The following is a 1,153,433-nucleotide window of genomic DNA, read 5'->3' as shown; positions in this document are numbered from 1 at the left end:
CTGGTCTGGTTGCTCCAGACTGGCCCTTGCTCCCTTCCAAGAGAGGAGCACCCCGGACCCTCCTGGTCCACTCCAGACGCCATTTTGAGTCCACCACGTGGGCTTGAATTAGCCAAGACTTGTTGCCCAATCCTGGGTCCAGCGACGTCGACAGCTTCATCCATCGTGGGACAGCTCGCTCCTCCATCCTGGTCGCCGACAACGCCTCCTGGTCCGTGAGATCTGCCGAGCACAGCGTCGCCCACTCACCTAGTCGAGGTGACTACCATCCGGTGCCCTCCTGGTGCCACCTGACTACTGGCTAGTAGTCACAAACTTGGTCCCCGATGCTTTCAGGTGTCATCCATCTTCGATCCAGGCTTGGATCAACTCGAACTCTCTTCACTGGTCGCCTGCCAGCAACTTCTTTCTTCAGGCTCCTGGTCCGTCTATGAGGATTCCCGACGTCTTTTGAGACCTATGCAGCTGCAGCCCCTGGGCTAGGTAACTTCGGCATTTCGGTGCCCCAGCATAGCCTCACTATCCAAGGGTCAGAATCCACTTTCGTTTTCCTCCTACCAGGTCGGGTTCGCCCGAGAACACTAACTTTGTGAAATCTAGCTACCATAGACTTTGTCCCGCATCACGCGTGAGAGTGCACACTCTGCACCCGAGTCCCCTAGGCCTCCTATTAGTAATCTGAAGGTTCAGTAGTCAAGTCCTAGCGATTCCAAAGCCTATTAGTACAGTACTTACCTGCTAGTAATTTCGCATTCCACTTTTGTAGTATATGGTTTCCCGTGCCCCTCGGGCATTTGTGTAAATTGTGCGAACTCAAGTATTTTCGTAAGAGTTTTGTTTTGTGCTTAGTACCCTGTCCTCATAAAGAGTACAGGGCTGTTGTGATTCTAATAAATACATTGTTTATTTTCATAACACTTGTGTGGTGTCCTTTCACTTGGTGTTCAAGGGGTATATATGATGGTATAACAGCTGGCTTAACACGCCCTCTAGAGTTTAGCCCGAAGACTGCTCGTATCCACGCTACTAGGATAGCTGGTCTATAAGGTTGACTTACAACCAATCACCATAAGGGTTGTTTGGACTGATACAAAGTGCTCACTAGAATAGTGAACATTATATATCAGGCCAACTTCTCACATTGGTGAGCAGCGGTTGGGATTTGAGCTTGCTGTTGTTTTACCACACGTATCCTAAGAATATCATCTGAAAGATCACATAAGTACTCCAGGTACATATAACTTAGCTTATAATACTCTGAGTTCTACTGAACCAGCTGTTGTAGCTCCTCAAGGCTTAGCACACCTTGGCTGCAACTCTTAGCAAGGGATCAGTAGGCAAACATATAGTGTAGGTAGGTGCATCACTTACACCACACTAGAATCAGCATGTCAGACAAAGGAGGAAACACTGAGTCTCCCCTTGTGTCAGTTGACCCTCCACAGGTCACTTCCAGATATGCTGCTCTTAGCTTCCAGGAGATAAGACAAGTGTGTACCTCCAGGAAACTAAAACAGGGGTCTAACCCCACAATTCCCTTTCTGATTGGTCTCTTAGAGACTTATGATGCCAGGAGGGCTGGTAACCCAGACCCTTCTAATCCAGATGGGAACATGCCTCCCCTAGAGGGAACCTCAGGTGACCCAGACCTTATCCATCTCTCTGCAGAAGGTGAAGAGGAGGATGAGGATCTGGAGCCATCTGATGATGAGGCAGACAAACGTCCAGAAGTAGTTAGCCAGCTAACTAGGGACAACTTAAGCAGGCATGAGAATGGTACTAGGAGACCCCTGGGACCCCTCTCAGGCCAGCTTAACATTGGGAGTGGACGAGTTAGGTCTCTATCAAGAGGCTCTAACAGATCCATTCAAACGAATGGCTCTCAGGCCTCTGCTCAGAGGAGGATGACATCCCCTCAGAGGAGAGTATATGAAGCCAAAGAAAGGGAAGTCAATCTGAGGATTGAAAGGGAAGAACTTGCCCTGGCCAAAGAAAGACTTGCCTTTGCTAGAGAGCAAGAATTGAGTGGGACAATTCCCACTGGTGGCAGCATTCCCCCAAGGGAAAACAGGAGTTTAGGCACCTGAGTAAGATAGTGCCCCCCTTTAAGCAAGGGGATGACATCCACAAATGGATTACTGCTTTGGAGAGGGCCTGCACTGTACAGTGTTTCCCCCAGAGTCAGTGGGCAGCTATCTTGTGGCTCTCCTTTGAAGGTAAAGGTAGAGATAAGCTCCTCACTACTAGAGTGGAGGATGCTAACAATTACCAAGTCTTGAAAAATACACTGATTGATGGGTTTGGCCTAACCACTGAGCAGTACAGGTTGCTGTTCAGGGATACCCAGAAAACTCAGTCTCAAGATTGGTCTGACTTTGTAGATTGTGCCACTAAGGCTTTGGAGGGCTGGTTGCTGGTCAGTAAGGTTACTGAATACACAGGATTGTATAATTTGATCATGAGAGAACAAATTTTAAACAATTGTCAGAACCAGTTGTTGCATCAGCATCTTGTTGACTCAGATCTGACCTCTCCCCAAGAATTGGGAAAGAAGGCAGACAGATGGGTCAGAACAAGCGTTAAGCAGAACCAGGGCCAGAACCAGGGTGGTCAGAAGAAAGCAGACCAGAAGGGTAAAGATTCTAAGGGTGAACAAAATGACCAGAAGTCTTCAACAGGTCCCCAACAACCCAAAGAGGGTGGGGGTCAGGCTTCCCAGAAAAAGAAGAATCAAGAAGGCCAATCTAAAAGGTGGTGCCAATACTGTAAAAGTAAAACTCACTGGTTTAGTGAGTGCACCAAGAAAGTAGGGCAGACTCCTGCTACTGCAGCCCCTAAGGCGCCTGTGCCCCCTAGTACAGCCAGCAGTAGCAGTGCACCTCCCAAGGGACTAGTTGGGTTAACCTTGGGTTCTGAGGGGTATGACAACTTAGTTGGCACACTCACTCAGGCTGTCCTTGTCTGTACAAGGGATGTGGATATATCCCCTGATGGCAGTCCCAATACTTTGGGCAAATACAGGCAGACACCTTTAATCAATGGAAGAATGGCTCAGGCCTATAGGGACACTTGTGCCAGTGTCACAATGGTGACACCTAACTTTGTGGACCCTGGACAGATCATGCCAGGTACAGATTTCCTGGTGACCAATGCAAGCAATGTCACTACCAGTCATAGTATGGCAATTGTAGCTTTCTCCTAGGGAGGGGTAACTGGCCAAAAGAAGGTTGTAGTTAGTTCAGACCTCCCAGTGGATTGTTTGTTGGGCAATGATTTGGAGTCATCACAATGGTCAGAAGTGGAGCAGAGGACTCACATGGAAATGTTAGGTTTGCCAGCACATGTGTTTGCTGTGACTAGGTCACAGGCCAGAAGATGCCCCACTGAACAGGTGCTGGATCCTGGAACAATGGACCAGACACCTTCCAAGAAGAAGAGCAGTAGGGTTAAGGCATTGCCTTCCCCCTTGCCCCAGGTTGTGGATCAAGTCTCAGAGGAGGCTGACCTACAGGAATTGAGGGAAACTGAGCCTAAAGAGTTCGAACTTGATCAAGTTGAATTTCTGGGTTCAGGTGGCCCCTTAAGGGAAGACCTGGGGAAGGACCAGTTAGACTGCCCTTCCCTTGAACCCCTCAGACAGCAGACTGCTGCTGAGGCTGCTGGGAACGCCACAGGTACCCACAAGGTATACTGGGAAGATGGACTCCTGTACACTGAGGCAAGAGACCCCAAGCCTGGCATGGCCAGGAGGCTGGTTATCCCCTTGTCTCAGAGAGGTTTCCTCCTTACCTTGGCCCATGAGATTCCCTTAGCAGGTCACTTAGGCCAGACAAAGACTTGGGACAGGCTTGTCTCACACTTTCACTGGCCTCACATGAATGAGGATACCAAGGAGTTTTGTCGCTCCTGTGTCACTTGCCAAGCCAGTGGTAAGTCAGGTGGCACCACAAAGGCCCCCCTTATACCAATGCCTGTGGTGGGGGTGCCCTTTGAAAGAGTGGGGATTGACATTGTTGGTCCAATGGAACCCCAGACAGCATCAGGGCACAAGTTTATACTGGTGGTAGTGGATCATGCCACCAGGTATCCTGAAGCTATTCCACTTAGGACCACTACAGCACCTGTAGTGGCAAGGGCCCTAGTTGGAGTGTTCTCCAGGGTGGGCTTCCCTAAGGAGGTTGTCTCTGACAGAGGTGCAAACTTCATGTCAAGCTACTTAACTGCTATGTGGAAGGAATGTGGTGTCAACTACAAGTTCACTACACCCTATCATCCACAATGCAATGGGCTTGTTGAAAGGTTCAACAGGACCCTAAAAGGGATGATTCATGGACTACCTGAAAAGCTCAGGCGTAGATGGGATGTCCTGATTCCCTGCCTTCTGTTTGCTTACAGAGAGGTCCCACAAAAGGGGGTTGGCTACAGCCCTTTTGAACTTTTGTATGGGCATCCTGTGAGAGGCCCCCTGTGTTTGGTGAAGGAAGGATGGGAGAGACCTCTCAAAAAGCCTGCAACCAGCATAGTGGACTATGTACTTGGTCTCCGCTCCAGGATGGCTGAGTACATGGAGAAGGCATCTGAAAACCTTAAGGCCAGTCAAGAACTTCAAAAAGCTTGGCATGACCAAAAGGCTGTCCTGACTGTTTATCAGCCTGGACAGAAGGTGTGGGTGTTGGAGCCAGTGGCCCCAGCAGCACTCAAAGACAAATGGTCTGGGCCCCACACAATCCTTGAGCAAAAGGGAGAGGTCACCTACCTGGTGGACCTTGGAACTCCCAGGAGCCCCCACAGGGTGCTCCATGTTAACAGGCTCAAAGCATATGTCGACAGGAAGGACATGAGCTTGCTCATGGCCATAGATGAGGGACAGGAGGAAGAGAGTGACCCTCTCCCAGACCTGCTCACTCAGAATCCTGATGATGGGTCAGTAGATGGTGTTGTCTTTTGTGGCAGCCTCTCTGAACATCAACAGAAGGATTGTAAACAGGTTTTTCAATCCTTCAGACATATGTTTTCTATAACACCCAGTCAGACCAATTGGTGCACCCATGAGGTTGACACTGGTGACAGCTTGCAAGTTAAGAGTAAAATCTACAGGCAGCCTGATCATGTTAGAGACTGCATAAAAACTGAAGTGCAGAAAATGTTGGAGTTGGGAGTCATTGAACCCTCAGATAGCCCTTGGGCTAGTCCAGTAGTTCTAGTGCCAAAGCCTCACACCCAGGGTGGTAAGAAAGAGATGAGGTTCTGCGTAGACTACAGGGGTCTCAATGCAGTCACTAAGACTGATGCCCACCCAATACCAAGGGCAGATGAACTTATAGATAGATTGGCTTCTGCCAACTACTTAAGTACATTTGACCTGACAGCTGGGTATTGGCAAATCAGGTTAGCTGAGGATGCCAAGCCCAAGACAGCATTTTCAACCCCTGGTGGGCATTATCAGTTTGTGGTAATGCCCTTTGGTCTGAAAAATGCACCTGCCACCTTCCAAAGGTTGGTGAATCATGTTCTCACTGGGCTGGATGACTTCTGTGCAGCATATCTTGATGATATTGCTGTCTTTAGCTCCACCTGGGAGGATCACCTGGTCCACCTGAGGAAAGTGTTAGAGGCACTGCAAGCAGCAGGTCTCACTATCAAGGCCACAAAGTGCCAGATAGGGCAGACACAGGTTGTGTACTTGGGCCACCTTGTAGGTGGAGGCCAAGTTCAACCCCTGGAGAGCAAAATACAGTCAATCAGGGACTGGGCTCCTCCAACCACCCAGACTCAGGTTCGAGCTTTCTTGGGCCTGACTGGTTACTACAGAAAGTTTGTCAGAAACTATGGATCAATTGTGACTCCACTTAATGAACTGACAAGTAAGAAAATGCCAAAAAAGGTTCAGTGGACAGCAGGCTGTCAAAAAGCATTCGATGACCTAAAGCACGCCATGTGCACAGCACCTATCCTCAAGAGTCCAGACTACTCCAAACCATTCATTGTCCAAACAGATGCTTCTGAGTTGGGTGTGGGAGCTGTTCTATCTCAACTGAATTTTGATGGTCAAGACCAGCCATTGCTTTTATAAGCAGAAGGCTGACCCCCAGAGAGAAAAATTGGTCAGCTATTGAGAGGGGGGCCTTTGCTGTGGTTTGGGCCCTGAAGAAACTGAGGCCATACTTGTTTGGCACTCATTTCAAGATTCAGACCGACCATAAGCCCCTCTTGTGGCTAAATCAGATGAAGGGTGAAAACCCCAAACTGCTTAGGTGGTCCATTTCCCTACAGGGGATGGACTTTACAGTGGAACATAGACCTGGTACTGATCATGGCAATGCCGATGGGCTCTCCAGATATTTCCACTTAGAACAAGAAGACTCACCTGGCCAAGGTTAGCTTATTGTCCCAAAGTTTGGGGGGGGTCATGTAGGAGAGTAGGGTCTGCAATCCTATGATCACCTAGATTTTTTGCTTTTGTTTCACTGGTTTACGACTTTCTCTGGCTGTGGGCCTGCCAATCAGACCCACAGCCTAGCTGTTCTCTCACTAAATTGACATGTGTACCTTAGGTGCATTATCCAATTGGAACTGGGCCACCTTATCAGACCCTGTAACTCAGGGCATAGGTGTACCCAGGGCCTACCAGGGGCTGAAGCATGTATTATGCCACCCCTAGATGGCCATCTAAATCTGACACAACTGGCTGCACGACAGCTGGGGCAAGGTGGTGTACTCACCCCTTGCTATAGATATAGTATACCTATATCTAACCCTAAAAATGGACACACAGATTCCTATCAGTCACTCCTATGGCAGGCCTTGACAATCCTGAAGGCAGAGTGCTTGGAATCGTGTGAAATGGTGCTCTGGCATGAGCTGAGCCCGATTGCAGCTTGCGGAACCAAGTCCTAATAGCTGTTCCATGATAACGCATACCATATACTCTTAAGTGCATTATAATCCTCACGGTTAAATGCTATCTTTGGTATTGCTTTATCAAAACATGTCGAGTAAGGTGTCATACAAATTGGAATACTAACCCCTCGCCAATTCTGGCGACGGGGTTAGCATTCCACCCTTCTAGAGGGACACAACATGTAATTAACTGTGAACCCCGGTTAAAGTTAAACGAAGCCTCAGCTCCACAAAATGGATGCTGCCACCACAGACACGAGTCTGACCTCCTGCTGCTGGGAGTCCTTCCAGCGAGGAGAGCTTGGACAAAGGGTTTCCTGTCCGGGGCGGTGCTAGCACCATCCCAGACAGGGTTTTGTGTATCCTGGGTAGGCAGGGCTTTACAGGAAGGTGACTGCTGAGTGGCACCCCGGTGCTCACTACGCATCTGCCGGCTAGAACCAGTTCCAGGGGCACACCAGCCCCTGGCCTGGGGAAAGTCCGGCATGGGAGAGGGGTGTAAACACCCCCCTTCCTGGTCCCACCCCTAGGGCAGGACCTAGTCGCGTACCCACCCCTTTCTTTAGGATAAAGGCAGGAGCGGGGACCCTTCCAAATTAGATCATCTTTGAAATCAAGACACGACTTTCTACGAAAGGACTTCAAGATTTCTTCTTCAAGATTCTCCCTTGTGACTAAGGAGTAGTCACACTGCATCTGCAGGCACCATCTTAAGAACACTGCGGTCTGCTGCAAGTCCTTCCTCCGGAATCCGACTGCCCAGCTCGACGAGAACCGGCTTCCCTGGCACCTCTGACCTCTACCCACCTCTACAGCAAAGCTGAGAACCGTGGGTGCGACGAGACCTCGAGGGACCGGCCATCTTCAAGACTGCACGACTTCTTTCCAGCACGACCGCCTAGGGATCCTCTGGTGAGTGCTTTGGGGTCCGAGAAGCCCCGACCCTGAGCAGCTCCAGCACCGAAGTTCAGCCTCCCAGCATCTCCACGATCTGCGTGGGGCCCTTCTGCTTTTTGCTGCTCACCGCGTTGTTTGGCTAGTAGCCCGCTGGCTTGTGGCCTTCTTAACGACGCCCGACGACATCACTGCTGCTGGTCTGGTTGCTCCAGACTGGCCCTTGCTCCCTTCCACACCACTGGAGTCAAGCTAGCCGGGCTGATGAGAGGTGTTACCTCGAAACCTGTCCGGTCCTCGGATGCTTGATTCCGTTCTGGGAAGGACATGGCTTTTGTAGTTCGGACTGGACTGTTCCCATGGGGCACAGGGTCAGAGCTGATTTGCATATCGCCATTGTCTAACCCAGGGTGGTGTGGAGTGCAAAAAAACGATGGATTTGGGCCCAGATCTTTGGACTGGGGTGAATGTGTGACATTGATCCACATTCTGTCCATCACCTGTTTTGTTTGCAATTGCCGCCACAAGTGCGCTGGGGATGCTCAGACGTGGGTCCCAGGCACTCCACACCACTGGAGTCAAGCTAGCTGGGCAGATGAGAGGTGTTACCTCGAAACCGGTCCGGTCCTCGGATGCTTGATTCGGTTCTGGGAAGGACATGGCTTTTGTAGTTCGGACTGGACTGTTCCCATGGGGCACAGGTTCAGAGCTGATTTGCATATCGCCATTGTCTAACCCAGGGTGGTGTGGAGTGCAAAAGAACGATGGATTTGGGCCCAGATCTTTGGACTGGGGTGAATGTGTGACATTGATCCACATTCTGTCCATCACCTGTTTTGTTTGCAATTGCCGCCATAAGTGCGCTGGGGATGCTCAGACGTGGGTCCCAGGCACTCCACACCACTGGAGTCAAGCTAGCCGGGCTGATGAGAGGTGTTACCTCGAAACCGGTCCGGTCCTCGGATGCTTGATTCCGTTCTGAGAAGGACATGGCTTTTGTAGTTCGGACTGGACTGTTCCCATGGGGCACAGGGTCAGAGCTGATTTGCATATCGCCATTGTCTAACCCAGGGTGGTGTGGAGTGCAAAAAAACGATGGATTTGGGCCCAGATCTTTGGACTGGGGTGAATGTGTGACATTGATCCACATTCTGTCCATCACCTGTTTTGTTTGCAATTGCCGCCATAAGTGCGCTGGGGATGCTCAGACGTGGGTCCCAGGCACTCCACACCACTGGAGTCAAGCTAGCCGGGCTGATGAGAGGTGTTACCTCGAAACCGGTCCGGTCCTCGGATGCTTGATTCCGTTCTGGGAAGGACATGGCTTTTGTAGTTCGGACTGGACTGTTCCCATGGGGCACAGGGTCAGAGCTGATTTGCATATCGCCATTGTCTAACCCAGGGTGGTGTGGAGTGCAAAAAAACGATGGATTTGGGCCCAGATCTTTGGACTGGGGTGAATGTGTGACATTGATCCACATTCTGTCCATCACCTGTTTTGTTTGCAATTGCCGCCATAAGTGCGCTGGGGATGCTCAGACGTGGGTCCCAGGCACTCCACACCACTGGAGTCAAGCTAGCCGGGCTGATGAGAGGTGTTACCTCGAAACCGGTCCGGTCCTCGGATGCTTGATTCCGTTCTGGGAAGGACATGGCTTTTGTAGTTCGGACTGGACTGTTGCCATGGGGCACAGGGTCAGAGCTGATTTGCATATCGCCATTGTCTAACCCAGGGTGGTGTGGAGTGCAAAAAAACGATGGATTTGGGCCCAGATCTTTGGACTTGGGTGAATGTGTGACATTGATCCACATTCTGTCCATCACCTGTTTTGTTTGCAATTGCCGCCATAAGTGCACTGAGGATGCTCAGACGTGGGTCCCAGCCACTCCACACCACTGGAGTCAAGCTAGCCGGGCTGATGAGAGGTGTTACCTCGAACCCGGTCCGGTCCTCGGATGCTTGATTCCGTTCTGGGAAGGACATGGCTTTTGTAGTTCGGACTGGACTGTTCCCATGGGGCACAGGGTCAGAGCTGATTTGCATATCGCCATTGTCTAACCCAGGCTGGTGTGGAGTGCAAATAAACTATGGATTTGGGCCCAGATCTTTGGACTGGGGTGAATGTGTGACATTGATCCACATTCTGTCCATCACCTGTTTTTTTTGCAATTGCTGCCATAAGTGCGCTGGGGATGCTCAGACGTGGGTCCCAGGCACTCCACACCACTGGAGTCAAGCTAGCCGGGCTGATGAGAGGTGTTACCTCGAAACCGGTCCGGTCCTCGGATGCTTGATTCCGTTCTGGGAAGGACATGGCTTTTGTAGTTCGGACTGGACTGTTCCCATGGGGCACAGGGTCAGAGCTGATTTGCATATCGACATTGTCTAACCCAGGGTGGTGTGGAGTGCAAAAAAACGATGGATTTGGGCCCAGATCTTTGGACTGGGGTGAATGTGTGACATTGATCCACATTCTGTTCATCACCTGTTTTGTTTGCAATTGCCGCCATAAGTGCGCTGGGGATTCTCAGGCGTGGGTCCCAGGCACTCCACACCACTGGAGTCAAGCTAGCCGGGCTGATGAGAGGTGTTACCTCGAAACCGGTTCGGTCCTCGGATGCTTGGTTCCGTTCTGGGAAGGACATGGCTTTTGTAGTTCGGACTGGACTGTTTCCATGGGGCACAGGGTCAGAGCTGATTTGCATATCGCCATTGTCTAACCCAGGGTGGTGTGGAGTGCAAAAAAACGATGGATTTGGGCCCAGATCTTTGGACTGGGGTGAATGTGTGACATTGATCCACATTCTGTCCATCACCTGTTTTGTTTGCAATTGCCGCCATAAGTGCGCTGGGGATGCTCAGACGTGGGTCCCAGGCACTCCACACCACTGGAGTCAAGCTAGCCGGGCTGATGAGAGGTGTTACCTCGAACCCGGTCCGGTCCTCGGATGCTTGATTCCGTTCTGGGAAGGACATGGCTTTTGTAGTTCGGACTGGACTGTTCCCATGGGGCACAGGGTCAGAGCTGATTTGCATATCGCCATTGTCTAACCCAGGGTGGTGTGGAGTGCAAATAAACTATGGATTTGGGCCCAGATCTTTGGACTGGGGTGAATGTGTGACATTGATCCACATTCTGTCCATCACCTGTTTTGTTTGCAATTGCTGCCATAAGTGCGCTGGGGATGCTCAGACGTGGGTCCCAGGCACTCCACACCACTGGAGTCAAGCTAGCCGGGCTGATGAGAGGTGTTACCTCGAAACCGGTCCGGTCCTCGGATGCTTGATTCCGTTCTGGGAAGGACATGGCTTTTGTAGTTCGGACTGGACTGTTCCCATGGGGCACAGGGTCAGAGCTGATTTGCATATCGACATTGTCTAACCCAGGGTGGTGTGGAGTGCAAAAAAACGATGGATTTGGGCCCAGCTCTTTGGACTGGGGTGAATGTGTGACATTGATCCACATTCTGTTCATCACCTGTTTTGTTTGCAATTGCCGCCATAAGTGCGCTGGGGATTCTCAGACGTGGGTCCCAGGCACTCCACACCACTAGAGTCAAGCTAGCCGGGCTGATGAGAGGTGTTACCTCGAAACCGGCCCGGTCCTCGGATGCTTGATTCCGTTCTGGGAAGGACATGGCTTTTGTAGTTCGGACTGGACTGTTCCCATGGGGCACAGGGTCAGAGCTGATTTGCATATCGCCATTGTCTAACCCAGGGTGGTGTGGAATGCAAAAAAACGATGGATTTGGGCCCAGATCTTTGGACTGGGGTGAATGTGTGACATTGATCCACATTCTGTCCATCACCTGTTTTGTTTGCAATTGCCGCCATAAGTGCGCTGGGGATGCTCAGACGTGGGTCCCAGGCACTCCACACCACTGGAGTCAAGCTAGCCGGGCTGATGAGAGGTGTTACCTCGAAACCGGTCCGGTCCTCGGATGCTTGGTTCCGTTCTGGGAAGGACATGGCTTTTGTAGTTCGGACTGGACTGTTCCCATGGGGCACAGGGTCAGAGCTGATTTGCATATCGCCATTGTCTAACCCAGGGTGGTGTGGAGTGCAAAAAAACGATGGATTTGGGCCCAGATCTTTGGACTGGGGTGAATGTGTGACATTGATCCACATTCTGTCCATCACCTGTTTTGTTTGCAATTGCCGCCATAAGTGCGCTGGGGATGCTCAGACGTGGGTCCCAGGCACTCCACACCACTGGAGTCAAGCTAGCCGGGCTGATGAGAGGTGTTACCTCGAAACCGGTCCGGTCCTCGGATGCTTGATTCCGTTCTGGGAAGGACATGGCTTTTGTAGTTCGGACTGGACTGTTCCCATGGGGCACAGGGTCAGAGCTGATTCGCATATCGCCATTGTCTAACCCAGGGTGGTGTGGAGTGCAAAAAAACGATGGATTTGGGCCCAGATCTTTGGACTGGGTTGAATGTGTGACATTGATCCACATTCTGTCCATCACCTGTTTTGTTTGCCCTTCCAAGAGAGGAGCACCCCGGACCCTCCTGGTCCACTCCAGACGCCATTTTGAGTCCACTGCGTGGGCTTGAATTAGCCAAGACTTGTTGCCCAATCCTGGGTCCAGCGACGTCGACAGCTTCATCCATCGTGGGACAGCTCGCTCCTCCATCCTGGTCGCCGACAACGCCTCCTGGTCCGTGAGATCTGCCGAGCACAGGTTCGCCCACTCACCTAGCCGAGGTGACTACCATCCGGTGCCCTCCTGGTGCCACCTGACTACTGGCTAGTAGTCACGAACTCGGTCCCCTCTGCTTTCAGGTGTCATCCATCTTCGATCCAGGCTTGGATCAACTCGAACTCTCTTCACTGGTCGCCTGCCAGCAACTTCTTTCTTCAGGCTCCTGGTCCGTCTACGAGGATTCCTGACGTCTATTGAGACCTATGCAGCTGCAGCCCCTGGGCTAGGTAACTTCGGCATTTCGGTGCCCCAGCATAGCCTCACTATCCAAGGGTCAGAATCCACTTTCGTTTTCCTCCTACCGGGTCGGGTTCGCCCGAGAACACTAACTTTGTGAAATCTAGCTACCATAGACTTTGTCCCGCATCACGCGTGAGAGTGCACACTCTGCACCCGAGTCCCCTAGGCCTCCTATTAGTAATCTGAAGGTTCAGTAGTCAAGTCCTAGCGATTCCAAAGCCTATTAGTACAGTACTTACCTGCTAGTAATTTCGCATTCCACTTTTGTAGTATATGGTTTCCCGTGCCCCTCGGGCATTTGTGTAAATTGTGCGAACTCAAGTATTTTCGTAAGAGTTTTGTTTTGTGCTTAGTACCCTGTCCTCATAAAGAGTACAGGGCTGTTGTGATTCTAATAAATACATTGTTTATTTTCATAACACTTGTGTGGTGTCCTTTCACTTGGTGTTCAAGGGGTATATGTGATGGTATAACAGCTGGCTTAAAACGCCCTCTAGAGTTTAGCCCGAAGACTGCTCGTATCCACGCTACTAGGATAGCTGGTCTATAAGGTTGACTTACAACCAATCACCATAAGGGTTGTTTGGACTGATACAAAGTGCTCACTAGAATAGTGAACATTATATATCAGGCCAACTTCTCACACTCACCACTTACCGCATGGACCCCATGTGCCATCAGCAGGTTTGCCTTCCAGTCTGCACCCTTTCCACTGTTTACCTAGGGGTACCCTGCACGAGTTTCAGGACGCTCATCTGCATGTCCATCGTTGCCCCCTGTATTTTGCGAGCATTTGTGCCTGTAGTTGCTCAATATAAACTCACTTGACTGCAGTTTGGTTCACTCTGCGTCTGGGCATTATACTTAGTTCACTGGTTTCCACCGTATTGAATTATTCTCTGGTTCAGGTCTTTCCTGAAGCCACTTTTAATAACCACTAACTCTGTGTTGATACAACCATTGCCAGGCAGTTTTCTGTGTCTCAACCCACTGCCTACTAAGCAAACTAAAATGATCGCCTTATTGTAAATGGTTCCATTTACTCTGTAGCGCCAAGAGGCCTGCATAGTTAATGTGTGCCATCTGACATACATTGATAGTGAAATGAATGTCACAGCGCCCAAGTAAGGACCGGAATCATTCTTACAGCTATGAAGCGGCCACGGGGCCATGTGTTTAGTTCTCCTTACAGTATCCGTTCTCTCTTTATTATACATATTCCTTGCTTTACTTTTTGCTCTCTCGCCTGCCCACCGACCTCTCAATTCTCACTGTAGCCTATCCTTCCATATCCACTCCTTCCTTTCACTTTCCTTTGCCATTGTGTGTTCTCCTTTCCCTCCCTAAATCATATATACAATCTGGAATGTTTCTGAGTTGCATGTATGAACTTTAGATGCCCTAGACGCAAAAATGCAGCTACTCGGCTGTGCGCTGAGCCAGTGCACCTGATCGAGTATGGGCCCAGATGTCTACATAACATAAAAGCATAAGAACTACAGCCCCAGGCTGTCATGGTATTTCTTAAGAACAACACTAATGTGTAGAGTCCTGCTGAAAAAGGTTCGGCTTTCTCTGACAACACACCAAAAGCAACTGTATGTTCGTCAATCTGTGATGTTTTGACACCCCCACCTTCTAGTTTGCCGTACTGTCACTTTTGTAAAGTTTATTTATCTTTTTGTTAAAAATTATGAGAATGAAGGGAAATAAAGCACCATAACACATGGTAAAGAAGACACAAATATACGACACAACAGCATTGATCTCATTAACTACAGTCTGGTACAGCCATATCGTGTTATCAATGCCATAAAGACTAAGGTACAATGAGACCAAAACAATGACGGTTTTTGTTACTTTTATCTCTGCACTGTTGCCCTGATCCAGGGTCCTTACAGCATCCATTTTCTTTTTTATGTTTGTGCAAGATGAGCAAAATGCGACAGCTTGCCAGGGCCATTAGAATGCCAATATGAGATCAAAAGCAAAATCTACATATCCTGTGGCTTCAAATGAAATCTTTTCTGGATAAATCACCAAGCAGAATCGCGGGTTGAACACATACTTGAAGGTCGAAGCATTAAAAGCGTTGGTCGCCATGATGGCCACGTCAGCGTTCACTGCCATGTTAGCTAAATACAGAACAAAAATCATAGGGTTAACAGAACGTTTAATTTGGTCTTTCTCAGTCATGCTGGCCATGGTTCTGCTGAGGATACCTGGCGAGCACTGGAACTTAAGTGTGCCCTGTCATACTGATTAATGTCAGTCGGGCCCAAGCGCGCACTGATACATCCTCAGCACACCAAGGACTCTTTCAGAGCAGAAAATAAACCCATGAAGTCACCATGCCCTGCCCCTCACCCACTCTCTGCTTAATACATTCTGACTCTCCCTACTGTACACACATATCTGGGTTAAAAAAAATGTCTGATGTCGGATACTTCCTTTCTAGAGCGACATAGCGGCATGTAAGACTCAAAAGACAAGGGGGAACACGGACATAAAAGTAACAGAAGACCGTTCTGGATAGGAAAAACAGCAGGGTCAATTGAATCACCACAAGCCAGGCTGTTAAAAGGGAAGCCTGGCTCAGACGGAGAGGTGCAAAATATAGCAAAAAAACATTCTGTGTTTGCAGCAAAACAGGCTGACCGCACCAGAGAGAGACAGAACATTTCCTGATAATTGGATTATTACACGAGATGATTCTCGACTGAAAGAGAGAGAACAGCACACATTATTAATAGGGGGGGGGATACCTCCAGCTCCAATGTTAGTTTACTGCCACTAAGCCATTAATGAAGGAGCCACGCCAGTACACACAAACACGGCTGAAATAACTGCCTGTTATGACTATTTTCTCACAACTTAAAAGAGAAATTGGCCTCAAAACACTTTGCATCATTATCTTTACGCTGAAACACGCACCTTACAGCCGTTATTTAACTAACTCGTAACTGTACGATAAGCATTTATTTTAAGGATTTACTCTTCCAGCATTCGGTGTATTCTTGAGAACACAATTTACATCTACAAGCCCCAACATTTTGGCCACTATGCATGGGTGCTGACGGGTTCCTATATAGGTAGCAGCTACCAGACGGCCTTCTTTACCAACCAAGAAATGGGTTCCAGATGCAACAGCTCTTATTTAGATAGTGGGTTTGAAAGTTAAAGTTTACAGTTGCACAGATTTCTATAAAGGCCGTTCTTATGCTAAATCCATCTCAGAATGTTTAAATTTGGAGGGTGTGCAACTCACGGGGAAGCGTTTGTATTTAGAAGATGTGGAACACACTGGAAAGTCTCACTGATCTTGCTTAATATTGTGAAAGTAAGCCGGCATCCAGCACACAGGCGCGTTCCTTACCTCAGTCAGCGCACGAGGTCCGCGGCCCCCAGCCGGTCTCGGAGGCCCCGCCTGTGAGCCATGGTGTGGGGGCACAATCAGGAAAATATGGGATAAAGCCCCGGGAGCTAAACCCTCCGGCGGTACTCCTGGGTTCAGTGAATCACGCAAAAGCATTCCAGCGCTCCTTGCGTGAGTGACGTTTGGAAGTTGAACGTCATTGACGTCCGGACGCTGACGTTGTACAACAACCTAATAATAATCTTGTCCTGCGGCCGGGTAATGGGTTGGGTGACACCGTCCCAAGGGGGGACACCGTGAGCCTCTGCTTTAATAATCGTATTGCTTTGCTACATATTAGGAGGCGAGGAACAATGGGTTCCTCGCCTCCAGATATGTAGCAAAGCAATAAGATTATTTAAAGCAGAGGCTCATGGTGTCACCCCATGGGACGGTGTCACCCGGTGCAGTCCGCACCCCCTTGTGACGCCACTGAAGCAGTCTTCGTGGTTATGTAGTTTTGGTAAATGATCGATGTGGCTGCAGCTCTCTTTATGATCAAAAAGGTCAAATAGTACCTGAAAAGTCTTCAGAAAAATGTTGATTGTTCTATTACATTTTAAATGCTGTCTTAGGGAGATGAACCACAGATGTTGATGTTACAGACATTTTGTACTGCATGAATTGCTTTAGATTTCCTACAAAATCTTTCAAATATGTAGCAGGGCCTTTTCTTTTGATGTTACATATGCAGTACCCCATGCTAAACTGCCATCCTGAATGCATGCCGCTAATTCAAATTTCAAAAACAACAAGTGATGGACTGAATGTGGATCAATGTCACACACTCCCCCAGTCAAAAGATCTGGGCCCAAATCCATCGTTTTTTTGCACTCCACACCACCCTGGGTTAGACAATGGCGATATGCAAATCAGCTCTGACCCTGTTGCCCCATGGGAACAGTCCAGTCCGAACTACAAAAGCCATGTCCTTCCCAGAACGGAATCAAGCATCCGAGGACCGGACCGGTTTCGAGGTAACACCTCTCATCAGCCCGGCTAGCTTGACTCCAAGTGGTGTGGAGTGCCTGGGACCCACGTCTGGGCATCCCCAGCGCACTTAGGGCGGCAATTGCAAAAACAACAAGTGATGGACTGAATGTGGATCAATGTCACACACTCCCCCAGTCAAAAGATCTGGGCCCAAATCCATCGTTTTTTTGCACTCCACACCACCCTGGGTTAGACAATGGCGATATGCAAATCAGCTCTGACCCTGTTGCCCCATGGTGTTACCTCGAAACCGGTCCAGTCCTCGGATGCTTGATTCCGTTCTGGGAAGGATATGGCTTTTGTAGTTCGGACTGGACTGTTCCCATGGGGCACAGGGTCAGAGCTGATTTGCATATTGCCATTGTCTATCCCAGGGTGGTGTGGAGTGCAAAAAAACGATGGATTTGGGCCCAGATCTTTGGACTGGGGTGAATGTGTGACATTGATCCACATTCTGTCCATCACCTGTTTTGTTTGCAATTGTCGCCATAAGTGCGCTGGGGATGCTCAGACGTGGGTCCCAGGCACTCCACACCACTGGAGTCAAGCTAGCCGGGCTGATGAGAGGTGTTACCTCGAAACCGGTCCGGTCCTCGGATGCTTGATTCCGTTCTGGGAAGGATATGGCTTTTGTAGTTCGGACTGGACTGTTCCCATGGGGCACAGGGTCAGAGCTGATTTGCATATTGCCATTGTCTAACCCAGGGTGGTGTGGAGTGCAAAAAAACGATGGATTTGGGCCCAGATCTTTGGACTGGGGTGAATGTGTGACATTGATCCACATTCTGTCCATCACCTGTTATGTTTGCAATTGTCGCCATAAGTGCGCTGGGGATGCTCAGACGTGGGTCCCAGGCACTCCACACCACTGGAGTCAAGCTAGCCGGGCTGATGAGAGGTGTTACCTCGAAACCGGTCCGGTCCTCGGATGCTTGATTCCGTTCTGGGAAGGATATGGCTTTTGTAGTTCGGACTGGACTGTTCCCATGGGGCACAGGGTCAGAGCTGATTTGCATATTGCCATTGTCTAACCCAGGGTGGTGTGGAGTGCAAAAAAACGATGGATTTGGGCCCAGATCTTTGGACTGGGGTGAATGTGTGACATTGATCCACATTCTGTCCATCACCTGTTTTGTTTGCAATTGTCGCCATAAGTGCGCTGGGGATGCTCAGACGTGGGTCCCAGGCACTCCACACCACTGGAGTCAAGCTAGCTGGGCTGATGAGAGGTGTTACCTCGAAACCGGTCCGGTCCTCGGATGCTTGATTCCGTTCTGGGAAGGATATGGCTTTTGTAGTTCGGACTGGACTGTTCCCATGGGGCACAGGGTCAGAGCTGGTTTGCATATTGCCATTGTCTAACCCAGGGTGGTGTGGAGTGCAAAAAAACGATGGATTTGGGCCCAGATCTTTGGACTGGGGTGAATGTGTGACATTGATCCACATTCTGTCCATCACCTGTTTTGTTTGCAATTGTCCCCATAAGTGCGCTGGGGATGCTCAGACGTGGGTCCCAGGCACTCCACACCACTGGAGTCAAGCTAGCCGGGCTGATGAGAGGTGTTACCTCGAAACCGGTCCGGTCCTCGGATGCTTGATTCCGTTCTGGGAAGGATATGGCTTTTGTAGTTCGGACTGGACTGTTCCCATGGGGCACAGGGTCAGAGCTGGTTTGCATATTGCCATTGTCTAACCCAGGGTGGTGTGGAGTGCAAAAAAACGATGGATTTGGGCCCAGATCTTTGGACTGGGGTGAATGTGTGACATTGATCCACATTCTGTCCATCACCTGTTTTGTTTGCAATTGTCGCCATAAGTGCGCTGGGGATGCTCAGACGTGGGTCCCAGGCACTCCACACCACTGGAGTCAAGCTAGCCGGGCTGATGAGAGGTGTTACCTCGAAACCGGTCCGGTCCTCGGATGCTTGATTCCGTTCTGGGAAGGATATGGCTTTTGTAGTTCGGACTGGACTGTTCCCATGGGGCACAGGGTCAGAGCTGATTTGCATATTGCCATTGTCTAACCCAGGGTGGTGTGGAGTGCAAAAAAACAATGGATTTGGGCCCAGATCTTTGGACTGGGGTGAATGTGTGACATTGATCCACATTCTGTCCATCACCTGTTTTGTTTGCAATTGTCGCCATAAGTGCGCTGGGGATGCTCAGACGTGGGTCCCAGGCACTCCACACCACTGGAGTCAAGCTAGCCGGGCTGATGAGAGGTGTTACCTCGAAACCGGTCCGGTCCTCGGATGCTTGATTCCGTTCTGGGAAGGATATGGCTTTTGTAGTTCGGACTGGACTGTTCCCATGGGGCACAGGGTCAGAGCTGATTTGCATATTGCCATTGTCTAACCCAGGGTGGTGTGGAGTGCAAAAAAACGATGGATTTGGGCCCAGATCTTTGGACTGGGGTGAATGTGTGACATTGATCCACATTCTGTCCATCACCTGTTTTGTTTGCAATTGTCGCCATAAGTGCGCTGGGGATGCTCAGACGTGGGTCCCAGGCACTCCACACTACTGGAGTCAAGCTAGCCGGGCTGATGAGAGGTGTTACCTCGAAACCGGTCCGGTCCTCGGATGCTTGATTCCGTTCTGGGAAGGATATGGCTTTTGTAGTTCGGACTGGACTGTTCCCATGGGGCACAGGGTCAGAGCTGATTTGCATATTGCCATTGTCTAACCCAGGGTGGTGTGGAGTGCAAAAAAACGATGGATCTGGGCCCAGATCTTTGGACTGGGGTGAATGTGTGACATTGATCCACATTCTGTCCATCACCTGTTTTGTTTGCAATTGTCGCCATAAGTGCGCTGGGGATGCTCAGACGTGGGTCCCAGGCACTCCACACCACTGGAGTCAAGCTAGCCGGGCTGATGAGAGGTGTTACCTCGAAACCGGTCCGGTCCTCGGATGCTTGATTCCGTTCTGGGAAGGATATGGCTTTTGTAGTTCGGACTGGACTGTTCCCATGGGGCACAGGGTCAGAGCTGATTTGCATATTGCCATTGTCTAACCCAGGGTGGTGTGGAGTGCAAAAAAACGATGGATTTGGGCCCAGATCTTTGGACTGGGGTGAATGTGTGACATTGATCCACATTCTGTCCATCACCTGTTTTGTTTGCAATTGTCGCCATAAGTGCGCTGGGGATGCTCAGACGTGGGTCCCAGGCACTCCACACCACTGGAGTCAAGCTAGCCGGGCTGATGAGAGGTGTTACCTCGAAACCGGTCCGGTCCTCGGATGCTTGATTCCGTTCTGGGAAGGATATGGCTTTTGTAGTTCGGACTGGACTGTTCCCATGGGGCACAGGGTCAGAGCTGATTTGCATATTGCCATTGTCTAACCCAGGGTGGTGTGGAGTGCAAAAAAACGATGGATTTGGGCCCAGATCTTTGGACTGGGGTGAATGTGTGACATTGATCCACATTCTGTCCATCACCTGTTTTGTTTGCAATTGTCGCCATAAGTGCGCCGGGGATGCTCAGACGTGGGTCCCAGGCACTCCACACCACTGGAGTCAAGCTAGCCGGGCTGATGAGAGGTGTTACCTCGAAACCGGTCTGGTCCTCGGATGCTTGATTCCGTTCTGGGAAGGATATGGCTTTTGTAGTTCGGACTGGACTGTTCCCATGGGGCACAGGGTCAGAGCTGATTTGCATATTGCCATTGTCTAACCCAGGGTGGTGTGGAGTGCAAAAAAACGATGGATTTGGGCCCAGATCTTTGGACTGGGGTGAATGTGTGACATTGATCCACATTCTGTCCATCACCTGTTTTGTTTGCAATTGTCGCCATAAGTGCGCTGGGGATGCTCAGACGTGGGTCCCAGGCACTCCACACCACTGGAGTCAAGCTAGCCGGGCTGATGAGAGGTGTTACCTCGAAACCGGTCCGGTCCTCGGATGCTTGATTCCGTTCTGGGAAGGATATGGCTTTTGTAGTTCGGACTGGACTGTTCCCATGGGGCACAGGGTCAGAGCTGATTTGTATATTGCCATTGTCTAACCCAGGGTGGTGTGGAGTGCAAAAAAACGATGGATTTGGGCCCAGATCTTTGGACTGGGGTGAATGTGTGACATTGATCCACATTCTGTCCATCACCTGTTTTGTTTGCAATTGTCGCCATAAGTGCGCTGGGGATGCTCAGACGTGGGTCCCAGGCACTCCACACCACTGGAGTCAAGCTAGCCGGGCTGATGAGAGGTGTTACCTCGAAACCGGTCCGGTCCTCGGATGCTTGATTCCGTTCTGGGAAGGATATGGCTTTTGTAGTTCGGACTGGACTGTTCCCATGGGGCACAGGGTCAGAGCTGATTTGCATATTGCCATTGTCTAACCCAGGGTGGTGTGGAGTGCAAAAAAACGATGGATTTGGGCCCAGATCTTTGGACTGGGGTGAATGTGTGACATTGATCCACATTCTGTCCATCACCTGTTTTGTTTGCAATTGTCGCCATAAGTGCGCTGGGGATGCTCAGACGTGGGTCCCAGGCACTCCACACCACTGGAGTCAAGCTAGCCGGGCTGATGAGAGGTGTTACCTCGAAACCGGTCCGGTCCTCGGATGCTTGATTCCGTTCTGGGAAGGATATGGCTTTTGTAGTTCGGACTGGACTGTTCCCATGGGGCACAGGGTCAGAGCTGATTTGCATATTGCCATTGTCTAACCCAGGGTGGTGTGGAGTGCAAAAAAACGATGGATTTGGGCCCAGATCTTTGGACTGGGGTGAATGTGTGACATTGATCCACATTCTGTCCATCACCTGTTTTGTTTGCAATTGTCGCCATAAGTGCGCTGGGGATGCTCAGACGTGGGTCCCAGGCACTCCACACCACTGGAGTCAAGCTAGCCGGGCTGATGAGAGGTGTTACCTCGAAACCGGTCCGGTCCTCGGATGCTTGATTCCGTTCTGGGAAGGATATGGCTTTTGTAGTTCGGACTGGACTGTTCCCATGGGGCACAGGGTCAGAGCTGATTTGCATATTGCCATTGTCTAACCCAGGGTGGTGTGGAGTGCAAAAAAACGATGGATTTGGGCCCAGATCTTTGGACTGGGGTGAATGTGTGACATTGATCCACATTCTGTCCATCACCTGTTTTGTTTGCAATTGTCGCCATAAGTGCGCTGGGGATGCTCAGACGTGGGTCCCAGGCACTCCACACCACTGGAGTCAAGCTAGCCGGGCTGATGAGAGGTGTTACCTCGAAACCGGTCCGGTCCTCGGATGCTTGATTCCGTTCTGGGAAGGATATGGCTTTTGTAGTTCGGACTGGACTGTTCCCATGGGGCACAGGGTCAGAGCTGATTTGCATATTGCCATTGTCTAACCCAGGGTGGTGTGGAGTGCAAAAAAACGATGGATTTGGGCCCAGATCTTTGGACTGGGGTGAATGTGTGACATTGATCCACATTCTGTCCATCACCTGTTTTGTTTGCAATTGTCGCCATAAGTGCGCTGGGGATGCTCAGACGTGGGTCCCAGGCACTCCACACCACTGGAGTCAAGCTAGCCGGGCTGATGAGAGGTGTTACCTCGAAACCGGTCCGGTCCTCGGATGCTTGATTCCGTTCTGGGAAGGATATGGCTTTTGTAGTTCGGACTGGACTGTTCCCATGGGGCACAGGGTCAGAGCTGATTTGCATATTGCCATTGTCTAACCCAGGGTGGTGTGGAGTGCAAAAAAACGATGGATTTGGGCCCAGATCTTTGGACTGGGGTGAATGTGTGACATTGATCCACATTCTGTCCATCACCTGTTTTGTTTGCAATTGTCGCCATAAGTGCGCTGGGGATGCTCAGACGTGGGTCCCAGGCACTCCACACCACTGGAGTCAAGCTAGCCGGGCTGATGAGAGGTGTTACCTCGAAACCGGTCCGGTCCTCGGATGCTTGATTCCGTTCTGGGAAGGATATGGCTTTTGTAGTTCGGACTGGACTGTTCCCATGGGGCACAGGGTCAGAGCTGATTTGCATATTGCCATTGTCTAACCCAGGGTGGTGTGGAGTGCAAAAAAACAATGGATTTGGGCCCAGATCTTTGGACTGGGGTGAATGTGTGACATTGATCCACATTCTGTCCATCACCTGTTTTGTTTGCAATTGTCGCCATAAGTGCGCTGGGGATGCTCAGACGTGGGTCCCAGGCACTCCACACCACTGGAGTCAAGCTAGCCGGGCTGATGAGAGGTGTTACCTCGAAACCGGTCCGGTCCTCGGATGCTTGATTCCGTTCTGGGAAGGATATGGCTTTTGTAGTTCGGACTGGACTGTTCCCATGGGGCACAGGGTCAGAGCTGATTTGCATATTGCCATTGTCTAACCCAGGGTGGTGTGGAGTGCAAAAAAACGATGGATTTGGGCCCAGATCTTTGGACTGGGGTGAATGTGTGACATTGATCCACATTCTGTCCATCACCTGTTTTGTTTGCAATTGTCGCCATAAGTGCGCTGGGGATGCTCAGACGTGGGTCCCAGGCACTCCACACCACTGGAGTCAAGCTAGCCGGGCTGATGAGAGGTGCTACCTCGAAACCGGTCCGGTCCTCGGATGCTTGATTCCGTTCTGGGAAGGATATGGCTTTTGTAGTTCGGACTGGACTGTTCCCATGGGGCACAGGGTCAGAGCTGATTTGCATATTGCCATTGTCTAACCCAGGGTGGTGTGGAGTGCAAAAAAACGATGGATTTGGGCCCAGATCTTTGGACTGGGGTGAATGTGTGACATTGATCCACATTCTGTCCATCACCTGTTTTGTTTGCAATTGTCGCCATAAGTGCGCTGGGGATGCTCAGACGTGGGTCCCAGGCACTCCACACCACTGGAGTCAAGCTAGCCGGGCTGATGAGAGGTGTTACCTCGAAACCGGTCCGGTCCTCGGATGCTTGATTCCGTTCTGGGAAGGATATGGCTTTTGTAGTTCGGACTGGACTGTTCCCATGGGGCACAGGGTCAGAGCTGATTTGCATATTGCCATTGTCTAACCCAGGGTGGTGTGGAGTGCAAAAAAACGATGGATTTGGGCCCAGATCTTTGGACTGGGGTGAATGTGTGACATTGATCCACATTCTGTCCATCACCTGTTTTGTTTGCAATTGTCGCCATAAGTGCGCTGGGGATGCTCAGACGTGGGTCCCAGGCACTCCACACCACTGGAGTCAAGCTAGCCGGGCTGATGAGAGGTGTTACCTCGAAACCGGTCCGGTCCTCGGATGCTTGATTCCGTTCTGGGAAGGATATGGATTTTGTAGTTCGGACTGGACTGTTCCCATGGGGCACAGGGTCAGAGCTGATTTGCATATTGCCATTGTCTAACCCAGGGTGGTGTGGAGTGCAAAAAAACGATGGATTTGGGCCCAGATCTTTGGACTGGGGTGAATGTGTGACATTGATCCACATTCTGTCCATCACCTGTTTTGTTTGCAATTGTCGCCATAAGTGCGCTGGGGATGCTCAGACGTGGGTCCCAGGCACTCCACACCACTGGAGTCAAGCTAGCCGGGCTGATGAGAGGTGTTACCTCGAAACCGGTCCGGTCCTCGGATGCTTTATTCCGTTCTGGGAAGGATATGGCTTTTGTAGTTCGGACTGGACTGTTCCCATGGGGCACAGGGTCAGAGCTGATTTGCATATTGCCATTGTCTAACCCAGGGTGGTGTGGAGTGCAAAAAAACGATGGATTTGGGCCCAGATCTTTGGACTGGGGTGAATGTGTGACATTGATCCACATTCTGTCCATCACCTGTTTTGTTTGCAATTGTCGCCATAAGTGCGCTGGGGATGCTCAGACGTGGGTCCCAGGCACTCCACACCACTGGAGTCAAGCTAGCCGGGCTGATGAGAGGTGTTACCTCGAAACCGGTCCGGTCCTCGGATGCTTGATTCCGTTCTGGGAAGGATATGGCTTTTGTAGTTCGGACTGGACTGTTCCCATGGGGCACAGGGTCAGAGCTGATTTGCATATTGCCATTGTCTAACCCAGGGTGGTGTGGAGTGCAAAAAAACGATGGATTTGGGCCCAGATCTTTGGACTGGGGTGAATGTGTGACATTGATCCACATTCTGTCCATCACCTGTTTTGTTTGCAATTGTCGCCATAAGTGCGCTGGGGATGCTCAGACGTGGGTCCCAGGCACTCCACACCACTGGAGTCAAGCTAGCCGGGCTGATGAGAGGTGTTACCTCGAAACCGGTCCGGTCCTCGGATGCTTGATTCCGTTCTGGGAAGGATATGGCTTTTGTAGTTCGGACTGGACTGTTCCCATGGGGCACAGGGTCAGAGCTGATTTGCATATTGCCATTGTCTAACCCAGGGTGGTGTGGAGTGCAAAAAAACGATGGATTTGGGCCCAGATCTTTGGACTGGGGTGAATGTGTGACATTGATCCACATTCTGTCCATCACCTGTTTTGTTTGCAATTGTCGCCATAAGTGCGCTGGGGATGCTCAGACGTGGGTCCCAGGCACTCCACACCACTGGAGTCAAGCTAGCCGGGCTGATGAGAGGTGTTACCTCGAAACCGGTCCGGTCCTCGGATGCTTTATTCCGTTCTGGGAAGGATATGGCTTTTGTAGTTCGGACTGGACTGTTCCCATGGGGCACAGGGTCAGAGCTGATTTGCATATTGCCATTGTCTAACCCAGGGTGGTGTGGAGTGCAAAAAAACGATGGATTTGGGCCCAGATCTTTGGACTGGGGTGAATGTGTGACATTGATCCACATTCTGTCCATCACCTGTTTTGTTTGCAATTGTCGCCATAAGTGCGCTGGGGATGCTCAGACGTGGGTCCCAGGCACTCCACACCACTGGAGTCAAGCTAGCCGGGCTGATGAGAGGTGTTACCTCGAAACCGGTCCGGTCCTCGGATGCTTGATTCCGTTCTGGGAAGGATATGGCTTTTGTAGTTCGGACTGGACTGTTCCCATGGGGCACAGGGTCAGAGCTGATTTGCATATTGCCATTGTCTAACCCAGGGTGGTGTGGAGTGCAAAAAAACGATGGATTTGGGCCCAGATCTTTGGACTGGGGTGAATGTGTGACATTGATCCACATTCTGTCCATCACCTGTTTTGTTTGCAATTGTCGCCATAAGTGCGCTGGGGATGCTCAGACGTGGGTCCCAGGCACTCCACACCACTGGAGTCAAGCTAGCCGGGCTGATGAGAGGTGTTACCTCGAAACCGGTCCGGTCCTCGGATGCTTGATTCCGTTCTGGGAAGGATATGGCTTTTGTAGTTCGGACTGGACTGTTCCCATGGGGCACAGGGTCAGAGCTGATTTGCATATTGCCATTGTCTAACCCAGGGTGGTGTGGAGTGCAAAAAAACGATGGATTTGGGCCCAGATCTTTGGACTGGGGTGAATGTGTGACATTGATCCACATTCTGTCCATCACCTGTTTTGTTTGCAATTGTCGCCATAAGTGCGCTGGGGATGCTCAGACGTGGGTCCCAGGCACTCCACACCACTGGAGTCAAGCTAGCCGGGCTGATGAGAGGTGTTACCTCGAAACCGGTCCGGTCCTCGGATGCTTGATTCCGTTCTGGGAAGGATATGGCTTTTGTAGTTCGGACTGGACTGTTCCCATGGGGCACAGGGTCAGAGCTGATTTGCATATTGCCATTGTCTAACCCAGGGTGGTGTGGAGTGCAAAAAAACGATGGATTTGGGCCCAGATCTTTGGACTGGGGTGAATGTGTGACATTGATCCACATTCTGTCCATCACCTGTTTTGTTTGCAATTGTCGCCATAAGTGCGCTGGGGATGCTCAGACGTGGGTCCCAGGCACTCCACACCACTGGAGTCAAGCTAGCCGGGCTGATGAGAGGTGTTACCTCGAAACCGGTCCGGTCCTCGGATGCTTTATTCCGTTCTGGGAAGGATATGGCTTTTGTAGTTCGGACTGGACTGTTCCCATGGGGCACAGGGTCAGAGCTGATTTGCATATTGCCATTGTCTAACCCAGGGTGGTGTGGAGTGCAAAAAAACGATGGATTTGGGCCCAGATCTTTGGACTGGGGTGAATGTGTGACATTGATCCACATTCTGTCCATCACCTGTTTTGTTTGCAATTGTCGCCATAAGTGCGCTGGGGATGCTCAGACGTGGGTCCCAGGCACTCCACACCACTGGAGTCAAGCTAGCCGGGCTGATGAGAGGTGTTACCTCGAAACCGGTCCGGTCCTCGGATGCTTGATTCCGTTCTGGGAAGGATATGGCTTTTGTAGTTCGGACTGGACTGTTCCCATGGGGCACAGGGTCAGAGCTGATTTGCATATTGCCATTGTCTAACCCAGGGTGGTGTGGAGTGCAAAAAAACGATGGATTTGGGCCCAGATCTTTGGACTGGGGTGAATGTGTGACATTGATCCACATTCTGTCCATCACCTGTTTTGTTTGCAATTGTCGCCATAAGTGCGCTGGGGATGCTCAGACGTGGGTCCCAGGCACTCCACACCACTGGAGTCAAGCTAGCCGGGCTGATGAGAGGTGTTACCTCGAAACCGGTCCGGTCCTCGGATGCTTGATTCCGTTCTGGGAAGGATATGGCTTTTGTAGTTCGGACTGGACTGTTCCCATGGGGCACAGGGTCAGAGCTGATTTGCATATTGCCATTGTCTAACCCAGGGTGGTGTGGAGTGCAAAAAAACGATGGATTTGGGCCCAGATCTTTGGACTGGGGTGAATGTGTGACATTGATCCACATTCTGTCCATCACCTGTTTTGTTTGCAATTGTCGCCATAAGTGCGCTGGGGATGCTCAGACGTGGGTCCCAGGCACTCCACACCACTGGAGTCAAGCTAGCCGGGCTGATGAGAGGTGTTACCTCGAAACCGGTCCGGTCCTCGGATGCTTGATTCCGTTCTGGGAAGGATATGGCTTTTGTAGTTCGGACTGGACTGTTCCCATGGGGCACAGGGTCAGAGCTGATTTGCATATTGCCATTGTCTAACCCAGGGTGGTGTGGAGTGCAAAAAAACGATGGATTTGGGCCCAGATCTTTGGACTGGGGTGAATGTGTGACATTGATCCACATTCTGTCCATCGCCTGTTTTGTTTGCAATTGTCGCCATAAGTGCGCTGGGGATGCTCAGACGTGGGTCCCAGGCACTCCACACCACTGGAGTCAAGCTAGCCGGGCTGATGAGAGGTGTTACCTCGAAACCGGTCCGGTCCTCGGATGCTTGATTCCGTTCTGGGAAGGATATGGCTTTTGTAGTTCGGACTGGACTGTTCCCATGGGGCACAGGGTCAGAGCTGATTTGCATATTGCCATTGTCTAACCCAGGGTGGTGTGGAGTGCAAAAAAACGATGGATTTGGGCCCAGATCTTTGGACTGGGGTGAATGTGTGACATTGATCCACATTCTGTCCATCACCTGTTTTGTTTGCAATTGTCGCCATAAGTGCGCTGGGGATGCTCAGACGTGGGTCCCAGGCACTCCACACCACTGGAGTCAAGCTAGCCGGGCTGATGAGAGGTGTTACCTCGAAACCGGTCCGGTCCTCGGATGCTTGATTCCGTTCTGGGAAGGATATGGCTTTTGTAGTTCGGACTGGACTGTTCCCATGGGGCACAGGGTCAGAGCTGATTTGCATATTGCCATTGTCTAACCCAGGGTGGTGTGGAGTGCAAAAAAACGATGGATTTGGGCCCAGATCTTTGGACTGGGGTGAATGTGTGACATTGATCCACATTCTGTCCATCACCTGTTTTGTTTGCAATTGTCGCCATAAGTGCGCTGGGGATGCTCAGACGTGGGTCCCAGGCACTCCACACCACTGGAGTCAAGCTAGCCGGGCTGATGAGAGGTGTTACCTCGAAACCGGTCCGGTCCTCGGATGCTTGATTCCGTTCTGGGAAGGATATGGCTTTTGTAGTTCGGACTGGACTGTTCCCATGGGGCACAGGGTCAGAGCTGATTTGCATATTGCCATTGTCTAACCCAGGGTGGTGTGGAGTGCAAAAAAACGATGGATTTGGTCCCAGATCTTTGGACTGGGGTGAATGTGTGACATTGATCCACATTCTGTCCATCACCTGTTTTGTTTGCAATTGTCGCCATAAGTGCGCTGGGGATGCTCAGACGTGGGTCCCAGGCACTCCACACCACTGGAGTCAAGCTAGCCGGGCTGATGAGAGGTGTTACCTCGAAACCGGTCCGGTCCTCGGATGCTTGATTCCGTTCTGGGAAGGATATGGCTTTTGTAGTTCGGACTGGACTGTTCCCATGGGGCACAGGGTCAGAGCTGATTTGCATATTGCCATTGTCTAACCCAGGGTGGTGTGGAGTGCAAAAAAACGATGGATTTGGGCCCAGATCTTTGGACTGGGGTGAATGTGTGACATTGATCCACATTCTGTCCATCACCTGTTTTGTTTGCAATTGTCGCCATAAGTGCGCTGGGGATGCTCAGACGTGGGTCCCAGGCACTCCACACCACTGGAGTCAAGCTAGCCGGGCTGATGAGAGGTGTTACCTCGAAACCGGTCCGGTCCTCGGATGCTTGATTCCGTTCTGGGAAGGATATGGCTTTTGTAGTTCGGACTGGACTGTTCCCATGGGGCACAGGGTCAGAGCTGATTTGCATATTGCCATTGTCTAACCCAGGGTGGTGTGGAGTGCAAAAAAACGATGGATTTGGGCCCAGATCTTTGGACTGGGGTGAATGTGTGACATTGATCCACATTCTGTCCATCACCTGTTTTGTTTGCTAATTCAAATTTAGCAGAAGAAAGTGAGACACTGCAGGTTTCAATTAATATTTTAAAACAACTATATAGCAGCAGCAACAGGTGTCAAACATTTGGTTCTCTTAAAGAAACCGTAAAGAAGGATGTGCTTCTACTGCTCTAGAGGGGATCCGGAAGAGGCTTTTGCCCAACCACTGATTAAGATGTGGGAGGAGCGTCAAATAGGCAGACTATTTTTGGTGTCTGGAGGGTGAGCAGTTGCAGCTTTGAAGCTGCAAATAAAATTAAAGCACAGCGGTTGTAAAATGGGCACCGCGCTGAGTTAAAGTTGAGGATTAATAAAAAATGTACTTGGACGAGCATCGCGATGCTGAAAAAAAGTGAAGCACCTGGTATGTACTTGACTGCGAGTGAAGCAGGCATGGTGAAACAAAGCGTCTCACCCATGGTAAAAAATAAATAGTTCCCCCAAAAAATACATATAGAACTACAGTGTCAGGAAACTGTAGTTGTCTGGTGCTCCTGGTCTAAAAAAACGGTACCAGGAGCAACAACTAATGAGGAGCTAGGAAATAAAGGTGACACACGCGTGAACCGATGGTAAGCAGGATTACACTCAGTACTAGTTAAGCATGGGCCAATTTTGCGAATTCGCGATCCGCGAATTTGCGGATTTGCGAATTCGCGATCCGCAAAATTCGCGAATTTGTGGATTTTTTTTTTTTGCGTGTTCGCGGGGTTTTTTGCGTGTTCGCGGGGTTTTTTGCGTGTTCGCGGGGCTTTTTTCGTCTTCGAGAGAAAGAGAGGGAAAGAGAGAGGGAGAGAGAGAACGTGAGAACAGAACATACAGCTTTTTATTTTTAGCAAAATGCATATGAAAATTGTGCTGTAAAGGTCTCTTTTAGTTTAACCCCTCCTGACAACTCAAAATGGGTGTATTTGCCATCCTCTCCCTTCTTCCTGTTTTTTATATCTGTAAGTGCTTCCTGATTAGGTTTAATTCCTTGGACAGGTGCCTCGTTGCCTACTTGTAACTATTCTCTGACCCTGCTTCAAGGGTCAGAGCAGGGTCAGAGAATAGTTGCAAGTAGGCAACGAGGCGCCAGGAAGCAATTAGCAGCAGGTGTCCAAGTTGAAGTTAATTTGTATGTAACCCTTTTGTAAAAGGTTACAAAGAAATTAGGTTCAACTTTTGCACCTGCTGCTGTAACCCTTGCTTGGCTGAAAATTCGTCCCCGCTGATTCGCGGATTTTACCGCGATTTCGCGAGAGTCGCGGATCGTGAAATCGCGGAAAATCCGCAATTTCGCCCGCGAAACGGATTTTACGCCCACCCTCTGTACTAGTGCTTACAGCAGGTCTTGCAGACAGCACAGGCAGGCTTTTGCTCAACCTAAAATATAAAAGCACATAACACCTTCTACAAAGTCCCCCCGTCCAAAAAAATAACAAAAATTCTTAAAACGGCTTGTCTCTACTGCTTTCTAGGCCCTGCTTAGCTACCCACTGCGGGTTTGATTCAGGGCTTTGCAGAAGGCTAGGCCCAGAAGCTCACTCCGTCTGCACATTGCAGAAGGCCCTGCCAAGAGAAGGTTGACTGCCCACAACAGATTGTGCACCAGCCTGACCAGTGGCGAGATCCTGCGGTCAATCCGTCCTGAGTTTGGCCGAAGGTTAAGCACACCTGAGGGTGCCCTCTGGCCCTGGTAAGTTAGGTTCAGGACCTAGAAATAGGCAAGACTCTTTGGCCAGCTGCTGTGGTGCATGAGCAAATGCTGTTCACATCGGGGATTGGCCCCACAGAGTGAGTAGGAGTATGGCCTGGCTGAAGGCCAAACCTTGCAGCCAACTGCTGTTGCATATGGACATAAGTCATGGGGTCATGTACAAAAGAGGTTGGCCCACTGGTGGGTAGGCGATATGGGCAGTTCTCATGCGCGTTGTAGGAGGGATAATTTCAAAGAAGTTGGGTAGTATGTTATACGAAAAATCAGAAATTCACTGAGAAAACGATAGTTACGGTGAAGTTACAGTTAGGATTGGTGATATCACCAAAAAATGTTTTTTAAAAAAACTTAAAAAAACACTACTGAAAGGCAGTAGTTCTGGTTAGCACTACATCCATAACTGACAAAACAGCCATGAAAACAGAGCTTGCACAGCAAATGTAATCAATGTCTATGATATCATCTATGATATCAACGGCACCGAAAAGTATAACCTTAATAACCGCATCCGCGCTCAGAGAATTCCCCTTCTGTGCTGAGATTTTCAAAATCCCATGCTTCATGACGAGCTGGGCTCGGCATCAGCGTGCGAGGAGGCTACGCCATGACGAGCCCAGCTCGTCATGAGCGTGGAAGGGGATAAATAGCAACATATACTCAAAGTAATAGTATATCTAAAGTTCTAAAGTCCTCTCATTCATAGCGTTAATTGTAATGTCAATGCAATCTATCCTGTAAGATCATATATGACATTTGTAATTTTATCTGGTTTATCAAAGGTGAGATCCTGAGCATTGCATTTGGTATGCAAGTTATGGTTTGCATTTGTGAGTTAGGTATCTATCTATCCATCCATCCACCCATCCATCCATCCATCCATCCATCCATCCTTCCATCCATCTATATATCTATCTATCTATCTATCTATCTATCTCACTGCGTGTCCACTGTTAAAGTAAATATTTATTCATGAAAGCCAAACAGTAACAGAACATGTTAATTAAATCCTTGTTCGCTCTACCTTGCAGAGAACACCTTCAAAAATCCTATTTAGTTCTTGATTGCGCAGGAGCACCACTACAAATCAGCCGTGTTCCCACCCGCCAATCTTAAGGCTGCCCTGCTCTATATAGGGTTAGGGGAAGTGCCAGTATCACACCAGAGGATCTCCCACTGTCTCTACTTGCTTGAAACTCTGACCTGGCATCTCGTCCACCGAGTGATCGTCAGATCATAGCGACTGTCACAGTCTTACCCTAGCCCCAGTTTCAAGGAGGGACGACCTTCACTGATGTTACCTGTCTTGGACATTGGCAGAGAAAATACAGAATTCTCCCTATTGCAGAGAAAGAAAACAGTTGTGTTTTGGGCCCGTTTATTTTTTCTTCAGAGAAAACAGACTCCCTGTATAGAAAACAGACTACCTCGTTGGAAGTTAATTTTCTCCCCAAAAAAGAAGTTTTGCTCAATCAGTGCTTTAGACATGGTATCCAACTGTCAAACCTTCATTGTTGTGAAGGGAGCCGCGACTGAGATCCCAGTCGTGATCTTTAAATAGAGCCTGTACCAACCGACGGACCACCCACCAAGTGAGGCTCTGAATCTGTTTTTCTTAAATTCCACATATATAATAAGGTATTTTTATAATCTTTTATTTACAAACAACTAAACAGTATAGGGAAGTGTTTCACTTTCTTTTTGTTTGCATTTCTTTGTTTGAAAAACACCTAACTACCCCAAAATAAATATATAATATTTAATGTCCTCAATGAACAATTTCCTTAGTCACACAGAAAGTAATATATAATGGCATACAGTAATATAATGACTTTTTGTGTGTATGTCTAATGTCTACCATTGCAAAAACTTACATGTGGCTGCATCTGTCTGAGACTTTAGACCTTTACTATGCCTGTTTTAGGGCAGGCTCAAAGGCATGCAAAGGCAAACCTCTGTGTCTCGCCACCTTTTCAGTGCCCCGTACTGATTGAGTATAAAAACTACCATACTGTTGTAATGTAATGTAATGTATGTATACTTGTAAAGCGCACTGTTACCCCGTTATGTGGCGTCCTGGCGCTGTATACCTCTGGGGAACCCGTCCTGGCTTTCCCTGTGAGAGGGCACCCCCAAGGTGAAGCCAGGCTTCCCTGGTGAAGCCAGGCATCCCCGGCGCTGCAAGGGCTGTTGCGGAGATTAAGCAAGCTATTGCCCAGAGTTGCAGAGTGGGACCCATGGTTAGCATAGGCACCTAGGCGAGAATTATCGAGTCCGCGGACATTGACCCAAGACCCCTGCCGCATTGGGAATTGAACCCTGGTCTTGTGCCGACCTCTGCTTCAGGGTCTGCCGCTTCTAACCAGTGAGCCACACTTCTCCACTGTTCTGCCTAGATTTTTTAAATGGAGAGAAGTGCTGCATAGGTTTTTATTCACTAACTGCATAATGTATCAACATAGTGCTAGTATACATACATATAGCTGTCTCTGTTCCCATTACTTCCACCTTCCTTTATGACATCCTTTGCTACATATAATTCACTGCTAGTTCATAGTTTGAATTTTCTAACCACATCATTTACCCACATGATTCCAGTGACCCGGCATATAACTGGCTCGGTCACCAGCACATGCAGACTCTTTTAAGATACAGGTCATATTGTGTTGTCAGTTCCTAATTATAATTATGTAACTTCATGGTTTACCCACATAATTCCAATGGACCTGCATTTTAGTTCTCACAGGCAGATATCTGTAACAGTACACAATTCAGGATACAAATAAAATAGCGTAACTATCCCCTTTACTTAACAGCCATCTGCATTTGGCTAATTAAATCAAAAGAAGTGTGGTTTAATCCATTTTCTAAAGTAAAAAGAGCTGAAATATCATTGAGATCCGTTTAGCCTTCTTGTAAGGCGTAACTCTCTAACCATGCAATGTTTTCTGAATTTGAAAGGCACAATCTGCTACTAAAGTGTATTAGCCACTCCCTTGACAAATTAAGTGCAGTTTGTCTTATGTATACTGGTACTTACATTAGCTGAAACTATGAGAGAATATAATAAGTGTTATTGGTGAACAGACCATTCTCTTGATGATTCTGAGCACAAAAGAGGGGTTATATGTCCCATTGGTTATCAGTTCTAGTTTAATGGGTAATATTCAATATGATCCATATGAGGAAATGGGTAACCCCTAAACCATTAAAGCATGAAACCTGGATTGGGTGCTGGACAAAACTGGATAACTAGATCATCTGACTTCATAGTATTTCCAAGTTGTGTAAATAGATCCGGAGTGGTCAAGAATGTTATACTTTTTTATTATTATTATTGTTCTGATAGTCCAGAATAATTCTTCCAGAGCAAAGCAGAAAAACAGCCAACATGTATTTTGCCCCCTCATGGCGTGCTCAAAGGTCGAGAGAGTCTGTGTCAGGAAATCATGACACGACCGCAGTGAGACGGACTACAGATCGACTGCGCCAATAGATACTACAGTGTTGCAGCATTACAAGCTAGGGATATTTGCGGCCCGCAGTATATTCCCCATTTTGACGGAACTGTGTACTCGCTGCCCCGCTTTCCTGGCACAGACTCTCTCAACTTTAGACCGTGGCAATATTGATTTACCATATTCCATATCTTGAAAAAGCCCCAGGCCTACAGGCTGTGGGGGGGGGGGGGGGCGAAACATGTATTGTCTGTGTTTTTCTGCTTTGCTCTGGAAGAATTATTCTGGAGTATCAGAACAATAATAATACAAATTATAAAGATTCATGACCACTCCGGATCTATTTACCGAACTTGAAATACTATAAAACCAGGTGATCTAGTTATCCAGCTCTATCCTTCACAAAATCCATTCTCCTGATTCTAGTGCCTATCAAAAGTACATACGGTAGCACTATCTCACAAGCAAATATTGTTCAGTCTCTTACAGTTATTTCCTCAATAAACGTGCAATCTCAAAAGCACATCTCCCACTGCTAAAACCTTCATTGAAAATGTGATATTGACTTGAAACATTCGATTGTTCCCTCCATTCTTTCCTTTGAAGGACTCTCTCCTTTTGTGCTGTTGTCTGTGTACCTTCTCTTCCCGAATATGGCCTACTCTAAGTTGCATGCCTATGTGCCTTAATTTCTGCAGATTTTCCACCCAAACATTTTGTAGATCACAATGTCTCCTTCTGTGAAGCCATAACCCTGCAAGCTTACAGTACCTAATTTCCTATAGCCCATCTGTTTATCCAACCAACCATTTTCATGAACTCTGTCAGCTCCCTCTATTAATCACATGTAACATATATTAATTTAATGTACCAGTAAGAAACTGGAGTAAATGCATGGACTGGTTTCTCTAAGAGCACAAGGCTAATCCCAATAACCAAACAGTAACCACTAGAATATTCACTAAACTTAAGTTTCAGAATTGGATGCTGCTTACTGAAGATGGCTGGTTCCTAACCTGTGCTCTTTGTAGCCATGGGGGTCTGTGGCACCTATTCAGTGGGTTTACTGACCCATATGACCTTTAGCCATTATTTTCGGTCAATCATAAGCATTTTGAGTTAAAATAATACATAAAGTTGATTCCTTCTACGGGGATAATAGGGAGAATTACAGTTTTGAGTAACAATACTACTTTCTTGAAGTCTATCTTATTTAATCCCTAATGTTTTTGATATATCTTTAAATAAAATCAGTAGAGATATGTTGTAGAAAATATTAAGTTTTTCAAAATGTTTTAGTCAATACCTGATTTCTATCCCAAGATGGAGCATGTATGAATGCCCAGAATCGCTGTTCGCATGCACACGCTCTGACCTGAAACAGCAGTCAGCTTCTAACTAAAACAATTTTGAACTGCTGATTATTTTCTTAAAAGTCAGATGCATCGGCACACATAAAGAGCTAGAGTTCTAACCATTCAGTTAACTATGCTGATATATGTTATGTTATAGGGGTATTTGCAAAGCGCCTGGCTACTCCTAAGAGTGTCCCGGCGCTAACTTAACCCTATTGACAGAACAACTATGGTGACTCCATTCTCATTGAAACAACCAGGTTTTTAACTTGCTTCTGAAACTAAGGAGAACTTGTTCTTGTCTCAGGAGAGACGGTAGGCTATTCCACAGCTTAGTGGCAGTCACCTGAACAAGCGACTCCCCAACCGAGAACGTGCAAACATCGGCACGACCTACAGCTTCTGAGTTGAGGATCGCAGGGTTCTGATAGGAGCATATGGCTGGATCCTGTTCCTAATGTAGGGGGCTCCGACATTATGAAAGGCTTTGAAGACTAGTACCAGGGCCTTAAAAATCGCCCTTTTTCGCACCGGGAACCAGTGCAGAGACATCAAGAGAGGCATCATATGAGTTCTAAAGTCAACCAACAAGACGTCCTTTGCTGCCGCGTTCTGTACCGCCAGCAATCGACCAAGTAAGTAGTCAGGGAGGCCGAGATACAAAATGTTGGCGTAGTCAAGCCTAGATGTTATCTAAGCTTGAATCATTGTTTTCCCATTGGGAACTGGGAGGAGAGGGAGAAAGTTCCTCATCATTTTCAGTAGTCCGAAACAGGTGGCAGCCACAGATTGAACTTGTGCCTTCATGGACATGTCTGCATCCATTTTTACCCCATGATGTTTTACGGTGGTAACTGGACAGGTTGGGGGGGGGGGGGACATGTCCTGAGGACACCAATTGTGCTATTCAAGACTTGGACTTTGGCAGAAGCAAATCATTTCGGACTTATCTGAGTTACACAATAGTTGGTTTTGCCTGAACCAGGAGAACACCTTGGACAGGCAATTGTTGATATCATCTCCTCTCAACACCGCATTTTTCTCATAGGTAAACAACAGCTGCGTATCATCAGCATAAGATATGACTTTAGCCCCATGGTGCTCTGCCATGAAGAGCCAGGGGAGCCATATATAGATTGAACAAGGTTGGGCTCAGGACCGAGACATGTGGCATTCCAACCCTGCTGAGAGGGATAGGGGCGGTGAAAGGGGTGGACCACACGGTTTGCTGACTTCTTTTGAGAAAGGAGGCAAACCACTTGAAGACCGTGCCCCCGATACCACCGTCCTGAAGCCTGTGCAAAAGTTGATTGTGGAGCACGGTATCAAAAGCCGCTGATGGTCCAGCAGTATCAATACCGCTTTCCCACTGCTATCCAGAGTGGTTTAAATGGTGTCAGAGTCTTCCAGTAACGCTGTCTCCATGCTATAATTAGATCTAAACCCAGATTGGCTGGGGTGCAGTGTAGGAGTAGTCTCAATAAAAGCAGTGAACACAGTGTTCACATACTTCTCCAAAGCCTTGGAGAAGAATTGCAGCAACGTTATTGGCCTACAGTTGCTAACTATAGAGGGGTCTGCCAAAGGTTTTTTGAGAAGTGGTAAGATTCGTCTGTGTTTCCAACATTCAGGCATCAAGCCCTCAGATAGGGACAAATTCAGGACCAGGTTCACTGCTGGATTGATCACATTCGCAATAGAGGAAAGCACTCTGGCTGGGCAAGGATCCAAGGGGGAGCCAGATTCCAATATTTTAAGAGACATAGTCATGGGAATAGGGAGAACTCCATTAAAGTCTTATCTGAATTGGAATGGGTGGAAAAGAGTAGGACAAAAATACCATCGCCAACTTGAGGCCCAGTATACAGAGGAAGACTGCCCAAGATGACTCCAAGCACCTATACTTCTTATATTGGAAAGAGAGCGTATGTGCACCTTTCAGCACAGCTGATATACTTGTACGGGTGGAGTACTTCTTCCCAGTCCAGTAGACAGCATGTACTCTGGCATAATGAGCACCTGGTTTTCTCGCTTTCATGGAGTGGCTGTCTTTGTCACATTTGACACAAAGACCCTGCATGGTCCCCAGCTTTGTCCATATAAAATAGATTCCTGCTTTGTGTCTGTCAGAGGCCTGTCTCACTCCAGGCACTATTTATGTTCCATACATGGCTTGGCAGTTTGGTCTGGACTGTTCCCATGAGGCACAGGGTCAAGACTGATTTACATATGGCCATGTCTGAACTGGGGTGGCTTGGTGAGCAAAATAATGATGGATTAAACCCAGATCTGTGACTGGGGGTGAATGTTTTGCCATTATGCAACATTCCGTCCATCATCTTGTGTGTTTTGCTTTTCACCCTATGTGTTAAGTGTATGCCCAGACGTGGGTCCCGTGCTCACTACGACACTGGATTAACGCTATCCTGGCTAAAGACGGCTGATAGCAAGAAACTGGTCCTAGGATGCTTGATTCTGGTCAAGGGAAGACATGGCTTGGCAGTTTGGTCTGGACTGTTCCCATGAGGCACAGGGTCAAGACTGATTTGCATATGGCCATGTCTGAACTGGGGTGGCTTGGTGAGCAAAATAACAATGGCTTAAACCCAGATCTGTGACTGGGGTGAATGTTTTGCCATTGTGCAACATTCCATCCATCATCTTGTGTGTTTTGCTTTTCACCCTATGTGGGAAGGGTGTGCCCAGAGGTGGGTCCCATGCTCACTACGCCACTGGAGTCAAGCTATCCTGGCTGAAGACGGTTGATAGCCAGAAACCGGTCCTAGGATGCTTGATTCCGGTCCAGGGAAGACATGGCTTGGCAGTTTGGTCTGGACTGTTCCCATGAGGCACAGGGTCAAGACTGAATTGCATATGGCCATGTCTGAACTGGGGTGGCTTGGTGAGCAAAATACAGATGGATTAAACCCAGATCTGTGACTGGGGGTGAATGTTTTGCATTGTGCAACATTCCGTCCATCATCTTGTGGGTTTTACTATTTATGCTCCACCACTTTTGCTAAGAGCTCTGATTTCATGTGATTACCTATTGATTTATGAATGCAACGTGGAACGTATGCTGGTGTGTAATCACTCTATTATATAAATAGGCAGCTTTAGAGGAAATTAGTTGTCTTGAGTTCATGTAATATGCATATTGTTATGCATTATTGTTGAATTTTCAATTGTTGACATGACTTGGAAGTCCCTGGCTCCGAACATGCGCCTTTCGGGCTAAGATTCATTTTAATAAATCAAATAGAATATGATCACAAGTTAGCTTTATTAGCTCTGTGCGCAGGCGCATTTTGCGATTTACTGGCTGTGTGCCCCGCCGTACACGCCACACGTGGCGCTTGAAGCCAGTGCTGTTCTGCCACATCCCCTGAGGGCCATGATTGTTAATGAACATTCGGTGTTTGAGAAGGGGGAGATTGACACTGTAAGGATCACGGCGACTGCCTGGGAAGAATTGGGCAGGCGGGCAGCCAGGTTGCCATTGTATGCGCCGGCTATACCGCTGCTATATCACTCAGGCATTTCGGTGTCTGGTGAGATAGGGGGGTTACAGGCTCTGAGGGAAGCTGGACTTCAGACTATTGGGGACCTTTTCCCTGGTGCATCGTTTCTTCCCCTGCAGGCCATGACGGCCCGATCCACTAACGCCACTATGTCTACCTTTATATATGTTAGGCTTCGGGCTGCGGTACATGCTCTATATCCAGCATACCCGGAGGAGCCGTTGGCACTTGGGGCTTTACAGTTGCTTTACACTGCCACGGATAGGTCTAAGTTGCTATCTAAACTGTATCGCGCTGCACAGGAAGATGAGGGGGGGGGCGCAGTCTTGGCTAGAGCCAGATGGGATAGAAGTCTCCCAGAACCATTGAGTGATGACGAGTGGACTGAATGTTGTGCTATGACAGGGGGGGTACATGATCAATGGTAATTTTCGGCTTCTGCATTATAAATACATACATCAGTGGTACTACACGCCGGTTCAGCTGGTTAGGTTTGGCCTTCGCGAGTCTGCCCAATGTGTCCGATGCGGAGAGGATGACGCTGACTTTGTACACCTGGCCTGGGGCTGTTCACGCGTGTATGACTTCTGGAAGGCGGTGTCTGAGACGCTTACTGCCATGACATCGACCGAAGTTGCGTTGGATGTGCGCCTGTGCCTCCTGGGAATTGCTTCTGGTATATCGGCAAAGTCTAGAAGATTTGTAGTGTTGGCACTCCAACTGGCCAAACGGAGAGTGGCTATGAGTTGGGGAGGGAGGAGAGCGCCTGACGCGCGACTGTGGCTGAATGACATAGCTTATTGTAGAGATCCACTGAATTGTTACTATGAGGGGCTCCCAGAAAAGGCACGACCACGGGATATGTGGACTCCATTTACGCTCTATATGCTCTCCCTAGATGACACTGATAGCGAGAGGAGTGTGAGTGCTGCCTTATCTGAAGGAGGTGCTGAACCCGAATGAGTACTGACTGAGGGAACCTGTGCCGTCTGTCCTACACAATATCTCTGAGCTATGTAGGTACTTAGGGGTCCCACATGCACCATAATTGGACAGCGAGACCTACTGCTTCTAAGGGTACTTGCTGTTGTTTTGAACCACGGTGAATAGGCCTATCAACGATTGCCTGCCCTGGTTAATACCCTCCTACCACCACTGGGGTTGATTACCTTTTGGACACTGTATCTAACAGGTTCGGACTACTCACAAGGACCAGGATCAGGGGGGTTGGGGGTGAATTGGGTTCTATTTTTGCTTGAGTTTGGTTCTTCAAAATGTAAAATGAGACCGAGATACCATCAGGGCGCTACGGCCACAGTCTTATGGTGTACTTTGAACATTTTTACTATGAACACCTGTTGTGCCTTCACGAGTTGTGCCTTACTAAGCTGTAACCTTTTATTAGTGATGTATATTCCTGGGCTCGTCTGTATCGGCTGGTACACTGATTGCGGCCGGCCCTATCAGTGGGTTGTAGGCACACCGCTGTGTATATGTATAATGTGCAATAAAGGTCTACCAAAAAAAAAAAAAAAGAATATGATCACAAGTTAAATTAAGTAAAATCATGTTTGGGATCAGTTTAGTGGGTAAAAATAAAACATCAGTCACTCATAATTTATTCAGATTTGGTTCATAATCTATTGTGTATGCTATATAAATACTTCAACATAGCTCCTTTATCCCAACTTCACCAAATATGTTCCCATGCGATTGTTACTTTCAGTGAGACTAGATACAAAATATACTCCATGGTCTTCTTTTTCAGAAGTGATTTAATTATGTTATCTCTTAAGGAAGGTGTTGCCTTATTTTACAGGTTTTGCACTTTTGTCACACATGCAAAAACTCATTTGCCTGATTTAATCACTACTTGATCTTCATTTTCTGCCTTACACTCCAAAACTAGTATAGTTTTTGAGGAGGCGTTTGTCCCAGTTGGTGGGGGTTGGGGGGTCCCCTAGTGTCCCTGGGTGACAGTTAGATGGTTCCTAAGATCAATGTGCCCTCAAATACTACAAAGTGTAGGCAATGCTTTACCATCAATGGTGTGGAGGTTCTGAGGGATACAGGAGCCAGTAGGACTATGGTGAGGAGTCAGATGGTTTTCCCAGAGCAGGTAATTCCTAATGCATTCCATCAGGTTGTGGTGGCTGGCAACAGAGAGGGTCGCTATCCTGTGGCCCTAGTTAATTTGAGTGGCGTGGAGGGTTCAGGTCTTCTGAAAGTTGCACTGAGCCCTGGAATGGCTGTTGACTGTTTGTTAGGTAATGGCCTGAAGCACACTACTTGGAAGGAAGTGGATCTCCACGCTCATGTGGAGGTGTTAGGTTTACCTCAGTAGATCTGTGCCAAGGTCCATGGCTGCCTGGGAAGGGAGTCAAGAAAAGCTTGAGCCTAGGCACAATGGCCCAGTAAGCTGTTAAGATGGGAAAAGGCAGAGGACATGGTGATACAGGCCCTGAATGTACCTCCAGTGAGATGGATGGGGCACATGCGTTGGCCGCCCCGTAGTCCACTGAGAAGAACATTGCTTCCCTTTGTGACCTGCCTAAGCTTACTGGATTTTTACAAGAAACAACGGTCCTTAGGATCAACAACATGAACAATAGAATGGAATATAGACTGCAATCAGTACTATATCAAACAATTTCAGTACCCAGCCGGGCCTGAAAAGCTTTATTCAAATATAAGCATGGATAAACAAGAACACCAGAGGGGTCAAATTCATTATCTGATAGGGTACAAGCCTGTACCTATCCAGAAAACACTCAAACGAGATTCAAGAGTGAGAAAATAGGAAAAGAAAAAGAAAAAGGCAAGGAATATCAGGCAAGAAGGGCGTGGGAGCCAACTGTCCCTTGCATTATTACAACAATTTTAAGCAAGTTCGGACAAACAATTACTGTAATGGAATAATCACACTGGAAAAGATTACAGAATTGCTAAAAATGTCGACGACGTTTTGATCCCTGGCTCCTAGTGAACTGGCTTGTACCCTATCAGATAATGAATTTGACCCCTCTGGTGGTCTTGTTTATCCATGCTTATATTTGAAGCCACAACGATTTCTTGGAAAACTCGGCTTCAGCATTTGGGGACTACCCCTTGCTTGAATATTGATTTGTCCAAGAACTGCGATTTTTGATGACGTTATTATGTCCAACTGTACGTCAAACTCGGCACCTTCAAGGTATAAATATGCCAGCACTTGCCCTAGCAAACACACAGTGGTTTGGAGCAGTTCGACCATCTACTTGCCCGACACAGCACACTACAGCAAGTGCCAAAGGAAGCCGACCCTCCAGCTGACACACTGAGAGAGACGCTGTCTTTTCTCTTACCGAGAAATCCAGCCCCAGTGTTTCCAAGGTCCCTTTGCGGGGTTTTGGTAAATCGAGTTCTGAGACAGAGAGATACTAGACCTCCTTCATTCTAAACCAAGGTACAGAGCTGATTAGACCCTAAGAGAAATCTTGGATAGATTATTGGCAAAGAATACTAATCTTATGCTACACCTCACTTACTTCTTCCCTCGTCTAGACTTAGGTTAGGTACATCGGGGTAGGCGTATTTTAGAAGTACCAGCTGAGTACCCTTATGTATGTATTTTATGGCTTAGAAACCATACCATTATTTTACAGTATTATTTTATAATACTCTTCTTGCTGTACGCATTATACTTTACAGCCAGTATTGCGATTGTAGCAGTTCATTTCTTCTGCATGAGAAAGAAGACTGTTCAATAAATACTTTTATTGAAAACACCCGTCTCTCTATTTCTCTGCACCTCTGATGAAACGAAGCATGCACGATTGACTGAGTAAAATATCTATCTATTGTTTCCACGACTCTGAAGATACATTTTATCTTGGGGAAACAAAGTTGTCATGTTTATGCGGTTGTCAGAAACTAACCCCTTCTTGTTTATTCAAGAATGCTTCTAGTGACCTCTGAGCTAGCTGGCACTCACAATTAAGTCTAATATATTTGATAGAGACCTAGTAGACCTAAGTCCTAAGTCAAATCTATAGGATATAATATTCCAAAGCGCAGAGCCTATTGGGAATATAGGAACTACACTACATGGCGCCCAACGTTTCGTTAGGCACTAATTTAACGCTAAATACTAGAGTAACTTAGTTGTGCTTTTGACAGAGACCCCTTTTTTCCCGTAAAATACTCCAATAGACATCTGGAGTGGGTAAAAGGATAAAATATCCGCCATAACTGAGTAGGAGAAAAATCCTATGTATTCGTTTTTGGCTTGATTTAACGTTGAAGGATACAGTGTTCCAAACATATTGTGCACCTTATCTTTGTTTCCTTGAAACTTGCTCTGCAAACTTTCAGTCAAGAAAATGACTGAAAATGAGACCGGTGGAGCTGCAGCAGCAGCCCGACCAGGCTTTGACATTACAGGTTTTAATGTGTAGCGGGAATTCCGTTCTCCTACGGACCTGTGCATAGAGACCTGGAACCTCGGTGAATTAGGATGCTATGATTTCATTGGGGGTCCAAGTCAAGTTTTCGTCTCCGTACAGACCTGAGGGTAATAGTGTAGTGGAACGAATGAACCGTGACTTAAAGCAATCTTTGACAGCTCTAGTTATAGGCACTGGCAGAAACTGGTTGACCCATCTCAATGGTGTGCAGCGTGATCTAAATAATCTCACTAGAAGGTCTCTCGGTGGGCGGACCCCGTACAAAATGCTCTCTGGTATCAAGATGTATGTCCCTGACCTCGACGGTCTAGACTGCGTGGCTCAAGCCACGGCCTTTGACGTAGATGAACATTGCAATGTTTTACAGGATCTACAAAAGACCAGAGACAGTCTTGCAAAGGAACATTTGCCCTCCACATCGGATGATGCGTTGCAGATCCCAGTAGTTGGCTGGCTACCCAAAGAAGAACTGGTTCGAGAGAAGATCGATAACAAGAAAGAATTTGGTCCTTCCTATTGAGCACCGGTTCCCGTTCTTGGAGTGAAGGGCACAAGAACAGTCATTTTACCACCACTTCCAGGTCGTAAGGAAAACAGGTTTATCTCTATTGACAATGTCAAGATACACAGGGTGGCTGATTCTTCATAGCATGACACCGGCAGTCTCCTGTCCTTCGATTGTGAGAAATTCTGTTTTGGCCACTACTTCTAATGCTGAGCCAGGAGTGACCCTCGAGATGCCTGCCATTTCCAATCCTTTATTAAATACTTATCACGTTAATAACATTGATGACATAGACTATGCCTATCCTGCTGATTTGTCGATGCCTGATTTACAGACACGTTTGACAACAGAATCCCGATTCTCATTTGACTCTGTTTCAGTGAATTCGAAAAAACCTTCACGTCTAGCAACATATGCCACATTATTTAAAAAACATTTTTTGATCCATCCATGGACATATATTTGGCTGGTGCTTTTTTTCAGTTTATCTTTTTATGTCAATTGGTTTTGTGTTTTATTTTTTCCGTCTGATCGATGGACACTATGTTGAGGAGAGAACATGCATTCGGCATCTTAATGGAACTTTGGCCCCCCTTTGCTCGTCCCATTCTGCACACAGACTGAAGAGAGACTTGAATTTTGTAAACATCACTGCTTGGCCGGTTCTAGATGGGATTGTGTAGGATGCAGTTAAATTTCAGATCCATGGCCCTACTGAAGTGGTTGATGTCCCGAATGTACTCAGAGTGAACATGGGGGATGTGGTGAAACAAAACATACGTTCTGATGATTAGGATGTTCAGGCCGTAGAATCATTGTTTTCTGATTTGAAATATTATGCTGCCTTTGATGCTGAAGATTTGTATTTAGAATCTGCTAATTATGGTGATTTATTTTGCTTTCAACATTTTGGTAACCATTTCCTGCATAAAACGAGTTCCAGAAGGGGTCCTGTAAATTACACACAATGGGAATATTGCCCAGCACCATTACAAGGTAGCTCCAGTACATTTTTAAAAAAGTACATTTATTTTACCAACTTTAATCAGTCAAGTCCTGAGTCCTTTTATTTTAAGATGACTCAAAAGTCCGTGTCCAAAGTTAGACTTACCGATACTAAATTGTAGTACTCGAAGTCCTTTCTAGACAAGTTAGCTGTAGAGGGCTACGAGCTATGGAAGGAAACAATTGACCTTAAATCTGTTTGGGGTTCTAAAAGTTGGCAGGTACAAGGCACTGAGGCTTTGCACCGTGCATGTCTCATCCCGAATTATATGTTGTTTTTAAATTCTACCATTTTCCAGACAACATGCTTTGGATTGGCTACTTCAAAAAAATGAAATACCCCTTCTATTCCTGATTTAGGGGAATATTCCGGTTGGAGTAATTTCACACGGTTTTCCACCCGAGAATTGCAAATATTAATGCACAATTCATCCTTTAATGTTTCCAGTTTGGATCCGAAGGGTTGGCTGATGTGGCACAGAAGCTCAGATTCTTGCCAACGTCGCTTTTTGAGTTTAACTGCAGGTTTTACACAAGTCAGGCCTGATCCACGTTTTGATACTGACCATACTGTCACCACTTACTCAGTTAGCAAATTATGTCAGAATTGGCTACAACATTCTACATTGGCTGCTGTCAAATTACATCTATCCAAGCTGACTGATGATGTGGATTTAAATGATTTCATAAAGGGCCCGGCTAATGGTAGATCTAAAAGATGGATTTATGCAATTTACAATGAAATCTGGAAAACTTCACAAGTTGAGGCTGCTAAGCGCCTAAGGGCAATAGATCAAGCTAATTTAGAAAAGGTGCTTGCAGTTGTCTATAACAGTATTAACATGCTTTCTTCCCACTTTTGTACGTTGAATAATATTGTATCTTCTGTTGTTGACATAGTACATGATGAAGTATCTGTTTTATACCATGGTCAAAATCAATTGCGTTCTATTATGCAGTTTGCATGGACCCTGCAGACGCTTAAGGCTTGTAGAGTGCCTTGGAGTTACATGAACGTTTCCTCCCTTTTTGCCCCATTTAATTTAACTAACAAACAGCGCATGCTTTCTATGCGTGACGCGTCCTTTTCCATGTTACACATTGAGAGGTTGGAGGCTTTACCTTTCTCTGTAGCTGAGGCCACTGCTACAACGTGGCTTATCCACGGATTGATCACGTTACCTTTTGCCTTGTACAAGTTTACTAATTGTATGCGTTACATTGCGATAGGGAGATATGAACCATTAGGGAGCTCATTCCTCCACGAGGCGTGGTCTCTTCCGTTCACTTATAGATGCCTGAAAGACGAGAAAGAAGTGTATCTTAATGGGGAATAATGCACAGAGTCCCCTGACCATTCATTGATATGCAGGCACATCCAGTTACATGGTTCCTGTAATCAGGACCGCCCTAATTTGGCCCGTTTTTTAAAAGGAACTCCGGTTCCCGCAATTGTTCCCACATTCACATTACTGGCGAATGGTAGTTATTTGCTATTGAATAACGAAGAGTGTTGTGGTTTAATTAAAGGTGTCGCATATGTGGTAACTGTATCAGAACGTGTCGTCTGTTGCAAAAACGTTCTGTATCCCCCTACGTATGGGAATTCAGCTGTATCCATCTGGCCGCGCATCCCAACCTTGAAAGCAGAGTTCAATGGTATGAGTAGAGTAAGAGCCCTTTTGTCTCAAAAGGAAGTGGCCCTGAGTTCGGCCCGAGAAACATTCGTCCTTCACATAGCTAACACGTGCACGGAGGTGCAGGCACTTTTGAACACTGATTTGCCGTTACATTTCACCGAGCTGGTTCATCAAATCTTTAATGCCTCCTCCACTTCTGGCCTGGCTCACTTTTTGAAATTAGTTAGCAGTGGTCTCGTGACTTCATTCGAGAAGATATTTGGAGTCATCCCTAGCTTTTTCCATTCTATATTTTCAAGTCTGTATGGTGGCTTCCCGGTTTTGCTGGCATTAGCTGCAGGCGTTTTGGTGATATTTTGTTTTATTAAACATGGATGCCCGTCCTGCGTTAGAAGCTGCAGAGCCCCTCCTACTGCTGTTTCGCAACCGGATGCTTGATTATTATGGCACCCTGCCGCTTGCGACTTTAAGCACGGCATTTGGATTATCGTTTCCATTTTCCTATTTCACATGTGTCCAGCCTGTGTTTCATTGCCTAAGCTGCGATTTCGAATGGGCCCTTGATTTGTGTCTCTGCTTGACGGTGTCTCCTGACGTCGATTTTAATCATCTGATGAGCCCCGTAGTTGCTCACGAGTTGGTTTGTTCTGGCGAAAGGATTATGGCCTTGGCAGCGATGCATGGACTAATGTGTCATTGGGACATACTCGCAGCGGCGCATGAGTTCTTGGCACAGAGCGTTCTTGAAAACCCACCGAGTTGTCCTCTGATGATGCTAGAGGATCCAGTGCTGGAGGAGCACGTATGTTCTTTTCCGCTGTTTAATTGGATGGCTGAACTGTTTTCGGATGATGACAGTGATTTCATGTTGGAGGCTGTTGCTGCATATTTTGCGTATACAGTCCTACCCTGAGATGCCTCGGAGACTTTTTATTATTTAGGCACGTACCCGATGTATTTTTTGAGGGTGCCTTTTTCTTACGATCAATTATTTTTATACGCCCCAGGCCTATTGACTTTAACTTTAGGGGCCTTGTGTTGAAGAGTTTAGACCATTTATTTTTGCCACTATAGGCCATCATGTATGGCTTTTCAAATTAGCTTAGCTCATTATTATTGAACTTTGCTTTCATGTTATGCCCCTGTTCTGTTCTTACCTTGCCTTGATTTTGTTTGTGCTCAGATCATTGGGGGGGGGGGTGTCATATAGCTAATTCTTTTTTATATACTGTGTTAAGTTAGCATGAGCTTATTAAATGTTTAAACGCCATTTTACCTTTCTGCCTCATTTTTCACACAACACATAATTGTTGTTTTAGCTTTCAACCCAGAAGAGCTTTGTGATTTACTTGAGAAATAATATGTTATTGCTCTGATATCAGTTTTGCTTGGTACACTGTCTGCACAGTGAGTGCTGAAGGCTGCAAGGATAACTCGACACAATGTTGTTGTGAGGTCTGATCTTCGCACCTCCATAGACATAACACACATGCTGCTGCCAAAATCTGGCTCTAGGCGGGTTTTATATTGTTTTGCTGAACACACACGTAACACACACTTGATGGTGCTTCGCATGCAGAGAGCTGGTGGAAGATGATGTGATCCTCTGCCACTGAGATTTTGAGGTATGGGCCCTCGCTGCTAAAACCCAAATGAGACCTTCATAGATATAAAATACTATGCTAAATAGGGAGGGTGAGAATTAGGTGTTGTTAATTCCTATTCATTTCAGCATCTTAGTATGCTGTCACCATTCGCCTTTTATGGACTAATAACTATGCTGATAACTTTGTTGCTTATAATATGTTTGCTAGTATTGTACAAGATACTGCGTTTGAAAACCCTGCATTAGTAAATAAATATTTCAAATATGCACGTGTCCTCATTTACTCCACGCTCTGGTTTGCAATGATTATATAACGAAAGAGTGTTCATGTGTTCCACGATACCTGAGGTAATCTAAGTTCATGTTCTGATCTGTCTAAGCATTGGGAGTTTGTTATGACCAATGAGACACTGTAGCTAGCTCGGTAAGGGGATTTTGGGTACTGAGGTGAGTTTTGGGCCATCCTAATTCACCGAGGTTCCAGATCTCTATGCACAGTTCTGTAGGAGAACGGAATTGCCGCTATAAATGAAGATGACGCGGATGCTATAATCATCCCGGAAAATCTAAGAAAAACCATCACTATAAAGCTTATAACAAATGGCCTATCATCGAGCGGTGGTAGGGTGATATTTGTCACAGAGGCAAATGAATATCGGCAAACAGAGGTATTCTATTCATGGATTATCTTCCCAGAAGCTAATCCAACAACACATGTGTTCCACTTCTACAAGATAGAGGAACCTCCAGCGGAATACACTCCTTTCGAGCATATTGAAATTCCATTAACATACCAAGAGCAGGCGCTCTGGTTTAAAGGCGCCCTACAACATCAAAATCACATTACAAGGCTCGGTCCACTAGGTAGACCAGGAGCAACTGGGCCGGTACTAGCCTGCTATACACCACATCCTGACATTGAAAGAATGACAGATGTAGAACTATTAGCTCAGCTAAAACAATTAATTAAAATACATAGACAATTGGTTCAATATGGCATGCGGACTCTAACAGTCCAACCTGCTATAAGGATTCCACAGCACACCCCTCATCAGGGGAACACAAATAAGCATGGGCGAATTTTGCGAATTCGCGATCCGCAAAATTCGCGAACTTGTGCGAATTTGCGGATTTTTGTTTTTTTGCGTGTTCGCGGGTTTTTTTGCGTGTTCGCAGGGTTATTAGCGTCTTCGCGAGCCGCTTGCATAGCGAAGTTACCCATGCAGTCGTTTATGAGAGAGGGAGAGAGAGATAGATAGATAGATAGATAGATTGATAGATAGATAGATAGAAAGAGAGAGAAAGAGAGGGAAAGAGAGAGGGAGAGAGAGAACAAGAGAAAGAAAGAGAGGCCGGATCTCTGAAGGGCCAGATTCCTGAGTTGCCCCTACAGAACATACAGCTTTTTATTTTCAGCAAAATGCATATGAAAATTGTGCTGTAAAGGTCTGTTTTTGTTTAACCCCTCCTGACAACTCAAAATGGGTGTATTTGCCATCCTCTCCCTTCTTCCTGTTTTTTACATCTGTAAGTGCTTCCTGATGAGGTTTAATTCCTTGGACAGGTGCTTCGTTGCCTACTTGTAACTATTCTCTGACCCTGCTTCAAGGGTCAGAGCAGGGTCAGAGAATAGTTGCAAGTAGGCAACGAGGCGCCAGGAAGCAATTAGCAGCAGGTGTCCAAGTTGAAGTTAATTTGTTTGTAACCCTTTTGTAAAAAGTTACAAAGAAATTAGGTTCAACTTTTGCACCTGCTGCTGTAACCCTTGCTTGGCTGAAAATTCGTCCCCGCTGATTCGCGGATTTTACCGCGATTTCGCAAGATTCGGGGATCGCGAAATCGCTGAAAATCCGCAAATTCGCCCGCGAAATGGATTTTACGCCCACCCTTAAACACAAACAAAATTACACCACAGACTATACAATCGGTCACTGGTAAATTACCCGCAAAAAGGGAACAAATTCAATTCTGGTTAGCTCAAAAAATTACTCAAATCGAGGCAGTATTTCCTGATAGTACACCCCATGAGAAACACAGGATTCTAGCAATCTGTTTACCAATGGGGATCGCACCACACCTGAAGGACTGTGACACTTGGGGTACAGTCTTTTCTGCAATCTACGCAAAAACAAATGGTGTTCCGTCTATGGCGGTAATACCAGACGTCCTGAAACAGATTCAAAATGAATACGGGGCAGAGCCTGCTTTAAATCTCAGTATGAAGTCACTGAAGGATTTCAAATTGGTCTTAGCTATAATATTAACTAATATTAAAGGTGAAGCAGCATCCGTGACGATCCGCCAAAATCTAAAAGAACTTGATGTAACTGAGCAGCCCTATGAACTGGCCAGAATAATAAAACAATACTATGAAGAACTAGGTAGAGATAGTTTGGGTGGGAAACCAGTAAAACCCCAACCAACAGAAAATCCTGAAAAGGTTTTTATTAAAAACACTCTCACTACTCCTAAAAAGAAGTGGGAAAACACTAAACAGACACTTCCTAAAGAGAAGCGTTCTCAATCCAGAAGTAGGTCTCCTCAAAAGGAGCCCTCTGAAAAGAGGTATAACCTTAGAAACAGGGATAATTTGAGAAAACCTGATAGATATCAAGATACTGATGCACGTTCTTCTCGTACCTTTCAGACCTCCTCACAGAAATCGGAAAGGAGAGGACGATCAGAACACAAGGAAGAAAGCGTGAAGTCCAAAGACGATCAACACGTTCCAAAAAATAAGAAAACTCAATTCACCAAAAATAAGGTAGCAGGTCTAAAAATCAGACATGCCGAGGATCTGGAGGTCACAACTCAAGAACGGGGAGTGGGCTCAGACAATGCTGGACAGCGCAGCAGAAGTTACCATAGCTCGCAAGATCTTGAAGGATCATCTGGAGACAGTGGACTTGAATGAATACATTCAAGTTGAAACTGCCAATACCAGCGTGATAGATTGTAATTTTCCTGTTACAGAATGTCCTAATGATGTTGTGAATATGTTAGCCTAATGTGTCTAACCAATATGCAGTTACAGCTTATTATTCATGTGCTGCAACCCACTGAGCTATTTGTGTAATATGCAAGCTTCAGCTGGATAGAATTGTTTCTGTAATGTGTAAGCTTTTGTTTTATTATTGCCTTCTAAGTTAGAAAACCTTTTGTAGTACATTGCTTTCCCTTGGTTAAGTTTACAGAATAGACATTTCTGTACACTCTTCTATAAGAGAGAGAAGCTTGTCAATGGCAGAGAGACTTCTGATGCTGACATTTGCTCTGCAGTTCCAATGTCTGTGGTACGGTTTTCCCCCCTCCTTTATGAGCAGAAATGTTTCAATGCTGTGGAGAAGCAGAGTCTCGGCTCCGTGGCCTTGGAGTAAAGATATAATGTTGCCCTTACAGGTGCAGATGCCTGGTGTGTGAGTTCATTGTTCACCCTCTGCTGAGCCCAGTACTTTTCCACTCTGGGCGTGGTTTTACTCTGCCGTGCTATGTTATAATGTATTGCTGTGATGAGATGAGGCAGTCCTCTCGGTGCACTCCCTGGGGTGTAGACCTGACGGGGGGGCCCATCTGCAGATGAATATTATGGCCAAATAAATATATTACTAATAATTCTCCACTGTCCGGCTGGCTTATTATATGGTAATGGTATATGAGTGAGGTAAGTCGCGCAGGTGGATTTGAGCCACGCTTATCAGATGGCGCCCAAACAGGTACATTTGCCCTGCAGTTCCAATGTCTGTGGTACGGTTTTCCCCCCTCCTTTATGAGCGGAAATGTTTCCATGCTCTGGAGAAGCAGAGTCTCGGCTCCGTGGCCTTGGAGTAAAGATAATAATGTTGCCCTTGCAGGTGCAGATGCCTGGTGTGTGAGTTCATTGTTCACCCTCTGCTGAGCCCAGTACTTTTCCACTCTGGGCGTGGTTTTACTCTGCCATGCTATGTTATAATGTATTGCTGTGATGAGATGAGGCAGTCCTCTCGGTGCACTCCCTGGGGTGTAGACCTGACGGGGCCCATCTGCAGATGAATATTATGGCCAAATAAATATATTACTAATTCTTCTCCACTGTCTGGCTGGCTTATTATATGGTAATGGTATATGAGTGAGGTAAGTCCCTCAGGTGGATTTGAGCCAAGCTTATCAGATGGCGCCCGAACAGGGACCCCGCAATAAGGATCTTTCTCACCCGTAAATGGGTAGCAGAAGGCCGGGGACCTTCTGGTCGGCACGGTGGGTCTGGGTACCCACTCTGATGCCGAGCTTGGTTCTCGTAGCGCTGCCCCACCCTGCTGATCAGGAGAGGTCCTGGTTCATGATCCTGCGCCGGGGTCCAGAAGGTGGAACTTTGGAGCTGACTGTGTTGGTCCCAGCAGCTGGCGGTGGAGAACAGTGGATGTCGGGTTCCGCGAACAGGAGGTGAGTGATCCGACTGGAGATTGAAGGAGCTAGGGTGCTCCAGGGACTAGTGGGTCCCCAGTGGTTAAGAGACCAGTGTGTCTCCAAGACCGGTGTGTCTCTAGGGGTTGAAGGAGACGGTGTGCTCCTGGGGCTAGTGTGCTCCGGCGCTCTGACAGACTATTGGTGATGAGGGTTTCGGGTGGATGTCTGTTTTAGAGCATCCGACCGGATGGTACTTGGGCTGGAGTGTGGCTCATCAAGGTTGAATACTGGGAAAGGACCCAAACCCATAGTGTGAGTGGTTTGCTGGAAGAGTCCCAGATCTCCCGTGGTAAAGTGCGCAACGGTCTGTAGTGCCGCCCGGGTGGCGGATGTGTCCTCCAACCTCAGAACAGTTAGTGTACTGTTCGGTCCGCTGTAGGGTCCAGGTTCCCCAGGACTTGGTCGACGGGCCTTGTCCCATTATGGTAACACGTGTTTGCCAGGGACTTAATGCATAGGATGTATGTGCGTGGGCGAATGTAAGTGGTTGTGTGTGGAGATAGTTGCTTGGTTCTTTTGTGTCCGGGTATGTGTGGGTTCTTTGGCGGTGTCTGATTGGGTGAGTTTGGTGGTGTTTGATTGAGTGTGCAAGATGCCGCGTTTCAGTAAGTTGCAATGTTTTGGGTGTTGCTGCAGTTCAACTTATGTCAGATTGGCTGAGAGCCAACACGCTCCTGTAGAAGACTTTTAATTTTTGAGATGTATGTGAATATGGATTTATCCCGATTTTGTTTAATATTTTTGATGCAGCTAAGATAGATTACTTGCAGGAGAGATTGTTTGCTAGGCACAGCTGTCAGAGCATGTTTAATTCCCTAAGGTTGTGGCAGGGGGGCGTGGCCAAGATGGCGGGCTGAGAGGACGCTCTTGCCGTGAGCTCCCGAGTCCCCGGTGACCCTAAGCCCCCTTATACCGCCGATCTCCCCCGGATTGTGCGGATTCAACGCCCAGAACTGTCGACGGTGCAGAGGAGCAGCCTGAAGCCTCCGGAGACCTTGCTGGGGCGGAGGCGCTACACCGGCATCGTCCTGAACTCGAGAGCGGGCCGCAGTAACGACGATGCTCCGGGGAGCCGCCAGCCTCGAACGGAGAGAAGTCCGGCAGGGAGTTGCGGAGACTTAACGTGACTCGACAGCCAGCAGCCACTTCTATTGCTGGCCTCCAGTGAGCTCCAGACACAGAGGCACCCGAAGGCACCCAGCGGAAAGGAGGCGAGCCACCCAGAGTACGGCGGGGCGGGGGCGGAGCCGGCAGACGGCAACTATGCCAGGCCAGGGATCAGGTAGGCCGCAAGGCCTGAAACGCCGAGGTTGCCCCAGGCCACCACCCTGCGTTCTGACCGATCGGCGGTGGACGGGTGGTGACCGAGAAGAATCTAGAAGGGTCCCACTTTTTGCATCTGAGAGTAACTCATCCCCGCCCGACCTCACACTGTGGGTGGACTCCTGTACGGGCCTGTGGCGTGCAATAGGCAACCAGACACGAGGTCCGAGTCGAGAGTGGAACCCTGCCTTCTCGTCCCCCTCTCGTTTGGCGTTGAGCCCTGGGGGTGACGGACCAACCCTGGGTGCGGCTGAGACCGACACGGTGATTGCGGTGACGAGCGGTGACCGGAAGAGGGACTGGCCTTTGGCGCCTTTCGCTGTACATCGAGGTGTGTGGATCCGGTCCAAATAGAGGTGCAGTACCATCGGTCCGGAGTGGGAGTGTGCGCCCTGCCTCCGTAGTGGCTGGGCCCCATAGACGGCGCGGATTACTCCGCCGTCGCAGCGACGAACCACTTATTCCGGCTCTGTGACGCAGTTGGGAAGCCCCAAAATTGGAGACGACCAGCCGGGCCCTCATCTGAATCAACGCCCTTAAGGCCTAGGGAAACCACCAACAGGCCTGCACGGAGGGGCGCCGCTCTCGGGAAGACTGCTGAGCTGGTCCTGGCCCATACACTATCATACCGTGCAATATTTTGTCAGTGCCCCCCTCTTACAACGCTCCCCCACCTCCTCGATGTCGAACGCTATAGGGGGAAAAAAAGGAGACCGGACCTTGCCTGATATGCTGAGACAGGACAGGAGTCAACCAGCCCGAGCCCCCCGACCAGCTCTCGAGGCGCGGAAGGAGGGGAGCCTCCGGTAACCAGATCCTTCTTGGAATCACTGTTTAGCTCACTACGGGAGGACTTCCAGACGCTGAAGCAGGAGGTGGCCGGAGAGGTCCGAGAAATTCGGAGAAAAGTTGACTTCCTGGGGGAAAGGGTGAACACTGTAGAGGAAGCTGGTCACTCCCGAGATGAGGAGATCACACACCTACAGCAGGAGGTCCTGAGACTCAGGGATCAGCAGATTGACCTCCAGGCCCACGCCGAAGACCTTGAAAACAGGTCTAGGCACAACAACATCCGGGTCCGTGGCGTTCCATCCAGGGAAGAAGGGGAGGATGTAGCTGCTTACCTGAAGGACCTATTTCGCGACTACAGGGCGAAAAGGGAGAATTTCCTATCCGGATTGACAGAGCCCATAGGGTAGGCCTGCCGCGGCGGGCCTCGGCGCCAACCCCGGACATCCTGGCCTTTCTGCCGGACTTTCCCCTGAAGGAGCGGATCATCCGAGAAGCCCGGCGACAGCAACCCCTACATTTCAGAGGCCATCAAGTGGCCCTGTATCAAGACTTGTCCACGATAACGCTACAAAAACGCAAAGCCTTTAAAATAGCTACAGACTTTTTACGAGAGCATGAAACGCAATACTCCTGGGGCCATCCCTTTCGGCTTATCTTCCGGTGGAATGGGACTCTGCACCAGCTCCGATCCCTCCAGGACGTCTGTGGAGTGCTGGGACTTACCCGACGGACTAAGACACTCCAGCGCCTTGTCGTAGGCGCAGCACAAGGGACGGCTGGCAGTCGATCAGAGGGTGGCGGTCCCCGCCTCCACCTATGAAGCCCGACTCACCCACAGTCCGGGCTGATATGGACAGCGCTATTCCGGAGGCGTCCAGAAGCACGTCGACTGGTGAAGTGGCCTTGACGGCCTGATTGCACTCCGGGGGGAGATCACAGCAGCCTCATCTTCATTGCAGGTGCATGGGTTCCGGGGAAGGGGGGCGGCGGGAGGGAAGGGATTGTGGCTAGACGTCCACTTACTTAACTTTCCACAGACTTGTCCGTTGAGGACCGGACTGGGACACTTGAGTTCTTTGAACAGTTGGGTGTGCAGGGGGTGGGTGTGGGAGTAGATTTGAGGGTTTGGGGTTCGGGGAGTTGTACGGCGGAGGGGGTGGTGGGGAGGAGTTGGGTTTGGGGGGAAGTTCTTGGAGTGGGGGAGGGGGGAATCGGGGACCGTACTGTGCAGCAGTACCACTTGCTTTCACCGCACTTCACTTTCACACACTGTCGACCATAAGGCTTCCCCTACAAGGCCGAGCCCGCCTTGCTAAGCACTGCCCTTATCCACCGTATTGATGGCCCTTAAGATTCTAACCTTAAATGTGAAGGGGCTAAATAACCCTGTCAAACGAAAGGCAGTATTGGCCCTACTTGATGATGCCCAGGCAGATATCTGTCTCTTACAGGAGACCCACCTACTAGCTAACGATTGCCACAGATTGCGAACACCGAAACTCCCCACGCAGTTCTTCTCCTCCAATACCTCCAAAACGGCAGGGGTTGCAGTTCTGGTGTCCAGGAAGTTTAAAGGGGAGGTTCTACATAGGGTGGCTGAACAGAGAGGGAGGCTCCTAGCTTACAGGGTCAAAGTAGGAGGCCTGGGGTTTACTATCCCCAACGACCGTCAAGAACAGTTTCTGCACAAGGCCCTGGAGGAGGTGGCGACCACTCCGGATAGGCATATTATTCTTGGGGGAGACCTGAATATGGTCTTCGACACGCCCCTAGACAGGTCGACACAGAGGCGCTTACAGGCAGGGGAATTCTCGCAACTGATCAGGTCCCACATGGAAGATCTTGATCTACATGATCTGTGGCGACGCCTCCACCCTACGGCCCGGGCCTATTCATAATACTCACACGCCCATAAATCTTATGCAAGACTGGATCATCTCCTGGTGACGGGTCCAGTCTACGAATTAGCCATGGCCTCTGACATGGGGGTACTCTCCATATCGGATCATGCCCCGGTGGTAGGCACTTTTCGACTGCCCCCTATCTCTCCCTCGCGAGGGGTATGGCGTCTCAGAGACGCTCTGCTGCACAAGCAATCAGTGGTAAAACACATACGAGATTCGATAGCTGACTACCGACAACACAACGATAACGACGACACCACTCGTGCGACGCAATGGGCCGCCTTGAAGGCGGTACTACGCGGAGAATTCATCGCGGTTTCCTCAGCGGAGAATAAGGAACGATAACCAAAGCGGGACGAACTTACGAGCAAAGTGAGGGAATTGGAGCAGGTGCACCAAAGAACAGGAGCCCCCAGAGTCTGGAGGCAACTTAAAGCCGCCCGGAAACTCCTGTCTGCACTGGACATGGACAGAGCAGAATACGCGGTGTTGCTCCTGAAACATAAGTATTATACCGGCGGTGACCGGTGTGGCCGGCTCCTTGCGAATAAGCTTCGCATACAGCACCAGAAACACCGGGTGAAAGAGCTGTCGCTCTCTGAGGATGACCAGATTGCTGACGGCTTCCGTCGATACTACGCCGATCTCTACACGGATGAGCCACCCGCGGCGCAAGCCGAAACTGACTACCTAGAGTCGGTCGATCACCCTTCTCTTACCCCAGAACAGACCCAGCACTTGGAGCGGGAGATCAGGATCGAAGAGGTGATCACGGCTATTTCCAAACTCAAACTTGGGAAGGCCCCGGGACCTGATGGGTACACCCCCCTCTTCTATAAAACATTCTGCCAGGACCTGGCGCCGCTGTTGACCCGCCTCTTTAACTCGTTCTCTGAGCCGGGGGCTATCCCTCCGGACTTACTTCAGGCGACAGTGTCTGTGATCCCCAAGCGAAGCAAGAATCGGACCGAGTGCGGTTCCTACCGCCCGATCTCGCTCCTGAACGTGGACCTCAAGCTATACACGGGGATCCTCGCGGCGCGTCTGGCACTCCGCTTACAGGGGCTGGTTGACCCGGATCAGGCAGGGTTTGTTCCCGGTAGACAGACGATCGACAATACCAAGCGGGTGGTCCACATACTGGAGAAGGCCTCTCGGATCCCCGGAGAATGCATGCTGCTCTCCATAGACGCGGAGAAAGCTTTTGACTGGGTACTCTGTAAACTAGGGGTGGGAGAAAAGTTTTGACACTGGATATTCAACTGCTATAGATTCCCATCTGCAGTGGTGAAAGTGAACGGTTGCAGCTCCCAAAAGTTCATGATAGAGAGAGGCACCAGACAGGGGTGCCCGCTGTCACCGCTCCTTTTTGCCCTCTATATGGAGCCATTTGCTCAGAGGATTCGTCAGAACTCTGAAGTGACGGGCATTCGCATGGGGGAATTTGTTCACACCCTCAGTCTCTATGCGGACGATGTAATTTTAACACTTGTCGATCCTGGAAAGTCACTCCCCGCCTGCATCTCGAGTTGGAGCACTTTGTCTCAGTAGCGGGCTTTAAAGTGAACTTGGGGAAATCGGCGGCCCTAGATATTTCGCTATCTACCACCACGAGAACTGAACTGCTGAGACTCTTCCCCCTAAGCTGGTCTAAGGATCTGGTGCCCTACTTGGGCATCCTTCTGGCACCCTCTATTCCTGCCATGGTAGCGGCCAATTACACGGCCTTAGGCAAGAAAATCAAGGACGAACTAACTCGCTGGGACAAAGGAACGCTATCGCTGCTGGGCAGGATAGCCGCTGTGAAGATGACCCTGCTACCGCAAGTCCTATATCTCTTTCGGGCCCTCCCACTTTCCCCCTAAGGGATGGATTAAACAGGCCCAGTCGGATATCGCACGCTTTGTGTGGCAGGGCCGCAAATCCAGGCTCAAGAGAACCTTGTCCACGCTGTCGCCTGAATCAGGTGGACTCGGCATACCCGACCTGCACAAATATTTTCAAGCGGCGCAGCTCCGATATCTGGTGGAGTGGAGACGGTGGGAATCTGACAAACATTGGTTATTCCAAGATCAGGCGGTAGCGGACAGAACGCTACAGGAGGTCCCCTTCTTGCGAAGACCCCACCGCCCCCCCAATCTTTATGCGTCCTTCGTTACCCGGGTTCCACTTCAGGTTTGGGATGCTGTAAACAGCAAACATGAACTCACCACCTTTCCATCTCCGTTCACCCCGATAGTGGGGAACCCAGACTTTAACCCCGGCATGGAGCCCGGAGCCTTTGTGCTCTGGCGAACGGCTCGGTGCTCCGCACTGTTCCACATGTATGGCCCGGAGGGCGCAATACCCTTCCAGGACCTTCGTCGAGAGTTCAACCTGCCTGAAACGGAGCGTATGCGGTATATGCAGGTGCGTCACTGGGCGCTCCAACCGCAGGTGTGCGACCTGGCGGACCGGAAGCTCACGCCTTATGAGCGGTGGCTGGTGACGCGTTCCTCAGACGCCAAACTCATCTCCGATCTATATAAACTCCTACAACCCCCTCCATTTCACATCTACAACCCTGGACGGGAGCGCTGGGAACGGGAACTTGGGAGGTCACTGAGCCATACTGACTGGGATCACATTTCCTACCGTGCACGACACTCCGCTTACCACACTGGGCTCACTGAAACGTTCACAAAGATTTCCACCTACTGGTATTATACCCCCGCAAGATTGCACGAAATGAATCGAAATATTCCACAGACCTGTTGGCGAGACTGTGGACAGATTGGCACACTTACTCATGTCCTGTGGGAATGCCCTTTATTGAGTCCCTATTGGGAGGAGGTGTTGGAGGAGGTAGACCGCTGCTTTGAAATTGAACTGCCACGCTTCCCTGCCTATATTCTGCTAGGTCTGCCCAACGGCCTAATGTATCCCCTGAAATCTAAGAAAGGCAGACAGATAGCGATCGCCTTGGGTTCTGCAATCCAGAACATACTCATTCACTGGCGCACTACCACGCTTCCCACTGCTGTTGGTTGGTTACACCGATTATGGCATGTCCTGGGAATGGAAAAGATTTCCCTCATGGTGGCGGGAGAGGTAGACACATTTGAGGAGTTGTGGTTGCCATTCCATACACTGTTGCAATCCGAATTCAGGGAGATTACCTGTCCCAGATACCTCAGGCGGCTACGGTTGACATCCCCGGCGACCCCGTCCTCATGAAGTATCCAAGGAGACAGTAGAAGCGAGGGAGTTGGACATATTGTAAAGCTGATGAAGTGAAGCGTCCTTTGCACAGTACGGAGGGTGGGGGTTGGGGTTTGGGGATGGGGGGAAGAGGGGAGTTGGTTTTTTGGAATTGTCTCACCTACATGTGCGCCTGGCATAACGCACTGAGAACTGATGGACTTATCGCACTGTATTCGCAGGGAGCACTTCTATAGCGGACTACTTGCACTACCCTTATCGAGACAACTGTAGTTGTTGGTTTGTGTTGTTCCTCTTTTTCAATGATGCAATAAAATACTTTAAACCTAAGGTTGTGGCAGAAAGAGGTTCAGCAAAGACAGATGAGAGGACTTATGATAGCCCAGAATATGGACAGATCAAAAGTTTAGTTGTAAAAGAAGACAAAATGTGTACATTTGGAATTTACAGGGTGTTCCCATTTAAATTTGCTTGTAATGGCTCAGTGAGCCAATGTGAGCAGTGATTAAGAGGATGGGGTATGTATTTCATGTAATATGTTTGATTTGGTTATAATTGGTTTGGTTTGAGAGCAGTCTGTGGGTTGCCTTTTGTTTGTGTAAATGTTTGTTTGAATGAAGTGAGTGCGTCTTGTTGCATGAGTTAGATTGTCTGGTCCTTCTGAGCTACCTGAGATGGTTATGCCTGGCTCTTAGAAAAGAAAAGAATGAGAAGTGAAAAAAAAGGGAATACACAGATCATTAGAATTTGTTGCCGTGTATTTTTCATGTAGTTTAAAAGTGCATGCAGGGCTGTGCTCTATGGAAAAGAAAAAAAGGAGGGAAAAAGAGAAATGTATTTGTTAAAATAGCGTTAATTATTGCATGTTAGAAAGAGTTCGGAAGGCTTATTTGACAGCTCCGGACCAAGGAGAAAGAGGTGGGCTGTGGAGCACGAAGCGTGAGGCAGATATTGTCCTTGAGGTCTGTATGGTGAGGGGGGGTTAAGAGTGAGTACAACAGATGGAGAAATAACTGCTTGGAAAGCTTCTCCAACTGGGAAGATGTGTAATGCTTGCACATTGAAAAAAAAAGGCTGGCTAGCAGCCCAGAGAGTGAAATGCATTCCTGAACGGCCCTGCTAAAGCGGGCCTCAAGAAGGAGGGAGAGCAGGAGTTGTTTAGTCAGCTTTAAACATGAACTGTTGAGTGGATGTGTTTCAGTCCACAATGAAAAATGTGCAGAGCTCTTGGCTGGGAAGGTTTAGAATAACAGTGTGTGAATTTTATTCAGTTCTGGAAGGGTTAGATAGAAAAGAGAGAATGTGAGCAGGGCTAGTGTGGAAGATTATGTAGAATGGAAAAATAGATGCTTGGAAAGCAGGGCAACTTCCCTACTCCTCCCAATAAGAGAGGGAGAAGGGAGGGGGGATAGACGAGCAGAGCAGCGGTGACCTTGATGTGATAAGAGCATTCGAATGGGTTCGCAGAGCACAGAGAGCAGGAGAAGAGACAAGCAGCAGATTGTGAAGTGGGGGCTAGGAGGCTCAGCTCTTGGCACAGACTAGCAGAGATACACAGGTGGAGCCATGTGAATTGTGAATTTGTAGCGAGTCTGCATGATTATGAGTGCAAACTGCTGCTGGTTTAGACTAAAGTATAATGCAGTTGTTCAGAACACATGTGATTTAGTATTGGGAACAAAATTATGAATAACTTTCAACAGATTATTGCATTTGGACATAGAGAATTACACTTTAAAATGGCCTAGTCTGAGAAAAGAAGGATTGTTTTGAGAAAAATTAATTTACTAAATAAGTTAGTGAGTGTTTCAGATGCAATAGTTTAAGTACATGTTACTCCTATTGTTTGAATTGTATTCAGAATCAGTGATTGATTTGTGTGCAGTTTAAAGGCAAAAAGAAAAAGAAATTTATTGGTTGAATGTTGTGTCCATTTTTGTTGTTGATTTTTTTTGTTTCACTCTTGGTCCATGTCATAGTATAAATGTTTTCTATTTAAATAAATATTGAGTTGGGGGGTCTCTGATTGGCATACGGGATTATAAACTGGCTATTAAGACAAGAAAAAATATAATTAAAAATAACGCCTGGAATGACTTACTTGACGTGGATGTTCTACGTAATAGTTGGAGATTCTGGGACATCATAAATAATCAATTCTTCTCGGGGGAGGTTAACACAATTTCCGATTGTATCATTACTGATGAGAAATGGGTTAACCATTTTAAAAACATATATGGCAGCAATGATACTGTGGAAGAAAATGGCATAGGGCTAGGTCTGGGGTTACCTGCAGTAGAGTTTAACGAGGAGGAGGTGTATAAAGCTATAATGGACTCCACCAAAAACAAGGCTCCGGGACCAGATGGAGTCCAGGTGGACTTTTTTAGATTTGCCCCAACTACCTGGTCCAAAGTCCTCACCAATGTGTTCAGGGCAACAAACGATGGATGTTTTCCAGATACATGGGCAACATCTGTTATAGTGCCCATTTTTAAAAAAGGAGATAGGGAGGATCCGGGGTGCTACCGACCAATCTCTCTAATAGACTCTGACTTTAAGATCTTGGGCAGAGTACTATTAACTAAACTGAGAGCAAACCTGGAGCTCTGTGGGGGTCTCGCAGAGATACAATATGGCTTTAGGGAGAAACGGGGCACCCTGGAGCAATGCTCAAACTTACACCTCCTAATCTCCAAGTACACGGTGGCCGGGCAGGGGTCAGTTTATCTGGCTTTTATGGACCTCTCCTCGGCCTTCGACCTGGTAAATAGGTCCAAGCTTTGGTCCCTACTCTGTGAGCTTGGTATCGAGGATTCCTTGGTGGCACTCATAGCAAGCTTACACCAGGGGCTCTCTGCGAAGGTCCGGGTTTCTAGGGAGGGGCGATGCTCAGACAGCTTCAGGTCAAAGAAAGGGGTGCGCCAAGGTTGCATCTTGGCCCCCCTCTTATTTACTATCTATATAAATGGCTTGGGGAAGTCCCTGGTAGCAGGCAACGCAGACGTCCCTCGGGTAGGCGGGAAGCAGGTCCCGGCTCTCCTATATGCGGATGACGCCGTTCTCATCGCCCGTACGGGCATTGGACTACAGACCCTTTTATAGCTATTTGGTTCTTTTATGGGAAACTTAGACCTAAAGATTAACGTAACCAAATCACACACAATGATTGTGGGCCCACAGAAAAGTAAATCACATACAAAAACATTTACTTGTAAGGGCGAGGTTCTCTCCAGGGTCCCTGTTTTCCCATATCTAGGGATCTTGTTTGATGAGAAAGGCACCTGGGCCCCGCAGATCAAGGCCAAGAATATCTCTCTAGCACGGTCCACAGCAGCCCTGATGGCCTTCACAAAAAGACTAGGGGCCAAACCAATGGAAGCTGTGTCGAAAGTCTACAAAAGCAAGTGTGTTTCCATTGCTTCATATGGTTCAGCACTTTGGGGGTATGTTAACTTGGATAGTCTTCAGAGGGTAGAAAACAAGCTTATCAGACGAATTCTATCGGTCCCAAATTCTACACCCACCTACTCTATACACGAGGAAGTAGGCCTACCCTACATTATAGATGGACTGAAAATGGCTCCTTTACTTTTCTGGGCTAATACCTGGTTAAATACAGAGTTGTCTTTAAATCGCAGTATTCTTAAAGATGTGATTGCAAGGGATGGGCAATGAAAATACTATGGTTGAAATACATAAAGTCATCATTCACTGCCCTTGGGAGACCCGATCTATACACAACACCTTTAAATATCAGGAGGGCAGACATTGTATGGATCAAGCAGGAATTCCAGGGGAGGGCCCGTCTAGAGAGAGAGGAGCTTGAAGTTAACAAACCATCAGTAAGAGCACATTTGGTCTTATCCTCTTCACCCTCTATGGAACCATATTTGCAATTTGTCACTAAACCCTTGCACAGATTTTTATTAACCAGACTCAGAATGAACCTGATTCACTATTCGCTAGGTCGTTTTCCTGTGTGGGAAAAATCAGAGCATGCACCACCTTGTGAGTGTGATCAGTTCTCCAATCAGGACACCCTTCATTCTATGTTCTTTTGTGGGTTATATAATACGGAGAGGGGAAAATATCTAATACCTCTTCTGAAAACCATGGGCTTTACACAAGTGAGACCAGCTTTACTTTTCCTTCAACTGTTACCCAATGCACATGTCACTTTCTGTGTTGCAAGTTTCCTTACAGCTGCTTATAGAGGAAGAAACAAAAGAATCCCTAGAACTGTATTGTTTTAAACTAAAATTGCACTAACATATTAATTTTAACCTAATTTTAAATATTTTATGGCGTCTTAATATTTGACTTTTTTAAGATGTGTAAATAAATGTATTGTGGGTGCCTTTAAAATATTTTAAATGTATGTATTACCTTTGCCTTTTATGATTTTAACAAAAATTGAATAAAGTGTATTTTGACTGACTGACTACTGATTAGTGACTTTGCTAGTGGATCCCTAGTTGAGAGTACTGATCATGCGAGGGTAGGTAAATGCATAGTTCCAAGTAGGTAAAGAATATTGATTGTGTTACTCATAAGAGTGGTCTGGTGGGAATGTATATATGTGTGCATATATATTGGATTTGTATAACAGTCTTTGTATGCAGTTTGTCCATGGGACACCATTGCAGTGGGCCCAGTGCCCCACCCGCTGAGTGGAGGTGCAGAGTGTGTGTTTTGTGCAAATGTCTGCTAGTGTGCACTGGAGTATTTAGTATGTTCTGGGGGTGATAATATACCTTTGGCAACAGGATTAAATGTGTATGATTCATAAGTTTGAAATGTTAACATAACACAGTTAGAGCTGTGATTTTACCCAGAAGTAAGATGCCCCTTTTTATTTAAAGATGAGAAAGTTCATTGGTTATAAAATGGCACATTTAGACAGGGAAAGATGTCTGTGCAGAAATAGATTTGGTACCTTTAATAACAAGAATAAAATGTTTACGCACAATATGGAAATTACTGGTTCATGGCAAGTGAAAGATGTGAAAGTAAATGTATATCTTTTTCCCTTTTTGATGCTGCCTTAAATGTCATTACAAGATTGTCATGTGATTTTCAATGCTGCTAAATGTTTTGTCTTTTTGGCTGAAGGTTAAAAGAGGTTAGGTCTGTTTCTTGTCTAAGACAGCAGACAGGGTTTTTAGAAGAGAACTTGTTTTTTTTTTTTACATTGAAAGGATGTTATTTTTTTCCTTTAGGATTGGGATAAGTATATATAGGGTGATGATAGATAATATAGATGAACTGGTGTGAATGAGCTCTAAGCATAGGTTTTAAAGTAAGTATTTGTAGAAGGTATTTTTACTAAGGAGTTGCCTTTTTGTCCAACATTTTGTGTGTTGTTGTTTTTTTTGTGGTTTGATTTGTTTAGTTTCAGTGCAATGGGAAATATTTTTATCTCTGTGTAATGGTGAGTATTGATGCAACTTTGTGCTAGACAGATTAATTGTGCACTGACACCGCATGATGCATGACATGCATGAGAAAAATATAGTCCTTTGAGTAACTAATATTGTGTTTTCCTTTTTTGTGGCCTTTGTGTTTGGTATATGTATTATTGCGTATTATTTTATGTTATACGCATGTAAATATTGTGTGTTTTATGTTTTCTTTGGCTTATTGTGCATTGTTTGTTCTGTTCTGCGTGGTAGGTATGCTGATCGTCTTAAGCCTGACAAATTAAGGAGTCCAGCATACTGGATTTTGGGCTGCAGTTTCACTGTGCATGAAATGCATGGCATCGTGTTGTGTGTCACAGCTTATTTGCATGTGTTACTGTGATTTGTCTATCCTTTCTGTGCTTAGTACACAGCAAGTATACCTGCTGCCTTGGTATGCTTGTTTTTATTTTATGTATGCTTCTGTTTTGTATTGTTTTGACACTTCTATTTTTGATACTATTACAAGCTCCTCTGTGGGGAATTTGTTCTGGTCCCTAAATTTCACAGACAACACTTCAGCAGTGTATGTCTATTTGGTCAAATGGTATAGAAGAAAAATACAAGAGTTCTACGGTGTACTCATGGTGTTGTGTCACAAGCCTGACCATCACCTAAGTAATTTTTGTTCCTTTATAGATTTCCCTTTTGCTGCCATTTTCCTAATGAATGTCGCATAGTGCCTAGTTATGGGGGACTTTAGCTGTGTCCCAGTCCCATTTCCTATACCGTACTCCATAATGGGAATAAAAGGCCTCAAAAAAAAAATAGTGTGTTTTGTAATAAATACATAATTATAATGAATTTTCCTTAGTTACATTGAATTAGATATTAATAGGCACACACACATCATTTTGTGGCAATGACATTTGTACATGTGCTAAAAGGCTTTCTAGCCCTCTCAAAAGTGCTATGTACCTCTTAGAATTTTGTTTATGGCCAGTGCTATACCCTGGGGTTGATGGTGTTGACTGAAGTGAAATATGTTTCAGATTTCCTCCTGTCAAACTGGGGGAGGAGGCTAGCTCCCCGCTGGAAGCTAGCTCCCCGCTAGCTCTCCTATAAATTAGGACTAGGTAACATGTATATTGCTCCCTCCTCTTCTCAAATTTTTATTAGCCTGTCCTGCTTTGATCTAAAAGGGGAATTAGATGTAGGTGGTTTTGTTCTACAAGTGTTGGGTGATAACACCATTATTGTAGTCTTGCGAGTACATTGCTAGTTCTTTATTAGATAGTCTGTGAAAATAAACTGATAGTCTTTATTAGAGAATTATTTTAATTGGATAGGGATGAAAAGGAAGAAAAGACCCGCCCAGACGCCCCAGACTAGTGTTTCATTATTTGACTTTTGAAGGGAACAATAGGTCTGTACTTTTTTGTTTCACATTCCTATGTAACAACATCATTATTGTGCAGCACTAAGTAAAGGTGCACAGGTATAACAAGTCTCTTATCAGTTAGCCTGTATAGTTGAGCTGACAATCCCTATTAGAGCTGGTGAACAGGTTTTCCCCTAAACAAAATGTTACATGATTTAAATAGTGAGAAAGGTGAAATTAAAAGATGTTCTTAGGGCTAAGAGTATTAGCAAATTAAAGAAATACCAACTTGATCAATATGAAAATGGTGATAAGATTGGTAAACTTCTGGCCTACAAAGTTGCTGAAGATCGATCCCAGAATATGGTTACAGAAATTAAAGGGGATAACAATCAACTATTTTATGACTCTAAATCAATCTTACAACAATTTGCATCTTTTTATCAAGCTCTATATACATCAGAAACTGCAATCTCGGATGACAATATTAAAAATGATATAGAGTTAAATATGGTTAAAGCTTTAGAGCCGGAACAATCTGTACAACTAGCGGTAGATATTACAGCAATAGAAACTAGGGATGCTATCAACTCCCTAGCAATGGGTAAAGCTGTAGGGGAGGATTCTATTCCTTTGGAATTATATAAATGCTGTACCGAAGAATTGATACCATTATTACTTGATGTAATCCATGCTATAGGTAATGGGCAACAAGCACCTAAATCCTGGAATCTAACTCCAATTATTTTCTTTTTTTTAAAAAAGTAAAATACCTCAAGAGAGAGGATCATACAGACCAATCTCGCTAATCAACAGCGATGCCAACATTTGTGCCAAAATATTGGCTACTAGGCTTGCACCAATTATGTCTCAGCTTGTTTCTCCTCAGGAACACGGATTTATTCCTAAACGAGACACTACAGCGCATATTAATATGGCCATTTCTGCTTATGATGCTGCACGGACTCAGTCCGCCCCACTCGGTATGATTTTATTAGATACAGAAAAGGCATTTGACCGAGTGGGGTGGGGCTTTTTATGGGCAGCTTTACAAGCATTTGGCATTAAAGGCCAGCTTTTGAGATGGATTCAGTCGCTTTATGATAACCCTATGGGCAAGGTATCTTATATGGGAAAATGCTCTTCTATGTTCCCAATTAAGAGGGGGACAAGACAGGGGTGTCCTTTATCACCCCTGCTTTTTGCTTTAGGTATGGAACCTTTCTTAATTGCACTTCAACTTCAGGCTCTAATTAGTCCTTTTTTTAATGGGTCAAATAAACTTGATATCCCTGTGTATGCCGATGATGTTTTCTCTTCGGATGTGCCTCAAGCCCTGAAGTGTATTATAATAGAAGCAGGTATATATGGCTCAGTCTCTGGCTATAGACTTAACACCACCAAAACTCAAATTGTTATGAATTATCATTCGCCTGCCCCCATCCCAGGAATTTGTTGTGCTGCAACTTATTTGGTCGTCAAAATTTCTTTGGATATTGATTCAATTGTAGCATTAAATTATGAATCATTACTAAAAGAGACTGCTATGCAATTTAAGAAATGGCATAAATTGCCCCTTAGTATTATTGGCCGAATAAATTTAATTAAGATGAAAATTTTGCCTAAATACTTATACTTATTTCGAGCAATCCCCCTGCGGGTAAATAATTCTTATTTTCTTAGATTAGAGGGAAATATTAGTAGCTTTATATGGGGATATAAAAAAGCCCGGCGGGCTGTCTCCTCACTTAAACTCCCTTTTAGTCAAGGCAGATTGGCTCTCCCGGATTTTAAGCTCTACTATTGGTCGGCTTTCTTGACTCGTTTTCGTAGCCTAGCAGTCTCCGATAAGTGTTTGTACTTTCATAAATTCTTACTTGGACAGGATGCTAATATGTTCCTTTACAGGATAAACGACCCTAACTATTTCAAAAGGGTTACATTTAAGACGGTACGAGATACTGTTAATATCTGGCGTTCTATTATGGCTAAGTGTAATGTTTCTCATCTATATTATAAAACACCTTTGTGGGGTAATCCGGGTTTTCCTTTAATTTTTCAAGATTCAGCTTGCCGATTACTTCTAGATTCCGGCATTAGATTTTTGGGAGATTTATATGATCACCAGGGATTTATGGCTTTTGAAAAAATGAAGCAATGTTATAACTTACCTGAATTGGCTAGGTTTACATGTTATCAGATTAAAGACTATCTAGTGAAGAAATTAGAGTTTACCATGGTATTAGATTCCGAGGTATGGGATTGTATCTATAGAGAAGCAGACAAAGCCATGATTAGCATAGGATGTAAGATCTTTTCTGGCTTTAACACTAGTGACATCACAAAATTAACTGAGAAATGGAACAGAAAATTGGCTTTGATTGTACCATCTGATCTAATTACTCTATCTCTTAAAAGCTTAAATGTATCAGTTCAAACTGTATGTCAACTATACCATACCCCCAAGAGAATTCTTAAATGGGCAATGAATAATAATTATAGTGAGCGTACGAAATGCCCTAAATGTTATCTAAGTGGTGCTGATATTGTTCACATGTTCTTTTCTTGCCCTCATCTTAGTGAATATTGGGATGGAATAACTAAGGTGGTTTCCGATAGACTTGCTCACCCTATTTTATTTTCATCAATTGATGTGTTGGTGGGTATATGCGGGGGTACTAGTGTATTCAGTGATTTGTTGAATATTTTAGTTACCTGTGCAAGACTTACTATTGCCAGAGCGCGGATTCAAAAAAATCCACCAACAGTTATGGAATGGTGGAGCCTGGTAGAGGAAACATATAATATGGAGATTGCCCTTGCTGTTTCAAGGGGCCTACGGGCTAAACGAAAAATTGACAGAATCTGGGGTTTATTTATGTTCCAATAACAGTATATTTTCATTTCTTGATTTTTTTCTTTTCTTATTGTATGACCTCTCTATTGCCTATGATTTATGGAATGTTTAATGTTAATTTTATGCTCCTACTGAAATCTTTGTAGACTAATTTTGTTTATCATGACTTTTCTCTTTTTTTTTACGTCCACTTGATGCAAATAAAAAAATGTTAAAAGAAAAGAAATTATAGCTTTGTAGAAGTTAGTTTCATGCTGCTTCTATAATATGTGAGCATGGTCATGAGCAAAACTATAGTTGTTTTGCGTAAGAAAAAGAATATTAGAAGTGTTTGAAGTTTTGCACAACAGTGAAAGTTCACAAAGTAGACGCTCTGTGCTTGCTATAGGAATAGCGGTTTGAAATTCCCTTTTTGAGGGTTCTCAAGTGAAAATGCGGGAATACAACATGTCTGTTTTGTTTTATTTTTTCTCTTCTCTTAGAATTCAGTAAATGCATACGTCCGTCCACAGGTAATACAGTGGAAAAAGTCAGATGTATAATGTATTACCTCTTGTCAGTTCACACATTTATTGATAGGCCAGAGATATTTTTACCTTCAAAATACCCTTTGTTGACAGATTACCTGTATGCTTTGACTAAAGATCTCCGTTCCGTTCATCAGCAGGTAGCAGACACACTGAAGCCGCAACCGGAGGGGCCTGGACACACCATCCAACACGGGGACTGAGTCGTCGTCTGAAGATATCAACGGAAGTCTTGCTTGGAGCCGAGGTGGAGTGAGCCACGCCAGGTGCTACTGGCCACCCGTACCGCACTCAGGATCCAGGGTCATAAGTCGTGGACGCATGTAAGAAACGGGTCCTGCTTCCATTGCCCTATGATGAGTGGGTGAGAAAGGGCGTCGCTGATGAAAAATATGAGTAGTTCCTCGGTACATACACTTCTCGGATACTTTATTGAGACGTGAGGAGCCAGATCAAAAGGAGAAGAGGCCGGCTCTGATTGCTAGTGGTGAGGCCTCTCTTGATCACAGGGAGCAAACATCAGCGGATAAGTCCCCTGCCATTGAGCCCCCCATTCTGTTCACAGATCCAGAGGTGCGAGGGAGCACTCGCTACAATCTGCGGCCCAGGAAAGGAGAGCAGGGCACCGGAAGAAGGGCTGAGTAAGGGAAGTAGGGAAGGACTAAAGAAAGTGGTAGAGAAGGACTACAGACAAAGGCCCTGGTGCACCGGTCGAGACATTTTCCCAAGAACATTAGGTTGTGCTTGGGCCCAGATTAAGTGCTCCTCTGAGTCGTGAAGCTGTGCGACTCCGTCGTGGGAGTTAGGGAATGAACAATAGAAGCCTGCCTGTGAGGCTTTAACGGACACAGGGAGAAGATCCCTTGAAGGGAGAAGATCCCCTCTGGTTGGCCTCAGTGTGAACTGTTTTTCCCCTAGTTTACTTTGGACTTTTAGCTAGGAAAAGTAGTCCCTTTGAATGTTCCTATTCCCCAAGAGGAGCAGCCTTTGCGGCTCCTTGTCCAGATGTCCCTGATCTCATTTGGTTCTCATGATCTACAAATTTAATATTGTGTTTGTTTGTATCCTAACCATTGCTTTCATATTTCTCTTTAGAGAATTAGTTTCTTGTTGCTTGGCGCATACCCTCATGAGTACTATTCCAACACCACCTGAGAGTGACCCTAGTTCCTCACGAGGAGGAGCACTGGGAAGTTCATTAGGATGTTGTAGTCTTTAAATGTTGCACCAGACACATGTTATTTATAGTACTGCAAATTATTGGGTGTGTGGGTCATTGCCTTCACACACACACAAGGGTGAAAAACTGTTGCTTGTATTCTTGTCCTATGGAAGTAGCTGTGAGGGTTAGTATACTTTGAATAGTTTAGTAAAAAAAATTCTCAGCCCGATAAAGATCTACTTCATGGATGTAAGATATAGGTCCTCGCTGATAATGCAAGTGAACACTCAGGATAGAATTCAATAGGGTGTTTTCCCTGATAATGACGGTTTGATCTTATTTGCATAAATTCCTGCTCATGACTTGAACTGTGATGCATTTTTCAGTAGTCCGATCATGACATGGTGTTATAGAGCAATGGTACACCGAGAACATGTGCTTAGATTAGTCAAAAAGGAGGGTGCCTCACACCCAGAGAATAATTATTGTTTTAGTAGGTATTGCAGGGGTTGTTCTTTTACTTGTTGCCTCTGCATTTCCTGTCCTATAGTATGCTGCACTACTTCTATGATCATGCTCATCCTAGCATTTCATTTCCTGATACCAGATATCTTTTATGATGATATATTATTGGTTATTCTTATTTTCTTTGCTTCCCTTTGGTTGATGAGTGATGCCGTCCCCGTTCTCTCCTTTAGAATTGTACAGTCCCCTCCTTTAAGCAATAAAGGCTGCACTTATGTTAGCCACAATAGGCTAAAAGGAGGGTATGATAGATTGTAATTTTTCTGTTACAGAATGTCCTAATGATGTTGTGAATATGTTAGCCTAATGTGTCTAACCAATATGCAGTTACAGCTTATTATTTATGTGCTGCAACCCACTGAGCTATTTTTGTAATATGCATGCCTCAGCTGGATAGAATTGTTTCTGTAATGTGTAAGCTTTTGTTTTATTATTGCCTTCTAAGTTAGAAAACCTGTTGTAGTACATTGCTTTCCCTTGGTTAAGTTTACAGAATAGACATTTCTGTACACTCTTCTATAAGAGAGAGAAGCTTGTCAATGGCAGAGAGACTTCTGATGCTGACATTTGCTCTGCAGTTCCAATGTCTGTGGTACGGTTTTCCCCCCTCCTTTATGAGCAGAAATGTTTCCATGCTCTGGAGAAGCAGAGTCTCCGCTCCGTGGCCTTGGAGTAAAGATAATAATGTTGCCCTTGCAGGTGCAGATGCCTGGTGTGTGAGTTCATTGTTCACCCTCTGCTGAGCCCAGTACTTTTCCACTCTGGGCGTGGTTTTACTCTGCCATGCTATGTTATAATGTATTGCTGTGATGAGATGAGGCAGTCCTCTCTGTGCACTCCCTGGGGTGTAGACCTGACGGGGCCCATCTGCAGATGAATATTATGGCTAAATAAATATATTACTAATTCTTCTCCACTATCCGGCTGGCTTATTATATGGTAATGGTATATGAGTGAGGTAAGTCGCTCAGGTGGATTTGAGCCACGCTTATCAAGGGTTAGTGAACCCCATAAGTTATATGAAGTAACGCTCAGGATAGAGGGGGACATAACTAGAAAAATAGGAGCACTCTTTTGGGAGAAACTCTCCAAGGGTTCTGACATTCTTCTGGCTGAACAAGACTTGCCACCTGAATTTGTCAGGGAGTACCCACATGGTGAAGAAATCATTATGCCAGCCTACTCAAATCATATTCCTATTCATAAAAAATGCACCTATGTCAGAAAATGAGCTGTAGCCCAGGCTCCAGCATTATATAAAAATCATGTGGGATGAGATGAGGATTCTCCTCACCATAAGATCCAGTTAAAAAATCAACCAACTGCTCACAGACAGTATCCAGTTAAGCAAGAAGCTAAAAAACAGGTCAGGGAGATCTTAGATCAACTTGAATACCAAGGGGTGATTGGAACATGCACCTCGTCCATGAACAATCCTTTGTTTCCTGTCCCCAAACCAGACAATACATATCGTCTAGTTTTGGACTACAGACATTTAAATTCTTGTTGCAAAACCTTTGCAGTACAAAATGCACATAGTGCAGCACTGATGAATAACATTGTGCGCAAAAAATATAAAACCACATTAGATATTTCTAACGGTTTCTTCTGTCAAAACATTACACCTGAAAGCAGGTACTTGACCGCTTTTTCAATTATGGGGACACAGGGTCAGTTCTGTCGTCTCCCCCAGGGATTCAAGAATAGTCCAGGGTTAATTTTAGCCAGAGTAACAGAGTTACAACAAACGTATGATGATGAGGAATTATCCTATGTCGATCACATCTATCTTACAGACGATGACTTGGATAGGCACTTGAATAGAGTGAATACCATAATACTTGGTTTCGCATTTGAAGGCTACAAATTCAACTTCAAGAATTGCCCATCTCAATGTCCTATTCCTAGGATACGAACTTTCAAGTGAAGGCAAAAGCCTGACAGCAAACTTTTTAGAAAAATGTGTGTTGCTCCAACCTCCAAAAATGCTTAAAAACTTACAGTCAATTCTAGGCTTCCTGAATTTCAGAAGAACGTACATTCTAAATTACGTAGAAAGGGTTAAACCTCTCTACAAACTGATCAAACCTGATTTCAAATCAACTATTTGGACTCAAAATCACACAGAAATGTTGCGATCAGTGCAAACAGACATGTTAGCAACAACCCATTCACAGACACGCGTAAACATACGCAACCTTGTAATCCGAATCATCCCAGGAAGATGCGGATTCACGTATTTAACCTTTAATGAAGGTGAAACGTTACCAATAGCTTATAAATCACACTTATACACACAAGCTGAAATGAAATTCACTTCAACAGAAAAAATTCTGACAGCGGTTCAAACTGCAGTAGCAAAGGAGAGAGCCCTTGCACAGGGAAAACGCATAATGGTCGTTACACCTGTACCTGCCTTAGAGGCAGTGACAAAAGCGAGCATTCCGAATGCAAAAGTTTTACATCCGAGGTGGATACAGTGGGTTAATTCTCTTGCTGCAACAGACGTTGAATACGTTTTTGACCCTTACTTGAAAACTCAAGATTTTCTACAACACGAACAAGAATGTTCTCTGCCCATTGAGGTTCTTCCTCTAGAACATTACGGATGTATAATTTATACAGACGGATCAGCACAGCCTGCAATTGGGGGTAAACAGGCTTATAGTGCTGTGTGTGCAATTGTTAAAGGTCGCTGGTGCTATGGTAAGTTCCGACCTATGGTTACAAAAACTCAATCTCTAGGAGATTGTACAGCTCAGCGAGTTGAACTACAGGCTTTCAAGATGGCGCTTGAAAATACTGATCACGAATTCCCCACACTCATAGTGTGCGATTCGTATTACTGCGTCCAATCTTACGATGAATACTTGCAGAACTGTTTTCAAAACGGTTTCAAAGATGCAAAAGGTGGCACAATCAAGCATAAGTTGCTTTGGGAACGAGTAGTTCTATTACAGAAAGAACTACAAAAGACTCACGTGATTCATACACTGAGTCATCAGCGTGATGACGTTCAGGTTGCAGGGAATTTATTGGCTGAAGAAGCCGCAAAGGCAGCTGTGCAAACGGCTTCCGTAGCTGCAATCACTCGTTCAACAACAAAAATAGCGAAATAATGAAAGCTGTCACTGCTTCAATAAAAAAAAAATGGTAAAACACTTCCGAAAGGCTTTCCACTCAAGTACTACTATATAACTGATGCAAATAATGGAACACAGATGAGGACTAATCTTAGCAGCACATGAAGGACTTGCCTCTGCACACGCAGGTGTTTCCGCCACAGTGTCATTATTAAAGCAAAGAAACTGTAGGCCGCGCATGAGGAAACAGACCCAAAACTATGTTTTGGAATGTGAAATATGCCCGAAAATGAAAGTTTCAACAGTGAAACGCCCGGCGCAGACGCCCCTTCTAATTTCAGATAAACCATTAGCATGTGTTTACCTGGACCACTATGGTCCCTTACAGAGGGAGGGTAACTATAAATATATCATGGTCGCAGTGGATTCCTGCTCAAGATTCATTTGGATGTGGCCTCAGCATTCGGCTGACGCCCGAACTGTTATAAAAGATTTGCGAGTCTTTATCAGCACATACGCAGTCGGCTCGCTACATTCTGACCAGGGTCCTGCGTTTAGCTCTCGAGCTTGCAAGGAGGCCATGGCCAATCTTGGCGTTGCACTGCGGTACTCAAGTCCATTCCATCCTGAGGGAAATTCGGTAGTGGAAAGATAAAAACGGGACATAAAGCAATCTATAACAGTGAGGGTATTAGGCTCGGGTGACGGGTGGATCAAACATCTAATAAGTGTCCAACGTAGTTTAAATAATTTGCCAAGAAATTCTCTGGGTGGAATCACTACATATGAAATCCTTTTTGGTATTAGAATCGTCATACTTCAGTGGTAGAACAAAAACCTCTTTCATATCAAAGTCCATTTGGCTGTTTTGCAGGACTTAAATGAAACATGAAGAAGTCTAAGCAACACATTACAGAAGCCAACGACCACTGAAGAAAAACCACCTGTCCCAGCAAGACCTGTCTGGATTCCAAAGATTGGAATTTGGGCCTTCTTACAGAAAACCAGTACCTGTGCTAGCAATTCACGGACCAAGAACAGTGTTACTGCCGCCCTTGCTGAAAGAAAGGAGAACCGGGTTGTGTCCGTCGAACTGGTAAAACCACATCATGTGGCCGATAATAAGTAGTAGGCCCAGTGGACTCCAAAGATGTAGCAGATTCCCAAATCTTGCTACTATCCAAGAGGTTCAAACTGAGAGACTCATCACCTTTGAAGAATCTGCAGTGCGAAAAGAAGGACTATGAAACAAAGCCATGGAACTTGTGCTTCTTGAAACCCAAATACCAGTTCATCAAGACACTCCTGTCTACAATGATATAGCATCTGACTATCCTAATATGACAAGGGATCAAGTAGCTACAGTGATTTCAAGTAATCCTGATGCAATACCAACAATTGACAGAACTGCCTCAGGCTATTTCATCAACTTTGATACGTTTTCTGAAGATCCCAGTGAACCGGAAACAACGCCAGCAAATAAAACTTTCAAGGAACAAGTAACAGAAATTTTTCACCAGCTTGCAGATACATATCTGGTTCCACCATGGGTTAAATTTTGGATTGTGTTAGGTGTACTTTTTCTCCTACTTTGGCTCATTCTTGTTTTAGGTTTGGGAAAGCTGATAGATGGAAAATATAGTAAAATGCACACAGCAAGTAAGAACATCAACTTGCTCCTGAAGCCACACAAATCATCTCATCGTGAACATAGAGACCTGTCATCAGTAAACATCTCTGACGTTCCTCTACCTGGTGGTATAGCATGGGACAGAACTGAATATGACATTTATGGTCCTGTAGAGCTGTTGAAAATTCCACACCAATTTCTTTGAGACTGTTAATAACATGATGGCAGACTTAGAAATGTCAGCAAAATTTACAAAACATGAATACTTAGAAGGTTTATCAGATTATGAACAAATCAATGGGAACATTGTCCAACGCCACCAAAGGGTAGCTCAAAAACATTCTATGAAAAATTTCCATACTTCTCAGGTTTTACTGTCACAAATCAAGAAACATTTTACTTTAAAAATGTTAATAAGACAGGAATGAAAAGTATGTTGACTAATACTAAGCAAATTTATTCTGCGGCCTTTTATGCTCAATTGTCTACATTAGGTTTTTACTTTTGGAAAGACAACATTGAGACAAAAATTGTCTGGGGCACAAAAAACTGGCAGGTGCAAAGTTTAAAAACCTTATTCAGAGCCTGCATCATCCCCGAACAAATCATTTTCTTGAATGACATTGTTCAACAGACATCTTGTCTTGGCTTAGCTAAGATAAAAGATTTAAACAAACCGTCCATACCTAAACCCACACCTGATAGTAATGGAACTACAGATGAGGAGGTAGACTTGAAATATATTTTACAACAAAACAGAACTAATCCTGATTGAAAAAAAGGTTAATCTTGCCCACAGACACGAATAACTGTCAAGATAGATTCCTGAAAAAGACACAAGGGTTTACAGTAACTAGGCCAGATCCAAGATATGTCCAGAGACAACATCCAGGGATAATAACAACATACAGTGTAGGAAAACTGTGCCTTGAGTGGCTACAAAAATCTGCACTACCAGGTATAAAACAACACTTAACTTTACTTGAAGATGGCGTTGATTTGAGAGACTTATTACAATGACCTCGTAAACCACGTCATAAACGTTTCATATATGCCGGGCTATATGCTGCTTATAATGAAGCATGGAAAATCATGCAAATGGAAACTGCAGACGAATACGAGAAATTGATTGTATTCATGTAGAGAAAGCTCTCTCTGTAGTTGATAATGGGTTAACAACTCTGTCATCCAGAATTTATTCTTTGGACAGCATTGTATCCTCTGCCAAAGACATAATGGAACAGGACTTGCTCATGCTACAACATGGACAGTCTCAATTACTTTCTATAATGCTGCTAGGCTGGATGTTACAAAACCTTAGTTCAGGCTATGTGCCTTGGCGTCTAATCAACACCACGTCATTGTTTACTGGATTTAACCTTACAGATAAACAAATCTCTTGGGCACAGAGGGGAGCAGACTATACTGTGCTGAGCATAGAAAAACTGGAAAGATTACCATTGACCGTTTCTGAGAAACCAGCAGTGACGATTTTCCAGTTTCAGTATTGCTTGAAACACATACCAGCAGGCCTGTATAAAAATGTTTGGGTAAAGAATACATAAAATCGCCCTAGGATTTACCAAACACACACAAATGTTGGAGTGAGGCAAGTCCAGTCACCAGTGATACCCAGATTACCATGGAGAACACTCTTCTGACAATGCAGTATCCTGAGCGCATAATACAGATTCTTGGCTTGGCTCGTTTGAGAGATCTGAATATCACGTGGTTCCTGTCATTCAGAGCAATCTGACAAGATTGCATCTTACCTATTCTACGATGCCTGCTTTGTGGAGAGGAATGCGTGTTGGGTATTTGTTTGACACTTCCATCAGCACTGCCAACGGATGTTGACGCTTTGCTTGGATCGGTAATGGCTCATGCATTGTGTTGTCCCCAACGGCTACCAATCCTGATGACGTCATTCATTGAGGTCTCACCAGCAATTCCAGCTGAGGGTGAGACACGTGGACCAACAGGCACACAGGTACCATCTACTGCGAACATTGCGAATGACGTTGACGGCGATGCTTCTCATCTGTGTACGATTGATCTACTTAATGAAGTGGTTGAACTGAGGTAGACGATTTCTTTGCCAGCTTAGAAGATTTAATGTTTTCTCCTGACACAGACTTTTTTCCAAGTTTGAACTTTAGCACAAAGTAATCTGCTTAAACTAGAACTATTCTTAGAGAACAAACTTTCTTTGAATACTTCCTAGAAACAATATTGACCTTATCCACAAACCAAACCAGTTTATATATTCTGCTATGGGATGGTATCAACCTTTTTTCTTCTGTATTTAAGAGCTGCGTTGAGTGAAGCACTTACGACTGAACCCGGTGGCTTCGTATCAGGGAAGCTCAGATTGGTTAGAGTATAGAGATTGCCTTCACGTATCATTTGGACCTTTTCAATCTTCCGAATGGCTTACTACTAGCTATATTCGGGAAGAAAATTCATCAGCGTGAAACCACAAGAAACTATCTTCTGACAACTTTCAAGAAATATACTTTCCGATGAGTGGTTTCATGCAGCATTTACTTGATACTTTTTGGAGCCACTAGCTTCGCTTTCTGATACTGCCTCACCTACTTTCATATATAACAGAACTTATTACGTTCTTCCGGTACGACGTCTATTGGATCGCCTACTTCCCTTGATGTATAGTGTACCTTGAGTTTGAGCTGAGAAGCCCCACAGTTTTTATATTAGCCCTGACGAAGTTCCCGTGGCACCAGGGGGAACGAAACGCGTTAGCTGGGTGCCGTTGTTGTTCATAAAGAAATTCAATAAAAGGATGAACCTTCAATGAAGTTACATTCTCTTGATTTGATGATGTAGTGCACCTTCCTCTTGGTTCTTAATTCTTATTGGTTAAAGGCATCTCTTTAGCAGCAGGTACTGGAAGTTTTTGCACTCAAAACCTACACCTCTGAAATTATATGTTGTGATTGTGCTTGACCTGGGTCTGCTGCTGTGTTCTTTTGATCTTTGGTTGATTCTCTAATTAGTGTTAGGTATTTTAGTATATATTTTAAATGTAACAGAAAAAAGCACAGGTGCACCATAAATCAGAGTTATGAAACAATATCAATATTCATCACAAGGCACAGATAGTGAAGTCTAGAAGTCTTGTTTGTTTGGCAACACCTGTTGATCTGTATAGAAGTTCTATCCTCCAGGATTATTGTGCAGCCGGGCTTGAAGTGTGGCTGAGCTTATGTAACAGACCCCTCAAAGTGGGATATGTGTAGCTTTAAAAAGTTCTTCCTGTAACTCCGCCGGATTCCGCGAGAGAAAGGAGGATGAAGTATCATACGAAACCCGTGTGCTGCCCACCACACTTTCGAGCCCGGCTGCACATCAACCCTGGTGGATTGAAACAATGGATTGAAACAATATATAGACCTCCAACGTTTATACAATTCTATTTCTTGTTTGGAGCTACGAGATTAACTTTCTCCAACGGGTGTTCACCACACGTTCACTCTTGTCGCCAGGAATTTGTCTCTTCATTCTTTGGTAGCCATGAAGAAGTCCCGTCTTGGGACGAAACGCATCGGCTGTTCGTTTTTCTTCTGTTGAAAAATAAAGAATCAAACAAACAAGACTTCTGGACTTCACTATCTGTGCCATGTGATGAATATTGATATTGTTTCATAACTCTGATTTATGGTGCACCTGTGCTTTTTTCTGTTACATGTTTAAGTTCTGTTCAGGACTGACATTGTGAAGGCGGGTGTCTTATCAGTGTGCACATATTCCCTTTGTAAACATTAAGAAAGGGGCAAATTTACTATTGAGGTTATTTCGGATCAGGTGCAACTACATGAAGGTTCCGCCATCTGCCATTTTTTAATATATTTTAAATGTATTTGATGTATTTTCTTAATAAGAATTGCTTATATTTTTTAATATATGTGTACATTTTTAGTAGTTAATTTTATTTTAATTATATTTTGCGTTTTTTAGTTCTGTAGCAGTATGTGGGTGTATAGAGGAATAGGGTGATTTAATTATAATATATTATTGATTATTTTTTATTTATGAATATTTATCCAATTGAGATTTTATAGTGTTAATTGTGTGAAGTAATGTATTAATAATTAATTAATAATTGTATGTTAATTACTATTAATTAATTACTTGTTGATTAATTATGTTAATTTTGTCATTAATTTTAGGTGCAGGTTCAGGGGTTTATGGGGTTAAGTGTGAGAAGTAATGTATTTTTTAATCAGTTGTTAATTGATATTAATTCATTTATTGAAAATTATTTATGGGTATTGTGTAATTACTTTTAGGTTTGGGTTTTGAGGTTTATAGGGGTAAAGTGTGGGAATTAAGTTATGTTTAATTAATTAATAATGAGATGTTAATTAATATTATTTAATTAATTGTACATAAATGTGGAAATTGTTTAATTCATTTTAGGTATTTGTTGTGGGGTTCATAGGGGTAAAGGGTATGAAGTAATTTTTGTTTAATTAATTAATAATGTGTTTGTTAATTAATATTAATTAATTGATAGTTAATGAGGTTAATTATTTTTGTTTGTGTGTGGGTTTTACTTTTATAGGGGTAAAGGGTAGGGATTAAATACATTTTACTTACTTTATAATTAGTTGTTTAATAGTAATTGTTTTTTAATTGAAAATAATTTTTAACAGTTTAATTTTAGCTGTGGGTTGGTGGGATTATAAGGGTAAAGGGCGGGAAGTTAAATAATTTTATGTGTTTTAATATGTATTGTAATTAATAATATTTTTTAATTGATAATTAATTATACAAGTATATTTTTTTATTTTAGATATGGGTTATAGAGTAGGAAATAAAAAGATATGTATGTAATAAAGAATGTTTTTGTTTCTAAATATTTTCTAATCAAAAATATTTATTTGTTTGAAGTTTATTTTTTATTTTATTTTCTATAATATTTGCATGTATTTGTCATACGAATTACCATTATAATATGTTTTTATTTTTCATATTAAATGTCTTTGCATTTTATTTTGTAACTTATTTATTTTGTTTAGAAATGTATTTTTTATTTGTTGTAATATTTTATTTCATTGAATTGACTTTAGTGGGAATAGTAATTTTTACATCTCTAATAGCCAACATTTTCTATACTGTTGTACTCATTGGATTCAGAATAGCTACTTTAATCCTCCGCTATCCAACACTTTCCCTGCTGTTACACTCACTGGAGTGGGAATAGTAATTTTTACCCCTCCTCTATCCAACAGTTTTCCTACTGTTACAGTCACTGGATGCGGAATAGTAATTTTTACCCCTCTGCTATCCAACACTTTCCCTACTGTTGCACTGACTGTAGTGGGAATAGTACATTTTATCCTTCCACTATCCAACATGTTCCCTACTGTTGCACTCACTGGAGTGGCTATAGGAATTTTTACATCTCCGCTATCCAACACTTTCCCTACTGTTGCACTCATTGGTGTTAAATTGTGATTTTTCACCCCTCCGCTATCCAACACTTTCCCTTCTGTTATACTTACTGCAGTGGGAATAGTAATTTTTACCCCTCCACTATCCAACACTTTCCCCACTGTTGCATTCATTGGAATGGAAATAGTAACTATTACCCCTCCAAGATCCAACACTTTCCCCTACTGTTACACTCACTGGAGTTGGAATATTAAATCGTACCCCCCGCTATCCAGCACTTTCCCTACTGTTGCACTCATTGGAGTGGGGAATGTAAGATTAACATTTTTTAGAAAGTTTAATGTTTTAATTTATAATAGTCTTTTTTTCTTCATATTTTATGTTATTGATATATCTATATTTATACTGGAGGGACACAGCAGGGTTTACAGGGAAGTTTCTTTATTTAAGCAGTTTCATTACGCGTTTCGGCTTGTGTGCCTTTCTCAAATGTCGTTCAACAACAGAGGATCCACTCCAAAAGGCTTTTATAATATACATTCGCTCCCGCGTTAATCGCTGTGGTCCAACTGAGCCGAGTTAATTGGGAGAGACTGACTGCCGCCTGCATCGGCGGACCACAGCTCCCAGGAAGCCCCATTCCTGCAGGTCGGGTAAGTGTCTTCCCTCGGTTTTACATCTCATAGTGAGGACTGGAGGATGGAAACAAACGTAGCTTTTCAAAAGTTCCCTATGGTGCAACCACAATGCTGCCACTAAAACAACGAACTCCTCCTTTGTCCCCAGCGTCCAGCTGGATTGCCCAAGTCTTGGATGCCCCGAGGCAACGATACCGTGATCAAGCCTCCCCGTGAATCACGGACTGCGACTGCAGCGGTGCATTCCTGTCCTGCATGTCAGCAGCTCCCTTTGTGGAAAAGTAATGCTGGCTTCGGCGGGTACCATGGGGGCATTGCGGCTATCCCCATGGTCCCTAACCAGGAGGCCAGGTCCTGGGGGATATGGTCCTCACAGCCCAAAATGGCCGGGGAGGGGAATGGCAACCCCCCCTCCTCCGTTTAAAAAAATAATATATATATAACGCATCAAAGACAGAAAGTCTACCAAATTCATAAGAGACCGAATTGATTATGAATCAAGGCGGATTTACACATTTGCCAAAAAGTTTGATATGGCTAGACGCCAGAAAATCTTCAGTGGGCAAACTGTCCAGCAAACACTGATCCAAAGTGATGCAAGCTCAGAAACGGGCTCAGAACAGGAATCTGATGATGGAAGTCGAAAAGGGCCAAATGATGTACGACTACCCGTCACTGATGAATTCAGTTTTATGATCTTGGAGCAACAGTCCGACCATCGCACGGGGAAAGGAAGAGGATGGGGAAGGGGTCGAGGAAAAGAAGACAAAGACGAGGGGGAGAGGGGTACAGGAGGAGCGCAAGGCTGGCAAACAAAAAGATCCTTGCGCTCGAACACCAAGAAATAGCCACAACAACAGACAGGGACTCTACAATCATCAAGTTGAGCTCTTTGACGCTGACTCAAGAGGATGAGACAATCTTAAAACTAGGCCTTTCCTATTGTGACACAAATGAATTTAATTATCCTAACAGTAGGATGGACCTCTACCGGTATATTAGGAAACTCAAATTAACAAAAATGCATGCTGCAAAAATCAGCAGCCCGGGATTGAGTCCTGAAACAGAGTCGGATACCCCTCTGCCTTTCCTCAGTGTCAATGAATTACCAGCCTTAACGGATATGATAGCGTTAATGGATGACACCTCCTGCGCAGAGAATGATGACAATATTGAACAAGAAAATGACTTATTGGTTAGTGACCACACGCCGTTCAGAGCTGCATCAAAGTTTCTTCCACAAACTCTGAAAGACAATACAGATCTGTTTGACGAAAATGTATCTAAAGATCTAAAGAATTTATATTTTCAAGAAAATCAAAGGAAATATAAAATGAATCCATGAAAGCACTTCTCCATAAAACGGTAAAGAAACTACAGACGTAAGATGGCCTCTTAGTGAAACCTTCGGATAAGGGAGGGAACGTAGTTCTTTGGGGGAAAGAACAATACAAAAAAGAAGCAATGAGTCAACTGCTGGACCATAGTTGCTATAAGAGAATAAGCCCCAAAGAATATGAAAATGTGACTGTGGAGTTTCATGGAAGACTGGACCACTGGAAAGAAACTGGGTTGCTTAGCTGGGACGAGCATAAATTCATCAAACAAGATAATCCAGTGGTTCCAGTCTTCTATATGCTACCGAAAATCCATAAAAACTCCACTAGTCCACCAGGGAGGCCCATTATTTCGTCTTGTGGAAGTCTATTTGAGAACGCATCGCGCTATATAGACTATTTCTCGAACCCTATTGTCAGAACGCTCCCCTCCTATTTATAGGATTCTACCGATTTTTTGAAATGTATTTTTGACATATGTTGGGATCCTGCAACTATGGTTCTTTTGACATTAGACATTTCAACCTTATACACAAGTATAAGACATGTAGATGGTCTTAGAGCATGTGAGCATTATCTAAATAGGAGACCGATACGCCTTGCCTCACAAAATAGAATGATCCTTGAAATTATGGAATGGTGTCTAACTAAAAATATTTTTCTCTTTGGTAGTGATCTGTACATCCAGGAGCGGGGTACCGCGATGGGGACCTGCTTTGCCCCCAGTTACGCCAATTTACATCTTGGCTACTGGGAGGAGCAGGTGCTCAGGGGGGGTCCCCTTGATGACTGGTCGGAACATATCCTATTGTGGGTCAGGTATATCGATGATGTCTTCGTGCTGTGGCAGGGCACGGAGACATCAATCGACCTTTTTATTGAGGAGATAAATCAGAATTCTCTAAATTTGGAATTTGTGGGGAATTCAAGTAAAATATCTATAGACTTTCTCGATATTAGGATTACTCCCCTAAACAATAAACTAGAAACTACTGTGTTCCGTAAGAGCATTTCTGGGAACTCAATCCTACATGCCGAGAGTGCCCACCCAACGGCTCTAATAAGAAGTATTCCGTTTGGGGAATATTATAGAGCGAGACGCACTTGCAGTAGTGATGAGCAATACAACGTAATAGAGACTGAGATGACCCAAAGGTTCATACAAAGAGGATACAAGGAGACGGTCCTCAAAGGTGCTTCTAACAAGGGTAGAAGGTTGAGCAGACAGAATATACTTTTTGAACCATCTAGAACTCAGAAACTGAATAAAATGCAGAAAGATCAAGGCACTTCAAGATTCATAACGACATTTAACATCAAGCATAAGGAAATAGGAGCTATCCTTAGAAAACACTGGTATTTGATTAGAAACGATCCAGTGTTAGGCTCGAAGGTAAAAAGGAATCCTGAAATAACCTATAGAAAGTCCAAATCTTTGAAAGATTTAGTTGTGCAAAGTGAGTTCACAGACAAGAAAAGAAGCAATACTGACTGGCTGAAACCTAAACCTGGTTTTAATAGATGTTTTAAATGTAAAGCGTGCCAGCATGGAATGAATCGCACGGATTTTAAAACATCTTTTAATAAGATCGTCAAAGTTAGAAGTGCCATTACTTGTAAGAGTGAATACGTAGTGTACCTACTACAGTGCCCATGTCCTAACATCTATATCGGTAGCACTATTTTACCAGTGCACCAGCGAATCCTTCAGCACAGAAGAGCAATTGTTAATCAGGACAGGTCCTACCCGAGGCTCGACACTTTGAATTACATCATCAAAGTAACCCCGTAGGCCTGCAATACTCATGTATTGCAGAGGTCCCAAAAAAGAGGAGAGGGGGAGATAGGAAAAGCGAATTCAGAAGATTAGAGACCTATTTTATTCTAGAGTTTAATTGCAAAGAGCCACAGATTTGAACGTGGATGAGGACCTTTATACATGCTTAAACTGATTATTTGTAAATATGATGAACTGATTTTTCAACCTCGAGTACGCCGAAACTGTATCTTTGAAATTTTTGTTAATGCTTTTAATTGACAAAGAGTTTAAATTTTAATAGTGCTATTTTTTGCTGCTTCTCTTCTTTTAACTGCATGGACGGTAGTATGTTGTATAAAATTGAAGTGGCTTAGTGAGAAATGAAATGAAATGAGTAATGCTTTTTTAACTATTTTATGCACAGACACTTTAGATAATTTTTTGTTGAAGTGCAATATGAGTGGACTGTGGGCTGTTTACATATTGAGTACGAGGTACTATTGTTGAAATATAAGCCTTAGCACTTTTGGAAAATGAAACACACTTTAGCACTAGCACTTTATTGTCTTCTATTGAACTGTGTGTATTTTATAGAACAATGTTTACAGTAAAAGAGTATTATTGTTTACATAAGCACTTGCACTTTATGATTGATTAATAAGGTCGGTTTGATTAAAATAGCGTTACCAATTGTAAAACTTCCATTTTGGACTAAAACAGACTAGTATAGCCACATAATTAACCAAGTCAAGGTTCAGTCGTTCAAAAGGTCAGATTGTATGGCAATTAATTGTGAAATATGTTGGTAGAGCAAGTTATAATCCCAGAATTTTCAAAAGGTTTCATTTGTTTAAATAGGCACTTGCCTGAATAATTGTGGAACCCCGTTTTGTGTTTGTGACTTGAAAATGTATGCACTTGCACATAATTGGAAAAATGCTTTTTATCGGGTTTTAATATCGTATTAAGCATGTCTTTGGGATTTTAATATTTTTTCACTCTTATACTGGCTTTTATGCAAAATTGTATTTTTGCTATACCAATATCCCATTTACTTAAAAGTGCTAAAATGGCAGCCAGATTTGTAGATAACTGAACTGACCTATGTATGTCCTTTTACAATTTTTACTAACTCATCCATGTACTAAAGAAGGGTTCAATGGCGACGCAAAACATCGTGATCAAGGGAGCTTGACTCCTGAAACGCGTTGATGTAACTGCTGAACCCTAAAAATACCCCTGTACCCCCAAAACCCAAACCAACCCCTGAACCCTAAAAATACCCCTGTACCCCAAAACCCAAAACAACCCCTGAACCCTAAAAATACCCCTGTACCCCATAACCCAAACCCAGCCCTGAACCCTAAAAATACCCCTGTACCCCAAAACAACCCCTGAACCCTAAAAATACCCCTGTACCCCAAAACTCAAACCTACCCCTGAACCCTAAAAATACCCCTGTACCCCTTAACCCTTAAATACCCCTGCACCCCATAACCCAAACCCACCCTTAAAATACCCCTGAACCCAAAAAACATATGCTCCAAAACCCCAAACAAAAAACATATACTTACCTTACAACTTACCTTAGAACATATACTTTTACCAATCATGCTTTTACAACGATTTTCGTTGTAAAAGCATGCGTGATAAGAGCATATAATATATATAGGCATGCGTTGTAAAAAAATGCGGAGTAAAGGTACCTGCGTTATCATGGAATGAGGAGTAAAGGAATGGGGAGTAAAAAAGGCGGAGTGACGGTATTTTACCGATCTGAAAGAGACACGTTAGTGATAGATTCCTTACCTTAGAATATCCCCAGGCGTCAGACTGGATCCGGAAAGTTTTGCGTAGCAGTACCCTTGCGTGTCGGTAGGCGTCGTCTGCGGCTCCGCGTCCGTCGTGGGCGCCGTGATGACGTCGTCGGAGTACTTAGACGCCGCCTCCGCGTGCTGACGTCAGTTCTTCTTTTTTCCGTGCCAGCCAGCGCATATCTGGAAAGAGCAGTTCCCTAGTCACTTTTTGACTAACCTTTGTGATCTTTTTGATCCCTTTTCGAAGTCTTAACGACTCCGACGGTGCCGTGAGGGATGCCCGGCTTCAAGCATTGCGACGAGTGCGACCGTACCATGTCGGTCACGGATCCCCACCGCTTGTGCCTGATGTGTTTGGGCGTCGATCATGACGACAAGGCCTGCTCCGACTGTCGGGCCCTGTCGAGGAAGGTCAGGCGGGAGCGGTCCCGCAGGCGACTCGAGATCCGCCAGTCGGCCCCGCGCCATGTGAGATCCCGGTCCCGGTCCCACGGGAGGTCGAGGGACAGGTCGCGGGGACGGAGCCGTCACAGCTCCGGGAGTCGGCGCCACTCCTCTGGGTCCAAGTCGTCAGGTAAGAAACACAAGAAGTCGAAGAGACATCATCGCTCTTCTGACTCCCCCCGACGCTCGGGCGATGCGGCCGGGGGTTCGGGTGACACCGCCCACGCGGCTCCTCGGGAGTCGCGGGCGCCGCGTTCGGCTCCATACCCCCCGGTCCCCGGGCTGAACGCGACGCCGGAGGAGATTGAGCATTTCCATGAGGTCCCTTTCTTCTCCGACGGGTTCCACGGCGCCTTCGGGCCCAGCAAACCCGTCTGGGGGCCCTAGTGGGTCGGGGGCTACGACCCCGACGCCGTCGGGTGCTTCGGCCTCGACGCCGCCGGCGCCTTCGGGCTCAGCGCCGCAGGGCTCCATGATCCCGACACCGCCGGCGCCCTCGGGCTCGGCGCCGCAGGGTGCAGCGGTCCCGGTGTCGTCGGCGCCTTCGGGCTCGGCGCCGCAGGGCACCGCTGGGCCCTCCTCGGGCGATGGATCGTCACCGGTGGACCTTACGACCCCCCCGGCGTCGGTCCGTATGGTGTCCCCTCCGGCGTCGACCTCGGCCGCCGCCGTCCCCGATGCCTCCTCTCAATCGGTTCCGACGTCGGGATGATGCCTATCGGCGCCGATCTCGACGCCGTTCGGAGATTTTCATTTCTATGAACCATCCTCATTCACTTATGACCCTGAGTCTCAGGAGATGGGGGAAGAGGAGTATTGGGAGGGGTCTGAGGACCCTCTGACAAGGGAGTGTCGGTCTAACATGGACTGGACAGGAGATCTTGGGGAGGCCAGTGGCCTGGAGACCTCTCCAGAGACTGGTTTCGTCTCTCCTCCTACCGTGGCTTCGGAGGAGGGTGCGACTTATGGTGTGGTGCTGATGAGGGCTGCCAAGGCCTTGGGCCTTGAGCTCCCCGTCGCGGCCGTGAGGACTAACCTCCTCACTGAGGTCCTTAAGCCGCAGTCATGCTCCGCGGAGCCTCTGCTGCCGTTTCATGAGGCCTTGACGGACGTTCTTTTGGGCACTTGGTCCAGGCCCGCTACAGGTTCGCCTGTAGATAGGAACGTGGCCAGACGCCACCGCCCGGCTCCGGGCGACCCCAGTTTCTTGTCCACCCACCCCACCCCCGAGAGTCTGGTTATCCAGGCCTCTAACTCCCAGGCGCATTCCCGACGGCTCCCCCCGATTGGGAATCCAAGAGGTACGAGGCCTACGGCAAGAAAGTGTTCTCGTCCCTTAGCCTGGGACTGCGGTCCTCCAACACCGCATGCCTCTTGGGCCGTTACACCCACTCTCTGTGGGAAACGGTGACGGAAGTGCTGCCAGAGTGCCCGTTGGAGGTACGGGCCAAACTCGGCCAAGCCCTAGTGGAGGGCCGGGACGCAGCGAAGTATTCCATCAGGTGCGGACTGGATACTACTGACTCGCTGGGCAGAGCGATGGCTACGACGGTGGCGATACGACGCCACGCCTGGCTGAGATCCGCCAACTTCTCGGCAGACGTCCAGAATACACTCATGGACATGCTGTTTGATGGCCGTCGCCTCTTTGGCGACAAGGCAGACCACGCGCTTGAGCGCTTTAAGGACTCTAGGGCTGCGGCCAAGTCCTTGGGCCTCTCGGCCCCGCGCCAGCAAATGGGTGCCTTTCGCTCCTTTCGTGGCCAAGGAAGGGGCGTCCCCACGCGTGCCGCCAGCCACTCGCCGCAAACTGTCGTCCAGCGCGGCGGCGGCCGTGGGAACCGCCGTGGAGGCGGTCGGGAGAACAAGCGGAGCCAGTCCACACCTGCCCCCGCAGCATCCGCCTCTAAACCCTCCTAGTCCGTGCTTTTCGGCCCATGTGACGCCAGTGGGGGGCAGGGTCCGCCATCACCACTCTCACTGGCGCACAGTCACTTCGGACAGGTGGGTGCTGCAGATCGTCCGAAGGGGCTACTCCCTCCCCTTCGAGACGACCCCTCCAGCCATGCCACCGCAACACCACCGCGTATCGGGGGATCATTTGCGGCTCCTGCAGGAGGAAGTTTTGGCCCTCTTGGCCAAGGGGGCCATCGAGCGCGTTCCTGGGCCAGAAGTAGGTCGTGGTTGCTACTCCCACTACTTCCTGGTACCCAAGAAGGGCAAAGGGGGCCTACGCCCTATCTTGGATCTGAGGAACGTCAACGGCTTCCTCCGGAAGGAGAAGTTCAAAATGCTGACACTGACTCAGGTCTTGGCTGCCCTAGACCCAGGAGACTGGATGGTAGCGTTGGACTTGCAGGACGCGTACTTCCACATCCCCGTCCTGCCGGCCCACCGGCGTTACCTGCGGTTCACGGTAGGCCTCGAGCACTTTCAGTTTACCGTGCTCCCCTTCGGCCTTACCAGCGCCCCACGGGAGTTCACGAAGGTGATGGCGGTGGTCGCAGCTCACCTGCGCAGGTTAGGGGTATCAGTCTTCCCCTACCTCGACGACTGGTTGTTGAAGGCGGGCTCGCCCCAGACAGTCGTCGGCCACCTCCAGACTATGGCGGATCTCCTGCACCAGCTAGGATTTTCCATCAATGTGCCGAAGTCACACCTGTGCCCCTCTCAGAAGCTCCTTTTCATCGGAGCGGTTCTCGACTCGGCGCAGTTTCGGGTTTACCCGCCCGAACAGCGGGTCCGGGATATACAGGCCCTGATTCCGGTCTTCCGGCCGTTATCCCGGGTTTCGGTCAGGTTGACGCTGCGGCTTCTGGGGCTGATGGCCTCCTGCATCCTTCTGGTGCATCACGCACGGTGGCGGATGCAGGCTCTGCAGTGGGAGCTGAAGTTTCAGTGGGCCCAGCACCGGGGCAACCTGTCCGACCATGTCCTGATCTCGGAGGGCACTGCGAGACAGCTGCAGTGGTGGCTCACGGACCGCGATTGGGTCGACGGCAGATCCCTCTCCCTTCCCCAACCGGAGCACGTTGTTGTGACGGACGCGTCCCTCCAGGGCTGGGGAGGCCACTTGGGAGAGGCGGAGATCAGAGGACTCTGGTCTCCGGCGGAGTCCCGGCTCCATATCAACTTGTTGGAGCTGCGGGCGATTCGTCTGGCACTGAAGGCATTCCTCCGGTCTGTCCGAGGGAGTGCAGTGCAAGTGTTCACCGACAACACTACCGCCATGTGGTACTGCAACAAACAGGGCGGAGTGGGGTCATGGACCCTTTGCCAGGAGGCTCTGCGTCTCTGGCAATGGCTGGAACATCAGGGCGTGACTCTGGTGGTTCAACACCTGGCCGGTTCTCTGAACGCCAGGGCGGACGAACTCAGCCGTCGGTGCTCGATGGATCACGAATGGCGTCTGAACTCGGACGTGGCGCAAGGCCTCTTTCTGCGATGGGGAGAGCCTTGGTTAGATCTATTCGCCACCGAAGAGAACGGGCAATGTCATCAGTTCTGCGCGTTGGAATTTCCAAGGCGGCGCTCGCTCGGAGATGCTTTTCGTCGCGAGTGGAGCTGCGGTCTGTTGTACGCCTTTCCGCCTATACCTCTTCTGCCCAGAGTGCTGAAGAAGATCAAGCGCGACCGGGCTCAAGTCATCCTTGTGGCTCCGGACTGGGCTCGAAGGTACTGGTATCCCGAGCTACTCAGCATGTCAGTCGATCCCCCGATTCGTCTGCCTCTTCAGGAGGACCTTCTGTCGCAGCAGCAGGGGACGGTCCTCCACCCGAACCTGTCCAGTCTCCACCTCCATGCTTGGAGATTGAGCGGCGACAGTTGAGGCCATTTGACTTGCCTCCTGAAGTTTGCAGCATCATTCTGGCAGCCAGGCGTCCCTCCACAAAGACGGTATACGCCTGCAGGTGGAACAGATTTGTGGCATGGTGCACAGCAAAGGCTGTGGATCCCCTCAATGCCCCTCTCTCTGAGGTTCTCCTCTTCCTTCTTTCTCTTGCCCAGCAGGGCTCTGCTCTGGGCACTATCAAGGGCTATCTTTCGGCTCTTTCAGCCGTTCTGAGGCTGCCTGATCAACCTTCTTTGTTCAAGTCCCCTATCGTAAATCGATTCCTGAAGGGCATCACTCATACCTTTCCTCCTGTTCCCTTCATGATGCCTCAGTGGGACTTGAACCTGGTTCTAACCTTTCTGATGTGCGCTCCCTTTGAGCCACTTCATAACTCTCCACTTCGCCTTCTTTCTTTGAAGACTGCCTTCCTGGTAGCCATCACCTCTGCCAGGAGAGTGAGTGAGCTCCAGGCCCTCTCTTGTAAGCCTCCTTTCCTGTCAGTCCATCCGGACAAGGTTGTTTTGAGGACTAGGCCCTCCTTCTTGCCAAAGGTGGTCACGGCCTTCCACATTGGGCAGTCCATCACATTGCCCACCTTCTTTCCGCCTCCGCACCCCTCGAGAGAGGAGGAGAGGCTCCACCGTCTGGACCCCAAACGTGCGCTCTCGTTCTATCTGGATCGCACACGCCAGTTCTGGGTGGATGATCAACTCTTTGTTGGGTACGCGGGCGCTAAGAAAGGAAAAGCGGTGCACAAGAGGACCATCTCGTGGAGAAGTGTGGCTCAATGGTTAGAGCGGCAGACCCTGATGCAGAGGTCTGGCCCGGGACCAGGGTTCAATTCCCCGCCTCGGCGGGTCTTGGGCTCAAAATTCCACGGAGCTGATAATTCTCGCCTCGGTGCCTATTCCAATCATGGAGTCCCAATCTGCAACTCTGGGCAATAGCTTGCTTAATCTCCACAACGGCCCCCACAACGCTAAGGATTCCTGGCCTCCACCTTGGGGGTGCCCAGGAGTGGACGCCTCACAGGGAAAGCCAGGATGGGTTCCACAGCGGTATTCGTACAAGCGCCTTGAGACCCTTGCGGGTGAGTAGTGCGCTATACAAGTATCAATGTACATCTCTCGATGGATCATCATGTGCATTCAGGCGTGTTACCCCTTGGCTAAGAAGGAACCACCTGTTGGGCTGCGGGCTCATTCCACTCGAGCCACGGCCACTACAACTGCCTTGGGCCGAGGTGTGCCCTTGCAGGACATTTGCCAGGCAGCTACGTGGGCCTCGTTGCACACGTTTGCTAGGCACTACTGCCTGGACAGTCAAGTCCCTAGAGACGGCTACTTTGGCCGCTCCGTTCTCCAGGACTTTCTGGTGTAAATATTGGTTCGCAGACCCACCACCACGGGGATGGTATTGCTGGGGTATCTATTCTAAGGTAAGGAATCTATCACTAACGTGTCTCTTTCAGATGCACAAGTTACTACTTGTGTAACGATATATCTGTAAGAGACATTAGTTAGTGATAGATTCCTTACCGACCCACCCATCCTCCCTGTTCTGCGAACCGATATCTAGGGTTAAGGTCATCCCCTTTCAGGGCCCTAGTTTCTTGGCACCAGTGTCGGTTTTTGTCATGGCTCTGCGCTTCTGGCGCGGAAAAGCTGTGGCTAAGAACTGACGTCAGCACGCGGAGGCGGCGTCTAAGTACTCCGACGACGTCATCACGGCGCCCACGACGCCGACGACGGACGCGGAGCCGCAGACGACGCCTACCGACGCGCAAGGGTACTGCTACGCAAAACTTTCCGGATCCAGTCTGACGCCTGGGGATATTCTAAGGTAAGGAATCTATCACTAACTAATGTCTCTTACAGATATATCGTTACACAAGTAGTAACTTGTGCTTCCGTTACGCGCCAGGTGCGCGCACCCGGAAGCTCACCGGAGCGTGCTTACAGATATATTTTTTTTTTAACTTAAATTACACAAAATCCACTGGAGCACATATCTTGAGACCTAGCAAAGGCACATCGGGCAAACAGTCCCTACAATTTTGCCAAGTTTCGTAGAAATCCATTCAGCCGTTCGAGCTAAAAGTGAGTCCAACCACCCTATGGAAAACTCAATGTTAAAAACACGTTTTGGGACCCCCCTAATTTCTCGGCCCCCACTTGACGAAACCCCCCCAAACTTTCAGGGGACGGTCGGAGACAAAATGTGCTATTGTCCTGAAAATTTCAGCCAATTCCGTCCATCAACGCCAAAGTTATTCAACATAGAATTTTCCGAAATCCCTATACAAAAAAATCCTAACTATATATACCTACTGGCGACCGCCAGTAGGTAATATATATATATATATATATATATATATATATATAAAAGCTTGCGTGTTTGCAAAAACACACAGCACTCGCGGGAAAGATTTCAAACAGGTTTATTTGTCGAGGACGCGTTTCGGCTTGGTTGCCTTCTTCCAGCTCGTAAAACCCCAGCCAATACACAGTGAGGGTGTTTTAAAGTCCAAAGATGGAATTCTATTGTTCTATTGGCCACACATAGCCCCGGGACAGGATTAGTGAGTTTGTGTTACATCCCATCACTGAATGTGTACTCACAGGTGAATACGCCAGTTTTGTAGTCCCGTGCTGTGCAGAATTTCCCCTCTGCGTGGCTGCTGAACTTCCCTCGTCCTGCCAGGAGGCCTCGTGTTACACGGAGCAGGTTCGACTCCAATGACTACAATGCCTTTTACTGGTGGTGCCAAGCGTTAGTATTTCTAGAACGATGCTCCAAATCCACCAGGACGCGGCACTCTTCTGGACGGGTGCCGTTGTAATGGAGGTGGGTCCATTTGTAATGTAAAAGCTCGCGTGTTTGAAAAAACACACAGCACTCGCTATATTTGGGCAGTCCCCGGGCGATGGGGTCCCTGGGGCGAATGTAAATTAGTGGAAGTTTGTTTTTTATAAAATTTGGAGTTGTGACCCTAGCACGGCACTCATTGCTGCCCCATGGTGTGAATGCGGGGGTGCGCGGTGCTCAGCGCGGCCCCTAGTGTGAACGTGATGGGTGCGCGGCCCCCTAGTGTGAACGTGTTGGTTGCACGGCTCTCAGCTTGGCCCCCTAGTGTGAACGTGATGGGTGCGTGGCACTCAGTGCAGCCTCCTAGTGTGAACGCTATGGGGCGCGGCACTCAGAGTGGCCCCCTAGTGTGAACACGATGGGTGCGCAGCACTCAGCATGGACCCCTAGTGGGAACACGATGGGTGCGTGGCTCCAAGCAAAAATAATTAAGATTTTTTTTTATATAAACCTAGGTTATATGTTGGCAAATTGGATGGCATGAAAAAGAGCCCTTGTGTTTATTATTAGTTTCTTGCAGCTACATGTAAGTGTGGATGCAGCGCTTTAGGTTGTTGAGAAACACTCTATTCCCTTCATCAGTGAAGTGTACTCCATCACTTCTGTAGATGCCCTCCATATGGAACCGTAGATTGTTTTTATACATGGAGCTCATTCTATGGTCTCTGAGGAAAGCAGAAACAGCTTTATTGACATTCTTTCTAGCTTTCTCAATCTGAGGACAACATTGATTGGACTACTTCCATTTCTGTCTCTGGCATATGTTATAGTATACAAAGGCAGTTTGGGGGAAACGCAACATCAATTCTGCAAAGGTGTCCTTTATTAGCATGTACATACCTACTCCAGTCAATGTGCCTAGGTCATTGCCACCACAGTGCACAATCATGAGGTCAGGGGGTTGGAAATGCAAAAAGGTTTTAACCACAGGCATCAATTGGTGCCACTTTAATCTTCTCTGTCCAATCCATTTCATGTCTACATTTTGTAAAGCTATGTCTTTGTCAATACCTCTGCATTCAGCATACCTTTTGCACCAGAAATCATAGCTGTGCCCAAAAATCTTCACTGAAATCATCTTGAAGTGATGCCTGTAGGTAATGAAAAGATGTCTGTAGCTGAGGTAGTCAGTTGGTAGAATGAGAGATATCCAAAATGGTGGACAAGATTCTGTTTTAACCGCATCGCTGCTGCGGCGATTTTTGCGCTGTGCGGCAATTTGCGAAAAGCCGCGTTACATGACGAGCTCAGCTCGTCATCAGCACACGCCACCCGTGGCTGATGACGAGCTGAGCTCGTCATCAGCAGTGAAGGGGTTAAAGAAAGTAGAGATTTGATTGGCCGTTTGAGAACATTGTACATTAAAAAATAGAGTGCATGTTACTTTGTTTAAAAAGCAAGTTTCCTATTGGTTAGTAAACATTTTTTGAAAGGTACAGCACAAAGGATAACGTCATGTTTTGCAATGCCAACCGCACCCGCTGTTCTCATTTGCAACATTGTGTGGTGTACTTGTGACCTGTGAGTTAAGTTGAATGTTGCATAACCTGATGCTATGGAAACTGACATTAAGGAGAAGGGGGTGAGGAAGTCATTTGATAATGGTTATTATCTGTGACCAATGGAATTGTTTTACAATTTGAAAAACTCTGGGTAGCAATGTCATTTGTTGCTTATGTGTATTTGTATGGAAAAAGAGAGGGAAACCCTGCCATTACTGGTTTTACCTTGCAGAGCCTGGTGATTTATACTGGCTGTGTGTAAAAGAAAAAATCCGGTCTGAGTGTGTGAGATTTTTCATTCAACAGATTTATTTGCAAGGTGAGATATATTTTTGAGGTTTATTTAAAAAAGATTTGACATTATTCTAAAACTGTGTTTGAAATATATTATTAAATATAGAGATGTATATTGGAATTAGTTTCATTGTACTTCAAGTTTATTTAAAAATAATCTGCACAATAATATATATATTTTTAAGTCTATTCAAAGGTATAGCTGAATGATGCCTCATATTTTTAGATAGTTGGTTGAAGATGCAGTACAAATGTGTATTTTGAAAGATGTTCATATAAGGTATAGTTTATTAGGCATCATTTTTCTTCTCTCTACAAAGGTATAGTTTAATGATACTGCATAGTTATAGATACTTTGGTAAAGATGCAGCACAACTGTAGTGTTTGAAAGATGATCATTTAAGGTGTTATTAATTAGGTTTTTGTTTTCAGTTTGTACAGAAGGTAAAGTTAAATTATGGCACATAATTAAAGATAGAATGGTAAAATAAGGTGCTGTTAATTAGGTTTCTTGTTGTAGTTTAAGCAAAGGTTTAGTTGAATGATGCCACATAATTTTATAATCATGCAATGACCCAGGCACTTACACATGCAGTGCTACAATCATATGTCACTATCCATGCAGTCCCCTAACCACCTACACACTACTGATTCACTCCTCCAATTACCCAGGTCGTACCCATGCAGTCCAGCAATCACAGTCACTCCCCATGCACTCCTCCAATCACCCAGCAAGTCGCATGTCCTTATCTACTGTTTCCTCCAAAACCCAAGCACTTATAAATTCACCATGCACTCTCCTTGCAGTACTCTAATCAACCAGTCTGTACCCATGTACTCATGCAATTACTCAGGCACTAACTCATGCACTTCTACAATCCTTTGAGTGCTACCTATACCGTTTAGTAATCTCCCTGTTACTACCTATGCACTCCTCCAATTACACAGCCAGTCCCATGTCCTTATCCAATCACTCTGCCAAAACCCAAGGATTTACACATTTACCATGCACTCTCTTTGCAGCACTCTAAGTATCCAGTCACTATCCATGTACTCATGCAATGACCCAGGCACTAACACATGCAGTGCTACAATTACATGTGCACTATCCATGCAGGCCTCTAACCACCTACACACTACTGATTCACTCCCATGCAGTCCAGCAATCACACTGTCACTCCCCGTGCACTCCTCCAATCACCCAGCCAGTACCATGTACTAATCCAATCACTCCACCAATACCCAAGCACTTATACATTCTCCATGCACTCTCCTTGCAGAACTCTAATCATCCAGTCAGTACCCATATACTCATTCAATTACCCAGGCACTAACTCAGGCACTTCAATAATCCTTTGAGTGCTACCTACACAGTTTAGTAATCTCCCTGTTACTACCTATGCACTCCTCCAATTTCCCAGCCAGTCCCATGTCCTTATCCAATCACTCTGCCAAAAACCAAGCACTCACAAATTTACCATGCACTCTCCTTGCAGCACTCTAATTATCCAGTCACTATCTATGTACTCATGCAATGACCCAGGCACTAACACATGTACTGCTACAATCACAAGGCCACTATCCATGCAGTCCTCCAACCACCTACACACAAATGATTCACTCCTCCAATTAACCAGGTAGTATGCATGCAGTCCAGCAAGCACACGGTCACTCCCTGTGCACTCTTCCATTCACCTAGCCAGTACCATGTACTAATCCAATCACTCCGCCAATACCCAAGCACTTATAAATTCACCATGCACTCTCCTTGCAGCACTATAAGTATCAAGTCACTATCCATGTACTCATGCAATGATCCAGGCACTAACGCATGCAGTACTACTGAGGTAATAGAAATTTTTAGGTAGCCAAAGTGTCCCCCAACTCGCACCCTATCCATGCACCCATGTTCCCTGTATGTCGTGTAACTTCCGTTCTGTACATGCTAGAGAGACGCAAATACATTTGCGTCCATCCTTAACATGTTAGCTATCCAACCATGCCAAGAAATCCCGTTAAATATGTCCCTAAGCATACGGTGCCACCGTCTTTATGTGGTGCACTTCTGAAATTCGCACACGTTTTCTCCATGTTTCCTGACTCAGTCAAGCTAGGCCCTTAACGAGGCCTCTCTGCCTCATCCCTCCTGTCTCCGAAAGCTGCACGCATCCCTGACCCCTGCCTTACTCCTGCCAGCGCAGGGGTGCCCGGCTCGGCCTGGACTGCCTGCCAAGTTCATGTTTTTGCCTACAGGTATCTGCTCAGCCTCCTTGAAAACACATTCCAGTCTAGTGAAATGGGTAAACATATTCCCGGCTGCAGAGCAAAGGGCCCGGCCTTCCTGTCCTCCTTGCAAATGATTTACTGAACCCGTTACCATGGTAGGCCCATGGCTCCGCGCATTGCACCAAGACACGTATGCATGCACTAGCATTCGGTATTGAAAAGCCCCTGCCCGAGAGACCTTTGTTTCAGACACTACATCCTCCAAACAACAGATATCAGATATGCTATAGGTACAGGTTGCCCTGACACTCCAGACACCAGTCTCCTCCACTAGTGCTAAAGTCAAAGCCCCAGTCTCACGTCATACTAGCTGCGCGCGCATATAGGCAAAGGGTTTCTGCTGATTCTGCAACTTCTCACTTTGCTTCCACCCACATGTGACGTATCCTGTGACGTTTCTCTGGCATGTACAGTGCACGCCCATGTGTACGCCTCTTTTCACGCCTCCTCTTACGCACATGTGTTCTTATCTCTCTCTTTTCACCTGTTACGCCTCCTGTATTGGATTCATGTGTAACGATTTACTATATATAATGTGTAATGTTAATAAAACGTTGAATGTCCCTTCCTGAACCTGCGTGGTGATGGAACCCGATATCCTTTGCTTCGAAGCATAATATTAAAGCCCCTATGACTCAGATACCACGGACTCTGCCTCTCATTTTAATGAGCTGTCTTGTATTTATAATCATATGGAAAAATTGATCAGGTAAAACTTATTTACCACACTACAATCATATGTGCACTATCGATGCAGTCCTCTAACCACCTACACACTACTGATTCACTCCTCCAATTATCCAGGTAGTACCCATGCAGTTCAGCAAGCTCACTGCCACTCCCAGTGCACTCCTCCAATCTCCCAGCCAGTACCATGTACTTATCCAATCACTCCGCCAATACCCAAGCACTTATAAATTCACCATTCACTCTCCTTGCAGTACTCTAATCATCCAGTCAGTACCCATGGTGTGACCCAGTCAGTTACTCATGCACTTTTACAATCCTTTGAGCACTACCTATACAGTTTAGTAACTTCCCTGTTACTTGTTATGCACTCCTCCAATCACCCAGCTAGAACCAGGTACTAATCCAATCACTTTGCCAAAACCCAAGCACTTATAAATTTACCATGCACTCACCTTGCAGTACTCTAATCATCCAGTCAGTATCCATGTACTAATGCAATAACCAAGGCACAAACACATGCACTTCTAAAATCACCTGTGTACTTCCCATACAGTTCAGTAATTTCCCTGTTACTACCTGTGAAGTCCTCCAATCACCCAGCCGGTCTCATGTCCTTATCTAATCTGTGACAACAGGTACGAACAAGTTCCTAATCAACTTGTAACCCTGGGCACAAGTGTATGCTGAGTAGCCAGCAAGAATTTTTAAGACAGTTTTTCAGATATCCATAAGGATGATTCCATTTATTGATAATCCAAAATGCTTGACAAAATCCATAATGTTACTTCACATCAAACGTCATAGTCAAGTAATTCTCAATCTGATAATCGCGATGTATTAAACATTTCACTGGCCACCCTTGGCCTCCCAATGCATTTCGGCGCGCGTCGGCGCCTTTATCAAGGGATCTGTGGGTTGAAACAATGGAAATTAGTACTACTACTGGAACGCCCACCACAAATATTATTTAAACGGTCATTGCTAGCATATTAAACATAAAACCTTAAACTACATAAATGACATTCTCAAACATTTAAATAATGGTGCATATGAGAACAAACTCAAATTACCCACATATTCGGCTGCTCTATATGGTGCTAACAGCTGAGGAGTGTTAGTAACGCGAAGGGTAGAAGGGAGAGATTCCGTGACTAGCATGAGGTATAAACTACGCAATGGGTGCTAGCATGAGTCATGGACCCTACCGAACTTATGTAGGGAACACAGCGGTATTTAGAAATAAGGTGAAAGAACCGCTAATGATGCTCAAAAGTTAACAGTTAAGCTGGAACGCGCTGCTCGCTGTATTCGCTTACCAGTGAAAAAAGAAAGTGCCGCTCTCTACGAACTCCGCTGCACTCCGTTTGAGTTACCACGGAGTGGCGGAAGGGTGATTCAGGAAATAGGTGGGTGGAGTCTACAGCTACGCTGTGCTATGCGCTGGTAATTGTGGGAATTGTATGCTGTCATGCAGCGAAACTAAAGTGAAAATACAAACAACCAACGGTTTTCATGCAGGGATATGGAAAGTACACATCTGTGACATTACAAGTAACAAAGAAATTCCACTCTTTCATTGAGGCCCCCCGGTTTCAAAGTCTTTAAGCGGTAAATCCAGTGATTTTCTCTCTTAAGGAGTTGATTTTTGTTGTTGACACCTTTGTGTTTTTCTACAACTTCAACTATGCGTGCTTTCAGTTCAGAAATTTCATGTCTGGCTTCCAGGAAATGTGTGGCCACAGTGGACTTCAGCATTTTAGCCCTAATATTGCTCTTATGTTCATTGAGCCGAATTTTCAATTTGCGCTCCGTATGGCCCACATAATGCAAATGACATGGACAACTCAATACATATATAACGTTCATAGTGTCGCATGTACCGTTTACTTTTAAGTTAATGATATCTTTGAACTCAGGAGGAGATAACTTAATGCCTTTGGTGATATTGCCACAGTTATTGCAGTTCATGCATGGCAAGGTTCCTTTATAGATGGTAAACGGACTGATCTTAGATCTAGATTTCAATAATTGTCCAACATTCATAGATCTAGTGTGTGCGAACAATGGTTCTTGTTCAAATGGTCGCTTGAAGTCTGGTTCTACCTGTAATATAGACCAATGTTTTTTGATGATGTTTTTAAAGGATTGGCTTGACGTGGAATATTTACTCACACATGTGATGCGTTGCTCTTTGTTCACTGGTTTATGAGTAAATAGGGTCTCTCTTGACACATTTTTAATCCTTTGATCAAGCATTTTGGATTATCAATAAATGGAATCATCCTTATGGATATCTGAAAAACTGTCTTAAAAATTCTTGCTGGCTACTCAGCATACACTTGTGCCCAGGGTTACAAGTTGATTAGGAACTTGTTCGTACCTGTTGTCACTGTTTCACACCCCAGAGTGGGGGGTGTCCTTGGAGCACAGTCAGCTCACTATCAACTTCGATACAAATACGCAGTGCTCAAATCATCCAATTCTTCTTATCTAATCTGTGCCACAACCCAGGTACTTATAAATTCACCATTGTTGGGCTTGGCCCTTCTGGCAGGTACATCCCTGAACTTTTTGCCTTTTAATCTGTCATTATGGTAGTGATTTCTTGTCTTTGCGCACTTTAACACTGTGTCCCAGTGTAAAGTGTGTGCGCTCTCTAAGTGCGTGGGGTGAGATTGGCCTGCCCTCCCATAGGAATGCATGGGGAATGTGTGTGTCCATGGTAGTTCCTGATGTGTGGGGAGTGCAGGGTCGAGTTTGGTATGTGCGAACTCGTGAGATTAAATGCTGCGCGATGATGTGTGCAGATTTAATGTGTTTAGTGTGGAAGTGCCACTTCTAGAAGTTGGCATGTCTGTGCAGTGAATCTCAATTGACTGTCTGGCTTGTGATTGGCTTGAGCTGGCTGGTGTGCCTGGCTCCAGGAGTCAGGAGGGGTCTGCCGCTGTGGTGAATGGAGAGATCTACATGTTGATGGGAGGGAGGAGTGCACCGGGGACCTGAATAGGGCTGGGCCTTCCCTCCACAATGCTGGCTCCACCCCCTGTGGTGTGTCTGATGTCCCTGACCCATCCTGTAAATAGGCAGAGGGCCTGAGCAAACCAAAGTGCTCCAGAACCAGTTGCATCTGGTACGCTGCTTGCTGCACCTTTGACAACAAAGGATTTCTCTGTATAAAAAGAGGCTGTGACCTCATGTAAAATGTTCTTGTTTCCTGACTTGAATATACCAGGGGTGTGCTGTTGCTGGGGCCCAGGGGAAGGCTTGCTTCCCTGAGCCCTGCCCAGCACCTGGATGCCCTGGGCGCTGGAGGACTTTTTTTTACCCTTCTGCCTGGCCTGAGGATGGCTGGGAGACTTTCTCCTTGCCCTGGAGACCTTTTCCTGGGTTTCCCGGCTTGTTGCTGGGACCCCTTTGCTCTGGGAGTCCTTTCTTGGGGGGTTGATGGTTGTTGTGCCCCAGAGCCTAGTGAGCGCTTTATTTTCCCTGAGTGAGCGCTTTATTTCCGCCCTGCAGCGCTGGGCTGCCTCGTGTGCTGGGGATTCCCCCTGCCTTGTGCTCCTCGCAGGTGTCCACCCTGCATTATGGCCACTTATCTTTAATTATTTATAGCACGGGTGCCCACCCCATGTTAATGAGCCTTAGCCCTCCCCGCTTCTACGTTTTGTTTTAATCTCAAGGGGGCCCACCCCTCATTTTCTGCTGTTTAAGTCACCCCCGCAGCCCTGTTTGGCCGAAAACGGGAGGGCAGGCACCGTAGTGCCTGACGGTGGGCGGGACTTCCAGTTTGGAAAGGAAGTCCTACCCGCCGCTGCGCTGGGATTGGCTGAAGTCCCGCGCCTGCAGAAAGAGAAGAAGAAAGGCCGGCCGAGTCATGGCCTCCCTCGGCCCGGGGCTCCCGTGAGTTAGGGAGAGCCCCGGGGCCCCCAGCAGAAAGCAGCACAAGTGTTGCGGGGTTCCCATGTGCTGGAGGGAGCCCCGGCCGAGGAGGCAGCCTGGAGCCGTGAGGGCTCTACCAAAGTCCCGGTTCCGAAACGGGGGACCGGGTGAAGCGTGGTGCAGCAGCCCATGACTTTATGGACATAGGGCATTTGAGTCCCCCTTATTTGAGTTGGCCAGGGGAGATTGTTACATCCATAGGGCACAGACCCAGATGTGATGTTGTGCTAATGCTTTGGGTGTTAGGAAATGTACTGTGTGTAGTATGTTTTACGCACCCTGTGTTTGATGCCTCTAGATATGATGTATGCCTAGGAGGTTGTTTTACCTGTTTAGGTATGTTAGGGAGATTGTACTTCCCTGTGTGATTTACGCCCCTACTGTAAGGTTTTGTAAGGTTGTGAGGGTCTGATGTAGTTAGACTGATGGGATACTTTGTATGATGGATTTCATGGCGCAGACTGTTGCAAGTGCAGTGATTATCAGTGTTTACTGACTGTACTTTCTATGACCTATTTTCACTTGTATGTTTTAGTTCACCTTTACCAAGTTCACTTTGTGATGATCCTGACAGTGGTCCATGTGGCCCTGTCAGGTGTACATAATCCCTTGTAAATATTGCCCGTGCCAGTTGGCACAGTGTACATAATGTGATTACTATTCTAATGTGTTGTGAGAATACAAAGGCTATTTTTGATATAACCTTGTGTGGAGTTCCTTTTGTGGGGGGCCTTGGATGTTGTTGCTGGTGCGTGTGTGCGCAAATGCTTTACACATTGCCTCCGGGATAAGCCTGACTGCTCGTGCCAAGCTACCAAGGGGGTAAGCAGGGGTTATCTTTGGTGTGTAACTCCCTTGCCCTGCCTAGAGGGTTGGTTTCTGCCTGGCTTTGGTGCAAGCCTTAGCCAACCAGACATCCCATTTCTAACAACCATCCTCTTTCCTTCCTGTACCCTAATCATCCAGTCACTACCCATGTATTTATGCAATGACCCAGGTACTAATACATGCACTATTAAAATCCTCTATCCACTGCCAATGCACTCCACTAAACACCTAAACACTACTAAGTCATTCCTACAATTATTCAGTTAGTACCTGTGTACTGCAGTAAATGCATTGTGATTTCAAATCAAAGCATTTAAATGGTTTTTATGTAGAACGTGTTTGTTTAGTAATAGAATGGTATATTTTTTGATTTATATTAATAATATTACAATTTTTCTTCTTTACAGATATTCTTCATCTTCATTAAAAAAGACTTACCATGATTAAAAAAACAGGAAAGAGGAAACAACAAGAGTATTATTTAAAGAAAAGACAACAGCAAGAATTTCACAATACAGTTGTACTTAATTTATTAAAAGATGGCAAAAAATAGAAAAAAGATCAGCATTTTATAAAAAGAAGAAACAGATTAAAACTGTTGTTTAGAAGGCTTTTGAATTAAAAAAGAAACTATTCATTTTAGTTTTAAACAGAATTCGATCATTAGATAAGCCAATACATTTTTATAAAGGCCAAAAGTAAAAAGAAGAGACTAATTAACAGACCTACAGTAACAAAAGTGTTAAACAAAAACTTAAGATGCGGCAAGGAATAGATCCTTGCAAAGTGAGAGAAAATACTGGTTTGCAAGGTCATTCTCTAGCTTGTCTTTCTAGAAAAGTGTGTCAAAGTGTTTTTCATCATTTCAGAATGTTAGCAGTACATCACTCTCAAATGCCGAAGTTAGTGAGCAGATTGTAGCTCCCCTGAAACGCGTTGCTGTGAAACGTGCCCATAACGTTAATAAATGGTTCACCGATGAACTTAAGGGAAAGAAGTTAGCTGCCCGCCAGGCTGAAAGCGCATGGGGGCGCTCCTACTGCCCAATTTTAAAAAGCTCACTACTCACTTCTGCTCAACGCATACAAAAAGGCAATCCTCTCAGCCTAGACTGATTATTTCTCCGACAAAATACTTTCATCGGGAAACCAGTCTACAGAAATTTTCTCCACCGTTCATGAGCTGGCCCTGTCAGACAGAACCTCCCTAAAACCTTCCCCTTCCCAAGCCCTCTGTGACTCCCTAAATAACTACTTTGTGGAAAAAATCGAAGCCATTAAGGCTAACAGACCCCCACCTTCCCCTCTCCCCCCGGCCCCTGAACCCCCTCCCAATAGGTTTCATCTAGATCACATCCCTCAACTGACTAGAGAGACGCTATCCTCGCTAGCGGTGAAAGTTAAATCTGGCTCCCCTTCAGATGTTTGCCCAGCACCCATCCTGAGGGAAATCTTCCGGGCTTGCCCTTCTCCTCCCTTGGCATTCCTGAACGATTCACTCGACATTGGTACGGTCCCAAAGCTTCACAAATCAGCCATAATTATCCCCTTCTGAAAAAACCCGGTGCTGACCCTGCTTCCCTGACTAACTATCGCCCTATTTCCCTTCTCCCCTACTTGGGAAAAATTCTGGAATGCCACGTCGCCTCTGTCCTCAGTTCCTTTGTGGAGGACAGTGACTACCTGGCCTCCTTTCAGGCTGGATTCCGCCCCCGCCACTCTACCGAGAAGGTTGTGGTCTTGGTCCTGGACAGCCTCAGGGAGGGAATGGATGGGGGCCGTCCTCAGGCCTTGGTCCTCCTAGATTTGTCCGCTGCCTTTGACACGGTTGATCATTCCATCCTTCTTACCCGTGTCAGGGCAATGGGCATCAGGGGCCTCCCCTGGATTGTCTCACCTCCTTCCTGATGGACCGCACCCAGGCCGTCCATCTAGAAGGGTTCTCCTCTCCCTCACGTAAGGTACAGTGTGGTGTTCCCCAAGGCTCTTCCCTCTCTCCTCTTCTATTCAATCTTTATATTTTCCCCCTTATCTCTGCTCTACAACAACTGGAGGTCACTGTCTTCAATTATGCAGACGACCTCCAGTTGATCTTCAACCTCTCACACTCTCCCGAATCTATCTCTAATTTTCAATCAATTATGATTTTCATCAGGGACTGGATGAATTTTAACCACCTCAAACTCAACCCAGACAAAACTGAGTTGGTTTTGACTGGTGGTGCATCCAGTCCCTGGACTCCTATGTTTTGCCCCCCTTCACTTGGTTCCCCCCTTCACCTTCTCATTCTGTCAAAACACTAGGCATCACGTTAAACCAAAATCTTACTCTGCACTCTCAGATCAGTATGGTGGTTTCTTCATGCTTCTTCACTCTTCGTACTATCAGGAAAATCTCTAGATTCTTCACTTTTCCCGCTCTCAAACTCATCATGATGGCAATGGTCTTATCATGGCTGGACTACGGCAATATCTTGTACAATGGCGTTCCGGCTTATGCTCTCCGACGCCTACAGCGGTTTAGAACCAAGCGGCTCGCCTCATTTATGGTCTCCCTAAATTTCATCATGCCACCTCTTTATTGAAGAACTTGCACTGGTTGCCTATTAGGGAGAGGGCCCTTTTCAAACTGGGCTGTACTGCGTTCCAGGCCCGAGCTGGAACTGCCCCAGCATTCATAAATTCGGCAATCTCCAGCTATACACCAGCCAGAGAGCTCCGCTCCTCCTCTCAGTCCCTTCTTCCCGTCCCTCGCTTCAGGAAGATGAGGATGGGGGGGTGAAGTTTGCGGTCCTCGGCCCTACTTTCTGGAACTCCCTTCCCTTTAACGTCTGATCCATCCCACTTTACCCTGATTTTTGTAAGGCCTTAAAAACCCATCTCTTTCTGCAAGCATTCCCAGCCTAGTCCTCCCACAGCTGCCACCCGAGCTCTAAAAGTCCTCAGCGCCAAGAAACCGCTGGGTAAAAGTGCGCTTTATAAGTGTTTTTAAATTCAAATTTTAAATCCAAATTGTATTACGCAAAAAGTCCGGCAATAATTTTAAGTGACTTAAATAGTGCTCTTTTCAGGGCTTGGAAAATTCACTCGACCGCTCGCATTTGCGAGTGGGATTGATTAAGGACGAGCTATTTTTAGGTCCTACTCGCCCTTTCTGGCGAGTAGGAATACAAAGTTGACCCTTGACCTCTGCCTCTGAAAGCAGAGGAAATGTGACAAGATAGCAAGATTTAAAGGTATCTTTATTGCTCACAAAGTAAATGAGCATAAAAATGCTTTTAAATCTTGTTAACTTGTCACATTTGCTCAGTTTTCAGAGTTTGAGGTCAAGTTCTTTTAAGTAAGGTCGAGGAGATTTTGTAGTTTACTAGACCTGCAGGTCTAGAGCATTTTTTATGATTTGTCGAGCCCTGCTTTTTTGCATGGGACAGTATCCGATCTAAAAAAAGTTTCTGATGAAATAGAGTTTTGTTACTTCTGTCCTGAACAAGAGTGTAGACAAAGCGAGACATTGATAGGAGTAGGTGTTGAAGAAGACGTGGTACATAGTAGTACTGAGAAGTTTGAAGAGGAAATTACGAACTTTAAGGTAATTTGTTGTGAAAGACCAAATTATGTTTTTATTTGTTGTTGATGAACTCACAATAAAAATCAGACTGGGAATGTTGATCTAAATTGAAAAAGTGAAAAAGAAATCAATGATAAGTGGAAGGAATCAGCAACTTATTTGTTGGTAGAAGATTGCTTTGATTTGGGTAGTGATCAACGTATTTGTAAATATAGTTATAACAAATTAGAGGACAACAATATGCCAGCTAGAGCTGTACATAATAACCTAGAGTTGGTAGGTATTCCTCCAGAACTGGTAGATTTAAACACGTATGAGTCTTTCTGATTCAATCTGTGTACCTGTTTCAGGCTATTGTTCGTATGGATCCTAAAACAGGTAAGTTGCCTCCCACAGATTTACAGAGAGGATTAAAAAGAAGAGTAGTATATTTACCTTTAGATTTAAAGAAATATATTGAAACTATTGGTGTAGAGAAAGAGGAAACTGAACCAGTAGTTATTCTAGTAATGGTGTTCCTACGAAGAGTCGGAAAATATGGCAAGAATTAGTAGATGTCAGCAAAGTGCAAAAGGTAAAGTTATATCTCATAAAAAAACAATGGTTACTACAAAAATGTGTATGTTGAAAGAAGAAGAAATAGTTTTAGGCGATGATAGCAAAATGTCAAGTAGCCAAATTGAAAAAGTGGACATGTCCAAAAGTGAAGAAATTTATGAACATTATAGTGTACATCCTTTACATTCCAAAGAAGTGATGGGAACTACTATTGAATTATTCCAAATGAAGAAAGCGAAGGAGACTCCCATGAGTGTTTTGAGAAAAAAGTTTGGAAGCTTGTTGTTTTCCACAGCTCTTCCCCACTGGAAAAGGTGGACGATATGACGAACGACCAGTACAGATTCCTGCATCAGAATATCGGACAACAAGATTGTACACAGAAGATCCAAGATTTCGACAATGTATCCCATATATATTTCATCTTTTGTTTGAAAGTGACCTGTCTGGACTTTCATATGCAGTCAACCACATATTAAAAACAGGAGTTCATCTTCAAAATGTTTCTGCAAACGAAGTCATGGACAAAGTGCATGAGAGATATGATCATTTAGAATCTCAATTGATTAATTTGATGGCGTATCAGCGTAGTACTAATAAGTATTGGTATAGTTGTCATGGAGAACTTAATGCACGTTAAGGAACTTAGGAACTCCTACGTGGTTTGTTAAGCTAAGCTGTGCTGAATACACATGGGACGATTTTCTTGAATTTCTTCGAGAAGCAAATTCAAATATTAAAAACATTGCATTCAAGACATCTGGAGAACTGTGTTCCTTGGGTCCTGTAAATGTGTGCAGATATTTTAATCATGGGTTTCAAGCTATGATGTCTTTTATCTGCAATAAAAACAATCCTACTCTTGGAGAAGGTATCAAGCTAGAGGTGCTCTTCATATACGTAAGCTTTTATGGATCAAGGATGCACCCAAATTTGGAACTGATTCCGATGAGACTGTTTTATCTTTTATTGAAGACTATGTTACATGTGTTTTACCAAAAACAAGAGAAGAAAACACCTTAAGGCAACAGGTGTTTTGGTTTTAAACTCATCGATGTGGGAAATACTGTCAACGGAAATATGAGTCAAAGGAAAAGTTTTATACCAAATGCTGTTTTGGATTTCCACGTCCAGTAATATCCAAAAGAAGAGTGAACAGTTTCATGTCAGCAGGGAGACATACCATCGCTAGAAAATTGCCCAAAAATACTTACAATTTAAAAAGAAGTGAACAATCAAAGTATATTAATGATTATAATCCAGTTATTTTGTCGATGTGGAATGCTAATATGGATATCCAGTATGTTGTGGATAATTAGATTGCTGTTGCTGGGTATGTAACGTCATACATAACAAAATCAGAAAAGAAGGAGTTGAAAGAAATGTGCAAAGAAATTTCCTACGAGAAGAATCTTAATAAGAAATTGCACAGCTTTAGTTTGAAGGGTGTGTTTTGGTCTGATGCGGTCATCGCGCAAGGTGCTACCACTGCTCCCCAATCCATCCAGGAAGCTTCTGATTCGTGGTTTAATCTTGTCGAGACTTGACTACGGGAACGCACTGTTCCTTGGCGCTCCGGAAGCGACCCTTAGGACCCTTCAACAGGTGCAGAATGCAGCCGCTAGACTGCTGATGGAGGTTCCTAGAAGACATTCAGTTGCTCCGGCCCTGAAAATGCTTCACTGGCTCCCGGTTAAGGAGCGGGTGAAATTTAAAGCGTTATGCACGGCCCATAAAATCTTGCATGGTAGGGGCCCTTCTATCTTGTCCAATATGGCACGCCCCTATAAACCTACACGGCCACTGTGATCGGACCAAGGACGTCTTCTGCAGTTAACCAGAGTAAAAAGAGCTCGCTCTGGGGGCCGGCGTTTTTCAGTGCAAGTGGCGGCACTGTGGAACTCCCTGCCCTTTAAGATTCGTTCGGAGCCTAACATTCTGCACTTTAGGAAACTCCTGAAGACACATTTGTTTCCTGTGTAGTGACTGAGTCTGAGCTTTCCTTTCTTTGTTCTGTTCAGCGCCGGGATGCCCCTGGGAAACTGAGCGCGCTACAAATTTCATATAATAATAATAATAATAATAATAAGATGCTGTCCCATCGAGAGAATGGATCCTACGAATGTTTGGATCGGTAGTCCTCTGCAAGTTTATATTGAAATTCAAGAGGAATAGTTTGAGTTAGGCTAGGTCTTGCTGCAACACGAAATTGAGTACTTAAATCTACACAAACAATCGGAAAGCACAGATATTGTTCAAACAAAGATGTTTGATACGTATTATCCAAATAGAAGTCCTCATCTTGAAAACGTATGTCTCCATGAAGTGTTGAAATCTTATAGTTTAAGAGAAATATTAGAGAGAACATAAATGAAGAAAAATATGCAGTGATTAGCTCAGAAGGATGTTTGGTGAAACATAGTAAAGGAAATCTGATTAATCATAGGAGTTGCGATACTCCTGATAAAAGGGAATTTTACTATTTAGCACTTCTGCAACTCTTCAAGCCTTGTCGTACGGAACTGGAATTACTTGGAGAATTGAATGCACTGTTTTTCCAAATTATCTCAAAATGTTGAATGAAGAAATTGATCAAGAAGCTACTATTGCAGCTGAGATTGCTAGAGACAGTTCTCAAGATAGTCAAAGTTCTGCTCCACTGAGTCAAGATCCACTAGGACAACCAATTCTTGAAAATGAGGCAGCAATCGCCATGAGTGAAGTGGAAACAGCAATGCATCAAGCTCAACGTGATATTATGGATTTAGGAAACTTGGAAGAAGACGAATTATTATTATTAATACATTTATATGTCATCTCAACAGCTACCCAAAAAGGGTTTCCTGGCGCCGTGAGTGGACAGCAAAAGAGACTGGAGAGAACTACTGGCTGAATAGGCAGGTCTTCAGAGACTTGCGGAACAAAAGGAGGTTGGATTGCGTACGGAGAAATAAAGACGGAGCATTCCATGGGACAGGACCCAAGTAAGCAAAAGAGCGCCGTCCCATACGAGAAAGTTTGATCTTAGGGACGTGGAATTTCATTTGTGTGGAAGACCGGAGAGTGCGCGAGGGGACATAGAGATGGACTAGGCGTTTTAGGTAGCGGGGAGCCATTGAATGCTTAATGCGGAACATGTAGGTAAGGGCCTTGAACACAACCCGTTTCTCTGTCGAAAGCCAGTGGAGGTTCCCCAGCAACTTGGAGGCTGATGCGGTTCTGGGAGCTCGGCAGAGTAATCTGGCAGCAGAGTTTTGAATTCGCTGCAACCTACGCGTTATATCTTTATTGACGCCCTGATAAAGAATGTTCCCGTAGTCCAACCTAGAAGTAACAAGGGCCTGGACTACGGTACGCTGGATATGAGCTGGTAGCATCCACACAATCTTCCTCAACCATTTTAAGATGGTAAAACAGGTAGCGGCAACCTTGGTAACTTGCTGACGCATGGATATGTGACTCGTCGATGATAAAACCAAGGTTGCGTACCTGGATCGAGGGTTGTGGGAGCATACCCATTTCTGAGGGACAGTGTTGGGGGCCCCAGAGAACTTTATCTTTGCCCTGAACCAGGACCTCAGTTTTATCGCCATTCAATTTGAATAGGTTGTCGTTCATCCAGGTCATAACTTTGCTGAGGCGTATGAAAAGAGCGACAGCCCAGAGTCCTCTACCAACACTGCCAAGGGTCTAACATAAATATTGAAAAGCAGGGGGCTGAGAATTGACCCCTGTGGGACCCCATAGGGTGAAGAGTAGGGCTTAGATTTAGCTGTAGATGAAAAAACCTGAAAGGTACCATTGGAAAGAAATGGCAAAAGCCAGTTCAGGGCCATCCCAGTGACCCCAAATGATTGAAGGGCCTTTATAAGTAAGGTATGAGAAACCGTATCAAAGGCCGCGGTGAGATCGAGCTGCATCCAGGTTCTGTCGGAGCATTTCAGTAACACCTAGAAGTGTAGACTCCGTACAATAACCGGTCCTAAAGCCAGATTGGGAAGGATGTAGAAGCTTATTGGTTTCGATGAACCTGGATAGATGTCCATTTATATGTCTCTCCAAAATGTTTGAGAGAACCGGGAGTAGCGAAATTGGACGGTAGTTTGAGGGAAGCGCAGGGTCCAAGTCGGGTTTTTTTAATAATGGGATGACAATTGTATGTTTCCAATCTGGGGGGACAAAAAGGACTCCATAAGAGATATATTAAGAAGATCAAGGATGTGACACAATGATGGTTGTTCAATTTGCTGTAGCACCGTGATGGGAGTAGATCGCAAGGGGATCCCGATTTGATTTTAATAAGGTGTTGTATAAGTGTCACCATGTCCACAACTAAATATTGAACAGAAAGAGATATATCAGCAAGTGAGACAACAGATCGACCATGGTATTTTTCATGAAAAAGAAAGAATGCACATTATTCAAACCTATTCAAATGTATATCAGTGGTCAAGCTGGTACAGGAAAAAGTTCTTAATTAAAGTTTTGACCAGTTTTCTACAGAAAACCACTGAATCACATTTATCTTGTGTTTTAACTGCTCCAACTGGGTTATCAGTACACAACATTAAAGGAATTGGTGATCCCTTCAATAACAGATTTTCCTCACCCCCGCAGGCGCCTTGAATGTCACAATTTTCCAAGAGCCACTTGCCTGCACCAAAGAGCACGACCCGGAGCCCACCGCTACAGCTTCTACCTTGGAACTCCGGTTGGCGTCCTCCGTGTCCTCCGTGCCCGTACTCTGCACCGCCCTCACTCGAGTCGAGGAACCATGGGGATAGAGAGAGGACTCCGCAGCAGCGCCAGCCGCACTGCAAAGAATATCGCATCCCGCGTCTCGGGGAAAAGAACCCGGTGAAAGAGACAAAATTATCGGTAAACTGCGCACTTCTCCTTACTTTCAAGTGACAAAATTCATAGCTGGAAAAAAAACTCTCTTTTTAGCAGAGCGGGTGTCGATCCAGCGGGAGGTCATTCCAGAGCACTGCGGCAAGCTAGGTTGCTGCCGCCATGTTCTTCCGACTCGATCAGAGAGTGGTTGTTGAGCTCCTTCCTCGCCCTTTTCTAAATACCTCCCAGAATCTCCCATCACTCCTAAGCCCAGCCCGAGGATTTGCTCAGCCGCGCTGGAGTTAAGGAGAGGTAAGAAGCTAAGAAGCTTGATCTCCATTCGGGGGCTAGTAAACACAGGGAATGCTACACACATAACTGTTACCTCCTGCTCCAAAGAAAGCTCACAAGAACAGCAGCGGCACCTACAGCATCCCGGCCTCTTTGCCGCAGTGGAGGGGCCCTTGGCTCATGAACTCAGTGATGGGAACTCCACAGATTTGTCTCAAGTAGTTACTAATCCTACTTCCCTACTTTGCACTACCTGTGTTGAGGACAAATTACAGACTTCTCCTATTATAAATACTCCTAATACTCCCGTTACCGCAAAGACTCTTGACACCTCACCTAATACTCCCAGAGGGGGGCTTAAAAAAGGTCGAGGCCGCGGCGAAAAAAGAAAAACGCAATGAGAAAAGTCGGAGTCCCGGAGGGGGGTGCAGAGGTTGGAAAAGGGGTCAATACACCTTTTAATAAAAAATGTTCTTCTTTTTTGAATACAGAACTTAAGTCTAAAAACACTAATGTGAAAAGTAAAACTAAAGTGAAGGCTAAAGTTTCTAAAACAGTGCTCCCTATAGGCTCAAGAATAACTCCTTCACTTCGCTCCTATTTCAAAGTCGTTCCTCAGATTTTACATCTCTCCGAAGAGATTAACGACACAGATATGGCATCGGTCCCAGAGGCTAGTTCCTCCTCTTATTGCCAACCTTTCGACCCAGCAGATACATCGCCGTTGGGCGTGGAAGATGCAGCTGAAAAGAGCTCTAGCCAAATTATTGAAAAGGCTGTAACCACCGCTTTAGTAGGGAACCTGCAAGGTCTGCATGATCTAGAGATAGAACAACAGCCTGTAAAGCCTGTGCAGTCTGTGCAGCGTGCGCAATCTCAGCCACAATCTTCATCTGTGATAGAGCAGAGTTTACCCCTACTCCTGACTACAGAGCTGACCGAGGAGACTGAAGAGTTAGATTTTCTTGACCTTGGAGGTGCATCTGGGGGTGTAAATATGGAAACCTCTTCTGTCCCTGCTCTACTTGATCCCAATTCATTACTGGCCCCTTCTTCTGCTTCTCCTTCTCCGTTGACGGCAGCCTCCATTCTGGTGATGTTTTCAGCCCTTACCTTGGAGATAAGAAAGGGATTCGCGGAATCATCTGCTAACCAATTGGAGTTTAGAAACTACTGTGAAACGCTTGATAATAAAATCGAAGGGCTCACTATAAGAACTGGAGTGCTAGAGGAAACAGTTGGTGCCCACTCAATTTATTTGGACCAAGCTAAAGTGGATATTCAGAAACTCACAAAGGAAGATCTGGCTCTCAGCGAGAGGATGGAGACTCTTGAAAACAATGCGAGACGGGGACTGAGATTTCTGAAGGGTCAGATTGAAGGAATCACTGAATTTAGAGCATACCCTCTCAGAATTGTCTGCTGAAATTCAGAGGATTCACAGGGATCCCTTCAAATTGAATCCCCAGAGGTCTAAACCTCGTAAAATCTTAGTTAATTTTCACACTTACCTTTTAAAGGAGCGCATCCTGAATATGGCTTTGAAACAAAAATCTTTGGCTGGGAAAGGTTTTACTTTTTTGATAAGATCTGACCTTTCTAGAGTAACACTTGAAAAGCAATGGGAATTTGGGAGACGCCTAGATGCTTTTAGAAAGTTAGGTGCAACAGCTCAGCTCATGTTTCCAGCAGCCCTTAAAGTAATGTACAATGACAAGATGTTTAACATCAGGTCCGTACAAGCAGCTGATGAGCTACTAATGGATCTGGGCAAGGGTGCTCGTAAGGTATAACATCAGGTACCAATAACTCCACCTTAAGTACTTAAGGGACCTTCCATTCAATTCTCTATTTTTTGATCTGGAAACCTAGATGTGGATGTAACTTTTTTCTTCTTACTTAAAGGAACTAGTTAATAGCCTCACAGTTTTAGTTATTCTTCTCTTTCTCTGAAATCTTTTTTACTCTTTATTTTGTCACTTGAAAAGAAGGCGGGTGATCTCTTTTTCTGGAGGTCAACCGGTGGGGCACTATCTACTGGACATTGTTCCGGTTAGATATTGCAAGGGTTCTTCACGGGGGGAGGGGCTCTCCCTGGGTGGGTGAGAGCTGAGGGGTGGCAAAAATATAAAAAAAACTCCTCAATAACCTAAATAGTAGTTTGGGGAATGGTAACTTACACATTACACACAATTGTTTTTAAGGAAGTCATGAACGTGATCATAAATATTTTTCTTTTGTATAGTATTTTTAGTCGTCTTGGCTTACTGGATGAGAGATGAGTAGTGTTGCTTTTCTCTCCTGGAACGTCAACGGCTGTCAGGACTAGGGTGGCTTGCGGTCTAGGGCCCGCCCCACCCAGTAACTGTTATGGTTGCAGTCACATACCTTGTCCTAAGTATTTATGTGGTAAGGTGCATTGCTTTCCTTCAAGGGGGCGTTGGTGGTACAATTGTGCAAAACTATAATGTATATCTTGCAATGTAGACTTTTGAATGGAGTTTATTTCCCCCCTGTCCGCCTAATGCGTGAGGTTCGGCAACCTGAACGCGTCCGCGAGATGCGTGAGGTTCGGCAACCTGAACGCGTCCGCGAGATGCGTGAGATATGGCACGATGTCGCATCCGCGAGATGCGTAGGCCTTCTCAATACACGCGCTTACGGGGAAAACACTGGGCGTAGGCACGTCAATGTACGTGACCACGCCCAATTCCTTTTGCTCACTATTCTGGGGATTTTGAAGGTGTGGCAGCTTCCTCCTGATGCTCTGACTTGGAAAAAGAGCTTTGGGAAGCATTTTGGATTTGTTGCACAGGTCGAGCCGATTCCTGCTGAAGGTTCATTTTGGAAAAGCATTTCAAGTTAAAGGTTGCTGAGGAGAAGTTTGTATTGCAGTTCCCAGAAGATTCTTCGAGGATTTGGATCTCAGTAGCCACGCCCTTCCAATTAGTAGAGTAGGTCGTACTCTACAGGTAGGAGCAGTAAAATTAGTGATAAGCACCAGTTTTGGCGTTATTTATGAAAAAGTGAATTGAAAGGTAATTCAATAGTTATAAAAGGTGAAACTGGAATGTTTTTTGTGAAACTTTACATTTCATTGTTTTATGTGAGTTAACTCTTGTGGAGCCTTGGTTAATCCTATTTTGAGTCACTATTTGAATAGTTCAAGTCACTATTCTTTCAGTCGCAATTCAGCTTTAAAGTGAATTAGCAAAAGAGTTTATTTTGTTAAAAAAGATTTGAACACAACTTCCTGAAGTTGAGCAGAGAGCAGTTTTAGTCAAGCATTTAAAGAGATTTACAATATAAAGAGTCATAGAATCTTTGTTTTTAGTTGAAGAAGAAACAAATGTGTCAGTGAATTCACAACCAAGGTCAATATTTTTTCAAATGACTATTTGAGCAAATGTCAAGTCTAAAGTCAATTTAGTCTTTGTTTTTAAGAAACTACTATTGTTTTTTCATTTGTTGTAGAGTTTGTAGAATTATCAGGAAAACTCGTAGCGTTAACTTTTCCTTTTCAGATCTCCGTCCCCTCAGTTCCCTTCCTAACTCCCTTTTCCCCCCGCTTGATCACTTCAATATTCTGTGTATTTATTACAATCAGAATTGGAGGTATCGAGAGGTGGGCCCTTATATCAACTCGACAGATCCTGAGGAAGACTTCGCTTGACAGAATAGTGAGCCCACAAATTTTTTCCTCCCGATCTGTCTGAGTTGCCATAATGGCCACCATTGATGATTTGATGGCAGTTATTGTAAAAATGCAGGCTGATTTAAATGAAACCATGAATGCAACCGCGTTATTGGCCGAAAAGGTGGATAATATTCAACTTCAGAGTACTCCACTTCCTGATGAGGTTCAGGATGATGGTGCTAGGGCGTCCACTCATATTTCAGTCACTGTTCCACCGCAAATTCCATTAGCTTCTCCAGAACGTTTCTCAGGAGACCCTTCTAAAGTGCAAACATTTTTAACTCAAATTGAGTTACATTATTCCTGCAGACCAGCAGCTTTTCCTACCAGTCTGGAGATGCTGCTAACTGGGCGGTCCCATTAGTTAGACAAGATAGCGCTTTATTGTATAACTGGAGACGCTTTGTTGAGGAATTTGAAAAGGTGTTTGATAGACGAACTGTGACACTATCTGCAGATCGAGAATTATTACAGTTAAGACAAGGAAACAGAGATCTCATTTCATATCTATCTCATTTTAATAGACTTGTTGCCGAAACCTCCTGGCCTGAAGAAAAGAGAGCTGCTCTTTTTTATCAGGGCCTGAAAGACGAGCTAAAGGATGTTCTAGCCCAAATAGATCCACAACCAACAGCTTGTTCAGATTTGATAAATTTGACCTTACGTCTAGATCATCGGCTCTCAGAAAGAAGGTCAGATAAGAAAAGGGGTGAGAAACCAAACTGGAAGAATGAACCAAGATCTCGAACTCAATTTACACATTCCGAATCAAGTTCAGAACCAATGGAAATCGGAACCCTTCGACAACCTTTATCTAAAGAAGAAAAAGATAACAGACGCAAAAAGGGTCAGTGCCTTTACTGTGGTCGAAAAGGGCATTTTGTGAAAGATTGCATGATGAAACCGAAAACTAAATCTCCAAGTGTCAACAAGGCGGCAATCATCGAAAAATCAGATCAAACGTCGGAAAACTAATTTGCCCAAGATGTTTAGAAGGGGATCTCTTGGGTACCATCGCTTACCCTTCCATAAACTCTTGTGTGTCCAATTATAAAGCTCATTTCCGATTAGCTGTGCAAATACAAATAACTCTTAAAATTTGGCAAATGGAAGTTTTAATCGATTCTGGAGCCACAGGAAATTTTGTCGATCTAGAAACTGTACAAAGACTAAGTATCATTTGTGAAAAAAAAGAGACACCAGAAATTGTTCAAGCAGTTGATGGGAAAGTTTTGTCTGGAGGGCCAGTAACAATGCAAACTTCCAAGGTGGTTATGATTTGTGAGGATTCAAAAAAACAAAGACATAAGGAAGAAGTGCAATTTGATGTAGTTCAAGCTCCTCAGTATGGGTTTATTCTAGGAATGCCTTGGCTTTGTTTGCATAATCCTTTAATCGACTGGCAAAAAAGAGAACTTGTATTCCTCTCTGATGTTTGTCAGTCATCCTGTCTAAAAACTTTGGAACCAATTGTGAGTCAAATAGCAACTGCGGAAGAAAAGGAAACGATATTACCCAAAGTTTACACAGAATATCAAGAGGTATTCAGCGAAGAAAAAGCAGCAAAACTCCCACCTCATCGTAGTTATGACTGTCAGATTGATCTCATACCAGGATCTTGTGTACCAAATTGCAGAATTTATGCTTTATCGGAAAAGGAAAATCAACATTTGAGAGACTATCTAGATCAGTATTTGGAAAATGGTTTTATCCGCCCTTCTAAGTCACCAGCCGCCTCCCCTTTGTTTTTTATCCCAAAAGCAAATGGGGAATTAAGAACCTGCATCGACTATAGGGCGTTGAATAAAATAACAATCAAGAATAAATACCCTTTGCCGTTAATCCCTGTCCTTTTGGATCAAGTCAAAACAGCAGTAATTTATACCAAACTTGATCTCAGAGGGGCTTATCATCTGGTGCGAATCAGACAAGGAGACGAGTGGAAGACTGCATTCAAAACTCGATATGGCTTATTTGAATATTTGGTAATGCCATTTGGCCTGTTGTAATGCACCAGCAGCCTTTCAATTTTTTCTCAATGATGTTCTACGAGAATTTGTGGACCTGTTTGTAATCGTCTATATAGATGATATTTTAATCTATTCAGACTCTGTGGGAAAAACATGAAGGTCACGTTAAACAAGTTCTAAAAACCCTGCAAACACATAATTTGTATTGTAAGCTAACTAAATGTGACTTCCATGTTTTTGAAGTAGAATTTTTAGGAGTGCTTCTCACACCAAGGGCATGAAAATGACTGATCGAAAAATTCAAGCAGTAGCTGAATGGCCTATCCCAAATTCAGTTCGAGGTGTACAATGTTTTTTGGGTTTTGCAAATTTCTATCGTCGATTTATTGATCACTTTTCAGCGGTTGTTGCTCCTATCACTCGATTACTTAGAAAGAAGGTAAAATTTGAATGGACTTCCGAGGCTAATGATGCCTTTCAGAATTTAACGAAAGCTTTTACAGCAGCCCCAATTTTAATGCATCCAGATGTTAACGAACCCTTCATAATTGAAGCAGATGCTTCAGATGTGGCAATTGTAGCCATTCTTTCTCAAAGACACCCCAAAACTAGCCAAATGCACCCAGTGGCATACATGTCTTGAAAATTGAACTCAGCGGAGCAAAACTATATTATCGCGGAAAAATAATTACTTGCTATTCTAGAAGCGTTCAAGGAATGGAGACACTATATAATGGGAGCGAAATTCACAGTAACTGTATATACGGATCATAGAAATTTGCAATTCATGAGTTCAGCCAGAATGTTGACACCAAGACAGTTAAGATGGATGATGTTCTTTGCAGAATATGATTTTATAGTAACTTACCGTCCTGGACAAGACAATAAAAAAGCAGATGCTCTTTCTAGAAAAGACTCTTCTTTACACAGATTTGAAGGAGCTCCTCAGGCGATAATAGATCCAGACAAGGTACTTTGTTTGTTGTTTGCTGAACAATTCTTAGAAAGTATTCTTTAAATTTTTCCTCCTTCTCAATGGAAAAAATTTGAGAATAAAGAAGAGAATCAAACAATCAAAGAAGGAATACCATTCCACGGAAAACAGATTTATCTTCCTACCGAAGACTTACAAAAAACTGTGTTCAATTGGTTACACTCTCATCCAATGGCAGGACATCCTGGTCCCAAAAAGACAGTAGAAAAAATACAAACTATTCTGGTGGCCAGCTCTTCGGAAAGATGTAACTCAAATGGCTCAAAATTGTGAAACTTGCGCAAGATTTAAAACGGATCACAGTAAACCTAAAGGTTTATTACAAGTTCTACCCACCCAAACCAGACCTTGGGAACATATTTTCGTAGACTTTATCACAAATCTCCCGCAGATCAACCAGCATTCAGTCATCTTAGTTGTTGTAGACAGTCTGACAAAGTACGCACATTTCATTGCTTGTAAACAATTGCCTACGGCAGGACAATTAGCACAAATCTTTCTAAAGAACATAGTGCGACTACATGGTTTGCCTTCAGTACTATTATCAGACCGAGGTTCTCAATTTTCATCCAAATTTGGGAACATTGGTGTCATTGTCTAGAGATTACTTCAAATATGTCTACCAGTTATCATCCACAAACGGATGGTCAAACCGAACGACTAAACCAAACACTGAAACAATATTTGAGATGTTATGTAACGGATTCCAAAAGATCCTGGTTAGATTTGCTTTGGATTGCAGAAATAGCTTATAATTCATCACCTCATTCATCTACAGGATCTTCTCCTTTTGAAGCTCTTTATGGATACTTACCAAAGACAATTCCTTTAACCTTGCCCAAAGAAGAGAGTAATGCACCTGCAGTACAAGACACAGTACAACTCATGCAGACCGTTCATCAGAAAATTCACAAACGATTACTACAAAGTAAGGAAGAATACAAAAAGCAGTATGTTAAACATCATCGATTGGGACCAATGTATGATTCAGGAGATAAAGAGTGGTTGTCCACAAAGAACTTACATTTTAAACAAAAGAACATGTTTCACCCCAAATTCATCGGTCCATATCCAGTCATTCGTCAAGACAATCCAGTGACATACAAATTACAACTTCCCAAGAACTTGCGTATCCATCCTGTGTTTCACACGTCTTTGTTAAAACCAGCTAGGCAAAATGTAATTTCCAGGCCAGCACCAATCTTGATTCATGGTAATTGGGAGTATGAAGTGCAAGACATACTAGACTCCAAACTCAGGGGTACAAAACTGTGGTATCTGGTATCCTGGAAAGGTTATGGATCTGAGAATGATTCCTGGGAACCGGCAGAAAATATTCATGCCTCTCGTTTTTTACGCAGGTTCCACCTCCTCCATCCTTCAAAGCCGGGACCTAGACCGATCTTGAGAGGGGGAAGTACTGTCAGGACTAGGGTGGCTTGCGGTCTAGGGCCCGCCCCACCCAGTAACTGTTATGGTTGCAGTCACGTACCTTGTCCTAAGTATTTATGTGGTAAGGTGCATTGCTTTCCTTCAAGGGGGCGTTGGTGGTACAATTGTGCAAAGCTATAATGTATATCTTGCAATGTAGACTTTTGAATGGAGTTTATTTCCCCCATGTCCGCCTAATGCGTGAGGTTCGGCAACCTGAACGCGTCCGCGAGATGCGTGAGATATGGCACGATGTCGCATCCGCGAGATGCGTAGGCCTTCTCAATACACGCGCTTACGGGGAAAACACTGGGTGTAGGCACGTCAATGTACGCGACCACGCCCAACCCCTTTTGCTCACTATTCTGGGGATTTTGAAGGTGTGGCAGCTTCCTCCTGATGCTCTGACTTGGAAAAAGAGCTTCGGGAAGCATTTTGGATTTGTTGCACAGGTCGAGCCGATTCCTGCTGAAGGTTCGTTTTGGAAAGGCATTTCAAGTTAAAGGTTGCTGAGGAGAAGTTTGTATCGCAGTTCCCAGAAGATTCTTCGAGGATTTGGATCTCAGTAGCCACGCCCTTCCAATTAGTAGAGTAGGTCGTACTCTACAGGTAGGAGCAGTAAAATTATTGATAAGCACCAGTTTTGGCGTTATTTATGAAAAAGTGAATTGAAAGGTAATTTAATAGTTATAAAAGGTGAAATTGGAATGTTTTTTGTGAAACTTTACATTTCATTGTTTTATGTGAGTTAACTCTTGTGGAGCCTTGGTTAATCCTATTTTGAGTCACTATTTGAATAGTTCAAGTCACTATTCTTTCAGTCGCAATTCAGCTTTAAAGTGAATTAGCAAAAGAGCTTATTTTGTTAAAAAAGATTTGAACACAACTTCCTGAAGTTGAGCAGAGAGCAGTTTTAGTCAAGCATTTAAAGAGATATTTACAATATAAAGAGTCATAGAATCTTTGTTTTTAGTTTAAGAAGAAACAAATGTGTCAGTGAATTCACAACCAAGGTCAATATTATTTCAAATGACTATTTGATCAAATGTCAAGTCTAAAGTCAATTTAGTCTTTGTTTTTAAGAAACTACTATGGTTTTTTCATTTGTTGTAGAGTTTGTAGAATTATCAGGAAAACTCGCAGCGTTAACTTTTCCTTTTCAGATCTCCCTCCCCGCAGTTCCCTTCCTAACTCCCTTTTCCCCCCGCTTGATCACTTCAATATTCTGTGTATTTATTACAATCAGAATTGGAGGTATCGAGAGGTGGGCCCTTATATCAACTCGACAGATCCTGAGGAAGACTCCGCTTGACAACGGCCTCCACACCAAGCCTCGAGCCAATAAAATCTTACAATATCTGAAGGACTTGGATGTGCAGGTCGTGGTGTTGCAGGAGACCCATTTAACTCATAGTGAATTGATCGCACTTACTAAGAAGAATAGATGGATTGATTTTGTAGTTTCTACCACTCAAACATCTCATACTAGGGAGGTTGCGATTATCTTTAAAAAAGGAGCTAAAGCCAAGCTGGTATCGCAAGCCGTAGATTCTTCTGGTAGATGGGCCATGGTGTCAGTCCTTATGGTCGGGTTTTCAGTTACAATCGTCGGCTATTATGGTCCAAATCAGGATGACCCTTCTTGTTTGGAAACTGTTTTCTCGCAGTTACTTTCCGTTTCAGGACCTATAATACTAGCCGGTGATTTTAACATTGTGTTGGACAAGTCTCCTAATAATCGATCTATGGTTTTGTCTAAGACTAGATCCGTCCTACTGGACGCTATGAGACAGTATGGTTTTGTTGATGTCTGGCGACATAAGTCAGGACAACAACAAGGGGTTTCTTTTCGGAACCTTAAATACCATCACAAGTCAAGGATCGACTTTATTTTAATAACTCAAAGACTGGTTGATTCTGTTAAAACAATAGATTACCTCCCCTCTCATCTTTCAGACCACTCTGCGGTTAAATTGGAGTTAGGTCTCCGTAATAAGAAACCCCCGAGTACGTGGTCCTTTGATCGCTCTCTCCTTACCAATGAGGATATCTCATACCTTAAGTCGGAGACTCAGAACTTCTTTCTATCAAATAATGGTTCTGCCTTAAATAGAATTATCTGGGACTCGTTTAAGGCTACCTTGAGAGGGCTTATTACAGCTAAAATTGCCTATCAAAGGAAGAAGTATAACGAAAAGTTTTCTTCCATTGAAGCAGAAATGGCTCATGTTCAACAATATATTGATATTAACAGTACAGCTTCAGGGTCTATTTTAATCCTCTTCACAATCAACTGCTGATTCTAAAAGGAAGCCTTGCTTCGATTTTAAATCTGAGGGTTCAACAAAGATGGGAAGCCAGTAAGTTGGCGCATTTCGAATATAGTGAAGGCGCTGGTAAACTACTAGCTTGGAAGACCAAAGTAGATCAGGTCCAGAATAACATAGCATCTATAAAAGTAGGAAACAACAACTTTACCTCAGATGATGAAATTAGGAAGGCTTTCAGGGAATTCTTCCAAGATATATCAAGAAGATAAGGTAATAACGGCTGACGCTATTAAGAGCTGGTTGAGTAACACAACTTTACCCTCTTTTTCTTATGAACAATCGCAACACTTGGATAATCCCATCACAGAGGATGAGGTAAGATCTGCCATTAGGAAGGGTAAGAAGGGGAAGGCGTCCGGACCGGATGGGCTGCCAGCTGATTTATATAAACTCCTGGAGTCAGAAATCGTTCCCTTCCTCACCACTTGTTTAATCAAATCCTTCTAGAAGGAATGTCCCCTCCGACATCATGGGATAATGCCTCTATCACCGTTATTTTAAAACCTGGTAAACCTAAGGAGGCCTGTGGCTCGTATAGACCGATTTCTATTTTGAATGTGGACTATAAAATCTTTACCACAGTTCTATCCACTATATTAGCCTCCATAGCGCCCTCTGTCCTTCATTTGGATCAAAAGGGGTTCCTGAAAGGGAGACAACTTTATGAACTAACCTATGATTTGATCGGTGCCATAGATATGGCAACAACCAACAACCTCCCACTGGCCGCCCTTACGCTGGACGCAACCAAGGCTTTCGATAGGGTTAATTGGGTGTACCTGTCGGAAGCCTTGGCCAAGTTTGGTGTCGGGGAAAGGTTCCGTAGGGTGATAGGCCTGTTATACAGCAATCCACCTGCGTGCCTTCTCTTTAATGGTGACCTCTCGAGCCCTTTTTCCATCTCTAAGGGAACCCGACAGGGATGCCCGCTCTCTCCCTTGCTTTTTGATGTTTATATTGAGCCCTTTGCGCTACATCTAAGGGAGGAGGTCACCATCAAACCTTTTTACTATCAAGGTTGGATGAGGAAGGTAGCATTATACGCCGACGACGTGCTTATCTTAACATCAGAGGTCACCACTGCTCTTCCGGCTATCTTGAAATTGGCCCATGCCTTTGGTCAAGTTTCGGGATATGAGATCTATGCAGCCAAGACTGAAATGCTTGTATGGAATGATGAGAATGCTGTAACAGATCTTCAAGCAGGCATTTCAATGTGATACCTTGGCTTGACGATAGTCAAGGACATTAATAAACTTGTCCAAACCAACCTATCCATAGTTCTTAAAGATTGCCGTAAGCTTCTCCAATCATGGTCGCATTTGCCCCTTTCATTACTAGGTAGAGCCAATCTCATCAAAATGTCTATCCTTCCTAAAATGTCTTTTTTATTTAATACCATTCCTTTATACTTTGATCAAACTACCTTAGCCAAGTTCCAATCTAATATCTCATCCTTTATCTGGAATAATCATCTTCCATGTATCGCTTGGAAAAAAATAAGACGGCGACGTGATAAGGGTGGCTTGGCGGCTCCAGACCTAAAAATCTATGCTTGGGCCTTTCAATTATCCCATTCACGAATGTTGTTGAAGGATCCCTCAGTTTCGCGGGTGGGTCCTATGTATACAGCTATGTTGGATGGGGAAAGAATTAATCGTTCTGGTTTTCTTTTTAAGTTTGGTAATCCTAAGTTTAAAAAAAAAATTAAATTGAAGACTCTACAAGGTCTTGCCAGAACTTGGGCTGAAGTCATGAAATCCATAAAATTCAATTACTTTTGCGAAAAAACTCCGCTGTGGGGGTTGCCTGAAAATCCTGCCTGGCTCGAAGACAGTCTAGCTATCCCTTTGAGAGAGGCAGGCCTGGAAGTTTGGGGTGACCTCTTTTACGAGGGGGATCTACTTTCGTGGGAACATCTGCAAGTTAAAGTTGGCCCCAATCTTTCACGATTTAAATACTTACAGATTCACAGTTGGACTGTAGCCTATAAAACCTCTCCCGCTAACAGGAATAAATTCAAACTTGGAGGGCATAGCCAATTTGTCTCTGATCTAGTAACCTGTGGTCCAGTTAAAAAAGAAATATCTAAATGGTACAACTACATTCTGGAGGAGTCGGATGGAGACTTTGTTCTGCCGGAGTCATTATGGGGTTCTGTTTTGATGGACCAGAATTTACAAGATCTTTGGATAAATTCTTTTGAACTTTTGTGGAACATTGTTAAGCCGTCCTGGCTTCGCAGAAATCATATCTTTACCCTGCATAGGGCATACTATTCCCCTCTTAGGTTATCTAAATTTGCAGGAGGAGAGTCAGTGTCTTGTGCTAAATGCGGGTTGATCTCTGCATCAGATGCACATATGTTTTCTTCGAATGCCCACTGTTAACTACGTTTTGGGAGGATATTAGTAATTCCCTCACAGAATCACTGGAAAGACTCGTCATCATAGATCTGCCCCTAGTAGTATTTGGGGTTTTAGGAGGCGTACAAAATCCAGCCAGGTGTCTAGTCTTTTATGCTATCCTGCTTGCAAGAAGGGAGATCTGCAGAAAGTGGAAAGACTCTTCACCTCCTACATATAGGGATTGGCAATCTTCAGTCTTGCAGACCTCATGTACGGATCTGGCTAGATCTGGTAATCACAGTAAAAGGGCGTTTTGGTATCTACTTTCTTGGCTTCATTGATTCATCCGGGGTTTTTCTTTTTTTTTCCCCCGGGTCCAATGATTGATCTCCTACGGTGCTTCTATATCTGGTACCGGTGGAACAGCCGTTAGCCGGTTCATGCCCGGCCCCACTTGGCTGCTAAACTACCCTAAGGTTTGCCGCAGATTGGTAAATCGCGGACTCTGTGCCTTCCTGGAATGCAGTTGACAGCTGAGGGAAAAATGGCCCCCACAAGATTTGTGTCCCTTCCAGTTTTCTAGATAAACTGAGACAGCTGCTCTACGTAAATTCCTTTTGGTACTTTGTCTATATGGTGGCTATGAGGACAAAAAAAAAAACGTTAAATGAATTACATTACATCACTTACTAATGCTACCTGTTGAACATGAAAACAAATTGGAATATCACAAGCTATCTGTAGAAGCTTGTTATGAAGTTTCAAGAGTACTAAAGAAAATTAAACTTCTGATCATTGATTAGGTGAGCATGATCTCAAACTTAATGCTTGCCTTTCTGCTTTTAAGAATGCAGCACATTTTAAAAACAGAATAGGATGTCTTATTTGGCGGAAAACATGTGATAGTTTTTGGCGATCTACTACAACTTACTCCTGCAAAAGGGCAACCAATATTTATAACACTCTTGCATGAAGATACCAGAAAGTCTTTGGGAAGTATTGGAAACATGAACATTTGTCATATTTTGAATACAAAGAACGTATTAAAAATATGCGACAGGCAAGTGATGAAGACTATGGAAGCATTCTTCAAGAGATATAAGAATTGATGTATTGACAGAAAAATGTAAAGAAGCTTTACAAAGTCGGCTTCTTACAAACTTGTTTCCAAATGAAAATGTTTCTCCTGTAATAATATACAAAAAAATTTGAGAAAATAAATCTATAATCTGCCTAATGCCAATACTGCAAGAGTGTTCTACATTCAAGGAAGAACTTTTAAAGCTGGAAAAACCACAAATAATAAAAATGGAAGCCATTGATAAAATAGAGCACAAAGGAATTACTATTACTTTGATAGAAAAATTAAAAACAAAATTGGATTCATTGCAAAAATCTATATCTAAGACTGATGGTTTAAAAAAGAATTTATATGTATGTGAAAACTGTCGGGTAATTTTATGACGTAATTTAGATGTGGAAAAAGGTTTAGTAAATGGAGCAATGGGAAAAGTTGTTGATTTTGTTGATTATCAAAATAGAGATATAATTGAATTTTTAAATATTAAATTTGATCAGATTGAAGAAGTAAAACAGATTGGACGTCCTGTTAGTTTTTTGCTTGTTAAAGACTTGTAGACTTTCCTCTTTCTTTAGCATAATGGGTGACCATTCATGAATCTCAAGGTTTAAGTGTTGACAGTGCTTTGGTAAACATTGCAAGTACTGTGTTTAAAGGGGGAATGGCATATGTTGAAATGTCCCTAGTCAGAACATTATCTGGATTGTATTTGATTGATATTTCTGCGAGAGAGATTAGTGCAGATGCAAATTGTGTAAGAGAATATAATCGGTTAAGAAGACTGTATGCTTCCAACTTAGGTGAATATCCTGTATATGAAAAGCGCGTAATATATCGAAAAAATACATTTGAGAAACTCTGTAGTGAGGTTGGAAAGAAGAAAAAAATCAAGAGAATGTTTAGCTTCCAAACAAGAAGAAAAAGGACACTGTTGAAGAGATTGTTTGATATCAGTTAGAAAACAGTTCAGGTATCAACTGCTACACTAATGTAGTTGTGAACCTCGTATTTTTTCTAGAAAATCTCCAACAAATTACGGAGAATTGTGAAAAAAAGTTTTGTTCCTTGTTGCATTCTATTTTTTAAAAATTGAGAACTGATAAAACTAAAATCCAATGTGTTTCTGGCATTCGGAATCTTCTGGATATATGTTCTGGTTCTTCACAATTTACACAGAATGTAAATCAAGATGCTCATGTTTATACTTGCAGTATTGGAAGATGAAGGAATACAAATTGAAAATCTGTTTGGACTTCGTTATAGATGGGAACATGAATGTGAAAATTGTACACTTACTTCTACCACTAACATAGACACCGAAAGATTCATATATTTGGCAATACCAGATTGTAAAAGTGTCTTTTAACAAATTAGTTAAATCAGCTAATCAAAATATGGAGTGTAGTCATTGCAAATTAGAAATGTGATCAACATTATTTATAGAAGGGGGCGTAGCTTGCAGCCGATGATAGTGGCCGCCTAAGCGAAGAACTCCGCGATCCAGCCCATATTAATCCTGTCTGATTGCACCTCGGGACCCCCGCCTCATCCACGGCGATAGGGGAAACGGAGGCCCCCCCCCTCATGAGTGCAGATCAAGGGTGGTGGCGGCCCGGAAGTCCTGCAAAAGTGAGCTCACGGGATGGCCGGTGCGCCGCGAGAGATGGCCCCAAAATGGCGCCCGTACTATGCGGCCTGAAGCCCTGAATAACATTGAAGGAAGGGCGGCCCGGGGCACAAGAAATTCCCGTTCATCGGACGCTGGCGATAGGACCCACCCGGAGAGCCACACAGCCAAGCGGAAGAGGAGAGGCGGCAACAGCGCTCCGCCGATCGGGTGAGTGAGGGCAGCTGAAACTCACAGAGGGTTCCGCTGGCTCTCTCTCGGTTATCCCAGACTGCGACCTGCTGAAACCCGGCTGAGCGCAACGAGGAGGAGACACCTGCCTACAACAGCGTTGACCCCCGAGAGGTACTACGTTCACGCCCGGGGAACGCAAGACACGCGAGCGCCACAGCGGGACAGCTGATACTGAAGAGCCGGGGGGGCTGATTGGAAGCGGCCGCTGGAGTGAAGGACGCTTGTTGGGCATTGCAGAGTGGCCCTGCTGGAGGTGAAACCATGGGGCCATCTTGAGGAGTGTGGACACAAGCAGAGCGTGACTGCCCGGTCTCCCAAGGAGCGGCCCAGAAGTGAGGGCGGCTGGGCGTATCGTGGGGCCTACAGAACAGCTGAACCACGGAGGTGGGGCGGATATTAGGGTCTAACACCAGGGGCGACTACCAATGGCAGACGCAGAGCAGGCCTAACTCCCTAGTGAACGGATCAAGATGGCGGCCATCGGACCCACCGGCTGACGGGCCCGAGAGAACTGCAGCTGAGCATTCAGAACAGCGGAAAGTGCAGATCCATGTGGCGATTCCCGCTGATGCAGGCCCACATATAGCCACACCCAGTATCGATCGGACCACGTGCCCCCTGTTTATGCCAACCGGTACCTGTCACTGGACTCTGCTAGATCGCTTGTAGAGTACAGCGGAAGGACGCGCCCGGAGGGAGCGACAACGAGGGGTACCTCCTGGAAAACGATTGGATAGCGTTACCAACAAGAGGGGGTCAGTACCGATTGCGCTGGGTGGGCCAGACGATGGGGAAGTTAAAAGGGAATAAGAGCGGCGCCCAGCCACCGGCGGAGGAGAGCTCACCAGACCGCGAAGAACTGGGGGAGGCTGAGCAGGTGCGGGACCCCCACCTGCAGCATCAACTAGATAAGATTTCGGAGGCAATAACGGACACCCGCACAGCGCTCCAACAAGACATAGCGCAAGAGGCTACGGGACTGGGCCTGTTGAGGGCCGACCATGGCAAGCTGGCCGACAGGGTCGCGTCGGTGGAGGGAAAGCTGCAAGTTATTGAACCGCTACATAAAAAGCCCTCAAAACCTCTCTAAATTACGTGCTGGATCGTGTGGTTGCACTGGAAAAAAGAGCAGAGGACGCTGAAGGGCGCAATCGCCGGAACAACATCCGAGTAGTGGGCCTGCCGGAGAATAGACAGGTGAAAGAGGCAGTGGCAGCAGAGGTTGAACGCTTACGCAGCTTCGACCACAAACCCTATACGGCGAGGGTTCATGCGGAGGGTGATAAGGCAGGGACTTTATTGTCCTGGCTGGCCAATCCTGCCAAAAGAGGCTCCCCCATACTGGCGCTAAGTACAGAAGAGGGGAATATAGTCAATACCCAGAGTGAGATTCTGCAATGCTTTCAGCGCTATTATGAAGAATTATATAAAAGCACAATAATAGCAGGGTTCCCTTTCATTGACACCTTCTTAGAGGAACTGCGCCTGCCCGAAGTAGATAAAGAACAGGCGGAAGAATTGGGAAAGGACATAGAACTAGGTGAAATTCGGAGAGCCATCAAACACATTGCCCATAATAAAACACCGGGCATAGATGGCTTACCTATTGAATTCTATGAGAAATATGTGGACCTTCTTGCCGCTAGACTTCAAGAGCTCCATAGGGAAGCAAAGGAATTAGGACAGTTGCCCCAATCTATGAGAGAAGCGCTGGTGATCCCACTGTTGAAACCAGGTCGAGACGGTACGGGGGCAGCCTCCTATCGGCCGCTACCAATGTTGATCACGGACTACAAAATATTAAGTAGTGTGTTGGCAACCAGACTCCTACATTTTATGACCACATTGATCCATGAGGACCAAGCTGGTTTTATACCGACGAGAAATACCTCTACAAACATCAGGAGGCTAGTGCGACTACTGAAGGATGACCATCCCGAAGCGCAACCAATGATATTATCAGTGGACATAGAGAAGGCAGCCTAGAGTGGGGATATTTATATAGAGTATTGGGACGCTTTGGCATGGGGCCGGACTTCATACAATGGACGAAAGTGTCATACACATCAGCTATGGCTAGGGCAAGAGTGAGCACGCTGATATTGGCACAGTACCCGGTTGAGCGGGGCACGGGATGCTCGCTCTCCCCATTGCTATTCGCATCAGCAGTTGAACCTCTTGCGGTGAAAGCACGGGAAGGGAACTGCTACGGGGCCCTTAGAGGAAGAGACGACCAGCAATATATATCGTTATACGCTGACGATATGCTATTCTTCCTGGAGAATGCTGAAGAGGCACTGATGGGGGCCGATCGCAACGCAGGGCGGGAGTCCTACACCTCTATGCACCTGAAACCCCCCTAGGAATGGCCACATGGCGGCGACTGGTTGCAATTGCAGACCTGGGAAGACGCGGGACTTCAAGTATTAGGAGACCTATACGAAGATGGGGTCTTATTACCATACCGGACGCTGCAGGATAGATTTGACCTCCCTAGGGGAGGGTATTTATTGCATGCAGCCTTGATGCAGACACACTGGAAAGAAGGGCTTATGGAACCTAAGACAACAATGGCTTGCCAATACACCATGATGGCAGCCGGGACGTTCAAAGCTGTCACATGCCTCTATTCCAGAATGCTTCATGAAGGACTAGCGCCACTAGAGATACTAAAGGGAAAATGGGAGATAGACTTAGGAAAAGAAATCCCTGATGCTGCCTGGAAACAAATAGTGCGCAGGGCCTGGAAGAGTACAAGAAATGCTAGATTCCAGCTCGTGTACTTCTACATACTCCACAGAGCGTACTTGACACCAGGTAGGATCCGTAAATATTTTAAGGTAGAGGAGGCTGCATGCCCTAGATGTGCCCGAACTGGAGTAGAATTAGATCATATGCTCTGGTCATGCCCAATGCTCGGACCTTACTGGGAGGAGGTGGGGACCACATGAAATGAAATCACAGAAAGACAGTTGACGTTTGATATGGCCTCTAGCGTGCTACATTGGTTTCCCCACACGTCCAAAAACAAGATAACGAGTAAGTTTGTGGACATGGGCCTCATATTAGCAAAGCGGGAAATTACTAAACTTTGGAAGGCGACAGTAGGACCTAGCAGCAAGAGATGGAGGGGCGAGTTCCTAAAGTGGGCAACCAGTGAAAGTATGCTACGATATCGACAAGCATGTAGGCTAAATAATGATAGAGCACTGGAGGCAGCAACAGCTTGGGAGACACTAACGCAGGCATTGCGGGATTCTGAGACACACAACATTTAGTTGGAACCCTCCATAACACAGGGGAAGACCCGGGGCAGGACAGGCACATCTGGAAGGAAACTACATGGAGACTCCTGAGCACTCTTCAGAGACAGGATTACTAGTGCCCTATGCGTCGATGACGGGATGTGGGGATGGGTGAGGGGGGTAATTGTTTTTTCTGGGAAAAGGGAGTTGAGGATGAACATATGACGTAGATTTGAGATTTCTTTGAATACAATGAATATGTGATACTGATACATCACCATGACCTTAACTTAATATCCCCCCTTGTATATGGCAATTTGCCATATACAAGGGGGGATATTAAGGTAAATTCAGGTTGCCAATGACTTACTGATAGAAATTAATCTTTAATTGTATGTATTGTACAGAAAATCAATAAAGTATGTCTTAAAAAAAGCAATATTTATAGAAAGATTTGAACAATATATTCATTTAATGATACAACGTTGTAGAGCAGATGGAACAAAATTTGAAACTTTAATTAAACATTTTGTAGCAAGTCAACTATCAATATCAGGAAGAACTTTCATAGCAGTAGTAATTATTTACCACGATGGACCTTCTACAACATCTGGACACTACACTATCTATTTAAAGTGCAATAAAGGATGGACACATTGTAATGATACCCATTCGGTTTTCAAATATTGGTTGCCTAATGAATTACCTAATTCATACCTAATATTTATAACACCAAAGTTCTGAGAAGATCATTCGGCCTATTGGGAAGAGTCAATATGAATTAATGAGATTATTTTGGATAATTTAAATACAAAGGATTTTAGGATTATCATTCGGCCTAGTGGGAAGATATTGATATGAATTAAGAAGTGTATTTTGGATATTCCCACTGCAAATATTTTAAAGAACATCATTTAGACTATAAGATAGATATGAAGAATTGCTGATTCAATTATCGTTTCTGTTCTTTGATATCATATTAAAAAATTTGTCTTGGAAAGAAGCATTTCACATGTTTCATAATTGTATTATATGCAATTTTATTGAGGATGTTTATTTTAGGAAAAGTGAACACATAGTTGAGATTGTTGTTAATATTTTGGTTAAAGATTTGTTTTTTTAACAATCTTATTGATTGTATTTTATTGCCCGCTGCTACATGATGAGTAACATTGAAATCACTGTCTATGGTGAAATTCAGTAGATACTGAGAACAGCAAAAAAGGCAAACTGAATATCTTATATAATGGTAAAATTATGTTGTGTAAACTATAATATGTTATAACTGTATTTTTTCTTCTCTTGTACAGACCAAAATTCTAAAGTTTGAAAGTTTTTAAAATTTAAATTATAAAAAACAACTGCAAAAATTGTTTCAAAGACTTTCATATCTACTATCGTAAATGTAAGATTAATCCAAAACACTTTCCATCCACTACTATATTCACCTCTGCACTATCCATACGGTCCTCTAACCACCTAGAAACTACTCATTCACATCTTAAAAGCTCCAGGTACTACCCACGCAGTCCAGCAATCACCCTGTCACTCGTGATGCACTCCTCAAGCCACCCAGCCAGTACCATGTACTAATCCAATCCCTCAGCCAGTACCCAAGCACTTATAAATTCACTCAGGTATTCTCCTTGCAGTACTCTAATCATTCAGTCAGTATCCATGTACTCATTCAATGACCCAGTCACTAACACATGCACTGCTGCAATCCTTTGGGCACTATGTATTCACTCCAGTAATCTCCCTAGTACTATCTATGCACTTGTCCAATCACCCAGCCAGTCCTATGTCCTTAACCAATCACTGCGCCAAAACCGAAGCACTTGTAAATTCACCATGTACTCTCTACGCATTACTCTAATCATCCAGTCACTACCCATGTACTCATGCAATGATATAGGTACTAACACATGCACTGCTACAATCCCTGTGTACAACCCTTGCAGTCCTCTAACCACCTACACACTTTTCATTCGCTCTTTCAATTCCCCTGGTAGTACCCATGCTGTCCAGCAATCACTGTGTCACTCCCCATACACTCCTCCAGTCACCCAGGCAGTGCCATGTACTAATCCAATCACTTCGCAAATACCCAAGCAGTTATAAATTCACCATACAGTCTCCTTACAGAATTCTAAACATCCAGTCACTACCCATATACTCATGCATTGACCCAGACACTAACACGTGCAGTGCTACAATCACATGTGCACTATCCATGCAGTCCTTTAACCACCTACACACTGCTCATTCATACCTTCATTTTCCCTGGTACTAACCATGCACTCCAGCAATCACACTGTCACTTTCCGTGCACTCCTCCAGTTACCCAGCCAGTACCATGAACTAATCCAATCACTCTGTCAATACTCAATCACTTATAAATTCACCATACACTCTCCTTGTAGCACTCTAATCATCCATTTACCACCCTTGTACTCATGCAATGACCCAGACACTAACACATGCAGTGCTACAATCATATGTGCACTACCCATGCAGTCCTACAACCACCTACACACTGTTCATTCACATCTTCATTTTCCCAGGTATAACCATGCACTCCGGCAATCACACTGGCACTCTCCGTGCACTCCTCCAGTTACCAAGCCAGTACCATGTTCTAATACAATCACTCCGTCAATACCCAAGCACTTATAAATTCACCATGCACTCTTTTTGCAGTGCTCTAATCATCCAGTCACTACCCTTGTACTCATACATTGACCCAGACACTAACACATGCAGTGCTACAATCACATGTGCACTACACATGCAGCCCTCTAACCATCTACATAGTGCTCATTCACACCTTCATTTTCCCAGGTAGTACCCATGCAGTCCATCAATCACACTGTTACTCCCTGTGCTCTCCTCCAGTCACCCAGCCAGTACCAAGTACTAATCTAATCACTCCACCAATACCCAAGCACTTATAAATTCTCCATGCAGTCACCTTGCAGCACTCTAATCATGCAGTCACTACCCATGTACTCATGCAATGACCCATGCACTAACACATGCAGTGCTACAATCACATTTGCACTGCCCATGCAGACCTCTAACCACCTATACACTTCTCATTCACTCCTTCAATTCCCCTGGTAGTTCCCATACAGTCCAGCAATGACCCTCTCACTTCCCATTCACTCCTCCAGTCACCCAGCAGCCACAACCATGTACTAATCCAATCTCTCCCCCAATACCCAAGCACTTATAAATTCACCATGCAGTCACCTTGCAGTACTCTAATCATCCAGTCACTACCCATGCACTCATGAAATGATCCAGGTACTAACAAATGCACTGCTACAATCCCTGTGTACTACCCATGCAGTCCTCTAACCACCTACACACTTTTCATTTGCTCCTTCAATTCCCCTAGTAGTATCCATGCAGTCCAGCAATCACTGTGTCACTCCCTGTGTACTCCTCCAGTCAACCAGCCACTACAATGTACTAATCCAATAACTCTGCCAATTCCCAAGCACTTATACATTCACCATACACTCTCCCTGCCGTACTCTAATCATCCAGTCACTACCCATGTACTCATGCAATGACCCTGACACTAACACATGCAGTGCTACGATCACATGTGCACTATCCATGCAGTCCTCTAACCCCCTACACACTGCTCATTCACACCTTCATTTTCCCAGGTACTAACCATTCACTCCAGCAATCACACTCTCACTCCCTGTGCACTCCTCCACTTACCCAGCCAGTACCATGTTCTAATTCAATCACTCTATCAATTCCCAACCACTTATAAATTCACCATATACTCTCCTTGCAGTACTCTAATCATCCAGTCACCACCCTTGTACTCATGCAATGATCCAGGTACTAACACATGCACTGATACAATCCCTGTGACTACCCATGCAGTCCTCTAACCACCTACACACTGCTCATTCACACCTTCATTTTCCCAGGCAGTACCCATGCAGTCCAGCAATCACAGTGTTACTCCGCAAACACTCCTCCAGTCACCCAGCCAGTACCATGTACTAATCCAATCACTCTGCCAATACCCAAGCACTTATACATTCACCATACACTCTCCTTGCAGTACTTTAATCATCCAGTCACCTACCCATGTACTCATGCAATGACCCATACACTAACATATGCAGTGCTACAATCACATGTGCACTATCCATGCAGTCCTCTAACCACCTACACACTGCTCATTCACACCTTCATTTTCCTAAGTACTAACCATGCAGTCCATCAATCACACTGTCACTCCTTGTGCACTCCTCCAATTACCCAGCCAGTACTATGTGCTTATCTAATCACTCCGCCAATACTCAAGCACTTATAAATTCACCATACACTCTCCTTGCAGTACTCTATTTTCCAGTCACTACCCATGTACTCATGCAATGACCCAGAGAATAACACATGCAGTGCTACAATCACATATGCACTACCCATGCAGTCCTCTAAACACCTACACACTGCTCACTCACATCTTCCAGGTAGTACCCATGCAGTCCAGCAATCACATTGTTACTCTCCATACACTACTCCAGTCACCCAGCCAGAACCATGTACTAATCCAATCACTCCCCCAATACCCAAGCACTTACAAATTCACCATGCAGTCACCTAACAGTACTCTAATCATCCAGGCACTGCCCATGTACTCATGCAATGACCCAGGCACTAACCCATGCAGTGCTACAATCAACTGTGCACTACCCATGCAGTCCTCTAATAACCTAGACACTTCTCATTCACTCATTCATTTCCCCTGGTAGTACCCATACAGTCCAGCAATCACCCTCTCACTTCCCATGCCCTCCTCCAGTCACCCAGCCACTACTCATGTACTCATGCAATGACCCAGAGAATAACACATGCAGTGCTACAATCACATATGCACTACCCATGCAGTCCTCTAAACACCTACACACTGCTCACTCACATCTTCCAGGTAGTACCCATGCAGTCCAGCAATCACATTGTTACTCTCCATACACTACTCCAGTCACCCAGCCAGAACCATGTACTAATCCAATCACTCCCCCAATACCCAAGCACTTACAAATTCACCATGCAGTCACCTAACAGTACTCTAATCATCCAGGCACTGCCCATGTACTCATGCAATGACCCAGGCACTAACCCATGCAGTGCTACAATCAACTGTGCACTACCCATGCAGTCCTCTAATAACCTAGACACTTCTCATTCACTCATTCATTTCCCCTGGTAGTACCCATGCAGTCCAGCAATCACATTGTTACTCTCCATACACTACTCCAGTCACCCAGCCAGAACCATGTACTAATCCAATCACTCCCCCAATACCCAAGCACTTACAAATTCACCATGCAGTCACCTAACAGTACTCTAATCATCCAGGCACTGCCCATGTACTCATGCAATGACCCAGGCACTAACCCATGCAGTGCTACAATCAACTGTGCACTACCCATGCAGTCCTCTAATAACCTAGACACTTCTCATTCACTCATTCATTTCCCCTGGTAGTACCCATACAGTCCAGCAATCACCCTCTCACTTCCCATGCCCTCCTCCAGTCACCCAGCCACTAACCCAAACACTCCGCTAATACCCAAGCACTTATAAATTTACAATGCAGTCTCTTTGCAGTACTCTAATCATCCACTCAGTACCCATGTACTCATTCAAAAACCTAGTCACAAACACATGCACTGCTGCAATTCTCTAAGCACTACTCATGCAGTCCTCTAACCACTTACACACTTCTCATTCGCTCCTTCAATTCCCCTGGTAGTACCCATACAGTCCAGCAATCACCCTGTCGCTTCCCGTGCACTCCTCGGGTCACCCAGTACTACCATGTACTAATCCAAACACTCCGTCAATACCCGAGCACTTATAAATTCACCATGCACTCTCTTTGCAGTACTCTAATCATCCACTCAGTACCCATGTGCTCACACAAAGACCCAGTCACAAACATATGCACTACAGCAATCCCCTATGCACTACTCATGCAGTCCTCTAACGACTTAGGACCACATAGCTTTATACGTGAACAATGTCCTTCTATATCTTGCAAACCCTGCCATCAGTGGCCCCTGTTGTCTACGACTGCTGAAGCATTTTGAGGCAGCCTCAGGTATTAGGATCAACCCTGCGAAGTCTGTTCTAGATACCCTGTCTGCATCTAGAGACTGATTTGATTGGCAGACTAATGTTCCTCTTCGTCGGCTCAGCTTCAAATATTTGGGCATAAAGGTCACTTTACACCCAGAACTCATTTGGAACCTCAATCTCCAGCCTCTGGTCCAGAAAGCTAAAGCAGATCTTACTAGATGGCAATCTCTTACCTTGAATATTATACGGCACACTGCTCTATATACAATAATGATCTTCTCACGGTTCATGTACATCTTTCAGAATTTGCCACTTCATTTGTCTCTGACGTGGTTTTGCAATATGGATAGAACAGGAACAACGTTCCTGTGGAATGGATCTCTACCGTGTCCTGCTCTCACACACTGTTAACAAGGCTCACATGCTGGTGGCCTGGGAATGAGTAATCTTTATCTTTATTACCTGGCTTCCCACCTTCTTGTCATTCATGACTGGTTTCATTGGGGGTGTTCAGACCCTCCTTACGGATTAGAACTGTTAAATCGGGTTTTCCTCTCTTACACGCCATGCTTTACGGCTCCCCGGTTCCTACCTCCATGCCCCAGGTAACTAGATTAGTGTTCCTCGCAGGGAAACTGCACTTCGGCATGTGCAATGGGAGGCCAAGCACACACAGCAGAGCAGACCCCACTGATGCTTCAAGGTTTTAGGGCTTATGTCTTTATTGGAATCACACAGTTGGGGGATGTATGGTCTGGGACACAGATGCTCCTTCCAAGACCTGCAACACACCTATACCCATGTAATTACCCAATTCTATCAATATCTTTAGCTCCGACATGCTCGGCTTACTCATGTCTGACATCTGAGACTGTCCCAGAAGTTAACCCCCTGGAAGCCAAACTCCTCATGGGAAACCTGAGAGGGGAAGAATCTCTCAGATCTCAGGTTCAAACACATAACCTTTACTTTGCCTATCTCTCCCCGATCTTCATGTACCAGGTGGGCCTTCGCCCAAACCCCTCCTGCCCCTGATGTGGAATTGACCCTCCACATTTTTACCACATGGTGTGGTCCTGTCCTGTGGTGTAGAACTACTGGACCAGAGTGACCAGGGATTTATCAGATGTCCTTGGGGCGGGAGGTTTCCATTTCCTCCGTGTTGATACTGCTTGGTGCATTGGAGGGCCCTAGGGGAAAGAGGTCTGAGCGAACATTTCTGGGCACTGCTTTCCTGGCCGCAAAGCAAAGTATTGCTCACATTGGTTGCTGCACATTGGCTGTCCCCTGCTCCCCCTACCCTATCAGGATTGGGGGATTGAGACAAGGAGCACGATTGGTGGTCTCTGAGGCTAGGGGCTGTCACCATAAACATGGGCGGGTATGGGGAAGTGGTTGGGTCAACCTATTTGAGGAAGTAGTGGATATAGAATTGTGGACAATGTCTATCCTAATGAAGATGTACTGCTTGTGAGTCGATAGTTTGTACAGTCACAGCCTCTTCTTCTTTATTGTGATTCCTGTGTGTCAACTGTTCAATTTTACCACTTGTCGCCAAATTTCAATAAAATCTGTCTTTCAAAAAAATGACATTTGGACTAATGGTGAAGTCTGATTTTAAATTGCAAATATAAAAATGTACCTTTTAGAAAGTTGGCATTTTCTTCCCTAAGCCATTTGATACCTGCCGCCTGTTCCTGGTCACATGACTGGATGTAGTTGGATGATGGGATTTGTGCATTCCTCCTAGACAGACACACACAATGAGGGCTTACGTGTGTTCAAATGGCCTTTCACTGGCAGGATGGGAGGCAGGACCTGGGCCCAGCCTCACTTACACCTGAATAGGCTGTGTCCTATCTCCATACCGTAGTTAATCTGGAGCCAGGGCAAAGAAGGCAGGACATCTGTGCACTTCAAAGGCATGCCTCTAGAAGCTACTCTCCACTTGAAATGCAGAACTGTGTATATCACAGTGTATATTTATATTTTCACTGAAAAAACCCAAAGGTTGCAGGGACATTCTAGTTAGGCTCAGATTTCCCTAATACACAACCAGTGAAAATTAACAGTTATAGTTAACTGAGCTAACTATAATTTACGCCCCCGCAATGCACTGCTTATGACCTCACATATTACATCACTCATGAATGCTAAATGACCTCTTTCTGCTCATACTGCCTGTTATTGTGCCTCTTTCTGCTCACTCTGGACATTTATTCTGCCGCTTGCTGCTGGTTTGGCCCTTTGCAAAACAAGCGCTGGAGCCCGTTCTTGTTTTTTTCTTTAATTTGTTTGTGATGCCTTTGAAGTGTGGGAGACTTCAAAAAGGGGCTTTGAAGTGCAAAGAGATCCTCCCTTCCTACCCTGCCTCCAGACTCACTACAGGGGGTAAAGCAGAACTTTGTGTGGGAGCAGGACACAGCCCATTCAAGTGTAAGTGTAAGGCTCTGCACAGCACCTCCTTCCCATCCTGCCCAGGATGGCCCATCAGGATTTGGATGGTCTATCAATCATACCTAACCTCCCGTTGTGTGTGGCTGTCTAGAGGGTATGCACAAAGCCCAGCTGTCCCCCACCCCATATGTGTATTGGAGACAGGCAGCAGGCACACAGGACTACGAGCAGAAAAATTCCATCTTTCTAATAGGGGCATTTTTAGAATTGTAATGATAAATAGGACTTTACTTTTAAAGAAGATTTATCGTGTTTCAGTAAGACCCGCCTCAGTAGCAGAGCAGAGAACTTTCCCAGAATTCATTAAAGCTTCAGATGCTGAAATCAAGCAGTATGTGAAATCGCTGCTCGAGGTCTAGATATTTAGTTTATTTTACTTGTTTTACACTTTAGAATGTAGTTTTGTGACCAAGCCCACCTCATTTATTTTACAATTTTTCTTAGAGAAATACTGCTAAATAAAACATAATGTCTCATCAATAACTCTTCTGAGAACTTAAAGGCTCATTACGATGGCGGAGGCAATATTATGATGGTGGGTGACTCGTTGGTTAAGCGTGGTGGTCCTAAAGACTGCCCGACCTGGTTCCGACAGACAGTCCTTTTCCGACTGCCTGTCGGAACAAAAACATTGGCTAATATACCAGTGGTGACTGCGGGGTTAGGATATCCCTTTCCCCGGACAACCTGCCGCAAAACGAATGGTTGAAACGGATATGGGGGCCCGTAGCAGGCCCCCATCAAAGCCAGGTGCAGGGCCTATGGTGCCTCCAAAACCGGCTCAGATGGTGGTGAAGGAGTACCGACGGAGAGAGCGGTGCTTCCCTCGTGTCCTGAGCCGTTGCCAGGCGGGGTGGGGCCATTTGCTCCAACTATAATGTGACAAATACACCTTCTGCGAACAAAAGAATACACCCATGAAACCAGGTGATCTTTTTTCATGTTGCAGCAATGTCAATATTTTGTCACTGTTTTAGTCTATCACCTCACTTTTTGCAGTAGCATTTTGATATAATCCGGTCCTGAAGAAAGCAATGGACTCTACAGTCCCTAGTATATTGCTGAAACATGTTGACCAATTCTACATCTAAGTAGATATTTGTTAAATCTGCTTATGCTGCTCTTTTAATATTGGTGGAACGAGCATAGAACCGAATAAAGTTAGTCTTATTTCTGCTCCCTCACCCAATTTTATACATTTTTTCACTCACTTTTCACACCCTTTCTCACAGCACTGCAAATCAATCACCCACTAATTCAATTGATGGGTAGTTTGTGACACTCTACCACCATTGGCCACTACTAGGTTCTCAGGAGGTTATACCAACTGACCCCCCATCTGAACCAGTGGTGTACCAATTTTTGTGGCCAACAGGCATGCCAAATGATGAAGGGCGGTTCCGAATGATGACTGATGGATATCCTGTTAGTGATCACTGGTATCCACCAATGCTTTTCTACAACTGTTAGATGAGTTGACACTGTTCTGTTAGTTTAATGTACCACACATAGACTTTGTAGACCCTCTGACACTCTTATGTTTTTGCCCCCCTACATATCCCTGCCCATGTGGCAGGCACCGCAGAGTGCCTGCCACGTAATGCTGGGATGTGTCTGCACCCTCTTTTTTGCATTGTGGTGGGTGCCGCCGACTGCATCCCTGCCACAACGCAAAATATAGGTGATGCGACCGCTGTGCTGGCGGTCGCATCATGATTAGGATTGTGTGGAGGCCGTCTCATAGGCGGCCGGTCCCAAATCTGTGTATTTGTCATATACTGATCAGAAGTAACTAACCTTAAAAATGCCGGATACAACAGGAGCGATGTCTGATGCTGGTTTCCGACCTCCCCTGACGTGAAACACCTCTTGCAAGAAAGATATACAACTCCAACAAGTGTATCACAGCCGGGGGAAGGGGAAAAGTTGAGAAAACAACCATAAAGTAGAAGCAGTGTAAATCAGCAATTCTGGGTGTGGAAGATGTTAGGAATCACTCCATCAAACACAGAAACCTGCAAGAACAAGAGAACAGGTCATGCACACATACACCCTATAATATCTATAGAAATCAATTCTTTGTGCAAGGATGCTTACTTTCTAAACACTGCTGCTGCTGCTTATAAGATAAATCACAAAAATAAAATAGGAAAGAAAAGTCGCAAAAGTAATTCTACTTCAGAAGTAGTTTGTGATTACTTCAAGGAGAGGGGATGGCCCTTTTGTCCTTTAATACAGTACTTATCTGAACACGACTCTTCAAGCTGTTTGGCAGCCGGTAATAACAGCTTGACTCCCAATGATTGCAACGTGCTCCGAATATTCAAGTTCCTAATGAGGCAAACAAGCCTAACTAATCCCGCGCGGCATGCGCGTTTCTAACTACAGTCCATATCCTTTGAAAAACAGGCGCCTCGATAACCACACTGTCTACGCGTTTGTAAAGTAACTCCTGTACTCTGAGGGCTTCCGTCTTCTTGCTCGGCTGAGCTCCGAAATCCAGCGTGGCATGCGCTTCAGCACGAAACGAGATAACAATCTCCAAAAATGCCATGAAAATCAAAAACGCGAGTCCCTCTCAGTGTCCAAACAATAATCAGGTGACAAGCACCCGTATCAGGGAAAACAGCGCTTTTGTACGATAGAAAGAGAAGACAGATTGGAGAATACTGACCCTATGACTTCTGGGACATGTAGTCCAACTAGCTTACATCGCACATACAGGACAGAATGTGACAGTCGTAATGAGGCCCTTAGTTATCACTGTTATGTTTTCCTTCCTGCCCTACTGTCCCAGCTGGTCCAAAATATAAAACCACCTTACCATAGGATGTTTAAATTCCTCTTGTGTGGTTAGTTAAGTCATCCTTGAAATATAACTTTTTCCAGTATGACACTATTTTTTAAATACTGACATAAATTATTAAAAAACATGTACACAGTCTGTTTGCAATTTTAACTCACAAGTTATATTGTGCCTGCTTCTTTCTCAGCTGTTTCTTACAATTCCATAGTTGCTAAACATGACAGCTCTGACTACTTCCAATTGGGAATTATAGGTATTAGGTGTAACAAGGAATCCCCAATATTAACCTATGGGAGGGGTAGGCCTCAATGTAGTGAAAAACTAATTTGGGAGTGATTAAGCACCCAGAGTCCTAAATCCAGCAAGAAAATCAGCAACATTGGAGGCAAACATGCAAAAGTTTAAGGCAGACAACCCTAAGGCTGACATATCTAACAAATGTGCTTTTGCTGATTGGTCCAAACCTGGTGCCTGTAGCTGGCCCACATTACATTTTGTTTGGCCTGAAATTTCGATGTTGTCCTTATCCAGCGCGACCAGATATCCCTTGTTGGTGCTTAGTGTTTTTTCAGGCTATTTTCACTTAATTCATCTAAAATCAACATCTTCTCTGGTTCTACTTATTGCATTTATGTTGTTTTGGTGTAAAATAATTCATTACACATTGCCTCTAAGGTAAACCTGGCTGCTTTTTTACCAAGCCCCACAGAATAAAGTACAGATTCACTTAGTGACTTTCAGTGGTTCACCTTGCAAGAGGGATTGTGGTTGTGTCTGACTCAGGTTCACGCAATAGTCAACCAGCAACCTAATTTCTCACAAACTATATATATACATACACACACACACACACAGACGTTTTGTGTGCCTGCTGACCGTCCTTTAGATAAGCTGAATAATTGAACCAATCACTTGGTATGAACAACGTAATTCCAAAGTCACTTTCATCCATGTAATGCACTTTGAATATTCTAAATAAGGACCATTCTCCTGAGCATTGCTTGATGAAAATCTAAAATATATGTATTATGAAGCATTACTAAAACACACCCCTACAGAAAAATAATGGTTTTTTTTCTTTATTTTTTTTTACTTAGGATCGGGATCTTCCAAGACTAATAAGAGGTCGAGTCCACAGATGTATGGGAAATTATGACAACAAAAGAAACCTTTTTAAGTGTGTTTCAGTAAGACCCGCCTCAGTAGCAGAGCAGAGAACGTTCCCAGAATTCATTAAAGCTTCAGATGCTGAAATCAAACAGTATGTGAAATCGCTGCATGAGGTCTAGATATTTAGCTTATTATACTTGTTTTACACTTTAGAATGTAGTATTGTGACCAAGCCCACCTCATTTATTTTACAATTTTTCTTAGAGAAATACTGCTAAATAAAACATAATGTCTCATCAATAACTCTTCTGAGAACTTAAAGGCTCATTACGATGGCAGAGGCAATATTATGATGGTGAGTGACTTGTTGGTTAAGCGTGGCGGTCCGACAGACAGTCCTTTTCCGACTGCCTGTCGGAACAAAAACATTGGCTAATATAGCAGTGGTGCCTGCAGGGTTAGGATATCCCTTTCCCTGGACAACCTGCCGCAAAACAAATGGCGGAAAACGGATATGGGGGCCCGTAGCAGGCCCCCATCAAAGCCAGGTGCAGGATCTATGGTGCCCCCTACATATCCCTGCCCCATGTGGCAGGCACCGCAGGGTGCCTACCACGTAGTGCAGGGATGTGTCTGCACCCTCTTTTTTGCATTGTGGGGGGTGCTGCTGACTGCATCTCTGCCACAATGCAAAATATAGGTGATGCGACCGCCGTGCAGGCGGTCGCATCATGATTAGGATTGTGGGGAGGCCGTCTCATAGGCGGCCGATCCCATATCTGTGTCGGAATGAGGCCCTTAGTTATCACCGTTATGTTTTCCTTCCTGCCCTACTGTCCCAGATGGTCCAACATATAAAACCACCTCACCAATAGGATGTTTAAATTCCTCTTGTATGGTTAGTAAAGTCATCCTTGAAATATAACTTTTTCCAGTATGACACTATTTTTTAATTACTGACATAAGAAATTATAAAAAAACGTACACAATCTGTTTGCAATTTTAACTCACAAGTTATATTGTGCCTGCTTCTTTCTCAGCTGTTACTTCTGAGCTTTTGTTTGGTACTTTGATTGTGGTTTACAAAGCCTATAGATTTGCACAGAGCGTCGATGAAAAAGACATTGCACCATTTTTGCCACTGGCTCCTGCTGAAACTCCTGCAAAGTGATCCATGCTGAGGTATTGCTGTTGATACATTATATTGAGTTACAGCAACTCCTTCCCCTTAGGCCTAGTTACGTTGACTATAATTAAGTTGCATGCATTGCAAAAAGGTGCTGCAGTGTTGCTCAAGGGTGCTGAGTAGCTGGAACTTTCTGCTTTACCATCGAGAACTAACTTATTCCTGGCTCCATGGAAAAGTCATATTTAAGGTCCTGTGGATTTGACAAAGACCGGTGAATAACAAAACTCAATAACTAAATGCAAGCTTTTCCAAAACAATGAATGCTAAGTTACACTGAGCGTGTTGGTTAAGTATGTAGTTTCTTATCCAACTTTGATTTTTTACATTTGTTGCTAAAAGTTTTCCTGTAGGCCCCTTGGTATACTTGGCTCTTTCCCTCAAATAGTCTGTCGTCCCATCCAGAATATTATCTTTTTGTAGAAGTTGGTCTCAAGGTCATGCACGGGGAGTAGACCTAATAGTCTGTGCAGTAAAGAGTGCACCATGTTAGGATTTCTAGTTTGCGTATCGTTTAAAATTTGCTATTAAGATTGGCATTCTCACCTGTCTATTGTTTGCATTTTAACTATTTTAGAATGTTGAACATCACAAATACTTATAAACCTAATGAAAAGAACCTCTTTGGAGCCAATATATAGAAAGGGGTAAGATGTATATTGAATATGATTTCGTAGGGAGGGAGCTGTCAGCTAACTATCGCAATCAGCACTCTCCATATTCCATGGAACAAAATCTTCTCATGGCATTCCATGAGTTCTCCTAAGCCTGAGATGCAACACATCTAAATCATCAACAATTAACCAAACTAAATTGAGATTAACACATATTGTTGAGATGTCTCTAGAATATCATACAAGTCCTTGAACAACAATAAGTATGGAATCTGAGCTAACATTTCTTGACATAATTTGGATAGTTTAATGCCTCGCATAAATCTTAGCCGATCCTGGTGCTTTTATGAACTTTTGGCATAGAGCCCTTGGGATCTAGGAGTGCTACTGCCACTGGTCTATCCGCCTTTCGCACTTTCTACAATCCATCACTCGAGAATAGTGTAGGAATTTACCTTTACCATATGCAGCAGTTGACAAAACTTAGGGAATCCCTTCTTTACCTTCCTTCCTTTCTTCACTTGCACCCAGTCACCCACCCGTTAACTTCCTTTACAAATGACATCCTGCATCTCGTCTTCTTTTTCCTTTATGCAAACTGTCTTTCTTCACATCCTCAGACAATAACACCCTCGGCTTCCTTCCTCTCATTAATTCAAAAGGCACTTTGTCAGTGACACCGTTGAGAGTGATGCAATACGCCCACTCTAACTTGTTTATAGCACTTCTCCATTGACATCCTAGTTGAACAGCCAACTGTAAAACCTCCTTTAAAGTATGTTTCCACCTCTCAACAAGGCCATTACTTTTGGAATAACATACCGAAGAACACCTTCGTAAAAAATCCTTTATTGTCTGAGACACAAATTGCACACCATTGTCCAGCACAATGATCTCTAGAATACCCTCTCTTTGCCACAATTTCTCTAGAAACTTGATTATGTCTGCAGAGGTAAACTGATTATTGAATATGACTCTAGCCATCTGGAAAAATATTCAATTATTATTATAGCACATTTGGGATGTGGACGCAGCACATAGTAAGACCCCGAAATATTGCACCCAATTATTTTCCACAGACAGTCCATTTTATCAGATTCCACAGGAGGGTATACTATGGTCTTTTGTGACTTGCAGTCTCTTATATATCTCTCCACCTCATGGTCAAGACCTGCCCACCATGGAACAACTGAGCAAAAACGGAGACTTTACCTTTCCTGGGCTAGCCTTGTTGCCAGTGAAATGAACCTCCTTGGAGACAATAGATAGAAAGAGGTTTATTGGATATGATGTCACAGGAAAGGGGTGGCGAGCCAACTTTCACAACCTGAACTCACCACATTCTAGATAAAATAATTTTTCTATAGTGTTCCGTGTGTTTTCTCAAGCATGAGATGTAACACCCAGCCTAAGGATTATGGTCTTTCCAAAGGGAAATTGTACACTGTGTCTGTTCGAACCATGTCAAAACCTTGCCTAATGGTCTCCACCAACAAACCTCACTGAAACAAGCAATAAAGGTTTTAGGCGCGCTGGTCACTGATGAAAGCGCTATAAAAATGCCTGAAGATGATGTTACTCTACATTTGGTGGTGTAACTATGCCAGTTTAGCTTAAAAACACCAAATTCAGTTGTTTATAGTCTATCCATATGTTGTTTTCAAGCCACTCATTAAAATTAGCTGAAACACATACTTTGCTGTTTGAAAATGTGAGTCCCATTCTGCTACTCAAATAGTACTGTGATAACAATCTGTGCTCTGTGTCCAAAACATTAAGGGGCCTGATTACGAATATGGTGGTCCAGTTTTGTAGAAGGGTGCAGTCTCCCAGCTTTTGTGTAATATAATAATCTAGCTATACTGAGCTAATGTATAATAAGACATTATTCTCTAACAAAAAAGATTTTGAATTCTTGATATGTTACTGGGTTAACTAAGCACACATTTAGTTTTTTGGGTGAAAGAGTTGTTAGAGAAAACTTATGTGTAAAGTAAGTAATCGATACAGTTGATAGTGCTGTATCTTACAGAGTTGCAGATCTTCGTTCAGAAAGGTGTACATCACTAAGGAAAGGCTAATCAGACTGTTTTAGGATCCTCTTTGATTGCCATTAGATTTGTCACTTTCATATTGGAACATTATATTTCCAACGCACATATCCCTCTTACTGTTAAACATTTAGAGTTTTCTTCAAGCTAATTGATGTCATCATTTTCCATCTTGATGAAAGAGTGAGAATTCAAGGTATAGCCTAAAAATAACAGGCATTAATGGAAGCAAATTCCTAATGTTAAGTGGTTTAAAAATACTATAACATTATTCCACCTTTTATGTTTTCTTATTTCAATTAGTGTTGCTCTGTACCTGTTATAAAATATTTTAAGGCCTAATATTAAATTTCACTTTTGTGATACTTTATATAGTTATTATTTACTTGGTAAAATATATAGGTATTACTTACTTGTAGGCATCCAAATGTTTATAATAAGAGGGGTTTTCTAAGATATTGTTTGCTAGTATTATTTACTAAGATAACTTCTCCTTTAATTGTGTTTCTGGGCAGATGATGAATATTTCTGCACGTATTCACGCATTGTAGGCCTGACGATTTAAAGAAAAATGTATGTTCTCCCTGCAGTGTTCAAATACATCACCATCATTTAAGTAAAATCACATACTAGTGCCTGACCTATTTCAATCTAACAGGGGGTCCTTTACTCAGGGATTTGAAATTAACTTTCTTTTTTAGACCAAGCTCAATATCAGTACATAAATATTGAATTGTTTTTTAAAAGTAATTGTTCATGTAACCTAAACTCCCTGTCATATTTTTACAGTAAAATATGTGTAAGACAGGTGACATTTCAGTGTCATAACAATCCAGGCAATTCTTAAAGCTCTTTGTACAAGACAGTTGCAGATAATAGGATAATTAGCATTTTACATAATGCTTCTATTATTGCTGATATAATTATCCATGTGCTTTTTCTCTTAGCTAAACCTGCATACCCAGCGTACAGTGTAGTGTCATTGGCAGGTTGCACATCTTTTCTTCCTGTAAATAATTCCCCAAATCTGTTCAGTTATATATTTTGAAATAAAGGGGTAATTTGTTGTTTCTTAAAGCAGGTAATCTTTCCTTTAGTTTAGTCCTACAAAATTTTACATAGATTTTGCTCACCATCAGTACCTGTTTTATGCACGGCGAGCAGCAATGGGAGTTCTTTTAAGGCTTCCTAAGTCACACATTGTGATATGAATATTAGTTACTTTGATGTCCTAAGTCTCTTGTATAGTAGGGTCCCATAATCAGTAGGTCTGTACAGACTAACTGAAGAATCAATGTATATTGCTGAATGGTTTTAGAAAATTAATCCAGGTTGGAAAAGAACTGCAATATGCCAATTACACTATACAAATGTAACAGTTTTGCTTATTGGTTCGTCAGTGTTCTTTTGGTCCTTAATGAGAAAGTGCCATAACATGCATTCTTTTCTGTACCATATTTTACAAGTCTTGAAATGACTGTACTTACTTTGATGGCCTAGTTAATATACGTTTGGAGTGTTAAGAGAGCCATATAAATCTATAATATATTATTTATTGCTATACATTTACTTAGCACGCTTTCAAAACAAGAAATTCACAAAAATTGATTTTTTTTTATCATTTAAAGGACATTTGTATGCACTTCAAAAACTGTATTAAATTTTTAATTTCAAAAACTGTATTAAAATGTTAATTTTAGCTACAAGTATCCCTCTTACTTTTGACTGTGAAAACATTTACAGGGCTTTTAGCATTTTATTTCAATACTGCAGTTAGATAGAAAAATCTACCAAACTCGCAGTTCGCCAGCTGTTTATAGAGTTAGGTAAACTGCCCAGCTCCAACAAGAGCATGACGTTTTGCTGGTGGAGCATCAGCTTGTTCCACTGGCGAAAACCTTTGACTGATGACCCAACTGACAATGGGCTATCAGTCAAAGTAGCTCAGAGAGTCCAAACTGTTTTGGTCAGATGTTTTGGTGTGCTTTGTTCCTCGTTTTGACTACCAGGTAAACCCTAATGGTCCCAAAGATGAAAGCTAAAATTTACCCCCACTTACAGGGAGAAAGCTCTGAACATATAGGCAACATTTATTTTCAGATTTTCTTAAATGGACTTCATGTTGTTGTTGTACATTTGTTTCTTAACCTCATGCGTGCTAGCTGAACACCGCTCACACGCTGAGATTTTTTAAATCGCATGTTACGTGACGAGCTGGGCTCGTCACGTGCGTGCGAGGAGGCTACGCCATGACGAGTCCAGCTCGTCATCAGCGTGGAAGGGGTTAAGAACCACAAACATTAAATATAAAAAATGCTCACTGCACTTTCAGTGCCTTTAAAGGAGCCCCCATAATGGCAGCTCTGAAGAAGCTCTGGTGAAGGCGAAGAGATCTGTCTGGTGGAGATCTCTAAGTATTGTGGTTGATCTTCGGTGAAGAAATTGAAGTAAATTAAATCCGTCTGCTGTCCTGGCAGATCGGTGGACCAGACTGTAATCTGTAAATAAGGCTCTTTGTCTCCCACCATGAATTCAGTAAAGGTGCTTGCGCAGCGGTGCTTACTCAGACACCTTCATGTGGTTGTGCACACACTCACACTTTTGTCAGTATTTTGCTTCCAGTTTCATTCTGCTGACCACCAGTCCAAAGTATTACTTTTCCTTCTACTTTAGCTCACAGAATGTTGTACCACTGCAACTGAGAACTATCATCTTGTTGCTTAAGACTTCTACATACACGACTGACATTTTAAGTGGTTAACTGTAAAATATATACACACACACATATATAGGGCAGTAGCTACTCTGTAATTATAGTTAGGCTGACTAGAGATAGGGAATTTTGGAATTTTTGTCCGTTAACAACTGTGCACCTGTTTGACGAATGTGTGCAAAACTTTGCAGACTTGCTGCCCCTGTTTCATTTTGGTAGAACTGAAAGTTTTGCGGTATTTGGTCAGGGATGTGCAAAGTAAAAAAGGAGGGTACCAAAACAGGGTTGAAATACAATGCATTTTCCATAGACTTTTGTATTTCAAGTAGTGTGAAAACTGTCAGCTTCTTTTGTATGACATTTGGCAATATTACATATAAGGGGTGCAGATGATTCTATGGGGTAGTACAGGTAAGTAGAGTAAATATCTTGAAGGTTATAATGTTTTTAAACTTAGTGATATCCTGTAGCACTATACTACTAAAAATACCAAGTAAGCCCAAAAAAGAAACTACACTGCAAATGTTCTCTGGCTCACAAAACAAGCTGGCCCGCCCGACAGGCCAAACAAAAAACATTTTGGTTATGCACCCCTGTGCAACAAAATGAAAATGTACTTACCAATGAGCCACACAAATTACTATTTGGAGAACATGATAATTGGCCACTAGGGAAAAATAATAATCTCAATTTTTATAGCAATACCAATGATTGCCTTTCATTCACTATGGCCTTCATATGTTGCACATTCCTACTAAAAGTAACAAGGCAGCCCAAAAAATAAACTGGGTGGAATATGTGAAGTTTTAGATTTACTACATGAACAACTGAAGGACCCATTTATGGTCACTTGCTAATGGAAACATATAAACAAATGCAGAACAAATAGAATACATCTAATCTACAAACGTTTTCTTTTCACACTCCCTGGCTCACAAAATATAACTTTGCCCAGCAAGCTAAACAAAAACCATCTTCCTCATGTACTCCTGTGCAATGAAATGGAAAAGTGACCTAGCAATTATAATTGCCCATTAGGAAAAAAATTATATTCTCAGTTTTTATGACAATAACAATGACTGTCTTTCATTCACTTTGGTCTTCATATGTAACAGAATCCCGCTAAGCATATTGAGGAAGCCCAAAGAATAAAATAGACTGCATATGTAAAGTTTCAGATTTACCACAGGAACAACTGAAAGTCCTATTTATGGTCATGTGCTAATGGATACCTATGAACAAATACATAACGAATAGAATACATATTAATCTACATAATTTTTCTTTGCATGCTCTCTGGCTCACAAAATAAAACTGTGACCAACAAGCTAAACCAAAAATATCTTCCTTATTTACTCCTCTGCAACAAAATAGAAACGTGACCTAGCAGTGAGCTACACAAACTACTATATGTAGGACATGAAAATTATCCATTAGAGAAAAAAAATACTCTTACTTTTTATAACTACATTGATTGGATTTCATTCAAATGCTTCATATGTAGCACAATCCTACTAAAAGTAGTGAGAAAGCCCAAAAAAACTATACTACGTATGTAAACTTTCAGAATTACTAAATGTATGTAAACCAATAAACAAATCCTATAGATGAAAAGAAAGAAATCACAATACAACTGAATGCCACTCTGTAGTTATAATTTGTGTTCCCAAAGATATGTATTCCTTGGATATTAGCTCTGTTAGAAATGGAATCTACGGTTGGCTGAGGCTTGCGCCAAAGCCAGGCAGAGACCACCACTCAAGTTAGGGCAAGGGAGTTACACTCCAAAGATAACTCCTGCTCACCCCCTTGGTAGCATGGCACGAGCAGTAAGGCTTATCCCGTAGGCAATGTGTAAAGCCTTTGCGCACGCACCCACCAACAACAACATCCCAGGCCCCCCACAAAAGGAACTCCACTCAAGGGTATATCAAAAATAGCCTTTGTATTCTCAAAACACATCAGATAGTAATCACACAATATACATTGTGCCAATTGGCACGGGGAAATACTTACAAGGGATTATTTACACATGACAGGGCCACATAGGCCACTGTCAGAATTATCGCACAGAGAACTTGGTAAAAAAATAGTAAAAGAATATATATGAACTTAGAACACAGCCAGTAATTCATTGGCAGACACTATACTCAGCGTCAACCTGTAATATAAATCATAATAGGCACAGGATCCCACAAGTCTAAATGCATTAGACCCTAACCACCTAAGTAAAAATTACACTAGGGGCTTAAATCACACAGGGAAGTATAATCTCCCTAACACAACCCAAGATAGGTAAAACAACCTCATAGTCATAAACCATATTTTAGAGGCATCAGAATAGGGTGCGCCAAACATTCTATACACAATACATTTCCTAGTACCCAGAAAGCATTAGCACATAAATCACATTAGGGCCTGGCACCCTATAAAAGTAACCATCCCCCTGGCCAACTGGCCTTCTCAAATGGGGGGGGGGGCTCAAATGCCCTATGTCCATAAAGTCAGGGCTGCTGCCTATGCAGCGAAAGGTCCAGGATGTGCCACTTCGCACAACCTAAACGTTGCAGCTGCCCACTATTTGCTGGGCAGCTAAGAACCAGCACATGGGGCCTTACCGATGCAGCTGGCACTAAGTGATGCACAGCTGTGCAGGCCAAGGTAGGGCGAAGGAGTGCGTCTCACTCCTAGATTCAAAAGAACATGTTCCCTGAAAGAAATACCTAAACGGTGCAGCTGCCCACTATTTGCTGGGCAGCTTTAAATAGTCAGAATGCGACATGGGCTGTCACTGGCCCATAGGACAACTGCGCCAAAGGTTGGAGCCATCTAGGCTCAGAAATCAACTAGCCCCAGGGAGCACACAGGCTCCTTAAATAATGAGGCCCCCCAAAGGAAAGAAATTGCCCCTGCATAATGAAGCATGGGGCCCTCAGGGCCCGGGGACACAAGTATGGCCAATTGTGAGAGCGATCTGGCCTCTAAAAATAATGGGGCCAAACTGGGGAGCCATCTGGCTCTGACAATAAACATGTGCCCCCAAAATATGGAAAGAACACAGGCCTTTAAAATATGCATAGCCCATGTTGGAGCCATCTGTGCTCGGGAAATCAAATAGGCAAATGTTGGAGCCACGGAGGCTCTGGAACACTAGGGCCAGTCGTTGGAGAGGACTGACGCTCTGAATCCAAACATGCCCCCTGTTGGAGCGGCCAGCTGCAAGACGGGCCGCTTGTATTAGAACACTGTTCCAGTGCCTCGAACTCTCTTTTTTAGACCAAGCTCAATATCAGTACATAAATATTGAATTGTGTTTTTTAAAGTAATTGTTCAATTAACCTAAACTCCCTGTCATATTTTTACTGTAAAATATGTGTAAGACGGGTGACATTTCAGTGTCATAACAATCCAGGCAATACTTAAAGCTCTTTGTACAAGACAGTTGCAGATAATAGGATAATTAGCATTTTACATAATGCTTCTATTATTGCTGATATAATTATCCATGTGCTTTTTTTCTTAGCTAAACCTGCATACCCAGCGTACAGTGTAGTGTCGTTGGCAGGTTTCACATCTTTTCTTCCTGTAAATATTTCCCCAAATCTGTTCAGTTATATATTTTGAAATAAAGGGGTAATTTGTTATTTCTTAAAGCAGGTAATCCTTTAGTTTAGTCCTGCAACATTTTACATAGATTTTGCTCACCATCAGTACCTGTTTCATGCACGGCGAGCAGCAATGGGAGTTCTTTTAAGGCTTCCTAAGTCACACAATGTGATATGAATATTAGTTACTTTGATGTCCTAAGTCTCTTGTATAGTAGGGTCCCATAATCAGTAGGTCTGTACAGACTAACTGAAGAATCAATGTATATTGCTGAATGGTTTTAGAAAATTAATCCAGGTTGGAAAAGAACTGCAATATGCCAATTACACTATACAAATGTAACAGTTTTGCTTATTGGTTCGTCAGTGTTCTTTTGGTCCTTAATGAGAAAGTGCCATAACATGCATTCTTTTCTGTACCATATTTTACAAGTCTTGAAATGACTGTACTTACTTTGATGGCCTAGTTGATATAAGTTTGGAGTGTTAAGAGAGCCATATAAATCTATAATATATTATTTATTGCTATACATTTACTTAGCACGCTTTCAAAACAAGAAATTCACAAAAATTGATTATTTTTTTATCATTTAAAGGACATTTGTATGCACTTCAAAAACTGTATTAAAATTTTAATTTCAAAAACTGTATTAAAATGTTAATTTTAGCTACAAGTATCCCTCTTACTTTTGACTGTGAAAACATTTACAGGGCTTTTAGCCTTTTATTTCAATACTGCAGTTAGATAGAAAAATGCACAGAAATATGTTAAATCTGATATGTAATTAATCACTTTCAACATTGTTTTTATTCTGCAAATATTAACTGATAAACAATTAACATTTGGAGAGTTTTGGAAATGGGTATGTGGCAGACTACCCTGTCTACCAAACTCGCAGTTCGCCAGCTGTTTATAGAGTTGGGTAAACTGACCAGCTCCAACAAGAGCATGACGTTTCGCTGGTGGAGCATCATCTGGTTCCACTGGCGAAAACCTTTGACTGATGACCCAACTGACAATGGGCCATCAGTCAAAGTAGCTCAGAGAGTCCAAACTGTTTTGGGCAGATGTTTTGGTGTGCTTTGTTCCTCGTTTTGACTACCAGGTAAACCCTAATGGTCCCAAAGATGAAAGCTAAAATTTACCCCCACTTACAGGGAGAAAGCTCTGAACATATAGGCAACATTTATTTTCAGATTTTCTTAAATGAACTTCATGTTGTAAATTTGCTTCTTAAGAACCACAAACATTAAATATAAAAACTACTCACTGCACTTTCAGTGCCTTTAAAGGAGCCCCCATAATGGCAGGTCTGGGGAAGCTCTGGTGAAGGCGAAGAGATCTGTCTGGTGGAGATCTCTAAGTATTGTGGTTGATCTTCGGTGAAGAAATTGAAGTAAATTAAATCCGTCTGCTGTCCTGGCAGATCGGTGGACCAGACTGTAATCTGTAAATAAGGCTCTTTGTCTCCCACCATGAATTCAGTAAAGGTGCTTGCGCAGCGGTGCTTACTCTGACACCTTCATGTGGTTGTGTACACACTCACACTTTTGTCAGTATTTTGCTTCCAGTTTCATTCTGCTGACCACCAGTCCAAAGTATTACTTTTCCTTGTACTTTAGCTCACAGAATGTTGTACCACTGCAACTGAGAACTATCATCTTGTTGCTTAAGACTTCTACATACACGACTGACATTTTAAGTGGTTAACTGTAAAATATATACACACACACATATATAGGGCAGTAGCTACTCTGTAATTATAGTTAGGCTGACTAGAGATAGGGAATTTTGGAATTTTTGTCCATTAACAACTGTGCACCTGTTTGACGAATGTGTGCAAAACTTTGCAGACTTGCTTCCCCTGTTTCATTTTGGTAGAACTGAAAGTTTTGCGGTATTTGGTCAGGGAGGTACAAAGTAAAAAAGGAGGGTACCAAAACAGGGTTGAAATACAATGCATTTTTCATAGACTTTTGTATTTCAAGTAGTGTGAAAACTGTCAGCTTCTTTTGTATGACATTTGGCAATATTACATATAAGGGGGTGCAGATGATTCTATGGGGTAGTACAGGTAAGTAGAGTAAATATCTTGTAAGTTATAATGTTTTTAAACTTAGTGATATCCTGTAGCACTATACTAATAAAAATACCAAGTAAGCCCAAAAAAGAAACTACACTGCAAATGTTCTCTGGCTCACAAAAAAACTGGCCCGCCCAACAGGCCAAACAAAAAACATTTTGGGTATGCACCCCTGTGCAACAAAATGAAAATGTACCTACCAATGAGCCACACAAATTACTATTTGGAGAATATGATAATTGGCCACTAGGGAAAAATAATAATCTCAATTTTTATAGCAATACCAATGATTGCCTTTCATTCACTATGGCCTTCATATGTTGCACATTCCTACTAAAAGTAACAAGGCAGCCCAAAAAATAAACTAGGTGGAATATGTGAAGTTTTAGATTTACTACATGAACAACCGAAGGACCCATTTATGGTCACTTGCTAATGGAAACATATAAACAAATACAGAACAAATAGAATACATCTAATCTACAAACGTTTTCTTTTCACACTCCCTGGCTCACAAAATATAACTTTGCCCAGCAAGCTAAACAAAAACCATCTTCCTTATGTACTCCTGTGCAATGAAATGGACAAGTGCCCTAGCAATTATAATTGCCCATTAGGAAAAAAATTATATTCTCAGTTTTTATGACAATAACAATGATTGTCTTTCATTCACTTTGGCCTTCATATGTAACAGAATCCCGCTAAGCATATCGAGGAAGCCCAAAGAATAAAATAGACTGCATATGTAATGTTTCAGATTTACCACAGGAACAACTGAAAGACCTATTTATGGTCATGTGCTAATGGATACCTATGAACAAATACATAAGGAATAGAACATATATTAATCTACATAATTTTTCTTTGCATGCTCTCTGGCTCACAAAATAAAACTGTGCCCAACAAGCTAAACCAAAACCATCTTCCTTATTTACTCCTCTGCAACAAAATAGAAACGTGACCTAGCAGTGAGCTACACAAACTACTATATGTAGGACATGAAAATTATCCATTAGAGAAAAAAAATACTCTTAATTTTTATAACTACATTGATTGGATTTCATTCAAATGCTTCATATGTAGCACAATCCTACTAAAAGTAGTAAGAAAGCCCAAAAAAACTATACTACCTATGTTTACTTTCAGAATTACTAAATGTATGTAAACCAATAAACAAATCCTATAGATAAAAAGAAAGAAATCACAATACATCTGAATGCCACTCTGTAGTTATGATTAGTGTTCCCAAAGATATGTATTCCTTGGATATTAGCTCTGTTAGAAATGGAATCTACGGTTGGCTGAGGCTTGCGCCAAAGCCAGGCAGAGACCACCACTCTAGTTAGGGCAAGGGAGTTACACTCCTAAGATAACTCCTGCTCACCCCCTTGGTAGCATGGCACGAGCAGTAAGGCTTATCCCGTAGGCAATGTGTAAAGCATTTGCGCACGCACCCACCAACAACAACATCCCAGGCCCCCCACAAAAGGAACTCCACTCAAGGGTATAACAAAAATAGCCTTTGTATTCTCAAAACACATCAGATAGTAATCACACAATATACATTGTGCCAATTGGCACGGGGCAATACTTACAAGGGATTATTTACACATGACAGGGCCACATAGGCCACTGTTAGGATTATCGCAGAGTGAACTTGGTAAAGAAATAGTAAAAGATTATATATGAACTTAGAACACAGCCAGTAATCATTGGCAGACACTATACTCAGCGTCAACCTGTAATATAAATCATAATAGGCACAGGATCCCATATACATTAGACCCTAACCACCTAAGTAAAAATTACACTAGAGGCTTAAATCACACAGGGAAGTATAATCTCCCTAACACAACCCAAGATAGGTAAAACAACCTCATAGTCATAAACCATATTTTAGAGGCATCAGAATAGGGTGCGCCAAACATTCTATACACAATACATTTCCTAGCACCCAGAAAGCATTAGCACATAAATTACATTAGGGCCTGGCACCCTATAAAAGTAACCATCCCCCTGGCCAACTGGCCATCTCAAATAGGGGGGCGGGCTCAAATGCCCTATGTCCATAAAGTCAGGGCTGCTGCCTATGCAGCGAAAGGTCCAGGGTGTGCCACTGCCACAACCTAAACGTTGCAGCTGCCCACTACTTGCTGGGCAGCTGAGAACCAGCACATGGTGCCTTACCGATGCAGCTGGCACTAAGTGCTGCACAGCTGTGCAGGCCAAGGTAGGGCGAAGGAGTACGTCTCACTCCTAGATTCAAAAGAAGATGTCCCCTGAAACAAATACCTAAACTGTGCAGCTGCCCACTACTTGCTGAGCAGCTGTAAATAGTCAGAATGCGACATGGGCTGTCACTGGCCCTTAGGACAACTGCGCCAAAGATTGGAGCCATCTAGGCTCAGAAATCAACTAGCCCCAGGGAGCACACAGGCTTCTTAAATAATGAGGCCCCCCAAGGCAAAGAACTTGCCCCTGCATTATGAAGCATGGGCCCCTCAGGGCCCGGGGAGACATGTATGGTGAATTGTGGGAGCCATCTGAGCTCTAAAAATAATAGGGCCAAACTGGGGAGCCATCTGGCTCTGACAATAAACATGTGTCCCCAAAATGTGGAAAGAACACGGGCCTTTAAAATAAGTATAGCCCATGTTGGAGCCATCTAGGCTCAGGAATTCAAATAGGCAAATATTGGAGCCACGGAGGCTCTGGAACACTGGGGCCAATCGTTGGAGTGGACTGGCGCTCTGAAAACAAACATGCCCCCTGTTGGAGCGGCCCACTCGTCATACAACACTGTCCCTGTGCCTCGAAGGGCACCCACAACATGGAGCCCCACTCACCGGAGCTGCCTGGTGGCTGCGTGCGGCTCTCTCCTCTTCACCGACAGCAGGGGCATGCACCGGCAATATGCCTCGCGCCCCCTCCGCCTTCCCCTCTGCATTCGTTGGTGCCTGCGGGGCTTTCCCTCAGGCATGGGAGCCCCGCACAAGTAGGCACCAGCTTCACCCGGTCGCCTCTCATAGGGACTAGGACTTGGTAGATGGAGCTTCGCTGGGTCTTGGGCGGCGAGTGGGACTTCCTTCCTTCAAGCGGAAGTCCCACCTGCTCCAGACATCTGGCTGCCTGACATCTGGTTTTCGCTGCGGGCCGCGGCGGTGAATTCTTCTTGGGTGAAAAACGAGGGGTAGGCTCCCTCTAGGGCAAAAACAAATTTAGAAGGGGGTGGGCTCCGCGCTAGACGCCAACAAGCAGGGTGGGCACCCGCAGCAATTGCAAGATAAAAACGAAGATGCAGGGTGTGCACCTGCGCACTGGGCATCAAAATATGCGGACATAATGCAGGGTGGCCACCTGCAATGAAGGCATCGTGGGGGAATCCCTCACGCCGGGATTCCTTCCAACAGGACACGCAGCACAGTGCTGCACGAACCCACGCATTCCTCCTCAGCTGGGTAAGTACAAGATAGCGCTTTCAGGCGCTAGAGGAAGCCACAGTACTGGGGCATAAGGCAAAGGAGGAGTAAAAAGGTCCAACAAGGTCCTGGATATCAGGGAGGCAATGTAGGGTCCAGGGGCCAGCACACAGGGAAAGCCAGCAAGGAGACAGCCCCCATGGCGGTCCCTCCTGGGCCCCACCAGCAGCAAGCCCACTCCTGTTAAGATCCAGCAAGAACTCCAGGCATCCGGGGGCAGGGCAGGGCCCAGGGGCCAGCACACAGGGCCCTACAGCAGGGAGGCAGCCCTCATGGCGGTCCCTCCTGGGCCCCACCAGCAGCAGGCCCGTGGTAGATTCAAGTAGCAAACAAGAACATTTTACATGGGGTCACAGCCCCTTTTTATACACACATTTCCTTTGTTTCCAAAGGTGCAGGCAAGGGGAGAACCAGATTCAACTAGTTCTGGAGCACTTTGTTTTGCTCAGCTCCCCTCTCTATTCACAGGACAGGCCAGGGACATCAGACGCACCACAGGAGGTGGAGCCAGCATTGTGGAGGGAAGGCCAACCCTATTCAGGTCCCAGGTGCAACTCCTCCCTCCCATCTACATGCAGATCTCCCCATTCACCACCGGGCAGACCCATCCTGACTCCTGGAGACCAGCAAACCAGCCAGCTCCTGTCAATCACAAGCCAGACAGTCAATTCACATTCACTGCACACAGAAATGCCAACGTCTAAAAGTGGTACTTCTAGACTAGACACATTAAATCTGCGCACACCGCCGCGCAGCATTTAATCTCAGGAGTTTGCACATACCAAACTCGCCCCTGCACTCCCCACTCATCAGGAACTACCATGGACACTCATATCCCCGATGCATTCCTATGGGAGGGCAGGCCAGTCTCTCCACACACACTCAGAGAGCGCTCGCACTTTACACTGAGCCACAGTGCTAAAGTGCATAGAGACCAGAAATCACTTAACATTATTAAAGGGCAAAAAGTTCAGGGGTGAACCTGCCAAAAGGGCCAAGTCCAACACAACCCCCTTCCAGCCAAAACGCAGGGCAGACCAATCACCACTGTGATGGGCTTCCCTGGCTAGGGCGATAGAGCACGGACGCGGGCCCTCACTGCAGGGACAACCTCCGGTTCTACGCCACGTGGTTCTACAAGACACACACAAAGAAAAAAATAAGAAAAAAACCTCAGGTCCAACTAGGCTACCCCACCTGTACTCTCTAGTTGTCCCCGGCTAGGACCAGGCCCTAGGCCACCCAGATACCACTGGTCCTTGCCAATCCACCGAGTGGGGGGTAGTAACCCCTGGCATACAATAGCCATTCACCACTCCCCTTCTCAGTGTAGTTCCAAACTACCACTGATCCTTCAGCCTAGGGTCCGCACCCTCAAGCTCACCAGAGGTCACGGGCAAGGGTGCTCCACCCTACCTCTACTTCTGGGGTTGCGCACTTTCCCAGGAGAAGCATCCTCCAGAACACAACTCTCCCACCAGTTTAGGACCTCTCTCCATCAACTGGTATACCACCTGGGATCCACATTCACTGGATGCACTGGGGTCAGAGGAGAAGTACTCCCTCCCTCTGCACCCCCTTCCAGAGTTCTGTACCCTCCCAGTGGAGAACAGGGTCCCTCTACTTAAGGTATGCCCCACCTGCTCTCAGGATAGTACTACAACACTCAGCCAAGGACCCTAAAGATCCCTGCAAGGCATGTACCACCCCTGCTGGGAAACACAGGGTCTCTTCACTTAAGATGAGACCCACCTGTGTTCACAGGGATACCCCTAGAAGGCAAAACCGGCCAGGACACTGACTGCGGTCGCCCTGCCGTCCAGGACAGGCAAACACCTGAACCTGGTTCCCCAAACTAGGGACGCTACCCTTTGGTCGGAAGCCTGGCAAACCAGGACTTCCAGAGGGTGACACATAACTAATGGGTCGTGTGACAGTCTGCCTGGCGCAGATCTCACAACCTCCTGTCCAACTGACAGTATGTGCAGATCCCTCAGGACAGAAGTGGCACCACCATGACCAATAGTTGGCAACACCGCCCTTCCGGTTGGGCCCTGACCCACTGGTTCTCTCTGGGGACTCTTTCCCCCTCTCACTCCTTTATCTGGACTTCTACACCCTCCCAACTGGAGCGGTACTGCCAGACACCAGAACTACTGGAACCCTGCTTACAGATGTTCCACTTTCTCTAAACACTGGGAGAGCCTCCTCAAATGGTCTACAAGTACAGCCTAGGCTCCCAACCTGGTGTTTCCTGAAGAATCTATCCAGGTCCTGAGAAAGGGTTTCAGGCATATGGAGACACACAGTCCCACCCACTCCTCCTCCTCAGAGACAGGACGTGGGCCCCTACACCGGGGCCTAGCTGGGATACTCTGAACCTCTTCTACCACTCTGGGCTGGAAGACACCTCATCCACTCCTTTTGGAATCAGTCCCCGATGCAAGCTTCTTATTGTAGAGAACTCACACCCAATCAACCAGCAAGCTCCTTATTTCAGAGAACTCTCACCAAAGTATTCAGCAAGCTCCTTATTTCAGAGAACTCACATCAAAGTATTCAGCAAGCTCCTTATTTCAGAGAACTCACACCCACTCATCCAGTGCAACACACCATTCATCCACACACATCCCCCAGACCGGTAAGACAGTATCTACTATCCCTGAATCTCAACCTGCACCCCTTTTACTGAGCACCAGGTACCACACTCTGGGAACGGGACGGGGAACACATGCACTGGAAACACTTTAGCTGCCTCCACTGGATCCCACCCTTACTGGTGAATCCAGAAAACTCACAGTGCACAAGAAACACATTTCCAAAGAAATGACATTTTAGAACCAACTTAGAAACAATATTCCCTTTTCATGTGACTATCTAAAATGCAGAGTTTTGTAAGGAAGCCAGTTGTTGCTGTGGTACTGCGCTAACACAAGTCCTTATCCTCACCGCTGACTTCCAGTGTTAGAAATTGAATCTCTGGTTGGCTGAGGCTTGTGCCAAAGCCAGGCAGAGACCACCACTCTAGTTCGTGCAAGGGAGTTACACTCCTAAAATAACCCCTGCTCACCCCCTTGGTAGGATGGCATGACCAGTAAGGCTTATCCCGGAGGCAATGTGTAAAGCATGTGTGCATGCACCCACCAGCAACAACATTCCTGGCCCCCCACAAAAGGAACTCCACACAAGGTTATATTAAAAATAGACTTTGTATTCTCAAAACACATCAGATAGTAATCACACAATATACATTGTGCCAACTGGCACGGTGCAATATTTACAAGGGATTATTTACACATGACAGGGCCATGTAGGCCACTGTCAGAATTATCACAGAATGAACTTGGTAAAGAAATAGTAAAAGAACATATATGAACTTAGAACACAGCCAGTAATCACTGGCAGACACTATACTCAGCCTCAACCTGTAATATAAATCATAACAGGCACAGGATCCCACAAGTTTAAATACATTAGACCCTAACCACCTAAGTAAAAATTACACTAGGGGCGTAAATCTCACAGGGAAGTATAATCTCTCTAACACAAACCAAGATAGGTAAAACAACCTCATAGTCATAAACCATATTTTAGAGGCATCAGAACATGGAGTACCAAACATAGTATACACAATACTTTTCCTAGCACCCAGGAAGCATTAGCACTTAAATCACATTAGGGCCTTGTGCCCTATAAAAGTAACCATCCCCCTGGCCAACTGGCCTTCTCAAATGGGGGTGGGGGGGGATCAAATGCCCTATGTCCATAAATTCAGGGCTGCTGCCTAAGCAGTGAAGGTCCAGGGTGCGCCACTACGCAAAACCTAAACGTTGCAGCTGCCCACTACTTGCTTGGCAGCTGAGAACCATCTCATGGGGCCTACATGATGCAGCTGGCACTAAGTGCTGCACAGCTGTGCAGGCCAAGGTAGGGCGAAGGAGTGCGTCTCACTCCTATATTCAAAAGAACATGTTCCCTGAAAGAAATACCTAAACGGTGCAGCTGCCCACTATTTGCTGGGCAGCTTTAAATAGTCAGAATGCGAAATGGGCTGTCACTGGCCCATAGGACAACTGCGCCAAAGGTTGGAGCCATCTAGGCTCAGAAATCAACTAGCCCCAGGGAGCACACAGGCTCCTTAAATAATGAGGCCCCCCAAGGGAAAGAAATTGCCCCTGCATAATGAAGCATGGGGCCCTCAGGGCCCGGGGACACAAGTATGGCCAATTGTGGGAGCGATCTGGCCTCTAAAAATAATGGGTCCAAACTGGGGAGCCATCTGGCTCTGACAATAAACATGTGCCCCCAAAATGTGGAAAGAACGGGCCTTTAAAATATGTATAGCCCATGTTTTAGCCATCTATGCTCGGGAAATCAAATAGGCAAATGTTGGAGCCACGGAGGCTCTGGAACACTAGGGCCAGTCGTTGGAGAGGACTGGCGCTCTGAATCTAAACATGCCCCCTGTTGGAGCGGCCAGCTGCATGATGGGGCCGCTTGTATTAGAACACTGTTCCCTTGCCTCGAAGGGCACCCACAACATGGAGCCCCACTCACCAGAGCTTCCTGGTGGCTGTGTGCGGCTCTCTCCTCCTCACCGGCGGTGGGGGCAGGCACCGGCAATGTGCTTTGCGCACCCTCTGCCTTCCCTTTCTGCATTCATTTGTGCCTGCGGGGCTCTCCCTCAGGTATGGGAGCCCGGCACAAGTAGGCACCAGCTTCACTCGGTCCCCTCTCAATAGACCGGGACTTGGTAGATGGAACCCCGCTGGGTCTCGGGCGGCGAGCGGGACTTCCTTCCTTCAAGTGGAAGTCCCGCCCCGCTCCAGGCGTCTGGCTGTCTGATCTCCGGTTTTCGCTGCGGGCCGTGGCGGTGAATTCTTCTTGGGTGAAAAACAAGGTGTAGGCTCCCTCAAGGGCAAAAACAAATGTTTTTAGATGCCAACAAGTGGGGTGGGCACCCGTAGCAATTGCAAGATATAAATGAAGACTCAGGTGGGCACCTGCGCAATGGGCATTAAAATAAGTGCGCATAATGCAGGGTGGGCACCTGCAATGAAGGCATCGTGGGGGAATCCCTCACGCCGGGATTCCCTCCAACAGGACACGCAACACAGTGCTGCAGGAACCCACGCATTCCACCTCAGCTGGGCAAGTAAAAGATAGCGCTTCCAGGCTCTAGAGGAAGCCACAGTACTGGGGCCAAGGCAAAGGAGGAATAAAAAGGTGCAACAAGGTCCTGGACCTCAGGGAGGCAATGTAGGGCCCAGGTGCCAGCACACAGGGGACTCCAGCAACGAGACAGCCCCCATGGCGGTCCCTCCTGTGCCCCACCAGCAGCAAGCCCCCTCCTGTTAGGATCCAGCAAGAACTCCAGGCATCCAGGGGCAGGGCAGGGCCCAGGGGCTAGCACACAGGGCCCTCCAGCAGGGAGGCAGCCCCCATGGCGGTCCCTCCTGGGCCCCACCAGCAGCACGCCCGTGGTAGATTAGCAAACAAGAAAATTTTACATGGCATGGCGTACAGAAGAGGAACTACTTGGTGACTTTGATAGTAATGAAGATTCATTTAACGCATCTAAAAGTAGTATAGAATGTCCTGTTTTTAGTAATTATCTCCAAATGTTGAATGACGAAATAGAGCAAGAAGCAACAATTGCAGCGTAGATTGCCAGAGACAGTTCTCAAGATAGTCAAAGTTCTGCTTCGTTGAGTCAAGATCCACTGGGACAACCAATTATCCAAAATGAAGCAGCCACTGCCATGGATGAGGTGGAAAGAGCAATGGAGCAAGCTCAACAGGATGTAATAAACTTAGAAGAATTGGAGAAGCAACTTAATCTTAAGCAAAAAAAAGATATATGATGAAGTGACAGAGCACATTGAGCATGGTTTTCGTCATGAGAAAAAAGAATGCTCATGTATGTCATTTGAACCTATTCGACTATATGTAAGTGGAGAAGCTGGAACTGGTAAAAGCTTTCTAATTAAAGGAATTACTACATATCTACAGCAAAGAACTCAGTCAACACTGTCTTGTGTTGTTACTGCTCCAACTGGATTGGCAGCACATAATATTAAAGGTATTACTTTACATCGTTTACTGATGCTGGCAGTTGAACATGAAAATACATTACAATATCACAAGCTATCTGGAGAAGCTTGTTGTGAAGTTTCTAGAGTCCTTAAAAAAATGAAACTTCTCATTATTGATGAGGTAAGCGTGGTATCCAATTTAATGCTTGGTTTTGTGCATTTAAGAATGCAACAGATACTTAAAACATAGTATGATGTGTTATTTGGAGGCAAACATGTCATAGTTTTTGGAGATCTACTGCAGCTAACTCCTGTGAAAGGACAACCTGTATTTGAAACTGTTACACATGAAGACACCAGAAAGTGCCTGGGCAGTATTGGAAATGTTAATATATGGTCACATTTCAAATATACTGAACTGATTCAAAATATGCGACAGGCAAAGGATACTAAATATGGAAATATTCTTCAAGATATAAGGATTGGAAAACTAACTGAAGATGCGAAAGAAACTCTACAAACATGATTACTTTCCAAGTTGTTTCCCAATGAAGATAATGTACCTGAGAAAATATATACTAAAGAGGTAGAAGATAAGTCAGTCATATGCTTGATGCCAACTCTAAAAGAATGTTCAGTTTTCAATGAAAAAATGTTGAAGTTAGAAAATCAAGAAATTAAGAAACTGGAAGCTAAAGATAGAATAGAACATGAAGGAAGTACTATTGTTTTGTCTCAAAAGTTGAAGTTAAAATTGGATTCTCTTCAGAAATCTATATCTAAAACTGCTGGCTTAGAAAATAATCTGTATATATGTTTAAATTGTCGGATTATTGTACGGAGAAATTTACATGTAGAAAGAGGTTTGGTGAATGGAGCAATGGGTAATGTTGTTGGTTTTGTGAATTACCCAAATAGAGATGAGATTGAATTGTTAAGAATCAAATTTGATGGAATTGAGAAAGTTCAACAATTCAGTCGCTGTTCAACTGGTTTTTTGCTTGTGAAAGACTTATATGTCCGTCGGAAGCAATTTCCTATTTGTTTGGCATATGCAGTGACTTTTCACAAATCTAAAGGTTTAAGTGTAGATTGTGCTTTGGTAAATATTGGAAGCACTGTATTCAAAGAGGGTATGGCGTATGTTGCTTTATCTCGAGTTAGAACTTTATCTAATTGATTTTGATGAGACAAAGATTAGTGCAGATTTAAATTGTGTGAAGGAGTATAATAGGTTAAGAAGAGAATATGCTCCAAGTTTACCTCAATATCCTTTAATTCAAAAGTGTATGGTTGGTCAAAAAAGGAGAAATGAGGAAAAATGTAGTGAAGTAGTAGAGAAATGTAGAAAAAAAGATGAAGCTGTCATTGGTGGCAGAAAGAAAAAGGTTAGTATTGAATAGATTGTTGGATTTAAATTTGAAAACAGGTCTGGTGTCAACTGCTATGCAAATGTAGTGGTTAATGTTGTTTTTTTTCTAAAAAAATTACAGCAACAGATTGTACAAAATCGGGAGCAAACATTTTGTTGTTCGTTAAATTCTGTCTTTGAAAAATGTAGCAGTGGTAATAGTGAAGTAGCAAGTGTTTCAGAACTAAAGGAATGTTTTAGACATATTTGCAGGACTAAATCAATTTTCTCAGAATATTCAGCAAGATTGTCAGGAATTTATTATGTATATGCTTACAGTTTTGGAAGATGAAGGTGTAGATATTGATAGTCTTTTTGGCCTTTTTTTAAATGGGAACATAATTGCGATAATTGTTCATTTTCAAGTAGTACTGACTTACACACAGAAAGATTTATATATTTAACATTACCAGATTGTAAAGCAGTGTCCTTTAATAAACTAGTTAAAGATGCGTATCAGAACATGGTCTGCTCTCAATGTAACTCAGAAATGTTATCAACATTATTTATCCACAGATATGGACAATATGTAATTTTAATGTTTCAACGATGCAGAGCTGATGGGAGTAAATTGTCAACTTTAATTAAAAATGTTGTGGCTTCTCAAATATCTATTTCTTGAAGAACATTTGTAACTGTAGCAATTATTTTTCATGAAGGGCCTTCAACATCATCAGGACATTACACAGCTTATTTGAAGTCTCCAGCAGGCTGGACGCTCTGCAATGATAGTCAATTGACTTTTAAGAAACGTTTGCCTTTTGACTTAACAAATTCTTATCTGCTATTTTAGCAACCTAAATGTCAGTAAAATTACTTGGTGTAGGAAGATTAATACTGTAAAGATATGAATCTCTGTTGTTTAGAAATATCATGTGACTGAGGGTGTGCAAATCTAGAAATTAAACTTGTATTTGGCATAGTGAAAGTATCAGGTACAGGTTTACTTAATGTTTGATGGTACAGAACAGGTTGGAATTTTTACTCGAAAGGTTGAGAAAAGAATGGATAAGACTACGATTAAGTAATTTGGGAAAATAACGAGTTAACTCATACTATTTGGTTAATAAAACAAATGGTTCTGTCGGGTGAAAACCAAGAGTGATTTATAGAGTACTGTTACTGTATTGGAGGTCCCCCCTCTTAAGACAACACAATTCAGAACCTCACAATTAATGACTCTCAATGGGTCGAAAAACCCAATTTTTTTCCAAAAAATATAGCGGGGTGCGCGCACCCGGTCGCGCACGAAAGTTTAAAAAGGCGTTTTGCTCCATTTACTGAAAAGTTTAAAAACGTTAAAAAGAAGGCAAGGTAGAGACTACCTAATCCTCTAGAGCTTTACAAGGAGTCCCTAAACAACTCCGCCAGTCAAGAAAATTTTTTGGGGGATAAAAACATTTGCCGAAATTCATTGATAAAACTATAGGTTGCAGTCACGATATAGTTAACAATTAGCATTTAAAAAACCTTTGAAATTCACTGAAAAAACCATAGGTTTTAAACACGTTATAGTTAGGAAAAAGCATTTAAAAAACCTATGAAATTCACTGAAAAAACCATAGGTTTTACACACGTTATAGTTAGGAAATAGCATTTACAAAACCTATGAAATTCACTGAAAAAACCATAGGTTTGACACATGTTATAGTTAGCTGGACATTTCACTCATATAAAACCATTGAAATTCCCCCGTTATAGTTACTTCAGCTAACTATAACCCGCGCGCCCGCAATGCACTGCTGATGACTTCACATATTACATCACTCATGACATGGTCAGTGACATCACTCATGACATCACTGATAACATCTAAAATTACATCACGGATGACATCATCCTTGTAGAAGAGTGGCAGACCTTTACTCACCCTAATATAACCTTTATTGCACACACTCAAAAATAGAAAATAACATTTTAAATACAATAAGCATACCAATGCCACTTAGAACACACCTATTTAGTAATTTGAAAATCTATATACACAACCACTTATTCATCAACAGACATATACAGTCACTCATATATTAAGTACAGTGACTCATATATGTATTCAGTCATCATATCTTCTTATACATTGATACATCCAAATCATCCTGTTACACACAGACACTCAACCATAGAGTTACTCACACATAACTTATATGTATTAGTTTAAAACACATGTACTTAGTCAGAAAAACACTATTAAAAACGTAATTTATTCACTTAGACAGTGATATTGGAAAGGGGCGACCATTCGGTCCCCCCGAACGTATGGTTGAGTACCACGAGCCCCCCGGGAAGCCCTTTTTGGGCGGGAAGCGAGCCCCGGCTGGTATGCCCGAAGCGGCGTAGCCGGGGCGCGCTTTTTCCCGCCCTCGAGTGGGCTGGCCTAGACACTGACGCGACCGGCCACGCCCTAGGGGCAGGCAGGGGCGGGTTTACGCCCGCCCTGAAGACGGATAAAAGGAGCAACAAGCCAAGAACGCATCCTCTTGTTCCTGTGCTCTGAAGCTGCACCCCCTCGCTGCACGTGAGCTCGAGACGGAACGAAGAGCCAATTTTGAGTGTGGTAATCTTTCTTGTTTGTCTTACAGATACTCTGTTGGAGAATGCCTAAGAAAGTCGGAAAACGAATGACTACCGACCAGATGCTGCGTGTTCTTATGAAGGAGGTGACCGACCTAAAGAAGCGAATGGCGGAGAAAGATGGGGAAGAAGGGTCGAAACGTCCGTTGGCTGGAGCAGCTCCGGGAGGAAAAGGCAAGAGGCCCAGAAGGGGAGCAGCTGGAGGGGACATCCCGGTTCCCTGTACCCCACTCCAAGAGCCAACTCCGGTGCCGGCGGAGGGGAATCCGATTCCCGTGGTGGTCACCCCCGTGTCCGGTGAGGATATGCCGCCCGAGCTGGCAGCACAATTAGCAGCGTGGTTGGGTAAAAATAACGAGGGCGCCACGGCTGACGACGCACGGGTTTTGATGAGGCAATTGCGTGAAACAAGGGAGGCGGCGAAGGCAGCATCGCCAGTTATCACGCCGGCCGCGGCAGGAGGAAAGCCACCTGGGATAGGCGCAGCCGCAGATACAGCTTCCGGTTCAGGTAAGCAGCCATTGCCGATTGCGAGGGATGAATCTGCCCCGTCACGAAGGGAAAAATTGGGTCAACATGTCCCTCTAGCTATTAAGGAGAAGATATGGGCAGACGAGTATGTGAACATCTTCTCGTTGCTTACCGATCATTATGAGATGGAATATGTTAAGAGCCAAAAGGAGCTCATGCATCCGGGTGTTTGGCGCGCAAAGATGGCCGCCTTCAAGGTAAATGAAAACATTGGCAATTGGGGCAAGGCGTGGGGGATTTTTACATCCATCTTGGGCGAACGTAGGCCCGAATTGCTGTCTGAATTGCCGATTTATCAGTCACGGATCATGGGGTATTCTGTGTCATATGGGGGCAATCAGTGGTTCTGTTACGATAATATTTTCAGAAAAGCGAAAGAGCATGATAAAAACTTAACTTGGGATTGTTACGATTCTGTGTCATGGTCAAAAATGGCGGATACTGGTATGTTGAATTTGCCATTGGTAGGGAGTAGTGTGGGGGAGTCCTCCCGCCAATATTCTGGGACCCCATTTCGATCAGGCGCGAGTAACGAACACCACTCCAGGCCGAACGGCACCACAGGTAAAAAGGGGAGTTGTTGGAATTTTAACAGGGGTAAATGTACGAGGCCCCAGGGGTCATGCAAATTTAGGCACGAATGTAGTGGGTGTGGGCAAGCGTCCCATCCTGAGTCCATGTGCAGAGCCAAAACGGGTGATAACGGGGGTAGAGGAGGCGCCAAACAGGTCTGAAATAGTCCGAGGGGCGCCTTTACCTACTCCGATTGATACCATGGCAATGATTCCTTGGCTCAGCGAATACCCGGATCACGCTTCCGCTGGGGTGTTGCGAAACGGGTTTTCATATGGTTTCCGCATCCCAGTGGGGGAGTTTCAGGGTTTAGCGAAATGTAAAAACCAAATATCAGTCTTGCAGCACGCGACCGTGGTACAAGAGAAGATTGGGAAAGAGGTGGCTCGAGGTCGAGTCGCCGGTCCGTTTAACGTGCCACCGGTTGCTGACTTCGTCTGTTCCCCTTTAGGGGTGGTCCCCAAGAAGGACCCGGGTGAGTTTCGGCTGATACATAATTTGTCGGCCCCACGTGGTCTTTCCGTAAACGATGCGATAGACCCGGCAGTGTGTTCAGTGCGGTATGCATCTTTCGATGAGGCCGTAGCCATATTGAATCGCCTAGGGCCCGGTGCGCTGATGGCGAAATCTGATATCGAGTCAGCGTTCCGGTTGCTCCCGGTACATCCAGACGATCAGCGTCTTCTTGGTTTCATGTTTCAGGGACACTATTACATGGATAGATGTATGCCAATGGGGTGCTCGATATCTTGTTCCTATTTTGAGCAGTTCAGTTGTTTCCTACAATGGGTCTTCACAAGGAAGACAGGGTTTCATCAGGTTATGCATTATCTCGATGACTTTTTGTTTCTAGGGGCAGCCGGGGATCCGGAATGTGGTCAGGCTTTGAATGAATTTTGTGTCTTAATGAATCATTTTGGTGTGCCATTGGCACCCGGTAAGACGGTGGGTCCTTCGACTTGCCTCGAGTTTCTGGGGATCGAGCTCGACTCGGAGGAGGGTTGTTTTCGTTTACCAAGAGAAAAAGTGCTAAGGTTCAGGGCATCCCTGGAGACGTGTATTAGACAGCCCAAGGTTAAGTTGCAGCAATTACAACAATTGGTGGGACAGCTGAATTTCGCCCTGAGAGTAATACCGATGGCCCGCCCCTTTTCCCGCTCGATCGCTCAGGCCATGGTCGGCCTGAAGGAGGGTCACCATCGCACGAGGCTCTCGGCCGAGGTTCGCCAGGACATGCGCATTTGGTTGGCATTTCTGGCGGATTTCAATGGTCGAGTTGTCTGGAACAAACCGGCGGTGTCCTCTGAGGAACTGGGCCTGTGGACAGATTCGGCAGGGAGCATTAGTTTTGGTGCCATATTTGGCACACAATGGTCAGCTCAAAAATGGCCGTCATGGTGGCATGAGGGTGGGCTGACGAGTAACATTGCTTTTCTTGAATTGTTCCCCATTCTGGTGGCCCTGAAAACTTGGCCTGAAGGGTTTAGAGATCACTCTGTGGTATTCTGGTCTGATAACATGACCGTGGTTGAGTGTATCAATAGCCAGGCGGCACGATGCAAATGGATCCTGAGGCTGCTCAAAGAAATTGTCTTGTTGTGTATGCAATTGAATGTCCTATTTAAGGCGAGACATGTGCCGGGGGTGATGAACCAAGCGGCTGATGCGCTTTCTCGTTTCCGTATGCAGGCCTTCTGGGGTTTTCTGCCCACAGCGGACCCGGTGGCGGCACCCTTTCCCGAAGCTCTCTGGTCTCTCGGTGCCCCGAACTACGAAACCTCGTGGGAGAGAGTTTAGCACCCAGGACAAGGAAGGCATATGAAGGGGCGTTCCGTTCCTATTTGGCCTTTTTGGGGACTGCTGGAGGGGAACTTTGGGGCCAGGAGGAGTGGGTGGTAAAACTTTTGCTGTCTTTACATCAGGCAGGCAAATCGGTGGCTACGGCCCAGAGGCATCGGGCAGCCATTTCCTTTGTGGCGAGGGCTTATGGGATCCAGGACCCGACAGCGTCTTTCGTTGTACAAAAAGCGCTACGTGGGTGGCAACGCCTTGAGGGTCGCAGAGTAGATGAAAGGCGCCCGATAGGTCTGGATAGGCTGGCCCTGTTATTATCTGTACTCCCTTCAACGTGTTCATCCCAGTATGAAACAGTGTTATTCCGAGCCGCTTTTGCGCTGGCATTCCATGGGGCTATGCGGGTAAGCGAACTAGTGGCGAGGAACAAGCGGGATGTGACGGGGGGACTGTGCCGAGAGCACGTTCAGGTTAGAGGGGAGACAATGTCCATCTCATTTGTCAGGTCCAAGACCGACCAGGGTGCGGTGGGGGACTGCATAATCATACAAAGGATTCCCGGGTCCTCCATGTGCCCAGTAAGTTGCGTAGAGGAATATTTAGCGCAAAGGGTGGCATCATGGGGGGGAACCTTGTTGAGACACGCTGACACCACCCCATTGACGAGGTTTCAGTTTCAGCGGGTGCTTGCGATGTCAATTTCCGCGGCGGGCTTGAACCCCGGCGACTTTGGGACCCATTCCTTTCGGATAGGGGCTGCTACAGAGGCTACAGCCAGGGGTCTGAATGTAGAACAAGTTAAACGTGTGGGGCGTTGGTCCTCGAACTGTTATAAAAGGTATGTGCGGTTGCACATGTTGTGAAGCTGTAATGATGTACTCACGCTTCTTGTTTTTGTTTGGTTTTCAGTTGCGCAAGCCTACGAGGCGGGGCGGACTGTGCAGTCGACCCAACACCGGGTCAGCGGTCAGACATCACCGGCTGTGAAAAAGGAGGTGTGGGTCGTGGGCCACTCATACGTGAGGCGGGCCGCGGACGTATTCAAAGCAGGTGACATGATTCACGTAGCTGGGGAATACGGGTACAGTGTGTCCTTCTACGGAAAGGGCGGGCTCTGTATTGACCGGTTTCAATCATTTTTTGAGGGTTTGTTAGGGCGGACGAGGTCACCGCCGGCTATAGTCATAGTACATCTTGGGGGCAACGATTTGGTGTCCACTGGTAGACGACTACTTCTTGAGGCAATGCTTTCCACTGTAAGTTGGTTAGCGAGAAGATTTCCAGGGTGCACAATTGCATGGTCCCATTTGATCCCGCGAAAAGTGTGGCGGGGGGCTCTTTCAGTTTCTGCTCTGAATCATTCAGTAAGGAAGATTAATAATAAAGTGAGTCGATTGTTCCGTTCAAATACACTGCATTCTATTTCGCATGGTTGTATTAAAGGGGACAGTATGTATTTGGGTGATGGTGTTCATTTGTCCCGGGTGGGGAACGAGTTACTCATAGGAGACCTGATAGCTTGGCTGGGGACTTTAAGACATGACCTTTAGGTAGGAGTGTGTGGGGGGTCCGGATAGCCGGTCAACTATCCGGCCTGTGGCGGTAAGGTCATGATCGGTGAGCACTAATTGGTAGATCCCTATGAGTGGGCGTCACCCATTACGGATGGGAGCGCTCGAGGGAGGTGGCCATTGGCCCCTCAACGGGTAGGCGGTCCCTTTTAAGGATGGGACGCCGAAAGGAAAGGAAAGGCGGTCAAGGCCCCTTCCTGGGTAGGAGGGGCTACAGCCCCCTCCTGGGGAATTTCCCGGGGCCAGGATATCTGCGACGGCAGATGTGGTAAGTTGTGTGGGGTTTGGGAGGGGGTCTACGCTACCTTCTAGATACCTCACACGAGTCCTCGGACGACCTTTAAGTGGCGTCGAGTTTATTGGGGCCCCCGTCAAGTCAAGGGAAATTGGTAGTTGCACTTGAGGTACACCTCTGTGCGGTCGCCCCTCACAAGTGAGGGGGATATTTCTGGTTTAGGGATCTTGACACCGGTTACGACCTTGCCGTTGGCCCTTAAACGTTAGGATGTACAATTTCAAAATGTCAAGTTAATGTTTTGTAGGATGTTAGTTCGGCTAGGAGAACCTTTGTATTAGAGAATATGTTAAGGTTAGCCAAACATCGCAATGTGGTAATGAAATTGTACATAATATGAAACTGTTATTTTAATGTTTTTAATTTTGTTTCATATTTTAATAAATACGGCCGGGAGGGTCACTCCCTCCCGTCTTCCAAAAGTTCAGAACTGTTTCCGGTTTCCCATCCTTGGGGAGTGTGTTGAGAGGGGGTGGCGGGTATCTCGGCCATATGGAAAGGGGCGACCATTCGGTCCCCCCGAACGTATGGTTGAGTACCACGAGCCCCCCGGGAAGCCCTTTTTGGGCGGGAGGCGAGCCCCGGCTGGTATGCCCGAAGCGGCGTAGCCGGGGCGTGCTTTTTCCCGCCCTCGAGTGGGCTGGCCTAGACACTGACGCGACCGGCCACGCCCTAGGGGCAGGCAGGGGCGGGTTTACGCCCGCCCTGAAGACGGATAAAAGGAGCAACAAGCCAAGAACGCATCCTCTTGTTCCTGTGCTCTGAAGCTGCACCCCCTCGCTGCACGTGAGCTCGAGACGGAACGAAGAGCCAATTTTGACCCACCCACCGGCCCCTGAGGACAGCCAGTTGTTTTGAATAAAGCTTTGATGTGGTAATTCTATTTCTTGCAGGTTGTGGTGATCGTCGTGTTATTTTACATATGCAATAAAGAATGGTCAGCTACAGTATGTTTTTCAAATAAAGTAATTCTGCACTAGTATTGATCAGTAATCACATGTGAAATGGTTATGGTTGTCTTGTAATTGAGTGATTTTAGTTAAATTGTCGTATTTATTTTTTTGGTCGGGCGGTAAGGTCATGATCGGTGAGCACTAATTGGTAGATCCCTATGAGTGGGCGTCACCCATTACGGATGGGAGCGCTCGAGGGAGGTGGCCATTGGCCCCTCAACGGGTAGGCGGTCCCTTCTAAGGATGGGACGCCGAAAGGAAAGGAAAGGCGGTCAAGGCCCCTTCCTGGGTAGGAGGGGCTACAGCCCCCTCCTGGGGAATTTCCCGGGGCCAGGATATCTGCGACGGCAGATGTGGTAAGTTGTGTGGGGTTTGGGAGGGGGTCTACGCTACCTTCTAGATACCTCACACGAGTCCTCGGACGACCTTTAAGTGGCGTCGAGTTTATTGGGGCCCCCGTCAAGTCAAGGGAAATTGGTAGTTGCACTTGAGGTACACCTCTGTGCGGTCGCCCCTCACAAGTGAGGGGGATATTTCTGGTTTAGGGATCTTGACACCGGTTACGACCTTGCCGTTGGCCCTTAAACGTTAGGATGTACAATTTCAAAATGTCAAGTTAATGTTTTGTAGGATGTTAGTTCGGCTAGGAGAACCTTTGTATTAGAGAATATGTTAAGGTTAGCCAAACATCGCAATGTGGTAATGAAATTGTACATAATATGAAACTGTTATTTTAATGTTTTTAATTTTGTTTCATATTTTAATAAATACGGCCGGGAGGGTCACTCCCTCCCGTCTTCCAAAAGTTCAGAACTGTTTCCGGTTTCCCATCCTTGGGGAGTGTGTTGAGAGGGGGTGGCGGGTATCTCGGCCATAATACATTCATACAGAAAAGAAAGAAATAATAACCTATATATCTACTACCCACACACAGTTATTCACCCATACAGTCTAGGACATATGCTGCCTACAACACATAGAAACAGTATGTCACTCATTCATGCATGTATGCACTATGTAAGATCTCCTAATGTAGCATATTGACACTTAGACACTCAGACACTGTAACTAAGAATCAAACAAACAATAACCTATATAGACATAATGTATCACTCATATAGCTACTCACCAACACATGCAGCCACTTACACAGAAACTGACAGACTGACACGGATATGTACATATTTAACCATTACTCACTAACCCATGTACTCATTAAGATATACTTAATCAGTCCGTTATACAATCTATTTTTCATCAAAAAAGCAGCCATTTATATACTTATATACTCAATTCTTCCACCAACCTTCAGATATACATATATAAAATATATTTAATTTTCAGAACTAACCCATTCACTAGATGATGTCATGAGTGATGTCAATGACCATGTCATGAGTGATGTAATATGTGAAGTCATCAGCAGTGCATTGTGGGCGCGCGAGTTATAGTTAGCTGAAGTAACTATAACGGGGGAATTTCATTGGTTTTATATGAGTGAAATGTCCAGCTAACTATAACATGTGTCAAACCTATGGTTTTTTCAGTGAATTTCATAGGTTTTGTAAATGCTATTTCCTAACTATAACGTGTGTAAAACCTATGGTTTTTTCAGTGAATATATATATATATATATATATATATATATATATATATATATATATATATATATATATATATATATATATATATACACATACATATATATATGTATATATTGCCACAAATCCACAGGATAGAACGCATGCTCAGAGGTCAAAGGATGCTGCAACAAAAGGTTTTATTTCTTAGAACCGGTTCTAAGAAATAAAAATAAAACCTTTTTTGCAGCATCCCTTGACCTTTGAGCGTGCGTTCTATCCTGTGGATTTGTGGTAATTGAAACTTTGACCAGCATGGGTCTTGCCGACTAAATGCTCCACCTGACTACGAGAGCCGATCCCGTAAGGACCCTTTCTGTCTGGACTCATTTATATTACCTACTGGCGGTCGCCAGTAGGTAGTTATAGTTAGGACCTAGTTCCATAGGAAAACCGCAACTTTCTATTTGGAATAACTTTAGCGCCGGTCGACAAATGTTTGCGAAATTCTCCAAGAAGATGGCCTGCCCCGCTCCGCTCCTTCCCTGAAAGTTTCGTGGTGATCCGTCAAGCGGGGGCCGAGAAAAAAAGGGGATCCCAAAACATGTTTTCCCCATGCAATTTTCCATAGGGACCTTTAAGACGGGCTACAGCCCTAACTGCTGAACGGAATTACACAAAATTTGGCAAAAAGGTAGAGTTTGGTTCGCAGATGACGCTTTTTGTTAACTGGTGTAAATCTGTGCAGTAGTTCCTGAGAAAATCAAAAGTAAAATCATAGATATATCTGTGGACGAAGTACCGTCCGAGGATTATACGCTTACCTTTACGAGCACGCGCTGCATGCTAATTGGCTGTCAACTGTCTGTCAACACTCCAAACCAGGAAGTGTTGGCAGACATCTTGTGTCTTGGTAGAATGGAGGCACAAGTGAACTGAAAAACAAGTGAGCAAAAGACGCAAAGGGGGCAGGGTAGAAACACTCTGACCCCACACCCTAGGCCTGCTCAGGGGGTCCCACAAGGACCGCCAAGGCCCAAAAATCTTTTTTTTTTTTTATCGCGGGATTATGAGTCGTGCATCCAGGGCGTGCACAACAGGGGTCCGCACTGAGCTGGGTGCGCAATGTTTACTTTTTCCATTAAAGCATAGCCCCTATCAGAACTTTCTAATATTCCTAGGGATCGTATCCCCGGGTCTTATAAAAAATGTTGGGGACCGTGAGGGGAGCCACTATGGCCCCCCCGTCCGGCCGGCTTCCCGCTTTCTTCGGGAGCCTGCATTGCTTTTACACATGGGTAGATGCTAACTTGTTTGTGGAAATGCAATCTTGTTTGGATTTTGAAAGTGAGAACAGATTGCACTGCTCTGTCTTTCAAAATGCAAAGTAAGTTTGCTTCCTGAGAAAATCAAAAGTGAAATCATAGATATATCTATGGACGAAGTACCGTCGGAGGATTATACGCGTACCCTTATGAGCATGAGCTGCATGCTAATTGGCTGTCAAATGTCTGTCAACACTCTAAACCAGGAAGTGTTGGCAGCCATTTTGTGTCTCGGTAGAATCGAGGCACAAGAAAACTTCAAAAAGAAATGCGCATAAGACGCAAAGGGGGCAGAGTAGAAACATCTGACCCCCTAGGCCTGCTCAGGGGGTCCCACAAGGACCCCCAAGGCCCAAAATTGTTTTGGTTTTTTTTTAAATCGCAGGATTATGGGTCGTGCATCCAGGGCGTGCACAACAGGGGTCCGCACTGAGCTGGTTGCACAACTTTTACTTTTTCTGTTAAAAAATAGCACCTATCAGAAATTTCTAAAATTCCTGAACAAATTAAAAAGCGGGAGCCGAGAAAAAAGGGGGGTTCCAAAACGTGTTTTCCCCATGCAATTTTCCAATAGGACCTTTAAGATTGATTTTTATTTTTTTTTAAATAAAAAAAATCTTGTCTTACAAAAAACACATTGAAATTCCCTCGTTATTGTTAGTTCAACTAACTGTAACTCACGCACCCACAATCCACTGCTGATGACATCACTCATGACATCACTGATGACATCTCAAATGACATCACTGATGACATCATCCAGTGAATGTGTGTCTTTCTGAAAAATAAATATTTTTTTTAAATGCATATCTAAAGGTCGATGGAAGAATGAATGGGTAAATAAGTGTCTAAATGGATTTTTTTGTAATATTGATTGTATAACTGACTTATTAAGTATATCTTACTGAATAGATGTATTAGCGAGTTATGTTTAAATATTTAAATATCTGTATCAGTGTCTCACTTTGTGTATAAGTGGCTGCATGGGTTGGTGAGTAGCTACATGAGTGTGTATATGGGTTATTAGTTGGGTTTTTGAGTATCAGTATGACTGCCTGTATGGTTCGGTGGGGGATATTACTTAGCGCATAGATGCATGAATGAGTGACTCACTGTTTGCATGTGTTTTGAAGACAGCATGTGTGCAGGACTGTATGAGTGGATGAGTGTGTGTATGGGTGTGTTAGTGAGTGAATGACTGTCTCAATAGTGTCTTTATGAGTAACTACATATGTTTTAAACTAGTATATGTGAGTATTGATGTATATAAGTGAGTATATATGAGAGTGAAAGATTGGAAGACTTCCTGTATAAATAAGTATGTGTTTCTATAAGTGATTGTTTAAGAGAGTAAGTATGTGTACATTTCTGTAGAAGTAAGTGTAGTGGTGTGTGTATAGCTGTATATGCAATTAAATTGATTTTTGATAGTTTATTTGCATGTGTGAGTATGTGTGTGAGTAACTATGGATGAGTGTCGGTGTGTAACAGGATGTATAGGTGTATGAGTACATATGATGAGTAAGTACATGTATGAGTGACTATATAGAACTTTTGGTGAATGAGTGGATGTGTATGTAGATGTTGGAATTACTGAATATGTTGTTCTAACTGGTATTGGTATCTTCATTGTTTTGAAAATGTTAGTTTCTATTTTTCAATGTGTGTATCAAACGTTATATCAGTGTGAGAGGAGGTCTGCCACTCTTTCACAAGGATGATGTCATCAGTGATGTCATTTGAGATGTCATCAGTGATGTCATGAGTGATGTCAATAACAATGTCATGAATGATGTAATATGTGACGTAATCAGCAGTGGATTGCGGGCGCGCGAGTTATAGTTAGCTGAACTAAGTATAACGGGGGAATTTCAATGGTTTTGTATGAGTGAAATGTCCAGCAGTGGGGGGCATTACTTAGTGCAGAGATGCATGAATGAGTGAGTCACTGTTTGTATGTATTAAAGACAGTATGTGTGCAGGACTGTATGGGGGGATGAGTGTGTGTGTATGGGTGTGCTAGTCACCTCAGGCTCCATCCCCTCCTATCACCACTGTGTAAACGCACCCTGTGGCCGTTTTAATTTGGGAGATTAAGTCCCTTGAATCCTGAGGGTCCCTAGGGTCCAACTAGCCCACTAGATAGCTCCAGTAAGCGCCCCAGAGCTGCTTTGCACAGAGGTGTAAAAAGTGGCACGGCCTGGACCACCTCTCTGCAACACAGCACAGTGGCGGTTAATGGAAGCACCTGGTGGGCTAGTTGGCCCCCATGGGCCCTCAGGATTGAAGGGGAACTATTTCCCTAACTTAAAATGTGCCACAGGGCCTGTTTGCACACATTTCACCTCTGGCCCCCCCCCCTCCCTTCACCACTGTGCAAATGTGCCCCGTGGCACGTTTTAAGTTGGGGGATTAAGTCCCCTTGAATCCCAAGGGTCCCTAGGTTGCCACTACCACTAGCCCACCAGCTACCTCCATTAAGCGCCACAGTGTTGCGTTGCAGAGAGGTGTAAAAAGGGGCGTGGCCTCAGAACATCTCTCTGCAACGCAGCCCCCTTGCGCATACTGGAAGTTCCTGGTAGGCTAGTTGGCCGCCAGGGACTCTCAGTATTCAAGGGGAATTCGTTCCACATGGCGCGTTTGCAGAGTGCTAAAAAGAGGGGGGTGGCCTCCGGTACGATGCCGGTCTTTTATTTTATTTATTTATTTAAGGAGGGGGCTGTGTGGCCCCCCCTTCTTTTTCTTATTTATTGGCCCTGGGGACCCCATCCTCCAGGGCCTGCCCCCTAATTATTATTTATTTATTTTTTTTAAATTGGAAGGGGACTGCGTGGCCCCCCTTCCGAGGCATTAATCGGCCCTGGCCTTTGTTTTTGTATTAATGTTTTTTAAAAATTGGGGAGAGGGGCTGCGTGGCCCTCCTCCTGGGCCACTTGTAGCCCTGGGACCCCATCCCCTTGGGTCTGGCCCTCTCTGTTGGGGACTGTGGGGGGTACCCAATCCCACCACCATCCCGCTGGCTCCCCTCGTCCCTCGGGAGCCGGCATTGCTTTTCCACATGGGGAGCTGCTGAGATGCAGCTCCCCATGTGGAAAAAGCAATTTGCTTTGCATTTTGAAAGAGATAGCAGGTTTCTCTGCTCTCTCTTTCAAAATCCAACCTACAGTGTCCCGGGGTGGGCACCCCTGGCCACTGCAGGAGCCAGCCCTGGGGAGTGGCGGTCCCCAGGGCTACGACAAAGCTCCAGGAGGGGGGCTGAGTGCCTCCCTGCCACAATTTACAAAGCCCCGAGGGGTTGTTTTCCTCGGGACCCCCCCCAATTTTAATATTTAGAGCCCCGGGGAGGTAGCGGTCCCCAGGGCTTGTGGGGGGGGGCTTAAGCCCCCCACACAGGTTATTTTTTTTTTTTTATAAAAGGAAAATCAAAACCCCGGGGTGGCAGTCCCCGGGGCTGCGGGGGTGCAGTGAACCACCGCAAATATATTCTTAACGCCCCAGGGGTGGTGGTCCTCAGGCTTGGGGGGGCATTTGAGCCCCCCACCCATGTTTTTTTTAAGCCCCGGGGGTAGCAGTCCCCGTAGCTGGGAACCCCATCCCCATACTAATATTGCCCCCGGGATTTGTCCCCCCAGGGCCGAATAATAACAAAGCAGGAGACCACGATTAGTTTGTTTTTTCTCGGGCGGGAACCGCAGACCCTGCACGGATTTTTCCGATTTAAAAAAAATACAAATACAAAATTGGGGGCCCTTGGGGGCCCTAAACAGACCTAGGGGGTCAGGGTGTTTCTACCCTGTCCCCTTTTTGCATTTTGCACTTCTTTTTGTGCTTTCTTGTGCCTCAGTTCTACCAAGGCACAAGATGGCTGCCAACACTTCCTGGTTTGGAGTGTTGACAGCCCATTAGCATACAGCTCGTGATCGGGAGGGTGCGCGCAGGGTGCGCACAGGGTGTGCGGATCCCTCGCGGTCATAGATATCACTATATTTATTCCCTAATTTTTCAAAAACTACTGAACGGATTTACACCATGTTTAAAAAGGTAGCTTTCTGAGCCAAGCAGTACCTTTTTGCCAAATTTGGTGTAATTCCGTTCAGTAGTTTGTGCTATAACAGTGACTAAAGTTTCCTATGGGAAAATGATTTTGTCACCACTATTTTTTTAATTTCTCAGGAACTACTGAACGGATTTACACCATTTGAAAAAAGGGGTGCTTTCTGAAACAAGGGCTACCTTTTTGCAAAATTTGGTATAATTCTGTTTACCAGTTCGGGCTATAGCCGTGTCTAAAATTTCCTATGGGAAATAACATGGGGAAAATGCGTTTTGGAACCCCCTTTTTTCTTGGCCCCGCTTGACGAATCACCCTTTCAGGATAGGAGTGGACCGGAGCTGGCCGTAAGTTTTGATAATTTCGCGAAGATTCGTCAACCGGTGCCAAAGTTATTGCAAATAGAATGTTCCAGATTTCCTATGTAAAATAGGTCCTAACTATCGCCAGCAGGTAATGTATGTGTATATATAGGAAAGGCTGTGTGCCGAAACGCAAGGGCGTCTGTCTTGTCTGTTGAAATATAGCAACCTTGGAATTGGCAACCCCGTGAGTGTGGGTAATTCTTTACAGTACGAAGAATTTGAGCACAATATATATATATATATATATATTCTCCAAAAGCTATCAGCCGATAGCGCAAGTCAGCACTCAACAAAGTATATGTTTCCTAAATTATCACGATTTATTTTCAGAAAGCAGCATTCATCGCACAACACCAACGCGTTTCGCAACCCACTGTTGCTTGATCACCGTGATCAAGCAACAGTGGGTTGCGAAACGCGTTGGTGTTGTGCGATGAATGCTGCTTTCTGAAAATAAATCGTGATAATTTGGGAAACATATCCTTTGTTGAGTGCTGACTTGCGCTATCGGCTGATAGCTTTTGGAGATTACATGAAGGCAGGGCTCTGCTTTGTAGTCGGCACCGGTGACAAGAGCGCCATTGGACTACGAGTTTGGAGCCAAGGCTGTGGATATATATATATATATACATATATATACATCTGCATATCTATATAAATACAAATATAAATGCATGCATACATATACATATATGCATACATATGCATGTTATGTACATGTAAATTTGAAAAACACTAATAAAAGCAAAGCTTAAAAGGATCTAATTACAAACAGAATTGTTTTAACTTAAACGAGGGCGAGACCTATTGCATTTTCAAAGCTTGTTTTTAATGAATATTATTAGTAGTTAGAATTCTAATGCAGTGACCCTTAAAATTGAGCAATTGCCATGAAATCTGTCAAAATCGAGAGAAAGAAGTTAGAATTGTCTAGAGAACAATGAATTGGAGCTTGCCCATCAAGTGATCCTTAACAAAATTCACGAATGCTATCTTCGCCTGCTAATGGGATTTTAACGTACATGAATATGTATATCAAAAGTCAGTTTGGAGGTTGTGTAGAACTTGGTGTGATGTACAAAATCTGCCGGAAATTGGTGGATGGCCTATCTTCTTTATGTGCAGTCTAGAGATGATTTAACATTCGCCGTTACGATTTTTCTCTCTTTTTTCCTACGCTTTTAAAAATACATTAAAAACTTCTGACTCAAATTTTAACAGTTAGGTTCTGTGTGTAATGCAGTGCCTAATTTGTGCCAGTGGTTTACAGTGCTCAGCACAGGCACTTATTTCACAGGGCCGGTGCTATAGCTTTTCTTCATGCGGGCAGCGGAGTAATTTTATAAAATAAATAAGCATTTGCGGTGTGCTCTGGTGACTACGTTTAAGTGCGTCTCGCTGTCTGGGACAGCGTCTTGGACACTCTTTTGCTGGGTGTTGAGCTGGACGAGACCGCTGGACTTCAGTGTGAATCTGCCAGTGAGAGGCTCTCTTTCAGTCTCCTCCAGTACCGGGCCTCGTTGGTCATCAAACAAAGCATTTTTCCCAAATGCTTATTGTATGTGGCCAATAGAGACGCAGGGCTGGTAAGGAGAACACTTATTTTTCTCTCCACAGGAGGGACCCTTGAAAAACGTTCTGCGCATTAAAAGGGTGTTGTGTGTTTGTCAGCTATCAAGGACTTTTGAATATTCTATTTTTTGAAAGTGTGCCGGTAGGTATACTTATTCACACACAACGTTTTGGTAAACGCATTGGAGGGAGTGTCTGGTGGTAGATAAATCAAATTTCAACCCCGCATTCGGCAGTACTGGCAACAAAGGGGCATATTACCAAGGCGGGCGATATGTGATTATTGCCGCTTTAGCAGCTGTTTTCGGCCGCTAAGCGGCGAGAATTCTATCACCCTATTAGCAAGCTGTCGCTAACAGCAGTTAGCGACAGCTTGTAGGCGATAGCGAGCGGTTTGTCGCCAGCTTTGCATGTCAGCGATATTTATCGCTAATGACATGCAAAGTGGGCGTACCCAACCTATTAGCGACTGAAAGCAGTCGCTAACGTTGCTATCGCCGATTAGCAAGGCAGGCGTAGAGATGGAAATATTCGCGCTAAGCGCGAATATCTCCAAAAACGAATGCCAGCTCAGACCAGTTCTTAGCCATGGAGGTGGATATAACGGCTAAGACCCTGTTAGTGGTAATGCGTGAATATCGCTGTATCCTCAGCGATATTCAAGGATTTCGCCGATATCGCCGGAAATATTATCGCTTTTGAGATAACCGTTGCTAATAGCACGTTATCTCAGCGATAATATCCGGCGATGCTTGGCGATAAAAAAATTGCCGCTAAGCCTACTTAGCGATAAATATCGCTAGTTGTTGGTAATATGCTCCAAAATTCTGGGATAAAACTGAGCCCCGGCACTCATTTTTTTTTTTACAAATTAAATACTGGTGTCATGAATCAAGCAAGTAGCAGGTGACCTCAAATGAGCATCCCAAACTTCCACAGTAGTTTAAGCCAAGAGCACCAGTCGAGCAGAAGACTGAAGACATAAATAGCTGGATAGACTTTGGAAACCCATAAGGTCTCACACACAACATCTCCAAAGACTCAGAGATGTCACAGTAGGAGGGGAATCGAGGTGCCTGGAGGAATCTGCAAAGGGAGTGACTGTGATAAACAGGTAGTAAGTTATTGCAACCCAAAACATAAGACATACACGCTGGGACTAATTCTGTAGGAGATTTCAGCTTCCTGAGAGTTTTAAAATGAGAAAAGCTGTAAAATAGTCTAAAACCTCTAACAAAGGGGCTCATCATGATCGCGGATGGACTTGAGTCCGTCCGCGACCATAGAGGAGGAGGGAACCTCCGCATGGCCTGCGGAGTTCCCTCCTGTCCAATTAGGATGTGACCACCACCCTGGCAGTCACATCCTCTATTTTTACCATTGCTGCGGGTGCGGCTTCAAGCTGCACCCGCCGCAATGGTAAAAATGCATACATTGCATTTGCATGCAGAAAGCGGCAGGCACCGTGCGGTGCCTGCCGATTTCTGCATACAAATGCAGGGGAGTACCATAGGTACGCCCCATGTGCACCCCCTACTCCCCCTTCACCCAGGGGGCCCGCAACGGGCCCCTGCAGTGAAGTTCCACATGCTTTTCCATGGCAGAAAAGCCGCCGTGGAAAAGCATCTCTATTACACCATCCTAATATGGCTGGCGGTGTCTGATAGACACCTCCAGCCATGGTACAGCTTTTCCGCTGCGGTTGTAAGTCAACCGTGGCGGAAAAGCGGCAGACTGAAACCAGGACCCACCAGCCATCCTAATGTGGCAGTGGGTCTTTGGTGAGTCCGCAGAGGATTTTCCGCATCCTCCGGGCTGGCGGTGGCTTCCGCCGGCCCGGAGGATGCGGAAAATCCTCCATCATAATCAGCCCCTATGTGTTTAGTCTATTGGAAGAGGGCAGTTTCACAATAAAGTCCATCGAGATTTTGGACTGTGTTTGTGTGGTAGTAGAAGAGGCTGAATAAGTTCTACAGTGTTATTATGGGCTGTTCTGACCCTGACACATCTGGAACACTCTTTATGTGCTCTTCTACTCTCTTTGATTATTTGGCCACCACACTAAAACATATGTCAGTAATTTTCTTTTCTTGCTTATTCCTGGATGCCCTTATACTGGTGTGTCATGGGATAACATAACCGGTTTCTCTTGTATCTTTTGTTCTGTAGAAATACCTTCTGATCATGTAAAAGAAATCCTCTCTGACCCTTTATTAAATTAGGGTTTTCTTGCAATCAAAACTTTAGAGTTCATATGTTGTTCAGTCTGACATAACAGAGTTCAGTCCATGACAGTTATGCTTCTAGAATTAATTTCTGTGGAATTCTCTGACCCAGTGATATTATTTGTATTCTTTCAAACACATCCATAGAGCTACAGTGGAATGGTTGTTCCTCTAAGCCCATGCATAACCCATGTATAAGGCAATAGTGTGACTCTGTATGTGTGGCTATTGAAGCACGTAATATTGCAGCAGCCCAAGTGTTGTATTTATAAACACAGGCTGCCTAGCCTAAATATATTCCTAGGTGTATTCTGCTGGTTTATCTCACTTCTAAAACTAACCCAGACCCTTGTGGGATAGAGGTTGTATCAGTTAATCACCTGTAGGATCATTTGTGCCTCTAAGAACGTAGCTGGGTGCTTGTTTCATAAATGAAGCAGTAGTAAGAATTCTGGTGCAGTGACACTTAAAATTGGGCAGTATTACGTGTAAGCATGACATCTGTCAAAATAAGGATAAAGAAATCAAAATTGTCTGGAGCACCAATGAATTGAAACTTGCCAATCTTGTGATCCTTAACAGATTTCACAAACACTATCTCCACCTGCTAATGGCATTCAGGAACACTTTTAGAAAAGTTCTCTCTTTTTAACATCTGATAGATTGTAATTTTCCTGTTACAGAATGTCCTAATGATGTTGTGAATATGTTAGCCTAATGTGTCTAACCAATATGCAGTTACAGCTTATTATTCATGTGCTGCAACCCACTGAGCTATTTTTGTAATATGAAAGCTACAGCTGGATAGAATTGTTTCTGTAATGTGTAAGCTTTTGTCTTATTTTTGCCTTCTAAGTTAGAAGACCTGTTGTAGTACATTGCTTTCCCTTGGTTAAGTTTACAGAATAGACATTTCTGTACACTCTTCCATAAGAGAGAGAAGCTTGTCAATGGCAGAGAGACTTCTGATGCTGACATTTGCTCTGCAGTTCCAATGTCTCATGGTACAGTTTTCCCCCCTCCTTTTTGAGCAGAAATGTTTCCATTCTCTGGAGAAGCAGAGTCTCGGCTCCGTTGCCTTGGAGTAAAGATAATAATGTTGCCCTTGCAGGTGCAGATGCCTGGTGTGTGAGTTCATTGTTCACCCTCTGCTGAGCCCAGTACTTTTCCACTCTGGACGTGGTTTTACTCTTCCATGCTATGTTATAATGTATTGCTGTGATGAGATGAGTCAGTCCTCTCGGTGCACTCCCTGGGGTGTAGACCTGACGGGGCCCATCTGCAGATGAATATTATGGCCAAATAAATATATTACTAATTCTTCTCCACTGTCCAGCTGGCTTATTATATGGTAATAATATATGAGTGAGGTAAGTAGCTCAGGTGGATTTGAGCCACGCTTATCAGATGGCGCCCGAATAGGGACCCCGCAATAAGGATCTTTCTCACCCGTAAGTGGGTAGCAGAAGGCCGGGGACCCTCTGGTCGGCACAGTGGGTCTGGGTACCCACTTTGATGCCGAGCTTGGTTCTCGCAGCGCTGCCCCACCCTGCTGATCAGGAGAGGTCCCGGTTCATGATCCTGCGCCGGGGTCCAGAAGGCAGAACTTTGGAGCTGACCGTGTTGGTCACAGCAGCCGGCGGTGGAGAACAGCGGATGTCGGGTACTGCGAACAGGAGGTGAGTGGTCCGACTGGTGATTGAAGGAGCTAGGGTGCTCCAGAGACCGGTGTGTCTCCAGTGATTAAGAGGCCGGTGTGTCTCCGAGACCAGTGTGTCTCCAGTGGTAAAGGAGCCAGTGCGCTCCTGGGGCTAGTGTGCTCTGGGGAACTCAGAGTGCGAGTGGTGCTCTGACAGACTTAACGGAGGTTGGGAGGATGTTTATTTGTGGTCATCCGACCGGGTGGTACTGTGGTGGAGGCGTGGCTCATTGCGGGTAGGTTCCGGAACTCACCCCGAACCCCTAGGGTGGTGGTTCGGTGGGAGTGGGTCCTAGGTCTCCTGTGGTAAAGTGCGCAGCGATCTGTAGTGCCGCCCGGGTGGCGGATGTGTCCTCCAACCTCAGAACGGTTAGTGTACTGTTCGGTCTGCGGTAGGGTCCAGGTTCTCCAGGACTTGATCGACGGGCCTTGTCCCATTATGGTTACACGTGTTTGGCAGGGACTTAATGCATAGGATGTATGTGCATGGGCGAATGTAGGTGGTTGTGTGTGAAGATAGTTGCTTGGTCTTTTGTGTCCGGGCATGTGTGGGTTCTTTGGCGGTGTCTGATTGGGTGAGTTTGGTGGTGTTTGATTGAGTGTGCAAGATGCCGCGTTTCAGTAAGTTGCAATGTTTTGGGTGATGCTGCAGTTCATCTGATGTCAGATTGGCTGAGAGCCAACCCGCTCCTGTAGAAGACTCTTTTAATTTTTGAGATGTATATGAATATGGATTTATCCTGATTTTGTTTAATAATTTTGATGCAGCTAAGATAGATTACTTGCAGGAGAGATTGTTTGCTAGGCACAGCTGTCAGAGCATGTTTAATTCCCTAAGGTTGTGGCAGAAAGAGGTTCAGCAAATACAGATGAGAGGACTTATGATAGCCCAGAATATGGACAGATCAAAAGTTTAGTTTTAAAAGAAGACAAAATGTGTACATTTGGAATTTGCAGGGTGTTCCCATTTAAATTTGCTTGTAATGGCTCAGTGAGCCAATGTGAGCAGTGATTAAGAGGATGGGGTATGTATTTCATGTAATATGTTTGATTTGGTTATAATTGGTTTGGTTTGAGAGCAGTCTGTGGGTTGCCTTTTGTTTGTGTAAATGTTTGTTTGAATGAGGTGAGTGCATCTTGTTGCATGAGTTAGATTGTCTGGTCCTTGTGAGCTACCTGAGATGGTTGTGCCTGGCTATCAGTGTGTTTCTCATGTAGTTTAAAAGTTCATGCAGGGCTGTGCTCTATGGAAAAGAATTTGGTTTCTTTCATCCCCTTAGTTTGTGAACAGCAGAAGATGAAGAAAAGAATAAGGATTTGATTACCAGTAATTAGAATGTATATTAATAGAATGTAGAAAGAGTGTAAAGTTAGAAAAAAGTTTAAAAAAAAAGAGAAATGTATTTTTTAAAATAGGGTTAATTATTGCATGTTAGAAAGAGTTAGGAAGGCTTATTGGCTTTGTCAGCGCCAGAACGACGAGCGCAGAGTGCGAGGCAGATTTGGCATTGGTGATGAATGCCAGGGGAGCCAGGAAGGCTGGCTAGCAGCCCAGAATTCTTAGCTCTTAGAAGACGGTGAGAGTGAAATGCATTTTTTGAACAGCAAAAGAGGCCTCCAAAGGGGGTGGAGAGCTGGAGTTGTTTAGTTAGTTTTAAACATGACCTGTTGAGTGGATGTGTTTCAGTCCACAATAAAATAAAAAAGGGTTGTAGAGCTCCGGGCTGATAAGGTTTAGAATAACAGTGTGTGAAAGAGCAGAGCAGTTGTGACCTTGGTGTGATAACAGCATTCCAATGGGTTCGCAGAGCACAGACAGAAGATTATGAAGTAGGGGCTAGGAGGCTCAGCTCTTGCCACAGAATTTGGAGCGAGTCTGTATAATTATGAGTGCAAACTGCTGCTGGTTTAGACTAAAGTATAATGCAGTTGTTCAGAACACATGTGATTTAGTATTAGGAACAAAACTATGAATAACTTTCAACAGGTTATTGCATTTGGACATAGAGAATTACATTTTAAAATGGCCTATTCTGAGAAAAGAAGGATTGTTTTGAGAAAAAATTAATTTACTAAATAAGTTAGGGAGAGTTTCAGATGCAATAGTTTAAGTACATGTTACTGCTATTGTTTGAATTGTATTCAGAATAGGTGATTGATTTGTGTGCAGTTTAAAGGCAAGAAGAAAAAGAGATTTATTGGTTGTCTGTTGTGTCCATTTTTGTTGTTGATTTTTTTGTTTCACTGTTGGTCCATGTCATAGTATAAACGTTTTCTATTTAAATAAATATTGAGTTGGGGGGTCTCTGATTGGCATACTGATTAGTGACTTTGCTAGTGGATCCCTAGTGGAGAGTACTGATCATGCGAGGGTAGGTAAATGCATAGCCCCTAGTAGGTAAATAATATTGATTGTGTTGCTAATAACAGTGGTCTGGTGGGAATGTATATATGTGTGTACATATATTGGATTTGTATAACAGTCTTTGTATGCAGTTTGTCCATGGGACACCATTGCAGTGGGCCCAGTGCCCCACCCGCTGAGTGGAGGTGCAGAGTGTGTGTTCTGTGCAAATGTCTGATAGTATGAACTGGAGTATTTAGTATGTTCTGGGGGTGAGAATATACCTTTGGCAACAGGATTAAAATGTGTATGATTCATAAGTTTGAAATGTTAACATAACACAGTTAGAGCTGTGATTTTACCGAGAAGTAAGATGCCCTTTTTGTTTAAAGATGAGAAAGTGCATTGGTTATAAAAAGGCCCATTTAGACAGGGAAAGATGTCTGTGCAGAATTAGATTTGGTACCTTTAATAACAAGAATAAAATGTTTACGCACAATATGGAAATTACTGGCTCATGGCAAGTGAAAGATGTGAAAGTAAATGTATATATTTTTCCCTTTTTGATGCTGCCTTAAATATCATTACAAGATTGTCATGTGATTTTCAATGCTGCAAAATGTTTTGCCTTTTAGCTGAGTGTTTAGCCTGCTTTAAGTTTTTCATAAGGTTATAGATAAATGATAGCTCAGAATTTGCTTAAATTAGTTAAAAACGAAATGCAGGGTTTTGGCTGAAGGTTAAAAGAGGTTAGGTCTGTTTCTTGTCTGAGACAGCAGACAGGGTTTCAGAACGGAAAAAGGACAGTTAGAAGAGAACTTGGTTTTTTTACATTGAAAGGATGCTATTTTTTTCCTTTAGGATTGGGATAAGTATATATATAGGGTGATGATAGATACTATAGATGAACAAGTGTGAATGAGCTCCAAGCATAGGTTTTAAAGTAAGTATTTGTAGAAGGTATTTTTACTAAGTGGTTGCCTTTTTGTCCAAAAATGTGTGTGTTGTTGTTTTTTTTTGTGGTTTGATTTGTTTCGTTTCAGTGCAATGGGAAACATTTTTGTCTCTGTGTTATGGTGAGTATTGATGCAACTTTGTGCTAGACAGATTACGTGTGAACTGACACCGCATGATGCATGACATGCATGAGAAAAATATAGTCCTTTGAGTAACTAATATTGTGTTTTCCTTTTTGTGGCCTTTGTGTTTGGTATATGTATTATTGCGTATTATTTTATGTTATACGCATGTAAGTATAGTGTGTTTTATGTTTTCTTTGGCTTACTGTGCATTGTTTGTTCTGTTCTGCGTGGTAGGTGTGCTGATAAATCTTAAGCCTGACAAATTAAGGAGGCCAGCATACTGGGTTTTGGCCTGCAGTTTCACTGTGCATGAAATGCATGGCATTGTGTCGTGTGTCACAGCTCCTTTGCATGTGTTGCTGGGATTTGTCTATGCTTTCTGTGCTTAGCACAGCAAGTATACCTGCTGGTTTGCTATGCTTGTTTTTATTTTATGTATGTTTCTGTTTTGTATTGTTTTTACAATTCTATTTTTCATACTAGTACAAGCTCCTCTGTGGGGAATTTGTTCTGGTCCCTAAATTTCACAGATAACACTTCAGCAGTGTATGTCCATTTGGTCAAATGATATAGAAGAAAAATACAAGAGTTCTACGGTGTACTCATGGTGTTGTGTCACAAGCCTGACCATCACCTAAGTAATTTTTGTTCTTTTATGGATTTCCCTTTTGCTGCCATTTCCCTAATGAATGTCGCATATGGCCTAGTTATGGAGGATTTTAGCTGTGTCCCAGTCCCATTTCCTTTTCCTTACTCCTTCATGGGAATAAAAGGCCTAAAAAGAAGCAGTGTGTTTTGTAATAGATAAACAATTATAATGAATTCTCCTTAGTTACATTGTATTCGATATTAATAGGCACACACATCATTTTATGGCAATGACATTTGTACATGTGCTAAAAGATGTTCTAGCCCTCTCAAAAGTGCTGTGTATCTCCTAGAATTTTGTTTATGCTCAGTGCTACACCCGGGGGTTGATGGTGTTGACTGAAGTGAAATATGTTTCAGATTTCCTCCTGTCAAACTGGGGGAGGAGGCTAGCTCCCCACTGGAAGCTAGCTCTCCCTCCTCTTCTCAAATTTGTATTAGCCTGTCCTGCTTTGATCTAAAAGGGGAATTAGATGTGGGTGGTTTTGTTCTACAAGTGTTGTGTGATAACACCATTATTGTAGTCTTGCAAGTACATTGCTAGTTCTTCATTAGCTTGTCTGTGAAAATGAACTGATAGTCTTTATTAGAGAATTATTTTAATTGGATAGGGATGAAAGGTATGAAAAGACCCGCCCAGACGCCCCGGACTAGTGTTTCCTTATTTGACCTTTGAAGGGAACAATAGGTCTGTACTTTTTTTGTTTTATATTCCTAGGTAACAGCATCATTATTGTGCAGCACTAAGTAAAGGTGCACAGGTATCACAAGTCTCTTATCAGTTAGCCTGTATAGTTGAGCTGACAATCCCTGTTAGAGCTAATGAACATTTTTTCCCCTAAACAAAATATTACATGGTCTAAGAGCTAATGAACAGGTTTTCCCCTAAACAAAATGTTACATGGTCTAAATAGTGAGAAAGGTGAAAGATGCTTGTGTGATCCTTATCAAAATATTTTTTTTTAGAAATTATAGCTTTGTAGAAGTTTCCTGCTGCTTCTATAATATGTGAGCATGGTCAGGAGCAAAAATATAGTTGTTTTGTGTAAAAAAAAGAATATTAGAAGTGTTTGAAGTTTTGCGCAACAGTGAAGGTTCACAAAGTAGACGCTGTGTGCATGCTATAGGAATAGCGGTTTGAAATTCCCTTTTTGAGGGTTCTCAAGTGAAAATGCGGGAATACAACATGTCAGTTTTGTTTTAAATTTTTCTCTTCTCTTAGAATTCAGTAAATGCATACGTCCGTCCACAGGTAATACAGTGGAAAAAGTCAGATATGTAATGTATTACCTATTGTCAGCACAAATTATTGATAGGCCTGAGATGTTTTCACATTCAAATTCACACCGCCCAGCAAATGTTTGGGGTGTCCCGAGACCAAATTGTTTTGCTGATATTGAATACCCTTTGTTGACAGACTATTTGTATGCTTTGACTAAAGATCTTCGTTCCCTTCATCAGCAGGTAGCAGACACACTAAAGCCGCAACCGGAGGGGCCTGGACACACCATCCAACACGGGGACTGAGTCGTCGTCCGAAGATACCAGCGGAAGTCTTGCTTGGAGCCGAGGTGGAGTGAGCCACGCCAGGTGCTACTGGCCACCCATACCGCACACCCGGATCCAGGGCCACAAAGCGTGGACACATGTGTCGCACATGAAGAGCGTCCCACTAGAACTGCCATATGACGAATGGGTGAGAAAAGGCGTCGCTGATGACAAATACGCTTCTCGGATGCTTTATTGAGAAGTGAGGAGCCTGATCAAAAGGAGAAGAGGCCGGCTCTGATTGCTAGTGGTGAGGCCTCTCTTGATCACAGTGAGCAAACATCAGCGGATAAGCCCCCTGCCATTGATACCCCCATTCCGTTCACAGATCCAGAGGTGCGAGGGAGCACTCGCTAAAATCTGTGGCCCAGGAAAGGAGAGCAGGGCACCGGAATAAGGGCTGAGTAAGGGAAGTAGGGAAGGACTAAAGAAAGTGTTAGGGATGGACTGCTGGAGAGCCCTGGTGCACTGTCGAGACATTGTCAGGTGGGACACTAGGATTGCGCCTGGGCCCAGATTAAGTGCTCCTCTGAGTCGTGAAGCTGTGCGACTCCGTCGTGCGAGTTAGGGAATGAACAATAGAAGCCTGCCTGTGAGGCTTTAACGGACACAGGGAGAAGATCCCTTGAAGGGAGAAGATCCCCTCTGGTTGGCCTCAGTGTGAACTGTTTTTCACCTAGTTTATTTTGGACTTTTAGCTAGGAAAATGAGTCCCTTTGAATGTTCCTATTCCCCAGGAGGAGCGGTCTTTGCGGCTCCTTGTCCAGATGTCCCTGATCTCATTTGGTTCTCATGGTCTAAAAATTTAATATTGTGTTTGTTTGTATCCTAACTATTGCTTTCATATTTCTCTTTAGAGAATTAGTTTCTTGTTGCTTGGCGCATACACTCATGAGTACTATTCCAACACCACATGAGAGTGACCCTAGTTCCTCACGAGGAGGAGCACTGGGAAGTTTATTAGGATGATGTAGTATTCAATTGCTGCAGATTATTGGGTGTGTGGGTCATTGCCTTCATACACACACAAGGGTGAAAAAATGTAGCTTGTATTCTTGCTCTATGGAAGTAGCTGTGAGGGTTAGTAGACTTTGAATAGTTTAGTAAAAAAAATTCTCAGTCCGATAAAGATCTACTTCATGGATGTTAGATATAGGTCCTCCCTGATAGTGCTTGTGAACACTGAGTATGGAATTCAATAGGGTGTTTTTCCTGATAATGACGGTTTGATCTTATTTGTATTAATTCCTGCTCATGACTTGAACTGTGATGCATTTTTCAGTAGTCCGATCATGGCATGGTGTTATAGAGCAATGGTACCCCGAGAACATATGCTTAGATTAGTCAAAAAGGAGGGTGCCTCACACCCAGAGAATAATTATTGTTTTAGTAGGTATTGCAGGGGTTGTTCTTTTACTTGTTGCCTCTGCACTTCCTGTCCTATAGTATGCTACACTACTTCTATGATCATGCTCATCCTAGTATTTCATTTTCCGATACCAGGTATCTTTTATGATGACATATTATTGGTTATTCTTGTTTTCTTTGTTTCCTTTGATTGATGAGTGATGCCGTCCCCGTTCTCTCCTTTAGAATTGTACAGTCCCTCCTATGAGCAATAAAGGCTCCACTTATGTAAGCCACAATAGGCTAAAAGGAGGGACTGATAGATTGTAATTTTCCTGTTACAGAATGTCCTAATGATGTTGTGAATATGTTAGCCCAATGTGTCTAACCAATTTACAGTTACAGCTTATGATTCATGTGCTGCAACCCACTGAGCTATTTTTGTAATATGCAAGCTTCAGCTGGATAGAATTATTTCTGTAATGTGTAAGCTTGTGTCTTATTTTGGCCTTCTAAGTTAGAAGACCTGTTGTAGTACATTGCATTCCCTTGGTTAAGTTTACAGAATAGACATTTCTGTACACTCTTCTATAGGAGAGAGAAGCTTGTCAATGGCAGAGAGACTTCTGATGCTGACATTTGCTCTGCAGCTCCAATGTCTCATGGTACGGTTTTCCCCCCTCCTTTTTGAGCAGAAATGTTTCATGCTCTGGAGAAGCAGACTCTCGGCTCCGTGGCCTTGGAGTAAAGATAATAATGTTGCCCTTGCAGGTGCAGATGCCTGGTGTGTGAGTTCATTGTTCACCCTCTGCTGAGCCCAGTACTTTTCCACTCTGGGCGTGGTTTTACTCGGCCATGCTATGTTATAATGTTTTGCTGTGATGAGATGAGTCAGTCCTCTCGGTGCACTCCCTGGGGTGTAGACCTGACTGGGCCCATCTGCAGATGAATATTATGGCCAAATAAATATATCACTAATTCTTCTCCGCTGGCTTATTATATGGTAATAATATATGAGTGAGGTAAGTCGCTCAGGTGGATTTGAGCCACGCTTATCACATACATGAATATGCCTATCAAAAGGCAGTTTGAGGGTAATATAGTGCTCGATCTGATGTACATCTGTCAAAATTGCTGGATGTCCTGTCTGCCTTATTTGCAGTCTAGAGATGATTATACACTGACCGTTATCTTGTTCCTCTCTTTTATCATATACTTTGAAACATATATCTGAAACTACAGACTTTAATTTTAAGTGGTGCTTGGAAATGGGCATACAGTCAGTTAGGCTCTGTGTGTCATGAATCAAGCGAGTAGTAGGTGAAATCAATTGAGCATCCCAACCTCCACTGTAGTTTAAGCCAAGAGCACAAGGCGAGCAAAAGACTGAAGACCTAGACAGCTGGATAAACTTTGGAAACCCATAATGTCTCACACGCAACATCTCCACAGACTGAGAGATGGCTCAGCAGGAGGGAAACCTAGTTGCGTGGGGAACCAGTGAAGGGAGTGACTGTGATAAAACATACATACAGTAATTATAGGATCCCAAAATGTACGACATAAACACTGCCATGTATCTCTGAGGTCATAACTGGCATTAACAAGCACTAAAGCAACCAGGAACTACCCCGACACATGGAAGAAGTGTGCGCAACCTTATGGGGAGGAGCCAATACAGGTTAGAAAAAGCCCTAAATGGGGGAGCAGGAAAGAAAGCTATTATAGGGGGAACCTGGAAAGGAAAAATAAAATAAACATGGAGGGCCGAGGACTGACTAGCAAAAGCAGGTACTGTTCAACACACCATTGCTATGCAATGTGACTCTACCCATATGGACCATCTGGACCGGATCGGATTCCTAGGACCCTTGGGAGTGCCTGTTCCCAACCTGCAAACGAGCCCCAGCCGATGCAGGAACAGTCTCTACACTCTCCATCGGTATCTTGGGTAACTGACTCTGTGCTTTCTCCTGTCTTGATTCAATTTAACTTGTGGAGCACACTGGCCTTTTCAGGAGATTTCTGACAGTACCCTCTCACCCTTCTTTCTCTCTGACAAACACATTTCAAAGACATGAATGCTCGTGTGGAACTCTGTGACTGGCTGAGGCTAATCTGGGGCCAAGCACAAATGCAGCACATTCCCGGGATCCATATACCACTTCATTTTCCTTCCAACCAATAAGATATTGTTACTGACCACTTCGGATCCTAGACTCTAATATAGCCTCTGGTTCCTTTTCTGGTGCACCCTCAACTATCTGTCTGATCGAAAACAGTTTGTCGCTATTTCTGAGTTTAAATCGATAAACTTTACGCTGCCTTGTCGGGTACCCTAGGGCTCATCATTGACCCCTACCCTTTTTAATATTTATGTGCCCCTTTGGTTCAGCTGATTCGATCTTTGGGTTTCTCAGCAATTTCTTATGCTGACGATACCCACATTATTGTTTTTGTGACAAGTACCCCCTCTGACACAGCTTCACAGTTTCATGCTTGTCTTCTTCAAGGTGGACAGTGGGTTGCCGCTAACTGTTGAAAACTAAACTCCAATAAAACCAAGGTCCTGCTTTTTGGTGGCAAAACTTCTTTTTGGTCTCCTGCTTTTTGGCCACCAGAACTGAGTTCTTTGTCCCTCCTCGTCCCCTCTAACATAGTGAAAAACCTAGGAGTCACCTTTGATTCAAAGCTTAAATTTGAAGGTCATGTGAATAATGTCACCTCTGCATCCTCCTACACATTAAATCTGCTTAGAAAATTCTTTCCGTTTATACCTGCCAATTTTCACAAACTTGTCATCTCAGCCCTGGTATTGTCAAGAGCCGATTACTGTAATGGTCTTTTCAATAACCTAAGGACAAAATGCCTTACAAAACTACAGATTGTAGAAAATGCTGCAGCTTGCCTTCTGCTGGATATTCACAAGCATAAGTCCGCTGCTGCTGCATTAAGACATTTACATTGGCTCCCAGTAAAAAGTTTTAAAGCTCCCTGCATAGCGTTCAAAGCAGTACACGGTATAGGACCCATCTTTTTTAAATAGAAATTTCAATGATATGTTCCCACTCGTCAGCTTCGGTCTGCCCATGCCCATAATTTGGTGAGCCCCATCTTTAGGAAAACCAGCTGGGTTGGCATAGGCTTTTTGGTGGGTACTACCTGACTTTGGAACTCTCTTCCCCCAGCGTTAAAAAGTGAAAGCCAACTGTTAGCCTTCAGGAAAGCTCTAAAAACCTGGCTGTTTAATGTCCGATCCATCTAGACAGGTCTTATGGCTTTGTTGCGCTATGAGCTAGTGCCTAGACACTTTTGGGTAATTGTTTGCGCTGTATAAATCTACTTTTCATTTCATTTCTCCTATGTAGAGGCAGTACTGGCAACGCGTGCGGAACACAGTCAACAGGTGCTCCCAAAGGAATCTAACTATTTCCTATGAAATTCACTCACCCCCAGTCACAGACCTGGGTTGAATCCATGATCGTTCTTTAGCTCACTTCGCCACCTTAGTTCAGACACAGCTATATGCAAATCAGTCTTGACCTTGTGCCTCATGGGAACAGTCCAGCCCGACCTGCCAAGCCATGTCTTCCCTGGACCGGAAACAAGCATGATAGGACTGGTTTCGGGCTAACAGCCCTCATCAGCCAGGCTAGCTTGAATCCAGTGGCAAAGTGAGCAAGCGACCCATGTCTGGGCATATGCTGCCAACATAGGGCAAACAAAGCAAACACAAGGAGATGATGGGTGGAGCACGGAAACTTTTCATACACTCACCCCCAGTCACATATCTGGGTTGAATCCATCATCGTTCATTAGCTCACTTCACCACCCCAGTTAAGACACAGCTATATGCAAATTAGTCTTGACCCTGTGCCTCATGGGAACAGTCCTCATCAGCCAGGCTAGCTTGAATCCAGTGGCAAAGTGAGCAAGGGACCCGCATTTGGGCATACCCAGCCAACTTCGGGTGTACAAAGCAAACACAAGATGGACGGAGCGCTGAAACTTTATATAAAAGACGCACCCAAGCATGAAAATGTGCATCAAACCCCATCTCCTCCAATACCCTCATAAGGTAATGCCCATCTACAATGTTGAAAGCTTTGGTAAAATCAATGGAGACAACTTCCAGTTCCCCATTTCTATCTTTAACCTTGTGGATCACACGCATTAGCCGCCATAAGTTCGTACTTGTGCTACGCCCAGGTATGAGACCGCATTGGCCTACATGAATTAATTATGAAATCACCGGGCACCACCTGAGGTCAGGTGCTTTACAGAGTACCTTCGTATCCATGTTGATCATTGTGAGTGATCGATAGTTGGATTCGATGCATCGGAAGACAACCTTCCCGCATAGACAGGGGGAGCACCCCAGACTCCCTGACCTCCAAGTATACCTCTAGCAATCATTGTGTAAGCATGGAGGCAAAAGGCTGATAACATTTGGAGAGAAAACTGTAACTGCCCGGGCCTTCCCCCTGGGCAGGTGGGCAAGAGCGGTCCCGATCCTGAGTAGCGGCCTCCCCCAGTCGCAATAGCTGTAGGCGGTCAGGAAAGTAGCAATGGGCTTTGGACTGGGGATTTGCAGATTATGGTACACCTGTTCAATAGCTTAAGGATGTCTACTATGCCTCTTTGCGTGTAAACTTCCCACCCACGAAAGGACCTAAGATGAAGAATGGGAAGGTTTGCCAAATCCCACTGAATGATCCAGGCTAACAACCAACCAGAGCTATCCTCCTCCCTATGAAGAAGCTGACACTAAGGGGCTGATTACGATGGCGGGCGGATCGCCACTGCTGGCCAGGCGATGGTAATCTGCCCGCCATCGTAACCTGATTTACCCCCTTCCATATTATAATGGCGGGGTATCGTGGCGGACGCAAAGTGCGTCTGCGGCTTTTTCACCGGTCCGGCAGAGCGGACTTGGGCCACAATATGGTGGCGTTGCCTAGCAGGCACCGCAACCATATTAGAATGTGTGACTTTTAAGGCCTTTTCATGGCGGCGATACCACCATGGAAAGGGTGGCGGGGATTTCCTATGGGGGCCCATTGTGGGCCCTCAGGGGTGGGTGGTGGGAGGTGCACTTGGGGGGTACCCATAGTAGCTCCCTCCATTTCCATGCACAAGGTGGCACCGCGCGGTGCCTGCCACGTTGTGCATGGAAATACACAACATGGCAGCAGTTTGGCATTACACTGCGGAACTCGACCTCCAGGGTGGCAGTCGCATCCTGATTCGCGGAGCCTGATTCGCGGATGTCTGGCGGCTGGTCCCAACACCGCGAGGACTTAAGTCCGCCCGCCATCTTAATCACCCCCTAAGATTGCAGGGTGTATTTCTCCAGGGTATCCCACACAGCTTTAACCTGCCGCTGAGGGGGTACTCCCCTTGCCATCCCTCCGCATTATCCGGGGGTAATGAGACAGGATATCGTGGTAAGAAATTCAAACTACCATAATATCGAGTTACAAATGTCATGGAATTGAGTGCAAGAATATCATTGTCACGAATATCAATTTGAAGGTAAGTAAAATCGATTTTAAAAATAAAAAAGTCATTAATATCGTTTGCAAAAATATATATTTTTTAAATATCAATGTTTTAATTAGTATTATGTTTTTTAGTATATATTTTAAATGTGTGTGATGCATTTTTTGTAAGTATTGTTCATGTTTTTTAAGATATGTGTTACATTTTTAGCAGTTATTCCTTTTATTTTAATCAAGTTTTGCATTTTTCAGTTCTGTAGCGCGTTATGGGTTTATAAGGGAATTTAATTATAATAAATTAATGAATGAATGCTAATTTATAACGCGCGTACTCAGCCCAATGGGCATCAAGGCGCCTAACCAAAATGTTTGCATGACCAGAGAGCTAATTACTAGTAGGCTTTCCTGAAACACCATGTTTTGAGGGCCTTTCTGAAGAGGGGCAGTGAGGATAAGGACTTAAGCTCCAAGGGGAGTGCATTCCAAAGACGAGGGGCAACTGTAGAGAAAGCTCTTCCTCCCCTTGAATGAATATTTTTTATTTATTATTATTTCTTTAATTGAGATTTTATAATGTTAATTGTATATGGGGTGAAGGGTGGGAAATAATATATTAATAATTAATTAATAATTAGCTGTTAATTGATGTTAATTAATGAATTGACAATTACATATGGAAATTGTGCAATTCATTTTAGTTGTGGGATTTTGAGTTTTTTGGGGTAAAGGGTGGGAAATAATTGATCTTTAATTAATTAATAATTAGTGATCATTAATATTAATTAATTAATTGATAATTAATTAGGGTAATTGTTTAATTATTATTTTTGTGTGTGGGTTTTGGGTTTATAAGGGTGAAGGGTGTGGATCAAATTAATTTTAGATACTTTATAATTAGTTGTTAAATACTATTAGTTATTTAATAGAATTTCTTTTTTATTGCGCAATTAATTTTTTTACAGTTTACTTTTAGGTGTGGGTTGTGGGGATTATAGGTGTAAAGGCTGGGAAGTTATTTACATTTTATGTATTTTTTTTAAATGAATAATATACGTTTAATTGAAAATTAGTTATGTTAATTATGCAAATATTTTTGTCAATGTGTGTTGTGAGTTGTGGGGTGTTGTAGGGTATGAAGTAAATAGAATGCATTCATGTAATAATTAATGTTTTTAATGACTCATTTCTAAATAAAAATATTTATTTGTTTAAAATTGTATTTTTTATTTTATTTAATATATTATTTGTAGGTATTTGTCCCCCCACATGGATACACTTCCTGGGGCTGTTCCCACAACCCCCCGCCCCCACCGCATATGTTACTTTCCTTTTGTCTTTTGTTACTCTTGTTGGCAGTTTGGTTTATAAAACAGATTCTTTACATATAGAAGACATGGTTATTCCCTGGTCTAGAGTGGATAGCTGCCTGAAAGAGAGGGGCTGGGGAAAACAAGATTTCCCCTGAAGTGTGAGCAATTGCGAGATGCTGACCTGTTTACAAGGTACGGTTATAATATTGCAATGTGTCCTGACAAAAAAAAACAATAATAAGATTATAGAATCAAGATGGTCTTTGTACAATATTGCCCAATGGTAAAAAAAAGAAAAAGAAAGACATATAATTGGAAAATGTGGTTTATATGCATACAGTACAGTGTTTAAATACAAAATGTCAATAAAGATATGTTTAATAAAAATATTTGTAGGTATTTGTGATGTGATATGTATTTAATATAATAATAAATATTAAAATATTATTATTTTTACAACATTTATATTTTCTTTTTTTATTTTGTTAAAATATATATTTATTATGTTGATGATATTTTGCTTGCTTTCATTTTGAACTGACTGGCGTGAGAATAGTAAATGTTACCCCTCCACAATCCAACACTTTCCCTATTGATGCATTTACTGGAGTGGGAATAGTACATTCTATCACTCTGCTGCCCAACACTTTCACTAATGTTGCACTCACTGGAGTGGGAATTGTAAATTTTATCGCTGCGCTATCCAACACTTTCCCTACTGTTGCACTCACTGGAGTGGGAATAGTAATTTTTACCCCTCCGCTATCCAACACTTTTCCTACTGGTGCACTCATTGGAGTAGTAAAATAAATTTTTACCCCTCTGCTATCCAACACTTTCCCTACTGTTGCACTCATTGGAGTGGGAATAGTAATTTTGACCACTCCGCTATCCAACACTATTTCTACTGTTGCTCTCACTGTTGTGGGAATAGTAATTTTCATCCCTCTGCTATCTAACACTTTCCCTATTGTTGCACTTACTTACGGGAGTAGGAATAGTAATTTTTACCCCTCCGCAATCCGACACTTTCCTTACTGTTGCACTGTCTGGAGTGAGAATTGCTGTTTTCTTTGTTAATAGTACATTTTACTGTTGTGTTAAGTGTAGTGGGAATAGTACATTGTATTATCTTGTAATGTTATATTTTATGTAATTTAATATTTATTGTAGTTAGAATAGTGTGTAGTGTAAAATATTGTGTTACTGTTGTGCTGTGTTAGGTGGGGGTAATTATTTTTATATTTATTTAGTAGAAAAAAAATATTTTTAATGTGGTGGGAAATGTATATGGATTTATTTTAATTTGTAATAATTTATTTTATGATTTAAATTATATAATTAGGTGTTTGATTTGCAATATTTTGTGTTTGTAATATTTCTAATTACATTGTAAAATATTTGTGTTGTTTAATTTTTATTTTAAATTACATTGATTCCCCTTTTTTAATATTTTTTTTTGGTATATTTAAATATGTTTACATATATTTTTGATAATATTATGCTATTTAAGATTTTGTAAATTATATTATTAGTTAAAATATATTATATTTATATATATATATATGTGTGTGTTTACATTTTTAAAAGGAAGTTTATTTGTTGTATTTGTTAAAATATACATTTAATTATAATTTATTTTTTATAAATTAAATTTAGTATTTAATTTATGTTTTTTAATATTTTAAACTATATATTTTTTAACATTGATATTTAATACAACAATAATTTTGTATACAATATTTTTTTCTGATATTTTTGTACTTCCCTGTCTAAGTATAGAAAGTTTATATTTTTGTATCCAAAATTTTTTACTCAATAATTGTTACATTGATATTTTCATTGTCGATGTTCTGTGAGTGAACAATTCGGGGTAAGCGGCTGAATATGTGCCAGTTTGCCCTCCCTATGTATGTGCTCACCCTGCAACGATCTTTACACCCCACAAGAGAGACCACTCAGTAGACCGACTATTCGTAAAGTTAATCTCAAAGAAATCAATCTGGTCCCCCGCCAATGTCTCTCCACTCACAGGGTCCTGCAACATCTCAGGAGGGAATCTCCAAGTTAATGGCGACTGAGTACCACCACCCTCTCAGTCTTACAGCAGGCAGGAGCATGATCAGATAAATAGCGGGACAAATGGGGTAGGAAGCCCACCAAATATCACAAAGGCCCAATTGATCTGTAACCTCCCGTAGTGAAGAGGTTATCCTTGGCTTCGTGTTAGAAGTTGGGGATGTGATTGAGGACACCATCCAGTATGCAGTTAAAGTCACCCGCCCACAGCACCTGAGAGTCTAACAAAGGCAGGAGGACTTCCTGCAACTTCAGATAAAAGGACTCATCATCAATGTTGAGTCCATTGATGTTAACAAAGGCTACCTCACCCCATCAAGTTTGCCCTGCTGCAACAAAGCAGCATATGGGCAAAGTCTAAGCACAGGTCTATAGCAAGCAAGATGCAGCGACCTGAATGTACAAGCACAGATGAGTTGTAGTGAGGTCCAGGCAACAGCCTCCCAGTAGGACGATGGCCCCCCAGTGGAACAGCAGATCAGGGGAAAGTCTTACTGTGCAAAGGATATGTGCAATTCAGGAAGGTGAGGCTGTGGCAAAGAGTTAGTTCCAGGCCTCACCTCCCCCAGCCCCACCTAAAGCCTGAGAGACCCAAGGGGCCCATTAGCATGTCAGACGGATCACCACCGCCCGCATGGCAGTGGCGATCCACCGACATTTGTGCCCGCCCGCATGCCTATACTATGGCGGAGGGACCCCGGTGGATGGAAAGACCGTCCACCGGTTTTCCGCCGGTAGGCAATCCGCCCGATTGCCTACCGGGCGGAAAAGCAGTTAATATGGTGGTGGTGTCTGAGAGACACCTCCATCCAGATTATGATGCATGTGGGATCATGCTGCCACGGAAAGGCAGGCGGTCCTTGCCATTGGGGGCCCCCAGGGATTCTGGGGGGTGTGGGTGCACATGGGGGTACCTATGGTACCCCCCCCCCCGCATTTGCCAGCTCAACTTGGCAAGCACCGTGCGGTGCCTGTCACGTTGTGCTGGCAAATGCACAACTTGCATTTCTGGCATTGCGGCGGGGGGTGCTCAAAGCACCCCCCACCAAAATGTCAGGAATGCGGGCGCATCCTAATGGAATGTTCGGGACCACCACATCCTTTGCAGGCGGTACTATTTCCCAGGAGTGGCCATACTAATGAGCCCCCAAGTGTCTGAATGGATCTCGACAGGTAGGGGCCTAAGCCACATCATGCAGCACAGACATCCAGGCCGGTCCAGGACTCACTCTCCACAAAGGCACATCCACACCTGTCACCCTGAAGATATCAGCTTACTAGGCCAGTGGATCCAGCATGCCCAGTCTATCCATCGTAATCTCCACCTTACTCTGGCTGCCATAGGGTCTCCTCAAAGCGTCCCCTGTGGACCCTATGGTGATTAGGCCCCAGGGCCCACACTGCAGCTGCTCTCCCTGCCGTCGATTGCAGGGCGCCCACAGCCTGTGCCGTCCTCTTCTCCCAGCCTAAACCACGGCGGCAGCTCGATCCTGCTGTTTGAGGGCTCATCGTCCAGCCTCATCCAGCCCGGGCTATGGACCCATAACGTTCCCAGCGCCGCCCCCCCCACAGGACCAAAGGGCATATATATATCAAAATAGCGATTTGTGATACTCAAAACGCGTTTTTCGGAAAATCGTATTTCTAGAATCTCAAACCACAATGTACATAAAAAGTCACAAATAATTTGCAATTCTCAAAAATTCTCAGAATACACTGCAAATCCCGTATTAGTGAATCCTTTTTTTGTAAAATCGCAAATAAAGACTCGCAAAAATTGTGAATCTGCAATTCAGGTGCAGCTTGATGACATCACACCCAGGAATTGGGAGTGCCATGCTGCACCTGATTGCCTGAGGCTGAGTCAGAGGCTGTGAGGAGAGGCAGAGAAGTGAGCACAGCATGTCCAAACACAAACATTGGATCCTCAGGAGAAAGAGAAGGACAAGGAGGGGGCATTGAGAAAGAGAAAGCATAAGTTCAGCGAGAGGGAGCAGGAAGTGCTGATAGAGCAGATGGTAGTCAGCCATGAACTATTATTTGGTAAAAAGGCACTCTGTGTCCCAGAGTCCAAAAAGAGGAGAATCTGGCTCGATATCCAGGCAAAGGTAAATGCTATTGGTGTGACCCAGCGCACTGATGAGGAGCTGAGAAAGAGATGGTACGACATGCGCCAAAGGTCCAAGGAGAAGGTGGCTACCAGGCTGGCGGAGGCTACGAAGACTGGTGGGGGAACACCAACTACAACCGAGTCAACACCCCACGAGGAGTTGGTGGAGTCCACCCTCCTGCCTGAGAGCCTCAGTGGTATGGCTGACATAGACATCTCCAACCCTGCAAGTACCAGCCAAGGTAAGATGCATGCCAAATGCAGCCACACACATCACCATCCCATTCACACACTCGGGAATGACCCAACACAAAGTACTCATGCTACTCCGGTCCACTTTTTCCAGCACACACAGCAATGCATAATTGGAGATGTAGTCAGATGAAACACAGCAGTCTTGAAGCAGTATGAGAAATCCTGTAAAGGCAGAAAGCTATAGATAGCAGTTAGCCAATACAAACTGAGAAAACTTTATTGAGTGAGAAATGCAGACCCTGTCACAAATTCAAAATCTGCCTTCCTTTTCATCCACAGCACAACCTGGGATACAGGATGACAGGGCAGGAGCTGAGGATGTGGAACATAAAGATGAGCAGGCGGGCATGGGGACCCCGACGATACCACAGAGACCACACCTGTCCCACCGAGAAAGCGCACCATTGTGGCCCCACTGCCACTCCTTGAGGCAGAAACACAGTGCACAGGGGAGGATGATGCTCAGGCTGAGTCAGGGCAGCGTGCGACACAGGTCCCGGAACAGCACACACTGCAACATAGAGAGCAAGAATCTGTGATACGCAGGTCAGGGCGAGCACCAGCGCTGCCGCAGATGATGAAGCCAGGGTGTTTGCTGGACTGGAGGGAGGGCAGCATGCTTAAGATACAGCACCTGCAACAAAAATCAATGTGTTCCATTAACCAGCAGCTGGTCTAAGTGAACAACAGCCTACCTTACTTGGGGGAGGGCATCATGGACATGGCAGGTGCTATCTGAAAACTGTGTGCCACATTGAAGAAGGACCAGGCAGCCAGGCGCAGGGTGAGCCAACATTCGGACTGCCATTTGAACACTTACACCAAGGCGGTGAACTGCCTGTGCACTTCCCCGAGCCAGCTGTCACATCGCACTGTGAGCATACAAGTTTAGATGGCTCACTGCAGCCAGGATGTGGCGAAAGGCTTGGTGCAGGTCACCACCGCTGTGGAACAACTGCAGACAGCCAACACAGGTGGCAGCGCACTCCTGGACTCAGGGGAGAGCAAGGGTTGTCCAGCAGAAGCAGCATAACCTCACTAGTACCCGAAACAAGACGGCGTAGTGGGAGACAGGTCGCAACACTTGAGGAGTCAAGGGAGAGCAGTCAGCACCAAGAGCGGGCAGCAGCAGGCCGTTCTAGGAGGAGATGTATTGCCATCACTGAGTCAAGCAAATGGGTGAAGCAACCCATTAAAACTGGACTCCTGACTTGCATACATACCTGCACTGTGGCCGTAACATGTGCTACGTATAGCAACACTCATGGAGTCTGTCAGGCTGTGTGACGAAATTTTATCCTGCAACTTAGGGATTGAATAAACACAGACCTGCAACAAAGTATATTTGGCATCATGTCAATATTACTCACCTAGAAATAGTTCTGTGTGATCTCATTGTCTCTGTCGTCCGGCAGCTGCCCCAACTCCAACTGCTGGACTTCCATGGGGACCTGGGCCCTCATCGTCAGAAGTATCAGTATCAATTAGTTCTACTGGGAGGCCTTTTTTGATAGCTATGTTGTGGAGCATTGCACAGGTAAGCACATTCTTGCAGCAGGTCTCAGGGCTGTATTGGAGTGCTCCTCCGCCTTTTTGCAGGCAGCTGAAACGGCTCTTCAGGATCCCAAATGTCCGCTCTATTACACAGCGCGTAGATTTGGGTGCGTGGTTGAATCTCCTCTCCCTTGTTTTGGCTGGATTGAGGTATTGTGTCAGGATGAAGTCCTGCAGTGCATATGCCTCAATCTGCAGGAAGGTAAACGAGAGGTGAGTCAATGTCCCCCACCCGAGTGATGTACTGTATGTAGGAATGTTTGACATGCATTTACCTAGCAGGTAGCCCTCACCAAACTTGCCAGCATTGAGATGTCTGTATATCCCACTATGTCTAAAGATAAAAGAGTCATGAGTACTGCCTGGGTATACTGCCTGGGTATTTAGCTACAATATCATTGATGATATGTTTGGCATTGCAGATGACCTGCATGTTTAGTGAATAATATGATTCTTAGTTTCTCAATACATATTCATTGTTTGAGGGGGTGTGAGGGCCACACGGGTCTAATCTATGCAACCAATTACGTGGGGGAATTGTGCAATCTGGTAGAAGTCCAGTTTTGTTAGCTGTAATGCCTGTTGTGTGCTTGGGAATTGTATGTGATCTTGTAGCCGCTGTACCATTGCATCTAGGAATGCATGAAAGAATCGCAACAGGTAACTCAGGGAGACCCTACCTGCCACTGCTATCACCCCTTGAAAACTCCCTGAGGCCAGTAAGTGTAGTGAGCACAGAACCTGCACATGGGTTGGAAATGTTTGGGTCATGCGTATTGGGTGTTCAAGATGGGGTTTAAGCTCCTCTATCAGGTCTAAAATGGTATTTGAGTCCAGCCTGTACTTCTCATGGATCTCCTCTTTAGTCTGCTGGAACAGAGTAATGCGCACTCTGAAGATCCGTTCCTGTCACCTCCTCCTCTGTGCTGCTGCCCGAATTTGTAGCCTACTGGCTATCCCATATAGCGCTGCCATTGTCGCAGTCCCTGTTGCATTGTGGGCTTTTTTATATAGCTTGCATCTGGTTACCACCTGCATTGACTTGGTGGTCATTTTGCTGTGCAAAATTGCGAATTTCAAGAATTTGCAATTTGTGAATTCGTCATACATTTCTTTGCGTATCCTCAAACTGCAATTTCTCTATTCGCGATTTTCGCAGGCTGCGTATCGCAGATTGCAAATTCGCAGGAAAAATTCTCAGATTTCGAGCCTTACAGAATAGGAAATCGCTTTTTTTGTGTTGCGAAAATGTGTCATACATAGTGATTGTCTATTTGGCAATCGCAAACAATGTTTTTTTGCGATTCGCAGTGTTTGCGAGCGCAAAATAGTTTCATACATATGCCCCCAAGTCTCTTGATCTCCAGGCCCGCCACCAATGAGGGGGGCAGTCTCTTCACACAGCTGAGCCCCCCAAATGAGGCCCAGTAAACTCTGGTGCCAGCCTCCCCACATGCGTACGGGCCTCCAGAAAGGTCCTGTTCAGGTTTCGGCTCCTCCTAGTGGTTCCTCTCATGTCCCCTGTTTGCAGCAGTAGCACCACTCTGGCTGCAGCGTTGGCTGACAAAGTCAGGATGGGCGGCCCAAAGCTCAGGCATCTTCGGGGCCCTGGCACTGTACTCTTATGGGCCCCCAGTCAGTATCGCTCTGGGGCAGTGTCAGACCACTCTGGGGTCCCTTCCCGGCCTCAGGAAGTGAAGTGTCACAAGGCCCAAGCCGCATGGTCCACTGCGTCTGCTCTGCCTCCTGGCAAACTCCTCCAGCATGGTTGCAAATCAGCAGAACACTCTTCCCACACAAAAAGCAGACGTGGGAAGGGAGAATCATAGCATGGCAGGGCATAATTCAGACAGGTTGAGGCAGGATGGCAAAGGATTCGGTGGCAATGTTATATTCCCGAGATAGGCCCATGTAGGGGAGCAGCCTGCATATATACAAGTGTTTAGCACCATGTCAGAACTAAGGGCCAGATGTAGGTAAAAGTCATTTACCGATTTTTAAATACCGAATTTTACCGATTCGGTAATCAAAAATCGGTAAATGAGATGTAGCAAAAAAATCGGTAAAAAATACTGATTCGGAAAAATTCGGTATCGGATTTCGGTATCAGCGCATGCAGGGTAAATCGATTCAGGCATGCCACCGCCAATTCCGGACCCTCAATCTGCAAATGGGAGAAATTAGCAAGGGTATATGTGAGTTGGTGGAAAGCAACAGGGAGGTAGCTAAAACCAGAAGCGACATTGCTTCTGGAATGGCACGCATGACCACCGCCACCAACCAGCTGTGTGCAAAAATGGAAACCATCGAGCACACAAGGCGCAGGGATGCGCGTGTGCACAACAGGGCAATGAACCGGCTGGCCACGGCAACTTCCCAGCTATGCCGCAGAGGGGTGAACATGCAGGAGAGCCTAACTCAAAACACCGCGGAGGTGACCAGGGGCATGGCCAGGATCACCAGTGCCATGGAGGCCATGATCATCTCAAATACTGCTGTCAATCCTGCCCTGGACGTGGCTGAGGCAGAGGACATCAGTAGCCACAGCAGCCCGGCTAGCGCTGTTTTAGAGCCACGCAGGAGCACCAGGCGCTCAGCAGAGTCTGCAGGCCATGCTGAAGAGAGTGAGCAGCATCCCAGTGGCACTAGGAAGTGCAGCAGAAAATGACTTTGACAGTGTGGGTGAGGCAACCCGGGGCATTACCAGTCCCCACCTTTAAATTAATGTATTCTTTTGTTGCACATCAGTGCATGAACGTTGTGGCAACATTAAATTATTTTTTTCACATTCATAACCTGTCTGTATCTTTACTCACTCAGAAATAGTTTTCAGTAATCTCCTCACGTCTGTATCTGCCATCACTTGGTGTAGACACTCCAGCAGGTTGTGTTTGTGGCACAGCAATGTCCTCGTCATGGTCCTCGTAGTCTGACAACTCTACCTCAGTGCCCTTCTTGACCGCAAGGTTGTGTAACATTGCACAGGCAGCAATGACCTTACAGCAGGTGATGGGGGTATACTGCCTTGCACCTCCACTCTTGTGCAAGCATCTGAATCTGCTTTTCCAGATGCCAAAGGTCCGTTCTACTACATTCCTTGTGCTTTTGTGGGCCCAGTTATACCTCCTTTGGCTGGGTGTTGAGGGGTTGAGGTAGGGGGTGAGTATGAATGAGCGGAGGGCATATGCACTGTCACCTAGAAGGAAAAGGGGTAACATTACTCACATGCATATATGTACTTCACACTGCTATTTTTGTTATGGGGGTCTGACAATGTGTCTCACCTAGAAGGTATCCTTCACCAAATTCCCCTGCCGTCAGCCGTGCATAGATGCCGCTGTTTTGAAATATGTAGGAGTCGTTGGTACTCCCAGGAAATTTTGCCACGAGGTCAGTGATGGCGCACTTTGCAATGCAAATCACCTGCACATTGATGGTGTGCGTTGACTTCCGATTACGGTATATGTATTCTGTGTCAGCAGGGGGGCAAATCGGAATGTGCGTGCCATCAATGCAGCCCATGATGTGGGGGAATCGTGCCATCTGGTAAAAGTCTGCTTTTGTTTGTACCAGTTCCGCATGGGTTGCAGGGAAAGAAATGTATTGGTCCATCCTCTGTATCATGGCGTCAAGGAATTTGTGGAAAAACCTTGACAGGCTGCTCTGGGTAACCCCTCCTACCGCAGCAACTACACTTTGATAGCTGCCAGACGCAAGTAGGTGTAGGCTGCATAGCACCTGCATGTGCGGTGGGATAGCGTGTGCCCTTGGGGTGGTGTGCTCCAACAGTGGTTGGAGGTCCCTGATGAGGTCTAATATGGTATCCGAGTCCAGCCTGTACCTCTGTAGGATCTCTGCCTCTGTGAGCATGAACAGGGTGATCCTCTGTCTGTAGACCTGCTCCTCTCTCTGCCATTCCCTCTCTCCTTCCTGCTATAGCCGTAGCCGTCTTGCAATGACATAAAATGCCGCCATCTTGCAAGTTGCATTGCATTTTGGGTCTTTTTTTATAGGTTGCAGTTGGTTACCACCTGATTCCAATCCATGGTAAATACCGACTCTTAAATACCGATTTTGAGGCTAATTCGGTATTTCTGTGCTTCCCTACATCTCTTTCAACGTTTTTGCCTCTTCATATTTTCCGATTCGGTATTTTACCGATTTGGTAACTCTTCCGAATCGGTAAATTTTCCGAATCTGTATATTTACCGATTCAGTAACTCTTCCAAATCGGTAAATATTCCGATTCGGTATATTTACCGATTCGGTATGTTAGCGAATCAGTAAATTTACAGATTCTGTGTTTTTTCCGATTCGGTATTTTACAGATTCGGTAACTTTACCGTTTCGGTAAATTTACCGATTCGTTCGAATTTCGGACTCCTACATCCCGATGGCGCGATACCGCTCGGTAACGGTCGAAAATCGGTATTTTCGGCCGTTACCGACCGGTATTGGGCCACCTACATCTGACCCTAAATCTACTATTTACGCTGTTGAGGCTTGTAATCACGCTTATCTATTTCTGTCTACTAATCATTGCAGCACACGTATTTTATGCAAGAATAACTTTGGCTCTATAAATATTATTGAAAGCGTTCCACTGTGTATTCTCTGTATATTTTTCTGAGAATAAGTAAGCATGAGTGACTGAGCTAAAGGTTCTGTACTGTTTCCACAATTCCTGAGGAATCAGGGTTGTCATGTTCAGTGGTTGCCAGAAACCATACGCTCCCTGGTAGGTTAGGGGGGCTTAACCTGGCACTGTGAGCTAGCCAGTTCATAGACTATCACATCCTGTGGGGGTGTCTGGAATCAGGCTTGACACCAAACCCTTAGTTCATATTGTCTTAGCAAAGGCGCACAACGTTGCTTAGGCTCTTATTTAATGGTCAAACCTGAGTAGTTCAGTTGTCTTTTCTCAAAGACCCCTACTCACATTTTTACCGGAAACGTGCATAGGGGAAGGGAAACAAATCCACCTCAGCTGAGTAGGTATACCTTATGTATTGGCTGTAGGTGAAATCAAGCTTGGCAGATTAAAAATTCCCACTTTATGCAACGACAATCTCTCTAAAATATCAGTTAAATGCCACTGCTGTGAAAATGACCGAACAAGATGAAAACATTGGAGAACAGATAGGTGAATTAAATATTTCTGACAATTGCAGACAGGCAGTTACAATGACTTTGCTACACTTTGTCCTCATGGTAACCCTTAGAGATGTTACTTTCCTGGTTCAGTATGAAAAAACAAGGGACCCCTACTCAAATGGAACCAGGGTTTTTTACAGTTTTACAGACAACAACGGTTCCTGTGGACAATCAACAAATTATACTTAGTATATAATATCACAATCACAATAATAGAAGGAAAAGAGATTTCTGAAAGAGAAGAGGCATATAACACAAATTTTGTATGAAAAAATTTTGTTTTATATAATGTAATCACATTATTTTAAATCCAGTGCATGGTGTCCCAAGGTTGTGAATTTTTGTGACATAAAAACAAGGTTAGCTATTCACGCCGCCTGCAGACGTCCTGCAAGTCGATTATTCGCTCTATCCATTCAGCGCTTAAGAAAAACTCCCCGGAGGTATATTTTCATTGGTCTCCATCAGTCAACCTTGATGTAATACATTCCTGTACTACGATTAGTCGCCTTCTAATAGTGCATTAGGACATTGGCCGTGCTTCATACTGCTGGGGCTATCGGTACACCTCTTACCTCGCCTTGGATACTTCATTTATAAGCTGTGGCCTTTCACTTACAAGGATCAGGCTTCAGGATCATGATACTTACTGCGACCATGTTGTGCGGTACAAGATAACTGCCTTTATATTTCTGGATTCTAGTGGAACTCACTATGATATTATCATGCTTGATGATTCATTTTCAAGATTGAGCCCCCCTGGTGTTATTTCTATTGTTAATTGATTTTGTAATAATTAAGGAAAGTTACATCAACCAAGAACTTTATTTATTGTGCCCTGACGAAGGAACTGTGGACACGGGTCCTTTTCCGAAACTCGCGTCTGTGCCTTTTTCTTGTTGCTATGTTGTGTGTGTAAATGTATGTATTTTTTCACTGTGATGTTTTGTTTTAATTGATTCACTGTGGTTTAGTTGTGTATGGTAGGTTGGTTGAATGTTAGAATGCTTGGTGTGATCAGATGAATGAATGACATTTATTTGCCAAATTCTTATTTTGGGGGGGTTACTGTATATGTTCAATCTGTAAATTTAAAAAATTGTATTTATAAAATCAGAATATTGATGACACCTTTATTATAACTATATTTTTTATGTCAGAAAATAAAAAAGAATAATGTTTTCTAAATAATCTTTGCTGTGGGACAATGATGATATATACGCAAAGAAGGATATACTACCGATATATTAACCCCTTCCATGCTGATGACGAACCCCAGCCGTCATGCACTACGGTGCTCGTGTGCTGATGACGGATGGGGTTCGTCACGGCCCGCACCTGTTCGTGTTGTTTACAGCACACCAGGGGAATCGTGGCCGCATGGAAAGGGTTAATGTGATACCTAGGAGAGATTTGTTCTTGTTCAATTTTGTTCCCTGCCTCCCTCTCCTGGTATTCTTTGAATTCAGGGACCCTCTTTCGTTTTTGAATTGCTACACTTTGGACTCATGGTAACGGCTAGAGATGTTACTTGCCTGGTTTAGTATGAAAAAGCAAGAGACCCCCTACTCACATGGAACCAGGGTATTTTACATGTTTACAGACAACAACGGTTCCTGTAGACAATCAACAAATTATACTTAGTATATAATATCACAATCACAATAATAGAAGGAAAAGAGATGTCTGAAAGAGAAAAAGCAAATAACACGAATTCTGTATGAAAAAATGTTGTTTTATATAATGTAATCACATTATTTTAAATCCAGTGCATGGTGTCCTAAGGTTGTGACTTTTTGTGACATAAAAACAAGGTTTCATCAAAGATGTTTAAGAGCGACCATTAAATCAATATATAATATGTGCTCGCAGCCCACTAATAGTTTAATAGTGGCTGACAATGGTTTGCTACACTTAGTTGACGACGTTTTGACCCACTTAACAATGTGGGGTCCCATCAGGACTTAGCAATGAAGGGGCACCAAATAAAATGATAACCATACTATCAGTAATGGTTTGGTGGTGAAAAATAAGAGAAAGCTTCAAAAAGGTAGATTTTCAGGTGCGAATCATACCTGGGGTGACTGTCCGATAATTTGGTGTGCACTGTGTTGGGGGTGAAAAAGGAAGAAGAGTACTCACATAGGGTTCAGCCGGGCACTATGGGGAGGAGAAATGAGGAATATTTAAAATACGTAGGGGCACACAGGGTTAACCCTGGAAGTCACCAGCTGTGAATATTTGTTCAACTTACCCTTTAGTGGGGAGGGTACTGACAGTCAGGAAGGCTCAATGTTGAAAGCCGTAATATTTAAAAGAAAGGCGAAAAGCTGTTGTTAGGAATTTCCGAAAGAAGGGTTCAAATACCTGTGTTGCACAGGGGGTCAATATCTATATTAGTCAATTGAAAATGACTCTTACCCATGGTAATTGGCTGAACTCTAAATTGGCCTCAAAGGAAATGACGACACTCCGTCTTTTGGTTACATAAAAATAACAAGTGAAACGAGTAAAGAAACATTCACCCAATTTCCAAACTATAAAACCAGAATTGGGTTCAAAGGTGCTCTTACCCGGTTTAGAGAGGATAATTGAATAAAAAGGAGCTGTCAGGGTCAGCTGTGGTAATTAATCACGCTTGCCTCATGGAGAGAACTGCACTTGTCTGTCTCTCGTCGTGAAATGACAAGACCAATCGGAGGGAATTGGTCTTGTTTAATGCTTACAGGGCGAGCTCTGCTGGTCATAGTTGGAATAGTCGAGCAGACATTACTAAAGTAAACGACAAGGCACAAACAATTCTGTGTCCTCAGGAAAGCATATGAAAAATATCTGGAAAAGGGGCTGAATGGAGGGGAAATGCCCTTAAAAATGAATGGATAAGTTAAGGAAGTAGAGGATGCCATGGGGGATCTGCAGGCCGGGAAGGTGCCGGGACCCAAAGGGTTTCCGGCTGAATCGTTTAGGTGCTTCTCCAGTAGGATAGCGCCGCATGTGCTGCGCATATTCATCGAGGCTAGGCAGGAAGGGAAGCTTCCGAAGGACCTCAGGTCAGTGACGATTGTAGTGATCCATAAGGATGGTAAGCCTCAAGACCTGTGCAGCTCATATAGGTCCATCTCCCTTTTTAATTACGAAACAAAAGTTCTTGGGAAGAGCCTGGCCACGAGACTGGGGGCAGTGGTCCAGTCTCTGATCCATCCGGATCAGTCAGGCTTTAAACCTGCGGTGGCTTTTTGGAGTCCTGCAGGCGGTCTCTGAACATCCTGGAGAGCCGGCGGCTTTACTATCTCTGGGTGCCCATATGGCTTTTGATGGTATAGAGTGGCACTATCTATATGCTGTTCTGGAGAAATTAGGTAAGGCTGTTGTATACTGAGCCACTTGCACGGGTCTGAGTCAATAGGGCTCTGTCGAGGGAGTTCCGCTTGAGCCGAGGTACGCGGCAAGGGTGCCCGCTCTCTCCGACCCTCTGTGCCTTGGCATTAGAACCCTTGGCGTGCTGGGTAAGAAGAGACCCCTTGGTGTAGGGCATAGATATGAAGGGGGGCTGGGAGGAGCGCATATCATTATATGCGGATGACGTTTTGCTGTATGTGCAGCGTCCGGCTGCCTCCATCCAGAGGTTGATGGTTATTTTGCGACACTTTGGCGAGTACTCTGTCTATCGTATTAATTGGGACAAATCCCTTTGCCACGTGCTAACGGGCCCGCGGCCACATTTAACCGAGGACTGCGGGGGTCTGGTCTGGAAGAAGACTTTTCGGTATTTGGGTATTTGGGTGACGAGGTCGGAAGCAGAATTCCTACGTTTGAACATGTCGGCCCAGCTTGAGTGGCTACGTGGGGACGTGGAGCATTGGAAAACCCTTCCGCTCTCCTTGATGGGGCACGCCATTTTATTTAAGATGATGGCCCTGCCACAGCTTCTATATATACTACAGAGCGCGCCCTTCCCAGTCCCTGAACATTTTTTTAAGGTGGTTGAGTCAGAGCAGCCCTCCTTGTTATGGAGTGGGGGTTGCCCAAGAATAGCTCTCACAAAACAACAGCGGGGACCATACGAGGGGGGCCTTGTGGTTCCAGATGTCCGTCTTTACTATTGGGAACACAGCTGATCAACATTAATGGGTGGGTGTTTGCCCCACTGGAGGAGCCGGCATACAGAATGGACCGCATGGCCTTTGGTACAGACACATACTTAGCTGCTCTTTATGTGAGGGGTAGGCGTCACCTTCAGCTGCGGCCCCAAAAGGCGGCGGTAGTGGAGGTGTGGATGCGGGCCACTAAGGTACTAGGCTGGGGGGCGAAGCTCACAACACAAACCCTGTTGTGGCATGGGAACTTCCTTCCGGAGGTTGCGAAACTTCAGGGTCCTCGCAGGTGGAGCCTCATTGGTATCGATGTACTGGGGGATATTTTGAAAAGGGGGGGTATGATGGGATTTGACATCCTGCAGGTGGACTTCCATATGGGGAGAGGGGAGTTTCTACACTATCAGCAGATTCAACATGCTCTACACAAACACCTGAGTCAGGGGGAACAACTGCCACATTATGCCCCACTGGAGGACAGGTTGTTGATGGATCCCGTGATAGAGAAAGCTATCTTCCTTACGTATAGGAAGCTTATTAACAATTTGGCAGACCTACTGGGTCCCCTGAAGGAAAAATGGGAGTCGGGCGTTGGACTGTTAGATGACGATGACTGGGGGGAGGCCCTCCAATGTCCCCGGGAAGTGGCAATACGAGCTAGGTACAGACTGGTCCAGTTACACGTTTTGCATCGCTCATATACCCCACGCACAGTACAGTATAGGATTGGGTATGTTGACTTGTGGTTCTGCCTAAGGGGGTGTGGGCTTCTTCTTTCATACACTGTGGGAGTGCGCCAGAGTCCAGGCTTACTGGTCCAGACTGGCAGACATCATGTCAGAAGTGGTGGGCGCAGAAGTCCCGCTAGAGGCTAGATGGCATGTCCTGGGGGTGACGAGCGATGTCACTTGGCCTAAGTGGGACAAACAATGGTTGGCCCTGGCAAGTATGGTTGCCAAGAGGAATATAGCTAGATTGTGGGGGAGTGATCTCCTGCCAACGGTGGAAGAATGGGAGAGGGACCTGGACTGGTGCCAGCGAGCGGAGAAGGTTATTTACACTAGCCGCGGCTGTCCGAGGAAGTGGGAGAAAATATGGGGGGCGTGGAGGCGATATAGGGGGGAGTTGATGGATACCCATTCTGGGGCTACTCCTGAATAATGTATATTGGTCGTCCCTCAGGTGGGTATTGCTTTTTTTTTGTTGTTGCGCTGGATGGCCCTGCCTCCTTTGACCGGCTGATCGACCACAGCCGATCGACATGGGCACGCCATGAGCCTGGAGGGGGAGGGGGTGAGGTGGACTGCTGAAGGTGTGCTGAGGGTGGCCCCCTTTTGTCGGTGGCCTCAGGGGCGATTCCGTTAATGCATATATGTTTTTCCGGGACTTGAACTCATGTGCACAGGACCTTATGTTTTATCATGATTGTATGCTTGATTTTCTTTGTAAATCCCAATGAACTCCCGAAGTCTACTGATGTGCTACTGTATCGAGCTTGATCTTATAATAAAAAGATTTTTTTTTTAAATGAATGGATAAAAAAACTGAAAGGAAGGGCAGATAAACTAAAAATATGAATACATTTACCACGTGGTTCAGAGAATGGATTTTTACTATGTCTACGAAATTGTGTAACAAGGTGATATTTATAATACGAAAGGCTGTGAATGTGTGAAATATATCCATGTACCACAGAAGCAACAAAAGCATATATGAAGGTCAACTACATATTTTGTGGTATGGGTCAAAAAAATTAATTGAAGGGTCAGATTAGCAGGGTGAGAACCCTTTATGCCTGCTTTATAGTCTGTATTATATCTCATCTGAACGTACTTTAAAAGTTCAATTTGACAGGTTGGAGACAAACTCACGCCATTCCTCAGCCGTGTTTAGTCATTGATCAATGGAGTTAATACGATCCATTGGCACCCCAACCTCTGTAATAAATGCGTCAAATTGCCTGCTTTTTCAGGGATGACAGCTTTTTCAGCCACTTGTCATCTGCTGTGTTTTCTTTTTCATTGTAGTGTGCCACCAATGGAGAATTTAAAATGGAACACTGTATTCTGCTCCGATGTTGGCTTATTCGAGGTTTTATAGGTTGGGAGGTATGTCCAATGTATGGTAGTTGACAGGGACACTATATACAATATAACACATTCCTTGTATTACGATTTGAAAAAACGTTGAGAGAATGTTTCACATGGCCATGTTCAAAAGTATCTGTGTCAAATGTCAAAACACATGCCACACAATTCCCACACTTGCGATGACCTTTGATTTCTGGCAATCCCCAGGCTGATTCTATGGTTCTAGACTTTTGCCTGGTATTGTTTTGAGTTGAGGAATGAACGAGGTGATCGTTTATATTATTCCTAAGTTTGAGGCACACAAAGCATTCAGAACAGAGGTATTCTATTCTTGAGTTAGATTCCCACCTGCAGATGCACACACGGTTATTTTCATGAATACATTGAAGATGCACCACCGTATGAGTATTTCTCATACAAGGACTTAGAAGTCTCAATAACTTACCAAGAGCACATTAATTGGTTTAAAGGCTCCCTGCCCCATACAACAAAACATGTGAGACTCCTGCCAGCTCAGCATTGAAGGAGCGACTTGGCCAGTTTAGCATCATACACATTGCATCCAGACGTTGCTGCCTTAACACCAGCAGGAAAGCACAAACTTTACAGAGATTTAATAACATTTTACAGAAATCTAACACAATACCTAATAAGATTATTGACAGTCCAACCATCGTGGATTCTCAGGATACATAACCACACATGGCTCCCACAGATATTAGACTGCAAACACTAAATTCCATTATAGGAAAGGTTCCTACCAGCCGGGAGAAAATCCCATTCTGGATACAGCAAAGCTTAAAGCGCTTTTTCCCCATATGGACCCCTAGGAAAAACACAGAATACTGATAATTTACCTGCCGATGGGTATGGCTCCCCAGTTAGAAGATTGTGCCACTTGGGCTACAAACTTAACTGCCACATACACCAGAGCACATGGTACCACTTCAATAGCAGTTATACCAGATGCACTGAAACAGATTCAGAATGAGTATGGGGCAGAACCTGCCTTAGATCTGGGGATAAAATTGAAGGGCAATTTTGCCCTAGTATCTCCTAATATGTTGAGTAACATAAAAGGGGAGGCTGCAGCCATGGCTATTCGCCAACGCCTGAGGCATTGTGCTCAGCAGAAGCTCGCATTACCTAAGATTATCAAAGATACATATGCCTCTCTAGGCAGAGATAATCTGGCAGCCAAACCTGGGAAACCAATAGTTAAGAGTAGCTCTGAAAGAGATAACTCTAAGCAAGCACCCAATTATTCAAATAAAAAATGGGATAATAAACAAAAAAAATAAACAAAACAAAACACAGTCAAGGGTGGATCTCCTCCCCATCCCCTCCTTTTCAAGAGCCTACTCAGGTTGAACTGCTGGGTCTTTGTTATGAGCTGGTTTTTGGAATTAGGTGCCTTGACGCCCATTGGGCTAAGTTTGCGCATGACAAGACTCCTTTCATTTCATTTCATTTCAGGGACACTCACCGAACGCAAATCCAATTGCGAAACCGTGAAATATTAGAAAGCCTGATAGGTATCAGGATATTGATACACGTTCATCTCGTTCCTTTCAGGAGACATCCAAAAAGTGTTCAGAGAGAGACGGATGGTCAGAGTACAGATCGGTAGAGCGAGTCAAGACAAAAAGGGAGACACATCGCACTTTGGATTACATCATTAAACAGTGAGACAAGTAAAAGACTTCAAAACCTCAATTCAAAAAGAAGAAGGTAGTCAGGATTAAAATTAGAAATGCCAAGGCTACTGAGTTCTGCTTTTGAACAGGCAGTGACTATACAGGACAGCGTGGCTTAAGTCACCAAAACTCGCCAGAACCTGATGGACTTTCTGGGGGTAGTAGCCCTGACTGAACATATCACGGTGGAAACACCTGATACAAGGGTAAGTGTCCCACATCGTTTATATGAAATAATCCTCTAAATGGAGGGGGAAATACCCAGGAAAGTGAAGACTATATTTTGGGAGAACATGCCCCATGGCTACGGCATACTTTTTGCCAAAAAGGATTGGCACTGAGTTTGTGAAGGATTGCCTAATGGGAGAAGAAGTTATTCCTGCTTTTTTCAACTTTGCATCAGAATCAGTTAAAAAATTCATAAGCGCAGGAGTATTAGCTCCTGCACTTTACCACAATCATGTGGGGTGGGATGATGAGTCACCTCATCACAAAATCCCATTAAAATCAATTTCTCAACCTTAGAGACAATACTCGATTAAACATGAAATAAATAAACAAGTCAGGGAGATCTTAGATCAACTTGAGTATCAGGGTGTGATTAAAAATTGCACCTCAAATATGAACAATCCCTTGTTTCCAGTAATGAAACCTGATAATTCATATTGTCTAGTCTTAGATAACTGACACTTAAATGCATCCACATGCACATTTTCATTATAGAATGCATATAGTTCTGCACTAATAAATAACATCAGTCGGAAGAAATACAAAACATCACTAGACATCTCAAATGGATTTTCTGCCAAAATATAGCACCTGGGAGCATATATTTGATCGCATTCTTGGCATTAGGCTCTCAACGCCTATTTTGGCGATTAACCCAGGGGTTAATCGCCAGGGGTATAAGAACAGCCCAGGGTTGTTTGCAGCTAGGGGCCCTCGCATCCTAAAAAATTAAATCAGATTCTATGCTCCCACGAGGAACCTGCGTTCCTGTACGGCTGCTAGACCAAGCAACACTCGTGTGAAAACAGCTTGGATGGGTGGACGGGCGTTCTCCCACCTGGCGCCAAACCACTGGAACAAGCTGCTGCAGGAACTCAGACTAACAGAATGTTGTTTGTCCTTCAGGAAGCAATTAAAAACATTTCTTTTTCCAAAATCTGACTAAATACAATCCTTACTCTGCTATCTGTTAACTACTCACTACTGTCTGGACAGCGCAGTGATATCCCATTGGGGATGATTGTTTGCGCTCTATAAATACCATTGACATAGGATAACAGAGTAACTTCAAAATATTGTTGAAGAGGCATTGTTCTATGTGGATGATATCTATCTGACGGACAATGAATTAATGGAGATCTTGGCCACAGTGAACCACATACTCCTTGGGTTTGCTCAACTGAGTTACAAATTCACTTTAAAAAAATCAAACATTGCCCACTTCACTGTCCTATTTCTAGCGTGCAAGTTGTCAAGTGAAGGCATTAGCCTGGCAGCACAGTTTTTAAAAAAATGTGCACTGCTCTAACCTTTAATGACTGTGAAAAGAGTACAATCCATTTTAAGATTCTTGAATTATGGCAGGACATACATTTTGGATTACGCAGAATGGGTAAAACCTTTCTATGACTTAATTAAACCTGGTTTTTCAATGCACCATTGGACAAAGGAACATACTGATATCCTACGTTCCATACAAGCTGACATGATAGATCCCAAACATTTATACATACGTGTCAACACAACTAACCTGGTGATCCGCATAGTTGCTGGACCTAGTACACCTACATAACTTTTAATGAAGGCGATACAGTACCTATTGCATATAAATCACATTTGTACATGAATGCTGAAATACGTTTTGCACCAGTAGACAAAATACTCACAGCAGTACCGACTGCTTTAGTGAGAGAGAGAGAAATCACTAGCACAGGGGAAACAGATAAATGTTGTAACCCCGGTATAGACCTTGAAGGCCTTTATGAATGGAAAAATTCCTGCAGTATGACTAGAATATCCTCTACTGAATGAAATAATTCTTCTAGATGGATATGAATGTATCATTTATACTGATGGATCTGCCCAACTGGACATAGGAATGAAACATCCATATTCCGCAATTGTAAAAGGGCACATGCAGGGTGGAAAGTTTCTTCCTGAAAAAACACACACACACTGTCTAGGAGACTGCATAGCGCAGCTGGCTGAACTAAAATTTTGATACTGCCACTACAAAATACAGATCATGAATTCTTCACACTCATAGTGTGAGAACAATTTTATTGTGTCCAGTCCTATAACGAATATTTACCTTATTGGGTCCAAAATGGATTTAGGGATTCCAAAGGTTGCATAGTAAAGCACAAGATGCTCTGGGAACATGTGGCAAAGCTGAAAGAAGGCCTGCCACGGGCTCATGTTATTCATACAGTGAATCATCAACGTGTTGGCGTTCACGTTAAAGGGAATTCAATGGTGGATGAGGCCTCCAAGGTATTGTGTTTTTATCTAGGAACCTAAATCAATATTGCTATTTTATGCCCTTGTATGGCTATAATCAATAATATCCCTATAATGGCATAATAATCAGATCCATATTTAGTAAATAGCCCTTGCAGTCCAAAGCACGGCAAAGCTACTTCCTTAGATTCCTAGAGAGCACAACGAGTTCTTTCGACACACCCAACCTCCAGCAACCTGGGAAATCCCCATTTGCTTTTGTTTTGATTTGTCTTTGAACTCCTGCGAACACTAAAGGAACAGTCAGTTCTTAATGACATCTTTATTGACGTCTTATGTCCAAACCTTACGTCAAACTCGGCACCTTTCAGGTATAAATATACCAATGTTGCCTTAAGCAAACACACGGTGGTGGTTTTGGAGCTGAGCAGCTATTTACTTGCCCGAGAGCCCAGCTGATGCGAGAGCCCACGGACGCTGCCCCTCCTTCTTGACGCACTGAGAGAGACGCTGTCTTTTCTCCTGCCGAGAAATACAGCTCCGGTGTTCTCAGCCGCCTTCGCGGGCTGCAGGGATATCGAGTCCTGAAAGAGAGATACCAGACCTCCTGCATTCTATTTCCAAATACGGAACTGACTAAACCCTTAAAGAGAATTCTTGAGTCAGATTCTTGGCAAAACCAACTTAACTTAAACTGCTACTTACTTATTCCTTCCCACGTATTAGGCTTAGGTCATATACACCGGGGTAGGCGTAGTTAGAAGCACCAGTTGAGTACGATTAGTCAATGTATATATGTATGTATATATTTTATCCATTTTAAAGTATCTTATGGCTAAGAAACCATATCAATGCTTTTATAGTATTATTTCATAATACTCTTTTTACTATACGCACTTTACTTTACATTAAGTATTGCAATTATGGCAATTCATTTCTCTTGCATGAGAAAGAAGACTGCTCAATAAATTACACCTTTTTATTGAAAACGCCCGTCTCTCTTTTCTCTGCACTCTGGTGAAACTAAGTACGCACATTTGACTGAGTAAAATAGCGGTCTATTGTTTTCACACGACTCTAGAGATACACTCTTATTCTGAGGGAGCAAAGTTGTCTTGTTATATGGTTGTCGGAAGCTAATCCCTTCTTGTCTATCCAGGGAGGTTAAACTCCTCCTCGTTTATTCGAGAAAGTTTCTTGTGACCTCTGAGCTAGCTGGCAAACCTTAAGTCTAATATAGTCAGTAGAGACCTAGTCGACCTCAGTCCTACGTCTACACTTCTGAATATATTATTCCAATGCGCAGAGCCTATTGGGAATATAGGAACTACACTACATGGTGCCCAACGTTTGGTAAGGCGATAAAACTAACGCAAGACTTTAGAGTAACTCAGTCGTGCTTTTTCACACAGACCCTTTTTCCCGTAAATACTCCAAAAGTCGTCTGGAGTGGGTAAAAGGCTAAAATCCGCCGGAACTTAGTAGGAAGAGATTCCTATGTATAGTTTTTGGTTTAGTCAACGTTGAAGGATACAGTGTTCCAAAATATTGTGCACCTAATCTTTGTTTCCTTGAAACTTGATCTGCAACAAAAACCTTTCTGCCAGTAAAATTGGGGAAAATGAAGACGAGAGGGAGGCAGCTAGAATAGCAGCTCGACTACTAGAGGAGGACAAGAGTCTCCTACAGACTGACCCGAATGCTATACTCATTCCGGTCAACATAAGAAAAACTATAACTATTAAACATATAGAAAACGGACTGACATCACGAGGTGGTACAGTCATATTTGTGGTAGAGGCCCATGAATATCGGCAGACAGAGGTATTCTATTCATGGATAAACTTTCCAGCAGCAAACGCTGCAACACACGAATTCCACTATTACAAAATAGAGGAACCTCCGGATGAATACACTCCTTTCGAGGACGTTAAAATCCCACTAAATTACCAAGAGCACCTGCTCTGGTTTAAAGGCGCCCTAAAACATAATGATCACATCACCAGGCTCGGTCCACTAGGTAGACCAGGAGTAATGTGGCCGGTTCTACCCAGCTACACGCCACATCCAGACATCGAAAAAATGTCAGACGGGGAACTTTTAGTCCAGCTAAAAGTACTAATTAAAATACATAGACAATTAGTCCAATATGTAATGCGGACTTCAACAGTCCAACCAGCTATTAACATTCCACAGCTAACCCCTCATCAGGGAAAGAGAAACAAAATTACACCACAGAACATACAATCATGTCTTGGTAAAACACCCGCAAAACGGGAACAAATTCCATTCTGGCTAGCACAAAAGATTACTCAAATAGAGGCAGTATTTCCGGATACTACCTCTAGTGAGAAACACAGAATTCTGACTATCTGCCTTCCAATGGGGGTCGCACCACATGTGGAGGATTGTGACACTTGGGGCACAGTCTTTGCTTCCATTTACACAAAAACACATGGTGTTCCGTCCCTGGCGGTAATACCAGATGTACTAAGACAGATTCAAAATGAATACGGTCCAGAACCTGCTTTAACTCTGGGTATGAAATTACTGAAAGAATTCAAGCAGGTCTCGGCTATATTATTAGCCAACATAAAAGGAGAAGCAGCATCTGTGGCAATCCGCCAGAAATTGAAAGAAACAGATATTACAGACCAACCAATTGAACTTGCCAGAATCATAGAAAAATCCTATGAAGAACAGGGTAGAGATAGTTTGGGTGGGAAACCGGTAAAACCCCAACTAACTGAAAATCCTGAAAAGATATTTATTAAAAATAATGTAAACACTCCAAAAAAGAGCTGGGATGGAAATAAACAATCCACTCCCAAAGAAAAAAGATTCCAGTCCAGAGGATGGTCTAATCAGCGGAGAGAAAGATCTCCGGACCAAGGACATAAGTCTCCCCAGAGGGAGCCCTCTGAGAAAAGATACAACCTTAGAAATAGGGATAATTTGAAAAAGCCTGATAGATATCAAGATATTGATACACGTCCCTCTCGATCTTTTCAGACTTCCTCGCAGAAATCGGAAAGAAGAGGACGGTCAGAATACAGGGAAGAGCACGTCAAGTCCAAAGACAAGGAACCTGCTCAAAGTAAAAAATTACAATTTCCAAGAAAGAAGGTAGCCAGTATTAAAATAATCAAACATGCCGAGGATACTGAGGACACAGCTGAAATACGGATAGTGGGCCCAGACAATGCTAGACAGCGCAGCAGAAGTGACAATAGCTCGCAAGATCCTGATGAATCATCTGGAGACAGTGGACATGAATGAATACATTCAGGTGGAAACTGCAGATACCAGAGTTAACGAACCTCATAAAATATACGAAATAACATTGCGTATAGAGGGAGATAAGACTAGGAAAGTAAGGGGTCTGTTTTGGGATAATCTTTCAAAAGGCTATGACATCCTATTAGCTGAGAAAGACTGGCCACCAGAGTTTGTCAGGGAGTGCCCTCATGGCGAAGAAATGATTATGCCTGCCTTCTCAAATCATATTCCAATTCATAGAAAATACATATATGCAAGAAAAAGGGTATTAGCCCAAGCTCCTGCATTATATAAAAATCATGTAGGATGGGATGAGGACTCCCCTCCTCACAAAATCCAGTTAAAATGTCAACCAACTGCACAAAGGCAGTACCCAATTAAGCAAGAAGCTAAAAAACAAGTCGGAGAGATCTTAGATCAACTTGAATACCAAGGGGTGATCGAAACATGCACCTCTCAAATGAACAATCCTTTGTTTTCTGTCTCCAAACCAGACGATTCATATCGTCTAGTCTTGGACTACAGACACCTTAACTCATGTTGCAAAACATTTGCAGTACAAAACTCTCACAGTGCAGCACTAATAAATAACATCATTCTCAAAAAATACAAAACAACATTAGAAATCTCTATTGGATTCTTTTGTCAAAACATTGCACCTGAAAGCAGGTATTTAACCGCTTTCTCAATAATGGGGGTCACAGAAAAATTTCTGTCGACTCCCACAGGGATCCAAGAATAGCCCAGGAATATTCTCTGCAAGGGTAACAGAGTTACTACAAATGTATGATGATGAGGTATTATCCTATGTCGATTACATCTATCTCACAGATGATGACCTGGATACTCACTTGAAAAGAGTGAACGCCATAATACTTGGGTTCGCAGCAGAGGGTTACAAATTCAACTTTAAAAAGTCACGAATTGCCCACCTAACTGTCCTGTTTTTAGGATATGACATATCAAGTGAAGGCAAAAGCCTAGCAGACAACTTCTTAGAGAAGTGCGCTGTACTCCAAGCACCAAAAACGCTGGAGAACTTACAATCAATACTAGGTTTCCTGAATTTCGGAAGAACTTACATTCTAAATTATGCGGAGAGGGTTAAACCTCTCTATGAATTAATACAACCTGATTTTAAACCAATCAATTCAACTCAGAAACACACAGAAATTTTGAGATCATTGCAAACAGACATGTTAGCTAAAGCAAAATTACAAACTCGCGACAACACACGCAACCTTGTAATCCGAGTCATCCCAGGAAGATGCAGATTCACGTACCTGACCTCTAATGAGGGAGAAACGGTACCAATAGCTTACAAATCACATTTGTACACAGAAGCTGAAAAAACATTCAGTCTTACAGAAAATATTTTAAATGCGGTTCAAACTGTTGTAACAAAAGAAAGAGCCCAAGCCCAAGGCAAAAGAATAACAGTTTATACAGCAGAATCAGCCCTTGAGGCGTTATTAAGCCCAGTTAATCTAAAAACTGTGGCATTAGATCCAAAATGGATACAGTGGAAAAATTCTCTTGCTGCAGAAGACGTGAAATACTATTTTGACCTGAAAAAACTGAAAGATCTAAAATATGAAGAAGAATATCCTCTGCCAATCGAAATTCTGCCTCTCCAACAGTACTCTTGTGTGATCATTATGGACAGATTTGCACAACATTATGATGTGGATAATAAATCCTACAATGCAGCGTACGCAATTGTTAACCCCTTCCGCACTGATGACGAGCTGGGCTCGTCATGGCATAGCCTCCTCGCACGCTGATGACGAGCCCAGCTCGTCACGTAAAGTGCGTTTTAAAAAATCTCAGCATACGAGCGGAATTCCGCTCGCACGCATGAGGTTAAAGGTCGCTGGCGCTGTGGTAAATTCAGACCAAAAATAACAAAAACTGAATCACTGAGAAACTGTTTAGCTCAGCGAGCTGAAATCAGATCTTTAAAGATGGCGCTTGAAAATGCTGATCGTGAATTCCCGACACTAATAGTGTGCGATTCACATTTCTGCGTCAAATCTTACAATAATGACTTGCAGAACTGGGTTCAAAACGATTACAAAGATGACACAGGTGCCACAATAAAGCATAAGAAGCTTTGGGAACAGGTAGTTCTTTTGCAGAAAGAACTACGAAAGACTCATGTGATACATACACTGAGTCATCAACGTGATGGCGTTCACGTTGCAGGGAATTCATTGGCTAATACAGCCACAGCAGAAGCAGCTCAACCGGCTTCCTTAGCCACAAAAAAGCGTTCAGAAAAATACATAGACGGGGAAACCATGCTGGCGGTAAAAACGTCTTCAAAAGGCGACTGTGCAGCACTTCCTGTGAACTATCCACTCAATTATACATACATAATTGATGCAAACTCCGTTCCTTTTGTTCGAATCCCTGGAGTGGGGGATAGAGTAATTCCAAACACGAACAGGAGAATCTTCTTAATAGCGGACGCACACATGGGATTGGGTTTAAGGCACCAAGAGATCAAGGAATCTCTGAAAGAATTACAATCAGAATACTGGTGGCCGGGGATGAGCCTGCAACATTACAAATTTGCAAAGAGCTGTCCAAACTGCAACAGAGATCTCAGTAGCGAACCGACCGGAGTATTGCCATGGCCATTCTTGTAGTTAGCATAAGGCTATCTATACGTAAAATCCAGCGTCCCATTAATTTCTTTTTAAGACTAGATTCACTTAAAAATACAGACACCAGCGCTCGGCTGACGCCAGAACTGTTATAAAAGATTTGTTTAGTTTATCGGCACATACGCAATTGGCATGCTACATTCTGACCAGGGTCCTGCTTTTAGCTCTCGAGCTTATAATGAGGCCATGACCAGCATGGACATTGCATTGCGGTACTCTTGTCCCTTCCATCCTGAGGGAAATGGGATTGTGGAAAGAAAAAACCGGGACATAAAGCAATCTATAACAGCGAGGGTATTTAGTTTGGGTGATGGGTGGGTCCAACATTTAACAAGTGTCCAATGTAGTCTTAATAATCTGCCAAGAAATTCTCTAAAAGGTTTCAGTCCGTACGAACTATTGTTGGGTACTAAAATGCATATTCAGGACTTAGATAGTCAGACTTCAGTGGTAGAAAGAAAATGCTTTGATATCAAAGATCGTTTGGCTGTTTTACAGGACTTAAATGAAACAAGAAAAGCCCTGAGCAACATAAAGTTAAAACAACAGCCAACAGCCACTGAAGATAAACCACCTGTCCCAGCAAGGCCTGTCTGGATTCCAAAGATTGGGGATCTGGTCAGAGAGAAGATCGCGATGAAGAAGGAATTTGGGCCTTCTTACAGAAAAGCAGTACCTGTCTTAGTTGTCAGCGGAACAAGATCAGTTGTACTACCACCCCTTGCTGGTAAAAAGGAGAACCGAGTTGTATCCATCGACCTGGTAAAACCACAATCATGTGGCCAATAATAAGTAGTAGGCCCAGTGGACTCCTAAGAAATAGCAGAATACCAAAATTTGCTACAACCCAAGAGCCTATTGGGAATATTGGAACTACACTACAAAGGCAAGTGTGCACTGCTGCCATTGCTGCAATAATTCATTCTAGCATGAGAATAGACGCAACAACTATTATAGCTGTCAATTCCACGTGCATCAGCTAAGCCTTGCCGAAAGGCTTTCCACTCGAATACTCCTACAAATTAGATGAGCAAAACATGCTGTTTGCTCAAATACCAAACACTGATCACAGATTGGGATTAATACTAACTGCACATTAGCATCTGGGTTCAGCACATGCAGGGATCTCTGCTACAGTTTCACTACTAAAGCACTAAAGCAGCAGTATTGGTGGCCAGGTCTAACTAAACAGACCAAGGACTTTGTCCTCAAATGTGACATCTACCAGCAGATGAAGGGCTCCAACGTAGCACGACCACCACAAACACCTTTATTAATCTCAGACAAACCTATCACAAGTGTCTATGTGGATCACTGAAGCCTCCTAAAGTCTGATGGAATTTACAAGTACATGCTTGTGGCACTGGATTTATGCTGAAGATTCCTGTTGGTTTGGCTCCAGCGCTCGGCTGACTTGCCAACTGTTATTAAGGATTTGCAAGTCTTTATCAGGACATACGCAATTGGCACACTACACTCCGACCAAGGCCCGGCGTTTAGCTCTCGGGCTTACAAAGAACCAATGGGACATTTGAGTGTGTACTCCTCTCCCTATCATCCTGATGAAAATCGGTAGTCAAGAGGAAAAACTGGGAACTAAAGCAGTCCTTAACAGCAATGGTATAAGGCATTGGAGGCAGTTGGGTCAAACACCTATTTGGGGTCCAGAGGGTACTTAACAACATGTCAAGAAAATCCCGGCCTCGATAGTGTCAGCACAGTGGAGGCTAAAAACCCATTTGGCTTCAATGATCGTTTGGATGTTTTACAGGACCTAAAAGAATACAGAGCTTTACAAAGCAATGTCCAAGTAAAACACACCACCATTAAGGAAGTGAAAACAGTACCAGCAAGACCTGCCTGAATCTCGCCGATTGGGTACCTGATCAGAGAGAAAAGGGTGGAAAAGAAATGTGGGCCATCTGTACCTGTCCTAGCTGTCGAAGGAACCAGAACTGTCATTTTTCTGCCTCTTGCAAAAGGTTTGTCTCAATTGGTATGATCAAACCACAATATGTGGTAGATTCTCAACAGTAGGCCATGTGGGCTCCTGGGTAGCCCTCACACTCCTCTCGTTACCGTACAGAAAGTTCAGATGTAAGCTTAAATGGCAACTGAAGAGTCCACTTTTCAAAGAGAAGCTGTAAACAAAAATGAGATGATGCTTCTCCCTATTGAAACAACTACGCTGTACAGTCAACAAGTACATTAATTTAAATTAATAAAACTGACGACATTTATGTCAACATGCCACTGATCGAGCAATCTCCCAGTTCTACAAAACCTGCTGAGATGCCAAGACCAGAGGGAGTCTTGCTACTGCATGTATTATGATGATTTCTCATTGGATCCAAGTGAACCTGAGATGCTGACATCACATCTCCCTTTCAAACTTCGAGTTTATGATTTCTATCTTTGGCTGAAAAAGACTTACTTTGTTGTTCCCTGGATATATCCAAGGATTATAATTGGCTCACTTGTCCTGGTACTTTGGATTGGTATAGTAACTGTATTTTTCCTACTTCTGAATGGACACTTTCTCCCAGAATGTTCTGCAGTGCAATTTGTGAACTTGGTTCTTAAGCCACATGCATCATCATACTGTGAACTAAGAGGCTTGTCCCTGGTGAATATTATAGTGTTTCCAGTTCCTGGAGGAATTTTATGGGGTAGGGTATCGTATGATGTATATGGTCTAACTGAATCTTTGAAAATTCCTTATTTGTTCAAAATTTATTTAAATGACATCAACAACTGTGGTACTTTGTCTGATGTTTGGGACATTGAAACTGCATAATTTGCTTTTAGATTTAGAGAAATCAGTTGCATTTTCAAACGAAGAATTGTATGATGGTACAAGTAATTTTGGGAACAAGATTTGTTAGCAGCATTATGCTCACCATTTTTTACAGAAAGCCAGTATCCCACACGCTGTTTATAATTAAACACATTGGGCACACTGCCCAACTCCACCAAAAAGTAGTTCAAAGACTTTGCACAGAAGTTTTTCAGGTTTTGAAACATCAGACCCATCCTCATATATAGGCTTGCACCTACACCTGCAAAGACAAATATGCTAACATACACCAAGCTGATATAATCTGCTTCCTTTATTTCCTAACTGTCTATACAGGGTTTCAACTTCTGGAAAGACACAATAGACACAAAATCTATCTGGGGGACGAAAGATTGGCAGGTTCAGGGGACGGAGACCTTATTTAGAGCATGCCTCATACCACATCAAATGATCGTGATGAACAGGACAGTGCAGCAAACTATATGTCTAGGTATAGTGAAAACAATAGATTTCAATGCACCACGTGTTCCTGCATTCTCACGTTTCGAGATTTGGCAGACTTTACACACTTTAGTGAGGATACACGAGACAACATAATATGGAATGGTTCTTTCAATTCATCAGATCCCAAAGTTTGGTTTGGCCTGTGGACAGAAACAAGTGTCAATCTAGATTCCTGGGTAACACCGAAGGGTGTAGGATCAATAGACTCGATCGATGATATGTACAGACAGAAGACTTGGGGTGGTGACTTCAAATAGTGTTGGAAAGTTATGCCTAGATTGACTTAAATCCTCAACAATCTCCAAGGTGAAACAAAACTTGTCTCTTCTTTCATGGATCTCAGGGATTTTTTACAAGGTCCCTGGAACCCACATCAAATGAGATTTTTGTATGGAATATACAACAAGCTGTGGAACATTTCTCAACAGTAAGCAGTTGAGAGATTGCACAAGATTGATAGCGTTAATCTAGAAAAGGCTTTGGCTGTTGTTGATAATGATATGACCACTTTATCATCCAGAATTTATTCACTGGGCAACATAGTGTCTTCCGCGATTGACATAAGACAACAAGACATGTCTATATTACAACATGGACAGTCACAATTACCGTCAATAGTAATATTGAGCTGGACGTTACAAACGTTACGTTCTGGCCGCGTACTATGGCGTTACTTCAACAGTACAAATCTGTTTTCAGCATATGATCTAGCAGAAAGACAGATGACAATGAAACGCAGAGATGTGAAATATACCATGTTGCACATTGGAAGATTAGACCAATTACCTTTCACCGTGGCTGAGGCACCATCTACTGACTGGATAATCAATAGTTACATCACCCTACCGGTCACGACTTTCGATTCCAATATTGTCTCCAATACCAACAGGTAGGCAGATATGAAGTGCTAGGGGAAGGATATGTACACAAGTATTGGGAATTACCTTTCAAGTTCAGATGCAGGAATGGGGACGTTTTTCTTATTGGTTACGACTTTGACGGCGCCTTAAGTGGTTCCTTGGTTTGCAAGGACATTTCTTTCCATGGAGCATGCATTGCTTCAATGGCAAACTAGTCTTGTTATCTGAAGTGTTCCCCAGCTGCAGTGATTCATCGTGTGTTCAGGCTGCTCTCTAATGGGAGCTATTTGATCAAGAATGATCAAGGTTGCTGCGAAATGGAACTGGGCGTAACTTATCTAGTGACTGTAAATTCCATACTCGTTGAACACAAGTACTGTTTCCACCTGCCCACACAGTTAGGGAGGCAGTGCAATGGCCTTCGATAAATGTTTCCAACATAAGATTTGACTCCCTGAGCAAACTGAAAGCGATGCTTTTACAGAAGGATGTGGCCATATCTTCAGCCAAAGAGATGTTTTATCTCCAGATTGTAAGGTCCTCGTCTGAGATAGACACTACTCCAAACTAACTTCCCGCTGGATTTTGGAGAGCTGGTCCATCCTATCTTCAACATGTCTGATACGTAAGGAATAGTGCACTTTTTAAAATGTATCGGTTTTGGTTTGGTTAGCACTTTTCAGATGATATTTGGAGTTATACCATCTTTCATACACTCTGTGTTGGGAAGCGTTTTGGAGAGCTCCCATTTGTCCTGCTATTTGTGGCAGGAATACTGATTGTATTCTATCTGCTCTGCATGGATGTTCCAGTTCAACTCCGAATGGAGATGGCACTGTTAGTGCTGCATTGCAATGAGCACATGATACACTGCTTTGGCACATCTCGGCTTAAAGAACTAAGGGGCATATTTTCAAGAACAGCGATAAAATTATCGCCGCTTTATCGGCAGGAAACTGCTGCTAAAGCGGAGATAATGGGCTTGATAATATGCCCTTGTGAATTCCCATAGCAGCCCAGGTTACCACCAGAACCTGGGTTGCTATGGGAATTCACAAGGACATATTATCAAGCCTATTATTGCCTCTTTAGCGGCAGTTTCCTGCCGATAAAGCGGCGATAATTTTATCGCCTCTTCTTGATAATATGCCCCCAAATGAGCACTGTTTTTTATCAGTTAGGCCAGTCTGGCTTGACTGCATGCAACCTGTCTTCCACTGCCTGCTTTGCAGCCATGAATGCGTCTTGGATATATGTCTCAGATCAGAATTGGTTTTTCCACCAGATATTGAAGTACAGATGGACCCCTTAAAGGCCCATGCGTATGGCTGTCCCCAGCATATTCCATTGATGATGAACGCATTCTTAGAGCCACACTGGGATGCGTTAGCTCCAAGGGATGTGAACAGCGGCTCTGCGGATAACTTGTAGGACATGACTCCTCCCTCAGCTGCTGCTGTGGGAACTGGATGAAATCACCTTTGTTCATAAACATGCTAAGAGGTGCGCCTCTTGGAATGGCTACGAATGTGGGCAACAACAATGTTACGTCTACAACTCAGAAAACACATAAACAATTGGCATCTTTCCGTGTGGGAACAATTTGGTCTCTATTTTAATCAAAATGTACCAAAACAGCTTTTTCTTTTTCTAGGCACCATGGCTTTCTGAGTGCTTGGGATCTCAAATCATATAATGACTTATAAAAGTTTTTACATATTTTATTGGGATGCCTTCTTTTAGATGCTTTCAAAGAGTAATTTTTTAACGTTTTTAACAAACTGTCTGCTGGCTTTTCATATAGCTTTTTTTTTTAGACTTCCACCCTTAATATGAGGCATGGGTGTTATATTCCCGGGTTAGGCCCATGTAACAAAGCAGCTTATTTGTTACATTGTCCTCACAAATAACATTTCTGTGACCTTTTGCATACATCTGCACTCATGACAATGTTGGATTCATTTCTCTGAAACTAAACTTGGTTTTCATCTAGCTTCGCACAACATTATCATAACGCCCTGAACATCAAGTACAAGGTCTCGTTCCTTACAACGTACAAATGTCATCACTATCCATGGGGCTTCAGGACAATCTACATATCCACAACATCACTTATCTATGCTTACATCGCAAGGCTGCTTTCTATTATAAAAGATGAGCATCCCAATAGATTAGCAGAGGAGGTGCTTCTGCTGACACCGAGGGTCCTTGCATACTGAGAAATCACCTCACAGCAGTACGTTTAGCACCATGGTAGAACTATATCTACGATTTACACTGTTGGTGCTTGTAATCACGTTTATCTGCTTCTTTCTACTAATCATTACAGCCCACGTATTTTATGCAAGGACAATGATGGCTCAATAAATATTATTGAGAATGTCCCACTGTGTATTCTCTGTATATTTCTCTGAGAATAAGTAAGCACGAGTGACTGAGCGAAAAGTTCTGTACTGTTTCCACGATTCCTGAGGAATCAGGTTTGTCTTGTTCAGTAGTTGCCAGAAACTGTTCGCTCCCTGTTAGGTTAGGGGGGCTTAAGGTGGCACTGTGAGCTAGCTGGTCTATAGGCCAACACATCCTGCGGGGGTATCTGGAATCAGTCTTGAAACCAAGCCCTTAGTTTGTGTTGTCCGAACAAGGCACAGGTACTACGGATTGCTAGGAACTACAAGACAGCAGTAGTTTGTGTGGCCTACTCTTGTTGTTGATGTAATGAAGCTGAAATAAATGGAGATTGTTACTTTATGTTGGGGTTCTTATCCATCCTTTCCATGTCTCTTCTGATATCAATATGTAATCTCAGAGTTTAGAGGTAGGAAGAATAAAGCCCATCAAGCATGTCTTAAATTTGAACATTTCTTAGATTTGGGAAAACCTATGTTTTTGTGATCTGTCCATACTGGAACCTTTTGTAGGGCTCCCTCTAAGTCAAGTTTCCAATTTGCAAATTTGCAAATGGGTATTTAATAGCTAGGAGGTTCATATTATAATTATGTAATTTATTTTATTAGATGTAAGAGTTTCGGAGAAAAAGGACACATGGTGAACAGAGTCTGTCTCAGGATGTCTCTCTGAGAGTACAGCTCTGATGTGGAATGAAGAGGCACCTGTTTCCAAAAGGAACTTTTAATTCACACCAGGGTGTCTAAGTATTAGAGCAGTCATTAAATCCTTCTTCAGAATTATAAATGCTTCTTCTTGTTCCGAGCCTTAGACAAATGGAGGTCCTTTCTTAGTAACTTGTGTAATAGGTAAGCGAATGCTAGAAGAATCCTGTATGGAATGTCTATTACAGTTTGGAAAGCCAAGAAACCTCTGAATTTCTTTCATGGTAGAAGTTGGGGCCATTTTATGCCTGCATTAATCTATTCTCTGGAAGAGGAAATCTGGAAAACCTAAAAAGGCATGTTGACTTTTTTGAAACTCAATTTTTCCAGCTTAGCATACAATGAGAGGTAAGACATTCTGTTATGAAAAAAACTCCCTACATGTGTTTTTTGTGTTCCATTAGAGTCTCAGAGAAACCCAAGATACCACCCAGATAGAGTATTTCATATGTGTCAAGAATATCCTCAAATATGTCATTGATAAAATGTTGAAAGGCACATTGCACAAGCCAAATAGCATCACAAGGTAGTTTAAATGTCCATATCTTCTATTAAAATGTGTCTTTCATTCCTCTCCCTCTTGTATCCATACTAATCTGTGTGCATCTCTCAAATTCTACTTGGTGATTACCTAGGCACTTTTCACTTGATACATTAAGACAGAAGTCAAAGGAAGATGATATCTGTTCCTGATAGTAATTTGATTTAATTCTGCATAATTTGTGCAAGGTAGACAACTGCAATCAGGTTTTAGGTATAAAGAAATTTGGTGTCCCGCTGAAGATGTTGAATGACAAATTAATCCTCTTTTAAAATTTTCCACAATGTATCGATTGAGAATTTTGTCCTCCTCCACTGTTAATGGATAGCTCTTCCATAGGGATCTTTGCACCAGGAACTAAATTGATTTGGGTTGTCATAACTTTGGCGAAGGGGAAGCTATTCAGCCTCAGGGGAACAAAACATGTAATCAAACTCTGGCACGTAGGATCTTGAGATTCTGGAGAATGGGCTAGTGGAAACTTTGAAGGGCTGGAAAACTAGACTACTAAACTCATTTCTGACTAACACTACCTTAAGACTATTTCTGGGAACTATTCTGCTTTCAATGAGTCACTTAGTTGCACTATTGTCTGATTTTAACACAGTTCATACTCCTTTGGTGTCTCTGAGTTTTGTTTGTCTCCCTCTTGGTTCCCTAGTTAGTACTTTCAAACATTGTCGTTTGATGTGCTTTCTCTTGTATTGTTCATTTATTTGACCGGTGTGGTTGCTGCCACACCATGGGGCCTTCCTTGGATTCCTGGTTGGCTTACAACTCCTTGCAGCACTGTCTGTCATCACTTATTTACCATCTGTTCTCTATCTATCAGCCGGTCACTGAACTAACCTTTTGATACACATATCATTGTGGCTGACTTCCAGGTGTGAACTCTAGTCACTCGCATGGACTGTATGGGCTGGTTCTATCAGCTTTGGAGTCATTCCTGCTGTAACATACAGCTTTTAAGAGCAGAGAAGTGGATACTTCAAAAGAGCAGACCCTAACATAACATTCAAAGACTCACACTTTAAATTATATTTGGTGTCTGGAGATTGACTATAAGAAAGGAAGCCTAAGACCCCAGAAATAATAATCTGCCAAGCAGTGGGACAGGATGTGTGAGGAAGAGAAACTCTGCAAGACTTCTGCCTTTTACCAGGACTTAGCGCCAAGGCCTTCTAGATGAGAGAACATTACCCAGGGAGTCCAAGACCACCTGCTCTAAAGTCTGGAGCACCAGCATCTGCCTGCTTACCAAGACCAGTGTGCCCTGTGAGTCCGAGAAGTACGTTGTAGGGAGCGAGGCCCAGTTGAGAACCCTGTTGAGTAGACTCCCTTTGCAAGGTGTTAGGAGATGGCTGCGGCATCGATAGGGACACTGCACATGTGGACGACAAAGTTGGTGACTGTCATATGGCAGAGGTTGGACGCCGTGAATTGAGCCATGTGCATCGTTGCGCTGATCAGGCTAGAGCCTGTGCGTAGTGAGGAGCCGGTGAACCCATATGCCAGGAGGGGCTGCCCCAAGAAGATTGTCATGTTGTGAGGTCCTTAGCTCTTGTGTCGTGGTGAACCTCGACCGTGTATGCCAGGAGGGGCTGCAGCTGATGACTTTACTGTTTTGAACAGACCAGAACCCAGGTACAGAGAAGATACAGTGACCCCACTGGGAGCAACAAGACATGCAACCTGATCCACACCCCTATGGGACCACCTGTGCACAGCCATTAGGGCAAGGGTCCTGCTTCAGGAGCATCACATCAAACCTCCCCTCCCCCTCGCCGGGGAGTGGATATCAGACACTTACTCTTCAAGGAGGAGCTGCATAGAACCTCCGGTCGCTTTGGTGAAGCGACCGGCTGTGAGTGTTGAGTGCAGTACCTCTGGGCCACGTATGGTGAAACTCACCTGATTTAGCTGCTGCCACTCCAAGCGCCTGCATATGGGTCACACTCAGGAACTCCGGACGCTTTAAACCTGCAGGTGCAGGTAAGACTGATTTCAAGACAGTCGGCCCTGGGAGAACTTGCTTGCAGTTATTGCTGCGACACCGGAACACTGTTGACATTAAAATACTGCCTTTTTTCTATGGCCCTCCGCCTTATCCCCCACAACAATACCCATACTGGGAACCCACCCCACAAAATGATTACCCACAGATTCCTTTTTTAGGATGAGGGAGAGTCCCACAAAGAAGCAAAATGAAAAGAGGCCAACAAGTACAGTGGGCGCAGCCACTGGAAGCGGCCAGGAGCCACACGAGGAGCATGGGCCCTCCGGAAGAACCGAGCACCAGCAGCCACCGAGTCTAGTGGTCAACCTATCTAGCACAGACTGACAGTCCTGGAAAAAGGTTTAGGCTTCGTGCTCACCCCTAAATTGGAAAAATTCCAACTCAGCTGTGAATTGAACGAATTCAGCCAGAAAGTTAAACTTAGGGTGTTTTTTGAAAATAAAACCAACATGGAGAGAGAGAAAGGAGATACTGGCCTCCACCCAAAACCTACCTTCACCCCACCAACAGCAACCCTCCCAGTAGAAATACTGGCCTTTGAGAAGGCGGTCCAAAGGGGAAGTAGTAGACCTGGATCCGGCCACCTTGAAAGTGTTCCACAATACATCAAGAGAGGAACAAACAGCAATCAGAACATTGGCCAACGACAAAAACATTACCATAAAACCAGCTGACAAAGGTTGAGGCATTGTCATTCAGGACACAGAAGCTTACCGACAAGAATGCCTGAGATTACTTTACGACAAGAGGAATTACAGATGACTCAAGGAAGACCCGACTGAAAGACTGAGGATTGGGATAAGCAGCATGGTGGAGCAAGCACTTGCCCATGATTGGATCACCAGAAAAGAAGGGGATTTCCTTAATGGTAAAAAACCTAGAATTCCCTATTTCGACGCTATCCCAAAGATACATAAGTCTTTAGTGAACCCACCCGGGAGACCTATCGTCTCAGGGATTGGATCAATTCTGGAGCCACTTTCAAAATTCGCAGATGCATTCCTTCGGCAAATAATACAGTCCACCAACATATACTTGAAGGACACAAAAGCAGCATTGTGCTTACTGAGGGATCTAAGGTTTGACCCTAATAACAATATCCTGATAGGGATAGATGTGGAAAGCTTGTATACTAGCTTGCCCCACAAAGAAACATTAGACATCTTAGAAGAAACTCTTTACAATACTACCTGGCCCTATCACACACCACAACATGTGGTACTTGAGTGTTGCAAATGGGCCCTTACAGAAAACTTCTTTCAGTTTGAGGACCTCCTGTTTAAACAACAACATGGCACGAGCAAGGGAAGTACATTTGCTTCAAGTGTGGCGGGACTATACGTCCACCACCTAGAGGAACAAAACATTTTGTGAGAGCAAAACCCACATCGCCAAAAAATTCTGGAATGGAAGAGATACATTGACGATGTTCTGATAATATGGGAAGGAGATGAACCAGAAGCAATCAACTTCATCAACTGGTTAAATCTACAAGACCCATTCCTTAAATTCACCCATCCAATGAGCAGATCAGATCTAGTATTCCTAGACCTTAACATCATGGCAAAAGAAGGCTCTCTAAAAACTACGACGCATGTTAAAACAACGGCAAAGAACTGCCTTTTATTGTTTGACAGTTTCCATCCACGGCACCTCAAAGAAAACCTCCCATTTGGACAATTCTTCAGATTAAGGAGGAATTGCTCAGACACTGCGGACTATGACATACAAGCAAGAGAACTTGGTGACAAACTAAAACATCGAAAATACCCTACAAAAACAATTACAAACGCTAAGAAAAGGGCAAGGAACAATCACAGGGACGCCCTCCTGGAGACCTATGAAAGAAATGAGACAGAGAATGAAAAGAGTCCAATATGTATAACTACATACAGCATTGCAGCTGATCAGGTAGCAAAAATTGTAACATTGGCAAATTGTTAACAGTGGCAATCTGAATATACCGATGCCCATGTTCTCACACAAAAGGGCAAAAAATCGGAGAGACATACTAGTACACACCCGCCCCAGAATAGAGAACAGAAATAATTAACAAGTCATCAGTACCCTACCAACAGGCCACCATCCCTGTGGCAATTGTAGTGTGTATAGTTAATCAAAAGGAGACTAGCTTAAGCATTATGAGTTTAGCAAAAGTTAAGGACTCTAGTATGTTTTGTCATGGGATGGGAGCACCTGGTTAGTGTGCTCATGAAGCCCTCACCCACCAACCTAGTTGGTGGCATGCTTCATCATGGGCCCACCCAGCGACACCTAGCGCGCCCCGGGTGTGCTTCGACGCCTGATTGCAGCGGAGCAGGTATGTCGCTGAGTGTGCGGTGAAGAGTGTTGTGAAGGTGATTTTAAAACGGCTTGGCGGGGGTCCCAGTACCCGAAGGTGAATTAGACTTTAATACCTGGGCCACCGTCAGCGGTTAAAAATAAGGCTGTTGGATGTTAGAGGCGAGTTACGACCTCCCACATCCATTGGTGGGTCAACATGTTTCAACCAGTGCCTTATGAATATGCTGGCTTTCTTCAGGATTAAATAAAACTAAGTGTATGTGATTAAACTAGTGGGTGTGTAATTCAGACTATGTGTATACACGCCCTAAAGTGTTTTTCTATGTGTGAGAGGGGGATTCCCTTCTCAAAACACCTGTACATGTAACATATATGGACAAGGACAAAACATACAAAGGGAAAAGAGAGTCACTTGAATGTATTGCATTATATACATCTGACTGCCGACTCTATAGCGATGGGGGTGCAGGCTATAGGCGGCTATTAGTGTAATGGTATGGGTTGTACCATTAGGGTGAGGTTCGCACTTGTAGTTCGGGGGGTGGAGTGGCTAAAACACGATAATCACAACCATAGTGCATATATGTGAAGAAAGGGCGCAAGACTTGTTTCTTACGCTAGTTTAAGCAGTATTATGCTCCAAGGTTGTGAGGAGGCAAGGGGTTGACCCTGTAGGAAAGAAAGGTTTTGGCCACTTAGATGAGGAGACCTGCAAGGGAGAAAAGGTAGCGCTTACCAGTGGTTGTGGTGGTTGTTCAGTCATACTCACAGCTTTTCTGGGTAGGGCCTGCTCTAGACCTGTAGTGCCTCCTTCGCATACCGGTAGGTAATGACCGTTACCGCCAAGCGTTTTATACTGTGGTTAATTGGGTAATTGCTTGCATCTGCATAGTGGAGGAAAGGGTAGAGAGACTCAAACTGTCGAGTCATGGTGCTTACGGGGGCCCCCGGGCGTGCTCTGCTACACGCGAGCTGCGTTCGCGCATGCTTTGTACCAGCGGAGGTGGTGCGCATGCGCAGGCGGTAGTGTCGCCTCCGCGCATGCGCATATGGAAAAGCGCGCGTGTGTGGTCTAGTGCGCCTGCGTGGGCGGGATGCGCTGAACTATTAGCATATTGGTAGAAATAGGGTGAAGTACCAAGATGATGCACTAAAACGTTGGCGCTGGCAAGTGGCATTTATACCGCTAGCGCGCGAAATAGGATTGAAATTTGCCAATGCGCTGAACTGTTAGCACATTGGTGGAAATAGGGTGAAGTGCCAGGGTGATGAAATAAAACCATTGGCGCTGGCAGGATGTGTATATTCCGCTAGCATGCGAAATTATGGGGGGGTGGGGGCAGGGTCCCTGAGAGATATTATTAACACGGTCATGGGGGGCACCATTGACCCAGTACTGAGAACTGTGGGGCTCTATCTCAGGAGGAGATACGTTACAACGGGGTTCTTGGTAATTCGTGGTAGGCGGAGAACGGCCAGCCCGAGTTGGTTGACAGGGTAGTGCTGTAGGTATAGTCTTTAGAGTCATGGGCATGTCAGGGAATTCCAAGGGATGGCGTCATTAAGGCCCTGGGTAGCTGTTGAAAGGCGATATATCCATCGCTGTTCTTTGCTCAGATGTTTTTTGTCGTTGTCAATTGTGCTTTCTGGAATTTTCTCAATGACCGTCCAGTTTAGGTCGTTGGGTGTGTGGCTGTGGGTGATAAAATGGTTGGTAAGTCTGCTGATGTTTTTCTTGCATCTTATGGTACTGCGATGCTCTGTTATTCTTGTCTTGACTTTGCGTGTTGTCATCCCAACATAGCGGAGACCATACGTGCATGTGAGGAGGTATATCACGTTGCGTGAATTGCAGTTGGTGTGGTTTCGTTGGGTCCAGATCTTATTGGGCTCCAAGTCCAGAGTCTTGGTGTGTGTCGTAAGGTGACACACGCTGCAATCATTGCAGGGGTAGTGTCCTGTGACCGTGGGTAGGCCCCATGCATTCAGGACGGTGTTCATCGGTTGTTTTGGTTGTGTTCTGGGTCGGGTGCTAACCATTTGGTCTCTTAGATTGTTGCCTCGTTTATACGCAAATCTCGGGGTGTCCCATGCCCTCTGTCCAGAGTTGATTATTCTCCAGTGTTTTTTAATGACCTTGGCTACTTCATTGGACGCTGTGTTGTAGGTGGTAACACAGGTGATGGGTTTTTCTTGGTCCTCCTTTATGACGTTCTCAAGTAAGGCATCACGGTTTTGGTTTCTGGCCCTTTTCTGTGTTTTACGGATGATGGCTTTAGGGTAGCCATGGTTTTCCAGTTTGATGGCCAGGCCCGCAGATTGTTGTTTGTAATCTGTGATGCTGGTACAGTTTCTACGTATGCGTAGAAACTGACCGAATGGTAGGTTCTCTCTGAGCGGGGGGGGGGGGGTGGAAGCTCGTGAAGTGGAGCAGTGAATTCCTCGCAGTTGGCTTGTAGTAGGTTGTTGTGACCAAGGTCCCGTCTTTGACTCGGATGTCCAGGTCTAGGAAAGGGAGCTGCTGGTTACTAGCTGTGCTGGTAAGTCTCAGGTATAGGTCCCTGATGTTGAGCCAGGTCATGAATCTGTCTAAGTCAGTCTGGGATCCCTGCCATATGACTAGAATGTCATCTATATATCTGTGCCAGTTCAAGATGTGATGACTGAAGGGGTTGGTGTCAGTGGCAATGTGGGTGCGTTCAAAGTTGTGTACATACAATCCTGCCACGCTTGGGGCGAAAACGCTGCCCATGGATGTTCCGTTCATTTGCAAATAGAAGGTGCCTTCATATTCAAAGTAATTCTCTTTGACAGCCAAGGTTGCACATGCGAGTACAAAGTCCCTCGGGGTGTGGTAAGGCCAGGGAGATTCCATTAGGATGTCGTGAAGGACTGCCAGAGTGGCATCCTGGGGGAGACTGGTGTACAGGCTCTCCACGTCCAACCCTACCAGTAGTTGTGTATCGGTGTTGAAATTCATATTGTTAATCACCTGTAGAAGGTGTTTAGTGTCTTTTATATATGTGGGTGTTCTTTGCACTAAGGGGTTCAAGAAGAAATTGCAGTACCGTGACAGTGGTTCCAACAGGGAGTTTATGCCTGACACGATAGGTCTGCCAGGAGGGGGGGGTTGGCCCTTGTGTACCTTGGGTACTGTGTAAAAGTACGGGGTCCTGGTGTGTTCAGGGCATAGGTAGTCTGCTCCCTGTTTGGAGATATGTTCTGCATCTGCCGCCCTCTTGACTAGTGCATGGATAGTTGCCCGTAGTCCTTCTGTCGGGTCATGTTCCAATCTACGGTAGTTCCTATTGTCACTTAATAGTCTGCAACACTCTGCGTCGTAGTCAGTTTTGTCCTGTAAGACAATGCATCCCCCCTTGTCAGCTGGTTTTATGACAATCGTGGGGTTGTTTTGTAGGCGTTGTATGGTTTTCCTGTCTTCCCAGGACAGGTTGTTGAAGCCGTTGGTAGGGTTGAGGTTCTCAATGTCATTGTACACAGCTTGTTCAAATGTTGTGATTTCAGGAGGGATGGTAGAGGGAGGTGGAACAAACGTGGATTTTGTTCTGAGGCCCGTGATATTGGGATTCTCGTTGGGTTGGTCCGTCTCAGGGGTGGTTTCTCAAAATAAGATTTCAGTTTATGTTTTCTGAAAAATTGCGCCAATTCTACATGTAGTTTGAATTTGTCGAGCCTGGTGGTGGGGACAAAGGACAGGCCTTTCTCCAGGACTGTCTGTTCTTTGTTGGACAGAGGGTGCTAGATAAGTTGAATACCAGTGATGGTTGGTCAGCAGGTCTTAGTGTTTGCTGGGTCCTGGTGTTGCCTCTTTCGCCTTCTGGCGTGTGTTCGAACTCACTGTGTTCTCTTCTTCGGCCCAGTGGACTTGGGGTTGTTGTTGGTATGGTCTTCTTCTGCCTCGAGCTCTTCGGCCCTGTCCTAAAAAAGGAATGTGTGGTCCCTGGTTGCCTGCGAATAGTGGCATGGGTCCTGAAGGGTACATAGGTGGGAAACCGTAGTAGGGATTTTGTATGTGACCAAAATTTGGCGGGAGGCCGTAGAAATGTCCTTGTTGTCCTCCTTGCCAGGTGTTAGGCCAACGTTGTCCACGTCTGCCTCTTCCTCCTCGTTTGTGTGAGCCGGTGCTGGAATCACTGAAGACAGAGTTCTCCAGTATTAGGGGTGTCTTTCATAGATTCACATGCCTGAATCATTCCCCGTCGTCGGAGTGGGAGTCCCACGGTACATAAAATAGCAATAAAATGCCATAAATATGCAGTAAATACCTATTAGAATAAACCAGGAAGTAAAGTAGCCCAGCTACAGTAGGAAAAAAACTTCCACATCTATGACTATCATAGTCATTTTGTATAGTCCAAACTACAGCCAATCAGGCGCCAGCACCCACCAGAATGTTCTCCCCAGAGGCTCAGGCTCTCAGATTTTCTACCGCACGTCGTGTGAAGCGAGTCTCCCTGAGCTCTGCTCAGTTTCTTTTGATATATCTCTACTTTCCAGTTGAAATGTCTTCAAGAAAGTCTCTTTTCAGAGCCTGCGAATCCTGTGGTAAGCTCCGGCTTTTTAAAGAGGATCCTCATGAGAAATGTATATATTGTCTCTACCCAGATCATCTAGTCAAAGACTGTAAGATCTGCAGGAAATTTCCTCCTAAGACCCAGAGAGACAGAGAAGGTCGATTGCTTTTGTGGCGACAAAAGCTAAAGAATTCTGATAAAGCTGTGTCTGATGTTGACAGTATTGCCTCAGGTTCCACTTCAGTGTCTAGGAAGAGGCCTGCGTCTGAACATCAACCATCTTCTGAGGCTAAGGTTGCTAAGAAAAATCAACCACCAAAGGGTTCTGACAAACCTTCATGTTCAAGGGCTGCCTCTTCAGGCAAAGACATGGAGAGTTCGTCTCATAAAAAGCCCGCCAAGAACTTGCCTCAAAAAACTGTCAAGAGTTCTTCTCAGGACTCATCTTTTCAGACGCCTTCCTCTGTCAGCTCGTCGACGAAGACCTCCGCCGATGCGTCATCCACGTCGACGATGACCTTCTCATCGCCTAAATCGTCAATGATTATGACGACGGCTTCGTCTTCCCCAACTATGGTTTACGTGACGGTAAGGCCTATCTCGTCGACGACGGCCGTCGGCGATTCCTCGTCGACATCGAGTCTGAAAGCCTTGCCGTCATCGAAAAGATCGTCAGCGACAATATCGTCGACGGCGCTGCCGCCGACGAAGGTCATTCCGACGACGACTAGCGTTCCGTCGACGAAGGCCTCCACGTCGACGACTAAAATCCCGTTGACGAAGATCAATCCGTCGACGACGGCCACCCAGTCGTCGACGATCATACCGTCGACGAAGAGCATACCGTCGACGAAGAGCATACCGTCGACGGAGACGAGACCGTCGACGAAGGGTATACCGTCGACGAAGGGCGTCCCGTCGACGAAGAGCGCACCGTCGACGAAAGGTGTACCGTCGACGAGGGACGTACCATTGACGAAGGGTATATCATCGGTAAAAGGGGTACCGTCCACGAAGGGCGTACCGTCCTCGAGGGATGTACCGTCGACGAAGTCCATCCAGTCGACGGCAATTTCAACGGCACCTACAATATCGGCCACTGAATTGGAAAACGCACCGTCGACGCCGCAGCTTTCATCCTGTACCGCGTTGCAAGTATGGTCTCCGTCTACAGTTTTCGTAACACCAAGACCGACGACGCAAGTTCCTGACCGTCTTTTGGACTCGGATAGTGAGGAGGAGACAGATCAGAGGTTTGCAGTGGCTACAAGTCCTTCTGAATTGAATATTCAGTTGAAGGAGGATGAACAGGAGGAAGATCATCCAGAAGTGCAGATGCCATCCCAGGTGGATTCCATACCACTCACTCAAGTGCCTATGGCTTTACTGTCCAATCTCCAATACATGTTGGACGATTACTATAGGAGGTTCCCACCTTCAGAACCAGCGGGCTCAGAACCGACTACTCCTACTACTGAGGTGCCGACACCAGCTTTGCAACCAGTACTTCCTGCATCGCCTGCTTCACAGGTACATGCGGAAGGAGCCGAACCTTTGTCTTCGGAGGAGGAGGAACAAAGGGAGGAAGGTGAGGTTCAAGATGAGTCGGAGTGGGATGAATATCAAGAGCACACACCTTCCCCTTCGCGCCAAGCAGTTTCGATTTCTCCACCAGTGGATGTGGTTGGCTTCCATCTCTTAATGGAACGCGCCACTAAACGTTTTCATATCGAAATGGAGCATAAGGAGCAAGATTGTTTTCTTTATGACTTTAAAGACCAACCAAAGCGACAGGTTAAGTCGATTCCCATCATTGATTTCATCTGGCAGGAGGGGATTAAGGTCATGGCGACACCAGCATCCATTCCTCCAGTCCTACCACGTTTGGAGAAGAAGTACAGGGCTCCAGACAAATCTCAAGCGTGCCTTATAGGACAGCCTAAACTGGACTCTGTAATAATTCAAGCGGCACAGAAGAGAGCTAGAAATCCTTCGTCCCAGCTAACGGCCCCTCCTGACAGGGATGGCAAACGCTTGGATTCTATTGGAAAACGTGTCTCTACTATGGCGGCTACGACAGTTAGAGCAGCAAATTCATTGGCCATATTAGGAAGATATGACCGGCAAATGTGGTCTGATATCGCACCATATCTTGATCTTATACCTGAAGCTTCAAAGACTGAGGCACTCAAGATTCTTCATGAAGGCCAAAGAATCTCGGAGGAGATTATCGATTCAGCTGTGGATGTGGCCTCAACAGGTTTTCGGCAGCTGGCAGGAGCTGCAGTTCTTCGCTGGCAGGGGTGGCTGCGTTCTACTTCTTTTAGACAAGAAGTTCAACATAAGGTACTAGATCTACCATATGATGGTGAATATCTGTTTGGACCTCAGGTAGAAGAAGCCTTGCAAACTATAAAGAAGGATTCTGAAACTGCGAAATCCTTAGTGTCTCTTCAGTTCCGAAAGCCGCCCTTTCGAGGAGCGAGAGGACGGGGAGCGTCCTCTACCAGAGGTGGATATGGCCAGCAATCCTCTTACAGGCAAAATAACCAAAGGTACCAGACTCAACGCTATCAGTCTTTTAACCAAAGAAAACCTTCCTATCCCCAAAACAAGGGTAGATCAAGTTACCGAGGAAAGGATAAAAGACAATGAAATTTTTCACCTGCCGCCACCGCCGCCCTATTCAAAAGAAAAAATTGGAGGGCGAATATCCAAATTTTACTCAAGTTGGCAGTCAATAACTTCAGACAAATGGGTCCTGGACTTAGTATCCAAGGGTCATGCCCTAGAATTCGAGAGATTTCCCCCAAACGTTGCTCCAAAAGGACCCCCCCCCAGCTCACCTGAAGGAATTATTTGCTCAAATCAGAATAATGATGCAGAAGGGAGCGATCGAGAGCGTGCCTCAAAAGATGAAAGGAATGGGGTTTTACTCCAGATTCTTTCTGATAAAGAAGAAGAATGGAGAGTGGCGCCCGATTCTAGATCTTCGCGCTCTGAACAAATACCTGAGGAAATTGACATTCAGGATGTTATCGCTCCAGGAAATATTGCATCTTTTGGCAGCAGGGGATCACATGGTCACTTTAGATCTCCAAGATGCGTATTTCCATATCCCAATTCTACCACGTCACAGAAAATTCCTGCGCTTCAGGGTGGCTGGCAGGGATTACCAATTCAAGGTTCTACCTTTTGGACTACGGTCGGCGCCAAGAGTTTTCACCAAGGTTCTGGCTCCAGTGGCGGCGCATCTCCGCCTACAGGGAATCCAAATATTCCCATACTTAGACGACTGCCTTATAAAGGCCAGTTCTCGAGCAGTCGTTCATTCGCATCTGCAACTATGTCTACACCTGTTCAAGTCCCTGGGCCTCTCCATCAACCACGAAAAATCCAAGCTGCAACCGTCACAAAGACAAACCTTCTTGGGAGCAACTTTGGACACTCAGGAACTTCGAGCCTTTGTCACGGAAGAAAGACAACTCAGGATAAGGGACATGGCACAAAAACTGTTGTCAAAAAAGTCAGTTTCTGTTCGGATATTCAAATCCTTTCTGGGGATGGCCTCTTCTTGCATCCCATTGTTACCGAACTGTCGCCTCAGAATGAGGCCTCTACAGGAAGAACTGACCCAGCAGTGGCTGCAGGTCTCAGGAACGTTCGAGGATATGATCAGGATCACTCCGACAATGCAAGAATCTTTCAGATGGTGGATGCAGAAACGACATCTTCAAGAGGGGTGTGCGTTTCTCCAAGAGCCACCAAGCCTCACCATCACGACAGATGCCTCTCTCGAGGGTTGGGGAGCGCACCTTCAAGGCCTCACTATCAGTGGCAAGTGGACTGCCCTGCAACAGCGTTGGCACATAAACCGCTTGGAGCTCAGAGCCATTTTTCTGGCGCTCAAGGCGTTTCATGCAGTCATTCAAGGCTCCAATGTGTTGATAAAGACGGACAACACAACAAGCATGCACTATGTCAACAAGCAAGGGGGAACTCGATCTCTCCTCCTCTCCCAGGAAGCCCAGGAGTTGTGGACGTGGGCTTTGGAACACGATGTACATCTTCAAGCGGTACACGTTCCAGGGATAGAGAATGTCTTGGCAGACTCGCTCAGCAGAACGAAGGTCTCCACTCACGAGTGGGAGCTTCACCAACAGACGGTGGAGCGCATCTTTCGACTATGGGGTCGCCCAGACATAGATCTATTCGCTACAAAGACCAACAGCAAATGCAAGCTCTTCGCAAGCTGGCATCCCCAAAAGGACTCTCAAGGGAATGCGTTTTCTCTGAACTGGTCCCTAAGTTATGCGTATGCATTTCCTCCAATCCCTCTTGTACCCAGAGTTCTGCGGAAGGTAAAGAAGGAACCGTGCAGACTAATCCTAATTGCACCCAGATGGCCGCGCCAATATTGGTTCATGGAACTCCTTCTGCTATCAGACTGCAAACCAATTCAATTAGATCCAGTCCCGAATCTACTCAGTATGCAGGACGGTCAGGTCTGTCACCCAGATCCAGCATCTCTGAAATTAGCAGCCTGGCACCTGAATACCGGGAGTTCGCCCACTTGAACATCCCAGAAGAATGTAAAGAGGTATTGGCCAGGGCGAGGGCACCGTCCACAATAAGGACTTACAGTCTGAAATGGAGACGTTTCTGCATTTGGTGTCAGGCAAATGGGCTTCACCCGTTTTCAGCAACACCGGAAGAGATTCTACCGTTCTTCCTACATTTAGCAAAATTAGGCCTATCTCACGCAACTTTAAAGGTGTTCCTGGCAGCGATATCCAGATATCGGCAAGACGGTTCTACTTCCTTGTACTCGACTAGGGTTGTACAACAATTCTTCAAGGGACTCTTTAGGATGTTTCCTCCAATACGCCGACCTCCACCGATGTGGCATCTCAATGTGGTCTTGGCACAACTTATGCGTCATCCTTTTGAACCCATTCACAAGGCTGACCTCAAATATCTCTCTTGGAAAGTGGCATTGTTACTGGCGTTGACATCCGCCAGAAGAGTCAGTGACCTCCAGGCCTTTACAATCCAACAGCCTTTTCTGCAATTTACAAGCGACTCTGTAGTGCTCCGCACTAATCCAAAATACATTCCCAAGGTACCCTTGGAATTCCACCTCAATGAGCCTATAATTCTGAAAACATATTTTCCTAATCCGCAATCACAAGCAGAAAAAGCATTACATACCTTGGATGTCAAGAGATGTCTTAAATTCTATCTGCAGAGAACAACCTCCTTGCGCTCTTCCAATCAGCTGTTCATCACTTACGGGACTATTCGTAAGGGGCAGGCAGTCTCTAAACAGACAATTGCAAGATGGATTTCGTCTGCCATTGCCTTTTGCCATACGCAAGCGGGACGACCGCTGCAGACAGTTCCTAGAGCGCATTCCACAAGAGCGATGGCTTCATCAACGGCTTTATTTGCTGGAGTCCCAATTCAGCAAATTTGCAGAGCGGCTACTTGGGCTAGCCGCCATACATTCACCAAGCACTACTGTCTGGAGACAGCCAGCGAAGCAGATACGTCTGTGGGTCGAGCAGTCCTGCGGAACCTTTTCAAATAAGGTGAGCCTCTGTTTCCCACCTCCTTTTAGCTGTCAGGCTCTTTTATGCCATGTTTGTTAATTTTGCTTGCAGAACTGTATTCTACTATACGTTAACAAGATGTGTATTTTCAATTATACTGTTTTACATACTATTCACTGGCAAGCTGTCAAACATGCTCATCTGCCTGACAAGGATGTACTGCTAGCTACTCTGATTCAGGCATGTGAATCTATGGACCATGGTCTTGGATCTTGGATCTTGGATCTATGGTCTTGGACCAGGGTCAGCGGACTGATAATTCTCGCATCGGTGCCTACTCCGACCGGGGAGCACACTCGGCAACTCTGGGCATTAGCTTGCCTCATCTCCACAACGGCCCCCCACAGACGCCAGGGATGCCTGGTTTCACCCTGGAGATACCCAGAAAAGGGACCATCTCACAGGGAAAACCAGGACGGGTTCCCCAGCGGTCTACAGCGCCGGGACACTCGGGTAGAGTAACTGTGCGCTATACAAGTATCCCACATTTACATTTACATTTACATTTATGAAAGACACCCCTAATACTGGAGAAGAACAATAGTTACTTACCTGTAATCTGTGGTTCTCCAGTATTGGTGTCTTTCATAGATTCACATGCAACCCGCCCACCTCCCCTCAGAGGCTTATTAGGCTATTTGGGTTACCTTCACTCCTTGCGAGAAAATCTGAGAGCCTGAGCCTCTGGGGAGAACATTCTGGTGGGTGCTGGCGCCTGATTGGCTGTAGTTTGGACTATACAAAATGACTATGATAGTCATAGATGTGGAAGTTTTTTTCCTACTGTAGCTGGGCTACTTTACTTCCTGGTTTATTCTAATAGGTATTTACTGCATATTTATGGCATTTTATTGCTATTTTATGTACCGTGGGACTCCCACTCCGACGACGGGGAATGATTCAGGCATGTGAATCTATGAAAGACACCAATACTGGAGAACCACAGATTACAGGTAAGTAACTATTGTTCCTATCATCGCCTGAGGAGTTGGACATGTTGGTGTCCTTTGTCTGCGGTGTGTAGTCATCTTCTGAATATGGGTACACTTTTGCATAACTGAATTTTTTGAGGTCTTTGTCAAACATTTTGATTTTTGCCTGGGTCAGGTATTCTTTGTATTCATTTATTTCTCTGTTTTGGTCATCTAACTTTTTCTTGTATGAGGTGATGGTGGCTTTGAAATGGCTCTCCGTGGCTTGAATTTCAATCAAAATGGCATCTGATAGTTGTTTCACTGTTTTGATAATGAGTATCATCCAGTCCCTGGTGCAGTGCCAGGCGATCTGGGCCCAGTCCTTCCTGAAGGTGGGGTCATCAAGGAAGATTCTGGGGGCATTGGTTACTAGAAGTCCCCTTGGAGCCGTATTGGTTCTGGGATATTGGGTTAGGATTGTCCCATGAAGGATGGTGCGTATTCTGTTGCGCTTTTTCTCGGTTTGAGTCTCCCAACCGGTGGTTTGTGCGATGATGCTAGCGATGTTGAAGTCTGCTTGGAAGGACGGGTCAGCAAGTATATCTGCCACGTCACTCTCATTAAAGGTCAGGCCATGGTTTTCCGCCATGGTACTAGGAATGCTCTCGCAGCTGTGCGCTGCCAATATGATTGCGTATCAAGAGAGAGAGAGAGGACCAGAAAGTGTATGCCATCTCACTAGTACCACAAAAAAGATTGTATTCAACACAGGCCACTCTTGGGAAATGTGCAAATTCACCAACTGTAACACTGTGGGTTTTGTGTAACTCATCACATGTATGTGTGATTTACACTATGTAGGCATGACCACCAGAAAATTAAGTACCAGAATCTGCGAACACCGAAGTAACATCCGATGCCACAGGGCAAATACCAGAATGACAGCCCACTTTAATGACAAACAGCATACCCCAAACGATCTGAAATGGGTAGTCCTAGAGTACGTAAAACACTGTGACAACTTGGAACAAACCCTCTTCGAAAAAGAACAGAGGTGGGTGTATAAGCTCCACACAAACGCCGTAGGGCTTAATGAGAACATACCATGGGGGCAGTTCGCAAGACAAAGTTTCCCACTATATGAATTTTTACTTCATCAACGGCTCCAAAAACCAGAATAACAACTGTGACTATCAAGTATCGCTGAAGTACTAAAAACCCGTTTTTTACACATGCTTCTATAAGTGTTCATGCCCAACATAATCTGTCGTCAACCTCAAATGGACCAATCAGAGTCCATTAGCTAATGTCGCCCTAACTATACATTAGTTTCTATTCTTACAACCGCCACCTTTTTGATAAAAAATCAGCAGTCTGAAATCCAAATCAAAACTATGGTGTATTATGATAGTCAAACCACCCATAACCAATAAAAAAGTTCCTGTTCTGGGCAAGAACTACCACTGTATTTACTCACCCAAGAAAAGTTTTTTGCTGACAAAACTTTTTGTGCCTACATTCGATTTGTAATGCATCCCGAATAGTACTTGCGAATACATAATTCCTTTTTCCCAAACCAAAATGGCCACCAAGGTCCATTAACCACGTAGGGTTCGATTCCCACCATCAGATCATCAACCTCATTTTCAGATCACTCGCGGAATAATGCTTGAAAAATTAAAAGTACTATGAACAACAATATACATTACAATAAAAGAGGCAGAGTGCCCTAAAAAGCCCCAATATTATGCAGTAGAAGTAACAATGGCGTCCCCTTTTTTCCGCAAATTCAATTGGTAAATGATGCACTAGTAATTTTTGCTCTTTTTCGCGCCACACGCGAGATGACCAGCATTTTAAAACACAGTCCCGGTGCCTCCACATACTAACATTCGGTCGAGCCGGGGAAAATTAGGTCACACAGACGGAAGCAAGCTAGAGTCAAGTAAGTGCTCGTAACCCTTTTCCTTGAAGAACAGGATATATCTGAAAAGAGCGCAATATCGGCATTATCACTTTATTTTTGCCCGTTTTTTCTTTTTTTTTACCATCATGAGTTATTCATTCACGGATTATTTCTCAGGCTCAGTTGTAGACCATCTCTCATGAGATCGAAAAAACTGCGAAAAAAACAGCGATTTATTTATTTATTTATTCTTCTGCTCAAAATTCCTTTTTACCAACAGTGTCACCAGGCCCCTCCACCCAAGCAGACCAAGGGGCATGTCAGATCTCTGTGCATGCGATCATCAGGAAGCACACTGGACACGGTGTAGAGGTTGGTACTCGCTTTATTGGTATATGTATTCCGCTGCTCTAGGCACGTCTGCCCTCGTCCTTGTCCCTTGATGTACTGCCCACTTCCTGTCCGTCCACAGGAAGTCCTGTCCAGTGACCTGGTCACTGCCCTGTGACCCTCAGGGTCCTAGTGCCCTATATCAGTGGTCACTACATCTCCCCCTTTGTCACAAACAAAACGTTTTTGTCACATGTACAAAACTTGGTACATTATTCTCATGTTGATGGAAAGAGAGAGAGAGAGAGAGAGAGGGAGAGAGAGAGAGAGAGAGAGAGAGAGAGAGAGAGAGAGAGATACTCTCTCTACATTTCTTCTAATAGTCTTCTTGTCTTCTTGCACTCTCTTCTTGGTCTTTGTTCTCTGCTCTGTTCTTGTCCTCCGTTTTCCTCGTTCAGTGATATTGTCTCTCTGCTAGTTCTTTGCTCTCTTTCTTCCACCTTTGGTGCTGTTGTCGCTCGTTCCTCTTCTTCCACTTTGAACTCCTTGAAATGGGAACTGTTTCTTGTTATTCTTTTATGGTCTGAAGCTGCAGTCACCATTGACCCTTTTACGTCAGTCACAACCAACGGGTCTTTTGAGAATGGGCTGTCTGACTTCCTTTGCTGTTTTTGTCTCGTTACCACCAGATCTCCTTCATTTAATTGGTGTTCAGATGCATTTCTCCTTTTGTCAGCATATTCTTTCATTTTCTTTTTTGCTCGGTGATCTCTTTCTGCAATTTCTCTTCTATTCGTACTTTCTGTTGCTTCAAGTTGAGGTAGCCTTGTTTTGCTTGATCTTCCTAGCACCAACTCTGCTGGGCATCTACCAGTGGAGCTGTGAGGGGTATTCCTATAGTCCCTTAGCACTTGACAAAGTGCTTGTCCAATTGATATTTGTGTCAGTTTTGCTCGCTGGATGGCTTTCTTGATCGTCCACATGAATCGTTCTGCCATTCCGTTACCCTGTGGCCACAAAGGAGTTATTTTCCGATGCTTGATCCCCAGGTATTCCATGAATCTACGGAATTCGTCTCCCGAAAATGGAGGTCCATTATCTGTTTTCAATGTTTGTGGTGAGCCCCAGGCGGCAAATCCGTCATCTAGCACTGGTAGAGTGGCACTCGCTTATGTCGAAGATACTTCTCTCACGATTGGAAACCTTGAAAACTCGTCGATGACCACGAGTAGATATTTTCCACTCTCTAATGGTCCATAAAAGTCCGCTGCTAGCTCGGTCCACACTGCTGGTGGCAGTTCCGACATTTTCAGTGGTGTCGGCTTGGCAGGCGGTCCTGTTATTTGACAGATCTGACAATGTGATACCTCTTCCTCCACCATATTGTCCAATCCTGGGAACCACACTTTTTCCCTCGACATCTTTTTTGTCGCTACGATGCCTCGATGTGACTCGTGAGCTAGCTCAACTGTTCTCTTTCTCAGTCGACATGGTATTACAATTCTTGAGCCTCTCATCAGGACTCCGCTTTCTGTTTCAGACAGCTCTTCGCTTATCTTTTTAAATGCCAGTAGTTCTTCTTTATTGACTCCTTCCTCTGTCGCAGTGTTGCTGTTGATGTGCCTCCATCTCTGCTGCCGCACCACCGTTCCGATGGCCTTCATTGTCGGGTCTCTTTTTGTTTCTCGCTCTAGTTCTTCACTTGTTATTGATGCCTGAGTGTTCTGTCTCACGATGAAGTTGAGATATTCTTCTGCCATTGTGGTGCCACCTTTTTGAGGGGGAAGCGGGTGTCGTGACATGTAGTCCGCTGGATTTTGGTCTTTTCCAGGTTTATGGACAATCTTGAAGTTGTAATCCATCAGCCTGATTCCCCATCGTTCAATTCGTGGTGGTATCTTGGCGTTTGGATTTCCATAGATGGTCACTAGTGCCTGGTGATCTGTTACTATTGTGAATGGTTTTCCATATATGAACATGTGATAGTGCTCACATGCCCATACTACTCTCAAGCTCTCCTTTTCTGGTTGAGAGTATGCTCTCTGAATGTCCGACAGGCTCTTGCTTCCGTAAGCTACTATCTGCCGAGGTGAGTCTTTTCCTGGCTTGTGTTGGGCTAGTATTGCCCCCAGACCTACCGGGCTGGCGTCTACTGTCAGTTCGGTGCATAGGCTCGGGTCAAAGTATGCTTGGTGGTCTACTGCCGTTACTGACACCCTTATTTCTTCAAATGCCCTTTGGCACTCTGTGGTCCATTCGAACGTTTGGCCCTGCTGCGTTAATTCCCTCAGTGGCGTGCTCACTGTCGCAAAGTCTTTTATGTATCGTGCGCAGTAGCTTGCTAGGCCGAGGAATGAGCGCACGTCAGCGACATCTTTTGGTTCCTTTGTTCTTTCAAGGGTGTCTATTTTGCTGCGATCTGGTCTCATCCCTTTCTTTGAAAAGATGTGTCCGAAAAACACTAGTTCTTCTCTTCCCAGTTCACATTTCTTCTCATTTACTGTCAGGCCCACCTCTACTAGCTGTGAGCACACTTCCCTCAAGGCCTTGTCATGTTCTTCATCAGATTTTCCAAAAACCAGGATATCATCACTGTAGTTCAAACTGTTTTTGATCGGTCTGATGATCTGCCTGATCGTTTCCTGGAATATTTCCGCTGCTGACGATATTCCAAAGCTTAATCTTTTGTAGCGAAACAATCCCAGGTGCGTTGAGAAGGTAGTTATATATCTGGACTGCTGGTCCAGCTCCAGTTGGTGATACCCTTTGCATAGGTCGAGCTTGGAGAACTTTCTCATTCCCGGCAGGCAGCTTATCATGTCATCTAGATGTGGCCCTGGATGTCGTTCTCGTTCAATGGCTGTGTTGGGAATCCTCATGTTCACACATATTCTAATTTGTGCAGTGTCCTTTTTTAGTACAGCCACTATTGGGGACACCCATGGCGTTGGCCCTTCTGCTGGCTCAATGATGTCCTGTTCTAGTAGTGCCTTTATTTCTTCTTCCACCTGAGGTTGCAGATGGATAGGTACCCTTCGGTGATGCTGTGCTATTGGTCTGAATGCTTCGTTTATGTGCAGAGTTATTTGTCTTCCTTTAAGCTTTCCAAGTCCTTTTGTTAGTTTTGGGTATTCTTGCAGTATGTTCTCTTTGTCCGACATGTGATACATCATCTTTAGTAAACCCATTATTTTCGCTGTTACATTACTCAGTAGACATGGTGCGGGAATGTCTCCTCGGAGCACATGTATTTCTTCTGTGACAGTCTTGCCTTTATGTGTCATGGTGTCCGTAAACTTTCCCATATTCGTTACTGGGTTTTGTGCACCCCAGGTAAACACTCTTATATTTGATGGTTGTAGTAGTGGTTTCCTCTTCATCTTGTCGTATTCTGTGGCACACATGATGTTGCACGTGGCCCGACTGTCCAGCACAAATTCTGTTTGGTGAGGTCCTACGTCTATGGTCACCCAATCCGTCTTCTTGATTGACTTCCTATCCACCAATCTGATGTGCTCTTCTACATACCCCTCATCTGTGGACATAAGGTATAGTCGTTCTACCTTTCCAGTTGTTTCTTCTTCTTCTTCCTCTTCTCCCGACTCCAAAGAAGAGCTCCTGTTAGTCGCTTCCATGTGCCGTACATGTCTATTTGCTGTTATTCTTGGTCTCCCTGGTCTTCCTCGTTCATTTTTGAATTGCGTTCCTTGGCACATGGTGGCAAAGTGGTTGCTTCTGTTGCATTTCCTGCATGTTTGACCGAACGCCGGGCATGTTCCTCTGTGTGGAAATTCTAGACCACATCTGTAGCATTGGGTACCTTGTTTCCTTGTCGCTTGTTCCTTTGATCCTCTCTTCCAGTTACTCGTCTTGCTTGTATCTGTCATTCTGTGTACTTGTTTTCCTCTTCGGTCCATCTGCCTTGCTTGTATCGTTGCCCTCGCTTCCGCTCTCGCTAGATCTAAAATCTTTTCTAGGGTGATGGGTTCTTTAAGTAGTCTTGTGCGAAAGTCTGTGTCGCGACAGCCTTCTATCAGTCTTAGGCGAAGGGCCTGTTCATTGTCATATTTGTCGAGTTCGCAATAGGCCACTAGTTTCCTCAGCCTTGTTGCAAAATCGTCCATTGACTCTTCCGGTTGTTGAAATGCCATGTTGAAACTATATCTTTCAAAATCAATGTTTCTTTGAGGGTCGAACTTGGTTGTTAGACATTTTATCAATTTTTCGTATGTCTCTGCTTCGCTCGTTGGCAGTGTTATGAGGAGGTCATCTACCTCGTCCCCCACTAGGTTTAGGAATAATCCTAATTTCTTTTCTTCTAGTACATCAGTTGCCTTCATGTATCGCTCAAACTTTACAATCCACTTCTCCCATCGTATTCCCACTTGTGGTTCTGATACACTGAAAGGCATTGGTCTGCGATATTGCGCACTTTGCTTTGTTTCGGGCTATTTCTTTCTTTTCCTTTTCTCTTTTCCTTTTCTGCCTCTGTATTTATTTGTTTTGGATCCTCTGTTATTTTACTCGTGTTTTCTTCCTCCTTTGTCAAACTAGTTGTGCCAGTATTTCTCCTTCTTTCTTGCTCCTATGTCTTTGTTTATCTTGCCTCTCTGATGGCTGCTCTTTGCTTCCTCTTATTCTTTCATTTGTGGAGCACTTTAGTTTCTATTGCCCTTTTGTTTCCACTCCTGTGTCTATTGCCCTTGTATTTCTTGCTTATTTCTCTCTTTTCCACCTTTTTCTGTGCTTTTATTCTTTAATTTTGCTTGCACTCGAGTCTTCGCCTGTTTTTAAAATGGCCGCTCGTTTTTCCTTGCTTTCTATTGGTCTATACGCCTGACCTTAATATGGCCGCCGAGAATCCCGCGAGATTTCCACTCCAAATCCCCTAGCGCCTGACTTCAAAATGGCCGCTCGATTTTCCTGCTCGCTGATTGGCCCAGACCGCCTGACCCCAAAATGGCCGCCGAGACTCTTGCGAGAGCTCGCGCCAATTTCTTCTCTGTTCGCGCTCTTCAGCACAGCGCTTACCGGGTCAGTCGGTGATCTCGCTGCCAGTCGGGGTGGGCTCCCGCGTCTCCGTGTACGATTTGGGGCCGCTCTTCCTCAATTTTCGCGATGCTGATCCAGGGTGGGCTCCTGGTGTTCTTCGGCTATTTTCCGCGATGTACACGCGTCGACGCTTCAGACACCTTCGTCGCCAGTTGTCAGATATCTGTGCATGCGATCATCAGGAAGCACACTGGACACGGTGTAGAGGTTGGTACTCGCTTTATTGGTAAATGTATTCCGCTGCTCTAGGCACGTCTTGTCCCTCGATGTACTGCCCACTTCCTGTCCGTCCACAGGAAGTCCTGTCCAGTGACCTGGTCACTGACCTGTGACCCACAGGGTCCTAGTGCCCTATATAAGTGGTCACTACAGGGCATAACATTGCTAACCATAAAGTACGTCTTTTTCAGAAAACTAATCTATGTTGCATGTTAAATGTATGTACTGGTATATCTAGTGAATTGAGTGTTGTATGTTTACCTTTCCCTATAAAAGGAACACCTATAACAGCCACAGATGAAACATATGAAACTGTTTATTGCTGTTTTCCTTATTTTTCTAGGAGCACTTATGCACGCTACACTCCTGTTTTTATCTAGGCACTATACTATAAATCACCTAACATGGCATGAAACAAGACCTGCCCACAAGGGCAGGCACTGTATATATCAACCTACAAGTCTTGTTTTTCTCCAACGATACAGATACTGTGGCTACAGCGCTAACCGTATGTATATAGGCACACACATTAGGTGTGTTTCCTTTTGCTAAAATATTGTTACTACCTAAAATTCTTTAGGCTTATACATAGGAGTGGCACACTTGAGGCGGGCCCTCATGCTGTCCTGAAGAAAAGGTGTAGGGGACACCTTGCAACATGTCGACAGAATTTTAGGGATTGTGACTACATACGTTCTTTTTCCTTGTATCTACCCTTTTTTATTGTACCAGCTAGGAGCAAGAATAAAGTTTAAGCTCACTAGTTAGGTAATTTTATTATCACTACTCACCACTCCACCATACACTGCACCACACATAGTCTCACAAAAAAGTGCTCATACGTCTCTTTCGCAAGTTGCAGCACGCCTCAAGCAGTAGATGCTTGGGATGACCCCAATGATGAAGCATGTCACCTAGGGACAACCCTGGGTAAGTGAGGGGACTCAAGAAAAGACATTTTCTTTTCTTATGAGATACACCCAAAATCTGAGATTATCTCAAAAGATCCTTCCCTGCTGTGTTTTCACGATCCATGACACATGGATCTTTACTTTGGACAATAAAATAGAGACAGAGTGGGGTCTTGGGACTCGGACTACTAGTGGGGCTTGCCCTGAATGTAGCCTATAGTGAATGGGGAACAACCACTATTGCTAGGAGCGAGGGGGGTGTGGACACCTGGGACCACCTAAAGGAACACTAGAGCCCTGACCTCTAGGGGACTGTGCAGTTGTTTATGAATGTTGTATTTTTCCTTTTGTTGTTAGAAGAAGAAATAAATTACTTCTCTTTTTTGTTTTGTGGGCCTGCCTTCATCCCCTGTATCCACCTCCTCTTGAAGGAGCCTTAGACTGCTAGGAGCACGAGAGGCAAGTGCTGAAGGTGTACTTGGCCCAGTTACTCAGGATCCATAGTAGGTCGGGCTGGAGACATCAAGAGCAAAATGCCTCAATCCCTATGGTTGGACCCAGAAACCCCTGCTTGCTCCGTGGCCATCTGAAAGGGGTTCTGATAGGTACGCTGTTGTAAACTTGACAGAGTATCCTGTACACCAAACCCTCTAACCACCTCATTTAGGGACAGACCAACCTTAAGTTCCATCAATGAAAAACTTCCCTGACAGAGTGGGGACTGTTTGAGGAAGGACATTACACTGCCCACACTTTTTAAGGTGGATGGTGTGATGTCTTTCTTTCCCTGTCAGTCAACACCTGGTGGTGAGAGGCAGAAAAATAAGCATTGGAAATGCAATTAGTCTCGCATTAGAAAAGTTGGAGCTATTTGTTTTGTAAATGACAATTTTTTTTATGTGTTCTTGAAAATAGTCAAACAAAGATGCAAGCACAGTGTGAGGGTGAGGGGGCAACGCAGGGGGCAGGATTACAAACGCAACGGGAGAGGGGAGCAATTGGAGTGCGGCAGAAGCATCAAAGGGCTGGGAATGCGTGGGCGGAAGGGGCACAACACAGTGACAGGGAGAAAGCTGGCACTGCGCGCGTTCAAGCTTGCAGCCAGGGAAAACAGGGGTAGCAATTTGAAAAGCCCCTGTATAAAATGTTGAGCAAGCTCGACCTAAAAAGATGAGGCAAATTAGTATGCTGCTGCCAGGACTATGAAGCAGGGGCCGCTGCCGCCATGCATGTGCCGGGTGCGGCTGGCTGAGTGGTGGAGAAAATTGATATGGGCGAGCCCCGCAGAACCAAAGAAAGGCACAAGGCTGCCATTGTAAAAGTTAAAACCTGGCATGGCGCTGGGAGGTCGCGGTCACATGATGTTTTTTCTGCACGGCGACTGTTGATACATCTCGGTGTACTGTGTGTGTGCAGCGTTTCTGCTCCTACCTGCCGTAGACACACGCTCCAAGGTCGTGGGGGGAGGGGAGGTGAGGTGAGGAGAGGCACCCAGAATGGCCATCACTTGCGTGCAACAGCTATAAAGAGCGTGCAAGGGATAAATCCTAATCTTAATGGTGGTGAAAGTTGATTTGCGCAATCCGGCCAGAACCAGAGAAAGGCATGCAGCCGCCATTGTAAAAGTTAAAGCCTGGCATGGCGCTGGGAGCTCACAGGTCACATGATATTTTCACTGCATTGCAACTGTTAATGATGAATTAATGAATGAAATTAAATTTGTAGAGCGCAACTGTTGGACTTGGCCCTTCTGGCAGGTTCACCCCTAGACTTTTTGCTTGTAATGGTGACCTGGTGATGGTGATTTTTGGGTTCTGCGCACTTTCACTGTGTCCCAGTGGAAAGTGCGTGCGCACTCTGAGTGCATGTGATGAGATTGGCCTGCCCTCCCATAGGAATGCATGGTGACTGTCTGTGTCCCTCGTAGTTCCTGATGCGTGAGGTGTGCATGCGCAAATTTCATATGTTCGAACTCGTGAGAGTGAATGCTTTGCACTGATGTATGTGGCATGAGTGTGTCTTGTGTACAAATGCCACTTCTAGGTGTTGGCATATTAGTGTAAAATATGCCTGGCGTGTGATTGGCTGGAGCTGGCTGGTGATCCTGGCTCCAGGAAGGCTGGATGGGTCTGCCCGGTGGTGAGTGGGAGATTAGCATGCTGATGGCTGGGGAGGAGTGTACCTGGGTCCTGAATGAGGCTCGGTTTTCCCCAGACAATGCTGGCTCCGCCCCCTGTGGTGCGACTGATGACCCTAGCCCTGCCAGTGAATGAAATGGGTGGTTGAGCTTTCATGGGTACTCCAAAACCAGCTGCGACTGGTTTTACCCCCACCCTGCACCTACAGACAAAGGAATTATGTGTATAAAAATGGGGCTGTGTCCCCACAGAAGTTGTTCTATTCCAGGTAAGCATGGGCGGAAAATCCGTTACGCTCGCGGATTTTGCGGATTTTCGGGAAATCCGCAATCCGCGAGATTTGCGAATTTCCCGCAAAATCCGCAAATTCGCACGCAGCGGATTTTTTGGGCGGCGCGCGGCGTTGGTGATACAATTTTTGCGGCGCGCGGCGTTTATCATCGTTTGCCGAGTTGTTTTTTTCGATAGTTTGCGAGTGCTGCGCCATTTTGGATCTTGCTGTGTGATCCCGCGGGAATTGGCGAGCGCGATTACGTCATCGCGGCTTGCCAGCGATAGTTTGTCAACGCGAGTACGGCGAGATCACGTCTCGCGGTACTTCGCAATTGCGAGATTTGAGATGCGGCGAGCGAAAATATAAATTTGCAATTCTGCACAAGAAATCCACCAGCAAGCAGCATAAACCTTCTAGAAATGATGATTTTTATCTGAATAACTCCTTAGTTTGACATTTGCCTGCACTTTTTTAGCGAGGAGTCCATTTTGGGGAGGGGGTCAGGGGGGTGGGAGGAAGGAAGTGCCCCACAGTCTTCAACTTCCTGTTCCTGTTCAGCAGGCTCCTCCCAGTGCTTTGTCCATCTCCTGGTCACTTTTCATTTGGGTCTGGAGCTGGAAGGATTACTTTTTGTGGATGCTGCTGGATATTTGGATTTGAGGCCTTTTTGACTTTCTTTGGATCACTGTTGGATTAGAAATTTTACAAGTAAGTTTGTTTGGGGCATTACAGTTGCTGCAATTAAAATTTTGGAATTTTCGATTTTTGGGCTGTTTTGGGGCCTTTTGCCCAGGGGTACTCAGTGGTGGGTGGACTGAGTCTTTCTGTGGGGTGTCTTGAATTTAAACATCATGGAGGGGCTGGATGGCTTGGGATTGTGCTTATTTTTCAGTGATTTTCGTTTTTTTGGGCTGTACTTGTGGCCTTTTCACCAGGGGTAGTGAGTGTTGCATGGGCCTAGTCTTTCTGTGGGGTGTCTTGAATTTAAACATCATGGAGGGCATGGATGGAATGGGATTGTGCTGATTTTTCTGTGTTTTTCGATTTTTGACCTGTTGTTGGGGCCTTGACCAGGGGTAGTGAGTGGTGCATGGGCCTAGTCTTTCTGTGGGCTGTCTTGAACTTTAACATCATGGAGGGCATGGATGGAATGGGATTGTGCTGATTTTGCAGTGTTTTTCGATTTTTGGGGGTGTTCATGGGGAGGGACATGCCATGTGGCTGGTGGCCATTTTGAGTGCAGCTACAGGCACTGGCCATGTGCTGGCAGGCAAGTGGCCATTTTGAATGCAGGCTTTGTTGTTAGGCCTCCAACCATTTTGCCTACTTTTCAACCTTTATTTATGCCCAGGGGTAGTGAGTCTTGCATGGGCCTAGTCTTTCTGTGGGTTGTCTTGAATTTAAACATCATGGAGGCCATGGATGGAATGGGATTGTGCTGATTTTGCAGTGTTTTTCGATTTTTGGGGGTGTTCATGGGGAGGGACATGCCATGTGGCTGGTGGCCATTTTGAGTGCAGCTACAGGCACTGGCCATGTGCTGGCAGGCAAGTGGCCATTTTGAATGCAGGCTTTGTTGTTAGGCCTCCAACCATTTTGCCTACTTTTCAACCTTTATTTATGCCCAGGGGTAGTGAGTCTTGCATGGGCCTAGTCTTTCTGTGGGTTGTCTTGAATTTAAACATCATGGAGGCCATGGATGGAATGGGATTGTGCTGATTTTGCAGTGTTTTTCGATTTTTGGGGGTGTTCATGGGGAGGGACATGCCATGTGGCTGGTGGCCATTTTGAGTGCAGCTACAGGCACTGGCCATGTGCTGGCAGGCAAGTGGCCATTTTGAATGCAGGCTTTGTTGTTAGGCCTCCAACCATTTTGCCTACTTTTCAACCTTTATTTATGCCCAGGGGTAGTGAGTCTTGCATGGGCCTAGTCTTTCTGTGGGTTGTCTTGAATTTAAACATCATGGAGGCCATGGATGGAATGGGATTGTGCAGATTTTTCAGTGATTTTCGTTTTTTGGGCCTGTACTTGTGGCCTTTTCACCAGGGGTATTTGAGTCTAGCATGGGCCTAGTCTTTCTGTGGGCTGTCTTGAACTTAAACATCATGGAGGGCATGGATGGAATGGGATTGTGCTGATTTTGCAGTGTTTTTCGATTTTTGGGGGTGTTCATGGGGACAGGCCATGTGGGTGGGGGCCATTTTGAGTGCTGGTACAGGCAGGCCCTGGCCATGTGCTAGGAGGCAAGTGGCCATTTTGAATGCAGGCTTTGTTGTTAGGCCTCCAACCATTTTGCCTACTTTTCAACCTTTATTTATGCCCAGGGGTAGTGAGTCTTGCATGGGCCTAGTCTTTCTGTGGGTTGTCTTGAATTTAAACATAATGGAGGGCATGGATGGAATGGGATTGTGCAGATTTTTCAGTGTTTTTCGATTTTTGGGGGTGTTCATGGGGAGGGACATGCCATGTGGCTGGTGGCCATTTTGAGTGCAGCTACAGGCACTGGCCATGTGCTGGCACTGGCAGGCAAGTGGCCATTTTGAATGCAGGCTTTGTTGTTAGGCCTCCAACCATTTTGCCTACTTTTCAACCTTTATTTATGCCCAGGGGTAGTGAGTCTTGCATGGGCCTAGTCTTTCTGTGGGTTGTCTTGAATTTAAACATCATGGAGGCCATGGATGGAATGGGATTGTGCAGATTTTTCAGTGATTTTCGTTTTTTGGGCCTGTACTTGTGGCCTTTTCACCAGGGGTATTTGAGTCTAGCATGGGCCTAGTCTTTCTGTGGGCTGTCTTGAACTTAAACATCATGGAGGCCATGGATGGAATGGGATTGTGCAGATTTTTCAGTGTTTTTCGATTTTTGGGGGTGTTCATGGGGAGGGACATGCCATGTGGCTGGTGGCCATTTTGAGTGCAGCTACAGGCACTGGCCATGTGCTGGCACTGGCAGGCAAGTGGCCATTTTGAATGCAGGCTTTGTTGTTAGGCCTCCAACCATTTTGCCTACTTTTCAACCTTTATTTATGCCCAGGGGTAGTGAGTCTTGCATGGGCCTAGTCTTTCTGTGGGTTGTCTTGAATTTAAACATCATGGAGGCCATGGATGGAATGGGATTGTGCAGATTTTTCAGTGATTTTCGTTTTTTGGGCCTGTACTTGTGGCCTTTTCACCAGGGGTATTTGAGTCTAGCATGGGCCTAGTCTTTCTGTGGGCTGTCTTGAACTTAAACATCATGGAGGGCATGGATTGAATGGGATTGTGCTGATTTTTCTGTGTTTTTCGATTTTTGACCTGTTGTTGGGGCCTTGACCAGGGGTAGTGAGTGGTGCATGGGCCTAGTCTTTCTGTGGGGTGTCTTGAATTTAAACATCATGGAGGGCATGGATGGAATGGGATTGTGCTGATTTTGCAGTGTTTTTCGATTTTTGGGGGTGTTCATGGGGACAGGCCATGTGGGTGGGGGCCATTTTGAGTGCTGGTACAGGCAGGCCCTGGCCATGTGCTAGGAGGCAAGTGGCCATTTTGAATGCAGGCTTTGTTGTTAGGCCTCCAACCATTTTGCCTACTTTTCAACCTTTATTTATGCCCAGGGGTAGTGAGTCTTGCATGGGCCTAGTCTTTCTGTGGGTTGTCTTGAATTTAAACATTATGGAGGGCATGGATGGATTGGGATTGTGCTGATTTTGCAGTGTTTTTCGATTTCTTTTGTGCTCTATAACTGAACTGATGTTCCTCTGTCTTCCATTTTTTTTAGGTGCACAAGACTCAAGAGAACCACCAGTGCCAGGAAGAAGTCCTGCAGCGGTGTGTGTGTGCAGCATAACGTCACGCGACGTCACGTCTGGCCTCAGACAACTCTACAATTCGTGCAACTGCGGCCTGCTGTCTGACCTGCTCTGAAGAAGATGGCCCCGCCCCCAAAGAAAGTTCTCCGTAGCTCCTCTAGCAAGAAAGTTGCTAGCAAGGAGCAGAAGAAGCAAGTTACCAAGGAGGCTGGTGTGCCACCCGCCACGTTTTTTGGGAGCAAAAAAAAAAAGTACGCCTGCAGCAGCAGGATCTGCTGGGGACCAAGCTGGGAGCAGCACCCCTGCTCCATTGGGTTCAGTGCCTCCACCACCACGCCAACTTAAGTCAAAGCCCTTGAGTGCTTCAGAGGCAGTCAGTGTACTTCTCCAATCACCATCGACCAGTGATGTTGGCTCATCGCAAGAAAGTAGCAGCAATGTCCCTGAATCAACACAGGTTGTTGTAACTCATCTGACAAGTGTTGAACAACCACAGCCGCAAAAACAACACCATGTGCAAGTACACGCCCAAGTACATGTGGAAGGAGAGGCAGCAAAAGGAGATGCGCAAGCAAAGGTGCATGGAGGTTCACAAGTGCCCACAATAGTTGTTCCTCCCGAAGTAGGGGCACATCAGGAAATCGACAATGAACCCGAGGTATCATTGGAAGCCACTCCTCCTGATGATCATTCATTGTCTTCCACATCCCTAGCAAGGAAAAGATCAAGGGGGGTGTCTACATCTTCTTCAAGCCCACCTCGTTCTGATGCAAGTGATCTGTCTTGGGAACCACAACTGCGGTCTGACAGTGAGGCACACCATGATCTGAGACCGGTACCTAAGCGTAAAAGGAAGGTCGTCCAAAAACTCAAACCTATGGAGTGTGATGAGGCTCAACAAGAAGTGACAGATACTGCTGGTGATGAAGCCTCTCACGATGACGACGAGCCAGTCATCACAAAGGTCACTGCAGCCCCACCGGGCATGCAGCAAAGAGACATTTTGACCCTATCCCGAGAAGCTGCTGAGCGTGATGATGATGTCGGCGAGGAGGCAATGGAAATGGAATCATTAGATTTGGAGTTAAGTAGTACACCAAAACCTACCGCTTCCATATTTCTTCCTCGCAAGAAGGTACCCACCTCGTCCTCGACCTCAATTCGTGGTGGTGAAAGTGCAAAACGTACTGAAGTTCGGCAATCCACATCCTCCACTTCATCTGACATTAGCAGCAGGACCACCACCACCACCAGTATCGCCGCCTCCTCCGGCCCCCGAAGACATTTCAAGTCTCCAGTTTGGGACTTCTTTAGTGTTTGCCCAAAAAATGAAAACGTAGCCATTTGTAGCATTTGTAAGCTTCGAGTTAGTCGTGGTAAGTTGGGTTCCAACTATGGTACCGGAGGCCAGAGAGGTCATCTTAGGAGAACGCACGATGTCCAATGGTTTGCGCACCTACACACGATCAAGGAAGCCGGAATTGCACGCAATGAAAACGTTGTTTTTTCATCTGATGATGACGAGGGGGAAGAAGGCGATTCAAACACTTCACTTACACCCAGTTCCCCTGTCAGCAGCACACCCCATGGGAGCCACGCTAAGAGTGTGGGAGAGAGTGAGACATCAATGCGGAAAAGTTCATCAGCGAGCGTAACTGGGTCGAAGAGATCATCATCATCCCGTAAATCCTTGGTCCAGGGCAACATTAAAAAGATGTTGTTTACAGAAGCGCAATATGAACGCAACCACCCAATGACCCGTCTGTATAACACTAAGCTGGCTAAAATGCTAGCTCTGGACCTTCTCCCTTTTTCTTTTGTAGAAGGGGTTGGTTTTCTAGAATTAGTGACAGCGCTCTGCCCTAAATGGAAGGTTCCTAGCCGGTTCTATTTTGCCCGAGTTGCGGTTCCAGCACTACATGAAGATGTTCTGAAGGTGATTGGGGCAGCTTTGCAGAAGAGTGCTGTTCACACTATACATCTGACAACAGACATGTGGACCAGTGGCGCAGGCGCTGATTACATGTGCATCACTGCACACTGGGTCTCTTTTTCAGGGGCTAAATCACAGCTAAACGCAGGTGTTGACACGAACATTGTTTTTAAAGGTGCTCGGAAACATGCAACACTAGCCATGTTTGGTTTGGAGAAACGTCACACAGCAGAAAACATTTTGGATGTCTTTAACACAAAGGTCCTTAACTGGCTGTCCCCACTAAAACGCAAGGTTGGTTATGTTTCCACGGACAATGGCGCCAATATAGTTAAGGCCATGAGGGACGGTTACTATTTCAGAGTGCCGTGTTTGGCGCACTGTATAAACCTGGTTGTCCAAAAATTCTTGGGTAATAAAGGCAGTGCAGCGTACAGTGTATTGGACACCTGCCGAAAAATGTGCAAGCATTTCAGCCATTCTTTTAAGGCCCGGAAGCAGCTGAGGAGCCTGCTATATCAACATCAAATGCCAGTGAAAGCACTCATCCAGGAGGTGGTAACACGTTGGAACTCAACCTTCTACATGCTTGAGCGTCTGTATGAGCAGTATACGGAACTCGATCAATATTTCCTTAAAGAGGGTGCAGAGGAGCTGAGGATGGGTGGGCCGCAATGGAACATAGTTGAAAGCCTGACACGCATGCTTCGTCCTTTTGAGTTCTTCACGCGTGCAGTCAGCAAGGAGGACTCTAATTTGGGAAAAGCTATCCCATTGTTGTACATGCTGGAGGACCAACTGAAGGAGGTGTGTTCTGTGTTTCGAAAAGATAAAAACCAAGACTCTTTGCTTCTGGCTGAGCAATTATTAGAGCTCCTACAAGGTGATGAACGTCTTAAAAAGATCCACTCAGAACAGCATTACATTTGTGCTACTATTCTGGATCCACGCTACAAAAAGGCGCTGGCAGGCCAAGCATTCTTTCCTTTTGATGATGAACATGTTCCAAAGTACAAACGTTGGCTAGCCTTGTCAGCCAAGAAGTTTGAAACAGAACGGCTGGAAATTGAAGGAAATGGCAGTACATCAGCAGGCCATCCCCAGTCAAAACAATCCACTTCTGCACCTGTGGCTGTGGCACAAGTGACCTCTCAGCCGTTAAAGACACCGGCAACCGGATCATCTGCACGAAAGACAACAGAAACATTGGAGGCTGAAGAGGATTGGCTAGCTCTGCGTGGGTTTGGTTCTCAAAAGGTCAGAGGCACAGCAAGAGCTAAGCAAAGTGGAGGAACCTTGGATGAGGACCTTGAGTCGATGGTGAAGGACTATCTGAATGACTCAACAGAGGTCTATGTTAATTCTGACCCATTGGCGTATTGGCATGGGAAAAAAAAATTGTGGCCACAGCTCACCAACCTGGCTTTAAACTACTTGTCTTGCCCACTCGCAAGCGTGTCTTCTGAACGGGTTTTCAGTGCGGCTGGTGGGATTGTAACTCCCAAACGGAGCCGCCTCTCGCCCAAAAATGTGGAGAGGTTAACAATGATCAAGATGAATCAGCACCTCATACCACCAGATTTCAGAGTACGAGAGAGCGTGCCGGATGAAGAGGAGGTGGGCAGCAACATAGATGAGGGAATTTCTACTCTGTCAGGTGACACTGAGCTCACCCTGCCTGAATTCGCAGAGTATGATGACGAAGCCTTATTCTTATTCCTGGACCGTGATACCGAGCCCTGAAAATGAGACAACGAATCAATAACTTTCTTTTTCATCCTTATTCACTTTTATTCCTTTGTGTCTGTCTTTCTTTGTTGTGCACAGTTAATATAATTCAAACTTTAATCAGATAATCACAAAAACAAGCCCATCAGCAGAACTGTCTTCACTTGTTTGCTAATTGATTTGAAGGTGCCGCAGTCTGCATTCCTCAGGTTCACAAGTTCAGAAGAACATGCTCCTCTATCCTCCTCCTCCAGACTCCTATTTCCATCAAAGCAGAGGGCTGGTTTACGCCCAATGAAGAAAGACTCAGCACTTGTGGGGGTGTTGTTCTACCTCTTTGCAGGTGAGTTGACGGGTCTGGGGCCATTGCTGGGAAGCACTAAAAGTGGTTTGGACCAAATCCGAGGCGGAAAATTTTTTGTGTTTTTGATGACTTGCTTGCCTTTGAGGTGCTCTTAGGGGGGGTTCCGTCTGTTTGTGGGTGAGTTTCGTGGTCTGGGAGCATTGCTGGGACACTCTAATCTTGATTGCATTTGCTTTTCAGGAAATCCGTCGTGGCAACCCCGACTTATGGCCTAGCTACGCAGCGCGTTTGGACCGAAGGCCCAGAAATATTGCAAGTATGAGATTTTGCTTTTGGCCTGTTTGGGGGTGTTATGCTTCTTGGCGGGTGGGTTGCCGGGTCTTGGGGCATTCCTGGGAAGGTCTAATACCGGGTAGAAGTGGTTGGGACAAAATCCAGGCCGATTTTTTTTTTGGCTATTTCTGACATTTTGCTCTATGTAGCGTTTTCGGGGGCCTGTTTGGGGGGCTTCCTGGTGTTTGTGGGTGAGTTTCGTGGTCTGGGAGCACTACTGGCTATATATACTTTACTTTGCAAGAGGTTTGAAGCAAATCCATGGTGGCAGAGGGGACTTAGGGCCTAGCTGCAGAGCGCGCGCGGAGTGATTTGGGAAATTTGTGAAAAATTGACTAAGTCCCCATTTTTGTACTTTTGCTCTTTGGCTGTTTGGGGGTCTTCTACTCGTTTTCTCCTGGGTTGACGGCTCTGGGGCCATTGCTGGGAAGCTCTAATACCGGATAAAAGTGTTTTGGACCAAATCCCAGGCGGAATTTTTTTTGTGTTTTTGATGACTTGCTTGCCTTTGAGGTGCTCTTAGGGGGGGTTCCGTCTGTTTGTGGGTGAGTTTCGTGGTCTGGGAGCATTGCTGGGACACTCTAATCTTGATTGCATTTGCTTTTCAGGAAATCCGTCGTGCCAACCCCGACTTATGGCCTAGCTACGCAGCGCGTTTGGACCGAAGGCCCAGAAATATTGCAAGTATGAGATTTTGCTTTTGGCCTGTTTGGGGGTGTTATGCTTCTTGGCGGGTGGGTTGCCGGGTCTTGGGGCATTCCTGGGAAGGTCTAATACCGGGTAGAAGTGGTTGGGACAAAATCCGCGCGGAAAAGCCTTTAGTTTTGGCACTTTTTGTAACTTAGGGTTCGTTAGGGTTAGCCCTAGCAGCAGGATTGCATGTGTTTCGGGGTGTTCTAGATTTTTCCAACTGAGTTCTGGGGTCTTAGAGCACTCGTGAGAATGTGTAATTTTGGTTGCAAGTCATTTGAAGAAAATCCATGGTGGGAAAGGGGGGATTTGGCATAGTTAAAGAAAGCCTTTGCCACTATTCTTAACTTAGGGTTCGTTAGGGTTAGCAGTATTTCTGTTGCATGTGTTTGAGTGGGGGGGATTTCGAGTCTTGGAGCGATGCTGGCTATGGCTACTTTTGCTTGGTTGCTTGCAAGTAGTTTGAATGCAATCCACGGTGGGTAATGGGTAATTAGGAAGGGGGTACTTCGGCCTACTTTTACTTTCAAAGTAAGTTTTGTCACCAGTTTTCTGCTAGGCCTCGTTTTTTGAGATTTGATTGGGGGTCTTCTACATTTTTGCGACTGGCTTTAGTAAGGGTCTGGGTGGGAGCACTGCTAGGAAGATCTAATTTTGTTCTAAAACACAGTTTACAGTACACCTAGCTTGAGGGGCAAGATCCGCTACATTAATTTGCCCATACTTATTTATCCTTCAAAAGGTGACTCAGAGTACGCACTTTCAAAAATATTGTATTGTCTACTAGGAAAATCAAATTGTGACTTTTTGCACTCCACAGCCTACATACCTTATATTTATTTATCAGTGGTGTTGTAATATTATATCACTTCCTGTTTTTCGTTGAATAATTACAGGCCGGGTTTCAGTCTCTGCAATGGGGAAAAAAGGATGGAGTCAGGCTTCACAGTAGCGAGCCACAATTCAGCATCAGGCAGGCAGTGGACAGGGTGTCTTCTGGTGACCAACATCGATGGACGAAGCGTCGGCTGCAATGGAGGAGTGCCGCTAATAGGAGGATTTTTTTTCTGCAGGCAACTTACTTACCACTTCCAACAGGACCACTACAACCACATAGATACAGTATCCCTTGCCTTTTTCTCTGACTGTGACTGCATTTCTTGGCTCTCTCTCGGCTTCTAAATTGATCCCTTAACACATCACTTAGTCCACTCCACTATCACATCTGCACCACACATAGTCATTTGTAAGTGCTCCTACGTAATTCGCAAGTCGCAGCACGCCCCAGGCCGTAGAGGACTGGGATGGCCCCAATGATGAAGCATGTCACCAAGGGGCAACCCTGGTGAGTGAGGGGACACCTAGAAAAAAAGCAATTTCTCCTTTTCTATCTACTATACCTTCCAGACCAACCCCACTGAGTGTTGTTGTGAATGGATTTATAGTGACTAGCAAGGCTCTCGGGTATCTGGCTACAGAGACCTTATGTTGAATATCGTTATCAATAATTTACACATAGGCCCTTTACTGTTGCATTCTTTCTTCCACAGTTGTCGAATGTACTACTTACTTTTCACTGACATGCATGCAGTAGTGCATGCACTTTCAAAGATTGATGGATAGGTTTGTACCCAAAGAATTGTTTATGTTCAATTGTTTGTCTATGCTGTGCTTTTTTTTACAGGGTGTCTTCTGGTGACCAACATCGATGGACGAAGCGTCGGCTGCAATGGAGGAGTGCCGCTAATAGGAGGATTTTTTTTCTGCAGGCAACTTACTTACCACTTCCAACAGGACCACTACAACCACATAGATACAGTATCCCTTGCCTTTTTCTCTGACTGTGACTGCATTTCTTGGCTCTCTCTCGGCTTCTAAATTGATCCCTTAACACATCACTTAGTCCACTCCACTATCACATCTGCACCACACATAGTCATTTGTAAGTGCTCCTACGTAATTCGCAAGTCGCAGCACGCCCCAGGCCGTAGAGGACTGGGATGGCCCCAATGATGAAGCATGTCACCAAGGGGCAACCCTGGTGAGTGAGGGGACACCTAGAAAAAAAGCAATTTCTCCTTTTCTATCTACTATACCTTCTGTCAGGTTACGCAGCCCCTAAGCGCCTACTGTACTATGAAACTACTTTTCCCATGAGTAGGCGGGAGACTTGCAGGAAGTTTATCTGGGGAACAGACGCGCTTCCTGTTGCGCGTTATTCTGGTTTCTGTTCTGCACCGGCATGAGAGCGGACGCTCTGCATGCTTTTCTATCGTGTCTCCTGTGGACTATCACCTTCCCCCCCCCCTGAGGCTCAGTGGGGAGCGCTTCCGTGTTCTGTCCTTGGCGGTAGACGGACTTCACGCGTCTTCAGGTAAAGCCGCTCTAAACTCTTCGGCCGCCCGTGCGGTCAGCTGATTACTGCCTGAACGGATTGTTAAGGGAGGTTCTGTGACTGTTTTCTAACAGAATTCTACCTTTGCTGAATTCCTGTTTGGTTGAATTGTGTGTGGCGGAGCACAGTGGCGGTCTATACCACGTGTTACCGTTCACATCGGGGATCGTTTTTGTACTATTAAAACGGAGCGCGGTAGTAAGGACAACTACGCGTCTCCGTTGTATAACTGTGTATTTCAAAGGACCTCCATAACTGGGCATGTAGTGAGGTAACTACAGGCTACCCCAGTTCTCTTTGTGTAGTGCACCGTGGGGTGTGTTGTTGGCAGAATTCAGTGTCGGTCGCAACTACGTTTTTCTGTTTGACCTTCACCAAAGATTCTCTACTGGGTCATTACTTAGAGAGCGCAGTGTTGTAGTTCTTGCTTCCTACACACTACCGTTTCCCTCTTCCTTTTTGTTGGACCATACATCTTTGCTTTGACTATTTGGAACCCCCTTTGTACATTGAGTCCTCTACCATGTTTGTGGTATGTTGTGAGTAGTGGGTTTGATGTCTTAGTATAACGCGAGTGTGTTTGGTGCGACAGGAGTGTGTTCGTTAACTATATGTTTATGTGTTTCTTAGGCCTTCCTCACAGATTGTGGCAGAAGGGCTATAGTATTTCCTATCCAAGGTCATGTTTTCTTGGTGCTCAGGTACTTGTCTACTTCCTTGGTTATTTAGTGAGACTATATGAGAGTAGCCTTGTATGTTAGGACAGCACTTCACTGATGCCTGTCTTGTCTTCTGTTACAGGTATCCTTTCCCTGCTGACCCTACCTTTACCCATCCCACATTTTTTATTTTAGTTTGTTATTTTTCTCCCCCGCCTAATGGCTCGAACACCCTGTGTTTACACTTCTGGGTGTTGGTGACATTTGGAGGTGGAACCATATTTGCATCGACTGGATCACGGGGAGTAAACCTGACACCTTCCAGACCAACCCCATTGAGTGTTGTTGTGAATGGATTTATAGTGACCAGCAAGGCTCTCGGGTATCTGGCTACAGAGACCTTATGTTGAATATCGTTATCAATAATTCCACACAGGCCCTGTACTGTCGCATTCTTTCTTTCCACAGTTGTCGAATGTACTACTTACTTTTCACTGACATGCATGCAGTAGTGCATGCACTTTCAAAGATTGATGGATAGGTTTGTACCCAAAGAATTGTTTATGTTCAATTGTTTGTCTATGCTGTGCTTTTTTTTACAGGGTGTCTTCTGGTGACCAACATCGATGGACGAAGCGTCGGCTGCAATGGAGGAGTGCCGCTAATAGGAGGATTTTTTTTCTGCAGGCAACTTACTTACCACTTCCAACAGGACCACTACAACCACATAGATACAGTATCCCTTGCCTTTTTCTCTGACTGTGACTGCATTTCTTGGCTCTCTCTCGGCTTCTAAATTGATCCCTTAACACATCACTTAGTCCACTCCACTATCACATCTGCACCACACATAGTCATTTGTAAGTGCTCCTACGTAATTCGCAAGTCGCAGCACGCCCCAGGCCGTAGAGGACTGGGATGGCCCCAATGATGAAGCATGTCACCAAGGGGCAACCCTGGTGAGTGAGGGGACACCTAGAAAAAAAGCAATTTCTCCTTTTCTATCTACTATACCTTCTGTCAGGTTACGCAGCCCCTAAGCGCCTACCGTACTATGAAACTACATTTCCCATGAGTAGGCGGGAGACTTGCAGGAAGTTTATCTGGGGAACAGACGCGCTTCCTGTTGCGCGTTATTCTGGTTTCTGTTCTGCACCGGCATGAGAGCGGACGCTCTGCATGCTTTTCTATCATGTCTCCTGTGGACTATCACCTTCCCCCCCCCCCCTGAGGCTCAGTGGGGAGCGCTTCCGTGTTCTGTCCTTGGCGGTAGACGGACTTCACGCGTCTTCAGGTAAAGCCGCTCTAAACTCTTCGGCCGCCCGTGCGGTCAGCTGATTACTGCCTGAACGGATTGTTAAGGGAGGTTCTGTGACTGTTTTCTAACAGAATTCTACCTTTGCTGAATTCCTGTTTGGTTGAATTGTGTGTGGCGGAGCACAGTGGCGGTCTATACCACGTGTTACCGTTCACATCGGGGATCGTTTTTGTACTATTAAAACGGAGCGCGGTAGTAAGGACAACTACGCGTCTCCGTTGTATAACTGTGTATTTCAAAGGACCTCCATAACTGGGCATGTAGTGAGGTAACTACAGGCTACCCCAGTTCTCTTTGTGTAGTGCACCGTGGGGTGTGTTGTTGGCAGAATTCAGTGGTGGTCGCAACTACGTTTTTCTGTTTGACCTTCACCAAAGATTCTCTACTGGGTCATTACTTAGAGAGCGCAGTGTTGTAGTTCTTGCTTCCTACACACTACCGTTTCCCTCTTCCTTTTTGTTGGACCATACATCTTTGCTTTGACTATTTGGAACCCCCTTTGTACATTGAGTCCTCTACCATGTTTGTGGTATGTTGTGAGTAGTGGGTTTGATGTCTTAGTATAACGCGAGTGTGTTTGGTGCGACAGGAGTGTGTTCGTTAACTATATGTTTATGTGTTTCTTAGGCCTTCCTCACAGATTGTGGCAGAAGGGCTATAGTATTTCCTATCCAAGGTCATGTTTTCTTGGTGCTCAGGTACTTGTCTACTTCCTTGGTTATTTAGTGAGACTATATGAGAGTAGCCTTGTATGTTAGGACAGCACTTCACTGATGCCTGTCTTGTCTTCTGTTACAGGTATCCTTTCCCTGCTGACCCTACCTTTACCCATCCCACATTTTTTATTTTAGTTTGTTATTTTTCTCCCCCGCCTAATTATTATTATTATTATTATTATAGGAGTTTATAGAGCGCCTGGTGACGCCTCCCGGCGTGTCCCCGCGCTTAGGAGAGAGTATTACTTGGGCGGAAGAGAGACAGGCAGCAATCAGAGAAATTAACTGATGAAAAGATGAGTTTTTAGAAGTTTCCTAAAGGATGTTTCGCTTATTTCCTGTCTAATATTCATGGGGAGGGTGTTCCACTCCTTAGCCGCAAGAGTGCGGAAGGATCTGCCTCCAAGTCTGGCTTTTTTTGGGCGTGTGGTTTTAAGTAAGCCTGTTCCCTTAGAACGTAGAGATCTGGAGGGTTCATAAAGTGAAACTAGGTCGGACAGATAGGAGGGTGCTCTCTGGTGAATGATCCTATGGCACCAGAGGAGTGCCTTGAAAGTTAGCCTCTTTCTAATGGGCAGCCAATGCAGAGCATCCAAGGAAGGTTTAGATGGAGCTCTGCACGGGAGTCTGAGCACAAGGCGTGCCGCTGAGTTTTGCAGGACCTGCAACTTCCTAATGTTTTTTTCAGAGGTGCCCAACAAAAGCACACTCCCGTAATCAATGCGGGAAGTGATCAGAGCTTGTGTCATGGTGCGCCTGGAACTCAATGGGAGTAGGTCCATAGTGCGGCTGAGTGTCTTCATAACTCCAAAACATTTTCCAACTGTTTTTCTAACATGACTGTCATATGAGAGTTTGTTGTCAATCCAGACACCTAAATTTTTGGCCTCCTGACTGGGGGTAGGTATTGGTCCCAGACATGTAGGCCACCAGTCCTTGGTCCAATTGGTGTTGTTTCCCCCTATAATGAGCACCTCTGTTTTCGTCCCGTTTAATTTGAGACAGTGCTCATTCATCCATATGGCCAGCTTGCACATACAGGATTTGAAGTTGTCGGCCTCCGAGGAGGGGGATTGGGACAGGGAGATCAGGAGTTGTGTATCGTCGGCGTAGGAGACAAGCTCCACGCCGAACGATTGGACCACCTCTGCCAAAGGTGTCATATATAAGTTGAACAGGGTGGGGCTCAGGGCCGAGCCCTGAGGTACCCCCTGTTCTAAGGTTAAGCTGTCCGAGAGACAGGTTCCACTTTGGACCTGAAAGCTTCTGTTGGTTAAAAAAGCTTTCAGCCATCCTAGAGCCTCCCTTGTGACTCCCGCTCTGTTTAGACACTGTAGCAGTATGGAGTGAGCTACAGTGTCAAACGCGGCACTGAGGTCTAGCATGATCAAGGCCATGGTTTTGCCTGAGTCTGCTCCCTCCCGCAGAGTTTCAGTAGCTCTTAGGAGTGCTGTCTCTGTGGAGAAGCCAGATCTAAAGCCCGATTGTGAGGGATGGAAGGTTTCTTGTGTTTCCAGATGTCTCATGAGTTGGGCGTTAGCTACTTTCTCAGCTAGTTTAGCGAGGTAAGGGAGTAGAGAAATTGGACGTAGATTCTCCAATATATCCTGGCTCAGGTTGGGTTTTTTCTTAATAGGGAATACTATAGCTCTTTTCCAGTCCGCGGGGAGAGTGGCTGTAGAGAATGATATTTGCAGCATATGTCTGAAATGCGGTTCCAGGGCCGGGAGACTGGCCGTTAAAATTTTTGGAGGGGCGGGATCGCGTGGTGAGCCAGACTTAATACTCTTACAGATTTTAGTTAGAGTTTCAGTTGGAGGTACAGAAAAGGTGCTCAGATGGATGGGAGTACTTATATAAGCATCATTCTCTATGAAGTCATTGCCAGATTTTATGTTGCTAGAGAAATTAGCATAGATGATAGTGATTTTGTCTTTGAAATATTTGGCAATTTTGTTGCAAATATCCACTGAATCATTTTGGGGAGTGGGGTTGGACTCAACTATAGAGATCTCCTTATAGATCAGAAAAAGTTCTTTAGAGGAGTTCTCAGCTTCCTGGATCCGCTTATTATAGTAGGAAGCTTTAGATGCACGTACCATTCTGTAGTAATCCTTTTGTGTTGTTTTATATCTAGTTTTTATTTCAGGGCAGAAGTTGACACGCCAATCTCTTTCGAGCTTTTTGCACGCTGTTTTCGCGATCTGGAGCTCCTGACTAAACCAAGGGGCAGTTTTTCTAGTTCTTGTGGCATTGGTGGTGGTACGAATGGGAGCGGTAGCATCCAGTGCTTTAGTGATAATTTCCTGTAAGTGAGCATAGGTTGTCTCACTATCAGATCCTTTTGGGGGGCCAGCATCCTGAATGATATTAGAAAAGGAGTCAATGGAAATTTTTTTCCATCTTCTACGCTTGAAACGTTGTGAGCTTTGTTTGTACTGCTCCGACCTTTCTAGTTGAATGGATAATGGCACTATAAAGTGATCAGACCATGGAATTGGCTGAGGAGCAAAGGTTTGAATTCCCTTCCAATTTCCAAATACCGGGTCTAGTAGATGACCATGGTGGTGGGTAGGGTCGGTATTTTTTAGCTCTAGCTCTAAGGAGAGTAGCTCTGATTTGATATTCGCTGCCTCTTTATTGAGTGGGTCGTCAAAATGGACGTTAAAGTCACCAAGAACCAAAATGCGGGTTTTTTTGAGCGCTAGATGAGTGATGGCTTCTACCAGAGTAGGAGTGAAATCATACAGCTGTCCAGGGGGTCGGTACACCAAAATACCAGAGAGGGAATGATTGGGACCGGTGGTGATGGTGAAAGTGGCCGCTTCACAGTGGTCAATCATGGTAGAAGAGAGGGTACATACTAATGGGATTTTAGTGGCTATCGCAATGCCCCCCCCTCTGGCTCGAACACCCTGTGTTTACACTTCTGGGTGTTGGTGACATTTGGAGGTGGAACCATATTTGCATCGACTGGATCACGGGGAGTAAACCTGACACCTTCCAGACCAACCCCATTGAGTGTTGTTGTGAATGGATTTATAGTGACCAGCAAGGCTCTCGGGTATCTGGCTACAGAGACCTTATGTTGAATATCGTTATCAATAATTCCACACAGGCCCTGTACTGTCGCAGTCTTTCTTTCCACAGTTGTCGAATGTACTACTTACTTTTCACTGACATGCATGCAGTAGTGCATGCACTTTCAAAGATTGATGGATAGGTTTGTACCCAAAGATTTGTTTATGTTCACAATTGTTTGTCTATGCTGTGCTATTTTTTCTTGTCTCCCAAAACCTTTCCCAAAAACCCCCGTACCCATCCATTTTTCAAACCCTAACCCTCTTCCCCCGGGCTGTGTGGTTTTGATTGATGTGTGACTAAATTATTATTACAGCAATAAATCCACACACTTGCTGGGGAGGATAAGGTGATAGCAACAGGCTGGTGAAGAAATCCGAGGATATATTCTTACTCTGCTTGACAAAGAACCATTGCTAATGTGAAAGAACTTCAACCGAATTAGTAGTTATACTTTACCATTTGTTAGGCTACAATGTGGCACTGTTCTACTGTACTTCTGTCACCTGCTATATTCTCAGTTGTACCGTTGAATTGCTCAGGAGGACAAACCAGATTTCATTTTCTTTTTTTTCATAGGCATGCAACTGCCACTGTGTCACACCACTAGTACCACCGCTATGAGGAAATTTTATCCGACCAAGATTGCCAACCTTATTCGGTGTTTCCCGTGGAGCCAGCCCTGGGTCTAGCCCTACTTTCAAACACAAATTACAGGTAAGATAAGCGTTTGGTGGTTTGGGGGTATAATGGAGTATTAGTACGAGAGACGAGAGACTGAAGGTAGTACTACTAAAGTCCTAGGACTCTTGGATTCACTTCACTTAGTCTGTGAGAGGCACTTAGTGTTGAAAACATTTGGGCATTTACACTTAAAGGAAGAAAATGGAACTAAACTTTCAGGAAAACAGTCAACGTTAAACCCCCACCCACCAGGCAAGCAGTAAAAAACAGGTATGCTCAGATAAAGTTTGAAAAAGTATATTTATATCCCTAACAAAATAATCTCCTGCAAGACCCTCCCTAACCCCAACGATTGTCCTTCAAAAGTCCCCAAAAACCCAACTCCCAATTCCCACCCCCCAAAAGTCTCTAAAAAAGGGGCAAGGGACACTATGGGTGGATGCTGTTAACTTTTTGGGCCAGGGCATCATGCTCCTCGCGGAGCAAGGCGAGCTCCTGCTGAAGGCGGGACACCATCAGGGTAGTGCGGCGCAGGCGTGCCTTCACTGCCTTGCAGGTGCAATGCCTGTGAGAGGCAGCTGTTGGCCTTGCTGCTCGGCGGTGGCGTTTGCCTTTGGCAGCCCGGCTCAGTCTGGGTGGACCACTGTGCTGGGTGGCAGCCCGTGGGGCCACGGAGGCCGATGCAGACGACGTTGTTGTTGTTGTCGACTGCACACTTTCCTCGTCCTCCAGGGCCACCAGCCGCCGATATTCCGCAACAGTGGCCTCGATCCTCCGTTGCCGGGCCGCTCTAGCCAGCTCCTTCCTCCTTGTTCGTTTGGAAGGAGCATCTATATGAAGAAAGAAAGACATAGTCTGTAACCAATGCTCTTTAAGATTAACTCAATCATTCAGCAGAAATTTGTGTTGCAGTACAACTAGCAACTTGCAAGCGCATTACATAACTATTGAGGCCAGTATCTATCTAACCTCACACTTCTTCATCCTTGCTCTAACATTAGTGGGAGTTTAAGGAACAAATTCTACGAGCACTGTGGACTTCCATTGGAGTCGACTATGAAAGTACACCAGTCTTATTCTTCTTCTTATCTCTTGTTTTGGAAAATTGGTACGTTATTTTCTGCAATCCGGCATAATGCCAGCGCAGTAAACTTGCACCCGAGAAAAAGAGACGCACGCCATGAGGAGTGACCTAGACTTGCGTTGCGTTACTGTACCCGTCCAGTACATGCAGGTGGTGAAGCTCTTACTTTTCTATTACGGGTGGCACTGAGAATACTCTGTTACAACTCAAGGGCTACTGCTTAATTAATTTAACTTTCACCCTACAGTGGAAATGAGTACTAGAAATGGAAAATTGAAGAAGATAAATAATCTGATTATCTATCACTTCACATGGGATGTTTTTGCTTATATATGGGATGACTTTAGGTGCTTTGCTTTTTATTGAGTGACCAGTGATACATCCACACATGAATGACTGAGTACTACTAAACTTATTATGAGAGGTAGGGAGTGGCCACCGTAATAACCGGATCTATGCAGTGCTTGCAATACAAACTACTGCTACTATTTATGGTAGTATTTGGACAAAATTAAAAGTTCTTTTCCTTGCCTTTCCTACACTGGAACGGACGTGCGGGTGCAGTGTTACATGCTCTTCAAAGTTACACTTAGTTCATCCACTGACCGTCTACTCTCTCTAGATCATGGGTACTCACAAACTTTCTCTCAGGGGCTACATTTACAGTGTAGTTTGGGGCCGAGGGCCGCACTGGTGGGGGCGGAGTCAGAGGGGGCGGGGCTAAAGCAAAACGATAACTTGTGACCATGAGGTTGCACACAGGTCCCTGCAGCAGATGCCCTCATCCACTGAGCCACCAGACCCAGCATTTACATACATCTCTCTCCCTCCTGCTCTCCCTCCTGCCCTCCCTCCATCTCTCTCTCCCTCCTGCCCTCCCTCTCCCTCCCCCTCTGTCATCTCACTGTGTGTGTGTCTATCTGTGTCAGCCTTCAGCCCGGGTTGAGACCGCTTCCTCAACGCGCACACACAGACAACAACACCAAAGTACTTAACAGGTCTTTAAAAGACCATTAACATATTATTGAGGCTTTGTTTGTTGTAGCGCCCCTGCTTCTCCACCCTGACAATCACTGCTTGCCCGGCCCCACAGAGCAGAGGCTTTGTTCTATTTCACCTCTTTGTGGCCTTGCATCTCCACTCTGCTCTGTGGGGGCCGGGGGAGCAGTGATTGTCAGAGTGGAGATGCAGGGGCGCTAACAGGTGAAATACAAAAAAGCCTCTGCTCTGTGGGGGCCGGGGGAGCAGTGATTGTCTGCAAGGTCTGCGCACCGCCAAGGAAGGCTTGCCGGGCCACCACCGGCCCGCGGGCCGTACTATGAGTACCCCTGCTCTAGATACACATATGCTATCTAAGAGTCAGATAGTAGCATGATCCAGGTATATGGACACATACAGTTTCTGTGTCACCCACCCAGGCTGTTGTCCTTCCACCCATCATTGCTTCATCATTCACCCAGCCATGCATCTCATATTCTTGCCTTCCCAGCTAGTCTTCAATCTCAATAAGTAAGGAATATATAAGAGCTTACCTCTGGCCGCCACCACCACCGTCTCAACTCTCACAGCCGCCGCCTCCTCCCCTGAAGAATCGCCCTCCGCCTCCGTGTCGAGCACCACCACCTCCACACTGGCCCCGCCACCAGATGTTCCACCTACAAAGTACATTTAAGAATGTTAGAATAAAGCACTCACTAGTCTTTGGTCTAGGAATGAAGACATGTGAAAACAATGTAATTTGTGACTGTCTACGTTAAAGTTAAAAAAAATGTCCCTTTTTCCAGGGAAGGTTGTCTTGCTGCACTTTGTGGCACAACTGATGAAGGCTGTTTTTTTAACACGCACCATTTTTCTCCACACAGACAGAAGATGGACTTCTAACAACAAGATCAAGTTGAAACCAGGTGAGAGCTCGGCTCGACCACAAGAAATGTCTTCAATTAATCGTCAGCACTAACCACTTTTCCATTATCAGTTAAACGTTTAGTTTTATTATGACTTCATTTTAATAAATGTGTTTACTTTTAATAAAGCTTTTAAACTTAAATACAATCTGTGTTTTTTGGTCCAGACTAGAGTGACTGAGCGAAAGGTTTTGCAATTTTTGCAAGCATGAGTCCAGATAGAACACTTCAAAAGACATTATGGACAATCCCAGAGGACTGCACTAAGTTGATAGAGCTATTGCTGACTAGAATCATGGGAGTTTCGCCAACCGTGCAATCTTAGTTAGCTACACAGACAGACTAATAAGAATAATCTAGTAATACCACAGGGAGTCATAGTAGAGGCAGGATAAGAATTTAGATACAGTCTACAAGAAGAGCAAAGACAATTTTGAAAAAAGTCAAATGAGGAACGCTAGGAAAAATAGGTACTAGTCTAAAATGAAAACTTACTGGGGCCAGCAGAGGAGCCCTCGCCTGCCCGATCCTGGCCCTGTTGAACAGCATCCGCCGCCTGCTGCTCCTGTGTCCTCCTCTCGCCCCTGGGGGGAGCTGACGTACAACATGAAAGAAAGAACAGAAAACATGGATGATTGTTGCTTGTCAATGTCAACCAAATCAAACATTTCAAAAGAACAATAACAAAATATTTCCGCGAAATTATATTGATTATGGTTACTTTTCATTTATTTGCGGACCTGTGACTTCGAAAGTCACGTAACTCACTAAACAAAGTACTGAAACGTTCATCTAGGACTGGCAGGCAGCAGTCCGCAGGCAAGACGCAAAGTGACAGACAAACTCCATTGTGATTTCAGTCAGATCAGTGACAACACTAACAGTTGCCTGCTACATTACCAGTCATTTAAATAGTCAAACTATCAATCCACCGCCACTATTTTTCTTATTGTCAGGGGTACAAAGGAAGGGGCAGATTTAAGCCCTTGCGGCTCTTTTGCGCCGTTCTTGCGTGACTTTTGTGACGCAGCAGCTAAACAAAAAAGGGCGCCATGGTGCGGCGTATAATATTATAACAACGTGACGCATTTGGGAGATGCATCCCGTTATAAAGCCCTGCGCCATCAGGGGGCGTTCCGGCGCAAGGGAGGGCATTCCTGCGCTGGAACACATCCTAATAGTGGCTGAGGGAAATCTACAAAATATCAATCAGTCACCTTTAGGACAATGATGCGTCACACAAACCCTGCACCTGCTTGAAGCAGACGTACGGCTTGACCCAGCATTGGGGAGATAGGGTACCCCAGAGCATTGATGGAGCTGCGCCATCGTTGCGACGCAACTCCAGCAGTAAAGCTTCGGTGACGTTTTGGGCCCATGGTGCGCCGCATTGCAAATACGGCGCACCATGTTTGGTGGTGGTAGCGGGCCGCACAAATAATGGCGCATCCCTGCTACTTTGCAGGAATGCGACGGTAATTGCAATTCTGCCCCTTAGGGGCATACTTACTTACGCGTTCTGGCGCATCTCCAGAGATGCGCCAGATCAAATGGGTCACGCAAAACTACCCTTGCGACACGGCAGATGTGCCTCATTTACAATGCGGCGCGCCCTGGCGCAAGGGTAGGCACTTGCGTGACGCATCTCGTCACGTAAGAGCGGCGCATCGCTGGAGTCACGTCGCCAACGCAATGCAACTCCAGTAATGCTCAGGGCCACCCAATACTTAACATGCTGTGTCAGTCCTTTCGCCTGCTTCGAGCAGACATAAGGAATTGAATTGACGTAGCAGCGTCGCAGAAGTGCCTGCGTTAAATCTTGTAGATTTCACGCAGGCAATTTTGCGAGGCGCACAGCCGCTGGACCGCCCACCCTGCGTACTAGGAACGCACCCATTGTGGTGCAGGCCCATGGCTTTATAACGTGACGCATCTCCCTAGATGCGTCATGCTGTAAATGACTCGCAGGGATGCGGCACGTTTACGCCGCTGTTGCGTCACGCAAGGCAACGTAAACGTGGCGCAAGGGGCTTGTAAATGTAATCTGCCCCCTAGTGTCTAGCATTACGCAGTTCTGTAAAGTACACTCATACATAATAGTTACTCAGGCCAATGAGACCACGAAATAGAAAACAAATAAGCATAGTAGCAACGCCACTGAGAAGGAGAGCAGTGCACCTGAAATGCACAGAAGATTTTGAAATATAATTTAACTACAATGTAATCGTCATCAGCGGCATTATTGGCTTGCTCCATGTAAAAAACAAATATTTGCAATACAACAACACAGAGCAGGAGAAAACATCATAGTAGTGAGTGATTAAATGGCCACTACTACTCACCAAGCCCGGGGATCTCCAAGCCGAGCTGGTCCAGCAGGTCGCGCTCGCGGTCCAGGAGGTCCGTCCAGCGATGGGTGACCTGGCTGTAGGTGCGCTGGACCCCGTAGAGGTGGGATATGGCCCAGCACACCTTCTCCCACCGCTTCCGGCGCTCCCGCATGTTGTAGCCGCCGGCCGCGATCCTGCCGCCTCCCGCGATGGTCCTGGGCAGGCGGCGCTGGACGAAGTAGACCAGCGCGCCCACTTCCTCCGGGCTGAATATCTCCCGTCGCGTCACCTGCTCCCCCCTCAATCTCCCGCATGCTGTCCTGCCACTGGGTCCAGCACTACTCCCCGCCGCCGCTGCGGCCCTCAAGTGCCTGGGCAGCTTCACGGCGCCTGACTTGACCATGGTCTGGGCAGGTAAGGTAGGAAGAAGTAGAAAATTAAGAAAGAATAGGATAGGGAAGAAGAAAAGAAAAGAGTTTAAAAAAGTAGTTTAAAAGTAAAGAAAAATAGCAGAAAAGACAAAAATATACAGCTAGGAAAAGAGAGGGATAGATAAGAAGCAAAATCGTAAAAAAAAAACTGAAAACAAGCAAAGGATGGCAAAGATACCAAGAGGATTAAACACCATGCCCAGACACAGGAAATGAATGAAAAACAAGATGGCCGGCGCCCGTTCACGAGCGTGAAAGTAAGTTCGCGGGAGATTTTCCTCGCGATCTCGTGCGAACCTCTAGATTTCCCGCGCGATCTCGTGCGAACCTCTACTCGCAATGCGCTTACTGCGCGAGATTATACATAGCGGGCGGAAACGGAAATACGTCACGCAAACAAAATGGCCGCGCCCGTACTCGACCTTGGGGTAAATTCGCGTGTTGCGCTGCAAGCGGCTCGCGAATACTGCAAAAAAACTCGCGAAACAACAAGCCGCAAAAAAATAAAATGCTCATTCGCACGAATTGGCGGCTTCCGCGGTCGGTTTCGCACGACGCCGCGCCCCGCGAATAGCGCGAAAAAAACCGAAAAACGATTTCAGCAAAAGCAAAAGCAATGAGCAGGTGCAAAAGGTCAACCTCATGATTTGTAACGATTCTTTGTAGTGCTTCCTGAGGGGGCCCTCCAGAATTCGGTTGCCTGCTTGCAACTATTGTGTGACCCTGCTCTGACCTTAACTGTATGCCACAAAGGTCCTGATTTACAGCTAAAGGAGCAGACAAGCAGGTGCCAGGCTGGAACTTTAAATTCTTTCAGTGACACATTAATTAGCCCCTAATTCATTATTGTCAGTTGGGGCAGGGCAGGTGTTGTTAATAAACTAACCCCAAATTAATTCATGTCAGTTCAAGCAGGGCAGGTGGGCTTGCTTTTCCCCCCCATCTTCTACAGTGATGATGAACCAGAGGGTGGCATTGATGTAACAGAGGGTGGCATGGGTCAAAGAGAGGGTGCCAGTGGTAAAACAGAGGGTGCTGGGAGGCTGTGATGATGAACCAGACGTAGAAACAACATAGTCGCGACCGTTGCGAGCTGACAAGTAAGTTCGCAATTGCGAACTAGTACCAAATCCTCGCGAACTGGCAGAAACAATTGCGAACACACAAAAAAAAAAAATCCGCAAATTCGCGGGAATTCGCGGATTTTGAGTTCGCAAATCCGCAAAATTCGCGAACGCGAGATCCGCAAAATTTGCCCATGCTTAATTCCAGGATCCTGCCTGAGGGGGCTGCTGCTGTTGCTGGGCCAGAGGACCGCCACTTGGATTGTCTCCCTGCCTGGAGACCCAGTGAGCTGGCTCTGGGCCCAGCTTTGCCCCCCCTGCCTACCTGAGGACTTGCTGGAACTCTGTCCTGCTGAGGGCACCTGGGAGCGCTTTGGACTTTCCCTGTAGCGCCTGGAAGCGCTGGATTTCCCCTGTAGCGCTTGGGAGCGCTGTATTCCTTTGCCTAGCGCTGGGAGCGCTTTGTTTGCCCCCTCTAGCGCTGGGAGCGCTGTATTTGCCATTGTAGCGCTTGGGAGCGCTTTTTGGTCCTCAGCCGGTGCCCACCCGGCGTGTGCCCGCTTGATTTGCCGGTTTTGGAGGCCTTTGGCGAGTGCCCACCTCGCCAGGGACCTGGCCACCTGATCGAGTGCCCACCTCGATTTATTATTTCAAACTAGCCGGTGCCCACCCGGCATTTGCTTCCTTTGTCCCCCCCGCCGGGCAGCCGCGCTGCCTGCGACGACCCGGAAGTGATTGTCAGGCCGGCCAATCGCTGTGCGGCCCCGGGGGGGAAGGACCGGAAGTCCCGCCCCACCGCAGCCGCGAGACGGAGGAAGAAAGCTGCCTGCCGGTCCCCCCGGGGATCCCGAGTGTAGGGAGAGCCCCGGAAGTTCTGCTGATCTCCAGGGAGGCCGGGAGCCCGCCCCGCCTCCCAGGACGCCCCCGCCGCAGAGGAGAAGACTCCAGTAAGGCACCGCAGCTCCGGAGAGCCCAGAGGAGCGGGAGCTCTCCCCCCGCAGACAGCCAGTGAGTGACTAGCAGGAGAGGGGGGGCGTCGGGGCACATTGCCGGTGCCCACCCCTCCCCTCCAGTACGAGGCCCTGAGTGGTCGTGAGCCCGTGAGGCTCAAGGCGGCATTACTGCAGAGCCCCGAGAGGCTCAAGGGGCATTTGCGGCATCTCGAGTCCCCCAGAGGGGGGGACTCCCTACAAAGGTGCCGCGACGTGAAGAGTTGTGCCTGAGCAAGGCACCAGTGCAATTGCCCCCCACAGCGGCCCCACTTGGCAGCGGGCCGCTCCCACGTTGTCCAGCAGACATTTCCTGGGGGAATTTATTGTTTTCGAGCCGCGAAGGATCCCCGGGGGCACCGTTGTTGCAGGTGTTCTGTTAGAGCCTAGAAGGCTCTTGTGCCATTATCTTTCTGAGTCCACAGAGAAGCGGGACTCCAACGACCGGCTCTATTTGTTTTAAGAGCCCAGAGAGGCTCTAGGGGGCATGTCCTTGTGGCCAGAGCCTTCAAGGCTTCTCCGTGTTGGCCACATCCTCCTCACAGTTGCCCAGCACTTTGTGGGCAACTGCCACGTTTAGGCCCCTGACTGTGGGACACAGGGCGTCCTAGCCCTAGAGAGGCCAGTTGGCCTAGGGACTGCCACAGGTTGTGGCTAATGTGATTCTGGTGCATTTATGATTTATGTGCCAATGTGATTACTGCGCAATTGTGATTGCTACACCTCTGATTGTTTTTAGACATCATGTGTTTTCCTTCCCTGCACCTCTGAATGTGTTTTTATGCATCATGTGCCTTGTTCCTTACACCTCTGAATGTATGTTATGCATCATGTGTTATATGTTTACACCCCTACAGGTATTGTGATACTTAGGTGGTTGTTCTTGCTAGTACAGGTGGTGCTAGTGAGGTCGTAGTTCCCTGCGTGACCTGTTCCTAGGGTGGTTAGGATTGCGTAGGTGCTACTTAACCTTTACCAGTAGTTACTGGGTGTGTATTTTATGTTCTATTCTGTGCTACAGTGGTTTATATTCTATGTCCTAAGTGCTGATTCCTGACAGTGGTCCATGTGGCCCTGTCTTGTACATATCCCCTGTAAATTCTGCCCGGGGGCACATTGTAAAGTGTGTGTTTTATCTAATGTGTTTTGGTGTAATACAAAGGCTATTTTATATATAACCTTGTGTGGAGTTTCCTTTGTGGTGGGCCTTGGGTGTTGTTGCTGGGGTGCGTGCGCAAATACTTAACTCATATCGCCTCCAAGTTTAGCCTTGCTGCTCGCGCCACGTTACCTAGAGGGTGAGCAGGGGTTATCTTGGCGTGTAACTCCCTTGCCCTGACTTAGGAGTGGTGGTCTCTGACTGACTTTGGCGCAAGCCCTGGCCAGCCAGGGATCCCATTTCTAACAGCAACTAAACCCGAAGGCATCAAGGCGCTTAATGCGTTTGGTCAAAAGAGAACTGGGAACGGGTTATTGGTAAGCTTCCTGAAAGAGCCAGGTCTAGAGTGATTTGTGAAAAAGGGCATGGGAAGCAAGACCCTTAAGGTCCTCAGGGAGGGAGTTCCAAATTCTGGGGGCAAGGGCTCGGAAAGCCCTTCTGCCCCATCTGGCCTTGGATACTCGAGGGACAACGAGCAGATTGTTGTTGGAGGAGCGAAGTGCTCTACCAGGGACATAAGAGGACAAAAGTGACCGAAAGTCGGGAGCAAAACAGCAGTGACCTCGGAAGGGTGGTGGGGGCTTGGAGCAGGATTGTAAAAGTTAAAGCCTGGTATGGCGCAGGGAGGCCACGGCTCACATGATGTTTTTGTCACATAGCAACTGTTAATTATGTTGGGACAAAACAGCAGTCACCGCGGTGGGGATGGAAACATGCTAGAAATGACAAGCAGGGAGAGAATAAAACAGATGTGGAGAAGAGAAGGTGTTTATGCAGGAAGAGGGGAAGTAGGACGAAATAGGAGGTAAAGAAAAACACAAGCTGGGCGCACACAGGGCAAGCGCTTCATTTGACAGACCACAAAGATCACCCAATTAAAAAAAAAAATAAAGCAGCAAATTAGGGTTTCTGGGCCATAAAAGGTTTGAGTTTCCACCAAGGGCCTGTAGCACTGAGGCCATGAAGGACTGCAGGAATGAAAGTCGGCGAATGTAAGAGAACATCTATGGAAAAAGCAGGGCTGCTCTAGGAGGGCGAGGGGAAAGCACACTGCTGCTACAGCTTAGACCCAAAGGAAGAGAGCGAGCTTTCAAAACAAGAGACGGATGGCAGCACGGCACGTAGGAGGGGAGGGCATACGCTGCTCACAGAAAGAATACAAAACAGCAGCCGGCGCAGATACCAGGGGATTTGTTGGGAGGAAGACAGCAATGCCACCAACTTAGATAAGATTACACAATAAGAAAACGGAGAGTATAGATGTCTTCGAGCCGGAGGATGGGGCACAGCGCACTCAGCAACCTCAAAATCTCTGGAAATATAAACACGTATTAAGGAGAGGGAAGCTAATGTATACAGAACTGCACCAAGATGCATGCAATAGGAAACAATGCATTTAGGGCCTCTGGGCATGCCGGAACATTACTCTCAGACGTCCTAAGAAGGGCTGCGACAGTGAACAATGTAAGGATCCCAAACTGAACCACTGGTGTGATTGATCCACAGCAGGTCAGGGGAGGGGGGCTGCACTGAAATCTCATGGGGTGCGCCTTATGAAGGGCTTCATGTGTATTTGGAGGAAGGGTAGATCAAGAACTTGTGCACTGAGGCAAAAAGGAATCATGATGAAAACAAGCCAGCTCTTGGCATTGCTGTGGGGAGGGGGGAAGGGGGGAGGAGAAACGAGAGACATGGCCTGGCGGCCGTGAATAATTAGGGGAGGGGAAATGCCTTTAACAAGAGGCTAATGCGGGGAGAGTGCACGGACAAGCATGAAAAACAAGCTCTTGGCAGCACAAAATGAGACGGAGGGCATTGCTGTGGGGAGGGGGAGGAAAAATGTGACCCGGCCTGGCGGCCGTGAAAAGTACAAAATGATCCCTTTCAAGTGAAGCTGCCGGCGGCAGATGGCTGGCTTTCATGTGCACGCGCTTTTCAGGTCAATGCGCTTGCGCATTGAGCTTGCTTTTCACGGGCACAGCATGAAATCGACGATGATTAAGCTCTTGTTAAGCCCCTATATTCTCACAAGCTCAATGCGCAAGCGCATTGACAGGCGAGACCTAAAAATGAATGCGCCCCACACCCTGTAAGAAACCGTCCAGGGTTTGGGGGGGTCTTTCATTTTTAGTTTTTCTGACTCATACTCCTACTTTGGGAATTAGTTTCAGAAAGCCAAAGCTTTTGAAAAGTTTTCGTCAACGGCCATTAAAACTGACTATGGCATCCACCAAAATATTTGTACATTGAATGGAAGCGCCATCACAGCAGTTCCTTTTAACTTAGAGAGATGACTGTTCGGCCAGCATATATTTCTACATTTGAGGGATGGTAGTTCATCAGGATGTTGAAGGTGATGCTCTCGGCCACAAAATGGACAGAGTACCGAATATCAAAAGCAAAATCTGCCCTCTGTTTTGATTGCAGAAAAGTGGGACATTTGGTGAGAGCTTTCCCACAGCTTCAGGGAAATCAGCCAACTCGTATGACACTAACAGACGCAGAGAAAGCTCACGGATTACTGAAGTGTGCATTGAAAACTAAGCTATTTATTTTCTACAAGGACAGATAACTTCTCAAGGCCTGATCATAGCACATGCCTTGTTAGATATGGGAACATCTGGATGTGGTTAGATAGCAAGTTTCAAACCGCACAACAAATTACCGTCACTGAGAAACCAGTGAAGGAAGAGATTCATAGAAATGATGGAACTGCACTATAATTTGGAACAGTGTGCTATGACTCTTTCTGGGACAACCCAGACTGGACATGTGGAACAAATCACTGAGATATTGTGTGTGAAAATGAAGATAACAGTGGTATATCATGCCATTTTCAGTGCAGAGGATGAAGTTTATGTGGCACCACAGAGAAACAACACCTTTCTTCCCCCTAACATTTATGATTCACACTGATAAACAATACAAGGCAATTTATTGATAAGGTACATCCACTTCTCAAAAGGTCTACTAAAGGTTTTTGATGGGCCACTACTAGTACTTCTCACTACTAGTACTTCTCTGACATATCTTTTTAATACTTCCATGGCAGTTATTGGCATTGCCAACAGAGAGACCGCAGATTAAACAGGTATAATTCTGAACTCTCCTCCTACCCTCCTGAGTAGATATGAAGAATACAAACATTTCACGAACAGCACCTTTCACAATCTAATCTTCTCATATACCTGAATAATGTGGGACACTTGTGCAACCTTTCCCACATTGCAACATAGGCGCTGTAAATAGGGATATGGGTGCTGGAGCACCCCCAAAATAATGCTGGAGTTACAAGGTGAATGAGCAATATAGATGCCTTTACAGTTTGTTTCTATCTTCTCACATTTGCTGTGCATTTTTTTATACTACAGTGTATCGCCCTTAGTGGGAGAGGTATGCCCAAATGTGGGTCCCGTGCACACAGTGCCATTAGAAACAAGCTATACCTGGCTGATGAGCCATACTTAGGGTAAATTCGTTCCTGGGTTGCTTGTGTTATGGTTCAAGGAGGTCCTAGCCTGCCATTTCAGGCTGAACTGTTCCCATTAGAGCAGGGTCAAGACTAAATGGCGTGCGACTGGGTCCAAACTGAGGTGCCATGGAGGCAAAATAACAATGGATTGGGATGCAGTCCAGAGTGATTACCAATGGCTGATATTAATTCAACCATTACATCAACACTTTTTTGTATACTACAGTGACTCTTCCTCAGTCAACCCAGACTGGAAATGTGGTTAAAATCAGTTTTCACCTTATTAGTGCTCCATCTTTTTCCATTGTTCTGGGCACTCCATGGTTGAGGCATCACAACCCTCTAATAAATTAGGAAAAGCCAGAATTTAATGTATTATACTATGCCTTGCATTGCTTTCTAAAACTATCAGCGAAGACGCAACCCTTGACTTGTTCTACTCTTAAACACAACCGGTTGGTGGCTGCTGACGAGCAGGACTGAAGAATTCAATATTCTACACTAGTATAGAGCATTTACAGATGTCTTCAGTGCAAAGGGGGGCTGATTCCCTTCCTCCACTTCAGGAGAATGACTGCCAGATTGACCTGAAGCCTCGATGTATCATCCCACAATGCAAGATCAACCCCTGATTGTGAAGAGGCTGATGTTCTTCTGTAATATTAACAGAAACACTTAGAAAAGGGCTTTATTAATCATTCAACATCACAATTTTCTTAGTGATGACAGCAAATGGAGAACACAGACCAGATCTGGAATCCTGCATCCTATACCAGCCCCTTATCATCAATGGACATGATCCCTACTGTCTTTAAAAATAATTTACCTTCCAGTCAGTGATATATTCCTATTTTGATAGTAACAGACTATTTTAAGAATATGGTGTATGTTATTCCATGAAAATACTTCTCACTGCAGTGGAATTGGCTGGGAGTTTATTATCTAAATTTTCCACCTCCATCGTCTACTTGAGGTCCTCATCAGCGACGCAGAAACACAATTTGCATCTCTATTTTGGACAGATTCGATAGAAAGGGTTGGTTGCAGGCAGTTTAAGTCAACCAGTTATCACTTGCAAACCGATGGAGAAACATCTGTGATGTTTTTGCTTGGATTATGCATGTGCCTGGTACTGATGGATTGTACTAGCTGACTTTGCATACAATATCTCTTTGCACCTGTCTTTGAGAAGATACCTTTCCTTCTGTTCCTATGGTTACCATGCACACATGATTCCCCCAAATATGTCAAATTTAACAGTTCCCTGTGTGGCTAGTCTAGCATGGAGACTAGGGTGCCTATTCACAAACTGCATTTTGTTGTACATGAAGCAATATTACTCAAGTACCACAAAATGCTATTCACTATCTTACATTCAGAGACCACTGCCTCGGCCAGTTCTGTTTTTCCAAGCCGAACTGTCCTACAGATGTGCAGGCACCATAGCCACCTGTCTGTCAGAAAGAACCTGGGGCATATTACTAAGCAATTGCGATAATTATCGCTATTGCTTGGTTAGAGACAAAAATTTACAGCTGAGCTGCGGCGATTTTTATCGCAGATAAACCTTGGTATTACCAAGGTGTATCGCAAATGCGATAGAAATTGTCCGCAATGCATGAATATCGCTGAAAAGTCAGGGATATTCATGCATTATCGAGCTAATGCTCTTAGCCATGTTATCCACCTCCCATTGGATAACATGGCTAAGAACTGCTCCTGGGCAGGTGTTAGCTTTTGGAGATATTTGCGCTTAGCGCAAATATCTCCATAAGTTGGTAAAAGGAGATAGCGATGTTAGCGACTGTTTCCAGTCGCTAACATCTTGGCACGCCCACTTTGCATGTCATTAGTGATAAATATCACTGACATGCAAAGTGGGGCCCAAGATGGTCGCTATCTCCTACTAGCTGTCGCTAACTGGCGTTAGCGACAGCTAGGTAATAGGGAGATAATTTTATCTCAGCTTTCTTGGCTTTTAAAGCCAAAAAAGCGGAGATAAACCCCCTTGATAATATGCCCCCTGGTTTGGTTATCCTCTATCCTCTAAATACTTGATGATTCCTGCATCTCACAATAAGTTTACACCTCGATATGTAGTGCCGATTACGATCACAGGGAGTGCAGGAAAATCTATCTTCTAGTTAGCACTACCTTTCGATTGGCACATGTATCCTGTTTTGAAGTGTCTCTAGTTAAGTCTAAGATTGCTGACACAATAAATAAAACCACCACCAGTGCTCGTCGATTGGTCACCAGAGGGAGAAGATATTGATTCTTGTAGTTTCCGATGCCAGTTAAGAGCATATGTTGTTCTGAAAGGGATATTAATATATATTAATTGTTAAACCTGTTTCTAATGCTCAGCGTCCCCTTGATTTTCGATCTCTATAATTCTTCAAAAAATGCTTATTTGAGTTGCATATTAGATTTATTTCTTTATAAGATTGTTTTTAAGTGATTCTTCACTTTGCAAGCCATCCACATTTTGGTGGAAGCTTAAATTAGATGGCTTAAAAGGAATTAACAATTAGCAGTTGATGTGGTCGTCCAAGCATCCATGAATAAGTATATGTCAGCAGGGTGAAGGGGGGAAACACATAGCACTAGCTTCTCATTACTTCAGTGTTGTCAGCCTCTTTCTTATTTATCGTGTATTAATTTAGTTGGAAGTATGTTTTGCTGTTGGTTCCATTCCATTGTATCCTAAGGGTAACTACCTTCAAATGAATGCTACATATTTCACAATGTGCACTGCTATCTAGAATAGTGAAGAGAAATGTTACTCGTTCTTACTAAATTTCAAATTTGATTTGTTATAAAGCGTAAAATGATGAAATACTAATGATTTACTTCTTTCTAAATATATTCAAAATGCTGCCTTCGACATCAAAATAAATTATAGACAGAAAGAGCTGTTTCAAAGATAATCTGAAAGTTTTATTATTTTAAAAGAGAAACATGTTCTGACATATTAGCCAGCTAAACCTTAAACCTGATCAGTGTTTTCTTTAAGGCAAATGGTGCGTTTTTGTGAGATGTTAGCGCCAATGAAGTTACCATTAACATAGTCTATGACTGGAGTTTACAAATGTCACAAAAAGCATCACATTTATGTTAATATTTTACTACAAGAGAGATTTCTTGTTTTGTAGACACTTTTGATGTATTACATATGAGGAAGGTGGACCATGTATTTTATTAACAAACAGGTGTTCACGAAAGGGTTTACTATTCTCAAATAGGAAACGAAACAATAAATTGTACATAATTAAAAAACATCAAAAAGTGCTCTGCTTAATTAGCTGAAATTCCAAATTTTATATAATTATCCCTACATTTGAATAAATGTTACAGAATGTTCCATGTTTGGATGTCTATATACAAACGTGTAGCAGTTCCTACTCACTTTTTCTGCATTGACGAAGGGAACCTTCAGAAGTAAAATTATAAGTAAATATAAGTGACGAGTAACATTTTACAGGCTTATATTTTGCTTATAGCAAATTGTTCCAAAAGGTGATGTAGGGTACTGCTATTGTTCAGTTATAGCACAGCACATTATCATAAATATTCGCATTTATTGTGACAATTTTTTTTAATCACTTTCATAAATATATATGGCTCAAGTCAACATTATTGAATGTTATCATTGCAATTGGCAGCTCAGCTAGCAACCTCCGAAGAGAGGGGCTGGATTTGATGCCTGTGGAACAGTTTTTCCCAAGCCAGCGTATTAGTCCAGTCTATGTGACATATTCTCTGGCCAGGCCGTTTCCCCACCATGATACCAAACCTGCAAGTTTGACAATTCTGCAATTTAGGAATGTAGTTGTAGATTATTTCAAGGCTTGGAAGAAAAAAATGTTCACATGTTTATTAGTACAGTCATATTGGATAGTGAATCAAAAGAGATCCAAAGCTTGTAAAATGTCTTCCTTATTTTAATCAACCGGGGGTCTATGTAGGAGGTAGAGAGATGCCTCAAGGAGAAACCAATACTGAACAAAGCCACTGAAAACCAGTAGTTTTTCAAATCACTGTTGGAGCTAGCTCTGCAATCCGCATCTTAAGTCATCAGTTTGTCATGCACAAGGAAGATTATGAGTGCACTTGCAGCCTTTGTGGGATTGGTCTTTCTGTTAAGAAGTGCAGTCAAAAGTACAGAATTCCAATACTGTGCGTCCATTGCATTAAGACAAAAAAGTTTGTGAAATAAACATTAAGAGCAGACTATAGAATGGTAGGTATTGCCGTTGTGGATGTGTGCTCTCTCGGTGCATATTTTGCAAAGAATGGCAAAAAGACAGCCAGCATGACTCCAACGATGGCCAGCATGTAACCCCATCCAATCTGACAGTCTCCGGCGTAATAGATGCTTGAATTTTCACAGTACTCCTTTACGGTAGCAGAGTTGAGACCAAAAGGATAAACCAGAAGTCCGGAGGCCATGATGAACACTGTGGAGGGGAAAAAACATGTATTACACATTCAATTTAGGGGAAATCGTTTAAAATGTAGCTGATGTATGGAGTTTATTGTAAAAAGTGCCTTTTAAACAATGTACAATTCATCTTTAATCAATGGTTAAATTTAGTAATCCAGTCTTAACCCATATCTCTACATTTTGGCGTAGTGGTGGTTCAGAGTATCTCTTAAGAATTGGATCACAAAGCGAGAACTAGTTGGATCCTTTATATATGTTTACCAGTTACAGCCCATAATGTGGATGTGCAGTGGGACGTGTATACATGTGCACACTCACTTCCACCCATCTTCTTACAAGCACACGCATACTCACACCCACCCATCCACATGCACACTCGCTCACCCCCATCCATTCCCAAGCGCACACACATACACCCATCGGTCCCAAGCACATACAGTTGTGCACACCCATTTTACAGCACGCATGCACAAATGCATATGCATTCATTCATGCACATATGCACCCAACATTCAACAAATACCTCCCTGGCTGCTGGTGGAGAAGCAGAAAGGCCTCAGTAGTTCCTGCTGGCTTTGAGGAAGGAACTGATGGAAGATCCCTCTGCCTCCTTCCATTGAGTGACCTTGTAAATAGGTCAGCTAATGAGAGCAGGGCCAGATTCGGAACCCAAAGCAGCCTTGGCAATTTGCTCAGCAAAGCCCCTGGGGAGGCACTGCCTGGCTCTGGGAGGCTGAACCTTGCTTGCTGCTTTTGTTACTGGTGCCTGATATTGCAGCACCGCTACGAAACCGACCCCCAGTAACAAAACCGGCTTCTACTACTGTTGCTGACCCCTTCGGACTCTGTGGCGGGGTATCATTGATCGACAATTAGCACCAGGCACTTCAGGGCTCAAAAATGAAGCAGCCAGGTGTATCTATCAGTGATGCTCCCCCTTGTCCCGAGGGGAAGGATCTCACAAGATTCTGCCGGGCAGATGAGGTCACACTGAGGGCTGTGAAATATTCAACCTGGTAAAATATGGCTCAGGCTCCCAGGCTCCTGCGCAGTTTGTATGATTGAACCTGCATGTATGCACCCTGCGGGCCTTTACAACACAGTCACTACCCTAACTGTGACATTACCACACGTGACTTTACCATGCATGTCATTTGTTTGTTTGATAAATCGGTATTCAGCTTAAACAACCATAAAGAAATTCTATAATAATGCAGCTACCAATGAAAACAGCCATAAAAAAATGCAGTAATAATACAGATATCAATAAAAACATTCAATGGATCAATTACGGCAGCATCCAATTACAGCATACATTGACTGGGCACACACTTAAAAGCATCACAAAGAGAGCTAATACCCATATCGCTTCCTAATGTAAAGTGCTTGCCTAGTAAAATGTATAGCAGCTACGCAAGCTTCCGGGGGTCCCAAGTTGGTTAAAAATCTACAGCCTTCAAGATATGAGTTAAAAGAGCAAAAGCATAAAACAGGGACTAAACTTTCTCCTCACAGATTTATAAAGTGCCCAAAAAAGTAAAAAGTGCTTTGACTCGAGGTACTGTCACATGGCATGGTGGAAGGTTATCTTGTCACCCGTCTTGGACTGGAAATGTGCCTATAAAGTGTACAGTACCCAAACGTATCCTTGTCGAAAAATCTGTATTGAGTATTTTCTATAAAACTAAGGGGCATATTACCAACAAGTAGCGATGTTTATCGCTAAATAGGCTTAGCGACGATTTTTTTATCGCTGCCCATCGCTGGATATGTTAGCGGAGAAAACATGCTATTAGCAACGTTTTTCTCCATTGTGCTAAAATATCCAACGATAGCGGCGAAATGCTTGAATATCGCTGAGAATACAGCAATATTCACGCATTAGAGACGAAATGCTCTTAGCCATGTTATCCACCTCCCATTGGTTAACATGGCTAAGAACTGGTCTGGGCAGGTGCTAGTATTTGGAGATATTCGCGCTTAGCGCGAATATTTCCAACGCTGCGCCTGCCTTGCTAATAGGCGATAGCGACGTTAGCGACTGCTTTCAGTCTCTAACTGGTTGGGTACGCCCACTTTGCATGTCATTAGCGATAAACATTGCTGACATGCAAAGCGGGCCCCAAACCGCTCGCTATCGCCTAAATGCTGTCGCTAACATCAGTTATCGACAGCTTGCTAAGAGGGCGATAGAATTATCGCCGCTTAGCGGCTGAAAACGGACGCTAAATCGGCGATAATTACCTATTGCCCCCCTTGGTAATATGCCCCTAAAATAGAATTTCACCTCCTAATTAAAAATCACGTGTTCCAGATTTGCAGAAGGTTTTCATACATGCTTGTCCTGGGCCTGTTCACAGTAGGCAGTCTTAACTAAGGCTTTCGCTGCACATGGTATTTGATTTTATTCTTCAACAGCCCACTGCCCCCCAGCTGCCTAAAACTGCGGCATATATATATGCAAGCCAGGGAATACTATCAGCGTTATCGAGGGCCAAACAATCCAGAAGGATGAGCCTGGAAAAATCCTAATTCTTGTGCATTCCACACCTTTATCCATAGAAGTAACAGGGCCAAACCCACACACTCCTCTAGAAATTGTAGGCCTGCCTCCAAATTACAAAAAAGGTCGATGTTCCCTGAGGTACCATCAATAGTCTCCAAAGAAATTATTTTTTTAAGAAGCTAAAAAAAAAACTCTCACGCCCCCTATGAAGCAATGGAAAGACACTTGGCATTAAAAAGAGCTATCAATTCATTTACAGATCTATGTATAATGTCATTTTTTTAAAGTAGTCCATGTTCATTAAACCATACAGCCAAAGAGGTGCTCTCCTGGACGCAGCGTTTAATTAAAACAACTTGTTTCTGTTCTGCAAAACGCCTCTTGTCTTTTCATTTATTAAGGATGAATGCATATCCCAAAAACATTTTGACGATCCAACAAGGAGATATTGGTTAATCGAGCCCTACTGCTGTTGAAGAAAGATACACATACCGAACGGAGTCATTTGCGCAAAAAAATTGGTGAGCAGAAGCCATAATTGATTAGATGTTCTGCTGAATCCATGGGGCGGAGGTACATCCAGAGGCAGCCGTCATAGGGTAAGAGAACTACATTTGATTCTTAGGGCCTCATTATGATGTTGGTCGGAAAGTATTCTGACCGACTCAGTTTTGGAATGGTTTCCGAGCGTATCGGATTCTAGGAGTCCGACCGACCGATTACGATGTTTCCGACTTCAATGTGAGCCTGTGTTCCGACTGACAACACAGTCTCCCATTGAAAGAAGGGGTGAGTGGGGAAAACCTTGCACCCTGTGCAGAACCCCATGGTGCCTGCCACACTGTGCAGGGTTGGAATAAGGGGACCCATGGGTACCTCCAAAGGCCCCAACCGGAGGTCTCCAAGTGAAGGGGGAGCCTGGTACGGGCCCCCAAAGTCAGATTCCTACAGACGATCCATGTCGGACAGACCAATTCAGAAAGGCTGTTAGAATCTGACATCGTAATCGCTCGGTCGAAACGCGGTCCGTAGAGCCATACGAGTCGGCTCCAACCGACTCGGTTCCTCCGATTGCCATTCGGACTCGAGTCGGAACCGAGTCAGAAAGTCCAAACCGTTTCTGACCATTGTAATCGGCCAGTAATGTTTCCGAGTTGGTCGGAAACAAGGCTTTCAACACGGATTTGGATGAACCGAATGCCGTTCGGATCCTTTCTGACCGACATCGTAATCGGCCCCTATGTCCCAATAAGTGGCGTGTGGCAAAGTAGGACAGGTGCATAGATGACTTTTGTTTTGTTCCTAGTCAGCAAACTAGAAGAAGGTAAAGGTAGCTAAAATGTTGGTTATTTTACCCTGGGCAAGGAGCACAGGGTACGGCTATCCCTGGGTGTCAGTAAGGGATCACTTGTACCTCTTGGTGTGGTTCAGAGGATATGTTTAGTCCCCAGGTGTCAGTAGGGGATAACGTAACTGCTGGGCATGGTGGTAAGTCGGTACTCGTAGGCTCTGGGTGTGATATAGAGCCAACATCTCAAACTTGATTTTTTGTAGTTACAAAAGTACTTAAGGCTATTGATTCTAACACTGATAGTACCTGAAAGAAGTCAGAGGTGTTTCCTTTTTGCTCTCCACTTGGATCACTGGGCATTAATGTAGGGTGTAACTCTGCAGCGAGGAAAACATTTTGGACCTGGGTGAATCAGGTATAGATTGTGTCTGGGATCAGAGGGCGGATAGTTATTCCTTTTTCTCAGCTTAAATTGTTGCAAATATTTGCCGGCCAAACCAGTAGTGACAGACTATCAGGATCACCTAGTTCTGCATACTGCAAAGAAGCATCGTCTTTTCATGGGCAATAAACAATACAAGAGGGCTCCGTGTTATGGACATAGTTACAATTTATTCGGTCAATCTTTTTAGTCTCTATTCGATTTTATTTACATTTTTGTATATTCGTTGATAATGTGGTACTGTTGAACCTTTGCAAATCATGCTGCATGGTTAAATATTATGTCTCATTAATAAGTCTATGCTTTTAGGTGATAATAAATGTTTTTTTTCCGATCAGAAGTTCATGATTGCTAGTTTTATGCTGCAAAACAATCTGCATTGCCCTGAAACAACAATTGCACTTTTGTTACAGGTTCATATTGCTTCATTGCATTATTGTCTCAATTGGTTTGCTAACCAATTTTTGTTGATGCATCAGGTATTTATTTAACTCTCCGAGTAGTCATGTCTGGCAATACTTTTTTACAAGGAAACATAGAAGTCCTGGCTAGTTCGCTTTGCCTACACTTATGGAATATTTCCTACGTTTTTGGAGAGAACCTATAGTTTGCAGAAGGGGGCTGTGGTAAAGCTGACTTTTAAGACAGCACGTTTTCATTTTAGGAATCATTCAGACCTACGTTTGACCTTCAAGTACCCTGAGGTTTGGTGCTAATTGTGCTAATCTTGCGAATTTCTGTAGTACTGGCACTTTGCTCAGCGGCCTTGTTTGAATTGTCTTCAAAGGATCATGCACACCACCTGTTCACTCTCGTGACCTAAAGAAAGGAGAAAGAGGAAAGTTGTTCTCTACACACCTACCGAGGAAGTGATTGAAATTTGTCAGATCAACCACATACATCATCACCTAGTGGTTGTATTTTATAAGACTATTTTGGTCACTGCATGTGTACGTTAATTTCCTTCAGAGTCTAAGTAAAATGTTATGAATTCTTTAGCACAAAAATACTGTTGTGTGGCTTTATTTTGGTTTTCTCTTTAGCCACTTTCTTCTATATTATTTTCCCCCATATTTTCATCACGTTCTAATTTGGGAATAACTTTTAACACTCTTATCCATTTTGCTTCATTTAATTAATACATTGTGATAGTTTATTTAAACATGTTGTTTTAGTGGTTTATTTTGCATACTGCCTATATGTACTTTCTCTGACGTTTGCCTTGTCACTCGAGACTAGTTAATAAACCCAAGCAAAGGTTGACTTCATGGCAACTTGCTTATCTCAGTGGAATAGACTTTGGGGCACTACTGGTAGGCATTTTCTCACAGAGTACATCTCAAGGATCACATCTTAGATGGAGAAGAAAACTCACACTGATGGACCAGCTAACATTGAAATTGCTGAACTCAAGTGTTGCATGGTCTATTACTTTCCAGCAGATGGCGTTGGAGTATAGAATATTTGTCTTTCCTTTTAGTGCCCAGTCCAAACCTAAACATACATTTTGCAAGTAGTGCTGGGACCTGCAGGGAATAATAACAACAGACAAGTGCCAAAGACGATAATACTTGATTGGATAAATTAAAGTATAAGAATTTACTTTGAAGGAACTATAATTAGCAAATGTGTGTTTCATGTCAATGGGGTTCTTTTTATTTCCTAAGTTCCAGGCTCTGAATCCACTCCTGCTGCCCTTCGCCTTTCAATAATAAATAAACGTATACAGAGTTGGCTTCCTTAATCCACTAAGAAATCAGAATTCGAATCAATGTACATTCTTAATAGTTTCCTCTGTGATAATGGTTGTACATTATCCTCTTTAATTTTTTTATTTACTTTTTCGGTATGCCATTTTCTCAGCAGGCGTGCTCTTTTGCCCAGCTTGGTCATTGCCTTTCTTTCTTGCCTTCTCTTCTGCTGCAGCATTCTTGTGCCCTTGGACTAGTGTTCCTACGCTGACCATATGTATCTGTGTAAAATATATTACTCAGCCCTCCACAGTAAGTCACAAAGGCAGTACAACTCCATGGATAATATGAACCAATTGTCCATGTTTCAAAAAGAACACAGTAGAAGAGTCCTATATGTAGTTGTTAACTTATTCAGTTCTTTATTTCTCATCTAAAATATTTTGATTGTAGCCATATTCCACATGTTTCTTCCCCCCTGAGACTTCTTCAGGGCTCCTTCCAATCACATTTTGCGATGTGCTTAGCCCTCCTATGACTAGTATCCCTGACAAGACGCCATTCGGAGATGTGCATCTCGAGGCACCATACTTAACTATTAACATACTTCATTAGAGGACCAAACATATTGGTTTGGCATCATTTTTTATAGCAGTCAACCTCCCTATTTTGACTTGTACATCTTTTTATACGAGTGCTAATGGCTTTGTGCATTGGGCCCTTCCTAAGAAGCACAGAAACTGCTACACAAGAATGTCTTTGGTGTTGTGTTTTGCATTTTGTTTAACCCCTTGCGTGCTTCTGTCGGCCAACAGCTATTGCGCGCAATACCTTCGTAGTGCTGCGCACGTCCGTTGGGCGGCCCCGCCCACTGCGGAATTGCCGCCGCGGTTAACCGGCTAAAGTTAGTCTTATCAGCTCACTCTGGCATGCATTAATTTGTTCAAGCGTATTTTGAGCCAGGTGTTTTGCTCATTAAGTCGACACAAAATAGATAACTGGGCATGATGGAACTCATTATGAATCCCTATGTTAAAAATAGTCCGGTAACTCCACACCACGATTTATTAATATCAACCATGGTCTTCAGTAATTACCACATCGTTACGATTTTGGCCCTCGGCATGGGGAAGAACTGCAGAAATTGGTATTTACAAACTGATCTCCAGATTTTTTTTTCCTCACTTTTCCCCAGATATATTCTGGAATTTTTCCACTGATGAAAGGTGTATGGCAAAAAATTTGAAGGTTTAGATTTTCCTGAAAATCTCATATCCCTGATACGGCAGGCAACTCCGGTTAGTGGCTGAATTAGAATTTGTTAGGGTCTCAAAATGATGGCCAATGTATTTTAAATCATAAAGTGCAGTATAACAAATAGCTGTGTATTTGTATCTTCAGCAAGGTTCAGGAAGAGACACATAGGATGAGTGAAAATACTCTAGTGGTTAAGTTGAAAACTACGGAGGCGTGGGCTACAATCCTTGCTTCCGCAGTTTGCCACATTGTGTGATCTGGCTCCATTTTCATTTCCTCTGCATTCGTTGCCATATTTCTTTAAACTGAATGTGCCTAGATATACACAACATGTCGAAGTGCCTAATAGCTATCTGGACTGGGCGTATTTTAAATGAAAGCTACAACATAATACATTTGTGTATTTTCTCTTCATGAGGTTTCAGCTAGGGAGTTATCAAGTGGATATCTAGGTTTTCAGGCCTTGAATCCCAGCCTTTTCACTTGATCACATTGTGTAATTATGAGCAAATGTCCAATGTATGTGTGCTTCAATTTCCAAATAAAGACAATCTACAAGCCAGTGTTTTTTCAACTGGACTAGACAACTTTTCCTTTAAACTAAAGATATGAACTAATACCTGTGTGTAAATGTTTACCTGCATGTTTAATAGATATGTTGTAAACTATGGATTCAGGAAAATAATCACTTTATTTATTTGTGCTTCGGTACTGTAGCTGTCAAAATGTGTCAGAAATTCACTGTCAGTAAGAAGCACTATGTAGATAATTGCACTGAAGGAAATAGTAAAATTGAATGGTTGAACTGGGTTAAAAGTATCACTGCAGTACTTTAATGAACTGGTAGACTATATGATAGGACATTCAAAGTATATGATAGAGAAGACAGTTGAAAGCTTCATGCCAGCTTCTTAATCGGAACGTGTTTATAACTATGGGGCCAGATTATCAAGGAACGACGATAACATTATCGCCACTTTAGAGGCAGGAAACTGCCGCTAAAGCAGCGATAATGGGCTTAATAGTATGCCCTTGAGAATTCCCATAGAAGCCCAGGTTCACACCAGAGCATGGGCTTCTATGGGAATTCTCAAGGGCATATTATCAAGCCCATTATCGCCGCTTTAGCGGCAGTTTCCTGCCGCTGAAGCAGCGATAATGTTATGGCCCTTGATGTTAACAATATGTCCTTTGTATGTATTAGAATGTATATTTCTTTCACAAACCTTATCAAAGGTCTCCATAGTATACCTTAGAGCCAACCTCCTTTCACCTGGATTGGACGGGTTATATGACTGAGCCCAAACCACCTGGTTCAAGTTTTCTTAGATCCCCCCTGCACGCAGCACTGCAGATCTACGTAAGCCTCACAGTGTTCTTAATGAGCAGTCCCTTTCAGTGTTCCAAACCTTCTACAAAAAAGCACCAATATTAAAGTCTTTCTCTCTGCAAAATTGCCCCAGCTGAGGGCTTTAATAAATCAGAATGGGTTCCAGAAAGCCAGCATATACTGCCCCCTTCTGCTGTAAACCCTGCAAATGGCCTTGTGCCAAAGTGTGGTGAACACACAAGATACAAATGGTAAATAGCCGTATCTTGTTGCTCTCCATTCTATAAGCTTTGCACTTCAAGAAATTGAAAGCTGGAGTATTGTGGGGTCCCTTCATTGAATTAGCAACCTTTACCTTCTATGTATTTTTTTTTAATAGCTGGGGCTCGACCAGGTCAGCGTCTTACATGATAACAGGTTACTTGAGGCATATAAATCCAAAGTAAATTGTAAATGTACAGTTGCAGAGCTGGGGAAAAAGTAATGGCAACTATATAATACATATCATTTTGCGATAATAAAGGTAACTTTCAGAAGAGTTCTTAGGCAGGACAAGTTCTCGAAACAATCTGGACCATTGTTGACACTGGAGCAAGAGAGCCTTTTATTTCTGTTTTGAAGGAGCAATGAAGGCTGTGTCCTGATGTTAGGAGGAGGAATGTTTCAAGCCCTTGGGGCAAAATGTTTTAGTTTTTTGGAATGATCGGATTTCAGGAAAGGCAGTGGTGGTGCTCCTGAGTTGCTATTCACAACTAGAGATTGTCACATTGTTTCTGAATCCAATAATTTGGGGGCTCCTGTTTTTTTTTTAACCTGTTTTTGTAGGATTTTTTTACGACTGCTCACTTTATCACTGCCAACCAGTGCCAAAGTGCTTTGCTCTCTCCTTTAAACATGATTGATTGGATCGGCTTATACCCACCTAGTCAAGCGGCACTACCTGTGCCCAGTGCCTGTAAAGTAAATGCAACTATTAGACCTGCAGCACTGATTGTGCCACCCACTTAAGTAGCCTTTAAACAACATGTCTCATGCTTGCCATTGCAGCCTGTGTGTGCAGTATTAAACTGCTATGTCGATCTGGAAAAATAAACCTTTTGCCAGTCCCAAACCTCCCTTTTTAACTCATATAAGTCACCCCTGGGGCAGACCCTGGACAGTCCAGAGAGCAAGGTGCAGTGTATTTAAAAAGATGGACTTTTAAGTTTTACGTCTTGGCAGTGAAAAACTCTTAAATTCGGTTCTCACTACTGCAGAGGCTTTCTCTGCCATAGGATAATATTATAGTTACCTTAGTACATTTAATAAGTGCTAGCTTGTAAATTGAAACAGGTCATCGGTTCATGTTTGGTGTCTTTGGAATTGTGATGAAAAATCTTCTCCTATGGTGAAATCAGATTTCAAATTTCAATTTTTAAAATGCCACTTTTAGAAATTGGCATATTCCTGCCTCAGTCATTTGGTGCCTGCAGCCTGTCACATGAGTGGATGTAGTTGACGGTTGGGGTTTCTGTATTCAGTAGCGGCTGGTGTGGGGGCAGAGAGGTTAGGCTTGAGTGGGTGGGGGTACTGGGCAGTCGGGAGGAAAACAGACAATACACATATATAAAAAAAAATACAAAGAACTTACCTGCTGCCCAAAGCTAATTTCCATGTCCTGGCAGGCTTGGGATGAAGTATCCCACTTCTTCCTCGCAGCGCTCTCCTGGGCTGATTCAGCAGAAAGGTAAGGACTTCCTCCCTAGATCAATGTGAAACCTGCCAATCTTGTAGCTGGTTGGCTGGAGCAGGCTGACCCGGCGCTCATTTTGAAGCTGGGGGCCTGCGGCTGCAATCCCTTGGCTGTTGACTGATTAGCCCTGTCCCCCGTCATCGCGCTGTAACAGCGTGAGCCTTGGACACATTAATACAATTGTATTTATTACCATTTTATTAATGTGTGTGCCTGCTGCACTCGCAGAAGACAGGGCAACGCTTCTCCACCCTAATGGAGGAGATACCGCTCTGTGTATTCCTGCTAGACAGCAACACTCAATAGGGAGCTTAGATGTGCCATCACTAGCAGGATGGGGTGGAGCTGGGCACAGCCCTACTTACACTTGAATAGGCTATGTTCTCCCTCCACACAAAGGGTAACATAGTCCAGTGTAGTTAGTCTGGATCCAGGACATGGAAGACAGGATGCCTGGGGACTTCAAACTGAAGCCTCTAGAAGCTTCTTTCCACATCAAAGGCAAACCTTGGACCTCAGACACCAACTCTTCACAATACTTCTGGGCCTGTACATACTCTGCCAGGTATAATGACTGCTGTTCTGATGAAAGGACTGCCATTCTGCTGGACTGCTGCCCTGCTGTGCGGGACTACTGCCCGCTTGCCTGAGTGAGAAGGACTGGACCTGTATTTGGTGAACCCAGGACCCCAGAGTGACTCCAAGGGCTAGTTGACTGGCCTCCTGACTTGATCCTCATGGGCACAGTGTCCTACAACCTTGATTCCAGCACTGGGACTCTGCCATCTGTGAGTCTATGCTGCCAAGTGGTGCCACCCCTGCCATGGACCCTAGAACTGTGCCTAAATTGTTCTACCAGCCTCTGTAGAGCCGACGCATCTTCTCTGATGAGTGGCGTAACTCCAGGGAAAACCAATGCATTTTCACCACTCCTTATAGCAAAGACCTGCATCGCAGCCCGCAGCCTCATCGGAACCGCTGCTGTGCAACGAATCATGGGTGCAGGCCCTTGCATCTCTCATCGATGGCCTCCTTGACAACAATGCCGGACTACGCATCGCAGTCTCACAGCTCCTTAGTACCAATGCACCGGCCCAACTGTGCAACGCATGCTCGACCCCAGACTTTGCATTGCAAACCCTCTACTATGACGCCGGACCTCACATAACAGCCTCTCCAAATCTCAGAGCCCCGCATCACTTCGGCTGGGTGACGCAACTTCAACAAGGACTCACACAACGCTCCGCACACAAGGTTTTAAGGTACTTTGTTCAGCGGGCCTAACTCGGTCTCTGTAGCCAGCCCGCGATTCATTGTGGTTGGCCTGAACTTGTGACTTTGCCCCGATCCAGCACGACCAGATATCCACAGTTTTCTCTTTGTGCTTTTTGGTGCTATTTTTTACTGAAATCTTTAAACTTGCATATCTCCGGTTCTACTGGTTGGATTTTTGTTGTTTGGTATTGTGTTATTTATTACAAATAACTCTATTTTTCGCATCTGGTGTGGTAATAATTTTTGTGATGTTTTCACTTCATTAATGTTTGAAATGGTGCACAAATACTTTACACATTGCCTCTGAATTAAGCCTGGCTGCTCTGTGCCAAGCTACCAGAGGATAGAGCACAGGTTAATTTAGGGTTGGTTTGTGTCTCATTCTGACAAGGTTTGTGGTTGCTGCTTGACCAGGCTCACACCCAATCAACAAACAACCCAATTTCTCCCAGGGTTTCTGTGAATATTTATCATTTGTGCATCACCAAGTACATTTTCATTTCTTTTGATTCTCCTAAAATCTCTGTAACCAGCACACTTCAGAATTACAAAAAAGTAATGAATTTTTGCTTCCTTACTGCTGGATGCGTACAGTTGCTTTACAGGTATTTAAATGTTGTTTTATAGTGCAAAAAAATAACATTCTACATTGGCACATAATTCACTTTAAAAACCCTCTAACTTTGCTTTCAGAGAAAGAAAAGTGAACACCAATCCCCATAAAGCAGCACGACAATTGACCTCTGTCTTTGAATCACTGGCAAATGTAACAAGCTAAATGTAGAATTTAAAGGCATCTTTAGTTATTGCTCTAAATTTCGTGAACCACTAAAAATCTGTTCAAGACCCATAAGTGAGTTGCAACTCACAATTTGGGAAACACTGCATTATAGTATTCGCTATAAAAGAAATAGTTCTTGTGATTAGCTAGATACCTTGAAAAGCTTGTGACTCTTCTGAAAATTTATTTACCATCCTCAAACAGATGCAAGGGGAGGCCAGGGCAGAATCGCGTAGAGCAAGACAGGCCACAAAGAAAATACAGAACACTTTGAGGAAAGTTAACAAGCTGTACGAAGGCATAGCAGACAGAGTATCAGAGGTGGAGGAACGTACTGGAAGACTGGAAGACGACATTGGAAGCTGGCAGACATTTAAATCAGAACAGGAGAAGCTAACGGTGGACATGTCCTGGAAAATGGAGGATTTTGAAAACAGGCAGAGGAGGAATAACGTCAGGCTATTGGGTGTGGCAGAAGGGACAGAAGGGCAGGACGTCAGGCAATTCGTGGTTAATTTACTGAAGGGGGCTTTCCCTGAATCCCAGTGGCAGTGGGATAGGGAGATACAGAGGGCACACAGGTTCCCATTTACAGTGAAGAAGACCCATGGCCCGGGCGACGTAGGGGGGGAAGGGGGTGATGGACAGAGGTACCTCCCAAGAGCTATTCTAATAAATGTAGGAAACTTCCTGCTTAGAGAAGAGATCATCAGCAAGGCCAGACCTGATAATAGGAGGACTTTTGAAGGCATAACCTTCTTTGCCAGGCCTGATTTTTGTCATGCCACTATAGAGAGGAGATGGAGGCTACGGCAGATGATCTCCCCCTTCCAGGCCTTAGGGGTGGAGGCATACCTCTTGTTTCCAGCTAGACTTAAGGTGATCGTGAGGGGTAAACCTTGGATGTTCACATCTGAAATTAAAGCACAACTATTTCTGGAAGAGATGAAAAAGAAGAAGGAAGGGTAGAGCTGGGGTTTATATTAACCATTGCAAGCAGATCACTGGTGGAAGGCCAAGGGTGAAGAGCAGTAAAGCATGCAAAGAATGTTCGAGCGAGAGAGGGACGCGACTAGCGCAACCTAAGGCGGGCACGCATAGGTCCTTTGACCTATTTGCCTGTAGAAAGGGGGGGAGGGGGGAGGGGAGTGGAGCGGGGAGGCAAGGGGTGGAGGGGGTGGGCCCAGGGGGTGGGGGAGGGGAAAAAAACAGTAACTACAATTTTTGATTCAATTTATGATTTAACACATTGTCATCAGATTAGATTTAGATTATATGGGACTTTTATATATTGGTTGATGAGCTCAAAAAGAACCGGTCTCAATAGGTACATTCATCCACTTTTCTGCAATGGTGTGTAAAATAGCAACAATTAATGTTTGTGGTCTCAATGATATGAATAAGAGGATGAAAGTGGCGGCATACTTAAAAACCCTGCGTGTTGATTTAATTTGTCTGCAAGAGACGCATATAGAAGGGAGTAAGAATTATCTTCTGGAGCAATTAGGATTTAAGGTTCTTGCAAGTACTAAACAGGGTACCAGGACTAGAGGGGTAGCAATTTTGGGGAAAGGCAGGGACATGATTATTGTGAGGGAGAAGGAAGATAAATGGGGTAGATGGGTGATCGTGGAAATTAAATTTATGGGACAGACAATAACTATGGTTTCAGTTTATGGATCTACAGAAGATGACCCAGATGTATTCCAATATTTAGATACTGAGTTGGCTCAGTGGCCCGAACCTATAGTGTGCTGTGGGGATTTTAATATACATGATCCAGAGAGCTCTTTTTCACATTCTGGGGGGTCATATCGGGGGAGGAAGAAGAAGGTATATAAAGCACTAGTCGCTATGGTGGCCCACAATGCCTTGGTTGATCCATGGATAAAGCTACACCCCCACTTGGATGGGAGTACCTTCTACTCCTCACCACATAAAGTAATGGTCAGACTGGATTACTTTTTAATGTCTACTACCCTACTTCCTGGTCTGAATATAGAAAAACTCCCACGGGTTATCTCGGACCATAGTCCGCTGATCTGTACGCTTAAAATTACCCAAATACAAAGAACACCCTCGCAATGGTCTTTTGAGAGAGCTTTGCTAAAAGATTCTACTTATAGGGAGCATATGGTTCCATGGATACAATCATTCTGGGAGGTTAACAGAGGGACAGCATCCCCAGGGGTGGGGTGGGACACGTTCAAGGCTGGAGTAAGGGGAGAAACTATGAGCTATGTTTTGGCAAGAGAGAAGAGGGAAAGTGAGAAGAGAAAACGAATAGAAAAAGAGTTACTAAGAGAGGAAGACCGCTTGAGCAGGGCTATTGTACAGAAGCTTCCACTGGAAGAACATTTATTTAAAATCATAGCATTGAAAGCTGAAGCTGTTGAAGGTTTGGCCAGGAAAGCTGCAGATAATTATCTTACGAAAAGGGCAACAACATACGAATATAGTGAGAGAATAGGGCAAGTACTAGCAATAAGAACTAGGCAGAAAACAGCAGCAGCAACAATAAAGGAGATAAGGGATGAGCAGGGGAACGTGGTAATAGACTCTAATTCAATAAGGGAAGTTTTTAGAAGATTCTACTTAGATTTATATACCCCAGAGGACATAGCAAATCCGGTAAATATTGAAAATTATTTCACGAATATTCTACCTCCGATTTTGCTCGAAGAAGATCGAGAGATCATGGAGGGCCCTTTCTACCTCGAAGAATTAGAGTCTGCCATCGGAAGCTTACCAGCAGGGAAAGCAGCAGGACCAGACCTAATACCAATCGAATTCTACCAAGTATTTAGGGAGGTGTTACTCGCAGATATGTTCTACACATTGGCGCAAGCACAAATAGGGGTATCTATTCCGGAGTCCTGGGGCGGTGCTAACATTATCGTTATTTTAAAAAAAGGCAAGCCACCAGAAGCACCAGGGTCCTATAGACCCATAACACTGATGAACTCAGACGTAAAAATATATTCAAAAATATTGGCAAAGAGATTGGCAAAAAATATTGAACAACTTGTAACCTCTACTCAACACGGGTTTATACCTGGGAAAGGGACAACCCAACACGTCAGGACTGTAATTACCATCCTCGATGCCGCAGATGTCTTAGGAGACCCTGTCGCAGCGCTTTTTCTGGATGCGGAGAAGGCGTTTGACAGGGTCTCCTGGGATTATCTGTGGTACGTTATGAAGTGGTGTGGTATAGGGGATAGGTTTATAAAAGCTATAAAGGCCTTGTATACCACACCCACTGCTAAAATTAGTGTGAATGGAGGGCTTTCAGCTGCAGTGAGTATTGCTAGGGGGACCAGGCAAGGGTGCCCTTCCTCGCCCTTACTGTTTGCGCTATATTTAGAGCCGTTATTACGGCGTTTTGAATTTAATGTGGATATACAACCAATAAAAGTAAATAATTGTATAGTGAAGACACTAGCATACGCGGATGACGTCGTAATTTTAACATCAAATCCTACCCTAGCGATAAAAGAAGTAGAAGCAGAGGCCCTCATGTTTGGGCAGATATCTGGGTATAGTCTGAACAGAGCCAAAACGCAAATTATAAAGAATGCATATGCTAGGTGCGAGGATAATCGAGTGGTTAGCTCGGCAGTATATCTGGGGGTTTCACTATCTGCGGATTTTAGAGTAATAGTTGAGAGCAACATGGCTCCTTTAATCTTAAAGGTAAAAAATGACTTAGAGAGAATGAATAACCTTCATTTCTCCCTGATGGGATGCTCTAATGTAATTAAAATGCTGATATTGCCCAAATTTCTCTATTTTTTTAGAACTATTCCTTTGACTTTTGATGTTAAATGGTTTAATTTGTTAGAGAAGGTATTGAACAGATTTATTTGGGCGCATGGGAAGACCCGGCGTGCGTACCGGTACATGACCCTCCCAAGGGAAAGAGGGGGGTGGGGGGCCCCTGACTTCAGATTGTATCAAATGGCAACAGCATTGCAGTACATGCAGGGGCTAATCGGGGGTGGTGGAGTCGATGAAAGAGTTACTATCATGTCCACGGAAGTGTATTCTGCAGTCCTAGGGACCGAGACAGAAAATAGTTTTTTAAACTGTGTAGAATTTGGGTACTACAAAAGGACTAAATTTAAGACCGTAGAAGCAGCAGTTAAGGTGTGGAATGCTTTCTTAAAAAAGGCGCACCTAGGAAGATATAACAGGTACATCAGGCTGTATAAGAACAAGTCTTTCCCGGTGGAAGTCTTCTCTGACTTAATAATGGCGGGTTGGGAGCAAAAAGGGATAATACAGATCGGGGATTTAATGGAGGAAGAGGGGTTTGTTCAATTTGAAGTATTAACCCGAAAATATGGTGTTGCAAGTAGGGATTTTTTTAAATTTCTACAGATAAGGAGTTTTCTCTGCAACAAGCAGGGGGGGGCAGCAGGTTTTAGTCGAAATGAAATACTGGAAAAAATAGTATTAAGAGGGGAGTGTACGATAAGATCTTTCTATGCAAGTCTTGCAAAAGGGAAGGTGGATGACTTGGATAAATATAGTAGTAAATGGGTTGAAAAATTGGGGGGAGAAATGGAAAATTTTGGGGAATCACTTGATCTGGGGCGTACCATCTTATGTTCGGGCCCCCTCCAATCTCAACATTATAAAACTTTGTTCTCATTGTATTATACACCGGCTAGAATAGCTAAATGGGGAGGTCCGACTGGTACCACCTGTCCTAGATGCAATGCTGTAGATGCAGATATTGTCCATATGTTTGCCACCTGTCCCCAGTTACACACTTTGATCAAAAACATAGAAGAATTTATGGGTAAATCTTTAAGAATACGAGTTCAATTGACACCGCTGCTAATATTACTGGGAAGGGATATGGGGGAAGATTATATCTATAAAGAATTTATGTTTATTGCCGCAGCAGTATTAAGACTGTCAATAGCAAGAGCATGGCTGGACAAAACCCCTCCAGTAATGCAAACTTGGCTGTCCAATTTATTAAGTATGTATAATTTGGAAAAGGCAATATACTCACGCAGGGGGAAAAGGGGAAGAAAGTTAGGTTTAAAAATTTGGGAGCCAATTGCAAAATGGAAAGAGACCATGGAATTATAGCTATGATTGAGTTTTAAATTTGGGCTAGGAAATATAAATGTTTGTAAATCACAAGTCCAGGTGGATAGTGAGTAATGGAAAGTATTTTTTTTTTTTTTTTACTATTTTTTTGTACTATTCCTTTGTATTTTATAATAAGAGAGGCTCAGTAAACCAGATGTGGTTAAGTATTAATTTAAAATCTATCATTCAACAAATTTATAATGTATGTATTATATATGTGATACAATGTGTAATGAAAGAAAAATAAAAAATATATTTAAAAAAAAAAAAAAAAAAAGAAAAGCTTGTGTCATTGTTTATAAAGATTTTTCACTTCAGAATGAAGACAGACACAAAAAATATGTGTATTAACTCCACCTTTTCTGCTCATTCACTCCAGATTTTTCGCCTTTTGCTGGACCCTATGGGCCTGATTCACAAAAGTAATCTGAGACAATATCCGTACTTAACGACTTTCGGTATTCACAAAAGGCTTTCAGTAGTAGTAAAGTTAGGAATCCTAACTTTACTACTACTAAATGCCTTTTGTGAATACTGAAAGTCGTAAAGTTAGGATTTTGTCTAACATTACTTTTGTGAATCGGGCCCTATATCTTTACTTGCTTTAGAACTCTGTGCACTTTAACCCTGCTAGCCAGTGATGAAATGTGTGTGCTTATCCTTTAAGTGTGGTTGAATTTGCATATACCTAATTAGTATATTTAAGTTTCCTATGAGTCCCTAGTGTATGGTACAAAATGTACCTATGGGCCTGAAAGGTAGATGCCACTAGAGGACTGAAACCACTATTGTGCCATCCTTTACAGTAGCAGTGCAAACATGGCTTCACATCTACTATTATAACCTGATTGTAGCATTGTTCAACCTCTCACATTAAACCCTTACTGACAGGTAAAAACCTTCCTTTGAAATATTAACAAGTCCTCCCTATGCTGGACTTGCTGCCCACAAGGCAGGCATAGTATTTAATAGTAGGACACACATAAATGTAATGTTAACATGTCCTTATCGTGACTAGCACCCGAAACCAGTGTTCACTATGGTAGGCCTAGCTGTCCTATGTAGTACAGAGTAAAAATCCTAAAACTATCTTAGGTATGGCATTAACATAAAAAAAACTATTTTAATAGGTATTAATAATCCATTTCAATGATGAAGTTGGATGTTAACAAGTCACACCTATGTAGGCCTTGCTGCCCACAAGGCAAGGTGCATGATATTTAAAAGTAGGACATGTAGAAATGTAATGTTAATGTAGAAAAAGTTGCTGCTAATATAGCAAACGATACATTCATGTATGAGAACAGAAGTACGTCTTTATTAAGAAATCTCCTGTTGTGAACTCCACATCAACCCCGACTCACAAATAAGTAGTCAGGCAAGCTCAGAGACCTAGGACTGAGGTCACTGATTGATAGGTCACAGGTAAGGTGGCACTTTGCCGGCAGACCTTAGATCAATCCCACACATAGGCGCAGAAACATTACAATGGTCAAGGAATATTGGCCCCTATAAAGCACAGATGGGTGGGGGTATGCGTGCTCCTAAAACACCAAAAAAGTCAGATTTCACATGAGTTAACACATATAGACAATCAGGACACAGCACACACAGTGACCACACACTCCCCATGCCAGACATCTGGACACATTACTGAGAGGCCGCAATGTGCCTATGCAAGTTTGAGGTATTTTCCAATTAATTTATGACTACAAAGCCAGCAACATACATTTCTCATGATATATGGATTCCCAGAAATCTTTATTAACTACGATAAACTGTATAAAAGAAGGCCACAGACTAATTGTAAAATGAGACTGTCGTCAGACCCTGTAACTGTTCTCGTAGCCGCTATGTTTAATTAAACAAACTGTTCCTATTTTATCAAACTCCTCTTGTCTCTTGTTTGTTTCCAGTTATTTCATGTTCAAGTAACATTAACATGTCCTTATAGTGACTAGCACTCGAAAACTATTTTCACTGTGGCATGCTTAGCTGTCCTATATAGTACAGATAGTACAGAGTAGGAATCCTAATACGGTATCTCAGGAATTGGATTTGCTTGAAAAAAAATAAACAACTATCTTTAATAGGTCTTAATAATCCAATTCAATGGTGAACTTGGATTTTTTAATGAAAATTAAAGAAATGTAAGTTTTAGAAAGTCAACTCTCTACCTGCCTGAACTGTCAGACGCATAATCTCCTGCCACTAATCAGCCCTGAATAGATTTGTATAGGTGTGAAATGCCACTTCTCAGCTCAGCAGGATATGCAAGGTGAGACTGTGGGCCTCCTTTTGGCAGCACATCATCAAATCCTGCTTTACAATTCTGCTGAGCCACATGTAAAACTTGAAAGGAAGATAACAGGGATGCCAACACAATTCTTGTGTATTGTTAGACCTGGCACCTTGGCGTGAGTCTCCCTCCCACTTTTTTCTGATATGCCTCAGATGCTTTGCTGGTATTCGCTGCTCAGGGCACTGCGCCACTGCCAATCCGTGCCGCAGTGCAAGGGCTCCCAATGTAAAGTGTATACGTGTAATTGATTTCCATGATTGGCTTATTGGATTTACTGTCAGTCCCCAGTAAAGTGTACCAGGAGTGCCAGGGCGTGTAAATACCGATACGGCTCATGGGCCTGCAGCGCGGGTGGGGCCACCCACCGAAGCCGCCTTGTAAAATGTGTCTAAGGTCTGCCATTGCAGAACCTGTGTGCAGTCTCGTACTGTCATGCCGGCTGGGTAAGTGCACACACTTACCAGCCTCTGACCCTTTCCTTTACTTCATATCAGTCACCCCTTTGGTAGGCCCAGGGGCAGGATGAATTGTAAGCATAAGGTAGGACCAGCCCTGATGTGCGTGGCGTGACCTTATAGTGAATTACAGCCATTCTTGTTTTTCACTATTGCAAGGATACCTGTTCTCGTAGGCCAGAATGGGCTGCTGGATTATTACACTCTATAATCCCAGTAGACTCAGGGAACATGGCAGGAAGTCAAGTTTAGTATGCCTGAACTCAGAATAATAAAATACTTGTTTTAGTAAAGTTTATTTTAATATCCTGTGTTTGCAAATGCTACTTTTAGAAAGTTAGCATTTGCTTGCCTAACCATCTCGGCCTGCCTCTGCTCTTATGTGTATTTGCTGTCTGGTTTGTGTGAGTGACAGGGCTGGGAGAAGACAGGTGGTGAATAGGAAGATTACACCAGGATGGATGGGGGGAGTGCCCCTTGACTCTGATTGGGCCTGTGCTCTGCACCTCAATGCCGGCTCCGCCCCCTGGGGAGCGGCTGACGACTCGGCCCTACACCTTGTAAAGAGAGAGGGGAAGACCGTCAACAGAGTACTCCTGGACTGTACTTGTCTTCACAATGCTGGCTCCACCTCCTTCGGAGCGTCTGCGGGGCCTGCCCTGCTCACTGAAAGGAAACCCCAGACTTCGCAAAACAAAGTACTGAAGAGCTGCGATGGACTATGCAAAGGCAACCCTGGCCGGGAAAGACAAAAGAAACGGTGTATAAAAAGAGAAGCTCCGCTCCTACCAAATCAGATCCAGTTTTGAACACGACGAACCTCTACCTGACTAGAAGGACCAACAAAAGCTGAGGAGAGGAAACCTGCAGTGGTGCCTTGCTGAGAACGGAGTGGAAAAGACCAGAGAGGACTTTGAAAACTTGTGCCTGAAACGATCTCCAAGGGCTTGATCTCGAGCTTGCCCCCTGACCTGAACCCCAGGACCATTGGGTTCAATTCTGCCTGTGCCCTGTTGGGTTCTTAAGTTCTTATTCCCTCGCCGGAGTTGTGACTCGGGTGCCTTCTCCCTCCTAAGGTCGTGACAGCTCGGAGCCTGGTCACCCCGCCGCAGAGAGCCCCGCTCAAGCTTGAGTCGCTCTCCGCTTCAGTGCCGCCCGCTCTCCTGACACTTCGCCTGCTATGGAGCACATTGTGCGCCTCTAATCTCCTCCCGCCGGAATCTGCACGGAGCGCATCTGGTAGCCTTAAACGGTCCGTACGTCGAAACGTACCCGACTGTCTCGCTTTGCCCTCCTGCATACCAAGGCCCGTGCCGCACCTCAAGAAGGCCTTCCGTACATTGGTACCGGAGGCCCGGTGCTGCACCTGTCTGCCCGCGAACGCGAAGACCCACACAGATCCACAGGTACGACCCAGCGTACTAAGAAGAAGTACGTCCCGCAGGCCTGAATGGCGCCTCGCCTCGTGAGTTGCTCCAGACCCCGGATCGCCGCAACCCTCCACCGTCCCGCTCACCCGCCTCGCACCTCGAGGGGGCTTCGAGCTGGATAAACCCCCGGAGAACCGCCGGCCTCAACCTGAGTCCGCCCTCACCTGAGGCTGCGCCTAAATCGCCTCGGACACACGCAACTAGGTACACTTGAGCTTGAACCCGAGTTCACATCGGATCCAGGGTCCGCAACGTTTGTTTTCCCTATCGTCCATCATTCATCAACGTGCCGCCTCACCAGCTGCGGAGCGCATCGACCCACGACGTACCTTGCTGACAAAGAACACCTAAGAGCGTTTTGCCTATTTTAATCTGGTGGCCTCAATCGCTAAATGTTATATGGTCTTGTGATAAATCTGCAACTGAGTATTTTTATATAAAGTCTACGTATTTTTGATACAACCTTACGGCTGGTGTCCGTTTGTGGTGGGTCATTATATTTACTGTGTGTGATCATAGATGCTTAGCTAACTATCGCCCTGAAGATTAGCCTTGTCTGCTCGCGCCACACTTCCTAGAGGGTGAGCAAGGGTTATTTCTGAAAGGAGTGGTTCTCTTACCCTAACTAGCGGATCCCTGTTTGTCACAAGTGCATACCTGGGCCAACCAGAGACCCCCAAGTCTAACATGTATCCACTGTCAAGTTGCTGAAGGATTCTGCTTTTGTACTACCACGTGTCTGTCTCTGGGTTTTACTTACAACACTTAGGGCACACTTGAAAGGAAGGGAACAGGAGACAAAGATCATTCTTGTGTATCCATTATCTGGTTGCTGAAAGAACTCTGCTTTTGTCTTGCCAGCAGCCGCGGCCTGTGTAGGTAAAAGCAGTGGGCGGTGGGGCCGGGTGAGGGGAGATTTCGACAGACGATAACGAGGGAATATTAAATAAATAATTCATTTTCCCTTGTCATCGTCTGTCAAACCCCCCCCCCCCTATGGCCCCACCACTCTTACCTGCACGGGCCGCAGCTGCTTGCCAGAGTTCCCCATGCACAGTCCCAGCCCTCAGAGCCCAAATTTATTTTTATTTTTTTAATCTTCATTCATCAAGAGAAATCACAACCTTTACAATCTTGATGAAATACCATCAGTTGTTAGGACAAAAAAATACATCTCCATACAGCAGTGTTCAAAAACTTCAAACTCTAAAATTATCATGGCACATTTTCATAATTTCATACTTTCGCAAACCATAATAATTTAACATGTAGCTGATATAAGACCATAATAATATAGTGTTTAGAAAAAGATAGGTAAAAACCTAATTACAGCAAATCATGCTTTGTCTAGTTGTACCGGGTCTCAATGCACACAGATTTTCACATTGTTTTACTTTCACCATTTTTGCTTTCCATTGATAGAATGAAGGAATTAGTGTTGTTTTCCATTTCTTGAAATTATGGGAGTGTGCTAAAAGTCTGACTATGTGTAGATGCTTGACTTTTTTTAACCCAACTCAGTTTTTGAAGGAAACCCACAAAATTAATTGAGGGTCATCAGATAAATTAATACATAATGCAGCCTGACAATGTTTTTGGCCAATATTTTTCCAACCTTGTACACAACCATATAATGTGGAACCAATTGCTCTTTGACAGAGATACACATCTATAACCTTTGAACAGGATCTGTGAATTAATTTTATTTTAAAAAGCGGCTGTTTTATATAATAACGACTTTGTAAAAAAACTGCATTCTACAAAGATTTGCTCTTTTAAAAACAGAAATATTGTAACAAATTATGTCATTCCATTTCCGAGTCGAAATGGTCTCGTTCTCGCTTGTTTGCCAATTATTATCCATTCTGTGGAATACACTTGACTCCTTTATGGGTAACCTGGCTTTCCAAAATCCTACTGATCTCATTGTAGTACTTTGTATAAGATACTCAATCAATTCAAACCATATCATTAAGTGTTTTGGATCTATCTAATATAAAACATAAGACATTTGATTATAAGACCACAGCACGGGTGTTTTATGTCATGTTATTGGTGTTTTTATAGTGCGATAATCGCCCAAGAGGGTATCCAGGTGCACTGTAGCTGCGTGTGAGGCAGCCGTGAAGGACTTACTTTAAGATTCAGGTCTTCAACTTTTTGTGAAAGTCAAGAAGAGAGGAAGAGAGAGATTTTCATGATAACTACATTTATCTAAACGTGGATATGCTAAAAATTTGACATGGATCCGGCTCTCCAGGACCGACATTGGAGAACCCTGGTCTAATGTAATATCCTAAAAATGAGTAGATGCATTGAGGCATAGGATAAAGAAATTGCTGTACATCTGATCTTTCCTTTTTAATGTCCATGAAAATGTTTTATAACAAAGATTTTTAGGTGATTTTGTCAAGCACAAAAAGTCTTATATTTCTTAACCATCTGACTAATAAAAACATTATCAAATACGTTATGTGTAAAGGACGTGTTTTGAAAACAAGAGGATGAATGTGCAAAAATATTATTGTTTCACTTCTGCAAGGGCTAATCCACCTTTTTTTGTTGGTTTATGTAGTATGTTAAATGCCAACCCAGGTTCAATCCAAGGAAAAGCACTGGAATGGATCACCTCGTTCCTCACCTGAAGAACCCAGAGAGTCCGCCTTCCACCATTCAAGTCTGAGGCCACTGAGTCATCTGCGGCGTACCACAAGGATCTTCACTCAGCCCCACCCTCTTCAACGTATACATGAGCCCCCTCGCGGTCATCGCACGCCAACACAACCTCAACATCATCTCCTACGCCGACGACACTCAACTGATCCTATCACTCACCAAAGACCCTAACACTGCCAAAACCAACCTGCATGAAGGAATGAAAGAAGTAGCCGAATGGATGAAGCACAGCCGTCTGAAACTGAACTCAGACAAAACAGAAGTCCTCATCCTAGGCACCTCCCCCTCCGCCTGGGATGACTCTTGGTGGCCAGAGGCCCTTGGAAAAGCACCCATCCCGACAGACCACGCACGGAACCTGGGCGTCATCCTGGATTCCTCACTCTCGATGAACAGACAAGTCAACGCCGTTTCTTCATCTTGCTTCAACATTCTTCGCATGCTCAAAAAAACATTTCGCTGGATCCCCACCGAAACTAGAAAAACAGCCGACTGGACTACGGAAACACCCTCTACGCCGGCACCACCGCAAAACTCCAGAAAAAACTCCAACGCATCCAGAACGCTTCAGCCAGGCTCATATTAGACATCCCGCGTAAAGAACACATCTCTGGTCACCTGAAAAACCTCCACTGGCTCCCCGTCAATAAGAGGATTACTTTCCGGCTCCTAACCCACGCACACAAAGCACTCTACGAAATCGGACCAGAATGCCTCAACACACGACTGTCCTTCTACACCCCCTCCCGCCAGCTACGATCCTCCAACCAAGCCCATGCCACTGTACCCCGCATCAACAAAACCACCATGGGAGGTAGATCCTTCTCCTACCTGGCAGCTAAAACCTGGAACTCACTTCCCACTCACCTTCGCCTTTCTCAGAACCACCTAGCATTCAGAAAGCAACTTAAAACGTGGATATTTGACAAGTAATTCCCCACCCTTCTTCAAGCGCCTTGAGACCCTCTGGGTATGTAGCGCGCTATATAAATTTATTGACTTGACTTGACTTGAGGTGTTATAACGGCCCCAATAAATGCAGAAAAAATTCCTCCAATTTCTTTTAAAAAAGTAAGTGCAAAAAAATGGTGAAGAGAATAGAAAATTAAACATTGGTAAAATTGATATTCTAAACAGATTGTTTCTACCTGTGATTGAGAGAATAAGAGGATTCTAGCTTGCAAATAATGCTTTAATTATTTGATCTATTAATTGTATTGTATTGTAATTGTATTTTTATAGCGCTTACTACCCCTGACAAGGCGTCAAAGCGCTTTTTGGTGAGTAGCATGCTACTCCCGGACCCATAGAAGCTTAGTGTTCAATTAGTATAGTGAAACATGCAAGTACATTTTAAGTTGTGGATATGTTAGTCAGCTATTTGGATTCAGAAGGATAGTAGAAGGATAGAAATGAAAAGGTTTGTATTTATGTAGCACTTCTAACCCCTGATGGGGTGTTGAAGCTCTTTTTTTGGCGAGTAGCACGCTACTCTGAAAACCTATAAAGCATTAGTGGTGAATTGGTATGGTGAAAAATGAAAGTTATTTCAGTGGTGAATATTAGTCAGTTATTTGGAGTGAGAAGGATAGCGGAGGGATAGAAGGGAAAGAAAGGTTTGCATTCATATAGTGCCTGTTAGCCCTGATGGGGTGTGGAAGCGGTTTTCTGAAAGTAGCAGGCTACTCCGGAACCCATAAACGATTAGAGTTGAAAATGAGTATAGTGAAATAAGAAGTAATTTGAGTGGTGGATATGTTAGCCAGTTATTTGGATTGAGAAGGATAGTGAATCACCTTCCGTCTCCTCACCCACGCACACAAAGCCCTACACAACCAAGGCCCAGGATACCTCAACAGCCGCCTCAACTTCTACGCTCCCAAACGCCAGCTTCGATCGACCAGCCACGCCCTCGCCGCCGTCCCCCGCATCCGAAGAGCCACCACAGGGGGACGGTCCTTCTCCTACCTCGCCGCCAAGACATGGAACATCCTCCCCACCCACCTCCGCCTGACCCAGGACCACCTCGCCTTCAGGAAGCAACTCAAGACCTGGCTGTTCGAGCAGTAGCGGACCCCCCTCCCCCAGCGCCTTGAGACCCTCTGGGTGAGTAGTGCGCTATATAAATGCGATGATTGATTGATTGATTGATTGAATATAGTTGGGGAGGGGTAAAAAAGGAAAAAGGTTTGCATTTATATAGCGCTTGTAACCCTGATGAGGTTTTGAAAAGCTTTGCTGGCGGGTAGCATGCTACTCTGGAACCCATAAAGGATTAGTGGTGAATTTGTATAGTGGAATATGGAATTAGAGAAGTGAAGATGTTAGTTTGTTATTTTGATTGAAAAGGATAGTGGAGGGAAAGGGTGAAGGATTTCTTTATTAGGTCATAGCAGTAGGAGGAGGCTTTTGGAAGACAATAAATAGTTTTAAGGTCAGAGGGAAGAGTTTAGAAAGGTTTGTTTTGGGGGTTCGGTATAGCAAAATAGGTGACAGATGATGCAAGGAGGGGTAGAGTAGGAGAAAGTCAAGAAAGGGTTATTTTGGGGAACATAGCAGTGGTCTGGGGTTTGGGATAAATGAGAGTGGGTATAGAGTATATAATGATAGGTGTATAGGGTAAGAGATAGGGTTGTGAATTGGAAAGAGTAGTAGAAAGAAGTTTTAGATTAGTAAGAAAGTTGGGCTAGAAGATATAATGAGAGAAGTATAGGCTGAGAAATAGGGTAGTGCATTGGAAATGTTAAATTAGAAGAAAGTGATAAATATATAGATCCATAAGTACATTGAAAGTATATAGATGCATTAAAGGAGGTAAGTATATACAGATTAAAGATGTTGATAGAGGTGCAGGATGAGAAATAGGGTAGTGCATTGGATGTTGCTTTTTCAGGAGAAAAGTAACAGACACACAGATCCAAGTACATGGAGGTACCTAGATGTACATTGGAAGCAAGTACATGTATACCAAAGAGGATTTTTATTTTGTTTTGTTTTTTATAACAACATAATTATTGTACATGTTTATACAAAGCAATACACAAAGATAGGCACATATCTGTAGTGAAAATAAATGATTATATAAAGAGGGACAAATACATAGGGTGGGTATTAATGAATGAGAATATGGGCAGCATTTCTGGCCCTGGTCCCGACCAGTCTCGAACAGGCACTCTCCCTTGTCCACTCCACCCTTAGCTTTGACGCCGGGGCTGAGACGCCCAGAAACCAATCAGAACCCTCAAGTAACCAACCAATGAGGACACTAACCCTAATCCAGTAGAAACTTCAGATAAAACCACCAATAAGTGTACACATGTACCAAACAATGGTTGATAGTTTCATTGAAATAGATCACCTAAATTAGTAGTCTTATATATTCTCAAATAACTATTTGACCCGCTGATAATAAGCTCACATAGTTCTAATACTAAAGTGCCTGTAGTGGATTTTTTCTTTTTTTTTTAAATTGTATTTATTGACATTTTCGAACAGACAATTCCATTACATTCCAACAAGCCAGTTCAATACGGATCAATAAAGGAGCACATACATTCATAGTCATGTTAGTACACAATGCTAATAACAGCTTACAGCATACCCATCTTCCACGAATCTCAGGCATGATAAAATTAAGCAAGGAATAGTACGCACAACTCAGCAAGTATTAACACAAGAGTGATAATGTTGCACCTATCTTCCCTGGAGAAGGCCTTTACTACATTTGTACATTTAGCCACTGGTCAGATATATCTTCTTATGTGCCCTAACATTGGAATTGGGTGTGGGGGGTGAATATATCTCGTTTGCGGTGTAGTCTGCGCATCCTCAGCGTCCACCACTTCAGTCGTTGTTTGTGAACCAGCGCTCCATGTTAAGAACGGTTCCCATATATTGCGGGGTCTAGAGGAGTGTGGAATCAAGTCCCAAACTGTGCTCAATTGTGCGTGCCCATCTGTGATGTCTCTAACCCAATCTTTAATGGAAGGCACTCGCCGTCTGCCCCAGTGGACTGCGACCTGTCTCTTTGCAAACAATAGGAAGAGAGCGTCCAGTCTACGCAACTTGGGCGGTGTGTCCTTTACGTACCCTAATAGGCCAAGTGTAGGGGACGGGGGCAGCGACACCCCCAAGATGTTGTTCACTGACATGAAAATCTGCATTCAGAAGTCGGCTATCTTGGGACAATGCCATGCAATGTGAAGGAACGCAGCTGAGGCATAGCCACCTCTCCAACTATCCTCGTCTCGAATGCCCATTCGGTGGAGGTTCACGGGAGTTCTGTAGTATCTATGCAAATATTTGAAGTGGATTAATCTCAACTTATAATTCGGGGAAAGTTCCGAAAGTTGTCCACAGCAATAGTCCCACTGGGCTTCGGTCAGTGGTGTTTCTAGTTCGTCGTTCCAATGCTTAAATTAAATTAATTTGCATCACTATCGGAGCGGTATCTTGCATGCAGGAGTATAGGCGCGTAATAAGTTTACGAGGAGATGGGAATTTCAGCAAGTTTTCTTATGCAGGCAGGGTCGGCGATGCCCTCGGGAATTCCTCCCAGAGGGAACGGCATGCCGTGCGTTTTTTATGATATAAAAAGATCTCAGCGAACGGTACCACTTAACCCTCGGGTGCCACAGGGAGAGGTCTAAATTAATCTGCAGGGTATAGGTCCTCAACTGTCTGAAGATTCATTTTCTGAGCTAAGGTCTTGCTCATACTGTCCCCTATGCAAGGCATCATTCAGTTTTGAGATAGGGGGATGGAAGGGGCATATAGCAACGGGATCCCCGCTCTTCTGCTCAGTTCATCCCATGACCAGCACAGAGTCCCAGCAGTCTATGTCACCGCGAGGGCGGCGTGCTTTTTGGTATAACGCATATGAGAAGAGGGTCCTCGCAAGGGAAGTGTGTTGTATGCTACACACACTAACACTACTTTAAACTAACAAACAAGAATATCACAAGGGATTCACAGGTATTGTCATTTATTTTTCAACACCAGATATCTACCACTACAGAATTACTTCACATTCAATAAATAGCCCCATACGGGGAAAGGAAAGGAAAGGAGGGGAGGGGTGGTGCTCAAGGGAGTGTAAAGTCAAAGAGAATAAGCACAGTCAAAAGCAATCATGTGATCAATACAATACTCCAAACAAAATCGTAACAAATCAGATACACAAGCCTGAAATCAAGGCATCCATTGATAAACTGTTAGCTAATGACATTCAGCGGTCACATACTAGAATCAGAACTATCAGGGGCATGTGCCGGTAGTCCAAGAAAAGAGCCGTCGACGTTTCGACCCCTATCTGTAGGCTACGTTAAGTCCTTTGGCGGGGTCTTCATCAGGACATATACAGGAAAGAAGTGGAATGGGGCAATCCTATCTGAAAAGTTAAAACAAGGTGTCAAGTTTCTACGTGGTAAAATTAAATTACAACCGTCCTATTAGACAGTGAATAAATTCATAATAATTAATTACCATGGAGTTTAGGCCCAGCTGGGCTCTAATCGTGGGAATTGAGTAAGCCACGCAAAAAGTCGTGGTCGATCTCAGTGATATTGTTTCGCAACTACAGAGGAGAAAAAAGGATAAAACGTACAACCAGTTTAGAGGTGAATTATCATTGAACACTGTCTACTTGAATACAAGGGAGCAAACTTACAAAACCTTCACCCATTCGGCCGAATGGTGAGTTTAGTGTTGCCCCCCAGTCGTCATTTGCCGTGTAAAGGTGTCTGGAAAGACGAGGGTGCAAAAAGGGGTGCACGGACTTTAAATACAAAAGTCAAAAGGACTTAGGGTCTGTGCACTGATGGTTAATCTGCACTGTGTTATAGCCCTAAACACACTGTAGCCTATAATTGCATAAAAAAGCTTACATGACAAATTTTGCATGAAAGACGGCAAGGGCCACGAGCCACTGGCTGTCATTTAAACAAGGGGCCCAATTACTTACATAACTCGGTAACCATTAAGGTCTATGGCCACGGGTCTTTTAAAGCTGAAGATCGCTGTAAGAGATAAAACTGAGACTCCATTGTGGGCTTACTGAAGCTTAATGGATGTACACAAATCGTGTAGAGGGGTCAAGAATACGTTACATACCTCCGGGTTAAAAGCGGGAGAGAGACCTATTTGGGCAGCCGACCTTCATTACAGCACATCAGTGCTCTGTGGTGAAAATCGACGGCAAGCGTCCGTCGATTTTCACCACAGAGCACTGATGTTTTATCTCTTACAGCGATCTTCAGCATTAAAAGACCCGTGGCCATAGACCTTATTGGTTACCGAGTTATGTAAGTAATTGGGCCCCTTGTTTAAATGACAGCCAGTGGCTCGTGGCCCTTGCCGTCTTTCATGCAAAATTTGTCATGTAAGCTTTTTTATGCAATTATAGGCTACAGTGTGGTTCCTTGTTTAGGGCTATAACGCAGTGCAGATTAACCATCAGTGCACAGACCCTAAGTCCTTTTGACTTGTGACTTTTGTCTTTCCAGTCCGTGCACCCCTTTTTGCACCCTCGTCTTTCCAGACACCTTTACACGGCAAATGACGACTGGGGGCAACACTAAACTCACCATTCGGCCGAATGGGTGAAGTTTTTGTAAGTTTGCTCCCTTGTATTCAAGTAGATAGTGTTCAATGATAATTCACCTCTAAACTGGTTGTACGTTTTCTCCTTTTTTCTCCTCTGTAGTTGCGAAAGAATATCGCTGAGATCGACCACAACTTTTTGCGTGGCTTACTCAATTTCCACGATTAGAGCCCAGCTGGGCCTAAACTCCATGGTAATTAATTATTATGAATTTATTCACTGTCTAATAGGACGGTTGTAATTTAATTTTACCACGTAGAAATTTGACACCTTGTTTTAACTTTTCAGATAGGATTGCCCCATTCCACTTCTTTCTTGTATATGTCCTGATGAAGACCCCGCCAAAGGACTTAACGTAGCCTACAGATAGGGGTCGAAACGTTGACGGCTCTTTTCTTGGACTTCCGGCACATGCCCCTGATAGTTCTGATTCTAGTATGTGACCTCTGAATGTCATTAGCTAACAGTTTATCAATGGATGCCTTGATTTCAGGCTTGTGTATCTGATTTGTTACGATTTTGTTTGGAGTATTGTATTTATCACATGATTGCTTTTGACTGTGCTTATTCTCTTTGACTTTACACTCCCTTGAGCACCACCCCTCCCCTCCTTTCCTTTCCTTTCCCTGTATGGGGCTATTTATTGAATGTGAAGTAATTCTGTAGTGGTAGATATCTGGTGTTGAAAAATAAATGACAATACCTGTGAATCCCTTGTGATATCCTTGTTTGTTAGTTTAAAATAGTGTTAGTGTGTGTAGCATACAACACACTTCCCTTGCGGGGACCCTCTTCTCATATGTACCATATAGCGCCCAGGTCCCCGCGACTGCATGGGTTCAACCCCCTTTACTGTAACGTTTTGGTATAACGCGACTTTAAGTGGGATGGGGGCCATAACATCTGTCTCGACCGACATGTGCCGCTGGAAGGAGGTTGGGTGTACCCAGTGATGCAAAAATTGTGCTTAGGCACACAGTGCATAAAGCCACATGTCAGGGGCTCCCAAACCGCCCCGTCTCAACGGGAAAGTCAGTAGATCCAAAGAAGCTCTAACCTGTTTCCCGGCCCACGCCAGCGTGATCAGTTGTGTTTTAAGGGTATTAAAAAATGTTTGGTGAGTGGGATCAGTATATTAACAAACAAATATAAAAATGTTGGCAAAATAACCATTTTGGCTAGTGCTATCCTGCCAGCTGACGACAGTAGCAGCTTAGCCCACACTTTTACCTTTTCTTCCAGCCACACAATAGTACGGCCGTAGTTTAGTCGCCACACCTCCTGTGTATCTCGACTTATCCAGACCCCTAAATATTTAACCTTAGCAGCCTCCCATCACAAGGGGAACTCCGACGTCTCAGGGGGAGGGAGGGAGATACCATCCGTTAACGGGAATATCACAGATGTAGCCCAATTTATAAATACACCTGAAAGACCGCCAAAACGTATGAACTTCCTCAATAACAGATCTAGATTCTCTTCGGGGTTTATAATGTAGAGCGTGACGTTGTTCGCATATAAGGAAATGAGCAAATTTCGAGAGCTGAATCCAATAGGTCGTGCAGTATGGTGTGACCTGATACGGGCAGCCAGGGGCTCGATTGCAATTGCAAAAAGCAATGGGGATAATAGACACCCCTGTCTAGTACCCAGTGAGATTGGGAAGGGATCTGAGAGTAAGCCATTCACCTGAACGCGTGCTGTGGGTGTTCAGCAGCCTAATGTGGTTTATAAAAAGCGGAATGAATCTGATGAACCCACGTGCAGCGTCCACGCGCTACGGCCGCGCCGAAGGTGCACCAAAGGTAAGCCCGTCTACGCCCGTACGCGCCTGGACCGCGCCCAGCGCCATACCCCCTGGCCCCCGTACCACCCACCCCACCGCATTACATACGACGCCTCCACCCTCTTAGCCCTAAACCCCGGCCGACTCCCCAACTGCGCCCAATCCGCTCCTGGACACACCCATGGACCCTTCACATGCAACTCCTGCAAGTATGACAGCACCAAGACCAACTCCTCATCCACTAACACCAAACAGAGATCCGACACCAACCACCTAAAATGCATCCGGCTCAACACCCGCTCAGTCCACAGTCACGCCATCGACCTTTGGAATCTACTAGACACCATCTCTCCGGACGTCGCCTTCTTAACAGAAACATGGATGAACTCTTCTTCAGCTCCGGACATCACCATTGCCATCCCGGAAGGCTACAAGATCATTCGAAAAGACCGCACCCAGCAAACAGGAGGAGGCATCGCTATCGTCCATAAGAATTCCATCCGCATCTCAACCAGCTCCGACGACAACCTCACTAACGCCGAACACCTTCACTTCCAAATCCACATCGACCCCAAGACCACACTCAGAGGCACACTCCTCTACAGGCCACCAGGCTCCCGTGCACAATTCAGTGAAGACATCACTGACTTCATCACCCCACACGCCCTCCCCTCCGAGGACTACATTCTACTGGGAGATTTCAATTTCCACCTGGACAAGAGCAACGACAGCAACACCATCACCCTTATGGACAACCTCGCCAACCTCGGACTCAAACAACTAGTTAACACCCCCACCCACAACGCAGGACACACACTCGACCCTATCTTCACCTCCAGCAAACACATCTCCTTCAATCACACTTCAGTTCTCCATTGGACGGACCACAGCTGCGTTCACTTTGTCTACAATAAGACCACAACCCACAATCACCCTCATCCCACTCTACAAAGAAACTGGAATAAAATCACCATCGACCAGATCTCCTCATCGCTTCTTCAAAACCCCCCGGCCCACTCATCCAACGCCAATCAAGCAGCCATTAACCTCACTCAATGGCTAACCAACAGCGCAGACAACCTAGCACCTCTGAAAAAACGTCAATCCAAACTAGGCAGCAAAAAGGCCCCCTGGTTCAACGATGAGCTTAAGAAATCCAAGAAACTCTGTCGCTCCCTTGAGAAGGCCTGGAAAAAAGACCCAAACGCCAGCACCAAGGACGCCTTCAAAAACGCCACCCGCCTACACCACCAATTGATCCGAACCGCCAAGAAAGCTGCATTCAAAGACCAACTTGACAACAACGCCCACAACAGCAAGGAACTATTCAACATCGTCAAAGAATTTACCAACCCCACTGCCAACTCCAACGACATCACTCCCTCTCAAACCCTTTGCGACTCCCTAGCTTCGTTCTTCCACGACAAAATCGCAGACATCCACAACAGTTTCGACAACCATCCCGAAGACCAACCCACCCAACCTTCTGCCGCACCTCCACCCCCCTTGAACATCCTTAATGACTGGAACCCTATCTCCACTGAGGACACCATTCGACTGATGAACTCCATCCACTCAGGATCCCCCACAGACCCATGTCCTCACCACATCTTCAACAAAGCAGATTCCATCATAGCACCACACCTCCGAGACGTCATCAACTGCTCCCTCAACTCCGCCACCTTCCCGGAAAGCTAGAAACACGCCAAACTCAGCGCCCTCCTGAAAAAACCCACAGCTGATCCCACCGAACTCAAAAACTACCGCCCCATTTCGCTCCTACCATTCCCGGCCAAAGTCATCGAGAAAGCAGTCAACAACCAGCTCGCCGCCTTCCTCGAAGCCAACAAATCCCTCGATCCATCACAATCCAGCTTCCGAGCCAAACACAGCACGGAGACCGCCCTCAACGCAGCAACAGATGACATTCGAACACTACTGGACAATGGAGACACAGTCGCCCTCATCCTCCTTGACCTCTCAGCAGCCTTCGACACAGTCTGCCACAGCACCCTTTTACAACGCCTCAACAACATCGGAATCCAAGGAAAAGCTCTGGACTGGATCACCTCGTTCCTCGCTGGAAGAACTCAGAGAGTCTGCCTCCCACCGTTCAAGTCGGAGTCCACCGAAGTCATCTGCGGCGTGCCACAAGGCTCTTCACTCAGCCCCACCCTCTTCAACGTATACATGAGCCCCCTCGCGGACATCGCACATCAACACAACCTCAACATCATCTCCTACGCTGATGACACTCAGCTGATCCTCTCCCTCACCAAAGATCCAGACACCGCTAAAACCAACCTGCATGAAGGAATGAAAGAAGTAGCCGAGTAGATGAAGCACAGCCGTCTTAAACTTAACTCAGACAAAACAGAAGTCCTCATCTTAGGTACTTCCCCCTCTGCCTGGGACGACTCCTGGTGGCCAGCGGCCCTAGGAAAAGCACCCACTCCAACGCATCACGCACGGAACCTAGGCATCATCCTTGACTCCTCTCTCACGATGACCAGACAAGTCAACGCAGTTTCATCATCTTGCTTCAACATCCTCCGCATGCTCAAAAAAACATTTTGCTGGATCCCCACCGAAACTAGAAAAACGGTCTCCCACGCACTAGTTACAAGCCGCCTGGACTACGGAAACACCCTATACGCCGGTAGCACCGCTAAACTTCAGAGAAAACTCCAACGCATCCAAAACGCATCAGCCAGACTCATACTAGACATCCCGCGTAAAGACCACATTTCAGGTCACCTAAAAGACCTCCACTGGCTCCCTGTTAATAAGAGGATAACGTTCCGCCTCCTCACCCACGCACACAAAGCACTCAACGAACTTGGACCAGAATGCCCCAACACGCGATTATCCTTCTACTCCCCCTCCCGCCAGCTACGTTCCTCCAACCAAGCCTTCGCCGCGGTTCCACGCATCAACAAATCCACCATGGGAGGAAGATCCTTCTCCTACCTAGCGGCTAAAACATGGAACTCTCTCCCCATTCACCTCCGCCTCACTCAAAACCACCCAGCCTTCAGAAAGCAGCTTAAAACCTGGATCTTAAAAATTAATTCCCCACCCTTCCTCAAGCGCCTTGAGACCCTTTGGGTATGTAGTGCGCTATATACATTTTCTGACTTGACTTGACTTGACTAGAATGGAGAAAAGTTAGGACCATTCGAGCGTATCAAACGCCTTAGTGGCGTCCAAAAACACCACCACGGCATTTTCGTCTGGGTGCAAGTAGAGTAGTACTGAGAATATTATTCGTAAATTAGGAGACGTTGATCTCCCTGGGATAAATCCTGACTGATCTGGTAGTGCTATTATTGGCAGGAGTGGCAACATTTCGCTAGGATTTTGACATCCACATTGATCATAGAGAGTGGACGGTAGGAGACCAGATCTACCTACGATTTCCCAGGTTTTAAAAACGTGAGAATCGTCACCTCCCTCATGGACTGAGGTAACACTCCTACCTCCAGCGCCTCCTCATATACCGCTAGGTGCCAATTCCTCGGCAAAGGTTTTATAGAATGACGTAGTCAGGCCATCTGGTCTAGGACCTTTACCTAAGGGCAAGCTTTTAATATCCTGTGCTACATCCTCCACTGTAAATGGGAGGTCCATATATATACTCTATGGGTGTTGTTAAACCAGACCAGTGCCAGTGAGTCGAGGAATGACTGCAACTCCTCTGCACATGCCCCCTGATTAGACATGTACAACCCGGAATAAAATGCGGAGAATTCACCAGACACCCCCATGTGGCCTCTAACCATGTCGCCATGCGGAGCTCGTATCTCATGCACAAATGTCGCTGTTTTAGATGGTCGAATCATGACAGCTACAGTGCGCCCCGGCCTGTCCCCCTCACCATATGGATCATTAGTGGAGTAAAAAGTGTCTTATAGTACCTTAATCTGAGCCTCCAGGGAGGTGAGCGTGCCCCGAATGGCCTTCAGCAACTCCGCCTGCCTTGTAATGCACTGACCTCTGATCACCACTTTAAAAGCCTCCCAAAGTGATGCCTCAGTATCCACAGATCCCATATTGTTACCAAAGTAGTCAATAATGTCCCAACTTATCTCTTCCTTAAAGGCCTCATCCAGCATGGCATGTGGTGGGAGTCACCAGGTAAACGCTCGGGGGAGTGACCCCGGGAGCAGTATCTGCAGCAAATATGGGGCGTGGTCTGACAGTGTGCGTGGTAAGTGCGAGATGTCAGTAGTCCAGGCTGCAACGTCCCTAGAGACCAACCAAAAGTCCACGCACTGTGATGGTCTGATATACATGTACCTTCCCTCACCAGGGGATGTCTGTTGCGCCATATGTCTACTAGCTTCCCATCTGTAGCTATGGATTGCAAAGCAGCACTTGCAGCCGGGTGTAAGGAGCGAGTTACCGCTTTACTGTCTATGGCATCATCTAATATTGCATTAAAATCTCCACCCCACAGTACTGTGTCATATCCTGTCTCCTTGATTCTGGACCATATATCTTGAAATAAATCGGGGGAGTCGGCATTCGGACCATAACCTGCTGCAATCACAAGGGAGACCTCACACATGATTGGATAATGTTTTTACTCCCCTAAGGATCCCTGTATACTTCTCTCTCACGCCAGTCTATCCCCTGCTTAACCAGCACAGCTTCTCCTCTGGCGTAATTAGAGTAAATGGATGAGTACATGTGTCCCCATCTGCAATGGCGCAGTCTCTGAGACGGTGCAGCGTTTAAATGTGTTTCCTGTAACAAACAGACGTCAATGTTTTGTCTGGATAAATATGCATGTACAAGCGTGGACTTTCGACTGTCATTTAACCCTCTACTGTTCCACTTGAGCAAATGTAGTGGTTTTGCATGTGGTTTTGTGTGTGCGTATCTATATGCGTATCTATATGGAACCCTTCAGCGTGGATTAGGCACCCAGTGTGCATAAAAGTCAAATCACAGGGTGTGCACAGTGACCAACATCTAGTATTCGTGCTGGCTTCAAACAACAAGCAATCCCCGCCATCCACCCACCACCCACTCCAACCCCCCCCAAACCAGGTAGCAAAATATCCCCCCCTAACAAACTAAAACTTAACAGTCTTCTTAAAATGAAAGGGAAACTTCCCATGGGGCGTAGTGGCATCAGCAATCACCCCTGTGTTAACAGGGTGGCTGGGAGTACTGCAGTGTGTGCTACAAGCCCTCCCCGACATCCTTAGGCAAGACAACTAACTGGATAAAGTATAACTCAGAAACCCACAGTCATACATATATTAATTACCACACAGTTCTTTGACTCATTGTAGAAGGCACTCAGATCTGAAGATAACAATGTCACAAATCAGTCATTGTCACTTAGTTGGCCTGTCGCCAATGCTGCTACTCCAAGAGGGTCCTTGACTTTCTTCCCCCGATGTGCTTGGCGAATATCAGGGCAGATTTTGCGTCAGTGAAGTAATGTGCGGTACCATCATACGAAACTTTCAACTTGGCAGGCTGGAGCAAGGAATAGGGGATCTGCGCCTGTAGAAGTATTTGCTTGGCCTGTAGAAATTCACGTCTGCCGCCTTTACAGCTGGGGTAAAATCCGGATAGAACGATATGTTGTTACCCTGATAGGACAGTTGACCTTTTTCCCTCGCCATTCTCACTATATTATCCCGGTCTTGATAGTTCAGCAATTTGGCCAATATCGGTCTAGCGGCGCCCCCACCGGAGGTTTCTGACCCAAGGATCTGTGTGCTATTTCCACCACGAAGACAGGGGACAAATGAGGGTCAAATAGCGCATGCAGTTGGTCTGTCACAAAGGTTTCCATCTTGGAAATGGCGGTGGTCTCCGGAATGCCAGTAAAACGTAAGTTGTTTCTCCGTGACCTTGCCTCCAAATCATCATTCTTGGCGCGGATGACCACTAGAAATTTATCCATATGCAAAAACTGTTCTTTGATTTCCACTTGAAATTCGTGAAATTCGGTTTGCCGGTTTTCCAGGACATCCAGGCGAGTTTCATGGACAGTGACTTGAGCCTTCACCGAGTCCAGCTGCCTAGTCAGGGGGTCTAATTTAGAGTCAATGTTTCTCAGGCTGGAGCGCATCTCTAACATGAGGGTGCGCAAATCCTCTCCCTGGTCCTCAGAGTGCATCTCCTGTTGCTCGTCCGTTTGTGTATCAGAAGGCGGCTCAGTTTGGCGCGTGGAGCGTTTATCAAAAGTGAGCTTTTGCTGTTTGGCATCCTGTTTGGCCATGTCGAAGCGACCAGGTGGCGTGCTACAGGTACGTGGTCAGAGGAGATTCCTCGGCCTCAAACAATTCTCCGGGTTCCCCAGCTGCCGATCCTCTCCCTGCGATTATCTGAACTCGAGGCGTGCAGTACAGCTTGTCCCAGCACAGACTCTCCTCAACTCCCCAATGTCGTGTTTCATCTGTGCACACTCGCTCAATTATAAAACTCAACGTCACCAGAACCTACCAGATGTGGCAGGGGAGGCAGGCCAGCATAAGTCTTCTCAGCTCAGGGTTCAAAGGGGGAGCTCCTCCGAGGCCGCGTCAGATACCAGGAGCAGCATCACAGTGAAGCGGACCCAGTGCAAGCATCAGTGGGCAGTCTTGCCCCGAGGCACCACCCAAGCAGCCAGGATATCGCAAATGCACCGAACCGCCTCCAGGGGCTTCACTGTCAAGGCGTCTCAAGGTCTGTATGTTGTGGCCCTTCACCCGCACCAATTATGACCATCGCCCAGTAGCGGAGGAATCAGGCGTTAGGGTAATCACGAAGCCGCCACTTTTTGGACCACGGTGCCTTGGCACCACAAAGCGCTTTTCAAGGCACAGTACGCGAAGGTAATCGCCAAGGGTGCTCAGGTACTCCTCGAGGGGAACGGCTCCTTCCGCCTTACTCCGGCCACAGAAAACGCAAAACGGCTCCACACCCACAGCAGTGTTGACCATCCCCCAGCAATAAGGGGATCAGGTGTAATGACAGATACGCAACCTCCACTGCACGTGCCTCGCTCCTCAAAACACTCCACAAGGCACAGCAGCAAGGAGCAATCACTGAGGGTGCGCCTTCCTCCACCTCCCCTCCGACCTCAGATAGCTTAAAATGGCGGCAGCAGCCTCACTCGTTCACACCGAGTTCACCCCTCTCCGTAACTAAAGTCGTCCGCTAGCGCTGAGTGGGGGCAGACACCACAAAGTTCAATCACTTCCACAACTTACTCTGATCTCACACCCAACCTCAGCAGTGAGGCTAGTCTTCGCAGGGCTCCCGCGCCTCCGCCTCCAGGTCTCGGCCCGTATCCCCACAGCAGCATCGGGCTCGATTTTCAGACGACCGCATTCTTCACTCACAATGGATATTGGCTGCAAAGGCAGCAGGCAGCACCACCTAGTTAAGGTGAGGAATCCATAACTAATTGTCTCTTACAGATGAACAAGTTACTTACCTTCGGTAACAATATATTTGCAAGAGACATAGATTAGTTTTGGATTCCTCACTGCCCCAATCATCCTCTCTGTTCTGTGAACTTACTTCTATGGTAAGGGACTCCCTTTCAGGTCCATAGTTTTTGTGCACAAGTGGTAGGTGTCTTGCATGGCTCTGTGCTTCTGGCGTGGAATGTCGTGTAAAGAACTGACGTCAGCGCGCTAGGGCGGTGTCTAAGTAGATACCGTGATGTCATTCCGGCGACCACTATGCAAACGACGATGGCGGAGGCGACCGATGCCACCTATCAACACGCACTGATACTACACAAAATTCTCCAGATCCAGTCTAATGCCTGGGGGTAATTCTAAGGTGAGGAATCCATAACTAATCAATGCTTCTTACAGGTATGTTGTTACAAAAGGTAAGCAACTTGTTCATTTAGTTTTAAGTCAAGGTTGATCTTTCATGCACACTTTTGTGAATGTAGTGCGAGAAGTCTTGTTTTTGATAGAATACAATTATATGAGGTAAAGCTGTCCAGGGAAACATCATGTGCATGTGAAAAAGTGTTTTGTAACATTTGTACAGCGCCCACTAACCATATGATAGACAATCAAATCCCTATGCAATCAAATAGCACACCACTATTAGTTATGTAAAAGTTTTTAGACAAAAGCCTGCCATGTAATGAAAATTCAAATGTAAACCTGCACAAGGTATCACTTAGGCTTAGAAAGAATGAAGACGTCTTCTTTATTTATGACTAAATAAAGAAGACGCGGGTTGGGTACTGTCTGCTACATGTTCAAAAGTAAAGTTTTATAACTAGCATGAAGATTGCAAAATTTTATGGGTTTTTTCTGAGCACATCATAAACCTAGTTACATAAGAAAGCAGGTCCGGAAAGGCATTTTATTTCAGTTGCCATTTCCCTGGTGGGCTGGGGCCCTCTGAGGCTGGTTTTGAAAGCACAGGGTCACTCCTGGTACCTCTATCACTGCCCCAGCTCCCTAGGGGAAGTGCCATAAAAACACTTCTGTATTGTTTCTTTAAAATGCTATGCAAGGCCCCTCCACAGCCTGACAGACATGGCATGGGAAGGATGATAAAGGCAATGCTGTACTAGCATTTGTCTGAGTGCTCATGCTGCTAAATATTTGTAGTGAGTGCCTCGCCCAGCTTAGGGCTACATGCATGTGTTTTGCATATGATGTAAGTGCTTAGTGACACACTAGAGACACCAAAAGGCACATGATTAGCTGAAACCCTTACCAGCATACATGTAGCGCATCCTCTGAGAAGTCCTAGGGTAAGAGATATGTCACCTGTCTGACACACAAATCATCCTCTTCCTCTCCGAAGATACCACCAATACCCAGACCAACTTCCATACCTGAATGACAGACGTCATCAACTGGATGAAGGACAACTGCCTGAAGCTCAACACGAGCAAGACAGAGATACTGATTTTCAGAAACAAAAGCTTCTCATGGGGCACTTCCTAGTGGGCCTCAGAACTCATAGCTACTCCTGCCCCCGTAGACCATGCTAGGAACCTAGGCATCATTCTGGACAACAAGCTAAACATGACAGCCCAGGTCAACTCCATCTCCTCCTCCTGCTTCTTCATCTGCAGAATGCCTCATAAGATATTCAAATGCCTACCCCAAAGCTCAAGATGCATCATCACCCAGGCCATCATCTCCAGCTGACTGGACTATGGCAACGCTCTCTATGCAAGGATCGAAGCCCACCTTCTACAACTATAGACCATACAGACCACCGCATCCAGACTCGTCCTGGATCTCCCAAAACGAACCCACATCGCCCCATACCTCAGCGAACTCCACTGGCTCCCTGTACAGAAAAGATGCCAGTTCAAGCTCCTGGCACCGTTCCCTTTAGGGCGAACGCGCGCACCTCCCCTGACGTCAGCGTGCACCGCCGGGTGTGGAGCGCCACACAGCAAGGACGCCGAGCGAGAGAGTCGCGCCGCTGGCCGCTTTAAAGAAGCGAGCGGCGCGAACATCAGGCACTTTTGAATGCGGTTATGCCAGAGCAGCAGCGCTCGTGACGAGTACAGGTAAGGTGACCGGCGGGGCTAGTGGGGCTTGTGGTGATGTGGCTATGTGGGAGCGCGGGACCGATTGTGGCCTTTTGTTTAAGTATTGCTGTTAATCAGAGCCCCTTCACGGGCTCTGATTAACATCAATACTTAAACAAAAGGCCACAGTCTGCCCTGAGCTTTACTAACAAAAGCGTAGTCAGTTTCAAAACTCAGCGTGTACTTTAGCACGCGCTGTGTTTTGAAACTGTCTCTACGCTTTTGTTAGTACAGCGCGGGCAGACTGTGGCCTTGTGTTTAGGTATTGATGTTAATTAGAGCCTGTGAAGGGGCTCTGATTAACATCAATACTTAAAATTAGTCTCTGAAGTTACCTGTCTCGACCCGCTGAGGAGAAGCCGCCTGGAAATAGCTAAACTGCCAATCACCGAGCAGGACACTGAAAGCGAAAACAGGAAATGGGTGGAGTTTTCATGCATTACATTTAAAAACAAAGGGGCAGATTTATGAGGCCGTTGCGCCTCTTTGCGCCGCAATTGCGTCACTTTATTTGTCGCAACTGCAGCGCAAACAATGCACCCTATTTACAATGTGACGCATCTAGGAGATGCGTCACGTTGTAAAGCACTGCGCCATAAGGAGGCGTTCCTGCGCAGGGGGGGGCGTTCCTGCGCAGGAACGCCTCCTGAAAGTGGCTGAGTGAAATCTATGAGATTTCACTCAGTCACTTTCAGGGCAATGCTGCGTCAAAACCCTGCGCCTGCTTGAAGCAGGCGTAGGTCTTGACGCAGCATTGTGCACATGGTGTACCCCCGAGCCTTGCTGGAGCTGCATCGCGCTTGCGACGCAACTCCAGCAATGCGCCACATTTCCGGCACAGATGCGTCACGCATCTGTGCCGTTTTTGCACCATGGTGCGCCGCATTATAAATGCGGCGCACCATGGGTGGCGGAGCTGTGGCGCACTGTGGCGCATGTTAACTGGCGCATCCCTGGGGATGCGCCAGTTAACATAAATCTGCCCCAAAGTCTACATTTTAGGTGAGTATGTTGTTGGCTTAGTTAGTACTGAGCTGCTTGCAATCATAATTTGTTTTCTGATTACATACGCTACTAGAACGTTTTACTAAACTTTTGTAAAGTGTTATTGAGTCCTTTGTAACTCTACTTGACCTGTTTTTTCCTTTTCCCAAACTTGTTTTTACTGCTTTTATTGGTCCAAGACTACAGCCGAATAAAGCATGCAGACATTCGCATTTGCTCTTGCGCTTTGAATTCTTATGTTTGCATCAATCATCAACTTGCAACTCTCATTTTCTGTGGCCAGTCTTGTTGCTACATCCTGGACCACAGAGCATGTCTCAAGTTCCTGCTCAGCGCCTGTCACATTCGCCCACAGAGCAATAAATAACCCGAACAAGAGCGGGCCCAAGTGCACAGACAACGAATAACAAGGACAAGGCAAGCTCTAAGTGGGGGGGGGGTTTGGGGGGTTGGGGGTGTACGGAAGAGCATGGAACATTCTGGGAAACCGACCAACGCTCGTGATTTCATCTGAGGTCACACGATTTTGTTTTCTTTACTTGGCTTGCACGCAATTTCAAACGGAAGGCAGAGAATGTTGTATGACTATTTTTATCCCCTAGCTGAAAGTGAAACACAACCTGTTTGTCCTAGGCTGGAATCCCAGGTAATTATTTGGTCATTTTTCCTATTGGGGCCTCTAGACCGGTCCCATGCATAGTTTGTAATTCTTCGAGCGTTTTCTGACTTACTTGTCTTCAATTGTAGGTTTCCAGTCTGTAAGGTATTTGGATTGGAGTGGTCAGGTGCAAGTACCCACAAAGACAAGGTAATTCTGTTTACGTTCCTCGCTGGGTTGGGGGTTGCTGGGTAAATAGATTCACAATCTGCACCCCTTTTTGTTTTGCAGGTTCGTGAGACCGTACTACGAATACAATTGCACAGGCAGAAGTGAGTACAGGCAGAACAAACAGGCAATTATTTGTTAGATTTGAAGTAGTGCATCTTCTGTTGCAGGTTTCGCAAACAGTACCCCACACATTTAAGTAGGCGTACGTGAGTACACGCAGAAGAGGTAATTGTTTGGTTGAGTTAAACTGTGGTGCATCTTGAACATTGTAGTATAATATAATTACCCATGTTTTCTTCTGTTGCAGGTTTCGCACCCAGAACCCCACACACTTAAGCAGGCGTACGTGAGTATACGCAGAAGAGGTAATTGTTTGGTTGAGTTAAACTGTGGTGCATCTTGAACATTGTAGTATAATATACTTACCCATGTTTTCTTCTGTTGCAGGTTTCGCAGCCTTAACCCTATACATTTAAACAGGGGTACGTGAGCTCAAGCAGAAGCGGTAATTGTTTGGTTGAGTTAAACTGTGGTGCATCTTGAACATTGTAGTATAATATACTTACCCATGTTTTCTTCTGTTGCAGGTTTCGCAGCCAGAACCCCATACATTTAAACAGGCGTACGTGAGTTCAAGCAGAAGAGGTATTTGTTTGATTGAGTTAAACTGTGGTGCATCTTGAACATTGTAGTATAATATACTTATCTTCTAATCAAGGGTGAGGGAGGTGGATTCTGGATCCATTCACTTTCCAAAATAGCATGAAATCATCAAAGGGGAATGGATCACTTGTCCTGCTCAGCCATTGGGTATACAGGAAATGAGGATGTCCCAAATGAAAAAAGACCCTCATGCATGTGATGGGTATGGTGGTATCTGAAGCGGTATATGTTGGTTCTCCGCTTTTAGATCACGTCAGTGCATAATCATTGGGTCTGATTTCGATTTATGCAGCCTCCACCAGGAGGTTTTTACCCATGGTTGACGCAGTAGTGAGCCAGTGATAAAAAAGTACTCTTAAAAAGACACAACGACCTAAGTTCTGCTACTTTATTTTACTCAGCTGTTGGTCTAGTAAACTCTATAAGAGTGCATCACTTTGGACTGAGTTACGAGTACTGGATGCACTCAGAGTAGTAAAAAACTTGAGGGGGGGGAAAAATGTGAGGGTAATTTTTAAAAAAAGGTCGACATGTTTCTGCCTTTGTCTGCCTGGGTTTAGGACTTACGGGCATTCATCAGGACCGGTAGTTGGGGAACGTGAGGTTTAACAAAAAATTAAGTGCTCAAATGTGAACGAAAAAGGTATTAACCTGTTTCTTCGTACTGGAGGTCTTATGGTACCTGTAAAGAGTAAGCACATAGTTTCGGCATACATACAGGGCTGGGGGAAGGGGAGGACATACACACCGAGCAGAATGTTGCTGCTTCTATCTATTCATACGTGAATTTATAAACAACTGAAAAATGGCAATACTTTAAAAACCGGTTAACAATCATGGCAATGTCAACTCTCTCTTTTTCTCTCCATACTCATGCAGCGGGTATTTAGTGTGCTATTCGACAGTGGTTATATTGTGTTCAGTGTCGATCAAGAACGCTGATATTGACTACGGTAGTGATGGTGGTGAGCCATTGGTGGGTGGCTATGCGATTAGGACTGTGTTATAAAATGTGAGTGCTCAGCAAATGTTACCTCGCGCATTTACTTAATACGCTCCTGTCGGATCGTAGAGCTCTTGGAAGGGGCTAGAGGGTAGAGAAGGGGTAGTTAGCATGGGTGGTGTGGAATACTTGCGGTTTCTGGAGACACCTTCATCGGTCTCGCTACCTGTTGCACCCAATCCTCAGCTTGCTTCGTCAGTGCGCTGCTCTGCCCTTACTGATCCGGAAACATTAGGTACTGTTTCCGGGTCGTTTTTATAGGATGGGATAGCCCTGTTGGTGATTCCCTATTGGTCGGCTGCAGTTGCTATAGTAACAGGGGGATGTTTATGTTCAAGATAACATAGATTTTATTTATTTGTCAACGCCAGCCAGGGTATATTGTCATTTAGCCCATCGCTGTCAGTTTTGAGCCTATGCACCCATCTTTGTTCTTTTTCGAAAATAATTTTTTCGGCATTGTGGTCTTTGTTCGGCAAGGTTTCTAGGATGACCCACTGTAAGTCTTGGACAGTGTGGCCCTTCTCTAGGTAGTGAGTGGCCATCTTCGTAGTGCTCTTTTTACACTTCACATTACTCCTGTGTTCGCACAGTCTTTGTTTGGCTTTTCTGCAGGTCATTCCTACATATTTCAGGTTGCATGGACACATGATCATGTAAACCACATGTGTTGTATTACAGTTTGTGTGGCTATTCAGGGTCCATTTGAAGTTGGGAAGTAGTTGGAGTTCTTTGGTCGGTTTTATGAGGCTGCAGACTGAACACGAGCCACAAGAGTAGTGTCCTTGAACTTGTGGGTTTCCCCATAAGTTGGTATGGTTTTTTGGTGGTTTAGGTGGTGGTCTCGTGTGCACCAAGATATCTTTAAGGTTTCTGCTCCTTTTGTTTGCAAACCTGGGTTTTTGCCAGGTAAGATTGCCTGACGTAAGTATGCGCCAGTTCTTGTTCACTATTTTCTTGATGTTATTCGTCATGGCACTATATGTGGTAACACATGTGAGGACCTCCTCCGGTTGGTCTTTTGGGGTGCATTCGAGCAGTGCCTCTCTATTTTGGTTCCTGGCACGTTTTTTACATTTGGCAATTACTTTTTTAGGGTAATCGCGAGCCTCCAATTTTGTACATAGCTCTTCAGCTTGTGTTTTGTATTCTTTTGTGTCACTACAATTCCGTCGTAACCTGAGGAACTGGTTGTAAGGTAAGTTCTCTCGTAGGGGTCGAGGGTGGAAGCTGTTAAAGGATAACAGGCTATTTTTTGCTGTAGTCTTAAAGAAGGTACGGGTTTGGAGGGTATTGGCTTCAGCGTAAATCGTGACATCTAGGAAGTCGCACAAAGGACGACTCCCACCACCAGGGAGACCAATCGTGTCAGGAATTGGATCCATCCTAGAACCCCTTTCCCAATTTGCTGACCAGTACCTGAGACCACTTGTACAAAAAACTCCTACATACCTGAAGGATACAAGAGATCTCCTTAACCAAATAAAAGACATCGAATACTCACCCAACACCATGCTTCTGGTTGGATTCGATGTCGAAAGCCTTTATACAAGTCTGCCACAGGAGAAAACCATGGAGACTCTGGAAAGCATTCTGTTCAGCGCATCCTGGACATACAAGACACCCAGACATTTCGTTCTGGAGTGCTGCCGGATGGCACTTATGGAAATTTTTTTCCAATATAAGGACAAACTATACCTCCAATGCCATGGCACCTCGATGGGCAGTACTTTTGCCCCGAGCGTTGCCGGACTGTATGTCAGCACCTTTGAGGACAGACATATCCTGGACGCAACAAACAACCCCTTTCATCAATGTATCCTTTTTTGGAAACGATACATTGATGACATTTTTGTCATCTGGAAGGGAGATCAGGAAAAGTTTACTGAATTCCATAACTGGCTCAATCAAAAAGATGACTGCCTCAAGTTCACCTACTGTGCCAACAACAGGAGCATTGACTTCCTAGATGTCACGATTTACGCTGAAGCCAATACCCTCCAAACCCGTACCTTCTTTAAGACTACAGCAAAAAATAGCCTGTTATCCTTTAACAGCTTCCACCCTCGACCCCTACGAGAGAACTTACCTTACAACCAGTTCCTCAGGTTACAACGGAATTGTAGTGACACAAAAGAATACAAAACACAAGCTGAAGAGCTATGTACAAAATTGGAGGCTCGCGATTACCCTAAAAAAGTAATTGCCAAATGTAAAAAACGTGCCAGGAACCAAAATAGAGAGGCACTGCTCGAATGCACCCCAAAAGACCAACCGGAGGAGGTCCTCACATGTGTTACCACATATAGTGCCATGACGAATAACATCAAGAAAATAGTTATCAAGAACTGGCGCATACTTACGTCAGGCAACCTTACCTGGCAAAAACCCAGGTTTGCAAACAAAAGGAGCAGAAACCTTAAAGATATCTTGGTGCACACGAGACCACCACCTAAACCACCAAAACAACATACCAACTTATGGGGAAACCCACAAGTTCAAGGACACTACCCTTGTGGCTCGTGTTCAGTCTGCAGCCTCACAAAACCGACCAAAGAGCTCCAACTACTTCCCAACTTCAAATGGACCCTGAATAGCCACACAAACTGTAATACAACACATGTGGTTTACATGATCACGTGTCCATGCAACCTGAAATACGTAGGAATGACCTGCAGAAAAGCCAAACAAAGACTGTGCGAACACAGGAGTAATGTGAAGTGTAAAAAGAGCACTACGAAGATGGCCACTCACTACCTAGAGAAGGGCCACACTGTCCAAGACTTACAGTGGGTCATCCTAGAAACCTTGCCGAACAAAGACCACTATGCAGAAAAAATTATTTTCGAAAAAGAACAAAGATGGGTGCATAGGCTCAAAACTGACAGCGATGGGCTAAATGACAATATACCCTGGCTGGCGTTGACAAATAAATAAAATCTATGTTATCTTGAACATAAACATCCCCCTGTTACTATAGCAACTGCAGCCGACCAATAGGGAATCACCATCCTATAAAAACGACCCGGAAACAGTACCTAATGTTTCCGGATCAGTAAGGGCAGAGCAGCGCACTGACGAAGCAAGCTGAGGATTGGGTGCAACAGGTAGCGAGACCGATGAAGGTGTCTCCAGAAACCGCAAGTATTCCACACCACCCATGCTAACTACCCCTTCTCTACCCTCTAGCCCCTTCCAAGAGCTCTACGATCCGAAAGGAGCGTATTAAGTAAATGCGCGAGGTAACATTTGCTGAGCACTCACATTTTATAACACAGTCCTAATCGCATAGCCACCCACCAATGGCTCACCACCATCACTACCGTAGTCAATATCAGCGTTCTTGATCGACACTGAACACAATATAACCACTGTTGAATAGCACGCTAAATACCCGCTGCATGAGTATGAAGAGAAAAAGAGAGAGTTGACATTGCCATGATTGTTAACCGGTTTTTAAAGTATTGCCATTTTTCAGTTGTTTATATATTCACGTATGAATAGATAGAAGCAGCAACGTTCTGCTTGGTGTGTATGTCCCCCCCTTCCCCCAGCCCTGTATGTATGCCGAAACTATGTGCTTACTCTTTACAGGTACCATAAGACCTCCAGTCCGAAGAAACAGGTTAATACCTTTTTCGTTCACATTTGAGCACTTAATTTTTTGTTAAACCTCACGTTCCCCAACCACCGGTCCTGATGAATGCCCGTAAGTCCTAAACCCAGGCAGACAAAGGCAGAAACATGTCGACCTTTTTTTTAAAATTACCCTCACATTTCCCCCCCCCCCCTCAAGTTTTTTACTACTCTGAGTGCATCCAGTACTCGTAACTCAGTCCAAAGTGATGCACTCTTATAGAGTTTACTAGACCAACAGCCGAGTAAAATAAAGTAGCAGAACTTAGGTCGTTGTGTCTTTTTAAGAGTACTTTTTTATCACTGGCTCACTACTGCGTCAACCATGGGTAAAAACCTCCTGGTGGAGGCTGCATAAATCGAAATCAGACCCAATGATTATGCACTGACGTGATCTAAAAGCGGAGAACCAACATATACCGCTTCAGATACCACCATACCCATCACGTGCATGAGGGTCTTTTTTCATCTGGGACATCCTCATTTCCTGTATACCCAATGGCTGAGCAGGACAAGTGATCCATTCCCCTTTGATGATTTCATCGTATAATATACTTACCCATATTTTGTTCTGTTGCAGGTTTCCCAGCCAGAACCCTATACATTTAAACAGGCGTACGTGAGTTCAAGCAGAAGCTGTAATTGTTTGGTTCAGTTAAACTGTGGTGCATCTTGAACATTGTAGTATAATATACTTACCCATGTTTTCTTCTGTTGCAGGTTTCGCAGCCAGAACCCCATACATTCAAACAGGCGTACGTGACTTCAAGCAGAAGAGGTAATTGTTTGGTAGAGTTAAACTGTGGTGCATCTTGTACATTGTAGTATAACAGATTGCATTCATGAGCAAGGCATCAACGTAAGCCATGTTCCCTTATTTTGTAGGTTTTGTGGCACAGCAGGTTCAAACTGGCGGGCACGGAAATGTTCAAGCGCAAAGCTGTAACTTTGGGAGAGTGCAGTGCTTCACCACAAAGGAAGAAATGTTGCCTTGTATTCAAGGAAGAGTGGATGAAGAAAATTGTGGAGGCTGACGCACAGAAGCCACGAAGCAAAGTTCGCATGCAACTCTGGGAACTATTTCAATACAGTCCAGACATGGGCTTGATTTGCAAAGCATATGCCAAAGCCAAGATTGTTGGGGACTTTTCCACAGGGAAGAAATGGAGTGATGGATGGAAACTGGACTACATGAAACGCCATCTACTTAGCAAAGTACACGAGTCTGCCATGGTGATATTGAGAAACAGAAGTGCTGCTGCCAGGTTTGGTTTTGGAGTGCAGGCAATGCTGACAGAAACTGCCACTGACAAAGCAAATAGAATGGAAGTAGTTGAACACCAAAAATCTATGCCTGAAGAGATCAAGATTCTCATCAACAACGTGTTGCTGGCAGTCAAGATGAATACTTCAATGTTATCTGTACAAGACACCCATGACCACCTAGCTTTGTATGTGAAGATACCAGACAGCTGGAGGAGCAAGAACTATGTCTTTGAGTTCCTTGAGGCCATCAATAGTGTGATACACTGTGAAGCTATGGAAGAACTTCGGCAAGCTTTGTATCACACCTTGATAATTGATGAGAGCACGGATATTTCTGTTACAAAAATGCTCATCCTGTACTTCAAGTTCCGACCTGTAACATCAACAGAGCACAAAACGTAGTTTGGGGGCATAGTGAAGCTGACTAGTTGTAGTGTTGAGGATATCACTACTGCTGTGAAAGAATTCTACACTGCCAATGAACTGGACCTCATGAAAATGGTCATGTTCACATCCGATGGTGCATCTGTGATGCGGGGTAAAAATAATGGTGTTGCTACTCGCCTTAAACAATCCATTCCTCATCTAGTTGAGCATCATTGTGTCACCCATCGAGAAGATTTAGGAGTTGATGATGCCTGAAAGAGGGTTCCAATGATTAAAGAGATGGAGACATTATTGAGGACTGTCTACACTGTGTTCTCCAGATCTCCTGAAAGAAAGTCCAAGCTGGATGAAATTGCATCCGTCACAGAATGTGAAGTTGTCTCTTTTCGACCACTGAATGAAGTCTGGTGGCTTTCAAGGCATTTTGCTGTTGGTGCACTAATTCGTAATTACGAGACTGTTCTTAAGTACTTTGATCATGAGAAAGTTGAGGAGAATGATCCAATAGCTAAATATTGTTATAAAAAGCTATTGGACTCCAACTATCATATTTCCCTTGCAGCACTTAATGACATTCTGGGTGAATTTGCATCTTTGTGCAAACTATTCCAAAAAAGTTCTTTGACTACTGGTGAAGCAGTACAGTATGCAAGAGCAAATATTGGTCAAATGAAGCAACAGTATTTGGGGGACACTATCTTTTGGAGCAGAAATGTAAGTGATCTGATGATTTTCTCCAAGGAAAGGCAAGAGTTTGACAGTGGGCCTATTTTGTCTTTTGTTTCCCTTCTATGTGAGCACATGCAAAAAAGGTTCCCTGAAGATGAGCTGAAAGAATGGGCAAGTTTTGAAATCCAGGCAATAGCAAAACAATCACATTTTGATTTTGGGACTGAGAATATTCAAAGACTTGTTGAAAAGTATAAAAATGTCTTGGCCCTGGGTGATTGTGAAACACCAGAAGATGTTGTTCGACAGTAAAGAGACTATAAATATGTGGTGGCAGAACATGTAAAGGGTGGGTATTCACCACCTTTCAAGACATGGTGAATTTCACTGTACGCAATGCTGCTCAGTATAGTGTGGTGTATCAGCTTGTTGATGTCTGCGCAACGTTTCAAGCATCTTGTGCAGATTGTGAACGAGGATTCAGCCTCATGAATACTATCAAGAGTAAATTGAGGAATAGACTAGAGCAGAAGCATTTCAATATGCTGATGAGGACAAAGGCCTACCTCCTGAATGGGAAAGTTGACCTAGGCCGAGTTTATCAGCACTGGAAAAATGGCAAGGATCGCCGTGAGAAGCAAACCAGTCACCCACCTAGTGATGCCACTTGACGTGTCTGAACAGCCCTCTCCCTTCTTGTGTATATGTGATATTGTATAGGCTCACAACATTACTCCACCCAATGAACTGTGCTCCAGTTAAGAATATTTATTAAAATCTTATGATGGTACCACCATTGAAGTCTTGTGCTTTTCTAAACTTGAAGTGTACTTGCCAGTGTAATCAATTCATGTCATGGCGTGCTTATCCAATTTGCAAACTGCCCTTTAGAACCTTATTGTGGCTCTGTATGTGTGAAAATGCACCATCTTTTCACTTTTTAAAGTAAACGTTTTGAGTGCCATTTGGCGCCGCAGACGCGCGCGGTTTGGTTCCTGGCGCACATAGCCATAGTTGCAGCGCACAGAGACCCTCCACTGCCGCACACAGAGGAAAACAATCAGAGGGAACATTGCTCCTGACCCAGCATACAAGGCCCAACACACCTGCAAACCCACCTACTTGAAGCACTACCTGAACTTCCATCAGCCCACCAGACACCTCCTCTGTGCCCCTTTTCTAACCCTCTCAAAGTTGTACTTTCCAATTACAATGTCTGGGACAAATGATAAAAGATTTGTAATAATTACTGCTCCTAATCATTGCAGCTGATTATGCCACTAACAGGTAGATGCATCAAGCATTTTTGCAAGCGCAAGCGCAAACGGTGCGAATCGCAAAATTCGGCTGTTTGCGCCTGCAAAAATCGCATTTGAGATGCATCAAGGGTTCATGCACTCTCAATTTAAGAATTTGCAAATAATTGTGAGTTCCCAAATTGTGATTGCATTTAAGGAATCGTAATTTGCGATTCCTTAAATGCAATGCATGAACCATTCCAAGATTGCAAATTCGCAATCTGGGGTCGCTATTTACCGCAAATCCAAACTACGTAGTAGATAGCAAAAACTTAGAAATATGCACTTTAGTGCATTTTTCTAAGTTGTATATTACACACACATGTCCTTGGGACATGTGTGTGCGCAACACCAGTGAACATTACCATTTCAGGGGTGCAACAGGGTGTCCTTTGGACACCCTGGCACCCTTGAAATTGCGGCACATTTGCGATTCGCTAATTGCTAATCGGATATAAGGAATGGCTTTCCTATTCATTCCTATGGCCCTTAGGCCCATAGGAGTGAATGGGAAAGCCATTCCTTATTTGCAATTAGCAATTAGCGAATCGCAAATAAGGAATCTGTAGGAATCGCAAATAACATTGCGATTCCTACATGCATCCTTTTTGCGAGTCTTTAATAGCGATTCCTTAAAATTCGCTATTAAGGACTCGCAAAAGATAACTTTGATGCATCTGGGGGTAAGTGATTACGAATTCAGTACAGAATGTATCTTTCCATGAGAAGAAATCAGATTAAAATCCGGTTTCCATTTAACAATGAATCATTTATATGTAACTGTATGGACGTGGTGAGGGGCTAGCATGGGACACAGGACATATTTACTCTGTTTACATTAGTATCATGCATCATCTAACAAAATGCCCGTATGCTTGCAAGAATAAGTCCATGAGGTAATGATTAGCGGGTTAAGAGACAATACTTAGAGCAATTGAAATGGTAGTTTTGTGGTATAATGTAATATAGTATGACTGCAGCAATTAGGTTAATGCCGTCTAAAATAAAATAGGATTTTTTTTAGTTTTCCGAAACATGTTTGTCTGCAATACATTGATCAGCCAGTCAGCTTCAGCTGCGCTCCAAAGCTGCAGTCCTTATAGATTCCTAGATTACGCACCGGTGCTCTTCATTACTTCATCGCCTGGCCTTGTAAGCCACAGGCCTTGGCATCAGCTAGATACACCAGCACACTGAAACCCTTGATGTTTCTTTTGTAAAACAAACGTCTCTTTACTCCATTGCTCTCCTAGAAATCGTTACAATCTCCGCGTTAACCATGATCCTTTTAGAGTGTTTTTCCTCTTTCTTGTGTCTCGGAATCTGGTTGCTGTGGTTCTTGCTGGGCTTCAACCTCTAGTCTTTCTTTCCTAGGGTCCCTCTGACCTTCTTCACACCCTGGTCAAGGAGATAATACCTCTGCCTTACCAGTGAGCATTTTTTATCTTAATCATGCCTTATGTGACCGAAGACCTTATGTCACAAACAAGGCAGGATGACTAACCTTGAAAGTCAGAAGCAGCAGGAGCGATGTCGTAGCTTATTTCCTTCCTCCCTAGAAGCGGCCCCCCCAGGCGTGTCCTACATATAACACACTCTAGGTTGACATCCTCCAGGGAAGGGGAAAAAATGGAGAAATAAAATATAATAGGCTGGCAGCCAGAAATCATCTACAGCAGGCGAAGACAGATTAGAAGTCCCTTTTTCACTTCTGTTTGATGAATCTGCATAAATACACAAAAGACACGTGTCAATAATAACCCCCTCCCTTTCATGAAGCCAAAAAAGGCCAAGAGGTATAAGGAGGAAAAAGACTCACTATTTATGCTGCCACTCACATCCAAAAAGACAAAGTCCAATGAAAAGAAAAAGAAAGTAATCCAAGTCTGAAGGAGCACAACTCCAAAGAGAAAGCAAGTCTTAGTTCCAAATGCACATCTAAGAAACTAATGTGCTCTCTTTATATTTCTTCCATGTTGTGAACTGGATTCCCCTTCTCCATTGCAAATCAAAAACTATAAGGGAGCCTTTATCAAATCCACTCGGACAGTAGGCAGGAGTTCATTTCACTCGATCACATGACCTCATAATATCCAGCCATATACGAAGGAACAGGCGGGGGTAAAATACAGTCTTGATACCTCCATAAAAATACTACTTAGGGCGCCCTACTATCTCTAACATGCAAGGAGGCGACACGAAGGAAAAATCAGCATCTCATTACACGAACCGACACTGCCCCAAAATGTTCACTTCCCTGAACTGCAGCGGGGGTCTTCTCCGCGTCTTTCCTCAGTAGCGATCTCTGTATTCCAGCGCGAGCAGCGCGGCACTCCTGCTCTCAGCGCGACTCTCAGCTCTCAGCGCGGTTCCAAGAGGTCAAAGGGGCGTAAACAAGCCGTGCAGCGGAAAAGTCTTCCACACGGCAAAGCTCGGTCTCCGCTAACTCCGAGCATTAAACTCTTCACCAGACGTTCTCCAAGAGCCCAAAAAGGCTTAACCAGGCACAGAGCAGATCGGCTCTCAGGTGACAAGCACCGGATGCAAGGAGAGGAAGAAAGATATAGGTAGCAAGAAGAATGACCACCAACACAAACAACAGACTACACACCAGGCACTCTGGGAGATGCAGTTCTTCCAACATGAGCCTGAATCATGACACCTTACATGAGGCAAGGGCGGGTGCATGGGACCTAAAGATTGTGACAAGAAAGTACTAGACTAAGAGTAATCGTTATTATTAGGTAGTCTAGGTATTACCCCTACAAATGTATTCCTACCAAGAGGAATACCCAAAAAAGTTGATTGAAGAAAAAGCTGTTGAAGAACTATATCGTCAGTTCAACAGATGCTGTACGCAAAGTGGCTTTATTATACAGCTCTGCACAATTCTTAACATCTTCTCCCACAAAGAATGAGAAACGTATTTTTTCCAAACATTTTTGCCAATTGCATGGGAATAGGTCATGCAGGTGACCTGTATATGTCTTCCAAGTGGCCGATCTTCCATTAATTCCTGACAACCTTTGGGAAGTGGTGCTTCTGTCTAGGAATAGGCCCAGGAAATAATTTAATTATTATACCTGCTGATGGCATGAGGGAAAGCATAACAACCTTTCATGAAATCCCAAAGTAACTAAATAGACTGTCAGAAAACCCTCGACCTTTCCAGAAAGACCAGATATATTCTTTCTAAACAGTGCAACTATTACTCAGAGGGCGAAGCATGAATTTGAAAAAGCTAAGAACTATCTCCTGAGAGCAATGTGGTGTGCAAAGCACCTCCAGCCTGTAGCAGGGATTGGACTGCAACCGCACAAATTGCGACACTACAGACAAACAGTCCCTCTACCAAGAAATACAGAATTGTTCACAATATTTTTGCTGAAATTAATGCTCTTAAAATGCTGCTTTCATGGGAGGAAATTTTATGTTAATACTAGAGGTAGAAAGGCAAGAATCTGCTAAATCAACTGTACTAAAGCTGTGACCAAGAGCTTTAGCGTCCTAGCTCATATTGATGGCTGGAATGTCATAGAAGAGAATTATCCCCTTTTCATTTATGTTGCCTAAAGGGCACACAGTGTCTTCCTGTCCTGTGTCACTCCTCAGTGAGAACCAGTGGTGAGTGATTATAGATGATAATACTGATAGGCTAGAAACATCAACTATAAAAAAAAAACATCCTGTGAGCTTGGGACTGGGAGCCTGTGTACATGGACATTGCCTTCTGATGGAGACAGGAACAACGACACACACAGAGCCCCCGTGTTACTCTGGAATTCTAGCAGCTGTCTTGCTGGAACCTAATGAGAGAAGAGTGATAAAGACTGAAGGCTCTATCATCTGGAAGAAATGTTTCACCCATTTTTAGATGCAACCTCGCCCCAAAGAATGTTGTGTGAAATTAAATGAAAAAAAGATTTATAAAGTGCGATACAATTACCCGAAGTTGACAAGGAGCTAGCTCATCTAGTAAAATGTGCTGAAGGGTTTAATTATAGAGTCAGAGATTAAACAGCCCTGTTTTTAGCGCTTTCCCAAACGCCAGCAGGTGAGTTTCGTTTTTTAATCTCTGGGGGAGAGAATGTTCTAGACACTGGCCATACCGACCAAAAAGCTTCTCTCGCCCCAGGAACTTTTCCTGAACCTAGGGATAACCAAATTAGAGGACTCAGCTGAACGTAAATGGCTCGTAGAAATGTACCGATGAGGGTGCTGCTTAAAGAAGGCTGGACATGTGTCATGAGTAGCCTTAAAAGCTATGCAAAGAGCCTTGAACTCGATACGCCTCTTTACTGGTATCCAATGTAATCCTTTTAGCGCTGCAGAAACAGATTTGTGTTAGGGAATATCTAACAGAATGCCTGCAGCAGCGTTTTGCACAATCTGTAGTTTATCCAAGCATTTGGTCCTGAGGTTGATGAAGAGACCGTTGCAATAATCGGCTCTGGACAACACCAGTGCAAAGATTACCAGCTTGCTTAAATTGACTGGAATGAATGTATGGATTTTTATAAGTAGTTTTAATGTATAAAATGATACAGAGGTAACCTGATTTACATGACTTTCAAATGTGAGCTTGGAGTCAAAGATGACACCCAAGTTTTTTACTTTAGTTGTAGGGACTGGCAAGGAGCCCAGTTCCGACAGCCAGAGAGGTTGAGACCAAAAAGTAGTGTTGCTTCCAAAGAGTAGGACTTCAGTTTTGTTAGAATTCAATTTCAGGCAGTTGGTGGCCATCCAGTCACCAACTTGACTGAGGCACGTGAAGAACTGTGAGGCGGTGTCCGAAGGAGAGCCTGTCACTGATACCACAATTTAGGTATTATCAGCATAGGAAATTGCTGAAAAGCCCAAGGACCTAATGAGCTGTGCCAAGGCGTAAAGTAGATGTTAAAAAGGGCCGGGCTCAACGATGAGCCCTGTGGTACCCCACCAGGTAGTGTGAAATTGGGTGAGTTGAATTCAGAGAGAGCTACGAATTGTTCTCTGCCAGACAGAAAAGACCTGATGAAGTTGAGAGCTTTACCTTTTATGCCTATCCTCTCCAAGCATTCCAGTAGTTTTGTATGGCTTACCACATTGAGTACAGCAGAGAGGTCAAGCAGCACAAGTGCAGCATTGCCCCCCTGCATCAATTGTTTGCCTGATCTGTTCTGATGCTGAAATTAATGCCAGTTCTGTGCTGTGGTGCTTTCTAAAGCCAAACGGGGTGGCATCCAAAAAAGCAATTTTCTCTATGTAATCCGATATTGTTACATTCATGGCCTTTTCAACCATTTTGGTGGGCAGGGGGAGTGTAGAAATAGGACGACAGTTGTTAGGATCCGCCCCATCTAGGTTAGCTTTCTTTAAGAGAGGGAGGACTGAGGCTACTTTCCAGTTAGTGGGAAATATGACTGATGAAAACATTTGGTTAAAAATGGGGAATAAATGAGAGGCAATTAATTCAGGTAGAAGATGAAAATTCTTAGGGGGGCATGGGTCTAAAGGGTATTCAGATTTAGTAGACTGAAGTAGGTTGATGATCTGGGACGCTCACGGGCAGCCATGCGCTTTACAAATCTGTAAAATAAATAAATAAATAAAAATCTGATCTAAGGTCAAGTGTGGAAAGGAGAGTAGTTTCTAAGGATTGGTGAATTTTAAAGTGGCTACGGATGCTTCCTCTTCCCTGTTGGAAGTGGGTGGCATACCTTAAGAAGAGGTAGCTTTATGGGACATGGACATAGAGAAGCCACTTTAAACTGATCTGACTTTATCCTGAAAGAAAGTGGCTAAGGTGTTACAGAATGTCTGACTTACTGGTGTGTTGGCTACTTCTGGGGTTTGGCCAGTTTTTTTTTTTACTGTGGCAAATAGTTCTTTTGATGAATTTTTGAGCTGCACTTATTGCTGTGGTGAAATAGTGTGTCTTCTCCTCATGCATTAACTATTTATAATCTAACAAAGCCGCAGTTGCAGTGGACAGTGATCCGATAGGGTGCGTCCGAGATATTCAGCATGTGACACCTTGGCAATAACGTCTCTCGAACAGTACAGTAAGACAATCCTGGTGTGTAGGTCGTGTATCTCTGAATAATATGAATGTTCCCCGGCGTTTGGGTGCAGACCAAGCTGTGCATCCTGTATCTGGATGTTGGTGGACTATGTGTGCAAGTGTTGTGAGAGTGTGATGGATTGGCACCTCGGAAGGTGGGGCTCTATCAAGATCAGGAGTCAGTTAAAGTCCCCACTCCAGTGGGCCAGAATCATAGGATTTTGAAGCAATGCTGGGGTCAGGGACTACAGGAAGGAGGAATGATTAGCTTTAGGTGCATAGATCGACATCAATGACATTGGGAGGCCATCTAAGAGTCCCTCCAGTACCGCATATCGGCTCTCAATATCCACACAAGTATGTAAAACCTATAATGGTGTACCAGGGGCCACCCATATCCCCTGGCGTAGCCAGAGTAATGGTTACCACCCGTGTCCCCCTCTAACACCTGTGCATGGAGTCCAGAGTTCGTGAGGTGAGATGAGTTTCCTGCAGGAGTGCAATAGTAATCCTGCAAAGCTATTGGGAGACTCGGTAGCGCTTAGTGTACCCTGCCAGGCCCCTGACATTCCAAGTTAGTAACAGTATGGGGATCCCCGGTCAGGTGTTGTCGTAGCCATAATATTACAGGGAAAACCGACCCCACATGCAATAACATACCCCACATCTGCCGACAAACTCCATCCACTTGTACAGCATACAAGGTCGCCCTTGTAGGAGACTTGTGATGGTCCCCTCTTTGTGGATAAATAAAAAAGAAGAAAACTGAATAACATAATTTGCCTACTCCCACTTCCAGACCAATACTCCAACAGGCGGTCGGCCATTGGCACCTACATGCAATAATAGTACTTCGAAAAGAAAAAAGTAAGGGACAGATTTACAAGAAACTGACGCATCTACATAGATGCGTCAGTTTCCCTGCGCCTGAGTGAAAAACCCTTGCGCCACCATAGATGCGCCGTATTCATAATACGGCGCACTATTGCGCAAGAATTGACAGATGCTTCAGAAATTCTGACGCATCTGTTAGTGGAAAAGTCAAGCATTGCTGGAGTCATGTCGCAAGCACAACGCAACTCCAGCAATGCGTGTTGTGACCTATTTCCAATAACTGCGTCACTCCTTGCGCCTGCTTCAAGCAGGCGTAAGGTTTTGACGCAGTGGCGTCCTAAAAGTGACACAGTGAAATCTTGTAGATTTCACTGCGTCACTTTTACAAGGCTTTCCTGTGTGGGAACGCCTACCCTGCATACATTATACCTGACGCAGGCATAATGTCACACAGGGCTTTACAACGTGACGCATCTCCCTAGATGCGTAAAGTTGTAAATTTACCGCATTGTTTACGCCGCCGTTGCGTCAGAAAAGTGAGGCAACTACAGTGTAAAAGTGACGCATGAGGCTTGTAAATCTGCCCCTAAATGTCTAGAGCAAAAGTACAATGTCTTCAGGGAAGGAGGCAGGGTCAACGTCTGTGGTAGGCCCACATAGCAGTTAACACCTCCTGTGGCCCAATCTGCTGAGGCAAAAATGGAGCAACACTACTCCCAATATGTACCCTGTTTATCCACCAATTTGTACCCCCCTCCAAACCTATTCGATGAGCATCACATCAGGTCCTCATGTTTGCGGGGTTAAGGCCGGCCTCCTCCCAGCACCGTTGCGATCTGGGAGTTTTGTCATTGGAGTTTTGTAGCACTGGTTCTCCGCCTCTGAGGGAGGAAGTGATGTTGCATGTCTTTCTGCATCTTTTACTTATTGGGCTCTTTCCTTTACCACTTGTTCTTTGAACCCTGTGGTCACCGTCTGGAGCGGGTCCTGCGCTGTCTCTATGTCTTCCATGGAGGGGGGGAGCCAGTAGTGGTGCCCGCATGTTTTTACCAGAGGGTACGTAATTGACAACAATGTCTCAACCGGATTCAAAAAGGAAGACAGATACATATGTATGTACACAACATTACAAGGTAGCGACAAAAAGGAGAGACTCCCTGTATTTTTTCAAAAGTGGTCATGGCATCATAGATTTAAATTCACAGTTTATACAGGACAGTTATAGCAGCACTTTGGGCATAAAATGCGAAGGCAACCCAAGGGAACTTGGTGCACGTTGTGCTCGTGATACAATGAGTGACGGCGCAAGTGAAAAGTGAAAAAACAGCAAAGGACGCGAGGTGATAAAGTCAAGAAAAAATATATATACAAGAATCAATGGTTCTTCTTCAATGATTGGAAGATATATAACTTTTTATCAACCAAGGTTGAGAATGCGTCGTGAGTTGCGTTGTATGATTGATCAAGGGCATTTCGATCCTATTTAGTCAGGATCATCTTCAGGACCGGGTTGCCAAATTTTAGGGTGCTGAGCGGTGACAAGGAGAGACTGGCAAGTGAGTTCAATGCTGGGTCAAGGGATCCATGTGGTCAGGATGTGGCGTGGAAAAGGAATTTCCAAGGAGTGAGGAAGCGGTGTGCAATCACAGGCTGGGGCCAAAATTGGAACGGTTGTGCGGAGGAGTCAAAATATTGGTGCTGAACAAAGTTGCGACCGCTATGAGGAGGCTATAGTCTTGGGGTCCACCGTAGTGGAGGAAGAGGTGGAAAGTAGCAGGGTCGGGTACCCAATCCACTGTATGGGTCCCTGAGAGATAATCTGGAAGGCGGGGGTAATCGGAGGCAGGGTCGGAGCCCCGATCCACTGCCCGGGTCCCTGGGTGGGTACCTGAGAAATGGGGTAAACGATCCACGGAGTCAATCAGAGGCTGTAGAGACGCTGCTGTCAAGTCCTGGCCGCCACGGTCGTGTGCGTTCTGGTCTGGCAAGTCGAGTCGGAGGGTGGCGGGGAACTGCTGGGCATATTTCACGTAGGCATTTCTTCACCTCGAGGAAGTCGTTTTTGCGCCGCTGAACCTCCAGAGTGTAGTCCGGGTAAATATGCACTGGGCGTTCTCAACTGTTGACGGACCCCTTGTTCTCGTTGCCTGTAGGTGGAGAAGTGTGGCTCACTGGTTAGAGGAGGCAGTCCCTGATGCAGAGGTCAGACCCGGGACCAGGGTTCAATCCCCGACGCGGCAGGGCCTTGAGCTCAAAATGTTCACGGACTTGATAATTCTCGCCTCGGTGCCTACTTGAATCGTGGGTTCACACTCTGCAACTCTGGGCAACAGCTTGCTTAATCTCCACTACGGCCCCACCGCGATGGGATGCCTGGTCTTCACCTTGGGGATGCCCAGTAGGGGTAATCTCGCAGGGAAAGGCCAAGACGGGTTCCCAAAGCAGGCGCCTTGAGACCTTACGGTGAAAGGCGCTATATAAGAACGTATGATTTACGATTTATTTATTTATGTGGTTCTGGTTCCTGTCATGGTAGTTAAATAAGCGCACTACCACCAGGCGCTATGGGGTGCCTGGGTGAGGTGGTCCCCCCAGGACCAAATGGGCCCTCTCCACTGATAAGAAGGTGGATTGTTTGCTCTTTAAGAGTGTGTACAAACCTGCCCTCTAAGTAGAGCTCCATGTTCGGACCTTCTGCTCATTTGGGGAGACCTACTATGCGCATGTTATTTCTTCATGATCTCCCTTCCTGATCCTCAACCTGAATCCACAAGTACTGTACCTCCACCCCCATGGCTTGAAGGCACTTGTCAGAGACCAGTACCATGGGTCTGAGAGGGTCTAGTGTAGATTTGGAGTTTTCAACCTGGTCCTTCAGTTTTTTATGGTCCTCACAGAGATGAACCACCTCGATGCACAGAGAGTCCAGCTTTGGCCTCAAGGTTGATTTGATGTCCAAGACCTCCATAAGAATCTCATTGAAGCGTCAGGAATGATGGGACTGCTTGACTGCCAATGACTTGTCCTCTGGCGCACTGACCGTCGGCCGCTGCTCAACCTTCTGTGTGCTGCTGTTCGTAGCCGGAGACCTGTCTGACCTGATCTTCACCATCTCGATGGGAGCGGCCCGATCAGGGTAGCAATAATTAACAGTTGATGAGAGTTATGATACAAGGAGTACAGTCTTGACGGAGTGCCCAGTGGGGGGGGAGCAAACAGTAGAGTGGCGAGTATAAACAACCCAGATCTTGCAGTCCCCCTCGAAGTGATCACACTGGCATGCTCAAGCCCTAGGCACCTGTATGAGGTTCCATATCCGGGGGGTATCGTTTGGTAATCCACCAAGTCTATGGGTGAACAGCGTAATGACAGGAGGACAAACCAGGCCATCAATCAGTGCGTGATTCAAGGAATATAAGTAGCTTCCATGGACTAGCCTGTACTGGGCACAATGCAGTGGTCTGAGTTGGGGAGGTCACAAAAAACAGGCCACTGCCGACTCCCAGGCAGTGTACAAATGGAAGTGCTGCATATGGTAAGGACCCTGTATGCGTGCTGTTGCCTCATTCTATGCCCAAGGGGATTAATGTCAAGGCCTATGCCAACCAAGTCCACTTAATCGCACGCTGCCTAAGCAGTGCATGTGAGGATAGCACCAATCCTAGGACTCTGCACAGGGCATTCACGTTGTGCATTCATGCCAGTAGGCGACTCTGGATAGAAAGGCTGTGGGAGGCCTCATGGTTTCAGCGGAGAGCAGCAAGTGAAGTGATCTGTGGTGTTGGCCATGGCCTCTTGCCCTTCACGCTGCCACGGGATGTGGATTGAACAGTATGGTGCGGATCTCTGCGCAAAGGGGAGTCCACGACTATGGGGGTATCCGCCACTTAGTTCAGGGGCCTCTCCGTGTAAAGTTCAACTCGGTTTTGTCAGTCTGGGCCAGCTCAGAGGTTTAACTCCATTGTGTGGCAGATAGGGGCACGCCTCTGAGTGCATTGCATCTGGCGGGAAGACGGCCCAGTGCCGATGAGATTGCAGGAGCAATAGCCGTCCTGAAGTTCTGGGTCAGTATGCCAAGATGGAGCATCCCGGGTGCATCCACACCCAGTACTGGATGTTGGGGCGGCGCAGGCTCGGAGACGGCCCACCCCACGATCCCACAGATTGGCGGGGAGTGGTAGGAAGTACAGGATTAATAAAGGGCTTCGTCTGGAGCATCCACCTAGGCTGCCATCTTGGCCAGCCCCCATTGCTGCAGGCTTTAACATGTGCAAAAACAAACGACCCTTACAGACCTATTGGTTTCAACATATGTGTTAGACTTGGCATCTTTTGACATTGTTTCCCCTGTCCTTTTGCTTCTAACTTGTTTTTACCGTGTGCTGAACTTTGTTATTGCTGGTTTTAGGACTCTAGGCACTTACATAGCATCTGCTCTGTGTCTTAAATGTAATGGCATTGTTTGGTCTTGTTTTACTCACATAAACATTGGCTATTTTCTATCTGGTGTGGAGTATGTTTGTGATGGTTTCATCGTGTTACTGTGAGTGTGTGCACAAATACTTTGCACATTGCCTCTTTATTTCAAGCCTGACTGCTCTGTGCCAATCTACCAGAGGGTGGACACAGGTAAACTATTAGTGTGTACTACATTTACCCTAAGTAGAGTATGGGCCCCTACATTGACAGGGTGCATACCTCTTCCAACTAGAGACCCCATTTCGAATATTGGTGAGCAGCGGTGAAGATAGGATTTGTATTTGTTGTATTACATGCAGTGATTGGTGTACACTACTTCCATATCTCATACCATTTTGTGCCAATATACTAGTTTTCTTTTTCCTTTTTTTTTGGCAACCCTTGGATTTATGCAACCATGTTTCAGTCTGGAGAGCCTTCAGCTGTACCTGCAGACTAGGAGTTTGATCAAGAGAGGTTGGAAACCTCTGCGATACCTCAGCTACAAAAGTTCTGCAGGGATTTCAAGTGTTCTTTTAAATGCCTTACTAGAACCAAGGAGCTGCAAAAAGTGCTGCGGGCCTGGTTGGCAGCCTGGGATGCTGCTGGACTCTCAGAGGATAGGAATGAGTTTGTTGAAGTGGAGGGGTAGGAGCACAGTATGCAACTTGGTTTGTTGACAAATCAGGATCTGCCTAGGCGGAAGGTGTCCTCCAGGGCAGGGAAACGTTTGCTCCAAAGGCCTGACTGCAGAAAGTTGAAGCGGGAAGAAATGAAGCTTCAGTTAGAGCTGTCAGAACTCAATGGGGATGTGGAAAAACAGAAATTAGAAATGCAAAAAGAGAAGCTGGCCTTGGAGAAGGACAGCAGGTTGGATATCGGGGAGAGAAAAATGCTTTTGGCTCAAGTGCTGAGCTTGATGGAGCTAGATTTAAAAGCCAACAGATGATGGCTGCATATCGTCAGTGCATTCTGAGGGAAAGGTACACATGCTCAAGGGTCTAGAAGCTGAATATCAAGCGAGAGATGATATAGATTGGTGGTTTCAGGGCAATGAGACAGCTTTACACATGCGCATGGTCCCTGGCAGTGATTCGGGGGTTGGGTTGTGGAAGAAGTTTGCAGTGGAGGGGAGGCACACCCTGTTGGCACTTGGACCAGCAAACCATCTGAGGTACCCCACCATGAAGGAACGCCTGATTAGGAGATATGGTCTTACCCCAGAAGCATACAGCAGAAGTTTAGGGCAAGCGAGCAACTTGGTTCCCAGAAATGGCTTGAGTGTGTGTAATCCTTCTGCAGAACACTGGATAGTTGGATGAAGGACAGTGAGGTAACAGAGTATCAGGGACTGTACAATTTGATTGCCCAAGAGCCCATGTTTAGTCTTTATTTTCCAGAGTTGTGCCAGCACTTGATTGATAGTTAGCTGACGGGCCCCAGCATATCTAACTCAGGAGGTTTAGCACCAGGGTCCACAAGAAGTTATATGTGGGAGATTTTTATATGTGGGAGATTCCACCAAGGAAGGGCAGGGTCCCCAACAGAAGAAGGGGGGGGGGGGGCAAAAATAAAAGTAAAGAGTTCTCTAAAGGGCCCCAAACTAGTTTCCCTTCAGGAAAGTCTGCAGGGAAGGGACCTCTGAAGTGTTTTGCACATTATCAATGGGGATCCCAAGCGGGCACAGCAACCCCCGGTAGGGAGTCACTGCGGATGGTGAGCGTAGTACTTGGGAAGGAGTTGATCCAAGTTAGTAGTGGGGAGCCAGTTTAGTTAACCCTAGTATCCCTTGGCAAGATGGTCCAGAGAACCCTCATGCCTGACAACACTAGGAAGTACAGGCAGCGAGTGACCATCAATTGGAGGGGAGGCTCTGAGAGACACAGGAGCCATCATGACAACCGTCAGCTATCATCTGGTGTCTTCAGAGAAGGTAGTCCATAATGTGGTGTGCAAGTGTGTGCTCACCAAGTAGTTGCTGTAGACAACAGTGAGCGCAAATGTTTGGTGGCGCAGGGGCCCTTTGAATGGAGGGGGGTCTCGTGCTCCTTAAGGGTAGCTGTGAGTCCATCCATGCCTGTGGATTATCTGCTAGGCAGTGGAGCACACGTGAGAGTGGTCAGAAGGACCTCAAGCCTGAAAGAGTGGCCCAGGTCTCTGCCAGGAAGGGGAAGGTCGAGGGGTGCAGGAAACCCGCTCCTGAGATTTCCATGGTCCGGTCTCTGTCTGAACCTGAGCAGGATGCCCCGAACTTAGATGGGAAGAAGTTGTCTAACGGGGAACCTGCCTATCTATCCCGGTAGCAGGACAGAGGTACCTCCAGGGAGGAGATCTGCACAGAAAGAGTGCCCTACACTTGTGGGTCTTCGGGAACAGGCCAAGACCACGGCAGCTGGTGGCATCTCTAGAACTCACCTGATCTATTGGGAAAAGGATCTTCTATATAGCGAGCCTAAGGATGCTGAGCCTGGAGCTGCCCATGTTCTGGTGGTACCCCAGCGCTTCAGAGCCTTGCTACTGGGCTTGGCTCATGATGTGCCAGGGCTACAGGTTCATCCTGGTGTTGATGGACCATGCCACCTAGTACCCGGAAGCTATCCCTCTGAAGACAGTGACTGCACCCTAATAGCCAGGGCACTGATGTCTATCTTTTCCCACTGGGTTTTCCCAAAGAGGTGGTATCTAACTGCAGTACCTACTTCATGTCTTTGCACAGGAAGGCCATGTGGAAAATAATGTGTAGTTACCTACAAGTTTTCCACTCATTACCACCCCCATACCAATGGGTTGGTTGGAAGGTTCAACTGGTCTCTCAGAACCCATGAGGCGTTAATGGGATATCCTCTTTATTCGCCTACATGGAGGTACCACAGAAGAGGGTTGGCTTCAGCCCTTTTGAACTTCTGTGTGGGCACCATATGAGAGGACTATTACACTAGTCCAATTTTGAGAGGAGTAGTGCAGTAATCACAATTTTCCTAAGGTTGTCGGGAATGTATGGCAGTACGCTTCTGAGCATTTTTAGGATCTAGTAGGCTGAGGATATTACCGAAGACATTTGGCCTCCCAATTAAATTATGACTCTCAAGTTTTTTGCTTTGGGAACAGGAATTGGAGGTTGAATCCACTGTTCTGGCCACCAGCTAGGGGACCAGGTTGGAGAGGGATTCCCAAATATAATGATCTCGATTTTTCTTGAGTTGAGTTTAAGGCAGTGCCTACTCATCCAACAGCTGACAGCCTTGATACAGTCGCAACATCTTTGTGGGTATGACGAGTCATTATTAACAGCAGTGACTACCAATTGTGTGTCGTCAGAATAGGAACTTAGTTCCATCTTAAACATTTAAAAAGAGGGGCCAACTTTGCCACATAAACATTGAACAGAGTGGGGCTCAATGATGATCCCTGTGGTACCCTACAGGGCAAAGAATAAGGTGTTGATTCATATTTGTCCAGTACTACCATTTGTTTCCTGTCAACAAGAAAGGAGGAGAGTAGAGCCAGGGCCTTGTCCTTAATCCCTATTTCCGCTAAACAGTGGCTAAGAGATTTATGGTCCACTGTTTAAAACGCAGCCGATAACTCCAGTAGGATCAGGACTGCGGAACCCCCTTTATCCAGAGTCATCCTTACCTCTTCCATTGCTTTGACCAAGGCCATTTCAGTACTATGTCCTGGTCTAAATCCAAACTGTTTTGAGTCTAGTAGTTGATTGTCATGAATGCAATTGGATAATTCTATATCCAAGATTTTTTCAATTATTGAAGGAAGTGAAAGGAGTGATATTGGGCGGTAATTGTTAGTGTCAGTGCAGCTCATAGTAGTTTTTTTACCAGAGAAAGAATGGGGGCCAATTTCCAAATTAATGGAAATACGCCCATTGAGAACATGATATTAAAGATATCGGATAGGGTTCTGGATATTAATTCTGGTGTTAGTTTAAGTATCTTAGCCGCACAAGGATCATATGGAGAACCTGATTTGCTTTGCGTTTGGAGAGTTGTCACTTTTTTGGGAGTATTAAATTCATGGAAGGACGAGTCGTTTTGTACTGGCTGTGTTGTCTGTTCGCTATTGGGTTGATTGTTATTGTTATCAAAATATTTAAAAAATGTTGTTAACCTTCTCTTTAAAAGTGGATGCTAAAGTATTACAAAACTGTTGACAGTAATTAGCGTCATTACTTTTAGGAATCGATGTAAGTTTAGTGACTTACCTTTCTCCCCACCACCATGGTCGCCCCTGTTGAGTCAGCGACAACTAGTGGTTCAACAGCACAAAGACCACCACTGTGGCAGTCTTCTGTGTATCGCATGTGCATCTAAAAACGGCTGGTTGAAGACTTATGCGCTCAATGGAGTACTCGGGCCCGCCACCATGACGGGACAGCGGTTGGACCACCAAGATCTAAATCAGGCCCTTAGTCGGGGTCCTCTGGAAGCAGGTAGGACTGTGTAGCAGTTTTCAAGTACGAGGTAGACATAAGCAAGGGGAGTTTAGCCGCCACTCAGGAAGTTCACCCACAGGTCTTAAAATAAAAAGGAGTCACTCAGTCTCTTGACCTGCCTCCGAGCTGTCTCTGGAGCGTTCCTTCAACCCAGTCAATCTTTCTTTCGCTACCAACTGGCACCAAGAATGCTTTCAGGAGGGGCCAGGTGCAGAGAGGGCAGTTGGTCTGCCCCGAGGAGAGTCAAACAGGAACAACTGATGAATGGAAAGTAACACAGGGGGGCATCTTGATAGGAGGAGGTGCCCCGATTGGTATACGATGATCTGGATTGTGCTTAGGCAATCCGGGCCTAGCATCTGGTGCGCATTGGGATAAGTCACACCAGGCACTTCAGATTTCAAACAGGATGAGTTGTAAATTCTGTTCATCCCTGCAAATGAGGCACAATGACCAGTGACGTTGAGATGGGTTGCACCAGGCAATTCTGGTCTCCCACACCCAGCTAAGAGTTGCTATTCCGTACCTCTCTGGAAATGAGGCACAACATTTGGTGCACAATGGTGCAGGTTGGACTAGACCAGTCCTGTCACACACGCACACAGGCACAAATTCAGCAGAGCCATATGAGGTAGAATGAGGCACTACTGCGGGTACACCCTGACCTCGGAGGGTTGCACCCTGTCAATAGGACACTGCATGTAACGAGTACGCAGTCGGTGTGTTATGCAAGGGAGATGTGGCATGATCGACAAAACGGGCCACATGGTAAAGTAAATGCGCTCACCACCAACTAGAGGCTTATGAGAGTCAGGGTCCCCCAGGACTGGAACCAAACACCTTAAATGCAGACAAGAATTCTGGGACTTCGCACTAGACAATCCGGTCTCCAGATGCATGTCGTAGCTCCATCCTCACACCACGCTACCAGTTGGGATTCAATAGCCGATGTGGACACTTGAAAGGGCATCACACTCCAGATGTCATAGGTAGATGGTGTAGGTCCATCACAAGAGATTTCTGATATCCCTAAGATCTCCAGGAGAACAGGAGACCCACAGACGGAACCTTAGAGAACACACTTCAGGGTGCCACACTTCATTAGGTCCTTGGCCCAAGCCAGCCACTACTCAGACAGTTATCCTCCATGTGCACAACAGAATCTTCTGGCAATGTGCACCACGCAGTCCAGGTTCTTCGTTCCCATGTCCCTGCAAATGTATCTCACCTTTGCTGAAGGATGACACCCTTAGTTACACTATTGTGTGTTTTTGAAGTTAGGGGTGGTTTAAGGGGTTTCTTTTTTAACAAAATATGTCTCCCCTAAATTGCAGGCCTGTCAGCCATGGCGCCATGGAATGCAGATCTTAATCTTTAGTGGGGCCATGATCCAGCCCCTAGAGGCTACCTGTCACACCTCTATATCCAATCTATCCCACCACAGCACACAAGACTCTTAGAGCATAGAAATGTCCATATTCTATAAGTGACATTTCTAAGCGAGTTATGCCAAAACCGCCTTTATCAATGGAAAGCGTTTGGCATGGTGAATCCATTGATAGAAAACATCATGAGACTGCTCCACTGCCAATCCACTATTGAAGCCTGAAGTAATGTCAACCACTTCCCCATGTTAACCTATGTGAAGAGAAGGCCTCATAAGTAGTGAAAACACATGTATGTAGGTATTCCTCACTACCTGGGCGCATGTGCACTATTGCGCTCACAGACCTGCATCAGCAGGTTGGACACTGAGACCCCACTACCAGGGGTGCAAGTGCACCCACTAGAGTCTGCACAGCAGACTGGACACAGATTTAACTAATACATGTGCTGTGCTAATGCGCAAGGCTGCAATGGTAAGCAGCACACACAATCACGGCTACCAGAGCGGCCATAATGGCAAGCTGCTCATGAGTTTACTGATGATAGCTGTCAGTGAGCATACACTGGTCTACGATAGCAGACCGGGTCTTGGGCTCACCCAGGCTCTAGCCAGGTGCAAGTGTGTGCTCACCAACCACCCAGGCCAGCTGGACCCCCTTACAGGGGCAATTGTGCACACACAGCCTGCGATATTGGGCTGGGCACCTTGCAGCTAACACCATGAGTGTAGGCGTGCGGACACACGCCTGCATCTGCAGGCCTGATCCGTGTGATCCGGGTGTTAGAACACCGGAGATGCTGGTATGCACTTACCGGCCCACGTTGGCAGAACAGGCATCTATCCAAAATGCCATAGGTGCCAGGTTGCATCCTCTACCTTGCCATATCAGGCTGAACATGTTTTTGAAACAGCATTTTGCAAGGGCACACCCAAGCGCATAGTTATCACCTTGCAGGAACCAGTCAGCACTCTTAGGTTTTGCTGAGGCTTTGGGATGCCAACCTAGGCAGGGGCACAATGGCACCCCATAGGTCTGCAATGACAGGCCCGATACAGTGTTGTCAGGCTATCAGGTGGGTGGTACACTCAGTGCTGCGGCCCACTACTGTGCCGTATCTGCCCCGGCGATGTGGTATACCTGTTGATAGGGCTCACAGAGGTATGACACCTCAACCCATCGCATATGCACCCCCCTACCCAACGCGTGCAAGGTGAGCTTGCTCACCTTCACTCTGCAGTACAGTGGGAAGGTGGCCAGATTCCCAAGGATCGTGTAGAGAGAGTCAGAAAAGACTAGGAGGAAAAAAAATAAAACGTTTGGGTTAAATTCCCTTCAGAAGGCGATGCCTATCAGGTTAGCATTGTGGCTGCCTTGTAACATCTTAGAAGTGTATCGTCCAATTGGGAGCAGATAGAAAATTGGAGTTTTGAGTCTCTGGACTCACAATGTACAAACACATCTTTTAGTAAAGTTGTTTTTTAAATACCAGCTCTGAAAATGCCACTTTTAAGCACTGTGCTTCTGCCTGGCCCTAGATTACAGGTCTGGGTTGGATAACAATTGGGCTTTGTGAACTCACTCTAGACAGTCACATACAAAGGGCACTGCATATCTTGATGGCCCATCACCAGACTGAGCTAGAGTGTTGGGAGGAGCCAACACTTGCACTTGAATAGGGCTGTGCCTGTCCCCACACAAAGAGCTCCATAACCCCATGTAATGTGTCTGGAGTCAGGGTAAAGAAGGGCAGGGTGTTGGGCATTGCGCACTACAAAGTCCTTTCTTTGAAGTCTCCCTACTTCAAAGGCTAAAATGGGTATAAGTTCTGGACCTCTGACAGCATATACTCAGATTACTTTTGGACTGAGGACGTTCTGCCAGGAAAAAGAGCTGTTGTGCTGCCAAGATGTGCTGCTCTTTGCTGCTTGCTTTGCTGGGTTGGTCTGCTACCTAATGCTTCTTGCCTGAGAATTAGAGGGCTGGGATTTACTCTCTGCATCCTGCTTTTTAAGGTTTTCCAAGGGCTTGATTGAGCTTGCCTCCTGTTGCTGAAATCTCAGGGACATCAAAGATTTTACCTGCATCTTGCTATCAGGAACTGAAGTCTAGCACAATCAACTGACACATCACCTCCTCTGCGCTATGCATCACCCCGAGAGGGAAAGCTCAATGATCTTGCACCGCTTTAAGGAACTGATGCAGCACCTGCATCCGCAAAGCCTCACCTCATCTGTGCCACCAATTGTCTAATTTCTGATGCATCAAAGCCACTGTAAGAGGGTCTGTGCGATTCATATATCCGGCCTGAGCTCCATTGTGGTTGGACTGAACTTTTGGATTTGTCCCAGACAAGTGCGAACAGATATCACCAGTTGAATATAGACTTCTAAACACAACATTTTTATTTAATCTTTGAAAATTCATATCTTGACTTGTGTATGTTTTCTTTTTGTTGGCTTGGTCTTGTTTTACTCAGATAAATATTGGCTATTTTTTTAACTGGTGTGGAGTACTTTTGTGGTGTTACTGGCGTGTGTGAGCACAAATACTTTGCACATTTCCTCTTTAGTTTAGCATTACTGGTCTGTGCCAAGATATAGAAGGGTGAGCACAGGTAAACTTTTAGTGTGTACTACATTTACCCTGACTAGAGTGTGTGTCCCTACAGGGACAGGGTGCATACCTCTGCCAACTAGAGACCCCATTTCTCACAATATTTGTTTTATGTTTAAGAAATCCGGTATACTGTCTTTGCTATAACTTTTGATACCATCCACATCCGGCCAATGGCGCCTGAAATAACTTTTCCCAATGAACTAATCAGGCATATAACCTTTATCTTTGGCTGGTCAGAATAACCATTCAGACCTACTGTGTTGAAAGTCAGCATTCCAACAAGGTAACCATCAGGTATACCGTAATAAAATTAGAACTATGTACAAACCTATAACGGTCAAAGCAATATAATTCCCTTCAAAGATCGATTAACAAGGGTTACTATAATGCAAGTTGTAAGAACAAGTGAGTGCATGCTCCTCCTTAGTAGGTTTCCAGTTTGGAGATATTCAAAACGCCCAAAGAAACTGTTTTATTTTCTTTTTATATTCTTCAATTCTGTATCCTGTTTCATAGATGGTCATCATATTCCATACATACAACAGCCACAGCCAACACTGGTTTCACCCCTGAGTGGTCAGTTGAACCAGGGCTTTCTCAAGGCTAGAAATAAACAGTTGTCTTTTGTATTCGAAGTTGTAGGTTTTAGCATACCACATAATGTCGATCAGAGTATATTACATCAAATAAGTCAAGGGAAACAAGGATAGTTTTGAGTCAGAGCACCGCAGATCCTGGGTCTAAGTCTTTGCCTGATCGATTATACCCTACTCGATCATTGAGAAAGCCCTGGTCCAACTGACCACTCCGGGGCTAAACATGTGCCGCCTGTGGCTGTTGTATGTCTAAATATAACAGACCATTGAAATATGAAACATATTTATCCTTGTAAATCTCTGGAATATGATGACCCTCTATGAAACAGGATACAGAATTCAAGAATAAAAAATAAAATAAAAAAGTTTGTTTGGGTGTTTTGAATTTCTACAAACTGGAAATCCACTAAGGAGGAGCATGTACTCACTTGTTCTTACAACTTTCCATATTACGAGGTCAGCAATGTCCAGCACCTCGAGTTAACCTCCTCCCATCATAATTTCGCAACACTACCCGGAAAAGAATCTCTGAACCTTCTTTTTTACTGAGCCTTTACTATAAAGCAAATCTTCTTTCCCCATGGTTTATTCAATTAGGTCACAAACGCTAGAACTTTTGCCTGCTATGGTAATCAGTGAGATTCCTTGTAACAAAATGCCTGTCTATTGGCTTTAGCAAACTGTAATATTAATACACCCTTAAAACGTGTATTGCTTTTAACACATGCTTTTCAACATTTATACGTTAGGCTTAAAGGCCTTGTCATAACTTTTCCTAATAAACGTCTCAAACCTGTGGAATCTAACATAACTGTTCTCAATGAGCAAAAAAGGCTATAACCTTTACCTTTGGCTTGACATGATAACCAAAACAGGCCTACTGATGTGTGCATAAGCTGACAATAGAGCCGGCATAGTTAGTTATGAAATTACAAATATATTCATGATTGCAGCTGATAAAATAATATACAACCCCTCTCACTAGGACCTAAGAAAGATTATCTTCTTCACCCAGGATTTCTAAGAAGGGGGTGACCAAACCCATCACCTTCCACAGTTATCTGTGAGATTCATGTAACAAAATATCTGTCTACATCAGGTAAATCAGTGTGATAACGGCTCATGGATAAAGGCCTATTTCATACTAAATAAACCAAAACAAATGCCTTTTTTATAGCTTTTTATGATAAATAGATCAGACCCATTAAATTGAACATAACTGTTCCCAATTAGCCAGTCGCGCCTATAACCTTTATCATTGGCTTGTCACCCTAGCCAACTCAAGCTTATGGAATTAGGCATAAGCTTTTCCACAAATCAACTGTTGAGCATACAGTCATTAAATTAAAAATGCATACATAATTACAGTTGGAAAGGAAAATACTAGCTTTCTTAAGAGAACTCAGCAGGCATTATCACAGTGCAAATCGTCGATCAATATGGTTCGTCAGGAGTAATCAGCACCAAAAGTCTTGCCTTCCAATGCAATCTGTGACATGCAGTGTGACGGAGGGGCCCGATAGGGGGTGGGGGGTATTTTGACGAACGGTGATGAAGGAAAATTTAATAAATAACTAATTTGCCCTCTTCATCGTCCATTGAAATCCCCCCCCCCCACGCGGCCTCACCGCCCCACCATTCTTTCCGGCACGGGGCGCTTGCAGATAAGAATAAAAACAACCCATCATTAAATGCCTCCTGACTGTAACGTATGTTTTTCACAATAAATATGCATTTAGTGTAACTTTTTATAACAAACAGATCAAGCCTATGGTCTTGATCCTTACTGTAAATAACACAGTCCTGCTATATTGAGCATAATCTTTCCCACTAGAGAAAAAGTGCAAAAGAAGTATTCTTTTACAACAACATGTATGTAATCAATTGCTATACTCAAAAGTCCAACAAGTGGGTGGAACCTAAACACCTCTCTGAGTGACGACGCTAAATGATGGGGTCCCCCTGAAAAATGTGATGAGGCCGCCAGAGTCTCCCAAATCTCACATATACTCATTGGTCTTAGATTGAAGGGAGCCCCCCTTGAAGGGGTTTTGGGCCCTGGAGGGTTGGGGGTACTCTGCGCTGCAGGAGCCTGCGTTTTACCACTGCTCTTAGCACTACTTCTGAAGTCTTTTTCTGTTGATCGCATAAAGTCGACGACAGCTGCTCTATCAAGCTAAAAGTACAAAAGGACTGGCTTAGCATTCACTGGCTGCTTTGCAGAATTTCTGTCAAATAGTACTTGATCAGATAACCTTCTGATTATTTGTCAGCACACACAAGATAAATTAATGTGCTTTGGTGATCCTTACTCACCTTCATTTATTCCTCCATATTCTGGGAAAGCACAAACCATAGTAGCTTGTGTTTACAGAGAATTTGGCAGAGTGAAATAGGGCATATTGGTGTATGAATCATGTCAGGGGCGCAACTAGACACAAACTTCGGGGGGGATAAGACTGCCGGCCAGGGCTGGCTCTAGCACTGCCACGGCTGGCCCTAGCACTGGTCGCACATGGTACAACAGTCTTTTTTGGCGCCCCTCACCCATTACTTCCTTCTCCATGAATTCCTTCACTACCACTCACCAACAATGCACCTCATCTCTCTATAGCCCCTTTCTGAGAAACATCATCTTTTTATAGGGCTACTTCTAATTTCTAATTTAAAACATTTATAAAGCGCAACGTCCACCGAGCGGTTTCTTGGCGCTAACAGAGGTCCGAATTACTGAGGATTGCAGGGATGAGTGTGTTTATGAGGGGAAGGCCTGTCTAAACAGGAACGTTTTGAGGTCTTTTCGAAAAGAGGCATAGTGGGTGGCAAAACGTAGGTGATCAGGCAGAGAATTCCAAAAGGTGGGGGCCAAGGTAGAGAAATTGGCACCACCCCACTTTTTTCGCTTAAAACGTGGGGTTTGGAGGAAAGCTTTGGAAGAAGACCGGAGCTCTCTAGATGGAACATATTCGCTTATCAGCGAGGAAATGAAGGCCGGGGCAGTGCCTTGCCGGGCCTGGAAGGTCATACAGGCGGTCTTGAAAAGGGAACGCTCCCTGATAGGCAGCCAGTGGAGCTCCCTAAGGAGGGGGGAGGAATGATGGTAGCGTGGGAGACCGTAAATAAGCCGGGCCGCGTGGTTCTGCACCACCTGGAGCCTCCGTAAGCTGTATGCCGGAATGCCATTATAGAGGGCATTGGCATAATCCAGCCGCGAGATAACCAATGCGGCCATGATCAGTTTGAGAGCCTGGGGGGAAAAAAAACGGGAAACGGTACGGATTGTTCGAAGGGTGAGGAAGCAAGAGGAGACTACGGAACTGATTTGGGAGTGAAGGGTGAGATGACTGTTGATTTTCACTCCCAGTGTTTTTACTGTGACTGAAGGGGTAGGGGCGGGACCAAGAGTGGGGGGCCAAAAGTGGGGGTTCCAGGGACTGGATGAACCACCAGAGAGAACCAACTCGGTCTTCTCCAGGTTCAATTTAAGATGGTTGTGGTTCATCCAGTCCCTGATGAAAATCATAATGGACTGAAAATTAGAAACAGAGAGAGAGGAGGAAGAAAGATCGAAGATGAGCTGGAGGTCATCTGCATAATTAAATACAGTGACCTCCAGCTGCTGAAGAGCGAAAATAAGAGGGGAAATATAAAGGTTGAATAGTAGAGGAGAGAGGGAAGAGCCCTGGGGGACACCACAGGTGACGGGGAGTGAGGTGGTCGTGAAGGCTCCCAGCCGAACCGCCTGGGTACGGTCCCTCAGAAAGGAGGAAATCCAAACCAGGGCTGTTCCCTGGATTCCGGCCGCCCTGACACGGGACAAGAGGATGTTGTGGTCCACCGTGTCAAAAGCGGCGGAGAGATCCAGGAGCACCAGCGCCTGGTGTTGGTTATTATCCATTCCCTTCCTGAGTTTATCTAGGACCGATACCACGACTGATTCGGTCGAGTGCCTGGGACGAAAGCCAGCCTGGCGGGAAGCCAACCCCCCACTTGCCTCTACGTGGGCGCTGAGTACCGCGGTGACGTGGCGCTCTAGCACCTTGGCCAAGTAGGGCAGTAGGGAAATGGGGCGATAATTGGCTGAGATGGATAGGTCCGCGCCAGGCTTCTTCAGTATGGGCACTATGATGGCAGATTTGAGTGCAGGTGTCACGACTCCCTGGGTCAGAGAGTTATTCAGAAAAGTGACGGGGGGTTCAGGGCAGAAGGAATAGATTTGTTGCAGAATGCGTGCAGGACAGACATCTGTGGGGGAGCCCGATTTAACCTTAGGGAGAATCTCCAAGAAAGCTTCCTGGGTAAGAGGGGGAATAGAGGTAAGACAACATGGGGCGGTCGGAGGGGGGGGGTCGATGAAGGCAGATGAAGGGGGAGGGATGTTAGCCTTGATGGTAACAATCTTGTCTCGGAAATAAGAATTGAGTTGGGCACATAAAGACTGGGATGGAGGAATTTGGGGTGAGGCTCTGTCAGAGAAGGCTAGATCATTCACTATGCTGAAAATCTCCCTGGGCTTATTTTCAGCTGACGTGATTTTGGTAGAGAAATAGGCGGTTTTGGCATCAAGGATTGCCGTTTTATAATTGGCAAGTGCAGAGAGATAGAGGGTTTTTAATGAAGGACAGTAGTCCTTCCTCCAATGTCTCTCTGCTTGTCGGACGGTCAATTTGAGTTTTTTTAAGTTGCCATCAAACCATCTATTTGAATCCTTGGGTCGACGGGTGGAGATACGGCGCAAGGGAGCTTCAGAGTCACAGCCTCTGGCTAGCCAGGCATTAATTGCCTCGGCTTGAGAGTTTGACGAGAGGCCCGCGAGGGTCGGGGTGGAATTCCGGAGCAGGGAGGTCAAAGCGGGAAAGTCAACTCTATTCCAATTTCGGGCCCATGTGTTTTTGGCACGTGGGATTTTAGGAGCTGGTTCAGTAAAGATGAAAAAGGAAATGAGGGCATGATCCGACAGTCACCGGGGAAATTGGGAGGTTAAGCGACCATAGTTAACTCACACTCAGTTCTGTGATCTGCATGGTACACGTAATTTGTAGCAGGTAAATTAACCCTTTGTACTGTGTGGGAGACAGGAGTGCCTGTATGAGTGCACTGTGAGCGATGCAACCGTGTGAGAGTAGGGTGAGAGGAGTAACTGCAGGGTGAGTGAGGTGACCATATGAATTTTGGTGCAGATGTAAGTGCAGAGTGGGACAAATTAATGTATGGTTAGTTTGAGTGAGATTGCAGAGTGAGCAGTGATGGGAACAGGTGAGTAAAGTGTCACATGAGTGCAGGGTGAGGTACAGGGTGAACAGCACAAGGGCATGGTGAGTGCAGAGTGATCACTGTGAGTGCAGAGTCAGCGGTGTGCTCATATAACCAAAGGGTAAGTGGAGGGAGAACGGAGTGAGTTCATGGCGAATGGGATACATGCAGTGTGGTCACTACGAGTGCAGGGTGAATAGTTTGAGTGCATGATGATCCGTGTGAGTGCACGGTGATCAGTGTGAGTGCACTGTGATTGCTGTGGGTGCAGGGTGAATGGTGTGAGGGCATGGTCATCAGTGCAAGTGCATTGTGTTCGCTGTGAGTGAAGGGGGAGTGTGAAAGTGAAGGGTGAGAATGAGGAGTGAGTTGTCTGAATGCGGGGTGCATTCCCAGACACTTGAAGTAATTCAGCATGTTATCGAGGGCTGGCGTAGGGTATCAGATATAAGGTAAAGTATTGCTCGTATGGCATTATTCAGGGTCAGGGCCAGACTGGCCGTAGTGGGCATCAGGAGTTCTCTCAGTGGTCCGGAAGGGTGGGAGCCGGTTTTGGATCAGTGGGGTCTCTTTTGGTACAGGGGGCGGTTTTGCAGCAGTGCTGCAATATCGGCCGCCTGTACCAAAAGCTGCTGCAGTGTTTTCCATGCGCACCCGCCCCCACAGCGGCCGGTCAATTGCCAAGGCCGGTTTGCGTTCCCAGTTCGGCCCTGTTCAGGGATTGAAGGTGGAGGAAATAACTATTGTGCTCATCCTGCAACACACTTCCAGTCTTGTGATTAGGGTTGCTAGCTCATTACATTGATGTCCCATGCTGTACAACAATGAGCAGTTACCTAAAGCCCTTTTTTCAGCACTTATCTGTACATACTTGGAACAGCAAATATGAATAGAAAGCATGTTTAATTGTGTACTATGGCTGCCTGAATGATACATAGTATTTTGTTTGTATCCCTATCATTGTCAAGGCAAAAGGCTGGTATTTTTTTCTGGCTACCGTACTTTATATTCCTTTCCATGAAATGCATTCTCACACTACAGCAGTAAAAATTAAATACAAATGTAAGAAATAGGCAGAGTGGGGCCCCAGGGGGTACTGGAAGCAGAAAAAAGTAAGCCTTGTTTACAAAGGTATGTAAATATGCAAATGGTCTTCAAAGACTGCTGGAGATAAGACTCCAGACACTGCCCAGCTGAGCCCACAGCAGCTCAAGCTGCAGCAGCCCGGGCTGAAACACATGAGAGGGGAGGAGGGGGCGGGGGGGAGTCTGGAACCCTTTCAGCTCTATGGGCGTTGCGCGCCTGTGTCATGTCATCCTTTAATGACAGCTTTTCGAAAGCGAGTATTGTATAAAGCAGTTGAGTATTCACAATGGAAACTGGTGCATTGCTTTCAGGCACACAGTTTGTCAGCGAGCTGCTTCATGCTAAGTTCACTGGATATATGTAGGTGCCTAGTGATCTGCTGCAGCCTCACTATACGAGCATGCTGCCCAGCTTCTAAAAGCACCTTGATTACCCTAAGGGCACCGAAGTGACACTAGGGGAGCCGTACAACACCGCGAGAGCTGCTGTGAACACACAGCAAAACTGGTGGCCCTCAACATTTTGAACAGGTGCAGCACTGGGCCTGGGATTTCAGAGGCCTGGTGTGCGTGCATTCAAAACTTTTTCGGAGAGGTTGGATTTGTCTGCCCGTTTCAATCATGGCTGGTTACGATGTAGCACGGCTCTTCCAGATAACAATGTCATAATAAGTGACATGTACTTCTCAATCCATTGAACACCAAAGAATCACCATGATTAGCGGGTTTCCGATTAACAGCAGCAGGACTTTCAGAATGCTGACTTGGCAAATCACCTGAGTGAGAATATTGTCAAAACGTGCATATTCACTCACTCATCCACCTATACATTCATCCCCCTGATGTAAGCACCCACTCCATAGATCTGTCTATAGCCTATATGTCACTCATCAGTATTGCCTTCAGTTGTAAAGGGATGCTTGCTTTGCTTCTGCCAGTTCCGGTTCTCTAAAGCCTGCACTGTTGCTGCCCAACTTGAACCTATCCCGTGGTGGGAAAGGCTTGTGCTACCATAGCTGTACTCTGAATTTGGGAGCTTGCAGTTTCTAGTCAACGTGTTCCTTACTGTCTTTGAAGAGGGGTGTTACTAATGCTTTAGTGGCATCTTATAAAAATACAAAAGATATTCTAAATGCCCTTGCCTAACACTCCCAACCAGTTAGAAGCTTTTGTTGAGCACAGGGCGAAAACTAGTTGTGGTCTCCTGACTTGGAGACCCTAGTTGCAGTCCCAGCTTCACCAAACTATGATCCTGGGCAATTAATTTTCTTCCTTCTGCCTTCTTTTCCGTGATCATCATATTTGAGAGCACCTTGAAATATTTAAGTTCAGGATATGTACTCTAAACCTCTTTCCTGTATGGTTTAATAGGCCATAGTGTTGCTTCATCTATAACAGCAAAAAAGGCCTTTAATGGGTGGTACAAGACAAATGACTTGCATCTAGGGTCATTAATTGAATTCTCAGTGAAGTAGTGTGGCTCACTGGTTAGAGGCGGCAGACCCGAGAGCAGAGGACGGACTGGGACCAGGGTTCGATTCCCGGCGGGCAGGTTTCTGGACCAGGGTCAGCGGACTCGATAATTCTCTCGCCTCGGTGCCCACTCTGATCAGCGATCACACTCGGCAACTCTGGGCATTAGCTTGCCTCATCTTCACTAACGGCCCCACCAGACCGCCGGGGATGCCTGGTCTCACCCTGGAGATACCCATTAAGGGACCATCTCTCAGGGAAGCCAGGAAGGGTTTCGCAGTGGTCGAAGCGCCTTGGGACCCTACGGGTAAGTAGCGCGCTATATAAATGCCTATACATTTACATACATTTACATTCATCAGGGCAGAATGGGTGAAATGTGATAACCATCCAGGATCATGCACAATGGCTAATCAGGAAACCTGGTTTCAATCCTGTTTTCCAAGCCTGACCACACAGCGTGAGCCTGAGTTATTAACTTTCTTCCCTGCATTTTGAGTCATTAATAAAATTGTCACAACAGAAAGAGTATGTCTCACTAATTCTAATATAGACCATTCAGTGCAGTAATATAGTCCAAGGAGCTAAAGTGAAACAATCCAAAATACACTTTTTATGTGAAAATGTGTACTTCAGCTATTAACAAAGTGGAAGTCAGTGACTATTTCAGCTGGGCATGATGTCGAGGCTGGCTAAGAGCTGTTTCCTCAGCGTCCACTGTGCAGCTTTACAAGACAATATGCAACACAGACAGTTATAGGACCAGGCTGTCACAGCCTAACTCTCACTTCCCTGTTGGTGCTGGTAGCGAAGCTGGAGATGCTTTAGTGTTGGGTGCTTGGTTTGCGGTATCAAGGCCTATATACTCCCCCTACCCAAACCCATTCAGCTGCAAGTATGGCTTGGCAGCATGGGAATGGCCTGTTTCATACACAGGCTACGACTACAGTGACTCACCGTTGAAACATGTTGCATGAGCAGATAGCCCCATCAATAGTATGTTTTGAAGCCTCTTCAAGGAGTGGAACCTGAGTAGCTTTGCTCCATTTCCCTCCCCTCCCTTCCTCCTGAGGCTGCTGAATAGGCATTAGGAGGCACGGACTGTTTCACAATATTTAATGAGAGATACCTATGTTCTAAGAGAGGAGATCTGACCCCCGGGGATAATGTTAGAGTGCCAAAACTCGCAGATGTAAAAAAGATATAGGGTCCATTGCTCAGCTTCCCTGTTAATAATCTTGTGGTAGAAAAACACCAGTAAACACATTTGTTAGCTCATCCCCATAAAATGTTAATATGGATCTGACAATTTAACAAAGGCAGAACATAAATGTTGACATAACTAGGAGACTTTTCAACCTTTGAACAGTACTGCTCTTGAACGCCCCTGGTGAAAGAACCCACTGATGAAGCATGCCACGCTAGGTAAGTGATAGTTTATCATTCTATATGAATACACCATAAGAGGTTTGACTATTTCTTTCAGGACTTTTGTACTTCTTGTATGTTTATGAAAGTCATACAACCGTCATTTATCGCCTCTCACTCATTCATGTGTGTGTTAGCTACCTGTGTACCTGTCCTTTATGTGTGCGAGAATAGTGTTATAATTCCTCTACTACTGGAACCTGTCCTTAACTTATTTGTTTTAGTGAAGGTTGCACTGCTGCTATCTATGTTGTACCGTTATTGTGTTGTGAAGTTTGGTATAAAACTTTGGACTACACGAAAGAAAAAACAATTCACATGGCCACTGCTTGGTTAAATGCATGATGCGAGTGAAAAAGTGAACCCTCTCAAAATATATGAGCAGCCTTTACTTTTCGATTTACATATGAAACAAGCTTTTTGAAATGGTGTCATGACTTTGATAAGTTTCACAACATATCTGATAAGACGACTTTGTAGAATTTTTAAAACATAAATGACAAGTGGCCAATTCTGGCATTTTAGGAGCACTTTGTATGGTGGGGTTTTGAGCCCATGGTAAAACTGTTAAAAGCAAAACAGCAAGCGCCACAATAAATGAAATTAGATGATGGTATCTTGTGTCAAAGTGAAGAGTTGTGAAATGAAAACTAAAATTTAGTTCCCAGTTTTCTTCCTTTTTTAAGTTGAGCCTGTAACAGCACGCATGCGCTGTTCTGGCGACGACTTTATGTAGGGGCTTTTGAAATCTGCCCTCACACTTGCTCGTGCGTGTGCTTTTTATTTTGTCCTACGCTATTGGCCTTTGCGTGCGTCTTTTTAACAAAGACAGCACGCAATTGGCCAAAGGCGGGCGCATTGCTCCGCCCATGGCCTATTGGTGGCGGTTACCCACACGGCCGCCAGGTGGTTTCAAATATTGTGCCCAGACATGGGTGCGATTCTTGAAACCACATGGCTCGCTGTAACACGTATGCGCTCTTGCGCATAGCGTTATTTTTTATCTCCCAGTCAACGTGGAACTTGCTGGCCTCGCTCTCGTGAGCCTTTATTTACTTGTTGTCATTTTGTTTTGCACACTGTTATGGCGTCATCTTTGTTTACATATGGGCGTACAATTCTACTGAATCCTGAAACCAATACATTAGGAAATAGATTTTAAAATAGTGCTTAGAATATGTGCTTTTTCTTCTCTTTATTTTGGATATCGATGTCACATAGTTACAAAAATTTCATTTAATGGGAAAAAAACGTAATTTGTGAACCATGACCAGGGAGCCGGATTGATGGGGGCTCTGTAGCTGGAGCTTGACAGCAGCAGACCACAGAACGAACAAAAGGCATGCAGGCCTTAGAAGACATGTGTGCTGCTGCCTCTGAGCATCTTTGAACTTCCGTAGAAATAAGGCCTGCCTCCTAGCTTTCCATCTAGCCAAGCCCAGAGAAACCGGAACTAGACAAAAGATTGGTCTAGCCTGTATGAAAGCAGCCAAATTTCCAACATGCATGTACCAATGAAATATCCGAAAGGCTGGACACTTCTCTCTGGTAGGCAACAGGTTGAATGCATTATACGACCACCGGCATTTCTTCAGCCCTTCTCCCCCGGTTTTTCCAGTTACAGATCTGTGGTGAATGTGGCAGAGCGTTCCGCATTCGAGAGACACTGGTCTGTAGATAACTCTAATCTAATCCTACTGCGCTTTCAGAGGCACGTGCGGAGACTGACATGACATTTGAAATGCTCTATCCTGGACTTGCCAGACATTTCGGATGCCCGCCCTGAAAAGTCACTTGCAGTTACTAGACAGGTGGCAGGCAAGACAACTCCAACGGCTGTGTAGACTGACTGTCTACCCTTTAGCGCAACAGGAAATGCATGGCATTCCAGTTGACCAGTTGTAATTGTTTTCTATTTAATCAAGTTCATTATATTCCTGTTGTTGGTTACACAACCATATATGACCAACAAGTCGAGTTCTACTGATTAAAATCCCAACAGAATCCAGTAGGAACTAACAAGCACCACGAATCAGTTGCAACATGCCACTGGACTGCTCTTCACATCATTTCACTGTTTCGTCAGGCTCCATATGCAACCAATTGAACCCAACAGGTCTCGCATTTATGCGAGTTTGAGCTATTGACATTGCAAATAACAATGACTTTTATTTTATTTTTAAAACATAAATAAAAGGCATTGTCATTTACAATAGCTTAAATTTACGTAAATGCGCGACCTATTGCATTGCTTGTCCTTCCTGTAGACAAGTGCCTGGTTAACAGTCCAGTGGGTGAGAGGGCAGAGATAGCCTTAAATTAGCAAATGTGAACATCTCAGTGCTAATGGGCTAACATTAGCAGTCTTTAGACAACATGCACCAGTCTAAACGACCCTTATTGATGGTGGTTGTAAAGTCAACCTTATAGACAAGCTATCCTAGTGGTAGCATGGACCAGCAGTCTTAGGTTAAAACTTCAGAGAGCATGTGAAGAAAGCTGTTTTACCAATTATAATCCTTTGAATACCAAATGAAAGGACACCACACAAGGTATATATCAAATATATATGTATTTATTTCTACACAACCCCTCTGCACTCTTTATGAGGTCAGAGATCGAAATACATCAAAAGTTACTCAATTAGCCTACGATAAGTTGCACAAATACAGTTATGCCCTAGGGGCCTCACAAACCATATACTAAGTAAATGGTATAAGGACCACTTCAGAAATAGTGAATAGGCCTAGGGCCTAGGAAATCACTGGGGCTACACTAAACAACCAAAGGTTAAGAAGTAGGAGACCCGCGGGAGACGCGTGCAGTGTCTAAACACAGTCGCGAGTTACCATTGACTTATAATGGAGAATGTAAGAGTTACAAAGTTACTGTTTAAGGGCACTTCCGGATGGACTACGACAAAACCCCTTTAAACTAGGACACTCCGAGAGTCAATACCCACGGGAGCACCGGAGTACTCGTGTTACCTCACCCAGGGAAGCCGGGTGCATAGGTGCCTTTTGGTGTCAGGTTTTGTCGATGTTTTCTATGGAGATCTGCAAAGAAGTGCTGCAGGCGACCAGAGGAAAAGTGTCCGGGTAGATCTAAGGGTGGATCGAAGATGTGAAGAACCTGAAAGCAGAGGGGCCAAAGTCTGAGTCACTAGCTAGTGACCAGGAAGGAACGATGCCGAGTAGATTTCAGGTGAAGAGTTGAAGCTTGTCTCTGCAGCCACGAGGACCAGTAGGCGCCGACGACAACCAGGAGTTGGATTTGAGCTTTCCCACAAAGGATCTAGTTGACTGTAGTGTCGGTATCCGGACTGGACCCAACAATCCTTGGCAAACACAATCCACGCAGGAAGTGAAGATTGGCTTCGGAGCAGACCAGCAAGGTCTGGTGAGCTTCTCCTTTGCAGGGAAGCTGGAACAAGCTTGGAGCAACCAAGAAAGCAGTTTGGCTTTAAAGGAAAGTCTTCAGAGGGCTAACTAGCCAGCGGGCTAGCAACCTGGAAGACGCGTTGAGCTGAAATGCAAGAGCGGACACCACGCGTCACTCGTGGAGTATGGAGGGCTGAGCTTCAGTGCAAATGGCGCTCGGGTCTGGGGCTTCTTGTACCCCAATGCACAAGTGCGAGTTTCCTCAGTAGTCGATGCACTTAGCAAAATGCAGGATGTCCAAGGTGTCCGGTCCCACGTCTCTCGTGTCCGCCACGGGTCTCAGCTTTGCTGTGGATATGGGTCGGAATCAGAGAAGTCTGAGAGTCCAGTTCCTGTGTCGCTGAGTCTTCGGGTTCCGGCAGGAGCGTCGACAAAGCAGACCGGCAAGTTACTGGTGGGGCCTGTTTGCACAGGGTGGTCACTCCTTGACCACAAGGGAGATGTCTTCAGTCTTCTAGTCAGAATGGAACGTCGAAGGTCCAAGAGTTTTGTATCAGAGTTTTGTTCCATGATAATCTAAAGTCCTGGGGACACAGCACCTATCTTCATACTAAGAAAAATGGGCTGGATTACCTGCTAGGTCCCTCCTATGGGTAGACCTGAGAAGGGGGTGGTTACAACCCTTTCCCTTTGTCCAGTTTCATGCCAGAGCGGGGCTGGAGTGCCCCAGCAACTGGTTTGAACCGGACTATGCATGGAGCACCTCGTGTTTGGAGTTTCCCCCAGCAGCAGGAGGTCAGACTCGTGTCTGTGGCAGCAGCGTCCATTTGGTGATGCTGAGGCTCTGTTTAACTTTAACCGGGTAAAGCAGTAACTACATGTGTTCTCCCTCTAGAAGGGCGGAATGCTACCCCCGCCGCCAGAACTGGTGGGGGTAGTATTCCATAGTATTTAGCACCTTACACAACATGTTTTGATAAAGCCAAACCAAAGTTAGAATTAACCGTGAGGATTATAATGCACTTAAGAGTATATGGTATGGCTATATCATAGAACAGCTACAAGGAGATGGTTCCAAAAGCTGCAGAGGGGCTCAGCTCGTGCTAGGGCACCCTCTCACATAAAACCAAGCACTCTGCCTTCAGGCATGTCAAGGCCTGCCATAGAAGTGACTTATAGGTGCATATGTGTCTATATATATGGGTAGATATAGGTATACTATATCTAAGTAAGGGGTGATTACACCACCCTACCCAAGCTGAGTGATCAGCCTGTGGTGTCAGTTTGGATGGCCAGTCAGGGGTGGCATGATACATGCTGCAGCCCCTGGTAGGCCTTGGATGCACCTATGCCCTGAGTACCAATGATACACTATACAAAGGTGACCCAATACCCAATCAGGTATGTACCTAAAGTACATAATATCAATTTAGAGAGAGAACAGCTAGGCTGTGGGTCTGATTAGCAGGCCCATAGCCACACTAAAGTTGAAAAACCAGAAAATCACAGCAAAAAGTGGAGGTGACCATAGGAAGCAGTCTCTACTCTCCTACAGGCGTCATTTACCAGAACAATGTGAGCAGCAACAGTTAACATGTCAGGATTCACTCAAAAAGGAAAAATAATATCTGGTCTCTGCTGTTTCAGAGCACATCTAGAATCTGATGTGATTTCGGAGTGCTGCCCATGCTGCAGGTGATGCCCTGCGAGGGCTGCCAGTGCGCAGCACCCAGTAAGGGGTGGGGCAAATGGCGCCTACACTTACTCTTACTCCAGGATATGCTCTGGATATGTGCATCCTAGTGTTTAGCCCTTTATAACACCATAAACGTACAGTAAGCTATATAATGGGTGCACCAAACAGTCCAGGTTCAAGGACAGTCTCAAGAAGCCCTCGCACTGGCCACAGTCACACATTTGTGGTCTTCAAACACCAAGTGACCCGCAGCAGTGTCATACTGGTATCAACGTTGCCATTGCTTCTGCAGAAACGGGAGCCATCAGCTTACAGCCACATCTCCCCAACTCTTCCTTATATAAATTAAATGATTTGAAAAATGTAACCTACAAGTTGTAGGTTTGAGGCCCATCAGGGTATGCTTAACATTTTATCCTGTGTGTATAAGTCAAGTATGAATTTGGTATTTAATTTGGTACTAGCAAAAGCTACCCCGCACAGCGCTAATAAACGGCAAAACCATAGTATAAATATTATATGTCAACATATTTCAGAAGCTACTATAGAACTTTAGCTTTATAAATGGTGCTTGATTTCATATGAGCCCATGACACAGATTTCTTCTGTTTATAAAGATTATAAAGAGAAAAATCTGCAGCCAGTGGTGCTGGAACTGTTATTACAGTAGGGGTGCCGCCATCAATGTTACATCACCAATGTCATAGGAATTGTTAAAAATCCAAGCATCGCTCAAAGAATAAACCTAGCAAATGAGCCATGCCTATTCGGCAGGAGAATGGTAGGTGTGGGTATGTAGCTGGCAGTGTATTTTATAGCACTCTATCATAAATATATTAATGAAGCATGGGGTTATAGCACACTGTCATTTTGATTAAATGGTCACAAAGTTTGCACAGACATGCAGTTTTACTGATGAATCTATATACCTCACAAAAGATAATGTGTAGCAATCGGGTTTCAATGAATATATGTAATTTGCACTTCAACGAGTAAAGTGTCCTGATTTGTTTTCATCCTATTGAAACCTTTGTTACCATCACACTTCAGAGTTACTAATAATGTGTTTTATTTGTGATTCCCTAACTGCTGATATGTTTTGAAATATTTGTAGTTAATTTGTAGGCATTTAAATGTTGTTGTATTAGAAACATTTGACTTTTTAATGCCTTTCTGTTCACAGTCCCTGTACCCCAGTAAGATTGCCACATTTCACTTAACAAAATCCTCTCATTTTTCTGTCAGAGAAAGAAGAGTACACACCAATCTGCATGTTAAAACAATAAGCAGCAATGTGTCACAAGACATAACCAGACATTTGACCTGTCTTTGAACACACAGCAAATGGGACAAGATGAAAACAAAATGTAAAGGCACCTTCTGAGATCCAGCATGTTTATTTTGAGGGCGCTGCAGCATTCCCCCATACCTCTACGTCCAATGCCTGTGTCTTGCTCTTCTTTATTACACCGCTTATGGACTTGCTTCCACTTAGTGCACCTGTACTGGCGGTGTGAAACATGCTCTTTATCAGGGGCAAGCAAAGGATAACAAAGGGGGTATTCGTATATGAATAAAAGGCTGTTTTTAAGCAACCAATCCAAAAAGGCTCCTGCCTACTAAGAAAACTTTGATATTTGATAAAATATGAGGACCCAGAAGTAACCGGCTAATGCCTCATACACCAGAATAATCCCACAGGTTATACAAACCTGAGGTCTGTGGCTTTAGATAGCACAACCATTCTTCAGGTGACAAAGAATTTGCAAACTAAGGACAAGCGTGCTGCCCATTGGCCCATAGATTTAACTTGGGTTCACTTTAGAGAGAGCTATTCCTAAAGTTACAAAGGTGTTACTGACGATGGCTTCTAGACAGCATAGCTCTTGCACGTGTTTCACAAACAGGCTCGTGCCTCACACAGCATAGATATCCTTCATTTGATACAATCTCTGGCTGTTATCTCTTGGGCTACACAGATTATAGAGGAATGTGTATGCTTTTATAGCATAGTTGTATTGCGCAAAGAGTCAAAGGCAAAAGATGCCGCCAATTAGTAATTAGGGTGTACCTGAGACTTGAGAGGAAATTGCATTGTGATGTGGTGTTCTTTAAATATGTTTGTGCTTTCATCTCTTTTCCAAGTTGAAGATCGGTTTGCAGCATCCATGGTGGGTTTTGGGATTTAGTTCCAGATCATTGGGGGCTTAGATAACATATGCCTGTTGCCCCCCTCTTAAGGAGGGGGGGTTCTTCATCCCCATTCTGAGAGTGTCATGGCTGTTCCTGTTCTAAGAGCCACCAGAGATGGTGAGCTTGTCAGCCAGATAGTTGGGGATGCTGTTGTGATGAGTTTTAGATGAACCAACTGGTTTTAAAGTCACAGTGGGGGTTATGTTTTCATACTTCTTCCAGTCCTTTTAGTGGCATGCTGTGGGATTTAGGATGCCCTTGACAGAGTCCATTATTTAAAACAAACAAAGAAAAAAAATCAACTTAAAAAGCTAAATGTACAATGAAGAGGGTAAAACTTAATGTTAAACTGACACACATTTTAAATGTGCTGATTCGCAATAGGCCGTCATAGTTAACCGTGTAGGCCATGGAAAGGCTATAAACAAAGCTTTCTTTAACTAGACATGGATTTAATATTGTTGAAATGTGCACAGCATGATTTAGGAGCTTGACCTTGAAACAGCATGCTTTGGAATGATTTCATAACTGCAGAATATTCCAGTTTAATAAATGTATTACTATATAAACAACATTTTATTCTTGAATGTCATGAACTTCCTATTTTCTTATGTTTCATATAACGATTGTATAGGAACTTGTACATTTTGAACAATAATGTTTGATGCATATTAAGAATACATTTCATAACTGTGACATTGTTCTTGCAGCGAAGCAAATTAAGATGTAGAAGGTTGATTGGTGTTTAAGGCCTATGGGAATCAAGCCTGATGTTTTCAGAATCTAACTGCACAGGTCCGTCTGTAGCTAAACTTGTGATAAAAAGTATAAGCGGCATGTATTTCCATGAGAATGGGGGAGCTAAACCTGCTTACCGAAGAACTATACTGCCCGATTGGTCCGTGAAGAAAGGAGCCTCTTACAATGTTTTCAACATGATTTCTTGACTTTTATATTAATGTGTATTCCTTGGTAGAGGGGACTTACTGTCTCACTTATTGCGGATTATTTTGAGAATTGCCACAGACCCCGACCCTTGACGGTTGTGGCTACTGTTGCTACTGTTTTCCCTCTTTACATTACTTTGCTGTTTGACTTGATAGATGTAAGAGTAGGAAGACTCGTATGGCTGTTCTGAAGCTCCTTTCTTGGAGGAACGGTGTCATTTTATTTATTAAAGTATGTCTGCATGAGGCCGTCTTGACTTTCTTGGCAATGTGTTCCTTGAGCGTGAAGTGGGTATCCAGATGAATCTCAGTGACTGATCATAAGTGAAACTTGGGGTTTAAAACCATCAAGGTTCCTGTCATTGAGCCAGGTTTGAACTAATTATTTCTTCTTGTTTTTGGCAACTAACAGTAATTTTGGTGGGGTTAAGCTACAGGTAGACACTGTACATCCACATATGGATTGGTGCAGACAGTGCTCGAGGTGTTGAATGCTTGGAGTAGAGCAGACTTTCAAGTAAAGTTTTGTGTTATTGGTTTACTGATGAGATTTGATGTTGTTAATGCTCCATTTTGACGTTTAAGATGACAGGGGACATAATGGAACCTTGGGGAACTTCTGGGACTTGGAGGTGCGTATGTGAATAAATGTCCGTTTGTTAGAAAGGTAGCACGAAGACCAATAAATGACATGTCCAGTGAATCCTGTGTGAGACTTCAGGGTGTAGATGAGGGTGTAATGCACAACGGTGTTGAAAGCAGCTGGGAGGTCGAGAAATATCAGGAGACAGGGGCATCTTTATCTGTGGTCAGGAAAGTGTTGTCTACAATTTGTTAGGTAACTGTTCCTGTGCTGCAGCACAATCTGTAGCTGGATTCATAGTTCTGCAGGAAATGGTAGGTGTTGATGTTATCTTGATATTTTGCTGTTCTTTTTTCATTATCTTTCCACTCAACAGCCGCGGCCCGTGGAGGGAGTTCCGTGGGGCAGGCAGGAGGGGCAGGGGAGGGGCAGGGAAGGAGGTGGTAAACACCGGAATATGGATGATTGCAGGCAAGTAAACAATTAAATTAATAAAACGAATTTCGTAGCGCTCCCTGTATCACATTTTACTTGCCTACTTGAGTAGATTCCTTGTTAAAGTTACCATTCAGAAGATCCAGATCTATGGCTGCATTGTCGATCTTTTGTTCCAGCTCAGCTCTGGAGTCCTACACCACCGGCAAGACCTCTATTATTTTTGCTTTGGCCCCAAATCCTTGCCCGGCTGACCTGAGGACGCAGTGTCCGGGGTTCGGTTCATCTCCACCTGCGCAGGAAAGCAAATGTCCTACATTTTTACTGTTGTTGGGAGCAGGAAGCATGGTGCCATTGCATTCTAGCACCTTTCGTCCAAGTGGCCTGAGCACAAGGGAACAGCCCCACTCAGCAGATCTCTCAGGGGCTGGAATGAAGTTAAAAAGCACAGTCATCCAGATCTCGGCAACACCAGTACAAAGGAAGGTCATTCAGTATCCTGTGAATGCTTCAGGAGAAAACGAATCCTGGATATTGAGGCCCATGTAGGGTTCCCAAGTGTTGTTCATGCAGGTAGATGCACCATATGTTCAAGTATAGGCCAGTCAAGCAGTCCAGTGGTCTACCCACCCCCAACCCCCAGTGCAAGAGAAGCCGTACAGTGCCCCGGAAAGAAACCACAGAAACCTTACAGGTATATAGATCCTCACTATAAGTATTTACCATCTAGCTGTACCTGAAGGAGGCACCTCATTGGGTAAGGAAAGTAAGCACTCAGTGGGGTCCTTGAGCAACACCAATACATTGTGCTCCCCCTTGCAATCCTCCTCGCTCACAGCTCACCAGAACAAAGCCCTTCTTTCGCAGTAGTCACCAGACCCATCACGTTGGTCCATTTCACGCATGGGGGAGTAAAGGGAAGTGCATGTTTTGATCATAGGAGGTGGCTCACCTAGGCCATCTCCCTCTCATATGAGTCTATAGCACCTCCAACCAGGACGCCACAGCACTTCAGTCCTAATTGCTCCCTTGTAGTAATTTTTCTGAAGCCCATAAATGGCAGCCGATATCACCAGCTTGATGCCGCCCACAGCCTTCTTTATCACTCACCCTGCCCAGCACCCGACTCTCCACTCTGGACCTCCCAGGCCCAAGCCCACTCTCCAACTCTCCAAACTATTGGTCCATTCTGTACACCACAGAACCAGCCAATAGCCGTCCGCAGGCCTCTGCTTACATTTCTGGTCCAGAAAATTAGATGTTGCATAACTTGTGAACCTCATCAACAGTTCCTGGCATCTGAGTTTGATCATTTAATTTTGCCACAAAACTTAAAATTTAAAATATAAAAAAAATAAAGAATAATGAGAAAAGTGCAAGCAACAATGAAAAGTCATAGCAAGATAAGCTGGAAAATGGTATCCTATGAGTTAAAAATATTGTATGATGGCTGCTGCAATGAAGAAGGGAGGGAGGGGCACAAAAGCCCCTGAAAAAAAAATGCTGACAACTCGCAATCCACAAGTAGTGGTCAGCAAACTGTGGATTAGGAATACAGAATGAAGGGCAATGCAGACATGTTGAAAAGGCCATGTGGAAGAACACCAGGTGGAGGTGTGAACGAGAAGGCCGAATACACTCTTACTACTGAGTAACATGCCACTTCCTAATGTGTGTAGGAAGGGCGCATGCACTTTCACACTGCATTTACAGTGCAAAAATACCCAGACCCTACGACCACTGAAAAAGACTAAGCAGAACCCATCACAAAAGCAAAACGTTCCGGAAAAGACTACTATAAGTGTGTCAGGTCTAACAGCAATAAAGTCTGTGATCAATTAATGTCTGATACTACCTCTTGGCCAAGAGATGACTCCCATTATAAATGGTATGCCTCAGCAAACGATTAAGCTTCCAATAAAGGTCAGTGGGCTGACACCCTCAGAAGAGAAACACAAGGGACCACCATCTGAGCAGGTGAGTAGCAAAATCACCACAGGGAAAATCTGTTTTTTTTCTGTGGTGATTTTACGTTAGGATTCCTTATACTGTCCATAAAATGCCGAAGCAGGGTACCGAACAAGCTACGTTTGATAGCCTGCACGCTTTCAGATTGGAGTAACTTTTGTTTAGGTGCCTAGGATCCTACAGTACCGACTTCTTCACCTTCTTCTGAAAGTGGAGCAGTTCCAACAGCGTCAATGGAAAAGATGTGTCCTCCCCTGCATCTCCAAGAGTCAAGGGGCCATATTATCAAGCCTGGGCGATAAAATTATCGCCTCTGTATCGGCAGGAAACTGCCGATAAAGTGGTGATAATGGGCTTGATAATATGATCTATGGAATTCCAATCGAAGCGCATGTTAGATGTCCTTCTCATCTAACATGAGCTTCGATTGGAATTCCATAGAGCATATTATCAAGCCCATTATCACTGTTTTAGCAGCAGTTTCCTGCCGGTAAAGCGGCGATAATTTTATCGCTCAGGCTTGATAATATGGCCCAAGATTTCTTCAGTAGTCATTTAAACAATTGTGATTCTCAGTGCCACACGTCCGTTCTTTTCAGCTGGCAGTCTTTAACTAGGGTCGCTCTACCAGAATATATATGATTAGTAGGCATTCACACAGATTCCAACGACTCATGTTCTTGAGAGTTTAAACACATGTATTTCAGACACCATACTACTCTCTGCTGTAAAGAAATTGCACACTCTGTATTATCAGTAGCTCAATGATTTTGTATAGATAACATTGTTCTTCTAATGTAGCGAGTTAGCTCAATAAAAGTTGTATCTGAATTTTACCTTACTAACAATATTCTACTTCCATAATTTTATAAATCTCTTAAACGCCGATGGAAAATGTTAGCATGTCCTCAGTGCCCGAAATGGTCTTTTCTGCGGTACCAATGATTCTAGGACTCCACGCACAAATGATATCTTGATTAAACAAGTTATTTCCAGGTGGCTAGACTACTGGCATTGTGGCAGAGGAAGTGCTAACTAGTCTAATGCCTTTACGCAGCTCATCTAATGGTAAGTAAGGCTGCATCTATGGTACTTTATAACATTTTCCTTCTTAGTATTTGTAAATGAGCCATCTGAAATAGGTACTTCGGGGCCCATTAGGATGGCGGGCGGATTGCCCCTGCCGGGTCAGTGGTAGCCGCCGGGCCAGCGGTAGCCACCGCCGGCCCGGCGGGAGCAATCCGCCCGCCATCCACAACAAAATGACCCCCGCCACATTAGGATGGCTGGGGGTCCGCGGCGGACGGAATGTCTGTCCACCGCATTTCCGCTGGCCGCGAAGTCGACCGGCGGAAAAAGTGCATTCCTTTGAACCTGATTTACCACTGAAAAGAAAGGAGCTGTTTTTAAGTGGACGTGAACAATGTGCACAAGTTTGTGCAGTCACTCAAAGTGAAGGGAGCCAATGGCTAAAGCTGGCTGGTCCATTGTCCCATGCTGTATGCCGTGGTGGGCAAAACCAAAATGTGAATGACAGTTTAACAGGTATATGGATGAAGCATGCTGACCAAACTGCTCAGAACTAGTATGTTATGTATAGGGGTTTTGGGAAAACAATATTATTAATAATAAGACAGCTTAAACAGTTTTAAAAACCAGCACTAAAACAACAATAAAACATTATGTCCCAATGAACCGCTGAAAGAGAAAATATTTGTAAGTTTATCTGCACAGTTCTCAGAACTGCATTTGGGTTGTTGACTGTCTGCCTTCACTATAGAAAAGGACAATGAATTTGCACACTCAAGGGCCAGGGTCAAAAAGGTGCAGCTCTATTTAAATTACTCGACAAATACCGCCCCATTAGAGCTTGCAGTTTAACCTAAGTTTGAATCTGCTGGATTCTCAACAGATCGATGTATTTTCATCCCAGGTAAAGAAAGACATGCAGTAATTTTTGTTTGCAGATGCACTTTAAAAGCAAATGTTCTCCGTCTATTTGTGGGTGTAGCTTAAAACAGTTTTGCTTGTTTCCCTGTGAATCTTGGTAGCACTACAGTAGGCCTTTTGGGCCAGGGCATTGTATGTCTGCAAAAGCATCCAGAGGAGCAGGGCATTTCAACAGCTTGCATCGTGCTTAGAGATAGAAGTGTGAGTGGTAATGGTCAGGTTTTTGAGTGGTGATAGCAAGATCTTGAAATTTGATGAGCCCAGTATTCACGTTTCAAGTGGAATAAAGGGAGCTAACATGATCTAACAGTGTAACTGCATGTTGTTGTTATCCGTATTTTAGAATGCAGTTCCCACCAGCACCTAGCTCGTAGTTTACGATACTGCCATTGTCTAATGATCTGGTAAACTATCATCATGAATGCAGTTTTACTGCAAGAACAGAATTATGAGCAGGACTTTAAATGGAGCGGGTTTCCCTGGGTCTCGGACTCAGCAGCATTTAAAGCCTGACCTTATAATGGGCTCCTCCTGTGTAAGCGATATTGTTCCTGCTAGCGTTTCACAGCCTTTACTTAATCGTGCATTCCTTGAGAGTGTTTATTTTTTCCAGGTTGATGTATTCTGTATTTTTTCTCACTTGCTATATAATTTCCTCTAAGTGCCTGAGCAAGTTCAGGTTGTGGGTGGGTGTTTATAATGGGCCACAATTGAGGCCCTAGGAGTTGAGGCCGAATGCAGCGCCAGCTTCTCAAGGTACTTTGTAGTGGGTAATAATAAAGGTGTTCAGAACCCATGCTCATCTAATCCTTGACCTCTCAGAAGGGTGCGTAGAGCTATAGTCATGTGTGCTAATTGAAATTGTGATTGTATGGGAAAGTATGTGAACAAGGTAACAGGTGATATACACAAGGGCTGATTTAAAAGAAAACAAAGTGCTTACAGATGAATGAGTGTGTTGCATGTGTTTGGGGATGGTGAAGTGAGGACGACACAAGGGAGTAAGAGCAGGAGAGAGTGAAAAAAAGCTGCGATGAGAAAGCAATGAGATGTGAGATATGCAGATAGAGGAATTCAAAAGGATGTGGGGGAAAAGGGTGCAAGTGATTAACAGAGTGAGAGATGCAATGAAAAGTGGTGCGAAGGGAAGAACAGGCGTGATTTAGATAGTCTGTAGATCACTATCACTTCCACAGTCCTTAGTTTTATTTATTTTCCGGCCTCATATTTTCTGAATACAAGCATTTTCAAGTCTAAGTATGCACAATAAAATCACTGTTACAGCTACTAAGCATTGACAAAGACAACAAGTCTGGTTTGTTTTAGGTGTATGACTGTAATTGCGTGATATGTCTGGATGCAATATCAGAAAGCTTACAGAGAGGTACGAGAATACAGGTTGGGTGGCACAGATGCTTAATTTGAATTTGTCGTTTCTGATGCTTAACACCGGAACTTAATTATCAACAACAGCATTTATGACAGTCTGCCACATGGTGGCACTGTCTGTCTAATTTAAAGTTGAGCCCAACAACAGTTCTTTGATAATGAACCATACAATAAAAACAAGCACTGGCGTTGCCAATAGGTTTCGCATTGGAAAGTTGGAGTTATTGGTTTTGTAAATGACATTTTATATTTATATATCGTTATTGGCATTGTTAATAACAATATATAAATATACAATGTCCTTTACAAAGCCAATAGCTCCAACTTTCCAATGCGAAACCTATTGGCAACGCCAGTGCTTGTTTAATTTGTCAGACAGATACCTCGAAACCTGATATGCCATAAGCATTAGAACGGGATTTGATCTTTGTTTCAGCAAGCAAGTACGCCTAATCCATGACAATATTTTAGGACGATGCAATTTACTATTTGTAATATTGATTTACCAGTGCTTATGCACGCAAATACATCTAAACCAAGGCACTAGTTCCAGAAAAATATAGCTTTTACTATTTGTATGCTGTGACTGGTATTTACCTCCCACGTTGGGTGAAGTCGACAACACTCGCTCATTCTGTGCTTTCACAGGCGGTGCTATCTGCTTCTGCACCCCTTATATATAGTCAGAAGTCGAACTGAACGGAATGTATGAAGAACTATGTTTCCAGTCATTTTTAATGTTATGAAAAAAATACCCATACTTCTTGTCAAAAAAGAACTGTTCCGGCAGAGTCAATGGTGACCTTGTGTTACCTCAGGCTGAAAGGAAAGACGTGGGTCTCCTGCACTTTAAAGATTAGCTGCATTATATTGTATATGCAGTTACTCTCTGTGGAAGTCCAACAATGTAGCCTTTTTTAGTAATCTGACCTCTCCTCGACTCTCACGGACGCTGCACCCAGTGTGCTCAGGATCAAAGTCCCCATACTTTCTTATTGGCCTTGAATGCTGTATATACTGTATTTTAACATGCATAAAATATGAGGCGCTCTGACCAACTCGGAAGCCTTGTTCGCGGCGTATAGTTTCCTGAATAAATAAATGTTCAGCCGGATACGATATGCTTTGAAGGCCATTGCTCCGTGGATTCGGTCCACTGGAAGGGTCCCTGTTTAACCTGTAAATCACAGGCACTGAGCCAGAGCCAGCTCGGGTGGCTAATGCACCAGCAGGCGAGAATGGCGCATGGCCCGCAGATCACAGGTGTCAATGTTTGCGTTTTTGCTCACTGAAAGGATGCTGCGGCTGCTAAGATTTGTTTGGGTAACCAGCAGGTCACAGGTTTGAATGCTGACACAATGCAGACTAGCAGGGGCGTGAGAGCCATTTTCCCCCACCCCACCCCACACTTCATCACTGACCTCAAAAGAAGCAGCCGGGCGGGTTGCAAAAAAAGGGGGCAGGGAAGCACTTTACATCTGCTTTTCGCTTCCTGTGTCCCTAGCCCTCCTCCCCCTCCTGCATGGGGGCTCCTCTTGAGAATAGGTGGGTGGGGACAGACAAAGCGAGGAGGGGAGAAAGGAGGGGGCAGCAGGGGGAGTTAGTGGTAAAACTGGATAGGTGAATCGGCGGGGGCAGATGGGGGACAGATGTGGTCAAACTGGAAAAGTGCAGAGGGGTATCAGTGCGTTTCTTTGTGACCTCGGCTCCGTTTTATATTTTGGGGTCCCGTGTCTAAAGCTCCCTTGTACCATTGCCACTGCTTCCGCGTCCTGCCAAGGCTGAATCAAAGTTGCGCCATGAAGCTTCAGAATTGGCGATCAACCAAACAAGGGGTTGGGGTGGGGATTGGAGATTGAGAAAGGGAGTAGCGACGATGTAGAGACAAGCGAAACAGGCAAAGCGATTCATTTCATACAAGAGAAGTGAACAGACAGAGTTACTCACCAGGGTCATGCACATAGAGCGACCTGAAAGCACTCGGGTAGATTCCGGCTAATGTGGTTAGAAACATTCGCCGGGGAAGCCGGGCATCAGTCATGGTAGGGGGGTAGGAGCAGAGGCTCAGAAACTTGAGCTCTTCGTCCACAGGACAGCCAACGCGCCACCTGGGAGTCTGCAGCATGGCACTGGGCAGACATGGTGTGTGGGTTACATCAGTCTATGGGCCGCGTGCACGCTTTAGGAGGTATTGCCATCGCCTCAGAGAAGAGAGAAGGACTCAAGCAAAAACACAGTGGAATGGAACTCCTTTTGTAATGAATGTTGCCAGTTACAACGTGGGAACAGTAATGCATTATGCGATGTGGCATTTAAGTTGAAAACGTCATGTTCCAAATAGAGAGTAAATGGAGTGCTGGGGGGAAGTGAAACGAGCAGTGAGGTGCGGGTGAGGTGAAGCAACAGAGGGCGTGGGTAGGTAGGAGAAGCAATGGGTGAAAGAGCAGTGTAGAGCGGGTGGGGGAGAAGGACGCTGACGACAGAGCAACATGTAAAGTAGATTGGGAGAGAGGGGCACATGAAACAAGAAAACGATGGGAATAGGGGAGAAGTGTGGCAGTCAGATGGCTGCGCGGAGGGAATCCGGATGGGGGCGGGAGAGCCTGGTGGGGGGCGGGAAGGTATAGAATGACGAGAAAACGATGGGAATCGAAAAATAGAAGCTAAAACCGGGAAAGCAAGACTATTCCGCCATGCTCGGCTCGAAAAAGCAAATGGCCGGTTGGGGGCGGGAGAGCCTGGTGGGGGGGCGGGAATGCGTGCGAGGGGAGAAGTGTGATAGGCAGATGGGCCGGATGGGGGCGGGAGAGCCTGGTGGCAGATGGGCCGGATGGGGGCGGGAGAGCCTGGTGGGGGGGCGGGAATGCGTGCGAGGGGAGAAGTGTGATAGGCAGATGCGCGGAGGGAAGCCGGATGGGGGCGGGAGAGCCTGGTGGGGGCAGGCGGATTAGGGAGATGCTCGTGCGTGTGTGGTCACGTGACCCGCTTTTGTGGTCACGTGACCTCACATGCACTGTAAAGAAACCGCAGTGGAAACCGCAGTGGTTTGACTATTCGATCGAGCCCATGAATTTTCGCCATTCCATTCGCAAGCGAATGGTAATAGGCGAAACCTAATGACTACTACGAAGCCATTTTTATAGCTTTGGGGCCTGGAATAGTCTAAATTGTGACACTTGTAAGAGCGTGGTGGTTGGAAGTTGCATTGATTTTGTCATAGGCAGCGCTGGCAGGCGCAGTGTATGGTGCAAGTTGCAGTGGTCTCCTGACAATGACTCTGGCACTCCGGGGCAGATTTATGAGGCCGTTGCGCCTCTTGACGCCGCAATTGCGTCACTTTATTTGACGCAACTGCGGCGCAAACAATGCGCCCTATTTACAACGTGACGCATCTAGGAGATGCGTCACGTTGTAAAGCACTGTGCCATAAGGAGGCGTTCCTGCGCAGGGGGGGGCGTTCCTGCGCAGGAACGCCTCCTGAAAGTGGCTGAGTGAAATCTATGAGATTTCACTCAGTCACTTTCAGGGCAATGCTGCGTCAAAACCCTGCGCCTGCTTGAAGCAGGCGTAGGTCTTGACGCAGCATTGTGCACATGGTGTACCCCGAATATTGCTGGAGCTGCATCGCGCTTGCGACACAACTCCAGCAATGCGCCACATTTCCGGCACAGATGCGTCACGCATCTGTGTCGTTTTTGCACCATGGTGCGCCGCATTATAAATGCGGCGCACCATGGGTGGCGGAGCTGTGGCGCATGTTAACTGGCGCACCCCTGGGGATGCGCCAGTTAACATAAATCTGCCCCTTAATTTTTTGTAAAGTAAGCACTCTGTGGTACGCTATGGCAAGTGTACAATTTTGATGTAAATGTTTAAAGCCACACCATCCTTAACATAGATCATGCCTTTTCTGAAGAATTCCTATTTACACATCTTTGGCCACACACAGTTTAGATACGCCCCATCACTCTACCATTCCATTTAAGGCATTGATTAGGATCAAATAGCAGAATATGCTGAAATCCAGTTACTGCACACTTTGTGTTCATTTGCCTAGCAACATAAATTAGGTTGTCTGTATTAAATCTTGATTTCTGCAATTTTTTATCCTTTTCTGTGACTGACAAACTCCTGATGTACAACACAAGGGATCATTTGTCAGTATCGTAAAGTGTAATTGTTGCAAAGTCATCCTGTGCCCTGGGCACCCCCTAACTTTTTGCTGACTTATACTGGTGGTAACTGACTCTGACTGACCCTGCGCTCTGCCTAACCAGGCCCATGGCTAGTTTATGCTGAAAGAGACACATTAGAATACAGTTAAAACACCTACATACTCTAGGGTACACAATGGTATGATGGGGTACCCCTGTGATTTGCATGGCCTACCCTATAGGGCCCTAGTATATAATAGGGCAGGGGGATGGAAACTACCTAGAAGTCCCTAGTACCCTAGGGCATGGCAGTTTGGAGGCCAGCAGCTCTTTTTGAACTTGCATGTGTGCGCTGCTGAAGCCTGAGGTCAGTTTAAAAGCAGTCCTGGGTACCCTGCTCCAACTAGTCAGAAGTGACCTCTTGCTTGACCCAGAGAACTAGGAATAAGTATTTAAGGAGCAGAGCCCTCCAGATATGCTGCTTGAAACTTACTGAAGCAAGAAGTGCCTTGTTGAGAAGTTTTGCTGTGCAAAGATTTCTAAGGCCTGACCTCTGAAGACGGCACCATCTGAAACTACAGCTCTGTTGATTATCTTGCTGAAAAAGAACTAAAGAGTAGACTCCCTGAAAGCTACAGGTTAAAAGAGCTCATCTGGAACATCACCAACTAAATCTACACCTTGGAGAACTTCCAGTGGATTTGTAAGGGTTTTATACCAGTGGATTGTGGGAACTGACGTCGTCATCTTTCAAGGACCACCTTGGAGCTTCCAGACGCTTGGAGTGAGTTTGAGACACTTTGGGACCCCTTGAGGAAGAAGTTCAAGAATTTTGGAGAACTTAGAAGCAACTTTGAAAAAAAGCTCCATAAAGGGACCGACTCAACCTGGCTAGCCAGGCCCCCTGCCTTCAACCTCGAGATGACAAAGCCAACCAGGTTCATCCCGCTAAAAGCTCCATTGGTCCAACTTCTAGAGTTTGACCGGGACTAGAAGAAAACTAAAGCTGGCGAACCCTCACTGGATCCGGCTACATGAGGAGCATTGAGAGACCCCGCGAGAAAAAGCTCCAGAAAGGTTTCTAAATCCGCTCATAGAAAAGGTGACGGGGAGCAACCGTGACAGCCAAGCCACCTGCCTTCCATCGCATGCCGGCCTGGATTCCTGGGTTGTCCGGCTGAAGCAATCTTGAGAAATTTTCTAAGTCCGCTCCAGAGAAGTTGACCGGGACCTTGTCACAAGTCAATCCGGCGAACCCTCACCGAATCTGGACTGGCTGAGAGCTTTGAGGACCCTCAGGAAGAAAAGCTCCAGAAAAGTTTCTACGTTGGAAGGTTGAAACTGAGACCGGGACCTGCCGTGTGCTGTAGCTGCTCAGGGCTCCATCGTGCCCTGCCTGAAACTTTGACTTTGGCCCGGTCTATCGCGAGCAGGTATCACAATATGGTGCTATAATCTTCTAAGTTCTATATTTTATTTAATCTTTGAAATATCATAACTCCGGTTCCCTACATTGGATTTTTGTTGTTTTGGTGTTGTTAGACGGGGACCCGGAGGGTCGGCCGAGCAAGGGGGAGAGGCCTCCTGGCGAGGGCCCTCTCCTTAGATCGTACGGACGAGCAACTACTCCCCCACAGATGGACGCCACACAAAGATAGGTTCTGTACACTTTTATCGGTATTCTTAGGCAGGTTAAACGTGACGATACAGCAGGACCAGGATACGATGATCCCTTCAATTCTAGTCTCTGGGGGAAAGGGGGTAGCGGGACAGTCTCAGTACCGGTCCGGTACAGGGGTAGCTCCCAATCCTCGAGCTGGAGGGTTCGCAAGTAGGGGCCGCGGCAGCGCCAGCAGGCCTTCAAGGATGGTTTACGAAGATGAGCCGCGGCAGCGCCAGCAGGCCTTCAAGGATTGTTCACGAGGATGAGCGCGGCAGCGCCAGCAGGCCTTCAAAGATGGTTCACGAGGATGAGCCGCGGCAGCACCAGCAGGCCTTCAAAGATGGTTCACGAGGATGAGCCGCGGCAGCGCCAGCAGGCCTTCAAAGATGGTTCACGAAGAGGAGCCGCGGCAGCGCCAGCAGGCCTCCAAGGATGAGTTTGTCTTGGTGTCTCTCGACTCCAGGATACAACTGCCTTCCTGCTCTGGAGCTACCCCAATTATAGGTCTGGCGCCCTTTGATGTCCGGACCCTCGCACTTGGAGGTCGGGGGTCTGGGATGAGGGAGTCCAGACACCCAGCAGGGGGGTGGAGCCAGCGCCCAGGGAGGCTGGGGGCGATCGAAACCAGGCGGAGGGGAGCCATCGACACTCCTTCTTCCATTGACTCGCCAAGTGGCCTCTTTACCCCCTGGGTGGATGGTGGTGCCTCGATGTCGGGGCTTGGCTGGGTCTGAGGCTGAGGTCGACCCGCGGCCACGAGGCCTGGTCGTGGCGGGTCCAAGATGGCGGCTAGGCCGGGGACGGTGGTTCGGGAATGGGCCCGGGCCAGCCGAGAATGTTGTAGTTACGAGTCTGGGTTCCGTCGGGGAAGAGCTGGGGGTTGACCCGGAGGGCTGCAGGTGTGGTTCTTGTCCGGGGAACAGGGGTAGCAGTAGTCCGAGACCCGCCATGCGGGGAGGGGTCGGGCATGCCACGACGCCTGTCCAACAGGTGTCATGTTAAAGATACAATTATTTCCTATTTTTATAAATTGGTATTGGATTTTAATTATGTGTTTTGTCTTAAGTAGTTTTTGAATTGGTGTTTTTAAATGCTTTACATACCTGTCTTTGAAGATAAGCCTATCTGCTTGCAGCCAAGCTACCAAGGGTTGAGCATAGGAATAATTTTCTAAGAGCTATGCTGAGTCCTTCCATGTGTTAGTGTCCTTATTGCCAGTGGCAGACCTACATTTGCCCCTACCAATAATCCACTTTCCAACTGTAATGTAATCAATTTCTGCCACACCCACACATGAACTTTTAAAATGTAAATATAAGATTCACGTTTAAATTTTTTTCGTATTGCATTTTATCAACAGTAAGACAACAGTAAACACACAAATGCTATGAACTGTGTATTATCTACATTTAGTTTTATGTTAGCTAATATGAGCCTGTATTTAAAATGGCTAATATTTGGGTGCCATCATGTTTCATGTCACATGTGTATTTTATTTCTAGGCAAAGCTGGAGGGCAAATTAACAATCGAGATGTGTCTTATGGCTGAGATACCCGCCACCCCCTCTCAACACAATCCCCAAGAATGGGAAACCGGAAACAGTTCTGAACTTTTGGAAGGCGGGAGGGAGTTACCCTCCCGGCCGTATTTATTAAAAATATGAAACAAAATTAAAACATTAAAATAACAGTTTCATATCATGTACAATTTCATTTCCACATTCCGATGCTTTGGCTAACCTTAACACATTTCTAATACAAAGGTTCTCCTAGCCGATACTAACATCCTTACAAATGCATTTCAAATTGAAATTGTACATCCTAACGTTAAGGGCCAACGGCAAGGTCGTAACCGGTGTCAGATCCCTAAACCAGAACTCCCCCCTCACTTGTGAGGGGCGGCCGCACAGAGGACTGCACCTCATGTGCACATACCAATTTCCCTTGTCTTGACGGGGGCCCCTGTTAACTCGACGCCATCTTAGTGGTCGTCCGAGGACTCGTGTGAGGTGTCTAGAAGGTAGCGTAGACCCCCCTCCCCACCCCACACAACTTACCACATCTGCCGTCGCAGATGTCCTGGCCCCGGGAAATTCCCAGGAGGGGCCCGTAGCCCCTCCTATCCAGGGAGGGGCCTTGACCGCCTTCCCTTTCCTTTAGGCGTCCCGTCCTTAGAAGGGACCGCCTCCCCGTTGAGGGGCCAATGGCCACCTCCCCCCGGGCGCTCCCATCCGTAATGGGTGACGCCCCCCCCCTAGGGATCTTCCAATGACTGCTCACCGATCATGACCTTACCGCCCGACCAAACAATAAATACGACAAAACTAATTACTAAAGATGGAAAAGACAATTATACCTTACGCGATTCAAAGTATAAACTCTCTAAAAACATTACTGATCAACTCTGATGCAAGTATTTAATAAAGCATGCTGCAAAGAATTATCCACTTTATTGCAAACCGAATCACAAACTTTATTCACAACAACCTGTAAGAAAAACAACTACCACGTCAAATGACTTTATTTCAAAACAACTTGCTGTCCTCAGGGGCTGGTGGGTGGGTCAAAAATGGCTCTTCGTTCCGTCTCGAGCTCACGTGCAGCGGGGAGGTGCAGCTTCAGAGCACAGGAACAAGAGGATGCTCCCTTGGCTTGTCGCTCCTTTTATTCTTCTTTGGGCGGGCTAAACCCGCCTCCTCCCGCCTCCGGGGGCGTGGCTGACGGCTTCAGTGTCTAGGACAACCCACTCTTGGGCGGGAAAAAGCGCGCCCCGGCTACGCCGCTTTGGGCATACCAGCCGAGACGCGCCTCCCGCCCAAGATGGCTTCCCGGGGGGGTCGGGGCACTCCACCATACGTTCGGGGGGACCGAGTGGTCGCCCCTTTCCATATGGCTGAGATACCCGCCACCCCCTCTCAACACAATCCCCAAGAATGGGAAACCGGAAACAGTTCTGAACTTTTGGAAGGCGGGAGGGAGTTACCCTCCCGGCCGTATTTATTAAAAATATGAAACAAAATTAAAACATTAAAATAACAGTTTCATATCATGTACAATTTCATTTCCACATTCCGATGCTTTGGCTAACCTTAACACATTTCTAATACAAAGGTTCTCCTAGCCGATACTAACATCCTTACAAATGCATTTCAAATTGAAATTGTACATCCTAACGTTAAGGGCCAACGGCAAGGTCGTAACCGGTGTCAGATCCCTAAACCAGAACTCCCCCCTCACTTGTGAGGGGCGACCGCACAGAGGACTGCACCTCATGTGCACATACCAATTTCCCTTGTCTTGACGGGGGCCCCTGTTAACTCGACGCCATCTTAGTGGTCGTCCGAGGACTCGTGTGAGGTGTCTAGAAGGTAGCGTAGACCCCCCTCCCCACCCCACACAACTTACCACATCTGCCGTCGCAGATGTCCTGGCCCCGGGAAATTCCCAGGAGGGGCCCGTAGCCCCTCCTATCCAGGGAGGGGCCTTGACCGCCTTCCCTTTCCTTTAGGCGTCCCGTCCTTAGAAGGGACCGCCTCCCCGTTGAGGGGCCAATGGCCAACTCCCCCCGGGCGCTCCCATCCGTAATGGGTGACGCCCCCCCCCCTAGGGATCTTCCAATGACTGCTCACCGATCATGACCTTACCGCCACAGGCCGGATAGTTGACCGGCTATCCGGACCCCCCACAAAACTCCTACCTAAAGGTCATGCCGTAAACTCTTTAACCAGGCTACGAGGTCTCCTATGAGTAAAGAATTCCCCACCCGGGACAAATGGACCCCATCCTCTAGATACATATTGTCCCCCCTGATACAACCATGAGGAATCGAATGCAATGTACTTGTACGGAACAGTCTACCAAGCTTGTTATTCACCTTTTTCACAGAATGATTTATAGCAGACACTGAATTAGCCCCCCGCCACACCTTTCGTGGAATCATATGGGACCATGCAATCGTGCACCCTGGAACCCTTCTCGCCAACCAACTTACTGTGGATAGTATCGCCTCGAGAAGTAGTCGTCTACCAGTGGTCACCAAATCATTGCCCCCAAGATGCACTATGATTATAGATGGCGGTGACCTTGTCCGCCCTAACAAACCCTCGAAAAAAGGTTGAAACTGGTCAATACAGAGCCCGCCCCTTCCGTAGAAGGTCACCCTGTACCCGTATTCCCCAGCCATGTGAATCATGTCACCTGCTTCGAATACGTCCGCGGCACGCCTCACGTATGAGTGGCCCACGACCCACACCACTTTTTCCTCAGCCGGTGATCTTTGACCGCTGGTTCCCAGGTGTCGGGTCGACTGCACAGTCCGCCCCGCCTCGTAAGCTTGCGAAACTGTAAACCAAACAAAAACAAGAAGCGTGAGTACATGATTTCGGCTTCACAACATGTGCAACCGCACATACCTTTTGTAACAATTCGAGGACCAACGCCCCAATTGTTTCACCTTTTCCACACTCAGACCCCTGGCTGTAGCCTCTGTAGCAGCCCCTATCCGGAAGGAATGGGTCCCAAACTCGCCCGGGTTCAAGCCGGCGGCCGAAATTGCCATTGCAAGCACCCGCTGGAACTGAAACCTCGTCAGTGGGGTGGCATCAGCGTGTCTCAACAAGGTCCCCCCCATGATGCCGCCCTCTGCGCCAAATATTCCTCAACGCATACGACGGGGCACATGGGAGATCCGGGAATCCGATGGACTACAACGCTGTCCCCGATCGCACCCTGATCGGTCTTGGACCTGGCAAATGAGACAATCATCGTCTCCCCCTTAACTTGAATGTGCTCTCGGCACAGTCCCCCCCCCGTAACCTGCTTGTTTTTTGCCACCAGTTCGCTTACCCGCATAGCCCCATGGAATGCTAATGCAAAAGCGGCCCGGAATAATACTGTTTCTGACTGGGATGAACATGTCGCAGGGAGTACGGACAGTAACAGGGCCAACCTTTCCAGACCTATCGGGTGCCTTTCATCTACTCTGCGACCCTCAAGGCGTTGCCACCCACGCAGCGCTTTCTGTACTACGAAAGACGCTGTAGGGTCCTGGATACCATGAGCCCGTGCCATGAAGGAAATGGCGGCCCGATGCCTCTGGGCCGTGGCTACCGATTTGCCTGCCTGATGTAATGACAGCAAAAACTTTACGACAAACTCTTCCTGGCCCCAAAGCTCCCCCCTAGCAGAACCCAAAAAGGACCAATAGGAACGGAACGCCCCTTCATATGCCTTCCTTGTCCTGGGTGCTAAACTCTCTCCCACGAGGTTTTGTAGTTCGGGGCACCGAGAGACCAGAGCGCTTCGGGAAATGGTGCCGCCACCGGGTCCGCTGTGGGCAGAAAACCCCAGAAGGCCTGCATACGGAAACGAGAAAGCGCATCAGCAGCCTGATTCAGCACCCCTGGCACATGTCTCGCCCTAAAGAGCACGTTCAATTGCATACATAGTAAAACAATTTCTTTGAGCAATCTCAGAATCCATTTGCATCGTGCTGCCTGACTATTGATACACTCAACCACGGTCATGTTATCAGACCAGAACACCACAGAGTGATCCCGAAACCCCTCAGGCCATGTTTTCAAGGCCACCAGAATAGGGAACAGTTCGAGAAAAGCAATGTTACTTGTAAGCCCACACTCGTGCCACCATGACGGCCACGTTTGAGCCGACCAGTGATTACCGAATATGGCGCCAAAGCCTATACTCCCCGCCGAATCTGTCCACAGCCCCAACTCCTCGGAGGACACCGCCGGCTTGTTCCAGACAACCCGACCATTGAAATCCGCCAGGAATGCCAACCAAATGCGCATGTCCTGGCGAATCTCCGCCGAGAGCCTCGTGCGGTGGTGCCCCTCTTTAAGACCGACCATGGCTTGTGCAATCGAGCGGGAAAAAGGACGGGCCATTGGCATTACTCTAAGGGCAAAATTCAACTGACCCACCGTCTGCTGCAATTGATGCAAGTTCACCTTAGTCTCCCTAATACATGTTTCAAGCGAGGCCCTGAATTTCCTCACCTTTTCTTTGGGCAACCGGAAGCAACCTTCTTCGGAATCGAGCTCTATTCCAAGAAACTCGAGCGAAGTTGATGGCCCCACAGTCTTACCTGGCGCCAATGGCACACCAAACTGATTCATCAGACCACAAAATTCTTTTAAAGCCTGTGCACATTCTGGGTCCCCTGCTGCCCCCAGGAACAGAAAATCGTCAAGATAATGCATAACATGCTGAAACCCCGTAATTCTTGTGAATGCCCATTGCAGGAAACAACTGAATTTCTCAAAATAAGCACAAGATATGGAGCATCCCATTGGCATACATTTATCCATGTAATAGCGCCCCTGAAACATAAAACCAAGGAGACGCTGATCGTCTGGGTGTACCGGGAGCAACCGGAACGCTGACTCGATGTCTGATTTGGCCATCAGCGCTCCGGGCCCCAAGCGATTCAACATGGCGACGGCATCATCGAAAGATGCAGACCGCACCGAACACACCTCCGGGTCTATCGCATCGTTCACCGAAAGACCTCTCGGGGCTGACAAGTTATGTATCAATCTAAACTCACCCGGGTCCTTCTTGGGTACCACTCCCAAGGGCGAACAAACAAAATTAGCAACTGGTGGCATGTCGAATGGTCCGGCAACCCGACCCCGGGTCACCTCTTTCCCAATCTTCGCTTGTACCACCGCCGTATTCTGCAAGACAGACAGTTGGTTCCTACAATGTGTTTTACCCTGAAAATTCCCCACTGGGATGCGGAAACCATACGAAAAACCGTCTCGTAACACCCCAGCGGAGACATGATCCGGGTATTCGTTGAGCCAAGGAATCATTGCCATGGTATCAACCGGGGTAGGTAAAGGCGCCCCTCGGACTATTTCAGACCTGTTTGGCGCTTCCCCTACTTCCGTTATCACCCGTTTTGGCTCTGCACATGGTCTCGGGATGCGAGGACTGTCCACACCTCCCACAGTCGTGCCTAAACTTGCATGACCCCTGGGGCCTTGTACACTTTCCCCTGTTAAAATTCCAGCAGACCCCTTTTTTACCTGTATTGCCATTTGACCTTGAGTGATGCTCGTTACTTGAACCCGCCCGAAAGGGCGCCCCAGATGAATGGCGGGAAAACTCGCCCCCGTTTCCCCCCAACAATGGCGCCTTTAACATGCCTGATTTCTCCATTTTTTGCCAGGAAATGGAGTCGTAACAATCCCACGTCAGACATGTGTCGAACTCCTTGGCCTTACGAAAAATATTATCATAACAAAACCACTGATTGCCCTCATATGTCTGAGAAAACTCCATAATACGTGTCTGGTACACGGGTAACTCGGCCAACAGTTCAGGCCTCCATTCCCCCATAATTGAAGTGAATATGCCAAATGCTCTGCCCCAATTACCTATCGTCTCATCGACTCTAAAAGCGGCCATCTTGGCGCGCCAAACACTCGGGTGCATAAACTCTTTTTGAACTTTCACGTGCTCAATCTCGTAATGATCAGTTAACAAAGAAAACATGTTGACATATTTCTCAGCCCATATCCTCTCCTTGATTTCTATCGGAATATGCTGAGCCACTTTCTCCCTTCTCGAGGGTACGGACCCCTCCCCCGCAATCGGCAGTAGCTGCTTACCTGAACTAGAAGCTGTAACCGTAGTCGCTGCCGAACTCATGCCCGCTGCGGGTTGACCCACTGGAGCCTGCGGGGGAACAAAAGGACATGGTGCCTTTGCAGCCTCTTTTGATTGCCGCAACCGCCTCATTACTGCCCTGGCGTCATCTGCCGTAGCCCCCTCACTCTCTTTCCCCAACCACGCTGCCAGTTGTGCAGCCAACTCGGGAGGCATATCCTCCCCGTTCACAGGGGTGACTACAACAGGAATTGGTTGCCCCTCCTTCGGGACCGGGATCGGCGCCTCGGTCGGTGTATCAGGGTGCGCCGGCGGCACCTCGGGAACCGGGGCCTCTTCCCCAGTCGCTCCCTTCTTGGCCCTTCTACCTCTCCCGTTAGGGACTACTCCTGGCAATGCTGGTCCGAGGACTCGCTTAGGGCCCCCTACACCGTTCATTGCCGCCATCTGTTTCTTCATCTCGGCCATGTCTTTTACGAGCATGCGGAGCATCTGATCGGTTCCGACCCGCTTTCCGGCCTTCTTGCTCGGCATTCTCCAACGCTGGTTCTCTGGAAGAACAAAGACAAGAATTAAAACGCTCAAAAATGGCTCTTCGTTCCGTCTCGAGCTCACGTGCAGCGGGGAGGTGCAGCTTCAGAGCACAGGAACAAGAGGATGCTCCCTTGGCTTGTCGCTCCTTTTATTCTTCTTTGGGCGGGCGTAAACCCGCCTCCTCCCGCCTCCGGGGGCGTGGCTGACGGCTTCAGTGTCTAGGACAACCCACTCTTGGGCGGGAAAAAGCGCGCCCCGGCTACGCCGCTTTGGGCATACCAGCCGAGACGCGCCTCCCGCCCAAGATGGCTTCCCGGGGGGGTCGGGGCACTCCACCATACGTTCGGGGGACCGAGTGGTCGCCCCTTTCCATTAGTTTCTTTCTCATGGGAAAAGTTTTCCTTTATGTGATAACTGTGGAATATTCTAATTGATTGTAACAGTATACCTGCAGTGTATGGGCTGGTCCAGTGTCTCTTATATTATTGCAGCTAACAGCAAGTTTGAACTAATGCTTAGAGAAGTTGTATTCTGAATGATCACGAGAAACTAATGAGCTGTAGATTGTGGGCATGATTCACCAAAGGCCTCTGCACTGGTGATGGAGGTCCGCACTCATGTGGAAGTCTCCGCACTAGGGGCGCTATCTCTACAGTGAGAATTCTCATTGCGGATATTCCGCTTAGAGTGCGTAGACTTCCCCACAACTGCAGGAGGCCTGATTCATAACTGGCCTCCCCTCACATGGTGGGGGCACTCACTCGTGGGGGAGTCTCCGCACTCGGGCGGAATTTCCATAATAACAATGCTTCTTGCAGAGATTCCACTTGCATGTGTATTTGTAAATGCGTATTTGTAAAGTGCACGTGTATGTGTATTTGTAAAGTGCACGTTCACCCAAGGGTATCTTGGTGTTACCTAGCTCAATAATACTAATTTCATCGACCTCAGAAAGAAGAGAGGCTGAGTGGACCTGGCAGGTTTTAACCTGTGACTAGGAGGTTGAACACAGGTCCCTACCTCGACTGCGGGACCCCCACCACGAGTGTGGAGACCCTTTGTGAATCAAGCCCTGTATCTGTATACTTTGACCTGATCGGAGCGGTTTATGGAAACTGTGCGTAGGTGTACCAATGTTAGAACTGTGTTATTTAAGCTAGCTCACAGTTGGTTACAGTGCATAATCCTTTAGAATACATACTGAGCACAGCAGAGTAGAAGATTTAGGGTAGCGTCTTTATTGGAGAATGATTTTACATAACTGATCCTCTTAAGGCGACTTTATGATAATTCGTCCTCTTGATCATATAACTTTGATTGATTTGAACTTCAGATTTACATATACATTCATGTACTGTTTACAGATTGACACTAAATTGGTGATTTTGAGTCAACCTTTCCACCTTTATCAAACCTTCATGGTGTGAAAGTTAACCATTCCGCCTTCCTTGTGGAGCCCAATGTGCTTCACGTTATTTAAATGTATTGCTGCAGTAAGAGAAGTGCTAAATACGGCCAGAGGCTTAGATCGCCCGCCCAGCCCCTCACTTTGCCCATATTTTATGTTATGTTAAATTTTTATTTATACACACGTACGCCCGTAGGCTTCATGGCGCTACTGAAGTTTTTTGAGAACACAGCATAACACTTAAGTACATTGAGCAAAGGTACGTTTCACATCAATTTATATTAAAAATAAGCTTTTCTGAAAAGCAAGGTTTTAAAGGCCTGTCTGAAGGAAAGAAGATCGTCAAGATGTCAGTTGGGAAACGAGGAGAGTCAAACACCTGCGGTGCTGGTGGAAGCTTCATGCCAACTTTCTGTCAGCACTTTCACATACTCGCCAGTTCCAGCAGCATAGTTTTACCTGGCTGCGCTTCTAAAACTACAAATGCAGGGCATTATTGTGGCACCGTCTAGACAAGGGAGCCACAATTATCGAAGCATCCACGTACCTGGAAACATCTCAGCACAGTCTGTGCAGGTGCAGGAAACTTCAAAAGGAACAATTTATGACTGTGTTCTCCTGCCCCTCTCACCTCTCTCGTGCCAAGGCTGTGTCTGGACGAGGAGTGAGAGATGTGGCCTCACCGGGGGTGGATCTATGGGAAGAATGCAATAGCTGCGTCCCCGAAGGGACGCTGCCTCCTCTGCAGAAAGCAGTAGACTGCACAGCCAGAGACCAGTCATCGCCATCAGTCACTCACTGACAGGCCTGATGCCCAGCAGAGCTGCCCGCTGCTCCCTTTCCAGCGCTGCGTGCCCAACAAGCTTGCTTCGAGGCTACGCATGTGCACATTGTGTGCCAGCTTTATTGTTGACCCTTCAACCACACACCTGGCACTTTGAGAATACAGGAACTGCGCCCAAGTGTAGCTTTCCAGCAAATCAAAATGTAATCTGCCACATTCTCATGGCAGGGACAGAGAATGCCTGCAGTGAGGGTTTACAATGTTAGAACGAGGGGGAACACGGTTTACCCGATATTTAGCCTCATTTTTAATATAACACGCATTGGCAAAACCCACAGGCCGCAGATTGAAACGCAGAGCTATTGACTCCTCACAATGGAACTGTCTAAAAATAAAATGAATTGACTAATGCGCACACGGACATTCAATGTAGTATAATTATTTGCACCGACTGGATTGTATGTGGGAGCGATAGTGATAGCGATGCTCTTGACACTCGTACTCTGGAACCTGTGCCCAGGGTTCTGTATATTTTGGCAACAGGTGTCATGTGAATGCCCGCAGTAAAAAAATAAAATAAAATCTGTAGCTTTTTTGTGTCTGCAAAGGAAAGTGCCCAGCATGAGATAGGACTACATCCGTGTGCAGCTTTGTTGGAGCGTTGCCATTGGCTCGACATGGAAGCAGGTACCATGGAGATGTTTTTATGTTATGTGGCAAGACACTTGATTGCTCAGAAAGGTTACTCACCTGTAGCTCCATTGGGGGGTGGGCGAGGTGATGCTGGAACCAAGGGCGAGGGAGGGGCTGCAGAACCCCCGCATATCATGGACAGAGATGTAGGGAAACTACACAAATCGCTATATTTAAAAAATCTATGCTCAAAAATATTTCTTAAGAAATCAATTGTCAGGCATAATTAAACCTCAACTGGAGAAAATATTTTTTAACTGCTGCTAAATTAATGTGATGATACACGTTTGTGTTTGTGTCTGATAAAAATCTAAGGCTTGTGTAACTTGAAACTAATATCACTCTGACATCAGCGCGTCAAAAGATGAAAGGAGGGGAATTTCAAAAGGTTCTTAAATCTCCCATAATTTTTTTAAAGTCTGCTTCTTTTTTAAAGTGTATACATATTTTTTCAACAAATCTTTTTAAAAGGTCAAATAAGGCGTGCTACCTCTTACTATTGAAGTGTGAGAGGACTAAGATTTTTTTTTAGAAAGGTCCGATGACCATTTGAGTAATGAGCAATGATTAAAACTACCCTGCTGCGTTTTGGCTAGGTTCACACTATAAAAATACCAGGGGCCTCATTAAAGAGGCTGTGCGTCACTTTTACGCCGCCGGTGCATCACTTTTTGTGACGCACCAGTGGCGTAAAAAAATGCACCTTGTTGCGCCATATTTACAAAGTGACGCATCTAGGTATCACTTTGTAAACACCTTCGCCACATTATACCTGCGCCAGGTATAATGTATGCAAGGGGGGCGTATTGACGCAAGGAAGGGTCGTAGAAGTGACGCAGTGAAATCTATGAGCTTTCACTGCGTCATTTTTAGGACGCCGTTGTGTCAAAATCTTGCCCTACCTCACAGCAGGCATAAGACTGACGCAGGCCCTTTCACAGGGGGCTTGCCCCATGTGAAAGGACACATTGCTGGAGTTGCGTCACTTTTGTGACACTCCAGCAATGCGTCACTTTTGCGCTTACAGATAGGTCAGAAATACTGACGTATCTATAACTCCTTGCGACATGATGCGTCATACATTAAATATGACGCATTAGGAATGTCGCAAGGAGTGCGCACTGAGAAGTGATGCATCGCTGCTTTCACGCAGCGATGCGTCATTTCTCATAAATGAGGCCCCATGTACATGCACATACATGCATGTTGTACTATTTAGGTCTTTTTCAGTGGAAATTGACATGATTACAGATCAACAAATCAAGGTGTTTTGCGCCATTATATGTTGAGTCATACCAGCAGGCCCACTTGTACTTGTACTTGTGTACATTATATTATGCATCAAACATTTTTTTACTTTGTCACATTTGAGTAGACTTTCAAATGTGCTGTTGCCAGTTTCCTCTATTAGAGGTTGCGGTATCTACACAGCATGTGCCTGAACCCATTTAACTACTCTAACCTAGCCTACCATTTGAATTATTGTTTGTCAAGTAGAATCTTTCAGGCGTAGCTATAAAAATGTAGATTACAAAAGTACTTTCCTACGCATAGGGTGTGGGAAACAAAGTGTCTCTTTATCAACGCATTTGTAGGTGCTATAAAAATAAAGCAAATTGCTGTCTACAATCAGATACAGAAACATTTGAAAAATATTTTTAATAAGGTGCACTCAAGCCGGAAGCTTAATCACACAAGTAATAGGTGGCTATCGTTTGCAATTGCATCACGAATGGTTAATTGTTATCACCAGCAAAGTAACATACATTTATCATCTAGCTGGTAATACGGCTCTGTGAGTTTTGCAGTTGTCATTTGAATACGGCAGATCATGAAATATGAATCATGGTAAGGCCATCTTAGCCTTTCGGCCTTCTAAGGTCAATTTACTGAGAAACATTCTTTATGGTATTCGATACACATAGTATTTACAGAGATGAGGATCAGCAAAATACAGTATAAAGAGATATATATATACAATGCGCTACTACAAACGCATAAATATTTAACTTATAAGCTGATGCGGGGAGATAGAAGTGTATCCTAGGATGGCATGAGGGAGGCCCAGTTCAGCTTTTCTTCCCAGTAAAAGGGGCCTAACAGTGGCCTATAAACTCTCCCTTGCATAGACAGGCTCTAAATCTAATTAATATGCAGAAGAGCAACTTTGAGGTCTCTGTTCACATGAGCTTTGTAGAATAATCAATAGTGCCTGATAAGGGTGGTCTCTGTCTAATGTGTTACTCGAGCTAAAAAGGATGAACTGTAATGCTGCCTATGAATAATTACCAGAGACCAAAATAATTCAAGCGTTCCATGCATCACTTCTTGTATCTCACAATATTTTCAAGGCCATTAAACGGTAGCTTAGCACTAATATGTGGCATAGTTTTCTAGTAAGCACCCTGTTCCTTCATGGTATGTTGTTCCTTACACAGTGTGAATGCTTGTTATTATATCTGCGGTGGCTCAGTGTATGACTTTGACAGCTTTTCTGCTGTTACACACAAAATCCTATGTTTATTGTTTAGGGTTGTATCTGATCACACAATGTTTTTAACTGACCTATAACGTAAATGAGTCTACATGTTATCAAGGGCAGGAGCATGGATGAATGAATGAATCTAGCTGTTATCAGTAACCTGTCTTTGTGTATTTTGGGTATTTTCAGGAGGGAGTTTGAGTGGGTGTGTCAATTATGAAGATCATGCCATTGAAGCAGTACGTGTATTGTCACTACAGTGGGATTGGCAGGGGGGGGGGGGGGTATTTTAAGGAGCACATTTCTGAGGGGCCAGTGAATCCCGGTGTGAAGAGCACATCACTACACGAACCTGTGCACCCAGGGTTTCAGTTGGGCACAGCAACTTTGAGACCTGTCTTTAAAATAAATGACTTACAGCTAATTTGTACATTAATAAGACTTCGAGTGGGAGTCCCACTGATTGTTTGGGTTGATTTCACAGCATCAACAGCCATTCAAAAAACATGCTCTATAAAAGTGCTTATCATACAATGCTGAATACAAGTTAAGGAGAAATTAAATTTTAAACTGTCATTTATACTCAATTTCTTTCCAAGCATGTCAAAGGGAAGATGATAAAAGAACAGCCACTCTTATTCATAAAGGGTATGCATTTTCTACATTTACTTGCTTGATAACGCCATCATTGTTTAACATTCACATTACTTCAGTGAAGTAATTCCACTGGCAGCACCCCTAATAGTTCCAAAACCACTCTGTGAACAGGCCAAGAACGTATTTTATTTCCAACACGCAGCTTTGTATCACTGCCGCCCTAGCAAGGCCCTTAAGTTACAATTAGTAAGAGATTGTATTTTTTGACTGGACAGAAGCAGGCAATAAATGCATTTCGCAGTGGCAGTTGTATCTGAATGCTTGCACGTTGCTCTTTTTCCCATTCGTCCCTTTTTTTCAATTCCATGTTAATAATTGCTAATAGTAAATCCTTTTGAATTTGTATTGCAAATATTTTTTTACCTTCCTATTAAGAAAAAGAAACAAAGCAAATGACCGCATCCGTGTTTTATTTACCATGAATGGGAGACATTATAAATATATTTAAGTTTAACAGCATGCACTTCTGAAATCAGGGGAATGCAGATCTAAACAGTCTGTACCACTCAAACTTCTTGAACTCCACAGTGTTTGAAGTCGTGGATGCCTACCATCAACTCTACATACATAGGCTCTTACTGAGTTGAATAACTCGGATTAACTCACGCAAACTCAAGTTGAAGAACTTTCCCCAAAAGAAAAGCCCAAGCATCATTTAGCCCTGATTGAGCAAGCAATGAAATCACAATGGATGTAAAGATGTAATCGGCAGAAGGTCCTTCACCACAACAAATCTTACCTCAGACATTTGAAGTGCTTATGTTATGTTATGTTATCGATCTTTAATGTAGCGCACGAACTACCCACTCATTTTTCCAAAAGGATGATTAAACACATAACAAGCCCAAGCGACTGTCTTGTTCTCCCATTAAAGTGCCCTTGTATGTGACTGAAAAACATTCCAAACCGTAATCCTCCATGAATATGTTACAGATCAGAACCAAATATATATCAGAGCTCCACGATGATATGTACTGATAAGAGAACATCTACGAATGAACTACAAGAGCCTATCACAGTGCACAAGCAAACACATGCAATCACGTCCATTCCCACTAATGAATCAAAATAGTGTATGAGCTGTACCACATAGTGATAGAACATCCGTAAGGGTGATACTCCTGCTATGGACCATGTACATGTGCACACGACAAGCACTAGAACCAGTTAGAACAGCTCGTGTGTCATGCATCCCAGAAACAGAGTGCCATTGAAGGCCAAAATTACATTCTGTCATATCAAGATATACAATGTCCCGCATGTACACAAAAATATGAGCAAGTGTGGACAAATACACTACTAAAGTGGTTGCCCAGTTCATACTGACGGAGCGCAGATATCTGAACCCCAATTTCTTATTGAAACCATCAAATATATTTTCCCATTGGTCGTATGAACCTTTATTATTCGACTTGAAGCGGTGTTAGGGGCTAACGTCAGAAATACATTTCCAATTTTGCGAAGCCCCTGTGGCACCACAATGAAGACCACGAATTAGCTATTTCGACCATAAAGGTTTATTTTAGGACATTAATCCAACAAGTATATAGGGAAAGCAGAAACAAATTCAAAACATATAACAATATGGTCTAGAGACCAAAAAGTGTTTGTAAGTTAAGGGGTAATAAAATGAGATACAAATATTAACAGCCACAATGTAAAAGGAAACAAATTGATGCAATCAGGTGTACCATAAAGAAACTTTCCCTTTCTAATCTAAACATAGACCAGGGCCAATTCTAAAGGTTATTTCTAAAGGGGACCCTACAAGGTGTCTGCATAAGATTGAACTTCCGTATCAGTACAAAGAAATAGAAAGTGTGTATAGCATGAAGCTCTGCACTCAGAAAAGCCAAGCAGAGAGAAAGAGATCTGTTCCCTCTTGAAGTCAGGACGAAGTCTGACTAACTAAACATGAAGCACCAATTAAAAATACAGTCAACAGCATTCTAGAACATCCATATCTCATTCCCACCGCTTAGAGCCAATAAGGTAACTTTGCTTTGATATAAGTTTCCCATCTCCAAATAATTAGGTACGCAGCTGTTGTCCTTGATTGTCGCTTCTTTCTGGGACACAGTGAACAGAAGGTCTTCTGTCCTCGTCGGTTGCCAACTTTCACCTCCCAGACCTCAATGTCAGCCATTTAATATATATAATAAACCTATTACTAGCTAACGAGAAGTATAATCCACCTGCAAAAAAGAGAAACGGCCTACTGGCAGGGAGAAGGCAAATATTTTAGTTAAGGCCAGTGCTTTATGTGAGCCAGTGGTTTCCGGTGCTCGGCACCGGCACTTAATCGTTAGCATTGGACCTTATAGCGCAAACTCTATCTAAAGGTATTGGAGCACGTTTCATGAGCACCAGTTATATACATGGGGAGATTAAGTGATTTGCCCATAATCACAGGATGTTGATCCTATGCCGAGACTCAAACCTGGCTCCCCAGCTCCAAAGTCGGCAGTTCTAGGCGTTACGCCACATCCTTTCCCCACTTGTAAGGTATCATGATTAGTAGCTGGCTCTCTTATAGGCAATGTTAATAGGCGCAATGGGCTGGTGCAAGCTGCCTGCTGATGAGAGCCCCAACACTTATTTTCTCACCAACTAACCACTGGTTAAGGCATAGTGTTAGACTAAGCTAACTCCAGAATAAAAATGGATGCACATTGCAATGCTATAAGTCAATAAAAATAAGCAATCATCATTAAACGTAAATATGAAAGGAAACATGATTAGATCATTCTATTGATCAATCTAATACACTTGTTTGTAAATTCTTAGTGTTAACAATCTTACGCACTATTAATTCATGTGTCACACATGTTAATGAGGTTAAATCACACATTGAATAAAATGTTGTATATGAGTGTTTAAATGTATATACATGACATAAATAGGGTAGAGCCTACATTACTCTGCTCCAATTCTCACCACAAGGGCATCAGATACCCGTGACTAAATAAAGAATCAGCCCAAAGCAGAACACACAGAAAAGCTCAAATTGAAGGCAATACCCAACCCAGGAGACAATTATCAAGGGGGTTTATCTCCGCTTTTTTGGCTTTAAAAGCCAAGAAAGCGGAGATAAAATTATCTCCCTATTACCTAGCTGTCACTAACACCAGTTAGCGACAGCTAGTAGGAGATAGCGACCATCTTGGGCCCTGCTTTGCATGTCAGTGATATTTATCACTAATGACATGCAAAGTGGGCGTGCCAAGATGTTAGCGACTGGAAACAGTCGCTAATATCGCTATCTCCTATTACCAACTTTTGGAGATATTCGCGCTAAGCGTGAATATCTCCAAAAGCTAACACCTGCCCCTGAGCAGTTCTTAGCCATGTTATCCAATGGTAGGTGGATAACATGGCTAAGAGCATTAGCTCGGTAATGCATGAATATCACTAACTTTTCAGCGATATTCATGCATTTCGGCCGATTTTTATCGCTTAGGAGATAAACCGTGATAATAGCAAGGCTCCTAAGCGATAAAAATCGGCGCAGCTCGGCGATAAAAATATCGCCGCTAAACCAACATAGCGATAATTATCGCTAGTTGTTGGTAATATGCCCCAAATGAGTCCAATTCCAGAGCTTCATAGAGAAGTTACAGCTGACTAATTAGACCTTTGACACTAAAAACTGCAAACGGCATAAACTTGCTGATCATTAAACTGAACTGCTAACGCTCAGACCCATCAGCCATACAACAGCTTCAGCGACGATAAAGACCTGCGAAGTGTGCCAGAAACTGCATTAGAAATACTGTGTGCGATCTGAATGTCAGAAACTGTATTAGAAATGTTGTGTGGGATTTGAATGTCTGCTTTCTGCCGAATATGACATAGATACTCTGAAGAAAAAAGACATACTTCAAAGGGGAGCAAAAACATCCTCATTTCATTTTTTTAAAACACAACAGTGCAATGTTTGCAGCCTGCCCATGTATGCTGTATCACATTTCTTATGTGAATGTTTCATTTTAATTGTTTGTATTGCAACTAAAACAAAATGAAGGCACACCAAGGGCCACTGGAATGATGTGATTCTGCGGCTGAGGCGTTGTACCATAATTACAGATTTTCCACATTTGCCACATAGTCCAGCATCTGCTACATAATCTGCAGATTTGTATTACGTTATTTCTAGCTGTTAGAAATTGAGGTTTCTGGTTGGCAGAGCATACACCCTGTCCAAGCAGGAGCCACAATCCTAGTCCTGGTAAATACACCATGCTTAAAATACTGGGTACATTCTGAGCATGGTGCAATGACTCATTTATCTAGTATGGAATATTTTCCTGTTTTCTGCAAATATAAATGATGGTTTAAAGTGAGCACAGATTTTGTGGTGCAGTAGGTTGTAGTACGGGTTGGTGAAGGTTTTAATGCAATTACTTTATGGATTGCATATTCTGCATGGTTTTATGGTGTGTTTATGTTCATGTTTATTACACCATTCATGGTTGCTGATGGGTCTCTTTTATACCACAGCTACCCCTGACAAAGGGCTGGTTGCCCAAAATGCATTGGGAGAATGTCTGCACGGTTACCCAGGATGTAAAGTGAATTCTAATGTCTTGCAGAAAAAAGCCTGGATGGGCATTTCTTCAGCATTAAAAGTTTGGAATCATTCTGCCTCTGCGTGAACTATGAAGTATTTTGTAATAAAATGGATAACTTTGATGAAAATTGGATTCTTTGTTCAATTTGGTCGGCCTATGCCTTTGTGACAGAACAGCTTGCATCTGGAGCGCAACTGCGCACTGGTGAATTATGAAATACGTTACCTTGCCAGGTCGGAATGGCAGTTTAAAACTGCACACACAGGCTCTGGCATGGCAGGCCTAAGACATGTTTAAAGGGCTACTAAATGGGTGTCACAATCAGTGCTGCAGGCCCACAAACAGCACTTAATTTACAAGGCCTGGGCACTTATAGTGCACTTAACTAGGGTCTTATAAAGAAAATAAATTTGTCAAATTTGGATAAGCCAATATTAGCATGTTTCGAGTACAGAGCATATGCACTTTAGCTCTGGTTAGCAGTGGTAAAGTGCCCATTACCCTAAAGCCAGCAAAAATGAAGTAGGCAAAACAAGAGGTCAGAAGCCAAATAGTCGGTGAGAACTACACCAATTTCTGTCAGGTCTAACACTAGGTCAAACAGATTAAAAGTTTGTAAAAACTTTCTGACATATATTCCGGAACAGTGGAAGGCCCACTGCAAAAGTTGAGCGGTCATCTTTTAGTTGCTTATTGCTGATTTTAATAGTTAAACTGGTGCTAATGAGGTGGAATTTCCAGACAGTTTTACCATGTGAAGAAATGACAGAATAATAAAGTAATCCTATCAGAAAATATGCTTCATTTGATCCATAATTTGGCTTTTCTTGCTGCATAATTTAGTCAACCCTGCCACATAATTTGGTTCACCTAATGGATAATTCCATTGACCCTGAGTGCATCATGGGGGGTACCAGAGGAATTGCCCAGTTGAATCTCAGCCCTCACCCAGGAAGTGACACCAGTCAAAGGAGTTCCTGAGTCTCACAGTGGGAGCTTGAGAGCTGGGGACCTGCGTCCTTGGCTTTCTGATGAAGTAGAGCAACAGTGGGCAAGGTGATAATGGAGACAAAAGATGGACATGGGTTGCATCATCTTTTGCATACTTATCATTACCCTGCAATCTCTGCTGCCAGACTGGAATGGAAATGTATGTAGTCTCTTATTTACAGACACCCACGGTATTCGTGCGCTTAGTAAATATTTTAACATAACATAAAAAAAATGAATCATCTTTTCTAATATGTAAACTATTATTCTCCAAATGTGTATTTTTTAAAGTGGCAAAACTCTTCATTCAGCTCACTTTATAAATTATATGTTCAATTAGAACATTTCACTACACAGCAAGAGTAGAAAATTACACATTTTTCAGTCTTTTATTCCAGTCTTTCTTCTGTGTTCTCATATTGCGCTGTATTATTCCTTGGGCATGGCAAGAGACAGCGGTAAACCCTGGCCTGTAAGGGACAGTAAACGTTTGTGCTGCAGCGTTAGTGGTGATGGAAGAAGTAGTAGTGCCTCTTCAAGCTAGGCTTTGAGGGGCAGGAGGTCAGTGGGTGACGGCACTGACCCCAAGATGGGCTCACTCCAAGGTGCAAGAAATCTTGTGAGATCACAGCTTTTATTGTTGATTTTAGGATTAGTCTGCCCTAATATGATAGGAAAAAAACAGGTATCGCACCAAAGGCACGGTCAGAATTACACTCAAGAGCTGACAGGAACAATAAAGAAATATGTTTTACAAAAGAGTGAAAAATATATTGTTTGCAATACAGACCGAATGAATGAAATAAATATTTGAATGGGAATAAAACTATGATGATTGAGTGTACTTTTCTGATTTAAAATAGTTCCTCAGCGTGCAGCATTTGTATTTCTTTACTTAATAGGTTCTCTTTACATCCATGTGGAAACCCCGATTAGTGTCCACACTTTTAGGCTTCAATATAGATTGTGACATGTACAAACACATCACCCTGCTGATATTTATGTGCACAATTTGCACGAGTGGAACAGAGTGCAAATTTACTAGCTGATACGTTTTGAGGACTTCAACTTTAGGATGCTGATCAAAACAGGCTGCTAGAGATGCTCCTGCAATGGTAAGAGTCAGCAGAATGAGAGACAGTGGGCATATTTACTAGAAAATGTCAGAGCACGGGGCTATGCCAAATTTGGCAGCACCACACTCCGACATTTTCGAAACACAGGGATGTGCTGTATTTAATACCATACCGCGCATCCCTGTGTTTTTACTGGCGCTAAAATTAGCTGCCTAGCACCAACACAGGCACCCTTACATCATAGTGCAAGGGTGCCTGCATTGCAGGGAATGATTGTTTATGTGCAGGAAGGTGCCCCTTCCTGCACATAAATAATCCAAAATGGCTATTTGTTACTTCTATGGGTCCTGCATTCTACAGCACCCATAGAAGTAGCATATCGTCATTATTTAATGATTGGTTATATACAGGAAGGAACACCGTTTTGTTTATGTGCAGGAAGGTGTCCCTTCCTGCACATAAATAATCATTAATGGCTTTTTGCACTTTCTATGATGATGATGAAGATGATGTATTTATAAAGCCCTCAATACCCTAAGGTGTCTAGGCGCTAGCCTTGAAGCAGACGGATTCAGCTCAAGTAGATTAAGCGTTATGTCCAAACAGCCATGTTTTTAGATCCTTTCTAAATTTTAGCAAATCTGTCTCTTTTTTGAGTGATGTTGGTAAAGAGTTCCACAGTTTGATTGTTGTATTGGTGAAGCTCTTACCACCCCACCTGGCCATTTTTATTTTCGGGCTGACAAGATTCCCATGCTCGGCTAATCTGAGGGATCTAGCTGGGATGTAGGGTTTAACATGGTTAGTCGGTTGTATTGGCCCTAGATTGTTCAATGATTTGAATGCAATGCAGAGAGATTTGAACTGGATCTGTTTAGCTACCGGCAGTCAGTAGGAGATGAACTAGGGCTTTGGTCACAGAGTTAAATTTAGAGATTTCTAGAAGTATTCTTGCTGAAGCATTTTGAACAGTCTGTAGTTTCTGGAAACTGCATTTAGAAGCGCTGGTAAACAGAGCATTGCGGTAGTCCAGCCATGATGATATCAGTACAGATACCACAATTTTCCTTAACTCCATAGGAATCATGGGGAGTATATTCCTGACAATTTTAAGAATGAAGAAACAGACCGAAGTGGTGAAATTGATCAGTGCCTCAAAAGAAAGCTTGGTATCTACAATGACTCCAAGATTATTTGCTTTATGGCCTGGCGTAGGTAAGGAGCCACGTTGGACAGGCCTCCAACTGTAAATCCGATGGAAGGATTATTACCAAATATAAGGACCTCGGTTTTTGAGGAGTTAAGTTTCAGACAGTTGTCTGTCATCCAGCTCCCTATGTGGTTCATATAGTCATGAAATCTGGTGGCTGTAGAGCTGGGTGAACTACTCACTTATCTGAGTATCGTCTGTGTACGAAACATGGGCAAATCCGTAACTTTTTATCAATTTGGCCAGACGAGTTACATAAAGATTAAAAAGCGTTGGGGTCAGGGAAGATCCCTGAGGGTTGCCACAGGGCAATGAGAATGGGGGAGACTGATAGCTGCCCAGCTCAACCCGCTGAGACTGCTCAGACAGAAAGGAGCCCAGTTGGGAGAGCGCTTTATCCCTGATTCCAATGGAGGCTAGGCAGTCCAGCAGCAGCTCATGATTGACCGTATCAAAAGCCACTGACAAATCCAGGAGGATCTGGGCAGCGCTCCCACCTCGATCTATCGTCTGCCTGAGCTCCTCAGTGGCCAAAATAAGCAACAGTTCTCTGTTATAGTGGCAGGGGCATAACACAGGCCCCCGCAGCCCCCGCAGTGGGGGGCCCCTCAAGCTCCAAGGGGCCCCCTAAGCACAGCACTTCGGCCGGGGGCCCCTCCATGTACCTTGCAGGCGGGTGCCCTCTATATTTGTTACGCCACTGTATAGTGGGCACGAAAGCCAAAGTGGGAGGGATCCAAGATTACATTCTGATTAACAGAGAACAGTTTAGTGTTAATGGCCTCTTCAATCACTATCGAAGGGAAAGAAAGTTTGGATATGGGCCTGTAGTTCAAGATATCCTTAGTGTACAGACTGTTTTTTTTAGCAGAGGGAGTATAGAAGCTTTCTTTCACTCTACTGGAAAGCGCCCAGATGAAAACATAGCATTAACAATCATTTGCAATGCAATAGGTCTTGCATTTGCGAGAGTTTGAGCTATTTTTATTGTAAATGACGTTGCCTTTTATTTATGTTTTGGGTTTTAAAACATAAATAAAAGCCATTGTCATTTTCAATGCCAATAGGTCAAACTCGCGTAAATGCAAGACCTATTGCATTGCAAATGCTTCTTGTTACCGAAAATCCCTTTCCACAGCACATACTGGCACTTTTAACGTTACTCAAAAATAAAACAAGTACAGGTGAAGCACGAGATGGCTTCGTCATACCAAAAGCACAATGCTCCAGCACTGGAATTATAATCAACATAGTGGGAGAACTTAAATCCCAATGGCAGGAGTCAGAAGGCCTCACAAGGAACATATTAACCTGTAATAATGTGCTATAATCTGTTGGAGGAATATGGTTAAAGACCAGTGTGCACACTGATGAGAGGCATGTGAGGGGGGCGTGGCTTGAGCGCCGAGGGATATGGCGGCGTGAGCCCGGAGCTCCGCGCCTCTTCCCCACAGGAATCCTGATACAGGGGCCGTGGAGCCCGTGTGTGCCCCGGCGCCGATTGATAGCCCGGCGGTGACTGCTCGGGTGAGATCTGGGCAGCCGGCGACGTCGCAGACCCAAGAACGACCGCCGATCGCGGCGGCCTCTGGAGCGGTGGGGAGAATGGCGCCGAGCAAGATGGCGGCCACGGCGGAGCCTTAAGAGGAGGCGGACTACCAGAGGAACGCACTGCCGGCGTGCATGGTGGAGGCGCGATCGCCGGCAGCGACGGACCCCACACGGCGAAGATTGCTCCTTAGCGACCGGCTGCGGTGTGCGGCGCTATCGGAAGTGGGCGGTGCGGACGTGGCCTCCTAGCGGCCCCTTGCCGTGCAGACGAGAATCGGAGCCCCGACCCGGCCCCAGGCGCCGGCCGACCCAGCAGGTGAGCGGGGGCCGCCCAGAGAGGGGATCCGTGGGAGACGGTGCACGCGGCGGCGCATCCTGGGCCCCCCTCGCCCCCGCAGCAGTGGCCCACACAACCTATGGGGACATAAGGAAGGATCCCAAGTGGCAGAGAAGGGCCTTTGGCGTCCGGCCCACCAAGCCGCCTCGGGGGGGGGAGTGAACGATACCCCACAGTACCCAGGGGCCGGACAACGCGACGGACGCTCACACTGGGGTGCAGTGGACGAACAGCGAGGCCCCGAAGCGCACAGGGGTGGACCACGTGGCCGAGACCCGGGGTCAGCGAGCAGACGAGGAGAGCGAGAGCGGCGGGCCGGCCACGATGGGGAAGCCGAGGACCAAGGCGGAGGAGGCGGCAACATCGAACGCAGTGGAGGGGGGCCCTGCGGAGCAGACAGACCTGCAGCGATTGCAGGACCGAATACTGGACGTCATAACGGCCACCAGGGATGCGCTCCACAACGACATAGCGCAGGTGGCGTCGGGGCTGGGCCTACTCCGGGCGGACCACGACAAACTGAAAGACAGGGTTAAGGAGGCTGAGGTGGTGATCGGGGTCATGGCGCCGGCTCACAAGGCGATGGAGAGTAAGCTGACGGAGGCCTTGGACCGCATAAGCACCCTGGAAAGGCGGGCGGAGGACGCGGAAAATAGAAACCGACGCAGCAACATACGGATCGTAGGTGTGCCGGAGACGGAGGGGACGGGTGACATGATTGCCTACGTGGAGGAATGGCTGAAGACGGTGGTGGCGCCGGAAGGACTCTCGCCATTCTTCACTCTGGAGCGGGCCCACAGGGTCCCCTCAGGACCACCCAAGCCCGGGCTCCCACCCAGACCGATCATAGCCAAGTTGCTACACCACAAGGACAGAGATCTGCTCCTGCGGAGGGCTCGTGAGGATGGCCCCTTCCAGATTGCGAACAGTAGAGTTACACTCTTTCCAGACTTCACCTTCGAAACGCAAAAACAACGAGCCTCCTTCCTCACGATCAAAAGGGAATTGCGGACTGAGGGGATTCCCTACTCCTTGCTTTTCCCAACCAGGCTACGAGTGGTAGTGGACAAGGTGATCTTCTTCGCGACTTCAGCGGAAGCTTGGGACTGGTGGGAGACGTACAAGGCCGGGACTGACGGAGCCAGGGTGAGAGAAGAGCGAGAGAAAGAGCGGGAACGCTCGCCCAAGCGGCTGCGGAAATCGAAGAGACTCTGGAAACGGGGACGGGGGCAGCTGGGCCCATCGGCCTCTCAAACTGAGGCGGAACGACAGGCGGCGCTGCTGGAGGTGGGGAAGCTCGGCCGAGCAGAAGGCCCCGGATCCAGAGGGGCCACAGACTCGGACAATCATGTATCGGCCTCTGGATCGGAGTCGGACTTGTCGGGGATACACCGCACGGAGGGGCCGCTGGTGACACCGCAGACGGCGGACGAGATCCTCAACATATGAACTACTGTCGATGCAGAATGGGTAATGTTTGGGGAACCGGGAGGAGGGATCGCTGCCTCCGCACATAGTAGGGGCCGGGGCACATGGCGGGGCTCAGGGCAGTAGGACCATGAGGAACTGGGGAGGGAGTGTGGAGATGGGCGGCGCAGCCTCCCTCTGGACAAGGCCGTGCTCCGTAGGCCCTTAAGGCACCCACAGCTACGGCTGTGTAGTTGAGACCTGGGTCATCAGGTACGGGAGTTTGGATGGGGACTGGTATTTCGATATTGGGGCCTGTTCTGGGGGAGGGGGGGGTTCCACAGTTGGGGATTGTTTGCTTCTTTTGATATTGTTGACCCTGGGTGTACCATGGGCAGGGCTGTTGGGGAGTTTTGTTTCTTACAGAGGGGGCACCATCACCGCCAACGGGCTGGACCTGGAGGGAGGGTTTCGACCAGATCACTGGGATAATGGCTAATGTAAATGGTTTGACTTGTATTACCTGGAATGTCCGGGGCCTACACACTATGCAGCGCAGACACAAAGTGCATGCCTATTTGGTACGGAGGGGAGTACACATCGCGCTGCTGCAGGAGACGCATCTCACAAAGCAGGAGGGGGAGGCCCTACAAAGGAGATGGCGGGGACAGGTTTATCACACCAGCTATTCGGCCTATGCGCGAGGGGGGCTCATATGGATTAGGGCAGGCACGCCTTTCCAACTCATACGTCAATGGGTTGACCAGGAAGGGAGATATGTGGTGGTGGAGGGGAAGCTTGAAGGTAGAGATGTAGTATTGGCTAGCATCTATGCCCCAAACACGGACCAATTAGCTTTCCTAGCTACACTGTCAGGGACGCTGGCCCACTCCCTTGCGGGCCCGGTCCTGCTGGGGGGTGACTTTAACTCCATTGCCGACCCCTTGCTGGACAGGTCTCACCCCCCCCTTCGTGACTCCCCGGTTCACAGGCTCTCTAGGGGTAGGAGGGATTGGCAGGAGAGCTGGGGACTCATAGACGTTTGGAGAGGGCAACACCCGACTGATCGGGATTACTCATTTTTCTCAGGGCTCCATGACTTGCATGTCCGTTTGGACACCATACTTTGCTCCCGGGAGGTGCTACCATGCGTCACTGGCTCAGAGTACCTATCGAGAACAATCTCAGACCACAACCCGCTCCTGATCCGGCTGGCGTGGGTGGCGGAGAAGCCCAGGGTTCCGCTCTGGAAACTGCGGCCTGAGACACTGGAGGACCCCCTCTTTGGGGAGGCCCTAGCGGAAGGCGTGGCCTCGTATTTCGCGGAGAATGTAGGGACAGCAACATCAAGGGCGACGGAGTGGGATGCCTTCAAGGTAGTGGTGAGGGGTATCTGTATTAGAGATTATGTAGGCGTGCGGAAGATACTGCTGAGCGATTTGGCGAAGGCGGATGTTGGACTGAGGGAGGCGGAGAGGAGGCGGCCTGGACAACCGGAACTTCAGGAATCTCTCTGTTTGGCCAGGGAGGCGGTAGCCGTCGAGGTAGAGAGGCTCCGAGCCTTTGACTACAAGCGCTATGTGTTACGCTCCCATGTTGACGGCGATAAGGTGGGCACCCTCCTAGCGTGGCTCTCGAACCCCTCCAGGCGATGCGCTCCCATACTCCAGCTGCGGGATATGATGGGGGTGGTACAACAAACTCAACTAGGCATAGTCAACGTGTTCCAGAAACATTACGAGGGCCTGTACAAGAGTGCCCCGGGAGACAGGGCGGGACTGGTGGGTCCCTTCCTGGCTGATCTGCCCCTACGCCGGATAGAGGCTGAGCAGGCGAAGGACTTGGGGTCGGACATTGACGTGGGTGAGATACGATCAGCGGTGAGGCGCATGGCGAGGAACAAATCGCCGGGGATAGACGGACTCCCCATAGAGTTCTATAACAAATATCTAGACATACTGGCACCGCGACTCCTGACTGTTTATAAGGAGGCCAAGGCGTCGGGTCGGCTACCGCAGTCGATGAGGGAGGCATTAGTGGTCCCACTGCTGAAGCCCGGCAGGGAGAGTGATGACCCTGCGTCCTATAGACCGCTCTCTATGCTCACCGCAGACTATAAAATCCTGAGCTCCATACTAGCGGCGAGACTCCTGCCTCACATGGCGGGGCTTGTACATGACGACCAAAACGGTTTTATACCGAAACGCAACACCACGGCCAATATCAGACGGCTCATCCGTATCATGGACGGGCTGACCGAGGGGACAGGGACGGAGCTGGTCCTATCGGTTGATATTGAAAAGGCCTTCGACAGCCTCGAGTGGGACTACCTCTATGCTGTCATGGAGCGTTTCGGCCTGGGAGCTGGCTATATTCACTGGACTAAGGTCCTTTACGCGGAAGCGATTGCGAGAGTAAGGGTAGGACCGGCGGTGTCCCTCCGATACCCGGTGGAGCGGGGCACTCGACAGGGCTGCTCCCTATCACCGCTCCTTTTTGCACTGGCTATTGAGCCGCTAGCAGCTGCAGCCCGAACGGGGCGGCACACCCGCGGAGTACGGACCCGTGACGGACATCATTTCATCTCGCTGTATGCCGATGACATATTACTATTCCTCTGCGACGGTGGTGAGGACCTACGGAGGGCGGAAGCTCTACTTGAGAGCTTCGGAGAGATGTCGGGCCTGCGGGTCAACTGGCCCAAGACAAGCTTGTTCCCGCTGCTGGAGGGCACTGCCCAACCGCAACACCAGTCGGAGGCGGCCTGGAACCCTACCTGCATGAAATACCTGGGGGTCCACGTCTACCATAAGCCGGAAGACTTGCTTGAGGGCAACCTGGGACGATGTGTGCGTGGACTGAAGGGCTGTATGTCCTTCTGGTCCACATTACCACTGTCAGTAGCGGGCCGGATTTCCCTACTAAAGATGGTAGCCCTACCGAGATTACTGTACTATTTCCGGACGCTCCCACTCTGGATACCTGGCTCCTTCTTTAAGCTCCTTAAATCTCAAATCACATCGTTCATCTGGGGAGCGGGACGGTGCAGAGTAGCGCTGGCCACGCTCTCTCGCCCGAAGGATGAGGGGGGTTTGGCGGTGCCAGACTTTGAGCTCTATTACCTAGCGGCCCAATTACAGGTCTTCACGCAGGAGGTAGCGAGGGTATTTCGGGGCCCAGAGGACGAAAGTTCGCGGGGAACGCCCAGGCACGTCCTGGCGTACATAACCCTCCAGCAGCGGCTGGACAGTCGGGATTTGTCGCTGGAACAGCGCACGTACCGTCAATGCTGGAACCGGACCCAGAAGAGAGCGGGTACCCAGCGCCCTTACACGCCTGAGATACCACTGGCCATGCTGACGGCACTACCACATGGCGGCGACTGGTCGCACCTGCAGGAATGGGAGGAAGCGGGAATACAGGTAGTTGGGGACCTCTTTGAAAGTGGAGCACTGCTCCCGTTCCAGGAGCTAATAGACCGCTTCGGTATCCCGAGAGGGGGATTTCTGCTGCACGCAGCGGTAACCAGGGCGATGCACGCCCACTGGGGCACGGGGCTTGGGGAACCAGAGACGGCAGCGGCGTGCCAGTACACCATGATGGCGGCGGGCACGATTAAGGCGGTTACGTGCCTGTATAATCGAATGATTAGGGAGAATATCCCTCCTCTCACATCCCTAAAAACCAAATGGGAGGCGGATCTGAATAGGGACATACCGGACACGACCTGGGCACAACTTGTCCGTAGGGCTCGCAACAGCACAAGGAACGCCAGGTTCCAGCTGATCCACTACTATGTATTGCATAGGGCGTACATGACCCCAGGTAGAATTAGACGGTATTTTGGCGATGACACAGCAGCCTGCCCCCGGTGCCCGGAGGAGGGGGCTGAGTTAGTGCACATGCTATGGGCGTGCCCGGCCCTACGGGACTTTTGGCAGGAAGTAGGGGAGGTACTGAATGTGGTGACTGAACGATCGATAGAGTACGGACCGGCCGAATGTCTTTTGCACTGGTTTCCCCATACCCCCAAAAATAAGCTCACGAGTAAGTTCATCGACATGGGACTGATGGTAGCTAAGAGAGAGATCACCAAGAACTGGAAGGCGAGGCTGGGGCCTACTCCACGGAGGTGGCGGCAGGAGTTTCTGAAATGGGCCACGGCTGACAGCACACATAGATACAACTTGCGCGCAGGACCCCTAACCAGACAGCGGCTGACACAGCGACCGCATGGGAAGTAATGGTGCAGGCACTCAGGGATAGCGAAGCTGACGCAGAGGAGGGGACTCCCGGGGTGGAGGGCACGGAGGAGGCGAGTTGAGGCCCCAGGAACAGCAGGAATATGGGGAGCATGAAGCTAGCAACCCAGGGATGGTATTAACGTGGCCTTAGGCGGGTGATGGTGTGCGGGATGGGTTGGGGGGGGGGGGAGTTTTATGGGTTAGCGCAGGGAAGGGGAGTTGGGGGCTAGCGCGTAGTTTAGTAGGACTATAAAAGTAGACATACACTTAATCCGGACACTAACCACTCCACTGTATGGAACGTCAGGCATGGATGAGCAGAGGCTTTAACGCCGCCCAACCCCCGGGTTGTGGGCCAGACGGCTGTGTACTGATTGAAGACATGTATTATATATCTGCTGACACTTATGATGCTACTGCTATGCGTGTATTGGCCTGTACAGGTATGACTACAATAAACATTATTTAAAAAAATAAAAATAAATGAGAGGCATGTGAGTCCAGGACAGGGTCTCCTATGAATAAGTAGTGCAGATCCTGAGTAACAGTCTCTTAATCATGCAGTTTTGCCATCTGCACTAGTCCTGTCATCATCAGTGCTATTCTTATTGTTGTCATTGGCACTAGTCTTGTTGTCATCGGCACTAGACTCGTCATCGGCACTAGTCTCATTGTTATCATCAGCGCTATTTTCGTTGTTGTCATTAGTGTTGTCATCAGCACTAGTCTCATTGTTGTCATCAGCGCTATTCTCACTGTACTCGTTAGCACTAGTCCCACTGTTATCATCAGAGCTATAGTCATCAGTGGTATTTTCATTGTTCTCATGAGCACTAGTCCCATTGTTATCATTAGAGCTATTTTCATTGTTATCGTCACCACTAGTCCTGTTGTTATCATTAGGGCTATTCTCATTTGTTGTCATGGGCACTAGTCCCATGGTTATCAGAGCTATTCTCATTGCTGTCATGAGCACTAGTCCCATTGGTATCATCAGTGCTATTCTCATTGTTGGTATCGGCACTAGTCCCATTGGTATCATCAGTGCTATTCTCATTGTTGGCATCGGATCTAGTCCCATTGGTATCATCAGCGCTCCTCTCATTGTTGTCATTTTCACTAGTCCCATGGTTATCAGTGCTATTCTCATTGTTGGCATCAGCACTAGTCCCATTGTTATCATCAGTGCTATTCTCATTGTTGGCGTCGTCATTAGTCCCATTGTTATCATCAGTGCTATTCTCATTGTTGTCAGGAGCACTAGTCCCATTGGCATCATCAGCGCTATTCTCATTGTTGTCATGGGCACTAGTCATATTGTTAACATCAGTGCTATTCTAATTGTTTGCATCAGCACTATTCTAATTGTTGTCATCAGTGCTATTCTCATTTTTGGCATCAGCATTAGTCCCATTGTTATCATCAGTGCTATTCTCATTGTTGTCTGGAGCACTAGTCCCATTGGTATCATCAGCGCTATTCTCATTGTTGTCATGGGCACTAGTCCCATGGTTTTCAGTGCTATTCTCATTGTTGTCTTGGGCACTATTCCCATTGTTATTATCGGTGCTATTCTCATTGTTGGCATCGGCACTAGTCCCATTGGTATCATCAGCGCTATTCTCATTGTTGTCATGGGCACTAGTCCCATAGTTTTCAGTGCTATTCTCATTGTTGTCATGGGCACTAGTCCCGTTGTTATTATCAGTGCTATTCTCATTGTTGGCATCAGCACTAGTCCCATTGTTATTATCAGTGCTATTCCCAATGTTGGCATCAGCACTAGTCATATTGTTAACATCAGTGCTATTCTCATTGTTGGTATCAGCACTAGTCCCATTGTTATCATCAGTGCTATTCTCATTTTTGGCATCGGTATTAGTCCCATTGTTATCATCAGTGCTATTCTCATTGTTGTCAGGAGCACTGGTCCCATTGGTATCATCAGCGCTATTCTCATTGTTGGCATCAGCACTAGTCCCATGGCTTTCAGTGCTATTCTCATTGTTGTCATGGGCACTAGTCCCATTGTTATCATCAGTGCTATTCTCATTGTTGGCATCAGCACTAGTCCCATTGTTATCATCAGTGCTATTCTCATTGTTGGCATCGGCACTAGTTCCATTGTTATCATCAGTGCTATTCTCATTGTTGCATCGGCACTAGTCCCATGGTTTTCAGTGCTATTCTCATTGTTGTCATGGGCACTAGTCCCATTGTTATTATCAGTGCTATTCTCAATGTTGGCATCAGCACTAGTCCTATTGTTATCATCAGTGCTATTCTCATTGTTGGCATTGGCATTAGTCCCATTGTTATCATCAATGCTATTCTCATTGTTGTCAGGAACACTGGTCCCATTGGTATCATCAGCGCTATTCTCATTGTTGTCATGGGCACTAGTCCCATGGTTATCAGTGCTATTCTGATTGTTGTCATGGGCACTAGTCACATTGTTATCATCAGTGCTATTCTCATTGTTGGCACTGGCACTAGTCCCATTGTTATGATCAGTGCTATTCTCATTGTTGACATCAGCACTAGTGCCATTGTTATGATCAGTGCTATTCTCATTGTTGTCAGGAGCACTAGTCCCTGTAACAGTCACCTGAGTATAAGGTCCGGCCAGCTGCATATCTGATGGTCACTGATTTACATTGGTAAAAGGCTTTGGCTCCAGTCCACCCTGCCTGTAGCATAGCGCCTCACTGTGAGGACAGAGGATGAGGTGTTAAGAATCAGAGAACAGAAAGCGTGCCAGCAAAAAAGTAGATGAGGCACATTCGGGTTAATGAACTGTCCGAGACCAATGGAATAGGAGGCAAAGAAACACTGAAGGCAATGAATCTCCAAAAAGATCAAACAATAGGAACCGGTGTGTCGCACACTTCCAGCTGCACTCACAGTTTTAATTGCATTTACATAGCACTTACTATTTGTGGCGGGGCGTCGAGTCATGCATGACATACTAAATAGCCCACACTCCCTCTCAGAAGTCATGCCACTTACATTTACTGTCATTACCTTCAAACTTGTACAGAGCTCTGCAGTCTTAATATGGCTTGCGCTACTGCACCACGCTTCCCTGTGAAATGTATCAAAAAAAGAAGAACCCCACAAGTGGTGCGTGTCTGGGCACGATAATTGAAACCACATGGCCTTTGGTGCGCGTAATAGACACCATTAGGACATGGGTGGAGCAATGCGCCCACCTTTGGCCTATTGCATGCTGGCTTTGTAAAAAACACGCACGCAAAGGCCAATAACGTGCCACAAAAGGAAAAGCACATGCTTTTACGTGTGCCTTTCCTATGTCAGTCTTCTAAACCCCATTTTTACCTGTGCGGGTAATGCTGCACACTGCAATGCTAGGTGCGAGACCTAAAAATGGCTGCGACGGAAATGCAGCACACTAGAAAAATCAAAAGCAGGGAGAAATAAAGCATTTCTCCTCGTGCACCATTCTAACGTCTGCTATTGCATGGAGTTAGTTTTCGGGACTGCCTCAAATTTACAGATCCTTGTAAATCTGGGCAGCGTTAAAAAGCAATAGGTGTTGCAGTGGAATGCCCACAGCAACACTGATTGGACGCTCACACATATTTACAAGGTGGTGTAAAGCCAACCTAGCTGGCTTAGCGCCACCGTGTGAATATTGAAAATTGCACTACGCCACCGGAGTGTCAAAAAAGGTGATGCTCCGATGGCAGTAGGGGCTTGTAAATATGCCCCCATGTTCACAGGCATGAGTAAAACTAAACTGGGACATTGCGACTAGCCTTGAAAAAGAGGTGGGTCATTTAATTTTTCCTAAAAAGTTTTTACAGTGCCCCAAAGCCGGAGTTCTTGGATGAACAAAGCAAGCAAAGGCTACATCTTTCAGAGCAGACACGAGCTGCTGTGTCCAGCAAATGCAATAAACACATTTAGCGGGCTGAAGATGGCAATCAGAGAGGCTGAAAAAGACATTGTCCAGAACAGCAAATGGCACTTGTTTAGCTACTATCGATTGTTCAAAGCCTCTTGCTAGAGGTGAGGGCAGGAGTAAACACAGTGTCCGGTAGTATCAGTATTTACTGGGAGCTCCATTATCATCCTGGATTGCGGGGGTGATGTAATGAACTATATTGCTTTTCTGTACATGTTACATAGATGTGTGAGTGTGCTTCCACAGTAGTTATCTGGCTCTGTAGTAAGGCATGGCATGTGACCCTGCATTGAACCTTTGCTGAAAAATTGAAGCAATTCCATTTCTAATGCCCTTTAGCCCCTTTCAAGAGCAATGATTATAAAAAAGTGCGAAAAAGCAATTATTTATAGAATAATATTGCCTCTGCTATCCTGTAGAAGCCCCACCCATACCCTATCACAGAGGCGTAACTGTCATTAATGCAGCAGGTGCTGTGGCGCTGGGACCCACTTAGTGGCAGTTTTTTACTGCAATATTTGTCGGTTGGGGCCCCAATTTCCTTGCTTTGATTAGGGACAATGACAACCTGGTTATGTCACTGCTCCATCCCAATTCCTCCTCATTGCGCTATCTAGCGGAACCAGGCTTGTATCAGCTTGCAGCAAGGGGCAGACTGGGAACGCAAACTGGCCCTGGCAATTGAGTCGGACTGGCTGCACGCAGGAAGGGGGCGGGGGGGGGTAGGAGGGGGAATGTGCACCTGGAAAACACTGCAACTGCTTTTGTTACAGTAGGGTGATATTGCAGCTATACTGTAAAACCGACCACTGTAAAAAAAAAAAATGGCCCCAGCTTGGCGGCCCACTGGGGAAACGTCTGGTGCCCACTTCGGCCAGTCTGGCCTGATTGCAGCCATGTAGACTGAGGAGGCTATCGCGACGGAACGGATAGGAGATGTTACCTTAATTCCGGTTGCTCAATGAGGCGGTGCCCTTTTCTGTGTTGTCAGGACTGTGGTAGATTGCAGAGGCAATGACCGGTGTCAGGTAGGCTTAACAGTGAGGAATGAAGCCCTGATCTGCTTGGATGTCTCTGTCACATCGCGCTGATTTTCATTCCAACCATTTACAACCCAAGGATTATTACCTCCTCTGCCCTTCCTGGAAATCACATATTTTACATAAATGGCTGAAGGTGATTAAAGTCCATGACGGAATTGCTTTTTTTTTATCAGGAATGCAGCCATAAAAACAAGTGGCTGTGAATCTCAAATGATCATACATCCTTTCAGAAGTGCTCAGATTAAACCATCCATCTTCCCCAATCTTATGACCTCCTCTCCTCCCTGCTGCTGCCAGTGGCACAGCTTTAACTGAAAGCAGGCTAATAGCAAGAAATCCTGCCTTCTGATAAACACCTGATGGGGTCAAGGCCAGGGTTTCAATCCATCACGTGGCCAGTCCTCACCGAAAGACCCCTTCAGCAAAGACTAGAGTGCAGCCTTCCAGCTTATAAGAAAAGATGTCTACCAGTGCTCTCTTCCCCCCGCTGTCCCAGATGAGTCATGCATCACACACACCAAAGGTAATAAGAGAAAAAAAAAGCTGTACCGCACCCGAAACATATACATACCATGCACACACTTTCACTTTTCGACAAGTGGTGACATCTGCTAATGCTTTTCTTTGCGCAAATTCCATGGCTTATAAAGCGTTATCTGATCAATCAAAATTGATAACTGAGGCTGGTCGACAACAACAACATACATTCTATAAATGTGGAGCACATTAGGCTACAACTACACAACTTTCTCACAAGACGGTCCAATTAGGTTATAACCGAATGATACAGTGATGTGCTCGCTCGCTTCTCAGGACTCTTCACAGTAAAGCTTCTCTCTGTGTCCTTCAAACTTACATAATTTGTAGCAAGAGGAGATACAGTGACCAGCCTCTACCCAACAAGTGTCTTCGTCAATGTGGTACTCATTAAAGCATTCCATGAGTATTACAAATAAAAGAAAACAATTCATATGGGAAGGAAAGCAAAAGAACAGTACATTCGGGAATTAGGACACTAGCGTCAGCTGGAAATAAAAAGTGAATGTGTCACAAAGCAAGATGGCAACCAACGTTAGCCATTTTAACATGCAGGCCTATGTTAACTATCATGAATCTAAATGTGAACAAACATAGTTAATAACATTCATGTGCTCATGAGCTGATCTTGGTTAATCCAAAACATTTAATAATAAAAACGTCAATGCCACTGACAAGCATCGTTATGCTGTCATTGTAAAGGGCATTCTAAAATGTAACACTTTAGATGCCATTCACTGTTTCACTTATCTGCAACTAGATTTTGGTCTAGTTTAACATGACAGATTATGGGGCTTCTTTCTGAAGGAACCTCCTAGGTCGTGCAAAGGTGCACACCGTTAAGCGCTTACACATGAACATTGATTATCAAAATACCGGGGCTAGGGGAAGTGACATCATATGACCTTTGACAGCAGATGACACCACAGGGAGTGACTTCACATGAGCTTTGAGCATGGTGAAATCACAGGACCATGACGACGTTACTAGAGCTGTCTTCACTGGAGTTAAAAAGCTACAACATGAGATAATGACCTAGTCTCCTTCAACCATATGGACCTCAATGTTTAATGTGCGGCTTGCCCCCATCTCATCTATGTGCATGTAGCATAGTGCCCTTCCATGTGTGGGCACACAGAGTTGCTGTGGTCCTTCTCTCACGTTTATGAACTGATTAATCCTACACTTGTTTGCCCACCCCCTTACCTCTTTATATCTCGACTACACTAACCTTGAACACTTTGCCACCTCTCAGAACACTACACATAGCACACACACGTTTTCCTAACATGGTTACAACCACTATTCTTTACACACACAAACAGGCACACATTCTTGACACAACACATGTAACACCTCACAGAAGATTCACAACACACACAGTCAGACACACATTTCTAAAACACACAGTCAAAGATGAACATACCTTAAACAGACAACTAAACACACTGGTCTACACGTACATTTTGGAGACTCACAGCAGGGCACACTTTCCAAATAAACACACATTTGTTACAAACTCAGAGCAGCCAAACATAAATTCCTAATACAAAAAGGCACATGAAAACTCAGATCAAAAATGCACATATTTTTGACACACAAACACACACACACACACACACACATATTCTCTATCGACCTTTAAGTTTCCTCATTCCAGGTGTGAATAGTTCATTCATTCCAAGTGTTTTACTCTTTTCATTCTGTAACTGTAGTCATGGATTTCGACAGGAGTAGCTGGGTGTGTAAAGAATGGCAATAATAAATCCTGGTCTGTATCTGACACACACACATTTTTTACAGCCAAACACAATAACCCTACAGGCATGCCAGACATACACACATCAGCACATATACTAAGCTAACACATTACCTACAAACACTACTAAACATGTCACCTACACTTACTGTCAGACGCATATGAAACATATACACACACACAGACACCCTCTCCCTCTCTCTCTCACACAGTCATACACACAAACAGAAAGGAATTACTTGTATCAGGGCCGTAGCCAGGATCATAGTTTTGTTGGGGCATGCCCGAGTAATGGTCGGAGTTCAAAAGTAGAATCTAGAGGTCTGTCTAGCTCCAGTAAATATTGAGCAACACATTGATATCAGTGGACTACGGCAACTCCCTCTACGCCGGAACCACTGCCAAACTCCAGAAGAGACTCCAGCGAATCCAGAACGCCTCAGCAAGACTCATCCTCCACATCCCCCGACACAGCCACATCTCTGGACACCTGAGAGACCTGCACTGGCTCCCGGTCAACAAGAGAATCACCTTCCGTCTCCTCACGCACGCACACAAAGCCTTACACAACCAAGGCCCAAGATGCCTCAACAGCCGCCTCAACTTCTACAATCCCACACGCCAGCTTCGATCGACCAGCCACGCCCTTGCCGCCGTCCCCCGCATCCGAAGAGCCACCAGAGGAGGAAGGTACTTCTCCTACCTGGCCGCCAAGACTTGGAACTCCCTCCTGACCCACCTCCGCCTGACCACCTCGCCTTCAGGAAGCAGCTCAAGACCTGGCTGTTCGAGAAGTAGCGGACACCCCCTCCCCAAGCGCCTTGAGACCCTCTGGGTGAGTAGTGCGCTATATAAATGCTTTGATTGATTGATTGATTGATTGATTGATTGAGGCATCATTCTGGACAACAAACTGACCATGACAACTCTGGTCAACTCCGTCTCCTCCTGCTTCTTTATTCTCTGCATGCTTTGTAAGATATTCAAATGGCTACCCCAAAGCTCGCGATGCACCATCACCCAGGCCCTCATCTCCAGCCCACTGAACTACAGCAATTCTCAATATGCAGGGATCGCAGCTCACCTCCGATGACCACTACAGACCATACAGAACACAGCAGCCAGACTCGTCCTGGATCTCCCTAGACAAACCCACATCACCCCCTACCTCAGGGAACTCCACTGGCTCCCTGTACAGAGAAGATGCCAATTCAAGCATACAAGGCCTGCCCAACTGCGACCTGCCCCGTAGCAGATGCGGAGGTCGCTCCTTCTCCTACCTAGCAGCGAAGACATGGAACGAGGTACCCTCTCATCTACAAACCTGCCCATCTCTTCCAGAGTTCCGAAATTCCCTGAAGACCTGGCTATTCAACTAATAAACTGGACTCTCCCAGAACCTCGAGTCTCTCATGGGTGACAAGAAGTGCTCTAAAAATCTACTGATTGATTGACTGTCACAGCAAAATAAAATATTGCTCACAATAATGTGGTTCTTTACAAGGTTAGATATTCCTGACTAGGGATATCCCACCACAAATAATGCCCTCTTCCCAGTTCCTATGGGTCCCCCAAGGTCTAGGAATAACAGGACACTGGCAAGAAAGACACTGGCCCAAGTTCACCTAGCAATTTTGGTCTAAGTTAGACTGTTGGTCTAAACTTAGATCAAGACTTTTGCTCTAAACTTAGACCAAAAGGCTAACTTTAGTAGTAGTAAAGTTCGACTTTTGCTCTAAGTAAGACTTTTGGTCTAAACTTAAACCAAAAGTCTAACTTTAGTAGTAGTAAAGTTAGACGTTTGGTCTAAACTTAGACTTCAGGTGTAAACTTAGACTTTTGGTCTAAGTTTACCTTTGTGAATCAGGCCCAATGTGTCCAAATCATCATTAAAATTGCATTTACATTTCAAATAAGAGCCCAAATGGCGCTTGCATGAGCATTGTCTGGGGTGCAATTTCTCCAACTTCTGATGGTTGGATAACTAAATGGAGAAACCTGTGAATGCAGTCAGATGAATGCAGGAGCAGGCTGCTTTTATGTGTTTTTAGGGCTTTGATGTGTTTGCCAGCATCTCAAGGGCTAATTAGCATTCATACCCCTAGAACATTTAACTTAGTTAAATAAAGAGAGTATTTAGAAAAGGCTTTTGTTTCCGGGCATCATCAGTCACAGGATCAGCATGAGTAAAGAGAAGAACATAGCTGAGCAGCAAGGAAATTATTGTAATGTCCGGAGAGCAGGGCTCACAAATGTGCCATTAATAAACACAAAGTAGATACTAGAGTCCTATGACGCTTCTGTACCAGGCTCGTGCCATGCAGTGGTAGCTAGATCTAAGCAAGGGCTAGTTATCCTATCTATTCAAGCCAACAGGGTCTTACTGATTACATTTAGTTATGAAGTGGGGACAGACAAATGTGAGACATCCAGTTATCAAAGGTGGGAGAAGCATTCAGATGGTGGACATGGCTAGTAATAGATCAAACCGGTTTATGCCAAGGCATTCTTTCATGTGTACTTGTGACATCTTTGACCTTCTGATCAGTGAGCAACCAGACGCCATGTTTCTTACTGAAACATGGTTGCACACGAGCTCTGGTCCTGATGTTGCGGGCGCCTTACCATTTAACTATGCCATAGTCAGGAAAGATAGGGGTCTTAAGACAGGTGTGGGTATTGCCATCATTTATAAGAAATCGCTCCTGTGTAAATTTGAAGAACTGTCATTTACGAACTGCGAGGCAGTGTTATTTAAGCTTAGCCTGACTCGCAAGTTCACCTTCTCGGGCATACTAGTGTATCGTCCCCTGGGCCGTCTGGTCCATGTTTTTCATCCTTCTCAGATTTAATAATATCTTTTCTTTTAAATACTGCTAACTTCTTGATTTTGGGCGACCTAAATTTGCACTGGGATGATCCTGCATGTGTGAACAGTACTACCATCACTTCTGATCTGGCGGCATTGAACATCACACTCTGCAACTCTGGTCCCACTCACGTTGTTGGCCATCTACTGGACCCTATCTTTTCCAGTCTGTCCAACATTTAATGCTCACCAGCCCTTCCTTTATACGGGTCTGACCATTTTGCGGTCAGCTTCTACTTTGAGATCTTAGCAAATCTACCTCCAGTTGCACTTAATATTAGCAAACCTACTAGGAACTGGGGAAGACTAGATATTGAAGCCCTCAATAAGCTTTAAACCTCAAAAGTGCCGTTCAAGAGTGGCTTTTAAAGGCCATTGATACCTGTCTTCCTCCCTCAATTAATAAGATGAACAACCATCGTCCTCCTGCACCTTGGTTCACTGAGAACTTAAAATTGGAAAAATCAAAATGCAAAGTTTTGGAAAGACGCGGGAGGAGGAACTATGCGTCTGATACCAAACTTGCATACAAAAAGGCTAAAAAGGACTACCACGCTCTCCTCAAATCGGCTTGTGCTGAATATGTTACTTCGAGTACTTGTAGTGCACTGAATTGTTCTAAGACACTATTTAAAATGGTCAAAGAGCTCTCAGGCTCTGAAACCCAAGCAATGCCTCCTGCCCTAAATGGTCGACAATGTGAAGACTTGGCTATATTTTTTCTCCATAAAGTAGAGAAAAAATATTCTGAAATAAAGGACAGGAAATCAGATAACCACTCCAGCTTACATCTTTATTTTCTCCTGCAGCCAGGGCCATCTCTTACCGAGACATAGAGGCACCTGAATCTAGGGTAACACTTGCATCCTGGTACCCACTAGACATGAACTCCTTCAAACGGATTTTAAATCTGGTTCGCCCCGTGATCCTCTTCCAATCTTGGTGCTTCAACAGCTTGAGATGCCTTCACTCTTGATAATCATGGAACTTCTGAATGCCTCCTTATATAAAGCCACAGTTCCTCCAGAGTGTAAGCACGCAATGGTGTTTTCTCTTTTAAAGAAGGCCAATGCTGATCCGGACAAGCCTTCTAACTACCGGCCTATTGCATTGCTTTCGGCCTTTTCAAAAATCCTTTAAAAGCATATAAATTCTCAACTAGCCCAATTTGTTGAATCACAAAAATGTATACATCCGTCACAGTCAGGCTTAAGAGACGGTTTTTCGACCGAAACAACAATCCTTGAAGTCACGGAAAGGCTGCAACACCATGTAGATTCAGGAGCTACGTTGGCTCCCATATTACTTGACTTAATCGCAGCGTTTGACATGGTCTCTCACACTGTGTTAGTGGAGGTATTACTAGACCAGCCCTTAACTGACTTTTTTCTTTTCTCATTGATCGCACGTTCCAGGTCTTTTCTCCAGCTGCTTGTTCCAATAAGCTTGTCTCCCACTATGGGGTACCTCAAGGCTCCATTTTAAGCCCATTATTGTTCAATGGGTATGTCAGACCTTTAGCCAACATTGCAGAGGAGGCTGGGTTGTCCTTGTTCTCCTTTGCGGATGACACCCAGATTATCTTATCCCTCTCTGTGACATCTGCTCTACAGCTAGGTCTGCGTAATATTGCAACTTGGATGCAGGCTAATTTTCAATGGGGAGAAAACTGAGGCCTTGATCCTGGGGAAGCAAAAAAAAGACCTTTGGGGTCCCCAACATTGGCCCATTGAAAAGGGTGCTTTTCCTCAACCTTTGCCATATTTGCAATCTAGGCTTCATCATAGACGACTTGTTATCTATGAAAAACCAAGCAGTGAAAGTGGCTGCAACTTGCCTTACCATACTGAAATGGCTTAAAAAGATTATCTGAATGCTGCCCAGTTCTACCCAGAGAACCGTGGTCCAAGCTCTTGTTACCTCAAGTCTGGACAACAGCAACAACCTCTATCTGGGGGCAAATAAGGAGGTAACACGCAAGCTACAGGTAGTCCAGAACTCTTCCGCCAGAGTGATCTGTCAGGTTCCCAGAACTGCCTCAATCTCAGGCTCTCTGCGCGACCTTCATTGGCTCAGGGTGAAGAGCCGAATTAAGTTCAAAGCCCTGAGCTACATGTTCAAAATCAAATCTGGAGTGGCCCCTCAATACCTGCAGGCTCTGGTTCACCCCTACTTGCCCTCACGTGCGCTCCGCTCTGCCACTCAGGCAAAGTTCTCTGTACCTAGAATTAGACTGTCACATATGGGTGGTGGATCCTTTCCCTACTTAGGCCCCACTTTGTGGAACTCTCTCCCTGCACCGCTTCGCAATGAATCTGTATATGTGAATTTTCGTAAAAGCCTAAAAACTTGACTGTTTAATCAATAATTGTTCCCTTCCTTCTGGTTCTTCTTAGTTGGTGCCGGGAAGCCCTTTTTGGGTAGCTGTTGTGCCTTACAAATTAAAATTAACATAACATAACATAACTTGCTTTCTCATAAGGTATTTAGCTGAAACCAAGATGCACTGTGTTAAATTTGTGCAGTATCGTAAAATCACATTAAAGAGACCTCATGACTATTAGTAGAGTTGTTTTTGCTGTGTAAAGTAATTGTTTAAGGCAGTAAAATTCGTTTTTCTGGTGTTAATTTTGCTGTGCTTTGGTAATGAACTCGATTTTATTGATTTTGTGGCAAAACAGGATGAAGCGTTTTTGGCTTCACAGGAGCTTTTTTCTCAAAGGCACAAATGTACGGAAAGCAGATTCACAAGCCTCGCTGGTTGTTGGCACCAGTGACGATACAGTTAACCGAAGAGGAGACATGGAGCATGTTATGATCTACTGTTGCCTTTCCCCTTGCCTATGTATCTCTTTTCTACTGCTCAGCCAGAATGAGTGTAGGTGTGCTTGGAGATGTCTGGAATGTTGGATGACTGTTGATGTCGTGGAATGACGGTTCCCTGGTGAGGTTGTGAGTGTCAGTTGGAATGTGCAGGCTGAGCAGGACAGAGGCTGCTCCTGGTGGGGCATCACATGAACTTAACATCTTCCAGTAATGTTAAGTCCATAATGTTAATAACTAAGCTCTAGCCAGATCAACTTTCTTCTGTTGAAGAATCGCTCACATAAAGGATGGTCATCATATCTTTTGAGAAGTCACACCAACGATTGAACAACGGTGACTACGTTTATTATTTTATTTTGTTGTGTTACAGATGTTTTGACCTCTTCTGTTATGCATATTAACTAGGGTGTTTTTACAATACTGTTATGGGGGCATTTTGCAGTTTTGTGAAATTGGTCATTCCTTGGTTTTATGTTTCTGCATATTGAATCCACATGGAATGAGAGGAGGTGAGTGTGTATTGTCTCTGTTTGTATACATAGCATGGTGTTGTTTTCCTTTACGGGTTGTGGTGCATCTGGTCACTCTTTGGTTCTATTTGTCTGCACATTGATTCTGCATGGAATAGAGGAGTTGAGTGTGTTGTGTCCTTGATCACTCTGTACCTAGTGTGCATTGTTGTGTTTTGACTTGAGTAATACCCTGAGTTTAGGGGTAGAGTGCTCATCCCTAGTTTTCGCGTAACCTTGGTTTACCAACCACTTATTTGTGGTTATTGATTCACATTAGTGTGTCACCTGGTTGACATTAGTTTGTCAGTTTTCCTCACTGATTGCATTGTGTGGATGGATGTTTTTTCCTGTTTGGACTGCGTAGAAGAAAACTCCTTCTTATTAAGCTTCTTTGCATGTATTTTGTTGTGCGGCTGTCACCTGCGTGGTGAAAGGTTTTCCTGTTGGACTGTGTTGGGAGAAGACGCCTTCTTACGAAGCTTCTTTCAAAGGTTATCCCAGATGAGACTGTGTTGGAAAAGACACCTTCTTGCGAAGCTTCTTTCGTTTTACTTTTACTGTGCTTCATGCCACGCTGCTGTCCCGACTATCAGACATCGGAGTAAAAGACCATGCTTTGGCGTGGATTAAATCTTTTCTTACGAAAAGATCTTTTCAGATACACTGCCCACCCTTTAAATCATCTTCTCGTGACGTGAGCCATGGGGTTCCACAGGGCTCTAGTTTGAGCCCCACCCTGTTCAATATCTATATGGAGCCCCTGGCACGGGTCGTAGAGAACTTTGGGGTGGGCATTGTTAGCTACGCCGATGACACCCAGCTCATGTTTAAGCTTACTCCTGACACCGAGAAATATGCCTCCAATTTCTCGAATTGCATGGCTGCTGTCGCCATGTGGATGGATAACAACTGCCTCCGGCTGAATGGAGAAAAACCGGGGGGGGGTTGGTGGTAGGAAATAAAGCCTCTTTATGGTCGCAGGCGTGGTGGCCCACTACATTGGGCGAATGCCCTCACCCTGTTGAAAAAGTGAAAAACCTTGGAATTATGATCGACGCCGATTTGTCAGGAAAATCCCAAGTCCATAAAATAATAGGCAAATGCATCGGCACGTTAAAAATCTTAAGAAAAATCATTGAGCTCATTCCCACTGAAGCCAGAAAAACCATCGTACATGCGCTAATCACACCTCATTTGGACTACGGGAACGTTCTCCTATTAGGATTAAACCAAAAACACCTTCATCAGCTTCAATGCTTACAAAATGCGACCGCGCGCATGGTACTGGGTTTACCCAGAAGAACATCCGCCAAGGCAGCTTTGTCCAAATTGCACTGGCTCCCTGTTAGGGAAAGAATCAAATTCAAGGGCCTCTGCTATGCCCATAAGATAGCCCACAACAAAGGTCCCACCTATCTAAGAGATCTTTTGACTATCCACCGCCCTACCAGAAACCTTAGGTCCTCAGGAATGTCACAATTCAAAATCCCCCGTGTCCATAAAGCGAAAATAGGTGGCCGCTCTTTTCGCTACCTTGGAGTAAAACATTGGAATGCTCTGCCTACCCATCTAAGAATGGAACCCTCAGAGACTCTTTTCAAAGCTAAACTTAAAACTCACCTGTTTCCCTAATATTTGTTCTCTCTGACCGTCCCTTTTTCATTTCTCGGTGAGTTTCGTAGGCAATTAGCGCGGGGATACACAGTTGTGCAGCCAGGCGCTTTATAAATCTCTTATTATTATTATTATTATTATTAAATGTTTGACTTGAAGCTTCTCTGTGTTTTACTTTGATATGAGTTTTTCAAAGCTTTTTCTGGTTTTACTTATGTAATGTTTGACTTGAATATTCTAGTACTGTCTAAGCCTAATACTTTTTTTGGAACTCTCTCATTCTGATTCTAGGTGTGTGATTTCATTGGCATTATGAAATGTCATGCATTTAATTTGTTTTATGTGTCCTTGTTTCATTTGCTCAATGTATTTTCATGCATCTTTTACAATATAATGTAATCTCTATGTTGATTGCCTGATGTACTTTTTATTATTCTATTTGTGTTTTGGTTTCCTTAGGAAGGGGGATGTGTTATAATCTACTGTTGCCATTCCCCTTGCCTATGTATCTCTTCTCTACTGCTCAGCCAGAATGAGTGTTGGTGTGCTTGGAGATGCCTGGAATGTTGGATGATTGATGATGTCGTGGAATGATGGGTGCCTGGTGAGGTTGTGAGTGTCAGTTGGAGGGTGCAGGCTGAGCAGGACAGAGGCTGCTCCTGGTGCGGCATCACATGGACTTAACATCTTCCAGTAACTTTCTGATGCTGTTAATTTATCAATAAATCTACAATATGTATCTATACATCACCTGGCTACAGAAGATCCTTTATTTACAACAGAGCACAAATCCTAAAGGCTGGAATACTCTAAATTCCTGCTTGTAGAATGACGAAAGGAAGCCTCCCTTGTGTGAGTTTTGAACCTGTGGACCTACTACATTCTGAACAAGAGAGCACCAAATGCTTCAGTGGGTGCAGAACCAACCATCCTGCATTATAGGCTCTGGTTTATTAATTGTAGAAACAACTGTTATACTGTCTGACCAAAACATGTCATAATAGTGTAAAAACGTGTGCCTCAAACTCAAGCCACAGTTGCATATTACCCGTTTAAATATTCTTTTTTTTTTTTTTTGAAAACCTATATTAGACAGTAAAAGCAAACAAATACGGGCCTACAACCATCCAGCCGGCCTCGGCATCTGTTGAAGCACAAAAGCAAGCGAATAAGCAACTCAGCAGCATATCGGAGCAAGATACAATCAACCTGAATTACACTGGAAATATTTGCGCTACCGAGAAGTAGGAGATATTAAGGTTCATTTTTAAATTTTTAAAGAGTGTGTCCGAAGTAGTAGAATCAGGGAAGGATCAAAGTCCAAACAATACGTACAGGACATAGGTGGGCAAAACCCACTAATGAGATTAAGCAAGCAGTACCAACTAAGCAATAGGCGGCATAGAAATAATGCAGAAGAGCTAACGAGCGGACATTAAAATGCGCGCCAGAAATTTCCCACCACCCACCAATCCTCCCAATGACCCAAAGGAATAGGAAAGAAGAAAGTAAGAGATAAAGAGAAAATAAAAAAAACAAAAAAAATTAAGGCCCATAGAAACTGAAACGGACAAAATAAAACCCCCCCCACCACCCCCCACCCTACACGCATGCAGCGGCTACGGCCTACCCCCCCCCTAGCAGTGTGCCTGTCGCCCAAAAAAGAGTACCCGAAATGCAGAAACAGAAGAAAGAAGGAAAGGAAAAATTCACATAAGGCCGGAGGAGGGCCTGACTTAACTGAACAAATCAATCAACATGTGTTATGACGGCCGCCGCTCCCCGGACCCCAACCCTATATAGAACCAGCGTGTACCTCCCAAAAAACATCCTCAACCTTGTCCCCTCCGATCCAACATAACAACAAGGTCCCGTCGCACAGCAGCCATCTTGGACGGGAGAGGCAAAGTTAATTGCCACAGCAGAACAGGGCACCGTCCGCGATGATCTGTCCAACACACCGCCAGGTGGTCAGCGGCTACTCCAGAAAGGGCAGTACACGGCAATAATCCACGTGAGACAGCCGGCCAGAGCATTAGTAGCCACTCCAGGACAGTACAAACAGAACCACCCGTAGACCACCGAGTAGTTGCAGAGCGTGGCATCCAAAAACGAGGTTCAAAACGGTGCACAGGTCCAGGTATCCCATACCACTGTACCACCTCGACGGGCACTGCTGCGGCAATAGTATCTCTCACCACCGGCACCCCAACGCACTCCTGGACAGGCGATTCATGGCACTCGAGCACAGGACGTGGCGAAGCGCACAGCACATGACAGGCAGCTCGGTTGGATGAGGGCGCTGCGGGCAGAGTGACATCCAGTCGGCCCCCCAGGCTCAGGGCGCCGTCACGCAGAGCAACTCGCAGCTCACTCAGGGCGCCCAGAATATCACTTATCGTAGGGGGCGCTTCGTGAGAGGAGGACGCCGCAGTCTCCTGCTCACGGGGCGCACAGCCATAGCGCAACCCTCGAGACTGTCCGCCGTGATCCATTCCAAAAGCGAGTCACCAGGCACCAGTTTGCGGGGCACAGCCACGTCGGGGGGCACAGGAGCAGCACGGTCCCGACCAACGTTGCACTCTGGGTCAATGCAGCGGCAGCCGTAATAGTCCCACTATGTGAGTGCCTTGTCGTCAGGTCAGAGCCAAGCGCTCGGTGCAATATGGCGCCCACCGCACACTGGAGGACAAGAAAGTTTCCAAAGCCGTCCACGAACTGGAGACGGGATACTATGTATCTCCGGCAGCGATGAAATCGCGCTAGCGAGGAAGGTTGTCGGACTGGGCGGCTCGCATTAGCAGAGAGTTGAGTGCGGCAGCCGCTCCCCGCCTGGCAGCCCCGTCCTGCCTCAAACGTTCGCTGTTGTTGTTAACAAGGGTGGCTGACTCCACAGAACAAAGACCCGGTCACCACCATTTCATGCCGGAATGGGAGCAGGGACGCCGCGTTGATTCTGCTGCAGGGAACCCAGCAAGAAGCACATCGTTAGATGCAGGAGCGCCTACCGGTCCCAAAACACCGAGGCAAACGCAGGATAGCTTACAGGATCAGCAGCAATATGGAAGGAGAACGAAAGGGTCGGCGGAGCCGAGGGATCAGGCGGCCATCATGGTTGCAGGCTAGGCTCCTCCGTTTACATATTCTTAATTGTCTTAAAATCATTTAGATCTGAGCTCAAATAAATGCAAGATCAGTGTGTCTTTCAAAAATTAGCAACAACGAAGTAGACACTATGCATTCATCTGAAAGTGCACATTTTACAATTACTCACATCAGGGAAGGGGGGAGTGTGTTAAAGGGGTCCAGGTGTGCAGGACACCTAAGAGGAACAGGGCCCTGGAGGGCAGTGATGACTCAGGGCCCCATTTGACATGGGAATAATTTGAAAACATTCTTAAAATCTCTCTGTCTGCCAGGGGCACTGGGAGACAAGTTCAGTGTATGCACAAACGATTAGAGCCCCTGCTTCTGATGCTACAACAAATGGACATGCAGCAAGTTCAGTGTATGCACATACGATTAGAGCCCCTGCTTCTGATGCTACAACAAACGGGCATGCAGCAAATGAGGGTCACACAGAATTTCAACATTTAAGATGTACTGGGCCCGCATGTAGGGACTCATGTCAGCACTTAATGCAGCAGCAGGGACCACATGCACGAGCCGAGCCCTGAAAGTATTTTCCATATAAATCATACAACAAACATCACACATAGTATGATAGCCTCTTCAAAATCCAAAAATGTGTATTTCTTTAACATGTGTAAGCTTTGACATGAATATGACACGTTATTACACTGCACTGAGAAGTAGTTATTAAAAGAGATACTTTTTTAACATGAATTTGGAACCATTTCTGCCCCTACCCCAACTCTCGTCACAGTGCCATACGAGAACTAAGATGCTGAAGTCAAGGTGACTTCGTATACGATGGTGAAGAAAAAGGAGGATCGGTAAAAATAAAATATTTGCTTAAAATCACGCAAAGTGTTTAAGGGGAACCCGTTATTAACCCAAGTTTTCTGATTCCACTTTGTACAAATCAGTCACTAAATGGGTATTTATTTGTCTCTCCTATTGTTTTTCATATAAACTTAAAAGGGGAATACATACTGCCTCCTCTCTTTCCTGACTTTTCATTGGTTCCGCTGTTTGCCACTTACTTTTCCTCCATTTCTATTGGCTGTAGCATATTGTCCTGCATTTACCAATGTTTATTACTCGTCTGCATCTCTTATCAGTTTCCAGTAGCAAAAATACTGTTAACATTTGCTTTGGTGGAACTCTTTTTTGATAAAGTTTTGCCTCTTTTTGCTTTTCTCCCCTGCAGCAGATTATATAGCAACTTAGAGAGAGACTAAGTGATTTGCCAAGAATCACAGGATGTTGCGCCGAACCGGGATCCCCGCCTCACGATGCAGCAGCTCTGGCGCTGCGCCACATCCTCTCCACTCCTATATTACTTGTAAAGGAGCTCTTTCCTTGAAAACAGCTTTTTATTCATCACATAGCAGGAAAAAATGCATTACCAATGCTTGTTACTTCAGATGGGGAGAGGAGTTGGCCTAACGGCTAGGGTGGTCGACCTTGAATCTGAGGAACCGGGTACGAGTCTCGGCAATGACGCTGAACATCCTGTAATTCTGAGAAAATCACTTAATCTCCCTGTGCCTAGCAAAAACGAATGTGTCCTCGTGTAACGCAACTGGTGCTATGTAAAGCGCTCCGATACCAGGGCAAGTGTGTGTTACATAAAACTCCGTAAAAAAAATGTAATGCTTTGTTTCTACCTTTTTTTGCCTGATAGTCTCAACGTTCCAACAAGGAGCTCGAGCTGAGCCAGGCTTCAGTCTTAAGTCTGGCTCGAGCTTTCAGTATCTCACCCACCTCTAGTGCAAACACTGCAGAAAGGACACATATCACCTCAAATCCAGCACCTCACAGGCGGGCATTGGTAGTGTCTCATATTTTCTTCCAGCTACAAGGTGGGCCCACAAAGTCCAGCCGGACAGTCTTGGGCTGACAGCATGTGAGTAAACACTGGGCTGCAGCGTCCTCCTAAACCCAATAAACACTTCCCAGCCCTCCACGTTCAAAGAGGAATGGAAGTGGCTCCTTCTAGAGCACATGTCCAGCATAGTGCCCCCCCCCCACCCAGCAAAATGTCATTTTCAGTTTAAATCCATTATTTTAAGTCTAACCTTATTCTGAGGCCTTACGTCATGTGAAATGTGAACAATGACATCCAAGGTGTCACAAAGTAGCAGGGATTGTAACAAGTTGCCTATAGGGTTGCAGTTGCGACAACTGGCGACCCCAATTGACATCCATGGACATTTAGTTGCCACGTAATTTTTTACTCTAGGTCATGGCATCCCCCCAACCTTTACTCACTCCCTTAAATGTCTTAATTTTATTTATTAAATTTTGGAAGGTTTATATACTGTGCATCACCCGCAGTCCCAGAATGCTGAGCAACATAAAGTGCTTGCATGGCTAAAGGAGGAGAAACAGGCCACCCTTAATGCAACAAAATGAATGTATAATTGAGAGATGGAACGAGGCATTATACGAAAAGAAACTAAGACATGCATTGCACTTGTAGCCTACAAGGTCAGTATTGGTGAGAGTGTAACTAGCAATTGGATGGTGCTGTGGTTCAGGTAGGCTGGTAAGCAGGGCTATTTAACAAGGATTTTCTTTTCTTTTTTTGGATGATTATCTAGAGTGCAGGTTACTTTTCAGAGTGTCAAGACTTACTTTCCTCTGGTAATATTGGCAAAGCCTTTTCTTCATGTCTCCTTACCATATGCAGATGAAGTGAGAGATGAAGACGTTCCTGCTTCAGCCGTTGCATCTCAATCATGTCCTACTCAGACAACTCATTTGTATTGTCGGGAGAAGCTGAGATCCGATATGGGTTGATAGATGGTTGTAGTCAATGTGCCTGCCTCACTTTCACCTTTCAGCAGTCCTGAATAGCTGTGGTAATGGCTTTCCCTTATGATACACCTGCTTATCATGATAGACCTCATCATGTTGCCTCAGTGCTCATCCGACAAAGATGAAGAGATTGGCAGCATTAGCTGACTTGACATTGAATATACACCACACACTCCATCGATGCGGCATTTCCTCCTTATCCTTGGGCCTTGGAGGCCCACAATTCTAATTAGTCGGAGCAAAATCAATCTCATGGAAATGCCTATTTCTTCCTCATTCGAAAAATGGTCGGCTGTCGGTTTGATCATGGAGACAACAGTTTGATATTCTTTTTTAACTATGCTAAAATAAATGATGTTGCAACCCTCCCAAAACCCAGGCTGACTTTAAGATCAGACTCTCCTGCCAAAGGCATTATGTACCTCTCCTCTGATTGAGCTGCACTCTTTAATTGTGATATGCATCCCAGACACTAGGAAATCAAGTAGGCCAATCACCGTTGCATTGCATCCCTTGCACAGTTTGAGCTTCCGACTTATGGACTATTCATATTTGAGGATCATCACCTTGAACATGTCAAAGTCTTAAAAATACATACAAATTTGCAGGCCTGGGTGTCGTCTCCGTTCTTTTGTCTTCAAGTTTAAGGGATTCCTCTGTTGAGAATGCTGCACTTGCCTTTCCTCAACTCTTTCCTCAAACCTTTCATCTGGCACCCACTAACCAGGATATTAAGTTCACCCTCCACTGTGCAATATCAATATTCTGACTCGCCTGTGACTGGAAGAGCTCTGGCTTTTCTCCATGAATTTCAGAGTCCTTCAATTTGAGGTACATAATGGCCAATATTTCTTCTCTTTGGGTTGCCACTGGTGTTCTCAACAGTTGAGTTGCATAGGAAAGAGGAAAAGATTCAAAGTTATACCTGCAGGAGGGCTAAAACTACTCTGCAACCTGGTATCGAATTGTACAGTACTTGTATAGAACAGCTTATCACCAGTGAGTGTATCCAGGCGCTGGGCTGTAGGATTCAGTGGAAAAGCCAGGTCTTCAGTTTCTTCCTGAAGTCTGTCAGTGAGGGTGATGTTCGGAGGTGGGGGAGGGTGTTCCAGAACTTGGCAGCGCGGCGGAAGAAGGATCATTCTCTGGAACAACAGCGGCAGATGAGCAGAGTCTGTGCGAGGGTGAGGTGGGCAGAGCATAGGATTCTGGATGGTTGGTGGAAGTACAGACGATGGTTCATGTATGTAGGTCCCTGGTTGCGAGGGCTTTGTAGGCGAGGGCCAGTCGCTTGAACTGGCATCTCTCCTGGGTGGGGATCCAGTGTAGATCTCTCAGGTGCTGGGTGGTGTGGGTCTTTTTGGGAAGGTTTAAGAGCAGTCTGGCTGCACTCTGTATTGTCTGGAGTCTTCTCATGAGTTTGCTGGAGGTGCCTGCATAGAGTGCGTTTCCATATTAAAGACGGCTGGTGATGAGGGCCTACATCACTGATTTTCAGGTGCTGATGGGGAACCATTTGAAGATCCTGTGGAGCATGCAGAGTGTGTGGAAGCATAGTGTTTAATTTAAGATTAAATGTGCAGGTTTATCCGCCTACAGGAGATTTAGTTATCAGATGCATTTTGCACAAACACACATGTAGACCAGGAACATGAGTAAAATAATGGCATCGAGTACTAAATAGCTGTGCCAGTGCCCGGTATTTCTCCAGTGCAAATCCATGCAGGATTGAATATTTGCGATGATGGAGTGAGCACGCAGGTGCAGAAGTGAAACTAGAGTTCTCTCAGGCGGGTAGGATAGTGCCCTTGCTTCAGGAGAGTCTTAAATCTCACAGTATTTTTTATTTATTTAATGCATTTTTATAAAGCGCAGACTTTACCCGAAGGTGTCAGAGCACTGTACAATAGAACCAGTTACTTTACATGAGAGAACTGTTGCAGGAATAGAACAAACAAAAATAGCATGCCATAGAGTCGAAGCAACGCAGGCAAAAGGCACACAATCTCAAGCACAGCATGAACAGACTGTACAAGCAAAAGTAAGAATAAATATGACACATTTTACAATGACTAAAGAACTTCATGGCACACAATAGCAGGCCATAGAATCAAAACAACGCAGGCAACAGGGACACAATTTCAAACGCAGCAATTTTCAGGTGCTGATGGGGAACCATTTGAAGATCCTGTGGAGCATGCAGAGTTTGTGGAAGCATAGTGTTTAATTTAAGATTAAATGTGCAGGTTTATCCGCCTACAGGCGATTTAGTTATCAGATGCATTTTGCACAAACACACATGTAGACCAGGAAAATGAGTAAAATACTGGCATCAAGTACTAAATAGACGTGCCAGTGTCCGGTATTTCACCAGTGCAAAACCACGCAGGATTGAATATTTGCGACAATGGAGTGAGCACGCAGGCGCAGAAGTCAAACTAGAGTTCTCTCAGGGGAGTAGGATAGTGCCCTTGCTTCAGGAGAGTCTTAAATCTCACAGTATTTTTTATTTATTGAATGCATTTTTATAAAGCGCGGACTTTACCAGAAGGTGTCAGAGCACTGTACAATAGAACCAGTTACGTTACATGAGAGAACTGTTGCAGGAATAGAACAAACAAAAATAGCATGCCATAGAGTCGAAGCAACGCAGGCACAAGGCACACAATCTCAAGCACAGCATGAACAGACTGTACAAGCAAAAGGAAGAATAAATATGACAAATTTTACAATGACTAAAGAACTTCATGGCACACAATAGCAGGACATAGAATCAAAACAACGCAGGCAACAGGGACACAATTTCAAACGCAGCAAGCACAGGATGTACAAGCAAAAGTATAAACATATGTGACAAATTTACAATGACTAAAGAACTTCCTGGCGGGGTCTGAGAAGAAGGGAATTAGTTCTGAAAGTGTCTTTGGAATAAAAGAGATTTGAGGTCCGCTTTGAAGATCTGGATGGAAGTGATGGCACGGAGCGTAGGAGGAAGCGAGTTCCAGGTTCTCACCGAATTACCTGAGAACGATTGTGCCAACAATTTTTCTCTTTTGAAGGAGGGGGTATGTTTTAGAGGTGAGAGGCATGCCTGACATTTTAGGAGCCTACACAACAGTCTGCAGCGAATGCAATCATTTTGCGCTACAATACTATCTTTAGTCAACTGCCCTGGCCCAGGACACTGGACTGACACAACGTTCTTGCGGTCCCTGGCTCAGCGGCCAGAAGCTTCTATATGTGACATTTATTAACCTGTCGTTTGGCAAGGTGGTAAATATCACGACAGTGACGCCTCACGTGCACAGCTGTTTTGGGTGACGTGCCCCTGCTGACAGAGCGCAACCTACGCTTTCCACTTCCAGAAACAGCGCTCTTTACTGCTGAGAGAGGCATGTCCGTGCATTCACTCACTTGAAAGCCACCTCTGGCGTGGCTCAATTAATCACCCCTTATCTCTATAGAAGCCCCTTAGCTTTCAAGGTCATCTGCACCCTCTGTCTGATTAATGCTGCTAGCCTACCCATGCCATGGATCTCTGATGCAGGACTGTTTTTTTTTTTGACCCCTTTTCCTCTGAAATTAAGCGATACTGAAGCCAACACTGTACGAGTGGCTGTATGCTGGAATATCATTACCAAAAGCATAGTCCGACAAAAACAGTGTGTCCTAAATATCGTGTGCAAAAATAGGCTCCCGTTGGGTGTAGATTTTACATTATTAACTCTAGTAGGGCAGTATTTTTGTAAACAATATTTAGGGGACACATTTTTGGGCAGGCGTTATTTAGTGCGCCATACGTTACCGAACCGTTACGTCAGCTATCGCCAATGAGATGTGGTTGGACTAAGATGCTGAGCTTAAGGCCATTGTATCAGCATTTCTTTCTACCAATATCTGACTTTAACTTGTGTTTTGATGCACCGTCTGCGTCCTCATACATGCATTGCTAATTGCCTTTGTACTTAAGGTTGTCTGTAATTTTCAGTTCCTTGCATTTCCCTATTTCATTGAAAATTGTCCCTTTTTCTTTCACCCTCTGACGTGCCAGCATTACATTCTCCGTTTTATTTTCTATGGTCTGTCTTGGCTTCAGCTTTTTTAGAAACCCAGTTTCTGCCCCCTCCTAGCAGCAGTACCGCCCCCTGTAGAGTATTTCGTAGGCTTCTTTCTTTTCCTGCTTGCTCTGATATTATTCTATGTCTTTCTCCTGGTTTATTTTTTTTTTCATAGGTGGATCCTACATAGATCTATCATGTGGCACGCTTTTTCTGCTGTATTGCAATCATGCGGTAATGGAGGGCCAAATTATGCAGCAGGGTTGACTGAATTATGTGACAAGAAAGTGCAAATTATGCTGTGTAACACAGCACATTCTGTGGCACTATTATTTGACTATTTTGTCATCTTAACATATAATACCATTACTGGGGAAGGTTTAACCTTATTAATTAGTTTAAAAACTGGCTTCTATGGCAACTAAATGAGACCATTACATGTGTGGAAGTGTGTTCCAATGTACAGAACAACATGTAGTACTTTCTTGTTTCAGTAATTATTGGTCAGATTGAGCTAAGAAAAAAATGTTTTTGCTGGAATCTGCAAATTATGCAGCCAATGGTGTATTACGTGGCAAGGGCAGTACATTCCTATTTTTTGCTAGAAATTTCACAGCAGCAGACTCACATGATTCCAGTGGCCCTGTCTATTTCTTCATCCATCGGCTCAAAATGGTGGGTCTTCAGCAGGATTCGATAGTTTCTTTGGTTGTTATATAACATTAAAACCTCAACCTTAAAACTTTTAAAGACATTTCAGTCTTTGTAAACACCCAGCTTGTGTTTTCAGTATTGGTTTACACTATGGCTGTTTTGCAGATATCAGTTGTCTCGCTACCATGCTGCTCAATCTTCTTAACGAGGACTTGTCATACAACTAGTCAAGAGACAGCAGCATCACTCTGTTTACCCTCTGACTATAATCTACATTGAAAACAAGCTAAATCAGAACTCCACCACTCAAAGAGAACACAATATTGCATATAGTTATAATCGAATCATCCTCAAGTTGGTGGGAAAAAGTTTCTTCTTTATTATTTTGTTCTTTTAAAAGCCACAGCCAACCTGTTTCGTCCTGTAACGCAGGACTTCTTCAGGGCATTTACAAATCGTAGTCGGCGAGTGAAGATTGATAATAACCATATGGAATTGCCTTTGCACGAAGTTGACAGTAATCTTATCTATGGGTATGTACATCCCACCAGATTCAATTGACAATGATGCTGGTAACATCCATGAAAACACGTGATGTAATAATCACGGATTTTAGAACCATGTGCTGAAGAATTAGGAACAACACATATTGGACCTCATAATGCTGGTCAAGCCCGATGTGATCTGAGTCAGCACTGCTCCCGCCAGAGATCAGCATCGCCGACTACGATTGTGAATGCACTGAAGAAGTCCTGCGTTACACACAACTCTTTACTGTAATTATGCATATGATAATATATTTTGTCCCCGTTGTTCTACAGCACAACCCCTGATGCATATTTTACTCTGTTTTTGAGTTCTTTGGGGGAGCATCAAAGCATCAGTTTAAAAGTAGTATAGAGGTCCCAATAAAAACACTTTGGGCTTGATTACAACTCTGATGGTCCTGCACCGGATCTTCGCCGGCACAACACCGACAAAACCACACTAGGACTGCACGCCTGCTTACGAGTTCAACTCATGCCAGTGGACGGTCCTTTTGCCTTTCCCCTGGCAGTGCCCTGAAAAATGGCACCACAATGGGAATGGCAAAAATGTTCCAGCACGGCATGTACTGTGAAGTCAATGCCATGCTGCAACTGGGGGTGCAAGCAGACAGGGGAGCACATATTGTGCCCCCCTGTATGAATCCCGAAGGCTGGGTGGCATGGGGCCCCTGTAGGGCCTCCTTTGTTCCCCCACCACCAGCTTTTTAGTGCAGGCTCACTGCCATGAAAAGGCGAGGCTGTGCCAGTCACGCTCAGCGTATTGCATTGCCCCATCCGCTGCGCCACTGCCAGCAGTCCACCGCCGCAATGAATACGGCAGATGGAAAACCGCCACCGTGAGTCTCGTGGTCCATGGACTTTTCTTTAAGGGAATTTATTCTTATTTTTGTGCTATAAGGCCTCTTAAAAAATAAAATTGACATGCAAAAAAACAAAAGTAGAAAAAACTAAAACAAAATCCAACCAGTCACCACCTGCCTCCAGGAAGAAAAAATCTTTTGCATGAGATTCAGATATGGGTCAATGATAATGAAATTGTAACTCCATACCAAGCTGGTTTTAGAAAAAAGACAGGGACAATTGACCAGGTGTTTCGCCTTTTTCTATTGATTTGGACAACTGTGATCATTGGCCAGGGAAGTCTATATGTCGCTTTTATTGATCTTAAGGCAGCCTTTGATCTTGTCCCTTGAAAGGAACTGTGGCAAACATTCAAAGATTTAGGTCTGTCAAATGAAATTTTAATCCTGTTCATTCGTCTCCAGAAAGATAAGTATGCTAGGTTACAGTGGGGTACCCAGGGGCAACTCACTGCCCCTATCCATGTTAGCAGGGGAGTACGCCAGGGTGCATATTGGCACCCACCCTTTTCTCTCTTTATATGGATAGTGTTGTCCAATTTCGACATTTGGGACCAGCGGATGCTCCTTTCTTAGGAGGGGAGAAAGTAGTGACCTTCCTTTTTGCAGAGGACACCTTATTGGTGTCCAAAAATCCGGTGGGGCTCCAGTTACTCCTTAATCGATTCAAAGACTTATGTGACATGAGGGGTTTAGGAATAAATGAGTCAAAAACGAAATTCATGACAATTAACCAGTATAAGACCGATAGGGGCAGGCCCACCCTTGGAGTAATACCACCTGAGAGGGTCAGCACTTTTGACTTTCTAGACTTTAAACCCCACGTGTCTAAGATGACTTTGAAGCACAAGCAGTTGGTCGGGCCCCAGGGAAAAAACATCAATCCTCACTTAGTAAACCAGTTGCTGCTGCTTTGCAGGTTTACACTCTTAAAGCAGTGAGCTCTGACCTATATGGGTCCGAGTTGTAGGGATTAGAAAGACTGGAAAAGCTCGCTAGATCCGAGCACAAATTTCTAAGTTTCTAAATTTGTAAGTCTGTTAGTTTTTGCGTTAAACTTTTCAGTAGTTTTTGCTGTTGCGCAGAATAAGCAGTAATATGGGGATTTCGTACCCACACACATCCAAAACGGACTTTGGACCCATTGATCAATTTGTGCCAGATTTGGAATACATAAAAAATTAATCAGATCTCTCCCATTCTTGGTGCAAATGTGTCAAATGAGTGAAAGGAAACTTTTCAAAATAAAGACTGAAAATCCCAATATTAAAAAAACACCTTCTCACTAAAAACCTGTTGCTCAACCAGGATCCTTAAGCATTAATGTTCACTCCAGGGATTTATGCCTTTCGCTTTAGTATATACTAGCTCCAGGTAAAGCAATATGGTCCGTATTTCACCTGCTTCTGATAGTGGGTTTATGTTTTTGTTTATCCAGAGTTATGGATAAAAAAGGGGAGTTACCATAGAAAATCAGCAGGAGAGTAATGAGTGGAAATTTCTGGAATCTCTAGATCTAACGAACCAAAACAAGTTTGGAAGTTTATTAATGATCTTGATAATCTAGTTCCAATTGTGTGTCCATAAATTGTTGGGTTCACATATTCACTCATTATATATCATGAAAATGCAGTTGGTCTCTAACCCCTCAGGATATATTTTCATCATCAACATATAGGCACTATGTTCTTTAGAACGTAGGCAATAAGATTTTTCTGAAGAATGAAAGTTCTCTTCTCCTCTTGCCCTAATGGGGTTCTGATGCCTCTCTTTAAACATTACCTCTGATGTTGAGCACCCTTCATAACAATCCTGTATACGATTCTATGGAACACATTAAATATCCTTGACTCTTGGTGTGGCTTTGTTCTTACCTTGTGTGACTATGGTATTATAGCTTGGACAATGAGGAACACATCTGTGTCCTCCTGAAAGATCAGCACGGTTGTGCAAGAAGTCAGGCATTCAGCCAATCTATCAACTTGGGTTTACAGGTGGAAGCGAGACTACAGGCAATGGAATTGAAATCTTTTCATCTCCTATCTTATCATACCTGGTGGGCATGAGTCTCATATCTTCGTGGAGCTCATACCTTTTTTGAAGAGAAACATTACTCCCCTTCCATTTCTGGTAATGTTTGGCCATCTTTGAATAATTACATACATTTATCTTCTCAGGGGTTGGTAGCTCATTATCCTCTTGAGTCTAGTTTTTAAGTTATTTTCTTATAAATACAACAGATATCCCTTCTCTATTTTTCTACTGTTCTCTAATATCCCTTTGTTCTTTTTCTCTTCCCTGGTCCCTCTGCATATTTCAATTATCTTTTCAACAATACAGCCACCAATTTCTAGCTATGTTTGAATATATGTACTTGGTTTTACCTGTTCCATATTTTTGGGATATATGTCATTATTTGATACCTCTATAATATATATTATATGTCATTTTATCTATTCTTCACTATTTTAATGACATTTTTGTCTCTCTTATTATCCCAGCTATTTGGTTCTTGGTGATGAATTCTTTCTCTTTTTAAATGCCACGGTACTAATATATTATATACTTGATTCTGATCTTTTGTATTGTTATTGTATCACAAATATATTTCTTGTTTCAAATAAGAACTAAAGATATAAAAAAAAAACTCAAGCACTGTTTTGCAAAAAGGCGTAGTCTACAAATGTGTCACACTTTATTTTAGGGTGCCCGGCCTATTTTTGATCTCAATGCAACCCTGTGTAGAATCAGGGGCGGCCACCACAATGAAGAGGTGGTGGGGAGGGTTGAGGGGGGGGGCGCAGGGAGCGCAGGAGGGTGCGTGCGCTGGGGGGTTACTAATAATAAAAAAAAACACTTACAAGGGAGCTGCCGCCCGCCTCCCATTTTGTGCCTCGTCTTTTTTGGTCCCAGCAAGCACTGGGGTAGCGTCATGGACGCCCTGTGGAATCCCTGCACTGCTCTCAATGTGTGAGAGCAGCACTGGGATTTGCCTGAACGGGCTGGAAATTCGCACCGCTCAGTTCAGGGAGTCTGTGGGGGTTTCTGCAGCCCGTCTGTTCAATGGAGCTGGGCTGGAGAAACCTAAGTTCTCATTTGTGTTTTGGGCAACCTGAAACAGCCGGCCAAACACATCTGCGCACTGAGGGCACATAGCATTCCTCCTCTCCATGCTCCACCCCTCCCTGCAAAAGCTGGCTCAGAGCCGGCAAATGAAAAATAAAACGATGCTAGAACATTGTTTTATTTTTTATTTTCTGGCTCTGAGCCAGGCAGTGGGACAACGCACCTCCACCATTGCGGAGGAGCCGCCACTGAGTAGAACACCTTCAGTGGCCTCATATTTTTGATAAGGGAGTGCAAATCACATATTCCCATGCTTGTTTTGAACCAAACTAAACAAATTAGCCTGCTGCTGTCACCGAGCCTGATGGATGACATGGAAAAGCAATAACAACCAAGTGCCTACAAAGAGAAGGTGTCAGAAAATGGGATACGCCTGGGGAGATACCGTTCAGCTCTGACAGTTCAAGTACACAGCGGTAATACAGCAGGCCTGAAGACTGACATGCACTCAGTGAAATCACAGGGAGAGACATTTACCAAGAGTTCCCGCTGTTACTATGTGGGAGTAGTGACCCATGTGAATAGATCAGTAAACGCAGGGCAGGCAGCACCATCAACAGCTACACATGAGCAAAATGGCGGCTAATTTCCACAGCCCCACACTGCAGGATGGGCGTTGAGTCTCAGGGTCTCATTAAGGCCTATATTTACTCAAGCTTGTGCACAGGTGATTCCGCAGTTTAAAATGATTAGTAAAGTGCACTGTGCTTCACGTCGTGTGATAACCAGCATACAACTTTAGTAGATAAAGGTTTTAGAGTTGGCTGCAGTCGTAAAATTGTGAGCAATCATATTTTGTCTATATTTTTATTGCTGTGCCCGAGAGGAGTGTAGCAGAGTTATCTCGATTGGATTTAGGGATCTGTTTTATCATCCGCTGTTACCGGGTGTTAAATATAGAGGGGAAAAACGAGAAAAAGGGGTCCATTACTAACCTGTGCCCATTTGTTGTATTGTATGTGTGCATTTATATAGAGCTTACTGTAGCTATTGGGGCTCCAAAGCACTTGCCAACATAGGTCAGCACGCTACACTGTGTATGGTGTGCTGTTGGAAGACTTGAACCTATGAGGGAAGTGTTTCCATGTTATGTGTGATTACTACCAAGGTGCAGTTATAGTGTTAACATACAGAGTGCTTAGCAGTGTGATGGATGAGGAAGTGTGAGAGATAGTCACTAGAGTTTAGGTTTTTCAGTAAGCTGGCAGCTTTGATCAGCTCTGTAGGTTTTTCTTATTCTCACAGGCCACTAAGCTGCTCACTGCACAAAGTTGTTCAGTCTGAGATTTTTGTTTATGAAGCGGACCAGGCATATGTTGGAGGGAGAGATGGCCAAGAGATCTGTTGGGATAGACCTCATTTCAGTCATTCCCTATATGATTGTCAGTAGGAGATGTCAATAAACAGTCATAGTATGTATTTAGTTGGGACCTGCAGTGGTGGACTGAATTAGAGTGCTCCAATGCCCACAGTATATGTCAGATCTCTTCAGTTAGCCTATGTCTGATCAGATGGTGATGTGTGGTTTGTTTGCTGTGAACTGTTGCTGTACTGGGTGATAAACATGACCTGTAGCAGTTCTGTTTTATGTGAGTGTAAGAGATACGAGCAGAACTAGCGAATTATTGGACAGCCTGCTTAAACAACAATTGACTGCACAATCGCTGAGTGTTAAAGTATTAGTGAGGGCCAACAGGGTAACATACGAGTTTACATTAGTATGTGATACATAGACTAGACTAGATCAGCCATTCACAAGTTATCTGGACATAGACAGTTGTTATATTGTTTACAAGCCCGAGGAACGGGCGCTGGTTGGGATGTTCAATATATATGGACAGTAGCTGAATTTGAAGAAGTGGTATTGTTCCTGGATTCCTCCCTGGGTTGTGGGTTGATGTCGTTCTATAGGAAACAGCCATGTTTTTCACCTTTTCTGAACTGTAATTGTTCTTGGTTGCTTTGGATCTTGGTGGTAGTGAGTTCCAAAGCTTTGCGGTTTATACTGAGATATCGGTGGCTCATATGGATTTCTTATAGTAAGGTGAAATGACAATCTGCGGTGTAAACTAGAAGCATAGTTCTCTATTTGGTTTGTATTGCTTCATTTTAATTTGTAGGCTTAGTGGCCCTTTTCCTTTTTAGGCTCTGTGGAAGATACAAAATGCCTTGAACATCGTTCATATAGCTACAGGTAACCAGTGGAGTACTTGCACATGCTCTATGGAACGAAGGCAGAGAAGAAGTTCTACGGCAGTGTTTTGTATTTGTGGTATTTTCCGTTTGATTGAACGGGGGTTGCCGGGATACAGCCTGTTGGCATAATCATGTTTGGGGATCACAAGTGTGAGCATCTATTGTAGCTTTTGTTAGTATCCTAAGTATGAGAAGATGAGCCACAGTGTGTACATTGTGTTGGAGTTGCTCTTTGTGACCTTGCTGACATATGGTATCAAGGATAGATCCTAATCAAGGATAGATCCTAATCCATGCTTACCCCTGGGTTTCCTACCTCTCTTGATGTAGCTGAAGAGGTATCAAATTCCTTAGGCCAAATGGTGGTAGGCAGATGTTTGTGCCATTGTATACCGGCTATGACCTTTCTCTTTGCATTGTTAAGTTTTAGGTGCATGTAAGGTTTTGAGGCAGTCATCAAGTATCCAAGTGAAGAGCAAGACTGAATGTCAAGTTAAAAGAAGCATAAATATATGTCATAAGCAAACTTCTGCAGATCTCAGACTGCTTCTGAACAAACGTTTTGAAATGCTTAACACTCTGGCACTTCAGCACCTGCACTTTCCTTCTCATTCATGATGGGGAAATGGACCAAAATGTCAAATTCTTTCAGTAAAAAAATACTGCCTCCAACTCAACTAATAGAAGACCAACTTCCTTTAATAGTAACTACTAATAACTAGTCCCTTTCTCTACTTGCTCTGCCTTCCAAACTATGGCACACAAAGTCCTCACCAAAGTGATTGCTTCTGTCAGGCTTTAAAGCTATTCAAATGATCCGATCTTGGCTTCACTAACCAAAACACTTCCCAAAGCCCCTGTCTCAGCCTCTACTGTGATTGATATCCATGATATCCATGATATAAAGACTATTTCCTGATTTAGTCAAAAGTGGTGGGGTTAGGTTAAGCCACTCCCAGAAAATCTAACTCTACCCTAATGAGCCAGGAAGGTTCCATTCTTTTATCTATCAAGACTCTTGGAAGTTGCATTTCAGCTGACTTGAATCAGTACCTCATAGAAAATAAAGTTTTAGGCAGACATCAATCTGGATTCAAGGAGAGATGCGGCACCAAAACAGTGATGCTCAAAATCTTTGAAGAAGGACTACGCATATTGGATAAAGCAGACACCTGCTTTCTAGTTCTCCTGGATTTGTTGGGAGCCTTCAACACTGCCAACAATGAAGCGCTCCTTATGACACGGGATGTGTGCATTGGTCTTACACATAAAATATTTGACTGGTTCACCTCCTACTTGAATAACAGCTCAGAAATGTGAAACAATATTATGCATGTTATTACTTTGAACGCATTGGAAGGCAGATGCCAACTGAAAGCTGCTTAGAGCTGTAAAGCAGATAGAAAAATCCTTCCTTCTCCATCCCCCTTCCAGAAATAAATTGATCCTCTCATCTCTACAGAAATCGCCAGTGAAAGTAAAAAATGCAAAGCCCCCAAGATTCTTCCTAGTTGACAAACTATCTTGACCTTCACATCGTGTATATGGTTAAATCAGTGCACCACAAGCCGTGACTTCTTAAAATAGCGAAGCATTTCATACCTGACTCTGATTCAACATAGTTGTTATACATCTACTTTTGACAAAAATGACTCAGGGCCTGATTTAGTATTTGAAGGATGGGTTACTTTGTCACAAATGTGATGATATCCCATCCACTGTGTTACAAGTGTATTATATCCTCTGCGACTTGTAATATGGCGGATGAGATACCTGTCACATTTATGACTAACCTGTCTGTTGAACGTTAAATCAGGCCCTATGTTATTCCCCTTTTTACCTCATGTTCATAAATCTTCAAAGATGTCCTCCATTCAGCAACTAGTGCTACTGGGAGTTCACAATTGAAAGCAGATACATTCTCGTAACTACTTACCTGGTTCATAATACAATTCATAACACAACCAAGAACCTAGGCGAATACATGACAGTTTTAAGGGCATACGGATTGGGAAGAAAAAACACCCCCTGCCTTGAAATGCCCAGCTTCGGGTAATGAAGAACACCCTCCCAGAAAGTTTCTGGTATCCTTGAGATCTGGATGTCACTTCCCATCCCTCTGTTGTAGGTTACATTTATCCGATTCTTCAGAACGTACCTACTGGTCTTTTGGTACCAACTCTTATTTCACAGAGAAGCCCTACCTCTGCCTTTCACATACCAGCATTTTACTAATTCCTCTCCTATTTACTTGCTAATTTCTTTTTGTGATATTTCCTAAAAGCTTGCTTCTCCTTGACATGCTTTTTAATAGTGAATGTATTCACTCCACATTTTTGTGCATCACTCTGACACTCTGCTTGGGCCCGGTGCAAACCTAATAATACTGAAAATAACTTAATAAATAAAATCTCCTTGCTTCATAAATAGAGACACCTTTGCCTCCCTGCATTACTGGGTTTTTCTTCTGTGTACCGCAGTTCAATCGGCACCAGTTCAAATATATGTATCCCCCGCCCAGGTGGGCGTGGCCACCAACCAAGGATATTTTTGATTATACTGACTCTGGCATCGCGACTCACTTGAGGTAAAATGAAACGCTACAGTAACCATCAGGCCACGTTGGTGGCCACGCCCACCTGGACGGGGGATACATATATTTGAACTGGTGCCGATTGAACTGCTTGCCTGTATTCAGCAAAACACCCGCAGCCCATGAGAAAGTGCTTTTTAGTAAGAAACGCGTTGGGCAGGACTGTTACATTTTGTAGTGTAGTTCCTAGTTTCCCACTAGGCCCTGCGCATTGGAATAACATAAACAGTAGTATCGACGTGGAACTGCGGATATTCCAGGCCTCCACTGACTATGCTAAACTTAATTGGGTGTGTTACCAACTAGCTCAGAGGTCACTGGAAACGTTCTTCTCTGCATAGGAAGTGATCAGCTTCCCTGGCACAGACAAGAAGGGATTCAGCTTTCCAACAACCGTGCAACATGACAACTTTGCTCCTCAGATCAAGAGTCAATCTCTAGGGTTGTGTGAAACAATAGACATGTATTTCACTCAGTCAGGTTAGTGCAGTTTACTTTCACAATAAGTAGAGAATAGAGAGACGGGCGTTTGTCAATAAAAGGTTAACATTTATTGAACAGTCTTTCTTCTCGTACAAGAGAAATGTATTGCCACAATTGCAAGACTTGTTATTATAAAAAGTACGTACAGTAAGATAAGGATTGCGAAATAATACTGTAAAAGCATTGATATGGTTTCTTAGCCATACAATGGTTTAAAAGTAATAAAACATATATACAGTCATATATACATTAGGCTAAAATACTCAACTGGTGCTTCTAACTACGCCTACCCCCATGTGCCTGACCTAAGCCTAACACGTGGAAGGGGAGTAAGTAAGTAGCTTTAAGTTAAGTTGGTTTTGCCAAGGTTTGCTTCAAGAATTCTCATCTAAGGGTTTAGTCAACACCATACCTCTGAATAGAATGATGGAAGTCTGGTATTTCCTTCAGGGGGCACTCGGTATCCCAGTCACCCACGAGGGCAGACCGGAAACGCTGGAGCTGGATTTCTCAGCAGAAGAAATGCAGCGTCTCTCTTCAGCGTGTCGAGGAAGGAGGGGGGACAGCGTCCGCGGGCAGCTTGGAATCTGCAGGGCTCTTCGCAGAGGGACGGCTGTTCAGCTCCTAAGCTCACCGCACCATCGTTCGCACTTTAGCAGCGATAATGGTATCAGTAGCTTCACCAACAGCAGCGGGGCAGCAGGCTGCAGCGACATGGTGCTAGCTTCAGACAGCTAGTAACAGGCAGGCAACAACAGCCTACACAACAGCAATTGCTTAAGGCAACATTGGTAATATTTATACCTGACAGGTGCCTGGTTTGACGCAAGTTTGTTGGACATAAGACGTCAATTAAAGATGTCACTAGGAAGTGATAGCTATCAGTTGCTCATTAAAGTTCCATTACTAATCAAAACACAGCAAGCGGGGATTTCCAGGTTTGCTGAGTTTTTATCTTGTTGAAGAACTCGGAGTGTTAATCTAGGAATATCAGATAGTGACTTCTGCTCTGTCATTGCACTAATTGGTCGCAAAGGAAGTGGCAGAGAACTATGCTGGAATGTGGCTCTGTTCGTGTGAGGCCAGAGATGACTTTCTGAATATCGCACTTGAACGGTTATGCCAATATAGGGAATAAATTGATTTATAGCCGAATAGGGGCATAAGGTCACAGTATCGATCAGGAACCTAGATAAACACGCAACAATTTGGCGAGGCATGCCTGCTGTTTTGACATTGCGTTCTTTCATTAATACATTTGGCTCAAGTGATTTACCTGTGTGGGCCCTCTCATTGCAGGTAAAGTTCTGTTTGGAATTGTAGTGGCACAGCCTAAGCCGCGATAGGAGAATCGCTGCACTTCTGCGCTCCTACAGCCAAGCCAATCGACGTGACAGCCTTGGGACAGGTACAAGCCCATGGAGGAAGAAATAGCAAGTCAAGCGGCTGTGTTTGTTTGTCGCAACCCACTGTGGATTTTATGTTTGATTATACTGACCCTAGCATGGCGACTCACTTGAGGTATAATGAAGCACTACAGTAACCATCAGGCCACGCCCACCTGGGCGGGGGATGAATATATTTTGAACTGGTGCTAATTGAACTGCTTGCGGCTATACAGCAAAACGCCCGCAGCCCATGAGGAAGTGCTTTTTAGCACGAAATATGTCGGGCAGGACTGTTACATTTAGCGAGGCACGCCTGCTGTTTTGACATTGCATTCTTCCATGAATAAATTTGTCTAAAGTGATTTACCTGTGTGGGCCCTCTCATTGCAGGCAAACGTTTGTTTGGAATATATATATATATATATATATATATATATATATATATATATATATATATATATATATATATATATATATATATATATATATACACATACATACATACATACATATCGGACATTTCAGCCTAGCTTTGTTGTTACTCGCCAGAATGAATTATGGGAACAGTAGTCCCGTTCACTTATAGGCACGTACTGGGTATGTTGACATTCATGTCTCATAGATCGCCAACTATTTACAGTTAAATCCTGATGCGCAAATGCGAGCATTTGGGCCTCGGTGAACCCTGGTGCAACTTTTTTAGAAACTGCAAGCAGGCGTTAACTGTCCTGTATCAGAGAGGTCCAAAGGTCGTTTACCAGAAGGCCAACAGCAAGTCTAGCAAAACTATCTGAGCTGAAAGTGGTACCATGTCGAGAAAAATGTTTTACATAGCAGGTTCGTTTGTCTTTAACTTTCGTTTTTGTATATATTAAATGTTGGATGAATAGGCGATGCATACGAGTGAGGGGCGCCTCATGTGTTTTATATATACATATATACAAAATGTTTCCACTTAGAGAAAGGTATTTTCAATTTCAATGGGCACTTTGCATCACCCATGCTTTCAATATGTATGGTAAAAACATGCAGACTTTATACAAGTATTTAGACTCGATGTTTTACCTTTGAAACATTCGTACATACTGCATAGGGTACTTAGTGTTGTAAAGTGCTTATACGTATTTCTTTCATGTCTATTTCAACCTAATGTGGGACGGACTATATATACTTGTGTTGTAATGGCGCCTTTCAGATTGACAAAGACTCCTGCGGAGTCGAAACGCGTCTCTCGTGATCCTGGGTTGAGGAGGGTGACCTGATCCATCAAAAAGAAACCTTAATCCTGCACTCCTGCATCCGTGCCTTCTTCGTTGGATTTATTGTCTGAGGAAGCTGGATTGTTGTGTCCATTTAAATACAGCGTTTGGGTCTTAGCGCTGCTCACTGAACACTGGTCGATTTTGTGGCTCTCCCTTGGGACCACATTTGGAGGAGAAGTACGGGAGTGCTATGGGTTGAGCCCCCAGCTGGGTTGCCAGGAAGCGGACTTTGGATGACAGCGGAGGGAGGTCATGACCTAGTAGCGAGGCGGTTTTTTGACTGCCAGCGCTGGGTCTGTATTCCCCTTGCAAGAAATGCCTTGCCCTTGATACTGACGCCCTCTGGTGGCCAGGCACCGCCTACGCTGATGCCGAAGCGGTGAGGAGTGTGTGGCATGATTGGAACTTTTTTATTTGCCGGTCCCCTTCCACCCAGAGCCTGTGCCTGGTTTGAATTTTCATTTGAGGCTGCCCGCTATTACAGACATGGTAATCTTTCTCAGCATAGAGACAATATATGTACTGCTATGAACATTCAGTTCTAGCCTTTGCATTATGGCCTGGTATTCTGTACCAACAAACAGTGACTTTTTTTCCGGACATTTCAGCCTAGCTTTGTTGTTACTCGCCAGAATGAATTATGGGAACAGTAGTCCCGTTCACTTATAGGCACGTACTGGGTATGTTGACGTTCATGCCTCATAGATCGCCAACTATTTACAGTTAAATCCTGATGCGCAAATGCGAGCATTTGGGCCTCGGTGAACCCTGGTGCAACTTTTTTAGCAACTGCAAGCAGGCGTTAACTGTCCTGTATCAGAGAGGTCCAAAGGTCGTTTACCAGAAGGCCAACAGCAAGTCTAGCAAAACTATCTGAGCTGAAAGTGGTGCCATGTCGAAAATAATGTTTTACATAGCAGGGTCGTTTGTTTTAAACTTTCGTTTTTGTACATATTAAATGTTGGATGAATAGGCGATGCATACGAGTGAGGGGCGCCTCATGTGTTTTATATATACATATATACAACATGTTTCCACTTAGAGAAAGGTATTTTCAATTTCAATGGGCACTTTGCATCACCCATGCTTTCAATATGTATGGTAAAAATATGCAGACTTTATACAAGTATTTAGACTCGATGTTTTACCTTTGAAACATTCGTACATACTGCATAGGGTATTTAGGGTTGTAAAGTGCTTATACGTATTTCTTTCATGTCTATTTCAACCTAATGTGGGACGGACTATATATACTTATGTTGTAATGGCGCCTTTCAGATTGACAAAGACTCCTGCAGAGTCTAAATGAAGTTTACCATGTGACTAACTAGACATAGTAAAAAGATTCATGTGAATCCTGCTTGCAATTACTGTAATTAATAAAGTTAGCGTAATACATAGAATAACAATCACAGAAGAAAGGTCCATATCCCTCACCAAAATTCATGTGTCCGTACACAAATAAGGATTCATGGCATATTAACCACAATAGAACCCTGTGAGATATGACATGTCATAAATTAAGTCATCACAACACCAATGAAACTGCACAATGCAGGATCGTATATGCAGGCAATTCATGTCATTAATATACTTGGCGTAGTACAAAGAATAACAATCACAGAAAAAGGTGAATATCTCTCAAGAAAATTAATTGTTTCGTAGATAGATAAGGATTCATGGCATATTAACCACAACAGAACCCTATGAGATATAACGTCGTTATTCAAATCATCACAACACCAATTGAGCTGCAGAGTGAAGGATCATATATGCATATCGGGATGACATGGTTATAAGCAAAATCATGGGAATCACACATCCTACTATACTGATCTATGGTCAGAAGATCAACATTGCATGTGTAAACGGCAACTGTGAGCTTAAGGAATACATTCTAAAATTAAAAGAGGTGAGTGCAGAGTGAAAAAAGGTGAAAGAGTTAAAGTGTTCATAAATATGAATCCATTGTGAGAAAAGAACAGGCGGGCACAAATAAATGCCTCAACAGTGACCATAATCTGGAAAATACTGATTAGATCAAAAATTATATAAGTCAGGAATGTACATATAAAGATAAAAACATATTTAAAGGGCAAGTGCCCCTATAGCAAAAATTGACACACAATCTGACCTCAAAGAATACATGATCTTTGTGCACCCTAAATAGAAATAACTATGTCCACTAACATAAGAAACATAAGAAATTATAAATAATTATTGAGCAGGAAAGAAAGAGAGGAGAAAATTACACAGAAAACCTTTTCAACTTCGTACAATGAAAATATATGTATATATAGTTAAATCCCTATATGTGTAGCCAATTTCTTTTGCTTATTTAATCCAAAGGGCATTCTGGTATTCAAGTCAATAATGTTGCGGGACTCTAAGATACGTAGTTGTTTTTCCAGGCCCCCCATATAATACTTTTCAATACTCTGTTGAGACTTACATATTTGAGGAGTTTGTTGCTGCTGTCATGGACATTATAAAAATGTCTGGCAACTAGATAATTGAAATCCAGATTCGGTATTGCCCATAGATGCTCAAGGATCCGTTTTTAACAGTCAGTTTAGTACTGCCTATTTGGCACAAACTATACAGGCGTTCCAAGGTGTAAATTACAAAATCAGTTGTGCAGGTAATGAATTTGGATATTGTTTTTCCCTTGCCATGTGCTGTTTTGAAAGTCCTGTAACTCTGGCTATTCGTGCATGCCTTACAGGCATTGCATTTGTGTAGCATTGGACATGATTGCATGGTAAACAGAGAGGCAAACTGTTGCACTCTCTTATTCAATGAAAATGTTGACCTAAGCCAACCTATAAGCATTTCTGGAACAGTCACGGGCAGTACAGTTTTAACTGTAAAACATATCAAGACACGATCAAAGTCAAGAAACAGCGTACATTTCTGGGTGACAAGAGGGATTACGCAGAGGGAAGAATCCTAACTTACGCCAAGCGTAAAGTATATGTACAAAACGCAAGAAATGCGCATGCGCTGGCGCGCACACATGCGCAGTTCTCACAAGGATTAGCGAGACGGCGAAGAAGAGGAGGAGGGCAGCCCGGGGATGCCGCATGCATGGTAAGAGGTTTGAATATGTGACGTAATAAGCAGTGCATAGCGGGAGTTATTATTAAGCCAGGTAACTATAACAGCTGAATTTCTCTGGTTTTGTATGAATAAAATCTGACACTAACTATAACGTCCCTTTTACCTTTGTTTTTCGTATATATATGCATGCATTTTGAAATCTTCAATCTTAACGCATTTCAGCTCTATAGCGAGCTATGATCACAGGTGAAGTAAGTTACCTAATCAGATAACCATGTGGCTTAAATATATACGAGTCAATGTAGCGAAATAACTTTTTTGTGCCTGTTTCCCTTGATTGCCATATTTGGGAGCAGCTAGAAGGAATTTACTTTATGGTGTGAAATATAAAACCCAAAACCTTCATTGGTGAGAAGACCATAATTCTGATCCATTTATACTAGCAGAATTGGCGTATGGTCTAGAAAACTTCACACATGGATTGCTACTTGACTAGTTTATGGCAATATCACAGGCGTATTGTGGGGATAGAGGGTTTTCTTTCTTGAGTCCTTGTGAATTTATATTTAAAAATTATTATATTCATACCTTGTCAATAAATTGTGAAATTCAATCCAATGTTGTAATTTGAAACATGGATGGGGAACAGACCAGCTGCGATTGTATGCCTAAATCAAATCATTAAGTGTATTTACCTTTTACAGATGTATAAAAAATTGCCATTTCACATGTATGTATTATTTGGATGTAACATTGATGACACCTCTGTAAATTGGTGGGGTGACTTGTTAACGAAATAAAGTTTTATGATGAAACGGGAGCTGTTTAAAAAGTCGGAACTGGACAGGGTGAGGGTGTTACACATACGATGGGGCATTTAGAAGTACTTTAGTCACCTGTCAGGATCACCCCTGACATCACGTAGATGTCTCAATGCACTAGTTGAGGTGTAACCCCATCAGCCAGTCCTAGCTTGTTAGACAAAAATACTTTACACACCGAGACCTTGGAGCTGACCCTCATAAAAGTAAAAATAAAACCAGACTGCGAGATGCTATAGGCAAAGTGTAGATGTCTAAAAAGCCAGAACTGTACAGGTTGAAGGTGTCACAAATGCCATTGGGTAACACGGCAGCACTTTAGTCACGTTAGGATCACCTGTGAAAGATTCACATAAGGCAACAGAGTCAGTCTCCTAGCGAAGGGCTCAGGAATTGTCAGTCACATGCCAGAATAATCTCTGAAGACATACTTGGCTCTAACTAGAATTGTAGAGGTGGTTCATATTAAGTGAAATGTCAGACAAGTGAGTTAAAGATTAATAGTGTTGGGCACAGTCAGTCACATGTCATGACCACTTCATATATGCCAGCTGGGCAGGCATAGAGTCTGTTATTTTCATTGTGGGATCTGAAAGGAAGTTGAATCCATGCAACCCTCAATCTGCCTGATTCTGCTTCAGCTCTCCAGATCAAAAGTCCATCTAAATAAAACCACCCCTGGTTAAAAATATTAATAAATTGCCTAAAATATATTGTACTCCTACTGTGATAAAAAAAAGGTAACCGTTTTGGGCCTAGTATTAAGATACTCAGCGTGTGAGTCTAGTGATAAGTTATTAAATTTACGATCCCTCTAACTATAAAGGCACAGTGAGAAAAAACGTGATGAAATGTAATACGACTCATAGTAATGATCAGAGATTCTAATCCATGTAAACCTTTCATTCATCACTTTTTGTTTCTCCCACTAATGTTATAATCTCCCAGAATGTAAAACAGCAATATAAATATAATTGGCATATTTGTCTACCATAATTGCTTCTTTTCCCTATGATTTAAGGGAAAATAATCTATAATTTATTGAAGCATATTCCTTTGTTTGTATGAAAAAGTAATGCATAGCAGCCCGAAACCCTGCTTTGCGTTACTTTGCCTTAAGGGAGCGTTACATGGGTGGTACATGGGCGCTCCCATGCAACCACCCATGCTTTTTTACGCTAAACTCTATCTACTAACATTAGTCGACAGGGTTTAGCGCCAAAAAGTAACTCTGCTGGAAAGAAGGCATTATTTCTCCGTTCCTACTTTGCATGCATGCTTTTCTGAGAAGTACACACACAAAGTGGGAAAAGATTTTAAACCTGTCTTGGGGGCGCAACAGCATTGGCTGCAGCGGTGCTAGAATGGGACAACAAAGAGAAGCAGGATGATGGGGACATGGAGAGGGGTAAGAGGAGGGGACAGGAAAAGAGTTGAAGTAAGGCCGCCTCATAGGATATATATGCGACAGGGTACAGAGAGAGGCCCAGTTCTGGTGCGGCGAGAGGGGCACTCCATGGAAGTGGGTCAGGCGAGGGCAGAGGCAATTTCTGTGGCAGGGCGCCAAGCACAGAAGGGCAAGGTAAATGTGGTGAGTCGGCAGGTACAGTGCAGAGGCGACATTGACGTCAGGTAAGGGTGCTGGAGGTTACGGAGCTCAAGCAGTAGACACAAAGAAGGTGTCCATGGGGAAAATGCGGGAGGAGAATGGAGCAGCGAGGAACTACATTTATGGAAAGGTTTGTATGTTATGGATGCCAGAGTAGGTACACAGGCAAAACCTCCTGAGGGTAAGTTCGGGGTCGGCTAAGAGCAGACATAAGGGGTAGTTGGGCAGGCACCACAGGCAGAGACACCTGAGCAAGGGCAAAAGGGAAACAGAGCACACCACAGGCAAAAGGGGAACAGGGCTGATGGACTTGATAAGGTGGGAGCACCACGACATGGTAGTGAAAGACAGAATGGAAATCAAGATTTAGAATTTGCATTGGGGGTGACTAAGCCCCTTGGTGCTGATTTTAAAGCTATAGAAAGGGGAGTACATAGAGATGCTGAAGCTCCTCCGTAAAGAAATTAGGGGACAAGACGGCTCCAAGGAGGAGAAATTGGAGTTGTCAAAATGGCCTAAGGTTCCTATAACTATTGAAAAACGGCATGGAGGTGTTATTAATTCCACGAGTGTATACTACAAAAAATACCCTGAATGGTGTGCGCTGCTCTTCAAATACATGGAAGTGAGCAGAAGAGGGGAGATCTCATATGGGGGGGTTGACTAGGCACAAATAATGATGAATATCTGGCATGGGATCCTGCGGCAAAATGGGGAGAGGTTGGCACTGATCTATACCAGCTGGCGATGGGTTCAATGAAAGTCGGTAAAACTGCATTTACAGCAAGTGGCATACCATTGGTATACCAGCCCTTTCAGTCCTGCTCAACCCGAGGAGGGGTGGGGACAGGGGCCAAGATGCGAGGAGGATCTCTTGGAACATGCTGGGATTTTAACAAAGGCTTATGTACGAGGAAGTAACGTAAATTCCATTACAAATGCTCCAAGTGCGCAGGTAGGCACGCCCTCGTGCAGTGCTATGGGACAAGGGGCTCAGGCAGGCCAATGGAACAAACACCAGGAGTCGAAAAGTGGACAGCAAGGTAATCAGGTGACATGAGACAGGTGGACTCAGGACATATGAAAATCTGGGCTAGGGCTCATACGCCATTTGCCACAGAAAGCTTGGAATTTTGTTTGGCACAATACTATGACAAATTGTTGTGAAAGGCTTTTGGGAAGGGTTTAGCCTGGGGTACACAAGGATACATCGGTGGGCAGAGAACTTTAAATCAACACAGTCACATAAGCAGGTGATAGAGGCCGAGCTACAGAAGGAAGTGCAGGAGGGGCAAAAGGGTGGCTATTCAGTACATTACCAATGTTATGTTATGTTAAAATAGGATTTATAGAACGAACGTACACCGGAGAGATTTCATGGAGCTAATCTGATAGAAATCCAAGCTCTAGAGAAAGATTCAGAAAGCCTGTCGAAAAAGCCAAGTCTTTATAAGACTTCTAAAGCCAAGAAGATTAGTGCAAGAACGGATTTCAGATGGAAGAGAATTCCAAAAAGTGATGGCCAGGGTCGAAAACCTGGCACCACCAGTGCGCTTTAATCTGAAATGAGGGGTAAGTAATACATTTATGTGGACAGAACGAAGATTCTGTGTTGGAAACATATTTGATAAGCATGCTGTTAACAAAATTTGGGCTCCTGCTGTGGAGTGCCTTGAAAATAAGTCGTCCGATCTTAAAAGCACAGCTGAGCAACCGGAAGCCAGTGTAGGTTCTTCAGAAGAGGGGTGATGTGCTGGCACCCAGGAAGATGAACAATCAGGCGAGCAGCCTGATTTTGTATTATTTGCAGGTATTTGGAAAGATAAAGAGGGATCCCAAAGTATAATGAATCCGCATAGTCAACATGGGACATGACCATGACGATGATCACCAGAATACGGGCATCATGAGTGAGGAATCTACAAATCTTTTTTATTTTACGGAGTTGAAAAAAGCAGATGGAGATCACAGAGTTGATCTGGGACTTCAAAGTGAGGTCCTGGCTGATAACCACTCCAAGGCTTTTAGCTGAGCTAGAGGGGACAGGGGGCTGGCCCAGCTCCCTAGGCCAAAAGTCGGGTCCTCATGGGCTCCTATCGATACCCACTGTTAAAACCAGCTCCGTCTTGTCCGGATTAAGTTTTAGGTGATTCTTGTTTATCTATTCACTGATGGACAGCATGGTGGATTGAAAAGCATGACTCGATTCCGGGAAGTTACTGATGGAAAAAATGAGTTGAAAGTCGTCTGCATAATTGAAGGTGCAGACTTTGCGCTCCTTCAAAGCTCGTACAAGAGGGAGGAGGTAAAGATTGAACAACAGGGGAGAGAGAGAAGAGCCCTGAGGGACTCCACATGAGATTTTAACTCTAGGGGCAGTAAACAAGGCAGTGCAAACTGCCTGAGAATGGTTTTCCAGAAAGGAGCTAATCCAACTTAAGGCGAGATTTCCGCCTCCCTCACACAGCGTACCAATCGGGATTGGTCGACCGTGTCAAAGGCAGCGGAAAGGTCGAGCAAAATAGGGGCATGTGAAAAGCCCCTATCAACCTCACTGCACAAGGTATTGAGGACTGTGAGGATTACTGCCTCAGTAGAGTGCGCCGTGCGAAAACCCACCTAGTGGGAGTCAAGGAATTCAGATTCCTCCAAAAAGTCTGTGAGACAGCCTGTGACATAGGCTTCTATAATCTTTGCTTGATAAGGGAGAAGGTAAATGGGGTAATAATTAGTCAAAGTAAGTGGATCGGATCCCACCTTCTTTAGGAGGGGATAACAATTGCCTCTTTGAAGGTTGCCGGGACAATGCCCGGAGACAGAGACTCATTTAAAAGATTGAGAGCAGGACTAGGAAGGATGGTACAGATTTCCTTCAGAATACAGGGGGGGCAACAATCGGTGGGAGACCCCGATTTGATTTTAGAGAGAAGATTTCTGAAAGTGTGTTCACATATTGCAGGAAAATGCGAGAAAGTGCTATGGTTAAGAGTGAGATGAGGGCTAAGATCCGGGGTTTGACAGACCGCAATACTAGATTTGATTTGAAAAAGATTCAGTGCTTTACTGAAAGTTTGTGAGGGGGAGGTTTACACAAAACGTTGTTGGGATTAGAAAGCTCATTCACCATGTGAAAGATCTCCTTTGAGAGATTAGTTGCTGACAAAATTTTGAAAGAAAAGTGCGCCGCTTTGGACTTTTTATATGCCTAATGCACAGTTTGATTGTTTAACCCATTGGGGTCATGCCAAAAATGGGAAAAGATTCAGAAAAGGGGGTGGTGATGAACAGAGTGTCTGAATTAAGCAGACCACTCTTACCCAGTCCAAAGATCAGGGCTTGATCCACCACCGTTATTTATCTCACTGCACCATCCCAGCTCAGAACCTGGCTATATGCAAATCAGTCTGTCCCTGGCCCAGTGCATCATGGGAACAGGGCAGACTAAACTACCAAGCCAATTCTTCACCAGAAAGGAGACAAGCTACCGGGGACCGGTTTCTGGCATTTCAGCCTTCTTCGGCCCGGCTTGCTTGAATCCTGATGGTGCAGTGAGAAAGGGACTCATGTCTGAGTATACCCGGCCACACCTATAGTGGCCAAAAACGATTCAGAAAAGGGGGTGGTGATGAACAGAGTGTCTGAATTAAGCAGACCACTCTTACCCAGTCCAAAGATCAGGGCTTGATCCACCACCGTTATTTATCTCACTGCACCATCCCAGCTCAGAACCTGGCTATATGCAAATCAGTCTGTCCCTGGCCCAGTGCATCATGGGAACAGGGCAGACTAAACTACCAAGCCAATTCTTCACCAGAAAGGAGACAAGCTACCGGGGACCGGTTTCTGGCATTTCAGCCTTCTTCGGCCCGGCTTGCTTGAATCCTGATGGTGCAGTGAGAAAGGGACTCATGTCTGAGTATACCCTGCCACACCTATAGTGGCCAAAAACGATTCAGAAAAGGGGGTGGTGATGAACAGAGTGTCTGAATTAAGCAGACCACTCTTACCCAGTCCAAAGATCAGGGCTTGATCCACCACCGTTATTTATCTCACTGCACCATCCCAGCTCAGAACCTGGCTATATGCAAATCAGTCTGTCCCTGGCCAAGTGCATCATGGGAACAGGGCAGACTAAACTACCAAGCCAATTCTTCACCAGAAAGGAGACAAGCTACCGGGGACCGGTTTCTGGCATTTCAGCCTTCTTCGGCCCGGCTTGCTTGAATCCTGATGGTGCAGTGAGAAAGGGACTCATGTCTGAGTATACCCTGCCACACCTATAGTGGCCAAAAACGATTCAGAAAAGGGGGTGGTGATGAACAGAGTGTCTGAATTAAGCAGACCACTCTTACCCAGTCCAAAGATCAGGGCTTGATCCACCACCGTTATTTATCTCACTGCACCATCCCAGCTCAGAACCTGGCTATATGCAAATCAGTCTGTCCCTGGCCCAGTGCATCATGGGAACAGGGCAGACTAAACTACCAAGCCAATTCTTCACCAGAAAGGAGACAAGCTACCGGGGACCGGTTTCTGGCATTTCAGCCTTCTTCGGCCCGGCTTGCTTGAATCCTGATGGTGCAGTGTGAAAGGGACTCATGTCTGAGTATACCCTGCCACACCTATAGTGGCCAAAAACGATTCAGAAAAGGGGGTGGTGATGAACAGAGTGTCTGAATTAAGCAGACCACTCTTACCCAGTCCAAAGATCAGGGCTTGATCCACCACCGTTATCTATCTCACTGCACCATCCCAGCTCAGAACCTGGCTATATGCAAATCAGTCTGTCCCTGGCCCAGTGCATCATGGGAACAGGGCAGACTAAACTACCAATCCAATTTTTCACCAGAAAGGAGACAAGCTACTGGGGACCGGTTTCTGGCATTTCAGCCTTCTTCGGCCCGGCTTGCTTGAATCCTGATGGTGCAGTGAGAAAGGGACTCATGTCTGAGTATACCCTGCCACACCTATAGTGGCCAAAAACGATTCAGAAAAAGGGGTGGTGATGAACAGAGTGTCTGAATTAAGCAGACCACTCTTACCCAGTCCAAAGATCAGGGCTTGATCCACCACCGTTATTTATCTCACTGCACCATCCCAGCTAAGAACCTGGCTATATGCAAATCAGTCTGTCCCTGGCCAAGTGCATCATGGGAACAGGGCAGACTAAACTACCAAGCCAATTCTTCACCAGAAAGGAGACAAGCTACCGGGGACCGGTTTCTGGCATTTCAGCCTTCTTCGGCCCGGCTTGCTTGAATCCTGATGGTGCAGTGAGAAAGGGACTCATGTCTGAGTATACCCTGCCACACCTATAGTGGCCAAAAACGATTCAGAAAAGGGGGTGGTGATGAACAGAGTGTCTGAATTAAGCAGACCACTCTTACCCAGTCCAAAGATCAGGGCTTGATCCACCACCGTTATTTATCTCACTGCACCATCCCAGCTCAGAACCTGGCTATATGCAAATCAGTCTGTCCCTGGCCAAGTGCATCATGGGAACAGGGCAGACTAAACTACCAAGCCAATTCTTCACCAGAAAGGAGACAAGCTACCGGGGACCGGTTTCTGGCATTTCAGCCTTCTTCGGCCCGGCTTGCTTGAATCCTGATGGTGCAGTGAGAGAGGGACTCATGTCTGAGTATACCCTGCCACACCTATAGTGGCCAAAAACGATTCAGAAAAGGGGGTGGTGATGAACAGAGTGTCTGAATTAAGCAGACCACTCTTACCCAGTCCAAAGATCAGGGCTTGATCCACCACCGTTATTTATCTCACTGCACCATCCCAGCTCAGAACCTGGCTATATGCAAATCAGTCTGTCCCTGGCCCAGTGCATCATGGGAACAGGGCAGACTAAACTACCAAGCCAATTCTTCACCAGAAAGGAGACAAGCTACCGGGGACCGGTTTCTGGCATTTCAGCCTTCTTCGGCCCGGCTTGCTTGAATCCTGATGGTGCAGTGAGAAAGGGACTCATGTCTGAGTATACCCTGCCACACCTATAGTGGCCAAAAACGATTCAGAAAAGGGGGTGGTGATGAACAGAGTGTCTGAATTAAGCAGACCACTCTTACCCAGTCCAAAGATCAGGGCTTGATCCACCACCGTTATTTATCTCACTGCACCATCCCAGCTCAGAACCTGGCTATATGCAAATCAGTCTGTCCCTGGCCCAGTGCATCATGGGAACAGGGCAGACTAAACTACCAAGCCAATTCTTCACCAGAAAGGAGACAAGCTACCGGGGACCGGTTTCTGGCATTTCAGCCTTCTTCGGCCCGGCTTGCTTGAATCCTGATGGTGCAGTGAGAAAGGGACTCATGTCTGAGTATACCCTGCCACACCTATAGTGGCCAAAACGATTCGGAAAACGATGGGAAAAGGTCAGGTTTGTCTCATACAGCACTCATCATGGCCAGAAGGGAGTTCCATCAATGATTTAATTCCAGGGAAGGTAGCATTGGTATCCTATTCATCGGTGTATGTGGCCATGGCTTTGGTGGAAGAGGTGGGAAAGGGTGCGCAGGTGGCTAAGTTTTCAGTTGCTGCCGGTACACCTGGAGGATTTTCAGTTACTGGGTATGCATTTTTACAGGCACTGGTAGGTAAACAAAGTGTTACCCATAGGGTGTTCCATTTTTTGCTTGAGCGGTTCAGCTCCTTTCTACTGTGGTTTTCATGGGACACCTGGGGAAGAGGACGGTGAGGCAGAACCCAGTTCTTTGGATTGTCTACAACAACTGGCAAGTTTTCAAGAGCTCATGGGTAACATTGGGGTGCCGCTGGCTCCAGAAAAGACAATGGGCCGAGCACAGTTATCTCATTTCTGGGTATCAAATTGGACTCAGCGTCTATGGAGGGTTGCCTCCCAGTAGTCAAGAAAGTGCATATGCAACTGTTATTAGACACAATGTCTGTCAAGGAAGAGCAAGTCCTGCTAGGACAGTTGTATTTTGCTTGTCAAGTAGTAAACATGGGGAGGACTAGCTGTAGGCAACTGGGAATGTTCTTAGCTGTCGCTGCCTCATCACCACATATGATTGTCTGTAGGTGCAACAGAAGACCTGAGTATGTGGCGCAGGTTCTTGGAGAATTTTAATGGCATTCCAATGGTGAGCCAAAAGGATTTTGACTGGGATGTACAGAAATATTCAGATGGGGGGTTTAGGTTTCGGGTTGTAATGGAAGTGCAGGTGGTGTATGGAGGAGTGGCCCGCCATGTCGAAGCAGCAGGGCAGGAGCATTACTTTCCTTGAATTCGTCCCCCTAGAGGTAGTGGTGATTCTCTGGGGGAAGGAGCTGGCACACAAGAAGTTGTTGTTCAGAGTTGACAATATGGCAGTAGTACCTGTGGTGAATAGACAGTCTGCTAGGGATGAGCAGGTGCTCAAGCTGCTTTGCGTCTTTGTGGTCGGTTGTTTGAAACATGATGTAGTGTTCAAGGTGAGACATGTGCTGGGGTGGACAAAGACATTGCTGGTGCACTGTCTTGTTCATAGTGAGAGAGGTTCCATGGGCTGGCCACAGAGGCAGATATGTGGGCCATAAGAGAGAAAGGATGCTGGTATTAGGGTCTTTGGCAGACCCACCAGGAAATCGTATTCACAGGCTTGGCAGAATTTTCTATCAGGGCTGAAATGGGGATCAGAGGTTTGGAGTAGGGAGAAAGACTTGGTACAGTTAATCCTGACATAGATTGACAAAGGGTTATCGAGAATCACAATAACGAGGAAACTCGCTGGAATTGCTTTCATGGGCAAGCTTTTCCGGGGCTGTGCGCCTTTGGCCGGGGAGCTGTGACGGAGGATGCTGGAGGGGTGGTCGAGGGAACGGGGTCGCCGCCACAGGTGAGAAGTAGGCCTTTATCATAGCATTTGTTCGGCAAGCTATGGGGGGTACTGCCAATGTTACGCAATGGGGAGGAGGAGACGGTTTTATTCTCAACATTGATTTAGTTTATGTTTTTCAGGGCCTTCAGGGTGTTTGAACTACTATGGATGAAAGACGTTCATGGGTTGAACTGGACGGACATGGGGGACATTAGTGACAGTATAGAACTGTGCATTTGTCATTCTAAGACAGATCAAAGGGCGCCGGGGATGACGGCGGAAAGACCCATGGGATTATGGAACACTTTCTTTTAGGATTGGTGTGGCCAGGGAGACAGCACGGAAGGGATGAGGCAAGATAGAACCATGCAGTTAGGGCATTGGTCCCCAGGAGTGCTTTCATCAGCATGTATAGTTGGGTGAAGGGTTGGTTTATGACATGAGAAATTTCGGTTATATCTCACAAATGTTGTTCTTTTCAGGGTCAGTTGCTGAACAGGAGGCAATCAATTTGTCAATTTGGATCGTATGACATTCCTTTATTAAATGGGTGGAAAGGCACAAACTCAAAAAAGATCCAGGTGCTAATTACGGCCTTGAAGAATGCTTCTTTAAAGTTACTTGGCATGGGAAAGGTGGTATGATATTGCGAGACCTGCTATGATGCTTTAACAAGTTATTGAAGAGGCATAGATGTTCAGATGATTTAGTCCTACACATGGATGAAAATGATTTGGTAGTGTGACTGGCTTTGTTAAAAGAGATGAAGCGGGATATGTTGGAAATTAAGAGATAGTGGTCAGGAACCTTCGACCTGTGGACAAAATTTATTCAGAGGAGACAGTGGAGGGAGGTGACGAAGCCCGCTGCCATTGATAAGACCAGGCGCAAAATAAATAGGAAACTGCAAGTGTTTTGTAGTGATTTTGGGCGGGTAGAGCATCTGGAGTTGAGATATGATTCACCTGAATTTTTTAGGGGGTGTGGTTCATTTGTCTCACTACGGGATGGAGCTCTATTTATTGTAAGTGAATGAACTGCTGGAGAGAACACTGAATGTAAACAGGTATGACAGAGGTTACTAGGGGGAGGAGGGTCAGAAAAAAAGGGGAAGGCCTTTTCTATGTAGCAGTTGCTATGGTTCTAGATTAAGATTATCGTTGTGAACATATGTGAATCAGAACAATGGGGGTGACAACAAAGTTACTCCTGGAGGCAGCAACACATTAAAAGATAAGATTTAGAATACTTAGTTAGATGTTAATAGACGTAGGTTAAAGGGTAAGGGTTACACTGTTGCAAGACAGAAATGTAAAGGGGGCTGTAGTTTTAGGGATGGAGTAAGTGAAAGTAGGTGAATTATGGAATAGTGAGGTTTAGTTTTGTGAGTACGAAGGCCTAGGGTTTTTATTGCTGTGATGAGCACATGTCTTCAATAAAGACCCTTTTTCACACTACAAGTGAGTCTGTGGTCTCTGTTGCTCCCCTTTGGTCCAAGCATGTTTGCCTGCAGACCAACTCGTATGCCATATTTTTGGGCATCATGGTCTCCTGTATCTTCTTGGATTCGGATTTGCTCCTTTAAATGAAATTTGAAATGTCAGTAGAATCAGTTCTGGGAATACTATCAAGTTGATTCTGCGTCATTACTAGTCTCACTGAAGCCCTACTGGTTTAAGCAATTGCAAAAAAATTGCTCCAGGTTGAGCTATTTTATCAATCTAGACTGTGTAAGCTGTTTATGATCAGCTGTTGAACAGTGGATACATCCAAACTCCACATAGACCCTTTAAGTTAAACATGTCCTGTTTCGTTCCTGCTTATCCATGTGATGCATGTTTGAGATCTTAATCGACATCACAGCCAAATGCACCTGGATAAGATGGATGGAGTGTACTCACTTTCCTGGTGCAAAGATGTCATGTGAAACAGCTTCTGGGTTTTGCATCAGAGTATCCTTCTCATGGTTGCCCTTCTGGGAGGCATCTGACAGCCGGCAGCAGGCAATCTCTAATAAGTGGTAATAAGCCATCTTCTGTGAATATTCCCACAGATGGATCTTTTTGCCATATTCGTAAACATGATATGACATTTGTTCTAATTGAAAGGGGTTGCCTCTAATGGTGATTTAGAAAATGTTGTTACTTCCAGCTGTGATGTCCTTTGCATTATGCTTTCCTGCCAGTCGTCCAATTCATTTGATCCTGTGGAAGTTGAAAGTTAAAAGAACAATCAAGATCGTTGTTGCTGCAGGTGGGCGAGTAGGAGAAGAAAGTGTAAATCTTCCACTCTTTACACCATACCACTGCTCGAAGGAGGGTTCTTGTATTGCACATGGGTCAGACACTCCATCCAAGCCTGGCTGGCCTGTACTCAGATTTTTAGATGTTGCTTGGATATGGAGCCCAGACTGCCACAAAACTTTGGACATAGGTTGCTGGAGGAAGCTGACAAGTTGCAGACAGATTAAAGGGGATAACCTGTTAGTTTATTTTCTGGCCACAGTTCAGATTCTCATTACTGTTGGCACATGATAGCCCACATGTTGGAAATATTGAAAGCTATATAGCAGTTTTTGATTTACTTAGAAAAACAACACAACAGATATTGTTTTTTTTAATTTGCAAGATCTTTGAGCTTTCAAGTTCTCAAAGATCTTGCAAATATGTTTCCTCACAAGCGTTGTGATTCGAGCAAGAGATATGAACCTAATTGTGATATTTAGAAGTTCATGCACTCTGGTGCCCTGACATTAACTCCCTTGTAAACAATGTTTCTCATCAATATTGCCACAGCAAGTGAAAGGAAGGTGTTCTGTATTGAAACCTCTTTCTTGGTGTTCTAAAGGATAAGGGGAGTCTGCACCTAAAATCTTCTATCTTATGTGACGTTAATATTCCATCTTAATCAGGATATTATCCTTGTGATTTCTTTTCACCTCCTCACCCTTCGAAAAGGTGAAAAAGTGTAATTGACTAGGCAGAACAAAGCAGTTTAGAATGGGAAACCCACCCTTTGTGGGTTATGTTGATGTCAAGAGTGAGTGGCTATTGGAAGCGGGGCGTCTCCAAAGGGATTATCATGTGCATCATCAACACCTGCTGTGAACCAATAATGAGGCTGACCCTGAAGATACCAGGGCTTACTCAACCGGAGGCAAAGTGCCAACTTCTAGACTGTAGAGAGGTGTTTCTGTTTTTGTACATATGCTTAGCGGCCTTGTATTCTGACAAACCCATAGTGTTGGGGAGACCAACGAGTTTGAAGGCTTGGTTTAGTCGGTGAGTCTGCAGAATATTCAGATTTATGATAACGAAATTCATTGCTTCTTTTACCTATTTTCTGTCAACGTTATATTGCTTTGGTAGTAAGGCAAACAAACAGCAGGAGGACGATATCCATTAGAAGAAAAAGTGACTTGCCTTCGACAATGGTTTTTCTGGTAGATGGATATATATATTCTTCCCAGCACAGATTCCTCATCAACCTTCTTCCTTCACTCTGGGGTGCTACTGAATTGGTGTATGCCCTAAATCTGTCACATTTGTCAGTTCCACCTTTATCTGACCCTCTTGGTGTGAGGAAATTGCATTGGATTGTATGTAAGGCACAAAGGCAGCTCTGTTTATTTATCAAGAATTTCAGGTGATCGTATGTACTGTTTCCATGGAGATAAAGTCGAGGGGCAGTTTTGATGCTCCATGGTGCAAAGCTTTCTGTTTGTCAGTCTCTGCCTGGAGCTATTTCCAAAGCCGGAAAAAGTGCAGGTGAAGAATTTATCCATCAGCTTGGACTTTACCAACGGAAAGTCATGGGGGTATATTAGCCAGAACCTCGTTAAAATTATGGGCTTGCTAATATGTGTTCTAGCATTCCAATAGAAGCCCAGCCCTGTGCTTCGATTGGAATTCTATAACACATATTAGCAAGCCCATTATCGCCGTTTTAGCGGCAGTTTCCTGCCGCTAAAACGAAGATAATTTTAATGAGGTTCTTGCTAATATGCCCCATAGTTTTTAGGTTCTTCCAAATTATAAAAAGGAAAGATGTCCGAAATATTATAACATTTTATCAGAATACTGTAAAGCTGTATGTACATAATTACGAAGTGAGTTACTTCATGTCAATAACCTTAAGGTGCATTCAAAAATTAATAGCACAAGAAAATAAATATTTAACAATCCTAACCATCTTCCATCTAACACCATTACAGAAAAAAATTATGAATTTCAAGCCAAATAGCACCTGCTAGGTAGGGACTTAATATAATAGCTCAGAAAATCAAACAACTTTTGAACATTTCTATGGGCATGTAGGTCACAGGTATGAACCCCAATATTGTTGGTGTGCACCCTGAATATCGAACCCACAATATCACTGGGACAGAATATCTAGGACAAAATATTGAAAAAATATATATCGACATGTGTTGGAGTTGGGCTTTTCTGCAGGGTCATTCCCAAACTTTTGGCCTTCACTCCTATTTTTGGCTGAAATAGTGTTGTGGCCCTTAGGACTCGGTGTATTTTACCACTGATAACCAGTGGTAAAGTGCTTGTTCTCTCTGTTTAAAACATGGCAGCATTGGCTTATACTCAATTGGCATATTTAATTTACTTATACATCCCTAGTAAAGAGGCACTACATGTGACCAGGGCCTGTAAAGTAAATGCTACTAGTAGGCCTGCAGCCCTGGTTGTGCCACCGACGTAAGTAACATTTAAGCATGTCTCAGGCCTGCAATTGCAGAGCCTGTGTGTGAAGTTTTAGACTGCCATTTCGAACTGGCAAAGAAAACCTTTTGCCAGGCCAAACCTTCCTGTTTAATACATGCCACCCCAGAGGTAGGCGCTTTATAGCCATAATTGCAAGGTGCAATGTTTTTCAAAGGTAGGGAAAGCATTTTTAATTTTTTCATCTACGGGTAGTGAAAAACTCTTAAATCCATGTTTAACTACTATAAGGCTTACCTTTCCCATAATATAATATTGGAACTACCTTATTACAACTTATAACTGTAATTTCCAAATGGGAACAGATAACTAATTTTTGTTTGGTGTCTCTGAAATCCCAAAATTAAACCCTAACTTATAGTGAAGTCAGATTTTAAATTGCAATTCGGAAAATGCGACTTTTAGAAAGTTTGTATGAACAAATTACCCAAGCTGAAATATTTCAGCAACATTTTGTAAGCTTGCCTTGTGTATTTGATATTTTTCAAGTACAGGATCTATTCTTAAACTCACCACAATAAATATATACGACAACAGCCAGAATTATCAGTAATCAGACACAAGCGGGGAGCCAAGAGAGTGGTTGCCGGAGAGATACATGACTTGATTAAGAAGTAAACTTGAAAATATTTGAGTCACAAACTGTTGAAGCGAAACGTAGGGATAGTGCAGGCCCAAACTCGAGAGAAGAGCCTGTAAGTTAAAGGCACGAGCAAATAAACGCTGGCCTCTTCACCTGAACAAAAAAAATTAACAATGTAGCTTTTCCAACCAGCACATTGCATGGCCTCTCGGAAGCAAGCAGAGATATACAATATAACATAAATTGTATCCAATGTTGTTAAAAGCCGGTCTAACCAGCACAAGCGAGGCATTCCGGCAATAGAAACCAGAAAACTATGAGCAAACAGTGATGTGAATTTAAGAATAGATCTTCACCTGAAAAATAACAAAGACACAGGGCAAGCTTACCAGCAAACCTGTAGCATACAAACACAGGATTTAATTAACACGCCAAAAGATGTAAACAAAACAAGACGTACTTTCATATTCAATACAAGCAGAAAACAGCCGGCACTCATTTCACTCTCAAGCAGTATGCGCAGAGATACAATGTTGCAGCACTTAAACATGGGGGCCGTTTGATGCTATAAGAAAATGCAGAGGTCCCTAAGTAAATTTAAAAGCTAAGTGAATATGTTTGCCCAATTATATGGAAAGCCTTGCTATTCATCGTCCCTCTGTACAGAACAGCCTCAGAGTCACTCAGACAAGGCGCAATAGAATATATATATATATTTTTTTAATCTACTTTATTGTTTTCAATGCAAACTGCGGCATACATTACAGGTTGTGCATATTCACACAGCACTATCAATTTATATTTCCATAATAACAAATTAGGTCTGTTGTCGATACATATCTTTCTGGTATTATGCATTTCTCCACACAAATCTTCTAGGTTCATTCTGACCCGTACTTTTTGCTCCCCTTCCGAACTTTCTTCAGCACGATCAGGCGGTGGCTCACAAATATCTCCCCAGAATTTATTCCATGCCCCCCAAATTTTGCTCCATTTCTGGGGGCAGCCCCGATTCAATAGAATATTTTTAGTTTGAAGAGTGCGTGAGCTCAGCCAAGCAAATTAATTCCCATCTGACATAATAACTCCTTTCAACAGAAACCTAATTGCTTAAAAAGACTGCCGCAATCAACAAAACTTCACTAAATGTGGCAGGAGATGCCCTATGAAGCCTAACACAACTGTTGAACTTGAAGAAAAAGGAAGTAACAAGAATAATCAAAGTGGTATAGGAGGTTCTTCAGGGAATTGAACCAAATATAAAATTGTGTATTAAAAGAAATTCATTTTCTGTTGTTTTACAGAACCTAACCTGTCAGGGTCCTGAGGAGAACCTAAAAGCAATAAAGGGTTTGAAACACATCGACGGAGATACTTGGGGAGCATTTAATTAGAACTTAAATCATTACAGCAGTCAATCATATAGAATTGGAAGGTCTACTTTCATAAAGAGATCCCTCAACCCCCAAGTGACATTTAGAGCAACAGGTTAATTTCTCAAGCAATATTAATGATTATAAGCTCAGCATAACATTTGTTATATGACTGGTTTCAAATGAAAAGCACTTTGAGAGCACATTTGAGTTTTGTATATTATGGTTTATTGTATTTTAAGTTTGTAATGTCATGCTTATTCATGTTTGTCTAATGCAATAATGTGCTTGATGTTTGAATTGTGGTATGAAAGACATGTCAAAGTACACAAGAAATATTTGCAGAATAAGAAGAAATATATGTAAATAAAAACACAAAGGCCAAGGAAATGTGTTTACTTGTCCCTGAATACAAAATGTTGCTTTAATAAATTCAGCTTAGGAAATGTGTTCATATATACCTAAAAGAGCCCTAAACAAGCTGGTTCATAAAGGGCCCAACCCCTTAATACATACACTTTTAAAAAGTTGCCATTTTCTTGTCTTAGCCATTTGGCGCCTGTAGCCTGTCTCTGAGTCACAAGACTGGGTATGGGTGGCAGTTGAGCTTGTTGCATGCCTCCTAGACAGCTACACGAAATGGAGAGCTTAGGTGAGATTGGAAGAGCCTCCTGATTCAGACTGACCACCGGTCCCTCAAGCGGCTGATGCAAATGAGTGATGAGAATCCAAAACTGTTGATGTGGTCCATTCCCCTACAGGGTTTGGACTTCAGGTTGGAACACAGACCAGGGGTAGACCAAGCAAGTGCTGATGGTCTATCCACGTTTTTTCACCTTAGTGATGAAAACTCCCTAGAGGTTGGGCAGCTCTCTTCACTTTCAGCTGGGGGGGGGCAAGTGTTAGACCTGCCATCCTTAAAGTGGCCTGCACTTAAACCTTTTAGCTGCTTACTTTCTATGTTTGCTGGTTCTATTTGTTGGCCTTAGGGCTCCAAGCACTTTACCACTGTTGACCAGTGCTAAAGTGCATGTGCTTCTCCCCTAAACATTGTAACATTGGTGTGTAAACAATTGGCATATTTAGTTTACTTATAAGCCCCTTGTAAAGTGGCTTTCTGTATACCCAGAACCTTATCTTAAATGCTACTAGTGGGCCTGCAGCACTAATTGAGCCACCCAAACAAGTAGCCTTTCAAACCTGACTCAGGCCTGCCATTGCAGGGTGTGTGTGTGCAGTTTAGTGCCACTTTTACTTGGCATTTAAAACTACTTTCCAAGCCTTAAACTCCCCTTTTACAGATAAGCCACCCCTAAGATAGGCCCTCAGTAGCCCATAGGGCAGGGAGCAGTGTAAGTAGAAGGTAAAACATGTAGGTTTTGCATGTCCTGGCAGTGACAAACACCTGTATTCTTTTTTCATTACTGTGAGGCCTACTCCTTTCATAGGTTACAAGTCAAATTGGGAATTTCTCAACACACTTTGAAGCAGTAATTCCTAATTGGAAAGGAGTACCTGTATCATGTTTAAAATCTTTGGAATGGTAATGATAAATCCTCTTTATTGGTAAATTAGGATACAACATTACTATTTTAGAAAAGTGGGCATTTCCTGCTCTTACTGCTCTGTGTGCCTGCAGCCTGTCTGCACTTTGTGTTTTCCCTCTAGACAGCCACTAACACAGGAATGTTAGGTATGTGTGCATGCTCATTTGCATTTTGATGATTTTTCCTGAGCAGGAAGGTATGGGGGAGCTGACACTTTCACCTGAATAGGCAGTGTCCTGTTTCCCACACAAAGGGCTGATAGTCTTGAGCCAGTGCTGGGAAAAAAGGATCCGTGTGAAGTTCAATGACCCTTCTTTGAAGTCACCTCTGCTTCAAAGGCACACTTGGTTATACGTCCTGGGTCTCTGAACCCTCCAAATCAGACACTTCTGGATCTACAACTGGACTCTGTCAGAAGAATTGCTTTGCTGCATTAAGGGCTAACTGGACTGCTGATCTGGAAGGCCTGCTTTTCTCTTGTACAGCACTGCTGCCTGCTACTCTCTGACTCTGCTGGGGAGAGCTGGACTCTGCCTTGCACAAAAGTGATCTCCAAGAGCTTGTTGGCATGCCTCATGTTGCTTAAGACTCAGGGATATCAAAGCCTCTACCTCTTCTCCTGTGTCTGGTCCACTGAAAGTGGACCCAGAAACTTGCTTCATGGAAATCGATGCATCTCCAGTCTGCGTGTAGCAGAACCGGTGCATCAACCCGGTTGCATGAATAGAATCGATGCATCGCTCTCTGAACCAATGCGTCTCTTGAAAGCCCAGACGCATCGGAACCACACATCGCTGCCACTGCAGTGGGGATACATCGATGCATCCTTTGCTGCATTGAGAAGGCCGGAGCATTACACTTTGGAACCCACACATCCCAGCTAGCCATTTCAGCTACAGAACGGATACATCACTCCCTTTGCAGGATCGACATCAACAGATCATTCAACACATTGCTCAAATACACCCAGCATCTGGACAAAGCTAAGGTACTTTGTTTACTGGGGCCTGCGCAGATCCTATAACTGGCCTGCACTTCATTGCGTTTGGCCCATACCATTTCCTTTGCCAAAGTCCAGCGTGACTAGATAACCCCCGTAGGTACTCATTGCTTCTAAGCCCTAGAGCTCTTTTTATTTTTTAAGAATTCAAAGCTCAACTTCTATACATTGGATTTTTGTTATTATGGCCTTGATTATTTATAAAATTATTGTCTATTTTCTAACTCTATGTGGAGTCTTGTTGTGATGCTTTCATTGTGTTACTGTGTGTGTGTGTATGTGTGTGTGTTGCACAAATACTTTACACATTGCCTTTTTAGATAAGCCTGACTGCTCTGTTCCAAGTTACCAGAGGATGAGAACAGGTTATATTTTAGTGTGTATTTTACTTACCCTGACAGAAGTGGGGGTCCCTACTTTGACAGGGTGAATACCCCTGCCAACCAGAAACTCCATTTCTAAAACTGGTCATTTTGTGCACTTCAAAGGCCTGCCTCCAGAAGCTTCCCCCACCTCAGAGGCACAACAGTGTATAAATACTGGACCTCAGACACCACCACTTCAGTACACTTCTGGACCTGTGTATACTCTGCCAGGAAGAAGGACTGCTGCCCTACTGTGCTTACCTGCTGTCTACTGCCCTCTTGCCTGGGAGGAAGAACTGGATCTGCAACCTCATCTTGAACAGTGGCATCTCTGAAGTGTTTTGGAGTATAGGTTCTAGGTTCCCCAAAAATCAAACATTAAAAATAAGGCAAACATACTCTTCATTGATGAGCAAATATTAAAAAATGTTACCCTCCATCAGGCCTTCTCTTTCTGTGTGTCTCCAATTGTACTTTTGTCAGTATAATTATTTTGATGTAATCACTTAAAATGTATAATTTATCGTCATGTATTTCTTAAATAACAGTCTATTTACACCTTCAGACGTCTTTCACTCTTATTAGAGCTCAACAGAGGAGTAGAACCTTTTCCAACTTTTATGCAATTCTTCACATTCAATATCACATGCCCAAGTAACTGAATATAGAATGTAGTAAGAAACAGAAACTAGGATGAAATATGATGTGGTCAATCAAGAAGCTCCAGACAGGAACCAATGTTCTTCCAGATATTTTATTCAGATCCCATCCCATCCTCGTCACCAAAACCATGCTGTGGTTAATGAAGAAATACCAGATAGGAACTAATGTTCCTTCAGATCTTTTATACAGGTCACAGCAACCACCAAAGCGCCTGAACACTTCAGACACCAAACTGGCAATGATCACATGAGATTTCTACTCGGTGATATTACAACTTACATTTGATGAAGCATCATCTGTAGTGATTCCTTCGGTACAATTATGGAGAAACATGATCACAAACACTGAATGCGCGTCCTTCACTTTCCCTCGCTCAGATTTCTGCAAGGGATATCAGCCTTTCTGCATCACAGTCTAGATTGTGGTCTTTCAGAATTTAAATGTAAATTCGAAAGTAACAGATACACTATATCATTGTTTATATCATGGCCCAGAAAAGAGCGTACATTGAGTGCCAGTAAAAAAAAACTAGAAACAACGCAGTAATGTACAAGGATCCAAATTATTTTCCTCTGTCTGTGGGAGAGTAGACATTACCTCAGTTTGCCTGAGGACACAATATAACCTCATGGTTTATTGCAGTGCCAATAAAGGAACTGCAGAAATAGCAAAACAAAAGGAATGAAGAGTGAAGACACCGAAAGAGAAGCGAGGAAAAGAGGCCTGATGGAGAGAAAGAGGAAAACGCAGCAAAAGGATGGAAACGTTTCGCCAGTCACAGATTTGTAAGCCCTTGCACTCCTCCCTCAGGTCACATTGACACCTGCTTTAACATGCAGCCCCAGTCGTGTTTTTACTGCCTTTCCAATCTGTGCCGTAGATATGCCAGACTAATCACACAGGCTGTCATTGCAGCGAAGAGTTTCAAGGACTTGTCCCAGAAAGAGCTGCTCTAGTGATGGCGCCTGATGGAACGCTGCTATCCCGACTGACTGTCGCGATAAGGAGCACTGACGTGCACTTCTGGGCACAGCAGAAAACAGCGGGGAGGAAGGGGACTGAAAAAGGAGCGCGTCAGCTCTGCATCACACATCTCATCCGGTACATCACACTCAGAATTCTCCTCAGTCTCACCTTCACTAGTTCAGAATTTGCGACAGCCCTCATGTATGTGTAGTGAGGGCTGCAGCAACTTCAAGCGAACACTACGCACACATCAGTCTCACATGTCTTGCAGTGATGGTTCCAGGACAACTAAGGCTGCAGAGGAATCTACTTCATAGATGCAGCTCCAAAGATTTCTACTGCAGTAATCTTGATATGCACTCAGTGTTTTCACATCATAATAGTGCCATATGAACAATCCCTGCAAACAGCACTTCGCACCTATTCTAGAGATGGGTTTACTGACTATTTGTATTAAGAATCTAGAAAACATACATTAAAAATACATATTTTATACAAATATCGAAGTTAGTTACTTAATGTCAATAACCTTAAGGTGCATACAAGGGTTAGGGGCCAAGGAAATGTATTCACAATCCTAGCCATCCCCATCTACCACCACTGAAGGAACAATCGCAAATATCATACCTAACAGCACCTACTTGGTAGGGGGACTCACTCAGTAAATCAAACACCTGTTGCGCATTTCTGTGGTCCAGTAGGCCACAGGTATGAAACCCGTCTTTGCTGGTATGCACCTGGAATATCGAACCCACAATATTGGTGGGACAGGATATTGAGGAAAAAATATTGAAAAAAATTATTGACAGGTAAGTAAGTCTAGATTTTATATATAATCAAATTATATGTAAAATCTACCGAGGACAGCAATCAAAAAGGGATCGGAACATACAGTCAATGAATTTCATCTGTATTTAATCAACCCCCCAATATCCCCCAGATTACCAAACCACCTTCCTTGTACCCTACAGTTTGCATTTTCAGTTCACCTTTCACCTGTATTTAAAGCTGGGAGCTTCTGGATCATGCCTGTGTGTGGCAATACACAGATGGGCTACAACAGTAGCAATGCAACATTGCCCAGTGTGAGTTTTTATTCCAAATTCTCCTCCAGACCAACCATTATAGTAGAGTCCTTGATTGAAATAGTCGTTTGGGTTAGGCAGCATAGTGCTTGCATGGTCACAGCACAAGATCTGTCAAGCTTTTTGCATTTGGCTAATATGTGCAAGTCATGAGTTTGTCTACTCTTAACCAGAGTCTATGCACATTGTGGGCATGTGCTTGGAGGTGGTACTGGCAAATCTCTGCCAGGAAAGAATAAGTGTATATGAGTTATCGCAGTAGGTGTTTAGGTGCAGACAGTTGTGGTGGGGGATATTGTTGGTCACCGTTCTAACTGGACAGTGTTCAATGTACGTGAGAGGGAGGTGCACTACCCGGAAGGTTATGTATGGAATTATTCCTCCTTTCACTTCTACTGCCAAGTCTGCACGATCATCTAGAGCTTTGGAGTTCTTCAGGATCTCTGAATATGCTGACTTGTGAGGACAGTGGATCCTGCCCGTGCTCTTGGTAATCGCTGTTGAGGACTTTGAACCCACTGTGAAATCCAGAAGTATACAATGCATTTTGCTGCAACGTATGGATACAGACGTAAGCCGTTTACCTGAATTCTTTTGTGAAGTAGTTGCCTATGCACTTCTTGTTCAGGTTTTTAAGAGATAGGAACCACGTGGCTTCTTTGGCGATGCGGAACACAAGGAAGGCCCAATTGTTTATTTTAGTGTTTGTCTCTGAAATGAGATCATCCGTACCAGTGTATCTAAGTATCCTGACAGCTGGCTCCTGATTGGTGAATGATGCATTTTCATTCTCAGTTGTTATTTAATCTAGGCCACCGATCCACCTGGTTCTGACCCAGGCACATCGAGCTATGTGCATCCGAGACAAGTATTGAAAAGTGGGTTCCCGCTTTTTGTTATTTTTTCCTTTGACTTTATCTCAAGTTCTTCGGACATTACATCCTCAGGTCATAGCAATCATATTCTGATTCTTTCAGACACCTACACTTCTATGTATTACATCAAAAGACTCATGTCTTGGGCCGTCCCTTGGAAGTGATAAATGTTACCGTGAAAGAACATGTATCCACGTGTCTAAATTGTAAGGTAGAAGACTAGAATGAGCCAATAACTGGATGTTCCCAAAAACAGAACTATCCAAAAACCGAACCATTTGACACAAGAGAAAGGCGCTACTTTAATAGTCCAGAATAGGAGAGACCAGGGTGGAAAGCAGCCATCCTTGTGGACCTGCAAGTGATTTGTATGGATGATTTTAGGACATATCTTTAAGCACTGCTTTCAGAACTTGTTGAAAATAATTGGAATCTGTGTAAGCCGGATTTCTGGTGTGAAGTACAAGGTCATTATGGAACTACCAGGTCAATGTATGCAAGTTCATGGAGCCCTCTTCAGAGGCAGCTTACAGCTTCACCACACTGAAGATATGTCTCCTAAAGAAAAGTTTCTAAGTCTGAAATTAAAAACTCTGACCAAATCTCAGGCCTAATGCAATAATTTACGTGTGCACCAAAAAGCCCGTAGGTGCCAGTCAACCACATCCCAGGGGCTTTCATTAACTTGACTTGTCCATATTTTTGTGGAGCAGTTTTAATTTTCACCATAACTGTTTGTTCTGATTTTCTGTATTTTTGTGACAATGTTTTTATGAATGAATTTTACACATTTCACACACATAGGACCATATTAGGATGTCAGTCGTATGAGCGTCCGACCAACACTATAACAGGAATGGAACCGTCCTACTATTATCCAGGCTAGTACACCCAGAAATGAACACAAGTAAAGAAAATAACTTTTTTAGACACAATACATATAGATATATTTAGAATTTAATCGTATTGATAAAAATTAAATAAGATTAAATTCTAAATATATCTATATGTATTGTGTCTAAAAAAGTTATTTTCTTTACTTGTGTTCATTTCTGGGTGTACTAGTTTGTTGCCAGTTGTCTACATTAGTTTTGCCTGGATACTATTTCATCCATTGTTTAGCCCTGATCCAGGAATCTGATTTCATTCAGGGGGTCCCTGTTTACTGCCATTACCGTCCTACTATTAGTCAGCGGTTCCACCTGCAGCTTGTGTGGCGGACGGAAATGGGCCGCGGCACAAGGCAGCACAAGCTGCAATGTTTTCAAACATCCCTGCACCGTGTGGCAGGCACCGCATAGTGCTTGACACATGGTGCAAGATTTTTAAGGAGGCACCATAAGTGCCCACATACCCAATAGCGGAGGGCCATGGGGGAACGGGACCCTCACAGGGGCCCCCAAATCACTTCCCACCTGCCTTTTCATGGAAGGTGGACCGTCGTGAAAGAGCAGACGGAAAGCAACATTGTAGTCCCGACGGCTGGCTCTGCTGTCATATTAGGATTACAATTCCAACTGCCTCCCTGATGGTATTTGTGAGCCTGTTGTTGGAGAAGTGTGGCTCAATGGTTAGAGGCGGCAGACCCGGAAGCTGAGATCGGCTCGGGACCAGGGTTCGATTCCCGACGCGGCAGGGTCTTGGGTCAAAATGTCCACGGGCCTGATAATTCTCGCCTCGGCGCCTACTCTAACCTTGGGCTCCACTCTGGGCATTAGCTTGCTTAATCTTCACAATGGCCCCTTCAACGCAGGGGATGCCTGGTCTCACCTTGGAGGTGCCCAGAAGGGACCATCTCACAGGGAAAGCCAGGACGGGTTCCCCAGCGGTATAGAGCGCCGGGACGCCCGCGGTGCGAGCAGCTGTGCGCTTTACAAGTATACAACATTTACATTTTACCGTTCACTTTCCAAGGGTCCCAGTGGAACGCGGGGGCTGCGGGCAGTTGCCCATTTTGCCCATGCCTTTTAACATCTACTTGCTTACTGTAACAAAGAGGTACTTCAGAAAGAGGAAAACACTGCCCTACTCCCTCTTCGTTCCCTATCACCACAAGTGCTTTAAAGCAGCACAACAAAGTAGCACAGCACACTTATTATAAACATTGTAAGTGAATAACATTACACATTACAACACAAACTTACATTTATGCCATGCAAGTGAAAATAAATGTGCCTAATACAACAGATTATTTGGAACAAGAATACTATTAAATGCACATTACCCCTATGTATTACTATGGTGTAAAGATCAACTCTCGTCTTAGTATCATGCTACAGGCTCATTAATGGGAGAACACATTACTTTCTATCTCACACAGTGAGCGTTCCTATCATTTTAAAGAGAAAAGCAATTTTGCTCACACTCAAAAGGGCTATTTAATGTGGTTTTGTCTTGCTGCAATAATTTAACGACATGTGCCCTGGTTCTGGGTAAATGATTTTGTTTATACCACTACGCGCATGAAAACAACAGCAGGGTATAAATAACAAGTGCAGATCAGCAGAGAGTAATATGCCATTACCTCTTCATCAATATCCTCATCTCAATCCTTACTAAATTTAAGGTGACTGTCTCAGGTGGATCCCAACTACCAGCATGCATCCCAAGCAGCTCCTGTTTTTCTGCAATGCATGGAATAGTAATTAGTTGAGTTCAAGGTCTTTTCCCAGAGGATTCCCACCTATCTTGCTTTAAGGCAGAATTAATCTGAACTGTGTAACGTTTGAGTGATTCTCCAGTTGTCTTGTGGGTCGAGGTGTCCACTGGCACGAGTGGCCATTGGAATAAGACATTTGGGCAGGTAAGTGTTCTTGTATATGTTGGTGATGGCAAAGTTTTTCTTTGTAAGGGGATGGAGTGGCATGATGGCGTTGTATGCTCGACTTACGTTCCATCTGCAGGTAAACATCTCCTCCTATTCTCATTCTATGACTCAGGATCTGTCATTTGCGCCTGAGATGACATGTTTTGCACACCTGAGGCCGTTTGGTGTGCAAAACATTTTCTGGATCAGTATCTTGGAAATAAAATGTAGAACTACGGGAAAATATTTGTATTTGAGTCTCTGCCTGAGTGTACTTTTATAAGTTTTTTCTTTTCGCTTACATTCCTAGAAGTATGCCTAGAAAGCTGTGATAGGTGAAGTTATCTAGGTATATTTCTGGGAATATCATCTTTCTTCTTTCTCCTGCGTACAATGTACAATAGCGGAGAAGACTGCACAAGAGACATGGAACCTCCTGTGTAAATACATATTTAACATACCTCATGTTTTACAAAATAAATCATAATAAAAATACATGCATGTATATACACACAGAGGGGCTTTCGGTCAACCCTCTTCAGCCATTGTTCTGTTAAAGTGTCAATTAAATGATGCTTCCATCCACCACAGCCAATAGCATGGGACAATGTGTTAAGACACTTCAGCAACTGGTTTCCTTCACTTTGAGTGACAACATTTATTTTTGGCAAAGGTGCACATCCAGCAAGAAAATATTTGTTGCAAAGTTATCCTGTCCCCTGGGCACCCCCTTTTTTTGTTGACTGGTGCTGGTGGTAACTGACTCTGACTGTCCCTGGGCAATGCCTAGCCAGGCCCAGGGTCAGTGCTATGCAGAATACAGTGACAATACTTACATACACTAGGGTACACTATGGTTAGGGTACCTTTATGATTGGCATGACCTCCCCTATAAGTTCCTAGTTCATAATAGGACAGGGGGATCAACACTACCTTTAAGTCCCTATTATGTAAATAGGGCATGGCAGTTCAGAGGCCAGCAGCCCTTTCTGCACTTTCATGTGTGCACTGCTAATGCCTGAGGTCAGTCTAAAAGCAGCCCTGTGTTGCAGGACTGCTTTTAACATGTAAATTGTGCCCAAACTCGACTTTGGTGTTTAGGGCACTTACACATTAATCAACTACAATATTTTGGCATATTTGGTACTCCCAGGGTCACCCTACGTGTCACAGTGGTGGTAGATCAGGTACTTTTAACAATAGCCTGTATAAAATAGGTTTTATAGGCCTTGGGTTTAGTGGAATTGTACTTTTCACTTCTCATATTGTAGTTACATGCTTCCCAAAATCGACTTTTGTGCTAGGAGCACTGTGGTGTGAAATTCTGCAATATTTTACATATTCAGAACCCCTAAAGTCTCCCCTAGGTGTTCCAGGGGTGGCGGGTCCTGTAGATATAGGCAGGGTCCTTATAAATAAAGTGTTATAAGCCCTGGGCTTGGAAAAGTTGCCAAGTTCCTTTTCCCTATTTCAGATCCCCAGCCACCTAGGTTAACAATTAACTCCCACCAGGAAAACCCCAAAAATATAATTCAAGGACTTAATAGAATGGTATTGATAAATCAAATAATATGCTATTGTTGAATGTATCCTAACATATACAGACAAGAAGTTAAAAGACTTTCTTGTCTTTAAGCCAAAATTCATCCTTTCAGTGATCTACCCTGATTGGTCAGAGTTAAGTGGATTAGTCAGGCTGCTTTGTTGAGGTGATAAGTAACTCATGGGGTGAAAGAGCCATTCTGAGAGGAGAGGGTTCTGTTGCATATGAATGCCAGAACAAGGGAAAGGGGTCATAAACAATTATCTTCAAAGGAAGGTGGGGACAGGCAGAAGAGGTCAGTTTCATTTACAGCCCCACTCTTTGAACCCACCCAGATGGCAGGCTTAAGGAAGGAATTGCTGATGCCAGGGGGAGGGGGAATATGGAGATGAGCCATCCTAGAGGTTGGTTTAGCCAGCTCTTGTTTCTCTGCTGAGACTTCAGCCATATTGAATTTTGGAGAAACAGTTTTTTCTGGGAAACCATAGTGCCACGCTTTGGAGGAAATGGTCATGCTCTGGGGTATTGTCCTACACCTCATTGGACAGGGGTGCCCTTCTGTGTGACCCCAACGAACACTGAAGAAGTATCTGAGAGGTACAGTGCCTCTCAGATCTGCTGCTTGAGACTAAAGGAAGAAGGGTGGTCCATGCTGAGAAGCTTGATTTGCACCAACTAGGCCCTGCACTTTGATTGACTGCACCTGCTGCACCATCTGTTACTTCAGCCCTGTGGACCAAACCTGCCTCAAAAGGACTGAAGAGTGGGCTCCCTGTCAGCTACAGGTTAACAGAGCTCACCTGGACAATCACCACCAAGAATTCCAGCCTGGAGTACTACCAGTGGATTTTTAAGGGCTTTGTCAAAGTGGTTGTGGGAATTGAAATCCCAAACTTTCAAGGACCATCTTGGAGCTACCAGACCCTTGGAGTAAGTTTTGGACTTTTTGGGACCATAAAAGGAACTTCAGGAATAAGTTCCAGAACTTTGAAGAACTTTGGAACAACTTTGGAAAAAAGCTCCATAAGTGGCCAGACTTGACCTTGCCATCCAAGCTGGGGACCCTCAAATGCGAGCCGGCCTGCCATCCAGGTTTGTCCCACTGAAAAGCTCCGGAGGTCCAATTTACAGAGTTTGAACAGAAGTTTTGTGAAAACCCAAGCGGGCAAACCCTCACCGAATCTGGTCTGGTGGAGAGCATCAAGGCACCTCAGTAGAAAAAGCGCTGTAAAAATTTCTACGTCCAAAAGTAGAAAAGGTGACCGAGACCAACCGCAAGAGTCAAGTCGCCCACATTCAACCGAGAGCGTGTCTGGATCTCTGGTTCGTCCCCCTGGAAAGCTCAGGAGGTATGACTTCCATAGCTTGTCACAAGGCAATCCGGTGAACCCTCACCATATCCGGACTGGTTGAGAGCTTTGAGGGACCCCGGGAAGTAAAGCTCCAGAAAAGTTTCAACGTCAGAAGGCAAAAACTTTGACCGAGACCTACCATGAGAGATAGTCACACAGGGCTCAATCGCGGCCGACCTGAACTTTGGCTTTGTCCTGGTCTAGTGCAACCAGATGTCCAAATAGGTGCTGTAGATTTCTATGTGCTGTATAGCGTTAAATATCTAACAAAATCATATCTTCAGTTTCCTACTTTGGATTTTTTTTCATTTTGGTGTCATTTTAAAGATAAAAAATTTCCTATTTTTATAAATTGATGTTGCATTTTTATTGTGTGTTGTGTTTTAAATATTTACTGAATTGGTGTTTTCAAATGCTTTACATACCTGTCTCTGAAGTTAAACCTACCTGTCGCAGCCTAGCTATCAAGGGTTGAGCATGGGAATAATTCTTTGAGACCTATTCTGAGCCTTAAACTGTGTTAGTGGCCTTATTGCCAGTGGCAGATGCATATTTGCCACTGCTAATACTCTTCTTTCTAACAGTTGTGCACTTCAGTTTAAGGGCTGGTAGGTCAGTCTTTGATTTTACTTCTGCTTTCATTTCATGTTTCTTGCTTACTTTTTCATTTTTTTACTTACTTTGCATACCCTCATATCATATGCACACTACCTTTAGACTGTGGCATTTTTAGCTCTGGCATTAGTCAAGATCTTTTGATTTCACTAAAATTATATTCATGATACTTATAATATTCTTATATACAGGGGCTTTTAGCCATCTCTCTTCATCCACTGATCTAATGTTGAGCCATCTACATATTTACTCATCCCACTACAGCATACAGCATGAGGCAATGTGTCAACCTAATTCAGCTACTGGTTAATTTTCAGGTGGCAGTCTTCCCTTTCAGAAGGAGTACATCTGGATGCAAAGTTGTTGCTTTCAGTGTCGCACACTACTATAGCAATATGTGATTGTTGTCAACCAAAAACATATTTTTGTTTTTACCACTTTTTATATATATATAAATATAAATACAATACAGAATATTTGGTGTTCCATAGGATTTATTGTAATTATAATTTGGCAATGTTTGTGACAGAGTAAGCCTGTCTGCTAAACTCGTAATACGGCCCTTATTCTCTTTATTGTATGTCAAAACTCTCCAGTGGGATGAATCTGCAGACTGTAGCAGATGAGGGCTCCACTAGGCAGGATGCCCCTTTTGTGAGAAGCAACTAAACATGATTTGCTGGTGCCAAGAAGAATGTAGCATACCACAGCAATGTCAGGCTCAGTGCATTTTTTGGCTGAAATGTTTCTAAGTCCAGAATTTTAGATTTGAGATATCCAGTCACCTTTAGCCAAACTTCCAATGGTTCAGGAATTGAGGGGACGCCATTTGGTGGGATAGAACTAACTCAGGCTGGGGATAGGTGAGTGTTCAAGATGGTTGGTGCCTTCTCTGTCCTGTGACTTAGATCAAGAGGCCCTTGGAGTCACTTCTTGAAGTCCAGGGTTCAAGCAGAAAAGCAGGTCTCAAGCAGCAGAGCAATCCTCTGAGGGAACAGTGCATGCTTCAGGCAACAGGGCAGACCTCCTGATGCAGCAGGGCGGTCTTCTGAAGTACATTGCAGTCCACATGCACCAACCAGGGCAGTCCTCTGAGAGTCCCCCACAGGTCCAGAAGTGAACTGAAGAGTGAGTCTAAGGGTTCTAATTTTATTCCTGGTTCCAGCTTTGAAGTAGAAGAAACGTCTGGAGTTTTCCCCCACAGATGTGTATGGAATTCCCTCCCTCAACACCCTGGTCCCAGGAAGTCTGGGGCGCAAAAGTCTAGTGTGCTGTTCTTTCTGTGAGGGCTGAAATATCTGTTTTGAAGTGCAAGTGAGGTTGTGCACAGCTACACCCTCACATCTTGCCAGGATGGCCCATCCTGCCAACACCTAATCCCTCTATTGTGCGGCTTTCTGGGAGCAATACACAACGTCCAACTGCCAACTACACCTAGAATGTGACCCAGGAAACAGGCTGCAGGCGCCATATAGTTAGGAGAAGAAAATGCCAGCTTAAAAAAAATTGTAATTTTCTGAATTCTACCTTAAAATACAACTTTAGCATGAAAAAGTATTATATATTACAATTCCTTAGACACCAATCATGATGTTTCCACCTGCTCCCAAACAAAAGTCATCACTAATGAAATGCAATAACGTATCCCAATGTTATCCTATTGGAATGGTAGACCTCACAGTAGTGAAAAATGAATTTGTGAGTTTTTCACCAGCAGAACATATAAAACATAAAAGTACATGTCAACTTTTTTAATACAATACACCCTGCCCTGTAGGCTGTTTAGGGTCTATCATAGGGGTGACACATGTTTTGAAAAGGGAGTTTTCGGCACGACAAAAGGTAAGCCAATTTTACCATGTTTTAGGAAGTGAGCACAAGCACTTTAGCACTTGTGGTAAAGTTCACAGAGTCCTAAGGCTAACTAAAACAAATTCAGCGCAACTGGAGTGGAGAATGCAAATGGATTAGGGGAAGACCCTCATAAGGCTGTCATGTCTAACACCAGTGCTTTGTTTTTCTCTGAAGGTCTTTAATTCACACCATCAGCAGGTCTGGGTGATTGATTTCGCTTTCCATCCAGCTCCTTGGCTGCGAAAAATATCTACTACATGTACATGTTATAGGGAGTTCTAAAAAGGCAAACCACGCCTTTGAAAGACCACTTCCAACATTTCTATTTATTCAAGGATTCATAAACAAACATGAAAAGAGATATTTTCACTTTCCCACTGTATGGATTCAAGACCGTTTTCCATTTACACATCATTTCTTTATGTATTTCAAAAAATCTGTAAGGGGTATTTTTGCATGTTTGGAATCTCGAAAAGACCAGGCAAGGATTACATTTTCCATAAAGCAATTACAGGGGGGAAAAAAAACTGAATTTCACGAAGGTAAAAAATGTTTCGTTTTTTAATAAAGGCTTTGCAAATGAAATTGGCCTGCCCCTTAATGTCTGCTAGCGCAGCAGGAGTGACGGCTTCTCACTTTGCATATGATATCCCTAATCCTGGACAGCCAATTCATTTCCCTTCGGCTTTGTGTATGGGATTTTGTGGGGTTACCGAAGATGCACAGGCGGAACCCTGCACCGATTTAATTTGAAACCGTTCTGCAGCAGAGGACAATCCCGAGTTGGAGTCAAACACGGGGGAAGGGAGAGGTTGTTTGTCTGCAGTTCATGTTTTGTCCCGGTTTTATGTTCATTAACATACCATAGTCCTTCGTGGCGAGCGTCGGATGGCCAGAGTTTGTTTGACAGCGCATTTGAACTGCGGGCAGCGCCTTAGGGTTAATACAGAACTGGAGCCGAGCTAGCAAAGCGAAGATTTAACTGTGAGCAAAACTCCCCGCCGAGTGAAGGAAGCGAAACGGATAATATGGATTATGGGCGCACGGGGTGATGTCGGCTGCATATCAATGACGTGTATCCGTGCAGAATAGCAAGACCAGCTTTTGAGACAGACATGTCAGGACACAGACATCCATCTGAGCGGCCCTGTCTGCAAGTAGTTCTGGGGTTTATCACTATTAACTAAACACCAGCTGTTTCTTGTGTGCGTTTTATTCTTCCATGATAGAATTTTAATAATTTTGGATGTACCTGAATTCATCTCTACCTAGGATGTAATCATGCTCAGTGTTGTAGTAAGGGTGTCATGGTTCCTAATGCAGTCACGATAATTGCCCCTCCCAGTTAAGCAGCAGCAGCCATAATAGGGTTGCAGTGAGGCCCAAATCCATCGGGTCCTGGTGTCACTGCAACTGCTGCACTTAGGAGAGCTGGGCCCGTGCATGCCTTTGCTCTATAAAATGCATATTGATTTCTCGCCAATGTGGCTGTCACGATAAGTGAGTGAGACACTATGAAATGAGACAGGGCTAGACTGGGAACCCAAAGCTGCCCTTGCAATTTTGACGCTGCTTTTGTTACCTGGGGCTGATATAGCAGCACAGTTGAAAAACCGGCCCCCAGTAAAAAATAAAAACAGCCCCCACTGCTTCAAAATCGTGTCTCGCCCTTCCAGCCTCCTGGGGAAACGCCCGATGCCTGCTATGGCCAGAGTTGGTCACATGCCAGGCCCCGCCTCACTGTGCCCTGCCATGGCGTCCTTTCATACGTACCTCAGTAAATTCTCATAATTTTTGCTGGTTGTGGGTAGCACCAGTAATGGGGATACTTCATCCTAAGTCTAAAGTGGGAAAACCCATGTTCACCACTCAATTAAAACCTGGCTCTTCACCTCGCGCCCTCATTATTAGCATGGATTCGACGATTGGCAAGTGTCAAGAAACACTTGGGCATATATATGTATGTATTCACTGAAGAAGGTTAAAGTGGAGTTATATGTAAGTACGGTAGTAAGATTTTAACATATGTTAGAAATTTACTGAAAAAAACACTACCTCTTACAAACAAAATAACACTGAAATTCACCTGTTATACTGTATAACTTGCACCGCGATAGATTTCAGATGTCATCAGTGATGTAATATGTAATGCCATAAGCAGTGCAACATAGTGGTGGAAGTTATGTGTAGGTCATTTACGTATAACTGGTGAAATTCAGTGGTTCATTTTGGATTTAAAACTGTTGCGTTTTTTCAGTGAATTTCTAAGGCTTTTTACCTAAAGTAAGTTAAAAATCTTACTACCTTACATACGTATAACTCCACTTTAACCTTTGATTTTTGCGGCCAGGCCCTGCACACAGACCCAGCGGAATGCCAGCCCTCCATTTTGCATTGCCTTCTTTATATAACATTTATCCCTGCTTTTTTCTAATCTTTGATTTCTCAAAAACGACAGAAGAGATTTGCTTGGAGCGATCAGTGGGTGGTCCCATGGAGCCAAGAGGTTTTCAGATCCCACTGCATAGGGATTGGAACTATACATTCAAGCAGGCATGAGATTTATATCCCACACCATTAGGCTCTTTTTTTTAAACTTCTAGTAGGAATGGAAACATAAGAACATTATTCCACTCTTAAGAGTCAAGATTGAAGGAATTCAAAAATATAGATAACTATGTGTTCACAATCTTCTCAAGTAGCTTTGAGATCCCTGGAAGCAAGGAGATGGGTTTAAAGTTAGACAGGATTTCAAGATCAACATTCAGTTTTTTGAAGGGCGGGATAACATTACCCCTTTTCCAAGAGTTGGGGATTATCCGTGATTGCAATGAAGCAGCAAAGAGATCTGGATATATATTGGACTTAAAATGTTGCCTAGTTGTTTAAAAATATGGGGAGGAAACAGATCCAACGGGGAACCAGATTTGCATTTGTGTAGACAATCCTTCAGTCCCTCTTCAGTGGATGGAATAAAGTGTGCCAGTTAACTCTGGACAGGGGGCACTATTTGATTTGAAACTACACGTATAGACTCATTACCATTCAGCCCCAAAAGGTTAGACTGATTCTTTAAAATGTTGTACTCGAAGAACACGCACAAACTCGTGCATAAATTTGCATCAATCTCAAATTGAGGAGAAGTCACGTATTGGTGAAATCAAACAGAATTTTGAATACTTCTCTGGCCTTTTTATTAGCTTCACTAATTATATTGAATTAAAAATAATTGTGCAATATTTACGTTTTTGTGTTATGTGCTCAGGGCTGCTTTGTACTGGGTTTTGTCTTTTTCACAGTAGTTTTGTCTCCACAGACTCTAATTTCTTACAATATGGGGATATCTACCTTATTCCAAGCACGGTTCTTAAGGGTCAGGCCAGCTCTCATCTTACCTTTGGGAGCGGACAAGGGACAGGAGAAAGGTAATAGGAAGTGGTCTGACCAAATGACTTCCCTAGCTCTTTCAAGACTAATCGAAGTGTTGGAAAATATAGTATGAATTATATGACCAGCTCTGTGCATAGGTCCCATAGGGGTCAAGACAGGATAAAAGCCGCAAGTGCATGAGTCAAATTCTGGACTAAGGTATTTGTAGAATTGTCCATTTGACTATTAAAATCACCCAAGATCGTAAAAGTTATCAAACTTATGTGAAAGCGCCTAGATGATGGAATGAATCAAATCTTCTGTATAACCGGATGGTGGGGGGTAAAACAAAACTCCAGTGAAAAAACATTGAACGGAAGGTGAGATGCAAAAAGTGGTAAGTTAGATTGTCGCGTCTAAATGGAAGAAAGCACAAAATCGACCTAAGTTAGCGTCTACTTAATTTCTCGCACATTAAACACTATAGTTCAAGACAACAGATGCCACACTTCCAAAGTCAAAAATAAACAAATAGCTATTGGAGTGCTCCCTTTCAGCAATTATTGCTGGTGAGGGGGCATACAAAATGAAGCTTGCTACCTAGTGTGCGTGAGGGGTTTGCATCCATTCTTTAGGAAACCGACACAGTTTAGTACTTTCGGAAATCACAAAATTACTAAATACAGGACAAGTAAAAAAAACTTTCAAGAATTTAGACCAAACTAGATATTGTTATTTATTGCAATGCATTTAGAGTCAACAAGAAAGTTCCCCCCCTTCCACGATGGAAAGAAAGTAAGGCTCACACTCCTAGGTTTTAGTGGAATGAAGGGAAGTCTTGGAGGCACTGCAGAAAGTGCAAAGATTAATTAGACTGGCAGTGTAAAAGGCAAAGAGCATGCTTGTACTCAAATGAAATTTCAACCTCACAGGTTTTAGTGCCGGTTTCATAAAACATCTTGCCTCGTTGACTGTAAATGCGAGGCAATCTGCGGGGACCCGTAACATTGCTCAACTGGCTGCATTCCTTTGCACGTGCTAATATGCTTCATTTGAACAGATTCCTTAATGATATTCTTTTTCCCGGTCTGGCGGGAGAACTTTAATTGTGTGTAACACATGCCGAACTACTGGAAGCGTAACATAATTAGCATAAATATCCCCTCTGGTAACACCTTCTCCCTCCCTTCTGCGTTTCTCTCTCTCTTGCCTCGGGCAGTAGAGATAATAGGTAAAGGCCTTATGGTCTGTTCTAAGGCAATCCCTTCCGAGGCTGGAAAGTCCAAATGAACTTGCTGCGAAACGTGTCAGTCAAAGCCGTCACTGAGCCCAAAAACCATTGGTGTCCCGACCAGTTGAATATATATTCCTTTTGCAAAAGCTTTCTTCCATGCAGTGCTTAATTAAAAATGTTTTAAAGTGCCAGGGCCATTGTCAGGAGGCCACTGCAGTTTGCACTGCCAATAACAGTACCTACACAGCAACTAGTAACTATTAGACCTGGCATCCTTGGTGTGGTTTCCACTGTCTTTTTGCCTCTCCCTCCTGCATATTTGACTGTACCCTGGACTTCGTTTTTGCTGGTTTATGTACTCTGGGGACTTTACCACTGCTGATCAGTGCTAAAGTGCAAACACTCCCTGTGTATATTGTGATTATGATTGGTTATCCATGATTGGCCATATTTGATTTACTGGTAAGTCCCTCCCTAGTAAAGTGCACCGTCTCTGCCAAGAGCCTGTAAATTAAATGCTACTAGCAGGCCTGCAGCACTGATTGTGCCACCCACATGAATACCAGGGAAATATTCATTACAACGCAGTCATTACAACGACCTACCTTTACAAAGCAACTGTTACAACGCAACTGCCTTTACATCGCATGCAATTACAATGCATGCCATTACAACACATGCCATTACAACACATTATAAGGTAAGTAATGAAGATTTTTTTAGTATTAGGGTGGGTATGGTTTTTGGGGTACAAAGGAATAGTAACTTTAACCCCTACACTATCCAACACTTACCCTACTGTTGCCCTTGAGGTATTATGTGTTGTAATAGTATGCATTGCAATGGAATGCGTTGTAATGGTATTTAAAAAAATACGTTGTAATGGAATGCGTTGTAAAATCATGCGATGTAATGGTAGTTGCGATGTAAAGACTGTATTGTAAAAGCATGCGTTGTAATTGTATGGGGTATAATGTCATATATTCGAATAGCCCCGCAAACTTGTCTCAGGCCTGCCGCTGCAGTGTCTGTGATTGCAGTTTTTAACGACCATGTCAACCTGGCAAGTGCACTCACTTACCAGGCAAAATACTTCCCTTTTTCTATATGTAAGGCTGCCCTAAGGTAGGCCCAAGGCAGCATCTTGGCAGGGTGCAGTGTGTGTGAAAGACAGGACATATACTGGTGTGTTTTACATGCCCTGATATTTAACACCTTGTGCGCTAGCGGTTTTCCCGCTGTGCGCTGGGTTTTGCGAAAATCCCGAGTAACATGACGAGTGTACGAGAGGCGTAACTCATGATGAGCTGAGCTCGTCATGAGCATAGAAGGGGTTAAATGCTGCCATTTTCATTTATTACTATTGTACGGACTATCTCTCCCAAAGGTTATCATTGCAGCTGCCTTGTAACTTCTTTCTCACAAGTATAACTTTCAGTTGGGAAAATATAGAGATTTGGAGTTTGGGTTGCCTGAACTCAGGATTTATAAATAAATCTTTTAGTGAAGTAGGTTTTCTAAATTGTGTGTTTGTAAACAACTCTTTTATAAAGTGGCCATTTTCTTGCTTTAAAATTCTGTATCTCTGCCTGCCTGTGGAATAAACATCTGGTTTAGACTGACAGCTGGGTTGTTTGTGAATTCACTCTAGGCAGTCGCACAAAAGGAGCTGAGGTGTGCCCTGCATATCCTGAGCTAGAGTGGATTGAGGAATTGTCAATGAAACCTGAATAAGGCTGTGCCTGGCCTCTCACAATTCTGTCTCCGCCCCCTTTAGTGTGTTTGGAGCCAAAGGTAGGATTTTGTAGACAACAAAGACTTTCATCTGTAGTATGCCTTCCTCAAAGGCCAGAAGGGTTGTAAGTATTGGACCCATAATCCCACATCTTTAGAACACTTCTGAACTGAGGACCAAGCCAAGAAGAAGAGCCGAAGATCTGTCAGGAGGAACACGACCCCATAGCTATGTGTTGCTTTGCTGGGGTGGGCTGCAGTTGCTGCATTTGAGCTGTGGGCAGTGAAAGAACTGGACTTTGCTTTCTTATATTCTGCTTTGCCAGGGTTCTCCAAGGGCTTGTGTGTGCTTGCCTCCTGTTGGAAGTCTCTGGGCTATCAAGACTTCCTCTGCAGCATCTTTGAAATCCACTGCTGGAAGTTCTAACCTGCCAAGTGGTGCTAATTCCAGTTATGGGCCCTTGGAGGTGGTTCTGCTGCCTCTAGACTTGAAAGTCTGCACATCACCCTTCCAGCACCATTTTCCCACCGCAAGCTTGCCGTACGGTTCAAAATCTAACACATTGTCACGGCTGAAAATCAGACGCAGCGCCTTCTTGTGGCCTGATGAAATGTCGCAGCCCAAGTCCAGAGCACCGAGTTCAACGCAGGGCCTGCGGGGCGTTGGAAGGAATCAACGCATCACCTGTCTGCCACTCTGGAAATCGACACAGTGCCTGGATTTGCTCTTGCATCACCGCTGTGTGCCAAGTTTCCTATGCATTGCCCCACCAAAAGGAGTCGTTTCTGGAAATCAACGAATCGCTTCTCCTTGCAGTAAGAAATTGATGCAAAACTTCTCCTGCGTGCAGCAGAACTGACGCCTCCATTCCATTGCATTTTTCCATAATAGTCCATTTAGGACTTAATACCAATGTTTAATTAGTTGTGAAATAGGAAGCTGTCTCTCAGAGCCGAGGACAGGGATAATTTATTCTGGTAGTAAAAAGACTGACACAGAACTTGCTGAAACCATCCCTTGCTGTTATTGGGAAACACATCACTGATTGTGATCGGACCTACCTGTAGTTCCTCTCAGAGGGAGGTTTTAATCCCTGATACACATTTTGTCCTGAGGAAGGTGGAGTTTATAGTTCCAAGACCACCGAAACGCGTTGATGCTGTAAGATTATTGAATTCCACCACAAGAGAGATTATTGCAAAAAAACAATGATGGACAGCAATAATGACATGAATTCTACGTGAAAAGTTGGATCAGGTTTTGTAACAGTACCTCCTTGACTGTGCAATAGGGTCTCCCTGTTAGGTTTTCATGATTTTTTTCTCGTTAATATGTATATTTCTGTGTAAAAATCGACATATTTTTTTTATGGTCTATAGGTGTGTCACAATCAATGCAAGAAGTTGGTTTTAAATGTACATTGGATTTATTGTGTCTTGTATGAATTGTTTTGAATGCACATGAGATTTATTGTGTTTTTTTAAGAATTGTAAGACAATTAAGGTTTTTAAATGTAAATTGTAATGTTTCAAATATGCGCCTAGTGTTTTTATATAGATATATGAATAAAACCTCTGAAGCTACAATCATTTTTGGGCCTGGTGGTATTTTAGTTGAATGGATTTAGTATATGTGCACTCTCTATTTGTAGTGGTGTATGAGTCTGAGTGAAGCTGTATCTGTGTGACTTTGAGATTTTCTCTCCTCTCCAAGGGACATAATATTATATATAACTATACTAAAACAAGCATTTGCAATGCAATGGTCTCGGCATCATTAAAGGTAGAGCTATTGGCATTGCTCATGACATTTTTTTTTCTTTAAATCAAAAATAAATGGCATTGTCATTAACATTGCCAATACACAGCACTCTGCACTCAACAGCACACAATGCTCTGCACACTCACTCTGCACTCACTACTCTGCACACTCACTCTGCACTCACTACTCTGCACACTCTCTCTGCATTCACTACTCTGCACACTCACTACTCACTACTCTGCACTCACTACTCACTACTCTGCACTCACTACTCTGCACTCAGCACTCACTACTCTGCACTCACTACTCTGTACTCACTACTCTGCACTCACTACTCTGCACTCACTACTCTGCACTCTGCACTCACTACTCTGCACTCACTACTCTGCACTCACTACTCTGCACTCACTACTCTGCACTCACTACTCTGCACTCAGTACTCTGCACTCACTACTCTGCACTCACTACTCACTACTCTGCACTCACTACTCTGCACTCACTACTCTGCACTCAGCACTCACTACTCACTACTCTGCACTCACTACTCTGCACTCACCACTCACTACTCTGCACTCACTACTCACTACTCTGCACTCACTACTCACTACTCTGCACTCACTACTCACTACTCTGCACTCAGCACTCTGCACTCAGCACTCACTACTCTGCACTCACTACTCTGCACTCTGCACTCACTACTCTGCACTCACTACTCACTACTCTGCACTCACTACTCACTACTCTGCACTCACTACTCACTACTCTCTCCAGCCCTTTGTTTCACTCAGGAGACAGGGAACCCCTTCAGAGGTGCACGTGCGCGCGAGAACCTCTCAGAGCCTCTGAGGGCAGATTAGTATTTGTGAAAAAAGTTGCTTCGCAAAATGGAAGGCCGCTGATTTATGTTTCATCATACTTTTTTGAATCCATTTAAATCTCTGCGACTGCTAAATCACAGCATCGTTACTTCTGGGCTTAACGGTTTTGGGGGTTAACTCTCCAGCATACAAACGGCTCAGGGAGCTTTCCTCGAGTGCGCTTTCTGTTACCGCGGCTGTAAGCTGCGGGTCGGCTGGACGGCTCTTGTTTTCAGTCAGATTCTCAGTGACTGGCGCTCAGAGCCTGTCTTGGCCGCTTGAAAAAAGCCTTGCGTAGAGTACATCGACGGGAGAGACAAAGTATTGTACTATTGTAGCATGCATGCAAGCAGACCTCATTCAGGAGGGAGTCAGACTTCCGATTTCTTGAAGCCAAAAACTGATTTATTGTAGTTGTCTACCGCCTGCAATTGCCACTGCTGTAATAGAAGTCGATGAGGTAAATGCATTCCCTCGATTTTTTTCAAACTCTCCCACTTTCCTGGCTTGAAATGCTGGCATGCATGTTGTAGATATATTTATATACTCGTGACAAGGTGCCATAGTGAATCCCGCCGCGGCCGCCCCGGAAGTCAGGCACGGTCGCCTGTGACGGGGGCGGGCCACGTCCAGACCGGAAGAGGAGGCAGGCGGAGTCAAATGCGTCTCGCGCCCGGGGCTCCTGTGAGCGGTGTGGAGCCCCGGGGCCGCGCCAGCAGGAGGTTGGGCGCCGCGTGCTGAGAGCAGAGTCCCCGACATTGGCCAGGTAAGTTCCAAAAGGCTGGGGGGGCTTGGTGCACTTGTGTGTGTGTGTGTGCGTGTATGCTCGTGTGTGTATGTATGTGTGTGACGGTGACGGCGGGGGAGGGAGGGAGGGAGGGGGGCCTCGGTGCACTTGTGTGTGTGCGCGTGTGTGTGTATGTGTCGGGGGGGTGTCTCTGTATGTATGTATGTGCGTGCGTGCATGGGCGCTTGTGTGTGTGTATGCGCATGCGTGTGTGGTGCTTGAGCTTCCCAGGAGACAGCGCCTGGCCACAGCGCGCGTTCCCGTTTCAAATCGGCTCCAAGGATGCGCGCGGCCGAAACTGTCTCCTGGGAAGCACAGTCGCTAACAAAAGATCTCGGCGAGACGCGCTTCCGCGCGTTTAGCCGAGACCTAAAAAGATATTAAACACTTAAAAACGATATTCGGATTCGCAATATTCTATACCACAATATTCTTGATATCACAATATATTTGTCATGATATGTTTCCAACAATATATATATTTTTTAGAGTTTTATATAGCGTGAACTAGACCGAAGAATTCAGAGCGCTTTACATGAGCACCAGTTTCCTTACAGATGGACACATTCTTTTTTGTCAGGCACTGGGAGAATACATGATTTGCCCAGAATCACAGGATGTTGAGCGTCATTGCTGAGAATCGAACCCATTACCCCAGCTTTAAGGTTGACTGCTCTAACCGTAAGGCTATAAAGCTGTGGGATCTTTAGGTTGCAATAAGTGCAATTTACAGTGTGGAAAATTGCTCTTTTTTGGGGTTTGACACATTTGTGACTATTTTTCCAATGCTTTCTGAGTAATTTAAGTACAGAATTTTATTTTTGGTTTAGCATTTTTAGTTTGTTTCTGTCCTGGTACGTGACTGTGACACTCTTGAGACCTGGGTCTTTTTCCATCTCTTCATATTAGTATCTTTCCTATGGTTAATTTCATGAGTTTCAGAGTTGATTGTGACATTTTAGTGCCTATGATTATGTGTTGTTTAATCACTTAGGGTGGATGCCTACTGTATAACTCTTTTATAGAAATGAGGGGGCAGAAGAGCACTATGGTGGGTTTCTAGAGCAAGGCACCAGTCTGGAATGCCAACTTCAGGATTTTAATAGGAGATGACCTGGAAGCTCTTTAACAAACCAGCTTAAACCAGTAACAATATCACGTAGAAATGAATTTGGCCTGCAAAATGCCCATTTTGGAGTCGGGCCACAATAAGCAGAAAGCATACTTCGAAAACAAAGCATGCACCAAGACTGTGCATTGTTCAGCATACTCACACAAATACACCAAAACCCCATTTTAAACAAGCAATGGCAAATACAGTAAACCTGACTATAATGTGTTAACGAAATGTAAACAGTATTTGCAGATATCTGCGTTTGCTTGTGTTAGCACATTAAAGCCAGATTAATTGCTTTTGCCAATGTTGTCTATGATATAAATTCCGCTTACATTCACAAATGTTATTAGACTATGGGCCCAAAACACTGGTCACAAAATAGTGGTTCAGATTGCACCCAGTAATTTTGCAACAAGTGTAGAACAGTATGAACCAACCTATGTAATAATCGGTCGGTTCACAAAATCACGAATTGAGGGTGCCTCAATCTGAACTACCTCATCAATATTCATGAGGTAGGTTGATTGCAACTCACTACGATTGGTAGCCATCACAGGCATGGTGCATGCTGGGGTCAGCAGCCCACAATCTTTGTAAACATATTTTGAAATGCAGCTTTAAGGAAACGGCTGTGTTAATAAACAAATGTTTAAAAACTTTTATGAAGGATGTTTTAGAGTAGATAGTAGGTCCCTGCATTTACTGCCTACTACCTAACAAACAACAAACAAGATCTCTTCCCCTTTGAAAATGGCCTACCACCTCATGGTGGGTGTCTGTAAAATTTCAGTTTTGCTATTGGATTTCATCACAAAATATTGATAACATACCATAAAGAATAGCTGTTTGTAACGGATGCACAATACAATCTCCTTCTAAACAGTGTTTTTTATGCCCTTCTAAACCCATTTTGTGATTTGTTAACCTGTTAGAACATCTCAAAATGGATTTAGTACATTCCTAAAAGCCATTTACCAGTCTCAAATGTTGTGATTTAGCGAATAGTGGGTTTTGGAACTGCTAAATGGCTTTACACAGCTGGCCAATGTTCTTTGCAGTTTAGGCAGACTCGTGAGAGTACATTGCAAATGCCATTGATGACAGTGGTGAAGGAATAGGTACCAGGATTGTAAAATAGAAATTTCTGGGTAACATACTAAGGCCCAAAATATGAGTTCAGCATAGTGGTAATCACCATATGCCAGGGTAAATATAGCATGATTTTACCGACTTGTCTGATTACGAGTTTAAAACTTCTATTGATATTTCTCACATGTTAAGTACCACATGTCTGTGGTCCACATGCACTGACTATCACAAGTGCCATGTTCCTCGTGTGAAATTTACACAATGTAAAACATAACACATTTAGTAAATTACGCTCAATTGCAAGTATGAGAAGCCCGTGAAAACCAGTGGAAAATACCACAGTAAAATACCTACAATCAAAAGGTGTTAAAAATTCTTGGAAGTTTATGGAATGACAGTCACACTGCCAATAACAGCAAAGCAGACATCTATGCTACTGCAGGATCTCCGGACATCCTCAGGCTTAGTGTCTGAACTAATGTGAACCTGGCGGCCCCGTTTAGACAGGATAAAGCATGTTGCAACCGTAAAATGAAGCACATTATTAGTTTGAAAATTGTGTGTGATGTGGACCTGTGCATACTGGACAAATGTGTTAGGTGCCCTGGATCAAACAATAATGGCTTGATCTTGCGGAGAAGCAACATTAGTCATACTGTGGTTCCCCATCACCCCCAACATACTGGGCATACAGGTAAACCCTTCATCATCAAAAGTCCTCATCAAGATTACAATCCATTAGGATTGTTGTAGTCCAATCTCGATACATGTCAGCGCACCAGAAGGTTGTTAGCCCCTATTGAAGCACATACATGGATCAATGTGAATATGTGTGACACATTACATCAGTCGCAATGATGATGATGATTCTCAGCTAAGTCAGCTTTTTAACTACCAGCATTCATGACTCCTTCAACCATGAGACATTATTTCATGTATTGCACTCTAGACATGTTGAGCATGGTTATAGTTTTGTTTCCCCTCAGCTTGAGGCACAGCTGAGGTGGAGAACTATCACCAGTTGCCATGTTTTAGTGTTTGTGCATGGTACCTCATTTAAGTACCTTGGCAGGATATTACTTGTGGTGATTGAATGATATCAGAGGATGGCAAGGGATTATGTTTCTCTTGTTTCAAAGTGCCTTCTCCACAAACATTTAATAATCATACATTACCACACAGAAAGGAGTTGGTATAGTTTGGGGTGTTTTAAGATAATTCAGTGTGATGTTATGGTTGTTTGTGTTCTCCGGGGATTTTTTTCTTTCACTCAAAGAACGTCTAGTGCCTGAAAATGGCCACTTCCTGAAGTTTTGTGCGGGTGCTATACATCAGATGGGGTATTTATCACGTGTTAAATAGGGCCCATTCATTATTTAACACATGTGGTCAATATCAATTCTGCTGTGCACAGTAAAAATGTATAATCAGTGTTGTTTAACACATGCTATTTACTGAAACAAGTAGAATCAGTATTTCATGCAGGTGGGTGCATGTAGGGGGGCACATGGTGTGTCCCCCCCGTGCAAGCACCCCTCTAATTCCAGCACGGCATGGCCTTTGCAGTCCATAACGCGCTGTAACATGCTGTGGCGGTCCCACAGTGGGGTAGTATTAAAGGCTCATTGAGCCTTTTTACTGCACCATTGCGGGACCACCACGCTGTCCGCCCGACATGGAACAATGATTTGTTTTGTAATCTGTCGGGCGGGCAGTGTTTAGGTAGTGGGAGCGGGGAGTGGTGAACTGCCCGCTCCCGCACTCCCAAACTCGTAATGAGGCACTCAGTCTATAACACTAGACACACATGGGCTTTCACAGGGTAGGAATAAATGACAAATAAACATAGTGATAGCATACATATAATCAAACATAGTGCCACAAACAGGACCATGATATGGTTTTGAAGATATCAGAACTAAAAACTCCAGTCCCAGAGAGCTGTGCTAAAAGAGAACCTCCCCTACTTGTCAAGAGAGCAAGGCTTATAAATAAAAGGCCTGTAATTCACAAGAGCAAATGTAAATAAGAAATAGAGCAAAGCACTCCAAGTTGGGAACCAATTACAAGATAAATAAGTGGACCTGGAGGTGATGATGGGTGATCACAAGCAAGACTTAAGCAATATAATTGCATTTTGATAAGCCTAACACTTCGTTGGGGGCGCGGTTTCACCAGCGGCAAGATGGCTGCGCCTTAGGCAAGCTCTGTCGAATGAGCAATATATCCTGCAGCATCCTGCCTCAGCCAGGGGAATCAGCTTGCCCATCGAATGTGCCCTGTCCCCACAACACTTGGGGAATCCATTGCGCTGTGTCCCATGCTGTTTGATCTTACTACTGCGTTGAGATTGCTCTGACTTGGAGTCTGCGGTCCGCCATTACTCCCTGCTCCGCGCGGCCTCCTGCCTGGCCTGGGCGGATCATCGACCAGCGGACAGCGGGGTGGTGCAATACCACGCTCTCCTGGCTTGTTCTGGTCACCCGGTTATAACTGCCAGGCCAGACGGGGCTGCTGGGGGACGGCGGGATCTCTGCTGAGTAAGGCCCATGGGCTCTACTGAATTCTGCATCCTGGCTGCTGCAAGGCCTGTGCGGCCTCATACATCTGGCCTCTGACTCCGGCTCTGGATGCCCCGGCAGGTGGGGTGCAGCACCGGCCCCAGGCGCGGACATTACTGATCGGATCCACAGGATCACCCGGTAGGGAGTGGAGGTGGTGGGGGCCCCAGCCCGGTGCAAGGCTACTCCAGGCAGCATTGTGCACTGTGCCCTCAAGCTACACTCTGAGTCTACTGTAGCAGATACCATTCCTGCTCTCCCCCCGCTTTGCCTTCCTGCTGATGCTGCCTTCTCTGAGTTGCACTGACTGAGTTTTGCAGCGGGACCAGCTGTGGACATTTGCCTCTCCACGCCCATGCTGATCCAAGGGATGCGGCGCAGCGCTCAAGCTTCACCCCCAATTGGGTGTCAGCCCATTCCCCCACGCAATGCAGAGTCCCCTCCATCCGTGCCTGCTTCAGGGCTCTGGAACCAGTGGGGAGGTCACTACTGCTATTTCCCCGGACCAAGAGGCATGCGACACCTGCTCTCCTTCACTAAATTAAGGGCACCACCTTCGTTCTCCCTACTTGGCTTTCTTGCCGAACTGCCACAAACTCTGGCTGTGATCCAGCCTCCCATCCATGTGCTTCCCACGCACTGACCATATTTGGTAGCCCCCTGCTGTGTGACTACGCCATAGCTTTGGGTACCTCGGCTCCTGGGCAAATATGGGGAAAGCAGACGCAAAGCAATCCAGACTCACCTTCGAAACCCGAGTGGCTGGTAGGTTGGAGGAAACATCTCAGGAGGCTGGGGAGCGCGCCACACAAATGGAAAACTCAGAAACCCAAGACGATAGCATTCACTCCCTGCTCCTTGTGTTTAAATCAAGTCTCTAAACTATTGATGCAAAAAGTGATAATCTCACCTCCTGCCTTGATCAGGTAAACCAACCGACTCACATGACACCCGCATTGAGCAGTTAGAGGCCAGGGTCTCAGACCAGGATGATGCGGAGACAGCGGGACAACAGCAACTCCTGAAAATGGATAAGTTGCTCAAACTGATCCGCGCCAAAAACAAAGACCTTCAATCTCGTTTCCCGTAGGAACAACGTTCGCATTGTGGCCCTCCCTGAATCCACTGCTATCGATAAAATAGAAACCTATCTGGAAGCACTTTTCAAAGAACTGTTCGAAGAAGTCCTATCCAGCGTATTCATCATCAAACAGGCGCACAGATCTCTGGGCCTGTGCCCCACCACCGCGGCCCTGGCCAGACCTATTGTGGCCCGCTTATTGAACTACCGCAACAGAGATGCCATATTACGCAGGGCAAGAGAAATGGGAGAGATTCGACATCAAGGCAACACTCTTTCTTTTTATCCTGATTTCACCATCTCTGTGCAAGCAGCCCGAAGAGACTTTCTCCCAGCTAAACGCATTCTCCAACAAATATACGTTTCCTATGCTCTCATGTACCCTGCCAAGCTGCGTATTGATTTTGGAAATAACCTCACTACTTCACCGATCCTAATGCTGCCATGGCGATCGCCAAGCAACTACAGAAGCCACGCTCCAGCGACCGACTGTCCCCTACCGAAGAGGGCCGAACCAGTGACAACGACTAATTTCTCTCTCTACTTGTAATCCACTAAGTCTGGGTTATACTAACATTTGCTGCCTATATCCTTTGATGTTTATGCTAAATTTCAAATGATGTGCCTTAGCTTAACCTCCTCCTTATGCCTCAATGTCTTTCACCTTCTCCCCTTGCTTGACCTATTCATGCTCAGCCACCCTGCCTCTCGGCTTGGGGGATGTCTGGCTCCACCCCCAGGCCATTTCCACACTCCACTCCATAATGCAGGACAACTTCCTAACCGATGGGTGGAGGCATCACCATCCCAGGAAACGCGAGAGCACTTGTATTTCTAACACCCACAACTCCTGGATCCGCATTTATCTGTGGCTCGTTACCAGAAACATGTTGGGCTGGTCCACGTCCACTTCTTATATTGCATGTACACTATCAGATCACTCGCTGGTGCTCCTCACTATTCGTCTCCCCGGCGAGCCTAAACACATGTTTGCATAGCGCCTCCCCCAGACGCGTTTTGCGATGCAGCGTTTCGAGAAGAACTTTGTGGGGCCAAGGTTGAATTTCTCAAATTGAACGTGGGCTTGGTAGATTCCCTCCACCCTTTCGGAAACCCATTGGGAAACATTTAAATTTGTGATTAGAGGTGAATGTATTGCTAGACACACGGGCATTCTTAAGTCTCTTAGGTGTACTCTTGAGAGACTAGAAGAAGACATTAAACAGCTTGTTCTGAACTATAGCAGCACTCCATTCCCCTCTCTCCAATAGGACATACCCCTAAAATGACTGAATATCAGTCGGAATCTGAGTGCGAGATTGCACACCAAGGCCAAGAGGCGCAAGTGCGCCGCTATGGTGAAGGCCACCGCCGGGGCGGAATCCAAACCCTCACACATCTGCTACAAAAGCTGCATGCCTTACCTAAATCACAGAGTTACAGGATGATGATGGTAACAGAATCGTCACCCCCTCCCCCAACATTTCATATATACATTTGCACAAATATTTGTGCACCAACATAAATATTCAGTATTTGCACTATCTTTCTTTAAAAAAAGAAGTATATTAACAATCAGATGGAGAAAAAATCAGATGGAGAAAAAGATCAATGTCATAAATAATCCAAGTGAGACTGAAGGACTTAATCTCTATATCAGTCGTTCAAGGAGCAACTCATTGCTAGCTGTTGTCAAATACTTGTCTCCATTTTGGCCGACGCGTTTCGAACTCGCTATTTTAATTTGCGTGTTCTCATCAGGGCTTTATGACTTTTTCCTGCAGGGTTTGTGCAAAATATGAATGAAAAAGAAGAATAACGTCAATTCCTCTTTTGTATTAAATAGCATAGCCTCATTATCGCTCTAATATCTGCATTGGCTGGTAAGTGCATACCTTACAAGAATCGTCACAGATAGGTGGGGTTCAAATATTATATACGGAGGTCCCCGTCGTAGTGTCTAGGAAAGGGGAAACCAATAGATTGAAATCAATTCTCTGTTCCAATAGCGAGCCTTATGCCTGATGCCAAACAAAACACTCCTCAATCATACCTTATTCGTGTGATCCCTTCTTTACTTGAAGTTCAATCAGTGTCCAACATTTGTTCATAGACCCCCCTGTGGGTCCCGGGTGCCTGCCCGGGGAAATAATGATTTGTAACTCTACCTTCATTACCCTGTTCATGTATATTCACATGGCCCGTAAATCTTAAAATGTGTACCTGTGCTTCAGACTCAGTGGCGTTAGTTCTCCCGGCTTGAGGCGGGGTCCGCTTGGTATTTATTTGCACGGTTCGTTTCTGGAGGAATGACTAGCGTTTGGTTACATTCAGCTTGTCGGTTTTGTAACATCTACGCTCATGAATCAAAAAACGGGATATTGACCTACCCGATACCTTCTGTTCAAGCTGCATTCATCGCTTGCAGTGACTTACCATCGATGCGCCATGTTGGATGGGGGCGTGGGTTTTTAGGTGCATCACATGATTTTGGGAATTGTGGGATATGTAGTCCATATCGAGTGTCATAAACAAAGTGATACAATCTGACTTTTTTCGGGGCATCTATAGTCTAAAATTTCCGACATAGAGTTCAGCCCAGTCTGTAGGCTGTTAAATCGCAATATCAGGTAGGCTTCTTTTTTTAGTAAGACATCATCCACATCCTGGACTCTTTTCATGTGCCCTATTGTGTACAGGACTGTCCATTTGAAATCCATTTCTGAATGACCCTGTTCCATAAAGTGTTGAACCATGGGTGCAGACACAACCTTATTTTTAATGCGTGATCTGTGTTGTGTGATGCGAGTATGATTTGCTGATTCGTTTTGCCAATGTACAGTTTATCACAACTACAGGTAATTGCGTAAACTACATTCTTGGTTTTACAATTGCTAAAACCTTCATTTTTCCATCTTATATTCCTGTGGATGAATTCACTGCCCTCAATTGTTGTCTCACACGATACACAATTTCCACATCTGTGGTGGCCTCTTATCTATTTCATGCCCCATATCAAAAGCAGATCATGTTTAGGTTTTTCAATCATTACATCTGCCCGAACGATTTGTTGACCTATGCTCTGTTTTTTAAAAAAAGCAAAAATTGGTCGTGGAAATGGGCATTCCAATTCTTCTAGTAAGTGCCAGTTTTTGAGTATAGATTGTCGCACCTGATGGGTATGGGGGCCATGGGGGCCAAACGTTGTGACACAGACTAGTTTTTCTAATTCATGTTTCTCTTTACGTTCAAGAAGGCACTCACGTGGTGTGTAACGCGCCCTTTTGCGTGCATGTTTCAGTAATTTTTTGGGGTATCCCCTGGTAATCATTTCTTCGCAAAACTTCTGAGAATGTAGGTCATAATCTCTGATCTCTGAGCAGTTTCTTCGAATTCGAAGAAGCTGCCCTTAAGGTAGATTAGTCCGCAAATTTCTGGGATGTGCACTCCGATGGTGAAGGATGGTGTTTCTGTCTGTCTTCTTTTTGAAGAGAGAGGATTTTAAACAACCATCAACACAACTTATTTCAACATCTAGAAACGTCATTTTTGAATTGCTCTGTTCAATGGAAAACTTGATGTCCTGATGCTTATTGTTTAGCCAGTGGTGGAATTCTGTCAATTCGGTGTGGCTCCCCTGCCACAGGAGCCACATGTCATCAATATATCTAAGCTACTGTTTTATATGTCTTTTGTAGGGATTGTTGTTCTCCACGAACTTGTTCCCATACTCTGCCATAAACAATATGGCCATCTCCGGCGCATAAGGACAGCCCATGGCTGTCCCTTTGATTTGTGCAACAAACTCATCATTGAAGCAAAAATAATTTTTCTTCAATGTCAGTTCTGCAATTTCCAGGATAAATGACGTTGGGACCCTGTGGGGTCTTACCCTCATATCCAGGTACATCTCAATTACCTCTAGTGCTTCACTTTGGGGGATTTGTGTGTATAGTGAAGTCACGTCCATAGTGACCATGATCTCAGTGGAAGGATTAAACTCCATACCCTCAATTTTGACCAAAAAATCAGTGGTGTCTTGGAGATACGACTTCACATTACTCACAAAAGGCTTCAGGAAGTAGTCAACGTACTTCGAAAGTGGTTCCAAACACGAGTCGCACCCTGAGACGATCGGTCGTCCAGGGGGCTCGGCAGGGTTTTTATGTATTTTGGGAAGGAAATATAACAGTGGTATGCGGGGGAATTTTTTAAGGAGAAAATCCCGTTCTTTCTGTCCCACATAACCACAGTCAAATCCCATTTGAATCAAATCAGCTATTTTCGATTGAATTTCTTTGGTTGGGTCCACTGATAGTTTCCTATACCAGGTCTGGTTTTTTACATGAGATTCACCTTCCGTCAGATATTTATCCCTGGGCCACAACACAGTTGCTCCGCCTTTATCGGCTGGTTTCACTATAATTGTCCTATCTTCACTAAGGCCTTTTAATGCTGCCTGTTGGCCTTTACTTAAATTTGGCTTGACAAACTTATTATTTTTCTCAAGCTTATTTATTGAGGATAGGACCACTTGCTCAAAAGCATAAATATGTTTTGGGATATTCTGGTTGGGAATAAAAGTGGATTTATTTCTCAACCCTGTTGTTTCATTATCAATTGTGGGTGGCTGATTGTTGAAAAAAGCCTTTAGTCGTATTTTGTGACAAAAGGTGATCATTTCCATTTTTATTTTTGTAAAATCCGTTCGTTTATTGGGAACAAATTTCAATCCTAAATTTAACACGGATTCTTCATCTGTTGTTTTTGGTCAATAAATTAACTATAGTCGACGGAACCGCTACGATTTGTAGAGTGCGCATCTCCCATGGTATTTTTTTTCTGGGTTTCCCTTGAAGGGCCATCAAGGGAAACCCAGACAAAAAATACCATGGGAGATGCGCACTCGGAAAAACACCTACAAATCGTAGCGGTTCCGTCGACTATAGTTAATTTATCGACCAAAATTCTAACAACAGATGAAGAATCCGTGTTAAATTTGGGATTGAAATTTGTTCCCAATAAACGAACGGATTTTACAAAAATAAAAATGGAAATAATCACCTTTTGTCGCAAAATACAACAATACCTGGATGAACCTTTTACTCCAGAAGAGATTGCTCAAGTGATCTCAAGCCTCCACAGCGATAAGGCGCCTGGAGCAGACGGGCTGACAACAGCCATAAGGAATATGCGTTCATCCTCATCCCACATCTCGCCGCAATGTATAAGGAGTCTGTCAAGGTAGGCCACTTCCCCTCTACTCTTAGTGAGGCACTAATCACTCTTCTGCTTAAACCGGGCAAACCCCCTGAATCTTGTGACTCATATTGCCCACTCTCATTAAATAATACAGACAACAAGATCTATGCAAAATCACTTGATAACCTCCTTCTCCCCCTCATGTCTCTTATTGCTCACCTGGACCAATTTGGTTTTATACTGAGCTACTTCTCAAAATTTACGTACCATCTTCTCCATCATACATCAAATTAATCCGAACATGCCAGCAGTGGCTACCCTGTTGGATGCCACCAAGGCATTCGACTCGCTAGAATGGCCCATCCTTTTTGCCCTACTGGGCCGCCTTTCAGTAGAAAAATTCAGTTAGCATACACACTGCCAGCGGCACAAATCCGTAAAAATGGCCAAATCACACAGCCTATACACATCACCTGAGGCACCAGGCAGGGCTTCCCCTTGTCTCTTATGCTTTTCGCCATTGCCATGGAGCCACTCGCGGCCCCACTATGGCAGCATCACACACAGAGGGGCATAGGTTTCTCATCACGCAGCCTAGTCACATCTATGTATTCAGATGATGTTACTCTTTTTATCCGTGAACCCAAAGAAAACCTAACCCCCTGACCAGAGAGGTCATACGGTTTGGCGTTTATTCTGGGGTTCAGATTAATTGGGAAAAATCAATTCTATTTCCATTAATGAACGCAACCCGCCCCTTTGTCACGGAATGCCCGATTAAATGGGCTACTGGGCCGACTAAATATTTGGGCATTTGGCTTACTATAGACACTGACAAGTTGTGGAAGTTGTGAAAGGAAAACTATGGCAGAACAATGGACTGGCTTAAGTCCAAAATTTTTATTTGGAAAACCCTTCCGCTCTCCCTCGCTGGGAAAATCGTTGATGCCAATATGGTAGTCCTGCCTAAGTACCTATTTTTAAACATCCCGATGCCACTCTCATCCCAATTCTTCCAAAGAGTATTCTCTAATTTGGTGACACTTTTCTGGGCAGGCCGCCAAACGCGCATTGCATACGACATATTGACATGCCCTTCTCTGGCGGTGGGATGGGGGCCCCAAACTTCAAATTATATGCATATTCAGCCCAAGCCAGTTCTCTCCACTTTTGGTTACACCCTACGCCATTCCAACCACACATTGCGTTGGAAGCCGACCTTGCCTCCCCGTGGCCAATGCAGACTGCCATATTCCTTCCCTACACTGCCCCAAAGGGCGAAATTGATACTGTGGAATGCATGCACTGGGTCTGGGACGCAATTCCCAAACACACAGGAGTTACAACACTTTATGCTTCAGCGATGAAACTGGCGAACAAGTAACAACCCCTCATTCCCACCACTGCAGATGTCTGGCATGGCGTGCCGGCCTGCTTCTCAAGGCATTAACTCTAATGCAGATCTGTATCCCAATGGTAAATTTCTTACTCTTCCAGATAACGCAAACCCACTACATAATCTGCTGTACTTTCAGACATGTAAAGACACTAACGCCTTCTCCCCCTGCCCCAATGCGCTGCGTTATAATATATACATCCTGCCACCTATCCGCGCAAGCTGATTATAAGAGTTTATGCACTGACTCTCACAACTTCCCCAGTTGACACCGAGCGGGTGTGACTAGCTTGGATGTCCGACCTCGGAGACGTCCCCACGCCTGCACAATGGACAAATTGCTGTAATCAATCCCAAAAACGTTCTCCTAATTATCGCAGATTATACCGCACGCCCATAGCGCTTCATAAAATGGGACTGATTGTCGACGCTAACTGTGTGAGATGCGCCTCTCCCAATGCATCCTTTATATACACTTGGCCTGGACGTGCCCCAAGGTTGCATCCTTCTGGCGCATCACAAGCGACATTACCTCAGATACCCTCACTCCTGACCCCATGACTTGTCTTTTGGGGTATGTCAGGGATATTTCGGACGCCAGCAGACGACTGACCACAATGCTGCTAATACTTGCCCGACACCAGGTGGTTATCCACTGGGGCCGGAAGCAGGCAACGTCCCCGAAGGCCTGGTTGGCAGATGTTGCACATTGACCGACTCCTTTAACCGAATACTGGAACATAATGCCCCTGGCTAGCCGACCGCACGATATATGGGTCCCCCTAGTGACTTATTTACAACGGATTGCCGAAGATTCTCCTTCCCTGGATAATGCTACAGCAGACCATGTGCGACAATGAGCCTTTATGTCAGTATGACGCAGTGAACTCTGATAGTTTAACTTTGCAGATCGTTTGCAAGCTCAGTATGTGTAAATGTAAACATACTGGCTATTGTTAATTGGCAATGCTCATGTAGTCATGCTAAAGTTGCTTCAACCCAATGCGTCTTCCCATGCAGTATCTGTATTGCTTGTTCTTCCCGAATAAAGTAAAAAAAAAAAGCCTACCACATCATTTAGTGATTTACCTATTTGTCCTGCTTCTGAAAGAAGCCTTTTTAAAACTTCAATTCTGGTTATAGGATGACCTATCCCCAGCAGCAGGTTCACAGATCAAGTCTGTAAATTGGTGCCCAAATATAGCCAGAATTCTATTTTGAGAAATTAGGATTAACTAGAGTTTCAAATGTATGATCTCAATGTAAGAAGTTTAAAAATATTTTTTTTAACATTCAACCATTTGACCTTTTTTTACATTAAAAAAAGGAACAGTAAATCATAAGACATGAAGAAATGAAGAGAAAAAAGGGAACAAGCAGGTACATAAAATGATCACATCATTAAAGTGATTTAACAATTATAATCGAAATGTTCATCGTAAGGAAGGGCAAATGCATTGTGAGACAGAATAGAGAAAAGGGGGTATTAAGAAGGAAGGAAGGATCATTTTAAAAGAGTCTCACATTATATTTGATTATTAGCTCATTCTTCATTTGAACAGGCCATTGCTTATAGGGACTTCTTAGGCCCCCATTAAGGATGGCGGGCGGACTTTGCCCGCCCGCCATCCTCCAGGTACAAGGGACCGCCCGTCATAAGGGTGTGGGTCCCGTGGGGGGAATTAGGATGCGCCCTCCACAGTGGCGGGTGCATCCTGTATTTTTACGATTGCGGTGGGCGATTCTGAAAGCACCGCCCGCCGCAATCGTAAAAATACATGTTGTGCATTTCAAAGCACAACGTGACAGGCACCGCGCGGTACCTGCCACGCTGTACTTTGAAATGCAGGAGGGTACCATAGGTACCTTCCATGTGCACCCCCCACCGCCCCGGAGTCACTGGGGGCCCGCAATAGGCTCCCAGAGCAGACTCCACATGCCTTTCTGTGGCGGCATTGCCGCCACAGAAAGGCATTGGTAAATGCCCATTGGAATATGGTCTTTCCGTCCGCCGCGGACCCCTCAGCCATGCTAATATGGCGGGGGGTCATTACGGCATGGATGGCGGGCGGATCGCTCCCGCCAGGCTGGCGATGGCTACCGCCGGCCTGGCGGGGGAGATCCACCCGCCTTCCTAATGGGCCCCTTAGTCTTTACTGCTCCGCCTGTCTCATGTTAGGCTTTTTCCACTGCTGACAAAAAGGCTCTTTAAACTGTCCCATATTCTCATATCCAAAAATAACCCTTTTTGCAAATAGATGGCAATTTTCCATGTGGTTTCGTCTTATTTTTCCAACAACAGTAACTTTAATATATTCTCATTTTTTCATTATTTCCCTTAGTGAGGATGCAAATCCGGGCTAGAAATGTTATATAGGTAGCAGTTAATGTAGTACATGTTCAAGTTCTCCAACTGAATGCCTAATCTGCAAAAAAGCGAATGAGGCTGGGAGGTTTTCAGCATTAATTCCTCTACAGGCTCTGATGTTCTAGGACACGTTAAGTAAAAGGGAATTTCTCACAGAGCAGGGCTGTCTTATTTCTACAAAATCTGCTTTTAGCTCATCATTGCTGATGCTGAGACACATTATCTTCTACAAAGAGATGAGGAAATAGGGGCCGATTACGATACGGCTCATAAAGGCTCTGACCTAAGGTCGAAGCCTTTACAAGTGCATCATAATGGGCTGTTCGGTTTCCTTTCCGACCGCCTCATTATGATGTAGGCAGTCGGAAAGGAAACAGGCCGGTCATTCCGGCAGGCTTCTGACGGGCTCAGAGAGCCCGTCCGCCAGTCGGAATCCAGCAAGTAATCTCAAAGGCGGGCTTTTCCGCCCTTGGGATTACAATGACATGGAAACGGTCAGAAAGCGTCTTTGGGGTCCCCAGCAGTGCCCCCTTGGGTGCACGGCCTCCAGCCTGAGGTCCAGGGGGCCCTGTTGATCCCTGCACCTTGTGGCCGGCACCTTGAGGTGCCTGCCATAGGGTACAGGGATGAACCTCGCATACCATTTTACTATGGAAGTATGCATTACGGCCAGAATGCATGCTGCCATAGTAAAATGCAGGAATGCGACAGAACAGTGTTCAATGGCATCCTAATGAGGTGGTCAGGACCACCGACTGGTTGTCGGTTGGTCCCATGACCGATGTGGTGTCGCCGTAAGTGATTCCGCCCAGCATCGTAATGAGGGCCTTAGTCTTATTTGCCCAATTGCAGATCTCAGGTGCAGACCTACTGGCCTGTCTCAGCAGTTGGTGCAAAAAAAGCTAACACTATATTTGTTCACATTTTACCTTATTTTATCTTTAACATGTATAAAAGTACTAGCTATACCAAAATGTCTCTCTTTAAGTGTTGTTAGGCTACTGGGACCAGGAGGATCTGTATGTACTACTTTTCATGCCGCACAAATGTATAATCTATAATACTTTTCCGAAAAAAACGTGAAGTACAGAGAGAGATGTTTGATGTTTTCCTTGAAAGCGACACGTTCTGCAGAGGAGAAATTGGTATGCAGAGTGCCACCTTCTGCACTGTCACAAACACTCAAAATGAAGAAACACGTTTCTGTGGAAAGGACAGATTAATAAAGTGAAAGTATCAGAGTAAAGATAACCATGGTACCAATAAAGCATGTCCCATAGCCACCTTGACGATGAGGATGAAAATCACCTCATCAACAACAAAGGCATAAATGACAGTCTTGATAACGAGCACTTGGACCAGAAGTTCTTCATCAATGGTATTCACATAAATGAAATCGTCAATGCCTACAACATTAACAGCCATCTGAATGAGAATGCATATCAGTGACCTCTTCACTAACAATGAGTATGACCAAACCTACTGCAGGATCAGCAGCACCTACTACACATTCTACAATGTTTTATTTGTGATTCTTTTACTGTGCGCACTTGGGGCCAAATTATGAGTCTGGTATTCCGAGGACTACCAGACTTGCGGGGGTGTGGCAGGCCAGACACCGCAGCATTGGCGGTCCTACTATCCTATTATGACTTTGGCGGTAACCGCCATTACACCGCCGCCACCAAGGAACCGCCATTCCCTGGTGGTGGCGTGGCAGTCAGGGTCTAAGTAATATGCTGGTGCTGTCCTGTGCCACTGCCATGCATACTACATGTTGCAGGACCACCAGCGGCACCATGGAGGACTTTCCTCCATGAAAAGGTTGGCAGCCCTGAAACAAAGGAGGCCCTACATGGCCCCCTGTTGCCCATGGCGATGCATGCAGGGGGCACACATGTGCCCCTTGTGTACATGCACCCCAGTTTCTGCACAGCTTGGACTTTACAGTCCATGCCGTGCAGGAACTGCTTTGAGTACTCCCATTGTGATGCCCATTTTCAGAGGCACCGTTGTGGGACCACAAACAACAGCCCACCAGACACGAGTAAACTAGGTACCTGGCGGAAGACACGACCACAGGTTTGGTGATGCAGGAGCGGGCCAATGGCGTGGTGGTCTGCTCCCACACCACCAAACTCATAAGCAGACTCCTAGTATTTGACCTCTGGACAGCAAGAGCCTTGTGTGCAGATTCCAGCAGCATGTACCCCGCCATGAGAAATTAAACCATGTTTGATTTAAAGTTTCCTTAATTGACACTTGGGCACAAACTTTTTTCATATTTACTCAGAGATCAATTATGGGAGTGAAGGAAATATTTTCCCACTTGCAGGTCACCTAGGAGTTCCATGGCACTTATAAAGGACTCGGACTTCAGTCTTGTGCCTCTATATTGTCATGGAACTCCTCAATTAATTGCAATATCCCTATAATGTATAGCGAGCTGTACTTTATATAAAATATCTTGTCTTATCAGTCTTATCTTATGGGTTCCCATACATGTAGTTGATCCAAATATTGTCAGGCATCCAACTGAATTCCAGCACTGGTGAACAATCCTGTCCTAAATCTTTTAAAGATAATCATCAGCGGGCGGTTATAAGGGATTAGAGCCACATTCCCCCATTGAATTATCTATTGTGTTTTGTGTCTTTTGTATGTGTCATCAAGTTTGATTTTCTCATAGCACCCACTATTTCTTTAATCTCCCTAGCTCTATGGTAATGATAATGGGCAATGCATTCTGACAGAAAGATAACCATTTGTTGCTTAGCTTGAGATTGTCACCTCAATTCGGACTTTGAGCCCAGGTGTAGTTTATTTGTTGTCATATTCCTGGGTGTTTGGTATTGAATTTTTGAGTGAGTTGATAACATAACGTGTATTTGTAAAGCGCACGTTCACCCAGAGGCATCTTGGCACTGAATAACAGATGTTTATTATTACCCAGCTCAATGGTACTCATTTTATAGACCTCAGATGGATGAAAGGCTGAGTGGACCCGCCGAGATTTGAACCTGTGACCATGAGATTGAACAGAGGCCACTGCAGTGGACACATTAGTCCTCGAGCCACCAGACCCAGCTTGATTATGTCAGCAGGCCAACTTTTGATGTTCCATTGGTATTTTTCCAAGATAGATGTTTTACTGTTGCTTTCCAGCTCAGCATTGCCTGCAGCTAGTACAAATGCATGCAGCTTATCACACCTTGCAAAATACCCATACACTGTATCTTACCAAGTTTAAAACTGGCCTGATTTGCAATATCAGCCATTTTTTTTAGCTATCTGGTTCGCTATTGGGGACCACTTTTATTTTGGTGCTGGGGTATATTTTTTGTACCAGTCTGACGTTGGCTGTGCTCACTGACGGATTACTTTTTTGGACCGATAACCAAAAGGAGCGTCTGCAGATAATCAATGCTCTTATATTATCCATGAGAGCAGAGGACACATATGGAAGGTCTACGTGGGATTTGGGAGCTTTTTCTATCCCTCTACCGCTAGTGTGGTGTAGTCTGCTATTGCTCATGCCACTAGCAACAATTGCTGGCATGTGTTAGGACAGGCACATTTGTGCAGCTGATGTTCAGATGATGGAGTGAAAGCTTGCCTAACTGCTCAGTGTCGCAAACCACTCATCCACTGCCCCAGTTCTCCCTTCAACACGAGAAGCACAGAATACAACATAAAATGTATGGTAATAAAACAATGGACTGTGCTTGGAACAGGAGCTCATGCCAACACTAGAGGGCCCAACATACTGAGTATCAAGTCACACCGTGCACACTGAAGCGAGCGCCAGTCTGGTTCCACGCCTCGTCAGCCACTTTTCCTCTTTTATCGCACCCTCACACCAATGCCAACTTCTCAGCAACTAGAAGGATTTCATTTGCCCATAATGGAATGAAAAGCAAGGCTTGTTCCAACCCCAGACTAGGGGTGCACAGCTATCTATGGTGCAGAGGCAGTGGGCCCTGTGGTCTGAGGGGCGCTCTAATTCCCTGATTCCCTATTATTGATATATTTTACTACTGAATTAGCGGTCAGGCGTCCCATTTTCCCTGCTTGCACATTGTCCCATAGCACCCTTGCTGCGTCACTGTCAAGACCTACCCCAAAACCTGGTCGCAGGGGCGCTGAACTAAAGATTGGAAGGTGCTGCAGCACCCACAAAGTAACCCTACAGGAGTTCAAAAGGAGAATGATCAATAAAAAGGCCTATCAAATGTGTTTGTATCTTGTAGCATTTGTTGTACATTCAAATACAGAGGTCAAATGCCAGGCAATGTAGTCTGGAAAGATGACTCCTTATTCTTTTTAGGTCGCGCCTGAGTCAGCACATGCACTGTCTCAGGCAAGACATTTAGTAAGTGTGTTTTCAAAGTGCTACCCACCGGCTTTTGCTGGCCTAAAGCTTGCGTTCACATTAGTAAGTGCGTTTTCAAAGTGCTACCCACCGGCTTTTGCTGGCCTAAAGCTTGCGTTCACACGAGCATGAACGTGCACAGCTGCCAGCTTTCAGCGCCCGAGGCGCCATCTGGAGCGTGATTACTTTCACTTTTGGCGGTGCTGCGCCTGCACCACTATCGTGTTTGCCTGCGCATGTGTGCGCACACCTGCTTTCACTATTGCCGTCTTTTTTTTTTTGCTTCTCGCTCTTTACCATCTTTTTGATTGGATGTCTTGTGTCCTTCCACAGCTTCACAACTGGTAACTACTTTTCCTTTCCGTACTCCAAGAGGCGCAAGGGTCATCTTTCTCCTTCTCGCCTCACATTCCCATTTATCGCCATGTTCTATTTGTTGCTCTCCATTCCATTGGTTGCATTCCCTACCCCCAACACCTTCATGTTCGACTTTGATTTAAACATTTTTTTTATTTAAATACTCCCTACACAGCTCCTTATTGCTCCCTTGACCTTGCTGGCATTTATCCCACCCGCCAGTCACTTTTATCTTTTTCTTTTATAGATGGCACATCAGCTTCAATTAGCTGCTCAATCCCGCCTTTCTTTAAAAAAAATGAGTTTTCACACACTTGTGTATTTTAAATCTACCCTTCCTAGAATTGGCATCTGCCCTTTTGAAATGGTAAAAACAAAATGACTGTTGCATCCTGATGCTATTTTGCTCATGCGTGTTGACGCTGGGGCCACTGTAGCACCATGATGCATAAGTGCACATGCATGTTTATACATCATCACACTTTCCCTTTGTTTTTTTTAAGCTGTGCTTCATGTTCATCAATAACAAGTTCTTTAAAAATGTTGCTAATGCTAAATAGCATTGGCAAAAAGCATTGGAAAAGCCAATATCCCTGCATTGGCAAAGCCAACCAGCATTGGCATAGCCAATAGGTCTCGCATTTGGGACCTTATAAGAATTTAGCCATGCCACAATATCCTTGGTGCAACATTACCTGTTGCACCAAGGATATTGTAGCACATAACTAAATGCTTATAAGGTCCCAAAAGCGAGACCTATTGTCTATGCCAATGCTTGTTTAAAATGAGATTGGTATCTACTTTTTCCTTCTCTTATTGCCGAGTAAATTTTGCAGCCAAATTACAATCCTCCTGGGTACTGGAGCGTGACATGAGAAGGCTGCAGTGTGTCAAATGTTTACTAACACACAACAACATTGAACTACTTGTAAATTAACTTTGCTAATATTTCAAAATATATCAGCAGCAGATAGGGTATATTGTTTTTTCTAATTCTGAATTGTGATGGGGACAACATTTTTAGTAGGGTCAAAACAAACCAAGACACTTGTGTGAAAAATATGCACAAAAACGAATTAGCATATTATCACGTTAGCACAAAATGGACTATGGCAGAACAACATCAGAGAAAGTTCATACACTTTTTTCCCATGCTCCATGGATATGATTTTTACCTGAATTAAATCACAGTTACAGAACATAGCGTAATCTCATGCATTTTGTGTAATAAACGTAATGCAAAATGCTGAAAATTACACCATAATATGCTTGTATACATTACATTTTATTCTGGTCCAATTGTATGCCAGACATATTGGTACTGCCAATGATTTTTGTTTTTATTGTTACACAGTCACAGCCTGTGACCAAGCAGTGTGTACAATTCAGATATTCCAAACACAAATAAAGGATTGTGCTTTGTGGATATACACCGTACAATTACTGTTACTTAAACAAAACAAGCACAGGGCTCAGCCTTAGTTGCAGAACATACGAGTGTGTTTGTGTGTGTGTGTGTGCGCGCGTGTGTGTATGGTGTGCATACCATACGGGAAGTGTCTGTGTACCACTCACTACAGTAATGCAACCAGCAGAATTCTGTGCATAGTGTGTACCATTTGGATTCAGCAAACTCAAAACAAAGCCTCCGGCAGATTCCATGCCTTGCCATTCAGATACACCAAAAAGCCTACAACCTTCGACACATTGCACATAGCCCATTCTTTGGCGGTGATGTGTGTTTGGTGCATGTGTCTATAGTAAACGTTATGCAGGCTCTGACCTGCAGATGGTGCTTTGTACACTTTGTAGGTCTTCCAAAAAATCCTGACACAGCCAGATGCCTTCCACTGTTACCTGTCTTTTTTCACAATTATAACACACCAAGGGCCTCATTCACATAGGTAACTTACACTTTTGAGAACATTTACTCTTTTGAGTAAGCTTACTACTTTGCAGTATTCACAAAGTGAACTTTTGTAGTAACTTACACTTTTGTAGTAACTTACATGAGAAACGTACACTTTTGGTGTAACTTAAAATTTTATAGAATTTACACGTTTGTAGTTAGTCCAGCACTACACATGGCCAATCGCTGTTACTGCAAAAAGTGCCCGTAGAAAATAATGGAGGTATGGAATGAAACTAAAACCACATAGAAAATAATTTTGTATTAAATTATATTATTTAAAATAGTAAAAAATATAATTAAATGGAAATTAATGTAAAGAAATAGATAGCATATATTTAATATTTAATTATAAAATACACAATAACCTATTTTTAATTTCAAACATATTATAACATAAGATTTTATTAAAAATTAATACATTAATGTTAAGTAATTATATACATCACTTTACTAAATATGATTGCATAAATAAAAAATAAAAACATTCTTCAGGTAGGTATTTATTTTTTAAATGTAAACTTTAGAAAAATAATCCTAATTTAATATATTTCAATTAATTAAAGTTTTAATTTAGAATTAATTTAATTTAATTTTAGTAAAGTATATGAAAAATGACTTACTGTAAAGGTATTTATTTAACTAAAAATAAAGATAAAAAATATTTTTATGGTAAATATTGTCTTAGATTCATTTTATATGTTTACTTTCCATGCAGAACAAAATAGAGATATAAATATGTACTACTTTTATATATTTTTAACATTAATTTATTATTTATTTATATTTTAACTATTTTAAATAATCTAATTTTATTTAACTTTATTCCCTAGGGTCTTATTGAATTATTGACATTTATTCTCTACCTCCATTATTTTCAAAGTTACGGTGTTGCAATACCAGTGGTTGACCATGTATAGTGCTGGACTTACTACAACAGTTATAAGTTCCTACAAAAGTGTAGGTATACGTGTATGCTACTATAAAAGTGTAAGTTACACATATAAAAATAAATTATGTTTCTCTGGTTGTGTTGCTTATTCCTAGTTTTCTGATTGGGTCACAGTTTGAGGAGGAGCAGCTTCTGCAGGCATCTTGTGAATTTAATATTGAAGAGGTGCGGTTGGTACAAGTAAGAGTGGTGGGATGGGGCAGGGCAGGGGTGCGGCGGCAGGAGAAGTCAACATACGACTTGTTGGGGAAAATTAATAAATAAAACCACTTACCTTGCGCGAGCGCAAGGTACGTGGTTTTATTTATTTATTTTCCCTAACATTTGCCGACCTGCCCCTACCCCACTCCCCCCACCCCCCTGCTCTCATGTGTACCGGCCGTGCCTGAACACCCGGTGTGATTAAAAAGGACTTTCTAGGCTGCCATTGTGCGTATTTCAGTTTTAAAATTCCGGGTAAAGCCGAGTTATTAAACATGTAAGACTTCAGTTTGTTTGTTAGTTATTTTGCGGGATCACTGTAGAGTGTGTTGCAGCAGGGATGGTGTGCCATGATTCCAGAGCAGTGTCTACCGGTATATCGAGGGCAGATTATTATTCTACAGCAATATTGTGGCCTAAATATCGAGACGATAGGTACATGTATAGGTAGTATACATTTATTATACTTAATTCCACATATATGTATTCTGTTGATATATTTCATCAAGGTATGTAGATGAGTAGTTAAGAATATAAATATGTTCTTATATGTATATACCTGCCTTCACAATAGTTTTGTAGGGGATATTTAAGCTATTATATATGTAGAACTTTCTTTCCCTTGATATTCTGAAGTACAACCCTCAGGAGACAGGTATTGAAAATGGCGGCTTGATAGATGCTGGGTTGGGTTCAACGGGCACATTCTTATCTTATCTTAAGGGGGATTTCTAAAGCGCTCTGACACCATGAGTTTCCTGGCGCTGATTGGGTGCTGGGAGATACGAGGGAGGGGGTCTAACCAGCCTGTGTGAAGAGACTAGTTTTCAGGAGTTTTCTGAATTCAAGAAGGGAGTTAGAAGATTTAAGCAGGGGGGGCAGCGGGTTCCAAAGTTTGGGGACCAAGTGAGCAAATCTACGGCCGCCGAATGTTTTGAGTTTGATTGGAGGGGCGACTAAAAGCTGACGATGAGAAGACCGTAGGTTGCATGCCGGACAGTAGAGGGTAATCAGGGATTTAAGGAAGGCGGGAGAGGTCCCGAACATAGCTTTAACATAGCTTTAAATGTCAGGCAGCCGATCTTAAAAGCAGCCCTCTGTTCAACCGGCAGCCAGTGGAGTTTGCGAAGTAACGGTTTTGCAGACTGCCACTTCGGGATTTTATAGTCCAGTCTGGCCGTCTGGTTCTGCACAATTTGGAGCCTATGGAGAAGGAATTTGGGTAGGCCATGGTACAGGGAGTTTGAGAAGTCCAGGCGAAGAGCACCAGGGCAATCAGGACTTATATCAGAGCCTCAGATGTAAGAAGGTGGGCGACTTTCCTGATTTTTCTTAGCTGGAACATACATGATGACACAACAGCACCCACCTGGGGCTTGAGGGAGAGCTCTGTGTGAATGATAACCCCGAGACTCTTTGCCGACCTAACCGGAACAGGCGGGGAGCCAAGCTCCACCGGCCAAAACTGTGGGCCCCAGTGAATTGGGCTGTTACCCGGAAGGATTAGCTCTGTTTTCCCCGGGTTCAGCTTGAGCTGGTTATGATTCATCCATTGCTGAATGTGTAAAATAACTGCTTGTCAATCAAGAGCTGCATTGGGGGTGTTGAGGGGGAAGATAATTTGCAGATCGTCCGCATAGTTGAAGACGATGATGTCCCACCTCTTCAAAGAGTGAATGAGCGGTTGGAGATAAAGATTAAAAAGCAGAGTGGACAAAGATGATCCCTGGGACACTCCGCAGGTGGATGGGTCCATAGCGGCCGCGAGAGGGCCTAAACGGACCGCCTGGGTTCTGCCCGACAAGAAGGATTTAATCCAGGCAGAGACCAGGCCCCAAATACCGGCCTGCTCGACACGGTGGAGAAGGATGTTATGGTCCACCGTGTCGAACGCAGCCGACAAGTCCAATAGGACGAGCGCCTGGGGCGCCCCTCGATCGGCAATACCCCTCAGAGAGTCCATAACTGCCAGAATCACAGCCTCGATGGAGTGGGCTGGTCTAAAACCGGCTTGATTAGGTTCGAGGTAGTTGGAACACTCGATAAATTGAGAGAGGCAGCTGGTGACATGTGCCTCCAAGAGTTTGGACAGATAGGGCAGAAGGGAAATAGGCCGATAGTTGGCAAGGTCCACCGGGTCGGCTCCAGGTTTTTTCAGCAGAGGCACCAAGACAGCCTCCTTAAAGGAGTTAAGCACCGTGCCCGTCTCGAGGGAGGTATTTAACAGAGGCAAAATGCAATCCGGCAGAGCAAGGCAAATGTTGTGGAAGACAGAAGGGGGGCAACAGTCATTGGGCGAGCCAGAATTGACTCGAGCAGCGAGTTTGGCCAGACTGTAAGGGTCAAGGACGGGGAGGTATGACAGTGAAAATGGGTTTCCAGGAGAGGAAACTGATATGGCGGCGGGAGAGGAGGGAGGAATAGTGTTCTTAATCTTGATAATTTTTTCAATGAAAAAACAATTTAAGGCGTTGCAGGACTCTTGGGTAGGGGCCTGAGAGGGAAGGATTCTGGCATCAGACGTGAGCTCACTCATGACTCTGAAAATCTCCTTGGACTTGTTAGGGGCAATAAGGATCCTTTCAGAAATATGTGAGGATTTCACTGCTATAATTGCACTTTTATATTTTTTTCGTGCAGCGACGTATACCTCTCTATCGATGAAAGAATAATTACGTCTCTACCTACGCTCCATCTGGCGCAGTTCGAGTTGCTGCGTTTTCAGTGTGGTATTAAACCACTTATGTGACTTGCTGTGCGGGGAGCGAGGGAATCTGGAGAGGGGGGCGAAGTGGTCGCTGGCTTTGGTGACCCAACTAGAGAAATCTTCCTCCAGTGTGTGGACAGTCGCGACACTACGCGGCGGGGGGCGAGTCTCAGCCAGGAAGGAAAGAAAGCCTTGGGAATCAAGGGCGCTCCATTTTCGAGCGACCCCACCCACCAGAGGAGGGACCTTTACCCGACCCTTGACTGTGATCGAGGTCTCGATCATGTAATGGTCCGACCAGATACAAGGAGTGATCACAGGACAGGAAAGCGTGAGGTTGTGGATCCAAATATGATCTAGGATGTGGCCCCTGATATGGGTAGGAGAAGTAACAAGTTGAATCAGATTAAGGTTGGAAAGAACTTCAAACAGCTCGGACGCATGAGGGCCGGCGTCGCTGTCATTGTACCAATAGTTGAAGTCGCCGAGGATAGCGACTCGTGCAGATGAGGTAATCAGATTGGCTAGCTGTTCGCTAAAAGCAACAGGAAACAGAGGCATAGGATGAGGGGGGCGGTAGAGTACAATAGGGGTAATAGCTCCTTCCCCAGTTTCTAGGCTGATGATAAGGTTATCCACATCGGCAAGAGTGAAAGAGGACGTGGAGATGAATTTAAGCTCCTTTCGTATGACAGCTGCCACCCCACCACCAGCGCGACCCGAGGGTCGGTTCATATTGAGCATGTAGTAATCGGGGGCAATGCTGCCAGGATATCAGGGAGAGAATCATCAGTCTGCCGGGTCTCGGTGATTAGAAGGATGTCAGGGCTTTCATCGATAAGAAGAAGAAAGAGGTCAGCCTGATGTTTTACAAATGAGCGTGTATTTAAGTATAGTAAGCGGATGCGCGTTTCGCTAGTACTGGGGCAGGCTGAGGGCTTACAGCTGGGACATGGGAGAGATGCTTTACGCGCGATACCAAGTGATGAAATACGATCTTGGCTCTCCAGAGGCAATACGCAATGTGCATATTGTAAATTCCTGAGGGCAGAGGGAAAGTAGGTAAGGGGAGTAACAGCATCCCTGGCTCCTGGACCCGTCCGGCTGCGGACGGGCGCAGACGGGCTGGACTTAGGCGCGACATCGGTGCGCTGACGGCATGCCCGCTGCGCCCGTCCGCTGCGCTCCCGGGGGGGGGGTGAACCCTTTTGTAGGGCTGAGGGCGGGAGGGGCGAGCGCTAGTCCGCTCGCCTGCTCCTCACCCAAGATGGCGGGTGCACCGAGTCCAGATCCCAGGCAGCACCTTGATCGGCTGCAGTGGGACGGACCGGGATCAAAGGTGAGTGAGCGCGGCGCTTCTAAGTCCCAGCACGCGCTCCAACACTCGGGCAGCAAATGAAAGTGGATATCTGGCGCAAATCAGCTAAAAATGATGACACTGCTCAGGGGGGGGGTACAGGCACAATTAAAAAGCAAGTTAAGCACAAAGTCATAGCATTCAATAAATGCACAAACAGATACGAATTAAAACACAGGTCCCGGAATCACCTCACGGCACACCCCGGACACCCATTTGCCCCCAAGGATGTGAATGGTAGGTACCAGCAGAATGAGCAGGCATGTTGACGGGGGGGGGGGGGGGGGGGGGGTAACTCCTAATTGTTGAGTATGGTGTGTGAATTTTTGCTGTTTTTGAATCGAACCATTTCCCAAGGCCCCAAAATGTCACTTTTATTGTGTAACATTGTGCTTCCACACTGCATCATTACCATGGTTCCCTCTCTCGTAGATGTTTAAAGTAAGACATCTGAATGCTTTGTTGCACTTCAAATGCTTTAAAAAAAAAACGAATTTGTGAAATAGTTTCAAGTTCCCATTGCAGTGTCAGCCAGCGGTTCTCTCTCACAAGCGAGAAAATTTTCTGAACTAATGCGTTTTATTGTATAAGTGCCTGAATGTTAAAATGTCAAAAGAAATCCCCAATCTTATCCTTTCCTGCTCCGTTTACAATTTTATCAAGTGCGAAAATTCGGAAGGGTCACTTAGCAAAAGCATCGCTTGAGAGAGGTGGCTTTCGAGCTTTATGGGAGGATTGGCAGCGTCGGCTGAGCTTTACCCGGCATCCTGCATGTTTTGCTTGTCAGAGAGGGAAACCCATGGAGACATGAGAATGAGTCTTTGAATTGTTCGAGCCTTCTGCCCGCCTCACCTCTTGACCCCGCTGACTCTCTTTCACCAAAAACAGACAATTTCTGAATTCTCACAACGGGCTAAGAAGTATCTGAGACAGTTTCTGCTCTGGTTTTCTCAAGCTCCTCCTCCGTTTACTGAGACGGCGCAAGCCTCCCTAACGTATATAGCCTCCCATGTATATTAGACAGCAGTAGTGCAGATTTCCACCCAGACTGCAAAAGTAGAACAGAAGCTTAACGTCCTTACACACAGAACAGCTACAGCACAGGCAACCATAGTGCAAGCGTCTTCCTTACAACACACAGAGCAGCAGTGCAAACATTACGCATGCTTCTTGGAGACAAGCTGGAAAGGGGAGTCTACGCAGGCATATTTAAAAGTGCAACACAAGGCTGATAGATGGTCATGGACACAGAAAAGGGGCATGTCTAACAGTGGAATAGAAACAAAAGTTAGCAAAGACAATACGTTTGACCTCTGTATAGTGCACGTGCAAAGACAAACAGCAGTCCCACAAGCATACAAATATGAAGGCAGAGCAAGTTCCATGTGTACACAGACCAAAACACCTGGTACCTTCCGGACACATAGACCAGCAGATTAAACAGGTATCCATACACACAGGCCTACAGGCACTCACACAGTCACCAATATAGACTCAGACATTTTGATTGTTTGCATAGTGTTTTATAGTGTCCCTCCCTGCCTTCTAGACATGACCAGAAAGTATAGACGAGATGGCAATCAGAAGGGATTAGGAAGCAACCTTGTGAATGAATGAACGAAAGAAAAACAACTCTTCCTATTGGAGAAAGCCAATACTGATTTGAATTGGGCTAGTCTTTGCCTAGATTGCTATGGTGAGCGAAAAAACATATGAGCTGGAATGCCGCTTAGAGTAAGTAGATGAAATACAGGCTGAGAATAAGTAAGCTTTCCACCCAGCACCTATTTGTTTATTTAACTGAGATGCTGTAAGTGTAACAGCAAGCTATGCCTAGATGTGTTTTCTCTGCACATTGCGACCTTTGACTTTCCCTACACCACACTGGTGATGTCCAAAAGGCTGAACCCGGTGGTTGATTGTATTTATGTCTAGAGGAGAACTGATCTGGGAGTTCAGATTCAATGTTCCTATTAGAGTAGGACCAAGACTGATTGACATATCAATGTTTCTGCCTAGACTGGCATTTTGGGCATAGCAATGATGGACTAAAATGGGTCTAGCTATCTGAAGGTGATGTGGGAAGAATGTGGTGTTACCTAAAAGTTCACCACCCCATATCATCCCCAGACTAATGGTATGTTGGAAAGGTTCAATAAGACCCAGAAGGGCATGAACATGGGTTTGTCTGACAACCTCAGTAGGAGATGGGATATTCTCCTCCCATGTCTACTGTTTGCCTACAGAAAGGTCCCACAAAAGGATTATGGCATTAGACCCCTTAAACCATTGTTTGGGCACCCTGTAAGAGGACACTTGTGTTTGGTGAGAGAGTCTTGGGAAAATCCTTTCAAGGAAGCCGATGACAATATACTGGACTGTGTGCTAGGCCTCAGACCTTGCATGGCATAGTATAAGTACAAGGCAAACAGAAACCTGGAGGCCAGCCAAGAGCTCATGAAGCATTGGTATGACGAGAAGGCTACCATGCCTGAGGACAAACCAGGATAATTGGTGTAGGTTTTGGAGCCTATAGCTCCCTGGGCCATCAAGGAACAAGCGGACGGGCTCCTATCCAATCCTAGAAAAAAGTGTGAGGTTACCTATCTGGTAGACCTTAATACCCCAGTGAACCCCCACTGGGTCCTGCATGTCAATGTCAATGGGTTGAACCCCATGCAAGAAAGGACAGACATGACCATTTTGATGGTCAAAGATGAAGGAGGATAGGAGGAGAGGAGGAGACTGAGCCATTGCCAGATCTCCTCTCCATCACTGTGCAAGATGGGTCAGTAGATGGAACTTTACTCTCTCCCAAATTGGCAGGCCAGCAGCTCAGAAACTGCAAGCAGGAGCAGTTTGCTGATCTGTTGTTTTTGACCCAGGTGTCACTGATTGGGGCATACATTATGTGGACACTGGCGAAAACCTACCTGTCAAAAATAAATTTGTACAGGTTGTCTGACCAGGTCAGAGCTAACATCAAAGTATCTAAGAATGCTAGAATTGGGGGTAATAGATCCCTCTGATAGTCCATGGGCCTGCCCAGTGGTGCTGGTACTCAAGCCTAATCCCCAAGACGGAAATAAGGAGTTACGGTTCTGTGTGGACTACAGAGGACTGAATGTGGTCACTAAGACTGATGCTCACCCTATTCCTAAAGCTGATGAGCTCATTAATAAGGTTATAAGCAGCAAAGTACCTGAGTACATTTGACTTGACCTCAGGCTATTGGCAGATTGTCCCTCTGTGAAGGAGCAAAGGAGAGGTTAGCATTCTCCACACCAGAGGGACTCTACCAATACAAAGTAATGCCCTTTGGTTTATAGAATGCCCTGCCACTTCCAAAGGTTGATGAATAGAGTCCTGTCTGGGTTGGAACAGTTGAGTGCAGCTTATCTGGACGATCTAGCTGTGTACAGTTGCACCTTGGACGATCATTTGACACACCTGAGTGCTTCAGGCCCTGCAAAGTGCTTCAGGCCCTGCAACAGGCACGCCTGACTATTAAGGCCAGAAATTTCCAAGTTAAGTGGTGTACCTGGGCTGCCCTGTAGGTGTACAATCTTTCCGCCCAAAATTCAAACCATTTTGGATTGAGCAGCTCCTACAACCCAGACACAGGTCAAGACATTCCTTGGACTGACTAGGTATTATACAAGATTTGCTCAGAACTATCAGACCATTGTGGCTCCCCTGACAGAACTCACTTCTAAAAAGCAATCCAAGAAAGTCAATTGGACTCCAGAGTATCAGAAGGCCTTTGACACTCTAAATGATGATATTGGGCTTATTTACAATCCCCTTGCGCCGCCGGTGCTTCACTTTTTGTGAAGCACCTGCGACGCATTTTGCTACATTCCCAGATTTCCAACTTTACGTAAACCTGGGAATGCGTAAGATACCTACGCCTCCCCAGGGGAGGTGTAGGGAGGCGCAACGATGAGAAATGTTTTAATTTCTACCTCTTTCTATGCGTGCTGCATTCTGCGGCACGCATAGAAAGAGGAAAACACCTCTTGTGATTGTTTTTGTGCAGGACGGTGTCCCATCCAACATAAAAACAATCTCCAAGCAACGCAGGCACCGTTTCACCATGGTGCAAGGCTGCCTCCGTTGGCCCATGGCATTGAAATGTGCGCCAGCACAGGGATGAAACATATTATTGTAAATATGACTCATCCATGTGCTTTGAAAGTGACTCAGTGCGGTGCAGCCAAATGGCTTGCAATGCTGCACTTTCTTGTAAATTTGGCCCTATGTCTTCAGCACCAGTGTTACTGGCCCCCGACTACCCAAACACATTTTTGGTGTAGACAGATGCTTCAGAACAAGGGATTTGGGCAATGTTGGCACAAGTAAATGAAGAGGGTCTTGATCAGCCAGTTGCCTTCATCAGAAGGCAACTCGTCCCCAGAGATCAAAGATGGAGCGGCATTGAGAGGGGAGTCTTTGATGTGGTTTGGTCCCTGAAGAAGTTGAGGCAATACCTGTTTGGCTCTCGCTTCCATGTTCATACTGACCACAGACCTCTAAGATGGCTTATGCAGATGAGGGCGGAAAATCGCAAACTTTTGAGGTGGTCCATTTACCTACAGGGGATGGGCTTTACAGTGGAACACAGACTTGGGACTAACCATGCCAATGCAGATGAACTTTCCAGGTTTTTCCTCTTAGCGGATGAGGACTACCAGGGTGTAGGTTAGTTACCTATCACCTTCCGTTTGGTGGGATTGTGTGAGAAAGCCAACTTTTTGACCTGATCATCCCCATTTCTTTGATTGATACTGGTGGTGACTGACACTGATTGTGCCCTGGGACAGTGCTCTGTTTAAAAGGTACATGGTAACTAGGTGTAATTACAATTGGCATGACAACCTACCTGTAAGCTACTAGTACATTGTAGGGCTTGTAGGTTTAGAGGCCCAGCAGATTCAATGCACTTATATCTGCACTACTGTGGTGCCTGCTGTCATTTTAAATGTCAGCCTTGCAGGCTACTTTTAAAATAAATGTATATGCAAACTTGACTTTGGAATTAAAGATACTTCCAAAGTCTCAAACTATCTTATTTTTACATATGTCACCCCTGAGGCCTCCCCTACGTGCCCCAGGGATATGGTGCCTTGTAACTATAAGCAGGGTCAATATAAAAGATCTTTTATATGCCCTGGTGAGGGAAAAACAGCCAATAATGTTTTTCCTCATGGTAGCACAGTGGCTCCAATGGGTAACATGAAATACTTTTATAAAGTATAACTATTGAGAGAAAGAAGCTAAAATATACTTCAAAGTATCAAAATGATAGAATAAATCCAACAATTTTCCACTGATTTATTATAACTGTCACAGAAATGAAGTTATAAAACTTTCTTTCCTGTGAGCCAATATCCAGCCTTCCATCATCCCTCTCTAGTTTGGCCAGCCAGGGTGAGCCAAGCTGTCTTAATGAGGTGTGAAGTGGCCTGACTAGAGACAAAGGACATCCTGTGCAAGGAGAACTGAAGCTGCAGAGCAAAAGGCAGGATGGGGGTGGAGTAGCCAAATTGGTCTTTAAAGAGGGAAAGACAGTTTAGCAGCACATGTGAACCCTCTCATCCTGCACCCCCAGCCAGGCAGGAGCCCCTGTAATTAGATTAGCAGAGAGGTTGGAAGAGGGGTGTTAGGGAATCTTAGCCACACCGGTGGAATAGCTTAGTCAGATCTAACCCTCCTAAAGAAAGTTTCTTCACTTTGGATTTTGGAAGAATATTGCTTTCTGGATCAAGAATATGCCACACTTTGGAGGAAGTGGTCATACACCTGGGTGGCACCCTGAATCCCATGGGTAATGGCTGCCCCCTGCTTTATGACCAGGAACTCTGAATAAATATGGGAGAGCTGACAACCAACTCTGATCCCTGCCTGAAAAACAGGCAGAAAAAGGACTGCTGTGACCCTGATCTGCCCACCAAGGATTGCACTCTGAAGGACTGCACTCACTTCACAATCTTGAACTACAGCCCTAGGACTGTGCCTGACTTCACAAGGATTAAGGAGTGGATTGCTTGAAAGCAACAGGTTAACAGAGTTTCACCTGCATTATCTCCACCAAGAAGGACCCATCTGGAATTCGTCCAGTGTACTTTTAAGGTTTTGGCCAGGTGCACTATGGGAAGTGTAGTCCCATCATCCCAAAGACCATCTCAGAGCTTCTAGACCCTTGGTTTGGTGTTTGGACACTCTGAACTCACAAGAGGCGCATCAGGAAGAAGTTCCAGAAGTTTGAAGACGTTTGGAGCAACTTTGATAAAGGGCTCCATAAGTGGACCGACCCGTCGTCGAGACTCAAGCTACTGATGTTGAACAGCGACCCAGCCTGGCTTTCAGGTCCATTTCGCTGAAAGCTTCAGAGCTCAAGACTTCCAAGCCAACAACATTGATGTGAATCTGGCCTGACGGAGTGCCTTGCTTGACGTCGAAAGAAAAAGCACAGAAAAGGTTTGCAAGTGCAAAGGTAACATTTTGACCGCAGCATCTTGCTAGTGCATCTGACTCGCACTCCATGGCGGTTGGCCTCAAACTTTGAATTTGTCCTAGTCAAGCATGACCAGAGTTTGCACTTTTGTTTTTTAAGCACTACAAAGGGGCTGATTCTGATGCGGGTTGGAAATGCTTCCCGACCGAATCGGGTTGGAAATGGTTTCCGACCCACTCAGATCCGGAGAGTCCGACCAACCAAGTACGATGCATCCGGATGCTTCCAGATACGATTTGGTTGGAATCCCATTGACTTCAATGGGAGCATATGTTCCTAACCGTATCATGATTGGGCACTGGGTCGCTCCCGATCTTATTTGGAAGGAGCAAATGCCATTAGGAGGCCTTCCTAACTGCATCAGAATCAGGCCCTGGGTGGGAATGCCTTCCAACCCGCACCAGAATCGGGCCCAAAGTGATTCTTTAAAAATTATTATCTCTGGTTCCCTGCATTTTTGTCATTTTGGTATCTATTTGTACATAAAAATATAACCTATGTTTATAAATTGGTATTACATTTTTATTGTGTGTTGTGTCTTGCATTTCCTAATGTATTAGTGTTTTACACACCTGTCTCCTTAGTTAAGCCTGCCTGCTTGCAGCCAGTGGCTGAAATGGGCTGACACCTTGCATCATGCTGAATGTTGTGATCGGCAGAAGCAAGATATGAAGGACAGTTGAACCAATGGATGAAGAGGGCTGGACTAAAGCCCCTCTATGTATTGTATAGGTATTTTTATTTATGAATTTTTGATTGCGTCAGTCTGCAAAAAAGAAAACCTGTCTCTATGCCACATCTAACAGTAAATACATCTTTTGAGAGGCAACAATGTTTTCATAACTATGGCCTATTTCATGGTCAGACAATGAGCTGTATTAACTTACCTTTGAAGCATAGATATATATGACTGAGAGTATTTCTTTTCCATCTAATTTGAACATTATGTGTAACCTGCTGAATGAAAAGGGTGAGTTTTGTATCCGTACATAATTGTGACAATAAGAATTATAAAAAGTATGTTTGAAGGCGGGGGAGTGTAGGAGCAGGTCTTACTTAACATATCCTCTATCTCGCGATGTTTGCATGTCTATAGCCTCTTCTTGGCTGTCAGGTCCCCCACCTTCTTTGGTACTAAGTTATAATTGGACCCTGCAGGGATACTTTGCAATGAAAGAAGGCACTTTTTGTGCTGGTAATTACAAAAAAGTCATTTTCTCCTTTTTAGTTTGGCCAAATATGCTACTAGCGTGTTTCAAAAGCATTGGCTTGCAGTGCCCGAAGGATGAAGGAAAGGGTGGCCTGAAAATCAATTGAACCAAAATTAAAATGTTCCTCCTTTGCCACTGCTCACATCTACTTTCTGCATTGATGCCTTTCATGCACCACCCACCGGTCTTCACCTTGTCAGCTAAGAGTATTGGAGTCTACTTCGATCTCAGCATAAACATCATAGTTGATGCCACCCCTTATAGTGCATTTTTCAGACACAGACAACTGAGAAAGACTCTCCATACTACCACTGAATGACATCTATTGATCGCTGGCACCCTCTGCAGCATCAATGTCAATGTTACTGTAGGATAGTAATTCAAAATACCAAGTACAAAGACTCCAGAAAGTCAAAAACATTGCAGCCAGCCTTGACACGGGGTGCAAGACATGAAACCAAATGTTGCCAAATCTTAGCTACTACCACTGGTTACTATTCAGGAGGTTTATGAACGTCAAGGTTCGTTGGTTGACCGACTGGTGCCTTGAGAACGTCGCCCCTGATTGCATATCTAAAAATCTGTTACATACACCTACAACTAAAAGAGATTGAAATATAATTTTATTACGTTTTCTAACTACAGACTTTGCAAATGTTGCAAAGTTCTCTAGACTTCGCAAACTATCACTTACAGGGGGTGATTCTTATAAAAAAATTATAAAGAATTGTCTGCAAAAATATTATTGTGAGAGAACTTGGACACTAAAAGTAGGTGTTTATGGGAATTTGTTTGCAAAAACTGATTTTGCAGATTTTTTTACAGGCACCCATTATATTTTGAGATTAGATCACAGCAGCAGTGCCTTGCCCCATAAAAGTACTCTGTGATACTGCCACTTGGTCTGAAGCAGCATGCTTGCCAGCAACAACCAAAGGTAGAACCTATCTTACTGTTCCATTTAACCAGACCCATTCTGTGCATGACCCCAGACAGGAGTCATCCATTCAATTCAGTACCATTCCATAGATAAAAGACAAAGCTGCCCCACTTCCAAGCCATACCTTCCATGAGGGATGAGAGGACTATTGGGGAGAGAAAAAGGATTACTTAGACAAAAGCATAGAAGCTGATAAGAAAGCAAGTGGGATGGGTTGCAGAGCAGCACGAAAAGCCATATTATCTCTACTGTTAACAAATATTGCCCCCGAGGAATGGTGCAAAGTGAATTTGCCTAAGGCATTAATAAATTATCCTAGAAGTATGTATGGATATAACTCATGTAATTTGCTATATCGTAATTACCTGACAGAACAGCAAAATTACACAAGATAAAGCAAAATTACACAAGGAATATTCCAGCATTTAGAGCTATTTTCTTAGCGGTAAATGCACAAAATGCACCTGAGGATGTATTTTGCACTAATAAAATAGCTCTAAATGCAACAGAACACAGCGGCAGCTGAAAGCGCTTTGCTCTTGTCCTCTTGCTGTAGACATTTGATAGTATTTCGCGTCACAAGAGTAATGCTAAATTGACGAAATTACTCAAATCTGTCTGACATAATTTACATTTCACCCAGGCCTACCTGTATGTAATGATCACTAAAGAAGCTAACACTGAATGCTGTTAAAGTTACAAAGCTTAACTTTCACAAACTTGCCCATGTAGAGGCCTTCTGAATGATAACTGCCCTCTATTGCAAACTTAGTTGTAGAATATATTCTCTTGCAATGGTAAGTATAAAGGATTCTAAACAGAGCTAAAATTAGGCAATTAGGTGGTGTATTTTGGAACTTTAAAATGTATAACTTTTTTTATCAAAAAAATGTTTTTAACCACAACATTTAACAGGAAAAATCATGTAGGAGGCCTGCTATATCAAGTTATATGTTTCCTAACTTCAGGGCCAACTTTCACGTCTCCATAACAGTCTTTTCCACCACATCATGTTGAATGTGTCCCATAGCCCAATGAGCCCTCATGATTTTTCAAGCTGCCACTCTGGAGTGTCAGTATTTTACAGAAAAAGTTTAATCGCTCGCATTGATCTTGGAAATTTCAGATCCAGGACCCGAGTGATAAGTCGTTTCTTAGAGGGTTCCATATTTGGCTAAAAGATTTAAATATATCATTCACAAAGTGTGCCAGAAGTTTCATAGTGAGTTTATTCCATGGGCTTTTAGCCCTAGAGTGACTCGTGGTTGCTTCAACTTTCTTCCACTTGGCTGCAATTTCCATTTTGACCACCATTTTTAAATGTGACCCCAGGGCCCTGTCTTTTTTTTTAATTCTTCATTTATTCATTTAAACTTTTTGTAAAGCGTTAAATGCCACTTACAAGTCGCCTAGAAGCACTAATGAGCAGAAAGACAAACAATGAAGAGGAGAAGATGACAATCCTTGTGAGGGGACGGCAAAATCTGGCATTGATAGTCGAAATGCTTATATTTGACAACCCAGCCATGCCTCATGGGCTGGTAATGCCTCAGAGGAGAAGAAAGGGTTAACCTGGCTGTGTACACGACTGAATATAGTGTCGATCAGTGCTGGAACTGGAAAAATATTTATTTCAGAAACCCATAAATTGGGGGCCAAGGTGTGGCAGAGGAAAGGGTATGGAGTCACGAGGGGAGGAGCTTGAAAAGCTGAGCTTGACAGTCAAGCTATGCATAAATAAAAAAAATCTGCTGCAAAGAAATTCGAAACAAGGACAAATGGGACAGAAAATCTGGTTGTCTAACTTAATTGGTAACAAAGATGCTGCATTATAAAATATATTACAAGGTTAAGGCACATGCTGCAGAGATCTTTGTGTGCCCAGCAATTTTGAGGGGATTCTAATAGCAGGAAATTAAGCCTGGTGGTTAATGCAGTTTTGGGAGAGTTCGTGTTTTGTCAAATCATAGTTTTGACTCATAAAGTAGTATATAATGTTGATGTGTCTGCTGAAAAGCACATTGAGATTTGTGTATGGCTTAAACTTTCTTAAATAAAACTGTGCATTAGTTGGACAACATAAACATCGGGATGGTGCGAGAATGATTCCATGCACCTGTCACGATATGTTGGCCCTGAGTCCTGATAGCTCACAGTGCACCATCTGTACCCATAACCAAACAAGGGAACAAATAGATTGTGCTACCTCAGAACATTACAACCCTGACTCCCCAAGGAAATCGTGGTACAGCTCTGGAATCTTTTCATTTAGTTAAAGATGCATACCCAAAGAGATACACAAAAAATACTCAGTAAGGCGTTCCAATATTTACTGAAGCATTGTGATTCTTGTATAAAAAACATTAGATGCAATAATCAATAGAAGGAAACAGAACAAAGTAATTAGCATTATGAAAATGGTGAAAAGGATGGACAAGTAAACCATTCTGCTATAGCAGTATGCAGTATGGCAATAAGTACTGTATTATATTGTGTTCCTACACAGCTCTACATAACCTATTTGGTCTAGGGTGGGTCAAACTGCCAACCCCCTGTAGGGTGATCTAACTCCCATTACCTGTGGATAAGTGTCCTGAGGCTGCCCATCTTGGTGTAAAGTTGGGCATCCCTCATGGAGGCAAACGGGAATCTGATGGGCTGGAATTCTGGCGACCTCGCAGCGTCAGTAAAATGCTCCTCTAACCAAACAAGCTGGTGGTCCTGTTTATATGATAAACAACCCCCATGCTGCAATGCTGAAGCCCCAGTCAGGGTGCAATTGTTTATTCTATTATGATAGCTGTCACCTAACGTACAATAACAAAACAAAAAGATTAAAAAAAAATGTTTTCCTCTTTTTTTTAAAAAAAAAACTTTTTCGAAACATATACAAAAGGGACATTTGTATAAATCGGATCATTTATCACAGATAATTGCTGTTCATGTTGTGTTATTATGTATTGTTCTTTGTCACAGATGTGCATTTATACTGTGTGTTGTCTTTTTGTAAAGCACAATTAGGTTTCTCAGTATGTTTGTAATGTTTTATGAAATGTATTTGTATTTGTATTTGTATTTTATGGTATTTCTAAAGCGCAACAATCGCTCCGAAAGGAGCATCCTGGCGCTAAATAGACAGTGTGCAGAGGTTAGAAATTAGAAGACTAGATGAAGGTCATTACGTAATCATCAGGAAGAGAATAGATCCATGTTTTAAGCTGCTTTCTGAAATGGTTTTCCTGAGTTAGGGATCTGAGATTATTGGGAATTGAATTCCAGGCTTTTGCAGATAAAAAGGACAAAGACTTTCCTCCTTTAGTTTTGTATTTGAATTGAATGTCTTGTTATATGGTTATGATATGACCATGTTTCCATTCTTCATGTGAAAATATAAAAAAGTTTTCTACAATAATGCAAAAAGAAAAAGTTAAAATAAAAAATACCAAGATAAACAAGAACGTGTTCGGCATTTTTGACTGGATCAGCCAGATCCGGCTCAGAAATAGCTGCCAGAACTGGGATCCGACACACTTCCCTAACTCTCCTACTTTCCAGCACTAGTGGCGATAGAATGGGCAGATCGTATGCCTCTGACCGGTAGTCTTAATGGAACAGTATAGAAACAGTGATGGGGCTGGTCTCATTCTCACATACCCTTTTCTTCACTTGTTCACAATAAACAAGAAAATGTATTAGGTCTGAGGGAGCTCAGGGAATCATATCTCCACAGCAACCCGTTATCAGCCTCAGAATTATATGGAAAATGATAAAATGTAATCCGGTCCAATTTTTCGAAAGCTTTCTTCTAAATTGCTTGCTGGAGTTTTTTTAAAGTACAGTAATCTAATGAAATGGCCCCTTGCATCAGTGACCGAGCTCTTGATTGAGAGCCAAGTGAACAATTTTGCCAATTATGTATTGTTTTTTTTCAGAAGGACTGCTGTGGTCTGGCAGATCCCAGCCTCTTTGCCGCACGCTTGGACATTGTAAGACATGTTATAATGTGAATAACCCACACAGAGCAACAAACAGCAAGATATTGGCATCAAACCCAATACATATAGTTGAACAGTTGTCATCCCAAGAAACAACATGTTCACACAGTAGTTGTCGCCTAAATAAAAAGAACAGCTACAGTGTCTCTCTCACACTCACAATGGGGGGACGAGGGGGGATTACTAATATAGCGTAGCCCCCAAAATGAAAAGAGAGCAATAAGAGAAAAAAAAACTGGCTATGCTGGGGAAAAGAGAAAAAAACAAGTTTTCTCTATGACTGCATCCTCCGTGCTACAAAGGTGCCCACTCAGGAGTGGTGAAAACAGAGTGAGATACTTTTCTGCACCACTGCCTAGAGACACATAGTTATGTCTCCATCCGTTAATAGGCAATATTCTCCCCATAGCCTATTGCATGACTTGATGGAGAGGTGCAAATGGGTTGGCTGAAAAAGATGTTACCTCATACCCTTAAGTTTTTCCAGGTACTTAAACATTTTATACTATAAGGACAAGTGGAAGATGAAAGTTGGCCGGTGTTGGTTAGGGATGTGCACATCTCTAAATCTATTCATTCACATCTCTAAATCTAGTCCCACCCTTGTGTTTGCAGGCTGCCTGCCAGGGTGGTATGCAGGGCAGAACATCAAATGAGGGCACGGTACACGTGTGTTTGTGTGTGTTTCAGAGCATTCATGATGTGCAAGGACAAAGGTTATGAATCCTGCTTTGATATGATAAAGCAGGAGACAAAGTAGGACATTGCGATTCCAGGATAGGAGGAGAAAGGTGCAGACATGTTGTAAGTTGTTGTCTTTTTCAGCTGCTACTTTTATAAGGTGACAACAACAAGGCTATGGATGGAATACTTGAATTAATCTCAGCCACTGGCTATCGCTCAGGGCTGCTTCCCACTCCATCATTTTTATCCAATCAAGCCTCCTCAGCTTGGACCCTGTCATAGGCAAATCAGTCTTGATCCGGCTCCAATAGAAACAGTCCAGACGAAATGTCAGGCCAAGCTCTCATGGAACCAGAACACAAACAAACCAAAACTGGTTTCACCCTGACCATGGTTCATCAGTTGGGTATAGCTTGGTTCCTGTGGCACAGTGAACATGGGACCCATGTATGTGCATACCCGTTTCACTTAGGGCATCAACTACAATAACAAGTTGATGGATGGCATGCTTGAATTAATCTGAGCCTCAGACAATTGTGCCGGCTGCATCCCTGTCCATCCTGATTCGCCCACCATATATGAAAACAGATATAGATTTAAATGTAAGCAACCAACACTGCTTTGCAGGGAAATGCTGTTAGATAAATGAATGTGCGGCAAGGTGCTGTAGTTTGTTTGACTGTTTCCCTCCTGGCACATTAGGAAGCTTCTCCGGTGGGGCCCAAGAGTGTCCAGGACAAATAGAGATGGGACATGGGCCCCATCTTGGCCCCTTTCTAGAGAATCAAGTGTTTAGCTGCTGTAGCTCTCATGCTGATGAGCTCTGTGCTGTTCCTGTTCCCTCAAAAATCTACATAAAAATGAATTGGTAAAACTTACAAACTAAATACACAGGGGCAGATTTACAAGCCCCTTGCGCTTCCAGTACGTCACTTTTTGTTACGCACTGGCAGCGCATTTCTCTGCCCCATATTTACAAGGACATGAAAAGCCACCCTGCATGGCTTTTCCTGTCCTTGTAAATACAGACCCTTAACACGCAGCACTTTGCGTGAAAGTGGCGTTCCATAGGTGTTACTGTGGGTGTTCCTACGCAACACCCATGGAACCAGACGAATTTCCAGATTTACGAGGATTCGTAAACCTGGAAATGCGTCAGTATGCTACGCCACCCTAGTAGTGGCGTAGTGAGATGCAACGAAGAGAAATGTTTTCATTTCTCCTTGTTATTTTCCTCTTTCAATGCATGCTGCATTCTACAGCACACATTGAAAGAGGAAAATGCCTGTAGTGATTGTTTTTGTGCAGGAAGCTGCCCCTTCCTGCACAAAAATAATCTTCCTATGACGCAGGCATCCTTGCACCACGGTGAAAGGGTGCCTGCGCCGGCGCATGGCAGTTGTTTGTGCGCCAGCGCAGGAATTCGACATTTCATTGTAAATATGTCGCATTCCTGTGCTCTGAAAGTGCTGCAGTGTGGCGCAGCCAAAGGGCTTGCGGTGCCACGCTGTGGCACCTTCTTGTAAATCTTCCCACATTTCTTTACCACCGCATATCTACGAGATTTCTTCCACACGTGTAATCAGCACTAATAACACCTGCCGAGGCCTCTCCTTAATCCAGTTTCAGATGAATTCTGACGCTTCAATTCACGAGGAAGGAATTTCCTTCAGGAATCCTTTGAATCCTGCAGGGGGCGCACATCTGCCCTTATCCCATTTACTTCAGACGCAGCTCACAGATAATAGGGCATGAAAAGACGGACCCCAAAACCTTTTTGTTAGACGGAGGGCGAGTAAGTGTTGGGCTGAAGAACCAGAAGCATTCAGCGGCTCGAAAACAGAGCGATTTCCATGCTGCGTCCTCATGAATAAAGATGGCGGCCGCCACATGCTCTTTCAAACTGAGAGTTTCAGATAAATCATGCAAACTGCGTCTGAATGCCGCTGGGGCCTGTTTGTCGTGACAGTGCTAGTCCCTTGACTGTTAACTAGAGGGGAGATAACAGGTCTGGGTTTCTTTGTGTTTCCTGTATTTTAAGAGAGAAGCCAATGAGGCGGGCAAGAGGCAGGCTGAGCCCCCCAAGAAAGTCGCTTGATCCCAACATTGAGCCCTCGAATGAAGGAGCTCGCCTAGCTCAGCTGGTTGTACCACGGCTGCAGCCCTGGCTTGAATGGCATGGCATTGGGCATAATGTTCCCGGCAGGGCAGCGTACTACCAAGAGCTAACCCGACACTCCGAGGGTTCATTTGGCCTTTGTTGGCACATGTGCTCCTTACTTGCTCCCCTTTGCAAAGAATAGCTATACTTTCATTTTTATTGAGACAAATGCGTAGTATGACATGCAATTCATAATGTACACATATACAAATGAGTGTTGCACCCGGGTATGCAACCAAACGATTGCTATGATCATTCAAAGGAATCAAGAAAATGTTGCCAAACGTAATATTTTTTGTTGTATCTTCCCTAAATCCATACAGAAAAACTATTTTATTTTAATTTGATGCATCTTTAGCCAGTGGTCAAAGAATGGCACCTATGATTTTCACTGTTGTGTAATTTAAGATCATACCACCAGTGTAGCAGCAAAAATAAATTTCCTTGCTGTCCAATGTAGCCCAATTTATTTGTAAAGTTCACCTCAGCAACGTTATTGAATGCCAAGGTTCAAAAAGGTTGAAAAGTCAAAGATTGTCCTACAGAACTCTCCTTAAGTTGGGCAACTCCAAGATGTAGACAGTACTCTCCAATGCTCCCAATCATGGCATCTGGTACAGTGATACGAGATGCTTACATTTTGCTTTGTGTTACCTCTTTGGAGTACAATACACCATTACATTTAGCTTATAAATACATCTGTCTGAAGTTTGCTCTGCAAACAGATTCAGTATTAGATGTATTTTTTATTTTATGTATTTTTTGTTTTGTTTTGTTTGTATCATGCTATATCATCAATCAATACCCACTATAAATATTTTTGTCCCCAAAAAATATTGAGGGGCGTGGCCAAGATGACGGCCAGATAAGACGCTCAAGTGTGTCTCTTCGGCTTAGCCATTCTAAAGCCTTGTAACACGGCCTATTCCCGGTCTCCATATTTAACAACAAGGGGTGGTGATGGACAGAGTTTCTGAATTAAGCAGAATACTCTCACCCAGTCAAGAGATTAGGGCTAGATCCAACACCGTTTTTTAGCTCACTGCACCATCCCAGTTCAGAACCTGGCTATATGCAAATTAGTCTGTTCCTGACCCAGTGCATGATGGGAACAGGGCAAACCAAACTACCAAGCCAATTCTTACACTGGGAAGGAAACAAGCTTCCGGGGACCGGTTTCTGGCATTTCAGCCGTCGTCGGCCCGGCTTGCTTGAATCCTGATGGTGCAATGAGCAAGGGACTCACATCTGAGTATACCCTTCCACACTTAGGGTGGACAAAATATTTAACAACAAGGGGTGGTGATGGACAGAGTTTCTGAATTAAGCAGAATACTCTCACCCAGTCAAGAGATATGGGCTAGATCCAACACCATTTTTTAGCTCACTGCACCATCCCAGTTCAGAACCTGGCTATATGCAAATTAGTCTGTTCCTGTCCCAGTGCATGATGGGAACAGGGCAAACCAAACTACCAAGCCAATTCTTACACTGGGAAGGAAACAAGCTTCCGGGGACCGGTTTCTGGCATTTCAGCCGTCATCGGCCCGGCTTGCTTGAATCCTGATGTTGGAATGAGCAAGGGACTCACATCTCAGTATACCCTTCCACGCTTAGGGTGGACAAAATATTTTACAACAAGGGGTGGTGATGGACAGAGTTTCTGAATTAAGCAGAATACTCTCACCCAGTCAAGAGATCGGGCTAGATCCAACACCGTTTTTTAGCTCACTGCACCATCCCAGTTCAGAACCTGGCTATATGCAAATTAGTCTGTTCCTGTCCCAGTGCATGATGGGAACAGGGCAAACCAAACTACCAAGCCAATTCTTACACTGGGAAGGAAACAAGCTTCCGGGGACCGGTTTCTGGCATTTCAGCCGTCGTCGGCCCGGCTTGCTTGAATCCTGATGGTGCAATGAGCAAGGGACTCACATCTGAGTATACCCTTCCACGCTTAGGGTGGACAAAATATTTAACAACAAGGGGTGGTGAATGACAGAGTTTCTGAATTAAGCAGAATACTCTCACCCAGTCAAGAGATCAGGGCTAGATCCAACACCGTTTTTTAGCTCACTGCACCATTCCAGTTCAGAACCTGGCTATATGCAAATTAGTCTGTTCCTGTCCCAGTGCATGATGGGAACAGGGCAAACCAAACTACCAAGCCAATTCTTACACTGGGTAGGAAACAAGCTTCCGGGGACCGGTTTCTGGCATTTCAGTCGTCGTCGGCCCGGCTTGCTTGAATCCTGATGGTGCAATGAGCAAGGGACTCACATCTGAGTATACCCTTCCACGCTTAGGGTGGACAAAATATTTAACAACAAGGGGTGGTGATGGACAGAGTTTCTGAATTAAGCAGAATACTCTCATCCAGTCAAGAGATCAGGGCTAGATCCAACACCGTTTTTTAGCTCACTGCACCATCCCAGTTCAGAACCTGGCTATATGCAAATTAGTCTGTTCCTGTCCCAGTGCATGATGGGAACAGGGCAAACCAAACTACCAAGCCAATTCTTACACTGGGAAGGAAACAAGCTTCCGGGGACCGGTTTCTGGCATTTCAGCCGTCATCGGCCCGGCTTGCTTGAATCCTGATGGTGGAATGAGCAAGGGACTCACATCTCAGTATACCCTTCCACGCTTAGGGTGGACAAAATATTTTACAACAAGGGGTGGTGATGGACAGAGTTTCTGAATTAAGCAGAATACTCTCACCCAGTCAAGAGATCGGGCTAGATCCAACACCGTTTTTTAGCTCACTGCACCATCCCAGTTCAGAACCTGGCTATATGCAAATTAGTCTGTTCCTGTCCCAGTGCATGATGGGAACAGGGCAAACCAAACTACCAAGCCAATTCTTACACTGGGAAGGAAACAAGCTTCCGGGGACCGGTTTCTGGCATTTCAGCCGTCGTCGGCCCGGCTTGCTTGAATCCTGATGGTGCAATGAGCAAGGGACTCACATCTGAGTATACCCTTCCACGCTTAGGGTGGACAAAATATTTAACAACAAGGGGTGGTGAATGACAGAGTTTCTGAATTAAGCAGAATACTCTCACCCAGTCAAGAGATCAGGGCTAGATCCAACACCGTTTTTTAGCTCACTGCACCATTCCAGTTCAGAACCTGGCTATATGCAAATTAGTCTGTTCCTGTCCCAGTGCATGATGGGAACAGGGCAAACCAAACTACCAAGCCAATTCTTACACTGGGTAGGAAACAAGCTTCCGGGGACCGGTTTCTGGCATTTCAGTCGTCGTCGGCCCGGCTTGCTTGAATCCTGATGGTGCAATGAGCAAGGGACTCACATCTGAGTATACCCTTCCACGCTTAGGGTGGACAAAATATTTAACAACAAGGGGTGGTGATGGACAGAGTTTCTGAATTAAGCAGAATACTCTCATCCAGTCAAGAGATCAGGGCTAGATCCAACACCGTTTTTTAGCTCACTGCACCATCCCAGTTCAGAACCTGGCTATATGCAAATTAGTCTGTTCCTGTCCCAGTGCATGATGGGAACAGGGCAAACCAAACTACCAAGCCAATTCTTACACTGGGAAGGAAACAAGCTTCCGGGGACCGGTTTCTGGCATTTCAGCCGTCGTCGGCCCGGCTTGCTTGAATCCTGATGGTGCAATGAGCAAGGGACTCACATCTGAGTATACCCTTCCACGCTTAGAGTGGACAAAATATTTAACAACAAGGGGTGGTGATGGACAGAGTTTCTGAATTAAGCAGAATACTCTCACCCAGTCAAGAGATCAGGGCTAGATCCAACACCGTTTTTTAGCTCACTGCACCATCCCAGTTCAGAACCTGGCTATATGCAAATTAGTCTGTTCCTGTACCAGTGCATGATGGGAACAGGGCAAACCAAACTACCAAGCCAATTCTTACACTGGGAAGGAAACAAGCTTCCGGGGACCGATTTCTGGAATTTCAGCCGTCGTCGGCCCGGCTTGCTTGAATCCTGATGGTGCAATGAGCAAGGGACTCACATCTGAGTATACCCTTCCACACTTCCCGGTCTCCAAACATAGCTGGGGAGAACCGGGTGTGCGCAGAGTCGAGGGATTCTAGATTCGACCCGTTTGGGTGACTCAGCTGCCTCACAGACCCAAACGCACAAGTTGGAAGACGCACCGCCCGGGCTGGGCAAGAGACGGGAGGCGGTGTGGGTGAGGACAGTCACGGGAGCGGTGGAAAGCACCCTGTTGCCCTGCACGGGAAAGATCGTGGGATTTGGATGTACTGCATGCCCCGGTCTATCACCGGTGCACTTTCCATAAGGCGAACAGGTTATTTGGCGGAACTATGCTGCAGCGGTTGAACCATGCCCGCCATTTTGAGCAGTGGTGGAGCGGCGGCAGCATCATGCAGCACCTGAACTCGAGCCGCACTGAAGAGGTGAGAGCAGGCACATTCGGACATAACTGTGGGCACAGGGCACCAGGCACATTACCAATCAGCACCCCCACAATTCCAGGCGGCCCGACATTGAGGGCAGCAGAACACTGGGCAAGTTGACACAGTCATTTTGGATAGGCAGGGTCCCGACCGGACTCAGCAGGGCCGCTGGCTCTACGAGAAATCTAGAGGGTGGAGGCACGGATGATGCCTGGAGCCTGGACCAAGCTTTTCAGAACTACCAGTGGAGCAGGAGCAGAGCTGAACACCGGTGGAGCGCCAGGGTCGTAGGGCTGAGCGTACGAGCTGCGCTATTAGCTGGCACCAGTAAGTAAGGCAGTGAGGCCTGGCTGCCCAGCGAGCTCCACAGCATTAGCCTCCCACTACTTTGTGTTGTGGCTTGCAGTCCTACTTGGGGCAACGCTGGGGGCTTCAGCAACTGGCCTAGTGGTTCCCACTGAAAAGCTATGGAGGGGTGTGTGAGACTGTGGGGGCTTGAAGCTTAGCAAGCATTGCGTGTGTTCACCAATCCCTGCACGCAAGAGGGGGTTGCACACCTTAGTATAATACCTTCCTATACTGCTACACTTGCACGAGCGAGGTGTCTGGTTCATTGCACCACAGGAACAAGCAACAGGGCAACAGGAGCACCCCCTGTGGCCTGGCGGGCCCTGAACAGAGCTTTCGCGGACTCACGCGGTGCCTGTGGATCTGTGGGTGAGCTTACGACGTGATGGCCTCTCGACTGCCGCCAGGCACACGGAGCATCAGCCATGGCAGCAGCGCGCCTGAAAAAGGATAGAAATGTGAAGGAAAGGCTCCTGAAGTAAACTGGAGCCTTGGGTGCCATTTGACTTTGCTATCGAGCCACGACCTCCTTGTTTTTTCTTCTATAGACAAACTTTTGTCTGGCTTAATTTCAACTGGTTGGGTTTTGTGGGGGGTTTTTGTTGCTAAATTACAGAGTGATGGTTTATTATTTGTGATTGTTGTAGTTCCCTTTTGTTGGGACTCCTTACCAGGACATTTGCTTCTATTTTCTATTCACTGGCCCTCACTCACTCAAGCTTACCTTCAGCGCTTCTCCTGGTCTGTCACGGCTGCGCATCACATACTCACCCCCATACTGAATGGTTAAAGACCTGAAGATTGTAAGTCTTAACATCTGGGCCTGAATCAAACTGTACAGTGCACTGCTATCCTTTATTTACTAGAGTACTCTGAGGGGGATATCTGTCTGCTGCAGATGACCCACTTGTTATCTAAGGACACTAACCGCATGCATACGCGACAATTTACTCGTCAATACTGGTCCTCAAGTGCAGTGAAAAAGAACAGGGTGGCCATTGCCCTGGGGCAAAAATTTGAGGGCAAGTTGCTATCCACTTTTTTATGAGTCCCCTTACGAGTCCAAGGGCAGGGTCCTAGCACTCTGGATACAATGGGGGGCCAGTCTTCCCACTTTGATTAACATTTACCCACCTAACTCACACCAAGAGCCATTTTTACTTAGGCATGTAGCTGAAGGCCTGGCCTCCCCTGATTCTGCTGTAGTGGTGGGTGGAGACTTGAACCTGGTTATGGACAACGACTTTGACCGGTCCAGCCAGAAATACACACAGGTGAGTGTCCTCTCCTCAGAGGGCTGATAATGGCCTTCACGATGTATGGCGCCTTAAGCATCTGGCACGCAGGATTTCACCCATTACTCTGCAGCTCACAAATCTTATGTGCGTCTAGACATGCTGCTTGTCTCCAATACTCTTCTACCCAGGAATAGTGAAGCCTCTATAGACACATGCTCCCTTTCTGACCACGGATCTAACTCAATTCATATAAAACCGGAGGGGGTTAGAACTTCTCCTGCTAGATGAGGGCTTAGGGTGGGACTCTTACACTCACTTAGCACTGTAGAGAGCGTACGCTCAAAGCTAATGGACTGCCTCCAACACAATGGCACTGGGGATACCTCATTAGCGACCGTCTGGGAAGCTTTTACATTGGTTATGCGCAAGGAACTCATAGCGATCTCCTGAGCTGATAACAAAAAGCGTAAAGAAGTCCGTCAGAGCCTAGAACACGAAGTAGCGGAACTAGAGGCACTACATAAGCGCACAGAGGCCCGAGGATCTGGAGGACCTTGGGAAAAAAGTGAATGCTTCTTAAATGCATACACCTTGAGAGGCAGGAATACGCTCTGCTTCGCCTCCGCACAAGTTCTATCTGAATAGCGATAGGTGTGGGAGGATGCTGGCACAGAAATTACGCACCAAAGCAGTGGCTGTGACCATCTCCTCCTTGAAGCAGTCTACATGCGAGGAGGTTCACTTGGACTCTCAAATCGTAGAGGAGTTTAGACAATTCTACCAATCTCTTTATAGCGAAAAAGAGGTAGGGCCCCATGATGCAGACACATACCTAGAGTCCAGTCAATGTATCCACCTCCCTAAGGCGCAGGCAGAGTTGCTGAAGGATCCCATTTGGTTAGATGAGGTAATTTCAGCTATCTAATGGTTAAAGCTAATCAAATCCCCAGGTCCCGATGGCTAGCCGGCCCTGTTCTATAAAACATTCTGTAAGGAGCTGGCACCTCTCTTGACCCGGCTTTTCAACTCTTTCCTAGACAGTGGGGCGGTCACAGATTCCATGCCCGAAGCCGCGATCTCAGTAATCCTCAAGCCTGATAAGGACCCTGGGCTCTGCAGCTCTTACCACTGGATCTCACTGCTTAACATCGATGCAAAGCTCTTAACGGGCATACTGGTGGCTAGGCTGAACTCTCTAATGGCGGGCCTAATAGATCCGGACCGGGACGGGTTCATCCTACTGGCCAGGACAGCGACAATACAAAATGCCGTCTGCATCTCGTAAACAGTGTTCAACGCTCCCGTGTGGCAGTTGTGCTCTTCTCCGTCGACGCGGAAAAATCGTTTGACACGGTGTGCTGGAAATATTTATTTGATACTCGGCTGGTCCTCAGGTTTGGACCCCACTTTGTCCAATGGGTACAGTGTATTTACCATGCCCCCCGGGTGTTTTTCAGGATGAATGGAGTTTCGACTCCCTTTGAGATCGCCAGGGGCATGAGGCAGGGGTGTCCACTCTCGCCCCTCCTATTTTCCCTGTAGATGGAGCCCCTCGCCCAGAGAATCCAAGATCATCCGGGCATCCAGGGTCTTCGATTTGGAGGAGATACCCATAAAGTGAGCCTCTACACCGATGATGCCATCCTCTCCCTGGCAGAGCCTCTCCTGTCCCTACCCACATTGGCAAGTGAATTAGAGTCCTTCTGACAAATCTCTGGCTTTAAAGTTAATCTTAACAAATCTCAGGTGCTCAACCTGTCCTTACCCTCTGGCAGAGACTTCCTCTACACTGGTCTAACAACCCAGTGCCCTATTTGGGCATCCTCCTAGCCCCCTCACTTCCACGTACTCTGGAGCTGTACTACTCGACTCTGGAGGACCAGACTAGGAAGGCGCTCGATGGATGGACTAAGCTTAACATGTCTTGGTTCGGGCGCATTGCCGCGGTAAAGATGACAATCTTGTTGAGTATCTTGTATCTGTTCCAGACTCTGCCTCTAGTGCCTCCTCCCAAAGCTATGTGGGCTCTGCAGCTGACCCTGAAAAAATGTATCTGGGGCAACAGGAAGGCGCGCCTCTCCGTAGCACAACTGTTGCGCCCCAAAAACGGTGGCGGGGTGAACCTGCCGTTGGTGCATAGATATCTTCAGGCTGCCCACCTTTTGTATGTACTGGAATGGAATTGCCCCCTCTCCGAAAAGCACTGGACCTTCATGGACAAGGCGGTAGCTGGAGCAAATGTCTGGTGAAAGATCTGGCTCCCTTGTCGATCACTAATGTGGGCGTCTTTACTCCTCCCCAGTCATGGCAGCGACAATGAAGGTGTGGGATGCGGTGGCTCTTACGAGAGGCCTTACAACCTTTCCCTCCCCGATGACACCGATGGTTGATAACCCTGATTTCCCCCCAGGATGTAGGTTTGAGGTTGCTCAGCATTGGAGGGAAGCGGGCTGTAAGCGCTTGGGCACCTATTCAACTTCGACTGCATCATTTCCTTCATTAGGGTGCGTCAGGACCTCTGCCTTACCCGTGCAGACGAGTTCTATTACCTACAACTACGGCACTGGGCTACCTCTGGGGCGTACTCACCACATGTCTCTCACAAACTTACCCCTTTCGAGAAGTGGATAGCGAGCAAGAAAGATGACAAGCATCTTATAGCGGAACTCTATGTTCTTCTTGCGCCAAACCAGAAAGGGAATCGCTCGAGAGGCCAAATCTGCTGGGAGGCGGAACTAGGGCAGGCTCCTACGGATAAGGAGTGGGACAACATCCCTTACAGAGCCCATCATAAAGCCTATAATACCGCTGGAGCTGAGTCTGTGTTTAAGGTAGCATCTTATTGGTACCTCACGCCCGCTCATATCCTTCAACGGGAAAAGAACCATACGGAGGAATGCTGCCAGGGCTACGGCCTGGCGGGCTCCCTTGCATATCTTCTCTGGAATTGCTTGAGACTGGAGAGATTCTGGGAGCAGGTGCTTTATGAAATTGACGTGGCATTCTAGACTGAGATTCCTTGCTTCCAGGCCTACGCTCTCCTAGGACTTTTGAACCCAATAACTTTCCCGTTGCAGTTGTAGCTAGGTAGGCAGATGGCATTAGCGCTACTCGCAGCACGTCAAGCGATTCTGGTACACTGGGGAACTGCTACTGTCCCAGAACACATGACATGTCTCCATAGACTTTGGATGACCCTAGCTATGGAACGCCTTTCTCTGGTACAAGACCAGAAAGGCGAGAAATACACAGGACTCTGGGCTCCTTTCATTGAGTTACTATCGAAAGACCTCCGAGAAGTCACTTGCCCTAAAATCTTGCAAGTCCTCCCGCTGATCCCTCAAGCTCAGGAATAGGGTGTTCCTCATCTGGGTTAACAGGAGGATTTGGATGAAGCCTGGTGGGTGGGGTCCGGTCACCTTCTAGCACCTGAGGGAACATGGTACGGGCCCTCCCTTTTTTCCTCTTTATTTTTATTTTAGGGGGTAGAGAGGGGGGGAAGGGTTTCCTATCCTTGCATGGGCTCCTGTTTTCGGACCTGCACTGTCCCTTTGATGGTTTTCGTTTGTTCTCACTTGTCAGGCATGTTCATTAGCGCTGCCAACCTCCGGGTTGTAGGCAATGAAGCTGTGTGCAGACATATATATCCTATGCATCTTTTCCTAGCCGCCGGCCCCTGTGGCTGTAGGCAATTGGCTGTGTATATTCGTTGATTTGCCTTTTACAATGAATAAAAAAGTTATGTTCCTTAAAATATTGATGACCTATGTAGAATTTTCAACACCATCCTTTGCACTGGTGCTAAAAATACCTTTAATCTACTTATAGGAAAGTCAATTTAAACTTTTAATCTTGGTATGTTTGAGATGAATCCAGGTTTTCCAACAACTGTTGACACAAAAATCAGTAACAAGTTCCTTCTAATTTTCCTCCATATTCTAATGAACTGTGCATCTAGTGAAGCGAGTAACCTTTTCAAATTCTATAAGGTAGTTTTTATGTGGGTAACAGAGTTACAGAATTATTTAAAATATACATCTCTCCCATTTACTAATTGGTAGAATCGAAACAGACTTACCGGATGCCTAGATAAATCAAGGTGAGACTAAAGAAGTCAAATGCATTCCAACATGAGGCTATCACAACCATATGCCCCATAGAAATATTATTAGCGAATACAGCACAATAACACTGCCTGAAAGTCACCATGCAGGAACATAATTTGGTCTGATTCATATCAGTAATTACAATTCTCTCCCATCCTTTGATATGGCCATGCATAAGTTTGCCCCTTATTAATATAACAATTCATTCTCTGACTTCCCTGACCACAGATGGTGCTTATAATCATAGCTATCAGTCCCGATGATTGAACTTTCAAATCATTTTAGGTTGACAATTTTGGTAATTGGATTTCTGAATTGGATTCCTATGTTCAGTTTCATCAACTTTTATTCGATTATAAAATTGCATAATCATAAAAAGTACAGTTTTATAGGGTTCATTAGTTAATGCAGTAAGACACATGTAATAATTTAAAGAACGATTTCACGACGGGTTTTTGTTACTGATTTTAAAAAGGTCACTATCATTTTTGCTTCATAAGGGTTTTTCGGTGACTGAAGGTAAGCAAGAGCTGGGTATGTATGTCTGAGTCCGCTTAGGCGAAGAAGTGGAAAAATCCATTTTTTCCTAGCTGCTCTATAGTGTTTGCAAAACAAGGTGACGTGGACCGTTGATTGGTTGGAAACCCCGTCACAAGGACAACATGTCAGGTTCCGAGACCAGTTATTCAGTTCAGGGAATGAGACCATGCGGAAGAAAAGGTCGAACCGTAGTCTTGTCAATAGGAATTTTTCATGGTTCGAGAGAAAGAACGTCAGGTAGGGCTGTATCAATTTCTCTGACTGCAATAAGCGGATTTTTTCATTTTGTATTTTAACAATCTCAGCCTGATTGCGAAGTTCTCTTAAGTGGCCCATACAAAGTTCTTTCAATTGTTTCTTTGAAATGTCTTCTATTGAAGGTGGTTCGAGAAAGTAATGCTCCCGATTGAGGTCTTGAAGGAATTTGTGGATGTAGTTGAGCCAGGGTATTTTTCTCCAGTGGGCTAGGCCAAGGCATTCGGTGATGAGGGAACGCGTTATGTGGCTTTCAGGATTACACCATATACGGTGCCAGAGTATAAGAGGCTGTCATCGTATGGTGTCTGTCACATATTCCATCCCCAGCTCCCGATGTGATGCTAAAATCGGGGAGCTTTGGGGAAGGGCTAGGATATATTTAATGAAGGCGTTCTCCGTTACCTGGAGTTGGTCAATGTTACCGTGGCCCCAAATGCCTGCTCCATAGGTGGCCACACTGTGGCATTTTGCGTAATATATCGTTAGTAATTCCGATGGAGCTGGTTTGCCAAGTTTCCTGGAGAAAGCACTTAGTGCTGATACTGCTCGGCGAAAGTTGAGATTTCTGGCTTCGATTGCCTTGCGCCAGGTCATTGTGTCATCCACAAGTATACCCAAATAGGGGTATACCGCTGTTTTCTCCAGCCTGCTTTTATTGATGAATATGGATTTTGAAGTTCCATGTTTCGGTCCGATGGTCATTGTGAATGTTTTTTTAATGTTTACTTTTAGACCCAGGGAGTCCATGAATGCCACGTATTTATTCAGCTGTCGCTGGAGTTGGTTAGCTGTCCGGGCCAGGATGACCGAGTCGTCGGCATACAAGAGGATGGGTATCGGGCGGCGTGCTATCTGTGGAAGGTCCTGGCTCCCTTCCAGCATAGCCTGTTCGATCCCGTTGGTATATAGATTGAACAGGAAGGGAGCCAGTACACACCCTTGCCTTACTCCTCGTGATATTTTGAAAGGGCGTGATAGTTCGCCGCCGGTGCCATAGCGAACTCGGCCTTCCGCGTTGGTGTATAGTTCCCTAAGGAAGGCTAATAAAGATGGGTCCACTCCAAGGTTGGCCATGGTCTGCCACAGCTTTGCGTGCTGAACGCAGTCGAAAGCCGCGCTCAGGTCTACATAGACCAGATAGATTTTGCCTCCTTTCGCGCGTGCATATTTTCCGGCCAGGAGGGTCAGGTTTAGGGCCTGTTCCACCGTCCCGAGCCCTTTCTGGAAGCCATATTGCAGGTCTGTGAAGATGTTGTTTTCCTGGGCCCAAGATTGTAATCGGTCCAGGAGTAGTCGGCCTGCAATCTTGCCCGTGGAGTCCAGAAGGGAGATCGGTCGATAGCACGCGGGATCATTACGGTCCCCTTTCTTGAATATTGGTAGAAGGGTAGATGTTGACCATGATGGAAGAAGACCAATTTCGGCGACTGCAGTCATTACCCGGGTGATTATTAGTGACCAATACTCGCTGTTATATAAAAACAAGTCCATAGGTACCCCGTCTGGGCCAGGAGCCTTGCCGGTTTTTGACGCTTTGATAGCCTTTCTAACCTCATTAACAGTAAAGCGTAGGTTGATGGGGTGGAAGTTATTCTCTACTTGTTCCTGGTCTTTTGTTTGAGGGAGGTCAGTTAGCGAGCCGAAGATTTTTGTAAAGTGATGGACCCAGTCATTCTCGGTTATTGCCACATCTAGGTGGTGTGGGTCGGTGATGTTGTCCAGAAAGGGTGATCTGATAGTCTGCCAGAATGTGATGCTGTCTTTTTTTAGTGCACTCTCATGTAGTTGACACCATAGGTCTTGCTTTATCTGGCGCCTGCGGTTTTTCCGGGCATTAATGTACGTTTTCCTCCGGGATGAAATTATTTGGGTGTCTCTGGGTTTCTGTCGGAGGGCTTCTTTGAGGGACGTGAGGGCCTTTCTACAGTCAGTATCGAACCATCTCTTCGTTGGAGATTTTGATTTATTTGCTCTGTTTCTGACTAGCTCATCCCTTATTGCTCCTTGAATGTTGTTAAAGGAGGTAATGATTAATTCAGGTGATGCCTCTGCGGACAGACAATCCCTTAACCATGGGTGCGTTTTTGCGAGTATCCTTTGTGTGGTCACTTCAGGATCGATCTTTGACCATTTGATGGCGTACCCATTCTTCTTCTTTATTGCTAGTGATTGTTGGTCGAGAGAGCTGGCTTTTATTGTGGATGGACCCACTTTTCCCATAAGGAGTTCCACACTCAGGGGGTAGTGGTCGCTAATCGGGCTGGACCCTACTTTGTAGTTTTGTATTGATCCTTTACAGGTGTTTGAGGCAAGGATAAAGTCAATGGTTGTCATACAGCCACGCCCATGGAAGTTGGGTAAAAATTCCTGGATCGGGTCAACTAGTTCATTAACAAAGTCTAGGTCCAAGGTGAAGAGAATTTCGTTGAACTTATTTCCACTCGGGGTATGTGCAAAGTGAGGGATGGGATTTCCAGATTCGGTCTGTAGTCCGCAGATCCCACTTTTGTAATTTGGACATAGTGGTTGATTAAAATCGCCTCCCCAGAGGTAATTTATTGTCGTATTGGGGTTTGCGTTTTGTAATGATGATATATGTGCCACCATTTCGTCTAAATACGAACAGCATTCCAGGGTGCCTGTGTTGTTGTAATAATTTATGAGTATGAGTACATTTCTTGATGCTGCCGTCTGGTGAGTGATTTGAATGATTTGAAAGGTAGGTGTTTCCTTTGTTAGTTTTACTGTGAGTGGTACGGTGTTAGAAAAATAGGTCATGAGTCCACCTTTTGGCCTTCCCATTGTGCTTGGCGTTGCTTTAGTAAAAAATGTCTTGTAGCCCACTAGGTGGAGAGGGGATGTACGCCAGGTCTCTTGTAGGCACAGGATTTGGTGGCTCCTTGCTGTATCCAGCCATAGAGGGCATGATATTTTTTCGGTTAGGCCTGCGACGTTCCAGTAGGCTGTACCTATACTCATGAGCTCTTTTTCTTTCGTGATAGCAGATACTGTCATGGGGTTGGTGTTGATTTCAGTAGCTGTATCTAGCTCGATGTTTAATCTTTGGCTAATATCTGCTTCTACAAAGGGGGTGCTAATCAAGAGATTGTTTGAGTGAGTCGATGATGACTCGGGTGTGTGGGGCAACTCTGGTAATGCTGTCGGATGTTTATCAGACACAAGGTGTTGTATGATGTTAGCTTTGAGGTGGCTAGATTTATCTAGAAATGGTCAATCGACCATTTCGAGGCACTCAAACCGATTTTGGGTCGGGAAGCCCTGCCATCCTTCATATGCTTGATAGGGTCTGTCCTGCCAGTAAGGTGTTTGGCGTTCAAGATATCTTTCTCTTGGTCCTCCCCTGTCTATATATTCGTGTGGGTATTCCCTCTGGTTCCATGGTGTTTGGTACCATGGATCCTGGTTTCGTGGGTCTTTGGGATGATGGTGCCATTCCCAGGATAAAAAGTTGCGATGTTGTTTCACTGGGGGATAGAAGTAGGAAAGATGACGGGCGTCTATTCCCCCTTTTTTATCGAGTTGGGGCCATGCTCAAATGTGGTCTACAGTTGCGGGATCTCTGCATGTTACGATGATACAATCACCGCGTATTGTTTTTTTCGTTTTGCCTACCCAGGCTACCCTACGGGCTGTAGTGATCCCTCCCGAGAGGTGGGATTCGAGGGGTCTGTTTATGCTAAGCCACTGCATGGCCTTGTTTTTAAGTGACCATGCAGTTTCTGGTGTGTCATCTGTTAACTCGGGTACTCCTGTTAAAACTATTGTATAGGGAGTAGCTTCCGGGGGCATGTGGGCAGGGCGTCTAACTGTAGGGGGTTTTTTCGGCGTGTTTTTAGGTGTGTTTTTGGGTGTTTTTTGAGGGGGTAATGGTTTCGATAACTGAGAATCGGATTTTTCTGTACAGGTTCTGTTGGAATCTGTATTTACTGCTGGACATGGGGAGCCTACCATAGCCTTACCTGTGGTTACTGTTTGCTGTGCTTTTTTTGGAGGTGGTTTCTCCTGCTGGGGATGGGGCGTGTTTGCAGTGGGTTTGGGTATAGTAGACGTTTGTTTTTGATTCTTCTGTACTAAGGATGTTGTGTTTGAATGATTAACTGTTTTCTGTATGTGTAATTGGTTTTGCTTTTTTGATGGGTGCGAGATGTTACGCTGCCCCTTTATATCTATCCGGGTATTTGTATCTAGGAGGGTAGCCGAAATTATCGTTAATTGAGCTTCAAGGTTTCTGATGCTTAACTGGATAGGCTTTAAATATTGATATAGTAAATCTTTGGTTGTGGTGAGGACTTGCGAGGTGATTCTGCAAGTCTTACATTGCTCAGAAGTGTTATCATTAGAGATTGCCTTGTGTGGAAGGGTTGAATCGGGAATATGTAATATGCTATTAGACGTTGAGGAGTTTAGATGGGTCGTTGTGTGTTCCTGGCAAAGTGGACTGTGAGTTTCTTCACTGATTGTTAATCGAGTTTTCGGTATTGCCCCTTCTCTCTCACCTTGCTGGAGCAAGTTATCGGTGGATTGGATGTCTCCTTGGGTTTGGCAGCCAGCTAGGTCGGGGGTTGCTTCCAGATCGTCCGATGTTATTGAGGGATCCGACTCGGAATGCGTGACCGACAGGTCAACTACCGATGGGACAGTGTTTAGGTCTGAAACTGATAGAGTCACAGGAAGGGAGCTGTTTTGAGTGTTAAGATTAATTGGGGAAGCGGCATTTGCTATAGCTCCTAATGATGAGCGCTTCGCGTTTGCACTCATGAGATCCATTGATACTCTCTTCTCCATTAAAGCTATGCTTTGGTTTATCGTCTCATTGACCCGTGATATGAATAGGTCGATAGGGCCTGTTACTTGCGCTACCTCCTGTGCGTGTTTGGATTTAGGTTTGGAGGCACTTCTTGTTTTGGGCGGCATGTTTGTGTGTTGCTGGATCGTTGTTGAAAGAGAGGTGGCCCGGTCCGGTCTCTATCGGGCACTAACGGGCAACAACGGGCCCGCCCTTGGCCCGGGCTTTGCCCGGGCGTCGGCCCGCGCGCGTCCCGCAATGCGCGTTATTAGCCCTGTTTAAGTAAGTAAGTGTGTTGTGGGGAAGGGGCGGGGCACTGGGAGGGGGCGCGGCTCACGCGGGAAGAGGGAACAGCTGGTGTTACTGAGGCTGTCCCTCGCAGTCCCGGGGCCGCGCCTCTCGCCTCCTCTGCGGCCTCGCGTCTCCTCTCTCAAGGTCCCAGACTGCTTGCAAAAGTGAAGGCTGCTCCTGCAGCGATGTCGAGCAAGGCTTTAAATGGCACTGGAAAGGCAGTTCTGACAGCAACCTCTGTGGCGAGCGGCTCCCGCGGAGCGGGGGCCGCGAGAGGTTATGTGTGCCTTGTAGGGGGCGGGGCACTGGGAGGGGGCGCGGCTCACGCGGGAAGAGGGAACAGCTGGTGTTACTGAGGCTGTCCCTCGCAGTCCCGGGGCCGCGCCTCTCGCCTCCTCTGCGGCCTCGCGTCTCCTCTCTCAAGGTCCCAGACTGCTTGCAAAAGTGAAGGCTGCTCCTGCAGCGATGTCGAGCAAGGCTTTAAATGGCACTGGAAAGGCAGTTCTGACAGCAACCTCTGTGGCGAGCGGCTCCCGCGGAGCGGGGGCCGCGAGAGATTATGTGTGCCTTGTAGGGGGCGGGGCACTGGGAGGGGGCGCGGCTCACGCGGGAAGAGGGAACAGCTGGTGTTACTGAGGCTGTCCCTCGCAGTCCTGGGGCCGCGCCTCTCGCCTCCTCTGCGGCCTCGCATCTCCTCTCTCAAGGTCCCAGACTGCTTGCAAAAGTGAAGGCTGCTCCTGCAGCGATGTCGAGCAAGGCTTTAAATGGCACTGGAAAGGCAGTTCTGACAGCAACCTCTGTGGCGAGCGGCGCCCGCGGAGCGGGGGCCGCGAGAGGTTATGTGTGCCTTGTAGGGAGCGGGGCACTGGGAGGGGGCGCGGCTCACGCGGGAAGGGGGAACAGCTGGTGTTACTGAGGCTGTCCCTCGCAGTCCCGGGGCCGCGCCTCTCGCCTCTCGCCTCCTCTGCGGCCTCGCGTCTCCTCTCTCAAGGTCCCAGACTGCTTGCAAAAGTGAAGGCTGCTCCTGCAGCGATGTCGAGCAAGGCTTTAAATGGCACTGGAAAGGCAGTTCTGACAGCAACCTCTGTGTCAATTTGGACATTTTGGATATATTTGTACCAACATTTGCAATTCATTGTATTGTCCATTGCCATTTTACAACATACACTCTGTGTGAATATTTGTATTTATGAGCTATGTACGCGCGTGAGAGCTGAGTATATAATCTGATGAATTACATGTGTTCTTTGCTTTTATCAGATGGATACAGTTCTTTCTGTTGATAGGATGGTTTTGATGAAATGCAAATCATGAATCGTGCTTTTATGATTATTATATTTGTGACTATTACCTGAAGAAGTCTCTGGTCTTTTTTGCGTTTTTCTGCATGCATCATTATAACTGTGGCCTAACGCTGTGACTTGGAAAACATCTATTGCATCAGTGGGAGAATTAGTATTTATGGGAAGATTGTGTAACTGAATCAGTGCTTAATTTGAGTTGGTCGTTGCTGGTGGGCGCCACCAGCACTCATTTGTGGGGACCGCAGTTATTGTTCTGCATCAGACTTTCACACAGAGCAAGACATGGAAAAACAAGCAAAGTGGAAAGATGGAAGAACAGAAAGACGGAAAAGCTGTTCATAAAGGAAGAAAGCAGGAACCTGCAACCATGAGATAAAGGAGCAGGGAGTACCTATTACTGGATTAAAGAGGCCTAAGGTGGATTCATGACTTTGCAGCCTTGATTTTGGATGCACTGACATTTTAATTGCACTACCCACAGGCTTCTGAGCAGAGTTTTGGACACAAACACTCATTCTTTTACAAATTAAGTCGTGCCATTGCCTTTTTACTGAGTTGCAAAAAGCTCATCAAAATTTACAAAGTATATTTTCCAGTTCTCCCATAATTTCCCAATAAACGTGAAATTATAATTCAGCTAATACTACTTCAGTAAACACTGCTAATTATAGTTTGACCCTGTTCCTTTGATAGATTTCCTAAAAAAAGTTCAAAAAGTTCTACAATTGATACTAATCTATTATGTTTTGGCTGACATACTACCCTATATTCCTTTATCAAAATATATTGCATTTTCTTCAAGTCCTCTGTAATTTGATTTGATTTGGCATCATAAATCTTCTTTACTCTATTTTTACTCAGATATGCTTTTGAAGACAAAGTGAGTAGCTTCTTGTTGAATTTGATCTCGTTGTAGCTTTGTTGGACTGTGGTGGTTTGGTTTTCCATCTTTTTTTAGTATTAGAAATCTTTCTGAGTACTTCTCTCCTCATCCCAGGTTTTCGACTCTCCTGACAGTGAGGGAAAGCCATTGCATGTTCTGCTCTGGTTTTCTTTGTCTCCATAGCTAAAATCCTAGGGGCATATTATCTAGGACAGCGTTAAAAATGATCGACTGTTTAGCGGCAGAAAACTGCTGCTAAAGCAGCAATAATGGGCTTGATAATATGCCCTTGAGAATTCCAATAGATGTCCATGTTCTGGTGTGAACATGGGCTCCTTTTGGAATTCCTCCTAATGTCTAAATCAGGGGTTGCAATCCTTCCATGGTTAAATAATAAAAACTATGGTTTATTGTTTTATGCTTGATATTTACTAGCTATTTTTGGTTTATTCTGTTTCATATTTTCTATACATGAGCCTAGGCCAACAGATTGTATATAAATGAAATTGCCCCCAATAATTCCCACTTGAAAGTAATCAATGACATAGCTGACTCCTCCAATAATAGAGGGTTACCTACTATCTAGCCAGAGTAGTTCACTAAAGTTAAGAGCTTGCAAATAATGTAGAATGTAACTGTTAGAAATGGGGGTCTCTAGTTGGCAATGGTTTGCACCTTTATCAAAATAGGGACCCTTGCTTCTAGTCAGGGAAAGGGGGATACACTCCTAAAATAACCCCTGCTCATCCCCTTGGTAGTTTGGCCCAAGCAGACAGGCTTATCTCAGAGGCAGTGTGTAAAGCATTTTTTGAACGCATAGAGTAACACCGTGAAAACACTACAAATGGACACTACACCAGTTTAGAAAAATAAGTATTCTTTATCTAAACAAAACCAAACAGAAAAATCCATAATACAGTATCAAAAATAGGTTCTTCAATGGTAGAAATATTTCAGTTTAATGCAAGTTATAAATGCAACACTTTTCCAACAAATTACCTTGGATGTGTCACGCAAAACAAACAGAAAGGGTTGCATGGAAGGTGAAGCATCGGTTCCTTGCTTCAGGGGAGGCGGCGCACCTGTTCGTCACTGCGTCACAGGGGAGGCGATGCGCCAGTTCCTTACCGGAGAGGAGGGGATGCGTCAGTTTCTTACTGCGTTCCGGTTGTGATGCGACAAGATGGCTCCTCAATGCGATGCGACAATCCAGTACGATGTGACAAAATGGCAGCTTGATGCGATGCGACAATCCGGTCCGATGCGTGAACTTTTGCAGCCGCACGGCAGGTGCTGCGATGATGTTCTCAGTGATGCGTTGGGACTCGGTGTACATGCGGCACACTACTTCCCCGTGGCTCTACAAGATGAAAAAGCAAACAGCAAAGTCCTTTTTCTCCTTTCCTTGGCAACAAGTAACCACTGCAGGCCAACGCCAAATAGCAAACAGCACAGGGGCAGTAATCCTGCTTCAGCTTCTCCAGTTTCTTCTCCTTGGCAAAGGTTCCTCTTGATTTCCCAAAAGTGATCTAACGTTCTGGGGTCTGGGTCCCCCTTTTTATACACACAGATCCTTTGACTCTGAAGGCAAAGAGTGTCTGTACCCAGCCAAAACCAGTCCTGTCCTCTCTGGTGCAGTTTACTGGCAGGTGGTGGAGACAGCATTGTGAAAGCAGACCTCGCCCAGGCAGGTAAAAGGAAATCTCCTCCCCTACTCTAAATTCAACCCAGTTCCCATTCAGCCCAGCCCTGACTCATCAGACTGCTGGAGCCGCAGCCCTCTCCCAGCTCCTGTCACTCACAAGCCAGACATTCAATATACAAACCTAGCAGAGGCACACTGGATAGTTAGGCAAAAAAATAGCAACTTTCTAAAAGTGGTATTTTCAAACACAGAATGTTAAAATCACCCACACTAAAATATGCACTTTAACATTCTTTATGTTTCCATCTTGTTCCCTGGGTCAGTTATGTTTATAAGGTGTTATAATCAAAATGCTCTTTCTAGCCTATGGGAACGGATAGCCCTGCTAAAAAAGGAAATTGGCAATAGTTCACTATCAGGACATGCCACACACATCAGGGAATGTCCTACCTTTCACATACAATGCACCCTGCCCACAGGGGTGCCTTGGGCCTACCTTAGGGGTGACTAACATGCAGAAAAGGGAAGGTTTAGGAACTAGCAAGTGTGTGCACTTGCCAAGTCGACATGGCAGTCCCAGACTGCACACAGCTCTGCAATGGCAGGCCTGAGCCACATTTTACCAGCTGCTTCTGTGGGTGGCACAATCAGTGCTGCAAGCCCACCAGCAGCATTTGATTTACAGGCCCTGGACACATATGGTCCACAATACTAGGGACTGACAAGTATGTCAAATAATCGATCATGGAATCACTAATACATACAACAATTTACAACAGGGAGCACTTGCACTTTGGCACTGAACAGCAGTTTCAAAGTGCCCAGAACATCTAGACCAACAAAAACAGATGAGGCAACAGCAAAAAGTGGAATGGAGACTCACGCCAATGGTGCCAAGTCTAACAGTAACCCAGTGCAAAAGGTAATTTACAGCCGAAGATTTAAGCAGTCTTATCTCCAAACTCTTCTTAACGAAGTTGGCAACACGTATATGAGCAGCGTGTTCTGAAAATACATATAAAAAGCCAACCCAATTAGGCATTGTCCCTGCCTGCTTAGTTTTTGTTTTGACTATATTAACATCCTAGAAGACCACTATATCCGGGATATGACATCCCAGGTGGTTGGATAGTTATCCCAACTTTAAGCTGGGAGAGAGGTTACTTATGTTAGACCCGTCAGCTTTAGGGTGGTCTTACCCCTAACATTTTGCCTTCTCCCCTCCCGTTTTCCTGAATTCGTTTTTGTTGGATTTAGGACTCTACGCACGTTGCTACTGCTAACCAGAGCATCACTGCATCATGTTTTTGAGAATTATTGAATCCATTAATATTATTACAATTCTTAAAACTCACATCTTTCATTATAGACAGAGCAATATTTTACCAGAACCAATGTAACTCCCTGCTAATGGCTGTTTTTACACTCCTAATGCTCTTGGGGGCCCTACCCTCTGTAGTCCGCAGCAGACCCTTCCCTTCCCACTTTTGGTGCCACATTTGAGCACCTAGCCCGTGCACTTAGTGCTAGTTACCAAGGAAATGTTTGGCTTTCATCTAAGGTTGGTTGCAAGGAATGCCCTCAGACAAGCTAATGAATGGAAATTCTGCAGAATGGAGACAAAATTACTTCTTCAAATCCTTCAATTTTCCCAAAATATTTGCACAGCTTCTACCTTCTATTTATTGTATTTACCAATTGTCTCATATTCGCTTGCTGACAGTGAAGTCTAGGCACCCACTGATGAAAATGAGGGAATTATCAACTTAAAACGGTTTCATCTTTTTGCAGTCTTGACTTTCATGTCAAAATACAGGTTCAAATTAAATGCATTGTTCACTTTGGGGACGATTACAATGTCAGGTGGAAAGCTTCTGCCCAACACCGACTCGTAATCGGGACGACTTACTTGCAGTCAGCGGTTCCGACCGCCGGATAACGATGCAACGTCCCATTGTTCCTTATGGGAGCTCATGTTCGGCCCGACAACCGACATGACGCAGGCACCTACAGGGAAATGGACTATGTGCGGAAAACCCTGCACCCTATCCCAGGTACCCCATGGTGCATGCCACACAGTGCAGGGTTTTACAAGAGGGTCCCTTAGGTACCCCCTTGGCCATCAACTGTAGGCCACGGCCCCCAAAGTCACTTTCCGACAGCCTTTTTGTGTGGTACAGACCGTTGCAGAAAGGCTGTTGGAAATCGACATCATAATCCCCAACGCAGAAAACACTGTTCATAGGGGTGTACGGTGCGGTTTCGACCAATGGGCAATACTCGGCGAGTCGACCGGAACTGATTCGGAAGGATCATGCTGTTTATGTTCCGACTGCGAACATCCAAATCGGGCAGTCAGAATGTAAACCAACTGAGTCGATCGGGTGGGCTCCTATGTGGTCCAAGAGATTCTGGCTGTCAAGACGAGGCTTTAATCCCAACAATGAGCCCCTTTTATGTACCTTTGTCACTATGGCTGTTCATAATCGGGATCAGTGGACCTAAAATTGAATCCAAGAAAAACAGACTTTGGGGAGATATACCTACACCACTGGATCCCCAACACATTTTCCCTGATGTCAGAGAATGCTCTCTCAGTCACTTTACACTAATTCGCACTTTTTCCAGGATGCAGGGTCAGGTGCATGCCATTCTATGATAGCCACCATTACAAATATTCACAGATGATCCCAGCCAATCAGATCATCTGGCTCATTGAATCCTCCAAGACCCACAAATCCTGTATTGAGCTAAGGAAAAAGAAGATACATCTTTCAATCAGGTTAGTTAATTTTACAAATGTATTTACCTTACAGGATACAAGAAATCAGATCCACGACGGATCATTGAACCAATGGTCCAGATGACCGTCTTAAGTAACACATATTTCTCAAAAACAACTGAACAGATTTACATGATGACACCACTCATCTGAGTAAACTCCCAGTTTCTCAGACAAGTTTGGTTTCATTTTACTCATCTGTTTTTACTGCTGAGGTGAACTTGATGTGCTGAAACGTAATCACTTACACTATTTGACTGGGCATTTTAAAGCGGATTCACCAGAAGCACCAAAATGTTCTTGTTTTATAAAATACCAACTCACATTTTTTAATTGTTGAATTAACTCCTCCACCTGTCCTGTGCTAAAGGTTACTAAAGAAGAAAATGTGTTGGTGACTTTCGAGTAAGGAACCACGTTGAGATTCTATCAATCACCTACAGAGATGTTCACTTACAACTTCAGGATGCTTCAAGCTGAGGCAATTATGTTGCAGAAAAAATAGGTCTGACTGTATAGGAAATTGAATAACTGTAGCACGAGTTAGTGAGTGAGTTACCTGACTAACACACTCGAACGCGGGACACCTTTTGGCTCGTGGGTGAATGTAGTGTGTAGATCTGATGGTCACTGAAGGTGCTCCAGAGCTGCAGTCGTCCATAGCAGTATCAGCCTCTGGTCCATCAATGCACCGGATACCTGCCCATACGGGTCAAAGTTCAGACTCTTACACATTCAGTCCAGTTATCAAACTATGAAGAAGCTTCCCATGGGGTCGCTGTTCATGCTGGTGATTTTGACTAACGGAGAGTCAAACCACCCTCCAATCTGCTGCGGGCACAATTTCTTCTAAGGCATGCAAATTAACCCAGGGGTCCCCCCTGAACTCTGTTCGGAGCTAACTTGTTATTCGGTGACGAGAAAGAGCGCATCCTCTTGAAGCAGCCTTTAGAGTTGTCTCTTAAGTCAGTCTGGTGAGGGGCATTCTGGGGAAGTCTGGGCAAGCGTGGCAGAGCTGTGCCCTCAATGTACGCGGGTTCTCGTCTTCAGCTTTCTTAAAACGTAATAGTTTGTAACTCTTGTAATTGTTTCACCTTCTGCGTTTACAGTGATTAATCTCCGTCGGGACATGTCCTTCCCCTCCTACGACCAGCCTGCTGTCTCTGGAGACCTTGTTTCAATCGTTTCTGCTACTGTAAGATCGTCATCAATCTTGCAGCAGGTGCAGGGCCGTCACTGGCGTCGAATGATCATCTCTGTTGTGCGTAAAGCAGTCTTTAATAGGGCCCAGGATTCAAAATGACTCCCGGCGCAGCCTCTGACTCTATGTGTGAATCCGCATCCTAGACACGTTCTTCGGTTGTGTTTGTTCTTGTCAAACAGAAAGAAACTTGTGTTTGAGCTGAGTACACTGAAGAGATCACAGTATAAGTACCTGCTCAATCAATCATTTATATAGCGCACTACTCACCCAGAGGGTCTCAAGGCGCTAGGGGAGGGGGGGTCCGCTACTGCTCGAACAGCCAGGTCTTGAGTTGCTTCCTGAAGGCGATGTGGTCCTGGGTCAGGCGGAGGTGGGTCGGGAGGGAGTTCTAAGTCTTGGCGGCGAGGTAGGAGAAGGACCTTCCCCCTGTGGTGGCTCTTCGGATGCGGGGGACGGCGGCGAGGGCGTAGCCGGTCGATCGAAGCTGGCGTTTGGGAGCGTAGAAGTTGAGGCGGCTGTTGAGGTATCCTGGGCCGTGGTTGTGTAGGGCTTTGTGTGCGTGGGTGAGGAGTCGGAAGGTGATTCTCTTGTTGACCGAGAGTAGGTGCAGTTCTCTCAGGTGTCCGGAGATGTGGCTGCGACGGGGGATGTCCAGGATGAGTCGTGCTGAGGCGTTCTGGATCCGCTGGAGTCTCTTCTGGAGTTTGGCGGTGGTTCCGGCGTCGAGGGAGTTGCCGTAGTCCAGACGGCTGGTGACGAGGGCCTGGGTGACTGTCTTCCTGGTCTCGGTGGGGATCTACCGGAAGATCTTACGTAGCATGCGCAGGATGTTGAAGCACGACAAGGAGACGGCGTTGACTTGTCTGGTCATGGAGAGGGAGGAGTCCAGGATGAAGCCCAGGTTGCGTGCGTGGTCTGTCGGTTTGGGTGCGCTGCCTAGGGCGGGGGGCCACCAGGAGTCGTCCCAGGCGGAAGGTGAGGGTCCCAGGATGAGGACTTCCGTTTTGTCCGAGTTCAGTTTCAGGCGGTTGTTCTTCATCCATTCGGCTACCTCTTTCATCCCTTCGTGAAGGTTGGCTCTGGCGGTGGCGGGGTCGTTGGTGAGGGAGAGAATCAGCTGGGTGTCGTCGGATTAGGAGATGATGTTGAGGTTGTGCTGGCGTGCGATGTCTGCGAGGGGGCTCATGTAGACCTTGAAGAGGGTTGGACTGTGATTAAGTGGAGACTATACACAAACACCAGGGTTACAGGCCTCACTGCTTGTTGCCTTGAGATGTTTTTCAGAAAAGGGCCGGATGAGGAGAGAATTAAGCAAGGGATTGAGGTGGACAAACAAGAAAGGATGAACTAACAAGAAAAGAGTGAGAAACGGGAGGAACTGATGGGGAGACAAAACAGGATGTGTGAGATGACAATCAGAAAGGGAGTGAGTCACAAAGGGTGAGGTAACAACTGATGAGGTTTTGAAGAGGCAGTCCAGGAAGAGCTGTATGATGAAAATGCAACCAATAGAATGACACGGGGAAATTGAAGGAAGTGATGTGGCTATTGCTTAAGTCAGGCGCTTAGCAAAAAATGAATTCATGGAAATATAAGGAGTCTTTCTATGGAAACACCTACAAATACTAATGCTTTCTGGTCAGTTTGCAGTAGAAATGGTGCAGTGAAAGGAACAGCTTGTCCCAATTAAAAAAAAAGAAACCTAGTGTGAAAGCTTTCCAATTTTACTTCAGAATATTAGTGTTCACAGGAAAATTCAATATTTGGTTTCATTCCTCACCACTTTCAAAGTTCACCACTGACCTAGGTCCTTTTGCCCTAATGTATTTTTGAGACTACAATCTTTAATTGTCCTGTCGCATGTTTTAGGCTACAAGCCTCCCAGATAGTTGCCCGAATCTCTGTTACAGGCTACAGTCCCCCCTGCTTGGTGCCTAGATGGCTGTTTAAGGCTTCAGGCCACACCGCTTCTTGTCCTTATATATTCAGACTAGCAGCCCGTCCCGACGTTGTCCGGGTATGAATTGCTGCCCGCCAGTAGTATATTGTTTTGTAGGATTTCGTTTTGATAGCATTTCTGATCTGTGACAGGCCTGTGAAATGCTCTGATTCACAGTGCACTGTTGATGCACTTAAGAGTGCGCGTTCAGTAGTGTGTGAACTCGAGTTTCCCTACTTTATTTTTCCTTGCAATATTATATAGCTCGAACCCGACAACATGGCATGAGCACAATTTACATTACAGAAGAACACATTCATTTGTGGTAGGCAAGAGGAGACAAAGCGATTTGCCTGGAATCACAGGATGTTGAGCTGATGCCGAGATTTGAACGTAGCTCCCCAGCTCTAAAGTTCGCAATTCTAGAACTTGTGGCGGGAGGTGTGTCTAAAAGTGTATGTCGGTGCTGGCCATCAATGAGAGAGACCTGTGCATTTTTCAAATCGGTGGTGAAAAAATACAAGTATGTTGCTGGAGATGTGGGCTGCCGTGCCACCAATGTACTTACCGGGGGAGGGTAAACACCCATTATTCCGCAACTTTCTTTCCGCATACCATCACTCCGCATACTTTCATTACGAAAGTACCATGACTCCGCAATGCATTATAACACATGGCATTACATTTTATATGCTTTTACCACGCATACATTTACAACGAAATTCGTTGTAAATGCATGAATGGTAAAAGAATGTTTTTTTTTAATGTTTGGATGAGGTAAGTATGGGTATAGGGGTATATGTTTTGGGGTACTGAGGTACATGTTTTGGGGTGTTTGGGTATTTTAAGGGTTCAGATAGAGTTTTGGGGTATGGGGTACAGGGGTAGTTTTAGGGTTTAGGGATAGGTATGTGTTTTGGGGTACAGGGGTATTTTTAGGGTTCAGGGCTAGGTTTGGATTTTGGGGTATAGGAGTATTTTTAGGGTTCAGCGGTAGGTTTGGGTTTTCGGGTACAGGGGTATTTTAAGGGTTCAGGGCTAGGTTTGGGTTTTGGGGTACAGGGGTATTTTAGGGTTCCGGGGTAGGTCTGGGTTTTGGGGAACAGGGTTATTTTCATGGTTCTGGGCTAGATTTGGGCTTTGGGGTACAGGGGTATTTTTAGGGTTCAGAGGTAGGTTTGGGTTTTGGGGTACAGGGGTATTTTAAGGGTTCAGGGCTAGGTTTGGGTTTTGGGGTACAGAGGCATTTTTAGGGTTCAGAGGTAGGTTTGGGTTTTGGGGTACAGGGTTTTTTTAAGGGTTCAGGGCTAGGTTTGAGTTTTGGGGTACAGGGGTATTTTTAGGGTTCAGGGCTAGGTTTGGGTTTTGAGGTACAGGGGTAGTTTTAGAGTTTAGGGATAGGTATGGGTTTTGGGGTACAGGGGTATTTTTAGGGTTCAGGGCTAGGTTTGGATTTTGGGGTATAGGAATATTTTTAGGGTTCAGCTGTAGGTTTGGGTTTTCGGGTACAGGGTTATTTTAAGGGTTTAGGGCTAGGTTTGGGTTTTGGGGTACAGGGGTATTTTTAGGGTTCAGGGCTAGGTTTGGGTTTTGGGGTATGGGGTAATTTAGGGTTCAGGGTTAGGTTGGGTTTTGGGGAACAGGGTTATTTTTATGGTGCAGGGCTAGGTTTGGGTTTTGGGGTACAGGCGTATTTTTAGGGTTCAGAGGTAGGTTTGGGTTTTGGGGTACAGGGGTATTTTAAGGGTTCAGGGCTAGGTTTGGGTTTTGGGGTACAGGGGTATTTCTAGGGTTCAGAGGTAGGTTTGGGTTTTGGGGTACAGGGGTATTTTAAGGGTTCAGGGCTAGGTTTGGGTTTTGGGGTACAGGGGTATTTTAGGGTTAGGTTTGGGTTTTGGGGTACAGGGGTATTTTTTAGGGCTCAGGGCTAGGTTTGGGTTTCGGGGTACAGGGGTATTTATAGGGTTCAGGGCTAGGTTTGGGTTTTGGGGCACAGGGGTATTTTTAGGGTTTAGGGATAGGTTTGGATTTTGGGGTACAGGGTATATTTATAGGGTTAAGATGGGTTAGTGTTTAAGGGTGTTGGGGTATTTTAAGGAGTACGGGTGGGTCAGGATTATGGGGTGCAGGAGTATTTAAAGGGAGCAGGGTGGGATTAGCACACGATAAAAGACATGGCATGAAGGGCGGAACGTACCACACGCCCCTAGCGTTTGTCACGCCCCCAGCACACGCCCACAGCACAATGCAGACACGCCCACAAGGGACTACTTTGCTGGCACGGTTCTTTTACCTTTTAAATGTATATGGTGGGCGTCTGCATAGCCTATGTCCTTCTGCTGCAACTGCCCTTTCCAACGCTGTATTGGGTGTTGTGATTGGTGCTGTACTTTTTGAGTTTACCCGCCTCAAAGGTTTAGGCTGTCTCTTTATATTATTAGTATGGATGGATATGGATATGGATGTCATTACATATTATATGCTTTTACCACGCATACATTTACAACGAAATTCGTTGTAAATGCATGAATGGTAAAACCATGGTTTTTTTTAATGTTTGGATAAGGTAAGTATGGGTATAGGGGTATATGTTTTGGAGTACTGAGGTATATGTTTTGGGGTGTTTGGGTATTTTAAGGGTTCAGATATAGTTTTGGGTTATGGGGTACAGGGGTAGTTTTAGGGTTTAGGGATAGGTATGGGTTTTGGGGTACAGGGGTATTTTTAGGGTTCAGGGCTAGGTTTGGATTTTGGGGTATCGGAGTATTTTTAGGGTTCAGCGGTAGGTTTGGGTTTTCAGGTACAGGGGTATTTTAAGGATTCAGGGATAGGTTTGGGTTTTGGGGTACAGGGGTATTTTTAGGGTTCAGGGCTAGGTTTGGGTTTTGGGGTACAGGGTATTTTAGGGTTCAGGGGTAGGTTTGGGTTTTGTGGAACAGGGTTATTTTTATGGTTCAGGGCAAGTTTTGGGTTTTGGGGTACAGGGTTATTTTTAGGGTTCAGAGGTAGGTTTGGGTTTTGGGGTACAGGGGTATTTTAAGCGTTCAGGGCTAGGTTTGGGTTTTGGGGTACAGTGGTATTTTTAGGGTTCAGAGGTAGGTTTGGGTTTTGGGGTACAGGGGTATTTTAAGGGTTCAGGGCTAGGTTTGGGTTTTGTGGTACAGGGGTATTTTAAGGGTTCAGGGCTAGGTTTGGGTTTTGGGTTACAGGGGTACTTGTAGGGTTCAGGGCTAGGTTTGGGTTTTGGGGTACAGGGGTATTTTAAGGGTTCAGGGCTAGGTTTGGGTTTTGGGGAACAGGGTTATTTTTAAGGTTCAGGGCTAGGTTTGGGTTTTGGGGTACAGGCATATTTTTAGGGTTAAGAGGTAGGTTTGGGTTTTGGGGTACATGGATATTTTAAGGGTTCAGGGCTAGGTTTGAGTTTTGGAGTACAGGGGTATTTTTAGGGTTCAGGGCTAGGTTTGGGTTTTGGAGTACAGGGGTATTTTTAGGGTTCAGGGCTAGGTTTGGGTTTTGGGGTACAGGGGTATTTTAGGGTTCAGGGGTAGGTTTGGGTTTTGGGGTTTCAGGGGTATTTTAGGGTTCAGGAGTAGGTTTGGGTTTTGGGGTTTCAGGGGTATTTTTAGGGTTCGGGGCTAGGTTTGGGTTTTAGGGTACAGGGGTATTTTTAGGGTTCAGGGGTAGGTTTGGGGTTTGAGGTGCAGGGGTATTTATAGGGTTCAGGGCTAGGTTCGGGTTTTGAGGTACAGGGGTATTTATAGGGTTCAGGGCTAGGTTTGGGTTTTGGGGTACAGGTGTATTTTAGGGTTCAGAGGTAGGTTTGGGTTTTGGGGTTTCAGGGGTATTTTTAGGGTTCGGGGCTAGGTTTGGGTTTTAGGGTACAGGGGTACAGGGGTATTTTTAGGGTTCAGGGGTAGGTTTGGGTTTTGAGGTACAGGGGTATTTATAGGGTTCAGGGCTAGGTTCGGGTTTTGGGGTACAGGGGTATTTTTAGGGTTTAGGGATAGGTTTGGGTTTTGGGGTACAGGGTATATTTATAGGGTTAAGATGGGTTAGTGTTTAAGGGTGTTGGGGTATTTTAAGGAGTACGGGTGGGTTAGGATTATGGGGTGCAGGAGTATTTAAAGGGAGCAGGGTGGGATTAGCACATGATAAAAGACATGGCATGAAGGGCGGAACGTACCACACGCCCCCAGCATTTGTCACGCCCACAGCACACGCCCACAGCACAACACAGACACGCCCACAAGGGACTACTTTGCTGGCACGGTTCTTTTACCTTTTAAATGTATATGGTGGGCGCCTGCATAGCCTATGTCCTTCTGCTGCAACTGCCCTTTCCAACGCTGTATTGGGTGTTGTGATTGGTGCTGTACTTTTTGAGTTTACCCGCCTCAAAGGTTTAGGCTGTCTCTTTATATTATTAGTATGGACTACAAGCCTTCCCCTTTATTTGGTGATGTGTTTCTCAGTAGGGCTCACTGCAGCTTTCTCATATTTGGCAAAATCCGATAGTTAAAATGTATTACAAATGCATTGTCTCCGGCCTAAACATATCTACGGGAGAAAGACTTTGAACTACACCTCCGTATTAAAATGCTTAACTTGCTATTAAATGCCAGTGCTTAACTGTTTCCCTTTCACTTACATATTTAAATATTAAACAGGCACAAATTATACTGGTTATCTGTAGATGTCAGGCTAGCCACAATAAAGCTAACTTTTTAAAAGAGCCACTTGTAATCAAGAATTTCGTTTGTGTTCGTTTGTATTAAGTTATAAAACAAACATTGTTACACGTAGGAGAGTGTTAGGCGATGTTACCCGTAAAGGTGAGCTCACTTAGCTGTCACTTTTCTAGTTATTAACATTTTAGCAGGTTAACATTTCCCGTCCACCACTGCGACGACCTCACCTTCTACAATGTTGTTTACTTCTCTGAGCATTATAGCTTAAATACAATATTTCTAAAGAGGATTACTGCAGCAAGTTGGAATTGTTCTAGACAACGCGTTGTCTCTCGACTTTCACTTTCCAACATACTTATTTCATGGATGTGGTTATGTTTTTTAGGTTTTTTTTTTAATTTAGTTTCATGCCTACACAGGCCCACTTGATTGCAGTATAATTTCATTTTTTTGGGTCTGTTAGCAAAAATGGCCTATTTTATTCAACACAAACGCAGAGTGGGCTTTGGAATGGCTACTGCTCCTGATTAAATGGCGTTGTTGTCTACCTCAATTCCATGCTCCTGATAGAGTAGTTTTCCTCCCTATTCTTGTGTTTGCCTGCACAAGGAGCATTTCAGTCTCACCATGTTCTGATTGGATGAGTGATATCCCTCCACTGCTGACGTCAGAGCTTTGCACTGCTGATCATGAACACAGTTTTCTCGCCCTCATAGTGTCTCTCCGTGCTCCTCCCTCACCTATCTTTGTAAATGTTTAGCTCTCAAGGATGCTCCCACCTTTCCCCCGATCTCCTTCGTGCTCTTACCACCCCCCACTGCTATATCTATGGGCAGATATATTTAAATGGATTAAACAAAAATCCAATATGGATGCCCCGATGTGCATGCATGTGCAAGTATGATGACCCTCCTGGAATAGATTTTCGTTTTAAGTTCCAATTGCTGCTGCAACACCATTTTAGATTTCCCTTTCCTACCTGGTGCGAGGTGTGCTCCCCCTACCCCGGTCTATCGCGGCTGCATTGCGGTTTGTGTGGAGGGCAGGGCGCCATCTTGGGTCAGTCCCGGAGCCCGGCAGGACCAGAGGTTGCGGTCTAGCTGGAGGAGGGGCTAGACTATATCTTGCACATGATCTACCGGACGTGCAGCGGGCGCGCCGCGCCAAAGGGAAGCCCGTCTGCGCCCGTCCGTGCTTGGATCGCGCCTAGGGCCACACCCCCTGGCCCACCGAGACCCCTAATTGGAAATAAGGTAATAATGTACACTAGCTCCCAACTTATGGATATTAGGAACACCACCTGCATTTCTCGCTGCCCCCATTTTAAATCCGATTCCCTCTTTAACCTATTATCTACACAGTGTCCCAACTGTTCCTATAAAATGATCCTACCTTTCCGCCAACAAACGGATAACTTATCTCCGGGAGGAAATTATGTCAAATTCATTCAAAGCTCACTCATCAACGCTCGTTCACTAGTAAAACATAAATATGAAATCTTTTGAAATGATAACCAGTCATAACATTGATCTCCTTTTTATAACAGAAACCTGGACAGACCAAGCATCCGGCCCAGACTTCTGCATCGCCACCCCCGATGGCTACCAATAAGTCAGACAGGACAGATCCTCAAATAAAAAAGGTGGTGGTATAGCAATTATATATAGGAAAAAAATTGTAACTAAAATAGAATCTATTGACTTCCCATTTGCAGAAGCTCTAACCTTCTCAATCATGCTTTCTCACTCTCAATCCTTTAAAGGAACCCTTCTCTATCGTCCACCTAATCCCCAGACTGAATTCCTTGTAGCCCTTAATAGCTTATCAGAACCTATTGCCGCTACTCCTGATTACACTATATTAGGAGATTTTAATTTCCATTTAGAAAACACCACTGACAAAGACAGCTTAGTTTTAACCTCGGACCTTCTATCAGCAGGTCTTCGACAATTGATCACAGCACCCACTCATCAAGCGGGTCACACCCTTGATGGTTTATTTACCAATAACTCCCATATTACTTATTCAACAGTTATACCACTAACCTGGACAGATCACTCAGCAGTTATGTTTAACATCATGACAACTAATCAAAAAAGCTCAAATGTCACTCTTCGGCCCCCTGTTCAATTTCGAGACTGGAAGAACATTGATGTCTCAACCCTACAGACAACCTTTTCATCCACTCAACCGGATGACATAACAGACCCATGTATAGCCTCCAACAACTATTGTCGTTGGCTACATAACGCCTTTAACACTTTAGCACCTTCTAAGAATATGTTGCCCAACCGGACTTCACCATCTGCCCCCTGCTTCTCGGAAACCCTTAGACTGGAAAGGCAACGTTGTCGAAATCTAGAAAGGCGATGGGCGCAAGCATTATAATAACAATGACAGAGACGTGTATAAAAGAGCACTGGCCAAATATAGAAAGCTCCTAATCACAGAAAAAAGCAACTTCTATCTTACACAAATAGAATCAGCTCAAAAGTCGGCGAAACAACTTTATCAAGTAGTAACGAAACTATCCATTCCACTGGCAAGTGCAACCACAGAACCTTCTCAAAATCTTTGTAATTCCCTAGCTGACTTTTTCAAGGAAAAGGTCAATGACATCTATTCAATTTCGCATCCAAGGTTGTCAATGATCATCCTAGTCACGACACTAGTTCCAGCTCCCCCTCCATCTCTTTTTGCGAATTTAGTCAAATCTCTCCGACACAGACAGCAGAACTAATAGTAACCATTAAATCAGGATCCCCCCTCGACCCTTGCCCACCTTCCATCCTCAAGCCGGTTTCTAATCTTATAGGACCCGCCCTCACTAAAATATGCAACTCCATGTTCCTCTCAGGTTCCTATCCATCCATTTTGAAAAAAGCCATCATTAAGCCCTTATTAAAAAAAACTATCTTAATCCTGCAGAACCTAAAAGCTACAAACCGATTGCATCTCTTCCCTTCAGATCCAAAATATTTGAAAAAATCATGAATACCCAGTTGTCCCATTATATTGACCTAGAACAATCTCCTGGATTACACCCAATTTGGATTTAGGAAGGGTCATAGGACAGAAACTGCACTCATAAAGGCATCGGACGAAATTAGAATGATCATCGATCAAGGCGGCGCGGCAATCCTGATATTATTGGACTTGTCCGCAGTCTTTGACACGGTCGATCACACTATCTTGATCGACCGTGTATTTTCTATTGGTAGCCACCATAAGGCGAAATCTCTTCTGACACTCCTTTTTATCTGACCGTAAACAGTCAGTCAAACTTGGTGGCTACTACTCCCCGGTCTTTACCCTCCCTTGTGGAGTTCCTCAATAATCCTCGCTAAGTCCGACATTATTCAACATCTATGTGTCGGACTTGACGAGGGTCATCAAATCGCATGGAATAGGGCTAACATCATACGCCGATGACACCCAGTTGGTGTTGGCTATACATAATGATGGAAGAGCAGTTGCTGTCAGCTTTCAAGAAGGCATGATGGCCATTAGTTCTTGGATAGAATGTAATTGCTTTAAACTTAACTCCGACAAAACGGAGGTCGTGATTTTTGGCAGCCTCACCCCTTCTTGGTCCCCAACTTGGTGGCCTTCTGATTTGGGTTCCCCTCCACTACCTGTGACCAAGGCTAGGAACTTAGGGGTAATATTTGATGACAAGCTATCTTTTGTCAGCCATGCAAATGCTGTTGTCTCCTCCTCTTTTTACACCCTTAGAATGGTTAGAAAACTCCTGCCTTTCCTTCCTCCTAGTGCTGTCAAGACCCTCATGTGTACCTTGGTATTATCTAAAGTTGATTACTGCAATGGGCTTCTATTAAATGCACAAGAGAAAGTCCTGAATAAAATGCAGCTAATCCCAAACGCTGCAGCAAGAATTTTGACCCGCACCCCAAAGTTTACCTCAATATCTCCCATCATTCGTCAACTTCACTGGCTTCCGGTCAGAAGCCGCACTAAATTCAAGGCTCTGTGCTTTGCTCATAAAGCTATGAACAATATAGGGCCGGAGTTTTAAACAAAAGCTTTGTGCATATACACTCCCAAAAGATCCCTAGTTCATCCACGGCCCACCTGCTCCCAATCCCGCGTACAAAAAAAGTGGCCTGGGGAGACAGACGATTCATAGTGGCGGTATCCAGATTGTGGAATACCCTCCCCCTTCACATTAAAAACAGTCCATCCTTGATGGTATTCCGAAAACAAATAAAAACATGGCTCTTCAATCAGTAACACCATCTAGCGTCTCTTCAGCCACGATCAGCGCCGAGACACCCCAGGGTATTTGCGCGCTATATACATCGTTTAAATAAATAAATAAATAAATTAAGAGAAATCTTCCAAGGTGGCTGTTGTGCCTGCTTATATGTGCACCATGGACATTTTATTTTTATTAAAGATAAATCATTAGACGCCACTTGTGTGCTGGCATGCCTGGTGGCCATCCTGGAATTATTTTGCTTAAAACTAAAAAAACACCAATACAATATGGCTGCCACACGTGAATGCTTCTCACAGTGGCCATCTGTGAAGAAAACACAAGCTTTGGGAAATCCAGTAGGCATTATGGGCAAAATCTACTCACTTTGCTGATTTTTGTCTTCTAAATTAACTCATGTGTCAAGTGAACAAAGAGGGAAGGAAATGTGTAGCACTATATATGGCTTATTTCAAACATATGTGACCCCACATTACCCATCAGATAGGTTCACCATGGGCATTTTCTACTTTGGTCTTGAGGAAGGCGCGTAACATTCTCTGAAAAATCTTTGTACCTCATTGCGGGCACTGCCATCTTGAATCACAGTTTTGAAGCAAGTGAATATCCTGGACTGTTTTGAACAACAGCATTGAGGCAGGCAAGCGTCCTGGTCGTGGGGCAAACCTTCCAATATAAAGTGTGATGCGAGATGGTGCGCGGATGCTGGGTTTGAAAGCTTTGTCCTCTTCAGATTTGGCCAGTGCAATTCAGATTTTCAACCCAACAGGATCCCAACGTTTTCCTTCTCTAGAGACTTCACTCTCTATGCTGTAGACCAGCAAATGTACTTCCATCAGGCTATTTTGTAATCCACCAGGGCCTCGCCTTTATAATGCATGTGTCAAGCTATTTGCTCTGACAAAGGTTGTCTGTAAAGTGTTGTTTAACACCTTGGCTGCTGGGGCTATTCCCCTGCTGTGCTGGGGAGGCGAGGGGCAGCGCCCCCATGCTCATGACGAGCTCAGCTCGTCATGAGCCACGGTGCTCCAGTGCTCATGACGAGCTGAGCTCGTCACGGCCACCCCCGTTTAATGGAACGCTCAGCACAGCAGGGGAATTAGCCCAGCGTGCGAGCGTTCCTCGGGCCATGACGAGCTCAGCTCGTCATGAGCACCGGAGCACGTGTGACGAGCTGAGCTGGTCATGCGCATGGGAGGGGTTAAAAAGGAAAAGATCAAAACATTTCAAAATACTGGAGGAAAAGCAAACATCTCCTGTGACAGCTCAACATTTTTTCACTCAAGAACCTCTGAACAGAATTAGAAAAAATAAGGAATTGTCAGAATGTAAATGGAAACACTTCCCAATGCCAAATGTACTTATACGCAGGATTCAGTCATTTGCTTCCCTGCAGTAGCCCAGGGAGCAAATGTACTGTCCTCCAGGACACCAGCGGATTGAGTGTAGCACATGGCCCTTGCCCCAACACCATGAAAACCTTTCTGTGTCAAAGCTTGAGATTTTTACACAATATGTGGATTGCAGGAGCTAAAGCAACACTTAAAGTATCCTCTTCAGCCACACCCCATCAAAAATATCCCTCTTGCTGTGCTCTTACAGATAAGTTAGGAGGTGTGTGGAGAAACAGCATTGGGGTTACGTGATGGGTGAAGCAGCACAAGAGGAAGAGCGAGTTAGCAAACAAATGCACTCTCCTGGAGTGCTAAATGAAAAAGAAAAAGTAGTTCCTTGAATGTGAACAGTGGAAGGATACAAGTCAGCTAATCAAAAGGATTATAAAGAGGATAACTTCCTGGGGAGGGAAAAACACATCAAGAGGAAAGCAAGCCACTGAATAATAAGCAAGCAAATGAGAGTGACAATAAAGCCAACCAATGGCAATCAATGGGTGGTTCAAAGCCTACTGTAAACAGATCTTTTGCAACCTGCCACATTGCGTTGTTTGGTAGGCTCCACCTAAACAGTGGTTGTCCATAAGTCAACAGCTCGGGACACAGTAGTTTCACAAGTAGAATAAATACATGATTCAACACAGGCACTCTGTGTGCTCATACCTCGCGGAGGCCAGTTCCTGGCTGCATTCACTGCACAATTCCTGCTTTACATGCTGCTTCTCCACCTATGTGAAGCTGGTGGGATAGCTCAGGTGGTTAATGTATCCTATGCCAGAATGCACCCGTACAAACTGTTCATCACAGGTCAGATTCTCAGCGTCAAACAACCATTCATCCTTCCTGGGATGATAACATGAGTGCCATCAAGTATTACTACTACTATTATGAGGTACAATTGGACTATTCCTCTCTGTGTAAACTATCAGTGTAGTTAAAAGAATGGTTTGTCCTTTGTGTCGTAGCTCAAGGTGCTGCAATAAAATGTGCAGTGCACTTCAGGGGAGGGAGCAAAAACAGAGCCTCTGATAAAACTGGAATATTCTGGGCTCCACAACACTCTTCTGGACCACTGGTTTTTTTGTGCCACAACACAAGGGGATCGAGAGCTCAAATATCCTGCTGCACAGTTTTAGAGTGATTGATAAACTACATCGTTCTAAAAAGGTTGTCCTAATAGGCCAGTAGACAGCTTGTGTCCAAGAGCTCATATATTCGGGATTAAACTGCACGGTTCTGGAAGGGTTGACCTACTGGGCCAGGATACAAGAGGGGATTGGATAGCCTGAACATGTTATGCTTCAGTGCAAGTTTCCAGCCCAGTCAACTTACCACCTAAAGCACACCTGGGGGCCTAGACCACTACACTCGTTGACTTGGTTCTAGATGGCCTCGCTCACTGGGCCAGTGCACATGAACCAACCCGAACCTTCTAGAGCAGGCAGCACCTACGCCCTGGCTGCACTTGTAGCAGAACATACCACTACCTAGAACACGACCTGACACCACATACTGCTCAGAACACAATCTGGAACTAGCAGCTTGATGTATACAAACTGTAGCATAATAAAGTCCTAATCCGAGGTATGTTCAATAGCACGACTCTGCTACGAAGAGCAGCCCGGCGCTTTACAGAGGACATGTGTATGGCAGCGTATCTCAACCTTGAGGCACTTACATTAGAACGGCATTGTGCGTGTGTGTGTGGTGATGGGTTTGTACACGTGTAGTTGTGTGTGTGTTAGTGTGTCTACAATAATTAGGATGTGGGAATGTGTATTAAAAAACTGCCAGACAGAACACGACGCCTCATTTACACAATTTACATTATACATATTTATGTTACAGTATAATTAAATGTCAGCACGGGTGGGGGTATTTCCCACAGTATCAGACTGTCCTTTTACATAATACATCACATAATGCACGCAATTTGGAACAAAACATAAAAAAGCAAACGGACTTGGAAAGCAAGGCCGGCCCAAACCTCTAAATTCACCTGATAATAAATTGAACAGCTGACAACAGTGATGGACTGAATCAAATACCATGTTTTACACGGCGCTCAATAGGGCGAACAACTGCCTCTAGAGCTTCTGGATGAAGCAGATAAGAGCTGTAAACAGGTCGGGTCACACAGGCTGCTACACTGGGTTAGCAGAGATGGGGTTGAGGTCTTGCCACTGACACATATTCTGCACTAGTGCAAAACGAATTTAAAAGCAGACATTCATTTTCTAAAGACACAGATGTCTCCACAAAAAGGGTCTGTGCCTTCCGGGGTGGGCCGCAAACAAACTGATGCTGCAAGTGGCAACTCGATAAATAAATACACAATTTTCCTCCACATTTCCCGCAGCCACTGGTGTCCCAATAGGATTTCATCTTTATGAAAAAAATAACAAAGCGGAATTATTGTAGGCTAGTGATTGGAAACAATGTGTAAATACGAAAACAAAAACAAACTTCCTCAGTTCAAATAACTTTATTCGATTTGCATGAATCATAAAAGATAAAAGTGTTCCATACACACACAAAACAATTCAATAAAACGTAAAACCTTCTATACAACAATTGGGGTGAATACATCAGCATATGACAATAAAGGGACCAGCTGACCTCCTATACTGGGATAGTCCAACTGCTGGTCTAATAAGAATTTCCCCACCCCATTTGTATATAGGAGAAATAAAAAAAGGGGCCAAAATACAGCCCCGTCGGACGCCCACTGTTGAGGCAATTGGCCTAGTCTTCTCTCCTCCTGGGCCGCAACGAATAGAAACAGTGGTTGACGCATGCAACCTGCATAACAGGGTAATAAGAGCTTCCCGAAAGCCCATTTTCTCCATAACTGTCCACAGCTTTCCCCGGCTCACTGTATCAAAAGCGCTGGATAAATCCATGAAGGCCAGTTGGATCGAGCCCCCCTTGGCCTTCCTTTACTTACCCATAATTAGAGAAAGATTAAGACACTATTCACTTGTCCCCATTCCCTTCCTGAAACCGTATTGAGTAGGGGACATAAGACCAGCGTCTTTGGCCCATGATTCCAGGTGCCTAAGAATTACCCTCTCCAGGACTTTGCATGCAGCATCAATTAAAGTAATGGGCCTAGAGCACACAGGATCATTCTTGTTACCATTCTTATATATTGGTACTACCACTGCCTCTTTCCATGAACTGGGGATATGGCCCACAATTACTGATTTATAAACATTTACCCCACATTTACCAACAGTGGGGCCCATAATTGTAAATTGCATTTGAACAAATCCAAGAGCACCCCATCTGGTCCTGGGGCTTTTGAGGAAATAGCCTTTGTCAAAACCTCTTCAACCTCACCAAGAGAGATAGATAAACTGAGTTGATTAGCAGTTTCAGAATTAGTTACTATTTCATCTATGATCAATGGTGATAAACCTTTTGGGTTAAATATATTTGCGAAGTGTGATTCCTAAACATCCCCTGTTATTGTTGATTCAATATTCCTTACATCATTGTTGAAGAGAGGACGATTTATAACTTCCCAAAAGCCCTTAGAATCATGAGGGCACTAGCTCTCTCAAGATCTTCCCAGGCAAGTCTTCTTAGTTCCTCTTTCCTGAGTCTAATTACATTTTTATAGGTTTGTCTTGCTGTCCTAATTAGTTCCTTATCACGTGGGACTATATGCAGGGCCTTTTTAAGATCTTTTAGTGCTCTGGAGCACTCAACATTAAACCATCTAGTTTCATGTGGGTCCTTTCTTCTTACTGTTCTTATTAATTTATTGGCCACCTCTTTACAAATTCTTTCAAAGCACTGTATGACCAACTCCGGGGTAGAATCATCCAACATACATGTCATAACTTGACTAAAATTTGATTTCACAATCTCCGTCTCAAAATCTAGTGTGTTTATTTTGCTTCATTTTACTCTCACCCCCTGATTAGGATTGTATGTTAACCCTTTCGCTGCGGCGGCTATTCCGCCGCAACGCTAAAGGGGCGGGGCGGCTGCGCGGCCGCCGCATGCTGGTGACAGAACCGCTCCGTCACCAGCTACAGTTGAGCTGTGCTGGTGATGGAGCGGTTCCGTCATGACCCGCCCCGCTCATTAAAACACCCGCCCAGGCGCGAAATCAGCGCCGCGCATGCGCGGCGCCGGGCCATGACGGAACCGCTCCGTCATCAGCACAGCTCAACTGTAGCTGATGACGGAGCGGTTCCGTCATCAGCAGGGGAGGGGTTAATGGACATTCATCACTGCTGCCCCATGGTGCCGTTCCATACAGACAGGCAACAAGGGGATTGTGATCACTAGTAGGGTTAGCGTCTACTGCAAAGCTGTCTACTAGATGGGCACATTCTCTAGATATCATCCTCAATTATATGGCAACAAAAAATGGACTCAACTCCCACTGTCTCCACCGTGCATTATGAATATTTCCCCATAAAACTCCAGACAGAGCACTTCAACTATGACTATACAGCGAGAAAGGTAAAATGAAATAATGTTTTTTATTTTCCGAAGTGCAAAGTTTAACATTCGCTGAAACCTGAATGGCCAGCTGACTGCTGCACCCATAGCCACCGACAAAGCGCAGAGGGTCTTAAATAACAGCTATCAGCAACCTCTGCAACCTCGGCTGGCAAAAACAATTAAAACGAAAGACAAAGAAAACTAAGTACATCTGGGAGAAGCATACAAGGAACACTGCTGGATAAAAACCATGCACCTTCATGGACTGCTTTAGAAAACAGAAAAAACAAGACAAACAATTCAACAGTGTATTCTGCCTAACAATACACATTGTGAGCATTACCGATAGAAGTGGCACAATTTATAATTGCACATATTATCCTCGTGTTTTGCTCACCCCCTAAGATGTTTGAATTGTTCCTCACTTTCTACAAACGTTTATTCCCATGTTTTCTTTATCAAGACTGTATGTTTATTGCCGCTAAGCCTATGGCATGAGCAGCAGGCAGGGAATGGGGGAGAGAAACAGTACCTCAGTCACGTCGGGAGCAGTGGACGGGCACAGATTAAGTTGAATCAATCGGTGCTTGGTCCCTGCTCCATAGAGGCAAACAACAGATATGACGTTTGCAGTGCGCTAGCCAATTAGAAGGCTGCAAAGAAGAATGGAACTGATGCCAACAAATTGTAAGCATCGGGCAGGCTCCAAGCCCTTTTTTGTAAACAACAGAGTCTCACAAGCGAGACACATGTGCTAGCACATGCACTCGCAGGGTCGACCCTAAAAATCTGGGAGAGATCCTGCAAAAGGGCCAGGCCCATAAACGTCACTTCCTGTAATGTCAGTAACATCAAAAGTCGCATGAAGACCCTACTCTGGTGTTTTGTTGACTCAGGTCCATGGATGGATGGATATGCTTCAACTCATCTCATCCACTGGTACCTGCTTTCGGTGCACTCTATTCGTCATTTTTTGACTGTTGGCACCTAGAATAATGGGCAGCTGTTCTCTAGGGAGTCACAGGTGGGTAATGCCTTAGAGCCCTCAGTGCCTCGTCTGACAACACAGAATGCCTCGCAACTCCTTTAGAAGAGTCTGATGCTTCATTTTATCAACTTTTTAGAATCTGTCTTTATTCGTGAAGGATGTCAGCTTTTTAATTCTGTGAAATTCACCAACACTAAACAAGCAGGTGGTTTACATTCCATTCTCCATATGTTCACTGCAACATTATTTTCCTGTATGCAGTTTGACGATGGAGTACCTTTTCCATATTCTGGGTTCCTTCCAGACGGGAGATTGATGCAGCTGAGTAAATCTCCAGAAAAAAACTGCCTACTTAAGCAGAAGGCTCAGCAGAGGTGTTTTAATGTAGAGGATGGGACACACATTACTAATGCACAGCAGTACCAGTCTGCCTGAATGCACCTGTACAGGTTAGAAGGTAAGTGCCCTCTTTAGGAATGCACATGCCCCTGTGTGAATAAAGGTGTGATTAGATCTCTTTCTCCTCTTATTCACCTCTCAAGTCCGTAGCTGCATGAATTAATTCATTAATCAATGAGATATTTATTAGAGTGTTCTCTTACCTGGAGGTTGTGCTGGTGCTAGCTCAGACTACTGAGGTAATGCAGGGCCGGCCCTAGGCATGTGCAAACTGTGCACCTGCACAGGGCCGCCAAACCCCAGGGGCCGCCACGACGAGGATCGGATCGGAAGGATCACTGGAGTGGCGGCCCCCTGGCAGGATTTGGCGGCCTCCGGGCAATGGCAGCGTGAGTGTTGGACAGGACACCCCACGAGTATGGAAAATGTGCCCTTAACCCGAAGGTCTAGAAGGGCACATAAAAGACACACAGCCAGATTGGTTAGGAAGAAAAATATAGCCACCACAATATCAGTTGCCGATTGTTTGTTTGCTGTTCTTTTGTTTGCACTCGAGGCCCGTCCTGTCCTGGTTACAAGAGGCCAGCGCGCGGCACCTCTCCTGACTCACAGACACTCTTCTCGCGAAGGTCACACACAGGGGCGTAAGGCCCACGCAGGCCCCGCGGTGCGGGGGTCCCAGGCTCCAGGGGCCCCCTCACTCTCAGCAGAGGAAGATGCAGAAAGCAGGCCTATAAACTGCTTGCACGCCACGGACAGTGACGGGCCTCAGCCTTTATTTTAAACATTCATTATTGGTGCCATGCACAGCCCTGCCGGCCTGCCAGAGCCTTTTTAAATGAATTAAATAGTTGGTGCACACTGACTACCGCTCTTCATAATTAAAATGTTCTGCTGCCCACCCCGCTCGTCTCCAAACCTGCAGGCCAGCCAGGCCTAAGGTGAGTGAGTATGTCGTCCTGCTCAGGACTCGGACTCGGAGGTTCTAATGATTATGAAGCCGGCTGTGCATTCATCAGGCTCTGGTGGTATGGAGAGGCGCAGAAGGGAGAAATGCCTTCTTTTCCCAGTTTTCAGCAAAAAATCAAGACATAATTTACAGAATCTTTTTTAAACACACCAAATTCCGTATGTTTGCAGTTTTCTCCGGCCTTTTCCACCCATACATTTCGGCAGGTGCGATAATTATAATCAGACCCTCCAGCTTATCGCGATTTCGCGATTTGCAAAAAAACCGCGAAATCGCGCGATCTCCGCAAATGCCGCGATATTTGGCATAAAGCCCGCGAAATTTGCCGTTTCCCGTTTCCGCACCCATTTTCCATTTGATTTGCGGCTTAGAGAAGGAGCCAGGGAGTCGAGGACGCGCGAGGGAGAAGACCAGCACCACACCAGCAAGAGGGGGAGAGAGCACGAAGCGGCCGAAGACTCTTCCTCAGAGACTTCGCACCCGTCTGCCTGGACACGTAAGTGCACCACCCTGCAGTGTCTGCTCTTGAGGGCACGCCTTTTCGTCACAGCGGCAACCTGTCCTGCCCTTCTGTGTGCGCATTTTAAAGAGCCCCGCACAGAAGCACTGAGCTTCTGAGGACATTCACAGATTTAATAACCTTCTATCCAAGCTTTTTAACACGTGGAAGAAATGGAAACGGTTACCTTTAGCTCTCACTTTGCTACTAAAGTTGTAGTCTGCCTCTGGATTGAACATGCCCAGTTTATGTTTGGATTGAAACACATCTTGTAATATCTTGAAGATCACTCTTATTATTTCTTGTATAGTGCATTCAACTATAGAGTATGATGTGTCTGTATTTCGGAGCTACATATCTGGCTATGTTAAAAAAACGAATAAAATAAAATATTTTTTATAAAACACAATACTGAAGGTTTATTGATGCTGCTCCCGTCTCTCTTTTTCAATGAGCATTGTCCTATGTACTTGTGAAAAATCCCCTATTTTTCATGAAGATGGAATGTAGATTTAGGGCATTCTTACGTTTGGGGCATTTATTGTTACGTTTTCAATCGTGGCATAACTAGACCAAACGAAAGTTGGGCTGTCGTCGCAGATCATTAAGCAGACCCCCCAGGATATAACGGCATGGATTGGCAAATTTAGCGGCATGAGGTAGTAAAAACTGTGAGCAACCAAAAGTACATTAGGTAGTAAAGGTAATAGTGACAATCGTGAGCAAACAAAATACTTGAGTAAAAATTGTGAGCAACCAAAAATGCATGAGGTAGTCAAAAGTGCACAAGAGGAGATGAAAGTGACAAGTGTGCAGTTATAAGAGAAAACAGAGTATAATTTGAGGTATAGTACTGCAATAAGTGCTAGACACTCAGGCACAGGAACAAGCGTTACGTGGGCAAGGTCAAACAGTAAGATATCTGTGTTTGGTTTTGCAAAAACCCCAAAATAAAATGCCGCTAAATGCCGCTAAATTTCCATTTTTGTGCCGCTAAATTTTCATTTTTGTGCCGCTAAATTTGCCAATCCATGCCGCTATATCCTGGGGGGTCTGTATAATACAACTGGTAATTTCGATCCCTGTGTAAACGCACTTGCACGAGGTTTAAATTGTTGCCCTGGATTCGTGATAAGAGTTTAAGTGTTAAAAACGCATGCCTTGATTCAACCTCTGTGAGATTAGAGATGAACGTTGTTGAAGTAAGTTTTTCTAGCTCTTTGCTTGTTTAGTATGTTCTGTGTAAAACTTTTAAGCATGCTTGCCCAACTATCAGGGCCCATAAATTATCCGCAATAGTTTATAATCTAATGCTCAACCAATATGCGAAAATGTGTAGTTGAAATATGTTTTATTTCTGAAAAGGCTGCTGTGGAACCGTTAAGGAAATATCCCTTAGCACTGGCAGGGCTGGATGTCGATGAGATTGGGGGAGGGAGCGGGAGCAGGGATGGAGGAAGGAACGAGTACCGGCAGTAGTGCTGAAAGCAGTAGAGTAGGTGGACCTGGGAGGGGAGGGGCCAGCGAAGCTTCAATGTTCCCCCTCAAGTGCCAAAGAGATGAGCCCCCCCACCCCCCCGCGCGAGCGTAGGTATAAAACCAGGTGGGATCCAGATAGCTGAGGGCTGGTGCTGTCAGCTGCAATGGGAGGTGATGTGGAGACAGAATAAGAACAGCTGGGGGCAGGTAGAAGCCCCTAATAGATGGCGTAAAAAAGGGGGAACCCGATACAGGATTGCATTACAGTACCTCTGGCAGGTGATAAGTGCAGGTGTCACAGTGAAGTTGGCTGCTGGAATTCCACGTCATCATGAAGGGGAAAAATCCCACCTAGAATAAGGTCTCCTTCTCTGGATAGACCAGTCACCTCATTGACGGGAAGTCGACATGCCTGCTCCATCATTTGGGCATCGTTCACCAGCAGCACAAAGTTTATCAAGACACAGAGCGAGATCTTTTTAGAGAGTGACCGCTCCATGGGCCTTCCTGGAGTCATGGACTCCTTGGTCCAGGTGGCCACATTTGCCTCAGCCCAGAGATGGTGCAGCCATTATAAGAGTGAAAAGGTGGTCTAAGCTTAGATAAATCAAGGGTGGACATCAGAGTTCCTTCCCTCTAAAGAATTACTACTGGTGCTGATGCTGTGTTTGGGCAATTAGATAAATATTACTGCAAATATCTGCAGCAGATCTGTGGGTTTCTATTGGTCTACTCACTCCAAGAAGTCATTAGCCTATGGATGAATAAAGGCTGGCCACTATAGCGATCACACTAGTATGGAAAGGGCAAGCTCAATGTCACTGGCAGTGCTCTACCAACACTGTACATACCTATACAATATATTATGGTAGGACAAAGCATGCACTTAGTGTTTCCAACTAGCCCTGTCAACTACACTTCAGAAAGCAGGGACAGTGGATGTACAGATATTATCTGAACATCAGACTTGCTGTTTAAAGTGTGAGGGGGAGCAGAACTCCAGCCTGGGCGTCCCCTCCTACAAGCAGAGTGTCTACACTCTGTCAGCTGGGCCTAGGACCAGGTGTGGGTCAACCAGCGAATATTGTAGAAAGCCTAACGTTTTATATACTTAGCCTGGCCTTTGTGTATGTGTGGGAGAGGTGAGATGAGAGGAGAAGAGTTGTTCACATTAAGTGCATAATTGCAGAATATCTTAATTTTTTTCCTTGTTATTATCAGAACTTTACCTGGGAAAACGCCCTGTGACTAGGATACAGACTTTAGAGACTTGTTTTCCTCTAACATGCCCCCCCCCCACTCTACGTGATGTTGTGCACTGTGCAGGATATAACACACATGAGCAGGTTGCGAGTCTGCTTCGATATTTCACTTCAGTGTTTTAAAAGCCTGTTTGCTCACCAATACCCAACTGCAATGTCTCACTATTCAATACAATCTGTCTTGTAAAATAACAATGTCTGATCAGTATGATCCACTACATAGTCTAGTAATAATATGCCGTAAAGATTTAGAGGACTCATTTACTGGGCAGCGTTGCAAGGAATCTTGCACTGCTGCCCTGCTCCAAAAGAAAAGTGTAGGAATGTGTTGTATCTATGAGATGCTGCATTCCTGTTCTTTTCCCCTAAGCCCTAGAAGTGCTCCTTGGTCTCTTCCATCCGAGCATCAATTTATTCATCCTTTCACCCTCCCATCCACCTTCTGCTATCAATCATTTCACCTTTATATTCTGTCATCCATTTATTATTTCATCAAACTTTCAATCGTTCACCATTCCATCCATTGGCCATTTTATCCATCCATCCATCCTCTAAGATTTTCATTTACTCTACCATCTTTTCACCCTGCCTCAGATTTCCATTTACTCTGTCATCCATCCATCCTCTAAAATTTCCCTTTACTCTGTCATCCTTTCATCCACCCATGTATCTATCTTCTCACTTACTTATCCTCTCACATAACATATGCATTTGTAAAGCACATGTTCATGCACAAGGGTATCATGGCATCGAATAACAGATGTTTATTGTTACCCAACTCAATGGTATTCATTTTATCGACCCCAGAAGGATGAAAGTCTGAGTGGACCTGCCGGGATTTTAATCTGTGACTATGAGGTCAAACACAAGCCCCTGCATTTGGCGAATGAGCCCACTGAGCTACCAGACCCACTCATTCACCTATCCTCTCACCAGTGACGTAACAATAGCCCCTGCACATCCATTGGCGCAGGGGGCCCAAGCTCCAGAGGGCCCCCTCCAGCACTGTGCAGGAGTGGCTGGCCCCTGGCTTGAGAGTTCCTGAATGGGTCCAGAGTGTGGGGGGCCCCCTCCATGTACTTTGCAGGGGGGGCCCCCTCAAGTTTCGTTATGCCACTGGTCACACAGATTAAGCCGCTTCCCTCGCCTCTCACGCGCCTGACTGCTGACCTGGTGGTCCGCGGTGAAACAGCTCTTCTTGGCAGATCGAGTTCCGGACCCTGCAGCTCGAGCGACATCAGCAGGCACCGCCCTCTTGGTAAGTGCAAGGGGAAAAGGAGCACTGTATAGTGCGTCCAGATTAGAGTCTGTCTAAGTCACACCCTCTTCCAACCCTCATTGAGGGAATCGCTTCGGACCTCACTCCAGGCTGTTGTCATCACGCCGTCATTGCTTTATGGAACTCAAAACAAAGTGCGTTCTCTATTGATCGTACAAAAATAGCTTCAAGTCTTCACAGTGTTTGCTTTTATTATTAGCCCGTCTTCTGTGTTGATGCATAGATTCAAATATTAGATGGCGTATAGTTCCCCGCAGTCTCAGTCTCTATGTATCTCCACTTTTACTTATTAGGGGCTTTGTTATGGTCCTCATTTGGGCAATATATAGGTGCTTGAATACTTGGGGCTGGGAGGACTGAAGATTCCTACTGAACCTCTGCACCTAAATTGGGCAATTCCAAGCTTCTAATCTACGGAATGGGGGAATAACTATGCAAATGGTAAATAACAAGTGGAAATCTCAATAGTTTGCCTTGTTCTGAAGAATACTCCACTGACATTTACCTAATGCTGTTTGCAGGAGGAAAATATTTGCTAGGGACCTGGCATATCCGTTGTGGGGGCTGCGGCAAGGAAGGTGTTCCAGGCCGTGGTAGGCTGGGGTAGCATTTTCTGCTCCAGCTGAGGTACTGTTGGGTGAAGTATTATGGGCACTAGCCCTTCATTAGGGATAACAAATGAGAAAGAGGCAGAGTGCTGTTAAGCTACTGGAGTCAGGGCATGCACAGAGCAACTCTTTCTTTATTGCCAGTGCCACTTTACTGGTGACACCTGCGGGGGTTTGGTGTAAGAAAGTGTAGGACATTCCTATTAGGAGAGAGGGCCTGCACAGGAAGGTGTACCCCTGGACACTACATTCCTCCCAAAAAACAAAGAAGGGTCAACACGTTCAACAGTGGAAAACAAAACAAATAAAACAAGTGACCACAATGAGTATATTGACATCAAAGCTCTGCCCCGTCTGGACCCCCTCTTCCGGGGCCCCCACCTACGCTCCCTGCACAGGGCCACCATGAGCCTAGAGCCGGCCCTGGGTAATGGTAAGGTTTTGGCATGTTTCCAAAAGAGAGAGAGATTAAATGAGTGAGATGGGTATCTTGCTGGACATTCTCAATGATTATTCTCAAAAAAGGAAATTGTCTCCCACCGAGCAGGAGCGGCTCCTCCGGTGCGGCAGAGGAGCGTCGCCCCACTGCCTTTCACCATGGCAAAAAATAAAATGATAATAATGCGATGTTATTATCATTTTATATTTCTGCGCTGATGCAGTTTTGTGGGGCTGGGCTGGACTCCGAAGGGGGGAGGAGTGGTGGCACCCTCATCAGTGTGCATGAATGTTTGGCTGGCCCTCCCTGTTGGCCAAACATTCATGCACACTTTGCATCCGGAGTGGCTCTTCCGCTAAGGCAGAGAAGCTTTGCCCGCTGCCTTTCAGCACGGCAAAAAAAGTAAAAATTGAATGCTAATAATGCAATATTATTATTATTTTATTTTTCCGTGCTGAGGCAGTTTAGTGTGTCAGGGCTGGGCAGCACAGGAGGGAGCCTTGGTGGCACCCTCCTAAGTGCCCATGAATATTTGGCCGACTCAAGCATTCATGCGCACTTTACATGTTTTCCACCCATGCTACATTACAGTCTGGGTGGAGAACATGCCTAGGCTCTCATTCGCCATCTGAGGGCCCAACCACGGCGCTCAGACCAATCACAACACTGCATTGCAGTGTTGTGATTGGCTTAGGGGAGTCTGGGTGCTTACTGCTTCCTGCTCGAACAGAAGCCAGGAAGAGGATGGAGTGGACATAAGAGAGGCATCGGCAGGCCAGCCGGTCTGGCCGACAGGTAAGTGATCTTTTTATTATATGTATTTAACACACCACCCCCACTTCCCCGCCCCACTACCGCTTCCGGGAGCAGCCGCGGCTGCCTCCTAGAAAACGTGACAATAGCTATGAAGCACAAGATGAGGTTCTAAGGGGCCTGTAAGGAGCATATGTTTTAAGCAGGCTCTCTAAAACACGAAGACCTTTTCCATAACTTGTAGAATGGCAACTTGTCTAGGCAACTTCTCCAAACTGGTGGAAATGGAAGGGCTGGGACTTTGACCAAAAATAATATGTGCCACCACATTCTGGTGGGGGTCCCATTATCAAGACAAGCGGGTATGCTGACTCCAATGATTAGCAGGATTATTTTCCTCAATGCCGTTGAAGAAGATAGATAGAGGCAACCTTTTTTACTTGGTGGACAGGGATAAGGGATCATCAAAGATGAATACCAAGTTGCAAACCCTCGGGACCGGTGTAAATGGTGTGTCAAACAAAGAGGGCAACCATAAAAACTTCTAAACTCTTGAGCTGTCATCTTAGCCAGCACATTAGTTTTACTGCAGTTTAACTTCAAGATATTCCCAATCATCCAGGTGGCAATAGAAATCAGGAAGTCTTGGAATTAGGTGATCATCTCCACCAGATTGTCAACCAGTCCAATAATGAATTAGGTGTCATCGGAGTACTGGAATAATGGTCCCGGGGAATAGCAAGTCATAGACTTGTCTTTCCCCAGGGGACTTCATGCCCAAAACAGGACATGGGTTGGGAAAGATGGTTAGGGGGGAAAGGGTGGGTCCTTTAATTAGCATATAAGGGTCCAGAGGGGCGTGATCTGCCTCTTCCGGACCCTGTGCATCACTGTGAAGGGTTTTTTGAAGAATAAAAAGTTTGTCAAGGGCCTCCCTGAAAGATGATCCATAGATGTGGGGGGCTGTTTGGGTCCAGGCCATGGCTGCATTTCAGTGTGGCGGAGAGAGACATGGCGTACCTCTCTGCCGAAGAAGTGAGGGCCGTGCTCCAGACACTGGGTGTGGCAGGCCGGCACAACTGCCTGCAACCTGGTGTCCTGTAGGAGGCCTGGGTGGGCCTGACTCGGCCTGCGTGATTGGCGATGGTCGGCCTGGCCACCGCAGTCTGCCTCCCTGATAGTGGAGGAGGCAGGCACAAGGTTATTCAGCTTGGGCGGGGGAGGAGCGGGAGGCGAGGAAGTGCCAGCAGGGGCAGGGGCGCGTCTAATGAGCTCAGAGGAAGCCTTGGGCGGCTCCACAAAGAATAAAGAGGCCCAGCACGGCAAGGCTGTGGGTTGGCTGGGCATCAGAGATATGTGTGCAATAAGGAAGGGGCCAAGACACGGGCCCCCCATCACCCTAATGACCTCATGGAGGCAGAAAAGTGTTCAGGGCCAAGGACCCCACCCTCAAAAAAATTGAAAGACACAGGTAGTGCCAGCCAGTTGAGGGAGCGGAGGCAATTGAGGCTGACAGAGCAGTAGGGGGTCCAGCACTTGGGACATAAGGGCAGGGACGAAAAGGCAGCAAATGGGCATCAGTGGATACTGAATCCCAGATAAGGGAATAGCGCCCACTCGTCCAAGAAACTGAGGCACTCTGGTTGGAAATGTGTAGGGCCAGCAAAGAGGAAGATTAGGCATGGAGCAGGCGCTAGGTGATAAGGCTGGGGATGTAGGGGCAGTTACTGACGATAGGGGGGCAAAAGGGGATTGGGCCACTGGGTATGGGTTCTGGCAGATGGGGTTCCCAGAGGTGGAAAAGGACCGGGCTTTGCCGGCTTTAGGGCACAGTGATACACAGGACCCTCCTGGTTGGTGCAGCTGAGGGGGGTGGGGCTGGAGGCAAGGTCAGCTTTGGAGGCTGAAAACAGGGGAGCTGCCGGCGGGGTGCACAACGGTCTCAAGACGCTGGGCACAAGACATTAGGAGGTCCGTGGCAGCCAACTCTACACCAAGGGACCGGGCCTGTTACTTCAGCCAGGCCACGGATTACCCATTGCACAAAGACGAATATGAGCGAGATAGAGTGAAAGAGGCATGTCAGGAAGAGGGTGCAGAGGGTGTTTGTGATTATGCACTTGGACTATGAGAGTGATGAATTGCAGGAGGGCGAATTGCATGAGGAAGAGGAAGGAGGCAAGCAGGTAACACGTTGAGCCAGCAAAGGGTATGCAACCTGCACTCCTATTAATGTCTTACAGCAGTCAAGTGCAGACTAGTGAGCAGTCAAGAACAAAGGGAAGAGCAACAATGGCTACCGCCAGAAAGAAGGAGGGCGGACTGAACCATTGACTTCAGGTACGGAGGAATGATGGTTAGTTTGGGCTCACGGGATTTACCGAAGGGAGCACTGAAACAGAGGTTGGGGGGGTGTGTGACAGGGAGGTCACAGAAAAGAGAGATACAAACAAAAAACCCACACATGGTAAGGAAGGGGTCAACATGTGTTCCCTGGAGAGAAAGGCAACTACTCCCATTAAGCTAGAAGGATTGCTGCCTTGGCTTGCAATCTATCCACAGAGGGGGGATGCATTGCAGCTGGAATGGAGCTTTACATTGGTTTTTTAGATTCGGTATCAGGGTCCTAGGGAGCAGGGATGTGCTGACAATTTGCAGTCAGCCAAGGAATTTCCAGACGTCGCAGCACACAAACTGGCCAAGGAGGTTGCGTAGGGTAGAATAGCTGGTCTTTATTCGGAGTGGCCCATGGCAGATTTGATCATACCTCCACCGGGGGGGGTGCCAAAGAAGGTGGAAGGGGAATTTCGGCTCTATCATGGTCAAAGGTGCATCAGTGAATGACTACATCGCCGAGGAGGATTCCAGGGTGCTGTATGCATCAGTAAACAATGCGATGTTGTTGAGCCGCTTTATCCTGACATGTTTACGTTTGAACATTGTTTTCAAAGCTCGACATGTACCTGGAGCCCAGAATTACTTTGTCTCGTTCGCTGTGGCAATGCTTTCCATCCCTAGCACCCGGCAGGACTCAGTCAGGACGCTGCTACCAGACGAGGTCTGGAAGATGGGTGAATGAGGGTCATCAGCCTGGTTGAGGAAGCTTTAGCAGAATCCACAAAGAGTAGTTATGGGCTGGCGTAGGAGTTCTGAGTGTTTGAAGGAAATGTGCCGCAGGGCTGGGATCAGAATCAAGAAGAGGTTTAAAGGAGAGTGTTAAGTGTTGTACTTGTCTGTATTGACAAGAATTTATCAGCCACCATGACTAGGGGCAAGTTGACTGGGGCTTCGTTCTACGGCAAGCTGCATTGGGGGTTTGACCCTGCCGGGGACGAGATTTTTGGTCAGATGTTGAAAGGTTGGTGAAAACAAAGGGGCAGGAGGAGGGTGGCATCGAGGGAGGCAATCATGTTCGAATTGTTGGGGGAACTGTTTGCGGTACTACCCATCTGCTGTTATAATGAGTTTGAGTTAGCGATTTTCCGGCTTTGCATGGTGTGGATGTTTTTTGGGGCTTTTCGAGTTTCGGAGCCATTGGGATCAGCAAGGTCAACAAGTTTACTATATAATGAAGTGCGCATGGATCCAGGTTGTTTGGGGATATGGTTGCGACGTTCAAAAACCGATCAACAGAGCAGGGAGAAATGAGTCGGGTTGAGCGAAGGAGGGAGCGAAGCGACATTCACAGTGCTGGAGTGGCAAAGTTTTTTTACTTGGCCTGGGGCATAGGTAAAAGGAAATTTTTTGTCACCAAGGTGGAAGTCCAATGTCGGCTTCCCAGCTGTTGGCGGTGCTGCGCATGGGGCTTCGTTGTTTGGGAAGAGATTTGGTGGCGTTCGTGACCCACTCTTTCAGGATAGGGGAAGCAGTGGCAAGCCTGGAGTGGGGCTGGGATCGAATCCGGAGGAATAGTAGTTGGTGGTCCTGTTGTTGCGAGCGCTATGTTAAGAAATAAATGCAAGAATGGCCCAACTGAGCAGGGGGTGCACAGGGAAATGTGAGAGGGGCCTGGGGATGTCAGACTAATGCTGTTTCTCTTTGAATGCAGGCGATGTGAACTGTCGAGGGGCCAAGACGGTGACCTGGATTATGGGACATTCCTTGGTACATTGGTCAGCCAAATATACGTATCAACAGATATATGGCAGGAATCCAGGATTGCACAGCAGCCGGCATGAAGTGTTATGGTGGGGAAGAAGTGGAATGAGATTGGGAAGTTTGCTACACTGGTTGACAAATCTGGTTCCGCAAAGGGGTTGCCCGGACATGCTGCTGATTCATTTGGGGGAAATGATTTAGTACGATTATCTGGTTTGACACTCTTACAGCACATGCAGCGGGATCTCGAAGCCATCAAACTGAAGTTTGCTGGGACTTGCATTGTATGGGCTGAATTTGTGCCACGTCGCAGCTAGTGGGGGCACAACTGCACGGGGCAATAGACAAAGCTTGCTGAAAATTGAACAGGGCGATGAGAGTTTTCTAAGCAGCGTGAGAATTACAGTGATCTCTCATGGGGGTATTCGTGAGGAGGAAGTATGCCTGTTTCTGGATGATGGCGTACACTTGTTAAGAATGGGGAATGTGTATTACATGATGGAGCTGAGGGACACAGTGAGTCGCTTGTGGCATGAGAACATATGTTGCTAGAGAGATCACCTATGAACAATGTGGGGTTTGAATGGGGGGCAGAAAAGCACCCTTCTAGGTTTATTCTGGGTGGCAGAAGTCTTGGGGGGCGGGGGGCGGAGAGTCATATTCAGGCTCTTCCACACCCTCAGGGGAAAGAAGAGTGGAGCACAGGAGAAAAAGCCAGAGGCAGTACATTATCGGTGAGGAGTTCAGGGGAGGGTGTTTGGGAGATAAAGAAAGAGAGCGACAAGAACTTAGCTTTCAGATTGGGGAAGGATGGAACGAGGTATGGCGTTTGGGGTAGGAAAGTTGATGTAGGAGGTGAGTGGACGTATGATGGACGGGAGATTGTGCCTCAGCTACAAAGTTGACGTTATTGTTAATAAAGTTGAAGATATGCAAACTTGTCCTAATAAATTGGCCTTTTACTCTAATAATGGGTCATTATTACCCCTCATCTGTGTTCTTGCCTACCTTCCCCCTCAGTTCATGCCTAATTTTCCTACGAGGTTTGGTGACATGCTCTCTCAGTTAGTCATCGACAATTCTAAAATTTTAGTCATCGGTGACTTTAACTACTGGCCCTCCGATGAGAATGAGAGTGCCTGCTCTGTTACATTCTCTGACCTGTTATATGGCATGAACTGCCTTCAACATATAAACTCAGCTACCCACATTAAAGGTCACGTCCTGGATCAGGTCTGGACCTCCAATTTGGATATTTCTGTTCCCCTCATTTCACCCTGCCCATGGTCAGATCACTTTATTATTTCCTTTTCTCTCACAGTTACTACCTGCCCCAGTAGGGGTCTGGAGGGTAATCTCTCGGCCTGGAACTGGAAGAGGGCTGATCTTAGCAAATTTGTCACCTTTCTTAGTACCTCCACTCCCTCTAACTCCGGCTCTATTGATACCCAAGCTTCTGCCCTAACGTGCTGGCTTGAATCAGCCAGTGACACTGTTGCCCCGCCTTAGACAGGTCAAACTTAAGCGCCTTCACAATGCTCATAGGTAGTTCACCGAGGATCTTAAGTCCCTAAAGCTCGGGCTTAGGCAGGCTGAGCGCCGCTGGCGACGCGGCTGCGCTCCCCGACACAAAGTTGCGATTTACGATTCTGCTTAAAGAGTATAAACTAGCTGTCCTACAAGCAAAAACCTCTTATTTTTCCAAAACGATTGTCGACTCCGCCACCAAAACCAAAGACATCCTCTCCATTGTGGAGGAGTTGTCACATCCAGATAGGGTCACTATTAAACCTCTCCCTTCCCGTGCTCTTTGTAATTCCCTCAACCAGTTTTTCGTGGACAAAATTGCCAATATCAAAAATATCATTCTGTCCCTGACCCCGTCCAATCCCCCTAGGTTCGATCCTTCCCCGCCCCCGTCTAACCCTCAGTGGCTGACCCAGATCCCTCCAATTCCGGAGACAGAGTTCCTAGCTGTTTTAAACAAGGTTGCCTCTGGATCCCCCACTGACTGTTGTCCCCCCTTGATTCTTCGTGAGGCCTTCACGGCCTGTCCTACTCCCCCTCTGACGCTACTGAATAATTCTCTTTCTTCTGGCCTGGTTCCTAGCTCATTTAAAGTTGCTGAGGTTGTGCCCATTCTAAAAAAAAACCACGGCAGACCCTACGGTCATGAGTAACTATCGTCCCATTTCCCTTCTTCCCTACCTCAGTAAAGTCCTCGAGTCTCATGTAACTAACATCTTGAGCTCATTCATTGAACACTCACATTTCCTTGATCCCCAACAGGCCGGTTTTAGACCTGCCCACTCAACAGAGTCTGTTATACTTTCAGTTATGGAGGAACTGCGGAGAGGGGCGGACTCTAACATCAGTCAGGTTTTGGTGCTCCTGGATCTGTCGGCCGCCTTTGACACGGTCGACCATGATATTCTGGTTGACCGTGTCAGGGAGGCTGGCATCCGGGATACCGCCATTGACTGGGTTCGCTCCTTTCTGAGAAATCGCCACCAGGCGGTCCGGCTTTCTCAGTTCTCTGCTGACAGGGTCGGGCTGACATGTGGCATACCACAGGGTTCCTCCCTATCCCCTCTTCTTTTTAATTTATACCTGACCCCCCTTATCCGATCTCTACGAGGCAGTAATGTCACCGCGTTTAATTACGCAGATGACATCTAGCTGGTCTTTGACATTAACTCCTCGGACCAATGCATTGACAATTTCCAGTCTACCCTCTGTCACATTAGTGACTGGATGGGGGCGAACCATCTCAAACTTAACCCCGACAAGACAGAGTTGGTTCTTGTCGGGGGGCTGCCAATCCATGGAAATCCATCTTTTGGCCCGCAAGGTTGGGTCTCCCCTCCTGCCCAGTCAACTCACCGATAAGCCTGGGGGTTGTCATTAGCAACGACCTGACGATGAAGCCCCAGATCAGTGCTGTGGTTTCCTCTAGTTTCTTTCAGCTGAGGAAAATCTGAAAGATTGCTTGTTTCCTGTCCACTGAGGCTCTCACCCTGGTCTCGTTGGCTTTAGTCATCTCTAGGATAGACTATGCCAACTCTCTTTATGTTGGCATCCCGGCCTATCTACTAAAGAGGCTGCAACTTGTTCAGAATCAGGCTGCACGCCTCATCTACCGTCAACCTAAACACCAACATGCCCGCCCTCTGTTAAAATCCCTTCACTGGCTCCCTGTCTATGAGCGCTGTAAATTTAAATTAGGCTGTATTACTTTTACGTCGCTGGCCGGTACAGGCCCGTCTTTTATTTCTTCACTCTTGCACTCCTATGTCCCCTCTCGTAATCTCCGTTCCTCCCATTTGGCCTTAATTAAGGTCCCTGTTTTTAAACGGAAGAAGCAGGGAGGATTGAGATTCTCATTCCTTGCTCCTTCTCTTTGGAATGCACTCCCTTTAGGTATTAGGCTTGCCTCTTCCTATACCTATTTCAGGTCCCTTCTTAAAACTCACTTGTTTAGTAATTCTTACAATTAACGCTCTTCACTCTGCGAACTGTCTGTCTCTCCATGCATGAGCGCCAAGAAACCGCCTGGTGTTAGTTGCGCTTTATAAATCTTTTTTACATTACATTACATTGAGTTGTTGTAGCAGGATGATGGCCCCCAGGAAATAGCAAGTCGCTGACTCACCTTTTCCTGAGGGAATTCATGTCCCAAACAGGGCATGGATGGGGATAGGTGGTTAGGGGGGAATGACGGGTCGTTTAATTAGCATATAAGGGTCCAGAGAGGTGTGATCTGCTTCTTCCAGACCCTGTGCATCACTGTGAAGGGTTTTTTGAAGATTAAAAATGTTGTGGCCCCATCCACCCTACATGTTGAAGTGGTCAGGGAAAGGGGGGCTTGTTTCGTTATTACAGAGTTCCGTTTTTGTCAAAGTTAGGAAAGGTTACAGGGCTAGCAGGCAGAAGTCTTGGCTGGTGGAGAGTCACAAGTGGGCTCTTTTACACCCTTGGTGGGGAAGAAGAGCGGAGCATAGGAGAAAAAGCTGTGGCCAGTACCTTGTCGGGTGAAGAGTGAGTTCAGAGGAGGAAGTTTGGGAGATAAAGAAAGAGAGCCTGGGGAGACGGCAAGAATGTAAGGATCAGATCGGGGAAGGATGGAACGAGGTATGACCGTTGGGGAAAGAACGCTGGTGTGAGAGGTAAGTGGATGTGTGAGATATGCAGCCATGTCCTAATATTTTGACCTTTTACGCTATTCACGGGTCATTGACTGCTTGTTGTAGCATGAAAAAGAAACTAAAAGAACTATTTAAAACCAACTAGAGAAGTCACGCAACTGTTAAACTGACAGCGACTAAGGCAAGTACCTGAAGTACATCGCAAGTGAAGGAGTGAAAAACATCAGCAGGGAGTTATGACAAGGGGTCCTGGACTTCGCAGTGAGGGCACTTGTTCACAGCCATATTCAGAAACAACAACGTTGATCTAAGTCTCCTTTCTGGTAAGTGGTATAAATCTGTAGGCACAGGCACCTAATATATTCACAGTACATTTCTGTTAGTAAGCGTGCATCCAAATCTGTTTGTGTGTGTGTGTGGGTGTGTGTGTGTGTGTGTGTGCTTGGGTTCCCACCATTAACTACTTTGTACATGGCACATCCGCATATCTGTTATCAGTGTCTGTGGCCCTCTCTTGATGCATTTTGCAAAAATTGTTCTTCCAATGTGAACATGTAATGATGTTCAGATTTGAATATGGTGCAATATTCAAGTGACAAAGGCACGGGGAGGATGCTTTTAGGTTGGTACCTACGCCACCCTTTTTTCAACAGATCTGTTGTCCACCATTGAGGGTCCCCCAGTGGTTAATGTGTATAACAAATTAGGTGCCAGGGCTCACGTCAGAAGGTAGCTTGCACCAGCCCATTTCTCCTGTTAGCGCTACCTAAACAGAACCAACTACTAACCATGAAAGTAGGGAAAGAATGTGGTGTAATGGCCAGAGATGGGCTACCAGGTTTGAGTCTTTGCGTCGGCTCAACGTCCTGTGATTCTGGACGAATCATTTAATATCCTGTGCCAACCATAAATGAATATTTCCTCAACCGGTGCTCATGAAAAGCGCCGGTGCTGATGAGTAAGTGCTAGTGCTGAGCACCGGAAATCACCTGCTCAAATTAAGCACTGTAATCCCCGAAAAACATAGTAAAAGTTTGGACATTGAGCAGAGATGAGAGTGGCATCTCAAACTAACAGGATTGTAACGTTCAAACGACTGCTGTTCAGTAAACATGCTCCATTTTATCATTCTGAGCAGCTCTCTTCCCAACGCACAAATCCTCTCAGCTCTGCAAAATCCAATTTCCGCTGGGTGAAGAGAAGAAAGGCTTCCCAGAAAGACAGCAATAAAAAAGTCCCTGGACTGATCCTTGTTACGCTGACATTCAGGTGAGGAATGGCTTCTGACTGCCACCGACACTGACACTTACCATTAACAATGTGATTACATGCTATTTTTTTAACTCAGGAAACAATTTGCTGCTCTGTCTTGGGAGTTCCCATCAGATCTCTGCGCTTCCTTCTGCAGACCTTGACTAATAGACCTCAGATATTAATGCTCCAAGTTGGGAGGAACTTTAGCTCAGTAGGCACCATGTTCCATTTGAGATTATTTGGCCTTATTTATTTTATTTTTTATTTCTTTACTGTGTTATCGCTTACGCAGAGGGTGCCCTGTCATTGGAATCGCTGTAGAGCGAGGACGAAGAGAAGAGCTCTTGATACTGATGCAAGACACAGGGATTCAAGAGGAATTAAGGTTTGATTCATCCTTGTACCTGTCCTGACTGAGTAGTAGGGTGGGGACAGAGTGAGGGCAGAGCAGACTATCCCCGCAGCGCCACTGCGCCTGCAGATAGCTATCCATGGACAGAGATGACCAAGTCCCCTGTAGGAACCGTAGTTCACAAAACAAGTGCTTGTTGGAGCTCAATATTTGAACCATGCAAGGGAGAAGTGGAAGTCAAGATTCAGTGCAACTTAGTCCAAAATGGTGAAAGAGATAATTACTGTAAGAGAAATAAATTGGTAAAACTAATGAAAATGTGGGAATAAGCAGTACTGTTATAATTGGCTTGTCACATCCCGAAGACAAGCATGTTTAATTCTTTGTTGGCTCCACTCCTGATGGACTATTTGACTATTGGTCACCAGGTTCTGCAATTGATGACCTTGCTGCACACCATTATTGCATGCATCAAAACTCCAAATCACTACGTCCGCAGACATTTTTCCAGGGAGGGGCAAAATGTTAACGTCATCACCATCCTCCAACATGATGTGTGCCAGGTGGGGCGCAAGAAACACTAGGGCGCAGAACTAGGATAGACTCAATTAAATGCCAGGAATCCAGGACATGTGACTGACCCTGCCACAGACCAACAAACACCACCGGTAGGGAAAACGCTAAACTTTCTGACAAGGTGCTTTATCTCTGTCTGCTAAGTGTGCAGACTTCCGGGTCCTCGATCCAACACCAATAAAGGCTGTCTTCAGCACAATTCGAATTTTATCTGAATACTTTAAAACAGCCTACGATTAAAGCACCAGATTAAATATACTGTATGCACAGTGTATGTTAGGGATTATTTGTAGCACACATATTCACCAATATTGGCTTCTTGGTGCTAGAATTCATAATAACTTTTATCCAAAGTTAAAGCACAACGTCAAAGTTAGCCATAAATAAAGCAGCAATCACACACGCTAGTGATTTGCCAATGGGTACTCCCTTTACTAGAATTCCCCAGGCATTGCTAAATTTTACACACGTTCAATTAATTTATACACAATAAAATGTATATGGTCCAAATGTTAGCTATATTTTTTAAAAGAAACTTAGAGTCGCTCTACGTGTAGTCAATGTCAAACTGACAATGTGCGCACGTTTAGGGATACAATAATGGGCAGCTCCCTTATGCGGAAGCCCGGCACCGTAAATGTGCGGCACATGCGGCGCCCGCAGCGGCGGCTCATCACAGGTCCAGGGATGCTGAGTCTTACACAGTGGTCGAAGTGGGGGAAAAAAAGTAGGGGAACAGTGGGCGGAGAATCAGAGGGCGGGAATAACCCAAGGATTGGATCTATGGGTGGAGCCAGAAGTGTGGTTAGAATGCGCAGGCATCCCAATTTTTTGTATTTGTTTGGCATTTCACTGCCCAGTTTAATCAACCAATGGATACACACGATTATTTAAGGTTATAATGAGCTATTGACATTAAAATATATTCACAAAGTGGGATATGCTTCTAATTACAGAATGTACCAAATACGATAAAATGTGGAAACACAAGCCATTTGTCTCATAGCCATGGAGTTTCTGTCATCAGTACTTCTCCCTTTTCCCACAACAGCAGTTCAAACAAGAATGGCAAATTATCCAGGTTTGCAAATGTTTTCTCTAAAATTATGGCTCTGCCATATTTGCCTCTCAAGGCAAGATATGCTGCATGATCTGGCCATTTAAACTAATAAATTGTTTGTAGCTCAAACATATCAAAAGTTAATATAAAATGTGACGTGTGTTGCTGCGGAGTGGATGGCCTGTTGTAAAGGTTGACTGGTCACCTTTCTCACTGCTGCGTTTGTATGTTGCACTGGTACTAATAAGGCAAAATCTTTCCAGAGACTGTTAGCATGTGTACACAAGTCAAAATAATAAAATATCTGAAAATATACTGCATTACGCTGCAGCCTTTTTTTTAATGCATAATTTAGTCAACAGTACAGCATAATGTTGTCATCCTGTGCTGCATAATTAATTCCAGTGCCCCACAGCAAGCAGCACATGTTAAAAGTGCTTGTGAATGAAGCAGGGAGACTGTGAAGTTTGCGAACTTAGTTTGGTGTGCGTGCAAACCCTGCATTGCCAATCCCTGGTGAGTTGCAGCTACTTCTGCTGAAACAAGACCAATGGAGGTACCTATGGGTGAGGCAGACTGGCCTCAAGGGCAGGGCCAGCCATAGCACTGTTGATGTCCTGTGCATTAATGTTTGTTAGTGCCCCCCAATGACCACCTCTGCCATGGATTCCCTCACTACCACGTTTAATTGTGCCCCCCAAGTCTCCATAACCACTCTCTCTCAGATGCATTTAATTTGATTTACAGCGCCATTCATACCATTGTAAGGTGTCAGAGCACTTTACATCGCACACATTAAACAGAGACAATCAATATGTCTGTAAATCACTGTATAGAAAATGTTACATAAGACTAAGGACTACAAGGAGTCACATGAAAACCATACTGGTAGCCGGTATAGTTTTGTAGTGATTGGTCTGGAGAAACACAATACCCGGAATTTAAAACGTAATACATGGTTGGGGGTTCTCCTTAATAATCAGAATTGATTTCTGTCCAAAAGAACACTTTTTGGGACATTAGGATAATCAAAGACTGGAGGGTGAGGGGGAGACATAACGCTCTAATTTATACCTTGCAGTTTGTATGCAGCTCTTAGATGACAGTTAATAGCTCACTGTTCTAAGTTAGGATTTTAACTTATAAACTGCAAGTAACAAAAGGATCTCTCTGACAAAAGCAGTAGCCCACTGACCTATTTACATTATGTGCACTTTGTGATCTGCATGGCGCATGTTCTTTGCAGCTGGTACATTAACCCTCTGAGCTACCTTTCCGTGAGTCAAAATTTCCACTAGTCAAAATTCGGATCTCTCTCTAGGAAGAACATTAATCACCAGAGTCATCGTGACATTTCTACTGTTGCCGAAAAGTGCTGGAGACCAGGAAGGAGGCAGCAAGCGTTTATAAAACCATAATATACTTGCAAACATGATGCCACTGAGAGAGCGCAAAACTGAGTTAGAAATTGTAGGGTGCACCATATTCATGAGTAATCAGCACCCGCATATATAAAGGATTATAATCATGTTTAAATGTGATGTAGAGCTATGAAATAATGTACTAGAATTTACCTGGAGTAATGTAAAGTGTTTTGAAAGTACTAATGCCACGTTAATCTGGAAATATTGTTTGCAGTGAAATACTAATTCAATTAAGGGATGCTCAATAAGTCATTGATGTATTTAAATACTTGTTTAGAAATTCATTGCTGTATTCGTATAAAGACATAGAAGTGTTAAGTTAGAAAATGTATTCTTTTTGTTATAATGATGAAGGCCTAATGAACGGGAAAATGTTTGCCAATGTTAGGATGTGATATCCCGAAACGTGCAGAGGCCCAGGTGGGGAAAAAGACTGTGTAGGCCGAACTAAGAATGTCTCACTTAACATTAAATCATGGAAATGTCTTTTCTAGAAGGTTGCTTTAGAAAATTAATTGCAAGTAGCATGGAACTGTGAGCCGATTTATGTGCGTTCCTTTGCAGGTGCAAGGTTAACTAGAGATAGTAGAAGAAGGGCCTATTGTATATGAGCGTTAGGATGGTAGTCCCAGACATGGAGGAGTGGCTGCGGAATTTAGGGAAGCAACTTCAAGAGGAGAAGACTCTGGGACCCAAGGACGTTTTTCAACGAACAAGGATGAAGATGTCGTAATGGGGTTTTTGAAAGTTAATACCTTTGAGAGGGGCGTACCTTAGGGCGTGTCGCCCATATTGTGGGGTTTGTATTAGGGACAGCACCCCGTAGGAGGTCAGAGCAGATGCGCATGAGGGCGAAGGAAGATGTTGTTCAGGCAGAGAGTTTTTGCTATGCAAGATGGGTTCATAGGCTAAGTCCGAACAAAGTGAGTGTGCTTCTTTGGAAGTCACCACAGCTGACACCTTTGGTAGGAGGGAACCTTGTAAAGTAGGAATGTCACTTAGTACAGTGTAGGGACAGATTAACCTGGGTTTATTTTTCCTTTTCCGATGCCTACTAAGACGCAAGTCATAGCAATTCTTGTTAGCCTGATGGTTTTGGAATTGTTACTCGTGTTGTTTCTTAGTCGATTAAGATTTTTCCGTAGAATTATGTTTTTATTAGTGCCTGTTTATTTCCTGAATCTTTTACTGAGGTGTTTATATACACAACTGTTTTTAGCTTTATAATAAATCTTTAAACTTGACTTTTTGCCAGTGGATCTTCGGGGAAAGCAATGGGGATAGTTCAAATTGACATTACGATGTTAAGATAGATTGCCTTCTACACTCTATGACAGGTAAAAAGGTCTAGTCGACCTCTGACGGGATTCTAGAAAATACTATTTTGATTCTAGTGAGAAAAATCCCACCTTTCCAGTTGGTAGCAGAGTAGGATGCTTTATCTTCTGGAGTGAGGGTAATCTAGGATAGGTTAAGATTTCCCCAAGGCCCATAGAGATCTGGACATGTGCGTCCATAGAGCAGCGGACGGAGGATGGCGTTCCACGGAAAATGACGGAGAGTGACGGTGCGGCAGAAAGCAGCAGGTCGTAAGAGAGTGCAGACTGCTGAAATCCCGGCTTCTCGAGACCTTTGTCACGACCTGCGTCCAGGTGACTGGGTCCTGGTGCGGAAGCACGTGAGGAAGAGCTGATTGGATGTGTGCTGGCGAGGCCCGTTTCAAGTTATCCTGGTGAAGAACACTGCCGTAAAGTGTGGTGGATTGCCGAACTGGATACATGCTTTTCACACTCGAAGAGTCCCAGCGCCCCTGGAAGAAACAGCTCCTCTCGTCGAAGGAAATCCAGCTGTGGAGGAAGATCCACTAGAGGGGACAAGTCAAGCTGTGGGGGTGTCTGAAGAGGCTGGTAACTCATCTGACCTAGCTGAAAGAGATCGAGACGACAGTGACACAGAATCCGCCTCTGAATGGGGAAGCTGCTGTGAAGGTGATCTCAACCCTGAAAAAGCTGAAGGCAGTGATGAGCAGGTTGTGCCGACGAGAAACAGAGGAGTGAACAGCACCGAGGCAAGTTGGCCTGAAAGGCGAAGAAGGCTGAACGTGAGGCTGACCTCTGAAAGAGATCTTGCACCTGTATCTGAAGAATCAGACCCGGAAGGGGAAAACAAAGAGTCAGAGGAGAAAGGTCCGAGGAGATCTAGGAGGGTGAGAGTACCTTGTCGAAGATACGCCACTCCGGAGTGGACCTACCCTTTGACAAATGCCAGGTGTACTGAGGTCCGGGAGGGTGAGGTCAGTGCTTGTGACCAATACGACCCCCAATGTTAAGTTGGAAGTGATACTGTTGGTACATGGACTGGAAATTGAAGGTATACTGACAATCACGATTCCTAATCCCCCTTACCTAAGCAAGATAAATGACTTGATCCTGAATAACTGGTCTTCCCTACATTTGGCCCTGAGATACCTGCTTATGAATCAATAGTCCTTCGAATGGAACTCTTGGATTATGTGCTATGTGCAGTTGGAGAAAATATCATTATTGACCAGTAAATACTTTGTAAATAACTGTTGAATTTAACTAGAGCCAAGTGGAAGAAGAATACATTTAGGGACATCCCTTAGAGGACGGAGAAGGGTCAGGGTCGCCTGAATGCAAATGGAAATGAAGAATTAAAAGGGGATCTCTGCTTCTAGGTGTGGTTCGAGAAATTTCATAAAGCCAAGGAAGAGACTTTGTGTTGCTGCTAGAAACGAATCACACTGTCTGAGACCATGGAGGCTGGGAACCTGACTCGTAGGGCAAAATGTATTATAGGCACACTTATAGGGGTAGTGATATTCTTTATATTTTTAGTAGTTTTAGTTTCTTATTTAGCACCACAAGAGCAGGAAGCGGAGGTCGAGGGAACACCTACACCTACCACTCCTAGCCAGAAAGAGGTAAACATAGGAGCCGAGAAAGCTTTGCTAGCAGAAGAAAGCTGTAGATTACATGCAGATTTGTCTAAAGGAAACTTTGGAAAGAACGCGTATGCCAAGTAGTTGTATGAGTGCATTGATGCGATGGATGCGAAAGATTGTTATGTGTGTATGCAGTTGCCTGCTTCAGTAGACTAGGGTATTAGATACCATCATCTGCCATTGACATATGGAATTTCATGTAGTTTGCTGCTTAGCATATTTTATGGGCGGAATCATTTTGAATATTTCTTTTCGAATTATGATGCTGTGTTACCGGAAGTCCCAAATTATAAGCACTTGAACAAGTGGGATTATTATAAGTCAGAGGGTAGACTTAGATACTTTTTTATTCCAACACGAGAAATAGACACCTCATATGCTCATCGACACAATTTGACCTGTTCATTGGCAGAGGTAGAGAAGAAGTTCATAGAACAGGTAGAGGATAGGTATCAAAAACAGAAGCAGTTGCAGGCATCAGGCCAAGGTAAAGTAAATTGGACTGATGAGGAGAAGTTGCATAAGACAAGGGGAAGCTATGGTCCGATAGCATTGGACGAGGTACAGAAAGGGAAGTTATGCCTTCACAGACCAAAGACGTATTATGAAAATGTGTATGTGGGCCAGACAACTTGTGAACACACTTTCACATTAGAATATTAAACCAAGGATTTCCTGAAGAGTGTGGTACAAGTGATCCCTACCGTGTATTTCGTCTGTGGGAAAAATGCGTACGTGAGGTTGCCGGATAAATGGTATGGGACATGTTACCTGGCGATTATTTTTCCTAAGATATACCACACTGAGGACTTTGCTCTGGTGGAAGGTGGACACTTGACAAGGGTAAAGCGAGGAGAGAGTGCTGGTGCAATAGTGGGGGATGTGTTTGGAGCTGCAATACCAATGTTGGGAGTGATCCTGAATGACGTGAAGATACGGCAGTTGGCAACTGTGGTAGATGAATTGTCAATGAGTACAGCTAAGTCATTGGTGTTGATTGAGGGTGACATGCTGTCGATAAGGACAATGGTTTTGCAGAACCGTCTTGCTCTAGACGTCCTTCTGGCGAAAGAGGGCGGAGTCTGTAAACTTTTAAAAGTCAGGAATGTTGCACGTATATCCCAGATAATTCCAAGGATCTGAAGAAATATATACGTAACATTACAGCAATTCATTACGAAATCGAGGATTTGACGCAAGAGAATGCATGGGAAAAAGTTGGTAAAGGCTTTGGAAGTGTTGGAAACTGGTTTGCAAGCCTGGGAAGGGGTTTCCTTGGATACATACTGAAACCCCTTATCATCATAGTGGCATGTGTGATCGGATTATGGGGCTTGCTGAGATTGTACAAATGGTATAGGTCAAATAGGTTGACAAGATCGATGAGAGTACAAGAGCAGAGAATGGAGAACTTGCAAGACAATCAATACCGAAGTCTAAGGGCATTAGAGATGCTCAATCGAGGGAAACTTGCGACAAGTGCTGTGTAGCTCGGTCCCTACCCTAAGGAATGTTGGGTTGGTGGTGATGACACAGGTCATCAAAGGGGGGACTGAGAGAGCGCAAAACTGAGTTAGAAATTGTAGGGGTGCACCATATTCATGAGTAATCAGCACCCGCATATATAAAGGATTATAATCATGTTTAAATGTGATGGAGTAATGTAAAGTGCTTTGAAAGTACTAATGCCACGTTAATCTGGAAATATTGTTTGCAGTGAAATACTAATTCAATTAAGGGATGCTCAATAAGTCATTGATGTATTTAAATACTTGTTTAGAAATTCATTATTGTATTCGTATAACAACATAGAAGTGCTAAGTTAGAAAATGTATTCTTTTTGTTATAATGATGAAGGCCTAATGAACGGGAAAATGTTTGCCAATGTTAGGATGTGATATCCCGAAACGTGCAGAGGCCCAGGTGGGGAAAAAGACTGTGTAGGCCGAACTAAGAATGTCTCACTTAACAATAAGTCATGGAAATGTCTTTTCTAGAAGGTTGCTTTAGAAAATTAATTGCAAGTAGCATGGAACTGTGAGCCGATTTATGTGCGTTCCTTTGCAGGTGCAAGGTTAACTAGAGATAGTAGAAGAAGGGCCTATTGTATATGAGCGTTAGGATGGTAGACCCAGACATGGTGGAGTGGCTGCGGAATTTAGGGAAGCAACTTCAAGAGGAGAAGACTCTGGGACCCAAGGACGTTTTTCAACGAACAAGGATGAAGATGTCGTAATGGAGTTTTTGAAAGTTAATACCTTTGAGAGGGGCGTACCTTAGGGCGTGTCGCCCATATTGTGGGGTTTGTATTAGGGACAGCACCCCGTAGGAGGTCAGAGCAGATGCGCATGAGGGCGAAGAAAGATGTTGTTCAGGCAGAGAGTTTTTGCTATGCAAGATGGGTTCATAGGCTAAGTCCGAACAAAGTGAGTGTGCTTCTTTGGAAGTCACCACGGCTGACACCTTTGGTAGGAGGGAACCTTGTAAAGTAGGAATGTCACTTAGTACAGTGTAGGGACAGATTAACCTGGGTTTATTTTTCCTTTTCCAATGCCTACTAAGACGCAAGTCATAGCAATTCTTGTTAGTCTGATGGTTTTGGAATTGTTACTCGTGTTGTTTCTTAGTCGATTAAAACTTTTCCGTAGAATTATGTTTGTATTAGTGCCTGTTTATTTCCTGAATCTTTTACTGAGGTGTTTATATACACAACTGTTTTTGGCTTTATAATAAATCTTTAAACTTGACTTTTTGTCAGTGGTTCTTCTGGGAAAGCAATGGGGATAGTTCAAATTGACATTACGATGTTAAGATAGATTGCCTTCTACACTCTATGACAGGTAAAAAGGTCTAGTCGACCTGTGACGGGATTCTAGAAAATACTATTTTGATTCTAGAGAGAAAAATCCCACCTTTCCACCTCCACCTAAAGTCAGCACCCGGTGCGGTCACACTGGTTGAACCGCCCTAGAGTTGGCCCTTCTCAAGGGTCCTGTGACCTCAGTGACTGTTGTTCTAGGGTATGCTGCTTCATAGGCCACCCGCATGACTGGAGGTGAACTTCAGTATGGATAGTGGTGGACAAGGTTAACCTACACTTGTCATGCTAGGGTCCACCTGCTGGTGCGAAGACACCAGGACTTCTAAGGTGTTGCGAAGCCTTCTAAGGTCTAGCATGTGATTGTGCTCTCGCAGGAGAGTGGTCTGGTGGACTGGTTATTAAGGCTGAACCTGGTTCCCAGTTTCAAATTCAGCAGCTCTGACCATATTGCCACATCCTCTCCCCCACTGAACACCGTACTGCCCCACTGATAAAAACTCCCACTGTCTTCAACTACAACCCAATTGTTACCCGCTATAAACACCTGGATGCGGCTCAATTTAAATTACGCACTAGACAAGAGCAATATGCGGCCTACAAATAAAAAGTAATAACATCCTGGAAAAAGCAAACACTTATAAGGAATGCAAAATTTAGCAAACCATGGGAAATGTAAGCAGGAACAACATGGTCACCGTAATGCTTTTACACTCACTATTCAGAAATCAGTGAGTGCTTTTGCCTGAAAAGTTAAGGACACGACTACAGGGCCCATTTCAATGGCCATTGCTATATCCTTAAGCAGTATGGCAAAAAGACCACGGGGCATATTATCAAGGGGGTTTATCTCCTCTTTTTTGGCTTAAAAAGCCAAGAAAGCGGAGATAAAATTATCTCCCTATTACCAAGCTGTCGCTAACACCAGTTAGTGACAGCTAAAAGGAGATAGCGACCATCTTGGGCCCCGCTTTGCATGTCAGTGATATTTATCACTAATGACATGCAAAGTGGGCGTGCCAAGATGTTAGCGACTGGAAATAGTCCCTAACATCGCTATCTCCTATTATCAACTTTTGGAGATATTCGTGCTAAGCGCGAATATCTCCAAAAGCTAACACCTGCCCTGAGCAGTTCTTAGCCATGTTATCCAATGGGAGGTGGATAGCATGGCTAAGAGCATTTGCTCGATAATGCATGAATATCGCTGACTTTTCAGCGATATTCATGCATTGCGGCCGTTTTTTATCGCATTTGCGATAAACCTTGCTAATAGCAAGGTTTAACTGCGATAAAAATCGCCGATGTGCGGCGATAATTTTTGTCTCTAAACAAGTTAGAGACAAAAATTATCGCTAGTTGTTGGTAATATGCCCCCACATCCCTGGACGCAGAGCCGCAGCACACATTTTGTTTTCCAATCCACACATTGCAGTACCTCCACAATTGGTGCACTAGTTCCAAGTCCAGGGACAACAAAGACAAGAAAACAAAAATAGAGCTTCACTGACTGGCAAACTCTGTAAAAGTGGCACTAATATGTTTCAGTGTGAATAAAATCAGTTTTATCAGTTTGCTACCACTCTGTCTTACTTTATTTAGTTATTTATATATTTTTCATATTTTTAGCCTTTTATTCCCAATGCTGCACTTTGGACTTAAAATATCAGAAAAATACGACATTTCCTGCAAAATTGTCTTTCTTTTTTGGATCCATTTCACTGGGAAGCAAATAAAAGAAAGGAGAGGAAAGAGAGTGAGAACCCCGTTTTGAAGTCACGGTTTGCATGGGCGTCCGCAGGGGGGGGGCAAAGAGGGTCGCTCCCGGGGGGGCAAGCGCCCCTCCTTGCCCCCCCCCCTGCGGACGCCCATAGGGCCACCGCAGGATGTCAAGCGGCAATTTACAAAACACATTGGTTAAATAAATTGTGCAATAAAGTGATCATGTAAAATAAAACATTATCCCAAGTGGGATGTAATCTAGGTCACTGGCCACTAGTAATTAAGTATTATACCTTGTTTTTGTAGAAGTCTTGGTGGAGCTATATATCCAAGGAGGGATAGGATCAGGCTGGCAGGCAGCAGATGTTGGTTCTTCGACTAACAATACTGTTGTACTTAGTCATTCGAGCATGTTGAAGTTTCTCTGAGTGGGCTCTCGTGCTCTTCTGGGGATCTGATGAATGCCTTATTTTGGTATGCTCCCAGTTCATTTTTATATACAGACTCATGTCAGGGATTGTTTTGTAAAGCACTCATAATGTATTTTTATATTGATATTTGTGATGTTTGGTCAAGCTTTTTATTTTATCTTGTAGTTTTTCTATTTGACATGCCCATAGTTATTATCAGTGGGTGGTGGTGGTGGGTGGCAGGAGGCCAGATTTTGTTCTCAGTTTGTGTGGGCAGGGGGTTGGAGGGTGTATGTTGATGGCTATGGGGTGGGTGGCATAAGTGTATTTTTTATATTTTGGACGGCAGGCCATATTATATATGGCTCCCCCTTTACTCCTTGGCTTATATGTTAGAAGGCAATGCTCTATACTCTTGTCAATCAGATGACTGACCACAGCATTCTGCTTATTTAACATCAATCTGCTGTAAGGAGATTTTAATCTTCATTTCGATGATCTTTCAAACAAGAAGGAAGCTACTTCAGCTGAAACCCTAGTGTCTGTTAATATGTCTCAGTTTGTAATGTACCCCTTCTCACTCTCCAGGCCATGTTGAAGAGTTGTTTTTTTCAATTTGTTCTTTCATTCTCAGTCCCCTAGAAGAATTTCCCTGAGCAGATCATTTTCAAATTCCATTCAGATGGAGGTCTGACAGTTTCATCCAACAGGCTAGCCCTGTTACACCTATAGGTTTCCGTGTGTGGCATAAAGTCCAGGCCACTGACTGGTCAGATTCTTTGCTAGAACTGGCCCTCCCCTTACTAAGGTTGTTGATTTAAGTGTGGAGGCTATTACTTCTTGACTGAGCAGAGCCACTGAGCCTCTGGCACTGCAGAAGTTGAAGAAGGAGAGGGAGGGAAGGGTGTCGGTCCCATGGATCTCCTCCTCTCTGACCGCTGAAAGGAGAGCATTTAAGACATAAGAAAGAACCTGGCATATGGATTTCTCTTTGGACATCAAAAAAAGATATGAATCTGCACCTAGGATCTTTCTTGCCTCAATCAAACGGGTACAGATTTCATATTTTGAGGAAAATATTCGGGCTGCCTCCTGTAGCTTTCACACCATTTTTCGGGCTGGTAAATCCTTTTGTTACCAAAAGACCTGTAATGGGGCAATTGTTCCTTCTCATAAATAGTGCAACGGGGTTGCAGATTTCTATGATGCTAAGATTGTTGATATCCAAAGGACGCTTCCAACGTCAAAGGCTGCTCTGCCCCTTGTGAGGCGGATGACGCTGACAGGAATTTCGCTTGGTTCAGGGTAATTTCCCTAGAGCAATCTGCTGAGGTAATTATGAATTGCCGATCCGGCTCTCTGCTTGACTCCTGCCCTCCTGCAATGTTGGCAGCTGCTGTTGAGGTGATCAGTCCTGTAATCAATACAGTCTTCAAATCAATCTCTCTCTTTCTTCCGGCGTTATGTCGGCCGCCTGGAAACTTGCTAAGGTGATCCCTCTTCTTAAGAACCCCTCTTTAGATACAAATATATTCAGCAACTACAGGCCCATTTCTTTGTGACCAGCTTTAGATAAAATTTGAAAACTGATCAATATCCAACTCTCAGACTACTTAGAGCAGGGTAAGCTGCTGCATCCTAGTCAATCAGGGGTTCGCCCCTGTCACAGCATGGAGACTGCAATACTCGAAATATCTCACTATATCAAGATATCTCTTGATCCAGGTAAAAATGCTGAGCTGATTTTACTTGTTCTATCTGCAGCATCCGATACCATCCGATACCATCCCTCGCTCGATACCTGTACTACGTTTTGCCAAGTAAGGGGTTGGTGGCTCGGTGTGGGATTGGCTACAATCTTTTCTAGAGTCCAGAGGACAGTTGATAAGGGTAGCGCCACTCTCCTCCACCACTGAAGCGGTAGGGCAGGGAGTGCTAAAGAGCTCATTTCTGAGCCACACTCTATTTATCATCTTTATGCCTCCGCTGGCTATAATGGTGGAGTCATTTGGCTGCAAAATGATTTCCAAGTCAGACAACACCCAGTTGCTCTTCACCTAGGAAGGTTTAAAGTCTTTAACAAAATATAGAGTAGACAGCTAAAATGTAATTCAGGGAAAAACAAAATTATTCTCTTTAGCTCCCATTGATCAACTGGTGGGAAGCTGCCTAGTCTCCTGCTTTGCTGCCGTCCCCCACCCAGCTATAGCGGAAAACAACTTGGAAGTAAAATTAGATAACCAAACTTCTATGCAACTTTAGATTTCTGCGGTGGTTGGCACTTGTTTTGGGCTACTTTGCCCCCTTAAGAAATTCTTCTATCTCCTTCCTATGTATTGTTGAAAGATGGTGATCCATGCATTGGTCACTTCTCAGTTGTATTAGGTGTTTTACGCTCTTTACCTAGGGCTATCTGAGGCTTTGCTAAGAAGTTTGAAGGTGGTGCAAAATGCTGCTGCCCGACTTAACCTGAAATCACTCTTTTTCTAAAATCTTTGCATTAGCTGCCTATCATACAGTGGATCCTTTTTAAATCTTCATCTTTGGTCCACCGGGCATTGTGCCAGTCTAGCCCAGGTTACCTCGCCTACTGATTCCTCCCTTATTGTCCCACCAGAGCTTCGCGATTGGCATCTGCCACCTTGCTAACGGTGCTTCGCATTACGCATGTGAGGAAAGGAGGTAAAGAGATAGCACATTTTCAATTCTGGCAGCTAAAGCTTTGGTATCCGCTTCCTCTGGACCTCCAGATTCTCCCTTCGCAGAAGGTCTTTTGCAGGAAGCTTAAAACTTGGCTTTTCTCTTCTTCTCACTAGTGGGTTCTTTTGTGTAATGTGTGTAACTTTAGCCCTAGCACCGGGACACACTTTGAGTAACCATGCTCTCTACAAATCACTGCATTCATGCATCTCTAATCATCTGGGGTCACAACTCACCTCCACAGCATGTGCATAAACATAGCTGTTGCCTCACCACACCTGGGACAAATATTTGAACGATCATGCAAGATCTTACGAAGCACTAATGGTCCTGTGCAGAAGTGCGCTAGATTTTCAGTTGAGCCAGTGTTAATGTTCGAAAAACAAATACTTCCTTTTATACTGTAAAATTGGCCAAAAAGGTAGTCCAACACACAAGAAATTGAGAAAGGCCAACGTAAAAGAAATTGAGAATAGCTATTAATATTGTGAGGGGTTTTGCATATATGTGTTGGTACAATTACTATCTGGAAACGTCATTTGTCTCTACAGTTGAAACAGGAAGTGAGGTAATCAAAGGGAAGTTTGGCTCTACTACCGTGATCTTGGCAGAAGGCATTTACAGAAAACAGGAGGAAAAACAAGGGTTTGAAAGTATGTGAGTGGTGGAAGAGAAAATAATTTTTTTCACAAAAATAGTTAATTACTTTTTCGCAAGAAATAAAATAGGTTGTGGGATTCTGTAGTTTTACTAGTGATATATTAATATAACGAAACACTGTGCCCTTCTGATCAGTATAACACAGTACCACATTTAAACTCCTAGCCTTACAGAGTTATAGATGTTGTTGGTAACCTCTAACATGACCACTCAGATTCTTAAGGAATTCATGGAAATAGATCTAACTCTTTCATTTGTCACCTTTGCATGCCCAGAGTGTTATAAAGAAAAGAAATGATAATGCATTTTCAAATGTTTATTGAAAAGGTCTAATCCTTGTAAACAAAATGTGAATTACGATTATCAAACAGATGAAACGCATCATTCTTATAAGCATTATTAGAAATGGTGAATAACGCAAACAATTGAACCATGTTAATGGTTTGCAATGTCACTCCTATCTATCAATAGTACTTTTACGTTTTATAAACAGCATATTGGAAGTATCCTTCTGCCAGACCTAGTTGGAATGATCTAACGCCATACTTTGACTTACTGTCTCAGGAAGCCAGCCTCAGTGTATTAAATGAATGCGCACCGTCTAAATGTGCAAGCCTGTACACATTTCTTCCTGCGCAGTTATCTTCCTTCTTAAGATGAATGTCGGGGCCTGCAGGGCTGAATCTCATTCACAGCTCTCTGCAGCATTCATGATAACTCCGGTATGAAGTGCCGCTCACCGACTTCAAAACAGGCATGGTTTAAATAATAAAACACTGGGTTTATCACATTCTGCAAGAGATTACTGAATCTGAAGGGAAAAAGTTTCCTCTTATAAATAAATATTAACAAGGACATCTCGTTTTGATATATGTGTTCCTGTGCCTAACGAAAAATACTATAGAATAACAATATCTACTAAAATTAAATGAGTAAATGGCACATTCTTGTGTACAAACCACCATCTCAAAAATATGCTAAATTAAAAGTAACAACTAAAATGGAGACCACATATAATCCCTACAACAGTCTGTCTCAGTAAAATTACTGCTTTCAAATGTTTGCAGTAGTGAATGCTTTTTAGGATCATTTAAAGTTTTGCTGGTTAGATTTGTGACTGTCATTTTAGTGGATCTATATTGTCATCATGCTAGTGCAAATTGTTTCTTTCAGCATTCTCCCTCAACCGAACAGCTCTCTGCCTTGAAGGAAGTCACTTTGGGAGAGGAATGTGTGATAGAACTTCACTTTGTATGATTATGGCATTTCTTTTGCCTGATAAGTAAAGCAATGGCTTCAAAACTGATAATATTGGCAGTATAGGTCACCTGAAGGTGTGGGTGGTGTAAAAGAAGTTGAACGGTCCACAGAGGAAGAGGAGATTCCAAGTAAATAAATGGACAATTATTATCAGGAGAAGTTAATGATAAGGGTGATGTGTTATTAATTTAAAATTTCCACAGATGGTTTACATGTGCTAAATGCTGTTAAAGATCCAGAATACAATTTTTCCAGACCTTGAATCCACATATAGGCCCTCATTACAATGGCGGTCGGATGAGCGTCCGACTGCCATCGCCACGGGCAAGTGTCCATCTGGCAATGAGTACCACCTGCCCAATTATGATCAGACCATCAAGCAGTTAGTCAGAAAGTGCCTTTTCCTACTGCAGCTTGTGGTGCGGCCGCAGCACAAGCCGCATTAGGAAAAGACACTTTGTGCCCATCGAAGCACTGTGTGCCTGGAACCATATTGTGCCTGGTACACGATGCATGGATGTGTGGGGGGGCACTACAGAGGCGAAGGGCCCTGCTTGGGAGAAGGTAGTCAGAAACGGACATCCTAATCCCTACAGCAGTGCACTACCTCCATTGTAGGGATGGGAGCCCGACCGCTGTTCAGATGGGATCCTAGATCCTGTCGGAGATGGTGGTCCTCCCCCGACAGCAAATGGTCCAACCGCTGGTACCATAATCCTGCAGGGCTGACAGCGATCTGACCGCCATCCAAATAAGGTCCATAGAGTTGAGGTGGTGGACGACATACGGGTAGTTTCTTGGCAGTCGTCGCCAATGTAAAGAAGACGAACAGGAGATCGCTTTATTTAAGTATCACATATACACCTCCGACTCCATACACGTGAGCTCTTGCTTCTGCCTTCTCCAACTTGTCTTATTTAAATGGCAACACTCTCTAACATTGGAATTTCAACTTACTAACATTCCAAGAACCTTACCTAAGGAAGATACTACAGGTGGGCAGCAGCCTGGCAGCTTTAACAGCAGTGTAGCCTGCAACAAACAGCTTGGTGAGGAAACAGTGTAAAAGTGCCCTGGATCATAAACTATAAGCCACCCAGCTGCCAGCAGCATTGCCATGCACAGCCATGGCTGCTCTGTCGACGTGATGCCAATACCACACTAGACTTTATTGACACTCTGGAGATGAATAGATCCGCTGGGAGGAAAAGTGAGGCGGTTGCAGCGTTCATGCGAGACAAGGTCAAGGGAACGAACATCTGTGCTCGCGCGCCATCACTTCCCTTCAAACCCTGCTTCATTCATTGACAGAGACAAGCCCTGCAGTCACCGCTGCAGGCACCTGCAAGCCTCACCAAAGGCATCATGTGGGAAACTTCTGGTAAACCTGGAATAGCTTTTCCATGAGCTGTCCTGCAAAATGTGCTTTATTTGTTTACTAATTTGTTATGTTCTGACAAGACCACTGGCAGTGTGCACAGCTGAAAGGGTGCAAACTCCACAACTAAACAAATTGCTTCGCAGAATTTATAATTACAGCCAGAAATCTGAGTATTTGGTTTTGATTTGTTATGGAGGTGTGTACCTTACAACTCATTAACCTATTGGCCCAATGGCAGATGGGCCACAGAGTTACAGGTTTAATATTGTGGGCCAGTTGAGGCTATGATTGTCAGAAACATTAAGGTGATTGCACAATTTATGTTTATTCAACTAAAGTGACTGTTATCATGCACTGCATTTAACACAATGCATCTAGGTTAATTGTGTGCTGGTATGGCAGGCAGTGTGCTCCCTGCCTCCTGGGAAGACTTTGAGCAGCATTGCCAGCACCCTCAAGTTATTGTCCTCTACTGAAGTAGGACAAATATCCTAACACATCATTATATGTTTTGTATCGCTCTCTCCCACCCTGGTCACTATCAAATAACTGGATCCAGCCCTTGTTTAACTACACTTCATGAGTGACCATAGTAGGCAGTCCAGAAGTTCCCACCTTCCTTCGAGGGTCCCAACCCTTGGAATAAGGGGGTGTAAGAGCCTCATTTTTGACAGAATGTTAGCGGGGAGAGCCCTTTACTCATTGCCTCCTGGATAGAGACAGCATAAGCAGGACAGGTGCAGGATCATTTTTGCCCCATACACACGCGGTATTACTATGACTTTTAAATAAATCAGTCTTTGAGAAAAACAAGCAGCACATTCAAATAAAAGGAAAACCGGATGCTTTAAAAATAATGAGCACATTAAAAACTGTTTATTAGGAGCAGGCCGAGGACCTGCTCCTAAAAAATTGTTGGGCAACACTCACAAATAGCAAGTGGAAGGTTCGATCTTAGACATAAAATAGGCCCGGGGAACAAAATAAAAGTGGGGTCCATTAGTGAATTAGATTGCTAAAAAGGAGGCCCATGTTTGCAGACTGGGACAATTTGAACTTGTATACACACGCACGGGATCAGTGACTAAATATTGAGGGACAGTATATCGACTATCCAGAATATCTACGCCAAAATATCGAGGGACAGAATATCGAGTCCCAATCTACAAAAATAAGTACTAAAATATTGAGTACAAAGTATCTTTGTTAAAAATAGATAACTAAAATATAAAAATGTTTAAATGTATTAAAACTAATATAAAAATAATTAAACAATAAACACAATTAAGTAAAACTTAGTTAAAATAATGTAAAAAAGTTTAAAATATAAAAATAATCAATGTAATGTAATAGTTTTTTTACATATATTAACTTAATAATATAAAGAATAATTAATATTCTTAATTATATATTTTTAAACAATCTTACAAATATAATTACATATATATAAAGAAACCTATTATATAAATGTAAAAATAAATACTATACAATAATTTAAATAATCATATTAATATTTTTATGGGAATTATTATTTTACACTATATTAAATGTAACAATATTATAAACGTTGCATCGCATAGGGAATACAATTAGTATTCACACTCCAACAAGTGCAAAAGTATGGAATGTGTTGGATATCGAGCGGGTACAAATTACTATTCCCACTCCAGTGAGTGGAACAGTAGGGAAAGTTTTGGATAGCAGGAGTGTAAAAATTACTATTCCTACTCTAGTAAGTGGAACAGTAGTGAAAGTGTTGGATAGCGGGAGTGTAAAAATTACTAATCCCACTCCAGTGAGTGGAACAGTAGGGAAAATGTTGGATAGTGGAAGGGTAAAAATTACTATTCCAACTCCAGTGAGTGGAACAGTAGGGAAAGTGTTGGATAGCGGGTAGGTAAAAATTACTATTTACACTCCAGTGAGTGTGACAGTAGGGAAAGTGTTAGATAGCGGGAGGGTAAAAATTGCTATTCCCACTCCAGTGATTGCAACAGTAGGGAAAGTGCTGGGTAGCATAGGGTAATAATTGAGTAGACCCACTCCTACAATATAATTAAAATTAATTACCAAATAAATATTTTATAAAATGTTATTTACCTCCAACTATTTTCCCCTACAAACGTCACCTCCAATAATGTAAAACATTAATAAATTAGCATAATTAATTAACAATGAATTAATTAGGTAATTACAATTAACAATACAATTAATAACCATCATATCTAAATTAATTAACACAATGAACACTATAAAATAACTTTGAATACATATTATATACAAATGTATAAAAATTGAATATAAATTAAATTAATTCTGACCCTACTCCCCTAAGAACACTCAATACACTCCTATTTTTTTACATAATTAACATATTAATAAAGTAATTATTAATAATTAATATTGAATTAATTACTAATAAAACAGCAATTAATTAAACACTTTTATTAATCATATTTTAAATATTAAATAATACATTTAATAACCTAATTATCAATAGTAATTATTAAAAACAAAATTATTAAGTAATAAATTATACATTTTTAATATTTAAATTAAATTACTTCCCACCCTGTTCCCCTATAAACCCGCAACCCGCTGCAGAACTAATATAAGCAAAAATTAATTACCAATAGTAATTATTAAACACTAAAGTAATAATTAATTCATTATACATTTTTAATATTTACATTAAATTACTTCCCACCCTATTCCCCTATAAACTTACAACCCGCTACAGAACTAATATACACAAAAATTAATTACCATAAAATTAATTACCTTAAAAGAATTGTAACATACATTAAAAAAATATTATATACTTTTAACACATATACTAACATATAACGAAAAAAAATTAAATCGATATAATTAAATTCGTTATAATGACATTCAATATTACTTACCTATATGTTGATATTTTTTCCAACTATATTATGTCTATTCGATATTCTGTCCTCAATATTTTGGAATCGATATTGTGTCCTCTCGATATTTAAAATTCGATATTTGGGGTGTTTACCACACGCTGTATAAGTATTTTGCAAGCTCTGGAAGACTGAATGGTTTTGAGCTGTTTGAAATGATTAACACCTCCTTTGGATTTGTGGTAAAAAATGTATGTTTTACTACCAGATTTCGGTCTTGGCGCATTATTAATACATAACTTAAGGCTTCGGTATTTGGAAGGGTTGTCCATTTCCATGCCCCTTCCAAATCCTGATTTGGAATTTACTCGCAAACCTGGATTGCAATTCGCTCCGATTTGACCTTGGCAACTGTAAAGTTGCTTTACACATGAAAGCCCATGTTTACAACTGGATCCCTCACCATACCATAGTCTACAGCTTGCTGTACCTCCAACACAACATAAGGCTCCTACATGAGCAGCAGTGGAAATCTGGCACCCAAACACGTTTCCAGAGAATGTATATGTTCCACACAATTATCATTGCCACCACTTCTGGGTTCTAGCTTCCTTCAGGATTTTCTGAGCTATTGCAAGGTTTTATAAAGCCATTACAAAAGAAAAAAACAAAAAGCACATCACAGAACATATCATAACACATAAAACAACTAACAAGTCATAATAGAAATACTTTTCCCCAGAAAGTAAACATTAGGCTTCTGCAGAAATGGTTCAGTGACAATACTGGAAGAAATCCACTTATTCTACTATAGGCAACCGGTCTAGGACCTTTTTATCTGATCTTCCTGGCCGTCACCTGTGGGAGAGACCAAAAGACTCCTGGTACCCAAAACTAAGGGGCCGATTACGATGGCGGGCCATCGCAGCTGCAAAAGGGACCGCCCGCCATAGTTGCGGCGGTCCCGCCATACGAATTATGATGCGCCCGCCAGTGTGGCGGGCGCATCCTGTATATTTTACATTGCAGTGGGCCGTGCTGCAAGCAGCACCCACCGCAATGTAAAAAATACATGTTGTGCTTTTACATGCACAATGTGACAGGCACCGCTCGGTGCCTGCCACATTGGACATACAAATGCAGGGGGGTAACACAGGTACCCCCCATATGCACCCCCCAACACCCTGGGGGCCCGCAATGGGCCCCCAACAGCAGCAGGAACGGCCAACCTTTCCATGGTGGCAATGCAGCCATGGAAAGGCTCATCACAGCCTGCATCGTAATATGTATGGCGGTGACCACTGCCGGCCCAGCGGGGGCGATCCGCCCGCCATCGTAATTGTCCCCAAAGTGCCAGTATGGCCCGCCACCAGCCACTGGCACAAATGAAGCACTCAGTGAGTCACCTCCATTAGACCAGAAAAATCAATGTTATGCACCATCCTGTGATATTCTCCTTCTCTTGTAGTGTAGTTCCTATATTCCCAATGGGCTCTGCGCATTGGAATAACATATCCTATAGATGTGACGTAGGACTGAGGTCTACTAGGTCTCTATCGAATATATTAGACTTAATTGTAAGTGGCAGCTAGCTCAGAGGTCACTGGAAATGTTCTCGAATTCACAAGAAGGGATTAGTTTCTGAAAACTGCATAAACATGACTACTTTGTTTCCCCAAGATAAAACTGATCTTCAGAGTCGTGGAAACAATAGATAGATATTTCACTCAGTCAATCGTGCATGCATCACTAGAGGTGCAGAGAAATAGATGGACGGGCATTTTCAATAAAAAAGTTTTATTGAACAGTCTTCTTTCTCAAGCATATGAAATGAACTGCTACAATCGTAAGACTGGTTGCAAAATATAATGCGTACAGTAAAAAGAGTAGAATAAAATAATACTGCAAGAGCATTGTATGGTTCCTAAACCATAGATAAATACATACATAAATAACAGAGGCTAAAAGTACTCAACTGGTGCTTCTAAAATACGCCTACCCCGATGTACCTAACCTAAGCTTAGTACGAGGGAAGAAGTAAGTGAGGTGTAGCATAAATATAGTATTCTGTGCCAAGAATCTGTCCAAGATTTCTCTTAGGGTCTAATCAGCTCCGTACCTTAGTTTGGAATGAAGAAGGTCAGTCTCGGGACTCGATTTCCCAATGACCCTCAAGGGTAGCTTGGAAACACTGGAGCTGGAGTTCTCGGCAGGAGAAAAGACAGCATCTCTCTCAGTGCATCTGCTGGAGGGTCGGCTTCCTTCGGCACGTGCAGTAGCAGGGCGCGTCGGGCAAGCAGATAGTCAAACTGCTCCAAACCACCGTGTGTTTGCTAAGGCCAAGTGTGGTCCTACAATCATGCATGAGGAATCACTGTGCTCAGAGTTTGGCTGTGCTTAGTTGTCAATGCGTATATCTGGCTGGTCGTCCTAAGACAGCAGACCAAAGAGACATGCACACTTTAAACAGTGCACAGGCAGCCCTGTGCCCACCACTCCTCCCTGATGCCACTCAGCAGGCCCCACCACATCCTGACACTCAGTTCAGGATGGGATGAAGAAAAATAAAATGTTCCGGTTCAGGGAAGACCTGGCTTGGCAGTCCAAACTGGACTGTTCCAGTTAGAGCAGGGTCAAGCCTGGTTTACATATAGCCGAGTTCAAACTGAGGTGGCGTGATGTGCAAAATAACAATGACTCGGTTGCGGCTCGAGGGATTGCCAGTGGCTGAGATTAAATCAGGCATTCCATCCATCACGTTGATGCAGCAGTTGCCGCCCAATGGGTATGCCCAGACGTGGGTCCCGTGCTGACTGTGCCACTGGAATCAAGCTATACCTGGCTGGCGAGCCCAAATTAAGGGTGAAACCAGTCCTGCGTTGCTTATTTTCCTTGTTCAGGGAGGCTCTAGTCTGGCAGTTCAGGCTAGATTGATTAACATATGGCTGGTTCCAAACTGAGGTGGCATGGTTGGTGAAAACAATGGATTGGGATACATCCCCGAGTGATTGCCAGTGGCTGAGATTAATTAAAACATTACATCCATCACCCTGTTATTGCCCTCCCAATTGCAACAGGTTTGCCCTAGCATCGGTTTCATGCTCACTGTGCCACTGTAATCAAGCTATACCTGGCTGATGAACCCATAATAAGGGCGAAGCCGGTCCTGGATTGCTTTTATTTCAGTTCAGGGAGAGCCTAGCCTGGCAGTTCGGGCTAAACTGTTTCAACTGGAGCAGGGTCAAGGCTGATTAGAATATGGGTGGGACCAAACTGACATGGCATGGTGGGACAAAAAATAATAGATTGGGATGCGGCCCTGAGGGATTGCCAATGGCCAGTCAAGCATTCCTTCAATCACCTTACTGTTGTTACTTTTAGAAAGTTGGCATTTTCTTGCCTCAACCATCTGATGTCTGCTGCCTGTATCCTGGGTCACATGACTAGGTGTAGCTGACAGTTGGTCTTTCATGATTGAACCTAGACAGTGAGACAAAGGGAAGATAGGTGTTAGCAGGATGGCCATCTCTGACTTGATGAGGGGGAGGAGCTGTCAACTACCACACATGCATCATATAGACTCTTCTTGAGCACACTCACAAAGGCTTTGACGGTAGTCTATTGTGACCTCAGACAATCTGAAGCCAGGGCAGGGAGGTAGGACGTTTCAAGCACCTCTGGGGGTGGAAACCTCTAGAACCTTCTCCTGTTTCAAAGTGGGCACCAGGTATATATTGGACCCTCAGACCCAGCTCCTCAGTATACCTCTGGGCACAGGAAGACTCAGAAGAACTACTGTGCTGCTCTGCAAGAAGGACTGCTACATGTTGCCCAGCTGCCTGCTGCCTGAGTGAAGGACTGGACCTGCATCTTGAACCCAGGATCACCAGAGTGACTACAAGGGCCGGTTGGCTGGCCTCCTGATCAGAACCTCAGGGGCGGAACAGGCTCTAACAACCTTGACCCCAGCACTCGGACTCTACCAGCTTTGAGTCCTGTCACCCCAAGTGGTACCACCCCAGTCCTGGACTATTGGAAGAGGCCTGAAGATGCTCTGCCACCCCATCTCTGGTCCCAGCAGAACCAACGCAGTGAGAAACATTGCTTCTCAAGACTCCACATCAGAGCCTCAGCGCAAAGCATCCCAACACAGGACCTTATATCGCAGGACACTATCTCCTCGAACCACCACTGCACGGCACATCCTGAATGCAAGCCTTCACTTTGCAAGCCCCTCGTCAACTGTATTCTCGACAGCGACACAGGGCCTCGCATATTCTCGTAGCAGACACTGAACTATGCATCCTTGATGCAGGATCTCGCAACATAGCGCAACCAGGATATAAGGTACTCTTCAGCAGACCTAACTAGGTCCCTGTATCCAGCCCGCGCTCCATCGCAGTCAGCCTGAACTTGTGATTTCATCCCAGTACAGCAAGACCAGATAACACCAGTTGGGGCTTTGTGTTTCTAGGCACTGTTTTCCCTAAAATCTTTAAAACTGCCTATCTCCAGTTCTACTGATTAGATTTTTGTCGTTTTAGTCTCAAATAATTTAATACATTTTACTCTATTTGTCTAAATTGGTGTGGGATTTGTGTTTTTAACTTTATTACTGTTTGTAGTGCTGCATACATACTTTATACGTTGCTTTGGCAGGAGTAAAGGTTGGAAGACGTTGATATTACTTCCCAACAGCTTTCCTATGGTGTCCTTAGAGTGTAATGCAGTGAGGGCCAATGTCCACGAAGGCAGTAGGGACCACTACACTACAACAGGAAGAAGTAGGAGCCCTCACTCAGGCATTTTGTGGGCACAACTAGGTAGGAACGCACGTCAATGAACCATAAAGAGAAACATATAGTAGAGGCTCTGAAATGCTTGGAATCCTTTGGGCTGGAAGGCAGATGCTGATCACCTTCGCTTTCCAAGAAACTGACACTACTGAAGGCAATGCAAATGGAAAATGACTAGATGCATAGGATTGAGGCGCTATGTTAAATCAGCTACATTGTGAGAATTAATATGTGTTGGGCAGACCTCGGCTACAGCCATATTTCAGTTTTCTTGTGAGTCGTCAAGAAAGAAGTCTGCTTGCCCTGGAAAGAGATGATACTTTACAACTAGGTGCACAAGTGGCATAAAGAAACGTTATGCAACTTTACGGTCGCCTTGGCTGTGATTTTAGCGCCTGAAGATCTACAGCATTTTCTGCTCATGTGCCCGGCTTATAAATGTATTCAGAAAAGGAGGCCAGCAGATATGTATTTAAAGCTGGTATCCGACACATAGAGAAGAGCTTGACTTTTCTTTTTGCTAACATCAAACTGCCATGTTTCTGTCATGGGCGAAGCATGAGATATGAAAAGGAATACGGGTGGTTTCCCTGACATTCTCTCATGCAGATGGGTAGGACAGATGTTGCCTTGCTGGATGGTTGATGAGCTGCAGTGCTTCCACTTGTGAGCTCAAGCATATTGTCCCTGACCACCTCATGTCTATCGCATGTCTTTCCTGTATCTCCGTAGCATGTAATAAAATTGGTAATAAAGTCCCCTACACCTCATAAGGGACTGCATGTAAGGCAAAGACTTTTATGGAGATATAAGATCATATTACCGAAGTAACTGGAAACCCCAGCCATGAAGGGTATGTTTTTTTCCAATCTATATCCAAAAGCAGCTGCGTTCTGGTGGTGAGGCGTCTTGGTGTGATGTTCTCTCGCGTCATTTTTGAGGCACATAGAACTCTTCATTCAGTGTTTTAGAAAAACGGACCCTCTGAAGTCATGAAGCATGTTTCTGCACTTCACCCCGTCTCTTTCGGAAGGTCGCTTTTTGCAAGGAGCACTCTTTGCGAGAGACTTTTAGTTTTTTATATGTTTTATATATTAAATAAAACTAAAATAAAAATCAAAGTTTGGTGGGTGTTACAGTATAATCACTGAGAACTTCTCAGTAGGAATTGTGTAGTCTATGGTGCTGAATTCCTGCATTTTGTCTCTCCCATTTCAAGTCCTTGGTCCTGGAATGGCCTCCCCCTCCAGGCCTCACCCTCCCTTTTGGAATTCAGGAAGGGACTCAAGACCTGGCTGTTCAACTGAACCCACCCATTACAGCAAAGCTCTCCGCACCTGGATAACCTTGTGGGTGATTAGCCGCGCTTTATAAATCGTGTTTGATCGATTGATCCGACTCCCACATCTAATGCATCCTCTGAAAAAGCAGCTTAGGTCCCAGTTTGTGTGTTCTACACGTTTAGAGTCCAGCCCTTAGCAAATACAGCTGCTGTGAAACCACAAGCCATCAAAACTGAGTTCTTCAAAGCAAATCAGTATAAAAATATGTTCGCTTATTTATGTCTGTGTTATAATATTATTGGGCAGTCTCAGCCAGGCTGAGAGTGCTTATGACATAGTAGTGTTCTAAATGCTACGACATAGTAATATTATAAATGGCATGTTAACATTCCACGGTTGAGCAGTAGGAAGGAGATTGTAACTGCGCCCTGCTGTGATGGTTAGGTGGTTCCTGTCTCTCATCAATAAAGCTTAAGCGAAGAAAGTGAAGGTTGGTACCCCAATTTACGACAATTTGGCGGCGAGGATGGGACAGTTTCAGGACAGCTCAACTGCTTGTCCAAACCCTTTCAGAATCAACTAGAACCCATAACAAGCTCCATTTAAACAGAGCAACCACCTTCAGTCACTCTCTTCTCTTTATTGACCTCAGCTCGGCGATTATCCTTCACCCCGGAACAGATAGAATACTCGCAAAGTCGGCAGCCCTACAGGAAATGGAAGGTGACAACTTCCGACCTGGAGCCAGCTTTGGCCTTCTCTCCATCGTGTCCCTTCCTCCAGCCTCTCTTCCTGGCCCCTCTCTGTGCCGAGTTTGGTACAGATGGATGAGTCAATAAAGAGCAAAGTAACTGTAGACAATTGCTTCAGGAGGCATGAAATTCACTTAAGATCTTCGCTCCACTTAGCAGCAGCGGATAATCAGGTGCCCCCGGAGGACTGGCGGGAAGGCGAGGCGGACATATTTCTGCCAGCCTCCGTTCAAAACCAGCGTAAAGGGAATACAGACGACCCGCAGGAGCAAGTGAATGGAAGAACAGCCCTTGTGTAGCACTTAAAGGCAAGCTGTTGCAAGTTTTTGGTTAAATGTGTGTATTTATGTCTATTTGTTTAGCTACTGAGAAATAAAAGCCATGCGTTCTCAACGACCAAGGCAACTTTATTATCACTGTCAGCATACTCTGCTGTTGCCTTACTGCATTAGGGTATTATTACACAGGTTTGAGGAAATCTCTCAAGACCCACCTATTCTCCCAACACTTTTAATGAGAGTCAAAAAATGCACAGCCACCACATGCGGGCTTACAGCTGAATACAATTCACAAATGCTCATATTGTTACTTATGTCATGGTTATAATTTAATTTTCAGCTTATATAGAGAGTTGACTGCTTTTATTTCCTTATTAAAGCAGAAATGTTCTTCACAATGATATATCTAACAGAGGATTTGACTTTGGACAAGATGGAGCGGGATTTCGAGTTTATGTAGGTACACGTTTCCAACAAGCAGAGACATACAGACAAACACTGGCCATGGGCAGGTGTTGCAAGGAGGTTGTGGTATGTGGACAGATAGGCTGAGGAGCTTGGGAAACATGTGCGGACAGTATGAGGGCCTTGGTGTATGGTCAGACAGTGTGAGGAACTTGGCGATTCCTGGACAGCAAGTATAAGAAGTTTAGTGTGGCTGGACGAGCAGTGTGGGTAGATGAGTGAGTGAAGGGGCCTAATAATATGGCATACATAAAGAACCAGCCAATCACTAAGCACTGTTACCCTATCTCAATGAATGCCCCTGTCAAGTGCAGGGCAAAAAGTATGAGACAGACATCAGTTGCTTCCCGGAAGAAAGAGTAACTTGTTCATGTAGCCACTTTGTCTCACTACTAATATAATACATGGCAAAAACAAGTCTCTTCAAGAAAGACTCACTTTCTAGGGAGAACGACAACAGAAAAAACCCACAGGTGGCAAAAGTCACTTTATATAAAACGTCAATAAGGCATTAAGTAATTTGGGTAAAAAGTTAGACAAGGTAAGGCACTGAATAGCTTAACCATAATTTAAACAGGCCCTTCAACCTTGAAAGTAGATCTTCAGAAAGTGCGAGAAAACTTCCTTAATCATGGAAGAGACAAGGAGGACAAAAATATATATACTGGGGCAATTACCCTGACAAAAAAATAATCCCCAATTGCGTTGAGAAGCATTGTATATAGATTCACTGCTCCTCTTGTGGTATTCTCCCGAGACATGCCTCCAGCAGAAAAAGTAAGAGGTGGAATAGGAAGCATAGTGGCCATCTTGGATTGGGAAGTTTGAGCCATAATATGTGTTGGCCATCTTGAAATGATCTGATAAGAACGTTCACTCAAAAGATGGCATCAGAGAGGGGACAGTGTCTGAAAAGTAGATGACATAACAGACCCAGAATGCACCAGGCTGAGGACTGTGTCCCACCTAGCAAGCCATTGAGCAAAGTCAGCACAGGAGACATAGATTGTGAGCCCTAGCCAGCAGGAGCCACCTTGGAGCACAGCTGAGCAGGAGCTGGAAACAGGTCTGACTGCAGCTCGTAAGTGAATTCTCCAAGCTGTGCTGGTCAGATGCTAACCACACAGTCGAGAAGGACCAGGAACGAGGTTGCATACAAGTTGAGGCCAAACACCCCCTAGCTCACTGCAAAGAATGAGGTTCTTAGTTATTGGTATTGCTGGATGTGCAAGCACTTGTTTAGCCTTAGGCAGGCCTCAAAAGATGGAAAGTCCATGGAGCTGTTGTGAGAAGCTTGAAGCACATGGAAGTGAACCCATGAAACAAAATGAGGAACTTTATGAACAGGGATAGCCATTATGAGTTGAAACTTGGGGCATTTTGAAAGACATTGCTTGATGCACTTTGGAGCAGGGCAGAGTGCTTGGTGCGACCATATATCTGAATACAGTTAACAAAAATATTGGGGTATATTCACAAGGAAATGGCGCAGCACTGCTGCAAATTTTGCAGTGTTGTACTGCGTCATTTCAAAAAGGGATGCGCCGTATTCACATAAATATGGGGCATCCCTGTGTTTTCCTTTGCGCTGGCGCAAAAAATAGCTGCCTGTGTTGCCAGGGTTGATTGTTTATGTGCAGGAAGGGACAGCTTCCTGCACATAAACAATCTTTAAAGGCAAGTTGCTCTTTCTACGTGTGCTGCACAGTGCAGCACACATAGAAAGAGCAAAAACGAGAAGAATTAAAAGTATTTCTCCTCAAGGCGGTAATCTTACACCTACTTTTGCATGGCATTAGTTATGGGCGTTGCCTCAGGTTTACACATCTTTGTTAATCTGGGGCAGTGTTAGAATCAATGGGTGTTGTGTTGGAACACTCATTAGCAACACCCATCGCTCGCCCCTTTCATGCAGAAAACTGCCTGAAAGGGTTCTACATTTCCAAAGCGGAATTAAGCCATGAAAAGTGGCTTAACGCTGCTTTATAAATATGGTGCAGGGCATTGCGCCACCGGAACGTAGAAAAAAGTGACCCCCCCCCCTTGTAAATATGTCCATTGTATTATAGAAATATTATGAACCTAACATCATTTACAAAAGTATCATTGTGTTTCGTATATATTTTCTATCAATACCTCCAAAGGCGGCTCTTTTTTATAAAAGTTATTTAGGACACCATAATTCTGTCAGATGATGTTTTGATTACAATAATCTGGTGCCACCCCACTTGGTGTATATGGACCAACAGTGTGGGGAAAATGTGGCACATAATTAGACAGTGTGAGGTGCTTGAGGGGCATGGACAGGTAGCTTCAGGAGCATGCACTGCCAAAGAGCACTTTAGCATCCTGAATCCTACACCTTCAATAAGCCTTGAAAGCCACGCATCTAGGACTGATTAGATTCACAGTGCGTGCTGGATGAAAAATTTCCTGTCGACCCTGGGATTTGGAATTATACGCTGTGCATTGCAGTCACACCGCTAGTTGGTAATAGCACTATATAATCATAAAAAGCGGACCCATCACAAAATGGAAGGTCAGAACAAGCTCCAGGGGGATGAACAGCTTGTCAGACACTGGTCAGGGAGAGGCAGTCACTGGGGGAGAAAGCTTGGAAGCTGAGGATAGCTCAAAGAAGACTGGCGAGGGGGCAGAGAGAAATGAATGGAAATTGGAGGCATAGTAAAAAGGGGAGATCAGTGCTTAATTTGAGCCAGTGGTTTCTGGTGCTCAGCACCGGCACTTAATCATCAACATGGGTGCTTTTCATGAGCACCAGCTAAGGACATTCATTTATGGGAGGCGGGGAGATTAGGTGATTAGTCCAGAATCACAGGTTGTTGAGCTGACAGGGAAACTCAAAGCTGGTTCTCCAACTCAAAGTCGGCAGCTCTGGCCCTTACACCATATTCATTCCCCACTTTCATGGGGGCATATTATCAAGACAGGCGATAAAATTATTGCCGCTTTAGGGGCAGAAAACTGACTCTAAAACGGCGATAATGGGCTGGATAATATGCTCTATGGAATTCCAATTGAAGCCCATGTTATATGTGAAGGACATCTAACCTGAGCTTCAATTGGAAATCCATAGAGCATATTATCAAGCCCATTATCGCCGTTTTAGCTGCAGTTTTCTGCCGCTAAAGCGGCAATAATTATATCGCCTGTCTTGATAATATGCCCCATGGTTAGTAGTTGGTTCTATTTTAGGCGGTGCTAACAGGAGAAATGGGCTGGTGCAAGCCGCCTCCTGAGGAGAGCCCGGCACTTATTTTCTCACAAAATGACCACTGGGTGAGATTGCCCTCAGACACAACGACCCCCAAATTGAATTCATTTTATTATTAGTCTTTATATTTCATGAGCATAAGCTTGAGCAATCGGAACACTTTACACGGGACATAAATAGGTCTGTCATCTAAAAAACCAAGACGCAATTAAAAGTTAAAAAAAGCAAACATAAAGGTTTTTAGTTGTTTTCTTAACAGAATCAGTGACGTTCACTGGGTATGTAGAAACACTGGACCAAGTTAATATAAAAGTATCATTGCTAAAGGGAAGAAATGATGGAGAGGGGAGCATTTACTTTAACAAAGCAGGTGATGTTGAGCAAGAAGAACATTTGTTGCCCTGCAAATCAAACCAGAGAGAATGTGCTCTGAAACATTACTGAGCCCTGGAACAGACACATTCGTGGGTAAGTCACTGCCCAATTATAGGCTGAGCATAGGAAGCAATTGAGAGGAATAGAATAACAATAGGGACTTACTCCATGACAAACAGGAAGTAATTACAAAAATAGGTATTTTGCCTATATGAGCAAATCTTTCAAACTGAGTCCCTGTGGTGGAGCAGCCCATATGGAAAATGGAATAATTCCTGAAAGGCCGTACGGGCTTAGTAAAGTCAGTTGTATGTCCAATCCCTTTCACAGCGGTTTACTCCACTAACGAGTTGGAAGCAACTAAGGGTTATTCTAGGAGCACAGGCGGAATCTCCGACTGCGAGGAAAGACACACATATCCAATCTCAAAAGCACACAGTATCATTAAGAAGGCTTCAGGATCCTCAGGGCACTGACATGTGCATCACACCCGCCAATAAACCAAAGACTTCATGTCCCAGCATGCACCCCTCTCTCCCTGCTCGCGTCGGTTGAGGATAAGACCAGGGCCCTTATAGAGAACTTTGTGACAATATGTCAGTGGGACCTGGAGCACTCAAAGAAGATAAAAGCAAGACAACATGACAGTCAATGAACCACAACAATGAAATGCAGACTTCAGCAGGCACAAGTGCCCTCGGGATCAGGATGATATTTCTTAATGAACTCCATGTCTCAACATTTGTTTGGGATATACTGCTAGAACTTTCCCGTGGGCGGACTTAGCTTATTATATTTGGCTCCTGACAGTGGCAAAACCCAGCAGTTCTTCAAATTGTAAGTGCCCATTTATCAGGCAAACAAGTGTGGAGATATACAAGCATCGGATTCACAAAACACAAAATTTATGTGGAAAAACACTAAGATAAAGATAAATCTGGATAAATACAGACATAAATGCTAACAGAATAAATGCCGTAAACCAGGGCCCTTCTCCTAAAGCACAACCCCACAGAGTACCCTGGTTCCAAGCACTGCCCTTCCTCACAGTCATCTGGAGAGGTGTTGAAGTAGTGAAGTGAGGGCAGAGACACAAGTGTTCCCCTAGCACCCCGTGACAAGCAATCCACTGGTGTCTTTTCTACAGGAACCACATGAGTCACTCCCAAGTGGGCCTTCTCATGCCTCCAATGTAATGTGCACCAGCACATTCTGGTGAGGCAATATATATATCATCTTGCATTTTATTTCTTTATGTATTGTATCTTTGATTGAAAAAATACAAGCAGATTCTGTTTGCAGTTCTGTGCATATCGCCCTCACTTTCTTACAAACAGAGTCTTGTTTTGATTGAAAGATTGTGAGATGAGAGTATGAGAAAAGGCAGTGGGGTGACTGTGTATGTGAGGGAAGCTTTTACTGTTGCTGCCTGTATTGTGCATGGGAATCATGCACTGCTGAGTCCCATTCAGTCCTCAGTGCTGTGCATTCAGGGAAGCTTGCACGCGGATGCCCATGTGGTACCTGTGAGTGTGAAAGAAACTTGCACTACTGGTGGACAGTTCCTGTTGTGGGAGTGTGTGCGGATCCTATTTCACCAATGCCTATTCGGTTCGTGTTCTTTGTGTGATTGGGAAGCTTGCACCTCTATAGCCTGTTCGGTTCCTTTTCTGTGTGTGCCAGGGCAGTTTGCACTCCATTGAGTTCTAGATTGTTGTGCATGTGTTGGGGAGCTGCGTTACTGAAGCCCCCTTTGTTACCTGTTCTATATGTCTAAAGGGAGCTTGCCCCGCAGATGCTCAGCACCTCTTCTGACAGTGTGAGGAAAGCTTGCATTGCTGATGCCAGTTTAGTTCCCGTTCTTTGCATGAATAGGAAACTTATACCACCAACGCCGAGTCCGTTCCGGTTCCATGTGCAGGAGAGGCTTGCACTGCTGATGCCCCCACGGTTCCTGCTCTGTGAGTGTGAAGGAAGCTTGCACTGCTGATGCCCCCACGGTTCCTGCTCTGTGAGTGTGAAGGAAGCTTGCACTGCTGATGCCCCACGGTTCCTGCTCTGTGAGTGTGAAGGAAGCTTGCAGAAGCTTGCACTGCTGATGCTCACATGGTCCCTGCTCTGTTAGTGTGACGGAAGCTAGCACTGCTGATGCTCACACGGTTCCTGCTCTGTTAGTGTGAAGGAAGCTTGCACTGCTGATGCCCCACGGTTCCTGCTCTGTGAGTGTGAAGGAAGCTTGCAGAAGCTTGCACTGCTGATGCTCACATGGTCCCTGCTCTGTTAGTGTGACGGAAGCTTGCACTGCTTATGGACAGCTCCTGTTCTGGGAGTGTGTGCAGATCTTATATTGTTGATGCCTGTTCAGTTCCAGATTGGCATGTCTCTCTAGGGGAGGGAAAGCATGCACTACTGAAGCCCCTTGATTACCTGTTCTATAGGAAGCTTGCACCACTGATGTTCAGCACCTCATCTGACAGCGCAAGGAAAGCAGGCATTGCTGATGCCAGTCTTTTTCCAGTTCTTTGTGTGAATGGGATGCGTGTACCTCTTTGCCTATTAGGTTCTTTTTCAATGTGTGGAAGGGAGGTTTGAAATAAATGAAATACCAGCATTTGTAAAGCGCACAGCTACCTCCGAAGTGGTGTCCCGGCGCTGGGGGCCATCGGTAAAATTATGCAAGCTATTGCCTAGAGTCACATGGAGCTGGCTAACCTGCCGCCGCCGATTGAACTGTCAACCCCGTAGTCCGGAGTCAGGCACCCTGGCCGCTGCGCCACACCTCTTCCACACTCATGATGCTCACTCAGTTCCAGATCTGTGTGTGTGGTGGGGGGAGCCTGCACTACTGAAGGCCCTATGTTACTGTTCTATATGTCTGAAGGAAGTTTGCACCGCTGAAGCCAGTTTGGTTCCTGCTCCTTGCAAGCTCGGAAAGCTTTTACCACCGATGCCTAGTCGGATACTTTTCCGTGTGCAGGAGAAGCTTGCACCGCTGATGCCCACACGGTTCCTGCTCTGTGAGTGTGAAGGAAGTTTGCACTGCTGATGCCCCCACGGTTCCTGGTCTGTGAGTGTGAAGGAAGCTTGCACCGCTGATGCTCACACGGTTCCTCTCTGCGAGTGTGAAGGAAGCTTGACAGCTAATGCCCACACAGTTCCTGCTCTGTGAGTGTGAAGGAAGTTTGCACTGCTGATGCCCCCACGGTTCCTGGTCTGTAAGTGTGAAGGAAGCTTGCACTGCTGATGCCCACACAGTTCCTGCTCTGTGAGTATGAAGGAAGTTTGCACTGCTGATGCCCCCACTGTTCCTGGTCTGTAAGTGTGAAGGAAGCTTGCACTGCTGATGCCCACACAGTTCCTGCTCTGTGAGTGTGAAGGAAGTTTGCACTGCTGATGCCCCCATGGTTCCTGGTCTGTGAGTGTGAAGGAAGCTTGCACTGCTGATGCCCCCACGGTTCCTGGTCTGTGAGTGTGAAGGAAGCTTGCACTGCTGATGCCCACACAGTTCCTGCTCTGTGAGTGTGAAGGAAGCTTGCACTGCTGATGCCCCCACGGTTCCCGGTCTGTGAGTGTGAAGGAAGCTTGCACTGCTGATGCCCACACAGTTCCTGCTCTGTGAGTGTGAAGGAAGTTTGCACTGCTGATGCTCACGCGGTTCCTGCTCTGCGAGTGTGAAGGAAGCTAGCACTGCTGATGCTCACACGGTTCCTGCTCTGTTAGTGTGAAGGAAGCTTGCACTGCTGATGCCCACACGGTTCCTGCTCTGTGAGTGTGAATGAAGCTTGCACTGCTGATGCTCACACGGTTTCTGCTCTGTGAGTGTGGAGGAAGCTAGCACTGCTGATGCTCACACGGTTCCTGCTCTGGTAATGTGAAGGAAGTTTGCACTGCTGATGCTCACACGGTTTCTGCTCTGTTAGTGTGACGGAAGCTAGCACTGCTGATGCTCACACGGTTCCTGCTCTGTTAGTGTGACGGAAGCTAGCACTGCTGATGCTCACACGGTTCCTGCTCTGTTAGTGTGAAGGAAGCTTGCACTGCTGATGCCCACACGGTTCCTGCTCTGTGAGTGTGAAGGAAGTTTGCACTGCTGATGCCCCCACGGTTCCTGGTCTGTGAGTGTGAAGGAAGCTTGCACCGCTGATGCTCACACGGTTCCTGCTCTGCGAGTGTGAAGGAAGCTTGACAGCTAATGCCCACACAGTTCCTGCTCTGTGAGTGTGAAGGAAGTTTGCACTGCTGATGCCCCCACGGTTCCTGGTCTGTAAGTGTGAAGGAAGCTTGCACTGCTGATGCCCACACAGTTCCTGCTCTGTGAGTGTGAAGGAAGCTTGCACTGCTGATGCCCCCACGGTTCCTGGTCTGTGAGTGTGAAGGAAGCTTGCACTGCTGATGCCCACACAGTTCCTGCTCTGTGAGTGTGAAGGAAGCTTGCACTGCTGATGCCCCCATGGTTCCCGGTCTGTGAGTGTGAAGGAAGCTTGCACTGCTGATGCCCACACAGTTCCTGCTCTGTGAGTGTGAAGGAAGTTTGCACTGCTGATGCTCACACGGTTCCTGCTCTGCGAGTGTGAAGGAAGCTAGCACTGCTGATGCTCACACGGGTCCTGCTCTGTTAGTGTGAAGGAAGCTTGCACTGCTGATGCCCACACGGTTCCTGCTCTGTGAGTGTGAATGAAGCTTGCACTGCTGATGCTCACACGGTTTCTGCTCTGTGAGTGTGGAGGAAGCTAGCACTGCTGATGCTCACACGGTTCCTGCTCTGGTAATGTGAAGGAAGTTTGCACTGCTGATGCTCACACGGTTCCTGCTCTGTTAGTGTGACGGAAGCTAGCACTGCTGATGCTCACACGGTTCCTGCTCTGTTAGTGTGACGGAAGCTAGCACTGCTGATGCTCACACGGTTCCTGCTCTGTTAGTGTGAAGGAAGCTTGCACTGCTGATGCCCACACGGTTCCTGCTCTGTGAGTGTGAATGAAGCTTGCACTGCTGATGCTCACACGGTTCCTGGTCTGTTAGTGTGACGGAAGCTAGCACTGCTGATGCTCACACGGTTCCTGCTCTGTTAGTGTGATGGAAGCTTGCACTGCTGATGCTCACACGGTTCCTGCTCTGTTAGTGTGACGGAAGCTTGCACTGCTGATGCCCACACAGTTCCTGCTCTGGTAATGTGAAGGAAGCTTGCACTGCTGATGCCCACACGGTTCCTGCTCTGCAAGTGTGAAGGAAGCTAGCACTGCTGATGCTCACACGGTTCCTGCTCTGTTAGTGTGATGGAAGCTTGCACTGCTGATGCCCACACGGTTCCTGCTCTGTGAGTGTGAATGAAGCTTGCACTGCTGATGCCCACACGGTTACTGCTCTATGAGTGTATAGGAAGCTTGCACTGCTGATGCCCACGCGGTTACTGCTCTATGAGTGTATAGGAAGCTGGCATTGCTGATGCCCACACGGTTCTTGCTCTCTGAGTGCATATTCATATGAAACCGACCATATTTGAAATGCAAAAAAATGCAGAGAAGGTGAAAACACAATGTAACCTCTGCAGCCGCACACCCAACGGGAACACCCTTAAAAGTCAGCACTTTCAGGATTAACAAAGGTAAGAAGTGGCTTTCTGACAAAAGAGCCATTTCTTACTCACACATTTCGCAGTGTGGAGTGTCCGTTGTCAAAGCCAAGTTTAAATACCACCAAAGGCTAATGCACACTTAACCTATGGCAGGCAGCCCGACCATTAGGACAGCTGCCAACACCCTCCTTTTACGATCAGTTTAATGGCTGTCTCTGGCTGATGAGTTTAGCTTTACGAATAAAACTGTGCCACCATTATCTGACAATAGCATCCGTCACCATGATGGAAGCGCGCGCTGCACCCTGAAGACATGACCACTTTGGCAGGAGAAGAAACAACAACTCGACGAGCTTAGAGTAGAGGCGCCGCTCATCCGCTGTCTTTACCTGGCTTTAGACGGATCAGACTCTACAGGTTGAAGACCTGCCCACACATTCGTGCGTGGATCTGTGAGCGGTGCTGTGCGCATCCGGAGAGAGGCATTATACTATGCTAGGCAAGGATGGGCTAGACAGCCAGGGAGGTCAGGCTGGGTTAGAATAGGTTGGACGGGACTATGCTGTGTTATTTATTACCTAGATGGCTTGTTGGAAGTGAGAACCTAAAAACCAATCTGTATTCCATTTTCTATTCTTTGCAAATCAGGCTGCTTGCATTGGGCTAGTCCACTAGTTCCTTGGCTGTACGTCATTAGCTGGCAGAATTATTTTTTTCTGTGTATGAGTGACAAAATTATCATTCCATTGGTTGTATTTTTTCTATTTTAACCTACAAGCAAGGTAGTATTTTTGTAAATGATATCTGGGACATGATATCGCTAAGAGATTATATTTTGACCTCGATATTCTGGTACCATACACGTTCCGCAGGATGGTGGCATCTATTCCAGAGGCCTTGTTGCCCAATCTTACTTCGAGAAAAGGGAGACCCACCGCAGACCTCAAAGATGATCATGAATCAGAACATCTAGCGGGCATGCTCAGGTCTACGCGAGGGGTCGTGCTCCAAGCAGAGGGACGTAAATTAAATGTTCCCAACAATAAAGTGGCCTTAAGATCAGCGTGATTTGAGATCTGGCATTGACCACTATTATTAGACAGACAACAGAGTATGGCATGGGCTGTTGCAATTTTAAAAGCTGTCTTGTCAGTCCTGGTTGCAGACTATTTCAGTGAGCTAAAATAGAAGCCACTGTAATATCAGTAAATGTAGCGTACTAAAGGAATGAACATCAGAACTTTCTAATGTACATGACAATGGAAGCCTCAAGAGTTTGCTGTAGCGGTACTGCTCTGTTGTACTACAGGAAACTAAAGGAAATGTCATGCAACTTTCGGTCCTTGTGGAAGCTGTACCAGGGGCCTTGCCATGGCCGGACTGGCCATACCCAGCATCGGGCATTTCCCCAAGATGCTGGAAGGATGGGGGCCGGTTTTGCAGTGGTAAGGACAGTTTTGTTACTGGGGCAGTAACAAAAGCACCAGTGCTTCACACATTCACCTCCGAAAGTGGGGAGAGGGTTAGCAGGTCCAACAAAATATCCAGAGCTGCTTTTGGTTCCCAATCCGACCCTGGGCCCTGCGGTGCAGATGGTCCCCAACCCTTCAGGAGGCCCTCATTCAGCCCAAGAACAATGAATATTCTTCTTATATATATCCTATCCCGAGATATAGGAGACTCAGGGGCCCCTCTTGATATTCTGTAGGGGGGCTATTATTTGGCGTTAGACCACTTTGCTGTGCCGCATGTGTATATACTGTTTGGGAGTTTAGCGCTGCCCTTTCGCTGAGCTCCTCTGCGGGTGGTCATGCTGTGTGTGGCGTACTAGTCAGTGGATTCAGTGAAGCAGATATGCAGATGCCCAGATTGTGCGTTTGCAGTAGGTGGGGTTGTTATGTAGGTCAGTGTACTCCGCAACTTTGGAGAGTCCGCGTGCGCAGAGTTGTGGTTTTTGAGAGTGGTGCATGTTGCAGGACGGGCGCTGACTCAAGAGTGCACACTTCCACACTGAGGCAGTCACCATTGCGTTACTGGAGTCCGGAGCATACACTCAAAGGGGCTAATTTGCAAGCGTCACTTTTAATATGCGAAACGGTGGTGTACCAGCTTGTAAATAAGCCCCTTAGACTTAAACCGCAGACCTGCTACTTTCCTACGTGTCCCTTTCACAGTGCGCGTAGCTGAGCACTGGGTATGAAGGAGGTCTGGCTGCCTTGGAGTTCACTTTTTGTTTTCTGCTGCCCTCAGTTGGGCCAGTGAGAGTTGACATGGAGACTGATATAGGAACTCATTGTCGGTACTGGTGGGGCAGCTTCCAATGTATCTCTTTACTTATTACGCTACATTGCAAGTGATAAAAGCACACCAAAGACGACTTCGATGAGCTCTTTTGTGCACACTGTACACCACACACACAATTAACATTGTACTGTAGCGCATCTTGACCTCTAGTCTGTAGAAGGCCATGGGTTAAATCGTCACCACTTGTCATGTGCAGGGCTGGAATGGCCATTAGGAACTCTTGGAAAGTGGATGGTATGTTGGGGGAGGCAGGCATGCACAATGCGGTGACCCAGCACAGCGGTTACATTCATCACTTGATGTGGTGGAGAAGTGTTCCTGTAAACTGTCTACACCCTGCTTTCAGTGCTTAATTTTAGCTGGTTGTTTCCTGTGCTCAGCACCAGCACTTAATTGTCAACACAGGCGCTGGTGACAGTCTGCCACAAGGTGGCGTTGTCTGGCTAATTTAGAGATGACCACAACAGTTAATTATTAATGGAACATACATTAAAAAATACTCTGACCAGCCATCCAAGCCATTCTTATAGCTTTGGGGACCTGAAATAGTCTGAATTGTCACACATGTGACTTGTATACATTAAAAATTTCTATTACCTGCCATCCAAGCCATTCTTATAGCTTTGGGGACGTGAAATAGTCCGAATTGTCACACTTGACGTCGAGGACTGATCCTCGATGTCCCTCGGTGCAGCACATCACACCCCACCTGAGAGGCCTGCACTGGCTCCCCGTCAACAAGAGGATCACCTTCAAACTTCTCATCCACGCACACAAAGCGCTTCACAACGCTGGACCAGCATACCTCAATGACCGACTCAGCTTCTACACCCCCACCCGCAGCCTCCACTCTGCCAACCTCGCCTTCGCCACAGTTCCTCGTATCCGGAAAACCACCGCCGGCGGCAGATCCTTCTCCTACCTCGCCGCCAAGACCTGGAACACTCTCCCTACCAACCTACAACAGACCCAGGACCTGCTGGCCTTCAGAAGACTTCTCAAGACCTGACTCTTCGATCAGTAGCAGCCCCCCCACCCCCAGTGCCTTGAGACCCTCACGGATAGGTAGCGTTCTTTAGAAATGCATTGATTGATTGATTGATTGTAAGAGTGTGATGGTTAGTAATTGTGTTGTTGCAATTATTGGCAGCATGGAAGGGGCAATATGTGTTGCTAGCTCAGAGGCCTCTTGACGAGAGCTCTGGCACTTTTGTTTGACAAATTAAGCGCTGCCTGCTTTTTGGAATACTTCATGAAGTGGTCAATGGTTCTACAGCATTTATCAACAGGCCCTGCTAGCAAAAATACATTATTTGGCCGAGATACGTAACCCTTGTGCTGTATTGACTGCAGTACGAGGCTGGTATTTGACATATTTTTCAGCCCTGCTTTCAGCTCCCAGTACAGGTGGGAGCCTCCAGCACTCAGCAGGTTACACACGCAGAAGCCAACAACTCAGAATCTATATTTAGCTGCAGCGGGAATCCAGAGACTAAATAAATAATGTGCTAAAAATGGCTCTGTGTTCTGCTAACCTGAGCAAGGATTCCCTGGGAGGTGCCTCAGGAACAGGCTGCTTTGGAGCTGTCTGCAGGCAGCATCCAGGCTAAGAAAATGCCAATAAATAAAGAAAGTTCCTCTTACACGTGAACCACCAAACCTCAGCCGAATCACAATGCAAACAAGCGCTGCCAAAGCTAACAGACCCGGGTTTAATTAATTTATTTTTGAAAATGTATATACTAGCCCCAAATTGTATCTGACTGCTTTATATGAGACCCGTTACAACTGTATTCAAGCAGTTTACAAGAGAACACTTGAATTCTGATGTTACAAAAATCAGAATTCAGAGTTACAAAATTAAAAACAAAAGCAAATTATTGCAGGGGGATTCAGATTGTACCAACGACATATGCAGTAGGCAAGACAGGCGGGCGGACGTTTTTACTACCAACATCATTGATGCATTAAAGATAGTGAAATGCATGGTGATTTCTACTTGCCATTCTGTTCTTTTGTAATAAACTTTAACACCAATGTTGCTGTTATCTTAGGAGGAGCTACATAGGAAGTTAGCAATCTAGTCATTAAGATTCATGGGTCTCCATGGGTTAGCCTCATGCCCAGACCAGATTTCAAGGCCCTCTATTCTCTGGTGTCTTTGCATCAACTCTGCTTTGCTTGGAGAAAATCCACATCACCATAATGCAGCTAAAACAAATGATGGGCCACCTCGCTAAACACAGCTCGGGCCGCCAGCAGGTGAGTGGGGTCCACTGTCCCTTAGACCAACAACCGTCGAATCACCACTATCCTCGTCTGACACGGGGCCCAGCAGGAAGAATCATGGTTAGAAGTCTCACCAGCAGGCCCATCAGCTTTCACCTTGATCTGTGCCACAGAGACAGCTATTGCCCCGGAAGAGTGCACAGGGCTACACAACACATGACTGAAGAGTGAGGAATGGGAGGAAAGCATCCCAGTTGCGGTCAGAGGCAGCACCAACGGTCATATTGCGAATGGTACTGGTGGTGCTTCTGGTATTGTTGGGGTTCTGCGGGTGTCTGCTGGTGTTGGCGATTTTAGTGTTAGTGGTGGAGGTTTTGGTTGGTTTTATTGTTAGTGTTATTGGTGGTGGTAATGGTGTTGCAATTGTGTTATTGTGGTGATGATGTTGGTGGTATTGGTATTGGTGCTATTGAAGGTGCTATTGGTGGTGTTATTGATGTTGTATTTGTAGCGTGAGGTACGGTGGTAAACTTGCTTGTGGTTACACTGATGGTGTGGTATTGTGGAGGTGGTAATGTTGGTATTAGTGGTGGGGGTATTGAAATGGGAAGCGTTAACATTGGTTGTTCTAGAAAGCAAAGGGGGCCATCATTATAGTCTTCTGTCTGGCAACATGCAGTTTAAAAAAAATGTATGTTTGAAACTAAGAGCTGATGGTGACAAAACATGTGATAGTGATGTGTACCTTTAAAATGTTCAATAGTCTCTTGTGCCTTGCAATGCAGGCACTACATAATAGATGGAATGGCACACCAAATAGAAACAATCCCCTCCTCAATTTGAGATGGTGGTTTCCGGTGCTCAGCACCAGCACTTCATTCTCAACACTGGCACTAATGGCAATCACCACATGGTGGCACTGTCTGTCTAATTTTGAGATGAACACAACACCAGTGTATTAAAATTCAATATATGTTTTGAAAAAATGATAATATCTCCTGCGTACGATATTATTATAGCTTTGAGTGGCCTGGAATAGTCTAAATTGCCATACTTGTCCGAGCGCGATAGTTAGTAGTTGTGTTGTTGTTAAAATTGGCAGCGCTGGCAGCTGCAACTGGTATTGCAAGTTGCATTGTCCTCCTGAGAACAGCAGTGGCACTTACTTTTTTTTTCTACAAATGAGGCACTGCAACAGTCAATAGCTTGGCTAATTTAGGATGTGACTAACAAGTCTGAAGTAAATGGGTTAAAGAGACTGACGCAAATTAGGTAGTGGTTGAAGGGGACTGACTCAAATCCTATGCTATATGCATTATAAACAATCGGTCTAGCAGACAGCTCCGATATCAACCCGAATCTCAGAAAGATGTCCAATGCTGTTATCCACTCACTTGTCATGTAATGTTTAAAAAGTTTATAAAGCGCATGGTTACTCCATTCGGAGTTACCCAGCGCTTAGATACCAAGAAACCACAAGATTCCAGCTGCTCGTCCCTGTATCTATTAACACTTGTCTATAGAGTCTAGTAGTGTCTTGTTGATCAACATCCTGAGTATAATCAGGCCCTCCTCAAACTAACCTTTGCAATCTTTAACTTTAATTCTTCCATCTCTTTCACTTCTGAACCTTGGCAACCCTCCAGTTATTTGCTCAGTGGTGCAATGCACATTCAGGAGAAATCTGCATTTCACCTGCAGGTCTGTTGTCCCTTCTAAATCAAAAGAAAGTTCACAATTGAGCTATTAAAGGCATTAAATGTGTGCATGTGGTAGCAGTGCTGAGGATATCTGGTGAGTATAGTAGTTTACCACTGATGTTATAGGGCTGAAAATGTTACTGCATTCCAATAAATTGTTGACTTTTCACGGACAGGCAAGTCAAGCAGGTAGCTGTAGGATTAGAAACTCATGTACAGAATTATAAAGTACATAACACTCATTAAAAGGAAAGCCCTGCTAGTTACACATCTTCAAAGAACATTAGGACTTGTATTTGTTGCATAAATACAATAGTGCTGCTAAGAATGTAATGATCAAAGAAAATCTGAAAATTATAGCACGTCATTTATCACAGATGTGACCTAAAATTATTAATAGTGTTTAGCGCTAGATTTTAAATTAAAAACGGACCCTAAGGCCAATTATATTCCATATGACAGTATTCACCTCTCCTCAGACAAATTCAAGACTCATCAGGATTTTGTAGTACATTTTAGAAGATTTGATTGTGTGGCTCAGGTGCCGCAAAATCCAGTCATTGCCACATATGATGCAGTTCCAGACCTAATGGCATCCAAGCGCTGAAAGAAGAATGCCAACAGCAGCCTGAATCCCTAGGAAAGACATAACTTTGAGAAAAATTATAAATTCCTTAATTTTTTTGTAATAGAATTGTCTTGGCAATGCCAAATCTTAATAACAAGGATAAATAAAAAAAGCACCAGCCTTCTGCTTTACTTATAGGAATCCAAGGATCAGCAAGTAAAGTGCAGAAGATACTGAAAGGGAGCGCTAGGCTACTACGAGTGGGCACCGGTGTAGTAACCGGTATCTCAAAATGGGCCAGTTGACGTTCAGTCTTTCAGCTGACGGGGTACTCAAAGAACTAAGGGGACCTACTGGATCCACAGGCTCCACCAGTCCAACCTGTGAACTTGGATATGGGGTTAGGGTGCAGCTGCACCTTTGAAATGTCATATCTCCAGAACCATGTCTGCAAGAGAGTTCAAATGATGCAAGGATGGCAGCCAGCAGAACATCATCACAGTGACGCTGGGGAAATGTAAGAGCTTTCTGGACCTATGATGCCGGAGGACAGTTATTGGCTCCAAAGGGGAACCAGAGTGGCCAAAGATTGCGCAGGTCTTGCCCTGTTAATCTAAGCTGCAACTCTCTAAATGACGCTTCTTTCTTGTCTTTAAGGGGATGATTCTTGACAGCTGGGCTACAGATACCCCATGTGTCCAGAATGTCTTGAGGACTGATCTTCACTCAGGTAGGCCTCTTGCAGGTCTTCCTGGCACACAGTGCACGGCTCATCTCAATTTTGGACAGTTCACAACAGCAAGATTCTCAAGGGCTCCGGGCTTGATCCTAGCTCCCCATGTGACACACATCTGAGAAGGTTATGTCTCTCTTAAACAAAATCTGTTGATTAGAGCCCTATTAATCTCTGATAAAGTACAAATCACTGACTAGAGGCCAGTCTCAGTGGTGATGAGCAGAGACCCATTCATGTCTGACAAAGTACAAATCACTGACTAGAAGTCGGTATCTGTGGTGATGAGCAGAGACCTATTAATGTAGCAGAAACCCATTAATGTCTGACATAGTACAAATCACTGACTAGAGCGGTCTTAGTATCCGTGGAAATGAGCAGAGACCCCTTGAAGTCTAACAAAGAACAAATCACTGAATAGAGAGGTCGGTATCTGTAGGGATGATCAGAGACCCCTTGAAGTCTAACAAAGAACAAAGCACTGACTAGAGAGATCAGCATCTGTAGTGATGAGCAGAGACCCCTTGAAGTCTAACAAAGCACTGACTAGAGAGATCAGCACCTGTAGTGATGAGCAGAGACCCCTTGAAGCCTAACAAAGAACAAATCACTGACTAGAGAGGTCAGTATCTATAGTGATGAGCAGAGACCCCTTGAAGTCTAACAAAGAACAAATCACTGACTAGAGAGGTCAGTGTCTGTAGAGATGAGAAGAGACCCCTTGTAGTCTAACAAAGAACAAATCAATGGGTCAAGTGCTTATTTATTGCACTTGGAGAGAACTGTTGGGTGTGTCACACTTTGAGCTAAACGCCACAGAGCATGAACCCAATGCTATTGATCCGTTTGGCATAATTAAGTGTAGTGGCGGCCGGTGTAGCTCATGGGTAGGGGGGCAGGTGGGGAGTGTCGTTCGGGGGTTTGTGATTGCAGGAGGGAATGAGAAAAATAAAGAAAATCACTTACCACTGCCGCCTCCAGGTACTGTGTCTATGCTCCTGCTCTCCTGCTCTCCTGCCTCCGACTACAGGGACAGGAAGCAGGCAGCCAGACTACCTCCTCTAAGCCAACCACAATGCTCCAATGCAGTGTTGTGATTGGTCTTCGGCGCTCAGCCAGGGGCTGGAGAGGTGGGCATGTTCTCCTTGCTGGCAGTTATGCAGCCTCCATGGAGAAGTGGGGGGGTGCCCATGACTGGTTTGGGTGGCCCGAAGAGGGCCGATCAAACAGTCACTGTGCACTTAGGTGTGTGGAACCCACTCCTCCACTGCCCTGTTCGCAGAGCAGCCCCGCCTGCCCGCCCACAAAGCAGCACAAACATGAAATGATAATAACTGGAAGTGATTATTGTTTTATGTTTTTGCTTCAGCACTGCTTGAAAGCAGTGGGGCGATGCTCCTCCGCCATAGAGGAAGAGCCACCACTGATCAAGTGCTCTGACAGTAAAAATGGAAAGTCAGCCTGATCAGGCTGTTTTTTAATTTCCACTGAAGAAGCTGTGGTACTGGGCTCTCCTGGCCCCCGGTGACTTCTCCTCTCACCTCATCCTCTAAGCCAGGGGTCTCCAAACCGGTCCTGGAGGGCCGGATCCATGCCAGATTTTTAAAATAAGTACATGTATCTCAATGGGGATATTCAAAAAATCTGGCATGGATCCGACCCTCCAGGACCGGTTTGGAGACCCCTCCTCTAAGCCCTCCCACATTGGTCACATGTCTCTAAACTCAGACTGGTGAGACACGTGCCCGTGAGCGGATACCACTGGTGAACGCCAGGCAGTCTCAGCTAGAGTCTATGGTGCGCTTCTTATCCTAGGAACCAAATGCACTGTAGCTTTTAATGGTGTGGTCGGGCATGGCTTTTAAACCAGAAGTAGATCCTGCAATATCTAGTGGGGACACTGATAACGTCATAGTCATGCAGACACTTTGGGGCATATATATGAAGGCCTTGCGCCGCCGGTGCGTCATTTTTAACATGGGAAAAAGTGACGCACCGGCGGCGCAAGTCCTTCATAAACCTGCCCTTTATACCACCAAAATTAACCCAAAGGGAATTGGAAGTGCAACTCCTACTTGAAAATGTGAACATTTTACACCTCATTAATTTTACTTGTTGCGTTTATTTCTAGCAACTTTTAGCTCCTACTTACACTCTCTAAGTTTTACTCCCGTGTATTCACGCAGCTTCCAAAAAGTTTTAATCAAATAACACGAGCTCACTGTGTAATACCTTGGAGACGAGGACGTAGAGCAGAGCCTTGGCTGTCTGGAGATCCTGTGGGTCTCATAAAGAGGGAAACATTGTTCTGTTTTGAGAAATAATGCATAGGTTTATATAGATGACGTTCTCTGCCTGTCAAGCCTCACATGCATATGTATTTACATGTAAATCTTGGCACGCATCACATGGTTATGTCAGGGCCGGCTCTAGGCTCATGGTGGCCCTGTGCAGGGAGCGTAGGTGGGGGCCCCGGAAGAGGGGGTCCGGACCCTCATGGACATCGATTCGCCAAAATGTTATGGGTGACAAAAGCGACATGTCACTCCCTTTCACACCCAGTGACATCACAGGCGTGTCTAACCTTGGACTTTCGACGGCCTCTTATTTACTGCTTGAGGTGTTATGGAAAGAGAAAGAAATGGAGACAACAGAAAAGTAAACAAAGCTCCATGGGCCCTCTTTAGTTTCTGTTCTCTCTGTCAGTCAGTCTCTCTCTCTGTCAGTCTCTCTCTCTGTCAGTCTCTCTCTCTGTCAGTCTCTCTCTCTGTCAGTCTTTCTCTCTCTGACAGTCTCTCTCTCAGCCAGTAAGTCTCCCAGTCTCTCTCTCTCTCTCTTAGTCTCTCTCTCTGTCAGCCAGTCTCGCTCTCTCCCAGTCAGTCTCTCTCTCTCCCAGTCAGTCAGTCTCTCTGTCAGTCATTCTCTCTCTACCTCAGTCAGTCTCTCTCTCTCTCTCTCCCTGTCAGTCCCCCTCTCAGTCAGTCTCTCTCTCTCTCTCTGTCAGTCTCTCTGTCAGTCAGTCTCTCTCAGTCAGTCAGTCTCTCTCGCAGTCAATCAGTCTATCTCTCTCAGTCAGTCAGTCTCTGCCTCTCTCTCTGTCAGTCAGTATCTCTCTACCTCAGTCAGTCAGTATCTCTCTACCTCAGTCAGTCTCTCTCTCTGCCAGTCAGTCTCACTCTCAATCAGTCTCTCTCTCTCTGTTAGTCAGTCAGTCACTCTCTTAGTCAGCCAATCTTGCTCTCTCTCTCTGTCAGTTTCCTAGCCAGTCAGTCTCTCAGTCAGTCAGTATTCAGTCTCTGAGTCAGTCAGTCAGTCAGTCTCTCTCTCTCTCAACTCTCTCTCTCTCTCCATTCTCTCTCTCAACTCTGTCCACTCCATCTCCACTGTCTCTCCACTCTCTCTCCACTGTCTCTCTCTCCACTTTCTCTCTCTCTACTCTCTCTCCACTATCTCCCTCCACTGTCTCCCTCCTCTCTCTCCACTCTCCCCCCACTCTCTCCCCACTCTCTCTCTCCACCCTCTCTCCCTTCACACTCTCTCTACTTTCTCTCCACTCCCTCTTTCTCTCCGCTCTCTCTCTCCCTCTCTCCCTCCACTCTCTCACTCCACTCTCTCACTCTCTCTCTCACTCTGTCTCACTCTCTTTCCACCCTCTATATACTCTCTCCACCCTCTTTCTACTCTCTCTCCACTCCCTCTCCACTCTCTCCACACTCTCTTTCTGCACTGTCTCCCTCCACTCTCCCCCTCCACTCTCTCTCCACTCTCTATGCACTCTCTCTCCTCTCTCTCTTCTCTCTCTCTCTCCACTCTCCACTCTCTCTCCACTCTCTCTCTCTTCTATCGCTCTCTCCACTGTCTCCTCCACTGTCTCCCTCCACTCTCTCTCTCCTCTCTCTCTCTCTCTCCACTCTCTCTCTCCACTCTCTCTCTCCACTCTCTCTCTCCACTCTCCACTGTCTCTCTCTCTCTCTCTCTCTCTCTCTCTCTCTCCACTCTCTCTCTCTTCACTGTCTCTCTCACCACTTTCTCTCTCTCTCTCTCCACTCTCTATCCACTGTCTAGCTCCACTTTCTCTCCACTCTCTCTCTACTCTCTCTCCACTCTCTCTCTCCACTCTCTCTCCCTCCACTCTCTCTCCCTCCACTCTCTCTCCCTCTACTCTCTCTCCACTCTCTCTCTACTCTCTCTCCACTGTCTTTCTCTCCACTCTCTCTCCACTCTCTCTCCACTGTCTCCCTCCACTCTCTCTCTCTCCACTCTCTTGCTCACTCTCTCCACTGTCTCCATGCTCTCTCCACTCTCTCTCTCCACTGTCTAGCTCCACTCTCTCTCCACTCTCTCTCTCTCTACTCTCTCTCCACTCTCTCTCTCTACTCTCTCTCCATGCTCTCTCTCCACCCTCTCTCCCTCCACTCTCTCTCTCTCTACTCTCTCTCCACTCTCTCTCTCCACTCTCTCTCTCCACTCTCTCTCTACTGTCTTTCTCTCCACTCTCTCTACTCTCTCTCCACTTTCTCTCCACTGACTCTCTCTCTCTACTCTATCTCCACTCTCTCTCTCTACTCTCTCTCCATGCTCTCTCTCCACTCTCTCTCTCCACCCTCTCTCCCTCCACTCTCTCTCTCTCTACTCTCTCTCCACTCTCTCTCTCCACTCTCTCTCTCCACTCTCTCTCTACTGTCTTTCTCTCCACTCTCTCTACTCTCTCTCCACTTTCTCTCCACTGACTCTCTCTCTCTACTCTCTCGCTACTCTCTCTCTCCACTCTCTCTATACTCTCTCTCCACTGCCTCACTCCACTCTTTCTCCACTCTCTCTCCACTCTCTCTCTCCACCCTCTCTCTCCACCCTCACTCTCTCTCCACTCTCTCTCTCTACTCTCACTCTCTACTCTCGCTCTCTAGTCTCTCTCTCCACACTCTCTCTCCACTCTCTCTCTCTCCACTCTCTCCCACTCTCTCTCACAAAGTAGTGTGCGTTCCATGGGCATCCGCAGAAATGTTTCCGGGGGGGGGGCACATTTTTAACTTCATCTCCATCCCCCTTGCACCCTTCTCCCCTCTGCCTTGCAGCACCCTTCTCGCCCTCCCCCTTGCACCCTTCTCCCCCTCCCCCTTGCACCCTTCTCCACCTCCGCCTTGCACCCTTTTCTACCTTGCACCATTCTCCCCTCTGCCTTGCACCCTTCTCCCCTCTGCCTTGCACCCTTCTCCTCTCTGCCTTGCACCATTCTCCCCTCTGCCTTGCACCCTTCTCCCATCTGCCTTGCACCCTTCTCCCCTCTGTTTTGCACCCTTCTCCCCTCTGCCTTGCACCCTTCTCCTCTCTGCCTTGCACCCTTCTCCCCTCTGCCTTGCACCATTCTCCCCTCTGCCTTGCACCCTTCTCCTCTCTGCCTTGCAGCCTTCTCTACCGTGCACCCTTCTCCTCTCTGCCTTGCACCCTTCTCCTCTCTGCCTTGCACCCTTCTCCCCTCCCCGTGGCACCCTTCTCCTCTCCACCTTGCACCCTTCTCCCCTCCGCCTTGCACCCTTCTCCCCCTCCCCGTTGCACCCTTCTCCCCCTCCCCGTTGCACCATTCTCCCCTCTTCCTTGCACCCTTCTCCTCTCCACCTTGCACCCTTCTCTCTTACTTGCACCCTTCTCCCCTCCGCCTTGCACCCTTCTCCTCTCTGCCTTGCGCCCTTCTCCTCTCTGCCTTGCGCCCTTCTCCTCTCTGCCTTGCACCCTTCTCCCCTCTGCCTTGCACCCTTCTCCTCTCTGCCTTGCACCCTTCTCCCCTCTGCCTTGCACCCTTCTCCCCTCTGCCTTGCACCCTTCTCCCCTCCACCTTGCACCCTTCTCCCCTCCGCCTTGCACCCATCTCCCCCTCCCCGTTGCACCATTCTCCCCTCTTCCTTGCACCCTTCTCCCCTCTGCCTTGCACCCTTCTCCTCTCTGCCTTGCACCCTTCTCCCCTCTGCCTTGCAACCTTCTCCCCTCTGCCTTGCACCCTTCTCTACCGTGCACCCTTTCTACTCTCTGCTTTGCACCCTTCTCCCCTCTGCCTTGCACCCTTCTCCCCTCCGCCTTGCTCCCTTCTCTACTTTGCACCCTTCTCTACCTTGCACCCTTCTCCTCTCTGCCTTCCACCTTTCTCCCCTCTGCCTTGCACCCTTCTCCTCTCTGCCGTGCACCCTTCTCCTCTCTGCCTTGCGCCCTTCTCCTCTCTGCCTTCCGCCCTTCTCTCCTCTACCTTGCACCCTTCTCCCCTCTGCCTTGCACCCTTCTCCCCCTCCGCCTGGACTCCAAAACGTAAGCTGATCACTTTCTTCAAACAAAATAATTTTGACCCAATAGACAAGCTTTTTATTTTTAGTAAATGCATGGCAGGTGCTCTACTATCAGTTTGCAGTTTTCATCCAGTATCCATATGTACTCTGGCTATACAAGGAAAGTGCCACCATCCCAAGCCAAGGATACACACTAAATACTAAGAACTACCAACAATATATCGGCCAAACAAGGGTGGGCAGAGAGCACATCACCCTCACATGCATTCATGTTTTAATGAGGATGCTTTTCTCTCACAATAAAATTAATGTTTGTACAAATGCCATTTTGACACCTCTATGTGCTGTACATAACGATTGTCACTGTAACTCAGCTTACCGAACTCAGAGGGAAGGTTGACTTGGTACACCGAGAGAATAACAAATGACTCGGAGGACTTAAACAGATGTCAGGGTGAGCGTGAAACGGACTACGATAAAGCAAGCAATTAAAATTGTATTTTGTTTAAAAGAACCATGACTTGTCGGAAAACACAGTTTCTATTATGTATAAAAGTTCCTAAAAATGTCACAGTGATTACAAACTATATTACACAGGCACGTATGTTGGAGAAAGGACCTACAGGCTGTCTGAACAGAGATCAGATAATCTTCCCTTACTTGCAGGCCCGTTATCCCATTCCACCGGGACCTCTGTTTCACCTTTCAGCAATAAAAGAAACTTACTCACTGTATCATTCCTTGTCCCAAACTTGGTGGCTGAGGAAGTGCTTCTGCATCTGGAGCTTTCTTTCTAATAATTCTAATTCACCATGGGCCAACCTGTGCACAAGCACTTAGCAGAACACTGTGTCTTCGCCACATGCCAGCATGCCAGCTCTCCACATGAGGCCCACTCAAGAGGGGTGAGCAAATCGCTTTCACTTTCGCATGTTAGACATGCGTAGTCGAGCCGGGTGAAATCATCCAGAAAATGTAAGCATGCTTTTAAAATGCTGATGTGGAAACAGAGCCAGCTTCAACATTGTAATTGTGTCTTTAGATAACTTGTAGGGGAGGCAGGGAAGCAGTTTTTTTAAGGGTGCCACAATCACATTAGGAGGTCCCCAGCCCATGTAGGCCCCCAAACCCTGACAACCCCTCACCGACAGCCCTGGCCTCCTCCCTTCTCAAAGGAATAGTGCCCTGAGGAGAATGCACCATCCTAGGGCCCCCACCCCCTCCTCTTTCCGGGCCTGGCTCGTGACTTTGACTGAAGAGAAACAATGGAAGTTGATACTTTGTTTCTCTTCAGTCAAAGGTCAGCAGCGCGAGGAGCAGGCTGCAGGCAGCAGCAGCTGCTTTAGAGAGAGAGAGACAGCTCTCTACCGAGAGCTCAGCTGAGGGTCCCCCTTCATCGACAGGAGACGTGGCGGCCCCTGGGGTTTGGCGGCCCTGTGCAGGTGCACAGTTTGCACATGCCTAGGGCCGGCCCTGGTTATGTTATGTTACTTTAGGTTATGTTTCCTGACCCAAAAGGATATCGGGAGTGGAGGAGATGAGATGCCCGTTGGAGAGGTAAAGAAAGATAACCCTCTTCAGCAATTGAGGAATATATAACTTTGTGACAGAAAATATCAACAAAGAGGTGACTGTCATTGAAACACTATACCACTTTTAGAAATTCAACCATTTTTCTCCAAACTTCAGGATATGAGCTCTGTAAATACTCATATTTTCGAGAGAGAGAGAGAAAGGCACCGATGGGATTCTTTTGAATGCAGAGTGGCAGCATGCAGTGTTCAATTAGGCCTATGAACGTGTCATTTTATTGCCAATTATATAGCGCCTAGTTTGCCATTGGTATGGCCTGATCTGCAGTCCAGTGTCTTTCCCGATGGCTACCGTCACAGACCAGTGCCCGAGTCAGCCTGTGATACTATCTTAGGAATATTGTATTTTGGTCGCATTCTCGGTTAGGCGGCAAAGTCTAAGTCATTATGCCCTGGGTGCATGATTTTGATGCTAAAAGCCGCAGGGCTTCGCGAATGGTTTATGCATCTTCTGGTTTGATAGGCATGCCTATTGCTTGGTTGGTGGACATGCTTGTGTGGTTCTTCTTGCTGAAGAGTGGTGTTGGGAACCCTGATAGCTGTGTGGTGCATCTGTGCCCAAGTTGGATCTACCTCCCCCTGTTTCTATGGGAATGTGCGTGTGGCCCTCAAGGGTGGATTTGGGCTGTAGTGTCAGGAAGCAACAGCAATAGTAGCCTCTCCATGCAGTACTTGCACAGGTCGCACTGACATCATGGGACATGCACAGCATAGAGTGTCTTCAATCCGCTTCGGAGCGGGGGTTACTGAGCGATGATGGCTGCGTTAATGGTGTGCACCATTAAAGCTGTGGCCAATAATGTGGCTCCCTTTCCGGAGCTACTAAATGTATGAGAACCATATAGTCTGAAACTATTTAGAAATGATTCATGTAAATCGTTGCTTCTCACATTCTACCCACCCCTAGTCTTCCTCCTTGCTGCTTTTCCTCTCTTCTTTCTCTGGCACCCTAGACATGCTCAAACTCAATTACAGTAAAAAAAGTACATTGTAAAACCCTGTTGATCGTCCCATGATAATACCCAGAGGAGAAAAGTGCTTATAGTTATAAAAGCTGCAGGGCTGAAACTGTGCCCTCGGCATAAGAAAGGAAGGCAAAAGGAGCTAATGCTGTGTTGCTTTCAGTGCACACCATCAGCGAGGCACGCCGAAACTCAGTAATAACACAATTACCATAATCCGATAACGATGTATGCAAAAAAGGCACTAAGCCCCTGGGCTAATGTTCTCCCACAGTGCAGACTCATCTTACTTGTTCATTTGCTATCTAGCTGCTCCTGAGAAATTGCTGTATGTTCACCCTCCCCTCCCCCTTTTTGGGTCTCAGTTACAGACAGCTTTAGCTATCTGTTGGTAAAACTTATTGTTTTTAATACAGAACATATACTCAGAGGGGGTTTGAGTCTCGCTCGTGATTTGATAGCCTTGTTGTCAATCTCACTTCTTTGCTCCTGAATCGAACGCTTTTCTCCATATACCTGTGTTTATGTTTCACAGTTTTCTGATTGCAAGGAATTGTATTCTTCCACGGCTTACTTGGATACTTGCTTTTTAATATAGTGTTCTAACATGGCTATCCCAATGTTAGAATGGTTAATTAAAGTGTCCACCAACTAACATTGTGCTGTATAATTAATTTTATTAAAGTAGCTGTACGATTAAGAGTAACTAGAGGAGGGGGGGGCCGATGATGATGAAAACTCAGTGGTTGGTTTTAATGGATCATAATGTTTATCAATTTTACGGGGATTTGTTGCTGTATTCATATTGGGCTATACGCTAATTTGACTGATTGTTTTTAAAGAAATTAATTAATGTATAATGATTGTTTGTACTTTTATGGTGATTTTTAATCATCGAATAAAGAATTCAAATGAAAAGTGTCCACCAAGTTGCAAGCCACATGCACACGAAAGTGGCATGACACAGGTGTGCGTGCGCTTAGTGATGCACACCTTAACATGCATCATTAGGTACTTGTGCGCATCGGTAGCCATCTTGGAATGGCTTCTTTTCATTCGAACGCTCATTCCCATATTGTCGGACATTTGTGAGCATGCATTTTAGAGGTTAGCGAGCCGCTCAAAGCTTGAGCCAGGCTCGAGTCAGCAGCCTGGCTCTGACGTAGCTTTATGTCCTCTTGGACCCTTGAGCCCAAAACGAGCAGACCATTGATGTGGCTTTTCCCAGTCACTCACGCTCTAATCTAATGCACCAAGGGGCAGATTTATGATGCCCTTGTGCCGCAATTGCGTCACTTTATTTGACGCAACTGCGGTGCAAACAATGCGCCCTATTAAAAACGTGACGCATCTAGGAGATGCGTCACGTTGTAAAGCCCTGCGCCATAAGGAGGCGTTCCTGCGCAGGGGGCGGCGTTCCTGCGCAGGAACGCCTCCTGAAAGTGGCTGAGTGAAATCTATGAGATTTCACTCAGTCACTTTCTTGCCAATGCTGCGTCAAAACCCTGAAGCAGGCGTAGGTCTTGATGCAGCATTGTGTAGATGGGGCACTTCCGAGCCTTGCTGGAGCTGCGTCGCGCTTGCGACGCAACTCCAGCAATGCGCCACATTTCCGGCACAGATGCGTCACGCATCTGTGCCGTTTTTGCACCATGGTGCGCCGCATTATAAATGCGGCGCACCATGGGTGGCGTAGCTGTGGCGCACTGTGGCGCACGTTAACTGGCGCATCCCTCGGGGTGCGCCAGTTAACATAAATCTGCCCCCTAGAATTGAAGAAAGCCTTTGATGTAAAAAAAGAGAGGCACATTGATATCTATCTAGTGGCTGAGTGGTGCAATGTGAAATCAGAAAACCAGAAAACAGGCATTTCCCTGGCTTGTCTGCTTCACTGAACTCAGTGATCCTAGGCAAATATGTTATTTCACCGGACGTCCTTTTTTTCTGTTATGAATGCATTGGAGAGCACTTTAAAATGTGTAAGCTCAGAGTGTGTGCTTTACAAGCACCCCTCTAGTTTCTGATTTAAAAAGACTAGACATGTGACAATTGATGCCTCTTAATTTACTAATAGCAAGTCAGGACTTATGGATGTGAATATTTTTACGTTCAGGTTTAAAAAATGTCACTCTTAATAAATGCCTGTCAATGCGGTGATATAATCTAATAGGATCACTGACAAAATATTGAATATAAAAATATAGAATACTAAAAATATCGAAGTAAAAATATAGAAAGCAAAAATATCAAAGTCCTATCTACAAACAGGTAAGTGCAAAAATATTGAATCAAAATTATCGAGAAAAATATGTATAGTTAGTCAAAATATCGATTTTTTTTAAATGTCTTAAAAGTAATTTAAAATTAATGAAATAATAACTATAATTAATTAAAACATACTTAAAAATACTTAAATAACTTTAAAAATATTAAATAATTAATTTAAGTTGAAAAAAATAAACATACCATTTAATTTTTTATCACATATATATATATTAACATAATATTAATTAATAATATACAATATTTTTACTGTAGGATAGCAGGAGGGTAACATTTACTATTACCACTCCAGCAACATGCGACAGTAGGGTAAACGTTGGATAGCGTAGGGGTAAAAATTACTATTCCCACTCCAGTGAGTGCAACAGTAGGGAAAGCGTTGGATAGCGTAGGGGTAAACATTACTATTCCCACTCCAGTGAGTGCAACAGTAGGGAAAGCGTTGCATAGCGTAGGGGTAAAAATTACTATTCCCACTCCAGAGAGTGCAACAGTAGGGAAAGTGTTGGATAGCGTAGGGGTAAAAATTACTATTCCCACTCCAGACAGTGAACAGTAGGGAAAGCGTTGGATAGCGTAGGGGTAAAAATTACTATTCCCACTCCAGAGAGTGCAACAGTAGGGAAAGTGTTGGATAGCGTAGGGGTAAAAATGACTATTACCACTCCATAGAGTGCAACAGTAGGGAAAGCGTCGGATAGCGTACGGGTAAAAATTACTATTCCCACTCCAGAGAGTGCAACAGTAGGGAAAGCGTTTGATAAAGGAAGGGTAAAAGTTACTATTCTCACTCCAGAGAGTGCAACAGTAAGGAAAGCGTTGGATAGCGTAGGGGTAAAAATTACTATTCCCACTCCAGAGAGTGCAACAGTAGGGAAAGCGTTGGATAGCGTAGGGGTAAAAATTACTATTCCCACTCCAGAGAATGCAACAGTAGGGAATGCGTTGGATAACGTAGGGGTAAAAATTACTATTCCTACTCCAGTGAGTGCAACAGTAGGGAAAGCGTTGGATAGCGTAGGGGTAAAATTTACTATTCCTACTCCAGAGAGTGCAACAGTAGGGAAAGCGTTAGGTAGCGTAGGGGTACAAATTACTATTCCCACTCCAGTGAGTGCAACAGTAGGGAAAGTAAATACTTCATATATTAATAAAAATAAATTAAATATTAATACCAATAAAAAAATAATTAAAAGTAATTACCAATTTAATATAATATAATACTTAATCAATTAAAAATACAAATAACAATTCATTATTAAAATTCATTACCTATTAATACAAATTAATTACCAATTAACAATTAATTAATTAGCAATTACAAATTAATTAACAATAAATTCAAAATACATATCAATAAATAAATTAAAATATTTAATTAATTACAATTAAATTACTTCCCACCCTATTCCCCTGTAAACCCACATTCCGCTACGGGAAATAAATGTATACAATTAACATAATTATCACTTAATCAATTATTAAAAATTAATTACCAATTACAATGTAATTAATTACCAATTACAAATTATTTAACAATTAATTCAAGATAAATACCAATAAATACATTTAAATATTTAATTAATTATAATTAAATTACTTCCCACTCTATTCCCCTATAAACCCACAACCCGCTCCGGAAAATAAATTAATAAAATTAAATAACAGATGCACAGATAGCAGTTCCTGAGGCGGAAGCTGGGAACAGAGTAAAGCGTTTCGTTTTTAATTGTATTTTAAACTTCTTTGCACCAGCTTATTTGCACTTGCTCCTACCTTCCTGCACGCTTTGCACACTTCCCCTCATCAGCCGATTTGGGCGCTGATGCGGGAAGCCAAGCAACCTGTGCTCTACAGAGCCGCCATTTTGGGGGAAGTCTAGGGGTGGAGGTCTAGTTGTTGGCCTCTCCCGCCCTCACCAGGATAAAATGGCTATACCTAACCGGACGCGCAGAGGGCGCACCTAAGGGAAGCCCGTCTGCGCCGGTCCGCGACCAGCACGCAGCCGGGGCCGGAAAAGCTGCCCGATTTAACATCAGCCATAGGACTTCTTATAGCCAGATGGAGATACTTGCACTTAGACCTACCTGGCGCCCCCACGCCCTGCTCCACACATCTGAAACCCGGAGCTCGGATCTCTCATGTAAGTGTTGTGGTTTCTCCTTGAACAAATACATCACACGGGATAGACATCCTTCTTTGCTTAGCTCATCCTTACCCCTGGACCCCAGGGTGACAATATCTCTTAAAGCTGCACTTATAAACTGCATATCACTGGTTAAACATTCTCTAGACCTTCTGCAGTCCCTTAAGGATAATGATTGGGACCTCCTTTTCTTGACAGAAACCTGGTTAAGTGAGGAGACAAACCCCGCCCTGACTTTGGACATTCCTGAAGGCCACAGTATAATATGTGCCAATCGACAAAATGGTAAACAAGAAGGTGGGGTGGCAGTTATTTATAAATCTAAATGGACAGTTACTTCTCCCCATTACGATCAAATTGATTGCATTGAAGGTCTTCCCTTTTGCATCAAACTGTCGGCCTCTATTTCATGTGCTGGACTTTTGATGTATCGTCCCCCTCACTCCAGCTCCTCCCATCTACCAGCCCTGACAGACTATATCATCCAAGCATGCACGCGGTATGACAATTTCTCGGTCCTAGAAGACTTTAACCTGCATTTGGAAAATGTTATTTGTCCCCTCAGTTCGAATTTCATCTCCACATTGGTTGCCTGTAATCTTTTCCAACTAGTAGCTCTCCCCACACACAGAGCCGGTCACACGCGTTATCTAATTTGCTCTAATCTCCCTGACATTCTGGTTGAGGATCCCATACCAGTTTTATGGTCTGATCACTATCTTATTCCCTTTTCTATTCACATGACCCACCATGATAGACCTTTTTTAACCCCCAAGGAATTCGGTAGAAACTGTAGCAAAATTTCCCCTGAATCCCTCCTAGAGTATTTAAAAGACTCCTGTCCGTCCCCAGCCACTGACCTGGACTCAAGTATTGCCAACCTTAATGATTCGATGGGCAAGGCAATTGACTCACTGGCCCCTCTTAGACCAATTAAAACCTTCAGGTCCTCACCTGCAGCCCCCTGGTATTCGGAGAAATTGAGACAGAAAAAGTCTGCTTGCAAAATATTGGAACACTGCTGGAGACTGAAGTATTTCACAGAAAGCAAAATTGAGTACCGGACAGCCCTTAAAGAATATCGTAAACTTATTATAAAACACAAAAGAAATTTTCTATCAGACAGAATTGATAATTCTAGCAATGCCCCCTGAGAGATCTTCAAAATTGTTAGATCCTTCACTGATCCACAGGCTTTGAATCGGCGTCAGCCTGTGTCTCAGTCTCTCTGTACTCAACTCTCTGAGTTCTTTGAAGAGAAAATTGCTCTTATCTATGCCTCTTTTCCTACAAAGGATAGCTCTGATATTGAGGAGGAACAGAGGATTTATAAATCCTCGGCTCCAATCCTCGTGGAATTCTCTGAAATATCTGAAGACATCTCCCTCCAGGAATTGCTCAAATGCAAATCTGGCTCTCCCAGTGACCCTTGGCCAGCAAAACAATATAAAGCACTAGCAGCACTCCTCAACCCTCATCTTATCTTCATATGGAATGCCTCCCTGAGATCGGGCATGTATCCCGAAGCTTGGAAACACGCATTTCTTGTCCCTATTTTGAAAAAAGCCAATGCGATCCAGAGACCCTGGGAAACTAGAGGCCGATCTCCCTTCTTCCAGCACCGGCAAAGATCCTGGAAAAACTGGCTCATCAACAACTTGCCAGCTTTGTAGAGTCCCATGGTCTCCTACATGATTCTCAGCATGGATTTCGTTCGGGCTACAGCACAGAGTCGGCCCTGATTGAAATGGCGGATTCTGTGCGGTGGACTCTTGACCGGGGTTCGAGGGCGGTGTTAGTGCTGCTGGATTTATCGGCAGCATTTGACACCGTCTCTCATTCAATCCTGCTGAGACGGTTGAGATCCATTGGTATCTAGGGTACGGTTCTAAACTGGATTGCCTCATTCCTCTCGAACCGTAAACAAAAGGTTCATACTCCCCCCATACCTCCTCAGTTAGGCCACCTAAATGGGGTGTGACTCAAGGCTCTTCGCTGAGTCCGCTCTTTTTTAATGTGTATTTTACCCCTCTGGCCGAAATGATCTCACAATCGGGCATTAAAATTACATCATATGCTGACGATATTCAGCTCCTTTTTTCCGTTGATGAGCCAATATCCACCACCTTCGACCCCCTGAAGTTATGCCTTAGGAATATTGTGAAATAGGTGGATTTAAATGTTCTCAGACTCAATGCTTGAAAGACCGAGGTCCCGTTCTTCAACCAACCATCCTCATTAGACTCTAATTTATGGTGGCCGGAAGACCGAAGCCAGGCTCCTCTCCCTAAGGACTCGGTTAGAAATCTAGGGGTCTGATGGAACAACCGTTTATCCTTTGTGTATCAGGTACAAACAGTCTCGGCTGCCTGCTTCTTTAAAATCAAAATCATTAAAAAACTCATAAATTATCTGACCAGCGATAACCGTAAAACCATAGTCCATGCACTTATAACCTCGCATCTTGACTATGCCAATGGACTTTATCTGGGCTTGACAGCAGGTCTGTGCCACAGACTCCAGACAGTGCTAAATGCTGCTGCCCATTTGGTTGGGGGCATCTCACTTAGGCAACACATCTCCCCATACCTCCGCAAATTGCACTGGCTCCCCATCTCTAAAAGAATTGAGTTCAAAGCTATGACCCTGGCCTATCGGTCTACGAAAGGCAAAGGACCAGCCCATCTTAGGTCAAGTCTCCGCCCATACAGTAATTCCAGAGTACTCCGTTCAAACACCAAACTGCTACTAATTACTCATAGATTCAAAAAAGCATGTTCTGGAGGTAAAACTTTCGAAGTGTTTGCCCCCCAGCATTGGAACAAGCTTACGCCATATCTCTGCATGTGCCAGTCGGAGCTTGAATTCCGCAAATCCCTTAAAACCTTCCTTTTCTGCCTGTAAGTCTCTGCTTTGGACCATCTGTTGTCTGTTCAATCAGCGCCGGGACACCCCGTTGGGGTAGCTGCGCGCTTTATAAAATACACAAATAAATAAATAACATAATTATCAATTAATCAATTAAGTAAAATTAATTGCCACTTAAAATTTAATTAATTACCAATTACCAATTAAAAATTATTAACAATTATTCAAAATAAATACCAATAAATAAATTAAAATATTTAATTATAATTAAATTACTTCCTACCCTATTCCCCTATAAACCCACAACCCGCTACAGAATTAGATTATGCAAAAATTAAATAACAAAATTCATTACTTAAAATAAATTATAAAATAAATATACACTTATCACACATATACTAACATACAAAACAATTAAAAAAATTCGATAATATTACAAATTAGATATATTTAATACCTATATTATATACTTCGATATTTTGGCTTTCTATATTTATGAAAATCGATAATAAATTACTTACCTTAAATTCGATATTTTTGTTGACTATATTCTATCAATTCGATATTTTGTCCATTCCATATTTTCACTTTGATATTAGTGCTATTCTATATTTTTGATTCGATATTTTGTCTGTATACCAATCTAATGTACTATGTAGAAATGCTTCTGTATGTTAAAGAAACTCGCTTTTTATTAATATTGAGTTTTTTTTAAATCATATTATGTGTTTGTTGCACCGTCTACATGCCAATTATTTTCAGGACTTAGCTCATGCAGGAACCCATCTCTAATGACTTTTGATGCGTACGTTCACATGGCAGTGCCAAAAAGCATTAGCAAAAGCGATAGCTCAGCCTCATAACTTTTATACTTATTACCTTTGCCAATGCTTCTTCTGACTCCATCTCTAAAAGCCCCTGCTTTGTTGCTTGCCTTTGCCTCCTTATTTGTTTGTTCTTTAATAAATATACTCTGTGGGTGGGTCAAGGGTATGAAGTACTATGTAAATGCATTTACAATATAATACAGCACAACCCTGCACAGAGGCTTTAGCTCCTCCAGTAACATCTCCTTCCACTATTTTAAGCGCCTATCCACAACCTCCTCTTTTGCCTCCTACATATTGTAAGAAAGACACAGAAGTGCACAGAAACATGTGAGGTAACTCGCAACTGCACTCCCCCATTTTTGTCCTCAGCTTTAATAACCTCTTTATTTTGTGGTTCTTGAAACAAAGACACCATCAAACCCTGTGGACCCAGTGCTAGGTCAAGTTTTATAATTCATGCTATTAAAGTTAGATAACTGGTATGCCATTTGTATGGTACGCACTTCAGAGTGCTGACATACGCTGTTAACACATAAGATATACGTATGTGACGTATTAACAGTTTCTCACAATCACAAAGCCTACCGTGAACTAAGAGGTGAAAAAACTAAGGGGCACAGGCATCATTGCAACCGTTTGCGATTCCTAAATTGCGAAAATTAAGGAATCGCAATTTAGAAATCGCAAACGGCAATGCATGATTAAATCGCAAATATTTTTGCGAATTCTTAATTTTCCTTAATTGCGATTCACATTTTGCGAATCGCAATTAAGGAAAACCTTCCCATTGATTCCTATGGGCCAAAAGGCCCATAGGAATCAATGGGAAGGCATTAACATTTTGCGATTTTCATTTTGCGAATCGCAATTTGTTAATGCATTTCAAAGGTGCTGAGGGGGGTCCAAAGGACCCCCCCCTGCACCCTTGAAATGCTATTTTAAGTGCAAGTTTCACACACACATGTCCAAAGGACATGTGTGTGTGTAACATGACACTTTCAAAAATGCTTTTTTGAGCATATTTGAAAGATTTCGCAAATTAACACGAGGTTCACCCTCGTGTTAATTTGCTCCCCCTATTTGCGAATTCGCATTTTTTTAAACATTCATGCATTGCATTTAAGGAATCGCAAAAATGCGATTCCTTAAATGCAATCTCATTTTTAGAAATCGCAAAAAATTGCGATTTCTAAAAATTGTTTAATGCATCCCAAAAAGTGATTTTGGAATAGCAAACGGCCGAATTTCACGATTTGCACCGTTTGCGACTCCAAAATCACTTGATGCATGTGCCCATAAATGTTTTTTTTTTGTAGTTTTCTATAGCACGAACTCGACTCGAAGGTATTCGAGCGCTTTACATGAGCCCCAGTTACTTTACACAAGGACACATTCATTTATTTTTTTGGTAGGCATGGGAAGATTAAGTGATTTGCCCAGAATCACATGAAGCTGAGCCGCCGCTGAGGCTCGATGGTTTCCCAGTTCCAAAGTTGCTACTCTGGCAGCAGTTCATTCAAGCTAGTGAGTCACTAATGTCTTTGAAACTTGCAATGTCAATACTGAAATTCTTTGCCAATGGCAAGGCAAAGGGGTTGGCAAAAGGTGTTCTCCTCTTCCATGTGATTATCAAGGAGAGTAATTGATTGGAACTACTCTGCTGATTGCAAAGCATAGAAAGGTTACAGACTGCCCTTATAAATCACTAGTCATTCTAACACTCAATGCTGCTCTTGGGCAGATTCTTCCGTACAATTGGGCTCGGTGGCCATCCAGGGTTCTACCAGTAGTCCCAAGGACTACCGATTTCTCCGCTGGGTGGCACTTTCTGAAGGTGGTGCTATTACTGCAATTCAACCTCTGTTGGGTTACAATACCCATATTTTGTGGTTGCTGGTGCAGAGATGGTCTACTGTAATTTTCCGCCCTCTATTTGGACTTTTTCAGGTAGTCACAAAGATTCACAGAGGCAGCCCTGCCTTATGAATACGGATGAAACAAACTTTCATCAAATCCTTGAACCCAGACTCTGCGTTGCGCAGGATTCTTACATCAGAAACAACAAAAAGTATGCGCCACGGTGCAGCACTACGAGGCAACCTGGGAGGCATAGAGCGACATACCTACAATTGTTAGGGCTCAGCTACCGACAGCCTCAGCTATCTCCATGCGGACCTATTGGTTCCAATATACTTGTAATGGATTTAGGGTCAGGCCATTGCTCATGATTTGATAGCTTTGTTGCCTAGTTCAGTTATTCAGGTATTGCTTTGATAGTATCCATCCTATTCTTGTTTATCCTGCTCAGGAGCTTTTAGGTCTCTCAGTGTTCTGATTGGATTAGTTGTATCCTTTCAGTACTGACTTTAAAGGACTTATTTATGCTACCCTTTAGCACTCCATGGGGGTGCATGTAAGGTTGTTCCTATGCCGCCCTTCTTGTTTTTGCTCCATTCCTACTCTGCACCCCAGTTTTATTTTTATTTCTTAACATCACAAAATAAAATGATGGACGGAGTGTTGAAACTTTTCAAACACTCAGCCCCAGTCACAGATCCAGCCATATGCAAATCAGCCTTGGCCCTGCTCCCCATTGGAACAGTCCAGCCCGAACTGCCAAACCAGGTCCTCCCTGAACTGGACACAAGCATCGGGTTTTGGGGTATCACCCCTCATTAGCCAGGCTAGGTTGAATCCAATGGCGCAACAAGCAAGGGTCCCACGTCTGCACATACCCTTAACCACATAGGGCGCACATAGCACCATCACAAAATAAAATGATGGACTTTGTGTTGAAACTTTTCCAACCCACCAAATTAGCCTTTCAAACCTGTCTCAGGCCTCTGCCATTGCAGGGCCTGTGCGCGCAGTGTTACTGCCGCTGTGATGTGGCACCTAAAGTGTGTGCCATGTCTGTGACCCCTCCTTTTACAGCATGTCAGTCACCCCTAAGGTAGGTCCTAGCTAGCCCTCTGGGCAGGGTGCATTGTAGGTGAAAGGTAGGACATGTACCTTAAGTGTGTGACATGTCCTGGTAATGAAAAAACAGCCATTTTTGGTTTCTCACTGCTATGAGGCTGCCCTCCCATCGGAATGCATTGGGGATTCCCTGATAAATGTTTCAGTGGTAATTCCTGATATAAGAGGAGCAGTGTGGTCACGTTTGGTATATTTGAAATAGTGATAATAAATGCTAGGTAATTGTATGCGCAGATTTATTATACCTATTTTAGAAATGCCACTTCTAGAAGTTTAAAAAAAAGGTGGGTGACCCAATATACCCTTGCGGGCTCGGGCAGATAATGTAAAAATAAAGGATACAGTCTGACTTATGATACAGTCTGACTTCTGTAAATTATCTATTTATTTGAAACAAATTCCCTTGCTGGTATCCTTTATTTTTACACTTCTAGAAGTTGACATTTTTGTGTGCTATATGTCTGCCTGCCTATTATGTGGATTGCATGTCTGGCTTGACTGGGGCTGGTGAGGTGAGTGTGGCTCCAGGGAGGGCAGGGTGAGTCAGCACTAGGCTGAATAGGGGATCTGCATTTGGAATAGTGGGAGTAGTAGTCCCCCGACCCTGAATAGGTCTGTTCCTGCCTGGTGAATGCTGGCTCCGCCCCCCAGCGGTGTGTCTGATCACTGAGCCCTCACCTGACAAAGGAGAAAAGGAGACTTGTCAACAAAGTGCTCCAACCCCCCCCCCCCAGAACCAGTTCAGGCTTGTTCCCCCAAGCCATGTGCCATGGCAGACAAAGCAAATGAGGTATAAATATTGAGGCTGTGACCCCATTAAAATGTTGTGCTGTTCTTTTTCTGTCTGGTGCTGGAACTGCTGGGCCCCAGGAGGAACCGCCAAGAGGGACTGCCTCCCTGCTGGAGGGCCCTGTGTGCTGACCTGCCTGGGCCCAGCTGTGCTTCCTGGAAACTCTGGAGCCCTAGCGCCTCGTGAGCGCTATTTTTTTTTCATGGACAGGTGAAGAAGGAGAACGTCTGTTGTGCAGCGCTGTGCTGCGAGGGAATCCTGGTGTGTGGGATTCCCTCTGTGCTGCCTGCCAGAGGAGCGGGAGCCCACCCCTCATTTTGCGTTATTTGACTGACGGGAGCCCACCCCGCATTGGTGTGCTTGTCTGAGACCGGCGGAAGCCCACCCCGCATTTTCAGGATCGCGGGAACCGCCGCACCGAGAGCAGCATCCCTGAAGCCAGGCAGACAGCCTGGACAGAGCGAAGCTTCGTTTGAGGCCTGGCCGAGGAAGAAGTCAGGCGTCAGCCTGTTTGAAGGCGGGCTCCTGTTGAATTGAGGAGAACCCCGTGTGTGGCTGAGAGACGCCACTGAGCCTTCCCCGCATTGAAGGTGGCCCCCGGTACTGGGGGCTTGCCAGGCACACAGTCAGTGCCAAAATGAGTCCCGCAGAGTTGGCCAAGAGGAGCCCCGAGAGGAGACGCTCAACCGTAGACTCAAGGACCACCAATGGAGGATATTTACAACAAGGGGTGGTGAGGGACAGAGTCTCTGAATTAAGCAGAAAGCTCTCACCCAGTCAAGAGATCAGGGCTAGATCCAACACCGTTTTTTAGCTCACTGCACCATCCCAGTTTCAGAACCTGGCTATATGCAAATTAGTCTGTTCCTGTCCCAGTGCATGATGGGAACAGGGCAAACCAAACTACAAAAGCCAATTCTTACACTGGGAAGGAAACAAGCTCCCGGGGACCGGTTTCTGGCATTACAGCCGTCTTCGGCCCGGTTTGCTTGAATCCTGATGGTGCAATGAGCAAGGGTCTCACATCTGAGAATACCCTTCCACGCTTAGGGTGGACAAAAATATTTACAACAAGGGGTGGTGAGGGACAGAGTCTCTGAATTAAGCAGAAAGCTCTCACCCAGTCAAGAGATCAGGGCTAGATCCAACACCGTTTTTTAGCTCACTGCACCATCCCAGTTTCAGAACCTGGCTATATGCAAATTAGTCTGTTCCTGTCCCAGTGCATGATGGGAACAGGGCAAACCAAACTACAAAAGCCAATTCTTACACTGGGAAGGAAACAAGCTCCCGGGGACCGGTTTCTGGCATTACAGCCGTCTTCGGCCCGGTTTGCTTGAATCCTGATGGTGCAATGAGCAAGGGTCTCACATCTGAGAATACCCTTCCACGCTTAGGGTGGACAAAAATATTTACAACAAGGGGTGGTGAGGGACAGAGTCTCTGAATTAAGCAGAAAGCTCTCACCCAGTCAAGAGATCAGGGCTAGATCCAACACCGTTTTTTAGCTCACTGCACCATCCCAGTTTCAGAACCTGGCTATATGCAAATTAGTCTGTTCCTGTCCCAGTGCATGATGGGAACAGGGCAAACCAAACTACAAAAGCCAATTCTTACACTGGGAAGGAAACAAGCTCCCGGGGACCGGTTTCTGGCATTACAGCCGTCTTCGGCCCGGTTTGCTTGAATCCTGATGGTGCAATGAGCAAGGGTCTCACATCTGAGAATACCCTTCCACGCTTAGGGTGGACAAAAATATTTACAACAAGGGGTGGTGAGGGACAGAGTCTCTGAATTAAGCAGAAAGCTCTCACCCAGTCAAGAGATCAGGGCTAGATCCAACACCGTTTTTTAGCTCACTGCACCATCCCAGTTTCAGAACCTGGCTATATGCAAATTAGTCTGTTCCTGTCCCAGTGCATGATGGGAACAGGGCAAACCAAACTACAAAAGCCAATTCTTACACTGGGAAGGAAACAAGCTCCCGGGGACCGGTTTCTGGCATTATGGAGGATGGCAGGAGTTCTACCGGACAGAGAGAAGAGGAGCCTGAAAATAGCCCGGTGAGTGCGGGATTTAAAGGCACACGGTTGGTGCCTGAGGGGGCCGATTGCCCTACCAAAGAGAGGTAATGTGAGCGGGACCTGCAAGGCACACTGCGAGTTCCAGTGCTGTTTTCCACAGCTGCACCGCCAAAGAGCGGGCAGCTGCAATGTTTGGGGAAAGATCATTCCAGGAGTCCAGGAGTGGGGCTCCAGAGGCACCATAGGTGCCAGTGCTCTTTTTATTTGCCACGGCTGCATCGCAAGAGAGCAGGCAGCTGCAACACAGGGCCTTGTGTCCTTCCATACTCGAGAGGAAGGAGTGAGATATACTCTTCTGCCTCAGCACATTGTGCACTTTTGCTTTAGCTGCATTGGCAGCCATAGGGCTACTTGAAAGGCCCACAGTTTTTGCCCTGACATTCTGGACAGAGGGCATTTTGAGCTCCCATGAAAGGCCAGTTGGCCTGGGGTCATTTTGTAAGGTGATGTGTGCACCTAGGGAGTGTCACTAAGGTGCCTTCCTGATTGTGTTTTATTGCATAATGTGTTTATGCTTGTGATGCCTATTGCGTAAAGTGTTTATGCTTAGGAGGTTTATGCATCATGTGTTTTATGCCTAATTATGATACAGACATACAGTGTTTAGGTTGCCCATGCCAATGCTGATTACAGTGTTCTGCCAGTAGTTATTGGTTGTATTTTACTATTGCTACTTGCGCTTTCTAAAAGTTCTGACAGTGGCCCGATTGTCCCTGTCTTGTATATAATCCCCTGTAAATATTTCCTAGTGCTAGTCGGCACAGTGTATATGTGTGATTATAATTCTAATATGTTTGGATAATACAAAGGCTATATTTTATATAACTTGTGTGGAGTTTCTTTTGTGGTGTGCCTAATGTGTTGCTGCTGTATGTGTGTGTTGCGCAAACGCTTTACACATTGCCTTTGGGATAAGCCTGACTGCTCGTGCCAAGCTACCAAGGGGGTGAGCAGGGGTTATCTTCAACATGTAACTCCCTTGCCCTGACTAGAGTGGTGGTTTCTGCCTGGCTTAGGCGCATGCCCAAGCCAACCAGAAATCCCATTTCTAACAGGCACACATAGCAACATCACAAAACCAAATGATGGATGGAGTGTTGAAAATGTTCAAACACTCACCCAGTGTTTGGCTGGGTCCAAACTGGGGTGGATGGCTTAGTGAGCAGATGAACAATGATGGATTCAACTCGGATCTGTGACTGGGGGTGATGTCTGAAAAGTTTCAGCAATCCATCCGTCTACTTATTGTGTTTGCTTTTTTTCAACAATGTTATTTAGCATTTTGGTAGAGACAAACAGGACACACATTTCAGCATTATTATAAGTATTGGAGAAGACAAAAGAACAGGAGGATTTGGTACTCACGACTTCCCAGAATTCTACAAAGAAATCCGGGGAAGACCAACATCGATCTTAAAGACGCAACAGCCCTAGGCCCCAACTCAAGTTGCACATATGTTAAAAAAACAAAAAAAAACGCATGCCATTCAGCAGTACAAGTGAAACAAAATTCTGAGATGGAGTAACTTAGCATCGTAATGAAGATAGTCCCAAGAGAAATTTAGGTCATGGTGCGTCACTCTCTGATTCTGAGACCCTCAGTGTTTTAGACTCGTAAGGTGTATGCCCCCTATTCTTCTTTGTCAACATATGTGCGTGGTGAAAGGACACAGTGTTGCGTCAAATTTAGCCACCCTGTCCTGAGTATACCTGTAAGCTTCTCCATGGCATATAGGTTCCATACTTTTCCCCACCATACGTTTAGCTTAGGGGCTTGAGGATGCTTCCACATTTGTGCTTTTGAATTGTATTTAACATTTCTTAGTTTATTTTTATTATTTTTGCAAAGGTAGCTTCAAAGTTCTACCATATTGCTTGCTTCCATTTTTGGTGCTCCCCAACTTCTAGATGTTTTAAATTTAATATTTTTATTTCTTATGTTCAACTGTTACAGAATCTTCTACATACATAACGTGAGCAGCAGTACATGGAAGCTATGTTTAGCACTTTTTAATCTACATTTACAGATCAAATAGAACAGGTGTGGCAGGTGAGACCAGTTTCTCCCATTGTCAGTTTTCTTGTGTTTGCGCCGCTTGGAGTTGATTGTCCCCTTCCCCAAGTACAATCCCATAGTGACCAATCCAGGAACCCCGTATCTTAACAAACCTCCTCGGGCACCTCGAGCCTTATACGTCTTATACGTCACTTTTTCAGCTGCCATACAGAGGTCCATCCCCCCCTTTCCATTCCTGCAGTGTGGGTGGGTCTAGTGCTCCCTAGAGGTTGGCCGCCTGAACTTTTTGATTTTTAATTTACGATTCTAACATGGCCAATCTACATGTTAACGTGGTACATTAAAAATAACAAAATGTCCTCTGTGGGTCGTGATTTATGACTGCCCATGTATATATCATGACACATGTGCCCGCTTTGTTGGCCATCTTGGAACGGGCCCAGACTGTCCAGGTATCATCATGCGTGCTAATATCAATCCAAAAAGCATTTGCAAAGATTATAGTGCAGCCTGGTAAAGCCAAGACATATTGGCTTTGCTAATGTTTGTTCGGATTTATTTGATTTACAAATACGTTTCAGTGTTGAGTGAAAAAGCGTTGTTAGAAGGGAGCAAGTAAGCCTGCAGACAGCACACTGATTCTTCCCCTCTGTTCATCTCAACAACTATTGCAGTGTGAACGCTGGCGTCCATTTTGTTTCATTCACAGATAGGAGCGGCACAGAGACGTTTTGTCCGGGAGTGACATTGGAACGTGCAGAGAGCATTCTGGATGCTGTATTTTCACTTTAGATATAATTTAAAACATTCCTTGATTAAAATGACATGCTTTTTATTCTGAATCAAAACAGGAAGCTGAGGAGGAGAGGGATGGAAATTACTGGGAAGGCTCCACAGCCCTGTCTCAAGTTATCATTTGCATCCTGTGTTGGAACCCTCAGGGCTGGCATTACAGGAAAGGAGGAAAGCAGCTGCTCTGGGTAGATAACCCTGGCCTATCATATATGATTACTGTATCACCACTAAGAAGTGAGGTCTCGTTCACTTGTGCTGCAGTTACCCTTGTGTGCTTCCCTCTGGATAAACAGGGGCAAATGAGCTTTATAGGCAACTACAATATCCATAAATCAAGAATAACCATATCCTAGTGAAGGAAAATAGAGAGTGAGAAAGGAAGATATGTGACTGGCGTGTCATGGGCACACCCAACCCTTTCCTTCTTCAAGTACTTGCTGTGTAATAAGGTTTCTCTTCTTGGGTCCTCTGTCTCCTTGCTGCCTCCCATTCACAATGCTCCTGGTTATGTTCCCGAACCTGGTGCTGTCTGTGAGGTTACCAGGACACTGCCCTCCTCTGGAAAAAGCAATAGGAGATCACCCAGGGAGGCCGCAAAGTCTTGAGAGCACAGAGATCTGTTTCTCAAGATGGTCGGGACCCTGGTGTAGGGGGAAGTTGCGAGAGTCTGGGCATTGCTTCATTTATACAATACTGAAACCAAACAGTTGGGTGGATATGAAATCCACAGATACCTCTTTCCCCACTATAGTTCTGGTGTCTTTCATGTCCGGGTCATAGAGGGTCATAGTGAAGGAGAAAGAGAGCTGCGACAGAGAGCCAGGAGGTATAGATGGGCACAACTACATCACAGTGCATTAACCATCCTCAACCCAGATCCATCTGCTCTTACCTGTTGGTTTTACACTCGTCTTTGACTATGTACAGTGCTCTGCTGCCTTTTGGCTATCTTCACAATAAAAATACCATATACATACACATGCACCTACATCACCCATCCTGGGCATCTGGTGGCAGAGTGTGACCATCTGATTTTTTATACTCCCCTTTCATCAAGTTCCACATTGTGGCTCCCAAAAAGGCTTACAAAGGTGTCTGACGGTAGAGTCCATCTCCATCTTTTTGAGCCCGCGTGTATTTCTTCAGCCTAGGAAGATAAGGCGTTCTTTCCAAGCTTCCTCTGAGGGAACCAATTTGGTTGTCAAACTATATTCACCCCGGTTCCTAAGGATACAGGGTCGCCCCATTTTTTGTTTTAAGTATTTTACTACCCCAATAGCAGTAAAAGAGGTAATTTTCCTGTCTTGCACCAGGCCCATTGCTTCCTTGATACGCTACTGCTTATACACGAGTTCCATCCATGACCCACATGGGTCGAATGAAAGACGTGGTTTCAAGGGATGGATAGACCAGCATAACACACAGAAGCGTCTAGTCGGCAACTCTCCTTGGCAAGTGGCAGGTAAAAAAAAGCAATGGCATAGCCAATAGGTCTCTCCTTTCGGACCTTATAAGTGTTTAGCCATGCAACAGTTGATGTTGTTGCACCAAGGATATTGTGCTGCATAACTAAATACTTATAAGGTCCCAAAAGCGAGACCTATTGGCTATGCCAATGCTTGTTTTAACTTCTTTCATCGCCTTATTTTGATTAACTGGATTCTCTAGTAGCAGCATGGGTGTTATAGTACATTTCTTCCTTCTGACAGGATGCCCTGTGCTGGAGGAGGCCCACCACATGCTTTACCAGCCAGACTGGCCCATTGTCATTCTGTATGTGACAATCAGCCTGCATACAGAATGACAATGGGCGGGTGGGGCTGCTCTTCCATTCAGAGGAGTGCACGGCGGCCCCATCATGGCTTTGAGGATTCTCACTGGGGAACAGTGCTGTTCCCCAAAGGCCAAAATTACGGACAAAAGGTGTCCGTAAAAGGGATCATCACAGGGACGTGAGGTCCCAATTACTGACGGTCCGTGAAATGTATGGACGGTTGATCACCCTATCTCAAGTTTATAACTGGATGGCAGCTTTACTGAAGATATGGATTGCGTTTCCAAGTAGTTCTCCAGAGTCATTCGCCATGTAAAACCTACGGTCTGATTTATTGTTGGGTACGAAATCCTTCAGTCAGGGTGGCAGAAGACAGTCCCTGGTGGTCCACAACAGAAAAAATTGAGAGTTTCAGATCATCCACTCTAAATAGGGTGGTCTAATGTTCATGCACCTACAGCCCCTGCGCCATCAAGCAGTCTCTATAGGTGCTCTTTAAATCAATATAAGATGACAGTGGGCTTTCTTAATTGTGTGAATGACGCGCCACTTCCCTTCTGGGTGTCTCCACTTTGTATCCTTATTCTGTGTTATAAACCCCAGCCGACTAAATCTGGTAGTTTGTGCCTCCACTAAATTCACAAAAGCAGCTGTTAAATAAATGAATGTGACAGGGATGTGGCTTGGTCAGTAAGATGGGGGGAAGGGGCGTTTCAGATTTTTCAACAATCCCACTGGCATATAATATTAAAATACATCATACAGCAAGCAGGGTGCGTGAGAGGGGCTAAAGGGGCAGTGGAAGGGGGAGGGGGGGTGAATGTGGATTGGTAGGGGTATGAAGTGAGAGAAAATACAATATTTTGTAGAACAACCATCATTCTTGAAGTCTTTTAGAACAGAGGGAGAGAATGTGCGGGCATTTTATCAGTGTGTATGGAACAATTCCTGGTGAAATCCGACAGACAGCTCACCATTCCCGACTGAAAACACCTACACCCAACTATTGACCAGAAAATACATTTACCCGGCTGTGTAACACACCAAAAAAAACTCCCCCGTGAAGCTACGCCCCTTGAATGTGCTCAGAATAATTTGTGGAATGAATGGGAAGTTTACTTGGATTCCACGTGTTAGTTTTTAGACAGCTTCAGGTCTAAAGCTGTTATCACCACCATGATGCCGGCACCAAAAAGCAGTAGTTTCGGTAGCCGGCGGCTGCTTGTTGGGGCAAAGGGGTGCAAGGGGACACTTCCAGCACTCCTTTCTGAGGTGGCCTTGAGAGGGTCCCCCACCAGAGGAATATCTGCTTCCGGCATGCGATGGGACCGGAAGACAAACCTCAGGAGCATAAAGTATCTTACTTCAAAGCATGTTTATTTTCTTCTCTTGCTTCCATGAGCCGAGTTACACATGATAATCATAAAAATATAATATTGTGGTGATTATTCCCTTGTTTGCCTATTTATTGCATTTGGCCAATCGTGCCTGTGTCGAAAGTACAGCAGGATGGATGTAAATGCCAGTTTAATGCATCACAATAAGAAAAGGAGGGTGGCAATAAACATATAATACGACTGAGTCCGGATTTGTATTACCAGGGCCGGTCCTAGAACTCATGGGGCCCCGAGCGAAAGAGAAGATGTGAGGCCCCTCTAATTTGCATGTATCTTCCAGTCGGAGCCGGCATGACTCGCGGGTGGAGGGTCTCGCGGGAGTTCGGAAGGGGGGGGAGAACAGGAATCAGGCAGCCTCCCTCCCCTCCCCTAAGCCAATCATAATGCTGCAATGGCAGCATTGTGATTGATCAGGACGCCGACCAGCCAGACGCCTATGGGAGGCCACTTTCCCCATGTAGGCTGCATTGCAGCCTACATAGAGAAAGGCCAGAGTGCGCAAGACTGGTTTGGTCGAACAGTCAGCGCCCTTAGCAGTTGGCAAGCCACTCCTCCCCTGCCCTAAAGCAGACCCGCCCGCCCCAACCAAACACTTCTGCTTTCTCGCAGTGCTAGAAGCAGAAACATAAAATGGTTGTTTTAACATTTTATGTTTCTGCTTTTGCGAGAAAGTAGTGGGGCGTCGCTCCTCCGCCCTAGTGAAGGAGCCGCCCTTGGTAACATCACAAGAAGTGACATCGCAGGACTGTTGCTCTAGGCTGTGCTACTTCGTAGGCCTGCCCAAAAGACTTGCGGTGGGCTTCAATAGGGATTGTGGTAGATAGGCCTTCAAGGTTGACCCACACTTGCCACTGCTAGGGTTCACCTGCTGGTGCTAAGACACCAGGGCTTCTAAGGTCGTGCGGGTCTTTCCAAGGTCTAGCATGGAAATATGCTCCCTCAGGGAGATTGGTCTGGTGGACTGGTCATGAAGGCTGAACCTGGTTCCCCAGTTCCAAATTCGGCAGCTCTGACCATAGTGCCACATCCTCTCCCCACTGAACACCATAGTACCCCACTGAGAGAAACATGCACTGCCTTCAACTACAACCCAATTGTGCCCCGCTACAAACACCTAGAGGCGACTCATTTAAAATTACGCACTAGACAAGAGCAATATGCTGCCTAAAAAAAAAAAGTGGAAAAAGCAAACACTCATAAGGAATGTAAGATTAATTAAAGCATGTGAAATGTAAGCAGGAACAACATGGTTACCTTAACGCTTTTGCACTTATTCAGAAATGAATGAGTGCTTTTGCATGAAAAGTTAAGGCGTTAACTACAGGGCCGGAACGGACCTGCTTCAATGCCCATTGAATATATCCTTACAAAACTAAAGCAATATGGTTTAAAAAGACCACATTTGTGAATACAGAGCAGCGGTATGCACTTTATTTTCCAGTCCGCCCATCAAGCAGGTATTGCAGTACATCCAGAAATGGTGCACTTCCCCACCCAGGGAAAACAATGCTGTTTAGAGAAAGACAAGAAAACAAAAGTAGCGCTTCACTGGTAAACTCTGTGTAGTGGCCCCTTTTTGACCCACTCTGTCTTGCTTTAGTAATTTTTTACATTTCCCTCTTTCCCAAGGCTGCACTTTGGAAGTGAAAAATGTCACAAAAAAAGATGACCTTTCCAGCAAAAAAGTTTTTCTTTTTTGGATTAATTTCGCAGGGGAACAAATAAAGGAAAGGAAAAGAAAGAGGGAGTAGTGGCTACAAGGCCCTGTGAAGGGGCCCTCCACACCCTGACCTTGCAGATTTCTATAGTGCTTAGAGGCCCAGGGAAAGGGGGCCCCACACCTGGACCTTGCAGCTATCTATAGTGCTTAGAGGCCCAGGGAAAGGGGGCCCCACACCTGTACCTTGCAGCTTGCTCTAGTGCTTCGAGGCCCAGGGAAAGGGGGCCCCACACCTGTACCTTGCAGCTTGCTCTAGTGCTTCGAGGCCCAGGGAAAGGGGGCCCCCTCCCCATGGCCTTCAAAGCAGTAACAAGGCCTTTCTTAAAACACTGCCCCAGCACTAGTTGATCTGGCTGCTCCCTCCTCCCCTCACCCACTGCTCCTTACCTGTGTCCGGCTGGTCCTGGAAACTATGGGGCCTTCTGTCACCTAGCAACAAAATGCAGACAGGGAATGGCCGGTACTTAAGACAGGTGTTGCCTCGCCCCTGACACTCTGAGCCCTAATTGCTGGCCCTGCCGCTTTATCTTCCCCACTCTGTTCCTCCCCCCACCCCCAGGAATACCACCACGTGGTCGACACCAGACATCTCTGATGTGTATTGTAATTGTGTGGGGAGGGGGCCCTGATGGAGCAGGGGGGCAATCTGTTAAAGTGTTTAATTTCACAGTGAAGGGGGGGGGGGGGGCCCTGAGCGCGAGGCCCTGGGCAGCTGCCCATACTGCCCATGCCTAGCGCCGGCCCTGTGTATTACATCAATAGGACACACTCCGCTGGCAGTGGGATGGGGCTCGGGAGAGCTGGCATATCAGATCCTCGGGGCAGACACGAAAGAGAGCGCTTAAAGCAATACTTTCTTGTTCTCGTATTTTCAGGGATTTGGGCTGAGGGTTCATGAGGGAATACCTAGCACAGAAAGTCCTGGCACAGAGCCTGGCCATACTGCGTGCACGCGGTGAATACCGGCAGCCATTTTGGGCGAACGGGATATTTTTTTCAACAGAATTTCTCTCAGGGAAACAGAGGGGAGGGAAGAAAATGAAGACCAAATGAGGAAAATAAAGACAGGAAAACAGTGAGAAGAGGAGAAAGCAGGGATGAAAAACAATCTGCAAGAGTGAGTTTGAGAGGCAGGAAGCATAGGGCGGTAACGGTTGGAGAGAAGTGAGGTGTGATAGAAACGAGGCAGCCTGGGCATTAGGCAACGCTAGCGTTTGGCAGCGCTGATGGCAAGAAAACGTATCCTCTATACTTATTTTAATATTATGGTTTTTTTTTTTTACAAATTACCCACCTGCAGGCTAATGTTAGTTCTCTAAACAACAGCAGGGCGGCAGTGGCGTAGGAAGGGGGGTGCAGTGGGCGGGGCCGCCCTGTGTGTCGTTGGCACTGAGGGGGGTGACAAAATGGTAAAAATATGTGAGACTATCTTTTTTTTCTTTATTTTAATAATTTCAATGTGGGCGGGGATGACAAGAAATTTTCCGCACCGGGTACCACCTGACCATCCTAGGCTACAGCAGGACTGCCAGCTGGACATCCTCCTCGAAGATTTAAGCAAGCCCTTCAGAGACCTTCTGAAGACTGGAGAAGAGGAGAGTCCAGTGCTCTCTGTGGGACGACATCCAACACGAGAAACATGCACTGTCTTACAGACAACTCCCTTCAGGTTATTTTCTGCCCCTTTGAATTAAGCACTAAGGACCTTAAGTGGAGGTGGGTGGAAACAGCACATCCAACAAAAACTGGTGGCGGCGCTGCACCATCTGTCACCTCACACATCCCCCAACTGAGTTAGAGGTCAAACACGGTGGTATTCCCACCAGAAGACCTGCTTGGAAACATGAAAGCAACCAACTGAGTTTTCAAAATTTCTGCAAAGGTCAGTGTGTAAACTGCATGTCTAGTGTGCACCTTCCAGCTGGGCTTCAGTGTGGGGACCCTCTTACATCCCTCCTTGAGCTCCGGGCTAGTAGCATCAGCGCCTTGAGACCCTTATGGGTGAGTAGTCACGCTTTATAAAAAACTGACTGGCTGATTGGTTACAACAACACAAACATGTGTCAAGAATGTGTCAGGGAGCCTAATATGAATGCAATGGGCTTTATTCTCTAATAATAGCAAAGACCGCTCCAGGCCGAGTGTTAGTAATCCTCTGTTGCCGGAGAAGAATCACTAAAAATAGTGCTATCGGTGAGGCAACAATGGCGAGCCCTTCCTGCACACAGACAAGCCCTTCCTCTCCTGGGGTTTCCACAAAGGTTCATTCCTCTTTCCCACAAACTGTACCAAGACAACGCCAGGTGACCTCATTGTGTTTCCAGAGCCATAATATGGTTAAAAATAGCTGCACAGACAGAATCTATACTGAGGAATCCCCGTTTGTCAACAAGAAGGAATGAGGCGTTCCCGCAAGGGAGATGGAAAGAGGGCCTTGAAGCGAGGGACCGGCCCCTACTACTCAGGATGGGGCTCCGTAAAATGAAAGCAGAAGTGTGTAGACCTGCTGGTTTTTATTTAGCCCTATAGCTAGGCCTGGGTGAAATTTAAATCATGCTGATATCATTCATGTAAATTCAGAAATTTTGTGTTACGCTTCTTATAGAAAATTCTCAAAATTAGACTAGATTCCTGTTGCATAAAATAGGCAACGCGGGTGGTAAGACATGCCTGCTGATCCAATCCATTCCACTCAACCCCAAACCAGTCTAATCCACCACACTCCAATCCAACCCAATCCAACCAACCAACCTCATCCCATTTCAATCCACCCCACTCCAATCCAACCCAATCCAACCAACCTCATCCCATTTCAATCCACACCACTCCAATACAATGCCTGCTTGCTTGTGGGCAAAGGGGTACTTTCTGGCATATGTCATGGGCTTTCCCTGCACTGCAACCATTCTGAGAGGGAGTAATACAAAGAATACAAGAAGGCACTAGAACATTAATAGAGGCACAGCCCCCCCTGGTGTTACTAGGAATATGGAGAGAGTGAGATGCAACCTCTTACAAGAAAGTCCTCCTTAACCTGGGTTTTCTACGAGCATAAGGAGAAGTGGCACTGCACTGGGGGGGACCGAATAAGGCCAAAAATGAACGTCTGGGAGCGAGAAATTAATATGTGTTATGCCAGGGAAAAGGTGATTGATTTACAAGAATAGATGATGCCCCAGAGAGTTTGAAAAATATGAGCTCTGGTGGGAAGAAAATTAAGGATAATGTGCATGAGTTACAGAGGTCAGTGATGGGAGGAACATGAGCCAACATGTGGCTGTGATGGACTACCCTAAAGACACTGAGCCGGAAAAAGGGACTTCCTGTTTCCCATTCTTTTCAAATCACATGTATCCGTACAACTGTATGATTATAATACAGAGGTGTCCCGAGGGAGGGGGTGGGGATGGATGGATGTTATAATTAGGAAACACTGCTGTTGTCTTTATTGCAAACAAACAAAAAATGTGAATTAAAAAAATACATGTTATGGATTGTGGATAAGGCAGACATGGGCTCTGAGTATCAACAGAAGAGGGCCAGCCTGCTTCAACCCTTCCTGTATCCTGCACTCCAGTAGCCCCAGGGTGATCTGTCAAGGCAAACTGAGAAGGATGGAACAAGCACCAAGGCAATGCTGTCTGCACATGGCTTCTTCCTTCGCAAATCTCTTGAAGCCCACAGAAGCCTGACAATCCCCAGTATCCCTTCCTCACTCGCCTTTGAGAAAAGCCTGAAAATGGCCCCGTTCAAATCACTTGGCGATGATCAGGTGTTTTTAGCTGTGTGAATGATGCTCGTGTAATTCGGCTGTATTGAGAAGCTATCCGCGAGCCAATGGATGCGGATGAAGATGGAGCGGATGCGATCCCAGTATTAAAGGGCAAGAACTAGCCTGGCAGCTGCACTTTGGAGTGCCGACAGAGTACCTATGGAGCATGAATAACCAATGCTCGCAGTCGCTTAAACAAAGTTGCAGTAGATGTGCCGTTATATAGTAGGGATTTGTATGACTGTGCAGGGAGAGGAGAGTTGAAGGAAAAGCGAATACCCAGCTATTACATCTGTGAGCAAATTTATGAGATGGGTGATTAGTGGGGCAATCAGAAATGAAATTAGGGGTTTGGTCACAGGTAAATTTGTAGAGTTTGCACTGGTCGCTTGCTGAGGCCATATCTACATTTAAAGTGATATGCTTAACTAACAATGAGGCCTGATCAATCTATCACAATTTGAGCACAGGTAAAGATGAGCCCTGGTTGAAGACACTGAAGGATCTCTTAGCCACATTCAAAACCTTCAACCAAATACGCTTCAGTAAGATTTACTGGAAACATCCTTCACGTGGGCACCATCAGGTCCCTGTAGCTCCTTTGCTGTCCGAGCAGGATCACTGAAAATAGTCTCATCTGTGCTGCAACATTGCTGAGCCCTTCCTGCACCCAGACAAGCCCTTCCTCTCTTGGGGTCTCCAGGGGTCACATTCCTATTTCCTACAGACTGTACCAAGGCAGTATCTCTAACGGTTCCAACTTGTCTTCTGTCATCTTCAATCTCTACAACCTCTTCAAGTTGTACCTGGATCCCTTCGAGCTTCTTTAGCATCAACATTAATCAATAAGCCAATGCCACACAACTCTACTTGAAAGTTGTGCCCTCTCCAGACATCCAATGCCTCAAACTCTGCCTAGATCAGCACGTACCTGAAGCTCCACCCCACTAAAACAGAATTCATGCTCTTCAAGGAGAAGCAACAACTAGTCCAAACCCCCCTTTTTTCGTGGTGTGGAGCGCGCGGTCGGGTTTGAGTGTTTCCCCTATCGGGGTTGGGCTCGGGATGGAGCCCGGTCAGTCTCGGTTGTCCCAGCGTCGAGGGGGAGGGGGGGGGGGGGGGGGGTCTGAGTCGGTCGGTGACTTTGAGCGGAGCGCCCAGGGGTGTCGTATACTTTCAAGCACATGGCGTGGAGGAGCCGGCGGCGGTGGGGAAGGTTTTGGGCAAAGGGCGAAGTTTGTTGGTGGCCTGGGGGCCCGGTTGTGAACGTGGGGGCACTTGTGGGGGACCCTAGCATGGGGGTTCGATATCACGGGCGCGTTGGGCGTTTCAGTTCTTGGTTGTAGTGGGCTTTTTCCTGGCGGACAGGCTCTGAGACAGACGCACGATCTGGAGGACTTCTTGCTGGCGGGACGGCCGGGTTCAGCGGAATGCCAGCGGTTGCTGGGCAGTTATGGGCCTCGTGGTTTGCCTGGGGGCGCCCCTAGCGCCAGAGAAGATGTACGGTGCTGTCCTTGTGTGGTATGGAGCTCGACTCTGGGCCATGGAAACACGCCTGCCAGAGGATGAGGGGGCGGCGAGGTTGGCATGGAGGGCGACAGCAGTGCCCAGGGGATGTTCAGATTTGTGTGCGCTGGGTGCGCCAGTAGGTGGCGTTGCAGTGGGTTTCTTCCTGGCGGACAGGCTCTGGTCGATGACGCACTATCTGGTTGACGTCTTGCTGGTGGGACGGCCCGGTTTCAACGGACGGCCAATGGAGCTGGACGGTTTTACGGGCCTTGTGGCTTACCTGGGGGTGCCCCGGGCGCCAGAGAAGACGCACGGTCCCAGGTCGGTGCTGTCATTACTTGGTAGAGAGCTCGACTCCGGGGCCATGGAAGCACGCCGGCCGGGAGTCAAAGGGGGGCGGCGACGTGTGGTTTTGGGTCTGACTCGGTCCGTTGGGACGCGGCGGCATCCTTGAGTACGTTTTTCGGTGGGAAGTGAAGTGGACTTGCGTGGGACAGGAGTTCGTGAGGCATTTATAGGTGGCACCTGAGCGGGCAGGGGTGGAATTGCGGCGGGGAGCAGGGGGATAGGTGGTTTCCGCAGGAGCGGGTGTTGCGGTTCAGGTTGAATTTGATGGATGGGGACTTTCAGGGTGACGATTCACTGTCGGCGGGGGAATGGGGGACGCAGCGGTGGGCTGTGGGGCGGGGGGTTCGGTTGAGCAGGAGGTGGCAGTTTGCATGCGGCACGAGGTGGGGGCCTGCGGCACGCCCTATGGTGTATGGGTGAGGTCCCGAAGGCGTTACGGAGGCATCCCGGCTGAGTGGGGGGCGGTGACGGAGGCTGCGCGGCAGTGTTGGGGACGGCCTCGGGCCCTGGAGGTCGGACTGTTAGGGTCATCTGTCAGGCTGAGGGGATGGGAAAGTGAACGTACGACATAAAGGACATTTCTCGCCTCTCACATGTGTGTCTTTTCAGGTGCAGGTGCGGGGCCAACTGCAGCGGCACTGGAAATTATGTTGGTGAACTCATTGGTAAAGCAGGCAAAAAAGGGGACTGGGTCAAACACCGGACTCAGTGGTTGGAAGTGGACGACAGGTTGTTCATTGCAGCGGCTGGGAACAGGGGCATGAGCTAGCATGCGTTTGCAGGCTTGGTGCGCAGTGGTCAAGGGGAGAGTGTGCTTGGCGGGGGCTTGGTACAGTGCAAAGGGTTAGCGTGGTTTAAACAAGTGAAGCGGGACCTGTTAGGGATGCGGAGCGGGTAGGCAGGGTGTCAGGTCGTTGGTCAGAGTTTCGGTCCCAGGTGGGTTGAGGGGGGGGGGCTGAGAGGCCAGCGGCCATTGATAGGACCCAGAGGAACTTTACAAGGAAATGAGGGTTTTGAGGAGACGGACGTTGAAAGGATGGAGCACCCGGAGCTTAGGTGCAGGGCAGTGGGATTTTCAGGGAGGACGGAGTTTTCACCTGTAGTACGGGATGGAGTTAGGCTACATTTGAGGGAGGCTCTGGAGCAGGGTGGGGGTGCGCAGACACCCGGAAGTGCAGGAGTCCTGGGGGGGTCGAAAGCCGTTAACACGCCTTTCGAGTGGCGGTTCTTCCTAATATATGGGGGAAGTGTAGGAGATCTGTTGTTGGATTATCGGGGGGTAGGTCAAACATAATAATGGATTTAGCCAGGTGGAGAGGCAAATTGACGTTTCTGTTAATTGTTTACTGTAATTGGAGTGGGAGAACCAGTTAGGGGAGGGGGTGGGGGGCTTGTCAGGAAATTGCATATTTAGTGAGGTATAGTTTTGTACGGCGCAGGCCAAGGGTTTGTCATTGTTAGGATGCACCTGCTTCCAATAAAGCGGCCTTTATCACATCAAATTTTGAGTCTCTGGTCGGTGCTGTTTTCCTTCCCCCCCCCCCCCCCCCCCCCCTCTCCCCCGATTGGCCCCAATAGGGCGTTGGGGGGGGCGGCCGACCAGCGGGAGGCCTGCCACCCCCGGGGGGTTTTGGGGCCGGGGGAGGGGGGGGAGGGGATAGAGCCAGCACCGTAAGTGGGCTGGTTTTGGGCTAGTTAGTAGCCTTGGGCTGGGGTTGGGCTAGTTTTGGGCTGTGTTTGGGCTGGCCCCTTTAAGACCGGACATTTTGTGTTGGAGGTCACCATTTGGTGATTGGTGACACAGCAGCCGGGTGGGGGGCTTGGCAGAGGAATTTAATTTCCCTCCCTCCCTCCCTGAACTTTTAGATCATTTGTTGGGGGGGGGGTTCAAGTGTGGGGTCTGGAGGGAAGGAGAGAGGGGTGATTGCTTTCCTTGAGGGTGTAGGAGGGGTTTTCTGGTGGGCAGTAGTTTGGAAGGAGTTTTCTTGGGGGCCGGTGCATCTGGTTCTTTGCTCGATGGTTGTGGGTTTGGTTGTGTCGCTAGAGCAGGTGTGGGGTGATGTTCTGCATTTGAGGCGGTTCTTCCTAATATATGGGGGAAGTGTAGGAGATCTGTTGTTGGATTATCGGGGGGTAGGTCAAACATAATAATGGATTTAGCCAGGTGGAGAGGCAAATTGACGTTTCTGTTAATTGTTTACTGTAATTGGAGTGGGGGAACCAGTTAGGGGAGGGGGTGGGGGGCTTGTCAGGAAATTGCATATTTAGTGAGGTATAGTTTTGTACGGCGCAGGCCAAGGGTTTGTCATTGTTAGGATGCACCTGCTTCCAATAAAGCGGCCTTTATCACACCAAATTTTGAGTCTCTGGTCGGTGCTGTTTTCCTCCCCCCCCTTTTCCCCAGATTGGCCCCAAATTTAACAAAGAGCTGAAGCATTACCCACTTTAAAGAACACCACATTATGACGTAGCAATTGACCACTTCTGATTTCGGAACCCAGCTACTTCTCTAATCCCTCGCTGACTATTTCTTTGAGGGTGATCCTCTGCAGAGAACCACAATCTCTTGGCTAGATTCACGCTATAGAAATACTGCATACCAAGTACATCTAGTAAGCTTCATGTGACGGAGCTGGTCAGAATGATGAGAAATGCAGCCAATGCCAAATGCAGGCTTAGGGTCTGAATGCATTAGAAACAAGAAAGGATGGACATTGGAGCGCCACTCTGTCACTCCAACACGTCTGAAAGCCTCTGGGTCAGCAGAGCGCAGCGGAATGTTTGGCGGTGCGCCTCGCGCCAGCGGAGCTCGGCAAGGCAGGGGACAGAGGTCGGATTGTCCCCGTTTCTGCTCCTGGCACTCCTCTCCACATCAGTCATTCTTAGCCTGTGCTGATTTATCCTGAGCCCTGCTTCCTTGGGAGCGCGCACACATCCGACATGTCAGTCAGAGGCAAGACATGGAGTGCGGCCAAGGGAATTTTCACCCCATAACAACCCACAGGTCAGCTTTTGTCAGAGAATTTAAGTGACAGGGAAGACGAGGAGGGGGGAAGAATTCTCCTTTCCTCCTTAAAAGAAAGGCTAGTGTTATTCAAGTTGTGGATACGTTTCTCTGTGTGTGCCTGTCCGTGTGTGCGTGGGGGGCATTTCACTGGTGGTGTGTGATTTTGTACACAGGAAGATGGAGACATTACCTTAACCACACAGTGACAATCACACGTGTTAAATATTGCATTGCATTCTGGATTAAAAAAAATACACCATGTAGGTCTGTAAGGGTGTGACTATGCACACCTACTATTGAAAGGGACCAGTTGCTGTAATACGAAAACAAGCTTTTTACAAAGCCAATCGGTCTTGCCTATAGAAGAGCTATTGGCTTTGGCAATGTGTTTTTCCATGTTGTACACCAGTGTGTCTGCTGTTCAGCATGGCTACAGGTTAGTGGTGTGGAGTGTTCTAGAGTGGATTGGGGGAAGTAGAGTATTGTAGACTTGCTTTGTTGGCGTAGAGTGTCGTAGAGTGGAGTAGGGGGAATAGAGTGTTGTAGAGTTCAGTGTCAGAGAGTGCCATAGAGTGCAATGTCATAGAGTGGAGTGTTGTACAGGAATGTATGATGATACAACGCGTACCATCACAACGCAGTATGTTACATCGAATCTTAACAACGAAAGGCATTACATCGACTTGCGTTGGTGGGCGCTGGATTTAGGAATAGTGTGAATTACTATTCCAACTCCAGTCTACGTACAGTAGGAAAGATGTTGGAATGGTAATTCAAACTATTCCTTAGTCTAGAGCGCCCTCTAGTGCAAGTCGATGAAACTACTTGCGTTGTCAAAACCACAATGTAACCATACCGCGTTGTAATGGTTGCGTGGTAAAGGAAGTTTCCCGTTGTAGAGTGGAGTGCCATAGAGTGGAGTGGCTAAAATGGAGTGCCACAGAATGGAGTGCCATAGAGTAGAGTGGGGTGGAATAGGGTAGAGTGGATTGAGAGAGTGGGATGGATTGGATTGGGGGAGTTTGGGATGGAATGGATTGGGGTAGAGTGGGATGGATTGAGTAGAGTGATGGAGTAGGGGAACCGGATGGGCTGGATTGTATCGCAGTGGTGTGGATTGAAATGGGATGGAATAGACTGGTTTTGGGTTCAGCGGATTGGATTGGATTAGAATAGGGTGGTTTGGAGTGGGGTAAATCAGAGTTGAGTAGAGGGGTGGATTAGACTGGACTGAAGGGGATGGATTGTATTGGAGTGAGGTGGATTGGATTGAGTGGAATATTTTGGATTGGGTGCATTGGATTGCGGTGGATTGGATCAGATTGGGGTGGGGTGGGGTCAACTACATTGGGGTGCAGTGGATTGCATTGAGGTGGATTGGATTCGAATCAGGTGGGGTGGATTGGAATGAGATAGATTGGATTGGACTGGATTGTACTGGTGTGTGGTGGATTAGATTTGTCTGTATTGGATTGGTGAGGGGTGAATTGGAATGGAGTTGGGTGGATTGGATGGGGGGAGGTGAATTGGATTGGGGTGAGGTGGATTGGATTAAAGTGGGGTGGGGTGAATTGGAGTGGGGTGGATTGTTTTGAAATGGAGTGGGGCTGATTGGAGGTGGGAAATTTGTTTCAGATTGGATTAGAGCAGATGTTTTGGATTGGTGTGGGTCAAACTGAAGTGGGGCAGATTTTTTTTGGATTGGAGAGGGGGCAGATTGTTTTGGATTGGCATGAGGAAAATTGGACTAGGGCAGATTGATTTGAATTGGAGTGAGGTGTATTGTGGTGTATTGGATTGAGGTAGATTTGGAACGGAGTGAGATTAATTGGATTGTGGTGAGGTGGATTGGGTTGGAGTGGGGTAAAATAGATTGGGGTGGATTGGATTGGTGTGGGGTGGATTGGATTGGATTGTTGTGGATTGGAGTGGTGTGACTGGAAGGAACCGGTGGACTGGGATGAGGTGGACTGGGCTGGGATGGGGCAGATTGTTTTGGACTGGAGTGGGACAGATTGTTTTGGACTGGAGTGGGACAGATTGTTTAGGATTGGAGTGGGATGGGATTGGAGTAGGGCAGATTGTTCTGGATTGGAGTCGGGCAGACTGGAGTGGGGTATATTAGAGTAGGGTAGGATGAAGTGGGGCAGATTGTAGTAGGGCAGATTGTTTTGAATATAAGTGGGCAGATTGGAGTGGAATGGATTGGAGTGGGGCAGATTGAAGTGGGTGGATTAGAGTTGGGCAGATTGTTTTGGATTGAGGTGGGGTGAATTGGGTGGGGCAGATTGGAGTGGCACAGACTGGAGTGGGACAGATTGTTTTGGATTAGAGTGGGGCAAATAGTTTTGGATTGGTTGGAGTGGGGCAGATAGGAGGGGGGCAGGTAGTTTTGGATTGAGTGGAGAAGATTGTTTATGATTGGAGTAGGACAGATTGGAGTGTGGCAACTTGTTTTGGATTGGAGTGGGGCAAACGGTTTTGGAATGGAGTGGGCCAGATTGTTTTAGATTGGAGTGGGGCGGATTGTTTTGGAGCTGGGCAGATTGTTTTATACTGCAGTGGGGCAGACTCTTTTGGATTCGAGTAGTGCAAATTATTTGTTTTCGAGTGAGTCTGATTGTTTTGAATTGGAGTTGGGTGAATTATAGTGAGACAGATTGTAGTAGGCTGATTGTAGTGGTGCAGATAGGAGTGGGTGGGCTGGAAAGATTGGGGTCTGGTAGAATGGAGTGGGTGGATTGGATTGGTCTGGGTGCAGTAGATTGAGTGTGGCAGATTGGTGTGTGATGAGGTGGGGTGGATTGGAGTGAGGTGTGGGGGGAATGAGGGGGGCTGCATGATTATTAGCCATTTCCTGTTTGGACTCGTACCTGCACTGTGTTGCCGCCCAATCTGTGAGGAAAAACGCCGACTTCACTCGCAGCCTCCCCGTGTCCCAGGAGGGATTGACCGCCCCGCCGCTTTCCTACATCTTGCAGCACCCGCTTCGCGGGTGCCGCTGCGCGGCGTGTGGCTTGGGGTCGAGGCTGCTGGAGTGCTCGTGAGACGGAGTAAGGAGGAGAGAGCACCGGGATCCAACTGAGGGCGCGTGCTGCAGGGACTCTCAAGACCAGGAGTCCCTGCGCCGCACAGGTGTGCACGGCCGCGCCCCCAGTAAGACACGCCCCCCAGCTGACCAGAACTCTTAAGCAGGAAGACACCCTGTTTGACGTGGGACCATTTCCTGTTTGGACTCGTACCTGCACTGTGTTGCCGCCCAATCTGTGAGGAAAAACGCCGACTTCACTCGCAGCCTCCCCGTGTCCCAGGAGGGATTGACCGCCCCGCCGCTTTCCTACATCTTGCAGCACCCGCTTCGCGGGTGCCGCTGCGCGGCGTGTGGCGTGGGGTCGAGGCTGCTGGAGTGCTCGTGAGACGGAGTAAGGAGGAGAGAGCACCGGGATCCAACTGAGGGCGCGTGCTGCAGGGACTCTCAAAACCAGGAGTCCCTGCGCCGCACAGGTGTGCACGGCCGCGCCCCCAGTAAGACACGCCCCCCGGCTGACCAGAACTCTTAAGCAGGAAGACACCCTGTTTGATGTGGGACCATTTCCTGTTTGGACTCGTACCTGCACTGTGTTGCCGCCCAATCTGTGAGGAAAAACGCCGACTTCACTCGCAGCCTCCCCGTGTCCCAGGAGGGATTGACCACCCGCCGCTTTCCTACATCTTGCAGCACCCGCTTCGCGGGTGCCGCTGCGCGGCGTGTGGCGTGGGGTCGAGGCTGCTGGAGTGCTCGTGAGACGGAGTAAGGAGGAGAGAGCACCGGGATCTAACTGAGGGCGCGTGCTGCAGGGACTCTCAAGACCAGGAGTCCCTGCGCCGCACAGGTGTGCACGGCCGCGCCCCCAGTAAGACACGCCCCCCGGCTGCAACGCCTTCCCAATAAGAACAGCGTCCCATCGCGTAGCGGGACGCGAGCGGGACGCCGAGCGAAGCCCGGGCAAAGGGTGGGCCCTCTGTGGCCCTCAGAGGCCAGAAGAGGCCGGGCTGGGCCACCCCTCTAAAGTCGCACTCCGCATCTTGTACATCAGGCTATTATCTGGACTTACTTGTACTAGTCAAACTCATTTACGCACTTGTGGTTACAGACTATGAGGAAGACCGCTGTTATAAAGATGACAAGTAGCCAATTGTGAGTAAACTCTTCTTTATTGCTGTCACCCTGCTCTCCTCACTGACAGGAGTAGGTGAACATTCCAAGGATGACTGGGGGAAGATGCCAAGTGGCTGGGGCAGGAGGGGGGGAGTGGGACGTACCAATTGTTGAAGAAAATATACATGCACAAGTTACAACACATCTCCCTTTGAACCATCAAAGCATTAAAATAGCAGCTTTAATTGCAACACATCTCCCATGGACCGAGGAGGAGGAGGGAAGTGGGAAGGAAGGAGGAAAGAGAGAACGTGGGGGGTGAGGGGGGGGAAGGAGGGGAATACCTGGCACACAAAAACATGAGCGCGCAGGGATGAGGACCCTGCAACCCATACCTCACGGGCGGAGGAAAGGCAGGGGTAAGACCCTGATCACTGAATAATAAACCTCCCCACCCTCAATACAAACTGTACGCAAGATACTTCATCCTAGGACAGGAGAAAAGGTTATTAGAACACAAAACTTGAATCCGGCCCCTCTTCGCCCTGTACCATTCTTACTTGACCCCTCTCCCCTTCCTTACACACCCTAGCGAAGTGGCCCCTTCTGTTACACTTCATACACATGGAATTTCGAGCAGTACAATGCATGCTATTAGCAAGATTATTATTGCTTCCGCACCTGAAGCACTTCAACCCTTCTGTGACGTTGAAGGGCTTATCACTCTTTACCTCTTTTGGTTTGATCTTGTTATCTTCTCCTTCTCTTTTGTCTTCCAACACCAACCCTTTTATTGTATTCACACAACCCATGGATTCTTTTGGTTGGTCCATCTCCTGGATGCATTTTGCGGTGTGCTCTATGGAGTGTGCGATGGCCACCGCTTCCCTCAACGAGGGATTCTTTGCCAAAAGCTTTTCTTTTATCTTTGGGTTGAAGGTGCATCTCACCAATTGATCCCTAATGAGGGAATCATTCAACTCCCCAAACTCACACAACTGTGTAAGACCTCGGAGAGCGGCAATGTAATTAGCTATGGATTCTCCCTTCGCCTGCACTCGTGAAAAGAACTTGTGACGCTCCAACACAACATTGACCTTGTCCCCAAAATGAGTCTCTAGTTTAATCATTGTAATTTTGAAGACATCTGAGTCTAGCTCGTCGTCTTCTAATGCTGGGTTAGGGAGAGTGTCATATATTTTACTCCCTTGCACTCCAAGATTGTGCAGCAAAACATGCTGCTTCCGCACGGCTGAGAACTTTTCCCCCCCTATGGCTATTAGATATGAATCAAACAAGTTGATCCAATCCTTCCAGTGTATAACTGGATCACCAATGTCATTTAGGAAGGTGGGGGGGGGGGTTCATAGAAGAAGCCGCCATAAGGGAGGTTAGCAGCAATGCGCACCACAACACCAGAAGGAGGTGGATAGGGAACCTAGGAGGTCCTTGCGGGTGTTCAGGTGTGTGAACTATAGCTCACAAATAAAGCAACGGATTAAGTTGTATGGGGAGGAAGGGTTAAATACCTCTGACAAGGTGGAACAACACAACTAATGGTAGAGGAGCACAGCTATATGAGTTTCTCTTACTCTTGACGCTGCTTAGTGAAGGTCACAACCGTTACAAGAAACGCCTGGTCTACCTGACCATCTAAACTCATCAAACAGGTGCACTGGGGAACCTTACCAACTTTCTTGAAACTACGACTTTAAGGTAAAGGAAGCAAACAGGGAAACTCCCTGTACTCAATGTAGATCCATATTCCTTGCCCCTCCCCTGCCCATCAGAAAATATCACCAGGTACAGAGTTAACCAAACAAAACTAGTAAGTACATGTAAGCACAGCAAATCATGGATGTAGTCCCACCTGTAAATCAAAAATCAACACAATACAGAGTGAAGAGGGAAGATGGATATGCTGCCCCCCGAACTTGCACAAGGCACCACCCACTATATCACTTACCTCCCCGTTTGTAAAACTCACTGGCTGCACCAATCCCTCACTCCTACTATAACATCCCCTGCTGGTTAACACAGGCACATTGAGATAAGCGTACGACGGTGTATCTGATAAATGAGGTAAAATACAGCAGCACTGCAACCACAGGAAGGAAAGGAACCGGATAGGGAAGCAGGAGGGCACAGGTGCAAGGAGAATAAGAGGACCTGAAGTGGATATGGAAAGACAGACTAAATGAGGTCTTGCTATGAAAACAACTGGCACAACAATCATCAAGCACAGTATACACGAGGACCAATTCGAACTGAGAGATGTAGCTGTCTTACGGTGCGTAGGCAGTCCCCAATATCACCAAACGCAGTTCCAAAAGCATACGAGGGACAACAGTCTAGCGGCAGTCTTTCTACGCAATAGGCAGTCCCTCCAAATCACCAAGCACAATCTTTCTTGAACGTGCAGTCCCTGTGCCACTTTCTTCCACAGTAATGATATTCCAGCTCCCAATTGTCCGTTCTACAATCCCTGGTTACCACTCGTAAGCCTCAGCGATGGATTTTCCGCTCCAATCTGGGAAATGTTGAGGAGGACTGTACGGCGGCCCTGCAGGGGCTGGAGCGCCGGACTTTCTCTTGCTGGGCTTCCTGACAGGATTTCTCTGCAACGAGGCTGCGCAAGCCACGCGCTCCACCAGACTGAGGGAGTAGCGTCTCAGATCGGCGCCTGCTCACTGCTGACAGGAAATCCCCACGAGAGCTGTGGAAAATGAAATTCACTAGGAACACTGAGGTGCCGGGCTTCCCCCGCGCGAACTGGTGCACTGACGAGGGCGCTCTGAGGGGAAACTGACTGAATGCCCTCCGATGATAGAAAACTCCAACGCGTGACAACAGCACCCTGAGGGAAGGGTGTGCACGGGTCTCAGAGGCACAATTTTACGCTGAGTGAAGTGAGCCTAGACCTGAGATCAGTCGAAGGCACCTTCCACACGGTTGCTCCCAAGCAACAGGGTGGTTTCCCGCGCTACTAACTTTATAGTTGAGACACAGCAAACCGAGGAGAACTTCAGGCGGAAAGGTTGAGAAACGAGGGCCAGGGCACACGAAGAACCAAATAAAGGGCTAGAGGCAAGTCCTGTTGCTGGCGGGCTAAAGTTCGCTGTCCCATTTCACCGCCTCAGGAGTCGCCGAGATGACTCACCCTCTGTGTAGCGTAGATCTCTGAGATTACAACAGCTCAGTCCAGACGCAGGATCCGCGTGTGCAGGCTCTCTGATCACCAAAGTACTGGTCACAAGGAACCTTCTTTACTTGTCACTTGCACATGGAGAGAGTACTGAAAGGGGAGGTGACAGTACAGCCCCCTGCGCCGAAATTGTTGTTGGATCCCAGGTTCTTCCCGTCGTCGCCAGTGTTATAAAGATGACAAGTAGCCAATTGTGAGTAAACTCTTCTTTATTGCTGTCACCCTGCTCTCCTCACTGACAGGAGTAGGTGAACATTCCAAGGATGACTGGGGGGAAGATGCCAAGTGGCTGGGGCAGGAGGGGGGGAGTGGGAAGTACCAATTGTTGAAGAAAATATACATGCACAAGTTACAACAACCGCCAAGAAGCCCAAGATGCCCACTCTTAGATCAAGCACAAAAACCAAAACGGTCCCGCCCCGCCTTTACCAACTCTAACCGCCATCGACAAAATGCTTAAACAAACCATAGGGGCGGTATCTAATGCCATCGCAAATACAGAAAGAAGAATGTCCCTACCACCCGTGACAATTATCCAGGAAACCCAGGAATCCCTTATCAACTTATCTGAGACCTCCCGAGAGCTGGCAGAGGAACTTGATACTAGCCTGCCCCTCTCCCCTTCTTCTTTCGTCGACCTACCTTGTGCCCAGGCGCCTGCCGAAATCAGTAGCGAGAGATCTGGCGCACAAACAAACAATCACAATAATAACCTTTATAGTTCAGAGAAAATCTTGCACAAGGAAGGCCCCAAACGCGGGGGCAAAAAAGGATCATCAAAAACAAGAAACCATAACCTGGTAACGCCCATAAACCCATCTACACCGGGAATACCCTGTTGGATCACCAACATGGTGGCTGACCTCAAATCGGACCTTGAGCATTCCATTACTGTGCTGCTAAAACCCCTTATAGCCAAAATAGACAGATTAACATCACTCGTAAACAACAGGGGGAACGGCCTAAAAACCCATCTACCACAAGAAGGTGGCCCAACAAAACAGAATGATGCCATATCCAAAAGCTTAACCAAAGATAAGGCCTCCACAATTCCTGACGCGGCAGCAAAGATTTCCAACAGAGGCATCCAAAAAAGTATCAAAGACACGCAAAAGGCTGCTACCACACCGAACACAGGTAAAAGCAATAAACAAATAACCACCGAAAATAATAAATTACCCCCGGGATCCTCCCATACATTGGAAGGAAACAATGTTCAAACCCCCAAAGTGAACCCAAAGATCAATCCGACCCCCTCCACAACAACTACCAAAGAAAACAAAACAGCTACTCGCTTCAGGACAATTAACCTTCCGCCTGAAGCATTGCCCTTTGTAGTTGTTTTAACAGGAGTTCCACCTTTAAGGGAGGGCCAAGGGGAATCACAAGTAGAACTGAAAAACAAATGCGTACAGTGGTTACAAATACACAGACCCCTGCCCCCTAATATCTACGGGAAAATCCTATCTGTAAGAAGGGGGGAGTGGATTGGCAAAGGCACCAAGACCATAGCAGGGGACATCATTACGGTAAACTTTAGAGATATGGCAGCAGTCAATTTTATCTGTAATGCCCCCCCCCGAGCTATACCCGCTCACAAATTCATCCGGTTCATCTATCTTACTTTTACCCTTTCTCATTCCAAAGACCCAGGCAGAGCAACAGACCACCACCGACCAACATACCCCACACGGGCCCTCAATATGGACCAGCTCAATGGCAAAGACCAAACTTTGTCATGCCAAATTATGATTCCTCCCTAATGCAGTATGCACACTGGAATAGGTTCAGCACACTTGAAGAGGTTGACTGACAGGGACGAGATAATCAATCCCCTAAGATCGTAAGGTGGAAGGAGGCAAGCCCACCATCAACAGTAAGGAGAAAGGGGCTAGACAACGGACCAGAACTTGTGCCCGGTAAAGGAGGCAGTATCAAACCACTGAACACAAGTCGGGGAAAAGGAGAGGGGACAAATCCCCCAAAACATAGGACAATCAACAAGCAGAGCAGACCAGTTGCCCTCAGCAGATTAGCTGCTCCCAGTTGTATATATCCCAGCCTTGTCACCCCAACGGAAGCGGGAAAACACGCAATGCTTCCATCAGGAGACCCAAAAGGATCCCCAAAGGAAAGGACCCAAGCAAACCTACTAGTTGTATCCTGGAATATCGCAGGATTAGCGGCCAAATTCGAATCGCAGGAATGGCTTAGCTACATAAACAAATTCCATATCATATGCCTGCAAGAAACCTGGGCTACCGAATTAAACGATTACAGCTTGGAAGGCTACAAAAGTTTCTTTGTTCCAGCTAAAAAAGTAACTTCCGGGAGAGCTAGTGGGGGACTTGCTATATACGTCAACTTAGACATTAAGGGCACCTGGTCCAACATCAAATGGGCCTCACACTATCTCCAAGTACTAAGGTTCACCTCACCAAGATTAACCTTTTTCCTAGTTAACTGGTACAATGCTCCTGCAACGACGGAGAAGGGAATAGCTGTAAATGAACTAGAAGAATGCCTAAGAAATTTGAACCTTTTAAACAAGACACCAAACCTCCCAAGCTTAATATTAATGGGAGATTTGAACTGCCATTTCTGTGACAAATTAAAACCCTTCAACAAAGACTGGTCAAGATGCACTTTAATGAAAGGCCCACATTTTGCACATTCAAAAGAGGGATGGGATTTAGAGAGACTAACGAAAAGGCATAACCTAACCCAAACTCTAGACCTTGTGGTACTGGGTGAAAAAGGAAAACTCACCCCAACATACAAAGGTAGAGGTTGCCACTCCTACATTGACTTTATTCTAGTCTCCCCCATTCTAAAAAGAAACATCAGCAACACTATAATCGAGGCCAGCAGCTTTAGTGACCACAATCCGGTCATTATTTCAATTGAAGGTTTTGATTTTAACCCGTGCTCAAAGAGACCCGACATCATGGAAAAAGCAGTGGACCAGGGAAGAAGAATTAAATGGGCCAAAATTGATGGGGACAGATTCTACAAAAAATTGTTAACAGAGGCCTCAGTCGCAATAGATAAATGTCTAGACCCAAGTGTGGGTGGTGCTCGGGTGGTCAGGGCATTCGAAGAAATTGCACAACACGTAAATAACTCCCTAAAGGCCACTGGGTCTAACAAAACGTCCTCAAATCCTCGCTGGTTTGATTCGAATTGCACCAAGGCGCTCAAAAAACTGAAGGACAGCCTCCACTCTAAACCAAGGGACAAGATCATGGTGGCACAGAACAGAGCTGAATATAAAAAAGCTCTGAAGAAACGCAAGCAAAGCCTACAAAACCAGGCCTGGGAGGACCTAAGGGACGCTGCCGAAAGGAAAGACTCTGTAAGCTTCTGGAAAGTGATTAACTCCCCATGTTTCCGGGATCAAGGGGCACCAAAATTTATGAATATCATCTTGCCGGAACAATGGCAGATCCACTTCCAGAGTCTATACAACCACTCAAGTCACCTAACCCTGGAGGATGTACCGAGGGATCATCAGCCGGCCAAGTTGGACTTCTCCCTGAAAGAAGTCGAAATGGGAATAACTGGGCTCAGTAAAAATAAGGCTCCGGGTCCGGACGGAATTCCACCAGACCTATACCTAAGTAGACCCGATCTGTGGGCGCCGTTGCTCACCAGGGTACTAAATGAGGCAGTGGTGGCAGGACTGCCTCAGTCCTGGTCAACGGCGACCATAGTTCCAATCTACAAGAAAGGGAACCGTGACGACCCTCAATGCTACCGACCCATTTCGCTCATAGATGTGACAGCAAAGGTACTAGGGCGAGTCATCTTACAGCGACTGCAAGACTGGGCCGAGGAGCATCAAGTCCTCTCGGAAATGCAATATGGCTTCAGGAAAGGTAGATCTACCACCGATCAATGCCTAAACTTATACCTCCTGATAGCCAAATACACCATCGCCGGGAAGGGGTCCATTCATATGGGGTTTATGGACCTTTCAGCGGCTTTCGACCGTGTAAACAGGAGAAAGCTCTGGTCCATGCTATCAGAATTAGGAGTGGATCAACCGCTAGTTGACACCCTGCAAAATCTCCACCGGAACACCACCGCAAGTGTGAGGTACAACCAAGAGGGTAAAAAGACCGATCCCTTCACTTGCTCGAGTGGAGTAAGGCAGGGATGTATCCTCGCGCCCTTTCTTTTTTCCATCTATATCAACTCGCTGGAAAAAGACCTCCTTAAACTTAAGGTGGACTCACCCCAAATCGGTCATCGTGCTGTACCTGTACTACTCTACGCCGATGAGGCGGTTTTGCTTGCCAGAACTCCCCTAGGATTGCAAAAACTGATTGATGGGTTTGTCATGTTCATGGATAAACTGGACCTGGCAACCAACCTGGAAAAATCTTACATCATGTCATCAGGGCAACCAACAAAAGGGTCTTTTACCTATCATATCGGGTCACACAAAATAGACCAGGTTAAGACCTTTTCATACCTAGGGGTACTATTTGACCATCATCTCACTTTTAAACCTCTGGTAGAAAAGCATTCTATGAAACTGGCAGCCTCAGTAGGAGCCATCATGGTGTACGGGCAAAGACTAGGAAAATGGTCTCCGGAACAAATATTGAACTTGTATAGGTCAATCTGCTGTGCGAAAGTATCCTATGGTGCAGAAGTGTGGGGCTTCCTGTATAATAAAGTACAGCAGATCCAGATAGAAGAAAATAAATTCTTGAGGAGAATCCTGAAAGTCCCCCAGAGTGTATCGGCCCACATCATCCATGAAGAAGTAGGAGAAACCTTCATAGAAGACAGGATTAAAATCAAACCTCTCCTGGCATGGGTTAAAGTATGGACCAACCCAGAGGCGTCCCTAACAAGACAAATCATAGGGGACTGCCTCAAAAGAGACAAAGGAGAAACCATTCCCTGGCTGAAATACGTTAAGAAATCTCTAGTTGAAATCGATTGCACTAACTTCTTTACATCCCCAGACTCCATAACACCCGAGAGCAAGACCCTGGTGAAAAAACTCTTCTCAGCACAGCTCAAGTCGTCAAGGGCAGAAAAAGAAAACCATAAACCCACTAATCTTTTTTATAATGAACTTACAGTGAAGCATGGCATGGAACCTTATTTAAGGGTCATGTTCAACGCCCAGGATCGCTTCGTCATGACACGTTTCAGACTTAACATGCTTCATCACCTCCTCGCGGTCCCGGCTGGGTTTACTCACACAGTGGAGGAGAAGGGTACCTGCGGCTGCGACCACAGGTCTCCGCAGGATACCCTTCACTTTGTTTTACTGTGCCCTTTCTATACTATGCCAAGACGCAAGTTCCTGGTGGGGATTTTGAAAGACCTAAAGTTTAAACATGCAAGATTGGCCTTGAGGTTCTTACAGGAAGCGGAGGATGCTTACACTCTTTTTTGCACCATAAACTTTATTCGAATGGCAATAAGACTGAGGAATACTAGAGAAACTGGCCCCTAACATCACTCGTCCCCTTGAACATTTAAATTTATGATCCCCTGGTCTTTTTTAGAGTGTCAGATAATTTTAACATTTATACCTCTTTATGGAAAATGTATTGACGTTTTTAAATATTTTTTGTGTACTTTGTATTTGTGCTTTTATGGTGTCTTTTTAAGAACCGAATAAAGATTACAAATTGAATTGAAAATTGATTATTAGCTAAAGGATCATTTAAGAAATTACACATAAGAAAGAAACAATGTCTCTTTGCAATGAGATAACTGTCAACTTTTGAGAACTGTGCCCACAAGCAAAAACAAAAGTAAGCATGAGTACAAAGTGAGAAATAAAAACTTGGCAAAATAAAAGAAAGTAAGCCATAGAAAATACAACTTTGCAATTTTGTTCGTCCTGCTGGGCATGTTTTAGTCACTCACATGCCTCCAGTTTGAAGGGCACTAAAACATACATACTAACATTTTAGAGAAGGAAAGTGGGAGAATAAAAAAAAAATCTGGAGAACATTTACCCCATTGACTGTTATTGAAACAGAAGCAAATTCATTTAGAAGACATCCAAAATTAAGCTATATTTGGATTTAAAAATCAGAGCAAAAGTCTCCTGCCTTTACGGGGTCTATTGGCATGTATTCTAAAAGGTAAAAAGTACAAAATAGTACCTCAATCACGTCTGGAGCAGCAGACTGGCACTGATTAAGTTGAATCAATCAGTGCTTTGTCCCTGCTCCACAGAGAGGAACGGAAATTATGTTAGGCCTGTCTTTATGAATTAGAGGCTGTAGATAAGAGTGCCATGCCACCAAATAGTAAGCACCTGGCAGGCTCTGAGCCCTTTTTGTTAAGAACAGTGTCTCACAAGCAAGACGCATGCGCTAGCACATGGTCTCACCGGCTCAACCCTTAAAAGAATCTGCAAGAGTGTGAAAAAAAGGCGTGGAGCATCTGGTGGTGGATTAAAGAAGTTAAATGAAGACTACATGGGCTTGGTATTCACCACCCCAACCTTCTACAGCACTTGCCGTGAGCCTCTCAGTAACGCTTTGGGCCCCAGCACTTATTTTTTTCCATGTTAAACAGAAGATCTGCTCTTACTGCCTTATGCAGTTCACCTCGTCCCAATCCTAAACTATGAGGCGGTCCGCCTCCCTGACAGCCCATACACACAGTTGCTTAAAAAAATTAGCAACTTTTGCAAAGATTCACCATTTAGTTTTCTAATGAACAATCCCACAGAAGCAAAGTTTTTAATTTAAAAAAATTGGCTTTGAGTGGAAGAATTCTCTTCTAAATACCTTAAAAAGTCTGAAATCTGTAAACTTTCAAAACTTCACATCCTAAAAATATTTCCACCCAGCTTTTGGGAAGAGCCCTAAGTAACTTCACCATAGGTCGCTGCAAAACAACTATCTGGACGATAAGGTGCTGCCATAAAACACTTTATCCCGCCCCCGGGATGGAAAAGCTTTGCCGTTTGTAAGAATAAGCAATAGCCCATTGAGGAGTTTAAAAAAATTGACAAAAAAGCTGGCAGGGCTGGCTCAACATTCTAGAGCTTAAATGGATAATGAATTTCAGATTGGACTGTGACTCCTGGGCGAGGACAGATGCCGCTCAGATCTAACCAGGACCTCAAAGAAGAACCTTTGGAGAGAAAACCTCTTCAAAAGTCAAACCAGATCTGTTGTTTACCATCTTTACATCATAGGTACAGTTTACTTATGGTTCACCTGAGCTTCCTAACTTCTGAAATCAGCTGTCTATACTTTAGCCTCACTAAAATGTCACCGCCGGGGGCGTGGCCAAGTTGGCCGGAGAGTAAGATGTCTTCTTTTCGTCTCCTCTGCCCCATCACCCGCTGACGCTGTAACCACTGTTCAACTTGCTCAGTGAAGCCAGCGAACGCTCCAGCTGAGAGTGCTGGCTACCTGAGGCCAAGCTGGAAGCTTTTAGACCCGCCGGAGCTGCTCGCAACCCGAGAGTCAGCTACCAGCACTGCTTAATGGCTGGTCACTGAGGCTGCCCCCTAGAGAGTGGCACCTGGCCGGCGACGAAGTCCCTCAGAGGGAGTCGCGAAGCCCCGGACAGGGTCCCTGTGTGACGGGAGGGGGACCTGCCGGGAGAGAGCGAGGAAAGGGATGGGAATGGCAGCACTGTTGGAGAGGGCTGGCTGTCACGCTGGAGTGCTCTTGCCACCGTCAGCACCATGGAGGACTGGTGATATCACAGGGCCTAGCAGCCTGTAGGGAAGTACGGCTGCATATGAAAGTCCCGGAGGTGGCTGGGATTCTGGGGGACCCAAGTGTAGTGACCACACAGGAGTGCCAGGGCTTTGGGCGGCGAAGAGCTCAGAGAGGTATGGTGAGGTATGGTGAGCCAGCGCTGAGCCGCAAGGACCCGATTACGCCACCTCCTGAGTAGTCATAACGGGAGGTACTGGACAAAGCTGCTGGACTTGAAAGGCCTACCGGGCACTCGTCTAACACCTCCTGAAGCTAAGGTGCAGCTCAGCCACAGAGTGGGGGCCGGCAGTCTAGCTCCACATCACTGGTGATCTGTCTAGGCACAACAAGGGCCCTGTTTGAGGATCGTGGAGGCACGAGGGAGTGGGCCGAAGTCCCTCCTCAGCACTGCTAACCTGGCACCCTGGTGTTCTCCCTGGACCACTAGCAACTCAGAGAGGCAGCCACCTCCCTTCCCATTGCTACTGGGCGGTCACAACTTCAGGAGCACTCCCAGAGGCGAGACACAGAGCTGAACTAACCGAATCAGGGGTGCCAGTCCCCTCCGCACCCAGATGGCAGCTACCAGAGCTAAATAGGAGCTCACTCTGAAAGAAATGCTTTCTAGACCCCCAGGGGCCCAGGCGAGTGAGCGTCTCTCAGCACCGTCCACACAACCCTTACAGGAGAAAGAGGACCCAGAATGGCTGATCACCCTTCCTGGAGTCCCCATTCACTGCTCTCAGGGACGACCTCCAAGAGGTCAAACAAGGCTTTTCCGCGGATATCTGGAAGATCAGGAGAGATGTGAACTCTCTGGGGGACCAGGTTGTGGCACTGGAGGACCAAGGCAATATGCAGAACATGTGGAAGTGCTACTGCAAGAAATCTTGCGGGTTCGGGACCAACAGTTGGACCATCAGTCACACACAGAAGACCTGGAGAAATGGTCCTGGTGGAACAACATCCGGATAAGAGCATGCCACCCAAAACAGAAGGTACTGATCTCAGGGACAATGTCTTGGAAGTCTTCCGCTTTGTGCTGAATGCCCCTCCGACTGTTGAGGGAAAAATTGACCGGACTGACAGAGTTGGCCCCAGCACGAGGGTTCGCGCCCACTAGCAGACATCCTGGTCTGCTTGCAGGACTTCCAGCTGAAAGAGGACATCCTACGGAAGCCACGGGAGAAGCAACCTATCTACCAGGAGTTGGTGGCATGTACCTTACAAAAGAGATGGGCCTTCCGACCAGCGATTCTCCTGAATCTGGGAGTGCCCTATGCCAGGGGCCATCCCTTTCAGTTGATGTTTCGGCTGGAGGGGAGGCTTAACTAACTCTGCTCCTTCGAAGAAACGGGCAAGATACTAGGCATCGACCCAAACCTACTGACTCTGGCTCCCGATATTCTCCAACAAGCTTGACCACTGGGCGCCCATGCTGGCGCACTGCAGACCGGGGAACCGGATCATTAGACTGGATCCAGACACCACCGCAAAGGGCCAGCAGGCCACCATCAATTCCATCCCTAGCGAGACCATACATCTCTTAACAGAACTATTCTGAAGCCCACCCCCTCTCAGGAACTCTGTCACTCCCTTACAACTTCTTCATCCAGAAAATTGCCACCATCAAAGCCAACATTCCTCCTCCTTCCCCTACTTTTGTGGATCCTCAGTGTCCTCCCCCCAAGGGACAACTTGGTGCCCTCCCTCTCTTGACCAAGGAATCCCTGACTTCGATAATCCCTCTAGTCAAATCTGGCTCCCCCCTAGACCCTTGCCCTTCCCACATCCTCCGTCACATTTTTACCTCCCCCCCTTCACCTCCTCAATAGCTCTCTCTCTCAGGGCGTTGTACCCGCCCCACTGAAAACAGCAGTCATTGTCCCTATCCTGAAGAAGCCGGGCGCGGACCCCTCGGTCCCCGCCAACTATCGCCCAATCTCCCTCCTGCCATTCTTGGCAAAAGTGCTCGAGCGCCATGTCACCTGCACTTTGAGCTCTTTTGTGGAGACGCATGGGGTCTTAGCCCCCCGCCAGGCCGGTTTCCGCCCCGCACACTCTACGGAGTCCGTAGTACTTTCGGTCTCTGACAACCTCAGGGAGGGAATGGATACTAACCAGACCCAAGCCCTGGTCCTCCTCGATCTCTCAGCCGCCTTTGACACGGTTGATCACACCATCTTACTTTCCCGTGTCAGGGCGGCGGGGATCGGGGGTAACGCCCTGGTATGGTTGTCCTCCTTCCTGAGGGACCGCACCCAGGCGGTTCGCCTGGGTGATTTTTCTGCGGACTTCCGGAAAGTTCAGTGCGGGGTCCCCCAAGGTTCCTCCCTTTCACCCCTTTTGTTTAACCTTTACATCGCCCCCCTTATTTTTTCACTGCAGCAGATGGAGGTCACCGTATACAATTATGCGGATGACCTCCAACTCGTCTTTAATCTGTCTTCTTCCCCTTCTTCTGTCTTTAATTTTCAATCTATTATGATTCATATCCGAGACTGGATGAACCACAACCATCTGAAACTCAACCCAGACAAGACTGAGCTGGTGTTGACGGGTGGTTCATCCAGTCCCTGGTCTTCTCTGTTTTGGCCCCCTTTCCTAGGCTCTCCACCTGTCCCCTCTACCTCAGTAAAAACATTAGGTATTAAACTCAATTCCCAGCTCACCCTTCACTCCCAGGTTAGTTCTGTGGTGTCTTCTTCTTTTCTCTCACTGCGCACTATACGCAAGGTGTCCCGTTTCTTTTCTTTTGACGCTCTGAATCTGATTACCCTGGCAATGGTCATCTCCCGCCTGGATTACGGCAACGCCCTATATGCTAGTATACCTGCATATAGCTTCCCCTCCTCAAGTCTCTACATTGGCTCCCAGTCCGTGAACGTGTCCAGTTCAAGCTTGCCTCCATCACCTTCCTAGCTCGACTGGGCACGGCACCGGCTTTTATCTCATCTGAGATCACCCCTTATGTTCCTACCAGGGAACTACGCTCATCCACCCAATCCCTTCTCACAGTCCTGCGGTTCCGGAGGAAGAAATGGGGAGGATCGAAATTTGCGACCCTTGCTCCACTCTTTTGGAATTCCCTGCCCCTAGAGCTTAGAGCCTTAACTCTCTATCCGCAATTCCGGAAACAGCTCAAAGCTCATTTGTTCACCAAATTTTTCAATTAGTCCTCCTGCAGCTCGAATTCCTCTAGCTTAGTTTCTGCCACTCCTGCTCTGTTTCTGCCAATTGCAGCGCCATGAAACTGCTGGTGAACGTGCGCTATATAAATAATTTTAAATTCAAATTCAACGTAGAAGGGCAAGTGCATATGCATTTAGCAATGCTGGCTGGCGGGCATTGGCCACAACACATCCCCATACTGGATTCTTGGACTCTAGTCTGTAAGTTTTTACTATTTGTCTCAATGTTTTTCTGCTTCTGTTAGGTTAACACAAGTGGGGTTGGGTTTGTTTGTTTTGGGGATCCACTCACGCTCACCACTCACACAGTTCTTCACACCCACATGGCTGACGTGACCCTGGGTTGCCATAGCAGGCCCCGGAGGTGACTTGTCTCACATGGCCGAGATCGCTTTGCCTTCATCGAGCCCCCTGAGTGACTCACCCACTGAAGGTTATCACCCTAGATGTTAAAGGCCTCAATAGCCTTATCAGACACAGGGCGATCTTATCCTACCTGGAGTGCTCAGGGCTGACATGTACTTGCTCCATGAGACGCATCTCATCTTGCAGATTCAGACTTATTGGGCACAAATTCTTGATGACATCGATCGTCATCTAGACACCCAGCTTCCCAGATTCTTCTTGTATATACTGTTAGGCCTCCTTAATCCTCTCACTTACCCCTTGAAATCATTGCGAGGGCACCAAATTGGACTTGCACTGGGGGCGGCCATGCAAAACATACTTTCACACTGGGGAACAAATCACACACCCATCCACCCACTTAGGATGTCTTCACTGCCTATGGTACATCCTTGGAATGGAAAGAATCACACACACCACAGCGAACTATGAGGCATCCTGTGGTGACCTATGGCAACCATTCCTTTCTCTTATGTCCCAAAATTTTTGGAAGCTCAGATGCCCATAATACCTCCGCATTCTGCAGCATTCAGAACTTTCTGAACTTTTGCTCAGGTACCAACCCAAGATGCCAATTGAAAACGGTGTCAAACATGCCATGATGTGCAATGATATATATATAATATACAATAATCTTTAGTCGTCATGAAAAATACACATACATCAATTGTGAACATTCTTCATAAAACAGCCAGATGCACTAGATGAGACAACACAAGATCCATGATTTATTGTTATCCCTGCAGGTGTCTTAAATTCATTACACTTCCAACAGCCCTTTCTTACATTAAAAATATAATAAATAAAATCCTAGTTTAACATTAAATTAACTCGAGAGAACTAAACCTGATGCTAAAAAGTAACCCACAGTTCTAGACTTTTATAGCAGCCTAACACTGTACAAAATTAGCAAATACTCTTGTGAGCTTCAGTCACCTCTAGTGGTTGTTATCCTTAAAGCAGATCGTAAAAAATTGGAGACACAAAAGAGTGTAAAAACATCATATGAAAGTTGTAGAAACAATAAGGCAACACTTGCCTGCCTAAATCTAAGCTTTTTTAAAAGCCCCTTAACGAACACTCGTCTAGGATGTGAGTAATATATACAGAGGAGGACAAAATGTAAGGTGTCCTGTGGAGACCTACTGTCGCAGCCGCAGGGTCCTTCTGCATACACCGTAAAGCCGGAGGGTGATGTCAGTAAGTGGTGAAATAAATTACATCTAAAACGGGTAATTAAAAATATATCTGGTGCACTAATTGTAAGGAATAAATAGGGTTCCTTGCTCTGCACCGATTTTACTAAAATGTGTTCTCTGACCGTGGGGTTCCTGAGCCCTTAATCTCAAGGTGTGCAGTGACATGTTTAAAAAACAAATCTTTAATATTCGCCATTTCTTGAGGTCCAACTTTATCATGATTAGTAAACAGATCTTCGTGTCCTAATTCATATTTTATCCTTTACATATTTTAGCCACAGAAGTTTCAATGGATAATCAAGGGAAAGGCAGTCCTGGATTACCAGTCTTTTAAAACCTGCCTCCTCGTTGGACCAGATTTTCACCCAACAGAGGAGGGATTTAACAGCCACCATATCAGAGATATACTTAGACCCCAATTCCTCATGTACGGAGTACATAAGGGTGCTAGGAGGGACTTTCAAAATCTGCCTAAAATATTTATTTTCATCAGTTTGTAATTTGTTATTCACCATGAATCCCCATACCTCACTACTGTATAAAACTTTAGAAATACAAAAGGAGTTGTATAACTCGGTAACCAATTGCATAATCTATGAGAATAGTTTTGCAATTGCTCCAGTAGGCCTTGTCATTCCTAGACACTTCTACTCTAATAAATGTTTAAAACTTGATTTCTCATTGAATAAAATACCCGGATAAGAAAATGCTGGTACTTATCCCTAGACTATGTATGCCTACTTTGTATGTATTGGGCTTGCTGCTCTGCTTTCCAATTTCCATTACATAGGATTTCATTAGATTAGGTGACAAATCCATTGTATCCATAAAAGTCACAAACTCATCTAATAAAAGCTGTAAGCCCTTCGGGGTACGTGCAAGGAGTACAGCGCCATCCGCATATAACAAAACTGAGACCGGTCTTGTGCCTATCCTCGGGATGTCAGCTTGAAGACCATCAGGGCAGAGTTGAGATCGTTAATGTATAGTGTAAACAAAAATGGTGCTAATATACAACCCTTTTAAAAACAGGGGACCCCTATATATCTAATGAACAAGCTATACATAGGGAAAAATGCAATAGGTAAAAGTCTATAGCTTGTTTCCATCAAGCAATCAACAGACAACAACATATATTCTAGATCTCTCTGTAGACAGTAACCACTAGTACAAAAACGAAATATACACTAATAAATCTGAAAAAATATATTTCATTTTATTCTTCAATGCAACTTATTATTATGTTGAATTTTCAAATGTTCTTTGTTTTTTATAAAAGAGTTTGTTCATTTCACATAATCAATATAACAAAATCACATAAGTAAATAGATGAATACGATAGACGTAGAGTTGATGGGGGCAATGCGGTAGATGGGGACTATGAGCTTTGCGGCATTGCTGTCTTCATTATGTTACCGTCTATTGCACTACAATTTTATGTTTTAAACGGGATTCTTATGGACAGCATAAGATGCAGTGACCTCCATATACAAGTAGGATATAGGGGCACAATATGTTTAAAAAGGAATGTCCAAAGTCATCTTTGGATGGTCCATATGTACCACCCCCGAGGATCTATGTATGTGGTTAAAAGCAAGGAAGAATCCAAATGATAGATGTCACACAGTCAGTCAACCGAATGTAGCGATATATGAACGTGGCCACTCTTCTAAAAAAAACAGTATACAAAGTCTGATGGGTGTGGAAATTAATGGACGATATGTGTCACGACATCTCTAATCTTGGAGATTCATATATAGGACCACATTACGGGCATGCACGATCTCCTTCAATCGATGTTTCTTTTGTGCTTATGTGCGTCCCTTATCGAAAATGACGTCTTGACGGGGTCAAGGGCTGCCATGATGCTAATATACAACCCTGTCTGACCCAACTAGAGCTGTTAAAATGACCAGTGGTTTTCCCCTCTTGTGTGTATCTGACTACTGCAGTGGTGTTAGCAGTGGTGTTAAAGTGTGTGTCCATTAGGGTAGTAGTTATTGCCGGGTCCACCCCGAGCTCCCCAAGGAGTTTCCAGAGTTTACAGCGGGTCACTCAATCAAAGGCCGAGGTGAGGTCCATAAAACCTAGATAAAATGCCCCCGATTTGGCTATTGTGTATTTTGCAATTATAAGGTAAAGATTGAGGCATTGATCTGTGGTGGATTTACCAGAGCGGAACCCATATTGTACATCTGATATTATTTGGTTAGTCACTGCCCATTCAGACAACCTATTCAATAGGACCCGACCCAGAATCTTCATTGTAACATCACTAAGGGATATGGGGAGATAACAATGTGGGTTGTCCCTCTCTCCCTTCCTAAAAATCGGTACAATGGTGGCGGTAGACCATGATGCTGGCATAGCTGTTGCTACTGCCGCATTTAAAAGGGTGGGGAACGATCAGGTCCAAAGTATAAGTTCAGCCATAAGTCACACTCAAATCCTGTCCTACCTGAGTATGTTCTATTTACGGTCCCTCACTTATTGTGCAAGTTGACCAATCTCAATGGGTCACCATTAAGTTGGGACACAGATGGCAATTAAAATCTCCCACTAGGGTTAATTGAGACTGCAACAGGCCTTCCCCCTGGAATTGCTCCAGCGGTCTACTTAATTCATCAAGGCTAGCCAATCCCTGTGAATGTGGTCTCATGTTATAGAAATTAATTAGAACAAATAGATATTATTTACTCATTAATGTGAGTCCTTGTATGACAGCAAAGTCCCACAACAGGGTCTTCTGTGTATCATGAATTTTGAGGTCTATAAACATGATAAGATACCCCTTGCTCTCCCTAAAGTCGACCTTAATGCTGGGCAGAAAAAAGTTTTGTAACACTCTATAAATAAAAGTATTAACTGGCTCCCACGTTTCCTGAATACATATTATGTGGAAATCTCTGATGTATTGGACCCAATGCTCATCCAAAAATTTACTAGCTAAGCCTGCTACTTTCCAGGAGACTATTTTTAAATCACCCACAATGAGCCTACCCTGACTAAAGGAGGGGGCAATGATAGCCCTGCACTACCTAGCTCCGTCAGACTTTGGTCCCTAAACTGGGGAGCAAGGCGTGTTATTTCCCCGTAATTGGTATCCTCCGTCACACTGGGTTTGTTAGGGGGATCGACCCAAATGTCAATATCTCTACCCATACCCTTCCCCACTTGTAGTCAGTCTATATAATTCAGATCCCTCTGGAAGGTAAATGAATTGTGTAATGTCGGGAATCCCCCACATGGGATAGAGCCCTCTTCATGCTCAACAAAGGGTTGAGGTGGTGTAGGACAAAAAGGTGGCCTATAAAAAAAAGGTAGTGGTTTATTCCCTGATTCTACTGAAAATGATTGCAAGGAATGAGACAGGATCTTGTGGGCCAGTTCTGGTTATCTAAGCCTGACAATCAAGCTGTCTCCTTAAAGGGTTGTCTTGGTCCTACCAATCCACGCTACCCTCCTATCCATCAAAAGGTGCCTGTGCTCAGCCATACTAAACCTCACATATTTACATAACCAGTGTGTTACTTTATTAATCAACTGGTTGGTGGACTCGTCTTTTGCGCTGTTTAGTCCTGGTACCCCTACCAGGACCACGGTATAAGGGCAGCTCGCTGGCAGGAGATATATAACTGGTAGGTCTGGGGTATTTGGGGCGGACACACTATATCTGCTGACTGGCCGTCTTTGTGGCTGGTGACCCCTTTGAGTCGGACTACTAATATGGATTACCGTCAGTCAGGATAAACTTATCCCCAAATTCAAAACCTGTGTCACAAACCCAGTTGCGCCAGAGATTACTTGAGGGTTCTGAGTCTCGGGTGGGCCACTACAGGGAGAGTTATTGGTTGAGCAAAATGGTGGTGGGAAACTGCGGTCTGCGTGGCCTGAATAAGAGGAGACAATGCTTTATCAATTGTGTCAAGTGTGACTCTGGTGTCATGCAAAACTGTAGAGATTTCATTTTAAAAAGTTACTCAATAGACCAGTCACTGCTGCCACAATTATTTGTTTCAATGGCACCCATAATTCTTCAAAGACCTTGGCATCCTTAATGTCCATGCTTGCAAGGCCCTCCCCTTTCTTTACTGGAATTGTTTTCCTATTCACTTTCCGTTGTTATTTGGTAGGGGGACACTTAAATCCACACCATAGGTGGTAGCCATCATAGCCCTATTACGTATGTTCTGTCCAGCAACAGTGTTAGATTGGCCAGGGCTAGAACTAAGGCTACTGGCCCCTGGGTCCTCCTCTTCTTGTCCTTGTCCTAGTGCTCCCTCGCCTCACCGCCTCATCTATTCCTTTGGTAATTCCTCCCACCACTTTTATCAAAAATGAGTCAATGGTTCCCTTATTTGAGTCCTGTTGGGAGCACGTGGGTGTGACTTTCCTCTTCCCCATAGAGCTCTCATCCTGTAAACCCACCTCTCAAACATGGGGCAAAGTGATTACAACAATCCAGAGGAATGGGAAAAGTACTCACACGTACCAGTTCTACAATCAGTGTCCTGCGGTCAGCCACAAACTACTTCCTTGCCCTCCTAGCTCCTTGCCCGTGTTAAACGATGCAAAGCTGCCTTGAGGACATGACGTGCCGCCTTTTTTGTGGATCGCCACTTCCATTTCAAGCACAATCATAGACTGAAGCTCACAATACTTGGACTATTAAGCACAGGAGATCTATTGGACAACATGGACGCTTTTTAGGTATATTCCAATACTTAGTAGTTTGTGAGGATTGGTGTTCTGCGCACAAGTACCTCTTCTTAGTAATGGAACGACGTATTATATATTTTCTTTAGAGAATTGTTTACAGGATTATAGTTTTTGGGAATATCTTCAGCCAATTCACAGCAACGATCAATGATTTGGAGTCGCCCAAGTTACGGAGACTGGTGCGAGTCAGCAGCTGGCTGAGAGGTGTCGGAGCCTCAGACATTTTATCTAGATACATCAGTCAGTATCTATATAGAAGTCCTAGGATAAGTTCTCTTAGTGTGGTCTTCCCCCGGGTGGAGTGGTCCTTTGTGGGCTTTGTATCTGGCAGTTCCTGATGAAGGTGGCGCTTTATCTTCGTACAGCCACCAAAACGCGTCGACCACTGCCCTGAGAACATCCTGCTTTTTAGGTCTCGCCTGTCGATGCGCATGCGCATCGAGCAAGGCGAGAGTATTGGCACTTATCCGCTCTTTATCCACACTGCAAGGAATCGTGGCGATTCCTTGCAGTGCACGAGAAATTTAAGCTCAATGCGCATGCGCATTGAGCTTAAATGCGCATGCACATGCCCCCAGCCGCCTGCCTTGCCTACTCTCTCTCACAGCCTCCCCCAGCTCCGCCCCCTCACTACTTGATTGCACGGCCGCTAGGCCGTGCCTCCCCTACTCTCCTCCCCCCTCCTCCTCTCCTCCCCTGCCTGCCGCTAGGCCGTGCCTCCCCTACTCTCCTCCCCCCTCCTCCTCCTACTCTCCTCCCCTGCCTGCCTGCCGTGTCGCACCTCTCCCCTCTCCGCCCCCTCCCCTGCCCGCCCCCTCCCCTGCCCGCCGTGTTACGGTGAAAGGCTTGTTTTTTGTTTGTATAATTTAACCCGCTCCGCCCCCTCCCCTTCCCTCCGTGTCGCATTTCTCCTCCCCCCTCCCCTCTCTTCCGTCCGTCCGTCTTGTTTTCTTTCTCTCCTGCCTCTCCTCGCCAATGTCTTTCTACTTGTAACCCCATTCCATCACTCGCCTCACTCTTCCCTTGTCACCCCACTCTCTCCCTTGCTCCTCTCATTTGCTTTGCTTCCCCACCATGTCCTCTGGAGTGTGCCTTCCCCTCCCCTCCCCCGCGGCTCACCCCACCTCTTCTCGTTTTCCCCTCGCCCTCCCCCTCCTCCCTCAGCCATCGCTCCCATCTCTCTTTGATCTGAGTGAATTATTGGTATTGATTTTGGACTGGAAAGCTGCAGGGATTCTCCCTTGCTCCTCCAATTAATTGAGAGCTGCAGGAAAAAAATGTTTCATGTGAAATTCTAAAAGCTCACCACCCCTTCGAATATGTCGTTATGAGAGAAAGCAACTGAATGTGCCCACTTTCCGTGGTAGCACCCCTCCACACCCACATACGCAGTGCGCCTTAATTATTAAACGCTGGTACCCCATTTTAGATTACCATTTCCAAATGGTGCCCCAATCACTCACCAAACGCCGACTGTATTTAAAACTACTGGTCTGTTGCCGGTTCTGTGCCGGGTGTGTTGGCTTGTGTGTTTAGTCTTTGCTGGATGTCTGTTTGTGTGTTGGTTGACTCTATGTGTTATGTGGGTGTGTTTGTGTGCACGCGGGCCCGCGCTGCACATAGGTTGTTGGTTGGTTAACTGCTGGCTGGATTCTAGCTAGTGCAGGTTGTGCAATGGCTGAGTTTTGCCTCTGTACTGCATGTGTGCGTTGCCTGCTTGTAATGCCATTGCTGGCTTCTAACTGGTTATGCTGGCAAAATCATACATTAATAGTTTAGAGAACAGCAGATTTAGAGTATTTGGAATACATTATCTTCACTCTGTGTATTTTATAGACTGTAAACATTCCTCAAAGTTAGTGTGAGAAGCTGGCTTGGTATATTGTATTGTATTGTATTGTAATTCTTCACTCACCCTCAACCCCTCACCCTCACTCACCCTCAACGCCTCACCCTCAATCACCCTCAACCCCTCACCCACCTTCACTCACCCTCACCCTCACTCACCCTCACTCACCCTCACCCACCCTCAACCCCTCATCCTCACTCACCCTCAACCCCTCACCCTCACTCACCCTCAACCCCTCACCCTCACTCACCCCCACTCACCCTCAACCCCTCACCCTCAACCCCTCACCCTCACTCACCCTCACTCACCCTCAACCCCTCACCCACCCTCAACCCCTCACCCTCAATCCCTCACCCTCACTCACCCACACTCACCCACACTCACACTCACCCACCCTCACTCACCCTCACCCTCACTCACCTTCACCCTCAACCCCTCACCCTCACTCACCCCCCCTCACCCTCAACCCCTCACCCTCAACCCCTCACCCTCAACCCCTCACCCTCCCTCACCCTCACTCACCCTCAACCCCTCACCCTCACTCACCCTCAACCCCTCACCCTCACTCACCCTCAACCCCTCACCCTCAACCCCTCACCCTCAATCCCTCACCCACACTCACCCACACTCACCCACACTCACCCCCACTCACCCTCACTCACACTCACCCACCCTCACTCACCCTCACCCTCACTCACCCTCACTCACCCTCACCCTCACTCACCCTCACTCACCCTCACCCTCACTCACCCTCACCCTCAACCCCTCACCCTCACTCACCCTCACTCACCCTCACTCACCCTCAACCCCTCACCCTCACTCACCCTCAACCCCTCACCCACCCTCAACCCCTCACCCTCACTCACCCTCAACCCCTCACTCACCCTCACTCACCCTCAACCCCTCACTCACCCTCACTCACCCTCACCCTCAACCCCTCAGCCTCACCCTCACTCACCCTCAACCCCTCACCCTCACTCACCCTCAACCTCATGCTAAAGATTTTAAAAAAAAACCATAAACAATTCTAAAAGCACTAACTCTAATGCTGCGAGACCTATTGCATTTCTAATGCTTGTTACAGTTTTTTTTGTCATTGGTCATTCCAACTATATTGCTACTCTGTAGTTGTGTTCCCCAGATATGTTATGTATGCGTAGGTGTGTCTGGATGTGTGTGAGTAGGGTCTGAGTGGGTTGTTGTGAATCTGCATTGTTTCTCTCTACCGGGGTATTGTATTGTATTGTATTGTCTTCTCATTCTGTGACTATTTATGTATTTATTATCTATGTTGAAAATGTAAAAAAAGAAAGATAATACATATATATTTATCAATGAATATATTGTTGACAAAAGAAAGTAAATAAAATAATATATTATTAGAACTGTTGGAATATTTTGTTTAGTGGGTAAATAATTGGGGTTTGGTGCTCACTGTATGTATATGGATTGACTCCATTGTAGATTTCTTTTGGTCATGAGGGAGACTATTGTCTTTCCTTGATATTTTTCCCCTCTTCTCCCCGACCAACATCTTCTTTCTTAGAGGGGGTCCCCTTCCTTTTGCATTTGCTCCAGCCGTTAATGTCAGTTGCCATCCCGCTAGCATGGAGTCAAGAGAGTGAGCCTAGCCTGGCCACCTTTCAGCTGCGGACGGGCGCAGATGGGCCTGCCCTTAGCCAGGGCACGGCCTGGGCACGTCCGCACACGTCCTGCGCTGCGGGAGACCTGGGACCCAGATAGGCGCCTCCTGGCGCGTGATTATCATCAGCAGCTGCGGTGCTCAGCCCTGTTGGATGATGGGTGCTGGAGTCCCTTCTCTCCCCTGTTTGTTTTGTTGCGGTCTCCCGTGCTGGGAGACCTGAGGACCAGGTAAGCGCCTCCTGGCGCGTGACTGTCGTCAACCGCGTTGGATGATGGGGTTGGAGTCCCTTCTCTACCCGGTTTAATCGTTGCAGTCTCCCTGATGTGCAATGAGTGTGTTGAGGCTGGGGGGTGGGTTAGGAGGTTGTATTTGTTTACCTTTTGATTAGCACACGCAGGGCTCCAGCCTGGAGGACCAGATGTACAAGTTGTATACTGCTTGATATTTACCCTGCTGGTTGGCTTATAAAATAAAAGAATAAAAAGTATTGAACCATAAAAATTTCACCACCCCACATTTATTTAGTTTTGATCAGTGCGACGAGTCACCTGGGCCACTTCAGAGCGCTGGCATCAGTTACGGTGTCCTGTGCGCACCTGCAGAGCGCATTTCTAGCACTTGTTTGGTACATTGGATTAATATGTGAAGTCCAACTGTAGTCTGAAAACTATGACTATCAAAATTCATGTCGCTTTATTTTTTATTTGCCATTTTGTTTTATTGACCAAAAAGAAATGGTTTAAATGAATTGAAATAAAATACTATAAACTTCAACTTGTTTGATACCTCAGCACTTTTGAAATCTGGCCGCCTCTTTCATGACGAGTGTTTGTCAGAATGGTCGGTTGACATTTTATTGGGTTGTGTATCGTATTGTTTTCTTACAACATCACAGAGGGAAAATAATACGGGTACACGTTTCTCCATGAAACCTTGCTTTCAATGCAATGATTCTGGGTCAATTTATAGCATATCCATGTGTTTGCTCATCTTTCTTTAACTTAGATATAGACTATAAATAATAGGTGTTCAAGTTCTTCAGATTTTAAGATTACATTAACTGGTTTTGTAAGGATCGAAGGTGGGTTTTGGATTAGATTTAGAAATCTGAAATTATGATTTCCAGATCAGAGCAGCTGTCAGAAGTGAGACTTTAACTCACTGGGCTGTTGTGCATATTAAGTCCATCAATATCAATCATGACAGACAATGGTTTATAGCAGGGCGGTCCTTGAACATCTGGGGCCCCGGGCAAAAGGGAAGATGGATATTTTTACTCCATATTAACTGATTGTTTCCAGGTGAGTGTATGATAAAAGTTCCAGAGCATTGCAGGAAAAATATTGAATAGAATTCCTGAGAAAAATTATGCAACAGGAAATATAGCAAGATGAATTTGAGTTCAGATGCATGTATTTTTCATTTCTATTTGAAAGCTATGTAACTTACTGACCAGAACAAACAAGCATTTACAATGCAACGGTTTCGCCTTTGCAAAAGTTAGAGCTATTGGCATTGTAAATGACAACATTTTTATTTATGTGTTGGTTTTGAAAACAGATAAATAAATGGCATTGTCATTTACAATGCCAATAGCTTAATCTCTCACAAATGCCACACACACACACCCATAGAGTCCCTCCACACAGAGCCCCCCACACGCAGACATAGCCCCCCCCCACACACACACCCACACAGAGCCCCCCACACACAAAACTACACAGAGCCCCCCCACACACCCACACAGAGCCCCCCACACACCCACACAGAGCCCCCCTACACCCACACAGAGGCCCGCCCCACACACACCCACACAGAGCCCCCCCACACACTGCGAGCCCCCCCACACACCCACACATCCGCTATCCGCTATCCAAGAGCAAAAGTAAAGGAAAGTGGCCAGGGTGGGCAGGTTAAGCACAGCGGCCCAGTCATGGAGGTAAAGAGGGTTGTTGGACCCGGCCTCGTGGCGTGGTCACGCTCCTCCCCGAGATGAACGGTTCGGGGGGCGGTCTCTGCACTCTCCGGCCCCTCCCTGGATAAGGTGCTCTCCTTTGCCTCTCGGCCGCGACGCAAACCGTAGATAATGTGTGTAAACAGCTTAAGACCCACCTCTTCCTTCAAGCATCATGCCCAGAATAATTACAAGGGCTCCGTTTCCTCTCTACATCCCTTGTCCAACAAGTGCTTTGAAGAAATCAACGATTACCCAGGCGCTTTACAAAATATGAAAATGAAACTGAACCCCGGGACTCGCTCTCCCAGGCTGTCAGTGTCTGCCTCATATACAATATGCCCAAGTGTGTCAAGTAAAGCCTGATCCATAACCCCTCCCCCCCCCCCTTCAGACTCTGAAGGGAGATAAGTAGATTCTTTGAAGTCCAGGCAATAACATAAGGCAGAGTGCCCTGTTTGCACTGGGATCGCGAGAGACCACAGCCATTTCAGAGACAAAAAGACACAAACTCACCTTTGCTACGATTCTTCGCTGACGACTCAGCGCTTCGAGGCGCTAGGCTTACAGAGCAGGTCCACACATGTCCCAGCTTGCTTCCATTGTTATCACACAACTATCTGCCCTTAGCCGATCGCTGCACAGAGCCTTGCATGGAAAACCTACACTTATTTCACAGTAACTGGAGCGTAGATCATCAAAACCCGTTCTACCGCATGCCACGGTCTTGTGAACAACGTTCCCCGCGACACACATCAGTGTCACCCTGCGGATCCAGTGTGCGCTCTGGGCGTGTCGCTTTTCACCTCCTCTTAATGTGCGCTCAATGCTTATGTCAAATGTACAGGGTATCCTGATAAGACGCAAGCAACGAATCTACATGAAACTCATTTACATATCCAGCGGTTATCTGTAAACCCGGCACGGATCTCGCTATCCAGTACAGACGCGCGGCACACCAGGTTCACCTGCATATCTCCTTTGGGTGGGCATTGGGTCAAATTCAGTCACAAACAAGTGGCTAGAAACCACACATTTCAATAAGCTCTCCACTTTAAGCTACTCTACTCCACTCCATTCTACTCTACTCCACACCACTCTAGTTTACTCAATTTTACTTTATGCACTCCACTCCACGCCACTACACTATACACCACTCTGCTCTACTCTATGCACCTCAACTCTACGCCAGTCCCCTCTACTCCGCGCCACTTCACTCTATGCCGCTCTACTCAACTCTCCTCCACTCTACGCCGTCCCACTCCACTCTATTCTGCACTGTTGCACAACATGGCTGAAAGATATTGGCAAAGCCAAAAGCTCTAACATAGGCACAATCTATTTGCTTTGCCAGGGCTTGTTTATACAGCACTAGCGAAACGGCAATGAAAAAGAACGAGAACGTTGATTTTATTTTACAAAATAAAGGGACTTCCAGCATCTCTCTCCTGGCCTCACCTCGGGCTTCCGAGTCAATGTCGCAAAGTCCCAGGCCTTGAGTCTCTCCTTATCTCACGGGACAAAATCCCGACTCACAGCTCAGTTTCCTATAGAGTGACTAAGTCCTCGATCCCCTATCTGGGCATCCAACTTGCCCCTTCCCTCCTGAAAACTATAGATATTAACTATTGATCTCTACTTACCGCCTCTGACCGGGATGCTCCATAAGCTACAAGATGAATTCCACCACTACATTTGGCCCGGGAAGAAGCATCAGATACGCAGAGAGGTCAACTACCTCTCCCCATGCGACAGGGGTCTGAGCATACCTAGCCTCCAACTGTATTTCCATGCTGTCCAACTACGACCCCTGGTTGAATTGAACAGGTATCAATCCGAATGCTACTGGCTAATTCAAGACAGGGCAGTGGCCAGAACCTCCTTGTGGAAGACCCCTTTTCAGAAGAAATCGCACTTCCCCCGGAATCTATATCTTTCTCCCATCACTAAGATGACTATGGACACCTGGGATTGGTGTAGTAAAGGCTATGGTCTGTCATCCTTCCCTCTCTGCTGTCCCCTTTATTTTCATTTGATAACCCTGATTTTTCCTTTGGGATTAACCCTGGTGTGTTCACGGCTTGCCGGCAGACCAGTTGCCACTCCATGGGGCACATGATAGACGAAGAAGGGGTGATTCCCTTCCCCCAGACTTCAATCTTCCGGAGATGGAACGCTTGCACTACTTGCAACTCCATCACTGACTTCACAGCCAGATAATAAGGCCAGTACCCAGAGACACCTTACGGTCTATGAAAAATGGCTGATCAGGAAAACCTTGGACAAAAATAAAATTTCTGACTTGTATGCTTTCCTACTCCAATCCTCGAGGCAGACTTACAAGCCCAATCACATGCGGTGGGAGAATAAGATCAGGCAACAACTGTCCAAAACAGATTGGGGGTCGATTTTTTGAAGAGCCCAACACGTCACATGACCGCCCTCATCGAAACATTCACTAAAGTAGTGGCATGCTGGTACCTCACCACTGAGAGATTACATAGAATTGATCCATCCAGGCCAAAGAATATTTGGAGGGGTTGCGGGGTAGTGGGCTCTTTGACACATCCACATCTCTTGTGGGATTACCCGCAGATTCAGACTTATTGGACACAAATTCTTGATGACATCGATCGTCATCTAGACACCCAGCTTCCCAGATTCTTCTTGTATATACTGTTAGGCCTATTTAATCCTCTCACTTACCCCATGAAATCATTGTGAGGGCACCAAATTGGACTTGCACTGGGGGCGGCCATACAAAACATTCTTTCACACTGGGGAACAAATCACACACCCACCCACCCACTTAGGATGGCTTCACTGCCTATGGTACATTATTGGAATGGAAAGAATCACACACAACACAGCGAACTATGAGGCATCCAACGGTGACCTATGGCAACCATTCCTTTCTCTTATGTTCCAAGATTTTTGGAAGCTCACATGCCCAAAATACCTCCCCATTCTACAGCTTTCAGACCTTTCTGAAATTTTGCTCAGGTACAAACCCAAGATGCCAATTGAAAACGGTGTCAAACATGCCATGATGTGCAATTAGATATATATAATATATAATAATCTTTAGTCATCATGAAAAGTACACATACATCAATTGTGAACATTCTCCATACAGCCAGATGCACTAGATGAGACAACACAAGATCCATGATTTATTGTTATCCCTGCAGGTGTCTTAAATTCATTACACTTCCAACAGCCCTTTCTTACATTAAAAATATAATAAATAAAATCCTAGTTTAACATTAAATTAACTCGAGAGAACTAAACCTGATGCTAAACAGTAACCCACAGTTCAAGACTTTTATAGCAGCCTAACACAGTACAAAATTAGCAAATACTCTTGTGAGCTTCAGTCACCTCTAGTGGTTCTTATCCTTAAAGCAGATCGTAAAAAATTGGAGACACAAAAGAGTGTAAAAACATCATATGAAAGTTGTAAACACAATAAGGCAACACTTGCCTGCCTAAATCTAAGCTTTTTTAAAAGCCCCTTAAGGAACACTTGTCTAGGATGTGAGTAATATATACAGAGGAGGACAAATCCGGATTGCCCCTAGGGACTCTGGTACATGGAGTTCTTGAGTGGTTCACCCCAGTGGGTGCAAGTAGATACTTGTTGAACTGATGATCTCTAAACCCGATACATGTCCCAGGTTTTTGGATATCGCACGAGACATGGTAAGGTAATGTAAGGTGTCCTGTGGAGACCTACTGTCACAGCCGCAGGGTCCTTCTGCATACACCGTAAAGCCGGAGGGTGATGTCAGTAAGTGGTGAAATAAATTAAATCTAAAACGGGTAATTAAAAATTTATCTGGCGCACTAATTGTAAGGAATAAATAGGGTTCCTTGCTCTGCACCGATTTTACTAAAATGTGTTCTCTGACCGTGGGGTTCCTGAGCCCTTAATCTCAAGGTGTGCAGTGACATGTTTAAAAAACAAATATTTAATATTCACCATTTCTTGAGGTCCAACTTTATCATGAATAGTAAACAGATCTTCGTGTCCTAATACATATTTTATCCTTTACATATTTTAGACACAGAAGTTTCAACGGATAATCAAGGGAAAGGCAATCCTGGATTACCAGTCTTTTAAAACCTGCCTCCTCGTTGGACCAGATCTTCACCCAACAGAGGAGGGATTTAACAGCCACCATATCAGAGATATACTTAGACCCAAATTCCTCATGTACGGAGTACATAAGGGTGCTAGGAGGGACTTTGAAAATCTGCGTAAAATATTTATTTTCATCAGTTTGTAATTTGTTATTCACCATGAATCCCCATACCTCACTACCGTATACAACTTTAGAAATACAAAAGGAGTTGTATAACTCGGTAACCAATTGCATAATCTATGAGCATCGTTTGCAATTGCTCCAGTAGGCCTTTTCATTCCTAGACACTTCTACTCTAATAAATGTTTAAAACTCAATTTCTCATTGAATACAATACCCGGATAAGAAAATGCTGGTACTTATCCCTAGACTATGTCTGCCTACTTTGTATGTATTGGGCTTGCTGCTCTGCTTTCCAATTTCCATTACATAGGATTTCATTAGATTAGGTTTTAGGAATTTAGGAATTAGATCCATTGTATCCATAAAAGTCACAAACTCATCTAATAAAAGCTGTAAGCCCTTCGGGGTACGTGCAAGGAGTACAGCGCCATCCGCATATAACAAAACTGAGGCCGGTCTTGTGCCTATCCTCGGGATGTCAGCTTGAAGGCCATCAGGGCAGAGTCGAGACTGTTAATGTATAGTGTAAACAAAAATGGTGCTAATATACAACCCTTTTAAAAACAGGGGACCCCTATATATCTAAATATGTAATGGACAAGCTATACATAGGGAAAAAATGCATTAGGTAAAAGTCTATAGCTTGTTTCCATCAAACAATCAACAGACAAGAACATATAATCTAGATATCTTTGTAGACAGTAACCACTAGTACAAAAACGAAATATATACTAATAAATCTGAAAAAATATATTTCATTTTCTTCTTCAATGCAACTTATTATTATGTTGAATTTTCAAATGTTCTTTGTTTTTTTTATAAAAGAGTTCATTCATTTCACATAATCAATATAACAAAATCACATAAGTAAATAGATGAATACGATAGACGTAGAGTTGATGGGGCAATGCGGTAGATGTAGACTACGCGCTTTTCGGCATTGCTGCCTTCATTAGGTTACCTAAACTGGATTCGTGGAGGCGTGGCCAAGATGGCGGGCTGAGAGGTCGCACTTGCCGAGAGCTCCCGGGCCCCTGAAACCCTGCACCGCTTGTAACCGCTGATTCCCCCCCGGATCAAGCGGTGACTGAGCCTGAAGACCCCGGTGGTGGTGCGGAGTGATCGTTGAGCCTTGATTGCCCCGCCGGAGGTGCGATTCTGACCGAGATAGCCTGGGGCGGAGCCCGCTGGGCGGCTTGTGTGCGATCCGGAGGCCGCGAGACCTCCGGGCTTGGGATCTCGACGGTGTGCTCTGCTGCCTGTGAGTGGCCCGCTGAAGTGCCTGTGCCGCGGTGCCAGAGTGGGTGCCGAAGGGGACTTCGCTAGCGGAGCGGAGCCGACCGGAGGAGGTCGACGAGAACGGAGCTGAACGGAGGAGATCGACGGAGGCGGAGCCGGCATCAGGCTGCTACGCAAGTCCGGGGCTTGAGAGTGCTCGCCTCGTGCGGCCGTTCCGGCCCAACCCCGGCTGTGGAGGAGTGGTGTTGCGCCCCCGGAGCAGATATTCCCCCAGGAGTGCCGGCCCCGGCTGCCCCTGCCCCGCGAGCCTGCCCTCCGGCTGTGTTTCTCGCCACTGGACTTGCGATGGGGGTAGGCCTCACTCCCTGGGCATTGGCCCATTGACTGTAACTGTAACGGGCGGCCATTTTGTGAACTCCGGCCCGGCTGCTCGGCCTTGCTCGGGATCTCTGTGTGGCGGTGCTTCCTGGCCGGTGTACAGCTGCCCTGGCCCTGGTGATCCCTTCGCCGAGCGACGGCCATCGTTGCCTCCTGTGCCGCCGGGATGTCGAACGCTAGGGGACAAAGGAGGGGCGATCGGACTTTGCCGGACATGTTGGGGCGCGGTGCCCTACGCAGCGGAGGGAATCAAACCGCCACGACCTCCCCGGCCCCGTCCAGGGGCGCTGATGGCGGAGAGCCCCCGGTGACACGATCATTTCTCGAGTCGCTGTTCAGCTCCTTGCGGGAGGATTTTCAAACTTTGAAACAGGAGGTGGCCGGGGAGGTCCGCGAGGTACGGAGAGAGGTGGACTCCCTGGGGGAGCGGGTCAACACCGTGGAGGAAGCTGGTCACTCCAGAGACGAGGAGATCACCCACCTGCAGCAGGAGGTCCTGCGGCTGCGGGAGCAACAGATTGAGCTGCAGGCCCACGCCTAGGACCTCGAAAATCGGTCCAGGCGGAATAACATCAGGGTCCGTGGCGTCCCGTCCGGCGAAGAGGGTGAAGACGTGACCGCATACCTGGAGGCCCTCTTCCGTGCAATTTTAGGGGAGTCAGAAGACTTTCAAGTCCGCATCGACAGGGCTCACCGGGTGGGCCGCCCCCGCAGGGCTACAGCACCCCCCCAAGACATCCTGGCCTTCCTGCCGGACTTCCCCCTGAAGGAGCGGATCCTCCGCGAGGCGCGGAGGCAGCAGCCTTTCCGATTCCGAGACCACCCGGTGGCCCTATATCAGGATTTATCTACGGTCACACTGCAGAAGAGAAAATCCTTTAAAATCGCCACGGACTTCCTCCGGGAGCAGGGGACGCAGTACTCTTGGGGGCACCCTTTCTGCCTGATTTTTAGGTGGAACGGAACATTGCACCAGCTCCGGTCCCTCCAGGATGTCTGCGCGGTGTTGGGCATCACTGCATCTGATACGGACACCCCGGCGCCGCGCCGCAGACGAAGCACTCGGGACGGTTGGCAGCAAGCTGGGGAGAGGCGATCCCCACCGCCGGAGCGGCCGGACTCGCCCACGATTCGGGCGGACATGTCGGCCGCCATTCAGGAGGCCTCCAGAGTGGCGGTGACTGGTGAAGTGGCCCTGACGGCCTGAACTTATTGCAGGTGCAGGGGTTCTGGGGGTGGGTGGGGCAGGATGGCGAGTGCAGGTGGTGGTGGCTGGACGTCCACTAGATTGACTTTCCGCGGCCTTGTCTGATAAGGACCGGACTGGGACAATGACTTCTTTGCACAGTTTGAGAAGCGGGGAGCGGGAATGGGAACAGCAGGGGGGTGTTTTGAGTTTTGAGTTTGGGAGTTTGTAAGGGGGCTGGAAGTTGGGAGTGGTGCGGAGTCGGGTGTGTGAAGTTCCAAGGGGAGGGGGGGTTCCTCTAGTTGTGGGGTTTTGGGGTTTGGGGACTGTACTGTGCCGTAGGGATGTCTGTGTTTGCTGTGCGCTGAGGTTTCGTGAGATGGCCTCCATGTTCGCTTGCTGGGCCCTGCCTATCTGTGTGCGTTTCAATGATTCCCCTCCTTGATGGCTCTTAAAGTTGTTACTCTGAATGTGAAAGGGTTGAATAATCCGGTTAAAAGGCGGGCGGTATTGTCTCTGTTGGAGAACTCCCAGGCTGATGTCTGCCTGCTACAAGAGACCCATCTTCTGGCTAAAGACTGTCCCAGAATGCGTACCCCCAAATTCCCCACGCAGCTTTTCTCCTCCAGCGCTTCTAAAACGGCAGGGGTGGCACTTCTGTTCTCCAAGGGGTTCAGGGGGGAGATCTTACATAAAGTGGTGGAACAGAAAGGGAGGCTCTTAGCATACAGGATTAGGGTAGGGGGCTTGGTGCTGACTGTAGGCTCTATCTACGGCCCCAATGACCACCAGGATCAATTCTTGCACAGGGCACTGGAGGACGTGGCGTCCACCTCTGATTGGCACATAGTGTTGGGGGGAGATTTGAATCTAGTTTTCGACGCGGCTCTGGACAGGTCTGTGCAACGGCGCCACCAGTTGGGTGAGCTCTCGGGCTCGGTTCGCACTCGACTTGAGGAGCTGGACTTGCATGACATGTGGCACCACCTCCACCCTACCACCCGCGCATACTCCTACTTCTCACACGCACACAAGTCCTATGCGCGACTGGACCATCTACTTGTGTCGGGTCCGATTCTTGTTTTAGCCTCGAACGCTGACATGGGGGTCCTCTCTCTTTCCGATCATGCGCCGGTGGAGGGTACTTTCAATCTGCCCCCGGTGGCTCGGCCGAGGGGGGTCTGGCGGCTCCGGGACACGCTATTGCACAGACGGTCGACGGTGGACCAGATTCGCGCGGCCATTGTGGAATTCCAACGCGTAAACGACAATGACGACACCTCTCGCGCGACGCAATGGGCAGCCCTGAAGGCTGTGCTCCGGGGCGAATTCATTGCTATCTCCTCGGCGGAGAACAAGGATCGACAGCTCAAAAGGGACGAGCTTACCCGGCAGGTGCGGGAGCTGGAGCAGGTTCATCATAGAACGGGAGCCCCCAGAGTCTGGAGGCAGCTGAAAGCCGCCAGGAAACTCTTGTCTGCCCTGGACACGGACCGGGCGGAGTACGCGATGCTTCGTCTGAAGCACAAGTATTACACCGGTGGCGACCATGCGGGCGGCTCCTGGCCAACAAGCTCAGGGTGCAGCACCAACAGCACCGAGTGAAGGAGCTGGTTGACCCGGCCGGAGGTTCTGTCACGGCAGATGAGCAAATAGCGGACGTTTTCCGTGGCTTCTACGCAGACCTCTACACTGGCGAGGCCCCCTCCGCCCAAGCGGAGGCGGAATATCTGGAGTCGGTGCCGCTCCCGTCGTTAACGCCGGATCAGGCTCAGTATCTGGAACGTGAGATCCGTATCGAGGAGGTGGTCACGGCGATCTCCCGGCTCAAACCGGGCAAGGCCCCGGGACCGGATGGCTTCATCCCTCTGTTTTATAAGACCTTCTGTCAGGAGCTGGCGCCTCTGCTGACCCGCCTTTTCAACACATTCGCGGAACCGGGTGCCATTCCCCCCGAATTTCTTCAGGCCACGGTCTCAGTGATCCCGAAACCGGGCAAGGACAGGACTGCCTGTGGGTCCTATCGTCCTATCTCGCTGCTGAACACGGACTTGAAAGTGTTCACCAGCATATTAGCAGCACGCTTGGCACTTCATCTCCCGGGCATGGTCGATTCGGATCAAGCGGGCTTTGTGCCTGGCAGGCAGACAGTGGACAACACGAAGAGAGTGACTCATATTCTTGAGAAGGCCTCCAGGATCCCCGGGGAAAGGATGCTCCTCTCCATAGACGCGGAGAAGGCGTTTGACAGGGTGCACTGGCCCTACCTAGAGAGGGTCTTGGGCAAGTTCGGGATAGGCGAGAAGTTCCGTCATCTGATTTTCAACTGCTACCGGTTCCCGTCCGCGGTGGTCCGAGTGAACGGAGGCAGCTCCCGGCCCTTTCCCATAGAACGGGATACGCGACAAGGGTGCCCACTGTCCCCTTTGCTCTTTGCTCTTTACATGGAGCCGTTTGCTCAAAGGGTTTGGCAGAACCCCGATATCGTCGGAGTCAAGATGGGCGAATTTCATCACGCGATTAGCCTGTATGCAGATGACGTCATTCTGACGCTCGATGACCCGCGGAGGTCGCTGCCGGCTTGCATTGCGGAATTGGACCTCTTCGCCGCGGTGGTGGGCTTTAAGGTGAACCTCGGGAAATCAGCTGCCCTCGACATTTCGCTCACCAGCGCCACCAGGGCGGAACTGCAGAGACTTTACCCTCTGAGCTGGTCCAGGGACCGGATTCCGTATTTAGGGATCCTGTTGGCGCCCTCCCTTCCGGCGATGGTCACGGCCAATTATGCGGCTTTGAGCACGAAAATCAGAGAGGAACTGGGTCGGTGGGATAAGGGCACGTTGTCGCTGCTAGGTAGGGTGGCCGCAGTGAAGATGACCCTCCTGCCTCAGGTATTATACCTGTTTAGGGCGTTGCCACTCCAGCCCCCCACAGGGTGGCTCGCGGAGACTCAATCAGCCATTGCGCGGTTTGTGTGGCAGGGCCGTAGACCGCGGATTAAGCGGAACATCGCTACGCTGGCGCCGAATCTGGGGGGCTAGGGATACCAGATTTACGGAAATACTTCCAGGCCGCCCAACTCCGCTATCTGGTGGAATGGAGCCGGTGGGAGTCAGACAAACACTGGCTGTTCCAGGACCAGGCGGTGGCGGGCAGGACGCTACAAGAGGTCCCATTCTTGAAGCGGGCTCATCGACCCCCTAACCTTTACGCATCTCTCGTGACGCGTGTCCCGCTTCGGGCGTGGGACTCAGTGGCTGCTAGGCATGAGCTTACTACTTTTCCCTCTCCCTTTACGCCGTTAATTGGCAATCCGGACTTCGGTCCAGGAACGGAGCCTGGTGCTTACGAGCGCTGGCGGGCAGCCCGCTGTTGCTCTTTGTATCACCTATACGGCCCTGAGGGTGTCATCCCCTTCCAGGACTTGCAGCGGGACTACGGCTTCCCAGAGACGGAGCGTATGAGGTACATGCAGGCGCGCCACTGGGCATTACAACCCCAAGTGCGCGAAAAGGCGGACCGGAAGATCACGGTGTATGAGCGTTGGTTAATCACTCGCACGTCGGACGCTAAACTAATCTCAGATTTGTATAAAATGCTGCAGCCCCCCCCCCCCTTTCACATTCACAACCCCGGTCGGGAGCGTTGGGAACGGGAGCTCGGACGAGTGTTGAGCCACACGGAATGGGACCACATCTCCTATCGCTCACGCCACTCGGCCTATCACACGGGGCTCACAGAGACCTTCACAAAAATTTCGACCTACTGGTACCGCACTCCGGAGAAATTACATGAGATGGATAGGTCAATACCGGGGACGTGCTGGCGTAACTGTGGCCACACTGGCACGCTTACACATATACTGTGGGACTGCCCCCTTTTGGCTTCTTATTGGGAGGAGGTCCTGGGTGAGGTGGACAAATGTTTTGAGATAGAGCTGCCGCGGTTCCCTGCCTATGTTCTGCTGGGTTTGCCGAATGGGTTGATGTATCCCCTCAGGTCTAGAAGGGGTAGACAGATTGCGATAGCTCTAGGGTCAGCGGTGCAAAACATTCTCATACACTGGCGCTCCACCACACTCCCCACTGTTGTCGGCTGGCTGCATAGATTGTGGCATGTCCTTGGCATGGAAAAGATGTCCTTAGTGGCCCTGGGGGATACAGACGCTTTTGAGGAGCTGTGGGCGCCCTTCCATAGCCTGTTGTGTTCTGAGTTTAGGGAGATCACCTGTCCTAGATATCTCAGGTTGTTACGGCTGACGCCGCCACCGGATCCGCCGGTTTGATTGGTCGGAGTTGGCATTGAGTAGCGGAGTCAACTGGAGGGTCGATATGAGGGGAGAGCAGATGGTCATTGGCACAGTACAGGGGGTGGGTTGGGATGCAGTAGTTTGGGGGTTTTGTTGGTTAAGTAAGTCAAGTCAAGTCATAACATTTATATAGCGCACTACATACCCAGAGGGTTTCAAGGCGCTTAGGAGGGGAGGAGGATTATTTGTCAAATATCCACGTTTTAAGCTGCTTTCTGAACGCTAGGTGATTCTGGGTGAGGCGAAGGTAAGCGGGGAGTGAGTTCCATGTTTTGGCAGCCAGGTAAGAGAAGGATCTGCCTCCCATGGTGGTCTTGTTGATGCGAGGTACAGTGGCGAAGGCTTGGCTGGAAGAGCGAAGTTGGCGGGAGGGGTTGTAGAAGGACAGTCGAGAGTTGAGGCAATCTGGGCCGATGTCGTAGAGTGATTTGTGTGCATGGGTAAGCAGTCGGAAAGTAATCCTCTTATTGACGGGTAGCCAGTGGAGGTCTTTAAGGTGACCAGAGATGTGTTCATTGCGTGGGATGTCTAATATGAGCCTGGCTGAGGCGTTTTGGATTCGTTGTAGTTTCTTCTGGAGTTTAGCGGTGGTACCTGCGTAGAGGGAGTTTCCGTAGTCCAGTCGGCTCGTGACTAGAGCGTGGGTGACTGTTTTCCTTGTTTCGGAGGGGATCCAGCGAAATGTTTTTCTGAGCATGCGAAGAATGTTAAAGCAGGAAGAGGACACGGCGCTGACTTGTCTGTTCATTGAGAGAGAAGAATCCAGGATGACGCCTAGGTTCCGTGCGTGGTCTGTCGGGATGGGTGCATTTCCGAGGGCTTCCGGCCACCAGGAGTCGTCCCATGCAGAGGGGGATTTACCTAAGATGAGGACTTCTGTTTTGTCTGAGTTCAGTTTCAGACGGCTTTGTTTCATCCATTCGGCGACTTCTTTCATTCCTTCGTGTAGGTTAGTTTTGGCGGTGCTGGGGTCTTTGGTGAGAGATAGGATCAGTTGAGTGTCATCCGCGTAAGAGATGATGTTGAGGTTGTGTTGTCGGGCGATGGCCGCAAGGGGGCTCATGTATACGTTGAAGAGGGTGGGACTAAGTGAGGATCCTTGTGGTACGCCGCAGATGATTTCAGAGGCCTCGGACTTGAATGGTGGGAGGCGGACTCTCTGGGTTCTTCCGGTGAGGAACGAGGTGATCCATTCCAGTGCCTTTCCTTGGATTCCGATGTTTCTGAGGCGTTGTAAAAGGGTGCTGTGGCAGACTGTGTCGAAGGCTGCAGAGAGGTCGAGGAGGATGAGGGCGACTGTGTCTCCATTGTCCAGTAGAGTTCGAATGTCGTCTGTGGCTGCGATGAGGGCGGTCTCAGTGCTGTGTTTGGCTCGGAAGCCAGATTGTGAGGGGTCGAGTGATTTGTTGGCTTCGAGGAAGGCGGCGAGCTGGTTGTTGACAGCTTTCTCGATGACTTTGGCCGGGAATGGAAGAAGCGAGATGGGGCGGTAGTTTTTGAGTTCGGTGGGGTCTGCTGTTGGTTTTTTCAGAAGGGCGGTGAGTTCAGCGTGTTTCCAGTCTTCTGGGAAGGTAGCGGAGTTGAAGGAGCAGTTGATGACGTCTCGGAGGTGCGGAGCTATGACGGAGTCAGCTTTGTTGAAAATGTGGTGAGGGCATGGGTCTGTGGGGGATCCGGAGTGGATGGAATTCATCAGGCGGATGGTGTCCTCAGTGGAGATTGGGTTCCAGTCGTTGAGGGTGTTCACGGGGGGAGAATGTTCAGCAAATGGTTGGGTGGGTTGGTCTCCGGGTTGGTTTTGGGTGGGTTGGTCTCCGGGTTGGTTGTCAAAGCTGTTGTGGATGTCAGCAATCTTGTTGTGGAAAAAAGAGGCTAGGGAATCGCAGAGGGTTTGAGAGGGGGTGATGTCGTTGGAGTTGGCCGAGGGATTGGAAAATTCCTTGACGATGTTGAAAAGTTCCTTGCTGTTGTGGGCGTTGTTGTCAAGTCTATCCTTGAATGCTGTTTTCTTGGCTTTTCGGATCAGTTGGTGGTGAGTACGGATGGCGCTTTTGAAGGCATCCTTGTTGCTGGTGGATGGGTCTTTTTTCCAGGCCTTTTCAAGGGAGCGGCACAGTTTCTTGGACTTCTTGAGGTCATCGTTGAACCATGAGGCCTTCTTGATGCCAAGTTTGTGTTGACGTTTTTTCAGTGGTGCTAAGGTGTCGGCGGTGTTGGATAACCAAAGGGTGAGGTTGGAGGCGGCTTCGTTGGCGTTAGAAGAGAGGGCTGGGGAGGTTTGAAGGAGCGATGTGGAGATCTGCTCTGTGGTGATTTTGTTCCAGTTTCTTTGTAGAGTTGGTTGGAGGTGGATGATGGGTTTCGGCTTGTTGTAGATGAAGTGAACGCAGCTGTGGTCAGTCCAGAGGAGATCCGTAGTGTGGCTGAAGGAGACATGGTTGCTGGAGGTGAAGATGGGGTCGAGTGTGTGACCTGCGATGTGGGTGGGGGAAGTGACCAGTTGTTTAAGTCCGAGGTTGGCGAGGTTGTCCAAGAGGGTGGCGGTGTTGCGGTCGTTGATCTTTTCAAGGTGGAAGTTGAGGTCTCCCAGAAGGATGTAGTCTTTGGAGGGGAGCGCGTGTGGGGTGATGAAGTCCGTGATGTCTTCACTGAATTTTGCGCGTGGTCCTGGTGGTCTGTATAGGAAGGTGCCTCTGAGTGTGGTCTTGGGGTCGATGTGGATCTGGAAGTGAAGGTGTTCGGAGTTAGCGAGGTTGGCGTCGGAGCTGGTTGAGATGCGGATTGATTTCTTATGGACGATAGCGATTCCACCTCCTGTATGGTCGGTGCGGTCCTTGCGTGTGATCTTATAGTCATCAGGGATAGCGATGGCGATGTCAGGGGCAGAGGAAGCGTTCATCCATGTTTCCGTTAGGAAGGCGACGTCAGGAGAGATGGTGTCTAGTAGGTTCCAGAGGTCAATGGCGTGCCTGTGGACCGAGCGGGTGTTGAGAAGGATGCATTCTAGGTGGTTGGGGTCGGGAATCTGTGTTGTGGTCGTAGCGGAGATGTTGTCGGTGCCGCTAAATTTGCAGGAGAAGCAGGAGAACGGTCCATGGGTGTGTCCAGGAGCGGCTTGGACGCAGTAGGGGGCGCGACCGGGGTTAAGGGCTAGGAGGGTGGCGGCATCGTAGGTAATGCGGGAGGGCTGGGCAATGCGAGGGGCAGGGGGTCTGGCGCTGGGCGCGGTCCAGGCGCGGACGGGCGTAGACGGGCTTACCTTTGGCGCACCTTCGGCGCGGGTTGGGCGCGGACGCTGCGCGTGAACGCTGCGCGCGGGAACTGCTGTCATATATGGATGGTGGAGGGGGAGGGGCGAGGGCGTCTCAGCTGGGAGGCGGGGCGGGCTGAAGGGGACGGAGCACAACAACAAACAGAGTCAAAATGGAGGGGAGGGCAGAGCAGGACGCCGGGGGAAAACACAAAACCAATGCGCTGGTCTCAAACAGAGCAAGCCAAGCAGTGTGAGCGCTATTTTAATCCTGGCGCTAAGAAAGCAATACTTTGACCCAGAACACTTATGAAATACGATATCAGAAAGCAATGCGCAGGTCTTACACAGAGCGAGCTAAGCAGTGTGAGCGCTATTTTAATCCTGGCGCTAAGAAAGCAATACTTTGACCCACAGCACTTATCAAATACGATACCACGTTACAGCTTCACGTTACAGCTTTGTAGCGCTGAGGCAGGGGAGCGACCACTCAAGGCGGGAGCGAGGAGTGGATCACGGCGTTGTGAGGTCAGGAGACGCTCTATGAAGGTAGTGGGAGGGCGTCTCAGCTGGGAGGCGGGGCGGGCTGAAGGGGACGGAGCACAACAACAAACAGAGTCAAAATGGAGGGGAGGGCAGAGCAGGACGCCGGGGGTAGGTTGTGGAGCAGGGTTGTTTCCCCACCCTTTTCCCCTCCCCCCCTTCTTTTCCCCCTTTTCCCCTCCCTTCCCCCTCTTCCCTCTTCCCCTCTCCCCCCTTCCCCCCCCCCCCTCTTTTTTATCTTTAACCACAGGCGCACAAGCTGTGTTCCCAAGCCGAATGGGGCCTACTGAAGAGACGTAACTGCTTTGATGTATCTACTGTATTGTACGCATTGATTGTGGGGCACCTGTGGTTTTTCTTTTTCTTGCCCTGTTGTTTCCTACCTTACCCTGCTTCAATAAAATACTTTAAACCTAAACTGGATTCGTATGGACAGCATAAGATGCAGTGACCTCCATATACAAGTAGGATATAGGGGCACAATATGTTTAAAAAGGAATGTCCAAAGTCATCTTAGGAGGGTCCATATGTACCACCATCGAGGATCTATGTATGTGGTTAAAAGCAAGGAAGAATCCAAATGATAGATGCCACACAGTCAGTCAACCGAATGTAGCGATATATGAATGTGGCCACTCTTCTAAAAAAACAGTATACAAAGTCTGATGGGTGTGGAAATTAATGGACGATATGTGTCACGACATCTCTAATCTTGATATGGAGATTCATATATAGGACCACATTACGGGCATGCACGATCTCCTTCAATCGATGTTTCTTTTGTGCTTATGTGCGTCCCTTATCGAAAATGACGTCTTGACGGGGTCAAGGGCTGCTATGATGCTAATATACAACCCTGTCTGACCCCACTAGAGCTGTTAAAATGACCAGTGGTTTTCCCCTCTTGTGTGTATCTGACTACTGCATTGGTGTTAAAGTGTGTGTCCATTAGGGTAGTAGTTATTGCCGGGTCCATCCCGAGCTCTCCAAGGAGTTTCCAGAGTTTACAGTGGTTCACTCAATCAAAGGCCGAGGTGAGGTCCATAAAACCTAGATAAAATGCCCCCGATTTGGCTATTGTGTATTGTGCAATTATAAGGTAAAAATTGAGGCATTGATCTGTGGTGGATTTACCAGAGCCGAACCCATATTGTACATCTGATATTATTTGTTTAGTCTCTGCCCATTCAGGCAACCTATTCAATAGGACCCGACCCAGAACCTTCACTGTAACATCACTAAGGGATATGGGGAGATAACAATGTGGGTTGTCCTTCTATCCCTTCCTAAAAATCGGTACAATGGTGGTGGTAGACCATGATGCTGGCATAGCTGTTGCTACTGCCGCATTTAAAAGGGTGGGGATCGATCAGGTCCAAAGTATGAGTTAGGCCATAAGTCACACTCAAATCCTGCCCTACCTGAGTATGTTCTATTGACGGTCCCTCACTTATTGTGCAAGTCGACCAATCTCAATGGGTCACCATTAAGTTGGGACACAGATGGCAATTAAAATCTACCACTAGGGTTAATTGAGACTGCAACAGGCCTTTCCCCTGGAATTGCTCCAGTGGTCTACTTAATTCATCAAGGCTAGCCGATCCCTGTGAATGTGGTCTCACGTTATGGAAATTAATTAGAACAAATCAATATGATTTACTCATTAATGTGAGTCCTTGTATGACAGCAGAGTCCCCCAACAGGGTCTTCCGTGTACCGTGAATCTTGAGGTCTATAAACATGATAAGACCCCCTTTGCTCTCCCTAAAGTAGACCTAAATGCTGGGCAGAAAAAAGGTTTGTAACCCTCTATAAATAAAAGTATTAACTGGCTCCCACGTTTCCTGAATACATATTATGTGGAAATCTCTGATGTATTGGAGCCAATGCTCATCCAAAAATGTACTAGCTAAGCCTGCTACTTTCCAGGAGACTATTTTTAAATCATCCACAATGAGCCCACCCTGACTAAAGGAGGGGGCAATGATAGCCCTGCACAACCTAGCCCTGTCAGACTTTGGTCCCTAAACTGGAGAGCGAGGCTTGTTATTTCCCCCTAATTGGTATCCTCCGTCACACCGGGTTTGTTAGGGGGCATGGAGCCAAGAGAGTGAGCCTAGCCTGGCCACCTTTCAGCTGCGGACGGGCGCAGATGGGCCTGCCCTTAGCCAGGGCACGGCCTGGGCACGTCCGCACACGTCCTGCGCTGCGTGAGACCTGGGACCCAGATAGGCGCCTCCTGGCGCGTGATTATCATCAGCAGCTGCGGTGATCAGCCCTGTTGGATGATGGGTGCTGGAGTCCCTTCTCTCCCCTATTTGTTTTATAGCGGTCTCCCGTGCTGGGAGACCTGAGGACCAGGTAAGCGCCTCCTGGCACGTGACTGTCGTCAGCAGTGGCGGTGCTCAACCGCGTTGGATGATGGGGGCTGGAGTCCCTTCTCTACCTGGTTCATTTCGTTGCAGTCTCCCTGATGTGCAATGAGTGTGTTGAGGCTGGGGGGTGGGTTAGGGGGTTGTATTTGTTTACCTTTTGATTAGCACATGTCAAGTCAAGTCAAGTCATAAAATTTGTATAGCGCACTACATACCCAGAGGGTTTCAAGGCGCTTAGGAAGGGGAGGAGGATTATTTGTCAAATATCCACGTTTTAAGCTGCTTTCTGAACGCTAGGTGGTTCTGGGTGAGGCGAAGGTAAGCGGGGAGTGAGTTCCATGTTTTAGCAGCCAGATATGAAAAGGATCTGCCTCCCATGGTGGTCTTGTTGATGCGAGGTACAGTGGCGAAGGCTTGGCTGGAAGAAAGTAGTTGGTGGGAGGGGGTGCAGAGGTTCAGCCTGGAGGACCAGATGTACAAGTTGTATACTGCTTGATATTTACTCTGCTGGTTGCCTTATAAAAAAAAGAATAAATGGGATTGAACCATAAAAAATTTCACCACCCCACATTTATTTAGTTTTGATCAGTGCTACAAGTCACCTGGGCCACTTCAGAGGGCTGGCATCAGTTATGGTGTCCTGTGCGCACCTACAGAGCGCATTTGTAGCACTTGTTTGGTACATTGGATTAATATGTGAAGTCCAACTGTAGTCTGAAAACTATGACTATCAAAATTCATGTCGCTTTATTTTTTAATTGCCATTTTGTTTTATTGACCAAAAAGAAATGGTTTAAATGAATTGAAATAAAATACTATAAACTTCAACTTGTTTGATACCTCAGCACTTTTGAAATCTGGCCGCCTCTTTCATGACGAGTGTTTGTCAGAATGGTCGGTTGACATTTTATTGGGTTGTGTATCGTATTGTTTTCTTACAACATCACAGAGGGAAAATAATACGGGTACACGTTTCTCCATGAAACCTTGCTTTCAATACAATGATTCTGGGTCAATTTATAGCATATCCATGTGTTTGCTCATCTTTCTTTAACTTAGATATAGACTATAAAAAATAGGTGTTAAAGTTCTTCAGATTTTAAGATTAAATTAACTGATTTTTTTAAGGATCGAAGGTGGGTTTTGGATTAGATTTAGAAATCTGAAATTATGACTTCCAGATCTGAGCAGCTGTCAGAAGTGAGAATTTAACTCACTGGGCCCTTGTGCATATTAAGTCCATCAAAATCAATGATGACAGACAGTGGTTTATAGCAGGGCGGTCCTTGAACTTCTGGGGCCCCGGGCAAAGGGAAAGATGTGAGGCCCCTCTCATTTGCATGTAACATCAAATGAAGTGACATCACAGAAAGTGACATCGCAGGACTATTGATCTTATTTGGCATCACAGAAGAGACCTAATGTGGATATCAGTAACATGGACTAAAAGATAAATATACAAATGAAATAAGTCCATATATTTTAAAACAGTATTAAAATGGATAACATTTGTCACACGGATGGAAAAGCTAGGTGCAGGTCTCACAAAGATGGATATTTTTTACTCCATATTAACTGATTGTTTCCAGGTGAGTGTATGATAAACGTTCCAGAGCATTTCAGGAAAAATATTGAATAGAATCACTGGGGAAAATTATGCAACAGGAAATATAGCAAGATGAATTTGAGTTCAGATACATGTATTTTTCATTTCTATTTGAAAGCTATGTAACTTACTGACCAGAACAAAAAAAGGGCAGCCGAGAACCAAGAAACAACGCTTGTGGGTTTAGAATACAGAATTAATAAATTTTCCTTACAAGGTGATGAGGGGATGGAAAACAGGTGAGCAAATAAAAATGTCTTATCAAAAGCAGATTAAAGGAAATATTGCAATCAAACAATGAGGAGAGAATGAACACATAAAACTACAATTCCAGTGAAACATACATAGAGTAACTCCAACATTCTAGATTATTCTCGGTGAGTGAATCTCTAGTATTGATTTATTAGGGAAGGTCAGAGCACTTTACATCACACACATTACACAGCGACAATCAATCATACCTGTGAAAATCACTGTATAGGAAATGTTACAAAAGAGAAAGGACTACAAGGTATAGGAGTCACATGCCAACCATTCTAGTAGGCAGTATTTTAATAGTGATTGGTCTGGAGAAACACAAACTCTGAATTTAGAATGTAATACCATGGTTGGGATTTCTCTTTAATAACAGGAATTAATTTCTATCAAATGAACACTTTTTGCAACATTAGGATAATCAAAGCCTGGGGAAATAAACCATACCCTCCAATTTATACCTTTCAGTTTGCATGCATCTCTAAGATGACAGTTAATAGCTCCCTGTTCTATGTTAGGATTTTGACTTGTAAACTGCAAGTAAGAAAAGGATCTTACTAACAAAAGCAGTAACCCACTGACCTATATACATTATGTGCACTTTGTGTTCTGCAAGGTAAATGTTTCTTGCAACAGGCACATTAACCATCTGTGCTACCTTTTGATGAGTCAGAACTTCCACTTGACAACATTTCATCTCTCTCTAGAAAAAACATTAATCACTGGAGTTATCATGACATGTTTATTGTTGCCAGAACTTGCTGGAGGCCAGGAAGGAGGCAACAAGTGTTTTAAAAAACTTATATACTTGCAAACATGACGCCCCACCCAAAGTCAGCACCCGGTGCGATCACACCGGTTGCACTGTCCTAGAGCATCCCTGCTCAACAGTCCAGTGACCTCAGTGACAAAGTCACTGTTGCTCTGGGGTGTGCTTCTTCATAGGCCTGCCCAAAAGACTATCGATGCGCTTCAGTATGGGTTGTGGTGGACAGGCCTTCAAGGTTACCCCATTACTTGCCACCGCTAGGGTCCACCTGCTGGTGCTAAGACACCAGGGCTTCTAATGTCTTGTGGGGCTTTCTAAAGTCTAGCAAGGGAATGTGTTCCCTCTGGAGAGTGGTCTGGTGGAGTGTTCATGAAGGCAGTACCTGGTTCCTCAGTTCCAAAGTCAGCAGCTCTGACCATAGTGCCACATCCTCTCCCCCACTGAACACCATACTTCCTATCTGAGAGAAACTCCCTCTGCCTTCAGCTACATACCAATTGTGACCAACTATAAACACCTTGTTGTGACTTAAATCAAATTCCGCAATAGACAAGAGTAATATGCTGGCTAAAAAAAGGAGTAACAATATCTTGGAAAAAATGCAAACACTCAAGGGAATGCAAGATTAAGTAGCACATGTTAAATGTAAAAAGGAACAACATGGTTACCTTAACGCTTTTGAACGTATTATTCAGAAATCAGTGAGTGCTTTTGCCTGAAAAGTTAAGTACATGACTACAGGGCCAGAAGGGATCCGTTTCAATGTCCATTGCTTATATCCTTACAAAACGAAAGCAGTATGGTTTAACAAGACCACATCCCTGAACACACATCACCGGTACACATTTTGTTTTCCAATCCACCCATCAAGCAGGTATTGCAGTTCCTCCAGGAATGGTGCACTTCCTCATCTGGGGAAAACAATGTTGTTCAAAGAAAGACAAGAAAACAAAAGTAGCACTTCACTGGTAAACTCTGTGAGGTGGGGCTAATGTGTTTGAGTCTGAATACAAACAATCTGACCACTTTGCGACCCACTCTGTCTTGCTTTATTTTGGTATTTTTCATATTTGTAACCTTTTATTTCTCTCTGTCACGCCACAAGGCTGCACTTTGGAATAGAAAAATGTTAGAAATAGACTACATTTCCAGCAGAAGTGTTTGCCTTTTTTGGATCTATTTCAAGGAGCAACAAATAAAGAAAGGAGAGAAAAGAGGGTATAATAACCATTTCTTGTAATCACGGTTTTCAGTAAGTGAGGAGGAGCAAGACAGAAAGAGAGGGAGTAAGAGTAATAAAGAGAGGGGCTGGGGCAGCTGCCAGCAGCAGAGCAGAAGTGGACACTGTCCTTGTCTTCTCTGGGAAGGGAGGAAAAGACAGAGTCATTTTCCTACTCTGCCCGCCCCCGAACAGCCAAGCCTTTTCTATAGACCTTGGCTATTATTGCCGTCCTGGGATGCATGAGACGGAATCTTATAAATTAAAGAAGTAAGGGCACGCCCCCAAGACTCTAGATATGAGACCTTCTAAAGACAGGCAAAATGTTTCTACGATCCTCCACAGCAGGCCTCTTAGAGGTCCCAAAAACAAAGAAAGTATCATGGGGTGACCGATCTTTCATAATTACAACCGTCAAACTTTGGAATAGACTACCATATCAAATAATATCAACACATCCTTGTTAACATTTTGTAAGCAGCTACAGACTTGGCTTTTCAATCAATAATCCTTGCCATACAGTTAGTGTATCCACAAGCGCCGAGACACCTACGGGTATTTGTGAGCTCAATAAATCTCCTAAAGAAATAATAGCTACCAGGCCCAGGGTAGGGGGCTCCACACCTGGACCTTGCAGCTTGCTCCAGTGCTTTTAGGCCAAGGGAAGGGGGGCCCTAACCTGCGGGCCTCCAACCAGTAACAAGGCCCTTTGCAAAACGCTGTCCTACCATGGCAGTTCTACATACATTTTAAATTCACCTTTCCATCAAAAAAATATTTGCTATGTGTGATGCAAAGTTTAACAAAAGCCAGTTTATCTGGCTGCTTCCTCCTCCCCTCACCTACCTCTCCTTAACTATGTCCGGCAGGTTGTGGAAACAAAGGGGCCTTCTGTCGCCTAGAAACAAAATGCAGAAAGGACACCTAGAATGACCGGTACTTAACAGTAACAGAGGCGCTGCCCAGAACCTGACACTGTGAGTTAACATAATTGCTGGCCCAGCTGCTGTGCCATCCCCATTCCATTTGTCCCTTCCCCCACCCCTGCAACCCCAGGAATGCCACCACACCCTGACCAGCAAGGTCAAGACATCTCGCATTTGTAATGAGATTGTGTGGGGCAAGAGGGCCTGGAGGAGCAGGTGGGGTAACTGTGAAAATGTGCCCTTTCACAGTGAAGAGGGCCCCCTGTTTTTTAGCTGAGAACAAGGCCCTGGGCAACTGCCCACACTTCCCATGCCTAGCACCAGCCCTGGTTCATAGAAGCACCACTCATTAACACCTATAGATAAAAAAATGCGAATTTGACTTATTGTAGTTTAGCTGTGGACTCAGGGGAAGAAAAAGATGATAGGGATTTAGCCACTTGGAAAAATATTTTCCAGGCGAAGAAGAAAAAAGGAACTAGATTAAACAACCAGGGCTTGTTGCCCCACTTGAGACTCCGTCTCAAATTACACTCTAGTTCGTGTTCCAAAGATTCACCTAAAGCGTTAAATAAAAAATAAAAAAAAGACAAGCAACGATGGAAGGGGGTGGGTTCAATTAGTAAAGGACACAATAGCAAGCAAAGATGAAGGTGAACTGAAAACGAGGGGAAGCAAGCAAAAAGCACTACAGAGCAGGCAACTGGCAACGGGAGAGGGAGGGGTTAAGAAATAAATAAAAAAGGGCTATTGAGGGAGCAGGAGTGGAAGGGGGCAAAAAAGAGAACCTGAATCACTTCGGGAGCAGCAGACGAGCACAGGTTAAGTTGAATTAATCTGTGCTTGGTCCCTGCTCCACAGCAATCATTGGAAGTGATGTTTTGGCTGCATTTTCCAATGAAGATGGCTGCAAAGAAGAGTGACGCTGCAGAAGACACATGGTAGGCCACAGACAAGCTCCACGTCCTTATATGTATGCAGACGTGTCTCACAAGCAAGACGCATGCGCTAATGCATACTTTCGCAGGCTCAACCCTAAAAAGGATAACGCGTAGGACTTTATTATTAAAGTGAAGAACTTTCCAGTGTGAAATAAATACTTTTCTTGGGTTTCAGAGGCTGTGCACCCTGAATATCGAAACCACTATATCAATGAAGACACAATATCGGGGACAGAATATTGAAAATAAAGTATTAACAGGTAAGTAAGTCTAGATTTTCTATACATAACTACACATATATGTACCTATGCAGTACATATAACTTCAAGGTATGGAGATGGCGAGTTAGGAATAGTAAATCTATACTTCCCTATATGTACTCAGTTTTTAATGTTCCGTTCCCGATCATCTTGTATCATGATATTTTTGGTGTTGATACTTAATACACCAGTTGTCGCAGACATGTGATGTGTGCACTGTGAGGCCGCTCATTTTAACACAGCATCTTAAGAACAGGCCTTCTTCCATGCTGTATAAAAGCATAAGTACTTCGTCCCTCGAGGTTAGCACCCAAGGCGACCTTCTGTCTGACACCTTTATTATCCCGAAGTGTATCCTAATGACCACATTCTTGTGATGCTCTTCTCTCCCTTTTTAAGATGTTGAATGAATAAATTATTGGCACTGAATCTTGAAAGCACTTAATACTGTATACTGCTAATGTTAAAGAGGAAAGCCTACCAAAGCCGACTTGACGTTGTTAATGAGAAGCCTAAGCTTCTCAAACCTAAATGTGCTATGCATGCATAAAGGCTGCACTGCTACAAAATGACTGCCAGATGCAGAAGAGTACCTACCTCTCAAGTACAATAACACTGATCATGAACCAGGCAGAGCAGAGTTACAATTTGGAATTCTGCTATGCCTGATTTAGAGTAAACTGCTTTTTCCGCACCCAGTTATCCATGGTGTGGGAACACTAGACCCCATATTTACGGCCAGTCGTTTTGCCCAGAAAAATTACCTGAGATTTTAGGCGTTGCCTGATTCCCTTTTTATTTTCCTGGCAGAGAAAGCATTTCTTCCCCTGTCAGAACTTACATTTCCCTTCCCTCCTGTAAAGCCCACTCATCCCTCTCCACCTCACCCCGAGACAAAAGCATATATTTACCACTGGGTCAGAGGAGGCGGTAAATGTGTGTTACAACCCAAGGAATTGGGAATTGCATGTGGTTTACAACTGGTAATTTCAGTCCCAAACAGTAATTTCCCATTCCATGGGATTAATTTGTAATTGAACAGTAGACATCATAACAGGCTCCCCACTCCATCCTCTTCCCCCAACCAAGCTGAGCACACAGAGTACTCATCGCATGTCGCTCCTGGTTGAACTGCTAAACTCTTGTCTACATGAGGAGCTTATCCCCAAAGCCTGGAAGCATGCCATAGTGCTCCCCCTGTTACAAAAAACCCACCTTGACCCAGCTACCTGGTCCAAATTTAGACCCATCTCTCTGCTGCCCTTCCTCTCCAAGATACTGGGGAAGCATGTCAACATCCAACTCATCTTATTTGTGGAAGGTCAGAATGCCCTTCACCCCTCCCAGTCAGGATTAAGAGCTGAGCATAGAACTGGATCCACCTTTCCAGGAGTCACAGAACACCTCAGATGGCTCCTGGACATGGGTGGCACAGCCACACTGATCTTACTAGACCTAAGCGTGCTTTCAACACTGTGTCTCACAACATTCTCGACAAAGGTTTGATATAATAGGGTCTCCAGGGCAATGCATTGGCCTGGTTATCCTGTTTCTTAGTGGATCACATGTTTCAGGACTCGTTGACAAATGTGGGGTCTATTACAGACTCTGTTACTTCCAGAGTTCCACAGGGACCTGCCCTCAGCCCTATGCTTTTCTGCATTTATGTCTGCCCTTTTGCTGAACTAGTGGAAAACTGTGGCCTTGCTCTCTTTCAATATGCAGGCAACACCCAGAATATTTTCTCTCTCGTCCGTGCGGGATGATACCTCGGAAGATCTCAATTCCTGCCTCAGCCTTGTCTCGACCTGGATGAACCTCAACTCTTTAAAGTTGAATGGTGATAAGACTGAGGCTATGGTATTGGGTAATAATCCCCCATCTCTGGGGGGTTCACCATAGGCATACCTCGCTGAGGGCTTTTCCCATATCTACCCACAAGGTGAAGAACCTTGGCTTCTGGTTAGACTCCACTCTGTCCATTAAGCAATAGGCAGCTAAGGTAACCTCCTCGTATTTAGGCATTATGAAGTGGCATGAAAATATCTTGTGGATACTTCCCTTCCCCGCAAAAAGAACCGTCATCCAAGCCATGATTCTGTCCAGGTTATATTACGGTAACATCTTATATTTAGGAGCAGACAAGGCCATGATCAGACACCTTCAGCTGGTTCGTAACTCTGCCGCCAGGCTCCTGTGCTTGCTTCCCAGACATTCTTCTGTGTCTGGCCTCCTCCATGACCATCATTGGCTCACAGTGGACAAGAGTATCAATTTTAAGGAATTTTGCTACATGTATAGAATCAACTCACACTTGGGACCTCAGAACTTGGAAAATCTAGCCACTCCCTACCACCCTCAACCCACTCCCTCCCAGCAGTCTGGGTTCAAGAGTTAGACGCACCCAGATGGGCAGCTGCTCCTTGGTGTCTCTAGGCCCAAAGTTATGGAACGCTCCCCCAGAGTCTGTGAGATGATGCACCTCTCTAATCACCTTCCGGAAGGAGCAGAAACCCTGATTATTGTAAGTCACTTTCCTAAGCCCGTCTTGCCTGTACTTTAAGCGCTGGGAGACCCAGTGGGCAGCCATGTGAGATACAAGAACTCAATAATAAGAATAATAACATGATGGTCTCTTTGAATTTTGGGTGTTTATTTGGAGATCTGAGCCACCTTCATAGGGCATACTAGAAGATTATCAGAGTCAGGTATGCCACTGTTGAAACTTAAAGGAGCCTGAGTACTCCATTGATACCACTTAGTTTGTAAATAAATATAAGTTCTGGTGCCCAAAGATTTTCTTAGGAGTCCACTTCGCTACTGAATGCTAGGGTTAGGAACTACTAATGCTGCCTAAACTTGATTCCAGCTCATGCCACTTTCTTCTACCACCCTGCACTTGCTATCTCTTGCAGATTTTTCATCCCTTTGTCACTGTTTTCCTATCTCCCCCCCTTCTTCTTTTCTTTTGTTGTCTTTGTCTCTCTTATTCAGTGTCGAAGTCAGATAATAAAACAATAAGTCCAGGTTCCCAAAAATGAGTGTTGATGTCCACCACCTTCAGCCAACATCACATAATAAGCAAAGAAAACATGTTATATTAACTCTGCCTCTTGTTGTCATAGAGAGCCAATGGAAGCAGCACATACGTAGTACCAGGTCCTCATTGCATGCCGCTGTGAAAGCATGAGTGTCACAGGATACACTCCGCACTGCACTGTGCACCGCAGCTACCGCCTAAAGAAGCAGCCATGTGTTTTATTCCCATTAGAAAGGACCCCACATTCCCCTTTTGGACACTCGGTCTCGTTTTCATACCTTTTTTTTTTTACCTCAAACACCAATATAATGCCACTGGTGTGGTGTGGCCTGTTTAACGCAGGGCCACCCCCTTGAGATATCTTCTCAGACCTTCCATAACAAGGTCAATGACGTGTCCCTGCGGATATGTCCAGCTAGACGCAATCCTCATTTTATTTACACACACTGCACCAGGGTACGCAGGCAATTAGTCTCCTGTTCTTTGTCTGGACTCGTCAGGTGACCATCCTGTTGCTTCAAGATTGTGATTGTCACTAATTGCATGCTCCCTAAATGTCACAGTAGCGATCAATATCAGACCGAAGAAAATCAATGTCCTCACTAAAGGGTATATTTACCCCCGCTGGACACGGCAATCTGGACGGAGCAGTGATCTGTGAGCTAATGTATCATTGGAACTGGACCGCCTACTGCGTAGAGCTCTAAGCACTTCATCGAGTGGGAGGGCGGAGGCATGGTGATTGGCCACATTCATTCATCTCACAGACTCTGCGGTAGTGTCGGCTTGTCCATGCCAAAGGCATAAGTCTGCCAGCATGACTTTCCATACCATAGACCAAACAAATCAACTTTCATCTTCCTTGAAGTCTAGGCTTGTGTGCATATGCAGTCGTATTAAGCAACTCGCTCCAATAAGGCTGCAGTAGCCACCTCCTTTCTTGCTCACTTCACCGCCCATCGTCTTAGCTACTTACCGGCTGGAAAGGGACCTAGGACAAAAGGCCTGTGCCAATGAAGGGCATGTGAGTAACTCCTGTCACCCTCTTGTGAATAGCCTGATCCTGTGTGTCTGCCAAGATGCAGTGTTTATAAAGCCGTGTAATCCTCTGTGCCCTCTGCTCAGTAGTGGCCTGGGGTCTGCAAGGCCGAGTGTTTGGCCAGTGTTCTGTAATGACGATATCCACAAGTACACAACTATATGTCATCTGTTTTTGTGTCTCCAGCCAGCTCTTCGCTGAGGTTCACCAAGCTTTGACTGGTGAAATTACAAAGGATGTAGACATGAGAAATGGCTGGCTTATTTCTGCCACAGTGTATATCACTCTCCTGGAGAGAGAGAGCAGTTCTCTCACTCCAAGAATTGCTGCCAACTGTTCTGTCTCGACTCCAAACATTGAGAGACCACCACCATTCTGGCAGGTCACAGAAACACTCCCAATAATTTCAAATGTACTACATGTGTGCCCTCTCCTGCACAGCCTTCCAGGCACACACATGTACCTGCACACACTTATACACTCACCAAAGTGATTTATGCGTAAACTCTGTCAGAATGTATGGGGGCTCCAGTCTCCATGCCTCTGTGATCTGAAACTCCAGTTTCTAGCTGCTCCTATAGCACATTCAGAAATGTGTGGCAGGCAAGAGACAAGAGGCTGCTTGGAGGGATATTCCCAATAGATGGCTAATCATGCCCTGATGCAGGTGCTTGGCACGCACTCTTCGAAGGGGTGTCTGCGTTCTCTGTTCTCTCGCCACTGATGGAATACATGTCCTCCACTATAGGCTCCTACATGTCTCACGCTATGTTTAGGGATAGACCGAATGAGTTCTGCTCTGGGCTGTGTTTGGTCATGGACTGAGCTCTTTATGCTAAAGAGCCTACGGACATTCAGTCCACTGCATGGCCTGTACCATACCCCATTCATCCCTTATCCTACAATATTCAATTCTCAGGCTATGCCATTGTACGATGTGAGTCAAAACTCTGAGGGACAGATTTACAAGCCCCTGGCGCCACTTTTGCACCATTTTTCCCATGTTAAAAATTACGGAAAGGTGGAGCAAGCGGCTTGTAAATCTGCCACTGAGTTTATTTCAGTAAAAAAGTTATTCAAGCTTGTTATGGAGCCTGAACATGTCTGTGGTCACTGTAAGGTGTGAAGCTAGCATTGACTCAAAGAACATAACTCCTGCGCGGACAGTATGGGGCTATTACATGAAAGTCTAATTTTCCCATTTTTGTTGTCTAGCCATTCCCAACAAACAGAATCTCTTTATTTCCTCTTCACTCTGTAGCCGCCAGCCCTCTCAGTAAACAAGAAATCAGTGCACAACATCTCTGCTCTTGTGGGCAGATCAAATGGTGTCATGCGAAGAAGGCGCCTTGGGGGATACCCCGGGCTGACAGCTAGCATGGCCCGCGTGGCTCGCGAGCTTCACACACTGACAACTTATTCCGAGCTCTGTGAGCCACAAAGGAGGTCTTTATCGGATCCCTGATCATCCCTGACAAGCAAGTCAGGATACAATACATTGCTTTTGCCTTTGAGGGGCGAAAAGCCCAAATTAGTTTGGTCTGTCCGCCAACATTCGTCGTGCTAGCTTTCCCGCCTTCTTATGCATGTTTGGCAGGAGCTTGAGGCTGTCAGACATCAGCTCTCGTTACTATCTCCCTTCTCAAATGCCCCTTTGAGCCAGCACATTTTTGCTTATCCCGATTCTGAGATCTGACCTCTCCCATCAGTTTTTATCCTTCATCTGTTCTCAATTGCTCATTTTGTTGTCATTCCCCGGTGGAAAAGCCAGTTACAATTGGCTGCTAACGGATGCAGTTGCTGACATGCAGGCTTAAGTAGCACCACAACGCATGCAACAAACATATTGTAACCAATAAATCAAAAGTAAGATTGCATGAACACAAATCAGAAACTCGTCTATCCTTGTTACTTTGTACCTCTGCCTGCGGAAGCAATGACCAAGGAGACATTCAACTTCAACTTCCCTTATGCTCTTTTCAAAATGGCAGAGTTGCCTCCATATCTGGTCCCATTTTTGCATACGACTACATTTCGAGCTGCAGTAATTCTAGGAAATCATGACACGGGCCACAAATTAAGGAGTGGGCCAACTTCAACGCTTTCGAGAGCCCCGTGTCTGACTCACGGAGCACTTCACGGGCTGATGGCAAACTTTCTTACTAGGGTTTTCCAACCTTGCCAGTCTCCAGATGCCGAAAGATGGTTGCCTGGGTGGCTCTGATCTCCCTCCACAAGAGGAGAGGCAAGGAATACACAGGAACAACCCTTCACACGTCAGACTCCACACAGTCTCCCTCATCTGACACCATAAGACTGTATCCAAACTCCATGACACTGCATGACTCAGTCTGCAATGGTATTCTTGGACCATGAGGGAAGCCACTAGACTTTCGGGAATGCTACAAGGCTGTACAGATGGAAAAACCTGCTCTGCACATGTCCCCATAGCATAGGATAACCTAAGGGGTTATTCACAAGCCCCTTGCGCCGTCACTTTTTCCCATATTAAAAGTGGCGCATCAGTGGCGCAAGGGGCTTGTAAATAAGCCCCGAGTTTCCCTATCCCAACTTGCTTCAGCTGTGTATCCTTTAATCCAGTCCCCCCTGCCCTAGGTGGCCTGATACTGCCTCACAGGAGTGTGGGCGCTTCATAAATCCTATGTAGAAATACAAATTGTAGGCTTACCTTTTAAACATATTTTTGGTAGTATTAGATCAACCTAATGTAAAAAGTATTTACAGAATATTAGTAAATTGTGTTGCTAAATTTGCTTCAGATGTTTTTTCAAAGAAAATATTAATAACAAATTCCCTCATTACAAATGGGCTGGTAATCATGAATTGGGTTTAAACAGGAGTTTGCAACTAAATTGAGATCAAAACTTGGTCTGGTGACATGGGGCCATATGTATGAAGCAAATTCGCATTTGCAAAGGCCAAAATTCTCAGAATTTCGGTCTTTGCGAATGCGAATGTGCTTGTTTGACTGAGTATGTAAATTTAATTGGTTTTTAATTATATGTTTGTTTGTCTTGCTTTTATGAGTAATACTCAAATAAAGCACTTTAAAAAAAAAAAAAAATGAAATGTATGAAGTAAAATCTGGTCCAAAATAAGGAATTGCAAAATTTGCGATTCCTTAAATGCAATGTATGAAGCCAAAAAAATTCTAAAATGCCCTTAAAGAATCGCAAATTACCACCAACTTCTAGTTGGTGGTAAGTTGCGATTTCCATGAAAAATGCACATTTCAGCACTTTTCAAAGTGCCATGTGACGTACATACATGCCCTTAGGGCATGTATTTGCACCACATGTGCACCCATGCATATTTCAGGGGTGCAACAGGGTGTCCTTTGGACACCCCTGCACCCTTGAAATTATTCTCAATTTGCGATTTTCAAGTTGCAAATTGCAAAATTGAGAATACCTTCCCATTCATTTCTATGGGCCTCCTGGCCCATAGGAATGAATGGGAAAGTATTCCTTTATTGCGATTCGCAATTTGCGAATCGCAATTAAGGAATACTAAGAATTCGCTAAAAAAAGCGAATTTGTACATACATACCGATTTGCGATTCTGAAATAGCAATTTCTTAAAAATCGCTATCTCAGAATCGCAAATCGGTACCTTCATAATATATGGCCCTTAGTGTACTAATGCGCCCCCTAGAGGGGCCTGTGTTTGACTGCATGATTCAAGTTCAAATCACAGTGGATCCACTCAGCCTGTCATCCGTCTGAGGTCAATAAAATGAGTACTGTTGAGTAACAATAAACATCTCTGTTTCAGCGCCAAGATATCCTTTGCGGTGAACGTGCGTTTTACAAATACACGTGTTATGTTAAAGCTGGCTGGATAATGCCACAGTTTTTCCCTGCACAAAGTTTGTCTAGAGAAATATTTGCGGGGAAAGTGATGCACACTTTCAGAGCAACATCTTATAATAGGGTAAAACTTGTTCTATTACCTGGTTAGCCCCATCCCAAGGTGTAGAACAGGAATGGAAACGTAATGCCTCAAGAGTAATTTCCACACTGCGGCTTTTAACTGGCACTGTGTTGTTACCACCTCAAATACTGCAGCAATTTAAATGAGGACCAAAGAGTTTTTTTATAGTCTGCCACAGAACAGTCAGAATAATACAATAAAAACCTTGAAATACAGAATCTCAATACACACACATCACATTGCAAACATGCCTTGACACAGAATGTTCCTCTTTGATTGGGTGAACAATGCATCCCTTTGTCTTCAACATGAATGTTTCTGCTGCATACATTGTTCATCCTCTGGGGATGTTCTGAGTCACGTGGTATCAGGGTAGATAATGAGTATTGTATTGCTTAACAGAAATAAAGCATTTCCTTTGGTTTGGTTATCTGCCTCTGTTCAGCTACTCCCCCACAAAGAAGGCTTCTGGAAAGTGATGTCACCCCTGATCCAAGTCACATGTCACAGCTGTGGGTCTATAAAACAAAGGCCAGGTCTCTTTCAGCTAAGCCTAAAACAGGCATCGCTCAAATGTGTTCAACAATCACAGATACATATCAGTGTGATCCAGGGGGTCCCATTATGAGAGTTATGAAGGTCTAGGGCTGGTTAATATTAAGCATCATGAACGGAATAACGAGTTATCAAAATGGGGAGGTGGGGGGGAATATGGGATGGAAAATGCGCGGAAGCCATACATGTAGACAGCAGGCCCACCATTGGCCTGCTAGCAGACGGGGAGGAGTCTAAGCATGACGTTATATTTGAAAGGCTTTAGACTGGACTCCTCACATGCTGCAGGGGCCTCCATCCTTTTGCGGCACCTCACTCACTGCCTTTGTCCAGGGCAGAGATGCCTCATATTCTTATCTCTGCAGGTATGTTTAACCTGTCATGCTTCTGAGGTCGACGAAATGAGCCGAGAGCAAAGAACTTTGTTATTTTTTAAATGTACATTATTAATAAGATGACACAAACATCCAAGTCTTCTTAAACTCAGTGAACCCTTTCTAGCCAGCGTGTAAACCCTGATTCGAGGGGGGCAGGCAGGAAATTCGCAGGGAGAGGAGACCCAGAGCTGAGTCAGAGATCTGGGGAGCTTCAACGAGGCCGCCAAAGATGCATCGTGAACATGACATAACAAATACTCTTAGAAATGAAAAACAGGTTATGTCTTAAATACGTGCTACAGTGTAATACAATGCATTTCACCTCTGTGCTGACATCAGCTACAAGTAAAAGTGGGCAAAGCAGAGCATTACTGGGAGGAGCTGAGCCAGGGTTCCAACTTTGCTCTAAGAGACTAAATACGCGCCAACTCGGAGGAGAAAAAGTCAGCAAACGAAGCATATTTTTTGTTGGTAAATCCCAGAGAAGACATACATTGTGTCAAATAGGTGTAAATAAAGACCAGGGCTCCTTACCTTTAAAAAAGAAAGTTTATTTATTGAGCAAATGTTTTAACTTTTTTTTAAATTGCCTTAGCTTGTTCCTATAAAAGGTAAACATTTCAACATGTGGAGATTTTAGGCATGTTGTCTACTCTGCCCGCAACCACCTACCACATGTCCCAGTTGCCAATAATAATACACATTGCATTCATAGTGCACCTTTCCACTGGCCTCTGAGGGAGTGTGTGAGAGTAGCTGTGGCTGCAAGGGAAATTAGGCCTTGGTTTCCTTTTTTTTTTAAAGGTTTCATACAGCGCAAACCAGGCCTGGGAGATTTAGAACACTGTACAAGGCACCAAAATATGTTAAAATGTGTTTTTGTAAGCACAGGGAGATTAAATGAATTGTCCAAAATCACAGCACGCAGAGCCGAGGCTGGGACTTGAACCTGGAGTCGAACTTCCCAAGACGGCAGCACTAGGTGCAATCACACATACTGTACAACCCACTCCACATCGATGCACCGGGAAGAGACGCAGGTGCAGACTGAGGGGATGAAGGGTAGCGGCCTTTCTAGGCCATCAGGGAGGGCCTACACTTGGTTCGCTTAGGGCTCGAGGGTCCAAGAAGACCCCAAGTTGAGTCAGAGCCCGGCATATGGCTCGAGCCAACCTCGAACCTACGAGGGCTCTTCAACCGATAGTTAAAAGTGAGGTTGTAAGCCTAACTGTGCCTACCTACGATTCCCCTGACAACACTGCCATGTGTGAGCCAAGAGCTGCCACTTTGCCCCGTGCACTGTTACCATGGCTACCTTACCTACCCCTGTTTTTGAATAGCCCACATCCTGAAATGGATTTCTTCAATGCGGTCTCAGATTTGATGCTCAATTAAATTGAGGGATAGTGAAGTATAGTGATTTACATAGGATCGAGCTATCAGGTCACGTGGGAAAGCCTCAGCTTGAACCCACGTTTCCTTGATATGCTGCATATACTTCAGCCATTGAATGGGTATCACCGGAGGGCATTTGAAATGCATTTGAAATGCAGCAACCAAATGTACTGTGCTGCTTTGCGTGAGAGAGAGAGCAGGACAGCACCGTATATAATAACCTATGGCGCTGTTCTACTCTTTCCAGAGAACTGGCGCACAAACAGGCTGCTTAGCGCCATGCATAGACAATTGTACTATAGTGCATCATGTGTCGCATAGGTTTTGTATTGGAAGGGTTCCTTTCCTATACAAAACACTATTGCTAGACAAACTTTAAAACTTTTAACACTTTGGATGTGTGCTGCACTGTGCAGCCTACATGCAAAGCCATAAACGTTTGGAGAATTAAGTGCATTCTCCAAGGTAACTCCAACCTGGAAGAAGCATTATTGCTTTCCACAAAACCCTCACTACTATTGTGAGTAGATAGGACTGTGCATGAAAAACAATGACTGGTCACGTGGAGACACCCATGTACTACCCATGAAATGCCCGCTGACCCAAAGTAATGCAAAGCTGTGCAGAACGCTGCTTTGGGTTACTTTCAGGCAACTTTCCAGCACAAAAGTGGGAAGGTAAATTCCCAGTGAACCTTTCGTTCTGGTTTGCATCCATATTGTGCCGCAAACCTTGTGCAAAATGAAAAAGTTAAATGATAAAACTGAAATGTAGTCGTTGTAATTGATGACAGGAGGTCCCACCACTGCCTTGCCAGAGTCTAAAGCTAAAGCCAAGAGTACCCAAAGGTCACATGTCTTGAAATGGGCGACTAGAGACGTGGACCAACTCAGAGAGAAGATGGACTAAACAGCATGGGGAGCGATCTATGCTGTCGGGGTTGCCGGATCCTGGAGTTGCTGAAAACCGAGGCTTCTAGTGTTGGTAACAAGCAAATACCTCATTCTTCCACTGCCCGGCACTTCTGATCTCGTTATCTCTCACCTGCAGGCTCTTTTTCATCCCTGCTTTCTCCCTTTGTCAATGTTTTCCTATCATTATTTACTACCTTCTTTCTCCCTTCTCTGTTTTTCTCTTTCTTGTTCAGGGTCTAAATTGGATGTTGAACAATCAGTCCTGGACTCAAAAATGAGTGCTAGTGCCCATCACTTGCTCAATGTAAGCACTGGCTCTGTGTAATGTCCCAATAACATTCTTTTCACTTCAACAAATTGCTCAGTTCTTCCATGATAAACAAGCATGTATGTCTACACAAACTTATAATAAAAAACACAAGGGCATATTTGTGAGTATGTCACGCAGTACAGCACAGCAAGTCACCTTGCTGCGCTACACTGGTGACAGGTAAAGGGCAGGAATGTGCCATATTTCAAAGTATATGGTGCATTCCTGCCTTTTCCCCTGCTCTGGAGCCATTTTGGCTGCCTAGAGCCAATGCAGGACACCTTACACCGTGGTACAAGGGTGCCTGCATGGTAAGGTGAATTATTTTTGTACAGGAAGGGCCATCTTCCTGCACACAAACATTCCCCCGAGGCATTTTCTATGTGTGCTGCAAAATGCAACACACTTAGAGAGGGGAAACAACGAGGAGAGAAAAAAATATTTATCCTTGTTGCGCCTCACCTGGGGAGGCGTAGGTTTTTGGCATAATCCTAGGTCCACCACATCTTGTAAACCCGGGAATGAGTCAAAATCCATGCAGGGCCGGCTCTAGGCTCATGGTGGCCCTGGGCAAGGAGCGTAGGTAGGGGGCCCGGATGAGGTGGTCCAGGCGGGCGGAGCGCCCGGCCAGTAAAGAGGGGAGGGGGTCTGGGTGTTTGGAAGTGGAACAGAGCCGGAGGCCGCCAAATCCCTGCCAGGGGCCACCACGCAAATATGTATCCATCCTCAGAGGATTAATATATTAAGGATATATATTGGCGTGGTGGCCCCTGGGGTTTGGTGGCCCTGTGCAGGTGCACAGCTTGCACATGCCTAGAGCCGGCCCTGATCCATGGATGGTGTGTGGGAATACCTACACAACACCCAAGGAATGCAGAGTAAGGTGCAGAGAAGACAACTCAGCCATTTGTGCTGCGTTGCTTTACTCTACATTTAAGAAGCAACTAAAGGCCACACAAGGTGACCTTGCCTGGCTTCATAGATCTAACTCTTGAATTGAGTCGCTCTTGCACCGCATTGCGTGGTGTAAGAACTGCGCAACAGGGCTCATAAATATACCCCACAGTTTCCAGAGTATTTTTCATTCCACAAGCAAGAAACCACCCTTTTCCACCATTGGCTGGAGATCTGAGACCCCATTCCTGCCACTGTCTCCTGGATAGGGCTCTGTTGTTGGTTTGTAGCTCAGTTCTCATTTTAACCCCACGTACCTGTCCCATGGTCCTTGCTTTTCCCTATTCCTTAGAACTATGTGCCCCATTTCCTTCTCTCAAAGCCTTAACGCCAGTAAGCTACCAATTTAATGTTACATTTAGTATGTGTTGTAAAGGAAAGGTAACGTCCTATCCTCACACTTTTGTTGGTTTTCACTTCTTTCGGAGGAAAAATCGGTGGATATGAGTGGACAATGTTTCTGTTCTTATTAGTTTAATTCTATCCCTTGTTTTGCGCTCAATGCTGGCACCAAGGACGCAGTCTCAGCCGCACTCCCCGCTTTGGCGCCTTGAGAGCCATGCGGGGTGCAGCAGGACCAGACTGTGCAGACAGAGGCCGAACACTCGGGCCAGTCTGCATGAAAATGAATTCACCCACCCTGGATTCTGTTGACTCAGGCCATCTGAGGGTAAATGGCACTGACGGCAGAGCGAGCTGGAATTAAAAGGCAGCGCGCAAAACGCTTACCGCGGCACAGCGGAACTGTAAGTGGCCCATTAGTCTGATCAAGTGAACCTACTAAATTTTAATTTGTCAATACTGCTTAGGCTCAGGATTATTTACAGCCTGCTCAATATCCCTAAAGCCTCCCTGGATTCCCATTTTTATTCCGGTGTCATAACGTGGGTGATCCTCGCACTTCTTTCCGCGCTTGCTGTCCGAGGTGCATGGAGGTTGCAAGACCAACTGTTTCTCATTTAAGTATTTTTGTCCCTGGCAGGCCTGTGGCAGGTATTTCTTAATCACCTTGAAGCACTTGTTTAAAGGGCGCCCCCTGTCTGCTAGCCTACCTCTCAGTGCTCAGTTATCTGTTGTACCTACCAACATATCTACTTAAAATCTCCCATATAGGACAAACCACCAGAAATATCCCTTTCACCATGGATTCCGAAGGGGCACCCGGGATCATGAGGTAAACTGGAGCCCTTTGCAGGCTCCGCGGGGGTAAGAAGCAATATGTAAACTCTACATTAAAAAAATCATTTAGCCATCTACCTCTTCCAAGGTCACCTCACCTCACTGTAAGCCACTTTTTCCTAGTTCATATGTTGTTTTTCCTGCAACTAATGTTAGGGTGTCTATAAAGACCTTCACTGTCCATGTCGCTAAGGTCCAAACTATGACTATACAGGGAAACAAAAAACATCCATCCATTCATTCATCCATCCATCCATCCACAGATATCATGAGATTTTAAACTTGTGCGATCATAGTGGTTGGGTAGGTGTGGCCCAGTTTATACTATCAGCTGCTACGAATAATTAAATTTTCAGATTTTTCTTGAGGTTCCTTATACTTAGAGATCCATTTCATGGGACCTCGTGTAGCAAGCAGCCTATGAGATCAAGGCTAGTCTGGGGTGCTCGCGGACAGGGATAAATTAAAAGGAAAGGGTCACGGAGGCGCTAATGAAAGAGGGCCCTGGATGTGGGCAGCGTAGGGGCCAAAAGAAGACAGAGACAAGGACCTGTGACCTCATGCAGACCTCTGCAGTAGGGCATTAAACCCCAGAGCGTCCTCACTGTTAATTTAACTTGTAGCCTGAGGTGGGGGTTACCTTCTGCATATGGTACCTTTACCCAATGGACTGTCTCACTTAAGGTTTGCCCAGTGGTCACAGTAGACACATTAAATAACTGAGGCACGATGCACATTTTCATCTACTATTTAGAGCTTGTCACAGGTTTTCAGAAATGCCCTCACCCTGCTCTTTCATACTGCCCAGTCCTGTTTGTACTTTGTGTCCACTGTTTAACAGACAAAGGTCGGGTGGAAGCTAAGCCAGGCTGGCCACTGTTATCAACTCGCGTCCCCTTCGCCTACAACCTGTCACACCCAGTCCTGCCCTCCTCCATGGCGGAGTTGGACAGAGGCTTGAATGAGGGACCCGGCATGGATTCCGCGGTTCTACCAGCACTGTCTTCCCACAACACCACAGCTGGATCCCTGAGTTAACCGCAGAGACCATAGTGGTGGAAAGGCAGTGCTCAATTTTCGAATAAGTAAATAAATAATAAATACAGGGGCCAAAAGGTGTCTTGGGAGCATGGCGCCGCAGAAGGCCACGGTTACTAATACCAAGGCTGTTGACTCCTTATTCTGCCTCCTGCTTCTTTTCTCAACCACCCTAGATGTCCTATCTCTTTATCTCACTTGTGCGTGTTCTTCTTCATCCCTCCTTTCTCCTTTTATCAGTATGTTCCGATCTATCTCCTCCTCTTTCATTCTCGCTTTTCTTTTTCTGACTTTCTCTCTCATGCTACGAATCTGACAATAAGAAATAAAATTCCAGTCCCGTAAATGATTGCAGGTGCCCAGCACCGGCGAACACCTGCAGAAATTAAGCAATAAGGAACACCAATGAGCAAGGAGCTGAGAAACAGGCAAGACCTACGGTCTGTCTAGTCTTCATTTGCGGACCTTGCCTGAGTGGTGTAAGTCCTTGTCCAGGGGAGAGGATGTGCCTTAACGGCCACAGTTGCCGACTTTGGTGCTGGGGTGCCAGGTTCGAGTCAATCTTGTCAAAATCCGGGGCATATCACTTAATCTCCCCATACCTACTAACGACTTCCAATGCACAAGGAATTGTGGGGCATATTATCAAGACCGCGATAAAAGCGTTAGCGACTATTCTCAATACGTCTCTAACCGGAGTTAGAGACGTATTCCTGACTTCATCTATCGATCTCGCACTGGGGGCGATAGATAACGCTAATGGGATGCAGGGTGGGCGTTCCCACGTCCAACCACATGTAGAATGTGGTTGGAGGTGGTAACACCCTATTATCAAGGCAGGCGTTGGGGGAAGGAGACCTGCGATAAACTCGTTGATCGCAGGTCTCCCAACGCCTGCTTTGATCAGGTGTTAGGCATTGTTAACATGGGGGTGTGGATCATAAAGCTGAATCCACCCCCCCATATTATCAAGGCACACATAAGCGCGTGACAGCAACGCTTGTTTTCACGCGCTAATGTTCCCTATTGCCGACAATCGCCGGATTTAATATCGCCTACGTGTTGCGCATTGATAATAACGCGCTATCGCGGCGATAGCCGGCGATAGGGAAATGTGCGATGTGCGTTTTTTAAAGCACATCTTGATAATATGCCCCATTAGATTTAAATTGACAGTTTCTAAATGGGAAGCCTATGGAGTTGGCAAAGTCTGGAGGAAATATAGTCAAATTTCTTCAACTCAAAGATTGTTTTTGTGGCAGCATTCTGAATCTGCTGAAGTTTTAGTTGGGACTTTTGATGCAACCCAAGGTAAGCAGAATCCCCAAAGTCTAATATTGACTGCAGTAGTACATTGTTGACCATCACTCTTTGAAAGAGAGAGAGAGAGAGAGAATGGAGAGCTCTTCCCAGCACTACCAAGTGTTCTTTCCATCAGTTTTAAAATATTGTGAAACCTTAGAAAGACTCTGGGTAGAAAATAACAGCCATAGCTTACCATCTGACACCAAGGAACCAACAGCAGCATATGTTGTCAAATGATTTCTCCATTATCACCTTCAAACATATTTTGGAACTGTAATAATTTTGTTCCCAAACATTAACTTGCCAGTTTCTGAAAATATACACATGTTGCTGCTATCAAAAACAGACTTTTCATATTGGATAAATAAACTAATTTCACCTAAAATAAAAGCTTGTCATTTTTGGGAAATGAAAATCATTGTCCTAAATGACTAACTTTGTCTTTTTTTAAATACATTTTTTGTCAGTAAACATTAACATGTATCACCTTAAAAAAACAGGGATTTCCATATCATGCCAGGGATTTCTACCCAAATCAAGTGAGTGAATGTGACAGTTAGGAACAGGAATGTGACTATGTTAACTTAATTACGCCGGGATCGCATAACTTCAGAAATTTCACATAACGCATATTGCGCCAGGATCGCATAACTTCAGGACTTTCACATTACGCTTACATATAATTACGTGTTGTTCGTAGTAAAACTGTAGGGCAAGTGTGCACGTTGCCCTAATTTTTCGCACTATTTTTAAGAGAAAAATGCATCCTATGTCAAAAATTGAATCAAGGACACACTTTTCATTAAAATAAAGAACTAAACAATGGATTTGCATTTTGCATAATTACATGTAATTGCACGTAATTTTGCATTCTTTTCCTGAACTTTTTTGCACTTCTGCATAAACAAATTATGTGGAATTGGAACACCCCTTGTTAAAACACTGTTTTCCTTTTAAAAAAAAAATTGAGGTGGTGATTCTGAGGTTTATATTGCTGTGAACTCGGTCCTGTCTCCAATAAAATATAACATTCTTCACAAATGCCATCTTCCTCCTGCTGCTCCAGTGAAGATGAATGTAACCTTTCTGCACTAACCAGAAGTGAAAACACACAAAGCCATCCTGCGAGACAGAGGCACGTCTTCTCACCCACCCCCGGGACATCCATGGGAGAGAGAGAGAGTGCTGAAGAGAGGGGGGGACAGGTGAAAGCCAGGGTAAGGCTGCTGGATCCCCCCTCATCCCTTACAAGGCTCTAATTGCGGCGCGAGACAAAGCCGGCCTGTCCCTCGCGGATCCTTAACCAGCGCGCCGCGTGACGGATCCTTACAGCTATGGAACCCTATTTAAAATATGTTACAAAGCCTTACCATCGCTTCCTGCTCACAAGGTTCAGATTCAACTTGATCCACCTTGTCCTTGGCTCGCACACAGAATGGGGTACCCCAGAAAATTTTCCCACTTACACATGTGACTGTTCTTCCACACAGGACACTCTGCATCTGGTCATGTTCTGTGAGCACTACCTGGTGCCGCGGAAAAAATTTCTTGTTCCCATCTTGAAACATTTGAATTTCGTCCAGGTACGGCCAGCATTATTATATCTCCAGATGTTGAACTCGGTGCAGGTCACATATGGTGTAGCCTGTTTTTTGGTAGCGGCTGCCAGACAAAACAAACTAATAGCTGCTGCATTACCTAATCACCAAAATCTGACTTTAGCATAAACCTTGGTGAGAATGTTTTTAACATGTCGATACAGGTGTTCCCCATATCCATCGTTCCCTTTTAAAGAAAGAACGCGTTTATTGTGTTTTATGAAGGAGTAGCAATCAATTCTTTACACTTGTTTAATAGTATTTTTTAACCTGATTCTATGTATCATGTACTGCTTTTATGGTTTTAATTAACCGAATAAAGTTTTTTGACTTACTGACTAACTTTGTCTTTTTTTAAATACATTTTTTGTCAGTAAACATTAACATGTATCACCTTAAAAAAAACAGGGATTTCCATATCATGCCAGGGATTTCTACCCAAATCAAGTGAGTGAATGTGACAGTTAGGAACAGGAATGTGACTATGTTAACTTAATTACGCCGGGATCGCATAACTTCAGAAATTTCACATAACGCATATTGCGCCAGGATCGCATAACTTCAGGGCTTTCACATTACGCTTATTGCGCCAGGATCGCATAACTTCAAAAATGTCACATTACGCGTATTGCGCCAGGATCGCATAACTTCCGGACTTTCACATTACGCTTACATATAATTACGTGTTGTTCGTAGTAAAACTGTAGGGCAAGTGTGCACGTTGCCCTAATTTTTCGCACTATTTTTAAGAGAAAAATGCATCCTATGTCAAAAATTGAATCAAGGACACACTTTTCATTAAAATAAAGAACTAAACAATGGATTTGCATTTTGCATAATTACATGTAATTGCACGTCATTTTGCATTCTTTTCCTGAACTTTTTTGCACTTCTGCATAAACAAATTATGTGGATTTGGAACACCCCTTGTTAAAACACTGTTTACCTTTTAAAAAAAATTGAGGTGGTGATTCTGAGGTTTATATTGCTGTGAACTCAGTCCTGTCTCCAATAAAATATAACATTCTTCACAAATGCCATCTTCCTCCTGCTGCTCCAGTGAAGATGAATGTAACCTTTCTGCACTAACCAGAAGTGAAAACACACAAAGCCATCCTGCGAGACAGAGGCACGTCTTCTCACCCACCCCCGGGACATCCATGGGAGAGAGAGAGAGTGCTGAAGAGAGGGGGGGACAGGTGAAAGCCAGGATAAGGCTGCTGGATCCCCCCTCATCCCTTACAAGGCTCTAATTGCGGCGCGAGACAAAGCCGGCCTGTCCCTCGCGGATCCTTAACCAGCGCGCCGCGTGACGGATCCCCGGGCGCAGAGCGGTGGAGGTGATTATCCGTCTCTGCTGCTGCAGCTGACGCCCGGCTCGTCTGTAGGGCCTATGGCTCCAGTCTTAAAGCGGCGGGCCAATCAGCAGCCTTCTTTCAGCTCTATCTTTATTCAAGTGCGGAGAGCCAGGGTTCAAGCGCTATTTGTGCATGTTTTGAATACAGATTCGTCTCGGAGTATAGAAATGCTTATTCGGTTTGTTGCTGCCGCCTACAACCTAAAGGCATGCCTGGTTCATCCATTTATTTTTCTAAGGTGCCACATCCTCTGGGCTTCGTAGCGCTGTTAGAATGAAGATGGATTACATATATGATAAAGGAGCCCGAGTAGTTGTGCATATGCATTTGTGTATTACATAGATGACACTGGCGTGGTTCGTCATTTCTACTGCTATTTGCAAAACTGATAAGCAGAAAAACGAAATTTGCACCAAATATTCAGAGCAAACACAATATAGTGCATGCGAAGCCACAATACACTATAGCGCATTGTTCCACACTGGACCACAGCACACTCTTGACTGTGCTGCGACAGGGCCCGTATCATAGAACATGAGCTGTTTCCACGGCAGGCACAGACCCGCGTCTACACTGGGAGCAGCGCATTAGTAAACGCAGAGGGGCTGGACTGACCCTCGCTGGAGGCCGCGCTCTGGCCTCCATTCTTTAGAGGGGGCTGAATTCCACTGCAGTGAGTGACAGCACCAACCTTCGGAAGTCTCTCGGACCCCTGTGCCAACCTCAATGTGGTGCAGGCAGTGCACCTCCCGAGAGCCTCCTTACCTCTGCGCCCATGTGGCTAATACGGCGGAAAGACAAGCTGGAGGCCGCGTCCTGGCCTCCATTCTTTAGAGGGGGCAGAATTCCGCTGCAGTGAGTGACCGCACTAACCATCAGGAAGATACCTGGAGTTTCTCGGACCCCTTTGCCAACTTCAATGTGGTGCAGTCAGAGCACCCCCTGAGAGTTTCTTTACCTCTGCGCCCATGTGGCTAATACCAGTGGAACGACATGCTGCTGTCCTGGTCCTTGCTGGAGGCCGGGGCCTGGCCTCTATTCTTTAGAGGGGGCAGAATTCCCCTGCAGTGAGTGACCGCACCAACCTTCAGGAAGATACCTAGGAGTCTCCTGGACCCCTGTGCCAACCACAATGTGGTGCAGTCAGTGCACCTCCTGATAGCCTCTTTACCTCTGCGCCCATGTTGCTTATACACCGGAAAGACAGGCCGCTGGTCTGACCCTCACTGGAGGCCGCGGCCCAGCCTGCATTCTTTCGAGGGGGCAGAATTCCCCTGCAGTGAGTGACCGCACCAACATTCAGGGAGATGCCGGTGGGTCTCCTGGACCCTTGTGCCAACCACAATGTGGTGCACAGTTAGTACACCTCCTGTCAGCCTCATTACCTCTGTGCCAATGTCACTAATATGGAGGAAAGACAAAGGATGCTATTCCTCATGCAAATAAGCATATGCCCCCTTCCCTTGGGATCATGCTAGCTGACATTGAGCACTGGGTCAATTCATAGAACAGAAGGGACCGCACAAGCATCTGTGGCCCCTTCTGTAATTATGTAGTGCCTCGGGGACACAAAAGGAGACACAAATCAACATTGCGCCCTGGGGCACTATGTATATTAGTGGCTCAGTTGGTCAGTGCCAAATTACACTTGCAACAGTGCAATCTATTTCATCTCCCCAAGAAATGACTAATATCCATCTCAGTGGTAAAATCTGACGAGCTTTCAAAGGATACAAGACTTATTCAACCTTGTTAGAATTGCAACGTGTCATCTGCAAATGGTATACTGATCTTTGCACCAGGTGCACTGACACACTGATCCTTATGACGGGCACTAAAGTAGTAAACTTAAGTAGAACCCTGTGTCAGTAAACCAATAGAGAAAGGTGCCTTCTGGAAAAAAAAGCAAAGTTGTAAATAAACTGATTCCCAAAAATGCATACTAGTGAAGGAAGGTTGCTTAGAGTGCAACATACCACAGCAAGCGGCGTCAGTGCGCCTGAACCTGGGGAGGATGGGGCAGATTTACTAACTTACAATGTATATAAAGCAACTTGTAGCGCTGTATGAAAGGGAGAGAGCAGAACAGCGCTGTATCTACTTAGATATGGCCTTGTTTTCCTATCTCACTGCGCTGCAGACCTTAGGTTGCCTTGCGCCGACACACACATCCTTGCACGTGAGTGTGCGTTCTGTCAAGCACTGCTTTTGTACTGGAAGATATTTACAACAAGGGGTGGTGAGGGTTCTGAGCCGGGGTGGGGCAGTGAGATAAATAACGGTGATGGATCAAGCCCTGATCTTTGGACTGGGTAAGAGTGGTCTGCTCAATTCAGACACTCTGTTCATCACCACCCCCTTTTCTAAATCGATTTTGGCCACTATAGGTGTGGCAGGGTATACTCAGACATGAGTCCCTTTCTCACTGCTCCATCAGGATTCAAGCAAGCCGGGCCGAAGACGGCTGAAATGCCAGAAACCGGTCCCCGGTAGCTTGTCTCCTTTCTGGTGAAGAATTGGCTTGGTAGTTTAGTCTGCCCTGTTCCCATGATGCACTGGGCCAGGGACAGACTGATTGGCATATAGCCAGGTTCTGAGCCGGGGTGGGGCAGTGAGATAAATAACGGTGATGGATCAAGCCCTGATCTTTGGACTGGGTAAGAGTGGTCTGCTCAATTCAGACACTCTGTTCATCACCACCCCCTTTTCTAAATCGATTTTGGCCACTATAGGTGTGGCAGGGTATACTCAGACATGAGTCCCTTTCTCACTGCTCCATCAGGATTCAAGCAAGCCGGGCCGAAGACGGCTGAAATGCCAGGAACCGGTCCCCGGTAGCTTGTCTCCTTTCTGGTGAAGAATTGGCTTGGTAGTTTAGTCTGCCCTGTTCCCATGATGCACTGGGCCAGGGACAGACTGATTTGCATATAGCCAGGTTCTGAGCCGGGGTGGGGCAGTGAGATAAATAACGGTGATGGATCAAGCCCTGATCTTTGGACTGGGTAAGAGTGGTCTGCTCAATTCAGACACTCTGTTCATCACCACCCCCTTTTCTAAATCGATTTTGGCCACTATAGGTGTGGCAGGGTATACTCAGACATGAGTCCCTTTCTCACTGCTCCATCAGGATTCAAGCAAGCCGGGCCGAAGACGGCTGAAATGCCAGAAACCGGTCCCCGGTAGCTTGTCTCCTTTCTGGTGAAGAATTGGCTTGGTAGTTTAGTCTGCCCTGTTCCCATGATGCACTGGGCCAGGGACAGACTGATTTGCATATAGCCAGGTTCTGAGCCGGGGTGGGGCAGTGAGATAAATAACGGTGATGGATCAAGCCCTGATCTTTGGACTGGGTAAGAGTGGTCTGCTCAATTCAGACACTCTGTTCATCACCACCCCCTTTTCTAAATCGATTTGTACTGGAAGGGCCCTCTGTGCAAAATGTTTGCTTTGTATGTATGCGGTGCAGTGCGGCACAGATGCCTAGTTGGAAAAACTTGGAGAATTGTAACGCTTGCGCCACGATTCCTCTGCCTCAGGGAGCTGTACGTTTTTGCCTCAGACCCCTTGCTACCAGTGTTATTAGATAGGAATTTGTGTCAAAATCATCATTGGGGGTTACAGGGGAATGTCCGTCTGCCACTCATGGAAAGCTCCCGAGATGCAAGTATTACATAGCGATTCTTGGCTCTTTCTTTGGCCAACTTTCCAACGCAAATCCTGATTTGCCTTAGAAAGCTCATAATAACACAACAGCTTGTGTCGGGTGAGTGCTACAAAAGTAATGTAAATTCAACGCAAAGTGTTAATCTGGGACGATATTTCAGAAAGGTCTAATCCTGACAGCAAGTAAAGACTTACGGGGAGTGAACAGCACAGCCTAAAGCAAGCATAGGGAAGCATAGGTCTATTAATGTATACATAATGAGAAAGAAACATTTCCTTGGACCAACAAAAGTCATCACAGCCCACCTGCTGCATGGTACTAAGGACTGCAATCTGCACCTGACCACTAGGAGCATCTGTGGCCAGGCAGTGCTTCGCTCTCGCTTTCCAAAGACCTTCAGCTGTCCCTAGTTAGATCTGAATAACTTAGCATTCCTGTTTTTAATTTGCATTTCGTAATATAGCTCCAGATTCACATTTAGAATGGCACAGGTTTATTTACTACAACATCCATTCAAATGCCAGCGCTTATGCATTCCAGCAAAATATACTGTTCCCTGCAAAGGAGGTGCCAGCACAGCACAACAGGGCTTTGGATCACACAGCACTAACTCCCTTTATTTTCTATGCAGAGGCAGCGTAAGCAGACAGGAGCAGCAAACGCATCATGCACACAACCACAACTATCCACAGGTAACCCACGTAAAATCTGTAACTGCTTAGTAATTACAAATTTACACCTAAAAATGCTTGGATCACGGTATTTCATGTAAAGCCAAGTAACGCTTTTTCAGAAGATTTGGCTTTCTGCGAAAACCTCAGCTATACCCACCTCAAAACACCCACTTTGCATACGTAACAAGCTGGATTGGTGTTCTATGATGCAAAGACATTTGTGCTGCACTTGCATCAACTTTTCTGCACAAATTAGACTTTTGCACCAGAAAGTTCATCGTTGCTGCTCTTTGAGTCACATTAGTTTGCCAAGTGTCAAAGGTGAGTGCGCTAATTGATAGCAAATCTGGGTCAATGTTTTTATAGAAGACACGAAAGAATGGAGTATGTAATTGTAATTGTATTTATATAGCGCTTACTACCCCTGACGAGACGTTGAAGTGCTTTTCGGGGAGTAGCGCCATACTCCAGAACCCAAGGTGGATTAGTGATGGGTTAGTAGAGGGAAATATATGTTGTTAATTGGAGTGGTGGACATGTGAGTCTGTTATTTGGATTGAAGAGGATAAAGGAGGGATAGAGGAGAGAAGACTCGAGAAAGGGTTATTTGGGAGATCATAGTAGTAAAGTTAGACCTGGGATGAGTGAGCGAGTAGAGGTAGAGGCTGCATTGAAAGAGTAGAGGCTGAGATACAGAGCAGTGATTTGGAAAGGGTCAATTTGTTCCGTATAAATCAAAAGTTGTCCTACCTGCGGCGGTCTGCATGTATCCTGCCAGGGTGCAGGTCCTTCTCTCACAGAGCCCACTGGGCAGGAAGATGGTGATGATTGCCAGCAGGGAGCTGATTGCCAAAAGCAGGCACCCTCCGGAGCACAGGACAGCACTGGTCTGAAAGAGCACAGAGAGAGAGCACAGTCACCATCAAAAACTGTTCAGGTAACCAGGCACCAGGGCCATCACAGGTGAAGTTACGAAATTAAAGGAGGACCCCGCACAGACTAATAGGAGACTGGGGGGATAGTAGATCTGAAAACGGACAAGGGCGTCCCCACACAAAAAACACAAAGTAGGAGTGTGTCACACTTCTATTAAGTGCACTCTATAGTAAGTATTTTACTCTAAGAACAGCATGCCGTCAATACGGCGGGAAAGGTAAAGTTACAAGAATTGAATCTCAACTTCTAGAAGCGTATTTCAACTGGAAAGGCGAATTCTGTGTACTACTGTTCCTGTGTATCTACAGATACCAAGTCTTTAGCAAAAGGCCTATTTTTAACTATATATTCAGCTCAAACATAAGCATTAAAATCTGCGATATTTAATGAATAACACAAATAAAACAATTAAAAAGAGATGTTTTCCACACCATAAGTTTCGTAAACCTCTGTTATACATTTATTACATTTCAAAACATAGTTGATCATTATACAGGATACAATTTTTAAAAAACATGATTATACATTTTATAAAAAACAATTAAAAAAACAAAGAATCACAAGTCGACGCGGCGTTTCGGTATTCTGTTTGTCTACCTTCTTCAGGACTGATTCTGGATAGATTTAAAAAGATTTAAAAACACAGAGTTACTCTTCTTACATTGGTGCAGTTCCCTAATAGTTAAAAGCTATAAGTAGTCACAACTATAGCGGTTATAACATTGTTTTTTTAAAACATCTCTTGTACAAAGGGCATCAATCTACAACACAAAGTCTTGGTATTCCACTATTTCAAATTCTTTTACACCCATATGATTAAAATTTCTCCTTCCATTAGGGGAACACATTGATCCTTGTTGCTATGCGTCCCTACGCTTGAACAAAACTAATGATGTTTACCTTTCCCTTGGACTAAGTAGTCCAATGCTCATGAAGCCCAAATTGGAACCTCTGTTTATGGATAAAATGATAGAATTCTTATTCTCACGCATACCTTAAATCAGGTGGAGCAAGTCTCCCCACTGGACACAGTTTGCTTCGGTTCAGAACCCTGTTGCCTTCAAATTACTGGGCCTATATCCGGATTCTATTTCTCAGTTATGATGTCACTGGATAAGATAAATACATAAGTACGATGTTTTCAATATACCTCAACACTATGGGGTTATCACAAAAATCTTATTTCAATATATGATCAAGGTAGATTGTGTTTCATACCTCAAGAAAAAGACAAAATATTTGTCTATATGTACTTATAAATTTCAGTACCTGATTTTCAAGGTAAATATACTTGATCTTGGACTACCAGGAGGAGCCACCGTATTTTCATGTTGTGGGTATCATCAATGACCCTGGGGAATTATAATTATTCCATATTAGCACATTTGGGCCTCATTTTTTTGGAAACCAACTTAATGATAGTGCATGTTCGGCATGGGGGGATCACTCACCATTAAAAGTTTGATGACTGGCGCAATTTCAAGGATATTTTGCTTCCAAGTCACTCCGTTATGGATAGAAAGTCCGTTCTACATTGGACAATACAAAATATAGAATATATACATCAGGCGCACTGTATAGCCGGTTTAATTACTATTCCTACTTTCTAGCTAACTGTCTAGCTTTTTTAGACAGGCGCAACCAAATGTTTGGACAACAGAAGGGGAGAGGGAGGGGCAGAAACAATTACAACCAGACACAATACACTCAAGCCCAAAACCCTCAACGTCCTCGAACCAGGAGCCAGAAACAGTGGGACTAATAAAAATTAAAAAAGCAGCTGTCATCAATCTGTCTGATCATGAATTAACCCCAATAGAAACCAAATTATTTGAGAAGGGACTAGGATATGCAATATGCTCACCTGTAGATAGATATGCCCTGGAAAGAGACCTGCAAAACTTTTTTAGAAAAGTAAGACTCCAAATTTTCTTTGAAGGGAAAGAGAAACTTGAGAGACAAAATAAATCTGGTTTAAAAAATAAGTCCACATGGGTTCCCCCACTTAATGCCGTACACAAAGACGTAGAGGCTTTTGAAAGATCTGTCGATAAAAGCATAGATAATCTTTTGAAACAAAAAAACTGGACATCATACAATCTGACTAGGGAAGAGAAGAAGGCACTAAAATCTTTTGAACAGGACAATACCCTAACAGTGAAGCCGGCTGATAAGGGTGGAAGTGTTGTACTCATGAACAGTCATGATTACGACAATAGAATGCTTAAACTACTAAATAACAGTGACCACTACAAAAAATCCAATAGGGAGGAATGGCAAACTCTTAAAGGCGAAATCGAGAGAATGCTGAGACTGGCAAAAGAGGATGAAATTATATGCGAAGAAGAATTCGCATTTATGTTTAATAAGGACCCACTGATTCCGGCACTGTATGGCCTTCCTAAGGTGCACAAAGATATCTGTGACCCCCCCATGAGACCAATAGTATCATGCATAGGGTCATTGACCGAGCCACTGAGCAAGTATGTGGAGGTATTCTTACAACCCCTTGTGCAACAACAAAAAGCCTATGTAAAGGACACCACCTCTATGATTAAGAAAATTGAAAACTTAAGCTTCAATCCAGAGTCACAAGTGTTGGTGACTCTGGATATTGAAGCTTTATATACTAACATTCCTCAGGACAACACCATTGAAATCATGGAAGAGATCCTTAGAGACAGTCAACAGGACTTAACGGACCATCAGATGTTTATAATTGACTGTATCACCATAATCCTCAAAAACAATATCTTTCTATATAAAGACAACCTCTTTAGGCAGATCAAGGGGACCAGCATGGGGGCCACTTGTGCCCCCAGTCTGGCATGTTTATATGTATCAAGATTCAAGGAGAAACATGTCTACAATATAGCTGCCCCATTTTACGAAAATATCTCGGAATGGGGTCGCTATATTGATGATATTTTCTTTATATGGACAGGAGAAATGGAGGCCCTCAACGAGATCCTTGTCTGGTTAAACCTGGGAGATGTGAATTTGAGATTTACATCACATATCAGCAGGAGCCAGGTAGAATTTTTAGATATCATTATCAGACACCGAGATGGACAACTAGTAGTGGAACTGTACACGAAACCATCGGACAGAAATAGTATGTTACACTACGAAAGTAACCATCCAGCGTCACAGAAAAATAATATCCCTTTCGGGCAGTTTCTTCGTCTAAGAAGAAATTGTACCTCAATGGCAGACTATGAGACTCATGCCATGAACCTAAAAGAAAAATTCTTAGAGAGAGGGTACCCGAAGAGAATGATAAGACATGCTTTTAAACGAGCCAAATATTTTAATAGGGAGAATCTCTTTATACCAAAAAACAAGAGCCATAATACAACACAGCCAATCATGTTTGTGACTAACTTCTCACAAGTAAGCTACAAGGTTAAAAACATAATAAACAGAAATTGGCATCTTATTTCAGATAAAGCACAGGTTCCTATCCCTAAACCTATGTTCTCGTACCAGAGAAATAAAACAATCAGGAACTCTTTAGTACACACATACAAAGAGAACCCCAAAAATCTTCAAACCACGATTGATGGCAATCCGCTACCAACGGGGACCCACCCTTGCACGGGCTGCGTAAACTGCACCACTATCATTAAAGGTGGCAAGATCACAGTGAATGGAAAAACAATATACATCAAAAGTTTCATTAATTGTAGAACCAAAAACGCAATCTATCTTATCCAATGCCCCTGCAATAAACCCTACATAGGGGAAACATCTAGGGAACTCAGAATGCGATTAAACGAGCATCGATCAGCGCTCAGAACGAACAAAACAGAAGCGCCCCTCACTGAACACTGGAGGGAGGCTGGCCATAAGATTGAAGATTTAAAATGGTGTGGTTTAGAAAAGATATCTGATAATATCAGAGGTGGAAACCAAAACAACAAGAGGAAAAGAAGGGAGCAATTCTACATGTCGACCCTCAATAGTGTGAGGTGCGGCTTAAACTCAAGGGAAGATTGGGAGAAAATAGTCCAATGAAAATCACAAAAATTGTCCTATAGAGGACTGTAGTCTTTCCTCCTCGGACAATAGAGTAGTATAAACATAGCAAAGTGAATACACCCAAGAGCGGAATAAAACTTGGGGCCCTGGGATTTATCATCTGTAACCAGAGGACTAATAAGAATACATTTTCATACATACGAGAGAGGCAAAAGTAGGCGGGGTTAATATTTAAATAATTAAGCACCAAACTAACTCAGATTAAGTGGTGCTGGAAAGGAGTTACATAATGGATAAATAGCGGAAATGATGAGAGAGAACAATGATACTCTTGCATATGTATGCTCTTATCTAATGGAAAATAGAGCCCCGGTAAAAGCGAAAATGAAAATGGTGTTTTCATTGACATAAATCAGATAAAAATAAAATGAGTGGATGCGATCCTATGAGCCTGTAAGAAATGTGCAAAGGGAATAAATAATAATACGTCATAATATTGTGAAACCGACCCACCAATGAAAAGGAGGGCATTACATCACAGGAGCCCAGGTGAAACGAATATAAAACTTGGCCTTTTTAATATAAAGTGGTCAAAGCAAAACACCATGTGAATAAATAGAAAAACGCGCCTAGTAAGTGCAGGCAAACGCGTTAGGTTACCATGCAACCAACCATCCAATCATGAAGAGGGAAATATAATGGATGCGCAAGTAATAGAGCAGGTCCGTAACGAAGGGAAAAGCGTTCGGTTACTATAGTAACCGGACGGTGATTGGCCCAATAGGATCCAATAAGAGCCCAGGGGAGGAACGCCCAATCGCAGCGCGGGTAGCATAAAGCGCCGCTGTAGGAGCAAAACATTCAGTGCTCTTTGCGGCCCGGACAACACCGGCGGAAGGACGTATTGACAGACTGCCAGGATACAGGAGCAGGGAGGCCGACTACATAATTAAAGGTAAAGGCAACCAAAAACTAGGGTTTGTTGAAGTCCTGATCAGACTTAGAAGCCCTCCTGTAATTCGAGCGCTAACATCCAAAAAATCCCCTTAAAACCTAATGTATTTAACTTAACTTATGTCAAACCCTGATACATAATAACTTGACCCATTTCTCTCTTGTGTCATACAGCATGAGAGAATTTAGGAGTAAAAAATGTGAAAGTAGGAATAGTAATTAAACCGGCTATACAGTGCGCCTGATGTATATATTCTATATTTTGTATTGTCCAATGTAGAACGGACTTTCTATCCATAACGGAGTGACTTGGAAGCAAAATATCCTTGAAATTGCGCCAGTCATCAAACTTTTAATGGTGAGTGATCCCCCATGCCGAACATGCACTATCATTAAGTTGGTTTCCAAAAAAATGAGGCCCAAATGTGCTAATATGGAATAATTATAATTCCCCAGGGTCATTGATGATACCCACAACTTGAAAATACGGTGGCTCCTCCTGGTAGTCCAAGATCAAGTATATTTACCTTGAAAATCAGGTACTGAAGTTTATAAGTACATATAGACAAATATTTTGTCTTTTTCTTGAGGTATGAAACACAATCTACCTTGATCATATATTGAAATAAGATTTTTGTGATAACCCCATAGTGTTGAGGTATATTGAAAACATCGCACTTATGTATTTATCTTATCCAGTGACATCATAACTGAGAAATAGAATCCGGAAATAGGCCCAGTAATTTGAAGGCAACAGGGTTCTGAACCGAAGCAAACTGTGTCCAGTGGGGAGACTTGCTCCACCTGATTTAAGGTATGCGTGAGAATAAGAATTCTATCATTTTATCCATAAACAGAGGTTCCAATTTGGGCTTCATGAGCATTGGACTACTTAGTCCAAGGGAAAGGTAAACATCATTAGTTTTGTTCAAGCGTAGGGACGCATAGCAACAAGGATCAATGTGTTCCCCTAATGGAAGGAGAAATTTTAATCATATGGGTGTAAAAGAATTTGAAATAGTGGAATACCAAGACTTTGTGTTGTAGATTGATGCCCTTTGTACAAGAGATGTTTTAAAAAAACAATGTTATAACCGCTATAGTTGTGACTACTTATAGCTTTTAACTATTAGGGAACTGCACCAATGTAAGAAGAGTAACTCTGTGTTTTTAAATCTTTTTAAATCTATCCAGAATCAGTCCTGAAGAAGGTAGACAAACAGAATACCGAAACGCCGCGTCGACTTGTGATTCTTTGTTTTTTTTAATTGTTTTTTATAAAATGTATAATCATGTTTTTTAAAAATTGTATCCTGTATAATGATCAACTATGTTTTGAAATGTAATAAATGTATAACAGAGGTTTACGAAACTTATGGTGTGGAAAACATCTCTTTTTAATTGTTTTATTTGTGTTATTCATTAAATATCGCAGATTTTAATGCTTATGTTTGAGCTGAATATATAGTTAAAAATAGGCCTTTTGCTAAAGACTTGGTATCTGTAGATACACAGGAACAGTAGTACACAGAATTCGCCTTTCCAGTTGAAATACGCTTCTAGAAGTTGAGATTCAATTCTTGTAACTTTACCTTTCCCGCCGTATTGACGGCATGCTGTTCTTAGAGTAAAATACTTACTATAGAGTGCACTTAATAGAAGTGTGACACACTCCTACTTTGTGTTTTTTGTGTGGGGACGCCCTTGTCCGTTTTCACATCACAGGTGAAGTACAGCCAAATATGCTATAAAACTCAATAAAAACTCTATATGAATAAATACATTTAAATAATAAAAAAACAGGCCTGGCCTACTTCTTCGCAATGCAGCTAACATGGCAGTGGTGGCCAATACTGTGTTTCTTTTACCCCAAGCGAACACTTTCTTTGCCCTCTAATTATGAAGTACCCATTGAATAATAAACCAGAGAGGACACCCTAAACGTTTTTGCTTCAGGCTCTGACACACCTGGCTGAGATCCAGATTCATGGTTTGCCATAAGAAAAGAAACAGAGCAATTGACATAGGAATAAGGTGTGAGACAACAAACCTTCCTTAAGCATCCATTAGTTCCTCACTATGGTGCCTACACCATGTCAGTTCCGCACTTTCTTTTAACACTACTGTGGATATTCAAACCAATCCTGTTGGAGATGTTTCTATTTACAACTCCATTCTTTCAACAAACTGTTCCTTCTTGCAGTCCTTACCCTTCACCCGGGATCCCCAGGCAATCTTAAAACGATGGAACTTCCTAAAGGTCTGGGTTGAAAGCATTACTACATGCATGACAAAGCAGACTGCACCCGAAAGTTGTAATTTTCCTCTTCTTGATGGTTGTCTTTGAGGTGGGGACATCCACCTCTTCCTAGCAGAAGGCCTTCCTGTGGGAGAGGTAAAGGGAAGCGGGAAGGTTATCTGACAGGCTGTGAGTGCCGTACAGTGAGGCGGTCACTTGGCACGGGATAGCATGCCTATGGTCAGCCCTCCCACAGATGCTGATGTGACAGCCTATATCAGAAACTGCTTATTTTGAGCCTGTGGTTTCCGGTGCTGATACTGGCACTTAATTATCAAAACCTGCACTAATGACAGTCTGCCACATGGTGGCGCTGTTTGTCTGATTTAGAGTGAGTATAGCAACAATTGTTTCCTAATTCAATATACATTAAAAATTACTAATACCTGCCTCCCAAGCAATTCTTATACCTTTGTGGTCCTGGAACCGTCTGAATTGTCACACTTGTAGACGTTTGATGGTTAGCAGTTGTATTGGTACTGTCATTGGTAGTGCTGGCAAGGGCAATGGGTGGTGCAAGCTGCAGTGGCCTCCTGACGAGGGCCCTGGCACGTCTCTTTTTTTTTACAAATTAAGTACTCCTATCACAACATCTTCCAATATTGTGCAGGGTCAGTCTGCACCATGCCTGTGCCCTTATGTAGACTGCATAGCAGGGGCGGCTCCTCCGCAATGTCGGAGAAGCGTTGCCCCACTGGCTCAGAGCCAGCACCTGAAAAATAAAATGATATATTATCATTGTTTTATTTTTCAGTTGATGGCTCTAAGCCAGCGTGTGCGGGGCCAGGGCCATGGGAGGTGGGTGGAGGACTAGCTGTGCACTTTTAAGTGTGCATGTGTGTGTTGGCCGGCTGTCATAGGCTGGCCAACACACACATTCCCAATTAGGTTTCTCCAACCCAGGTGCATTGAAAAGCTGGGTTGGAGAGACAGCACAGACTCATGTGCCTGAGCGGTGTGTCAAACCAGTACGCACAGGCCAATCCCTGCGCTGCTCTCATAGCATGAGAGCAGCGAGGGGATTGCTCAGGGAGTCTGTGATGCTGTCCCAGTGGCTGCTGGGACCGGGAAGAAAACCGAGGCGCAACGCGGGAGGCAGCCAGCAGCTTCATGTAAGTTTTCCTTTCTTTTTTTAGTAATAATTAAACCCACTCCTTCTCCCGTGCTCCCACCTGCCTCACCACTTTTTGTTTGTGACGGCCGCCACTAATACATATCATGATTGAGATTTGACCTACGCACTGGTGAGCATATGTGTGCCAGTGAATTCACCACCACAGGTGATTGTTGGGGTGAACGGGACGCCCAAAACACATATCCTTCGCATCGGCTCCAGTTCTGTCAACAAATGTTCAATGCTCGCCTCTCACACCGTGAGTGCACCATGAAGAATCCTGGCTGGCTCTCTCCCATTTCCCTCCCCCCCTTCCTGCCCAAAGAAAAGTCTGGACATTCCCAAGAGTTCCACTCTGAGATTTGTCTCCCTGGGAACCAGATGGTAGGTGGGCGATCAACGTGGAATTATTATCAGCAAACATCAAATAAATTACCGTATTAAGCAAGAAATACGTATCTGTGTTGTGTTGGTCTCTTCTTCCTTTCCATTACCCTGCCCTGCGCGTGCCTTCCCAGCGCGTGATTGGACAGCCCTCAGCTGGAATGTTGACAGCTGGGCTGTGTTTGACAGTTGGTGATTAACGGGCTGACTGCCTGCCGAGCAGACATGCCCCAGGTGTGTTGTTGACTGAGAATAAAGTTATTGACGACAGCTTGAGTACGGAGTCGTCTTTACAAATTTGGCGACGAGGTGACAGCACGCCAGCGAACCTGCGTGAATTTATTGAATGAAAAGGAAACTGCGTGACTAGCAGCACGGAGAAAATAAGAATAAGCAGGTCAAAGGGGAGGAAGTGGACACTTTAACCCTATATGAGGTACTGATAAGAAACGTAAATAAGGAATAAAAGCAAACTTGAGGAATAATTTAAGGAAAAGTGAAAAGAAATGTATGTTTAAGTACTAATGGGAAGAAGATAAAATCGGCAAACTAAACTGAACTAATTAAAGCCAGTGAACCTGTAACCAGTGGCGAAGGGAAGGTTATACTCGCATCCAATGCCGTGTTCTGACTGACTAGAAAGGAAATGGTGTTTGACGAAATTAATTTCAGGCAGTATTTGTGAGTGTAACAACGATTGTTTAAAAGTAGTTCCAAGTCTTCTGAGCTATGCACTGAAGAGGAAAAAAAAGTTGTGACAAAAGTAAGGAGTGAGTGTAACAAGAACATTGTGAGAGGAATAAATAACTACGTGAGTAGGATACCACGAATCCAACACGGCGTCAACTAATAGTAAACTCGCTTTGAAACCGACATCGTTTGAGGTGATAAGCTCTGAGAGGTGAATGCGAGCAACGTTGCAGCGCGTATGACGACATCGCGCTAGGCGCCATCTTGAGTGCATTAACTAAATGGAAAACACGCGTATCTAATGCGTGCAAGGCGTATTACAAAGATTGAAAAAGCGGATCTCATTGGAAGCTTAAAATACTGTATCCTTTTTTGTTTAAATAAAAAAAAAAAAAGAAGTGATAAGTACATTTAATTATAAGTGACAGTCATAATATCTTGTGCAGGAAAGGACAGATTACAATATAAAGAACGGAAAAGAAAATAAACAAACACATTAAAGCATGGCAAGCAGCAATATGTACAACCTACAGCCACCTGAACCATTTTTGAAAGGAGAAGGTACACCAGAAATAAAATGGGAGGAGTGGAAAGAATATTTTTGCAACTACATAACTACATTTGACAAAGAAGATGAAACTTTAAAACCAGTAGAAAAGAAAAAAATATTGTTACACAGTTTAGGGGCAGGTGGTCTAAAAGTGTATAATAACATTGCAAAGAAGGGCCATGAGGGGGCTGACAGGAATGTGTTTGAGGATGCCATGGAGGATTTGGATGCATACTACAAGCCTTTGGTGTGTGTTGCAGTACACAGGTACAAATTCTACAGGAGGAAGCAGAATAAAGAGGAAAGCGTTGATGAGTACGTGGCAGCATTAAAAAACATAGCACTCACATGTAAATTTGGGGTTTTACACGATGACCTGATTAGGGATCAAATTGTTATGTGTACAGCTAATCAAAACATACAGGATGCCTTGTGGGCTAAAGGCGAGAAACCCCTACAACAAGTAATAGACATTGTAAAAAAAGCGGAACTCACTGGTAGATGCGCGAAGGAAGTAATCAATGAGAGTAATGGAAAAACAGAAGAGTCCAGTCTAGTGGCAAAAGTGAGTTCCACGAGGAAAAAAACGACCAATTTAAGTAGCAAGGATAAGGACACTTCTAGAAGATTCAGAAAGGAGAGAAATTATGGTGACCTTAGATGTTATCGTTGTAACAGTAACAGGCATTTAGCTAATGACTGGAACTGCCCAGCTAGGAACACCAAGTGTAGCATATGCGGGCTAGTTGGGCATTTCGAAAAAGCATGCAGAAGAAGTGGAATTAGGAAAGTAAATTGTGCGAAGGAGGAAGAGAAGGAAGAGGAAAACTCATCTGACGAGTCGGAGTATAATTTTTGCATATTAAATATTACAGAGACAACGGGAAGCAATGAAGAAAATATAAGCGAAATGAAGAAACCTGTTTGCAAAGTAGTGATAGGAGGAGTTGAACTAGAATTAATTGCAGACTCAGGGTCACCATGCACCATTGTCAACCACAAAGTGTGGGATGAAAAGTTTAAAAAAGTTCTGAGTAAAAAGTTGGAGAAACCAGACATTACATTAAAAACTTTTACTGGGGAGACTGTTGGACTACTAGGGTACAGAGAGGTGCCCTTCATCTTCAAGGAGAGGAAAATGAACAGTAAATTATATGTGGCAGTTACTGGTCCGTCAGTATTAGGATGGAGAGATCAGGGAAAGTTGGACATTACCCTTGACCCAAATCGTTCAGAGCCAGTAGTACAACAAGACATAACTCGAGGCAAGATGATACTAGAAAGATACCCAAGTGAATTCAATGGGCAAATCGGTAAGCTAAGAGAATTTCAAAACAAAAATAAACTCAATGAGAATGCAATTCCCCGCTTACACAAGGTACGGAACATACCTATAATGCAAAAGAAGGAAGTTAGAGATGAAGTTGAAAAACCAAAGGATTGCGGAAATGCTTATATATCACTAACTACATCCCAACCTACACTAGAACCTTTGATGTGCCCAACCTTGCCATGGGAGAGGATCGGTGTGGACATAACTGGTCCTATAAGATGGCAGGATGAAATGATGTACATAATAGTTATGGTGGACCATCTGTCTAAATGGCCAGAAGTAAAAGTGTGCAAGAAAGTAGACATGTCTGACATTATAGCGTTCATGGACGATGTGTTCACCAGGGAAGGTATACCGAGATTTATCATAAGTGGCAATAGCAACCAATTCACCTCGGAGGAATTCAAGGAGTTTATTACTAGGAATGACATCAACCACAAAACTACATCAATTAATCATCCAGCAGGGAATGATGCTGTGGAATGGTTAAATCGAGTAATAAAAGGAACCATCCAACTTGCTAACAAAAGTGGGAAATGTTGGAGGAAGGAAGTAAAGGAAATGATATGGGGGTACAGGATTACTCCGGGCGAAAGGACATTAGCAAGCCCGTTTGAAGTAATGAGAGGTAGAACACCCATTTCAAAGGACAATATTGGATGGTTAAAACAAGCAAGAACATCAAGATGGTCTGTGGAAACAATTAAGGAAAGAATTAAGAACGCACAAGCTATTCTCAAAGAGACACATGAGAAGAGCAGGCTTTGCAAAGAAATGTCCATAAAAGAAGGGGACAAAGTGCGGATTAAAAGAAGTGGACACATAGTCAAAGAGGAAGACAGATATTACTTGCCCTTGGAGATGTTAGAAGTGTTTGGTAACTCTGCATCACTCAGTGATGGGAAAGTTTGGCACGCTTCAGGAATGGCAATGTGTCACAGAACTGAAGAAATAGAACATAAGGAAAGGAAGTGTATTTATGAGATGGACAAAAACCATGAAGAGGAGGAAGATGAGGACAATAACATAGGTGCGCCCAAGGGAAGTACTGGTTCTACGACTAAGAAATATCGGAAAGGAATAGAATGTATTGGAATGGACAGAACACTCAACTCAGACTACCCTGTGGAGCCACGGGTAAGGGCAACAACAAGTGGCACCGACTCGGAATATGAAACCAGCGATGATGGAGAGGTGGAGAGTGATGCCAACTCAAAGGAAACGGATGACACTGTTAATGCGGAAATCACATCCACCATGGATGATGGTAGTTGGCCCATGGATGATGCTGGCGAAGCTAGTGAAAGCACCAGCAGTTATGGCCAAGTTCGGTGCAAATCCAGCAAATATAAAGACTTCGTGTTTGACTGACAATTCTGAAAATGTTACTGCTTTTGGGGGGGGTCTGTTGTCTAACCCTCTTTTGTTTTTAGGGAAGAAGATGTGTTGTGTTGGTCTCTTCTTCCTTTCCATTACCCTGCCCTGCGCGTGCCTTCCCAGCGCGTGATTGGACAGCCCTCAGCTGGAATGTTGACAGCTGGGCTGTGTTTGACAGTTGGTGATTAACGGGCTGACTGCCTGCCGAGCAGACATGCCCCAGGTGTGTTGTTGACTGAGAATAAAGTTATTGACGACAGCTTGAGTACGGAGTCGTCTTTACAATCTGTCAATGCAAATTGGATGACTATATTGGTTGTGTCTGAAAAAATACAGACAATCAGTATATTGTACTAGTTTACCTTAAATAGATAACAATCCAGTGGGTGCTAACATATTCTGATCTTGTGTGTTGGAGTGGGATCAACCATGGAATACCATACTTACATAGTTGGTTTTTTTTAACAGTGCTTGACATACATGATTAGTGAAGAAGTTAATTTGCTAAAGGGCAGCACGTTACTCTCTTGTTGTGCTTTGAAGAAACAGTGTGGTCTCTGGTGTGGCTAAAGTATGAAGTGTTTTCAAGTTATGTGCGAGGATCACAGTTGGGTTCTTTTTGTGTTTTGTCTTTTGTTCTGGTGTATTGTGAAGCAAAAGGAGTGAAATATAGGGTTTTAGGGTTATAAGACACTAGGGCATGGATAGGGAAGGTAAGTGAACGCAGTATGGCCTGTGCACATATAACACGTGCCATAGCTCAAGTTTCCACCATGTTTGCTTGACAGCGCTTACGTTGTGTGTGTAAACACACAGAACACTGCATCCCTTAACACTACACCACTAGCTCATGATTCCTGGCTTCAATCCGCAGATGACAGGTGCTGCCTCTTTAAGACATGGTTGATTTTTTCTCTGCCATTGGCAGTTAGAGTTTTGAGTGTGTTTTGCCTACCTTGGTACACATAACTGGTACACGTCAACTTCTCCGTGCTTAGGTACTCTCAAGAACTGAGAAGTTGAGGCAGTTGAGATGACGAAATGAAGGGAGAGCAGAGAACGTCTTAAAAATATGGCAGAGTTTTAGAGAATTTAAAAATAAAAAAATAAAATGTCAATGATGAAGGAGTTGAGCTGTGCTTTCATCCCAGTCGTCGCCATTGTTAAAAAGTAGGACTTCAAAGAAGTAGGCGGTTAAAGTAGTTAAAAGAGTAGAATTTATTGAGAGTAACGCAGGAAGAACAGCCCAGCCACCCAACAAACTCTGCCTCCTGGACCCTTTGAATACATCCATTCTATTGCCAGCACAGGCTGGGAAGGATTCTGGAACCATGACAAATGATGTTATTAGAAGGAAAGGTGGAGGCGCATTGCCACAAGCTCCTTTACGCATCACATTAACTCCCAACGTCTTCTTGTGTCTCCGCCGTGAACACTTTTGGGAGAGTGGGCCCTTATTTGTCCACAAGTCTTCACCCCCTGATGGTTTCTGCTTGGTGTGTTGTCGACTGTTGTAACATTCCCTTTCCCGGCTAGCTGGGATCTGCTCTTAAGAGCTCGGCTAGTCTCAGTCCAGCCTCAAACATCCCACATCAGCTGGCTGCATCAGCCCCACAGGCTGCCTGGGAGTAAGTTTAAAGCTGCCTCTTAATACACAGAATTGTTTATGGCACCGAGGGGTCGTATTTATAGGACCGTTTCATATTTTGGGAGCTGTTATTCACCCCCCCCCCCCCCCCCCCCCCTCCGCCCTCCCTTCAACTGTTGTGGTGTGCACCCCGATGTGTGTTGCCGGTTTGTCATATGGGTGACAATTCTTGCTTCTCCTGAAGCCTGTCTGTAGGAAGTTGGAAGTTGGGGTGGAGACCCTAAAGGCGCTCACATCCATTTATCTAAACATTTTTCTGGATACGTTTGATTGTTAATGTGTGTGCTGTGTAAAACGGATGGATGGTCTTGACTGATTGGTCATGTAAATGAAGCCAGGCTCAGCTGGCATAATGTTTGTTTGACTCTTGCCATGTGCGTCCGTCTGCTTGGGGGTGTGGGAGACGTTGATGAGTCTTCGATCTGCGCCATTCTGGCGGTGCCATAGGGCATCATTTTAATTATCTTAGTATTATTGGTTTTAGTGCAGCGTGCACCTGCGCGTACGTTGCATTGTTTAACTTTAAGGGCTAGTCCCTTGTTCATTTCTACCTCTACGTGGTCACGTTGGTGCGCAATGACATTAGATGAGGCTATGTGGATGTCACATCCGGAACTGATAGCACTTTCTTGAGCTTTTCTTATATTTGCTTTTGTTTCCCAAGGACTTCGTCAATTCGGTTATTACTTTGTGGCTGACGTCAGCTTTTGGACTTGAGTTTATATTTGGTGAGGATCATCTTTCAGACCTAATAAAATGCAAATGTTTGGCTTCTGTATCCGGGCCCGGTTTTCTAGACAATTTAGCCTTTGATCTACTCTCCAATCAGAGACAAATCTCGAGTTCCCTCTTCTGTCAGCCTTCCCCTCCTTCTGCCCGGGGCCCCACCTCTACCGTGCAGATCCGCTGTAACATCGGTTCCCTGTCACTTGGCCCTGCGCTCCCCAGGGTTATTAGCATGCAGGCTATGCTGATCATCACAAATGTATTACATGCATGGCGGCATTATGTAACCAACACAAAACCCATTAAAGGCCTCTGCCGTGTTCCAGTGCCCTGGCAGGCAGATAAAATGGTTCTGCTTACTGCTCACATGCCTGAGAGTTGCTTAATTGAAATGTAGTCGAGGAAGATATTGCTCAGTATTAAAAAACACGCGGCACAGGGAATAACCCGCTGATGGGATCAGGTGGTGCGTGCAGAGGCGATACATTGCATCTCTGAGGGGAAGAATAGTGGATTGTGGGAAACTCCCTCCAGAATTCACCTCCATGAGGTAACCGTGCGTCACTGAGGTGGCTATAGCTTTGTTCATGAAAGGATTGGCTGTTTGCAGGGACCACCATAGCTGATACAGTGAACAATACACAGTTACATAGTTACAGAGCATCAACTGGATTGACAAGAGACTGGAAAAATCATAATTTGTCCACATGGGATTACTCCTAGCATTACTCCTAAACGTGGATCATATCAAAACATTTTTCATGCATTTGAAGTGAATTGCTGGAGTATTCCTTCAAAAGCGAGACATTGTTGGAATTTCAGGAGTACTCATGTGCCTTAAATGTATACAACTATGTTGGACCTGGCCCTTTTTCCATGGTTATCCCCAAACTTTTTGCCTCCTTTCTCTTATTTTTATGACCTATTTTCGTTGGTTTTTAGGACTCCGGGCACAAGTGCATTTGTTCTTGATCTAAATTGTATTGGTGATTGGTTTATCTATGATTGGCACATTAGATTTACTAGTGAGCCCCTAATAAAGTGCACCAGGCGCACCCAGGACCTGTAAATCAATTGCTACTAGTGGCCACGCAGCACTGATTGTGCCTACCACACGAGTAGCTCTGCAAACATGTCTCAGACCTGCCACCGCAGTGCACCCACTTTCCAGGCCCAAACCTTCTCTTTTACTACATGTAAATCACCCCTAAAGTAGGCCTAAAGCAGCCCCATGGGCAGGGCGCAGTGTATTTACAAGGTAGGATATGTACTGGTGTGTTATATATGTCCTAATAGTGAAATATTGCTAATTTAATTTTTCACTATTGCAAGGATTATATCGCCCCCATGGTAACATGGGGATTGCCTTGTAATATCTTTTACGTCTAATTTCCAATTGGGAGCAAATAGAGATTCAAAGTTTGGGGTCTCTAAACTCACACTTTAAAAATACATCTTTTGGTGAAGTTGGTTTTTAAATTGCATGCTTGAAAATGCCTCTTTTAGAAAGTGCCTATCTACAGAATCCACGTCTGGGCTGGCTGACAGTTGGGCTCTTATGAATTCACTCTAAACAGTCACACAAAGGGAGCTGAGGTGTGCCTTGCATATCCTGATGGCCCATCATGAGTCTGATGGATTTTCCTGAGCAAGAGTGGTAGGGATAGCTGTCACTGACACCTAAAAAGGCTGTGCCTGTCCTCACACAAAGCTGTCTCCACCCACCTGTAATGTGTCTGGAGCCAGGTCAGGGAAAGGCAGGGTCTTGTACACTACAACGACTTTCCTATGAAGTTTGCCTACTTCAAAGGCAGCAAGGGGTATAAGTATTGGACCCCTTGCAACCCAATATCAGAGCACTTCTGAACTGAGGATATTCTGCCTGGAAGAAGAGCTGGATGCTTAGGGGGGACTGCTACTCTGCCTGTTGCTTTGTTTTGCTGGTCTGCTGCTTCTGTCCTGGAAGTGAAAGGACTGGACTTTGCAATCTGGATCCTACTTTCAAGGTTCTCTAAGGGCTTGTGGGTGTTTACCTCCTGTCAAGAGGTTACAGTGCCATCAAAGACTTCCTCTACCATGTGTTTCCTCTAGTGTAAAAACGTTATTGTTGGTAAATTAAAAACCTTGCAATATAAAAGCGTGCATCGTGTTTATGAAATTGATTTAAAAAAATTAATTGTTGGGGTAACATTTTGGTTAAAACTCTACTTGGCTTCTTAACTGCTGTTGTGGACCAGGTACGAATCAACAATTTGTTAGTAGCCTACAAGGCGCTGGTGTGTCCAATAATGAAGTTTCCCTTGATTCTAATGGGACAGGGTTGGCGGCCCTGATAACTTCCAACTGGCTTAATGTTTTAGTTACACATGTTGTTAACCCAATATTCAGCTTTAAATTATCTGGGTTGAAGGGTGCTATTATGGCTTAGCGGCAAGATCGAATTCCAAGTCTTATCCAACTTCATCTACCAGTTTTTGGGTTCTTCGGCTCAGAGTCCTGACTAACCAAGTGGTTCCAAATTCAATTTCTTGGCTCTTGGAAGTGTAATCTGGTGAGAAAATTCACACATTGATCCTCAGCACCCATTTTTTTGATTAGGCATCTGTAGTGCGGCTTAAGAATCAACACAGCACCTGCTTTGTGGCTGAAAAATCACTGCAGCATGAGTCCCGATGACATCCATGGCACCCGCTCTGACTTCGACAGTGCACCTGCTTCACCACTGGATAATCAACGCAATGCCTCCTTCACAGCTGTGATTTCACCGCAGCACCTTCCTTGCCGCAACATGTCTGGATTTTCAATGCATCGTCCATCAATGCAGACTCTTCATCAAAGCCGGACCTCAGTAAGAACTGAGGCTGCATGTACGAAATTCAACGCATCACCTCCCCTTCCAGTAAGGAACCTTCCCTGCCTAGCAGTAATGAACCAACTCATCACCTCTCCTGTGGAGTAAGGAACCAATGGTTCACTTTGCTTTTCCAGTGCCTCACCTCGCCTGCAACTGTTTCATCTTTGATTTTTGATGCATCTAAGGTACTTTGTGCTAAAAAGGACACATCCATTAATTTCAATGAACAAAACTATATTTAACCTTTTAAAAGTGATATCTTGACTTGTGTGTGTTGGATATTTGTCATTTTGGTCTTGTTTTATTCAGATAAATAGTGCCTATTTTTTTTTTACTGATGTGGACTCTTTTTGTAGTATTTTCACTGTATTACACATTTCTTTAAACATTGCCTCTGAGATAAGCCTGACCACTTGTGCCAAACTACCAAGGGGTGAGCTGGTGTTATTTTAGCTGTGTCACTGCCTTACACTGACTAGAGCAAGGGTCCCTACTGAGACAGGGTGTAAACCACTGCGAATTAGAAACTTCTAACATAATCTAGAATTGTCACCAGGTGGAAAATTCTGCATACATTATCAAGAAAATATGGATTTGCCTTCCCATTCAAGATAGCGGTGTTTCCTTCCAAATCCCATACTGAAAACACACTTACTCTTTCTTTGCCTTGGCAGGCATACATTTGAGTGATTTCAGGCCAGGACACTACCTCTAAGGGGTATCAGACTATCCCCAAGTTCACAAGTCTGTAGGAATTTACATACCTTTGCCACCACCCAATATGGCCCAGAGTCCCACACCCCAGCCCTAATTTTACAACTGTGGAAATTCCACGACAACTTGAAAATATCGATATTTTCATAAGCCTCATCTGTGAGGGTAAAATTGCAAAAATAATTATTGTTTTTAAGAGGTTTGGGATTTTACTCTCCCAGATTAAGTTTCTTGCATCGACGTAAACTTAGTTTCATAGTATGCTGCATGCCTATAGTACACTACAGTAGGGTATGATTACAGTATGTTTGTTGTTGAATTGTTACATAGTTACTTTTGCAGTGTAATTACATATGCAAATAGTTTGAATAGTTTTATATCTCAATGCTTTATGTACATGTAAAGTTCATATGATCACTAACCTACCCCTCGTCCTGCCGATATGGGAAGTGAGTAGTCCCATGGCGGATGGGAGTTCTTATTGGGCTTCCTGAATGTACGCAAACAGGGACTAGAACAAAAACGTTGTGCGCAGGAGTGTCTGTGTGAACGCCATAGTGTGTGTAGCGAGGTGCCGTGGTTCTATAGTTATTAACGGTGAACTAGCGAGTAGTGGTTAGTTACAAAGGAGGAGAAGCTAATTACAACAAAGGGTACCCTGACTGTTGTGGCATTGACCATGGTGGAGGACCCAGGAACCTCAGGACAAGGGAAAAACCAAAATGGTCTCAAGAGTGGGTGCTCTCTTAGGCTGGTGATGGTAGTTGAGGTAGGTGTGTGCTGGACACGGAAATTGTATATCAGGGTTATAACATATACAGGCATTTGAAAGGTCAGTAGTCACTAGGAAGGGTTCAGCAGGGTATATGTGAGTAGTACCGGCTCCTATCAGGATAAGAACCTGGGTAGGGGTCTGGTGGGACTGGTCATGATGCTTGGTATTCCGGGTGAGGACAGGAATCCTCCCTCCAGTAGACAGCTCAAACTATTGAGACACCTCACCTATGGTATATCATCGTTTAGCCCAGAGGTCTTCAATCTGTGGGGCGCGACCCCCAGGGGGGTCGTGGAGTCCTGGGAAGGGGGTCGCAGATTCTGTTGGAGCGTGCAGCAGTTCCTGGCGTCAGGCTGATTGAGGCCGGGTGATCACGGTGGAGGCCTAATTCACGCCTCATTAACAAGTAAAGGTCTTCTGAAGACCTGTGAAGTACTCGGGTGTGCCTTTCTGTGTGTCCCGAAGCTGTTTCAGCCGGGCTCACTTACACGTGCTGGGGAGTGTGGGGGGGGGGGGGTGTCTGGGGGAGGAGGCTGTAGCCCTTTGAGTTCAATCAATGGACTTAGCTGTGGGGTTTATTTTTATTTTTAACGTTTTATATAGCGCTAGCTTAACCCGTAGGTATCAGAGCGCTTTACAAACACACATAGCAAACAGCAGAAGGACATTACAGTCATTGGTTCAAGTCCCACATACCTGGCGCCTGTGCAGGAGAAATGTGCCTGAAACTGTTCTTCACCGTGAGGTGTTTATACAGCCTGTCTGCGACCCCCCCCCCCAAGCAGGGAAGCACAGAGATGCCCTCCCATGAGAGAGGAAGAAGGAAGAAGACACAGAGAGATACTGACCCCACCCCCATGAGAGAGGCACAGAAAAGGTGGGTGGATGAAGGATGAATGTATGTGTGGATGGAAGGATGAAGGGTGGGTGGATGGATGGATGTAAGGAAGGATGAAGGATGGATGGGTGGATGTAAGGATGAATAGATGGATGTGTGAAAAGGTGGGTGGATGAATGAGGAGTGGATGGATGTAAAGATGAAAGGGTAGATGGATGGATGAAGGATGAATGGATGGATGTGTGAAAAGGTGGGTGGATGAATGATGAGTGGATGGATGTAAAGATGAAAGGGTGGATGGATGGATGGATGTGTGAAAAGGTGGGTGGATGGATGGATGAAAGGGTGGGTGGGTGAATGATGAGTGGATGGATGTAAAGATGAAAGGGTGGATGGATGGATGAAGGATGGATGGATGTGTGAAAGGTGGGTGGATGGATGGATGAAAGGGTGGGTGGATGAATGATGAGTGGATGGATGTAAAGATGAAAGGGTGGGTGGATGGATGGATGAAGGATGGATGGATGTGTGAAAAGGTGGGTGGATGGATGGATGAAAGGGTGGATGGATGAAGGATGTATGTATGGATGGATGGATGTGTGAAAAGGTGGGGGATGAATGATGGGTGGATGGGGGTGGATGGATGGATGGATGGATGAAAGGGTAGGTGGATGGATGAAGGATGGATGGATGAAAGGGTGGATGGATGAAGGATGTATGTATGGATGGAAGGACAAAAAGGTAGATGGATGAAGGATGGATGTATGGGTGGATGGAAGGATGAAGGGTGGGTGGATGGATGGATGGATGGAAGGAAGGATGAAGGATGGATGGGTGGATGTAAGGATGAATAGATGGATGTGTGAAAAGGTGGGTGGATGAATGATGAGTGGATGGATGTAAAGATGAAAGGGTAGATAGATGGATGAAGGATGAATGGATGGATGTGTGAAAAGGTGGGTGGATGAATGATGAGTGGATGGATGTAAAGATGAAAGGGTGGATGGATGGATGAAGGATGGATGGATGTGTGAAAAGGTGGGTGGATGGATGGATGAAAGGGTGGGTGGATGAATGATGAGTGGATGGATGTAAAGATGAAAGGGTGGATGGATGGATGAAGGATGGATGGATGTGTGAAAAGGTGGGTGGATGGATGGATGAAAGGGTGGATGGATGAAGGATGTATGTATGGATGGATGTGTGAAAAGGTGGGGGATGAATGATGGGTGGGTGGATGGATGGATGGATGAAGGGGTAGGTGGATGGATGAAGGATGGATGGATGAAAGGGTGGATGGATGAAGGATGTATGTATGGATGGAAGGACAAAAAGGTAGATGGATGAAGGATGGATGTATGGGTGGATAAAAGGTTGCATGGATGAATGATGGATGCATGGATGGATGTGTGAAAAGGTGGGGGGATGAATGATGGGTGGATGGATGGATGAAAGGGTGGGTGGATGAAGGATGGATGTATGGATGAAAGGGTGGATGGATGTATGAATGGAATAATGAAAGGGTGGATGGATGAAGGATGGATAGGTGAAATGGTGGATGTATGGATGGAAGGATGAAAGGGTGGATGGATGAAGGATGGATGTATGGATGGATGGGTAAAAGGTTGCATGGATGAATGATGGATGGATGGATGGATGTGTGAAAAGGTGGGTGGATGAATAGATGGGTGGATAGGTAAAGGATGGACGTATGGATGGAAGGATGAAAGGGTGGATGGATGTGTGAAAGTGTGGGTGGATGAATGATGGATGGATGGATGTGATGAGGTCTTACAGGCGCATTTATGGTTGTCGATAGTTGTTGATGATGAGGAGTACCAGTTTCTAGAATCTTTTGTCGTAAGGGGGTCCTTACGCCTAAAAAGGTTTTACAAGGGGGTCTCGGCATCAAAAAGTTTGAAGACCTCTGGTTTAGCCCATTGCAGTGTGTTGACAGACTGTAAATCCATTGTTGTTCTTTACAGAAGAGAACGTCCTTGTGCAGGTGTGTATGGGCCTCTAGAACTGTCCAATGCAGGTCACCCGTGGTATGTCCTGATTCTCTGTAGAGGATACTCATCTTTGTTGTTGCTCTACTACAATTAATATTGTACAGTGTTCTATGATCCTAGTTTTCACAGCCCTGGTCATCATTCCCCTGTAACGTTTTTGACACAGGCAGGAGATCATATAAATCCAGTTTTTGATGTTACAATTTGTGTGAGATTTTTGGGTCCAGGTGCAAGTGGGACCAAGCTGAATTTCTTTCGAGGGTCATGCCAATGGGCATACACTACAAGAGCTAGTGACCTATCACTGATGGGCGTCCCAAAGAGACGGTTGGGGTGCAGGTCTATTGAGTTTTTGGCCTTGTGTGTACAATCACATCCTTAATGTTGTTGGTACATTTGAATGCAAAGTGCGGTATGGCTGGTGACAGCGACCCTGTGTGTAGCATCAACCAATGTCTCTGAATGTTTTTCTGTATTTGGTTTGACTGTGGTGTGAATGATGTGACAAAGGTTAGGACATCGTTTACTGGCCACTCCTGGGTTTCTAGTAGTCCTTCTCTATTATTGTTTCTTGCTCTTTGTACCACGTGTGGAGGGTATTGTAGTGCTACCAGGTCAGTAGCATGGGTCTCTGCTTGGTGTTTGGAGTCATCTGTGGAGCTACAGTTGCAACATAGGTGCAAGAATTGTCCAAAGGGCAGGTTGTCTCTTAGGTGTTTAGGGTGGTGACTATCATACCTCAGTAAGTTGTTGCTATCGGTAGGTTTCCTGTATGTTGTAGTATATAGGTGATCCTCCCTAAGGGAAATCAGCAGGTCTAAGAACGTAGCTTCATGGCTGAGATGTTCATCGTGAATCTCAGATATAGATTTAGAGCATTAATCCACTCGCAGAAATTGTGGCATGTCTCTAGGGTGCCTTGCCATAGGACGAGAATGTCGTATGTGAAACAACACCAGACTAAGATGTTGGGAAGGATGCTGTTATTGTCCATAAAGATGTGGCGTTTTTCAAAGTAAGCCATGTACAGGCAGGCCAGACTAGGGGCAAAGGTACTGCCAATTGAAGTACCTTGTGTTTGGTGATATAGCTGGTCCTGAAATTGAAACAGATTTTCCTTTAGAGCAAGAGTGGTGCACTCAATGATGAAACTCACTGGGTCGAGGAAGTCCATTCCTCTGCTAGAGGATGGTCTCTATCAAATTCTAGGTAGCAATTGGGATATATTGGTGTACAATGCCTCGACATCTAGTAGTTCAACAGTGTTATTGTCATCTATGGCTTCCAGTAGATTCAGTACATCTGTGGTGTCACTTAGAAAGGATGGGGTTTTGGTCATCAGAGGCTGTAGGAATTGGTTGCAAAATTTCAACAGTGGCTCCAGGAGAGATCCTATTCCTAACACAATGGATCTGCCTGGTGCGGGGAGGGTACATTGTGGATTTCGGGGAGGGTGTAAAAATATGGTATTCTGGGTTGGCCGTTAATAAGGAACTCAGATTCCGGCTTGCTTATCCAGCCCTGTGACTCTGCTGACGAAACCAGTGAGGTTATCTGCACGCTAAGTCATTTAGTGGGGTCTTCCATTATGGGGGTGTAGTAGTAATGGTTGGCCGATTGTTTTTGACATTCCAAGACATACTAATTTGTGTTCATGATCACGATTGCACCCACTTTGTCTGCGGGTTTAATTGTGATCGTGGTGTCATTGCCAAGGGTCCGCATTGCAGTTGTTTTGAGCTTGGACATGTTGTGGAAGGTGGATTTTTGTGGGCACCTCTCCACGTCACTTAGAGCTGCCTGCTCAAAGGTTAGGACCTCATGGGGAACAATTCCTGCTGATGGGGTAAAGGTGGACAGATTGTGTTGGTCTGAGCCCAGGTTCTCAATACACGGTTTCTCTTGGAAATAAGCGTATAGGCGAATTTTCCGAAAGAATTGGTAGAGCTCATGTGCGGAATAGAATTTGCCGTCTTCGGGGGGTTGGAATGAATCTCAAGCTTTTTTGTAGGACATCCATCTCTACTCTTGACAAGGGTCTTTCAGACAGGTTGACAACCAATTTTTTCTTGGTTGTTTGGCTCCTTGTCTGCCGGAGGATTCCGCCTTTGTTTCTTGCCATTGTACGTGTTTCTGTTGAGTGCCTCTTTTTTTTCCTTTCCCTCTGTAACACTGCCTCAGCCTAAAAAAGGAGGGTAATAGGGCTGGGGAAATGTATGAGATGGTCCTTGAGGAAAGGGTGCCAGCCCATTCGGGGCCTTGGTATGGAAGCAAGCCATAGCCCATTAGGGGAGGAGGTTGTTTACGTCAGGTCTCATCAATCCCGCGGCTACTTGTACTGGAGTTTCTACTTGATGAGGAGTACTGTATTGTGAGATGTATTACTTTCATCAGATCAAGAATTGCTCCCACATACGTAGTCCTCTCTTAGGTAGGGGTTGACTTTCTCCTTCTCGAATTTCTTGATTTGTTCTTGGAGTTTGTTGATTTTCTGTTTCAGTAGATATTCTCTGCTTTTGTTTATCTCATTGTTAACCTCGGTTAACTTTGTTTTGTTGACAGATTAGGATCACTGTCTTAACTGCATTTTCTGCTATGTTGATTTTGCTGGTGAGGTCATCCACCAAACGTGTAGCAGTGTTTATTATAATGTGCCAGTCCCTGGTGTATTTCCATGCTATCAGGGACCATTCTTTTTTGAAGATAGGATCTTCCAGTTAAATTTGTGGCATGTTAGTCACAATTAGGCCATTGGGCACAAATTTGGCCTGGAGATATTCCGTCATCCGTATCCCATGTGGGGTAATCTTCACAAGTAGTCTTTTCATTGACAGTAGTGAGGTCGAGTGCTCATTTTGACTGCCCCTAGAAAGGGGGTGTCAATAGCTCCTAAAAGAGGGGGGCTTTTAGAATCTCTGAGACTATGTCATCATCACATGAAACGCTTTGGTGTCCTTCCATGGTGCAAGAGAGCTGAGGGCATAGTGGCTCTGTGGCCAACTCGCAAGTAGTAGAACTTGCTGGGAAATAGGGTGCGGGCATAGGTAGAGAGATCGTAGGCAGACGTCCTATGGTCTCTGGAGAGTCAAACGGTTGCCCTTAATTAACTTCCCATGAGTGAGCAACCCTACTAAATCAAGACAAAGAAACTGAAGGGACCAGGGCTTGAGATAGGTCCTGCATACATGCCTACAGTTAAGATTGGTAAAACAAGAAGTATGCAGTTTCTAAGGGCCAAAAAGCTCTAGGTTTGTACAAAAGCTGGGGGGGTCTCCCCTTAGGAGCAAGGGCTCCACACACCCCAAGGAGTGTCATGCTTCATCATCAGGCAGCTCCTCATTGGGCCGGCGCTACAATGCCTAACGGGCACCACAGGGGGGGGGCTCTTTGCCGAAGGCCTTTTCTTTTTGCGATGTGAGTTAAGTGGTATGGTGGGGCATGTGGTAAAGGAGTCTGAGTAGAAGTGGATGGAGGGTATGTCCATAAAAATAACTAAAAGAATCCCAAAGTGCACACACTCCAAATTCTAATTGTGTTTACACCTAATATTCAGGGATAGTGACGTGTGTTTTCAAAATTGTAACACAGCAGTAGTTCACTATTATTACTGAAAATAATCCATGTGACACTCTCCCATTTCTCATGTATGAGGAGGTTCTGCTTTGATCTAAAAGAAACTTTTTTATGGATGCTGCACTCCTTTTACATAACATTTCTCTGCAAAATGTATGTAATGGAGTCTCACACATCACCCACATTAAACAAAAGTTAAAGGAAAACGGTATTTAAAATAATCCATTTCAGAATCATTAAAGGTCATCAGGGAAAGACTGCAGAACAGAGCTGGCTGTATCAGGGGTCCCCTGAAAGGCTGGAGCCCCAGGCCAGAGCCCACTTTGACCATGCCATAAAACGTCTCTGTACAGATTAGTTGTTGAACTGGAAATTGGAAAAGCAGAATCTTGAGGGGTTAAGGGTGACCAATGATAATTGCAAGTGGATAAAATTGTGAGTTAAAAAAATGCCTCAAATTATCTTGCGTCAAAAAGAAAAGCTAACATTTCTTGCATTTTGGATAAGTGAATGTAATATTTAACTCACTTTGGGATTGCGATGCCAGAAGATTCAAAGGCTGGTTCTGATAGGAGATGAGAGGTGCCCCAAGGCTGTCACCTAAGGAAGCCTGTCCTCACCTGATGCTGCTGATCCAAGATATTGGTGTAATGTGAGGCTGAGGCCCAGGGGTTATATTTATGGATTTTTTTTCCAACCTTCTAATTACAGTTGGAGAGACTGGATTGTATAATTGTTTTTCAATGTTCTGGAACATGAGAAAGAAGATGTTATCACAAATAACCTTTTCTGGAGTACTCCAAATGGATGTAAATTGCTAGGATCAACAGCACTGAAGACCTTGAGGAGAATCAAGAAAAATTCTACACCAGTTCTGCTCTCATCTCTTCCATCCTCAAGTCATCAAAAAGAGATATTATGAAATAGTAAGTCCCCAAGGCATTTCTATAATCTGCCCATGCTGTTTTTGTGAGACTACTTAACTAAACAAATGACCAAAGCTGCATGGGTGCTACTTTACCCATCGATTCAGCAAATGTTATATGTGTTCTTATTTTATCAGTTCCTATGGTTTTCTGGTAATAATGAACATACCATCCCCTAAAGCCATTTACAGCAGTGCAAAAAGAAGTGTGCGACAGTTCATAAATGTATTTCTCCATGGTTTGACCACTGTTTAGTATATGAAAGCCAGAACTCAAAGGACGTTTGAGGAGGATTTTTGGCAATACGTCAATATTTAAAGTTTTAAAGTGCCATTATATCAAACCATGCCTTAGATCAACCCACCGAAAAGTTAAGGCAATTTTGAAGGGATGGGGAACAGCATATTACAAATAATGTTCAGGAAAATAGAAAGATACTAGGGCAAGTTGCATTCATCTATAGTGACATTACCAATCTCTTACCTCCCTCCTTAACCATTGCCTACCTGCTGTGTTGTAATAGACCCTATCCAATATCTGCGATGTCACAGTCAAAAAATGCAACTTTACAGGTGTCTGCTTCATTGCCATCTTCCCAGGCACCCTATTCAATCGATTCTCCGTCACGGTCACCTCATGGATGATCTCTGACCTCAACTCCATTGAAAACATCTCATTGCCCCTGTTTGGTTTAGTCTGTGCTGCTGTTATCCCATAAGCTATTTCTGATTTCTGCTTCCTTGCATCAACTCATTGACTCTCTTCAGGAGATTCTCTGCTGCTGTCATGTCATGACCCATTTCTGATTTCTGCGTCATCACCATTTTGAGGCCTGATTAGTGGACAATTCATTGGCTTTGGTGTTAGGAGCACTGAGATGAACATTCACCATAGCCAGTATTACAATTTGAGATTTTAGGCATGTTTTATCTCTTTGTGTCCCAGAGTTATACTGAATATGAAACACAACAAGGGCACCCAAACGAGTCAACATAGGACCTCGGGGAACTTATAAGTGGAAACAACAGTGGTCCTATGTAGAGAGATAATTACACACAAAAGATAAATATAGACACAATGGATGCTATATTCTCAGTTGACTTGCCCAGCCGGGCAGAGGTCTATTATTTAATTCTCAACACAGTATTTATAAAATACCTTCAACAATTTTTTGGAGGGGGGCACAAGCCTGTACCCACACGTGTACAGATTGTCATGGTTAGCAGAGGGGATATAGAGTAGAGAAGAGTTTTAGGCAAAAAGCTATTATATTTCTGTGCAGATAGCAATATCAGAATTCGCATTCACACCATTACTCTAGTTATAGTGATTAATACACAAAACAGTATATGGTGTAGCAAGTATCGATGGCGTTTCGATCCCACTACACAGTTACAGGGATCATCATCAGGACTTGTATAGAGCCTAATTATTCCTAGCCATGATAACCACGATCGGTGGGAGGCTCGCAGCAGGGTTATACTGTACATTGAAAGGGTTTAGACACCAGAAAGATCTGGTATGAGCTTGTTTCTCACAATGTACTAAATGCTGGTCACAAAGAAATGATTGTAAATGGCAACCAGTATTTTGGCAACCACTACAGAATTTTACAAACTGACCTGTGTACTATTAGATTGTTTTGTAAAATTCCAAAACAGAGTAGAAGGTAATCTGACCTACCTAATGAATATTAATAAGGTAGGTCGCAATTTGTGGCCACTTTGATTGGTGGCCATCACAGGGGTGGTGACCTGCTTGGATCAGCAGATCACCATAATTGATCATCTTTAAAAAATGCAAAGCTTTTTTTAATTTAGCTAATTTAGCCCATTTTTCTTATAGGTAAAGGCACAGGCCTAAGTTTGTTTGAGAGTTAGCAGTGGTTGGGCCTACTCTCCAACAAACCCTTTCTTGACATTCTCAAAGGACTGGAAATTGAAGCAGCGTCTTACCTGCAAGGTGTGTGATATGGGTGCACTTGCTAGGTCAACATGGCAGTTCAAAACTGCACGCAGGCACGGCAGTGGCAGGTCTGAGTTAGATTTTCAGGTCTACTTAGGTGGGTGGCACAAGTAGTGTGCAGGCCCACTAGTAGCATTTGATTTACAGGTCCTGGAACACTCAGTGCCCTTGGCTAGGGACTTACCAGTAAATCAGATATGCCAATCCGGGAGAACCAATTGTAATGAGAATTCACACAAGGAGGGAGCACTTGCACTTTGACACTGATCAACAGTGGCAAAGTGCCCAAAGCATCTAAGCCAGCAAAAATCCAACACAGCATCAAAAATAAAGGCGGTAGAGGCAAAAAGTTAGGGAAACCACGCCAACGATACCAAGTCTAACAAGGAGACTCCATTTTGAGGTTTTACAGTCAATCAAATTATATTACTGATTTGTGGTGAAGATTCAAATTTTCTTTCTTTATTATTCAAAAGTTAATCAACAAGAAGGCCAACACGTGTTTCATGACACACAAGTTGCTTCTTCAGGGCCAGTGCACAGTTACATCCGTTACACCTAATAATATTATTACACGAATAGCACTAGTGACTGCTTCTGAAGACCAGTTAATTGGTGATAATCCAAAAGACATATAATGCAATTGTTAGGTCTCGCCTGTCGATGCGCATGCGCATCGAGCAAGGCGAGAGTATTGCGACTTATCTACTCTTTATCCACACTGCAAGGAATCGTGGCGATTCCTTGCAGTGCCCGTGACTTTTAAGCTCAATGCGCATGCGCATTGAGCTTAAAAGCGCGTGCACGTCCGTCTTTGTTTACCCGCTCCGCCCCCTCCCCTTCCCGCCGTGTCGCATTTCTCCTCCCCTCTCCCCTCTCTTCCCTCCGCCCGCTCCGCCCCCTCCCCTTCCCGCCGTGTCGCATTTCTCCTCCCCCCTCCCCTCTCTTCCCTCCGTCTTGTTGTATGTTTTTGTTGTGTGTACGATCCTGGCACTCTGCAGCCCGCCAAAAACGAGCCAGCACACTCAGTTCCGTAGTTTATGGGTCGATTCTCGTTTGTAACACTCGCTTTAATATCCCCGGTAACAAATTACTTCAATGCACTGCGCTCCGTATTAACACAGCATGAATCAAGTGGCGATGTGTAGTTATAATGCCCTAAACACTGGTGTTCCACTCCCTTCCCGCCGTGTCGCATTTCTCCTCCCCTCTCCCCTCTCTTCCCTCCGCCCGCTCCGCCCCCTCCCCTTCCCGCCGTGTCGCATTTCTCCTCCCCCCTCCCCTCTCTTCCCTCCGTCTTGTTGTATGTTTTTGTTGTGTGTACGATCCTGGCACTCTGCAGCCCGCCAAAAACGAGCCAGCACACTCAGTTCCGTAGTTTATGGGTCGATTCTCGTTTGTAACACTCGCTTTAATATCCCCGGTAACAAATTACTTCAATGCACTGCGCTCCGTATTAACACAGCATGAATCAAGTGGCGATGTGTAGTTATAATGCCCTAAACACTGGTGTTCCACTGTAGTTACTGCACAAGTCCCATCTCTGCCGTACATTTTGTACGCAGAAATTAAGTTTAACACAGTTCGAACTTGAAACTAGAGGTGTCTGCCTAATTCTGAACGCCGAGGAGCAATTGCCGTATTATCCCTTCCTAGTTATTTTACTTTTCCTTTATCCGATGTCGATCTTTGGTTATGGAGGGGTCAACTCAAGTTTGCGCTTTTTATTTGGGGGGGGGGGCTTGTGTAATATGGAGTAGCAGAACCGGTGTTCTCGCTTGGCGTCCCGCAGCTGTAAAAGCAACCCCTGTACTATATGCCAATGCACGTACAGCTCAGATCTGAATCTGTAAAGCGCTGTAGTTTCCCGCGCTGGGTTTAAAGGGCGCGCATTACCACGTGATCAAACAGCGCGCGAAAAGCATCCCCACGTTCTGTATCACGCCCCCTGCAAATTTAGACTTTTTTTTTACGTAGCCGCCATGCTAGAGTCAGGCTACGTTGTGGGCGTACATCGTATTTTTGGTGACCACGCCCAGAACGCTAGCACGCTTACTGCGTGGCATTTGTGTAGACCTGAGCAGAGCAGTCGGTTGTTCTTTTACTTAACGTATTTATTTTTCAGATAGAAGTTTAGCAGTACTTTTGCATCTAATCAGGGCATGCTAGTTTCAAATCTCTCCCCCCCCCCCTCACGATGGATGTTTAGGAAATATTTACTATTATTTAATGGTCACAGGAATCGTGCGGCAGGGGAGGGCCAAATAATATAGTAGGACGAGTAAATTATGCCGTAAAAGTGTGGGGGGGAAACATTCGACACAAAGTATTTTTATATTACAGAGCACGGGTGTGTACCACGTGCTCAAATAGGGCTCACTCTCGGCCCCCCTCGCCACTCTTCTGGCCTCACTCTTCCCCCACCCCTCTGGCCTCACTCTTGCCCCACCCCCCACCCCTCTGGCCTCACTCTTGCCCCACCCTCTGGCCTCACTCTTGCCCCCCCCACCCCTCTGTGCCGAAGATACTAACACCCCTCATCCACAACACCCTTAACACTCACACCACTGACCCACACCCTCACCCTCACCCCCCTCACCCACCCTCAACATCTCACCCTCACTCACCCTCAAACACTCACCCTCACTCACCCTCACTCATCCTCAATCACCCTCAACCCCTCACCCTAACTCACCCTCACCCTCACTCACCCTCACCCTCACTCACCCTCACTCTCACTCACCCTCACACTCAACGCCTCACCCTCAACCCCTCACCCTCAACACCTCACCCTCAACACCTCACTCACACTCACTCTCATTCATCCTCACTCAACAACTATCAACATCACTCACCCTCAACCCCTCACCCTCAACACCTCACCCTCACTCACTCACGCTCAATGCCTCACCCTCAAACACTCAACCTCACTCACCCACCCTCAACGCCTCACCATCACTCACTCACCTTCAACGCCTCCCCTTCAACTCCACACCCTCACTCACCCTCACTCACCCTCAACACCTCACCCTCAACACCTCACCCACCCTCACCCTCACTCACCCTGACCATCACTCACCCTCAACTCCTCACTCACCCTCAACACCTCACCCTCAACACCTCACCCTCAACACCTCACCCTCAACACCTCACCCTCAACACCTCACCCTCAACACCTCACCCTCACTCTCACTCATCCTCACTCAACCACCCTCAACCTCACTCACCCTCAACCCCTCACCCTCACTCACTCACCCTCAACACCTCACCCTCAACTCCTCACTCACCCTCACACTCACTCATACTCACTCACCCTCACTCACCCTCACTCACCCTCACTCATACTCACTCACCCTCACTCATACTCACTCATACTCACTCACCCTCACTCACCCTCACTCACCCTCACTCACCCTCACTCACCCTCACTTATACTCACTCACCCTCACTCACCCTCACTCACCCTCACTCATACTCACTCACCCTCACTCATACTCACTCATACTCACTCATACTCACTCATACTCACTCACCCTCACTCACCCTCACTCATACTCACTCACCCTCAACCCCTCACCCTCACTCATACTCACTCACCCTCACTCATACTCACTCACCCTCAACCCCTCACCCTCACTCATACTCACTCACCCTCACTCATACTCACTCACCCTCAACCCCTCACCCTCACTCATACTCACTCATACTCACTCACCCTCAACCCCTCACCCTCACTCATACTCACTCACCCTCACTCATACTCACTCACCCTCAACCCCTCACCCTCACTCATACTCACTCACCCTCAACCCCTCACCCTCACCCTCACCCACCCTCAACCACTCACCCTAACTCACACTCACCCTCAACCCCTCACTCACCCTCAACACCTCACTCACCCTCAACCCCTCACTCACCCTCAACTCCTCACTCACCCTCACTCACCCTCACCCTCACTCACCCTCACTCACCCTCACCCTCACTCACCCTCAACCCCTCACCCTCACACAGTGCAATAGGTCTCGGAGGATTTTTGGTTAGAGCTTCTACAATTGTTTATGGCTTTTTTTATTTGTAATTCTTTAGCATTGGCTACAGGAAACAAAAATGCTAAAGATTTACAACAAAAAACCCATAAACAATTCTAAAAGCACTAACTCTAATGCTGCGAGACCTATTGCATTTCCAATGCTTGTTTTTACAGCATAGTAGCCTAGGATGATTTAAAATGTGTGTTTGTTACACTTCTCAGAAATTTCAATTTAACTGCATAGTAACTGCACAGGAACTTCGCTCCGGTTTATAAACTGGAGCCCCATTACTCTGCGGTTACTATGTCATAAAATAATGTTACATGGTGTAGAGGACGTAACTGTGAATTGGCATTGAAGAAGCAATCTCAAAATTTTAAGTCCTCAAATCGAGTCTCCACTCCTTGGAGACATGTACCAATGATAGGCACTCCTATAAGGGTCGAGCTGGTGCAGAAAATAGTCCTGGTCACCAAAATAAAAGAGGTCCCCATTAGTGAATCGGATAGCTAAAAAAAAGTGTCCCACATTTGCAACTCGACCCAGTTTTGAAGACATGCTGTATAGGTGTTTACATAGCCAGGTAGACTGCATGCATTTGTACTTGCTACAGGCAATGCTTATGTTAATATCAGGGAAATCAATTGTAAAAACGGCCCTTGAGACGTCACAACAGGCTGACAAAAAATGGCCTTACAGAGCAGACCTTCGGGCACTGACTGATTGCCCTAAAGGCCGGTCCAATCCTGACTTCTAGTATTCTTTTACAAATAGAGTCTCCTAGCACAGCTGTACCATTAGTAGTCGTTACTATCACACATTTACATCTGATATACACGCCTGTTATACAGGTACCATGCATAGACGTTCCTGGCACACATGTACCATTGATAGACACTCCTATCACTCTTTTACCACTGATAGACGTGCCTCCCCATTGTTTGTTTATTCTCCAGGGCCAGGCTCTTCAGCCTGCGCGAGCTTTAGACATCAAAGTTGTGATGCCAAAATGCAATGTCGTGTTTTTCCCCCTTGCAGGACAGTGCTGAACTAGAGGCACAAGCTCGGAAGATATATTTCTTAAACATGCAAAGACCTTCAGAGAGGTCAGACAGTGGCGTGTTATTCACTCGCTTAAAACCCTCCAGGTGATTTCGTGCCGGTGTCAGGACTGTTTAAAACCCACCACTCACGTACAATTTTCTTCTTTTTTAGAATGCACTTCATGTGCAGCCAGGGTTACCATAGAAACCATCCCAATAAAACCTTTTCCTAGGAACGGGTTATAAATCAGGACAGGATTGGATGAAATACCATCATCATCCGTGCACTCGAGCTAGGAAAGCGGCAATAAAGCTAAGCACCGGCGAGGAACAGGGTAAAACACCTCGGAGAGAGTGTACAGGTTACTATCCAAGCCCAAAGCAGGCGATTATATATCTGTACGGAGCGCGCGCGCCCGGCACGTGGCTGCGCTATAACGTCTACTTCCTTCCACGCCTCAAAAGATCACCGCAAATTTGGCGCGCGCCTCCTCTGGTTGGACATTCCTTATGATGGGCGCGCGTGCCAGTCACGTGGTGGCGCTAAAACTTTTTCTGCCTTCCACGCCTTAGGAAGGGCACAGCAGAAACTTGGCGCGCGCCTCCTCGACCTGGACATTCCATATGATGGGCTGGCAGCAGATCGCCTGATTGTGCCAAGAGCTTGTCTTACATAGCGCCTTTCACAGAACTGGTCTTGTTTCTTAGAATTATCTCCTTTTGGCTTCTTCCCTTTAAATGCTGAACATGATGCTCTTAGAAATAGAGAAGGGTAGCTAGCATAAGAATTACGCAATACATAAACCAGTATAATGCCAGCAAAGGCATCCAAAGGAATGGTAAGCTTAATGAATTGTTCTTTGAATTATGGTACCATGCTCTTGGATGCTACAATATATGAGACTGAATTAGCTAGAGTCAGGAGTGTGGTGGAGTAATCTATCCGCCATACTTACATGCCGCTCGCTTCATGTTTGCGATGGGAATCCAATCCAACCTGCGCAGGTTCCACTGGCAGAAACCCGATACAGTCGGCATGACTGAGATGGGGCTTAGTGTATGTGCATCAGACCGTCCGCCCTATTTACAGCAGATGGTCTGATGTACTTTTTTCAGTTTAGGACTATAGGTGAAATCCTGGTAGTCCCAACCAGATTTATTTTTAATGAACTCCCCCCACCATTCTGCGAAAAAAACGCCAGGGTGCCAGAGTAGTTTGTTTTTTTGTTTTTAAAAAGCAAATTCCTCTTTGGGAGTTAGTTTTTAAATAATAAGTTTGCTGAGAATCCACCAGAAACACAGCTGTCGCTTTGCAAACTTTCAGGGCCTTCAGTGGAGCCACTAAAGGCTCAGAAATCTCAGCAGGACTACACGAGATCTCTAAATATGGTGGGTGGTAGTCCGGCCAGGGCGGTGGAGGTAATTGCCTCCCCCACCCTGACGGACGTGGGCTGTGTCATACTCTCAATGAGGCCCTTAATCTATATATATAAAAACTAAAATATGTCTGTCTGTTTGTCCTTTATGCATTACTACACCATTCATCCGATCGGCATCAAACTTTGGGAAGTTGTTGAGTACACTTCCGCAAAGGTTTCTGGCAACAAAAAAAAAAAAAAAATTAAAACATTTGTTAAATATCGGCCCCCGGCCCCCCAGGGCCCTCATAATCTTTCCAATACTGAACGCTTACAGTTTCCGGTGCGACTCGCTTTTGCAATGACCATCAACAAAGCACAAGGACAATCGCTGCAAGTGTGCGGACTAGATTTGGAGAATCCGTACTTCTCACATGGACACCTGTATGTGGCCAGCTCACGCGTCGGAAAACCTTCTGATTTATTCGTGTACGCACCAGACAAAAAATACTGTGTATCCACAAGCACTCAAATAAATAAACAGAATTAAAACACTTTAAAATGTTTTCCATATTAAAATGAATAAGTTTCAATAAAAATGACACAATGTAAATTGAATGTTATCATAACAAGTTTCCTTAAATTTCCTTTCTTCTGAGATCGCAGCAACACACGACGGGTAAGCTAGTTCTGTATAACACACACAGTCACAGACCGTGGCTTTGTGGCACTGTTAACACAAGCTGATCACTTTACCGAACAGTAGTAAATTCATCCACTTCGGAAAGAAAACAGTTTGTTGAGAAGGATAAGAATATACTAGTATACTGTGCTTAATTTGAGCCAGTAGTTTCCGGTGCTCGGCACCTGCACTTAATTGTTATCACCACCTTATGACACACTGCCACATGGTAGTGCAGCTCATCTAATTTAGAGATGAGGAGAACAACGGTTGTTTAGCGGTCTTTGCAGGTAAGCGGGGGGAAGTAGTCAGATGACGGAATAGCTCACCACGCTTACCTGCACGGACCGCAGCTGATATATATATATACATATATATATATATACACAGCCGTGGCCCGTGGAGGGAGTTACGGTGGGGCAGAGAGGCGGGCAGGGGGAGGGGCAGGCTGGGGTGGGGTGCTAAAAACCGGAATATGGATAATTGGAGGAAAGTAAACAATTTAATAAATAAAACGAATTTCGTAGCGCGCCATGCATCACAAAATGCGATGCATGGGGCGCTACGAAATCCATGGTCCGCGGCTGTATATATATATATATATACAGCGCGAGGACTGCGAGGATAAAGCTGTGATTTGCATGAATAAATCTTTTGTTAGCACTCGGAGCTGTGTCCTGCTTACTTTCCTTGGAGGTGAGCGTTTGGTTTTGGATATATATATATATATATATATATATATATATATATATATATATATATATATATATAATTCATATATACATGCTAGCAGTGCTTAATTTGAAAAACAATAAGCGATACATATCTTTCTGTTACATTTTCCATATCACCTTCTGGTTTCCTTAGTTCTCCTCGCAGTGCCATACACTCAGCTACTGAGTATTAAAACACGCCATACTCTGCCTCTGTTCAAACGCGGAGCTGGGCTCTCACTGTGGAATGTCTTATTCATGTGGGAGCTTCGCTGTCGGCCAAGTGCATCCTCTGTCAGTTCCTGAAGCAGAGGGTGCATTTACTGATTTCAATCTGTGCTTTTCTTTCAGTGGAAGAAACATGCTATTTCCAGGAACCTACACTAAGGCATCAGCACTTTTAACTCTAAACCTTCTCTTCCTCAATGCTCGCTCTCTTCCTTTCTTTTTCTGTGTCCCTCTCTCTCCTTTTCTCTGTGGTCCTCCCTCACCACTGAGTCACTCTGGCAGAGATTTACTAAAAAGTTTTGCAATGCAGCAGAGTTGCTTTGCTGCCCTCTTGCAAGCGAGAGAGCAGAACAGCGCCATATCTACCAAGCTGTGAGGTTGTTTTCCTCTCTCACAGCACTGACACGCATTAAGGTTGCCGTGCGCCAATGCACACTCTTGCATCACAGTGCAAGGGGGTCTGCTTTCTGCAAGGAATATTTTTTGTACTGGAAGGGGACCAAAATATTGCATTTATTCTAGTTCTTTTCTTCATGGGACTGGCTGATAAAATAATTGTGAATTCTCCAAGTTTTCTATTTTTATTTTTTATTCTACAATAATCGCAACCTTAATTCTTCATCCTTTTCAGAACATAACGCACTGTAAGGGACCCCAAATGCTGCATTTGTACTACTAGCTCCTTGTCTTCATGGAACCTGCTGGTAAAATATTCGTAAAATCAGCAAGTTTTGTATTTTTGTTTTTTATTCTACAACAATAGCAACCTTAATACTTCATCCTTTTCAGAACATAGCGTCTGTAAGGGACCACAAATACTTCATTTGTGTAACTAGTTCCTTTTCTTTGTGAAACCTGCTGCTAAAATAATCGCGAAATCTCCAAGTTTTGTATTTTTATATTTTATTCTACATTAAGAGCACCCTCCATTATTCAACCTTTTCAGGCCGTAACTTGCATTCTGGTTTTAAAGTGCCTTACTGTTAAAAGCAGGTATTTTAGTCTCAAAATATGTGAGCTATGTTACTGGTGCATACAAGACAGACTCTGCCAAGTGTGGCATTAATACTTGTAAGTATAGGGGCCAGCTGATGAGGGCCTGCGGGGCTTGGACCCCACAAATAATTTATGACAAAAACGACCCCCTTTTTATTTAAATTGTTGTTATTTTTCGCTATATATTAAGTCTACCACCCCTTAATATGTGGAAAATACAAATGTGATTTGGAATAAGTAAAATAACTTCTACATGTCCAAGCCACATGCCCATTTGTCAGATCTCTATTATATTGTTTTTGTAGTGTTCATACATTCCAAAGTTCTCCAAAGAACACTGATATAAATATAACATAATTACAAACATCGGGCATCCCCTTGTGGTTTCTAAATGAAAATATACTTTGCAGATCACAGATTTACAGGCATATATAATATGCATTTTAAACTTTTTACATTGGTTATGACTGAAGTAGGATCTGATAATGTTGTAACAGACTTTTACACGATAAAGTGACATTGCTAAACATTCTTTATAATATTCTCTCACTGATTTTTCAAATACGAATTATTTGCTTTGGGAGTTCAAGGGAATGCAGTTTGCTTGCCCAGTGTGGGTTGTAGTGTCTTACAAAGGAGAAATGTGTCCATTCCGGTGTCATTTCCGCAGACCATTGGGTTATGAGTTAGGGCATTCAAAGGGACAGCCTACCTCCATGGGGTACTGGATTAAAATGGAAAACGGACTTTTGGGGACCAAAAGGTATTTATCAATTAAAAAAACTGTTCTTTCCGCACAAAATAGCGCTTCTCCTCTCCTAAAACTGACGAGTTTTCTTTGGTAGAAAGGAGTTATTTTTTTCAAAACAAAAAACAAGGGGCCATATGTATCATAGTTCCGTTTTGCTTTTCCTAAATAGCAATTTTTAAGGAATCGCTATTTAGAAATCGCAAAATGGTATGTATGTAGAAATCAGCTTCTTTTTAGCGATTTCTTAAAATTCCTTAATTGCGATTATCAAATTGCTAATCACAATTAAGGAATAATTTCCCATTCATTTCTATGGGCCAGGAGGCCCATAGGAATGAAGGGAAAATGTGCGATTAGCAATTAGCTAATCGCAAATTGAGAATATTTTCAAGGGTGCAGGGGTGTCCAAAGGACACCCTGCTGCACCCCTGAAAATGACATGTGTACGCATATGGCGCACATACATGCCCTAAGAGCATGTATGAGCGTCACATGGCACCTTTTGTTTTTAAAAAAATTGCTTTTTGAAAGGAATTCGCAACTTACCATCAACTTGAAGTTGGTGGTAATTTGCGATTCCTTAGGGACAATTAGCAATATTTTTTTGCATGATACATTGCATTTAAGGAATCGTAAATTGTGCGATTCCTTAAATGCAATCGCAAAATAAGGAATCGCAAATTGTGCGATTCCTTATTTTGAACCACATTTGCTTAATGCATACCATATTGAGAATTCGCATTCGCAAAGGCCGAAATTCTGCAAATTTCGGCCTTTGCGAATGCGAATTTCAATTATACATATGGCCCTTGTATTTGACAGCAAAATTTAATTTTGTTGGTATTTGAATTCTTTTTTACTCCTTATTTTTCATTGAATGGGGTAAACATAACAGGTTTTCACAAAAAGGCAAGAGAGAATAGAGTCAGGGAGTGACTGTGAGCACAGGACTGGATTTCCTCATAACACCCACTGTTGGCAAAAATGCTGGAACTTGTGGATCTTGCGTCAGAGATTGCTCAAAACTGTGTTTTGGAAAACTTATTGCTGATATTGTTTGCTTGGTGCCAGAGGGCACAGACTGATTTGGTTGTTAATTTATGACTTACATTGTGGTATTTAATCATCCATATTGATTAAGCCTTCCATGATATTTTCAATAACGCTCTAGGAGATCTGAACCTCTCAAAACTGTTTTCTATAGTGGGGGGAACCGGCAAAATCCTTTGAACTGTGGGGCATATTATCAAGGGTGTTTATCTCCGCTTTTTTGGCTTTAAAAGCCAAGAAAGCGGAGATAAAATGATCTCCCTATTACCTAGCTGTCGCAAACACCAGTTAGCGACAGCTAGTAGGAGATAGCGACCATCTTGGGCCCGCTTTGCATGTCAGTGAAATTTATCACTAATGACATGCAAAGTGGGCGTGCCAAGATGTTAGCGACTGGAAACAGTTGCTAACATCGCTATCTCCTATTACCAACTTTTGGAGATATTCGCGCTAAGCGCGAATATCTCCAAAAGCTAACACCTGCCCCTGAGCAGTTCTTAGCCATGTTATCCAATGGTAGGTGGATAACATGGCTAAGAGCATTAGCTCGGTAATGCATGAATATCGCTGACTTTTCAGCGATATTCATGCATTGCGGCCGATTTTTATCGCTTAGGAGATAAAACTTGATAATAGCAAGGTTTCTAAGCGATAAAAATCGCAGCAGCTCGGCGATAAAAATATTGCCGCTAAGCCAACATAGCGATAATTATCGCTAGTTGTTGGTAATATGCCCCTTTGTTTTATAGAGATTATTTTCAAACCTAAAAAACAAGTTTGCATGTTGGGATTCATCCTTGCCACAGTGCGTATTGGAATACATAAGATTAAACCTAGGGTACCACAGCTGAGGAGCTGGGTTAGAGACTAAGGATCCCTAAACTCTCCTGCAGGAAGCTGGGCCCTTTCAAAGCTTATCAGCTGCCACTGAGCCTCAGGGTCCCCTCATCACCACAACCTCTAATCCCTACAGCATCACAATATACCAAAATATTTGACTCCCCCACTCCATGACAGGCCAGTGGTTTTAAACAATCTGTATAGAAAGATTGAGAATCCGACTTGTAAACAGTGACTGGAAATAGACAAAAAACACCCGGTACAAAATTAGCTCTTATTTCTTTATTTATTTTAAAAACACAAAGGACTTGCAAAGTGGCACTGAGGGTTTGCAAGTAAAAACAATATAAGAACTTTTTGCTGCACCTAAATGATGCGCTAGCCCGCTCACTGAACTTTTCTTAGTCTCCTTGCCTCCCACTTTAAATACAATTCTCTTGTTGTATTGCTTCTCAATGTCTTTCCCAAAAAAGGTAAAGCTATATCCTTTAAGCATATAGACAAAGCCAGCTTCATTTTGACAGGGTTCCCACCAAGCTACAGTCACACCCTCACAGTCTTTTGACCAGTAATTGCTCCCTCCCGGCCTGTGCGTTTCACGCAGAAGCCCCTTCATCCTCCAGTCAACAATACCCCTGTCTCATGTTTGTTTACCTGTGCATCCTGGACCAGAAGTTTTCAGGAGGCAGCGCACTTGCATTTTTCTCCCAAACCTTTTGGCACTATGTAGGAAGCTGGCTCTGTATATACTACACCAAAAAGATCTAAGGTGTGCACAGTGTCCAGTGGGACCCCACAGGTATGGCAGAGGTTAGAGGAGATAATACCTTACTCTCAATTTAGTGTTAGTTAGGGTGAGCAGTTAGGCTTAATGGAGGGAAGTGTTGATGCATTTGGCGTACATACTCATGCAAGAGAGGAACACACACTAAATGACTGACTCCAGGCCAAAGTTTGTAGCAAAATATTACTTTAGTTGCTTCTATTTCTAGGAACCATGTTGAACTCTGTTGCAGGTAAGTAGACTTTTATGCAGTTCTTTCAACATGTAATAGAAATGCTTTATAGTGTCCAAAATACTTTTGTGCTTGATCAAAAGAACAATGGATTTAAACCAGATCTCTTGACTGGGGTTGAATGCATGATTTATTCAGCATTCCATCCATCATTTGTTTGCATAGCACTGTTCGCCCTAAGTGGGATGGGTATGTCCAGACATGGATCCTTGCTCACTCTGCCACTGGATTCAAGCGAGCCTGGCTGATGAGGGGTAATTCTCCGAAACCGGTCCAAGGATGATTGTTTCCGGTCCTGGGAGGACCTGGCTTGGCAGTTGGGCTGGACTGTTCCCATTATAAACAGGGTCTAGACTGATTTGCATATGGCTGGGTTTAAACTAGTATGCCATGGTGAGCAAAATAAGAATGGATTCCACCCAGATCTCTTGACTTGGGATGAATGCATGATTTATTCAGCATTCAATCCATCATTTGTTTGCATAGCACTTTTCGCCCTAAGTGGGATGGGTATGCCCAGACGTGGATCCTGTGCTCACTGTGCCACTAGATTCAAGCGACCCTGGCTGATGAGGGGTAATACTCTGAAACTGATGCCAGGATGCTTGTTTACGGTCCAGGGTGGACCTGGCTTGGCAGTTCAGGCTGGACTGTTCTCATTTGGAACAGGGTTGAGATTGATTTGCATATGGCTGGGTCTAAACTGGAGTGGCATGGTGAGTGCAAGAATGATGGATTTAACCCACATCTCTTGACTGGGAGTGAATGCATGATTTATTCAGCATTCTGTACATCATTTGTTTCCATAGCACTGTCAATCAGAAACAGCAACACTGTGTAACTGAAACAGGTAGACATTCGGATGCAACAGATAGAATACAATGCAGTCCTACGGATGGAAAACAGTGTTATGTTTCAGCACGGAAACAACATGACACTTTTCCAGTCTTCAGGAGTTTAGACCGGCACTGGGCAAGGGGTATTTTGAGGTCGGTACGGCACCAACATCGGCACTGGGGCGGCTCGGTGCAGGGTTCTCCGATCTGGAGGCTAGTCAATGGAGACTGGGGGGAACTCGATGAGGTGCGGGGTTCAGTATCTGCACCGCGGCGGTCAATACCAACAATAATGGCCACACTCGCGATCAGTGGAGAGCAAAGGAGGCAAATAAGATTCAGTAGACCGTCACAGATCACCGTAGGTATATGGGAGGCACTGACAGCCCAGCAGTCATCGTGGTAATGGAGATGCGCAGGGAATGAAGGAGTTCCGTTGTTGTTGGGCCATTTCGGAGAGGCCGCATTCAAGCAGGCAGGGCAGGAGGGGTCCGACAGGGTCACTTGAAGGAGGGTACAGGCTCAAGGGAACGTGGCTGTAAACAGCTTGGGTTATTGATCCAATATAATCCCCCTGGGCGTGGAGGCTGTCTAGCTGCAGTGCTTTCTTCTGGCAGGGCAGAGTTGCATCGACACAAGTGTCAGTCCTGTTCAGCTGCGATTTTGGGATTATTTCGCAGTAGTGAGTCGCGTCAACACTAACCCTGGGTGTAGTGTGCGTAGTGGGGCTACACGAAGCTATGCAAAGTGGGCGAGAAACTATGCCCACCTGCGCACTTCGCGTAGCCCCACTACGCACCGCATGCCCCCCTCGTCTACATACCTAATTTAATTAAATGGGCAAAGAAAAATAAATAAAATGCACTTACTTTGTCCGCGGCGTCCCGGGGCTCCCTCTGCTCTTTCACGCCGCCGTCTACTAACCAATGCACATGCGCGAGCGGCCGCGCATGTGCATTTCTCGCGTGAAATGTGCATGCGCGGCAGCCCGCGCATGCGCATTGGTTAGCAGACAGCGCCGTGAACGAGCAGAGGGAGCCCCGGGACGCCGCGGACAAGGTAAGTGCATTTTATTTATTTTTCTTTGCCCATTTAAATAAATTAGGTATGTTCGGGAGGGCGGGAGGGAGGCGGGTGGCGGGCAACTTCGCTATGCCCAAGGAGTGGGTGTAGTGTTGCCTGCTTCGCCTACTTTGCAAAGGGCAAAGTAGGCAACACTACGCCCACTTCGTGGGCGTAGCGAAGTTGCCTGCCCAGGGTTAGTCAACACTAGTGTCGGTCTTCAACTACTTACTGTCCTGATGAGCACCGGGGACTAGAGCCTCTAGATCAAAGGGAGGTTCTTGGAGACTGGTTGAAGGCTGGAAGGTCTCCGGGGTTTCTTGGAAGCCTTGCAGTGTTTCTGGAAGGGCAGCAGGTCCAGTTGTCAAAAAAGCTACAGGTGGCGGGGTTCTTGCCGAGTTCTGTCTATAGCGGTTCTGTTCCTGGTCTGCCAGCGGTCTTCTTCAGTCTTTGGTCCGTTGAATCTGAGAAGATCGGGGGCAGCAGCCAGTTCACTAGGGTAACTACACCCTTTAGGGAGAGGGCACATCCCTGTTCCTATTGGGCCTAATTCTCCAATTCAAGATGGAGAATTTCTATGAGAGGGGTACATCTCCGCTCCTGGCGTCCCTAGGGGTATACCAAGCTAAGGTGGACACTCCTACTCTGTTTACTAATTTTCACACCTGTCCTGTTGCTAAAAGTGGGGTCTGGACAGGGGAGCAAGCATCTCAAATATTTGGAGCTGCTCAAATCAGCATATCACAGCTTGGATGATCACCGCCAAGTGTTGTTGTTTCTCCAGGGGGTGTGTGAAGCACCTCCACCCAGATCAGACTTTGTTTCTATCCTACAAGAGCACAAAGGCTCTCACCCCATGAGGTCAGAAACCTGTCTGGTGGTGGCTGACTGGCAGCTACCTGTCAGCCAATACACTAGAGGCCGGATGTTGTTCAGAGGCCATCTCTAAATACCCTCTGGATGTATTTTATAATGAATCTATCACTGGCATCAGCGTGGGTTTATTAAGCTGAGAAGTTTGATACAAAACTTCTCATTCTTCAGTAAAGCCATCATGGAGCTGTGGAGTTTGTGTTGACAAACTCCCAGTCCATGTACTCAAAATAGCTTCACTGCACTTACAATGTCTGTAAATGGCACAAACACAGTAGGGGCATATTGCTCATGCAGCTGTGCTCTCACCTGTGATTTGTTTCACCCTGCCTTTGGGCTGGGAGGCCCGCTAGAGGGGTGACTTACCCATGCCACAGGCAGAGTCGGTGGGCGTGGCACACAGGGATATGTGCCATGTTGACACTTCACTTTGGTCTGCACCAAAACACGCAGCCTGCAGTGGCAGTGCGTGTTTGTTAAGGTGAGGGGTCTCTGAGGGTGGCATAATACATGCTGAAGCCCTCGGAGGCCTCCTCTGATCACAGGGCCCTTTGGTACCAGGGGAACCTTTTACAAGGGACTTACATGTATCCCGGAGGTTTGCCAATTGTGGAAACAATGGTATCGTTTTGAGAAAGAACACTGTCCCTGGGAACCTGATTGGCAGATACACTGTGCACACTCATTCAAGTTAGCCTCAGTTATCTGGGAAAAAGTTAGGGGGTAATCCATGCCAAAAGGGTCACTTTCCTACACACTAGCAGCACGGTAAACTACCATTACTTCGCGGGTACTACTACGAAGTATCATTATTGCGCATTTTTTACTTTGCAGGATCTTTTTCCTCGCATGATTTTACTTAGCATGCTGTTAATTCGTATTTACTGTTACTTTGCAAGTGAATTTCTTTGCAGACTATCAACATCGTTATTTGGAATAGGAGGCGCTTCCGTTTCCAAACAACAATGTGCACCACTGACGACGCATTAAGCAGGAGAAGAGAGGAATCACGAACGAAGGGGAAGAGAGGGACCACGAAGAGAGAGAGGTAAGTGGGGCTATGTAGTTTTTAGGGTTGTGCAGTGGGTAGTCTTATAGGTTGTAGTGTTTTGTTTGTGTAGTGTAGAGTAGTGTATTAGGGTTTAGGGTAATGTTGGGGGTCGTGAAGGGTAGTGTTTGGGAGTAGGGACAGGACTGTGGGCCGGGGGAGGGATGTGCAGGGGGTAGTGTTTAAGGGTTTACGGGTTTGGGGTAGTGTTGTGGTGTATGTGTAGTGTAGGGCAGTGTTTTAGGGATTAGGGAAGTGTAGGGGGGTGTGCAGGGTAGTGTTTGAGTGTAGAGAGCGGACTGGGGGAAGGGGGAGGGACTTGCAGGGGGTAGTGATTTAGGGTTTAGGGTAGTGCTGTAGTATTTTTGTACTGGAGGAGAGGGTCATGCACGGTAGTGTTGAAGTGTAGGGACAGGAGTGGGGGAAGGGGAAAGGTCGTGCAGGGGGTAGTGTTTAAGGGATCAGGGTAGTGGTGTGATGTTTGTGCAGTGTAGGGTAGAGTTTTAGGGTTTAGGGTAGTGTCGGGGGTCATGCAGTGTAGTGTAAGAGTGTAGGGACAGGACAGGGGGAAGGACGGTTAGGGGGTAGTGTTTTATGATTTAGGGTAGTGTAGAGGTGTTTGAGTAGTGTAGGGTAGTGTTTGTGGTTTTGTGTAGTGTAGTGTTTTGAAAGGTAAATGTGAATGTGTTGAAAAAGTGGAATGACTCACCCACCTAAAAGCCATATTACATTTGTTTAAAGCATGTCGGACATATTAAAAGTTATTAGTGATTACTTGACTTTTTGTAAAATTAAAAGGGTTTTTAATCATATTTGCGATACTCCCCCACCCAAAAGCCCTATTTCCCTGTCATCCCGTCACGTGGGATAGGACAGTATTAGAAATATTTTTTACATACTACGTGCAATAAATGAGTTGTAATGATATGCAATGATATGCAATGTAAATGAATGCGCAGTTTAAACCTGCGAAGTAATGGTCATTGCGAAGTAAAAACATTGTAGTAATGACATGAGTACTAATGGCTTGCGAACTAAAAGCATATATTCTGGCAGCAGAAATGTCAATAGCATAAAAGCCTTTTATTATGTTTCCTATAACAAGGATGTCTTTGCCCTTGACGCTCAAGAAAAAAACTCTAATTCGTTTGCCAAGTTCACAAGGCAAATCTACACCCAGGTCAAGAAGCATTAAAAAAATGGGAAAAAATCACAAAGGGCAAACATAACTCAAAGACCAGTGGTCCCACGACTAGTTAACTGCACATAGTAAAAGCTGTCTGTAACAATCTCTGGAAATCGCCAAAGGCCACTCCTTGCTCCCACATTTCACTGCACATGTCAACAGGCCACAGTCTTTGGGCTAAGGAAAGAAGAACTCAGTACTGGGCGTGGCCCAGGATTCTAGTGGATGAGGGACAGGGTGCAGGACACAACAGCTGGCCACAAACTGTGGCCAAAGAAATGCTCAGTTGTTCCTGAACATAGACATAACCATTCGTTCTCACCCAGCTTGGTTTGCTCGCCAACTGGAGTCCAGGGGGCGAGGAAATTGGGGATAGGCAATGACAGTAAGCCACACCCTGCTTACAGATCTCTCTGCACTTGGCCAGAGGCCGTGCAGATTCAGTTGAAGGACGTTTTACAGCGCATTCGGTGGTTATACCATTTTAAACGCCTAGTGGCCTCCTCCATGGTTTTACACATCACCAGGGCCGGACTGGCCGTAGCGGGCACCGGGCAATCCCCCGGTGTGCCGCACGGGTGGGGGCCGGTTTTGGGCCCCTGGGGACCGTTTTTGTTACAGGGCCGTTTATGCAGCATAGCTGCAAAATCGGCCCTGTAACAAAATCGGCCGAAAACCGGCCTTGGCAAAGAGCTCGGCGGCTCCCCCAACACCCCGGGTAGGGGCGGCCGAGCACTTTGCCAAGGCCGGTTTCAGTTCCCAGTCCAGCCCTGCACATCACATACAATAATGACCAAGAAGCGTAACATAACGTTCTGTTTTTGTATTCCTCTGGCAGCTCACAGAAGTCACCACAATGACACTTCATAGTATGGTAGGGGAAGGGATCACAACATGTAGTACGCAAAATACAACAGAGCCAAGATTCTGCAGCATGACTCCTTCTCCTTCACCCCGGTGAAGCCAGTGCTGCAAGCCCTCCATTGTCTACCTGCAGCTAGATCAGTGTTCAAGATTAAATATTCCTAAGCAAAAGGACCACAATACCTACAAATTACATTTAGGTACTACAAACAAAACAAGGCCCTGCCCTTCAGGCTAGCACCCCAGATCGTCATACGTATAATATGAGATGCTTAAGAGGCTCTACTTCCCACAAGCGATCAAACTGTGGACCTCAATGCTAGCTCGGATTCAAAGAATTTAGAAACATATACATATCAGAAGAGAGGTGAATAATATCTACTCCAGCCCAACTATAAGACATGTCCCTCCACTCACTATTACAAGTACCTGCTATCACCCACCTCCTGACTGATGAGATGGAGCATGCCAGCCATAGTCCCTCCTCACACAAATGTGGGAAATAATGTCTGCCCTACCTCTTACCTTCAAACACAAAATGGATTATAGTAACTCTAGTCATCCTGACAGTCTTCTCTATCTCAATCTGAAATAAATTGGCTCACTATATGATATATTATACCAATTCACTACCTGATCCCTCATCCTTAACTCAGAGGCATATAATGTATGAAAGATCCTGTGGATGCATGGTGGCAAATGAGGGTCACACGCACAGTCTATATTAATCGGACCACTCAGTACAAACCAGGCAGACCTGCAAAGATCGTATGCTGGTCAATGGAGGGTTCTTACTTCCATCCTCCAGGAGCCAAACATACTCTGAGCACCAACATCTTAAAATGTCAATGATAACAAAAATAAATATGATGCATTGCATCTTGGCTGGTTTACCTACTTGACATTTCAAAATGGCAATCATATACCGTGGATTGAAGACCTGTCTTGGCATATCTCTGAAACCGCCTCTTGCTCTGTCTCTTCAATTGTCAGTTCCCACAGATCAAAAGTATCTCAGAAAGGACGGTCCAATGCCACAGCCAGCATAGAAAATTGTATGGTGAACATAAAAGAGAAAAATTACCATCACAATAAAGTGACCTACATGTCTAATCAGAGATGTCAGCACACCAGTATATCAGTAACTAAAAATGTGCCTTTGTGTCTCACGCGTCCATCATTCCAGCACACCACCAAAGCCTCCATTCCATAACACAATAACCACACTTCAATGTTAATCATGCATGACATGGAAACTCTTTACACATTGGCACGTACACTTCCAACCAACTATACACACTACACGGTGTAGCTTGTAATCCTTGTTGGTAAGTGCTACAGCGCCTCACATTGGGATAGTAAGCGATATACAAATGTTACAATACAGACAGTTGCTATGAGATGGCTTGGTCGGCTACCTCTGAAAGGCTTGCTCGAGTCATGGATGGCAAAATCATTTTGCATGGATTTTTTGGCAGTGTCAAGCAGTGGGCAACTAGATGTTTTGCAACTGCATGCTGCAATAGATGTGTCGGCAGCAGGCTAAGTTTTGTGCGTGGCACGTGATTCTTTTTATTCCAATGGATTTTGTTGCCATGATGTTCTGGTACCCCAGCAATAATGCATCAGACAGGAGTCAAAACAATATAGTAACACTTGCCCATCAGGTTTGTTAGAACTGGCTATTTCTGGTAGGCTAAGGCTGACGCCAAAGCCAGGCAGAAACCACCATTCTAGTCAGGGCAAGGAAGTCACACGCCAAGATAACCCCTGCTCACCCCCTTGGTAGCTTGGCACAAGCAGTAAGGCTAAACTCGGAGGCAATGTGTAAAGCATTTGCGCCAGCGCACAACAGCAACAACATACTAGGCACACCACAAAAGAGACTCCACACAAGGTTATTATAAAAATAACTTTTGTATTGTAAAAACACATCAGATAAAATCACACATATACATGGTGCCAACTGGCACGGGTAATATTCACATGGGATTATTTACAAGACAGGGCCACATGGGCCACTGTCATATTCAGATATAGCACTTCTAAAATAAAGAATAATAAACATAAAATGATAATCAAAAATAACAACCAGTAACCACTGGTAACAGGAACCAGGACCTTACTAGGACCACCTGTACTAAGAAAGAAGAACCACCTAAGTATCACACAGCATTTAGGGGTCTAAGAAAGAATACATTACTCATGATGCAATGGACCTACATTCAGAGGAGTAGAAAAGACAACCACCTAAGTATCACTCAGCGTTTAGGGGTCTAGGAAAAGAACACATTACCCATGATGCAATAACCTACATTCAGAGGAGTAAAAAAGAGAAACACATGATGCCTAAAGCATTCAGAGGTGTTAAGAATAAAGCACATGATGCAATAAAATACATTCAGGGGTGCAGCGCAAGAAGACACATGATGACTAAACATTCAGAGGTGCAGCGCATGGAAAGAAAGACACATAATGCATAAACCTACACATTCAGAGGTGCATAATAAATCAATAGCGCAAAAACTCACATTAGCAATAACTATTAAAGAGCATAGAAATCACATTGCGCCAACACTACATAAGCCACTACCTGTGGCAGTCCCTAGGCCAACTGGCCTTGTGGGGCAAAGATGCCCTGAGTCCAAAGTCAGGGTGCGCTGCCATGCAGCGCCAGTTTCAAAAGTACAAAAAGCCTAAACGTGGCAGCTGCCCACAAAGTGCTGGAGAGCTGGGAAATAAAAACTGCGGCAGGACTATCACTGGCACTAGCAGTACATTGCGCCAAACTGAGCCACACAGGATCGAAAACAAACGCTCTCTCTGGAGCCCTCTGGCTCCTCAGCAAGTTAACCCCCCTGAGCCTAGCAGGCTCTTAAACACATGAGGGGTCGTTGGAGCCCCCTCTCTGGGGCTCGACATCTCCAAGCATGGCCCCCTGAGCCCCTTTGGCTCTGACGACAAAGGTGGGGGTCGTTGGAGTCCCTCACGGGGGACTCGAGTCAAGGGAAATGGCCCGAGCCTCAACAGGTTCAAAGTCACGTTGGGGCGGCCCACTGCCAACCGGGGCCGCCCTTGAAGCCCACGTGGCTTCACACATCGAGTCCGAGCTCGCGCTACTGCGGGGGGGGGGGCGGGCACCGACAATGTGTCCCGGCGCCCCTCCCCTGCAATGCCCCACTCTGCCCGGCCCCAGCCCAGACTCACCGGGCCTCAGGGGCGGCTTCTCCGGGCGGCGGCTCTTCTTCTGCCCAGCGCGGGGCTCCTCTTCCACCACGGAGCCCCGCCGGCGCGCTCAGACGCTCTCGGCCGCTCTCCTTCTCACTCGGGGCTCCCTCTGCACATGGGAGCCCCAGAAGCCGGCCACACTCCTCCTTTCTTCTTCTCTCCGCGGCGGGGGCAGGCACCGACAATGTGCCTCGCGCCCCCTCCGCTACGGCTCCGCCATGCTTCTCCTCCTCGCCTCTTCCCTCAGGGCGGGACTTCCGGCCGGCCGCGACCGTATTGGCCGGCCGGCCAAGCGCTTCCGGGTCGCCGCGGGCAGCGCGGCGGCCCCTTCCTTAGACAGGCAGGCGGCGGCACAGTTTCCCGAGGAGTGGGCTCCCTCGTGGAAAATAAATTATCGCGGCAGGTCCCTGGCAGGGTAGGCACCTGCCAGAGGGCAAATAAACTCAAAAATAAGCGAGGTGGGCACTCGCATGTAAATATCCAAATACGGGCAACATCGCAGGGTAGGCACCTGCCAAGTCTCACGCATCGGGCGTGAGACGCTAAAAACGCCCGTAATACAGCAAAGAGCGCTCCCAAGGCGCAATGGGGCATAGACAAGCCCACAGGAACGACCCCTGCATCAAGAAGGGTCCCAGCATCACAGGTTAAGGTCTCCAGGGCAGAACAAAGTCCAGCAAAAGTCCTCAAAGATGCAGCCAGGCAGGGGGACAGCCAGGAAGAGTCCCCCAGCAGTCCATCAGATGTCCAGGAGCTGGGCAGGGCCCAGGGATTCCCCTGAGCCCCAGCAGCAGCATGCCCCTGGCAGATTCAAGTTAGAAACAAGAACCTTTTGGAAGGGGACACAGCCCCTTCTTATACAGTGAAAAGTCTTTGAAGCCTTTGAAGTCTCAGTGTGAGAACCAGCTGGACTGGTTTAGAGGGAAGTCCCCTTCAGTATCAGGGACAGAGGTGACAGTCGCCCAGCGGGAGGTGGAGCCAGCTTTGTAGTTAGGCAGGCACAGCCCTTCACTATCAGGTGCCATCTCCTCCCACTTCCCTGGCAGCAGATGCTGCCTTTCATCCATGGGCTGACTCAGACAACCTCCTGCGCTCTCCAGCCCCTGTCATCCTCAAACCAGACAGTCAATCCACAAGCAGGCCCAGGCACTCTGGGCCAGGCTCACCAGCCAATCACACGCTAGCACCAACTTACACAAATATGCCAACTTCCAAAAGTAGTACTTCTAGACTAGACACAGTCATGCCGCATACATCATTTTGCAGCATTCACTCTCACGAGTTCATACATACCAAACTTGCCCCTGCACTCCCCACACATCAGGAACTACCATGGGCATACATATTCCCCATTCATTCCTATGGGAGGGCAGGTCCCTCACCACTCATTCACAGAGAGCTCAAGCACTTTATACTGCACCACAGTGAAAAAGTGCGCAGAGGCCTAAAATCACCAACACCAGGTTCCATAAACAGGCTAGGAAAAAGCAAAAAGTCTAGGGGTGAACCTGCCCAACGGGCCGGGTCCAACAAGGTTCTACTGCCAAGTGCGTGTCCTCTGTCTGCAACGCAGCCCTCCTCAGCTGAAATGCATTCTGATAATACCTTTATGCTACCAAAGTGAACACAGGGGGTGTGAGGCCTTTGTAGTAGGTCACAACTGCTGTGCTGGGTCTGACAGGTGTAATGACTTCTTGCAAGTTGTTGCAGGGATTCTGCTCAGTCACAGAACTGTGCACAGAGACTCAGGACCTCAGTGAATTAGGGTGTACCAAAAACTCACCTTAGTACCCAAAACCCCCTATCAGACTAGCATCAGTGCCTCATTAGCTCTTCATCCTATAGCAAAGAAATCAATGATTAGACAACCCAGAACATGCGACTTAGGATACCTCAGGTAAGGTGGGAAGCATGAGCACTCTTTCGTTATACTCTCATACTAGTCCAGAACAGGGAGTAAAGGGAGACACAAGCAAGTTTAAAATGTTTATTTTAACGCCGTGATCTCAGGTGCAGCATCTTAGCTAATAAAAGCAGACATATGATAAGAAATAAGATTGTCAGCATAGGTACTATTCCATAAAATACAAAGGGAAAAAGCATGTTATAATGCTAAATGGAAACAGGTTAAATATATACCTATATTTCACCCTCCCTTGCTTGTAGGTTATTTTATAACTAAAGAAGGTCTCTTAGGCTTGCATAGGCAACCCCATACCTCAGAGATTAGCAGGAGTGAATCACATCGAGTTCAGCACAAGCTCTCAGCATACGAATGTTCTCCAAGTGTATTCAATCCTGCCTACACAGTGTATTATTAATGGCACCAGTATCTGAGCTGTCCACAGCCGCATATATGTTATGTCTAGAACGTGCGCTGATCAGTTCGAACAAAAGCAACAGTGTTGATATAACCTTGAAGGCCTCTGCACTCACTGTTCAGACTAAGCTTACAAAGCAAGTCTAGCAATGTAGAAAAACAAGTTATTCTCATGTGAAGCAAGAATCTCATTCTACCTCGAAACAATATCTAACGTGTGTGCCGTGTGCAAAAGAAAGCAAAAGGTAAAATGGCGTTTAAACTTCTAATAAGATCATGCTAACTTAACACTGTATAAATGCAAGGCTCATCCCCACTACAAAGTGTGCGTGCACAATGGTGAAAGGTCTGCATGGACACTGTAATCAGTCCTGGCCTGCTTTCTTTCCCCTACACAAAAGAAAAATGGTGGTCTTCTCCTTTGGCAGGCAGCTCTGTGGCCATGACCAATGCTGACTCAGTGGCTTCTTTGATTGATTCCTCCTAGCAGCAGGTATCTGCTGGCTGAATACCATCACTGTAGACTAGTGAGTCTTCAACTTCTCATGAATTCGTCTTTGTCAGAAGTTTCCAGTCCATTTTGCATGGCGAACATTGACATGGCCTATTCAGGGAAGGTTGTGGTGGTGGCTCTGTGGTGGGGGTACAACAGAATATCTAGGTACAGGGACTACCGAAGGGAGGTCTGCCAGTTCTCCTGACTTCTGACAGATGTTGATTACCGGTATTCTGGTCAGTAGCCTTTACAGCCTGGTTGTGTGCCTCTAACTCTTTTATTCCTTGTATTTTCTGTCTTCAATCTTGTTGCTGGTCTTTTCCATTTGTGGATTGCCCTGTCCATAGTCTATGGTCATGCGCAGAGCTCTAATGGTATAAAGCCGACGTTGGTCCTGAATCCAGTGTCGCTGTTGGTCTTTGAATTTTACTGCTTTTTTGTGTCCATTTTGCCGAGCTCGGTCAGGTGTATACTTGAATTGCAATGTCTAAATGCCTGGATTCTGATCCTCTATTTTTTGTTGGAGCGTGTGTATCAGGTGATTGTTGTTGTGTGCCCTCGAGCTTCTTGATTACTGTTGTTTCTTAAGGCATCTGTCATCATATGCTCTTATGGTGGCCTCATCTGCAATGTCTCCAGTATCCCATTTGTAAAAGCTATTCAGTTCCACATATTGATGTTTGGTCTCCTAATTCTTCCCAGGGTGTTTGCCATTCCCTCAATCCTGGTGGGCAGGATGTTGAATGGAAGGGACTTTGGGGACATTGGGGACCTCCCTTGAAATGAAATGCAATGAAATGAAAAGAATATTTGTAAAGCGCGGTAGCTATATTTTAAAGGTTCTAGAAGTATCCCCTCTCCCACCGCATTTTCCACTGCAGCAGGAAAGGCTAGCTCTGTCATAGACTAACACTGGGTTACCTTATAACATTTAACCCCTTCGATACTCATGACGAGCTCAGCTAATCATAAGGTACACCTCTCGTGTGCTCATGACGAGCTGAGCTCGTCATGAACAATGGGAATCAAGCACTTTCAGCACTGAAGAAGAATTCCAATAGCAGCGATGGTGTTAATAAGCGATAACTTCAGTTTGGGAAGAGCTAGTTAAATACTAATTTCACCAATTGAAATTGTAATTTAAAATCCACTATAATGGTAAAGTCAGGTTTGAAATAACTTTTTTGAAAATGCCACTTTTAAAAAGTTGTACAAAAGGGGGTGGTGATGGACGGAGCATCTGAATCAATCAAACACTCACACCCAGTCAAAAGATCTGGGTTTAAACCATCACCGTTCTTTATCCCACTCTGCCACCCCAGTTCAGAGATGGCTATATGCAAATCAGTCTGACCCTGTGCCTCATGGGAACAGTCCAGCCCGAACTGCCAAGCCATGTCTTCCCTGGACCGGAAACAAGCTTCAGAGGACCGGTTTCTTGTATTCCAGCCGTCTTCAGCCCGGCTTGCTTGAATCCAGTGGCAAAGTGAGCAAGAGACTCACGTCTGAGCATACCCTGCCACACTTATGGCGACCAAAAGCGGTACAAAAGAGGGTGGTGATGGACAGAGCATCTGAATCACTCACACCCAGTCAAAAGATCTGGGTTTAAACCATTACCGTTCTTTAGCCCACTCTGCCACCCCAGTTCAGACATGGCCATATGCAATCCAGGGAAGGCATGGCTTGGCAGTTCGGGCTGGACTGTTCCCATGAGGCACAGGGTCAGACTGATTTGCATATAGCCATGTCTGAACTGAGGTGGCAGAGTGGGCTAAAGAACGGTGATGGATTAAACCCAGATCTTTAGACTGGGTGTGAGTGTTTGATTGATTCAGATGCTCCGTCCATCACCACCTCCTTTTGTACCGCTTTTGGCCGCCATAAGTATGGCAGGGTATGCTCAGACATGATTCTCTTGCTCACTTTGCCACTGGATTCAAGCAAGCCGGGCTGAAGACGGCTGGAATGCCAGAAACCGGTCCTCGGAAGCTTGTTTCCGGTCCAGGGAAGACATGGCTTGGCAGTTCGGGCTGGACTGTTCCCATTAGGCACAGGGTCAGACTGATTTGCATATAGCCATGTCTGAACTCGCGTGGCAGAGTGGGCTAAAGAATGGTGATGGATTAAACCCAGATCTTTTGACTGGGTGTGAGTGTTTGATTGATTCAGATGCTCCGTCCATCACCACCCCCTTTTGTACCACTTTTAAAAAGTTATCATTTTGCTGCCTAAACCAAATATGCCTTTCTGCTAGTATCCAGAGTCACAGGACTGTTATTGTCTCTCTTGTGGTGTGAAGTGCCTTACTTCCAGGCAGGGGACAAAAAAGCCTTTGGTGTGGGGAGGATAGTGTGGGAGGGGTTGTACTCAGACTCTTCTTGGGCTTCAAAAGGAGTCCTGAGGGCTGGACCTGGACCCTTTCTAACTTCTGAAGATGCCTGCCCTACAACTGGCAAAATTAAACTCACACCTGGGCTTGCATGCCCTTTGTTTCCCTAGACAAATTGGAGCCAAACTCAGGGAATAGGGAAGAACTGGCAAGAACCAGTTTAGGGTTAGAAAAAGTGTGCATACCCCACACACAGGCTTGTGAGAAGGTGGCCTGATATGCAGTGCTCACTATTCTAGTGAACACTATGTATCAGTCCAGCAACCCTTATTGATGATTGGTTGTAAGTCAACCTTATAGACCAGCTATCCTAGTAGCGTGGATACGAGCAGTCTAAGGCTAAAGACTCGAGAGGGCGTGTTAAGCCAGCTGTTTACCACACATATACCCCTTGAATACCCAGTGAAAGGACACCACACAAGTGTTATGAAAATAAACAAGATATTTATTAAGAATCACAACAGCCCTGTACTCTTTATGAGGACAGGGTACTAAGCACAAAACAAAACTCTTACGAAAATACTTAAGTTAGCACAGAATATACAAATGCCCGAGGGGCACGGAAAACCATATACTCTGGAAGTGGAATGCGAAATTACTAGCAGGTAAGTACAGTACTAATAGGCTTTGGAATCGCTAGGTCTTGACTATAGAATCTTCAGATTACTTCTAGGAGGCCTAGGGGACTCGGGTGCAGAGTGTGCACTCTCACGCGGGATGCGGGACAAAGTCTATGGTAGCTAGTAATGACAAAGTTAGTGTTCTCGGGCGAACCCGACCTGGTAGGAGGAAAACGAAAGGGGATTCTGACCCTTGGATAGTGAGGCTATGCTGGGGCACCAAAATGCCGAAGTTACCTAGCCCAGGGGCTGCAGCTGCATAGGTCTCAAAAGACGTCGGGAATCCTCGTAGACGGACCAGGAGCCTGGAAGAAAGAAGTTGCTGGCAGGCGACCAGTGAAGAAAGTTCGATGGATCCAAGCCTGGATCGAAGGAAGATGACACCTGAAAGCAGAGGGGACCAAGTTCGAGACTACTAGCCAGTAGTCAGGTGGCACCAGGAGGGCACCGGATGATAGTCACCTCGACTAGGTGAGTGGGTGACGCTGTGCTCGCAGATCTCACGGACCAGGAGGCGTTGTCGGCGACCAGGATGGAGGAGCGAGCTGTCCCACGATGGATGAAGCTGTCGGCGTCGCTGGACCCAGGATTGGGCAACAAAGCCTTGGCAAATTCAAGCCCACGCGGTGGACTCAAAATGGCGTCTGGAGTGGACCAGGAGGGTCCGGGGTGCTTCTCTGTTGCAAGGAAGCAAGGGCCAGTCTGGAGCAACCAGACCAGCAGCAGTGATGTCGTCGGGCGTCGTGAGGAAGGCCACAAGCCAGCCGGCTAGTAGCCACACAGCGCGGTGAGCACGCAAAAGCAGAAGGGCCCCACGCAGATCGTGGAGATGCTGGAGGGCTGATCTTCGGTGCTGGAGCTGCTCAGGGTTGGGGCTTCTCGGACCCCAAAGCACTCACCAGTGGAGCACACGGTGGGCTTGTTGCAAAGAAGTCGTGCAGTCTTGGCGATCGTCGGTCCCTCGAGGTCTCGTCGCACTCACAGTTCTCAGCTTTGCTGTAGAGGTGAGTAGAGGTCAGAGGTGCCAGGGAAGCCGGGTCTCGTCGAGCTGGGTCGTCGGATTCGTGAAGAAGGACTTGCAGCAGACCGCAGTGTTCTTAGGATGGTGCCCGCTTGATGCAGGGGGACTACTCCTTAGCCACAAGGGAGAATCTTGAAGAAGAAATCTTGATGTCCTTTCGCAGAAGGTCGTGTCTTGATTCCAAAGATGATCTAATTTGAACAGGGGGCCCGCTCCTATCTTTATACTAAAAAAGGGGGCTGACCCGGTGACTTAGGTCCTGCCTATGGGTGGGACTAGGAGGGGGGTGGTTACACCCCTCTCCCATGCCGGACTTTCCCCAGGCCAGGGGCTGGTGTGCCCCTGGAACTGGTTCTGACTGGCCTATGCGTAGTGAGCACCGGGGTGCCACTCAGCAGTCACCTTCCTGTAAAGCCCTGCCTACCCAGGATACACAAAACCCTGTCTGGGACGGTGCTAGCACCGCCCACGACAGGAAACCCTTTGTCCAGGCTCCCCTCGCTGGAAGGACTCCCAGCTGCAGGGGGTCAGACTCGTGTCTGTGGTGGCAGCATCCATTTTGTGGAGCTGAGGCTTCGTTTAACTTTAACCGGGGTTCACAGTTACATACATGTCGTGTCCCTCTAGAAGGGTGGAATGCTAACCCCGTCGCCAGAATTGGCGAGGGGTTAGTATTCCAATTCGTATGACACCTTACTCGACATGTTTTGATAAAGCAATACCAAAGATAGCATTTAACCGCGAGGATTATAATGCACTTAAGAGTATATGGTATGCGATATCATGGAACAGCTATTAGGACTTGGTTCCGCAAGCTGCAGACAGGCTCAGCTCATGCCAGAGCACCATCTCACACGATTCCAAGCACTCTGCCTTCAGGATTGTTAAGGCCTGCCATAGGAGTGACTGATAGGAATCTGTGTGTCCATTTTAGGGTTAGATATAGGTATACTATATCTACAGCAAAGGGTGATTACACGACTTTGCCCCAGCTGTCATGCAGCCAGTTGTGTCAAATTTAGGAGGCCAGCCAGGGGTGGCATAATACATGCTTCAGCCCCTGGTAGGCCCTGGGTACACCTATGCCCTGAGTTACAGGGTCTGATAAGGTGGCCCAGTACCAATTGGTAAATGCACCTAGGGTACATGTTGTAATTTAGAGAGAGAACAGCCAGGCTGTGGGTCTGATTGGCAGGCCACAGCCAGAGAAAGTCGTAAACCAGTGAAACAAAAGCAAAAAATCTGGGTGATCATAGGATTGCAGACCCTACTCTCCTACAAGGCTGTCAGTGGCTATAAAAGTGGCATACTCGGAATCTCCTGGACCTGATAACATTTAGAAGGACTGCCCTGCTACTTGAAGAAGGAAGATTGGACATTTGCCTTGAATTTAGGACCCTATAAGTGACTCCTATTTGATCTACAGGGACATAGCAAGCTTCAAGAAGCCTTTTCTTCTTTCCAGCTAATCAGACCAAACTGGACCTGACCTGGTCCTCTCTGCTGGATTATGTTGGATGAGTCTAGACCCCCCATATGTTGTACTCAAGGACCTGGACCCTTGGCTGGTGTTAGAGTACTAATTTCCCTGCCTAAAGGAAGGCTTCTCTGGACTTGATGCTGAGGGGAAACAACCTTTACAACGCAGTCATTACATCACAACATCCTTTATATAGCATTGTAAAGGCATGCATTGTAAATATATGTGTTGTAACGGCATACATTTGATGCTGAGGAATGCTGAGCAGCACCTGATTCACGGTCCCACTAATTTTGGTACCAAGCTGCACCGATTGATTGTTTTACCGACTCCAATGTCAAGCGATGATGGCTACTTTGACACTGAGTGGCCCCAGAAGACCGGTTTCCCAACTTCGAAGCCATACGCTACTGAGCAGCCTCCAGGTGATTCAGAGACTTCATTCAGTTGCTCTCCATCATTGCCAAGCCCCTCTGTGGCCCTAACCTGCTGTCTGCTCTACTGAAGGCCTTCTATCTCCACACTGGCATAGAAGTCAGAAGGCAAACCTACTACTGGGATGAACCTGGTTCCTGAATCTGACCCACCACTCCATTGAGTTTGGTCTAAACTTTTGACCCGGTGTTAGACGGGAAACCTGAGGGTCGGCCGAGCAAGGGGGAGAGGCCTCCTGGTGACGGCCCTCTCCTCGGATCGTACGGATGAGCAACCACCCCCCTACAGATAGACACCACACAAGAATAGGTTCTTAGCACTTTCATAGGTATTCTTAAGCAGGTTATGGCAGTAATACAGCAGGAACGGGATACGGTGATCCCTTTTAGGCTTAGTTTCTGTGGGAAGGGGGTAGCGGGACAGTCTTAGTACCGGTCTGGTACAAGGATGCCTGACGTACAGCTCTCAATCCTCGAGCTGGAGGGTTCTCTGGTATGGGCCGCGGCAGCGCCAGCAGGACCCCCAAGGATGGTTCACGAAGATGAGCCGCGGCAGCGCCAGCAGGACTCCAAGGATGGTTCACGAAGATGAGCCGCGGCAGCGCCAGCAGGACTCCAAGGATGGTTCACGAAGATGAGCCGCGGCAGCGCCAGCAGGACTCCAAGGATGGTTCACGAAGATGAGCCGCGGCAGCGCCAGCAGGACTCCAAGGATGGTTCACGAAGATGAGCCGCGGCAGCGCCAGCAGGACTCCAAGGATGGTTGCAAGAAGATGAGTTTGTCTCGGTGTCTCTCGACTCCAGGATACAACTGCCTTCCCGCTCTGGAGCTGCACCAGTTATAGGGCTGGGGCCCTTTGATGTCCGGACCCTCGCCCTTGGAGGTCAGAGGGTCCGGGATGGGTGAGTCCAGACACCCAGCAGGGGGGTGGAGCCATCGCCCAGGGAGGCTGGGGGGCGATCGAAACCAGGCTGATGGGGGTCCATCGAAACGTCTCCCCCCATTGACTTGTCAAGCGGTCTCTTTATCCCCTGGTTGGCTTGTGGTGCCTCGATGTCGGGGTTTTGCTGGGCCTGCAGCTGGGGTCGGGCCGAGGCCACGAGGCCTGGTCGTGGAGGGTCCAAGATGGCGGCTGGGCCGGAGATGAGGTTCCGGGAAAGGGTCCGGACCAGCCGAGAAGGTTGAGGAGATGTGGTCGAGTTCCGTCGGGGGGGAACTGGGGGCGGCCCGGAGGGGCGGCACTCGTGGCAGGTGGAAGGTGCCTTTCTTAGCCGGGGAACAGGGGTCGAGATAGTCCGGGATCCACCATGCGGGAGGAGTGGGACCACACCATGAGGCCAGGTCCAACACCCAGTCTATCGTAACTAGGTACCACATTTTTGCTTGGCACTTCTTAGCACTGTTTTTATCTACAACTTTAAAAACTCACAGGTCAAGTTCTTTTGATTGGATTTTTGCTGTTTTGGTGTATTTGTATTCAATACATTTTACTGTATATTTCTTAACTGGTTTTGTATTTTCCCTGTGTTGTGTGTGTTTCAGTTTATTACGGTTTGAGTACTGCATAAGCACTTTACACATTACACATTGGCTCAAAATTGAATCTGACTGATTTTGTGCCAATCTACCTGAGGGTTAAGCATAGGTTTATTTAGTTACTTTTGTGGTTCACCCTGACAAATATTGTGTTTGTTACTTGAGTGGGGCTCTCATTCTTCTCAACTAATAACCCAATTTCTCATATTGGTGTTCAGTGCTAGGATTCAGTTCTAATGTGTGTGCAGTGCCAAGTGGTGATTTGTGTAAAATCAAAAATCCCATTATATAATCGGCCATCAAAATCGATTTTCTTTCCAGATTTTCCTAATTTTTAATTGCGTTTTCTTAACTTTTTCAAAATGTAATTCCTCCCTTACACTTTGTGCCTGTGACATTTCTTTTTGCAAAAGTAGAAGGATACCTCACCAACATTGAAGGCTTCACTGCGGCAGAGTTGCTAAAGTTGTGCAAGAAGAGGGCATTAAATCTAGCCTAAGGCTCAAGGAAACTGGAGGACAGTATATCCCTTAGAGCCTGGGGGAAGGCCTGACTGCTGCAAATTAGAACAAAGGAGTAGGAGGATGATGATGTGGAATGTGGGGATGAAATACAGGAAGAGGGAGAGAACCTCCTGACCATGGTCGTAGAGCTAGAGGAGAGAAGACCCTTGGCTGGTGTCAGATTGCACTTCTCCTGGCCTAACTTTAAGGCTTCTCCAGACTCAACGCCAAGCAACACTGAGCAGCACCCAAATGCCATCCCCACCAATTTTCATGCTGAGTGGCACCCTATCAATGACTTCACCAACTTCAATGCTGAACCCCACCAAGCAGCTTGTGGGTGACTCATCCAGCGGGTCTCTGTCATCGTCATCAGCTCTTCAGAACCAGCCTTCTGTCCATCTCCAAAGTGGGCCTGAGCTCCACACCAATGCCAAGGTCAGAATATTATACCTTCCACAGGGACAACCCTGGTCTGCATCTAAACGCCTGCTCCATCACAGTCAGCTTCAACTTTTGACTTTGACCCGGTCTAGTGCGACCAGATACCCACCATTGACGATTTCTGCTTCTTGGCGCCGAACCCCGCCGAGCAACCTCCTCTCAACTAATAGCCCACTTTCTTACAAAGGGGTTTCTTCTCTTCTCTTCTCTTTTCTTCTCTTCTCTTCTCTTCTCTTCCTGTGATTTGTCTATGATCTGACCTATTCTGCAGAGTTTCTCTTTGGTTCTCTGGATCTTTTTCTTTGTTTTTCCTGTTTCTTCCACAGTTATGCTGGATCAGTAGGGGAATCTGTCAGCTGTTTGAGGGTGGAGTTGTGCCTTGGCCTGTAAGGAATGGATATCTCTTGGGCAGTCCTACTGTTCCTGGAGCACTCCGCTGCCTTTCAGGCCTATGTGACCTTGTTTGTTCCTTTTGGCTTTGGTAAGTGTGAGTGCTGGCTGCCTGAGTCAGCCATGTGCAGATTTCGGACTCGTAGTGTTTTTTGTTGGTTGTCTGTTATACTGCTACTTGGGCCTTGCATTCAACTTGGGAGATCCATTTTAGTTTTCGCTTGGCGCTTGGAGCGCCAAGGTATTGGGCAGGACTCTGTGAGCTGCTTCACAGGACTGAACTTTATTTTGTTGCTCAACAACGTTTGTGTGTATCATATCGGATTTGTTGTCGGTGTCTTTTGCTTGCTACAGAACTCAGCTGTTTTTATGATTCTAGGGTCTAATCTCAATCTGCCAGAATTTGTAGGAGAAATAGGAGACAAGTGGCAATGTCTGGATTGCTTGGGGTAATGCTCAGTAATCCTAGTCTCCTCTCCATTACATCCCTAATTTCTTACACTGCCACCTGGGGCAGAGCAACGCGCTCTCTTTGCTCCAGGGGCGTAACAAACGCCCCCACAGCCCCCGTGGTGCACTGCTCGGGACCCTGACAAGGGTGGGAGTGGGGGACCTCAGAGTCAGCATTCTCCAGGGCAAAGCTCATATGAGAAGGGATGAGGCAGCAAAATGGTGCCCTCAGGTAAGCACTCTTGTTAGAACGCACCATGTGGGCGTCCACAGGGGGGGTTAGTGGGGTCGAGAAGGGTGCAAGGTAGAGGGGAGAAGGGTGCAAGGTAGAGAGAAGAAGGGTGCAAGGTAGAGAGAAGAAGGGTGTAAGACGGAGGGGAGAAGGGTACAAGGTAGAGGGGAGAAGGGTGCAAGGCAGAGGGGAGAAGAGTGCAAGGCGGAAGGGAGAAGGGTGCAAGGCGGAGTGGAGAAGGGTGCAAGGCAGAGAGGAGAAGGGTGCAAGGCAGAGTGGCGAAGGGTGCAAGGCAGAGGGGAGAAGGGCGCAAGGGGAGGGGAGAAGGGAGCAAGGCAGAGGGGAGAAGGGTGCAAGGCCGAGGGGAGAAGGGTGCAAAGTGGAGGAGAGAAGGATGCAAGGCAGAGGGGAGAAGGGTGCAAGGTAGAGAGGAGAAGGGTGCAAAGTAGAGGGGAGAAGAGTGCAAGGGGGAGGGGAGAAGGGTGCAAGGCAGAGGGGAAAGGGTGCAAGGTAGAGAGGAGAAGGGTGCAAGGCAGAGGGAAGAAGAGTACAAGGGGAGGGGAGAAGGGTGCAAGGCAGAGGGGAGAAGGCTGCAAGGCAGAGAGGAGAAGGGTGCAAGGCAGAGAGAAGGGTGCAAGGTGGAGGGGAGAAGGGTGGAAGGCAGAGGGGAGAAGGGTGCAAGGTAGAGAGCAGGCAGGTGCAAGGGGGGAGAAGGGTGCAAGGCAGAGGGGAGAAGGGTGCAAGGCAGAGAGGAGAAGGGTGCAAGGTGGAGGGGAGAAGGGTGCAAGGTAGAGAGGAGAAGGGTGCAAGGCAGAGGGGAGAAGGGTGCAAGGCAGAGGAGAGAAGGGTGCAAGTCGGAGGGGAGAAGGGTGAAAGGCAGAGGAGAGAAGGGTGCAAGTTAGAGAGGAGAAGGGTGCATGGCAGAGGGGAGAAGAGTGCAAAGGGGAGGGGAGAAGGGTGCAAGGCAGATGGGAGAAGGGTGCAAGGCAGAGGGGAGAATAGTGCAAGGGGGAGGGGAGAAGGGTGCAAGACAGAGGGGAGAAGGGTGCAAGGTAGAGAGGAGAAGGGTGCAAGGTGGATGGGAGAAGGGTACAAGGCAGAGGGAAACCCACATAAAATTGGACAAACTTCCCCGGCGTACTGATGGCAGGGACCCTATAATGAATGAACCACAACCTTTGACTCCACCATCCAATGTTACTTATAACGGCTGTATTGGTGACAGTGGCGTAACAATAGCCCTGCTTCCCCTACAGTATGGCGGGTCACTGGCCTGAGAGCTCTAGACTGGCACGAAGAATGGGGGGCCCCCTCCATGTAGTTTGGAGGGGGCCCCCTCAAGTTTTGTTACGCCACTGCTTTGCTCCTCAGGTGTTATACAACATGATGGGGTCAGAGCCGCGCCTAATGGAGGCGGGCCGGGAAGTGTAGTGGAGAGTAAGAAGATAAACATGCACAGGCAATACCAAAAGGTCTGACTTTATAAGAATACTGTATTGTAATGCGTAGTATAACAAGTAAATAGCATGGGATATGTATTTGTGTGGAAAGAAAGAAATAATGGTGTACGTTAAAAGGTTAGACTGTCATGCCAGACTTAAAAATCCATGTGGGTTAATCCAATCAGAAACCATTTCAAAGCGGTACGGAGGATTTTGGAAGGGAAGAAGCAGGAGAAAAGGGAGCCGCAACCTAATTTATATTAATTTCCTCTTAGTTTCGTCACTTCCTTTAAGCTTCGCGTCTGCTGCCCACCATGACAGAATAAACCATTGGTCTGCAAAATGTTTGAAAAATAAACTCTCCTCTCTTGTTACACTTTCCAGTCTCTTTTTTTAGCATGAACCAGGAGCCACATTGGCTTACATTTGCCGCACATTTTCTTTTGCCACCAGTGAAGTTGCTTACAAGCAGTTTGCTAATTGCTTACTTAGATAGCACCACACACCGAACATACGATTATAGCAGGCATGCTTACAAAAGGCCGTATGAGAATGTTGTCAATACTTTTTCCCCCTGGAGCGACCCAGACTGTACCCCTGTAAACTGTACCTTGTATATATGTAAAACTCTTTCTCAAAAAAATAAACTACTGGAAATAAAAATTTAAAAAAAGTCCCATCGCGGTCGGGCTGTGAGCTCATAAACGGGCTCCTGTGACCCTGGTTCTGCCTCAGGACTGTCATAAAGCCTGCATGAACTGCACCTGTCGAGATTGCAATACAGGTGTCCAAACAGGTGGTGGCAGTATTTCGGTTTGGTCGCACTAGCGAAGGGTGCTCTGAAGATTTAAATATGGAAAAATCAATGGCTCCTGAAATAATATTTCTCATCAATAAACATAATCCGAGCAACACGCCCACGCCAGCCTCGCAGGAGCTAGAGATGCAATCGAAGAGTGCCTTTAGCATGCTTTGGAATGTAGTTCGGAAAACACTCCGGGGAGCGGAGCAAACACATCATGACACAGAAATGAGGGAAACTAGGATAAACATGAATATGTCATGAGCGAACCAGGCCCGGCAGGGGAGGCTGACCCAGATACAGGGGAACCAGCTAAGAATAGATATCGCACGGGATGCCAAGGCCTGCCAGAGATGAACCAGATATACAAGGAACATGAATATATCACGAGTGAACCAGGGCTCTGGGCGAAGCGTGAACTCTTCACGAGAGTATCAGAGAAACCAGGCTCAACTTAAATGTGTCACTATGAGTATGCCAGGCCCTGGCAGAGTGACCTCGGATGCCAGGCTTGGTGTGAATATGTCAGGACCGTGCCTGGCCCAGGCAGAACTAAACCAGATACAGACGAAAAGGGTCAGTGCAAGAATAAAACATGAGCGTTTCATATCCTTGTAAAGCGGAACTAGGTATAAGGGAACCAGGTCAGGATTAATATGGCATGCCAAGCCCTTGCAGTGATGAACCAGATACAAGCTAACCTGGGCTAAGCACGCTCATGTTATAAGTAGCCAGAGAAACATGCCAGGCATTACTGTGCCTTGAGTGACCAGTCCATGGCAGAACTGAGGGGAGACTTGCCTAAGCATGAACATGTCATGAGTGAGCCAGTTCCTGGCAGAGTTGATCCAAAAATCAGCAAAACCAGGCTTGGTGTAAATGTGTCATGACTGTGCCGGGCACGGGTAGAGCTCAACCAAATAGAAGGGCAACAGTATTTGTTTTATAGGAATATGCTAAGAGTGTAGCAGGCCCAGGTAGAGCTGAACCTGGGATAACAAGAAACAGGAAACAATTATATGGTGTGTGGTGGCGAGTCCTGGCAGACCTGAACCAGTTCTAAGAGAAACTGGTCTAGGCAAGAATATGTCACGAGTAAGCAATAAGGACCAGGCTCAGTATGAATATGCCTTGAGTGCACCAGGTACTGGCAGTGCCAGGAAGCCAGACTTCGTATGACTATGCCATGAATGTGCCAGACCCTACACAGTTCATCCAGGAAAAATGAAATCTAGGCTAAGTATGACTACGTCATGAGTGTGCACATCTTTGACAGAGTGGAAATAAATAGGACAAATCAGGCTGAGTATAAATGCCATGAACTAGGTCCTGTCAGAACCCGGGGAGCAGGGGGAGTATAACATATAAGGTGTAAACAGGTGCGCTGGGTGCAAACATGAACAGCGAGCTGGATTACAATTTATTTATTTATTTATATGCTTGTATAGCGCAAGAATCCAGCCCGAAAGGGTTATCTCCGCGCTTTGACAGCAGCAGGTCGCAAGAAACTGTAAAGGCAGCAATCCTAAAGTTATATCTCCCCAAACAGATTCGTCTTCAGCATTTTTCTAAAGGTGAGGTGTTTGGGGACCTGTCTTAAGTTGAGGGGCAGGTTGTTCCACAGAGCCGGCCCCACTGATGAGAGGGCTCTGCCACCTTGTCTGGTTTTTTTAACGAAAGGTGTTTTGAGCAGGAGTAGATTACTTGACCGTAATTCTCGTTCTGGTTTGTAGGGTTGGAATAATTTGGCTAGATATTTGGGGCCGTTTCCAAATAAGCACTTATGTACAGTGCAGCAAATTTTAAATTTAACCCGTTGGCGTATTGGAAGGCAATGTAGTTTTTTTAACAGGGGTCTAGAAGATGTTCTGGGGGGGGCCTTCAGAATCAGTCTTGCCGCCGTGTTCTGGACCACCTGCAGACGATTGATGGCATCCTCATTGGCTTGTATCAGAAGCCCGTTGCAATAGTCAAGGCGACTTATTACAAGGGCTTGCACCAGAGTCTTTCTGTAGGTGTCAGGCAGCAGGGGAAAGACTCGCCTGAGTAATCCAATGGTGTGAAAACAAGCACCAGCAATTGCATTTGCATGTTCTTTGAGGGTTAGGTTTTGGTCTAGTTTCACACCCAGATTTTTGATGGTAGGTTTAGGGGAGGGTACAGGTCCCAAGTCTTGGGGCCACCAATCAGGAGCCCAAAGCATGCTGGCTTTCCCAAAACACATTACTTCGGTCTTCCCGACGTTGCACTGGAGGTAGTTGGCAGCCATCCAGTTGGAGATGGCCCTCATACCTTCCGCAAAATTTCCCCTAACATTAGGGTCAGGGGCATGGAAAGGGTAGAGGAGTTGAGTGTCGTCGGCATACGACACTGGAGTGAATCCGTACTTCCTCACAATCTCAGCAAGGGGGGCCACATATATATTGAATAATGTGGGGCTTAGGCATGAGCCCTGTGGCACCCCCTTAGTGAGCGCCCTAGAGATGGAATGGTAGGGGCCCAGGCTGACAGATTGTGAGCGACCGGAAAGGAAACTCTCCAGCCATGCAAGTGCCTGACCTCTGATGCCCGCTCCTTGTAACCGGTTCAGCAAGATCTTATGAGAAACAGTATCGAAGGCAGCTGACAGGTCTAACAGCACCAGAATCATCGAGCCTCCTCTATCCTGTGACATCTTGATGTTATCGGTCACGGAGAGGAGTGCAGATTCGGTGCTGTAGTTGGGCCTGAACCCAGATTGGGATTGGTCCAGGCCCCCTGTCGCTTCGATAAAGCTAGAAATCTGAGTGTTGACATGTTTCTCAGCCAGTTTCGTCAGGAGGGGCAGGAGAGAGATAGGACGGAGGTTGGAGAGTTCAGTCCAGGGAGAGGTGGTATTTTTCCGTATCGGGTTCACAGTTGCCTCTTTCCACTGTTGCGGAAGCTTGCCTTCTTTAAAAGAAAGGTTAAGAATTTTAGTAATAATGGGACATAATGATCTGCTCAGGTTATTGGTTAACCTAGCCGGGAGAAGATCACAAGGAGAACCAGATTTCATGTTTCCCAGGAGTGTTTGAACTTCATTTTCTGTAACTTCTGGAATGATATTAAAGGTCTCCGAAGGGGTTTCCTGACATAAGGTAGTAGAGTCTTCCGGGTTATTCGGGTGCTTGGCCAGTATTTTATTGTAAATGGTGTCAATTTTGTCCTCAAAGAACTGGAAAATATTGTTGCATAGTTCTTGAGAGAAGGTATCCGGACTTTCGCATGCCAGGGGGTTAGTAAAAGTTTTGAGAATTTTGTATAGTTCTCTAGTGGAGTTAGCAGCTTCATCAAGCTGGGAGCGTAGGCTAGTTTTTCTTGCTTTTTTGATGTTATTATAGTAGGTGGATATGGCCTGCTGGTAGAGTGCCTTACTCTCGGGAGAGTGGTCCTTTCTCCATTGCTTTTCCAGTTTCCTGCATTTTTGTTTCTCTATTTTTAATGAGTCGGAATACCATGTTTCTTTTTTGGTGGTCAGGGGTTTTTTGATAGTCTTTTGCGGGGCTAGAGAGTTTATGGTCTCTAGAAGAGAGCTATTTAATTTGGATAAAGCCAAATCGATGTCATCAGAATCGGAAATGATAGGTTCTTTCCAGGTTTGTTCAAAGGAAGATGGGGTAATTTTGTGCCATGCTCTTTTAGTGATGCTCATAGTGGCCGGGGGAGCAGGGGGTTTATCTAGTCTCAGGAAGGAGAATTCCAACATGCTGTGGTCAGACCAGTTGATGGATGTAGGGGGATGACAGTGTATAGAAGGGTAGTTAGTAAAAATCAAGTCCAGTGTATGGCCTTTCCTGTGAGTAGGGCCACAGTTTCTTAGGTGAAGACCCAAAAGAGCCAGATCATCGAGGAGAAGCTTGGTATTAGGATCATCCGCAATATCTGCATGGAAATTAAAATCACCGAGAACAATAAAATTTTCTTTAGCTCTTAAGTATGGGGCTAATATTTCAGTTAAGGCGAGAGAAAAGCCAGCATTGGGGCCCGGAGGTCGATATACTAGGGCACCTTTCCAGTGTTCTTTCCAGTGTTGTTTTAGTGTTCAATGAATGTGCTGCCCTCAGACCAGCCATGAACTCAGTGCTGCCATGTGGGCAGTGCATTCAATGAAATATGGAGCGACTGCTTTAGTCAGCCACTCCCTGTCTCACTGTGCAGGCAGCACCCGCCTACACTTTAGAGAGGGGACAGAGATCCCCTTGCAGGCGGGTGAAGTGAGTGACTGCACCCTCTAGCAGGGGGATCCTTGGGAGGGTCCATGGGACCACCCTTTGTCCCCTCCAAAGGGCTGCCCTCAAGAAGCACCCTAACAGTGTGCCACCTTTTTATGGCACATTGTCAGTGTGCCTCCTAAATCCTTTTTTGCCTTTGCTCGAAGTAGCGCTACGCGTAGCTACGCAAAGTGCACTTCACACTACGCGAGCTATGCGTAGCACTATGCGAACTGCGTAGTAGCATGTTCGCACTGTGCAAGATGTTGTTTTCAATGATTGCCACAGTGTGGACAAGCATCCGGCACTGTGCAATCATTGAAAACGGCATCTTGCACAGTGCGAGCTGTACTTTTCTGCCGCTCGAGTAGATTTTTACTCGAGCTGCAGCTTTCTCAATGCAGACTGGTAGTTTCTCATCGCGAGCGGTCGCAAGCATGCGCGACCACTCGCAATGAGAAACTTGACCTCTCACGTTGAGAATCTCGCCGGGAGGTTTATTTTCCATGCTCGCGATCAGCAACTTGATGTTGCTGATCACGAACAAGGAAAAAGTCTTGTGAGGATGTCATTTTGCTTACTTGCGGTCGCCAACTTGACGTTGAGGACCAAGAGGAAGCAAAAAATGACCGCTGCACTATGCTACACTATGCATGTTTGCACTGGGCTACGTGCAGTTTGCGTAGTGCGAAGTTGCGCAAACTTGGCAAACTACGCGAGTGTAGCGTAGTGCTTTGCCCAGAGTTAGGAGAACTACCGGCAAGAACTGAAAGGAAAGTAAGTGCACTTAACCAGCAAAGCACACAGCGCCCTCTACTGGAAAGGTCCAGTGACATGCATGCCTGAGTCAGCATTAAACACATAAAAAGAGGCAAGTCAGCTCTCGGGGCAGGACTAGGGAAGACATTGCATTGACACCACCATCACCCCACAGAAACCTGGTACAAGAGCAAGCACACTATCTGCACCCAGAGCTCAAAAGAGCATCAGTGCACACAGACACACCCAGGAGAGTGTTTTGACCTGGGAACTCCATCCAAACAGCGCACAGTGCAAGATCACTCATGGCTACCATACCACCCATCGAGCCATTCCTAGTAAAGGGGCCCGTCAACACAAGCCCCCAGATGGAAGGAATGGGTGAAAAGGGTCCTCCTATTTTTTGAGGCCACCAAAATAGATAATGGTCAGAAGAGAGCCATGATCCTACACGTGGGGGGAAATGACATTTATAAGATATCGAAATCCATCAATGAAGCAGCCCCCAAGACACATCTTACCTTCATAGTCGCTCTCACAGCGCACTTCGAGCCCATGGCAAATCAGGACTATGAAAGGTTTGTTTTTTGTCAAGCATGTCAACAACCTGCCGTGTCCATTGATGCATTCCACACCCGCCTCCAATACCTGGCAAGCACATGTGGATTTCATGATGAAAATGAAGAGATACGAGGACAAATCATAAAGGGATGGACCTCTGTCAAATTCAGGGAGCGAATACTCGAAGAATCTGGGAAGCCACTGGTGGACATCCTGACGCTAGGCCAGACCAAGGAGCTGCCCAGGGCCACAGCTGCCCAGATGGAAGTGGCCCTACAAGTACAGGTGAAAACGGAACCTGTCAATGTCTTCACAACACATTACGTGACCAAAACAACTCAGAAGGACAACATGAAAACTAAGGCCTTCGGATACTGTGGAGGAAGTCCCCTTGGTTGGGCGGAGTGTCGAACTCATGGGGAGAAATGCACATGATGTAACAAACTGACCCCTTTCATGCAAGTGTGTCTGTAGGGGAAAGGTCGAGAACCACGGCCTGCTGTCAACATGATCCCCAAAATCAAGAGCGTGAACAGCGACATGGATGATGATGACACAGAGGAACACACTGTCCACTCAGTGTTCACGATAGGCACCGCCGTTCAGACATCACGTCATTTACGGCAGTGCCAGGTACGAGTGGGGGAACAAGTCACCATTGCTATCATTGACACCGGAGGAACCATAAACATAATGTCGGAAGAAGCATACACAACTCTGAAGCAAGCTCCACCTCTTAATACAGCTAACATTAAAGTATTTGCATATGGTCAATACCAACTGCTGGTGATGGGAGGAAATTTCAAGACCACTATTTCGTATGGCTCCAAATCCATAGCGTCGCAGATATACATTGCGGAGGACGGATATGGCATGCTGTTGGGATGCCGGGTGGAGGAAGACTTAGGCATCATATCTTTCACTTTTGGAATTCATCAGGACACCATTCATCGTATATTGGCCGAGTCTTCGGCAGTCTTCAAAGGCATTGGACTACTTAAAGATAAGTAAATACACTTGCACATAGAACCCACCATGCAGCCTGTAGCCCTGCGATACAAGAGCATCGCCTTTCATTTGCGACCCCTGTTTGAGAAAGAGTTGGCCAAGCTTGACGCTGTAGGCATCATGGAGAAGGTGATGGGACTAATGCCATGGGTCTCTCCCATTGCTGTCATCAGGAAGCCAAAGCAGCTGGGGGAAGTACGGATATGTGTAGACATGTGGTTGCCCAATGTGGTGATAAAGAGAGAACAACACCTGACCCCCACAACAGACAACTTAATAGGAGAATTGAGTGGAGCATGTTGGTTTTCGAAACTTAGTCTCCGGTCAGGGTACCATCAGCTGGGGTTAGATGAGGAGTCAAGGTACACCATGACCTTCTCCACCCAGGTGGGTCTGCGGTGGTATACTCGACTAAGTTTCGGTGTTTCCAGTGCAGCAGAAGTATTTCAAAATACTATTCAGTAACTACTAGTGGATCTCCTGGGGGTTTTGAATGTCAGTGATGCCATTCTCATTCACACAAAATCAATTGCCGAAAACAACACCTGGATGACAAGAGTGCTCAAGAGACTTGAAGAGGCCGGACCCATCCTCCACTGCAACAAGTGCAAGTTCCTCCGATAGGAGCTCCAATTCTTTGGATATGTCTTCTCGTCAACTGGAAAGATGCCTTAACCCGATAAAGTTAGAGACATTAAAGAAGCATCTGCTTCTGCCACCGTAACTGTAGTTTTTTAGAGATAGTCAACTATTGTGGCCGTTTCATCAGAGACCTCACCACCCTAACACAACGGCTAAGGGAGTTTACCAAGGGTCCGTCCCATGGTCCTGGGGCCCTGAGCATGAAGCTGCCTTTCAGGCCATCAAAGATGCTCTCTCCTCCAATACCACCTTTGCATATTTTGATCCACGGAAGAATACCATGATTGTGGTGGATGCTTACCCAAAAGGACTGAATGCCATTTTGCTGCAGAGAGGGGCGGATGAAGAAGACTGGGCCCCAGTAGTCTTTGCCAATCACTCCCTAACCGTCAAGGAGCAGCAATATTCTCAATTGCCATTCATTGGGGCTGTCAACACTTTCACCTGTGTGTATATGGGCATCCCTTCATCGTAGCAACTGACCATAAGCTGCTTCTTTCATTGTTCGCCGGCACAGCTGCAAAGCCGCCTCAGTAAATTGAAAAATGTATGCTCCAGCTGCAGGAGTACAACTGTTAGGTGGAATATCATCCCGGGTCACACAACCTCACAGACTACCTGTCTCACCATCAACGAGCTGCTACGCCTAGAGAGGAAGCTGAGGCTGATGAGACGGAGGAATATGTTTGCTACGGGACTGCACGATCATGTCCAATTCCATTGTCTATGGCAGTCCTGTGGGAAGAGACCCGCAGAGGTGAGTGTCTCCAAAGGGCATTGGACACCATGAAGAGCAACCAGTGGCAAAACGCCAAGAAAGACTGGGGTGCACTCACCTTGGCAGCGCGATGGGTAGTGGAAAGCCTTTATCATACCTGACCGGAACTGAATGGAGACTCAACGGGTGTCAATTAAGAGGGCACTGCCTGGTAAAACCCACAGCCCTTATGGACAGAGTCATCCAACTAGCCCATAAGGGTCAACAGGGCATGGTTAAAACAAATAGTCGATTGAGGACTAAGGTATGGTACCCGTTGATGGATGAGAAGGTGGAAGAAGTGGAGAGATCCTGTACGTGGTGCCAGGCCACTGGTGAGGCAAGTCTGGCGTCCCCCGTGATGACTAAGCCCGGACCACGCCGTCTGTGCGCCCGTGTCAGCCTCGACTTTGGGAGTCTTCCAGATGGGAGACCCACCTTCATGTTGATCGATGATCACTCCAAGTATTCCGAAGTGGAGATCATACTGTCGCTGAGTGCAGGTGACGTAATCCCTAAACTGGAGAAGGTGATGGCCACTCATGGGCTGATAAAGCAGTTGCGAACCAACAATGGTCCTCCCTTCCACGGACATGAGATGGCAAACTATCTATCTTCCTTCGACATCACTCACAAGAAGACTACGCCGAGGTGGCCCCAGGGAATGGCGAAGCAGAGCGATTTATACGCACGTTGAATAAGGTCATTTGGATCACCGAGGCACAGCAGCAGTCTTTGGAACTTATGATTTATTCCTTCCTTCCTGAGTATTACCAAACTCTGCATTCCAGCACAGGGAGGGCCCTGGGGCATTTATCCATGGGACGAGTCGTAGTGGATTCAATTCCCCATCATCCTCTATGGCAGCCAGATGAAATTGACAATCATTGTGTGCAAGCTCGCCAGCAAGGCCAAAATGATCTAGTCAGTCATCGGCGGAGAGCCCGCCCCTCTGACCTCCAGGTTGGCAATGTAGTGTTGGTGCAGAATCGCAATGTTAGCAGCAAGTTCCATCTACCGTTTGAACGTGAGCCCTGGACTGTCATCCATTGGAAAGGCACTCATGTCACGGCACAGAGAGGTAGAGAAACTGTCACTAGAAACGTATCAGCGTTTAAGAAGCTCCATCCTCAGCAGGGACAACTCCTAGACACGGACAATGCAAACCCCAGTGGTGGAGGATCCTAGGGGTCCCGATGAGTGGGACCGCTCGGAAAGTGACCTTCAGGTGACTCATCACCCGGACACTGAAGCCCCTGAAATTGCCAATGTTTCAGCAGGGATGTACCCCAGTGAAGCTGTCGAGCAGACCGTCAGGTTATGACACCTGCACTAGATATGGTCTGAGAAGGAACCCTGTGCCGTCCAGACTGAGGGACTATTTCATGTAAGACGTTTCCATTGTTTTTCTCTGTGGCAAATTTCGTACTATTGTTGTGCGTGTACTGCTGATATGAAAACCGATACTAATTGTGCATAATGTCCATACAGTTTTTGCGTATCCATGTAATTTTCAACGATCTGTTTTGGTGAGGAATGTAGTGTTGCTTCTGTGAGGTAACAGGCGCGACACCGGTTAAATGCATAGATGCCCAATTGAAGGGGTGTTGGGGTTAAACCCCCTGTACTAGCAGTGTCAAGTGGTCTGGCCGTGGTCACGTGGGGACCAGTTAAGAAAAGGAGCCTCGGCCGGAGGTGACCTGGAGTGGAATTGGAGGCGCTTGCAATCCATTGTCTGCTTCATTATTAACCACATTGCCGCGGCGGTTATTTTTCCGCTGTGCGGCTTTTTTCCAAAAGCTGCGTTAGATGACGAGCTCAGATCGTCATCCGCACACGACCACTGTGTCTGATGATGAGCTGAGCTCGTCATCAGCAGCGAAGGGGTTAACGTTAGCGCGTGGCGCATGTTAATTACAGCAGTGAGCCTCCAGAGACCACGGCCCGTGTCGGACTCCAGGCACGAGTCCCGACACCACAGCCAGAACCCAGCTACTTCTCCAATCCCGGGTTGCCTGCATCCTTGCTTCCGCTCTGTTGCCTAGGTTTGTGCTATAAAAATTACAGATGTATGTGTACCTTCGTACTAACACACATACAACATCCTACCAATTTGTCATCAGTTCCCAAGGCCCTGGCAGCGCTGGCTAGCTAGGTTGAGAGGGACCATTTCACAAATGAGCAAGGCTTTGGCAGAGCTCACCCTGCCCTGGGCTAAATTCCCCAGTCGGACATGTTGTGATCTGCAAGTCATCCCAGCACCGACAACTCATCCGTCTATTCTTCTGAGGTTGGTAAATTAAGTACTGTCAAACTGGTATTGGCAGCACTCAGAAAATGCACTGTCACGCATTAAACAACAAGTTATTCTGTGCAATTGAGTTGCAAGGTCAGGTGGTACCCGGTGCGGAAAATTTCTTGTCCCCCGCCTTAACAAAATGGCAAAAATGAGTGTTTAAAACACATATTTTTGCCATTTTGTCACCCCCCTCAGTGATGACAACCGGGTCGGCCCGCACCCACCGCATCCCCCTTCCTATGCCACCTCTGTCACGAGTGCACCAGGACCTGGAAAAGCATGGAAATGAGGTTTGGCACAAGTATTTCATCAGTCTGTAGTGCCCTATGCACCCTGGGTAAAGCTGGGGGGTTGTACCCATGGATCCTGTCCATGGCAGATTTAGGAGTCGGTGACCCCACACAAGAATAGAGTGATTCTATATTATTTCTTTCCTCCACGCCTTACAATTGGCGACGCAGGCACCACGACAGGGCCTTGACGAAGACCCTTAACCTTTCAGGAGCCCTCCCCACCCCCAAATTATTGAGGGGGTCCCTTTCAGCCCAAGGCTAGTGAATACCTGTGAGATATTTGAGACTCGGGGGTCCCTCGGCACATTCTGCTGTGGGTGGGCATTATTTAGCGCTGCGCCTCCCACTGCGCCACAGAGGCTGCTCGCTCGTGTGGAAGGAACCATCGGCCTTGTTAGCAATCTGCCGCCGGACCTGCCAAGGTGGCCTGCGCATCAAATATTCACGGCGATAAATATTTCATCGCAGAGGATCTTCCCCGGGCAATTCTCTTGCCTTTTTTCTCCCTTTGACGTACCCGCTGTAGTGCTTTTAATGATATATTCATTTTGTTAGCACCGGGTCTCCGGAATCTCTCCCCCTCCTGCCCTGCTGTCTGACAGGTACCCTGGGGTGCGCACCGAGGAGGGCGCGAGCGTCAAGTGGAAGGGGTGTCCGAGTGATAAACGGCTTTATTCACACAAATACCCGGCTCCCAAGGTGGTGCTGTAGAGGGAGAGGCCTGTGGGCAACAGATTTCCCTGCAGGTCATAATCCGAGATTTTTGCATGAGGGCGAAAATAGAGGAACACATTGGAAACAAAATCCGTGTTGCTTCTTAATTATTTGAAACGATCATTTTAAATAACCATTGATTAGTTGAATACATTCTAAAAAAAAAAAAAAGTTACTTTTAACTGTATTTTTAATTTATGTAATGAGAAGCAGAAAGAGCTGACTTCGCCTCAAGCACAGAACCATATTTGAAAAAGCGCTGGAATTGTGCTTCTTTCACAATCATTAACAAGCATTGGCATAGCCAATAGGTCTCGCCTTTGGGACCTTATAAGTGTTTAGCCATGCAACAGTTAATGTTGTTGCAGTAAGGATATTGTGCTGCATAACTAAATACTTATAAGGTCCCAAAGACGCGACCTATTGCCTATGCCAGTGCTTGTTTGCATTGCAATGTGTGACTCTTGTATAGCGCAAACTGAGGATATAGTTGCTTTTAGATGGCTGGGTTAGTTCATGTTGTTGGAAGGTGTTTAGAGGTGCGCAGTTGTGAGCTCTGGAGTTGAGGGTGAAGACAGAGAGAGTTTCTCACAGACCATGCCGGTGGGTTATAATTATGTTCAGACCACTTGCGCATCCAATCCTTGGCCTCTCAGCAGAGTGCACAAAACAACTGTTTGTCACACATGTCCTAACTGTAAGATGCATTGTGCCTCAAAGTGTGTGAAGGATACATTTGCAACTGTTGGAATACTGACAGCTCTAAAGTAAAATACATCGTGTTTACAGGTGGGAAGAGTGTGGGAGTGTGTGTGAGTAAGGGCATGGTGTAGGGGGCAAAACAAGGAAGTACGTGCAGAAGGCAGAGTGAAAAGACAGTGATGAAAAGGAAGGAGCTGTCGAGTAACATGCAGATGGAGAATTTCAGAAAGATTAAGTGCTAAGTGGTGAGAGACTGCGGAGCAAGGTGGACTGAAGGGGAAAACAAGAGTGAGGCACTCCTAAAACAGCTACCCTACTAAAAACGTAACACATGCATAATTCACACCCTTAACATTAAAACATTTCCATAAGAAATGAATTGTTATTACAAGCTAATCTAATATTGCTAACAAGCGCTATGAACCCCAACAGGTATGCCCTGTTTAGAAGCATGTTCACTGCTATGTGATATGTCTGCATACAATAACAGAAAACAGAGGCAACCAAATACTGATCGTTGTTTTGAATTACTCACGAGAAAAGTGTCAATTGGTGTATCCAACATTTGACAATATAATGTCACTCATACACACACTTAAACCATAGAAATGACAAACATAGCAAATATGAAAACTTGGCAGCTATGTTCCATCTTTCGAAGCCACCTTCAAAACGCACTAAGAGTACGCATGGTAAACGAATATATTTGTCATTGAACACAGAAGACTGGTTACTCTACTCCCTTCACCCACCAATGAAAGAGGTTTCTAGAAGCTGCCCTCTGCTGGTGTAGCATGATAATATGCAGGGCACACTCCATCGTGGTAAAGCAGGTATTTTTCGGCAACTTCAGACACTCTCCTTGGAGTACAGAGACTACTTGTGTACAGTCCTGTTGCTAGAGCCAATTACTTCATGGCAGGCGCTTGAGTAGAAAAAACAACTCACAATGCCCATGCTGGTGCTAGTTACGCGATGAGTAGAAGAGACCCTTCCTCTGCTTCGTGTATCCTGATACAGTGTAGTGGAACAGAATTTCGTGCAGCCCGTCCTCTTGAAGGGTTGCGAGTCTTGCAATTCAGCGTCGCCTTGATGCGGACATGATTTAACCTAGCAAATATATTTTGGAATCACAGTTCTCTCTGTTGGGGAACACTTTCTTCTACTTCACACAGTCTTCCTTATTGGTAGAGGAATGTTGTCTGCTCACAAGTCTTCTACAGCTCAGTCTCCCTGCGGGGGAACAGGGTCTTCCGCGCACCACCCACCCCCTGCCAGGCGTTTATAGGCTCTCTCTCATCTTCTAGGTGACGCGTGCCTGCAGAAGCTCAATTTTACCGAGTGCTCCTGTGTCAACCACCAGAACACTTCGGTCAGGGGGTTTGTCCCTTTAAGAAGGGTGAATGACCAAGAAATACATCTCAGCAGGAGCAGAGAGCAGTAGGTTTACATCTCGCATGCCCCCTCGAAAGTACCCTTTTACTGCGGACATGCGTAAAACTGATTGCTGCATCTCTTCAAAACAGAGCTAGGAGCGTGCCTAATGCATGACCATAGAAAAAGGACTTAGATGGCGAATACAAAAAAAAAACAACGCGCTCAAAGTAAAAAAAAAAGTTTCATGAAAGGCAGCAGGGGGAGGGGAGAGAGGAGGGGGCCTGCGCCTGTTTCCCCTTTCGGGAGCAAGCAGGAACCATCTGTTAATTACTAACAGATGGTTTGAAAGCTCGCTCCCGCAAGGGAATCGCCAAACATGCACGCGTTGCCATTCAAAGCAATGCAACTCGATAGTTAAAGGTCTTTTTCCTTTTCAACGCATGTGAGCTGCATAGGCGAGACCTAAAAACAGTACAACCTTCGTTCCCTTCGTCTACACATACTTTTTTCTCGACTCTGTTACTCGCGCAGTATAAGCTGTGCAAATCGTTTAGCAATGTTTTCTACTTTTTCGTGCAACAGTACAGATGTTCACTGACATTTGCTAACTAGCTCCTGGATGCGTGATGAGAAGTCTTGTGCACTTGCAGAGTCCTCCCAATACTAGACTGAATATAAACACTATAGATGTTTCATTTCAGTCCCACCTTTCACCAGAGTCTGGTAGACATAAAGGAAGTCCAGCTTAGGGTAGTTATTTATCATGATCGACAGCTGGCGTCACAGAGCCAGCCTGCAGGTCAGTCTTGGTGATAAGCCTATAGATTCCCGACCCACTGACTGCACCAGTTGCCTCAGTGGCACGTAATACCCTTCTAAAGTTAGTTCGCAGTAATTTATCCCAGGTATTATTGGCTCTGGCATCAGCAGGCACACTTCAGTCAATTATAAAATCACAGAAAAGTATTCATATTCCACACACGGAACAAAAAGTGTCTGTCAAAGAGTTTCACCAAGCAGCTGTCATTTGTCTGCAGGGATTGCGTGTCAGAATATTGACCACATAAATGTACTTCCAAAATATCACAGCAAAAATATCGACCACCAGGCTTTTGGGGATGTAAATAAGTATGGGTAATTATAGATGTATTATTTTACTCTTCTTAATTCCCTATCTGTGAACCTTCGTGAAATACATACGAGCAAATTTAGAGTGTCACTGGTGTTGAGGGTGCTCAATACAAGATCTGTTTCCCACCTAAACTTGAGAACTACCCAGAGTTCTCTACTTCTTTTTGGAATAATTTATGCATCACTCTTTGCCTGAAAGGGTATTGTTTCGACATATGTATATATATATATACACATACATAGATAGATAGATAGATAGATAGATAGATAGATAGATAGATAGATAGATAGATAGATAGATAGATAGATAGATAGATAGATAGATAGATAGATAGATCACCTGCAGTTGCCAAGGGGTATTTATACTTAGCACCACGTTTCCATAGGAAATTAATTTTTTGGTTTGCTAATAACTTTGGCATTGTTTGACAAATCTTCGGTCCCCTAAATGTACACTTAGTTGCACACTAGTTACCAAACTCCAACGGTGTGAGTCCTGGTCAATGGAGAGCTCTCAAAGGAGACTCTCCTCAAGACAGGAACTAGGCAAAGCTGCCCACTTTTACCATTATTATTTGCACTGGCGGCCAAACCTTTTGCAGCCTCCATTAGGGGCAACATGGGAATAAAGGGAATTCCCTTTGTAAGGAAACAACATGTTATATATCTATCATGTGATGTAACTTGAGATGTCATCAGTGATATCATAGAACATGTCATGAGTAATGTAATATGTGTGGTCATAAGCAGTGCATGGAAGGGATGCAAGATACAGTTCGCTCTGCAAACTGTAACTGGCGAATTTCTTCTGTGGTTTCTTGAGTTCAAAACATTAATGTTGTCACTGTGATACACACCTAAATATAGCATCACTTTAACCTTTGGTTTTTCAGTAAATTTCTAAGGTTTTTTAAACAAAAACAGATTTTTTTTCACACAGGTTTTTCTTAGCATAAAGTAATATTTTATTACCATACAGAAAGTCAACCCACTACACCAACATAGCCTTTCAGATGTATGAGGCCAGGGGGTGGCCACAAGCCTTGTGGCAAACCCCCTGCAGGCAGCCAACCCAACGCTGTGCATAGCCTTTAGCCGTGCACATCAGGTATTTGGCAACAGGGCCTGCCCTGCTGCCAGGCTCTGTTGCCAACCCACACGGAGGCAGTCAGCCCTCCATAGGCAGCCAACCCTATGCTGCAAACAGCCTTTAGTTGTGCATGGCATGAGGTTGACTGCAGGGCCTGTCTTGCACCCAGGTCCCGAGACCACCTCCCCGAAGGCAGCCAATCCAACACTGCGAACAGCAGGTGGGTGGACACATGCCTTGGCCTGTTATCAGACCCTGTGATTAAGTCCCCAGCTGACTGTCAACCCCATGCTAAGCACAGCCTTGCACAGTGTAGACTTGACCTTTGAGCCAGGGGACCCCATCCCCCAGGGCCAAAACATATATATGAAGGTGAGGTCAGTATGCAACCCTCACCCCAAGAATTAAAAGGTCCCGGGGACCTAATCTCTCTCGGCCAAATACAATTAAACAGGGGAGGATGTGTGGACCCCCCCTCCCTTATTGGGCTCTAGTGGCAACTGACAACTATGCCGAGGGGCGGACAAATGGGTGCTGGTTAAGTCTGTAAAATAAATACATTTTTAAAATAAAGGAAATAAAACATTACTTACCGTGCTTGCTGCATCCTGCTCGCTCGGGTCCTCTTCTTCCATTGTGTCGCCCAGGGCCCGAGCCATCTCCCCCAAGCAATCCTGGCTACTCTCATCCTGTTAGCCAGTATGAGAGCAGTGCCAGGATTGGAGGGAGCAGCCTCTATCAGAGCTCCCAAGAACACTGAAGGCTTTTGCTTTCTCTAACCCAGTTGTCTCAAGACATGTGTGCATGGCCATCGCAAGACGGCCAGCCAAAATGACATGCACACTTTAAACAAGTGCAAAGCCAGCTCACTGCCCTGCTGCTGTCATTCAGAAGTCTCCGCTCCGTCCTGGTAATCCGTTTGGGACGGGGTGATGAAAAATAAAATGGTAGAGAATTTACTTCATTACCATTTTGTTTTTCATCTCTGGGGCATTTCAGTGGGGGTGATGCTTCTCCGATATAACGGAGGAGCTGCCCCAGTTAGGCCCCAATGACCCCATCCCCGGGGTCAAAATCTAAGGGGGGCATGCAGCCCCCCTCCTTGAGCCTTAAATTGCCCCTGCTGTTCCATCTCCTGAGGCCTAATTGTACCCCTTCCAGAGCCTTCTGGGTCCCTGGGACCCCACACCCGGGCCTAGATTTAAGGGGAGGGGGACATGCAGCACCTCTCCCCGTGCCTTAATAGGCCCTGGGACCCCTTCCCCCAGGGAAAAATACAATAAAAAAGGGTGGGGGGCTGTGCGCCCCCATCCCCAGGCCTGCTTTGGCCCCAGGGGCCCTATTCCCATGGACAAAATGTAAGGGGAGGGGGCATGCAACCCCCTCCCCGAGACCTAATAAGCCATGGGGACCCTATATCCAGGAGATGGCTGTTTATTAAAAGGTGAGGGTAGCCGTGTGGCTCCTCTCCCCATGCCTATTTTGGTCCTGGGGACCCAATCCTCAGGTCCTGCATTATAAACTTGTGGGTGCCCCATTGTTCACTGAGGTCACCCACCAAGCACAAGTTAGAGGTTACGGGGAGAAGCCCCAAGGCCCGCAGCCCCACCCAGCTCCCTGTAAGGTGCAGGAGCTGGTATTGCTCCCGCCTGGAGGGAGCAGCTCATTATGCTTGCTCCCTATGGGCAGAAGCAATATGGGTTCTGGTTCCCTAAACAGAACATATGTCTGTTCCCAGCCATCTGGAGCATTTTTAAATCTCCCGTCAGCTGGGAGCAGAATACGTTTTTGCTCCCTTTTGGCAGGAGATTTAAAAATGCTCTCTCCAGACAGGAGCAAAAACATTATTCTCTGCCCGCCGTAGCGTGAGCAGAAAAACTACTGTGTCCCCGAGGTTGGCTCCCTAGGACACAGTAAGTGAGCCAGCCCCAGGGGATAGAGTCCCTGTCGTCATTAAAGGCTAATTGAAGTTATGGACTTGGGGTATAGGTTATAGGGCATTTTTATAGTTCGAGTGTCCATTTATTTGTGAACAAATCCCTGAGAGGAATAAGACACGTTACAGCACAAACATTTACAATGCATGCTTTTAGAACACGGTTTTTAAATCGCAACATCCATTACAACGCATGATTTTACAACGCATTCCATCACAACGCATTTTTATAAACTACATTTACAATACAATCCATTACAACGCATACTATTACCACGCATACCATTACAATGCATAATACTTTAAGGGCAACAGTAGGATAAGTGTTGGATAGTGTAGGGGTAATAATTACTATTCCCACTCCAGTGAGTGCAACAGTAGGGTAAGTGTTGGATAGTGTAGGGGTAAAAAATACTATTTCCGCTCCAGTGAGTGCAACAGTAGAGTAAGTATTGGATAGTGTAGGGGTAAAAATTACTATTTCCAGGTACCCCATACCCACCCTAAAACTTTAAAAAATCCCCATTACTTACCTTAAAATGCGTTGTAGTGACGTGTTTCAATGGCATGCTTTGTAGTGACATGCGTTGTAATGGCTGCGTTGTAATGGTATGCAATGTAAAGTCTGCTGCATTGTAACATCCCTGTTGTAAAGAAAGTGCGTTGTAATGACTTGTAATGGATGTTTCCCCCCCTGGGAGATATGGTCACTTTTGCCTCTTTAGGCTCGGGAAGGGGGGGTTACGTTGCTCCCCTCTTCTTTCAGTTTGCATTCGGCCCTGTAGAGTAGAATGGTATTCCAGGGGTTTCCTTAGTCTAGGGGTGGTGGGCTGCACGCCTCCCTCCCCTTAATAAATATTTTGGGACCTGAGGGATGGGGTTCCCAAGACCGACAATGGATCGGGGAGGGGCCCACATGCCCACCTCACCTTCAATAATATACCTGGGAGATGGGGTCCCCGCGGTCCAAAATGGGTTCGGGTAGGGAGGACCTACCCACGCCCCCTCCCTAAATATATATATATATATATATATATATATATATATATATATATATATATATATATATATATATATATATATATATATATATATATTGCATACAAAGTGATCCTTCAAACCCTGTTTTGCGCTCCACTACTGGTGAGAGAGAGAGAGAGAGAGAGAGAGAAATATAGATATATATAAATGCAAAGAAAACTTCCAGCACAGCTGATCACAACCGCCAAGCGGGGTTGGTGCGAGGTACTGGTGCCGGAACCCGATTGTTCATGTGAAGAAAACCCTTGCGGTCGAAACACGTTGCTGATTAATTTAATATACTAATCTTCTGAAATATGACTTAGGTGTGTGAGTCCTTCTGTATTTAAGATCAGAATATGGGAATATATATAAATATACATATATATATTTATCTATGCAGTGATATTTGGAAATGTTTATTTAATGGATTCATGTGGCTAAGATCCTACTGACTGTCATTTGTCGGCTGACACTTGAAATGTTTGCTTAAAGTTTTTTCGAAAAAAGAAGAAAGTGCAAACAAGGTTGCTTATAGTATGTCTTCTATGTCTATGATCACATGTGGTGTTGTAAAATATATTTAAGAAAATGGCGAGCTTTTAACTGACCCTCTATGAACAAGGGCGGACAGCCGAAACGCGTCAGATTTAGCGGCTCCAAAAAATAAAGATCGTGTGCCAGAAGCATTGGATTCGTGTTGTCTTTGTGCTCGCCGGAAGGAGGTGCAGGAGACATCGTTTGGTGTTATATATATATATATATATATATATATATATATATATATATATATATATATGTATATATTTAAAAATGGCAGCAGCCATTTAGTATTGTTGCTGCGAACCCGTGGGACTCCCGTGATATCCAACATTGCCAAATTGTTTTGTATTTTGGCCCCAGGGAGGGTCCCTCTGGATCCCCTCAACAGTGCCTAGGGGGGTATCCCTATTCTGCCCCCTTATGTTATTTAATTTTTTTCAACTTCAGGAGAGGGGACTAAGAACCCCGAGTCCTGTAATGGATGCAAACAACATTTTTCTCAGTTGCTAGCCACCAGTCAGAGCGCTCGCTCCCACAGGAGTATGTCTCCTATGGGAGCGAATTTGCCCAAGGGGAAAAAAATGCCTGGGCCAATCAGAACGCTCTATACTTTAAAATTGGGTTTGAGGGGCTTTCACGAGAATTCCTCCAATCCAACCATTCAAATAGACTCATATTTTGGGAGCTTAATTTCTCAAAAACTACTGTAAAGATTTACACCATAACACAAAGACACAATCTGTGAACCAAGATGTAGCTTCCTTCCAATTTCGGTGTAATTCCGCTCAGCAGTTTTTGCAAAAACGTTTCTGACAAAAGTCTATAGAAAATGCAGGGGGATTTTGCATTTTGAAACCCCTCTTTTCACTTGGCTCCCGCTTGGCAAATCCCCCCAAAACTTTCCATTCACAAACTAGGCAAACAGGAGCACCTTCTTGGAATGTTTCGAGGAGATTCATTGAACGATTCCAATAAGAAAAACAAAAAAGAATTTTCTGTAGAAATGCTCACATAAGTATAACTACCCTGTATATATAAAGTATGTCTCTTCATGATTTAGATATATATGTATGATGTATGTGTGCGTGTATAATATGTAAGTATTATGTATATATTATGTATTACACACACATATATATGAATCAATACATCATGTGTGTGTGTGTAATGCATAATATATAATGTATACATAATATATATACTATGTATATCATGTATAAATGATATATATCAATCATCAAGGTACATAGATGCAGAGTTAAGAATATAAAACATATACTTGCCTATATGCCTATATATTGTCGACATTTTGGTTGTTGATATTTTGCTATGCTATTTTTGCAGCACAATATTTCAAATTCAGTATTCTAGTACCATACCACCTGCAAGCACATTGATAATCTCAGCTGCTGCCATGACCTGTGAACACCTTACACTCACATCACTAGGTGGAGGTCTATATAAGGGAAAATTACAGTGATGCTCCAAATGGAGAGCAGAGATGAAGAAGGCTACAGCCTTAAGTATGAGTACAGCACCGTCACACGGTTGGGCACTAACATGGCTCGTCCCTTTTGAAGATGATGTGCAGCACCAATGAAAGCATTTGGTGAATCAGATGGGGGAAGCAATGAAGTTTCAATATCTTTATTGCGGTGGGCCTGGCACTGGGTATAGTAGTCAGAAGTGACAATACCTGTAGGCTTGAACACTGTGCTGGAAATGTGGGAAGATTAAAAGAGCAGTGTTGCTTCTAAAATTGCAGGATATTATCCTGGCTTTTCTAACACATCAAGGAGGTTCATGCCCATCATCTCATGAGTTCAAGCGTACTCAAGTTGAAAACTCTGACATTACTTCCCCATAACTAGCCTCTTTGACATACTGCCAGGATTCAAAGTTTACCCCCAAAAGCATCACAAAAATGGGAAGTCACCACAGGAATCCGAAATAGTGCATCAATTCTTCTGGTAGTCACAGTAGCATATTGTTGTTATGCACTCGAGGACCGTCGTGGTTCTGGGTCGACTTTGAAAAGCAAACGTGGGATGCGGGGAGGTGTTAGGGTGTGGTTAATGTTGAGTATGAGATAATGGGCAGGATGTGAGTGTATGCTGATGAATAAAGTACTTGACTGCAGTTCCTGTGTGGTGTATTTTGATTTGCATGCTCCACAGAAGATGCAACATCTGGCGACGAGTAGAGGATATGCGCCCCGAAGAAAACAAGACTGCTCTCCCTGAGAGTTTACAATGGTACGGTAAACTACGTGTGTGATCCAAGTGCCTCAAATCAATGCAAAGCAGTCTGTTACTGGTACAAGTGGAGTCAAAGTCCTGCTCCAGCCCATACACGGCCAAAGAGGAGAGTTGAAGTCCTACAGAGGAACACATTCAAAACGCCCACCAAAACCACCGGTGAAGCAGTCGATGGAAAAGCTGCACTACATACAGAGCAATTACTCAAAGGAAGCATTAAGATAACCACAGCGACAACCAGGTATGAGAAACAGAGGATTTACTCATTGTCAAAGACAAGTTAAGTATTCTGCAACCTCAGTTCGGGCGTGGTGACCCAAGTGTAAGCACAAGGGTTGTGTTTGAAGAAGTTGCAGAGGTAGGTGCGTACAGCGAAAGCTGTCTGAACAGCACATGCTCTCAATGGCAGAAAAATAAAGCGCAAAATACAATACAGCCATGTTCTTGAAGCCACCACTGCCTTTTGACACTTCTAAGAAACAGAACATCAGTGCTGGGTGGGCTGCATGGATCAAAACACTCTAGCACTTCATGGAGGCACTAGAAGAAAAAGATGAAAAGACGATCATCTAATAATTAAAAAACCTTACAGGCGATGGAGTTAAAGAAGTGCTAAAGAAAGTTTCACAGACTGTTGCAAAATCATACCAGAAGGTAAAAAAGACCTTAGAGGCCAAGTTCAACCCAATGCCGAATGTCGACTATGAAAGGTATACCTTCAACCAAGCACAGCAACAGGTTGGTGAAACAATGGACAAACTTGTTGAAAGACTTGATATCCTCATTAAACATTGCAAATTCTGTGATTTCACCGACGAAGAAGCCACGCGCATCAGAGTCATTGATGGCTGACTTTCAGATTCATTTAGAAGTTGCATGTTGAGAGAAACACACAGCTTAGAGAAAATGCTAATGACTGCGAGAGCAGAGGAACGAGCTGACCGACAAAATGCTGATATGGAAGCAGCAACAGCCCACAATGAATCAGCCTAGGCTGTGAAAAGCAAGCTCAAGCAAAAGCAAGTTGCACGTAAGTCGAGGTCCTTGAAGAAATCAAAGTTATACTTCCGATGTGGATTTTCATTTCCCCACGAAGGTGAATGTCCAGCCATCAGGCAGGCTTGCAATGACTGTGGAAAATAGAATGATTTCATAACTGTGTGGCGAGCTAAAAAACAATCAAGTGCGACATGATGGAAAGAAAAATGGAGGCAAGAATGTTCCAGAAGCACTCTTGTCACGCCCACAAAACCAAAAAGCTGCTTCAGCTACGACAAGTAGAAACCAGGTAAGAAAATGTAATCAAGCTCATCATACAAAGGCTTTCCAACATCACTGTAGAGTACCAGCAAGAAAGATGGGTGTGTGCTACTGATATCTACGATGTGCACATGTGGGGTTAGCTGCCTGTAAAGTTAATCACAGCTCAAAGACAGCTTATCAAATAAAGCGACAAAAGTCATTTGAACACTGTCCCAAAATCACATTGAAAGTGAACGATTACCACATAACTTTTATCATAGACAATGATGTGTCGATAAAAATCATCCCGGTGGAAACATTTAACAGCCTATCCCCTGTACCTTGCCTCACTCCATCAGACACAAAGGTTTATACTTAGACCGCTTCTGAATCACTACAAAGCCAAGGATCATTCACAGTGACAATGAAACACAAAAAGACATTGGTGTGAGCCACCATTCATGTTCTACAGGGGACTTCATTGAGTGCCTGTTTTTCTCAGTTTTGTTACCGCTGCTGACATGGGATTGATATCCCTCAATTACAATTTCTGTGCTCATCTGAGATCATGAGCCGGTTCCCATCATTGTTTCATGGCCTGGGAAAACTCAAGAAAATGAAAGTACAGCTTCACATCAATGAAGACATTCGCCCTGTGGTTCAGCGACACCACAGAGTTGCCTTCCATTTAAAAGAAGCTGTAAAGAAAGAGTTGGAAGCGCTTTTAAAGCATGACATAATTGAACGTACCACAGGTCCCACACCATGGGTCTCGCCCATAGTAGTAGTACTGTTGCAGGGATTCTATGAGTAGGAAAACAGGACCTCGGTGCATAGGGGTTGTACCTTCCTACCACCATAGTACCGAAAAGCCCAAAACCGACGAGCTATGGTGTTTCATTTGTTCTCCTATATAATCACGAAGCTAGCAATTATTAGACAAGCCAGAACACACCACTCCCAACTGTCTCAGGAATCCACGCTCACTCACTCGTACTTGTCCACAATAAGGATAGTCAGAGTCACAGTATAGTTCAAAATGTTTATTTTAACTTTTGTTCTCTATATGCAGTATACGAGCCACTACCAGCAGCAAAATGCATAAAACTAGCACAGTTAGCACAGTTAGCATTGTTACAATACTATAGAATATGAAGGGGGATGTCATTATATATAGATGGTCGAAGCCTGTCTGAAACAGAACGTGCCTACTTTCAGCCACAAAAGGAGAGTCTGGCTATGGTGTGAGCCTGCAAACATTTTCATGTATTCCTCTACGGAAAACGATTCAAGGTCATCACAGATCAGCAGCCATTGCACCATTGCTTGCAATTTTTGGTAACCTGAAGGCTAAGATGCCCCTTTGCATCGAGAGGTGGGGATTGAGACTGCAAGAGTACGACTATGAGATTGTGCACAAACCAGGGAAGGACGAAAATACAGCAGTTTACTTTTCACGAGTACCGCTACATCACCACAGTTCGACATGGTACACAGACAAAATATCGAGTTTTAAATATCGATATACCAAAATATCGAAGTTTAAATATCGATATACAAAAATATCGAAGGTAAGTAATATCGACAGTCTAAATATCGATATTGGTATGATATCAGTAATATCGAAGTTGTAAATATCGATGTTAACAATATCGAAATTAATAACTTTGATGTTACTAATATCAATTTTTAAATAAATTTAGTGTATATTATATTGTATTTATTATGTTTTATATTTATTTTTAATGTAATTTAATTAAATATTGTCTTTTACTACTGTAGCGGGTTGTGGGTTTATAGGGGAATAGGGTGGGAAGTAATTTAATTATGTTAAATTAATTATTAATTAGTAGGAATTATTAATTAATTAATTGAGAATTAATTTTTAATTATTTTTAATTAATTGATTAATTGATAAATATGTTCTGTAGCGGGTTATGGGTTTATAGGGGAATAGGGTGGGAAGTAATTTAATAATAATTAATTAATTGATATATGTTTGTACATATTTTAATTAATAATTAATTGGTAATTAATTTCTATTAATTAGTTAATTAATTATTATAATTTTTACATATTTATAATTATTAATTAGTTGGTAATTAATTATTATTAATTATTTTATTACATTAATTATAGTAATTTTTTTATATATAATTTATTGTTATTCTCAATTAATTAACTGGGCAAAATAATATTAATTATTAAATTAAATTAATTCCAGCAAATGTGCTAATATATTTACTTTATTGTTATTGTTAATTAATAATTAATTGGTAATTAAATAATATTAATTAATTTTGGGTACAGGGGTATTTTTAGGGTTCAGGGTCAGTTTTCAGTTCATGGGTACAGGGGTATTTTTAGGGTTCAGGGTCAGTTTTCAGTTCATGGGTAAAGGGGTATTTTTAGGGTTCAGGGTCAGTTTTCAGTTTTTGGGTAAAGGGGTATTTTTAGGGTTCAGGGTCAGTTTTCAGTTTTTGGGTAAAGGGGTATTTTTAGGGTTCAGGGTCAGTTTTCAGTTTTTGGGTAAAGGGGTATTTTTAGGGTTCTGGGTCAGTTTTCAGTTCATGGGTAAAGGGGTATTTTTAGGGTTCAGGGTCAGTTTTCAGTTTTTGGGTAAAGGGGTATTTTTAGGGTTTAGGGTCAGTTTTCAGTTTTTGGGTAAAGGGGTATTTTTAGGGTTCAGGGTCAGTTTTCAGTTTTTGGGTAAAGGGGTATTTTTAGGGTTTAGGGTCAGTTTTCAGTTTTTGGGTAAAGGGGTATTTTTAGGGTTCAGGGTCAGTTTTCAGTTTTTGGGTAAAGGGGTATTTTTAGGGTTTAGGGTCAGTTTTGGGTTTTTGGGGTACAGGGATATTTTTAGGGTTCAGGGTCAGTTTTGGGTTTTTGGGGTACAGGCGTACAGGGTAAAAACAAAAAAATATTACATTACATCAAATAAATTAGATGAAAAAAATTATAATTACTTTAAATTTTTAAGTGTTTTATTTATTTTAAATGTATATGTATTAGTTTTAATTTTGTTTTAATATTTTTATTTAATACTTGTAAAATTATATGTATTTAAATATTATTTTTACATTATTATTAATACATTTAAAAAAACGATATTTTTGATTCCGATATTTTTGTACTTCGATATTATTTTTTCGATATTTTTGTACTTACCTTAATGAAGATAGGATTCCGATATTTTTGCTGTCGATATTTTTGCTCCGATATTTTTGCATGTCGATATTCTGTCTGTCGATATTATGTCAGACATTCATTCGACATGCATGACCGCTGACGCCTATATCAACATTATAGTGAGATCCAGCATACCAGCGGCACAGTCTAGGGAACAAGTCATGGCTGCCACTAATGCAGATAAAGACATGACCATAATCAAAGAACTTATGACCACACAATCATGGAGAAGTACCCAGCCCCATTCTGATGATGTTGAATTCCAAAAGTTCAAAAATGTACAGGATGAGTTAGCAATCATCCAAGAAGGTGTAATACTGTCAGGCTTAAAATCATCATACCTGGAAGCATAAGACAGCGGGTCATCGAGCTGGCCCATGAAGGACACTGTGGTATTGTGGCCACCAAGAAAGCCCTAGAGATCAAGGGCCAGATGTATCAAAGGGTTTTGCCCATTCTGTGTCTATGGGAAAACGTGTTCATACATAAGGCCCCAAGTGTGGTACCCTCGCGTTGATGAGCGAGTTGAGAAGGAATTGAAGTCATGTCACATTTGTAATTGTTTGTCTCCCAAGGTGATGCAGCACCCAGTGGCAATGTCTAACCTTCCTGCCTATGCTCAGGAGAGGGTTGTAGTTTATTTTTTTGGGGCCTTTAGGATATGGACATCATCTCATGGTGGTCATAGACGATTATTCATGTTTTCCTTTGGTGGAAGACCTATCCTCGACAACCCATGACAAAGTCATCGAATGGCTTCATGACATCTTTGTGATGTGGGGTATACCCAAAATCCTCAACTCTGATAATGGCCCACCCTTTAACAGCAAAGAGTTCAAAGAATTTCTTGTCTGACTCAAATTCAAACACCAACTCCTCTGGCCCCCCCAGGCCAATGGTATAGTTAAATGATTTATGGGAAACCTCAAAAGGGTAATTCAGTGAGCATCCATGGAGGAAATCGACCAAAGACTAGCCCTGTGCCAGGCCCTCCGGGCCTATCATTCAACCCCTCACTCCACAACTGGTGAGAGCCCAGCCACCTTGTTGTTTGGGAGAGCCATCAGAGCAAAACTACCCCAATGGACTTCGGATCGATCAGTGATCGATGACAAAGTTCGAGACATCAATGTGACTCAAAAAAGAAAAATTAAAACATATGCAGATCAGTGTCGCCATGCCGAAGAAACAGCCTTTGACAAAGGAGACTAGATACTGGTTAAGGAGTGACAAAAATGGAAAACAAACACTCCTTTTGCCATTGATCCTTTACGGGATGTACAATGCAAGGAACATATGGTGACAGCACATCGTCCTGGGTAATCCATCACTCTGGACACATCACACTTTAAAAACTTACTGCGGCACTTGTCGAGTCCTGAAACTATGCGTGAGTCAACCCCACCAGCAGGTCTGGCTAAAGCACCTGAGCCTATGTTTCCATTGCCCAATCGATCAACTTGGATTACCCGAAATGACAGAGAAGTGCGAATGCCTCATTGACTTATTGAGAAAATTTGATTTATCGTGATGTCTGCCACCCCTTATTTAACAAAGGGGGGATGTAGCATATTTATATTATGCACTCTAGGACCCTTATTGTTCTGGGAGGACTTTGGAGAGGAAACACGTGATATGCTGGGCGTGTTAGGATGTGGTTAATGTTAAGGTTAATGTTTAGCATGAGATAATGGGCAGTGCGTGAGTGTATGTTGAGGAATAAAGAAATACTTGACAGCAATTCCCATGTGGCGTATTTTCAGTCGCATGCTCCAGGGCTTGGGAAGACATTAAAGTCACACATTTTGAGTTCTTTTTCCATTTGGAGATGATGAAATTACTAGACGGATGCGAAATTCATGGGAAAGTGGTAGTCCTGCATTTGTTTTTAATTCTCAATTTGACCGGGAAAAACCTTTCTGGTAGAATCAGGAGTTTCACAAAACCACTGTGGAATAGGGACACATACGCAGTTCAATGTGAAAAGGAATGCAAAAACACTTGTTGTAAAACATAAGACTTGAAAATATAGACAGACAAACTTTCGAACTACACAAGTATCACCCTATATTATTATGGACCTGGATTTACCGCCTGAATCCAGCCAAGCTCACTGCTCTGAATTAATTAACTATTCTAACTTAAGTCTGAACTTATTTGGGAGGAAGTGCTTGATAGTGGGATAAACTGCAGGTCGAAAGTTTATGTAAGGTCAAGATTTTGGTAATATATGTTTGTTTCAGCCTATTTTCACCTGTTACCTATATAGACAAGTTCTAGAGTCTATACTAAAGTTTCTAATACTGAGTAGCCCTTCTCTGGCTCCCCTTCTGACCCTCGGAGAAAGCATGGCCTGCAAGAGAATTAATCAATCAATCAATCAATCATATCATTTGTAAAGTTTAGTGTAGCAGCGGCCAAACTTTGGAACTCCCTGCCACTCTCTCTGAGAAGCCATCGGGACTACCTCCCGTTTAGGAAAGCGCTAAAAACGCATCTTTTCCCTAGAAATGTTTGAGCAGTGTAAAGTGTGGTTGTTTGAATTATAAGCGCCAGGATGCCCTTTGGGTGACAGGTCTGCGCTCTATAAGTATACCTACAAATACAAATACAAATACATAAAGCGCACTACTCACCCGTGAGGGTCTCAAGGCGCTGGGGTGGGGAATGCTGCTACTGCTCGAAAAGCCAGGTCTTGAGGAGTTTTCTGTAGGTCAGTAGGTCTTGGGTCTGCCGTGGGTGGATTGGGAGGGTGTTGCAGGTCTTTGCGGCGAGGTGGGAGAACGATCTGCCGCCTGAGGACGCTCTTCGGAAGCGGGGGACTGTAGCGAGGGCGAGGTCGGCAGAGCGAAGCTGGCGGGTGGGGGTGTAGCTGAGTCGTCTGTTGAGGTACGTTGGTCCGGTGTTGTGGAGTGCCTTGTGTACGTGGGTGAGGAGCTTAAAGGTTATCCTCTTGTTGACCGGGAGCCAGTGCAGGTCTCTCAGGTGGGGTGTGATGTGGCTGCGGCGAGGGATGTTGAGGATCAGGCGTGCAGAGGCGTTCTGGATGTGTTAGAGCCATCTCATGAGTTTGGCCGAGGCTCCTGCGTAGAGGGCGTTTCCATAGTCCAACCTACTGCTGACAAGGGCCTGGGTGACTATTCTTCTCGTTTCAGTGACTGTTCTTCTCGTTTCTCGTTTAAAGAGACTCTCTCTAGGGTTTGGGTCAAGATACATTTTCAATACCGCAGCAATTTCACCTTGCGCTTGTTATGTAAAATTCCCCAAATTACGCATTTATTCCCGGTTGTGTATTTAAAGACCGTTTGGGTAAAAAACCATATTGCGTGGTATGGGAACAACACACACGACCAGAACGCGAGCAGTTGTTGTTTGCAGCACTTAATATTTTACTGCACAAAATGCGTCCTTGTGTCCTGCGCACACAAGGACGCATTTTGCTCTAAAGTATACCAGTAAATACCGGATTACCTATTGGCATATTTACACAGAATTTTTCTGAGCCCTCACAAAATGATACAAAAGAATATTACACGAATTTCGCGCACCTGCCGTACATTCGTGGACTGGAGCGGACTCCGTGTCAGGCTCACCTGTTGATAAACGTCCCTGTTTCCAGGTCCTCATGGCATGCCCTATATTCAGCAACGCTCTGGAGCAAAGAAGGCATTCCGGCATTAAAGCGATGAAGAATTTCTCACTTCTTTCCAGTAAATAATACATCAGGGTGGCAGATCAGAGATGAGATGATCAGTCGAAGAGCATGGCTGCTCCTGCCGATTTATTAATAATAAGACGCAGCCTGTCAGGGGCCTCTGCCCATAAGATTAATTACCGAGCATGGACCACAAAGGTGAGAGCCAGGCTTTTTTTTATTTCAAATTAGTAAGTGCAGAAGCATCGCTGTCAGTTCAAACAAATGAGACTAAATTATGTAGCATGATGGATACAGTCTGATCAGCAAGTGCAGGGCTGCTTGAGAGCCTGCAAGGCCTGCTGCCTGGGGAGAGGAGCTGCAGTGAGGTGGGAGGCACTGCAATCAGGCGAATGAGGGATGGCAGGAAAGAAAGTGTGCAAAACCGACCCCCGGTAGCAAAAACAGCCCCTACCGGCCCAACAACAGCCCCCACCCTTCCGGCCCACCTGGGAAACGCCTGGTACCTGCTACGGCCAGTCCTGCCCCGAAGCCACTGCAAGATGTGCCCAATAAATAGGTATCAGCAATATCGAGGACAGAATACCGAAAATAAAATACTAACAAGTGAGTAAATTTAGAATTTCTATACCTAACTCCATATATATCTTCAAGGTATGTAGATGTGGCGGTAGAAACAGTAAGGGGCAGATTTATGAAGGGCTTGCGCCACGTTTACGCCGCCGTTGCGTGACGCAACGGCACGGAAACGTGGCGCATCCCTGCGCCCTATTTACAACGTGACGCATCTAGGAGATGCGTCACGTTGTACAGCACTGCGCCATGAGGAGGCGTTCCTGCGCAGGGGGGGGCGTTCCTGCGCAGGAACGCCTCCTGAAAGTGGCTGAGTGAAATCTATGAGATTTCACTCAGTCACTTTCAGGGCAATGCTGCGTCAAAACCCTGCGCCTGCTTGAAGCAGGCGTAAGGCTTGAGGCAGCATTGAAAGAATAGGCCCCCACAGAGCATTGCTGGAGCTGCGTCACGCTTGCGACGCAACTCCAGCAATGCGCCACATTTCCGGCACAGATGCGTCACGCATCTGTGCCGTTTTTGCCCCATGGTGCGCCGCATCATAAATGCGGCGCACCATGGGTGGCGTAGCTGTGGCGCACTGTGGCGCATGTTAACTGGCGCATCCCTCGGGATGCGCCAGTTAACATAAATCTGCCCCTAAATCTATACTTCCCTATGTGCACTTCCCTTTCGACATTTTCTACCTCAGTATTCTGTCCTTGATATTAGTATGTGTAACCACAAAAGCCCAGAATATATCTGGGACGAGGGAACTAGAGGAACGGGGTGCTGGGAGCTAGCAACCTCAAACAATAATGTTTAAACACGACAGAGCTGCTCCCAGCGGGAAGGATCTAAGTGCAAATGTTTCTCAGTTCATGAGTGCAGGCATCTCACAAAAAGGGAAGGACTGGTCTCACACACTACTTGGTGTCATGCTTCATCATTGACCTCGCCCTCTAAAAACTTGGTTTGATAGAGGACGGGCATGCACCTGACAACAATGTTGCACTTCTAAGCTAAGTGAGGGCCCATGTAAAGAAAAAGTGAGTTAAAAATCCTTTACAGATGTCACAATAACTTTAATATTGCTGGCACCTGTATGGTGTTCTAAAAATGCAGTCGGTGTGTTAGGGATATAATTGTCCCCCGACCGATATCAAAGGGTCGACATGTTTCTGCCAAGTGGCCCAGTAGGGTCCGTGGCATTCACAATGACCTAGATGTAAGAGATTGCGGACTCCACCCTTACCAAACTGTGGTAGGAGGGTATCCACTATGTGGGGTGAACAGGAACACACTTCACTGTGAGATGGCCTTGGAATCTAAAGCCTGAAACAAGATATGGACATTTGTGTAGCGAAACATTGCTCAAAGGAAAACAATGCATACAGCCTCATGCACAAAGCACTCCCTGTGATTGGCTGGGAGCAGCTCTGTCGTGTTTAAACTTGAGTATGCCACAATATTGTTGACGTCGATATTCAGTATTACAATCCACTGCAAAGATGAAGCAAGTCTAAGAAGTATGTCTATGTACACAGCATGCACAGCAAACTGAATTGTATCTTAGCACTTGAATCTTATTGGGCAAGAATAAAACTACGCCCAGTGGCATCTAAAGGATGAAATGTTGAGTCATTCTTTTCCACAGATTTAAACTAGGGGCCTATAGGTTTCTGAGTAAGAGCTTAGTTGACTGAACTGCATTACCTTACTAGCTGTAGGCATGGGAGAGTGTAATGATGCTTGGAAACTGGAGTCTAGAGTGAAAAACTGGAGATATTGAAGCAGAGTGCACTAGCCCAGGAAAAATACTGATCAGATGTGTGAGTGACATTACACTGAGGTGTGCTGGATGTGTGGGGTGAAGCAGGGCTTTAAGTGGGCTGGGTCTCACCGGGTCTGAGCACCGGCAGATTTTTAAAGAAGGCCTTGAAACAGGTCTCTGTGGGCCTCTGTTTTATGCCTGGCACAGGAGGTCCGTTTTTTTCCGGACTGCAGTGACAGCAGGCACATCCATGTGCGCGTGCTCACATCATCACTTCTCACTAGTGGGGAAGTTACGGCATGAAGTCATTAGAGGTGAGCGTTGTAGGGGAAGGGAAATCCTTTAGAGAGTCATTTTCTCTCTGACTATCCCTTCTATTTTTGAAACTAAGGAGCAGCAACATTGTCGTGGTGTCACCAGGGCTTTAAGTGGAACCTTTTTTATTATTATATACAAGCCTTGTTGCTGCTTATTTATCTTATGCTATTAACAAACATTGACAAAGCCAATAGTCCGGACTTCTTGTAGGTATGATGTTAATTGTTGTATTGTATATCTGAATGAAATGACAGAAACAGCAAAATACAAGTCGGGCCTACGTGTTTTGGGCCACACCCTTAATTACATCGGCCACACCCCTTTGAGAGACCCCCTAGTTTTTTCATCCCACTTAAAGCCCTGGGGTGAAGGCACATGAGGCACAGATATTGCAATACATACTTAGGTGGGCCTATTTGTTCACATTCGCAGAGTAATCGTGGTTACCCTTCCAACATTGTTCAGTTTATACAAATGGCATCAAAGAAACAGAGTATCCTTTGGGTGTGGGGCACAGGTTGGGCGTGTTGACCCACTAACTGTTCAAGAAGCAAGGATATACTCAGCACAGCTGAGGTCATGTAGCCTGGTAATCTTGATTACGAATCTCCTAGAAGCACATATAAGTGGTGAATGGACTGCCTGTGGGTTTGATGACCTTGTTTATAAATCTCCCGGAAGCACATATAAGCGGTGAATGGACTGACTGTGGGTCTGCTGACCACCTCTTTTAATCTGTGTGCTGTGTATATAAATGGTAAATGGACTGACTGTCAGCCCGGTGATTTTGATTGTGAATCTCCCAGAGGTTTATGAGTCTTCCAGATGCACTTATAAGCGGTGTATGGGCTGGCAGTGAGTCAGCTGGTCTCTCTTTTAATCTACAGGAATCGTGGTGAGGGACTCACTGTGGGCTTGGTGATCTCCTTTATGAATCCTTATGAAGTGCATATGAGTGATGACTGTACCTGAGCGCTGGTCTGATGATCTTCTTTGTGGATAGGAGGAAAGCACGTTAAAGGGGTGAAAGGACTGATCGTGGGACTGGTGATCTTCTTTATGAATCAGTGGATAGTGCACATAACTGGTGGAAGGACTGACTGCGGGTCTGGTGATCTTCAATATGAATCTGAGGAGGCACAAATAAGTGGTAAATGGACTTAATGTTCTTCTGTTGATCTTCTTTATGAATATGCGGGAAGTGCATATAAGTGGTGAATGGGCTGACTGTGGGTCTGGTGACCTTTACAGGTAGTGCATATAAGGGGTCAATAGACTGACTAGGAGTCTGGTCTCTATGAATATGCAGGAAGCACAAGTAAGCAGCGAATGGACTTAATGTTGGTCTGTTGATCTTCTTAATGAAGAAACAGGAGGTGCATATAAGTGCTGAAAGGACTAACTGTGGGTCAAGTGATCTTTATGAAACTGTGGGAAGTGCATATAATTGGTGAATGGACAAAACTGTGTTCTGATGATCTTTATAAAGCTACAGTTAGCACACATAAGGGGTGAATGGACTGACTGCATGTCTGGTGATTTTGATTGTGAATCTCCCGGAAGCATTTATAAGCGGTGAATGGACTGACTCTGAGTCTGGTGACCACCTCTTTTAATCTGTGTGCTGTGTATATAAATGATAAATGGACTGACTGTGAGCCCGGGGATTTTGATTGTGAATCTCCCGTAAGTTTATGAATCTTCCGGATGCACTTATAAGCGGTGAATGGGCTGGCATTGAGCAGCTGGTCTCTCTTTTAATCTGTAGGAAGCGTTTATAAGTGGTGAGGGACTCACTGTGGGTTTGATGATCTCCTTTATGAATCTGCATGAAGTGCATATGAGTGGTGACTGTACCTGAGTGCTGGTCTGATGATCTTCTTTGTGGATAGGAGGGAAGCACAGTAAAGGGGCGAAAGGACTGATCGTGGGACTGGTGATCTTCTTTATGAATCAGTGGATAGTGCACATAACTGGCGGATGGACTGACTGCGGGTCTGGTGATCTTCAATATGAATCTGAGGAGGCACAAATAAGTGGTAAATGGACTGAATGTTCTTCTGTTAATCTTCTTTATGAATACGCGGGAAGTGCATATAAGTGGTGAATGGGCTGACTGCGGGTCTGGTGATCTATATAGGTAGTGCATATAAGGGGTCAATAGACTGACTAGGAGTCTGGTCTCTATGAATATGCAGGAATCACAAGGAAGCAGCGAATGGACTTAATGTTGGTCTGTTGATCTTCTTAATGAAGAAACAGGATGTGAATATAAGTGCTGAAAGGATTAACTGTGGGTCTAGCGATCTTTATGAAACAGCAGGTAGCACATATAAAGGGTGACTGGACTGACTGCATGTCGGGTGATCTTCTTTATGAATCTGTGAGAAGAACATATAAGCGGTGCATGGTCTTGACTGGTGGTCTGTGGTCCTGTTAAGTGTGAACAAGAGTGCGCGTGCAGACTTGGCTGTTCCGCCATACACAGGGACTATCGAGCCGCGCAAACATACCGCCTAACAAATCCAAGAAACGCTGTTCGGACTCAGCCCAGAGCGTGGAGTACCTACTGTGCTGGTGTGTCTGTACGCTGCTATATTAAAAGATCTAAGTGCACTTCTGAGTTGGCGCGTACAAGTAGCCTCGCTCTGCTCCACCAGGCTTACAGCTGTGTCGAGCTCGCCCAAAGTTAGTCCACAGATGTCTCTCAGCAAGCAATGTGTATATTGACTAATTTCCATCCTTCAGCAAAGTCCCTACAAATATCTGTGGTCTTTGGGAATTACAGTCTTATTTTTTGTTTAATATTGTTCACAAAAAAGGCACATACTGCTGGAGAATAATAATTCAAGACTGTTTGTGTTTGTAAAGTACCAGACATGGAACATGCTAATTTAAGAGCTGCTCCCAAGTAAGTGCATAACTTTCTTTTGGAAAACGTGTGTGAATCACTGTTTTACTGGGTGATATTGTTTTGAAAATACCTTTCAGTTGTGTTCATTTTTCTTTCCTATAAAATTATGCTGAAGTTTTATTCTGGGGTTTGTATTCCTGATTTTCTAACGTGATAAATTGATCTACAAGCCCCAGAAAGCATAGCAAAACCTGGACTGGATGAGTTATTCACACTTGGAACTGAAAAGCTTGAGATCTGTGAAGTATCATTGCCACTTTGTCATGTTTGGGATGTCCTTACTGCATTGTAGAGGGAATGCCTGGGCCTGCAATGTCAGCACTCTTCTTTTAAAAGGTTTAGCTGAGAAGTGTACCTACCCATGTCACACGTAAGATCATGAGCAATTCCTAGCTTTTTAGAGAATTTTGCGCATTGTAGTTTTGCTTTGAACAATCACAAGCATGTGCTCAATAATTCCATCCTACAAAGATCTGCTAATAAGCTAGGACTAACAGAGAGTGTCACTCAAGACAAGAGGCACTACATGGTCTCTGTATTGTAAGCAGAACAGAAGGGTCGGGTACCCGAACATGGAGATAACCAGAAACCAGATCAACATTACTAGGACCAGAGAACCACAATACCAGGACCTGGGAGGACTTCAACACCCAGCATCCCCTGCAGCCTGTGAGCCGCCAACGCGTCTGCTTCACCGTGCCTGGAGGCGCACAAAAACCCACAGAGCTTCCCAAAGAGTGGGACGCGCGCCGGCGTGCCCGGGCTGCGCCCAGGCCAAGGATGGACCCCTCTGCGTCCGTCAGCGACAGGAGGAGGCAGGACAGGGCAACCCCCCTTTGGTCTTCATTTGAGGCTCACAACAAATCGTAAGGACTGTATTGTCTGAACTTCTAGGAACAATTGTGGTAGCCCTTCACCCTTTGACTAAATGCCCACAACCATGGGAAAGAAAAAGGCTTCCGATAAGAGTATGGGCCCAGGCAGCCAAAGGAAACTCCCACAACATGCTGCAGTAAATTATACCCTAAGCGGAATCGGCGAACTAAGAGAAGAGCCTGAGGATCTGTTAGCACCTAAGATATGACCAAACATGCCAAATCAAAAGAGGAAGGCAAAGAGTGCCACAGAGAACTGCCCCAAAAGCTCTAAAAGCATAGCATCGTACTTTGAGAATCCATCAGGACGAACCTCAGACACAATCCCCAATAGTCAGAGCCTGTGCAATCCACAACATCAATACCCCTTCCAGCAACCGGTAGAACCCGCAAGCAACAATGAAGATCGCTTTGCAATAAATGTTGACTGCTCAAATAAATATACTCCATTGGACAACCTGATGGACAATCAGGAGAAAACAGGAAATGACCCCTCTAACTCACTCAGAGGGGAGGACACAACCATGATATATGTATCTAAGACCACTGTAGGTCTGGCTGATCAATTGAATGCTCTTAAGGACGAAGTTAAATCCCTAAAGGAGTGTATGGAAAGGATGGCAAAGCTGCTAGTTGGGAAACTGGAAACACTAACCACTCTGTTTCAGGGAGCAACAAACCAACAGGGAGGCAGTGACATCAAGCGAACTGTACAAAGTGTGCCCACCAAAGGGACATATAATTCATAAGTAGAGCAATGTAAGAATATGTCCACCCACCCCCAAAGTCATAGTAGAGGTGAAATCTTGTGTGCTGATAATGTGCCCAAGAGTGACTGTGCCCTATCGAGTGATATGCTGTACGCAAAAACATCAGTAAATATATATATCAGGTCTATACCCCCAATTGTCCAATCCACTATAGTAAGCAGGATAGATGCCCTTCTGGGACAGTCCGTCCAGAAAGCCCTAAAAATTGTAGTGGGAGACATCAATACCAGCATCCCTCCTTCTGCTGGGTGTAGATATGGGGAAATTTCCTTTTCACGAGAATACAAGAAAATAACAAAAACAACAAAAGTGGGCACCGAAATTGTTGACCTCATCGCTGATCATGGCCTGAGAATTGTAAATGGTAGCACCAAATCTGATTGTCCACCTCGTTCCACCTTCAAAAGAGGTTCCAGCACATCAAGAATTGACTATATATTAGTGGACAATGATTTATGGCCAGACCTCTATGCCATACAAGTCATTCCAGACAGCGATCATCAGGCACTAAGTGCATCTTTCTCTATGATACCCTTTAGCGAGGCAAAACAGGAAACGGTAGCCGCTACATCGTTAACTTCCACTACAAATAATCTAAGAAATGTCCTGGCAGATAAAAACAAACCAACACTTGTATACAACCTTTTTGTTTCTAAACTCTCCTTGATTGATCTAACTAATACTCACAACATTCATTTTGTTACAGTAGACTGTGAACTCATGGATGAACTAAGGCCGTGCTTCATGAGGGAACAGAGGAGAGGTATTCTTAAAAGGAAAACACCTACCTGGTATAGTAAAGCCTTCTGCTGAGGAATGATCCACCTGCTGAGAGCCATTAAAAAGGGCTCTAGGCCGGAAATTATAAAATCTAGGTCTGACTATAAAACACTCCTACTTAAAGCCAAAAGAGAATGGGAAGAGGATCAATGGTTATTAATTGCTGAAACTCTAGAGAAGGGTGACCATAAAAGTTTTTGGAGATTAATAACAGTTAACCCTTCTAACTCCAATTTTTTAGATTCAGTGATACACCCCGATACCTGGGTCAACCACTTTAGTGGTCTATACGACTGCATACAGCAAAATATCAATGCAGAGAGCCCCCCTCAGAAGGGGCCAGTGGCCATCAAAGGTCAAATTAGATTATCACATTGACCCTACCTTTAGCCCACCTTACTTTTAGTCTATCTGAAACCCATAGAGCTATGAAACAAACGGAAAATGGCAAGGCACCAGGAATGGATGGTATACCAGGCGACCGCTTCATCTCCCAGCCAGATATCTGGTCTCTATATCTGTTGGCTGTATCAAATAGCATCTTAAAAGGCAATCCGATCCCATCATCATGGCATGGCGCTGTTATCATACCCATCAAATAAATAGGTGATAGAACTAACCCCTCAAACTATAGGCACATAAGCCTGCTGGAAAACTCACAAAAAAATCTTCTGCAGACAGGTCCTGTAAAAACGGAATGATTGGATGCAATCGAACAACATCCTCGAAGAGTCCCAAGAAGGCTTTAGAACTAAGATCAGCACTTTGGAACAGGTCCCCCGCTTCAAGGTGACAACCTGGAAATATATCACCTTGATGCGTGACCATCTATATATCGTCTTCATCGATTTGAGGGCGGCATTCGACCTGGTCCCAAGAAATACGCTATGGGAAGTTCTAGATGAGTATGGTATCCCCTCAGATCTACTAAGAATACTAAAATTGCTCCATGAAAACACATATGCGAGGGTGAGATGGAACACCACAGGGAACATGACAGAGAGGATAGAGATTCTGGAAGGGGTCAGACAAGGGCGTGTCCTTGCTCCAACACTCTATAGTTTATATATTAATGGTGCAGTGAGGAAACTGCCGGAATACAAACACAATGCTCCTAGACTGGCAGGAATACCAACCTCAATGCTAATGTTTGCAGATGACACCCTGCTAATCTCTCGGAAACCAATGGGCCAGCAATCTGAATTGAATGCCTTTGTAGCCTTTTGCTGAGAATGGGGACTTGAATTAAAACCATCCAAATCCAAAGTTATGATGATAAATCCCCACAAAAATGCAGAGGCAATGTGACCATAGAGAGGCTTCCTCTTGAAAAAGTCTCACACTTTGATTATCTTGGGGTGAGGCTAAATGATACCCAAACCTGGGGTCCCCAAATGGAAAAAAGCAAAAGTATTCTCCATCAGAAAGCCTCTGCCATAGTGAAGAGATATAAGGCTGCTTCGGAAGGACCCGTTTACCCAGCCACTACCGAATACAGAGCCTCAGCAGCTGCATCAGCAATAAATGGAGCTGAGATATAAGGCTATGCCACAGCAGAAATGTTAACAAAAGTAGAAAAGTAGAAAATAAGTTTTAAGGCACTTTTTAAAGTTCCCTAAAGCCCACCTGTTACTCCATTGTGTTGAGATCTAGCCCTTAATCCAATCCACCTAACTGCTCTACTAAAACGCTTGTTATACTAGGTTAGACTATGGTCCACTCATGAACTGGCAACTTACAGAGACTGTGTAACAGATCTGCTAGCCCTAGACTGAGACCAGAGAACTCCATGGCTGAAAATATTAAAGAAACAACATATATAATAGGTATGAGTGAGCTATGGAACTCCCCTGAATCAATTGCTAAAGGAGACACATCAAGAGTAAAACAGTTATATTGGGAGGCAGTTCTATTAAATACATGAGAAGCCCATCAGTCTGTTAGTCTAACAGGCACATTTTTGAATCATGAGTGGGTACCAAGATTCGAACCATATATGGACAGGATGCACCCACATCAGTCTAAATGTCTAGATGTGCAATATAGATGTGGGCTAATACCCTTGAGAAACCACCCATTAAAATGGGCTAACGCACTCCCTCAGACTGATTCCTGTCCAAATTGCTCCAGTGTAGTTTTTCTGCCCTCTATTTAGACATGCATGGAAAAATGCATTGTTAGCTGCAAGTAATCTTATGGGTGTGAGGCAATACTGGGAAGTCGCAAGACTCTTTCAGAGTGACACAAGGGAACTTTTTAGCCTTATCGGTCTCCAGGTATTTGCACAGTGCATGGCCACTAAGGAAGAAGGCCTTATCTAACCTTGAAACACTACATATCAACTGACAGAGCAAGTTCTGGTAGGACGTATAGCGACATCTCTGGCTTTGCTCATCATCCTCTGTCTAATTATTAATTGATTAAACAAACGATCTTGAAACAATCTTACATATCTTTGTATGACCCCTCTTAGACCATGATTTTGCACATGTCCTCTTGTGTAATTATATGAACTTTTAGTCACTCATTAAATGTGTCAGAAGCTATGTTTTTACTGCAGAGACTGACCGGAATGGTCTGTTTAACAAGGCAGGTCGGCCATCAAGGGCACTTTTTAGAATCTCATAGTAATTATAAAAAACACACTTTAACAGTTTTTTTACGCCCAATCAAAAATTTGAAGCAGATGTTTTAAATGTTGATAGATCTGTTTAAGTCTGTTTTTTCCCTTTACAGTATGGTAACTGAACAAAGATGTATTCCATATTGCATATTTTTATGATGTACTTAAGAGTATTTCTGCTGTTTTACCTTTGACATGTTTTATGGGCGCTGCCCAAAATAAACAAATATTATTATTATACTAGGACCAGAGGGATCAAGAGAAGGACCAGAAAAAGAAGGACTAGAAGGAAGAAGAAACAGAACACCATAACCACCAGAAGGTCCAGGAGGACCAGGTAATTTGGAGCAAGGTTATGATTACAAGGATCCAAAATCAGGGAGAGTAGAAGGACCTAGAGCAGTAGGGCCAAGTAAGGTAGAATGGAACTGAAGAGATGGGGACCATGAAGAAGAGGTCTCAGAGGCCCTGGACCACGACCAGCAACAGGAACAGGAAAACGATGATGACAATCAGGACTACAAGAATCAGGAAAACCACAACCAATATGACAAGAACAGGGATAGCTAGGACCAGGAGAAGTAAGGTCAGGAAGACAATGAGAGAGAAGACCAAGGACCAAGAGGGCCAGAAAGAAAGGGAATTAATCAGTTTGATTCTAGGCTGTATGTATTTATACTTAGTAACAGAATCCACACTTCTTCTAAATGACTCTTTTACAGACTTTTCAAATATTTTGACCCCACTTAAAGCACTGGGTATATCAGTCATTTAAACAGACTATTAGAAAGGAAACCCCAGCCATAACATGTTTGAAGGGACTGGTGAGAATTATTTAGAAAAGTTTAGAAAAGACCCATTTTGCACTAGTTATTATGAAAAAATGGAGGTCATTTCAAAACCCTCCATAGAATTTCATAGCTTCCTCACTCTGCTTCACATATACCTAACTCCATCACTTGAGCAAGATTGTGATTGGTAAAAGTGCACACATAAAGTTCCAGTTTTCATACACATGGAAAAATAATTAGAGAGAACATTGCTGTGAGTCTCGTGGTCCTCTTCTTGAATCTGCAGGTAGTGCATTTGTTAATCTCAGTGAATATGATGTCATTACACAGTATGATATATGCAGGCCCGACCACGGCAATACCAATGAATGCAATGTTGATGCACGTCATAAAATATGCACGTATAACAATGTTGATACCAGTAGAAACAATGTCAACATATGCCATAAAATATGAACGCATAATAATGTTGATATCAGTAAAAAAAAATCTATGTGTGTCATAATCTATATCATTATAGACAATATTGATGTATGCTATGACAACTGTATACACAAAAATTAAGGATGTCAGGAAAAATAATATCAATGACCGCCTTGTTAATTGTACACAATTTAGTGAACTCATATATTTTCTGTCGGATTCACCCAAGGTGACCTCCCCATCAACCCCGAGTCAGAAATACGTTGCCAGACAGGCCATGCGACCCAAACACAAGCCTACTGATTGACAGGTCACAGGCGGGGTTACACTTGGCCTAAAGACAAACGTGCACCCAGGGAAAACCCTGATCGATCCACAGATAGGCAGATGCCCCACTAACAGGTCCGAGAAAATTGGTCCCAATAAAACACATTTGGCCGAAGGCGCGCGTTCCCAAAATACCGCAAAGATAGATGCCACATGCAGTAAGAAACACTCCAGACATTTGGACGCATACATACTAGCCCACAATAGCTCTCCCCTGCTCATCCTCCTGATTCTATGACGCCCTCCAGATGTTGAGCAAAATGAAGCTATGTAGATGAACCACCTGCCCATCGTAGCCGGCTGGTACAGATGACGGGAGGCGGGGGAACATGACGTGCCACGGCCTTGTAAGCAGCGCACGCTCTGTGGGGTAAGGCATCTCCGTCGTAGTACTCAGCGATTCATCAACGCAAGATTTATGGGCTCCGGAGCGAAGCAGGCGACAAATTAGAACTTCACTAATGGTGCAGTTTATGCTGCTCAGCCTATGACTGTGATAGGGTGGTGAGTGGGGGGATAAGCGGGGCATACACTGTGAAGGGGCAGCAAGGGCGAGCAGAGACACACTAGGTAAGTCTTCCTTAACTCAAAAGGTTATTTGAACTGGCACTAGTACTGTGTATGTCATTGTCATTGGAATTCATTATCTGGTTGAAAATATGGCCTTTCAGAAAATCAGAACATGTATTCTGCCCAGTTCTTTGACCATGCAGCCTGCCAGGCTCTTACTGAATTCGTCACTAAAGTGTTTTTCTTGATCGACAACTTCCTTTCTTCAAGGTTCCTATCCACCATTTTAGTGCATAGTTACCCACTGCTCCATCAACCCCTAATGGCTCTCTCATTGCAGCAGTGATGTCCGGCCCTCAGGGCACCCCACAAACTCATAGAAGAGTTTATTGAAGCAACACTCCATCTACAGGCCAAAGTCAAGATAATCCTGCCCTTGGATGACTTCCACTTATGGGTCGCCAAGCCCGACTCAGATCCTACTGCAGAACTTATGAGAGTATGCAGGGCTAGGCGTCTCACCGGGGATGGCGGGCCACTAGTACCATGGTTCTCATTTACCTTTTCTGCCAAAAAATGAAGTTATGCATCGGTATATATGGAAACAAATTGCACGCAGACCTATTGACATGTGAACCTTTTTTGTGTCTGGCTTTAGAAAATGCTTGTGTTACCATAGCACAGGGAAGACATTACCAAGGTTGATCTTTCAGAATGTTATGTCATGTTGGGTTAAGTTTCAATTATTTTTATATAGTCCAGTATTTGCTGTTTCCATACTGTTGACTGTGGTCTTCTGCTTGTGGTTTATCCCATAGCCTTGGTTGGTTTATTAAGGTGGATGGGTTTTGCAACTCTAGTGACTGTGCTTGTCTTCTCTCTCTCAACTTTAGTGCATTCCCTTTCCAAAGTTGCAGTGCTTAATTTGATCAAGTGTTTGTTTGCCAGGGCAACCCCCTGAGCTCATTATAAAGGGCCAATACTTAAACTAGACTGTTGTATTCAAGAATGCAGTCACTGCACAGTGGCCAGCCAGTTGTATTAGTAGCAAGCCAGAACTGCTTGTTCTGCATCAGCCATACTATTTGAGAGGGAGACACACATATTTGTATTTCAAGAATGGCAGTGACACACAATACCTCGGGCAGCCGCATTACATCGCCAAACTCGAGAGCCACAGGCTCGACTCCTATTGGCTTTCTTGAGCCAGGTTGGGACAGGCCTTAATAATACTTCTCACATGTCTTCAGTTAAAGCTTTCAGCAATGTTAAATTAAAACAAGCCTTGGCATAGCCAGTAGGTCCCACCTTTGGGACCTTATAAGTGTTTAGCTAGAGCTATTGTCTTTGCCATGGTCTTTAAGCTATGTTGTTGAGCAGTGTGGCTGCTGATCAGCATGTTGAAAAGTTACAGTAAAAAAGTGTTAAGCGTTGCTTATATATAACCAAAAAGACATTAAGTACAACTTAATGACCCTGTTAAAAAAAGATTTAACACAAAGAATGTTTTCTAGCTTTTATGTCCGTGTAATGCTGGCTTCGAGCCTGTTCTAGTGCTAGTTTGTTATAGCTTTATTTTTGTTATTGTGGGAGGGGTATAAACAACAGGAGGCTGAATTACAACATGAGCAGTGGACGGACACTATAGAAGAATCAACAGATGCTAGATTCCGAGGGCAGACATAGGTGTTGCTGAGACGGTGGTGTGATGGTGTGGAGGTGATGCTGAATGACACTCAGGTGGTTCTGAGTGAAGCTGAGGCGTTGGTGTGCTGGTATGGGGTAATGCCGAGGTGGTGCTGTGCTGTGCTGATGATGAGATGGTACTGTGCTGATGTTGAGGTGGTGCTGAGCTGATGCTGAGGTGGTGCTGAGCTGATGCTGGGGTGGTGCTGAGCTGATGTACCCCAGCATCAGCTCAGCACCACCCCAGGTGCTGAGCTGATGCTGAGGTTGTGCTGAGCTGGTGCTGGGGTGGTGCTGAGCTGATGCTGGGGTTGTGCTGAGCTGATGCTGAGGTGGTGCTGTGCTGAGGTGGTGCTGTGTTGTTGCGGAGGTGGTGCTGTCGTGGTGCTGTTGAGGTGGTGCTGTTGAGTTATGCTGTGGTGGTGCTGAATGCTGCTGTGCTGGTGCTGCACTGATTCTGAGGCAGTGCTGCACTGATAGTGAGGTGGTGCTGTGCTGTTGCTTGTAAATCATCTTAACTTTTCACAATTGCTGTGTATTTAAAGAAAAGGACAAATAATAAATGCAGTTTCTGAGGGGGCCTGTTTACTTTCATTTTCTGACTTCAAAAGTAGACTTGTTTGTGCAAACTTCAATATATTTTGTTCCTTGTGCTTTTGTGGCATTAGAACAGCAGACCCTTAAATGGCAATCATTTTTTATTGTGTTTAAAAGTTGAAAGGCTATTACATGTTCATAAAAAAATGAATGAAATAAATAAAATATGCAGGATGTTGCTGTGAAGATGCCAATTATTCATGACACTATAAGCTGTTGCAGACTCAATGGAACAGTTATTCACTATTGGTCCAGAGATTTATTTCAAATCCTCCCCCACCCCACCTCAATATTTGGAAATTAAGGGTATACTAGCATAGGGCATACTGACAGGCATCTACCTAGGATTACCCCATTTGTGTGAATCCAGGAGTGAAACTTCGGATATAAATCAGCAATTTAATCAGAGGGTTTATGGCAGTGCTTAATCTGAGCAGGTGATTTCCGGTGCTCAGCGCCAGCATTTAATTCTCATCACCGGCGCTTGTGACAGCTGCCACAAGGTGGCGTTGTCCAGCTAATTTGGAAATGACCACAACAACAGGTAAATATTCATTCAATATACATTAAAAATTACTATTATCTTCTGCCCAAGCAATGCTTATAGGTTTTAGGGCTTGAAATAGTCCAATTTGTCACACTTTTAGAAGTGTGATGGTTAGTAGCTGTATTGCTACTATCATTGGCAGCATGGCAGGGGCAATGTGTAGTGCAAGCTGGGGGTGGCCTCCTAACAGGAAACCTGGCATTAAGCACTGCTCTATGGCCAATTCTTCTCCTTTGGCTTGCTCAAGCTACACAAATACGTGGTTATGAAATGTAATGTTACAGAGCCAATACTCCATATTGCCCCGTAAAGAGCACAGCCTAAGGTCCATGGGAAGAAGCAACCTATGACATTATTCCATATAACATGTATGTTACGTGCTCAGCTACATGTAGAGGTTATAAAAACATATTTTCCACACATACATATTTATTATCGACTTTTTAATAAGTATTCTATAGATGCTTACCATGTAATAACAAGCATTGGCATAGCCAATACGTCTCGCCTTTGGGACTTTATAAGTGTTTAGACATGCAACAGTTGATATTGTGCTGCATAATTAAATACTTAAAAGGTCCCAAAGGGGAGACCTTTTGGCTATGCCAATGCTTGTTGTCATTGTAATACACAGTCCAAGACACTAAAAAGCATTCTGTTATGTCAGAGCTATACTATTGCACTGACCGGATCAGCGCCTTCTGCTGCGGAGCTGAAATTACCTTTTCAGTGTGCTGGGAGTGGGGGCTGAGCAGGTAGGGGAAGAGGGCTTCAGTTTAAGATTGTCAGTCCGCAGCCGGGAATCATTGAAAATCAAATGTAAGCGCTTCTCTGATGTAAACCACTAAGACAAATCTAACCTGTGTTATCGGCAACATGTTCAGTGTGTGTCAAGGCATAAGAAAGTGGCTATTTATACAACAACCTTGATTAGAGGGACGCCATGATCCTATGAAGTGAAGACGTAAGTAGTAATTGCCACTATGTGCAAGTTTGCGCAGCCATCAACCGATTTACACTTGCGCTAAATTCAAGCTGGGGGCAGACAAACTGCAGAGTGCAAAAATATTTATGCACAAGATTAGTGTTTTCGCATGGCTGGAGCAGTTTCTGTTCACACAATGCAGCAACCCTACTCTCCTGCTCGCATGCACGCACCCTTCACCCCCGCCCTTCTTCCTATTCATCTCAGCGGGACAACATCCTGTGACTCTGGGCAAATCACTTGCTAGTTTCAGGGCATGAAGCTGATTACCCTTGCTTGCTGCTGTGCCTTAGTAAACTAAAGCTTTGAATAAAGCTGAAAAGACAGTTTTGCGGCAGTTTGAGATATAGGTTTACCCACGATGACAGCAAAGCAGGGATTGGATGGAAGGCAGAGCAGGCACTTGTTGAAAGGTGAGACTCTGGATTGGTAAGAACGAAAGACACAGATTGGTAGCACGATAGGGCATAGATTGGCTGGCAGGCACGAGATGCTTGGAGTCACATGAATTATGAAAGGAAAGTGGTCCTAGATATAGGTTTTAGACACGACTAGTGGTGTAGATGTTATTACTTCATATTCAACAAAAGATCAGAATGAATCTGAATATACAAACACATGGAGATGTATTGCAAGCTTAAATCAATTCAAGAAATGCAATAAATGCAAGTAAATGTAAGTAACCCAACACAGTAATTTCAACAAATGCTACTGCAGTTTATTTACAAATTCATAAAATCCAGCAAATGGAAAAGTAGAAAGGAAATGGAGTTGGTGCTCGAGTGAAGAAAAGGTAAAGGGATAGATTTAAGGGTGATTGAGTGCAACAGAAAGATTATTTATACATTGCACAAGTAAAGCCTACCCATTTACAATCTATATACAATTTTATACAGGGGGACAGGGAAGGGCAGGTGTAGGCTTTAGGGAAATGAGGGGGGGATCGTCGACGTTTCGACCCTGGCGCAATAGGGGGAAGTCACGACCTCTGCTGCGGGTCTTCTTCAGGACGGTAGTGGGGGCAGGGGACGGGGAAGCACCAATTAAAATTGGAACTGTGTCACGATCCCAGATCAGTTGGGCGGTACACCTCTAGCTAAGAATTTCAACTCAGAAATGGGGTTCGATCAAGAGACAGTATGTCCTCAATGGGCACTCGAATTCCTTCGTGCCTAGTCCGATATCATGATGGACATTTGTAACAGGTGACTGAAGGAGAATATATGGTTCAAGTAGATCTTTGGTTTGGGGTTTTTGCTCCAAAATGTACGGAGACAAGGGCAGCGGTTAGTCAGGTAGCTCGGAGAGTCCCGGCAGCTTCCGTGTCACGTGACCGGTTTAGAACCACTAAACGTGACACGGAAGCTGCCGGGACTCTCCGAGCTACCTGACTAACCGCTGCCCTTGTCTCCGTACATTTTGGAGCAAAAACCCCAAACCAAAGATCTACTTGAACCATATATTCTCCTTCAGTCACCTGTTACAAATGTCCATCATGATATCGGACTAGGCACGAAGGAATTCGAGTGCCCATTGAGGACATACTGTCTCTTGATCGAACCCCATTTCTGAGTTGAAATCCTTAGCTAGAGGTGTACCGCCCAACTGATCTGGGATCGTGACACAGTTCCAATTTTAATTGGTGCTTCCCCGTCCCCTGCCCCCACTACCGTCCTGAAGAAGACCCGCAGCAGAGGTCGTGACTGCCCCCTATTGCGCCAGGGTCGAAACGTCGACGATCCCCCCCTCATTTCCCTAAAGCCTACACCTGCCCTTCCCTGTCCCCCTGTATAAAATTGTATATAGATTGTAAATGGGTAGGCTTTACTTGTGCAATGTATAAATAATCTTTCTGTTGCACTCAATCACCCTTAAATCTATCCCTTTACCTTTTCTTCACTCGAGCACCAACTCCATTTCCTTTCTACTTTTCCATTTGCTGGATTTTATGAATTTGTAAATAAACTGCAGTAGCATTTGTTGAAATTACTGTGTTGGGTTACTTACATTTACTTGCATTTATTGCATTTCTTGAATTGATTTAAGCTTGCAATACATCTCCATGTGTTTGTATATTCAGATTCATTCTGATCTTTTGTTGAATATGAAGTAATAACATCTACACCACTAGTCGTGTCTAAAACCTATATCTAGGACCACTTTCCTTTCATAATTACTGTTACCCAGGTCCTATTGATTATTTGGGTCTACCCCATTGTTTTCAATGGAGTCACATGAAGGCACTAGCAGACAGTGAATGGAGAAGCATATCCCGAACAACAGCACCAGTCCTGTTGCCATGGGAGAAACGATTCTCTGAACTGCTCTGCTATTGCTTATGTGCAAGGGAATAGTCTCTGCCCTTGAGCAATAATCGTGTCGTTACTATGCTGGATGAACTCTGGGAGCCAGATCTACGTTTCGTTCGAGTCAAGCACCGATTTAGGAGGATTAGTCGAGATGAGACTTTTCTGCGGCTCCGTGAGGGACAGCTGCCTCTGTCTGCAAAGAGTTAGTAAACACACGATAGAGGGCGAGCAACACATGTAAACCTGTTATCTGCTGTGAACACCTGAGAGAAACAGATTCCTCACGTGTCGCAATTTAGACGTTACACATTGTGCATTTTAGTGCAAACACAAGTAGAATGAGATTCCTGAGAGCAAACTGCACAAACTATAGCTGCTAAATTCCTCCGTACCGCCCAGCGTGGAAAGGATAGTTGTCTGACTATACACACAAGCTAAATATGCACACCACCATGTGATGCAATGAGCGCCCCCGCTGCCCGGTTCGAAAAAAGCAGCTGACAGAGCACATTACCACAGACCGGCCCCAGCATGTGATTCACGTGTGCGATGCGGCCGCGAGGAGGCAGCAGGGGGGGGGGGGGGGGAGAGAGGAGGGGGACTGCGCCGGATTCCCTTGCGGGAGCGAGCAGGAATCAGATGGTTTCAAAGCTCGCTCCCGCAGGGGAATCGCCAAACGTGCACGCTTTGCATTGAAAGCAATGCAAAGTGTGGATGTTTTTGGCTGAAAAGGCTAGTCGATTGCTACAGGTCTTTTTCCCATACAGCGCATGTGCGCTGCGTAGGTGAGACCTAAAAATTGCATTTGTTTTAATAATTAAAATACAGCGATAGCGCTAATGATCTGGTAAGGATCCGTACCCAATGCTGTAAAATGTATTGGTGATGTAAACATTTGCAATGGGTGGAGGTGGGGGCGTTTTGAAAATTCTTCCTTGTGATGAAAAATGGCAGTTTTAATACTGCATATCATAGAAGGCAAGCAGGGTGTGCATGACGCTCGCTGTGTGGCAGTGCCATCGTGCCAGGCAGCTTCCAAGAGGGTACTGGGGGCAGCACAGTGCGCCTCACACAGATTCATATTTTTTACATGAAGGTCAAACGTTCCAGCAGAGCTGTTAGCAGCTGCTGCACAGTCAGGAGCACAAAGGGCAGGCGTGCAGGGTGGACGGGCTAGCGGCTGCCAACCTGGGTAGGGCAGGAAGGGCGGGCCGTGCAGAGTTCTGGGGCCTCGAGCAAGAGCCACAGGAACCTTGTGGGGAGTTAGGAACACAGGGCAGGACTGCAGAAGTCCCACGGCATTCTTAGGAGCACCTGTGGGGGAAGGGGTCCTAGAACCGCAGGACTCTAGACGAAAGCCTTATGGTAGGTGCATGTGGGGCGCAGGACTATGGGCAGGGTGACAGCAGTCCTTAGACAAGCGCCTGCGGGGTAGGGTCCAGCAGGAGGTAGGACTGCAGGACTCTTAAAGAGATTGAGAGATGGGTCCAGTAACTGACTATACAGGATCTGAGGTCGGAGCAGGGACCTCAGGCAGAAGGACAGTGTCCTTGGCAAATGCCAGTGGGATAGGTCCGGCAGTAGGACTGAAGGACTGTGGCATGCCCTGGGCACGGTGTTGGACCACGGGACTCTTGGAGGGGATGGGAGACAAATATTTGAGGGCAGGAGCGAGAAAGAATTGTGGCAGAGGTCTTGGGTGTTGGCGGGAGCCCTGGAAGGACTGGAGGAGGCGGGTCACCAACTATACCTATTTTGAAGTACTACATTAAATTACATTGTATTTTTCTTTATTTTGTTGGTTGCCAGTGCAACAAGGAGCCTGCAGCGCTCCCCTGCTGCAGGATTCCGGTTGCCTCCTTGGTGTGACATACCTGGAATGGCCTTGCAGGAAGCCAACAGGGTCACCTAGACGGCTGGAAGAGAGGAGACACAGTGACCTACTCGAGGTGTCCGTTTTGCAGTAGGAGGACTGCCACTTTGTACTGCCACGCAACTCTGGGTGATGGGACGAGACTCCCACAGAAACTCTACAGTGGCAGGCATTGAGCCACCTGGATCACGGCCAGAGTATCGGGGTCAATGGAGTCTTTTTGCCCCTCACTATTGATGGGCCCAGCGCCTAATAAGTGCAGAGGGAGCAGGGCCGGCTTTAACACTGGTGGCACCCTTTTGCAACAATTTTTGTTGGCGACCCCCAATGACCACCTCTGCCATGGATTCCTCCATTAGCACCCCTTAACAGTGCCTCTCAAGTCTCCATAACCACTGTCTCTCAGATTAATTTAGTTTTATAGCACCACTCATACCGGTATAAGGTGTCTGAGCACTTTACGTCACACACACATTGCACAGAGACAATCATATGTGTGTAAATCAGTCTATAGGAAATGTTACATCAGACAGGACGACGAGGTGTAGTGCAGGAGGGACATCTCATCGATACTGGTAGGCAACATAGTTTAAGAGTCCTTATTCTGGAAAAGCACACATTCAGAATTTAAAACATAACATCATTGTTAGGGGTTCTCTTTAATAATAACAATTGTTTTCTACCCAAATTAGCCCTTTTGGCAAGATTAGGATAATGAAAGGCTGGGCAAAAAAACATGTAGCGCCAACATATGCCTTGCAGTTTGAATGCAGCTCTTTGATGACAGTTATAGGTCAATGTTATATATTAGGATTTTGACTTATAAATGACAAGTAACCAAAGGAGCTCTCTTACAGAAGCAGTATACCACTGACCTATTTCCATTATATGCACTTTGTTATCTGCATGGTAAATATTCTTAGCTGCAGGCATTTTAACCCTCTGCGCTACCTTAGGATGAGTCAAAACTTCCACTAGACAAACCTCTGGTCTCTTTACAGGAAGACGATTAATCACTGGAGTTATCTCGACATTTTGATTGATGCCTGATAATTGCTGAAGGGCAGAAACGTGGCATCAGGTGCTTTTAAAATGTAAATATACTTGCAAAAATGAGGCCGTCACCCCAAGTCGGCACCCGGTGTGGTGGCACCGATCGCACCGCCCTAAAGTCGGTCCTGAGAGGGAGCACACCCTGGGATGGACGGTAAGCCCTGCAGATCACAGTGCTATCAGCTATTGGATGGACACAGGTGTTTGCTGCAGCCCTGGGGAGCTGCTGCCAAAGAGCCAGGGGAGATGCTGCCAAAGTGCCAGGGCGGCCGTCACAGACGACGGGTCACCAACGCCAGCAGGCCAAATACACAGAGTGTGTCCGAGTCCAAAGATGCCGACTGCTCCTGCTGAGGATATCGATAGACCTCAAAAGAGGACGAGAGAGCAGTCATACTGAAGACGAGCAGACACGGCGGAGGAGCAGCAGTCATACTGATGATGAGCAGTCACACCTGGAGGGGAGATTAAGGGACTGTGTCAGGAGGGGGAGAAAGAAAAAAAAGCAACGCAGTAAAAGCAAACTTACAGCTACTAGGGAATGGATCCATGTAACAAGGCAGTAAAAATGTACAATGTTCACCAACCAAAGCAATGCAATGCAATTTGGAAAATCTGACCAAGCAGCCAATCATAAAGTGGGGGCGTGTTTAAAACGCAGACAGGGAATACAGCATGCCTCGTAGAGCAGCGCATGTGCGCTGCTTCTAGACTCGACCTAAAAAAAGCAACTACTGGCAAAGGCATGCCAAGATTCACATTTAGATTTAGGCCTGATTTAGATCTTGGAGGACGGGTTCTGCAGAAATATAAATCCCATTACATCCTATGATATTTATATTTTGGCAGACGGGATTTCCATCACCGGTGTGACAGACTAACCCGTCCACCCACATCTAAATCAGGCTCTTAGTATCCATACCAAAAGAAATAGGAACTCCGAAGCTGGCCCATGGAAGGCTCATTACCTATCAAGTCCTGTTTTTTCCATGGAATGCTGGTACTTGTAGTTTGCATTTTCACGTAACTGTTAAACTAAAGGAACAGACTGCAAAGAAAACATTACCACTGGCGAGGTGTTCCCACCAGAATGGAACAGCTCTGGATGAGTTCATCAGCGCATGAATGTGAAACGCTGTTTATGTGAAACAGATGATAAAATGTAATGCATATGTTTGTATTTCTCTAGTGCTGTGCACATTTAGGGGAATCAAGGGGCACTGTTCACAGTAAGATGGCTGACCTAGGAAATATGTAAGGAAGAGAATGATAATGGCTGCCTGGCCTGAGTGAATGGGAAGCGCTGGCGGTAGACGACCCCGACAGAGACCTCCTAATGAAGTCCTTGGACCCTGGAGAGTGGGTGTATAATTTACAGGTTTGCATTTCAATGGGGTGTGTCAGCCTTTCTCTCTTCCAAAGACAATTTTATTAGTATGTTTAATTTGTGAAATACCACATATTATTAAGCGCCTATACACCATTCTGCTCGCGGCGTGTGCGATATAAATTGTCAATTTCATGGGAGAATTGACAGTAACATCCAGTAGAAAGCTCCAAGAGTGGCTGTACCTTCCTTCCTGGGTCGTTATTGATCTCGGTTGCTCAGCTCGCCTGTAACTTAGAATTATTTCGCTCCCACTGGCAGGCCATTCCAGGAAAAAGGGCATAAAATGTGTCGTATTTTCTGTTCCCACTCCCAGGGAGATTAATTGTTTACCCTAAAACAAATTAATAGTCTCACTGCAGAGCAGTAAATATCGTTTTATGCTGCACTATAAATTCGGATTAACAACAATCCTATATCAATTATTTTATTAGCTGGGTGGTCTGACAGCAAGGCAGCAGCCTTCTTTATCCCTTCACTCATGAGGTGATAAATCCGTAGGCAGCTGTGCTCACTGTGCTCTCACAGGTCCAAACTCACAGGTTTATAGACTGGAAGAGCAGGAGTCATAAGGGTTTAAGATAAAACTTTTCAAGATACAGTGCTTCTGGTAGAGAGCAAGAGAAGTGAAGAGAGAGAAAAACAAAACATGTAAAAAGCAAAAAAGAGCTGGAGGACAGCATCTGATTATTATATTTATGTATAATTAAGGATGCCACAAACCCTCAAGCACACATAAGCAATGTTGCTATCACTCATCCAAATAATACTCGTTTTTGTGGACCTCACAGGATGTCATGCACATTCAGCTCTGTCAGGATTTAAGCCTGTGACCATAAGATTTACAGTTCAACATTGCATTTTTTATTATATGTTATGTTATTGGCATTCATATAGCGAAAATCTGCATTTGGTATGGTGCCTTTGTCAGCCCACAAGTGACTTTTCCTAGCAGTTCTGAAGCCTTTATCATAGACCAGAGTCTGATTCGGCTTGAGATGATGTGTTGTCTTGTCAATTGGTACATCTCTTGGTTTAGAGGCTCAGTCTTATTCATTGATGTAGGCGTATCATCTGGTATCTAAGAGGTGATGATGGCGACTTTACCAGTTGCGTATGAGTCTTTCAAGTTGGTAAGTGATATAGCAAAAACTACTAGAGGGAACCTTTTTTTATAAGGTCTGGTTTAGCCAAGGCCTTTTGATTTCACTATAATTTTACATATAATATATTTACTAAAAAGGGGATGTCAATCGGCTCTTATCAGCCTTTTTATTCCTATCTTGTTTCCTCCCTTTACAGTATACAACATAGGGAAGTGGGTAGCCTGATTCAGCTACTGGCGCACTTCACTTTAAGTGGCAACATTTTGTTTATTCATAGGGAGCACATCCGCATGCAAGTTAGGTCCCTTCAATGCTAGTGTTTTTGTTTTTACTTTATTATTATTTTAGTTGTGTATTTGTTTTTTTAGCCTTATGTGATAGATAGCAGGAAGCTTTTGTTGCTTTTGAATTGAGTACAGGACACTTATTCCTGTTTCCTCCTAATAGTGTTGTAAATGCCTTGTGAAGGGAGCCTTTATTTATCTGAATGCTGTAAAGTTACCCTCATTTTACCACGCACACAATGAAGTGTATTTATAACAGCATCCTCTATGCCATGCTGGTATGTATGTTATTGAAGACTAAGTTATACCTGTAAACCAGTGTAGTCTGTATGTTCTGCTTGTGTGGCTTTCTAGTTTGCTTTCAGTAATCTTTTATGTTGTACTTATATAGTCATTTAACTGTTATATTGGCATTGGCTAGCTAGCATTTGCTGCTAGCCTGTCTTCTTTTGTAGTGCTTGTTTTGTTTTGTCATGGTTTTGTAAAACTTTATTGTTGAGAAATTTGGTGGGCCCTCAGCTGTATAAAAAAAGAAAAGATTGATTAAAAGGAAAAATAGTTTTAGTTCTCAAAAGCACACAATACTATAGCAGTTTCTGGCACTGTAAGTGTGTGTAGATGTGCTCCTTCAGAAAGAGCTGAATGCCATTACTTACAGTGAAGTTAGCCAGTGGCTGAAATGGACTGAACCATTGCCCCGTGCTGCAGTGGGCAATAGAAAAATGCGACTGACACAGCTACAGATTATATATATATGTATATATATATATATATTAACAACTTCCAAGTCCCGCTGATTAGAAGGACACAGAGACGACACACCAGGAGATCTTTGCACAAACCCTTTATTGTGCACTCGTAGAACAAGGAAGACGCGTTTCGGCGTTAGCCTTTTTCAAGTAGCGTATATATATATATTATTTATTTATTTAACAGCACAGCAAAACATCGTACAGACATTCTTGCCAACAGAAGGATGCATTTTGGGACCGGTAGTTTGTGCAACCGGAACTACTGTATCAGCTGTGTACCAGGTGCGCGCGTCACCATGAAGGTAGGAGGTGCCCATTTAAGACTTTTGTATTTTTGTATTTATTTTATTTTGTATTGCACAGTTACTTAAAACCATCTGCAATATAGCTTACATGCGATTTCAAAAACAAATTGAAACAATTATTTTAAAATAATACATTCTTATAAAATAAGAGGACATTGGGTTTACTTGCAACCATGTAAATACTAAGTAAGAAGATATATTATATACATTTAAAAATCTGCGAATGATTGACAGTTCGTTGTCGGTTCGGCCAAGTTAGACAATACTGGTTTAACGGGCCTAGTTACCTTTTATAATGCCTGGCCCCTCTTATTCCATAAGCCTAAGACGTAGCTCGGCCATGTATCTCCCAAATCTGGCCAAGTCCTGTGGTGTAGTACAGGAAAAGAGAACCGAAGTTGCTTCTTTCACTGTTTGTACCCCTATTTAAGACTTCTAATGAGCAGGACTGACGTCTAAGATGGAGGCATCTGAGGAAGGCTGTATGCTGAAACGCGTCATGCCCTAATCTTAATATTAAAGGTCTGTTCTGAAGCCCAGCTGTGTCCCTCAATCTTTCCCGCATTGGAAGGGATTTGGTTGTTGTATATATGTATGTATACACACAATACCTACTGGCAGTCACAAGTAGGTAGTTATAGTTATGAGCTTGTTTCTATAGGAAGAGCATTTTATGGTTTGCTAATAACTTTGGCGCGGTTTGACGAAGCTTCAAGTAAGTTTCAAAACTAGTTTGCCAGTCACTTCAACTGCTTTTTGGAAAGTTTTGGAGTAATTAGTCAAGTGTGGGCCGAGAAAAAAGGGGACTCCCAAAACATGTTTTCCCCATGCAATATCCCATAGGAAATTTAGAGACAACTGCAGCCCAAACCGCTGAACGAAATTACACCAAATTTGGCAGAAAGCTAGATCCTGGTTCAGAAAGAGTGTTTTTTGTAATTTGGTATAAATCTGTTAATTAGTTTTGGAGTAAGTAAAGAAAGAAGATTTATGTCTATCTAGAGATGCAGATCCACCACGGTGGCTCCGCGGAGCCCCGCGCCAATAGAAATGCGGTAATTGGCTGGCCACAACCTGAGTGAAAAGTTGCAGCAGCCATTTTATAAATCGGGACATGGTTCCTGGAGAGTGGGGATGAAAAAGATGTAGAAATTGGATATAAGGGGTCAGGATAGGGATATCCTGAGACCATGGGACTGATGGAGGTGTCTGTGAGGGACCCCTCAAAGAGGAAGAAGTGGTTGAAAAATGTGGGTTTTTTGCATGCACAAGGATCTGCTTAGCACAGCCCCTCTTGTGAACTCAATGCAGATCAATGGATCAGGCCCTAATTTAAAAAACACATACACCCACTCGCACACTCTCTCGCACACCCACACAATCACTCACACATCATACACCAACTCACGCACGCACTCATATAGTCACTCACACATCCTCTCACAGACCCAGTGAACCACGCACTCACCCACTCCCAGACTCACACAGGCACTCACACACCCACTCACACAGGAACATACACATCCATACAGCTACTTATACACCCACTCACAGGCCCACTCAGCCACACACACACACACACACACTCACACACCCATACAGCTACTCACACATCACACAGAGAGTCACACAGCCACTTACACACCCACTAATACATCTACCACACATTCACAATCCCACTTACATACCCACACAACCACTCACACACCCATACAGCCACTTAGACACCCACTTAGATATCCAGAAAACTACCACACACTCATGCAAACACTCACACACGTAGTCACACATCCATACAGCCACTCACTCACCCTCTTGTACACCTATACAGTCACTGATACATCCACTCAGAGACCCAGAGAACCACTCACCCACACTGCCACTCACACACCCAGACATAAACCTGGAAAACCACTCACACACCCATTTACACACTCATTTAGCCACTCCCACACCCACTTATAGACTCAAAGAACTATTCATCTATCCACTCACAAACCCACAAAGGCACTCAGACACTCACACACCCCTGTAGACACTCATGCAGCTAGTGACAGAACCGTTCACAGATCCACACAACCACTTACACACCCAGGGGCTCAAGGGCAACACCCCACTGCGCACGGCCAAAGGCGTGGGGTTGGTTGCATGCGAGGTTTGACAACAGGGCCGAAGGCTGTGCACAGCGGTGGTTTGGCTTAATGTATGGTAATTAAATACTACTTTATGTAAAAAAACTAGGAAGTCACTGAAAAGTACAAAGGTTACAGGGACGTAATAGTTAGGAAATAGAATTTTTTAAAACTTCAGAAATTCACAAAAAAAACTAAGGTTACAGGGACGTTATAGGTAGCTTCAGATTTTACACACATAAAACCATAGAATTTCGTCACCTATATTAATCGTTATCGCAAGTAACTATAACTTGTGCCTTAAGGTAACTATAACTTGCACCCTCGCCATGCACTACTAATTACACTGCATATTACATCAGTCATGACATCTTGTATGACATCATTGATAATATCACTACAACATTTGCAATACAATTATTGATAAGAAAAGTTTGCATGGTCGGTGCCCACCCCCGGGACATTGCAGTTTGCTGATACGCTTCATGGAAGAGAGAGCATGGTCTTGCTTCAATGAAGCAAAGCAGAATTGTTTTTGGGCAAAGGGAGCTGCATGTTAGCAGCTCCCTGTGACCAAAAGCAATGTTGACTCCCGGAGGAGGCAGGGAGCCGGCGGGGACCGCAGAGGCCTTGGGGCTCCCTTCACGTTCCCCAACGTTGTGGCCATTTCCCGGGGGATGGAGTCCCATTGGCCGAAATCGGCCTGTGAAGGGGGCTGCTCGGACACCTTCCTTTTATTTTTTATTTTTTAAGCAATCCAGCTATGTTGGTCTTACTGGTGGTAACAGGTCGGCTAGTTGGCCCCTAAGGACCCTCAGCAACAAAGAGGACTGCATCCCTCAACCAAGAGCGTGCCAGGAGACGCGTTTGCATAGTGCTGGTCAAAGGGGGGGTGGTCTGGTATCACAACTCTGCAATCCTGCTGTGTGGGACTTTCTGGAGGTATTAGGAGAGGTAGTTGGCCCCAAGTATGTCCTTCGGGGCCAACTACCCCTCCTGTTACCTCCCGTAAGTCCCACACAGTGGGATTACTAAGAGGTTTTCAGAGGCCACGTCCCCCTTTCTCCACCACTCTGCAAATGTGCCTTGTGGTGCACTACTGGTTGGGGGATGAAGTCCACATTATTCCTGAGGGACCTTGGGGGCCAAGAAGCCCTCCTGGTACCGCCTGTAAGTCCTGAGGAGAAAGGCATTCCACTACACCCCACCAACTATGGGGTGATACATTCCCTTTCCGATTGTGGAAGGGAGATGGCTTGGTTGGAAAAAATATGCGACTATTTCAACAGTGGTACTTGGATGCAGAGGTGTTTGTAAATGCTCACAAGTGTACATGTTTGTGGGCATGCCCAGACATCCACGGCAAATCACGCCTTGGAACACCCTCTTTCCATCCCTTGCGTGGGATTTATTATTGCAGATAGTTTCTTTTCTCAGGGCTGAGAAATCTGCAGTAGCAAATCCATTTAGGCCTGCCAAGAATCCTTTTGTATAATTCCAAGCAGGCGTAGATGCAGGCATTTTCAGCCATAAACACTTGTTTGCGAGTGAAAATACCTTTGGGAATTGGGCCTAATGTAGCTATACACATAAGTAGTAAAAATATAGCAAAAGAGGGAAATGGGAGACATGAAAGAGGCATTTATATACCCCATTGTGGTAAAAACAACCGAGAGGAAAACACTGAAATACCTATCAAGCAAACATGTAGGAGGAAGACTCACCGGAGCAGCCCAAATGTTAATCTTGTTTTTTAACAAGACACTCTGATCTCAATTACCTCAAAAACATACTTCAAGTCACGCAACACACACACTACCCTTTCAGACGCCTGTATCTCAAAGACCCCCAGCCACATGCGCCATTCACCACTAGGTCTATAAGACACGTATACACAAAACTTACAAAAGAACGAAGATTATGAACCGAGCATATGCTAGTGATGATCCTATTCAATCAACCAGAAAGCAGACTCAGTCCTGTGAAGGAATCCGCAGTACTAGGGTGCAAACTGGTACCTGGACGCAAACAGCGCTGCACTGGCACACATGTGTGTATTCCTTCGACTGCATCAGGGCAGGCTTTCGTCCTTTTGTGGTTGATAAAATTAGTACAACTCGTGTGGAAATTGGTAGTTGGCCTACAACTTTTGTAAGGCACATAGACACTGCTGACGGAGCATTGTTTGCCATAAAATTGCATACAATATTATAACTTCAACAGAAATATCTTAAACTTTAAGTAACATTTGTTACTTTTACTATATATGTCAGTGAAGCCCTACCAGCAGGCAAGATAGCTTGTGAACGCTTAACAAGGGAAAGTAGAGGGGAGATTGTTTTAATACAACAAGCTAATATGTAAATGAGTTGCCTGACAGCTAGTCCAACAGTATGTTTTCAATCCTTTCCAATATTGTCTTCAGCCCAGAGAGCACAGGGAGGGAGTTTCGTAGGGAGGTGCCTTGGGAATGCAGGGTTCCCCCTCCAAATCATCTGTATCCTATAGAGATGGACACGAAACTGCTTTCGCTGCCAGCTTTATTCATTGGTTAGGTGCTACGGGGACATAAGTTTCAGGTGTTTCTCTGGAGCATGGTTGTGAACAGGGCATGAAAGGTCACACTGCCACATACTCCTGGTGGACTGCAGACTAGAGGCCTCCTTTCAGAGAAGGGTGGACATCCATGATGCAACTACACCCCCAATGGACTCATTCTAGTCTCCACTTACTGCACTGTGGGGCTGGTTTGAACATTTTTGACTGGGCTGATCTTGATTTCCACTCTCGCCCTGTTAGTGAACGAGGCAAAATGGCTTCACATCCAATCTGCTGAATGACTTACAGCCAATGGGAGCATATTAATGATGACAACATGTGGGCAGTTCTTTTAGATCATGGATGAGGTGTGCTGCAGAGCTATGCACAATTGACAGCTTCCACTTCATCTTTACCAACTGAACTTACTAGACAACATTGCAGTAGTTGATCTGGGATGGGGAAGCAGGAAGAGGAAATGTGATGATTTGGTAAGTCATCAAAAAAGATAGAAGTACCGGTTGCATTTGCAGAGTTCTGCACTCCCAAAGCAGCTCTGGGAAGTGTACATAGTTATGCGTATTCTTTATTATGGGTTGTGCTGTTGTGAGCTTGTTGGCATTTGGTATCCAATAGCATGGTTGATAACTAAGAATGGCCACAAGAGAAGCCAGCTAGGAATGGAAGAGTACTACTCGTGAGGCACTCCACAGGAAGCCTAAATATCTGGAAGAAGAAAGATTTTGGATTCTCTAAAAAAGACATGCACCAATAAAGTTCTGCTTCTCCTGAGGATGTTGTTAACAGTCTTAAATGGGGTAAAGGAGACTCAGAAAAAGTTTAACGATGGACCCTGGCATTGAACAGTTAATTGCTAAAGTTCTTAAGGGCAGTGTCACTGACCCAACAAGGGTAAAAGCCTAGCTGGTTGTCAATTTTGAAGAATCATTTTCAGTTGAATTGAGACTTGTGCTGTCACCACCAATTTAGGAATCTTTCTATGCTAACGGGGGCTGGGGATTGACCTGAAGTTTGTAGTTTTGCCAAGGTTTACAGTCATTTTTAGGTCTTCATTAGAGACCTATTCTTTCCAATTTATAGCACATACTTAGAGTGGGCTTCAGGCCAGCCCCTTACTCATGAATGGATGGCTTTGTTGTCTACCATAGATCTCTACTTTGATGTGATGAGTTTCCTTACTATGTTTGTGTTGGTCCCACCAAGGATCGTTTTGGTCTCGCCCTGTTCTGATTGGATGAGTTGTATCCTTCCACTGCTCACTTTGAGGGGACTTTTCTTTCTTTCTCATTCATGTAAACAAGCATTAGCAAAGCCAGTTGGTTGGCCTTTTAAAGCGAAGACCTATTGGCTTTGCCAGTGTTTGTTTTAGGAGACAAGTTAGGATGGCGTGCTTGAGTTAGTTCCTAAACATGGTAAAGTCATCATTGAGTACCGCACTGATAAGCCTCAAGGTGAGTTTCATCATTGCTGGATGGAATTTGGTTATACAGCATGCAACTAGGGCAAAAAGTGTATAGGTGCTCAACCATTTTGATGGTGATAATGGACTTCGACACTGCAGCAAACCAATAGTAAACGGGCCAGTCGCTCAGGTCATACAGATGAAAACTTCACTAAGAGAGGTTTACCCTGAGGGGGTACCTTTATCAATAAAACATGTCACCAGATCATTGCTTAGTATTTGTGACAGGGGAGGATCTGAAAAAAATGATCAGCTCCTGATAAATAGCCCAAAGACATACAACTTTTTGATACTTGATCAAGCAGCAATGACAACTCACTGTCAGAGTCTTCTGTATCTTTCCGGAACTCTTCAGTGATACTCAGAGGAAGGAAAGTGAGAAGTTGTACTAGAAAATAGATGCAAATCAGGCATTGCTTAAGGATTTAGGGATTCAGAGGGTTGACAGGGTAGATTTAATTCGATAATAGTTTGGCGTTGACAAAAGCTCTCTTTGCTGATGGTATGCATGCGATATCTGGCTGGATGACGGAAAACTTCATCCAACTTAATGCTGATAAAACAGAAATCTTATTATTCAGCAACTCTCAATCCTCAGATTGGTGGCCCCTAGAGTTGGGCCTAGCCCCTACCCCTAAAACAATGGCAAAAAAGTGAGTGTCCATTTGTACCATTCTCTAACTGTGAGAGATCAATTAGCAGTCACCTCAGGCACTTGTTTTGACATGCTAAGTCTTCTATGGAGAGTGCTTCATCTCCTCCCTCTATCGGTAAGTAAGACCCTGATTCAAGCCTTGGTAATTAGCCGCCTCAACTATTGTAATGTTATAGAAAACAATGGTCCCTATTTTCAGAGGAGGCATCACTTATATACAATAATCATACTCTAAATAGGTGGTATGTATTTTGTCCAGCCGGACAAGAATTTATTTTGCAAATATATATAAAATTAAATTGTTAGAAACATTCAATGACAAGTGGGCACAGCCGTGACCCATGAAACAGTGAGACAACAAAACGAAGCACAGAATGGCCAAAGGGCAAAGTGAAATACGTCTGTACACTCCTATTTGAAAGTTTTAACAGACTAAGATCATTTTCTTATACACCATTGCACATTACAATATTGCATAGTCATATTGCATATGGCGCTTTTGGGTGCCGACGACGTTTCGATGCCACCACTAGATACTGGATGCGCTGGGGATGCTCAGACGTGGGTCCCAGGCACTCCACACCACTTGGAGTCAAGCTAGCCGGGCTGATGAGAGGTGTTACCTCGAAACCGGTCCGGTCCTCGGATGCTTGATTCCGTTCTGGGAAGGACATGGCTTTTGTAGTTCGGACTGGACTGTTCCCATGGGGCACAGGGTCAGAGCTGATTTGCATATCGCCATTGTCTAACCCAGGGTGGTGTGGAGTGCAAAAAAACGATGGATTTGGGCCCAGATCTTTGGACTGGGTTGAATGTGTGACATTGATCCACATTCGGTCCATCACCTGTTTTGTTTGCAACCACTAGATACTGGGCATCATCCTCAGGACAACATAATATTTCATTGTTGTCTTTATGAATTTACAATTGCACTATGCCTAAATCGCATTACTGCAAGTTGGATCAGAAGCGGGCGCGATAGCTCGGGGTCACAAGGGGCGGTTAGCCAGCTGATAGGGATCGTATTAGTTCAGGAGTCCACTCGGATAGTCGAGATAGAGATTCCTTACAAGTGCGCAATCGCACAGTTTCAAGATCAGGAGCTCGATGGCTGGTCCGGCTTCAGGAATTGGACTCCCGAACTAATACGATGAATTTTTTATTTAATTACTTATCATTTAATAATGATTTAAAATGAATTACTTTGACAATTTTATTTAATAAAAATTACTTAAATGTAATACAGATTTGATAATTATTTTTTATTTATAAAAAAGGAACTTACATTTAACTTAGATTTAGTATTAATTATTTTTATAAGTTATGTGCATTAACCAATAAGTGTGTTTGGTGTGTGTGTATGTGCATGCGTGAGTTTGTGTGTGTGTGTGTGTGTGAGACAGGGTGTGTCGTTGATGTCATCAGTGATGTCATTTGAGATGTCATCAGTGATATTGCTAGCCATGTCATGACTGATGTCATATGTGGGTCATAAGCAGTGCATTGCAGGGGTGTAATTTATAGTTATCTCAGGTAACTACTATAACTGCTGAATTTCACTGGTTTTGTAAGTGTGAAATCTGAGCCTAACTATAACGACCCTGTAACCTTTGGTTTGGTCACAGCTCCTGCCAAGTAAAAGCAAACAGCTATATCCCGGGGTTGAGCACCCCAGGACATAGCAGGAGCCAGCCCTTGTGGGTGATGGCCCCCAGGGCCTTATTTGGCTCCAGGAGGGGTGTCTGGTGCCCGCCCTTTTCTGTTTTGCTCATGGAGAGTGTGGTCCCTGGGGCTGGGGCTCAGCATGGGCTCTTTGCATATTGTTTCATTTACCCCAGGGGAGGTGGTGTTCCCCGGGGCATCAACCTGCCCAAGGTTGGGGTCCATGTGGCCCCCCTCCATTATAAAGAATAAAGCCCCAAGGAGGTGGTGGTCCCCCAGGCTTAAATGAACCATAGGAGGATTGCCCAGTGGGGCCCCTCATTTTTTAAAAGATGCCCACATGGATTGTATGACAGAGGCACGCATGGCTAAACCATGCATGCCTCTACCACACAGCCTGAAACACGAATGTGACTTAACTACACATTCATTTACCACGCAATTTGGTTGTAAAGGCATGTTTGGTAAGGGGATATGCCTGGTTAAGATTGTCAATACACTGACCTCCCTTCCTACCCTAAGCCCTAATATTCTATCCCCCTACCTCGCCCAACCCAAGGGGGGAGGATGTAGCCTTACGGTTGGAGCGGTCGACCTCGAAGCTGGGGATCCGGGTACGAGTATCGGCAAGGACGCTCAACATCCTGTGATTCTGAGCAGATCACCTAATCTCCCCGTGCCTAACAAAAAAATGTATGCGTCGATCTGTAATAAAACTGGTGCTCATGTAAAGCTCTCTGATTCCCTATGTCTCGGGTCTAATTTGTGCTATATAAAGCTAAAAAAAAAAAGAAACCCTGCCCTCAGGCCTAAAACCTACCTCGTCCTACCCTTAAAACTACCCTTTCCACTCTCCCTGCCTTGAGTCTTAAAACCCTGCCCCCTTTAAAAAAAACTACCCTGACCCTGACTTTAAATTACCCATGCAGTGTCCTTAAAATTACCCGCCTTCAGTCCTAAAGCACTGCCCCATTTTAAAAAAACTGCACCAACCCCTCCTGCCCTGAACCCTAAATTCAACCCCCAACCTTTTAACAAATGACTCTAAGCCCCACGCCCTGAAACTTACCCTTGTGCTGCCCTACAAATTACCCCAACCCCCTCCTCACGCCCTGAGCCTAAAACCCTGCCCCCTTTAAAAAAACTGCCTGACCTCCCCTGCCCGGAGCACTAAATCGGACCCCCATCCTTTATAAAAGCTACCCCAACCCCGCCCTGAAACTTACCCCTGCGCTCCCCCTCAAATTACCGCCAATCCCCTCCCCCACCCAGAGCTCTAAAACCTTGCCCCCTTGAAAAAACCACCCTGACCCCCACCCACCCTGAACCCTAAATCAGACTCTGAACTCTTAAAAACTAACCACCCAACCTGGCCCCAGCCCCACTTACCTCCGGAGCTCCCTGTTCCGATGCTTTCTCTTCCTCTCCGTCCCCATCCGGACACTAGACCGCGCTATCTGGCTCAACCAAGCATAGGCGTGGTTAAGGCAGATGCGTGGTTCAGGCAAGCGTGGTTGCGCCTGCATCTGCGTAGCAACGGCAGCGTTGCTCTGCCCGTGTTGTTCTGCTCATTTCCCACCCACATGTCCCAGGACTTTGCCCACCCAGGGGCGATAGTGTAAACAAGCGCAGGAAACTGTGCATTTTTTTTGTTCAATTTTGCCTCAAACTCATGGGTGCACCAGCGATTTTGTGTCAAAATTGCAAAAAAATTATTTTTTCAACCTTTTTTTTTACCTCCTGTGTGGGAGCCCACCGATCAGGGTATTCCTACCCTTTCCCATTTTATTTATTTTTACTGTTTTTTAATGGGACTCTGCTGAAGCCGAGTCCAAAGATGACTGCCAACACTTCCTGGTTTAAGTGTTAGCAGCCAATCAGATTTCAGCACGGGATCTGTCGGATCTGCGGAGAATCTGCACCCCTAGCTATGGGAATTTGGTTTTAAGTTAATAGCTCTAATACTACTGAACAGATTTACACCAAATAGTCATGTCAAGTGACGGTACTGTGCTGTCCTCAAATGCCTGAAGGTCCTATTTTTCACAGGCTGCTGGTGATATCTCCCCTGTGGGTGACGGTGTGGTTCCTTTATAGTGGAAGGTACGGCTCAAGAGCTGACTGTCAGTGTAAAATCATGGGGTCTAGCATGGACTGAATTGTGCTCAGAGATTATTATTCATAAGCCAGTTACAGCTCCGGACCTACTGCAGGATTTATTAAGATCTTCACTAGCAGAAACGTTTGAAACAAGTTCTCCAGGGACTACAGGATGGTCATAGAAAGGAAGGACATGTCCTGACTGCCGGCTGATCTAGCCTATTTGGCTATCCAGTCTGGATTTGCCCTTTCGCACTGCAACACTGTGAACTTTACATAACCTGTAGATTTGTTTTGCTCTCAATTACTCTGCTGCAGATGTCCAAGAACTTTTTTATTTCTGCTTGAGACATTGCCTCCAATTGTCCTGCTGGACATGAGTCGTACAGACAAGAACCTTGTTACATTATTCCCGCACTCCCATGCACACACCATCCCCACACAAGAAGACTTTTGTATGACTATCCCAGGTCTGTACCTCCGCTCAATAGTGCTTATTATCCAGTGTTCCAATGCCTTTCATGCACTTCCTAGTGCAAGGCCATCCAAAGTTGCCCTATGTCACTTGAGGGCAGCTCATCCTCTTCTATATTTCACTTTAATTTTGATACCTGTAGTTTTCGTTTCCCCACTATAGGGATGCAAAGGAAAAGACAGAATTGGATGTGCTTCCACTTCTGGCGTGGGCCAACTGAAGACCTCAATGTTTGTAGGTGTTGTCCTCTAAAGGTAGCAGGTGATCTCGGTCAAAGATTGTTGCGGATGTGTTTTGGTTTTCATCGGTAATGTCTTCCAGCCATTGTAGGTAATGTCTTGCCGCTCTTGTTGGTGAAGCATTTCGGTGCTTGTAGGTTATGTGACTTTTTACAACGTTTGTGGGTGGTGTCCTCCTTTGGTTGTAGATATTGGTTTGTGGTGATTGGAGGTGATGTACTCCAGTAATTGTGGGTGGTGCCTTTCCATAGCTGCCTGTGATGTCTTTGAGTGATGGTAGGTTATCTTTCTATTGATAGAAGGTGTCTATGCGTAGATGCAGGTGGTGTATTTCACTGACTGTAGGCCGTCTCAGTACAATGCTAGTAGGTGTCTCCAAGACTGAATGTAACATATTTGAATGATTGTTGTAATGTCTTTGAGTAGTTGTGGGTGGTATTACCCAGTGATTGAAGCCGATGTCTTTGCAAGGTTGTATGCGATTCATTTCCATAATGGTAGGCAGGACAATCTAATGCTTGTAGGTGATACCTTGTTATGGAGCAGAGGACGATTTCGAATTATTGTAGCCAATGTATCTCAGTGACTGAATGTGATGTATTTGCATGAGTGTTGTAATGTATTCAAGTGATTGTTGATGAAATTGTGCAGTGAAATAAATTGACGTCTTTAATTGCTTCCATTTGGTGTCTCTCAACAATTGTAGCTGATGTTTCCAATTGCTTCAAGATTACTTCGTTCACATGTGCAGCTGGTATTTTCCACTATAGTTCACTCTGTGCACTTTTAAGTCAGCGTCGGATTGGTAACGAGGGCACCCGGGGCAATGCCCGAGGGGCGGTGTCCTAGCTCCTTCTGTGGGCTGCTGTTTTGAGCAGCCTGGGGGCCGATTTGGGTGGTTTCTGCGTTGTTTGGTGCCGCCAACGGCTCAATGGGTGCCTGAGTGGCCTTTCTGGACGTACATGGGCATCCATTACCTCCCTTTTACCAACGGGCAGAGGTGTCACTCATTTTCTCTCGCTGGGCCGGCCAATTAATGTTTGCATACTCAGCGGGGGCAGGGGGCCTGAGCAGAAGTTGCCCTGTTTTAGGTAGTGCCTTCCTTGAGTTGTGTGTCATGTTCGTTGGTTGTCTTTAAAAGGGGCGTGCGGAAAAGCAGTCACAGGGTCTTAAGGCACACATCCCCAAAGACAGAAACATAAGCCGGCGTTCTCATTACTTTTCTTTATCCTTGGTTGAGTGTCTCACACATGTTTTCACATTGAAAAACAATACGAGAACTGATTTTCTCTGGGGATTATAGCAAATATTACTTTGAACTATAAAATGTTAGCAGATTATACAGCCCATTTAACCGAGTAAGCCAGATTTGCATAAATATAATTTGCATATGTATGTGGTTGTTTCAGTTTCTGATCAAATACTGCAGCTACCTCGGAGCGTGGAGAAGGTTTCCAAGATGAAAGGCAGGTGGGGCCTTCGGGTCTGTTTAGATCTTGGCGGAGGGGAATACTCCATCACAAACATGACAGATATCCCGTCCGTCCACCGTATTATGGCCCCATTATATCCTATGGAAATCGTAGTACGGCAGACGGGATATCCGTCACCGTTGTGACACAGTATTCCATCCGCTGAGATCTAAATAAAGCCCTTCCTTCCTTCCTACACACTCATGAGGTCTCTGTGCACTCTGCATGTACAGTATGAGTGCCATGTCCGGATCCACAATGAGTGTTCTCGGACTCCATATAACTCTTATGAGTTGCAGTAACCTGTTTACATGCACCCTAAGCTGGATTTAATAGAATCAGTCTAAATGTGATCAAGTGAGGAGATTCGAATTCCACCTCCTGGGTACAGGCATCTTTCCATGAAAAGGTGGAAGACAGCAGGAAATGTGTTTTTCTACTTTTTTTTAGGTCTGTGTTTTGACAGCCCAGTAGTCACCCAGCCTATTGTTAGCAATATTCATAGGTTTGGCTGGGGCTGCGTCTTTCAACCATTGCTTGTCTTTGAGCAACCTCTTTTAGCCATTTGCTGGAGACTTTCTTAATGACGTCTTGGCTCAGCTCAGTGGAGTATTCATCTCTCACCTAATGCTATTGGCTGTGTGGGTGTATCCTTCCGACTCCACTCCGGTGCTTGCATTGACTGTATGAGGGACCACTTTACAACCATAGCCTTCTCTGCCCATTCCTTTGGCTACCTATCGAGCGTCTCTCTCTGTTGTACCACTACTCTACGCGTTAGGACACTAAATCCAGATTTATTGACGCTGACAATGCTTGTTCTAGAAGGTAGCTCCACCACATTTCACAAGCATTCTCACTGTTCCTGTACTTTCATTTTCCAATAAACAGTCTTGTTTTAATTTCAAACTTGTACTCGATACTGTCTTTAAAACCAGTTGCTTTACATGTGCTCCTGACCAAGCTGGGAGGCATAAAACTCGAATCTTTTTAGACTAACGTCGGGTGTCCGTCCAGGCTCTCCCATGCAACACCCAAACCTTTCCTACTATTGTTACACTACTTTTTTTGTTAACCTTCGATTCCATATTCAATGCACTACATGTTTTTACGTCTACCACAACACCGGCTGAATATGGATTCCCATCCCATATGGTGCTGGTTGGGAATGGATGTCCACCCACTACACTTACAAAATGCTACTCGGACAATGTATTGAATCCCAGTAGACTTCATGTCAAACACAGATTATCACTGGTCATGAATTATGGTCAGCCATTCCATGTAAAAATGAATGTATAATTTGAAGCATCCTGTCATGTATGCGTCAATTTGTGTCTCTGTCTGAAAAACAAACGTATGCCGAATGAACGGGTAGATGACGCTGCTTCATCTATAGTAATACGTAAGTGAAATATTCCTGACAGTGCCCTGGATTTATTATAGCGATGAATATATCTTGGTGCCATGAATGAAGAAGCATTTTACAGCACACTGCCCTGACATTGGGTACATATTTGATGCTTAAAATCTCAACCATGTGGTCTCTGCTGCTGGCACTATATTAAAAATGTTTTTTTATGAATTTTGCAATTTGCAGAACATAAACAACAACATGAAAGGGTTCCAAACAATAACGTTTCATTAATATACGTGTTTTATGGTTTTTGAAGATACATCTAATTATTTAACAGGAAGCTATGAGTTCAACATTTCATGCTATTATCAGCAGTTTGCATAAACTTGGCTCTATGGAGGCAGCTGTGAGAAGATATTTTGTTTTATCTCTTAGAAGACTCCACATTGTTTCATGGTTAGTGACAGCATGGTGCAGAGGAGCAGGGCCTCCCTGTATTTCTGCTTGTATGTATCTCAGGTGACTTTAGCATCAGACTTTGGGGCTTTTGGGCTAACTGCAGTCGGAGGGAGCACCAGCTCACTGCTACAGTTGTCTCTCTATTCTCTCTCTAATTCTTGTGCCTGTGCCGCCTTCTGTTTGCCCTACTTCCATTCTCCATGCTACTTTGTGAGGGGCCTCTGTTGATTTCCAATTGGCAATAATATACCTTTTTGCGATTAACGTGGCCAGATCTGTGAATCGACAGCTGGCATTTTCTAGTGTGAGTCTTGTTGTGAGACCCAAGAAGCACAATTCATGATTCCTTAGGTGTGTTTCAAGTTAATGGCGCAGTTGGTTCAATTGTATATTTCCAATGCATTTGTATTACTGGGCAAGTCCATTTCATGCAATAAATAGTGGCTTCTTCAGCCTGGCATCTACAGCATTCACCCAGGACACAAGGGTACGTGTTATACATACATATGGATGTTAGATATACTCAATGTATGCAATTGAACTGGATTACCTCAAACCATGCATTTTTAGAGATTTAAAGACTGCAAGCCGTTTATAATGCATTTAAATGCAACCACTCTTTGGGAGGCGGAAGGATACACCAAACAGCCAACAGCATCGAGTGAAAAACACTCATCTGGTTGGAACCAAAGCTCACGTTTCGGTACGGTGTTTAATTTGTAATAGAATTAGTGTCCAATACAATTAAATGTTGGCGCACTGAAAACCAAGGTTGCATATTTTATGTTATGTTAAAAATATTTATAGAGCACATGTAAATCCGGAGGGGTCTTGATGCGGCTTTCAATAGCAATGATCTTCACAGTTCAAAGGATAAAGAGACAGTTAGTCTTGCTAGTTGAAAAGCCAGGCTTTCAGAACCTTCCTGAATAGCAGGAGATCAGATATGGATTTAATATTAATGTTTATGAGGCATTGGCCAAAAAGCTTCTTCCACCCCAAGAGGAAAGTCTGAATTTGGGAACATGCAAATGTTTTGCCTTAAGGGATCACAGCTGTCTGACTGGAAGATACCATTTGAATCCTTTCCACAGGTGATTTGGAACTCCATTGTTGAGTGTTTTGTGGATAATGCACATAGATACTCTGTTTGACAGGCAGCCAATGGAGATTACATAGTGCCTGTCTAACAGACTGAAGTTTAGGAATGCCTAGCGGTATGTGTGCATGGTCTGGAATACATCTCATGCCTCTTTATTCCACTACCAGACACCCTCTGCCCCTTTATTAGGTTTTGCCTCGCGAAAAAGATGCGCTCTGCGCATCTTTTTTGCGCAGGCAAAAACCTAATGAGTACTGTGTGTGGGTTTGGGTCGGCCCTCGTCATTCATTGGCTGGCTCCATAAATGGAGCCTAGCCATTGGACGAGGGGCCTGTCCGTCAATGCCGGACCAGACACGGGGGCGTTCCCGAGATTCTTTGGCTTTTGCCGACGTCACGCGACGCCGGGAACGCCCCCGAATCTGTTCCGGCATTGCCGGCACCCGCCTTCCTGCTCCGGCCGTCTTCTGCGTCTCTCCTCCCCTTTCCCGCCCCCTCCCGCCCTCCCGCTCATTAATACCTGCTGCAGTTCAAGAATGCTTCCGAACCTGGAGGCCACATTAATGACAGGCCATTCTACGAGAATCCTATCAATGGAGTGCTTAACTTTCTGTAGATTTAACATCTGAAAGCATTTGATCATATCACTGGGCAGTGGAGACAACGGGGTCCGGTTTGCAGAATACACCATTTAAATCAGAATTTCGCCTTTGACAATAAATTATGACGTAATGCAGCTAACACAAATGTAACGTGTGAAACTGCAGACTGTTATGTTCAGCCAGGATTTTAGGACTGTTACTCTGCACTGTGAAATACTTCTTTTCGCATCAGAGTGGAGCTTCAGAGTGCAGAGTGGAGCTTCAGAGTGCAGATTCAGAGTGCAGAGTGGAGCTTCAGAGTGGAGCTTCAGAGTGCAGAGTGGAGCTTCAGAGTGCAGAGTGGAGCTTCAGAGTGCAGAGTGGAGCTTCAGAGTGGAGCTTCAAAGTGCAGAGTGGAGCTTCAGAGTGGAGCTTCAGAGTGGAGCTTCAGAGTGGAGCTTCAGAGTGGAGAGTGGAGCTTCATAGTGGAGCTTCAGAGTGGAGAGTGGAGCTTCAGAGTGGAGCTTCATAGTGGAGAGTGGAGCTTCAGAGTGGAGAGTGGAGCTTCAGAGTGCAGATTCAGAGTGGAGCTTCAGAGTGGAGCTTCAGAGTGCAGAGTGGAGCTTCAGAGTGGAGCTTCAGAGTGGAGAGTGGAGCTTCAGAGTGGAGCTTCAGAGTGGAGCTTCAGAGTGGAGCTTCATAGTGCAAAGTGGAGCTTCAGAGTGGAGCTTCAGAGTGGAGCTTCAGAGTGGAGCTTCAGAGTGCAGAGTGGAGCTTCAGAGTGGAGCTTCAGAGTGGAGAGTGGAGCTTCAGAGTGGAGCTTCAGAGTGGAGAGTGGAGCTTCAGAGTGCAGATTCAGAGTGGAGCTTCAGAGTGGAGCTTCAGAGTGCAGAGTGGAGCTTCAGAGTGGAGCTTCAGAGTGCAGAGTGGAGCTTCAGAGTGGAGCTTCAGAGTGGAGCTTCAGAATGGAGCTTCAGAGTGGAGCTTCAGAGTGGAGCTTCATAGTGCAGAGTGGAGCTTCAGAGTGGAGCTTCAGAGTGGAGCTTCAGAGTGGAGCTTCAGAGTGGAGCTTCAGAGTGGAGCTTCAGAGTGCAGATTCAGAGTGGAGCTTCAGAGTGCAGATTCAGAGTGCAGATTCAGAGTGGAGCTTCAGAGTGGAGCTTCAGAGTGGAGCTTCAGAGTGGAGCTTCAGAGTGCAGAGTGGAGCTTCAGAGTGGAGCTTCAGAGTGGAGCTTCAGAGTGGAGCTTCAGAGTGGAGCTTCAGAGTGCAGAGTGGAGCTTCAGAGTGCAGATTCAGAGTGGAGCTTCAGAGTGCAGATTCAGAGTGCAGATTCAGAGTGCAGATTCAGAGTGCAGATTCAGAGTGCAGATTCAGAGTGGAACTTCAGAGTGCAGAGTGCAGAGTGGAGCTTCAGAGTGGAGCTTCAGAGTGGAGCTTCAGAGTGGAGCTTCAGAGTGCAGAGTGGAGCTTCAGAGTGGAGCTTCAGAGTGCAGCTGCAGAGTGGAGCTTCAGAGTGGAGCTTCAGAGTGGAGCTTCAGAGTGGAGCTTCAGAGTGGAGCGTGGAGCTTCAGAGTGGAGCTTCAGAGTGGAGCTTCAGAGTGGAGCTTCAGAGTGGAGAGTGGAGCTGCAGAGTGGAGCTGCAGAGTGGAGCTTCAGAGTGGAGCTTCAGAGTGGAGCTTCAGAGTGGAGCTTCAGAGTGCAGATTCAGAGTGGAGCTTCAGAGTGCAGATTCAGAGTGCAGATTCAGAGTGGAGCTTCAGAGTGGAGCTTCAGAGTGGAGCTTCAGAGTGGAGCTTCAGAGTGCAGAGTGGAGCTTCAGAGTGGAGCTTCAGAGTGGAGCTTCAGAGTGGAGCTTCAGAGTGGAGCTTCAGAGTGCAGAGTGGAGCTTCAGAGTGCAGATTCAGAGTGGAGCTTCAGAGTGCAGATTCAGAGTGCAGATTCAGAGTGCAGATTCAGAGTGCAGATTCAGAGTGGAGCTTCAGAGTGCAGAGTGCAGAGTGGAGCTTCAGAGTGGAGCTTCAGAGTGGAGCTTCAGAGTGGAGCTTCAGAGTGCAGAGTGGAGCTTCAGAGTGGAGCTTCAGAGTGCAGCTGCAGAGTGGAGCTTCAGAGTGGAGCTTCAGAGTGGAGCTTCAGAGTGGAGCTTCAGAGTGGAGCGTGGAGCTTCAGAGTGGAGCTTCAGAGTGGAGCTTCAGAGTGGAGCTTCAGAGTGGAGAGTGGAGCTGCAGAGTGGAGCTGCAGAGTGGAGCTGCAGAGTGGAGCTTCAGAGTGGAGCTTCAGAGTGGAGCTTCAGAGTGGAGCTTCAGAGTGGAGAGTGGAGCTGCAGAGTGGAGCTGCAGAGTGGAGCTGCAGAGTGGAGCTGCAGAGTGGAGCTTCAGAGTGGAGCTTCAGAGTGGAGCTTCAGAGTGCAGAGTGGAGCTTCAGAGTGGAGCTTCAGAATGCAGATTCAGAGTGGAGCTTCAGAGTGGAGCTTCAGAGTGGAGCTTCAGAGTGGAGCTTCAGAGTGGAGCGTGGAGCTTCAGAGTGGAGCTTCAGAGTGGAGCTTCAGAGTGGAGCTTCAGAGTGGAGCTTCAGAGTGCAGAGTGGAGCTTGAGAGTGCAGCTTCAGAGTGGAGCTTCAGAGTGGAGCTTGAGAGTGCAGAGTGGAGCTTGAGAGTGCAGCTTCAGAGTGGAGCTTGAGAGTGCAGAGTGGAGCTTGAGAGTGCAGCTTCAGAGTGGAGCTTCAGAGTGGAGAGTGGAGCTTCAGAGTGGAGCTTCAGAATGGAGCTTCAGAGTGGAGCTTCAGAGTGGAGCTTCATAGTGCAGAGTGGAGCTTCAGAGTGGAGCTTCAGAGTGGAGCTTCAGAGTGGAGCTTCAGAGTGCAGATTCAGAGTGGAGCTTCAGAGTGGAGCTTCAGAGTGCAGATTCAGAGTGGAGCTTCAGAGTGGAGCTTCAGAGTGGAGCTTCAGAGTGCAGAGTGGAGCTTCAGAGTGGAGCTTCAGAGTGGAGCTTCAGAGTGGAGCTTCAGAGTGCAGCTTCAGAGTGCAGCTTCAGAGTGGAGCTTCAGAGTGGAGCTTCAGAGTGGAGCTTCAGAGTGCAGCTTCAGAGTGGAGCTTCAGAGTGGAGCTTCAGAGTGGAGCTTCAGAGTGGAGCTTCAGAGTGCAGAGTGGAGCTTCAGAGTGCAGAGTGGAGCTTCAGAGTGGAGCTTCAGAGTGGAGCTTCAGAATGCAGATTCAGAGTGGAGCTTCAGAGTGGAGCTTCAGAGTGGAGCTTCAGAGTGGAGCTTCAGAGTGGAGCGTGGAGCTTCAGAGTGGAGCTTCAGAGTGGAGCGTGGAGCTTCAGAGTGGAGCTTCAGAGTGGAGCGTGGAGCTTCAGAGTGGAGCTTCAGAGTGGAGCTTCAGAGTGGAGCTTCAGAATGCAGATTCAGAGTGGAGCTTCAGGGTGGAGCTTCAGAGTGGAGCTTCAGAGTGGAGCTTCAGAGTGCAGCTTCAGAGTGCAGCTTCAGAGTGCAGCTTCAGAGTGCAGCTTCAGAGTGCAGCTTCAGAGTGGAGCTTCAGAGTGGAGCTTCAGAGTGCAGAGTGGAGCTTCAGAGTGGAGCTTCAGAGTGGAGCTTCAGAGTGGAGCTTCAGAGTGCAGATTCAGAGTGGAGCTTCAGAGTGGAGCTTCAGAGTGGAGCTTCAGAGTGGAGCTTCAGAGTGGAGCTTCAGAGTGCAGAGTGGAGCTTCAGAGTGGAGCTTCAGAGTGCAGAGTGGAGCTTCAGAGTGCAGAGTGGAGCTTCAGAGTGCAGATTCAGAGTGGAGCTTCAGAGTGGAGCTTCAGAGTGGAGCTTCAGAGTGCAGAGTGGAGCTTCAGAGTGCAGAGTGGAGCTTCAGAGTGCAGAGTGGAGCTTCAGAGTGCAGAGTGGAGCTTCAGAGTGCAGAGTGGAGCTTCAGAGTGCAGCTTCAGAGTGCAGCTTCAGAGTGGAGCTTCAGAGTGGAGCCTAAGAGTGGAGCTTCAGAGTGGAGCTTCAGAGTGGAGCTTCAGAGTGCAGAGTGGAGCTTCAGAGTGGAGCTTCAGAGTGGAGCTTCAGAGTGGAGCTTCAGAGTGGAGCTTCAGAGTGGAGCTTCAGAGTGCAGAGTGGAGCTTCAGAGTGCAGAGTGCAGAGTGGAGCTTCAGAGTGCAGAGTGCAGAGTGGAGCTTCAGAGTGGAGCTTCAGAGTGGAGCTTCAGAGTGGAGCTTCAGAGTGGAGCTTCAGAGTGGAGAGTGGAGCTTCAGAGTGGAGAGTGGAGCTTCAGAGTGGAGCTTCAGAGTGGAGCGTGGAGCTTCAGAGTGGAGCTTCAGAGTGGAGCTTCAGAGTGGAGCTTCAGAGTGGAGAGTGGAGCTTCAGAGTGCAGAGTGGAGCTTCAGAGTGGAGCTTCAGAGTGCAGAGTGGAGCTTCAGAGTGGAGCTTCAGAGTGCAGAGTGGAGCTTCAGAGTGGAGCTTCAGAGTGCAGAGTGGAGCTGCAGAGTGTAGCTGCAGAGTGGAGCTGCAGAGTGGAGCTTCAGAGTGGAGCTTCAGAGTGCAGAGTGGAGCTTCAGAGTGCAGATTCAGAGTGGAGCTTCAGAGTGCAGAGTGGAGCTTCAGAGTGCAGATTCAGAGTGGAGATTCAGAGTGCAGAGTGGAGCTTCAGAGTGCAGATTCAGAGTGGAGATTCAGAGTGGAGATTCAGAGTGGAGCTTCAGAGTGCAGAGTGGAGCTTCAGATTGCAGAGTGGAGCTTCAGAGTGCAGAGTGGAGCTTCAGAGTGCAGAGTGGAGCTTCAGAGTGCAGAGTGGAGCTTCAGAGTGCAGAGTGGAGCTTCAGAGTGGAGCTTCAGAGTGGAGCTTCAGAGTGCAGCTTCAGAGTGGAGCTTCAGAGTGGAGCCTCAGAGTGGAGCTTCAGAGTGCAGAGTGGAGCTTCAGAGTGGAGCTTCAGAGTGCAGAGTGGAGCTTCAGAGTGTCAAGAGCAATGCCAATAGCTCTAACTTTAACAAAGGCAAAACCATTGCATTGTAAATGCTTGTCTCACTCTTGAAGGTTTCTGCTTTCTCCTTTTGTGAAGGATTTTATGTCTTTCTCTTTCTCCCTCCTTCATCGTTGTTTGTGTTTCCCTGCCTTTCTCTTGAGAAATGCCCAATCAGGAAAAATTAGTGTCAGTCCTCAAAGAGGAGTGCCGGTGGTCCCCACCTGCTCAAATTAAGCACTTTTTATGTATTACTCTAAAGAACTGGTAACAATAGGTAAGCATACAGCTGTGCTGTCAAGCCAGACCCAAAAAGAGAGCATTCCCTACTGGTAGGAGACTCTGAAAGCCAGCAGAGCAGGGACAGCCCTGCTGGTTACCTTTCAAGGCACCCACCTGTGGAGAATGCTCCCAGTTTCAATATAAGACATGCTTCTCCGAGTCCCTACTCCTCACAATTGCTGATCGACTTTTACCCTCCTGGCCTTCATGTTCTGTGGCCCCTCCTTCCCTGACACTGATTAAAGGGACCTCGTTGACCCTGGGGATCAATGCGTCATAAATCACCAAGAGGCATGACCTCCTGAGGCCCACATGGCCTAAATCCTCCCTCCGCCCCCACAGAAACCATTCAGGGTGCAATATCCGCCAACTCGGCCTGTCAGGCAGTCGGGGATACAGCTGTGTTAAGCAAGAATGACCCCGGCGCGCGCCTTCCAGGTCCGATACGGGAGGGGGAGGTCCGGTCTGGACGGCTCACAAAGCCCCGGAGGGCACAGAAGTAGACCTACGCTATATGTAAGTGTGTAACTTACCTAGGGTCTGGTGATAAGTGAGTCACAGCATGAAAAACATGAAAATCCAGGTTTACAGGAGCAGAACTTAAATAGTAGGAGTGCGGAATAGACGCCACAAGTCCACAACTGCACCCGTTTTGACAAAATCATGCATTATGTGTGGGGGTGGGTGGTGGATGTAATAAGAATGAGGGAATTGTCTATGTATGCTAAGAAAGTGAAAGGAATGCTACGGTTGGCAGTCGCGTCTTTAGAAGTGAATCTTAGGAGGGACATCCAAGGTGCCACAGAAAAAACGTCATGAAGATTGTGTACATGTCAAGTGTGTGTATAACTATATATAGCCCCCTCCACCCCCACTGACGTGTGTCTCAGCCCGGGCTGCTGCAGCTCGAGCTGCTGGTGGCTGGGCTGGGCAGTGTCTGGAGTTTTATCTCTAGGACCCCTAGTTTTTCACAGGTCTTTAAAGACCATTTGTATATTTACATACCTTTGTAAACTGTTTAACAAGGCATAGTTTCTTCTGGTTCCAGTACCCCCCTGGGATCCCATTCTGCCTATTATTTACATTTGGATTTTAATTTTACTGCCCTTGTGTGAGAATGCATTTCATGTAATTTTCAGAGACTCATGTAAAGCGCTTTGATACCTCCGGGTCTAGCCAGTGCTATATGAAACTTTGCAAATAAAATAAATGGAAAGAAGTATAAAGTAGGGTTGCCAAAAGACAAATTCCAGCCATTTGTTGTTTAAAGAGCTCACAAAGGCCTGTCTTGACACTAAATAGGGTTGTAAATAAAATCATATGTATTCATTTGTAATGTGACTTTTCTGTCTTTGTTCCCTTTAATTATCAGTCATGGATCATTCAGGCAGTCCTAGAACACAATAAAAAATGCTTTCTATTTATATTTTCTGTTCCAAGTATGCACAGATAAGTGCTGAAAATAGGCTTTAGTTAACTGCTTAATTTTTGTAATGCCTGGGACATCAATATAATGAGCTAGCAACCCAAATTACAAGACGGAAAGTTTGTTGCAGGATGAGCACAATATTTATTTCCTCCACCCTCGATCCATGAACTGGGCCTGACTGGGAACGCAAACCGGCCATTGCAATTGAGTCGGACCAGCTGCGGCGGAGGGGGTGCGAGCGGAGAACACTGCAGCTGCTTTTGGTAAAGGGGTCGATATTGGGGCACTGCTGCAAAACCAGCCCCCTGTACCAAAAATGGCACCACTGGTCCAAAACCGGTCCCACCCTTACGGACCAACGAGAAAACACCCGGTGCCCACTCCGGCCAGTCTGTCCCTGTCTGTGAATAGTGTCATAATTGCAGTAGTTTAACTTATATCTGAAACCTTACGCCAGTCCTCAGTAACATGCTGAGTTACTTCAAGTGTCTGGGAATGCACCCTGCATTCAAACAACTCACTCCTCATTCTTGCCCTTCACTTTAACACTCACCCTACACTCACAGCGCTCCCCATGCACTCACACTGATCACCATGCACCCACGCCAATCACCCTGAACTCACAATGACCACACAGCACTCATGCCACCCGCGATGAACTCACACCGTTCTCCCTCCACTTAAAGTCACATGAGCCCACGCTCACTCTGCACTCACAGTGATCCCTCTGCACTCACAATGTACTTGTGCTGTTCACCATGTACCTCACCGTGCAGTCACATGAGCACACTACCTACCCTGCACTCATGGGACACTTCACTCACCTGTCCCTCTCACTGCTCACTCTGCAATCTCACTCAAACAAGCCCATCACTAACCATCACTACATTAATTCGTCCCACTCTGCACTTACATCCGCATCCAAATTCATATGGTTACCTCGCTCACCATGCAGTCACCCCTCTCACCCTACTCTCACACTGTTGCATCGCTTACCGTACACTCACATGGGCACGCCTAGCACCCTCACAGGGCAGAAGGTTAATGTGCTTTCTACAAATTACGTGTAACATGCAGATCATAGAACTGAGTGTGAGTAAACTACGAGTAGCCCTATAAATAAAAGGAAATGTTTGTCAGAAAGGGGCTATAGAGAGATGAGGTGCACTGTTGGCGAGTGGTAGGGAAGGAATTCATGGAGGAGGAGGAAATGGGGGAAGGGTGCAAAAAAAGACTGTTGCACCGTGAGAAACCAGTGCTAGGGCCAGCCCTGGCTAGGGTTCTTAGCCCCCCCTCGAAGTTAGGGTCTAGTTGCACCCCTGACACACAGTGCTTGATTTGTACAAAAGAAAAGTGTCAGGCCCCTCGTCAGGAGGCCACTGCAGCTTGCACCACACATTGACCCTCCCAGCACTGCCAATGGCAGTACCAACACAATTACTAATCATCACGCTCCTACAAGTGTGATAATTCAGTCAATTCCAGGCCCCCAAATCTATAAGAATGGCTTTGGCAGTAGTCAATAGTCTTGGTTGATGTATATTGAATTAATAAACAACTGTTGATTTTCTCATCTTTAAGTTAGACAGACATCGCCACCATGTGGCAGACTGTTACAAGCCCTGCTGTTTACAATTAAGTGCCGGTGCAGAGAACCAGAAACCACCAGCGCAAATTAATCACTGCACACACACCTGTTTACAGATTCACACACACACACAAAAAGGTCCAACTTAGAGTTTGGTGGACAGTGTTCTTTGTCACGGTCTACCCTGTCTGCCAAACCCTCAGTACATCTGCCGTAGAAACTACAGCACGGAAACTGCCCTCATCACTGCCACCAATGACATCGGGACCCTGCTGGAAAACGGAGAAACTGCGACCCTCATCCTCCTGGACCTTTCGGCCGCCTTCGACACCGTCTGCCACCACACCCTACGCACAAGCCTCCACAATGCAGGGATCCGCAACAAAGCCTTGGACTGGACCACCTCCTACCCACCGGCAGAACCCAGAGCGTCCGCCTCCCTCCATTCCGATCTGAAGCCACCAAGATCATCTGCGGCGAATGCCAAGGATCATCCCACAGTCCGACACTCTTCAACGTCTACATGGCACCGCTCGCCAACATAGCCCGATCGCAAGACCTCAATATCATCTCATACGCTGACGACATCCAGCTGATCCTCTCCCTCACCAAGGCCCCCACCACCGCCAAAACCAATCTCCACGAAGGAATGAAAGCCATTGCCGCATGGATGAAGAACAGTCGCCTGAAACTGAACTCGGACAAGACAGAGGTCCACCCCCTCCACCTGGGACGACTCCTGGTTGCCTCCACACTGGGAGCTGCACCAACACCCACCGACCACGCACGCAACCTGGGGTTCAACCTAGACTCATCCCTATCAATGACCTAGCAAGTCAATGCCGTCTCCTCCTCCTGCTTCAACACCCTCTACATGCTCCGCAAGATCTACAGATGGATCCCCATCGGAACCAGAAGGACGATCACCCAGGCCCTCGTCAGCAGCAGACTGGACTACGGCAATGCCGTCTATGCGGAAACCAGGGCCAAATTCCAGAAACGACTACAACGCATACAGAATGCCTCTGAATGCCTCATCCTCGACATCACCCACCACAGCCACATCACAGCCCACCAGAGAGACCTGCACTGGCTCCCCGTCAACAAAAGGATCACCTTCAAGCTCCTCACCCAAGCTCACAAGGCAATCCACAACACCGGACCAGCATACCTCAACGAACGACTCACCTTCTACACCCCAAACCGCAAGCTTCGCTCCGCTGACCTCGCCCTCGTGCATCTGCAGAACAACAGCCGGCGTCAGATCATTCTCCCACATCACCGCCAAGAATTGGAACACCCTCCCCATCCACCGCGGCAGACCCAGGACCTGCTGACCTTCAGGAGACTTCTCAAGACCTGGCTGTTCGAGCAGTAGCAGCTCCTACCGCCCCCTCCACCCCCACCCCCACACACCTCGGCACCCTCACAGGTTAGTAGTGTGCTTTACAAATGCTTTATTGATTGATTAGAGATGGACAGACTTTAAATCTTCCTTCGATAGAGCCCTCTTTTGTTCTGTTAATGGAAAACTTTGCCAGATGGCCCGACGAACTAGGGACCTTCAGAGGAAGGACATTAAATTCACCCCCCCCCCCCCACCCCCTGTTTAGGGCGGATGCTGTAATGTTTTTTTTCCTGTCCATGACCACCTTGCATCAACAAATGTGTGGATGACTATGTCACAGTTTGTGCACAACAGATTATCACACATCTGAACCACACATGGCAAACCAAACCTCTTGTCCACTTTCACCACAAAAGGCACCTAACAAATGTGCAAGTGATGTGCGCAATGCAATTGTACAGAATTTGAAAACGCAAATGGCTTCACTTGAGCACACACATGTTTGCACACTGGGTCTTATAAGATTGCCAGATGTATGTACTCTCTTTTTCACAAAGGTAACAGTGATATCTGCTGGTCCCCTTTCACCGGCTTGGTCACACAACGTCCGCAGAGCTATAACAAAATCCTTGACTGCTGGAGTTCTGGTGGTCTTGATACCGTTGACTGTAAGTTATTGCATTGTATTTTCAATTACTCCAGCAACAGCTCCACCTGGTCCTGATTTTAGGTTTCATTCTCTTAGTGCTCAGCCGTTTTTCTAGAGGTGATCTATCAAACTCCCACTGTGTGGACCTCAGAGAACAGACTCCTCTGCGTGGCAATCTATGCAGCCTTTACTGCTAAGTGTACAAGCCTTACCCACACCTACGCACCCACCAAAAAGCCATGACCACTCTACCGGAAGAGGGCTGGTGTAAGGTGGAGCAGGATGTATGTTCTTGGGTGAAGTCTGTAGGGTGTCAGGACTGGCGATTGGTGTAGAGGTAGGGATGGATGGGCGTGCTGCATCAAAACACTCTGGTGAAGAGAGCAATATGGTATCAACTATGGGGTCCTTGGGTTTGACACAAGCACCACAGGGTAGCTTAGGGTGGTTGTGTTTGGGAGATTTCCACTGAACAGCATGATGCTGATACAACTACACAGTGACACAGGATGGGGGCATGTGTTTGGAGACAGGGAGATGAAGCAAGCTGGAGCAGTGCCATAGATACAAAGAATACTGGGCTCACAAGGTACTGCATGCTGGTGGACCTTCCTATTAGAGCATCCCTTGATCCTACCATGTACAGTAAATGCAGCAGTCTTGGGTGGATGACGTGTCATACAGCTTTCTCAGTGAGCTGAGTTGGGTGTGTGCGTCCGTACCCAATACAGACATTGCATCTGAGATCATTGAGTGTCGCCCCAAGTGTGTGAACATCGACCCCTTGCACAAACATCCTGAAGGCAGTATTTACGTGGTTTTGACCTTCCCTGTGCAGCTGATCATAGTGATGCGCCACATTTCTGATGAAGTTGTTGCTGCGACATCAATGCAATTCCTCCTACTCTTTAAGCCCATAGCTCCATGGTATATATCGCATAAGTGCTTGTATACAATTACTCGTGTTTCGGTCACAGGTTTTTGTTTTTTTTGGCAATGTTACATTGTGCATGTAATTATTTAGACAATGAATACACTTTTGATTCCCTTAAGTCACACTTGTAAAAACACCTGCATTATTGTGGTTACTCAGGGTTCACATGGATATTGCACCATTGTACTTCTTACAGATGTCGCCCATCTATGCTTGTCAAGGTCAACCTGTGAATACCATATTTCTTTTAGTGTACACACACTACAGGTGTACATTGCCACAGTGAGGAATCGCTCCACCTAAAATATCAGCCATATTATGGAAGGGTTACAGTTTAGAAGAACAGTGGGAGGGAGAGCTCGGATTACCACTGGAGGAAGATCCCTGCTAACAGATCCTACAGAGACAAAATGGCACTGCTCAAAATGTATAGGGCAAGGAGGCGGCATACTAAGTGCTATGCAAGTGGCACTATACTCCAGGGCGGGTAGATCAATTGGATGGCAAGAGATCTGCAGGGTTTGTTGGGAACAGGAATCTTACACACATTCTAGGGTCAGGTCCAAATTAGAGTGATACCGGAATACAATGCTGCAGGGAGTAAACCCCATTACGTGAGCTAGTCTTGCAGATCCCCATTAGCAATTTTTACCGGGGACACCCTCAGAGACCATTGAGCCAAGGGGAAAACAGCGGTCTCCTTCTTACTTCCGGCAGCAAAACACGCCACAGTTGGGGCTGGTAGGTCCACGGCATGGTATACGTGAAAGAACCCGATCCCTAGTGGCCCAACAGCAAGCAAACTGGCCTCCTGACTTTTCATCAACCCAGCTAACACGCTAATATGGGGTGCGCATTGAAGCCTATGTCAGTTCATGGTAATACCAAGGCACAGAATGATTCTGTGAGCTGGAAAAGCATACCAAGAGTACCAAGGGCTCCCTCTTTAGTCCACATAAGATCACTGTCCATGTTCTGGGGTGCTGACGTGAAGCAGTGGAGGCAGCATACCAGTTTTTGCAAATTAATAATGCTGACCAGGAATGTAGCCTGTTGGTTCCACTCTTGTGGAAGCTCCGCCTCAATGTGGCACCCAGACCCTTGCTTTGGCATTCGGTGTGCATGTGCACATTGTGTATTGACAGCGGGACTGTGTGCATTGTGAGTACGTTTACTGAGACCAGTAGGATCCACTTAGGGTGGCCTCTGGATAAGCATGGCACAAGATGAATGATGGATACATCTTCCACCTGATAGTGGTAGTGTATTGACTGCGTTACTAAAGCTAGATCAGTTCCAAAATGCAACTAAACTAAATAAAATGGAATTCTCCTTATTGCTGTTAGGAAGATATCCGAAAACCGTCATGCCAGCAACCGAATCTAGGAGAAATGATTTTTTAACTGATTCGATGAAATTTCCATCAGTTGCCTATTGCCGCCTGTGGGTGCAATGATTGAAACGACATGGACAAGATCTAGGGTGGATATTGTATGTGGTCACTTGACTTTAATGGCAAGGAAGTATGTAGAATATGCAGGTTTTCTGAGCATCCTAGCATGCAAACTATATCTATCTAAAACATGTGGGCATTTGATGCAGTCTGCAACTTGTGCATTGGATCACAAAAGGAAAGTGGAAGTCCTGGTGGTGCACGCCACAATGTTATCCTAGGTTTCACTCATCCAGCTCATGTTGAAAACAGTGTAAACTTCAGAAAAAAATTTACTTACCTTTCTGTCTCCTAAATACTCAAAACATTGGACTTCATTCAAAACCTATATGTGCATATAAGTTTGACTTGTGCACATTGCTTCATTTAGTGGTGCAATTTACAAAAGCTGGTGTTCCGCCTGTTTATTCATTTACTCATACAGAAGCACCTGTGCGAATAAATATCATCCTGAAGAGGGAGCCGAGTGTTCTAGGACAAAAAGATCCTGGAGGTATAGTATATGAACACCTACAAACTTTGAGGGGGATTTATGAACTCTTCTCTGGACCCTTCCTGCCCTAGAAACAGTCAGATATTTACTCGTACCAAGGGCAGAGGTAAAACCCTCTCCAAGGCGGGAAGGGAAAGGGAACACCCCAAAGAAATTGTTAGATTGAGGGTCAAGAGAAGGGGTTTCTTTGAGGGGACCGTAAAGAAAATAAATCTCATGCAAAGCTACAGATATGTTTTTGCACAAGAAAATGGAATTCTAAAACTTTTTCAGTATTATGCTGGAAACCGGATTTACACGGAAACGTGTTGTGAATTCGCAACTGTGGGAGGTAGTAACCCTTCAGGTGCAAGTTTATGACTTTTAAAAATAATTAGGACCATTAGCCTTTAACCCAGGGGTGCAGCTACCATTGGTGCAGCTAGGGCAATGCACGGAGGCTTGTTGTGTGCCAGCCTGCAACCCTGCTTTGATGCCGGTAAGCGCAATAGCCACTTAATCAAGTGCCGAGACCGGTCTCAGGTTCTAACTGCTGACCCAGAAAGTGGTCAGCCTCTTTATCAACTGCACTTCATATCCGGGAGCAATCACTGTGCGCCCAGTACCAGGGGGATAACCTTCCAAACCACCAAAAAAGAGTGATACACTCCCTCTACTTCGGAACTAAGCCACAGCATCACATTCCTCCCCATCTATAAAACAAACATTAAAAACAAAACTAATAATCGTCTATATAGCCTGATCAACTGTTTAATCAGGTTTTTACTAAGAAATCCTCCTAGCGAGTCAATGTAGCGGGATTGTTCCTCAGCTGGACCGTGACTGAGTCCCTTGTGTATCAGTCAACCCGGAGCTGCTAGCCGCGGAAATAGCAACAATGTCCTGCTGGGTAACTGGGGACTGACTCAGCGGAGCGTTTACCCTGGCGTTAAGATTCAAAGCTATTCATGCGCGCGGCAGACCGGTTCTGAGTGGTTCACAAATATCTCATCCCCCAATTTTCCAATCTCATCAGACTCACTCCTATTTTACCTCTTGAAATAGGATAAGTCCCTGGTAACTTCTTCCACCCCTTGCAGTTATCATGGTATCTTGACGATGAATCACTATCCATGTTGGGGTACATAAGACATTCTGAAGTTGCTACCGGGTTACCTGTCCTTGACCAGCACACCATCTCCAGCCTGAATATTTTGCAGCTTTGCGTTTCGTCGAATGCTGTTGCTGGCATTGCTCTTTTGATGCCTGCTGGTCTTCCATAGTAATAGGCACCCAACTTGGTGGTAGGGTATGTTATATTTGACATCTCATCCCATACACACTTACCTCGGAGTCACACCAGTGGTGGTGTGGGGTGTTTGGTGATCGCCCCTCAGAAAGAAGTAGATGGCCAACTCTAGTGATTGACAGTTATATAAGCATGGGCGAATTTTGCGAATCTCGCGTTCGCGAATTTTGCGGATTTGCGAACTCGCAATCCGCAAAATCCGCGAATTCTCGCGAATTTGCGGATTTTTTTTTTTGTGTGTTTGCGCGGGTTTCTGCCAGTTCGCGAGGGTTTTGTACAATGTCGCAAATTGCGAACTTACCTGTCGGGTCGCAAGTTTCGCGAACTTGTTGTTTCTACGTGTCCAGCCTGTTTGGGACACTCTTCTTCATCACTGCCACTCTCTGTCACCACTGCCACTCTCTGACTACTCATGCCACCCTCTGGCCCACCCATGCCACCCTCTGTTTCATCACAGCACCCTCTGGTTGTCCAGTCAGTGTACATTATTGTGGCAACGCAAGCCCACCTTCCCTGCCTCAAGTGACCTGAATTAATTTGGGGCTGATTAATGTGTCACAGAATATTTTTTTAGCTGGCACCTGCTTCCTTAGTGCTTCCTGATTAGTGAACTTTTGCACTTGCTAAGTGCTTTCATTGTTGCAAAATTAGTTACAACACCTGCCCTGCCCCAACTGACAATAATGAATTAGGGGCTGATTAATGGATTTGAACTGCCAGCCTGGCTCCTGCTTGTCTCCCTTAGCTGTAATTCAGGACCTTTGTGGCATATGTGTAACTATTCTGAGGTTCAGAGCAGGGTCACATAATAGTTGCAACTGGCAACTGAACTCTGGAGGGGCCCCTCAGCAAGCACTACAGGAAATGGCTACTAATGATGATCCTGAACTTTTGAACCTGGTAAGTAGTTACTTTCAGTTTGCTAAAATCGTATTTCTGCAATTTTGCACTTATTCGCGGGGCGCGAACTCACGCGAACAGTGCGAGCAGTGCGAGCAAAATCCGCTGCTCGCGGATTTGCGGATTTTGCGGGAGATTCGCGAATCTCGCGGATTGCGAATTTCCCGAAAATCCGCAAAATCCGCGAGCGAAACGGATTTTCCGCCCATGCTTACAGTTATACTGGGCAATGCAGACTACTTTGTTCATTATACCTACAAAATGATCCACCTTGTAATTGGCTTGTGGCTAGTTTGGTGTTATTTTTGTGTGAACAATGTTCCATGATTTCCGGTGCTCAGCCGTTTCCTGGCCCTGAAATGGGGATGCATTGTCAGTCCTCAGCTCTTGTTACAGGCCATGAGTGGCCATCACTTTTCCCAACTTGGGTAAGACTTCACTTTTGAGTAGTCGCCCATGATGATCATCATGTATCATCCATTAGAGAGTGTGCCAAAATCTAGTTTCCATGGTACAACTTCCGGGATTATGGCGCCTTCGGATCGGGTCAGTCAGTGCCTTAGCAAGGAACACCATTTCGGACTATTATCTGAACCAGCTCTTTCAGTGAAAGAAACCACACTTTGCTCCTTCAAAAACTCTTAGTCTTCATCACGCCTTGGTGACCCACTTGGGCCAGTTCTATCACCTGCAGCACCAGGCTGCTTGGAATTGCCAGTAAAAGACAACAGGAGTATGACCCATATTCCAGGTTAGGATCAGGGTCGAAGGATAAAATAAACAAACAATATCCCACAAGGTATTAATGTGTAGACAGTTAAGTATGTATGCCAAAGGCATTACTAGCAAAGAAAAAGGAGACTCAATTAGTTTTTTGAATGTGCTTATAGCATCATGTATTAAAAGTATATACAAGATATACAATTATAGCAGCACTGCATAGAAATAAATCGAAAAACAACTCGAATTGTAGTTGGTGCTCAGTGTGTACATGTGACACAAGGTGGCGACGCAAGTGACAATGGTGCACAGTGTGAGCGGCGCAAGTGGTGTGAGTGAAATAATATATACAGTGTGATGATAGAAAACAATGGCTCTAAATTATAATTCAGTCCGATTAGGTACAATTTACAAATGACAATTAAAGTGAGCCACTCCGGGGAGTTGCGCCATTGATTGCGCTGTGTTGTCGACGACATTTCGATCTGCTTTCTTAGGGATCGTCTTCAGGACGGGGTTGCGATGAGTAAACGGTGCTGCGGGAGGGACGGAGAAAGGTAAGGGGGGTAGGGGAAGGAAAAAGGCAGAGCGCGCGGGTGGAACACGGATAACTGGTCTAAGTGGAGCTATTTCAAGTAGGGGCGAAAGGAGGGGTAAACTAGTAGTGGTTGCCAGGGGCGGACCGCGTCTGAGACGGACGCGTCGCAGTGCGAGACTCTGTAACTGCCTTGGCTGGAATTGCCAGGCAATGACTATGAAGTAGGCAGTTTTCCTCATCTGCAATCAGTTCATGGTGCACATTGTACAGAACTTCTAAAACCTTATGGCCTGAAAGGGTCTGTTGTCTTGCCCATTGTCTGGTAGATATTGTTGTAAGGGCCATTTGTAAGCAGTACTGCTACTTGGCCTTCCCAATAGCACTCAGCATCATAGGAAGTGGTCGATATCTTTCGCTAACGTAATGGATGTACTCTTCCATTTCTTGTACCTCTTGAACTTCCAGCCACGTTGCTGTCTGGGGATGCCTTGACAAATACTCCACGTTAAATGAGTAGCCCTGCAGCTGGAGGGCCCATTTTTCTATATTTGGCGGAGGTTTCAAGGATGATCCCTTAAATAAGTGTTGTAGGAATTATGCACAGGAAACCAGGACACCGGTGTGTATTGGTGTACCAGAAAGCCCGTCTCAGTACCCAGAACCCCAATCCGACTAGCTATAGTGCCTCTTTCGTTCACCGAACTACAGCGAAGCTACTAATGATTAGACATTCTAGTACATGTCACTCCGTCCCTCTCAGGGATCGGGGAAGAAGAACACTCTTACGTTCAAACACTCATACTTGTCCACAACGTGAGTATACAGAGAGACAGTATAGTTTAAAATGTTTATTTTAACTAATGTGCTCTACAATGCAGTATACTAGTCAACAGAAGCAGTGAAATGCATAAGAACAATATAATCAGCATGGTTACAATTCCACAAAGCACAAAAGGGGTAATCATCTTATAATGATAGTGGAAACAGGGCTACAGCGCCTTACCATACTCACCGTGCTATAAGCTAGTTTATTATAATTATAGAAGACATCTAGGCTTTGTCAGGGGGGACCCCATACCTCTAAGTTTAGATTTAAGGAATCACTTCTCAGGACAATCACAGCTCTTCTTCATTGGAAGGAATCTCTCCAAGTGCCTTTTCATGCATGCAATGCCATATTAAAAGCACCTGACTTTCATTAGTGCAGCTGTGTTCTATGTTGTGTCTAAGGGCACGGGACTGACCAAAGTGAATCAACAGCATACATTGTTTTTCGCCCTTGAACACGCTGTGCAGACTAGGAGCACAGTGTACAGCTAAATGTGTGAAGGGCAGACATTTCTCATGCACAAATGCACCAGCGGTTTATCCACGAGAATAAAGCCATGTAGTAACGTGCGCAAAAGCAGCAAGATGGCTGCCATGCATATACGAACTAATGTGTCGCAACCACACCAGCCCTCGAGAATTGGTACCATAGAAACTGATGGTGTCTCAGAGAAACTCACTCTTTTCTCTGTGTTGAGTAAGTCAGTTCTCGCAGAGTCTCGGGAGTACCTGCCTCAGCCTATCATTGAGTTCCTCGATGGAGGCAGCATACCTTTATTACTACAAGAAGTCCAGACAAATCATCTTGGATCATGTTCTTCTATATTTCGTCTGTGCTCAATATTCCAAAGTTAAGGCGTTTGTAGCGGTGGGGGCTATGTGTGTGGAGAAGGTGTTGATGTCTCGTGATGCAGGGTGCAACAGGTGGTATCCAGAGCGGAAAAACATTTTCAAAAGCCACTGTGCTTGTTTCACTGGGTTCTGCCTCAGCAGTACGCCTATTATTTTTGCTTTTCTGAACATCCAGTTTTTGGACTTTTTGCTGTAGGTGAATCTCACTACCAGGGTCTCACCCAAGGTAATCAAATGGTACATGAACAGCGCGTGTTTACCACCAGCGTCTGCCTTTTGAGATAAGGCTGCTGCAATGCAGCAAGGGTAAGGGGCACTTGGCTGGTTGCAGGGGAAAACGTGTGCACATGAGAAATGTGTGTGCACTGGCGTGCGGGCTGCACATGTGAGACTATTGTCGTACAAACCCAGGTAACAGCGCACAGGTAGCTTGGCACAATGGAGTCTCTACAGGGTTAGGTTTTCACCTGCGATAGGCCTCATGAGGGTAGTGTACACTATTAGTGAAAATGAGTGTGCATTACTGTTTAACTATATTGACACTCCATTATACACATAGGGAGGGAACTGCCTCAGAATTTAGTTTTACTTCCCCAGGGCCAACAGAGACCCTTAACGTCTAGAATCATAGAGTAAACTTTGCAGGGAAATAACATTTGTAACTTCCAAAATGATAACTGTACATCCTGATGCTCATTCAGAGTTTCCATATTTGCCTGGCTCAGTTCACGATCAGAACCCAGGCCTGGTGTTACTCTGCTGTGCCCAGTAATTGCAGTTTCTCCAGCAGCAGGGACAAAGACTGCCCCTACACAGAAAGAGCAATTAGCAGTATTTCTACCTGGTCCTGAGAATGAATGGGGTGGAGCGGAATCATCTGCATCAATCACTCAGCTGTCACACTGCACCAGGGAAGGGCCTGCCCAAGCCCCCTGAACAAAGGAAAGTGCCCAGACTACTGGAGCCAACGTAGAGGGGGTCTGCCTTTTAAATTCTACAGTGAAATTTTGTGAGCGAAGTTAACGAAGGGTGGAGCTGAGACTCCAGGAGCTGATGTGCCTAGTGGCTCCTTGGTGATGCCACTTTGGATTGTCCCACCATACTGTGCTGGAGGGTTGTGACAAGGGTGGAGAGGAAATGTGACACCCTAGGATTGTTTGGGGGACCCTATCTTCTGGGACCTTTCTCTCCCCTTTTTAAACTCTTGCACATGGGGAAGATTTCTTCTTGTATGCAGATTTTCTACCTGCTTCACTGCTGAATCCTGGTACTGCCATGGAGTACTGAAAGGAGGAACCCCATGACTCTGTCCAGGACTCTGGAAATAAATTAAAACTGAATGCTAGTAAGACAGAGGTGATTTTCTTCGGCAAAACCCCCCCTCCACCACCGGACTTGTGGTGGCCGGCAGAGATGGGACAAGCCCCCTCGCCCAGCCATTCAGCAAGAAATCTAGGGGTGCGGTGGGATGACAAGCTGTCCTTTGTATCACACATCCAGCAAGTTGCCGGCTGCTGTATGAGCAAGCTTAGGAGCCTACGTAAGATCCTTCGGCTTCTCCCAGCTAGCTGCCGTAAAACTGTAATCCACGCCACGGTTACATCCAGGCTGGATTACGCCAACGGTCTGTATCTGGGCCTACCAAAGCACCTCATACAGCAACTGCAACTGGTCCAAAATGCGGCTGCGAGACTTTGTTGAAAACCTGGCTGTTCACCCAGCCACGCTAGTTGCCACCCTCTTCCTGACTCTACGATCATGACATCTGTTCTCACAGCGCCGGGACACCTCCTCGTGAGGTAGCTGATCGCACTATACAAAAGTCTGTATTATTATTATTGACCCCAGGACCAGTGGGTCTACCCAAGAGCCAGTGAGGCTGGCCCCCTTGAGGAACAGTTGGTGGAAGTCCTGGACTTTTCGGCGCCCACCAACCAAGCCACAAAGGAGAATTGGCACAGGGAGCTAGGAGGACCCGCTTTTAGGAGGACTGCACTGCTCTGGAGGGGAGTTTGTTGCAACTGCCCCTGGTTGATGGAGCTGACCGCCAGTAGTAAAACGAGCCTGGAATTGTCCAAATCGGCCTAACAGCGCCCAAGTTATGCTGTTTTAATGTTTGCTGTGCGTTGACCTTTCCTCACACGGAACGCATGGGGATCCGCCGCCATTTGATCGGATTCCCCCAGGGAGGACTAGGGCTGATGCAAGAAAGCTGCCTTCGCAACTTTGGAGAACACGGCGTGCATGGGCCCCTTCCCCGTGTCTACATCTTGCCAGGGGACCCCACCCCCATGCGAATTTATGTTAAAGGGGGCCAGGACCACATCTCCGGACGCCTGTGTACTCCCTAGTGGGAGAATCAATGTCACGATTTGGAAGATTGTGAACAATGTGCCCAGGGCCCTCTTAAGGAGGATGAGGATGTGTGAGTGCCACCCCACCCGCATGGTCTGCTCTCCCCGCGCCCGTGCCTGTGTCTGGGGAAAGCAGGAGGTGGCGATGGAAGAGTGCACATCTGCCTGCTGGAGGGGCAGACACCAGGAAAGGCTGCCGGCTCTTGCTGCAGCACCCTGTAGGGCTGTGGGTGCAGCGAGCTGGCGAGGGCAGCTGGTGGTGGGCTCCTGGTGATGTCCTCCATTTTTGGCAATCTCTGGGGTACCCGAGTGGGACCAGGCCCACCCCATCAAACCCTGAAAAAGCAAGGCCGCCTTTCCAAAGCATAACAGAGGCAAACCTCATTGCTGCTCTCCACTGTAGAGTTGGAGAGCCGCTACTATAATATTCCCTGCACAAGGTGACTCAGCCCATAATGCTTTGCGGGTTCTTTTATTCAGAATGAATCTCTGCCCTTAATTCAGCCACTGAAGGTCCTAGGACAGTGGGGCCACCACCAACTCGTTCAACAGGACGTCCTCTTGCTCTGCAGGTCATTTTCGAGGTCCTCACTTTAAGTTGGGGAGGACCCTAAAATCATCACCCTTCACATAGTTTAATGCATTTTAATGTGTCTTATAGCTAGAGAGTTTGATCTAAGGCTGCAGCAGCAGCAAGTGCAAAAGGTAATGAATGAACTGAAAGACACAAATTGACAAACACAAAAGGGCAAAGAGAAAGTAGGGAAAATAACAACAGCCTTTTTTCCCAATTGTACAAAAAAGAGCCATCAGATATAAGTGCATGTGAAGATTTTCTATTGTCTTTGCAGAGCTCTTTATCCCAAGAGGAACAACATTTTCTAACCACCCCCATTTCAGGAGAAGAACTCTTCCAAATCATTCAGGAAGCCCCAAAAGGATCAGCCCCTGGGCAAGATGGCCTTCATTGGGAGTTTTACTAGGCTTTCTGGGGGCTTATTGCAAAGGATTTTTGGAGTCTGTTGAAAGAATGCTTGGAAAAAAATGTTTTACCCCCCTCCTTTCCACAGGGCATCATCAAACTGCTGGAGAAAAAGGGGGACAAGCTGGACATCAACAATTGGAGGCCAATCACCCTCTTGAATGTGGACAGTAAGATCCTAAGTAAAGTCCTGGCAGGAAGATGCAGAAAGGTGCTGGCCTCCATCGTGCACCCAGACCAAACATGTGCGGTCCCAGGAAGGAAAATCTGGGACAGCTTGACCATCATTAGAGACACCTTGTGCAAAAGCAACAAATACCCCTGCTCTAGGAAAAGTCTTTGTTAAACGGCGCCGGGAACTACAGGAGGGGGAACTTATGGCAACAGGTGCACCCGCCTGTTTGCCCCTTTTTTCGAGCGTTACAGCTCTTACCCATTCTCCTCCCGGTTACAGCCACACTGATGAGCCTGATAAGGCTATAGGAGATAACTAACTACGCGTGTACAGCGCGTTTCCTCACACACTCGCCGCTCTGGGCGTTGGCTTTATTACCAAACCCGGTTTTTGCTATTCAAAAGGCCCTGAAGATTCGCAGTCTGGTTTCCCTGCGATGAAACACGTGTTGGCCATAACAAGAGAAACAATAAACTGCTTTCCACAACAAGAACTTCAGTCCTTTTCGAACTTTTTCCTGGCATACCGCCATCTATTGACTTTGATATATGTTGATGTGCTTATTTTACTACTGTTTCCACAACTAGAAACTACTGTGACCTTACTGCACTTTTCCTAGAGCAGGGGTATTTGTTGCTTTTGTGCCTACCTGTGTGGATTCATCCACCTTGAGCGGTTACGAGGGATTACCGCCCGCCCCTTTGCCTGGAAACTGTTACTTTGAGCTCCCCTCAAAATCCTGCGATCACACGGTTGTGCGCCCGTCCTAATCTGGAATACCTGAAACCCTCCCAGAAGTTCATTAGAGACACCTTGTGGTTAGCGAAAGACAGGGGGAATCCACTAGCTATCTTGGCCCTTGATTTCCAGAAAGCCTTTGACTCCCTAAGTCATGAATACCTTTTCAAAGTGGTCAGGAAAATGGGATTCCCGGAAGGTTTCATCAAAACTATTGGCTTAACAAACACTGGATGTGAAAGCCAGGTCCTTATAAATGGTACACTATCTGAGGGGTTCCACATTGAATCAGGGGTCAGACAGGGATGCCCCTTATCACCAGCACTCTTTGTATGTGCAATTGAACCTCTCCTATGTGCCATCAGGAAGGACAAGTGCATAACTGGCCCTCTGGTACCGGGCAGCCAAGGCAAACAGGTCAAATGTATAGCATACATGGACGATGTCACCATTTCTTGCACTGACGCTAGATCCATAAAAAGAACTTTCCTTATAACCCAACTCTTTTTCCTAGCAGCTGGGCTACAGGTGAATGTGGAGAAAACACACTGCATGACGGTGGGACAATGGGACAACCTGTCTCAGCTCCCAGTGAAACCTTCCAAAGACCCATTAAAAATACTGGGTATTCTTTTTTCACAGGACATCAAGGGAGAAATAAACTGGGAGAAGATCCAGACAAAGCTCAAGAAGAAAATGGCGCTCTGGACGACAAGAAAACTTTCCCTGGAAGGGAAAGTCTTGGTGCTGAAAGCAATATGTCTACCAATCCTGATGTTTATTGCCATGATTTTCCCTCCATCATACAGGTGGACAAAAGTGACACAAAGACTTTTTGCAAACTTCTTTTGGGGATCAAAAGTTGAAAAACGAAAAAGAGACACAGTTTTCAAACTACCCACAAAAGGAGGGAAAGACCTGCCAAACCTCCATGACTTCCTGATGTCACATTTTGTTAAAAACATACTGGGGAATGCAAAGAAAGACTCACATGTGGCTGCCTACACACTGTTTGCTACAAGCTTCATCTTATCAAGAGTGGGCATATGTAAACTGGACAATACAAAGCCTTTTTTACTAGAACCACCCCCTGTGTACAAAGGCATCAAATCTTTCTTCAAGAAGCTTGAAGAGAGGCAAATTCAAGCGAAGGACATCACTCCCCAGATGGCCTTAAGCAAAGAACTGAAAGAAACGGACTCAGTGACAATGGTAAACAACTTATCAGAGAAGCAATCAGGGAAGGTTTGGGAGATGGTAAACCACAAAGACTTGACAAACTCCCAGAAAGACTTGGCATGGATGATGGTATCCAAATGCCTACCAATGAAGCAATTCCAACATGCAAGGAAACTGGCAAAAACAGCAAGAAGTCCAACACCAGGCTGTGCAGCAGATGAATCCCTGATGCACTTCATTTGGAACTGCGGCAGAGCACAAAGCATGTGGAAGGCAATGGGACAGCTCATTAAAGAATTAACAGGACAGGCATCCATGTCCTATGAACTGGTTCTCTATGGTTTGGGCATAAATTGCAATGCAAATAAAGAAAGGATGCTATGGAGAATAATAAACTGTGTGAAAGAGGCGATGTGGGAAAACAGGAACCTTTCCTTGTACAAACACCAAGCAATCACGGAAAAAGAATGCCAAAAACTTGTTTTCAATAAAATGTTCTCTTATATGTGCATAGACACCCATAGATTTGGACAAGAGTGGGCAAAGGAAACCTGGAAAGTCAGGAGTTGGTCTGGATGGGTAAAATAAGAAATCTTGATGGAAAACCACCAAAGATAGCCTACGTGCGCTTCTTTGAGAAAGGTTAAATGTACAGCACCCAAATATAAGGGACTGCTTAAAATGTAAACCTGACAAATAATTTTAAATGAAGTATATTTTTACAAAAAAAAAAAAAAGTTGGTTGTTTTTTCTAAGGGATTTGTGTATGGTAAAATTTTGAAGGTATGGAAAGCCTGAACATTGTGTAATTTATTGTTCACTGACTGATGCTCTCTAGGGGCTGATTGTATGGTTATATTGCAATGTTTTTGTCCATTATGTGTGTTGATTGCAATGCTCTCTAGGAGATGTTCTAATTCACAATTTATTGCAAACAATATAGAGAACAAATGCACAAGCATAAAGGTTATTCGTGATGAAGGTTTTTATGGGGTATTCGTGGTGACTGCATATGTTTTATTCATCCATCATTATTGCAATTATTACAATGATACCTACCAATGTATTATGTTGTGATAGGTAATGACTGTTGAAACTCATTTGGTATATTGGTGTGACCCCTCTAGAGGGTCACCCGTGATTACACAATGTCATCTGTGGTATGTACCATCTGCCAATGTATATTTGTAAATTGCTGCATAGTATTTAGTAAGGTGTGCTTAATAAATGTACTTCTCCTTTTTCTAAAGAAAAAGTACTGACTGAACAATAATTTTTTAAGTGTTGTTTAATACGTGGCAATAATTGGTGATTCCTAGCCCACACCACCTCCCTTAGACTGCTCTGCCTCGTTACTGTGTGAGAGTCAAGCTCTACTATGGGGTGTATGGTTCCCACTGAGGACAATAGGAGAACTATTGCTTATGCTGGCCACTGGCCGAACAGCAGAGGCAGAGAAACAGGGAAGATGTAAGGTGGAAACCTTACATATAACACAGCCACACAACTAATAAACCAAAGTCATTTGGTTTTATAGAGGAAGAGCAAGCCTTACCCTGCGCTGGGCCCTTGTCCAAGTCCATGAACTAGACATCCTTCGTACACCACAGGATCCTTTCAGCACCTTGTAATTTCTGCTGTTATCAGGGGAGTTACTTGGCATGACCACATTGACAGGTTCAGCTTTTAGGGGGTTGTGCAACATAAATGTGAGACTGAAGCTTTGCACAGTTCCTTGCACCAACCCTATGTCAGAATGTCTTTGAGTGTCATCCATGACCCCTGTAGAATGTGCTCCTTTAGCTTGGAGGATGCACACCCCTGGTGTCTCCTCAAGCTCATTCATGAATGTGCAAATACCGGCATGTCTTTGAGCCTTGCATGGAATGAGTCCATTGATCCCTCCACTTCTTCATAGGCTTGGCGGAAGATGAATCTTTCATAATTATTATCCACAATTGGCTCAAAGTAGGAGCTGAACACTGTGACAATTGTGGTGTAGATATGTGGAAGCTCTGCCTCTTGCATTGTATGGCACAGTTTCTAGATGTCTACTGCAGCCAGGTGCAGAAGTAATGCTCTCCCCCCCTCCTCAATCTCAGTGGCAGTGAATTATAGGTTTGATCTCTGTACCCAAAGCATCCATTTGGGTGCTTGTGTTGAAGGGGGCCCACGGATATTAAATGGTTCAATAGCCGGTATGCCACCCATGGCGCCCTAGCAGTGCACCCTTTTTGTCCTCTGAGGCGGTAAGCAAGTGCTTCCTTTCTGCAAATGCCTGGTAACATAGAACAACTTTTTACCACAAACTTCTCTGTGGAAGAATAGTGTCTTGTACCTTGATGACACTCATATGTCCCTGTGAGCTCACTGCAAAGTGTCCACACGAAACCCCTGCCAGTGGAATATGCAGGGTATGGTGCCAGCCAGTAGACCTCAACCAACGTTCTGTATGCGGACCCCTTCTGGTCGCAATACATTAGTACATACCATTCAGATTCCCTATTTGGAAGGGGCTCCCTGAGCATGCCCCTTCCAAATAGTGATTCTGTTTTTGTTCCCAAACCCAAACTGTGATTGGGTAACAGGTTACCCAATCACAGTTTGGTGATTGTACATTATATAAAGTATTTTTGTAGTCACAAACGGCCCAAATCTGGGAATCGCTCTGTTTTCGACAGCAAAAATGCTTCATACGTCGATTCCCAAAATTCTGGATAGAAATTGACAACTTTTGGACAAAATTTCAAGACAATATGTCAATTATGCAGACTCATCTGTGATGTTCGAGCAATAATATAAACATAAATACGGGTAAAAGTCAAAAAATGTGTCTCTTGTTTGGACTAAATATACATAGCATCACTGAGCAAACATTCATGTGTAACTGGGCTGACTTAAATATTAAAAAACTTAGCAAGTATATTCACATACCCTTAGCCTGCTTACTCCTTTTTTATCTGTTTATAGAACACATAACACTATAACATTGGACTACATTCTCCTGGTATAGGCTTAGGGGCTGGGGCTCAGAAGGGTCTCTCGCTCCTCATGACAATCTGCCAGAGTGAAGACACTTCTAGTAAAACACCAACAGGGAAATGATCAGGTAGCCCCTGCAGAGGCAAAATGCCATCCGATAAACCTGAGCCAAATAACCGACTAACAGAAAATGGTACATGCACATGAGGTGACTCACCAACAGCTGAATACATCTAGTTAATAGCCAACTGGAATATGCCCTCCTGACCTATGTTAGAATTCAATGTGGCGAAACAATATATGGGAAAATGCATACCAGATATCCCAGCAAAAGAGAAGCAAATCCCAGGGAACCAACCAACAGTGAGATAATTTCCAGAGAACAGGTTACTACATGCGAGGAAACCACGTAAAGGAAAAACACTCAAGTTAACCAACCAAGAAGGAAAGGTGTGCTAGGAATCCCACCAGAAGGGGCACCTATGGTAAGAAACAGCCAATGGGGATAAGAGTTCCCAGACTCAGCCAGTGCTAAAATGTAAGAGAGGTAATCCACCAAAAGGTAACCAGGGAAACATGCACCAGGAAAACCGCCAGGTCTCCCACATATTTGGAACCTTGTCATGCAAAAACTGTGGAAAATGCCACGTGGGACTCATCAGTGTGTAGAATACAGAATTCGAAATGTTACTCATCATCAAGCTGCCTAGGATCAGAATATCAAGACTCACTGAGGGGAGGAGGTGCAGACAAGACATCTGGGGAAATCGCATTTGATTGGCTGTTACTCTCATTGAAGTAAGGGTTCCAGCCAATTCCCTACTGATACATCCTTGACGCCATGGAGGGTGAAGGGCTAAGGTCCAGGTTGCTGTCTCTAGATATACCCCTTGCAGTAGAGCATATTGGAACAGTTCACTCTTCTTGACCTGATGATTCACTCGCTCACTCCTCTGCTAATAATATCCAAATCATGAGGAAGCAAAACTAATAACAAGTTCAGGGAACCTGCCTGACCCTGCTTAATAGGGAGTTTCCTGAAAGTCATTGCGAGCCTGGTGGATCGATCTCTGTTGCTTGATACCAAGCAAACCACCACCCCCAACCAACTCAACCCCCTGCACTCAACCTCAATCAGTAACCGACCTCCTTCCACCCCCTCACATCAAGGTGAATAATACAAAAATTAGAAGTCATTCCTGACTCCAAAATTACTGTGACACCCAGAAGTCCTCAGTTCTCTATTACTACGTCTTCCGGACACCAACTCTCTCAGAGACACCTCATAGAAGTAGTCCAACTTCAACTCCCAATTAGGTTTACTCACTCCACCCTGGAGCGATTAGACAGCCAACCTCTCACCTCTGAGTGGCCCAGAACACTAGTACGCGCCTGGTAGTGGGGAATCTGTACCAGTACGCTATTTCACAGACACTGAAATCCCTGCAACAAATTACAACACCACAAACCTGGATATGCCATACATTTCTCTGACAAAAGCCTACTCAAAATCCTAAGAACACACAGAAGGAAGCTGATGCTTGCAGGTAGAGTCTTTACTCAGGCATACACTCTAAATTAACATCTTCATCAATGCCAATAACTTCTATAAATCTGACCCCCCCCCCCCCCCCCGAATACAACAAAGGTGACTACCACATAACCAATGCAATTACCTTGTAATGAAGCAATTACATACCCTTGAAATAATGCTGGCAACCTCTCACCAAAGCTGACCATCATGCGAGGAGTCCAATTACCTCACAGCATGATCAGCCATCTCTCAACAATGACATTCACCACACACCAAAGCCACTCACAAAGCAGGAAAGCCCATCACCATCCAACAAAGACCAACTTACAACAGTGTTCACAACATCTCACTAAGGCCAAGAACTTCATCCTCTTTGAGAAGGTTGCTCAAAACTTGTACTCAGACCCACCTTTTCCAATCTCAGTTCCAGGATCATAGTGAGAAGTTCAGTTCACTGTGCCATACTGTATGAGTGTTTGCATTCATTCAGCTATTACATATTCACCCGCTAGGTAACTTCCTATGCAAAATCACTCTTGAATCCACGTGTTCAGCTATCAAACTTTACCACGGTTACCGTGAGAGGGATACAAGAGGAGGGAAATTATTAAAAAATGGGTGCTTTGTGTAGCATGGAAAGGTAAGGGTCCAGGGCTGCCACTGCATGCTAAAGGTGCTACGTCAGTACTGCACCATGTGGCCACTGTGATCTGAGGGGTAAACATAATGAAGGTCCCTGGGGGCCTTGTTTGATGTAAAAAGCTGAACCAGTGCAGTTAAGGGACCATGGCTGGTTGGTGGGGAAGGTGACGATTAAGTCCTGGCACTGCATGCTGAGGGTTCAGGGCTAGCGTGGCATGCTGAGGGCACTGGGCTGATCTGATGGGTAGCAGTGTTCTAACCCTCCATGCTGAGAGCCCAGTGCTGGCTCACCCTGGTGCTGGTCTTGTTCTGCATTCTGTCCATCAATTGTTGTTTTTGTATTTGTCACCCCGAGTGGGATGGGTATGCTCAGACGTGAGTCCCGTGCTCTCCATGCCACTGGAATCAAGCTATCCAGGCTGATGAGGGCTGAAAGCCCGAAACTGGTCCTTGGATGCTTGTTTCCAGTCCAGGGAGGACCTGGCCTGGCAGTTCGGGCTGGACTGTTCCCATGGGGCAACAGGGTCAAGACTGATTTGCATATGGCTGGGTTCAAACTGGAATGGCATGGTGAGCAAAATTTAGGCCCAGATCTCTGTACTGGGGTGAATGTATGACATTGTTCTGCATTCTGTCCATTAATTGTTGTTTTTGCATTTGGCACTGGATTGTAAGCATCCTGTGCTGGGAATGCATGCTGGGGTTCTCCCTGAAGCTCTCCCATTAGCTGTGCTTGTGGTGAAGTGGCATGCCCAGTCACATCGATTCTTCATTTGTATGGCCACGTGCAGGACTGGATCCAGTGCTCATCAGACCATCAGCCAAAAAACAGAGGCTGAAAGGGGACTCAGAGGCTGCAAAGTCACTCCAAGCGTGCCATCAAAAAAGCACAGGGCAAGCTATGTGGCGAATGCAAAGGTTTGCTGGGTAACCTCCACGTCAATCATGAGTCAGCTCACATAGTCTGATCTTAGGTGAGTCAGTGTGGCGATTGGATGGTTTATACGGCCTCATGATTGGCAGTAGTGCTGAAACTTTTTAAAATGTACTCTGGTAGACCATAAATTGGGGGTCGAGCTGCGGCACCAGAAAGGGGACAGAGTCACTCGGGGCACAGTCATAAAAGTGGTGTCTGACAGTCAACATATAGATTTACTAAAAACCCTACTAGAATGAAATTGGCCAAGAAGAAAAACGTGACACTAAGGGGCAGATTTACAAGCCCCTTGCGCCACTTTTGCGTCACTTTTCCCATGTTAAAAGTGACGCAAATGTGGCGCAAGGGGCTGTAAATCTGCCCCTAAGTCTGTTCTGATTAGCTTAGCTATAATGTTTTTTATTCTTTAACGGGGTTTAGGCGCCTGATGCAGAGATCTTTGTGCGCCCAGCAATTTTCAGTGGATAATAACAGCCTGATCACTCTGGTGGTTAAAGTATATGATGGAGAAACATGTGGTTTGTATGGTCAAAGTCTAACACATCATGAGGTAACGTTTAGGAGAAATGTACCTACTGCAAAATTATCTCTGTTCAGGTCAACAGCTTTAAAATTATGGACAAATGCTGTCTGTAGTATGGTCTGTAGTATGACCATGTACAGACAACAGACAGTCTGTGTAAATAACGGACGGGTGCTCATCCTCTTGTCCGGCCACACACGTCACTTCCGAACCCTGTGCGGATTGCAAACGCACTGTCAAACTACTTATATGTAGAGCAGCAGGACCTCTCCACCACATTAAGTTTTGCCCCTGAACAGCATAGAAACAATGCCAACTCTGTGACATGCACAACAGGAAGGAAAGCCTGCTGACCCCAGCAATCATGATCCTTGCACTTGGTGTGGGAACGACAATGGAAAAACTGGGTATGTGACATCTGCATATTAATTAGGAGGCGCTGCCAGGGACGTTTGAAGGCATTGGCAAAGTGGGCCCTGGGCCTCTGGCCCTGGACCCCAGCCTTTCAAGGGGCCTCCTGATAGAGACAGCTATGTTCTCAGAGTTCTGCCCTGATGACCTTGAATAATTGAGATTGCTGCAAATACCATTTCCCTTCAATTTATTTTTCATGTGAGTGATGTGTGAGTGTCTATTACAGACATTCTGCAGAGAAATGTTTCGTTTGTTTCAGGCATCATCCATAAAAAGTTTCTTTTAGATCAAAACAGAAACTCACATACGAGAAATGGGAGGGTTTCACAGAGAATATTTTTGAGCTGCTGCTGTGATAAAATATTGAAAACACCAAGGCTTAATGTGTAAACAAATAAGTGTTGGGGCACTCGTCAGGAGGCCACTGCAGCTTGCACTACACATTGCTCCTGCCATGCTGCAATGATAGTAATAACACAACTACTAACCATCCCACTCCTACAAGTGTGACAGTTCGGACTACTTGAGGCCCCAAAGCTATAAGAATGGCTTGGGTGGCAGGTAATGCTAATTTTTAAAGCATTTTGCATAAGTAATTAGCTGTTGTTGTGGTCACCTGCTGGTCATCTGTTGTGGCGGGCTATCACAAGCCCTGGTGCTGACAATGAAGGGCCGGTGCCGAGCACCGTAAAGCACCAGCTCAAATTAAGCACTGGAAAACACCTGTCACTATCTGGGAATATTTGATGTAACAACATCATAATTTGGACGAGTGTTCCTGTGCACTGTCAATGACCTGGCCAAAGAGGGCATGAAGGAGCTGTAATACGATAAAAAATTCAAATCTGTTCAGAGCAGGGCCCTCCATAAAATACGTTTGGCCCAGGGCCCCCAAAATCCTTAAAATGTCCACGGACACTGCTGCTCTGTGATGTGCATCAGAGTCTGTCCCCTGAACATGGGCAAGTCTCTAGTTAATAAGCGGCTTGTGCATGTTCCTAATATGTGTGCCAAGATGGAGTGCTTCTGTGCACATCAACATCTGCACGCAACTATTACAGACGTGTGCTTTATGCCAGACAGCACACTGCTCCGGAACCCAAGGTTAGTGGTTAATTCAGTGGCACTGGGATCAGTTTTGTGATTTTGAGGATTTATTGAATGCATTTACTTCAGTTTCTTTTTATTAGATTACATTAATAGGAGTTGGCAAATGCCCTTCTGCTCCAAAGCAGAAAAAGAAATGTAGAAATGGCGGGCTGCACTAAAAAACACCTTACAATCTGGAGCCTGTGGATTCTCTGCTCCCTATAAAATGACTACTAATGTGCCTCAATGGCCTACAATGTTGTATTTTTGTTCTCAATCTCGTTTTGGGGCTATCCGGTTCAATGATCTCTGTATTTGTTGTTGTTATCACCAACAAATACCTTTATATGACCTTATATGATTGTTATATAGCTATTTCACAAAAATCAATAAACAGATTTATAAAAACAAAATAGGAGTTAGGTGTGATCATTAGTGGAGGGTATGTGCCTTCATGTAGATGGTTGGTGGGATTAATAGATGAATTATAGGAGTTTCTGTATACCTAGGTGCAAGGGTATGACATTCAAAGGAAATGTTGTGATCTTTGAAATGAGCTGTGGCAAATTTACAGAAATACAACAAAGTAAGGTAATCAAGCAGGCGGCTTAAGGTAGGCTGTGCTCAGAAAGAGGAGGCGGGCAGAGGATGGAAATGTAAAGCAAGGGGCATTTGGGAGAAAAAACGAGATGGGACAATTGGTATTTTAAAATCAAAATCAGTTTTACATACAGGTTTTAAGAACATAGAGGGGGCTTCATGAGATAGACTGCAATCTGAGGATGCAAAACTGTAGAAAGAAAAATCATTATTTGCATGTGAGATAATGTTCTATTAGGTACTTTTGATAGGCAGTAGAATCAGGCAAACGGTCTGTCTGCTGCTAGGCTGCCTCTAAAACACCACTTCAGCAAGGACAGCTAATCAGTTGAGGGGGTGACAGCATATAGTAATAGATGGACGCATATCTAGTAAAATGTCGAGAGCATTAGCCTGTGCTCGAAGGAAACAATATCCTCATAAATGTAGATGTCAGACAAATGTGGGGTAAATATTGCAAAGGAGGTTCTGCAAATGCTACCGCGGCTCGCAGTGTTAATTACAAAAGTAAAGAGGGATCTACTTGGATGCCACTGGTCTAGCATGACACCAGATGGGGTGAGGATAGCCTCACCAGCCGGTGGAATGTGACTGCCTGCATCTATGACTGGAGAGTGGAAACCCAGACACTGAAGTTGGGATAATCGAGAAACTGCCACCCTTAGATATTCCATGAAGACTTTGGACACATTGGGTGACAGTGTGCTTTGTAGTTTCAAAGGTCTAACAGTAAGTTCCTCTATTTACTATTACCGAATACTCTTACCGAACAGAGTTTCCAAGTTTAGAGCACACCCACAGGTGTTTGCCTGTGGTTACCATGTTGGAGTACTGTAGCAATAGACGTTAGTGTTCAGTTTGTTCCAGTGTACACAGTGTTCCAAACGGTATGGAGAGGTTAGCCTGCAGCCCCACAAGACATGTCCCTAACATGCTCGAGTTGTTCCTGGGGTTGCCTCCTGCACACACACAGGCATTTTTGCCATTTAGGCATCTTAATAGAGTGACCCACAGGGCTCTGTGTCTATGCTGGGATCTCTCGCTTAATTTTCAGGAGTAAACAGAACTGTAGATAGAGTACACAGGAGGGGAGATGATGTGGCGTAACAGCCAAAGCCGCAGGCCTTGCAACTGGAAACCAGGGGCCTCATTTATGAAAAGTGACGCATCGCTGCGTGAAAACAGCGATGCGTCACTTTTCACTGCGCACTCCTTGCGACATTCCTGATGCGTCATATTTAATGTATGACGCATCATGACGCAAGGAGTTACAGATACGTCAGTATTTCTGACGTATCTGTAAGTGCAAAAGTGACGCATTGCTGGAGTGTGTCACGAAAGTGACGCAACTCCAGCAATGCGTCCTTTCACATGGGGAAAGCCCCATGTGAAAGGGCCTGCGTCAGTCTTACGCCTGCTGTGAGGCAGGCGCAAGATTTCGACGCAACAGCGTCCTAAAAGTGACGCAGTGAAATCTCATAGATTTCACTGCATCACTATTACGAGGCTTTTTGCAGGGAAACGCCCCCTCTGCATACATTATACCTGACGCAGGTATAATGTGGCGCAGGGGTTTAAAAAGTGATGCATCTACCTAGATGCGTCACTTTTTAAATATGGCACAACAAGGCGCATTTTTTACACCGCTGGTGCGTCACAAAAAGTGACGCACCGGCGGCGCAAAACTGACACAAGGCCTTCATAAATAAGGCCCCAGGTTCAAACTCGATGTGGGCTCCACATCCTGCTATTCTTAGCAAGGCACTTAATCTGTGCTTACAAAAAAATGCATGTGTCCTTCTGTAATGTAAGTGGTGCTAGCTGCAATACCTTCCACACTATATAAAACTGCAAAAAAAAAAAAATTAATCCACTGCTCCCTTCTTAGAGGGCAGTAGACCAGGGAGCACGGTTTTCAACCTGAGCAGAGCGAATTAATTATTTTAGAGGCTGTCTGTAACCAAGATGTGAAGAGTCTAAGATATCTAAGTGATTTGTGAGGGCCTGGACATTATGCCGGCCATCCGCAGCAACTTTCTTAAAGATCTTCACTTTTACAGTGACTCCTTTCACAGTCTTGAAACTTGGGTCCATCCAATTTACACCTTCAGAAACGCAATTCCAATCTAGACCTGTTGCTATGGTATTCTGTAGACGAACTGTACCTGTGTGAGCTTAACACAATTACCCAGGATCGCATCACTTACATGTAACGCCATTTAAATCAGTGTTCTTTTCCACACTTCTTGATTTTGAATCTGAAAAAGTAATTATTGAAGCAAAAACCTCCAGATGGCCGAAGACCACATATATTTATATATATGTATGTTTTTTGAGCACAGCGCATAGGTGGGTGGAAAAAAGCTTCATCTTCTCCAAGATGCTAACTGCAAAGCGACATGAGCCATCTGGGGCTGCCGGCACCAGGCGCCTTGCCTCCAGAGCTCCTGCCTGCCCCATCTGTTCTCGCCTGTCCCAAGCCGCTTGGGTTTCCACTCCTTGGTGGGGTTGCTTTATTCCCTCCAGATAGCTCAAGTCAATGTGGGTCAGGACTTTCTTGTAGTTTAGGGTCCAGCTGTAACTAGGGGCCAAGGCCGGTGGGTGGCCATCTTAGATCAGGCCACCGTTCCGTGTTCGTTACGTCATTGAACATTTCCATAAGACTGTATGTCAGAACATCATTAGCAAAAATACTGACTGGCATAAATACTGTGCCTGAAATATCGTTTTCCAAGCTCTGGTTATATTGGGTGTGGATTTCATAATTTTTACTTCAGTGGGGGAATATTTTTGTATAAGATATTTAGGACGCAACATGTTTCCGGATGATATTTAGTGCACATGATAGGGTATGATTGCCTTTATTAATCACTCTGAGTCCTAACTGGAATATTTATAGCACAATCTGTCTGCCAGTTGGCCAAGGTACATGTGCTGTAAGCTGCATCTATTATTGGCCAGGTCTGGTTCCAGTGATGTGTGTGTGTGTGTGTGTGTGCAGTGTCTGCGATGCAACCTGGCCAATTCTCTGTGCTGTCCCATATGCATCATTTCACTTTAAACAACACTTACTAATGCACTTTTTCCAGCCTCCTCTTCAAAACTTGGCCATTGGCAGAGATGTCTCTGTCCTCAGGTTTGAAGAGAGGGGTAGCTATTCGTGCATCAGTTGACTCATTATATATGTTTACTTGCACCAGGTCTGCTCTTTGCTTAGCCTGCTTGATCTTTAATGTTTTCAAATGTGCCTTGGTATCATCCTACCATCGATCCTACCATGGAACCATCATTAATCCAGGGCCGGCATCTTGCTAGGGGTGGCACCATTATGCCATGCATGCTCACAATATATCATGTATATGCTGCTGAGAGTGTCAGTGCTCCAGTGTTCGAGGCCCCCTGGGCTGCTTGGTATTGTTGATCTGTGCTGCTGTGTAACTACTGTATCACTTGTATTCTTTTACTGGGCCTGTATTTTTGTTCCTTTTCTGCTTCTTTGCCTGCCCGTGTCCCAGCTCGCACCGTCCCCCTCCCGCCGCCGCCCCCTGCGTACCCGCCCCCTTCTCTTCCTTACCCTTCACCTTCCCGCCGCTGGTTCCCCTGCGCCCTCGCCCCCCGCATCCATTGGCTGCTTCCCATCCTCCTCCCAGCTGATCCCCCTCCCACCTCCCTACTTATGGAGGCTGATGCACGGCAGTGAGTGCGACCCTTGAACTTGGTTGAGGCCGGTCGCCCCCCACACCGCGCAGCTCCACCTGACTGCGCCCGTCCCCGCTGCTGCTGAGAGTGTCAGTGCTCCAGTGTTCGAAGCCCACCTGGGCTGCTTGGTATTGTTGATCTGTGCTGCTGTGTAACTACTGTATCACTTTTATTCTTTTACTGTGCCTGTATTTTTGTTCCTTTTCTGCTTCTCTGCCTGCGCGTGTCCCCGCTCGCATCGTCCCCCTCCCGCCGCCGCCCCCTGCATCCCCACCCCCTTCTCTTCCTTTCCCTTCGCCTTCCCGCTGCTGCGTCCCCTGCGGCCCCGGCCTCTGTGCTCATTGGCTGCTTCCCACCCTCCTCCCAGCTGATCCCCCTCTCACCTTCCTACTTATGGAGGCTGCTGCGCGGCCGTGCGCATCGGGCATGCCGAGGCAAGCCCATCCGTGCCTGGACCGCGGCCAGCGCCAGAACCCCTGGACCCCGCAAACACCACGACACTAGGCTCCAGTACGATGCCAGCAGCCTCCATGCACTCAATGCCGGCCGAAACCACACCTGCTTCCAGGCCACCCCAAAACGGACCCTTCTCCTGCCGCACCTGCAGCTTCACATGCGGCAGAACCACCAAACCTCCAAGGACAGGACCCAACCACCTCCACTGCATACTCCTCAACACCCGCTGCGCACGCAAACACAGCATCGAGCTCTGGCAGCTGCTCGACACCTCCGCCTCAGACGTCGCCTTCCTGACCGAGACCTGGTGGAATGACTCCTCGGCGCCCGACATCGCCATAGCCATCCCAGACGGCTACAAGATCACCCGCAGGAATCGCGCAAACGGAACCGGAGGAGGAATAGCCATTGTCCACAAATCCACCCTCAAGGTCGCCACCCACGCAGACAACACCCTCAACACCGCCGAACACCTGCACTTCCGGATCCACACCGACCCCAACACCACCCACAGAGGAACACTCGTCTACAGCCCCCTGGACCCCGGGCCCACTTCAGCGACTCCATCGCCGACCTCGCCAGCACCCACGCACTCGCCTCCACAGACTACATCCTCCTCGGGGACCTGAACTTCCACCTCGAGAACAACGACGCCAACTCCGCCACCCTGAGCTACAACCTCGCCAACCTCGGCCTCAGACAACTCGTCACCACACCCACCCACGCCGCCGACCACACGTTGGACCCCATCTTCTCCGCAGGCACCCACGTCGCCTTCGACCACACCACCGAACTCCACTGGACCGACCACCGCTGCATCCATTTCTCCTTCAAGAAACCAACCAACGCACCACCGCACCCAAAAGCTGCCTCGCCGCTGCTGGAGCAAAGTCACCGAAGACCAGCTAACCACCACCCTCGCCCAGAATCCACCCACTGACCCCACCAACCCAAATGCCGCAGTCTGCAACCTCAGACAGTGGATCGAAGACTGCGTCAACACCCTCACTCCGCTCAAAAAACCCTCCAACAACCACGCCAGCAAGAGAGCCACCTGGTTCACCGACGAGCTCCAGACCTCCAAACGTGCATTCCGGAAACTGGAGAAAATATGGCTCCACAATCGCACCGTGGACATCCACACAGCCCACAAGGACACCACCCGCAGACACCACCACCTCATCAGATTAGCCAAGAGAACCTCATTCAAAAACTGCTTAGATAACAACGCAGAGGACAGCAAAGAGCACTTCAGCATCGTAAAGGAACTCTTCAAGCCCAGAGCCAACGTCAACGATAGCCCGCCCTCACAAGTACTTTGCGACTCACTAGCCATCTTCTTCCACCACACGATTACTGACATCCACGACAGCTTCAACACCACAACCGCACCGACAACACCAGACTCCACCACCCCTGCGAACACCACCAGCGCCATCCGCCTGACCTCCTGGTCCAATGTCAACGACGACGAAACACGCAAGGTCATGAACTCCATCCACTCAGGATTTCTGTCAGACCCGTGCCCACACCACGTATTCAACAAAGCAGACGCAGCCATCGCCCCCTAACTACGGAGGTCATCAACATCTCCTTCGAAACAGCGACATTCCCGGAAAGCTGGAAGCATGCCAAAATCAACACCCTCCTCAAGAAGCCCAAAGCAAACCCCAAGGACCTTAAGAACTTCCGGCCCATCTCCCTGCTCCCGTTCCTGTTCCCGGCAAAGGTCATTGAGAAAATAGTCAACCGACAAGTGGCCCGCCACCTGGAAGACACAACATCCTGGACCCGTCCCAGTCGGGATTCAGACGAAACCATAGCACCGAGACAGCCCTCATCGCAGCCACAGACAACATCAGGCACCAACTAAACAATGGCGAAACATCAGCCCTCATCCTCCTGGACCTGTCGGCCGTATTCGACACTGTCTGTCATCACACTCGAAGGACACAACTCATAGAAGCCGGAATCCAAGAGAAGGCCCTTGACTGGACCACGTCCTTCCTCTCCGGCAGAACCCAGAGCGTCCGCCTCCCACCCTTCCAATCCAGAGCCACCGACATCATCTGCGGCGTGCCCCAGGGCTCATCCCTCAGCCGGACGCTGTTCAACATCTACATGGCCCCCCTCACACAAGTGGCACGCCAGCACAACCTCAACATCATCTCCTACGCCGATGACAACCAGCTCATCCTCTCCCTCACCAAGGACCCACACACCGCCAAAACCAACCTCCACGAGGGAATGAAGGCTGTCGCCGACTGGATGAGGAGTAGCCGGCTGAAGCTGAACTCGGACAAGACTGAGGTACTTATTCTTGGACCCAACCCCTCAGCCTGGGATGACTCCTGGTGGCCGACCACACTGGGAACATCACCAACACCCACCGACCATGCATGCAACCTAGGATTCATCCTCGACTCCTGCCTCTCCATGTCTAAACAGGTCAACGCCGTCTCCTCCTCCTGCTACAATACCCTCCGCATGCTCCGCAGGATCTACAAGTGGATCCTGACTGAAACAAGAAAAACAGTGACACAGGCTCTCGTCGGCAGCAGACTGGACTACGGCAACGCAATCTACGCAGGAATCCCAGCTAAACACCTACAACGACTACAACGCATCCAAAACGCCTCTGCCCGACTGATCGTCAACGTCCCCCACCGCAAACACATCACCCCCCACCTGAGAGAATTACACTGGCTCCCCGTCGACAAGAGGATCACCATCAAGCTTCTCACCCACGCACACAAAGCACTCCACAACGCCGGACCAGCCTACCTGAACAGCAGACTCAGCTTCTACAACCCCACCCGCCAGCTCCGCTCCGCCAGCCTCGCCCTCGCCGCTGTCCCCCGCACCCAACGAACAACCTCCGGTGGCAGATCCTTCTCCTACCTCGCCGCCAAGACCTGGAACACCCTCCCCAACCACATACGGCAGACCCAAGACCTACTCGCCTTCATAAGACTCCTCAAGACCTGGCTCTTCCAGCAGTAGCAGCATCCCTCCCCCTCCCGTCAGCGTCTTGAGACCCTCACGGGTAAGTAGCACGCTCTACAAGTACTTTGATTGATTGATTGATTGATTGATTGATTGATGTATTGCCACCACAGTGCAATGAATACCCACTCTACAGCAAGAATTACCGCCATGTTACCAAAAAACATCACTGTACCATGGCTACTCGCAATATGCGAGAAATTGCCACCATGGTGCTAGGGTGAGTGTCCAGAGCTCTTCAGGTAACACCTCTTGCAGTGATTACTTCCACCACATAGATTTGCCTCCATTCTCTGACCGCTCTGCTCCAGTTTGGCGCACTGCTCTCCCCGCCGAGGCTTCTCCTGCAGTATTGGTTTGCCACAATCCGTTGGTAGATCTGTGGTGCCTTGAGTAAGCCCTGGGGTCTTACAAACGCTTAGGGATTGGGATGAGTGTGTTGTGGCCTCATCATGTGTGCAGGTTTCAGCATGTTCTATGTAGGAACTGTCATCTGTCCTACAGCTAGCTCTGATCAAGGCCTAATATCACAACATCAACACAATATTTCAATTCAATGCATCACAGTGTGGCCATTGAGGTGAAGCTTAATACCAGGGCTAACAGGTAGATCAGACTACTTCAGTGATTCATGCCACTGATGTTTCAATTCATCACAGCACATTGAGGCTGGTACATGGATTTGAAAAAACCCTGCCCCTTTAATACTCATGTAGCAGGATTCCTTTGGAAATTCTTATGAGTGGCTAATTCAGAGATAGAGACCTGCAATGCGCAGGAGGAGTTTTAGAACCCAAGAAAAATAAGCTCTTGCAAAGACAAGAAGTCTGCATTTGGCTACAGGTCTATTGACTTCCCCAATGTGGGATTCCTCTGAATGTTTTTTACTGAAGTATAAGAAAAACCATAATGATACACAGTATGGTTGCCCTTGTATCGGTATGAATGCACACGCACAGAGGGCCATCTTGTAAGTAAGGAATTACCAAGACATTCTGTTGAAGTCAATTAAATTCATGAGGTGGCATCGGCTTAAAAATGGAGGCTGTAAGGGGGATTATAATGGACTTGATTCCCTGGATGTGGCATCATACAAGAATATGACTAAGAGACATGAGTGCCTCGATAAAGCACCAATGCGCCTCCTAATTTAGTAAGTTTCATTTGAGAACATGGTGCTGTCAATAAATTTTAAAAAAGAAAGAACAAGTTTGACAGCAGCTCGCCTGTGAGTGGGCTCATGTCAAGTCTATCAGTACAAGAAGCTTCTGAATGCTAATTATTGGGGGGGGGGATATGAAATAGGTGTACGTTATGTTCTGCTATGGATTTTTTTTGTATATTGCCAGCATTTAGCATTTTTATGCCTTTCTGTGTGAGACTGGGTGTTTTTGAACATGCGTGATTGTTGATTATGCCAAAGGAGAATTCTGTTGAGTTCAGTCTTGTGACTTTATGCCTGTAGGAGTCTGTCTTCAGTGTCAGAACTCTGTCACAGTAAGTAGTCTTTCCTGTCTCCATGTCGCTGCATTCTTGCGCTCAACACCGGAATATTATGAGGGAAACCGTATATTTCCACTCTCATTACACATGTGACCCGTGCCGATATAATTGAAGTCGGCAGCTTGTGCATAGTCCTAGGGGTTGTGCCAATATGAGACTCTCACCCACTCTATTAGTGACATGCTTCATCATTGGATCTCATCTTGCTCCCTAAAAACCAGGATGGCCTCGACCATTTTCCATGTAGCACTTTGGATAATTATCTACAGGTTCTTCTAGAACAATAAAAATTCCTAGGAACACCTACGTATCCCTTTATTGATGGTGTTACTGGTATGAAGTAAAAATATCCAATTAGTGGGGGGGTGTTAATGGTAATTAATGGCCCTACTCCATCTGTAACATCGATATGTCCGTAGGGTCTCGGGCTGTACTAATAAGAACCGTTGACTGAATGAGAGAACAGAGTTGCCACAGTCCAGGTGAGAGAGGACAGTGGCCAACAAGATGAAGCCACTACAATGCAGGAGAGGTTTACGTTTTTCAGTTAGTGAAGGGGCGTTCTTGCAGCTTGATAAGTGTTTGTGATTTGGGAGTTCATGGAGAGATGGTTATCGATTCACAACCCAAGGATTTTTCCTCATCAGCCAGGATGTGTGTGAAGCTGCCAATGCAGAACTGGGGTACCCTATTCATATTAAAGTTGGAATCAAGAAGTCTTCTAATTAGGTTCACTGTTTTTCTGGGGGTTTAGCTTAGGGAAGTTCATAGACATCCATTTCGAAAGTTATGCTAGGCCATTTTTAAAAGTGTTGATGTTCTATGGAGATGAAATGTGTATATAAAATGATGTTTTATCAGCCTTCCTAAACAAAAATTCTTAGTGCTTCCTTGCACATGTTGACTAGCATAGATAGATGCAAGATGGATTCTTGGGTGGACGAGACATGACTGGGACAGATTTGAAGGCAGTTTTAGCCCAAATACACTATGGTAGGAATCAGGAGAGTCATTTAGGACACCCCCCTTTGAAGTCATTTAGGACAACCCCCTTTGAAGCACCTGTGTGATTTCAGGCCTGGAATGAGCTTCTGATGTTATTCATATTGAACACCGTATACATATGAAGAAGGTTAAGAAGATAGACATCACCATTGTCCAGTAGGAGAATAATGTCATGCAAGATTAGAAGTGTGGCAGCTGTGGTACTGACCCCTTGTGATAGCTGGTTTGATAAGGGGTCAGCAGTTTCTCTCGTTTAATGTATAATGTTTTTTTTTGTTGGTAATGTATTTTTTTACGACTATGCCCAACCACCACCGCAAATTTGTCATGAGGCGGTTTTTGAAATGTTGGCTGGGGTTTCTTTAACAGTGGTGTGATTCAACTAGCCTTCACTAACCTTTCACCACCGGCACATGGGTAATACTGTGAGCTAGTGACGGGTTCAGTAAGAGCCTCCTATCGTAAGTTCAAACTTGAAACATGGCACAAAACACAGAGTTTGAAGCCTCCAACAATGGATGCCACAGGTGCAGGTAATTACCGCTTCTTTCCTCTGGAAAATGTTAACAGACATAACCTGCCAACATTTTAGGGAACATTTTAGGTGTGTCAAGTTTATGGCACTCGACAATTAACAGGTGCCGTAAACTACTTGAAATTCTGATCTCTGCGGGAAATTGAGCTGGGGCTTTAATGTATGCCCTTCCTTGTCTATATTCCTTGCGGCTTATTGCCCCATAGTTAATAGTTGCATATTCTGTGCCTGAACCCACGTAGGTATGTATAATATTAGTGGTGCAGAAGCTAATCATGGTGACAGGGTACAATGTGTCCCTCTGGCAGAGCATGGAGATGACCCAAGAAGCAGGACCCACATTCTAGTTGGGGTGTCCATGAACTCTGCCCTCTTGACATACATCTCTGGAGTCCTAGGCCCTGGGTCTCTGGTTGGAGAAGCTTCTTCCAGTTAGTCTGCATATTGTCCATGCCACGGTAGCTGCCAAGGCTCTCTGTGGCATATTCTGATCATGAATAAGAGGCTTTCTTCTGGATGAAGTGATACTAGTTAGCCTTTCTGTGATATCTCCCTGAAGTTAATGGGGCTTTTGTGGCAGATCACAACAAACAGATTCTTGGTGGTTTTTTGCGATAATCTTTGAGGTAGTGTCGCGTCATAAAAGCTAGTGAGGTTTTCTGTGGTGCCTTCCCGTAGTGAACCTCAATATTGTGAGTCAAAACTACACTATGTGAAGTGAGACCTGTGTAAGATATTAATATTGCCTAAGAGCCCTGGTATCTGTGCACCCAAAGCAACAATGAAAATGTCAAAGCATAGCACCCTAAAAGCTATGTGTCTTGTTGAAGGCTACACGGTAAAAGGCATGAGCCTCAAGATGCACACGCCCTGCAGATGAGTAGGATTTCTATACTCCGAGCTTGTGGCACACATCTGTCGCCAAAGATACCTGTGCTGTTTAATGCCTGATCCTGTCAGATATTTGCACCCGTAGACCCCAGGGGCCTTATTTATGAAGGCCTTGCGCCACCAGTGCGTCACTTTTAACATGGGAAAAAGTGACGCACCGGTGGCGCAAGGCCTTCATAAATAAGGCCCCAGGTGTACATATCCGCCTATTCGGTCTTCCAAGGTGAGTGTCATACAAGTTGATTCACAGACTTTGGTGCACACAAGGAAAAAGCTGCTTTGTTTGTCGAATTTCTGCTATTTTTTTCTGATAAAAGTATATTAGATAAACAGGAAATCCCAAATGTTCCTCATCTCAGCCTTTCAGCCTCCTGCTCCACCCCCACACTCTACCGCCTCACACACACAATCCATGTGACTCTCCTTGCTCAGTTTCCCGACAAGGTTTTCAATAATGTATCTGCTGAAGAAATAAAAGTCAGAGATTAAGAATTCTGTATTTTCCCTAAAGAAATACCCTGTCAGTAGCAGTACCACCGGGACTCGCCTACATGCTGTGAGGACTTGCACTTATTCCACAATTTGTACTCTACGTGCTGTGGTTTCTCAGGGAGTGTTTGGGGCGGACTGTGTTTAAGTGGTGTGCAATTATTTTGTGTGTGCTGTGCATGGTCTGTGTTAGTCTTAGAGTGTGCTGTGTATTTATGTGTGCTGTGTGTGAGTGTGTGTGCGCTGTGTGTATACGCGTGTGTGTGTGTGTGTCTGTCTGATACAACTCTTCCTATCTGTGCATATGCCTTTCTTTATGTGGTGTGTTTTCTGTTTTGTGTCTCTGTCTGTATGGAGGTGTGTTTATATATGAGCAATTGTGTTGTATGAACATCTGGAACGGTTTTGAATGTGTGGTGTGCGTCTGTGTGATTTGTGTTTTGGGGGCTGTACACAATCGTACATGTACAATGTGTCTCTGTGTACGAGGGTGTTTGAGTGTGTGTGCATGTGAGAGAGAATTGAGGCAGACTGACAGATATGTGTATAGTGTTTAAGTGCTTGGTGTATAGGTGTGAGTTTTGCGCTGTGTATGTTGTGCAGCAGTGTTAGTTATTATTTGGTGCATATCTGTGTGGTATATGTGGTTGCATGCTTCTTTATATCTCGGTTGACCACAGTTATAGTACACAAGAACAAGAGTGAATGAACAATATTGTGTGTACAGCCTCAGGACACTAGAAGGCTTAGGCCCTCATTAGAATGTCGGACGGATGCCATTTCTGTGAGGGAATCGCCCGACCATAGGCTTGCAGTTCTGCATACCGAATTAAGATGCAACCACACATGGTGCTGTGGCAAACTTCTATTTTTCATTCTGATCTTGTGTGTTGGGCCAAAACGGCCCACAGCATAAGCTCCCATTGAAAAATGTAAGTTTTTGTACATCCCTGCACCGTGTGGCAGGCACCTTACGGTAGAGGGATGTGAAGGGGAGCACCATAGGGGCCCCACACGGCCACAACCAAAGGGCTACGGGGGAAGAGGGCCCTGCTAGGGGCCTCCAAAGGCACTTTTCAACAGCAGGTCCATGTCGGAAAGGCCAACATCGAACTGCTGTCGGAAAGTTACATCATAATCCCAAAGGCGAAATGCCATCCGTTAGGGATTACGAGGCCCTCTCGACTGGCCGACGGGCTCCTATCTTTGTAATACACTGATCGGAATTTAAACTGCAGACGTCAGTCAGAAAGCCTCCAACCTGTGGTCGGATTCTTTCCAACCGACATCCAAAACAGGCCTTTAATTTGCCCATAGTGCATTAACTACAAACTTGTATCAACCACAATTGTGAGCTGATACAATCACATCCCAAAATGTAAAAGATTATGAGGCCTATCTATTGTAAGCAACAATGCAGATAACTTACTATTCAGTGCCTCGTTTGGCTTGATATGTAGCACCCTTCAACGAAATCCCTAAAATAATTACAAAGTACAACTAAACACAACACAATTACATACCACCAAGCAGAATACCAACACAACAAAAGCATAACACTGCAAAACACAACAGTCAAAATAGAACCTACTGAAACAACCAGAATACAACACAACAATAACAGGAGGAAAAATGCTGCAAAAAACAATATCATAAAAAAACAAATATATCATACTAACAACAAAAAGCAATACAAAAAATCGGCATAAATATTCTTACCACACTTGATACTTGCACTAAGCCCTACGTTACTTTTCACTAAGGACATGTAATGCACCAGTCAAAATGTTTTGTGATGCTGATGCCAATATGATAAACACCTAAACATTGCTTGTGGAAAACAGCCTTGAAGATTACTAAATTGTATATCCAGCGCAAGATTAAAATAAGCATTTGTAGGTCTCATATTTGTGAGCGTTAGAGCTATTTGCATCGTAAATTACAATGTTGTTTACCCAGGTGTTTTGTTTTGGCGTGGAGTGGGTGTATCTAGTGTGGAGTGGAATTATGTGGGTTGGATTGGAATTGTTAGCTGTGCAATTGTGTGTGGTGTGGAGTGGATTTGTGTAGTGGAATTATGTGACTTGATGTGCAGTGGAATTATGTGGATAGTAATTATGTGGTATTGAGTGTACTGGAATTATGTGGAGTGGGATTGTGTGTCATGAAGTGTAGTTATGTAGAATATTATTTTGCGTTGTGAAGTGTTATGTAGTGGAGTGTAATTATGTTGTGTATTGAATATTGTGGCATGATGTCTTATTCTGTGATGTGGATTGGATGTATGGGGTGTATTTTGTAATTGTGTTGTTGAATTGAATTATGTGCTTTGTTGTCAAATTTATGTGGTGTGGAATGGAAATATGGAGAGTTGAATTGTGTAGCATGGAAGTGTGTGGCATTAAGTAAAATTATGCTGATTGGAATTATGTGGCATGGTGTGGAATGTATTTGTGTGGCTTGTGGTACCAAGTTTAAAAATGAGGAAACATAATTACAAAGAAAGGCGGACTTTCATTGTGCACAATTTCACAAAATTAAAATGTTACTTCCACCAAAAAATGTCAGAAACGCACAAACTTCTCTTCAATTTCTGACCCAAGCAGAAAGTAGCTGCAAACACACCATAGACATTCAACCTGAGCAGGGAAAATAAGTATCACTGAGCTAACATGATTCCTTTTTATTTACAGTGGTACAAGATACGAAAATGTGCTGTAGCATGTGCTACTTAAAACATGGGTTATGTAATAGTTTAATGAACAATCAAAGGTTTCAATGGCAGTTGACAAAATAATAAAAACACGTTTAAAGTGCTTTTAAAAAACATCACAGTGCTATATCAAAAATCATGTTTTAAAGTAGGATTTCCTGATCAATATTCACCAAACTTCATATACATAAGTAACCACATGTGCATTTTAAATTTGGTGGACTTTAGTCAAAGACTTCAGTAGATTGACTAAAAAGGCATTCGAATTCCTTACGGAAAGCGTATCATATTCTCAGCCATGCTGGTAATACAGCACTGCTGCAATACTATATCTACATTCTTGTGTGTGGGTGATGGGCAGTCAGGTTGTGAGGTGCAGCGCTAGATGTGGGCAAGCCAGAGAATTTGGAGGAATAACCGAGCCTTGTTGTATGTCAATATGGATTCTCACCATTTATGTTTACCTATGAAACCCCTGATTTCACAGCTCATACCCTCCAGACATGCCCTGTAGACAAAATGTGTGCCTGCGGAGAGCTCTGGATATGGCCTTACATAGCCGGGACTGGGCAGAGGGCATGGCCTGAGCCCTGAACCCCTATGCACGATGTACAATGGTCGCCGGGCACATAGCCTGGCCAATGGGCCTATCTATTAGTACAGGCATCTTCAAACCGAAGGACGGGCCCTCCTAGGGGTGCCTCAAGTGATCCCAGGGGGGGCACCAGGCTCTGGCCAAAAGAAGCATTGTGCTGATAACAGTGCTTTAAGCTGCAAAAAATGAGCAGTAATAAGCCGCTCTGTAATGGGCCATCACTAACATATTTTGATATTTATATTTTAGCTGGGAGAAGGTGTAAAAAGGGAAGGGACTCCAAATATTCTCCAAAACCCACCCATCCCCACTTCTAATAGTCACACTGTGGATACTTGAACGTGTTTGTATGGCCTGCCTGACCAGAATAGTATGTTTGGCAATTATGTATTTGATTACATTTTAAAACAGTAGCAGAACGTAACTGCAATGTAAAAATATGTGTAGACATATTTAAACATTGCCAATTTAATAAAATAATTGTAAAAACTTCTGATGATTTTTTTTTCCCCCACTTGGGGGGGCACAGCATTAAAAGGTTTGAAGACCACTCTATTAAAGCCATCTTTACTGCCTATATCAACAAACCCTTTGTTGATTTTTGTTTTTGTTGTAAAGGTTTGAAGACCACTCTACTAAAGCCATCTTTACTGCCTATATCAACAAACCCTTTGTTGACTTTTTCTTTTCCCTCCATGCGTCTTGATGATCCATTCGTGGCACTTCATGGTCCTCCCAGAACCAGGCCCGGACTGGCCGTTGCGGGCACCGGACAATCCCCCGGTGCGCCGCAATGGTGGGGCCCGGTTTTGTGCCCCTGGGGGCCATTTTTTGTTACAGGGCCGTTTTTGCAGCGTTGCTGCAAAAACGGCCCTGTAACAAAATCGGCGGAAAACCGGCCCTGGCAACGAGCGCGGTCGCACCTCCAACCCCCCCTGGAGGTGGGGGGGCCGGCCGAGCACTTTGCCAGGGCCGGTTTTGGTTCTCAGTCCGGCCCTGCCCAGAACCGAAACCCTGGAGCCGGTCGGACACCTGCCAACAAATAGCGCACAATAAGGTACATTTGTGGTGTAACGGTCAGAAATGCCAACTTTGGAACTGGGGAACCAGGTTTGGTTCTCGGCGTCGGCTCAATATCCTCCAATTCTGGGCAAATCACTTAATCTCCCCGTGCCTACCAAAAAATGAATGTGTCCATGTGTAAACTTAACTGGTGCTCATGTAAAGCGTTCCAATACCTTTGGTTCGAGTTCGCGCTTTATAAAACGGCAAAAAAAATCCCCTCAAAACTGTGTGCATGGTATCTGCACACCAGCAACTACGACCTACTACCAGGCGCGGTGCGTCCATTAGGGTGTGGGGGCGTAGCCCCCCGCCCGCAGCCTCCCACAGCTCCGACGTTTCTGAACTTAAGTAAACTAAATAGTTTACTTTAGTTCAAAAACCGACGCCGAGGGAGAACTGACAATGCATGCCAGCCAGCATGACGTCAGACCGCGCGTCATGTTGACTGACATGCATTGTCAGACATGGGGGCAGCAGCACAACACAAGTGCGCATGAGTGGGGACAGAGGGCGAATTTTCGCACCATGCCCACGCATGCGCACTTGTGTTTTAACTTGTTAGCGCATGCCCATTAGGTCTCCTAATAGGCGTGCTGCGGGCGAGGAATAACTGTGCCCTGGCGCTGCAGATTGGCTAAGGAGTTGCCACTCGGTGCTGCTGTTCCTGTTCCGGTTCCTGTTTGGAGATGAGGCGCCAACGCGGACCAGGAGCAGAGGCCGTCAGGTAAGTTTTCTTAGTGTTATCTCCCTTGGCGCACCCCCCACCCCGACCCCCGCCCCCCGCAACCCACCCGCCACCCTCCTCGCGAGTACTGCATTGATTTGTCAGTTTGTTAAAGTGTTCATGCGTTCATCTCTTGACCTCTTCACATAGATAATGTATAGCTATAACATCATTGCTCTGTTTACGACCTTGAAGTTGATGCATGTCAAACAATTGTCATCAGTAGCAGAACAGAGCGAGAGTGTCTATTCTAGATTACGTCCAACTGGTGGGATAGTTCCATGAGTTAAGCATTTACTGCAGCAATCCCAGGTTCGAACCCTAGCAGTCCTACGTCATCCACTCTGACGTAAACATCACCATCCATTTGACGAGTCGCTTTGTGAACGGTTCTATACACATTATGAATATTATTCTCTTTAAGGGAAAGATGAAACACAACATTGTGTAACCGTGGACAGACAATTACCAATTATTGGTCAAAACGGTCACCTAAATCTAAGCAACAATGATTGTTAAAAAGTGAAACATATACATGCTCTGTGTCTTTTGCTCATCGCAGTTGTATGTATATTGATGGGCAGGCCAGTTTTCAGTCCAGAATGTGTGCATTGTTCATTTTGTCATGCGGCAGTGCTTTAGTAGAGTTTTGCTACAGTTGCTTCTATGGGGCATTGCATTATGTTTCAATATGGAAACCTACTGGCTCCAGCGTTTCATGCAGACAGGCCTCACAAACAGTGTGGAGTGGCAACTTGAGCAAAATGCTGAGATGTTGAGCAGACTGTGGCATCTCTAAAGAATGAGCATTGTGTGGATTTGGTGATATCATAGTCTGACTCGCCAGTGGTGGCTGGCGTAAACAGGCCTTCTGTTGCGTCAGGCCGCTCCCAAGCTCGCCAAGCAGCTGAAAGGAGGCTGCGTAGTTAGGGTGGCAAACTTGACACACTGCGTCTGCACTAATGTATGCACAGGCACCACCATTTTAAAGAGCAAGGGAGAGTGAACAAAATTGAGTCCTGGGTGAGTGATGTCTGTGTGAGTATAGGGTGAGCAGTGGGCCTGTGAGAGTCCTGGGTGAGTGATGTCTGTGTGAGTATAGGGTGAGCAGTGTGCCTGTGAGAGTCCTGGGTGAGTGATGTCTGTGTGAGTATAGGGTGAGCAGTGTGCCTGTGTGAGTCCTGTGTGAGTGATGTCTGTGACAGTGCAGGGTCGGTGATGTCTGTGTGAGCGCAGGGTGAGCAGTGTGCCTGTGTGAGTCCAGGGTGAGTGATGTCTGTGACAGTGCAGGGTTGGTGATGTCTGTGTAAGCGCAGGGTGAGCAGTGTGCCTGTGTGAGTCCAGGGTGCTTAAGAATGCACCATTTGCCCACTCTTTTTTCAAAATGTTCTCGTGGGAGAACCCCAGAATCCCCCATAGGTGGTTGGGCCTCGTGCGCTGCGCGCGCTCGCCACTGTGCAGTATTTACGCCTCACCACTTTCAAATGTCACAAGCCGCCCCTGCCTACTACTGCCTTTATGAACCCATCCCCTAGCGGTGTGGCCTGTATCTCCCTGATTGCTATGTTCAGCACTTAATGGGGAAATAGATACAATCTCAGGGGGGATGTGCAGTGATTGGGGATACACAGCAGCTGCTCCCCAAAAGGGACATACATCACCGTCCGCTACACGTCCCCTGCTTCACCAACTTGAATTATTGTAATAAAACCAGGAACTAAACACCGTGTCCTCTGCAGAAAAGATGCGGAGGGCAAAGGGCCCGCTGCCTCGGAATGAGGGGGAGTGTCGCGGTGGGAGGGGGCCGCTAATGATGCAGCTTTATGTAGGGGGCGATGGATGGAGAGGAAAGAGAAAGGAAAAAAATGGTAGGAAGATGGGAATTAGCACATCAATGGCGCGAGCTTGGCCTCCATCAGGAGATGTAAACCCCTAGTTAATGAAATGTTAATTAGATGCCGCGCTGCGCGCCGTCCTAGCTGCTGGACAGTCTGCGATCGCCGCCTCTTAACGAGAAGTGCCCGGCCCGGGTGGTGCAAAGCCGCACTGCGTGCTGGGACGCAGCTCGACATCAAAACCGCAGTACGCGACCTCAGCACAGGCCCGGGTTGGCTTTCTGACTCCATTTAAATATTTGCCAAAATCTCTTCATGCACCTGCAGTCGCTTCTGTAATTGTGTTTCCCCAGCTACGTCTTAACTATTAGTGCTTAATTTGAGGCGGTGGTTGCAGGCGGGACCCAACAGCACTATTTGTGGGGAGCAAGAATTACGTTTTTTTCCATCACCAGACTTCCTCAAGAGAGAGAAGGCGGTATAGGGGGAAGAAGGTGAAAAGAAACACGGGGAAACACTGGCACAGGTAGACAGCAGGCACGAAAACCGAGCCTGCAGGAATGAAATGAAAGAACAGGGTGTGTCTGGTGCTGGATGAGAGAGACACGGGGTGAAATCAGGACTAGGCAGCCGCGGTAAAGGGAAACCGCGGCATTCAGCTGCGCTGACGGCGTTCTGAGAAAAACATTAGGAACCTCCAGTCATTCTTTTATTGAAAAAAGTAAGCGCGTTCGCAGGATCATCCGAGTGTGAGTGATACTGGTAGGCGCCCAGCTGGCACGTGGGTCTGAGCTGCAAGGTAAGGTGTAAACTTGGAGGGGATTGTAAGAAATACGACATTCTCAGTCTAGGACAAGAAATTTCACTTTGATGTACACAACATAAGTGGGGGTTTAATGCGCCTTCGACGTGTTTGGCGTTGACATAAGTTGCGGAGACACATTTGTTGGTCATCCACTGAATTTAAATACTTGTGCGCTGTCTCACACACTCAGAACATGACACACCCGCATGAATGGCATTGTATGACTCATACCGATAGGCAAACGTACAGTCAGTCACAAGATGCACAAAAAACAAGACAGAAGGACGCACAAACACAGGGGTTGGTAGACACATGCATACCTCCAGGGAGAGAGAGAGAAACACACAAACATCCACAGATCACGCATACAGAAGCACAGCAGGCCATGCACAGAGGCCCATGCTGAGAGACAAATACACCCAATGTAAATGTACAGGCATTTATATAGCGCAAATCACCAAGCGGTTTCTAAGCCCTTGCTTAGGGAACCCGTCCTGGTATTCCCCTGTGAAATAACCCCGGCAGGGTTTCCACAAGGTGAAAGCCAGGCATCCCGCCGCGAGGGGCCGTTGTGGAGAATAAGCAAGCTTTTGCCCAGAGTCGCAGAGTGTGAACCCGTGAAGTGGGCACCGGAGCGAGAATTGTCGAGTCCATGGACATTTTTAGGACTCAAGACCCCGCCGAGCCGGGAATTGAACCCTGTTCCCGGGCTGACCTCTGCTTCCAGGTCTGCCTCCTCTAACCAGTGAGCCACACTTCTCCCCTCAAACACACGCAGAAAAGCTGTTTTGTTTTGAAGACCAGGCGTGGCTCATTTCTACATGAAATCAAGGACTTGGGACATTCACGTTTGTTGCCCCAGAGAGGAGTTTTGTTTATTTTCCCACAAAAGACCGTGCTGACTCTCTTGAAGTGTGGGGTTTCCGCATCAGTGTCTGTGAAACATCTTTGACAGGTGCCTATCTTTGGCAGACCACATCACCCTAGAGTTGACACGGGCTTCAGAGAATGGTATTGTTCTCGGCTTCTGCTTGTTGCAACCACGAGGTTAATAAACCTGCAGCAACTTTCCCCAATCTAACACTGGTGTCTTGTGTGTTATTTGCAGGATGTTGGGTATGTTGCGGGGCGGGGGTCCTGTTGCCATGATGTGACTATGGCAGACCACATCACCCTAGAGTTGACACGGGCTTCAGAGAATGGTATTGTTCTCGGCTTCTGCTTGTTGCAACCACGAGGTTGGAAAGTAGGTGCTTTTATTTATTTTTGTAACTTTATATAGCGCTGACGTGGCCCGAATGCATCAGAGCGCTTTACAGCAGTAGCAGGATATAGGGTGAAGCAAGTTACAGTTACAATAGTTACATTCAGACATTAGCAGCGGGAGCTGCGACCAAAAATGCAGCAGATTAGTCAATGGCCGAACACAACCTGGTGGAGATAGTTGTCTGGTCGAGGGTGATTAACCCAGGTGTCTGTCAAATAGGAGGAGCTTGAGGTCCTTTTTGAAGGTGGGTATGCAGGTTGTTAGACATAGGGAGGTAAGGAACGAGTTCCAGATTCTTGTGGCACTTCCAGAGAATGACTGGCTCATGTACCAATCTCGAGTGAAGTTTGGGGGTTCCAGGAGCATGGATTGGGCGGTTCCCTTCGAAAATGTAGATCCAGGCTTTGCTTTGTGCCTTTATTCAGGTGTGAAAACTTTTTGCAACAAGTGTCCCAAGAGATTATGTTTTTTAACTCTATTCAAAACTCCTAAATTACTAAATGAATCAATTCACTCGTACACAGAGCGGCTAAAATCTAACAGGGTGTACCGCTTTATTTCATATTGCAGTTGGTTGAATTAGTCCCACTGCAGTTGGTTGGATTTTTTTACATTTTTTAACATACAATTGTGTGTAGAGAAGTTAGGCTCTAGTTTCAGATTGCAAGGTTTGCACCACTGATATTGCAATATTGCGCAGCTCACCGGACAAGTTTGAATTAGTGAATATATACTACAAAGATTGCAGGCCAGATCTTTTCCAACCTTACCCACAATGCTTTTCGTGATGTCTCTCAATCTATTGGAAAACCTTAACTCCTCCTCATGAATACATTTGTACTTTTATAGAGTGTCCCATTTTCCTCCTTCGTGTTGCCTTTGGTCTAACTACCCAATTTCAATACCATGATAGAATGAAAACGTCCTTTAGACTGTGTGTGATGTTGATTATGTCCTTTTATGTGATATTTTCAGGTTATCCTGCAAACTACGTGCTCATCCTTTTTGCCAACCAACACGTTTCTCCCCTTTCACAATGGTTATGCGGCAGGCTTTCTCAAGGCTCTTTATGAAAGACCGCTTGGTTCTAATCAGTCCTTGGGTGTTAGATCAATATGTAATATCAGTCCTTGGGCATTAGATCAATAAAACATCATCCAAAATGTAGTTCCCACTATAAGAACACATTTCTGTGTCAGGAAATCAACCCTTGAGGAAACTCTGGCCCAGAGTTCCTTCTGCCCAGTTCCTAACTGGCGTCCCGGTAGCGAAAAGCAATTTTTTTGAACGCAATGAAACACAACTACCAGTGGAACAATCAACCAACAGCACCAAAGCAACCACCCCAAAGACTATACATGATCAAGGAAGAAGCAAAGTTTATTCATAATCCTATATATGCCAGAAAACAAAAAAATTATGAATGGAGACTGCAGAGTTTTCCTACTCTACACCAAGGAGTGTCCTTCTACATATGAGGGCAGAAATCATTCTCTTCAATGGGCGATGGGCAGTACTATCGCACATGTAGGCTCTAGTGGCTGCTTCTTCTGAGTGCTGGTGAAAGGGATTACACCTATTGGCATAATTGATCACCATTCATGGATCTTGAGGAGGAGAGGGAGCAGGAGATCAGCTACTGTGGAGCAAGGCCTCGTGTCTTCAAACATTGACTTTGGACACCTCTTTGGCTGTGTGACAGTCCGCAACCAGTGCCTCGTGTGGCCTCTAGAACTCCCTCCCGTTGTCACTCAGACCCAACGGATCTGCTCACTTTCAGTAAGATAATGGAAATCTATTTGTTCCAGCTTTACCATAACTGGCACTTTTGCATCATCCCCATCTGTGTCTTTTCTCCACATTTCCCTTTTCTTTTACTTGCTATTGTTTCTCCTTCTTAAATTGACTTGTATTTCTCTGGTTATTTGTAAAGTGCACTTACACCTTAGGTTCAGTATTGCATTTGAAAATGGAGAATAAATTGTAATATAGTACTTCTTACCGGAGAGCCACATGAGAGGAGTATTTAACAACAAGGGGTGGTGATGGACAGAGTTTCTGAATTAAGCAGAATACTCTCACCCAGTCAAGAGATCAGGGCTAGATCCAACACCGTTTTTTAGCTCACTGCACCATCCCAGTTCAGAACCTGGCTATATGCAAATTAGTCTGTTCCTGTCCCAGTCCATGATGGGAACAGGGCACACCAAACTACCAAGCCAATTCTTACACTGGGAAGGAAACAAGCTTCCGGGGACCGGTTTCTGGCATTTCAGCCGTCGTCGGCCCGGCTTGCTTGAATCCTGATGGTGTAATGAGCAAGGGACTCACATCTGAGTATACCCTTCCACGCTTAGGGTGGAAAAAATATTTAACAACAAGGGGTGGTGATGGACAGAGTTTCTGAATTAAGCAGAATACTCTCACCCAGTCAAGAGATCAGGGCTAGATCCAACACCGTTTTTTAGCTCACTGCACCATCCCAGTTCAGAATCTGGCTATATGCAAATTAGTCTGTTCCTGTCCCAGTGCATGATGGGAACAGGGCAAACCAAACTACCAAGCCAATTCTTACACTGGGAAGGGAACAAGCTTCCGGGGACCGGTTTCTGGCATTTCAGCCGCCGTCGGCCCGGCTTGCTTGAATCCTGATGGTGTAATGAGCAAGGGACTCACATCTGAGTATACCCTTCCACGCTTAGGGTGGACAAAATATTTAACAACAAGGGGTGGTGATGGACAGAGTTTCTGAATTAAGCAGAATACTCTCACCCAGTCAAGAGATCAGGGCTAGATCCAACACCGTTTTTTAGCTCACTGCACCATCCCAGTTCAGAACCTGGCTATATGCAAATTAGTCTGTTCCTGTCCCAGTCCATGATGGGAACAGGGCACACCAAACTACCAAGCCAATTCTTACACTGGGAAGGAAACAAGCTTCCGGGGACCGGTTTCTGGCAGTGAGCTAAATAGCGCTGATGGATCAAGCCCTGATCTTTGGACTGGGTAAGAGTGGTCTGCTTAATTCAGACTCTCTGTTCATCACCACCCCCTTTTCTGAATCGTTTTTGGCCACTATAGGTGTGGCAGGGTATACTCAGACATGAGTCCCTTGCTCACTGCACCATCATGATTCAAGCAAGCCGGGTCGACGAAGGCTGAAATGCCAGAAACCGGTCCCCGGAAGCTTGTCTCCTTTCTGGTGAAGAATTGGCTTGGTAGTTTAGTCTGCCCTGTTCCCATGATGCACTGGGCCAGGGACAGACTGATTTGCATATAGCCAGGTTCTGAGCTGGGATGGTGCAGTGAGCTAAATAACGGTGATGGATCAAGCCCTGATCTTTGGACTGGGTAAGAGTGGTCTGCTTAATTCAGACACTCTGTTCATCACCACCCCCTTTTCTGAATCGTGTTTGGCCACTATAGGTGTGGCAGGGTATACTCAGACATGAGTCCCTTGCTCACTGCACCATCAGCATTCAAGCAAGCCGGGCCGACGACGGCTGAAATGCCAGAAACCGGTCCCCGGAAGCTTGTCTCCTTTCTGGTGAAGAATTGGCTTGGTAGTTTAGTCTGCTATGATGCACTGGGCCAGGGACAGACTGATTTGCATATAGCCAGGTTCTGAACTGGGATGGTGCAGTTAGCTAAATAACGGTGATGGATCAAGCCCTGATCTTTGGACTGGGTAAGAGTGGTCTGCTTAATTATGACACTCTGTTCATCACCACCCCCTTTTCTGAATCGTTTTTGGCCACTATAGGTGTGGCAGGGTATACTCAGACATGAGTCCCTTGCTCTCTGCACCATCAGGATTCAAGCAAGCCGGGCCGACGACGGCTGAAATGCCAGAAACCGGTACCCGGAAGCTTGTCTCCTTTCTGGTGAAGAATTAGCTTGGTAGTTTAGTCTGTCCTGTTCCCATGATGCACTGGGCCAGGGACAGACTGATTTGCATATACCCAGGTTCTGAGCTGGGATGGTGCAGTGAGCTAAATAACGGTGATGGATCAAGCCCTGATCTTTGGACTGGGTAAGAGTGGTCTGCTTAATTCAGACACTCTGTTCATCACCACCCCCTTTTCTGAATCGTTTTTGGCCACTATAGGTGTGGCAGGGTATACTCAGACATGAGTCCCTTGCTCACTGCACCATCAGGATTCAAGCAAGCCGGGCCGACGACGGCTGAAATGCCAGAAACCGGTCCCCGGAAGCTTGTCTCCTTTCTGGTGAAGAATTGGCTTGGTAGTTTAGTCTGCCCTGTTTCCATGATGCACTGGGCCAGGGACAGACTGATTTGCATATAGCCAGATTCTGAGCTGGGATGGTGCAGTGAGCTAAATAACGGTGATGGATCAAGCCCTGATCTTTGGACAGGGTAAGAGTGGTCTGCTTAATTCAGACACTCTGTTCATCACCACCCCCTTTTCTGAATCATTTTGGCCACTATAGGTGTGGCAGGGTATACTCAGACATGAATCCCTTGCTCACTGCATCATCAGGATTCAAGCAAGCCGGGCCGACGACGGCTGAAATGCCAGAAACCGGTCCCCGGAAGCTTGTCTCCTTTCTGGTGAAGAATTGGCTTGGTAGTTTAGTCTGCCCTGTTCCCATGATGCACTGGGCCAGGGACAGACTGATTTGCATATAGCCAGGTTCTGAGCTGGGATGGTGCAATGAGCTAAATAACGGTGATGGATCAAGCCCTGATCTTTGGACTGGGTAAGAGTGGTCTGCTTAATTCAGACACTCTGTTCATCACCACCCCCTTTTCTGAATCGTTTTTGGCCACTATAGGTGTGGCAGAGTATACTCAGACATGAGTCCCTTGCTCACTGCACCATCAGGATTCAAGCAAGCCGGGCCGACGGCGGCTGAAATGCCAGAAACCGGTGCCCGGAAGCTTGTCTCCTTTCTGGAGAAGAATTGGCTTGGTAGTTTAGTCTGCCCTGTTCCCATGATGCACTGGGCCAGGGACAGACTGATTTGCATATAGCCAGGTTCTGAGCTGGGATGGTGCAGTGAGCTAAATAACGGTGATGGATCAAGCCCTGATCTTTGGACTGGGTAAGAGTGGTCTGCTTAATTCAGACACTCTGTTCATCACCACCCCCTTTTCTGAATCGACATGAGAGGAGGGCACATTTCATCACCAGCAATGGAGGAACAAAGCTTGAAACAAAGTCCATCTCTGTGAAAGTTACATTGATCATTAGATTTAGAACTTCCTGCAATGATCGGGATTATTCACGGTTTCATTCTTCCAGGGATAATGAAATGAGTTACATCAAGAGACAAGCTGTTTGTAGCGAATGATCTAATCTGTATCAGGGATACTCATTGTACGACCCGAGGGCCGCTTGTGGTTTTGTACAGTGCACATCCTAAACTCATGCATTTAAAGATGCTATCATATGTGATAATGAAGAAAAAAGGAGACAAAGTAAAATGCATTAATTGCCTAGGATCACACTATTTGGTCAAATGGGGAACCCAGAAATTGATACCAGGATTTCTAGTTTCACATTGCGCACTTCAACTAACAGAGAGGTATCTTTTTGCCCCTCTTGTTTTACATCAAAAGCTAATCCTTTGTCTTTAATTCTTGGCAATTGAAGATTAAGAATGGGTGGCACTCAGTAGCCACATAAAGGCTCGTCTGTTTGGAATCGAGGGTCCAAGAGAATTGAGAGTTAAGAAAAAGCAAGGTATCTGGCTCAAGCTTGGCTCGAGCTGTCAGTGGTCCATCCACCTCTATCACATATAGCAATTTAGCAGACAAAGGCATAGGAAGGATCTGATTTATTTGTACATTATCTATTTGGTGAAGCAGGAGTACCAACATAACAGTACAAGACTCCTTTTTCAAAGGTTCATAACTTTTTCACGACAACACATTTAAGTGAATGTACCAGGAACCAAGTGTGCCAGAGGTGGCTGGTGACATTTGAAAGTGATGGGGTGTAAAAGTTAGGTATGACTTTTTTGTAGCGTGTGATGCAAGCAAACTTAATGGACAAACCTGAGGTCCAGGGTGGGTCCTCCTCCCGAGATTTAAAAAAAAAAAAGACTGGCAAATGTTGCATTTTAAAGCAAAATAAATTGTGATAAAGCAAGGTTTATAAAGCAGTGGGGATGTATAGTATTGAAATATTAAGCACATTAAAAACTGCGCAATATCTTACTGCATTAATATGTTCAACAGATACTGACATGTGCAAATTGTATCGCGTGACAAATTCGACCCTTTAAAATGTGTGCTTGCCCAGTGTCTTGCACTACATGTGGCATCAACTTTGGAAGAAAATGCTCTAACCAGGCATCAGGAAACATCCACCACAGCTGGCTGCAATCATTCATTTAGAAATATGTGCAGACAGGTCTTTCAGTGGGATGAAAAAAAAGTAGGGCTCATTAAAAGATAACATGTAAATACATTTCTGTGATCACCATAGTGTGCCACCCGACTGGCATTTTGGTTTCTCTCTGAGATGTAATTACATCCAGATATATAACACAACAACTGACATACACCAATTACCTGTCTGTACGTTTGTTTTGGCAATGGTTGTCAGCTGTTTAAGATAAATAAGTAACAACAACATTTTATAAATAATTAACATTAGAAAAGTTTCAATTCTAAAATTGTGAGCCTATGGATTAAATAGTACCGAGGCCTGTGGAAGGAGTTTTGGCCTTCAGTTATGTGCACTTTATGTTAGATATGCATGTCTTTTTTTCTCTGCACATCTCGCCTATCTGCAGATCTTCAACCACCTCTCTTTCCTCTTCAGCACACTCTTTTTTTTCACTCTTCCCCGAATTCACTTCCTTTCATCTCCCTCACTTCACTACTTCCAAACATACACTGCACTCACTCACATTTAAGCAATGTATTTCCTTTTGCTTTTGCCTTGTAAATATTTTGTCGTGTGTACCTCCTTCGCACCCATTTCCACAGAATTTCAATTGAAACTGGAATACATGACCATTGTTCTGTGTGCTCTGCAGAGAAGCTAACCCACTGACAGGCACTTTGCTTTGGCTTCTGCCTCAACATCAGAGCTCTCAATCATAGCCCCTCATAAATACTTGGCACGGCTCAAAGTATGCACTGTGCAAGAGTAAGAAGATGCAGGGAAAAAAATACCGAAACACAACATTATAAAATAGCTAACACTCTTGGGAAATACAAGATTGCATAAAACGAGAAATAGGAGAGGAACTAAATCGCAGGCAATGATTGCCTTACTGTTCTAACATTCATTGTTCGTAAATCAATCCGTGTTTTTGGCATTCATGTTAAGGGCATTAAGATAGGGCCAGCTTTATCACCATACAGCTGATAACTATCTTTACTATAAGCACATATTTCTCTCTTTGCTCTTACCTCGGATATATGGATCAACTTCGCAAGGAAACAAAAACCCTGGCTCTTTTGTTGATCAATTTCATGGGGGACCAAATAGAGCTGTTATACTTCTAAAGGAGCGAGCGAGGTGCTTCCAGGGCCTGGGCTGTCACAGTGGGGGAGGTCAGCGTGACCAGGGGTCTCAGCACAATATACTTAACACAAGGTTAGCATTATAACACTTACCATTACGGAGAACAAGGGACCAAATCACACATGCTTGCATCCCCTCGTACGTGTGAAATGGGAAAGGATGGGATCTTTGACTGTGAATGACGGATAGCTGCACTGGTGGGGACTCCAACGCCCAAAACCGTGATGCTGACAGCATCACTGGCTATAGTGGATATTACAATAGACTACAATGGCAATTAAGGGCTCTAGAACAGTAAGCCCTGCGTGGTGCTTCACAGTTCAGAAAGTTGATTTACTGCCTGATGTCCATGTCCTGTTTCAGTATAAGGCGAGGCAGGCAGTCTCGGACGGACAGCCCAGACTTAAATACATTTATATGGTTAGAGATATAATCAAATCTTTAAAAATATCGATCTATTAAATATTTGTGCAGCAATGTGTAGGAATGTCAGTGGGGTGCAGCCCCAGAGCCCTAATAGAGAAATCACCCCTGAAGTGTTCTCTTCTCTATGGGTAAAATCAAATGATATTTTGGTTACAGTCCTGTTATCCTATCATATACCTACTAGAAGTGTTTTAAGTGATTTAAGCTTGTCCTATCATTGTTTAAAAAAGGAGCAAATCGCTCTCTTTCTGACCATGCCCTCGTCTCCGTCCTCCTGCCTGCACAGCGCACACGAGCGTTCCCCCGGGGATGGCGCTTACGGGAGAGTCTCCTCAACTCTGACAAGGTGGTTAAGCAGATGTGAAACGCTATAGTGCACTACTTTCAGGAAAATGAAGTGGGGTCTACTCCAATGTCAGTGGTCTTGGAGGCTCTGAAGTTGGTGATACAGGGATAGTTCATCGCGGTTGCAGCAACATATAATGCCCTGCGCAGAGAGAAACGCGCGGATTTGGAGAGGGAGGTAGGAGAATTAGAGACAGTGCACAAACGTACCGGCGCCCCAAGGGTATGGCAGGAATTGGACAATCGAAGGCGAATGCTGAAACATTCAGACTTGGACAGGGCGGAACACGCCCTTCTGCGGTTGTCACACAAATGTTACCTTAGTAGCAATAAATGTGGGAAAAGGCTGACTCACAGATTGCGAGCCAAGACACAGATGTCCCTGATCCAGTCAGTACGGGGTCGCTCTGGGGTGGAACAGTCAGCAGATGACCAAATAGTTGATGCCTTCCGTAGTTTTTATCAGCTCCTCTATGCGTGTCAGGATGCACCCCCATAAGATCAAAATGCATACTTACGCACTAGTGACATAACGCCTATCCCTAAAACGGTGTCCGAAAAGTCAAACGTCGCAATCCGGGTGGAGGAGGTGATATCAGTTATATCTAGGTTGTAAAAAGCCAAATCACTGTGGCCGGATGCTCAACATTTCTATTCCTGCAGAGGAAAATGATGGACCTACAGCAGGACTTCGCATTTCAATTGACACAGGCGGACATACCATACTTGGGTCTTAGGCCAACCATTCCCAAGACAATCTCCCTAAATTACTGTTTGCTGCTGGACCACACGCCCAAAGCACTGGATGCTTGGTCGTGTCTCAACCTGGCATGGTATGGGAGAATAGCTGCGGTAAAAATGACGGTGCTGCCTTGCCTCCTATATATTTTCCAAATGCTGCCACTGTCCCTGCCACCGGGTATGCTAAAGAAATTGCAATTGCTTATTGTTAAATTTGTATGGAAGGGTAAGAAACCTTGTTTCTCTCTCATGCACATGACATCCACAAAGGCGCAGGGAGGTTTGGCCCTTCCACTTGTCAGCACCTACTACCAAGCAGCATGCCTTCGCTACCTGGTAGAGTGGAATAGACCTCTGACCAGCAAACATTGGAACTTCATGGACCAATCTGAAGCGGGTGTGAATATCTGGCGGGACTGTGGTTACCCCACAAGCCCAGGGCTTGGGGCCAATACTCATCCCTGTCACCTCGCTTACACTTAGGGTCTGGGATCGGCTGGCTGTAGTGAAGGGCTGGACATCATTCCCCTCACCTATGACACCCATTGTGGATAATCCCGACTTTCCCCTGGGTCAGGAGTCTCCGATATTTCACCGGTGGCGATGTAAGAGGGTTGGTTCCCTCTTTGACACAGACGGCCTGATTGCCTTTGCTAAATTGCGGAAGGACTTTGACCTACTAGCTTCTGATGCATTTCCCTACAAACAGGTTGCTTACTGGGTTACCCATCCCGCCATCTTTGCTGGCATGTTTTGGCCCCTTACTGTGTTGGAAAAATGGCTACTGTGCAAAAAGGTTGATAGTAGGCTCATCTCTGAACTACATGCTATGATTATGGCATGCCCTGCGGGTCACCGTACAAAAGCCCAGGTGCGCTGGGAGACTGAACTGGGTAGACCCTTAACACCCAAGGAGTGGGAGCATATTCTATATAGGACACACTACACTGCACACAACACAGCGGGGGCAGAATCCGCGTTTAAAATAGTTACATATTGGTATTACACACCGGCCCGGGTACAATGCTGGGACAGGAGCAAGACCGACCTCTGCTGGCGGGGGTTTGGCTACACGGGTACCCTGGTTCACTTACTCTGGCATCGTCCGAAACTGGTGCGTTATTGGGCAGCGGTATTGATGACATTGATGCTGCATTCCAGATTACTCTGGCTTGCTCCCCAGAATACACACTACTGAGTCTCTCCCATCCTAAATCATTCCCACTGAAATCTTTGAGAGGCAGACAAATTGCAATGGCATTGCTAGCCGCACGGCAGGTTATTTTGGCAAAGTGGGGGTCACCTTCAGTGCCAGAGTTGATTGATTGGATACACCATCTCTGGCAGCTCTTAGCAATGGAGCGCTTATCGCTCAGTGTAGAAGGAAAGGGCAAAGATTTTGCAAAACTATGGGCCCTTATTTACAAATACTCACCAAAGATATGAGAGAGGTGACCTGTCCTAAATATTTGCAGATCCTCAAGCTTCTGCCACTAGAACATCCTACCTCCATCCAAAGACCGGTGTGATGTGTTTTGCCCCTGTGCTACACTGGGTCCTGCAGTGACATTGTTGTGAGTGTATTGGAACTGATGCGGAGAAAGGATAGGGGTGGGATGGGGGAGGGAGGGTTGATTTGTTCTAGTAGTTTTGTTTGTTTTATTAACTAAAACTGTGGATGCCTTAGCAAATGAATCGATACAGATGCCATATTTGAATGCTTCGGTGGGAATAACTCCGGTCATGGACCGCAATCCGATGTCCTTTCGCTCTTACCTCGCTCTGCCGGCCTAGCGATGTAGGCAGTAAAGCTGTGTACAAACCCTTTGAATTCCACACAATGAAAAAGATTGATTCTAAAAAAGGAGCAAAGAATTATGTTAAGAACCTAATTGCCTATTTTTCACAAGGGAAGGCAAAGATTAAACATCAATGGCCAAATTTATCAAAGTTTTACCCAACGCAGCGCTGCGTTGCGTGTCTAGGAGACAGCAGGAGTGTGCTATATCTACAGAGATATAGCCCTCACCTCCCCTCTCCCTAACACAGAAATTTGTTGTTGAACGCCAACACTGTGCGCCATATTGTAAGGATGCGCGCTGAAGCCAACCATAGGTTTTGTACCAGAAGGGTTCCCTTCCAGTATAAAATACTATGCCTAGATTACGTTTACAAATATTGCTACTTTGTATGTGTGCTGCACAATGCAGCACACATGTAAAGTTGGAAAAGAAAGGAGAAATTAAAACATTTCCACTGTTAACGGCTGATTTCAAGTGGTGTTAATGTTTGACTCAAAACCCTGTCTCAAATGTTTGGTAGATAGGATTTTGCGTAAAAACCCATGGGTGGTTACATGGTACCATCCATGGAACAGCCCCTTGATGCTAAGTAACACAAAGCAGTGCTTCAGACTGGTTTGCAATACTTTAAGACTACTTTCCAAGTTCTGCACTGGAAGTAAATTACTAAAAAAACATTTTGTGCCATTTGCTTCACCTCTGTGACGCAAACCGAGTGCAAAATGTTAGTAAAACAGTCCCATGTCTCTGAATTCCATGTTTAAAACTTTCCCACTGTCCCATGTCTAGCAGGGACGGTTGAGTGTTTGATGGCTGTCCACCTCAGTGAATTGCACACCTTGTTGGGGAGTCTTTGTCAAGGATTTGTTAAAGTACTTGCAACCGTAAATGAAAACCAAACACTGCAAAAAGAAAGAGCTATAAAATACAAAGCATGATTGACTCTCATCCTACTCAACAATGAGTAAGGGAATAGTTGCACTGGATTCTGTCACAAGCAGTTCTGGGGACTCTAGCTACTAGGTCTCAAATAGATGCAAAAAAAGCAGGACTAAATAAAACATCAGAGAGCAACACACAGGACATACCTGCAAGGACTGCACTGTCATACAAAGGAGATTGCTAATGTTCTGCTGTATGCGGACAGTCAACAAGCACTAAACGAAACTCCCAGCATTAACCACTTCGACATGGCTGGAATTCCCCCGCCGTGGAGCGAATTCCACGCGTGCACGGAACGGACGGCCATCGGACGGCCGTGGGGGCCGTCTGGTGCATGAAAGAGGTTAAATAGCTAGAGAGACTACCACTAAATGTAACCCAGAAACATTATCCTCTGGGATAGCTGGCTACCTAGCCAGCTATCCCAGCCAACACTAAGCCGCCACTAGAATTGTTTTGTGAAGCAACAAGAGAATCCAGCCTCAAAGGTTGACGCAAAGCATTTTATGTTGGCAAAAACATTGTTAAATGATTAATTTGCTGATATACTGTTTGGGGAAACTTGGCAACTGGTGCCACTATCACAGAGTAAGGGAAGGAGGGCATGAATAAATAAATCTGGAAAGCAGTGTTACAAATTAAATGATCACAAGGAAAAAGCAAGGTAGCAAATTGGGCTTGAGGAAAAAATCCATATGCGTCTTGGAGCAAAAAATATGTCAACTGATATCCAATCAAATACCATGTACCAGAAAATTCTTCACATGAGAAGGCCATCTCTGGTCAGTGAAGTTATGTGTATTTGTATAGCACGCTGATCACCCATAAGGGTATCCAGGGGCTTTGCAGGTGGGTCAGACAGCTGCCTCCTTGGTGAGGTTATACGAGGAGCCAGGCCTTGCGGAACTTGAGAAGCAATGAGGAGGCTCTGCTGTGGTGAGGGAAATTGTTCTATTCTTTGGGGGAGATTTAGGAGAAGGCAAGGACTCCGGTTGTTGCTTTGTTGGTGCGGGTATGCCTACCAGTGACAATCTGGATGAGTAGAGGTGCCTGATAGGAGTGTGGAAATGTATGCAGCTGTTAAGGTAGGCAGGATCAAAGATGTGTAGTGCCTTGTATGAGTGTGTGAGCAGTTTGAACTGTGTATGTTTGTGGATTGGGAGCCAGTGCAGTTTTCTGAGATGTGGAGTGATGTAAGCGCGATGAGGTAGGTTGAGGATAAATTTTGCTGCTGTTTTTTAATGGTTTGGAGCATGTTCAAGAGTTTCTTGGCAATTCCTGCATAGAGTGCGTTGCCGAAGTCGAGTCTGCTGGTAATCAGGGCCTGTGTAACCATTTTCATAGTGTTCTCTGGTAGACATTTGAAGACTTTACACAGCATCCTAAGGATGTGGTCTTAAGTAAAGGTTACAGCGTTTATTTGGGCTGTCATGTCAAGCTTACCGTCCAGGATGATTCCAAGGCTTCTTGCATGAGTAGGGGGTAGGTGAGGGGCTAAAGGTAGTTGGCCCCAAAGACCCGAAGATCACCACTTCATTTTTCTTCTGTGTTTAGCTTGAGGCAGTTGGTTTCCGCAGTCAAGTAGTTGGCAAAGTTGTTTCTTGTAGTGGGGGCTGGTGTGGCAGGGAGAGTATCAGTTGGGTGTTGTAATCTACGTAGGAGAATATGTTGATGTTATGTGATCGTATGACATGTATATTTTGAATAATGTTGGACGGAGATATGATCTTTGGGGAACTCTGCATGTGATGTTATTGTCCTCTGATGTGTACGTGGCAGCTGACTCTTTGTGTTCTTCCTGCGAGGTTGACCATCTTGTATGTCATTTCGACGTTTTCTAGGTGATTTATTCTCCATCTTCTTTCTAGTTGTTTCTAGAGTTGTTTTTGTTGTGCAGAGTTCCTCAGTGCACCAGTTGGACAGCTTGCATGTTCTCCTCTGTGTGCTGTGTTTACAGCGTGTCAGGTAGTCAGCTAATTTCTTGATCCACTCGTCAACATCTTCAATGTTGCTTTTGAGATCTTCGGTAGAAGCTGCTTGATTCAGAAACAGGGTGTATACCCAGATGGATTCGCAGATGTTTCTCCAGCTGAGTCTGGCCATGCTTGTAGTGGTGGGTTTGGTTAGGTGGGGGATGTCGCTTAGAATTGGATGATGTCATGGTTGGTCCAGATGAGGTTGTGTCCAGCGAAGTGTGTTGGTCCGGTGACATGCTGTGTCATTCCCAGGTTCCCTAGGCTCTCAAGGAGTCCTGTGGTGGTGGTGTCCTTCTTGTCTTCTAGGTGGAAGTTGATGCCTCCTAGTAGAATGTAACTGTTGGAATCGATGCTGAGGGGGCTGTTGAAGTTAGGGATGTTATCAGCGAAGGTGTCTCGAGGTCCTGGTGGTCAGTAGATGAGGGTTCCACTCAGGGTGTATGTTGCTTTTAGCTTCAAATGTAGGTGCTCCAAGTAGGGGGTTGAGGTCTCTGTGGTTGTAGTGCAGCTGAAGGAGTCTCTGAATATCACTGCAATTCCTCTTCCGGCGTTGTGTTGACAGTCCAGACATGCAAGCTTGTATCCTGCTGGGATAGCCATGGAGAAGTTGGGTGTCGACTTCGAGGTCAGCCATGTTACTGCAAGGAAGAGGAGATCCAGGGATCCATTGTCCTGGATATCCCAGACAGGTTTCTGTGGCGTGTTTGTTGAATGAGCAGGTGTTGAGTTGCATGCATGAAACTATGTCTTGGGGTGCGTGATTTTGGGTTGGTGAGGGTTGTGCACTGTTTGTGGGTTGTGTGAGTAGTGTAGGTGTGGTGGGTGATGTGTTACAAGCAAAGTAGTAATGGGTGCAAGTGAACTCTCCCTCTGTGTGGTGTGGTGCGGCACAGAAGCAGCGAGTAGATTGGTGCCCTGGGATCAGTGACTGGAGAAACTCAGCTGAATAGTGTGGGTGGACGGAAGGACTAGGGTTTGTGGTGCTTGGCATTGTCCAGAAACAGAGGGTCACAGAGATTGGGCTTGCCTATGGTGCGCCTAAGAGGGCCTTGACCAGTCGGAGGACTGATCTAAAGTAAGTCAGGTGGCATGGGCCTGGGCGCCCGCTTAATGGATTGTCCATGCTGCAGCTGCCCATACGTAGGCCCAGGCAGGTGGGAGGAGTTCAAGGGTGGTGGGTGGAGCTTGTCAAGCGTGCGGCGAGAAGTCACAGTGTGGGAAGGAACAGGTAAGGCGTGGGGAGGAAGGGGTGCAGGAGGTGAGAGGCGGGAAGTGCAGTGCAAGGTGGCAGAAATGGCAACAGAAGGGTGAAAAAGAAAGGGTGGCAAAAAGGCACAAGAGAGTGACAAGGGAACCATAAGTAAAAAAAAAAGCAACAGAATGGTCAAAAAAAGAGAAAAAGATCAAAAAAGGTAAAAAGGCAAAAGAAGTGTGAAGGAGAGTAGAGCCGTAACAAAAGAAGTGAGATGGCATGAAAGGGTGAGAGAGGGCAAAAAGTAACAAAAGAAGCAAAAAGGCACGAAAGAGAAAAGAGCAAAAAGGAGAGAGAGGGCATGCAAGGGTTAAATAGGGCACAATAATGCCATGGGACTTGGAGCAGGCAAGGGAATGGGCTCCCATCCACTGGCTAAACAGCAAACGACAGTCATTAGTTGGGTGCATTGGGCCCCTAATGCCCACACGCCCTGGTGCCACAGTACCCACTCCACTGTTGATAGCTATGCTCATGCATCTGCTCTCTTTTCACAGTGCAGCTCCCCACCTCCTCCTCATGGTCTGTCAGAACGCCAAGATGACCCGCACTAGTATTCTGGGGGCGGAAGCATAGACAGGGTTTTTTACAGTCCGTATCAACTTGGCTATACTAGATTGCAAACTGAATTATGCTTCTGCCAGGGATTTTATGGCAAGGCCAGAGGCTCATATTTTGTGCAATCACTCTTGGTTTACTTCGCTTCAGCAGAAAACACAAACATTGAGAATCTTTAGCACAGAATTAAATAATTCAGATTACAGAATTTCTGGAATAAATTCCTCCACTGACATAGTTAAATCCTCCAACCACGGAGGTGCTATTCAGAAATAAAGTAGTCAATTCTCATCATCTCTTTTCAGTACTTTCTGATTACTTATATGTAGACCAGGTCGCCCTGGGATGCTAGTGACTAAACCCCAACCGATGTCACCAATCACTGCCCAACAAGAGCGGTGAAAGGGTGTCTATGTGATGGCCTGTGTTTTAAGGAAGTCAGTTACATTGCAAACAATGCAATGGAAGACATGTGAGTGATTGTGTCAAAATATGCTCTTCTGGCTTGAGTCTGATGCTAGAAGAGACTGTAGGGACGGCAGTCACGGCGCAATGCCAGGGGCAGGTCCCTGGTCCAGCCACTACTCTGATGAGTAAAGGTTGCGTCATGAGTCCCGTCGGTCACACATCTGCTATGAACAATTAGCTCATAGCAGACACGGAAGGCACTTCCATCGAGCTGGTTCCAATTTTACAAATGAGTCCTGCGCAGGCGCGTATTTATCTATAATGCAGCAGTGTCACGTCCCTCCAATAGGTGGCAGGGTGCACATGGTTAGAACAGGTGAGAGCATTAAACAGGAGTAACAGAGTGACCTAAGGTTGACTATATCCATTCTGACCAATTGGAGAAAAGTTTTGTGAATGTATCCATGCACATAGAGCCGATTTCCCTTGGGCCCTCACTAAACCTATGACCAGTGATTTGCTGCACCCCTCTGGCTATGGTGGGATCCTGTTTTGCAACACTGGCGCTGCAACACGAAACATAAAAGCCTGACCCCCATCGGTATGAAGGTAGGGAGTGTAAATCCACTTGTCCCTAGGACTGTATCAAGGACCACCTGGACTACTGGTTCTGTACTATGACATTCATCAGGCCCTTCATATGAACAACATGGGTACCATTTTTGCATATTTGAATTATTGCACACTCATAAGGTATTGTCATCAGTGGCACACACACGCATGTGCAGACATACATCGCTAATTACATAAAGTGCATGGACATATGACACAAGTCCTATGCTTCAATATTGGGCGATGAGATGCAACATTTATACTCATGAATAACACATTTCAATTACTTTTCTGTAAGAGCAATTGGTCTAGAGTTGCATACATTCAAACTAAAGGATACCTCAAGTGGCCCTTCCCTATTATTTGCATCTGTGCACGTTAAATACTCCACCACTGTGTAACAGCAGAGGAACCACTTCATTCTTTTGAGACGTAATGCAGCATCATGGCTTGTGATGAATGTCAGCAATCCTGATACGTCTGTGTGCACCGGTCTACCTCCATATACTGAATACGTGGAACCTTATCAGCAGGTGACACCTCTGCACCTCCTCAGTGTGGTGACACTTTGGCACCTCCCCAATAGGGTTACACCTATGTACCTCCTCTTTGGGGTTACTTCTATGCATCCCCTCAGTGTGGTGACACCTATGCACCTCAGTGTGGTGGCACCTATGCACCTCCTCGGTGTAGTGGGACCTATGCACCTTCCCAGTGTGGTGGCACCTATGCACCTCCTCGGTGTAGTGGCACCTATGCACCTCCTCGGTGTGGTGGCACCTATGCACCTCCTCGGTGTAGTGGGACCTAAGCACCTCCCCAGTGTGGTGGCACCTATGCACCTTCTCGGTGTGGTGACACCTATGCCCCTCCTTGGTGAAGTGACACGTCTGCACCTCCTCAGTGTAATAACACCCATGCACCTCCTCAGTGGGGTTATGTGTGTGGTAACACCCCAAGGTAAGTAATGGCTCTCTTTCACCATTCCTTGCACCTCCTCTTTCATGGGCACTGCTCCCTCACCACGAGGCTGGGAATCCAACCAAATTCACATACTTCGGCTGAGCAAGCTTCAGTCCCAGGTGATAAATCACTGTAAATGAGCCATTCCAGAGCAAGCTGGGGTCAACTGCATGACCTTCAGACTTTCAGCCAACACATTAATCCAGCCAGGTTGATGCCTATCTGCAGCTCTCCACTTCACCCTTTCCTCTCTGTGAGGGATTGCTCCAACAGCCTCTGATACCCAAACATGCACGATCAATCTCCTCCATGGCGAGACACCATCTCAGAGATCTACAGGTCCCATGGGAGCCAGGACCGGTCCACCCTCCCCACTGACCACTGTGTCCTTCCTACCGGATCCCTGCGGCAATCGGTTCCCATTATAATGGCTGGAGACACAGTGGACGCGGGAGACCAGTGCCAGCACATTACTTTTATTAAGTTTCACCAACACTCCCATCCGTCTGCGCTGCGCAATGACCACCCTGCGCTGGATAATAAACTCAGAATTCCAACTGTGGTGAGGGTGAGGGATATGGTAAAAGGTAACCATATAATTCAATGTATTCACTCTCCAACCCTCACACAATCCACCGAAAATCAGTTCACTTTCTGGTGGTTTGAAAAAAACATTTGCTATATTTTTATTAATCCGTGGTAAAAAAACATATAATTGAGAGCATTCCGGTTTAAACGTCCTTTCCATCAAAACAGCTGCACTCCCCCCCTCCTCAGGGTTTGTCTGCAGCATCGTCTCACCATATTATGGCTGGATACAACCTCGCTTTACGTATTCCACCTAAAGTGACGTGCTCTCCAGAAACACGTTGTGTTGGTAGGAGATGTTGCAATGGAAATAACTTTTTTATTAGAATATTGTGAACGATATCTTATCCTACCAAAGACTAATAATGAAGAAAAAAATTGTCTTTTATACCAGCAATAAGAGAATTGATTTTCAGCGGACTGTGTGCAGTGAAAGACGCAACCAACGGTGGCGTTGGAGTGTGACCAAATTCCTTCTGTTGGTGAGTCTGCCTCCCATCCGGGACAGTAGACGACACACACCTCTCTCGGGTGTTGTGCGCGGGGGGCTCCTTCTGAGAAGCAGGAGGGGGTCCTAGGTACACCCAGGAATGTTGAGTCCCACAAAAGCACTGCCTGCTCTGACGTGAAACAAGCTACACACAGCTCTGCTCTCTCTTACTTTGGTTGCAACCAGCATCCAACTTCCACAGACTCCATCAGCTGCTCTCTCACAAACCTCCCTCTATGCAGCAATCCACTGCCTTTTCCCCTATATTCGAGCTATACATAGGTCCACTTACAAGTTGTAACTCCGGCACATGACAAATGACAACTCCTTCAGCCAGCCTGCACTGCTGCCATCCCACTTTGACATCACAGCACATGCTGCCTATTACCTCATCCACAACATGTGCAGTTCCACCAGTCTAATGCAACATGACCATGATCTAGAAGGAATTGTAAGCACTAGAGACGCGTCAGTTGGGAACATCATTTAGTGACAAATTCTGAAAAATGGCCTCTTGCAGGAGCGGCTGCTACCGGACACTGTGGTGGGCGAGAGTGGGGGCAGCGGTGTGGGGAGGGTCAAAAATACTTTTTAAAAATGTACCTGTGATGGCCGTCTGGTCTCCGCCTCATCTGTGTCCTCTACGTCCTGCTCTGGTCCTGCAGCAGTATACAGGAAGCAGTAGGAAGCACCCGGCTCCCAAGCTCCCAATAGCAATCAAAGCACTGCAATGCATCGTTGTGATTGGTCTGAGCACCGTGGATGGGCGCTCAGTCAGGGAATGGGGGCCTGGGCATGTTCTCCATGCAATGCAGCCTGCATGGAGAATATGGGAAGTGCGCATAACTGTTTTGGGCTGCCCGAGAGGGCTGACCAAACAGTCATATGTTCTTAGGAAACCCACTCCTTCCCTGCTCCTCTGTCCTCGGGACAGCCCGCCCGCCAGAAAGCTGCCACAGCAAAAGGAAACATAAAATGAAAATAACATGAGTTATTATCATTTTATGTTTCCTGCTGCGGAGCAGTTGGGCGGCGCTCCTTCGCCTTAGCGGAGGAGCCACCACTGGCCTCCTGTGCTGCCCACCAAAAGCTGGAGGTGGGTGAGCCAACACACTAACAGGGAGAGCCAAGCCACTGTCGATCCAAGGGTCGGCTCTGGCTCTAATAGCCAATGCACGAGCCAAGCCTTGAAATATTTGACGTATAAATCATGCAGCAAAGATCGTTTTAGAATGTGATAAGTTGTCTTCAAAATGTAAGGAAGGGTCTCTCTATAACACTCAGAAGCATTTTACCATAATGCATATTTGAGAGGTATTTATTAAAACAGAGGTTTTTCAAATATAAACGAGAAACAGTCCTGCCCCTGCACTGATCACAATACTGTTAGTAAACTAGGAGACAAGTGAACTGTGATGAGTACCCTATATGTGGCCTAGGTTCTTATTAGGGGTGCAGTAATAGTATAGGCTAATAAATCCAGCAGGAGAGAGTTTTTTGTACAGTGCACATCCTGAAATTACCTATTTGAAGGTGCTCTCTTATGTGATAATGAACAAAAAGGTGGCTCTGTGATATAAAATATTTACCTGGACTCACTCCATTTGGTCAAGTCGGGATTGATCCCAGATTTTTCAGTTTCACACTCTGAATTTCAGCAACTAGATGAATATCTTTCTGACATCAAAGGTTAGTGCTTTGTCCTCAATTCTTGGAAGATGGGATAAGTGCCTGGGCAACAGTCAGAATCCACATTTTATTTTTGGCGGTTTGAAATAGAGCAAACCTTGGCCAATGATGTAAAAGCACTTCGCAACAGTTATACTTTTATTTAGCACAGAGACATTTGGTTGGTGGGTACCGCAGGATGTTGAGCCTGGGCCAGAATTCAAACCTGGTCCCCGTGTTATATGGTTGGCAGCTGTAGCCACAATGCCACATTGGATCTGCAAAAACTTGGCTCGTTTTCGGCTTGAGGTTCCAAGAGGACCTCGAGATGAGCCAGAGCCAAGCATCTGGTTAAAGCCTGGCGCAAACTATTAGCTGATTGGCCACCTCTACTAATCGCCCTTTTCACTAAAAATACACTGCTCCTAAAATCAGGTGTATTACCAGCAAAGAATATCTTAAAAAATAATAGCAAAGAAAATTGGCACCAGCCTGCCAAAAAAGTTTGTGATTTATCTCCCTACTTCTTATATTAAATTATCTCTTGGCAGGAACAGTGCCATATAGGCATTGTTGTGTTGACCTCCTGGTAGCAAAGACACCTAAAGTGTCATGCATAAGTATATGTTCTCACAGTATTTTACCCCAGGCTAGCTGTCTCTAAACTGACCATGGTCCATAACATCCAGATAGTTTATTTTTCTACATACATAGGTGAAACAGTTGCATGTATATGATTCGCTCCCTCTGTGCTGATCCAATGGCTAGGAGATTCGACTTTAGTGCAATAGAAACAAATACAGCAGTAAATTGGCTAATCAAGAAAGATTAATTGGTAAACGATACTAAGCGTAAAGAGAAAGACCATAAACAACGGTCTGCGCCATTTTGGCATGGGCTCTGTATTATAATTAGAATTATTTAAAAGTCGTACAATATAAGTGCCGTATTCACCATATTATGCAAATTGCTTCGAAAAAGCCTATAGTGTCAATCATAATATATTCAAGTATATCAAAATCAAAAAAGTCGCCAAAACGCATCATATTATAATTAGAGTTGAGAAATATGCACAATATTCATATAGCCCAAAATATCATTTCCTATTAGTATTGCACATTTTATCAAAGTATTTATAATATAATACTTGAAAAAATGTATTTGTACAATGCTGGTTCTTGGCCTAGGTCACATGATCATGACGTCACCGCCGTATTGTATCCACAGAGTATATCTAAATAGATCGCGCCATCTCAAAACGGGCAATCAATCCTTTAAGGGAGCGATCAAAGCCGCGCTTTATATGTGCTGCATTTATTATATATTTTGTTAATAGAACCTTAAAGTTCATTTACGAGCAGTATACTTATCTAAGCATCAAAAAGAAAAAAAAACTGTCACATGTAACACATTATAATTAAAGTATACGTGGAAGTAAATTCGAACGAGGCGTTAAGCGCCATCTTGGAATGGGCTACCCATCTCTTACGGAAGTATTAGGAATCACAAAGCATTGAATAAAAATTTGAGTCTCTACCTCTTTTCTCATTTATGCGCATATTTTTTATATACATGTATCTGCGATCTAGTATTAAACATATTTTTTAAAGTACCATTTAACTGCCACAAGCCACATAATGAATGATGTCATCACAACACTTTGAAAGGATAGACAGACACCCTATTGTGATGGGCTATCAAACCTTCAATGAGATGTATCTATGCTGCACAATACATTGATCAAATTTAGCCTGTATTTTTTTCAAAGGAACTTGAAGGTTCATTTATGTTCAATGCAAAAATGTTTTAGTCACGTCATAGTCATATTCATGGATCTCATCGACACCTTTGAATCACAATCATGTGCTCAATCCCATGCTATCCTCACAAGTACGGGTTAATCAAAGTTCTACAGGTGACTGACTAAGTGGTATGAGTCTTGCTTAATAAGAGATCAAGAGTATAAATATCTGTTGGCTAACAACTCTTGATATCCGTGCATCTATGCACTTCCAAATACCCACAAGGGGGGGAATTTCCCCCTAAGGAGACCCATAATATCGGGCAATGGTGGTCCAACTGAACATCTGGCCGAGTATGTGGACACCTTTTTGCAGCCACTGGTACAGAACCTTCCTTCCTACCTTAAGGACAGCAGAGATTTTCTTTGTAAACTAGAAGACTTCGGGTGGGAAGATGGTATCTTCACATTCGCAACTATGGACTTGGAGAGTTTATACACTTGTATAGGGTTGGAAGGTGACCTTAGGGCCTTAAAGCACTTTTTATTTAAGCGCAATGCATGCCATTTGGAACACACTCAGATGCTTTTGGTAATGTCAGAAATGGTCTTGACCCAGAATGCTTTCATGGATGGGGAAGCTTGGTTCCTCCAAAAACAGGGAACGGCCATGGGTTCCAGGTTTGCTATATCTTATGCTAACCTCTTTATGGGGTTGTATGAGATGGAGCATGCCTGGGTCCCAGGCGCAAAAAAACTGGGTTGATTACATTCTTTTTTATACACGCTATATATATGACATCTTCTTGATATGGAAAGGGAGTACTTTCTCTATCTTAATGATAATAAGCATAATATCAAGCGTACTCTAAGTAGCTCCAGAGAGGAGATTACTTTCTTGGGCCTCAGACTTTATGTGAAGGATCGGATGATTCATAGTGATTTGTACAGAAAACCAACTGCCTGCAATAGCACGCTACATGCTGCTAGTTGTCACCCCAAAACAACAATTGCTGCCATACCCTATGGTGAGATTGTGCGTATCTGCCGAAATTGTAGTGAGGATTACAATTTTGAGAAAAACATCTGCAAGGCAAAACGTGACTTCAAAGCTTGAGGCTATGATGTTGATTGCCTCAAGAAAGCTGAAAGTAAGATTAGACAATGTAAAAGGAAAGATACCCTGGTACATAGAAGGCAGAATGTCGACAACACTACCACAAATCAGTGTGCGTTCATAACAGAGTATGGAGTATATAGTAATCACATCTTTAACCTACTCAGAAAGAACTTGGTCTTTCTCAGTAAAAGTAGGAGAATGTACATCTGCCTCTTTTAAATCACCATGTGGAGTGCCTCAAGAATCTACCTTGAGCCCCACACTTTTTGATGTGTATTTCGCTCCCCTGGTGGATATCATAAGGCAATACGGCTTCACACCAGTGTCATACACCAATGACACCCACATAGTGGTGTCAATCACAGGGAATGTTGAAGAAACAGCAAGGCGTTTTAATGAATGTATGGCACAGGTTGGTTACTGGATCCAGTCAAACTGTTTGAAGCTAAATGGAGAGAAAACCGAGGTGATGCTACTGGGAGCGAGTTCAGATTTTTGGTCGCCAAGATGGTGGCCAGATAGTCTGGGCGATTGCCCAAAACCAGTGAATAAAGTAAAACATCTGGGAGTCATTTCTGATAATCGACTGAGTTTTAATGACCAGATAACTAACATCGCATCAACCATTTGGTATATATTGAAAATGATTAGAAGAGTTTGTCCATATATACCTCAAGATTCATGCAAAACACTGGTGACGGCATTGGCCTTGACCAGACTAGATTACGGAAATGCCTTATTTGCAGGATTGCAAGTCCAACACCTAGCCAAACTCCAGCATTTGCAGAACGCTGCGGCAAGGATGGTGCTCAAAATAATAAGATCTGAACCAGTAGGCCACAGACTGAACAGCCTTCACTGGCATCCTAGGGGAAAGAGGATTATGTTTAAATCATTGTGTCTGGCTTACAAAACCTTGCATGGGATGGGACCACAATTCCTGAGAATTCATCTGAAGTGGTATATGCCGGTTAGAAGTTCAAGGTCAGCCCACTCAAAACCTGTGCAAGTTCCTAAATTCAAGCAGATGAGGTGGGGAGAGAGTAGTTTCTTGTTAAGTACCGTCAAGGACTGGAACCTACTCCCCATTATGATAAAATGCAGCCTGTCGCTTCTGCATTTCAGAAAAGCCATAAAAACATGGCTTTTTACCTGCTAAGACTATACATGTAAGCATTACTACTCATTAAGCATCGGACATAGCGCCAAGACGCCCCAGGGCCTTCGTGAGCTTTAGAAATACCAAATCAGATCAAATCCAATGTACTCAAAACTGATAGTCTCCCATCCGACTTTGTCCGAAAGAAACTCAAAGTGATTTATCGTAAAGGGTCTACCATTCATTTTTTTTTATGTCCAAGCCATGTAAAGACACCTAAGACATCAGTATCAACTTGGTTGCCTGAGAATCTGAAAGGCTTCCATATTTGTGGGAGCTGCTCAATTTGTAAATATGGACTAAATAAAAAGAAATCTTTCCAATACAATGGTCCTAGGGAACATACTGTAATGTCATTCCTCAACTGTAACACAACACATGTCGTATATGTAATCATATACGCATGTGAAAAGATCTTTGTGGGGAGCAGCATTAGGACCCTAAAAATCAGGATTCAAGAACATGTAATGTGTATAAAAAATGGCGATATGAGGAATCCGGTAGCACAACACATTGTTGAGCAACATCCTGATAACAAGGACATTAAATTCCCTGCAAATGACTGTGTTCGTGTTAATGTTTTCGGTCTTTCCGAATCGAAAAAAGCTTGATACATATGGCCCTATGTTCCTCCCTGAGGTCCATGACCTCTGTACCTGTCCATGGCAACGTTGTCCATAAGTCCATTCGCCGGTGCTCAGTCCTGCTCCTGTTGTGCTTGTTCCTCACCTCTGTTGCGCACCCCAGATCCTTGGCGAGTCTACTGTCCAGCCAGTTGGCCGCCACTTCGGGGTTGTCAAAAAACCATGCTCTCCCCTCAGTTTCCACACGCTGCCGTGCCGGGAACATCATGGCGTACCTGATCCCCCTGTCTCTTAAGCTTTTTCTTGATGGCGAGGCAGGTTTTGTGTTGTTTCGGCACCAACTGAGGGAAGTCTCTGTCCCTGAAAGTTAGGACTCGTGCAATCAGCAGGGGCACTCCGGGCTTGGGTCGCCAACCCGGGACCCTGTGTGCCTGCTCTATTGTGAAGAATTTACCTAGTCCCTTGGGCTTGAGAAGATTCAAAATCAGGTTTTCCACAAAGAGGTCTGGCGCGGGTCCCTCTGATTTTTTAGGTACTCCCAAAATGCGGATGTTATTTCGCCGCGACCTCCCTTCATAATCATCCAACTTGCGTTTGGCCATCTCGCAGAAATTCTTCAGGTCACGCAAGTCCTGCTGGAGCTGAGACACATCGTTGGTCAGGCTGGCCGTCTTAATATATAATGACTTGACCTTCTCATTTACCTTGGTGAGATCTGCCCGTATGAGGTTAACTTCTATGGAGACGGCGTCTAACTTGTGGTCCAGGGACTCCATTTTATGTTCCAGGGCGTATTTAACCCCGTCTATGGCGGACATAACATCCTGTAGGGTCAGCTCCAGTGCGGGGCTCATGTGGTCTCCCTCCACTTTCAGGGTGTGTCGCTGGTCAGTTGGGGAGCCTTTGGGCAGCGCGTAGCGGTCCAATTTATTGGTCTGGACCTGTCTACTTCCTTTGTTGACTCTGGTCTGGGTCTTACCTGTCTCCGCCTTAGTCGCCATAACTGCACCTGTACACTGGACTCACTGCCAATGTTTGCTGCCCGTCAGGAGATATGGCACCCGTGGGAGCTGAGTTCCTGTCACACACTCACCCCATTGCGCTCGTGGAGGCAGATATTTCAGCAGCTCACTCCTTGTCCTGCAGCCTGTGGCATTGGCTGGGCGGCGTCACCTCCTGTAAGCTGCTGCAGGTGCCCACTGAGGAGCTGAGTTCCTGCCGCACACTCACTCCCTTGTGCTCATAAATGCAGATGGTTCAGCTGCTCTCGCTTAGTCCTGCAGCCTGTGCCTCTGGCTGGGTGGCGTCACCTCCTGTATGGTGCTGTAGGTGCCCAATTGCGTCCACTTTTCCCCACTCTCCCTCACTCAGGGGACAAAGAGGAGTCAGAGGCATCCCTCCTCCCCTGGCCGCTGATCCCCTGGGGTTTGATTTTGCTGTTTTCCGCTGGGACCTCCGTGACTGCAGCTCTGTCACCAGTCTCCCAGCATTCGGCCCCTGTTGCTGTATGGGCACTCAGGAATGGTGGGGGGGAAGGGGTGAGGGCCCCCCCGCCACCGCTATCGCGTCCCGTGCCTCCGCCAGTGATGGCGACGTTTGACCGGCGGCTTCCAGTCTGCGTCGCCAACTCTCAATTACGCCACAGCCGCTTCCCTGGCACTGGAGTCCCCAGTGTGAACCTCACAGTTAGGCCAAGGTGAGCGGAGTGGATATCTCCGTGCCTATGCAAGCTACTGCTTTCGGGCTTGAAGCTACCGGCACTGCTTCATGCACTGTTACGTTCACATGTGGATCAGGACAGGATTACCGGCAGGATCTGGGGTTCTGAGGACGGTAGCGGCGGAGCCGAGCATTCAAGCCGCCATCTCGCTCCGTAGCTTCCAATTATAATACATAGCCCATGCCAAAATGGCGCTGACAGTTTTTTATGGTTTTTCTCTATAAGCTTAGTATCGTTTACCAATTAATCTTTCTTGATTAGCCAATTTACTAATTATGAAGCGTTTAAAAGGGCATGCCGGTGAGGACGTTTTTGAGAACTTTTTTCCCGCCAGACGATCGCTTGGAGATTGGTGCACTTTCACCGTGAGTATATGGGGTGCTTTGAGGATAAGTTTGGTAGCCAGTATAGAGGCTTTGGAAGGAAGGGGAACAAAGTGTTCCTTTTTTTTTTAATTGTGAGGTATACTATGAGGTTGATCTCGACTGGCTGCAGGGGTTTACTAAGATGGCGAATTACGGCGACAATGGCTACTTCATTTTAATTTATTTTACTATTTTCTTGGAAGAGTCAGGCTCGTGGGCTAAAAATAAACAGGATACACAACCGTATATCGAGCCCAATCACACTTCATAACACCTGATAATGTCTTGCATGATCAGGTATTATAACCTTTTCCGGCTGATGACGGAACCGCTCCGTCATCAGCCTCGGTGGCGCTGTGCTGATGACGGAGCGGTTCCGTCATGGCCTGCCCGACGCGCCTGCGCGGCGCGGATTCCGCGTCTGCGCTGGGTGTTCTATTGAGCGGGCGGGGCCATGACCTAGCTCAACCACGGCTGTTGACGGAGCGATTCTGTCACCAGCATGTGCGCGCCGCGCGGCCCCCCCCGCCCCTTTAGCGCTGCGGCGGATTAGCCACCGCAGCGAAGGTGTTCAAGTGTGATTGGGCTCGATATACGGTTGTGTATTGTGTTTATTTTTAGGCCACGAGCCTGAATCTTCCGAGAAAATAGTAAAATAAATTAAAATGAAGTGTAAATGATAAGATAAGAAGAAGGGATATTACTAGCTCCTTCGTTCTGTTTGATAAGTGAAATGGACCATGCCATTTACCACATTTGTCATATGCTCTCTGGACTTTCTTTGACCAGCATTGTGTGGAGTAGGGGTGGTTGTAGTTCACTTTTGGCATTTATAAGAAAGTCCCTTTTATTAATAAAGAAAAACACAGGTTACATGTACCATTCAATATGAAAGGCACTGCTACAGGTCATATGTAATTTTTTGTCATCTCACTACTAATGAAATTGCTATTTGAACATGTATAGATAACAACCAATGGCCAAAAAATGTTTGGCATGAAAGTGTTATTGAAATGTGTGTGTTTAGATCAATGACCACATATTGGGTCTTTTTATTACATTTTATAATGGGTAGAGTGGTCATTGACATATTGCGTGTTTGTATTTTCTTTTTTTTAGGAAACACTTTTAACTGAGCCTTTTCGAATCATCATTTATACAGTGTTTGTAAAAATATAAAATTTCTCAAGTACGTTGTTTATTGATACATTAATATAAATACAAGCAAATCAAACAAATTTCTTGTGACTATAGGGACAGTATTTTTGATGTATAATGTGATTAGATTACTTTTCCTCAAAATATGTTGGATATACTTATATATATTATGCAAAAAAAATGGCTTTATGCACAATTTTAGTGTGTCTACTTATAAGATCGATAAACATGAATATTCATATACTTTGATTCTTACAGATTAAAATACATTGGCACCGGACATATGAAAGGCACACAAAAGCTTACATTGTGAGCTATGTGCATGTGTATACACGGTGGCATTCACAATGATGTAATACATGGTGAGTATTGGCCTGTTCTTTGGGATATATCAATGTTTAAACACAATAAATATGAAAGAAAGAGGAAGATGCTCCTCCGTTTTGCATAAAGAACAGGGTATTTGGACTGTATGTATTCCCTGTACCCTTTTTACATGTAAAAATGTTTTCCCAAAAATAACTACTAGTAACTAAATCGAGGTTGATACTGGTTCTAAAAAAAGCGATCTAGTTCTTGTATTCTGATATTTTAAATGTATGTTTTTCAGTGTTGTAAATAATGTTTTTTTATATATACTTTTGTAGCCCTGAAGAAGTCCGATTGTGGACGGAAAGCGTTGGCGGTTGCAAAAAACCTTTGAATAAAAGATGAATTTCAAACATTGAAAGAACATATCGACTCTTCTTGGGAAAACAACTGCGATATAAATTTATCCTACTGTGGATTGTTTACATCTGATACGTATAAGTGTGCTGAGCTGTTCTTGTTGTACAGCAGTAATTGTGTCTTCTTTCCAGCACAGATGGTCAGGAAAAATGGAAAATCAGATCAAGCTGGTCACTTTGCATTAGCCATGTTATCTGACCACCTAATGCCTTTATTTAGTGTGTAATCTTCAATGCTTCAAAAAAGTTAAACAAATACTCTCGATTGTCAGCTGACAAAGATGTTAATCCCAGGACAAAAGAACCCCTCAGGGTTGGCATAAAGAAAAGTAAATATACCTCGGTGCAGAGCTTCTGCTCAAATAAGTTGGACATCATTGCCATTTAGAGGCCCTGATTAATTAAGCATTGTGCTGAAGCTAGAATGATGCAAAGAGGTGCATGCGATCTACTATCCAGTGCCAAAGATGTTTTGCACTGGAACGATGACCGTTTCACGGAGCAAAACCTGTTTTAGGTCACTTTGCAAAGGGGTGTTACAGGGCAGATCAGTGCAAACACCCGTATCCAAATAGCCAGACTGGGCTTTGCATGAAAAACTACCACCTACCACCAAGCAGCAGCAAACAAGAGAAAATGTCTTCATTTAAAAAAGAAAAAGCCTTGCTTGAGTGCCAGCAGCAGCAACTCTCTGCTACGGCGGAGGAGTGTCACCCCACCTGCCAGCAGCCAAAAAAATTAAAATAAAACGATAATATACACTTGTTTGTTATAGTTTTCTTTTTTCTTTTGTAGCTGAGGCTTGCGGGAGGGTCCAGGGTGATGACAGGGTGGAGGGGGAGTGTTGTGTCCACTGCTATTCTGTGCTCATGAAAATCTAGCTGGACGACTCAGGCCGGGCAAACCGTCATGCACACTGGAGCTCTCTCCAACCCCAGTAACATTGCCAGGTTGGAGAGACTCCTAGTCTAAGTGCGAGCGCAAATCATTGGCACACAGGCCAATCCTACTGCTATTTTCAGCAGCATGAAAGCAGCATCAGGATTGGCCGCAGTGCATGCGTGGAGCCTGTGCCTGCAGAAGAGAGGGACGAGATGCCCTGATGTGGCAGGTAAGTGGTTTTTTACTTTTTTGAAAAATGTTCTCTCATTTGTCCTTCCCACCACTCTGTAAACACACCAGCCACTACTAAGTGGCAGTGCAGGGGGTGACACCAGCAGCAGGCCAATATTTGTAGATATTTCACTGCTCAGGTGCAAAGTAGTGCAGCAAATGTGGATACTGGGCTGCCGTGCGTAAAAAATGTGTAAATTGTCATCCCTTTTCAAAACATGAAGTGCTGTCATATCAGTGAAGGAGGGGAAGGCTATGCCTGGTGCATGTGCCACCAAAGTAATGTGGTGGAGTTAATGGGTGGCAAGCACTATTTTAGCATGACAGCGTTTTAGGGTCTCCGTGGGGTCCCCGTATGTTTACCGTCAGCACTGTTTGCTAATTACTATCAGTAATCAGAACACTTATGAGAGAAGGTGAAAACAGCTTAGTCATATAATGGAATACCACCGCTACCTAAACTGTAAGTGAGCTGTAACACACAGGTAAACACAGGTATTTTTCCTTCAGGGTCCCTAGGACTGCCTCCGAAAAATGATATGATTTTTAGCCAGGGGTGGGTTTTTGCCACTGGAAGTACATTTTACTCCTGAGCAAGGCAATATTTGTTTAATTGCAATGAATAATGCCAGTAACAGGAAAAGATGTGCTGCAGCAGTGAATATTACCGGGTAACACCCAGTAGTTACATTGTAAAATAATGAGTGCTGGCACCAAGAAAAACAGCTCAGGTGGTGCTAGTAAAAGTCGGCGCGCTGAATACCAATGGAAGGCTGCATAGTGCTGAATCCTCCACGTGTTGCTTTGTGATTATTAGCATGATAAGAGTTGTCAGAGCGTGGAGCAGTGGACTTGTCATCAATGTAGGGCGGGAAGAGGCAAGAAGAAGAACAAATGAGGGGCTGGATTTTCTTTAGTTACGTAATTGAATCTGAGATCTGGGTACCGGTGCTACTCCAGGGGATGTTTTTACGGCGGAGCTCGAGCTCGACGCACGCTTGATGCTTCATACGTCACCTGCGGAGCTCCCTGCTCACAGAGGAAGGAGCAGCGCGAGCTGGAATTGGTAAATAGAGCGTGAGGCTGGTAAAGGAGGGCTCGCGCAGGGCTGAATGCCTCGCTTTCAGAAGACGCCATGCGGGGAAAAGCCAGCCCTGGACGGACAATGCTGTTCATCACGTGCTGTCCAGCCGGCGGGTGAGCTCATGGTGTGCACGTCTTGCATGATAACTATGGCCTGGCTGGAACTGCAGCCGTACCCAAGGCCAAGCGTCCCTGCAACAGCACATCAGCATCTGACTGGACGTGCCACCGACGCCCACCCCGGTGACTTCCAGCAGAAAGCATGGCGTTTACAGTAAGGCGAAGACTGGAGCATGCAGGAGCCATGCAGCATAATTCCGAAAAAGCGAAACGCAAAACAAGTAAACAAGCATTGACAAACCCTATATGCCATGCCTTTGTGTTCTATTGGCTTTGCCAATGGTTTTAGCCATGAATCCGTATTGGATGCTAAACAAAATGAAAAAAAGTACAGTAACAGGGTGGGGGAAGGAATGTAGGTGGTGGTTTGAGTCGGGTGTGGATAGGCAACAAGGGGGGCGCGGAGAGGAAAGCAAATGGAGAGAGAGGAACATGGAGCAGGGCACTCAAGCAGACAAGAGAGAGTGCAACGTTGATCTGGGGAGAGAAGCACACGGGTAGAAAAATAGCAGCACAAATGCAGTGGAGGGGGATGTACACAAGGGAGATAAATGGAAAACATGCATTCTCATGGACTGCTTAAAAAAAGAAAAAAGTAGCACCTGAAAAGTGAGCAGAGGAAGGGCAAAAGTAATGCATCTATGCTCCAGCGGAGGGAAAATTGAACTAAGAGGAAGGAGAGCCCACCCAAGCTAACAAATAAGAAGCACACAAACAAGCGTGGCACTGAAGTCAACCATTGGTAAGCAAATGGTGGACTCTAAACCTTATCTAAGCTGACAACAGAGTCGGGTTGGTAAGGAGGGCACTCAGGAAATAGCTGAAGGGCCGGTAGATGAGTTCCAGCTCTGGGTTTCTTTTTTGGGCAGCCGGGGGCTGTCTGAGCTGTTAGGATGCCGTAAACGGCCCAGTGGGTGCCTGAGTGGCCTTTCTAGAGGCACATGGGCGGAGGTATCACTCCCTTTCTCTCGCTGGGCCGGCCCATTAATGCATGCTGATTGAGCGAGGGCAGGGGGCCTGAGCAGAAGTGATCTCACTTGCATTCATGTGTGGCTCAGCAGTGTGAACTAATCTGTGAATTTTTTGTTTAATCTAAGTGAAGTTAATAAAAACATTCCCCCACCCCCTTTCTTCTCATGAAAGTTCGCTGAAGCAGTGTTTTGCGGAAAGGCAAAACACAAATGTGGGCCACTTTTGTTTTGGTGTGCCCAGGCCGATTTTTTTATCCCAATCCAACCCTGACTGACAGTACTTGACGCCATAGATAGGACATTCGCTGTTAGGCGAGAAGTAACAAGTATTGGCAAAGCAAACAGATCTAGCGTTGGCTGTTCTGTTTTGTTATGGGTTTGTAATACTTTGTTGCTGGGGTGCTGTTATGCATTCCACAAAGTAAAAGATTATTGTCTAAAAGCAAAAATAATTTTAGGTCCCCAAAAACACACCTCATTCTGATTGCGCATGAGCGAGGAGGAGGAGTCACGATAGCCGGCAAGCAGGCAAGCAGTTTGTAGCTCCGGGAGGAGCAGGCAGCGGTAAACGCAGCGGTAAACGCCGAGAAAAAACTCAGAGAACAAGAACGCGGAGAACGCGGAGAACGCGGAGAACGCGGAGAAAAGCTCGGAGTACGGCGTGGACCCGACCCGGGCCAACCCAGGGTCGAGCTACCGGCGCGGCGGTTGAGCGGTGGCGTTCCGGTGGCGGTCTGGTGGCCGAGCGGAGGTGGAGGTGGAGCCACGCAGGACGGGGGGTTGAGCAGCAGAGCAGGTTGGTGCAGCTTCCCTGCTTCCACACTTTCTTCGTTTCACCCCCAGCACCTGTATCGCTAAAGCCATCTCCCCCACCTGTGGCCTCTCTGCCTCTCTGCAGCCTGCAAATCTTTACTTATTCTCCCTAGGCATCTCTGCTGCGGGATTTCTCGACGGGGGTTCCTTGGAGTAGTATCGGGAGACCCGCACCCCAGCAACACCCCAGCCACAATTAAGGCAAGACTCTTCAGAACTGTATAGAACTGACTCTGGGTTGTTCAGTTAACCAGAGAGACTGCGAGCGCGGCTGCCATTAGAGGCAGCTGCGAAGTAAGAGCCCGGGGGTGGTGGTCTATACCGGTCTGACTAGGTCTGACTTTGCCAGTGGCCCCCCCCCCCTGCGTGCCCCGCTCGCTCCAGCTAGCCCTTCAGTGGCTCTCCAACGCAGACGCCGGGGGAAAACGCCTGACTGGTTGTCATTGCAAGGAAAGTGACCGGGCAGAGGATCTGGACAGGAAGCACCCTGCAATCTGTGCTGCCTAAAATTGAACGCCCCTGACACAAAAGTCACACATGTAGTTCGCTTTGAATCTGCATAAAAGCAAAAGCAAAACATAGAAACCCCGTACTCTGTGTGTGGTAGAGGTGTCAAACTGCCACATACCACAACGCCTGACGTCAGCTGATTCAACCTCCTGTGAGCAGTGTCCAAACCGCCCCACTCCACCTCATACCTTATTCCAGCTTGAAGTTGTAAGGGGTGGTGGTGGTGGTGGTTCTTATTAAGTAAGCTGGTAAGAATGAGATCTGGGAAAGTACAGCAGGAGAGAGGCAAAGAGACACAAAAAAAACGAAGACGATAAAGACCAGGGCACACAAAAAAACAGGAAAAAAAAGAAGAAGAAGGCCATACAACAAAGAGAGAGACTAGTATATGCATCTGAACTGTCAACAACCAGTCTGAAAAAAACTGGGATTGAAAAATATTTTTTCCTAAAGGACCCCATGGTGGCCATTTATGGCCAAACGCAAGAACAAGTCCACCTACCAAGTCCAATCATACCAGCAACAAGGATAAATAAGATTGAACAACTGCAACCAATGAGTAAGAAGGAGGAAAAAGAAGTACAGAAAACCTATACTGAGAATGATCCTCCGAATAAACCAACAAACCAGTTACAAATTTCACAGACTACAGCCAAGTCAAAAAGCAATTTTGACGACTGTAAGTCAGTCGTAGTATCAGCCCAAACACACAAGAACAATTCCCAAGTTCATGAAAAAGAAATCGAAACAACGAGCATGGATAAGGACAAGGACAATTCAACTACAAAGGAAAAAAAATGATGGTCGAACATATTGCCGTACAAAAGGACACGTGGTCAACCTCCTTTTCCCTACCCGAAGACATAAGTTTGGACAGACAAATTGAAATAGAAAAGCTCACGCAATCCCAATTGGAAAAAGATCCCAAGAATAAACAAGGTTTACAAGCCAGACATAGACCAGTACAAGATCAGGAAAAGGGTCTTGGGGTAAAGAAAGGTTGGAATCTACACCATTACATTCAGACAAAAACCCCGACAAACATGATGACATCCATGAAAAAACCAAAGGATGGCCAAAAAAACGAAACCTCTCCAATCACGATCTCCTCCATGAGCAGGTCAGAAGAAGTGTAGATATCCTGGAAATACCGGCCAAAGAGAGCCACAAGGTCCCATGGAGTGAAACGCTATTAAATACCTTGGATCAGGCAATTAAGGCTCTGAATTTCCAGTCTGATAAAATGGATGTTCAGATCGATTTAATAAATCTTATTGCTGGTCACATTTCAGGCATAAACACCATATTGGACCACATGGCAACCCTGTTACCAAGGAGGGTAGACAAGGTACAACACATAGATCTCTCCAGCCAAGCTGCGTATGTGGTAAATTGGTGGACAAATTGTCAAATCTACCGGACATATTAAAAGATATCCTAAGGGCAGTTCAGTCATCAGTAGTAAAAAAAAATAACATGAGCTCTAGAGGGATAAATGAAATTGAAGAGGAAAACGAGAACTCAAACGAAGTCAAAGAACTTAACCAAAACAACGACCTTGAACATGAGAAAAAAAGATAAACGAGGACCATTTAGATCGTAGAACTCGCCAAATTGATGACACACAAAGCGCAACGGACAACATAAAATTAAAGTTAACAAAAAGACAAAGAAAACGCGCTAGGAAGGGGAGGACCCAGCTCAAGGATACACCTCCAATAAATGTTCATACGTACCCTATCTTTCACCATATCACTTCAAGGAAAGAGAAATTACCTACTGAAGCAAACGTTTCAATGTAAATAGACAAGGCCCCAGATCAATCAACCCAGTCAGGCACAGAGAATGGATGCAGTTCGATTAACGAATTATCGACCAGTTACATGTCCGCACAGCTAAATCACACACAAGGAAGTAAAAATCTGGCTACTCAAAAGCATAAACATAAAATTATACAATTACAAGACAAAGATTGGCCCAACATGGAAGGTGAAGCAAGGCGATTAGGCCAAGAGGACCATGGAAATCGGGTAGTCAAAATACAGCAGATAGATGAGACCCCAACATGTGAAAAAAAGCGAAGCAAGATATGTGGACCCAAAACTCCCCGAAAAACGAGGAAACACAACAAAAGTAAGCGACAAAACTAGCCAAAGGCAACCCATAAAAGTCGCCAGAGATGGAAAATCAAGAACACCAATAAAAATAAAGTCAAATGGGCATGGACAAATCTGCAACCTTCACCAAATAGACCAACATACACTGCATACACAGATATCCAAACACACAAAGAATGATAAAGGTGAAGATAAAAACAAAGAGAATAAATTAAATATATGTAGGACCATCGTACCTATCCCTCAGCAAAATAGAACAGCTGACGCAACTGGAGAAAGAACAAAAAGCATGCAGGGGCTAGGTAGAATAATAAACGCAAAGGGAGAAAGAATAGAAAATATACAACGGCAAGTTGAAAAAGAGGCAAAATTGGTACCCCAACCACAGGGAGAAACTACTGAAAACTGTCATTAGTACCGGAATACCAGACAACTGGCGGGCAAGACTTTTTGAACAGAGGAAACATAATGCTGCTTTTGAAAGAAATTCCAGAATTAGACGACATATCATCGAAAGATCTTCTGTCAGTAGAATTTAAAAGCAACAAAAATAACCCAGAGGTAGAGGAATCTTTAACTACCTGGTCGTCCAAGGATATAGTAGATAGAATATTCGCTATGAGTACATTCTTTGAAGAATGGGGTATCGGGCTGAGGCGTCATCAATGGAAAAAATACCCATTTCCCCTTTTAAAAAATATAAAAATAGGAAAGTCGGAAATAGAAGAGGGAAATACCCAGAAATCATGCCTAAAGAGTGCATGTTAAGTTACCCCACAAAAAACATCACAAAGTATAAGGAAACAGGTAAAAACAGAGGAACAAGGATGTATGCTGGAAAAGAGTACTGACTGGTCTTGGGTTGCAAAGGTATTGAGTAACAAGAGTTCCTAGCAAGCTTAAAGAAACATATGAGAATGATAAATTACAGCTACGGATACAATTTTGCAACCAAAAGGAATCTGGAGGAAATCTAACATGTAAGGACCAAACAATTGTCTTGAACTTACATACGATCACCATTTGTTCTTGGAATGTCCATGGCTTCAACAGTATAGGGCAAGATCACGAAACCGCGAAATTCTTGGAACAACATGACCTAATACTATTACAAGAAACCTGGAATTTGAGCCAAGTGTCCATCCCCGGTTACATAGAGTTCCATGTTCTAGCCGAAAAATTCTCAAAATTTGGCCACCCGAGAGGAGGCTTAACAACATACATTAACCAGCAGTATAGATGGCAAGTGGAAGAAGTAGAAACTGGGTTAAATTGGTTGCAGACAATAAAACTCACAGTATTGAGCGATTCAAATCTACACATTTACAACCTATTAGTACTCAATGTCTACATACACCCGGAAAAGAAACAGAAAAAGGAAAAACTGATAACATTAATGACTTTGATCCAGGCACTATAAAGCTCACACGAATTATACTCCATGATCATCTCAGGAGACTTTAACAGTAACTTAACAAAAGATAATAACATAACTCAAAATGTGATGGACCTGGGCCTTTCAATTTTGAGTGGCAACGAAAAACGGGACAGAGTTACACCTATAATCTTCTTAAGCGGCAATCGGAAATCATCAATAGATTTCACAATAGTGAGCAAACTCTTGACGCCAGTGGTAAGCATGTTTTCTGTGGGGCAACGCTCAGAAAGTGACCATTTCCCACTAATTACCAAAATTAAAATCTTGGCAAACAAAATCCAAAAAGTAAATACCGTTATCCAACAAACAGAAAAATTCAACCTACGGAAATTGAAATGGGGTGGAAAAGACATAAAACCAACAATGGACAAATTAAAAAAAGAATTGCTCAATCTCTCACATTAAAAGAAAAAGAAAACCCTATAAAAACATGGGAACATCTAGGTGATGTCTTAACCGGAAATCCCCCAACCACGAAATTAAATAACGTAAGACTCAATACCGGGAAAATGCCATGGTACAACATCACCCTTTGGGAGGAAAAACGGAAAATCTCACGTGAAGTCCGGAAGCAGGTAATAATGATGAAAAACGGAAAAAAACGGACAAGGCAAAATTAAAGGTCATGCGAAAAAAATACAGGATTCTGCTGAGTAATGTAAAAAAATCATACCAAGAAGAAATTTGGACAAAACTACTAATCACTAGTAAATACAAAAATGGCCGGACATTCTGGGGTATCATTAATAAACTGACAAAGGGAAACCTTCTAAGACAAGAGGCAGGAATTGGAGGAAATAAGTGGATCCAGTATGTCAAAAATATGTTTATTGACATGGAGGACGGACAAAAATGGCATCGCAAAAATGAGTGCGAAATATGTGCAAGAAACTCGGAACATGCGAAAAATATTTTAGAAACACAAGAAATTCCGTTAAAAGATATGAGGAAGTCATCGCATGATAATGAAAATTGGACCAAAGTCAACATCGGTAACAGGCCAAAGATTCCATCAAAAAAATCTGAAGATTCGGTACTAAGCCAAGACACCATTGTGACAGTTGAACAGCTACAAGGAATAATAAAACGATTGAAAACAGAGGGCGCAGTAGGTCCCAATGGGCTCCCAAACGCCATTTTTTAATATTCTCCTGAGTTCTGGGCAGAATACTTAACACCACTTTTTAATTTAATCTACAACCAGAATAAAAATCCCAAGTCTTGGGGAGGAGCTACGCAACGATTCAAGATGGCCGCTTAAGCTCCCAGCTCCGTCGACCTCCACCGGCGGTCCATATATCCTGCTATTCATCCTATACCACCACCGGGCGCCTGGGTGTATGAAGTCTGCCTGACACCATTGGTGCAAACCCGGTCTTTCTAACTGCTTGGGTGACAGAGTTCTGTCGTGTTTTCTCCTGGGCCTATTTCAGGGCTGCCGCCTGGACCTCGATTTCCTGTCCACCCGGATTGCAGTCGATCAACAGCGGCGGTGAGTCCGGGGTCTAGTCCGGTCCTGCGACTTTGGATTTTGAGACTCTGCATCGCAATCCAGTCTTTAATAGGCGACGAAGATATATTATCGTGACGGACGGCGATCATCCTGAGCCGCGGTCCGGGGACGCCGCCTGGAGACCTTGTTGGGGGGACGAGGTCGGAGGGCTGTCCCCCGCGGCTGAAGAAGGTGTAGTGTTTGCCGGTGGTGAGAGCGCCCGCAGTTTACATCTGCTTTGTGTGTGCCTAAAGCCTCTGTAGTGATCCCGGGGCTCGAGTCCTGCTTCGTCCCTGTGGCCTGGGGAATGGAGCGGACGGATGGCGCACCATTGTTGAGGTCCATCATGGCCGCCATAGGGGCGCTCCATACCCAGCTTACCGTCACGTATGACCGGCTCGCGAAAAAGCTGGAAAACATTCGCCTGGGACCGGACGACGACCCTGTGACAGGTGACCAACATCCCTTGATACCGGTGGAGGACTTGACCCATCGTTCTGAGGTTCCCGACCGGCGACCTGCCTTGGCTCATTTGGATTCTTTTGGCCCGATTTACTCTGCACCTCTTCCCTACGTGCTCCCCGCCCGGCGGACCCTCGCTGCCTATGATCCTGATCGCAGTAGACAGTCCTTCCGAAACTATTGGAGAAGTCGGTCTTTCCTTTCCATCTTGTCCTGCTGGTTCTGTGGACTCCGCCATTTTGTGCCTGGTCCTTGTTTGGATTTAGCTGCTAAGTTAAATATCAATAATATCAACTGAGAAATAAAATATATCAATCCCTATAGCCGATACCTAAACCAATAGAAAATTTTGACAGCCACAGAGCAAAATGGTTTATTAATTAATTAATTTTTTTAAATTTTAAAAAAGGTTTTTTTTTTATCTGCACCTATAACATTGTAAATATAATGAACTATGAGTACCAGAATCCTTTGGTTAATGTCAAGATGACACCACAAGTCACATGATGTAATGAGGAGTGTTTTTAAGGGTTGATTTTGAATTGAAAGTTTGTAACCGTGAGCAAGTTATCAGGGGATAACGAAACGCATCGGTTCTTTGTTTATGACCTGGGAATTGCTTTGATGAAGAAATAAGCAATAAAGAATATTTGGGGATAAACCTGCGAGTGCGTGATTCATTACCTACTTTGAGTAAGAGGGTGTGTGTACATCGATATATATATATATATATATATATATATATATATATATATATATATATATATATATATATATATCCAAAACACCGTCACTTTCCTCGCGCTCTGGACCAACTCCAGCCAGGAAAAAAGCCAATGGACACGGACCATTTGAAGTGCTCCAATTTTAATTAAGGTGCAGAAAAAGCCTCATGACGTTTCGGCTCGCAAGAGCCTTGTTCACACGACAATGTTCATTTGAATGAAACACCATTTTATAATGCCAGTGATTGGGTAAAGGTCGTCACATGGGAGGGCAGTGTTGTGTCATAATAAACATAGAAGAGATACTTTCTGGTCTCCAGGATGTAAGTATTTGGAAAACAGACATAAACCACAGTTTTTACAGAATCACGGTAAAATACCAGATTTCTAAATTGAAAATAAATTATTTTCAAATTAAAAACTCAAACAAAGATTATCAATGAATAAATGCATGAATTTCATCATTTCTTTCTATATATATATATCAAACACACTAATACTGCACCGAAATGATGACGCCTCAGTCTCCAACACTCTGGTAAGGATTTGTTTATTATTCTTTAATGCTTATGACGCGTTTCGGCAGGGTCTCCTGCCTTGATCACCGTATATATAAAAATAAAAAGTCATGGATAACACTAGATCTAAAACAGAGAAGTGGAAAAACATTCTCTTTAAAATCCAATAAAACAAAACATTCTCCATGAACAGGTGAACAGAACTTCCCTATCAACTTTCCGCTAAAAATTAAACAATATTGTCATGTTTCACAAACTGCAAATGTACAGTTCCCCAAGATATAAATAAGAAGTGGACAGTGTGCACTGTCTAATGATGTCCAAATGTATGCCCCAATCAGGGCCTGATGTCTGTATGCTGGTTTCACTTGCACCATCGCTGTACCCCATACTACCCAATGCAGAGCAAGGCATGTTTGAGATGTGAGATACTCCTACTACAATAAAATGTTGTTTGTTGGAGCATGGAGTTAAATCGATGCTATATACTCAATACCGATAAAAACAATGAACATCTTTGAGAGCTGTCTGCCTTTGTTGTCAGTGTGTTTAAAGTGATACTGTCTGTTGAGCAGGACATTATTCTGATACCAGAATAGGAAACTGATGCCAGAATAGGCAGAATAGGCTTATTTTCCAGTGAAAGTTTACATATTGTGGAGAAGTGTGGCTCAATGGTTAGAGCGGCAGACCTTGATGCAGAGCTCTGGCCCGGGACCAGGGTTTGATTCCTGCCTCAGAGGGTCTCTGGCTCAAAATTTCCTTGGACCTGATATTCTCGACTCAGTGCCTATTCCAATCATGGGTCCCACGCTGCAACTCTGGGCAATAGCTTGCTAAATATCCACAATGGCACCAACAGCTGATTTCACCCTGGGGGTGCCCAGGAGTGGACACTTCACAGGGAAAAACCAGGAAGGGTTCCCAAAGTTGTATGAGTACAGTGCCTAGATGGCCTCGTGGTGAGTTGTGCACTATATAAGTACCAAGTTATTATTATTATTATCATATTGCTGCTACAGCCTTGATTCAGGACAATATCATTTGTAACTGCATATGAATAAAATAAGAAATTAGATTGTTTTGGAGTAATGACTTCTAGGCCAGTAACTGTGCAGATCTTATGAGAGGCAGTTAAAAAGAGAGAAAATTATCTAATGAGGCTTAAACAGCAGCGTATGTGCTCAAAGTTGATAATAAAATGTGTTTGTCTTTATATGGATATATTGATATATATATATTCTATGGGTATTCATATCACTGACACCTGTCAAGCATTCAATTATAAGTGTCCATGTATTGACTAAATAAATGTGGAAAAATACTAGTCTCATCATACATTTTTCACAAAGCTCAAAATAAACAAGGATAAACAGAGATAAAATAAATGTCCAAAAAATAAATCCCATAAAACCGGGAGCCCTAGTTTTAAGCAGCTCAAAAGTAACTGTAGGCTGGCTGGAAGGCCAGGGTCACCAGTTTATTGGCCGGGGTCAGGTCATAGCATGGGAGCAGTTCTGCTCAGGCAAGATGAAGAGCGTGGAAGTGTGATGTTTTTATTAGTGCTCTGACACGGCCTTCTCACCGGGAGAGCACTATTAAAATAAATAATAATCTAGAATTAACCAAACAATGTAAATGTGAAAATAACATTTAAACGTTGGTTTTCCTTACTGTAAATTCTTTTCACATTTTAAGGTGGAGCTCATTTAAAAAAATATTCAAAATGGCAGCCTTCTATAATACAGGCGCTATAAGTTTAGATGGTACATTAAACGGCCGTAATTAAGCAGTAAATAAATGTTCTGCATTTAATGTTACAATGCTTTTGTGCTTACGGTTTGATAAGTGAGCAGAGGATGCCAATTTCCGCCACACATGTGACTCCAATTTCGGGCGCATATGTGTCCCCGGCCCCACGGGCTCTGTATATGCTAATCTCCATTGTTCACCTATTCTTCCCAGAAGAGGCTCCTGTCAACGCATCAAGGCTCCGGCAGGCCCAAGGAGGATAAACAATGTCAAAGGTCCTCGTCTACCCCTGGGCTCTCAACATAAATGATTGCTTTAGCCCTTGTCGCACGCGCCTTCATAACTTGGCACCTCATCAAACAACTCCACCAGACCCCCGTCACCCAACACCTCCTTTACCGCTCCACTCGCTGTCCAGACGCCCTCACGCCGTTGTATCGCCATCTTTAATTCGGTGTTGAACTGTAAGTGGCCGGTATACACGTACATAACTCACTAATTGCAGGTGATAAAAGGTACGTCCCAAAAGCCTATCTCGCCTCTTTGGAGCACCTTCTATTTTGGCTGATCATAACAGGCACTTAAGTATCACGGAGCCTTTTTGAGGGAAAAAGCCCCTCCAGAGCCCTACGGAAATGGGCCCCACGAAGGCATATGTCCCAAAGATCCCTCCCCTAGAATAATCCACAACAAACATGCTGCCAAACAGTACAACCCAGAGACTTTACGAGCACTTATCTATGACACCCACATGGCACTCACAAACCAATGTACAAGCTCAACACTTCAACCGCTGATGTTGACCCTGGTTCAGGGATGGCTGACAAGCCCCTCTCCCTTTTCCTATTTTACAACTCATTAGCTTGGGTCAGAACAGGTTTGCCTCATGCTCACTTGAAACTCCACATATTATCAAAAAATATTTCATCATTTCCATCAACAACTCTGCTCTTTGTCAGTCTGTGTGACTCGTGTTTGAGGGCATGCATGCTGTTCATTACAGCAGCACAGCTGCATGACTTCAGTATCCCCTCTTTGGGGAGCAGTCACCCGGTGTCCCCAGGGCTCTGCGTGCTGTCATTAGCATGACTCAGCTGGTAGAGTCTGATATTCATCCTGAGTAAGGGCTGCTCTGTCAAACAAGAGCCTTTGGAAGACAAGTCAAGAGGTGGACATGGGGCTTAGTACTACAGGACGTACCGAGACTCTTTTCTGTCAGTGAATCAGCCCGTGCAGGCCTCCCTCCTGCCATGTAGTGTCCATGCCCCTGGCCCTCCCCAAGTGGCACAATGAACTCTAGAAAGGAGTCAAGGTACCTACGGGTCCAAGCTCTCTCTTGCCTCAGTGGCACTGTCGGTCGCGGCTCAACCTTGGTCTGAAGTGAGACCTGACCTACTCACTCCAGAGAAGGTTTTGCACATTCTGTCCACACCCCTCTTGATTTATGCAAACAAAAGAAGGAGTATCCCCTGTCAAGTTTTAGAAGAAAACTTTCGGAGGGTGAGTTGTTTGGCAAAAAAAGGAAAAAGTCAACCTTTTTGTTAGGAAACCCCTCACTCACCACCTAGTGGTGACTTGCTTCATCATCGGGGTCCACCCTGGTGACCTAGCGTCACCAGGATGTGCTTCGACACCTGTGTTACAGTGGAGCAGGTTGTGACTGTATGTGCAAAAAAAGGTGTTAAAAATTGTCCTGGTTTAACTTAAAATCAATTTTTATTTTAAAGTAATCAGAACAATGTTAAAAAATTGCTGGCGAGATACTGGTTGGTGAGTTACGGCCAAGGTATCTCTATATGTGTCTGTGTGGCTTGGTCGACATGTTTCTACCATCAGGGCAGTTGCCCGGTATTCTTCAGGACCAAAAACAGGTGGATGGGAGGTGTGTGCCCCCTAAAAGGTACACCCTATCCTGATCCCCTGTAAACCAACTGGAAAAATAACCAGTGGTAGATGTGCTCTATTAAAATAAAGAGAGCCGTCTGGTTACAAAAAAGGAAAAGAGACCTGTAGGGAAAAGCAAAAAAGTACTGATTTCAGTTGAATTTCTATACTTTCCTGTTACGTCGTGAAGTGTCTCTGTGATATGACTAATCATGCCAAGGGGAAGTGCCCTCCGAGTGATCAAGTATCGTGTTCAATACGGGTGGTTGGCAGGGAAGTATTATCCGAGTATGCACTCTTATCAATAGGTGCTCGTGTTTGCCATGCAATACATATTTGTTGCCTTCATAAAGATTTACAGGTATGCACTTCATTTCAAATGCATGCATTCATGATTTATCATTCGTCTCATTCAACCACTTATTGTCTTTTGTGCCCAGTGAATTTCTATGAGCGTCTATAGATAAGTGTGGCAGGTTGTGGCGTTTCCTCGTATGTACAATAACACTTAGGTGCGCCAAAAATTATAGATAATAACAAACAAGACACACAAACATATAACATGTAGGAGTACGCGTAGATTTCATGGTTCGAACAGGGGGCTTACTTGTTTTAAGCCTCTAGATTACTTCAACGGGCAGGGGGTAGGTTCTTCTAACCGCCAAACCAAGTTCTGATATGGCGCGAAAGATAATAGTGAGGTGAGTAAGTCGAGCGAAGTGCCCGGCAGGAATCAAAATACTCAATGGTTTTGGATTCCATCTCTGTTTGGAAAGCGAGGGGCATTTACTTACAGTTTGCGGGAGAATTAAACGGCCATTCACCTACTCCTATCCTCCTCTGCTCGGCTAGTCGTGCCGTGCCGGAGTTCCAACGTTAAGTGGGATTTCCTTCCGGGTTGGGCGTGGTGCCGTGCGCCGGAGGGGGAGGAGTTTCAGGGCGGGACCTGGTGACGCTGTAAACGCGTATGTTGATAAACAAAATGCGTGCCGGTTGCTATTCAGCATTTGAGATGATATTGGGATTAGGGTCACTAGTTAATGTTGATTATTGGACGTCAGTATATTGTTACTAATCCCAGGAAAGAAGTGCGTAGAATTGTAATGCGCATGGGAAAGGGGTATGATTAGAGCCCACTGATAGCGGGTGGAGCTAGATGTGGGAAAACAACTTCAATTATGTAGGTTTAGATCGTGATGTGGACGTCAGTATATAGTTACTGATCCCAAGAGAGAAGTGCGTAGGATTATAATGCGCATGGGAAAATGATATGAATAGAACCCACTGTTGGGGGGTGGATCTAGATGTGGGAACACAACTACAGTTGTGCAGGTTTTGATCGTGTTGTGCAGGCCCAGAGTTCATGGGTCATTTGAGCACATTGGCCCATGGAATGTTATCATTGAGTCCAATTTTGTGCGTGGAAAGTCTATAAATCCACCTCTGCTCTTTCTCATAGAGGCGTGACTGTATGTTAGGGCCCTGCTGTATTTGCTCGATAACAGTCCACCTCATGTCATTTGGGGTATGCCCCATTGCAAGGAAATGGTCTGTGAGTCTTGTATTGTTTTTCTTGCACCTGATTGTGCTACGGTGTTCAGATATCCGTTGCTTCACTTTGCGGGTGGTCATTCCAATGTATGGTTTATCACAGGAACATTTGATCAAGTATACAACGTTTTGGCTGTTGCAGTTTGTGTGTGCCCTCTGTTCCCAAGTTTTTCCTTCCTCAAGGTTCAGTGTTTTGGTGTTGGCAGTCAAATGGCAGACACTGCAATCCCCACATCTTGAATGTCCTGTGACAGGGGGGAGCCCCCATATTTCCGTGATTGTGGGGTTAGTAATGGTCAAGGTTGGTTTAGGTCTAGTGTTCACCAGAGTGTCTTTTAGACTGCGTGCCTTTTTGTAAGAAAACAGAGGTTTTTCCCATTTGTAGTTGCCTGTATGGAGTATGGACCAGTGTTTCTTTATACTTTTGCTCACCTGATTGGATATAGCATTGTATGTCGTGACGCAGGCTAGTGGAACCTCACCCTCGTTTTTGGTTGTGTCTTCCAATAGGGCTTGTCGAGGCTGGTTACGAGCTCTTTTCTGGCATTTGTTAGTAATTTTCTTGGGATAGCCACGGGAGGAAAGTTTTTGTGTTAGGTCATCTGCCTGGCTCTTATAATCGGACAATTTACTGCAATTCCTTCTGAGGCGGAGATATTGTCCATAGGGAAGGTTTTCCCTAAGGGGGCGAGGATGGAAACTCTCGTATCTTAGCAAGTTGTTCTTTGCCGTTGGTTTGAAATGTGTTTTAGTTATCAGATTCTCATTTTCCCTTTGTATTTCAATATCCAAGAAGACCATCTTGTTCCTATCTATGCAGTGGGTGAACCGTAGATTCCTGTCACGGGTGTTCAGCCAAGTTATGAATTCCATAAGAGTTTCTTCTGAGCCTTGCCATATGGAGAAGACGTCATCTATGTATCGTCGCCAAAATTTTATGTGGCTACCAAATGGATTATCCTCTGCCAAGATGTATTTCAGTTCAAAGTCATATACGTAGAGCCCCGCCACACTAGGGGCAAAAACACTGCCCATAGATGTACCCCCTACTTGTAGGTACAGTGTGCCCTCATATTCAAAGTAGTTCCTTTTGAGGGCCAGGGTGGCACATTGCATGACGAACTGTTTTGGTGTGTGGTAGTTCCAGGTGGTGTTTTCCAGGGTTCTTTCCAACACATTGATGGTGGCGTCTTGCGGGATGTTTGTGTAAAGGCTTTCGATGTCAAAGCTGAGGAGAATATAGTCTTGTTCCATTTTGATGTCCTCCAAAGTTCTCAATAGGCTTTTGGTGTCACGTAAGTACGTGGATGTTCCCTGTACAACAGGTTTCAGAAAGAAGTCACTGAATCTTGATAACGGTTCAAGAAGTGAGCCGATGCCTGACACAATAGGTCTGCCTGGTGGGGGGATCTTACCCTTGTGCATTTTAGGCACCACATAGAAGTAAGGAATTTTATTGTCGGTTTTGCTCAGATAGTCTGCTTCTTGTTTTGAGATGTAACCTCGGGCTTCAGCTGTTTCCACCATGTTGGTGATTTCAATCTTTAGATCTTCAGTTGGATCTCTGGGCAGTATTTTGTAGTTCTTTGTGTCGCCTAGTAGGCGTCTGCATTCTGCATCGTAGTCATCCTTATTCATCACTACAAGTCCTCCGCCTTTATCTGCCGGTTTTATGATTATGGTTTCATCATTTTTCAGGTCAGATATGGCTTTGTTTTCAGCTCTGGTGTTGTTGTGGAACTGGCCTTTTGCTTCCAATTTTTCTACATCATTGAATACTGCCTGTTCAAAAGTGTTAATCTCGACTGGAACCGAGTGTGGTGGAGGTATGAAGGTTGACCGTAACCTGAGACCTGTTTCATTGGGGGTGTCTGTTGGGTCGTTACTTGTGTTATCATTGATAGGGTTCTTTTCGAAGAAGGCTTTTAATTTGAGTTTGCGGAAAAAGGAAGCTAACTCGCAATGTAACTTGAACTTATCTAGGGATGCAGTAGGTACAAACCCTAGTCCCTTATTAAGCACATTTGATTCTGTGATGGTTAGTGTGCGTGATGATAAGTTCGTGACTAGCTCCTCGCATTGCTGGGGCCGGCCTTGTTCGCTCCTGATTTGCTCCTGGTGATGCTGCCCGTGTTGTCCTCTTCCTCCCAGTGGACGTTGTTCCCGCTTCTGTTGCGTCCCCTTCCGCGCCTGCCTCTGTTGTGAAAAGGAGGACGGAATTGGTTCTGTGGAAAGGGGAATTGCTGGAAGGGTGGTTGCCATCCGTACATTTGGAAATGTGGTGGTATTTGGTATGGGTTTGGTGGTGGTTGTTGGTAAGGGTTCTGAAGGGGATGGCTGTATTGGGGCCATTGGTTGTTCCCTCTGAATCCACCTCTCTGTCCCCTTCTCGGGGTCCCATTACTGGATCCAGTGCTGCTATTTGAGCTGTTGGAGGTGTTGCTCGCGGCGTCAGAGTCTTGATCTTGTAGGCCCGATATTTTATAGTCCGGGTCTGAATAAGGATAGACCTTCACAAATGAAAATTTTTTCAGATCTTTTTGGAATTTCAATGTTTTTTGTTGTAGTAGGTTTTCTTTGTATTCATTAACTTCCTTGTTTAAGTCATCCAATTTTTGCTTGTAGCCTTTGATGCTGGCTTTTATTTGAGTTTCTGTTACTTGAATCTCTATCTGGATTTTCTCAGACAGACGTATGGCAGTTTTTAGGATCAATATAATCCAGTCATGCGTGCAGTGCCACGCAATTAGGGCCCAGTCTTTTCTAAATTCTGGATCATCCAAAAAGATGCGTGGTGCGTTGGTAACCAGCAGGCCCTTAGGAGCTATATTGTTGGTAACATATTCTTTCATGATTGTACCATGTAGTATGGTTCTGATCCGGTTCCGCTTCATTTCTGTCAGTTTTTCCCACTCAGATGTTTGAGAGATGGTGTTGCTGATGTTGGCGTCTGCAAAAACATTTAAGTCACTCATGATCGAGTCTATTTCTTCCGTGGAATAAGTTAAGCCTGTATTCTCAGCCATGTTGTCCGTATACGTACTCCGTTATGCCACTGTCTGTGTGTTTGACTCTCACAGCTGTGCGCTGCCAAGGATTTGAGATCAAAAGAGAGAGCAAGGGATATTGTCACTCGGAAGTGAAAAGAGATACCTCCTTTTCCCCTGATAGGAATATTTATGCAAACAAAAGAAGGAGTATCCCCTGTCAAGTTTTAGAAGAAAACTTTCGGAGGGTGAGTTGTTTGGCAAAAAAAGGAAAAAGTCAACCTTTTTGTTAGGAAACCCCTCACTCACCACCTAGTGGTGACTTGCTTCATCATCGGGGTCCACCCTGGTGACCTAGCGTCACCAGGATGTGCTTCGACACCTGTGTTACAGTGGAGCAGGTTGTGACTGTATGTGCAAAAAAAGGTGTTAAAAATTGTCCTGGTTTAACTTAAAATCAATTTTTATTTTAAAGTAATCAGAACAATGTTAAAAAATTGCTGGCGAGATACTGGTTGGTGAGTTACGGCCAAGGTATCTCTATATGTGTCTGTGTGGCTTGGTCGACATGTTTCTACCATCAGGGCAGTTGCCCGGTATTCTTCAGGACCAAAAACAGGTGGATGGGAGGTGTGTGCCCCCTAAAAGGTACACCCTATCCTGATCCCCTGTAAACCAACTGGAAAAATAACCAGTGGTAGATGTGCTCTATTAAAATAAAGAGAGCCGTCTGGTTACAAAAAAGGAAAAGAGACCTGTAGGGAAAAGCAAAAAAGTACTGATTTCAGTTGAATTTCTATACTTTCCTGTTACGTCGTGAAGTGTCTCTGTGATATGACTAATCATGCCAAGGGGAAGTGCCCTCCGAGTGATCAAGTATCGTGTTCAATACGGGTGGTTGGCAGGGAAGTATTATCCGAGTATGCACTCTTATCAATAGGTGCTCGTGTTTGCCATGCAATACATATTTGTTGCCTTCATAAAGATTTACAGGTATGCACTTCATTTCAAATGCATGCATTCATGATTTATCATTCGTCTCATTCAACCACTTATTGTCTTTTGTGCCCAGTGAATTTCTATGAGCGTCTATAGATAAGTGTGGCAGGTTGTGGCGTTTCCTCGTATGTACAATAACACTTAGGTGCGCCAAAAATTATAGATAATAACAAACAAGACACACAAACATATAACATGTAGGAGTACGCGTAGATTTCATGGTTCGAACAGGGGGCTTACTTGTTTTAAGCCTCTAGATTACTTCAACGGGCAGGGGGTAGGTTCTTCTAACCGCCAAACCAAGTTCTGATATGGCGCGAAAGATAATAGTGAGGTGAGTAAGTCGAGCGAAGTGCCCGGCAGGAATCAAAATACTCAATGGTTTTGGATTCCATCTCTGTTTGGAAAGCGAGGGGCATTTACTTACAGTTTGCGGGAGAATTAAACGGCCATTCACCTACTCCTATCCTCCTCTGCTCGGCTAGTCGTGCCGTGCCGGAGTTCCAACGTTAAGTGGGATTTCCTTCCGGGTTGGGCGTGGTGCCGTGCGCCGGAGGGGGAGGAGTTTCAGGGCGGGACCTGGTGACGCTGTAAACGCGTATGTTGATAAACAAAATGCGTGCCGGTTGCTATTCAGCGTTTGAGATGATATTGGGATTAGGGTCACTAGTTAATGTTGATTATTGGACGTCAGTATATTGTTACTAATCCCAGGAAAGAAGTGCGTAGAATTGTAATGCGCATGGGAAAGGGGTATGATTAGAGCCCACTGATAGCGGGTGGAGCTAGATGTGGGAAAACAACTTCAATTATGTAGGTTTAGATCGTGATGTGGACGTCAGTATATAGTTACTGATCCCAAGAGAGAAGTGCGTAGGATTATAATGCGCATGGGAAAATGATATGAATAGAACCCACTGTTGGGGGGTGGATCTAGATGTGGGAACACAACTACAGTTGTGCAGGTTTTGATCGTGTTGTGCAGGCCCAGAGTTCATGGGTCATTTGAGCACATTGGCCCATGGAATGTTATCATTGAGTCCAATTTTGTGCGTGGAAAGTCTATAAATCCACCTCTGCTCTTTCTCATAGAGGCGTGACTGTATGTTAGGGCCCTGCTGTATTTGCTCGATAACAGTCCACCTCATGTCATTTGGGGTATGCCCCATTGCAAGGAAATGGTCTGTGAGTCTTGTATTGTTTTTCTTGCACCTGATTGTGCTACGGTGTTCAGATATCCGTTGCTTCACTTTGCGGGTGGTCATTCCAATGTATGGTTTATCACAGGAACATTTGATCAAGTATACAACGTTTTGGCTGTTGCAGTTTGTGTGTGCCCTCTGTTCCCAAGTTTTTCCTTCCTCAAGGTTCAGTGTTTTGGTGTTGGCAGTCAAATGGCAGACACTGCAATCCCCACATCTTGAATGTCCTGTGACAGGGGGGAGCCCCCATATTTCCGTGATTGTGGGGTTAGTAATGGTCAAGGTTGGTTTAGGTCTAGTGTTCACCAGAGTGTCTTTTAGACTGCGTGCCTTTTTGTAAGAAAACAGAGGTTTTTCCCATTTGTAGTTGCCTGTATGGAGTATGGACCAGTGTTTCTTTATACTTTTGCTCACCTGATTGGATATAGCATTGTATGTCGTGACGCAGGCTAGTGGAACCTCACCCTCGTTTTTGGTTGTGTCTTCCAATAGGGCTTGTCGAGGCTGGTTACGAGCTCTTTTCTGGCATTTGTTAGTAATTTTCTTGGGATAGCCACGGGAGGAAAGTTTTTGTGTTAGGTCATCTGCCTGGCTCTTATAATCGGACAATTTACTGCAATTCCTTCTGAGGCGGAGATATTGTCCATAGGGAAGGTTTTCCCTAAGGGGGCGAGGATGGAAACTCTCGTATCTTAGCAAGTTGTTCTTTGCCGTTGGTTTGAAATGTGTTTTAGTTATCAGATTCTCATTTTTCCTTTGTATTTCAATATCCAAGAAGACCATCTTGTTCCTATCTATGCAGTGGGTGAACCGTAGATTCCTGTCACGGGTGTTCAGCCAAGTTATGAATTCCATAAGAGTTTCGATTACCATTGTCTTGTCAGTCAGGTCTCACTCCCTGCCCGGGCTTGGGTGTCCCACACGGCTGTTGCACATTGGATCCAAGCATCCTCCGGTCCTAATTACTCAGTTGCACTGTCGAAGAGGTCTCACTCCCTGTCTGAGTCTGGGTGTCCCACTCTGCTGTCGCGCATTGGGTCCAAGTTCCTTCTTGCCCCAGTTCCTCAGTTGTGCTGTGGGTCAGGTCTGACTCCCTGCCTGGGTGTGGGTTTCCCACGCTGCTGTTGCACACTGGATCCTAGCTCCCTCTTGCCCTAGTAACTCAGTTGCACTGTCAGTGAGGTCTCACTCCCTGCCTCACGCTACCTTTCCACATTGGACGTAGGCTCCCTCTTGTCCTAGTTATTCAGTTGCTTTGTGGGACAGGTCTCACTCCCTGCCTGAGTTTGGGTGTCCCACGCTGCCATTGCACATTGGGTCTAGGCTCCCTCTTGCCCTAGTTATTCAGTTGCTTTGTGGGACAGGTCTCACTCCCTGCCTGAGTTTGGGTGCCCCACGCTACCTTTCCACATTGGACGTAGGCTCCCTCTTGCCCTAGTTATTCAGTTGCTTTGTGAGACAGGTCTCACTCCCTGCCTGAGTTTGGGTGTCCCACGCTGCCGTTGCACATTGGGCCTAGGCTCCTTCTTGCCCTAGTTATTCAGTTGCTTTGTGGGACAGGTCTCACTCCCTGCCTGAGTTTGGGTGTCCCACGCTGCCGTTGCACATTGGGTCTAGGCTCCTTCTTGCCCTAGTTATTCAGTTGCTTTGTGGGACAGGTCTCACTCCCTGCCTGAGTTTGGGTGTCCCACGCTGCCGTTGCACATTGGATCTAGGCTCCTTCTTGCCCTAGTTATTCAGTTGCTTTGTGGGACAGGTCTCACTCCCTGCCTGAGTTTGGGTGTCCCACGCTGCCGTTGCACATTGGATCTAGGCTCCTTCTTGCCCTAGTTATTCAGTTGCTTTGTGGGACAGGTCTCACTCCCTGCCTGAGTTTGGGTGTCCCACGCTGCCGTTGCACATTGGGTCTAGGCTCCTTCTTGCCCTAGTTATTCAGTTGCTTTGTGGGACAGGTCTCACTCCCTGCCTGAGTTTGGGTGTCCCACGCTGCCGTTGCACATTGGGTTTAGGCTCCCTCTTGCCCTAGTTATTCAGTTGCTTTGTGGGACAGGTCTCACTCCCTGCCTGAGTTTGGGTGTCCCACGCTGCCATTGCACATTGGGTCTAGGCTCCCTCTTGTCCTAGTTATTCAGTTGCTTTGTGGGACAGGTCTCACTCCCTGCCTGAGTTTGGGTGTCCCACGCTGCCATTGCACATTGGATCTTGGCTCCCTCTTGTCCTAGTTATTCAGTTGCTTTATGACAGGTCTCACTCCCTGCCTGAGTTTGGGTGCCCCACGCTACCTTTCCACATTGGACGTAGGCTCCCTCTAGCTCATGTGAGTGCCCTCCATTGCATTTAGAGTCTGAAAGGCCCTCAAACTCTTCTCCTCTGTGGTTGAAACTAGCCATGTCTCACTGCGAAAGACTATGAGGAGGATGCCAAAGGGCCGATTGAGAAGGTAAAGCTTAATTTGAGCAGGTGGGTTCATGGTGCTTGGCGTCGGCACCTAATTGTCAACACCTGCACTTATGACAGTCAACCACATGGTGGCGCTGTTTGTCAAATTCAGAGATGAACACAACAACACTTATTTAATAATTTAATACACATTAAAATGACAAAAACCTGCGCCCAAGCTATTGTTAAAGCGTTGGGTCAGGTAGGACTGGAATATTATGTATTGTCACACTTGCAGGATTGTGATGGTTAGTACTTTTGTTGGTACTGCCATTGGCAGCGCTGGCAGGGGCGATAGGTGGCGGGAGCTGCAGTGGACTCCTGAGGAGGGCCCTGGGACTTATTTGTTTACAAATTAAGCACTGGAAAGAGGCCACCTTCTTCAGCGCTGCGGATGGGTTTTACTTCTCCCAGAGATACAAACATTACACCCTTGAGACTCCTTCCTACATCATGTGTACTTCAGCTGCCTGATGGGACCTGTTTGAATAGGTGTAATCTCATGTACAGGGCTGCTCCGTCTCTTTCGTTCTCTGCATTGTGGAAGCTACAAACAGTGACAGACTGGCAATAAGAGAGACCCTGGGCGCGAGAGCACAATAAAGTCACATCTACGTTAATTATGTAACTTCTAATCTGGAGGCTTTCTTTCACTTATCAACACCCTTCCAACAAATCGCCATTCATCAAATTAGCCCCTCTTTTCAGAAAGGACCTGGCAGGACGCACCCCCCTCTATCCACCACACACACACAGAGGAAGTGGTCTGTATGAGGAACACATCCCTTAATGGACATGGGCATGCCAAGCTCTGTTCAACACCGACAAAAGCACTTTCCAGTCCCATCGCTAGGTGGCGCTAGTACCCACATGCTGATAATGGAAGCGCCCCTGGAGACGTGGCCTAGTTTAGTTACCACAAAGGGAACCGTATCCCTGTGTGACAAAAGACTTCTATTAGAATCCTCCACCGACTGCCGTCTCATAAGGATTCCGGCAGGGACAAACATACCATTTAATGGCTAAATGACTTAAATACACCTCATAGACCTCATAGCCTCATATCCGTGTGCACTTGTGAATGCACTACCTCAGAACTGATGCAGTAGGGCCCATTGTTACTTTCTCACCCACAGCTGCGATTAAACATACAGATTTGCAAAGACTGCGTTGGCACCAAGACGCACAAAACGACACAAACTCTACTTACTTTTCAGAGGAAAACATATTATGCACTGGAAATGTGCCCCTTTCTCAGTACAATAGAGCTTTGAGCTTCTTTGCACCTCCTTGCACCGCTTTGCCTCAAGGGAGCATTACTTGGGTGTTAGTTGGTCGGACCTGTGCAGGCACCTATAGTTTTTGACACGCAGCTCGATCTACAAAAACAGCTTTACCGGACTTTGCATCAAAAATAATGCATCCTTGAAGCAGTCGCTCACAAGGCAAAATGTTTTCATTTCTTCAAACATTCTACACATTGTATGTGCACTGCACTGCACAGTGCAAATCCTGTGCTAGGCAGCAGTCACACGTCTCTGCACAATTGTGCTAAGGTTCTACATGGAACCAGGCAGCCTCTTTGTGCACCAGCTTAGTGGCAGTGAGCACCAGGCCATTTTTCTTAAATAAGGCTGTGCATTTCTTACACCCCCTTGCACAACACAGCCTAGCAACTTTGGGTGCTGCACTGTGTTAAGCCAAAAAATAATATATCTGCCCCCTAATTCAGTGTGATATTTGTATTTGAAACACCCTTACCATAAAGTGATGATTCACTAGTCCAATAGCAGCTATTTTTCTTATAGAAGAGTTTTTCAACTGGATATGCAATAAAGAAGTCTAATGGCTTACAGCTCCTATACATGCCCAAGTTTCATTTGTATTTGTTCTGTTATGCAAAACTGTATACTTGACACATTAAGGAGCATATTTATCAAAGTTTTGTGTCACCCTTGCGCTGCAATGTAACACAAGGGCGATGCAAAACCTAGATGAGATGGCCACCTTGCATGGCCTTGCGGTGCTTGGTAAATCTGAAGTAATAAAAGAAGAAAGTTTTTAGGGATTAAGGCAACATGTTTGCACCACTATTTAAATACCAAATCTGAGTCCAATGAGAAGGTGCTAGAGCCAGGAATGTAATCCCTATACAGACCTAACAAAGAAAGTGGTGAAACCCTATATTCTAGATTTACTAGACTTCGGAAATGGACAGCACCCTTCAGGAGTAAATACACAATTTAGGATAGATACTTCAATGGTATTTCAACATATGTTAAATCACTTTTCACAATATCACAGTTGTTTTCCCAACAGATACATAGGCAAGAGACTCTGTGTCTTTAGTTTTCTGTTCTTTATTCAGTTTTTCATTTTCATTTAAAAATCGCTGATAGCCAAATAGCCAACGCGTTTCGTCCCCGACCGGACTTCTTCAGGGCTGAATCGGATGTATTTTCAGGCTCATAAATGATGAATATTTTAATGTCCAGTTGTTGACAGGATTTATAAAGTTGTCCTTTCCCCCAAAGGGAGTAATAGTAGTTAGAAATAGAGTCATAGATCGGTATGTCAAAGGTTGATTCAGGCCAAGGTAAGCCCAAAACTACAGCATCGACGAATCTAGCTTCAACGTTTTCTGGTTCGAAGTAATGCAAGGTTGCGCAAGTCGCCGCCTTGTGTTCTCTGCCCCAGGGAGGTGTTCCATGGGTGGAGTGTGAGTCTATCCACACATCAACCCATGGATTTTGGGGGACTTCCAGATATACCAAGAGGGGTAGACGACCTGGGATTGCATCAAAATGCTACGACATCCCAGGGGAGGGGTAACAAGGGGAGACCTCGTTTTTTCATCCACAGCACACGTAGAAAGACAAAAAGGCCTAAAAGGATTGTTTTTGTGAAGAAAGGTGCCCCGTCCTGCACAAAAACAAACCTGCCTGTTTTTACAATTGCTACAAGGTGAACGTTTGGTTTTCCTAGTGGCAAACTTTCTTAAATCTGTTGTTCGCCATCGCTTAACCCTTGAGCAACCACTAGAACAAACTGAAACCCTAATTTTATAGATTTAACAAATAATGCTTAGATATTTAAGTTCAATTTGCAGGTTGCCAATCAAATTATATTTTTTAGCTTATAAATAATGTATTTTAAATGTATAAATAATGTTTAATTGATAATTTGTATTTATGAAACATGTATATTTGTAATGTATGCTTTTATGGTTTACAACCAAAATCGAATAAAGCAATATTGAAAATTGAAAAATTGAAAATTGAAAACCTGCCTGCATTGGCGATAGGCAGTCAAAACAGTACTAGTGCAAGGAGAGAGCAGGTTGTGACATATCTTGATAGATAAGGCCCATTCCCGACCTCTCCCTTTCACGCAGCGTGGCGCATCAAGGTGTCCACCTTCCTACGTTGCATTAAAATATGACAAATATGGCCCCAGGTGCCCTGTAATTCGAGAACGACATGCAGAAATCGGTGCATAAACACAGATTTCTAATGGAATCCATAGGGATTAATACATAATTCAATGGTAATTTCGCGATCCATGAATTACCTATGCCTTTGGTAATTCCGGATATAAAATTACTGCACAAGAACTACAGATGCAGATGTGATGGATGCCCAAAGAAATAAATGTTAAGAACCAAGAGTGCTTGAGAAGGTCTGACTTCCCTGTGCATTATTTCAGCATGGGCTGCTTGAGGCTGCTCTGGACGGCTCACTCCCGCTCACGTCACACTAGTTTAGTCGGCTGCAGCTTTCCAAGATTAGAAGAAATCAGCTCATTACTCAGTAAAACGCATCTATGCCGGGGCTGCCAATCTGCAATGATGAACGGCCTATGTTGTGGCAATCAGGCTACCTTGTTACAATATCAATCTTCTCCACAATACCCCGCACTACGAGGGGCCCGGCGCAGAGCCCCGGGATCCACCGTCTGATTAACTCGTGGCACCCCGAGCTCATCTATCACAGGTTTCATTTTCATAATTACGGAAGTGAGCGTGGATGTCTGATGCCGCATAACAAGCGGGGATAATAATGAATTTTGTGTACCCGACATAGATGAATAATGCGCGAGGAGTTCACAGTGTCAATAACAGCCAGAGAGAGGCTATAATAAATAAAAGTATTTCATTCTTCGCCCCGGTTCAAGGCAATAAAGGGCTGGATAATTCACCGAAGAATACTGCCCCCTGGCCTCAGCTGGGAGGGATACCAGGGGCCCTCGTGGTGCTCCTGTGCTTCAGTCTGAGGTTTAGATGCAGACCCCTCACCCACAATACATAGCATGCTTCGTCATGGGGTTCCCTCTTCACCAGCAACAAATGCTGCTATGTGGGCTCTCAGCGAACCCTTTTGCTGCTATTATTTGCTGGAGCGTTTGGGTCTGATTGCATCCTAGGTAATTGGTTTTACCCGTGGAGCAGGGCTGCATGGGGTTTACAGCTGTGAAGTGGTTGGGTTTGTGATTCTTTATCTCTGCCTCCCTAACACAGGTTAAAAAGAAAAGAGGACTCTGGACTATTAGGGCCCTGTAGTCAACGCCTCTAATTGTAGTCGCTTCATCACTGAAATTGGACAACTAATGGATGCTGCGGTATGTAGTTCAAAGACATTTATTTTGAGGAAGATGTCAGTGAGGTCGTATTCCATGCATACTAACAATAAGTATATGTCCAGTAGGGGAATCAAAAATATTGTGTAACGCTTGCACACTGAGATTTACTTGAGTTCAATCAGTTGTTGCGTGCTCTAGGGTGTACTCTCCGTCACGGAGTACTGGAATTAAAGAAAAAAGCGTGACCCTAAGTTGGGTGACGCCCCCTAGTCACAGCTAGATCCAAATAATTGGGTTGTAGAGTTTGTTTCTGTTTAGAAATGCAAATCTTTCAAAACAAATCCAAAGTTTTCATATTCCAAGTTTCTTTATTCTTTATCTTTGTTTCATTATCTTATCTTCAAATCAATTCGGAAAAAACAATCAATGGCTTCCTGCCTTATATCCAAAGTTTCATTGTCCAATGCATTTCGGCTAATGAATAGCCTTCATCAGGGACAGGATTCCAGTTGCTCCATGTAATACTGCCACTGCCAGGCTCGTGGTCGCAGCACAGCAATTAGGGCGCCGGTGCGTTCTCATATAGCGCTGCAGACGACTACGATAGTAGGGGAATCAACCATCTTGAGTTAATGCTGGGAAAAGGCAGAGAATATCTTTCCTTCCCCCCACCCCCCTAAATGTTTTCACATCCTTAAATACAGAAAGAGTTTCTTTAGGACATATTCTGATGTCAGCACAGTATTAGGACCTTCCCTTAGTCCTGACGAATGTCCTTAACCCCAGGGCCCTTAGAGAGAGCAGACACATGTTGACCTATACTATTGAGACACAATCCCTATTATTAATATGACTACCATAATAATTATAGGATTATTATTATTGGATAGCAAAGTCCCATCTCTTTATGTCAGTGTGCTGAACTCAAATAACCTCACACCAACTTCAACAAGGGCTGGTGTTCACACAAGCACTCTCTTGGTCTCACCAGCAACCTATTGAAAAAAACTGTACGCCTCCACTTAGGTACTTTCTCTACTTATCGTAGGCAGGGTCAGCAAAACATAGGCCTCTCAGTGGCTAGGATTACCATCTCCAATAGAAAAGCAGGAGATGTCTTGCCTGGACTCTCATCAGCATACCCAACACCCAGAAAACACACAGGCAAAAGAAAATCTACCTTCTAAATATGGGTTATTTTACATGTATGAAGATGGCAAGTCTAAAAAGCTGTGGAATCTGACCCGTGTACACTCCCCCCTGTAACACCCAGGGCAAACTTCAGTTGTTAAATCATTCCCAGTCAATCAAGTAATTGTTACCATTTAGGTAACTGATAATCAAGAATATCCTTTATTTTATATTGAAAGGCTCCTTCCTCTGTACTTGCACTCGTGTGTTCCTCTGAATCAACAATTCCCCTACTTGGCTCCATATTAAATAGATGAAATATGAGCTGTAGCTCCCAAAATTAAGAAGTTCTGGTTCAAAGGGAAGGAATCTGCAAGCTCGGCAGTGGCTCTTAACATGTGGTCCTCGGACCCCGGGGTCCGCAATGCCTACTCATCAGTGATGTCACTGACCATGTCATGAATGATGTAATATGTGACATCATCAGCATTGGATTGCGGATGCGCGAAATATATAGTTAGTGCAACTAACTATATGTCGAATTTCATTGGTTTTATATCAATAAAATGTCCAGCTAACTATATAGGAGGAATTTCAATGGTTTTTTATATGTTAATTCCTAACTATATAAGGCCTAAAACCTATGTTTTTTTTAGTGAATTTCATTGATTTTTTTAAAGGCTAATTCCTAACTATATATAGTGTATAACCTATGGTTTTTTCAGTGAATTTCATTGGTTTTTTAAAAGCTAATATATATATATATATATAAGGCCAGAAACCTATGGTTTTTTCAGTGAATTTGCAAGGTTTTGAAAATGCTAATTCTATTAGCGGATAACGTTTAAATATGTTAATATCCTTGTGGGACCACCTGAGCAGCCCTAGGGATCCGATTTTTGATGCATGAACGATGGTTGGATGCATGATGGATGAATGATTGTTGGGTGAATGCATGGATGGATGCATGCATGATAGATGGGTGAATGGATGCATGAATGATGGATGGATGCAGGATGGATAGATGGGTGGGTGGATGGATGGAGTGCATGAATGGTGGGTGGGAGGGTGGCTGGGTGTTGGATAGATGCATGATTGTTGGCTGGAAGATGGAAGGATGGCTGGTGGATGCATGATGGATGAATGATTGTTGGGTGGATGCATGATGGGTGAATGCATGATGGGTGGATGGATGAATGAATGCTGGGTGGATGCATGATGGTTGGATGCAGGGTGGATGGATGGATGCATGGGTGGATGCATGTTGGGTGGATAGCTGGATGGATGGGTGGATGCATGCATGCATGAATGAATGAATAATGGATGGATGTATTTATTTTATTTTATTTATTTTATTTATTTTATTTATTTTATATGCTTATAGAGCGCCAGACTAGACCCCCGAAGGGGTATCTCCGCGCTATGACTGCAGATGGGATTGAGAGTAAAAAATGTGTTCAGAGATAGAGTGGCAATTAGTAGCTGGGAAACAAATGGGTTTTTAAGTTTTTCCTAAACATCATGTGGTTAGTGACTGACCTCAGTTCGGGCGGCAGTGAGTTCCATAAGGTGGGTCCAGTGTGGGCCAGTGCACGGCCACCTTGTCTGGTTTTCTTAATTCTGGGTATTTTGAGTAATTGCTGGTTGCTAGAGCGCAAAGAGCGTCCTGGGATGTAGGGCTGAAAGATGTCTATGAAATACTTGGGGCCCATCCCCATTCGGCTCTTGTGTATAGTACACAGAATCTTGAACTGAACTCGCTTCTTCACAGGAAGCCAGTGAAGCTGAGACAGTAGGGGACAGGATGGTGTCCTGGGTGGTGCATTCATGATGATCCTTGCGGCAGTATTTTGAATGACCTGCAACTTCTTGATTTGCTCCTCATTGGCTCCGTGGAGCAATCCATTGCAGTAGTCGACCCTACTGATAACAAGAGCCTGCACCAGGGTTTTTCTGTGGTGATCCGGGAGATAGGGAAAAACACGTCTTAGCATCCCTATCGCCCGAAAACAGGTGCCGGCTACTTGATTGACGTGGTCCTTGAAGGTAAGTTGTTGGTCAAATACTACTCCCAAGTTCTTGCCCTTACTTTTAGGGGTGGGAACAGGACCTAGCTCCAGAGGCCACCAGTCTGATGACCAGTGTGTCGTCGCTTGACCGAACAACATAACTTCGGTTTTCCCGACATTGCACTGCAGACAGTTTGATGACATCCAGTCTGCAATGGCTCTCATGCCATCTGCAAAAGATTTATTGCAGGTGTAAGAGTTTTAAAGGGAAAAAGAAGTTGGGTGTCGTCAGCGTACGATACAGGGGTGAACCCGAAAGATCTTGCTAGGCTGGCAAGGGGGGCCACATATATGTTGAAAAGTGTGGGGCTCAGACAGGAGCCCTGTGGCACCCCCTTATTGAGCTCCCTGTGGGTGGATGATGTATGATGGCTGGATGGGTGGCTGGATGGATGGTGGATGGATGGGTGGCTGGATGGTGGACTGTGTAAGTGGTGGGTGAGCAGTATCAGACTGCCTGCACAATGTCAGGGTGACTGTGCGTAGTAAATGGTGGGTGAGTGTGCAGGGTGAGTCAAGACTCAGAGGAAATCCCTAACATATTTCACAGAAACGCACCCAGTCCAGAGCAAAGCATATGTGATTGATAATAACTGTTCAAATGCAGCTCTACAGCAACAAGATAGATAGCTGGCGGGTTGCAGGAATCCATCCCAACCCCTGCACGCCCTCTCCCTGGCTGCACCGTAAGTAGTGGGCTGCTCAGACGTCACGAGGTGCACGGGCGGGAGCTTTTTGCAAGCAGGTCACGTGCGTGCGCATAGCTTGCACTTCAACCGGCTGCCGTGCTGCCAGACTGGCCCGTTGCGGCGACCTTTATAATTTATTTGGGTACACTGACTGTGAGTGTCACCAAATAAATTATAAAGGCAGCCGCAACGGGCCAGTGCAGCACGGCCGCCACCCTCAAAATTGTGCCGCCTGGGGCGGACCGCCCCCACCGCCCCCCCCTAGATACGCGAGTGATCGGAGCCCTCCCCAGCCTGCGTTACTCACCGGCTGCTCTGCGGGCGGGCTCCTTGCTTCCCCGGGCGGCGGCTAGACTGCGGCGGGGGCGGGCACCGACAATGTGCCCGGCGCCCCCTCCGCCACTGCTCCAGCCTCCCTCTTGGTCTCCGGGGCTCCCTCGGCACAGGGGAGCCCCGCACCTGTCCGTCCCGCCTCCTCGTCGTCCTCGTCCTGGTGCCGGCAGCTTCCTTCTCTCCTCGGGGCTCCCTCAGCACACGGGAGCCCCAGCCGCAGACGACGCTTCTCTCTCCAGGTGACAGGGCTCCCTCCCATCACGGGAGCCCTGCAGAGTCAGCCGCCATCTCCCTTCTTCCCCCTCGCGGCGGGGGCGGGCATTTCGGCCAGCCACGCTGGGATTGGCCGGCCGGCCCAAGCACTTCCGGGTCGCCGCGGGCAGCGCGGCGGCTCGATTTCAGGCTGGCAGGCGGGAGGGTGCGCACACGCGTGCGCGCCTATAGATATATAATTGAAATTAAATGCAAATTTGACAGCAAATACTGGACGGATTTACACCAATTAAACAAAAGCGTAATCTGAGAACCGGTCTCTTCAACTTTGCCAAATTTCAAATAATTCAGTTCAGCCGTTCGAGCTGTAGCCGAGTCTAAAGGTCCTATTGAAATTTGCATGGGGAAAACACGTTTTGGGACCCCCTTTTATCTCGGCCCCCACTTGACGAACCGCCCTCAAATTTTCAGGGAAGGAGCAGAGCTTAATGGGCCATCTTGTTTGAGAAATTCACGTAGATTCATTAACTGGCACCAAAGTTATTCCCAATAGAATGTTGGTGATTTCCTATGGAACTAGGTCCTAACTATATATACCTACTGGCTACCGCCAGTAGGTAATATATATATATATATATATATATATATATATATATATATATGAACGCTCAAATCTTGCACAATTCTGCAAAGAAACCCGCACAAACAGGGGGACGCAGTCGTAGATTTCTTTATTGCGATTAGAACAGACGCGTCTATATATATATGTATATATATATATATATATATATATATATATATATATATATACACATATATATATATATACATATACACATATATATATATATATATATATATATATATATATATATATATACATATAGTACGCCATACTTGAAACGTTGCATTTTGAAGGCTTGTGAATAAATAACCTGCCTGGATATCGTGGGGTCCGTCTCTTCTTTCGCTGCGCAAGTGAAGGTCTGAAGATTTCTTGTGATATATATATATATATATATATATATATTGCCAAAGAAGCTTTAGTTTCCCAAAGCAGAGAGGGTCGCACTCACCAAGGATGTTCAGTTTCAAAATTTTATTTCATATAGTATTCCATTGTTATGCTCCAAACCAGACAGCAAAACAAAGCGCCGACGCGTTTCGCAGCAGCCGCTGCTTGATCACGGCAATACCAATACTTTTCAGTTACTTGCATATAACATGTTTGAAAAAACCAAAACCATTACATCACTTCCTGACATGTGATCCACATACCCCTTGGGCTTATGGGACTTGTAGTCAAAATTATTTTCATAGTCTGTTATGTATTACACCATACACTTTAGGGGATTTTTTCTGTGATTGGCAACAAACCCACCCGACACTTAACTATTTCTGGTATCTCAGTATATTACATCGTGCATTATCTTATTATATCCTATTAATACATATTTTTAATTTATGCAGTTGTTGTTTATCATACTCTTATATGTCTCTATTGAGTCTTGGATTATTTGATATGCACATATAATTCTTCGGACTGATTCAGCCCAAAAGGGGTCATAGTCCTGAAGTTTAAAATGTGTCGGGATTCTTTTTGACGAAGTATTCTCTCCAGATTTCCTCCTCGTTTGTTCTCTGATACTTGGTCAATGCCATAGAACTTTAATAGTTTCCAGTCCCCGTTGTGGCTTGTTTCCATATGTTTGGCAATGGCATTATTTTTATCTTTATTAGTGGTTGCACGTGTATGTTCAAGAATCCTTTTCTTTAATTCACATGTTGTGCTCCCTATGTATTTTTTCTTACAGGGGCATTCAACCACGTACACCACATATCTACTCTTGCATGTGATTAATTTCTCAATTTTCCACATTTTATTGTTTGCCATTTGGACCTCAGATGTTGGCTTTGCTATTTGGCACGTCTTGCAATTATAGCATTTTACAAATCCCTTTGTTTTCAACCAGTCACTGTTTTTATTTTCAGGATTGAAATGACTTTGTATGAGCCGGTCTTTTAAGTTTGTAGCACGACGATATGTTATTGTGGGGTGATCCCCCACTAAAGTACCAATGCTGCAATCTAATTTTAGGATTTTCCAATTCTTTGTCAGGATTGAGTTTATTTCTTGATAATTTTGAGTGTAGTCTGTTATGAATCTTATTTCCTGTGGGTGCGTTATTTCTTTTTGTTTCACCATTAGACAGTCTTTTCTGGCTTTTTCATTCGCTCTTTTCCAGCAATTACCCACAGTGCTGGCACTATATTTTCGATTTTGGAGTCTTTGTATTGAGTCTTTGCTGTTTTTCAACCATTCATTTTCTTCGCTGCATATTCTGCGTATCCGCTGCATATTCCGATTTCCTATGGAACTAGGTCCTAACTATATATACCTACTGGCTACCGCCAGTAGGTAATATATATATATATATATATATATATATATATATATATATATATATATATATATATATATATATATATATATATATATATGAACGCTCAAATCTTGCACAATTCTGCAAAGAAACCCGCACTCACAGGGGGACGCAGTCGTAGATTTCTTTATTGCGATTAGAACAGACGCGTCTGTTCTAATCGCAATAAAGAAATCTACGACTGCGTCCACCTATGAGTGCTGGTTTCTTTGCAGAATTGTGCAAGATTTGAGCATTCATTTTGAAGCGGCGTTCCACTGCTGCACACCGCACCCCCTGGAGAGTGCTCCGCTTTGGCAAAGTGGAGATTGAGCGTGGATATATATATATACAAACAATGGATTGACGCTATCAATTAATGGATATATATATATATATATATGTATATATATATATATATATATATATATATACACATATATATATATACATATACACATATATATATATATATATATATATATATATATATATATATATATATATATATATACATATAGTACGCCATACTTGAAACGTTGCATTTTGAAGGCTTGTGAATAAATAACCTGCCTGGATATCGTGGGGTCCGTCTCTTCTTTCGCTGCGCAAGTGGAGGTCTGAAGATTTCTTGTGATATATATATATATATATATATATATATATATATATATGTTCTTAGTCAAGTGCTGCACTAAGCCAATCCCTGCCAGGCGATGCTGTGCACGCGGTGGTGGCAGCAACCGTCACAATCTGCGCAAAGACCAGGCGGTACACCAGAGGACTGTACACAAATGTATTGAGCACAAAGAACAATGCATTTTTCACATGCAGATGACACCCAAATCTTTTTTTTTTTTCCTGATATTGCGAAAATTTTATGTATATGGAAAATTTGGTTTCTGCCTCTGAAGCTTTTTTGTACCGTCACTGCCCAATGGTCTCTCTTGTCTTGGGAGTTTTTCCCTTGTCTTGCTCGGTCAGAGGGGTACCTTTGCCATTTACATATAAACATATCTGTAGTCGAGAGGAGGGGAGCTAGCCACCTTGGCTACTCTATGAGTATCATACTCATTAACCAGATTATGCTTTCGCTTTAATCATAGGACAGTGTGTTCTGCCCTTTCCTCAGAGGTCAGATGTTTTTCCATGATTTCCCAATATTTAAACCTCTTGCTAGTTTTTCCCCTTCTATCTAGTTTATTTGTCTTGATAGCTGAGTTCATCCACTCTCCATGCGTCGGGGGTGATGGACCAATCCACTTAATGCAGATCTCCCTTCTAGCTATCACCATTACTACAAAAAGTAACTTTGCTTCCATAACTGTTAATTTAGCTAACCCTGTTATGTTACCAATCCCAAAGAGAATAAGAGTTGTACTTACTTTTAGATGTTTTTGAAATATTGAATTCAGCGTCTTACCAACTTCTTCCCAAAATATTCTCAGGGATGGACAGCTCCAGAACATATGGACATCGTCTGCCCTTTCTTCCCCACATTTAGGGCATTTTTTGATTCCTGCGTTTTTGAATTTTCAGAGTTTTTTCGGTGTCCAATAGGCTCTATGCAAGGTATACAGATGATTTCTTTTTAATGCCGCGGATTTTAATGTTGACCAACATTTCTCTATTGAATCTTCCCATATATTTACTAGGTCTTCTGTGGCCAGATCTTTCCCCCAGATTTGTTCTACCATCTGGAAACTTTCGTCTTCTTCTGTTATAAGGGTCCAATACCATTTTGCTACCTCCTTGTTTATGGGTAGAATTTTTATCATTTCTTTTTCTAAGGTCTTGCTATCTTTATCATGTGTTGGTATTGTCTTTGCTCAGCTGTTTAGTTGATAAAACTTGAATTTTGATATTGTTCCATTGGAGATCTTATGCATTTCTTCCCATGAAATTAATGTTGACCCATTTAGAAGTTGACCCCAATATTTAATATTGTATTGTTTTAAAGGAGTGGCCATGGCATCTTTTAAACAGTCCGGAGTTCCGGGAGAGTTCCATATCGGTGCCATTGCACTGTAATAAGGGATTTTAAGATCGTTCTAATTTGTATCCAAAGTTTAACTGCCTCCTTCAGAACCTTTAGCTTGATTTTCTTAAAGTATTTTTGGTGACCAAATTTAAAAAGAAAGTGATCCTCAGCTTCTGTCATTACTTGAAGGTATTCCGGGTAATATTGGTGTATTCTTAGGAGAGCCCGTATATTTTTAAATTGAAAAGCCCTGTAGTATTCTGTTAAGTCTGGACTTGCTATCCCTCCTTTCTCTGTTTTCCTCCTGAGTTTTTTCCATGAAATTCTGGTTCCCTTGGAGGCCCATATAAAACTTACAATCTCTCCTTGCAGCTTTTTTAATTCAGCTTTTTTAAATTCCAACAGAATAGTGTTGAATAGAAAGGTATATTTTGGGTGTATAGTCATTTTTATAATATTGGACCTCCCTATAAAGCTTAAAGGTAGGCTGGACCACACTCTTAGTATACGTAGACCAATATTCAAAAGCTTTACTCATGTCTCTTCAAGATTTTTTGCATGAGGTTCAGTGCTGGGTGACCTCAAAGTTTAAAATAGACTTCTTTAAATGCAATGCTAATAAGTTAATTATCCTTGAGAAAACATAGACCTTTGGAAATCCGGAGGCTGGCTATATGCCCTGGCCACCATCTCTCTACAGCATCAATGGTGAAATCCATTGGAATTATGATTGACACAGATCTCTTCTTCCACCCCCAAGTAAATGCCCTGCAGTTTAAGGTACCCCACAGCCCCTCCCCTCCAAAGAAGGTCAATCCTATAACTATAACTTTCTCAGCATGCATGCCATGAAAACCTGATTACGGTAACACCCTATTCATAGCCTTCTCAGCAGATCTCCTGCAGAAATTTTAAAGCATGCAGAACTCAGCTGTTCACACAGTATGCTCCTTGCAGAATTACAATCACATGTCCCAGGCCTGCAGGGGGCTCAGTTGGATGCATATAATGCATTTAATTCATTTTAAATGCCTCTGACTTACACATAAATCTTTCCATTCCGTCAAAACGTCATGCACAACAAAACGAATCCATTATCACAAGTCAGACACAGTTTGAAGTCGGAGGGTCACATGCTCCATCAAAGTCCCACTTTAATGAAAAGGAGGTTCATCTTTTAGATTTGTAGGATCCTGGCCTCAATGCAGTGTTTAGACACATTCAATAAAGCCTTTCCTTTAGCAAGGCCCTCAAACTCACCTGTTCTTGTAATCTCTTCTTGATTTATTAGATTGTATAACTTCTGAACCAGGAAGACATTTTGGTATCAGAGCGCTTGAAAAGTGTTTCAATCAATCAAACAATCAACCAATTATTCAATTAACCAGTCAGTTATAAGAACAACATCCTGCTTGTTTGATGGATGGTTACTTACACCATTTTGCATTTTTCAGATAAAGCCCATTTTAATAGGTTTTTGTAAATTCCCTGTGCTATAGTTCTCTTATCTAGGAATATTGAGAACAGAAAAGAGTAACACATTGTCAGTGCTTAATTTGAGCTGGTGGTTTCCGGTGCTCTACACCTGCAATAGCACGTAATTGTCAACACTGGCACTTATGACAGCTGCCACAAGGTGGCTCTGTTTGTGCAATTAAAAGCTGAGCAGAACAACAGTTGTGTATTAATTCAATATACATTAAAAACAACTAATACAAACTGCCCAAGGCATTCTTATCGATTGTGTGCCTCGAGCAGACTGACATTTCACACTTGCAGCAGTGTGAGCATTAGTAGCTGTGTAGGTACAGTCATTGGCAGCGCTGGCAGTGGCGATGGGTGGTGCAAGCTCTGGTGGCCTCCCGATGAGGGCTTTGGCACTTTTTTTTAGGGCGAGAATTTGAGACCTCTTGTATATACTTTAGTATATACTTATATATTAGTATGTACTTATATGGCTATGTACTTTGTGGGCTCTGGAGATCATCAGCCCTAGGACTTGTCTGCTTCCGCTTAGGGACTTTTTTTCTGTTCAACTGCCTCTAATTAACTGTCTTAATAGAAAAGGACCAGTAGAGGTCAGTAAAATTCCAGAATTGCTTTCTGCTGAGGAACATTATTTTTTTAAAGTTTTTCTGGCAACTGCCTCTATTTAACTTTCTTAATAGAAAACGACCAGCAGAGGTCAGTAAAATTGTCTTCCACAAGCACCCAGAGATAATAATATTTTTTTCAAAACTTGTAATTTCTGTGATATGACCACTGAAGGCCCTGATTTTATATTAAAAACAGAACTTTGGACTATACCATTTCCTCCTGAAAGGCAATATTTCATTCCATGTGTTCCCATACCTGGAGTGTGACGCAGTTTGGTGCTTACTTTCCCTCCATGTTAAAGAACAGTAGATGTTTCGGCGCCCAGGCTAATGTGCTGCATAGCTAAATACATATAAGGTCCCAAAGGCAAGACCGATTGCATTGCAAATGCTTGTTTATTTTAACAAATTAAACACTGCGCCCTGTATTAGGCACTATGCTAAACCTGGGCATACCCTAAGAAGGTTAAGCAGTGGTGCTTTGTGCTGCTGCTGTTTGAAAAAATAATACTGGGGAAGGAATGATAAGGCAGAGTTAAAAAAGAAAAGAAAGTGTGTCATATTAAGGACCGAAGGCCCTGCTTGGAGAAAATGAAAAATGCTAATTAAGCTCTAGATGGGTTTCAAAGAGTAATTTGTGAAGAGATTAACCCCGCTCAGAGATGAAGGGAAAGCATAATCGTTGTTTACTGCGGTTTTGCCAGCCTCTCTCTCTCCTGATCCCTGAAGCACCTTTATGTGGCTTCTTTGCATAATCCGCACATGTGAAGGTGCAATAAAATATGAATGAGGCCTTGTGTGCGTTCCCGGTAAGGCTCGAGTGGGCATGGGGTGCGCGCAGCCCGGTGAGACTTCCGAGGCCCTACCTTCTCAGCAAGTGCCCAAGATGCTCGGAGCCTTCTTGGCACACATGACCTGACAGGCGACTGCCCATGCCCCAGCCCTTCCGGCCTTCCAGAATTAATGGTCTGTCTAAAAACTCCAGAACTGTCCTGTAGCTTGTGATGCTGCAACAGGCTTTAGCCTTTGTCATACCAGGGCCGGCTCTAGGCATGTGCAAGCTGTGCACCTGCACAGGGCCACCAAACCCCAGGGGCCACCACACCAATATATATCCTTAATATATTAATCCTCTGAGGATGGATACATATTTGCGTGGTGGCCCCTGGCAGGGATTTGGCGGCCTCCGGCTCTGTTCCACTACTAAGCACCCTGACCCTCTCCCCTCTTTACTGGCCTGCGCGCTCCGCCCCGCCCGAACCCCCTCTTCCGGGCCCCCTACCTACGCTCCTTGCCCAGGGCCACCACGAGCCTAGAGCCGGCCCTGGTCATACACAGGAAAGTGAGCTCAGGGGGATTCATCATGTACGTATGTGAGCACACTTTAAAAAAGAATGCTGGAGGGAGAACAGGCCTGTTACTTCCCGCTGATCCAAAGAATCTGGGAGTGGGTCACCTCCTGACATAGCCAGTCTAGAAAATCGGATTGAGAAACTAAAAGAAAAAAACAAGCATTTGCAATGCAATAGGTCTCGCATTAGGAAAGTGTGAGCTATTGGTATTGTAAATGACAATTTTTTTAAATATGTGTTGGCTTTGAAAATATATGAATGAATAGCATTGTTATTCACAAAGCCAATAGCTTACACTTTCCTAATGCGAGTCCTATTGGCTATGGCAATGCTTGTTGGTAGCAAGCAAGGACAGTGCTGTTGTGGTGCTGAGTGATGCTGTTGTGGTGCTGAGTGATGATGTGGTTGGGCTGAGTGATGTGGTGGTGTATTAGAGTGATGTGGTGGTGTTCCTGAGTGATGTGGTGGTGTTCCTGAGTGATGTGGTGGTGTCTGTGAGTGATGTGGTGGTGTCCCTGAGGGATGTGGTGGTGCCCCTGAGTGATGCCCCTGAGTGATGTGGTGGTGCTCCTGAGTGATGTGGGGTGTCCCTGTCTCTGAGTGATGTTGTGGTGTCCCAGAGTGATGTGGTGGTGTTCCTGAGTGATGTGGTGGTGTCTGTGAGTGATGTGGTGGTGTCCCTGAGCGATGTGTTGGTGCCCCTGAGTGAGGCACCTGAGTGATGTGGTGGTGCCCCTGAGTGATGTGGTGGTGCCCCTGAGTGATGTGGTGGTGTCCCTGAGTGATGTGGTGGTGTCCCAGAGTGATGTGGTGGTGTCATATAGTGATGTGATAGTGTCCTAGAGTGATATGGTGGTGTCCCTGAGTGATGTGGTGGTGGTATGCAGCAGTGTGAGGCAGTGTGAGGCGTGCAGCAGTGTGTGGCGTGCAGCAGTGTGTGGAGTGCAGCAGTGTGTGGCGTGCAGCAGTGTGAGTTATGCAGCAGTGTGTGGCGTGCAGCAGTGTGAGGCGTGCAGCAGTGTGAGTCGTGCGGTAGTGTGCAGCATGCAGCAGTGTAAATAATGCAGCAGTGTGCAGCATGCAGCAGTGTGAGGCGTGCAGCAATGTGAGGCGTGCAGGAGTGTGAGGCGTGCAGCAGTGTGAGGCATGCAGCAGTGTGAGGCGTGCAGCAGTCTGAGGCATGCAGCAGTCTGAGGCGTGCAGCAGTCTGAGGTGTGCAGCAGTGTGTGGCGTGAAGCAGTGTGTGGCATGCATCAGTGTCAGTAATGCAGCAGTGTGCAGCACGCATCAGTGTGATGCGTGCTGCAGTGTGAGGCTTGCTGCAATGTGAGGCATGCTGCAGTGTGAGGCGTGCAGCAGTGTAGCAGTGTGAGGCGTGCAGCAGTGTGAGGCGTGCGGCAGTGTGCAGCATGCAGCAGTGCGAGTAATGCAGCAGTGTGAGGCGTGCAGCAGTGTGCAGCATGCAGCAGTGTGTGGCATGCAGCAGTGTGTGGCGTGCAGCAGCGTGTGGCGTGCTGCAGTATGAGGCATGTAGCAGTGTGCCGTGCAGCAGTGTGCAGCATGCAGAAGTGTGAGTAATGCAGCAGTGTGAGGCGTGCAGCAGTGGGAGACATGCAGCAGTGTGAGGCGTGCAGCAGTGTGCGGCGTGCAGCAGTGTGTGACATGCAGCAGTGTGTGGCGTGCAGCAGTCAGTGGTGTGCAGCAATGTGTAGCGTGCAGCAGTGTGTGGCGTGCAGCATTGTGTGGCGTGCAGCTGTGTGAGGCGTGCAGCAGTGTGTGGCGTGCAGCAGTGTGTGGTATAGTCTGTGTGTGAGGGAGCCAGTGTGTGTGGTCTGTGTGAAAGGGGGGCAGTGTGAGTGGTCTGTTGGAGAGGGGTGTAAGCATGCGAAGACAGCCGGAGGCGAGACTGGATAAAAGTGCTGTTTGTGGAATAAGTGTTTTTGCTTTGCATACAAAATATAACAAGGAAAGGATCGGTGGAGGTAGATACGAGTGGGAGGCGAAAACAGGACTTTGGAAAAGGAAAACTGCAGCTTATGACAGAGAGAAAGAAAGAGGATAAAAGGACAGTGCGAATCAAGAGGAAGAGAGATAGGAAGAGACAGGGTGAGAGGATGAGGAATGCTAGAAACAGGAAAAGAAATGGGTACATAAAATGAAGAAAATGTAAGGTGATAATTGAAAAAAGAGGAAGCTACGTGCAATGAAGCAGGAAAAGACGTAGTGGAAAGGAAGAAAAACATGGGGATGGGTAAATAAAATAACAAGCTCTCGTCATTGCTGTGGCGGGGGAGCGCATTCCTTTGAAGTCAGCAATTACACAGTTTATTGACCCCCGCGGGCCAGGTATGTGGCTGCTGCACAGGAGCGGCTGGGGAGGGCCTAGACACGGTGTGGGAGGAGGGGGCTGGAGACGCGAGACACGGCCAGACCAACGCGAGAGCAGGGAAAGACACTGTATAGGGAGAGAAGCGAGGCAAGATTACAGAAAAGACGGGAGAGGAAGGAAGAGAAAGATAGCTGGAGCGGGAGCGCATTCCTCTGAAGTCTGATGCAGCGGGCGGGGGTGCGGCAGCCTTTGAAGTCTGATGCAAGGCACAGACAAATGGTGGTATGTCACATGGCTGGTTTGTGCACACGCCTGTCTCACATAAACTGCGTCTAATCCGCAGTTTTGGTGGAGTTTTCGTACTGCTTACTAGAATCTTGACAAACAAGCATTGCTAAAGCAATGCTTTAGGTCGAGACCTAAAAATTAACACAACAAAGGGACCTGCAGAGCTATTCGGAGCTGCTAGCATAACACAAACTATAAAAATGTGTGTCTATCTGTCACACGTGCTCATTCATCACACCGCCAACCACTGTGTCCCATACGTGAAAACAGATCCTCGCTGGTCATTATCCACGATATGCAAACACGTCCCACATTGGCGCAAACCAAAGACAAAGCACTACAAATCACATACCCACAAGCCCTAGCATTTTATGTGTAGATTAGCAATATGCAAATGCTACAATACATAAAACACAATACTGTGGAAGGTGTGAGATATGCATTTAAGGTATTTGTAGCTTTGTTATCTACTGTGGGTAAATAAAATAAAAAGTACCAGAATGCTGTCTTAGGCCTGGTCTGATAGTATGGCTGTCCTTAAGATGTAGAGTTATCAATTCTTTAAAATATACATAGAGTGGGTTTGATCTCCACCCAGAGGAGTATTACTCTTTCTTCATGCTATTGTCTATTTGGTGTATTATACCACCTCCTAGGAAGCGCTTCTGTTAGAATGTATGAGGCACTATTTTATATCTGTAAAGTGTACTCAATCTTCACACTGCTTGTCACATTCAATGATTTACCCTTTATAGCCATCCTATAAAGAAAACCATATTTTTTTCCTTTTTACCAATATTAGCAAAATCAGTAGGGCACCTCTAAAAGGGCAATGGGTGGTGCAAGCTGCAGGGGCACTTATTGTTTTACAAATTAAGCACTGCTTGGTCCTCATGTATTTGAATCCATCAGATCACTCGCTAACACACTAAGAACAGCTTTTTGTTTCACAAACTGGAGGTAACATTTGTAGGACTGCAGACACTTTCGATGGGGACATGGAGGTGGAAGACATGGTGACACCGAGGCAGAGGGTCCTTTAGACCAGAGGCAAACAGTCAGTCTTTAATTTGAGCCGTTGGTTTATGGTGCTCGGCACCGGCACCAAATTGTCAACACCGGCACTTACGACAGTCTGGCACATGGTGGCGCTGTCTGTCTAATTCAGAAACAAGCTCAACAACAGTAGTATATTAATTCAGTATATATTAAAAGGGACTTATACTTGCCACCTAAGCCATTCTTATAGTGTTGGGCACCTGGAATAGTCAGAACTGTCACACTTGTAGGAGTGTGACTGTCAGTAGTTGTGCTGATATTGTCATTGACAGTGCTGGCATGACAACGGGTGGTGGAAGCTGCAGTGGCCTCCTGACGAGGGCCCTGCATTTATTGTTATTATTTTTTTTAACCCCTTAAGTGCTGATGTCGGAACCGCTCTGTCATCAGCTACGGGTGAGCAGTGCTGATGACAGAGCGGTTCCGTCATGGCCCATTCGGCGCGCCTGCGCGGCGCGAATTTCGCGCCTGCGCGGCGCGAATTTCGCGCCTGCGCTGAGCGTTCTATTGAGCGGGGCGGGCCATGACGGAACCGCTCCGTCACAAGCACAGGTCAACCGACGCTGGTGACGGAGCGGTTCCGTCACCAGCATGCGGCCGTCGCGCGGCCGCCCCGCCCCCTTATCACTGCGGCGGAATAGCCGCCGCAGTGAAGGGGTTAATTAAGCACTGCAAACAGAGATGCCATTCAAAGCGGGATACGTAGGGTTACGCAGATCTAGTCAATGTATACTTTCTAATGCACTTCACACTTGTTTATCCAGCATAGTACTCTGGCCTGAGGATACAGACACCAGAGCTACCCATTGCATTCACCGCACCCGGGATTGCCTGCGAGCACACTGTGCACTGTCTCAGGGTTGGACTGTAAATAACCAACGCATTCACCATCCAGAGAGAAGATGCATTGGTGGACCCCTATAAAGCCTGGGAGAGGAAGGACAATGTAGTGAAAGGTCTGTCATTAACCAACACCTTACCCACGCTGAGCACTGCTTGCATGGGAACGGGGCAGCTCCTCCACTAAGGCGGAGGAGCATCGTCCCATTGCTTTCTCGCAGTGTGAGAAAGCCAAAGCATAAAATGGTAAAACATTTAGTTATTACCATTTTATGTTTGCTTTGTGCATTGTGGGTGGGCAGGGCTGCTCTGCTCTTGGAGCAGGGCAGGGGAGGAGTGGCTTGCCCACTCCTGAGGGCACAAAGACTGTTTGGTCGGCACTCTCGGGCCGCCTCAACCAGTCATGCAGCCTGCATGGAGAACATGCCCACCTCACTAGCCTATGGCTGGGCGCCATCCCAACTAATCACAACGCTGCATGCAGCATTGTGATTGGCTTAGGGGAGGAAGCCTGGCTGCCTGCTTCCTGTTCCTGTCGAAGGCAGGTGAGCAGGAGCAGGGAAGACACAGGACCTGGCGTAAAGGTAGGTTTAATTTTACTTTTTTATTTCCCGCAACACCCCCCCCCCCCCCCCCCCCCACTGCGCTGCTATGATGCCTCAGAAGACATTTGTTATCTTAGGGTGGGTAAGTAAATAAACAAAGCAGTCACCTCTAAAAGCAGCGTACTTGTAACTTTATATGGCAGTGTATTATTCCAGGCAAAACCAATGCATGCATCACTCTGACAGCCGCATGTCTAGACTACTTCTGTGATGGCAGGGAGCAAGCAATATATTGTCTCGTGGTAGGTGTGTAAACAAGGCATGCACGTCCCTGAAAGCTGCCTGTTATGCACCTGTTATGTCCGTGAAGAGGATGCATAATTGCATAATATCCCAGTGGAGGGCTAGGTAAACCCAGGCATCTGAGAGATGCGTGAGCGGAACTCTTTAATGCCTCTGAACATCTCATTTATTACCTTAGGGCTGGGGGTTACAAACTTTTTAATGCCACGCCCTGCTTGTAAAAAAAGATTCAGCAGCCCTGCATTATAAAAAAAAAAAAATCATATTAGTTTACTTTATCAAATTGGCAATGTTTAAATATGCCTAAACAAATTTCAACATGGCAGCTATGTTCAATTATCCTTTTCAAAATGCAATCAAATACATGATTTCCAACGGACTATTCGGATCAGCCTGGCCTCCTAAAGTGTAAAAGTATCCAGTGTGATTCTTTACACACTGTGGGGCATATTTATAAGGGTTTTTTTATCAGCCTTGCCCCACCAAGGGGGTGCAAGGGAGACACAAAATCTAAGTGCAATTTATCAAGCCACGCAAGGCCACCTTGCAAGGCCATGGTTTGATAAATCTAGAATAACGCAAGACAGCCCAACTTGCTGCGTTACTCTGCGGCTGGGAGGCGTTCCATGGGTGGAGCGTGGATTTTCTCATGCATCCACCCCTGGACTTTGGCACAGTCCCAGATTTACCATAAGGGGTAGACGTGGGAATGCATCTTAATGCTGCGCCTCCCCGGGAGAGGCGTAACAATGATACTCCTCCTTAGTTTCTCTTTCTTAGTGGGCTCTATTCTGGAGCACACGTAGAAAGTGGAAAAAGCCTATCAGGATTGTTTTTGTGCAGGCAGGTTTCCCTGCCTGCACAACAACAATCCTGTTTACGACGCAGGCACCCTTGCAACATGACGGCAAGGTGCCTGCGTTGGCGCTAGGCAGTCAAAAGTGCGCAAGCTCTAGGAAAGGGCATGAATGTGCCATATAATGTTAACCACAGCACCCTCCTGCCCTTTCCCTTTTATGCAACATGGGACAATCGGGTGGCTCGCTGCATTCCGTGGCGCGAAAGATTGATAAATATGCCCCTAAGTTTAAGGCCCTCCCAGCCAGAATATCAAATCAATGGCGAAAATGTTAGTAATCGCCCATTACAGAGTGGTTGGCTCCTTTATTATTTCAATAAAACAAAGCACTGTTATCAGCATGAGGGTTTCTCTTGTCCAGTGCCTGGCCCCTCCCTTTTGATACTTCAGCCATTGGCTAACATCACTGTGAGTGATGGTATTCTGCCCTTTCACAAGGAGCACATCCACACAGGAAGTAATTCCCTTTATTGCCAGGCACTACCGCGGCAATGTGCTTTTTGAGACCACAACAATATTTTGCTTCTGTTCACTTTTGTTTATGTTGGTGAGAACCTACCAGCTTCCCCAGCAATAAAGTTTTACAAAAAAAGGCAGGGAGCTAGTACAAGTCAGACTGGCTTTGCCAGTGCTTGTTAGCTAAGGGTAGACCTGTAAATTCCCCAGTTATTCCCCACCCTGAGAGCTGCATGTTTATACTCCATCATGTCGCGGGAGCAGGCTATATATTATATCAGATTACTTCTGCAAAAAACTGTCCCGAGATGATTAAGACTCATGAGACATTCAGACATAACTCAGTGGGGAGATTGGCAGCGTGAGCGCCGACGGGCGGCTACTTTAATCATATTAACAATTTTAATGAAAGGCGAGGAAGTAAAACTGATGAAATCGCTCACTCTGAATTACAAGCAACTTCAAAACTAATTTTGCTTTCCGCGTGGCTCGGGTCCAGGTTCTATTTTATTGCAGTGATTTGGCCTGCTTGACCGTAGCCCCCCTCCCCTCACAATAATGTTTGAATGCTTGCATTTTATATAGCGCTTCCTTTCGCACGTGCTGCATTTAAGCTGGTGTCCTGATGCTCTGGTACCTTTTGGTCTTGTTCAGCGCCCAATGCACCTGTAAGCCTTCTATAAGTTATTTAAAATTATACAAACAAATAATATATAGGTAAAAATACCCTGCCATACGTTATAAAGATAATGTACTTTACTAAAGAGTTCCGTGACCATATAGAGGATTAAGGTCAAAGGGTCAGTTCCTTTCTATCAGTGACGATAATAAAATGATAGCTTTCATTCTGGTACCATCTAATTGTTGTCCTTTAACATCTCACAACAACCCAATAAATGATTCTTTCTTTTTGGTATTGTCCTGCAATACTCGGCCACTCCTGTGTTCCTGGTACATGCCTGCAAGGGAGAAGGCCCTGATACAGCAAACCAATCTCCTCGTCATCACCCTGGAGTGAAATGATCAGGGTGAAGCGTCCAGTGGGCAAAGCCCAGTCCCAGCCCAACTCTGACCTTGTCAGAGATGACCGCATCATCGAGCAGCCACCTCAGACCTCAGCACCAAGTCCTGGGCTCCTTCTCTAATCCCCAATGCAAGTCCTGGAAGCCCAAGCACATAGGGTAATATTTACCCCAAGAGCCCCCTGGCACCTGATGTCGCTCAATGGAGCAAAAGACACACTGATGGACGGAATGCAGAACAAATCAAAACATTCAACCCAAGTCAAGAGATGTGGGTTAAATCCATCATTCTTTTGCTCACCATGCCACCCCAGTTTAGACCTGGTCATATGCAAATCAGTCTTGTTCCTGTGCCTCATTATAACAGTCCAGCCCGAACTGCTAAGCCATGTCTTCCCTGGACCGGAAACAGGCATCCTTGGACCGGTTTCGGGGTTGGACATGCAGGGGCATGTATTTGGCAGGACAAGGCTGCTAGAGACTGATGCTCACCAAGTAAAAGTAACAGGACTGACAATCAACAGTTAGGCTGAATCACACCAAGCAAATGTAGAACTGCCACTGTAAACAACTAGACTCAACCTCACCAAGTAAAAGCGGCAGAACTGGCAAAATCAACAGTTACCCTAAAACGCACCAACTAAAAATAGCAGCACTACTTTAATCAACACTGAGGGCCTGCTTTAGAATTGGATGCACAGGGTAGTCCAGGGCAAGTGTGCCGGAGTATCCTGTTTGCCAATCCCTTTGCCAACCTGCCTCATTTAGCGATGGGCAGACCATAGGTATTCTGCGATTCAGCTCCTGTGGGCTCTATCGATGGAATTCTACCTTTGATGGCCCCTACACCTTTGGGCATTGCACCACCCGCCCTATTTAGGGTAGATGGTGTAAATCGTTTTCTTGTGTTGGGGAGACGGGCACACACAGCAGAAGAGGTGATGTGTCGAATGCTTAAATAACCTCAGTCTTTGGTAATTACCCTTGGCTGCATTACTCTGCGCCCCTACAGTCAGGGACACAAACACACAGAATTCGGGTCACCTTTGGCACGTTGCCAAACGGGACGGTCCAGCATGCTCAGCACAGTTGGTCCCTACCAAACAGGAACACGAACAGACTGGCATCTCCCTGTTGGGTCTAATCCATGAGGTGCCCCTTGTGTCCTGTGGAACAAGACACTTGGGAACAATGTCTTCTATTTAGTGAGACTTGAGTAGTACAAAGGGATGGGTGGAATGTTTGAACTGATCTCAACCATCAGTAATGACTCCAGGCTTCTGTCCAACTCGCCGATTTAGATAATCTGTGCCTTTGACAGACAGGGGCGAAACTCATGCAATAAAATCAGGTTTGGCCACAGCACTTTGTTGCTTTTCTCACCGAGGTTCTCTAATTTCAACACACGTGCCCAGACGTGGGTCCCGAGTCCACCGTGCCACAGGACTCAAGCTGTGCTTTACTTATTGACCCAAGAAGGCCAAGACTGGTCTGGTTTTTTTCTTTTGTTCCCATTCAGAGGGGGCATTGCCAGGCAGGTCAGGCTGACGGTTTCTGTTGGTGCAGGACCAAAACAGGGCTGCTTAAGGTTGGTCCCTCTCTGCAGTGCCCAAAAATGATGGATTGGTAAGTGGTACATAGTAATTCCCAGCAGCTGGGTTTAGTTCAAATATTACACTCGTCACTTTTGTGCCTTTACGTTTTTGTTTTTCTTGATCAGTAGTAAAACTTCACTTTTCACGTAAACACAGCAGGACCTGTCCTTATCAATTGCAGGACAGGCTCTATAGTGTTAAGGTAGCAGCATTGTCTTGGATAATACAGATGGCACCCATCATGTAAAAGGACCAGGACTGGTCTGGGATATTTAGACTGTAGTACTGTCCTGGGGTTCATAGACTGCATCTAATATGTAAAAGTAGCAGGACCTCCCTGGGATGTATTCACCACACGCACAATGGAAAAGTAACAGCACTTCCATGGGATGTATAGACTGCACACACAGTGGAAAAGTAACAGCACTTCCATGGGATGTATAGACTGCACACACAGTGGAAAAGTAACAGCACTCCCTGGGACATATAGACCGCGTTCACCTTGGTAAAGTAACAGCAATTCCCTTGGACACCCACAGTGGAAAGGTAGCTGTACATTCCTAGGACGTATGGACCACACCCACAGTGGGAAAGTAGTGGTACTTCTGTGGGACTTGGAAAAGTCGCTGAACTCCCCAGAGATGTATAGACCACACTCACAATGGAAAAGTAGTACTGGCTTACTATTCATTGACTGCACCCACCTAGTAAAAGTAACAGAGCAGTATCACTAGACTTCACTCACCATTTAAAATGAGCAATGTATACTTGTATTTATAAACTGCAACCAATTTTGCAAAGTAGACGCAGTACCCTTAGATTTATAGACTGCACACGCCATATAGAAGTAGTGGTGCTGTCACAGGTAACGTATGCTGCACCCACCATGTAAAAGAAGTGGGGGATGGCTTATAAAACGTAGATCGCAGCAATCATGTAAAAAGTAGTCCTGTCCTGTTGTTTATAAACAGCACCGGCCAAGCAGAAGTAGGAACTGTGCCCTAATATTATACTACATCCCACCGAGTAAAGGGGCCCCTGTAGCGCTGTTGTTTATAGACTGCGTCCCCCAAATGAAAGAAGGAGAATAATACTAGTTACAGCTGCACCAATGGGGGGGCGTGGCCACGAGCCGAGCATGGCGGACGCGTTTTGAGGTAGCTCCGTCCTCTGCCCTGAATAGTTGCTGTTTATCCTAACTTCCCCGTATCCCACGGGACACCCACTCAAGCCCCGTGAACGCCGTGGGTGAGGTGAGTGAAAAGATACAAGTTGCGTGTCCCGGAACTCCCCCGGGAGTGAGCGAGACGGACGGCGCCGGAGAGGCCTAGTTCCAAAAAGCGAGCCGCGGCCTCAAGTAGAAGGGAGAGCTGAGCTCGGAGAGGCCTACCATTGACGAAGCGAGCAGAGGCCGGTGGAGCCGAGCGCTGTCCTGCTCCGGCAGTATAATTGGCAAAACTACACCTGATACCTTGACTGGCTGCCCGGGATGTCAAAGTGAAACACAGCGCAGATGCGGTATTGACCCGGCTATGGAGACAACACTGAGGCGCGAAAACGAGATATTCAGCGCACCGGGAGAGACGGAGACCCTACGGAACTGGCGGGAGAGCTGCGGAAACATTGTGAGCGGTCCCGGGAGGCCCATAAGACACTGCCGGGTATGTGCGGGCCCCGAAAGGAAGCTGAATAACCGGACTGGAAGGGGTGCGCATCACTGCGACCGGGACTGTGCCGGAGGGTGCCATCTTGGGCATAGCGAAGCGTCCGCCATTGCACGGTTGGGACCTGAGCGGCCTCACTACGGACAGTCAAGATTTATGCTGGGACAATAGTGCATGAACTGGAATGCCGGCGCGGTGAGGAGCGATGCCATAGTGCAGTACGGACCGTAGCAGAATCAGGTGGGATCCGCCTTGAGCCTCGGGGAGCTCACCCTGCGGCGCCTTGGCTGCAATTAGCGCCAGCGTTAGAGGACAGATCATCGGCCCACTGTTTGCATGTGCCGCCGGTCCCTGGAGTGCGGCGCAGTCACCAGATAACCCGGCTATTGTGGTACGTCGGACCCCAGTGGGGAGAGCCACCATTACATACTACACCCATAGCGACTCATGACTGGGGTCCCTGCGGAACGACCAGCGGGCACGGAATGGTGGCATTAACAGGGCCCGGAGGTTGGACTGGACACGATTCTGGCGCTGCGATACACCTGCGCCATTACAAGTACTAGTATCAGGGGAAGTGGCTGCGGTTGGTGGGTGAGTGGCGCCTGAGGACACGCATTACGTGCACTGGCATTGGGAGCGCGCACGGGACCTCACCACCGCCATCCTGACGAAGAGAGCCATGGGGAGACACAGGGCCAAGATGCCGGACCAGGGCACTAATGTGGACATCCAGTCCACTGGTTCAGACGACCCACTAGCCTCCTCAAATGTTGAGATGATACCGCCGACGGGCAAGTGCACACAGGACGCTAAGCTGGACCTCATACTGGCTGAAATAAAGGCATCCAGGGAGGCGCTAGAGGCGCGTATGGACAACATGGCGACCGGCTTGTCGCTCCTGATGGCGGACCATGACAAACTAGCCGAAAAGCTCTCGGAGCATAAGATCGCGCTTGATGACCTGATACCGCAACAGACTGATCACTCCACGAAAATAGAGCATATGGAGAAACAGATTAAGCTGCTCTGGGACAAGATGGACGATGCGGAAGGGCGGGCCCGCCGCAATAATGTGCGAATACTAGGAATTCCGGAGCGCAGCGAAGGGAGGAATCCCACGCAGTTTGTCGAGGATTGGCTAGAAAATGTAGTGGGACCGCAAGATCTTACCCCGTTGTATAGCGTGGAGAGGGTGCACAGGATGCTGGTGAAGCCGCCTAGGCCGGGTGCACGGCCGTGACCGCTGATAGTGTGCCTTCTGCACTACAACGACAGAGACTCAATCTTGAGGGTGGCGAGAGAGAAGGCACCACTGAGATACGAGGATAACACCATCTCAGTGTACCCAGATTTCACCCCGGCGGTGCAGAAGGCCAGGTCGACATTTCTGGGAGTGAAGCGCAAACTGCGGGATAGAAACCTGAAATATGCACTACTATTCCTGGCCCGCCTCAAAATAATACATGGAAACAAATCTTATTTCTTTGACACACCTGAAGAGGCGGCGGAGTGGATGGAGGTGGCTCTGCCACCGTTGAATACGCAGGACCCGTTTGAGGAGGAACAGGGTGGAGGACCTTCGCGCCAGGAGGAGCAGCGGACTGACAAGAGTGCAGACCACACGGAGAGGTCAGCGGCAAGCGGGGGAACAACGTCGGATCGAGCTCGGAAGACGCCGAAGATAGCCCGGCTGACCGAAGCTGCGCTGGCTGATCATGACGCAAGGAACAAATCAGACGTGGGCAGCAACTCAGACTTACACACAGAGGTTTCGGGCTCTGCTAACAGCCTGCAACTCTTTCCTAAAATCACTGCCCAAGTGGCGAATGACTTCTGATTGTAACAGTAGAAGACACCGGCTGGTAATGTATGAGATTTGAGAAGGGGCGAGAGTGGGCAGACAGGGAATGGGGACACACTGGCTTAGGGCACGCTGCAGTAACACCAACAGGTCCCGAGCGAGTGTACGTGGGTACCACCCCCCCATAGCATAGACATGTTCTGGTTTACCTGTTGCCCACGTTGGGCGACAATGTTTGGACCTCAGGGTTCTTCACTTGGGGACCTTGAAGTTCGTGGATTACAAGTTTTGTTGGCACTTGAGACATCACATAGACTGCATGCAACCTTCCAGGTACGGGGCCTGTGGACATTATCTGACACGGACTGCAATGGCGACTCTTAACACATACAAAATATGCACCTGGAACATGAGAGGAATGGGGTCCGTTCATAAGAGACATAGACTTTTGGCACAACTTAATCGGAGGCACGTCATGGTAGCATGCCTTCAGGAAACTCATCTGAACAGTGCAGAGAGCGGAAAGCTGCTTAAAAAGTGGAAGGGACAGTTGTTTGCTACCACTTACTCTGTGTTTTCGAGAGGGGCGGCTATATGGTTGAGAAACTCTGTTCCCTTTAAACTAGTGGAAAAGAGACTGGACACAGAGAGTAGATACGTGTTCATCCGTGGGTTGTTGGATGGCTCCCCTGTTGTGATTGGCAGTGTTTATGCGCCGAACTCAGGCCAGTCAGACTTCTTAACTATCCTTAATAGAGTGTTGGCAGGCTCGGCAGACCATCAGTGGCTCATAGGTGGAGATTTCAATGCAGTTTTGGATATATCACTAGACAGGTCGCACCGACCACTACAGGCCACTGAGAGTAGGAGACAGGCTGATGCGCTCGTGCAATGGGCGGAGGGATGGGGCTTGGCTGACACATGGAGGTGCACACACTTTCTGAACAGAGAATATACCTTCTATTCCCCACCCCATAGACTGCACACCAGGATAGATCGAGTCTTCTGTACTAAATCGTTGTTGGGGACGGTGACCATAGCGGAGCATATGGGTAAGACTTTCTCTGACAATAACCTAGTGGAAGTCACTTGACAGTGGGGTAAGGTTCCAACGCCTATACCAACGTGGCGCCTCACCCCGGAATTGTTGGAGGACACTGTTTTCGGAGCGTCGATGAGATAACACGTTACTTTAGCATTAGCACTGGTACGGCTAGTACATGGCAGGTGGAATGGGACGCCTTTAAGGTGTCCATAAGGGGGGAGGCGATGAGTACAAGGGTGGGCATGAGACATACAGTTCTGGAGAGACTCAGGGAGATGTAGGGCCACCTGGCTATGCTGGAAAGTGAGGCTGCAGGTACGAACTTATCCTTCACGCCGCTGCAGGAGGCGCACATACAACATGCAGAGCTGCTAGAGGAACTGCGTGTGCTGGATTATAGGGAGTACACATGCAGGCAGCACGCACAAGCAGAGAGATCAGGGCCTTTGCTGGCCCGTATAGTGCGGGGTGATCCAGTACATTTGCCCATACTAGAGGTCACTGGCCAGGGAGGGACGCCAGCCACGACACAAATAGACATCAATACTGCCTTCAAAGACTACTATGGGACGCTATATGGCCCACACCGAAAGCTGTCAGATAGATGAGGCGTTTGAGGAGTTTATGGCAGAGCTTGACTTGCCACGACTGGGGGACCATCAGGTGGAGGCCCTGGTGCGCCCAATCACGGTCGCGGAGATACGCCAGGCCATACGTGCGCTTCCGCGGACTAAAACCCCTGGGACGGACGGCCTCCCGGCCGAATTCTATGGGGCCTACATCGACCTACTTGCCCCACGCTTACACGTGGTGTACCAGGAAGCGCTGAAATCACAGGGAATGCCGCAGTCGTCCCTGCAGGCGCTGATAGTATCACTTCCGAAGCCGGGCAGGGACGGCTTACAACTGGCTAACTATAGGCCTCTGTCCTTACTAAACACGGACTATAAAATACTGAGTAAGATCCTTGCGACGAGGCTGGCCCAGTACATCCCGGAACTGATACACCCTGACCAATGCGGTTTTGTACCTGGCAGGAGTACGGCCATGAACCTGCGGAGGCTCAGCCAACTCATGCTACACGAGCAGGCACCTGAAGGGACAGAGGGCTGTGTTTCACTGTACCTGAAGCAGGCATTTGATTCCCTCAGGTGGGATTTTATGTTTGCAACGTTCCCGAAGTTTGGGATACCACCCGAGTATGCCGCCTGGGTCCGATTGTTATACACCCGCCCAACAGCCCGGGTTCGCACGAATAGGTGCATCTCGACACAACTAGACATAGCGAAGGGAACCAGACAAGGATGCCCGCCATCCCTGCCTTTGTTTATCTTAGCGCTAGAGCCATTGCTATGTAAGCTTCGAATTTCGGCACAGCACAGAGGCATAAGGAGAGCCGAGGCAGTTCACGTGGTGTCGGAATACGCGGATGATATTATTCTATATTTGCAAGACCTGAGGGGTGGGCTTGACCCTATCCCCGAATCTTTGAGGACTTCCGGGCATTGTCGGGCCTCACAATTAGTGAGTCTAAGTCCTACGGATTCTGCTTCAATGCTTCCGGAGCTACTACCCGGTTGCCTTTCCCACCCCACACTCTTCAGGTGGCGGAGACGACCTTCCGGTACCTGGGGATACAAGTATACAGAGAGGCAAAGGATATGATCGATGGCAACCTGGGTAGGGCGATCACAACGCTGAAATCACAAGTGTACCTCTGGACCGCGTTGCCATTATCGGTGGCGGGTCGGGTGGTCATTTCTAAGATGGTAGTACTGCCAAGTCTTATTTATTACTTCACGAGCCTGACTTTCGGGGCCCCTGCTTCTATGTTTAGGATGTTGAATACTATGATCACAGAACTGGTGTGGGGGTCGGGAAGGCCTGCGGTGGGCGGTATGGGGGTCCCAGATTTACAGGCATATAGCTATGCCTGCCAACTGTAGTGGCTGGCCTACTGGCTGGCGGGACGCAACTTGCATGAAATTGGCATGACAGAGGCGGACTGGGCGAGGGGGGCCATCCACACCCTGCTACTGCCGAAGGCGGAAATCCCTAGGTTTACGCCTCCCCTGCTTAAACTCGCGATTACCTGCTGGAGGAAGGCGGTAAGGTACACAACCCCTACGTCCTCTTATGCCCCCACGATACCACTCTTGGGACTTCCGATAGGAACGGGCCCGCTGTCAAATCGGATGCTCACTGCGTGGCATGACGCGGGAGTGCTGCAGGTGGGGGACCTGTTCGCGGATGGCCGCGTTATGTCTTTTGAGGACTTTCGCGGCACGCACCATGCCTCGGGAGGTCTGTTCCTTTTGCATGCTGGGGTGCGACGTTATATGACAACGACATGGGCGCCGAACGGAGACGTACCACCAACGAACCCGCTGCTCACAATGCAGTACCTCATGGGATCGGGCAGTCACCTGACGAAATGGTTAACGAGTGGTATAAGAACAGGGAGGGCAACCTTGTTACATCCTTTGCGTGATAAGTGGGAAGGTGATATAGGGAGAATAGTCAGGGATAAGGAGTGGGAACGAATCCTCAAATTTCCAAAGAAAGTGTCGAGGAACCCGAAATTTAAATTCATTCAACTTATGGTCCTACACAGGGCGTACCTAACACCCCATCGATTACACGCAATGTTCCCTAACACGGCTGACACCTGCCACCGATACGGCGGGGATGACGCGCGGCTGCTGCATATGTTGTGGAGTTGCCCAAAGCTGAGGTACTATTGGAAGACGGTCCATGATTCTTTGCTTAGGCTGGCTCCCTCCAAGCCGTACGCTTCTTTGGAGTATACCTTACTGGGACTGGGACCTACTGAACGGAAAAAAAGCGTAGCCACACGTTTTACTGACCTAGCCCTACTACTTGCTAAGCGTACCATAACAATGAGATGGAAGTCGGCTAGACTGCCATACCCAGAGGTGTGGAGGGTGGAGGTAGTGCGCTGGGGGAAAGCAGAGGGTCTGTCACTACAGCGCGAAGAGCGTAGGGGCCTCAGGAAGACACTAACATCTTTAGATTGGAACGCTATGATAGAGGCCTTTGATGCGGGTGGTGACAATGCATCTTGTTTATCAGCTTCTGATGGTTGAGATGAGAGATGGCATGCTCTGAATATGTGGAACTCCCCCTATAATCGATGCCACCCCATGCTCTAGTGGGTGAGAGTAGTACCAGGTGCACAGTATGTAGAACATATATGTATCATATTGTATATAGTCCTCTCTAGGTTTGTGGCAGATAACTGATTGCGAACTAGATATGATAAATTGAGTCCCGTACCGTACATGTTTATAATGTCTAAATGTAAGTGCCGGGGGAGGGAATGAACGGGTGGGGGGTGTTTACAAGGGAATAGTTGGGACTTTGCAAAATGAAAATGTACAACAAATGACTCACTATTGCTGATGAGGGGGAACTGCAAAATATGAAATTTATACTCACAGCGGTACTATTGTAATTGTTCTTGCTTAATCTGCTAATAAAAAAGAAGAAAAAATAAAAAACAGCTGCACCAATTATGGAAACGCAGCAGCACTACCCTATTATGTACTGACTGCACCCATCCCACAAACTTATCAGGGCTAACTTAATATTGATAGCCTGAAGCCAGTTTTTAAGGGTATCAGTGGTGTCCTATTACTCATCGGCGGAAATCTTCATGTATAATCGGCATTACTGCTCTAATACCTGTATACTGCACCAACTACGAAGTAAAAGTACCACTACTGTCCTTTTCATCATAAACTGCACCAACGTTGCAATAACAGCAGTACAGCCCTAGGAATTAGTTTAACAGGCTCTATAATGGAATCAAAGCAGGTATTATTCACTGCATTCAACATGCAAAAGGAGCAGGACTGTCCTAAAATAGAGAGTCCGCATCCATCACTGAAATGTAGCAGTACTACAATGGGTTTTATGGACCTGACCCACCATGTAAATGTAGGAGTACTACAATGGGTTTTATGGACCTGACCCACCATGTAAATGTAGGAGTACTACAATGGGTGTTATGGAACACACCCACCATGTAAATGTAGGAGTACTACAATGAGTTTTATGGACCTGACCCACCATGTAAACGTAGGAGCACTACAATGGGTGTTATGGAACACACCCACCATGTAAATGTGAGAGTAGGGCTGTATTATGTACAGACTGCCCTCACCTAGTAAAAGTTAGAGAACTGCGCTGCTATGCTTAGAGTACATCCGCCATTTAAATCTAGGAGTACTGCCTTATTATAATACAATCCCCATCTAGTAAAAGTAACAGTACAGCCCTACTATACCTTGACTACATCCACCATTTAAATTGTATTATTTATAAAATCCTCTATTTATATTTTGTATTTATTAAATGCCCCACCTAGTAAAATTATTTATACTGCCCTACTATACCTAGTCAACATCCACCACTTAAATGTAGTTGCACAGCTGTATTATTATACTGCTCACTATACCTAAACTACATCCACCATTTAAATGTAGATGTTTTTTTTGTCCTCATATCACCACTGCTGCTGCAATCCCAGGTGACACAGTGGAAATGACCTCACACCTGATGCACAAGCAGTGGCCCGTCCAGCAGCCAATCTGGGTTGCCGGGAGAATCCTAACCTGGGGAGAAATCAGAATAGTACCTAAAGCCGAGAATCTTCCTGAACTGGTACCAAAGACTAAGCGCAGTCTTTAAAACTTTCAGGCTGATTTTTTTTTTTTTTACTTGGGTGCCCCAAATTTGTATAGAAAGCCCTTGGTCCCAGACCTGTCACCATTTCTGATAGCGTCCGACCCCATTTTGGCCGATATGGTGTCCAAGAAGCATCTTACAGTTCTCAAGTTGGAAGGCCATATAATAACAATTTAAGTCTGGTAATGCCACACCCCTTTTCTTTGAAACTCCTCCTCATTTTTTCAAGAGAGCCCAGTTCCCCCAGAAACCAAGATAAAACTACTTATTTACCCCTGTATTTTTTCTATCGCTTTTTTAGGAAACGTGAGGGGGATACAATTTAGAAGAATGGTCAATTTAGGTAAAATCAACATTTTCATCAAATTCACTCACTCATAAATCGACAGTGGCACGTTTCTCTAACTAATAAGGAGCAGATCAATCTCCTTTTCCATCCACCCTAAATTATCTACTGGGCCTCCCCCACTCCCCAAATTAGTAAACTATTGAGATGCCCAGATACCTAAACTCAGTCACCTCCCGATCCCAGTTGGTAATGTTCCAGCACATAATCTCCGATTTAGTTGTATCCACGGAATAACCTAAAAGAGCCCCAAACTCTTCTGCGCTAATATTTCTACTCTAGGGAGGGTTTGAAGAGTGTCTGATGTATAAATGATTAAATCGTCTGCGTAAATTCCTATCTTGTTCCTTAATTGTTGCGCAGAGAATGGTATTACCTGGTGGTCTCTTCTAATTAACTGGGCAAATGGTTCGATATAAATATAAAGCAAAAGAGGAGAGAGAGGGTACCCCTGCCTCGTACCTTTAGGAGTAGTACTATATTATTTATACAATCCCTCATCTAGTAAAAAGAATAGTACATCCCTACTACACCTAGACTACACTACTTAAATATATAAGTAGCCCTATATTATTTATACAATCCGCCACCTAGTAAAGGTAATAGTACTACTATACTTAGACTAAACCATCACTGTACAAGTAGCAGTACACCCCTACTATTTGACCGCATACAGCATGGAAAAGTAGCATTATTGCACAAGTAGTAGCAGTACTCCCCTATTATTGGACCAAATGCACCATGGAAAAGTAGATGTACTGTACAAGTAGCGGTTCTCCTCTATTTTCGGACCTCATACAGCATGGAATGGAAAAGGAGTGCTGCGAAAGTAGCAGCATTCCACACTTATTGAACAACATGCACCATAGCAGCAGTACTATACCAGTCGTAGCATTCCCCTAATATGGGACCACATGCACCATGAAAAAGTAGCATTATTGTACAGGTAGCAGTACTCCCCTATTTTTAGACCGCATGCATAGTATGGAAAAGTAGCTTTACTGTACAAGTAGCAGAACTCCGCTATCATTGAACTGCATGGAAAAGTAGCAGCACTGTACAAGTGTTGGATCTTTCGCCGACTCAACCCACAACCACGGAAGCGAGGATGGCCCCACTCTTCTGCCTCCCCTCGGATCGCCGCACGCACTTGTATGTACAGCGTGAGCGCGAACCGGGAAAAGGGAGAAGGTAGGAAAAAGGTAAAACAAAGAAAAAGTAAAGCCAATGCTCTCTCTTTGCTACAGCACAGCAAACCCTCTTCTGTAGCTTGGGGAAGGAGATCCTGACCTGCAGCCACAAGAGAGAAGAAGCACAGAAAAGAAAGAGTACGTTAACATATATCCCAGTGCTCCTTCCTTTGATTCCCCATCCCCACCAGTAATCATCCAACACACCCAAAACCTCTCCTTACTTGTGGTATGGTCAGGTGGTATCCGAGAAGAGCAAATAATCCCAATGCAAGTACACCCTGCTTAATGTACTATGCGTGACCAGGGGAAAAAAGTCATACGTCTGACATAAAAAACCCCTAAACAAAAATCTGAAGTGCGCACTAGGCACCACTGCATCCGACTAAATTTTCAATCTCTGTGGCCACAGACTAAAACACGCCTTCAAGGTAGCGCTAATGAAAACTACTCTAACTTCGGGTGCCCAAAAAACCCGGTAAAGCTTCCGAGTTTCCCTCGCCGAGGAAAACCCTATTATTCAGTCTCGTAAATCCCAATGGAAACACAGCAGCAGCGCATACACGCGATTTTCACAAAGCGGCCGCTTTGGTACGTTACCGCTGACTCCCACTCGTTCAGGACGACGACCGGAACGGCACCCAGCCGGGCGGCGTACACAAATCCTCGTGCAGCAGGAAGCCTCCGCTTGCCGAGCAGCGATATGAAAACGATCCACAGATTCCCACGTCGTAATCCAGAAAGCACAAAAATCCGACTACAGGATAGACTCCAACAAGGTCAGAAACCAAGCACAGAGCCCTAGTGCTGGCGACCTAAAACCACGGAGGAAGTGGGCGGGGCTACCAAAAACAAGGAAACAAAGGAAGGACACCAACATGAAGGAAGAAAGAAGGAAAAAGACCGGACTAGGGAGCTAAACCCACACTAATTCCTAACAGTACCTCCCCTCAAAGGCCTCCCTACCGGGCGAGGTTTGGTCGGGTTACGAAGATGGAATAACCGAACCAGTCGGGGAGCATGCACTTCAGTAGCTGGTTCCCAAGAACGGTCTTCAGGGAGATACCCTTTCCAATCAATCAAGTACATCAACCTCCCCCGTCTCCTTCTAGCATCTAGAATAGCATTAACCTCAAACTCCACCTCACCTTCAACCACCACTGGAGGGGGAGGGGGCAAGGTTTGATCTGTGTCTGCATAGGGCTTCAACAAAGAGGTGTGAAACACCGGATGGATGCGATATTCATCCGGTAATTCCAACCTCATTGCAACAGGGTTGATCACCTGAGCTATGGGAAAAGGACCCACAAACCTAGGCTGCAGTTTCCTAGGGCCATCCAGGTGCAGATTTCTAGTTGACAACCACACCCGCTCCCCTACAGCATAGGACGGGGCAGGGCTCCTATGTCTGTCTGCCTGTCGCTTCATGTCCTCCTTCGCCTTTACCAGATGTTCCCTTGCCAAATCCCATATCCGGCTCAAGGCTGTCCCTAAGGCATCAACAGCAGGCACATGACCCGTAGGTTGAATGGGGATAGCCCGGGGATGAAACCCCATAGAACAGTAAAAGGGAGACATTCCCAATGCGGAATGAAAGCTATTGTTGTACGCGAACTCAGCCAGAGGAAGGGCCACCACCCAATCACAAGTTAGGGAAGTCAACAAACATCTCAAGTACTGTTCCATGGTTTGGTTAACCCTCTCAGTCTGACCATCGGACTGGGGATGATAGGCTGTGGAAAGGCAGAGTTTCATATGAAGGGCTTCCCCTAACTCAGTCCAAAACCGGGACACAAACTGGGAACCCCTGTCAGACACGACGGACGAAGGCAACCCATGCAGCCGCACAATAGATGACACGAATATCAAGGCCATTTCCTTGGCCGTGGGTAGCTTAGGCAAGGGGATGAAATGGCTCATCTTTGTAAAGGAATCAACCACAACAAGAATCACCGTACAGCCTGATTTCAAAGGTAGGTCAGTAACAAAATCCATACTAATCGTATGCCAAGGTGCAGGAGGTACAGGTAAAGGTCTCAACAGCCCTGATGGGCTGGAATGAGATGGTTTACTCACAGCACAAACCGGACAAGAAGTTACATACTGCTGCACATCCTGGGTCAATGACTCCCACCAAAACCAACGTAAACAGAATTCCCTGGTTTTATGAATTCCTGGATGCCCAACCAGAGCAGATGAATGACACCATTCCACCACAGAGTCACGTAGAGAGGGGGGTATAAACAATTGCGAGCCATGGTACAGCAACCCATCCCTCTGAGCAAAGGAAGGCAGAGATGACCAAGGTGATAAGTCCAGACCCCTCATTTTATCTTTCACCGAGGCCACAAAATCATCCAGAGTTACACTCCCCACTATCTTCCCAGATGGAATAAAGCACCCTGAGTCCTTATCGATCCCCCACTCGTTCGGTTTCACATGAATGCGAGATAGGGCATCCGATTTCAATTGCTGAGCGGCAGGCCTGTAGGTGATAATGAAATCATACTCATTGAAGAAAGAGACCCACCTCATCTGCCTGGGGGTAAGGGCCCGAGCAGATCTAAAGAACTCAAGATTCTTATGATCTGTAAAGATAGTAATGGGATGACGGGCCCCCCACAAATGATGTCTCCATTCCTCAAAAGAAAGTTTAATGGCCAACAATTCTCGCTCAGCAACCGTGTAATTTCTTTCAGCAGGCAACAGAGTTTTTGAAAAGAAGGCAATGGGATGCATGAATCCAGTTTCCACATCCCGCTGAGATAATACCCCTCCCACTGCGCCCAAGGAAGCATCTGCTTCAACAAAGTAGGGTAAGGCCGGGTCAGGATGAACCAGAACAGGAGCAGAAGTAAACCTTTCTATCAACTGATCTAGAGACATTTGCGCCACATAAGACCACACAAAAGGCACGCCCTTCCGCAACAACACAGTCATAGGAGCTACGATCTCAGAAAAATGGGAAATAAACCTCCGGTAGAAGTTAGCGAATCCTAACAACACCTGTACTTCCTTCACATTCTTTGGGGCTGGCCATGAAGTGATAGCTTCGATCTTCCGAGGATCCATTCGAATCCCCTCCGCTGACACTACGAAACCCAGGAACTCTACCCTGTTGGTATGAAAAGCACACTTCTCAGGTCTGACAAAGAGCTGATTGTCTTTCAAAGCTTGCAAGACTTGCAGAACATGTTTAACATGTTCCGCTTCCGTATTTGAGAAGATCAATATATCGTCAATGTAGACAATTACGCTCAGATCCAAAAACTCCCTTAACACCTCATTGATAAAAAACTGAAAAGCAGCCGGGGCATTACACAAGCCAAAGGGCATAACGCAGTACTCATACAGGCCGAACTTAGTCCGGAAGGCGGTCTTCCACTCGTCGCCTTCACGGACTCGTATGAGATGGTATGCCCCTCGGAGATCTAATTTGGTAAACACCGTTGCATGCTTCAGCTGATCCAGTAACACCGGAATCAAAGGGAGGGGATACTTGTTCTTAATAGTACCCTTATTGAGCGCCCTGTAGTCCACACAGGCGCGAAGACCACCTTCTCGTTTGGGGATGAAAAAGATAGACGAGGAAGCGGGAGAAGAGGAAGGTCGAATAAACCCCTTAGCCAACATCTCATCTATGTACTCCTTTAAATGGTGTTCCTCCGGCTCGGATAATGCGTAAATTCGACAACAAGGTAAAGTCGCCCCAGGTATTAGGTCTATGCGACAATCAAAAGAACGATGGGGAGGCAAGTCCCTCGCTCGCCCTTTGTCAAACACCTCCGCAAACTCCACATAAGCTTCCGGTATAGTCTGCACATCACACCGCAATCCATCTCCAACCGCACAAGAAAGAGGGGTAACCCAATCAGTAGCCACTTTATAACAACTCTGCAGACAAAAGGCTGAATCAAGAGTCACCGTTCTCCTAAACCAATCGATGCGGGGATTGTGGGATTGCAACCAGGGAACCCCTAACACAACACCAAACGAAGGGGCATCGATTAAGTCAAACCTAAGGTACTCCGAATGGCCATTATCACACACCATGCATAAGGGCTCCGTCTGCTTAGTGATTGTACCTGAGGTCAATTCAGTTCCATCAATAGCCCTCACAGGTTCTGGTTGTTCCTTCAGAACCCAGGGCACTTTCAATCGTTCCGCTAACTTGAGATCCATAAAATTGCCAGTGGCTCCTGAATCCAATAAGGCGGACACCGGAGTCCTGTGACTGTTAGACACTACTAAGCAGACCGTGATCATGAAATGTTTGGGCACTCTTTTGACTATGCCCGAAATTTGATAGGAGGGATTGGGCCTATCTTGCATCACCAAAGCATCAGAAGATTGCACACAGGCCACCACCTTCTTGGACGGCCTGGAAGAAGGTTTAACAGTGCAATCCCTGGCATAATGTCCTCCCTGCCCACAATACAAACACAAATTATGAGTGCGTCTTCTACTTTTCTCATCAGCCGTGAGGGGACCCCGCACCCCACCTATTTCCATGGGCTCAGGGGTAATCCCACTCTCTCCCTTCACGGGACTCATTAACTCTCCCTTAGTTGGAACCACACGAGAAAAGTGAAAGCGGTTCTTCTCTCCTCTACGCTCCGTTAGCCTATGGTTAAGCTTCACCACAAGGTCTATGAATTCCACACAATCTTCAGGGGGATTCACCACTTGGGAGACAATATCCTTCAGGTCTTCTGACAACCCTTGGTAGAATAACGAAGTTCTCTTATCAGGGGGCCAACGGGTTTCAGACACTAACCTGTTAAAAGTGGAGACATAAGTCATGAGATCTTGTTTTCCCTGTCTTAGTTTCAGCAGTTCAGCGTCACTCGCTTGCATAAACGCATGTTTTGCAAAGAGACACCGCATCTGTTCCTTGAAAGCCACAAAATCGTTCAAAACAGGGTCCTCATTCTCAACTAGCGGCACAGCCCAAGACGCCGCAGTCCCTGCTTGATACGATATAACAAATGCCACCTTGGTGGAGTCATTAGGGAATGAAGCGGGTCGACACATAAAGTGCAGATGGCATTGATTCATGAAAATACTATATTTACTGGAATCACCCGTGAACCTTTCCGGAACCGCCAAAGGGACAGGGGAGGGTGTAGTCACATTAACGGTTAAAGGGGGATTACTGGCACTCGTGCTCCTATCGAATTGAAAAGTAGCTGGATGTACTATTGGAGATTTACCCATTCCCCAAACAGAAGCTTTAACTTTCCCTACACTCATCTCCTGACGTAACCCTTGGTTTTCTTGTTGTAATTCCTGCACCTTAAGTTGCAGTGCGTTTACAGCTCCTATTAGTTCCTGAACAGTAGGGGCTCTTTCTTCCAACTCATTCCCATCCTCATCCATTCTCGCTCAGGTGGTTGTAATTTTGTAGGCTTGGTTTTCTGTTGGATCTTTCGCCGACTCAACCCACAACCACGGAAGCGAGGATGGCCCCACTCTTCTGCCTCCCCTCGGATCGCCGCACGCACTTGTATGTACAGCGTGAGCGCGAACCGGGAAAAGGGAGAAGGTAGGAAAAAGGTAAAACAAAGAAAAAGTAAAGCCAATGCTCTCTCTTTGCTACAGCACAGCAAACCCTCTTCTGTAGCTTGGGGAAGGAGATCCTGACCTGCAGCCACAAGAGAGAAGATGCACAGAAAAGAAAGAGTACGTTAACATATATCCCAGTGCTCCTTCCTTTGATTCCCCATCCCCACCAGTAATCATCCAACACACCCAAAACCTCTCCTTACTTGTGGTATGGTCAGGTGGTATCCGAGAAGAGCAAATAATCCCAATGCAAGTACACCCTGCTTAATGTACTATGCGTGACCAGGGGAAAAAAGTCATACGTCTGACATAAAAAACCCCTAAACAAAAATCTGAAGTGCGCACTAGGCACCACTGCATCCGACTAAATTTTCAATCTCTGTGGCCACAGACTAAAACACGCCTTCAAGGTAGCGCTAATGAAAACTACTCTAACTTCGGGTGCCCAAAAAACCCGGTAAAGCTTCCGAGTTTCCCTCGCCGAGGAAAACCCTATTATTCAGTCTCGTAAATCCCAATGGAAACACAGCAGCAGCGCATACACGCGATTTTCACAAAGCGGCCGCTTTGGTACGTTACCGCTGACTCCCACTCGTTCAGGACGACGACCGGAACGGCACCCAGCCGGGCGGCGTACACAAATCCTCGTGCAGCAGGAAGCCTCCGCTTGCCGAGCAGCGATATGAAAACGATCCACAGATTCCCACGTCGTAATCCAGAAAGCACAAAAATCCGACTACAGGATAGACTCCAACAAGGTCAGAAACCAAGCACAGAGCCCTAGTGCTGGCGACCTAAAACCACGGAGGAAGTGGGCGGGGCTACCAAAAACAAGGAAACAAAGGAAGGACACCAACATGAAGGAAGAAAGAAGGAAAAAGACCGGACTAGGGAGCTAAACCCACACTAATTCCTAACAACAAGTAGCTGTACTCCCCAATTATTGGACTGCATACAGCATGAAAAAGTAGCATTATTGTACAAGTAGCAGTATACCCCTGTTATTGGACCGCATACAGAATGGAAAAGTAGCATTATTGTACAAGTAGCAGTACTCCCCAATTATTGGAATGCATACAGCATGAAAAAGTAGCATTATTGTACAAGTAGCAGTATACCCCTGTTATTGGACCGCATACAGAATGGAAAAGTAGCATTATTGTACAAGTAGCAGTACTCCCCAATTATTGGACTGCATACAGCATGAAAAAGTAGCATTATTGTACAAGTAGCAGTACTCCCCAATTATTGGACTGCATACAGCATGAAAAAGTAGCATTATTGTACAAGTAGCAGTACTCCCCAATTATTGGACTGCATACAGCATGAAAAAGTAGCATTATTGTACAGGTAGCAGTACTCCCCTATTTTTAGACCGCATGCATAGTATGGAAAAGTAGCTTTACTGTACAAGTAGCAGAACTCCGCTATTATTGAACTGCATGGAAAAGTAGCAGCACTGTACAAGTAGCTGTACTCCCCAATTATTAGACTGCATACAGCATGAAAAAGTAGCATTATTGTACAAGTAGCAGTATACCCCTGTTATTGGACCGCATACAGAATGGAAAAGTAGCATTATTGTACAAGTAGCAGTACTCCCCAATTATTGGACTGCATACAGCATGAAAAAGTAGCATTATTGTACAAGTAGTAGTACTCCCCAATTATTGGACTGCATACAGCATGAAAAAGTAGCATTATTGTACAAGTAGTAGTACTCCCCAATTATTGGACTGCATACAGCATGAAAAAGTAGCATTATTGTACAAGTAGCAGTACTCCCCTATTTTTAGACCGCATGCATAGTATGGAAAAGTAGCTTTACTGTACAAGTAGCAGAACTCCGCTATTATTGAACTGCATGGAAAAGTAGCAGCACTGTACAAGTAGCTGTACTCCCCAATTATTAGACTGCATACAGCATGAAAAAGTAGCATTATTGTAAAAGTAGCAGTATACCCCTGTTATTGGACCGCATACAGAATGGAAAAGTAGCATTATTGTACAAGTAGCAGTACTCCCCAATTATTGGACTGCATACAGCATGAAAAAGTAGCATTATTGTACAAGTAGCAGCATACCCCTGTTATTGGACCGCATACAGAATGGAAAAGTAGCATTATTGTACAAGTAGCAGTACTCCACAATTATTGGACTGCATACAGCATGAAAAAGTAGCATTATTGTACAAGAAGCAGTACTCCCCTATTTTTAGACCGCATGCATAGTATGGAAAAGTAGCTTTACTGTACAAGTAGCAGTACTCCGCTATTATTGAACTGCATACAGAATGAAAAAGTAGCATTATTGTACAAGTAGCAGTACTCCCCTATTTTTAGACCACATGCATAGTATGGAAAAGTAGCTTTACTGTACAAGTAGCAGTACTCCGCTATTATTGAACTGCATGGAAAAGTAGCAGCACTGTACAAGTAGCAGTACTCCCCAATTATTGGACTGCATACAGCATGAAAAAGTAGCATTATTGTACAAGTAGCAGTATACCCCTACTCTTGGACCGAATACAGAATGGAAAAGTAGCATTATTGTACAAGTAGCAGTACTCCCCAATTATTGGACTGCATACAGCATGAAAAAGTAGCATTATTGTACAAGTAGCAGTACTCCCCAATTATTGGACTGCATACAGCATGAAAAAGTAGCATTATTGTACAAGTAGCAGTACTCCCCAATTATTGGACTGCATACAGCATGGAAAAGTAGCATTATTGTACAAGTAGCAGTACTCCCCTAATATTGGACTGCATACAGCATGGAAAAGTAGCATTATTGTACAAGTAGCAGTATACCCCTACTCTTGGACCGAATACAGAATGGAAAAGTAGCATTATTGTACAAGTAGCAGTACTCCCCAATTATTGGACTGCATACAGCATGAAAAAGTAGCATTATTGTACAAGTAGCAGTATACCCCTACTCTTGGACCGAATACAGAATGGAAAAGTAGCATTATTGTACAAGTAGCAGTACTCCCCAATTATTGGACTGCATACAGCATGAAAAAGTAGCATTATTGTACAAGTAGCAGTACTCCCCAATTATTGGACTGCATACAGCATGAAAAAGTAGCATTATTGTACAAGTAGCAGTACTCCCCAATTATTGGACTGCATACAGCATGAAAAAGTAGCATTATTGTACCAGTAGCAGTACTCCCCTAATATTGGACTGCATACAGCATGGAAAAGTAGCATTATTGTACAAGTAGCAGTACTCCCCTACTATTGGACCGCATACAGCACGGAAAAGTAGCATTATTGTACAAGTAGCAGTACTCCCCTAATATTGGACTGCATACAGCATGGAAAAGTAGCATTATTGTACAAGTAGCAGTACTCCCCTACTATTGGACCGCATACAGCACGGAAAAGTAGCATTATTAATAATAATAATATGAAATTTATAATGCGCTCAGCTTACCCAGGGGCGTCCCGGCGCAACAGACCAGAAGGGGAGACTCAGCTAATCACTACTGTGGAAACAAGTAGGTCTTAAGAAGTTTCCTAAATGGTAGGATCTTGGGCTCTGAGCGAATCCTGAGGGGCAGAGAGTTCCAAAGAGACGCCACCTGCACCGAGAAACGCCTGCCCCCAGAACGAGCTTTTCTTACTCTGGCTGACTGCAAAAGGTGTTTTTGGTCCGAGCGCAGCAGACGTGGGGGTTTATAGGGACGGGCCATATTAGCAAGGATAGGGGGGCCTTTGCCATGTAAAATTTTATGGGCAGTACATAGCGCTTTAAATTTCACCCGCTCCTTCACGGGGAGCCAGTGAAGCGCTCTGAGGGCAGGAGCAGCAGACTGCCTTCTGGGAACATCCATAAGGATTCTCGCAGCTGCGTTTTGCACCTGTTGGAGGGTTTTGAAGGTCGCTTCGGGGGCACCGAGAAACAGCGCATTCCCATAATCGAGCCTCGATAGAATTAGGCCACGTATCAACAGCTTCCTTGCTGGATCAGGAAGCAAAGGTAGCACCTTTCGGGCTGATTTCAGTAAGCCAAAGCAAACCCCTGCAGTCTTCCTGGAATGAGTCCTGAAGGACAGATCTTCTTCCAGCCATACTCCCAAGGACTTGATCTCCTTCTTGGGGGATGGTGGGTCACCAAGAGACCGGGGCCAACAGGTCGCAATAATGGAGGGACTGGGATTGCCCAGGAGCATCAGCTCGGTTTTACCTCCATTGAGCTTTAAGGCAGAGATAGACATCCAACGATAAACATTGGCGAGGCAGTCGTGTAAAACCTCAGGTTGTTCCGCCAGCTGAGTGAGGCCGACCACCAGCTGAGTATCATCAGCATTATTGTACAAGTAGCAGTACTCCCCTAATATTGGACCGCATACAGCACGGAAAAGTAGCATTATTGTACAAGTAGCAGTACTCCCCTAATATTGGACTGCATACAGCATGGAAAAGTAGCATTATTGTACAAGTAGCAGTACTCCCCTTATATTGGACTGCATACAGCATGGAAAAGTAGCATTATTGTACAAGTAGCAGTACTCCCCTACTATTGGACCGCATACAGCACGGAAAAGTAGCATTATTGTACAAGTAGCAGTACTCCCCTAATATTGGACTGCATACAGCATGGAAAAGTAGCATTATTGTACAAGTAGCAGTACTCCCGTACTATTGGACCGCATACAGTATGGAAAAGTAGCATTATTGTACAAGTAGCAGTACTCCCCTACTATTGGTCCTAATACAGCACGGAAAAGTAGCATTATTGTTGAAGTAGCAGAACTCCCCTACTATTGGACCGCATACAGTATGGAAAAGTAGCATTATTGTACAAGTAGCAGTACTCCCCTACTATTGGTCCGCATACAGCACGGAAAAGTAGCATTATTGTAGAAGTAGCAGTACTCCCCTACTATTGGACCGCATACAGTATGGAAAAGTAGCATTATTGTAGAAGTAGCAGTACTCCCCTACTATTGGTCCGCATACAGCACGGAAAAGTAGCATTATTGTACAAGTAGCAGTACTCCTCTACTATTGGACCACATACAGTATGGAAAAGTAGCATTATTGTACAAGTAGCAGTACTCCCCTACTATTGGTCCGCATACAGCACGGAAAAGTAGCATTATTGTAGAAGTAGCAGTACTCCCCTAATATTGGACCACATATAACATGGAAAAGTAGCATTATTGTACAAGGAGCTGTACTTCCCTATTATTTGACCGCATACAGCACGGAAAAGTAGCATTATGGTAGAAGTAGCAGTAGTCCCCTAATATTGGACCACATATAACATGGAAAAGTAGCATTATTGTACAAGTAGCTGTACTTCCCTATTATTTGACCGCATACAGCACGGAAAAGTAGCATTATGGTGGAAGTAGCAGTACTCCCCTAATATTGGACCACATATATCATGGAAAAGTAGCATTAGTGTACAAGTAGCTGTACTTCCCTATTATTGGACCGCATACAGCACGGAAAAGTAGCATTATTGTAGAAGTAGCAGTACTCCCCTACTATTGGACCACATCCAGCACGGAAAAGTAGCATTATTGTACAAGTAGCAGTACTCCCCTACTATTGGACCGCATACAGCACGGAAAAGTAACATTATTGTACAAGTAGCAGGACTCCCCTAATATTGGACCGCATACAGCACGGAAAAGTAGCATTACTGTACAAGTAGCAGTACTCCCCAATTATTGGACTGCATACAGCATAAAAAAGTAGCATTATTGAACAAGTATCAGTACTCCCCTACTATTGGACCGCATACAGCACGGAAAAGTAACATTATTGTACAAGTAGCAGTACTCCCCTAATATTGGACTGCATACAGCATGGAAAAGTAGCATTACTGTACAAGTAACAGTACTCCCCTACTATTGGACCGCATACAGCACGGAAAAGTAACATTATTGTACAAGTAGCCGTACTCCCCTAATATTGGACTGCATACAGCATGGAAAAGTAGCATTACTATACAAGTAGCAGTACTCCCGTACTATTGGACCGCATACAGTATGGAAAAGTAGCATTATTGTACAAGTAGCAGTACTCCCCTACTATTGGTCCTAATACAGCACGGAAAAGTAGCATTATTGTAGAAGTAGCAGAACTCCCCTACTATTGGACCGCATACAGTATGGAAAAGTAGCATTATTGTACAAGTAGCAGTACTCCCCTACTATTGGTCCGCATACAGCACGGAAAAGTAGCATTATTGTAGAAGTAGCAGAACTCCCCTACTATTGGACCGCATACAGTATGGAAAAGTAGCATTATTGTACAAGTAGCAGTACTCCCCTACTATTGGTCCGCATACAGCACGGAAAAGTAGCATTATTGTAGAAGTAGCAGTACTCCCCTACTATTGGACCGCATACAGTATGGAAAAGTAGCATTATTGTAGAAGTAGCAGTACTCCCCTACTATTGGTCCGCATACAGCACGGAAAAGTAGCATTATTGTACAAGTAGCAGTACTCCTCTACTATTGGACCACATACAGTATGGAAAAGTAGCATTATTGTACAAGTAGCAGTACTCCCCTACTATTGGTCCGCATACAGCACGGAAAAGTAGCATTATTGTAGAAGTAGCAGTACTCCCCTAATATTGGACCACATATAACATGGAAAAGTAGCATTATTGTACAAGTAGCTGTACTTCCCTATTATTTGACCGCATACAGCACGGAAAAGTAGCATTATGGTAGAAGTAGCAGTACTCCCCTAATATTGGACCACATATAACATGGAAAAGTAGCATTATTGTACAAGTAGCTGTACTTCCCTATTATTTGACCGCATACAGCACGGAAAAGTAGCATTATGGTGGAAGTAGCAGTACTCCCCTAATATTGAACCACATATATCATGGAAAAGTAGCATTAGTGTACAAGTAGCTGTACTTCCCTATTATTGGACCGCATACAGCACGGAAAAGTAGCATTATTGTAGAAGTAGCAGTACTCCCCTACTATTGGACCGCATCCAGCACGGAAAAGTAGCATTATTGTACAAGTAGCAGTACTCCCCTACTATTGGACCGCATACAGCACGGAAAAGTAACATTATTGTACAAGTAGCAGGACTCCCCTAATATTGGACTGCATACAGCATGGAAAAGTAGCATTACTGTACAAGTAGCAGTACTCCCCAATTATTGGACTGCATACAGCATAAAAAAGTAGCATTATTGAACAAGTATCAGTACTCCCCTACTATTGGACCGCATACAGCACGGAAAAGTAACATTATTGTACAAGTAGCAGTACTCCCCTAATATTGGACTGCATACAGCATGGAAAAGTAGCATTACTGTACAAGTAACAGTACTCCCCTACTATTGGACCGCATACAGCACGGAAAAGTAACATTATTGTACAAGTAGCAGTACTCCCCTAATATTGGACTGCATACAGCATGGAAAAGTAGCATTACTGTACAAGTAGCAGTACTCCCCTATTATTGGACCGCATACAGCACGGAAAAGTAACATTATTGTACAAGTAGCAGTACTCCCCTAATATTGGACTGCATACAGCATGGAAAAGTAGCATTACTGTACAAGTAGCAGTACTCCCCTACTATTGGACCGCATACAGCACGGAAAAGTAGCATTATTGTACAAGTAGCAGTACTCCCCTAATATTGGACTGCATACAGCATGGAAAAGTAGCATTACTGTACAAGTAACAGTACTCCCCTACTATTGGACCGCATACAGCACGGAAAAGTAACATTATTGTACAAGTAGCAGTACTCCCCTAATATTGGACTGCATACAGCATGGAAAAGTAGCATTACTGTACAAGTAGCAGTACTCCCCTATTATTGGACCGCATACAGCACGGAAAAGTAACATTATTGTACAAGTAGCAGTACTACCCTAATATTGGACTGCATACAGCATGGAAAAGTAGCATTACTGTACAAGTAGCAGTACTCCCCTACTATTGGACCGCATACAGCACGGAAAAGTAACATTATTGTACAAGTAGCAGTACTCCCCTAATATTGGACTGCATACAGCATGGAAAAGTAGCATTACTGTACAAGTAGCAGTACTCCCCTATTATTGGACCGCATACAGCACGGAAAAGTAACATTATTGTACAAGTAGCAGTACTCCCCTAATATTGGACTGCATACAGCATGGAAAAGTAGCATTACTGTACAAGTAGCAGTACTACCCTAATATTGGACTGCATACAGCATGGAAAAGTAGCATTACTGTACAAGTAGCAGTACTCCCCTACTATTGGACCGCATACAGCACGGAAAAGTAACATTATTGTACAAGTAGCAGTACTCCCCTAATATTGGACTGCATACAGCATGGAAAAGTAGCATTACTGTACAAGTAGCAGTACTCCCCTACTATTGGACCGCATACAGCACGGAAAAGTAGCATTATTGTACAAGTAGCAGTACTCCCCTAATATTGGACCGCATAAAGCATGGAAAAGTAGTACTGTGAAAGCAGCAGCACTTCCCTATTATTAGACAGCGCGCAGCACGGAAAACTAGGGGTAATGTACAAGTAGCAGTACTGCCTTAGTCAAATGCTGCACCACTGTCAGTCACTAATAACTCACTGCGGCCTCCAGATGTGTATTTAATTTCCAATTAAAGCAATGTTTTCGAAATATTTCTCCATTCGCTTCCCCTGCACCTTTTTGGGTGTTTTGTGAAACACAACGTCTCCTTTCTCTTTAATTCTAAAAAGTCGAACCTCTTTAGAGTAGCACAAAGAAGCACACTTTCCTTTTACATACAGCTACGAAATCCGGAATTAAAGTTGTGAACCTTTTACCCCACAACCCTGTGCACAACAGGAATGTAAACAAATAATGCGGACGTTGAAGGGAGGGCGGGGATGCAGGTCCCTCACACTTCACAGGTACCAGATTGAAGCCACTCAAATGAACAGAGGGAAGCATTGCTGGTATCACGAGGTGCTCTCCATTCACTCGGTTCTGCACCTGGGGCATGTACAGAGGCGCTGGATAATAAATGGGGACATTCGTGGCGCTGCAGAGGGCTCCTCGTGAGCAGCCGTGGGCAGGTCCCCCCTGGACACTGGACAGCTCACGGGAGGAGCAGCGGAGCCGGGCAGTACTTCCCCGCAGCGCTGTTGTACACTGTGCGTGTGTATCAGGCACGGCACATCCCATTAGCAGTGACATGCACTTAGAAATTAAGACACACACACAGAGCCGTACGTAGGCTGGGCACAGTACATTTACTACGCACTGAAAAGGCGATTGACACTGCACATGCTCGCGGTACTGTGTATGTGCCCTCGCTGCACAAGCACTTAGTGCACATGCACTAGGTGCCGTACACGCGCTTAGCAACGTATGTGCATCCGGAAATGACAATACACTTGGCGCTGTACACGCACCCAGCACCCTAATGTACTCGGCGCCGTACACACACTCAGCAGCGCACGTGCGCTCTGCCCTGAAAATGCGCCTGGCAGTGTGTGAGTGTTCTCGGCGCTGTAGGAGCACGTCGCTCTGAATCATACATACACACGCTCTGCACCGTGAATACCCTGAATGTGCCGGGGGCAGCGCGCGGACCCTCGGCGGTGTATCCACGCTCGGCGCTCCACACGCACCTCGCTCTGTCCCGCACGCACACCGCACAGGGTGCCCCCCGCTCTCTGCCTACCTGCCAGGAGCTGGACGGGATCCGGTTGAAGCTGGCCAGCCCGCCGAAGGTGTAGCACTTGTACAGCTGGAGCACGGGGGCTTGCGGGCAGTGCCAGAGCAGTCCAAAGCTCACCGGCTCCCGGCCGTGCAGGCTGCTGCCCCCCTTCACGATCCAGGCAGGGGACAGGAAGCTGAAGCTGCAGACCGCCACCAGGCAGGAGGACAGCAGCACCCAGAAGCACCCCACGCAGCCCAGCATCCTGGACCCGGGGGTGGGCGCGCGCAGCCGCAGGGTGCGGGCTGGTCACTGCCGGAGGAGCTGGCACGGAACCCCCGGACGGGCGGGCATCCCCATCAGCACGGGCAGGGCACAGCAGGAGACTGAGGAACTGCACTCCAGGGGGCACGCGGGAGGACTGTGCACAGAGTCAATGCACAGAGCCGCGGGTGCAGCGGGCGGCGCTCACTGCCAGCACCCCTCGCGCACCACAGCGCGCACGTGAGCAGAGCCGCGGGTGAGCAGGAGTGCGCGCGGAGAGGAAGTGCGCAGGCGATGCTGGGAGCGGGGAGAGCGCAGGCACCCAGGAGCGAGGGAGGGGAGGCTCCTCGGAGCGGCGAGCAGGATACAGGGTCACTGCACGGGGCAGGGCAGGGACGCAAATACAGATACAGGGTCACTGCACGGGGCAGGGCACAGACTGCAAATGCAGATACAAGGTCACTGCACGAGACAGGGCAGGGACTGCTCGGAGACAGGCAGGATTATAAATGCAGATCCATGGTCACACCAGGAGACAGGGCAGAGACTGCTCAAAGACACTAAGCCAGGCAGAACTGTAAATACAGATACAGGGTCACTGCCCGAGACAGGGCAGAGACTGCTCCGAGACAGGCAGGATTATAAATGCAGATCCATGGTCACACCAGGAGACAGGGCAGAGACTGCTCAAAGACACTAAGCCAGGCAGAACTGCAAATACAGATACAGGGCCACTGCACGGGGCAGGGCAGGGACTGCAAATACAGATACAGGGTCACTGCACGAGACAGGGCAGGGACTGCTCGGGGACAGGCAGGACTGCAAATACAGATACAGAGTCACACCGTGAGACAGGGCAGAGACTGCTCCCAGACAGGCAGGACTGCAATTACAGATACAGGGTCACACCGGGAGACAGGGCAGAGACTGCTCCGAGACAGGCAGGACTGCAAATACAGATCAGGGTCACACCGAGAGACAGGGCAGAGACTGCTCAAAGACACTAAGCCAGGCAGAACTGGAAATACAGGGTCACACCGAGAGACAGGACAGAGACTGCTCAAAGACACTAAGACAGGCAAAACTGCAAATAGGGATACAGGGTCACACCAGGAGACAGGGCAGAGACTGCTCCGAGACAGGCAGGACTGCAAATACGGATACAGGGCCACACAGAGCTAGGCCCAGGGAGAAGAAGGTCCTCGAAGAGAGGCAGAGCTGCACGCACAGAGATACACGGTAACATCCAGGACACAGGACAGGGTTGAGAGGGAGCTCAGAGACAGACAGGGCTACAAGCACAGATACAGGCACACCAGGAGACGGGGTAGGGTGAGAGGCTCCTCGCATGCAACAGGACTGTAAGCACATATACAGGGTCACACCAGGGCCATAAGCACATATGCAGAGTCATGCAAGGAGATAGGACAGGATTAGAGGCTGTACGGAGACAGGCAGAGATACCTGTCTCACCACGAGACAGGACAGAGATGATATACTTTTCGGAGACAGGCAGTACTGCAAGCACAGACACAGGTTTACACCAGGAAGCAGGGCAGGGTGAGAGACTGTTCGGAGGCAGGCTAAACTGCAAGCACAGATACAGGATCACAATAGGAGACAGAGAATGGGTGAGATGCTGTTCGCAGACGGGTAGAGCTGTAAGCACAGATACACAGTGACACCAGGAAGACAGGGCAGGGTGAGAGTCTGCTCAAAGTCAGACAGGGATGCAAGCAAAGACACAGGGTTGCTAGAGCGCGCAGTTTTCCCCAGGTCTCCCGGGATACCAATTCTCTAACACGCACTGGGCCCTTGGCGTGAAGAACTCATTAATTTCGTTTGGGTGAAACTGGGTGAGGATTTCTCCTCCTGCACGCTGCTAGGAGTAATCAAGTTTGGATTTACCTCTGCTTACCATGCACCCGACTTATCACAGGCGCAATTCTTTGACGGACCTGGAGCTGTTAAGGAAAAGTAGACAGGCCTAACATCCAATACACCTTAAAATCCACAATATACTTTCCACAGTTTTTTGTAAAATGACCACAGACACCAGATTAAGTTCTAGTTTTTATATAAGAATTCAAAGTGAAGAAGCCAAAATAATAAGCGATACACAGAGTAATATATCAAGCATCAAAATCAATACCAAAAGATAACTTTGCACAAACAATATGACCATTGGGAAACTACAGGGAGAAGTTTAGCACATACTATTCACTGCAACTTTACACTAGAACATAGGATGGGAATGGGACCTAGAACATGTACTTAACCTAAGTATTAAACTATTCTTGCTACTTTCACTGCAATCCACTAAAGGAAAGGGAAAAACGGGAACATGCTATGGATTATAAAATCAATGAATTTCTAAAGGAAAGGGGAGAGAAGGAACCAACTAAAATTCAGGCACATAAAAGTTCAATGGCAATAAGGCAATAACATAGGTAAGAATGCTTTAATAGATCAGAGAGAGAGAGAGAAAGAAAGAGATAAAAAGATACGCAAACCCACAATCTATATTTACCTAATTCAGACTGAAGACCAACCCTGGCCACGGGTCAGTTGGGAAGACGGGGACAGGGACCCTCAGAAAAGGAATGCCAGACTGTGAGCAGGTACAGCTCACGGAGAATAAGGACAGGATACCCCTCAGGTTCGGATCAAGGACTGGCCTCCCAGGGTACGACCAACACCCACAGCTTCGGACAGCAACGCCTGCGTTACCCCCTCCTGCAAGTAATCTGCCAGAAACCCCGATTGGATTTTCGAATTCCCCAGCAAAGTGCTTCGCCAGCACTTAGGATTTTCCACCCCTTGGGAGTTTGTGGAAAGTATGGACAAAGTGCTCCGCAGCACTTTCAGAATGAGCACCTATTGAGATCGTAGGGTCAGTGACAGGTCTGCTACTCGGACAAGTCGGACAAATTTCCTAAGCTAAACTAGGGTAATTATACAATTTTGGGGACCCTCAGACCACCCCCTAATGTTGCAAGTGACAGTTTCCCATATTGTGATTGGTCAGGAGAGGTGGTGTGGTCTTTACCACCTCCTAGAATTTAGTTTCACATGATAAATATGCGAATTTGAATACCCGCCCCTCAGGTTCACGTTCCCATGCATAGAATACAGCAGTACAGGACAGTTTTCAATAGGTAGCAACAGTATTGCTATTTCCAAGGTGAGGTGCCGTATTCCCAGCGACGTTCCCAGGCGCATTGTGCTTCAGGAGCCAGCTGGCTAGGTTTAGCTTCTGCGCAGTTGGAACTTTCTCTGGTCACGTGACGGTGCCCAGCAGAGCTTCAAGCATGGCTCCGCTCATGATTACCCAGCCCACAAAGACGCGGTACATGAAAAGTAAGCGAAAACAAATTAGAATCATACATAAAAATGATCGCACTGTATACCACGATAAGAGATAACCAACCCTTACTTTTATAATAACTATAGCATTAGGGATTAATGCGAAAGAATAGATAGGCTAAAGCTGCTGCAGTAAGCAGAGAGCGTGGTGAGAGACAAGCGGCCATATTCAGCATCAATGCGCATGAGCACAGAATCCCTCCAGAATGCGAGTGCGTCACATCACATGGGTATGACCGACGCATGCGCAGACTGAATTGCGGCAAAGCAGCCATTTTCAGTGCAAGCTTCGTTAGTACGTGAAAAGACAAACAAGCAAGCATCCTAGGGACACCCGCGTGTAGGGAAAACACTTTACAAATGACGAACAATGGTGTTAATATTATTATTCCGTTTAGACAAGGGTTTTGCATACGAGCAGAGCGCTATACGTGCGAATCCTTGCTCCATCAATCCCCTCTTTGATGATATTTACTATCATCACTACACGAAGGAAACAGATGCCAACTTTTCTCATTCATTCATATCGTCCATTTCGATTTCAATAAACTTATTGTTTAGTTTTCTTTCAGCTTCCTTATGAGAGTGGTGATTTTTCGCCTTTTTATAAATTGCACTTTTCAGTTCTTCTAATTCTAATTCATCAATGTTTCTTTTCACCCCCCTCGGATTGACTGTATATTTCTTCTTACACTTCTGACATTTGCAGCAGATAAAAATGATCAATACAATCACACCTATTATGACTATTGGCATCAGTATTTTCCATAAAATATTTCTACCTAGATTAGTAAACCAACTACCTATAGAGGAGAGACCTCCAGTCAGTCTCGTCCAGGCACTGTCAACCTCCAATGGTTTGAGTTCCTTTTCCAAATTAGTTATGTTCCTCACATATTGTTTTAATTCAATACTTTTATCAGGAATGTAGGTGCAACAATGTTGCGCTCTCAGCATTCTACAGACTCCGCCCTCTTTTGCTAATAGGGTGTCAAGGGCAAGACGGTTTTGTAAAACCATTGATCTGATCGCAACCATTTCAGTATTGACCAGCAGGAAACCAGCAGCAGTGTCCGTTGATAACCGGTCCACTACTGTAGACAATTTGCAGATTCTATGGGTGTTCAGAACTACCCCCATTCCAGGTATCAGTGCACTAAAAATATCACCTACAACTTCGCCTACACTTTCGCGTCTACTACGCACTAAGCCATTAGTTTCATCATCGCTTCCAGCTGCATTGTTCACATGGTATATTTTCGGGAAAACAATGCCAAAGTAGCAGCTCCCATACCAGTGATCCGGCAATTTGAAATAAGCCTTGTTCCCACATATATAATATATTCCGGGAAACACAGGTTCTGACCCATTTTTGAAACCCCAACCTCCAATTACCTTATAATTATGTTCACACTCGCTGGAACCGATGAATACATTGTTATAGTACTCTGTCCTTTCCCTATGAATACACAGTTTCCCCCTTCCTTCAAAATCCAGCAACAAGGCAGGACTGGCTTCGCTTTCTGAGGTGTTATCCATGTGCTCAGCCCACCTAGGGATTTTATCCTTCTCGTCATTTGCCTTCTTCTGAAACCTTTCTCTCCTTCTGTCTGCCATTTTTATAAACATCTTTTCCTGCTCTTGCAGTGAACAGGTCAGATTGTCTTCTCTTGCTTGATCTAAGTCTATGTTACCTATAGTCAGGAAATATTCTCCCATATAGCGGGTCACGTCACTTGTAGTATGTACACGGTTCAAATGTCCTCTAATAGGAAGTTCAGAAAATACTACGTCATCATTTGAATAATAGTACTGCAAGGTGCTTCTATAGAACAAGCTAGCTAATATACTACAGGATATTCCATAGGTCAAAGGTAGGTGGTGGTATGTCACGCCTTCAGCCACTGAAGTTGGCAGCTTCATGCAGACATAACAGTCCTCTATTTCCATAGCTTCTACATAATGCACTAACAAGTTAGCAAAAACATTTAAGTGCGTCCTGTTCTTCATTTTGTGAAAATGTAGTCCATCCTCATCTGGTGCTTCTAAATCAGGTCGTGTGTGTGTCAGTCCTACCCTTTTGTCGCGTCTCTCTAGTCTTCGTGGTGTTTCTGCAGTCGGTACAACCCCTACATCTACTGCTTCGGGTTCAGTAGGGGACAAGTTAGGATTCTTACTTATCATAAAAGGTAGAAAAACTGTTAGTCCTATCCACATTACTATTAGCATAGCTACACTACACAAGCATATCTTACAACAGGTTTTGAGACACCCACAGCGGGATCTCCCAGAGACACTCGGATCAGACATATTTAGCTTACAGGTGGCTTTTGCTACCCCTCTTCGTTTCTCTGCACCAAAGGCTCACTTCGGCTCTCTTAAGGAGGGTCTTCGTCCGAACTCCGATCAGCAATGGACTCGTGGTCACTGTTGCCACTGTGGTGAGGCTCGTCAATCTCTTCCAACACAAAGTACGTCCACTCAGGGCTCCGATACAGTCGGTTCTGTTTCTTTATTCTGTCGCTCTTTCTCAGCGATTTGCCTTGGGCTGCACTCCTTTCACTTAAAGCCCTTTTTCGGTCTTTATCGTTTTCTTCGACTGTTTTTAGTCTGAGCCTTAGTCTCTTGACGTATCGAGGTGTACTTCTTCCTCCGTGCCTCCCAGTGGTTGAGGAGACTTCTCCTTCTTCGTGCACTCTTTTCACTTTTTGTTGTGGCACTTCTGTTTTCCTGCCTGTCTGACTAGTTCCAGGTCTTTCATCTATTTCTTCTGCCTGGTCGCTAATCTGTTCCTGCTCAGATTCAAATCGCACTTTCTTCTTACTTTTCTTTACTGTTGTTTCCGTTGTCTGAGCACTTTGATCTAGTTCTATCTGTTCCTGTTCATGCTCTTCGACCTCTTCTCTTTCTTCTGCATGAACGTCAGCCCTAATTTCTAACTGTCCCTCTCCCTTCTCGGGAGTTTCAGGAGGAGTGTCGATGTCCTGATCTGACCCCACTTGGCCTACTTCCTGATCAGGTGGGTTATGGCTTTCGTTGACCTGACCTGCTTCTTCTATTTCTGACTCACCTGGACTATCCCACTCACTGTCTAAGTAAGAATATTTCCGGGTTCGTATTGGATCATGAACCGGTTCGTCGGCGGGATACCATTCAACGTCTCGACTTGTGCTCGGCAGTTCGATGTCAGCTAGCTCCGGACTCTCTTCCTCGGAGGTCTCTTCAGCTGTGCTGCCTTCAGCTCCCGTCGCGTTTTCTCCAGATACCCGCTTTGTGTGGCTGGCGTGGATCCACTTCGGTACACCAGCGCACTTCACAGCAGTGGTAGTGACGAGGATCACTTGTCGTCGCTTTCCCCACCTTGGCTTCAAGCAGCTGCTCCGGGTGTGTTTCTTTAACACCACCCAGTCTCCTGGCTGCAGGTTGTGTGCTGGAGTCTTTGGCCACTCGTCTTCAGTCTCTCCAATCTGCTGAGAGAGAGAACGCACTTGGTCACCCAACTGCTTGCAGTATTCTAGCACCATATCATCAGAAATGCTTAGCAGTTTGTTTCCGGGTACCCATGCCTGGCGCATCACTCTTCCCATCAACACTTCATGGGGACTCAGGCCAGTCTTTCGATTTGGGATACTTCTCAAACTCATCAGTACCAGGGGTAAAGCTTCTATCCAGTTCATTTTTGTGGAATCACACATTTTCCCCAGTCTGGACTTCAGAGTGCCATTTATTTGTTCCACTACCCCAGAAGCCTCTGGGTGGTAGGCGCAGTGAAATCTTTGCTTCATTTTGAATGCTCTACAGAGTTCCAATAGGACATCGTTGGCAAAATGCCCACCTTGGTCCGTTTCGATTGTCTCTGGGATCCCATACCTAGGTATCAACTCCCTGAGTAATAGCTTGGCTGTGGTGATAGCGTCATTTTTCTTAGCTGGATATGCTTCCACCCACCTAGAGAATAGACAAACTATGACTAAAACATATCTGTATCCGTTGCATCTGGGCATGGTTATGAAGTCTGCCTGTATTCTTACGAAGGGACCTACTGCCTTTCCAATAGTACTCTGTTTCACTACAGTCTTCTTTCCTGCATTGAATTGCTGACACACTAGGCACCTCTGGCAAAACCTGTCCGCCTGGTCCCTGAACCTTGAATTGCAGAACACTTGTTCAAACACCCGACACATCGCATCTCTTCCCATATGTGTTGGCTCATGTATCATTCTGACCATGGGGTCGATCAAGCTATCAGGCAGTACAGGCACTCCATCCGGATTTACCACCACACCATCTTCTCGCAACTCGCATTCCTTTGCGGCCCACCTGCCTTTTTCTTGCCTGTCTGTGGCTTGTTGTATCTCTCTTAATTCCTCCCACGTTGACACATTATCAAACAACATAAGTTGGCAGCTGGTTCCATCCCACCGGGCAATTTGTAGGGACATCTGGTGTCGGGCACAAAACTGTGCAATTTTGTCAGCGTACCTATTACCGGCAGTCACGTCGTCATTTCCAGACCTGTGAGCCGCACACTTGACCACAGCCAATTCTTTGGGTAATTGGATAGCTTCCAGTAAGTTATGCACTACTTTCCCATTTCGGATAGGTGTGCCAGAGGAAGTCATGAATTCTCTTTGCAACCACAATTGGCCGAAGTCATGAACAACCCCGAAACAGTACTGACTGTCGGTGTAAACCGTAATTCTTTTGTTTTTTCCCCTCTTGCATGCTCGAGTTAACGCTATAAGCTCCGCCACCTGTGCAGATTTCACCTCGCGCATGTAAGATGCCTCAACGACTCCTGTCAGAGTAACCACAGCATAGGCAGCACTCAGACTCCCACTCTCATGTCTCAAACACGAGCCATCCACAAACATTGTTCTATCCCCGTCCCGTAGTGCTATTTCACGAATGTCAGGACGGGGCTTGGTGCTATATTCAGTCAGATCAATGCAATTATGTTCCCCACCCTCATCCGATTCTGCGTCCAGAGGGACAGGTAACAGTGTCGCAGGATTTAGGACATTGCACCGGGAGATAGTTATATTTTCAGCACCAATCAAAATTCTCTCATACTTAGTCAGCCGACTAGGAGTGAGGTACTGGGTCCTAGTTCTAGTCAGTAGGATGACAACAGAGTGAGGAACATAGACAGTGACGGGATGTCCCATGACAATGCTCTCGCTCTGTTCCAGACTGACGCAAGTAGCAGCAACGGCTTTTAAGCAGCCAGGCAGTCCAGCCGCCACTGGATCTAGGGTGGCCGAAAAGTAGGCGACTGGCCTCCTGACTGATCCGTGCTCCTGGGTTAGGACTGAAAGAGCACAATTTTCTCTAGTGTCACAGAACAGTTCAAATGGTCTATTGTACTCAGGCATACCCAATGCAGGTGCGGTACACAGACAGTTTCTCAGAGTCACCCAAGCATTCATACTTTCACTGTCCCAATGGACGGGGTCTTCCACTCCTTTCTTTGTCATATTTATCAGGGGTCGGGTTAGAGCCGCAAATCCTGCAATCCATTGCCTGCAGTAACCCACAACTCCCAAGAACATTCTCACCTCTTTCTGAGTTTTGGGCAGTTCCATTCCTCTAATTATTTTGATTCTTTCGGTAGTTACTTTCCTGATTCCTTTTTCTATCTGGTGTCCCAGATACTTCACTGAGTTTTTACAAAACTGCAATTTGTCAGGCGACACTTTATGTCCTCCCTTTCCTAGGTGATTCAGCAAGGCAATTGTGTCAGTGACACAGTCAGACTGGGTTTTAGATGCCACTAACAGGTCATCTATGTACTGCACCAAAACAGACTCTCTTGGCAGCACTAGGGATTCAAGGCACTTTTTCAGTATCTGGTTGAAAATCGATGGACTCTCAGTGTACCCCTGGGGGACACGATTCCAGACATAGATATGGCTGTCGAATTCAAAACTGAAAAGGAATTTGCTTTCAGGGTGCAATGGGATGGAAAAGAACGCGTGGCACAGATCGATGACAGTGAACCATTCGGCATTCCAAGGAATCTGGTAGAGTATTACTGCAGGGTTGGGTACAATAGGACAGCAAGGCACAACAATTTGGTTTACCTTGCGCAAATCTTGCACCACCCGGTACTTCCCACTAGGCTTTTTGATCCCAATGATAGGCGAATTACAGGGGCTGCTCAACACTTCTTCTATTATTTCTGCTTCTAGCAGCCTCGTTATTTCAGTCGCTACTCCTGCCTTCACTTCTGCACTCATCTTGTACTGTCTTGTTTTGGGGTATACAGCATTTGTTTTTATTGCTATTTTAACCGGGTCCACATTTGCCATCAGGCCTACATCTTTTCCCGTGAAATCCCACACTTCAGGTACTACTCTTAGCTGGAGTTCCTCAGGTAAATCCTCAATTGTCAAAGGCTTGATATCAGCATCTTGTCTGACCAACATTAGTTTGTACAGGCCATCTTCATCGGGGGTCTGAATTTCAACGCCATTTGGTGTGCAGTAAATGGTACAACGCATCTTGCACAACAAATCACGTCCCAGTAGGTTTACAGGACTGGAATCACAGACCACAAATCTGTGCATTTCCTTGAAATTTCCTATGGAAATCTCCATTGGTTCAGTTACAGGGGTACTTATTATCTGATTTGATACGCCCACTACTTGGATCGCTTCTCCCGAGAGGGGTAGGTTAGGAACATCCACTGTTCTTACAGTAGATCTGGTAGCACCAGTGTCCAACAGAAAGGTGACATCTCTGCCTTCAACCTTTCCTTCAATGTATGGTCCAGTCTGGTCTACCGGTAAGGAGGCGCCAAGTACGCACTCCTCATCCTCCCCTCTCAGGCCCCGTCAATCTTGATCTTCACAAAGGAAGGTATCACTTAGCAGGTACTGTGGAATGACTGCATTTCTTTCACTCTCAACCTCCCATACTTCCGCCCTCTCATTCTGCTGACCCTGATTCTTAAAATTCTGTCTAGGAGCGCGAGGTACTGGAGGTAATTTTACCTGTTGCTGGGTTTTCCTTGTCCCCTCTTTCGGCACCTGTGGATTTAAACCATTTACAGGGGCATTACCAGCCTGTAGGTGTGGACACTCGTCTCTCCAATGCCCCATCTGGCCGCACCCATGGCACGGAAACTTTTTCATGGCCTCCTCACGACTCATTTTAGGTCTGGGCTTTCCTCCCCCCCCAGAATTGGTATTCTGAACATTATTATCAGAAGGCATTTTACTTAACTGTTTTTCTTGCTGTTCAGCTAATTTCACCTGTGCCCACATCACTTTCTCCTTGAGGGCTTTCTTTTTATTTTCGATCTCATCTTCGCAGTATTTTGCATATTTCAGGACATCATCTATGGGCTTTCCCTGCCAACTGATTTTGTTATCTCGAATCCACTGTGATATTTCAGGCCTTAATCCTAGCACAAATCTGTAACTGAAATGGGTCATGTCTTTCATGTCCACATTATCAATACCACTGTAAGTTTTGAATACCTGTAGTAACCTTTCGTAAAATGAATGCACTGTCTCATCACGTTCTTGGGTGGTTCTATCTATTCGGGTCCAATCTGTCTCTTTGGCTGGCACCTTTTTCTTAAGATACTGTATGACCTGGTCATATTTCCTCATCACATCCGGTGAAGGGGCTCCCGTTCTCTCATCTCTGGGGTATTCATCATTAGGCCAATCAATTTCTATCTTACACTCCGTCCACAGATCCACAGGGACCACAATATCGAAAAACCCATCCAGGTCTTTCAACAGGCATTTCTGAACCTTTATGAACCGCTCTACCTGTCGGTACCAGTCAACTGGTTTCTCACGTAATTTCGGGAAGTCATTTGTAAATGACACAATGTCTTGTCTGGACCAAGGGACATGGACATACTTTCCTCCCGGGACCTCCCTCATGGGACACAACTTTTCTGTTGGGGTTACTTCCTTTAATACAAATTCTGAGGTTACTGACCCAGCCCTGCTGCCTTCCTTTTTCTTTGCCCACCTTGTTCTCCACTTCCCCACTTCGCCCCATTTCTGCAGGAGTTTCAATAATTCCTTTACTTGGATCTGTTTCCCCATCACATTCAGGCTTTCTAGGTCTTTGTCTGTGAAGTCTACTCTGTAAGGTTTCTGAAGAACTTTGGAGCGACTAACATCAACTCCCATTTCTGTAGCGGCATCCATTATCTTTTCGTGGAGCACCCTAGCACTCCGGGTAAGATTTTTACTGATGAATAGTAACTCTTCTTCATTATACGAGCTCAGGCGCTCAACTCCCACGTTCCCAGCCATCATTTCTTCTATTTCTATTCTTAATTTATATATTTCCAATGTTTTAGGTTGAGAAGTGGTCTCTTTCTCTATCTCCTTTGTCCACCTGTCTAATTCTTCAGGGGAAACTAAAGAGGCGTTCCTAATTCCAGATGCACTTTCAATCACCACTTCCTTTTGTCTGGGCTGACTCCTTGTCCCTATTACACTGGCCCTCGACTCCCTTATGGGCAAATCCATTAAACTTCCAGATTCACACTCACTTTCCTGATCCTCATCTATGAATACTTCTTTCCTCGGGGTCTGGCAGCTAGGAGTAGGCAGTATTGGGGTGATGACAGGAGGAAGGGGACTAATCAAGTCATTCTTATACATCGGGATAGCAGGACCAATAGTTACCGGAATGGTCAAGGCCTCAGGATGGGGATGCATCTGTGCAATGGTTCTGGCTAAATCCTCTCGTTGTTTACAGAGGACTTCTCTCTCTTTTTCCTGCAACCCCCTTTCAACAGTATTGCCATGTAATACCTGGGGTACTAAGGATGGATAAATACTCGGGGCAGTCGGGGTAACCAATCGAGGGGGACTTTCCCCGAATGGCTGATAATTCGGGACTGTGGACTTAGGTCTGCAAAACTCATCCCTTCCACTAGGTTTACTGCTTGTAGCTATCCCGTTTGTATCACTTTCCCTCCTACTCCGGGGGTAATTGGTAACAGAGCTTTGAGAATGCATCGAATCTGATTCTGCTACATAGGGAGGTGGATCCTTCATTAACAAGTCTTCCAGGTGTTCATCTTCTACATCCCCCATAGGTGCTAGGTGATGGGTTTTTGCTTTACATTTTCCTTTTTTCTCCTCTAATACTCCCATCATGGGAAACAGTCCTTCAGTTAACATAGACTGCCTCCACTGTTTCATTTTCTGCTCTTTGGTCGGCGTGGGAAGTCTGGGATACCACTTACTCACTCCTTTATCCATTCGGGGTTTATCTCGCTCTGCAGCCTCAATCTCCCATTCCTCCAAAGCTTCGTACTGGGTCAACCTAGGTCTAGGGTGTAATTCATTCATGCGGGTCCTTAAGTTAAACAGGATCCGACCATTAAATGTACCTTCAACAGGGAATGCCAGGACTCCGTCATCTAGAGTATACTTTGCCCAATTTTCTAGCCAGACACAAGTGTGATACCCTTTATCAAACAACATAAAAGAGGCAGGGGTATTTGGCGGGGGAATGAGTACACCTTCTCTCGTTCTAATGGGCTTGTCAGTTTTGAAAAAATTCTTTACTTTATCCGAAAATGACAATTTTCTCTTTATTCCATACATCATGTGCGGTCTACCTCGTATAAGCTGATCCTTATAAAATCCTAGGTATTTGGGATGAGGTATAAAATCTGGATACCACATATAATCTTCGGGACTCTCTTTGAACTCGGCTTGATCAATTTTGTTTACTCTTGTACTTCCAATGCTATCGCGACTTTTATTTCACAATACCCAATCCGGTCTGTGAATACAGAAATTCTTAACCAATGGGTGCGCGGCCTTTCACGAGAACAAGTCTCACGCTCCGGCACTCACCCCTCCTTCACAAATTCAGCTTCACTACACACCCGCTGTCCTGACCAATACCAGCGCGGCACGGAGTGACGTCAGGGCAGCTCTCCGACTGACTCCCGCCTTCACAAGGTAACGGAAACTTTTTACTCTCTCTAAAGTGCGAGTGCAAGTTTTAGTTAATAACACGCAACGTTTGCCACTATGTCTGAGTGTTCTAAAAAGAGAAAAGACTTTTCTTTCGCTACTAGTAAACCACTTCTGTCTACTTTTCATTCACTCTGGATAGACTTCTTTGCCTGTCCCTTCACACTAGTAACATAGAACCCGTTATTCTTCTGGCTCATCCACCTTAGTCGGGGATATGTACTGAGCCAGGATTTCACCAGCGAACTATTTTACTTACCAGACAAGCCTCGGAGACCCTACTACTCCTTCCGTATGCGACCCTTACTAGGTGATATCGCAATGAAAGTTTTATAACGGACTCGTAGCTATCATTCACTCCAGAACAAAGGTCCTAATTAGTGCTTCCAGTTATCCTTAACCCTGCACTAATACCTCAAGCTTAGTGACTTCAACAGCTAACCGGATTCTACTCACCGTTAGCTAAAATACTTCCCCGGGGATTCAGACTACACTGAACATTTACAAACAATTCTGGGTTAATTCAACATACAGTATTTATGACAGCAATGCAAATTCATGAACATTTACATATAAAAACATATTTCAAAAATATTGTAAAAATACAGTAACAATCAGCAGCACGTTTTTGTATTCACGGTTTGTTTATGACTATCCTGTCTACCTAATCCAACTAGTCCAAACCATCCTCTGCTAGCCAGAAATTACTGCTAGAGCGCGCAGTTTTCCCCAGGTCTCCCGGGATACCAATTCTCTAACACGCACTGGGCCCTTGGCGTGAAGAACTCATTAATTTCGTTTGGGTGAAACTGGGTGAGGATTTCTCCTCCTGCACGCTGCTAGGAGTAATCAAGTTTGGATTTACCTCTGCTTACCATGCACCCGACTTATCACAGGCGCAATTCTTTGACGGACCTGGAGCTGTTAAGGAAAAGTAGACAGGCCTAACATCCAATACACCTTAAAATCCACAATATACTTTCCACAGTTTTTTGTAAAATGACCACAGACACCAGATTAAGTTCTAGTTTTTATATAAGAATTCAAAGTGAAGAAGCCAAAATAATAAGCGATACACAGAGTAATATATCAAGCATCAAAATCAATACCAAAAGATAACTTTGCACAAACAATATGACCATTGGGAAACTACAGGGAGAAGTTTAGCACATACTATTCACTGCAACTTTACACTAGAACATAGGATGGGAATGGGACCTAGAACATGTACTTAACCTAAGTATTAAACTATTCTTGCTACTTTCACTGCAATCCACTAAAGGAAAGGGAAAAACGGGAACATGCTATGGATTATAAAATCAATGAATTTCTAAAGGAAAGGGGAGAGAAGGAACCAACTAAAATTCAGGCACATAAAAGTTCAATGGCAATAAGGCAATAACATAGGTAAGAATGCTTTAATAGATCAGAGAGAGAGAGAGAAAGAAAGAGATAAAAAGATACGCAAACCCACAATCTATATTTACCTAATTCAGACTGAAGACCAACCCTGGCCACGGGTCAGTTGGGAAGACGGGGACAGGGACCCTCAGAAAAGGAATGCCAGACTGTGAGCAGGTACAGCTCACGGAGAATAAGGACAGGATACCCCTCAGGTTCGGATCAAGGACTGGCCTCCCAGGGTACGACCAACACCCACAGCTTCGGACAGCAACGCCTGCGTTACCCCCTCCTGCAAGTAATCTGCCAGAAACCCCGATTGGATTTTCGAATTCCCCAGCAAAGTGCTTCGCCAGCACTTAGGATTTTCCACCCCTTGGGAGTTTGTGGAAAGTATGGACAAAGTGCTCCGCAGCACTTTCAGAATGAGCACCTATTGAGATCGTAGGGTCAGTGACAGGTCTGCTACTCGGACAAGTCGGACAAATTTCCTAAGCTAAACTAGGGTAATTATACAATTTTGGGGACCCTCAGACCACCCCCTAATGTTGCAAGTGACAGTTTCCCATATTGTGATTGGTCAGGAGAGGTGGTGTGGTCTTTACCACCTCCTAGAATTTAGTTTCACATGATAAATATGCGAATTTGAATACCCGCCCCTCAGGTTCACGTTCCCATGCATAGAATACAGCAGTACAGGACAGTTTTCAATAGGTAGCAACAGTATTGCTATTTCCAAGGTGAGGTGCCGTATTCCCAGCGACGTTCCCAGGCGCATTGTGCTTCAGGAGCCAGCTGGCTAGGTTTAGCTTCTGCGCAGTTGGAACTTTCTCTGGTCACGTGACGGTGCCCAGCAGAGCTTCAAGCATGGCTCCGCTCATGATTACCCAGCCCACAAAGACGCGGTACATGAAAAGTAAGCGAAAACAAATTAGAATCATACATAAAAATGATCGCACTGTATACCACGATAAGAGATAACCAACCCTTACTTTTATAATAACTATAGCATTAGGGATTAATGCGAAAGAATAGATAGGCTAAAGCTGCTGCAGTAAGCAGAGAGCGTGGTGAGAGACAAGCGGCCATATTCAGCATCAATGCGCATGAGCACAGAATCCCTCCAGAATGCGAGTGCGTCACATCACATGGGTATGACCGACGCATGCGCAGACTGAATTGCGGCAAAGCAGCCATTTTCAGTGCAAGCTTCGTTAGTACGTGAAAAGACAAACAAGCAAGCATCCTAGGGACACCCGCGTGTAGGGAAAACACTTTACAAATGACGAACAATGGTGTTAATATTATTATTCCGTTTAGACAAGGGTTTTGCATACGAGCAGAGCGCTATACGTGCGAATCCTTGCTCCATCAGGGTTACACCAGGAGACAGGGAAGCTGAGATGCTGCTCAGAGACAGGTAGGGATGCAAGCACAGATGCAGTAACACAGGTGATAGCCACAGGACAGAGGTGGCTGGTGCTCGAGACAGGGAGGGAGGAAAACTCAGATACATTGTCCGCCAGGTGACGCGCACAGGACAGGGAAGGGCGGCTGGCCAGAGACCGCCACGGACGCAAGCAGCACAGATACAGAGTGACCGCAAGGTGTTAGGGCGGGGATTAACGGCTGCTACCCTCGGATCCGGGGCAGGAGCGTGAAGTCCGCTGGCAGTTATATAGCCAGGGGAGCCAGGCGAGGGCAGGGCTGGAAGGCTATTCACACCCGGCTGCCAGCTGGGTGACGACCCCGACTCATAGGAGGGGTTGTGCAAAGGGCAGCGCGGGCAGTCTGTGCACACAGGTATCAGTGCACATTAAGAGGTCGGCGTCAGCAGTGGTACCAGGAATTTTGCGCAGGGCAGCGCGGGCAGGATCTGCACACAGAATGCAGTGCACACAAACAAGGCGATGCCAAGCTGAGCTGAAAACACACTGATGGCCATTGGTGACTGCACTCAGGCACCCTCCTGAGCACAGGGTGGGGGGTGGAAAAAGAGTTGAACTCCTAGATCAGGGGTCTCCAACAGGGGCATCCACAATCATTTTTCCAGGGGTGGGGAGGGGGGCTAACCTGGCAAACGAAGGGGCGTGGCTAATGTTAATCAATAGGGGCAGGGCTAAAATGGCAGACAATCAGGATCGGGTAATGCTCAGGACAAGCTGAGAAAAAAAAGGTGAATTCTGCATTTGAAACTGGACAACAATTAGAGCACACTTATGAACCCTAATATTACCCCCTGGCCCCTTAAAACTCATACATTCCCTGATCCCTAAAATTAGCCCAATGGCACCCCAAAACCCAAACCCGTCATGACCCCTAAAATTGTCCCCCTGGCACCCCAAAACCCATACCCGCCCTGAACCCTAAAATGTCCCCCTGGCAACCCAATACCCATACCCACCCTGAACCCTAAAATTACCCTGGCACCCCAAAATCCATATCCACCCTGAACCCTATCATTTTCCATGGCACCCCAAAACCCATACCTGCCCTGAACCCTAAAATGACCCCTGGCACCCCAAAACTCATACCCACCTTGAACCCTAAAATTATCACTGCCACCCCAAAACCAATACCCACCCTGAACCCTACAATTACCCCACTGGCATCCCAAAAGCTGAAGCTACGGGGCAGATTAACAAGTCAACAGGCATGGGTGCAAATTCAGGACAGTGAGTGTAAACATTCAGGACAAATGGTCAAAATTCGGGACAAAAATTCAGGACAGCGGGTCAAAATTCAGGACAAAAGGTAAGGGTTAAAGACATATACTATTGCACAACCTTCTCTAATGTAAGCAAGTAAATAGATAACCACTAAAGTAGAAGTGAAAATAAGTTTATATTAGGTCGAGACAATTGTGCACTTCATGGTTTGTCAGTAGACGCGCAGCTTTAAGCAAATGTGCAGGTCTTTTTGTGGTAACAAAACTGCCCTCACCTTTCCAGCTCCCAGAGAAAACACCTAATACCCGGTCCGGCCACTCTGGCCTTGATACCACCCTCCAATGGCACCCCTCATCTTCACATAGACCCTGTCTCTCATGTGTATTTAATTTCTTCTATAGTGCTACTCAGGCGCGCAACACCCATTGGACTCACCGGGCTTCAGCCCCTCCCCCCCCCTCCGTTGTGTGTGGCAGCCCCGGATGAGACAGATCCCGGGCTCACACACAGCCACACCGAACGTTTCACAGGTCTTTAAAAGACCATTTGAATGCTAATTAGGCCTTGCTGTTGTTTCACCCCTTGTTGGAGGCCCTGCAGCTCCACTCTGCCTACTGATTAAAGGTTCAGCCCCACCCCCGAAATTTTTTCTTAGCCCCCCCCGAAATTTGGCTCTAGTTGCGCCTCTGGTGCTACTCATCGCAAGTATGTGGGGCAGAGTTCTCCCCACACACACTGCGAGCCCCCACACACACTGCGAGCCCCCACACATTGCAGGCAACAGAGGCACGTAAACAGGGTCACAAGCAGGCAACAGAGGCAGGAAAACAGGGTCACAAGCAGGCAACAGAGTCTCAAGTCAAGTCAAGTCAAGTCAAATGGATTTATATAGCGCGCAACATACCCAGAGGGTCTCAAGGCGCTTGAGGAAGGGTGGGGGGATTACTTGTCATATATCCAAGTTTTAAGTTGCTTTCTGAATGCTAGATGGTTCTGAGTGAGACGAAGGTGAGTGGGGAGTGAGTTCCAGGTTTTAGCAGCCAGGTAGGAGAAGGATCTACCTCCCATGGTGGTTTTATTGATGCGAGGTACGGAAGCAAGGGCTTGGTTCGAGGAACGTAGCTGGCGGGGGGGGGTGTAGAAGGAAAGTCGAGTGTTGAGGAATCGGGTCCGAGTTCGTAAAGTGATTTGTGTGCGTGGGTTAGGAGGCGGAAAGTAAACCTCTTATTGACGGGGAGCCAGTGGAGTTTTTTCAGGTGACTGGAGATGTGGTCTTTACGTGGGATGTCAAGTATGAGTCTGGCTGATGCGTTCTGGATGCGTTGGAGTTTTTTCTGGAGTTTTGCGGTGGTGCCGGCGTATAGGGTGTTTCCATAGTCCAGGCGGCTTGTAACCAGTGCATGGGTGACCGTTTTTCTGGTTTCGGTGGGGATCCAGCGGAATTTTTTTTTGAGCATGCGAAGAATGTTGAAGCAAGATGATGAGACGGCGCTGACCTGTCTGGACATCGAGAGTGAGGAGTCTAAAATGACGCCCAGGTTCCGTGCGTGATCCGTCGGGATGGGTGCTTTTCCAAGAGCCTCTGGCCACCAGGAGTCATCCCAGGCGGAGGGGGAGGTTCCTAAGATAAGGACTTCTGTTTTATCAGAGTTAAGTTTTAGACGCTATGCTTCATCCATTCAGCTACTTCTTTCATTCCTTCATGAAGGTTGGTTTTGGCGGTATTAGGGTCTTTGGTGAGTGAGAGGATCAGTTGGGTGTCATCTGCGTAGGAGATGATGTTGAGGTTGTGTTGGCGTGCGATGGCCGCGAGGGGGCTCATGTAAAGGTTGAAGAGGGTGGGGCTGAGTGAGGATCCTTGCGGTACGCCGCAGATGACTTCAGTGGCCTCTGACTTGAATGGTGGGAGGCGGACTCTCTGGGTTCTTCCGGTGAGGAACGAAGTGATCCATTCCAGTGCTTTTCCTTGGATTCCGATGTTTCTGAGGCGCTGTAGAAGGATGCTATGGCAGACTGTGTCGAAGGCTGCGGAGAGGTCGAGGAGGATGAGGGCGACTGTGTCTCCATTGTCCGGTAGAGTTCGAATGTCGTCTGTTGCGGCGATGAGGGCGGTCTCCGTGCTGTGTTTGGCTCGGAAGCCGGACTGTGAAGGGTCGAGGGATTTGTTGGTTTCGAGGAAGGCGGCGAGCTGGTTGTTGACGGCTTTCTCGATGACTTTGGCCGGGAATGGTAGGAGCGAGATGGGTCGGTAGTTTTTGAGTTCGATGGGGTCAGCTGTGGGTTTTTTCAGAAGGGCGCTGAGTTCAGCGTGTTTCCAGCTTTCTGGGAAGGTGGCGGAGTTAAGGGAGCAGTTGATGACGTCTCGGAGGTGTGGTGCTATGATGGAATCTGCTTTGTTGAAGATGTGGTGAGGGCATGGGTCTGTGGGGGATCCTGAGTGGATGGAGTTCATCAGGCGGATGGTGTCCTCAGTGGAGATTGGGTTCCAGTCATTAAGGATGTTCAAGGGGGGTGAAGGTATGGCGGAGGGTTGGGAGGGTTGGTCTTCGGGTTGGTTGTCGAAGCTGTTGTGGATGTCTGCGATTTTGTTGTGAAAGAAGGAAGCTAGGGAGTCGCAGAGGGCTTGAGAGGGGGTGATGTCGTTGGAGTTGGCGGAGGGGTTGGTAAATTCTTTGACGATGTTGAATAATTCCTTGCTGTTGTGGGCGTTGTTATCTAGTCGGTCTTTGAATGCGGCTTTCTTGGTCCGGATCAGTTGGTGGTGTATGCGGGTGGCGTTTTTGAAGGCGTCCCTGGTGATGGTGTTTGGGTCTTTTTTCCAGGCATTCTCGAGGGAGCGACAGAGTTTCTTAGATTTCTTAAGATCATCGTTGAACCAGGAGGCGTTTTTGCTGCCTAGTTTGGTTTGATGTTTTTTCAACGGTGCTAGGATGTCGGCGCTGTTGGATAGCCATTGGGTGAAGTTAATGGCTGCTTGGTCGGGGTTTGAGGTGTGGACAAGGGGGTTTTGAAGCAGCGATGAGGAGATCTGGTCGATGGTGATTTTGTTCCAGTTTCTTCGTAGAGTAGGTTGAGGGAGGTTGTGAGTTGTGGTCTTATTGTAGGTAAAGTGAACGCAGCTGTGGTCCGTCCAGTGTAGAGTTGTGGTGTGACTGAAGGAGATATGTTTGCTGGAGGAGAAGATGGGGTCGAGTGTGTGACCTGCGATGTGGGTGGGGGTATTAACAATTTGTTTGAGTCCGAGATTGGCGAGATTGTCCAGGAGGGTGGTGGTGTTGCAGTCGAAGCTCTTTTCCAGGTGAAAGTTGAGGTCTCCAAGTAGAATGTATTCCTCGGAGGGGAGAGCGTGTGGGGTGATAAAGTCGGTGATGTCGTCACTGAATTGTGCGCGGGATCCTGGAGGTCGGTAGAGGAGGGTGCCTCTGAGTGTGGTCTTGGGGTCGGTGTGGATCTGGAAGTGAAGGTGTTCGGCGCTGGTAAGGTTGACGTCTGAGCTGGTTGAGATGCGGATGGAGTTCTTATGGACGATAGCGATGCCTCCTCCTGGCATCAGCAGGCAACAGAGGCACGAAAACAGGGTCACAAGCAGGCAACAGAGGCACGAAAACAGGGTCAGAAGCAGGCAACAGAGAACAAGCAGGCAACAGAGGCACGAAAACAGTGTCACAAGCAGGCAACAGAGGAACGAAAACAGGGTCACAAGATACTGTTTTATGTATGGACTGTTATGGTGTGTACCATCCCACTGGCCTATTTTTGTTTCCTACGTTTTGAACGTATCATTATTTATGTTAATCATTTCCACATTTAGCACCAGTATTACTCAGACCAAGATTCTGATGTGAGCACACCTACTCCCAGCGGTAGTGAGTGGGCACTCCTGTTAAGTAGTAACCAGGAGATTACACTCATTCTGGTTTGTGGGTCTTCACAACCCAGTTCCACACTGGAAACGATCCGAGATGTCAATAGCCCCAGCAGTACCTGAATTGTATCAGTATCTGAAAAAGGGCTTCTCTCTGTATGAGATATATTTAAATCCAGAACATGCTCATTCTCCAAACCATCTCTCAGGCGACCTTCATTGTGAGGGTTCGACTTTTATTTCATGCTCTTTGTTAGCTAAAACGCATAACCTGGTCACTGCTATGGCTCCTAAAGTATTCATCAAATTCAAACTGTAAGAGCTCAATTTGAAAAAACAATTTCAATGGCATAGATAGCGCGCGCACGAGTTCGGCGCTATGCCCATTAAAACGCACTTTACATCTAAACAAATAATGTCCGGTTATTTGGTGCAACCTGTTTCATTCGAAATGTTTAGGTCTCGTCTAGACGAAGCAAAAGCGAAGCTTTTGCGTCTAGGGCGAGACAACTTATGCAATCACTTTTGGGGGAATGTGGACAGCAGACTGTCACGAGCTTCTCCTGCTGAAGATTGTAGCTCGTGAGCGCGCACGTCGCCGTGCCTCATATTCCCATGCAAAGAAAGGCTCACGCACGCATGCGCACATACACACACACACTCACCCCCCTTAAAGAAAGGCTCACGCACGCATGCGCACATACACTGCATACACACACACACGCACCCCCCCTTAAAAAGACACACGCACGCACAGACACACTTTAACAGACACACGTGCGTACACCCCACCCCCACTCACCCCTCCTCTCCCTCACCACACTCACCTGTTCTGGCGGTGCTCGGCGGCGGTTCTGCCTCTCGGGCAGCGGTAGCGCTTTGCGGGGCTCTCTCACCACATGAGAGCCCCGCCTTCCCCATGCGCCCGGCCGCTCTTCACCCGGTCCCCCATCTCGGGACCGGGACTCGATCAGGAGCCCTCGGGGCTCCTCGGACAGTGCTTCCCTCTCGCACCGCGATGGGGGCGGGACTTCCGGTTGGGGCCGCGCTGCGATTGGCCGGCTGCCCAACCGCTTCTGGGTCGTCGCAGGCAGCGCGGCGGCCCGGCGGGGACTCTACAAACTCCTGGGCTGCGGCGGTGAACAGAGTAATAATGAAGACTTGTTTTAACATGTGGAGAGCGGCTGGCCAAAGGTTCCCCCTCATTAGTAACAATATAGCTCTTAAATTCTTCTTGTTACGGACCACGTGTATGAGGCAGTGATGGTAATGGCCGTGGACCGGCTGTTTTTCAAACCCTTTGCACAGTGTTTTGTGCTATTTGCTTAGAAATATGGGCGGAAGAAAACGCGCGCGTGCAGCCAAAATGATGAGTGATACAACATAAGACTGGCGAAGGCACTTTATGGCGCCTAGATCCGCTTGCCGTAATTAATGGCTGAGGCACTGTTGATTACCGCGTGGTAATTTTCGCTCAGAAGGCAAGCACTTGGGGTCTATTTACAGACACTAGCGTAGCACTGGAGCTTTAAAAAGCTTGCGCCTTGTTGTGTATGTGCAGGTGGGATTGGGGAGGGCTCTAAATGGCTTGTTCACGGCAGGGCTTTGACAGTTAAATGTTCTCTTCATTTGAATAGGTGGCACCTTTGGCTTCAGTGCGATGCCTTGCAAGGTACCATCCTTACGGAGCGAAATGTCAGCTCTGTATTTCCCCGGAATAAAAAAGAAAGAAAAGGGACTTTTCAAACGTGCAATGCAGGGATGTGGTGTAAACAAAAAAAAGTTCAGGTCATGTGGTAACGCCAATGGTTTCTGCACCGATACACACAGAATCTTATTTGGGGAAGTGAGGGCGTTATTGCATCTCTTCTCGTGCATTATCCACATAAATGAGATGCGAACGGAAAGACATCAACAGTTTGCATTGGCTATCCAGCTCAGTATTTTTCCTTCTCATGTCTAAATCCTTATCGTATTTGGGTCGAGCAAAGAAGGAGGAAGAGAGTTGGCCAGTCGCGCAATGTCACTGTTTGTTTCTCTGACGCTTATTCGTAGTGAAATCTGCAGGTCAAGTGACATCCACAACCAGCAGGCTAAACAACGCTTGAAAAATGTGTTTACCTTCAGAAATTGATGGAGAATTACCGCTGTATCACCTTTTGATATTTATATAGTATATCACGCATTAGCCAAAAATAAGCCTCATTAAAAAGAGTCTGTGTCAACATCCTTTGACTATTTCTCCGATGGGAAAATGCCAAAGCATGGTTTATTGATTTTTGCCAACATTTTGACACTGGTATGGCCTAGTATTGTATTCAGCAGATCACCGACATTGTAAATATTTCTTTTTTTTGTAGCAGACCACAGTCTGATTCAGCTTATGGTGATGTGGAAACTGTTTTGTGTTCGTATAACATATGGCCGGGATGCCCGTCACCCCCTCCCAACACAATCCTCAAGGATGGGAAGTCGGACGCAGGTTTGAACTTTTGGAAGGCGGGAGGGAGTCACCCTCCCGGCCGTATTTATTAAAATATGAAACAAAATTTAAAACATTAAATAAAAGTTTCATAATCATGTACAATTTTACATTTATTACATTTCGATGAAGACATGTTCTTTGGCTAACCTTAACAGATCTCTAATACAAAGGTTTCCTAGCCGAGTCTAACATCCTGCAAATGCATACATTCTAAATTAAAATTGTACATCCTAACATTAAGGGCCAACGGCCAGGTCTTAACCGGTGTCAGATCCCACACGCCCCCGCCCAAAATGGTTTCCCGGGAGGATCGGGACACCCAACCATACGTTCGGGGGGACTGAGTGGTCGCCCCTTACCATTTGGTGGGGTAACTATGTCGCATTCATTGAATTCTAAGAGTATAGATTTGTTATTTAAGGATTAGGGCCGAAAGGACTTTGCATGCCATCCTTCCTTTTTCAGTCCTTGGGTACAAGGAGGGTCACAACTCTTATACATGAAACTTCAGTATAAAGAAATGCTGGCATTCCCAGTATCCTTCTGTGTTTTCCTGTTTCCATCAATCTAGAAGGATTTAGTTACAGAAACCACTGTTGGTCTTTGTCCCAGACAGTCTACCAGCATCGTACAAGAACTTGGAAGTAATAACGTAAATGTTATGGCTGGGTTAGGGCGGAAATAAGCTTATTAACTGATATTGGTTTTCCATTGATACTCTGAGATGGCAGGGGTTCATGGTTAAGTGGGCTCCTTCCAAGTCTCTAGCATGCTGCTTGAGGTCCCTAAGAAATGTCCATCTGCATTGCATGCAGCGTGTTTTTCGACAGCAGATCTTACACTGGCTCACTGTGTGATGTTACATTGCAGTGTACGGAACCACAGGAAAACAATTTAATAATAAAAAGTCGCCATCAATCGGCTTCATCTATGTTTTCAACCAGTCTTGGTGCTTCTTCTTGTTTTCTTTACTAAGTCCTTCGTGTTTATTTTGTGCCACATGTTTTTTAATTTTCTTTTCTTCGCTTTTCTTCTCAAATACAGCCTGTGACCTATGATGTGACTCTTCTTAGAGTTTCTTGTTGTTCAGATTGGTGTAATTTCTGGTACTTATATATGTTCCCCTCGTCTTTAATGCTTGTTTTTTCTGTCACATTAGCGTAAAAGGTATATAACTTTCCATTATGTATCTTGAATGGAGCTTAAAATTGCTCTTACATCTTTGGTCTCTTTGTCTCACACTCTACACTTTTATTTTACACTCGTTATTTTTGTTTCACACTTTTTCTTTGGCACACACATTACCAGCCGTTAGTGCACACTTTCACCAGGCACAACATCACCAGCCGTCAGTGCACGCTTTCACCAGGCAAAAACACAACGGCAGCTGTCGGTTCACGTTTTAACCAACACACTCCTCCAACAGTCAGTGCACACTTTCACCAGGCATACACCACCAGCCGCCAGTACACGCTTTCACCAAGCATACACACCACCAGCCATCAGTGCACGATTCCAACAGGCACACACACATCACCAGCCATCAGTGCACACTTCCACCAGGCACACACACCACTAGCCATTAGTGCACGCATCCTATAGACACACACACCACCAGCTATCATCACCAGTCAGTGCATAATTCCATCATGCACACACACCACAAGCCGTTAGTGCACGCTTCCATCAGGCACACATCACCATCCGTTAGGGCACGCTTTCACCAGACAGACACACAACACCAGCTGTCACTGCACGTTTTAACAGGCACACTCCTCCAACCGTCAGTGCACATATTCACCAAACATGCACACCACCAGCTATAATTGCATGCTTCCACCAAGCACACACACCACCAGCCATCAGTGCACGCTTCCACCAGGCATACACGGTGAACAGACAAAATATTGACTCCAAAATATCGACTGGACATAATATCGAGTTTTAAATATAGACTGGACAAAATATCGACTGGACATAATATCGACTACAAAAATATCGTTTTTCAGGTAAGTGAAGTAATATCGACTGTTTAAAATATAGATAGCAAAAATATCGAATTTTTAATAATATATAATATTTTATAGTGTATTTTTATGTAATAATATGTGTGAAAAGTGTGTATTAATGTAATAAAATATTTTATTAAATGGAATTTGTTTTTTTAATAATTGCGTTATGTAATTCTGTAGCGGGTTGTGGGTTTATAGGGGAATAGGGTGGGAAGTAATTTAATAATAATTAATTAATTAATATATGTTTGTAAATATTTATAATTAATAATTAATTGATAATTAATAATAAATAGTTAATTAATTAATATAATTGTGTACATATTTTGAATTAGTAATTAATTGGTAATTGATTAATTGTAATTAGTTAATTACATTAATTAGAGTACATTTTAATATATATAATTTTGTGTTATTGTTAAGTAATTAATTGGGAAAAATAATATTAATTAATTAAATAATTACAGCTAATGTGCTAATATATTTACTTTATTGTTATTGTTAATTAATAATTAATTGGTAATTAAATAATATTGATAAATTTTGGGTAAAGGAGTATTTTTAGGGTTCAGGGTCAGTTTTTAGTTTTTGGGTAAAGGGGCATTTTTAGGGTTCAGGGTCAGTTTTCAGTTTTTGGGTAAAGGGGCATTTTTAGGGTTCAGGGTCAGTTTTCAGTTTTTTGGGTAAAGGGGCATTTTTAGGGTTCAAGGTCAGTTTTCAGTTTTTGGGTAAAGGGGCATTTTTAGGGTTCAGGGTCAGTTTTCAGTTTTTGGGTAAAGGGGCATTTTTAGGGTTCAGGGTCAGTTTTTAGTTTTTGGGTAAAGGGGTATTTTTAGGGTTCAGGGTCAGTTTTGGGTTTTTGGGTAAAGGGGTATATTTTAGGGTTCAGGGTCAACAAATAAGATTGTAATTTTTTTTATTATTTTCATTTATTATTTAATTATTATAATTTAATTTAAGTATTTTTAAGTATATTTTAGTCATTAAAATTTAATATTAATTTAATTTAACACTGTTTTTAATAAAGTCGATATTTTTTACATCTATATTATTGTTAACGATATTTTGTACTCGATATTTTTGTACTTACCTGTTTGTAGATAGAAAGTCGATATTTTGTCTGTCGATATTTTGTCAACGATATTTTTGCAGGTCGATATTTTGGCAGTCTATATTATTTCAGTGATCCGGCATACACACCACCAGCCGTCAGTGCACACTTTCACCAGGCACACCACCAGCCGTTCGTGCACGCTTTCACTAGGCACACGCACACCACGAACTGTCAGTGCACGTTTTAACAGGCACACTCCAGCAATCAGTGCACGCTTTCACAAGGCAAACACACCACCAGCTATAACTGCACACTTCCACCAGGCACACACACCACCAGTTGTCAGTGCACACTTCCACCAGCCACAGCATCACTCAGCACCACTGACCGCCACAGCATCACTCTGTGCAACAATTCAATAACTACTGGTTCAAATATGTTCTCTCAATGTTTCAAGCCTTATTACAAATGTCACAAAAAGATGTTAATATTTCACTTCTGTTCATGGATTTTCGTCACAATAAAATACACTGAACTGAACATAATCTTCACAAAAGTTATTTACAAAAGTTTAAGCTATTGCCATAAATTACAATAACTTTTATTTAAGTATTAATTATTAAAAAAAATTAAAAGCCATTGTTATCTGTAATATCAATACATCTAAGTCACGTAAATACAACACATATTGCATTACAAATGCTACAGGTGTCACGTTTGCGAAAGTTAAAAGTATTGGCATTGTAAATGACAAAGCTATTAATTTCGCTATTTTCAAAACCAACACATAAATAAAAAAATTGTCATTTACAATACCAATAGCTCAAACTTTCCTAATGCGAGACCTATTGCATTGCAAATGCTTGTTTTTTAGTGGTGTGGGCTTTAAAGCCTCCCAACCCCCTTCCCGCGCATTTCTGTTGCTCGTGCTGGCTTCAGCTCGAGCCGGTCTCAACCACTCCTTACCTTTAAACTGTCAGCAGGCACCGCTGCCAAGTAATTGCCGATGACATGCAAGCAGTATTTTTTTCAGATTCCCCTTCCTGCCTTTTTGTAAGGAAAATAAACCATAGCGGTGCCCCAACAAACATGACAGGAAAAATAACAGCACTTGTACTTGACCGATACTGGAGTCGCGCTGCCCACCCTCCCGCTGGAATCTGGAGCCCCCCTTCCATCCGTTAGCAGCTGGGGACGGCGAGATAAAAGAAAGACACGCTGGGCGAGGGGCTTCTACCAAAGGTCAGCAGCCTCGCTTTCAGCCAAAATAAAGAAAATGCGCTAGCGACATCACTGACAGTAGACACAACAAGGGCGCTAAATGGTCACTGGAGGAAAAATACAGGGTGACGGCTATTAGGGGGTGGGTGGATGGGAAGCAAAAATACATACTTCGGCCAAAAACTAACAGGGCAGCCAGGTTTGTTTACTTTTCTGGAAGTGAGGTGGGATTTACCTTTCTTCCACAAATTTGAGGGGTTATTTTTGAAATATTTTCAGAAATGTGATCGTGTAATTCTCACAGAGTCAATTTATTCTATAGAGACATGGAAAGGGTTGATACAAAAGGGAGTTGGCGATCTGAGAGATTGTACCAAAAGGAAAGTCGATAAGGAAGCACAAAGGGCTCTCATGGAGTCTTCCAGATCGTGGTAAACTCACAACAAACATAGCCAATAATCTGTTAAAATGATGTCACCTGGTCATTTCTTTCTGCGGCTATCATCAGCACAATTCCAGGGCATTTATCAGACAATGCCGTCAATGGCGGACCAGATTCGGGGGCGTTCTCGGCTTTTGGCTGACGTAGCGTGACGTCGCCAAAAGCCAAAAATTCTCGGGAACGCCCCCGAATCTGGTCCGGGATTGACGGACAGAGCCGTCTCCTAATGGCTAGCCTCCATTTATGGAGCTAGCCAATGGGAGACTGGGGCGGATACCCGACTGCACACACAACTCATAAGGTTTTTTGGCGCATGCGCACTACGTGCGCATCGCCAGTCAAAACCTAAAAAGTGGAAGGCATGAGTCATGCAGAGCGTTAAGTGGGATGAAAAAACTAGGGGGGGTCTCTCCAAAAGGGTGTTTGATGTAATAAAATGCGTGGCTTAAAACACATAAGCTAAAAATCTGTGCTTAATATAATATGCCACCCGACTGGTATTTTTGTTGCTTCTGTCATTGCATCCAGATATATAATACAACAAGTAACTTTACACTTGGAACAAGTAAAGTTACACCTACAACAAGCCAGAACTATTGGCTTTGTCTATGGTTGTTAGTTGCATAAAATAAAAAAGCAACAACCATGGCTGCTATACTATAACTATCATCCTTTCCACTCAACTTTTTTCACCGCCTTCCTTTGGCTAACTGGATTCTCACCTAGCTGCAGCATGGGCGTTTTTGCACTTCCATGTGACAGAATGCCCTGCCCTGGAGTGAGGCTGTAGGAGGCCACCACATGCTGTGACCGCACAGACTGACCCATTGTCATTCTGTATGTGGCAATCATCCCCACACAAAATGATAATGAGCGGGGTGGGGATGCTCTTGTGCACAGGGCAGTGCAAGGTGGCCCCATCATGGAGCTGAGGCCTTTTGCAGGGAACAGCTCTGTTCCCTGCAGTGCCTAAAATTAAGGCGGACGGTTGGATGATGTCCTGCCTGAGGATGAGCCCCGGCGTCAGGCCTCCCTCCGGGATGCATTTGTGCACAAGGGCGTGCGCAGGGGGGGCAAGGAGAGGCGCTCCAGGGGGGGGGGCAAGCACCCCTCCTTGCCACTCCCTGCTAATGCCCATGGTCTCCAACCTTTCCTGCAATGCGAGCTACTTTTGAACATTGAAAATCGCTGTGAGCTGCTGAAGTCCAAGTAGCTCGCACATTGTTACCAGACACCCCTTCGCCCAGCTTCATTGACCTTAAACCTAATGTCTATGGAGCCTGATACTATGGTTTGAACAAAATAAAGTGACTAGGGGCACTATGGTACAGCTGCCATGTGCTTCAGTGAGTGCATGGTCTGTGACTCTGTGGGGATGTAGGAACATGTGTATGGATGAATGGGATGTATGTGTATGGATGACTGAGAGCCTGTGTCTTATGTACTTGTAGCCCCAGGACATAACCTTTGCCATATGTGGCACTGTTACATGTACAACACACACATACAACCATTTCTTTTTAAATGGGAGAAATTTAAAGTGCAGAACATTTTTCTGCAAAATGTTCATAAAAAAGGGAAACATTTTCTGCACCTAATGGAACATTTTTCTGCAATTTAAATTTCTATCATAAACAATAAATGGCTGTATGTTTCAGTTATAAATATGGCAACGTGGCCACCAGCCACTGGGAGAAAGATGCCTCCTGTGTGTAAATGTGACACTTTGAAATGGGAGAAAATACAACTGAAGAGTTAACTTTATTGTCTAGATGCATTACATAAAACTCATCATTTTAATTTTCTCACATGTCAAAGTGTCTTCAAACAACAGGCAATCTACTCGCAGTGGCCTGTAGACATACATAGTGCCATGTTTGTAACATGAAAATACAGTCATTAATTTAAATGTGAAGGAATTTAAAGTAAAGAAACATGCTTCATAAAACTTTAGGATGTAATGTGATTAATTTCACATAGAGAAAAACAACAAGACAATGCTTTGTACAAAATGTTTTCTTCATTTAAAATTTCTCCCATTTAAAAGAAAATGACAGTATTTTTCTGTTATAAATATGGCAGTGTCTGCCAGCCACTGGGAGAGAGATGCCCGCTTTTTGTAATTGTAACACTATGAAAAGGGAGAAAATTAAAATGAAGAGTTAATTTAATCATTAAGTTAACTATTCATTTGAATTTTCTTTCATTTAAAATAGTTCATCATCATTTAGTTCTCATGCTCCACTATTGAGTTGAGAACAACTTTTATTTTGGAGTTAAATACCTCAGTGCTTCCGTTTGAACCTCTGTGACCCACATGGTCCATAAACCCAAGTGGTGCACAGCTCATTATGAGGCTCTGCTATTCCTATGAGGCTCTGCTATCCTGAGAAAAATATTAAATAAATGCAGCCTTTCCTTAACTTTAAAAGGAAAATGCAACACTTATTTATTCCAGTTCTTAGTTAAAAAGGAACTCAAGGCTGGGAGCTACTCTGAAGCTTTCTTCAAGCTACTGGCAGCTCATGATCGGCTGGGTGGAGACACCTGTCCTAGATGTTAGTAAGCTACTGGCAGCTCATGATCGGCTGGGTGGAGGCACCTGTCCTAGATGTTAGTAAGCTACTGGCAGCTCATGATCGGCTGGGTGGAGGCACCTGTCCTAGATGTTAGCACTAGCTGCCAGGTAGAGGGGTGCGATTGGAGTATGAGCTCCCCCTCCCCAAATGGTCCCACCAGAACCCCAGGCTGGTAAGTAATCAAAGAAGCAAGGGATTACATGCCCAGTCAGCAGCCAGAAGCCACCCCTAGATGGTAGCGAGAATGAAATATCATTTATATACATCGCTTACCACCCCTGGGTAGACGAGAGTAGCAGAGGAGGTGAGCCAGAACAAACCGCTCAGGGTCGCCACATGGTGACCAGGAAGGTTGTAGGGAGCAGCGGAGATGCTGAGGCGGTAACATTATTTTAAATACCCACCCTCAGATACCCCCTAATACACAGGGCAAGCACTATGTACCATTCCCGAATCCACAGTACAAGTACAGCATGAGAGAGAGAGTGTGTGTATGTGTGTGTGTGTGAGAGCTGACGCTCAGTTCATGGCGCAAACACCATACCCAGTAGTCTCCAGTATAAAGCATAAAAAGAATCAGTGCTTCGAGGTGACTCTAGGCGGCATAAAGTTCTAAAAAATAATCAGTCCATAGTGCAAGCACTTTATGCATACCTTTCCAAGACACAGTACAACATTATAACGGTGAGGAGAGATAAAAAAGAGTAACAAAGAGAGAGAGAGAGAAACTGTGTGTTTGCTTTGTGTGTGTTCATAACACCCACATACGAACATTCATTCCTTTTATTTGGTGATGCTTACATGAAGTTTTAAGTAGCTACAATGAAATGCCAGTCAAAGCAAAGGTACGCCCAGGGCAGGCTTTAGTCATGGAAGAGCTGGGCCCAGCCCAGGGCGCCTTGCTTCAGATGGGCGCATGGAGCTTACCTATCAGCGCGGGAGACGCAGCGTTTGCGAAGGCGGCAGGACCCAGAGCCGCGGGAGCCCAGGAGTGTAGCGGCCTCTCCCCCTTGACACCGGGGGCATTATCCAGCACCTGGTGCCTCCCGCTCCGCCGGAGACTCAGCGTTTGCGAAGGTGGCAGGACCCAGAGCCGCAGGGGCCCAGGAGTGCAGCGGCCCCTCCCCCTTGACACCGGGGGTGATTTAAGAGATCAATACTTCCGGCCCCGCGGGACGCACGCGGGCGTGCGCCGGGCTAAGCCCGGGCAAAGGGCGGGCAGTCTGTGGCCGTCTGGGGCCAGAGGAGGGTGGGCCGGGCCACCCCCATTTCATCTGCTGCTCGCAGTAAAGGTACTGTACATTCTAAACTGTTCTACTGCCTACATTGGAGGACGGGCTGAAATCCCTGCCCGCTTGATTATTTGCCAAACTTGTTGCATCAAAAGGAACTGTTTACTATTACTCCCCCTGAGTCTGTCAAAACCCCGTTCCCAAATCTTTCCATCTATCACCTATATTATTATTAGTTAAGTGCTATGGGAAAACGAAAGGTTATGGAGGGCGGGGGTGCGTCCACCAACAAAAAGGGGAAAAAAGCTAAAAAAACTCCAGGTCCTATGCTGATTCCGTGAGTCACAGCTTGCCAACAGGGCCTTCCTTGGGGCAAGCTCCTTCTACGAGGCCCAAACAACTAGTGGCTCACCAGATCCCAGATGCAAATAGGTTCCCACCATCCATAGGCGCTCGAGGGTTCCCACCATCCCGCCCCGTGGCAAGGCCAATTGTGTATTTGACCCATGTTCCCAAATTAGCTATAGCGGGGGGCTATGAAAATAGCGATTCAATACGCAACAAATCTATTCATTGGCTGAGGCACACAAGGGGGTGTAGATCTATTACAAGAGACAACATGACGAGAGTAAGGAGGATAACTAGGGCTGATTCCTTAACAGACTGTGTGGAGATGGAATTCTCAGATTCCACCATAGCTGAGAACCTTTTAACCCTTGATTACAGAACATCACCTCCCGACCACTCTTCTATTCAGATCAGCCGGTTTCCCCTATGGACACCAGTCCGTCCGACAGAGGACTCAGGGTTGATCCAAATCGATTGACTATCATGTACAAACACTCTCCTCTTGGGCCCGGATCCGTACAAACCAGGTGGGAATGATCCGAGCCAGGCCCCCCCGGAACGAGCTGCCGCTGCCTTTTTGACTAGCGGGGAGCTGGCGGCGGACAAGGTTGACCGACTAGGGAGAAGCCCAGCTAACGATGAGAACGCTAGACAGAGAACAGCGGGGGTAATCCAGTTCATATCCTGGGACATAGCAGGCTTACAAAAAAATCTGGCCGACCAGGACTGAAATGATTTCATAGATAACTATGATATTATTCTATTCCAGGAGACATGAAGTCTGGTCCCTCTCTACAAACCTGGGTTCACTACATACCATATCCCCGCAACCACCTCAGGCAGGGGGCGTCCATCAGGGGGACTCATTATCTGGATGAATATTGAGATGAACTGGCGAGTGTCAAAACGTGACACCCCATCCCAGGACATTCTCCGTATTTCAATTGCAGGGAACGAGGTTAATGTAGATCTAGACATTTTTAACATCTATGCTAGAGGGTCCTCGGGTGTCCAGGCTAGTTCCACCATATCAACACTAGAGATGGAACTGTCATCCATCAGCACCAATGCAGGGATCATTGTTGCCAGTGACTTCAACTGCACCTTTGAACCCTTATGCAATGAGGACATTTTGGGCATTGGAGATGAGGACTCCAAGTGGGCCATACCCCAACTTAGTCTGGCCCCGATCAAAGATGGACCCAGAGAGCTGTCCAAATGAATGCCCTAACATTGGAGCATCATTTGCGAGCAGCAAATGGTAGAACTCGGTCGGACCCTACGGGCGCATGCACCTACAACAGATCTAGGTCCCCATCATGCATCAACTATATTTTATTAGATGTAGGGTCACCTTATTGACATGGAGGTGGTCCCCAGGTGCGACAGCGACCACAACCCGCTATGCATGCAGGTGAAGCGTGCACGGGGCACTACAGCTATTGAGACACCAGGCTCAATGAGGCAGTTGACAAGGGAGATATCACCCTCCAATTGCAACCGTCGCCTGAGATGGAGCAAGGTCGCTAAGCAGGTATCCACCCTGGAATGCATTAGGGAGGCCATAATTCAGAGCATCTTGGAACTCGATGACGTATCGAGGCACCCCCCAGTGGCCTCGCAGGAGTCAAAGCTTACAAAAGTTTATACGTAGGTCATGGGGAAGGTAGGCGAGTTCTTCCTGGTCAAAGAAAACAGCGGCCGCAAGGCCCCTCGCCCAAGGGCTGCAAACCCTTGATACTCCGAGGCCTGCAGGACCAGGAGGCAGGAACTGTCAAAGGCCCTAAGAGAAAAAGATCAGCCTAATATAGTCGTAGCGAGGAAAACTTACTACCGGACTGTGGATGTAGCCAAACGTCCGTGGGAGGAAGCGCACTGGCGGGATTTGAAATCTGCTGCCCAGCTGAAAGACTCCACCAGATTCTGGGAACTAATTAGCATTGGCACCAAAAAAGGAGTAGACCATACAGCAAACCATATAGTGGGGCGCCAATGGTACGAGCACTTCCATGGCCTGTATGCCAGTGAGGCAGAGAACACATCAACCGAGCTGGCGCCGGGATCTACCCCCCCCCCTGAACCCCATACCCATGGGGAATTGTTTAGAATAAGAGAGGTACTATCGGCAATCACAACAATTGCCCCGGGCAAAGCCGCAGGCCCCGATGGTCTTCCGAGGGGCCTAATGCTGCTTGAAAAGAATCTCTGGGCGCATTTTATTCTCCGGATCCTCAACCTCATTGCGAGTGGACACCCTGTGCCCGATTCCTGGAAGGGTGCGGAGGTGGTGACTATTTACAAGAAAGGGGACCGGGAGGACCCTTCCAACGATAGATCGATCAGTTTGATCGATGTAGCCCAGAAAGTGGTTGGCAGGGTCCTTCTGATGAGATTGAGGTCCTGGATTGACGAAGAGGGCATTTTGTCACATTTCAAGGCTGCGTTTAGACAGGGGATTGGTACGATGGACCAGGTCTTCAGATTTCTTGCCCTCTACTGGAAGTCTGTTAAAATCAAAAAGGGTAGCCTTTATCTGGCATTCATCGACTTAAGAACGGCCTTCGACCTGATCCCTCGTGCCAAACTATGGCAGACAATGTTCGATCTTGGCACCCCCGCCCCAATTCTGGACCTCATTAAAAAGCTCCATGAGGGGAATTACGCTAGAGTGAGGTGGGGTAATGAGAGTCAACTGACCGAGAGGATAGCGGTCGAGAGAGGGGTTCATCAGGGCTGTGTTATGGCCCTGACCCTGTTCTCCCTATTTGTTAATGGAGTGGGGGACCATCTGAGGGAGGACGGGGCCGACGCCCCAACCCTGGCAGGGGAAAAAACTCCCACACTGCTCTTTGCGGATGGCACGCTCTTGATTTCAAAAAGCCCCATGGGATTACAAAAACTACTGGATCGCTTAACCCAGTTTTGTGATGCTAGAGGCCTGATTATTAATACAACCAAAACCAAACTAATGCCCTGGCACCATCGAAAAACTTTAAAAACAACATCAGATTAAATGACACCCCCCTGGAACTTGTTGAGGCCTTTGACTACCTAGAAGTGAGGATTAACAGTCGGATGACCTGGTCCTCGCACCTGGCCAAAATGCTCCTCAAACACAAGCGTGTGTCGGGGGCTATCTCCAAACATCAGCGCCTCTCCTATAGTCGACCTGTGGCCCCTGCCATTAAGGTCTATGAGAGAAAGGCCTTGCCCTCATCACTATACGGAGCGGAACTGTGGGGTTTCGAGAAGATCACAGACCTAGTAACATCAGAAGACAAGTTCTTTAGAGACTTGGTCTCGCTCCCTCCATCCACCCCACTGGTTCCGCTCCGCTATGACTTGGGGAGACATCCAATAAATGAAGTGGTAAGACTGCGCCCGTTATTGTTTTGGACACGCCTAAGAAGGTCCCCGGAGTTAAGCCACTATGCTACTGCATTGTCCGAATTAATAGAACTCGATGTGGGCCACAAGATAGTCTGGCTATCCATATTGAAACAGCTAGTGGGGGATATAGGTCTGGGACAAGCCGCATTCCTCGAAACCAACAAATCCCTCGACTCTTCACAATCCGGCTTCCGAGCCAAGCACAGCACCGAAACCGCCCTCATCGCAGCAACAGACGACATTCGAACTCTACTGGACAATGGAGACACAGTCGCCCTCATCCTCCTCGACCTCTCCGCAGCCTTCGACACGGTCTGCCATAGCACCCTTCTACAGCGCCTCAAAAACATCGGAATCCAAGGAAAAGCACTGGAATGGATCACCTCGTTCCTCTCCGGAAGAACGCAGAGAGTCCGCCTTCCACCATTCAAATCAGAGGCCACTGAAGTCATCTGCGGCGTACCCCAAGGGTCCTCACTCAGTCCCACCCTCTTCAACGTTTACATGAGCCCCCTCGCGGCCATCGCACGCCAACATAACCTCAACATCATCTCCTACGCCGACGACACTCAACTGATCCTATCACTCACCAGAGACCCTAACACGGCCAAAACCAACCTACACGAAGGAATGAAAGAAGTAGCCGAATGGATGAAGCACAGCCGTCTGAAACTGAACTCAGACAAAACAGAAGTCCTCATCTTAGGTACCTCCCCCTCCGCCTGGGACGACTCTTGGTGGCCAGAGGCCCTTGGAAAAGCACCCATCCCGACGGACCACGCACGGAACCTGGGCGTCATCCTGGATGCCTCACTCTCGATGAACAGACAAGTCAACGCCGTTTCTTCATCTTGCTTCAACATTCTTCGCATGCTCAAAAAAACATTTCGCTGGATCCCTACCGAAACTAGAAAAACAGTCACCCACGCTCTGGTCACGAGCCGTCTGGACTACGGAAACACCCTCTACGCCGGCATCACCGCAAAACTCCAGAAAAAACTACAACGCATCCAGAACGCCTCAGCCAGGCTCATATTAGACATCCCGCGTAAAGAACACATCTCTGATCACCTGAAAAACCTCCACTGGCTCCCCGTCAATAAGAGGATTACTTTCCGGCTCCTCACCCATGCACACAAAGCACTCTACGAAATAGGACCCGAATGCCTCAACACACGACTATCCTTCTACACCCCCTCCCGCCAGCTACGATCCTCCAACCAAGCCCTTGCCACTGTCCCTCGCATCAACAAAACCACCATGGAAGGTAGATCCTTCTCCTACCTAGCAGCTAAAACTTGGAACTCACTTCCCACTCACCTTCGCCTTACTCAGAACCACCTAGCATTCAGAAAGCAACTCAAAACATGGATATTTGACAAGTAAATCCCCACCCTTCTTCAAGCGCCTTGAGACCCTCTGGGTATGTAGCGCGCTATATAAATCTATTGACTTGACTTGACTTGACTGTAGTAAAAAAAGGCCTATTGGGACTGGGTGGCCGCGGCTGCTGCAAGAAGCGAGAACCACGGTACACTGACGGAAATCTATCTGAGCATTAAGATTGCGCCTAAATTAGAGCCTCTCCTAGATCTTATTGAGTCCCCGACAGATAGGGCTCTGTACCTGAATTTTAGGTTTGGCACCCTCCCTTTGAACAATTCAGAGCTGGCTGGCGGCACCTGAGGAGGAGCGACTCGGGGTGCCCGGGCTGTGCCTCCTCTACGGAATCGGTTGCCCACTTCCTCTTCGCCTGCCCAGCTTATGGCCAGTCGAGGAGAAAATGGCTGAAACCTGTCTGTTCCAACCTAGGATGTAGAGACCATAGGGTGGCGCAGCGTATTCTGTCATCGGAGACCTCGATCCCCAGCCTAATCTGTGGGGTGGCCAAATACCTAGGCTGTGCCTGGCTGAGGAGGATGAAACTTTCTAGGACGATTCCAGCACAGGCTGTGGAACCGCCGTTTGCCACCGTGTAATGATGTGTATTACGCCTTTTTATGATAAACCATTTTTAACCGCTAATCTAATATATGACCAATTTGTCTATCAATGCATGTACTATGTATTATATATTATGTATGGACTTTGCTATATATCGTACCTTGGTAAATATTGTGTCATGTTTTTAACGGGAGAAGTTCTTTCCCTTCACCCTTTTTAAAAAAAAAACGCTTTTATACTTTTATGATATTGTATATCAAATAAAGTTATACAACAAAAGGCTTACCTATCAAATTACTTTTAATCACAATTCCCAGCTCGTTGTTTTCTGGCCTCTCTATAAATCCTTTTTGTTCTCTTCCTACAGCACCTTATTTTCCACCCGTTTCCCTTTCTCCGCCTGTTCCTTCTTTCTCCCAAGGGTCACCACCTCCAGTTTGACATAGCTGATACGGAAGGGCATAATTCTGCTTTTGCCCAGGGTGCTATAGAGAAAAGACCGACTCTGGATACTGTGCCGGTAGGGGGCATCCTGGGGACACATAGCACTTGCAGTGGCAGAGAACACAAAAGTGAAAGCATCTATGTTTTCCACACAGCTGTGAGTACAATACATTGCAAATTATGTTTCTGTTAGCCTGCCCAGGGACATCAGAAATAACCCTGAATGTTGGAGTGAGTGGTCTCTGTTAACTGGACCCCAGATCCGAAGAAGACCTCAGTGTGAGCTGAGCGGAGAAAACGGCAGGACTGGATGGCGCCGCCTGGCCTGTTCTGCCCTTCAAGCTGCCCATGTCCTCTCGGGGAGAGACCCACTCACTGGGCCTGCCTGTACTTTAATTGTGGCCACCTCGCCCTCATCCCCTCCCGCCCCCAGCCTGGAGTACGTAAGGAGTTCTGCAGATGCATTTAAAGAGGTAAAATTAATATGCATTTTAAGCAGCCAGCATAATGAGTACAGCCTGTCCTGCAGTATTAATGTCTGCACAGAGTCTGAGAAAACATGATTCTCAGAGATGTCTCAGGGGTGGAATAATCTTCAACTGGTGCATCAAACCTGGAGGTTGGTGCCTTATGTCAGTCCTCGCTGTTCTGAGGCACCAAAAAAGATGTTCTTCTCATAAGTATGGTATACTTTTGTACTTAATGGACTTTACAAATTGTTTTGGGCACTTCAGTTTTCCCCAATAGTTTATTACTATTCTGTCATTGGAAATTGCTAAACACTGCTGCTTGTTTTTTTTAAGCTTGGATTTCGTTTTGTTGTCTTTCTAGCACTTTCCCCACATGTAGTTGTATTTTCTTTTTTTTAAAGAATTAGTGTGCCCTGAGGTACTGGGTTTTCTCGGAACCGATACTATCACAATAACCCAGCGGTGTCAGGGCAACACCCAAAGACCCCGGATTCCCCTGTCTTGGCAAACAGAGACACGGGATACTTCTCGATGACGTCAAAGACCAAAGTTTATTGGTTGCAACCAGGGACAGAGGTCTACGAAGTACACACGGGTAGTTCGACAGAGACTGCACCAACCCAATGAACGAAACTCGGTCTTTTATGCCGAAAATTACGCCTCTCGCAACATCACAATTTACATTCGGTGCATACAAACTAACCAATGAACAAGTAGCATTTCAAAAAGTAACGAAACACAACAGTCAAAGTTAATCCCACTTTCCGTTGTCCAGCCCACCAAAACGATCGCACATATGCTAAGTTTCCTGTTCGATCAGGCCGGACAAACCCATCATAAAACCTTCAACCCAGATCGATGAACATGTCGTAAAGGAAAGGCAGAAACAGATGGAAAGGAGATAGGGGAGTGGGAACGGTGTGCCATAAAGTCAGGGCACGTCCTGCTTTTTGATCTTTATCAGGCCAGCTGCTGAACAAGGAACTGGCACAGCGGGATTCGCCCCAGGCGAGGAGTCAGTTCGGCCAGGTCAACCAGAAGTCAACTAAGGCGTACGTGTCAAGGACTCGTTCGGCCACGATCATAGGGCCTATGTTAGGGCAACCATACAAGATGGCTGCCACATACAAAATGGAACCCGAGGGTTCAAACTAAATCCTCAAATGCAGAGTGTTCTCCTATATCGATTCATACGAAAACACTCAGACACGTTACACTCGCCATTTGCGGTCTGTTGACACCAAGATCGTCTATTTCCGACGATCTTTATCAATCGGGTTTCGGAACTGTCAAACCCAACTCGGGACCACAGAACTACAGACCCTCCTTTTGCCCTATCATAGGCAATAAACCCAGACCCATTTTAATCTGAATCCGGATCTATATTCATCAGGTCATCGATATGCTGTTGTAGCATCATCTTATTACTATGCATTTCTCTTCGGACAGGTTTCCGTACGCACAAAGTAGCACAAAGGCCACAAATAGCCGGAGCACACTGTACACAGAGACAAAACATAAACAGAATCGCCAAAACCATACCAATGACCATCAGAATCTTCCAACCCCAAGTGGATATCAATCCCCATAACCATCCCATCAAAGACCAATCCCCTTTGTCCAAGTGGACAGAATCGGAGATCTTGTGCAATTTGGAAATGGCCTGGAGGACTGACGGAGCCTTGTCTGGAATAAAAACGCAGCAGCTCGATTGAATCAATCTACAAACTCCCCCTCGATCTGCCAGAATAACATCTAGGGCAACTCTATTCTGAAGTGTCATAAGTCTATCCGACTGGAGCTCAGCAGTCAGGTTACCAAGGGCACTGGCAGTTTCAACTATGGTGGACTCAACCACTCTCGTAAGCTGACGAATATTCCTACTGTTAGCCATAGGTCCCCAGAACGGCAGAAAACCCTTAAAGAAATCACCCAATTCTTGACCTGCAGTGTCTTCTTGGCTAAAGACACCTCTAGCAATTCTCATTTTGTGGTAATCTGCCGCAGCTGTAAAAGTGGGGGGTAACAGAAAGGAAACAAAACATGTGCCCGAGAAGTCATGGGGCAACCATGTGTATGCTTTGTCATAGCAAACAAAGTAGGTACCCTTAGCAGCTAAGAACGCTGGGGAAGACTGAGACGGAAACACGTAAGTCTCAGCACAAACACTCTTCCCTAACTGAGCCTTCGGATTCTTACCGTTGCCCTGTAAACAATAATAGCCCTTATGGGGTACTATCCAGATCGGTAGAGGACTTTTCGCACGCTGGTTAATACTCAGACTAACTCCATATCCAGTTACGTTCCAACCACTATATGGTTGCCTCTCATCTTTTGGAATAGTCTCTACTGCATTAGTCCCTTTAATCATGTCGACTATGCCTCTAGCTATAGGACTATTCTTTGGATTATCTCTCTGTGAACGTAAGGGGTCAACACTGTGGGCATATATGAACATGGTTCTATAAGCTCGAATCAAACCATTCAAACTAAAGGGCAGGACCAAATGAGGAATTCCTTTATCGGTTGTATGAGGCATCAAACCACAAATCCAGCAGTTCGTTGTATTGATCACTAACTGATGCTGGTGCAAAAGCTGTATGAAGGAATTATTGGAGAATTCCTTACGTCTGACTACCTCATATTCGGGCAAAGGGTGGAAAGAATGAGAGGAAACAGTAGGTGAAGGTGTAGATTGCACAGTGGAATTAGACGTCATTTTAAAAACAAATGCTACATAACCAACTATAAAAATTACGAAACTCAGTATTAAAAGTATACATGGTATCAGAAAGCATTTCTTCGACATTATTTAGCAAATGCGTTTTTTAAAAGTCAGTGTCTGCACAGGTCTCTCCAACTCAAAGAAATCCATCCTAAACTAAAGTTGCTGCCTGCGGTGGTTGGTTGATTCTGCTTGAGAGTGCCTCTGCTGCACCCAGGAAGACTGCCTCGGACCAACAGAACCCAAGACCTAGTGTCTCAGGCTTACACTCCCAAGACTGGTAGCAACCGCGACCCTAGCAGCAAGAAAAACAAAAATACGTAGATCCTTGGTGGAGAGTTAACCTGCAAACAGTAAAAAGAAATCAACTTTATTAATCTTTATTTGTCCTTAATTCTCGATCTCAAATTGTATCTGTCTCTTCCAGGTAATTCTTGATCGGCAAACAAAAGATGAGGCTCGGTAGTGTCCAACCGTTCTGCAGGAGGTATTGATGCTTGCAAAAGACGATCACTCTCCAGTTCTGAATTAGTCCCAATCAAACGAGCATCACTAAACGTAACAAATTTCGGAATTGTTTCTGTTTCGGAATCTGCAAGACCATCCTGAACCCACTTGTCATAAGGTAAAGGTAAGGGTGCTTTCTTCGTATGGGAGCCGTGGATCCAGTGGCGTTTCCCACGTACTCGCACCGCAGATCTCGTCGACAGAAGGACTTGGTAGGGCCCAGTCCAACGCGGCTGCTCGTTTTTCGTCCGCTGAAAATTCCTGACGAAGACCCAAGAGCCGGGTTCTATGGCGTGGCCTGGATCTTCTGTAGCTTGTGGAAGAGAATTATATACCTGTTGGCGTAAAACACTCATTTTAGTTGTCAATTCACGCAAATAGTCAAGCAAAACAGGGTATTCAAGGTCACTAAATCTCGTTGGTCTTGGTACGCCCCAGATATTCGCCGGGCGACCAAACACAACCTCATACGGACTCAAACCCATTTGTGAATGCACACTCATTCGGGTGGACAAAAGTACTAAGGGCAAAGCATCTGGCCATTGTAAACCAGTGCTCTCTTGAATTTTGGCCAACTTAAGTTTCAGAGTGCCATTATAACACTCGACTAAATCAGCTGATTGGGGATGATTTGCAACGTGGAATTTCTGCCTAATTCCGAGACCATCACACACTCTCTTCATCACTTGACCCACAAGCTCACTTCCGTCATCACTCCAAATGATTCTCGGCAAACAAAATCTAGGGAAGAATTCTTTGATCAAAATTTTAGCAGTGGACAGAGCAGTGTTGTCCTTAAGGGGGTAAGCTTCTACCCATCTAGAAAAAGAGCAAACAACCACTAGCACATACTTTAAGTTGTTGCATCTTTCCATATGAATAAAATCTAGCTGCAAAGCCTCGAACGGATACGTAGGAGGAGCAAAATGACCAGCTGGTGTTGGAGTTCTCTTGCCAGGATTATGCATCAAACACACCATACAGTTCTTGACCAAATTCTCTGCACATCTGGGTATTCCCACATTCTGCCAAACCGGAGCCAACAACTTGCAAATCCCTTTCACACTAATGTGTGCCAATCCATACGCCATTGTAACAACTGGAAGCACATAGGCGTTTGGCAGCAACCATCTTTGATGCTCCGACAAATCAGTCCAAATTCGAATCCAACCTACCCTTACTCTCTCTCCATTCATCCAACTCTTTCTCAGTGGCCTCACTCTGGATAATCTTCACGCTCTCAATAGTGTCTTCGCACATGCTTTTCTCTGGAACCCATCTCGCTGGTCCCACAACATACATTCGACTCATCACATTCCTAGCAGTTTCTTTCGCAACCTCATCCGCAAACGCATTACCACGGCCAACATCATCCATAATCTTTCTATGGGCACTGCATTTCACAATCGCTATTTGCAAAGGTAACGTTAGAGATTCAAGAAGTTCATTCACCAGCTGCCCATGCTAGATCTTTGTCCCATGCGATGTCAAAAATCCACGTTCACGCCACAATCGTCCAAAGCTATGAGCCACTCCAAAGGCATACTGACTATCAGTATACACATTCACTCTTTTCCCTTTCGCCAAAACACATGCTCTCGTAAGTGCAATTAATTCCGCCGCTTGCGCAGAATTGTGCGGGATACGTGCAGCTTTGACAACTGTATGTAAAGTCGTCACGGCATATGCTGCAGTGGTATCGCCATTTGGTAATTTAAAACATGAGCCGTCAACCCACAAAACATCATTACAATCAGGAAGAGGAGTATCTCTCAGATCTATCCTCCCTTTCGTCTCTTCTTCAGTTCTCAAGAAGCAATCGTGTTGCTCTTCGCTATCATTGTCTGTCTCAAGTGAAATCGGCAACAACGTAGCCGGATTTAGGGTATTGCACCTCTTGATGTGCACATGACTCGCTAACAACGTAAGCTCAAACCCTGACAACCGAGCACTAGTCAAGTGCTGTGTCTTCGTCCGATTCAACAGGGTATCCACCGCATGTGGAACCATAACCACTAGCGTATTATCCATAACCAAACCAGCAGATTGTCGAATCGAAACAGCCGCTGCTGCAGTTGCTCTCAAGCAACTCGGCAATGCTCTAGCCACAGGATCTAATGTTGACGAAAAGTACGCACATGGGCGTTGCTTCCCGCCAAATTGTTTAGTCAAAACCAATAATGCACATCCCTCTCTCTCATGGACATATAATCTGAAAGGCTTGCTGTAGTCGGGAATACCCAACACAGGAGCCGAACACAACGCATTTCGTAATTCAGAGAAACTCTTTTGACATTCGTCAGTCCAAGGAATAGGATTTGGAGTATCCTTAACCGTAAGAGCTATCAAAGGTTTCGCTAGAAGGGAAAAATTTGGGATCCACTGTCTACAGTACGACGTAATACCCAAAAACGCACGTACTTCTCTCTGTGTCGTAGGGACACTCATTCTCGCAATATTCTGGATTCTTTCTGGGGTCAGTTTCCTTCCCTCCTTCGATAAGAGGTGACCTAGATAGGTAACTTCTTGGCGACAGAATTGCAGTTTTGAAAGAGAAACTTTGTGATGGCAATTGGATAAATGAGACAACAAAGACACTGTGGCATCCTTACATATGTCTTCTGTATCGGCAGCGACCAACAAATCGTCAACATACTGGATAAAAGCTGCACCTACAGGTAAGGCCAACAAGTCAAGTCAGAGTGTGGGTCCTATAGACCAATATCTTTGCTGAATAGCGACTATAAGATTTTTGCCGCAATACTTTCAGCAAGAATGGGTAAGGTAATAGGCACCATTATTCATCATGACCAGAAAGGCTTTATTAAGGGGCGCCATCTTTCAGATCTTACACATGATTTGGTAGGGGCTATAGATATTGCCTCTGCTTTTTCCCTTCCACTGGCCACCTTAACCCTTGACGCAGCTAAGGCCTTTGATAGGGTCAATTGGCCCTACCTAAATGATGTGTTAAAAAGGTTTAACTTTGGGGAGGGCTTTCGCAGAACTATTGCCTTGCTCTATCGAGCCCCTTCGGCTAGGCTGCTGATTAATGAGATATTGACAGAACCCTTTAAGATCACTAGAGGTACGAGGCAAGGTTGTCCGCTTTCTCCCCTCCTTTTTAATTTATACATTGAGCCGTTTGCCCAGGCTTTGCGAGCAGACGAAAATATACCATCATTCAAGTTTAAGGAGTGGGAGAGGCGGACAGCATTATATGCCGATGATATCTTAATCTTTATCTCGGATCCGGTGTTGTCCTTCCCTGCCGTGATTCAGAAGGCTGTAGAGTTCGGCAAGATCTCGGGCTATAATATCAATTCAAGTAAGACCGAGGATATGGTCTGGAATATTCCGGACCCACGGTTAGGCATAAACATCACCACCTCTATGCGCTATCTCGGGATCCGAATCACCCAAGACATCGGAACCATTGCCCAAACTAACCTAGATCAAGTCTCAAGGGAATGTAAGGGCCTATTGAAATCTTGGACTCACTTGCCACTTTCTATAATGGGTAGGGTCAACTTAATAAAAATGTCTATCCTTCCCAAGTTTATATTTATATTTGGTGCCATTCCTTTGGGGTTTGATGTGAAGATGTTGGACAGATGTCAGCGAGAGCTTAACTCCTTTATTTGGAATTATAAGTCGACTAGAATAGCGTGGAAGAAGTTGAGGAGGAGAAGGGAGAAGGGGGGCCTTGCCTTACCGGATTTAGTGTATTACGCTTGGGCCTTTCAGTTGTCCTACTCCAGGATGTTACTAAAAACACCATCGAGTCTTCTGGAGGTGACAATGTATAAAGCCATGTTAACCGGAGCAAATCTACCAGCTGACGGATTTCTATTTAAATTTGGGAGCCAGAAATATTTTAAGAAAATAAGACTGAAAATCATACAGTCATGGGCTAGGGGCTGGCTAGCCATTAGAAGAAGATTGGGGCTGTCTTACTACTCTAATTTCGCTCCCATATGGGACTCCCCGGGTTTACCGGAGTGTCTTAGGGATAGCTTATCTTCCCCACTAGAGGAATCTGGAATTGCTAGATGGGGAGAGTTATTGGTGGACGGATCGATACTTCCTTGGGATGTATTACATGAGCGTATAGGTCCAGCATTTTCTAGATTTAAATTCATCCAGCTGGAAAGCTGGGGGAGAGCCCAGCGGTGCAAAGATGTATTATTTGGGAAATCAAGCTCCCTGGAGCAGCTGCTACTAGAAAGACCTAGGGGTGGTAAGGAGGTGGCCTTCTGGTATTGGCAGCTTCTGGAGGAAACCGATGGGGATTTCACCCTTCCAGATGAATTGTGGGGAGAGACAATGGGCTTACAATGTGAGGAGATATGGTTAAGATCTTTTGTGCTCCTCTATAAAGTGGTGAAGCCATCATGGCTGAGGCGCAACCATCTGTTCACAGCACACCGGGCTTATATAACACCGCTGAGACTTTCCAAATTTCTCCCAGACAAGAAGTGTAATAAATGTAATTTACCGAAAGCTTCAGATATTCACATGTTCTTGGAATGCCCCAACATCGGTCAGTTCTGGGAGGAAGTGCTGTCTACCTTAAATTCCATTATGAACACATCATTAGTAATTTCATTGCCACTAATCATCTTTGGAATGGAGGACAGTATTTCTGGCAAAGCAAGATCTTTTCTGTTTTATGCTATTCTGTTGGCTAGGAGGCAGATTTGCATACGGTGGGTGGAAAAATCTGCTCCAATATATTCGGACTGGCTCACGTCTTTATATGAAACATCAAAGGTGGACATGGCTAGAGCTTGCAATAACCGTAATCTGGCCTTTTGGGATCTGTTGGTACAGTGGAGATAGTGTTCCGGGGTTTTTTTTTTTGGTTTTTTTTTTGGTTTTTTTTGTTTTTTGTTTTTCCCCGGGTCCTATGATTATGCCACCAACACTCCTTGGACCGGGTCTGGCCTCGATACGGTTTTTTGGTCCTTCAGGTTGAGACATACCTAGATGGAGTCAGCGTAAGAATTTAAATTCCCCTTCTTCTTGGGACTTCTCTGCCACCAGTAAAATATCTCGGAGTCCAGTTCCAGTGATGGGTATCATTTTCTTGGTTCCCTCTCTTGGTCGGGGACACGCAAGGTGGTTGGCATTTCCTAAGCAGGGGGTAAGGCAAATGAGGACAAAAAAAAAAAAAAAAAAAAAGTCAAGTTGCGTCTTCAGAGCTTGACTGTAAATTGATGGACTCTCGCAATAACCTTGAGGAGCGCGCTTAAAGCGGAAACTTCGTCCTCCTAAAGAGAATCCAAAGATATCTCTACTCTCTATGGCAATCGGGATGCTGAAGAAAGCATTCTTCAAGTCGATCACCGAAAACCATGTAGCAGAAGCCGGAATCAATGTCAATAATGCAGTAATGTCGGGGATGACCGGAAACTGTGGAACAACGATTTTATTCACTTCACGAAGGTCGATAACAAACCTATATACAGGAGGCTGTGAAGAATCAGTTCTCTTCAAGACAGGCAAAACCGGACTATTACACACATTACCTCGAGTCTCTTCAATAACACCCTTGTCGATCAAATCATAAATGATCGCCAAAAGCGCTCGTTCACCATCGCTTGAAATACGATATTGCGGAATGCGCGGTAACTGAGCATTCGCCTTCAGCATCACAACATATGGGGGAATATCTAACAGGCCCACATCATTTGGACCCGTAGCCCATACGAATCTGATAAAGAAGACAATTCAGGTGGAATACAATCTTTTGAAACATAAATCGGAGAGATCACCTTCTCACCTAAAGTAAGATGTACCCCTGACGGGGAACAGTACAACGTCGCATACAATCTCTTCAACAGGTCAAGGCCTAGCAGGTTCTCATTACAACCTGTAGCCAAAAGAAGGGGTGCTTCGAACCTACGAGGACCAACAGAAAGAGGCAATGGAACAGAAATCCGATTCATAACGGGGGCGCCAGAAAAACCTATTGAAACATTATTAAAGCCAGACAAAGGTGCGCCAGGGAGTTTAGAATGCATAATAGAACTCTTCGTAGCACCAGTGTCTAGCAGAAAAGGCTCTGACACACCTGATACAATCACTTCCACGTAAGGTCCACTCTGATCTACCGGAACTGAAACAACTCCCTCTCTTTGTCCATGGCTGTCCTAACAATCATTACCTTGCTCCTCATTACCTTCAGCATAGTAATCATCTACGTAGTACTGTGTAGACCTACCAGAAGAATTCTGCTGTTGATCAAAACTGTTCATTGAATTCTGCGGAGGCAAAGGGCGCGCGTTTTGTCCCCGACCTCTACCTTTAGGCGCTTGTTGAGCACCTCTACCTCTAACACCAGGAGCATTATTAGAACGTTGCAACAAAACCGGACAACTGTTCTTATAATGGCCCTCTTCTCTGCAATATGCACACCGATTAGGCCCATACTGAATACGCTGTTGTTGAGGAGTCTCGTCTCTTTGCGAGTTCCTCGAATACTGTTGAGGCAACTGATAATTGCGCTGATTATTAACACGGGGTGGATAAGCTTGTTGTAGAAGAACTTTAGTATTCAATTCCTTAGTCTTCTTATCCGCTCTCTCTAACTCATCCTTACGCCTATTCTCGTAGTATTGAGCCGTAGCAAGAATTTGCGCCGACGTAGAAACAGGCCAAGCACTCTCAGAATCCTTCAACTTAGTACACAACTCAGGAAGAAGATTGTGCACGAATTTATCAACAAACAATCTCTGGCCACCTTCGGTAGCCATATCCTGACCACTATGATCAACAAAAGTTTCCTCGAAACGCGAGAAAAAGTCTGAAACAGACTCATCTTTCTTTTTCTTCTGCTTCCAAGCTGACAATTTGTCCCAATTAACACGGACCTCAGGCATTAGAGTCTTCATGAAAGTGATAATTCTACCAGGAAGTTCAGCAATAACATCTTCAGGCTTAGCACCTCCAACTTGTCTATCGTTTGCTGCAACGAGATTCACCCACGAATCGCCCAATTCATTATCATGATCTGTATGCCGAATGACATTCCAGATGGACTGTGGGACAACATTCCCAAACAGCATATCTATATCCGCCAAATTCATAACGCACGAACTCACAGTTTGCGCAAGTTCTTTATAATATCCTGCCGGATTCTTCCGCAGATCTGGTAAAGTCTGCTTAAGCGCTAGAACTTCTGCACGCTTCCATGGTACATGGACCCACACTCGCTGAAAGTGCGCTAAAACAGGTGGCTGAGCGGCAGCATCAGCAGGTCTCCATACCGGAGGAACCTCTCGCATCGGATATTGACGCGCATGTCTCCTAACTGACGAATCTGGCTCAAACAGTCGTTCAGTAGGGACATCGCTACGGAGCAACAGTAACGTCGATACCGCTTTCTCAACATCGAGTAAACTCACAATCGTTCCTTTGGCAAATTCCGAACGCAATCGAGACAATTCTACAGGAACTCTACCCAATCCGTTCATCCATTGTTCATGGAGGAATGCACACATAAGCTCAAAAACATAACGCTGCTTTGGTGCTTTCCATTGTCGGAAAACATCCATAATACCTTCTAGATCATACTGGGACTTATACGTCACCCATCTACGTGCCATATGGTCAAGGACCACTCGTTCATCTGTATCGGGCAATTGACTACGCGATTGCCTACGCTCACTCACAGGAGACATACCCATTTGTCCCAAGATAGGAGTCAGAAAATTAGAAAAGGCAGGGGTCATCCGCTGTCTAGGAGAAGGAACAGTCGGAAAGACAAGAGGAGACGAAACAGTAGTAGTAGTAGGAAGAGGCAAAGTTGGCAATCCTTGAGAAGGCTGCGCATAAGGAACAACAACCAACGAAGAAGCTGGCTGTGGAGGAATAACAGGAGGCAAAGCAATAGGTGCTTGCGCGGCTACAACCGGTGGTGGTGGTGCCGTAGCATTCTGCACATAAGGTGGTGGTGAATTTAACAAATGCAACATCAAAGGGTCTTTCACAAGATCCTTTTAGTCTTTCTGCTCTTTAACCGGCAAGACTGGGTAGCATCTGTCTACCGCTAACTTCCTCACTCTAAGCATCTGCTCACTGTCTTTCTCTTCTAAGTCATCTCTGTATGCAATGGCAGCTTGTACCATTGACATACCCTTTCTATTCTTCTTTGCTAACTTAATTTCTTTCTGTTTGGCTTCCTTGCGCCATATGCGGAAAGAGTCAAACATTGCCGGCCGGGGTTTCTTCTTGAACAACCTCACTTCAAGGTTATCTAAAACTTCTGTCTCTAAACTACCATAACGGGGCCACTGTAGGACACCGTCATTCTTCGTATATTTTACCCAAATCTCATTATAGCTAATAGGACCTACTCCATGTTTCACATACAACTCGTATGTAGGAGTTCCGATCGGAGGAACCGGACACGAATCCTCTAACCGGGAATCCCTCAACGTACCACAACTAAACAAATTCCTCAGACTGCTAAAACCAGGCATCTTGCTCACTAGTCTAGCTTCAAACAACAAGGGTAGTCTAAAAATCGATAAGCTCGTGAATACACGAATCCCTTGGCTTTGGGGCCTGCAGGTACCAAATCAAAGCTATCCACTAAAGGATACAAAACAAACTAAGAACTAGGAGATGCTCCCTTTATACTTAACTGAGTTGTCGATGGCGTCACCAGAAGACCCGTCAATCGTCTCGCTCTACAATCGTCTAAGGCTCCAAAACAGGGCGACAGTCAGGGCAGCAGTCCTTCTTAGCCGTCGGGACGCGGGAAACCTCGCAGCAAAGACCTTCGGAATCACGTCAACATACAGGGGTCGCTGAAGTGGCTGGCCAACCTCTGGAATTTTCTCACGAAGCTCCTCACGAACCTCTGACTTGGACCGGTACCACTGAAGTCGCCCCACGTGGGCGCCAATTGAGGTACTGGGTTTTCTCGGAACCAATACTATCACAATAACCCAGCGGTGTCAGGGCAACACCCAAAGACCCCGGATTCCCCTGTCTTGGCAAACAGAGACACGGGATACTTCTCGATGACGTCAAAGACCAAAGTTTATTGGTTGCAACCAGGGACAGAGGTCTACGAAGTGCACACGGGTAGTTCAACAGAGACTGCACCAACCCAATGAACGAAACTCGGTCTTTTATGCCGAAAATTACGCCTCTGGCAACATCACAATTTACATTCGGTGCATACAAACTAACCAATGAACAAGTAGCATTTCAAAAAGTAACGAATCAAAACAGTCAAAGTTAATCCCACTTTCCGTTGTCCAGCCCACCAAAACGATCGCACATATGCTAAGTTTCCTGTTCGATCAGGCTGGACAAACCCATCATAAAACCTTCAACCCAGATCGTTGAACATGTCGTAAAGGAAAGGCAGAAACAGATGGAAAGGAGATAGGGGAGTGGGAACGGTGTGCCATAAAGTCAGGGCACGTCCTTCTTTTTGATCTTTATCAGGCCAGCTGCTGAACAAGGAACTGGCACAGCGGGATTCGCCCCAGGCGAGGAGTCAGTTCGGCCAGGTCAACCAGAAGTCAACTAAGGCGTACGTGTCAAGGACTCGTTCGGCCACGATCATAGGGCCTATGTTAGGGCAACCATACAAGATGGCTGCCACATACAAAATGGAAGCCGAGAGTTCAAACTAAATCCTCAAATGCAGAGTGTTCTCCTATATCGATTCATACGAAAACACTCAGACACGTTACACTCGCCATTTGCGGTCTGTTGACACCAAGATCGTCTATTTCCGACGATCTTTATCAATCGGGTTTCGGAACTGTCGAACCCAATTCGGGACCACGGAACTACAGCCCCTGGAGACATGGTCCTCTGCCCTGCTCTCCGCTTTCCATCCTTCTGCCCTATGATTGGTCTAGGTTTGTCAAGTTACTGTTTGTCTGCACTCACTCCTAGGTTCCTACCCAAGCCCTTGAGAAACTTTCCTTTCTTCATAATGCATCCAGGTGAAGGGCAGAAGGTTAAAGTCATTTGTGCTCACAAGCTCCGACCCACCTAGGGCAAACCCTCACCTGTGGGGCCCCATACATCTACACCTCCCGGTATACAGCCTATCTCCTAGTTAGCAATTTCCACACCAGGATGGGCCCAGATGCATGCTACTGGGTGAGCAAGTCACCTGCCCTGGGTAGCAATGTACTATACCAGAGTAGGTCAATCCACTTACTTCTGTAGGTACATAGCCTGTCACAAGCTTCTGTAGCTATACAGCCAATCCCCAAGTATTGATACATCACACATGGATGGGTCTACTCTATACACGTACTACTATAGGTACAAAATCTATCATCAAATGTCTACGAGGATATCGAAAGACGATTGTCCGATTTCAGTGGCTCGGAGCTGATGGTCATGGAGCTGCCGGCCACGGAGCCCGAATTACCAGCTCCTGCAGGTGAGCCCAAGATACCTCAAGAGGGGACGCGAGGCCATTGAGGGACAGGGTAGTGGTTCCACTAGGGGCCTGGGCACTGACGGCCACACAGACCATCGTGGGACTGTTGCTGTGCCGGGTGGACAGCAGATCTGCCAACTTGAACATAAATCTCGCGGTGTGAGGAGAGGATGGGGCCTAGGAGGGGGTGAGCCTCATTCTGAGAAGTACCTATGAGGCACTTTTGTCCCCACCCTGCCCTCAACCCCGCGCCTCCAAAAACAAAATAAAAGCTTTCTGAGGCCGGTGTCGATGTCCTTTGGTGTTTTCACACCCCCTTAATAGACGTCGGCAGCTCAAACCGTTGGGAAACGAGCTGGAAATCCAATATTTACAGTGGTTTTCAGCTTGTTTTCCCTGCCACTGAGTAATATCTGCTCCTCACTGGGTGATGGGAGCAGATATTGTGTCACACGGTGGCACCTTGTGAGTTGGTAGGTCTAGGACGGGATCCCCTCAGCAGCATCGGCTATGTGGGCCTAATCAGTGCCTGCCGCTAACGCCCCTGGTGCTTGGGCCCCTTGCAGACTACTAGTCGGCATTCTGGCGCAAGCTCCGTGAGAAGTTGGCCTGGCATATGCTGTCCACTATTCTAGTGGGCACCTTGCACCAGTCCAAACGAACCTTATTGATGGTAGGTTAAAGAAAACCTTAATAGAAAGCTATCCTAGTGCTAGCTGTGGAGAGCAGCCTTCAGGCTAAATCTTGGAGGAATGTAATGCCGCTTGTTTTAACAGCCTATAATCTCGTGCATGACCAAATGAAAGGAGAACCACACCAGGTATATATATAAAATATATGTATTTATTCTAATCATATCCTTCGAGTCCCTTTATGTGGTTATTGGCAAAAGTACATTCAGCAAACTTAATATCACACAGTAAATTAGCACAATGTATGTTGAGCCCTAGGGGTGTACCAAACCATATATTAAGAAAGTGGTATAAGAACCATGACTTGCACAGACACAAGTCCTAGAGCCTTCAGAACCCCTGGGGCCACCAGGAACCACCCAAGGTAGTGACACAGGGGACCCACAGGGGACGCGTGCAGTGTGTGAACACAGCCGCGAATCACCATTAACTTCTATGAGGCAAGTCGCGGTTGGAATTTTAAAGATAAAGGACACTTAGAGGAGGACTTTGAGCAAACCCCTTTAGGCTTAAGGGGTTCTAGAGCCAACACCCACGGGAGCACCGGAGTACTCGAGTTACCTCACCCAGGGAAGCCGGGTGCATTGGTGTCTTTTGGTGTCAGGTTTCGTCGTCATTTTCAATTGCGATCTGCTGCAAAGTGCTACTGCGTCGTAGAGGAAAGTGTCCGGTGGGATCCATGCCTGGATCAAAGATAAGAATGCCCACTGATGTCGGGTGATTTCAGGTGAAGAAGGTGAAGCTTCACTCTTCAGCCATGAGGACCAGGAGGCGTCGACGATGACCAGGTTCTGGAATCGAGCTGTCCCACGAAGGATGTTGAGTGCTGCGGCATCCGTTTCCGGATTGGGCCTAACAAGCCTTGGCAACAGCAACCAACGCAGGAATCAAAGAAATGCTTCGGTCCACAGGAAGTTCAGAGGAACTCACCACTTGGTAGGGAGTCAGGGCACGTCTGGAGCAATCAGGGAAGCCCAAGGAAAATCAGAATGGCCTTCATGGGGACCCACTAGTCAACGGGCCAGGGATCGTGAAGGAGCTTAGTGCGGAAATGCAAAAAGCGGGCTCACAAAACACTCGTCGAGTGTAGGCCCACAATCTTCAGAGCAGATGGTGCTCGTGGCTTGGGCTACAAGTAACCCAAAGCACAACTTCAAGAAAGCTCGGGAAGTCAATGCACTAGCAAATGTGCACGGTGTCCAGGGTTCCGGTTCCACGTCACTTGTGAGGACTGCGGGTCTCAGCTTTGATGGGGACCCGTGTTAGCCTCTGAGAAGTCTGGAAATCCTCTTCCTGTATTGCAAATACTTCAGAGCCCGGCAGGAACTACGGAATTGCAGACCGGCAAGATGCTTCATTGGTGCCTGCTTGAGCAGGGGAGTCACTCCTTGACCCCAAGGGAGATTCTTCTGTCCTCTAGTCTTTAGTAGAGCGTTGAAGTTCCAGGATTCAGTTTCAGAGTTTCATCCAGGTGTAATCTAAAGTCCTGGTATACAAAAACAAAAGGGAAGGTGCACTCCAATGAAGTCAGTAGAGAGAAAGGTATTTTAAAAAGTCTCTTCTTTATTCAAAATCATAATGTTCAATCATCAAAGGCACAGCCTTATGATTTTGAATAAAGAAGAGACTTTTTAAAATACCTTACTCTCTACTGACTTCATTGGAGTGCACCTTCCCTTTTGTTTTTGTATACCAGTTTAATTACACATCCTTAAACAGCGGATGTTGGAAGTGGCTGCACCACCTGATATTTGGAATACACGGAACTAATGTGCTTGACCTTGGTCTGTTGTTTGTGCTCTTTAGTGTGTAATCTAGGGCCAGGGGTCCCTTATTTATACTAAGAAAAGGGGTTGGACATACTCTGGGGACCCACCTATGGGAGGGTCTGGAAAGAGGGGTGGTTACACCCATTTCCTTTGTCCAGTTTCATGCCAGAGCAGGGGCTGGTAGCCCCTGCAACCGGTTTGAACTGGGCTATGCACAGGGACACTAAGTGTGTCCCCAGTGCAGACTTTCAAAGCACTCATGGAATGCACCCACCCAGCCCCAATACACTAAAGCCTGTCTGGGAGGTGTTTACACCTCCCTTTGACAGGAAACCTATTATCCAGGCTTCCCCTGCCGGAGTTTCGGTCAGCAGCAGGAGGCCAGACTCGTGTCTGTGGCTGCAGCATCCATTTTGTGATGCCAGGGCTCTTTTAAACTATTACCGGTTAGACCTGTGTGTACATGTCTCTCTCTATCTAGAAGGGTGGAATTCTATTGCCGCCGCCAGGACTGGCAGGGGGTAGGATTCCAAAGTGTTTGACACCAAACACGACATGTTTCTATGCAGCCATTCCAAAGTTAGCATTTAACGCGAGGCTATAATGCACTTAAGAGTATATGGTCTGGCTGTATCACAGAACAGCCTCAGAGAATAGGCTCCAAAAGCTGCAAAGGAGCCCAGCTCATGCAGGGGCACCCTCCCACACAAAACTAAGCACTCTGCCTTCAGGGTTGATGAGGCCTGCCATAGGAGTGACTGATAGGCTTATATGTGTCAGTGATTAAAGGTAGGTATAGGTAACCTATATCTTAGTAAGGGGTGCAATCACCACTTTACCCAGGCGGCAGTAGCAGTCCTGTGGTGCCATTTTGGAAGGCTTCCCAGGGGTGGCATAATACATGCTTCAGCCCCTGGTAGGCCTCTGGGGTACCTATGCCCTTAGTATTTAGTGTACCATATACTAGGAACTCATAAGGTTACCCCAGTAACCAAACTGGAGTGTACCTAAAGTACATGCAATCATTTTAGAGAGGAAGCAGCAAGGTTTGGGGTACTGGATAACAGGGCCCCAGCCAGACTAAAGTTGAGAAACAGTGAAACACCAGCAAAAAGTGGGGGTAACCATAGTACGCAGATCCTACTCCCCTACAAGCTCTACCTCAGCCACGCCAAGCTCAAGTCATCTACTCACCTCAGCAATGCTCTCCGACTTCTCGGTGGTGAGTGAGGGCAGTAATGGGAAATATTGGGAAGAGGCAGCTTCCGTCTGTCCCTCCCTTCCATGTTTCAGGAGAGGTGTCATCTTTCTGAGATAGCGAGTCTTTACAGTGGACATTGGGATCGTAGAAGGGTATTCAGGCCTTACTCCCTCTTGGTTCCATACCAAGTCTTACACTTCACAGTAGTCTACCAGGCCCTGTTCCCTTTGATACCATGCAAGAGCAACACCTGCCCTGTTCTTCTAGGTACTCTGCCAGGTCCTAATCACTTCTGTTCCATACCATGCCCTGCTCCCTTTGCTACCATGCCTGTCCATGTACTTCCGTACTCTGTTGGGCATCGTGCGCCTTTGATACCCTACAAGGCCATGCTTACTTCAGTTCTATAGCAAACATTTTTCACCCTCACACTATTCAGGGCCTCTTCCCTTCGGTAGCCTACGAGGCTCTTTCTCCTCTGTACTCTACAAGGCCTTGGTCCCCTTCCCTTGGTACTCTTGTATGCTATGCATATCTCATTGCCTGACCAGGCCTTGTTACCCCAGCGCCCTATTATGCCCTGCTCCCCGCAGTACAGTGGAAGGCTTAGCTGCTGCAGTACCATACCAGGCTCTGCACCCTTCTGTACTATGTTCTCTTCAATAATTAAAATGTACTAGTCCGTGCTGTTCTCTGTACCCTTCCTGGCCATGCACTGTCCTGTAGCATACACTGTTTCCCTCATACTCCTAGACAACCTCACTCTTGATGGCTAGCTGGTGCGGGGTCTTCTTGTTTTTTGGTTTTTCCCCCAGGTTCCAGAATAAATTAGTGTCTGCAAGTCCCTGCCTTACTATGTTGCTGTGTCTTGATCATCTCTTTAGCTTTTTTAATCCCTAATGGGCAGTGATAGTTTATTGATTTATTTATTGTGTGATGTGGTGTCTGGTGCTTAAATCCACACATGCAGTTTGTTAAAAATCGAAGTTGTTCTGCCATGTTTTTGCAGCAGTCTCTTTTAAACCATGCTTCACCTCTATTTCCATCAACGCCTTCTCCTTTGTTGTTGTTTTTAGGTCTCACCTAGGCAATGCTTGCACTGTCTCTTCAAGACATGTTGTACCTAGGATATGTGCTTGAAAAAACACCCATCTTTTTCATTGGTTCCTGTTCCTGTCCTTTAGAAATACTGGTTTTTCATTGGTGAATACACTTAGTAGTCCCTCCTTTTGGTATATTGCATCCTCCCATGAAGACTGGCACTCTTACATGTGTTCTTACTGTTGCAGTTATTTATACTCCGAGAAAACACTTTTTTTGATTGGGCTATGTATATGCTCCTTAAGTGTTCTGTTCACTTGTGCAATGAAAATACCATTGCTTCATTTGCTTGCCATCTGGTCGTTTCATTTGCTTGCCCTTCCATAATCTCCTGATGCCTCCCACTCACCACTTCCTCAACACTGCTCCAGGCCCTTTACCACCCCTCCGAGGCTACTTCTGTTTTGCTCACGACACTGCTTGTTTTTGTTAGGCACTGGAAGATTCGTCGATTTGCCCAGAATCACAGGATATGGATTTGGCACTGAGGTCCAAAACTGGCTCTCCAGCTCCGAAGTCGGCATAACTATCCTTATCGCCACATCCTCTCCAAAAAAGGAAAAGAAAACATATATGTCTGAATGTGCTATTCAAGCATTAGATGGGATTTAAGCACTCCTATAATGAAGTTGTTCTTCCCTTGTTTTACTCCGGTCCCTGTTTGACTTCCAATATTTACTCATTCTTCTATCCTGATTTAGCACTTGTTACCTGCTTGCGCTCAAGAGCATTGCCTGACCTTAACATGTCCGCCTATTTCATGATGTAGCACCTCCCATACTTGTAAGAAACTGGCTACACAAGTTGCAAAGACCACTGCATATGTACGTAGGGTTAGAGGTTACAATAGTGTCTTTTTGCAAGCAGCAATGCATCCTCCATGGATCCCGAGAGTGAGAATCGTGAAGGCAAGAGAAAGCGAAAACAAGGAAAGAAGCAAGGGAATGTATCATGTACCAACATAATACTGCAAGGGGCCCCGCCTAGATTGACTGACCCGCAGGCAATGTTTCAAAATTTCTTATTTGGTGCAGTGTATAAAAAGGTGCAGAGTTGGAATCGGAGTGGCCAGTGTACTTTTATGACATATCGGTAAACAAATTCTTCTTCCCAAAATGCCATGCTGTCATGTGTTCTGAATCACAGCTAGTAGTATAGTTATGTTAAAAAAATGCATGCCTCTCATCTTGCACAGTGTTTCTTGCTGCCACTCATTGAAGCATTTTGCGTGGTCTTAGCCCAGGCTAGCCGAAACCTGGATACTGGTGGTGTGGTATTGTACTGTAAAAGAAACAAATTATATAGCGCTGACTACCGCCGATGAGGTGTTGAACCGATTTATCAGCGAGTGCAACGCTACTGATGGAAGCAGGAGGCTTCGGGTGCGAGATGCTCAGGAATATATTACTACTGCTTCAGATCTGCATGAGTGGAAAGATCTGAGAAGAAATTATCGAATGGGCTTGTTTAAAGCAGCGAAAGAGGTATTCGGCAATCATTTTGATAAGACTTGATGGTATTAAGGGAGTGGAATCTAAGAGTTTGAGGGTTTGAGTGTGCTTTGCAGTTAGAGATTGCAGAGTGTCCCAGGGTGATAGGAACACTAGCCTCAGAGTTGTGCTCCCCTTGTTTCCCATGCCTTCCCGTTGCCCGTCCTCCACTTTCTTCTTCTCGAGTGTCAGTAACAAGCACTAACCTGTCCAGCAATACATCTGAAAAAAACGCATGGTAGTGCTCCTACATTCTCCCTTCCTCTGATCCCAGCTTTCTCAACCTCCCGTGGTGCACTCTTTTTATTGCCTGTGGTGTCCCTATGCCAACTTTTTAAAAATCTAAATGTATTTTTTTAGGTCGAGCCTAGTAGCTCACATGCGCTGCTCTGTGAGGCATGGGTTATTCACTGCATGGGCTTCAAGCTGGTACATCGCTTGTCATTGGTTGTTCCAGGTGCCTTTCTAAATTCCTTACTTTAGAATGGTAAATTGTGCCATGTGTCCCTCCTTTTGGTCTGTTGTTCCCACCCATTGCATCTGGCCCTGTTAGAGGGCTAATTTCCCTTCTCTCCATTTCAGTTCATTTTTTTCCATCGCCAGCTTTGTATTCTGGAAATGTTGCAAATGCGAGCAGATGACCAGTGTACTTGCTTTCCTCTCCCACCCACTGTTTCTCCACGTGTTCTCCCCTTCGTACCTTAGCATTCATTTATGATCTACAGAGCCTGGGTTACTGAAGATCGAGTTGAGCAGTCACAAATTGGGGATGTTAGAAATTTCACTTTACTCGCTAGCTCCCTTTCACACAATCTTTCGTTTTTAGCATTAATTATAATTCACTCGCTTGGAGCTCTGCTGTTCTGTTACTGTAAACAGGGCTGTAGCTATTGTTCTTTATCTGGTCACAAATATGACAGTTACATCTCTGTTCCAAGTGGTAATTCCAATTTCTTTGTCCCCTAGGCAGTGCTGCAGCTGCGTCTCTGTTCCCAGTGGTAATTACTCATGCTTAGTCCTCCAATCTGTGCTGCTAGCTGCTTCTCTGTTCCCAGTGGTAATTCCTCATTCTTAGTCCTCTAGCCAGTGCTCATAGCTGCTTCACTGGTCCCAGTGGTAATTCCTCATTCTTAGTCCTCTAGAAAGTGCTGCAGCTGCTTCTCTAGTCCCAAAAGTAGTTTCTCAATCTTAGTCCTCTAGGCAGTGCTGCAGCTGCATCTCTGTTCCCAGTGGTAATTCCAATTTCTTAGTCCCCTAGGCAGTGCTGCAGCTGTGTCTCTGTTCCCAGTGGTAATTCCTCATTCTTAGTCCTCTAACCTGTGCTGCTAGCTGCTTCAATGTTCACAGTGGTAATTCCCAATTCTTTGTCCTCTAGGCAGTGCTGCAGCCGCTTCTCTGGTCCGAGTGGTTATTCCTCATTCTTAGTCCTCTAGGAAGTGTTGCAGCTGCATCTCTGTCCCCAGTGGTAATTCCTCATTCTCAGTCCCCTAGCCAGTGCTCCTAGCTGCTTCTCTGGTCTTAGTGGTAATTCCTCATTCTTAATCCTCTAGACAGTGCTGCAACTGCTTCTCTGGTCCCAGAAGCAAATCCCCATTCTTAGTCCTAAAGGCAGTGCTCAGCTGCGTCACTGTTCCCAGTGGTAATTCCTTATTCTTAATCCTCTAGGCAGTTCAGTTCATGAAGCTTTATTCGGTACATAGTAAAAATGACCACAAAAGCACAAACAGGCAACAGAATTAAAGGCAATGCTGCAGCTGCATCTCTGTTCCCAGTGATAATTCCTCATTCTTAGTCCTCTAGCTAGTGCTGCAGCTGCAACTCTGGTCCCAGAAGTAATTCCTCATTTTAAGTCCTCTAGGCAGTGCTGCAGCTGTGTCTCTGGTCCCAGCGGTCACTCCTCGTTCTTAGTCCTCTACCCAGTGTTGCTATCTGCTTCTCTGCTCCCAGTGGTAACTCCTCATTCTTAGTCCTCTAGCCAGTCCTATTTTCTGCTTCTCTGGTCCCAGTGGTAAGTCCTCATTCTAGGTCTTCTAGGCAGTGTTGCAGCGAGTTCTCTGGTCTCAGTGGTAATTCCTCATTCTCAGTCCTCTAGGCAGTGCTGCAGCTGCGTCTGTGTTCCCAGTGGTAATGCCTCATTCTTAGTCCTCTAGCCAGTGCGGCTATCTGCTTCTCAGTCCCAGTGGTAATTCCTAATTCTTAGTCCTCTAGGCAGTGCTGCAGCTGTGTCTCTGTTTCAGTGGTAACTCCTCATTCTTAGTTCTCTAGCCAGTGCTGCTGGCTGCTTCTCTGCTCCCAGTGGTAGGTCCTCATTCGAAGTCCTCTAGACAGTGCTGCTAGCTGCCTCTCTGGTCCCAATGATAATTCCTCATTCTAAGTCTTCCAAACAGTGACGAAGCGGCTTCTGTGGTCCCAGTGGTAATTCCTCATTCCTAGTCCTCTAGGCAGTGCTACTAGCTGCTATTTAGGTCCCTCCTTCTAAGTCCTCTAGACAGTGCTGCTAGCTGCTTCTGTGCTCTCATCAGTAATTCCTCATTCTAAGTCCTCAACACACTACTTCAGCTGCTTCTTTAGTCCTGTCATTAATTCCTCCATTCTAAGTCCTCTAGACTGTGCTGCAGCATGACTCTATTCCCAGTAGTAATTCCCCACTCTTAGTCCTCTAGGCAGTGCTGCAGCTGTGTCTCTGTTCTCTGTGCTAATACCACCTTCTTGGTCCTCAAGCCAGTGCTGCTAGCTGCTTCTTTTGTCCTCTAGGCAGTGCTGCAGCTGCCGCTTTGTGCATATATCCATTACACTCCAAACCAAAACACATTGATAAAAGACATTGTCATTTACAACGCCAATAGCTCTAATTCTGACAAATGTGAGACCTAATGCATTGCAAATGCTCATGATATTGTCTTCAACGACATCCCTGCTAGGGATCTCACTCCTACTGATGGCTGCTGGCTTGCTTGGGGTGGGTCTGGCTAGAGGCCTGTTGAGGAAGGCTGCCACCCTGCTGCTTGTAGAGCTAAGAGATGGATGGTTCTTCTTTTAACACCACAAGGTTCCCCAGTGAGCGTCCGCCTCTTCCTCTGGTGTTGCTTTTTGTCCTCAGACTTCTCCCCACTCCTGACAGTCAACTCCCCTTTGAACCTGTGCCGGCTGGGCCCCACCTCTTCCTCCATTTCAAACCTTGGTGCTTTCATTTCACATTTAGCTTTCAGCTGCAGCACACATTTACAGGACTGCCCAGGGCTCCCCCTCACCACTTCGAGTTATGGAGAGAGAAGGGAGAAGGAGAAAAGAGAGGAGAGAGACAGAAGTGGAGGGAGCTGGGAGGCAGACCAGTTGGTGAAAGAGAGCAGAAGAAGGGAAACATAGAGAAACCCCTGGGTGAAAGAGAGACAGAGAAGTGTGAGAAGTGAGAGAAGCGTTGGGGAAAGAGGACGAAAGACAGAGGGAGAGGGGATTGGGTAGAGAACAGGGGAAAGAGAGAAAAGAGGAGGTTGGTTGCACTGAGGCAATAGGAAGACAAAGGGAACACACTGCGACCGAGGGGAGAGAGCTTGGAAGACCGCTGTAGAGAAAGAGAAGAGAAAAGCAGAGTGCCATGCGCTGGGGATCAGAGCCGGACTGAGACCCCAAAGCAGCCCTGGCAATGTTGACAGACCAGCCCTCCTGCTGCTTTTGTTACGGTGGCCGATATAGCAGCACCACTGGAAAACCGGCACCAATTAACAACAAGCATCGGCATAGCCAATAGGTCTAGGGTGACCAGACGCCCCGGTTTTCCCCCGACAGTCCCTGTTTTCGGACCAGTGTCCCGGTGTCCCGACACTTTGCTCCTAATTACAGAAATGTCCCGGTTTTTGTGCAGTGCCCGGGTTAAACAGAGAAATGTCCTGGTTTTAAAATAGTGTCTCACTCTGAAACACTATTTAACAAGCATTTGCAATGCAATAGGTCTCGCAGTTGTTAGAGTTTGAGTTATTGGCATTGTAAATGGCAATGCCATTTATTTATGTGTTGGTGTCTAAAACATAAATAAAAGGCATTGTCATTTACAATGCCAATATGTTAAACTCTCGCAAATGCGAGACCTATTGCATTGCAAATGCTTGTTCTAAATATGCATTAAGATGAAAAATGTGCAGTAACTGGCCTACTGCACAATTTCTTTGTACATTAAGGATGCCCAGCGTAAGAAAATCATGGCCCATTGCGCAGCAGTCCTTGCATATGTATTTTGAGCTCCACTATGATCTTTTCAAACAAATGAGGCATCATGTCCTGATTCCCTTGTTAAAAATGATTTGGTTTTACTAAACGCATTCCTGCTTTATTCTTTTTACAGGTGCTCTCAGTTCCTCATGTTCATCTGTTAGCTTATTTTTTTAAATCTGCAATTAGATCGCGTGATTCCTTACCGACCTAATACATTGGGATTTTTAAAAATAATTTTATGAACTATCTGCTGTTATTTTTCATGTTTAAGTATTTCCTGAGTTGACACGTGGCATGGCCAGTCCATTTGGCTCCAGGCGCCATGCCAGCCCCCTGGCCTGACTCTCCCTGTGAATGTGGCGCCCTCTGCTGGCAGGTGTCATCATTGCATGCTTATAAGCACCGGTGCGGCCTGCACTGCCCGTGTACCCTCCATGTCTGAGATGGGCCCAGACGCACCTTTTCTGGCCTTAGCTTGACCAGGTAAGTGCCCACCGTCTACCCACCTCTATGTTTTTTTAAACCACTTTTTATTAGGATGGGTCTGGTGGCTCAGTGGATTAATGCATCTACTGCGTTCGACCTCATGGTCAAAAGTTCGAATCCCGGTGGGCCTACTCATCCTTTCATCCGTCTGAGGTCGATAAATGAGTACTTATGTTATTAAAGTTGGAATCCTGTAATAATCACAGTTAATTATTTATTGCGAAATAGTCATAAAGTTGGGGATCGAGTTATTATTGCCAACATTTTTTATGTTTTGAATCTGATTAAAAACAAGCCCAGCAGGACACAGGTGCCCAGCACCCTCATGGTGGGGAGGAGGCCTCATTGTATAGCATAAAAATATGGCCCTGTATGTAGGACTTTAATAATTAGTTCTTTACAAATAACATCTTTCTCAGTAATTACTGTTAGCCAGAGTGGCCTAGTACTCATTTCATGCACCGTGAGTGGATGAAAGGCTGAGTAGACATGCTGGGGCCTTAGCCTGCTGGCTTCAAAGATCCCCGTGCTGTGCAGGCGCACACAGACCTTCACAGGACGGGTTGCAAGTGTCTCCCCTCGCAGACAAACAGAGCCTCTGGTTCTTCACACGAGGCGGAGGCAGCGACGCGCGCAGCACCGGGCTTTAACCGGCCATTAATGACCCAAATGATCGATCAAAGTAACCGCTGTCAAATCGCTAATATATTCCCATTAACATCTATGCTTTCAGTGTGGGGAGGGTGTGTGTCATGCGGGCTGATGTGCTGTGCTGCGAGCCGGTGCAGGGGCGGAGGGGAGACAGACACACAAAACAACACAACCCTGACACCGCATCCAACCGGGCCTCTCTCAGACATGGAGAGGGTAAGGGCAGACGAGAGACCTCTGAGACTAGAAGAGCCCTCTGTGGAGGCAGCCAGAAGAAGAGACACACCCCAGGAATGGAATATAGGGAACGCTGGTGTAAATATTAATGAATACAAGAACAGCACAGAGACGTCTCAGTGACATGACTGGGGGATGTCGAGCTTTGTTAGTGATTACTGAGGCACAAGTGTTGCCACAGTTTCACATAAGCATCTTCCATGTGTGTAGGGTGTGGCATCTGTTACAGAGGGATCCTTGTGTCTCTGATGGCGGAGCATACGTGAGAGAGATTTTTGTGTCTCTGCTTTATGCAGGAATATTTGTTTCTGACAGTGTGTCCAGCATTCTTTTATAGAGACATTACATAACGCGTCGAACATTGTCCGGCTCTGGTGTGCCTCCTCGTGTGGCAGTGATGGACTGCACGCACTCCTGTGTGACTTAGGAAAGGTGGCAAGACTGGCTGTTTATTGGATTACTGACACACGGCGCAGCGCTACACAACACCACAATTGAAAGGTAGGCAATGGGCTTCTAAGGCAGACAGTCCTTCACCCAGAGCATTGCGTTACAGACACCCCTAACTGCAGCCCTGTTGGAACTCCTGTGGCGTCTCTGCATACCACTGGGAAAAAGATATTAGTGCCAGCCTAGTGTGCAAGTAAATACGTTTTATGGCATTCATTTTAATGAACGGTGTTGAAATAGTTTCGTTGTTTTGCTGAGTTTATGACCCCACACAGGGCAATCTATCTCTGTAACCTGTGGAAGTGACTGCAGGAATCTGTCCTGGTGCCGGGACAGACGGATGACACTGCCCAGAGGCAGGGCGGTGGGACTGGACACGAGAAAGGCTTCTGAAGTGGCTGGGAGAGAACTCCACCTTTAGCCAACGCTGCCTGTTTATGAGCGCCGCGCGCCCCTCTGCAGACTCCCCCTGCATTCCACGAGGCGCGGGTCGCGATAAGGCTTTGTCTGCCATGCAAAAGTGCACGCAGCCCATGTGCCTCTGGCAGTGAGGAGGAGGAGGAGGGTTGCTGCCGGGCTCACACAGGCCACAGGCTCAGACTCCCCCTGCATTCCACCAGGCGCGCGTCGCGATCCGGTCCTTTCTGCAATGCTGTCGGCAGAAGCGCACGTGCCCAACGTTACCCTATGGGGAAACGCTGCGCGCGGCCAGGTCTTGTCGAAACACTGCTTTTTTGAGCTGAGACGACAACTATAGTTCTCGCTGCGAGAACGCGCTTTTAGCGCGTTCGTAGTAGCGAGACCTAAAAAACAGAACATTTCATAGCAAAGGTGCTGAGATGGGTCGCTATTGGGCTGTCCATTTTTGCCCTCAGGATGAAAAAACAATCTTACTGATGCAGCAATACCACCCATCACTGCCTTCAAAAAGACCCGTTATAATTCTTTCACAGTCTCATCATCCCTGAACTGAAGCATTATCATTGTTATGTACAACGAAGCGCAAGTTTGTTGCTTATTTATCTTATGCAGCTAAGAACAACTGACAAAGCGAATAGTCCTTGCTTGTCGTAGGTGTAATGTTCCATACAAGCTTTTTTAAATATCTTAAAATATGATAACGGTAGGGGAGAGGGGGAAGCAAGCCAGGGAGGCGAGTAGTAAAATAACACAAACTTCAGCAGGAGGGGGCTAGAAAAAAGTCAGCACTGACAACGGGAAGAGCATGGGAAAAAAGGCCCAACTATGGCGGGAGGGGGGCAGGCGGGAAGAAAGGCAGTGCTAACTATGGTGGAAGGGAGTGGGAAGAAAGGCAACACAAACTTTTACATTAGTGCAGTTTTATTTTTGTTCATTCTGAGAAAAAAAGCACGCTGCCCCCGAAAATGGTCCTCATTAGGCGCGATGCAGCTTTCAAGATCTAGAATTACAAGCTGTGTTGTCCTCATGCTAGTGTGCACTATAGCATAAACAACAAGGAGGCACTGCAGCTACCGCTCCGCGAGCCGCTGCTCGCTCCCGAGGCAAAACGCAGTGGGAGTGAACATTTCAAAAGAGGTGGGACATGCAACCACCTTTAGCCATTTGCGTGCTTTCATTATAGAAAGACACACACAAAAGCCAATCTAATGTACAGCAGGAGTCAGACCCACACAGACTGGCTGGCCAGCATAGCTGCAAAATCGTCCCTGTAACAAAATCGGACGTAAACCAGCCCCGGCAAAGAGCTCAGTCGCACCCCCAATGCCCCCCCCCCACCCTCCCCTGCCGAGCACTTTGCCAGGGCCGGTTTTCGTTCCCAGCCCGGCCCTGCAGAGTAGATACAAGAAGCCTCACAGACCAGCGCATGCGCGCCGCTAGGCTCAACCTAAAAATGATCCCCACGGTTGCAAAATCGGGCCCCACTCATCTAGCCTCCAGGGTAAACGGCCGATGACTGCTGAGGCCAATCCATTCCTGCTTGGGATAACAACAGAAAGTAATTGAGAGAGTGTCAGGAGGAGAAAAAGAGATGTTGATTAGTGGCTAAAACGTGAACCATGCAATCTGCTTTCTAATCCCAGTTTTGGCAAATCAAATGAAAAATAATCATCTAATTCAGGTCAAAAATGTATTCCTAGTGCCTATGAATATAATCATATCTAAAGTGAATATTTACAACTAAACATTATCTTCGCAAACCACACCTTGCCTGCCTCCCTGCTTTATTTCCAAGGTAACTGGTTTTAGTGTCAAGATTCCTCTTTTGGGGAAGGAGCTCTTAATACAATCAATCAATAAATCAAGCTGTACTTATAAAGCACGGCTAATCACCAGAGAGGATATCCAGGCCCTGTGCTGCGGGTATCAGTCGAAGAGCCAGGCCTTGAGACCCTTCCTGAAGTAAGTCAACCAGGGTGAGATACGGGAGGGAAAGGATGTTCCATGACTAAGTGCAAAGGTGGGAGAAGAAGCGACCTCCGGTGCGGCAGCAGTGAATGTGTGGTATCTGTGTGGGGAGAGGAAAGCGAAACCGAGGTTTCTGTGAGGATGGTGCAAATTCAGAGAGCTTTTCATGTAGGCGGGTCTTAGGTCATGGAGGGGTTTGTAGGGGTGGGTCAGAAGCTTGAATTGGCATCTTTTCTGGATGGGGAGCCAGGGGAGGTCTTTCAGGTGATAGGTGAGGGACACAATAGCGAACAATAACCAAAAAGAAAGAAACCACTAACTCTGGGTTCCGGTGCAGCGTGCTGCGTGGCGTAAAGTGTAACAATACCTCTTCAGGGGTAGTACGTACTATACTAATGCAATTACAATACAATATATAAAACCTGCCTTATACTAATACTAATTCCAGAACACTGAGTGGATGGGCAGTCGATTCTACTTCCTACAGATGGCATAATAATTTCTTCTACAGCACACTCACCTAAGGCAAAACAATTTTGGGTCATGTCCGTCTCCCAGTGCTGTACCAGTCCGGAGCAATAAACCCTCCATCAACAACTGAACTGCCATGGGATAACTGAAGAGATCTGCCAAGTGCGGCTGGTCAACATAGAACTCAGATCTACTCCATCAATGTAAGTTGCAACTACATACATTCCAACGTTCTAGAAGAGGAAAGAGGGACATTTAAAAAAGAATCAGAAAAGTCTATTTCCCCTACTGACGTCTATTAAAACAGAGGCAATTTCATGCGGAAGACAGCCAAACAAAAGCCATTTGTGGCTTAAAAATTTGAGAGTCTCTTGCCTGAATCAGGTCAATTGGTATCTCACAATTAGACCCGTAACAAAACCTCAGGGGTCGTCCTGCAAGGTAAGTAGGGGTCTCATTACCCATTCCCTAACTGTCTTGCTGTTTCTGAGTGTGTTATATGTTTGCAGCTGGCCAGCCCAAGGGGACCCCCTTTGAGGGGAACGGTGTGAGGGGGCCTGGGGGGGCCCTCCCCACTCGCAGGGGCTGCAGTGGGCTACCTACAACCCCTGCTCACAATGACAATCAGATATGGGATGATAGTTACAAAGTCCATCCCAGCAGATCTGTGAGCCAAGGATCCCTCCAACATATGTCTACTCAGGACTATACTCTTTAAAGAAGATATGTCAGGATGGACAGCCCATTAAAGTAACTATCCCAATGGACTATGAAAATAAGAAATAACATAAAGGGACCTGCGGCGCTGCTCAAAGCTGGCAGCTTCCTCAAAAACATAAACTAAGCATCTGTCTCTCACACTTCTTCATCTATCACACAGCTAAGCACTGCATCCCACAACATGATGGTGGTCATCATGCGAGACTTGTAAACACTTCCTGCATAGGATCAGAACAGAGTCAACATTCTTTCAACCACACACCCTACAAGGGTGGGATGGTGTGCTAATCATGTGTGGAATCACTTCAGCGCCCCATATAAGTGTAGAAAGCGCTATATAAATGTTGCAATACAATACAATATTTACGCAGGGAAGACAAGAAGCCATGAATGGCAGAAAAAGAGGGAAAAGAAAGGCTAACAGAAATATGAGTTAGGAGAATCTGGTAGACTTACAGAAAGATGAGAGAGCCAAGTAGGGAAATGAGAGATAGGGCCTAAACATTGCAGACAGAGAATAGAGGTAGACAAGGTGGAGAATAGAGTCTGGGACAGCCATCTAAGCAAAGCAGCGAAGAAGCCTTTAAAAGAACAGATACATTTGATTGACAAACAAAGTATCTTGATAATTCCAGAGAGACTTGATGTTATTGCACCCTGTATTTTCCTTTATGACAGTAAGAAACCAATGGCCATGCAACACATAGAATTACAAAGGTAATGCACCTACTGTGGGCATCTATGTGTGTCAAGCAAAGTTCTTGGTGTAATACTAGCAAAATAGCTCAATTTACTAAAGCCTTTGCAGCATAGAAGTGTGAGTAATCTACTGGTCACACATTTCAAACAATAAAAATAGCTAACATAGATAATATGGCAGCTGCAGAGCACTACTGTAACCGTAAAGTTGCAAAATAGTAACCATTTATATTTTTCAGTGAGGTGTTAATGTATAATTATGTTAATTAGTTATTTTAAAATCCTGCCACAGTTTAGGTACCTAATTATGACCCAGAATTTTCTAAAATGATTGCAAGAAATACCATTGAAGAAAGAAAGCTGAGCATGCATTCGGTCCTGTTGCACAAATACAAAGTAAATGCTCTGTCTAAGTACTGTAATGTAAACAAATACACATGATAATTTTTAGTTTTTTTCCTGCAAAATTCTTGCACTGTGCTTGAGAAATCTAATGTTTTTAGTATAAACTTAAAAGGGCCTCCTCTCTTTTCTGGCTTCTCATTGGTTTCTGTGTGTGCCACTCACCTTTCCTCCATTTCTATTGGCTGTAGGATATTTTCCTGCATTTACCAATGCTTCTTCCTCGTCTGCTTCTCTTATCAGTTTCCCGCTGCTGAAATACTGTTAACATACACTTTGGTGGAACTATATTTTCATAAAGATTAGCCTTTTACTATTGCAGAATATTTATATAACAATTTATCACCCAGAGAGATTAAGTGAATTGCATAGAATCACAGGATGTTGTCGGGACCGCCGAGACTCAAAGCGAAATCCCTCGCTCTTGAGACAGCAGCTCAGGCCATTGTGCCACATCCTCTCCACTCCCGTATAATCTGTCAGGGAGCTCTTTTCTTCTCGCGGACAATGATTGATGAAAACAGCTCTTTATTCATTAAATAGGCAAAAACAATGCATTACCAATGCCTAGTGCTCAGGGACTTTCTAAAGTATAGCTCCCTTTGATGGCTACTGGATGGGGCAAGGAACAGGCCTTTCCGGTCATCAGGGAGGAATCCTCTATATATGGGCAGTACTATGTTTTGCTCAGTCCCATTGTTCAGTGTTTTATTTTTTGCCAGAAAATGCATGCATATGTTCACGGGTAAAATTGTGGAACTAAGGACATGGCACCTTTTCACCTACCTTTTCAGGTTCTCTAGCCCTTGCTGCCACCCCTTAACCAGACCATGAAAGTACTGCAGTATTTCATAAATAATCTTTAGGAGTGTTCTTTCAAAGCAACCCTAAGTACATTTTAAACTGCAAGAAGAATTTTCTTGGTGGGACAACCCTAGCGAATCTGCCTTTCAGAAAGGCAGCCTCACTCTCTGTGGTTGCTTGTTACCCTCTACTTTTAGCATCGTTCATGGTGAAAGTGGGTTTCGCCACTGCAAAAGTGTGCAACAATATCGAGGAACATGGGCAAAGCCCATGGTGAAACTGGAAAAACTAGGCACCTACACTTCGTTTTTTTTTTTTACAAAGTAAGCATTGCCTCTGTCCTGGGGACTGCAAGAGTGGGAAAAAGTCAACAAAGTGCGTTCTTGGGACTCGCAGAATATTCGGAAGTGAATGGACGGAGCGCTGAAACTTTTCAGACACTCACCCCCAGTCATGGATCTGGGTTGAATCCATCATCGTTCTTTAGTTCACTTCACCACCCCAGTTCAGACACAGCTATATGCAAATTAGTCTTGACCCTGTGCCTCATGGGAACAGTCCAGCCCGAACTGCCAAGCCAGGTCTTCCCTGAACCGGAAACAAGCATCCTGGGACTGGTTTCTGAGTAACACCATTTATCAGCCAGGCTAGCTTGAATACAATGGCAAAGTGAGCAACAGACCCACGTCTGGGCATACCCTGCCAATTTAGGGCTAGTCTGGCTGATGAGAGCTGTTAGCCCAAAACCGGTCCCAGGATGCTTGTTTCCGGTCCATGGAAGCTATGGATTGGAGTTCGGGTTGGACTGTTCCCATGTGGTACAGGGTCAAGACTGATTTGCATATAGCTGTGTCTGAATTGGGGTTGCAAAGTGAGCTAAAGAAAGATGACGGATTCAACCCAGATCTGTGACTGGGAGTGAGTGTCTGAAAAGTTTCGGCACTACGTACATCATCTCCTTGTGTTTGCTTTGTTTGCACTATATTTCGCACCACAGGGTTCCTCCATCAATAGGATTATTAATATCTTCACCAATTTCAGCAAATACTATGTGTATAAGGTCAATTGGTCCAAATCCACAGTTTATATATTACGCGGACCGGGCCCATTTCTACCAAAAGACTGTGAGGTAGCAGTTGTGACAGAGGGCTTTCGGTACCTCAGGATCTACGTAACCACAGACCCTGACCTTTTCCATGCCCATAATTTCTAAAAACCCCTGCAATACTCCAAAGAGACATGAAACATTAGAAATCATTACTGCTCTTCTTACTTGGGTGAGCAGCTCTCTTTAAAATGATGGCACTCCTGAGATTACTCTATGCACTTCAAAACACACCATACCTAGAACACAAATCCTATTTCAAAGCAATAGAAAGCAAGGTTAGAGCCCTGCTTTGGGACGGGAAACCTCCAAGAATTAGCATGCGAAAGCTGGTAAGAGGGTGGTATGATGGCAGGATTGCACTACCCAATGTTCAGGTTTACTACTGGGCGGCACAATTAACAGTTATCAATCAGTGGGTTAACCATGCACAATATGATCCTGCATATCAAATAGACAGACACTTCCTGGGACAGGAGGGATATCCTCGGGCACAATATATACTAACCCTAAACATCATAAAACAATGGGCAAAGGGCTGGGGCTGCTCCTCAATCCAGAATCTCCTTGGTCACAGACAGGATCAATCCACACTCTAGAGTTCAGCAGTTGTGAATAGTGGAATGTTGCTTATTTTGTTTGTGTTTGTTTAGGGTGGAAGGTGTATGAGTTTGGGGCGATGGTGCAGCATATGGGTCATGTTATAAGGTGCTAAACTGTCCAATGGATGAGAGGGGGTTAAACGAGAGTTGCTGTCTATTTCTTAGGTGTGTGGGGAAGAGAGAAAGCTTGGCATTGGAGTTGTTTTATGGTGGGTATTATTTGTGTATCAGAAAGGTGGTAGTTGGTGTATGTTTCTAGTTTGTGACGGAAAGTATTATGAGGTGTTGTGTGTGAGATATTTTTGTGCTGGTGTGAGTAGTGAAAGGAGTTGATGTATTTTGTTTTCTGAGAAGAATTTGTATGTAAAGTATTGCTGGTGAGCGGAAGCTGCAAGGTACAGTGGGTGGTGATGTGTTTTAAAAAAGAGTGTATGGGGGCGTGGCTACGATGGCGGCCTGAGCGGACGCACTCTCGGAGGCTCCCGGCCCTAAGCCCTTAAATTCGGTTTTACAGCGGGTTCTCTCCCCTTCTCCTCGATAGCTCGGCACCTCAGAGCGAGCCAGACCACCCGGTGCTGCGCAGGTGTCGGTTTGAAGGCACCGCTGGCGGAGTGCGGCGGGACCGGGAATCGGACTCCGGAGACACGAGGCTGAGGGAGTGTGGAGAGGAGCGGCCGGTGCCTGCAGGGCTTCCTTAGCTCCGGCGGCCGAGAGAGCGACCTGGCTGAAGGCTGCGGAGAGGGGAGGCAGAGGATCGGCAGCGGCCCCCGGACCGGGAGTAGAGCGGAGACCGGGCCGGGCGTCTGAAGAGCGGCCCAGCAGTGATTCACCCGAGGGCCGAGGGGGACGGCGGCCCTTCGAGACAACTGAGCCTACGGCTTCGGGCCTAGTCCGGGCCCGGAGCGTAAGCGGAAGTGCGGCCGCCGAGAGCAACGGCCCAGCGGCGGAGACGGTGGCAGCGACCCCCACCCCCCACCCCTCCAGCGACGAGCAGCTCCCCTGGTAAGGTGTGGAAGGGGGGAGCGGAGGGACAGCGGAGGAGCACTGGGAAGACCGGGCCCGGTGCGTGCAGCAGCGCCTGGCATTTGGGAGCTGCTGCTGATTGCCCCTGAGACTGTGCCTGTGTTGGGGCGGCGCCATTGATCGGGGGCCGAGCGGGCGACCGCGCCAACTGGCTTCCTGGCCGCGGACTAAGACGCGCTGCTCCTGCCGGATGGCCCATGCGGGCCCTATGTAAAATAGCCCCAGGAACTGGGAGCGGGACAGACACAGCAGTTTGCCAGGGGGTATGAGGAGGCCAGGGTTGGAGAGTCGATCCCGCTGACCAAGTGCACCAGAAAAGCTCACCCTAGGGCCCGCAACGGTTGGCCCAGCATAGCGAGTCCCGGGGCTGCGGACGCGGTCCCTGACATCAGAGAGCACACAGTGGAAAGCGCTGAGACCCACACCCGGGTTGGCAAACGAGGGGCTCCCACCCCCCAACCTACACAGCATCTGAGCATCCGGGCTGAGCGTGCCCCCCCCCCCCGGGGAGTCCGACGCAACTGGACCCGAGCTGCCTGCAGCTTTTAGCAGCAAAGGAGCGGGGAACCCGGGGCCCGGGGCCTGTTGGCCCGTCAAGGATAGACGCCCCTGCCTGATCACCACCATGGCCAACGCGGGGCGCAAGGGCAACCGCACAATATCGGACTTACTCCACAAGAATGCCGTTAAGACGGAGAAAACCCCGGCGCAAACGCCCCCAAAGACACCGGCTACCGCCTCGACAAAGGCCTTCCTGGCCTCCCTCTTCAACACCCTGAGAGATGACTTTCAGACCTTGAAACAGGAGCTCGCAGGGGAGCAGAAGGAGCTGCGCAGAGACGTGGATGGCCTGGGAGAGCGGGTGGCGGCAATGGAAGAGGCGGACCAGTCCCGCAGCGTGGAGGTGGAACGGCTACAACAGGAAATTATACGCCTGCAGGATCAGCAAGTGGAGCTCCAGGCCCACTCGGAGGATCTTGAGAACGGTTCCCGACGGAACAACATCAGGGTCCGAGGAGTTCCATCGAAATCGGAGGGGAACAGCGTCACGGCGTATCTACAGGACCTCTTCCGGGAGATCCTTGGGGAATCAGGCGATTTTGAAATCCGGATTGATCGCGCTCACAGGGTCGGCCCGGAACGCCGGGCGCCGGCACCCCCTCCGGATATTCTGGCCTTTCTCCCGGCCTGGGAGAGCGGGTGGCGGCAATGGAAGAGGCGGACCAGTCCCGCAGCGTGGAGGTGGAACGGCTACAACAGGAAATTATACGCCTGCAGGATCAGCAAGTGGAGCTCCAGGCCCACTTGGAGGATCTTGAGAACGGTTCCCGACGGAACAACATCAGGGTCCGAGGAGTTCCATCAAAATCGGAGGGGAACAGCGTCACGGCGTATCTACAGGACCTCTTCTGGGAGATCGTTGGGGAATCAGGCGATTTTGAAATCCGGATTGATCGCGCTCACAGGGTCGGCCCGGAACGCCGGGCGCCGGCACCCCCTCCGGATATTCTTGCGAGAGGCCCGAGTGCGACAACCGATCACCTTCCGAGGGGTCCAAGTGGCCCTCTTTCAGGACCTCTCCGCCATCACCCTGAAAAAAAGACGCTCCTTCAAAGTGGCAACTGACTTCCTAAGAGACACAGGCGTGCCCTACACCTGGGGCCACCCGTTCCGTCTCATCTTTAAGTGGAAGGGGTCTCTACATCAGCTTCGTTCCCTCCAGGACACTTGTGCTGTGCTAGACATTGACCCGCCGGAGGATGACGCCACGGGTGAGACCCCCCACCCCAGCTCTACAGATGGAGCCAGCCAGAGGTCCAGGGGCGGCTGGCAGACAGTGCGGAGACGACGATCCCCTAGACCCTTTCGGAGACCGGATCCTCTCCTGGCCTCCCAGGAGCGGGAGGCGGCTGTGCAGGAGGTAGCAGACAATACTACCGCCAAACAATGATGTCTCGGTCACAGGAGATTGCCCTCATTAGCCTTTCTCATCGGGGGTGAGGGGTCGGGGGGCTGGAGAGTTGGCCGCCACCATGCCCTCACTTTCTATGATGATCTACGGACCTGGACTCTGTCCCGATAGGCCTGAGACTTTGGAAGTTGTGTTGGGGGGAGTTCGGGGGGGAGGGGAGGGAGGGTTGGGTGTTGGGGGGGAGAAGAGGGTTGGAGGGGGGACAGTTGGGGAAGTTGGGGTCAGGGGTGGGTGGGGAACACGACATCTGGATCCTCCCGGTGTGGTATTTGGGAATAGAGATGGGCCGACATGGGGACCTGGCAGGCCCCGGATGAGCCAGACAGGTTGCGCTGCTTACACACCCTCATGAATGGCTAGACCTACCCTGAAGGTTCTCACCTTAAATGTGAAGGGGCTTAGTAACCCTGTTAAGCGCAGGGCTGTCCTGTCCTTCTTAGAAAACTCTGGAGCGGAAATCTGTCTGCTCCAAGAAACTCACCTACTCTCCAAAGATTGGCACAGGATGCGCTCAAGGGCCTTTCCGATCCAGCACTACTCCTCGACTCTGGAGAAGAAAGCGGGGGTGGCCTTACTGGTAGCGCACCACTTTAGGGGGACGGTTGGCGACAAGGTAGCTGAAATTAAGGGGAGATTTCTAGCCCACACTGTCCATATAGGGGGGTTGGATATGGTTGTAGGCTCTCTCTATGCTCCAAACACCAGGCAAGAACCATTCCTTAGGGGGGCACTGGCAGACGCACTGCAACCTAACACTAAAGCCATATTAGTGGGCGGGGACACAAACCTAGTGATGGACCCCACCATAGACCGATCCGGCCACCGACAGGGGTTTGCCGGGGTGATCACAGAGGAGGGGAGTCAATGGCTATTGGAGGAGGGGTTCATGGACCTGTGGCGCAAACATCACCCCGCTACCCCGGGATACACTTTTTACTCCCACGTGCACCGAACTTACGCGCGCACCGACCACTTTTTCGGTACCGCGGACGTGTCTCCCCTGATAGAGGATGTGGAGGTGCTCCCGGCGGTGTTGTCCGACCATGATGCGCTCGTGGTGCACATGCATGCCCCTTGAGTCGCACACAAAGGAAAGGCAGATGGCGCCTCAATGATGCACTCCTGCAACATGAGGGGGTGATGCGGCTTCGGGACCGCATCACGGACTATCTGCAGACCAACGACACCCCAGAGGTCTCCCTAGCTGCGGTGTGGGGGGCGCTTAAAGCGGTAGCGAGGGGAGAACTGATTTCGGTAGCCGCGGCGGAAGCCAAGGGACGAAAAGAAAAGAGACAATCCTTGTCCGCTCAGGCGCTTGAACTCGAGCAAGCCCACAGTCGGACCGGGGCTCCCAGGATCTGGAGGCAGCTTAAGGCGGTCAGGGCCCAACTTGCCAGCCTAGACTTGGATAGGGCAGAGTACGCGGCCCTGCGACTGCGTCACACTAACTATGTGGGCGGTGATAAGACAGGTCGCCTGCTGGCGAGCTGCCTTAAAGCTAAGACCCTGCGGGCGAAGGTCTCCTCCATCCGTACCCAGGATGGGACAGTCGTCCAAGAAGATGACCACATAGCGGAAGCCTTCCGCGAATTTTATGCCTCGCTGTATACGGCGGAGCCGCCGGCTGGGCGGGTTTCCTCTGACACTTACCTCCAAGCCACGGAGATAACGCCCCTAGATGAACCCACTAGGGCCTCCCTCGATGCCCCCATCCGAATCGAGGAGGTTGTCTCTGCGATCGCGCGTCTCAAGCCTCTGAAGGCCCCGGGCCTGCACGGCTTCTCAGCAAGCTTCTACAAGGCTTTCTGCCCCCAAATCGCACCAGTATTAACGAGGCTTTTCAACTCCTTCCAGGGCAGAGGCTCCATCCCACAAGACATGTTGGAGGCTGACATCGTGGTCATCCCCAAGCCGGGCAAAGACCCGTCCCAATGTAAGGCGTATAGACCCATCTCCCTACTCAACCTCGACCTAAAACTGTTCACGGGCGTGCTGGTGGCTAGACTGGGCCCGTGCCTGCCGGGCATCATTGAACCAGACCAGGCGGGATTTATCCCCAACAGACAGTGTGCAGACAATACCAAGCGCCTGCTTCATGTCATTGATAAGGCCCACTACAATGACTCCGACGCGGTCCTACTCTCTGTGGATGCCGAGAAGGCGTTCGACAGGGTGGACTGGGGATATCTGGACGCAGTCCTGGCGCGCTTTGGGTTCGGGGACCGGTTCCGCACGTGGGTCGCTAGCTGCTATGCCGCCCCACAGGCCAAGATCACAGTCAATGGGGCACGCTCGAGACCTCTAGACATCCGAAGGGGAACCAGGCAGGGGTGTCCTCTTTCGCCCCTGCTATTCGCTCTCTATATCGAACCACTCTCCCAGCGAATCCGAGACAACAGGTCCATTACAGGCATCCGGTTTGGTGGAGAACCACAGACCATAAGTCTGTACGCGGACGACGTCCTAGCGGCCCTGGAGAACCCCCAGACGTCGGTACCGGCTTTTCTCTCGGAGATAGCGAGCTTCAGGAATGTCTCGGGGTTCAGGATGAACGTGGAGAAATCCCTAGTCCTGCCCCTAGGTCGGAACGCAAAAGCGGCACGGCAAGGCCATCAGACATACGGGACCTCCAAGTTCAGATGACCATACCCTACCTAGGCGTCTCCCTAACCCCGAGTACAACCCAAACGGTCGAGCAAAACTATACAGCTCTACTGACGGCCCTGAAAGGGGATCTGGCAAGATGGAGTCGTCAACCACTTTCATGGTTGGGACGAGTGGCGGCGATAAAAATGACCCTACTACCTAAGGTCTTGTACCTGTTCCAAACCATTCCGGTCACTCCCCCACTCGGCGTGCTCAAACAGTTACAGGACTCCATCAGACGCTTTGTGTGGGCTGGTAAGTGCCCGCGTTTGCGAAGAGACCTAAACACGCGGACCACAGCGGAGGGCGGACTCGGGGTGCCTGACCTGCTTCGCTACTTCCATGCGGCGCAACTCCGCTACCTCGTGGAATGGAGTAGGCCCGAGTCGGAGAAGCGGTGGTTGTTTCAAGACCGGGCCATGGGCCAGATGTCCCTATGGAAAGTCCCATTCCTGGGACGCAAAGACAGGCCTTCTTACCTCCGGAAATCGCCTATCACGAGAACGGTAATGCAGGTCTGGGACAGGGTAGCGGTCCCGAAGGGCCTTACCACGTTCCCGTCCCCGATGTCCCCTTTTTTTGGGAACCCAGCGTTCCCCCCGGGATTGACCCCCGGGTCGTTCTCGCAGTGGCAGGACTCTGAATGCAAGGCGGCTGGAGACCTCTTCGACCCTACGGGCTTTATGCAGATGCGCACTTTGCAAGACGGCTACACACTCCCACAGATCCATCGCTTCCAATACTTCCAGATCAGACACTAGCTCACAGAGAGGGAAGTGCTACCCCATGTGAGCAGACCCCTAACAGACTACGAAAGATGGCTCCACACGAAAACAAATGACAAACACGCAATCACTGTTCTCTACATGATGCTCGGGCCGCCTCCCCCCGCTGCGCGGTCGGCGGGACAGAATAGATGGGAGCGCGAACTGGGACGCTCCTTCACTGACAAGGAATGGCAGGACATATACTTCAGGGCCCAATATACTGCCCGCAATGTAGCTAGTAGGGAGGCGGCGGTGAAAATAGCGTACTACTGGCACCTTACACCGGCGCGGCTCCATCAAAGCAACCCGCGCAGGGACCCCGGGTGCTGGAGGGGTTGCGGACAACAAGGGACACTAACTCACATCATGTGGGAATGCCCAGAGGTTCAGGGGTACTGGGAGGAGGTGCTCAAGAGCTTTGACACACACTTTGACACGGACATTCCCCGGTTTCCGGCATACACGCTTCTTGGCCTTCCCAATGCTATCACATTTCCACTCAAATCGATCAGGGGAAGACAGATGGGGCTAACGATGGGGGCAGCCACCCAACACATCCTTTCTCTGTGGGGCACCTCTAGGAAGCCTACTCATACAGGATGGCTCCACCGCCTGTGGTATATTATGGGAATGGAGAAAATACAGGCCTCCCTCACTCAAACAAGAGATGCATTCCTCGAGACATGGCAGCCCCTCGTCTCTCTCCTATCGAAGGAATTTAACAAAATAACCTGCCCAAAATACCTCAGGGTGCTCCGGCTCCCAGACGACTTTCGGAGGGAACCCCGATCACCCTACTGAATCCTGCCTATCCAACGGGCCTCATGAACACCGATGTCACTGCACTTGCCACACCGGGGAAGGGGAGTTGCGGGTGGGATGGGAGTGGGAGCGGGGAGGGGGAGGGATGGTTGGATGTTCATAGGACCGGATCGGAGCTTCACTTCGCCTACTGGGCCTCCCCAGCACTCATGGACACATTCTACGCAGCGCCACTGGGCTCCGCCGTTTGGGGAGGGTGGGATAGCTACAGCTTGCCGGGCGACCGCATGCACGCCTGTATGGTTGATGTGTCCTATGTCTGTCTTGTTAAAACTTCAATAAAAAAGATTTAAAACAAAAAAGAGTGTATGTGGTGTGTTTAAGGGGATGAACAAGAGTTAAGAGTGTTTGGGTTTGATTGTATTGCTAAAAGAGGTAATATGTGTGGTGCATTAGAATGGAGTGTAAGAGTTGTGTAGCTGTGATATTGTGGTAAAAAGAAGAGGAGGGTGTTGGTGGATAAAAACATGGAAGGCTGATTATAGGTTTGTTGGTGACAGAAAGAGGTCTGTTAGGAGTAATTAGAGCAGGGAGTGTGTGTCTGGATGGGATATAGTAAGGTATGGGGTGGATTTGGGTTATGTTTGCAGTCCCAGAAACCAAACAAAAAACCCTAAACCTATCCACCAATCAGACCTATAACCCTAAGCCCTACGTCCAATAGAATCACTGACCCAGGCACCGATCAGAACCCTAGACTTATCATCCAATGAGAACACTAACCCTAGGCCCAATAGAAACACCAGATGCAGCCACCAATCAGTGCACAGATGTCATGTCCAATAGCAGCTTATATAAGTTGTGTGTGACCTCAAGCACAGGCCGCAGGGCAAAAGGCTCAAACCACACTAGAGTTCTGCAGGTAAGGGCCTAAACTAGTCAACGGCATTTTGATCCTTAACAAATACCAGGATCATCATCAGGACTCGAACACTTATCTTTAGCGTGGGACCATATTAGCAGGCACAGAGAAGCACAAGAACTCCCCGCAAACATCCATGGAGAAAAAATTTCTCAGAATAGCCTTAAGTTCAAAAATGGCATACACAACAACATGAAGGATGGAGTGCTGAAACTTTTCTACCACTCACCAGTCAAGAGATCTGGATTTAATCTATCACTTTTTGGCTCAGAATACCACACTAGTTTGGACCCAGTCATATGCAATTCAGTCTTGACCCTGCACCTCATGGGAACAGTCCAGCCCGCACTGCCAGGCCAGGTCCTTCCTGGATTGGAAACAAGCATCCTGGGATCATTCCCGGGTATCACCCCTCATCAGTCAGGCTAGCTTTAATCTAGTAGCACAGCGAGTAAGGGACCCATGTCTGGGCATACCCTTTTCCACTTAGGGCAAACATAGCAAACACAACAAAATAATGTATGTTGTGCTGAAACTTTTCAACCACTCACCCCAGTCAAGATATCTGGGTTTAATCCATTGTTCTTTTGCTCATTATGCCACACCAGTTTGGCCCAAGCATTATGCAAATCAGTCTTGACCCTGCTCCTCATGGGAATAGTCCAGCTCCAACTACCAGGCCAGGTCCGCCCTGGACCAGATACCAGCATCCTAGGGACCGGTTTTAGGGTATCACCCCTCTTCAGCCAAGCTAGCTTGAATCCAGTGGCACAGCGAGTATGGGACCCATGTCTGGGCATACCCTTGGCCACTTAGGGCGAACACAGCAAACACAACAAAATGGTGGACAGAGTGCTGAAACTTTTCAACCACTCACCCTCAGTCAAGTGATCTGGGTTTAACCCATCGTTCTTGTGCTCAGTATGCCACCCCAGTTTGGACCCAGCCATATGCAAATCAGTCTTGACCCTGCTTCTCGTGGGAACAGCTCAGCCTGAACTGCTAGGCCAGGTCCTCCCTGGACCGGAAACAAGCATCCTGTGACTGGTTTCGAGGTATCACACCTCATCAGCCAGGCAGGATGGAATCCAGTGGCATAGTAAGCAAGGGACCTACGTCTGGGCATACCCTTGGCCACTTATGGCGAACATAGCTTACACAACAAAATGGTGGACGGAATGAAGAAACTTTTACAACCATTCACCCCCAGTCAAGAGATCTGGGTTTAATCCATTGTCCTTTTACTCATGATGGATTTAGGCCCCGATCTCTGTACTGACATTGTTCAGCATTCGGTACATCAATTGTTCTTTTTGCATTTGTCACCCCAAGTGGGACGGGTATGCCCAGACGTGGGTACCATGCTCTCCATGCCACTGGAGTCAATCTAGCCTGGCTGATGAGGGGTAGTACCCCGAAACCG

The 1,153,433-nt window shown here is 45.6% G+C and overlaps 1 protein-coding gene across 1 annotated transcript; it reads right to left on the bottom strand.

The window, feature by feature from the left end:
* Positions 1–298,206: 298,206 nt before the first annotated feature.
* Positions 298,207–1,072,181, bottom strand: LOC147730250 (LHFPL tetraspan subfamily member 7 protein-like). Its single transcript, XM_086955015.1, has 3 exons — positions 1,071,657–1,072,181; positions 777,029–777,167; positions 298,207–299,750 (listed from the first exon to the last, which is right to left on the bottom strand). The coding sequence occupies exons 1-3, from the start codon at positions 1,071,894–1,071,896 to the stop codon at positions 299,524–299,526; spliced, it is 606 nt and encodes a 201-aa protein (XP_086811141.1). The 5' UTR covers positions 1,071,897–1,072,181; the 3' UTR covers positions 298,207–299,523.
* Between the last annotated feature and the right edge of the window lie 81,252 nt (positions 1,072,182–1,153,433).

This window comes from Lissotriton vulgaris, chromosome 2_1, assembly GCF_964263255.1.
Source record: "Lissotriton vulgaris chromosome 2_1, aLisVul1.2, whole genome shotgun sequence".
Taxonomy (NCBI): Eukaryota; Metazoa; Chordata; class Amphibia; order Caudata; family Salamandridae; genus Lissotriton; species Lissotriton vulgaris.
This window is presented reverse-complemented; position numbering and strand designations above follow the sequence as displayed.

Bases quoted from the DNA above. Each gene is read 5' to 3' on its own strand.
- LOC147730250 (XM_086955015.1), bottom strand. From the start codon at position 1,071,896: ATGCTGGGCTGCGTGGGGTGCTTCTGGGTGCTGCTGTCCTCCTGCCTG. The intron at 777,168-1,071,656 runs GTAGGCAGAGAG...GTGCTCTTTCAG, and splicing joins TCCCGTCCAGCTCCTGGCAG to ACCAGTGCTGTCCTGTGCTC. The intron at 299,751-777,028 runs GTAGGACAACTT...TCCCCTCCACAG, and splicing joins ATACATGCAGACCGCCGCAG to TGTTCATCATGGCCTCCGGA.